Raw genomic sequence first — 1153433 nt, forward strand, 5'->3', positions numbered from 1 at the left:
TATGGTGTCATTAAGACACTACACAACAGGGCTAAACTTATCAGTTCAAATGACAATGCCCTAACCACAGAACTAAACGACTTTCTCAGCCAATGGCTACCCCCAAAAAATATTGAAACCAATAAACCACAACTCCCCTCCCTCCCCCTCACAACAAGGATTACTCTAAATCCATCACCATACCCTATATCCGAGGCACCTTGGAAAAAAATTACAAAAATCCTAAAAAACATGACAACTTCTTGTTACAGACCATATAAAAAATTGGCATCCCTTATCCGCTCTACTAAAGACCTACCTGGTGTATACCAGGTCCCTTTCAGCTGTAAGCTGTCCTACTTTGGCCAAACAGGCAGGACAGCTAATATCAGAATTTCAGAACGCAAGGACTACATCCGGTTTCACCAGTACAGCCACTCTGGTCTTGCAGACCATGCGCTGGATACCTGCCATAGAATACGGTGGAAGAAAGCCACGATAATACACCACAGTAAATTCAAATACGAAAGGCTTTTCATGGAATCAGCCTCAGCCCTAAGAAACAATCCAAACCTCAACAAATTTGGTTGCACGAGACTGCCCCAAATTTGGGAAATCTACATCAGAAGACCTTCAGCCCAATCACCCAAGAATACCAACATTGCCCGCTAGGGGGCACCATCAGTGCTTTTAGGAGAAAGAAGAGCTTTCTGCTTCATCCTCATTTACTATTTGTTGTGCTTGCGTGCACGTGTCTTGTTTTTAAGTTCCTGTGAAAATGGCAACGTGACGTTGCCGAAGTATTGGAAGTATATTAAAATTTTATTTTAATGTATATCCTAGTATACGTTGTAATTTCCTTAAGCTATTTAGTAAAAATAGCTATTTCTTAGTTTTAACACGTTAACAACGGGAGGGTGGTATCAAACAAAACCATATGTTCCGCCAGCAACATATGGTTTTGCTTGGTTTATATAGCAGTTTCTGTTGAAGAGGGGGATGTGTGATTAGTTAGTGTGTTTTATCCCAGTTGTTTCTAATTGCACTGTTTGTTGAAAAATATAATGACTCCTTTAATTATTATGCATAGCCGAAAATTGCCACATACCCCCTAATGACCTTTCGCGTACCACACTTTGAGAAACACTGACCTACACCATTGCCATCCACATACTGCCCACCACAGGCAATTGCATGCCCATGGCGGGATTCTAACCCGCAGCCTTTTGGCTGGAGAGCGGATATACGCTAAGCACTCAGCCAACTACTAATAATAATATTTATAATAATGTTTTATTATTGAAAAATAATAAATTATCTGATACAATTTACCTTGGAAAGAATGAATGATTTGAATTAAAAAAAAAAATCTGCAGATATGTCACACTGGCATTAAACTTTTTTGAGTTGGGGGGGGGGGGAGCACTTGCCCTCCTAATTTCCTAATTTCAACCTACAAATATATCTGCAAATTTCAACCTACGCCAATGCATATATATATATATATATATATATATATATATATATATATATATTTTTTTTTTTTTTTTTTTCCCCAAAAGCCATTCACAAGACATTTGAAAATAAATCACTTGGGAAGCAATACTTATTTTTATTGAAAATTAGTAAATGTATTTCTTTTCAAATGTACAGTGATGTCTTCTTTATACTGTAAGAAAATACCACATAAGAAAGATATGTAGTATTTTCTTTTTTCATTGAGTTATTGCTTCAGATCCAAATGTTATTTACAATGCTCTTTCTTTTTTCCAAAAGAAAGCGCACAAAATTATTTTCTTGCTATATGTTTTTCAACCTGAACATCGAAGGTAATTATAAGAATGGCATTATTGTTATTTTAGTTGCATGTTACACAGAGAAAGCTAGAGTAACACATTATTTGTTTCAATTCATAATGCACAAATTTTGGAAATTGGGAGTGCAGGTACTGTACATAGCATTATACATTATTATGTTTGTTTTCTGAATCAAACTATACAGGTGCAGGAACCATAAGCATTCTGTGAAGTTGTAAGTAATTTATAAATAAACAATACAGAAGACATAATTTAGAAGAAACAGCAAACTTTTTAATAAATACCTTGCAATTATTTTATAAAATACTTGTTTCATGAAAATAATTATTTTTCAGTAAACATTTTTGAGAACAAAACATTTAATGGTCATCCAACAGTAATCAGAATTTTTTTAAAAAAAAAAGCATTTCTTTTATTAGGCTGATATAAATTCTTGTGCAGTAATTAATAGCAACCATTTTCCATATACATCGATGGATTTTTCTTTTTCATCAAATAAAAACTTTTTTCAGAATGGAAGTTCGTTGTATTTTTTTTTCTGTCATTAACAGCAAGCTATAATTATATGATAAAAGGACTAGAAATATAAAAATATATTATATTATACACATTTAGTCTGTCTCTGTTTAAAATTGCCACTGTGCTGCACATATACTGTAAAGTACTGCTTAGTAGTACTGGCTTATGAAATAATTGTTTCATGAAAGTAATTTTGTTCTCAAAAATCTTTATTGAAGATGAAAGCTGAATGGTCATCTAACTGCAATTAGGCAATTTTAAAATTCTGGCATTCTTTTTCTAGGCTGATACAAGATTTACATGCAATAATTTTGTCTTGCCATTAACAAAAAAAAAACTATAATTATATGATAAAAGGACTAGAAATATAAAAATTGTGTATGCATGTAGTTCATACATTATCTACCAATAATTGTCCGAACACTTTAGCAATTTACAATTGATACCAGCAAGCAGACCCTAATATCGAGTATGTCCACCTTTGGCTTTGACCTCATGCAACCTTTGAGGAAGGCTTTCCACCAGTGTGCAGCACACATCAAGTGGAGTTTGTCTTCATTCATCCATCTAAGCAGCATTGAATTCAGTGACAGATTGAGGACGTGCTGCTCTGGACCTCAATCGCCACTCCAATTTGTCTCACAGGTGTTCGATGGGGTTGAGGTCAGGACTCCGCACAGACCAGGGCAGTCGTTTAACAGCCATCTTTTCATACCATTCCATAACAGCTGCAGCTTTGTGGCATGAGGCATCGTCGTCTTGATAGTAACATGGGTCTGCTTCATAAAATCTACACAGTGTAGGTAGCACCTGATTATCCAAAATATCGAGGTACTGAGCTGCCTTCATGGAATCATAGACAACAGACCAGTGGTCCCACTCTAAACCAGCTGAATGCACCCCACACCATTACTCCTCCACCACCAAACTTTACTGTGGTTACAACACACTGTTGATAACAAGCGTTCAACAGGCTGCCTCCACACCCTGCCATGAGACCAGAAACTGATGAACCTTGATTCATCACAGCAGCACAAAAGCAGAAGCTCATGCAGCGGTTTTTGCATGCCACCTGTTTTAACACCCTCCTGTCATTGTCAGTCATTTTTGGCAGCTGCTCTGGGTGTTTTCCTGCACTAGTGATGCTGAAATTTCTCCATTTGTTGATCACATTGCTAACTATTGATTTTGGATGTTTCAGTTGTGTGACAATGGCATGTATGGACGTTCCACCAATGTGGCAGCCCATGATGACATCTCTCGAAGTCACTGAGTTCGCTTTGTTTTGCCATACCACCTGTATTCAACTGCTATGATGAAATACTGCTTCCTACTATCTGTACACTGCTTTTTATGTTATTTACAAACCTGGAATGTAACATAATCAAATAACAGGGGTTATTGGTAGATAGTGTATTTCTGTTTATCATCATAAAAATATACATAAGTTTACATGGACTCAACCAGCTAGAGGTCTGAAGTCAATAATTAATATGTGATTGCTAGACAGGAGCAAATAGTAGTGTAAGATGAGAGTGAGACAAATCATTATATGGTAATAAGTAAGATAGTGTCTATCTAGGAGGCCAAATACTTCACATGATGATAGTCGAGTATCTTGAGATCCCCCAGATACAAGATGATAATATATGGGATTTATATATATAATGTCTCAAGCAGAAATTGGATTTAACCAGAGAAGGATCTGCATCTGAGTTTTATGACCATTTAAAGAAATGCATACATGACTGCTAAAGAAACCCTTATAATGGTGGATGAGTAAAAAAGTAAAGCAGTAATACTTTTCAGGACAGAGAGGAGTACAACAATATTAAGAGACAAAATAAAATAACGGTGATTAAAGCTAAAGAAGAAGTGTGGAAAAGAAAGTGCAGTGCATTCGAATACCGTGGGATTATTGCACTTCCAAGATTTTATATTATAAGAGGATGGGGGGAATAAGTGCAGAAAGAACATTTGAAGTGACATTGGAGGAGGTGAGGCAGGCTGTTCCAGTATGGTGATAGTGAAGTACTACAGGTCCTGACAGTGATGTTTAACAAAGTGATTGCAGGTGGAGCTATCTCTTATGACTGGAACTTGCCATGTATATCATCCATCCATAAGAAGGGAAATAAGAAAGACCCCAATTTATAGAGAAATAAGTGTTGTACAGTTAGCAGGATATTTAGTCAAATATCCTGCTAACAAGGGACAAGATTGAATTTAAGACATCCAGTAATATTTGAGGAACAGGATAATATATTTTCTTTATGAATAATATCCCAAAAAATGGTTTCCAAGAATAGAAAGCTGAGTTTAATTATTGTAGATATGGAAGCTTATGATACTTTCTCAAGGAAGAAAATGTGGCAGATATTGAAGCAAGCAGGAATATATGAAGGAACAGTAGAAATGGTGCAGAGGATGTACCAGGGATCTGGGTCTGTGATAATAATATTAAAAAAAAACTTTCGAAGGAATTTATTACTGGCAAGGAGGATGTAGAATACCTGATGAGAAAATTACTAGCTACGTATAAATTGCTGAAAGTAAATTTGTTAAAAACCAAGTACCTAGTATTTGGAAGTGATGGCACAACAAATCTTGAGTTAGAGGAACTATGAAATTAGTGGATGCTGTCAAATATCTTGGTTCCATGATGGATAAGTCTGGCGAGTGTGAAGTGGACATAGTCCACTTCACATGAATGGTGTTTTAAAACCATGAATGATATTTTATGGAAAGTGCTCAAGGAAAGCTAATTGCTCTATCATGTGATTATAGAGACTAAAATGACCTATGGATGTGAGTGTTGGACACTCACTAATATTTCATGGGAGACAATTAGAAATTGCGGAATTAATTACTTTAGACAAAGTATGAAAGCTATCTATGTGGATTGCCCGAGAAATGCATATATTCAAAAAGAGGTAAAAATTGATGAGAGGGTGAAGGCACGTGCTTTTAAACAGTATGGACACATTCAGAGAATGACAAAAGAATTATGATCTTTGAGAATTATGAACTGGTCACCTGGAATGAGAAAGAAGTTTTTTTCACTTGGTTAGACTATAAATTATATATTTAGTTTAATCCTTTATCCAAGTGTAAGCAAACAAGTTTGCACCTGAAGTATCTTCAGGACTGGGACAACTCGTGGCAAAGGTGGACTGAGTTCTCATCACTTTCCTTAGTATTCCATAATGCAAAGCACATCTCTTTGCAGACATGTATAATGCTATGCATTATGGGGAGGGTCACTACCGAGACCGGTTTCGACCTTCATTGAAGTCTCTTTTCTGGTCTGGTTCCCACTGAAGAGGCCTCAATAAAGGTCGAAACCGGTTTGGATAGTGACTCTCCCCATAATGCATAGCATTATACATTATGCGAAGCACATCTGCAAGGAGATGTGCTTTGCATTATGGGATACTAAGGAAAGTGATGAGAACTCAGTCCACCTTTGCCACAAGTTACCCCAGTCCTGAAGATACTTCAGGTGCAAACTTGTTTGCGTACACTTGGATAATTTAATAATAAGGTGTGACACTTTTTGGCAACTGGCATATTGAAATACGACTTCTGCATTGCTTCAACCTTGGTATCACCTCTGGGTGTGGCTCCTACTGAAGAGACCTCAATAAAGGTCGAAACCGGTCTGGATATTGACCATCCCCATAATGCATAGCATTATACATGTCTGCAAAGAGAGATGCTTTGCATTATGGGATACTAAGGAAAGTAATGAGAACTCAGTCTGCCTTTGCCACAAGTTGCCTCAGTCATGGTACTTCATGTGCAAACTTATTTGCTTACACTTGGATAAAGGATTAAGCTAAATATATAATTTAAATAAAAATAAATAAACATTTCATGGTGGAAGCTACATAAGACACTTTTTTTTTTTTTTTTAAATTTTATATTTTTGTTGCCATATTGTCACACCTGCACCGTGTGTGAAAATATGGCAACAAAATCATTGAAACATAATTAATGTTTCAATGATTATAAAAATCGAAACATTATATTTTATTAAAGAGTTTTAATAAAATATGTCTCTTGGCATGTATTGACTGACAGTTAGGGCCATGTCTGGCTGATAGGACAATCACATTGTCCCATCAGCCCACTTTAGCTCACCCACAGTGTGGATGGGCTAAAGATTTTGTTATATTTTTCATTAATTTTATATATATATATTTTACATAATCATGAAGCCCTACTCTAGAGACCAAGCGTGGAACTTTTTCAAACCACTTGAGGCCTCTAATAAGAAGCCCAAAGTGTTTTGGAAAAAAAAATTCTCACAAAACAGTTCATTTTCCACCTAAAGACAATCACTAAACCATCCCCCACAATGTGATTCAAACTGACAGCCTGTTGATTTGACAGTGGATATGTTAACCATAGAGTCAGCCAGGCCAACCTAGAATTGAGGATGGACAGATAAGCTGTTATAGTTTAAGAGAAAATGTTGATGTTCATCAAGAAACTTACATTTTCTCCCCACAGTCAGCTAACAGATAAGGCTGAGAGAGTTGAAATGTGTTCAGTACCCTATTCCAGATAATCTTGCCTGTTACCTCTATTTGATCATCCAGTTATTTATGCACCCCCCCCCCTTTCCATTGGGATACCTGTTTCATGGTGAAGAGGACCTTCTGGTGGTGGTTACTGGCCTTTTTGATTCTTCTCTTTCTGTACTTTCTATGTTCTGTGTTGTACTTCTCATTAAGTCTATTTTAGCTTTCCTGTGCTCCATACTACTATCACTGGGCCTGAGCACACTGCATTGTGGCAATGGCTGCTGTATGGTGCAACTCGTGGATATTTGGAAAAAGGGATCATGGTATATAAGCACTGTTTTGGTAAGATAGGCAGTCATGGATTGCCTAGCCAAGATTCAATCAGCTAGCAGACCTGACTGCAAGTGTCAACAATGTCACACTAAGTCTTCTTCCCCATAGGTGGGGGTAGGGTCCAAAGCTGGCTGTGGTACCAGTATAGCTAGCCTTGGCATTTCACTTCTTAGTGCAGTCATTGTTTGCCAGATAGTGAGCATCCTTGGAATGTCACTTCCTCTTTATCCAGAATGGATGACATTGTATAAAAATATATATAACACTCATCACTCCTTTGAGCAACATCTGTTAGGATAACACCAATTACCATAATCCTTACAAAATCTTATACTTTTCATGAGGCATGATATCAGAGTGGGACCTCCTTAATGTTTCTGAGAGATTTGTTCAAACTAAAAGATGGAACAATGTCCATAAGATAAATCCTGATGTGCAGAGATGGTTATCTTGTATCAGCCAAGAATATCATCCTTACATTGAATACCTCTAAAATTCAGCATCACTGAAAGAAAGATATCTAAACTGCCCTGTCGACTCTGCAACTGGAATAGTTTGAGATGCTTCAAGCCAGAAATATGATCAGCTTCTATCTTAGCTCTGGAATCTGTGCATGGTGTTACAGTTGAAGAGCATGAAACAAGTGCATGTGCAAAATACCTAAATGTGTCAGTCATGAGGGAGAATGTTCAGCTTACTTTAGAGCAGGTCAACAAGATAAGAAAGAGGTTCAGAATATCAAAACAGAGCAGGATATTTCATATCAGAATAAAAGTATACCATAATATCTAGAGAAAAACCCTCTTGCACCAAGAAGGTAACAAAAAACAAGTATCTATAGGATAACATTGTATAACTGTCATACTCCACATGAATATGGCTCTCTACTGGCTTTTTTTTTTATAACTATCTCTAATAGAGATGTGTGGAGTGTCAGGTCCTATAAAGATGCACAGGTGTTAGGTCTTGGTGCCTATGACATCAAAATACTTTCCCTGAATGCATCCTCCATGGAGGATGCATCAGCGAATGACAAACAGGATACCTAGGGAAGGTGTTGGTTAGGCTTTGATATATATATATATATATATATATTTGTAAACCAAGCATCAACGACATGCACGTATATGTGTGTGTGTGCTATTTATTGCCCTAGCGTTAGGGTATTGTAACACGAAGAATTAAAAATAAAAATAAAAACATTAACTTAAGATATATGAGGGGGAAGCTGAAAAGTTTTGATAAACACCTAGAACAAAAATTATATTAAAGCAACTGATATAGCTACAAGAAAGAACAAATCTCGAAACCCTTTAACCCCCATGTTTCATCAAATTGTAATAATTTGTTCTTTTTCTTTTAGGATATATATAAGAAGAAATGTCAGAGGTTTTGAAGAAATTTAAAGATGCCGAGGTGCTGGCTGTCATCATGTTTTTTATGCCAGAAGAAAAGTCTGCAGCTAAGATTCACCAAACTTTGTGTGAGACTTTAGGAGACCGTGTCTCAGAATATACAGCCGTTGCTGGACGGGTAACCAAGTTTAAAACTGGGCATCCTGAGATAAGTGCCCCCAGGTGGGGAAGCCCTTCCACAGCGATCAGATCTGAAAACATCAATGCATGCTATGATCCTTGATGATAGTTGAATACCAGCCAAAAACATTGGAAAAACTCTGGGAATATCCAGGAATGAGTTGGCGTCATTATCCACCAATCTGGACATGCAGAAGCTTTCAGCAAAGTGAGTCCCCAAATGTTTGAATGCCAACCAAAAGAGAGAATGTGTGCTGTCGTTTGAAGGGATTTTGTCATTTTGAGAAATCGGGTGCAAATTTTTTGCACTCTTCTTTGGCCGTGGAGACCCTTTGTCTCCACGGCCAAAGAAGTTCCAAATCCAAAAGTCAGCAAAGAAGGTTATTGCCATTGTCTTTTGGGATATGGATGGTGTAATCTATATCCCAAAAGACAATGGCAAAAAAAAAAAAAAAAGGTGAAACTGTTACAGCAGCAGTTAATTCAATAGTTCTGAAGGAATTGTGGGAAGTACTGAAAGAAAAATGCCATAGGAAACTGAGCAGAGGCATGTTGCTTTTGCAGGACAACACACCTGCTCACACTGCTCACGAAACCCAAAAGACAATACACAACTTAGCTTTCAGTGTCTGCCTCACCTATCCTATTTGCCAGACCTGGCCCCATTTGACTATTTCCTATTCCCAAATTTGAAGAAATATTTGAAAGGAACAAAATTTACTACAGATGAAGTCATATCTTATCTACAGCTGAGGATTGGTTTGTGCAATAAGGGAAAGACCTCTTTTCAGAGGATCAAATGATGTAGCAGCATTGTAACAAGTGTATAAACACTTTGTGAGGAATATATATAATAATGGGTAAGTTACATGGTTCTACCTCAATTCTTTCTCGCATCATAGTTAGATTCAATAGCATTGCTCCTGAAAACATGCCAAACACCATAATATCGAAGAAAAAAATAATAATAATAACATATCTTCTGGCATAATGCAAATCCTCTAGACATGCCATCAAAAAATATGAATATCTCTGTATTCACAGAGGAATCCAAAATTATCAATATTCCCATTATCCTGATGGAGTCATTTTAACAGCATCTTGGATGTTTTTGTTGAAGAGAAAGACATGAATGTCCATAATTCCAATGGCCAAAAAAAAAAAAAAAAAAAAAAAAAAAAAAACCAAGCCTGAGAAAAACAAAAAATAAATAAATGATCAAAACTGAAAGCAAGGTGGCTTCACCAAACTAAGTGGAATTGTTGCAGATTCTTAATGATATCAAGGCTCTCTTGAGAAGTGAGTGTTTTGCCTGCAGGAGACTTAGCTAAACCTTAGTCAGACTCCTACATAACTGTGCCATTATCTATAAGGAAAAAGGATATGGGGGGGGGGGGGGGAAGCTGCCCATGGTGTTGTCATCAGCTTTGTGGGTACCCATGTTCCATTCCAACAAGACAACAGAAAGGAAGTTGCTATCTGCCTCTCATACAGTTTGTTTCTTTCATTTACTACATAGATGCGTTAGATATCTTTGAGGATTAAGCTTAATAACCTCATCTTGGAGTTACCGCTTGTAACTCTTAATTTGTGGGATTTGTTAGTTTTGGAATTATTGCTGAAACTGCTAAGGGCTATGAAGTCAGTGTATGTCTGTAAATTGCTTCTTTTTTAGTCTGGTTTATTTTGTTTACTGTTTGGGAGGTTTCCTATGTCATCCTTATGAAACCGAGTAACTCACCTTCATTTGAAAACTTTCTATTAAGATTCATATCCTAGACAAGAATTGAACCCATGTCTTTCCATCCAAAAGACATTCTCAATACTAATTGAGCTACAGAGGCTCTCAGTATAGGGGAATAATTGCCACAATGTAATGTAACACACAAACTAACAACATCTAAGGAAAAGTTGTGCCCAACAATAATAATCTCTGCCTCATAAACACCTCTTTCCATATGCTTAACTGAATTTTCTGTGCTATCGATTTAATTAACCATATGTTCTCCATCCCTGCTTGGAATTAAGTCAATGGACACCACCACTACCTTTCAGTGCTAATGACTGTGAGCTCCCTGACAATTTCTGACTACCCTAAAAATTTGATTTTCATTTGTAACTTTATCTTACAAGATGATTTTCTAAAATGTTATTGTAAATAATCTAATATGAAACAATGAATTTTATTTATTCACTTTGTTTCTCATACCATATTATCACTAATGCTATGGTTCAGTGATTTATTTCCAAGTACTCGATCAATTTACAAAAGTATGAAAGTGATCAGTAAACATTTAAGACTGTGTCCTTGAAATGGTTTGCACAGTTGAGCCACCAGACACCCTGTAACACCCAAGTCTGTCTCCACCTTCTGATCCATATTAACTATCTGTATATCCATATCAAATCTCTGCATCATAATATATCTGCTTCTTGCTTTCACATGAAAGAAATGTTTTTAGGCTCCACTTTAATGGTCTTTGACTTAATGCTCAATGCATTTTTTGCATGGACGTTTTATCTGATAAATTTTTACTTTAAACACCAAATTCAAGAAAAATTTTTAAGAGTCAGTCTACACTGCTTGGAAAGAAGTCAATGGACACCTCCCCCATGTAATGACTCACATGTTTGTAGCTGGTATAAATTTGGACGAACATGATGCTTCCGAGTCAGTGCAAGTGTGTCTGGATGAAATGGCTGCAGAAAGGAACTGATGAAATTTGAAAGAGGCATTGTGTTATGATGCCATGTTGCAGGCCTATCTGTTTGGCAAACTTGACAAATTGGGCCATCCAGGTCAACAATCAATAATACCATATTGAGATGGAGGTGCAGGGAGTCAACTGCATATGCTACCTGCAGTGGACAATCTACCACATTCACCAAATGTGACCATAGAAGGATAATATGCCATTTGTTGGCCAACACGTTGATTATGGAGTTCCGGGCATTGACTGGAACACAAATCTTCACAAATACATTCAGAACCAAGGCTCACAACATTGGTTTCCATGGCAGGACTGCAATATGCAAGCCCCACATTACTTGAACCAACATGATCATTGCCTTCAGTGGTGCAAAGAGCATGTACAGTGGGACATGGACCTGTGTTATAGAGCAACGAATCACGATACCACCTTCTACCAAGTAGATGGATGGGTGTGAGCATGGCAGATGCCCGGTGAACGTCTTTTACCAGAGTGCGTAACCCCAAATATGAAATTCGAAGATGGTGGTGTGATTGTATGGTCCTGTTTTAACCTAGCCTTGGACCTCTGTTTGTAGTGCCATAAACATTGAATTCTAAGAGGTATTTGAACATTCTGGACAATGTAATGCTTCCTTGTGGCATTTCTCCAGAACTGACCATTGTCTCTTTCAGCAACATATTACACTATGTTATTAGGCTTCTACTATAACTGCTTAGTTTGTTGACATGAATATCACCACACTTGACTGGCCTCCACAGAGCCCTGATCTCAACCTATTAAGCATCTGTGGGATGAACTGGAGTGTCAGGTGAGGTCAAGGGGTGTCTGCTCACAACAGTCCAGGACTTCATTACATGCCTTCAGGAAGAATGGTCCAAAATTCTATTAATTGCTATCGTATGCTTGTGGAAAGTATGCCACGTAGAATTGCTGCAGTCATCGCAGTGAAAGGAAGTCCTACATCTTATTGAGGTGGGCACCATAGCTGTTTGTTCTTCACACTATGGTGTCCATTGACTTCTTTCCACGCAATTTATTTTTAGAAAATAAAATCCAGCAGACTCAGAAGTGTTGCTGATTAAGTGATAATTTAGTACTGGCCATGTAGAGATACAATTAGTATGAAACAATTATTCCTCCCTTCTCCTTGATTGGACACTTTTTTGGCCTTTCAGGTAATGCTGGTAGAAGGACAGACTGAAAAACCATTTTGGATACATGTCTCTTTATTATTCTGGTTTTCCAGCCTATATGATTCAAAGGGGTAAGGAAGGCAGAAAATAACATCTACAGGAGTCATCATTTTCCCATAATATCCACTCTTTTATATGGACAACAATGTAATCTGTCATGGATATCATGTTGGAAAATAGATCAAACTTGACTAGAGCACATTTTTATCTTTACCAGAATTTAACTATGCAACAGTCAGAATCATATATGCTCTGTAATTGCATCATGGAGTATATAATATAAACTGCCACAATTTGGTATCCAAAAAAATGAATTGGTTTCTATCTTTTCCTAAACCATGGTGGAATCAAGAATGCATAGTGGCCATGAAAACTTGAAACAAATCTTGGATTCTTTCACTGAAATATTCCCCAAGATATCCTTTGCTGTCAGATCTAAAAGGATTCCTAAATTCAATCTACATCTTCTATAACCAGATCAGCTAACATCAAAGTGGTCTAGGATAAAACACCCATTAACTAGCTCAAATTCCTTGCCCAAGGTTGCAAATCAAAAATACATCTGATTCTTGATAAAACTGACGATTAGATTTGCAAGAATAAATGTGGAGCTCATACATTTAATTAGAAAAAAAGCAGATTGACTTCATGTTTTGCTGTCCATGGCTAACATCAGGAAAGGCAGTAGAAACAAAAAAAAAAAAAAAAAAAAATCTGAACACTTAACAACCATTCATTTTTTAAATGAAATCAGTTGATCACATAAGTTAATCATGCATGTTGTTAGATACATAGGTAGTTATTGGCATAATAGAGGTCTTGTATGTTATACAAATAAGAGATTTTTAGATGTCATCATGTATAAGGCACTGGTCTTTGTTTAAGGTGCCATGTGAACAAATCACTCGGAAGTGGATGGTCAATCCATACCATGATGTTTGGAGGGGACATATGCAGTGAGATCACTTTCTCTTTTTTTTTTTTTTCCCCACTTTGCAAATGTTATTTTTTGCAGATTTCCAATCTTCTCTCCATCTGAACTTGAAGGTGAGTTAGCCAGTCTAATATGGAGATAGCAGGGACTCCCCTCACTCCCCAGAAACTTAGGTTTTTCATCCCATAAAACCAGCCAAAAGATCACATGCAATTTACAGACATGATACACTTGATTCATAGCCTTAGTTGTTTCAGCCATAAAAACAAAATAAACCATCTCCCCATCTGACTGATGTAAAGCTTTCCACAGGAGCATGTAATCCTATATATCCCAGGGTGTTTTATAAATGAAACATTGTCTTTAGGTGAACGCAGGAATGCATTGTAAGATGTGGATAGGTTTAAAGATAATTTAGACATAAACTGTTCTTAAAAGATGCACTATCTGTCTTGACATCTCATCTACATAAGGTAAAGAAATGGTGCCCTGGTAATTAATTTTTGAAGGTGCATGAGCCAGTTTATCAGAAGGAAAAGAAAAAAAAAAAAAGAACAGTTTAATAACCTTCTTGAATGGCTTTAGTTGAAATTGAATGAACAAGAGCAAGCTGTCCTTCCTTTTTTTGTTTCATCATTAATAATCCCTGCTATCACCTCCCATTGCCAATTTATTTATGGAGAAATTTGAGAATGAAGTTCTAGTGCTACTGATCCTTAAGCCATGTGTTGGGTGACAATATATAGATGCTATTTTGTCTGGAAAAACACTCTTAAGGGCCTAGAAGACTTTGTATGCTTTCTGAATAATCACCTTCCCAAGATTAAGTTTAGTTTATGCTGGAGATTGAGAAAAGTAACAGACTATCATTTTTGAATGTCCTTATAATGATAAAGTATGGAGGCATAGAAGTTAATGTCTACAGAAAACTAACTCAGCTATATTTGCATGTTAACTTTTCACCATCCTGAGTGAAAGTTAGGTATAATCACAACTTGAAGGAACTGGGTTTGAAGGATTATTAAGAATGATGGAACAAAAAAGAACTTATAATAAATTTGGTTTAATCCTTTATCCAAGTGTATGCAAACAAAGTTTTCACCTGAAAGTACCTTCAGGACTGGGGTAAAGTGGTACAACACCAGGTGACCCCTTGCAAAGGTGGAGCAAGCTACCAACACTCCTATCTCAGTATCTCCCATAATGCAAAACACATCTCCTTGTGGATATGTATAATGTTATGCATTAAGGGAAGGGCCACTACCCAGACTAGTTTCGACATTTATTGAGGTCTCTTCAGTGGGAGCCTGGCCCAAGTGGAGATACCAAGGCAGAAGCATTAGCAAGGTCATCTCCTCCTATAGGAGCTGCCAAACGGTGTGCCACCTTTTTATTAAATTACTCTGGATTTAGAGAAAGATGTTGAAAGTTTATTTTTCACTTGGTCAGACTATAATAAATTTAGTTTAATCCTTTATCCAAGTGTGTACAAACAAAGTTTGCGCCTGAAAGTATCTTCAGGACTGGGGTAAAGTGGTACCAACACCGGGCGACTCCTTGCAAAGGTGGAGCAAGCTACCAACTTCCTATCTTAGTATCTCTCATAATGCAAAACACATCTCCTTGCGGATATGTATAAGGTTATGCATTAAGGGAAGGGCCACTACCCAGACTAGTTTCGGCCTTTATTGAGGTCTCTTCAGTGGGAGCCTGGCCCAAGTGGAGATATCAAGGCAGAAGCATTAGCAAGGTTTGCACCGTTTGGCAGCTCCTATAGGAGGAGATGACCTTGCTAATGCTTCTGCCTTGGTATCTCCACTTGGGCCTGGTTCCCACTGAAGAGACCTCAATAAAGGTCAAAACTAGTCTGGGTAGTGGCCCTTCACTTAATGCATAACATTATACATATCTGCAAGGAGATGTGTTTTGCATTATGGGAGATACTGAGATAGGAGTGTTGGTAGCTTGCTCCACCTTTGCAAGGAGTCGCCCGGTGTTGTACCACTTTACCCCAGTCCTGAAGATACTTTCAGGTGCAAACTTTGTTTGCACACACTTGGATAAAGATTAAACTAAATTTATTATATTCTGACCAAGTGAAAAATAAACTTTCAAAAAAGAACTTAGATTCTTGTTCAACGATTCCTTCTAAATGGCTATTCAAAATAATTACAGTAATCCCTCGATTAGTGCGTCATTTTTTTTCGATACCCAAATTCGATTAGTGCACCTATATACATCTTAAAAATAAATGTTATAGATTTTAAAAATTTTCAATCTATACATTTTTATGGCTAACTATTTTAAAAAATCACTCACCAGAATGAAATAATTTAGTTACCGATTTAAAACATTTTACAAAGTCATTTTGAATGGCATACTATGTACGCTATGTTCCAAATTTTTACCGCCAAAATTTATGTCGTCTGTTATAGTACACCCACATATTCACGACCTTTCGATACTTCTGCGCATGCCACAAAAAGGAGAATCCATTCCAATAATAAGATAATCAATTCAATCTGTCTTCTGGGATGAGTTATATATTATGACATGTTGGAAAATTAACTTCTCTTTTATGGTCATTGTAGTTTTTAAAATGGTAACTATTTTGCTTGTATAACAGTTGGAAAATTTTATCTATAAAGCACGTGATTTCGCATATTGGCGACCAATTCGTATGTCCTTCATTTCTTTCTCCCCTTCAGTGATAATGTACAAGAGTTAATTAAATCTCATTCTGAAGAATTGAGTGATTCCGACCTGCTAAATTTAGATGCACAGCGGGAAGATCCCGAAGAATATGAAGAAAATTTGACCACTGATAGTCAGCCAAAAGAGATTTCACAGAAACAATTTGAAAATATTTTTCGTACAATCGAAGTTTTTAAACAGCAATGCTTAGAGAAGCAGTAGAATTTGCAGAAGAGTAGAAGAGGCAATAGGGCCATACCGTCGGTTGTATGAAAAAAAGAAACAAAATGTCTGCCAAACTATGTTAGCTCAATTCTTTGTTAAGAAGTAGAATAATAAAATTTATATTCTGAATGTTTTATTGTCTTTCAGCTTCATGGTTTTCTTAACTAGGCCCTGAGACATACCTTAATTCTTTTATAAGAAAATTAAGGTTCAACAAAGAAATTTGAGGAACGAATTATAGGTTATTATTTTCGATTAATGCGCCTGTTTTAAAGAACGCATTAGGTGCACTAATTGAGGGATTGCTGTATTAATCAAACTGTTATTCTTCGATAAATCTGCTTGTTCATCTCCAGAAATTAATTTCAAGGGTACCATTTCTTTATCTTACATAGGTGAAATGCCGAGACAGACAGCAGAGCACATCTTTCAAGTATCAATATCTGAGCTACCTTTTAAACAAGCACATCTTACGAACTTCCTATAGTCTCTTAAAGACAATATTCCATTTGTAAAATAATACCCTTGGGTCAAATGGGGAGAAGTTTTGAAACTGTGAAAAGGAGCACATAGGAAATGCTGAACAATAAAAAAAAAAAAAAAAAAAAGTGGTCTCACTGTACACATCTTCGAACATCAAGATATCGATTGGCCCTCTTCTTCCATACATAAGGCAACATTTTCACTATAATGTTTAAAGCTTTTGAAGTGATTTGTATCAAAATTCAGATATCTCAGAAATTAAAAATAAATTAATTGAATTTAATGTTAAGAAATTAATAAGGCATTATTTTATAAAGTTATTTAAAGATTTATCTCTTTACATTAAATTTGAACAGAGATGTTATTTTTAGCAACTAAAGTCTTGCTTAGCTATTTAAATTAGTTATTAAAGTGTAATTATAATATTGTATGAGCTGTCAAATTTTGAAATGTTTGTATCTAGGCAAGCATTATTTGAGAAATGCATTATATTGTTACAAATGAAACCAAAGTCACTGCGGTAATTCAAATTGTGGAAATAATTAAATGAACTCTCCTCAGTACATAAAACATTATGAAATAAGGAAATGTCATAAATTCTATTTGTTTCGTAATGAAAATTTTAATAAATAACTTTCCGGCACTATGAAAAGAACTTTAGTGCCATTTCAACCAAAACACTGAAACCAGTAATGGCATCACATGATTGTTGGCTGTAGCAGAATTGTCATTTTTGTGTCTTCAGTATATGAAGACTGGGCAGCTATTAGAACAAAAGTTAGAAATGAAAGACTGAAAGAGGAAATCCTATAAAAAGAGATGTGTGATGTTTATTGTAGTTATTAATCCATATAGGATTTATTCAGTGAAAACTGAAAAACTTCGTTGTCCTGTTCATGTAGAAATGGACGCAGTAAATTTTGTGTCGATTTTTTAGGATTCTCAGTCTTAAAAATTATTTGAAACTGTTGATATGGTTTTAGTATTGATTTTATTCTATTTTATTGAACCAGTGAAGAATGTTGAAACTAAATATTAATTTCAAAGTGATGAAACTAGTTGATAATTTTAAATAATTTATTCAGTGGAGTGTTGCTAATAAAAGTTCTGTAGGAAGCAAGAGAAATTCTAGAAGTTTTGTCCATATAGGGTAACTTCATGTAACTGAAAGGAAGTTGTGCAGATAAAACGTTTTTCAAGCTCTTTGAAGTTATGATCTGAAAAATATATTGGCACTTGTGTAGTTAAGTTATACTTGATTTTAGGTTGTGTGTGTGTTTATATATATATATATATATATATATATATATTTGTCTTTTTGTAAATTAAAAATTTTTCTTTTGTTTATAAAAGTATCTGAAGACTCGGTTTCTTAATGTGTTAAATGAGTAAATGGGTTAATTTAGAACATGTTTCTGATATCTTGGGATATGAATTTGGAGTTTAGTTTCAGACGTTTCCTTTTTTTATTTTGAAGTTAAGAGTTAAACCACTCAGAGTTGAGGGAAAGTAAATCCTCGACCACCACCACCTGCCTACACAGTTTACATGATACCTTGAACAAAAATTTGATTTTATACTTCATGACATGGCAACAATACATGGACTGTACATGACACATGATTAACTGTTAAGTTGTCAACTGCTTGCATTAAAAAAAACAAATAAACCTTTTGTCCCTCTACTGCCTTTCCTGTTGATACTGTTAAATGTGTCAAAATTCATCTAATGTTTGGAATTAAATCTACAATGAAATCCAGTTCTGTTTTCTCTATGAATAGTCTGGAACAGAAGAAAAGCAGCCAGAAAGCTGCTTTCCTAAAGAGCTGAGCAAGTGCTTTAACAGCAGATGGCTTCCATTATAAAATGTTGAAATAACTTATCTTCCATGGATCAACTGCGGTCTACCTTTTTAACAGAAATTTCTAGATTCTTGACAAAGAACAATTATTAGTACCTTTCCAACTCAGGTAAGGATCCAAAACTTCTAACAAACATCCATCAACTCTAACTAGTATCTTGTGCAAAATCTTGAGAAAATTTTTTTAACTTTTTTGGAAACCATAAAAGTTAAAAAAAAAAAAAAAAAAAAAAAAAATGTGGGATGAGACCACCACATTGCCTTTCAGGAATACGGAGAACTGACTGGTTGTCCAATCCATACGTTCGCGTGGTGTACCTGTTAGTAGTTAACTATTTGGGTAATGAACAAATGAGGATGGGCTTACAATTTGGGACTTAGTCGACCATATTGTACTCTCTATTGGCTTAAACCACAAACACATATGATGGTATGACATGATGAGATTTCATGCCGGCTGGGGGCATCGCCCATTAAACAAGCTCCTTGCTGTTTTCATCAGCGAACCAGGGTGAAGAGTGAAAAGTCATTTATTGGAACAAGCTCCAACTCAGCATCTAGAAGAAGAATAAACCCAATATCAAAAGAACTGAAGATAAGAAACCATCAATATAAGGATATTAATGGAAAGGAAATTGAGCTTGTTGAAGAATTAGAAAAGTACCACATGGACATAATTGGCATTACCAAGACGAGAAAGACAAAAACAGGGGAGATCTTACTAAATAATAGGTATAAGATGTTATATTCAGACAATAGTGATCAAGGAAAGAAAGGACTAGCGATAGCATTCAATATCAAACATGAAGATAAACTTCTTGATTGGAAGGCAGTTTCAAGTAGAGTTATGTGGGAAAACTTCAAAATGCAGAGATGGATAATGACACTTATTTGTTTCTATGGTCCCACAGAAGATTCTTCTAGGGAAGAAGTGGAGGAAGTTTTTTTGAGTCATTAGAACAGGCAGCTGACAAAGAAAATGGAAAGAGTGGTCCTTGTTGGGGATTTGAACTGCAGAAATTTGGAGAAAAGGTCAAAGCTAATAAAATGGCAAGTATTTACTGGACTTCTGCTTGGGACATGAACTAGTCATCACTAACACCATGTTTCAGTGTGTAAAGATGCGGTTCAAATTCATATGGAGAAGAAGATACACAAGAAATGAGAAAAGCCTCATTAACTACATCATTGTTGATAGTAATATCAACATGCTGGTTCAGGATACAAGAGTGTGCAGAGGATTTGAAATTAGAAGTGACTGTTACTTAGTACTAAACAGGATAAAAATGGATATCACATTGAGAAGAACAGTATGTAAGAAAGCTGCTCAACTTTATTTTTAAAACTTTTACAGGTAAATTCTAAACTCTACTACACAAACATTATTGAAGAAAAAAAACGAAACAAATTGAAAACAAGAACCAGACCTTGGAGACTCAGTGGCAAACTCTGAACAAGACGACATTGATTCAGCTAGGGATATATGTGGTGAAGTTATCTGCAAGGATAGAAAAATAAGAACGCCGTGGTGGACACAAAAAGTTAAAGAAGCAGTCCTGGAAAAGAAGAAAACATACCAAAAGTTTCTAGCAAATAAGCCAGCAGACGTCCTAAAAGAATACTGAGAAAAATGTACACGAACTAAGTTATGTATCAAATTGGCTAAATAAAAGTCATGAGAAGTATCTGGTAAGAATATGGAAAATAAATATCAGGAAGATTGCAAAATATTCTGGAGGCTACTTAAAAAGCACTCCAAAAGGAATCAAAGATGATAAAGATGACTTGAAAACTGAAGATAAGAATATCCTAGATGGCTGGAGTAATTACTTTGAAAGGCAGTGACAAAACCATATTAGAAAATTTTCTAGACGAATGCAAAGAGGCAGCTTTTTCTACCTCAATACTTGAGGTAGAAAACCTGTCAAAAATTTGAAATGTGGAAAGACAGCTGGAATAGATATTTGACTGGAAATGTTCAAATATGGAGGTATAGAAGGTCATAAGGTCAGATTTCCAATGATTGGAGCAGAGAGCTCTTCTAATACCCATCTATAAATAAAAATTGTTAAAAAAAAGGAGGGGGGGGTAAAGCTGAATGTGAGAATTACAGAGGAATTTCTCTAAATCTTTCAGGTAAGATTTATACAAGCATACTTGAAAAGAGGTTGAGAAAGATTGTGGAAGAGAAACTTGGAGAACAAACTGGGTTCAGGCCAAATAGAGATTGTCAAGATCAGATTTTCACTTTAAGACAAATAGTTGAGAAATCTTGGGAATATGACAAGGGTCTGTACTTAAGTTTTGTAGATCTGGAAAAGGCATACGATAAGGGGTGCCCAGAGAAAAGCATTTCAAAATACTACAATTGTATCGGGTGAATGGAACATTCTACAGAAAAATACATCATCTATATTTAAGTTGTCAGTCAGCAGTTAGAATCAAAGGAAATAAGGAAGATGGTTTAATGTAAAATCAGGGGTAAGAATGCACATTATCTCCACTCTTTCATCCTAACATTTAGGCCTGATGTTAGAATTGGAGATGTCAAACTTAGCTTTATGCAGATGTTGTACTTCTAAACACATCTAGTGGAAATCTTCAGGATTCTCTCTAACTAAATTGAATAACAGCTGTAACAAATATGGCATGAAAATCAGCAATAAAAATAACCAAAACTATGAAAATAGGAAGGAGCATAGAAAACTTCAGATGCATTCTGAATGGAAAATAGAACAAATAAAATATTTCAGCTGCTTAGGCACAGTTCTTATTGAAGATTGCAGGTTAAATCTGGAAATAGAATAACAAAGCTGGTATGGTGGGTAGCCAGCTGAATAAATTTATATGGAATAGGAGAGAAATTAGTCAAAACACTAAACTACCAGTTTACAAGACAATAGTGTTCTTGTATACCAGCATACAAGGCAGTGTTCAAACCAGTTTTAAGTTATGGATCTAAATAGTCAGAAATAAAGCACTTGATCAAAGATTAAGAACCACAGATATGAGAGTTCTCAGAAGAATTAGGGGAATGAACAGGTGGCATCAATGGCAGAATCATATTAAAAATGAAGACATTAGAAAGGAACTTGACATTATTAGCATTCAAGAATGTGTCAGCAGAGCTAATGTAAGGTGGCATGGGCACTTAAAGAGAATGGATGAGGAAAGATTAGCAAAACATGTTTGATGCCAAGATGGCAGGAAAGAGACCCAGAGGAAGACCAAGGTCTAGGTGGATTGATTCAGAAGTGTCTTAGTGGCATGAACACTTAAATATAACAATATTGGAGTTCTCATAAGGAATAGACTGTAATAAAATAATGAACTGTAAAAAACAGTAAAAAATGCTACAGTAAAACTGTAAAAAACAGACTAAAAAAATAAACTTTCAAAGGAATAGACTGATTTGGAGGAAAATTGTTGCTAGGAGATTAATAATAATCTAAACTTAATCATGTAGTGCTATCATAGTAACCTGAATGTTCCTTAGTGGTACATATCAGGAGATTGTTGATGATGGTAACCACCAGATTTTATGGCTTCTGGAGAGTAATAACTTATTTTTTTGCAAGGCAATCTAGTGTCCATAAAAATTGCTGTACATTAGAGTATCTAATTTGATATTGCACATCTGTCAGATGTTTCTCCTAAAATCAAGTACCTGATTTTTTTTACATGAAAAAGAATGTGACACCTTGGAAGTCTGCAGTACTTAAGTCTCTTCTTTTCTTCTGTCTAAGACGGGTTGAGTCTTCTCTATTCCTTGCTGTTCAAAAAAGTTCCTTATATGTCTGCATCCAGAGATGTTCTTTATTAATTTCAGCCAGGTAATTCTTGGTCTTCCGGGTCTTCTTTTTTCAGTTGGAAAAGTATTGATTAGGACTTTAGGAAGTCTGTCTGCATCCATGCTTACAGTGTGGCCAAACCATCTCAGTTGTTGTTTTCTAATTTTTTCTATTATTGTCTTTTTATACAATAATTCTTGTCTGACTGTGCTGTTTGTTTTCTTTTCTATCCAACTTCTATTTATTTTTCTTAAGCATTTCATTTCAAATGCCTGCAGTTTTTTCTCCTCTCTTTTCTTAACTGTCCAGGCTTCTACTCCATAGATGACTGTTGGTATAATTATTGATTCATATAATTTGATTTTGTTTTGCTTAGATAACTTGTTTTCCAGATTTTCTGTAATTTTACCATGGTGGTCCATCCTATCGCTATTCTCTGTTTGAGTGGTCTGAGTTCATCTATTGTTTCTGTTAGTTTTGATCCAAGATATATGAAGTTGTCTACTTATTCTATTTGTTCTCCATTTAGGGTGGCTGAGATGGTAGTTCCGTTCTTCCCTATTTTCATCACTTTTCTATATTCATTGTCATGTCATGTGCTTTACAGGTTTCGTTTAGCTTGTTTATCAACCTTTGTAGTTCATTTGGGGTTCTTGCAATAAGGATGAGATCATCCGCATATTTGATATTATTTATGTTTAAACCATTGACATTGATTCCAGGCTCATTGTCTATTGCCTTCTTTACAGCTTCATCTAGATATATGTTGAATAGGCATGGGGATAATGGGCTAACTTACATTACTCACAACAGAACCTCTATGGGTTCTGCTGTGAGTGTGTCCTTTTTAATTATTGCATTTGTCTTAGAGTAATATTTTATCAAAAACTGTATTATATATTTGTCTATTACTTTTTCTAGTAGAACTTTAAGAAGGATTTCTCTATTGATGCTATTGAAAGCTTGTTTAAAGTCCAGAAAACAACAATATAGTTCTTTATGGTCTTCCCAGCTGAGCTCTGCTAGTTGATGCAATGTGAAAATCTGGTCTATTGTTGAATAATTTCCTCGGAAACCAGCTTGTATAATTCTTAAAAATATTTTATAGGTGTGGGAGAGTAAATTGATTGATCTGTAATTTCTGCAGTCTCCTTTCTTGTATATTGGGATGATCTTTCCAGTTCTCCAGTCATCTGGGATCTCTCCTGTTTGTAGTATTTTATTGAATAAGGTTAAATGTTCTAGTGCTGCCTCCATATGACCACAGTTCAGTAGGGATAGTATCAATGCCTGGTACTTTATTGTTTTCATCTGTTTTATTGTGTATCTAACTTCTTCTTGTAAAAGTTTTGGATGGTCGTTATTTTCTTCTATTGTTGGCATTGTAGTTGTGGGAGATAGAAAAATCTGGTTGAACCATTTTAAGACTTATATCTTCAATATAAGAAATATCCCAGTTTCAGTCATCTTGTTGTTTATCACTGTTACTGCTTTTGCTGAGAATTCTTTGTAATTTCTCTTATAGTGTCATGAAGACTTTTAGGTTGTTTTGTTGGTATGCTTCTTGGCATTTCTTAGCTTTTTCTTCTAACCATTTTTCTTTGGCTTTTTTTTTTTTTTTTTGCACAGATTATCAACTTTATTTTTTAGTGCTCTGTATTTTTCTCTTCATTGTTTTGTTGGTATACAAGTATCTTGGCCTCTCTTTTCTCTTCTATTGTAACTATGATTTCTTGGGTTATCCACTTTTTATTTATTTTGGGTTTGGTACCTAGAGTGTCTTTTGAATTGATAACACTGTTTCTTTTCCTTCTTCCCAGTATTTTCCGCTGTTCTGGAAGGTTTTAATTTCAAGCGCATCTGTTCTAAAAATCTACTTCTGCTTGAGCTGTCTTTTAGTTTTGATAGGTTGATGTTTTCTTCTTTTCTGATATTGTTTTTCCTGTTGAATTTTATCTTCACTTTGGCAGTTAATATTTCATGGTCAGTATCAAAATCAAAGCTTCTTAATGTTCGTACATTATTTGCCGATCTTTTCCATTGTTTATGATATGGTTTATGCACAGATTATCAACTTTATTTTTCAGTGCTCTGTATTTTTCTCTATTCTCTTCATTGTTTTGTTGGTATACAAGTATCTTGGCCTCTCTTTTCTCTTCTATTGTAACTATGATTTCTTGGGTTATCCACTTTTTGTTTATTTTGGGTTTGGTACCTAGAGTGTCTTTTGAATTGATAACACTGTTTCTTTTCCTTCTTCCCAGTATTTTCCGCTGTTCTGGAAGGTTTTAATTTCAAGCGCATCTGTTCTAAAAATCTACTTCTGCTTGAGCTGTCTTTTAGTTTTGATAGGTTGATGTTTTCTTCTTTTCTGATATTGTTTTTCCTGTTGAATTTTATCTTCACTTTGGCAGTTAATATTTCATGGTCAGTATCAAAATCAAAGCTTCTTAATGTTCGTACATTATTTACCGATCTTTTCCATTGTTTATGATATGGTTTATGCAGTTCTTTATGTTACCATCTGGGGATGGCCATGTATATTTATTATTAGGGCATTGATAGAACAGTGTGTTTGTAATCATTAGATCATTTACTTTACAGAAGTGGAGTAATTGTTCTCCTCTGTCGTTAAGCTTTCCGTATCCAAATTTCCCCATCACATCTTTTTTGTCTGCTGTGAACTGTCCTATTTTAGTGTTTAAATCTCCCATCATTATCACGAGTTCTCTATTTTTGGAATTATCTATTTCCTGTTGTAGTTCTTTATAGAAATTTTCTATTTCTTCCTCTGAATGGTTACTGTCTGGTGCATATATTTGGATTATTTTAATTGTTTGAAGTTTGGCTGTGATTATTCTAGGAGACACTGGTTTTATTTCAATTGCTGAGTGTGTAATTGTCAATTAATAATGCAACTCCTTCTCTGTGTATGTTATCTTTTCTTCCTGAGAAGTATAGTCTTCCTTCTGGTAAATCCATGAATCCATCTCTGCACCAATGTGTCTCTGATAAACCTAAAATACTCCATTTCAGTCTTTTTAAATTTACCTGGACTAATTGCAATTTTCCAGGTTGGTATAATGATCTTATGTTGAGAGTGGCTACATGTTTCACGTCCTTGGCTGACCACATTGCTGATTTCTCACCTACTCTGTGGTCTTCGAGTAGGCGCGTTGGCTATCCCATATGCAGTAGCACTATCTCGGTTTGTAGACTTTCTCCGGCTCATGGAATGTATAATGTTATGCATATCTGCAAGGAGATGTGTTTTGCATTATGGGAGATAGTGGGATAGGAGTGATGTTAGCTTGGTCCACCTTTGCTACAAGTTGCCTGGTGTTGTACTACCTTACCCCGGTAAGGTAGTACAACACCATATTCAGTCCTGAAGAATATTTTCAGGTACAAACTTTGTTTGCTCACACTTGGATAAAGGATTAAACTAAATTTATTATAGTCTAACCAAGTGAAAAATAAACTTTCACACAACCTTAATGTCAAAGGGAATTACCTCTTTTCATCAGAAACTCTATTTTATTGAACCTTCCAAGGCTAAGTGATGAAATGTCCTTTTAATGTTTAAGAGAGTCCCACAAGACTGTTAAATATCATTGTTAATAACAAAACAGCTTCCTCCTACCATCCATAAGCTGTGCAGATTTTCTCTTTGTGGATGAATTTACCATTTTTTGTCAATCTTGAGTATCATAGAAAGAACAGCTGCCATAAGCCATTCATCTTTCTACCTACGCTCTTGCTAATAAGTTTAGGTTTTCACCATAGAAGACAGTTTGCTATAAAGGCAATGTAGTCATTATCCTAACGCAGAATGTGGCAAGTAATAAGCTGCAACAGAAGTAAGATTTTGTGATTCATTTTCAATAAAAAAAAAGTTAACATTTCTATGTCACATGCAACAAGTCAAGTGCCATAGAGTATTGATTATGAGTCTCACATTTACAACTCTACACCAAAGAACTGCACTTCAGTGGTTGGATCCTATCCATTATCAGCTGATTAGAACTATAACTGACGTATTTAGAAATGCAGCTGATGTCCTGTAAACACTGCCAGTAAGCAAAACTATTTTTGCTTACTGGCAAAAATAGTTTTGCCAGTAAGCATGAATCTTTTCCAGACCATCCTGTGTGGATAGGTGTTTTTTGTTCATGGGAAAATTTTTACAACACCTCATACCATCCTTATATTTTTCTACCAACAGATCTTTTAAACACACAACAGAACATTCTGATTTTTTGTTCCCTACACAGACTTCAAAACCAGGTTTTATTGGGATCTGATGCTTGTAAGTGCTTGCCATAGAGATTACACTAAATTATATCATGTTGAAACCAAAGGTGCATTGCACACAGCAATTTTCAATTTAACTGCAAGCATTAAGAAGTCTGGTATACCCTCTGCACTCGGTGCTCTCTCTGATAGAAATCTGAATGGAACATCTCTCGCATCAGATCAAAAGACTTCACTTGAATCCCAACTATGTTGGATCCCAAGCCATGTTTGGGATCAAGGAAAATTGAGTTTGCCTAATAGCTATGTCAGCTCCTTCCTTAAACTATCATCTAACTATCCCCTACACACCAGTTATACAGGCACATCATAAGAAAAAGATTAATTTTCCTGGTGGTGTGCAGTGTGGAAAGATAAATATAACTCTTATTTATCTTATCTTACTTTTCTATTCCATGGGATATTGGTCTTTTGCTTATGATATGCCTGTATCATAAAAGCCTGAAATCAAATTGTGGCAGGTCCAGTCTCTACAGGGATTGTGAAAAGGAAGTTAAATTCTTGCTTGGCTCTACACAGATCATACTCATCTCATACACACCTTCCTTTTGAGGTTATGATAATATGCCAGCATGAAAGTATTGCTCGTAAGTGATAACTGTTTATCATATTTTAATAGACTGTTCTTGTTTATCTAATATATGCAATGATTATTTTAAAGCTCTGAGCCTTTATATACTGAGGCAAAATTTTATCATATTAATCGAAGTAATTAGCTTAAGTTTTTATATTAGAATTTTTATATAATCTTAAACTATCAATTTATGGGAGCTTTATAAATATACAATTGCTACTCTCTCTCTCTCTTTTTAATAGCATGAAACTCAGTTGCATTATAAGTCATAGTTGCTGATGTACCATTAAAATTCAAAGCCACAACATTTTCATTTTACATGTGGTTGCATTACATGTTTTCTGTTCAACAACCAGTTTTATCTGCCTGTGAAACATGTTCTATCCATTTGTGTTTTATCATTTTTCAGATGAAACAGACTTCAAAACCTATATAATCTTCTAAATTCTTTGTACAATAGTAATTTATTTTAAATCCACTCTTTGCTCTCATTACTGTACCTTATCTAAAAAAAAATAAATAAAAAATTAGAAACAGCATTTATTAGCTCGCACACAGCTAATGTACGCATAGGTTGACAACCATTTATAAATAAGAATTGCTGGACACACAAGGAATCATGTTGAATAAATATTTAGGGAAAGTGTAGTTTTGTAAACATTTTCCAAATGTTTATGCAACATTTGGATAGACTGATGGTTGTTTTTAAACAGCCTACTTGCGAAATCCAATTGCTGAAATTGTGTTTCAATGCAAATCATGTATTTCAGATTATTTATTTGAAATACATGATTTCAATAATATAAAATGGAAGAGCAAAACATTACAAAATTAACCACCAGCATGAAAAATGCTACATAAAACACATCCATCCTAAGTATGAACTGCCTGAAGATATCCAAGATTTTGACACCAGCCTCACAGGTGTTACAGAAACCTTTTAACCATAAATCTTAATGCTCTTGAACCATCAAACTCTTCCTATCTTAATTGCTCCTGAGTTCCAGCTCCTTAGGCTTTAACTTCACTGTCTTTTCATTATAATTCTATATTCCACTTTAAAGTTACTTTAATAACTTTGAATCAGGAAATAAGATTCATTAAATCTTCTCCTGAATGATTGAATCCCCAACTATCAAAAGTGTGGACTGTGTTTTTGTAGACCCCTCTATGGCAGCAAAGAATTGCAGGACAAGTTGCTTGAGAATACAACTGTTCAAGGATATGTATCAGACATCTTAATAATTTTCTCTCCTGTTTCCTCCTCGGATGGGTATTATGTATAACAAATAATGAAGCACCTGCTTAAACTTAAGCATGATCAAAGATGAAAACCATCTCTTCACCTCAGTACACATGGTTCAGCTATAATTGGTTTTAAGATTTTTCTTTTAGGTATTCATGTAGTTGCCATTGCCTTGGTAAAGCAAAATCCAAAATGTGATCAACTTGAAATAAATAATGGAGGGGCATGGATATAGACCTAGCATGACATTTAATTGGCTGAGAATCTTGTAACCTCAGTGCTTTCAAGGAAATGATGTATTGGCCTACTTTATTGTTGATTTATTGTCCAATACCTTTTATTGTTTAAGGTATTGGACTTCATATGCATTATTCATTCACAATAAAAATTTCGCTGATTTCAAAATTTATATATATATATATGTGTTGTTCTTAAAATTAATTTGATTATTAATTTTGTTTTATTAAAATAATTTACATTTATCATGGTTGCACAATTAGCAAACAAAGATACAGCTAAGATAGATGAATTTCTAATCTTCATACATTCATAATTTATTTCTTATGTATTACTCTCAGCAAGCAGTTATTTACTTGACATTTTAATTTTCGTTATACTTTGCACTGTTTTCATCTTGTTCATGTGATTGATATAAACTATAGTGCAATTTGTTTCCTGTGTTGCTATTTAAGCCATAATATCAAGTATCAAAAGCAGTAATGGCCAATGGTTTTCCTGGCTTAAATGGATTATTAGTAGTTAATGTTACATGTGTTGTCTTGGAATCAACAAAAATTGTCTAATTGAATATCCTAAATTCATGGCATACAACCATTATTATTATTATTACGGGCAACTCCAAGGAGTCGACAGACTCATCGAGGGAAAGCCCTAACATCATGTCAAGAACAATTATTCGACATTCACACAGTATCTATCATACCTCACCTTGAACTCATTCACAGTCATGGCACCCACAACAGACTCTGGCAGCTTATTCCACTCATTCACCACTCTCCAAGTAAAAAACCTAGCTCTAACACCCTTGCTGACCCCATTCTTGCCCAGCTTCCATGTATGGCCCCTAGTCCTCCCACCACCAGTCCTATTCTCAAAAATATCTTCTGAATTAATCTTATAGAAACCCTTCAGTAATTTGAATGTCTCAATCATATCATCCCTTTTCCGCCTATCAACCAATTTCTGCAAACCACAAATCTTCATTCCATAGACCTGCTATCATCTTGGTCACTTGTCTCTGGATCCTCTCCACCTTCTCCCCATCAAGAAGAAACTGGGCACATTAGTCTAGATGGGATCTTATCAAGGCTCGATACAGAGGAACAATAACTTGTTTGTCTCTGCTTAAAGTATTTTTCAGCAACCAAGTGATTTGATGAGCTGATTTAGCCAATTTTGTGATGTGCGACCTAAACTTCAACTCCCTATCCACCAACACTTCCAAATCCCCAGTCTCATCTATATCCTGAAGTATGGTTCCACCAATGTGATATACTGCTGCTAATCTTTTCACCCCAAAATGCATAACCTTACACTTTGCCACATTAAATTGACATCCATTTTCCTTAGCCCAGTCCTCCAAACTATCCAAATCATCTTGCAAAATTTTGACATCCTGTGCACTTACTATTGCTCTACCCAACTTTGCATCATCAGCAAACAAGTGAACACTTCCTCTCAGATCCTTTCCTATATCGTTAATGAACAAATTGAAAAATAGTGGTCCAAGAACAGAACCCTGCGGCACACCACTAGTCACCCATCTTTTGGACTCTACTCCTGAATAAACCACTCTCTGATATCTCTCCATCAACCACCCTATATCCATCCCCATATGCTGCAGTTTACTGATTACAATTCCATGTGGTATCCTGTCAAAAACCTTAGTAAGGTCCAGTAGAATCACTGTAAACCCATTACCCTTATCCAGTTCAGCCGTCACTGTGTTATAAAGCGTGAGCAAGTTACTGAGGCATCATCTACCCTTCACAAAACCATGTTGTCCCCCATACAGTATCCCATTTTCATTTATCCAATCCTGTATGTTTCTCTTGACTAATTTCTCCAAGACCTTGACAACGATTCTTGATATGCTAATCAGTCAGTAATTTACAACAGCGGTCTTGGAACCTCCTTTATGCAGTGGAACCATTTTCCCCTCTTTCCACCCTGTCGGGACTAACCCAGACCCAAGACTCAAATTAAACAAAATGGTCAAGGGCACTGACAATTCTTTAGCCACTTCACGTACGACACAAGCTGGTATACCATCCAATCCCACAGATGTATTGACATTGAGGTTTTGTAATAGACAGTTCACTTCCACTTCATTCACCACAATTCTCGTATAATCTATTGGTTCATTCATTCCTGCAATGTCACCACCTGGATGATATACTCTTGCAAAGTGCTCACTCAGTAATTCCACTATATCAACTGATTCGGTTACCTCCCTACCATCGGTATTCTCTAAAATCATTCTGCCATATACATTTTTTTTTTTACTTGCAACATATTGAAAAAACTGTTTGGGATTCTCTTTACCCCTCATGGCTAATGTTCTTTCATAATCCGTTTTTGCTTTTCTTACCACACTCGTTACCCTTCTGGCCTGTGCTTTATACCGTTCATGTGCCTGCCAGTCACCTTTCTCCTTAAATTCCCTCCATAGTTGTTTCTTTTTTTGCAGCTCAAGCTTAATGGTGTTATTCATCCATTTAATCCTTACTTGATTTATTATTTGGACTCTAGGTATACAATCAGCCATTGCCTCATGCAAACACTTCTTAATTGCCTCCCATGCACTATCAACATTTGCAGTTTTACATGCGATGGCACTGAACCAATCAAACTCTTAAGCTTGTCATACTTACCAGCCCGATAATTCCACATGTACCCTGTCTAAATTGTAAATTCTACTCCTTTAGCCACCTCCCAAGTCAAGACCCTATTGATTTATTATGATCATTGATCACTCTCACCAATTGGTGGCAAAATGGTGGCAACCTATGATCACTCTCACCAATTGGTGGCAAAATGGTGGCAACCTATGATCACTCTCACCAATTGGTGGCAAAATGGTGGCAACCTATGATCACTCTCACCAATTGGTGGCAAAATGGTCATATTCATTACAGCCAAATTCTCAGATTCAGTTACTAGGTCAAGCACTTTCTAACCCCTAGTATTTTCCATTACATGCTGTCGCAGATAGTTATCCCTTAATAACTGCATAAAATCCAATTCCTTCCTCCCATGTGTCCTCTTCTCCTTCCGATCAATGTTACCATAGTTGAAATCTCCCATAATAATTACCCTCCTTCCACTCATTTCTTCTATTTGCTTATGCATACTATCTCCACCATCTATTCCATTAGCAGCACCCAACTGTATATTTTGTTCTGCTAGTTTCAATCTCACATCAAATAGCCTCAAATGTACTCTTTTCTCTATCCTGCAGTTCCACTTCTATTCTCCTTGGCTGTAGCTCATCAGCTATCATCAATAACACTCCTCCCCCCATTTTATTCTCCTTGTCACTCCTGAACACACCATACCCCTCACATTCGATCCCACTAGCTATATCATCTTCTGTCAGCCATGTTTCACTAATGCCAATAACTTGTGGCCTGGAAGTGCCAACCAAGGCCAAAAATTCTTCTTTCTTGTTCCTAATACTTCTGGCATTAGTATTCATGAATTGCAGAAGCCCATTTGTCCCATCCCTATTTTGATGCCTTATACTAACTATCCCATTCTGATTTGTTGTCTTTCGTACTTGCTCGGGCATATTACACACATTCATACATTCAACTCTCTCCCTAAAGTCTGCATATCTACTCCCCCCCCCCAATAACTCTAGTTTCCCTGATTCTGCACATCCACTTCTACTACATTCAACAACACCTTTTCATGTCTCCATACACCAAATCTATTCAAATGTAAACCATCCATCTTATATAAATCCTCTTTTGCCCATCGAACTCACTCCACACATTCATAAATTAACCATCACATCTATATCACTTATCCTCTTCCATAGAACATCTTGTTAAACCATTTGGATATGTTTTGAAAAAGAAAACTTAACATTGATTAGATTAATAATAATGCTCAGATGGTGCTTAGTGCGTATCTATAATTTCTGTTAAGATATTTCTTTCTTATATGCCTTTAAAAAGTGGAAATGGTGCCTATGTAAGTTGCAGTTTATATTGTGTTTCTTTCAGCTTGTACGAGTTCACAATCTTTCCCCTTGTATTCAAATTTCTAAATGGTAATTCATACTCTGGACTGGTTATGGATAGCATTTGTCCTTCATCTTATAGACCATGGGTTTGAATCTCACTTTAGCTTGGATGTTTATGAATGCTTAGAAAAAAAGTTGTTGATAAAGCTGGGTTTCTTTAATTGTCTATCTGTAATTTAATCATGCTAATAATGTGTTATAGGTTAACCTTTTATGGATGGGATTCACATAAACTGAGCAGTATTCATTGTCCCATTTAACTCACTTGTGTTGACATGAGATGCCAGTATTGTTCTATTTATCATACTTTTTGGTGTTGAGTATCCCCCCCCCCTTGGGTGTTCTTTTTTATGGTCTGATATGTATAATAGTAATTAGTGAATAATTACCTTGATGTACTTTATTTGTTTTGAGGTTTCTGACAGATACTGTTTTTTCAGCAAGAGAAAGAGAACATAGATAACATAGTCCGCGCGGTTAGCCTAGTGGCTATGCGCTTCGCAACCATATGCCTGGGGAAGGAGTGTCCTAGGTTCGATTCCCGTCGGTGACGTGAGGAGCTGAAGGATCTTCCTCAGCCATAGCCAAGTTAGCCAGTCTTGGGCGTGGACAGCAGGGTTTTTTCCTCAGTTTATTCTGGGGTTTTTCATCCTGCAAAGCAGGCAAACTGGCCTTGAGAACTTAACACTACAGGCCATAGGATATACCGGGGCACAGGGCTGACCACCTTATTCTGTAAACGGATTGAGGTCCGATGATCAATGGACTCGACACTGCAAGGTAAGAGGGTATAAAGAAGATGAGATGAGAAAGAGAACAAAAATCTTATTTTATTACCATCTGTTTTCCCAGATGGTAATAAATGGATGTTTTCCATTTTCCCAGAGATTTCATCTAATTGTAGAATTTTTTTTTTCCCCTTGTCAAGTGTAATTTATTTTGTAACTAAGTGAAAACTTAGTTACAAAATAAATGAAAAGATAGCAAGACTTAACTTCCAGAGTATTTTAATAGTAATATAATACACCTTTTTACTACTTGTATATGGAAAATATGACTTCTGTATTAATTCAGTCTTGCTATCTTTCTGGGTTTGACTCCCACTGTTGATGAAACCTCAGTAAAGGTCAAAACTAGTCTAGGTAGCAACCTTTCTCATAATGTGTTGCTCCACTTGGATAAAACAATTGAAAAAAAAAAAAAAAATTCTTGTCAAGTAAAATTAATCTAATAATTCTAATCTTTTTTACTGTGGTTATCGTGTAATTTATTGTTAATCTAACAATTGTTTGGTCAGAAATGTTTACAATAAATCTGTGCTTTTCTGGATAATAACTATATTTTTTAATTGGTTAAGTGATGCAGATATAAAAAGGCTTTCTGTGCATGGAAGATGTTTTTGGACATCCAACAGTGAGATGCTGTTCTTCCTTTCCAGTTCTGTTGAAATGTATTCTGTGATGAATTCCATTCAAATTGTTGTTAAACTCTATAGTTATTCACATATTCCCAGACATGAGTATCTAATATCTATACGTTTTGTATCCATGTTATTTCTATAATATCTGTGTAATTATGGACATATACACACACAAAGGTCAGTAAGTAGTTAATGTGATATTTCAGTAATCACGCTAGATATTTGGATAGCTTATACAACAAACTGCACCATCCACAGATTGGCCAAGAGGTAACTTTGTAAATTTTTGGTGTCTTCTGTTTTCCATGCATGTGCATGCAGTTACTGAGCATTCTGACTTTGAAGAGCTATTTTGTTCTAACTGCATTTCCATTTCACTTATTTATTTTATTATGAGTCTTCTGTAATGCCATGAAGATATCCCTGTCACTTAATTTTTTTTCTTTGAGGGCAGTTGTATTTGTAATGACTCTGATTGCTGACATGAGTCAACAGACATGTCGTGTTGTCTTTTGTTTCCAATGTGATATTTGATTGTGGATACTTTGTATGAGAGAAAATGCATTTGTAGCCCTTTGTTCTTTTTAGCACTTTATCATTAGATGATTTAAATGCATACATTACATAAGAATATTTACAACTTTGTTCCTCGGTAGGATAGCTTCTCTTTTCATTCTTTCCAGTAATCTGTTTAATTTATCACTGGCTAACCTGTCTTGCACACAATTTTAAATATAAAAACTGCTTACTTTTATGTAACTTCTAATAGCTGCAACTGTCTTTTCAATGGCACCTAGCAAAATGAAGAACCCATCTGGATCTTATCTTAATTATGAATAATTCTATAATGTTCAACTAGAATATATGAAGTAATAGAACTATTGTGAACATCTGGAAAATAAAACACTACTAGCCAGACCCTTCCAATGGGCCATTAATCCAAAATTTTACCCTTTCCCTTCATTCTCAGTACTTTTAATAGCACCTCTTTCTTGCATACTCAGGTTTGTTTCTCAAAACAGAAAAACCAGCCCGAAGAAAACAGTTGACAGACTTTTTTTGAAATTTTTATCTGAATCCAACCCTAAAAAGTTGTAGTATGGTGGAGTTAAGGTTTAAATAATCCAGAAACTTGCTCTAGACACTGAAGATGGTTCTTTTTTCAAGCCATGTCAAGTCTTCAGTAAACTGGATGGTGGTCTCACACTGGACAGTAAAATTCATTGGCAACTTTACATTCCTAAGTTATCCATGCCCACAGTGGTATTTTAACCCATAGTAAAGCGGATATGCTTTTCACTCAGCCAACAATATCATTGTTATGTGACAACTCCATGGATTTGCATGTGGACTAATCACGGAAGTCATGATATTCCACATTATTCACTACATTATCTTTTACACACTACATGGTATTTTCATTTGTTAAATGTTTGTATCTGTTGTCCTTTTGTGCAGGAGAGACCTGAGTTTGTAGGAGAAAAAAAAAATCTGCTAAAACTGTAAGATTGGCTAACTCATCGTTATTTGGAGAAACCCATATCAAGGCTCCTCATCATGATGAGAATTGAACCCAGGTCTTTTCCACTCATTCTTCGAAGTGTGCTTTAGAGGCACTATACGAGAGTGGTCTGAAAAGTTCTCGGCCTGATTTTTTTTTCCCTAAGTTGGTACATCTGTCATAAGCATCGATGTGAAATCACAAGTCATTTTATCAAGTACTTTGTTTTATGCAGCTGTCTAAAGCAAAAGTGTTGTCTCTATACCTTGAAATGGATAAAATTGAGTATCGTGCAGTTATGAAATTCTTTGTATGAATTTCTTTTGGCGTTAAACCTTCTGGGCACTCTTCTCCTTCGTTTTCGACAATTAAGAAATGGGCTGCCGATTTTTAACGTGGCCGTACCAGCCTTGAAGATGATCAACATGAAGGACGTCCAAAAAGTGTAACAACACCAGAAATCATTGATCAAGTGCACGATATGGTACTGGATAACCAGCGAGTCAAAGTGCTGAAATTGCTGAGACTATAGTCATTTCAAAAGAACGTGTAGGATATATTTTGCATGAAGAATTGCAAATGAAAAAGCTTTTTGTGCAAGATGGGTGCCATGCTTGCTCACAGCAGATCAAAAACGCACTCACATGAAAATCTTTGAAGCGCTTGAAGTGTTTCAACAAGAATAAAACTGATTTTGTGCATCGATTTATTACTATGGATGAGACTTCGATTCACCATTACACACCAGAATCCAAAGAGCAGTCAAAACAGTGGACAGAAGCCAGTTCCATCAGCAGGAAAGGTCATGGCATCTGTGTTTTGGGAGGCTAAAGGCATTTTGTTTATTAATTATCTTGAAAAAGGTGAAACAATAACCGGGGAATATTATTGCAATCTTTTAACCAGACTAGACGAAAAAATTCATAAGAAAAGACCTGGTTTGCAGAAGAAAAAAAAAAATCTTTCAACAGGACAATGCGCCTGTCCACAAAGGTATTTTGGCAATGGGAAAATTAAGGGATCTGTACTATGAATTGTTGGAACATCCACCTTGTTCCCAGATTTGGCTCCCGCTAACTTCTATCTCTTCCCAAAACTAAAGCTCTTCCTTGCTGGTCAGCATTTTTCTTGGAATCAAGAGGTGATTGCAGCTATAGAGGAGTATTTTGCAGATCTTACTGAAACCACTACAGGATAATGGTGTTGGAGCATCGCTGGAATAAATGTATTAGTCTTAAGGGAGATTATGTTGAAAAATAAAAATAATTTTAAAATTATAAATTTGTTTTTCAGACTACCCTCGTAAGTACATACTGGATAGTACATAATTATTATTATTGTGTGACACCTCCAGGGAGTCCAAAGACTCATCGAGGGAGAGTGTGCCAACAGCATCAAACGATTGAGCCCCTTCCAACTACTAACCATGTTCAAACTTAACTTTTTGCTGAGCCATTAGTAGCAGAGGCTCTACCAATTGACCAACCTTTGCATAATAATAATAAAAAAAAAATCCTCATAACCTTAGTTGGTTATAATTTCAAACACCCAAATTCACAACTGCAAAATATAAATAAAATATCCAGGAGAAAGTTCTGATTTGACTTGGAAAGTGCAGAAAACATGAGTCTTGCTCAGATGGCAGTTGTGCTTCTTGTTCCTTTGAAGGTTATGCTTGTTCATATTTCTGTCTCTTTGAAATCAAGATGTAACAAAATAACATTTAAAAATGATCTCCATCATTCTTCTTCAGGCCCTGCACAAACGGCCACTTCAAATTGCCTCCTACTAAATATCAGATTGGTCACCACATGGTCATTCATGCAGGAGACTACTGAATAGCTTGGATACCAGTAGATAAAAAAAAAAAAGGAAGGTAAAAGCCAGCCATCAAAATTATCATCACATTGTCCTACACCTCAGGCTCTTTCAAAAATAATAGATTCAACAGTCAACATATGGAGATGTCTATGTGTGTGTATATATATATATATATGGAGAACCCATCAATGTTGGTCAACCATGGTATGCATGTACCGTGGGTGGGCATTATGCTTAATAGCTATCTCTAAGCAAGTTACCACCTATACCAAAAGTCTGCTTTTGCTATCTTTATATCCTATCCATAGTTTTGCTGATGATTTATTTATACATTTAATACACACTCAATGGACAAAACTTTAGAGATAGGGGTGGGAAGTTGACATTGGCATCTCTCATTCAGAGTGAAACGTACCCAAACTGAATGCAGAACAGTAAACATTGCGCTTCCCAACAGTGTAGTGCAATCAATAAACATGGGTAATTGTGGCAATCTTGGCGACTTTGATCATGGATGTATCATCAATGTAAGACCGATCGGTCATTCTATCGGCCAAAGGGGCAACAGCAGCACAAATCGCATCCACTTTCAAAATCGGAGGTCCAAGCAGCATACCCTACAACCATGGAGTGTGAGAGCTGACACTTTAATTGTGAACCACCATTGACAGCTCGCCATCAGACATTGTGCCTCACCTGGTATTGCAACCATCAGAATGGTGAACATTAGCTTGATGCATTATGTAATAAACCTGATGCTACCTTTCCAGTTTGTTATATTCATTAGATTCACTGTGAAAAGATTCTGTGGACAGCTCAATAGGATTAGGAGTAAGAACCCTAGGGTCCTTGAGGGCAACCATATCAAGGGTCTACTTTGAGTATACATACCAATGAGCAGGTGGTGGCCGACCATATACCATTGATGACCACGGTTGACATAGACTGCCCAGGATCATACAGATCAACAGCAGCACAAATTGCATCCACTTTCAAAATCAGAGGTCCCAGCAGCATCAGCAAATGAACGGTGCAACATACCCTACAACCATGGAGTGTGAGAGCTGACACTCTAATTGTGAAGCACTGTTGACAGCTCGCCATCAGACATTGCGCCTCATTGTAACCATCAAAATGGTGAACATTAGCTTGATGCATTGTGTAATAAACCTGATGCCACCTTTCCAGTTTGTTATATTCATTAGATTCTGTGGACAGCTCAATAGGATTAGGAGTAAAAAATTCTTGAAATAGCATTATGTAAACTATGGACCAACCATATTGGATTTGCAAATTATTATTATTAAGACAAACCTCAAGGGAGGCCACATACTACACACACCAACTATCATATTTATTCTTGAATTCATTCTTAGCTTCCAAGGATGCCCTCTTGTCATATCCCCACCCTCCATAAATCGAAAATGTCCAATTGAAATCTTGTATGACCCTTTCAGAAGTTTGTAAGTCTCGATCACCCCTCTGTCTCCTGTTTGCTAGTGTCTGTAGTCTACAAATTCTCAATCTGTCTTCATAGTCAGTTGTTGAGGTCTTATCATATCTGGTGGAGATTTCTTAATAGCATTATTAAAAGCACGGGGCAATCAGAATTTAGATGCGCATGTCTACTGAATAATAATAAAAAAAAAAGAGCATTCACTGTTAAAAAGAGATCAGGGAGCAACAGCTCAATAAATGCATTTTCATTCTTATGAGATTCTACTGCTACCCAATCAATATTTGGATTAGTCTCCATGTTAAATGTTAAGATAACATTGTATATCTGGTGGAGATTTCTTAATAGCATTATTAAAAGCATGGAGCAATCAGAATTTAGATGCACATGTCTACTGAATAAAATAAAAAAAAAAAAAAACATTCACTGTTAAAAAGAGATCAGGAACTTGCTAACTTATATACTTTTCTGGAAAAAAAATAAAATGGGATGGGATTTGTGTAATGCAATTTCTGTGAGCTCACGTATAAAGGAAATAAAATTTATTTCCTTTACTTTTTTTTTTTTTTGTAATTCAATTAAATTGAATTTGTACACCTGGTCAGCAGTTAAAAGAGAGTAATAATTTATTCAGGTGTAAATGAAAAATCTTTAAAATCATTCCAGGACTTTTGTGATTATATATTCATAATTCTCTTTTTTCTAATCGATGGTCCTTGTTTGGGAAAGAACTTGTTTGTGACAAGTAACAAAGGATTCTCTATGTTTGGGAAGACCACAAACAAGGGGCAGAAATAGGGATACAGTATTTTCCATCATCCTGAGTTTGTAGATGAATGTCTGATCGTGATATATAGTTTACTGCAGCATTCACTTCTGCAATCTTTATTTTTGAAATAAAATCCTTACTTTTTTCCTTAGGAAATGATTAGCCAATGCTCTTGTCATGATTTTGGCAGACGTTAGTAGTATGAAACTGTTGGTTACATAGCAATAATGTTCTTTGGGAATGATTTGTTCCACAGCAGATATTGGTATCCAGTGTCTTTGGGGGGGGGGGGGGGAGTTGAACTGATAAAAATATTTTTAATACAATGAATTTGCATTAAAAATATTTTTATCCGTTCAACTAAAATTCGTTAAATTTCATTCATTCAATAAAATTCATTAGGTGATTATAAAAATTTATTTAAAGAATAAAATCCAGTTTTCTTTTCTTTTACAAAGATCTTGAATTATTTCAGTCGTGCTTACATTAATCTCTCACATATATATGTATATATATAGCAAAGCCAGTTCGTTCAATCGTGATTGTGTCATGGTAGATCTTAAATAGGTTTTTAAAAGGCGTAAGTTAGAAAATGACCTTTCACTGACGCATGTTGTTACCGGAAGCGTTGCAAATATTTTTAATAAGTTATAGATGTTAGGATATATCATTTTGTCACACTTTGAAACTGCATCAACAGCATTTTTGCATGGAGCTATTGCAAACGGTTTTTCAAATTTCTTATACCACAACTTGAATTCGGCGTTCAAAATTGCTGGATTTGTATAAGGCAAATCAGTGGCATAAAATTTACACAATTGACGAAAATCTTCCATTGCACTTGCTGTTGGAGCATCTTTTCTATTTGGTAGAAGGGGAAAAAAATATATTTTAAAATGTTGCGGTGCCGAGTGAAACGTTCATGAAGTTTGGTCAATAAATGGAATGAAATAGTTCTACAGAATCGGCTAGAACATTGGACTTAATGTTTGTTTTGATATAGTCCTTGGCTTTTTAATGTCAATATTAAAATTATTGGCTTTTATACATGCTTTATCGTAAATATCTTTAAATGAAGAATCTGGTGTTTCACGAACGGTACTTAATTGAGCCACAACATCATCGACAAAATTTAGGACAATTAAGAGGTCACTCAGATTTTTGCATTATTTTAGACAATGGTAATCTTAAAAGATATTAATATTATAAACAACAAGGACGTCCTGTCTTTTAGGGATATTGAAGAAATTGTGTACCTTTTCAATTATGCCAATGCAATTTCTTACTTGTCATAGATATAGCATTTCCAGGTGCCAAATTCAAACTATGTGATGCACAATGAACATATAAAGTTTGTCGATATTATTATTACATAACACCTCCAGGTAGTCCAAAGACATATCGAGGAAGGGCACCTACTCTACAACTCTCCGTCTTCACCAACCACAACTACAATCATCATCTACACCAATGCTGTCTACCGCCGACCATTACCACTAGTATTTTCACCGACAATCACAAACATCCATGCCCATGATGCGGGATTCGAATCCCGCACCACAGCCTTTTAGCTGGAGAGTCGGCCAACCAGGCCGGATATATAGATAAAAAATTAAATTTTGTGGTTAAAAATTAAAACAAAGTTTTAATTTTTATTAAACAAATAAATAAAATGATATAATTATGTTACTATTTACTTTTAATGAGATGGATGAGCTTCTCGACCCTGCAGAGTTACTCTACTTAAGGCTCAGTATTACCTTAAGTAGAGTAAGCCAAAATATCTGCAATTTTAAGCAAGCAAACAATTATTTGTACTAACAAAGACTATCAGAAACTAAGAAAAGCTCAGTTCCTGTTAATGGTAGAATTACTGATAGTATATAGGTAGTTCTAATATGCAAATATACTTTTGGGATACAATTCTGTTAGACACTGATGGATTATGCTTTTCATTCATGCATGGTCAACTTCAGTCGAAAATTGGCGCACACACTAAGACGAATTCTGTATTTTGTTTTTATTTGAAGGAGCGATGAAAATCATTTCTCGCAAAGATAGGTTGTAGAAAACTGCATGACGATTTTCGATTTCTTCAAATAATTCCGGAAATTCACTTCTCACTGAAGGCGAACCAAACCACGATCACGGAATTGCATTTTAAGTCCACTGTCTCTTGAAAGCTCAATTAGCTGTTCTTTTTTCGATAACGAAAGGTCGTTCTCGTGACTGCAAGCCTGAAATGAATCGTGAAATCACAGAAATTTCTTATAAAAAGTTATTCGGAAAATGTTTCCAAATTCTGTTTCAGAGTTTTAAGGTGGACACAAACCCTTTCCCAGTGGTTAAATTCTAAACTGATAAGTTTCGGGGCCCTATACAAAATAACCAATTGTATTTACCTTTTGAATACTATCTGGGGAAGCTCCAAACATCCCCGTCCCTTTCATCAAGCGTTCGTAATCAGGCTACTGTTGATATCGACTTTATATACACATTCAAAACTGTAAACAGTTGTTGAATAATAACACAATAATGTAGGCATAATTGCCGTAAAGGGAGAAAAGTCACAAAACAGAAAAATGTTCCTACAAACTAAACAGTTGTATTTACCTTTGAATGCGGTCCACTGGTCGAGTGTCCAGCAAGTGCAAATCTTTCCTTTCGTTAAGCGTATTAATATTATTGCATTGCAACTGATGGGAATTCTGTGGATTCGTTACGGACCTCTTTCTCTGAGAAACTACACACAAACTGTCATTACAAACTTGTTTTGTATTATGACTGTCATCCGAGATATTTTTCCGTTTAAAGAAGGTACCAATGTACTTATCCATAATAGAAATACCGTACTTACTCGCATATAACTCTCACCCCTGATTTTACTTTTTGAAAAAAGAAATTAAAAAGTTTCGCATATACCTCGCAAATGAAAAAAAGCTGAAACACGTTCAGAGCAGGGCGATAGTAACCTGCTCCCGTGGTAAACAACACGCCCTCCCCCAATAGCCACTATTGCAAAGGCAAGAAAAACAAGTATTCTTATTATGTCAGTGAATAAAGTATAAGCAGTCTGTGTAATATATTTCTCAACAAATAGTGCAATTAGAGACAAGATAAAAACGACACTAATTAATAAATCACATGTGCCCCTCATACAGAAACTATGCTGTATATATAGACTTAAGCAAAACCATACGTTGCACCGGCAAACACAGTCTAACTAAAAACTATTGTTTTTAATTAGATTGTGTGCGTTCGCTCGACAGCAATAAAATTCAACCGAAAGTGTTAAAATTCGTAAACGTGTTAAAACTAATATATATATATATATATATATATATATATATATAATGAATGCTGTTATGTCAGTTTCTCATATTATTGGAATTCGGTTGAAGAGAGTTAGCATTTCAACTCAATTGTCAGCTTGCTTTTCGTGCGATTTCCGAAAAATATATAAATACTGGAGTTAACTCACAACACATTTTGTCTAAGTATTACTTGGCACTTCTGAAGATATATTGAGCCTTGGTTGAAGGAGGAAACCTTCAACAATAAAAATCAATAAACAACAAGCAATTGGTTGAAATGTGGTCATGTGGATAACAGATGTTCACTTCAAATCTGACAAAACAGCAAGGGAAGGTGGAAGCAATAAAACCATATTGTTTTTCACTTCACCCCTCTTATTACTTGTCATTCTGCTGCTATTTTTTTTGTTTGTTTTTTAAGTATTCATTTTATTTTAATAATTTTTACTTATTTAATTTGTTTTGTTTGGATAATTAAAATTTATAGATTTATTTGGTTAATTTAAGCCTATGGACCATCTGTCCCATCGTTGCAGACCATAGGTTGAGAAACATGTTATAGGGTTCTCTCACCTTATGTGACCCCTAATTCATAAGCATTTTTGAAATAGAAGACATGACACAACATAAATAAAAAATGAATTTTAATTAGGAAAAGTATTTTGGAAAATTTTCTAGTGCTTTTTAACTTTTTTTTTGGGGGGGGGGGCTTTCCCCCCTCCCTGGTTGCACCACTGTTGGTATCCAAGATGAATTCTAGTTCCATCCAAATGATGCAGTTCCATAATTGCCTCTTTGACATTTCATGCCTTTGCCAAACTTCTAGGAAAGCAGATTGAGGGGGCAGAGGGAATAAAACTTGACCAGCTCCATTTCACACTAGCCCAGACATCGAACAGGATGTCAGTAAACAACATAATAATAGCTGCTCTTTTGTTGGATATTACATAATACACTTAACCTGCTCCATTTTACTTCTAGCATAGACCTTTACAGCTCTGCGAGAATGTTGGAAGTTAATTAGGATGTCAATAAACAAAATACCTAGCTATTGTTGGATATTTTGTTTACTGATATCCTGTTTGAAAGATGAAAAGTCCCTTGTTTTTCAAATCACACTTTGAACTTCACAGTTCAAAACATATCCGACTTTGCATGCATTGTTGTTCTCTCTGAATGGAAGTAGAACAAACACTTCATTTACAGCCAAACCCTCCAATGTTGTCATATCCATTTTTGCATGATGTGGAAATCATTATCACTTAGAAATTCTATAAATTCCATTTTTTCCCTCTCATTTGATGTTTACTCCTTTTATATCTCCATCATTAAATATTTAAAACCCATTTCTCATTTGGTAGCTATTGAGTTGTATTTCATTTTCCTCTATCCTCGGACATGTAACAACATCATTCTGTAATTGATTTCCTTACCAAACATAGTTGCTGATTTTTGAATGTTTTTTGCTAGAGCCTCCTATTTTGTCTTTGAGAAATAACCCTTCATATTCTGTTACCTTAGCTGGATCCTCCTAATGGAGGAATAGAGAATGTGATGTAAATCATAAACCATTTCTCACTTTTATGTCAGTAAACTGAAGGCAGTTTTCATTAATTAATTTCATAAATTCCTCTCCTATGGTCCTATATTTCTAGCAATAATGAATGAGAATATCAATTCCTGCCCAGAATTATGAGTATCCTATTCAATGATGTGCAGTTAACAGTTAATTCCCCTCTTCTCCAATAACTACATTGTTGGAGAAGAGAGTAGTCACTGTTAATCTACTCAACATATCAGATCACTCACAATCACAGCCCTGTATAATTCATTGCTATTGGTATCTTGGTAGTATGCACATAGTCTTATCCCTTTCACATTCACCACCACTAAAATCATTTCATATATGTTACACCAACTTTATAATCTTTCTGATCATTTAGTCCCTCTAATACAGTACTTGTTTTCTCTTCTGTACACCATCTCAAGTTTTTATTCAGTTTATACTGTTTGCCAATTGTGTCTTAGTTTCTCTCTAGTTTTCTATTTGGCAAATATCTCAACATAGGTTTCCAATTCATTTTTGAATTCATCTTCATTAATTTCTGTTCAATTATGGGAGCAGGAAAAGATTAGGAATTACAAGAGACATTGCTATTATTAATCATGAAAATACTGTTTATGAATGAAAAGAACAGTTATGCATGCATGTACACACTTATCACAGAATAGCCTACTATGAAGCTCATGCCATGTGGTGGTTGACAAAAGAGGAGCCTAATCATATTTTTTGAACAGCTGGTAAATCTTCTGCTAATTAAGGCTGTTTTAGAAGATAGGTTTTTCATAGGTAAGATGAAAAGTTGGTTTAGTAAGTTTGAACTGTAGACAAATGTTGCCCATCACCTGTTTACTAGGCTGAGAGGAAAACAGAGAAAAAACAGGATAGCATTTTTTTATCAGTTTTTAATGTCATCTGTGGCGTAATGAAGTCATTCAGTTCATTATCTAAATTTAATTTTCATTTTGGCTTGAATTGTAATCTTGTAACCACCTGCAAGATGGCATTCCATCACATGACCCAACTCTAAATAGAATTGCTACTATTAAACAGAGCTATATCTTGGAAATGCACAGTTTTCAGGCCCATTTTTGTTGATACCTTTTCATTAGTTTTCATATACAGAAATACATTTTTAAAGTTTGACAGGAGTATAGAATAATGCTGTAACAAAATATTCTCAAATGTCTTTTATTGTCAGAACAGAGTTCCTTTAGCCTTAACTTACACTGTTTGACTAAATTAATAGAACAAAATATTTTATTACTATGATAATCATTAAGGGAAAGACCTCCAGGGAGTAAGGGACTCATCAATGGAGGCCACATAGATGCACCAGCTATCACACCTGTTTTTGAATTCATTCACACTACTTATGCACACAACATTCAATAGCAATCCATTCTAATCATGCACTACTCTAAGAGAAAAATCTAGCTCTTACACCCCTTTAAACAGCATTCATTCTTGACTTAAAATTCTTGACATTTTTCCCCATCTTCCATAAAATGAAAAATTCCATCTTTTCATTTTATATCCTGTATCATCCTTACAAAAGTTTGTAATCATATCATCCCTCTTTCTCCTGTTTGTTAGTGTTTGGAGTCTACGCATTGTTTTCCATAATACAATATAATAGGACATTGGATATCTAATCACACCGAAGTCCATGACCTTATATTAAATTGACAGCCATTTCCCCACAATTCCAGCCTATTCTGCAAGTACTTCATATCAGCCTCATTCCTGATTACCCTGCCTGTTTTTGCATTGTCAGCAAATAGCTATATGTTTTTTTGCAAATCCTTCCCAAGGTCATTAATGTATAGATTGAATAACAATGGATGGACTGGTTACCAATGGCAACATCCCATTCTATATTCTGTCAAAAGCCTTAGCAAATACAAAAGTACCATGGTCTATCCATTCCCCTTGTCTAATTTAACAGTAACACTTATAGAATGTGAGCAAGTTGCTCAAACATGATTACTTTATTAAACCCATTCTGTTCATTGCAAAGTAAAGTACAACCTATTTCTGTAGGCTTTTCCAAAATCTTCATCACCACTCCAGTTATACTGATAGGTCGATAGTTGGAGAAATTAGTATTTGCAGCACTCTTATGCAATGGGATTACTGTACATTCTTGCCATTCCTGTGGAATCCGTGTGCTGAGACTCAGCCTAGTTGAAGGAATGGCCAGTTAAGCCAATTACTCTCTTACCATCTTTGCTGATATCTCTCGAGTCCATATTACCAAATTCTTATTCAATTTGTGCAACAACTGTAGTACCTCCTCATACATGAGTTTCTTCATCCAGTGAAGAAGTAACAGTGAACTCAATGTTGTATACACCATGTTGATAACTTTTAGCAAAATTGGCACTCATTATTTGAAAAATCTCTTCAGCATCCAGGGCTGTACTTATGCATGAGGCTCTAGCTGGGAGCTGAAAAAAATTGTAAGGGTCCCAAACAATTAGGGAGTCTTTGAGCACCAGCACTTCAGTGTGGGACAGCATGCTTTGGTGAAAATGTATGGCCCTGTCTGCATCTGTAACCTCATACCATGTACATTCAGTAGTTACCCTTTAATGTTCATACTTGCTTACCTTTCCGTTCAATAGCTGTAAATCTTCTGGCTTATTCCTTATGGTTTTCATAACTGACATTGTCCTTATGCACACAATATTCCACATCTTTCTTACAGATTTCTTGCTTAATAAGATTACACATTCTGATGTTATATTTAAATATTTTTATTTTACTTCCCATACACTATTGATATCTTTTCCATGCAACAACCAATACCATGACACAGAAGCCATCATACTCATTTGACCTCGATTTTCTGCTTTGTTCAACAGTAACCTTTTCTGAATAGAACATTCATGAACTTAGCGTAATTTGCAACCGTAGTCTTGGATCCTCCTTTATGCAGTGAAACTATTTTCCCCTCTTTCCATGCCTTTGGGACTAAACCAGACCCGAGACTCAGATTAAACAACATGGTCAAGGGCACTGATAATTCCTTAGCTTCACGCAAGACCCGTGCTGGTATACCATCCAATCCCACAGATGTATTCACATTAAGGTTCTGTAATAGACTATTCACCTCCACTTCATCACAATTCCCGTATAAACTAATGGTTCCTTCATTTTTTCAATGTCACCACCTGGATGATATATTCTTACAAAGTGCTCACTCAGTAACTCAGTTATATCAACTGATTCAGTTACCTCCCTACCATCGACATTCTTTAAAATCATTTTGCCATATTCGTTTTTTCTTTTACTTGCAACATATCGAAAAAACTGTTTAGGATTCTCTTTAGCCTGCATGGCCAATCTTCTTTCATGCTTAATCCTTTTTTGCTTTTCTTACCACACTCGTTACCTTTGTGGTTATGCAGTTTTTAGTCCTAACTGTTGGTGACCGAGTGGGCAGTTTAAACTGCACTAGTGATAGCTGGCCCAAAGCTATCACTAATTAAGCAGCATGCAGTGAAAAGAGACGGCTCAACAATTGCCGCCATCTCGTGGTCCAGTATATTTAATGTCTGAAATAGTGTGGGTTGTACGGTCGATTTTCTTGAGTTTAAGGGACGAAAAATGCACTTGCCCGTGCCAGAGATCGACTAACTTGGAACCGGTCGAAAAAAAGCTTGGAAAAATTTCCTCTAGTCGCTGACTAGATTCGAATCCAAGAAGTCTTCCTTCGTGCGGTCAAGCACTGTGGTGTGCAAACGCCACATCCACTGAGCGAAAGTTATCTTAAATTTACATTTTGAAAATAATTAACTTTTGTGGATTTTTTGCGCATAAAAAATGTGAAATGATTTATGATTTCTGCTGCTTTCATATCGAATTTATATAGTCAAATCAGCTTTTCTGCACTATAATGGCAGCCTGCAACATAGAGCGAAAGATTTGGATTTCCGGGAGCACCCGATGGTGATGTTCTGAAACGTGGCTAAACGTTCAGCTGATGGGGAATGTAGCAAACAAACTGTTCCATCTTCATATATTGAAAACAAAGTTGAAGAAAAGTTAAGAATGGAAGGCAGAGAGAGAATATCTTTATATAAAGAAATAAGTCTGAAGTTTTTAGTAATCATCAATTAAGGATTCCCAGTTTAAGTGTTTATTTCTTCAGCAGCTTTCACATAGAAAAGCAAAGTTGCTCTAAAATGATGAAGCTGCTTTCATATCGTGTGAGTGTCTTGGATGAGGTAAAGATATGTCTTCTGTGTTCTATGATTTTAAAATGCAAAAATTTCACTATATTGCTCTCATTCTTGACAGTTTTCGTTAGTGCGAGTTTGAAGAAGGAAAAAGTTTCTGTAGGAAGCAAGAAACTGAAAATCTTTTTTCAGTTTCTTGCTTCCTACAGAAAAGATTAGATGTTTTATTTAGTATAATAACAGTCTATTTTAAGAACTGAAGGAAAGCTGTGCAGCTAGTTTTTTTTTATTGTTATGATGCGATGAATACATTGCCACTTGCCTAGTTAATTTAATCTATATTTGTGTTCTTTTGTAAATTAAAAATTTTTATTTGGTTATAAGGAGTTTGAAGACAATGTCTTAATGGGTTAAGTGGATATATATGAGGTTAGAAGATAAGGTGTTTATGTGAGATACTTTGCACAAATATGCGTGCCAAGATACATTCCCCGTTTAGTTTCGGAATTGTGAAAACTTTATATTTTGAATTTAAAAGTTTAACCACTTGAAGTGTGAGAGGGAAAGGGGGAAAAAATGGACAACCTCTTCCCCATACATGTTTTTGAAATCAATCATTCATACCTCAATTGCCATTTATTTCTATCGCTACTGATAATTTCTTTACTATTTTTTTTTATATTCCCATGTAGATTTCATGGGTTTGAATAACGGGATTGTGCCTTTTGCATTAATACTCATCTTCAATTGAATTTCATCAAAAATTTTACCCTGATAGTGGTTATTCATAAATGCTTCAGAATATAACCACAGGAAGAAAATTTATCGATCTGGCTAACATGATTTATAAACCTTTGTCTGCTATGCAACGCCCCCTGACCACCAATTTGGCTGCACTTATTTGCTTGGAGAGTTAATTGAGACATTTAACCAGATTTCTCTGCATTAACTTTGCGTTTTATCCGGTTGCTACAGTCTAGAGCAGGGGTCGCTATAGACTATAGCAACTAGTGTTGCCAAATGAAAATTACTAAAAACAGCTAAAAAAAAAAAGAGTTAAAAATAAAAATTTGAAGCTAAAATTTTAAAAGTAGTAGCTGATACTTTTAAGTTCCTTTATTCAAGTTGAAGTGATACTTGCATATAAGTGGCTAAATACATCTTCCATGTGGTCTTCTGCCCACATTTTCACTTAGATTTTCAGCTTTATTATATTTGGCCATCGTTTCAATATTATTCAGTGTAGATGCTGGTAAATGATAGTCTGTAAAGCACTTGTTGTTACACCTGAGGCCATACTTGACTGACAAAATAGCTATCAGCATTGGCAATTCCACCTTGTTTCTTAATTTACTTTTAACCACATTCATGGAGCTAAACATTCGTTCAATTTGCGCATTAGAATTTTGCAGTATTAATAAATTTATTGCACACTGTGCAATTTTTTAAATGGATTCATTCCAGCTGCATCTTTATATTCTCGTACTTCAGTCCAGAATAGCTCAGTACTTTCTATATTTGTCCATTTATTTAAGTGGATAGTATTGTACTGGTATTCAGCAGCAGCAGCAACATAATTCTGTTTTCAGCACTATTTTTAAGATGGGAGTAACAGGTTCTTTTATATGTAGGGTAATGTCAACAGAAAAAGAAGACATCGTTCTTAAAATATTCTAGTTTTCAGGAAACCTATGCTTAAGCTGTTTGAAGAGACCAAGAAGAAACTGCCTTGTTCTACTTCTAAGATTTCGCTCATCATTTTGCGTTATTTTCTTTTGTATCATCAATTCTGTAACCAAGATTTGGAATGGGATCAAACTAGTCAATCTCTGACTCTAGAGGATCAACTGTGAATGATGGTAGCACTAACATACTAGCAATAGAGCGAATCAAACAAGAAAGGTCTTCAAATAATCTCGTCTTATCCGTACTGTTAGATTCGAAAAATTTGTTAACTTGCTGAACTTGAACTAGAACAGGATGCAAAAATAAAAGGTACACAGATTCTTTTCATCTTTGTACATCTTCTACAAAATTTGAGCTTTGTAACATTTCTCAGTCACTCACGACTTCAAAGTGAGTTTTTAATTCCAACCACTGGCTAAGAATTCTGTCTACTGCAGGTTCAATGGAGAGCTACCTTGTTGCACAATTGCTTAATTTTCAGAGCATGATTTCCGTTGATAGTTTTATACAGCTCTTTGTATGCTGCTTGTCTTGAAGAATGTGAAAACTACTTTTACATTTCGGCAACTAAAAAGTCTAATTTTCTTAGGAGAGATTCTGCACAAGTGGGAGATATTGCCAGTTGTAATGAATGGCATACACATTAATTAAAATTAAGGAGGGAATATATGCCTTCAGTTGTTCATATACATGGTTGGTGTCCATTATCGACACCAACCACAACACTCGTTTTCTGTACCAATTACAATGAGATTTTTAATGTTCAGTTTCTTGGTCAAGAGCTCTTTTTTCATTGAAGCCACAATACCACTAGTGTCTTCTAGAACCACCATGAACAGAAATGTATGTATAATTTTGTTGAATTTCTTGCTATAATAAATGGCCATTCCTAAAATCTTATTCACTGTGATATCATTCAATTTGTCTATTAGCAAGCTGAAATTTTCATCTCCAATGTCCGCAATTAGATCTTTTCTTCAAAATACTCACTTAGAATATTATTTACGATTGCAGAGCACTTAGTTCGGTGCATTTTTACCTTTGGCATAATTTGACTGTCTGGGATGATATTTTTGCAAAGATCTACTAGATGGTCGCAATTGTTGAATGATGAGTGACAACAAAGAAATAATGCTAACCTACCTTCAAAGTTCGCGGTCTCATCAGACTTTTTCACAAGCATATTTGTAATAGGAACTGCAGCAAGATGTCTCTTAGTTTTGCTATGCTTTACAAGCTGACAATATTTAGCAGCTATATCATATCTGCAAAACTTACAGTGCCCTTTTGTAGCGTCACCAAAAACTTCACACAACCATTCTAAACATTCCTATTTACAACCACTCCCTCCTAAATTTTTGCTTGTAAGCTTTAGTTTTCTCTTTGCTCATTTTTGAAGAAGGGTATACAACTCTTTACTGCAACGAATTACGATGTCTTTGAAAACATCCCACTCGCTATTGTAACTACCAACCAGAACACTGTGCAAAGACTAACTTATAGCGATGCTATCAACTTTAAAGCTACAAAATAGCAGACTGTTGGGACTGACTGAAGTCATCATGCGTTTAAAACGTGTACGATGCCCGCACCAAACGTACAATACAATTCCTTATCAAATGCGAACATCTGGAAAACTTTCAAAACAATTTCTTTAACAGTAAGTTATAAAAACAACTAAAAAGAGCTGAAACTAGTTCTGAAGGAGCTAGATTAAAATATTTGGAGCTAGGGAAGAAAAAAAAGAGCTAGATCTAGCTCCAAATGAGCTAAATTGGCAACACTTATAGCGACCCCTGCTATACTTTATAGCGAAATTTAATGAGAAAAATTCAATAAGAAAGTTGATTTCTTTTCTAAAAATAACGTTTCTAACTTCCTACCAGGATTAAAACAGAAAAAAAAATTCAAACTTCAAAATGTTTTATGACAGCTTTAAACAAAAGTAAAACTTATTACAATTCTTTGTACCATGTTTCTATCATCAAATGTTGGCAATACTGATTGGAAGTTACTTGTCACGCAGCCATTTTAAGCCATGATACAATGTCAATAACTTACATGTCACCATTGTAATATGATAGTGTGTTAATAAAAAGTTACCTCAATAACTTATATTTTTTTTGCCCATAAACAAGGTCTGACGTGGACAGTTGATATGTCATATGTATGATTCAATTAAGTAATTTCTGGCAAAACTATCTTTGGCAACCCCAGTTTGCAAAGAATAATTTAGCACACTCCTCAAATTGAAGAATTGAAAATTGAATTTGAAAAAAAAAAAAAAAAAAAATTCTGATTTCAACCAGATTAAAAATGAATTATTATTATTCAGTTCACCTTTTTAATTAATATTGAAAATGTTGACAAAGAATTACAAATGGAAGTAATTTAACTCCAGTTCCATTACTTCCATATACTGAACTAAAATATAAATACAAGGAAGTTGACATATCGAATTTTTATAAATACCTCGGTAGTAAATATCCCAAATATAAAATTTATTGTGCAAAAATGTTGTCAATCTTTGGAAGCACCTATGTATGGGTGCAATTCGAAACGAAAAGCAGATATTGACATGTTAGTACAGATGAACAGATGTCAGGTTTCAGGATCAAAATCAAATTTAAAAAAATGACTCAGATAAAAAAAAAAAAAAATCTTTATTTCTGTAAGTGACAATTATGTATTTAAATTATTTTCTGAAAGTATGAATAAAATGTAATATAACTTAGATTTTCTAAACTTATATTTTTAAAATTTAAAAATAGTAGTGCAACTGTAAAGACCTGGCAACAAAATGGCCTTTGTTAGAGCCTTTCTTTTTTTAGTTTATGTTTTGGTTCACAAAATAATACTGAATACTGCCTGCGTCTGATATACATCTAATTGACTGGCCCTTTGCTGCATTTGAAACCCCTGGTCAATAGCAGCCAGATAAAGCAGAAAGAGCTAATACTAGCAAGGCATATTAGCTCTTCTTGTGTTTGTACCGTATAGCACAGATATGTTTCTCCCTACATGTTATCTGCAGATAATCCTTTCTTCCTGTATGTTATGTGCAAATAACATATATAGGAAGAAAATCTTTTTAATAGTCGCAAAATGTTTTTTTTTTTTTAATTCTGAATTTCGAATATTTTTGCAGTGGTTACAAGGCTTAGTCAGTAGTGATAATTTTCTGTTAGAGAGATCTAGGTTCGAATCCCGACCCAATGCCCTGAACCTTCAACTGAAAACGAGTTAGGTGGTGTCTCTCAGAGATGGCAGGGTATTGCCTCCTGGAAACTCGAATGTTTCACGCTACAAATGAGGTCAATACATAAATGCAGTGGGCTCATTAACCCTTGTAAAGCCTCTGTAGCTGTCGGTATAGACGAAGCCCTTTGGTCGGAAATACCTGGGTTCGATTCACGTCCATGACATGAGGAACTGTTATCTGGTCTCTTTCGACTAAAGGTGAGTTAGCCCGTCTCATGTGGGGATAGTGGGATTTTTCATCCCTCAGAACAGGCGTGCACACACACACAGATGGATCTACAGTCATAAAATTGACTCCGCATTAAGAGGGCTCAACAGGGACCGTGGCGGAACCCCATATGAATAAAGAAATTAACCCTTGTTGTTTAGGCTGTAATTCCAAAAGTAGTAGTTGTTACAATATAAGTAACATCAGCGTGACGTCGCGTAACACCGACGGTTCTGGTAATCAGTTCTATGACAAAACCAATGTAGGTTATAAAATTTTTGTTTGAATTACGAAATATTGACAGTGATATTAATATTTTTCCCGTGCCCCCCCCCCCCCAAAACCCTCCTGGTGATTAACTGTCGTGCAAACCGCATTCTAATATCCTGGTGATTAATGAATTATTGAAATACAGGTAACCCTCGTATAACGCGGTCTACAATTTCTAGTAACCCTTTATTTATTTTTTATTTTTTTTTCACCGCGGGACTTAGAAATCAAATTTCATCATCGTTAAATTTATGTCTGTGCGTGTTTCGCGCAAGTAATAAGTATCGAATTTAGTTTTATTGTATCACTGAATAAGGTACTGTACAGAGGCTTTTGCAGTCTGTGTCATTCTCAACAAACAGTGCAATTAGATGCAGATGTAATAAAAACGGCGCTAACTAATAAATCACATGTCCACCTCACAGAAACTATGCCGTATAGACTTAAACAAAACCATATGTTGCACTGAAACTAACTAAAAACTCTTGTCCAATTTTTCAATTATGAAATAAGTGTTTTTTTATTGCATTTGAAATTCCCGATGTCATTATGACAGATCACAAAGGCTAACTCAAAATAAAAGCCTACCAAGAATTGAAACATGCCATATAATGAATGTTTGAGTTCGCCTGCCATCTCAAACGCAAACAAGAAGCAATAAAATTCAACCAAGGGTTGAAACGTTTGTGTGAGTTGAGTCAGTCAGTGATGAGAAGTTCCATTGGAACGATAAATGACACCCCGTTGTGAATGTGTTAAAACTAATAGTGAAAGTTGTTATGATTTTCAGATGTTATGAAATTCGATTGAAGAGAATTAGCATTTCAACTCAACACCTGTCGGTTGCTTTTGTCTTTGGGTCGCGCGATCTTTTGTTAATACCGCACCAATCATATGCACGTCTTTCAAGCTGCTTTCTTGTGTAAAACAAAATTCAGCTTGTACGTAACAATTAAAAAAAAAAAAACACTAGAATAATTTATAAACGAATAAATGGATATCACCTGTAAATTGTTGATGTGGCACGACTGCCATAGGTTCGCCATCTAGGGTTTACTGTATAAAGTGTTTATTGTTGAAAATTGTCTTCATTTTCTGCCAGGAAAGCGCATTTAAAATCATAAGTGTGTTATTCTCAAGCAGAGCAGTTTATTTTCTGGTGATTTACAAACATATGTAATACTCTTTTTTGAATGTAAAAGTTTATTTTTATTGTAATGGCCACTAAAACTGCAACGAAAGGGAAAAAAAAACCAACATTGAAGACGAAATTCATTTCTCTCGAGGAAAAAAATTAAATCTTGGATCGGTTGAAAATTGGAGAAAAACCAAGAGTTGTTGCAAGGACTCTGAATTTAAATGAATCAACAATTAGAACAAAATGAACATAAAATCCGATAAAGTGTTATTGCTAGGTCAACGGTAAGTGCAAAGCGCGTTGCTTGTATTCGCGATAGTCTAATAGAAAAAAATGGAGAAATCTCTAATGATTTGGATAGAAGATTGCACTCAAAAGAAAATTCCTTTGGATGGACACCTTATTAAGCAAAAAGCTCACAAAGTTTATAAAGAATTAAAAGAACTTGATCAAGATTCTTCAGAAGAAATCTCTCAGCATGGATTTTCTGCCAGTGAGGGTTGGTTCGAAAACTTTAAAAAGCGGTTTTCTTTGTATAATCTTAAAATCCAGGGAGAATTAGCATCATCAGATGTTGAAGCTGCCCGGAAATACCCAGCAGAACTTTAAAAATTATTAAAGGTGGTTACAGTGCAGACCAGGTGTTCAAGGCGGATGAATCTGGGGTTATATTGAAAAAAAAAAAAAATGCCAAAACGCACCTATATTTCGATAAATTAAAGATCAGCTCCTGGACTCAAAGTTTCCAAAGATAAAATTACTCTACTGTTTTGTAGTAATGCATCAGGTGATTACATGACAAAACCAATGTTTATTAACCGATCTGCAAATCCTCGTGCGATGAAAGGACTCGACAAGTCCATCCTACCTGTTTATTGATGGGCCAACAAAAAAGGCATGGGTTGCAGCTAGCATGTTTGAAAATTGGTTTTTCAAGTGTATTCTACCCGATGTAGAAAGTTACACAAAGAACATGGACTTAAAAATTCTACTAATTTTAGATAACGCAGCAGGCCGCCGAACAAAGTTAAGCCATCCGAATATTAAAATAACTTTTTTGCCGCCTAATACTACTTCACTTATTCAACCGCTCGACCAAGGAATAATATCAACATTTAAGCCATATTATATTCGGCGAACATTTCAATTAATTTTGGAAAAAATGGAATCTAATCCTCAAGCGTGGAAAGAGTGTTCAATATTGAATTGTGTAAAAATTATTTCTCTGTCCATTAAGGAATTACAACCCTCTATGCTGAATGCTTGCTGGAAAAAAATATGGCCTGAAGCTGTAATGGAACAAAATTTCGTACCTCCAGTGGATGCCGAGCTACGTCGTATAATAAACGTCGCACACATTTTTGATGGTGATGGTTTTTGCGATATGGTTGAAAACGAAATTAGTGAATTAATTGGAGAAACGGATTTAAATGAGGAATTGGTAAATTAATAGATGGCGTCGAACCAAATGGCGGGGAAAGTTCTGCCGAAGATTCTGATTGTGATGAATCCGTTAAAGAATTCAGTTTAAAGAAATTAGCAGAAGGATTGAACTTGGAAAGAAAGTTAGGAAGTTATTTTACAGATAATGATCCTTCAATGGAGCGCTCGGGAAAATTCACGAGACAATTGGATATTTGTTTAGCGCCATATTATGAACTTAATAAAAAATTGCAACATAGTGGAAAGCAAAGTCTCATTACTGATTTGTTGATGACTAAACCAGCCGAAGTATGCAATGAGAATTATACAAATGATGTCCGAGAGATTTCAAGTGGTGACGACCTCCGGCCACTTAAACATCTACAAAATGTTATTTCTGAAGACAGTGATGACGATTAAAATGTGCTTTTTATAATTTTATACTACGTATTTGTCATAGTTTATGTTTTCTAAACTTAATGAATTACCTGAATTAAATAAAAATAGTTTTTGTTGGATATGTCATTGTTTATATAATTTAAAAAAAAAAAAAAAACGATTTCGGAACCTAATCCTACTTTTTCTATGATCTAAGTCTCGTATAACGCGATTTATATAACGCGGCATTTCTATGAACCTAACATCCGCGTTATAAGGGTTACCTGTATTTACAAATTTATGGCATACCCTGTTTATATTTACATATTTATATCACAAATACCGTATTTTTCGGACCACAAGACGCACCTATTTACATAGAAAAATCGACTTAAAATTAGGGGGCGTCTTATGGTCCGAAGGTAATATTAAAATACGAACCTTTACACTGTACCGAAGCTGTTAGCGAAGTTCAATTACTGGCGCAATATGTTAATAAAATTAGTAAGTATCTCGCTGCATGTGAGTGAATCACCGATTTAGAGCGTCAATAGTCATTAGTATGTAAACATATGTGCTTTTGTACGGTTCATTTGAATTATTTTTTATAATGCGTTAAAATTTTTATCTTAAAATTAGAAAAAATGAGTGTAAAACAAAAAATACTTTCATATAACGTGAGTTATAAATTAAATGTGATAAATTATACAAAACAATATGGAAACAGAGCAGCAGAAAGACATTTTGGTCCACCACCAACAGAAAAAATGGTTCGCGAGTGGAGAAAACAAGAGGAACAATTAAAACTGCTATGTAAACACAAGAAAACATTCCGTTCGCACCTAGAAAAATGGCCAGAATTAGAAGTACAAATGAAAACTTGGGTAACAAATCATCGAAACATGGGAATATCTGTTTCTACGAAAATGATAATTTTTGAAGCGAAACGATGGGCAACTGCTAATGGAATTTTAGATTTTACCGGATCACAGTCTTGGTGCTTTAGATTTATGAAAAGACACGGGTTATGCATGCGTACAAAAACGACTCTAGCCCAAAAAAATGCCGGCTGACTATGAAGCTAAAATTATAGAATTCCATAGATTTGTCATATCAGCGAGAAGGAAATTTAACTTTGAGCTTAATCAAATTGCGAACATGGATGAAGTGCCTCTAACTTTTGATGTTCCTTCAAATCGGACAGATTCAAAAGGCACACCAAATCAATAGTGATCAAAAACAACAGGTCACGAAAAAACTCACTACACTGTAGTTTTAGCTTGTTGCGCGGACGAAACAAAACTACCCCCGTCCCATGTTAATCTTCAAGAGAAAAACGTTACCGAGAGATGAAATTCCTGGTGGCATTATTATCCACGTTCAAGATAAAGGCTGGATGGACGAAACAGGAATGAAATTATGGATACAAAATATATGGGCAAAATGTCCAGGTGCGTTGTTTAAAAAGCCTGCGATGTTAGTGTGGGATCAATTCAGAGCGCATAAAACAGAATCAACCAAGAAGCTTCTAAAAGAAATGAATACAGAATTAGCTGTCATTCCTGGAGGCCTTACAAGTCAATTACAACCCTTGGATGGATCTATTAATAAACCATTCAAAAATTTTATGCAGGAAGAGTGGAACAAATGGATGGCAAAGCCAAATCACAATGTTACAGCAACAGGACGTATGAAACGGCCAACAATTTCAGAAGTATGTACCTGGGTGAAAAATTCATGGAAAGCTGTGAAAGAAGAGACGATTATAAAGTAATTTAAGAAATGTGGGATAAGTAACGCGATGGATGGTATCGAAGATAACGCAGTTTTTGAAGGGAGTGACAACAATAGTTCAGACGAAAGTAATACGAACGGTGACATTAACGAGACCAGTGATGGTACCGAGAGTGAAGATGAACTGAATATTGCTAATACAAATGATTGTAACAATAAATAAAAATTAAGTAAGAATTTGTAAATATCTTTATATAATAAAATATTTTTTTTCTAAAAATTGTCTCAAAAATTTGGGGTTCATCTTATCGTCCGAAAAATAGGGTATATAAGTATACATATAAATTGCAACAACTGGTATGGATAGTGGCCAATAAATGATGAAAATTGTTTCGAGTCCGTCCTAAAGTCAGGGTTTGTTGGAAAGTAAGTGGGTTGAATGCCATCCAAATTCTTGGAATTTTTAAGCCCCCATTATTATTAAGATTAGGGTGGTTAATCAAAATTTCACAGGCTTCTTTAAATTTCCGCTCATACCACGTTTTTGTATGATGCAAAGAACAAGTATTTTTCCAATCAATTCGATGTAGGGTGTTAAGAGCAACATTATACTCTGCACCATTACTGCGCAGGCATCTCAAAGGAGTCTAAAGACTCATCATGGGAGATCAAATACATATCCTATCTGCACCTTATTCAGATAGGATTAATCATCCTACCATGGCACAGCTTAAAAGTAAAAGTACTTCTAGTTCCTAATGTCGTTTTTTAAAAATAGTTTATGTAAATAAATCGATGTCTCCAATAAGGAGCATAACCTGTCCAATTCTATTCAGATTGGAGTTATGAAGAGGTTTTGTAGGTCTTCTTTGTGCAATGCGACTGTTCTATAAGAGAATGGGTTTTGTTTAAAACCTGTCTTTGTTTAGTGTTGCACTGTTTATGTGCAACAAGTCCAGATTGTTTTGGCCCATAGAATCTAATGCCATGATGAACAGCTGTATACACTTGCAAAGCTGGACCTGTCTAACCTTGTAAAGATAACTGTCAATTGCAAAGAATTTGATAAACACCATGGTAGGCTAAAGATGAAAGTTATCCTTTGTAGATGCTAAAGGCGGAGGTTTCTGGACCAGTGAAAATGTCACATTGAATCTAATAGATAGGTTTGTCAATCCTCTCTGTAATGTCCCTGACATAAGGAATGGAAGCTACCAGCTTATGTCAAGAGTTGTCTGAAAAGCACACTCAGAGCTACCTCTGGCGACCCATTCACACCACCTTCCTGCCAAAAACCTAGTACTAACACTCCTGTTAACCATATTCTTATACAATTTTCCAGAGTTTTTTCTCTTCCCTACCATGCATTGAAATTCTTTAATGTCATTCCTCTTAAAACCACTTCAGTTTCTTTTGCCTCATCAGCTAACTCTCACTTATTAGCTTTACCCTTTCTTATCATACCTGGTCACCCTTCTTGCTCACCATTTTCTTTATATTTCCTCTGCAATTTTCTTCATCTTCTGCTTACTGATGTTATTCATCTATAAACTGATTTATCTAACTGACTATGTGTGTAGTGTGATACTGCTTTCTTCAAACACAGCTTGATCTACCACTCACTGTTAAATCTCTCCCTTCCAAATTCTTATGCCATGGCACCGCTCTAAGCTGACTCCTCAGTTTGGTGTAATCACCTACTTTGTATTTTCACATATATTTTGTTAATGAAAAATTCTGCACATCTGTCAAGACCACTGCCCACTTTCCCTAAGTGGAGATAGTGTGGCTACAATGGTTATTATTAAGTTCTCTAATACAATAGCACACTCAGGATTTAATTACAGGCATCTCTCCAACCATTCTATCTCAGGTTTTCTTCTGTATGGAACTCCATGTAAGTACACTTTCTCACTATCATCTGTTTTCTCTCTTTATTTTCCACCATTTCATTCTTGCTTTCACTCATACCGCTTGCAATGTCACTCAATTCCATCACTTTACTTGCAACAACCTCATGAAGATTCACACTTTGTATTTTTATTTTCTCATCTTTCATTGTTCATCTCACCACCCACTCTGAAAACACTTCCAACAAATACACTCACCAGTTTCACTTTCCTTCCACAAAGCAAATACATTTCATACACAGTGTACTGAATAAAATCATGCATACTGAAATTTCCACCATTGTTCTATGCATTAGTGCCATGACAAAATACAGTATACTAGTAATGAAAATAATGGCTTTAAAACTACATTAACAAGGAAATGACCCTTAAAGCAAACAAACACTTACAAAAATAATAAACAGAAAAACAAAACAAAAAATAAATTATGGCTATTTTCTAAAACTATTTATCTTTCTACACGTTTCCAGAGAAAATGAGAAAATGAGAAAGTGAGTAATTTAGCATGCCTATAATTGTACATATATATGCCTCATAACTATATACCAGTGTTTTGAAGAAATGCTGCAAGGAATTAACAGCTCTGATGTACCTTTTTAACACAAGTCTTACATTGGGCCTAATTCAAAATGAGTGGAAGAGGGCACAATTGTTCCACTTCATAAGGAAGGTGATATGACTAAGACTTTAAATTATAGGCCAATCTGTGTGTCTTGAACTGTGGTTAAAGTGTAAGTGAAGACTAAGATTCAGAACTAGGTTGAAAACAGTAGCATTCTCTTTTAACTACAGGAAAATAATGTCTTAACAATCTACTTACTTATTATAACAAGGTGACAAATGCATTGGACAAGGGAGATGTATACACAGTGATATATTTAGAATTTGCAAATTGGGCATGGAGGAGCAATAATCCAGAAGGGGAAGTCACTAATGGTATGCCCAAAGGGTCTATTTTGTGACTAATATAATGAGTGATGTTTACAGATGCAAGGAAAATGAGAACTATAAGGCATAGGACAGATGTTGCAAAAGACCTTGAACAGACTCGACAAATGGCAAAGAGTGGGCTGCTAGTTCAATATTGCGAAATGTAAGGTTTTAAAATTTGGGAAGCAACAATGGGATGCAGATTATCCATTTGGTGGAGATAAGGGATCTGGGAGGGGGGGGGAGCATGAATAAGGACCTAAAATTTCAGGGACACATTGCTAAAATTGTGAGGGGGAGCACAGCAAATTATGGCAATGATATGAAGGACACTGGAATGCAGAAGTAACAATGCTATTGTTCCACAATATAATGATTTGATGAGGTTGCATATGGCTTACTTTGTAGTGATTTGGTCACCTGGTTTTCCAAGAATAAAATATTGGAAAGGATCTGCAGGCGATTGATTGAGATGGTTACTGCTCTCTGGAATGTTGAGTATGAAGCAATACAATTTCTACAGACTACTAGCTAGGAGGTAGCGAGTATATGATTGAAATATATAAGATGATAAGGAGTCATTACCAGTTTAATGTGGATGAGGTTTTTCACAGAATGGGAAGAGACAGCATGAGAACAAGAGGCCATCTCCGGAAGCTGTATAAGGAACGTGTGAGCAGAGGAGTAAGGAGACTGAATACATTTAAGGCATGGTATGATACAATGGGTCCATTGATTTCATGAATGTCTGATGATAATATACTTGATAAGAATTATATTCTTGTTTTAATCCTTTACTCAAATATGTACAAACAAAAGTCTGCATGTAAAGCATCTTTACAAATCTAGACTAATTTGCATATAAAGGCTGTTGACTTCAGATCAAACTCTGTATCCAGTAATGCATAACACCCCCCCCCCCCCCTTTCTGTCATGCACCTAGACACTACCTGCACCAATTCTGACCTATGATATCACATCAACTGAAGCTAGACCTATGTATAGTGAAAGCTAAATCAGTACAGGAAATTTTCAATATAAACAATAAAATTGTTTATATTGAATATTGAAAAACAATCAAGTGTTACCCTTTAAATGATTATCAATGATACAACAACCTTGTCTGTGTCCTCTTACCATAGTAGTAATGCACTGAGTGGTCTTCACAACTCATGAAATATGTTGACAATCACCCCAACTTGCAAATCTCACAGTGGTGTAAAAATATAAGAAAAGGAAGCCATCCACAGTGAGAAACAGTGAATGACCAAAGAAGAAAATGGTGGCCCAAATGTAAAAGCAGAATGCCAAACCATAGGGTCTGCTATATTCTCTTTGCAACCTAAATGCCCTGGAAATGTAAAGGATGAGTACATGACCTTTTCCAAACATTTTCATGTCTTGTCTCTGAAGTTAGCGATGAGAGATAGGAACTAAATGTGAATTGAGAGGAGTGAAATCCATATTTGTGACCAGTAATTAGCTGATGAACTAACTCCTTCATGTAGCAGAGGAGTTAGCTGTTGAACTTTTCCATGATTATCTCTTTTTTTTTTTTTTTTCAAATGAGCTAAATATAGGCATCTTTCCATATGCTAGTCAAGTAGAAAAGGGCCAACACTTCAGCTATTCTTACAACATTAGCAACTTCCTAATCTGCTCTTTGCATTCCATATGCAACTGATTGTCATTCACCTTATTCTACTTTCATACTTAATATCTCCATTCATCCATTTTTCCTACCTTATTTGTCGTCCTCAGTGATTAGACCTTATTGCAGTTTATTATTTTTTTTCTTTTGATTCAAGCACAGCAGAAAGCTTTACACATCACCGAGTGGACAGAAGTAGTCTCTATTTCCACAACAGTGAGTGGTACTGCAGATGGTCACAAGAGTGCAGCACCCAAGTAGTTTAAAATGGTGGCTGTTATATGTACATATTAAGCAGAATGGCAAATGAATTTCTTACTGTCAAAGAGATTTATCATGATCAATTCAGTATGACATGTTGCAGAAACTGAAAGAATGCACCCACAGAGCTTAGTCTACAAGAAACATGAATGAGTTCCTTTCCAACGACAATGCCCAACTCTCACACCAGTTTACGCACAAGGGATACAACTGTGACATTTACCTGGATTGATTTTCCTCAATTTTCCCATAGTTCAGATCTGACACTGTGACTCCTACATGCTTGGCTCGCTGAAGGATGCACTCCCAAGCTAATATTTTGTGGATGATGAGATGTTATGAAGAGCTTTAACACTGACCAAAAGACTTATGGGATCAACACACACAGTTTCTCACTCAGCAATGGCAAAAGTGTAAACAGAATAATGAAGGATTAATCTATGTAAAAGCCACTGTTAAATCAATTTTATTTGCTGAGAAAGAAAAACAAATAGGGGACATTACTTTCATACACCCCCCCCCCTCCCTTTACAAATTATGTTCTTCTTTTCATCCTTATTTTACCTACTATAAGTAAATAAAAGTTTGCATGTGAAGTATCTTCCTAACTTGGCTAATTTGTCTACAGAGAGCATTATGAGACTTGGAAGTGATGGTTGACAGTATACTGAAGTTTAGAGGACATATTGCAAGCATTGCAAAGACTGCACATTGTAGTTGAGATATGATAAGAAGTATACTAACATGTAGGGATAAGGTGGTTATGCCACTGCATAAAGCACTAATCAGATCACACTTGAACTTGTGCTCAAATTTGGTCACCCTGGTTTTCATTTTGATGCGGAAAGATTGGAGAAGGCCCAGAGATGAGTAACCAAGACAATATCAGGACTCTGGAATGCTGGCTATGGAGAGAGGTTGAAGAAATGTGGATTGCAGAGTTCGGTCAATAGTAGGAAAAGAGGTGACATGATAGAGATGTTTAAGTTAAGGAGGGGATTATAAAAAAATTAAAAGGCGAGGGAGGGGGAGAGAACCAGAGGCCACCCATAGAAGTTATGTAAGAGTGCGGCAAAAAAAGGTGCAAGGAGTATTTTTTACACGGAGAATTGTGAGTGAATGGAACCCATTACTGGAATATGTTGTTAAGCAGGAAGTAAAAAAGGATTTTAAGATTCAGTATGATATCTTCCATGATGCTGCCAACTCAATGGAGCATGCAATAATAAAGTTGCTCTTGTTCTAAAACACAGAATATCATGCACTAGGGTGTCAGTCACTACTCAGACTGATTAACCTTCGGCTGAAATCTTATCAGTAAGTACCTGTAAGTACCATGGATTATTATTAGCAACTTTCATCATAATGCATGGTATTATACATGCAGTACCCTGCATTATAATACACATAGCTATGTGAGGTCAAGTGATCTATAGCAAGTAGTCATATCATGAAGATATTTCATGTACAAACATTTTGCCCTTAGAAAAATAACTTCTTGTCCAGTATAATATAATTATTGTGTCAGTTTTTTTAATTTTTTTGCTGAGTTCCTAAGTATGATCATGATTAGTTTTTGAAATATGCAGAATATGTTTCCAATGATTTGTACACTGTGTGTGTAGAAAGTAGAAATTAATAACAAAACAAAATCAATTAAAACATTTTAATAGCTTTTAATGATCCTATATGATATGCTTTTTTTGAATTTAACATTGCTATTTAACAATAATTTACGTCAGCTTGTCAGGATAAAACCATACTAGTACTTGGTATACATATTATCAGAGTTGGACAAAATACCTGTAAGCTGATTATAAATTCTTAGAAAAGTATCAAATGCAAATATTAAAGCTACTACTAAAGGAACTGCAGGTTCTAAAGTTTACTGAAGTCATCTTTGAAATCTGTTTAACAAGAATTATTACCCTAATGTCAGTAAACAGTAATTCTAGTGCCTGATATATATCCCTGTTTTCAACAAACAATGATCTCTGTGCTGATTACTGAGTGGCCTAAAAGAATATCATATTTGGTCTCCAAGATTAAGGTTCCTGAATCATCTAATTGCTAGTCCATCTATTGATATGCTATAACAGCAGTTCCAAACCTGTGGTAACATCCGAGGGGGGGGGGGGAGAAGATTCTTCTGCAAGATTCATTTTGTATTATGAACAACCTTGATGACTATACAGACCGAGTGTATTGTGGCACCTTGATGTATGTTCATTGGGTGCCACATATCAGTGTATCTTTACTGTTTAATGCTTGAATGCATTTTCTATTTTTTCAATGTACAGACAGGAGCATATTGAACGTTGATCTTCACAGTAACTAAAAAAATCAATGTAATTTTTAATTTATTGTACTACTTATTAATTTTTTTTTTTGTTGATATACATTCTTTTTTCATAAGACCTGTTCCCTTTTCTAGTATTCTCAGTACTGGATGCAAAAACAGTCCATAATTTTAGATAAAAATTAGTCGCTTCCAATCCCCTCCATAAGGGTCTGCCATATTTTTCAAATTAAAATAGGGGTCCTCTGCTTTCAAAAGGTTGGGAACTGTTGTGTTATAAGTTTCCATAATTATAATTTAAAATTTATACCATTTTTCCATTATTTACTGACACAGTAACTGAAACAAATTTTTTTAAATTTGTTGTGGCAGATTCTTAAGACACACAAGTGATAAGAGTGATATTATTACAACATTAAGCATTTTAAACACACACACAAAAAAAAATCACACTGCTGAATTAAACTACTACTGCTATTATCTTTTGCCACCAAAAATGATCACGCAGGTAAAATATATCAAAATTATATGCTTTGCATCCATATTATTAGAACAGCATCCAAATGGTATATTAACCCCAATGGACACTTCATATCTATGTAATTATTGATGTGTATATACACGTCAAGGCTGGTTTGGTGGCTGAAGACAACCGAGTTATCTATCCCATTATGGGAGAAGTGGCTCAATATTTTCAAAAATTTACCTGAATAAGGAAAATCAGTATTTATCAACTCTAAACTCAAATATTTTAATTTATTGTTTTGTGTGCTGAGTGCAAAGACTTTACATTCTTGCATTATATTACATCCATTCAGTGACAACAAAAAACATTTAAAGATTAGAGAGAAGATTATTAAATGAGAATTTATTTAACATGAATTCAGCTGGTCAAATTTGAATGCAACTTTTGATTAGCAGGTTTATTCAACATAAAAGAAACTTCAGATATTGTTTACTGATTTAGCAAACATCTAAAGTTAACGTGAATATCTAGAATAGCTTCTAACAGGCAATAGTACCTTCTTAGTTTTCTTTTCTCAGGACCTATTAAGCATTTATGAAATATTTGAAATACATTGGTATCAACAACAAAAATGAATACATAGTACACTAGTTTTGTCTAAGATGCAGAAGTGTCTACGAATTCATTCTACTACATTGATTGAACCACTCATTTATTTGTGTCACTGAAATGTTCTAAGATGAAAGCATTTTGTCCAACTTTAATAACAAATTATGTACTATAATATTAGGATGTACAAAGAATCATGGCTTATTGTAGATGAAAACAATATAATGCATGATAGAAATTTACTAGCTTTATATGAATGATCTCGGAAGAGTGGCATTCAGGGGCTTTTTTTTTTTTAAATGATTATAAGATTAAATCATTAAAAAAAAAAAAATATATTCTTGCTGAATAAATTAGTACTTACATTGAAGATTTCCTTGAGAGATGAGTCATGTGCACTAATTTCTTCATTCTCCCAGAAATGTACATCCATCATTATATTTTCAAATGTAATTTAAAAACAAAACACAATATATACAGGCTAATATAACTGAAAATCACTCAATAAAATATGACATACTCTATATTTTTTATTTTAACTGCACATGTATTAGATGTACAAAAAGGTAAAGCAAATCTTTTAATGCCTGTAGGCTTTGTACAACAGAAAATAACTTATAATGCATACATTTTTTTTATAGAACTTCAAATGATTCTCAGCTGGAAGAGGAGCATTCACCTTGTTCATCACAGCAAAAAAAAATGGTATGTTTCAGAGAGATTTTACATTTATAACAAACATTCTTTCTTATGTAAAGAAATGGAGAAGAATGTTTCTGTTGACAATATATAAGAGCCATGGAGGATTAGAGATCTTCAATTATATTTGGCTTTTTTCCCTAGTCAGGATCCTCACAATAGTCACATTACACGTTTCAGAACTTAGTGACTTTTGCTTCATCTTAACATGTTAAATTGCTTTAATGACAATACCCTGCTGTCACTAAGATTAACTTAGTCTTACCTGATAAAGATTTTCCTATCATAAATAGGATCTGATTGCAGATCTTTTTCCAATGCAATGACAACAAACCACTCGAGCAGGACAGTTAAAACTAACACAATGAAATTAAATAAGTACATAATGATGGACTGTTCCCAAGTATGAGGTTCTATAAATTATTCTAAGATGGACAGCAGATAGTTGAAGTTCAGAGGATGTATCTGAAAAAGTATGCAAAATAGCTCATACCTTTGTATGTTGAAAAACACAGACAAATAAGGAAGTTATTACAATTCCTCTTTAAAGGACTGTGATAATGACTAACTACGCCACATCTGAATTATTGTTAACAGATTTGGCTTCCCAGGCTTCTTGGGGATGAAGTGAGTGACCAAGATCCGCGATTGGTCTGTGGAATACTCTCTAACAGAGTAAAATCGGTGTAGCTTACAAAATCTGGTAGATAGTGGAAAACAGGGATAGAGTGGAAACATAATTTATGAAAGGATTTTTCAAGACAGATACTGAGGAAATATTTCAAATACATGACGAGGAGAAAGAAAACAAGGGGCAACTCCTTGAAGTTATGTGGCAGCAGAGTGTGACGATTAGATTTTTTTGTTTGGTAAGTTGTGAATGACTGGTGTAGGCTGAAGAGTTGCTATAAGTGCCTTTATAAGTGCACAAGTTTAAGGAGAGGTATGAGAGATACTGCATTGAATAAATAATGGGTCTTCTGTAGTGAGACTTTGGAGTTCATGGAGATGCTGTGTAATAATGACTTTTGAAATAACTATTAGCAAGGACCTAGTGTGCATCAAACCAAATTTTTATAATAGGAATATTCCCCCCCCCCCCCTCCATGGCAATATGTAGCCATTACACATATATACCTACTCACCCTTAACCACGCTACCAGCCAGGACGTATATATACGTCCACATTTCCATGGATGCGAAGTGCATATTAAAATTATAATACCATTGATATTACATTGAAATTTATAATGGATACGAAGCTTTTGAGGGTGCATATTTGATCTTTAATAGCCGGTAAGGTGGTTAAGATCATTTTTAGAATGAGCCTGTCAAAGCAGATTTCATTATTATTATTACTGACCTCCAAGCAATCACAAGACTCATTACAGGAGATCCATCTAAGACAATGCAAAGCCTATCAAAAACCCATTTGGCATCTTATCAGCCAATGAATTCTGTTCTTCAAAAAACCTACTTCCCATGAATGGCCTATTATCCTTGTTGTAATATAGGTCTTCCCAGTGTCAATACTGTAAATACCTCTCAACAGTTTAAATGTCTCAATCAATCATGTCACACTCTTGTCTTTTATCCAACAAACTCTAGTTTGCATGTCCTCAGTCTATCGTCAAAACTAACATTGTTAATTCTTGATATAATTATTATCTGCCTCTGTACGCTTTCCTTTACTTAATTTACTGTTGTGCATTTTATCCATGAAAATGCACAACAGTTAATTTATCATCTTCAAATCTCAGTGAGCAGATCTGAACAATAATCAAGTTGTGGCATGATCATGCCACAGATTTGAAAGCAACAAGTCAAAGGAGTTATAAAGGAACTAAACATGACAAATCATTTTAGATACATATTTAGCTGTTTTATTGAGCAGAAGGATGTGTTGCTGGGTCTCAGAACAACTATTTCTCAGGAAATAAAAGAATCCATCATTGTTTCATAGCAAAATATTTGATATTTAAAAGCTTTAAAACTGACCTGAGAGCTTCTAAGAATACTTTTCAACACTGGAGTTGCCTTGTGTTACTTAATCAAGTTGTGGCATGATCAGGCCACACATTTGAAAGTGACAAGTCAAAGGAGTTATAAAGGAACTAAACATGACAAATGGCTACATGGTGTGTAGTGCTTTCAGAGAGCTCCCGAAAGCTAAGTATAATTTTAAGTGAAAACTGGAATATTGGTTTAAATCTTAATGTAGTATTGTTTATTTTTGGTAGCTTGTTGTGTCTGTGTGATTTTGGTGTGAATTCCGTTTTATTTAACTTAGTATTTTAATGATACGTTTCATAGAATAGCACATGGCGCCAATGCGAGGTAAGATAATGGCATCCAAAAATACGATGCCTTTGTTCAAAAACTTTAATGTGAGGGAGTTTGTCCAACGTGATGTGTGTGGGATGTATGCATTCCCGAAGGAGGCTGGAGTTTGGATGGAAAGTGATAGTGGTGGGAGAATGTGCAGAAAGTGTAAGCAAAGTGAAGAATTGAAGTATGTGTCAGGTCGTGAGATAGTTATGGTTGAAGAAAGCCAGAATGCGAGTGAAAATAGTGGCTTGATAGGGAATTGCGATGTTGTAGAAGATGGCAATGAGAGCGATGATCAAAGAGAGAGTGAAAGCAACTAAACAGAGAGAGAGATCGCTAGGTTGCAAGCAGTGAAACACAGTGCGCAGCGGCAGTTGGAGCACCTGCAAAACTCTTTCCAGAGTGCCTCGGCTAACAGAAATAAACAAGTGTTTGAAAGGAAGGAAAGAGTGTTGTATGGTGACTTGTTATTAAGAGGAGTGATAGATGGGAGTTTAACTAAATCATACTTACCGGGTGCGAAATTTAAGGATGTAAGTGAGAGTATTAGAGCACAAAAACAGAGGGTGAAAGAATTGATAGTTGTGGCAGCTACGAATGAATTGAAAGGAGATAAATTTTTTATGAGAGAGAACTTGAAAGTATTGTTAAAGGTAGCAAAAGAAAAGAGTGACAGAGTTAGGATGGTGAGTCTGTTGCTGCAGTACGACAGATAGGAGTTTAGAAGGAGGGCCATAATCGCAAATGACTTTATGCGCAGGTTATGCAGACGGTGTGGTGTAGAATTCGTAGATGTGTGGAATGAGTTTGATGGGCGAAAGGATTTATACAAGATGGATGGCCTGCATTTGAATGGATTTGGTGTGCGGAGACTGGAAAAAGTGTTGCTGAATGAAGGGAAAATGGATGTGCAGAACCAGGGAAACTAGAACTACCAAGGAGGGGGGGGGGAAGTGGATATGTGGACATCAGTGAGATAGTTGAGTGTAAGAATGTATATAATGTACCCAAGTCAGTACTAAGGACAAGAAATCGGAATGGGATAGTTAGAATAACGCATCAAGATAGGGGTGGGACCTCTGCATTTCATGTATACTAATGCCAGGAGTATTAGGAACAAGAAGGAAGAATTTTGGGCCTTGGTTGGCTCTTCAATGCCACAGGTTATTGGCATTAGTGAAACATGGCTGACAGAAGATGATATAGTTAGTGGGATAGAATGTGTAGGTTATAGTGTGTTTAGAAGGGACAGAGAGAATAAAATGGGAGGAGTGTTATTGATGATAGCTGACGAACTGTAGCCAAGGAGAATTGAAGTTGTATTGCAGAATAGTGAAAAGAGCTCATTTGAGGCTATTTGCTGTGAGATTGAGACTGGCAGAACAAAATATACAGTTGGGTGCTGCTATAGACCAAGTGATGGAATAGATGGTGGAGATAGTATGTATAAACAAATTGATGAAATGAGTGGAAGGAGGGTAATTATTATGGGGGATTTCAACTATGGTAACATTGATTGGAAGGAGGAGAGGACAGATGTGAATAAGGAAATGGATTTTATTCATTTATTAAGGGATAACTATCTGAGACAGCATGTAACTGAAAATACTAGCGGTTTGAGAGTGCTTGACCTGGTAATAGCATCTAAGAATTTGACTGTAACGAATATGACCATGTTGCCACCTATTGGTGAGAGTGATCATAAGGCCACACCTTTAGCCACCTCCCTTGACCTGGGAATTTTAGGAATAAAGGTGTGGAATTTTCGATTAAGACAGGGTATATGTGGAATTACCGTGCTGGTGTTAAACTGTGAATGACATTTTTATGTATATTTTACTATTGGAAGGACCCAGTGATAAATATCATTTATCTTATTTACTTTATTCCTTCAATAATATTATGAGAAATTATATGTACATAATTTAATGTACCTTATATATATATACTGTAACATATATTTTATTATTATTAATTAGAAATGAAATGAAAGAGAAAATTAAGTAACTAATATTTTATTAATATTTTTCATTACTCAATATAAAAGTATAGCCTTATGTAACATTAACGCGAATGTTTACGCTTTGTTCGTTGCCATGGAGAGAGAAATAAAATGGAACGCGCGTGGGTAGACCGTGAGCTTCGATAATGAGGAGAGAAGAAAAATATATGAGTGGTAATATAAGAGTAGAGAAGAGTTTTGAAGCGGGAAAAAGGAAGGATATAAGCATAGGGGTGAAAGTAAATAAAAAGGACTGAAGGGCAGGAATTCAAGAGAGTAGTATTTAAAAGCACGCTAAGACAAAGTGAAAACTTATAGATAGCTGAAAGTAGAGTCAGCAGTGGCATTAATAGGGATTTGGTGCCGTATTTGGATAATTAAAGGACTGGAAGGTTAAAGAAGGATTCAGAATAGATCCAGTTAGCTTAGAATTACTACTTATTTCTATATTGCTTTTAGGAAGAATTGTACGGAGCTTAATTTGTTGTGAAGTAGTAAACAAGGATATCAATCTGCCCTATAGTTGCCGTCGAGAATTGTGAAGCGCGACAAATAATAGTCTAGTTATAACCTTGAAGAATTCTTTTTAAATGTGTTCCATAGGTGCAATAAGTATAATTTGAAGATGTACTCACATTAAATCTGACGTGCTGAAGATTAATTCCGGTAAGGACAGTCATATTTTATTTGTTTCTGTGTATGAAGACTTGAGTGATAGTTCCATTTTGCTCATTCTAACAATTACTGTGGCATATCGCCGAAGTTAGAAGTTAAAAAATAATTTGCCTTGAAATAATATCTGCCGTGTTTAATGATATGATAAGTGCCAACTGAGAGTTAAGTGTGGAGTATAACTAAGAAATATGAGAAAACTAATTAAATAAGAATTTCTGTTGTATTAATCTGAGTAAGGAATCTTGTAATTGAGAAAACTGCGAAACTTGTATGTGAAGATTTTGAAGACTGAATTAATATGAATGATTTGACCCGATGTACTAACTTAATTGTAATGTCTCATTTTAGAAGTGGAATTCATGTATTTGTCATATAACCTTATATTAAATGTTTTGTTTTATTAATTTCAATACTGTGTTTGCCTGATTCTTTTTTATTGCACCGTTCATAAATAATTTGAATCTAGCGGGAGCCTCAAATGAAAAATATTGAATTCGGCCTGAATGAATAAGGAGACTGCTAATTTAATTGAAAATTGATTCTACTATTTTATATAGACTAATCTAAATATAGGGTGGCGCAGTATAAATATAAATTTCTCTATAATTGTATCAGTGATCAATTGGCAATTAATAGATTTTATTAATAAGAGTACGTTACAACGAAATGACGGATTCGAAACTAGAATGTACGTTCCAACACTGGCAAGTATGACAAGCTTAGGAGATTGCTTGGATCAGTGCCATGGCATGTAAAACTGCAAGGGCTGGATGTCGATAGGGCATGGGAAGTGGTCAAGGAGCATTTACAGGAGGTTATGGCTGATTGTATACCTGGGGTCCGAATAGTAAAACAAGTAGGGGTAAAATGGATGAATAAAATAACACTGTTAAGCTATGGGCTGCAAAAAAGAAACAACTATGGAGGGAATTTAACGAGAAAGGTGACCTGCAGACACACAAATGGTATAAAGCGCAAGCCAGAAGGGTAACAAGTGTGGTAAAAAAGCAAAAGCAGATTATGAAAGGAAACTAGCTATGCAAGCTAAAGAGAATCCCAAACAGTTCTTTCAATATGCTGCAAGCAAAAAAAAAACTGTACACGGCAGAATGATTTTAAGGAATGATGATGGTAAGGAGGTCACTGAATCAGTCGATATAGTGGAATTACTGAGCGAGCACTTTGCAAGAGTATATCATCCAGGTGGTGACATTGAAAAAATGAAGGAACCATTAGTTTATATGGGAATTGTGATGAATGAAGTGGATGTGAATACATCTGTGAGATTGGATGGTATACCGGCAGGGGTCTTACGTGAAGCAGCTAAAGAATTATCAGCGTCCTTGACCATGTTGTTTAATCTGAGTCTCGGGTCTGGTTTAGTCCCGAAGGTGTGGAAAGAGGGGAAAATAGTTCCACTGTATAAAGGAGGATCCAAGAGTACTGTTGCAAATTACCGACCGATCAGCATATCAGGAATCATTGTCAAGGTTTTGCAGATATTAGTCAAAAAGTTAAATGAATTCACCTGTTCTAAGATCTTGTTATCTATTACTATTTTAGTTCTTGCTGGATCTTGTCCTTTAAAGGCCATAGTTTTTGATTTTCCTGTTGATATTATCATACCATAATCTTTGGCTATCTCAATTAGATCTAAAATAGCTTTCTGTAAGTTATCTTCAGAACAGGAATGGAATGATGATAATGAGATACTGTACAGGGGACAGCATGGCTTTGTGAAGGGTAGATCATGCCTCAGTAACTTGCTCAAGTTTTATAACACAGTGACGGCTGAACTGGATAAGGGTAATGGGTTTACAGTGATAGTGCTGGACCCGGCTACGGCATTTGACAGGATACCACATGGAATTCTAATCCGTAAACTACAACATATGGGAATGGATATAGGATTGGTGAGATGGATAAGTGGGTGGTTGATGGAGAGATATCAGAGAGTAGTTTATTCAGGGTTTAGTGGTGTGCCGCAGGGTTCTGTTCTTGGACCACTGCTGTTTAATTTGTTCATTAATGACATAGGGAAGGATCTAGGAGGAACAGTTCATTTGTTCGCTGATGATGCAAAGTTAGGTAGGGCAATAGTGAATGCAGAAGATGTCAAAATCTTGCAGGACGACTTGGATAGATTGGAGCTCTGGGCTAAGGAGAATGGATGTCAATTTAATGTGACACAATGTAAGGTTATGCATTTTGGATTGAAAAGATTAGCAGCAGTATATCACATTGGTGGAACTGTACTCCAGGAGATTGATGAGGCCAGGGACTTGGGAGTGTTGGTGGATAGGGAGATGAAGTTTAGGGGGCACATTACAAAAGTGGCTAAATCAGCTCATCAACTCCCTTGGTTGTTGAAAAATACTTTGAAGAGCAGAGACAAGCAAATTATTGTACCTCTGTACTGAGCCTTGATAAGACCTTATCTCGACTACTGTGCCCAGATTTGGTCACCTAGGTTTCTTCTTGATGGGGAGGAGGTGGAGAGGATCCAGAGGCAAGTGACCAAGATGATAGCAGGTCTTTGGAATGAACCTTATGAGAACAGGTTGAAGATTTGTAGGTTGCATAAATTAGTTGATAGGCAGAAAAGGGGAGATATGATTGAGACATTCAAATTGCTAAATGGTTTCTATAGGATTAATTCAGAGGATATTTTTGAGATCAGGACGGACTGGTGGTGGGAGAACTAGGGGACACCTATGGAAGCTGGGCAATAGTGTGGTTAGCAAGGGTGTTAGAGCTGGGTTTTTTACTTTTAGAGTGGTAAATGAGTGGAATAAGCTGCCAGAGTCTGTTGTGGGTGCTATGACGGTGAGTGAGTTCAATGCAAGGTATGATAGATACTGTGAGAATGTTGTATAGTTGTGTGGACATGATGTTTAGGGCCTCCCTCTATGAGTCTAAGGACTCCCTGGAGTCGCCCGTAATAATAATAATAAAAAAAACACAAGAACTCAGGAGCCTGTATGTCTGCCTTTTATTCGGGCTTTTGATTAAAGGTTTTTCTAGCCTGTTATCTAACAATGGCCTATTAGATATGTCATTTCTGTTTAGACAGAAGCAGAAACTACCAAGTTAATTTTGTTACCATTCTTTAGCAATAATGCTGACAAGGACATTCGATCACTGTTTAGGTAACAAAATGTAATATTTAACCTATAGGATAAAAACATGACAGTAAATCAATAAAAAAAAAGTTAACTCCTTTTTTTTCATGTTTCATAGAGAAAAATGTGAATTTGATTCACAAAATAAAAAAAAAAATATTTAGACAATAAATATAAGACCAACAGAAACATAATAAAAACAAAAGAATCCTTGAATTTAAAAAAAAAGAAAAAAAAGTTGATACTTTTTGTCCTCTGGAATCAAGCAAAAAATCATTTTATCCAAATGATGGATGAAAATGCACAACAGTCATAAACAGAATCAACTGAGTCAGTATACAAATTGCATGTAAACTACACAGATACAAATGATTGATGGCCAAGCAACGTGTTCTTGGTAATCAATTATTCATTCATCCAAAACAGATGAATTAACTGTAATTTAAGTAAATAGTATGAGGCACTATGCAACCTTTGTTTTTCATTGATATACAGCAATTTCTCATTTATCTAGCCTTTGATTACCCAGAAATTCAGTAACTAGTGTAAATTGGTGATGGGTCTATTAATAAATGAGTGGTGAGTGAACATTAATAAATTAATTTAAAAATTATATATATTTTGATCTGGTGACTTGTTAAGGTAATTTGTTTTAATTATCTGAGAAAAAGACCATTTCATCTAATTATTAAAAACAGTGTGAATTCAACAGACTTGCATTATGCATGTTGAATGTGAAACACTTGGAAGGAGTTACTGCAGTTTATTTCATTAACTTTTTCTCATTAAATGATATAAAACATTTAAAACAGAATATACTGTATCTAAACAGTTTGCCACTTTAAGTGCCTTTAAGTGCTGGTTAAGAAATTGAGAAATATTGTTTCTTTCACAAAAGATGTGAAAGGAAATGTGTTTATATTAAGAAGTGGGACCAGAATTACAATATGCTGATCATCACATGTGTACACTTACAAATGTTATTGTGCTTGCATTTCATTATTACTTAAATAAAGTACTTGATAATATAAAGAATATCTGCTGGACAGAGCTAAGATATGAGACTGGCTAACTAAGTGTCAAAAGGGGAGGTTCGGATTATGTGGATGCTTGGAGAGTATTTGAGGACTGAAAGGATCTGTATACAAAGATGGCTTGCATTTGAATGAAGAAGGATGTAGGAATCTAGAAAGAATGTTGTTCTCTGAACAAGTCAATGTGTTAATGCAAGGAAATTAGAATTATTAGGGGGCAGGAGATGGTAACATGGGTAGCCTCTTGTGGGAATAGTCACTTGGAAGAACAGGGAATACACCATGGAATGCCGAATCCAGTGGAGTCAGGAGGGAATAATGAGAGGTATGGAAATAGCGACAATGCATTGATCATTTTTTATACCAATGCTAAGAGTATCTGGAAGAAAGCAGATAAATTGGTGATGCTTCCTCAGTCTGCCCAAAGATTACTGGAATCACTGAGGAAGGATTTCCAGAAGATAATATAATGACAGGAATAGAAGTAGTATGGCACAGCATTTTTTGGAAGGATATGAAGGGCAAATACAGTGGTGGAGTACTGCTTATAAGTGATGATTATTTCCTCTCAGAGTGGAGGATTTGGAGGGCAATGGCATTAATAGTTTGGAGAATATATGGTGGGAAGGACAGGATATTTAGTGGGCTGTTGCTGTAAGCTAGGGAGCACAGAAGATGAAGAGAAAGATGTTTAGGCAAGTTGAGCATGATAAGTGCAAAAAGAATAATTATGGGAGATTTTAACTGCAGCAGTCTAAATTGGGAAGAGCAAACTGCACATAATAAAAAGGGAATGAAATTTCTAGAATTCTCGAGGGACAAAATGTCCCAGGCAACATGCAGTAGAAGGAATATAAGGTTCAAGTGTTTTGGATTTGGTCATAGCATCAGAAGATTTGATTACAACCGAGATAGCATCTCTGCTCATGGTTGGAGAGAGAGTGTGATCATGTGGATGAATAGACATGCAGGAGTATCAAAGAGAAAGGAATGTATGTGGAATTATATGGCAGATGATTATAATAATCTTAGAAATCAGCTTGGGGCAGTTGCATGGATGGAGGAATTGGAAGGGCGAGATATCAGTAATTGGGAATTGGTGAAAGAATAATTATTAGCAGCAATGGCAAATTTGGTGTAAAGTGGATGATAAACGATATCAGATGGGAAGAAACTGCAAGTTTATGGAAAATATATAAGGAGAGGGACAGAGAACAGATGGATGAATATAATACTCGGGCAAAGGAGAGAAGGCAAAAGAGGAATATGAGAAGATTTTGGATCTCAAGGAATTCTTTTGTTATGTGGCCAGGTGGAGCAGGAATGATGTGGAAGAATGACAGTCGGATAAAAGTGGGAATAGAATGAATGATGCAAAGGACAGTGTAGTTTTTCAATGAACACTTTATTGGGATATTTAATCCTGGAGAAGTAGGCTTTAATACTAGAGGGGAATGGGGCAGGTTTGAGGTTTGGAAGTGAAAGAAGAGTATGCGTTTCAAATACTGAGTGCTTTGGATGTCAATAAAGCAATGAGATTGGATGGGATTTCTCTACTGGTTTAAAACTGACAGTTCTGTTAACCTGGCTTTTCAATGAGTCTGGCCAGAGGAAAGTTGCCCCAGAAATCGGAGGAGGTAAGATAGTGCCATTACATAAGGCGGTAGTAGAAAGGAAGTGTCAAACTATAGACCAGTTTGTATTTCATCAGTAGTTATGATTTTGGAGAAATTAGTGAGAGATCATATACAGCATTTTGCAGATGATAATAATGTTATCTGTTAGAGTCAGCATGAATTTGTTAAGTGGCACTCTTGTTTTAGTAATCTGATTGTCTTTCATCATAGTGACAAGAACAGTTGAGGGGAAAGGCATATTCTGCCATTTCTCTAGATTTTACAGGGGACAATTGACAGGATGCTGATATTTAAATTGAAGCACATGGGTTTGGATGTCAGGTTAGTGAATTGAATTGCAGATTGGCTGTCCGATAGGTAAAAGTGGGGTCCCACAGGGCTCAATACAAGAATCTGTATTTTTTAAACTTTATATCAATGTCAATGGATTGCAGAGAGATATTTAGTTGTTTGTAGATGATGTTAAGCCGGGAAGGACTATTAGTAATAGTCCAGATGTAAACCACCAAGAAGATTCTGGACTGATGGGCAAATGAGTGGGGATGCCAATTTAATTCATCTAAATGTAAAGTCTTGAAGTTTGGGAAGCATTGATGGAGGGCTGTATACTCCATTGGAGGAACTGAGGAAGGCAAGGAATCTTGGGGTGATGATTGATGGAAACCTGAAATTTAGAAAATGGATCGCAAAAGTGGTGAAAGTAATCCAGAGAATTGCTGCAATACTGAAAAGGATGCTGGCCAGCAGAGATAAGCTGTCATTCCATGGTATAAAGCCCTGATCAGACTACACTTAGACTACTATGCTCAAATTTGGTCCCAAGGATTTGAAGGGGGTAAATTAATCTCAGAAAGAGTGCAGAGGCAGATGATATCAGGGATGTAAATATTAGTTAGAGGATAGACTGAGGGAATGTGGACTGCAAAGTTTGGTAGATAGGAGAGGTAATATTATTGAGGCAGTTACATGGTGGATGCTGGAGAGTTCTTTTGTTTGAGAGAACTCAAATGAACAAGGGGGCCATCCCTGGAAATTGTGAGCAAGAGGGTGAGGAGTAATTTCTTTGCATGGAGGGTGGTTGAACTGTGGAATGCACTGTCTGACAGAGTGGGGAAAAGAACGAATGATGATTAAGTGACATGACAGATTGTGTTCTAGGTCTCCCATGATGAGTCTTATGACTCCATGGAGGTCTTGAATCATAATAATAAAGGTTCTTCACCATTCCAAACAAGATTCAAACCCAGGTATTTCCAACTGAGAGTTTCACTGTTACAGACTGAAGAATTATTATAGTGGGTAAATAAAATTAAGTCAACCAGAATGGTGCATCAAAAATGAAAATAATGCTTTTTCTTTGCTTAAATGTTACTATTAAATTTACTCACAAAGATTTGCAGAAATGTGATAAGGTTTCACATTTAACCTTCACAGCTGAAACACATAGTGCAGCATGTTAATAATGCAAATTTCCTCAGATTGCATATTTAAATTATTGATTGCTAATTCTTTCCTAAATTTTTTTACGTAATCAACATCTGCTAATGATTTATTATTGTAACGTAACTGAGTTCTACAAATATCTTGCCTTACTATTCATCATACTCCTCATTTAATATAAACTAATAATTAGCTGATTAGCTTCTTAAGAAAGAGAAGATTAAACTACTTTGCAGCCCAGAATGCTAGTGCAGTTTAAATTTTTGCTTATTCACAAATTAAACAAGGCATTTTGTTGACACAGGATTGTCTTTGTGCATCTTTAATAACTGAATAGTAAAGTGAGCTACTCGTGTGTTTGCATGAATAGTTCAGTTTACTTTTTTATCACAGGGCAGAAATGGCTGGGTTGGTTACTTCTTTGGTTTGATAAATCGTATAGCTTATCTATTGTGGGATAAAGCAAATCCTTCTTACTGTAACCATCCAGTCTTCCCATTTTCTGTGACTATCTTCCCCCTTTGTTATATTGTTTGTTTAGTTTTTTTTTGGCAGCCACATCTTTGTTGGATAATATGCCTACAAAAATACAGTAGATGCATCTGTATTCAAAGTAACTTTATGACTTTGATATGGTTACATGTAAGAACATTATGCACAGATTTAGTTATGTGGGAATGAGGAAGTGATGGATATGATATAGAGGCAAGTAATCAAGTTAGTGACAGCTTTGTAAAATGTTCCATATTAGGATATGAATGATTATGAGTTAAAAAAAAATTGGTTGATAGGCAGAAAAGAAGGGGTATGATATAAACAAATTACTAAGAAAGATTTTACAGGATAGATGCAGAAAAAAAAAGTAAATACACAGATAGAAAAGGAAGGGTGTGTGTGGAAGGGAAATCGCCCCTGGAAGTTGTATAAAGAAGTGCGGTTAGCATGAGGAGTAAGGACTATTTTTGCTTGAAGAGTAGCAAATAAATGGAGTAGATTGCCAGAGTCAGCTGTGCATGCAACAAGTTCATGGAGAAGTATAATAGGCTGTTATAAATAATGATAGTGTCTCACAATGTTCAAAGACCATGCCAAATTATGAAAAAAAGTGAGTCAGTCATTATAATAAATAATCTTCTATAATCTATTAATGGTTTTTTATTCCCCAAAGGTAGTAGCTGAGATCATTTATTTCTAATTTTTGAGTCAGTCTGTGTTAGAAATCAAAATCTATTTTTATTATTTGCCTTGATTGAGAGCATTATATGTATAATATGCTGAGGAACTACACTTTCTTTGTTTGAGAAACAAACAAATCAATACACAGTTTTACAGGATGTAGTCTGAAATTTAATGAAAAATTTTCAGTGTGCCTCTCCTATGGTTGTTTATCCCAAACTCAAATTGAATACTACTATTAATAATATTAGGGAAAATAATAATAAATATGTTGACTTGTGAATATCTGCTACTGATACCAACCAGAAAGATACATTCTTTTTTTCTTTAAATAAAATAAAACGCACTTCATTCAATAATAATGAAATGATATTCATTAACCACATTAGGACTTCTGTTTTCCATAAACATGCAAATGTATGCCGTTTTTATTTTAGCACTACCCTTGTTTTTTCATATCCTCAACTAATTCAGCCAGTCAATGATTTCTTACTGAATAATAATAATTATTATATTATCTTGTTCATTCATATATCTTTCAAAAGTTAAAAGATTACTTAGAGCAGTGTTTCCCAAACTAACATAGCCATGGAACATAATAACTTTGGGCTTGAAATAGAAACCAATGCCTAGTCCATGATCTAGTGGAGCGTCACATCGTTTCTCTGATTCTGAATTGCACCGATACATTACAGTAAGTCCTAGATTAGATATAAACTTATGAAAACTTTAATGCCTGAATTTTTAGGCAAGTCTCATAGCCATCTTCAATGATGAAGGCTAGATTATAAAGATGGAACAACAAGCAAATCAGAAGAGAATGTTTCAAAAAAAAAAAAAAAAAACTAGTTAAATTAATGCATTTACTTTGCTCTATGACATGATTTATTTATATATATATATATATATATATATATATATATATATATATATTTAAAACATGTCATACTTTGGACTTCTGGTAAAAATGACCAGAAGCCAAGAGATACCAAGAAAAAATACTATTTATTATTTAAGTGTATAACTAGTGCTGTTTCTTAGACAACTTCATTGACTGCATAAAATGAAAAGAGAAATACAAAAGTATACATTACAAGAGGCAGCTATAATTAACTTGCAAATGCATTGCTAGCATTTAAAGCTGATCTGGATGCCATAGTACTGTTGGGCATGTTCTCATGTACGCCAAAGAGTGATAATCAGGTGACAACATTGCCTCAAATTGGTGAAAGTGACCATGCAGTCTTGACTTGGGAGATTCTAAAACATGAGGAATATTCTATCAAGAAGGGATATTTGTGGAACTACAAGGCAGGTGATTATGATATGCTTAGGAAACAGCTTAAATCTCGTACCATGGCATAAAACACTGCATTGGATACAATTAAGGGTCATCTAGAGGAAGCAGTATTAAATTGTATACCTAGGGTAAGGAGGTTAATTGGGATGAGTAATATCATTAAACACGAGCTGCAGAAAAAGAAAATGCTGTGGAGGGTATATAAAGAGAAAGGTGACCTACATGGCAAGGAAGGCAAAATCAGATGAGAAGAAACTAGCTGAGCAGGACAAAGAGTTCTTTTGTTATGTGGCAAGTAAGAGAAAGAATGACTATGGAAGATTAACTTTAATAAGTGATCATGGTCACAAGGAGAACAGAAACAGATAAAATAGTTAAGTTACTGAGCGACCACTTTGCAAGGATATATTACCATAGTGAGGTTACTGCTTTAACCTATGTGACAGACACTAATGTGGGAACAGAGGTGGATGAATTGGAGGTTCTTAGGATATTGCAGGATCTCAATGTAAATACAGCTGTGGGATTAGAAGGGATATCAGATAGGGTTTTGCAAGAATGTGCAAGGGAACTGGCAATGCTGTTGACTATGCTGTTTAATTTAAGTCTTGGCTATGGTCGAGTTCCAAGGGAGTGGAAAGTGGGCAAAATTATTCCTCGGAATAAGGGAGGTTCTATGACTACAGTAGCAAATTATAGACCAATCAATATCTCAGATGTGGTGGTAAAAGTACTAGAAAAATTGGTAAAAAAGAGAATTCAAGAATGTATAGATAAAAATATGATACTGTATGAGGGTCAACATAGCTTCGTGAAGGATCAGTCATGCCTTAGTAATTTACTAACTTTTTATAATAGAGTAACAGCTGAGTTGGATAAAAGAAAGGACTACATGATGATTTTGCAAAAGCATCTGAGAATACCACATGGAACTCTGTTATGCAAATTAGAACAAATGGGGATGGATATGACACTGGTTAAGTGGATAAGAGAGTGGTTGATGGACAGATATTAAAAGTGGTATATAGAGGGGCAGAATCGAGGCAAAAACAGATAACTAGTGGGGTGCCTCAAGGTTCAGTGCTGGGACCATTGCTGTTTAATTTGTACATAAATGATATAGGAAATAACCTGAAAGAAAATATTCAGCTGTTTGCCGATGATGCAAAATTAGGTAGAGTAATAATTAATCAAGGCGGTGTGGACAACTTACAGGCCAATTTAAATAGGCTGTCAGTTTAATGTCAAGAAATGTAAAGTTATGAATTTTGGGATAATTTGTAATCTATTTATCCCAAAATAGCTTTTCCTGGAGTAGAGCACTATCAGACTGATGGCACAGTACTCCAGGAAATAGATGAAGCTAGAGATTTAGGGGTGGTGGTAGACAGAGAGTTAAAGTTTAGAGGACAGACTGCTAAGGTAGCCCATAAAATTACTTGGCCACTGAAACACATTAACAAGTTGAGATGAGGAAGTTGTCATTCCTCTTTATAAAGAGGATTACTGTGCTCAAGTCTGGTGTCCCCTGGGTTTGTTGAGGATGAAGTGGTAGAGACAATTCTGTGGCAAGTGGCATATGGAATGTTCCCTATGAGGATAGATTGAAGTTATGTGGATTGCAGAAGTTGCTTGATAGGAGAAATAGAGGGGATATGATAGCAGCATTTAAGTTGCTTAAAAGGTTTTATAGGATAGATGAAGGGAAAACGTTTCTGCACTTGGTTAGAATAACCAGAACAAGGGGTCATCCCTGGAAGGTGAATAAAGGTGTGAGGACTAGATTTTTTGCTTGGAGAGTAGTGAATGAGTTGCCAGATTCAGTTGTAAGTGCTTTGTCTGTTAATGGATTCAAGGAGAGGTATGATAGATTGTGTGGATAGACTGGGCCTCCCACAATGAGACTCCATGGATGTGCCCATAATAATAATAAATAATAAACATGAACCAGATTGAGGACAACTTCTGTTGATTCCACAATTCTGTCATATGTAATCTGAGAGATATTACATATGGCAGAACTAGAGCCAGCACACTATCTAATCATTCTACTCACCCTAACAAGGAAGATTCTATCATTCATTCAGTGATCTGGAACAAATCAGAAAACATTTTTAGATGCTAAGATGAACTGGAGAGAAAAATTGTGGAATCCACAGAAAAGCTGTCTTCAGTCCAGTCCATCTTAATACTAACCTTAGCTATAACGTATCTGATTGTTGCTCTTCAGCTATCCAACCTTGACATACATGAGATTATGCTTGCATGAAAGTGCCAACAATACTATGGTATCCAGCATGGCTTCAAATGTCAGCAATAAATTTGTAAGTTAATTTATAGCTGCTTCTTGTAACGTATTTTTTGTATTTCTCTTTTCATGTTATGCATCCGTTTTCTAAGAAAACGAAATTATTTGTGCCCTAAAAGAATAAGTAGTATTTTTATCTATTTTTGGTATATCTCAGCTTCTAGTCATTACATTTTTTAAAAAATATTGAATGACTAGAAACCAAGAAAAATGAAAAAGTTTAATAGTACAACTAGTTTCAGCTTGTATCAGCCTTCTTCAGGTGCACATTACAAAAGAAATAATCAGTAAAACCTAGAGGAAATAACTGTAAGCAACACGGAAAGTCAGTGTGTATATATATATATTGAAATGACGTTGAAATATGCACAGGCTTCAACGTTGAATATATGTACACTAGCGTTCCGTGTTATTTACAGTTATTTCCTCTAGGTTTTACTGGTTATTCCTTTTGTAATGTGCACCTGAAGAAGGCTGAAACTAGTTTTGCTATTAAACTTTGGTTTCATTTTTCTCAGTTTCTAGTCATTCATTATTTAAAAAAAAAAAAAAAATATATATATATATATATATATATATATATATATCATATTTTATATGTAAAAATGAGCCATGTGCTTCAGGAAGTTGGGGGATTAGCTGCAATTCAGAATTTCAGAGGGAATTAAGTTGGATATTTCAGGAGATCTTAAGCAATCCAATAAACATATTCCAAACTGATTTGAAGCTGGTTAAACTCCTTGTACAAGTCACATCATTCATGATGTGACTTGCACAAGAGGTTTTTGAAAAAGGTAAGGTAACATATTTTTTTCCTTGAGGATGTTTAATAACAGGAAATTGAAATTATACATAAGAAATGAGTGAACATGCACTCCTTCTCTACAAAGCCTCCAAATTTATTGATGCATTTATTCCAATGATAGAAGAGTTTATCAATACCAGTACTGAAGAAGTCGATGTCCACACAGTAACGAACATTGCACTTTCTGATGAACTTCCTCATCCATAGTGAAATGCTTTACGGAAATGTTTTTCTTGGGGGATGGGAGCAAAGAAATGGAAGTCTCAAGGCAAGAAGTCTGGGCTAGAAGGGGGGGGAGGTTGTGGCAGAGTTTCCCAACGATTACAGTGCAACCACTCATGAGTGGCATGTGCAGTAGCATTCTCGTGCACCAAAATTATGCCACTTTTCAGGAGTCCTGGTTGTTTGCACTGAATGTTGGCTTTCAGTTTGTCCAATGTTGCACAATAAAGCTCTGCATGATTGTTCTTCCCTTCCGCAAAAAGTCCATGAAAAGAACACCTTGGAGAACTCAGAACACTGTGGGCATGACTTTTCAGACAGTGGGAACAGTTTTGAATTTTTTGTGACATTGTGGATGTTTCGATATCGTGGAGTCTTGTTTACTCTCTGAGATAAAGTGATGAACTCATGTTTCATCTCCTGTGACTAGGTGAGCAAGAAAATTCTTGCCTTTGTTGCTGCATTGTAACAGATTTTCCAGACACATTCCCATATGTGTTGCCTTGTGCTCCTCTGACAACTATGGGGCACCCAGTGGAAGCACACCTTTTGAAAGCCAAAAACACTGTGAACAATATCGTAAACAGTGGACTTACTCAAGTTCACTTCTTGTGCAATTTCACACAGTTTCACTCACTGGTCTTCAAGAACAATGCCCTTAATCTTTGAAATGTCTTCTGATTTGCTCGATGAAGGCCTACACACACCCAATATTGATCTTCAATGTTAGCACGGCCTGCTTTCAATTCATTGCACCAAAAACACACCTGCTTCTTTGGCATCACCTTTCTACCATACACAGCAACCAGTTCATGGTGAATGTCACTTGGTGCCCTTTCACCTGCAAAAAAACGAATAAATTCACCTGTTTTGGACACACTTGTACGGTAACTTAAATGAGCTGCGAGGTGACAGAAGCATCACTGCAATGGCGATCTTTTTGAACAATATTAATGGGTCTATCTCTGCACTGTGTTTTATCTCATTCCCTTTTACCATTATTGAGGAAAAAAAATGTGTTACCTTTCTTTTTGGAAACCCCTCATATCAGTATCTGTGGAGAAAGCAATCTCCTCATTATAGTCAGCAGACTTTAGGCAATGTCGGAATTAGCTACATTCCAAATATGGTCGAAATTGAACAATATAACCAGTAAAGGTTTCTATACAGGACTCTGTCATGACTCTTCATGCTGTGTATATAAATGGCAACAATGTGGAGTATTTGACAAGATTACTTGCCAGAATTAGGAAGGCTTAAGAGTAAAAAAAAAGTTAAATCATGAGTTTGGCCTATGCAGCAGAACCTTCACAGCTTTTAATAGTCTTTCCAACAAAATAGAGCTTTTATTGAAAATATATTTGTTTCCTGAACTCTGTGACTGCAAAGCGAGACTGAACTTGTTAGAATCTAAGTCTTTTTTTTTTTTAATTTTATTTTCTCTAATTGGAAAAACTTCCAATCTTTATGTTAGACGGCCCAAGCCCTAAGACATGATAGTGTCATGTGTGAGCAAGTGGAAGAAAAAAAAGAAAAAAGAAAAACAGTATGGAAAAGACTGTTACAGAAAGTAAAGGCAATGAAGGAGTAGGACCACCAGAAGATGGCTTGATAAATTTGGAGATGAACTCTACATGGGTGTTCAAAGTCAACAACTGCTCATGTTTCCACATGATTAGAATAAAGTGGAGAAATGGCAGTAGCCAGTTCAGTGGATCATATGAAAATAAGTACAGAAAAGGTACAAAGCAGCAACAGAACATCTATGGGAAAGCAAACTGAAAGATCAGTGAGAGCAGAATCATCTACTAAGTGAATAGCTCTCATCTGAATACAATCAAAAATACCAATAAAGGCTTGAGGTGTACTAACCCAAATGTAAGAACAGTATTTTAAAGGCAGACTCATTTTTTGAGATTTATTATATAAATCATAATATTCTTTAAAACAAAAAGGGAAAGCAAGAATTTTGGAGACTGTGTCTTTTGGACAATGTGTTTTTGCCAGCACAGGCTAGGTATAAATTTCAAGAAAAGAAAACTGATCTTGTTTTGCAGGTAGAATATTATCAAAAGTGAAGGAGACTGAAGAATGGTGGGTAAAAGTTAACTAGAAGGTCTACTATGGAGTGAGAATGGCAGAATCCATATTGGTGATCACTAATTGGTGAAGAAGTTGGTTGTTGATGATATTTTTATTTTCCAGAATGCTGAGGTCAGAACAATAGGATGATAGCCTGGTGGTTGATTTTTATCTTTTTTTTGAGAGAACAAGCTAGAACCAAGCTTGCTTTACATACTGTTAAATAGATCCCCTCTTCTTCTTCAAAATTTTTGATGACTTGGTATCCAAAGGTGGGTAAGAGGTGATATAAGATGGGTTTTAATTAATTCTGGGGCACAAGCTTTTACTTATACAACTGGAATGACACCATCAGGGCTAGGAATATTTTTCTAACAGCCTTCTAATAAGAGGAGGCATAGTGTGAATAGTTAGTGGAATAGTGGATTTAGAGGAAAAACACTGATGCCAAGAAATCTGCCTTATGAGATGTTACCACTGTAACATTGATGAGCAAAAGTTGCATCTTCACACCCTCGGTGAAGGACCGGAAGCCTTGACTGCATTTTGGGCAGGAAACAAGATTAGTGCATTTGCACTTACAGGGTCTGCTATGAATTTGTTGATTATTTTGCAATTGTTATACAAAATTGGATAAGGGTCAAAAGGTTGGAATGGTGAATAAATGCACTCATCTCAGAGAAAATAATTCTGGTCAAAACATTTGCTAGAATCAGAAGCAATAATCAGAATTCCCAAAAATGAGGCATAGAAAGCCTGACAATCATCCCAATTGGTATCGTTTCAGTACCATAGAATATGTGGGCTGAGATCTGCTAGAAGGATGATCAATAGAAAAAAAACATGGACAAGCTTATGATGAGACTTTCTAAGTTCAGCTAACATCACTGGTGAATCTGGAGAGCACAGTTAAGAAAAAGGTCCAGGGTGTTAGGAGAATGTTGAGGATTATTTGGAATTCTTGGTGGGTTGGTGAATAATTTGTGTTAAATCATTACTGAGAGCAAACAGTTCAAGCTTCTCTTCACGTAGTCTGTGAAGCTGGAAAGGGAAGCTAGTCTGTATTATGGATGTTGAAATCAAGATTATCTCACTATTAGGGTTACACTGTATGCGATTGGTTTTTAGAGATAAATAGGTCAGTTGCAACAAAGTGAGACAAAGAAATCTTGAGCTGAAGCCAATCACAGAAAGTTGATATCTGACCTAACAAATGCACAAGTCCTGCTCTGCTAGCAAAAGGAATGATGTAATGTAGAAAATTCAGGTGAAATATGCATAAAGACAAGCTAGATCCATTGTCTCATACAGGAGTTTACTATGTATCTTACTCATATGTCCTTTTATACTTTGGTCAAACAGAAAGACTGGAATTTGTCTCTTTAGAAGTACAGTACTGTGTCAGACATCGAGTATGACAATTCTCTTCCCTTTCATGTTAGGCTAAATGGCCTATAACAGCCAAGTAACTTGGCTTCTTAGAAACTTGTTTACAATAGGGTAATTATTTATCCCATCCACATTGTCTGCTTTGCCTGTATTCTGTGTTTCTTAAGCTAATTTTCTCTTCTGTGAGATGAAAAACCCAAGTTTCTGGGAGGGAAAAACCCAGCTACCACCAGTATGAGACTAGCTAACTCTTCTGTTTGAAGGTCCTAATAATTGTTCTTTGTTTCCTAGATGGGATTCGAACCCAGGTCTTTCCATCCAAAGAGCGTTGGCAATACAGATTGAGCTATTAGTCTGACAAGTCCAGTTTCATTCAATGTAGTTTCTTCTGGGGGCAGAAATAACGTCCTTTCCATAAAAACCCTGTCCTATAAGAACAACAGTATTAAGAGCTGTGAAACTCGGTACCACAACATAATTCATAATTTTGGAAAGTTGTTCAACCCCATACTGTTGCTAGTTATAAAATTCCTATTGGATTCTAATGGGAATTCAAAGACTGAGCTTTTCTTGCTACACCATGTCATTTTTATACCTTTCTCAATTGATATATTTTTCTAAAGTCTACATAGCGACATGTTTTTACATCCTTAGCCTTCACAGAGAGTTGTTTTAGAGTAACCATTCACATATAAGAACTATACAAATATGAAGACTTTTTTTGTACAATCTATATGCTGTTCAAGTAAATACTTTAGAAAGAAAAATATGCTAACACAAATTCTCAATGAAACTGCATTTCATGTTATTATGAGGAATGTCAAGATTCCATGGAGAAGAGTTTGAGAAATACTGACTTAAAGCTTTGCCATATTTCAAGCACTTGAAGTTGAAAAATAAAGAGAACATTGCTATATTTATGAAAGTATAGACAATTAACACTATTATATTCATGTTATGATTATTCAAAATTTCAAATGTATATATGGATGTATACAATGTATGATGGTGGTATACAGTGCCTCCATCTGTTTACAAACTACATTATTTTGTGATGTTATGTATTCTTCACTTGACAAAAAAATATGTGCTAATAAATTTAAGCTAACAGTGATGAAAGTGGTGCAAAAATATAATTATGTTTTATTATTTACAGCATAGTTGCCTATTATGCTATACATACAATATGGACTTTTTAAAAATTACAGCCCGTACGTTTGATGGCTGCATTTACCTATGCTTCAGAAGGCAACTACTTCTTTAAATTATACATATCAGAAAGATATTACTGCAACCATATAAAAACATCCATTTATATATCTATATCTGATGACTAGAAACAGGCTATAAAAAGTAAACCATTAACAAATTCGACGACTTCCAAGTACAATTTTACAATATTTTTTTCCCCTTTTTTTTTTCTTTTTTTAAAAAAGAACATTAGCGAGCTACTCTCACTACTAATTTTTCTGCTTTGTTATTTGTACAGGGTAGTGTGATGAATAACAGTTACATATGTACATGCTAAGATTCTTATTTTGAAAATCAAAATTCATCATGATAATTCAAAACCTGTGTTACTGGTAATGGCATAGCGTAGTTTCTCTCGCAAGGTACTCTTTTTTTGATAATTGGGTAATTTTAGGAGGTTAAAGCAAGTTGAAGAAGTAGGAAGACGATTCACTGGGTCTTTTTTACGGATAGTGAAAAATCCTCTTAAGACACTCCCTACAGTATCACCAGTATCCTGTTGATTCAAGAGGAAAAAAATAAAAGTTAATGTGATAAATTAAAGATTAATGTAATCCTCCATACACAAGAGAAAATGTTTTATAACTAAAGAACACATAGTAATAACAAGGATATTTAATCAGTCATTAAATTTGAAACTTACAACCTATTAGTTTCATCACTCACCCATAAAAACTGGTGGCTTTATCAGGACTTATAAAAAAAAAAAAAAAAAAAAGATAACAAAGTTGTCCAAACATTAAAAATCATTAAAAGGGAAAAAGAAATTGCCTTGTTGGCATAATTTCTTTTTATATGAATATAAAGTTTGTGGCATAAGTTAGCTGTCTGCAGTCAACAAATGAAGGTAATTGTTAGAGAAGTTGAAATCTATAATGTTAAAAGATTTAATGAGTGGTTTCCATATGCTCGGATTTGGTCAATGAGATTTGAAGGATATAAAGAAACCCTTGGAGGGGAAGAAGAAGAATGGAACAAAAGCAAGTAGTAAAAATTACAGTAAATCCTCAATTATACAATCAAGCAAGACAGCAATTTGCTGGTCAGATAACTGAAGTGTTGAATAAATGAAGGTGCAATTACATGGTACTGTATGAGAAGTTGCACTAACCCAAGGTTTGTTCACTTGAAGGTTGGATAACCGAATAAATTTTATTGATTAACTGAATGAATAAATTCTGGTAAGCAAAGAGAGGGGAAAAAAAAAAAAGAAAGGATAAGATGATTAAGTTTTTTTCACTTGGTTATACTGTAAATTAAAGATACCAAGAAATTATATGCTTGGTTTATTTAATCCTTTATCCAAGTGTAAGTAAACAAAGTTTGCACCTTAAGTATTTTCAGGACTGGGGCAACTCGTGGTAAAGGTAGTATAACTTCTCATCACTTGTCTTAGTATCCCATATAATGTGAAGCACATCTCCTTGCAGACATGTAAATATGACTTCTCCATTACTGGAAAATTTTCAAAAATCTTTTCCTACTTAAAATTCATTTTTTTTTTATGTTGTGTCATGTCTTCTATTTGATTTTACCACATATAGGAAAAACAACATCGTTCATTAAGAAGCGCACAGACTTCATAGAAAAAGTAAAAGATATACACATAAATGCTTCAGACATATTAGCGAGTTTAGATGTTGTCAGCCTTTTCACAAAGATTCCAAGAAATGAAACAGTAAACATCCTGGAGAATCTCTTTCCACTGGACATTGTACAGCTCTACAAACATTGCATAAAAACACGTTCTTCCTTTACCAAGACAAACTCTGGGAACAAAAAGAAGAACTAGCAATGGGGGTTCACCCCTCTCACCAGCTCTAGCAAGTCTCTACATGGAAAATTTTGAAAATAATGCTTTACAAAACTGGCACATAAAACCAAAAATATAGCTCTGCTATGTGGACGTTATCGTCATCATTTGGCCAGGAACAGCACTAGAACTGACTGCATTTAAAGATTATCTTAACAACTTACATCCAAACATAAAATTAACTCTGGAACTAGAAGAAAAGAAAAAACTGCCTTTCCTAGACATCCTTACAGAAATAAATGAAAGAAAAAATAGGTTATCATTCTCCATCTATAGAAAACCAACAAACACAGGAAGATTTCTTCATGCTACCTCACACCACCACCACCCCAAGCAAAAAATAGGCCTAATAAAAACCTTAAGGGATAAAGCATACAACATCCCAAGTACAGAAGAAAATGGAAAGAAGAAATATAATATTTAACACAGATCCTACAATTGCTGAATGGTTACACAACTAAGATAACTAAGAAAATTCTCAATACAGCACCTACAAAAAACTTAAATAAACAAGGCTTCAAGAACGCAGTCACCCTTCCTTATATCAAGAACGTAACAGATAAATTAGCCAAATTACTCTACAAGTACAACATAAAAGTGACTTTCCTGCCACTTGAAAAAATATCAAGATCTCTTCATTCTCTGAAACCCTCACATTACCCAATGAAAAAACCAGGGGTTTATAATATTCATTATTCCTGTGCATCTGCTACGTAGGCCAGACAGGGAGATCGGGGGAAATCCGCATGAGCGAACATCAAAAGAACATACAAAAGAAGAGAGAGCATAAATCTGGCTTAGCATATCACATAGCTTCTACCGGTCATGATGTACTCTGGGATAGAACAAACATGTCCTATACTGATAAGAATTGTTTCACAAGAAAATTCAAAGAGGCAGCAAATATGATTAAAATTCATATGCAATGCAACAAAACCCAAGGTTTGATTTTAAATCAGGTTTGGTCATCGTTTATTAAAAATTTACCCACTTCAGACCTCAAAGAGAGTGAGCTTGAACCACAGAACGTGACAACAAATAGCATTGTCTCCAACTAACATGCATTAACGGTTGTATAGATCTGTTATTTGGTTTTTTTAACGAACTTTTTTGATGTTCATAATACCAATAAATGAACCTGTTTTTCGTAATTTCTTATAGTTTGCTTTAAACTGTTAATTCTCTTTAACTCTGAAGATGTTAGTCTTACGACTAACGAAACTTGTCGGGTTATTTTTAGTACTTGTTTAGTTTGTTAAAAACCATTCTCTAGTAAACATGTGGTCACAAAACCGGAATATTTCTATTGAACTTATTAACCACAGAAACCTAAGCATGAAGATTGCTCGATTCTGTCCAGAAGGCAATCCGGCTAAGTAATGATCCATCTCTCACAGATGTTCAGTTTCTGCCCTGTGCCTCTTCTACAGATACTTTCATGGACAGAACTCTGCTGAATTGGCCACTTTTATTTCTCCACTCTCCTCCAAAATCATTAAATCAAGAACCACTGCTAACCAACACCCTTATACAGTCTATCTTAAAACTCACCAAACCAACTTCAGTGCTTCCTCTTTTATCCCATCTACTTCTGTTCTTTGGAACAGTCTCCCATGTTTGACTTGCTCATTTGTTTTGTGACCTGACCAGCGAGTTATTTATTTTTCTTAAGCATTTAATTTCGAATGCTCTTATTTTCTGTATTTCTTCATGATTGCATATCCATGTCTCAGCTCCATACATTGCTGTAGGTATAGTAATGGTTTTATAGTTTTAGTTTGAGGCTTTTTGAAATACTGTTATTTTCCCATATTTTGTTTAATTTATTAATATTAGACAATCCTTTATTAAGTCTGTATTTTGCTGTTTCTGTGTTGTCAAAGTTGTAAGGAGACTATGAAGTTATGCAAATTGTTTTACTTGTTCATGTATATAATTTTCTAAGTTCATTGCAAGTTTTTCCTCATCTCTTCCTATTTTCATTGTTTTAGTTTTGTTTAGAATGATTTTTACTCCAAAAGTTTTGCACTCTTCATTATCTTGTGTGAAGTCACCCTACTTACTGGAGACCTAAAGTTGTTTGAAAAAAAATTTCCATGTTTGGTTTTTGGAGGAGGGTTCTTGGATTATCTAAGCCATACACTATGCCTATAGTAATGCATGCACTATAGATTACAAACCTTTCAGGAATAGGATTTTTATTATAATAAATAATACACACACACACACACACAAAAGAAGAATTTTTTTGACAAAGTATAAATAAAGTGTTTATAAACATTCGACAGAATATGTCCAGGATGAACATAAGAGCAATAACTTATTTTATCATCTACTTTTTTTTTGCTACAAAATGGTCACTGACTATTGAAGAAAAATCGTATTTTCATTTTTATAGTGCATTTTGACACATTTTAAAACACTTAACACAACTTATCTTGAAGAAAACAAGTATTACCTGATCATCGCTAACTTCCACACATCGTATGGAGAATGGAGGTTCAAGATGTGCAAAGCCTAAAAGTGGAGGCTTAGAACAACTAGTTACAAACTGCAAACAAAATTAAGAACAAAAATAAGTCAAACCTTAAATGCCACCACAATGATTTATATTATACATACATGGCTTGTCAAGAAAACTAGAAACTTCATCTAAGTATTATGACAGGGATCAGCAAACATTTTCTGAGAAGGGTGGGCAAACTTAGTGGACCAAAGAGGTAAAATTGAGAATATCATGTACATAAGATGATAATAATAAAAAAGTAAATTTTATCTTCTAACAGAATATAAACAAATTAGTAAAATAAATAGTAAAAAAAGTAAAGAAATTAGTAAAAGAAATCCATTCAAATTCTTTTTTATATGACAATTAAGCTTAATTGGGATTCACAGTTATTGTTCAGAATCATCAAAATCGACTGCAAATGTCCTTCAGATAAGGCTGATCTGTAACAAGATTTTGCATATTTCATCTTAAAAAATGTCTTTTCTGACTACAGAATTTGAATATAAATAAATATATACCAATGGATGGTTGGTTGATTTATGGTTTATTATTATTACTATTATTTGACACCTCCAGGAAGTCCAAAGACTCATCGAGGGAGAGTGTGCCACCAGCATCAAACGATTGGTCCCCTTCCAACTACTAACCATGCTCAAACTTACTTAACTGAGCCATTAGTAGCAGAGGCTACTAATGGCTCAGTTAATTTATCTCTTTCTGACTATTAATAAATAGTCAGAAAGAGATAAATTAGTAAATAATATGTATGTACAAAAATTAAGTTAAGCAGTACAGTATCTACATAAAATTTGTATAAGTTAATTTTCTGTAAAAAGTTAAAAACATCATGCAGTTTTTCTGAGTCTGATAACATCTGCTTAAGTGTATATGGCTCACTAAATATGAAAAAATTTCATTCTTGTGTCAAGTGCTGGAATTTCACCAGAATATGACAAAAGGTAAGGCACATTACATCTTTCACACACAGGTTGGGTCATCAGACCTCAGTAAATAAGAACGTGTAATATGATTGTGACCTATGCAGAGCCTAGCAAGGACAACTTTCTCTCTTCTGTTTCTATGTTGACTAGACTGCCAATGCTTAACTTCAGGCTTAATATCAGGGAAATTCGATGAAGAGATGTTGGAAAGGGTTCAGAGGTGACTGACTAAGGTAATTTCTGATCTCGAATATGAGGAAAGGTTGAGAAGATGCAATTTACAGACCCTAGTGGATAGGAGGAAGAGGGGCGATATAATGGAGACCTACAAGTTAATAAGAGGTTATAGGATCAGTGTTGAAGAGGTTTTGGTGGGAGATCAGGGCAGAACCAGAGATCATCCCTGGAAGTTGCACAAGGAGAGTGTGAGCAGGGGGAGTGAGAAGCAGGTTTATTGTATGCAGAGTTGTCAATGATTGGAATGCCTTGCCTGAGGGTATGGTGTCTGCAGAGAATTTGTGTTTAAGGTGTGGTATGATGAGCTGTGTGTATGACAAAAGGACCACCTAGATGGGTCTTTGACTCCATGGGGTGTTGGAGTAATATTAATAATTGTTTGTCAGTGCTTCCTGCCATTGGCCAATCAGCTTTAATCTTATAAACTGACTGTAGTCTGTATACGGCACTGAGTGTCAAAAAAGTATGAAATGATCTAGCAGGTGCACCTGCAATCTCATTTCCCTTCATTACAACGTGGGTGGGAATCTAACAACTGAATATCAAAATTAAGGGCGTTCACATTTTGTAAAAACAGCTGCAACAACTTGTAAAGCATTGGATCTGGATTACAGACAGGAGAGAAGATGGCATGGAAAAATGAGTCTGTATAAACTACACACTTTTGGTAGCAATTTTCTTTTATATGTATAATTTTTTTTTCTTTTTTAATATAGTTATACCTGATCCACCCATGAAAAGTCACAAGACCTATAGCAGACTAGTGTACTAATTTGTTATAGTTTGCTTAAGAGCAAACTGAATGGTATGCACTCTGCTGTAATTACTGCAATTAAGTGGGATCTGGTTGAAGGCAGTAATGTCAAGAAACACAGTAGCACAGCCAACAGAGATCTTTGATCTTGAACTATCAGTATAGATAAGCAAGAAATCAGAGTGGGGTGCTCTGTGTGCATTAAACAATTGCAAGTAGACAGATGATGGAGTATGAGACAGAAAATGTTTTCAACATTCAGGCCAATAGCTTCCATAATCTCTCTAACAAACAAACCAAAAGGACATATGGCAGCCTGATGTGTGATATTGAATTTCCCAATAGAGAGAAAAGAGACTAGTCCACGTAGGATGCTCTGGAAGAGACTATTTTTAGGACATAGCTAAGAGACAACCATTTTCTTCCAAGTGATAGAGCCGGTTCATTTGCTTCAACATAAAGATTTTGATTAGGTGATGTCCAAAAAGGCATCAGTAGCTATCAGTATACCCTGATGATGGATGGGATCCAACCATTGTAGGTTATTCTGCCTTGAAGAACCACAGATTTGAGACCCATAATCTATAAGCACAAAATAAAGATGAAGCAATGAAGATTGATCTGCATCCCATTCAATTCAGCAGAGGATAGAATGTGAAGAAGATTCATTACATTCTTGCGCTGTTCTCTTTGTTAATGAACATGTGCAAGGAATGCAAGTTTTCCATCAAAGATGAATCCTAAGAACTTGGCTTCTATTATTATTATTTTCCTGACTTCCATGGAGTCACAAGACTCATCATGGGAGATCAAACACTGGTCAACACAACGTCTATCATATCACTCCTTATAATCCATAGTCTGCACATTCATCACACTCTCAAGTAATGCATTCCATGCTCCTGCCACTCACTGTGCAAAAAACTTCTTACCCTTTTACTCACTACCTCCTTTAGAAACTTCCAGTGATGGCCTCTTGTCCTTGCTCCTTTCCATCGTTCTACCATAAGAAAAATCTCTTCAGTTGTAAAGTCCTGATATCATTTTTGTTATCAGTCTCTGCACCCTCTCCAAGGTTACTTTATCCCCTTCAAATCCCAGTGACCAGATATGAGCACAGAAATGCAGATGTGGTCTAATTATTATTATTACATAACACCTCCAGGGAGTCCAAGGACTCATCGTGGGAGGGCACACTACTCTACTTCGTTAATATGTCTTATCCTCACCACTACTACTAATTAATTCTCCATCTACGACACTACTACCATCAACGCCATCTATTGCATATCATCACCAACAACGGTATTTTTTGTCTGTAAATTACACGTGTTCTGAAGGTCGATTTGTCTGTCTGATCAAAGCTTTATACAAATGGGACCACACACTTATCTCTTGTGGTCAATGTCCTCCTCAACATTGCAACAATTCTCTGAGATGTCATCACAACCTTTGCAATATGTCCTCAGAACCTCAAATCTCTATTCCACACTTATCAACTGAAGGAGAAATATTCTGAGGAATTCTAAAGTTATATGGCAAACAGAAAAAAAGAGCAAGTATAGAAGACTGACCTAAGCTACTACAGATAGTGATTTATAGTAACATCAACTGATGGTATCATAGAAATACCCTGAAAGTATAACATATTTGATGCTGGAAAAAGAGAATATTATTCAAAATAACAGAGAGAGAGACACTCAATGTTCATGAACCTTTTGTAATATATCAATTCTACATAAGAGGTATAAGAGCCTATAAGACATTAGTCTCAAGTGAGCAGTGAAGGCAGGAGTTCGGAAAGAAGAAATTTCTTGACATTTTTTTTGAAAAGCTAGAGATTGTAGTTGTTGCAGAACATTTCATGAGGAAGTGTTAAGAGGCAGACAAATAAAAGAGGAAGAGGAGAAACAGGCTCAATGCATTTACAGTTAGCCTAAAAAAAGAGATGCAAGGCAGGTGGTGCCAGTGTTTTAACATGACCAGTGGAAAGCAAAAGATGACAATTCAGTGAAGTAGACCATAGAAACACAGCTGCAGGAGAGAGAGAGAGCCAAATCAGACCATTTGTAAGTCAGTGAAGATGTAATCATCTCTCAGCCAAATCAGTCTCCTCTGTATAGCATCAAGAATTTTTAGATACCTCACCCAAAAACATGTGAACAGTATTCTATGGATGGATAGATTTGAGATTTATACAGTTAGTAGCTGGATGTATGAAAAATATTCTTCAGCAGAAAATAATGCCTAGTTTTTATGAATGCAAAGGAAACTACTGATGTTTATCAGGAAAGGATAGAGGTAAATGTCAACTGAGAGAGAGAGAGAGAGAGAGAATCCTGTCTGGTGATCTGAGTATTACTCAAGGTAAGGGAAGATAGGACAAGTTTCATTTTACAAAAGAGAAACATTATGGTAGAATTGAAGGTAACTAGGTTATCTTTGTCTCCTAATGAAATATGGCGGATTGATATTTAAGTGGCTGCTTGTGGATCTTGAAGGTTGGGATGCTTGAGCCCTGTATAGGTTGTCAAATGACTAGGAGGAATGGAATGTACTGTCATCAGCAGAAAGGATTATGAGTCAAGAGAGAAGGTCATTATTGTTTAGAAAGATGGCAAGGATAGAACAGACCCAAGGCACTCCTGCATTAGTGAAGAAGCTCAAAGAGTGAGGTAGCCATGGCATACAGTGACTGACCAGAGAGAAAGCTGATTACACAATTATAGAGGCTAGAAAATAGACCAAAGGATGGCAATTCACTCAGCTGGACTCAAGGCCAAACAATATCAAATGTTCTGGAAATGTCTAGAACAGGAGCATGTTTCTCAAAAACCTTTAAATGCATGGTATTGTGTCTAGTGGTGGGTGATGTAGAGATGAGCCATGGACCTAGAATTGCAGCATCTATACTGGTTGGCTTCTAGAAAGAGGGGAAGCTGATTGTTGGTGATATTCTCCATTATTATGAAGAAGGCTGAGGTCATGGCAATTGGTAGGTAGCACACTTGTATCTTTTTTTTTTTTGGAATAGACTACATGTATGCTTACTTCCATGTACTAAGATAAGCACTAGCTGGGTATAAAATATTGTATAATATATGAGAGGTTATAGAACACAACTTTTGAGTACAATTGGGGAGATGTCACTGGGACTAATATTTATTGGTATCTAAATTATTTAAGAAGCTTTGATTTTTTTTTTTTTTTGCCAAATGATCATATGGTATACAATGCACTGTTTCTTGTATGGCAGGAGTTCGTTAGTTTTATATTTAGATGCTGTAACAGCAGTAGTGTTTGGATAAGAGAGACAGAGAGAAATGGAAGCACAGACAAGCAAAAGTTTTGCCCAATGGCCTTTGCCAGGGAGGCAAATTTTCTGTGGCATGACTCTTCAAAGTCAAACTTGGAATTGTTGATGGTTGTTTTGCACTTGTTGCATGCTTCGATGTAGATTGAGCATGAAACTTCAATTCTTGTTGCCAGCCATCTGCTGCACAATGAACTATGGCTTAGAAAGTGGGCAGGAATTTTGGATGGAGTGGGGAATGTATACCTTTATCCTGGAGAGAATAATTTTTCAAACTTGTTCAGCATAGCACAGGTGTTTGAAATCAAGGAATGGAAGCAGCAATCTGACCAAGTAAGAATGGTCATCCTGCTCAGAACCCTTATAGTACCAAAGGACACAAGGTTACAAGTGGTTGGGGAATGGACATTCTGTGGAAGAGGAACCTAGCACCAGATTATGGTCTGAGTTACTGAGAGGAGAGATAACCTCTATGATAGACAAACAGGGAGAACTGGTTCAGAAGAGATCAAAGGTATTCAGAAAATGAAGAGGGTTATCAATAGTCAGTTCAGTAAATGTATGATTTGTGTCAGATCACTGTTTATAGCAAGTATTTTCTCATCTCTTCTGGCTTAGTGATTGGAAAAAGGAAGTCTGTTGGAGTTGTAGACACTGAGGTCACACAGTTAAATGTTTGGGTAATTAGACTGCTAAAATTATACAATACACAATAGCTTTATTTGGTTGTAAACAATATATAATGAAAACAGACTAATTTTGCCACGAATACTTGTGGATTCTTCTGAGTTAGGATGATAAAAAATTACAATAAAAGGCTAACATAAACCATGTGGAATGTGGAAGTTGGCACAAGTTGGCTATTGTTCAGTATTCTTGGCTGAAAAGTTGAAGTCTGACGTGGAAAGATCTAATGAGCGATTCCAAATATCACAAAGATCAATCCTTGATTCCTATTGAGTATGCCTTGTGAATGATTGGTTGTTTCTTTTTGAGTTTAATGGCACAAGGACACCTATGGTCGTGCTGTGCCAAAAAAAAGGTGTAATAAATAAATGCTTATATAGGTCTAAAAACTATAAAAGTCAAAATAATAATCATAATTGAAACATTCCTTAAAGTATACTATTTAATAAATTAGTAAGATAGCATAAAATCAGAGTAGAAAAATAAATATACATATAAAATGTAAGTAAAAGTATTAAAATTAATATAACATACATAAAGATGAGGGTTTTTTTTTTAAAAAAAAAACATTTATAACAGACTAATATGTATATAACATATGTATATAATATATAAGGTGATAAGATAATATTTTGTAAAAACTTAACTAAGAAGATAAAATCTCCTTTAGTATATAGGGCTCAGATAGATTATAAAAGTGACTAAAATAATGACTGCACTTGGCAAAACGAGTGCAGTCGATTAAGAACTTTTGTTTGAACATTGAAAAGGCTAGACTGCCATTAATTTCAGGCTTAATTTGGTACAGCTTTTTATCAATCTCTCTCTCTCTCTCTGTCCAAGATAGCTGCCACTGGAAGAGAAGTTTTTGTATGATAATCTGTATATGGTACAGGCAGATGGTAAATGTTTGAGAAATGAGCTGACCTCATTGCAGTATCTGCAGTCTCGTTTCCCATAATCCAAACCATGTTCGGCTTGGAATCCAACCGAATTCAGTTATGGAAGCTACATTAAAGTGTAGCTTCCATAACTGAAAGAGTGAATTCAAGAGAGCACCAGATGTTGCTGTAGCTCCAGACTTCTTATTTGCCCTTTAGTAGCAATGGAATCTGATGTATTTTAGTGCACGCACTATTGCATACAGCTCTGCTGTAAAGTTGTTACACTCTGGTGGGATTTATGCAGATATAACGTTGTCTGGAAAGATGGCAGAAGATCCAACTAGGTCCTCCAATTTTGAGCCATATGTAGACATGTACAAAAAGAGAGTATTCAGTTCTATGAGCTTCAATGAGCTGCTGGCAGATGACTAGAGATGGAAAATTTCATTAGCCTGCTGAAATAAAAGCTACATGCTGGAATGTATGAGTGCCACAATAGAAGTAGGTGCTTCCACAAGAGTTTATGTGCAAACCAAAGAGTTTTGTGGCAGTTTGATGCCAACAGAAACAGCTGTTGGCATCAAAGTGACAAACATGGTTCGTTTGCTTCTATGTATAGACTAGGAATAGATAAAGTGCAAAATGCTCCAGTTGCAATTATGATGACTTGATGGGGAATAAGGTCTAGCCATTGCAGTGTGCTCTTCCTGGCAGAAGCATAGACTTGGGATTCATAGTCAACTTTTGATCTCACCAATGCCCTATACAAACGGAGCAAAGAACATCTGTCAGCACCCCAGTAAGTGGAAAATTTAATGCGCTTGTCTTGTAAGTGATGCACAAGTGAAGGAGGAAATTGAGTTTGCTGTCAAATCTCAGTTCCAAGAACTTGGCTTCTGGTGCAACCAGAATTTGTGATTGTCCTAGTCAGAGCTCTGGATCAGGATGAAGATAACTGTGGCAAAAGTGCACACGCACACACTTTCTGCTGTGAAAATGTTTAAGTCATTTGCAAGCACCTATTTTTTTTTGGGAGATGGTCAATGGCTTGATGCAGCTGTCTTTCTATGACCTCATTACAGGAATAACAGATGATCAAATTATCAACATATAGGATATTAATTACGGCTGGACATGGTTGTTCTGTTATTGAGTTAACCTTGATTGCAAAATGTGTGGGACTCCTTCCTCTCAGTAACAGGGCTGAGAAAGGAGGGAGAACAAAACTTACAAAGCCCACTTGGGCTTTGTAAGTTTTGTTCAAAGTCCAAAATCAGGTAAGTCATTTAAGTATTTTATTCAAGTATTTTAAATCCAAGCAGTGTAACATACTTTTTCCATATCAAGGAAACCAATATTAGATCCTTGTGTTTTATGAAGGCATCTCTAATACATGCCTCCATCTAAATTGATCAGTACCAGAATGATATTTTCAGAAGCAAGACTGTGTTCGGAAAAAAAAGGTTGTTTCTCTCCAGAAACCATAAAAAAACAAGAGTTAACTAGGCAAAGTGGATACTAGATCCAATGTTATTTTAAAGCTGAATGTTTATAGAAACTATGAAAGTTTAAGTTGACTAACAAGAGCTTATGAGAATGCAATCCTTAACATCCACAAGTTGCCTTAGTTTGCACTACTTAAAAAACATGGGCACTGCCCAAGAGTCCATATATTTGCCTTTTATTAGTACATTTGATAAAGGTTTCGCTGGCCTGTCTGGTCTCTAAAGAGAACCAACTAGTTCGAAACACTGTTTTCATTAGTCTTGAATGTTTTATTTTTTGGGAATTGTGTATGACCAGTATCCATCATTTCTTCTTATTCTGGAAAAATATCCAAGACATTGTCAAATTTCACTCCCTCTGGCAATTGGCATATTAATTGTTTTATCCTCCTGAGAGGGAGCAGATATATTCAGGCTATCTAATGGGCCATCTAATAAAAGGTCTGGATACATATCTTTGATCCTCTGTGGTGTATATTCCATTATTTTTTAATAAGAGGATTTTCATGTGGTTGAACCCTTTTTTTTTGGCATTAGGAGTGAGTATACACTGATTTCTCTCTTTCATTCACAGGAGATAGCAAACAAGTGATATTTTTTCAGGGATGTAGATGTGAGAAGGCAGGATTAACAACCTTGTCAACGTTCCAACTGACACTTATTTACAGTTGCCTTCTCAGCATAACAGGGTTTAGCAGATGTTGCTAATGTTGTAGTATATCCCCTCTTTGCCTCCTGATATGTGATGCATTACTCTTATTTTTAACTATCGTGCCTTCTATTCATCCTTCCACCTTTGGCATACTCAGGAGTATGCCAGGTAGTTTCCCCTCACAGAGCATTTTTGTATTTTGCTCATAGTCTGTATTCTCATGTTCTTTACTGCCATATCAGGCACAGATGAGAAAGCCATGACAGGCAGTTTGGGAATGACCTAAATTTCTGACATTTATAACACTGTAAGGGATTTGGAAATATAGAGAGAGCTGTATTGGACAAATGAGATATCCTGCTTTGAAAGATGTTGGTGGTTTTGATTTGTTAAAGATAAGGATAATGTTTCTGGGTATAAGGTGTCCATTTCTATGTATTAGAATTCTTCTTATGACTTTTACTCTTTGGTCCTTGAGTTCAGAACATCACTCTTAATCTCTGATATTGCACTTCTAGAAAAGTTTAAAGTTTTGTGGGAGGGTAACTGTAATTGGTATTCCCTCGATAGATGCTACATGGAGTAATTTTTATTATTGTGCTACTGTAGCTGCTTCAATAAGGATATCTCATGTACACAGGTTCTTTACAGATTTTGGAGATCCTGCCAACCCTTGTGGATGAAAAAGGGTGACATTTTCCCAACTGGACTCACCTGCTGAGCCTAAGGTTAAGAACAGTGGTGAATATTTATAACAGCTTCTGATGTTTGTTCATTCTCTGTTCATGATAATATGTTTCTGAACTTGGCTGGGCTTGTTGATACCCCCCCCCCCCTGATAAACAAGAGGACGAAGAAATGTTCATTCTCAGGAGTTTAATTTGGCCTCCCCATCCACCACAAAGCCAAAAATGTATGCCCACTGATTGGTAAGCAATGACTGTGCTTAGGAGTGGAACATCAGGGCTACCTTGGACGTTATACAAGCACCACAGCAAGTCTTGAGTCCTGTCCCCAGATCATGGGGAAGGAGACTTACTGCAACATCCTTGACCCTTGCAGGCAAGCCCACTAGCCAATTGATCCTGGACCAGGCCATTTAGAACTGCCCATTTTGCTGAAGCAGAGGCCAGAATAGTGCAAGAGTACTAAGATTCCCCTCCCATCTGGATGTCCATTGGTCGCAATGCACAGCAGCCAGGCATTGGATCCCAGTGATGGTAGTCTAGAAGACAGGCTAGTAAAAAAAGACTCAGGAGAAGTTGAGCAAAGAATACAGGAAGCAAAGCAATAAAAAAGAGGAAGAATTAAAAGACCCACATCACTGGGAGGTCCCTTCTACTACTAACAGGCACCATGCCTTGTGAATGGATGACCATAGTAGATTATTTTTTTGTTACGAGAAGTGAAGTTGTCCTCTATGCATAGAGCATTTATTCCATTCACTGTCATGGTGCATGTGTATGTTGGAGAAATGAAAAGCCAGGCTCTAGGCTCTGTTGTTATTGACATCTCCAATAGGAGATGCAGTAAAAACAAAAGACCGAAAATAAGACCAAAATAAAACTTTCGGTGTCTTATTTCCAAACTTATAGATGTTTACCATATATAAGAAAGGCCACAAGAACATGGAATAATATAGACCTCAGGATGTTCATAAAGGTTGTGCAAATGCAGTAAACCTTGTATAGTCAAAATAGGCTTGAAAGCCACTCTTGTCATGAGATCTGAGAAGACCAGCTTGAATGAAAGTCTATCAGTGTGTAATGGATAGAAACTGAAGTCCTGTCGGAATATCTGGATTTTGTTGTGGGGCATAAAGAATAGCAAGTTCTGTGAGTTTCTCTGAATATCCATTGCAAACAAGTAGTTGGAGTACAGTTTGTAATTCTTCCTTCAAATTTTCTTCATCTCTTGTGATAGAGACCACCCTTTTTTTGAATGAATGTATAATAGTAGTCCAGTTTTTGTGATATATGGTGCAATGTGGAAGAGTGAAAGTAAAGAGATGTATGAGTAGGCTTGCAGAATATGCCTCTTTTGGCTTTTTTTTGGTAATTAAAACATGTAAGAAAGGTAGTTTTCCTTAATTTTTCAGTTCCAATGTAAATTTCATTTTTTGGTGGAAGGAGTTCATAGACAAATAAAAATCGTGTAACCTCAGCAACACTATTTCTAGATGATAAAGACATCATCTACACATTTCAACCAAACTGAAGATTTGCTGTTTATAAATTTCAGGAAACATTTTTCCAAGTTCATCATGAATAAATCAGCACATGGAGGAGACAGCAGGCTGCCCGTTGCAAGGCTGTGCAGTGGCATTGGGGCATAGCCTAGATAACCTGCTGTGTATTCCACACTAAAATCATCTAATCTAGCAACTGCTGGAACAATTCAGAATGAGTAGTAATCTCAGCCATATTGTGTATTGTTATTAATGACTGAAGAGAATGGAAGGTGGGGGTTTGCTAGCTTAAATTTTTTAGTCGGTAAACAGGAAATATTGCAATACCAAATTCAAAAAAAAAAAAAAAAGATTGTCTTAAATGGACATGCCGATCCTTCGATGGCAGGCACAGGAATATGATCGACCTGATATTAACAGACCAGAAAAGGAAAACATCAATTCAGCAGTGCAGATCATTCCAATGAGCTGATAGTCATTCAGACCACAGCTTAGTGATTGCAAATATAAGACTAAAACTGAAACAGAAGTACAAGAGAAAATTCCAAAAAGCTAGAGGCATCTCAAGACATGAGATCTGAGATGTGTATGTTGGAGAAATGAAAAGCCAGGCTAAGAACAGCATATCAGGACATACTGGAAACTAAGCTTAAGACCATAAGTGAAAGACAAAATATAAATACAAGAGCAGAACGACCGACTACAGTACTAAAAAAGCAGTAGAAGAAATAATTCCTGAAAGAGAGAAGATCAACAAGAAATGGATAACTCAGGAAACCCCGAAATTGGTACAAGAGAAAAGAGATAATTCAGAGGCAGCAGATGAGTTATATACCATCAACAGACCAATGCAAAGACACTGAACAGTACTATGGAGAACACAAAACTAGAGAGGTCTATAAATTCATAAGAAATGTCAATAGGAGTGGCAAACAAGATCAGTACTTTATCATCAGTCAAAGATGAAGATGATAAAGTACTGATGGACAAGACCGAAATCATACACAGGTGGACAAGATATTGCAAGACAAGATATTTATATAGCAAACTATATAAAAATCAACTGAATAATACTGCAACAGAAGTAATCAAAGAACTAAAAGCAATCTCTCCACCAGCAGAGATCTTTGAAAATGACATCTTGGAAGAGGAGGTGCATAAGGCTATAAATCTCAAGAACAACAAGAGTCCTGGAAATGACAACATAATAAATGAGATGCTAAAATATGGGAGAGAATCAGTTATAAAAGAAATGCATAAACTATGTAATGAAATATAGAGATCAGGGTATGTCCCCGAAGAGTGGAAAAAATCTGCCTTAGTTGTTCTTCATAAGAAAGGCAGTGCTTTAGAATGTACCAATTATATAACTATGGCACTATTAGTAATCAGTCATCTTGGCAAAGTGCTGATGAAAATACTTACAGAACACCTGAAGGGTCATCTTTTTAAAATGAGCAAGCTGGATTTTGAAAAGATCGAAGTGCAACAAATACTGGCACTAAGACTAATAGCAGAGAAAGCTCGAAGAAAGAACAAAAAGATATACACACTGCTGTTTTGTGGAATTTCAAAAAGCATTTGATAACATTGACCATAATATAACATGGGCTGTTTTGGAATCCTATGATGTGGAAAATAAATTTATCTGCCTGTTGAAAGATAGAAACAGCCAAGCACAAGCAACAGTCAGGATAGCAGGTGTGACTGGAGATTGGTTTGCCACTAGTCAAGGCACCAGACAAGGGGATCCAATATCACCAATCATCTTCACACATCTGGGAAGAACACTAGATAAGATTAAAGAAGAAGGTGGAGGCATTTCAATAAATGGCATGAGAATGAACTACCTCTGCTTTACAGATGACATCCTCCTGATTGAAGAAGACACAGCAAGGCTGGAACGGACATTGCAAACACTATTACGCAGAAGGAAAAAGATATGGACTAAATGTCCATTTTGAAAAAAACTAAAACAATTATATTTGGACAACAGGAATTGCTGAACAAAGTTACCATTGAAGTATTTCAACTGGAAAATGTGGAACACTTTACATATCTTGATTGCCACATGACGAATGACTTGGACCCAAAAAAAATAGGTAAAAATTAGAATAGTCAGTGCAACAGCTATCTTAAAAGCCATGGACAAAATATGGAAGAGCCAAGCTATAAAGATACACACTAAACTGCGTATTGTGGAAATCTATCTTCAGCAGCATCCATAGAGTGAAGCCTGGGTACTCCTGAGAGAATCTGAAAGGAAGATATTAGCATTTGAGAGGGAGTGCTATAGAAAGATCTTGAGAATAAGCTGGATCCAGAAAGTGGAACAATGAGGAAATTTATAGACGAATACAACCAAAAAGAAAACCTGATCCAGAAAATAATCAAAAGGAAACTACATCTATTTGGCCATGTATGTAGAATGAATGATGAGAGGAAATTAAAAATGCTGCTGTTTAGGATGATTGAAGGAAAGAACAAAAGAGGAAGACCAAATGGAGAATGGGGTGATGATATTGCCAAATGGTGCAGAAACTATGTACACAAACTGAGTTATCTTGCAAAATAGAATGCAATGGAAGAAGCTTGATCATCAAGATGGCATCAGACACCTACAGGCATTGAACCCATGGTTGTTGTTGATTGATTGTAACAGGAAATGTGAACAGCCATTCATTACATAAAAAAAAGCAAGAAAAAAATCATACCTACAAATTTTGATTAATTGTTGTGATTGTAAGCATGATGACAAGGCATACTGAAAGTTCACAAGGAAATAAAAAAAAAAGTTCACATATTTCAATAAATGTTATTTGAAGGCATCGTGTTTTTCATATATATTTAACATAATTTTCTGTGCAAGCATTTGAAAATAGCATGAAAAATTTCTGAAATATGCTGAAAAGCAAAATGAAAGAACCTGAATAAAATACCTCGTTCATTACACTGATTGTAATAATAATAATAATAATAATATATATATATAAGATGGCAAATACTGACAGTAATAAATAAATGTATTGCTAAGATTGATCTCACATGAACAAAATATGAAGTAGAACATTTCTACCCTTGAGAGACTGACATCAGATGCAAGGTGGACCAACTGGACATGTTTCATAGAAACCAGATGGATAGTAGTATTTTTTTCATAGGAAACATTTCATCTCTCTCTCTTCCCATATAACATTATTATTGTTAAACTATCACTGTTTGTAAAAAAAAAAATGCAAAGAGCATTGCTTTAAATCAGCATGATGAATACAATTCAGTAAAATTAACTAGTTTGAAATAAGTTTTTAAGTGACATGGTGCTTTTATAAAACTGGAATGCTCAATAAAAAAACCATGTTTGTTTATATGGAGAGAGCTTGGGGAGGAGGAAGGAGAAAAATCACAACTAATTGCTTGAGGTGATAGCAAGAATAAGAAAATATCACAAAAATAAAGTGAACAAGAAGTTGGGGATCACTAACCTACACCTTATGGACACATTCCTGCGATTCATTGACCATAATTTATCATTTTAGTTACCTTTACAATTATGGGCAATCTTTTATTATTTTGTCCTCTAACTTTTTAGAAGCTAACAGATGAGTTTAGTGAAATTTTCATAGCAGGCTAGACACCATAATTTTTACTGTTTTTTTTTTTTTTTTTTTATGGAAGGGATGTTAAAATTCTCCATTTGATTGAAAGGAAGTTATAACATGTTGTGATAACTCTTTCCCTGCTTCAGTAATCTTCTAATGGCTACCTTCTTTTGTTTGCTTGTGAGAAAGTCATCATGCTGAAAATGTCATTTACTACTCCCCCCCCACCCCAAATTGATGAAACCAAAAAACCTTCAGTGATTATATTTTAATTTAACAATAACATGAAAAATATTCATTGGCCCAATAGTAGTGCTTTCCTGCATCGCACAAAGAGTACCTTCAAATTGCTTCCACAAGAGATTGGATGAACAGTAGATTACTATACATAGTAATAACAAACTGTCTTTAGTTCATAGGAGTTCCCTATAGTGATTGTCTAGTGTTGTTAAATATCTTGTGCTTTAGAATAACTAATGCTTTGCTGATGTAGGCACAGTACTTTGTGTCTACATCTGCACTGAATTTATCACATCAATCTCAAATTTAATGTATACAGAGCTATCTCTCAGTTATCCAATCAAACTGTGAAATGGATTAGTTGGATAGTGCTATTCCAGGAGTCAGATGACATGCCAACCCATTCAAAGATTAGTGAACTAAGTTTGGTAATTTGAAGGTTGGATAATGAGAGTTCACCGTATTTGAATCTTGAAGGCAAATTAGAAAGGAATTATATATTATTGTAAAAGATATCTCTAAGATACAAATCTCAAGAAGTGAAGAACATATATACTGTATATATAACTATGTCCGTACCAAGAATTTACCTATGAAGAATTTAACCTTGTGGTTTTCATTCTTGCCCCCCCCCCAATGTTTCTCTATGATGAGAACTATTTGAAACAGCTGTTAGGCTAATGAAACCAAAGCTAAGTACCAATACGAGTGCAAATATACATGCTCTAGAATCAGCCTGTGTCATAAGTAGTGCAAGCTAAGGTTATATTCTCATAAGGTCTCTGGTAAATTTTGAAACTTTTCATTTGCATTTGGCTATAAAATATAGATATATACAGATACAGAACATCTACATTTTATAGCCAAATTCCAAACAGCTATGCTTCCTTTGGGCTTCTGCTTTTTAAGCTACAGCTACTACAATAATTCTTCACAAGACATAGGAACATATAATAATGAAAAAAATGTAACTTTTTTTTTTTTGAACTAAACAAACAAAAAAAAAACAATACAGGATTTTTCTGTAGAACTGAAAAGTAGTACATAGAGTGAAACCCATAAGAACATAACCTGAAAAACAATGGTACTAGAGGAAATACTTTTCAAAATGTTCTGTAAAGTACTTAACCAGATGGCAAAGGACTTCCCATTGCCATGCTTTTTACATGCTGGTAAAATCTGTTCTGGCAAGTACAATAGCCAAAATGAATTATTACTATTATTGTTACATGACACCTCTAGGGAGCTCAAGAACTCAGGACAGAGGACACACTGCTCCACTACACACAACTCACCATTCCCCTACTTAATCCTTCAACTTCACACACCCCTCATCTACTACCCACCAGCACACCACCAATTGTATTTTTGTCTAAATTGTGTGTATTATAAAGGTCAATTTACCTGTATGCCGAATGGAAAACCAGAGTTTCAGGCAGGAAAAACCTTACTACTGCCACATGATATTGGCTCTCCCCTCTGTTGAAAAATGATTCCTCTCATCATGATGAGAATCGATATCGAAATCATTTCCAGTTAAAGGACACAATGACCAGTTGATTTTCCAACTATACCATGGAGCGAATTGGTGGAATGTGAGCAGGAAATATTCAGGCAGTTAAGTTTGCAAGTGCCAAACGAGTGATCATTATGGAAAATTTTTACTACAGCAGTATAAATTGGGAAGAGGAATCAGCATTTAGTAATAAGGGAATGGAATTTCTGGAATTTTTGAGGGATAAATGTCTCTCAAGGCAACATGTAGTAAAAGGAACATGAGGTTCAAGAGTTTTGGATTTGGTCATAAAATCAGATGATCTGATTGTAACTGGGTGGAGTGCAGATGCATGTAAAGTATGAGTAAGGCCAGCAAAGTGACTAGCATGGTAAGAAAGGTAAAATTCAATTTAATCAAAGGAAAATCCAAAGGAATTCTTTTGCTATGTGCCCAGAGAAATGGCTTTGGAAGAATGACTGTTAGATGGGAGTCAATTGACTGATGCAATGACATAATGGAGTTGTTTTTTGATCAGTTTATTGGTATGTTTCACCTTGAACTTAAGTTTGGTTACTAGAGGGATGGAGAAAATTCACAGTTTAGAAGTGAGTTTTCAAATCCTAAGTGCTCTGGATGTCAATAAAGTAATAGGACTTGATGGAATTTTGCCATGTGAAGGTTTGGAATGAAAATATCCATAGATAAAACTAAAACCATGGCATTTTGTAGACAAACTCCTGATAGAAGAGATAATACTTTTAATTATTTTGGATGTAAAGTATCATATGAAGGATAAAAAAAAGACAAAATTAAAAACTTCCAAATTTTTACAGATTATAGGACTGAAATAGAATGCTCAATCTGAATACTTAACAAACAGAAACATGCTTGAAAATAAACAATACTTTATTGAAAGTTTATTTTTCACTTGGTTAGACTATAATAAATTTAGTTTAATCCTTTATCCAAGTGTGAGCAAACAAAGTTTGCGCCTGAAAATATCTTCAGGACTGGGGCTAAGAGTTGCCCGGTGTTGTACTACTACCTTAACCCAGTCCTGAAGATATTTTCAGGTGCAAACTTTGTTTGCTCACACTTGGATAAAGGATTAAACTAAATTTATTATATACAATACTTTAGCAGTACCTACTATTATATGACAGCAAAATTTGGGCAATAAATAAACAAGATAAACAGAGAATAAAAACAAGTGGAATGAGATTCATGAGAAGAACTGCAAAAGTTCACTTGCACATTCTCATAGCACATGAGCAGACATACTATCCAGGCCCACTGCTGTATTCACATTGATAATTTTTCAATATACTGAGTACCTCCTGTTCACCTACCTCAATGCTCACATCAGTCTCTGTCACCTCAGTAACGGCAAAGTCTCCACCTGGATGATATACCCTTGCAAAGTGATCACTTAGTAACTGAACTATTTTTTCTGCTTCTGTAACTTTCCTACCATCAGCACTGAGTAAAATTATCTTTCCACAATCATTCTTTATCTTACTTGCTACGTAGTGAAAAAACTCTTTTGGGTTTACTTTGGCCTGCTTAGCTAATTTTCTTTCAAAACCTGATTTAGCTTTCCTTACCATACTAGCTACTCTTCTTGCTTGTGCTTTATACGGCTCATGGGCATGATGATTACATTGTTTGTATTCCTTTCACAATGCTTTCTTTTTTTGCAGCTCCTGCCCTATATTATTAGTAATCCACTTAATCCCTGCTCAATCTATCCTCCTGATCCTAGGTACATACTCTGATACTACCTCGCTCAAACTCGCTCTCTAAATTAAATGCACTTCATCCAAGGATCCAATTCACCCTACAGGAAGAGGTAAATAAGCAGTTAGCCTTTTTAGATCTTAATTCTTCGCCAACTAGATGGTAAACTACATTTCTCAGTTAACAGGCCATTATATCCATGCTGAAACTATTAAAATACTGGTTCATCTGGCCCACTCCTTATGTTCTTCAGATGAGCTATTACAGAAAGAACTGCAACATATTATTTCCACTTTTTTATCAAATGGTTATAAGAATTCTTTCACCAAAAGAGCTTTGAGCAGTTTTGGTATCTGTACCTCTTCAAATACAGAAGAAATAACTCATATTCCTATCCCTTATGTGCAAGGCATTAGTGAACATACAGCAAAAGTTTTAAAACCACTAAATATTTTTTTGCCTTTTGCCCCATCAGAAAAATCTCCACCTTTTTCACTTCTTCAAAGGACAAGCTTCCACATCTCAATTATCCAGGTGTCTACCAGATTCCTTGCTCCTATGGGTTATCTTATGTCAGACAAACAGGAAGATCTGCTTTTATTCGGCTAGAAGAACACAAGTCTTAAATTCAATACCTTGAACCTGAACATTCTGGACTTGCAGAGCATGCCATCAACACTAGACAGACTTCATTGGAACAAGACAAGAGTCCTTCACAAAAGTCAGTTCCTCTTGGAACGGCTTTATAAAGAGACGTGTAACTTAATTCACTCTCCTAACTTACACAAATATTAATTATTTATTTTTATTTCATGTAAGTTTTTTTTTATAATAAGTTAGGAAATTTAATGACCTTTTTTTAGTTATCTTACATTAGCCACTTAGGTGGCACCTTTTTGAATTGTCAGTTATTGTTCTATTAGCTTTGTATTAAAGATGCCGTTGATACTCAGGCAAAAATTATACTAATAAATAATATTTAAAGTGAGTTAATTCTGGTATTATAATTTAATAAATATTTCTTCACCAGTTCTCATGCACTAGTGACTCTCACCCTTCCAGTTCTGCCATCCACAGAACTGTCCCCAAGCTGATTTCTAAGATTACTATAATCACCTGCCTTATAATTCCATATAGATTCCTTTCTCCTATATACTTCTGAATGTTTGTTTATCCCTGAAGTCAAGACTACATGGTCACTCTCTTGAACTACGGACAGGGATATCATCTCAATTATAATCAGATAATCTGCTTCTATGACCAAATCCAAAACTCTTGAACTGCTCACGTTCCTTCTATTACATGTTGCCTAAGGCTTATGTCCCTCACGAATCCCAGAAATCCAATTTTTAATATTACATGCTGTTTCCAATTCCCAATATACAGTTATACTTAAAATCTCCCATAATGATCACTTGTTTTCCCATTTGCCAAATTTAACTGACTAATCATCTTTTCTTCCTCTTTGTTCCCTGGCTTATAGCAACATTCCACTAAATATCTTTTTCTGCTCACTTCCATCCCACACCATATGATGTAAAAAACATTAGTGCTATTTCCTTCTAAATTCTTCTCTGAAAGGACAAAATTCATCACTTAAAATTAATTGTCCATCATTGCATTTTCCCTTCCTATGACATCAAAATATGCTATATCCTTCTACTTCTATTCCTATTAGGACATCTTCTATCAACTATGTTTCAATGATCCAACAATCTCTGGACTGGCTGAGGCTATCAATGCCACTAATTCATCTTCTCATGATACTCTGGCATTTGTATAAAGTAGTCTCAATGCTTTGTCAGAATGTCTTTACCTATTTTTATTTCATTTAGACTCCATTTGATTCTATAATATATTGTACATTACCCTACCTCCCAAGAACTATTCCAAAGAGGCCATCTCCCTGCTACCATCTACCCTGGCAACTCTGCAGTCATAGATACTACACTTTCACATGCCCAGAGAACAACAATCTCACCAGATGCCCATGTCACTTCATGTTCAAATGCAATCCATCTCTCACATATCCTTCTATCCTCAAATGCACTCCAAGCACATTCACATAATCATAGCCTCCCTTTCAACATCTTCTTGCCATCATGTTATTCATTATTGTTGCTCTTTTCTTGAACTCTGCATTATCAATATCTGGGTAACACACTTATTATCTTCCCTCTCATATTCTTCTGATGTACAATCTCAAGTTTAACCTAATTTATGCTAGCACAGGTCATTCTTATCCATCATCATCATTAGCTTATCCACATTTCTGCTTTGCTTAACTGCCAGTCACACTATTGTTCATCTAGGCAAGCACTCCTCTAGCATTCTATTTTGCGCTCAACAAATCTCCATACATCAGACTTCTCAATGACTATTCATTCTCTGCTCACATGCATCCCTCCTCTCTCTCTCTCTCTCCCCCTCTCCTTGCTCCTCACTTACCTGCTTTACTCTCATCTCTCCATCCCTTGTTCTTGCCATATTATGCCTTGCATCTTTCATTTCCTCTTTTTCTTGATTCATCCATTCTCTCTCTATCACTTCAACTCTTGTAGAACGATTTTTTAGTTGGTTATGTTAAACTGAACTTACCAAAGAAATTATATTCTTGTTTATTCTTTTATCTAAGTATATGCAAACAATGTTTACACACCAAGTATCTTCATGAGTAGGTTATTTGTATAAAACTTCACATTAACTGCCTTAATATCCCATAATGCAAAGCATATGTTCTTACGGCCGTGTATAATGCTATGCATTATGGAGAACAGATTGGTTTTGACCTTTAAAGAGGTACTGTTAAGGTGTGTGGGTACCTCTCACGGAAAACTAAGTGATCTACAAGATCACTCTACATCTCACTGAGTAATCCAAAAGGATCACTCCTAAACTCAAACTCTCACTGGTGGCTAAAAGCCTATCAGCAAGCAGAACTCCTCTACTCCCCGGAATCAAATCCAAAGATGAATGTTTTAAAATGACATCAATGGGAACCAGGCACAGAAGAGATACCAAGGTTGAAGTAATGCATATATTTCCCATATACAAGTAATGAAAAGGTTGTAGAACCATATTATTAAAATACTCTGAATCAAAGATAGTTATAACAATTTTTTTGCTTGGTTATAAGTTAAACTGAACTTACCAAGAAATTATATTCTTGTTTATTCTTTATCCAAGTGTATGCAAACAAAGTTTGTATACAGAAGCTAAATGATCCTATAATATCCAACAATGCAAAGCACACATCCTTAAGGATGTGTATAATGCTATGTATTATGTTAAGGTCACTATCGAGACCTTTCCTGAGTTCTCGCCAGTGAGAGCCTGACCTAGATGAGATACCAAGGTTCAAGTAATGCAGTCATTATGCAAACTTCATTTGCATATGTTTGGATAAAAGAATAAACAGGATTTCTTGGTAAGTTTAATTTCACTCCAACTTGTTTACCTCACATCATTTAGCCTTCCCAGTCTTCTAAACTTCATGCTTCTGAACTCTTTTTCATACCTTTCACTTCTTTCAGTATCCAAGCATCTTGCTTGATATTTATCTACCCAATCAACATCCTCCAAAATCTACTGCACTTTCTAATGATAGATCCATCTCCATTTCATGCTAGCTATATCTCTCTGCTGAGGGAATTTGGAAATGGTAACCAAATAACTATCATCAAAATACAAAATCCATACAGCTTCAATTTAATTTTTACATTGATGACTTCACATGGAATGATCTTCTATTGAATTTTATACATTGCTGATGAATTCTCATTATGTATACCTTATATTTGAATTCTCTTCAGTTCATAAACAGTGAAGATAAATGGGTTAACATTTTATAATATAAAATTACTTTTGTAAGTTAGCTTCAAAATATAATTTGGATAATTATATTATCCAAATCGCTTCTATGTCCCTCTTTCTCCAAGCCATGGCAATGCTCAAACCTCTACCCATTTGTTTCTCATGTTTAGCTCTTTTGCTTCTTCACTGAGGAAGAGCGCCAACCTAAAACAATTTAGAATATGCTCATTAAGCATTCTTTAGATAGGTACACACCATTCCTTCTTCATCATTATTTTGGAAGTTTTTTCACTTGGTTAGACTATAAATTATATATTTAGTTTAATCCTTTTTCCAAGTGTAAGCAAACAAAGTTTGCGCCTGAAGTATCTTCAGGACTGGGGCAACTCGTGGTAAAGGTGGTATAAGTTCTCATCACTTACCTTATTATCTCCCATAATGCAAAGCACATCTCCTTGCAGACATGTATAATGCTATGCATTAAGGGAAGGACCACCACCCAGACCAGTTTCATCATCATTATCCTTTCAGGGATTTAGGGCCTGTTCTGGTCTCATTCCATCTTTTCCTTGGTCATCCCTGAATTCTACATCCTGCTGGGTAGTATCAAAGTATCTTTTTGGGTAGTCTTGAATTATCCATTCATTCAATTTTTTCAATCCGCTTCTTTTGGTATTCATATTACTTTGGTAACCTCCATGGAGTCAACAGATTCACTGTGGGAGGTCCACTTAACCAGCAATGTGTTTATCACAATGAGCTTTTAAGTTATTTACACTATCTGTATTCACAATGCATTCCACTCAACTTTCCATACTGTCTGTTTTTAGATCTTCATGTATTTCTGTGCTTTTTTTTTTTTGACACAGAGAGTATAGCCTACTGCCCATCGTAGAATTTTATTTCTCTAGTTTTTATGGCTCATAATTCACAGAAGTGAATTATGGGCCATAAAATACTTTATTTAAAAAATAAAAACAAATACTTTATTTAGCGAGCCTCCTAGAAGACTTTACACATGGAAATATCCCGGAGACTGCTGTAGGAACCAGATTGACTATATAATAATTAAAAAAAGATTCTGGAATAACATCTTACGAGCCAAAACATACTTGGCAGCTGATATTGGATCAGACCACAACCCTGTGGTCATTAAAGCATCAATAAAATTATAAGAAAACAATGAAACATATACACATAGAAAATATGATCTTGGCTCCCTTAAAAATCAAGAAATACAAGATAAAGGAACTGGCACAATCCACTGCTGTTAGCGTTCCTGATTCTACCAAGTATCTTTACCCTAAAGCTGAGATTGAGGATAGATAGAAAAAATTTAAAGCGGGCATAAAAAAAAGCAGTAAAACAAACAATTCCCAAATTTGAGAAGATGAGTAAATCCTGGATGAATGAATGACAAGATACTGAAAATATTTTATTGCATTATATATTCATTATATAATGAATATATAATGGAGGAAAGAAAAAATACAAAAATCATCCCGATTACAAGAACTTAAACAAGGATATCAGGAAAGAATGTAGGATTGCAAAAGAACTATGGCTCAACAATAAATGCAAGGAAATTGAACTTTTGGACAAAAAGCACAAAACCAGAGAACTTCATGAAAAAGTTATGGAGCTAACTACTAACTAACAAATCTTGCAAAAGGTAGGCTCTCGTTGCATTGACTATACTAATGGAAACATCCTAATGGAGAAAGACAAAATAAGGGATAGATGAGTAGAGTATTCAAAGGAACTCTACAATCATGATAGAATAGATAAGCCATTGCAAGAAGACTTGGATGAGCTTACTATTCTTTACCTGGGAAGTAACAAATGCCATTAGGAAATTGAAACCAGGAAAAGCACCAGGAAAGGATGGAATTATGGCAGAATACCTAAAGGCTTTAAATGATAAGGCTATAAGATCACTGCCTGACATAAAACTGGACACCTGCCAAAAGATTTTAAGTGCTCGACATTCCTACCAATACCTAAAAAATTGAAGATAATCAAATGCAAAGAGTACAGAACAATCAGTCTGATCAGTCAGATAGCAAAAGTTATGTTATATCATCCTAGAAAGAAATAAACAAAATTAAATTGGCAATTAATGAAACACAATCTGGTTTTCAGGAAAATAAAGGAAATAGAGAAGGACTCTTCAACATTAGAACTATTATAGAAAGATATAGGAGGTGTGAGAGTATTGGATCTGGTCATAGGATCAGAAGAGCTATCCATAACGAAGGGGATCACATTGCCCCCAATTGGTGAAAGTGATCAGGTGGTCTTGACTTGAGATATTGTACAATATGAGGAATATTCTGTCAAGAAGGGGTATTTGTGGAACTACAAGGCAGGTGATTATGACAAGCTTCAGAAGCTTAAATCTGTTCCAACATAAACACTGCAGGGTAAGGATGTAGTAGGCTATGGGAGATAGTTAAGGGTCATCTAGAGGAAGCAATATTAAATTGCGTACCTAAGATAAGGAGGGTTAATGAGGTAGGAGTTGGATGACTAATATCATTAAGCATCAGCTGCAGAAACAGAAAATGTTGTGGAGGATATATAAAGAGAAAGCTGACTAGCAAAGTCATGAATAGCACAAGGCTCAGGCAAGAAAGATGACCAGCATGGCAAGGAAGGCAAAATCAGATTATGAGAAGAATCTGGCAAGGCAGGCCAAAGGAAATCCCAAAGAGTTCTTTCATTATGTGGTAAGGATGAATGACTATGGAAGATTAACCTTAATGAGTGATGATGGTCACGAGGAGACAGAAGCAGATAAAATAGTAGAGTTACTGAGTGACCATTTTGCAAGGATATATCATCCTAGTGAGGGTACTGCTTTAACGTATGTAGCAGACACTAATGTAGGAACAGAGGTGGATGAATTGGAGGTTCTTAGGATATTGCAGGATCTCAATGTAAACAGAGCTGTGGGACTAGATGAGATATCAGCTAGGGTTTCGTGGGAATGTGTAAGGGGAACTGGCAATGCCTTTGACTAAGCTATTTAATTTAAGTCAGCTCTAGTAGAGTTCCAAGGAAGTGGAAAGAGGGCAAAATAATTTCCTTGCATAAGGGAGGTTCAAAGATTGCAGTATCAAATTATAGACCAATCAGTATCTCAGGTGTGGTGGTAAAAGTACTAGAAAAATTGGTTAAAAAGACAATTCAAGAAATTGGTAGATAAAAATATGATACTGTATGAGGGTCAACATAGCTTTGTGAAAGGTCAGTCATGCCTTAGTAATTTACTAACTTTTTATAATAGAGTAACAGCTGAGTTGGATAAAGGAAAGGACATGATAATTTTGCTGGATTTTGCAAAGGCATTTAACAGAATTTCACAGGGAACTCTCTTATGCAAATTAGAACAAATGGGAAAGAACATGACACTGGTTAAGTGGATAAGAGGGTGGCTGATGGGCAGATATCAAAAAGTGGTATATGGAGGGGAAGAACCGAGGCAAAAAAAGATGACTAGTGGGGTGCCTCAAGGTTCAGTGCTGAGACTATTGCTGTTTAATTTGTACATAAATGATATAGGAAATAACCTGAAAGGAAATATTCAGTTGTTTACTGATGATGCAAAATTAGGTAGAGTAATAGTTAATAAAGGCGATGTGGAGAGTTTGCAGGATGTTTTAAATAAGCTGTCAGTATGGGCAAAAGTTAATGGGTGTTAGTTTAATGTTGAGAAATGCAAAGTTATGAATTTTGGGATAAATAATTTGTAATCTATTTATACCAAATAGCTTTTCCTGGAGTAAAGTGCTGTCAGATTGATGACACTGTACTCCAGGAAATGAGTGGCAAATAAGTGGAATAGGTTACCAGAGTCAGTTGTGAGTGCTTTTTCTGTTAATGGGTTCAAGGAGAGGGCAAGATAGTTTGTATGTATAGATTGGGTCTCCCGCGATAAGTCTTCTGACTCCATTGGTGCCTGTATAATAATAATAATAATTAACTTCACCATTTGGATATTTTGGTTAGAGAAAATCAAGTTTTAGAGATGACTAATCAGATGTTGGAATGGTTATTAGAATTTGCTGAGTGTTAAATGCAGAAATAAATGCGATACTCTGAAAAGGAAAGTTTGAGCAAGAAGAGATCAAAATGAGGGGATTCTTGGGCATTCTGTGACATGGAACCATACTAAAAATGCAGAAGCTATACAACATGTAAAAAGTTTTTCATGTTGTATAGCTCAACATGGGGAAACATTCAATAAATTCCTCTGTATTTCTCCTATTCAGTGTTATTCCCCCCTTTTTTTTTTATGCGTATCACAAGGTCTCTGTTCCAATACTCTGGAATTGGACCTTCTGACCAAATTTAATAAGTCATATATTATAGCAGCAAAAATGTATTTAAAATGTATTCTAATTCATTTCAGGATTCTACATACAGTGGAATCAAGCAGGAAAATTGTTACTGGTCAGTTAACTGAGAGTAGGCAATTGAATATACAGTTACATAATCCTGTTCCAGGAGTCAGCTGATATGCAAACCTCATCAAGGAACAATGATCCAAGAATTGCTATTTTGCTATTTTCAGACACAATCATAATCCACTAACATTTTTTATTCCCCGAAGGAAATAACATATTAGACTATTTTAGCCCTAACTAATTTTTTTGAAGATTAATTGAAGATTTGAAGGTCAGTCAATCTATCTTTAGCCATGACTAATAATTAGACAATCAATGATCCAAAGGCCTCCACCTTTGGATCATCATGCTCATTCTTCATGTTCTTCAGACAAACTTGCAGAATTAATTACAACACATTAAATCCTTCTTTTTATCAAATAGTTATATCTTTTATCAAACAAGCTTTTAGCAGTTATGGTATCTCTGCCCCTTCCAATGCAGAAGAAATAACTCATTCCTATCCCTTACATGCAAGGCATTCCTGAATGCATTGCAAAAGTTTTAAAACCACTGAATATTTTTGTTACCTTTCGCCCCATTTGAAAAATCTCCATACTTTTTGCTTCTTCTAAGACAAAGCATCTACCTCTAGGTTTTCCATGCGTCTATCAGATTCCTTATCTTATTTTGGAGAAATCAGCTTTTATTTGTCTAGAAGAACACAAGTCTTACATTAAATATCACAGGCCTGAACAGCCTGATATCTGCACTAAACACAGTTTATGGTCTGTGTCTATCCTCTTTATGAGAGATAGTACTTTTAAAATTTGTCTGTTATAGTTTAATTACTGTTCTATAATCCTGTACTGATGGTGCCTATGATTGAAAATTGACAAAAATGGAAAAAAAAAAATTGTAATAAAGTTTTTAATGCGAGTTTTCTTTCATTTTTATAATTATTATGCAAACTCATTGTATTCCATTATTGAAACAAAGTTCAGTTGACAACTGCTGCCATCTCGTGGTTTCAACTGTATATATTTATTGTCTGAAATAGTGAAAGTTCTCTGGTCAATATTTTTTAGTTGCAAGGTAAAAAATTGAGTTTCTATGAGGAATAACTGTGACAAAGATTGGTAAACTCAGGAACTGGCTGTATTAAAATAGCCTAGAAAAAGTTCCTGTAGTTAGAGAATAGAATCAAATTTAAAGATTATATTGTCATGCTATGGAAGCAGATACCATTCCCACGGGCACAGTCTTAAAAAAAAAGATCAGCTAAAAATGATCAATTAACCTCACTAACATTCAGACTAACAGAAGACTAAAATAGTAGTAATTCGTTACATTGGTGTGTGTGTGTGGGGGGGGAATCTGAGAGAAAAAATACTTAACAGGAATATTTTACTTAAAATTAGTTGATCCCTTAAATGCATTCCTGAAGAAGAAATCTGTCCATTATCAGTAGTATACAGAGTTGTTGCCCATGCAAACTTACCTATTATGGGCAACGTGTACAATGCTCCACAAGCATAACATTGTACTAAAGGGAAATTTATTATATCAAACTATGGACAAACTACTTTTGTGGTCCCTGTGTGTTTCCCTCTGTACTGAGATTCAACTGTATTTAATCAATCAATATAGAAAAAACAAGTTAGCAGATGTGCTCATCACTCTTCATGCAGGAAGATGGAGAAAACTATCTCATGAAGACTTTTTTTTTTTCTCCATCTTAAAGCAACTTTAAAATTAATCTATATATTGCTTCAAACACAAAAGGCTAATTGAGAACCAGCATTTGCTTTACAAAGCATTCCTAATTTAGATAAATTTGGCTGCAAAAGATATGAGAACTGCCATAACAAGCAACAACAAAATCAGTCAACCTTGATTATATCCAGAGGTATGCAAAATCTCACGCACAAAGACAGGTTTGAGTTTGTATCCTCATTTCTTTATTGCCTTTGGAATCATGTGACTGCTCTAATGTTGAGAATGCCACAGTAAATGGAGCTGGAATATTAGTCTATGAGGTACTCTTTACTTACTGCATTGTATCAAATAATTAAACTATAATAACACATGTAAAACCAGAACAATTCAGAATATTCATAATTAATTTGTTTATTCACCACAAAAATTAAAACCCACCTTTAGGAAAAGTCGATGTTCTTCAGGAGTAAAATCTTTTTCCAGAATATCCCATAGCCAGTTAATCACTCGATGGTTGTTATGGAAACCACCAAAATATTTGGTATGTCTTCTGTGCAAACAATAAAGAGACGAAAATAATTAACAAATTTTTTTTAGCTATCTTAATATGAATTTGTTAATTTATAGCTCCGTTTTATTTATGTAATTATCAGAAATAAATTTGATGTACTAATAATAGCGGTACTCTAAAATAATGACCATACTTGACCTATTAATATATATATATATATATATATATATATATATATATTCTACTAGTTTCTTATGCTCTATGTAGTACTTCAACAGAACAATTATTTTTTTTTTAATTTGACAACATATAGCAGCAGAATAATTCATTAAAATATAAACTACTGCTAAAGGAATCATTGTTAAAATAATAAGGCTTGTCATGATGAGATGCCACACATATCTTCTTACCATCAGAGCTAGTTCTGTGAATTTATGCCTTTTATGTAGGCCAATCATTGGGTTTAGGATAAAGCCTTTTTTTTTTTTTTATTGCACTGTGCTGGAAATTGATTGGAATTTTTTTAAATTCAAGAATATAACTATTAAATTCAATATATGACATTGTTGTTAGTTCTCTGATTACCTGATTTTTTTTTCTTCTATTACTACAATAAATTTACTACAGATGAACAGGGTTGGAAAGACTCCAGTTCTAATTGTATGAAGGGTGGGGACAAGAGGGCATCCATGGAAGTTGAGAATGAATGCAGTCAAGAAAGGGGTGAGAGCCATATATTGTAAATGAATTTAAGAGACTGGTGGCAAGGATTACCTGTTGGCTATTCATAACTATTTTTTAAGGAAATTACAACACACTAATATATTAACAAATACATTTAATACTTTAAATAATAATAGTGCCTGCATGCACATATCTTATTATATTTTGTTCCCTGATGATGGAACTTTGGACTTTGCCGAATTAGAAGTATTAATTAAATTCATTTTAGTTAACATATTAGTCTACACTGGAATTTGCTTAAAAAATATAGTTATTTAAAGAGAATCTATAACTTGCAACGAGCAGCATGGGGTTTACTAAGGGAAGGTCATGTTTGAATAACTTGCTCACTTCTAGCATAATCCCACCAATACAATATGACTTTGTATATCATTACAAAGTACATTTCTTTATATTTGCTAACAGTGAACTGATGGCCATTTTCACATGCCCACAATATCAGCCTTATTGCTGATTACTCTGCTATCTCTGAATCTTCAGCAAATAGCTGTATGTATTCTTCCCCAATTAATGTTAAAGTTGAATAACAATGGACCATGTCTAATTCCTGTGGTACACCACTGGTCACATTAAATCTTGTAGACTTGCATCCCCATGCACCACTTTCTGATATCTCTCAGTCATTCATCCTCTTATCCATACTAGTAGTTTATAAACCAATCCCATATCTTCCAACTTTTGCAACTGCCTTCAGTGCTGAATCCTATCAAAAGCTTTATCAATGTCTAAAAGTAATGCATAATACAGAATGGTAATACAGAATGGATACTATTCTGTATCCATTCCTCTTATCAAACTCAATCATGACCTCAGAGGATAACTGCAATGCTGAAATGAACACTGACATGTAAGAATAACGAAATTATTTTGCCTCTTTACAATGCTTTGATAAGACCTCATCTGGGCTACTGTGCACAGGTCTGGTCTCCTGGTTTCTAGGGTGATGCAAAGGGTGCAAATGAAACTGTTAAAGGTTATATCAAAACTGTGGAATATAGATTATGAGGAGAGACACTAAGAAATTCATCATAAAATATTATTACCAGAATCACTTACATTTACTTCTAATGTCTTTATTTGAAAACTTTTCGGCTAAGTTTCATAGCCATTGTCAATACAGTTACAGGAAAATGCTAAAAAGGACAATTCAATTGAAAGCACATATTATGTGCACTATCGGCTGCAGGAGGATAGCTCCATCTTCATTAAGAGATATTCAAAATAAATTACAATATCTTAATTTAGTTCATAAATTATTTTTAAATATAAACAAAAATTTAATTACAAATTAATAGAAATACAGATAGAAAGAAATATAAAGAAACATAAGAAATAGAAATAGATAGAAACTTGAAATTCAGGGGACATATTGCAAAGGTGATGAAGGTAACAGAGGATTGCTGTTGTTTTAAGGATACTTGCGACATAAGACTGAATGATATAATCACGTAATCACAAGAAAGATATTTATTTAACCAAATATTTCGGTCTGGAAATAGCAGACCATCGTCGGTGGTATTACAAGAACAGTTTAAAAAATATACAAGCTAGAATACTAACAATAGATCGTTGAAATTAGAACATTTAGAAAAAGTCCTCTTCACATCTAGTTTCCCTTTACCATCTTTTTGGGTAAGATATATAGATGACATATTTGCTATTTGGCCTCACAGTAAAAACACTTTATCTTCCTTTTTAAACAGTATTAATTCCTTACATCATCGCATAAAGTTTACTATGGAATTAGAAGAAAACAACCAGTTATCTTTTTTAGACGTTCTCCTCATCCGATCATCTTCAAATATTCTTACAACTACAGTATACAGGAAACCAACATTCACAGGTCGTTATATTCTGAAAGAATCAGCCCATCATCCATGTCATAAAACAGGAATTATAAAATGTCTCATCAAAAGAGCCAAAACTAATTGTTCTACTTTTGATTATCTACAGAAAGAACTTTCTACTATCCAGCAACACATGAAACTCAATGGCTTTTCTGAAAAAAGTATTCAACGTCTTCTTACATCTTATAATCCTCCACAAAACAACAAAGATTCAATACGTCGAGTACCTATTCCTTATATCTCCGGTATTTCAGAACCTATCGCAAGAATTTTGAAGAAATATGATTTAACAGCTACGTATTCTCCTATTAACAAATTGTCTTCTCATTTTCCTTCTCCTAAAGACAAACGCTCAACTTTGTCTCTTCCTGGAGTTTATCAAATTCCTTGCAACTGTGATCTCTCTTACTTTGGACAGACTGGACGTTCTCTTGAAAAAAGAATCCAAGAACATCAATCATCCATTCTTCACAATAAACCTGAAAAGTCTGGTTTGGCTCAACACGGGATTGAAACTGACCACAGCATCCTTTGGTCCAAAACGCGCCTCTTACATAGATCGCGTTATAGGTTCGAACGTCTGTTCAAGGAAAGCGTGGAGGCCTTGCTCCATCATCCCAACCTGAATCGTAATGACTGCATATCTATATCAAAAATCTGGGAAAGCCTAATCAAGATTACTCATTAATTTTTTTTTTTTTTTTTTTTTTTTTTTTTTAAATAGCAAATTCAATCATGTTTCTACTTCAAAATATTTCGTTTCATACTTAGTGATATAACATCACGCGGCATGTTCTAATTTCAACGATCTATTGTTAGTATTCTAGCTTGTATATTTTTTAAACTGTTCTTGTAATACCACCGACGATGGTCTGCTATTTCCAGACCGAAATATTTGGTTAAATAAATATCTTTCTTGTGATTACGTGATTATATCATTCAGTCTTATGTCGCAAGTATCCTTAAAACAACAAATTCTTATCCTTCACGGGGAAAATGCTACCAAAATAACTGGTAAATTAGGAAAACTTTCAGTTATACAAGGTAGGTTACGAGCAAAGATTAATTTCTTAAAAAAGTGCCGCGACAACAAGATTATTCCCAATTTCGCTAAGATTAAAGAAACAATAAAATCTCCTGGAGCTCATAATATTTACCGGAACACAAGTTTATCTCTAATCCGTAATCAACTTAAAGCTGCTAAACGTGATCTTGCTATTCACAGTCATCAGACTTCTGATTTACGCACCTATATATCCACAAATTTGGATCCACATCTTTCTCACATAGTTCTAAATGTAGCTAAACGTTCTACTCAACGTGCTTATAATAAACTAAGTCAACATCTTATCCGTAAATATGAGGCTCTTTCGTCTAAACAATCCAAAGCATTCATAACTCCAGATAATTGGATTGTAAATATATCCGGACGTCCTTTGACTAAAAGCGAAACCCTCATCCTTTCAAAAGGACATGATTTTTCTATTGTTCCAAATAAAATACCATATCTAGATTTCCTAGTTAACATTGAAAGGAATCTTAATCATCTAACCAGCGATAAAGCTAATGCTCTTCGCCTAGAAGTCGCTTCTTCTCTACTTAAGGCTAAACTTCCTCCTTCTAACATATCTCCTTCTGAAATGAAATCTTTACAGTCCTTGAGAAAAAAAAATAATCACCTCATTATCACTAAAGCTGACAAGGGAAAAGCAACAGTAGTTATGGACTCAGTAAATTACAGAAGAAAACTTTCTCTTTTGCTTCGAGATCGCTCCACATATCAAGAAATTGATTATAATCCAACCAACAGACAACTAAAGAAATTAAATTCTCTCCTTGATGAAGTCATCAGTTTGGATAAAGACACAATTGAAAGACTTAAAACTCATTTTGCAAGACCTCCTAGATTCTATGGCCTTCCAAAAATCCATAAGATTGACTATCCTCTTCGTCCAATAGTAGATTGCATTGATTCTCCTACTTACCGTATAGCCAAATATCTAGCTAAATTACTGAAATCTTACATTGGCAACTCGAGTTCTTTTTTAAAAAACTCCTCAGATTTCTTAGAAAAATTAAAAGATATCTCATTACAACCTACAGATCTTATGGTTAGTTTTGATATAGAATCTTTATACACCAATGTACCTCTTAAGGAAACTTTAAAACTACTTGCTGACATCTTTCCTCAAGATATTATAAAACTATTCGATTTCGTTATACATTCTGGTTATTTCATATGTCAAAACAAATTTTATAGCCAAGTAGAAGGAACAGCCATGGGAAGTCCTCTTTCTCCAGCTTTAGCCAACTTTTATTTAGAACATTTAGAAAAAGTCCTCTTCACATCTAGTTTCCCTTTACCATCTTTTTGGGTAAGATATATAGATGACATATTTGCTATTTGGCCTCACAGTAAAAACACTTTATCTTCCTTTTTAAACAGTATTAATTCCTTACATCATCGCATAAAGTTTACTATGGAATTAGAAGAAAACAACCAGTTATCTTTTTTAGACGTTCTCCTCATCCGATCATCTTCAAATATTCTTACAACTACAGTATACAGGAAACCAACATTCACAGGTCGTTATATTCTGAAAGAATCAGCCCATCATCCATGTCATAAAACAGGAATTATAAAATGTCTCATCAAAAGAGCCAAAACTAATTGTTCTACTTTTGATTATCTACAGAAAGAACTTTCTACTATCCAGCAACACATGAAACTCAATGGCTTTTCTGAAAAAAGTATTCAACGTCTTCTTACATCTTATAATCCTCCACAAAACAACAAAGATTCAATACGTCGAGTACCTATTCCTTATATCTCCGGTATTTCAGAACCTATCGCAAGAATTTTGAAGAAATATGATTTAACAGCTACGTATTCTCCTATTAACAAATTGTCTTCTCATTTTCCTTCTCCTAAAGACAAACGCTCAACTTTATCTCTTCCTGGAGTTTATCAAATTCCTTGCAACTGTGATCTCTCTTACTTTGGACAGACTGGACGTTCTCTTGAAAAAAGAATCCAAGAACATCAATCATCCATTCTTCACAATAAACCTGAAAAGTCTGGTTTGGCTCAACACGGGATTGAAACTGACCACAGCATCCTTTGGTCCAAAACGCGCCTCTTACATAGATCGCGTTATAGGTTCGAACGTCTGTTCAAGGAAAGCGTGGAGGCCTTGCTCCATCATCCCAACCTGAATCGTAATGACTGCATATCTATATCAAAAATCTGGGAAAGCCTAATCAAGATTACTCATTAATTTTTTTTTTTTTTTTTTTTTATTTTTTTTAAATAGCAAATTCAATCATGTTTCTACTTCAAAATATTTCGTTTCATACTTAGTGATATAACATCACGCGGCATGTTCTAATTTCAACGATCTATTGTTAGTATTCTAGCTTGTATATTTTTTAAACTGTTCTTGTAATACCACCGACGATGGTCTGCTATTTCCAGACCGAAATATTTGGTTAAATAAATATCTTTCTTGTGATTACGTGATTATATCATTCAGAGGATTGCTGCAATAATGAGGACGCTGACCTGCAGATATAAAAGAGTTATCATTCCGTTGTATAAGACCCTGATCAGATCACACTTAGACTACTGTTCTCAGATTTGGTTCCCAGAATTTGAAGGGGATAAATTAACTGTGGAAAGGGTACAAAGGCAGATAACAAAGACAGTCTCAGGACTGTACAATGCTAGTTATGAGGATCGGCTGAGGGAATATGGACTGCAGAGTTTGGTTGATAGGAGGAGGAGAGGTGATATGATTGAGACTTTTAAACTATTGAGAGGTGGTTACAGGGTTGACACTGGGGAGTTCTTTCACTTGGTTTAACAGCAGGAAGGAGTGATGACAAGGAGCCATCCCTAGAAGTTACAAAAGGAAACTGTGAGCAAGAGTGTGAGGTGTAATTTCTTTGCATGGAGGATGGTTGAACCATGGAATACATTGCCTGATAGAGTGGTGAGAGCAAGAACAGTCAATGAGTTTAAGGAGTGGTATGATAGACTTTGTGTTTCCTAGGAGGGAGCTCCCACGATGAGTCTTGATAGACTTGTGTTCCCTAGGAAGGACCTCCCACGATGAGTCTTTTGACTTCTTGGAGGCCTAAATAATAATAATTAAGAAACACATGAATGGTGAGTATTAGTCAATATAACTTCCCAAAATTGAGAAAGTTTTATTCAATTGCTTTTATTCCGGTTTGGGTTGTGGGCTTCGCAGCTTTCTTTGTAGTCTTTCCAGAAGAAAGTAAGTTTTGTGTAACATTTTGTTTTTGTTCCACTGAAACTTATGTTTTATACATAATGTGTGGCTTACTAAACTGGATTTGTTGGGTTCTTTAAGTGAAATGTATTCCAGATGTTCTTCAAGATGAATTTGTGCAGATTGACCAGTGATTTTATGATGAATTCTTCCTCTTACATCTCAATTTTTTAGACGAAGACTGAGAAATTGTGAACTGCAGAAAGGAGAAAGAGGGGTGATATGATAGAGATCTACAAACTTCTGAAAGGCTCACACACGATGCCAAGAGATGGAATTTTTCATTTTATGAAGGGTGGGAAAGGGGGGGGGGACAAGAGGGCATCCATGGAAGTTGAGAATGAATGCAGTCAAGAAAGGGGTGAGAGCCATATATTGTAAATGAATTTAAGACACTGGTGGCAAGGATTACCTGTTGGCTATTCATAACTATTTTTTAAGGAAATTACAACACACTAATATATTAACAAATACATTTAATACTTTAAATAATAATAGTGCCTGCATGCACATATATTATTATATTTTGTTCCCTGATGATGGAACTTTGGACTTTGCCAAATTAGAAGTATTAATTAAATTCATTTTAGTTAACATATTAGTCTACACTGGAATTTGCTTAAAAAATATAGTTATGAATTTAAGAGACAGTATGGCATGTGGGGCAGGTGATATGTAGCCTCTCTTGTAATAATTGTAACAATAATCCAAGTCTGATTTATATGATCTTTTCTTCACATCCTAAATATGTTCTTTCATAAAAATCACTCTTTCTTTTTCAAATGTCTCAACATAATATATGCAAATATACAGCAAGCTGTACATACACCTGGAATCTTAAAGAGCACTTACATAGACAAGGTTGGTAGGGTGACCTAAGCATCATAGTTTTTTTTTTCCCCTCAGGGATTTATAGGCAACTTTGAGGTCATACCGTACTGTTTCAATATGCCAGCTGTTTTATCTGTGGTATTTGTGATGTGTAGTAAAGTGATGACTGTGCATGCCCTTGTAATTTATTCTTTCGTGCACATTTATGGTGTCATTAAAAGTTTATTGATCATTGCCATTTCCTTACAAGAATTTCTCTATGATAATCTATTTCTTCATTCCCCCCCCCCTTTTGTTATTAGATATGGTACACATTCTATCTTTAAAAGTTTTTATGAAACCCTTGCCACCCTTACTTCATTTCTGGGTAGGTGATGGTGATAAGTACAGTGTAAATATCTACCAGGAGCGACTTTTTTTTAATCATACTGGGACTGTTAATTTCTTGTTCAATGATTGAGATGAACACATCAAGGAATGGAAGTATTCTGTTTTCTTAAATTTCTATTGTAAAATGAATTTTAGGGATTAGTCTGTCCAAGAAATTGTTGAAATCATTAAGTATTTCAACACCATTTGAGCTCAGAAAATATCACTGGAATAATACAGCCATAAATTTGGCTTAGTGTGGCATTTTTCAATGGCTATCCTTTCAAAAGATTTTACATATAATAATAAATGCTGTAAAAAAAAAGAGAGAGCTAGATTTTTCTCTCAGGGAGCACTGCATGATTGTAATGACTTGCCTTTGGAGATGGTGAGATAGTATGACAGGTGGTATGAGGTGAGTGATATGTGGCCTGTCTCCTCTCCTTATGCTACTGACTCCCTGGGGGGTCTATTGTAATAATAATAATAACAATAAGATAAATGCCAAATTAAATGCCAAAATGACTATCAAACTAAAGAGTAATTAAATACATTTTTTGTGCACATGTGTACTGTGCAATTCATTTCTTATGTCACAAGTATCTTTATAAACTCATAAACGTGTGCAATTTCTATTGAAAATATCCCTGCTCAAGTTCAAAGACTGGAAATGATTTTTCGTTTTCTAACCATTTCCAATTTTTGAAAACGTCTACTTTATGGCTGTATAATATTTATTATTAATATTTTTGAAAGAAAATTTTATTCATTATTTAAGTATTCTATGACATACTACAGAATAATGAATTTATAAGGATTCTGAATGAATATTATGATAACATATCTATAAAGCAAGGAATAACGGACTTTATACCTGAGATCTTGAAGATCAACTGGAGTATTATCTCCTGAAATTAATCTTTGTAGCTCTGGAGTAGAAAATATAGTCAGCCAATCTGGGTTGACAATGGAACGGAAACCACGTATAAAAGCTGCTGTCTGTTCATGGATTTGTACATGCATTCGGAAGTGTGCCATCAAGTGGATATAACTGATTCTAGGACAAGGAGAAGACATTATTATTGCACTTACATAAAGCTATACATAATAAAAACATATTTATAAAATTAAAACAAGCTATTCTGATAACACTTATGTTTTCATTAATAACAATATTTTATGTATAAAACACAAAATGCTTTATATTTATCATTATCAGAGACCTCCAGAAAGTCAAGGACTTGTTGAGGGAAGTCACAGTCCCAACACCAGCTATTATTATTATCATCATCTTCAAACACCATGCATTCCTTAGGATGTATAGTGCTCCTTGATTAGGGATCAAGACAAATTAATGCAGCCAGCATGCTGAATTCCCTAAGGATAAGTATTTATGCCTGGAGATTTGTGTTTGTGGGACCAGTTTGTCTATTCTGAAGTACAAAAATCTGAGTTTTTTTGTACTGCCACTGGAGATTGCCACTGGAAATCTCGTCATGCCAAAGTGCTTTGCTTTACTCTTGTTAACATTGAACTGACAGTCATTACCAAATGCCCACAGTTCCAGTCTATGTAAATTATTTTAAGTGCTGTATATTGGTAGGCATCCCTGATTGTTCTGCCAATCTTTTTACATTATCAGGAAACAGCTGAGCATCTTCTGTCAGGTCCTTCCCAATATCATTACTGTACAGACTGAACAATAATGGTCCACTTATGGATACTGGGGTTCATCACTGGTTACCTTAAATCTGGCAGATTCACATTCCCCATATACCAATTTCTGGTAATGGTTCATGAACCACCTGCTCATAATCTACCCACAGCTTGCTCTGGTTGGCTTGTTGGAGAGAATATACATTAACTACTCTGCTAACCAGGCCAGCATATATACATATGTGTGCATGTATTAATGTAATATTAATGTTGATTTTGTACTATTGCAGTAATGTGTTTAGCTCTATTATTCATCTTCTCATGGCTCAATGAGTTGTTTCTGCATCATATTTTGGAAGAAACATAGCACTGAGTACTTTGTTTTAACTTACTACAGTAATATGACCAAACTGCTTGTTGCTTTCCACAGACTCACACAATTCATCTAGGCAGGTCTATAATATTTTATACAAATATACACACAATGGACAAAACATTAGAGATACCTACCTAATAGCATGCGAGTCCTCCTCTATAGCACAAATAACAACCTTTACTCTCTGAGGCACTGACTTCACCAGATGCCAGAGGTAATTGCAACCATACCTGTTGCAGCATTGTCCATGGATATGATATTTCATTCTATGGCATCCCAGAGAGATTTGATTAGATTTAAATCTGGGGACCTTGGGGGGCCACTGGATGGTCCCAAACTCAGATAAGTGTTCCTAGAGCCACGATTTCCCTAGGTGGTTGCATCACATTGTCCTGCTGAAACAGACCACTAGATGCAGAATGCACGAAGCCTTGAATGTGTGTAGGTGATCAGCCAGCACATTTTGGTAGCTTGCAGCATTTAAGGACCACTTCAGACACACTAAAGGACCTGATGTATCACATGAGGTTTCCCAAACCCTGGCATGATGGGGCCATGGTCTCATGCTGACCACATGACTTGGTCTGCTCTGTAGGAGTCCAGTTTCATGTTTCCAACACCAAATGAGGCACAATGCCTGATGACGTGTTGTCAACAATGATACATGATTAGGGTGTCAGCTCCAACAGCTGATGATATGCAGGGTATGCTGTACTGTTTGCTCACTGGTGCAACTTGGACCTCTAACATTGAAACTGGATGTGATTTGTGCCACTGTTGCCCTGCAGTTGGTCTGTACAAGCCTGGACAGTTTATGTCTATCCCCGGTCATCAATGGTGTGTGTGTGTGTGGTTGGCCACTGGTACGTCCATTGATGGTATACTCCATAGTAGACAGTTGATACAGTCTCTCGAGAACCCAAGGGTTCTTACCACTTGGGTGATAGAATGACCCATCTGTCTTGTGCCGACATACACAGTGACATTCACTGTGTGTGTCAAAAAGGTGATGTCAGAGAAGCAGGCGTTTTTGGCGCAATGAATTTAAAGTGGGCCATAGTGACACTGAAGATCAACATCAGCAGGGGAGACTTTCATCGAGCAAGACAGAAGACAACATTTCGCTCATTAAGGGCATCGTTCTTGAAGACGAGTAAGTCTACTGTTTACGAATTTGTTCATAATGTCCTTGGTTTTCAACAGTTGTGTTCTTGCTGGGTGCCCCTACAAACGTCAGAGGAGCACGAGGCAGACAGGAGATGAAATGTGGGTTGATCACTTTACCCCAGAGAGGAAACAAGACTCCATGACCTGGAAATATCCACACTCTCTTGTGGATGTTATGTTGACGACTTCTTGCTGAAGGGAGGAACAATTAATGAAGAGCTGTACTATGCAATGTTGGACAAACTGAAAACCAATATTCGACGCAGATGACCATGACTCCTGACAAGTGCTGTGATTTTGTTGCATGACAGCACTACTCCACACACACTACTTGTGAGTGGTTGAGTTGTAACTGTTGGGAAATTCTGCCACATTCCCCTACAGCACAGACTTAACACCTTCAACATCCGAAAAAAAGCCGCCTGGAGAAGTCAAAATAAAGACAATGCCGATTTGTTTCTACGATTCCAAGGGCATTATCCACAAAGAATTCGTTCCGCCTGGCCAAACTGTCAATGGTGAGTTTTATCTCGCTGTTTTGAAGCGATTGATAGCAAGAATTCGTCGCATACAGCATGAATATCGTGATGCAGGCAGCTGGTAATTTTTGCATGATAATGCACCATCTAATCGTTCGAACATTGTGAGACAGTTTTTGAGCAAAAACCAAGTTTATGTGTTGGATCACTCGCTGTATTCACCTGATTTAGCACCCTGTGACTTCTTTCTCTTCCCCCAACTTCATTTGCCAATGAAAGGAATGCGATACGACACCACTGAAAACGTTCAAGCAGCAGTAACCATGACCCTCAACAGTATCCCAAAAACCGATATGAAAAACTCATTTAACGAATTAATTGACTATGCCAAATGCTGTATCAAAGCTGAGGGAAAGTATATTGATTGAAATAAATAATTTGAATAATTATATTTGGCCTGTGTTTTATTTTCTATCAAAAGTTCGGTTTCTTTTTGGACAGAGGGTGTACTTATGCATTAATGTGGTAAACATCATGCATTTTTATAAGTGACACAAGACATTATTATCATTATTACTTTATTAATGATACCATTTTTTGCTAAGACTCTGCTTTTAACATATGTCTTGAACCACTTTTTATGGAAAACAACAAACAATTTCTTCTTTGCCATTTGCAAGCAAATATTAAAATCATTCAGTATCATAAAAACTCTCAATAAAATTAGGTTAGTACATTTCTAGATTCCGATTGGCTCCAGAACATTGTCAGATGTATACAGTTATATTATACAACACAGTGGTAAACTCAGAAAACAACTGAAAAACGTTTAGGTTAGAATCAATATAATGAAATATTTTGGGAAAATAAATACCTCTTTCTCAACTTTCCAAGTTTTAATATCTGCTATTAACAGTTCATATTCTGCATATTTTATCAGTTGGTAAAAAATAAGCTAATTACTGCTGACCATTGTGTGTGTGTGTGTGCTGCTGAATTGTGTGATTTATTGGTTATCTTACAGTGAGGTCGAGCGTTCTCTGAAGATAAAATGATATGTGCATAACCTCTCATCAGTCATATTCCATTATGAAAAAAATTAGAGATAACTGACACAACAAATATTTGTAATAATCAGCATTACTCAATAGATACGATAAGCAAGTTGATGACATAAAACACAATCAGCATTCTTCTTGTTCTTCATAACTGGTGATTAGTTTACGGAATTAACAACGCATATAAAGTATATTAATTAAAGGTAACTTTAATGAATAACTTCTATATTTCGGCAACGTCACATTGCCATCTTCAGGAACATAAAGATATGGCATGTGCACGCAGGCACTAACACAAAGCAAATGAGAAAGATAGCAAGGAACTAATATTGTTCCTAAAGTCCTAATGGTGCCCTCTGGTGGGCTAATTTGGTAGGCTTGGCAGTTGGGCTGAAGTTCTCATAATGTAAGTCTCCCAAATTTGGGGTAGTTTCATGCACCCAAATTTGTTGAGGTTAGGAACGTTTTTTAGAGCTGCTGAAGCTTCTTTGAATAATCTTTCGTATTTAAACTTGCTGCGATGAATTATTTTTGTTTTCTTCCAACGAATTTTATGGTGGGTATCTAAGGCATGGTCTGGCAGCCCAGAGCGGCTGTACTGGTGAAACCGGATATAGTCTTTGTGTTCTGAAATTCTGCTATTTGTTGTTCTGCCTGTTTGGCCAAAGTAGGACAATTTGCAGCTGCAAGGGACCTGGTATACACCAGGTAGGTCTAGGGGAAGTGGTTGGTCTTTGGTAGAGTGGATAAGGGATGCCAACTTTTTATATGGGCTGTAATAGGAAGTAAGGTCATATTTTTTGAGGATATTGGTTATTTTCTCAGAGGTGCCCTGGATGTAGAGGATGGTGATAGACTTGGTGTAATCTTTATTGTGGAGGGGGGGTTGTGGTTTACTGGTTTTAGTATTTTTTGGATTTTTTTGGGGTTATAGCCATTGGCTAAGAAAGTGTTGAGGATGTGGTTTAGTTCAGTAGGTAGGGCCTTGTCATCTGAGCAGATTAATTTTGCCCTGTTATATAGTGTTTTTATAACCCCATATTGTTGTGAGGGGGGGGGGGACTACTGGTGAATGTATCTGCCAGTATGCATGGGTTTTCTGTGAACAGAGAAAACCAAAGATCCATCAAGCTGGCAGGTGATTAAAGTGTCTAGGAAGGGGAGGGTGTTGTTTTCCTCTTTTTCTAAGGTGAACTGGACTCTGGAGTGTTGGTTGTTTAAGTGCATTAGGAAGTGTGTCTGAGCCATGTGGCCAAATAGCAAACACATCATCCGCATAACGAAGCCAAATAGTGGGTTTTTGTGGGGCAGAGTTTAAGGCTTTCTCTTCAAATGTCTCCATAAAGAAATTGGCCAAGGGTGGGGAAAGCGGTGAACCCATGGCTGTCCCCTCTATCTGTTTGTAGAACTTTCCTTGCCAAACGAAATAGCCTGAGTTCATTGTGAACTGAAATAGGGCTGAGATATCGGGAGGAAACTTGGCTTGGATGAGCTCTAGGGTTTCTTTGAGTGGGACATTAGTGAATAGGGAGGAGACGTCAAAACTGACCATTATGTCAGTGTGTTGGAGTGCTGAGGTTTTCTATACTGGCTTTAAAGTGGGCTGAGTTTTTTGTGTGTGATGGTGTGTTGCCAGTGTAGTGTGCGAGTGTTTTGGCTAATTTATATGTGGGGGAATCAATGCCATCCACTATGGGATGCAATGGCACATTTTGTTTATGTATTTTTGGGAGTCCATATAATCGGGGGGGGGGGGGGGGGGTCTAGAGTTATAAGGTTTTAGTTTGTTGGTGACTTCCACAGGCCAAGAAGTGACCTTCTTAAGGAGTCTGTGGAGAGTTCTGATCTGAGAGCTGGTCGGATTATATTCAATGGGGAGGTAAGTCGTACGGTCTAGTACTAAAGCAGTTAGCTTACCTTTGTAGTCTTTTTGATTGAGCACCACAGTGGCATTTCCCTTATCTGCCTTGGTGATTACTATTTTTTTGTTGTTTTTCAATTCTTGCAGGGCAGCATATTCGTTTTTGGATAAGTTAGTTTTTGGAGGTTTGGCTTTAGTGAGAACACCGACTACATCCAGTCTAACGTTGTTGGCGATATGGTTAGGCAGGTTGCGAATCCCACGTTCTATCTGGATCATGATTTCTTTTAGGAGCTAGGGCGAAATTGTGATCACGTGAAAGCGCGGTGAGTGCTTCAGGCTTTAAAACTGCCGATGAGAGGTTGGCTATAGTGTTGAGTGGTGGCTGTTGTAAGGAAGTAGAATTCTTCGTCAGGTTTTCGTATTTTTTCAAGTGCCGACTTCGTATTTTTTCAAATTTTTTTTTTGCCGATGCGCACAAGACGTCATAAAGTATCGACCATAGATCACGGCCGAGTGTATCCGAAAGCTCTTCCTCTAGCGCCCGTAAGGTTTTGTTTTCGTCGACAAGGAGAACTCGCGTTGCAGTAATTTGTTCTCTTAACAGGGCGAAGCTAGTGCGATTATAAATGCGCAGAGCTTTCTCGGAAGTAAAACGGTGCTTCAATTTAACACAATTAAGGATCACTTTGTTATCCCAGCAGCGTTTTAGGAACGTCAGACGATTTATTTGCCTCGAAATTTTCAACCTCAATTTGCCGTATTGACGGGCCTTTCGTGCGATGGCATCTCCGTGGATGATCACGATTCTAGTAGCAAGGCTTATACGTTGGTCAGACATAACTGGTGATTAGTTTACGGAATTAACAACGCATGTAAAGTATATTAATTAAAGGTAACTTTAATGAATAACTTCTATATTTCGGCGTTGTTAATTCCGTAAACTAATCACCAGTTATGTCTGACCAACGTATAAGCCTTGCTACTAGAATTCTTGTTCTTCAGTATTTTCAGTCTGAGGACTAATGACCTTGTTAACAATGTTCCTCCATCTTCTGTTCTGGCAGCTGAAGCTTTCTCCACATTGAAATACCTGATATTTTTGGGATTTGGACGTCCTCTTTTACTGTTTCCTTCTATCCTGCCCTGCATCATCATCTTTTCCAGATTATTATTCTTCCTTCGAGATATGTGGCCAAAGTATTGAAGTATTCTCTTATCAACAATCTCACTTAGCCTTTTTTTTTTGATGTAAAGTTGCAAAATAATGTTAGCATTAGTTCTTTTTTTTCCATCCATGAAATCCTCAACATCCTTTTTCAACACCACATCTCAAAGGAGTTGTTCTTTCTTTATCTGTTTTATTTAGTGTCCATGATTCTGAACCATCTAGGACAATTGGAAATACAAGGCTGTTGACTAGCATAGTTTTGGTGGTGAAGGAGATTTTTCTGTCTTTCCAGATCTTCTGTAGTTGTATCATTACCTCTCTCCCTGTAGCAATTCTTCTTTTTCTCAACTTTTTCTATATCAATTTTGCATTGTGAGTTCTCATCTTTTCTTATCACCATATATTTGGTCTTAGCAATGTTGATTTTTAGCCCACATTTTATGTTCTCCCATTCAACTCTCATTATGAGTGATTTTAGTTCTTCCATGCTAGTGGCTATTAGTACTGTGTCATCAGCATATCTAAGATTGTTTATTTTTCTTCCCCCAATTGAAATCCAACCCTTTCAATAATTCTAGAGCTTTCCTCATCATATGCTCCCCATAGATGTTAAATAAATCATTGTTAAATTGTTTCACTCCTGTTTTTACTTGGAACCATTCTGACATATTCTGACTATTAAATCAAAACTCCTTTTCTAATTTTTGATTTACTCAACTAAAAATTCTCACTTGTTATGGACAAGCAGATGAGTGGATTTTTCAAGCCCTGGATATAATCTATAGTAATCAGTCACATATACTGCACATCATTATGGTAAACAAGTTCAAAGATAACAAGAGATATTCAGAATGTTTTAGTTCTATGGTGAAGTGTTTCTAGAATTTTCACTTACTTATTTTCATTAGTAACAGGTACAGCTTTGCCTCCTGGAATAAGTTCATGAGTAACTAAACGTCCCATGCAGTCCTCATCTAGTGAGAAAGTGAGATCAAGATCTTGAACTTCACCTTTATAATGCTGCAATAAAGCATGTTTTTTTATAAACAATTATAAAACAAATCCATTTATTTCTAAATACAGGATGATTAGTTTATTTCAGGTTTATCATGATATATCTCTGCAATATTGTAGGTATCTAAATTAAGGATTGTATTCGCAATGTAGTGCTATTATTAACTTTTGTGGAATCAAAAAATTCATGGCATGGGTGTACACATTATTATTATATACAACAAAGCTCACCAACTGTGCTTGAAATTCATCAATGTGTCTGAATTCACCCCCATTGTCAGACAATGCATGCATTCCACTCAAAAACCATTCTCCGTGCAGTGAATCTGATCCTTACTTCCTTGCTCATGCTTTTTTATACAGTTTCTAGGGATGGTCTCTCAATTCTACTGTTTCCATTCTATGAAACATTTCTTCCACAGTAATGTGACAGCCTCTTACCAACTTAAACATCTCAATCATGTCCCCACTCCGCTCCTATTCATGAGGCTTTGCAAATTGCATTCTTTCAATCTGTCTTAATACTCCACATTCCAAGGACCACCTTAGTCTTCTCTGGATCTTTTCTATGTCCATGAAAACCAGGTGATGAAATCTGTGCACAATATAAAAATAGAGAGCCTCTAAGAATCCTGAATGTCAAGCTTTTATGAAAGAACACAACACAAAAACACTCAAGAGAACACACTGATTTGATTTTGCCTTTTCATTGGGAAGGGCTTGCCGTCAATTTTGATGCAAATCCATTTTTATTAATTTTCCTATTGCCTTACCTTATTCAGATATACAATTATTTAGCATGACCACCACGAGATAAAAATTAATGATCAAGATTCCTTTTTATTTCATTGGAAAAAAATCCCTATCCCTATGGCTTTAACTGGCCTTTAAGGTCCACAACCTTCCAAGCATGCTTGGATATCGTAATCGAAGTACGAGGATAGGATGGTCACCCCTATACCTCTAAGTATTCCTGGCTGTATCCCTGTGTGTTCACGGGACCGGTTTGTGGGATGAAAAACCCCAGATAAACTGGCGGAAAAAACCCTGCTGTCCATGCCCAAGACTGGCTAACTTGGCTATGGCTGAGGAAGATTCTTTAGCTCCTCACGTCGGTGACGGGAATCGAACCTAGGACACTCCTTCCTCAGGCATATGGTTGCGAAGTTCAAAGCCACTAGGCTAACTGTGCAGACTTGGAAGAAAATCAACATGTAAAAGATAATTTTTTTTTAATGTTTTCCATTCCTAAGGGAGCAGAAGGAGCTCCTTCCTAACTAGCTCCTTGAAGATTGACAGGCAGCTACTCTCCATCCTTCAGTCATCACTGACAGTAAGCAAGAGATGAATCAAAGCTTTCAGGGGTTGGTTAGAGTAGACAGGTGCCACCACCCCTTGATCCTAACCCTAACAAGTATGTCTTAAATTATGCGAGTTCTATGTCAAAAGTTCCTCTGGTCAGTGACTAGAAGTAAATCTGTAATGGTCTTTCTCTGGGTGGTCTAGGCTATACAAATGTCATTTCCAAATGACTACATCAGCAGCTAAATCAATAAATTTTAAATCAATAATTTTCAAATACATCCTGTATTTGAAAATTATAACCTCACATGCAAGATTTTAAACAATTCAAAGGTCATACATAATAACAAAATTATGTAGACCACACCTGTCAAGAATAATGACATGACCTTCATAATGGGTGCAACCAAATGCCTTCATTGAACAATCATGTGATCTTTAAAGCCATATCCTGATAATGATCAACTCCTGCTGTTTGGTTCAGCCCTAAACTTTGCTTCCTCCTGTGAATCTAAGGCAGACTGTAAATTCTCAAGGAAACATACTGCTTTGGATGATAACTGAAGGTAATGACAACCCTAATTATCACCTAGCCAAGAAACTAGTGTCAGCACTCAAGGAGTCAATAGGTAATTTCCCCCTCCTATATGAAAACACACGACACTCTGTAAACGAAGTTAATCAGTACACTTGATAAAAGTAATTTATTAGTCAGTTTTGACATATGTTTTATTTTCACAAACATCCCAATCAATGACAATTCTTCTTTTACAGGACAAACTTTCACCAAGTATCACAGCCTTCTTTGTCATGTACTGAATTCTAGTTATTCTGTGTGGCAAGATAACCTTCCAAAAAAAAGGATACAGACATGGGGTTACTGTTACTCCCCCCCCCCTCCCCCAATTGCTTACTTTTATATGGAAGATTTGAGCAACATGCTCTAGATCCCTTTACTTAAAAATATAAAGTCTGGCTGGCTTAGATATGCTGACAATGTTTTTGTTATCCGACCCACAGCTGCCAGACTTTAGACACCTTTCTCAGACATCTGAACAAATAACACAAATGCATATAATTCAGCAGTCTTTCCTTCACTGTTTACTATAAACCTACACATACTGGACAATATATATATATATATATGCAAACTCTTACCACCACCTAACACAAAAACTAGGTGTCATAAATACACTAAAAAACAAGACTTCAACTACTCTTAAACCACCTACAAAATTAAAGAACTTATTCAACTCCTCCAAGTATCTCCTTCCTCCACTAGAGTATATTGTAATTCAATGCACATGTAACCTGCCTTATATAGGTGAAACCAGATGCACAGTTGCTATCCAGAAAAAAAAGAACATAAATGCTATATTAAATTTAATAACTATGGTAAATCCAGTCATGCTCTGGATATTCTACACAACATTAATGATGTAGAATATTAGAACATCATTATTGAACAAAAATGTTCTAAAAATCCCAAGAATATGGATGGCACATATTCTACCCACAAAACCTTTTGTTCTAAGAGTTTAAGGAAGAGTATGATTGGTAACGTGTGAATAACATTTAGTGTAGGTCTCTAGCAATGAGTCTTCTGACTCTGTAGCAGTATAATAATAATCAGAAAGACATATTATTAGACTTATTGAACACGATGGAAAGGAGTATGACTACCCACTAGGATAACTACTCCTCCATGAGCAGGACCACCTCCAGTTCTGTCCTTGCATACAACAGTGAAATTCCTTAAGATAGGGTCATTCATTGGATCTTAAGTATGTTTCCTGTAGACAGAAACAGAAAGATTTGTGTTCCTGCAACAAATGTTGATATCATCAATATTCTGGCAAAATCCATGACAGTTCCATTAGAAAAATTTTCCTATTGTTTTGGCTTTATAGACTTGTCTGGTTTTCGGGAGGCTTACTTTTGTCAGGTTTATATTTATCAATTGTTTTTGGGAAGTATGGACAGCCAGTGTCCATCTCTTCCTCTGGTAAAATATTCAATGTCTGTTGTGTTAGGGTCAGTTGGCAAGTTTAATTTACTTTCAGTGAATACCGAAGTATCCATTTTTTCTGTGGGGATGTCTGGTGGTTCATCTTTATGTGATATCCTTGCCATAATTTTTTTGACAAGTGGGTTCTCATTGAATGGAACCATTTTTGGAATTGTCTCTGGAGTAAGACCATAGGTCCTGCAATTGGTGTCCTCAACAGAGAAGCACTAATGATCATAAAATTCAGGTAAGGCGAAATGATCATATGGTGGAATAGACATACAAGTTTGAGTTGCTGTTGACATTTTCTTAATTGTTAACTTTGCAGCATACGAGGACCTCAGAGTACATGTGGTAGTGGCTACCTTTGTTTTTGCATCTTGATATGATATGTTTTGATCTGTTTTAATTTTTTGTATTTCTTTTTCATCTTCCCACTTTTGACATGCAGGAGAGCAAGCTGGATGATCTCCCTGACAGTTTGCTTTTTTTTTTTTTTTTTTGCGAGCAAGATTTGCTATCATGCTCTTTACTACTACAGAGCCATGATAGACAGTTTGGAAATGCCCATATTTCTGACATTTAAAGCATCTCAACAGATTAGGGATGTACACTCTAACATGACAGCTGAGATACCCTGCTTTTACAGATGTTGGAGGCATATCAAAAAAACGGACAATGTTCCTGGTTAGATCTAGGTGACCAGCTCTATGTATCAGGATGCACCTCACACCTATCACTCCCTGATCTTTAAGCTGTGAACATGTCTCCTCATTAGGAACAGCAAGAAGATCCTATTCTGATATTACTCCTCTGCAGGAATACCTTTTTATAAGGTATTCCTGCAGAGGAATGTTCCCACAATGATATCATCATCATCATTAGTGTTCTGTCTCTTGACTGGTCTAATGGTATAGCTCAGCAAATTCTCTTCCTCCAATTTCCTCTGTCTCTTACTTCCTCCTTCATTTCTTGATATCCTCTTGTGCCCATTATATCATCAAGCATCATTAGTCATCTCCTTCCTCTTGGTTGCTTTCCTTCAATTTTCCCTTCTATCATTCTTTTCAGTAGGCTGTCTCCTCTTAATACATGTCCTATCCAGTTATTCTTTCTTTGTCTTATGGTTTTTAGTAAATTCCTTTCTTCTTCAACTCTCTTTGTAATACTTCTTCATTGGTAATTTTTTCAGTCCACTTTATTTTCTCCATTCTTTTCCATAACCACATTTCAAATGCCTCCAAAATTTTAGCTTCTTTCTTCCCAATTGTACATGTTTCTGACCCAAATAAGGTCATACTCCCAATATAACACTTAATAAGTCTTTTCTTTAAATTTTTATTCATTTTATTAATAAACCAATTTTTCTTGCCATGAAATGCATATTTTCCTTTGTTAATCCTTTCTTTTATTTCCATGTCATATTTTCCATTTTCTTGTACTATACTACCAAGGTTGGTATTGTCTCACTTGCTCTACACTTTCTCCACTCATCACCACCTTGACACTTCCTGCTTTCCTGGAGACTCTCATCACTTTTGTTTTCTTTGTGTTAATTCTTATACCATATTTCTTGCATTCTTCAGTATTAACTAATATTGCTTAATCATCTGCAAATCTAATATTTTGTATTGTTTTTCCTCCAATAGTGATTCCTCTTTTCTCTTCATCAAATACTTCTTTTATCATTTCTTCTGCAATGATAAAAAGAAGCATTTGATGTGACAGGCAGCATCCCTGTCTTACACCTCTGCCAATCACACATTTTTCCGTTTTTCCTTTATTGTCTTTATTCTGACAGTCTAGTTCATATATAATTCAGCAATTAACCTTCAGTCTCTCCAAACTAAACCTATTTTGCGTAACTTCCATCAGATTTTCCCTTTTCACCAATGTCAAATGCTTTTTCAAGGTCGACAAAACATATATAAACTTCTTATTTACTTCTATATTCCTTTTGCATATGGTTCTCATTATGCAAAAGGAATCATTACTCCAATTACATCTCTAGTTCCTCTGTCTTTTCTAAATCCAAATTGATCATACCCCAAAGAAAAATACTCCACTATTATCCACTCGTTGATTTAGTTATTCTTAGCAGTAATTTAGAGGCATGTGATACTGAACGAACGAGGATGGGCTGACAATTTGGGATTTAGCCGACCAAATTGTATTCTTATTGGTTAAACCAAAATAAAAAATGATGGTACAACATGACAAAATTTCATGCCAGCTGGGGCGTCGCCCGGTTAAACAAGGCCCCCGTTGTTTTCGCCAGGGAACCAGGGCGAACAGCGAAAAGTCAGCTACTGGAACAAATCTGAAAACAAACCCCAACTCAACATCACCAGAGTTAAAGATCGGTACTATCAACGTAAGAAGCTTGAATGGCAAAGAAATGGAGCTAGTTGAGGAATTAGATAAGTACCAGATCGACATAATAGGGGTGACTGAAACAAAAAAGACCAAAACTGGTGAGATCTTTCTGAGCAATAAATACAAAATGTTATATTCAGGCAATGACAATCAAGGAAAAGAAGGAGTAGCCATAGTATTCAACACAAAATACGAGGCTAATCTTCTTGAATGGCAGGCAGTCAGTCTCAAGTAGAGTGATGTGGGCAAATATGAGAATGGGGAACTGGACAATGAGACTTATTTGTGCCTATGGTCCCACAGAAGGTTCTACTAAGGTAGAAGTGGAGGAATTTTTTGAGGCTTTAGAAAAAGCAACTGACACAATGAAAAAGGAAAAGTTGGTCCTTGTTGGGGATCTAAATAGTAGAGTAGGAAATGATTGTGAGACATACAAAAATATTTTGGGAAAATTTGGAGAAAAGAGCAAAGCTAATAATAATGGCAAATATCTGTTGGATTTCTGCTCAGGACATGGACTGGTTATTACTAACACCATGTTCCAACATAAAAATGTGCACAAATTCACATGGAGAGAAGAGGCTAGGAATAAGAAAAGTCTCATTGACTATGTTATTGTTGATAGTGATGTTTTCTCCCTGGTGCAGGACACCAGAGTGTACAGAGGATTTGAAATTGGAAGTGATCACTATTTAGTCTTGAGCAGGATAAAATTGAATTTCATATTGAAAAGAATAACTTGTAAGAAAGTTTTAAAGCGAATAAAAGTTGAGCAGCTCTCAGATGTGAACTGTAGACTAAAATACAGAAATATTATTGAAAAGAAAATGAAAGAGTTTGAGAACAGGAATCAAACCTTGGAGATTCAGTGGCAAACTCTGAAGGAAACATTGATTGATTCTGCCAGAGAGGCATGTGGTGAGGTTGTGTGCAAGGATAAAAAAATCAGAACTCCCTGGTGGACACAGGAAGTTAAAGCGGCAGTGAAGGAAAAGAAGAAGGCATATCAAAAGTTCCTGACAAATAAGTCAGCTTTTACTCTTACAGAATACAGAGACAAATGTCAGAAAGCTAAACAGTATGTAAAACTAGCTAAACAAAAGTCATGGGAGGACTTTGGCAAGAATATAGAAAATAAATATCAAGAAGGTGGCAAAATATTCTGGAGGTTATTGAAGAAGCTTAGGAATGGAGGAAAGAGTGCTGTAAAAGGAATTAGAGATGATAAAGGTGAAATGAAAACAGGAGAAAAAGATATCCTTGAAGTATGGAGTAATTACTTTGAAAAACTGCTAAATGAAACAAGCAGTGATGACAGCACAGTGATAAAAAACACTGACCAGGCATGCAGTCAGGAATACATATCCATACTTGAAGTAGAAAAAGCCATCAAAGGCTTGAAATGTGGAAAGGCAGCAGGAGTAGATGATATTCGACCAGAAATGCTGAAGTATGGTGGTATAAGAGTCTTACAGTGGCTGCACTGCATAGTTCCGAAAGCCTGGACAGAGGGACGAATTCCCGATGATTGGAGTAGAGCTCTCATAGTACTAATATATATAAAAAGGAAAATAAAACTGAATGTGAGAATTACAGAGGTATTTCCCTACTGAGTGTTCCTGGCAAGATCTATGCAAGTATACTTGAGAAACGGTTGAGAAGAATTGTGGAAGAAAAGCTTGGTGAAGAACAAGCTGGATTCAGGCCAAATAGAGGCTGTCAGGATCAGATCTTCACTTTACGACAAATAGTCGAGAAAGCATGGGAATATAACAAAGATCTGGATTTAAGTTTTGTCGATTTGGAAAAGGCATATGACAAGGTGCCAAGAGAGAAGCTATTCAATACGCTGCAGTTATATGGTGTCAATGGGGCATTATATCAAGCAATACTTAGTCTTTATTTGAGTTGTGAGTCAGCAGTTAGAATTGAAGGAAGTACAGGAAGATGGTTTAATGTTAAATCTGGTGTGAGACAAGGATGTACATTATTCCCTCTGTTATTCATTATCTATATGGATCACATTATGAAGGAATGTGGTATTAAACCTGATATCAAAATTGGAGATGTTAATGTCAGCTCTTTGCTTTATGCAGATGATGTTATACTTCTAAATAAATCCGCTACAAGTCTGCAAGATTCTCTGACTAAATTGAATAGCTGTTGTAATAGATATGGTATGAAGGTCAGCAATAAAAAGACAAAGACAATGAAAATAGGCAGAATCATTGAAAATGTCAACTGTGTTGTGAATGGAGAACCTGTGGAACAAGTAAAACATTTCAGCTACTTAGGCACGATTTTTACTGAAGATGGTAAACTAAATATAGAAATAGACAACAGAATCAGCAAAGCTGGTATCGTGGGAAGTCAATTGAATAAATTCATATGGAATAAGAAAGAAATTAGTCGCAACACTAAATTAGCTGTATACAAGACTGTGTTCAAACCAATTTTAACTTATGCATCTGAGAGCTGGGTCAGAAGTAAAACACTTGACTAGAGACCGCAGATATGAGAGTCCTGAGAAAGATTAGAGGCGTGAACAGATGGCATCAATGGCAATATCATATTAAAAATGAGGATATTAGGAAAGAACTTGACATTGTCAGCATCCAGGAATGTGTTAGCAGAGCTAATCTCAGATGGTATGGTCACTTAAATAGAATGGGAGAGGAAAGATTAGCAAAACAAGTGTTCTCTGCCAGGTTGGCAGGAAAACGACCCAGAGGAAGACCAAGATATAGGTGGATTGATACAGTACAAAGTGCCTTAGACGATAGAAATATAAGATCTGATAATGTTGGAGTCATGACAAGTAACAGACTGATTTGGAGGAAAATTGTAGATAGGAAGTTAGTAATGATATAATTTTTTCATGTAGTACTATCATATCCTGTACACCCCTTGTGGGTACATGGCAGGAATTTGATGATGATGATGATGGTGAGAGTATGCTTATAGTTCTGTAGTCACTGCACTTAGTAGGATTGCTTTTCTTTTCAATTAATATAAGAATACTCTCTGCAAAATCTTTAGGTCATTCTCCTGTTTTGTAAATGAGGTTGCATAGTTTCCATGTTTCAGTTATACCTTTGTCTTCCAGTTGTTTTAGGATTTCACTAGGTATTTCATCCACTCCATCTTTCCACATTTTAATTCCTTAATTGCTGTTTCTACTGCTTTCTTTAGTATTTCAGGACCTCTTTCTTCTGTTGAGATTTCATTTTGCTCTTCTAATTCAATTTTTTTTGGTTTTTCATTTTTTGCATAACGTTCTTCGATGTATTCCTTCCATCTTTTGCCTTGTATTTCAATATCATAAATTAATTTTCCTTAAGGGTCAAAGCTGTATAACTGAGAAGAGACCTCCACATAGCCTTTAAAGGAATGCGGAGAACCGACCTTCTCGTGGTGCACCCTGTTGGGTATCTACCTGGAAACTGAACGAAAGAGGATGGGCTGGCAATTTGGAATTTAGCTGACCAAATTGTATTCTTATTGGTTAAACCAAAATACAAAATGATCGTACAACATGACAAAATTTCATGCTGGCTGGGGCATCGCCCGGTTAAACAAAGCACCCGTTGTTTTCACCAGGGAACTAGGGCGAACAGCAAAAAGTCAGTTACTGGAACAAATCTGAAAACACACCCCAACTCAACATCACCAGAGTTAAAGATCTGTACTATCAACATAATAAGCCTGAATGGCAAAGAAATAGAGCTAGCTGAGGAATTAGATAAGTACCAGATCGACATAATAGGGGTGACTGAAACAAAAAAGACCAAAACCGGTGAGATCTTTCTGAGCAATAAATACAAAATGTTATATTCAGGCAATGACAATCAAGGAAAAGAAGGAGTAGCCATAGTATTCAACACAAAATACGAGGCTAATCTTCTTGAATGGCAGGCAGTCAATCTCAAGTAGAGTGATGTGGGCAAATATGAGAATGGGGAACTGGACAATGAGACTTATTTGTGCCTATGGTCCCACAGAAGGTTCTACTAAGGTAGAAGTGGAGGAATTTTTTGAAGCTTTAGAGAAAGCGACTGACACAATGAAAAAGGAAAAGTTGGTCCTTGTTGGGGATCTAAATAGCAGAGTAGGAAATCATTGTGAGACATACAAAAATATTTTGGGAAAATTTGGAGAAAAGAGCAAAGCTAATAATAATGGCAAATATCTGTTGGATTTCTGCTCAGGACATGGACTGGTTATTATTAACACCATGTTCCAACATAAAAATGTGCACAAATTCACATGGAGAGAAGAGGCTAGGAATAAGAAAAGTCTCATTGACTATGTTATTGTTGATAATGATGTTTTCGCCCTGGTGCAGGACACCAGAGTATACAGAGAATTTGAAATTGTAAGCGATAACTATTTAGTCTTGAGCAGAATAAAATTGAATTTCATATTGAAAAGAATAACATGTAAGAAAGTTTTAAAGTGAATAAAAGTTGAGCATCTCTCAGATGTGAACTGTAATTTGTTTATTTTGTGTATTTGTTCTAAAATACACAAAGATTAATGAAGAAAAAATGAAAGAGTTTGAGAACAGGAACCAAACCTTGAAGAAAACCCTGACTGATTCAGCCAGAGAGGCATGTGGTGAAGTTGTGTGCAAGGATAGAAAAATTAGAAGTCCATGGTGGACACAGGAAGTTAAAGAGGCAGTGAAGGAAAAGAAGAAAGCATATCAAAAGTTCCTGGCAAATAAGTCAGCTTGTGCTCTTAGAGAATACAGAGACAAATGTAAGAAAGCGAAACACTGTGTAAAACTAGCTAAACAAAAGTCATGGGAGGACTTTGCAAGAACACAGAAAATAAATATCAAGAAGGTGGAAAAATATTCTGGAGGTTGTTGAAGAAGCTTAGGAATGGAGGAAAGAGTGCTGTAAAAAGATTTAGAGATGATAAAGGTGACAAGAAAACAGGAGAAAAAGATATCCTTGAAGTATGGAGTAATTACTTTGAAAAACTGCTAAATGAAACAAGCAGTGATGACAGCACAGTGATAAAAAAAACACTGACCAGATATGCAGTCAGGAATACATATCCATATTTGAAGTAGAAAAAGCCATCAAAGGCTTGAAATCTGGAAAGGCAGCATGAGTAGATGATATTCGACCAGAAATGCTCAAGTATGGTGGTATAAAAGTCTTACAGTGGCTGCACTGCATAGTTCAGAATGCCTGGACAGAGGGACAAATTCCCGATGAATGGAGTAGGGCTCTCATAGTACCCCACCCCAAAAAAGGGAAATAAAACTGAATGTGAGAATTACAGAGGTATATCCCGACTGAGTGTTCCTGGTAAGATATATGCAAGTATACTTGAGAAACAGTTGAGAAGAATTTTGGAAGAAAAGCTTGGCGAAGAACTAGCTGGATTCAGGTCAAATAGAGGCTGTCAGGATCAGATCTTCACTTTACGACAAATAGTGGAGAAATCATGGGAATATAACAAAGATCTGTATTTAAGTTTTGTCGATCTGGAAAAGGCATATGACAAGGTGACAAGAGAGAAGCTATTCAATACGCTACAGTTATATGGTATCAATGGGGCATTATATCAAGCAATACTTAGTCTTTATTTGAGTTGGAAGTCAGCAGTTAGAATTGAAGGAAGTACAGGAAGATGGTTTAATGTTAAATCTGGTGTGAGACAAGGATGTACATTATCCCCTCTGTTATTCATTATCTATACGGATCACATTATGAAGGAAAGTGGTACTAAACATGATATCAAAATTGGAGATGTTAATGTCAGCTCTTTGCTTTATGCAGACGATGTTATACTTCTAAATAAATCCGCTACAAGTCTGCAAGATTCTCTGACTAAATTGAATAACTGTTGTAATAGATATGGTATGAAGGTCAGCAATAATAATATAAGGACAATGAAAATAGACAGAATCATTGAAAATGTTAACTGTGTTGTGAATGGAGAACCTATGGAAGAAGTAAAACATTTGAGCTATTTAGGCACGATTTTTACTGAAGATGGTAAATTAAATATAGAAATAGATAACAGAATCAACAAAGCTGGTATGGTAGGATGTCAATTGAATAAATTCATATGGAATAAGAGAGAAATTAGTCGGAACACTAAATTAGCTGTATACAGGACAGTGTTCAAACCAGTTTTAACTTGTGGATCTGAGAGCTGGGTCAGAAATAAAACACTTGACCAAAGACCAGAGACCGCAGATATGAGAGTCCTGAGAAAGATTAGAGGCGTGAACAGATGGCATCAATGGCAATATCATATTAAAAATGAGGATATTAGGAATGAACTTGACATTGCCAGCATCCAGGAATGCGTTAGCAGAGCTAATCTCAGGTGGTATGGTCCCTTAAACAGAATGGGCAAGGAAAGATTAGCAAAACAAGTGTTCTCTGCCAGGTTGGCAGGAAAACGACTCAGAGGAAGTCCAAGATATAGGTGGATTGATACGGTACAAAGTGCCTTAGACGATAGAAATATAAGATCTGATAATGTTGGAGTCTTGACAAGTAACAGACTGATTTGGAGGAAAATTGTAGATAGGAAGTTAGCGATGATGTAAATTTTTCATATAGTACTATCATATCCTTTATACCGCTTGAGGGTACATGGCAGGAACAAGATTTATCAAAATCTTGGAGCACATGTGTGAAACTTTCGTAGCATACCAGCTGAAAGTTGCTGCTCTAAAGCAACAACTTTTGCTCTACTCCTCATACGTTGGCTGTTCGATAAGTCCATGCAAAAATGAAGAAAACAATTTTTTTGGGATAAGAATTTTTTATTTTTCAACATAGTCTCCTTTGAGGTCTATACACTTCGTCCAACGATGCTCAAGTGTTTTGATCCGTCCATATAGTATGATTTGTCCAACTCTTCAAAATAGGCAGTTGTTTTGGCAATTACCTCATTGTTTGATGAAAATCTCTTTCCTGCCAGCCATTTTTTCATGTTTGGAAACAGATAGTAATCCGTGGGAGCCAAATCTGGAGAGTGGAAGGGGGGAGGGGAGGAGGAACGACTTCATAGCATAAATTGAACAATTTTGCAGTCACAATTGCGGAAGAGTGAGCAGGTGCGTTGTCTGTGGTGAAAAAGAATCTTCTTTTTCACCTAGTGTGGTCGTTTTTCCTTTATTTAATTATTTAAATGATCCAGCAAAGAACGCATAATACACTCTGCTAATTGCTTTGCCCTTTTCCAAGAAGTCTATGAATATCGTGCCACAAGCATCCCAGAAGACTATGGCCATAACCTTTCCTGCTGAAGGAACGGTTTTCGCTTTCTTTGGTGCAGATTCCCCGCTTGCAACCCACTGTTTTGACTATTCCTTGGTCTCAGGCTGGTAGTGATGAATCTATGTTTTGTCCACTGTTACGAAATGACGCAAAAATTCCTCTGGATTCCGTTGAAACAGCTTCAAGCTGTCCTTGAAACAGTTCACACGTTTGATCCAGTGTGAGCAAACGTGGCACCCATCTTCGGGTAGTTTTCTCACATGTAAAATATTATGTATGCGGTCATTTAAGATACCCACAGCCTTAGCAATTTCACGCACCTTCACTCTTCTATCACCCATCACTATATCATGGATTTTTTTTTCAATAATTTCTGGAGTAGTGACCTCAACAGGGCATCCAGAATGTTCAGCATCACTTGTGCTCACATGGCCACTTCAAAAGTTACTAAACCACTTATAAACCGTTCTAATCGAAGGTGCAGACTCAGTATATAAAGCTTAGCTTTGGTTTCCTGAGCTGTTTTGACTTTCTAAAAGTAATGTTTAATCACTACACAAAATTCTTTTTCATCCATTTTCACAAATCATGGTACTTGATAGATTCAAATGAATGCCAAACACAGAGTAATAGATCTATCTGACTGAAACTTAGTGTGATCCTCCAACAGTTGCCAGCAACTAAAACTAACCTCGATAAGTACTGGTGGCACCATCTCTTCGACTATGCATGGACTTATCGAACAGCCCTTGTAGTTCTTGGCAATTTTGCATCATTTGCAAACAACTGAATATCTCTATTCAGATCTTCCCTAGTATCATTAACATGCAGGTTAAACAGCAATGGCCCTAAATAAGACCCCTGAGGCTTCCACTAGCGACTTTCTTCTTCCAGGATATCTCTCCCTCATACACTACTTGCTGACATCTATCAGAAAGCCAATCTCCAATCCAAGCACTATAATATCCAACCATTTGACTATTAACTTATTGTGTGGTTATCTATCAAAAGCATTTGCAAAATATAGGTATACTACTGTGTATCCATCCCCCCTGTCTAATGCAGCTGTTACCTTATTGTAACAAGTAGATTACTAAAACATGAACTCCCTTTAGGAAATATATGCTATTATTATTATTATCTGAGACCTCCAGGGAGTCAAGGACTCATCGAGGGAGGCTAAATTACCAAACAAAGCTATAATACCTACCCTTGAATTCATTCACACTAGATACACTCATTACTCATAAGGGCAAATTATTCCACTCACTCACTGCTCTCTGGGAGAAAAACCTAGCACTTACCCCTTTCTTGTCTGTCTGTGTTCACTGGGCATCTACAGATGCTGTATGGTCACTCCGATGCTCGATGATGTTCCACACTAGGCCTCGCCATGTAGTCCTGTTGTTTGCCCTTCTGGCAGCCTCAACTCTCTGAAGATCAGTCACTCCACACACGCCATCCATCCATCCATCTCACTGATGGTCTACCCCTGCCTCTTTTTCCAGGAACTTTACCTTCTATTACTGTTCTGAGAAGTCCTCCTTCCATCCTTTCTATGTGTCCAAAATATTTTAATTTTCTTATGTCAATATCCTTAAGGAGCCTTAAAGTTCTACTAATCTTTTCTAACACCCATTCATTTGTACGCCTTTCAGTGTATGGTATCCTCAACAGCCTTCTGTAACACTACATCTCAAAAGCAGATATCCGTTTCTTATCTGACTTCTTTAAGTTCCAAGTCTCGCATCCATAAGTTGCTGTTGAAAAAACAACTGCATCCAAAATCCTCAACTTTGTTCCCATGGAGATAGATCCATCCTTCCAGATTTTAGACAGGTCTCTGACTGTTGTTTTAGCCATTCCTAACCTTTTTCTGACATCTTCTGAACAGCAATTCTTCACATTAATAATGGATCCCAGGTACTCAAACTTGCTGACTTCCTCAATTCTTTCTCCATTAAGATACATTTGTTTCTCAAGATCTTCTCTGTTTGTTTTTCCTTTGAGAACCATGATCTTTGTCTTGCTAGAATTGGGTTGAAGTCCTCTGTTATTACTGATCTTGTTAACTTTGTCAAGTATTAGTCCTAGTTCTTCCATGTCATTACAAAGGAGTACTGTATCATCAGCGTACCTCAGATTACTGATCCATCTACCTCCTATCGTAATTCCTGTCTTGAGCTCATCCAATGCTTCACGCATGATGTCCTCCGCATACATACTAAACAAGTGAGGAGAAAGTAAACATCCTTGCCTAACTCCTTTTCCAACTTGAAGCCAGTCAGTCAATCCAACATCTGTTCTTACTGTGGCTTCTTGCTCCTTATACAAGTTGGCTATCAACCTGATAGTGTGTTGAGGAAAACCCATTCTTTTCATTACACCCCTTTCTTGACTGCAAATAAATTAAACTTCCATGGATGTCCCCGTGTTCTTTCCCCACTTCCATATAATGAAAAATTTCATCAGTTAAAATGCTATAACACCTATTCAAAAGTTTATAGACCTCTATCATATCACCCTTCTTTCTCCTGTAAACCAGAGTCTGTAATCCACATACTCAAAATCTGTCCTCATAATCTAAATCCCATAATCTGGATATAATCTTTGTAACTCTTCTTTGCACCCTTTTCACAGCTTCTATATCCCCTTGGAACCCGGGAGACCAAATCTGTGCATAGTAATCCAAGTGTGGTCTTATCAAAGACTTATAAAGAGGCGAAATTACTTCCTTATCCTTACATGTCAAGGTTTGCTTCAACATAGCAATTATCCTCTGAGTTGTATTTGCAACTTTTGCTATGTGACATTTGAACTTATCCACCAATACACCAAGATCCCTTGCCTCTTCAGTTTCTTGTAGCATAACCCTGCTAATATAATATGACACTGGAACTCTAATCAGGCCAAAGTGCATAACTTTACACTTACTAACATTAAACTGACAGCCATTTTCGTTTGGCCAGATTTCCAGTCTATTCAAATCATTTTGTAATTGCTGAATATCAGTAGCATCCCTGATTGCCCTGCCTATCTTCGCATTATCAGCAAACAATTGCAAATCTGATTATAGACCCTGCTTGATGTCATTAATGTATAGATTGAACAATAATGGCCCCAAGGACTGAACCCTAAGGTACACCACTGGTTATTATTTTTTTTTTTAATTTTTTAAAATTAATCTTTGCACTGGTTATGAGCAGTACTACCCTTACATCACATCCAGACTTGATATAGGCCTAAGCCTTTACAAGTGTTTTACCCTATGCCTGTTCTAGTTATCATTGTAGTCATTCTCTGATGGCAACGTCATGTCACCAGTGTGCCCTGTAGGGCCCTCAAGGAAAGAACTTTTATATCCTTCTGCGTAAGCCCAAGCTGTTTTAAGTCCTTATAACTATCTGCACTCCATACGCCATGTAAAGAGATGGTGGTGCTGGTAAACCTTGAAGTTGCCCCATGCTCCTCCCGTATCTTACTAACTAGATTTTGGCTATTTTTATAGTAGTTCACTTTATTATTATGGCTATAGGCTAGTGGGCACCCTGTTCCCACCACCTGGGCATCAACTACCCAAACGTCTCATATAGTCTTAAATCTAGCAGATTCACACCCACTGTATACCACTTTTTGACATCTGTCTGTCAACCATCTCCTGATCCAAGTTAATAGATTATGTTCCAATCCCATATTCTCTAGCTTACACAACAGCCTATCATGTGGTATCCTATCAAATGCCTTAGAAAAATCCAACATTATCATAGTGTATCCATTACTTTTATCCAACTCGGCCATAACATTGTTATAAAATATGAGCATATTGCTAAAACATGACCTTCCTTTAGTCAACCCATGCTGTTCCCTGCAGAGTATAGAATGATTGTCTACCCATTTCTGTATGTGAGTTCTTATCAACTTCTCTAAAATCTTCGCTACCACACCAGAGATACTAATAGGTCGGTAGTTAGACACATCAGGCATCACCCTTGTGCAATGGAGCTATCATACACTCCTTCCATTCCTGTGGTATCATTCCTAAGCTGACTCAAGTTATACAAATGTGTGAAAGGACTAGTCAATTCAGCTGAACATTCCTTTAACAAATGGGCAGATATTCCATGTGTCCCTAATTGACAAATTCTTATCCAGGTTATGCAAGAGCTCTTCAACCTCATTATTCATGAACCTCTAACTCTTCATCCAACGTAGCAGTAGCACCATGCTACATACACCTGGTTGATATATCTTAGCAAAGTGAGCACTCATTAACTGGACAATCTCCTTAGCTTCCGACACTCGTGTACCATCTGCATTCAATAAAGTTATTCTTCCACATAATTTTTTCTTTTGCTTGTGACATAATGATAAAATTCTTTTGGATTGCCTTTAGCTTGCATGGCCAATTTCTTTTCACACTCCGTTTTAGCTTTTCTCACAATACTCGTTACTTTTCTGGCCTGAACGTTATATATTTCATAACTCCTCTCACTCTTATTCTCACAATATTCTTTCCACATCATCATCTTCTTGTGGATCTCTAGTTTAATAAGGCTGCACATCCATTTTACTCCCAACCTATTTATTCTTCGAACACTAGGGATACATTCAGATACTGCCTCATTTATCAATGCTATTCATCAAAGATAATATCATTGTTGCCAATGCAACAAATCTCTCCGACAAAGAATTTTTTTCCCTTCTTCCACCACAGGACTTGAACTGCAATTTTCTGATCCAATGTCAGACACTTTATTCATGAATTATACTTTCATGAATGCAAAATCTGCAATAGGGAAATGATTTAGACATGCACATGCAACAAGCACATACTCAAGTAACAATAGCTGTGATAGCAACAACATACTATCACATGTTGTTGCTTTGAAAGCAGCAACATGTGATACTGCTGTGATCTTAAAAGCAAACTACAGGATAATTAACACCACAGCCACAGACTTTAAAAAACTCCTCCTGCTTATCTATCAATAAAAGCAATGTGCAGCATGTATTGTTTAATTGATACTAAGACAGATGTAGCCAGGTTGGGTGCTAGCAACTGCAGGCTGTTTATACCAGGAGAATCATGAGAGATATAGCAGTGTAAAAGAAATATCCAAGGACAAACTAATCACTAAGCACATACCATATGACGTTTGGTAAAACAAGCAGTTTTACTAAAAGAGAAAAGCACATTTCCAAAACATTCAGTTCAACATCATTTTGGTAATCTTGTGTGCTAAACAGATATTCTTTAAGTATAGTCAGCAGTTTGATATATATGAAAACCAAAAGCATAGCAAAATTTACCTAGTTTATCAAAATATTAACTGCTCACTGCAATGGGGAAAGTTTTTTTCTCTCTTTCTTGCTTTATGAAAGTATGGTGAAAGTGGTGTTAAAAAAAGTATGAAACCGGATAACTAAACAAATGAATTATTAGTTGTTTTTTTAATTCTTTCTTTTTTTCTGTATCTTCAAGAATATATTCATTCCATTTGAATGGTTTTTGCAACTAATTCCAAAAAATAAGTGGAAACAATGTTTTGAGTGAAGGAATCTACAAAAGTAGATGAGTAAAAAATCAGATTGAGATATCCTCCCAAAATTTGTGAAATTAATTCATTATAATGCTTAACGATATAATCAACACCAAGAGGGAAAAAATACATTTATTAAACTCACTAATATTTCACCGGTTTTCCACCCAGCATCATCAGAGCACAATGATAACTGTGAAAGGTGCACACAGCACTAAACTAAAAAACACCTAATGTCTTCACATGGCACCCTCTATGGGTCAGATAACTACAAAGCTAATTTAGAGAAGTCCGGCTATTAGGTCTTAAAATAAGAGTTTCCTAGACCTTTAGTAAATTAATGTAATCATACTTGTTGAGATTGAGAGAGTGCTTCATAGCTGATGCTGATTCTAAGAATAGCCACTCAGACCTGTAATGACTACCATGTAATAAAGATTTTTTTCTCCATCTGATCCTATGCTAAGGAGCATCCAGAGCATGGTCTGCTAATCCCAACTTGTCATACAGATGATCTTGGATGTAATTTTTATGTTCTTCAAGAAGGATGTTACCTGATCTACCAGTCTATCCAAAGTAGGATAACTTGCAAGCAGCACAAGGAACTTTATACACTCCTAGATGTTCAAAAGGATGTAGTTGATCTTTAGGAGAACATATAAAAGTAGCTAGTTGAATGAAAGATTTGAAAGTGCATGGAGATCATATTTGCAAAGAACTTTGGCTATAAAATATATTATATTTTATAGAAATATATTATCTATTTTATATGTAGCCATTGGCTAAAAAGGTGTTGCAAAGGTTGCTGAGCTCAGTTTCAAGGGCTGTGTCATTTGAACAAATAGCACTGGCTCAGAGAGTAAGAGTTTTGAGGACACCATACTGTTGGGAAGGGTGGTGGTGTGATAGTTTATGTAAATAATTACCAGTATGAGTGGATTTTCTGTAGAAAGAGAAAGATAATGGGCCATTAGGAAGTTGTGCCACTAGTGTATCTAAATCTAAGGTCAATTGGTAGAGCCTCTGCTACTAATGGATCATGCAAAAAGTTAAGCAAGTTTAAGCGCGGTTAGTAGTTGGATGGCCATCAATTGTTCGATGCTGTTGGCACACTCTCCCTCGATGAGTCTTTGGACTCCCTGGAGGTGTCACATAATAATAATAAAATAATAAATTTACCTCCCAGATGAGTCTTTGACTCCATGAGGTCTTGGGGTAATAATAATAATAAAAAGAAGAGACTATTATTACTTTCTTTTGCTGTGGTGAAGTTTATTTTAGGATGTCGTTTTTTTTTAAATATACCAAAAATGTATCTAACGTGTCTGGACTATAAGGCCAAACAGCAACCACATCATCAACACAGTGCAGCCAAACTGTTAGTTTTTGTGTGGCTGTGTTGAGAGCTTGGTTTTCAAAATGTGCTATACAGAAATTTGATAAGAGAGGGGGGGGGGGACCTATAGCATTCCCATCTAACTGGTTGTATATTTTTATAGGACCTACATATGTGGTGAATCTGAATAATTTAGCAAAACCAGCAAAATATTAGTGAGTTAATTAAATGTATTTTTTCCCCTTTGGCATTAATTATACTATTAAGGATTATTATGAATAATGAACACCTAAGCCTTTATGAGATTATGTAGGCGCAGTAGCAATAAACGTCCACCGCCCCTACATAAATCTCTGAGAGTTGGAAGCTCCAAAACATAAAAATTAGGTCACAACTCCGACCAATAGAATACAACACAGACACACTAAAGACAAAACCACCCAGCCAGCATGACATAGTCTCCACTTCTCCCACGAGTTCTGAAGACGACGGACTCTCAAAATGGCTCACACCCCGTTACTCCTAACCCCTGATCTTATCCCGTCTTATCCTTCTCCTTTCCCAAAAATTTCTATCTTTCACCTTCCTCCCAAAGAATTCTCTGCCCAACCTTAGGGAAAAAACCTCAGATTTAAAATTCACACACCTTGCCTCACCAATAATTCTGCCATATCTCTATCTCCACAATTCCAAACCCCTTCCTTTCAGTCATACTTCAACAGCAGATAAATGTATATCGCCATATGCCAGATGCTGCTGAATAAGAAGACAACCAGCAACATCCTACAAAGGTATGTCTGAATTATTCTTCCTATATATTCTTCATATATCTGTCTTTAAAACATCAGAAATGTCCTAAAAATTGAGTAAAAAACCAATGGCATTATATAAAAAAAGGGTACTCCTAAACAAAAATAGGCTAAATAGCCACAAAAATAACATATCATTCATTTTCTATAATTTCTACAGGTACATACAGATGCTTGCTTGCTTAGTCAGTTATTTATTTTTTTAATGTCATTAGAGTTTAAATTCATATCAAAATCTTAATAGCAGGCGCTTAAGACACACAAAATACATAACACTCGACTGGACTTCATTTTTTGGCACTCTAAATAAATAGTGTCTAAACATTTGGGAAAATAAGAGAACAAGAGACATACAATGCATTTTCAGTGATGTAATTAAGTCATATCACTTGTTTTTCAATGGCTTTTTAAGAAACCATAATTTATACACAAAGCTGTGTTTGTGAAAATTGAACAATTTTATTTTTGAACCAAAACTTTATAATTCTAAAAACAGATTAGTATTACCTTTATCATCAAATACATCAAGGAAATATACAATATTTGACATCAGTTTTCATGCTTTTAAACTTACTGCAGTTTTAAATGAAACATTTCTAACACTGGCATAGGAATTAAAAACAAATTATGCTAAAATGTGAATGAAATACAATTATCAATTTGCCTTTCAACAACCTATGTATTACACTATTATCAAGAACACTGCACCTCTGGTGGCGAAACAGAGATCTAGGTAGTTCTGAAATTCATTCAGAGTTCACTGTATTATCAAATAACAGAGAAAAGTTAATTTTGAACAAACACTCTTGTGATGATTCAACAATGGCTACATGTAAGAGCATTCATTTTTAATTTTGCTAATTAAAGAACCTTCTCAAAATTTATAGAATGACATTTTTTAAAAAAATTACTTGTATTTATGTATGATTAATACTAATTTTTTTATAATTTACTTATCTATCAAAAATAGATTTCAAAGAACAAAGAAACAGTAGATACCAGAGTTATTTAATTTTTTTGATATAAAGTAATAGACAAATTATACTTTAGCTATCTGTTCTGAGATTACTATCAACAAATAGCCCAAGTACTATTATGCCAATGAATTACAGATTACCTTCAAAAGTATTAATGGTGGTCCCATCTGCATTAATGAATTTTTAGTTTATCAAGAGTGCAGCCTTTAGATAAGCAGAGTCAGATCTCTCAAGATTAAAAAAAGAATAATTCTGATTATTCCTATCTTTTGCAAATAGGAGTGAATGAATTGGATATTGAACAGCAAGACACTAATAAAGTTGCAGGCTTTTTTCTTACCTTGATATATGTAAGGCTTTTATAAAGTTCTGCATCTAAAGAAGGCAGTTCATCAATAGAGCTATACAGTGCACTATGCTGATGACCTAGGACTTGACTTAAAAAAAAGGATGCAAATGGAACATCAACAACTATACCCTGTCAAAAAATTAAAATGAAATAAGGAAGATAATTAACATTAGATACTGCAATAAAACATACATACTAAAATCATATATTTTTGAGGCATATACAATAGATAATGGGAGATATTTTCTTAAAGAACTGAAAAGACAAAAAGTTTCAACTATCCACTTATTTATTTATTCGTATGGAGTTTCCTCCCTTTTTATCCCCCATCCCTATTGGGGCGAGTTGAGCCCCCCCTCATGGGGGATTGAGTATTTATGGCTGTAGATCCGTGTGTGTTAACGGGACCGGTTTGCCTGCTTGTGGGATGAAAAACCCCAGATAAACTGGGGGGAAAAACACTGCTGTCCACGCCCAAGACCGGCTAACTTGGCTATGGCTGAGGAAGATCCTTAAGTTCCTCACATCGGCGAAGGGAATCGAACCTAGGACACTCTTTCCCAGGCATATGGTTGCGAAGCGCACAGCCACTAGGCAAACCGTGTGGACAACTGTCCACTGAGAAACTTTTAATACCATATAACAGTGATTTTTATCAATATTTATGTAACTCCGTGGAGGATCCAAAGACTGATCTAATTTATTTAATATTGTAGTAAAATAGTTAATATCGAGGATAATTGTAAAAATTTGCCATTTAATGTGCAAGCATATAGTGTTAACTGATTTAAAATGTCAGTTTGCTACAGATTTGCATATAATTAGATACTAATTCCCACTTCAAGTTTGGAAATAGCACTTATCATTACTGTCATCTCAATGGACTCTGAAAATATATTGGGGTGTGGGGCCACACTAACCATTATTCACACAATGCTTAAGATACAAGGGTTGGTCATGCCTTAGTAATTTATTAACTTTTTATAACAGAGTAACAGCTGAGCTGGATAAAGGAAATGGCTACATGATGATTTGGCTGGATTTTGCAAAGGCATTTGACAGAATACCACATGGAACTCTGTTACGCAAATTAGAACAAATGGGGATGGATATGACACTGGTTATTTGGATAAAAGGGTGGCTGCTGGACAGATCAAAAAGTGGTATGTGGAGGGTAGAATCAAGGTGACTATTGATGTGCTGCAGGGTTCAGTGCTGGGATCACTACTGTTTAATTTGTACATAAATGATATAAGAAATAACTTGAAAGGAAATATTCATTTGTTTGCTGACAATGCAAACTTAGGTAGAGTAATAGTTAATCAAGGCGATGTGGAGAGTTTGCAGGACGATTTAAATAGGCTGTCAGTATGGATAAAAGATAATGGATATCAGTTTAATGTGGAGAAATGTAAAAAATATGCATTTTGGGATAAATAGATTACAAGCTGTGTAATATATTGATGGAATATTCCAGGAAATAGAGGAAGCTAGGGGTAGTGGTGGTAGACAGAGTTAAAGTTTAGGGGCATATTGCTAAGGCAGCCCATAAGATGAAGTATCTATTGAAGACCACACTAACAAGTAGAGATAAGGAAGTTGTTATTCCTATTTATAAGACCTCAAATAGTCTACATCTGGATTACTGTGCAATCCAGTCTGGTCTCCTTGGTTTCTTTGGAATGAGGAAGCGGTGCAGATGATTCAGAAGCGAGCGACCAAGATGGTGTGTGTGGTCTGTGGAATGTTCCCTATGAGGATAGATTGAAGGTGTATGGACTGCATTAGTTGGTTGATAGGAGGAAAAGAGGGGATATGATAGAAACATTTAAGTTGCTTAAAGGATTTTATAGGATTGGTGCAGAGGAAATGTTTCAGCACTCGGCCAGAGGGGCTAGAACAAGGGGTCACTCCTGGTCAATAAAGATGTAGTTAGGAGGGGTGTAAGGACTAATTTTTTTTGCTTGGAGGGTGGCAAATGAGTGGAATGGGTTGCCAGTCAGTTGTGAATGCTTTTTCTGTTAATGGGTTCAAGGAGAGGTATGATAGACTGTGTGGATAGTTTGGGTCTCCTGTGCTGAATCTTAGAACTCCATGGAGGTGCCTGTACAATAATAATACCTCTCCTTAAGCTCATTTTCTGACAAAATACTTATAATTACCTCTGTAAACTGCTAGTTACTCCAACCAGTCACGTACTGAAATATTTTTTCATCACTGCTCTATAAAATCCTTTTATTTAACTTATCCCTCTTTTGCACCTATCAGCTAAACTTTGTAACTTGAAAATCCCCAGTCTATCTGCATAGGAAGCACTATCTAGACTAATTAACATTTTGATCACTTGTCTATGGATCATCTCAGAACTGAAACCAAATCTGTACACAGTAGTCCAGATGTGGCTATATCAAAACTTTATACAGAGAAATAATATCTTTCCTTTTCATTGTCTTTTTTCATTATTCAAATGATGCCATTTGCTATTTTCACATTTTAAATATACCTTTTGAACTTCACCTCACTCCTAACCATCAGTACAAAATCATGAGTTTCATCAATTTCTTGCAGTTCACTTCCATTAAAATCTTCAATGCTTTTTCACTGGGTCACTGAACCCTTAACCTTACCCTTTGTTTAAACTGCCAGCCTATTTAGATCATCCTGGTGAGGACCTTTACCTATCCTTAATCACTACTCTTATCCGTTTAGCATCATCAGCAAACAAATGGATTTGCTCCCCAAATATCATTAATGTAGAATTAACAAATGAGTATTTAGACTTAGGTGCTAGTTTACAATCATAATTGGGTTTAATGGAATGATTTCGGCAAAGAAAAATTATTAAACAAGTTTCATCATTCCTATATTTCATCTCTCAGAGACACCATGAGAGATACAATATTAAAATTGTAGTAACACACAAAACAATAAGCAAAAGTTAAACTAGTAGCATAAAGTCCTATGAGGTTGCCAGAGTCAGTTACAAATGCTTAGAGGAGTGCCCTCTATGGGTGCTGTTCGCTATCCTCAGGAACAGGAGGTATAATGCTTAATATTTCCCAAATCTTGGGAAGCTTAACACAACCATATTTATTTAAATAAATACATCACAACATCACATCACACCGTGTACACTTGATCAGGACCCAAGTGCATACAAGGGATTTGAAATAGTAAGTACTCATTCAGTTAAAAGCAGGATAAAAATAAATATCATATTAGAGAAAAAATATGTATAAATGGCATAAAACGAATCAGAGTTGAGTAGCTATCAGAGGTGAACTCGAGGCTGAAATATACAAATACCAATGGGAAAAAAAATTAAATAGTTTGAAAACAAGAACCATCCTTGGATCAATTTTGATTTTTTTTATGGTGATAACAATATCAAATGGAAATATTCAATTCAGCACACTATACTTTATGCAGATAATGTTATTATTCCTAAATAAATCCATTAGAAGTTTGGTATGAAAATCAAAAATACTATGCAAATAGAAGACAGGTCAGAAAATAACCAGAAGTAACATAAAATGTAAAATACTTCTGTTATTTAGGCACACTTTTTTGTGAAGATGGAAAATTAAATTTGTAATAGATTTTCAAATAACTCACAGGTCTGAGAATTGGATTAAAAAATTAGTTACATGAAAACCAGACTGCATACAATGAGTTTCTTAGAAAAATTAAGAGAGTAAACAGATGGCATTAATGGCAGAATCATATTAGGTAGAAACTTGACACAGCATTTAAGAACAAGTTAGCAGAGTTAATCGGAGGTGCTGTAAGATGGAAGGAATAAGACTCATAGGATGACCTAAATCTAGGAAGATTAACGCAGCTAAAAGTATATTAAAAGACCAAAATGGTTATATGTACCTGCTCTTCAACCAACAAGCTGTGGCCATGGATGTTTGTAAACTGTCTATGTGAGAGATGAATTTCACTGCCTAGTTCGAGCCTAACACCTCATTCATGGGAAGCCTGAAAAAGGGAAGTTCCATGTTTGGTCTCCAGTGCAGAGTTTCTACATTATACAGCATATAAAAAAATAATAATAAATAAAATAAAACAAAAAAGTATCCTTAAAAAAATATCCATCTACCCTAAAGGGCTGTCGCTGTGCAACATATAGCCTCTTGCAGTCAAGGGATCCCCATCTTCTTGCAGTATAGCCTGTTTCCACACCACAAACGGGGCCCTGGTTGAGCACTGCCACCACAAAATAATATCTTCCTTAACTGGAGGAAATACTGACTAGACCTCTAGGTGGTAGATGTCTTTTGTCACCTGGTGAAATACCACTACCTTGCTCATGAGATCTGAAGTAGTTGCAGCCATGTTTGGTCACTAGGGCAAGGGTTCAGCTTTGTCTCTCCCCCCCTTTCTTATACATAGTGAAAGTAATACCCTCAATGACATACCAATCTCACTGCAGGGGGGACCCTGGACTTTCCCCCTCATTCAAGGGTACAGCAGTAAAACAGTTCTGCAGGCTAGCTGTTACACGGGACTGAATCAGGAACAAATCTGGAGGCTTTTCGATCACTAGGATCAAATCCTGCAACCACGTATTTTGCCAGTTCATGACTGACGGGATACCAAATCTTGTGGCTGTAGGTGGAACTGTCAAGGCCACATATGGAGACCAAGTTCCCTCTGTGTGGCAGTATATTTGCGAGTGTCACCTTTCACTGCATGCCTCACTTCCTTTTCATCTCTTCCTCATCAAATACAATGGACCACAAACAAAGAAATGCAATTTCACTACAGATGAAAAAAATTCTCCCACAAAAAAAATCCAACCAAAAATCATTAAAAAAAATCCCAGAAATCCAACCAACTCAACACTAAAAAAAAAAAAAAAAAGGTTTCCACATCTACTTCAACATCAGTGGCCTAAACAGCAATATAAACAATGTGCACTACCACCTGCAGTCATTCAAACCAGAATTATTATTCCTATCAGAACTCCAACTGACGACTTCAACAACCACTGCTCATCTCAACTGTCCAAACTACATATTACACAGTTCTTTCTGTCACAAGTGCAGTACTTATGCATTCATGAGAATCAACATGCCATGTCAGAGATTGTAAAACCTCGAATCCTGACTGTTTGATCTGCTTTGGCTCAAAATTTCCTTACTAAACCAATCTGCCCTTTCATATGCTCTCTCTATTGATCTCCAAAATCAGCTAACCACTCTGATCTCTTCAACTATCTCTCTCTCTCTCTAAAGCTCGACTTTCTGTAGTCGAAATACCCAAACAGGGAGATCATCCTTTTTAGGGGACTTCACCACAACTCATATTGGCTTTTATTCTCAAGTTTAACTGATGAAGCAAGCAGGGATGCTGGGGTGTTTGCCATCAGCAATAACCTATCACAGGTCATCAATCTTCCTATCAGAACACCTGACAACCTCCCCTCCAATTTGCTGACACATTTGACCTCTTTCTAACAAGCTCCCCTTCCAAGTATACTGTGGTTATCAGTTCTCGTCTTGGTAACTCGGATCGCAACCCAATACAAATCTTTTTTGTTGTGGAATGACCTTCACGGTCTCACGTAATTTGGCGCTACAAGGGTGTCAAATGGGATGAGCTGCACCACTTCTATTCCTCCTTCCCATGGCTCGACTACTGCTTCAATTCTTCTGAGCAGGTGTTTGGATGATTGCTATTATTTGGATAGCCCAAATAAAAGCAATTATCCTGACAGGAATGAAGTCTCTCATCCACTCCAAATTCCCAGCCACCATCCAAGTCTTGGTTCTCAAAAAAGTGCACCAACGCAGTAAAAGAAAAAAAAAAACCTCTGCATATGCATGAATGGCTCAAGCCAAAACCCCAGCTGCTTGCTTTGCCTATACTGCAGCTCGCAACAGCTGTAAAAGAATCATCACCAAGTCCAAATCAAACTTTGAAAGGGCCAAATGCTGCAAACTTGCCTCCTGTCCAAATGGCTGTTACTCCTTCAGGTCCCTTGCCAAGGCTATTGGGTACAACTTCTGCACACCTAGGTTTCCACCACTGTCACATCCAGATGGTACTGTAGTTACGTCATCTATGAGAGGGGGGGGGGATGAAAAGTTCTGATCAACACCTACAACAAAAATGATATAGAAAGCAACTGCTATAACTACAAGAAAGAACGTATATTAAAACCCTTTAACACCCATGAAAAATAAGGGTTAAAAAACTTTTCAACCACCTCCCCCAATAAAGACGAGGCCAATGTACTGGTATCACTCTTCTCTTCCAACTCCTATATTGATGACCTGGGCGGAGTTTTCTCCATTCCATCAAGATGGCTCTCTTCATGTCACTGACAGTCTTCTGCCAAAAATTTGAATCTGAAAAATTTTTAATAAGCTGAAGACAAACAAGGCACCTGGTCCTGATGGTATCCCACCTACTGTGTTAAAAAATTGTATCCCAGAACTAACACCTATCTGGCATCTCCTCTTCAATCTATCCTATTCAATTAGCATCTATCTTACAAAATGGAAACAGGTCCAGATCCAGCCCATCCAAAGAAAGGTGATAAAAAGTCAACCAATGAACTACCATCCAAATGCTCTCTAAAATTACGAAGAAGATCATCATCAACAACAACTCTTGAACCACCTAGAGACCTACTAACTAATCAGTAAGCAGCAGTATGTATTCTGCAACTCTCAATCTACAGCTGATCGTCTTGCTTTCACCATCCACATCTGGACCGAAGCCATGGAAAAATTTAATGAGACTCGTGTGGTTGCCCTTGACATTTCAAAGGCATTCCATCAGGTTTGGCACAGGGGCTTTTTAAACTGCCATCCTATGATCTGATTTCCACACTCTGCAAATGGATTGCAAACTTAATCAATGGTTGCTCACTGTTGATTACAGAAAGATGTTGGAAATATTTTCACTTGGTTAGACTATAAATTATATATTTAGTTTAATCCTTTATCCAAGTGTAAGCAAACAAAGTTTGTGCCTTAAGTATCTTCAGGACTGGGGCAAACTCATGGCAAAGGTGGACTAACTTCACATCACATCTTAAGTATCCCATGATGCAAAGCACATCTCCTTGCAGACATGTATAATGCTATGCATTATGGGAAGGATCATTACCACACCGGTTTCGAACTTTATTGAGGTCTCTTCACAGTGGGAGCCAGATCCACTGTCCCATAATGCAAAGCACATCTCCTTGTGGACATGTATAATAATGCTATGCATTATGGGAAGGGTCACTACCCAGACCAGTTTTGACCTTTATTGAGGTCTCTTCAGTGGGAGTCAGACCCAGAGGTGATACCAAGGTTGAAACAATGCAGAAGTCATATTTCCATATACCAGTTGCCAAAAGGTGTCGCACCTTATTATTAAATTACTCTGGATTAGAGAAAGAGGCTGGAAGTTTTTTTACTTGGTTAGACTATAAATTATATATTTAGTTTAATCCTTTATCCAAGTGTAAGCAAATAAAGTTTATGCCTGAAGTATATTCAGGAGCAAACTTTGTTTGTGCCTGAAAGCACATCTCCTTGCAGATATATATAATGGGAAGGGTCACTACCCAGACCGGTTTTGACCTTTATTGAAGTCTCTTCAGTGGGAGCCAGACCCAGAGGTGATACCAAGGTTGAAGCAATGCAGAAGTCATATTTTCATATACTAGCTGCCAAAAGGTGTCACACCTTATTATTAAATTACACTGGATTAGAGAAAGATGGTGGAAGTTTTTTTCACTTGGTTAGACTATAAATTATATATTTAGTTTAATCCTTTATCCAAGTGTAAGCAAACAAAGTTTGCACCTTAAGTATCTTCAGGACTGGGCCAACTTATAGCAAAGGTGGACTGACCTCACATCTTTTGCCTTAGTCGAATCCTTAGTCTGCAAGGTGATGTGCAGACACATAATGCTATGCATTATGGGAAGGGTCACTATCCAGACTGAATACTAAGGCAAGTGATGTGAAATCGGTCCACCTTTGCTACGAGTTGCCCCAGTCCCGAAGATACTTCAGGTGCAAACTTTGTTTTCTTACACTTGGATAAATGATGAAACTAAATATATAATTTATAGTCTAACCAAGTGAAAAAAACTTCAACATTTTTTTCTAATTCAGAGTAATTTAATAATAAGGTGTGACACCTTTGGCAACTCATATTAGGAAAATATGACTTCTCTATTACTTCCACCTTAGTATCAACCACCTCTGGGTCTGGCTCCGACTGATGAGACCTAAATAAAGGTCGAAACCGATCTGGGCAGTGACCCTTCCCATAATGCACAGTATTATACATGTCCATAAGGAGATGTGGTTTGCATCATGGGATACTAAGGCAAGTGTTGTGAAGTCACTCCACATTTGCCACGAGTTGCCCCAGTCCTGAAGATACTTCAGGTGCAAACTTGGTTTGCTTACACTTGAATAAAGGATAAAACTAAATATATAATTTATGGTTGCTCAATATGTATCATGGTGGGATTTCCTCTGCTCAGATTTTCCTACTCTCTTCCTCTCGTATATAAATGACCTGCTCTCATTCCAATCCTATCCATGGCTGTGCAAGTGAGGAGTGGTTTCCTTGCATGAAGGCTGAATGAACTGGAATAATAACACACTTCATTCCTCCTATTATTTTGACAAACCTTGTAGTGCGCAAGTATTAAAATCCTCAAGATCTACCATGACCAGGGCCCTGAACTCAGATCTCCTCACTATATCCCAGTGGGACAAGGTCATCCTTGTAAACTTTAATGTCACCATAACCCATTCTGTCCGACCTTTTCACAAGAAAGAACTCCCCCCCCCACTTTCAGGAATACCATGATATCCAAACACGATCAGATTTCTCTTCTTGGTCTGACCTACACCTAAGATCTTTCCTAGCACAACCACATTTCAACCATATTTTCTGCAGCTGCCAAAAAACTTGGTGTACTTTTTCGCACAAGACACTACTTCACACCTGCTAACTCTATACAAAGCCCAAATCCACCCAGCCATGGAATATTGCTCTCATATTTGCTGTGGTACACCAAAATCCTCTCTAAGATTGCTCAGTTCTGTCCAGAAGAAGGCAATCCGGTTAATTAATTATCACTCTCTCACATACCCACTTCAATCCCTCTCTCATAGATATTCAATTTCTGCCTTGTACCTCTTCTACAGATACCTTCACTGACAGTGCTCTGCTGAATTGGCCACTATTAATCCTCCACTTTCCTTTCAAATCATTAAAACAAGAGCCACTGCTAACCAACATCCTTTTACAGTCCATCTTGAAACTCACTCAACCAACTTCACTGCCTCCTCTTTCCTACTTCTGTTCTTTGGAATATTCTCCTCCACTCTGTCTTCCCCAAAGATTACAACATTCAGCTGTTCAAATGAAATGTGAACAGATTCTTCCTTTCTTCTATTCCTCTTGCCTACACATGGCACTAATGTGCTATAGGTCTCATGGCCTTTCATGTGTGGATCAGATATTAAAAACCATGTTACATCCCCACAAAAGTTTGTAAACCTGTTGTGAGTGGGAATCGCATTAAAAAATTCCTTAAACAATCGTTCTGCTCTGTGCTTGCTATGATAGATGGCGGTGGTTCTTCACCTCATTTTATGTTTACATCTAAAATCTAATCTTCAAAACTAGGCTTCCATATTAAAAATTCCATAGATTCTGCATGTCCAGTCTATCTATAGCATGGTACTATGCATAAGAATAGTTATTTAATGGCTAGAGTTTATATCTAATTCTTAGAGAGGGAAGATAAAATGGATAAGAGAGACAAACCCATTAGCTGTTAGTGAATGATAAACTCAGGATTATCGATACAAAATTAATAACGGAAAAAACTCATGTACAAAGATTATTTAATAGTATAATTTTCGCCTGTGTGTCACAGGCATCTTCAGTATCACACAGGCAAAAATTATACTATTAAATAATCTTTGTATGCAAGTTTTTTTCATTATTAATTTTGTATCGATATGTCTACTCACGGTATACCTCTTTTAAAACTCAGGATTATAATTCCATAAAGATTTAGCTACTTTTCCTGAGGATTGCTGCTGTTGGAAATGACGTAACAGCACCTACCTAAGTATCTAGGTTATAGTTCGCCCACTGTTTGTAGGTCTCTGCTTGGCATCTTGCCAAGAATAGTCGATTCATGCTGAAGGGGAGAAAGAAATGAAGGACGTATGAATTGGTCGCCAACACGCGAAATCACGTGCTTTTTAGGTAAAATTTTCCAACTGTTATACAAGCAACATATTAACTATAATAATCATTAAAGAGAAGTTAATTTTCCGACCTGTAATAATAAACAACTCATCCCACAATATGGACTGATTACGCTATTATCGGAATGGATTCTCCTTTTTCTGACATGCGTAGAAATGTCAAAGGATCTCTAATCGGTGGGGGAACTATATCATTCAATTTTTTACTGTTAGTGTTAAAAAGATTCAACTTGTAAAAAAGATTCTTTTTATGTGAGTCAGCAAAAGTATGTGTTGCCAGTTTCAAAATAATCAAATTCACAACAGAACCACAGCGTCATAAAAAATTCTTTAGATGCACTGATATCTTAAATTAGAAAAATTTTCCTGGTTTAATTCAGATAACTGTAAAGTCTTGAAGTTTGGGACACATCAGTAGTAGGCTGCATACTCTGTTTTGTACTGGAGTAAGTGGTGGTGGTGGGGGGAACAAGGGACATGGGGTGGATGATGCTTATTAGAAACCTGAAATTCATGGAAAATATTGCAAAAGTGGTGAAGGGAAGAGGATTGCTGCAATACTGAGGATGCTGGCCATCAGAGATAAAAGAGTTGTCATTCCATTGTATAAAGCCCTGATCAGACCACATCTGGACTATTTGGTATTAATCGATCAAATTTGAGCAATTAATATTTATCACTAGGTTAGACTATAATAGATTTAGTTTAATCCTTTATCCCAGTGAGAGCAAACAAAGTTTGCGCCTGAAAATATCTTCAGGACTAAATATAGTGTTGTACTATCTTATCCAGTAAGTAGTGCAACACCAAGGCAACTCGTGGATAAGATAGTACAACACTATATTTAGTCCTGAAGATATTTTCAGGCGCAAACTTTGTTTGCTCTCACTGGGATAAAGGATTAAACTAAATCTATTATAGTCTAACCTAGTGATAAATAAATTTTCAACATCTTTCTCTAAATCCAGAGTAATTTTTTAAAAAAAAAAAGGTGATAAACCTTTTGGCAACTCCCATAGGCACAGATGACTTGCTACTGCTTCTGCCTGGTATCTCCAGCTCTGGGCCTGGCTCCCACTGAAGAGACCTCAATAAAGGTCGAAACTAGTCTGGGTAGATGGCCAATCCCTTTAATGCATAACAGTATACATATCCACATAGGAAATGTGTTTTGCATTATGGGAGATACTGGGTTAGAAGTGCCTGGTAGCTTGCTCCACCTTTGCCACGAGTTGCCTTGGTGTTGCACTACTTACTGGATAAGATAGTACAACACTATATTTAGTCCTGAAGATATTTTCAGGCGCAAACTTTGTTTGCTCTCACTGGGATAAAGGATTAAACTAAATCTATTATATTGAGCAATTAATAATTCATATAATTGCTCAAATTTGATCGATTATATGAATGAGACATTTAAACTGTTGAGAGGCAGTGAGAGGATTGACAATGGAGAGTTCTTTCATTTGGTGGAACAAGGGGAAGGAGCGAGGACAAGGGGCCATTTCTGGAAGTTGTCACCAAGAGGGTGAGGAGTAATTTCCTTGCATGGAGGCTGGATGAACTGTGGAATGCATTGCCTGATAGAGTGATAAGAGTACATGAGTTCAAGGAGTGGTATAATAGACTGTTTTCTAGGGTTGGCTTCCCATGATGAGTCTTGTGACTCTATAGAGGTTCTGAATCATCATCATAATAAATTCTCTGATGTCTGAAAGAACTTTTCTAGTTCAATATTTTGTTGGCAATCACCAAAGGCAGTCCTTTTCTTATAAATTATATATATTCATTTTTTATTCACAAGATAGTAAATTTTAATAGCTACATTCATTCTTTCTGAAGATGGCAATGAAAATGTCCCTATATAATGAAAAGCTTCCATCTCTCCCAACCCTTTTTCCAATATACACATAGGCACCATGCTGCACAGATGCAAGCAAAACAATATAAGTTTCAGTAGCAATAAACACAGTATCAAACTAAATATAATCTTCTAATAATCTATTCACAGAAAGAGGTTTACTATTGAATAGAATAAATTTGAGATTTTCTATTTTCATCCAGTTTAGGTGGGAGATGAATTTCCTCACTCAGTGTGAAACCACTACTCCACTTATTGGAGGCCTGAAGTGGCTTGAAAATGTTCCATGTTTGGTCTATAGAACAGGGTTTTGGGACTATGTAAAAATAAAAAAAAAAAAATACATAAAATTGATAAAAATCCTTAGTCCATCCACAATACAAAATGTATTATAGGTTTATAATAACCTTTCATGGGTGGGAACCACACAAAAAAAAATCATTAAGATAACTCACAAGTGCTAATTATAGACAAAATTGTATTGTAATAAATGAAAGTGCACATCATATATCTACCAATAATTGTCCAGACACTTTGTAGCAATTTACAATTGATACCAGCAGGTGAAACCTAATATTGAGTATGTCCACCTTTGGCTTTGATCACCTCCTGAATCCTTTGAGGGAGGCTTTGCACCAACATGCAGAACACATCAGGTGGAATTTGTCTCCATTCATCCATCAAAGCAGCACTAAGTTCAGTAACAGATTGAGAATGTGCTGCTCTGGACCTCAATCTCTGCTCCAATTCATCCCACAGATCAGGACTCTGGCAAGTCTTAGCAATCATTTAACACCCATCTCTTTACCATTTCATAACAGCTGCAGCTTTGTGGCATGAGGCATTGTCGTCTCTGATGGTAACATGGGTCTGTTCCATAAAAACTCCACAGTGTAAGCAGCACCTGATTATCCAGAATAGCTGCTTTCATGGAACCACAGAAAACAACCAGTGGTCCCACTCCAAACCAGCAGAATACACCCCACAACATTACTCCTCCCACCACCAAACTTTACTGTGGGCACAACAAACTGTGGTAACAAGTGTTACCACAGTTTGTTGTGGTAACACTCTAGAGTACAGTTTTCCACTGGTCAACTGTTCAGTTCACACGCTCTTTGGACTAGGCCAGACGAGCAGCCTTGTTTGTTGTTGTGATGTTATTAACAAACCTGGAATGTTCCTTAATTTCAAATAATAAAATATCTATGTAAGGATTACACCATCCAGACAATTACTGGTAGACAGTGTGTATGGAAAACTCAATGTAAGCAGCACCTGATTATTCAGAATAGCTGCTTTCATGGAACCACAGAAAACAACCAGTGGTCCCACTCCAAACCAGCAGAATGCACCCCCACACTATTACTCCTCCTCCCACCAAACTTTACTGTGACTGTGGTAGCAAGTGTTCACCAGGCTGTACCCACACCCTGCCATCAGACTTGAAACAGGTAAACCTTGATTCATTGCTCTAGAGTACAGTTTTTCACTGGTCAACTGTCCAGTTCACACGCTCTTTGGACTAGGCCAGATGAGTCGCCCTGTTTGTTGTTGTGATGTTCGACTTGTATGCTGTTGCTCTTCCATGAAACCCAGTAAATGGAGTTCTTTTCCTACAGTATCAGTATTTACCATGGTGTTACTGGTGCGTTTTAACACCCTCCTGTACCTGTCAATCATTTTAGGTAGGCTGCAACCACGTAAGTGTTTTCCTGCACTAGTAATGCCAGAACATCTCCACTTGTCACATTGTCAACTATTGATATTTTGGTTACTCCAAAGTCAAATGTTATTACTGGTAGAGAGTGTGTGTGTATGGAAAACTTTGTAGAAATACACCTGCCCAACATGGAAAAGACAAGATATATGATCAAGGAAATTCCCAACTGGTGTGTTACAAACGGAAAGAACAAAAGAGGAAGACCAAACAGAGAATGGGAGTGATGACATCGTCAAATGGTGCAGAAACTCTATACACAAACTGAGTCATCTTGAACAAAATAGAATGCAGTAGAAGAATCTTATCAAGATGGCATCAGACACCTATAGGCCCATGGTTGTTGTTGATTGTGCTACAGAGAGCCAACTGTGAGCCTGTAAAAGGGTCCTCTCTGAATCTATAACAGTGAAACTTTCTGCTTAGTATTGTTCCCAATCACAAAAGTGGTTGGAATAATGAAAGCAACTGAAATTCAAACCTACTTACAATGTATTTGTCTTAAAATGAATGGCAAAAATGAAATTAAAAAATAGGAAATATTTATAAGGTTACAAAGTTATTAGCATCTCTCAGTACTAAAATATTTACCTCATATACAGCCTTCCCTAGCATCTTTCCTACAAACTCAAATAATGAAAGATGATTCTCATGAATATATGAGGTTGGAGAAGGAAATAGTCTCTGCTCTGTAGTTACCTAACAATAAAAAATAAAACTGTCTTATGAAGATAAAGAATTTTAAAGTAGTGATTAGATAAGTATTTTGAAAATATGTTATACATGTGTGGAAAAGTCTTTATACAGCTGGCTGATTGATCTTGCAATGTCAGAGAGAGGCTAAACATATGATAGGCACAGAAAACAAACTGAAAAATAATTCACATAAAACTAACATATAATACCACATTCAAACATACCATATATCATGTCATATTTCAATACATCGTTTCTTAGGATAATATCTAGTTTAGAAGTGTAATGAATTACTTTGAAAGATTATTCAGAAGTCCCTCTGAAGTTTTAGCAACTTTACTGATTTAAATAAAAAAAATTCCCTCATTTCTAAGTTGAGAAATCATACTTCATATAGTCAATATTTCACTATAACAAAATGCTGTCATAGCAAATTAAGTCAGCACAGTGATCAACTGAAAGGTTAGCCAATAGACAACTTTCAGTTGATCACTGTGCTGACTTAATTTTTTTTCCCCTTTCGGTCACATTAGTATGTGACCGAAAGGGAAAAAACTGTTCTAAAGGAAATGGTGAGTAATATGAAGCAAAAATTGGAATGTATATACTATCAACATAATAGATTTAACTGTAATAAATAAGCCAACTAATTAAAACCAGTAGTAAAAATTATCCAGCACCTTCAGGATATAAGAAAGATTCCGGTAATTGGATCACATGTTTATTATGATAAATAACAATAAAAAAAAACCCGACAAGTTTTGTAAGACGTATGACTTACATCTTCAGGGGTCAAAGGTAACTAAAAGTTAAAACACACGAAACGAGAAATTACTCAAAATAGTTCATTCTATGCAGTTGTCTAACTGTTCATTAAATTGAATATCCGAATGTAGATTCAGTGCAATGCTAAGTTTGAACAATGCTGGATGCTGTCACGTTGTGTTGTTCACGTTCACATTGTCCGAGGTCTGACTTAGGTATATTTTTTATCAATGCTGACCAAACTTGGTGTAGAATTAGGCCTTGGTTTTTGTTGCACTGCATTGGAATTCTAAGCATGTTTGTAGCTTCTTTAAATTTCCTCATGAAACAATTTTTTTCAATGTAAGACATGTTTTTTTTTTTTGCCAGAGTACATTATGGCAAGTAGAAGTTATGTGGTATGCTAAGCCTGATTTATTTTCTCTTCTTTTTTGCACATCTTTTTGGTGTTTGTTCATGTGAATTTCTCCTGATCTTCCCGTCTGGCCTACATAGCAATGCCACAGGAACAATGAATATTATATACACCTGGTTTTTTTTAAAGGATGATGTGGAGGTTTTGGGGGATGCAGAGATCTTGAAATTTTTTCCAACGGTAGAAAAGCCATTTTGATGTTATGTTTGTTTAGTAATTTGGCCATTTTGTCGAACATTCTTGATGTATGGAAGCATGATTGCATTCTTGAAATCTTGCTTTTGTGAGATGATTGTAGGAGGTGTGTTCAGGATTTTTTTTGACAGTCTTCGGTTCATAACCGTTTTTATTGAGGATCTGTGTTAAATGTTGAAGTTCTTCATTTCTTTGTTTTTCTGTGCTTGAAATATCATAAGCTCTGTCCCTCAAGGTTTTAATTAAACCTATCTTTTGTGAGGGGTGGTGGTGTGAGGCCGCATTAAGAAGTCTTCCTGTGTTGGTGGGTTTTCTATTGATGGAGAAGGATAATTTATTATCTTTTTCATTCATTTCTATTAAGATATCAAGAAAGGGAAGTTTTTTATGCTCTTCTTGTTCCAAAGTAAATTTTATGTAATTGCGTATATTATTCAGGTAATCTTTGAAAGCAGTTAGCTCCTCTGTTGTTCCTGGCCATATGACGAAAATATTGTCTACATAGCATAGTCAGAATTTCGGTTTTTTATGATAATTGTTTAAAGCATTATTTTCAAAATGTTCCATATATAGGTTAGCTAAAGGAAGGGAGAGGGGGGAACCCATAGCTAGTCCTTTTTGTTCCCAAAATTTATTTTGATACATGAAAAAAGTATTTTTTATGCAATGTTTATAATGTTCTACGATGTCCAGAGGAAAAAGGTCTTCAAGGAGATTCACTGTTTCATTTCTAGGAACATTTGTAAATAGGTTGATTACATCCAAACTTGTTAAGATGTCTGAAGGTCTTATGCATATATCCTTTACCTTCTCAATAAAATGTGTACTGTTCTTAATGAAAGATCTTTTTCCTATGTGTGGTAAGATCATGCTGCTGAGGAGTTTTACCAGGTTGGAGGTAGGAGAGTCTCTTCCATCCACTATTGGTCTTAAAGGAATAACCACAAGAAAGAACATATCTTAAAACCCTTTAACCCTCATGTTTCATAAAATGTAATTATTTGTTTTTTCTTTTAGGATATATAGGATGACATGTCAGAAGTTTTGACAAAATTTGAAGACACATAGGTGTGGGCCATCATCAAGTTTTTCATGTGGTGAAAGAAAGTCTGTAACGGTGATTCACCAAGTTTGGTCAGCATTGATAAAAAATATACCCAAGTCAGACCTCGGACAATGTGAATGTGAACAACACAACGTGACAGCATCCAGCACTGCACTGAATCTACATTCGGATATTCAATTTAATGAACAGTTAGACAACTGCATAGAATGAACTATTTTGAGTAATTTCTCATTTGTGTGTTTTAACTTTTAGTTACCTTTGACCCTTGAAGATGTAAGTCAAACGACTTACGAAAGTTGTCGGTTTTTTTATTTATTTATCGTAATAAACATGTGGTCAAATTACCGGAATCTTTCTTATGAACTGATAAACCTTTGCATACCTTCAGGATATTTCACAATATACAAGGGGAGGCTGAAAAGTTCTGATAAACACCTACAACAAAAATGATATTAAAGCAACTGATATAACCACAAGAAAGAACATATCTTAAAACCCTTTAACCCTCATGTTTCATAAAATGGAATAATTTGGTTTTCTTTTAGGATATATAGGATGACATGTCAGAAGTTTTGAAGAAATTTGAAGACACAGAGGTGTGGGCCATCATCATGTTTTTCATGCTGAAAGAAAGTCTGCAACGGAGATTCACCAAACTTTGTGTGAGACTCGGGACTGTGCCCTAGCATATTTGCCAGCCTGGTTGGCTGAGTGGTTAGCGTATCCACTCTTCAGCCAAAAGACTGTGGGTTCAAATCCCGCTGTGGGCATGGATGTTTGTGATTGTCTGTGAAAGCACTAGTGGTGGTAGTTGGAGGTAGATGACGTTGGTGTTATATGATGAAGGTTGGTAGAGTCGTGAGCCGATGAGTTGTAAAGTTGATGCCCTCCCTCGATGAGTCTTTGAACTCCCTAGAGGTGTGACATAATAATAATAATATAATATCCAACAGTTGGCAGATGGATGGCAAAGTTTGAAACTGGGCATCCCAAGACAACAGATGCCCCCAGATCAGGAAGACCTTCCACAGCAATCACACCTGAAAACATTGATGCAGTACATGTCATGATCCTCAATGATAGACAAATACTAGCCAAAACATTGCAAAATCTCTGGAAATATACAGGGAACAAGTTGGGGTCATTATCCACCAACATCTTCATGTCCAGATGTCACATCTTCCCAGGGGCAAACTTTGCTTCATTACTATGACCCAGAGACCAAACAACAGTTCAATGGAGTGGAGATACAAAGGTTCTCCATGGCCAAAGTTCTGAATCCAAAAGTCAGCAGGGAAGATTCTTGCCGTCTTTTGGTATATGGATGGTGTAATCCTTACACGGCGATCTGTGTAAGGATTACACCATTAAAAAAGTTGAAACTGTTACAGCAGCAGTTTATTCAATAGTTCTGAGGGAATTGAAGGAAAAACACCATTGGAAACTGAGCAGAGGCATTTTGGTTTTGTAGGACAACACAGGGGCTCACACTCTTCATGAAAAACCCAACAGACAATACAAAACCTAGACTTTCAATGTCAGCTTTACCAACCCCATTTGCCTGACCTGGCCACATCTGACTATTTCCTATTCCCATATTTAAAGAAACACTTGAACAAAATTTATCACAGTTGATGAAGTCACATGCAACTGAGGACTGGTTTATGCAACAAACTAAAGGCTTTTTTTCTCAGAGGATTGCAAATGATGCAGCAGCATTGTAATAAGTGTATAACACTTCATGGGAAATATATAGAATAATGTGTAAGTTACATGGTTCTAGCTCAATTCCTTCATGGTGATTATCACAACTTTTCAGTATACCCTCGTAATACTGGAAAAAAATATAAACATAAGAAGCAACATTTTCCACTTACTTCTAAGCTCTTGTATTTTTACAAATCAACATCACAGGTACGTGACTCAATTTGAATGATGAAATATTGCCTGACAGTGTATAGAGTAAGAAGACTGAGGTGCATTTTATCATGGCCTTCCACGTACAATTTCAATCTCTAGTTACTGTTCAGCATGACATCTGACCTAATGATTTCAATGAATTCCTTATATGCTCTCTCAAAATAAAGTTTACATTGCGTATTGAGAGGATGAATGGACTGCTTATCGAAATTAAAACTAACGAAAACACATGCAATGTGCCTGTGTTTCCATTTTGCTGGCCTGGCTGGTTGAGTGTTAGTACATCCACTTTCCAACCAATAGGCTGCAAGTACGAATCGCATTGTCAGCATGGATGTTTCGCAAATGGATTGCATCACCCGGTGTGAGACCACTACCCCACTTACTGGAGGCATGAAGCAGCTTGAAAAAATTTTCATGTTTCATCTCTAGAGAAGGGTTTCCAAAATATGCAAAAAATAAATAACTGTAAGGAAATAAAAAAAAAAAAAAAAACGAAATGAAATGAAAGTAATAAAATCAGTAAAAATCCTTAGCCCACTTATGGTAGTAATGTGCTGTAGGCTTACAACCTTTCAAGAGTAGGAGAGTTGCATGAAACTGCATTCAAACAGGACAGTCTAACAGACAGGCTTAGGTCTCAAAGGTTATAACTTACTTTTAACTATATTAACACACCAAATGAACTATTTTATAAAAAAGATGTTTATTAACTTGCTTATATTTCACTGAATTTCAAATATTTCGCTGCATTTCTTCTTCAGAGCACAATGCAACACGTATAAGCAACTGGTAAGTGAAACAATTCAAATTGTAATGGACAAAAGAAATTTGAATTGTTTCACTTACTGTCACGTATTCTTGCTGTGCTCTGAAGATGTTGATTTGAAATTCAGTGAAATATAAGAAAGTTAATAAACTTATTATATAAAATAGTTTGTTTTGTGTTGTTAATACTAGTAAAAATAAATTATTATTAAAACAGTTCTGATTGCAGAAGTAGATACAGAATGCCATAAACTAAAAAAGTTCATGCCATTCAAGACCTAATGTTTATTTTCAGAGTTTTCAAACAATCTACTGAAGTTCTTAGATTGCACAGCACACTGAAATTATAATAACCACTTTTAAGAATTTAGGATACACCAGACCTAAACAATATGGCTCCAAAAATTAAGGTGTCTATGTAGCTAACTTGTAAGAACATTTGTGATTTAATATGATTCATTATTTGTCATTAAATTGGAAGGGCCTCAGTTTGATCTCAGCGAATGGGGAAACTTTATAAGGCTATTGAGCAAGATGGGATAGCCAGTTTCATACAGGGATAACAGGGTTCTTCATTGCAAAAACTCAGATTTTTCATCCCTCAAAACAGTCAAACCATCAAAAGAACACACACACACACACACTACATGTCACATAGTCCTAGTTCTTTCAAAAGTTATTCACACTTACCTTTTCATGGTGGAGAGGGGGAGGACTTCTCTGATTCTTCCTATTTTGTTCCCATAGTTTTTCAGTATACTCCAGAACACCATCACTGAGATCCAACATCCTGATATATGTTAAAGATACCAAGCAATTTTATAAGCTAGGTTTTAATCCTTTTTCCCAAGTAAGCAAACAGAACAAGTAAGTCAAGTTTGCGCCTGAACACAGTTCAAATCTGAGGAGACGTCAATAAAGTTCGAGACCGGTCTGGGTAGTGGCCCTTACCTTTAATGCATAGCATCATACATCTCTGCAAGGGGATGTGCTTTGCATTAGGGGAAAACACTAAGGAAAAATGACTGGAGCTTACTCCACCTTTACCACGAGTTGCCTCAGACTTGAACTACGTTCAGACGCAAACTTGGCTTACTTGTCTGTTTGCTTACTTGGGAAAAAGGATTAAAACCAAGCTTATAAAATTGTTTGGTATCTTTAACATAGTATATACCCAAGGTAAAAAAACTTCCTACATCCCATTATATGTTTGCTGTGCATCATGAACTATAGCCATATAGAAAGGGAAATTCTGATGTTCATGCACTGCTTCAGCACATATTTCAATAAGATGGAGGGGTTCTGGATGGCTAGGACAGGCTGAATCGGCTTGTGGGCTTGCCATTAAACACTAACATTGTTATATCTCTCATTCCTTATGATTCTGAGATAGGATGTAAGAGTTGTTGCAGTTCTGGATTAGCAGCAAAAAAGAGTAACCCTGACATTTCCTTTCTATGTACATTTTTATCTGCTAGATAAAAATGTACATAGAAAGTGGATGACCAAAAACAGACCCATGGTGGACAGAGATCTCTGCATTAAATTTAAAGCCTTTGAGGATTAATTTTAACAGGCCATAATCAAGTACAGAAAAGAAGTATCACACTCACACATCAAGATACCATTATTTCCTATTATTCATGCAAAAGGTGAATTAGCCAATAATCAATGCTGAGGTTAAAGCAAAACTTGATGCATCCCTCCAGATTCTTTGCTCCTTAAAATAAGTCATTTCAACTGGAGTAGAAAATCACCAAGAAAATAAAACATCTCAAGAACACAACCTCTCTGCTTTTATTTTTTCAATTTATGTTTTCCTCTATTGGCATTGGTTATACCATGAAATACTATTACGAATAATCAACAAGTGCACCATGCCTTTCAATATATATATATATATATATATATGACAAGACATGCCCAGAACATCAATACCAAGCAATGACAGCTGTAAAATGCATTTTCATACATTGTGATGAGGATCATGTTCCAACCAGGAATATCAACCCCGACATCACAAAAACCTCCAAATTCTGTAAAAGCAGAATATTTCAAATGTCTTGTAAGACTGTGCATCTTAAATTCATTAAGATACATTACATGTCAGTAATACAGCATGCTCAAACTGTCATGGTTCTACCATCTGTGCATGATGTGGCAATAAAGAGCAAAGAAAATAAAGCTTGCTTGGCACAAAACTTGAATGTGTAAATTATTTGCAAGTATGCCAATAGTATAAGAATGAAAAACAGATAAAGATTAAAACACATAAAAACAGCTGAATATCAAGATGCAAAGATGAAGCTTACTGTCAACATCTTATGCTGAGATGACAATAAAGAAAACATCTAAAGGGACACACACATGAATATGCTGCCATTACAACATACCCGATTGCTATGCTCTGAACTGCTTCCAACCAGAGCACATTAATGCATCAACTGCTATGGCATCATATTGAAAACAACTCCTAATCTCACTGATAAGAACCCTTTAGAGTGGGGAAAAATCATGTCAAGTGTAACACAGCCATCTCTTTAGTGGATTTGTATCTACTGAAAAGGAAACTTAACAAAAATGTCAGTTTTAACAGATAATAAAGTAATCATTTTTCCTAAGAAGATGAACACTGGCCAACCCCGCTTCAAAATTGAACTCTCTCTCTCACTCACACACACACACAAATTCTAAACAAGGAAAGTTATCACTTAAAAAAAGTGGGAACAACAGGGATAACTTTTTAAGTTATCCCTTAAAAAGTGTGGTTTTGAAGAGTTACATATGTAAATTTTCAAAACCACAAGTAAATTCTTATTAATGAGCTGTCACGAATTTCATCAAAATATTGATGAAAAGACTGTCCTTTTGTTTTGTAGAAACAAACCTATTTCTATCTGCAGGAGACACATCTTTGTAAAAACCAATAAGGTTTTTATAGATATGACTCTCAACTTGTAGCATTTTACTATTCTTCACAATGACAGAACTAGAAGCGTAATCTCCCATGGAGTTGTTGCCATCCAGTGTTCAGAGTTATAGTCAAAGCAATTAAGGCTAGAGGGGGACCAGTGTATTGTCTATTAATTGGGAATGTTCTCTGGCCAGTTTGACTGTTTTGTGGGAAGAAAAACCCGAGCTTGAGAGGAAAAAATCCTGCTACTTTTGTATGAAACTGGCTAACTTATCTTAGTTGAAAACCCCTTATAAAGGTTTATCATATCCTGAACAGAATTTGAACCCAGGTTTTTTCAATGTTGTTGTTGTTGCCATCTTAGTGTGCAACAAAACTCCATTTCAATATAAATTAATATCACTTTAGGGACATTCCTCCCATTGGGACTTCCTAATATAGCATGTCCATATACTTCCATACATCTGAGTTAACTCAAACATTCATAATATATTTTGAATGCCTCTTAACCCTGTAATAAATCTAATGCACAATGATTTTAATGAGCATAATACTCTACAGCATAATGCAAACACCAATGTAAGAGGTCACAATGGTGAACGAATGCCTGTCAATAATGACTTTTCTCTCTTTTCTAAATAATAGAAGCAGCAGTTTCTTTTGTATGACTGTTAGTTGATATTATGCAATAGACCGAATCTTGCAATATGGACCCCATACCATCCTTCCACTTTTTATCTAGGAAGTTGAAGAGAACATATATGGAAGGGATTATTTTCTACTTTTTCAGAATATCAACAAAGGAACAAAGTTCTCCTTCACAGATGCTGACGGTGACAAACTTGCTTACACAATCTGGAATACATTTTCACATCTTGCACAATTTAATCCTACAGTCATCAAGAAATCATTATCAATAATGTTGTGACATAAATAAGCAAAATTTATTGTTTATACAGCAGCATTTGAATTCAAAACTGATTGCAAAGCAGTAGAATAAATAAAAAGTTAAGACACAGCAACAGGCTCTATTCTGACAAATACCTTATTATATCAAACCTCATCCTTTACACATGCTACCATTAGATGTTAGAAACAAAAGTAATCTTAGAATGCAATGGAAAAGTAGTTGATCATAAGGCAAATGCAGATACTCCGAGTAAGTGAAGGCTTTGATAGAACATTGGAAATTCTGGTATAAACGTTGGTTACTTATAACTATTATTTTTCAGGAAATAGCATATACTAAAATATTAATTATAACTATAAATTAAAGATACCAAGAAATTATATTCTTGGTTTAATTCATTATCCAAGTGTAAGCAATCAATTTGCACTCAAAGGTGGCATAACTTCTCATCTCTTGACTTAGTATCCCATAATGCAAAGCACATCTCCTTGCGGACATGTATAATGCTATGCCAAAGATGGTATAACTTCTCATTACTTGCCTTAGTATCCTATAATGCAAAACACATCTCCTTGCAGACATTTATAATACTATGCATACTTTGCTTACATTTGGATAATGGATTAAACCAAGTATATAATTTCTTTGTATCTTTAATTTATAATATAACCAAGGGAAAAACTTTCAACAACTATCTATATCTAATTCAGAGTATTTTAATAATAAGGTGTGACACCTTTTGGCAACTCATATAGGAAAATATGAGTTCTCCTACTTCCACTTTAGTATCACCACCTCTGGGTCTGGCTCAAACTGATGAGACTTCAATAAAGGTCGAAACCGGTCTGGGCAGTGACCCTTTCCTTAATTATACAAGGAGATGTGCTTTGCATTATGGTATACTAAGGCAAGTGATGAGAAGTTATACCACCTTTGCCACAAGTTGCTCCAGTCCTGAAAGATACTTCAGGTGCAAACTTTGTTTGCTACACTTGGAAATGGATTAAACCAAGTATATAATTTCTTGGTATCTCATCATCATCAAATTCCTGCCATGTACCCTCAAGGGGTGTGCAGGATATGACAGTACTACATGAAAAAATTACATCATTACTAACTTCCTATCTACAATTTTCCTCAAAATCAGTCTGTTACTTGTCAAGACTCCAACATTATCAGATCTTATATTTCTATCGTCTAAGGCACTTTGTACCGTATCAATCCACCTATATCTTGGTCTTCCTCTGGGTCGTTTTCCTGCCAACCTGGCAGAGAACACTTGTTTTGCTAATCTTTCCTCTCCCATTCTATTTAAGTGACCATACCACCTGAGATTAGCTCTGCTAACGCATTCCTGGATGCTGACAATGTCAAGTTTTTTCCTAATATCCTCATTTTTAATATGATATTGCCATTGATGCCATCTGTTCACGCCTCTAATCTTTCTCAGGACTCTCATATCTGCGGTCTCTAGTCTTTGGTCAAGTGTTTTACTTCTGACCCAGCTCTCAGATCCATAAGTTAAAACTGGTTTGAACACTGTCTTGTATACAGCTAATTTAGTGTTCCGACTAATTTCTTTCTTATTCCATATGAATTTATTCAGTTGACTTCCCACCATACCAGCTTTGCTGATTCTGTTGTCTATTTCTATATTTAATTTACCATCTTCAGTAAAAATTGTGCCTAAGTAGCTGAAATGTTTTACTTGTTCCACAGGTTCTCCATTCACAACACAGTTGACATTTTCAATGATTCTGCCTATTTTCATTGTCTTTGTCTTTTTATTGCTGACCTTCATACCATATCTATTACAACAGCTATTCAATTTAATCAGAGAATCTTGCAGACTTATAGCGGATTTATTTAGAAGTATAACATCATCTGCATAAAGCAAAGAGCTGACATTAACATCTCCAATTTTGATATCAGGTTTAATACCACATTCCTTCATAATGTGATCCATATAGATAATGAATAACAGAGGGGATAATGTACATCCTTGTCTCACACCAGATTTAACATTAAACCATCTTCCTGTACTTCCTTCAATTCTAACTGCTAACTTACAACTCAAATAAAGACTAAGTATTGCTTGATATAATGCCCCATTGACACCATATAACTGCAGTGTATTGAATAGCTTCTCTCTTGGCACCTTGTCATATGCCTTTTCCAAATCGACAAACTTAAATACAGATCTTTGTTATATTCCCATGCTTTCTCAACTATCTTTAATTGATAATATAACCAAGTGAAAAACTTTCAACAGTTATAATAACATTAATTAATCCTTTCCTATATTTTGGCAACATTACATTGCCATCATCAGGGATAACAAAAGCAATGATATGTGCATGCAGGCACTACCAATGGGCAAATGAGGATGAAGAAAAGGCAACAAAGGCTTGGTTACTCATAGCTATTATTTTTCAGGAAATAATGTATACTAAAACATTAATTCTAATAACTTCAATAATTCTAGTGGAAAGGCTTAGACGCTGGTTATGCATTATTACAAAATAGTTTAGGGAAATAACAACGTAGACTAGGATATACATTAAAATAACTTTTTAATACAAATCCAATATTTCAGCAACGTCACATTGCCATTTTCAACAGGAACTTGTGAGCAAGACATGTGCACGCAGGCACAGCAAACAGTAAATGAGGGCGCAGCAGGAAGCTATACTTTCTCCTAAAGTCCTACTGGTGCCCCCTAGCGGGCAATGTTGGTATTCTTGGGCGATTGGGCTGAGGTCTTCTGATGTAGGTTTCCCAAATTTGAGGCAGTCTCATGCAGCCAAATTTGTTGAGGCTGATTCCATGAAAAGCCTTTCGTACTTGTATTTACTACGGTGAATGATCGTGGCTTTCTTCCACCGTATTCTATGGCGGGTATGCGGATATCCAGAGCATGGTCTGCAAGATCAGAGTGGCTGTATTGGTGGAACCGGATGTAGTCTTTGTGTTCTGTAATTCTGATATTGGCTGTCCTGCCTGTTTGGCCAAAGTAGGACAGCTTACAGCTGTAAGGGACCTGGTATACACCAGGTAGGTCTGGGGGGGTGGGGCTGGTCTTTAGTGGAGCAGATAAGGGATGCCAATTTCTTATATGGTCTGTAACAAGAAGTTAAGCCGTGTTTTTTTAGGATTTTTGTAATTTTTTCCCCCCCTCCCGAGGTGTCTCTGATATAGGGTATGGTGATGGATTTAGAGTAATCCTTGTTGTGAGGGGGAGAGGGGTTGTGGTTTATTGGTTTCAACATTTTTGGGATTGTTTTTTTTTTTTTTTTTTTTTTTTGGGGGGGGGGGGGGGTAGCCATTGGCTGAGAAAGCGTCACGGATGTGATTTAGTTCGGTGGTTAGGGCTTGATCATTTGAACAGATTATTTTTGTCCTGTTGTATAGTGTCTTAATGACACCATATTGTTGTGAGGAAGGGTGGTGGGATTGTTGGTGAATGTATCTGCCTGTATGGGTGGGTTTTCTATAGACTGAGAAAACCAAGGTTCCATCAGGCTGGTGGATGACTAGTGTGTCTAAGAAAGGAAGGCAGTTGTTTTTTTCTTCTTCCAAGGTGAATTTGATTCTGGGGTGTTGGTTGTTTAAGCGTGTTAGGAAGGAGAGGAGTGCATCGGAGCCATGTGGCCAAATAGCGAACACATCATCTACATATCGAAGCCAAATGGTTGGTTTTTGTAGGGCTGAGTTTAAGGCTTTCTCTTCAAAAGTCTCCATATAGTTGGCCAAGGGTGGGGAGAGTGGAGAACCCATGGCTGTTCCCTCTATGTTTGTAGAATTTTCCTTGCCAAACAAAATAGCCTGAGTTCATTGTGAACTGAAATAGGGCTGTGATATTGGGAGGAAATTTAGCTTGGATTAGTTCTAGGGATTCTTTGAGTGGGACATTTGTGAATATCACAAATAAAGGGGATTCTCCACCCCAGGACAATTTCTTCAGGGAGACGTTTGAAGAAAAAGCTTTAAACTCTGCACCACTGTCAGGCTATGCTATATAGATGATGTTCTCCATTTGGCTACATGGCCTGGATATGCTCCATATTTTCTTAACACATCTAAACAATCAACACCCAAGGATCCAGTTTACCTTAGAAAAAGGAAAAACAGTCTCTCATTCCTAGACACTGATTACATGTCAGCCTGATGGACCCCCTGCATTTTCTGTTTACAGAAAATCCACACAGAGGTAGATACATTCACCAGCAGTCACCTCACCACCACCACTCCCAACAATATGGGATTATAAAAATCTTATATAGCAGGACAAAATGAATCAGTTCTCATAGCAGTGCCCTAACTACTAAACTTGACCATATTCTCAACACTTTCTTAGCCTATGGCTACAATCTCCCAAAAAATCGAAAAATTATTAAAACCCTGTAACTGCAACCTCCTCCCCTCTCCTTACAGAGCACAGATTGCTACTCTAAATCTATGACCATTCCATATATCCATGACACATCCAAATAATTGACAAAAATCCTAAGGAATCACAACCTTACAACCACTTACAGGCAACGCAAAAAATTCATCCCATATCTGCTCCGCCATAAATCATACATTCTTGAGACCTACATTACAGCCACTCTGGTGGATTTGCTGACCATGCTTTGGAAACCACCACAGGATATTACACTGTAGCAAATACAAATATGAGTGGTTATTCCTTCAATCTCCCTCAGCCCTGAGAAACTTTTCAAACCTCAACAAATTTGGGTGCGTGAGACTGCTCCAAATTTGGGAAGCTTGAATCTTCAGATCTTCAGCCAAGACCACTTAATCCAGGGATTAAGTGGTCTTGGGAGCTCCATTTAGGACTCTATGCTCAAGTTTGATTGCCTTTCTTCAGCCTCATTTGTCCAGTGTTAGTACAATGAATGCACATATCATTGTTTTTGTGATCCCTAATGTAATGTTGCTGAAATATAGGAAAGTATTAATTACAGGGTGTTCGGGATAAATTTGACATATTTATAATTAATTATATTTTTCCGTAAGTTACATGTATTAACACACACTTCTCTTCATTTAAAAGTTTGGACCCTTCTTCATTCATATACAAGATGTCAGAAAGGATGGATAGCTGGAACCCACCTGAATCATGGAAGAGAATAACTTGTATCATGATGATTCGTGCCCGCCATCAAAATAAGGATATTACGACTGCTGCCCAATGCTCCCTGAATACAGTAAAAACAATCAGGCATGAACTAGAGACTTGCAATGGTGACTACGAGGATGTAGCAAGAAGAAAGATCCCTAGCAGACGATCTGATTGCGTTCGTACAGCAGAATTCCTCGCAAATCTGCAGGAACAGGTGTTGAAGAACCCTGGCATTGGAATTCGGGCTTTGTTCGTGGAGTTGCTAACTGTAGTCAAGCCCTGGATAATAAGGGTAGCCAATGGTAGGCCGTATGTATGGCAGCAGGATTTGGCCCCTTGCCACACCTCTGGGAAAAGTCAAAAATGGTTGTCTGAAAATTTCTACGACTTCACCAGTCCAAATGTTTGGCCTCCAAACTCCCCAGACCTTAACCCCATGGATTATTTTGTATGGGGCGCAGTTGAAAAAGACACCAATCGCACTTCCAGTAATACAAAAGCCCAGTTAATGGATAAAATTAAAACAGTTTTTGCGGCCCTTCCCAGGGAGACTGTAGCATCAGCTTGTTCGAGGTTCCGAAGCAGAATTGAAGCTGTGATCGATGCTAATGGTGGTTATTTTGAGTAAATCTTGTTGATAGTATTGTAATTAACTCTGCCTGTAATGTTTTTTTGTCAATTCATTAAATTTAATAGATACAAAGAAGATTTTCTTTTTCCTTACGAAACTGTCAAATTTATCCCAAACACCCTGTAAAGTCATTATAATTAATATTTTAGTATATGTTATTTTCTGAAAAATAATAGTTATTAGAACATCAGCAAAAGCCTCATATTATCTTCAAATAGACTAGAACCATACATTTGGCCATTAAAGAGGAACTGAAATAAACTATTTCTCTACTCCTACTCATGCTAGTGCTGTGAGCAGATTATGATCATTGAGCTGATAGTCTGATAATAATAGTCTCTCAGATTTTTTCACAGAGTGAGGCTACTATATTTAGGTTAGGAGTATTTTTCAAACTTGTGGCAGATACCAAAACCAATCTCACAGATTTAAATCTACATCCATATAATGAATAGAATGTGGGACAGGGCTTTTAAATGGCTACCACTGGATGTTGCAAGTACATTTTCAGTAAATGTATTCAAAGAGAAAGGGAGAATAGAGTGTAACAGAGAATTGGTCACTACCTCAACAAGTCCTTGGTCTTCCTGGAGGAGCCTGCATAATAAAAATACAGTATATACTAGAAGAAGGAGTTTTCCTTATAATAACAACCATTATTTTAATAAGATCTAAATTTAGTAATTCATCCTCAGAAAAATATAAATGCCCTGCATCTCACATTCTCTGCATTGAATGTTTTCTGAGTTTGTTTGAATGTTTATGTTTACAAAAAATAAACACCAAAAAATCTGATTGCCAACAATTGAAACAACAGTCCCACAACAATGTGGTTGACAAGATGCCTAAGCTACCAATGAAAGATTACAAAATCCCATGTGATAAACTATATCTATATTTCTTGAAAGAACAGGAGCAATTCAATCAAACATCAAGTGACGTAAAAATAATTTAATAGTTCCTTTGGTGTTCACAATGTTCTTATATTAACTGCTATAGCTGGATGTCTACTTTCAAGCCCTTATAAATATGCAGTCATATGCTGATGTATGAATCAAGTTCCTTTTATCTTAAGTACTGAAATGGCCTTGACATGTTTACATATCAATAGTTAGAGATGGATGTGAAGCATCGATTGAAGTTCATATAACATTTGGATACTAATGAAATAACATGAATCTTATATTTAGTATATTTTATCCATATGGCTGTGTGGGTGGCTAATATTTAATTTTAAAAATTTACAGCATTACAAATGAATAAAAATAATGAATCAGGATTGCTGCAATAATGAGAAGGACACTGACCAGCAGAGATAAAAGAGTTATCATTCCGTTGTATGACTCTGATCAGACCACACTTAGACTATTGTTCACAGATTTGGTCCCCAGGATTTGAAGGGGATAAATTAACTGTGGAAAGGGTACAAAGGCAGATAACAAAGATGGTTTCAGGACTGTACAATGTTAGTTATGAGGATCGGCTGAGGGAATGTGGACTGCAGAGTTTGGTGGATAGAAGAAGAAGAGGAGATATGATTGAGACTTTTAAACTGTTGAGAAGTGGTTACAGGGTTGACACTGGAGAGTTATTTCGCTTAGTTGAACAGCGGGAAGGAGTGATGACAAGGGGCCATCCTTGGAAGTTACGTAAGGAAACTGTGAGCAAGAGGAGGAATGGTTTCTTTGCATGGAGGGTGGTTGAACCATGGAATGCATTACCTGATAGAGTGGTGAGAGCAAGAATGGTCAATGAGTTTAAGGAGTGGTATGATAGACTGTTTCCTAGGAAGGATCTCCTGCAATGAGTCTTTTGACTCCATGGAGGTCTGAATGAATAAAAACAATGAATCAGGATTGCTGCAATAATGAGAAGGACACTGGCCAGCAGATGATGATAATAATAATAAAACATAGCACAATTTAAGAATAATTTTCTCTTATAATTCAAGCTGCTTTAAATTACTGATAAAGCTAGTGACCATATGGTAATTTATTTAGACATCCTTTAGACAGACTAAAAATAATATGAAGCTACTATTATAAGTAGAAAAGAAAAAAGCTAAGCTATTTTTGGCATTGGCATTTGTTACAACTAGGCTTATAAGTTGAATTTAACTTATAAAAGGGTTTAAAATGAAGGATATTAATTAACATATCTGTGTAAAAGTCTTTGAAATAAAAATGGTGAAAACTTGACAAAGGATTGATTTGGAGCTGAGAAGGTATGCAATTTAAAAGCGGAAGGCAAAAGATAACAAATTAGGGTAGAAAATATATGAAGATAAATAAGAAATAAAAACTGATGCTGAAAAAGTTAAAACCAAAAAAATGAATTATGCAAAAATCCATGGGCCAGAACATTAGTAGTATACTTGCTGCCATTATGAAAACACGATTCTTATTCTCCCCTCACTATCAACTGACATCTATTATTACAGGAGGTACCTGGACAATGACCCTCTTGTAATAATGTACCATGCATCAGTTAGTTAGCTCATTCAACACCTTTCAATATGAAGAAAATAAAACCATAAACTTCTTGAGTTTGACCCTCATTAAATTCAATCATAATAAAACATAGAATGACATGCTACTATGGCATAATGTAGTTTACAAGTTTAACTGCCAATCAGGATGCAACACATGTTGGATCCACCATTCAATTTATTAATTTTCACTTAAATGAACATTGAGATTGTAATATTCCCATACCTATCTACTTTCCACCACAAAGAAAAAACACAAACAAAAATCTAACACAAATCTCACTACTGAAATATCCGTGCATGCTAAAAAAATTTAATTCCTCAGATATTGAAAAGGTTATTATAATAAATTTCCAGGAAAATGAATCCAAATTATGTTGATCTGAATCACCAACATGTATAAACACAAAAAGACCCTATTTCCTATCCCCCTCATGATAATTCAAAATAAATTACTCCCCTGTAATTTATTTTGAATTACAGGGGAGTAATTCAAAATTACTCATGTATACCTTGAACCAACCAAACCCTCCTAATATGTTTTACAAAAAACCATGTGATGAGCTCAGTCAGTTTTTGGCTTCACTCATTTGATTATGTTTCACTCTTATTTTCTCAAATCCATCAAAATCCAAAATTTGAATAATTTATTTTTTGGTTTTAACTTTTTCGACATTGGTTCTTATTTATCTTCGTGTATTTTCTACACTCAGTTGTTACTATCTTTTTCCCACCACTTTAAATTGCATACACTCTTGGCTCTAATCGTGCCTTTTGTCATAATAACTAATATTTAAGGAATTGACAGCGTATACTGGAAATATAGATTAAATAAACTTTAATATACACTTTCCGATATTTCGGCGAACGTCACGTTGCCATCTTCTTGGGAACTTACTAAAAAGACACGTGCACACAAGTACTAATACAACAAATGAGACTGAGGCTAGGACGCTAGCGTTTTCCTAAAGTCCTGATGGTGCCCCCTGGCGGGCTATATTGGTAGTTCTTGGCCTTTGGGCTGAAGTTCTTTTGATAAAAGTTTCCCAAATTTGGGGCCGTTTCATGCATCCAAATTTGTTGAGGTTTGGCATGTTCCTAAGGGCCGAGGCTGATTCCATGAATAGTCTTTCATACTTGAACTTGCTGCGGTGTATTACTGTGGCTTTCTTCCATCTTATTCTGTGGCGAGTATCCAGAGCGTGGTCTGCAAGCCCAGAGTGGCTGTACTGGTGAAATCTGATGTAATCCTTGTGTTCTGAGATTCTGATATTTGCTGTCCTGCCTGTTTGGCCAAAGTAGGACAGTTTACAGCTGCAAGGGACCTGGTATACACCAGGTAGGTCTAGGGGAAGTGGTTGGTCTTTGGTGGAGCAGATAAGGGATGCCAGTTTTCTATGTGGTCTGTAACAGGTGGTCAAGTCATGTTTTTTTAAGATTTTATTGATTTTTTCTGAGGTGCCTCTGATGTAGGGAATAGTGATGGATTTAGAGTAATCTTTTTTGTGAAGGGGAGGGGGTGGTGGGTTGTGGATAACTGGGTTAAGTATTTTTTGGATTTTTTGGAGGTTATTGTTTTCCTCTTTTTCCAGGGTGAATTTGATTCTAGGGTGTTGGTTGTTCAAGTGTGTTAGGAAGGAGAGGAGTGAATCCGGGCCATGTGGCCAAATAGTGAAAACATCATCAACATAGCGAAGCCATATGGTAGGTTTTTGTGGGGCTGAGTTTAAGGCTTTCTCTTCAAACATCTCCATGAAAAAGTTGGCCAAGGGTGGGGAAAGTGGTGAACCCATGGCTGTCCCCTCTATCTGTTTGTAGAATTTTCTTTGTAGAAAATGGCACATTTTCTTTAAAATGTGCCATTACGTCCCATAGTGGATGGCATTGATTCCCCCGCTTACAAACTAGCCAAGCATTTAGCCAAAGCGCTCTCACACTATACTGGCAACACACCATCACACATAAAAAACTCAGCCCACTTCAAAGCCAGTATAGAAAACCTTACACTCCAACACAATGACATAATGGTCAGTTTTGATGTCTCCTCCCTATTCACGAATGTCCCTCTCAAAGAAACCTTATCTCAGCCCTATTTCAGTTTACAATGAACTCAGGCTATTTCGTTTGGCAGGAAAAATTCTACAAACAGATAGAGGGGACAGCCATGGGTTCACCACTTTCCCCACCCTTGGCCAACTTTTTCATGGAGATGTTTGAAGAGAAAGCCTTAAACTCAGCCCCACAAAAACCTACCATATGGCTTCGCTATGTTGATGATGTTTTCGCTATTTGGCCACATGGCCCGGATTCACTCCTCTCCTTCCTAACACACTTGAACAACCAACACCCTAGAATCAAATTCACCCTGGAAAAAGAGGAAAACAATAACCTCCCCTTCCTAGACACACTAGTCACCCGCCAACCTGATGGAACCTTGGTTTTCTCAGTTTATAGAAAATCCACCCATACAGGCAGATACATTCACCAACAATCCCACCAGTTCATATCAATTCCTTAAATATTAGTTATTATGTCTAACCAGCGTATAAGCCTCTCAACAAGAATAGTGCCTTTTGTCAAGTTTTCATTATTTCTACTTTAAAGACTTTTACACAGGTATATTAATTAATATCATTCGTAATAAATTTCATTTATCAAGGGTTAACTTATAAGCCTAGTTGTTACAAAGGGTCTGCTCAATCACCAAAATAGTTTAGCTTTTTCTTTTCTATTGTAAACATTTAGGAGCATCATGATTTTTCAGTATTTTAAAGTATTATTATAAGTAGATTTTAGTAATAATATACAACTTACAAAACCTAAAAATATATTAATGAAAGAAGCAGAAAAATTTAGAATAATATCTTGAATTTCTTTTTTGACAAAAACATAAATCACCAAAACTTGTTAAATATACCCTATAATCCTAAATTCTGTTATCTTAACCATTCTTCAATAAGGACTTTACAATTTTTTGAACTTCTTAATGCACTTAAACAACCAACACCCCAGAATTTAGTTCACCTTGGAAAAAGAAGAAAACAACAGCCTCCCTTTCCCAAGGCACTCAACACACTGGCACGCGGCCACAATTTCGCCATAACTCCTAAGAAAATACCAGCAGAAGAAATAATGATTCAGAGAACGTGGTATCTGCAACTTTCCAAACCATATCTTCAACAATATCAGACTGGATGTAGCCGGTGTTCTCACCAAAGCAAGACCACCGAAAACCAACCTATCCAAAGGAGAATATAAAGCTCTACAAGAAATGAAGAAAAAGAAAGAAATAGTAATCACCAAAGCGGATAAAGGAAATGCCACTGTGGTTCTCAACCAAATTGACTACAGAGGTAAGCTTAATGCTTTATTGTTAGATTAGGATACCCACCCGCTCCCAAATTAGAACACTCCAAAGACTCCTTAAGAAGGTCACTTCTTCGCCTTTGGAAGTTACTAACAAACTAAAACCTTTTAACTCTTGATCCCCCCCCCCCCAAATATATGGACTTCCAAAAATACATAAACAAAATGTGCCATTACATCCCATAGCAGATGGAATCTATTCCTCCACATACAAATTAGACAAAGCACTTACACATTATACTGGCAACACACCATCACACACAACAAAACTCAGCCCACTTCAAAGCCAGTATAGAAAACCTCTCACTCCAACATACTGATGTAATGGTCAGTTTTGACGTCTCCTCCCTATCCCACTCAAGGAAACCTTACAGCTCATCCAAGCAACTTTCTGCCCAATATCTCAGCCATGTTTCAGCTCGCCATGAACTCAGCCTATTTCGTTTGGCAAGAAAAATTCTACAAACAGATAGAGGGGACAGCCATGGGTTCACCACTCTCCCCACCCCTGGCCAACTTCTTTATGAAGACTTTTGAAGAGAAAGACTTAAACTCAGCCCCACAAAAACCAACTATTTGGCTATGCTACGTTGATGATGTGTTTGCTATTTGGCCACATGGCTCACATATACTCCACTCCTTCTTAACACACTTAAACAACCAACACCTCAGAATCCAGTTCACCTTGGAAAAAGAAGAAAACAAGTCCCCCTTTCCTCGACACTCTAATCACTCGCCAGTCTGATGAATCCTTGGCTTTCCCTGTTTACAGGAAACCTACCCATACAGGCAGATACATTCGCCAGCAATTCTCCCCCCCCCCACAACAATATGGGGTTATAAAAACACTGTATAACAGGGCAAATTTACCATATTATTCGATAGATATCGCGCATCTAATGTATAATGCGCACCACCAACATTTTCATATCCTCTGCCAACTCTTTTTGATTATAGATAACGCGCATGCGCTAACTAGCAGTAGAGTTAGGAAGTACAGACAGAGGAATTCTTTAAAAGCACATGCGTCGCTGATAACGGTGGTCGATTTTTTTAATTCAAAATTTTACAATTTTCACATTATTGGGGAGCACTATGACATTACATACATATGTGATAATATAAAGGATTTCAAGGCCTACCCATCTTGGGTTTTTGGACTTATGAAGAGAAACAATTTCTCTTCATAAATCAAAATTAAGCGTGCGCTCCTCCACTAGTGTTGGACAAAATTTGTGTGCTACTGGGAAGCGAAAGTAGCTAAATTTCGTTTGTTTCTGAGAGAAAACTTGTGTGGGGTTGATGCTTGTCACTTTGGGAATATGGATGGATGAGATTCCCGTAAGTTTTGACATGTCTAGTTCTAGGACTGTGAATCTGAAGGGAGCAAAAGAGGTTTCAATTGCTACAACAGGGCACGAAAGGTCTAACTTTACTGTGGTTCTCTGCATAACTGCAGATGGTTCCAAAATGTCGATGGTGATTTTCAAAAGAAAGACTATTCCAAAATTCCAAAAGGCTGCGATTCCAAAGATATTATTGTTACTGCTAATGATAAAGGATAAATTCCGAGGTTATGAAATTCTGGTTGGAGAATGTGTGGCGAAAGAGAAAAATGGCATTTTTCAACCAAAATCTTTGTTAGTGTTGGATTTGTGTAGGACACACACGACAGCAGAAATTAAAAAACAATTGTAAGTATTCAAAGGTTGGTTGATTGGTAGAGCCTCTGCTACTAATGGCTCAGTTAAGTAAGTTTGAGCGAGGTTAGTAGTTGGAAGGGGTCCAATCGTTCAATGCTGTTGGCACACTCTCCCTTGATGAGTCTTTGGACTCTCTGGAGGTGTCAAATAATAATAAAAATAAATTCCAAATTGGCCATCATACCTGTCAAAGGTATACCGTGCATGTTCATTTTTAACGAATTTAGACTTTTTTGTATAGATAATGCACACGTTATCTATCGAAAAATACGGTAATCTGAGTTAAACCTCCCCCCCCCCATAATAAAGATTACACTAAATCCATCACCATTCCCTATATCCAGGGCATCTCTGAAAAGTTAACCAAATCTTAAAAAAATATGACCTGACTTTTTGTTACAAACCATATAAGAAATTGGCATCCCTTATCCACTCCACCAAAGACCAGCCACTTCTCAGCCTCAGCTTTAAAAAAAACTTTCCAAACCTCAACAAATTTGGGCGCATGAGATTGCCCCAAATTTGGGGTGCTTGCATCTTGAGAACTTCAGCTCAACAGAGAAGACAACCCAATATAGCCGGCTAGGGGGCATCTTTAAGACGCTAGATTTCTCTCTTCTGCCTCATTTGCTCTTTGTAGTGCCTGCGTGCACGTGTCATAGTTTTATGTTCCCAGGAAGATGGCAATGTGACATTGCCAAAATATAGGAAGTATTTATTAAAGTTTCTTTTAATTAACATTCCAGTATACATTGTAAATTCCTAAAATAATTTAATAGTCATGTAAAAAGTTTTTTTTTAAATTAATAGTCATGTTACCAACGTATAAGCCTATCTACAAGAATTACTATCAAAACTTATTAAATATCCCCTATAATCCTAAATTCTGATTTCTTAACCATTCTTCAATAAGGACTTTACAATTTTTTGAACTTCTGTGCTTGAAAAATTCAACCTATCTTAATTTTAACAAAAATGAAGTCCTTTTTCATCCCATCTTACTTTTGAAGCATCACGTCTGTAGACAAGATGGAATTTCTCTTCTTGTGATACCTCTAACCAAATAATCACAGTTTACCTGCACTCTTTCTTGGCATAAACAAATGATAAGTACTGCTTCCTTAACATTGAAGAAATTAAGTTTTTTCTTTTGTTCTTTGGTGTTACTTTGCCAGTTAACTACACAAACCCTAAATTTATCAATCCACCAAAAAAACGGACAGAGCAAATGAGGCTAATCAAGTAAGTTAATTATTGATTTGCTTCTCTTCTCTCTTATTTGTACAGGCATTTCCAGTCTTTGCTGATCAGAATTGGCAATGGTAATTCCTTACCTCTCCTCCAAATCTGTTAAAACACATGGAGCAGGTAGTAACCTCATCTTCACAGTTCAACTTGGCCATACTGAGTAAAGAAATTTTTTTCATCTTTGTTCATTCACTCAACTACTGTCCTTCAGATAATCTTTCTCTTTCATGTATTTCCTGAAGAGTATGACCGGAAGGTATTCAAATCCAGATAAGGAAATGGAAGAAACTTAACAAGTTTTCTTTTTTTCTTTCTGTTCAGCCACAGTAGTAATGCACTATAGAGTGAACAACTTGTCATATGTAGGATTAGCTTTAAAAAGTAATGTTTACTTTTACTACTGTTAGTAAAGAAGTTAGGCAGGTGATTATACTAAACTGAGAAGGCAGCCTGAGGCACTGCCTTGGCATGAGAAATTATATGATAGCAGAATTAACAGAGCGTGGGAATTAGTCAAAGAGTGACTAAAAGAACCTATAACTGCATTCCCAGTTAGGAGAATGACCTAAGGGAGTGAAACAAATGAATAATACTTTAAAGCAACAGGTGTATAAAAAGAGAATATGGATATCATGAATATCCATATTATGAATATTCATGATACCATATAATTATATTACATGGATATCATGATGAAAAATAAATATAATGAAAAAGCTAGGAGAGTGACACCCACAGCCAAAAAAGAAGTTAGAAAAACAGGACAAAGGAAATCCAAATAATCTTTTCTGTGCAGCAAGAAAAAGAAGAATAACGTTGGAATATGGATGGTAGAAAAGTGTAAAATATACAAGCAATAGTTGTATTGTTAAGTGTTCACTTTAATAAGATATATATTCTGGACACACCCAAAAAGGATGCGTGTTTTGCATTATGGGATACTAAGGCAATTAATGTGTAGTCATTAGCCTCTATATACAAGCAGCTTAGTTGCGAAGTTCCTCTATGTGTAAATGTTTGCTTACACTTACACTTGGTTAAAAGATAAACTAAGAATATAATTTCTTGGCATCTTAGCTCTGACCCAGAGTATTTTAATAATAAGGTGGTATATCTTTTGATTACTTGGGTATATAGGAACCATATGAACTGCATTACTTCAACCTTGGTATCACATCTGGGTCTGGCTCCCAATGATGATGTTTATTAATGCTTTTGATTGGGTTTTCTTACTTCCTGGGGAACCACTGCTGAGCTTCCTATCATGGAGTGATTCAGGTCAGGAGTAATGAGTTTAGTAGTAATCCTTCAGGGTCACTTAGTGAGATTTACAGTGATCTTGTAGATCACTTGGAGTTTTTGGAAAGTATCCCTGCACTTAAACATAATTTAGGTCAATAAAGGCCAAAACTGACTTGGGTAGTGGCCCTTTCCATAATGCATTGCACTGTAAACATCAGGAAGTGTGTGTGTGCTTTGCATTATAGGATACAAAGGCAACTGATATGATGTCATTAGCCTCTATATACAAGTAGCCCAGTTGTGAAGATACTTTGTGCACAAACATTATTTGCTTACACTTAAATAAAGGATTAAACCAAGAATATAATTTCTTGGAATCTTTAATTTATTTTTTAAGAGTGATGTTGTAAGTAAGCCATTAAATTTCCAATACATCATTAAAAAATGCCAGCGAACTGAGCAAGTTAGTCTCAAGTTCAATCATTCAAATGATTCAACTTGAGACTAAAATGAAAGAACTATGAACTGTTTATTAGACTTAGGTTTAATATGTGATGCTCTTCAACAGGTATCAGACTTGAATTTAGACTTGCAGATATGCAATATAGATCTGTGAAAGACAAATGGAAAAAAAAAAGTTGTACAACTTTTTTGTTAAAGACAAATGGTTTTGGTGGGATAGTATCACAAATATGCTATTAAAGTGGCCAAAAATCTACGATTTCAAGGAGATTCACTTCATGGGACAGATTATAGAAATGATTCTCCAATTGATCCAAAAGCTTTCTACAGAACTTTGAAACAATAAATAGAAAGCAGACTGCCTGATAGAAAATATGCTGATTTAGCAGTGTCAGTCCAAAAAGTTGTTGATAGCAAACAGTGAACTAAAGATATTAACTCTCAAATGGCAATTGGTGAGAATATCAATCAGACTTTAGTTCATTTAACAGATTTATTATATTATATACAAGGTGTGACAATTTAATTCCCGGAACGCACCTGTAAAAAAGCCTATGTTCGGAACTATACATTAGTAGCAACCCTGTCACCTTCAAAGTAGTCCGCTTGTGCATTTATATACTGGTTAAGACGGTGTTCCCATTTCTGGAAACAGGTCTGGAACTTTTTTTCCGGAATACTCTTCAGTGTGTATGCTGATATCCAGCATACACAATATGCTGGATATCTGCGATGTCAGAAAATCTTCCCTCCCTGCTTTGGTGTATATATATACATATATTTCAAACTTCATAGAAACCTCATCACCTTACATAAATATAGTTTTTAGTAGTTAAATGGTCATTTTCATTGATTTATCATTAGATATTTCATTGTATTGCATTATCTATCATTCCCACGGAAATGATAGATAATGCAATCATCTGAATTTTTTTATGCTATAGATAGATAGATAACAAGAGCTAGTTTTCGTATTTTCATGCTGAGATTGCTATGGTTAGTTATGTTCAGTTAACACCTTGCAGAAAAAGTGTGATTCAAGCTTCGAATAGAGGATATTCCTCTTGTGAAATAGCTAAAAGGCTGTCCTGTAGTCAATCTACTGTCAAAAGTGAAGGAAATTGGATCTGCTGAAAGGAAGATGATAACAGGAAGAAAGGCGCTGTCTACACTATGCCAAGATCGAGTTCTAAAGCAGTTTTGCCTCAAAGCTCACCGTGCATCATCCACAGAACTGAAACCGGGAAGAACAAATGGGAGTTGTGGCGAGCTCTGTAACTCTCAGGAGAAGACTCAACAAGGACTGATAGCCAGGCACCCTAAAATGAAGCCCTTGTTAACCAAAAATGAGACTGGCACAGTCAAATTGGTGCAAAGAGCATGTCAAATGAACCCCTGATCAGTTGAAAAGAGTCATTTTTTCTGATGAGATAAAGTTTAATCTGCTGATGGTCAGAGGAAAAAGTCAATCCTGACTGTCTGGTGTCAACAGTCAAATTCTCAGCCAGTCAAATGATCTGGGGCTGGATGTTGTATAATGGTGTTAGTCACTTGCATTTCACAAAAGGTTCAGTGAATGCACAAGTGTACCAGAAAATTTCAGAATTGCTGCCTACTATCAGAGACCACTTTACTGTAACGACAACTCCATTTTTCAGGATGACTCTACCCCCCTTGTCATAGGATAAAAGTGTAAATAACACTATCACTCTAAAATGTACCATTGAGTTTAGTACATAAAAAATGCTTTAGTTTTTGTTGCAGGTTAATAAGTGGCTTAATGGGAACTCAATTCTGCAACTACCATGTCTAGGAAACAGCCAGATCTCAACCACATTGAGAATTTGTGGTACTGAATGGAGGCTGAAATACACAAGAAGATGAATCCAAAAACACTTTGGGACTTCCAAGAATCCATTATAAGAGTATGGAACCATGAACTGACAGTTGAATCCATCAGGAAACTGATTTTGTCAAAGGCCCATCAATGCCAAGCTGTAATAAAGGCAAGAGAGGACCCACAAACTACTAAACAGCAAAAAGTAAATTTTAACTTTGAATGTTAGTAAAACTGTGTACTTGAACTAAATCTTGATACCAGTTTGTTTTTCCAGTGAAAATATTACTGTCCACTCCATTTTGAAATATTTACAAATTTGTCAAGTTTGTTATTATTTTAAATTATGTCACATCTTGCACTAAAAAGAGCCAAATATTAATCAAAAATAAAAATGTTATATTACCTTCTTCATTATTTGTGACAATTGTGTTATTATCCCTTTTCAAATAAGCATTCAAATTTAATTGCAAAAAAAACATAATTACAGGTGACGTGGTTTCTATGAACACGAGTGTAGATAACTTTGAACTAGATGAATTGAAAGAGTAATCAACTTTAAAAATAGGCAACTCATTTAAAGTGTAATAGCTTCTTTCATATCAAATCAACAACTCCCAAGGCATCATTGGCTTCCTCTACATGAATCAGACCTTTTAATCAGTTCTGATGTTGCTACCTCATTTAAACATGTCCATACATGCTCTTCTGCCTCTCTTCCCTTCTACATCTCCTGCAAAATAAGTTCTCATCTATCACAATCATCCTCATTATACCCATTTTTGTCTAGCAAGGCAGCAACATTGTGTGCATTTGTGTGTGTAATAAAATAGTTCTGATGCCTTTGATTTCCATGGAGGTCTTTCACTTTTAGAAGTTTAGTAGTAAGATACATTATAACTTATGCCACAAATTTTTTGAAAAATAAAAAAACAAAATAAGCTTTATTTTATCATACTGTAAAGCACTGTTTCATGCATACACATACAGTGTCATTCTCTACACCACTAACATTTCATATTATATACCTCTCTATGCTTTTATCATATACCTCTCTATGCTTTTATCATATACCTCTCCATTAAATTCTTACCTAAATCTTTTTCTCTAAGCCTTTCTCACTGCTTGTTTTTACTTCTATTTTAAGCAAATGAATTCTGGAAAGCAGGAAGGTCAGAAAGTGGGTAAACTTATAAAAAGCAAGACTTATTTTTGAATGTGATCTGTTAAGCAACTTGAGACTTCAGGTTCAGAATACTTAGAATGTAAATAAATATATTCTGTTGCCTTACTCTAAACAAGTTGAGAGAAGGATCAAACACTCTCTTGATATTTTCTTCTAAAAATTCCTTGAATACTCCATCTTGATCAATTCCAGCTTCATCCAATCCCTAAAGAGATTTAAAAAAGGAAAATCTATATAAGTAAAAAAATAAAGCTTCTAGTATGTTAACACAAAATATTATATATGTATATACTATAACATATACTGTACATATAGTATATACCAGTGCTGTCATGTGCCCATTTTGGTATGGTGTGCAGTTTATGCAACCCACACTGCAAAATCCACATCAATTTGACTGTATGATTGCATTTTTATCGATGTATGAAAGTTTTAAGAGTGGATAGCATATCAGCGCTCATCTTCATTGGTGCAATGCAATTGATTGTAGGATAACTTTGGATACTTTAATTTATCAATTAATTGTAACCAAATCTGTGTAGAATGAGGGAACAATGTGTTAGTTTTAAGATATATTACAAAATAATAATGAAGGAGAATGCTAATATTTGGTTTGCATATTTGAATTACTCAAAGGTGTAAATATGTGAACTATCATTAATAAGTCATGTGAGAATGGGAAATGTAAAGGAAAGAAAAGTGTGAGTAGAAATACTTTCTTAATGGCAAACAAATTATTAATAATTAACATTTGTGATATGTGTCCTATAAGTTGCTGGGTAGAGCGAATCGCATATGATCCTATAAAGTCTAGACGTGAATAAGTGAATTTATGATGGCATAATTAAAAAAAAACTTCCATGGAGAGGGAAAGAGATTTGTTTGCAATCTCTTTCCAATCTAATCCAATCCAATTAACCAATAATGTTGATCAGGTGATTTTCATTTAGGCGTGGCAAGAATATATGTGGTTTGATGGAGGAGCAAATCATAAAATTTGTTGTGTACGTTATGTGTATTTCTCTGGTTTATGTATATTTTGCTTTGTTTTCTAAGAATTTTCTTTTGTTTACTGAGACAGCATACATTTTACACAATAATCCAAACTTTTGGAATTTTACATTATTAGTTTAAGTGTCAGCTCTTCTGTCATATCAATAATAGATATCTCACATATGCTAGTATTTCATTGTAGGTCAACATCTTATAATACACAGAAGTATTCATTTTTATTCAAGAATAGATAAATTTTTACTAGCAGGGTGTTCTAAATTTTTAGCACCCCCTGAACATTCACCCCTGGTATATACATAGCCAGAAAACTTATATAATTTACAGATAAAAATTGCATTGCAACTAATAGTTTTATATTGGTTTCATAAGTTGGTGCAGTGCCTGGCCATATAGGCTTCATTGCCGTTGTATCATCATATATCACACAAACAGTACTATATTCAGAACACCAAAATACTGCGTTACCTACAGGTCCACCGATTCTACATGCTATGATATCTACATACCTCACTGAACTGTTTAGCACCCACACTGACTATTCTTTTCATACATCTACTATTCTTCATGCAAAAAAATCTCTCACTCCTTGTTTACAACACTTTTATATAGCTTTCAGGTATATCTTGTATTCTTCTACCATTTACTACTACGTGAAATATCTCCCCTACATCCACTTGATCAACTCCTCTCACCAACTTAGAGGTCTCAATCATATCATCTCATCCTCCTACTACCTGTAAGGTCTACAAAATGCATTCACACAACCTATCCCCATAATGAACATCCCAGTTGTGATACCATCTTAGCTTGTACATTTTGTACATATACAAGATGTACAAGAAGAACTGTGAATTTAATATTAAAGAACAGTAAAATATATCTAGTCTTCATACATCAAAGTAAATGGAAGCAAGGATATATCTCATGAAGCAAGACAAAATCTACAATAAAATTCTTTTCCTTGGAATGGAATCACCTTGACTTGCTCAATTAAATGTTGTGCTTCTTTGTTAAGAATAATTAACTTCATGCTCACTTCTAGAAAATATATCCAAGCATAATAGCCAAGTGATATCTTCAAGTTCTTTATTGTATCTAAGGAATTTGAGAAGCAAGACAGAATTAACAAAGGAAGATAAAGAAAACTGTGATCAAGATTATAATTGCAAAGGAAGTTAAGTTCCTCCCACATAAACAAAATGAAACTACAGGTCGTACAGGTGAATGCTATGATCTGTAATGCATAGGATGTGACTATTTTGCCACCAGCTGGTGATAGTAATCATGCTGTAATGACCAAGGAAGTAGATATGTATACGGATATTCCTATTAGGAAAGGTTAAATGCTGAACTGCAAAGCTGGAAACTATGACAAACTCAAGCGTATAATATGTTTGGTCCCATGGTATCAGTTGGCGAATAGGAAAGATAACAGCAGTAAGTGGGAAACTTAGAAAAGATGCTTAAATTATGCAGTATCTGAATGTATTTCTAGAGTTTAAAGAACAAACAGGGTGAGAGTCGATGGATGTACAATCTCATTAAAATAAGAAATCCATAAGAAGAAAATGCAGATGGAATATCATGATAACAAGGAGGAGAGGAGTTATGAAATAACACAGTTCAGAAAAGTTGAACATTGTAGAGAAAGTCAAGTTGGAGTATGAAAAGAAATTGGCTGTGGCAGCTAATCACAACCTAAAAGAATTTTATCATTATGCTGAAAGTAAAAAAAAAAAAAAAAAGAATGAATGTGGAAGAATAACTTTACTCAATGTAGATGGTACTAATCTCTAAAGCAGAAGAAAATCAACCTGGTGTATGCACAATGCTACTACTACACTGGATGAAGAGACAGAGGTGCATGAGAAGGAGGTTCTAGAACCTTGAGTGACCTGAACTAGCAATAAGGACAGATGGAATATCAGTAGGTATACTAAAGGAATTTTCAGCTGAAATTATTAGACTCTTCATGCAGTTGGAGTTTTTGATGTGACCTTTAATCTTAAACTTCCTATCTGCTATAACTCCAAGATCCTTTAATGAGCTGAGTCTCAGCTCAGTAAAGGGATCTTGGAGTTATCAATGCATCTCACAGCCTATCAATATCTCTAGTGTAGTGGTGAGGATTCTTGCATATACAGAAATGGGTTGACAGATTAGATATACTTTGCAAAGAACAGTACAAGCTTGCTAAAGGAAGGTCATATGTGAGAAATTTCATCAAATTACTGAAATATAAACTATTGGCTTGACTTGGATAAGTGGGTAGCTGATGGACAGGAATCATTCCTTGAATCACTGTTGTTCAATCTATACATTAATGATATTGAGAAAGACCTCACAGGAACAAAGTTTTGCTGATGATATGCAATAATATAATCTATATCTATAAAAAGATAAGACGAAGTTTGAAACGTTTTATATCACATTTTTATGTCAAGTTATTTGTTATCTACTCTATATAAAATAAAAAGGTGTTAGAAGATTTATTTAGTTTATTTATGATTATGCAGGATTATAAATATCTACTCTATATATTCATGAAATTATTTTATTTATCTTTTTTCCATTAAAGTTACTTTAATTAGAGATTTCCAGGAATTTAAGATAAGCCGAAATTTGAAACGTTTTTATGTCATGGATGCGACATAAAATTCGAAAAGGTGACATCAGCTTGGTAGGCCATGACTTTTGGAAGGCGACGAAATGCGTGATGCTTCCTCCACCTTTGCTACGAGTTGCCCTTGTGTTGCACTACCATTGGGTAGGTAGCTCTCTCCTAAAGGTAGTGCAACACAAAGGCAACTGTATATAATCAGTCATGACCTACCAGCCCGGAAATCGGGGGAGGCATAGCCTCCCCCCCCCATAGTAAATATATAATATAATATAAGAATGACTTGAAAATGATGAAACTGAGTAAATATAATGGCCATGAATTCAACTGTTAGTACATGCAAAAATATGCATTTTAATGCAATGAGATATCTAATAGTATATTATTATATTGGTGGAATTATGCTTGGAGAAACTGATGAGGCTAGGGCTCTTGGAGTTATAGCAGATATGAAATTTAAGATTAAAGGTCACAGCAAAAACGACTCCGAAAATAACTGGGATGTGCTGAAATGTTATGTGCAAGATTAAGAAAGTTATTTTGTCTCTTTACAAGAACTTGATATGATGCCTCTGGACAACTGCGCACGAAATTGGTCTCCTGTGTTCTCAAAGTGATAAAGATGTCATGGAAAAAAATGCAGAGAAGATACAAAGATAATATCAAGATTATGAGATCAGAATGAGATTATGTGGATTACAGGCATTGGTAAACAGGAGAAAGTGATATGATAGAGACCTATAGATTTCTGAAAAGGATTCATAGTGAAGACTATGAAGACACAACACATGCGTTAGAATAATTACTTTACTTAACATTAAGAAAGTAACAATTGACATTTCGACCTCTGTATTGATGTCATCATCATGAAAACATACATATGTACAATATACAAACTGCATGCTACTGCACTATACAAAAGTAAAATGAAGTAAAGATACCAAGTAATTTTATATAAACTTGGTTTTAATCCTATTTTCCAAGTAAGCAAACAGACAAGTATGTCAAGTTTGCGCCTGCATGTAGTGCAAGATTGAGGCAATTCCTGCAGGTAGTGCAGAACCGAGGCAACTCGTAGTAAAAGTGGATTAAGCTCCGATCACTTTCCTTAGTATTTTTCCCCTAATGCAAAGCACATCCCCTTGCAGAGATGTATGATGCTATGCATTAAAGGCAGGGGTCACTACCCAGACCGGTATCCACCTTTATTGAGGTCTCGTCAGTGGGAACCAGACCTAAAATACGAAGGTTGAAGTAATGCAGAGCTTATATGAATTTTACCTAAACAAGTTGCCACAAGGTGCTTTGACCTTATTAAATAACATCACAGGATGAGAGATAGATGTAGAAAGTTTTTAACTTGGGTATATTATGTATTCAAAATACTAAGTAATTTTATATAAACTTGGTTTTTAATCCTATTTCCCAAGTAAGCAAACAGACAAGTATGTCAAGTTTGCACCTGCACGTAGTGCAAGACTGAGGCAACTCCTGCAGGTAGTGCAGGACCGAGGCAACTCGTGGTAAAAGTGGATTAAACTCCGATCACTTTCCTTAGTATTTTTCCCCTAATGCAAAGCACAACCCCTTGCGGAGATGTATGATGCTATGCATTAAAGGCAGGGGTCACTACCCAGACCGGTTTCGACCTTTATTGAAGTCTCGTCAGTGGGGGCCAGACCTGAAATATGAAGGTTGAAGTAATGCAGAGCTTATATGAATTTTACCTAAACAAGTTTCCACAAGGCAACTTGTGGTCACTACCCAGTCTGGGCAGTGATCCCTGCCTTTAATGCATAGCATCATACATCTCCGCAAGGGAATGTGCTTTGCATTAGGGGAAAAATACTAAGGAAAGGGATCAGAACTTAATCCACTTTTACCACGAGTTGCCTCAGTCTTGCACTATGTGCAGGCGCAAACTTGACATACTTGTCTGTTTGCTTACTTGGGAAATAGGATTAAAAACCAAGTTTATATAAAATTACTTGGTATCTTGAATCTATATGTTTGTTAATCATTTATCCTAGCCTGACCTCTGGTGGGGGGGGAAAAAACAGAACCACATCAAACAATTTCTACAGTCCTTTCATACCGAGATTTTCTTCTGTCTGGGGTTGTTCTGGTTGCTATATGGATTGAAGATGGGTCTTCCACATTCTTGAAATAATTAATACATCATTTTTGTGCAGATTTGGTGATGTTTCAGCATTTCACAAGCTTCTTTGAATTTTCTTTCAAACCATGTTTTGGTGCAGTGCAGTGCAGGGACTTAGTGCCTTTCCAGTCCATTCTGTAAGCATGTTTGGAGTGCATGACCTGATAAGGCTTGTTTTACCACAGTGGAAGGATTTAATGTGGTGTTTGTGTTCATCTTTTCTGATTGGGATGGTGCATCCTGTTTCCCATATGTAAGGTAGGTTACAGGTACATAGGTACATTGAATTTTGTAAACCCATGGGTAGGCAAGGTATGGAAGAGTATCTTTGGAGGAGTTAGTAAATTTCTTAATTTTGCCAGGGATTTGAAGGTTGTCTTGATGTCGTATTTAAGTAGAGGTCTATCTATTTTTTCTGAAATGCCTCTAATTACATTCTTGCAATCTTTTTTGCTTTTAATGGTTTTATGGAGGATCTTGTGAACTGTTTTTTTTTTATTCTAGCCATTTTTTACAAATGTTTGGTTAATGATTCTAAATTCTTGGTTCAGAGCTTGTTCATTCGAGCAAATTGTTAGCGCTCTGTGTTTGAGGGAGCTAATCACTCCTAGCTTTTTATGTATGATTGTCCTGTATGTGCAGGTTTGCAGTAGACAGTGAAGGAAAGATAGTCCGAGGAAAGACATTTGATGAGTGTGTCTAGAAAAGGAAGAGAGTTGTTTTCAATTTTGATGATGAATTGGCTTAGGAATGCATTTAATGTTTTGCGGCCCCACAGCCATGAAAAGGATACTGGTCAATGAAATTTTTTGTTATATAAAATGAAAGAAGAGAACAAAGGGATAACTGTGGAAGTTGAGTATGCATGCAATAAAGAAAGAGGTGCGAGTTGGATTTTTTCTCCCACATCATTTAGTGAGTGGAATAGTATTCCTAGGTTGAGGTGGTGAGCGCATCTAGTGTGAATGAGTTTAACAGAAGATATGATAACTGTTGTGGATTATGTAAAGCTTAACTCAATGAGTCTTTAACTCACTGCAGGTCGCTGATAATGATGATGATAATAATAATAATAACTGATATCTTTTCATAGTATGAGAAAATTTTCTTTTTGGATTTATTAGTGGACCATAGTTCTTCATAAATATACACAAATAAATAAATATATATATATATATATATATATATATACATAAATATATATTTATGAAGAACGATGGTCCACTAATAAATCCAAAAAGAAAATTTTCTCATACTTAGTGTTAAGGGACCAAATATTAACAGTTACAATCTTTTCATAGTTTCAGAATTTGTTTCTGAGAAATGACATTGATGTGGGAATGAAAGATAGTTTTCTTTATAGGCTCATATTGTGTAATCTTTAGAATGGCCATACACTTATCTTTGTATTCCATAAGAATTTAAAAGTTGTATGTGTGTGTGTATATATATATATATATATATATATATATATATATATATATATATATATATGCGTGGGTGGGTGTGGATGGCATGAAAAGTTCTCTGCCTAACAATGAAAAAATGAATTTATAATTTCAAAATTATTTTTATTTTTTAACATAATCTCCCTTAAGACTAATACATTTATCCCAGCGATGTTCCAGTGCAATTATCCCATCCCTGTATTGGTTCTCAGTAAGATCTGCAAAATACCCCTTTACGGCTGCAATCACCTCTTGATTCGAAGAAAAACTCTGACCAGCGAGGAAGAGTTTTACTTTTGGGAAGAGACAGAAGTCAGAGGGAGCCAAATCTGGGGAATAGGGTGGATGTTGCAACAATTCATAGTGCAGATTCCCTTAATTTTCCCATTACCAAAACACCTTTGTGAGCAGGTGTATTGTCCTGATAAAAGATGATTTTTTTCTTCTGCAAACCGGGTCTTTTCTCACGAAATTTTTTGTTAGTCTAGTTAAAAGTTCAGAATAATATTCTCTGATTATTGTTTTACAATTTTCAAGATAATTAATAAACAAAATATGCCTTCAGCATCCCAAAACACTGATGCCATGACCTTGTCTTCTTTGGCACTGAACAATCGCTTCTTGTCCACTGTTTTGATTGCTGTTTGGATTCTGGTGTGTAATTGTGAATCCAAGTCTCATCCATAGTAATAAATTGACACACAAATACAGTTTTATTCTTATTAAAACGCTTCAAGCACTGTTCAGAGATTTTCATGCGAGTGTATTTTTGATCTGCTGTAAGAGCGGCACCCATCTTGCGAAAAGTTTTTTCATTTGCAATTCTTCATGCAAAATATATCCTACACATTGTTTTGAAATGACTATAGTCTTGGCAATTTCATGCACTTTGATTCACCGGTCATCCAATACCATATGGTGAACTTGATCAATGATTTCTGGTGTTGTTACAATTTTTGGACGTCCTTCACGTGGATCATCTTCAGGCTGGTATGGCCATTTAAACTCGGAGGCCCATTTCTTAATTGTCGAAAATGAAGGAGAAGAGTGCCCATAAACTTTTATGAACTTTGAATGAATTTCTTTTGCTGTTAAACTTTCTTTTACAAAGAATTTATGACTGCACGATATTCAATTTTATCCATTTCAAGGGATACAGGCAACACTTTTGCTTCAGATAGCTGTATAAAAAAACTACTTGATAGAATGACTTGCAATTTCACATCGATGCTTATGACAGATTTACCAAGAAAAAAAAAATCTTGCTGATAGTGTTGCCATTCATGGCCGAGAAATTTTCATCCCACACACACATATATACAGTCATCCCTCGACTTACGTCCTTTCTAAGATACATCTGTGATCCCATAAGGGAATAAACAACAGCGCTTTCAGCAGCAACCTCCCTCAGCAGTCAGCACGTGTCTTCAACAGTTCTTCTATTGATTTTGTGTTTGAGAAATGGGTTATCTGTATATTTATCATTAAATATTTTGTGCAACATGGCCCCTACATGTGCAATCAAAAAACCCAGTGAAGAATCACAGAAAAAGAGGCAGGCAATTAATTTTGAAATGAAGTTGCAAGTTATAAAGCAACATGAAGCTGGTAAGCCCGTCAATGTGATCGCATATGACTTCGGATGGTCTCATTCTACAGTGACGACCATTTTGAAAAATAAGATAAAAATCACTGAGGCTGTGAAAGGATCAGCTTCCATGAAATCAATGATAGTGACGGAGCAACAAGAAAAGCTACTTGCTTTTCTCGTTGGAAAAGTTTCTTGGATCAAGGATAGAGGACCTGAACCAAAAGCACAACCCCTTAGCGCTATGACCATAACCGTGAAGAGACTTAGTGCCTTATCAACATGTTGAAGGAGAAAGCAGGACTCAATTACGATTATGAATTCAATGCTTCTTCCGGTTGGTTCATGAGAAGCTTGCCAAGGAGTTTGTGGAGAAATTGGATAAATTTATTACAGTGGAAAATTATTTGCCACAGTAAATATTTAATATAGATAAGATCTCCTTGTTTTGGAAAAAAAAATGTCCGAGTGGAGATTCATCCACCAAAAGCTAAAATCGATGCCTCGTTTCAAAGCTCTTAAATCCCGTATCATGATTCTGTTAGGGGTAATGTAGCTGGATATAAACTGAAACCATTTGTGATATGGCATAGTGAGAATCCATAAATCTTCAAAAATTAGTAAGCATACTCTTCCGATTCATTATCGGGGCAATAAGAAGTCGTGGGTGACTCAAAAATTGTTTGAGGATGCCTTAATCAACTGTTATGTGAGTGGAATGGAAAGCTATTGTGTGAAAGAAAATGTAGAATTTAAAATTTTATTAATTCTAGATAATTCTCCAGGTCATCCATCTTATAGCAGTGACCTTCACCAAGTTCAATGTCATGTTTCTCCCTCCAAACACTACTTCATTGATTCAACCGATGGATCAGGGAGTTCTTGCAGTGTTTAAGGCTTATTACCAATGGAGAACTTTTTCACAAGCCATTTCTGCTATTGAAGGAAATGACCAGACTCTCATGCAATTCTGGAAAACATTCAATATTTATCATGCTATTAAAAATATTGCTATGGCTTAGGATGACGTGACCTCTCAATGTATGAGTAGCACATAGAAAAAAGACATTAAAAAGGTTTGTGCATGATTATGGAAGTTTGTAATAGTGGGCCTAGCAAACAAACAATCTGAATCTTGAAGTGAATGATGACGACATAATTCAACTTATAGGAAGTACCCCTGAAGAGTTGACCAACAAAGAATTGGTCAAGCTGGAGGAACAAATGTTGCAGAAGAGGGAAAATCGAGAAAAGGAAGAGGAAAGAGAGAAACAGGAAGAGGTACTTAAAGAATTTCCAGTGAAGAGTCTTACAGAAATGTTCTCTGCAGTCAGCGATGATCTCAAAATGGCTGAAGACATGGACTCCAATGTTGAATGCTACTTAATAGTAGAAACGAAAGTACACGATGTGTTTGCTTGCTATGAACAAATTTATAATGAAAAGAACACATTGGACATTTTCATCAAAAAAACAACAAAGGTTACACCAGAAGAGCCACAGCCTAATCGTTCACATAGAGAAGGTAATGAAGATGTGATTGTGAAGGAAGATTTGGGTGATTATTCTCCTGTTTTATAGTGGCAGTAACACACAGTACAGTTTTCTAAGGTTTAAAAATTAAAATGACAGTATACTTATTTAAGTCTCTAACCCCTATAATTCTGTTGATTTAATGTATCGACTTACATCCTGCCAGGTGGAACGGAACCTCGACGTAAGTCAAGGGATGACTGTGTGTGTGTGTGTGTGTGTGTGTGTGTGTGTGTGTGTGTGTGTGTGTGTATATACTAAATGAGATAGCCAAAGATTATGGTATGATAGTGTCAACAGAAAAATCAAAAACTATGGCCTTTAAAGGACAAGATCCAGTAAGAACTAAAATAGTAATAGATAACAAGATCTTAGAACAGGTGAATTCATTTAACTACCTAGGATGTATGATCACTTATGAAAATGAAAAAGATATAAACGTAAAAATTGCAAAATATTTAAAAATAACAGGTGTAATTAACTTTATATTTAAACCAAACCTAGTTCAAAAACAAACCAGACTAAAAGTATACAATACATTAGCCCTACCAGTCTTAATGTATGGAAGTGAAATCTGGACAATAAAATAAAAAGACAAAGATTAATAACAGCAGAATTGAAGTTTATGAGAAAAACTGCAAAGTATACCCTATTTGATCACAAAAGAAACAAAGAAATTATGAAAGAATTAAACAAAGACAGAGTAATAGAAAAAATTAAAAAATATAAACATAAATGGATGGAAGACGTTCAAAGAATGAAAACAGAAAGATTACCAAAACAAGCCTTAAAGTACAAGCCATTAGGAAAAAGAAAACCAGGACATCCTCTTAAATGATGACTTCTAAGGCCGGAGCTAGGCCTAAATTCTTGATAAGCATGATGATGATACACACACACACACACACACACACACACACACAGAGAGAGAATATAAAAAATTATTTACTAATTGTAATTCTACAAAGAATATGGGCTTTTGTCAGATCCCCTTAGAAAACCTGAAGATAACACTTCAAATGCAAAATTATATCTGATGTATGCGTTTATCATCATCATCAATTTCCTGATATGTATCCTCAAGGGATGTTCATGCTATAATGACAGCACTAAGTGATTAAGTTTATATTATTAGTAAACATATCTCAAAAATTTTTCTCCAAATTAATCTATTACTTGTCAGCACTCCAATATTGTTGTATCTAACATTTCATGTGCTTTTTATCTGCTGTGAGCAAGCACAGTACCCATCTTGTGCAAAGCTTTTTCATTTGCAATTCTTCATGCAAAATATATCCTACACGTTCTTTTGAAATGCCTATAGTCTCAGCAATTTCATGCACTTTGACTCGTCATCCAATATCATATCGTGCACTTGATCAATGATTTCTGGAGTTGTTACACTTTTCTGGACACCCTTCACATGGATCATCTTCAAGGCTGGTACAGCCACGTTTAAACTCTGCAGCCCATTTCTTAATTGTCGAAAACAAAGGAGAAGAGAGCCCATAAACTTTTATGAACTTTGAATGAATTTCTTTTGCCGTTAAACTTTCTTTTACAAAGAATTTTATAACCTCTCTACAGACAATGTTAAGAGTACCTGATCTGAAGTCGCTGGATATTCCATATGTGTTTGCCTCTGAGGTTAATCTTGTGTCTTGTGTGTTCCTGATTCATGGAAAAAAAATGTTCTGTGTTAGAGAATGTAATACATTTCAATTTCTGGGTAGTGGGCAATTAAAATACATTGCTAGAGTGTAGAGTGTAGCAATGTGTAAAGAATGAATGAATTTTGAAGTGTAATAAATGAAAGTCACTGTGAAATGAAACAAGTCAGTATTGGTGAATAATAAGTATATAAAGGCAGAATTTGTGAAACAATCAAATGGTAATTAACCAAACCTGTTCATTTATAAACTTGACCCTAATGACTCCTTTCAGAGCTTGTGAAGGCAGCATTGCTAATTGCTGATAACCATCCTAGAATTTAAAAAAAAAGTACAATTTTAGTGAAATTCTAATTTTTAATGAAATTGAAAAGAAACCTAATATTTTTATTGCCAAACTGTTGTGTAATATATATATATATATATATATATATATATATATATATATATAATATTTAAAATACAGTTATATATAAATAAACAAAATCATTCATCATCAAACAAATATTAAAGAAAGATTTTAAACCGATTAACTCTTTCCTTCAGAGCATATCATCTCATGGTATTGAGGCAGGTTGCTTTCTACAATAATTTACTTCCATTGTTCCACATTCTTCTTGAATTAAATCATCAGCTGCCTGGCTAGCCTAATTCAGCAATATATGATTGCTTTTAACCAATTGGTGCAGTATTGATGCTCTGTTTTATATTCTCTAAGACTATCACTAAATCTAATCTAAACTTGCACCACCTCCATCACAATATGTGGAGTAGTAATCTCTAATCTCTTAAATTTATCTCAAAATTCATTCATCAATTGCATACACCTGCTCCTCTTTCAATCTATATTTACATTATTAAAATTTCTATTCACGATCACTTATGCTTTACTTGCCCAACCAATTTCGCTAATCATTTTTCAATCAATGATTTATACACTCCTAGACCTATAACAGCATCTTATTAGGTATACCACTCTGTTAATCTCTATTTTACACTAAGTACCCGCATATACTTTTTTTTTACCTCCATCCTAAACAGACAATTCCTATACAACCAACATTACTCTCTCTCAACTCCTCTTTTGTTCTTCCTGCATGATTCTATATTTCCTCCATTTCAATTCTTGTTTGTATGTCATCATCAGGGCTAAACCAAGTTTTACAAATGCCTATTAATTTATTATTATTACGTGAAACCTCCAAGGAGTCCTTTGACTCATTGGGGGAGGGTACCTACTCTACAACTCTCCTTCTCAACCATCATCATCTATATGAACGGAATCTAATCACCACCATCACTAGTATTTTTTTTGTCTTTAAACTGTGTATGTTCTCAAGGCTGATTTGTCTGTATGCAGGATGACCTGAGTTTCTGGGAGAAAAAGCCCCGCTACCTCCATATTAGATCGGCTAACTCACCTTCTATATACTCTGTGACGAGAGGAATCTTGTCACGAGAATCAAACTTAGGACTTTTCCAATCTAAGGAAGGGGGTAATGTATCATCATTCTTCCAATTGTGCTACAGAGGTGCTATATTAATCCTTGGACAGACTGACTCAATGCCAAAACTATTCCCTCCTTACTTGCACTAGTATGTGAATAATAGCTGAAGTAAATCCCAGAAGCCATGCTTGTGTTATTTTCTTTCACCATCTCTTTTTTGATGCGACTCTACAACATTCCCAACCCTCTCTTTCCATTGGAATACTACCATACATTCTAAGACTAGTAATACACACTTTGATGAACACACACAGTGCCCCATAAATTTGCGAAACTTTCAATAATTCATAAAAATCAGAAAAAATTAGTATATTAGAGTGTTGTTTGCATGCAAGTGAATCTCAAGGAGGGGCAGACTTTTTCTGATAGGTAAAAAAAAAATCAGTTCAAATTTTCACCAGTAAAGTGTGCTGTATTTGCCTAATTTCTGAGATACGTGCAAATGAGCCTATAGATACAGGGTGTACCACTGGTATCTCATAATGAAAGTGTGTGAATTCCCAGTCGCTGGTGTGAACAGAATTCGTTTTGTGAAAAGAAAGGTTTGTTGCTCTGATGCTGACATGGGTGGATAATGCATTGTTAGTGAAGTTGTTTTACATAAGCAGAGAATTGGCAGCAGAAGCTTTATGAAAGTTTTAAACAAAAAGAAAAGAATAAAGAAAGGTCAAGGTCCCATCACTCCTGCCAGACTACAGTCTGCAATATGACGTTTCAAGGAAACTGGAATTTCGTCAAATAGTCCTCGCACTGGCAGACCTGTGTTACCCGATGCCCAAGCAGCACAATCAACAAGCAATGTAAGCAGTGCATGGGAAGCTGCAAGAATCATGAGCATAGTGAAAACTTCTTTATTCCACACTCTTAATGGTGTGTTAAACTTGTATCCATACAAGCTGCAATCTCTTCACCAGCTGTTACCAAGTGATACCACTAGGTGGGAGGGATTTGCAACATGGGCTTTGACAAAAGTCGCAGAATATCCAATGGCTATACATCTTCTGGACAGACGAAGCGCATTTTTCATTGCATGGGACACCCCACACACCTACACAGAGGAGCTGTTGTATTCATTGTAACTCACTGTTTGGTGCAGCTTTGGTGCATCTGTCACTGTTGGACCCTTTTTCTTTGAAGAGTCATGTGCAACAAGGGCTGGAAGATGTGCTCAGTAGATGCACAGTATTACCTGCAACTGCTACACAAAATGTGTTACCATGCTTGTGGGAAAATAATGTTCAGCACACAGTCACATTCATGCAGAATGAGGTGTCACATCTGTGAAGCAGTTTCTCATCAGTACATTTGGTCAAGAATGACTCATCAGTCGTAACTCCACATCGCCCTCATCGGTCCTCAGACTTGACACCAGTAGAATTTTGATTGTGGGGCTATTTAAAGTCCCGAGCGTAACAGAGCAGCCCCTCTTACTTAGCAGATTTAAAAGATGCCATTCACAGCAAAGTTGCTTGCACCCACCTGGATATGCTCCACGCTTCTGTAAATGGCATTCTCCTGCTTACAGTATGTAATTGCTGTGCCAGCAGACACATTGAACAATTACCGTAGTGATATGCAATAGGTTTCCTGCATATGAATAAGTTTTCAATGCAATTCTGACTGTCACCCTCAATCAGCAAAATTTTAAACTACCCCCACCCCTGCCCCGCTATAAAATCTCCATTCGTGTGATTCACTTTTGTGCAAACTGCACTCTAATATACCAATTTTTCCAATTTTTATTAATTATTGAAATATTTACAAATTTATGGGACACCTGTATATACACACACACCCTATTCAAATAAAAAAAAACATAAAACCAAAGTGTCAAACAACGTGCCATTCAAACCGGAAAAATAGCCTGGTATAATCATATATACTGAAAACAAAATACGACGGTGCTCTGAAAATTTCTCGGCCTAACAATGAAAAAACAAATTCAAATTTCAAAATTATTTTTATTTTTCGCCATAATCTCCTTTAAGACTAATACATTTATTCCAGCGATGCTCCAGCGCCATTATCCTGTCCCTATAGTGGTTCTCAGTAAGATCTGCAAAATACCCCTCTACAGTTGCAATCACCTCTTGATTCGCAAAAAAAACAGTGACCAGCGAGGAAGAGTTTTAGTTTTGGGAAGAGATAGAAGTCAGTGGGAGCCAAATCTGGAGAACAGGCTGGATGTTCCAACAATTCATAGTGCAGATCCCTTAATCTATCCATTGCTAAAACACCTTTGTGGGCAGGTGAATTGTCCTGATAAAAGATGACTTTTTTAATTATATGAAGAGCCAAAGGCTTCAATTTGGCAACATAACTTATTTAAGTTAAAGGGATATTACATCCCATATTGTGTCTTAGCCGAATAAGAAACTCGGAGTTTCATGCTGAATATAGAAACTATATATAAAGTTCAGCGATTCCAAGCGTAAGCAAATACCTGGATACTGCAGCAACTGACCCTTTAGGTAGTGCAAGCTGAGGCAACTCATGTCAAAGGTGGAGCAAGCTCCGATCACTATTTTTGATATTTACCCATAATGTGAACTTAGCTCCTAGGAACTGTATTATTGTTCTACATTATGAGAGAAGGTCACCACCCAGACCGGTTTCAACCTTTATTGTGGTCTCATCAGCAAGTAGGTAGACCTAGTTAATAATACCAAGTTTGTAGCGAACAGAACTTACATCCCTTTTATGAGAATTGCCAAGAGGTGTCCTAATAAATTTCTAATTATATAAAGAGCCAAAGGCTTCAATTCAGTGACTTAACTTATTTAAGTTAAAGGGATATTACATCCCATATTGTTTCTTAGCCGAATAAGAAACTCAAAGAGTTTCATGCCGAATATAGAAACTATATAAAGTTCAGCGATTCCAAGCGTAAGCAAATACCTGGATACTGCAGCAACTTTATATAGTTTCTATATTCGGCATGAAACTCTTTGAGTTTCTTATTCAGCTAAGAAACAATATGGGATGTAATATCCCTTTAACTTAAATAAGATGACTTTTTTTCTTCTACAAACAGGGTCTTTTCTCTCAAATTTTTTCATCTAGTCTGGTTAAAAGATCCGAATAATATTTCCTGGTTATTGTTCAAGTGATTATTAATAAATGCCTTTAGCATCCCAAAACACCGATGCCATGACCTTTCCTGCTGATGGAACCGACTGTTTTCTTCGGTGCTGAACAACCGGCTTCTGTCCCTTGTTTTGACTGCTGTTTGGATTCTGGTGTGTAACGGTGAATCCAAGTCAAATCAATAGTAATAAATCGATGCACAAAATCAATTTTATTCGTGTTAAAATGCTCCACCCACTGTTCAGATATTTTCATGCGAGTTTGTTTTTGATCTGCTGTGAGCAATTTGATTATAAGTATTCGAAAAACTTATAAGTTTTTCAAACTGCAGTTGATTTTCATCTGCAGTTTGCCTAGTATTTCTTTTGTACAACTTTGCACACCTTTGGGCAAAACAAAGATAAAGGATGAGAATTTAAAGAGAAATGGGAAATATGTTTACATTCCTCAAGACTCTTTCAATGATGAGTTTGCTACACAGTTTGTGTGTATGTGTGTATTCAAAGTCATGGAACAGACTGCTTCTGACATCATTCACTCCTATCCATTGCTATCCTTTTCATTTTTGTGTATCAGTGGCATTCTAATTCGTTAATCACTTGTTCCATAAACTTCTTTGTTGGTCTTCCATGCTGTCTCTTATTCATCATTGCCTTTCCTTCAAAAATCATTTTCATGAAATTGCTGCATCTCAAAAGATGTTCTATCCATTTTCCACTGTCCTAATGATGTTTTTACCCCCTCTTATTTGTTGAAGTCCTTCCTCATTGGTCACTTTCTGTCCATTTAATTTTCAGTGCTTTTTTGCCAACATCATAATTCAAGTGCTTTCATTCTTCTAATGTCTTGTTTTGACAAGGTCCATGTTTCACTTGCATAAAGAGTAATACTTTTAACATGCTTTTATAAATTTTGTTCATAGTTCCAAATTTCTTTTGGATGAGAATAAATATCTCATCTCTGTTAATGCTTCTTTTGTATTGAAATTATGCATGTTGTGTCCCTTTCACTCCTATCATCCTGTTTTCACACCCCTTAAATGTTTAAAACTGGAAACTTGTAGTACTGTTTCACTGGTCAGTGAGATCTTAGCAGAGACTGATGGGTTCCTACTCAAGACAAGAACTTTGGTTTTATTAGTATTAACAGTCATACATATTTTAAAAATTCTCTCCATAACCTCCAAATCCTGAAGTTCTTTTTCAGAATCAGCAATTACAGGAATGTCATCTTCAAATTTAATCCAGGGTATGCCATGGCCATTGATGAGTATATCAGACAGTGTTTCCACTTTTATTTCATTAAATAGCTTCAATATTACTGAAGTATTTAGTTAGTAAAGTACTTTCAAACTCTTCTCTTAAAATATCATATCTTCCATCTTCGTATGTAAATGAGGCACATTGTATAGTTCCACAATATATCGACACCATCAAAACCTCATCATTTTGATCTTTTATCAAGGTTCTTCTGATTCTAATAGTGAAGATGGTAAATTAAATATGGAAATAGACAACAGAATCAACAAAGCTGGTATGGTAGGAAGTCAAACTGAATAAATTTATATGGAATAAGAAAGAAATTAGTCAAAATTCTAAATTAGCTGTATACAAGACAGTGTTAAAACCAATTTTAACTTATGGATCTGAGAACTGGGTAGAAATAAAACACTTGACCAAAGACTAGAGACCGCAGATATGAGAGTCCTGAGAAAGATTAAGGGTATGAACAGATGGCATCAATAGCAATATCATATTAAAAATGAGGATATTAGGAGAACTTGACATTGTTAGCATCCAGGAATGTGTTAGTAGAAATCCAGGAATGGTTACTTAAACAGAGGAAAGATTAGCAAAATAAGCATTCTCTGCCAGTTTGACATAAAAAAAGACACCCGGAGGAAGACCAAGATATAGGTGGATTGATATAGTAAAAAGTGCCTTAGAATACAGAAATATAAGATCTAATAATGTTGGAGTCTTGACAGGTAACAGATTGATTTGGAGGAAAATTGTAGATAGGAAGTTATTAATGATGTAAGTTTTTCATGTAGTACTATCATTATCCTGTACACCCCTTAAGGATATATGGTGGCAGGAATTTGATGATGATGACTTCCGATTTCCTGAAAATACTGCATTTCTATTATTAATCTGTATGCAATGTCTATTTTCCCCTCTATCATAATATTTTCAATCTCCTAGCATCCTCTGCATTCTGAAATAATTTTATTCCTGAATATTACATATTCCTCTTATCATCCTGTTTGTTTTTCCTTTTATTTCACACATTTATCAATGAGATCAGTTCATTTGCTACCAAATGTTTTCTTGGTTTTCTCTTCTTACTTTGCCCAGGCATTTCTCTGCTGTTTGGTGTATTGTTTCCTTATTTCTTCACCATTCCCCCCCCTCCCCCAACCATTTTCCTTCTGATTATTAATTCTGTTTCATTTGTTCATCTCTAAACGATTTATATTCATTTTAATAGTTGTATTTTTTTTATCTTATTCATATCGTTAATTTTTATTTTTGAGCTTTTATTTTGCTGCTTGAATCTAATGTTACACTTAGCCATGTCTAAGATCACTGTCAACATTGGCATCTCACAAGATTTAACTTGGTTCAAGAATAGGGCTGAAAAGAGAAGGAAGGTCTGAAATAATAATAAATACCAAGCGAATAAACAAGAAAAACAAGTTAAGGAGAAAATTATTTATGGAGACTCAGTGATCAGGGGAGTACTTAATGAAATTGTGACAAAATTGTGTTTCATTGGTGGAAAAATTCAAGATATTACTCATGCTCATTTGCCTTACTACAATATCATATACCTTGATATGCCACTATACACGATCCTTGTTGTCTTGTACTTTGAAGAGTGTTAGATGTTTCCATGTGCTCCTTGAACTGCTTTGACTATGTCGATGATTTTGTTTGTATAGAGCTGTTGTTCAGGATTAATGTCTGTTGCTTGCAAGGCTGCTGTAATTGCTGGACAGGTAAAAATGTGAGTGGGTGTCAGTTCAGTATTATGGCAGTTTTGCAGTTTCTATATGTTCTCGTATCATCTGTATTGATCTTCATTCTTCTATAATGTCCTGTTCGTAGTCTTGCTATCGTGGTGGTGGTCTTTCTGTCAGCATTGATTTCGGGAATTTGATGTTGTATCACTGATTTCAGTGGAATTCGTTTAGGTTTTGCTAGTGTGTTAGCATCAGCAAGAGTTATCATGTCAGTTTCTTGATTGAGTTCTCTGGCCTCTTTTGCTAATTTATCAGCTGCTTCATTGTAATCAATGCTTACATGAGCAGGAATCCACGATCATCTGATGTCTATTAGCTCCTCCCCCATCCATGCCACGTACCTCACATCCATTCCCATTTGCTCCTACTTATGCAATAATTTTCCATGTGCTTTTCTATGTGACTGGGTGCAAAAATTCACAATTTTAGCCATGCCATCCAGATGCAAAAAGGTACATCAAAGGAAATGATTGTCTTGGTTGGTAGAAATGATTTGAGAGGCGAGAAGTATTATATGCGGGAGAATGTAAAGCAGTTGTTAGAAGAGATAAAACTGAAGAACGAGAAGGTGAAGACTATAAGTCTCCTACCATGCTATGATAGAGGCAACTGTTATACGTTCTTTCTACATCCTTGTATTTTGTTGCACTTTATATTATCCTTATACTGTAATCTTAAATTTCTTATATACGCAAATAAACGCTTATCCCTTAGCAAATTTTCTTCCCTCTTATTCTATGCAATCTTATTGGCCTCCCTACAGTTTAATTGCACAACATTCCTATAGAGTTCACCCTATAAGCATTAACAAAATTTATATTTTTACTGCGCCAGCTAATACCTAGGATAGACGGGACTCTTACCCAGGATGGCTCTCTCTCAAAATAATACATGACGATTAAACTGACATAAATTTTATACTTCCGTTCGCATATCTCTTTCTTACAGTCGTGGCTCGCTTTAGTCATTCATGCACTAGGTTTTATCCCACTAAGTTCGTTATTATTTTATGAGCGGCTGTTTGAATTCATACGACAAAAAAGGTCAGGCAGGTGCTTGAAAGAAATAATTTAATAAGCTCAATGAATTATACAAGTATACAATATAAACATAATCAGAAGTATTCTCAAGTAAAGACATAGGCACAAACAAATTACACTAATCACACAATCAAACTTGCACAGACCACTAATATAAGCATTTCAACATTAATTCTTAGGCACTTGTAATTTCTTCTTCACACACGTGGTCATTAGTTAACTTACTTTACACACTACTATTAATCCATACAGAGAATACACTCGGCCTTATAGGGCAAACAAATCTTAAATAAATGGGCCTGAGCCAAGTCATAGACAATTCTTACAGTTCAATAATTTTAGTCCATCTTACATATTCTCTTAGGGGATCACACTCTTCTGACTGGAAATCACAATATAAAAGTCTGCCTTACCGTCTCTGATTTGGTGCCTTGTCTCTTTTCCCACCTTGTCTGGTCATCAAGGCCTTCTGGCTTAGCTTCCTATTAGGTTGTTTTCGGTCGGACTACACGAATGGAATCTCTGTGGAAAAGATGGGAGGTGGCATGGGAACATCGCCTGAAACGGATGACATCTGCTTGGTTCCTCCGTTGCACGACAAACACAGCTATCCTAGTCCAAGGATATAGCTTGGCCCATTCCAGACGCTGCAACAGATGAACCAATACCTTCCACGGCCATCTAGGGACTTCTCCAACGACGAACTCGACCTATGTCCGAGAGAGGTCAGGAACCAGGAACCCAAAAAAAAGCCCCGAACGGGGTTTGCAAGGCCTTTTTGTTATCTTTTCTCCTCTTGTTATTTCTCGGCCGTTGCAATGCCCGCCAATGCAGTCACGTGTATTTACGTCATTCTATTTAGCTCCATTTATTTCGCCGCACGTGCACTTGTTTTTCTCTTTCTGGAAAGCGCTGCTTTAGTTTCTCTTTCCAGTAACTACCTTCCCTCCTTTTGCATGCATAACACAGGACGGTTAAAAGCGACCCTAGAACTCTGGTTCACAGGCTTAGCTACTTTAAGCACTAGAAACGGGGTTCTTAAACAGACTTAAAAGTTTACATTGATTTCTACATCTGGCCCACACGTATAACATATTATATTTTACAAGCATTTTATACAGTTCTATACAACTCCTTGTTCTTGAATTGATTTGCATTCACAAAGTTATCTTTTTTTTTCTATTGCCAACATTCCACATTCTCTGCCTAAGTTAAATTAAAGTTGTGACCTGAATATTTTATGTTAAAACATTTCTTAGCTTATTCAGGACACAACAGCAACTGAGGAGGAAAGCTAATGGGCCTATACATAGGTTGTGCAAAAGGAATGATGCCAAATTTGTACAATACTGATGGACTGCATCTAAATGGTTTTGGTTTCAGGTGTCTAGAGAGTTTTGTTCACTGAGCATGCCAAAGTGCAGATTTAGTGAAACTTAAGCAATTAGGGTGGAAGCAAGTGAGTTTGTGTGAAGGCACCCATGAAGCAAGTGAGTGTGAGAATGACCAAGTGAGGAATCTATTCTCTTAAGCAAAAATATTAAACAGCAGTCAATTCAGAAAGTAAAGGTGGGTGGGTGTTGGACTAAAGGGATGTTGCAGTTTCTATATACTAATGCCAGAAGTATCAGGAACAAAAAGAAAGAGTTTTTGGCATTGGTCAGTGCAACCTCACCAAAAGTTATAGGCATTAGTGAGACTTGGCTAACAGCAGATGATTACAGGAATTGAATGTGAAGGGTTTACTATTTTCAGATAAGATAGGATTTGGAAGGAGTACTGCTGACGATAGCAGATGAATTGCAGCCAAAAATAATAGCAGACAGACAGGAGGATGGCTGTTCATTTGAAGCAATCTGGTGTGAGATTGAAGCACTAAGACAAAATATACAATTGGTTGCTGGCCATAGGCCAGGGAGTTCCACAGATGATCTGCAAGACATGCATCACCAAATTAGTACAAGTCCAGTGATCCATACATACATACCTCATGGCAAAAACATGATGTTAAAAAAGAAAATCATAATGTCATTATATATTAACAGGATTGAAGAATTTAAACTATTTTAAGTTAAAAACTTTGAAGGAAAACATAGATCTAATCCAAGGAGTTGGAAAATTAAAATAAAAATAAAATAAATAAAAGTTAAAAGTAAAATCTTAATATGTTATAATACGAAAAAACATATATATCATTATAAATTCAGATCTAAGTTTGTAATCCAGTCACAGCTTCAGGAGCCGCTTGTAAAAAGTCATTCCAGTCATTCTGATAAGCACAAAAGGTGCATTCTTTTACAATATGTTGCATAGTCTGTCATGAAGCACCACAGTCACATTCTGGAGATGACTGTCTGTTCCATTTACAGAGAGTATCTCCATATAGGCCATGGTTTGTCCAAATCCTATTTAGTAATGTCCAGGTTTTTGCTAGGTAGATGTAGATCTGATCCTGTGATGATTTGATCACCTTTAAAGATGTTATGCAAATGTTCTTTTTTCCATTTTTCTTCCATGTTTCCTCCCACTTTGATAAAGAATTAAAATTATTTAGAACTAGTTCTTCTGCTGCTCGTAGTGATGGATGGCGAGATTTCAATCTACTGATGTTAAGAGTTGGGAGATCCTGATGAATAGGTAGGGTTTGGATTACCAGCAATTTTTTGAAATTCACAGACTAAAGAATTCAATCTATGTAGTTCTGTAGGGATAATGCCTGTTACAAGACATTATCCCTAAAGAACTACATAGATTGTAGTTCTGTAGATTGACTCCAATATGTTGGAGTCGATCTAATAGAGACTGTAATTAATCGATAATCCTTGTGTGAGGGCTATTTAGCCACACAGAAGCACAATATTCAGCACTCGAGAATACCAAAGCAAGGGCTGTTGTCCAAAGAGTAGAGGCTCTTGAATCCCAGGTAGTGCCACAGAGTCTCTGTAAGATATTATTACATGTCCTTAGCTTGTATGCCAAGTTTGAAAGATGTTGGCTGAAAGTGAGAGAACGGTCAAGTCTGACCCCCAGGTACTTAGGGAATTTATTATATAGAAGTATAGTGTTGTTCAATTCAATTTCTAGTTCCACATTTGCTAATTTATTATTTAGATGAAAATAAGATATTACTAGAAATATATACACGTTTACACAAGAATAATATTTAATTTGCCAAATATTTTGGTCTGAATATTACAGACCATCTTCAGTGGCTACATAGGAGTAGTTTTAAAAAACAAGTGGAATACGAACAATTGATCATTCACACATAGAACGAGCCATGTGATGTCATATCGCTAAGTATTAGAAGAGTAAACATTTTTAAATAAGATATTAGTGTTTTTCTCCTATTTAAACTGAGTCTCCATCTATTAAAAAATTCATCCAGTATAGAAGAATTTCTTCTGTGCGACTTATGCATTTATGCTATATAGTTATTGCTATATCGTCGACATAACAAAATTTCCTTGATGTAGTTACGGGAAGATGAGATATATACAGATTGAATAATAAGGGAGATAAAACAGATCTCTGTGGCAATCCATTATTTAACTTCCTTTTGCTGCTAGTTTTATTACCTATAGCCACTATAAATCTTCTATCCCTTAGCATAATATTGTTAATGACATGGACTATTGTTTTACATGGGATAATTTTATATAATTTATATAGAAGGTGTTGTCTCCAGATGGTGTCGAAGGCTACTGACAAATCAATAAATGCTGCTCATGTTTTTAAACCCTTTTGAAAACCAGCTTCTATATGAGTTACTAAAAAGAGAACCTGGTCACAACACCTACGATTTGGTCCGAAGTCAGCTTGTTCTATTGGGACATATTCAAAAATAGTGGAGCTTATTCTATTATAAATAAGTCTTTCAAAGATGTTATAACAAAACTGAGGAGAGTAATAGGTCAGTAACTTTCCGTTTATGATTAGGCTCATCAGGCTTTAAAATTCAAAGTATTTTTGCTTTTTTAAAAATAGTGGGAAATTTACCAGTTGTAAGTACATCAGTATAGAACTAAGTTAACCAATAATCTTGCATTTCTTCCCAGATTAATCAAAATTTCTGGATGAATGTTGTTATTATTATTTAGGCCTCCAAGGAATCAATACTCATCATGGGAGGTCCTTCCTAGGAAACACAAAGTACATAAAGACTCATCGTGGGAGGTCCCTTCTGGGAAACACAAAGTCTACCATACCACTCTTTAAACTCATTGCCTGTTCTCACTTTCACCACTCTATCAGGCAATGCATTCCACGGTTCAACCACTCCTCCTCTTCTTGCTCACAGTTTACTTTTGTAACTTCCAGGGATGGCCCCTTGTCATCACTCCTTCCCACTGTTCCACCAAGTGAACAAACTCCCTCAGTGTGTCAACCCTGTAACTACCTCTCAACAGTTTAAAAAGTCTAAATCATATCACCTCTCCTTCTATCCACCAAACTCTGCAGTCCACATTCCCTCAGTCGATCCTCATAACTAACATTGTACAGACCTGAAACTGTCTTTGTACCCTTTCCACAGTGAATTTATCACCTTCAAATCCTGAAGACCAAATCTGAGAACAATAGTCTGTGTGGTCTGATCAAGATCTTATACAACGGAATGATAACTCTTATCTCTGCAGGTCAGCACCTTTCTCATTATTGCAGAAATCCTCTGTGTTACCTCACCACCTTTGCAATATGTCCCCTGAATTTCAGGTTTCTATCAATCATCAACCCCAGATTTCCTCTCCCCTACTTCCTCCAGTATAGCTCCTCCAATAGAGTATGCAGATTCCCATCGATGTGTCCCAAACCTCAAGACAATGCATTTTGCTGCATTAAACCAACACCCATTCATTTGCCCATCTGTCTAGCTTATTCGAATCCTCTTGCAGGGCTACCACATCTGCACTATTACTAATAACCCTTCTCAGCTTTGCATCATCCGCAAACAACTGAATATTCCACTGCAATCCACTGACAATGTCATTGATATAAAGGTTAAACAATAAACATCCCTCTTGTAACCCTCTGCCTCCTTGAAACTGCCCCACCACACAGAACTCTCTGATACCTATCGGACAGCCAATTCTGAATCCAGTTGACCAACCTGACATCCAAACCCATATGCTGCAACTTAAATATCAGCTTATGTGGCACCCTGTCAAATGCTTTTGCTAAATCCAAGAAAATGACAGTATATGCAGTTCCCTCATCTACTGCTCTTGTAACTTCATTATAAAAGGCTAGCATATTACTAAAACAAGAGCACCCATTCACAAATCCATGTTGACTCTCAGAGATAACATTACCCTCATCTGCCCAATGCTGTATACAGTCCCCAACTAATTTCTCTAAGATCTTAACTACTGATGACACACAAACTGGCCTATAATTAGACACTTCCAGCCTGCTGCCGCCCTTATGCAATGTCACTATCTTACCTTCCTTCCATTCCCTGGTCACCTTTCCCGTAGTCAGACTTTCAATGAAAAGCCAGGTCAAATGAGCTGTTAGTTCTTTAGCACATTCTCTCAAAACTCTGTATTTGGAACACGCTCTTCTCCTGCATCTCTGAACCTTGAACCTGCCCTATCCCTCTAGTATTAAAATTTACTCCTCCAGGATGAAATACACCAATAAAGTGTTCATTGAACAATTCCACTATGTCTTCTGCATCAGTCACTCTATTCCCATTTTTATCCCACAATGTCATTCTTCCACAATCATTTATCCTCCTACTGACCACATAGCTAAAATATTCCTAAGGATTTTCTTTGGATCTTAGGGCCAATCTCTTCTCATATTCCAGTTTCGCCTTCCTTACCATACTAGTCACTCTCCTGGCCTGTGTCTTATATTCTTCATGCATCTGCTCTTCACCTGTCTCCTTATATCTCTTCCATAGCTTCTTTTTCACATGCAGTTCCTGTTTAATATTGTTTGTCATCCATTTTGTACTAAATTGTGTAAAAGCTATTCATTGTGGAATATAGCTAACTATTGCTGCTAACAAATATTCCTTCACAATTTCCCAGGCACTAATGATATTCCGGCCTTCCAATTCCTCCCTCCATGGAACTGACCCAAGTTGATATCTAAGACTATTATAATCACCCTCCTTATAATTCCACACATGTTCCCTTTTCTTTGATATTCCTGCATGTCTATTCATCTTCCAAATTAAATCCACATGGTCACTCTTTCTAACTGGCAGGAGAGATGTCATCTCAGTTATTATCAACTCTTCTGATGCTATGCCCAAATCCCAAACTCTTGAACCTCTTGTTCCCTCTATTGCCTACGAACGACATTTGTCCCTCAAGAATTCTAAAAATTCCATTCCCTTATTGCTACATGCATCTTCCTCTCCCCAATTTATACTGCTGTAGTTAAAATCTCCCATAACAATCATTCTTCACACTTGCCAAGCTCAACTGTCTAAACATCTACTGATCCCCACCCTCTGTGCTCCTTGCTCCTTGGTTTGTAGCAACACCCTACTAAATATCCGTCTTGCCCATCTCTACCTCACACTATATGCTTTCAAAATCATTAGTGTCACTGTCTTCTAAAGCCTCCACTCTTAGAGGACATAAGTTGTCACTTATCATAAGCAGTACTCCACCACCACGCTTTCCCTTCCTATCCTGCCGAAAAATGCTGTACCCTGCTACTTCTATTCCTGTTATTATTTACTCTTCTGTCAACCATGTCTCAGTGATCCCAATAATCTTTGGCCAGGCTGATGCTATCAGCGCCACCAATTCCTCTTCTTTATTCTGGATACTCCTGGCATCAGTATAAAGCATAAAAATGCCACTGTTTCTATACCCAGCATTATCCTCTCCAGACCCCACTGGGCTCAACATTACCTGATGTCGTCCCCCTTCTCCTAAGTACCCATTCCCACAAGAGGCCATCCCTGTTACCATTCACCTTGGGCATTCTAGTTTCCCTGCACTGACACCGACTCGTTCAGAACAGCAATCTCTCCAGATGCCTATGTCTTTACTCATTCAAATGCAAGCATTCTCTTACATACAACTCCTCTCTGTCATGAAACGCCCTCCAAGCAACCACATGTTCCAATCCACTCTTCTGACACATTCTAGCTATTATGTTATTCAATACTGCTGCTCTTCTGCTCAGCTAGTCAATATCATACCTAGGCAACACGCATACTATCTTTCCTCTCTGCGTCTTATTTCGCACAACCTCAAGCAAGAATCTCATATCTCTCGCTGCCCAATTTACATTACTTCTCAAGTCATTTGTTCCTACCATCACAATCATCTCATCCACCCTTTCACCCCTCTTAATTGCCATAGTCACACTTTCTATCGTTCCTCCAGGCAAACACTCCTCATGCATCCTATCTTGCACACCACGGATCAGTGAGTCCCCCATACATTACACCTCTTACCACCCTGTTCCTCGATTGCTCCAATGCATCCATCACTCTCTCTACTTTAACACTTTCTCTCTGTGTTCCACTACTTACCTACCTTCCTGACATCACTCTATCCCTGGTTCCAGTGCTCCCTTGCATTCTTCTCATTCCCTCTCTCCTACTGTTTCCATTCTCTCAAAACCAGCAGCCTTACCAGGCTTTAATTCCTTTAAGGCTGCTTCAACTTGTTGCTGCATAAAAGGGCATGCAAAATTTGAAGTTATAGGTGAAGACTTGCTAAATTCTTTTAATATATCTTGTATGCTTTTTATTGATTGGGGGGGGTATGTGATGTATTAGCAATATGGATAGCTAGTTGATCTGGGGTGATTCTTGGTTGTTCTTTAATCAATGGAGCACTACCACCTAGTTTCCTAAGAAGGCTCCAAGCTTTACAGCTGGAGTGAGTAAAGTCTATACCCTCAACTATATTTACCAATTTTTTCCTTCAGGATATATCCAAGTTTTCTAGAAGTTCGTCTGCTGTTTTCGAGTCGTTTTTCATCTGATATTCATTATAAAGTAATTCACATTCTTTGCTCCAACCATGTATATAGTTATGCCTAATACCTCTAGGAATACCTTACTTGGCAGCAAGCAGGACTACACCTATAAATCTATTAAAATTACTACTTATTGGAGATATCCAACGAATACATTTGTCAAGTTCATTTGCATATTTATTCCAGTCAGCCTATTTAAAATTCCAGAGTAGAAAAGGCATTGTTCTCACAAGTGGAATAGAAATACCAATGTCAATTAATACCAGTCTATGTTGACTATGAGGAAGGTCAGTTAAGACCCTTCTCAAATATTGCATAGGGTGAGCTGAATTATTTTTGCTCACAAGACAAAAATCAGGTTATAGTCTCTTTTCCATACCACATATCTAAAAGTGCCTTTGTCTTTGGCATCAAAGACTAAGTGAAGATTATTTAGTTCAGTCCAATCAACAAGTTTTTCACCATATTAGTTGTTTCAAGCATAATTCCACTGTTCATGGTGACTATTAAAGTCACCAATATAAATTACAGGATGTTCAGCAATAGGAATAATTTTTTCCAGCCAAGGTGATCCAGGTGGCTTACAAATATTCGTAATTATAATATCTTGAACTTTTATCACTACTGTGTTTTCTTCAATATTTTGAGACAGAAAAAAACTCCTTTAAGACGATTTCGCACGTACATTGCTGTTCCATATACTTCGTGATAAGTTGCAACAATAGCAGTATAACCTGGAATGCGACCTCTTTTAAGGAGCTATTCAGAATCAGCAGCACGTTTCCTGGACAGCAATCACATCAACATTGTTGGTTAACAATAATTTCGATAAATAATCGCATTTGGCTTTGCTAATAGATTCAATATTTAATTGACAAATACATAGTGTAGGGCCAATATTTCTAAATTCTGGTTTCTGCAAGTCACTATATTCAGTAGACATCATGAAATTCACCACGAGATCCTTAGGATGGACTGGCTGCCTATCGCTGTTGCTTATTTTGCACTACCCGGGAGACACATATAACTTAAGGATTGCTATGGAAGTGAGCAACTTTATCCTCCCTTATCGAGTGATTATTATGGGGGACCTCAACTATGAAGATATAGCCTGGAAGGAAGAAAGATCACATGGATGAAACAGGAGTTAGATGAGTAATATCATTAAGCATGAGCTGCAGAAGAAGAACATGCTGTGGAAGGTATACAGACGGTTCCCGGGTTACAGAATGACCTGACTTATGGCATTCTGTATTTACGAACAGGCTCTCAAGGCTTCCCATAAGGATAGTTAATAATTTGGGAACTAGTTTCTTTCATGCATGTAAACAAACCCGCACTTTTTCTCATTATTAAAGCAACTCTACCCATTATTTGGAAGTCAAATTTAAGGACCTGGGTCACATTTACCATATTTGAAGATTGAAATTCTTTAAAGATTGAAATCCTTTAAAATTCTACTTGTGTCAGACATCCAACATCTTTTGATGACCTTCACCCTAATGTAAAGGTCATATTTTTTACCACCCAACACTACTGCCAATGGACTAGGGAATCATTTCTGCATTTAAGGCTTATTGCTTACGCCGCACATTCCCGCAATCAGTCATGGCTACGGAAGATGATGCGATGGCTTTGAGAGAGTTCTGAAAGAATTATAACATCCATGATGCCATCAAAAACATTGCTGATTCTTATGAGATAGGGAAGCAATCAACAATTAAAGGGATGTGGAAACAATCTGTGCCCTCAATTCTGTTATGATTAATTCCGTGGCTTCACAGAAGACATCGCCGAAGCCAGAAAAGCTGTGGTGGATAGTGGAAATGCACTACAATTGGACATCAATGAAAATGATGTCATTGACTTACTAGAGTTCCATTCACAAGAATTAACCAATGAGGACCTTATGGAGATAGAGAAGCAGCTGATAGAAACACAAGAACACAAAGAATCAGAAGATCCAGAGCCAAGAAAGCCTACGACAAAAGAATTAGCTGAAACCTTTCATCTCATTGCCAAGATTGAGGAGCAAGATCCTAACATTCAGTGGTTTACGAAGGTCTACTGTGTAGTTAGTGGGAATATCAGCTGCTACAAGGCCATTTATAATGAAAGAAAGAAGAAGGCTGTGCAAACAACCCTAGATACCTTTTTCAAGAAACTGACTTCAGTAGCAAGCTCCCCTCCTCCAGAAACAGAATCAAATCCTGATTCTCCAGCACCAGGTCCATCCTCTCGAGCATCATCATCTTCCGATTAATGTTAGCCTACATTCTTGCCTCAGAAATGCCCCTTCCAGTAAGCAAGACATTGATGCAACCTTTAATATTCTTTTTTGATATTTTTCCTATCAAAATTTGTCTGAGTTTGTTTTTATGTTCTGTTTGTTTGAATTAAAAGAAAGAGCACAATAGTTTCTGCAACTTATTATTACGGTACAGGGGTATCATTATTATTACAGTATTACACTGTATTATTATTGCCACATATGAGCCATTAAAGTATTGTTATGCATGTGCGCTATTCATCAGGGATCCGAGTTATGTACAAACCCGACTTACACATTCTCAGGAATGTATCTCGTTTGCAACAACTCATGAACGGAACAAGGCTCAGGCAAGAAAGGTGACTAGCATGGAAAAGAAGGAAAAATCAGATCATGAGAAGAATCTAGCTGAGCAGGCCAAAGAAAATCACAAAGAATTCTTTTGTTATGTGGCAAGTAAGAGAAAGAATGACTATGGAAGATTAACCTTAATGAGTGATGGTCATGAGATGACAGTGCAGAATCTCGCTGTAAATACTGCTGCGGGATTATATGGAATATCAGCTCAAGTTTTGCAAGAATGTGCAAGAAAACTGGCAATGCCTCCGACTAGGCTGTTTAAGTCTCAAGATTTGGTAGAGTTCCAAGGGAATGGAAAGATTGGATAATTTCCTTTCATAAATGAGGTTCTAAGACTGCAGTAGCAAATTAGAGAACAATTAGTATCTCAGGCGTGGTGGTAAAAATACTTGAAAAATTGGTAAAAAAGAGAATTCAAGAAATGGGTAGATAAAAATATAATACTGTATGAAGGGCAACATTATCTTTGCGAAGATTCGGTCATGCATTAGTAATTCACTGTCTTTTTATAATAGAGTAATAGCAGAGTTGGATAAAGGAAATGGCTACAGAATGAATCTGCTGAATTCTGCAAAGGTATTTGACAAAATACCACATGGAAACTCTGTTATGCATATTGGAGTAAATAGGGATGGATACGTTACTGGTTAAGTGGGTAAGAGAGTGGCCACTGGACAGATCAAAAATGATATATGGAGGGGCACATATGAGGCCAAAACAGGTGACCATAGGTGTGCCACAAGGCTCAGTGCTGGGACCATTGCTATTCAAATATGCGCATAAATGATATAGAAAATAATTTAAAGGAAATATTCAGTTGTTTGCTGATGAGGTAAAATTAGGTAGAGCAATAGTTAATCAAGGCGATGTGGAGAGCTTGCAGGATGATTTAAATAGGCTGTCAGTATGGGCAAAAGATAGCAGATGTCAGTTTAATGTGAAGAAATGTAAAGTTATGCATTTTGGGATAGATAGATTACAAGTTGTGTGTCACATAGATGGCACTGTACTCCAGGAAATAAATGAAGCTAGAGATTTAGGGGTGATGGTGGTAGACTGAGAGTTAAAGTTGGAGGACATACTGCTAAGGTAGCTCATAAGATTACTTGGCTATTGAAGAACACCTTAACTTGTAGAGATAAGGCAGTTATTATTCCTCTTTATAAGGCCTTGATACGTCCACATCTTGATTACTGTGCCCAAGTCTGGTCTCCAGGGTTTCTTGGGGATGAAATATGGAGGGGCAGAGAAGATTCAGAGGGAGGAGTGACCAAAATGGTGAGTGGTCTGTGGAATGTTATCTATGGAGATAAGATTGAGGGTGTGTGGATTGCAGAAGTCGGTTGAAGTCAGAGGAGAAAAGGGGGTGATATGATAGAAACATTTAAGTTCCTTAAACGATTTTCTAGGATTGATGCAGCAGAAGTGTTTCAGCACTTGGCTGGAGAGGCCAAAACAAACAGCCATTCCTGGAAGTCAAATAAAGGTGTGGTTAGTAGATGTGAGAGAACTAGATTTTTTTTTTGAGAATTATGAATGGGTAGAATGGGTTGCCAGTATCAGTTGTGAATAGGTTCAAGGAGAGGTATATGATTGATTGTATGGATGGTTGTGGTCTCCCATGATGAGTCTTCAGAATTCATGTTGCCGCCCGTATAATAATAATAATTTACTGCCTAATCACTGTTTTAACAAGATGATTAATAGCATATAATGGGTATTCATTATACAGTCCAATAAGCAACATTATAGCAAACAGTTCGTTCTGACTATAGTGGTGCAACAACTGCTAAAAAGTGGTAGCCGAGTTTATGCTGCAAAAATGCTATCCCTAAAAGAAATTCATCCAAGTAAACTGTCTATTACAGCAAAAGTTGTCTAACAACATTTTCTGAATATCATAGAATTCACATTAGAATGAATTTCTGGTATATGAACTTTGAGAAATGCAATTCCAAATTATAAAAATATTCTTACTAGGATCAAAATTATTACCTCAACTATCCTTGATCTATGAACAGTAATCAGAGTGGATTGTGGTGAAGCACAAGCAGATTCAGTCAAGCCCAAAACAGCTTTTTCATTATTCACATACTTTCTGAATAAAACAACTCGCTGAAACAGATTAAATAGATGCATTAGAGAACATTATGTTACTTAATCACATATAAGAAATCTATTCGAAATGTATCTGAAATCTACATATTCCACTGTTAACCTTTTGCTCATTAGCATAATGTAGAATATTTTCAGCAGGTACAGGCTAATTCATGCACTGGTGTGTAATCCCAATCTGCTGTGGTGAACTGATCAATGTTTTGTTTTAGCATAATTTTTATTATGAGTGAGAAGACAGATAATATTTTATATTTAAAACTTTCTTTTAAACATTTGGAAAACATCTAGTAACATGTGATTTCCTAAAAATTGCATGAGGAGATGATACAGAAACATAATGAATTACATTGTCAATTTAAACAATTCCTATTTTCCCAAAACATTTCTGTCTGAGATTTAATTTCTACTTAGCTGTTCAGGTCTCCAAGAAGAATTATTTTACTTTATGTAGGTCACAGAAAGTTCTACATATAGGAGACATGACAATATGCAGTGTTGATGTTCAAAAAAATAAATTAATTAAAGAAGAGCCTAAGAATTTTATTAGCAATTCTAAGAAATAATGAAAACATAAATAGAAATGATTGCATACTTATATTAAGTGATTTAAATGCAAGCATAGATAAAATTGAGTATATATGGACAATTTTTCCTATTTCTTCTTCTTATTATTTTTTTTAATTATTATTAATGAAGTGTCCATGGAGTCTGGAGACTCATCGCAGGGGACCTAAATCAGCCATCATACACACAAATCATATCATACTTCCCCTTTAATCAATTCACTGTCAGAGAACTCACAACCAATTCTGGCAATACATTTCACTCACTCACTACTCTGTATGCAAAAAATTTGGTCCATACACACCCTACTAACCACACTCTTACACAACTTCCATAGATGGCCCCTGGTTCTCTGATTATTTTCATATATTGAAAAATTTCATTTGCATCAATTTTATAAAACCCCTTCAATATCTTGTATCGTGTCCCCCTCTTTTCTGCCAATCAACTAAACTTTGTAACCCACAAACGTTCAACCTACCCTCATAAGGAGCATTCCACAGACCTGTCACCAGCTTGATAACTCATCTCTGAATCTTTTGGATCACCAACTGGTCCCCAAGAAACCCAGGTGACCAAATCTGTATGCAGTAGTCAAGATGTTGCAAAATCATAGCTTTATAAAGAGGGATAATAACTTCCTTGGGTGTCTCTCCTTTTCCCAACTTCTACTCTAGATGGAGCACTGCAGTGGAGAAGGCAATGGGGAACCACTCCACTATTTATTAATTTAGCGTATGATGTACAGGTCTCAAAATAATATATACAAATTACATAAAACAGCATAAAAACAATTATAAAAATCATATTAAAAGGGATACACAAGGCTGAAATGATTAAACATCAAAATTAAGAATCAGGAGTCAGAGCTCAATCCTTAAATCACAGATCCACTCCAGGGATTATGGGGTCAGTTTAAAAAAGTCCTCTTTAGAACCTGAGAATGAGTAAATAAGGCACTCAAGCACAATGTGATTGGTAGTCTGGATCCCTCTTCCGCATTCACAGTTTGGAGTATCGGACCAGTTCCATTTATGCAGGAGATGCTTACATCTCCTATGTCCTGTTCTGATCCGATTTAAAGTCGTCCATACATGTCTAGGGTGATTGAAGCCCTCCAAACAAGATGTCAGATTTGAAATGGGTGTTTGAAGATTGGAGGTATGTTGAACCCAATACTCTCCCCATGACTCGCACAGGTCAAAGTTCTGGTCGTTTGTTTGTATTGCACTCCTCCAGGCAGGGTGCCTAGATTTCAGTCTTTGTGAAGTATGGAAGGAAATGTCTTATAGGCAAGGAACTGTTTCCAATTATTTTTGTCCATAGTTTGCTTAAGGCTCGAGTCCTGTGGAGCGAGGGAGGGGCTATATTACTGAGAGTTGGGAGCCAGTAACCAGGAGTAGATCTTAAAATTCCAGAGATTATCCTCATAGTTTGATTCAGCTGGACATCGACTAAAGGAGCGTGTGCACTGTTCAGCCACACAGGAGGAAAATACTCTGCTGTAGAATAGACCAAAGACAGTGCGGTAATAAGCAGTGTGTTGGCATTAGCGCCCCAAGTAGTACCAGCAAGTTTATGCATTATATTATTACCAGTTTTTAATTTTCCAGCAGTATTTTCTAGATGATATTTAAATGTCAAACTTCTGTCTAGGGTAACTCCTAGGTATTTTGGATGATTGTTAAATTTCACTTGTTTATTTTTGAAGTAAACTTTTGGGATATAGTTGGCCTGGATATTACTTAAATGAAAGGGTGCTACTTCAGTTTTGTTCAGGTTAGGTTGTAATTGCCATCGTCTAAAGTATTTATCAAGTACAGCTAGATCTTCAGTTAAGGTGTTCTCAGTTTTATGGAATGTTGAATTGCAATGGCAATATCATCAGCATACATGAATCTCCGTGATGATGTCTCTGGGATATCGCTAAAATGTAAGTTAAAGAGCAATGGGGCAAGAACTGACCCCTGAGGTAGGCCATTTTTAATCTTAAAGAATTTACTTTGGGATTCATTGAGAGAGATACTTGTATCCATCTGTCTGCTAGTATTTGATTAATTAAGTTGGCTCCCTAGAAAATGCTAGTAGCAACGGATAGAACTTATAAGGGGGAAGCTACCAGCCCAGCAAACCAAAGTGGTGTCTCTTGGCACAGAGAGGAAAAGGAGGTGCACATTGGAATGGATACAATATTGGGAAATAAGGATGCTTATTTCCCGATAATGTTTCTCCCGATTGAACCTCTAAAAATGATTTAAAGCAAGCTATAAACAAACCGAAAATGAAAGATTGCCAGAGAATCAAAATTGCAACATGGAATGTGAGAACAATGAACAGATGTGGAAAATTAGAAAATTTGAAAAAGAAATGGACAAAGGAAAAATTGATATCATAGGGTTCTGTGAAGTCAGATGGCAAGGAATAGGTGATTTTTATAGTGATGAAGTAAGAGTAATTTACTCAGGTGGGGATAAAAAGGAAAAAGGAGTTGCACTTGTTTTTAATAAAAGAACAGCAATGAGCATTATTAGCATAAAATGTCTGAATGACAGGATTATGGTGGTAAAATTGAAGGCTGAACTGGTGAACATAACAATAATAATAAGAGGAAATGAGAGGAAATGTACGAACACTACAAGAACTAATTAAGGAAGATAAAAGCAAAGACTATATGATAATGGGAGATTGGAATGGAGTTGTGGAAGAAGAGGATGGGAGTGCAGTAGGAAGATACAGACTAGGTAACAGAAATGAGAGAGGGGAAAGGTTAGTGGAATTCTGTAAAGAAAATAAGCTAATAATTATGATTACTTGGTTTAAAAAATCTAAGAGAAGACTATACACATGGAAAAAACCAGTAGATATAGAAAGGTATCAAATTGATTACATTATAGTAAAGCAAAGATACAAGAATAGTGTAAAAAATGCATGCATGTATCCTGGAGCTGATATTTACTCTGACCACAACCTACTATTCATAGAAATAAATATGAAACTAAAAAAGATAAAAAAAAGCTATGAAAAGGAATATGGAACTTAGAGAAATTAAAAAATACGAAAGAATTAGAGGAAACAAGTTTTGTCAAAACTGAAGATCCAGAAAAGAAATGGGAACAAGTTAAAGAGAAAATAAAGATTGCAGAAGAAGAAATTGGATATGTAAGAGCTAAAAGAATAAAAAAACCTTGGATAACTAATGAGATGATATCTCTAATGGAAGAAAGAAGAAAATGGAAAAATAAAGATGCCCCAGAAATGAAAATACAATATAGAACCAGAATGACAAATTGAGAAAGGAAGCAGAAAGAAGTAGAGAAGACTGGCTTAAAAACAATGTGAAGAAATGGAAAATTATGATAGTGGGAAGGTATGATCTTTTGTACGAAAAAGCAAGAAGCATGAATCCCAAGAGAAATGGAACTCGAGCTAGAGGCATAGAAAATAAAAATGGGAAAATCATAACTGAAGAAGATAAAATCCTAATGAGATGGAAAGAATACATTAGAGATCTATATTGACAAGGAAAATAGACCAAATGAGTTGCCATTAGAAGATATAAAGAAGATAAATGAAGACAGAAGTAGAAATGCCATTAAAGAACTAAAATTTGGAAAGGCAGAAGGAATAGACGAAATACCTGCAGAATTCCTGAAAGAACTTCAGAAGAAAGGAACTGAAGAAATAACCAAAACGTATATTTATTTTATAGCAAAGGAGAATTACCAAAAGATTTTATGACCTTAATATTTATACCTATAGCAAAGAAAAGTAATGCAGTAAACTGCAAGGATTTTAGAACAATAAGCCTCATTTCCCATACATCAAAAATACTTATGAGAATTCTAACACGGAGAATTGCATCTAAGGTGGAAGAATTTCTTGGAGAAGATCAATTTGGTTTCAGGAATTGTAGGGGAACAAGAGATGCAATTGGAATGTTAAGAATAATAAGTGAAAGAAGTCTGGAAGTGAATAAAGAAGTTAATATCTGTTATATAGATTTTGAAAAAGCTTTTGACTTTGTAAAATGGGATAGGATGGTGGAAGTAATGGAAAAGATTGGTATAGATTGGAAAGACAGAAGGATAATTATTTCATTATATATGGGACAAACTGCCATGGTGAGAGACATATATGGTACTACAGAACCAGGTATCATTGGATGAGGAGTAAAACAAGGCTGTTCTGTCACTAATTTTGGTTAACATGTATTCCGGAGCAATGTTAAAAGAAGCACTGGAGAATTCAGAAGAAGGAATAAAGATTGGAGGTAGACAGATATTTGCAATATGATATGCAGATGACAAGGCATTATTACCAAATACTGAAAAAGGACTAAAACATCTGTTGAACAGATTACTGGAGTCCTGTATCAATTATGGAATGAAAATTAACATAAGAAAAACAATGGTAATGAAAGTAGCAAGGCAAATATGGATATCAGAATAAATGGGGAAAAATTGAATCAAGTAAGGCCATTTAAATATCTAAGAAGTATGATTAGCAGTGATGGAAGATGTAAAATCAACATAAAAGCAAGAATAGCAATAGGAAGAGATGCCTTAAGAGAAAATGGAATTTATTCAGAAGTAAAATGGACAGAAACCTAAAGAAAAGACTAATAAAATGTTATGTGTGAAGTGTTGTCCTCTATGCAGCTGAAACTTGGACATTGAAGAAAGCAGAAATTAAGATTTTGGAAAGCTTTGAGATGTTAATTTGGAGAAGGATGGAAAAAATCAAATGGCTAGATAAAATAACTAATGAAGAGGTCTTAAAAAGAGTAGAAGAAGAAGAAAGAAGTATGTTAAAGAGGATAAAAAGAAGAAAGGGAAATATTCTGAGAGGAAATGGAATCATTAGAGATGCCATCGAAGGAAAAAGACCCAAAGGAAGAGTAAGGAAAATAATGCTAGATGACATGCTGAATGGAGACAGGTACACAACCTTGAAAGAGAAAGCTCAGAACAGAAGAGAGTGGAAGGAAAGTTTTTGCTACTAAGAGAAGAACCTGATCATTTGCAGAATACTTAAGAAGAATAACTTCCTTATCTCTACTTGTTGGAGTGTTATTCAACATCCAAGTAATTTGTTGAGCTATTTTACCAACTTCTGCAAGATGCTCTCTTTATATCTAATCATTTCAACCTGAAGTGCATAACCTTACATTTTGCAACATTAAATTGACAGTCATTATCCTTTGCCCACAATGGCAATTTATTTAAATCATCCTGCAGGATATTTACATCATCTTTATCAACTATTGCTCTCCCCAGTTTTGAATCATCAACAAATGACTGAATATCCCTCTTAAATCTTTCCCTATGTCATTGATATACAAATTAAAGAGTACTACAGCCCTAGTACCGAACCCTGAGGCACTCCACTGGTCACCATCATTCTCCTAGATTCCACTCCACCATATACTACTCTCATATTTGTTTCTATCCTCTCATTCTGCTGTCACTTTATTATAAAATGTCAATAGGTTACTACCCTTTACAAAGTATGCTGCCCACTATTGAGTATCACATCCCTATACCCCCCACTCTTGTATTTTACCTTTCACCTACTTTTCAAATACTTTAACAACTGCACCAGACATTAATTGGTCTGTAGTTTGCACCTGTCTTGGAGCCACCTTTATGCAATGGTACTATCTTACCCTCTTTCCACTCCCTTGGAACCCTGCCAAAACTGAGACTTAGATTGAATAACTTCATCAGAGGCAATGCCAATTCTCTTGCACATTCGAGCAGCACATAGGATGATATGCCATTCAGTCCCGCTGCTGATGTCTGTCTGTCAGCCATAAAAAATATGAATGTTTCCTGTTTGTCTACCTCAATGTTGATATGCATCTCTACAACATCAGCAACTGTAAAATCACCACCTGGATGATACACCTTTGCAAAATGATCACTCTGCAACAACTATTTCTTTTGGTTCAGTCATCTTCTTACCATGAGATTCATTTAAAGTTATCATACCAAAGTCATTTTTCCTCTTACTTCATACATAACGAAAACTCTCTTAGGTTTACTTTGGCCCGTTTGGCTAATTCTCTCTCTCTCATAGTCTGATGAACTATCATGAATATACATAAAAATAATAAAATAGGATGCATGAATAAAGGTAATATAATAAAGAAAGTATTGGATGATGGCTTAGTGCTATTATCCACTAATTTCTTTATCAAAAGTTCATTTTTATTATTACTAACCACTGACCTCCATTGGGTCAGAGGCTCATTGTGGAAGGTAAACACTATCACACACAAAAGTCATCCAACTGTGCCTTAAACTGATTCAATGTGTCTACATTCACAAGACACTCAAGCAATGCATTCCATTCACCAACCACTCTCGAAATAAAGAACCCTCTCCTCACTCCTCTGCTTACGCCCTCCTTATACAGTTTCCAGGGATGGCTTCTTCTATCCCCCCCCTTCTCCCATTCTATGCAAAATATCTTCCATGTCAACTTGATAACAACCCGTGACTAACTTATATGTCTCAATCATACCCCCCCCCCCTTATATTCATGAGACTTTGCAATTTACATTCTTTCAATCTGTACTCGTACTCCACATTTCAAAGACCACTGACCACCTTTGTGAATCTTCTTTGGACTGTTTCTAAAATATCCATGAAAACCTGGTAACCAAATCTGTGCACTATCCATATGAGGACTGATCAAGGCCATAACATTTGCTCAACTCTGCACTGCTCTCCTCAATTTTACATCATCTGCAAATAGCTGCACATCACCAGTTAAACACATCCCGATATCATTAATATACAAACTGAACAACAATGGACCCAAAACTAACTCCTGCAGAATGTCACTAGTGATCTTCCTCTTTTAGGATAATGCACTTCCATATACAACATTCTGATACCTATATCTGAAAGCCAGTCACTGATCCAACTCAGCAGTCTGTTATCCAATCCCATCTGTTACAATTATTTAACAGCTTGCTGTGTGGCAGTCTATCAGAAGTTTTTGCAAAATCTAAGTATATTAGTGTATATGCATCTCCCTTGTCCAAGACATTTGTCACCTTGTTATAGTACATAAGTTAGTAAAACATGATCTCCCTTTAACAAACTCATGTTGATAACAATAGAGAATATTTCTGTTATCAACCCATTTCTGTATCCTACTCTCTAGTATCTTCACTACAACTCCAGATATACAGATTGACCTATAATTTGTAGCCTCAGACTTATCACCACCTTTATGCAGTGGAACAATTTTACCTTCTTTCCGCTCCCTTGGAACCCCCGTGTTGTTGTAAGACTCATATTAAACAGGCATGCTAATTCTCTGGAACATTCCCTTAAGATGCATGGTGATATGTTATTAAATTGCCTTTATTGACATCAAGGTTATTTCCTCAAATACCTCCTGTTCACTCACAATTAAGCCATCCTTCATATGTCCTCTATACTTAAGTTTCTCATGATCAGGATGAACACCCTTATAAATTGATCACTTAATACCCTGACAATGTCTTCTGCAGGAGTTACCATTCTACCATTTTCATCCTCATCTTACCATAATCATTCTTCTTTCTACTTGCCACATATCTAAAAAACTCTCTAGCAATTTTCTTTGCTGATTTGCCAATTTGCTGCTCATACTACACTTTTGTTGTCCTTATTGAGTCACTCTCCTTGTTTGTTCTTTATACTTTTCATGTAACTGGTTATTACCATTATTTATCTTGTACTGCCTTCAAAGTGCTTTCTTCCAGACATCATACTTAAGTCCCTGATTCTTCTGTTTTACACAACCTTACTTAGCCTACTGACCTTCGGAACACGTTCATACAGTGATGTTATGTACTTCTTGGTCAGTTCCCAAGCAAAATTTATTTCCTTACCACTCAACTCCTCATTCCATGCTATAGCTCCAAGCTGTCTCCTAAGCTTGTCATAAACACCAGTCTTGTACTTTCACATATATTCTTTCCTCGCAGAAGTCTGCATATGGCTAGCCACATCCCAGGTTATCATTTCATAATCACCCTCACCAAATGGAGAAAAGTGCAAAACCCCACTCAAAATTACATACTTTGATGACATGATCAGATCTAAAACTCTCGATCCACACTGGCTGAGATAGCTGTGCCTCAAGAACTCAAGAAATTTATTTTCCTTATTACCAAATGCTATCTCTTCATTTCAATCTATTCTGTAATAATTAAAATCACCCATAATTACCTTTCCTTTGTTCACCACTAACCCAAGTTGTTTATACATTTCTTCATCATCACCCTCTATATTCCTTTGTCTATAGCAACATTCAACTAAATGTTTTCCTGTCACCCTCCACACCACACTGCCACTATTTCCCTCTTTCATGTCTGCTTTATGTGGACATAATTCCTCCTGGTATCATCAGCAGCAGCATCCTCCCTCCCTTCTTGTCCTTTCTATCCCCATTAGGATATCATCTTCATTCAACCATGTTTCACTTATTTTAATGATTTTGGGGTGAATAAAATCAATCGGTGAAATCATTTCATCTCCCTTATTTCTGATACTTCTGGCATTTATAAATAAATACAGCAGTTCACATTTAGGTATATAACCAGTCCTACCCAAGCTACTTGTTAGTTGTGATTTCCCCCCCAAACCTGCCCTTGTCCAATCACCTTTATCACTGCTTACCACATATCTGCTCAAGTCTCAACTTCCCCATCTAATCTACATCCCAATCTATTCCATTTCTATGCTGATCATCCCCATGAATACATTCACTACTACTACTACTTTCAACATCCATTCTCCCTATGCCATATCTCTCTGTCCATCCATTTCCCTGTTCCTCTTGTATTTCCATTCTCTCTTCATCTCTATTATATAGTGAAACCTGTGGAATATTCATAACTAAAAATTCACACGCATACCACAGTATTTGAATCTTAATAATATGTAGATATTTTGTCTTAAGTATCTTAAGACATCATCAGTACAGTTATTACAAACAATACTAGGAATTACATTCAAAGGAACAGTTAGTGCACATGCTTACATTGGAATCCCTCTATGTGAACAGTAGCTGAGGCTGTAAATTAAAATTAATTAAAATATATCTGATAAATTTATTTTATACAATTGAGGATATTAATTTCTTAGACCTCTGGGATAGTGAGACAGTCATTATGGTTAAGATTAGGTCTGTGACGTAAGGCTTTGGCACTCTCTTTATATAAATACTCATGTTTATATAAGAATCTTTGTAGCAGATTGGTGTTTTTCCATTGGATCCTATGCTTAGGGTTTTCAACTCCATGTTGAGCAAGGCCAGATTTGTGCTGTTTGATCAGACGGATGTGGTCTTGGTGTTCAGAGATGTGTTTACTTATAATCTTCCTGTTTGTCAGTAGTACAACATCTTACACAAACATGGTATTTCGTATACGCCAGGTAGCATCATAGGGGAGAGTTTGTCTTCTGGAGAAAGTAGCAATTGTGGATAGCAACAAGTTTGTATTTTTTCGTAATTTTTGACAGACGTTCAGAGATGCCTTTGATTTATGGTATAGGAGTTCTATGGGCTTGTTGTTGAGATCGATTTGTAGTGGCTGATGATTTTTTTGAATTGTTTTTGGGTTGTATCCATTTAACAAGGCTGTATCTTTAATAATTTCCAATTCTTGTTTTAAAGACTCTTCAGAAAAACCAAATTTGTGCGCTCTGGATACCAGAGATTTTATGATGCCATATTTTTGAGATGGATGATGAGCAGATAAATTGTGGAAGTAATGACCTGAAAAAGTTGGTTTTCAATAGAAGTGGAGATGGAACCATCTTGTTTTCGTTGGACGTGTATATCAAGAAAGGATATACCTTGTGATGATTCTCTTTCTAGTGTGAATCTGATGCAAGGATGAAGGCTGTTGATCTTATCTAGAAATGAGTATAGTTCTTGTTCAGACTTCAGACTGCAAAGATGTCATCAACATATTGACGCCATATTTTTGGTTTTGGTTCAAGAGTGGAAATTCTATCTTCTAAGTGTTCCAGAAAAAGGTTGGCTAATATATAAATATATATATATATATATATATATATATATATATTTTTTTTTTTTTTTTTTTTAAAGAATTGAATGACTAGAACCGAGATTTAAGTAAAAAGGTTTTAATATAAAAACATGACTAGTTTTGGCTTGTAACAGCCTTCATTAGGTGACATTATAAAAAACATTGAAGCTTAAATAAACTATGAACATCATAGAGAGTCTCTATACATAATTGACATTAAATTGTTGTGGTTATATTTAAAGCTGTTCTTTCATTTGTTGTATTGTTGGGAAAGTACGTGCTAGTAGCATCTCATGAATGCCAGCACATTATTACAGCTGAATGACTATCTGGGAGGTTGTAGCTCAAGTTATTATTTAGATGAACAGGATTGAAGATGATTTCCCTAGATTTCATGATTTTTCTCTCTAGTTCATCACTGCAACGGAAGATGTTAGATTTTTCCCAGCAGACTTTGTGACTTTGGCTTTCATCATTAGAATTAGCCAAGAAAAGGATATGACTTGATAATGCACTGGCTCGCTGTCTCTTGTAAGTAATGTCCCTCATTTGTTCTTCCATACGCAATTCAACAGATTTGTCTGTCTGCCCAAAAATAAGGAATATCACAATCACACAATATTTTATATACACCACGGTATTTGAGATGATGATGACAAGATGCTACTAGCACGTACTTTCCCAACAATACAATAAACGAAAGAACAGCTTTAAATACAACCACAACAATTTAATGTCAATTATGCATATAGACTCTCTATATGTTCATAGATTTAAGCTTCACTGTTTTAGTGTTTTTCTTTTTTTTTTTTCTTTTATCCTAAAAAAAAAAAAAATAATAATAATAAATAAAATAAAAAATCCACAAAGTCTAGCTCTGACATTCCTTTGTTTATGATCTATTAATGATACAGTTTTCAAAAGTTTGAAGGATGGTTGTTTGATTTCTGTATTTCTAATGAGTATTTTGAAAGGATCAAGCAGCAAGTAATTTAATAAAATAAATTTAATTTGTAAGTAAGATAATATATGGTCTTGTTTTGAAAGTGATGAATTTCAGCAAATGCAAACGAAGAATTTTGAAAGAGTGAAAAGATGACTGAACTATCAGATGCAGAACATATGATCAAATTAGTGCACTACTGATTTGTAATAACTGGAACTATGTCTGATAACTAAGCCTCTAAAGGCTTAGTTATCAGACATAGTATCAGACAGACAAATTATGTGAGATACATTAGGATGACCTATGTAGCTTACACAATATGTCATAGATCTAATTAAACTTATTTTTCAGTGCTGCAGCACTCACTCTCCTGGCAACATACTCTACTTGGTCATCATGAGAAAAATTTCCTCCACAATCATCTGTCACCTAAACTTTTTGTTCAACTTCCAGAAGTGACATCAGTCTTTCTCTTCCTGACATATATTAAAACCTCTCCTGCAACTACCCTATAAAACTCCATTACCAACTTATGTTTCTATTACATTTCCCCACTCTTTCCGTGATAACAGTAGGAGATAACTAATGATGATTCTAACAGTGAAATTACTCTCATTTTTTTTTCCCATGAAAGCAAAGTACAGTGAATAAGGCATTAAAAAAGTAACAAAAACAGACAAAAATGTTAACATTCATAATTCTCTTGAGGGGAAGAAAATGTCAAAGATCAAAAAAAAAAAAAAAAAAGTAATAGTATAATTAAACAAGTAATAGTTTATTATTTAAAGTAAATAACAAATACTTATTGCTATTTCATTTATACTGAGAAGGAAAATGGAAATGTTTGAAGAGATATTTAGAAAGTATTTCAACTTATGGATCTGAGAGCTGGGTAAGAAATAAAAACACTTCATCAAAGACTGCAAAAAACAGATATGAGCACTGAGAAAGATTAGGGGATTGAACAGATGGCATCAATGGCAGTATTATGTTAAAAATGAGGATATTAGGAAAGAAATTGACAGTGGTAGTATTCAGGAATATGTTAGCAGAACTAATAAACAGAATAAAAGAGGAAGGTCAGCAAGAAAACAAGTTTTTTTTTTTGCTGGGATGGCAGGAAAAAGACCCAGAGGACAACCAAGATCTAGGTGGAATGATATGCTAAGAAGCACCTTAGAGGACTAAAATATAAGACTGGATAATAGTGGAGTCTTGACAGATAACAGATTAATTTTGAGGAAAATTGTTGATAGGAAGTTAGTAATAAAGTAACCTTTACATATAGGACACTCATTATATTCTGTACACTCCTTGTGGATACATGTTGAGAATGATGATGCTGTTCTAGAAAGTTGGCAAGGAAAAACACTGATGAAGAGTCACAAAATATCTGTGAATTATATTACTTAAATAAAAGAGCCAATAGGCTCACTTCGGTGATGTGACATTATTTAAATGAATATTATAAATGAAATAATGTGGGATTTAATATCCCCTTCATTTAAATAATGTGAAATTATATTTATTTGATATTAAAAATGACTAATAATTTTAATATTTTGATGCTGAGAAATTTTATTAAAAAGAATACACATTATCCTTCTTTATACTTTGTGTGTATTAAATTTTTATTTTTAATGCCAGGAGAAATTTTAGTTTATATAAAAATATTAAATAAATAAATTATATTTTACAGTTGATAAATCTGTAAAAAAAGCATGAACACATTTTCATGGATATGTGAACAGGTTGCCCAGCCATTTTCAAAGGGGGGGGGGGGGTTGGACAGCATAGTTTAACACAAAATAGAGTTTTCAAAAGTGAAAGAATGACAGATTTATTCTCTAACAAAAATATTACTGTTCTACAAACAGAACCTCAAAGTCTAACAAAACAACATGTCACATCACTCTTAGCACCTTATTGCAATAGAGATTAACTGGAGCATTTCTAATATAACAATATAAAAAATTGTAAAAAGTGAAGAGTTGCAATTATTAAATTATTTTTGAGGAGCTATGTAAATAAGACCAATGAAAATACAGTCATCACAACTAAGAGTCATCATGCTCTTGGTGGCAAATTATGGAGGACCTAAGAAACTTTGCTACTTGGTTAATATAAGCTTATCTGATCTTTGTATACTGCAAAAAAAAAAATTCCAGAGGAGACATAACAGGATGAACTTTAGCAACTTATGATCAAAACAGTTAAAACTGCATTAAATCTAAGAGAGATGAAGTTAAGAATGCAAGCTATAAACATTCATGAAATAAGAGATATCCTAGTTTTTTGTTTTTTTTTCAGAAAAATCTGAAAGTAACAAATTAAAATAGGAAGACTCAACGAAATTTCTTATGTCATACTAGGTAAATAAGATGTAACTATGATTCTAAAAGAATTAAAAGTAAAAAAAAAAAAAATTAAATAAACAATACTAAGCTATTAAAACCCAGTAAAAACAAAGCGATGATATGTCACCATCAGTACAGTAAAGAAATTACCAGAAGGGCATCATATTAGTTCCAGGTTAACATTAATTTTGGAAATGCTGACTCATATTCCATAAAAATTAGCATAATCCAAAACAATAAATTTCTATAATAAAAGTTAAAACTTATCTTACCTCTTTATGAGGAATGATATGTGGAACTTTCTGCATTAAAACTTGTGCTGCTTTTTTGCCTTTCTCCAGATCACCCATAAAGGAACTCACTTTGATTTCCCTATTTGAGAACACAAATGACTAGAACTGTTTATTTTAATTTTTCCTTTCTAATTGTCTTTAAATGAACTAGTTTGCTCTTATTTAAGAGATATTAAGATATTATAAGAGAGGATTATTATTATTATTAAACAGATTACAAAATCCTGATCAATAGAGAATGACCAACTGATTTTCCAGTCCTCCTTGGAATGACAGACTGATAAGTTAATGATACTTTTGCAAATCATGTTGATAGAAAGTAAAAGCTGATTACTTTTTAGAGATATTTATGTGCTGATTGTTAGCCAGCTTAAGACTCTACTTTCTAATTCTCTGATATTTTCAGAGAATTAGAAAACAAAAACAAAACTTTTCACCAATTTGATAGGATACCACACAAAAGGCTGTTACATAAACCAGAGAATATAAACTCTTGACTTGGATCAGTGGATGGTTGACAGAAAAATATCAAAAAAGTGGTATATGGTAGGTGTGAATCTGCCAGCTTTAAGGTTACCAGTGGTATACCTCAAGGTTCAGTGCTTGGGCCACAGATGTTCAATCTATTCATTAATGACATTAGGAAGGGTCTAACAGGAGATGTGCAATTGTTTGCCGATGCTGTGAAGATAGGCAGGACAATCAGGGATGCTACTGATATAAACCACTTACAAAATAATTTGAATAGGCTGGGAATTTGTGCAAATGAATATGACTATCAGTTTAATGTTAGTAAGTGTAAAGTTATGTACTTTGGCATGATGCGATTTCCAACAGCATGTTATAGCCAGGTTATGCTACAAGAACCTGATGAGGCTAGGGATCTTGGCATAATGGTGGATAGGATTTTGAAGTTCAAAGGTCACATAGCATTGCAAATACAACTCAGAGGATAATTGTGATGTTGAAGCAAATCTTGAAGTGTAAGGATATCGTTTTGCCTTTTTATAGGGCTTTGATACGACCACACCTGGATTATTGTGCACAGATTTGGTTTCCCAGATTCCAAGAGGATAAAGAAGCTGCGGAAAAAGAACAAAGAATAGTTACAAGATTATATCTGAGTAATGGGATTTAGATTATGATGAAAGATTGCAGGTATATGGATTACAGATTCTGGTTAATAGGAGAAAGAGGGGTGATACAACAGAGATCTATAATCTTCTAAATGGGTGTTATAGGATATCGTCTGATGAAATTTGTTATATGGAAATTGGGAGAGAAAACATGTCAGCATCCATGGAAGTTAAGTTTGTTTGCAGTCAAGAAAGGGATAAGAGCTAGATTTTTTTCTCTCGCAGAGCAGTGAGTAGGTGAAATAGTTTGAATTTAGGGTAGTGAGTGCATATGTTGTGAATGAATTTAAGGGAAGGTATGGCAACTGGTTTGGGTGATTTACAGCCTCCCTCGGTGAGTCCACGACTCCCTGAAGGTCTCAGATAATAATTTTGCCAATTGTCATTTCAGCAATATCATGATCATCATCAGTTTCCTGATATGTACCATGAAGAGGATTTCAGGCTATTAAGACAGAACTACATGATTAATTTTACATTTTTCTATTAACGAATTTCCTCCAAATCAGTATTACTTGTCAGCATTGCAATATTGACATAGTTAACATTTCTTTCTTCTAAGGCACTTCTGACTGAATTAATCCACCTATATCTTCATCTTCCACCAGGTTTTTTCCCCTGCCATCTTAGTATCAAACAGCTGTTTCGCTAATCTTTCTTCTCCCATTCTGTTCAAGTGACCATACCATTTTAGATCTCTTACATTTTTAAATGCAAACAGTGTCAAGTCTCCATGTTTAATATAATTCTGCCATTGATGCCATTTGTTCATGCCCCTAATTTTTCTCAGAACTTTCATATCTGTGGTTTCCATTCTTTGATGAAGTGCATTATTTCTAACCCAACTCTCAGATCTATAACTTAAAACTGGTTTGAACAATGATTTGTATACTCCTGGTTTAGTGTTTTGGCTAATTTCTCTCCCCACTATCCAAGTTTTACTTATTTTGTTGTCTATTCCCAAATTAACTTGCCATCATCACTAAAAACTATGCCTAAATAGCTGAAATATTTTACTGATTTGCCACTGAGAATACAACTGAAGTTTTCCAAGTTTTGCATTTTTATTCCTTGCCTCTTCTCTCCATGTGAATTTGTGCACATTTTTAGTAATAACCAGTCCATGTCCTGAGCAGAAATACAAGTGTTGTAAATGTATATATACATATAACTTGAAATCAGTTCAGATTTCATTTGAGAATTCTGATATCATTAAGGCATTTCTCAAAAGCTAATTTCACAAATAGAATTCTAATGGAAAAGTTGCCACTAACATGCCATATAAGCTTTGTGAAACCATGAATGCCCAACACAGAAGTGGCATGCATGCACGCAAACACACACACGTTAAAGCTAGTTCCTATTGGTGGTTTATGCAGATGTGGAGAAAAAAATATGTCAAGCAAAACTCCAAAAATTTTAAAGATCGATCACATGTGCAGACCTTCTCTGGTAGTACTACTACCAGGATTTTCATCTCCCACTATTTGGAGTGAATGATTAAAAAGATCCAAGAGCTGAGATTGTTACTGAATAATACAACAATCTGTGCTTAACTCTAAGAGTGATACAACATTCTGGTATTGACATGTGTTTCCATTAACACCAAAACTTGGCATAATGCAATTTGTCACCTGTTTTGCCAGAAACTTCCAGTGTTCATAACTTACTGATGTTGCAAGGATACCCTAACAGGAGTGATCTTAATTGCACATGTCAGCTTCCAGTAAATGCCATGAAATGGAGGTATGGTACTTGAACAGATTGGAAACAGTAAAATGTGCTTTCTACAACTGCCCTCTCACCCTGCATATTTGAAACAGATTATGTAATGTGTTTGGCATTCCATTACTTATAACAGGACAGATTCATTTTTGGAAGTATCTCCCCATCTCTCAGCAACGAGAAAAGAACTGATTTTTTATAATTAATCAGTTAAATAAACATTTATGGAAAGTTAGGTAAAAACATGGAATTGAAAACAAACAATACAACATACAAATGCTTTAAAATATTGTATTATGGAAATTTCATTATTTGGTCCAACAATAATTATATTTAGAAAGTAGTACTCTAGAACAGTGCTTCCCAAACTTCTGGATATCAGGGCCCCCTTTGGAAAAATTAAAATATTTCACCCCCCCTCGAAAAAAAATCATAAATAGACATATTATTCAATAATATTTATTGTATTTATATTCAATACAAAACATACACAGCAAATATTGCAAAAATCAAATGCAAATATTATATTTTTAGCATCTTACATACACATTTGACATGGCACATTATTTCATATTTTTATATAGATAGATATGCCAGCAAAGGTTGGTCGATTGGTAAAGCCTCTGCTACTAATGGCTCGCACAAAGTTAAGCAAGTTTGAGCGCAGTTAGTAGTTGGAAGGAGCGAATTCGATGCTGTTGGCACACTCTCCCTCGATGAGTCTTTGGACTCCCTGGAGGTATCACAAAATAACAATAATATTGTTATTGTACATTTGCAGTACAAGCAGATGAAATATAAAATGATTAATAATAAACAAAGTAAGAATTAAAAACATAAAAGAAGTTTAATAACAATTTAATGTGATGGATGTGTTTCAATACTGCTACACAAAAAGTCAGCATCAGGTGAAATATTTGAAACTGCAATTCTTAGATTTCTGCTTTGAAATGAAACTTATATGAATAAGCATATATTTACTCATATTCATTAAGCAGCGAAAGCAAAATTTGAACCAGCACCGATGTGCGATTTTTTTTTCATTAAAATATAAAAAATAACAAAAAAAAATAATAATAAAAATTAAATACGTTTCTTTTAAAATAAAAAAAATCTAGTTAGTCTTAAAACATTTTCAATTTGTTTTCATTATTTCACGGCCCCTTTCAACAAAACCTATGGCCCCCAAGGGGGCCCACGGCCCACAGTTTGGGAAGCGCTGCTCTAGAAGATAACAAATTTTTGGCTAGGTGGTGCAAATATCCACATTATGCAATATTCACCAGTGGGAGATAAAATTCTGTCTATTTTTATCATGAAAGCTTTTTTTTTTTTTTTTTGTTCCATTCCCTTACATGTTATGGCCAATTGCAGGGATGATTGGAGAACAATTTCAGGCAAAGAAGGCCAAATAATCAAGACAGTTAACTTAGATAACACACTAACCACCTGGGTATCAGCCATCTTTGGACTTTATTTCAATTGGTCTTTTGGTTGTTCAGCTGCATAATAAAGTCCAAAGATGGCTGATACCCAGGTGGTTAGCGTTGCTTTTTTACAGTTGCTTTCTGACCTTTATCAAGGTCTCTTCAGTGGAGCTAGACCCAGAGGTGATACCAAAGTTGAAGTAATGCAGAAGTCATATTTTCATATATTAGTTGCCAAAAGGTGTCACACGCACCTTATTATTGAATTACTCTGGATTATAGAAAGGTTGTTGAAAGTTTTTCATTTGGTTATACCATAAATTAAAGATACCAAGAAATTATATACTTGGTTTAATCCTTTAAAAGTGTAAGCAAACAAAGTTCGCACCTGAAATATTTTCAGGACTGGGGCAACTCGTGGCAAAGGTGGTATTGACTTCACATCACTTGCCTTAGTATCCCATAATGCAAAGCACATCTCCTTGTGGGCATGTATAATGCTATGCCCACAAGGAGATGTGCTTTGCATTATGGGATACTAAGGTAAGTGATGTGAAGTCATACCACCTTTACCACGAGTTGCCCCAGTCCTGAAAATACTTCCGGTGTAAACTTTGTTTGCTTACACTTGGATAAAGGATTAAACCAAGTAAATAATTTCTTGGTATCTTATCTTTAATTTATAGTCTCTATATACAAGTAGACAAGTCATGAAGATATTTCATGTGCAAAATTTGTCTGTTTACACTTGAGTAAAAGGTTAAACAAGAATATAATTTCTTTATTCTTATTAAGATCTGACCTCCATGGAATCAGACTTATCGTGGGAGGTAGACACTATCGCACACAAAGCTCATCTAACCATGCCTTAAACTGATTCAATGTGGCTACATTAATAACATACTCAAGCAATGCATTCCACTCACAAACCACTCTTCATGTAAAGAAGAAACCTCTCACTCCTCTGCTCACACCCTCCTTATACAGCTTCCAGGATGACCTCTTGTTCTATTCCCACTCTCCCAATCTATGCAAAATCTCTTCTGTCACCCTGATAACAACCTGTGAATAGCTTATATGTCTCAATCACACACGCCCCTTCCTATTCATGAGGCTTTGCAATTTACATTCAATCTATCCTCATGTTCCACATTCCAAAGACCATTGACCACCTTTGTGAATTTTCTCTGGACCATTCCTAACATATTCTCGTCACTATGAAAACCCAGTGATCAAATCTGTGCACAAAAATCCATATGCAGCCTGATCAAGGCTTTATACAATAGTATCATACCCTCTTTACTTCTGCATCATTGCCATTATCCAATGTGACATCTTCACAACTTGTGCAATGTGGCCACAGAATTTCAGGTCCTTACCACCACTGCCAGAACGCTCATCTCGACTTTTTTTAACGTTTCCATACCAAATGTATACTTTTCATTCCATCGTTGCTTACCAAATTTCAAGAACTTACACTTCGCAACATTGAACTGATAGTTCCACTTAGACGAACATTCATGCAATCTATTCAAGTCCTCCTGTAAGGCCATAACAAATACTGCTGTTATCTGCTCGACTCTGCATTGATCACCCCAATTTTACATCATCTGCAAACAGCTGCACTTCACCAGTTAAATCCATCCAAATATCATTAATATACAAATTGAACAACAATCATCCCAAAACTGACCCCTGCAGCACACTCCTAGTGACCTTCCTCTTTTGGGATACTGCACCTCCATATACAACTTTCTGATACCTATCTGACAGCTAGTTACTGATCCTATTCAGAAGTCTGTCATCCAATCCCATCAGTTTTAATTTATTTTACGGCTTATCGCATGGCAGTCTATCAAAAGCTTTTGCAAAATCTAAGTATAATCTAAGATGCATATACACCGAATATGCATCTCCCTTGTCCAAGACATTTGTCACCTTGTTGTAGTACACAAGTAAGTTAGTAAAACATGATCTTCCTTTAACAAATCCATGCTGATAACCACAGAAAATACTGCTGTTATCAACCCATTTCTGTATCCTACTTCTCACCAATCTCTCTAGTACCTTCATCACAACTCCAGATATACAGACTGGCCTATAATTTGTAGCCACAGCCTTATCACCATCTTCATGCAATGGAACAATTTTACCTTCTTTCCACTTCCTTGGAACCTGTGCTGTTGTAAGACTAAACAGGCATGCCAATTCCCTAAAGAATTCCCTTTAGACCAGTGGTCTAACTTTTTGCCGTGAGGGCCATATTGGGTACATCAGCACTGTTCGGCGGGCCGTAGTAATAAAAAACTATAGAACTAGATATAGGAGTTTTATTGAAAGCAGATAAAAACTGATTACAGAATATGTGAGATTAAATTATCATATATTAATGACAACGAACACTATCAGCAAATTCTCATATTTTTATCACAAATTATAATAAAACCATTAATGTGAATGATGTAACTGTGTTTATGTTTTTAAATTCTTATTAAACTCAGGTTCAAATTATGAAGTGCTAATTATAAGTAGCGATTTCAAATGTTCGTCAGATAAATTTGCCCTGTATTTTGACTCGATATATTTCATTCGGGAAAAAGTTTGTTCGCAATGATACATTGTCCCAAAAATAGAGATAAATTTACAAGCAAATTTCTTCAAATTTGTGAACTGCTCAGAGTTCAAAAATTTATAAAAATTGATCAAGTTTCCTTCCTTGTATTTATCTTTAATATGTTCATTTGCCTGAAGTTCAATAATTTCCATTTGAAGTTGACTTGGGACATCAGTAACAACACAGTCAAACAGATTTTGAAACAATCTTATTTACCTAGCTTTGGCATCCAAATCAGCAAATCGCTTCTAAAATTGTTGTTTAAGATCTGAAATAATTAAATTTGTGAACGAGAAAGGAAATTCTGCTTCACCCTTTTTATGCAATTCTGCACGGTATGGCATATGAGCAAAGTTACAATTTTTTCACCTGGCTTTCCAGAAGTATCAACTTTGCTCTGAATGTTTTGATATGAGATAATAAATCACAAACTAAATTATTTTCACCCTGCAACTTTAAATTCAAATTGCTCGTGTGGTTCACCAGATCTGCAAAAAATGCCAATTTCCAAACCCACTCGGTATCTGATAAAAGTGGTTCATAATGGTTTTTCTCAGTAAGAAATATATCAATTTCATTCCTGAGATGAAAGAAGCGTGAAAGAACCTTTCCATAGCTATGCCAGCAAACTGCAGTATAATATGTCAAGACAACATACTCAGAATCACGTTCCTTGAGAAAAGACCTAAACTAGCGATGATTAAGTGCATGAGAGCGAATGAAATTTACCATAGAAATAACAGGTTTCAAGACACAGGTCATATCAACGTATTTTCCACAAAGTGATTGTTGGTGGATAACACAGTGAAGAAACATTGGTTTTGATATTTCTGCATCCTCACAAGCTTTTGTGATTTGCCCAACCAACCCCATTTTTATACCAGACATGTTTTTTCCTCCATCAACTGTCACGCACTGCAGACGATTCCAGTCCAAATTATATTCTGTTAGTGTTTTTTGAATTTCTTTGAAGATATCTTCTCCTGTTGTAGTACCATGCATGCTATGAAGTGACGCTAATTCCTGTGTGACATTAAGTTCATCATCAATGCCATGTAAAAATGATACGAGTTGCGAGGTATTACAAACATCAGTTGATTCATCTAACGCGAGAGAATACTAACTAAAACATTGTGCTTTGCCTACAACTTGCTGGATAATGTTATTTCCCATATTTTCGACCCGACGAGCAATAATATTTGCCGAAAGGCTTATTTTTTTAAAAATATTAAGTTTTTCTGGGCATAACTCGGCCACTGCTTCCATCATACATTCTTTGATGATTGCCATCAATGAATGGTTTTCCCTTTTTAGTCAACACATAAGCAACCTTGTAGCTTACCAAGGTTAAGGCTTCATTTTCTGAGTTTTCTTTCGTAAATAAGCCTTGCTGAGAACGCAAACAAACACATAATGATTCAAATTTATTTGAACGCTCCTTTTCTCTAAATTGCGAAAATGTTTAAGCGTGTTTTGTTTCATAGTGGCGGTGTATATTGTATTATTTCAACACAGCAACAGTGTCTTTACAAATGAGACATACAGCTTTATCCTTTGAGTTCAATTGTATGAAGAAGTATTTTATGCCCCATTCTTCATTAAACACACACGACATTTATGATCAACTTTTCTTTTCTTTTTCCCATCCATGTTAACACTATAAAAGAGAATAAATTTATAAATAATTATAAAATTTTTTTTGATTTATTTCAAAAAAAATTTTTGTAAAAATTACCAAAAAAAATCTTATTTCAATGTGTGAACTGATACTTTTTTTTTGAAATAGCCAAATTCATTTTTTCCCCGTTCGGGAAACAAATTTGTTTAAATTTTTGCTAGTCGTTAGTTTTTCAACTGAATATACACCGACAATTTACATGCAACTTTTTTTAATTTTGTACAACTTTGAGTTTTTATCAATGAATACAGATTGGGAAATTTTGTTTTTATTTAGTTTTTGCTCATTAGTTCATTTTAACCGTGTTTTTACCAACTTTTTTAAGTGTTCTTAATTCATGCGACATAAATTTTTTTTTTGTTGATAAAAAAGTTTATTCGGATGTAACTTTTTTATTTCCTTTTGAATTCTTTTAATTTTTTTTTCTTCATTAATCCATTTTAACAGACCTTTTACAGTCAGAAAGACCGTAACTTGGATTACAGTTACTTTTTGCTATTCGGGAATATATTTTGAACACAATTTTAATTAATGCATTTGAAATCTATCAACACCCAGTGTTTTTTTTTTGCGGATTCTTATTGAAAAATTAGTCCAATTGGCAGGCCGGATAAAATCATATCGTGGGCCACATCTGACCTGTGGGCGGTAGTTTGGAGACCCCTGCTTTAGACCATGGTGATATATCATCAAATCCTATCACCTTGTTGACATCAAGGTTATTTATTTCCTCGAATACTTCCTGCTCACTCACAATTAAGTTACCCTCTCCTATGCCCTCTACACTTAAGTTCCTCATGATTGCACTTTGATCAGGATGAAACACCCTTATAAATTGATCACTGAATATCTCAACAATGTCTTCTGCAGCAGTTACCATTCTACCATTTTCATTCATTAACATCATCTTACCATAATCATTCTTCCTTCTACTTGCCACAACTCTATTTTTTTCCACCTAATTTTCCAATTTCTGCCCTTTTGTTGTCCTTATCGACTGGGTCAATCTCCTGGCTTGTTCTTTATACTTATCCTGTAGCTGGGTGTTACCGTTATTCATCTTGTACTGTCTCCAAAGTACCTTCTTCCCAACTTTATGCTTAAGCCCTTCAATTAATCCATTTTACAACTACTTTATTCTGCCTTTTGATCTTTGGAATACATTCACACAACAATACTGTTATGTATTTCTTTGCGAGTTCCAAAGGAGCATTTATTTCCTTACTGCTCAACTCGTTCCATGCTCTAGCTCCAAGATGTCTCCTTGGCTTCTATGTACTTCCACATATATCCTTTCATCACAGGAATTTGTCAAATATAATGTGCTCTTTATATACAAACAACTTGAAGATGATTCCTGCAATTTTTTTTTTTTTTTCATTTATACATGGATAATACACATACCAGCCATTGTATTAGAAACCTTTATGCAGATGTACATAAACGTCACACAGTGCATATACAAAATACTTGATCACATTGATCACATACATCACCATATGTTCTAGACAACTATTTAAGAATGCTGCTGTCAGCAATCACTAATAGTTTTGATCATAATCATATTGGGAAAAACAAAGGATTGTATGGAGTTCGATAAATGGCTTATTGTGGGTGCCCACCTGGCTGGAGTCACGATTTTGACAACAGAGAGCTGGCTGGTTTCTTAAAGTGTGAGATATGCCAGTCTGACTGGCCGAGTGGTTAGCGAGTCCGGTCTACAGTCAAGAGGCTATGGGTTCGAATCCTGCCGTTGGCATGGATGTTTGCGATTGTCTGTGAAAATATTAGTGGTGGTGGTTGGCAGTAGATGGCATTGGTGTAGTTGCGGTCAGTTGGTGGGTGGAAGCAGAGCTGCAGAGTAGATGCCCTCCCTTGAGGAGTCTTTGGACTCCCTGGAGGTGACAAATAATAATAATATCCATTCAAATCCCCCAGTTTAATCAGTGGAAAAATAATCCACAATGCTTGTCTAAGAGGCATAACTGTGGTTCTAACACTGACCGTCAGGAACCATTTGTGTGATGGACAAACAGAACTTTTTGTATGTAGCAATTGACCAAAGCATTTACTTAAGGCTATTCCTGACCTATATCTCACCAAACCATGCACAGGGAATTGAAGAGGATCAGTACCGACAGTCCCATGCCTATACATAAGATAAAAGTTCCTGATTTAGTGGCTGGTATGTGTATAAGCATGAAAAAAAAAAAAAAAAAAAAACATATTTCATGTCAAGTATAATATACTTTTAAACTGAGTGAAAACACATCCTACAAGTATCTCTAATCCAGATTACTTAGTAATAACAGAGTACTCCCATTGGACACAACACCTGTTATATCCATTCAAATACCCCATTAAAAGAATGAGAATAAATGCAATAAGAGATTATCAATGCCATTCCGGTAATGTATCTGCACCAGGAGGTAAGCAGATGCAGGATAATTTCATACAATATCCAACTGAGTCCTTTGGCTGCCTCTGTTTTTATCAAGTGGAAACTACTGCAAGAGGGGATTATGGCTGCCAATAAGGATGGCAACTCCTCAGTGCACAGATCACACTGACATTTAATACTACGGGATTGTCAATGGGCTGTAGGTATGTTCCCTAGACAGTTTACATTTATGCAAGAGAGCCTTGATGTCATCAATGTTGTGTCAGAATCCATGGCAATTCCATTGCAGAAAATTTATTTATTTTTGTTGGGACTATCTGGCTTCTATGTTGTGAGGTCTTAATTTTGTCTGTTCAATTTTTCTTCTTTTTTTGGGGGGGAGATTTAATTGACAGGAAAATTTCTTTCTCTGCAGGAAAGATATTCAATACATCAAACTGATCTCTTGTATCCTAGAATGATCCAATACATCACCTAGTGTCCTGAATGACATGCTGGATCATCCAAGATACTAGATACATTTTATTGTTTTATTTTTTTGTGGGGAAACAGAAGTGTCCATACCATCTATTATTGGATCTGTTTATTTATTTATTCATGCTTATGGAGAAAAGAATACAACAAAGCTATAGATTAATGTCTAGCCCAGAAAGCCAGAGCCTCATCCATCACCTTGTGGATGCCTTGGAGGTTACCATGAAATTGTCACTTTGGGCAGTCATTCACAATATAAGTGATTGTCTGGGCTATGGGGGGAAGAGTCACAGTAAGGGTGGTCTGACAGTTTCCATTTGTGTAGTAGGTAGCCACATCTGTCCTGGTTAGTTCTGATCCTGTTGACAGATGACCAAATCTTCCTAGGAAGAGCAAAACCAGGCTGCAGAGCACAGGGATCCTCAACCAGGAAGCCATTTGTTGGGAGACTGTTGGACCAGTGTTGTCTCCACATGTCACATGTTGATGGTATGGAAGCTGAAGAGTCGTCCGTGGACCAGAAAGGGTTTCTTGGTTTTAGGCAAAGAATAGGTGGATTTTTGAAAGTCCAGTGCAGGGACAGGAGCTCATTACTTTATTAAATTCTTTAATAAAGGCTTGTCTTCTCCATATATTTTGTGGAGCAATATTGGACAGGACAGCAGCCAAGGGAGAGGGGTGCTTCTCAGTGTCCAACTAATTGTGTGCATGGTCGAGTTTAGCTGGGTATCTATGATGTTAATGCGTACACTTCTTGCCCCAGACAGGGGCACAGTATTCTGCTGCAGAGAATGCAAGGGCTAGTGTAGACGACCTTAGGACTTCTACCCCCACAACTCCAGGATGTTCCAGCAAGCCTTGAAATGATATTATTTCTCATTTTAATTTTGTTGGACAGGATGGTGATGTGCCTTTAATAGGTCATGCTTCTGTCTCAGGCTCACTCCAAGGTATTTCAGGTGAGGCTCATGGGATCTGTTGGTATGTCCTTAATTCTAAGTGCACATTCCATTACCTTTTTAACTAGTGGATTCTCATGTAGTAGGACCATTTTTATCACGACCTCTGGCATGAACCATCAATGTTTCTATTTGAGAAAAACTGGTATGATCTGTTTTAATCTTGCTAAAGAGACAGGAAGCAGATTGTGCTTTTAAAGGGGATGTAGCTGTGAAGTAAGACACCTACAGATTAAGGTCCCTGTTGACACTTTCTTTATGGTTGCCCTCTCAGAATAACAGGGTTTATCACTAGATATTGTTGCTACTCTGGGAGTATACAGCCTCTTGGCCTCCTGATAGTGGATGCTCCACTCAATCTTAATTTTTTTGTATTTATTTTTCATCCTTTTACCTTTGACATGCTTAGGATTCAGTCTGGTGTTCTCCATTACAATTAGGACATTTCAGCCTTTTGAATTTAGTTTTTGTTCTCATTATCTTTACTGCCATACTGGGCACAGATAGCAGAGCTACAAAATAACTATACTTCTGACATTTCAAGCAGATGAGCACTAAATTGTGGTCAGAATTACCCAGGGGACTTACTACATTCACTGCATATTTGGAGGGGGTCATTAGTAAGGAAGAGATCTAGGGTATTTGGGGAGTGGTTTGGGTTATCTGGTATTCTGGTTGGTTTTTGAACAATTTGCGTGACGTCATTAGTGACTGCAAATGTTTCAGCATCTCTGCCTGCAGGATCTGTATGATTGGAAGAGGAAAGCCAATTGGTGTTATGGACATTGAAATCACCCAGGATGACGATTTCGCTGTTTGGGGAAGTGGGAGTGGAGAAAATCAACTTTTATGGAGAGGAAATGAAAGAGCTTTGAGTGATTGGTGGTGTTAGGAGAGCGATAGAGACAGCAGATGAATTTGACTGAGTGGGGGAGGGATATCTTCAGCCAAAGAAGGTCGAAGTCGGGCGATTCCAAGCTAGTTGTTCTCTGGCAGGGTATGTCAGAGCGGATATATGCACAGATGCCACCCTTGGGTCGAAAGGAGTTAAATAGTGTATAGTTAGGAAGGTTGAGATGAATAGTGCTGGGGGGAGGTGAGATTTGAGTTTCGTTTAAAAAGAGTAGGTGGGGTTTGGTGGACTGCAGGTGGTAGTGGATGCTGTTCAGGTTGGAGTTGAGGCCACGGATGTTGGTGAAGTGGATATGCAAGGTTCTGTAAGGCATGGATTTGATCCCAAGGGTCCTGCACGTTTCCTATGCAGTGCCTGCATGCTGGTGTCCTTGGTGGCTACTGGTGTCACTTGGTTTTTGTACTAGTTTGGATTGTCTGTTGTTCTTTTCGGAGTTGGCTTCTTTGTTCTCTCTGGGCAAAGGTTAAATCAGGTCGAGCAAGTATGAGCAACCGGGGGCAAGTGTCACAGTACAGAGCCTTTTTTTTTTTTTTTTGACGCTCACTATGTGTGGTGGTCGATGGCTCCCTATCCTCTCACCACTCAACTAATGCTTGTGTTCCTCAAGGTTCTGTCCTCTCACCAACCTTCTTCCTATTATATATCAATGACCTACTTCAGCTTACCTCCAACCCAATACACAGTTTCGCAGATGACAGCACACTGATTGCACTCCTCCCTTTCTTTTGATAAACCTCACTCCACATAACTCACCTCAACCTACAGAACACTACTGCCCTCAATTCAGACCTCCAAGCCATCCCCTCCAATGGGGGTTCAGATAACCTAGTCAATTTTAATGCAAATAAAACACAGTACTGTCTGATTTCTCATAAAAAAAAAAATAACCAGTTTCTCCCAGTATTATTTTTGATAATACCCAAATTTCCAGGCAATCTGAGATTTCTCTTCTTGGAATTACACTGACATCCAGCCTCTCCTGGCATAAACACGTAACCATTGCATCCTCAGCTTCTAAAAAACTAGGATTTCTCTTTCGTTCAAGACGTTACTTCACCCCTGAACAACCTTATACAAATCACAAATCCGTCCAATCATCGAATACTGCTCCCACATATGGCGTGGAGCCCCCAAAAGCTCCCTCAAATTGCTCGGCTCCATACAGAGGAGAGCAATCAGACTTATTAATGACCCATCTCTTACCAACTCACTCTCCCCACTTTCACACAGGCAATTGGTCTCTGCACTGTGTGTCTTCTTAAAGTATTTCCATGGAAAATGTTCATCCAAAATAGCATCAATAATTCCTCCACTTAGTTCTAAGGTCATTGGAACACGTGCAGCTGCTACTCAACATCACTACACAGTACACCTTGAAACCCACAGAACAAATTTCTTCTCCTCCTCCTCCTTCGTCCCTGCAACTGCTATACTATGGAAGAGCCTTCTCTTTGATGTGTTCCCTCGGGAATACAATCTACAGTCATTCAAATCTAGCGTGAACAAGCACCTTCTTTCCCAACCCATACATGGTACTAATGTATTATACGTTGATCTACCAACCTCTTGTGTTTGGGCTCAACATAAAAAAATAACTGACATATATCAAAGTGGTGCATGTGAGGATGAAGGTCTGCAAGATTTCAGGTGATCAGTGTTGTACCAGGAATCACACATTGATCCATTGTTATTCAATCTTTACATTAATTTGTTAAGGATTTAAGGTGACACGCAACTATTTGCCAATGACTAGTAAATGCAAAGTTATGCACTTTGATATCCATGGAAGTTGAGGATGAATGCAGTTAGATTCATCTTCATAGAGTGGTATGTGACTGAATAGTTTTGCCTTTGGAGGTTGTAAGTGCAAGTAGTGTGAATGAATTCAAGATAAGGTACACCAATGTGAGTGATATATGGCCTATTTCAAACAGTTCCTGACTCCCTGGATAGTAATAACAACAGATTTGTTGGTGTATAACACTGCACTTTCTGTGTGGGGTCTCCTTACTTATGATGGCTCCTTATCCTCTCACCACTCAACTAATGCTGGGGTTCCTCAAGGTTCTGTCCTCTCACCAACCCTCTCCTATTATATATCAATGACCTACTTCACTGATATATAATAGGATGAAGGAGACCCCAAACTTTCTGTGTGGGGTCTCCTTACTATATGATGGCTCCTTATCCTCTCACCACTCAACTAATGCTGGGGTTCCTCAAGATTCTGTCCTCTCACAAACCTTCTTCCTATTATTATCAATGACCTACTTCAGCTTACCTCCAACCCAATACACAGTTTTGCAGATGACAGCACATTGCACTCCTCCCTTTCTTTTGATAAACCTCACTCCACACAACTCACCTCACCCTACAGAACATCACTGCCCTCAATTCAGACCTCCAAGCCATCCTCCAACGGGGGGTTCAGATAACTTAGTCAATTTTAATGCAAATAAAAATTCAAGGAGTCTTGAATGATTATAATCATAATGTATTCATATTATATTTACAGAGCATGCAAAACTGTAGACAGTTATACTTACTTGATCAGCCAATGATTAACTGATGTGTAATTACGTCGACAATCCCTTTTATAGAGCAGCATCAATAATGTATGAGAAGAAGTTAAGAGTGGATTACTATGAACTGTCTTCAAATCTTAAAAAAGGAATAAAAACTTTTTAGTCACACATAAGTGAATATGTTTGTGAGAATATAAGCAATTCACATATAAAAGAAGGCCTCTTTAAATCATTATTTCATCCATTGTACAGTTTCCAAGAAAACAATGTGCTGGTAATGGTAAATGCAAATACTTATTTGAAAATAAAAATAGACCAGCAGCATACCGAATATTATACTTAACAGTTTGGAGTAGCTTTTTTATAAAGGGGAATACGTTCAATGCGTGCTTCAAGTAGGGATCATCATACATCCACTGTAACTAAGTTCTTGCCGTGCATATACTCTTATTTCCAGAATACTCATAGCTACAGCTTTCTCTGACAATGACTAATTCTTCTGTGAAGTAAATGAAAGCTGTTAGGTATTGGAAAAAGAGCCAGGCCTCAATGCTTTAAGCGATTAGAATGGAGAGCTTATTAAATCAGTACCATGCCAAAAAAATGCTTGGATAAAATCTGAATTATTTTATGAATTGGCTTATGATTTGGGACATGGAATTCCAATGGAAATCAATAAAACTTTATTGGTTCTTGATAACTGCTAAGGAGGTTAGTAGAAAAGTTAATATTTTATGAACAATACAATTTATGGCTGGAAGTGAGGAATAACTGTTTTTTTTCATTGTGATTTTAAGCATCTGATCATGGATATGCCAGATATGGCTGATCATTCTGAAAATGATGTAACAGCAGAAGTAAACCAAATCATAAACTATGAAGCCTTTCGTTTAGGCTTACATGGTGATCCAAATGCATTTTTGAAAATTATGGAGAAAAGACAACCGTGTTTGAATAAAAACTTTAGTTTAATATAACTAAAATTTACATTCAACGTTTCGACCTTTGTCAAGGTCATCTTCTGGAGCATACAACTATACAGAGTAAACAAGCTACTCTACAATCTAACTGGTTTGTTAAAGACACTGACCAACCACTACAACAATTGTTGGCCTGACCTCTGGTGGAAAAAAAAAAAAAATATATATGCATCAACGTTAGAGTCCTGTTATTAGTGTTATCTGTTGGTTGTAGAAATACATTGGGCACAACAACAAGTATCTATCTATATACATATATTAACATCATGTACACATTCCAGCCAGTTGATATGGAATGGTTTCTAATACTAGCTGAGGATTGGCTAGAGTCCTGACTTATGCTGGATCTTATATATTAGGTAGGCTGAATGTGTGCCATCCAGATCCTTGGAATTTTCATGCCATCTTTGTTGTTGATATTTGGGTGGTTTATCAGGATTTCGCAGGCTTCCTTAAATTTCCTTTTGTACCAGGTTTTTGTGCGGTGTAAAGAGCAGGTGCTTTTCCAGTTGATTTGGTATAAGGTGTTGAGTGTGTGGTCTGAGAGGCCTGCTTCACCATGACGACGTGTTCCCGATCTGGCCGCACGGGTGACAGCGCTAAACACATTCCTTAGCCACCTGAACAAACAACACGGACACATACAATTTACCATCGAAATCAAAAACTAAAATTCGCTCCCGTTCCTAGACACACTAGTCACACTTCTTCCTTCAGGCAGTCTATCCTTCACGGTCTACCGAAAACCGACACACACTGGCCAATACATACATGCTAATTCATACCACCACCCATCACAAAAATATGGAGTCATTAACACCCTTAAAAACAGAGCTACAACAATTTGCTCTAACCAGCAAGCCCTGAAACAAGAACTAAAAATCATCAGTGACACATTCTTAAATAATGGCTATAACAAAAATACTGTTAATAAAATACTCCATAAAACTACAACAAAAACGAATCTAGATTACAGTAAAACCATACCCATCTCATACATTAAAGGGTTATCCAAAAAAATCAACAGAATCCTACAACATTATAACCTCAATGCCACCTTTAAACCACCCACTAAACTTAAAACCATATTCAACTCCTCTAAGGATCCTTTCCTCCCATTAGCACATCCTGGAGTCTATTGCATCTGCTGCACCTGTAACTTACCGTACATTGGTGAAATAGGATGGACAATCCCTATACGCAAGAAAGAACACATTAGACACATTAAATATAACCATTATGGTGAAGCAGGCCTCTCAGACCACGCACTCAACACCTTACACCAAATCAACTGGAAAAGCACCTGCTCTTTACACTGCACAAAAACCTGGTACAAAAGGAAATTTAAGGAAGCCTGCAAAATCCTGATAAACCACCCAAATATCAACAACAAAGATGGCATGAAAATTCCAAGGATCTGGATGGCACACATTCAGCCTACCTAATATATAAGATCCAGCATAAGTCAGGACTCTAGCCAATCCTCAGCTAGTATTAGAAACCATTCCATACCAACTGGCTAGAATGTGTACATGATGTTAATATATGTATATAGATAGATACTTGTGCCCAATGTATTTCTACAACCAACAGATAACACTAATAATAGGACTCTAGCGTTGATGTATATATATATATATATATATTTTTTTTTTTTCACCAGAGGTCAGGCCAACAATTGTTGTAGCGGTTGGTCAGTGTCTTTAACAAACCAGTTTGATTGTAGTGTAGCTTGTTTCCTGTGTATAGTTGTATGCTCCACAAGATGACCTTGACATAAAGGTCGAAACGTCAAATGTAGATTTCAGTTATATTAAACTAAAGTTTTTATTCAAACACAGTAGTTGTCACCATAATTTTCAAAAATGCATAAACTATGAAGCATTTGCATTCAATGGCAGTTGTCTTCACTACTATAATGAAAATGAAGATTTGGAGGAGGAAATGAAAGCCAAATATCAGAGGACATCAGAAGAAAAAATTAAGTGATGAGGATGACACTCCCATGTTTGACTAAGTGACTACCTGGAGCACTAGAAAATTTATTACTGAATTACATGTTTTATGCAGGAAGGAAATATTATATCTGCACTAAATAACTGCAAGCATGTTTAATACATATATCATGATGATAAATGAAATTATCCTTCTGATAAAAATTTTACTTCAAATAAAGCCAACTGTTTACCTATAAGTCAGTAATTTTGCTAAGCAATAAATGAAAAACTTGTCTAAACTTATATTTTGTCTTATGTATATACACCTTTTAATCTCTTGATGTGCAACTTCATTTAACTAGGGCAACCATTTAACTGCCTAAATCATGCTATTCCCAATACAGACCAATTAACCTGAATACACTATAGTTAATTATAGATCTTGTTCCACTACCAATTCCATGTATATTTATTTACATCCTTTTTTAAAAAAAGTATAAATCATTTTTAAATTTATGAAAATGCAAGTCATATTCTTGACCATTACTGTTTATGCAAATTTCTCCACATTTATCTGTAATATTTGAGACTGGATTAATTTCTTTTCTAAAAATGAGGTCTCCTGCAATTAATATGTAGTCATTTTTGCTACATTTGTGCAGTAAAAATGACTTCATCTTCTTGGCAGATACAGACTCTGCTATTTAAGTAGCTTCTATTCATTTTTAATTTCTGTTATAATTCAATCATTTACAAAAGTGTATTTTTGTATTTTATTTTAATATTTATTATCAATTAAAATGGCCACCCAAAGCTCAAAAGCTCCGATATGCTGGTTTACTCTGATATATAACATATCTTTTGTTCCCTTAAATTTCTTTTTGGTTTCTGTTATCAATGCTATATGTCAATATTTTTGTTTTTCATTTGTTTTACTAATTCAAATCTCTTTGTCATTATACTTCTTGCATTCCACTCCAGAATGCCCAAGATTAAGCATAAAGGTAAAATACTAATATTTTACCTTTATGCTTTCCTAGTTGTGATCCTTTTCCACTTGAAGTATCTGAGTCAAAGATTTTACTTGGTAATGTAACCAACTTCATGCAAAACTCCCAATCTGAAGAACCAGGGTATCCCTCTCTTAGTCTGGCACCTACCTCTTTACCTGTCCAACTAGGGAGACCCTACCAGTAGCTTAACTACCACTGGCATAGCTAGAGGTCATTGGTGCACCCAAACCTCCTACCACTTCAGGGTGGAGATAACATCAAGCAGTTATAATTAGAGTACTAATATATATATAATATACTAACCCTTAATAAACCCAAGTTAGCTCTTATAAATCATGTTCCCATTCACCCAATCCTGTATCCTGGTCCTAAATATCTGTTCTAAAATCTTAATCATTACTCCAGAAATGTAGCTCAAGAACTTGTACAAATTTAATGCATGCTTAAGTATACCATGTTTATGAAAGGTAATTTTACCTTCCTTCCACTTCACTGATATTTTTCCAAGACAAGAAAATGAATTATCCAACTCAAGAATACTGTCAGTTTCCAAGCATACTCTCTAAAAATATACTGCTCAATCACATCCAACTTTGCAGCCTTACTGACATCTAGATTACCAAATATTCTATATGCCTTAAGTTCACTGACTTCCAACCCCATAACTTTCCCTTTCCTTTAAGAAATACATTATTTCCATTGCTAAGGATCATCTTTGTAAAGCAATTGACAAAAAAAAAAAAAAGAAAAAAAAAGTGGCATTTCCTGTATCAACTCCATCTAGTAAAGTAATTATCCTATAAATGATATCTTGTTCCAGGCTATATAACAGCAAAACTCCTTGTCACATTTTACACATACATATATTATTATTATTATTACCACGGGCTACTCCAGGAGTCCTTAGACTCATCGAGGGAGGCCCTAAACATCATGTTCACGCAGCTGTTCAACATTCTCACAGTATCTATCATACCTTGCATTGAACTCACTCACTGTCATAGCACCCACAACAGACTCTGGCAGCTTATTCCACTCATTTACCACTCTAAAAGTAAAGAACCCAGCTCTAACACCCCTGCTAACCACGCTCATGCCCAGCTTCCATGGGTGTCCCCTAGTTCTCCCACCACCAGTCCTGATCTCAAAAATATCATCTGAATTAATCCTATAGAATCCTTTTAGCAATTTGAATGTCTCAATCATGTCTCCCCTTTTCCGCCTATCAACTGGTTTCTGCAACCCACAAATCTTCAACCTGTTCTCATATGGTTCATTCCATAGACCTGCTATCATCTTAGTCACTCGCCTCTGGATCCTCTCAACCTCCTCCCCATCAAGAAGGAACCGAGGTGACCAAATCTGGGCACAGTAGTCGAGATGAGGTCTTATCAGGGCTCGGTACAGAGGTACAATAACTTGTTTTTCTCTGCTCGTCAAGGTATTTTTCAACAACCAAGTGAGTTGATGAGCTGATTTAGCTACTTTCGCAATGTGCCCCCTAAACTTCATCTCCCTATCCACCAACACTCCCAAGTCCCTGGCCTCATCAATCTCTTGGAGTACAGTTCCACCAATGTGGTATACTGCTGCTATTCTTTTCACTCCGAAATGCATAACCTTACATTTTGTCACATTAAATTGACATCCATTCTTCTTAGTCCAGAACTCCAATCTATTTAAGTCATCTTGCAAGACTTTGACATCTTCTGCATTCACTATCGCCCTACCCAACTTTGCATCATCAGCGAACAAATGAACTGTCCCACTTAGACCCTTCCCTATATTGTTAATGAACAGATTAAACAGCAGTGGTCCAAGAACAGAACCCTGTGGCACACCACTAGTCACAGGCCGTTTTTTGGACTCTACTCCAGAATAAACTACTCTTTGATATCTCTCCATCAACCACCCAGCTATCCATCTCACCAACCCTATATCCATTCCCATATGTTGTAGTTTACGGATTAGAATTCCATGTGGTATCCTGTCAAACGCCTTTGCCAGGTCCAGCAGTATCACTGTAAACCCATTTTCCTTATCCAGTTCAGCCGTCACCTTGTTATAAAACTTGAGCAAGTTACTGAGGCATGATCTACCCTTCACAAAGCCATGCTGTCCTCTGTACAGTATCTCATTTTCATCAATCCATTCCTGTATTTTTCCCTTGACTACTTTCTCCAAGACCTTGACAACGACTCCTGATATGCTGATGGGTCGGTAATTTGCAACCATAGTCTTGGATCCTCCTTTATGCAGTGAAACTATTTTCCCCTCTTTCCACGCCTTCAGGACTAAGCCAGACCTGAGACTCAGATTAAACAACATGGTCAAGGGCACTGATAATTCATTAGCCGCTTCATGCAAGACCCGTGCCGGTATACCATCCAATCCCACAGATGTATTCACATTAAGGTTCTGTAATAGACTATTCACCTCCACTTTATTCATCACAATTCCCATATAAACTATTGGTTCCTTCATTTTTTCAACGTCACCACCTAGATGATATACTTTTGCAAAGTGCACGCTCAGTAACTCCACTATATCGACTGGTTCAGTGAACTCTTTACCATCGTCATTCCTTAAAATCATTTTGCCATGTACAGTTTTTTTCTTGCTTGCAGCATATTGAAAGAACTGTTTGGGATTCTCTTTTGCTTGCATAGCTAGTTTCCTTTCATAATCGGCTTTTGCTGTTTTTACCACACTCGTTACCCTTCTGGCCTGTACTTTATACCGTTCGTGTGCCTGCAGGTCACCACTTTCTTTAAATTCCCTCCATAGTTGTTTCTTTTTTTGCAGCTCAAGCTTAATGGTGTTATTCATCCATTTAACCCCTCCTTGTTTCACTATTCGGACCTTAGGTATACAATCAGCCATAACCTCCTGTAAATGCTCTTTGATCACTTCCCATGCTCTATCGACGTCCAGCCCTTGCAGTTGTACATGCCATGGCACTGATCCAAGCAATCTCTTAAGCTTGTCATACTTGCCAGCACGGTAATTCCACATATACCCTGTCTTAATCACAAATTTCACACCTTTAGCCACCTCCCAGGTCAAGACCTCATGATCACTCTCACCAATAGGTGGCAACATGGTCATATTCATTACATTCAATTTCTCAGATACTATTACCAGGTCAAGCACTCTCACACCCCTAGTATTTTCAATTACATGCTGTTTCAGATAGTTATCCCTTAATAATTGAATAAAATCCATTTCCTTCCTCACATGTGTCCTCTCCTCCTTCCAATCAATGTTACCATAGTTGAAATCCCCCATAATAATTACCCTCCTTCCACTCATTTCATCAATTTGTTTATGCATACCATCTCCACCATCTATTCCATCACCTGGTCTATAGCAGCACCCAACTGTATATTTTATTCTGCCAGTATCAATCTCACACCAAATAGCCTCAAATGAGCTCCTTTCACTATCCTGCAATACTTTAATTCTCCTTGGCTGCAGTTCATCAGCTATCATCAATAACACCCCTCCCCCAATTTTATTCTCTCTGTCCCTCCTAAACATACTATAACCTACACATTCTATCCCACTAACTATATCATCTTCCGTCAGCCATGTTTCACTAATGCTAATAACCTGTAGCCAGGAAGAGCCAATCAAGGCCAAAAATTCTTCCTTCTTGTTTCTAATACTCCTGGCATTAGTATACATGAATTGCAGTGTTCCCTTTGTCCCACCCCTATCTTGATGCGTTATTCTAAATATCCCATTCCCATTTTTTGTCCTTATTGCTGGCTCAGGTACATTATATACATTTTTACACTCAACTGTCTCACTGATGTCTGGATATCCACTTCCCCCCCTCCTTGGTAGTTCTAGTTTCCCTGGTTCTGCACATCCATTTTCACTTCATTCAGCAACACTTTTTCCAGTCTCCCCACACCAAGTCCATTTAAATGCAGGCCATCCATCTTGTATAAGTCCTTTCGCCCATCAAACTCATTCCACACGTCCACAAATTCCACACCACACCGTCCGCATAACCTGCGCATAATATCATTTGCGATTATGGCCCTCCTTCTAAACTCCTCTCTGTCATACCGCGGTAACAGACTCACCATTCTAACTCTGTCACTCTTTTCTTTCGCTACCTTTAACAATACTTTCAAGTCCTCTCTCATAAAAAATTTATCACCTTTCAATTCATTCGTACCAGCCACAATTGTTATTTCTTTCACCCTCTGTTTTTGCACTCTAATGCTCTCACTTACATCCTTAAATTTCGCACCTGGTAAGTACGATTTAGTTACACTCCCATCTATTACTCCTCTTAATAACGAGTCACCATACAACACTCTCTCCTTCATTTCGGAAACTCGCCCACGCTGTTTATTTACGTTAGCCGAATCACTCTGGAAAGAGTTTTGCAGGTGCTCTAATTGCCGCTGTGCATCTTGTATCACTGCGCACAGCCTAGCGATCTCACTTCCTACAAATAATTCCTCATTTTTTTTTATCATTCAAACCATTTTCTCTTTCTGTATAATTGCTCTCGCTCTTTCTTAGATCACCGCTCACATTGCCATCTTGTACACCGCAATTTCCCTATCGATCCACTATTTTCACTTGCATTCTGGCTTTCTTCAACCATAACTGTCTCACAACCTGACACATACTTCGACTCCTCACTTTGCATACACTTTCTACACATTCTTCCACCACTATCACTTTCAATCCATACTCCAGCCTCATTCGGGAATGCATACATTCCACACACATCACATTGGACAAATTCTCTCACATTATAGTTTTTGAACAATGGCGTCGTATTTTTGGACGCCATTATCTTACGTCGCATTGGTGCCATATTCAAATATATGAAATGTATCGTTAAAGACTAAATTAATTTACGGAATTTACACCAAAATCACACGGACACAACAAGCTACCAAATTTAAACAATATTACTTTATGATTTTTAACATATATTCTAATTTCCATTCAAAATTGTACTTAGCTTTCGGGAGCTCCCTGAAAACACAACCGTTCCCCTGGCCCTCTAGCGGCGAACTATATAGTTTAACATTTTTGCTCACTCTTTCCTTATTTGCCTATCACAAATAATTTATGACAGGCAAAATTCCCAAAGAGTTTTCCTTTTCCTTCATGGTTACATGGTGATCAGAATTACTCATAAAAATTATGGAAACAACTACCGTGTTAGAGTAAAAGTTTAATATAAACCAAAATAATCACTTGACATACTTGACTTGAGTTCAGTCAAAATCCCACAGATGGTAGCTTTGAACCACTGGTCACTCGACGAAGCACATGTACCAGGTGTCTGAACTTGTGTTCCTCTGAAACTGTGCAGAATTACTATTGCAATGACTAGTCATCGGCAGTTTGAACTCTCTTGGCACTGGCTAAATGGGCAGTCTGCTATCCCATCGCTTTAAGAACCTAAAGACATTCAGTTCTTATTAAATGGTACATAAACCTAAAGCATGACATGGCCATGCAATAGCCAACCTTGGTCTCCTTTAATATTAGTACCATAGGACAACAATGGAATCCGGAACCTCACTAACACCAGGTCAAAGTTAGTCGTGGATTCAGCCAGTCGAACTTGCAAACCAACAGTATCTCATTATTTTCCAAGCACATGATTAAGATTCTCATCTTAACCCAACTTAAAACTACTTAAATCTATCTTATTTCTAGTTACTATATTAAGATACTTTCAGGCGCTAACTTTGTTTGCTCACACTTGAATAAAGGATTAAACTAAATTTATTATAGTCTAACCAAGTGAAAAATAAACTTTCAACATCTTTCTCTAAATCCAGAGTAATTTAATAAAAGGTGGCACACCTTTTATTAAATTACTCTGGATTTAACTCCTATAAGTAAAGATGACCTCGCTATTGCTTCTGCCTGGTATCTCCAACTCTGGGCCTGGCTTCCACTGAAGAGACCTCAATAAAGGTCGAAACTAGTCTGGGTAGTGGCCCTTCCCTTAATGCATAACATTATACATATCCACAAGGAGATACGTTTTGCATTATGGGAGATACTAAGATAGGAGTGATGTTAGCTTGGTCCAGCTTTGCAACGAGTTACCTGGTGTTGTACTACCTTACCCCAGTCCTGAAGATACTTTCAGGCACAAACTTTGTTTGCTCACACTTGGATAAAGGATTAAACTAAATTTATTATTCTAGTTACTATATTCCCCACCTACTACTATTTGAGAATGTTAATTTCATAATATGGATATTATTCTCAAGTTAATTCATTTATGATGGGGTCATGTTATGAACAACTAAATCGACCCAATGAGATCACCATCAGACAAGAATGTTCCCAACAATTGCTCTGCTGGGGCAGGGTGTTAGAGTTGAATGGAGTACACCACCTCCTCGAAACCTAACAATGGTCGCTAAATAGCCAATTTCCCTACGACAAGCTCAGCAAGTAGGTGCACGGGTGGGGTGACAAGTTACCATGCTTCAGAGAGTAGCACTCAGCATTCTCTCTACAGGATCCTCAAAGAGGCATGCTGGACCTACCTTCAACACAGGATTTTGTAAGTTGCAGTTTAATGCATCTTATATAACCAGGCTCCCTTTTTCTACCATAATGTAAGCTTAATGTAAGTTGGCTAGATTATATGACCAGCAGAACCAGGGCTTTATCCCTCACATCTATAGATCGTTTACCTCAATGAGAGTCATGTTTATTCCTGTCGTATACCCACAAACTTGGAAGATAGTTAAACAGACTCAGGAGAAGTAGAGTGAAGAATACCAGAAGAAAAGCAAAGATAAAGAGCAAGAATGAAAATGGCCAGTACCACTACTGGGAGGAGGAGGAAGAGAAACTTGTTCTATGACTATGGAGTCTGTCTGTGAAGGGATGTTGGGTGGAAGCTGCATGTGTTTCAATGCATTTGGAAGAGGGAGAGAGGAGAATTACTGATGATAATTCTGATGAACATTTACCATAGAAATATCTATACAAGATGTCTGCAGTAGATACTAGACACCTGTGCAAGATTGGTTGGAGTGAGTTGGTAAGAGGGAAATCTTTAATCAGTTGGACTGCTCTCTTCTGCCCTGCATCGAGCATTTTTTAGTGATTTCTCAGGGGCACCTCCCCAGATGTATGAGCAGTACTCGATGGTGGATTTGTACAGGAGTAAAGTAATCCCTTGGATGGAAGAGGAATCTAAATTTTTGGATGCCGAGAAGGCAATGGTTGTGTTTATACCAAAAGAGTTTTGATGTCAAAGTAATCCCAATGAGAGAGATCAGCTTTCTCTGTGGCTGATGATGCAACAGATCCAACTGGGTGCAGAAGCAATAGGAGTTGTGTTGGACAAAAGTTGTACCCAACTGCTTTGCCAGAGACCAAAATGCATGGCTGCTATTTGAGCACAATGCAAGTTTCCTGCTTTTGGCTTCTTGTCAATCAGTTTTTGATGCATTGATGATTTTTTTTTTTTTTTTTTTTGCAACTTTCGGGCTTTGGTGTAAGAAGTGAAGGAACGTGGAGTTCTTCATGATAGTCAGTTGCAGTATGTTGTTTCTTCATTTGTTCAGCCTTAGTACATCTTAAATAAGTCCTGGTTCTCTAGGGCTTATTTAAGGGATGTAAATTTAGCGTAGAATGGGGAATGTGTTTCCATTATAAAGAGTTGCAATAGTCTGACCATGGGAATGAGGTATAGAAATCTCAGATGCCATCCTACTCGGTTGAGAATGATTGTGTGTTGCTTGGGGGGGGGGGGGGGGGGAATAAGCACAAAATTGTGGCTTGAAGTAACTAATGGATATACAACCTTCACAGTACATTTAGAAGGATCACTAGTGAGGATGAGGTCCAGAGTATTTGGGATTACCTGGTACTATGGTGAGCATGTGAACAATTTATATAAGGACATTTGTGATGTCAAATATCTCTGCATCTCATCTCTACTTGCTTGGTCTGTAACAGTTGGAAAGGCAGTTGGTACTGTGTATAGTGAAATCAGCAAGGAAGATAACCTCATGTTAAGACAGTTAGAACGAAGGACATCAATTTTCAGAGAGAGGAAATCAAAGAGTTCCATGTGGTTGGTGTCATTGGGAGAGCGATATAGACATGTTTGATATGATGTACAACTTATTCTTTCTACTGTCATTGAATGATTCTTTCAGCAGCTATAAATACGTTTGAATTTAAACTAATTCAAAATTCAGCTTAATTTAAAACCATATGCTATTTTATATATAGCTTGATTTGACCAAATTTCTCTGGGAGCACATTGATTGAAGTGAAATTATCTTTAGGAAAGTTATTGCTTGTGTAGACAAGATCTTTTTTCATTACACTGCATAGAAATGAGCATGTATGCAAGCTTAAATACTTGTTGGAAATCCTGTAGATTTAGTGATTCCAATTTTTGTCTCTGTAAGAAGTACAAGGCTAGCATGGAAGTGAGTCAGAAGTACAGTCTAAAATCCTGGAGGATCCCTGATATTGGTGCTTTTGGATAGCCTTGTTGTTGTTGTCACTGTTGGAAAGGAGGTTTTAAAATAGCATAAATTGTTTTTTGTACCTCTAGGACTTAAATATGCCATAAATATGACTGACTATATTTATGGCAGCATGCACCTATGTCATTTTTGAGAAATGATTTAAACTAGAATTAAACTATTAATTCTAGTTTAAATCATTGGTAAAGTTGCAACCTAAAAACATGCCTGACTACCCATGATGCAGTTGATGGAAAGTTCAACTCAATGCAAATGGCTCAAAGCAACATTCTATTAGTGAATATATTCTGTACTTACTAGAATCAACTACATGATTCATTTTTCCTGATACTAAGAGAAGAACCTTAAAAGAGAGATATGATGTCTTGATGCAAATAAACAAAATGTAATGAGAAGACTTGCAGTGATATCTAAAATTGCACTTGAAAGACATTTCTAAAAGTGAGAGAAAAAAAGGAATAATTATTGATTTCTTTTCTCTCAATGGATAAGGAATTACTAGCCCTTGAAATGGCATTCGTTTCAGAATATACATGCACAAAGAGAAGAAATGTTTGTCAGCTGTGCTGAGAGATTTCAGTAACAGCCATGTAAATGAATGGCATACAACTTACACCATTCATTTGATAAAATAGGAGAGGGAGAAAATTTGCAACATTATAATGAATACAATTTCTAAAGGCTGGAAGAAATTCAAATTGCAATTAATCTCAAACTAAAAGAAAAATGTAACAAGCATCTAAAATACAAAAAAAGGAAATTTTCAATAGTGGCATATATAAATATCAATAATTCAAAAATTTCATTGATACCTACCAATGAGGCTGTTCCAAATCAATTTGAAGACTAGCTGATTAAGAAATGTTGATATGCACACTAATTCTTCAAGGGTGAATGGTTTTTGTTGTTCATACATTTCTACATCATCTAAAATTCTGTCATGAAAGAGTAAACTATTAATAAATATATAAAATATATTTATTCTTATATTATGTTTAAACTTTTTTTTTTTTTTGAGATCATGAGATTTTAACCTTTAATTAGTCACATGGGGTTTATTTCATCTAATCGTCATTCAAGTTCGATTTCTGACAAAACCAATGCTGGATTTTTGTTGCAATTTCAAGTAGCTGAGTTTCTTGCTGTCCCCGTGCCAATTGTGTCAGCGCAATCAGTTGTGGAATAAGGAGTTATTTCTGGAGATTCTGAATCCATGTGACTACTTACACGAATAGTTTTCGAAAGATAATTTTTTTAGATTTCGTACTTTTATGCATATTTTCTTGTTCTAGTTGCAATAACTAGATCTGTTGACACTGGTGTGTAATATGTCCAAAACCAAAGAATCGTAAAATAAGATCAAAATGTGAAAAATGTCTGAGCTTTTGTCACAATGAGCATTCTTCAAGTAACTTGCAATAATTAAGACTTATTTATAATTATAAAAAATATTATAAAAAAAATATTAATATAAAAATAAAACAATATTAATGATTTGTTTATTTCATTTTATTCACCATAATCAACATTACAATAAATAAAAACATTTCACGAGAAACATTGAGAAATTAAAGAAATATAACTTTAATTTTGGTGTCAAATAGGCCCCATGTAACTAATTATGTAACAAAAAAGTGCGCCTATTAAGAGTTAAACAATAAGATTTGATTTGCAGGTTAGTACACAACAGATGCTCTCTAGCTCTTTTTAGTAGTCCTCATAATGTCAAAAATTACTGAGTGCCAAGGACAAATAACAGAGGACTGAGTGCAGAGGTTCAATCATCAACAGAAAACAGACTAACACAATAAACTTTCACAGTGGAATATAATGAAAAATAGTTATTAGACATTCCTAGTCCTAAAAATAATGCATATGGGAGCTCAACTTTCTGCATTCGATGGGCACTCATTTTTACAAGTTCGTCAATATTTAGAGAATGCCCATTTCAATATTTTTGGTGTAAATTTTGTGTAAAACTAGTACATGTGAACTACCTCAACAGCATAAAAAAAATTGGTCATTTGCTTTTTAAATTATGCTTTATACTAATTTGGTTTTTCGAGATTAGTTAAGTAAAAATGTATGCTTAGTGAAATTACAATTTTGTGATTATAATGTACTGCATAATCTATTACAGCAACAAGAGTGGGAAATAAAATAAATAAAAAAAACATTGAGATAATTGTTAAAAATTAGTTAGTTTTTTCCCTTATATTATTAAGTGGAGAAATGTCAAAGCTGTGAAGAATATATTAGGTATCTGAAACTGATGTAACTGCTTCTATTTTCTACAAATGAATTTTTTTTTATCCCCTTTTGAAATGTAATACAAAACTGCTTTGTGAAAAGACATGATTTACTTGCTTTGAATACACAAGTAAATATTTATTAGAAAGAAAAAGTTGTTTAATCGATGAAATCATTTAATCTAAGTCTCAGCTCTGGCAAGGTTCCAAGAGAGTGGAAAGAGGGTAAGATAGTTCCATTACATAAAGGTGGCTCCAAGACAGAAGCAGATTTCAAACCAGTTAGCATCTCTGGAATGGTGGTTCAAGTATTGGAAAAGTTCGTAAAAAATAAAATTCAGGAATGGATGAATAGGAATATGATACTTTATATGGGGCAGCATGGCTTTGTAAAAGGTAGGTCCTGCCTCAGTAATTTATTCACATTTTAAAATAAGGTGACTGCAGAACTGCATAAAGCAAATACCTACACCATGATACTGTTAGACTTTACAAAGGCACCATGTGGAAAACTATCACATAAGTTGGAGCAAAATGGATTGAATTGAATCTGGTGGCATGGATGTGGGGAATGGCTGATAGAAGACATTAGAAAAACAGACATTCTGTTTTACCCAAGATCATTAGAAAGGCTTTTTTCAGATGTCTTTTTGGAAATAAACAGAAAACTAAACAAGATCTCCATTTGTTCTTAGGAAGTTTTTAAGAAAACAAGACAGTCGGGAGATTAATAGAAGATTCTGAAAAGGAATTGTAGCACTGTGAATCTTTAAGCTGGACAAGTTCAGACTGTCAACAAGTGTTTAGTAAATAAAAGAAGATATTTGAAGTTGACATTCTAATTCAGTGTTCGAGGAATTGCTGAATGAAAAGTTTTGTCTTCTGTCTTAGGGACGCTAGATCTATTTGTTATTCTACTGGAAAAAGTGACAGAATTAGTAAAATATGAAACTAAAGTAGCTAACATAAAAGGCTCTAATTTGGATACCATGTTTATGAAGTAGCAAAAGAAACTTCTTTCTCTGGTACAAACATTAGTAATTTGCATGTCAAATTGAACTGCAAGATGTAAGAATATTTATACTCCAGTGAAACAGGAACAATATTATATGCTACATAACGGAGATAAAAAAGAATCCTATGGAAAAGAAAGTTTGATATTTTCAGAAAGAGCCTAACAAAGAAACTGACTATGATGAACATTTTGTTGTGAAAACAAGATGTTTAGTCTGATAGACATGACTAGGTACGAGGGTGATCTGAAAAGTTCTCGGCTTCGACCATAGACAGCAACACTATCGGCAAGAGATTTTTCTAAGTTGGTACATCTGTCATAAGCATCCATGTGAAATTGCAAGTCATTCTATCAAATAGTTTGTTTTATACAGCTGTCTGAAGCAAAAGTGTTGTCTGTATCCCTTGAAATGAATAAAATTGAGTATCATATGGTTATAAAATTCTTGGTAAAAGAAGGTTTAACGCAAAAGAAATTCTTTCTAAGTTCATAAAAGTTTATGGACACTCTTCTCCTTCATTTTTGACAATTAAGAAATAGGCTGCCGAGTTTAAACGTGGCCACACCAACCTTGAAGATGATCCACGTGAAAAACATCCAAAAAGTGTAACAACAAAAGAAATTATTGATCAAGTGCATGATATGGTATTGGATGACCAGCAAGTCGAAGTGCATGAAATTGCTGAGACTATAGGCATTTCAAAAGAACATGTAGGATATATTTTGAATGAAGAATTGCAAATGAAAAAGTTTTGTGCAAGATGGGTGCCGCACATGTTCATAGCAGATCTAAAACACACTGCATTAAAATTTCTGAACAGTGCTTGGAGCATTTTAACAAGAATAAAACTGATTTAGTGCATCGATTTATTACTATGGATGAGACTTGGATTCACTATAGTAAATTCACACCAGAATCCAAACAGCAGTCAGAACAGTGGACAAAAGCTGGTTGTTCAGCGCCAAAGAAGATAAAGTCGGTTCCATCAGCAAAGAAAAGTCATGGCATCTGTGTTTTGGGATGCTAAAGGCATATTGTTTATTAATTATCTTGAAAAAGTAATTTAAAAGTAATTTTGAATTTATAAATTCGTTTTTTCATTGTTAAGCCGAGAACTTTTCAGACCATCCTCATATATGTTAAACAAACCAGTTATAAAAAGAGTCAGAGTGAATGATTGTATTGTTTTAAGATAAGGAAATATCTAAAGTGTAGACTTATTTTAGAAGGCCTTGGTTCCAATTAATTTTGCAGTGTTATTTAATTTTAGTTATAATGTATATAGTGTTTCAATTTCATTAAATGTGTATGTTTTTGTGTTTGGTTTGGAGTCAATAATTTTCCAGATACTAAAAAGAAATAGAGAAAAGTCATTGCATCAATCAGAATGAACTCTTGTGTAAATACTAAATGCTCAGGGTTAAAAAAAAATCTTTACAGAAATTAAAAAAAAATGATAAACACTTGCATCATGAATCAAGAGGATTACAACAACAAATGCAGGATCTCCTATATAACAATTATACCTATCAAATCATAGACTGAGATCCCACTGTGTCTCACAAAAGAAAAAAAGTTCATAATTATTACCAAAAAGTTAATTCTTGGTCCAAATAAATCATTATCAAAATCCATAAATCTAATATTCCCCTATACCCTATAGTTGATAGTATAGACAGTCTGACTTATAAACTTGCTCAACAGCTAGCCAAGTCACTTAGCCCCCACCACCAACTATGTGCACTTCATCTACCAATTATGTAATCTAGCTTTGACCTTTAAAAGACTAAGTATCATTTTTAACTTTCTTAACTAAAGGAATAATAATGCTTTATTTATAAACAATACACACACACACACACACACACACTATCTACCAATAATTGTCTGGACACTAGCAATTTACAATTGATACCAACAGGCTAACCTTAATATTACTTATGTCCACCTTTGCCTTTGATCCCTCTCTTTGAGAGAGGCTTTCCACCAATGTGTGGAAGACATTAAGTGGAATTTGTCTCCATTCCTCCATCAAAGACTAAGTATCATTTTTAACTTTCTTAATGCTAAAGGAATAATAATGCTTTATTTATAAACCACACACACTAGCTACCAATAATTGTCTGGACACCGAGTTCATTGAAAGATCGAGGACATGCTGCTCTGGACCTCGATCGCCACTCCAATTCATCCCACAGGTGTTCGATGGGGTTTAATCCACCATTAGTAAGGTGGGATGTCACAGACCCCAAAGATTTTAAATTTACTATAACTTTTTAACATGTGACAGTGATATAGCGTCCCCTCCCATAACCCGCTACTCGACGTCATAGATGACAGGCTGTTGGAGCCTTTTTCATTTTTCCTCTGGTGGAATCCAATCCAGTACTTTTTTTTTTGTTCATCATTGATCTTGTCTTTGAACAATATGCCCAACTGACTGCCATTTCAGATTTTTCATTCTTCCTATGATGTTGATTTCTTATCCATGTATTCCTTTTGCAATCTAGTCTTGTGACCCAAGCATACTTTTTTCCATACTAAATTGTATTGTTCTTAATTTTTGAATTTCCATTTAGTGTCCAAGTTACACAGTCATATGTCAATATAGGAAGAATACATTGGTTAAAAACTTTTCTCTTCAGGCATAATGGTAATTGGCTTTTGAATATTGAATATAATTTTCCAAGTGCTTTCCTTCCAAGCATTGTGCAATTTCATCATTATTGATTATTATTATTTCTGGTTTGACATAGCTATTGAAAATAACTTAAATCTTTAGGTTTATCTTTATGCCAGCTGTTTTGCTAGCAATTTGAAGTACAAATGACTGTCATCTACAAAGCATAAATGGTTTAACTAGCTTCTAATTATCTTCAGACCTCTCCCTTTCCAATCAAGAAGTTTGAATATTTCTACTAAGCATGCTGTGAATAATTTTGGAGATATTGTGTCACCCTGTCTTATACCTCTCTGTATTTCCACAATAGAGATGTTTCCATTGAAATGAATTACTGCTGTCGCATTGGTGTATGCTGATTTGTTGGTCCTGACATATGGCTCCTCCACTTGTTGGTTTCGTAATGCTTTAAGTACTGCACAAGTTTTTACTGAATCAAAGGCTTTCTCATAATCAAAAAAACCAAAACATTATAGTAACTGATATTCATTACACCGTTCAATAATCTGTTGTACAACTTGAATATGGTCCATTGTACTAAAGCTGCTTCGAAAGCCTGACTGTTCTTTTGGTTGTACTAGGTCTAGAGTTGCACAAAGCCTATGAGCCAAGACTTTTGTAAACACTTCGTAAACCACCACTGATAGTAGACTGATGGGTCGGTAGTTCATCAAGTCTTCTACTTCATCTTTTTTTATGTATCAAAATTAGGGTAGCATTTTCAATGTTCTTGTTACATCATTTTTCTTCAGACATAAGGTAAATAGTTTTGCTAAGATTTTGTAATTATTTCTCCACCTCCTTTTACAAGTTAAGCTATAACTCCTTCCTTACCTGCAGCTTTTCCATTTTTCAAGCTTTGGGTGCTCCACATAACTTCTGGTAGAATTTGTGGTACTTCAGCTATTTCGTAGTTTTCTTCATTTAATTTATCATCCTGATATAATACTGAGTAAAATTCTTCAATACTTTTTGGTATGGCATATCTATCTTTTGTTATGTTATATATGAGGGTGGTCTGAAAAGTTCGCGACCTAACAATGAAAAAAACGAATTTATAATTTCAAAATTCCTTTTATTTTTCAACATAATCTCTCTTAAGACTAATACATTCATTCCAGCGATGCTCCAGTGCCATTATACCATCCCTGTACTGGTTCTCAGTAACATATGCAAAATACTCTTCTACAGCTGCAATCACCTCTTGATTCAAAGAAAAATGCTGACCAGCGAGGAAGAGCTTTAGTTTTGGGAAGAGACAGAAGACAGAGGGAATCAAATCTGGGGAATAGGGGTGGATGTTCCAACCATTCATAGTGAGGATCCCTTAATTTTCCCATTGCCAAAACACTTTTGTGGGCAGGTGTATTGTCCTGATTAAAGATGATTTTTTTTCCTTCTGCAAACCAGTCTTTTCTCATGATTTTTTTGTCTAGATTTTTGGTTAAAAGATCAGAATAATATTCCCCAGTTGTTTTACCCTTTACAAGATAATTAATAAACAAAATGTCTTAACTTACTATTATAATAACAGAATTAACTCACGTAAATTATTCTTTATTCGTAGAATTTTCGTCCGAGTATCACAGACATCAGGTACAAAGGCTAATTAAACAATAACTGTTATATTCACAAAGCACCACCTAAGTAGCTAAGTTTAAATTTCCTAAATAGAGTACTATCTCCCACAAGGGGGAAAGACGTAGACCATCAGATCTGTTTAGGTTAGGGGAGTGAAGTAACGTTTCACATGTTTCTTTGTAAAGCAGTTCCATTAGGAACTGACTTTTGTGAATGACTTTTGTCTTGTTCTATTGAACTCTATGTCTGGTGTTGATGACATGCTCTGCAAGTCCAGACTGTTCAGGTTCAAGGTACTGGATATATGACGTGTTCTTCGAACCGGATGAGAGCAGATCTTCCTGTTTTGTCTGAAATATGATAACCCACAAGAGCAGGGAATCTGGCAGACACCTGGATAGCTGAAATGGGAGTTTGTCCTTTGGAGACATGAGGAATGTAGACATTTTTATGATGGGTTGAAAGGCCACACAAATATTTAGTTGTTTTAACATTTTGACTATGAGTTCGCTAATACCTTGTACATAGGTATTAGCGAACGCATAGTCAAAATGTTAAAACAACTGAAAGCATGGATGTACTGGCCTGTATAAGTCTCCTTCCTATAGACTGTAATCTCCTGCTATTGCCAACTACTTCATGGAGCACTTCGAACAACGTATCTTAGACAACAAACAGACCTGACCTGTGGTTCAGATATGTGGACAACATTTTTTGCCATATGGAAGGGCACTTCAGAAGAATCGCAACAGTTTCTCTCAAAAATAAATGCACTTCATCCAAGGATCCAGTTCACCCTAGAAGTAGAAGTAAATAAGCAGTTAGCCTTTCCAGACCTCTTAATTCTTCACCAACCAGATGGTAACCTACAATTCAATCTATAAAAAATATTTTTTTTTTTTTTTAAATAAATTTAACCTTAACTACTTAAGTGGCGCTTTGTGAATATTATTATAATAGTAAGTAATATGTCTACTCAAGGTATTTCCTTACTGAAACTTAAAATGCCTTCAGCATCCCAAAACACTGATGCCATGACTTTTCCTGCTGATGGAACTGCCTTTGTCTATTTTGGCACTGAACAACCGACTTCTTTCCACTGTTCTGACTGCTGTTTGAATTCTGGTGTGTAATGGTGAATCCAAGTCTCATCCATAGTAATAAATCCACACACAAAATCAGTATTATTCTTGTTAAAATGCTCCAAGCACTGTTCAGAGATTTTCATACGATTGCGTTTTTGATCTGCTGTGAGTAAGCGCAGTACCCATCTTGCGAAAAGCTTTTTCATTTGCAATTCTTCGTGCAAAATATATCCTACACATTCTTTTGAGATGCCAATAGTCTCCGCAATTTCATGCACTTTAACTCGCCGGTCATCCTATACCATATCGTGCACTTGATCAATAATTTCTGGTGTTAAGCTTTTTGGACATCCTTCAAGTGGATCATCTTCAAGGCTGGTAAGGCCACGTTAAACTCAGCAGCCCATTTCTTAATTGTCGAAAACGAAGGAGAAGAGTGCCCATAAACTTTTATGAACTTCGAAGGAATTTCTTTTGCCGTTAAACCTTCTTTTACAAAGAATTTTATCCAGAAAGGGTGAGAAAAGGAAAAAAAAAAATCTTGCCAATAGTGTTGCCATCCATGGTCGAGAACTTTTCAGACCACCCTCATATGAGGGTGGTCTGAAAAGTATATATATATATATATATCATCATCATAACACTAATTACAGGTATAGACTATACTGGTCTGTTCCTGTCTCATTAACCATCCAATATCCTTTTTTGAGGTCTACCCTGGCTTCTCTTTCCAATTGGCTTATATTTTAATATTTGTTTAGGATGTCAGGTGTTGGCCATTCAGTTTTCATTGTTCAATCCATTTTTGTTTACAATTGTTTAGTTTTTCTTCTATTGATTTTGTTTTAGTTCTTTTAAAATGTCTTCCTTCCTTTTTTGATCTAATGTGTATTTTGCAGTTCTTCTCATAAATCTCATTTCACTTATTTTTATTGTCTTCCTTATTTGATCATCTGCAAATAATAACGTATTTATTTTGTTATTCCGGGAAATTTCTATATCTTGATTGTTCAAGGTGTTCCACTGTATTAATATTTTTAATGTATATATTGAAAAGTGTTGGAGACAGAGGGCATCCCTATCTTACTCCTTGGTTTATGGATTGTTTTCAGACAACTTTTCATTTCTTTTTATTTCATTATCTTTATATATATTCATTATTGCATGTGGTAAAATATTAGGTATATTTATTCTTTGTAATATATCAAACAGTATATCTTTTTACTTTGTCAAATGCATTTTCATAATCTATAAAAAAAAAGATGAGTTTACAAATTAAATTCTCTTATTTTTTCCATAAGTAGTTTTAAACAGAAAGCTGCATCCATTGTAGAGCGTCCTTTTCTAAATCCATTTTGACATTCTAATAATATTTTTTCATTGTATATTTTTAGTTTTTCATTAAGTATTCTGCTATATATTTTGTGGCATGTATTCAATAAATAACTACCTATCTAGTTAGCAGGTTTTGTTGTTGTTTTCCCGCTTTTTTTTTTTAAATATAGGTATTACTATGCTTGTATTCCATTCTATCGGTATTTGTCCATTTGTATATATTTTATTTAAAAATTTTAGTAACCTTTGATGAAATTTTTTTCCAGCAAATTTATACAGTTCAGAGTTTATCCCATCTTCTCCTCCTAAATAAAGTAAATAATTGCCATTTTTTACTTTATTTAGGTTGTCCTTTAATTCTTTCATTGTTATATCATTTAAGGTATTTTGTAAGTTTCTGGTGAAATTATTTTTGATGCCAGTATTATCCATCCAAGAATTCTTTTACATCTATTTCACAATTTATATTTGCAATTTCTTTTATATCTGCATTCATGTGTTTTGGTATTTTGTATGCACTGGGTCTTATATGTCATTTTCTAGATATGATGCAAATTTTTCCCAGCTTTCTCTGTCTCTCTTTCTGGTTTCTCTTTTGGCTATTGCTCGTTTTTTTTTTATATTCAATTTCATCTTGTTTTTTGCTACTTAACCATCTTTTAAAAGCCAGCTTTTTATTTTCAATTATTGTTTTTATTTCATTGTCCCATATATGTAATTTTTTATTTTTATATTTTTTGCGAGTTCCCAGACTTTCATATGTTGCTGATGCGATAATTTCTTTTATATTATTCCATTCTTTCTCAATGTCTTCATTTTCTTGTATTTTTTCTAAGTAGTTATTAATCCTCTGTTGGTATAAATTTCTTATACTTGAATCATTTAGTAGTCTTACTTTGTAATTAGATTTTGTTTCTCTAGTTTGTTTATTTTATTATTATTTTTTTTTGTATTTTTTGTAGCCAGTTTGGTGGAAATCTTAGTTTTGCCTATACTAAATGGTGATCTAAAAAACTTTCCAAACCTCAACAAATTTGGGTGCATGATACTGCCCCAAATTTGGGAAGCTTGCATCATGAGAACATCAGCCCAACAGCCAAGACAACCCAATATAGCCCACTAGGGTGAACCACTAGAACTCTAGGAACAACCGTAGTTTCTCTCATCTGCTTTTTGTAGTGCCTGCATGCATGTGTCATAGTTGTATGTTCTCATTAAGATGGCAATGCGACATTGCCGAAATATAGGAGGTATTTATTAAAGTTTCTTTTAATTAATATTCTAGTATAAGTTGTAAATTCCTTAAATAATTAGTCATTAGTAAAATAGTGATCTGGGTCAATTTCTAGCCCTCTTCTAACTATAACATCTAGGAAGAAGTTTGCTGCTTTTTCATTTGCTAAAAAGTAGTCTATTATTGAATTTTGTCCTTTTGCATGCCACGTATATTTATGTATATTTTTATGTTTGTAAAATGTATTCATTATTTTTTAATTATTATATATTGTACAATCAATGAGTCGCTTTCCATTTTTTGTTTACTGTTGGTTCTCCAAATTTTTTATATTATTATTAACTTTTTTCATTCCTATTCAGCATTAAGATCTCCGGCTATAATTATATGGTCTGTTTCATTTAATTTTTCATATATTCCTTTTAACTCTTTGTAAAAGTAATCATTTTCTTCTTCTTTTCCTTCTTCAGGGGCATACACTCCAACAATTGTTAAATTTTCTTTATTTAATTTTAATTTAATTTAAAAGTATAACATCATCTGCACAAAGTAAAGAGATAAGATTAACATCTCCAATTCTGATATCAGGTTTAATACCACTTTCCTTCATAATGTGATCTATATAGATAATGAATAAGAGAGGGGATAATGTACATCCTTGTCTGACACCATATTTAACATTAAATCATCTTACTGTACTTCAATTCTAACTGCTGACTTACAACTCAAAACCTTTTCCAGATCTACAGAAACTTAAATACAGATCTTTGATTAGTATCATGATTTCTCAACTATCTGTCATAAAGTGAAAATCTGATCCGGACAGCCTATATTTGGCCTGAATCCAGCTTGTTCTTCAAGCTTCTCTTTCACAATCCTTCTCAACCGTTTCTCAAGTATACTTGCATATATCATATGAAATATATCTTATCTCAGTAATGAAATGCCTCTGTAATTCTCACATTCAGTTTTATTTCCCTTTTTATAAATGGGTACTATGAGAGCTCTACTCCAATCATCTGGAATTCGTCCCTCTGTCCAAGCCTTCTGAACTATGCAGTGCAGCCACTGTACAACTTTTATACCTTCATACGTGAGCATTTCTGGTCGAATATCTACTTCTGCTGCCTTTCCACATTTCAGGTTTTTGATGGCTTTTTCGACTTCAAGTATTGATATGTATTCCTGACTGAATGTCTGGTCAGTGTTTTTTTACCACTGTGCTGTCATCACTGCTTGTTTCATTTAGCAGCTTTTCAAAGTAATTACTCCATACTTCAAGGATATCTTTTTCTCCCGTTTTTGTGTCACCTTTATCACCTCTAATTCCTTTTACAGCAATCTTTCCTCCATTTCTGAGCTTCTTCAAAAACCTCCAAAATATTTTGCCACCTTGATATTTATTTTCCATGTTCTTGCTAAAGTCCTCCCATGACTTTTATTTAGCTAGTTTTACAGTGTTTTGCTTTCTTACATTTGTCTCTGTATTCTCTAAGAGCACAAGCTGACTTATTTGCCAGGAACTTTTGATATGCTTTCTTCTTTTCCTTCACTGCCTCTTTAACTTCCTGTGTCCACCATGGAGATCTGATTTTTCTATCCTTGCAGACAACCTTACCATATGCCTCTCCGGCTGAATCAATCAGGGTTTTCTTCAAGGCTTGCCACTGAATCTCCAAGGTTTGGTTCCTGTTCTCAAACTTTCATTTTTTCTTCAATAATCTTTTTTATATCAGAGAGCTGCTCAACTTTTATTCGCTTTAAAACTTTGTTACATGTTATTCTTTTCAATATGAAATTCAATTTCATCCTGTTCAAGACTAAATAGTGATCACTTCCAATTTCAAATCCTCTGTACACCCGGTGTTCTGCACCAGGGAGAAAACATCACTATCAACAATAACATAGTCAATGAGACTTTTCTTGTTTCTTGCCTCTTCTCTCCATGTGAATTAGTGCACATTTTTATGTTGGAATATGGTGTTAGTAATAACCAGTCCATGTCCCGAGCAGAAATCCAACAGGTATTTGCCATTATTATTAGCTTTGCTCTTTTCTCCAAATTTTCCAAAAATATTTTTATATGTCTGACAATCATTTCCTACTCTGCTATTTAGATCCCAAACAAGGACCAACTTTTCCTTTTTCATTGTGTCAGTCTCTCTTGTTTAAATGTGTGGACAAGTACTATTTCCTATAATAGGGATAATTTCAAGTCATTACTTCTGTTTAGATTCAGATGGTGAGGCAAGGTTTCATAACCCTTTGTATAAGTATTCCATAATAAAATTAATTTTATGAAGGAACTTAATTTTCCTTCAAAGGATTTAATGAGTGATGGAGACAGTGTACTAAAGGTCCCAAGTGTTCTGGCTCCTGGAATGTAATGTAACCAAGGTGTTCATTGCAACAAACAGCCGCTGATCTAACAGTTCAGGCAAAATATAACTTATACTAGTACAAAATTTGATTGACTCCAGGGTGGGCTAAAGGTGGAGGTTTCTCTTTTAAAAAAACAGAAATCTTGTTAACAGGATGAAAGGACATGCAGGTTAACCAATCAGTGGCCATTCATTGTGATGAACACCTTGATTACATTAAATTCCATGGGCTAGACATCTAAGACTTAAGGAGTATGTCATCTTTACCAAACATTGATTCTGTTTGACAAAATTAAGGTCCTTCACAAAAGTAATTATGGAATGCTCATACAAAAAGACAGTTGTGAAATCTTGCTTCACCATCTGAAATTTCACACTCTAGGTAACATTTTATTTTTTTAAAATTAATACTTTGACTTCTGTTTAAATATGCATTGTTAGGGCCTTAATGTATGCTAGATTGTGCCACTTTATATCATGTGCATGAAGCTCACATTTTTATTGCTTAGTTCTAGTTTTCTCTTCTACTTATTTAATTTGAAAGTCATACTTATGTTGCTCTTGACACCAGGGTACAAACTATGTTAAATAAAGTCTTATGTAAGTGATAAACATTACTAAACTGGAGGGAGAGGGGGGGAGTAGAAAGATAAAACACATGCCAAAGAATAACAACACATCATAATGCTACATATTAGCATTCCCAAGAAATGAAAAAGTAAAAGACCTAAATTAGAAATCTGAGGGTGAGAAAATAACCATCTTCGGCTTGAAAGATATTTAATTAGCCTTGATGTTATTGCAGAATTCAGTAAATAATTTCTTCTCTGAGAATCATCCCAATAATTTTTTCATGTATGTTCCTTATGCCTCTTCCAAAGTAAATTTTCATGGGTAATGTTCTCAAGAACTAGCCATCATCATTCCTCCACTTACTTCAAGTCTCTAAGAATGCATGCAGCCACCCCTGGTTGATTTCACTAACCAGATTTGAACAACTTCTCTCTTTCATTCCATCTACACATGGTCTTCAAAACAGCCTTCTGCATGGTATTTTCCTTAAAAGAAACATATCATCACAAATGGGTGTGTGGAGGGTTGATAAAAGCATGCATTTGGGCATTTGAAGTGTTAGGAATGAGCAATGCATGTAACATGGATGAGGAGTACAAGGTATCAGTCAAGCCGTTAACAAGTGGAGAGAAGTTATCAGATTTAGTGAGTGTGACAACTATTATTCGAGTGAAGCTAAAAGTTATTTAGGGGATGAAATATTATTATAATTATTACAACACCTCCAAGGAGTCCAAAGATTCATAAAGAGAGGGCACCTATTCTACAACTCTGTCTCCACCACTCAATCCACGAACTACAGAGAACCACATCAACTACACCAATGCCATCTACTAACAACCCAAATAGTCATTTGGAGGACCAAATAAAAACAAACAATTTCAAATTTTTAATTGGTCTTAAACAAATTATTTTGGGCTTCAAAGTCAGCTGTTTTTAATTGTTTGCAAACTCTGATGAAATTTGTTTCACAATGATGCTTCAATTAAGATGATTTTGGCAAATATATTCGAATTCATGCCTTAAAAAAAAAAAGATTTGAAGATTCAATCTAGGATCTGCATGGCAGAATACAGAATGGAGAAAAAGATCGCTTGGAACAACTAAAGCAGGTGACTGCTGTTTTGAAAAAGATGTCTGAAAATGCAAATGGATAACAGACAAAAATAGGCAACTTGAAGATCAAAATGACAGCAGGAAAAAAAAGCAATTAGACCTTCCAAAATTGTTAAATTTCTGTGGCTCCACAGAATAAAAATAGCTAACATAATTAATAGGATGCCAAAGTCCAATTGTGGGAGTTCCATGCTAATCATTATTCACATGATACTTATACCTCTCTTTAAACTTTTTTACTGTCAGAGCACTCACAACTGCCACTCAAAATGCATACCACTCATTCGCCACTCTCCAAGAAAAAAAAACCTTGTCTCCACACCTTACTAACCACACTCTCACACAACTTATGATAGTCATGTATCGAAAAATTTCTTTTGCATCAATCTTAGAGAATCCCTTTATCCTCACATGGGGCATTCCACAGACCTGTCACCAGCTTGTTCACTGATCTCTGGATTCTCTCTCTACCATCTCCTTATCCACAAAAAAAAAAAACCCTCAGGTGACCATATCTGTGCATAGTCAGGATGCGGCTGAATCATAGCCTTATAAAGAGGGATAATTCCCTCCTGTTTTACTTGTCAGTGTGTTTTTCAACATCCAAGTAATCCTTGGAGCTATTCTGCTAACTTCTGCAATATGCTTTCTGAAAACTTCAACTCTTTCTACTATCACCCTCAAATCCTTAGCCTCATCTATTTTCTGCAATCCAGTGCCATCAACATGATACAAAGTATGTAACCTTTTTGTTCCGAAGTGCCTGACTTAGATTCAATTTATGATTGAATCTAAGTCAGGCACTTCGGATTTATGATTGAAGCAATCTGTTAAAATGCCTTTGCGAAGTCCAGTGGTATCATGGTGTAGCCATTTCCTTTATTCAATTCCTGTCACTTCATTATAAAATGTGAATAAATTACAAAAGCAGGAGCTGCCTATGACACAGCTGTGCTGTTGTGTATCATATTCCTATCCACCTTTAACCATATTTTTCAGTACTTTTACCAAACCTCCTGAACCACCTTTACACAATGAAACTATCTTACCTCTTTCCACTTCTTTGGACCTTGTCAGAGTTGAGACAAAGATTAAACAACTTTATCTGAGGAACTACCAGATTTAGTCATGGGCCAACATGCTATCTAGTCCCACTGCTGTATTTACATTTATATTTTTCAATATGATGAGCACCTCTAGTTCATCAACCTCATTTCTCATCTGTCAGATCAGCAAGTGCCAAGTCTCTACCTCAATGATACACCCTTGCAAAGTGATCGCTTAGTAATTCAATTATTTCTTCTGCTTCTGTCACTTTTATACCATCAGCACTGAATAAACTTATCATCCCATAATCGTTCTTTCTCTCACTCACTACACCAAAAAAAACTCTTTTGGATTTACTTTGGCCTGCTTGGCAAATTTTCTCTCATAATCTGATTTAGCCTTCCTTATTATACTAATCACCTGTCTCACCTGAGCTTTGTATTGCTCACGAGCATGGTGACCACCTATTTTTTCATATTCCTTATACGTTTTTTTTTTTTTCCTCTCCCCGGCTCCCACTTCGTGTTAAATGAATGTCTCACCTGAGCTTTGTATTGCTCTTGAGCATGGTGACCACCTATTTTTTCATATTTCTTATACTTTTTTTTTTTTTTCCAGCTTTATATTACTATTAATTCATTTAACACCTACTTGGTTTATAATCCTGATTCTGGGTGATAAATTGTGATTGATCAAAACAAAAATAATAATAACAGTAATATTTTCTTTCATTTTGAAGAACAAATAACTCATTTTCATCAAAAATGCAAAAATTAAAATTAATTTAATTTTTAATTTGATTTCAGATTGAATCATCCAATACTGACTATTCCATAACATTGTTTAAAGTTAATTTTCTATTCTAAATTACACTTATTCACATTACTAGCTGATTAAGACACATGAAAAAAAGCTTATGAAATAAATAATAAATCTGTGAATTGGTCCTGAAGATACTGAATATCAACGAAATAAAGTCATCTTGTACACATATATACACACTTCATGAGAGAAGCCATCCCTACAGCTAATATCTGTATTAATTTGAATGGGCTCCTCCTATCAAAGCTGTTTTCATCATAAATGCAGTGAAATGATGCAAAATAAATAGTTACGGTCTCGGAACTGAGGCTATAATGTTATATAGAATGATTTTGAGATGCCATGAGGACTATAACAGATGTGATACGAAGATTAGTTTTATTATCTTAATATCATTACTAACTGCCTGCTCATATACCACTGAACTTCTTAGAAGGTACAAAAATAAATATGTGAACACTAAAACAACTAATATATCTAACAGACTGAACTATGAACTAAAATCATCACTTCATAATCCTTTCGTGAATGCATCTGAGAATCAGAATAAATAGGCAAAACCACTGCTACAGAGAAAGTGAAGAAAGATCCCCCCCCCCCACCACCACCACTACCAAAAAAAGTATAGAAACTATTACTTGGCTACTGGAATAGGTATCCCAAACAAATTAACTCTTAGTCCACCCATACTACTGGTGAAGTTTAGCACAGGTTTATATTTTGTAGGCAAGATTATAATTCAAAATAATAATTATAATGGTTTTCAGTAATGATTTATTGTATAATACACAGGACATGAAACAGCAATGCCATTGAACTTTCGATCAAATTGACATGATTCTATGTTTTTATGACTTGTGTAGATTTCATGCTAGAATGCAATAAATGTTTTGTTATAAGTTTAACTATATGCTTGCCTGACTTAGCTTCATTGCACCACTCATTAAAATATTCAAATCTAAGCAGGAACCCAATCTAATGAATAGGACCATGATTGTGATGTGTTTAAGGGCAGAATAATCATTTTTGAAAAATCTTGAAGTAGAATGATATTGTACTTACTGATTGATGATTCCTGGATATTATGCTTGCAAATATCTAGACGTGGAGTGGCGCAGTTAAAAATAAATTTCTCTGTATCGAAGAGGGAATCAATCATCAGAGGGAATAGAGGAGTTAACCTTTTCTTAAGATTATCTTTTTCATTGTCCTAGTTTAGGTATATTATCATTTAATTTAAAAGTTGGCCTAAGAGCTATTAGAAACTGCAGATTAAGGGAAGTGACTAAATAAGATTATATCAGTGAAAGAAATAAAAGCGAAATATAAAGGAAGAATAAATATAAGATATAAGAATAAACAAAAGATATAACAAGAACAATAAGATATGACAATGGCACAGTCGGCAGGATGTGATTCACATTAATTAAGTAATTAAGGTTGAAAATAGAAGTCATCATCTAATTTATTGATTCTGTACAAAAACGATTAATCCTGAGACTTTAGCAAGAAAAACAGGTGAATCAAAATGAGTAGGTTGTGAAGTAAGCCAGACAAAATGTATCAATTTAAATTAGTATTCAAATCTGTATATTTAATAAGTGTGTCTGATTAACCACAATGGCTTTATCATCAAGTACGGGAATGGAAGATCATGAATTCTTCCATACTGTAAACCCCCAGCAGGTCTTTCCTCAATATTTTGGTGAAGAATCAGACGATGTTCTGTCCTTCTCATATGTGGAAAGCTTAGAAAAATAGCAAATTGGACAGACTTCCAATTGTTGATTTTACTTCGCAGTAAGTTAATTGGAAGGGCTAAAACATTTTTGTATTCATCTCCTGTCCTTAAGGAAACTTTAGAATATGCCAAATTTAAGGACGTGTTGGTATCGCAATTCTCTAGACAAGGAAGTGTAGGTCCAAATCTTTGGAAACTGCAGAAGATTACACAAAAGGACAAGGAAAGCATTACTGATTTTTATAATCGGTTATTAATGCTTGCAAATAACCTGAGTGTATCTAATGTAGGTAAGCCTCACCTCGACTGGACTGTGTTTCAACAGTTCCATCAGGGCTCAAGACTTGAACTAAGAGAGACGGCTTACAAGAAGAAATTAACAAAGCTGGAAGAATGTTTTAATGCCATAAAAGAGAAAGAGCAGATGATAGGAGACATTTGTCCCTCATCAAGCATAGGCAAGAGATAACCGGAAAGAGAATAAGAAAGAAAAGGGGAGGAATAAAGTTTCTGAAGAGAAACCCATGAATTTCAATCAAGTTGCTGAGAAAGGAGACCAGTCTACCAAAGAGAAATTCTTGGAGGAGGTGCATACCTTTGTCTGCCAAGAAGTAAAAAGAATGCAGCTGCCTGTGATGGATCGCCTTGATACAGTGTTGCAACAGCTGGCGGCCATCACTGTGGGATCTTCTGAAGGCAGCAACCCTCTAATGGAAAACATTAGTTAAGTAATAAAAAGGGAAGTTGAAAAGCAAAATCAACCAGTGCTAAGGCGTCTGGAGGAAGTAATGCAAAAGTTGGAAGATATTATTCCACCAGCATCAATGGCCACTCAACCACAGGCGAGGAGGGGACACCTTACAGATCATAGAGAGCCTTTTAGATGTTTTAAATGTAACAGAATTGGACATATTGCCCGGAATTGCTCGCAAAATAGATGGGATTCCAAATTTGGGAATGTTCATCACAAAAGAGGCAGCCAATTCAGAGGTCTCTCAACATCAAATGAGTCATTGATGAATATTAAAGGAAATATCCAAGGATTTGAGTGTAAATTATTGTTAGACACAGGCTGTAATGCCTCAATTATAAGTAAAAAGTATTTCCAACACATCAAACCAAGTATGGAAAGGCATCTCCCAACTAAGGAGGCCTGTGAAGCTTACCACCCTTTCAGACTCGAACTCCAGGGCCTATGAAAAAGTTCATGCCCAGATTCATCTGCCTGAATTCGGACTAAATGTCTGACAGGAACTATTAGTTTTTCCATTACCGCCAAACTCGAGCTCTCTCAAGTAATTTTGGGAACTGACTTCCTGGAAAAGCATCACTTCTTCTGTGACCTTTCCAGAGGTCAGGTATCCCTGATGGGCAGGAAGAGAAATGCTACGACCTACAGCAAGCCAACGTATGATAGATGAAGACAACTAACAAGGAGAACACAATTGTCGGAAGAGATGAGCCTGTCGAATGAGGACCAATACATTCAAGATCAAACCAATGAGAGACAAAGTGATCCAAACCCAAGGAAAAATGGTCAGCCTGAGAATCAAGGCAACATAAATGAGGCAGAGGACCCACAACTAAGCAAACCAGATTTAGAACTTGGTGTTAAGAATCTTGAAACAGTCAAAGTGAATTTGGCTAAGGCATCTGATAAATCAGGAGACTCACTTCAGTTGAAAAGGAAGAAACATGGGAATAAGCAAAGCTGTGAAGTACCAAGGAGACAGACAAAAAAAAAAATAAATAAATAAAAAAAAATAAATTCTTTTGAAATTTTTTTTTTTAGTGGAAGAGTGAATCTTTGTTAAATTCTGAATGAGAAGAATTATAACATAATAGTATCTCATTCAGAGTTTAACATAATCTACCATTCCCAAGGCCAATTTTGTTAATCAGAAATAAATACTATAAATTTACCTACTGTTGTATGCCACTGTATTGTAAAATGTATGTAAAATATATGTAAAAACTTCTAGTAGTAAGCTATACTGTTCATAATTCTTAGTAATTGCATGTATGCCATGTAAACTATGCACAGAAACTTGGAACTTAATCCGCTTACAAGGAAGAAGTGCCTAGGGCAAAACACGTGTCCCAGAGAATGAGTAATGCTCATAGAAGTCAAATTATCCAATAGAGTCCCATTTGGCACTAGCTGTCGAAGAACCATGCGCTGTTGACGAAAAGGAGGAACCAATAGGAGAACACGGCACGAAGCACAAAAACGGATGGCAGAGCCCAAAAACATTCTCTTCTTCTTGCTGTTGCTCCTGTTCCCAGTCGGTAGATGTCGAAGCTCACGGAGGCTTCTGAGGTGACCTGTAGAATGATGTTCTTATAGCCAAGAGATATGTACTCCACAGCCAGCCAGAATAGATGCGGTACAGCAGAGCTATGCTGTACTACAGTGATGAGGAATCAGTATCCACCTGCGTTATGCTGTAAGGAACTGCCTTCTCACGAACAGATTCCAGCCTTATGACTCTAGAAGAAAGTCCTGAGAACCAAGGAAGAGGATCCGATCCCGGTAAGGAATTCTTTTCTTCCTCTTACGGAATTGTATAGCAGGGACATGCATTATCTTAATGAGTGTTCATATTGAACGTGTACAAGTATCAACTGTTGTTCCAAGGGAACGTGTCATAGTATATTATTTGTTCTCAGGGAACGTGTATAGGATCAGTTTCAATCCTTGAAATGTGTGAGATGAGTTAGTTTTGTTCCTAGAGAACGTGTTATGAATTAGATAAGGACTTACTTAGAGTAATGACATAAAATTGAAGGACTTTAGGAGTCTAAGTAATAGAGCAAGGAAATTGATGCATGTTAATGTGAGTGTCTAAGCAGAGTAACTGCTGAGAGTGTATAAGTTTAATATCTGATACCAGTACATTGAATTATGTAAGTTACTACTAAGAGTAGAGTATAGTTTTGAGTAGATTGCTTAACTGAATCAGATATTTTAATTATTTTGAATTGAATTGTTTGTATAGAGAAAATCCTTGAACTTTCAATCAAATGCGGAGTGCTGCAGTTAAAAATAAATTTCTCTGTATCGAAGAGGGAATCAATCATCCGAGGGAACAGAGGAATTAAACTTTTCTTGAGATTATCTTTTTCATTGTCCTAGTTTAGGTATATTATCATTTCATTTAAAAGTAGGCCTAAGAGCTATTAGAGACTGCATGGTTAAGGCAATCGACTAAATAAGATTATTTCAGTGAAAGAAATAAAAGCGAAATATAAAGGAAGAATAAATATAAGATATAAGACTTCCACAATTTTTTTTAGTCTCTTTTCAAGTATGTTTGCATATATTTTACCTGGAACACTTAGTAGAGAAATTTCTCTATAATTCTCATGTTTTATTTCCCTTTTCATAGTTGGGGACTATGAGAGCCCTACTCCAATCATCTGGAATTTGACCTGAATTATGCAGTGTAGCTATGGTAAAACTTTTATACTTCCATATTGGAATATTTCTGGATAAATAAGCAATATCACTGCTACAGGAAAAGTGAAAAAAGATCCCCCCCCCCAAAGTATAGAAACTACCTAGTATAGATATTCGACACAATGTCAAATATCTACTCCAGCTGTCATCACATTTCTGATTGCCTTTTCTATCTCATATATTGATATGATCTCTTGATTGAATTCCACTTGAATATTTTCTATCACTCTCCTGCATGATATACATAGTAAAGAATGAGGAGTGTGAATAAATATGAGAGTGAGATTGCAGTTGAAAAGCATTAGGAGAAAAAAACAGAAAGTTGCATGATCAGTAGAGCATGTGACAAGTATGACAAAGTTGCTTTTCAGATTTGGACATTAAATATGTTACCATTGCTGTTAGAATACATACACAGAGAGAGAGAAAAGGTGAAAGACTAGACAGTTTTGGAAAGTGAAAAGTATGGAGTAAACATCAATGAGTTTACTGGAAGAAATGAAAACAAAAAGTGAGTAAATATTCTAAGTCTGTTGCCACAGTATGACAGGAGAATGAGGTTTGGCTAGCAATGGTGAAGTACTAACTAAGGCTGTAATGCACAAGTCCATAGTTAAAAAAAAATAAACTACAAAAAACAAAATGAATATAGGCAAACATGTCTGTGTGTGTCTATAATAATTTGTCTGTCAATTAAGTTTTTGTCCATATAAACACTACATTAAAATATATGCTAAAAGTTGAGTGCATAAAACTCAGACAACAGAAATGGAAAATATAGAATGTGACAGTTAAATGACAACTTAAATATAGATTGTGGATTGTTCTGCATAATGTTCCATTCACCCAAATGGAACATTATACAGAAACTTAAGTACAGATCCTTGTCATATTCCCAAGCTTTGTCAACTATTTGTCTTAAAGTGAAAATCTGATCTTAACAACCTCTCTTTGGTCTGAACTCTGCTTGTTTTTCTCCAAGTTTCTCTTCCACAATCTTTTTCAACCTCTTTTCAAGTATGCTTGAATAAATCTTGGGGAATATATCAGGAAATTGATGATTATGATGATAGTTAAACATGACAAAGAATATGATAGTCCTCTAAAGACTCATACCTGAACCACCACTCCACACAGAAATGTATTATTACCACCCTCAAAAACAGAGGTTTAACAATTTGTTCTGATGAGTAAATTCTGAAATATGAATTTGAAATAATCAGTAGATCGATTATAAAAAAAAAAAAAAACAGCTATAACAAGAAAATAATTCATAGAATCCTTCACAAAAATACAACCAAAAAAAAAAGATATCACAGTAAAGCCATGTCATCCCTTTTATAAGAGGATTATCTAAAAGAATAGATAATATGCTGCAAAAATACAACATTAAGGCCACCTTTAAGCCATCAGTGAAGTATACTAAGCTCTTCTAAAGATTCCACTTTCTTCCCTTGCCCACCAAGGTGTATACCAGATCTGGTGCACCTGTAAAGCCAACTCTACATAGGTGAAACAGGTCAAACAATCCCAAAACAGAAAGAAGAACATAAATGACACATCAAATACCTTCATTACAGAAAAGTAGGCCTATATGACTTATGCCCTTGAAATGTGCTGCCTGATTGACTAGAAAGGCAGCATCCAGTCCTTACATTGGTCTGCCAAAAGCATGGTAGGAACATATATTGAATTTGCCCCTGTGAAATGCTTATCAATCAACCAAATCTCAACAAAAACAACAGTCTTAACATTCCAAGGATTGGGATGGCTCACCTATGACCCACACTAGCATCTGGAAAAAGAAGAATAACCAACATAGTGGATACCAGAAGAAAATAAATAATGGAATAACAAAATAATAACTCTTAGACAGCAAACAGAAATTTAAAGTAACAGGACTACAGAAAACTGGTAAATGCTGATGTAGTTCTATCAATATAATTATGGTTTATTTTCCTTCCAGAAGTCAGGCTATGGTCAACAGTTGACCTAAGCAGTTATTCTCAGTCCAGTGTAGTATGCAATAATGTAGCTTGTGATCCAGTGTACATATGTACTTTCGAAGATGACCTTGATATAAAGATATCAATATAGAATTTTATTTTAATATAATTAAAGTTCTCTCACACAGTACTTTCGTGTCTCCACAATTATTCATAATGATTGCTGATCATGTAACCCTGTATATATAATTAATTTATATTTTTATTTATAATTAAGCAAAAAAAACTTCCTTTATGTTATGACTGTGCTAACCTTGAGAATGCTTTCATATCTGGTATAGAGATGCTGGTGATTATTTTCTTCTTTTAAGAGTGATGTTGAAAGATTTTTCACTTGGTTATACAGGGCAGACCAAAAGTCAAAGGGGTCTGAAGTTGTAATAACTTTTTCATTTTTTTTTCTTTACAGATTTTATAAAGATCTTGGAGATTTAACCATGGCAAAATTCACAAATAAACAGCGAACAGAAATTGTGAAATTTTACTATTAAAACCAAGCATCAATAATTCTGACCCAATGACCATATCATCGCCATTACAGCATGAAAGATTCTCCAAGTGAATCAATGATTATATGTTTCATTAGTCATCTTGAGGAACAGGGTTCAGTAAGTGACCTTCCTCGAACAGGCACACCATGCTCAGTTAGGAATGAAGCCATAGTTGAGCATGTAAGGGAGAGTTGCAGCAGACCAGAGCACATCAACTCGAAGGTGGTCTGGACAAGTTGGAGTCTCTCTCAGACATCACTCCAGCATATTCTGAAAACCTCGAGCCTGTTTCCATATAAAATCCAGTTGGTGCAACAGCTTCAATTTCTAAATTGAAAGCTGTTGCACCACAGATTTCAATATGCAGTCAGATTTCAAGAATTAGCAAGGAGATTCTGAATTTATCCACAAGCTGATAATGTAGGATGAAGCACATTTTCATTTGAATGGCTTCATTAACAAACAACACTGCAGGATTTGGGATTTGCAAAATCCTAGGGCAATTCACCAAAGGGAATGGCATCCCCTTAAGTGTACAGTCAGGTGTGGGGGTGACATCGGAAGAAGTGATCGGAACTTAATCGAAGACCAAGTTGGAAACCCTGTCAATGTTACAGGAAATGAATATCGGTCTATGATCAAAAATTTCTTACTCTCAGCAGTTCAAGATAAACATGACATGTGGTTCCAACAGGACGGAGCAACAGCTCACATAGCGGGGGGGGGGGCATAATCCAACTGCTGAGGCAAATTTTTGAGGGAAGAATAATTTCTCATGGTTGCATCAGATCTGGAGAATGCTATGGTCAGCTTATGTTGCAACCGTGGGAAATTATTCTTCTCTCAAAAATTTGTCTCAGCAGTTTGATTAAGTTTATGTTAACTAAGATAATTAAGTTGCAAAACGTTTATGTTAACCAGCCTCAGACACTTCAACAGCTGAAGAACAATATTTGGGCCGAAATCAGAGCACTGGAACATAAAACATTAACAGGTGTCATTAAAAATGCCTTAGAAAGGATATGTTTGTGCAAAGCAGAAAATGGACGCCATTTACAAGATTTGATTTTTCACACCTAGTGTAAATTTATTTCCTATATATGTACTGTATATGATGCTATGGTATTGTAAATTTGAAACAAAAAATAAAGGCGTTATTAAATATTGAAACCCTTTCGTGACTTTTGGTCCACCCTGTACTATAAATTAAAGATGCCAAGAAATTACATCCTTGGTTTAATCCTTTATCCAAGTGTAAGCAAATAATGTTTGCACGAAGTCTCTTCACGACTGGGCTACTTGCATATAGAGGCTAATGACTTCACATCAATTGCCTTAGTATCCTATAATGCAAAGCACACACCCTTTCAGATGTGTAGAATGCAATGCATTATGGGTAATATATGACTTCTGCATTACTTCAACCTTGGTATCTCTTCTGGGCCTGGCTCCTGCTGATGACACCCTCAAAGGTTGATGATGTTTATTAATGCTATATACAAGCATTAATAAACATCATCACTGATGATGTTTATTAATGCTTGTCATTGGTTTGCTTACATAATGGGAAGTAGAGAGGTTCTACTCATTTTTTTTTTTTTTTTCCCCTGTTACTCGGTGAAATCACCACTGAGTTTCCTGTCTTGGTTCAGGTCAGGAGTAATGAGTTTAGTAGCGATTCTCTAGGATCACTCAGTGAGATTTAGATTGATCTTATAGATCACTTAAAGTTTTTGGAGAGGTATTCCCACAATTAAACATACCTCAATAAATGTCGAAACCAGTCTGGGTAGTAGCCATTCCTAAAATGCAGCGCATTATACACATCTGAAAGGGTGTTTGCTTTGCATTAGGGGATACTAAGACAACTGATGTTGAGTCATTAGCCTCCATATACAAGTAATCCATTCGTGAAAATACTTCGTGTGCAAACATAACATACTATAGGTTGAGCAACCAAACTCTTGTGTATGGTCTAAATATATATAAAAAAATACTAATAAATAAATAAATAAAAATTGGATAAAGAATTAAATATCATTTCTTCGCATCATACTTACGTTATGAGATGCGTTGCACAATCACAGAAAAGTATTAAAATCTGAAATTCAGGACTACATGTTTTTGTGGTCATAGCAAGAAGATCAAGAAAGGCCTTTAGTCCACTTCCTGGTCCTAAGCTGCATACAAATTTCCACAGGTTGGGAAGAACCATGTCTTGATAACAGAGGCCTGAACAAAATTAATAGCAGAGAAACATTAGTATATTCAATGCACAGACACAACTCTTCACACATTTTTTGATAGCAATGTATGATGATAATTATTTAAATAGAATAAGTTACTTAAAACTGTGAAAATTATAAAATTAAAGAAGAAATTGAAAGGAACTGTGGACTTCAGAACTTTAATTATATAATGGGGTCAGTAGAAGATCAAAGAGAAGAGGAAGGCAATTTTTTGGTTTCATAAGTCTACTGCAAAACAGATACTCTTGCAAATATGGAATAAAGGAATAATAGAAGTTTAATTAAATATAAACAAAAGCTACTTAACGATAATTCAATTATATGCTAAAAAACATGGAAGTGAAGAGGTTGATAGCAATGAATTCTCTGAACAATTCCAAACATATATAAGATAAGCAAAAATGATTATGCGATATTAGTAGGGATTAAAAAGCAAGAACAAGAAAAATCAAAATTAACAATAATGGGCTATATAAAGCATATACTTTAAGCCAAAACAGCAAAAAATAAAAATAAAATAAATAAAACAGATTCAGTAGTATAGAGTGGTACGTTTTGGAGATACAAACAGTTGCTTCATCATCTAGAGACTAATTAGTTAATCACTGATCACCGATATAGAATTTACTACTTTCTCATTCTACAGCGAACCTCATCATTAACTTTACCCACTGTTATCATTCTTAAAATGTATTTGATTGTCTGGAATCTAGGTTTCTCAACAAGATGCCATCTCATGGTGTTTCCTTTAAGCCTTTGTAATCAGATTGCCAGCTTAATATTTTTTTTAATCAATTCTGGAGTACCCCAGAGATTTTTTTCATTCATGCATACCATTCCTCTTTACATCAATGACCTTCTCTCTGTTTAACTTCAAATTTCATTCAGTTTTTTTTCCCCCATCATCATATTCCTGACATGTACCCTCAAGGGGTCTACAGAATATGATACTACTACATGAAAAATTTACATCATGACTAACTTGTTATCTACAATTTTCCTCCAAATCAATCTGTTACCTGTCAAGACTCCGACATTATCAGATCTTATATTTCTAAGGAACTTTTTACCATATCAATCCACCTATATCTTGGTCTTCTTCTGAGTCTACCTGCCAATGGCAAAGAACACTTGTTTTGCTAATCTTCCCTCTCCCATTCTGTTTAAGTGAACAACCTGAGATTAGCTTTGCTAACACATTCCTGGATGCTAACAATGTCAAGTTCTATCCTAACATCCTCGCTTTTAATATGATATTGCCATTGATGCTATCTGTTCATGCCCCTAATCTTTCTCAGAACTCTCATATCTGCTGTCTCTAGTCTTTGGTCAAGTGTTTTATTTCTAACCCAGCTTTCAGATCAATAAGTTAAAATTGGTTAGAACACTGTCTTGTATAAATCTAATTTAGTGTTTTGATTAATTTCTCTCTTATTCTGCATAAATTTATTCACTTGACTTCCTACATGAGTGCTTTACATATTTCTTTAAGAATTTTTGGTGGTTCTATGGAGTTTACATTAGGTTCTGGTAGATAGTTTGTGTTATTATTTCCACTGTCTTGTATAAATCTAATTTAGTGTTTTGATTAATTTCTCTCTTATTCTGCATTAATTTATTTAATTGACTTCCTACCATACTGGCTTTGTTGATTCTGTTGTCTATTTCCATATTTAATTTACCATCTTCACTAAAAATCATGCCTAAGTAACGGTACTTGTTCTATAAGTTCTCCATTCACAATGCAGTTGATATTTTCAATGTTTCTATTTTCATTGCCTTTGTCTTTTCTTTTTAATGCTGACCTTCATACCATATCTATTACAAAAGTTATTCAATTTATTCAGGGAATCTTGCAGACTTGTAGCAGATTCATTTAGAAGTATAACAACATCTGAATAAAGCAAAGAGCTGAGATTAACATCTCCAATTTTGATATCAGGTTTAATAACGCTTTCCTTCATAATGTGATCCATGTAGATAATGAACAACAGAGGGGATAATGTACATCCTTGTCTGACACCATATTAAACATTAAAGTATTTTCCTATACTTCCTTCAATTCTAACTGCTGACTTACAATTCAAATAAACACTAAGTATTGCTTGATATAATGCCCCATTGACACCATACAACTGTAGTTACCATCTAGAGACTAGCTTTTCTCCTATCACATGCCTTTTCCAGATCTACAAAACTTAAATACAGATCATTGTTATATTCCCACGATTTCTCAACTATTTGAAAATCTGATCCTGATAGCGTGTATATGCCCCAAATCAGTTTTACAACAAACTTCCTTTCATACAATCCTTCTCAACTGTTTCTCAATTATACTTGCATAAATCTTACCAGAAACACTCAGTAATGAAATGCCTCTGCAATTCTCAAATTCAGTTTTATTTCCCTTTTTATATATGGGTACCATGAGAGCTCTACTTCACCAATCATCTGGAATTTCTCCCTCTGTCCAGGCTTTCTGAACTATGCAGTGCAGCCTTCTACCTCCATACTTTAGCATTTCTGGTCGAATATTATGTACTCCCACTGCCTTTCCACATTTCAGGCTTTTGATGGCTTTTTTTACTTCTAGTATGGATAGGTATTCCTGACTGCATGCCTGATTAGTGCTAAACACTGTGCTGTCACTGCTTGTTTCATTTAGCAATTTTTTGAAGTAATTACTCCATACTTAAAGGATATCTTTCTCTCCAGTTTTCATGTTACCTTTACCATCTCTAATTTCTTTTACAGCACTCTTTCCTCCATTTTTAAGCTTTTTCAACAACCTCCAGAATATTTTGGCACCTTATTGATATTTATTTTCTATGTTCTTACCAAAGTCCTCTTATGACTTTTGTTTAGCTAGTTTTACACAGTGTTTAGCTTTATTACATTTGCGTCTGTATTCTCTAAGAGCACAAGCTGACTTATTTGCCAGGAACTTTTGATATGCTTTCTTCTTTTCCTTCACTGCCTCCCTAACTTCCTGTGTCCACCATGGAGTTCTGATTTTTCTATCCTTGCAGACAACCTCACCACATGCCTCTCTGGCTGAGTCAATGTTTTCTTCAGAGCTTGCCACTGAATCTCCAAGGTTTGATTCCTGTTCACAAACTCTTTCATTTTTTCTTGAATAGTGTGTATTTTAGTCTACAGTTCACATCCGAGAGCTGCTCAACTTTTATTTGCTTTAAAACTTTCTTACATGTTCTTATTTTCAATATGAAATTCAATATTATCCTGCTCCAAACGAAATTGTGATCACTTCCAATTTCAAATCCTCTGTACACTCTAGTGTCCTGCACCAGAGAGAAAATATCACTGTCAACAATAACATAGTAAATAAGACTTTTCTTATTCCTTGCATCTTCTCTCCATGTGAATTTGTGTGCATTTTTATGTTGAAACATTGTGTTCATAGTAACCAGTCCATGTCCCGAGCAGAAATCTAACATGTATTTGCCATCATTGTTAGCTTTGCTCTTTTCTCCAAATTTTCCCAAAATATTTTTGTATGTCTGACAATCATTTCTTACTCTGCTATTTAAATCCCCAACAAGGACTAACTTTTCCTTTTTCATTGTGTCAGTTGCTTTCTGTAAAGCCTCAAAAATCCCCACACATTTCTACCTTAGTAGAACCTTCTGTGGGACCAACAGAAGGCACAAATAAGTCTTACTGTACAGTTTCCCAATCTGATATTTCCCACATGACTCTACTTGAAACTGCTTGCCATTCATGAAGATTAGCCTCATATTTTGTGTTCAATACTATAGCTACACCTTTTCCATGATTGTCATTACCTGAATATAACATTTTGTATTTATTGTTCAGAAACATCTCACCAGTTTTTGTCTTTTTTGTTTCAGTCACCCGTATTATGTCGATCTGGTACTTATCCAATTCCTCAGCTAGCTCAATTTCTTTGCCATTCAGGCTTCTTATTTTGATAATACTGATCTTAAACTCTGGTGATGTGAAATTGGGCGTGTTTAAGGATTTGTTCCAGTAGCTGACTTTTCGCTGTTCGCCCTGGTTCCCTGGCAAAAACAACGGGGGCCTCGTTTAACTGGGTGAAACCCCAGCTGACATGAAATTTTATCATGTTGTCCCATCATTTTATATTGTGGTTTAAACCAATAAGAATACAATTTGGTCAGCTAAATCCCATCTTGCCTGCCCATCTTCATCATGCTTGGATATTTGGACTATGATTAATGCAATGAAGACTGGTAAGAAAATTCTGCAATAGAAAGAATAAAAAAAAGGGGGACGAGAGAAATTTAAGGTTTGGCATTCTCTGACACCAGATGTCTGTTCTGATTATTGTACATGTAATGTAATGACAGAAGGAATAATGTAAAGTATAGTTTAGATGGTTAAGTTGAATGGTAATTGAGATTGCCAGCTTGGGTTCTGTGACTAATAACATGTTAATTTGAATGAGTAAGTGTGGATGTGCATCGTTTACATTGCTGTCAAGGCTACAAAATGTTGAAGCACTTTTTAAAAAAAATTTTTTAAAGTATTTAAGTTTTTTTTTTTTCTGTGTGTTTGTATGTGTAGAGGATTTTTTGTGGTCCCTGTATAACTATTTGTTTATGCTGATATTATTTTTACTGAGTAAGAAAAGTTAAGAAGTGCCATAGCATACCATGGGAAGAGAAGAACTCAGAAATGTGCTACTAATACAAAGGAGAAACATCTTAAAATTAAACATCTTATGTCAGCAACAAGTATTAAAATTAATCAGTACATTTAAGACTAGAAAATTATTTAAAAGAGAGATCCAAACTTATTTTCAAAGCCTTGGCTGCCATATTCATGTGGTACTTAAAAGAAAGATTCCAGAGGAATGGAAGACTTCAAAAACCATACTTCTATTCAAAAAAGGGAACAAGGAAGACATAAAAAACTATTGTCCAGAAGAGGCTTCTCCACAATAGATCATATCCAGGTCATTTCACAACTAACAGAAAAATGCAGAGAATATCCTCTGCATTTTTCCCCTCTATGTTTCCTCTTTATTGATTTTAAAAAAGCATTTGATACCATAGAACACAATGCAATCATCAGTGCCTTACTGGAAATAAATGTGGACCCTACTTTGCTTTTATCATGTGGATCCACATGATAAAAGAAATTAACAAAAATCAGACCACACAAATAACCTTATTTGATCAATCTATAAATATAGATATAAAGAGAGGAGTCCACCAAGGCGATGTGATCTCCCCTAATCTATTTACCAGCACTTTAGAATACATTCCGAAAAAAATAGACCTAAAGGGAAGAATAAGCATAGATGGTGAAAAACTACAACTCCTTATGTTTGCCGATGATCTAGTACTGATGTCCCACAACCAAAAGACCTAGAAGAAAGGGGTGAAAAAATATACACAAACAGCAGTAAGATAGGCTTAGAAATGAATCTAGAAAAAACAAAATGGATCAAAAACATCTACACAAGTGACAGTCACCTATGTATTAATAACATCCCTATAGAACAAGTTGACTCCTACAATTACTTAGGACAAACAATAAAAATGAATAACGATTTATCTGAAGAACTAGCAAAAAGAAAGAAAGCTGCATGGCTATCATTCGACAGACTAAAAGAAACACTTACTGATCCAAATCTTGACATCTCTACGAAGGCAAAACTATTTAATAGTGATATTCTTCCATCATTCATGGATGGATCAGAAACATGGAACATGACAAGAAAAGAAGAAGAGACTCAGAGAATAACTCAGTGTGCAATAGAATGCAGGATTTGTAACATCAGCAAAATGGAACACGTTAGAAACACAGAATTAAGAAAGAGATCAGGCATAAAAGACGTAACTGCAGTATATAAAAGCAAGATGAGATGGGCAGGTCACATAGCCAGACTCAGGGATAACAGATGGACATATAGAATACTCAACTGGCAACCAAGAATAAAGAGAAAACCAGGTAGACCACCTACAAATGGGAAGATCCACTAGTGAAATCTGTGGGCATAACATGGAAGAGAGAGGCTCAAGATCGAGATCGTTGGAGAGATCTTTGTGACCTGCACTCATGGAGAAATCCTGAGTGAAACACAGTAAACTCCAAACTATATATTATTGTATGAGATATTGCGAGTTCTATGGTTGATTTTTTTGAGTTACAGGATTAGAAACCCAAGTTTCCAAGCGGGTGGGGACCCTACTTGCCAGTTCCAGTAACTGACTAACTCAGAAAGCAGTTGAAGATAGGTTTAGAAAAAGCTTCACTAATTGGCAACTAGAATTAAACTTGATTCTCTTCCGTCAAGACTGTTTGAGTACTTCATAAGTCCATCTTCTCCACTCTTCTCTTAATAAAGTCTTTCATAAAGGCTGTTGATCTTAGCAGCTTTCCTAGTGATCCAGCTTATCCTTGGTCTGCCTCCTTGTCTGTTTGGTGGTTTTCTGTCCCTATAGGGCAATGTAAGGTAATCTCTGTTGATTCATTCTGTTTACATGCCTATACCATTTTAATCTCTTTTTATTTAGTTTGTCTAATATTAGTACTTTGTAATTTAGTTCATCCCTCACTATTTGATTGATTTGTTCTCAGTCCATTTAGTTCGATTTATTTTTCGTAAGCATTTGCATTCAAACACTTGTAATTTTATTTCTTCTTTTTTTATCCAACTTTCAGATCCATAGAGGATCATAGGCAATACCACCGAGTTGTATATTTTTAGTTTCAGCTGTTTACTTATTTTATTACTATTCCAAACTTTATTTGGTTTTCCTATTACAGACCAACTTAAACCTATTCCATGATTTATTGTTTTCATATAATTTAGATCTTCAGTGATCCCAAATAGTTAAACTGAGTTACTTTTCCAATATATATATTATCAATATCAAATGTTAAACTACTTTCTTTTCTTTCCCTATTGTCATTATTTTAATTTTAGTGAAATTTCTACTCATATATTTTGTTGCTAATTTGGTTTATTTTTGCTGATCATGGATTTCAGATCTTCTTCGCTGTTAGTAAGAAGGACTACATCACCTGCATATTTGATATGGGCGATGCTGGATCCATTTACTGAGAGGCCAGTACATTCTTCTAGAGCTTCTCTGACATTACTAATATATATAAGTATGGTGAAAGTGGATAGACTTGCATAACTTCTTTTAAATTATGTATTTCTTCTGTTTCCATTTTATTAAAACTTTTGTGCCTTGATAATATTGTTAATGAGATTAATAAGACAGTTTTAGGTGTCCTCCCACGATGAGTCTTCAGACTCCTTGGGGGTGTCGGGAATAATAATAGAACCTCAGTAGCTCTGTCGTTATAGATGAAGCCCTTTGGTCTATACCAAATGGCTTCGTTTATACTGACAAAGAATGACCTGGGTTCGATTCCAGTCCATGACGTAAGGAACCTTTATCTGGTCTCTTTCGATTAAAGGTGAGTTAGCCAATCTCATATGGAGGTAGAGAGTTTTTTCCTCCTGGAAACTCAGGTTTTTCGTCCCTCAGAATAGGAAAACCAGCCCTGTGAACACATGCAGCTACAGTCAAAAATACATACTTAATACCTCATTAGGAGGGCTCAGCAAGTCCTAAGTGGCAGTTTAGGAATGGGAGGATGAAAACCCACACGAATAAAAAAGATTAACAATATGTTAGTTTTTTCAAGGAATTTGATCATGTATTTTCTATTTATTGTATCGAAAGCCTGTTTATAACTGATGAAACAGCAATAAAGAATGGAATTGTTTTCTATTGTAAGATCTGCTAGTTTCTGTATTACAAAAATTGCATCAACTGTTCCTCGTCTAAGATTTCTTCATAGATAAATTTCTTCAATTTAGTTTTGTATAATACGGATGAAAATCTTGTAAGCATGATTAAGTTGAGAGATAGGTTTATACTTAGCGCATAATATTTTGTCACCTTTTTTATGCAATGGAATTATTTTTGATATCTTCCAATCTTTAGGAAATTTCTTTTCAATAATTATTTTGTGAAATAGTTTTTCCTAGGTAATACTATTTTCACCACCTTTTTTCCCATAACTTTTTGGGAATATTATCAAAACCAATAGCTTTCTCATCTTTTATTTCAATGAGTGCTTTGCATATTTCTTCATTAAGAATTTTTGGTGGTTCTATGGAGTTTGCATTAGGTTCTGGTAGATAGTTTGTTTTATTATTTCCAAAGTTTACAGTGAAATAAAGGTACCATATTTCCTTTATTTCATCTTGGTTTTCTGTAACTTTTCCATTTTGATCTATTAGTGTGATTATTTTAGGAACATACATTTTAGATATATCCTCTATTGTTCTGAAAATAGTCTTTAAATCATGTTTTTTTATTGGCTTCTTAACATTGCTTGGCTTTTTCTTCAAGGTATTCTACTTTTCGTTTTTTACATTTTAAATCTATTTCCTTTTTAATTAAACTGGAGGTATTCCTGTTTCCTTTTGTGATTTTTAGTTCATTCTCTTCTTCTAGCAATCAGATTCAGAATTTCACCAGTCATCCACTCATTATTGGTCCTAACAGGATGACCAAGTGCCTCACAAATTGCTGATTTGAAAATTCTTTCTTTTCCTTCTTCTCGTAACTTTTCTATATTTTCTATTTGATTGCTTCAATGACAATGATTTTCTTCTAAAAGTTTGATATATTCTTTTTCATGATTTTAGTTTTAAAACATCTATTCTTTTAGGCTGTGGAGTTGATTTTGTGATTTTAAATTTCAATTTTAATGTTAAAAGTTCATGGTTTGTATCCATATCTATGCATTTTAAGTTTTTACATTATTGAGAATTTTCATTTCTTAGTTATTGTGTAATCTATACAATTTTTAATTTCTCCATTTGGGGAGGTCCAGGTATATTTATGACTTTTTTCTGTGATAAAATATTGTATTAGCAATAAAAAAGTTACTTGCAAATTTAGTAGCATTTCACTCGTTCATTGGTTTCGATGATCCCAAACTTTCCCATTACATTTCTTATCTTCTGTGAACAATCCGATCTTAATATTGAAGTTACCCATGATTAAAGTGATATCTATTTTCTTAGTATTGTTTATTTCATCTTGAAGATGTTCAAGAAATTCTAGATATTTTTCTTCTTGTGACTGATCAGATGCATATACTTGAATTATTTTTTTTAGGTATATGTTCTTCTCTATTGTTTTGAATCCAGCTGCTATTATTCTAGGAGATATTGGTCTGATTTCTAGGAGAGAAATGATCAGGTGCTTTTTAATAATTAATGCAACTCCTTCTGTGTGTTGTTCATCTTTTCTACCTGTATAATATATTCTGCCGCATTTTAGCTCTCTAACATTTCTTCGCCTGGCCAATGGGTTTCAGCGATTCCGATTATGTTCCATTTAAATCTTTCCAATTCTTTCTCAATCACTTAATTTTCCAGGTTTGAATAGCATCTGAACATTAATTGTATTAATTGTACAGCTAATACTTTTGGTAGATCACATTGTAAACTTTTTACGTGCCTTACATGGTGTTAGGAAAGCCGTGTTGATTGTCCTGTATGCAGTAGTATTTTTCAAGTCTCTTCTAGCTATACTACTCTTACAAGTCCTTTTTTGGATTGTCTAATGTTAGAGATGCAAAAGCAATTTCCACAGAGCTACACAGGCCCATGAGATTCAAAGCCAATGATATGCAGATCCACATTAAAAATGAAGAGCTTACCATTATTAAAAAAAAAAAACTGCCTGATGCAGTATGGTCTTTTATATATCAATTTTGAGAGTAGGCTAAAGGTCAGATCATCTAGGAGCTATGTTTCAGACATTTACACTTCAGGCTTCCTAATAAGTGGGGTGGTAGTCTTGCACCAAGCAATGAAAACTGTCAACATTTTAAAGAATTTCAAAAACATTCAATGCCATAGTGAGATTTATAGAAAATGTCAAATGAAATATCATTTTGCATTCTACATGGTTATTTTATATGAGGTCTACATAAATATTAAAACATATATTGTAGTGACAGAATTTGCAGATATATGGAATTGTGTGTCATGGCCTTTTCTCAGTTGCAAAAAAGTCTTTGTAGAATTTAAAAGAACTGGTTTCAAGAAATTTTTTTTTACAAACTTAAGATATTTTCCAAGGAGAAATCTGATAACATCTTGTAATGTAATGAACAATAATAAATTCAAGTAGATATTCAAATGATTGTAAGGCAAGACATACTACATGCATAATATCTAACTTCCCTGTGGCATACAAACATGAGAAGTTAGATATTATGCACACAGAAGACATCTCTGTCTCGCTTTCATTTCACATAGAGATGTTCCTCTCCAATGAGTGTTGGGACTCTATTCAGGGGTCATGCACTAATAATACAAGATTTTCAAAATATTTGGGAAAGAAATCACAGTATTAAAACAGAGATGACACTTGAAAGTTTAGTTACTATTCTGTTGCACTTTATTTCACTTGATAGAAAAGACAGAAAAAAACATGAGGACACTGCCTTTCTTTTTCAGTGGTAGCATTTAAAAGGCATGTGTTTATAAAATCAATCACAGCATTTGTTTTAGAGAAACTAGTTTAATTTCTCATACCTGAGAAGCCAAATAATATTGTGACATTTATTTGTCAATATTGGGAACCAGTGGATTTGATTTGATTTTTTATCTTTTGGAACACTTGTAAGGCTGGTGGTTTAGGAAATAAGGTTCCATTATAGAAAATAAACTCATCTTAATGCTATACTAATAATATATTGTTCAGAAAAATTCTGATTTACAATTTTTGAAATGCGTTATTTGTATTATATTGTTAATATCAGTTAGCACATGTACAGAAAAACAGAATTTATTAACTCATATCTCTTCCTTGTTACAAGGATATCATCAGAGAGAGAGAATCTGTTGACAACATTTAAAACATGAGTCATGTAACATGACTTTACTTGCTTGTGTATTGGTTACAGCTGAGTAATCAGGAGAATACCCTCAGAGTTCAGAGAAACAATGGTTAGCTTTGGCAATTCAAAAGTAAGGTTAAATGGATCAATCATTATTACAAAAATGTTAATCATGATTACTTCTGAAAAGTTTAAGACAGGCATGCAATCAGAATGGTTAAGATTCAGAAAATGTCAAACTTTTGCAAATTTCAAATAACAGACTATCAAATTTAAATTGACTATAATGTAGAATCTTGTTTTATTCTAGAGGACTGGTACTCATCAAGGTAAACAAGGTCAAACTTATCAGGTTCTAGGAATATGATATAGTCTATGATGTTGTTGGATTCTAATCAAAGCAGGACGGCTCATCTATTCAAAATATGATGGGATTAGAACCCAAGATGATCAAAACTATGTCAAATTCCTGGAATCAGATATTTTGGTTTTGCTTACCATGCCACTGATTAGACACATTTCTTTGGAATCAAATCAAGATTCTGCACTTGATCATGTGTTCCTTGAAACTTACAAAACATATCACCCAAATCATCACCATTTTGATTGCATACCTGTCTCAAAAATGTTTCGGAAAATCACAATTCTTTTATTTTATTTTTTATAATAGATGAGGAATGTACTCTTGTATTTGAATTACAAAATCTACTCAGTTTCCCTTCATATTTTAACAGTGTGTTAAAAGAGCCTAATGCTGAACGTTGTCAACTGATCTCTTCCTAATGATGTGCTTGTGACAAGGAAGAAATATGTAGAAGTCAATAAATTCTATTTTTCTGTACATGTGTTAACCATTATTAACCTTATATTTGCAGTATTAAAAAAAAACATACAAACCTGTTAATATGTCTAACTTCATCTGTGTGAGAGTAGCAAGTGCTGTCTCATATAAGCAACATGTTAATGCTACTACTGTAGTTTCTGGACTCCCTAGCCTTTTGTATCTGATGCTCCCTGTTCTGCTAGAAGAAGCACGTTCTAATGCTTTCTTAAATATACCTATCAAAGAAAAAACCATAATACTGGCTTTTATCTTATTCTACATAAAAACTCTATATTAAACATGGATGTGTGTGTGTGTGTGTGTGCGCGCACGTGCGCATGGAAGCACACACACAGTTGCTATTTATTAAATACTGCCTGATCTCTGATTGTTTCATTAAATAATAACTGTGTATGTGGTATGACCAGAGGCACCAGGAGAGCATGCGAACAGCAGCAGTGGCTGAACATTTCCAAACAATCATGCCTGTAGTTTACTAAGAATGATTCTTTTAGCCATCGGGTTGATCCAACAGATAGCATCCCCACTATCTGACCAACAAGCAATGGAATTGAAATTCATTATGGTAAGGTTATTTGTGAAAATCTGTTAAGTGTTCAATGATTTTTACTGCTTGATGTGAGACTGCCATGCTTGCATACCACCATTTAGTCTCCAGAGCAGCAGAACTAGATCATCTAACTGCTATTGTACTAAATGCACCATAGGTTACCAACCTTATTATTATTACATAACACCTCCAGGGAGTCCAAAAAAACTCATCGAAGTAGGGTACCTACTCTACAACTCTCTGTCTGCACCCACTCCGCCAGCCGCAACTACCTTCATCGTCTACACCAATGCCATCTACCACCACTAGTATTTTCAAACAAACATCTGCCCATGGCGGGATTCGAACCCGCAGCCTTTTGGCTGGAGAGCAGATATGCTAACCACTCGGCCAACCAGGCCAGCAAGAAAGACAGAGGATGCTTGTGACTGAACCAAGGACCTTGCGATCTGCAGTCAAATGCGCTACCACTGAGCAACACCCCCACTAACCTTATGTGATGGGATTCACATAAACAGCCAATGAAATGTGCAAGGTTGGAAAATGTTAATCAATATTCAAAGCCAAAGAAGGCTTAACAATACTACACTACACCTGCAAATGACATGTCAAACTATGCATTTCATTCACAGGGGACAATACAAGCATGGCTGCTGTGCAAAACTTGTGTGTAGCAAGGTTATCTGGTTTTTTGGTCAGAACCTTGTCTTTTTTTAAACAATTTATTGTTTAAAGCAGAATGACTGTCTTTCATGCTAAAAATCTAGGGAAGTGTTAACATATACCTTACCGTGTCATCATATGATGTTGTTACACCCTGATAACTTAAGAATGTGAAAATTTCAGTTATCAAGATGTAACAAGAGAAGAAATAAAAACCCTGTATAGATAACTAAGTAAGCAAGCTTGTTCCTAAGCAGATATCATTAAGAGCCTTTGAAAGTAACGAATACAAAAAATAAAAGGAATGAAAAACATGCTTGCATCCAAGTGAAAAATATAGCTGAAATTGTTTGTTGAACTAAATAAAAAAAAAAAAAAGGGAAGGGGATTTTATTACAGTTGTGATATGATAAAATAAGGTTAAGTAAAGCAAAGAAGATTAGTCGTAGGATTTTGTATGTGAGAGGCTAGTTTTTACACTTGAAATAAGAGATTAAAGGTTCAAGTTAATTCTCAGAAAATTTTAGAAAGGGGATTAATTTAATATAGATGACATAGAGAGGTTAGCTTAAACAAAAACCAAAGCTCAGGGTCATAATTCCCGAATTGAGACTTCATCATGTGTCAGTCGCGTGCACATGGACTGCATGATGTTTTGACAGAAAAATACCACTCTAATTGGTCAGTGAAAACAACTCCAGTAAGGGGGGGGGAAGAAAAGAAATTGAAGAAGGAGCATCGTATAAAAGGGTTAGGAACCCCACCCCACAGGACTTTTTTCCTCAGAGTTTTCTTCACGAGTCTTCGTATAGGTCTCACACGGTTTTCCTGAGCGACGGATTAGGAGTTTTCTCCGTTCGACACAATAAGGAAACAAAGTGTGCGGGATTTCAATTCTGTGTTCCTATTGTAAGAAATGAGGGATGCTGTTTAGTTAAAAAGAGAGAAGATAATGTCAGTGTGTTTCATCGTCCAGTGATCGTAACGAGAGAAAGAAAATTCTATAATGGAGTCAGTGCCCACATGGTGAATTTCACAGCCATAGAATAGATGATCCTATGTATGTCCTTTGAAGAATTGTATTGAAGAATGTAAGGTAAAGATTGTGAAAGCCCATCTTAGTGCCAAAAGAACTTAGGAGTGATAAGTTATAGAAGAGTTCGTCCTAGGAAGGTAAAATATTGGAAAAAGGTAGACCAGTGTAGAAGACCCAAGTCAAAAGGTACTGTAACATCTCGTGTCAATTCAAATCATATGAAACTGTAGTCATTGTTCAATTACTGAACAGTTGAAAGGATTAATGAGAATTATACTAGGACTTTAGTACATGTCAAACTAGAATAAAAATGAGCTTGTTATTATTTATTAATACGTAATTCATGTGCCTAGAGATTTATGCATGTACGCTGTATTTTAATTGAGAGTTTTCAAGGTCAAAAGTGTGTATTAGCTCAGCGAAAGGATAAATTTAATCCATATTGTCTTAGTGAGAAAATTAGAGTAACTCATTATATATGTCCTAGAAAATACAGAATTATAGTGTGATCAATCCAGTAAGGGATTAGACAAGATTAGACAAAGGATCAACTAGTTCTAGAATTATATATGCTTATATGTATAGAATCTGTTATGGCGATATGATCACAATTCTCATGTAGGATCTTAACCTAATAATTGTGTTTAGCTAGTTAAAATTTCTATTATATATTCTTAGTATTGAATTGAGTTTTATTTGATAAAGAATGAATTGTACTATGTTTAAGAGTTCAATAAACTTTTGTTCATTGAAAATACAGTTGTCTGAGATTGCCACTCAATGCACCACTTGACAACATATGAACCTAATCACGCGGGGGGGGGTGTTAAGTTACAAGTAAAGGCCACGACTGCATATTAGTTTCACACTCAGACATTTTTGGTAATTGCTCCTTGTTTTTGAATTTTATATCTTAAACTAAATGTCCTGAAAGCAGCAGTATAAAATAAATATTTAGGGACACTAAGGGGAGAAGAAGCTTGAATATTTGTATTTGGGTGATGTCTCGTATATAAATAAGATTTGGACAAAGACAAATAGAGTTTCGCATGTAAGGATAGTTGAAAGCCTAATAATCGTAAATTGGGACACAACCATGTCCCTCTGAGTATGGATTGTTTCTGTTGAGGAGAGGGGGAAATTCATTGTATTGCTTAACCCTTGAATTATTTCTTCACTGATGATCTGTTAGCTTCAGATCAAAATACTTTCATTAATAAAGTGTTATTCAATTTCTTACACCAGCTTGAAAAATAATCATAGTTCATAACGTGGAAAGTGTTTTGTTTGAATTTTCATTATTTATCCTATATATAACAACACTGAATGGTTTGTGAGAGAAAACCAAAATATTTGCTAATTAACCATTTTTACTGTGGATACATGTTTGTTATATTTTCAATGAATTTCTGACAGATAGGTCTACCAAAAGAGACAACTTATTTTATTCCCCAACTTTTGCATTTAATGCATTACCATTATTTAGGGATTGTTCTAATTTGTCATTAAACTGCATAACTTCATCTCAATGATCTGAAGTTAGTGCCATAAATTATATTTCGATTTGTTATTTTTTTTTTTTGTTGGTTTTTATATATGTTAAAGATACCAAGCTATTTTAAAACCTGGTTTTACTCCATTTCCCAAGGAAGCAAACAGACAAACAAGTCAAGTTTGCACCTGCAAGTGTTGCGAGTCTAGCTTGCAACTTGGGAAACTGAGTAAAACCAGGTTTTAAAATAGCTTGGTATATTTAACATTTATTATACCCAATGTAAAATACTTTCCACACACACACACACACACACACACACAGGTATCCCTCGATTAACGGGGTTAATTAATCCCTCGATGTTACCGTGTATATCAAAATCCCATTAATCAAATCTAATAATCAATGGTAAAAATTACAATTCGTCTATGATCGATTACTGTATTAATAATACAGTTTTATATGGTACTCTTTTAGGAAAGATAAAAAATAATAAATGTTTAATAAATACTTGTACCTACATTAGTTACTGCAATTTTTTTTGATCAAAAGAAGTTTTCAAGAGTCATTTGAACAGTTTTAGATTTTTTCTTATTGGCATAAATTCTACGATAACAGGCAAAATGACTCTCCAAGACCTCAGCAAATAAGCAATAAAACAAAGAAAAAATACTGCAAATATAATACATGATGGTAAAAATTAAGTGGATATTGAAACCAACATTATTTTATTGCCGAATATAGAAACTTCAAGAGTTTCGTGATGAATATATAGAGACTAAAGTTTCGGCAGATGCAAGCATAAGCAGCCTTATGGGCAATTCGTAGTAAAGGTGGAGTAAGCTCCAGAGCACTTTCCTTAGTATTTTCCATAATGTAAAGCACATCTCCTAGAGGAGATGTATGACAAATAAGTCTTTGGCTCTCTATTTCAGTAATACATGATGGCTTCTTTATTTTCAGTTACAATCTAGAAATTATTGAACAAAGAATAAAAAAAAAACAACTAAACCATACTATATCGACATCGGAGATCACAGTATCTTTCAGATACAATTTACTGTCAAATATCACAAACCTTTACATAAGATGTGTTAAACCAAACTGACAGCAAAAAAACAGTGCGGAATATTACTCGTAGCATATGAATGCACAGCTACTCATGACCTCCAATCTATACACTGAATTGTGTAAGAAATTTATATTATTTATATTAAACATTTTCCTTTATCTGTCAGATCACCTGCGACCTCCACAGAGTTAAAGGCACGTTAATCAAAACTCTTAGTATCAACTGCAATCAATTTCGCCACGTTAAGCAAGGGATACCTGTATATATATTTTTATATATATATTTTATATATTACCTGTATATATATTTTTGATATTATTGTGATTCAGGACCTCTATGGAGTCATAAGACTCAACATAGGAGGTCCATCCTAGAAAATGCACAGTTCACTCTTTGAACTCATTTGCGATTCTATTGCAATGCATTCTATGCCCACAACTTCCTTTTGCAACTTACAGGGACATCCCTATGTTCTCGCTCCTTCCCCCTTGTTCCACAATGTGTTAGAACTCCTGTCAATCCTGTAACTACCTCTTAACAGTTTAAATGTTTCAATCTTATCACCTCTATCTTTATGATATATATATATATTTTTTTTTAATAAAATTCATAATCCTTCAGTTTTTACATCTCAGAAACTCCACCCAAGTGAATGAACTATCACTGTTTGAGTGATTAATAAATGCCAGTTCTGTAATTTAATTAGACTAGATGCCATCCTCTAATGCACTTTGAAGAGCCTGAAGACATCCAATTCAATTTCTGCAGTTTTTTTTATGTTAAAGTTACACCTATCAATAATACCATGTGTCAGTGAACAGTTTTATTTTTACCTTTGTTTATGGTTGTTTCTGGAAAGGGAAATCACAGAATAGTAAAATAAGGTTAAATAAGTCCAAAATGCTCTCAATAACATTAAAAATTAAAACATAAGGTATTAAATTTTATTTTCATTTTTAACACAAGAAATGATATAATAAATCTAGCAATTTCCACAAAGAAGGAATTATTGGCATCAAGTTCTTTGGAGCCAATACAAATATTCTTATAATTAAAACAGCAAAATAAGGCCTGGTTGGCCAAGTGGTTAGAGTATCTGCTCCAGTCAAAAGGCAGCGGGTCGAATCCCACCGTGGGCATGGATGTTTGCGACTGTCTGTGGAAATATTAATGATGCGGTTTGCTATAGTTGGTGGATTAAATGGTGGAGACTGAGAGTTGTAGAGTAGGTGCCCTCCCTATATGAGTCTTTGGACTCCTTGGAGGTGTCACATAATAATAGTAGTAATATTTAACAGATTACTCCTTTTTGGAAAATTTCATTTTCAGATGTGAGAATTGACTGAAAATTCTACTCAATGTGAAATAATCTTCAATTTGCCTTTCGCTAAATATTGTTGCTTTAATTTTTTCTAGAACTCTGTCAAGAAGGGGTATATGTGCAACTACAAGGCAGGTGATTATGACAAGCTTAGCAGGAAGCTTTAATCAGTGCAACGACAAAATGCTGCAAGGTCAATTAGAAGAAGCAATATTAAATTGTATACTTAAGGTAAGGAGGGTTAATCAAATAGGAGTTAGATGGATGAGTAATATCATTAAGCAAGAGCTGCAGAATAAGAAAATGCTGTGGAGGGTATATAAAGAGAAAAGCGTCCAACAAACTCATGAATAGTACGGCAAGAAACGCAAAATCAGATTATGAGAAGAAACTAGCCAAGCAGGCCAAAGAAAATCCCAAACAGTTATTTTGTTAGGTGGCAAGTAAGAGGAAGAACGACTATGGCAGATTAACCTTCGTGATGATGATGGTCACAAAGACAGAGAAGCAGATAAAGTATTTGAGTTACTGAGTGACCACTATGCAAGGGTATATCATCCTAGTGAGGTTACTGCTTTAACATATGTGACAGACAATGATGTGGGAACAGAGGTGGATGAATTGAAGGTTCTCAGGATACTGTAGAATATCAATGTAAATACAGCTGTGGGATTAGATGAGATATCAGCATCTGTTTTGCAGGAATATGGCAATGCTTCTGACTAGGCTCTAAGTATCCTCTCTGGTAGAGATCAAAGGGAGTGGGAAAGAGATCAAAATAATTCCTTGCATAAGAAAGATTCTAAGACTGCAGTAGAAAATTATAGACCAATCAGTTTCTCAGGCATGGTGATAAAAGTGCTAGAAAAATTGGTCAAAAAGAGAATTCAAGAATGGATAGATAAAAATATGATACTGTATAAGGATCAACATGGCTTTAAGAAGGGTTGGTCATGCCTTAGAAATTTACTAACTTTTTTTTATAATAGAGTAACAGCTGAGTTGGATAATGAAAATGGCTACACAATGATTTTGGTGGAATTTGCAAAGGCATTTGACAGAATACTGTATGGCACTGTGTTATGCAAATTAGAACAAATGGGGATGGGCATGACACTGGTTAATTGGATAAGAGTCATTGCAATACAGATATCAAAAAGTAGTATATGAAGAGGCAGAATCAAGGCGAAAACAGGTAACTAGCAGTGTGCCACAATATTCAGTGCTGGGACCACTGTTGCTGTTTAATTTGTATATAAATGATACAGGAAATAACCTCAAAGGAAATTAGGTAGAGTAACAGTTAATCAAGGCGATGTGGAGAGCGTGCAGGTTGATTTACATAGGCTCTCAGTATAGGCAAAATATAATGGATCTCAGTTAAATGTGGAGAAATGTAAAGTTATGTATTTTGGGAAAAAGAAATTACAAGCTGTGTATCACAGATTGTTGCAGTTTTTTTTTTGTTGTTGTTCATAAAAAAAACACACGAGTTGCTGATAATTGAACTCTTATTGCAATTACACATATCACAACTATGTATATCCTTGGATGTCATGTTTACCAGAGAAAATATCTCATCTGCACCAAGCCAAGTTTGTCTTTTTCAGTCTTGATGTCATCAAGTTTGTTTTGTAATCTCCACACATTTCAATAACATACAAGCTCAGTTTGCTGTTTCATTTTTTTGAAACAAATAGGAAAGATACTAGATTAGATCAATGTGTTACAGTAACATCATATTGTATGGAGTTAATCTGCATCACAGGGGCTTGGTTACTTGAAGCAGCTCTTACTTGATTATTGTACTTGATTTACTGTATAATTTAATTTTAGTAAGGGGGACCTTATTCTGAGTAGAACTATGTTCCAAATAAGATTTCGTGATTGGTTCTGATCAATAATTTTTTTCCCAATTTTTTAATTTATTATTATTATTAGTTGTGAGACTCTTACACAAAATGGCTGTCAGCCTACAGTATACAATAGTATTAGTGCTGAGAGAAGTAAACCATCTAGTTGGCATTTTCTCCAACTACTGTAGGAAGGTATCCTTATACAGTAGGAATACTTGCTGATGCCAGAGTTCCTTTGGTAGAAATAGGCAACACCATGAGAAGGCTGAATTAACTTGACCAGGTTATATACTGTACATCACTAGCCAATAGATGTCTGAAATTTGTTAGATCACTGCACACAGCAAAAACCTCAGCATCCTTACTAGCATGATCTAGGGAACTTTAGTAGAAGAGAAGCCAGCTTGAGTCGTTAATCACCATTATTCATAAGCTGTAATATAGATTATAAATAACAAGGGAGAAAGTGTACAATCCTGCATTTTACCTGATTAACAAAACATCTGTATCCATACCCCTCTTCAATTCTAACTTTTGATTTTCAACTTGTAAGCTATATATTTCTCTGTATTATGTGAATCCCAGCCATGAGAGGCTATTATTAGCCTGAAGTACATTTATAAGTACTGCAGGTGAACTAACAGTTATCCATAAACTTTACTTTTGCGACCAAACATGGAGTCTCAATACTTATCAGGCCTCTAAATAAGTAAAGTGGTAGTGGTCTCATAACCAGGCTTCCATAGAATTCATCTGTTATGTTAACTCCATTTATCAGCATCATATGCTATTGTGATATCAACAAAACTAAATTAGATATCCTTATTACCATTATTCTCCTGATTTCTTATTTAATTGCCAAAAAAGTAAAATTCTGGTCGTGATCACTATTCTTAAACTCAGCAATTTTTACTGGCTTCCTCTGAAAATGTAAGTCTTTCTTTGCACAGTCACAAATCAAATTCCTCTATAATGATTCCAATTTGAATGCCAAACTTAACCTTACACTTCTATGCTTTGCAAAAAACATATGAATCAAAGAAAATGACTTCTAAAGAGCTCAAATACTTTATTTTGTTTATTTTATTATTGAGAAACTGATGGAGAATGAATCTGTCAGGATACACTTTCTTTACAGATCTGTTAAGCAGTAAAAGCATTAAAGTTATTGTATAAATAATTTGTGAATACTGATATATATATTTATTTCAAAATAAAAATGAAGAGCGCAGTATAATGTATGTAATGCATTTGACAACAATTTCATTTCCAAAACTGGAAATGTTATTTTCCACTCTTTACTTTAGGCAGATATACTGTAATACTCTTAAATAAATCCAGCATAGCAGGATTCCTTAGCTAAACCAAATAACAGCTGTAACAAATTTTGCACAAAAATAGGCAGAAAGATTGAAAACATCAGCTGTATCCTGAATGAAGGACCTGGAAAACTATTTATTTAGGCACAATTGTTAGTAAATAGAATAAACAAAGGTGGTATCATGAGGAGTTAAATGAATGAATTTATATGAAATAAGAAAGAAATTAGCATATAGCTATTTTAATGTTTTGACAAGGCAGCGTCAGTTTTTGGACCATAAAAAGGAAAAATGAAAAACGAATTTAAACAGCAGAAATGAAATTTCTCAGAAAAACAGCTGGATATACCAAGTGGGACCATAAAACATAAAATTTTACAATCCCTGAATATAAAACCAATTAATTACTACATAAGACAGTACAAAACATTGCTAACATCCAGGAATGTATCAGTAGAGCTAACTCAGGTGGTATGGTCACTTAAACAAAATGGGTGAGAAAAGATTAGCAAAACAAGTGTTCTCTGCCAGGTTGGCTGGGAAAAGACTCAGACGAAGACCAAGATATAGGTGGATTGATACAGTAAAAAGACAGAAATATAAGATCTGATAATGTTGGAGTCTTGAGAGATAATAGATTGATTGGAGGAAAATTGTATATAGGAAGTTAGTGGTGATGTAAGTTTTTCATGTACAGGGTGTCCCAAAATTCAAGCAAGAAGTAATTTTGATAGAAAACACAGGTTTTTAATTAAAAATTGATGAAATCAAGATGAAAATGAGCCTCATCGCTGAAGATGATTTTGTTCGAAAAATAAGCATCCACTTGTTGTTGTTCGATAATCCATTCAACGAACTCTCTTCGCTGTGTGTGGTCATTTTTAATAACCCTGAACTGTCAGCTGTCACGGTGTCTTTTTTTTCTCGTTGGCAACACTTTACCGCACAAATGGCACTAAATTGAAATCTTGTGTGAATTTTGGGACACCCTGTAGTACTATCATATCCTGTACACTCCTTGAGTCTACATGTCAGGTATTTGATGATGAACACAGTACAATCAAAAATGGACAGAACATTTAAATCGAATGGACAACAGCAGACTACCAAAAATATTATCTAACCTATAATATAAAATCTGAAAACAAACCCGAACTCAACATCACCAGAGTTAAAGATCGGTACTATCAATGTAAGAAGCATGAATGGCAAAGAAATGGAGCTAGCTGAGGAATTAGATAAGTACCAGATCGACATAATAGGGGTGACTGAAACAAAAAAGACCAAAACTGGTAAGATCTTTCTGAGCAATAAATACAAAATGTTATATTCAGGCAATGACAATCAAGGAAAAGAAGGAGTAGCCATAGTATTCAACACAAAATACGAGGCTAATCTTCTTGAATGGCAGTCAGTCTCAAGTAGAGTAATGTGGGCAAATATGAGAATGGGGAACTGGACAATGAGACTTATTTGTGCCTATGGCCCCACAGAAGGTTCTACTAAAGTAGAAGTGGAAGAATTTTTTAAACTTTCGAAAAAGCAACTGACACGATGAAAAATGAAAAGTTGATCCTTGTTGGGGATCTAAATAGCAGAGTAGGAAATGATTGTGAGACATACAAAAATATTTTGGGAAAATTTGGAGAAAAGAGCAAAGCTAATAATAATGGCAAATATCTGTTGGATTTCTGCTCAGGACATGGACTGGTTATTACTAACACCATGTTCCAACCTAAAAATGTGCACAAATTCACATGGAGAGAAGAGCTAGGAATAAGAAAAGTCACATTGACTATGTTATTGTTGATAGTGGTGTTTTCTCCCTGGTGCAGGACACCAGAGTGTACAGAGGATTTGAAATTGGAAGTGATCACTATTTAGTCTTGAGCAGGATAAAATTGAATTTCATATCGAAAAGAATAACATGTAAGAAAGTTTTAAAGCGAATAAAAGTTGAGCAGCTCTGAAGAAAAAATGAAAGAGTTTGAGAACAGGAATCAAACCTTGGAGATTCAGTGGCAAACTCTGAAGAAAACATCGATTGATTCAGCCAGAGAGGCATGTGGTGAGGTTGTCTGCAAGGATAAAAAAAAAATCAGAACTCCCTGGTGGACACAGGAAGTTAAAGAGGCAGTGAAGGAAAAGAAGAAAGCATATCAAAAGTTCCTGTCAAATAAGTCAGCTTGTGCTCTTAGAGAATATAGAGACAAATGCTAGAATGCTAAACACTGTGTAAAACTAGCTAAACAAAAGTCATGGGAGGACTTTGGCAAGAATATAGAAAATAAATATCAAGAAGGTGGCAAAATATTCTGGAGGTTGCTGAAGAAGCTTAGGAATGGAGGAAAGAGTGCTGTAAAAGGAGTTAGAGATGATAAAGGTGACATGAAAATGGGAGAAAAAGATATCCTTGAAGTATGGAGTAATTACTTTGAAAAACTGCTAAATGAAACAAGCACTGATGACAGCACAGTGGTAAAAAACACTGACCAGGCATGCAGTCAGGAATATACATATCCATACTTGAAGTAGAAAAAGCAATCAAAGGCTTGAAATGTGGAAAGGTAGCAGGAGTAGATGATATTCGACCACAAATGCTGATGTATGGTGGTATAAAAGTCTTACAGTGGCTGCACTGCATAGTTCAGAAAGCCTGAACAGAGGGACGAATTCCCAATGATTGGAGTAGAGCTCTAATAGTACCCATATATAAAAAGGGAAATAAAACTGAATGTGAGAATTACAGAGGTATTTCCCTACTGAGTGTTCCTGGCAAGATCTATGCAAGTATACTTAAGAAACAGTTGAGAAGAATTGTGGAAGAAAAGCTTGGCGAAGAACAAGCTGGATTCAGGCCAAATAGAGGCTGTCGGGATCAGATCTTCACTTTATGACAAATAGTCGAGAAAGCATGGGAATATAACAAAGATCTGTATTTAAGTTTTGTCGATTTGGAAAAGGCATATGACAAGGTGCCAAGAGAGAAGCTATTCAATACACTGCAGTTATGTGGTGTCAATGGGGCATTATATCAAGCAATACTTAGTCTTTATTTGAGGTGTAAGTCAGCAGTTAGAATTGAAGGAAGTACAGGAAGATGGTTTAATGTTAAATCTGGTCTGAGACAAGGATGTACATTATCCCCTCTGTTATTCATTATCTATATGGATCACATTATGAAGGAAAGTGGTATTAAACATGATATCAAAATTGGAGATGTTAATGTCAGCTCTTTGCTTTATGCGGATGATGTTATATTTCTAAATAAATCCGCTACAAGTCGGCAAGATTCTCTGACTAAATTGAATAGCTGTTGCAATAGATATGGCATGAAGGTCAGCAATAAAAAGACAAAGACAATGAAAATAGGCAGAATCATTGAAAATATCAACTGTGTTGTGAATGGAGAAACTGTGGAACAAGTAAAACATTTCAGCTACTTAGGCACGATTTTTACTGAAGATGGTAAATTAAATATAGAAATAGACAACAGAATCAGCAAAGCTGATATGGTAGGAAGTCAATTGAATAAATTCATATGGAATAATAGAGAAATTAGTCGGAACACTAAATTAGCTGTATACAAGACAGTGTTCAAACCAGTTTTAAACTTATGAATCTGAGAGCTGGGTCAGAAATAAAACACTTGACCAAAGACTAGCAGAAAGTATTTTTAACTTGGGTATAATTATGTTAAAGATACCAAGCAATTTTTAAACCTGGTTTTACTCCATTTTTCCCAAGTGAGTAAACAGACCAAATGTCAAGTTTGCGCCTGCAATTGATGCAAGACTAGCTGATCCCACAGGTAGTGCAAGACCAAGGCAACTCGTGGTAAAGGTGGAGCAAGCTCTGATCACTAATCTTAATATTTACCCTTAATGCCAAAACACATCTCCAAGAAGGGGATGTATGATGTTTTGTATTAAAGGCAAGGGGCCACTACCCAGGCCGGTTTCGACCTTTATTGAGGTCTCATCAGTGGGAGCCAGAGCTTGCTCCACCTTTACCATGAGTTGCCTTGGTCTTGCACTACCTGTGGGATCAGCTAATCTTGCATCAATTGCAGGCGCAAACTTGACATTTGGTCTGCTTGCTCCCTTGGGAAAAATGGAGTAAAACCAGGTTTAAAAATTGCTTGGTATCTTTAACATGACCAAAGACTAGAGACCACAGATATAAGAGTCCTGAGAAAGATTATAGATGTGAACAGATGGCATCAATGGCAATATCATATTAAAATTGAGGATATTAGGAAAGAACCTGACATTGTCAGCATCCAGGAATGCATTAGCCGAGCTAATCTCAGGTGGTATGGTCACTTAAATAGAATGGGTGAGGAAAGATTAGCAAAACAAGTGTTCTCTGCCAGGTTGGCAGCAAAACGACCCAGAGGAAGACCAAGATATAGGTGGATTGATACGGTACAAAGTGCCTTAGACGATAGAAATATAAGATCTGATAATGTTGGAGTCTTGACAAGTAACAGACTGATTTGGAGGAAAATTGTAGATAAGAAGTTAGTAATGATGTAATTTTTTTTTTTTTTTCCCATGTAGTACTATCATATCCTGTACACCCCTTGAGGGTACATGGCAGGAATTTGATGATGATAATATAAAATTATAAGCTTTTTTTGTAACGTTTTTGTGTCACTTTTTTGTCAAGTTATTTGAAACGTTTTGAAACTCAGGGGCTACCCTGAGTGTCGAGTCTTCAAAATTCAAGGAGAACCGGCTTACTAGTGCGTAACTCAGAGGGGGGAAGGTAGTACTCCCCCCCTTTCGAGTCATCAAAATAGAAGAATCTGAAGACCAAGAAAGAGATGGCATGAGACTGGAACAGGCCACCTGACCTAAAATCCATGTTAGGAAGAAGACGACAAGGCAGAGTTCAAACCAATTTTAACTTATGGATCACAAAAGTGGGTTTTGAACAAAAATAAAATGTTCCTCTCGGAATGATTCAAAAGTTTTTTTTCTTTTATTCTAATTGCATGAATTAATAATCTGGGATAGTTTATTTTAAAATTTTTTTATCCATGTAGTACCCATGTAACAAATAATTTATTTGTTACTCTGACGATATATTTCTGGGCAAAAAAATTTCACTCTGAAAAAATAATGCTTCGAAGAAGAAGACGTGCAAGTTGGTGTACACACACAAATTTTTTAAACAGAGCATTATTTTCTGAGAGTGAAGTTTTTTGCTCCGAATCAGAACGATTTACCAGAGGGGGGGAAAAAAAATTCCTCCTCTGGATTAAATCCTCAAAGATAGATATCCTAGAACCTGAACATCAACGTTTCAGTAGAACAAAAATATATTTACAAATATATATTGTTCCATTCCAGAATAATTGCCTGAGGATTAAAGAAGATTAGTTCTTCAGACATTTATTTCAAACTGAGAAAAATTAGAAGGTGGATAGATGATTTTAATGTTTCTGCCATCCATGGCAAAATCATTAAAATAAAAATATCAAAATGACGTTCAGTTGACATCGTTAGCATTCAAGAATGTATGGACAGAGCTGATCTCAGTTAATATGATCACTTAAATACATTGGAAGAGGAAATATTTGCTGATGGTTAATGCTGGGGTGGCAGGAAATACTCAGAGGAAGACCAAGATATAGGTGAATTGCTATAGTTGTGTGCCTTAAAAGACTGAATACAAAACCAACAATATTGACTCCTGGTAGATAGACTAATTTGGGGAAAACTGTCAACAGTAAGTTAGTAATAATGTAAACTTCTCATATAGTAACATAATTATCCCACGTATTCCACTTGAGGGTGCATATCAGGAATTTCAGGATTATGATGAAATAGGGGATAGTCAAGGAATATCTGGAGGAAGCAATATCACATTGTATACCCATGGTCAGGAGGGTAAATCAGGTAGGAGTTAGATGGATAGATGGATGAGTAGTATCATTAAGAATGAGCTGCAAAAACCAAAAATATTGTACAGGGTATATAAGGAGAAAAGTGACAAGTTAATTCATGAACAGTACAAGGATCAGGAAAGAAAGGTGACCAGCATGGTAACTAAGGGAAAATCAGATTAGATGAAATTAGCTGAAGAGGTGAAAGGAAATCCCAAAGTTTTTTTTTGTTATGTGGCAAGTAGGAGGAAGAATGACTATGGAAGGATAACTTTAAATGAGTGCAGATGGTAGATAGCAGAAGCAGATGAAATTGTTGAGCTACTGAGTGACCATTTTGCAAAGGTATATCATTCCAAGTAAAGATATTGTTATGGCAGATGTGACTGGGTCTAATGTGAGAACAGAGATTAATGAATTAGAGGTACTTAAGATACTGCAGAATCTGAATGCAAATACAACTGTGGGATTGGATGGAATATCAGCTCATGTTTTATAAGAATGTGTAGGGGGACTGGCAATGTTTTTGACTAGGACGTTAAATTTAAGTCTCAGCACTTGTAATGTCTCAAGAGAATGGAAGGACGGCAAAATAATTACTTTGTATAAATACAGATCTAAGTTTAGTTTGTGTTAGCAAATTATAGACCAATCAGTATTTAAAGAGTGGTCGTAAAAGTACTGGAAAAGTTGGTCAAAAAGAGAATTCAGGAATGGGTGGGTAAGAATATGATACTCCATGAGGGACAGCATGGTTTTGTGAAGGGTAAGGTCAATGCATTAGTAATCTACACACTTTTTATAATAGGGTGACAGCCTAGTTGGATAAAGGGAATGGCCACACAATAATACTGCTGGATTTTGCAAAGGTACTTGACAAGATACCACATGGAATTCACATGCAGTTATGCAAACTGCAACAAATGAGAATGGATGGGAAACTGGTGATATGGATAAAAGGGTGGTTGATGGACGGATACCAAAAAGTAGTATATAGAGAAGCAGAATCCAGAAGCCATGTGACTAGTGGTGTGCTGCAGGACTAGGACTACTGCTGTGCAATTTGCACATAATCGTTTATGTGATTATGATATAGTAAATATTTTTGAAAGGAGATATTCAGTTGTTTCCTGGTGAGAAAAATAGGTAATAGTTAATCAAGGTGATGTATAGAGCTTGCAGCATGATTTAAGCAGTGTAGGCAGAACATAATGGATGTCAATTTAATGTAGAAAAGTGTAAAATTATGCAATTTGTGAATCTTTGTATCACAAAATGCATAACTTTGCACTTCTTCTAGTAGCAAGGCTTATACGTTGGTCATACATAACTGGTAATTAGCTTACGGAATTAACAACACATATAAAGTATATTAATTAAAGGTAACTTTAATTGGCTTTAATTGTCCTACTTTGGCCAAACAGGCAGGACAGCAAATATCAGGATTTCAGATCACAAAGACTACATCTGGTTTCACCAGTACAGCCACTCTGGGCTGGCAGACCATGCTTTAGATACCCACCATAGAATTCATTGGAAGAAAACTAAAATAATACACCGCAGCAAGTTTAAGTACGAACGATTATTCAAGGAATCAGCAGCAGCTCTACAAAACATTCCAAACCTCAAGAAATTTGGGTGCATGAAACTATCCCAAATTTGGGAGACTTACATTATGAGAACTTCAGCCCAACTGCCAAGACAACCAAATTAACCCGCCAGAGGGCACCATTAGGACTTTAGGAACAATATTAGTTTCTTGCTTTCTTCCTCATTTGCTTTTGTTAGTGCCTGTGTGCACATACCATATTTTTATGTTTCTGAAAATGGCAACGTGACGTTGCGAAATATAGAAGTTATTCATTAAAGTTGCCTTTAATTAATATACTTTATATGTGTTGTTAATTTCGTAAGCTAATTACCAGTTATTTACACTTCTTCACATTAAATTAAATCACATTGAATGAACCCTATTCCAGGAAATTGACGAAACTAGGGATCTGGGAGCAGTGTTAGATAGAGAGTTGAAGTTTTCAGGCATATTGCTAAAGTAGCCAGGATACCTCAGTTATTGAAGAACACAAGCAGAGATAAGAGAGTTATCATTCCTCTTTATAAAGCCTTGATATGACCACATCTGGATTACTGTGCTCATGCCTGGTCACCAGGGTTTATCAGGGATCAAGATGTGGCAGAGAGAGGATCCAGAGGCGAGTGACTACGATGGTAACTGGTCTGTGGAATGCTCCCTATGAGTATAGATTGAAGGTTTGTGGATTGCAAAATCTGGTTGCTAGGTGAAAAAGGGGTAATATCATAGAAACATTTAAGTAACTTAAATGCTTTTATAAGATATTGTTACAGGGAAAATTTTTCAACACTTGGATAGAGGAATGACAAGAAGTCATTCCTGGAAGTTAGGTAAGAGTGTGGTTAGCAAGGGCTAAGGAGTACATTTTTCACTTGTCGAGCAGTGAATGAACGGAATGGGTTGTCTGAGTCAATTGTAAGTAGTTTGTTAATGGTTTCAAGGAGAAGTATGATAGATATCGTGTTCCTAGATTGGGCTGCCTATTGTTTCAGTAGAAAAGAAATATATTTACAAAAAAAAAATATATATATATATATTATATATCATTCAACTCCAGAATAACTGAGAATTAAAAAGGATTCATTCTTTAGAGAATGAATCCTATCCACTCACTAATTTTTCAAACTGAGAAAAATTAGTGAGTGGATAGATAATTTTAATGTTTTTGCCATCCAGGGCAAAATCATTAAAATAAAAATAACAGAATGACATCAGGTGCCCATGCAATAAAAATAATAAATTGGGAGAATAGCATACACATGCTATAAATAATGACTTTATCAAAGAAATAACTCTCAAACAGTGTATAGATCCTACAGCTATGAATGCAAGAATGAATGTTAAGCTTATTTAAGTTTCCTAATGAAACTCATTATCATGCTTTCTAAAACATTTCGATGATTTTTTTTTTTAACTTGTGAAAGAAAAAGAAAAGCACCTGAAAATTTTATCAGATTTTTCATTGAATACTGAATAAAATCACATGTATTCACATTCAGGTCATGTTTATTCGAATATAAATGATTTTTGTTCAATAACTATTATTGCACAACACCTACACAGTGTCTCTGGACTTATTCCTTGAAGCCATTCTAAATAACACTGCATAGTAAAATCATTAATAAATGATTTCTAAGTTGCACTGGAATATATGGTGGAGAAGGGGGAGCTGAAAAGTTCTGATAAACACTTAGAACAAAATTGATATTAAAGCAACTGATAAAACCACAAGAAAGAACATATCTTAAAACACATTAACACCAGTGTTTCATCAAATTGTAATAATTTGTTTTTTTTCTTTTAGGATATATAAGAAGACATGTAAGTTTTGATTATCACAACTTTTCAGCAACACCCTTGTATATGCACTAGAGAAATACCATAATTTCTGCATATATGCAGAAATTCTCTCCCTTAATAATTAAAATTGCCAACTGGTTTTATAAGTTAAAACTTATGAATATAAATATATATATATATATATATATATATACACACACACACATATATGCTCTACATATATTCATAAATTTTGAATTATAAACACTCTACATATATAAAAAGATAAGCCGAAATTTGAAACGTTTTTATGTCACGTTTTTTGTCTTACCGGCTTACCAGCCCGGAACTCGGGGGGGTTGGGCACCGTAAGCGTGGGGAGAGCCCCCTAGTGTGTGTGTATATATATATATATATATATATATATATATATATATATATATATATATATATATATATATATATATATATATATATATATTAGGGTTACCAAGTAATTTTATAAACTTGGTTATTTTACTCAACATAGTTCGTCTAAAGGTGGTGCAACACCAAGGCAACTCATTGTAAAGGTGGGTAAAGCTCTGATCACTATTCTTAGTATTTTTCATAATGTAAAGCACATCTCACTAAGAGATGTATATTGCATATTGTATATTGATAGTTTCAACCTTTTCTCCTCAGTGAGTAGCTAAACCCTAAATACCAAAGTTTTAGTAATACAGAGCCTTATCAACTTTACCTATACAAGTTACTACAAGGTGTTTTTATTTTGAATAAGAATTCAACGAAAGAATTTAACGAAAATGAAAAGGAAATAACTAAAGAAGAATTAGAAATCAGCCTGAAAGAAACAAGAAACGGAAAATCACCTGGAGAAGATAAGCTAGGTTCAGAACTATATAAATATGCAGGAACAAGATTCAAAGAAAGACTCTTATGATTTTTAAATAAAATTTACTCAACTATCCCCCCAATAGAATGGAAAAAAGCAATTGTAATTCCTATCTTTAAAAAAGGTAATAAAGAAGACCCTAAAAACTATAGAGGTATCAGTATACTAAATTCCTGTTACAAAATATATAGCAGAATATTAAATAACAAACTAATGAAATATTCCGAAAACTTTATTCTAGAAGTACAGAATGGATTTAGAAAAGGACGATCGTGTATAGACCCAGCCTTTTGCCTAAAATTAATAATAGAGAAAAGAAGAGAATACAATTTAGAAACACATATTGCATTTATTGACTTTGAAAAAGCATTTGACAAAGTTAAAAGAAACATATTATTTAACATATTAAAAGAAAGACATCCTAAAAGGATGTCTTTCTTTTAATTCCTAAAGACATCCAAATAATATCCTAAAAGCTATCACAAGCATATATGAAAATAATCAAATACAAATAAGATTAAATCACGAGCTATCATATACGAGAGAGATAAACCAAGGGGTCCGACAGAGATGTCCTCTCTCAGCAACTCTTTAATATCTACTTAAATGAAATAATAATAAAATGGAATGAAAATTTACGTCAAGGAATTAAACTTTCTCTTACAGTTAACTTAAACACTCTCCTCTTTGCTGACGACCAAATAATAATCACAAATTCTGAAGATAAACTACAGAAAGCTATTTTAGATCCAAATGAGATATCCAAAGATTATGGTATGATAATATCAACAGAAATATCAAAAACTATGGCCTTTAAAGGACAAGATCCAGCAGGAATTAAAATAGTAATAGATAACAAGATCTTAGAACAGGTGAATTCATTTAACTACCCAGGATGTATGATCACATACGAAAATGAAAAAGATATAAACGTAAAAATTGCAAAATATTTAAAATTAACAGGTGTAATTAACTCTATATTTAAACCAAACCTAGTTCAAAAACAAACCAGACTAAAAGTATACAATACATTAGCCCTACCAGTCTTAATGTATGGAAGTGAAATCTGGATAATAAAACAAAAAGACAAACAAAGATTTGTTTGTCTTTTTGTTTATGAGGTTTATGAGAAAAACTGCAAAGTATACCCTATTTGATCACAAAAGAAACGAAGATATTATGAAAGAATTAAACCAAGAACCAGTAATAGAAAAAATTAAAAAATATAAACATAAATGGATGGAACACGTTCAAAAAATGAAAACAGAAAGACTACCAAAACAAGCCTTAAAGTACAAGCCATTATGAAAAAGAAAACTAGGATGTCCTCTTAAACGATTCAATGATGACTTCTAAGGCCGGAACAGACCATGGTAGGCCTAAATCCTTGATACGCATGATCTCTGGAGGAGATATAGATGTAAATAAGTTTTTTTACCTTGGGTAATGTATATTAGGGTTACCAAGTAATTTTATAAACTTGGTTATTTTATTCCTAATCCCAAGTAAGCAATCAGTTAAGTTTGTGCCTCAAGGTAGTTCAAGTTTAAAGGTGGTGCAACACCAGGGCAACTCATTATAAAGGTGGGTAAAGCTCTGATCACTATTCTTAGTATTTTCCATAATGTAAAGCACATCTCACTAAGCGATGTATACTGCAATACGTTATGGGTGGGGTCACTACCCAGACCGGTTTCAACCTTTTTTGAGGTCTCCTCAGTGAGTAGCTAGACCCTAAATACCAAGCTTTTAGTAATACAGAGGCCTTATCAACTTTACCTATACAAGTTTCTACGAGGTGTTTTTATTTTGATTAAGAATCTCTGGAGGAGATATAGATGTAAATAAGACCTTTAGACTTAAATTATGTTCAGGCGCAAACTTAACTGTTTGCTTACTTGGGATTAGGAGTAAAATAACCAAGTTTATAAAATTACTTGGTAACCCTAATATACATTACCCAAGGTAAAAAAACTTATTTACATCTATATCTCCTCCAGAGATTCTTATTCAAAATAAAAACACCTTGTAGTAACTTGTATAGGTAAAGTTGATAAGGCCTCTGCATTACTAAAACCTTGGTATTTAGGGTCTAGCTACTCACTGAGACCTCAAAAAAGGTTGAAACAGGTCTGGGTAGTGACCCCACCCATAATGTATTGCAGTATACATCTCTTAGTGAGATGTGCTTTACATTATGGAAAATACTAAGAATAGTGATCAGATCTTTACCCACCTTTACAATGAGTTGCCCTGATGTTGCACCACCTTTAGACTTGAACTATGTTCAAGTGCAAACTTAACTGTTTGCTTACTTGAGATTAGGAGTAAAATAACCAAGTTTATAAAATTACTTGGTAACCCTAATATACATTACCCAAGGTAAAAAAACTTATTTATATATATACATATATATATATATATTTCAAAAAATAGATTTAATGACTCCAAGACCGAGATAACATATAAAGATTTTAATGACAAATACTACTAGTTTCGGCATATAGCTGCTATATGCCGAAACTAGTAGTATTTATCATTAAAATCTTTATATGTTATCTCGGTCTTGGAGTCATTAAATCTATTTTTTGAAATGTATAGCTGCTATATGCCGAAACTAGTAGTATTTATCATTAAAATCTTTATATGTTATCTCGGTCTTGGAGTCATTAAATCTATTTTTTGAAATGTATAACAACCGAGTAAAAACTAATCGCCACATATATATATATATATATATATACAGGGTGTTCGGGATAAATTTGACATATTTATAATTAATTATATTTTTCCGTAAGTTACATGTATTAACACACACTTCTCTTCATTTAAAAGTTTGGACCCTTCTTCATTCATATACAAGATGTCAGAAAGGATGGATAGCTGGAACCCACCTGAATCATGGAAGAGAATAACTTGTATCATGATGATTCGTGCCCGCCATCAAAATAAGGATATTACGACTGCTGCCCAATGCTCCCTGAATACAGTAAAAATAATCAGGCATGAACTAGAGACTTGCAATGGTGACTACGAGGATGTAGCAAGAAGAAAGATCCCTAGCAGACGATCTGATTGCGTTCGTACAGCAGAATTCCTCGCAAATCTGCAGGAACAGGTGTTGAAGAACCCTGGCATTGGAATTCGGGCTTTGTTCGTGGAGTTGCTAACTGTAGTCAAGCCCTGGATAACAAGGGTAGCCAATGGTAGGCCGTATGTATGGCAGCAGGATTCGGCCCCTTGCCACACCTCTGGGAAAAGTCAAAAATGGTTGTCTGAAAATTTCTACGACTTCACCAGTCCAAATGTTTGGCCTCCAAACTCCCCAGACCTTAACCCCATGGATTATTTTGTATGGGGCGCAGTTGAAAAAGACACCAATCGCACTTCCAGTAATACAAAAGCCCAGTTAATGGATAAAATTAAAACAGTTTTTGTGGCCCTTCCCAGGGAGACTGTAGCATCAGCTTGTTCGAGGTTCCGAAGCAGAATTGAAGCTGTGATCGATGCTAATGGTGGTTATTTTGAGTAAATCTTGTTGATAGTATTGTAATTAACTCTGCCTGTAATGTTTTTTTGTCAATTCATTAAATTTAATAGATACAAAGAAGATTTTCTTTTTCCTTACGAAACTGTCAAATTTATCCCGAACACCCTGTATATATATATATATATATATATATATAGTAATGCTTTAAATTTTTGAGCAGAAGTTCAAGCTTGTAAAATTGAAATGTGGGGAGAAATGCTGGTATAAAGATTAAAAGTAGATATTAATAGTAATAACTTTTCCCATGAATAAGGAATATCTCAGAAATACATCATCGTAAGTGAAATTAATTTTCTGAAATAATTAAAACAATAATTTTATAATTAGTTTCAAATTAGAATTTGGATAATTTTAAAAATTTTTATGCTGCAGCAGAGAGAACCTTGGCAAGGATATCCTGAACACATACTGGAAGATCGAGGAGACTGTTGAGAGTTCTCTATTTGAGAAGCCGAACATGGATTCGTAGAAAGCTGAGGACTTGTTGCCACAGACTCAAAGAGGTGAGAAAACACTACTTTAATCACAGTTCCACACCAGAGTAACTGAAGTTGCTTCTTAACATACATAAGTGATTCATGTAATCTGAAATGAAAACAGGTATTAAAAGACATTGTCTCTTTTTCAGAGAATTTCAAACTTTTCATTTTAATTATAACCTAATATTTAAGCCTAACTATCTGTACCAGGATTGACAAATAGAATTCATTTACCATACCAAAAATTAAATATTAAAGTCTCTGTAATCCACAGTAATTATGTCTATGTACATAGAAGGTAAATAGATATACCTAATTTTGACATCTTAAGATTATCTAGTATTGTTAAGTATTTTGTCAGAATAAAAATATTTTCTTCTTTGGTGCATCAATCTGAAAATTGGTAAATATAGCAGCACATCACAACATCCTATCTTGTGACTTCCTTTTTCTCTTCATAACTCTTAGCACCAGTTAGCATCATTATGTTATTTATATATGAAATTCTTGGTCTGCCTCGTGGCCTCTTTCCTTCTACAGTCCCCTCCATTATTTCTGTAATCAGTCCCCCATGCCTCAAATGGTGTACAATTAGGCTTTTTCTTCTCTTATTGATGTGTTTCATTAATGACCGCCCTTCATGAACTATATTCAGAACTTCATTACTTTTCTTTTCTGTCCAACTAATTTTCATCATCTTTCTCCAGCACCAAATTTCAAAATGCCTAAATGTTGGAATTTCAAATTCCAACTTTTTCATGTCTTGTTTTGTTAGAGTCCAGGCCTCACAACCATATAATGCAATGCTCCATATGTATGTTTTAATCATATTCTGAATAAAAATATATTCAGCCAATATCCAAGATATTGATTTACCTTCACAGGAATTAAAAAGAAAATCACTGCCAAAATTGTACTGCATAGTGAAGTACATCATCTTAGTACTTAAAATGCTAGGATGCAAACTGCAATCTTGAAGCACTTTGAGATCCCAGTTTACAACCCAGACCACCGACAGGTGTCCATAGAGGATACTCCACTCTACTCTTTCGTCCACATGTTTCAGTTAGTTTTGTGTTGCCTTTGTGCGTGTGTTACAAGTCTCATTTTGTATTCCCTGACTATGATGTCTCTCTAAATGAGATAAAGTAGTGGAGAGCATTAAATAATATTTTTAATAATTTCCTAGTGCTATTTCACTCCATTAAACTTTTATCTTAAGTTTTTTCACAAGAACATAAGCCTTAACACATGGATGTGGTGAGGTTGTATGTAAGGATAGAAAAATCAGAACTCCATAGCAGACTCAGGAAGTTAAAGTAAGCATATTGAAAGTTCCTGGCATGTTATCTTAGAGAATACAGAGAAAAATTCGTATAAAAATTATGACGTAAGCAGAAGAATTCATAAAATATTAATACCAGAATCACTTATGTTTATTATTTTTATTTGTAAAATTTTCGACTAAGTTTCGTAGCCATTATCAACACAGTTATAAGAAAACTCTAAAAAGAACAACAACTTAATTGAAAGCATGACGTGCAGGAGAAAGAATGTGCTTTCAATTAAATTGTTTCTGGAGTTTTCCTATAACTGTATCGATAATGGCTATGAAACTTAGTCGAAAATTTTACGAATAAAAATATCAAACTTAAGTGATTCTGTTTTAACATTTTATGATGACAGAGAATAATGTAAAAAAAAAAAAAAAAGAAAAGCACTGTGCAAAACTAGCTAAACAAAAGTCATGGGAAAGCTTTCGTAAAAACACAGAAAATAAATATCAATAAAGTGGCAGAATATTCTGGGGGCTATTGAAAAAAAAACTTAGAAATGGAGGAAAAAGAATCAGAGATGATAAAGGTGAAATGTCGACTGAAGATATTCTAGATATCTGGAGTAATTACTTTGAAGAACTGCTAAATTAAACAAGTAGTATCAGTACAGTGGTGGAAAACTCCCAACAGGAATGCATATCGATACTTGAAGTAGAAAAAGTCATCAAAAACATGAAATGCAGAAAGGCAGCTGGAGTAGATGAAATTCAACCGTAATGTTCAAATATGGAAGTATAAAATGGAAGTATAAAAATCTGACAGTGGCTACATTGTACAATTCATAAGGCTTGGTCAGAGGGTCAAATTCCATATTCAAGTAGAGCTCTCATAGCACTCATCAATAAAAAGGGAAATAAAACTGAATGTGAGAATTAGAGATTTTCCCTGCTGAGTGTTCCTGGCAAGATTCATGCAAGTATACTTGAGAAATTGCTAAGAAAAATTGTGGAAGGGAAGCCTGGTGAAGAACATGCCGAATTTAGGCCAAATAGAGGTTGTTAGGATTAGAAATAGTAGAGAAATCTTGGAATATGACAAGGTGCCCAGAGAAAAGCTTTTCAAAACACTACAAGTTATATGGTGTAAATGGGACATTATATCAGCCAATATATATAGTCTATTTCAGCTGTAAGTCAGCAGTTAGAATTGAATGAGGTATGAAAGATGGTCTAACATTAAATCAGATGTGCAGTATATCTCCACTGTTATTATTATCTATATGGATCATATCATGAACGAAAATGGTATTAAATCTGATACCAAAATTGGTGATGTTAGTGTTATACTTCTGAATAAATCCAATACAACAGGCCTGCACAACTTGATTGTCTTTGAGGGCCAAACCCAACTTGGACCACCTGACCAAGGGCCAGATCTTCAGACCTTGAATCTTAGACTAGTCCACTCCAGCTAAACTTAAGTAAATTTGTCAGTAGGTCTATAGTAAATACTAATTAATATGCATATTTAAATTTTTTAGAGAGTTACAATTAAAATTATTTACAAATAGATATAGCTGCAAAATTTCTCAATAAAAACGACTTAAACATAAACACAAAGTTTACTAATAATTTCACTGAGAATATCACACTTATTCTCAGTGAAATATCAGTGACTGAATGTCACAATGTGACACATTGCATTTCTTTGTTGCCACTATTTTATCAAAGTTTGGTGTCATGCTTGAAGTGGCTGTTCTTAATACGGCCTCTAAATTGATATCACTTAAAGATGAACGCTGTTTGGTTTTGTTCAAGTTCATGACCGAAAATGTTTGTTCACAAGTATATGTGCTCCCAAACATACAAAATACCTGGTAGGCAGTATCCAACAAACTGTTAAATTTATCCTGATCCAGAATAGAATAAAACTCTTGTAAAGTACTCTCCCTATGCTTGACCTGATAGTTTTCAGAACACTGGAGATCAATAACTTCCATCTGGAGTTCGGCAGGTAGATTTCCTGCTTTGACAGAAAATGGATCCTCAATTACTTTCATTACTCAATGGCATTCTTTTCTGAAACTTCTCACTTAGAAGTGATATGTGCTTCTTATATTTTTCACCCACCATTGAATGATATTCTGATGGAATATTCTGTCCACAAGTTAAGAAATGTGACATATCCCTCTTAGCAAGTTGATTTTCAAACAAACTTAATCATTTTGAATGCCTTTATAAGAGACATTAACTGAAAAACAAACTTATTTCCTTGAAGCTGTAAGTTAAGGTCATTCAAGTGACCCAAAATATCACACAAGAAAAATAAACCTTGATTCCATTCTTCATCCATTATTTTTGGGAATGGAATTTTTCCATATCTTCTTGAGATTCCAAAAATTCAACTAGTTCATTTTTTAGAGTGGCAAAGTGTGACAAAACTTTACTGTGGCTCAACCAATGTACAGTGTGGTATGGTAGATCCCCATACTCAGCATCATTTTCTTCTAGAAACTCCTGAAACATTCTGTTTCAAACCTCGAGCTCAAATATAGTTGACCAGAGCAAATACTACTTTAATCACATGATCAAACTGCAAAACCTTTGAACATAACACCTGCTGATGAATTAAGCAGTGAAATTTTGTCAATGGTTCACCTGCATACTGTTCAATAAATGCTACAGCACCAACATTTTTTCCATGCATAGGTGGGGCATCATCAGTGCAAACTGCTACTAAATTCTTGAAATTTAAGGATAGTTTTTCGGTTACACACATCTTAACATTTTCTGTGATCTCCTTTCCTGTTGTTCTTCCTTTCATTGAACACAAACCAGCAAGCTCCTTACTCACCTCAAAATTCTTATTAACGCCTCTTACATATATTAAAAGCTGTGCAGTATCTTTCACGTCAGTACTTTCATCCATAGCAAGCGAATAATAGACAAATTCACTAACCGATTTTTGCAGGTTATCTTTAAGATCCTCGGCAATATCAGCCACCCTGCACTGAACAGTCATACAAGACAAACTGATATTTTCAGAATTATTTTTATTATCAGGATACAATTTGGAAACAGCAATCATCGGACACTTTTTTTTTTTTTTTTTTATTTTATCAACTCTCCCTCAGTAAACGATTTGCCAACACAAACCATTTCGTGTGATATTTTTAAGCTTACCTTTGTGGCAACTTCATTTGCAGATGTCACTTTTTTAAAGGCTTGTTGCTCACTGCTAAGGAATTTCAATAACTTTGCTGCTTTTATTTGCTTTTCACTTGCATCCAACCTGCTAAGGTTAGGATGTTTCGATTCAAAATGACATCTCAGATTGTATTCTTTCGGCACAGCGATAGATTCCCAGCAAACAATCCACACTATTTTGTCCTTACACAATGTAAAAAAAATATTTGTTTGTCCATTCAGGGTTAAATGCTCGATATTCCGAATCTATTTTATGCTTTTTACTTAAGCTCATTGTGTCGAGATTGACAATATTAATTACAATTAAACTTTGTAATTAATTAATGATGAAAAACTCACAATAATGCAAGTTATGATAACAGTTATGTAATGTATTGCTCCAGTTACAACCAACCACTACACTGCCAAAACCAGTCAAGGCACAGCCAACTTTGCGTAATACGATTCGTTCTTGTTCGTAGACATCAAGTCGTTATCACTGAGATGTAACTTTGAATTTCCCCGCAGTGACACTAGCACTAACAAAACCTCGAAGCGATTGTAATAATTTGTTATTAAATATGACAGTGGGAATAACTCCAAATGCAATTTATTATCGAGTTGAAAGAAACATGATTGTGACATTAATCGCATGAACGTAAACATGCAGAGTCTTAGTAAAAATTTAATTCAATGCTAGGAAAAAATCATCTAATTTCATATTCCCCCGTATGATTAAATAATTTCAATCAGGCAGACGGGCCAAAATAAATAGCATTGCAGGCCGCAGGCCATATGTTGTGCAGGCCTGCAATACAAGTTTGCAAGATTCAATGACTAAACTGAATAACTGTCGTAATTAATTTGGTATGAAAATTAGCAATAAAAAGACAAAGAAAACAAACAGAAACATTGACAACATCAATATATCCTGAATGGTGAACCTATAGAAGTAAAACATATCAGCTAATTAGGCACAATTTTTTGTGAAGATGGTAAATTAAATATGGAAATTGATAACACAATTAGTAAATTAGAAACTGTCATATCAGAGGTCATATCTTTGATCAAGTGTTTCATTTCTAACCCAGCTCTCAGATCCATAAGTTACAATTGGTTTGAACACTCTTGTATACAGCTAATTTAGTGTTTTAGCTTTTTTTTCTTATTCCATATAAATTTATTCAACTGACTTCCTACCATTCATGGTTTTTTTTTTTTTTTTTTTTTTTTTTTTTTTTTTTTTTTTTTTACTAATTTTTATTGTAACCACCCACTAGATGCCATCTGGCTCAGCTCTGTAAATTAGGATTAAGATTCTTTGTTGTAGCTTCACCTTGTGATTAAGATGACCAATTAGCATTTGGCTAAATATATTTCCATAATAAAATTACTATATTGTTGTAAATACATGTCTAATAAATTTTTATTAAAATTTATTAATAAAAGTTTCATTAAAATTTCATCAAAAACAGTCCTCAGGTGACTCAAACCAAAACCATTCAAATGCAGTCTGTCTCACTTATACATTTCCATTTGTCCTTTAAATTATAACCTGCATCACAAAATGTACTGTTTTCTTCTTATACAGCTGTCAGCACACTGTTCAATCTTTGCTCAGCATCTCAACTCACCACTATCATATCTGGGCACACTTAACTACCTCTCCAACTATACTCATCATTTATTCTCCTAATGTCCATTCTCACATTCTCCTTGTTACCAACCAAATCATTCTTTTTTTACTACCAACTGTTTTGATTCCTCGTATTCAATTCTGCAATCCATCTGCTCATTCTACCTCCAGGAAAACAAACCTTAGGCATCTTCTCATTTGCTACACTTATATAAAATCTTTAGTTATCTATTTCATATGGCCATCTTTTGTTCCACTTTTCAATGAATATAATTCTCATTTCACTACCACATATGTTCATCTGTTGCCTCATCTTCACCACCAATGCAAACTTCGCATATCTTGTGTCGTCTTCAATTCTGCTTTTGTCTTGAATACTTTCTTATTGCTATTTACACTCACTGCTTCGTTAAGTTAGCCGGTTTCTCACTGCCTTTCACCCCATCTTATCAGTTCAACACACGATTTACATCTTACCACCAATCCTTATTTTTGCTAATTTGTGTAATATCATATATAATATCCTGCAAAATCTATATACAGAAGAATTAATAAATAAGAGGAAAGAAGTTTTTTTTTTTTTTTTTTTTTTGCATGGAGAATGGGAAAAACATGAAATGCATTGCCTGAGAGGATGGAAATGAAGACAAAGGTAAAGTTTAAGTAGTGTAACAGATTGTGTTGTCTAAGGTGGGCCTCCCATGATGAGTCATGACTCCATGAGAACTGGAATAATAAAATATTTTGCATTGTTTCATTTCTGAGACAATTCACCACTTTTTTTTTTTTTTCAATAGTTATAGTCAAGTGTTTTAAGATATATTTAAAATGCTTTGTAGGTGTTACTGATGCAAGGGATTGCTTCAGGACTGAAAGAATTACTCATTTCATTATATGGTAAAAATGACAATAACCAGTGGTCCCACTTCAAACAGCTGAATGCACCCCACTCATTACTCCTCCACCAAACTTTACTGTGGGTACAATACATAGTGGAAAAAAGCGTTTACCAGGATGCCTCCATACCCACACTGCAGCAGCTGAATACAGGTGGTATGGCAACATATGAACTCAGTGACTTTGAGAGAGAGAGGCGTCATCGTGGGCTGTCACATATGTTTTCCACTGATCAACTGTCCAGTTCAGATGCTCTTTGCACCAGGCCAGATGAGTCGTTTTGTTCACTGTTGTGATGTTCAGCTTGTGTGCTGCTGCTCTTCCGTGACCATGGAGTTTTGGAGTAAATGGAGTTTTTTTGTACAGTATTAGTGCTCACAATGGTGTTACTGGCGCTCTTGAACTCATCACAGGGTCTGTGCTGATTGTAGCTGGTTTTTGTGTGCCACCATTTTAACACCTTCCTGTCCCTGTCAGTCATTAATGGCAGCCACCCTGGGTGTTTTCTTGCACTAGTGATGCCAGAACATATCTATTTGTTGATCACATAACCAACCATTGATTTTGGATGGTCCAGTTGAGTGGCAATGGCACGTATGGGCATGCCACCAATGTGACAGCCCATGGCACCTCTCTCTCGAAGTCACTGAGTTCACTTTGTGTTGCCATACTACCAGTCTTCAACTGCTACAATGAAATACTGCTTCCTACTATCTGTATGCTGCATTTTATATTATTAACAAACCTAGAATGTTCCATAACTTCAAATAACAGGGGTGTCTGGACAATTATTGATATTTAGTGTAGTTTGTGTGGATATTGAAATAAAATTTAAGACAGGCAAGCTCAGAGAACATTTAAAATAAATCCCCAACTATGCATGCTAGATTTATGGAGTATCATAATGTAGTGTTAAGTGCATAATGGCCAAGATCTGCAAGTGCCAGATCTTAACTTGGATGTAACAAGACCAGATCTCGGAAAGAATAATTCCTTTACAAATTAGATATCACTAGTAAAATGAGGAAAATAACCCAAAAGCAACATATGTGAAACATTTGTCTTCATACAATGTAAAGATGATGAAATATTCTTGATATCTCACATACACACACTGCTATTTCTGGTGATAGTATATTTACTGTATGTAAATTATAGAAATTTATTGTCAGAATGTTCTGGATGCAGCATCTCCAAATATAGTGCCTCTATAGCACAAATGGAAGAACAGTACGTTGTGCCTTTCAACTGGAAAATACCCAAGTTTGTTTCTAGTTGTTAGAGAAGAATCTTTATATGGGCTTTTTCATTTGAAGACGAGTTAGACTTGAATTTTTCATCCCGCACACAGGCAAATCACCCTTCAGAACACACACACACGTGCAATTTACAGACAAAAATACTGTTGGTGGTGAGGAGTGGTAGATGGCAGTTATATGTAATAGAAAAATTACCATATTTGCCGGCGTATAAGACACACTGGCCTATAAGACACCCCCCCCCCCCTCTTTTATACACATTTTTTTTTAGGAAAAAAAGATTTTTTAGTTCCTCTTCCCGATTCCACTAAGTTCTTATCATTTTCTCAGTTGAGGGTGGCCCAAAATGCCTCTCTGCAACCCTGTTTTCATGTTCTTTAGCATAGCAATCACACGTAGCTTGTATGCAATATTGTAGCAATGCCGACGTTTTCCAGCCATAATTTGCCGAGAAATTTAGAGAAAATTTAATGGCAGAAATTTATCACTGTTCACAAAAACCGTGACAACAACTGGAAAGTTGAAACGTACAGGAATACAGCTGCAATGTTCGATGACAGCGCATGCACATCCACTGAACTCTATGTAACTGGAATGCTAACACACTGCAAAGAAGCAAGAAAGAAATTGCATAACTTGGAACAGAGAAAATTTCCAGAAATGAAAGTAATAAAAAACTGAGTATCGGTATAAGATGCACCCTGTTTTTCAGAACTATTTCCAAAGAAAAAAAGTGTCTTATACACCGGCAAATACAGTAAGTAGTATGGAAGGTGTTTAGATGTGTATAGCAGAGTGGAATAGAATACCTTGCTGCAATGAGTCCTTGGACCAGTTGGAGGCGTCACATAACAATAATATTACCATGATTGCCATTTCAGAATATTTATATTCAAATATTGGATTATAATGATATTATAAAAGAGAACAGTATGGAGAAAAAATTACTTACCTTGGTTTTAAATGCTATAGGTGCTGCAGCATTCAAATCCTGGAAAGCATAGTGAGGGAAAGGAGAAAATAAAATAAAAAAAGTTAGCCTGGAATTTTTGAAGAAATAATGGATAATCAAATAGGGGATTGGGAAAAATTTCTTTCTCACTGGAATGCTCTGAAAGAACATGGATGAAATGCCATTTGAAAGAAATGGTTACACCGATTCCTGCCTTCCCTATACCTTTTCCCTGAATACTGTGTTATCCTTCCAATCTCTTCAAATATTCCAAACTATTTTTTTTTTTCTTCTCAAATAAACTCCCTTACCTCACTATGCCAAGCCAACACTGAATAACTATTAAAAACAAGGCAAGATAGTTTATCTCCTTATCATGCTCATTTATTTTATTTATTTTTTAATCCAATGTTCAAGCCAGCTGATCTAAGATTAAAGCTCTGCTAATTAAAGAAAAAATGCAAATGAAACAGTAGAGAATTGCTGTAATAATGATCATCTGTTTTATACAGAAATATCTTTAATAGATATTCTCTGAATTTTAAGTATTTAAAATGATGGGCAGTTCTTGTCTCATCATTCATCATGTCCCTTCTACCTACGATAGGTTATAAAGTCAGCATACAATAGTTCATGAACATTTTAAGAATTAAATGATCAGAAAATCTCTGCTCTATAGACCAAACAGAACAAAAATTAGCATGGTGATCTCAAAGTGGATGATGAAAATCATGTTCAGGAGACTATATAATTATCATTCTGCAAACACCACTAAGGACTTATTGTGGAGGCCATCACTCCACAATAAATGATGACCTCCACTATTAGCCCACCATCTACACTACTTAATCCTCTTCCAATCCACAACAACCCTATGCACCATATACTCATAATGACATTTAATTTTCTGTCTGTAAACTGTGTCATCATGCCAATCAAGGATTTAGGCTTAGAGTGTCCTGTTCCAGCTTAAGAAGTCATCGTTGAATCTTTTAAGAGGACGTCCTGGTTTTCTTTTTCCTAATGGCTTGCACTTTAAGGCTTGTTTTGGTAATCTTTCTGTTTTCATTCTTTGGATGTGTTCCATTCATTTATGTTTATATTTTTAAATTTTTTCTATTACTGATTCCTGGTTTAGTTCTATCATAATTTCTTTTGTGATCAAATAGAATATACTTTGCAGTTTTTCTCATAAACTTCATTTCAGCTGTTATTAATCTTTGTCTTCTTGTTTTATTGTTCAGATTTCACTTCCATACAATAGGACCGCTATGGCTAATGTATTGTATACTTTTAGTCTGGTTTGTTTTTGAACTAGGTTTTGGTTTGAATATAGAGCTAATTACACCTGTTATTTTTAAATATTTTGCAATTTTTACGTTTATATCTTTTTCATTTTCGTATAGTAGTTAAATGAATTCACCTGGTCTAAAATCTTATTATCTATTACTATTTTAGTTCTTACTGGATCTTGTCCCTTAAAGGCCATAGATTGATTTTTCTTGATATTATCATTCTATAATCTTTGGCTAACTCATTTTAGATTTAAAATATCTTTCTGTAAGTTATCTTCAGAATTTGTAATTATTATTTGGTCATCGGTAAAAAGGGGAGTGTTTAAGTTCACAGTAAGAGAAAGTTTAATATCTTGATGGAAATTTTTATTCCATATTATTATTATTTTATTAAGGTAAATATTAAAAAGAGTTGCTGAAAGAGGAACATCCCTGTCAAACTCCTTGGTTTCTCTCTCGTATATGATAGCTCATGATTTAATCTTATTTATATTTGATTATTTTCATATATACTTATGATAGCTTTTAGAATATTATTTGGTATTTGTTTTTCTTTTAATATGTTAAATAAAATTCTTCTTTTAACTTTGTCGAATGCTTTTTCAAAGTCAATAAATGTAATATGCATTTCTAAATTGTATTCTCTTCTTTTCTCTATTATTAATTTTAGGAAAAAGGCCGGGTCTACACATGATCGTCCTTTTCTAAATCCATTCTGTACTTCTAAAATAAAGTTTTCAGAATATGTTATTAGTTTATTTAAAATTCTGCTATAAATATTTTTTTTTTTTTTTTACAGGAATTTAGTATACTTATACCTCTATAGTTTTTAGGGACATCTTTAGTTTTAAAAACAGGATCACAATTGCTTTTTTCCATTCTATTGGGGGGTTATCAGTTGAATAGATTTTATTTAAAATTAATAGGAATCTTTCTTTGAAACTTGTTCCATATTTATATAGTTCTGAACCTATCTTCTCCAGGCGATTTTGCGTTTGTTCTTTCAGGTTGATTTCTAATTCTTCTCTAGTTATATCCTTTTCATTTTCATTAAATGTTTGGCAGTTATCTTTTTTAAAATATTTATCTGTCGACAATTCTGTATAGAAATTTAGAAATTCTTCTAATTTCAGTTCGGTGTTTAATTTTATGTTTTCTTTAGTATATGCATTTAAGTGTTTCAAATTCTTATACATTGGGTCTTATTTTATATAAATCATGTTCTAAATTAGAAACAAATTTGTTCCATTATTCTCTATGTCTTTTTCTGACTTCTCTTGCAGCCAAAGCTCTTATTCTTTTATATTCTATTTCGTCTTATAATTTTTTACTGCTTAACTATTTATGATAAGCTTTTTACCTTTTGATTATATCATCCCATATCTTCAGTTTTTTCCCTTTTATTGAATTTTTTGGTCTTTCCTAAGCTTTCATTTGTTGCTGCATTTAGTATCATTTTTATATTAAACCATTCTATTTCTATTTCTTCATTTTGTTTTATCTAAATATTGGTTAATTCTTTGTTCATATAGCCATTGTATATTTATGTCATTTAATATACTAGTTTTATAAATTATGTGTGTTCTCTAGCCAATTTGTGTGTAGAGTAAGTTGTACATAAGTTCTGTATACAGCAAGGTGTAGCTTTAATGGTTGTTTTGACAAGTAGGCTTTCATATAGAAATAAAAATTATGTTTTGAACATTGAAAAAGATAAACAGAAGGAAGAAAGTGAAGATGACTGATTAAATGACTTTTTAAAGAAAACCAGTAACTAAAATTGCAAGTATTTTTTGATTATTTTTAAGAATTTATGGATTTATTGATTTACTTGAATTTTTTTCATGAATTTCATAAGAGATAGATCAACTGTAAGATAGCTTTTAGTCAGTTCATTAGAGAGAGACAGAGAAAAATGGTGGCCTTTTCTTTGGTTCTCAGCAGGATAAAGATGTTTTTACTTCTAAAGAAAAAAATAACTGTTTCTTTAAACTTGTATCAGAAGTGATGCAATCAAATTAACTAAATATGCTCTTTAGGATATACCAAAAGTGAAGATATGCAAATATTGGTTTTATGTCTCCACAGGCTACTTTCTTAGTCTAATTTCAGTTTTACTTTTAATAAAAAATTTTCTCATTAAACCTACTCCATACCATACTTTTGCATCCTATAATGATGCTTGTTGCTCTTTTGCCTTCTGCTATGTTTATTAATGACTATATTCTAAGTTCCCATAGATTGCTAATATACCAAGTGACTGGATGAAGAGTACTTTCATTCCACCCTAATGAAATACTTATGAAATATTAGTGGTTTATATTAAATTCCTTATTTAAAATGTGTGCAGTCATTTAATCATGTATGCATCATGTTAGTATCAGCAATCAAACTGATTAACATCAATTACTGAAAGGTATTTATAGGATTAATAAAGAGGAAATATAAAGAGGAATATGGTATGAAGGTCAGAAATAACAAGACAGACAATGAAAATAGGCAGAAGTATTGAAAATGTCAACTGCATTGTGAATGGAGAACCTGTGAAACAAGTAAAACATTTCAGCTACTTAGGCACAATTTTTAGTGAAGATGGTAAATTAAATATGGAAATAGACAACAGAATCAACAAAACTGGCATGGTAGAAAGTCAATTGAATAAATTCATATGGAATAAGAGAGAAACTAGTCAGAACACTAAATCAGCTGTAATCAAGACACTGTTCAAACTAGTTTTAACTCATACATCTGAGAGATGAGTCAGAAGTAAAACGCTTGACCAAAGACTAGAGAAAGCAGATATGAGAAAGATTAGAGGCGTGAACAGATGGCATCAATGGCAATATCATATTAAAAATGAGGATATTAGGAAAGAACTTGACATTGTCAGTATCCAGGAATTCTTTTATAACAATATCCTTTACAGTTCTTAGCCAATGGCTACAATCCCCCAAATAATCCAGAAAATATTAAAACCAGCCCCCCCCCCCTCGTAACAAAGATTACACTAAATCTATCACCATTCCCTACATCTGGGGCACTTCTGAAAAGTCAACCAAAATCCTAAAGAAACATGACCTGATGACCTGTTACAAACCATATAAGAAATTGGCATCCCTTATCAGCTCCACCAAAGACCAGCCTCTTCCCCTAGACCTACCTGGAGTATACCAGGTCCCTTGTAGCTGTAAACTGTCCTACTATGGCCAAACAGACAGGACAGAGACTACATCCAGTTTCACCAACATAGCCATTCTGGCCTTGCAGACCATGCTCTGGATACCTGCCACAGAATACGATGGAAGAAAGCCATTTAACTACACCACAGCAAATATAAATACAAAAGATTGTTCATGGAATCATCCTCAGCTCTAAAAAATTTCCCAAACCTCAACAAATTTGGGTAGCTCGCATCATGAGAGCAATGGCCCAACAGCCAAGACAACCCAATTTAGCCCGTTAAAGGGCACCTTTAGGACTCTAGGAAAACAATGTTAGTTACTCTCTTCGGCCTCATTTGCTCGTTGTTAGTACATGCGTACACTTATCATAGTTTTATGTTCCCATGAAGATGGCAATGTAACATTGCAAAAATATAGGAAGTGTTGATTAAAGTTTACTTTCAATTAATATTCAGTATATTGTAATTTCTTGAAACAATTTAATAGTCATGTGTTACCAACGTATAAGCTTATCAACAAGAAATACTGAAAAGAAAGCACAATGGTCTTCGTTTTCATAAAAGCTAACTAATATCTAGAAATCCACCCTCAGAACCACGAATACCAAAATTCATCTGTACAAAATCCCCAGTCGAGACATTTATGTATGGTTCCCAGACATGGAACTCAATGAGCAGTTAATATCATCAATAGCTTAGGACAACAAGCCTTCAATCAATACTAGGATGCACATGACAAGTTCACATTTCTAACACTGTCATTCTTGAAGAAAGCCAGTAAAGACCACTATTAGAGACAATTCAGAAAGCTGAGGTGGTTAAGATACCAACTTAGACATCCACTTTCACCTACATTCAGTGCTTTTGCTCTTTACAGGCTAACTAGCTGACACAGAGGAAGTGGAAAACTAAGAAAACAGTTTAGGTAATACATATGCAAACTTTTTTGAAGATACGACTCGTGAACTATGTGACATTTACCATTTGGCACACACCAGAGCAACTTGTTCACTTATTTAATAGACTTTCTCTCCATAAATAGTTATATGAATATTTCTGTATGTATTTTCCCTATTCATACATGAATAAATAATTAATAATCATTTAAGAATAACAGTCTTTTATATACAGGGTATCCAGGCTAGGTATCCAAAAGTAACAGCAGAACCAATCATTGTTTTCTCAAACTAAAGCTTAGTCAATAGGAAATCTCTTCAAGATTTCTTTTGTCACCTTTCAAGGTCACTAGTGTGCAAGCATAGCTATGCATGCATGCACAAAACTGGTATTTGTTGGTCACTGGATTGGAAGAAGACCAACTGCCTGGCCACCCAGATCTCCAGATATGACTCCACTGTACTTTTTTTGCATGGGGACTTTATTAAAGACTATTATATGCCAAAAAATATTCAAGAATTTGGACAATTTGAAATGGCATATCACTGCAGTGGTTGCTCTAATAATGCCTCAAATGTTGCAAAACACTTGGCAAAAGCTTGAGTATCATTTTGACATCTGTGGAGCTACAAAAGGTGCCCACATTGAACTTTACTTTACTAACCTTCATAAAAACTTGGTGAGTTACTCTGTATAATAACAATTATTTTATAAACCTTATTAATGCTGAGATGTGTATTTTTGGATACCTCTAGCCCAGACACCCTGTGTGTGTGTGTGCGCGCGCGTGCATGCACGCAAAGGCTATTACTCAAATACTATTTCCAAAGAGCCTTTTGGCTCTTTATTTTAGTAAATAAAATTTTCAAATACTAAATCCCAAAGGCTTCGTTGCTGCTACACAGTTGCACTACAGTGCACCGTGAAATAGGAAATAAGCAGCAAGAAAGAAGTGAACAGCTCAAACAAGTTTAATAATAGTATGAATTCTTTTCATCTTGTTTTAAACATGTCACTTAAGAAACAAAGCTGAAATGACTTTTACATACTACATGTGAGTAATGCAACAGCATACTGCCAAATACAATGTTGGAAGTATGTTGTAAATAGGAACTTCGAAATAATGCATTTATATACTTACCCATGGTCAATGCTTTGTGCAAACCATCCCAGAACTGGATGCCAGTGCGTTAGGTTAGACTGCTTGTTTACAACATATTTTTGGCAGCTTTCCATCATTCTATTTGCTACATTCTGAAAACAAAGTAGTCATTTTTGGTATTTTTTAGTATAGAAAATTCATTTATTACTTAACAAGTAAAAGTTCAATGTATAAAAGTACTGTTTATAATGAGAAGTCAGTTTGTACAGGGTTCATAGTGGTTGTGGTTACCTCTTTCCGAGCCTTTACAACAATTCTAACATCCTCAAGGATGTTGTATTTCTTCTTCCAATCTTCACTGAGGTTAGGGGTATTCTGAGCTGATGTGTGCTCACTGCATTCAGCAAATATCAGCTTTGTATAGACCTTCTTGAAGTTGGCAAGGACCTGCTAGTCAATGGGCTAGAGGAGAGGAGTGGTGTTAGGAAGGAGGAATTTATATCAATAAAAGGAAACTTCACATTGATGTAGGGTGTGTTATTAGACATTGCTCATGATCAATTCAGGGTCATGAGCAATGTCCAATAACAGCAATACTTGGAGTGGAAGTTAGTTGTTAGTTGGGCAGAAAACCTCTACCATCCATTGAAGAGTTGTCTGTAACCCATTCTTGCTTGCTTGTTGCTCTTCCAGTAAACCCCAAGAAATACAGATTAGAGAAAAGCAAGTGACAGGTGATTCTGTTTCATAAGTCTTTATTTGTGAAAAGGCAAAGACTATTTTTAATGAACTAGTTAATGAATCACTATCATCATCAAATGTTCAATTCACTGAGTTTAGTGCACCTTTTTGATGACTGAGTTTACCTTTTCTATGTTGTTCTGCTTGAAAATCCTTGATTTTCTGCATGATAAACAAGCTCAGGCTTGATTTTAAGATCTCCACTAGAGGCATTTCCACAACAGAGCAGAGTGAAGTGGTCATTCATGGGCTTGTGATCTGGTAGTTTGAACTCCTCTTTCATAATATAGGTCCTTGTTGGCAACTTCTTCCAGACGATACCTGTTTCATCTGAATTGAAGACCTGCTGTGAAGATAGCCCTTCTCTTACAAAAGTTCTGCAAACTCAATTTTAACCTCTTCTGCTGCCTCTTGGTTGGCAGCTTCACAACACTTTTAATACCGGACCTCTTATTGACCCTTTCAAACCAGACATGAGAGGCAGTAAACTCAGTGAATTGAGCATTTGATGAGGATAGTGATTCACTAACTAGTTCATTGAAAATGGTCTTTGCCTTTTAACAAATAAAGGTTAAGAAACCGAATCACCTGTCACTTGCTTTTCTCTAATCTGTATTTCCAATAGTCTTTCCATTGCAACAATTGCTTCTCTCCCTTTAAAAAATCTAGTTGAGGAATCTTCGATTTCATTTTTGCCAGCACCTTTCTGTTCTTAATCATTGTATTTGCAATGGTTCTAGTCATGCTATATTTTTCACAAATTAACTTAACACTAAACCCTTGATTATCATCTTTTATTATTACTTTTTTTTGTGGATAAAGCAATTGCCTTTCTTGATGCTTTACCTGGAGAACTAGCTTCAGAAGACTGAGATCTCTTAGGAGCCATGGGTTAAATTTTATGAGTTTTCTTAATAATAATGAAAAATTAAATTAACTTACAGTACAGTACTGCAGCATGTACAGTGATGCAATAAACACAAGTCACCCTTGCACACATCCTCCTCATACAGTTTCTAGGGATGGTCTCTTATATCTGCTTCTCCCATTCTGTGAAAAATTTCTTCTCCATTAACTCAGTGACCCCTTACTAACTTATGTCTCCATCATATTCCCTCTGCTTCTCTTCCTGTGCATGATGCTTTGCAAATTATATTCTCTCATATGTGTTCATATCCTGCATTTCAAAGACCAGTTACCACCTTAGTAAATGTTTTCAAGATCTGATGATAAAACGGTTATTTTTGACCACAAGAACTATAGGAGAATGAAGGACTACTATTTGGGTATTTTTTGGTCAAATTTATTTTAAAACTAAGTTATACCAACTAGTTTCGGCAACTGGCTGTTGGCTTCATCAGGGTAAAAGATGTATAAAAAATAAGAACACTTAAATGCTAAAAACTGTTTACACTAAAACCATAAAATGAACTGAATACAATTGCATATTTATAAAAGCAGAAGAACGTGTACATCACATGCATAGCGCGTGTATGATCTATTTGTTATGTAGGAACGTTCTGTAGTTGGCAACAAAATTTAATTCTGGCACGTTGAAAGATCTAATGAGGGTCTTCCAGATCTCGAGCAAAATCAATCCTTGGTTTCTATTAAGGTTTTGTTCTGAACGGAGAACTGTTGTGGCTTCTTTTATAATTTGGGACCGAAAGTCCTCCTCTAAGTAGGGCATTGAGCTTTTATCCCATTCTATCATATGGGTAGTCGTAGCAAAATGAAAGGCTAACCCCGATTTGTCTTCTCTATTATTATTGACATCTCCTATGTGTTCCTTCTTCCTGATTTCAAAACTTATTGAAGTCTGGCCAATATAGTTCAAGCCACACGAGCAGGGTATGTTGTAAACTCCGGCATATTTAAAAAATGGATGACTGTCTTTCGGAGATCATAAAAATTGGTGAATGGTCTGTGCATGTTTAAAAGCGACTCTTATTCCATGCGGCTTGAGGAGTCTGGCAATATTATTGGAAATTGTCCCCACAAATGGAATCACTATGGTAGAATTATAATGTATATCTTCAGGTTGTCTTTGTGTGTGGGGGGGGTCAAAGTTTTGAAATCCGGAAGAAGGAACACATAGGAGACGTCAATAAAAATAGAGAAGATAAATCGGGTTAGCCTTTCATTTTGCTAAGACTAGCCATATGATAGAATGGGATAAAAGCTCAATGCCCTACTTAGAGGAGGACTTCCGCTCCCGAATTATAAAAGGAGCCACAACAATTCTCCGTTCAGAACAAAACCTTAATAGGAACCAAGGATTGATTTTGCCCGAGATCTGGAAGACACTCATTAGATCTTTCAACATGCCAGAATTAAATTTTGCTGCCAATTACAAAACGTTCCTACATAACAAATAGTAAATTATTGATGCGCTAAGCATGTGATGTATGCGTTCTTCTGCTTTTATAAATATGCAACTGTATTCAGTTCATTTTATGGTTTTAGTGTAAACAGTTTTTAGCATTTAAGTGTTCTTATTTTTTATACATCTTTTACCCTGATGAAGCCAACAGCCACAGTTGGCAAAACTAGTTGGTATAACTTAGTTTTAAAATAAATTTGACCAAAAAAAACCCCCAAATAGTAGTCATTCATTCTCCTATACTTCTCAAGATCTTTTAATATATCCTCACCACCGTGAAAAACAGATGACCAAATCTCCACACAGCAATCCATATCAAGCCTGATCAATGCCCTAAACAATGGAACTATAACCTCTATTGCTGCATGTCAAGGCCCTCTGCATCACTGGCATAACTTGATGTGATGATTTCACAACTTGTGCAATGTAACCCCTGAACTTGGGTCCTTGTCCACCACCACTCCCAGATCTCCTCAACCTCTTTGAAAACTTCCAAGTATATACTTTGCATCTCATTGTTGCCTAACAAATTTAAGAACCTTACACTTTTCAACACAGAACTGACAGCTCCATGCCCTTATACAATCTGTTCAAGTCCTCTTGTAAGACTACAACATCTACTCATTATCCCAACTTTTGCATCAACTGCAAAAGTTGCATATCTCCAGTTAAACTGGCCCCAATACCATTAATATACAAGTTAAAACAAATGGCTCTAAAACAGAATCCTGCAGTAAAACCACTAGTGAGTGACTCTTTTGGGATACTACACTCCATACACAACCTACTGATACATGACAGCCAAGTCACCTATTCAAGTCAGTAATCTAGTATCCAATCCCAGCTGTTCCAGTTTAGATTGCAGATGTAACAGATTGCCACACAATACTAATTTATTGTATGGCAATCTGTTAAAAGCTGTTGCAAAAAGGGGGTATACAACTTTGAATAACAATAGAAGATAAATAGTGATATATGAACAATTTTTATTACTGTGCAAATGTAGCATAACACTTGAAGTTACAACACAGACAGTGAAAGTTAAATATGATTGCACCAGTAATTTGTTTTTGGCCTCAATCAATTTGTGCACCGTTGATGATATTATTTCACGTGGTTCGTTCACGTGGTAGGGTGAACTTGCATTGCAGCACTGATCATTTAGTTTGAGCTTGGTTTCTAGTGCTCGTATTTTGGAGGAAAGAGTTTCATTCATAGCACTGATGTGTTGTTTGAGGTTTTCAATTCGCTTGCAGAAGTTCAGGAGGAGCTGTTTTACAGACGGGAGGCACAGCGTACAGAAATAAGTCAATACATATCTTGTGCGCCGATTCGTCCATTTTCGTGCAGGATGCATGTGTCCAGTGGGAACAGAACTCTCACATTATACTTTTTTTTATCGTTGATATAAATTCTCCAGCTGCAATATTTTGTGGGTTTGTTGGCAATCGACGCTGCTACACTGGTGAGACACTGGGTGCTTGTTCGTCATTAGCTTTTGTTGCCACTGTCTTTGCTTCGCAAGCATTTTGGAAGCTTGCATGAAGCCGATTTTTAGATCGAAATATAACTTGTTTAATGCACTAAAAGTACTTACAGATTGTGCTAAAGTTATCTGCTTCTTAGTACCCATTGTTAAAATTTCCGTTTGATGTTTAATTTGAATGGAAACTCCTCTTGCACTTGTGAGTTCAGCAGTAAGAGCATTGTCATTGGAACAAATTGCTCTTGCTCTGTGGGTTAGCGTTTTTACTGTGGACATCTGCCTTACTGAACATAGAAAATACATTCGGCACTACTGCTATGGCAAGCAAGTCTAGCAGACGATGCGTTGGCTATCCCTGCACACAGGTTCAAATGGAAGATAAGTAAACTACTGCACAAAAGCTTTTACAAGTCAGAGAGATTGTTCCTAGAATCAACAGAAGCCTTAAAACATGCTACGAACCTCTACGAGTATTGCATTATAAATTTTCCTATATAGATTTGGCAGACAATCATCTTAAAACATTACTAATACCTGTTATCTCTCGTGTTTTTTTTATTTTATTTTATTTTTTAACATACAGGGTGCCTAATTAGCAGTTTAGTCTTTTTGTTGTAGGTACAATTGTTCTAACTAGTCCCATTGTTACACCAGATTGTTGTTGTCTCGCTCACTGTGACGAACTGTTTTTTGTGCTCTGAAGATACTGGTTAGAATACCAACAAAATATCAGCAATATGTCAATAAATTTATTATTTATTATCAGTCAATGTTCTAATATATACCGTCAAAATTAATCAACATGTATGACGAATGCATAAGCCTTTCTACACAAAAAAAAATTGTACAAGATGTTTTGTTTCATTAACCCATACATATTAGTTTTATTATCAGTATTATTAGTTCACTGGATAATCCTAACTGTGGGAAAATTAAAAACAAGTTCCACTCAGCCAAAGCCCAACATATTTATAAATGTATGAGTATAGCATTACAAGAACAGATAAACGCTACTCGCCTGGATCTATCAAAATTAAATTCAACCATAAAGGCTACTTGAACAGCTATTTAATATTTTAAATGCAGAACTGTGGGAGATCCTAGACAGCATCTCCGACACAGCAACTAAAAAAGAATTTGCCAAAGTCAAAAACTGTCTCCAGAGAAAATTTGAAATTCTCCAACAATGCAATGCTACATGACTGCAATTACAACAAGATCGCTTCATTGTGAATTTATCATCATTAACCTTAACAAATTAGTCATTAGCGCAAAGAAGACGAGGGCAAATTCGCCATTATTCCCAAGCAAGTTCCAAAAGTCAAAATAATGGTATTTGTTGAATAGGGAATATATCACCTGCCTCCAGCAACAGTTAACAACATACATTTAGATGTGGCCAACATCCTAATTCGTTCTAACCATCCCAAAAATAATATCCCACATAAGGAACTCATTGCTCTAAAAGAGCTACGTAATAATAATCATATTATCACAACCAAGGCAGACAAGGGGAATGCAACTGTGGTGATGGATACAACACAATATGAAAACAAAATACACACACACTTCTACAAGATCAGTCAACATACAAAATTATTCAACGAGATACCACCAACTCACAAAAAAATAATGTGCATAAATTACTGAAAAAAGTTACTTCCTGGTATAAAACAGTAAACGAACTCAAGCCCTTCCATGTTAAAACACCCAAGGTATATGGAGCACCAAAAATTCACAAACCAGGTATATCCTTACACCCTATTGTCGTCATCATCAAATTCCTGCCATGTACTCTCAAGGGATGTCCAGGATATGATAATACTACATGAAAAATTTACATCATTACTAACTTCCTATATACAATTTTCCTCCAAATCAGCCTGTTACTTGTCAAGACTCCAACATTATCAGATCTTATATTTCTATCGTAAAAGGCACTTTGTACCATATCAATCCACCTATATCTTGGTCTTCCTCTGCCAACCTGGCAGAGAACACTTGTTTTGCTAATCTTTCCTTGCCCATTCTGTTTAAGTGACCATAAACCTGAGATTAGCTCTGCTAGTGCATTCCTGGATGCTGACGATGTCAAGTTCTTTCCTAATATCCTCATTTTTAATATAATATTGCCATTGATGCCATCTGTTCATATCCTTAATCTTTCTCAGGACTCTCATATGTGCAATCTCTAGTCTTCGGTCAAGTGTTTTACTTTTGACCCAGTTCTCACACCCATAAGTTAAAATTGTTTGAACACTGTCTTGTATACAGCTAATTTAGTGTTCTGACAAATTTCTCTCTTATTTCATATGAATTTATTCAATTGACTTCCTACCATACCAGCTTTGTTCATTCTATTGTCTATTTCAATATTTAATTTACCATCTTCACTAAAAATTGTGCCTAAGTAGCTGAAATGTTTTACTTGTTCCACAGGTTCTCCATTCACAACAAACACAGTTGACATTTTCAACGATTCTGCCTATTTTCATTGTCTTTTTATAGCTGACATTCATACCATATCTATTACAACAGTTATTCAATTTAGTCAGAGAATCTTGCAGACTTGTAGCGGATTTATTTAGAAGTAAAACATCATCCGCATAAAGCAAAGAGCTGACATTAACATCTCCAATTCTTATACCACTTTCCTTCATAATGTGATCCATATAGATAATGAATAACAGAGGGGATAATGTACATCCTTGTCTCACACCAGATTTAATATTAAACCATCTTCCTGTACTTCCTTCAATTCTAACTGCTGACTTACAACTCAAATAAAGACTAAGTATTGCTTGATATAATGCCCCATTGACACCATATAACTGCAGCGTATTGAATAGCTTCTCTCTTGGCACCTTGTCATATGCCTTTTCCAAATCGACAAAACTTAAATACAGATCTTTGTTATATTCCCATGATTTTTCAACTATTTGTCGTAAAGTGAAGACCTGATCCTGATAGCCTCTATTTGGCCTGAATCCAGCTTGTTCTTCACCAAGCATTTCATAAGTATACTTGCATAAATCTTACCAGGAACACTCAGTAGGGAAATACGCCTGTAATTCTCAGATTCAGTTTTATTTCCCTTTTTATATATATGGATACTATGAGAGCTCTACTCCAATTATCTGGAATTCGTCCCTCTCTCCAGGTCTTCTGTATTATGCAGTGCAGCCACTGTAAGACTTTTATACCACCATACTTCAGCATTTCTAGTCGAATAACATCTACTCCAGCTGCCATTCATCATTTCAAGTCTTTGATAGCTTTTTCTACTTCAAGTATGGATATGTATACCTGACTGTATGCCTGTTGAGTGTTTTTTTTACCACTGTGCTATCAGTGCTTGTTTCATTTAGCAATTTTTCAAAGTAATTACTCAACACTTCAAGGATATCTTTTTCTCCCATTTTCATGACACCTTTATCATCTCTAACTTCTTTTACAGCACTTTCCTCCATTTCTAAGCTTCTTCAACAACCTCCAGAATATTTTGCCACCTTCTTGATATTTATTTTCTATGTTCTTGCCAAAGTCCTCCCATGACATTTGTTTAGCCAATTTTACACAGTGTTTAGCTTTCTTACATTTGTCTCTGTATTCTCTAAGAGTACAAGCAGACTTATTTGCCAGGAACTTCTGATATGCTTTCTTCTTTTCCTTCATTGCCTCTTATCTTGCACACAACCTCACCACATGCCTCTCTGGCTGAATCAATCAGGGTTTTCTTCAGGGCTGCAAATTATCTCCAAGGATTTGTTCCTGTTCTCAAACTCTTTCACTTTTTCTTCAATAATCTTTGTGTATTTTAGTCTACAGTTCACATCTGAGAGCTGCTCAACTTTTATTCGCTTTAAAACTTTCTTACATGTTCTTATTTTCAATATGAAATTCAATTATATCCTGCTCAAGACTAAATAGTGATCACTTCCAATTTCAAATCCTCCGTAAACTCAGGTGTCCTGCACCAGGGAGAAAACATCGCTATCAACAATAACAAAGTCAATGAGACTTTTCTTATTCCTTGCCTCTTCTCACCATGTGAATTTGTGCACATTTTTATGTTGGAACATTGTGTTAGTAATAACCAGTCCATGTCCTGAACAGAAATCCAACAAGTATTTGCCATTATTATTAGCTTTGCTCTTTTCTCTAAATTTTCCCAAAATATTTTTGTATGTCTGACAATCATTTTCTACTCTGCTATTTAGATCCCCAACAAGGACCAACTTTTCCTTTTTCATTGTGTCAGTTGCTTTCTCTAAAGCCTAAAAATTCCTCCACTTCTACCTTAGAACTTTCTGTGGGACCATAGGTACAAATAAGTCTCATTGTCCAGTTCCCCATTCTGATATTTGCCCACATCACTCTACTTGAGACTGCTTGCGATTCAAGAAGATTATCCTCATAGTTCATGTTGAATACTATGGCTACTCCTTTTCCCTCGATTGCCATTGCTTGAATATAACATTCTGTATTTATTGCTCAGAAAGATCTCACCAGTTTTTGTCTTTTTTGTTTCAGTCACCCCTATTATGGTGATCTGGTACTTATCTAATTCCTCAGTTAGCTCCATTTCTTTGCCATTCAGGCTTCTTATGTTGATAGTACCAATCATTAACGGTGGTGATGTTGAGTTGGGGTATGTTTTCAGATTTGTTACATTAGCTGACTTTTCGCTGTTTGCACTGGTTCCCTGGCAAAAACAACGGGGGCCATGTTTAACCGGGCAACGCCCCAGCCGGCATGAAATTTTGTCATGTTGTACCATCATTTTGTATTTTGGTTTAAGCCAATAAGAATACAATTTGGTCGGCTAAATCTCAAATTGCCAGCCCATCCTCGTCTGTTCAGTATCTAGGTAGATACCCAACAGGATGCACCACGAGAAGGTGAGGATTGCCAACCAAATTGTATTCTTATTGGCTTAAACCAATATAGAAAATGATGGTACAACATGACAAAATTTCAAGCCAGCTGGGGCGTCACCGAATTAAATGCCCCGTTGTTTTCGCCACAGAACCAGGGCAAACAGCGAAAAGTCAGCTACTGGAACAAATCTGAAAGCAAACCCCAACTCAACATCACCAGAGTTAAAGATTGGTACTATCAACATAACAAGCCTGAATGGCAAAGAAATGGAGCTAGCTGAGGAATTAGATAAGTACCAGATCGACATAATAGGGCTGACTGAAACAAAAAAGACCAAAACTGGTGAGATCTTTCTGAGCAATAAATACAAAATGTTACATTCAGGAAATGACAATCAAGGAAAAGAAGGAGTAGCCTTAGTATTCAACACAAAATATGAGGCTAATCTTCTTGAATGGCAGGCAGTCTCACGTTGAGTGATGTGGGCAAATATTAGAATGGGAAATTGGACAATAAGACTTATTTGTGCCTATGATCACACAGAAGATTCTACTAAGATAGAAGTGGAGGAATTTTTTGAGGTTTTAGAAAAAGCAACTGACACAATGAAAAAGGAAAAGTTGGTCCTTGTTGGGGATCTAAATAGCAGAATAGGAAATGATTGTCAGACATACAAAAATATTTTGGGAAAATTTGGAGAAAAGAGCAAAGCTAATAATAATGGCAAATACCTGTTGGATTTCTGCTCGGGACATGGACTGGTTATTACTAACACCATGTTCCAACATAAAAACGTGCACAAATTCACATGGAGAGAAGAGGCAAGGAATAAGAAAAGTCTCATTGACTATGTTATTGTTGATAGATGTTTTCTCTCTGGTGCAGGACACCAGAGTGTACAGAGCATTTGAAATTGGAAGCGATCACTATTTATTCTTGAGCAGGATAAAATTGAATTTAATATTGAAAGGAATAACATGTAAGAAAGTTTTAAAGCGAATAAAAGTTGAGCAGCTCTCGGATGTGAACTGTAGACTAAAATACACAACGATTATTGAAGAAAAGATGAAAGAGTTTGAGAACAGGAACCAAACCTTGGGGATTCAATGGCAAGCCTTGAAGAAAGCCCTGATTGATTCAGCCAGGGAGGTATGTGGTGAGGTTGTCTGCAAGGATAGAAAATTCAGACCTCCATGGTGGACACAGGAAGTTAAAGAGGCAGTGAAGGAAAAGAAGAAAGCATATCAAAAGTTCCTGGCAAATAAGTAAGATTGTGCTCTTAGAGAATAAAGACAAATGTAAGAAAGCAAAACACTGTGCAAAACTAGCTAAACAAAAGTCATGGGAGGACTTTAGCAAGAACATAGAAAATAAATATCAAGGTGGGAAAATATTTTGGAGGTTGTTGAAGAAGCTTAGAAATGGAGGAAAGAGTGCTGTAAAAGGAATTAGAGATGATAAAGGTGACATCAAAACAGGAGAAAAAGATATCCTTTAGGTATGGAGTAATTTCTTCAAAAAATTGCTAAATGAAACAAGCAGTGATAGAACAGTGGTAAAAAACACTCAACAGTCAGGAATACAGTCAGGAATACATATCCATACTTGAAGTAGAAAAAGCCATCAAAGGCTTCAAATGTGGAAAGGTAGCAGGAGTAGATGATATTCAACCAGAAATGCTGAAGTAGGTGGTATAAAAGTCTTACAGTGGCTGCACTGCATAGCCTGGACAGAGGGATGAATTCCCGATGATTGGAGTAGAGCTCTAATAGTACCCATATATAAAAAGGGAAATAAAACTGAATGTAAGAATTACAGAGGTATTTCCCCATTGAGTGTTCCTGGCAATATCTATGCAAGTATACTTGAGAAATGGTTGAGAAGAATTGTGGAAGTAAAGCTGTGTAAAGAACAAGCTGGATTCAGGCCAAATAGAGGATCTCAGGATCAGATCTTCACTTTACGACAAATAGTTGAGAAAGCATGGGAATACAACAAAGATCTGTATTTAAGTTTTGTCGATCTGGAAAAGGCATATGACAAGGTGCCAAGAGAGAAGCTATGCAATATGCTACCGTTATATGATGTCAGTGTGCATTACATCGAGCAATACTTAGTCTGTATTTGAGTTGTAAGTCAGCAGTTAGAATTGAAGGAAGTACAGGAGGATGGGTTTAATGTTAAATCTGGTGTGAGACAAGGATGTACGTTATTCCCTCTGTTATTCATTATCTATATGGATCACATTATGAAGGAAAGTGGTATTAAACATGATATCAAAATTGGAGATGTTAATGTCAGCTCTTTGCTTTATGCGGATGATGTTATACTTCTAAATAAATCCGCTACAAGTCTGCAAGATTCTCTGACTAAATTGAATAACTGTTGCAATAGATATGGTATGAAGGTCAGCATTAAAAAGACAATGAAAATAGGCAGAATCGTTGAAAATGTCAACTGTGTTGTGAATGGGGAACCTGTGGAACAATTAAAACATTTCAGCTACTTAGGCACGATTTTTAGTGAAAATGGTAAATTAAATATGGAAATAGACAACAGAATCAAGAAAGCTGGTATGGTCGGAAGTCAATTGAGTAAATTCATATGGAATAAGAGAGAAATTAGTCAGAACACTAAATTAGCTGTATACAAGACAGTGTTCAAACCAGTTTTAACTAATGGATCTGAGAGCTGGGTCAGAAGTAAAACACTTGACCAAAGACTAGAAACCACAGATAAGAGAGTCCTGAGAAAGATTAGAGGCATGAACAGATGGCAATAATGGCAATATCATATGAAAAACGAGGATATTAGGAAAGAACTCGACATTGCTGGCATCCAGGAATGCGTTAGCAGAGCTAATCTCAAGTGGTATGGTCACTTAAACAGAATGGGCGAGGAAAGATTAGAAAAAGAAGTGTTCTCTGCCAGGTTGGCATGAAAACAACCCAGAGGAAGACCAAGATACAGGTTGATTGATATGGTACAATGTGCCTTAGACGATAGAAATACAAGATCTGATAATGATAATATTGGAGTCTTAACAAGTAACAGACTGATTTGGAGGAAAATTGTAGATAGGAAGTTAGTAATGATGTATAGGTTTCATGTAATACTATCATATCTTGTACACCCCATGAGGGTACATGTCAGGAATTTGATGATGACAATGCTAGTCATTCTTGACACAGATGAGTATGAAAACAAAATCAAACAGCTCATCAAACATCAGTAAATGTATGCTCTGTAGTAGACTGTGATCCTTCTAGAGTTTTCAAAATCACACCAACAATCTTCTAAAAACTACACATTACCACACAGATCTTTACGTCCTTTCCCACCCATGCTTAACTAAAATTCATAAACGCATATCTCTCTTTCCCAGAGTTGAATGTACAAACTCCCTTTTGTATCATATTGTATGGCATTCAGCTAAACTACTAAAAGACCTGACAACTCTGAACGCTTTTTTTTTTATCATCAGCAACATCACTCGTCATAAACAATATATTTTATTAATCTTTGATATAGTTAATTTATTTACTCTTTACAACTTGTTTCACAACTTTTTCCACGAGCTCTGAAGATGACACTCAGTCAAAACAACTCACACCCTGTAACCCTCACCTTTAATCTTCATTATATTTTATCTTGTTTCCTTTTTCTAAAAAAAAAAAAAAAATTATAGTCTATCCTTGATCATTTAGCTTTTAATTTTTTAGTTCCCACATATTTCTGTCTCCACATTTCCACGCTTCCTTTCAGTTATATTTCGGTTCAGTTATATAATTTTTATCATTATACTCCTGATGCTGTTCCAAAAGAGGCAATCTCAAGCATTCTACAAAGGTAAGCTCCAATTATTCCTTCCATATTGTCCATTTATCTATATAATGAAAAGGGATGCTGGGCAGTTATGCTCTTGTTTTAACAGGCCCAACTGAAAGTGGAAGCCTGATAAATGTAATTATGTTTGGCACTTGATTATTACATATACATAATACTTCCAGGAAGTCCCAAGACTCATCGAGGAAGGGTACCTACTCTACAATGCTCCGTCTCAACCACTCCACCATCTGCAACTACTTTCATCATCTACACCAGTGCTTCCCAAACTGTGGGCCGTTAGTTTTATTGAGGGGGCCGTGAAATAATGAAAACAAATTTCAAATGTTTTAAGACTAAGTGTGGCATGTCAAATGTGTATATAAGATGCGAAAAATGTAATATTTGCATTTGATTTTTGCAATATTCGCTGTGTATGTGAAATATTTTAATTTTTCCAAGGGGTCCTTTACATTCATAAATTTGGGAAGCACTGATCAACACCACTGCCGACCACCACCACCACTAGTATTTTCACAAACAAACATCCATGCCCATGGTGGGATTCGAACCAGCAGCCTTTTGGCTGGAGAGCAGATACGCTAACCACTCGGCCAACCAGGCTAGCAAAACAGGTACTACTCATTTGAGTAGTTCCTGTTGAGTAGTATTTGAGTAGTACATATAGAAGAGACAGCTGAAAAAGCATGTTTGCAAAGTAGTGGTTGAGGTAATTCTGTAAGGGAGGGGTCATTTATGAGTTGAATTGTTTGTCAGGTCTCCACAATGGTCATAACTAATTTTGTCATCTGGGGTATTTAACTACAATTAGTCCCTCTAGATCTTGATTATTTGGGTCCTTTTCCTACTCTCCTGGCACCACATACCTGTTTTGTTAGGATTCTTACTTCCATTACTTAATCATAAAAGAAAACTGATTTTTACACCTTAGATTAGTTATGTTCACACATTCTTGATTGTAACAGTGTTAAGTTCCTTTACAATATCTTCATTTTTAATATGATTCTGCCATTGATACCTTCTGTTTCCCTAACTTTTCTCAGAACTGTCATGACTGCAATTGATCAAGACTAGAGACTGCAGGCATGATAGTTCTGAGATGTCTGCAGTCTCTAATCTTGATCAATTGCTTTCTTTCTATGCCATCTCTCAGATATTCAAGTTAAACTTTGTTTGAACACCATCTTGTATAGAGCTAACTTTTCTCCACCTTTTACTGATTTAAGACTTATTTGATGGAATATCGAGTTTCTGTGAATGTGAAACAAACTGATGGAACAAAAGCTAATGTAAATTGCAGTGCAAAACACTTCATGAATCATAGATCAAAAGTGAGTAAGACTGTCGAAGTGAAAGAACAAGAGAATGATGAAACAAAAGCAAGTGAGACTATGGAAGTATAAGAATGAGGAAACAAAAATGCGTGGAAGCAAAAGGAAGGAATGATAGGAAGAGAGAGAGCGAGCGAGTGGAGAGAGTTGCCTGGATGCAAGATCTAAAGAGCAACTTAATCAGAATGAAAAATGAGATGAGGAATATGTACTATGATATTTTGTAAAGGATATATCCACGTATATCCTTTACAATTCTGATGATTATGAAAATATTCCATATTATGGCTCCAAGGTGTCTTCTAAGACACCTTGGAGCCATAATATGGAATGAAGAATTTAGTGAGGAGATGGTGGTAAATGCTTCATGGGCACTGACCAAGAGATATTTAACAGTATCAATGTATGAATGCATTCTTAAGGTCAAAAGTCTGACTTTTTGACTTCCTGAATGCCTTGACACTTACCTTTTGAAGGTCAAAAGATAGATGTCAAGTGAATGAATGAAGAGATTAAGAATGAAATCTAGAAAATCAAGCCAAGAAAAATCTGAGTGTTTTTTGAAATTTTAAAATATAGTACACATTTTAAAAATTTGTGTACTATAGCAGTGTGATGAATTGGATAAGGTACATATATATACAAGGTATTTCAAAAGGGTGTATACAACTTTGCAGGAGAACAGAGAATAACTTGGAAGATGTAAAAAAGCTGAGTGAGTCATAATGTAGTGAAACACTTCATTTTTGGTCACATAACTTTATTACAAAATGACGACACTAGATGGCGTGATACGTCACACAATTTGAAAATGGCAACTTTCATTGGTGCAGAACTAGCACATTGCGTGTTGGATTGAGAAAACAGTCTGCAACACAAGTTCACAGGAATTTCCACATGTAATATGGAAACTCTCCTAGTAGGTGCATGATCTACACTTAGCACACAAGAGTTTTGTCTAAGGTCAGTGGGAAAGCTGCATGCTGCCGATGTCGTCATTGAAGAAGTTCAGGAAAGTGTCAAGAGAAGCCCTGGAAAGTCAACCAGATGGGCATCTCGTCTAATTGGAATTCCACGTGTGAGTGTGACGTGTTTTATGACGTATAAATTTTAGACCTTACAAATTTACCCTCTTACAACATTTGAAGAAAGACGATAAGAAGATATGCCAGGATTTCTATACAGAAATTATCATTTTCAGTGATGAGTGCACTTTCATGTAAGTGCAAGCAAGCAACCTAAACAACTGCAGAATTCAGGGAAGTGAAAATCCAGACACCATCAGAGAACATGTTTGCGACCCCCAAAAGCTAACATTTTTTGTGCCTTAAGCAAGAAGAACGTGTATGGACCTTCCTTTTTTTCAGAGTCTACCGTTACTGGTGGAGTGTCTCTGGACGTGCTACCAGGATACCTAATACAACAAACAGACATGACCATAATGGACTCTTACATTTCCAGCAAGGTGGAGCACCTCCTCATTACCTGACAGACGTAAAGTCATACTTCAACACCTATTTTTCAGGTGGATGGATTGGTAGAGGGACGTTTTTAGCATGGCAACTGCATTCTCCCAACCCTACACCATTCGATTTTTTCTTGTGGGCTTTGTGAAAAATTGAGTGTTTGTACCACCACTACCAGCCAATTTGAATGAGCTGCTTTTCAGAATTACTGCTGCCATTGCTGAAGTTATGCCATTTTGAACTTGCCAAAAGAAAATGGAAAAGCACTAAAAGAAGACATCAAATTAGCAGAAGAATGCGACATCAATTCTAAAAATATCGTTAAGTCCATCGTTTCGGACGCATAAACAAAAGAAAAGGCAGAATGAACTTTCCAAGCCTCATAAAAGTGACTTGCACACGCTGACAAGCATGTCAAAACTAATAACAGCGATCAACAAGTTCAAAGATACTTGTCACCATTTACACATAAGTGCTTGACCAGATTTATCATTTCCACAAAGGGAAAAAGGATGGCAGCTTCAAAGACAACTTGCAGAAAAACGTCAAAAATGGTGACCACAGTTGGACCATCGACTATAGACAAGTTAAATTGGTGAAAGACCAAGTCCCACTAGCAGCCACCATGGTGACCAGTATGCAGGCACTGCATAGGAAATGTGCAAGCCCCCTGCAGTCAAACATATGACTCAAAAAACACTATAAAAATCCACTTCAACATCCATGGCCTAAACTTCAACCTTAATGGTGTCCACTACCACCTGCAGTCTATCAAACCCCACCTACTCTTTCTGACAGAAACTCAAATCTCACCTCCCTCCGGCATTATTCATCTGAACCTTCCAAACTACAAACTCTAACTCCTTTCAACCCAAAGGTGGCATCTGTGCATACATCCACTCCAACATACATTGCCAGAGAGCACCAAACCTAGAATTGCCCAACTTTGATTTTCTCTGGATGAAAATATTCCTACCCAACTTAGTCAAATTCATATGCTGTCTCTATCACTATCCTAATGCAACCAACCACTCTGAGCTCTTTAATTTCCTCTCCTTAAAATTGACTTTCTCCAGTCCCACTTTCCCAACAGTAAAATCATCCTCCTATGAGATTTTAATGTCCACATCAACTGGCTTTCCTCCTCCAGCTGTACAGATCTTGTAGGCCGAGATGCTGAAACATTCACCATAACTAATGACCTAACAAAACTAGTTCAGATGCCAACCAGAATACCTGATAACCCAAACCACTCTCCAAATACCCTAGACCTCTTCCTGACCAATGACTCTTCCTAATACACAATGAATGTAGAGGGCCCGCAAGACAATTCTGACCACAACCTTGTGCTCGTCCCCCCCCCTGCAACAACGTTTACACAGCCACTCCCATACAAGAGTTGTTTGCCATTATAACAGTGCCAAGTATAACAACCTCCGCAACTTCTATGCCTCGTTCCCAAGGTTAGACTATTGCTTCCGACCTTCCAACCCAAGTAATCATCACTGGCATGGAATCATACATTCCCTAACTAAACCCTGGTTTTCCAAAAGACGTGCCAAGGCTGTACAAATGAAAAACTAAACATACCATTACTGGCTCAAATCAAGAACCCCCATCTTCCTTTAGCACTTATACTCAAGCCCAAAATAAATGCAAAAAAAAATAATTAATTAATGCTTCCAAAACAGAGTTCAAAAGAGCAAAAGCAGGAAATTAGCAGCCTGTCCAAGTGGCAAATGAGCCTTTTGGTCTCTCACCAAAGCAATCACTAGTAACTTCTGCCCAACACTATTCCCATCTCTATCATACCCAGATGGCTCCATTGCATCATCACCTACAGAAAAGGCCAATCTCCTGGCCTTACACTTTGCTTCCAATGCACGCATAATTGACAAATGTCCCCCAACCATTCCAGATGCTCAACATATAACGCTCACTATATCCTTTTGCCAGAAAGAGATCAGTAAAATACTGTCCAAATTAGAACAAAAACGTCTCCTGCTCCTGATGGCATTCTTCCAATTGTCCTGAAGGTTTGTGTATCAGAACTCTCTCCTGTCCTATGTTGCTCATATGTACTATCTCACTTCACTGGTATCTATCCCAGCCTGGAAATTGGCCTACATTTAACCCATTTCCAAGAAGGGAGACAAGTCACTGCCATTCAGCCACCACCCCATCTCGCTCACCTCAGTTGTGTCTAAGGTAATGGAAAAAATCATCAATTCCCAACTCCTATACTACCTTGAAGCTACCCACCCAATAAATGACCACCAGTATGGATTCCGTCACTGCCAATCAACAGGAGAACTGCTCACATATCACCCATCTCTGAACAAATGCCACTGAGAAGTTTGGAGAATCTCAAGCGGTTGGACTTGATATCTGCAAGGCGTTTGACTGGGTCTGGCACAAGGGCTTACCAAGCAAGCTGCCATCGTTTTGTCTATCTCAAGACCTCTGCAGTTGGATTGCCAGCTTTCTGTCTGGACACACACTATGTGTGGTGGTGAATGGCAACTTATCCTCTCACCATTCAACTAATGCCAGGGTTCCTCAAGGTTCTGTCATCACATCAACCCTCTTCCTACTATATATCAATGACCTACTTCAGCTTACCTCCAACCCAATACACAGTTCTGCAGATGACAGCACATTTCACTCCTCCCTTTCTTTTGATAAACCTTACTCCACACAACTCATCTCAACCTACAGAACAGCAACCACCACTGCCCTCAATTCAGACCTGCAAGTCATCCTCCGATGGGATTCAGATAACCTAATCAATTTCAATGCAAATAAAACCAAGTACTGTCTTATTTCTCATAAAAAAAAAAACATTTTCTCCCAGTATTATTTTTGAAAACACCCAAATTTTCAGGCAATCTGAGATTTCTCTTCTTGGAATTAACCTGACATCAAGCCTCTCCTGGCATAAACACATAACCACTGCATCCTCAGCTTCTAAAAAACTAGGATTTCTCTTTCGCTTATGACATTACTTCACCCCTGAACAGCTATTAACCTTATACAAATCACAAATCCACTCAACCATCGAATACTGCTCCCAAAATCTCTCTCAAAATGCTCAACTCAATACAGAGGAGAGCAATCAGACTTATTAATGACCCATCTCTTACCAACTCACTCCCCCCACTTTCGCACAGACAATCGGTCTCCGCACTATGTGTTTTCTACAAATATTTCCATGGAAAATGTTCATCTAAAATAGCATCAATAATTCCCCCACTTAGTACTAAGCTCATTGGAACATGTGCAGCTGCTGCTCAACATCCCTGCACAGTGCACCTTGAAATCCACAGAACGTTTCTTCTCCTCCTTCATCCCTGCAACTGGTATATGGAACATAATAAAATTAGTTTAATCCTTTATCCAAGTGTGGTCAAACAAAGTTTGTGCCTGAAAGTATCTTCAGGACTGGGGTAAGGTGGTACAACACCAGGACAACTCATTGCAAAGGTGGAGCAAGCTACCAACTCTCCTATTTTCCCCTTTAATGTGTTCCCTAAGGAATACAATATACAGGCATTCAAATCCAATGTGAACAAGTACCTTCTTTCCCAACTCATACACAGTACTAATGTACTATAGGTTGATCTACCAACCTATCTGTATGAGCTCAACATTTAAAGAAGCCATCCCACCTTCTTAGCCAATGGCTATAATCCCCATAAGATAGACAAAATATTAAATGCTCTACAGAAATACCTCCCACTCTCCACCATGGAGAACTACAGCAAAACAGTCACCATCCCATACATTAACCACACTACCGGCCAGGACGTATATATACGTCCAAGTAAACATGTATGTGAAGTGCATATTAAAATTGCAATACTATTGATATTACATTGAAATATATGATGGATACGAAGCGTATGGGAATGCGTATTTGATCCATAATGGCCGGTAAGGTGGTTCAAGGCACATCAGAAGAAAAGATTGAGTGTGCTCAATAAACATCAACTATACCCTGTATTTAGACAGTATGTCAAATTGGCTACTCTTATCCATTCACCCAAGGACAGCATCTCTCCCTTATCACATCCAGGAGTCTACGAGGAACTCTATTCGTGTGATCAAGCTTACTACGGTCAAACAGGAAGAACTGTGGACATTTGCCTCAGTATCCAACGCAGACCACGCGTTGGATACCCTTGCACACAGTATCAACTGGAAGAAAACTAAATCACTGCACAGAAGCTTTTACAAGTCAGAGAGATTGTTCTTAGAATCAACAGAAGCCTTGAAACATACTTCGAACCTCAACAAGTATGGCTGTATAAATTTGCCTAAGATTTGGGAGACAGTCATCTTAAGACATCACTAATACCTGTTATCTCGTGTTTTATATTATTTTATTTATTTTTTTTTAACATAGAGGACACCTAATTAGGACTTTAGTCTGTGTTGTAGCTACAATTGTTCTAACTAGTCCCATTGTTACACCAGATTGTTGTTGTCTCGTGCACTGTGACAAACTGTTTTTTGTGCTATGAAAGTGCTGGTTAGACCAGTGAAATATTAGCAATAAGTCAATAAATTTACTATTTACCTATCAGTCTGTGTTTTAATATATACTGTCAAAATTAATCAACATATATGATGAACACATAAGCCTTTCTACACGCAAAAAAACTATACAAGATTTTTTGTTCCATCAACCCATATGTGTTAGTTTTATTAGTAGTATTATTAGTTTTTATTATAATTATTATTATTATTATTTGACACCTCCAGGGAGTCCAAGGATTCATCGAGGGAGGGCACCAGCTCTACAACTTCATCTCCACCATTCAATCACCAACTGACCACAACTACACAAACGCCGACCACCACTGGTATTTCCACAGACAATCACAAACATCTATGCCCACGTAACTCCTCATAGTTATTTACTGAGCTACCATTGTATACAGATGCTATTAATGCTTATTATTACTATTTACTCTTCCTCATAAGTCTTTTTTCCCCCTATTACGTGCATCATTAATGCAAACATTATTATTTTCCTGATCCCCAATCGAGTCTCAAAATTCATTGTGGAAGGTTAACACTAATGAACACAAAGCCTATCACCGGTTCTTAATCATCCACAGTCTGCATGTTCACCATCCTCTCAGGCAATGGATTACATGCTCCTACAACTCTCCATGCAAAATACTTATTTTTTACCCTTTTACTCACCAACTTCTTTTGCAATTTCTAGGGTTGGTCTCTTGTTCCTTTTCCTCATTCTCAATATGATAATAACCTTTCAACAGCTTAAAGGTCTTAATCATATTCCCCCTTTATCTTTAATCCACCAAGCTCTGCAATCTGCAGAGCTTGGTGGATAAAAGCCCTCAGTCTATCCTCAATCAATATTGTACAATATTGATTGAGGATATGATAATAACTTATCAATCTTAATATGATAATATTAAGATTGATATGATAATATGATAATTGAGGATATGATAATAACTAATCAATCTTAATATGATAACCTTTCAACAGGTTAAAGGTCTTAATCATATTCACCAAGCTCTGCAGTCTGCAGAGCTTGGCAGATAAAAGCCCTCAGTCTATCCTCAATCAATATTGTACAATTTTGACATCATTTTGCTGTCTGTCTCTGCACCTGCTCTGAGGTTACTTCATCTCCTTCAAATCCTGGTGACCAGATCTGAGCACAGAAATCCAGATGCGTTCTGATCAAAGCTTTATACAATGTAACCAGCACACTTATCGCTTGTGGTCATGCATGTTTAGGGTTTATAGCATAACATTATTTGCTCTACCTTAGCAAGGACACACAAATGTAATATTATAAATGTGAATTATTAATAATTACACTGGCCAAAAATTAAAGAATTTTTATTCATTCCTGTTCTCTCTCACCCTTATGTTTTCCATTCTCACATAGAATATTAATTTATGTTAGCAATTCGAATATGCAGGTAACCCTCGTATAATGCAGATGTTAGGTTCCACAGAAATGGTGCATTATATAAATCTCATTATGCGAGACTCAGATCACATAGAAAAAGTAGTGTTATGTTCCGAAATAGTTTTTTTTTTTTTAATTTTATAAACAATCACATATCCATTAAAAATATATTTTTATTTAATTTAGGTAATTTATAGGGTACACTCCCTACAAGGATGCTAACGGACCCCCTGTGAAGAACAATGGACAAATCAGCAGAGGAGGATTCATATCCCAACGGTGAAATGTGCGGAAGAATCTTCAGAGAAGCAGACCTCTATAAACAATCCGGGCTCGGCTGGCTCCAGCTGTCAGTACTTGGTTAGGGGCCCCTACCTAGGGTTACAAGGAAAATAAAAGGATTCAATCCTCTGAAAAAGGAAAGTACCTTTGTCAGTACTGACACAAGGTTGAAGTCTCATAATGACGGTAAAGCTTGTGATTAGAAAGTTGCAGATGGCAATACAGTTTATTGTGTACGTCTGTAATACTGCAGAGCAGAAAGCAAATGAAGAAACTACTGCTCTATTTCTCTCCAGACTAACCACCATAGCAAGCAAATCTACACAAATGGCCCCGAGTTCCTGGGGTCCCTTAAATGGGACAGGAGTGCGAAGAATCTCTGGGCTTAAAATGGTGTGTTCACTAAAACTAGGAATATCAGAACCCTGTACGAAGCAGGTAAGCTAAGAAATGTTATTCAGGAAATGAAAAGACTTGAAATTGAGATTTTAGGAATGAGTGAAGTTAGGTGGCCAGGATCAGGCAAAACTCAAGTTAATGACATGACAATGTACCACTCTGGAAGTAGTGAAAACAACCATCAAAATGGAGTTGGAATAATATTAAACAAAGATGCCAATAAGTCACTGTTGAGCTTCATCCCCCTACTCGGATAGGATGATGTTATTAAAACTAGATATTAATCTTATACAGGCCTATGCCCCTACTGCTGACAAGAGTGATACTGAGATCGAAGAATTTTATGACCAATTAAAAGAACTAATGAAAAACACAAAAAAAATATTAACATCGTCATGGGTGATTTCAATGCTAAAGTTGGGAAAGGTAGAAGTGGAGATATAGTTAGCGAACATGGACTGGGAACAAGATATGAGAGGAAACCGTCTTATTCAATTCTGCCAAGAAGAGGAGCTAATAGTCATAAACACATGGTTTAAGCTACCATCCTGAAGGCTATATACTTGGCGATCACCACAAGATAATAATGCAAATATAGTCAGAAACCAATCTGATTACTTGCTAATTAATCAATGATTTCGAAGTTCCATAAAGAGCACAAAAACCTATCCTAGTGCGGATATTGCTTCTGATCATAATCTACTGGTAATTGTTAGAAGTTAGACTGAAAACTATACTTCAGAAAAATCAACAAAAGAAGTTTAATTTAGGAAAGTTAAAAAAACCCAGAGATAAGAAACAAATTGAGTCAAGATCTGAATCAAGAGATAGCACTTATCAAGAATGATGACATCATGAGGGGTGATGAATCATGGGACAAATTAAAATCTGTCTTCATAGAGAAATGTACCAATACCTTGTGTCCTGATAGAGCAGTAAAAAAGAAAGATTGGATAACTGACGAAATTCTCTCTCTCATGGAACAACGCAGATCATATAAAAATCACAGTCCAACAAAATATAAAGAGATTCAAAAAATTATTAAAGGTAAGATCAAAGAAGCAAAAGAAATCTGGATGAATGAAAAATGTAGAGAAATTGAAATTCTACAAGAAAAGCATGACAGTTTTAATCTACACAAAAAGCAGAAAGAGACCTCAGGTATATTTAAGAAAAAACAAGTATGTGTCCTTCGAAACAAAAAGGGAGAAATAATATCCGAAAAAGATGACAAAATACAAGAATGGGTAAAATATGTAGAAGAACTCTTTTCTGACAACAGACAGAACCCAGAAAATACTTATGAACAGATGGATGGTTCATGCATTCTAAGATCAGAGGTAGAATGTGTGCTGAACTCAGCTAAAATGATAAAGCCTTAGGCCCTGATAGAATACCAGCAGAAATAGTCAAGTTATTAGAAGGTGACAACATTGCTATACTAGTAAAGCTATTTAATAAGGTCAACGATACAGGCATATTCCCACAAGACTGGTAACAGTAGACCATCATGCTATCTAAAAAAGCAAATGCGAAAACTTGTAATGACTATAGAATGATGAGCCTAATGAGTCATGTTCTCAAAATGTTCCTGAAAATAATTCAAAAAAAGAATATACAGAAAATGTGAAGACACCACCAGTGATACCCAGTTCAGCTTTAGAAATGGTTTGGGAACAAGAGAGGCTCTTTTCTGCTCTCAAATCTTATTCCAAAAAATGCATTGATCAAAACAAGGAAGTATTCATTTGCTTCATTGACTTTGAGAAAGCATTTGATAAAGTCCAACATACTAAAATGATTGCACTATTAAAGAGAATTGGATTAGATGGTAAAGACATCAGGATCATTCAAAACTTATATTGGAACCAAAAGGCATCTGTTCAAGTTGATGACATTATTACAGACCCCATTAACATCAAACAAGGAGTAAGGCAAGGATGTGTGCTGTCACCTGTTCTTTTTAACATATACTCAGAAGCCATATTTCAAAAAATCTTAAAATGAAGAGAGGAAGGGATTAATGTAAATGATGAAATCATCAGTAACATCCGATATGCTGATGACCCAGCTCTCCTGGCTGACAATATTCAGGATCTTCAAAATCTTCTGAAACTAGTCAATGAAGGGAGTGAAAAAAATGGGATTAAAAATAAATATCACCAAAACTAAATTCATGGTCATAAACAAGAAACCAATTATTAATTCATAACTTTCTTTAAATGGGAAACTAATAGAAAGAGTGACAAAGTTCAAATATCTTGGATGCTGGGTAAATGAAGAATGCAATCCAGAAATGGAAATAAAAGTTAGAATTGAAATGGCAAGAATAAATTTTCTCCAGATGAAATCAACACTGTATAACAGCAACTTAAACTTAGAGTATGCATGGTTAATTGCTATGTATGGTCTATACTGCTGTACAGTGAAGAAATTTGGACCTTGAAGACAACATCAATAAAAAAACTTCAAGCCTTTGAGATGTGGTTACACAGACAAATGTTAAAAATTCCATGGACACCAAAAACGTCAAATCAGGAAGTACTGGAACAAATGGGGAAATCACGTGAACTTTTAGATACCATAAAAAGAAGGAAAACTGCATATCTTGGTCACCTACTTCGTAATGAAAAATATAAAATACTTCAATTGCTTATAAAGGCGAAGATAAATGGAAGAAGAGGACAAGGAAGACAAAGAAAATCTTGGCTGGCAGACATCATACAGTGGACTGGCATGAGCTCTGAGGGACTGTTTAAAGTGGCTGAGGATTGCTCAAAATTTGCCAAGGTGGTCGCTGACCTCTGATAAGAGATGGCACTCAAAGAAGAAGAAGAATTCATGTAAGTTAAGAAAACCAACTATGAAACAAATACATAGTATAAAATTATAAAAATTACAAATTGTACCTAAACTTCATTGCACATAATTCATAAATGTTTTAGGCAAGATAAAATAAAGTGCATATTTTAACTTTCACAGCACGAGGACTTGAGGATTGGTTAATAAACATTGATTTGTCATGTAATCAACCGATGCATTACTACAAAACAGTAGAGTAATTCTATCTTTGGAGGCTTTGAATCTAGGAGCTGATCTTTCATTTTTCGAAATTTGAGTGCAATCTTCTATCCAAATCATTAGAGAAGTATCCATTTTTTTTACCATTAGAATATCGCATACATGAGAACGTGCTTTGCACTTATTGTTGACCCAGCAATAAACACTTTCTCTGATTTTATTTCATTTTGTTTGAGTGTTCGAATTGTGATTCATTTAAATTCGTAGTCCTTGCAATAACTCCTTGTTTTTCTCTATTTTTCAACCGATCCATGATCCGAGAAAAATGAATTTTCTTCTCAATGTTGGTATTTCCCTTTTATTGAAATTTGTGGCCATTACTATAAAAATTTTTTTTTAGATAAAAAAAAGGATTATGTGTTAATTATATACATAACTCACTAGAAAATAAAGTGCTCAGCTTGAGATTAACACACTTATGATTTTAATACACTTTCCTGGCAGAAAACTAAGACAATTTTCAGCAATAAACACTTCATACTATAAACAATTGACGTACATGCTTGCTAAAGGGTATTTCCCATAATATTTGATTTCAAGTTGCATGGTGAAAAACATATGAAAAGATAAATGGTTACTACAATTTGTAGACCGTGTTGTATAAGTACCACGTTATACGAGGATTACCTGTACTAACCAAATATAGTATTGTTAAATTATTGTTTTCTAATATAGCCTGAAATAAACAATTCCCCCCCCACACACACACACACATTGATTTTGGTTACTTAAACTTATTGTGATGTGGCACATCTGCCGAGACGCAAACAAAAAATCACAAGATCTCTCTTCTCTCTGGCATGAATATGCATAAGTTATTCACCTGGCAAATGTAAAGCTTTAATCATATTAAAAACAGACATTAATATGATTTGCCATAGCAATTTTATAGAAAATTTAATGAATTATGCAACACTTGGGATGCAACACTAATAAGTTTTCATGGTTTGATCACTTTAAACATTTTTAAGTTTCCATTCAGTAAAAGTTGTCGGAACAAAGGTCACAATTATAAAGTACTAACCATGGAAATATGCCTGACTCTTGCTATATTATAACAAACTACCAAAAAGTCCTGATCACAGTACAATTAGAATAATGCTGTTTAAAGAAAATTCACTACAGGAAACAGTGGTCACCACAGTTTGTTATAGGATAAAGAGGAATGGAAGTATATCATCTCTAGAATGTGGCAAGATGGAGGGCACAATCTCTTGAATGTCTTTCAGATATTCTATGTAATTTATGCAGTTAACTCCTGATTTTAAATAAATTCTTAGATTAATAAAAAAAACTATTATTCATTTTAATATTTCTTAATACAATTCAATAATTTTATTGTATTTTGAAATTTTAGTCATTCTTGATATATATTTTTTTAATAATGCCTTAAATTTTTAAATAATAAAATAAAGCTGAAAATATGAAGGACTTACTGTAAAATCCAAAAGATTGGACTGCAAGTGCTAAGTATCAAAGAAATAAAAACAATGAAATATATCAGTATGTTATTAATACAACTATTTAATTTATAAAGCAAAGACACAGAAAATGTTTTTTTTTTTTTTCAATAATAAACTCTCTTCTTAAAACATGTTTATATAGAATAAATATTTCCATGCATAAAGCAACTTAATGACTTTAGGGAAGCAGCTCCTTCAAGTTGTATCTCAACATAAATATTGCTAACTTCTTTAGCAATATGCTTCAAATATTCAGCAATTAATTATTATTATTATTACTATTATTACGGGCAACTCCAGGGAGTCATTGGACTCATCGAGGGAGGCCCCAAATCATATTCATCACAACTATTTGACATTCATACAGTATCTATCATACCTTGCCTTAAACTCATTCACTGTCACAGCATCCACCACAGACTCAGGGAGCGCATTCCACTCATTCACTACTCTAAAAGTAAAGAACCCAGCTCTAACACCTTTACTAACCACGCTTTTGCGCAGTTTCCATGGATGTCCCCTAGTCCTCCCACAACCAGCCCTGTTCTCAAAAATATCTTCTGAATTAATTTTATAGAAACCCTTCAGTAATTTGAATGTCTCAATCATATCTCCCCTCCTCCGCCTATCAACCAATTTTTGCAACCCACAAATCCTCAACCTGTTCTCATACGGTTCATTCCACAGACCTGCTATCATCTTGGTCACTCGCCGCTGGATCCTCTCCACCTCCTCCCCATCAAGAATAAACCTAGGTGACCAAATCTGAGCACAGTAGTCTAGATGGGGTCTTATCAAGGCTCGATACAGAGGAACAATAACCTGCTTGTCTCTGCTTGTCAACGTATTCTTCAGCAACCAAGTGATTTGATGAGCTGTTTTGGTCACTTTTGCAATGTGTCCCCTAAATTTCAATTCCTTATCTACCAACACTCCTAAATCTCGTGCCTCATCAATTTCCTGGAGCACGGTTCCACCAATGCAGTAAACTGCCGCCAATCTTTTCACCCCAAAATGCATAACCTTACATTTTGCCACATTAAACTGACATCCATTCTCCTTAGCCCAGACCTCCAATCTATCCAAATCATCCTGCAAAATTTTGACGTCATCTGCATTCACTATTGCCCTACCCAACTTCGCATCATCCGCAAACAAATGAACTGTTCCTCTCAGATCATTTCCTATATCATTTATGAACAAATTAAACAGCAGTGGTCCAAGAACAGATCCTTGTGGCACACCACTAGTCACAGGCCGTCTTGTGGACTCTACTCCCGAGTAAACCACTCTCTGATATCTCTCCGTCAACCACCCTCCTATCCATCTCACCAACCCTATGTCCATTCCCATATGCTGCAATTTACTGATTAGAATTCCATGTGGAATCCTGTCAAAGGCCTTGGCAAGGTCCAGTAGAATCACAGTAAACCCATTTCCCTTATCCAGTTCAGCCGTCACTGTGTTATAATACGTGAGCAAGTTACTGAGGCATGACCTACCCTTCACAAAACCATGCTGTCCCCGATACAGTATCCCATTTTCTTCTATCCAATCTTGTATTTTCCTCTTGACTATTTTCTCTAAGACCTTGACAATGATTCCTGATATGCTAATCGGTCGGTAATTTACTACAGCAGTCTTGGAACCACCTTTATGCAGTGGAACTATTTTCCCCTCTTTCCACCCGCTCGGGACTAACCCAGACCCGAGACTCAAATTAAACAAAATGGTCAAGGGTATTGACAATTCTTTAGCTGCTTCTCGTACAACACGAGCTGGTATACCATCCAATCCCACAGATGTATTGACATTGAGGTTATGCAATAGACTACTCACCTCCACTTCATTAACCACAATTCCCGTATAATCTACTGGTTTATTCGTTTCTGCAATGTCACCACCTGGATGATATACTTTTGCAAAGTGCTCACTCAGTAACTCAACTATCTCAACTGATTCAGTTACCTCCCTACCATCGGCATTCTTTAAAATCAATCTGCCATGTACATTTTTCCTTTTACTTGCTACATATCTAAAAAACTGTTTAGGATTCTCTTTAGCCTGCATGGCCAATGTTCTTTCGTAATCCTTTTTTGCTTTTCTTACCACACTCGTCAACCTTCTGGCCTGCGCTTTATACCGTTCATGTGCCTGCCGGTCACCCTTCTCCTTAAATTCCCTCCATAGTTGTTTCTTTTTTTGCAACTCAAGCTTAATGGTGTTATTCATCCATTGATAAACTGTGTTATTCATCCATTGATAAACATCCAATTAAAACAGTGATTACACCGTAGAATTTTAAAAGTGTTCATTTTTATATTGAACACTTTTAAAATCTTCAGGGTTACAAACAGATAGGAATGGAATACAAGTAACGAACATTAGGTGGATCACCTATTAAAATACATTGTTGTTGCGAGCTAGGAAATGAAAGAAATTAATAAATATTTAATATTTAAGATAATTGTTTTTTTTTTTAATGATTACATAAAATAAGTCTCCCAGATCTTCAAGAGAGAGACAATCATTTCGATTTAAATTCGGTCAGTGTAAAATAGCTTCACAACTTTCTTTAAAGAGGTTGATAACTAATGTTTAAGGAATTGACAGCGTATACTAGAAATATAGATTAAATAAACTTTAATATATACTTTCCGATATTTCGGCGAACGTCACATTGCCATCTTCTTGGGAACTTACTACAAGACACGTGCACACAAGTACTAATAACAGCAAATGAGACTGAAGCTAGGAAGCTAGCGTTTCCTAAAGTCCTGATGGTGCCCCCTGGCAGGCTATATTGGTAGTTCTTGGCCTTTGGGCTGAAGTTCTTCTGATAAAAGTTTCCCAAATTTGGGGCAGTTTCATGCATCCAAATTTGTTGAGGTTTGGCATGTTCCTAAGGGCCGAGGCTGATTCCATGAATAGTCTTTCATACTTGAACTTGCTGCGGTGTATTACTGTGGCTTTCTTCCATCTTATTCTGTGGCGAGTATCCAGAGCGTGGTCTGCAAGCCCAGAGTGGCTGTACTGGTAAAATCGGATGTAATCCTTGTGTTCTGAGATTTAACCTTTGCCCAGAGAGAAAAAAGACGGCAACTCCAAAGACAACTAAAAGAAAAATGCCAAAATGGAGACAACTAGGAAAACAATGCCAAAATGGAAACAACAGTTGGGTGATAGACTACAAACACCAAACTAGTACAAAAACCAAGTGACGCCACTAGCAGCCACCAGCATGCAGGCACTGCACAGGAAAGGTGCAAGACCCTTGGGGTCATATCCGTGCCTCACAGAACCTTGCATATCCAACTTCACCAACATCCATGGCCTCAACTCCAACCTTAATAGCATCCAGTACCATCTGCAGTCCACCAAACCCCACCTACTCTTTTTTAACAGAAACTCAAATCTCACCTTCCCCCAGCACTATTCATCTCAACCTTCCTAATTATACACTTTTTAACTCCTTTCGACCCAAGGGTGGTGTCTGTGTGTATATCCGCTCTGACATACCCTGCCAGAGAGCAACTAACTTAGAATCACCTGACTTTGACGTTCTTTGGCTGAAGATATCCCTCCCCCACTCAGTCAAATTCATCTGCTGTCTCTATCGCTCTCCTAATACCACCAATCACTCTGAGCTCTTTCCTTTCCTCTCCCTAAAAGTTGATTTTCTTCAGTCCCACTCTCCTAACAGTGAAATCATCCTCCTGGGAAATATCAGCGTCCATAACACCAACTGGCTTTCCTCTTCCAGTTATACAGATCCTGCAGGCAGAGATGCTGAAACATTTGCAGTCACCAATGATCTCACACAAATTGTTCAAAAACCAACCAGAATACCAGATAACCCAAACCACTCCCCAAATACTCTAGATCTCTTCCTTACTAATGATCCCTCCAAATATGCAGTGAATCTAGTGGTCTGACCACAACTTAGTGTTCATCTCCTGCCCCATGCAATAACGCTTACACAGTCACCCCCACACAAGAGTAGTTTGCCACTATAACAGTGCCAAATGGGACAATCTCCGAGACTACTATGCTTCATTCCCATGGTTAGACTATTGTTTCCAAACATATGTGCTGAACACATCAAAGTGATCCTCACTGGCATGAAAACATATATTCCCCACACTACTCAGACCTGCCGTCCCCTAACTAAACCCTGGTTCTCCAAAAAATGTGCCAAGGTAGTACAAATGAAAAAATCAGGCATACCACAACTAGCTCAAATCAAGAACCCCATCCTCATTCAATGCCTATACTGAAGCCCGTAACAAATGCAAGAAAATTATCAATACTTCCAAAACAGAATTTGAAAGGGCCAAAAAGCAGGCAGCCTGCAACCTGTCCAAATGGCAGCCGTGTCTTTTGGTCTCTTGCCAAGGCAATTGGCCATAACTTTTGCCCTACACTATTCCCACCTCTATCATACCCAGATGGCTCAATTGCAACATCATCAATAGAAAAAGCTAATCTCCTGGCATCACACTTTACCTCCAATGCACACATAACTGACAATGGTAAATGTCCTCCAGTCATTTCAACATACAATGCCCCCTGTATCCTTTTGCCAAAAAGACATCACAAACCTGTTGTCTAAATTAGACACAAAAAAGTCTCCTGGCCCTGACGGCGTTCCTCCAATTATCCTGAAGGTCTGTGCATTCGAATTGACTCCTATCCTACGTCACCTGTACACACTCTCTTACTTCACTGGTATACATTCCAACACCTGGAAACTGGCCTATATTCAACCCATTCCCAAAAAGGGTGACAAATCACTGCCCTCTAATTACCACCCTATCTCACTCGCTTCAGTCCTATCTAAAGTAATGGAGAAAATCATCAACTCTCAACTCCTAATCTACCTTGAAGGTACCTGGCTATTAAGCAACCACCAGTACGGATTCCGTCAAAACTGTTCAACAGGAGATCTACTCTCATACATCACCCATCACTGGACAAACGCCATGGAGAAATTCAGTGAATCCCAAGTAGTTGCACTTGATATCTCCAAAGCCTTCGACTGAGTCTGGCACAAAGGCTTACTAAGCAAACTCCCATCATTTGGACTGCCTCAGGACTTCTGCAGATGGATTGCCAGCTTCCTGTCTGGACGCACACTATGTGTGATGGTAGATGGCTGCTCCCTTTCCTCTCACCATCCAACTAATGCTGGGGTCCCACAAAGTTCAGTTCTCTTACCGACCCTCTTCCTTCTATATATCAATGACCTACTTCAGTTGACCTCTAACCCGATACACAGCTTTGAAGATGACAGCACATTACATTCCTCCCTTTCATTTGACAAACCCTACTCTACACAACACACCTCAACCCACAGAACATCAACCACCACTGCCCTTAATTCTGACCTCCAAGCCATCTGCCAATGGGGCTCAAATAACCTTGTCAACTTCAACGCTAGTAAAACCCAGTTCTGTCTTATTTCTCACAAAAAATGAACCATTTTCCCCAGCATTGTTTTCGATAACACTCAAATTCTGAGACAAGATGAAATTTCTCTTCTTGGAATTACTTTGACATCAAGCTTCTCCTGGCATAAACACATCACAACCATTGCATCCTCAGCTTCCAAAAAATTAGGTTTTCTCTTTTGCTCAAGACGCTACTTCACCTCTAAACAGCTGTTAACACTATACAAGTTGCAAATCCAGCCAGCTCTTGCATCTGGAGTGGGGCTCCAAAAAGCTCCCTCAAAATACTTCAGTCAATACAGAGGAGAGCAATTAGAACTAATAAATGACCTCCATCCCTCACCAACTCACTCCCTCCAATTTCACATAGACAGTTGGTTTCTGCAATCTGTATATTCTATAAATATTTCCATGGAAAATGCTCATCTGAAACAGCATCAATAATTGCCCCACCCTGTACTAAGCCGATTGGAACATGTACAGCTGCCGCTCAACATCCTTTCACAGTACACTTCAAAACCCACAGAACAAGTTTCTTTTCCTCCTCATTCATCTCTGCTACTGCAGTACTGTGTAACAGTCTTCCCCCAGACGTATTTCCCAAGGAATACAACATACAGGCGTTCAAATCAAATGCAAACAAGTTTTTCCTTTCACAACCCCCCATCCATATATGGTACTAACGTGCCATAGGTTGACCAACCAACCTCCTGTATTATGGTCCCAACATAAAAAAAAACATAGGCCTGTGGTGTTCAGCATTTCCAGAATTAACACCTTGGAGATGCTACAAGATCTCCTCCCACCTGATACCATCAAGCTGTTCAAAACCACCTAGATACCACCCCCCCTTTTTTTTAAGTGTCAAATGCTATGAATTTGTAATTCATAGCATTTGTCACTTAAAATTATTAGGTAATTCCAGCTAATGAGTCCATATTCTCTTTGCAAGTGGCAAACTTATTTATGGAATACTTTGAAAGAGAGGCATGAGAGGTTGGCTACTAACTCTGGTATGTCAAAGATAATTTTATGATTTGGCCAGTATCCAAGGATAATCTGGAAGTATTTATAAGCTATATGAACTACCTACATCTGCTTTATGGCTTAAATGAAGATACATCAAATCCCTTTCATTTATGGACTATTCTTGTGCATCTCTGAATAAAGAAAACTCAAATGATTATATTGGATATATGGAGTCAACTACTGTTTGAGATAAAAACTTTTATAGTCAAGTTCTACATTCCAACCTTTACATTAAAATCATCTTCAGGTATGTATACATCTATATATACACACACATATATCACTACATGAAACTGTTACAAATTTGGGAAGCACTCACCTCAAAATCTTCAGCCAATGGCCAAGAAACCCCAATTTAGCCCACATGGGGGCACAATTTAGGACTCTAGGCCCAACCTTGGCTGCCTTTCTTCAGCCTCTTTCACCTAGTGTTGGTGCTTATGTGCACACTGCACAAATATAGGAAGCATTAATCAAAGTTATAATTAATATACATCATTTCCTGAAAAATAAGTTATTACTGAAGATGACCTGAAGTGCTTAAGGGTCAAAGCTATATAACTGAGAGGAGACATCCACATAAAGCCTTTAAAGGAAAGCGGAGAACTGACCAGGGCTTCTGACCTAATGTGCAATCCACACCTTCTCGTGATGCACCCTGTTGGGTATCTACCTCGATACTGAACGTACAAGGATGGGCTGGCAATTCAGGATTTAGCCGGCCAAATTGTATTCTTATTAGCTTAAACCAAAATACAAAATGATGGTACAACATGACAAATGCTGGCTGGGGCATCGCCCGGTTGAACAAGGCTCCCATTGTTTTCGCCAGGGAACCAGTGCAAACAGCAAAAAGTCAGCTACTGGAACAAATCTGAAAACATGCCACAACTCAACATCACCAGAGTTAAAGATCGGTACTATCAACATAAGAAAACTGAATGGCAAAGAAATGGAGCTAGATGAAGAATCAGATAAGTACCAGATAACCATAATAGGGGTGAATGAAACAAAAATGAAAAACTGGTGAGATCTTTCTGAGCAATAAATACAGAATGTTATATTCCGGCAATGACAATCGAGGGAAAAGGAGTAGCCATAGTATTCAACATGAATTAAGAGGATAATCTTCTTGAATGGCAGTCAGTCTCAAGCAGAGTGATGTGGGCAAATATGAGAATGGGGAACTGGACAATAAGATTTATTTGTGCCTATGGTCCCACAGAAGGTTCTACTAAGGTAGAAGTGGAGGAATTTTTTGAGGCTTTAGAAAAAGCAACTGATACAATGAAAAAAGGAAAAGTTGATCCTTGTTGGGGATCTAAATAGCAGAGTAGGAAATGATTGTGAGACATACAAAAATATTTTGGGAATATTTGGAGAAAAGAGCAACGCTAATAATAATGGCAAATACCTGTTGGATTTCTGCTCAGGACATGGACTGGTTATTACTAACACCATGTTCCAACCTAAAAATGTGCACAAATTCACATGGAGAGAAGAGGCAAGGAATAAGAGAAGTCTCATTGACTATGTTATTGTTGATAGTGATGTTTTCTCCCTGGTGCAGGACACCAGAGTGTACAGAGGATTTGAAATTGGAAGTGATCACTATTTAGTCTTGAGCAGGATAAAATTGAATTCCATATTGAAAAGAATAACATGATAAAATTGAATTTCATATTGAAAAGAATAACATGCAAGAAAGTTTTAAAGTGAATAAAAGTTGAGCAGCTTTTCGATGTGAGCTATAGACTAAAATACAGAAAAATTATTGAAGAAAAAATGAAAGAGTTTGAGAACAGCAACCAAACCTTGGAGATTCAGTCGCAAATCTTGAAGAAAATCCCAATCGATTCAACCAGAGAAGCATGTGGTGAGGTTTTCTGCAAGAATAGAAAAATCAGAACTCCATGGTGGACAGAGGAAGTTAAAGGGTCATGAAGGAAATAAAGAAAGCATATCAAAAGTTCCTGGCAAATAAGTCAGCTTGTGCTCTTGGAGAATACAGAGACAAATGTAAGAAAATTAAACACTGTGTAAAAATAGCTAAACTGAAGTCATGGGAGGACTTTGGCAAGAACATAGAAAATAAATATCAAGAAGGTGGTAAGATATTCTGGAGGTTGTTGAAGAAGCTTAGAAATAGAGAAAAGAGTGGTGTAATAAGAGTTATATATGATAAAGGTGATATGAAAAAGGGAGAAAAAGATATCCTTGAAGTATGGAGTAATTACTTCGAAAAATTGCTAAATGAAACAAGCAGTGATAGCGCAGTGGTAAAAAACACTCGACAGACATACAGTCAGGAATACATATCCATACTTGAAGTAGAAAAAGCGATCAAAAGCCTGAAATGTGGAAAGGCAGCAGTAGATGATATTCGACCAGAAATGCTGAAGTATGGTGGTATAAAGGTCTTGCAGTGGCTGCACTACATAGTTCAGAAAGCCTGGACAGAGGGACGGATTCCAGATGTTTGGAGTAGAGCTCTCATAGTACCCATATATAAAAAGGGAAATAAAACTGAATGTAAGAATTACAGAGGTATTTCCCTACTGAGTGTTACTGGCGAAATTTATGCAAGTATACTTGAAAAATGGTTGAGAAGAATTGTAAAAGAAAAGCTTGGTGAAGAACAAACTAGATCCAGGCCAAATAGAGGCTCTCAGGATCAGATCTTCACTTTATGACAAATAGTTGAGAAAGCATGGAAATATAACACAGATCTGTATTTAAGATTTGTCGATCTGGAAAAGGCACATGACAAGGTGCCATGAGAGAAGCTATTGAATACGCTACGGTTATATGGTGTTATTGGGGCATCATATCAAGCAATACTTGGTCTTTATTTGAGTTGTAAGTCAGTAGTTAGAACTGAACGATGTACAGTAAGATGGTTTAATGTTAAATCAGGTATGAAACAAGGATGTACATTAACCCCTCTGTTATTCATTAGTTACATGGATCACATTATGAAAGAAAGTGGTATTAAACATGATATCAATTGGAGATGTTAATGTCAGCTGTTTGCTTTATGCAGACGATGTTATACTTCTAAATAAATCCGCTACAAGTCTGCAAGATTCCCTGACTAAATTGAATAACTGTTGTAATAGATATGGTATGAAGGTCAGCAATAAAAAGACAACGAAAATAGGCAGAATCGTTGTGAACGGAGAACCTGTGGAACAAGTAAAACTTTTCAGCTACTTAGGCACGATTTTTAGTGAAGATGGGAAATTAAATATGGAAATAGACAACAGAATCAACAAAGCTGGTATGATAGGAAGTCAATTGAATAAATTCATATGGAATAAAAGAGAAATTTGTCGGAACACTAAATTAGCTATATACAAGACAATGTTCAAACCAGTTTTAACTTATGGATCTGAGAGGTGGGTCAGAAGTAAAACATTTGACCAAAGACTAGAGACCGCAGATATCAGAGTCCTGAGAAAGATTAGAGGCGTGAACAGATGGCATCAATGGCAATATCACATTAAAATCAAGGATATTAGGAAAGAACTTGACATTATCAGCATCCAGGAATGAGTTAGCAGAGCTAATCTCAGGTGGTATGGTCATTTAAATAGAATGGGAGAGGAAAGATTAGCAAAACAAGTATTCTCTACCAGGTTGGCAGGAAAACGACCCAGAGGAAGACCAAGATATAGGTGGATTGATACGGTACAAAGTGCCTTAGACGATAGAAATATAAGATCTGATAATGTTGGAGTCTTGACAAGTAACAGACTGATTTGGAGGAAAATTGTAGATAGGAAGTTAGTAATGATGTAAATTTTTCATGTAGTACTATCATATCCTGGACATCTCTTGATGGTACATGGCAGGAATTTGATGATGATGACCTCAACATAGGTCGAAATGTAGATTATTACAAAAGTTTTAATTTCAAATTGTAGTTGACTCCATAAATCTAATATAATCATGTGAGTTATCTTTATTCAGAGATGCAAAAAATTAGACCAGAAATGAAATGGATATGAAGTTTTTTTTGTTGCTTTTGTTAAATAAAACCCTATAACAAAATGGTTATGAAAAGAAAAAACATCCTGCAACAATCCAAGGGATACTTTACACCAGGGGGTCTTAAACTCAAATGCAGTGAAGGCCAGTCAATTAGATTCATATCAGAATATGGACCATATTCAATATTATTCTGTGAACCAATACTGAAAAAAGAAAGGCTCTAATAAAGGCCCTTTTGTTGCCGAGCCTTTACGACTTATGTAAACAGTTACACCACCATTTAAATTAAATTTATAACCATTTTTATTTTAAAATTTTAAAAAGTTTAGAAAATATAAGTTCAATTACATTTTATTCATACTTTAAGAAAATTATTTAAATACATAATTTTGACATACAAAAATAAATATTTTTATCTATGAGTACTTTTTTTAAATTTGATTTTGTTCCTGAAACCTGACATCTTTTCCTCTGTACTAACATGTCAATATCTGCTTTTTCGTTTCATGTTGCAATATGAAGTATTGCATTTAATCTAGAATCTTTTATCAGTGAGCGGAACTTTGACTTAAGTTTCATAATTGAAAATAATTGCTCACATACATAGGTGCTTCCAAAGATTGACAACATTTTTGCATAATATATTTTATATTTGGGATATTTATTGCCAAGGTATTTATAAAAATTCGGTATGCCAACTTTGTTATATTTATTTTTTAGTTCAGTTTTGCACTGGAGTTCAATTACTTCCATTTGTAATTCTTCGTCAACATTTTTAATATTAATTAAAAAAGGTGAACTGAATAATAATAATTCATTTTTAAACTGGTTGAAATCAGAAAATCTTTTTTCAAATTCAATTTTCAATTTGAGGAATGTACTTTTCAGCATCATTATTATTATTTCGAGAAATCGATTTAAGTGTAGGAAAGTGAGCTAAATCATTCTTTGCAAACTGGGCTTGCCAGAAATGACTTAATTGAATCATACATATGACATATCAACTGTTCACGTCCTTGCAGAGCAGTATTCAAAGTGTTTAAGTGGCTTGTTATGTAAACTAAAAAAAGCCAATAAGTCTTTGCATCAATCTTCATCAGTGAGCTGAGGAATCAATTTTCCTTTGGATGAAGTAAACATCCAAAAATCTGTCAATTTTAAAAGTTCAAAAAATCTTTTTAAAACGACGCCACGACTAAGCCACCTAACCTCCATATAATATAACAAACTGCTGCATTGTGAATCCAATTCATCCAACAGAGCATTGAATTGTCGATGATTCAAAGCATGAGAGCGCAACCAGTTTACTGTTTTAATTACTACGCTGATGACGTGTTCCATCTTTAGTTTTTTAGCACAAAGTGACTCCTAGTGTATTATGCAATGAAACGATTTAAGTTTATCCTTGCACAACATTTCCTTTTTCATCTGAAGTTTTGTAACAAGTCCAAAGTTTAACCAACCATAGCAGGAGCCCCATCTGTAGTCATACTTACTAATTTTGACCAGTCCACATGAGCATTTAAGACTTTTCTCAACACAAATATAAGTCATTTCCTGTCATTGTTCCTGACTTAGGCACTATATCCAATAGTTCTTCAGTCACATTCATATAGTCATAAACACCACGAATAAATATTGCTAACTGGGAAGTATTAGTAATGTCTCTACATCCGTCAACTGCAATGGAAAACGCTACAAAACTATTTTTTCATGCAATATATCTTGGAAGTTCTCTGCTATATATCTTCAACACGCTGTGCACTGTATTTCCTGATAGGCTTATACTTTGAAATTCTTGCTTTTTTTTCCCCGGACATATGATTTTGACTGCACTTAAAATACAATTTTTAATAAATTCTCCATCAGTAAAAGGTTTCGAAGCCCGAGCAATTTTTTCACTTGTGACTTAACTGCATTTAACAGCAGCATCACTTGTGATAACATTCAAAAATATCCTCTGTTGAAAATTCAGTTCATTTTTTAAATCTTTAAGTCTGTCATCACACATCTTTCCTGTATATTTATCACAGTTCTTATGGTTTGTTTCATAATGGCGTTTTAGGTATGTTCTTTCACCATGGCAACACTTTGTCTACATATCACACGTTGGAATATTTTTTACTTCCACAAAGAAATAATCCTTCTCCCATTTTTCTTGAAAAGTTCAGACTTCTTGATTTTTTTTTTTAACTTGAAATCCAGACACTCTTATGGGCAAAAAAAAAATTAAGTTATTGAGGTTACTTTTTATTAACACACTATCATATTACAATGGTAACCTGTAACTTATTGACATTGTAACATGGAGCTTAAAATGGCTGCATGATAAGTAACTTCCATTCAGTGTTGTCAACATTTGATGATAGAAATATGGTACAAAGAATTATAGTAATAAGTTTTACTTTGTTTAAAGCTGTCATAAAACATTTAGAAACATTGATTTTTAGAAAAGAAATCATTAAGGTCGACGTTGGATACGAAGCCTTCAGAGGCCGTATCCAGCCTGTGAACGCCAGTTTGCAACCCCTGCTTTACACAATCAGTACTATGGAGGACCCATAATCTACTAGACATTCAACACATGTCAAAGAGAATAGAAATGACATCAAGGCATATAATGTACCTGACACAGATGCCACACTTTCACATTGACTTAAACCACCACATTTGCTTCTAACAAAGTCCGAGTTTACAATCAACTGCACATGAGATGAAAATTCACATGGCAATGGCAAAATACATTAAGGATGATTGAGGGGGACAGAACTTAAGTCAGGCCTAACTTTCCTTCACCCATAGTGTTGTAAAATTAATCATAATTTAAAATTCTGAATATTTTTACGTATGGTTTATGTTAGTATGTTTATTAGTTTGGTTTCATAACATGCATTGTCGGCACTTGCGATGGGACTGTCATTGATGTAATTTCGTTAAAATGTAAAGCAATTAAAATTTTATATAACTTATTTGAATAGTTATATTACTTTAAACAATTTCATTGTAGTTTAAAATATTAAGTTGTGTTTTTTGAAGACATTCTCTTGTTGCTAACGGAGACAACGTGTCAGCCATTATATTTAGTTTCTCGCTTGCCACTTTCATGGAGTGCACATGCTCGCCGAGAAGTTTGATGTGTGATTGACAGCTGATAAGAACAGCGTTCGGTATCAGAGTAACGAAGTGTAAACAACAGAGCATTCGGGAGGAAATTAGAACACAGGCCGGCAGATATTTAGATTCAGAGTAAATTGCGTTTTTTATGTGACAGTCGGAGGAAAATTAATAGTATATTCTGAAAAGGAATTGTGGAACTATGAAGTTTCAAAGTGGAATAAGTATTGATAAATAAAAGAAAATATTGCTATAGATGTTTTAAAAGGAATATTCGAGGAAACACTAATTGGAAAGTTAGTAGTAGATTCCGAAAAGGGAATCATAGAACTGCGAGTTTTTTTAAAGTGGAAGAGTTAAGACTGTCAATAAGCATTAGTGAATAAAAGAAGAAATTGCTATTTACGTTCTAAAGGAATGTTCGAGAAAATTCTGATTAGGAAGTTTCATCTGTATTAAGGACGCCGGATGGATCTAACTATTATTTCTACTAAAAAGAGACAGAATTGAGTCAGGAAGAATTAATGTGTGCTACATAAGTGATGAGAAAGGATCCTATGAAAATGAAGAATAAAGTCATATATCATTGGAAAAGGGCCTTGACAGAGAGAGAAACTGGCTATGAACATTTCGTCATTGTGAAAATAAAGTGTTTAGTCTAGTCTTAAGTGTAAGACTATTTGTAAAAGGCCTTGGACCCAATTAAATTTGTAGTTAGTTATGTAACATTTGTTTGAAGCGTATATATATTGTTTTTGTTATATTAAAAGTGTTTGTTTTGCATTTTGGTCTTGAATCAGTAATTTATTTGGATTCTGAAAGAAATGGTACAAAAGAGGTCATTACACCAATCTGAGTGAACCCTTGTGCATATATAGGTACACTCTGAAAGAAAAAAAAAAATAAATAATTGTTGAACAGAGATCATCTCTATATACAGGATTAAATAAATAAAAATCCTATATTTAAACAATGCCGCAGCCGGTAGGATATTATGATAATATCCTCTATATAAAAATCTCAAATTATTAACAGTGTTATAAGTGAAGATTATGGATGTAATTATCGCTTACAATAATCACATCCATAGGTTCAAGAAATCATTTAAAATGTGATATATTCCAATTTAATGGGGGGAGGGGAGGGGGTAATCAAGGTTTACATATTAATCATGAGTGTCTATGTAGATGAAATATCATTCCCAGTGTGTTTCATATAAAGGAAATGATTCAGTGTACAATCTGCGATATTTACGCTTTGCGGAGTGCAGTCAGAGTGTGGTTAGATGATAATAAAGGAGTGAATGTGTAGAAAATGTCGGGAGAATGAGGAATTGAAGTGTATTTCGGATCGTGAGTGTGATATTTTTGTCAAACTTCAGAATGAAGAAAATAAGGATATGACAAGAAACGGCGAGGTTGTACCAGAGAATTGTGAGAGTGTGAATGTAGAAAGTGTGAATGATAGTATTAATGGTTTTACAGAGAATAAAAAAGATGAGATAGATGCAATGAGTGAGATCGCTTTGTTGAACGGTGCAATACAAAGGGCAAAACAGCAGCTAAAGCATATGAGCAAAAGTTGACTGAATGAACCAGCCAATAATAAAAAGTATGACAAGAAAAATAGGCGTATGAGTGTGAACATGAACAAAATGAACGATAAAGTGCTGTATGTAGACTCGTTAGTACGAGGTATGTTAGCAGAGGATTTGACAAAATCGTACCAACCTGGTGCGACCATAAAGGACGTAACTGCGTCTATTAGAGAGCAAAAGGAAAGGGTGAAAGAAATGATTGTTGTGGCAGGTACGAATGATTTGAAAGGAGATAAAATGGAAATGATAGAAGACTTGAATGAATTGTTTGAGGTAGCAAAAGAAAAGAGTGAGAGTTAGAATGATTAGTCATTTGCCACGGTATGACAGTGAAATGTTTAAAAGGAGGGCCATAATTGCGAATGACTTTATGCATGGGTTATGTATGACGAGTGGTGTGGAATTTGTGGATGTGTGGAGTGAGTTTGATGGGCGAAAGGATCTATATAAGATGGATGGCTTGCATTTGGATGGTTACGGTGTAAGGAGACTTGAGAAAGTTTTGCTGAATGTAGTGGATGTGCAAATTCAGGGAAACTAGATTTATTAAGGGGGGGGGTAGATATACAGTCCTTAGGGAGGCAGTTGAATGTATGAATGAATATAATATGCCCGAGCGAATAAGGACAACAAATCAGATTGGGATAGTTAATATAAGGCATCAAGGTAGGGTTGGGGCTAATGGGGATCTTAAATTCATGTACACTTATGCTAGGAGTATTAGGAACAAGAAGGATGAGTTTATGGCCATGGTTGGCACTTCCAGACCACAGGTTATTGGTATTAGTGAATCATGGCTGACTGTAGATGATATAGCTAGTGGGATTGAATGTGATGGATATAGTGTGTTCAGGAATGACATGGAGAATAAAATGGGAGGAGGAGTATTGTTGATGATAGCTGATGAGCTACAGCCAAGGAGAATAGAAGTTGAATTGCAGGATAGAGAAAAGAGCACATTTGAGGCCATTTGGAGTGAGATTGTGGCTAGCAGAACTAAATATAAAATTGGGTGCTGCTATAGACCAGGTGATGGAAAAGATGGTGGTGACAGTATGCACAAGCAAATAGAAGAAATGTGGAAGGAAGGTAATTATTATGGGAGATTTCAACTATGGTTGCATTGATTGGAGTGAGGAGAGGACACACGGGAGGAAGGAATTGGATTTTATGCGGTTATTAAGGGATAACTATCTGCGACAGCATGTAATGGAAAATATTAGGGATCAGAGAGTGCTTGACCTAATAATTACATCTGAGGATTTGGCTGTAACAAATATGACCACATTGCCACCAATGAGAGTGATCATAGGGTCTTGACTTGGGAGGTGGCTAAAGGTGTGGAATTTTCAATTAAGACATGGTACATGTGGAATTATCGGGCTGGAAAGTATGACAAGCTTAGGAGTTTGATTGGTTCACTGCCATGGCATGTACAACTGCAAGGAGTAGAAGTTGATAGCGCATGGGAGGCAGTTAAGAAGTGTTTGCATGAAGCAATGGCTGACTGTATTCCTAGAGTCCGAATAATAAATCAAGTAGGGGTTAAATGGATGAATAACACCATTAAGCTTGAGCTGCAAAAAAGGAAACAACTATGGAGGGAATTTAAGGAGAAAGGTGACTGGCAGGCACATGAACGGAATAAAGCGCAGGGCAGAAGGGTAACAAGTGTGGTAAGAAAAGCAAAAAAGGATTACGAAAGAACATTGACCATGCAGGCTAAAGAGAATCCTAAACAGTTTTTTTAGATATGTAGCAAGTAAAAGGAAAAATGTACATGGCAGAATGATTTTAAAGAATGCCGATGGTAGGGAGGTAACTGAAACAGTTCATATAGTTGAGTTACTGAGTGAGCGCTTTGCAAGTATATATCAACCAGGTGGTGACATTGCAGAAACGAATAAACCAGTAGATTATACGGGAATTGTGGTGAATGAAGTGGAGGTGAGTAGTCTATTGCATAACCTCAATGTCAATACATCCGTGGGATTGGATGGCATACCAGCTCGTGTCGTACGAGAAGCAGCTAAAGAATTGTCAGTTTAATTGACCATTTTGTTTAATTTGAGTCTCGAGTCTGGGTTAGTCCCGAGGGGGTGGAAAGAGGGGAAAATAGTTCCACTGCATAAAGGTGGTTCCAAGACTGCTGTTGTAAATTACTGACCGATTAGCATATCAGGAATCATTGTCAAGGTCTTAGAGAAATTATTCAAGAAAAGAATACAGAATTGGATAGATGAAAATGGGATATTGTATGGGGGACAACATGGTTTTGTGAAGGGTAGATCATGCCTCAGTAACTTGCTCATGTTTTATAACACAGTGACGGCTGAACTGGATATGGGTAATGGGTTTACAGTGATTCTACTGGACCTTGCCAAGGCCTTTGTGCAGGATACCACGTGGAACCCTAATCAGTAAACTGGAGCAGATGGGGATAGATATAGGGTTGGTGAGATGGATAGGAGGGTGGTTGAAGGAGAGATACCAGAGAGTGGTTTATTCAGGAGTGGAGTCTAAAAGACGGCTTGTGACTAGTGGTGTTCCACAGGGCTCTGTTCTTGGACCACTGCTTTTCAATTTGTTCATCAATGATATAGGAAAGGATTTGAGAGGACGTGTTCACTTGTTTGCTGATGATGCAAAGTTGGGTAGAGCAATTGTGAGTGCACAGGATGTCAAAATTTTACAGGATGATTTGGATAGTTTGGAGGACTGGGCTAGGGAAAATGGATGTCAATTTAATGTGGCAAAGTGTAAGGTTATGCACTTTGGGGGTGAAAAGAATAGCAGCAGTATATCGCATTGGTGGAACCATACTCCAGGAGACTGATGAGGCAGTGATTTGGGAGTGTTGGTGGATAGGGAATTGAAGTGTAGGGGGCACATTGCAAAAGTGACTAAATCAGCTCATCAAATCACTTGCTTCTGAAAAATACTTTAACATGCAGAGACAAACAAGTTGTTGTTCCTCTGTATCGAGGCCTTGATAAGACCCCATCTGGACTACTGTGCCCAGTTATGGGCACCAGGGTTTCTTCGTGATGGGGAGGAAGTGGAGAGGATCCAGAGACGAGTGACCAAGACGATAGCAGGTCTGTGGAATGAACCTTATGAGAATAGGTTGAAGATTTGTGGGTTGCAGAGATTGGACGATAGGAGAAGGAGGGGTGATATGATTGAGACATTCAAATTACTGAAGGGTTTCTATAAGATTGATCCAGAAGATATTTTTGAAAATATGACTGGTGGTGGGAGGACTAGGGGCCATGCATGGAAGCTTGGGTTGACAAGGGTGTTAGAGCTAGGTTTTTTACCTGGAGAGTGGTGAATGAGTGGAATAAGCTTCCAGAGTCTGTTGTGGGTGCTACGACCGTGAATGAGTTCAGGGCAAGGTATGATAGATACTGTGTCAATGTTGAATAGTTGTTCTTGACAAGATGTTAGGGCCTCCCTCGATGAGTCTGTCGACTCCTTGGAGTTGCCCAGAACAATAATAATAATATCAAAGATATGTAAATATAATAGCATTGGTACCCATGTAAACTTCAACGTTTGCATAGTACCAATGCAGGTTGTGTAGCTAAACAATATTTGGTCATCTCTCATTAAACAAATGAAAAGTTACAATATTATGGATTTCCCTTTAATGAGAAGTGAAAATCCCCCCCCCCCATGAAATCTGCTGTTTTCTTATATGCACAGTGTTCTTCTGTTTGTCTGCTTAGTGTAGAGTTAAATGGCAGAAGTAAATGGATGCATCGTCATCAGTCGAATGACGGCTAAACAGGTCATGTGACTGACTTCTGGAATTCTCAGCTACCGGAACGAAGTCCATCTTAGAGACGTGTATCAATACTGAACACTCCTATACACAAAGAAGTTTCACATCAAAAATTCTTCTATATTCACTTCAATAATAATCAGGGTATAAACACTAACCTATAGGATGTGCACCATCAACTGCAGACATTCAAAGTTGATCTGTTTTAGACTGAACTCTAAATTACAACTGTAATAACATCATAGCCCATCTTAACTGTCAAAATTATCTCTTATATGATTCCTTCTTGGCACACCCTTGTGCCCAGAAGGAATCTTATAAGGATGTCTAATGTGGAATTGCCCCTTTTCGACTTTCTGTAACTTAAGATCTTCTGCATCATCATGTATCATTTATCTGTTTTCTATCAGTAGGCACAAAAATAATCTAATCTCCTTGACTTCTTATCCTTGAAGGGTGATTTCCTGCAGTAAAAGTAACCAGTAAAATCATCTTCCTTGACAACTTTAATGTTTAATTCCAAGTAGCTCTCTTTTTTCACTAATTCCACTGACCAAGATGGAAGAGAAGTTGAAGTATTTATTATAAACAATACCAAAAGCAAACTGTCTTCCAACCAAAATTCCTGATATCCCCTCCACTCACCAAACACTGGATTTCTCCTGCTACATACACAGTAGGAGAAATTAATGAAGGAGAGAGGTTAGTTTAACTAACCTCTCTCCTTCATTAAATCAGATCATAATCTCACACAACTTTCATCTTTAGTGGAATGTCCTCCCCTCAGCCATTCATATGAGGGTGGTCTGAAAAGTTCTCGGCCTAACAATGAAAAAAAACGAATTTATAATTTCAAAATTATTTTTATTTTTTCAACATAATCTCCCTTAAGACTAATACATTTATTCCAGCAATGCTCCAGCACCATTATTCCATCCCTGTAGTGGTTCTCAGTAAGATCTACAAAATACTCCTCTATTGCAATCACCTCTTGATTCGAAGAAAAACGCTGACCAGCGAGGAAGAATTAGATTTAGGAAGAGATAAAAGTCAGAAGGAGCCAAATCTGGGGAATCGGGTGTATGTTCCAACAATTCATAGTGCAGATCCCTTAATTTTCCCATTGCCAAAACACTTTTATGGGCAGGTTGCATTGTCCTGATGAAAGATGTTTTTCTTCTTCTTCTGCAAACCAGGTCTTTTCTCAAGAATTTTTTTGTCTAGTCTGGTTAAAAGATCGGGATAATATTCCCCGGTTATTGTTTTACCTTTTTCAAGATAATTAATAAACAAAATGCCTTTAGCATCCCAAAACACCGATGTCATGACCTTCAGGACTTTGTTTGCTTACACCTGGATAAAGGATTAAACTACATATATAATTTATTGTCTAACCAAGTGGAAAAAACTTCCAACATCTTTCTCTCATCCAGAGTAATTTAATAATAAGGTGTGACACCTTTTGGCAAGTGACAAATGGAAATATGAGTTCTGCATTGCTTCAACCTTGGTATCACCTCTGGGTCTGGCTCCCACTGAAGAGACCTCAATAAAGGTCGAAACCGGCCTGGGTAGTGACCATTCCCATAATGCATAGCATTATACATGTCTGCAAGGAGATGTGCTTTGCATTATGGGATACTAAGGAAAGTGATGAGAACATACTCCACCTTTGCCACGAGTTGCCCCAGTCCTGACGATACCTCAAGCGCTAACTTTGTTTGCTCACACTTGAATAAAGAATTAAACTAAATATACAATTTATAGTCTAACCAAGTGGAAAAAACTTCCAACATGAATAATTTCTATAACAAGACAAGTGGTATCTGGAGAACAGAAACGGCAATCTGATCATGGAAATGAGGGTATTTATATCCCTTTCTGTTCGCAATTCCCATCTAGTATCCATGCCGTGGTACTCCAAGAAGCATGCCATAGTGGTTATAAAAAACAGCTTATAAGTTGCTTGATGCTTATGAACTGAAGCTGGCACCACTTGCAAAACCACCACTAACAGAGCTAAGTTTAACTTTGAAAGTTAAATGGATGGACCAGAAATCATCACTGCCGCTGGTGCAAGTGGCAAGTCAATTTCTGGTCCATCGCAAAAGGATTTTGGTGAAACTTCTGAGCTCTCACCTCTCTCTTACCAAGATGATAGTGTGGCAATATCACCTAAAGATAAAGCTGACAATCTGGCATTATTCCTCTCATCCAACTTCTGCATAGAAGACCAAAGAAAATCAACTGCTTTCTGGAACTATGCAACACATGCTTCCTGTAGCCTGCTGTGAGAAAGACATCAATAGACTCTTGAATAACCTGAGTACTGAAAAGGGATTGGGTTCTGATGATATCTCACTGACTGTGCTCCTGAACTAACATCTCCTCTATCATCTCAACACTACACTACTTGGAAAAAAGTCAACGAACACCATAATGTGAGGAACAAACATCCATGATGCCCACCTAAATATGATGTAGGACCTTTCACTGTAATGACTGCAGCAATCCTATAGGGCATACTTTCCACAAGCACATGATTGCAATCTAGAGAATTTTGGATGATTCTTCCCTCTAGGCACGTAATGACGTCCTGGACTATTCTGGGGCAGGCATACCTTGATCTCAACCAACATTCCAGTTCATCCCACAGATGTTCAATAAAGTTAAGATTAGAGCTCTGTGTAAGCCAGTCAAAGTGTTGGAAATATTCATGTCCATGAACCACGCAGTTAGCAGCAGGCTTATAACTCAGTGCATTGCCTTGTTGAAAGAGAAGTCAGTTCCATAGAAACGCCACAAAGTCTGAAGCATTGCATCATCCAGAATGTTCAGATCTCTCTCTGAGTTCTGTGTTCATGGAAAACCACAAACAGAGATTGGAGGCCAAACCAGAAAGAACAGGATCATACCATCACACCACCACCACCACCACTACCTCCGAATTACATAGTGGGATTATACATTCTGGTAAGAGATGTACACCAGGCATCCTCCACACTCATCCATCCATCTGCTCAGTAGAGGATGTAGCATAATTCCTTGCTCCATAACATAGCTTCAATGTCCCACTGTACCAAGCTCATTGTACCACTGAAGACTACATTACATGTTGGTTTGAGTAACATGGGGCTTGCATATTGTGGTTCTACCATAGAAACCTACATTGTGAGCCTCAGTTCTAAATGTTTTTGTGCAGATTTGTGCTCCAGTCAATGCCCGGGACTTTGCATTTAGCATGTTGGCTGACATTTTTACACATTATCCTTTGTAGTACCCTATGGTCATGTTCAGTGAATGTAGTAGGTCATCCACTGCTGGAAAAACTTGCAATTGTCTCCCTGTACTTCCATCTCAGTATGGTATCACTCACTGTTGATGTGGGATGGCCCAATTTGTCAACAATTTGCCAAACAGATAGGCCTGCAACACAGCATCCTATCACAATGAATCTTTCAAACTCTGCCAGTTCTCTTCTCGCAGCACCCAAGCACAGTTGCACTGACTTGGGGACATCATATTCTTCTAGTTTATAGTGGCTACAAACATGACTTGTTACATGGCACAATGCACCTTGACCATCGGGGGGGGGGGGGGGTCCACTGACTTCTTTCCAAGTAGTGTATATTACACTCAGATGACATATACTTCTTCCCACCCCCAAACATGGAAGCAAGCCCACATACACCAAATTAAAATAAACTACAGTTCTATTGCTCTCACCAACAAACTATCAACCTATATTACTCTCACACCTCAATATAATGTCTAAAGTAATGAAGAAGGTCATTATAGTCAACTTCTTCAATACCTGGAAAACTCATTCTTTTCCTCATATACATAAACTATCTTCTCTCACTGATCTGAAATTCCATCCAGAGTTTTTCTGATAAAGCACTTTCCATTCATTCTACTCATATGATAAACCTTGCAATGCTCAAACACCTCAGGCTTTAAGATCATCTACAATAAGTGTCTTAAACACTGATCTCCAGAGATCACCCTTCTCCTAGCACAAACAATTCTACAGCAAGCATCCTTGTCATCCAAAAAACTCAGTATCTTTTTAGCTCAAGTCATTGACTTTCATCTGTTCAGTTTCTTACTCTGTACACATCCCAAATTCTCCCAATTAGAATACTGCTCTAGCATTTGGGATGATGCACCTAAAATCTCTCTAAAAACTGTTATTACTGCTATTCAGAAGAGCAGTATAGTTGATCAGCAATTCTTTCAGTCTTCCAACCATGCAATACAGACATTCTCGTGGACACTTATCAGTAGAACTAACATCCATCATGCTCTTCATTTTTGCTAAACTTTCAGTAGCATGAGCAATAACTGCACAATGTCCTTTTTACAGTTTAACTGCTGACTCACTGAACCTGCATTTCCCATTCATCTTTCATTCTGTTGAACAGCCATCCCTGTGAAGTATTTGGGAAACAAAAAACTACAACCTCAAGTTCTTCAAAAACATCAAATTATCTTACTCTTGATCTTAGTTCAAATATGGCATTTATTTGTTCTAAATGCCTTGACATACTGAGTATGGAAGTAATATACGAGGGTGGTGTGAAAAGTTCTCAGCCTGGACCATATATGGCAAGATTTTTTTTTTTCTAAGTTGGTATATCTGTCATAAGCATCCGTGTGAAATTGCATGCCATTCTATCAAGTAGTTTGTTTAATGCAGCTGTCTGAAGCAAAAGTGTTGTCTGTATCCCTTAAAATGCATAAAATTGAGTATCGTGTGGTTATAACATTCTTTGTAAAAGGTTTAACGCCAAAATAAACTCATTCGAAGTTCATAAAAATTTATGGCCACTCTTCTCCTTCATTTTTGACAATTAAGAAATGGGCTGACAAGTTTAAATGTGTCCGTACCAGCCTTGGAGATGATCCACGTGAAGGACATCCAAAAAGTAACAACACCAGAAATCACTGATCAAGTGCACGATATGGTATCGGATGACCGGTGAGTCAGAGTACGTGAAATTGCTGAGACTATATGAATTTCAAACGAACATGTAGGATATATTTTTGTGCAGGCTTTGTGCAAGATGGGTGCCGTGCTTGTTCACAGCAGATAAAAAAAAGCCACTCGCATGAAAATCTCTGAAGTGCTTAGAGCATCTTAACAAAAATAAAACTGATTTTGTGCATCAATTTATTACTATGCATGAGACTTGGATTCACCATTATACACCAGAATCCAAACATCATTCAAAACAGTGGACAGAAGCCGGTTTTTCAATGCCAAAGAAGACAGTTGATTCCATCAACAGGAAAGGTCATGGCATCGGTATTTTGAGATGCTAAAAGGCATTTTGTTTATTATCTTGAAAATGGTAAAACAATAACCGGGGAATATTATTCCAATCTTTTAACCAGACCAGACGAAAAAATTCTTGAGAAAAGACTCAGTTTGCAGAAGAAGAAAAAAATCATCTTTCATCATGACAATGCACCTGGCCCATAACAGTGTTTTGGCAATGGGAAAATTAAGGGATCTGCACTATGAATTGTTGGAACATCCACACTAATCTCCAGATTTGGCTAGCTCTGACTTTTATCTCTTCCCAAAATTAACTCTTCCTCGCTGATCAGCATTTTTCTTCGAAATAAGAGGTGATTGCAGTTGTAGAGGGATATTTTGCAGATCTTACTGAGAACCACTACAGGGATGGAATAATGGTGCTGTCGCTGGAATAAATGTATTAGTCTTAAGGGAGATTATGTTGAAAAATTAAAATAATTTTGAAATTATAAATTCGTTTTTTCATTGTTCGACAGACAACTTTTCAGACCACCCTCTCATACATATATATATGTATATATATATACACACACACCATCATCATCAAATTCCTGATATATACCCTCAAGGGGTGTGCAGGATATGATAGTACTACATGAAAAATTTACATCATTGCAAACTTCCTATCTACAATTTTCCTCCAAATCAGTCTGTTAAATGTCAAGACAACAATATTATCAGATCTTATATTTCTGTCTTCTAAGGCACTTTCTAGGGTATCAATTCATCTATATCTTGGTCTTCCACTGGGTACTTTTTTCCGGCCAACCTGGCAGAGAACACTTATTTTGCTAATCTTTCTTCTCCCATTCTGCTTAAGTGACCATACCACCTGAGAATAGCTCTGCTATTGCATTCCTTGATGCTGACAATGTCAATTTCTTTCCTAATATCCTCGTCTTTAATATGATATTGCCATTTATGCCATCTGTTCATGCTACTAATCTTTCTCAGGATGCTCATATCTGCAGTCTGTATTATTTGGTCAAGTGCTTTACTTCTAACCCAGCTCTGAGATCCATAAGTTAAAATTGGTTTAACCACTGTCTTGTATACAGATAATTTAGTGTTTTGGCATCCCAAAATAAAATTTATTCAGTTGACTTCCTACCATACCAGCTTTGTTGATTCTGTTGTCTATTTCCATATATAACTTACCATCTTCACTAAAAATCGTACCTAAGTAGCTGAAATGTTTTACTTTTTCTAAAGTTCTCCATTCATAATATAGTTGATATTTTCAATATTTCTGCCTATTTTCATTATCTTTGTAATGCTGCCCTTCGTACCATATCTATTACAGCAGTTATTCAATTTAGTCAGGGAATCTTGCAGACTTGTAGCAGATTTATTTAGAAGTATGACCTCATCCGCATAAAGCAGAGATTAACACCTCCAATTTTGATATCAGGTTTAATACCACTTTCCTTCATAATGTGATTAATATAGATAATGAATAAGAGAGGGGATAATGTACATCCTTGTCTGACACCAGATTTAATATTAAACTATCTTCCTGTACTTCCTTCAATTCTAACTGCTGATTTACAACTCAAATAGGGACTAATTATTGCTTGATATAATGCCTCATTAACACAATATAACTATAGCATTTGGATAGCTTCTCTCTTAAGATCTACAAAACTTAAATACAGGTCTTTGTTATATTCCATTGATTTCTCAACTATCAGTCATAAAGTGAAAATCTGATCCTAACAGCCTCTATTTGGTCTGAATCCAGCTTGTTCTTCACCAAGCTTCTCTTCCACAATCCTTCTCAACCGTTTCTCAAGTATACTTGCATATATCTTACCAGGAACACTTAGTAATGAGATGCCTCTGTAATTCTCACATTCAGTTTTATTTCCCTTTTCATATATGGGTACTATGAGAGCTCTACTCCAATCATCTGGAATTCGTCCCTCTGTCCAGGCCTTCTGAACTATGCAGTGTACGACTTTTATAGCCCCATACTTGAGCATTTCTGGTCGAATATCATCTACTCCTGCTGCCTTTCCACATTTCAGGTTTTTGATGGGTTTTTTCTATTTCATGCATGGATATGTATTCCTGACTGCATGCCTGGTCAGTGTTTTTTTACCACTATGCTGTCATCACTGCTTGTTTGATTTAGCAGTTTTTCAAATAATTACTCTACTCCATACTTCAAGGATATCTTTTTCTCCTGTTTTCATGTCACCTTTATCATCTCTAATTCCTTTTACAGCACTCCTTTCTCCATTTCTGAAATTTTTCAACAACCTCCAGAATACATCTTGCCACCCTTCTTGATATTTATTTTCTATGTTCTTGCTAAAGTCTTTCCATGACTTCTATTTAGCCAGTTTTAAACAGGGTTTAGCTTTCTTACATTTGTCTCTGTAATCTCTACTTTTGATAAGAACTTTTGACAAGAACTTTTGACATGCTTTCTTCTTTCCCCTTCTCTGCCTCTTTAACCTCCTGTGTCCACCATGGAGTTCTGATTTTTCTATCTTTGCACACAACCTCACCACATGCCTCTCTGGCTGAATCAATCAGTGTTTTCTTCAGGGCTTACCACAGAATCTCCAAGGTTTGGTTCCTGCTCTCAAACTCTTTCATTTTTTTCTTGAATAATATTTGTGTATTGTAGTTTAAAGTTCCCATCTGACAGCTGCTCAACTTTTACTCTCTTTAAAACTTTCTTACATCTTCTTCTTTTCAATATGAAATTCAATTTTATCCTGCTCAAGACTGAATAGTGATCACTTCCAATTTCAAATCCTCTGTACACTTTGGTGTCCTGCACCAGTAAGAAAATATCACTATCAAAAATAACATAGTGAATGAGAATTTTCTTATTCCTTGCCCTCCATTTGAATTTGTGCACATTTTTATGTTGGAACATTGTGTTAGTAATAACCAGTCCATGTCCTGAGCAGAAATCCAACAGGTATTTGCCATTATTATTAGCTTTGCTCTTTTCTCCAAATTTTCCCAAAATATTTTTGTATGTCTGACAATAATTTCCTACTCTGCTATTTAGATCCCCAACAAGGACCAACTTTTCCTTTTTCATTATGTCAGTTGCTTTCTGTAAAGCCTCAAAGAAATTCCTCCACCTCTACCTTCAATGGGACCATATGCACAACAAGTCTCATTGTCTAGTTCCCCATTCTCATATTTGTCCACATCACTCTACTTGAGACTGCCTGCCATTTGAGAAGATTAGCCTCATATTTAATGTTGAATACTAAGGCTACTCCTTTTCCTTGATTGCCATTGCCTGAATATAACATTTTGTATTTATTGCTCAGAAAGATCTCGCCAGTTTTTGTCTTTTTTTGTTTCAGTCAGCCCTATTATGTCGATCTGGTACTTATCCAATTCGTCAGCTAGCTCTATTTCTTTGCCATTCAGGCTTCTTATGTTGATAGTACTGATCTTGAACTCTGGTGATGTTCAGTTGTGGTAAGTTTTAGGATTTGTTCCAATAGCTGACTTTTCACTGTTTGCCCTGGTTCCATGGCGAAAACAACAGGAGCCTTGTTTAACCGGGCGATGCCCCATAGCCGGCATTTAATTCTGTCATGTTGTACCATCATTTAAATTTTGGTTTAAGGCAATAAGAATACAATTTGGTCAGCTAAATACGAAATTGCTAGCCCATCCTCATCCATTCAGTATCCAGGTAGATACCTAACAGGGTACACCACAAGAAGGTGAGGGTTGCACATTAGAATAAGTTATTCTACCAAACTGCCTACCCCCCACACACACACACTCTGCAGTTCTCGACATCGCAGACAGAGGAAAAGCCACAACACCCAGAAAAAGGTATGTGCAATTTCTATTTCCTTAAGCTACATATACTTTTTAGTACATCTACACTCATAATGCCCTAAGAACCCATGAGTAAATAGCCAATGACATTTAAACAGGGGTACTCCTAAACTGAAGCAGGCGATATAGCTGTATTATAATAATATGGATGATAATGTTTAGCACAAAGGCTTATTAAGTAAACTGCAATATCTGATTTCTGCTGTCACCAGCATTCTCTCTCTGGTCATATAAGTGATGGAAAAGATATCAACTTTTTCAACCATGCTCGGGTTCCGAATAGCAATGTTCTTTCACCTACTTTCTCCTCCTCCTGTATATCGACAACCTTTGCCATAGAGTGCAAATCCAATTCAGTTATGGCAACGAGAGTACAATGCATTTATAGAAGATTCTTTTTTGCTTGGTCACAAAGTAAATTATACTTCATAAGAAATTATATTCTTGTTTAATTCCTTTACCTAATTGTAAGCAAATAAAGTCTGCAACGTGAAGTACCTTCCCAATTAGTTAAGTTACTTGTATATAGGGGTATCAACTTCACATCAATTGCCTTAGCATTCCATAATGCAAAGCATACTTCCTTTTGGACATGTATATTACTATGCATTAGTTGAAAGGCCACTACTCAGATCACTTTCAACCTTTATTGATGTCTCATCAGTGGGAGCAAGACCCAAGAAGATACTAAGATCAAATTAATGCAAAGTCATATAGTTGTGAAGATAACTTCATGAACAATATAATTTCTTGTCAAGTATAATTTATTTTGAAATTAAGTGAATAACCTTCTACATCTATCTCTAATCAAATTATTTTTATAATAAGGAGGATATGACTGCATTAATTCAACCTTGGTATCTTCTTGGGTCAAGCTCACACTGACCCAAGAAGATACCAAGTCAAGTATAAAGTAAACTGCATTCTTGCACTATACTCATTACTAAAAACCCAGAATATTAAGTTCTATAATCTTAATTCAGATCAACATTTTTCAATCAGATTTAATAACATAAAATTGAAACATGTTTTATGTTTCATGAAATGAAAAAAACTTTTTTTTTTTTTGGTCTTACTTTTAGCAGCACCTATCTCATGACAAGCTGACATTACTCTTCTTGAGTTTACTCTACTCTCCATTCTAGGCATATATATATATTAAAATATCTCCTCCTCAGCATCCAAAAAATTAGTCCCTCCCCCCACTAAACAGCTATTAACAACACAAATCTGTCCAATCAACGAATACCACTGCTGCATGGGTAAAGTCCTGAGAGCCTCCTCAAAATATCTGACTTGTACAGAAGAGACAATCAGGTAGATTAATGACATTTCTAACTGTTCACTCGACCCTTTCACTTCGATGTTCAGCTTCTACTGTCCACATTTTCTACAAATATTTACTTAGACACTACTCATCAGAAATGGCAATGATAATTACCCTATTCTTCTAAATCTGTTAAACCATGTTGCAACTATTCCACACACACACACACAGTTCACGTGAAACTCAGACCTTTTGCAAGTTATTGCCATTTGTAATATTTTCTCTTTTTATATCTGATTTTTTGTAACAGTATTCCCTCTTCTTTCCTATAAAGAATAAATCCTACAGATATTCAAATACAATTTAGCAACTTTCTTCTTTTTCCTCAACTTCCTGCACATCCAGAGTTTGTACAGTCCCTCATGCAGGGGAAATACCATAAACAATAACATCCTTCATGTAAATAAATATAACATCTTTGATTTAAATGTGGCATGGAAATGTATGAACAGCACAATTAAGTGCTGTTTATACATTTCCTATGTATAAACAGCATCATGTCTGATCTGATGGGTAGGTAATTGGATCAGTCAAATATTAGGATATTATGTTAACTACTTCATTAATAATAACTCCAACTATATACATTGAAACAGTTTTAGAGGGGAAAAAAGGGACTTAAAAAAAAGTTAGTGATAATGACAAAATAGTCAATATTCCATCATTTATCATCATCCAAAGTGTTCTGTATACTTTAAGACATGCAGACTCATTGTTTCAAAACAACTGCTTTTGAAGGAAAAAAAACAACAAAAAAAAATAAAGTGATTAAAGGAACCTCTGTCAATTTCCACTAGTATAAAGAGATGAAGGATAAAGTGCCTAAATACCTTTGATTTTATAAAAATAATATTGCAGTTCCTTATACAAATTCAATAAGCTGATAAGTATGCATATTTATTTATAAATCCTTTGGTAAATTTGTTTATTTCATGCTGAAACAAGAGAAAAGTCACTTACCTCCAAGTTGGCATATCCTAAGTGAATTATATTGGCTAAAAAAAAGATATCAATACAGACTTCAACGTCATGAATTTCAAGAGAATATCCAACATTAAACATTTGTGTGTTACAAAATGATGTAAATAAGTCTTCAACAAAAATACCTACTAAATGAGTAATTCTTTCTGACAATTTTTTTTATAATTTCATAATTAAAACAAGCATGGAAAACAAAAGACTCATAAAGGTGAATAACATCATTATTACATTAGTTATTTTTATCACACGGTATTTTTTTTAATACCAACTGAAATGATGCTAATAACAATAACATCAGTAACAGATTATGATTAATTTCTATCTTATGATTAAAGTAATCACTTATTTGTAACCTTTTTTTTTATGGCATAAATTGGTTTTCTTAATTTTACTGCTAAAAATGATCGATGAAATCAAATGAACCTACAAATTTTAGTCGATAGCCTAAATACCAAAATCCATTAAATTTCATCAAGCCAGTGTGACATTATTTGAATATCAATTCTAATTTGCCAAACTTTGTATTCAAAAGTTATGCAATTTAAACCAAAACATAAGAACTGGCACATTCCTCCAAAATATGTGGTAATATGTTATCAAGTTCCACAGCCATATTAACATCAAGTTTGCTCAATTCCCCACCTCTTGCTCACTTAGCCTCTCCTTATTATCAACATCTCTCAAATTCTCCATGATGTCATATTTACAAGAATGAAAGACCTTTATGAACTACTCATTAAATATCTCAGCTATATCCTCTGTGGCCGCTGTTCTTATACCATTTGCTCCAATCAATGTCATCCTTTCATAATAATTCTCTCTCTTTTTTTTTTTGATGGCTACATATCGAAAGAACTCCCTAGAATTCTTATTCTTTTTGGCTTCATTAGCTAGATGAGAGAGAGATGAGATGCAATGAAATAAGTAGAATGTATTGGGAATGAGTTGAAAAGCATTAAAAAAGAGTCTTGCCTTTCTCTCATTTCCAGAGAGGAAATGAGAGCAAGGCAAGACAGTGCTGGAACCAGGACTGAAGATATGATAGGAAAACATGTAAGTGAGGGAACAAACAAGAAAGTGTTAGAAGAGAGAGAGAGTGCGGAATGCAGGTGAGCAAGGAAAAAACAGAGCGGTGAGAGGTGTGATGTATGACACTCGTTGATCCGTGGTGTACAAAATAGAATGCTAGAGGAGCATTTGCCTGGAAGAATGATATAGTGTGGCTATAGTGGCAATCAAGTGAGGTGAAAGAGTTGATAAGATGACTGTGATTGTGGCATGAATGATTTGAGACATGTGAATTGGCTGGCAGGAGAACTGAGGCAATTGCTTGAGGTTGTACAGAAGAAAGAAAGAGAGCAAAGATAGTAAGTTGCCCCAGAATGATTACAGAGATTCAGAGAAGAGCATCAATAATGAATAGTATAATAGCCAGAATGTGTCAAAAGAGAGGCTTGGATTACTTGGAGGGCATTTGAGGATAAAGGAACTGTATGTGAGAGATGGCTTGCATTTCAATCAGGAAGGACGTAGGCATCTGTAGAGAATGTTGTTCTCTGAAGAAGCCATTGTGTCAATGCAGGAAAACTAGAATTATCACAGTGGATGGTAGCAGAGACAGGCTGCCCCTGCTACCATCTACCTGGAAATAGGTGCTTGGAAGAAGGATAAATACACTGTCTAATGCTGAATCCAGCAGAGTCTGGAGGGGGGGGGGGAGATAATGATAGGTATAGAAACAGTGATAGTGCCTTGATTCTTTATACTAATGCTAGGAGTATCTGGAATAAAGGAGATGAATTGGTGACACTGATAGCATCAGCCTGTTTTCAAAGATTAGTGGGATCTCTGAGACATGGTTCACAGAAGATGATATACTGACAAGAATAGAAGTAGCAGAGTGTAGTATTTTTCAACAGAATAGGGAGGGCAAACATGGAAGTAGAGTACCGCTCATGGTAAGTGATGAGTTATGTTCTCTCAGAGTGGAAGATTTGAAGGCAATGGCACTAATGGTTTTGAAAGCATATGATATGAGGTAAAGGTGAAGGCAGGAGACAGGATATTTAGTGGGGTGATGCTATAAACAAGGAAACATAAGGGGTGAAGAGCAGATGTTTAGGCAGTTGAGCTTGGCAAGTGCAAAAAAGAATGATTGTTATGGGAGATTTTAACTACAGCAGTATAAACTGAAAACAGAAAACTGCATGTATAAGTAAGGGAGTGGAATTTCTGGAATTCTTGAGGGACAAATGTCTTATTCAACATGTAGAAAGAACACAGGTTCAAAAGTTTCAGATTTGGTTATAGCATCAGAAGATCAGATTATAAGGGAAATGCAATCTCAGTCCCCAGTTGGAGAGACTGACCATGTGGTTTTGACTTAGAAGATGAATAGACATGCAGAAATATCAAAGAGAAAGGAATGTATATGGAATTATAAGGCAAATGAATATAAAAGTCTAAGAGATCAGCAGGAGCAGTTCCATGGATGAAGGAATTGGAAGGGTGGCATATCACCTCAGGAACTAGTAAAGGAATATTTATTAACAGCAATAATTGTGTATACTGTGAGTGAAGAAGAGAACACAATTTGGTGAAAGTAGATTAATAAACAAGAACTGCAGGTAAAATAAGAGGTTATGGAAGCGATACGGAGAAGGATGGAGGACAGATGCATGAAGAATATAAGAGATAAGATGTTTAAGAATTATAAGATTATATCACTCTAATGGCCTGTTATATAAGATATAACAGGCCATTAGAGTGACTAGTATGGTAAGTAAGGCAAACCTGAAGTATGAGAGGAGATTGGCCTGAGATCCAAAGAAAATCCAAAGGAATTCTTTCACCAGTAGGAGAAATGATTGTGGAAGAATGACATTGTTGGTTAAAAATGGAAATAGAGTGACTGATGCAAAGGACATAGCGTAGTTGTTCAATTATTCAGGTATTTCATCCTTCAGAAGTAGGTTTTAATACTAAAGGGATAAGGCAGTTTGAGTTTCAGAAGTGCAAGAAGAATGTGTTTCAAATACTAAGTACTTTTTATGCAATAAAGGAATGGAATTGGATGGGATTTCGCCACAGGTTCTGAGAAAATGTACTAAAGAACTGACAGCTCTGTTGATCTGGCTTTAATGAAAGTTTGGCCATGGGAAAGGTGCTCAAGATGTGGAGGTATGGTAAGATAATGCCATTGCATAAGGCTGGTAGCAGAATGGAAGTGTCAAAGTATAGACCAATTTATATTTCATCAGTAGTTGTTAAGATTTTGGGAGAATTAGTGAGAGATCACTTACAGAGGTGGGCAGATGAGGGTAATGTTATGTGTGAGAATCAGCATGGATCTTTTAATGGTGCTCTTGTTTTAGTAACATTATTTCCTTTTATAATAAAGTGAAAAGAGTAGTTGATGAGGGGGGGGGGCATATCTGATTTTTTGGAGTGGGTGGGGAAAATTTTACAAAGGCATTTAACAAGTACATAAGCTGCAGCACATGGGTTTAGATGCCAGGTTAGTGAACTGGATTCAGGCTTGGCTATCTGATAGGTATCAGAGAGTTGTATATGAGTGATCAAGGAAGCATAAGATTACAAGTGGGGTCCCAGAGGGACCAGTACTGGGACCCATACTGTAAATCCTTTAATCAGTGACATTTTCAATGGCTTGCAGGGGAATATTCATTTGTTTTCAGATGATGTGAAGCCGGGAAGAGTTTTAGTAATAGTGCATATGTGGTAGCCCTGAAAAAGTATTTGAATAAACTGGCAGATGGATAAATGAATGGGGATATCAGTTTAATTCAGCTAAATGTAATAAAGTCTTGAAATTTGGGATATATCAGTGGGAGACTGTATACTCTGTTGGAGGAACCAGGGGGGTAATGTTTGATAGAAAGCTGAAATTCAGGAAACATATTGCAACAGTGGCAAAGGTAACCCAGAGGATTACTGCAATACTGAGAAGAACACTGACATGCTGAGATGAAAGGTTAGTAATTCCATTGAATAAAGTCCTGATCAGACCAAACCCGATCAGGACTTTATTGTGCTTACACGACAATTGTGTTCAAATGTGGTCCTCAGGATTTGAAGCTGATAAATTAACCATGGAAAGAGTGCAGAGGCAGATAACAAAGATGACATCAGGACTGTACAATGATAATTTTGAGGATAGGCTGAGGGAATGTGAACTGCAGAGTTTGGTAGATAGAAGGAGAGGTGATATGATTGAGATTCTTAAACTGTTGAGAGGTAGTTACAAGGTTGACATTGGTGAGTTCTTTCATTTGGGAGGAATGGAGCAAGGACAAGGGGAGCCATCCCTAAAAGTTACAAAAGAAGTTGTGAGCAAGAAGGTAAGGAGTACTTTCTTTGCATGGAGAGCGGATGAACCGTGGAATGCATCGCCTGATAGAGTAGTAAGAGCATGAAGTCAGTGGGATATATCAGTGGGAGGCTGTAATGTTATGTGTGATAAGCCTCCCACGATGAGGATTATGACTCCATAGAGGCCTGAATCATAATTATGCATCATTTGTTTACTGCAAGCTCCATAGAAATTCAAATTAATGTTCACAGAAAAATAAACAGGATTATGGAGTCTCATACACTTTTGACAGTTATAAAACCAGCCAAGGCTTGCTGAAAAAGTTTCTTCTTTACTTCCCTCACCTTTTTTTTTTTTTTTGCTGCCTTGAACAGCCTTGTTCTTTTAGCTGGAATTATCACCTGACTTACTGGAATTTTTTTCCTTATTACAGTCTTCAATACACATCATTAAAAGATGTTCCACCATTGCTGCTCTAAGCATAGTGCAGAGCAGAAGTGGTGCTGTATATGTTCTAAAGATAAGTTTTATTTTAGTGAATACTATAATTTTAGTAATTATTTTTAATTATATCTTACTTATTTTAGATCAATGTTCAGTGTGTAAAATTCAATATGGGATATTGTTCAGAAAGCATTTTATACATGCCACTGATGTGTACAAGGAAAATGGTAGCCAAGGCTTTCTTATTACCAAGTTTAATATAAGGGATTTTGTACAAAGTGGTGTATGTTCTATGTATTCATTGCCAAAAGTGAATGAGTTGTGGTACCATACCACTCAATTTTTTTTTTTAACTGTTAAAAGTTTTAAATACCACATGTTTTGCTATAGCAAAACCTGTGGTATTCAAAACTGTACTATTGTATTGTATTGAACAATGAACCCTTGCTGTTGCATTAATATGACTGAAATAGTTTACATGGGCAGACGAGAAATGAGAATTTTAAGTATTTTGTAACTGTCCATCAACTGAGTTAAATCTTGACCAATACAATCATATAGAAAACAAAACCAAGAAAGTGTTTCTAGAAGTGGAAAGTGAAAGCTAAGAATTTTAAAGAAAAACCAGCTAAGAATTAATGTCATAAGGTATCGTCTCAATTATGAAGTATTGCTAGAAGTAACAAATGACAAAAATAAACTGAAAGATAACTCAATATACACTATTTTATAACTAGAAAAAATACATGAAATGTTAAATTATGAACTTAAGAATTCTGTAGCTATGTGAAAATTCATGAGTTCCAATAATATAAACCACATAATTAGGAAGGGGAGGAGACTATTTTTTATTAATTCTACAGTTCTTTACTTGCTTCATATACCTTCCTGTAGAAAACTTTAGTAGAGTTGACAAAGTATAAGTGAGATGACAAGGAACATTAATTGTATACAAGCCAATAATGTAACTAATGGTTGAAATTGGTTTAACAATGCATGAAAGCACATGTACTTAGAAGGTATTATGTTTAAAAACAATCTGCATCACATCCAAGTTTATGAAAAGGGGGGGGGAGACAAGACTCGATGCAAGATGAGGCTTTGGTTGTTAATGCACTGAGTGTTAAACACGTTACAGATGTAACATTTCTGAAACCTCCTTGAGTTACCTTGTCCATCATATGTCTATCATACAACCTATCTAGTTGTATGATAGGCTATTCTAGATTCATGTTCTTGCTTTCTATACCCTTAGTATGTTCTATTATAAGCAACCTGTTTGTTTTACATGGCAATGCCATATGAATACCGGATTATAACCCTTCCTCACCACAAACCACATTAAAAAACATGAGATAAAACTTAATTTTAATTAACATTTCCAATATTTTGACAAAGTCAAACTGCCATCATTGGGAAACAACGAACAAATTGACATGTATTCAGACACAGATACCACATAAGTTAAGAATGTTGTATGACTGTTGCAGAAACAAAGGTAATCAATGTCTAGCAATAGGAGAATGTTGTTTTCCTTTTCAAAGGTAAACTGGATGTTTGGGTGTTGATTGTTTAGATGGGTTAGGAAATTGTGGAATGTATCTCAGCTCTGTTTCAGTTAAGCATGAACTCTGGTTATTTCATTTGGCAAAGAAAGTTCTATGAACAGATAGAGGGAGACAGCCATGGGTTCTCCACCCCTGGCCAACTTCTTCATGGAGACTTTTGAAGAAAAAGCTTTAAACTTTGCCCCACATAAACCCACTGTCTGGCTACGCTATGTAGATGTGTTCTCATTTGACCACATTATTTCTGATGAATACTGAAAGAATATAAGAATGAAAAACATTTATTCATGTAACTAGTAGTATTCAGTACCAGTATAAAATACAGGTAAGTGCAATTATATTTCTAGAGATTAGAGGGAGAAAATGCTGATTGCACAATGATTGCCTTTCTTTTTAATGTTTTCTGTAGATAATGTGCAATGGTATAACCATAAACATTTTAAATATTTTAAGAAAGCAATTATATATACATATATAGCTGGCCAGGTTAGTGTATCTGCTTTCCAGCCAAGAGGCTGTGGGTTCGAATCCCATGTAGGCATGGATGTTTGTGATTGTCCTCTCCCAATATGGACTGGGTCACCATGGGAGTAGTAGACCCAAAAACCTCCTGCAACAGGAGAGGCCTTCCCTGCAGTGGGTAGAAAATAGGCTGTTAATTTTTATTATATATATAAAATTTACAGGAGCTTACAAGAATACAATGCCTGGCATCCCCAAGTTGCCTTAGCTTGCATTACTTAAGTAGTTAAGGCAACTCATGGATGCTGAGCATTGTATTCTCGTAAGCTCTCAGATCAACTTACAAAACTTTCATAGTTTCTACACACATTCAGTTTTGAAATAATGTTGGATATAGTATCCACTTTGTGCCTGTGTAATTATAAATTGTTTATTTCTGGAATTTTCCATTTAATATTTTTGGAACGGGGTTGACCATGGATAACTGAAATCACAGACAGTGAACCCAAGGATGGGGGGGGGGGAACTACGATATTGTCAATTCTATCAAATCTCAAGGGATTGAGCAATGAAGGAATAGTATTTCATGAGTCAAAGGACTAATCCATTAGTAGAAGACATACCATATTTTTCTGTGTATAAGATGAAACCTACTTTTTCAAACCCAAAATTAAGAGATCAATATTTTAAACATCTCCATTGTCTAATCATATATTAAATTTAGTTTAATCCTTTATCCAAGTGTGTGTGCAAACAATGTTTGTGCCTGAAAGTATCTTCAGGACTGGGGTAAAGTGGTACAACACTGGGCAACTCCTTGCAAAGGTGGAGCAAGCTACCAACACTCCTATCTCAGTATCTCCCATAATGCAAAACACATCTCCTTGCGGATATGTATAATGTTATGCATTAAGGGAAGTGCCACTACCCAGACTACTTTCGACCTTTATTGAGGTCTCTTCAGTGGGAGCCAGGCCCAAGTGGAGATACCAAGGCAGAAGCATTACCAAGGTCATCTCCTCCTATAGGAGCTGCCAAACGGTGTGCCACCTTTTAATTAAATTACTCTGGATTTAGAGAAAGATGTTGAAAGTTTATTTTTCACTTGGTCAGACTATATTAAATTTAGTCTAATGCTTCTGCCTTGGTATCTCCACTTGGGCCTGGCTCCCACTGAAGAGACCTCAATGGTTTCCCTCATGTTTAAGACAACCCCCAATTTTTGGTCTAAAAATTTTAGAAAAAAGTATCTTATACAAGGAAAAATATGGTATGTACCATAGTGAATTTCCTGTAATACATATTGATTGGTAGTCTGAACAAGTACAATATAATTTCTACATGTTACAATTATGTTACCCCAAATGGATTACCAGGCTCAAATTTAGTCACTGTTTTCTTCTATAGTATATGTACTGTGGACAGACTAGGAAAACCTATAGTATATGTTAGGAATATTTTTTCCCTTATTTTATCAATTATATATATTTTTAGTATTTTATAGTGTATATCAGATGCACTATTCAAAAGACAAAGCATGGTCTCTCGAATAGTCTTTTTGGTCTTTTTCAAGCCACTTCAAGCCTCCAATTGCAGTTTTTAATGTGACGTGGAAACACTGGAGTGAATCCAAAGACAAATGACCAAAGCGATATCAAAAAACTTTGAGTACTGGTCATGCAGAGTGGTTCAGGGCATTTGGATTACAGGGTCTGGTAGATATAAGATATAATAGAGACCTTCAAGTTGATTAATGGATTGTACCAGATTAATTCAGAAAGAATTATAAAGAGTGGATGGTAACGTGTGAAGAATGAGAGGGCACCTCTGGAAGTTGTACGCAAATGCAATGAAAAAGGGCGTGAGGAGTATATTTTTTTTTTACATGGAGAATTGTTGGTGAGAGGAATGCATTGCCAGAGTGCATTCCAAGTGCAGGAAGTGCAAATGATTTCAAAGTTGAACAGACATGTTGCTAGTTGAGTGGGCCTCTCATAATGAGTCTACCGACTCCATGGAGGTTGCTATAATTATAATAATAATAATAATTGTTACATGAAAGAAATTCATTGCAATCACTCGTTATTAGAATGTTTTCTCTCACAAACACACCTTATTATATTATATATTTTTGCTACCTGCATACTGATTACTGGTGTGCTGTTTTATTTACAGCATGTTTAGAGATTATCCCAGTCAAATTAAAGACACCAAGAAATTATATTCTTGGTTTAATCCTTTATCCAAGTGTATGCAAACAAAGTTTGCACATGAAGTACCTCATGACTGGGCAACTTGTATATAGAGGCTAATGACTTCACATCACTTGCCTTGGTATCCCATAATGCAATGCACACATCCTTATGGACACATAATGCATGTATTATGGGAAGGGTCACTACCCAGACCAGTTTCGACCTTCACTGAGGTCTCATTAGTGGGAACTAGACCCAGAAGTGATACCAAGGTTGAAGTAATGCAGAAGTCATATTTCTGTATATATGTAGCCAAAAGGTGTCACACCTCATTAACTCTGGATTACAGAAAGATGTCAAAAGTTTTTTCACTTGGTTATACTATAAATTAAAGATGCCAAGAAATAATATTCTTGGTTCAATCCTTTATCCAAATGTAAGCAAATAGAGTTTGTGCCTAAAGTAACTTCATGACTAGACAACTCGTATATAGATGCAAATGACTTCACATCACTTGCTGTGGTATCCCATTATGCAATAGGCATATCCTTATGGATATGTGCATTGTATTATGATGACCCTTCTCGTAATACATATAATGCATGTATTATGAGAAGGGTCACTACCCAGCCCAATTAGCCTTTATATATGAGCCATTCACAAGCCAAATCGATTAACTCCACTTTTTGAATTTTTTTAAATTGTAGTGTCAAAGCATTTGATTGACTATTAACTTTTTATATTCATAATAAATTTCCCTAATAATAAGGATTAACACCACTAAATGACAAAATTTTTGTTGGCCATCGAATAATAAATAATTTATTTCAGAAGCCAATCTAATTAACTCCATACTCTAATGTAAATCATTGCAATAATGCAATTCAAACACAGAAGCAAGTACTTGATGATAATGGCAAATTGTTTAGCGCTGTCTCATCACAAAAAAAGTAAAATAATTAACACGTTCGCTGCCATGTTCCTCGGGCGTAGTTTGTTACCACACGACAAGTGCTTTCACTCCTTAAAGGTCAGTACGAATAATCTCAAAGCCGGCGCCGGCAATAATCGACATACAAGTATATTCGTAGTTGGCTTGCGAAGCTCATAAACCAACTATGAGTATACTCTTAGTTGGCAGAGAACGTGTTAATCAGTTACAGTCTAACTGCTGCAGAAGTAAGTACTTGTGAATTTTAGTGTCAGTGTTTTTAGAAAAAAGAAAAATTATACCGTTATAATATCAAGATGGATGAGACTAATAATAATTATTTGGATGTGGAAAATGATGAATCTGATGGTTCTTCAATACAATTTATTAGCAGAAAGCTTGGCTCAATGTTTATGTATTTCTTCAGATTCATCATCTGATTGTAGCAGTGAAAACATTACAACAAATAATTTGATTTGGCGGAAAAGAAGATGTAATCCTGATAAATGGGCTCGAAATGCCCAAAAGCATAGAAGAATAATTGAAATGAAATTTTTGGTAAGTGGATATAGTTATTTGCCTAATGATTCAAATTTTGCCATTATCGAGTCACATGCGAAAAAAATTCAAAACATTTTTTCACCAGATGATTGGTACAATATAATCAAAACCAGTAAAAAGAAAGCACCATTTAATGTGGTCCAATGACTCATCAGGATTTTTTCTCAAATCCTTTAGAAAATTCTATCATTAACAGAAAAGTAACAGTTACGGGGATACCAGTAAATTGGCTTAAAATGCACTGGATAAAATTAAAAAGGTCGAAACCCCACGTCATACGATTCAAATATGACTTTAACGAAGATTCAGAATTTCATGCCATTAATATAAGAAAATCTGTGGCAGGTAGATCACTAGGTCTGAAAAATATAGACCAGCCTTTGTTATATCCTACAGGTAGAACTGTGACAAGAGAAAAGATATGGACCTGTTGAAATTCATTCCTCCTATTAAACTTGATTATTATAAAAACTTAAGAACAAATCGACATGACAGGACCTCAAATACAGCTGACCAAGAAGACATCATTTATGTTGCTGATGAATTAATTTATACAAACTAATAATAATAATTGTAACAGTAACAGAACAGTTATTATTCATTTTTGTGAAAAATCTTTAATAAAAAATGTATGATAATGAAGTTTTTCTGTAATAAAAAAAATAATCTGAAGACTGAATTTGATGTTATTACTTTTTTTCACTTGCCAAATCGATCAACTCCCTTAGTCACGCAAAAATTGTAATAATAATAACGATCACTCCAAGGACATTCTATCTTATACATCTTATGTCGTTAGATAAAAGCTACATCTGCAATAATACATTCTACAATGTTTATTTGAAATTATATTTTAAAAGGAATTTTAAAATACAATGTATATTATTTTATCACTTTTATCTGCTTTTTGTTTGATCGAGTTGATCGATTTGGCAAGTGAGCGGCTCATATAAGTTGTCCAGTCGTGAAGTTACTTCATAAGTAAACTTTGTTCGCTTACACTTGGATAAAGGATTAAACCAAGAATATAATTTCTTGCATTTTAAATTTATAGTAAAACTAAGTGGAAAAACTTTCAACATTTATCTGTAATCCAGAGTATTTCAAAGGTATGACATCTTTTTGCTACTTGTATGTGAAAATATGACTTCTGCATTATTTCACCCTTGGTATCATTTCTGAGTCTGGCTCCCACTAATGAGATTTCCATCAAGCTTGAAACCAGTCTCTTCCCATAATGAATAGCATTATACATGTCTGTAAGGATTGGTGCATTGTATTAATTTCTTGGCATCTTTAATTAATAGTATAACCAAGTGGAAAAACTTTCAATGTCTATCCCAGTCAGGATTGATTAACTAATAAAAAGTGGCATGAATATGCATTTCCAACTATAACTTCATGCAGCAAATCTAGCTAAGCTAGATTAGCAGGATGGTTGAGAACCAACTTATTGTCTTGTTAGTTCTAAATATTACAACAAGAAAAAAAAAAATGTAAATTTATGAAAAATAATTCAATGTTCTGCCTTGTACTTTTTTTCTTTCTTTATATTAGTTGTTTTCTGGAGAGCCAATTTTCAGATTTCACATTATATCCTTTAAAAATGTGCAAAACAAAATTTACCAAATCAAATCCTTATTAAAATAATTTTCTGCAATAATTTCAAAAGACATTTTCTATCAAATTAAGAGAGGAGAATACTTACCTAGGAGACATAATGCATAATTTCCTTCTAAAGCATTAAACAAAATACGTGTATTCTGTTCAGTCATTAAGAGATCTAGACAATGCTTGAATATACCATGACTAGCAAATATTGCCAGGCACTAATAAAAAATAAAGAAACTAAAATGACTAATGGTATATCATATACAGCAAGTCTCATACCATAACAAACATGGAAAGACGAGAGAAATAGTTTAACAATCAATATTTTTTTGAAGGAGAGAGGCAAGGTCTTTCCAATAGTTTGCTAAAGTGAGTGAGTTATAGTGAGAATTGAATGTAATATGTAAGTATGCTTCTCAAACTACCTATAAGAATTTTTTTTTTTTTTTTTTGTTAACAATACTTTAGAAATGCTATATCAAAACATATTTCAATTTATATTAAATATTTTTCCTAAACACATTACAGAAGTTATTTTAACTCTATTACTATTTGATTTATCTCTACTAAGGTATCACCATACTCAAAACATAAAACAGGTCAGTCATAAGAGTTTTAGAGAGCATATAAATTCTCTGACATCAGAACTGCACTGAATTTAGTTAAATTCAAATGGGTTTACAGCCAAGCAAATATTGCTAAGAGTACAGTATATGTGATGCAAATTGAAGAAATTGCCAAACAGCATAAGAATATGCCACAGAAGGATGTTCGTGTACAAGAAATTATTAAGGGGGTGTTTGAAAGAAGTAGTATTGGATTCATCTAACTCCTGACCCTGTATGGGCAGAGTCATTAAGCAAGAGTTGCAGAAAAAATAGTGGGGTATATGAAGAGAAAGAATCATGGGCAGTATAGTAAGGAAAAGCAAAGCAGATTATCAAAGAAAGTTAGCCAAGCTGATTCAAGAAAATCCCCAAAGTTCTTTTGCTACTGTGGCAAGTAAAGGATGAATGACTATGGAAATATAACATTTACTGATACAAGAATGGGGGTATGTGAATTCAGAGTACTTAGGATATTGCAGAACCTTAGTGTAAATGCAGCCATTGGATTAGATGATATATCAACCTGTGTATTATGATAATGTGCAAGAGAATTAATAGCTCCTCTGACTAAGCTGTTGAATATAAGCCTCTGCTCTGAGAATGCAACAAGGGAGTGGAAAAAGGTCAAACAGTTTCACTGCAAGGAGGCTTCAAAGACAGAAGTAACAAATTATAGACAAATCAGTAATTTCAGGAGTGACAATTAAGATACTGGAGAAATTAATAAAAGGCAGAATAAGGAAATGGGTGGAAAGGAATCTCATTTTCAAGCTACATTACTGAGCTGCATAACTTGTTCAGAAATTTTAACATGGCTTTATTATTACAAGAATATTATAGAAAGTTAAACATAATAAAATTTAATGAAATGAGTACAGCACAGAAATAACTAAACAGGTTTAATAGTTCCAATATTTTATCTGTCAGAGATATCTTCAGGAATATAATATTAAAATTGTGATAACACACAAAAACACACATCAATAACTGGAAAATATTATACTATTTTAAGCCTATAGTCCTATATGATACCATCTCTTTGGGTGCAATTGGCTAGACTTGGCTGTTGAGCAGGAGGTCTCTAAGAAAGTTTCACAAATCCTGGGAAGCATAACACTACCATATTTAAATTCTAAAAATTGTAGTTACAAACTAAAATAGCATTGAACGTGAATAATACACGTATCGCATGTACATAATTTACTAGTTGTTGCTAAGTTCTAAAGTTCATTTCTTGTGTGTTCAGAGATCTAATTAGATCTCTGAACACAAGAAATGAACTTTAATTTTAATTATAGAACGTTCCTTAGCAACATCTAGTAAATCATGTACACGCGATACGTGTATTATTCACGTTCAATACTACCATATTTATTTACATAGGCTAGTTTTTTAAATCTGCTGATGGTTCTAAAAAGTCTTTTCCAAGTCTATATTTGTTGTGATGAAGCAGAATAGATTTTTTCCCCAGGATCCCGAGCAAAAGGTATCAAAAAGACATGGTCAGTTGAATTTGACTGCCCATATTTATGGCAGCATATGTTGGCAGATCTCCAAGTTTTACCATAAAGATAAGTTACAAGAACGAGAGCCTTTTTAACATGTGGTAAACAGCTGAAATGAAACAAACTGGGTAGTCTCAACATATTTTAGGATTCTAAATGCAACTATAAACCAAAAGCTACAGTGTGGAGTAATATGCATATAAATGAACAAACAAAACAAATTTAATACGTTCTTAAACAGTTTCCAAAATACACACCTTAAAAGAATAGCGGTAGCATCCATGAAGGCTACTGAGATGCTGCAGCACAGTCCATTATCTTCCTCCTCCTTCCTATCAAGAGGGCAGTCCCAAATTTCAAGATATTTCAGCAGTAATTTTAACTGAGTAAATTATCATCAAATTCCTGCCATGTACCCTCAAGGGATGTCCAGGATATGATACTACATGAAAAATTTACATCATTACTAACTTCCTATTTACAATTTTCCTCCAGATCAGTCTGTTACTTGTGAAGACTCCAATATTATCAGATCTTATATTTCTGTCGTCTAAGGCACTTTGTACCATATCAATCCACCTATATCTTGGTCTACCTCTGGGTCGTTTTCTTGCCAACTTAGCAGAGAACACTAGTGTTGCTAATCTTTCCTCGCCCATTCTGTTTAAATGACTATACCACCTGAGATTAGCTCTGCTAATCTAATGCATTTCTGGATGCTAACAATGTCAAGTTCTTTCCTAATATCCTTGTTTTTAATATGATATTGCCATTGATGCCATCTGTTCATGCCTCTAATCTTTCTCAGGACTCATATCTGCAGTCTCTAGTCTTTGGTCAAGTGTTTTACTTCTGACCCAGCTCTCAGATGCATAAGTTAAAACTCGTTTGAACACCGTCTTGTATACGGCTAATTTAGTGTTCCGACTAATTTCTCTCTTATTCCATATGAATTTATTCAATTGACTTCCTCCTCTCGGAAAACCTCTAGAGAGCGCATTTCCTGGGTGGCAGATAGGGGGAGCCCACCAGATATGGCAGGGTGATCCAAATATGTTGAATAAGGACTCATGGACCAACAGGGCCATGGGGGGGGGGCTATCATCTTGGTAGCAAGAGAAGTGGCTTTCCCATGGTCCCCTAGCTGGGTCTATTCTCTGTTCTTCCCTCTTCTTTGAGGTAGGCCCCCTTGCTCTTTAATCTTTCCTATATGGCATTCCCCGCCCAACTCTTGTAACTCGTGACAATAATGCTATTAGAGTAATCGAGGGCTATGGGTCATTCTATTTCTATGTCTTCTCTTCAAAATTCTCTCCTACCACCTAAGGCAAGCTTGAAGGCCTCAAGGCAGCCCCATCACCAAGCTAGACTGTAGATGGCCAGTAACCCTCTCAGTCAAAATTTTAACTCACTAAAAAGACTCGTGAAGATAGTAAACGGACAGACTTTTGGTAACGAACTGGCTTGGAATACAGATTTGAGAAGAAAATTATCGAAAACAAAAAAAAAAAAGCAGAAATACACCTATTGGAATATAGCCACCTGGAATGTGAGAAGTATCCACCACAAAATCATAGAACTGGACCAAGCACTAGAAGAAAGAAATGTAAAAATAGCAGTAATTACAGAATCTAAAAAAAAGCAGAGAGGAACAGACGAAACTGAAAATTATATCTATATATACAGTGGGGTAAAAGCAGAAGAGAGAGCTAAATCTGGTGTAATGATCTTTCTACATAAATCTCTTAGGAAACAATATAATCCATTACAACTTTTGGAGCGATTGAATAATAGAAATGAGAATTAAAATAGACAGAGGCTATATGACAGTAATTGAAACTTATGCACCTGAAGAAGGAAAAGAGGAGGACTCAGAAAACTTCTACACCTAACTGCAGAACATATTAAATAAGACCAATCCTAAGGATCACATTTTGGTAATTGGAGATCTCAACACAAGAATCGGCAATAAACCATATAAACCAAACATAGGACCTATTGGAGAACTTAACTGTAATAGAAATGGAAATAGATTAAGAGATTTTACTATAAGCTATAACCTTAAAATAATGAACACCTTCTTCAAACATAAAGATATCCACAGATACACCTGGGAAGCAAGAGACACAAGAAGCATTATTGATTACATAATCAGCAATATCAAAATGTCAGAAATTATAATAGATACAAGAGTATACAGAGGATCTGAAATAGAATCAGATCATTACCTTTTAATTGGAAAAATAAAATGAGAACCAAGATGGAAAACAACAAAAAAGCACAAGGAAAATAGAAATTATGAATCTTTCAAAGTTAGACTTTTGGACGACAGCAGTATTAAAGACTTGTATCAAAAAAGAATAAAGAACTGGATGAAAAGTATAAAACAAAATCAGAATATAGAAGAAGAATGGTCAAACCTAAAAACCATAATGACAAAAACTGCATAAGAAAGTTTAGGAACAAAGAAAAAGTGGAAAAGAAAAAGAAGCCTTAGGGATGATGAAATTAAATGAATTATTGAAGAAAAGAAAAAAGCATATAAAAACTGGCTCAACCTAAAAACAATAGAATCAAAAATCGAATACAACAGAAAAAAAGCAATAGTAGAAGCAGCATGCAGGAGAACAAACAGAAACAGATGGAACAATTTTGTAACAAAATTAGAGAGAGACTGTATACTCAAAAGACCTAATGCATATAAAATCCTCAAAGATCTAAGCAATGAAACTAGAGAAAAAGCAGATATTAATACCATTAAAATAGAAACATGACAAAATCACTACCAAGATCTATGGTATGATGAAAACATTCAAAACAGAAAACTACCCTTTGTAAACATCTCTGATAACTTGGAAAACATCACTCTAGAAGAATTAACAGAAGCATTAACCCAAAGCAAAACAGGAAAGGCTCCAGGAGAAGACAATATAAACTTGGAACTTATCAAATATGCAGGACTTGAATTCTCACTCAGGTTACTTAGCTTTTATAATATGATCTGGAAAGAATGAAAATGCCCACAAGATTGGACCAAAGCAATAGTTATTCCCATCTACAAAAAAGAACACAAATTTGATTGTAACAATTATCATGGAATCAGCTTACTTAGTACCTGTTATAAAATATATGCAAAAATCTTAGCATATAAACTTAAACGTATAGTAGACCCAAAATTAATAGAAGAGCAAAATGGATTCAGAAAAGGAAGGTCTTGCATAGACTCTGAATTTACGTTAAAATTATTAATCGAAAAACACAGAGAAATGAACATAGAAACACACAGCTTTTATAGATTACACCAAAGCATTTGATAAAATTATCAGAGAAAAACTATGGGAAATCCTAGTAGAATATGAAATACCAAACCAACTCTTTAGCGCCTTATATAATATATATCAAGATAATAAAATATCTCTGAAATACAATAATTCAACATCAAGCTAGAAACCAATAAATCGAGGAGTACGACAGGGTTGCCCTCTCTCACCAGCTTTATTTAATATATACATAGATAAAATCATAAAAGAATGGAAGATAACTAATGAAGGAGGATTCAAGCTAAACCGTAACACCAGATTAACTACTCTTCTTTTTGCTAATGACCAAATAATCCTTGGAAATAATGAAGATGAACTATAAAAATCATTATGCAGCCTAAATAATCTGATCAAAACATATGGTATGGAAATATCAACAGACAAAACAAAAGTCATAGCCTTCAAAGGAGCTAATCCAATAAGAAGCAAAATAGTAATAAACAAAATAATAGAGCAATTAAATACATTCAAATATTTAAGTTGCACAATGTCATATGAAAATGAAGCTGATATATAACCAAAGATATCAAACTTTTTAAAAGTAATAGGCATTATAAATAAAATTTTTAAACAATTATGTACAAAAACACACACGAATAAGAATCTACAATACAGTTGCTAAACCAACCTTACTTTATGGCAGTGAGATATGGACAATAAAAAAAGCAGATGAAAGAAGAATTGAATCACTCGAAATGAAATTTTTGCGCAGAACTGAAGGAGTCACAATAATGGACAAAATAAAAAGCCGCGAAATCAGAAAAAACTTGGAATTACAACCTCCCTAAATGAAACAGTGATTTGCTATAGAAAAAAATGGAACAGAACACATACTAAGAATGAATAGAAGCAGAATACCTAAACAAGTTCTAAATTACCACCCAAAAGGTACTCGATGCAGAGCAAGACCCTTAAAAAGATGGAATTGAGTATGGAACAGGCCACTTGGCCTATAAGCCTGGAAAGGAAGAAGAAGACTTCCTACTATACCAGCTTTATTGATTCTATTGTCTATTTCCATATTTAATTTATCATCTTCACTAAAAATAGTGCCTAAGTAAGTGAAATGTTTTACTTGTTCCACAGGTTCTCCATTCACAACACAGATCACACTTTCAACGATTCTGCCTATTTTCATTCTTTGTCTTTTTATTGCTGACATTCATACCATATCTATTACAACAGTTATTCAATTTAGTCAGGGAATCTTGCAGACTTGTAGCAGATTTATTGATAAGTATAACATCATCCGCATAAAGCAAACAGCATATATTAACATCTCCAATTCTGATATTATGTTTAATACCACTTTCCTTCATAATGTGATTCATATAGATAATGAATAACAGAGGGAATAATGTACATCCTTATCTCACACCAGATTTAACATTAAACCATCTTCCTGTACTTCCTTCAATTCTAACTGCTGATTTACAAATCAAATAAAGACTAAGTATTACTTGATATAATGCCTCATTGACATCATATAACTGTAGCGTATTGAATAGCTTCTCTCGTGGCACCTTGTCATATGCCTTTTCCAGATCTATAAAACTTAAATAGAGATCCTTGTTATATTCCCATGCTTTCTCGACTATTTGTCGTAAAGTGAAGATCTGCTCCTGACAGCTCTATTTGGCCTGAATCCAGCATGTTCTTCACCAATTCTTCTCAACCGTTTCTCAAGTATACTTGCATATATCTTACCAGGAACACTCAGTAGGGAAATACCTCTGTAATTCTCACATTCAGGCCAATTTCCCTTTTTATGTATGGGTACTATGAGAGCTCTACTCTAATCATCGGGAATTCGTCCAGGCCTTCTGAACTATGCAGTGCAGTCACTGCAAGACTTTTATACCACCATACTTGAGCATTTCTGGTTTAATATCATCTACTCTTGCTGCCTTTCCACATTTCAAGCCTTTGATGGCTTTTTCTACTTCAAGTATGGACATGTATTCCTGACTGTATGCCTGTTGAGTGTTTTTTACCACTGTGCTATCACTGCTCATTTCTTTTAGCAATTTCTCGAAGTAATTAGTCCATACTTCAAGGATATCTTTTTCTCCCGTTTTCATATCAATTTTATCATCTCTAACTCCTTTTACAGCACTCTTTCCTCCATTTCTAAACTTCTTCAACAACCTCCAAAATATTTTGCCACCTTGATATTTATTTTACATGTTCTTGCCAAAATCTTCCTATGACTTTTGTTTAGATAGTTTCAAAAGTGTTTAGCTTTCTTACATTTGTCTCTGTATTTTCTAAGAGCACAAGCTGACTTATTTGCAGGAACTTCTGATATGCTTTCTTTGTTTTCCTTCACTGCTCATTAACCTCCTGTGTCCACTATGGAGTTCTGATTTTTCTATCCTTGCAGACAACCTCGCCACATGCCTCTCTGGCTGAATCAATAAGTGTTTTCTTCAAGGCTTGCCACTGAATCTCCAAGGTTTGGTTGCTGTTCTCAAACTCTTTCATTTTTTCTTGAATAATCTTTGTTGTATTTTAGTCTAAAATTCACATCTGACAGCTGCTCAACTTTTACTCTCTTCTAACTTTTACTTATTTAAGAAAGTTTTACAATGTTCTTCTTTTCAATATGAAATTCAATTTTATCCTGCTCAAGACTAAATAGTGATCGCTTCCAATTTCAAATCCTCTGTACACTCTGGTGTCCTGCACCAGAGAGAAAACATCTATCAACAATAACAAAGTCAATGAGACTTTTCTTATTCCTTGCCTCTTCTCACCATGTGAATTTGTGCACATTTTTATGTTGGAACATTGTGTTAGTAATAACCAGTCCATGTCCTGAGCATAAATCCAACAGGTATTTGCCATTATTATTAGCATTGCTCTTTTCTCCAAATTTTCCCAATATATTTTTGTATGTCTGACAATCATTTCCTACTCTATTTAGAGTCCCCAACAAGGACTAACTTTTCCTTTTTCATTGTCTATTTGAGACTGCCTGCCATTAGAGAAAATTAGCCTCATATTTAGTGTTGAATACAATAGCTACTCCTTTTCTTTAATTGTCATTGCCTGAATATAATGTTTGTATTTATTTCTTAGAAAGATTTCGCCAGTTTTTGTCTTTTTTGTTTCAGTCACCCCTATCATGTTGATCTGGTACTTATCTGATTCCTCAGCTCGTTCCATTTCTTTGCCATTCAGGTTTCTTATGTTGATAGTACCAATCTTTAACTCTGGTATTGTTGAGTTGGGGTGTTTTTTCAGATTTGTTTGAGTAGCTGACTTTTCGCTGTTCACCCTGGTTCCCTGTTGAAAACAACGGTGGCCTCATTTAACCAGGCGACACCCCAGCTGGCATAAAATTTTGTCATGTTGTACCATCATTTTGTATTTTGGTTTAAGCCAATAAGAATACAATTTGGTCAGCTAAATCCAAAATTGCCAGCCTATCCTCGTTTGTTCAGTATCCAGATAGATACCCAATAGGGTGCACCACGAGAAGGTGAGGATTGGACAATAGGTTATAAGCCCTGGTTGGTTCTCTGCATTCCTTTAAAGGCTATGTGGAGGCCTCCTCTCAGTTATACAGCTTTGAGCCTTAAGCACCCCGAGTAAATTATACCACTGGATTTTTTTTTTTAAATAGCCTCTCAAACTTGTATTTGATTAATATGCTATTTTCTGGGTATTTGCATAGGATCTATATGGTTGCTTTTGATATGTCTGTATCTGAACTTATTATACTGTGGAAATCTGAAATAATTCTTATGCTATATATGTTTAATTGCTATAAGTAAAACTACCAATGAAGAGCCTGTTTATCCAAAATGAGGATACTTTCACAAACATAGAATCATATAGACTCCAAGGAGAGAAGTTCCCCCAACACTATTTGATGTAACAAAGGAGTGGCTTGAACTTTCTGCTAGATCTGAATGTTTAGTTTTTCTACAATATCATTTATGCAAGTTGAGGATACAAAGACCTAAATAATTTCAATATTATAGATCCCCCTCTATACATTCTCTTCATGATTTTTTATAGCAATGTAGGATGGCAATGAGCAAAAGAATTCTCTATGATATTTAATTCTTTGGGTTATCTAGAGTTATTTCTGAAAACTGGACAAAGAAGTGATGGAGAATAGGTTATGGTATTACTTTAGGATTCACCTCTAGTTGTCTCTTCACAATGCATCCAAAAGATGTAAGCATTTTGCATTTCTGCAGTGAATTTTATACCAACACCTAGCATGCTTGAAAGATTCAAATCTATTGTTAGAGAAGTGTTTTCCTAAACATTAACATCCTGCTTTTAGCTTTATGAACATTCTCTTGCAATTACATTACATAAATTAACTTCTAGATAGTTGTGAACCACTTTCTGATTAAGCGTCATGAAAATGACAAATTAATAAAAAAAATAAATGGATACAAAAACTTGAATTTTATTAGTAGTCAGTAAAATACAAAATAATTGTTCAATTAAAAATGTGTACTTCAAAATAAACAAATTTTTCCATATAAGGTGGAAATGCTTGTGACCAGATAGAGTAGTAGAGTAACATCTGCTCAATATTGTTGTGCTTAAGATGGAAATGCAGCTCCAAGTTGATGACTATAATGCCATGAATCACTGCAAAGAATCCCAACTTAAAGTGAGAAACAGCAGAAGCTACTTAAATAATTTGTCTAACAAAATGAATACATTCTAGTAGCAAGGCTTATACGTTGGTCATACATAACTGGTAATTAGTTTACGGAATTAACAACGCATATAAAGTATATTAATTAAAGGTAACTTTAATGAATAACGTCTATATTTCAGCAACGTCACGTTGCCATCTTCAGGAACATAAAGATATGGTATGTGCACGCAGGCACTAACAAAAGCAAATGAGGAAGAAAGCAAGAAACTAATATTGTTCCTAAAGTCCTAATGGTGCCCTCTGGCCGGCTAATGTGGTTGTCTTGGCAGTTGGGCTGAAGTTCTCATAATGTAAGTCTCCCAAATTTGGGGCAGTTTCATGCACCCAAATTTGTTGAGTTTAGGAACGTTTTTTAGAACTGCTGATGATTCCTTGAATAATCTTTCGTATTTAAACTTGCTGCGGTGTATTATTTTTGTTTTCTTCCAACGAATTCTATGGTGGGTATCTAATGCATGGTCTGCCAGCCCAGAGCGGCTGTACTGGTGAAACCGGATGTAGTCTTTGTGTTCTGAAATCCTGATATTTGTTGTTCTGCCTGTTTGGCCAAACTAGGACAATTTGCAGCTGCAAGGGACCTGGTATACACCAGGTAGCTCGAGGGGAAGTGGTTGGTCTTTGGTAGAGTGGATAAGGGATGCCAACTTTTTATATGGTCTGTAACAAGAAGTAAGGTCATATTTTTTGAGGATATTGGTTATTTTCTCAGAGGTGCCCTGGATGTAGGGGATGGTGATAGATTTGTGTAATCTTTATTGTGGAGGGGGTTGTGGTTTACTGGTTTTAGTATTTTTTGGGGGTTATAGCCATTGGCTAAGAAAGTGTTGAGGATGTGGTTTAGTTCAATAGTTAGGGCCTTGTCATCCGAGCAGATTAATTTTGCCCTGTTATATAGTGTTTTTATAACCCCATATTGTTGTGAGGGGGGGAGGGATTGCTGGTGAATGTATCTGCCAGTATGTGTGGGTTTTCTGTAAACAAAGAAAACCAAAGATCCATCAAACTGGCGAGTGATTAAAGTGTTTAGGAAAGGGAGGGTGTTTTTTTCCTCTTTTTCTAAGGTGAACTGGACTCTGGGGTGTTGGTTGTTTAAGTGTGTTAGGAAGGAGTGGAGTGAGTCTGAGCCATGTGGCCAAATAGCGAACACATCATCCATGTAACAAAGCCAAATAGTGGATTTTTGTGGGGCGGAGTTTAAGGCTTTCTCTTCAAATGTCTCCATAAAGAAATTGGCCAAGGGTGGGGAAAGTGGTGAACCCATGGCTGTCCCTTCTATCTGTTTGTAGAACTTTCCTTGCCAAATGAAATAGCCTGAGTTCATTGTAAACTGAAATAGGGCTGAGATATTGGGAGGAAACTTGGCTTGGATGAGCTCTAGTTTCTTTGAGTGGAACATTAGTGAATAGGGAGGAGACGTCAAAACTGACCATTATGTCAGTGTGTTGGAGCGAGAGGTTTTCTATACTGGCTTTAAAGTGGGCTGAGTTTTTTTATGTGTGATGGTGTGTTGCCAGTATAGTGTGTGAGCATTTTGGCTAAATGTTTGGCTAATTTATATGTGGGGGAATCAATGCCATCCACTATGGGACGTAATGGCACATTTTGTTTATGTATTTTTGGGAGTCCATATAATCGGGGGGGGGGGGGATCTAGAGTTATAAGGTTTTAGTTTGCTAGTGACTTCCATGGGCCAAGAAATTACTTTCTTAAGGAGTCTGTGGGAGAGTTCTAATCTGAGAGCTGGTAGGATTATATTCAATAGGGAGGTAAGTAGAACGGTCTAGTACTAAAGCATTAAGCTTACCTTTGTAGTCCTTTTGATTTACCACCACAGTGGCGTTTCCCTTATCCGCTTTGGTGATTACTAATTTTTTTGTTATTCTTCATTTCTTGTAGGGTTGCATATTCGTCTTTGGATAAGTTGGTTTTAGGAGGTTTGGCTTTAGTGAGAACACTGACTACATCCAGTCTGACGTTGTTGGCGATATGGTTAGGAAGGTTGCGAATTCCACGTTCTATTTAGATCATGATTTCCTTGGCAGGTATTCTTTTAGGAGCTAGGGCGAAATTGTGACCATGTGCAAGTGCTGTGAGTGCTTCAGGCTTTAAAACTACCGACGAGAGGTTGACTACAGTGTTGAGTAGTGGCTGTGGTAAGGAAGAATTCTTTATTAGGTTTTCGTATTTTTTCAAGTGCCGACTTCATATTTTTTCGGATTCTTTTCTTGCCGATGTGCATGAGACGTCATAAAGTATCGTCCAAAGATCATGACCAAGTGTATTCAAAAGCTCTTCCTCTAGCGCCCGTAAGGTTTTGTTTTCGTCGGCAAGGAGAACACGCGTCGCGGTAATTTGTTCTCTTAACAGGGCGAAGCTAGTGCGATTATAAATGCGCAGAGCTTTCTGTGAAGTAAAACGGTGCTTCAATTTAACACAATTAGGGATTACCTTGTTATCCCGGCAGCGTTTTAGGAACGTCAGACGATTTAGTTGTCTGGATACCTTCAACCTCATTTTGCCGTATTGACGGGCCTTTCGTAAGATGGAATCTCCGTGGATGATCATAATTCTAGTAGCAAGGCTTATACGTTGGTCATACATAACTGGTAATTAGTTTACGGAATTAACAACGCATATAAAGTATATTAATTAAAGGTAACTTTAATGAATAACTTCTATATTTCGGCAACGTCATGTTGCCATCTTCAGGAACATGAAGATATGGTATGTGCACACAGGCACTAACAAAAGCAAATGAGGAAGAAAGCAAGGAACTAATATTGTTCCTAAAGTCCTAATGGTGCCCTCTGGCAGGCTAATTTGGTTGTCTTGGCAGTTGGGTTGAAGTTCTCATAATGTAAGTCTCCCAAATTTGGGGTAGTTTCAAGCACCCAAATTTGTTGAGGTTAGGAACGTTTTTTTAGAGCTGCTGATGATTCCTTGAATAATCTTTCGTATTTAAACTTGCTACAGTGTATTATTTTTGTTTTCTTCCAACGAATTCTATGGTGGGTATCTAAGGCATGGACTGCCAGCCCAGAGCGGCTGTACTGGTGAAACCGGATGTAGTCTTTGTGTTCTGAAATCTTGATATTTGTTGTTCTGCCTCGTTTTAACCAGTACAGCCGCTCTGGGCTAGCAGACCATGCATTAGATACCCACCATAGAATTCGTTGGAAGAAAACAAAAATAATACACAGCAGCAAGTTTAAATATGAAAGATTATTCAAGGAATCATCATCAGCTCTAAAAAATGTTCCCTAACCTCAACAAAGGTGCATGAAACTACCCCAAATTTGGGAGACTTACATTATGAGAACTTCAGCCCAACTGCCAAGACAACCAAATTAGTCTGCCAGAGGGCACCATTAGGACTTTAGGAACAATATTAGTTTCTTGCTTTCTTCCTCATTTGCTTTTGTTAGTACCTGCATGCACATACCATATCTTTATGTTCCTGAAGATGGCAACGTGACGTTGCCGAAATATAGAAGTTATTCATTAAAGTTACCTTTAATTAATATACTTTATATGCGTTGTTAATTCCGTAAACTAATTACTAGTTAAAAATGAATACATGACCAAACTTATGTCAGCACCTTTTGTTCAAGCATTGTTCTCAGGAAGCCATCTGAAGTAAACTCCAAAAAAAATGCTCTTCTTTGAAGCCAAGTGGTTATTTGGCAATGTTTCAACACTAGTAAGAAAGGAGTTTTATTCAATGAATTGCAGAAGTGTTTGGCGTGAGACACCAATCACTTCTGCAATTCATTGTTCTGAAACTTTCTGTGAAAGCATCCGAATAGATTTGGATATACCAGTCAATGAAAGTTTCAATGTTCTGAAACTTTCTGTGAAGATTACCAACCGATGAAAATTCCAATTTAAGATGATCTAACTTCTTGGGTTCATTCCTGTTTTGCTACAGATACCTTCAAAACATTTACACAGCTCATAAATTCCACTTATGAACATTTCTCATCAATTATCATTAGCACTTGCATTTTCTTCACATTTTTCTACTATACTTCAAAGATCTTGTTTTCAGTAACTGACCTATCATAATGGCACTCGACACACAAAAAAAAACCTACATATAATGAAGGTACAGAGGTACACACTCATGAATAAGGATACTACTATTCTTCCATGTATCGCATTGAAATCAATTCCTCTACTACATGCAATACACATGTAGTAGTGTACTGCATCTACTCCTCCACAAAACATCCAAATATCTTTAACATATTTTTGGTATTAAGAGGGATCAAGATGGACCTACAGGATAGTGTGTATAAAACTTGCCTTTTATATGAATTGAAATTATGGATGAGGATGAAGTTAACCATGTCTAGCAAGAAGTAAAAGAAATTAACAAAAATGCTAATCTGATGACATTAAAAATCAATGACTAGTTCACTGTTTTTTTGTTTTTATTTCCTCATGTTGGAAGAACAGAGTGGTGAAATGAACATTACTGACAACAGGTAAGAGAAAATGCGAGTTGGTGAGACTGTAGATGAAAGTGCATTTGTAGAAGTGAGCAAAGGTGACCTAATTATGAGCAGCACGGTAGAAGTGGTGGAAGATTAGGACAATGAGTGGTAATGAGAGAAAGAGAGCATGCTTACATGAGCATTTCACAGAACAAAGCATGAATTCAAATGATGACTGGAGAAATGTCTGGCAAGTGCACAGCAGAGAAACAGGAATATACGAAAGAGGGAAATAAGGAGTTTCGTATTGTAATTCTTAAAATAGAAGTACTTGATAATAGCATGACAAAGGATGCCACAGTAAGGTTGCTAGAAAAATAAATTACTGTTCTGGCAGACCCAAAGGATATTTTAAAAGTGATGATAAACAATATCTATGATATGACAAGTATAATAAGCATAAAAATATGAAGGAATTGCAGGAAGAAGCAATAAAAGAAACTGAAGGGAGGAAGAGAGAGAGAGAGAGAGAGTAGAAATTATTGCGCAGAACAAATCTGCTACCATGATATCACAGAAACAGGTTGAGATGATGAGCCATGGTCAGAAATGAGCTAATATATATATTTTGCAAAGAAATGACATGCTGTCATTTCTGGATGTCATAAATTCCAAATGAGACATTCACATGACCGAGGGAATGAACTTGAAATGATTCAGAGTTAGATGTCTGGAGAAAGTGTTTTTCAGTGAGATGGCTTTGAATTGAAAAAGACTAGAGCTATTGTGGCAAGTGAGTGCAAAAATGGTCAAAAAATGCTGAATGTAGTTGGACATCCTGATTTTGAATGGAATAAGCAACACAAGGTGTAATGGTAGTTGCGAGCACAAGGATTGCAATTTATATACTGATGCCAGAAGCACCTACAATAAGAAATATCTGGAATGACATTTATAATATGTAAGGGATATATTATTTTCATCATTAGATATTGTTAATCACAACAGAAGTAGTTCTGGAAAAATTAGAAGTTCAGCAGGAAGGAAGAGATGCAGAAGGCAGTATTTCTGAGGTGTAAATTTATTCAAAAAAATATATATTTTGTCCTTTTGACTTATGGCCACACACAAGAAAAAACTGAATACATTTATTACTCCTATATATTTCACTCAATATGTCATGAGCTTCTTTCAGGGAGAAGAAAGTCATAAATTATAGTTCTCTTACATGTGTGAGGCCGTTATTCAAAAAAAAAAAAAGATTATGTCTAATGCGCATGTCTCTATTAAACAACTAGTAAAAGGACAAAATATATAGCTGATTGTTCTTGTAGACCAGAGGAGTGCAAGAGAAGATGATGACACATCTATGCACAGGTGCAGAGCGAGTAAATGCAAGTGACACCTCTCAAGGACATGCCAACATCACTGTAGGGATCCAGACTTTCCTCAACGAGGGAGCAGTAGGTAAAATGGTGTTCCATAAGCCAGCCACTCTAAAAACTTCAGAAACCAAACCAGATAGTAACAAATCAGGAAGTTTTCTGACTAGCTAGTGGAAAATCCTGCTGCTAACTACTGCACCCGAGTATGCAAGGAGAAACGTTTGGATTTCTTCTGTGTGGGAAGTATAGCAGCGAGTCCTTTACCTCCAATTACATGCCTCCACATTAACAGTGAAAGAGAACACAATGAAACAGTTTTATTGTATATCACAATAAATCTCCTGCAATACTTAATTTTAAAAACATCTAATCCAAAAAAATCTAAAACCAACAAAAAGCCAACCACCAACATTAGTTTCTTACAAAAAAAAAAAAAAAAAGCTACCACATCTGTGTTACCAACATTCACACCCTTAACTTAAATCAAGTGCACAATCACTTAGTCATCCAAACCCAACCTTATTTCTGACAGAGCCTCAACCAACTATCACTCATCTCAAATGATCAAACTACACCTTTATACAATTACTTTCATAACAAGGGTGATGGTTTGTGTATTCACAAGAACTAACATCCGTTGTTAAAGAATAAGATTCACACATCCATCACTGCGATTTATCTGGCTCAAAATCTCCTTCAATTATTCTGTATTCATTTGCTGTATCTAACACATTCTAAGCTTTAGAAACCACTCTGATATAATTGGTTGAATTTTCTGCAGTTGAAATACCCAAAGAGATGTCATCTTCTTGGGAGAATTCAATATTCACAACTAAAATTGGCATCACTTTTGTAAGTCCACTGATCAAGCAGGTAGGAATGCATATCTTTATATAAGCAATAAATTACACAATAACCACATTAACTAACTTTAATGAAAAGAAAGTACAGACATTTCGTACTGAAAATAACAGTATATCATCAGTGTGTAGAAACAACCAAATCAAAGGAATGGGAATACAAAGTATATACAGCAGTTGGAGTTTACCAATTAAACTGTTGGTGCCTGCTAGAAATTAATAAATAATTAAAATATTATTAAAGACTATTTTTGATGGTTATATATGAATCTCCCAAACTGCAGGAATGTCTTTCACAAGAACGGGCTAAAAATTGTTTAGAAACACATAGAACGATATCCAGTAATTAGTCATCCAGGATAGCTGCAATCATTCTTCCAAGATCTAAAATAGACTAAGTATTAGATGCTAATTCTTTTTTAGTCACTTGAAGTTGGTTCTTTATCAAGGAAAAACTTGCACATATATAAATTGTGTAAGCTCCAGGTGACCGAATAGTTTCACTAAATCTAGCAAATGCTGGAATAACTTTCGTATCACATTTATTGAGAAATGCAATCTGAGCATGAAGCTTACAATGTAAAACTGATAATTTTCCTAACTTGCCTGTTTATTATTATTATTATTTCCCAAGACCTCATGGAGTCAAAGACTCATCTGGGAGGTCCTTTTATCACACAAACATCTCATCATACCGTGTCTTAAACACACTCAAACTCCTTGCAGACACCACACTCTCATTCAAGGCATTCCAATCATTCACAACTCTGCATGAAAAAAACCTGCCTCTCACTCCCCTACTCACACCCTCTTTATACAGTTTCCAGGGATGACCTTTGGTTCTCCCCTGATCTCCCACTATTCTCTGTAGAACTTCTCCATCATTGATCTTATAACAACCCCTTACCAACTTGTAGGGCTCTATCATATCTCCCCCTCTTCCTTCTCTCCACCAGACTCTGCAAATTATATCTTCTCAATCTTTCCTCATACTCTACATTCCAGAGGTCAGAAACTACCTTAGTCAGTAGCCTTTGGACCCTTTCCAACATCTCTTCATTCTTCTGAAAACCCAGTGACTAAATCTGGGCACAATAGTCCGTGTGTGGCCTAATCAAAGCCTTATACAATGGAACAAGAATCTCCCTACTTCTACACGTCAGTGTCCTCTGCATCATTCCCAGAAGTCTTTGTGTTGTCTTCACAATTTTGGCGATGTGTCCCCTAAATTTTAGATCCTTATCCACTATCATCCCCAGATCTCTTATTTCCTCTATCTCCAACAATATATTCTCACCAAGCATAAATTCTGCATCCCATCTTTGTTTTCCAAATTTTAAAACCTTACATTTTGCAACATTGAACTCACATCCCCATTTTCTTGCCCAATCACTCAATTTATTCAAGTCTTCTTGCAAGGCCACAACATCTTCACTACTCTTTATGGTTCGTCCCAACTTTGCATCATCTGCAAACAACTGAATATCTCCATCCAAATCTTCGCCAATATCATTAATATACAAGTTAAATAGTAATGGCCCTAAAACAGACCCCTGAGGCACTCCACTAGTGACTTTCCTTTTCCTGGATATTGCACCCCCATACACAACTTGTTGATACCTATCAGATAGCCAGTCTCCAATCCAATGCACTAATCTAATATCCAACCCCAATTATTTGGTGAATTCTTCCCCATGAAGGATAATAAGTCTAATATTTAAAAAAAAGGTACCTTGGCATGCTATAAACAAGAAATTACACGATAATCACAGTAATTAACTTTAATGAAAAGAAAGTAGATATTTCGTACTGAAAATAACAGTACATCAATAGTGTGTAGAAACAAGCAAATCAAAGGAACGGGAATACGAGGTACATACAGCAGTCAGTAGTTTACCAATTAAAAACTGTTGCCGAGTGCTAGAAATTATTAAATAAAATATTAATAATGTTTAATATTTTAATAATAATAAATTATTAATGATTTTAATTATTTATTAATAATTTCTAGCACGCAGCAAAAGTTTTTAATTGGTAAACAACTGACTGCTGTATGTACTTTTGTATTCCTGTTCCTTTGATTTGCTTGTTTCTACACATGATGATGTACTGTTATTTTCAGTGCAAAATCACTGTGTATTTTCTTTTCATTAAAGTTAATTACTGTGGGTTTTGTGTAACTTATTGTTTATAGTCATGCCACAGGTGCCTTTAAAGATATACCTTTACATAGTTCATCTATCCATCAGAATACCAAATAATTCTTAGTCATCCAGTTAACACCATTGACATCTTAACAATCTCTCCTTCCAAATTACAATGCAGATGTCAGTTCTCTTGGTTATTCAGATGGCAAACATTGTTCATGTTTCTTCACTATAGAACAACCTTGCCGGCAAAGGTTGGTCGATTGGTAGAGCCTCTGCTACTAATGGCTCAGTTAAGTAAGTTTGAGCGCGGTTAGTAGTTGGAAGGGGGCCAATCGTTCGATGCTGTCGGCACACTCTCCCTCGATGAGTCTTTGGACTCCCTGGAGGTGTCAAAATAATAATAATAAAAACCTTCATTGACTCATTCTCAGTTTCATTTCCTTTGGTTCTACAAAAGCGACAAATAGGATGACCTCCATGAATTCTACTCCTCTTATCATGACCCAACTACTGTGAATATGTAAATACTGTTCAGAATAGCAAAAATAATTCTTAATATACAAGACAGTGTTCAAACCAATTTTAACTTATGGATCTGAGATAGGTCAGAAGTAAAACACTTGACCAAAGACTAGAGACCGCAGATATGAGAGTCCTGAGAAAGATTAGAGGCATGAACAGATGGCATCAATGGCAATATCAGATTAAAAACGAGAATATTAGGAAAGAACTTGAGATTGTCAGCATCCAGGAATGCGTTAGCAGAGCTAATCTCAGGTGGTATGGTCACTTAAACAGAATGGGCAAGGAAATATTAGCAAAACAAGTGTTCTCTGCCAGGTTGGCAGGAAAACGACCCAGAGGAAGACCATGATATAGGTGGATTGATACGGTACAAAGTGCCTTAGACGATAGAAATATAAGATCTGATAATGTTGGAGTCTTGACAAGTAACAGACTGATCTGGAGGAAAATTGTAGATAGGAAGTTAGTAATGATGTAAATTTTTCATGTAGTACTATCATATCCTGTACACCCCTTGAGAGTACATGACAGGAATTTGATGATGAAATGGGTAGAGAGAGAGAGAACTATGTGAAAGAATTACTGATGCTTTAAGAATTAAGAAGTGTCGACATTAGCCATAATCCTCAAACCTAAATAAGAGGTATCTAATATCTGAATATGAATTTTTGTAATTGTTCAATTTGATAACCTTCTGCAGATAATTATACTTGAATGTATATGTTGTACTATTCCACATTAAATGTTTTCTTTTGTTGAGTTAAACTTAGTGTTTGCCTGATTTTCTTTCATTGCACCACTCATAAAATTAATCGGACCTTTGCAGAAGCCTTAAAAGATTAATAACCTTGGCCTGAAGATAAAGTGATAATATAAGTATAGTTGATGATTGATTCCTCTATATTATTTAGACTAATCTGAATCTAGGGTGGTGCAGTATAATATAAATTTCTTTATATTCAGATGAGCATCGATCCACAACTAATGAATAAAAACAGAATTTAAAGAGGTACAGATAAGATTAACAAACCAACACTATGTCTACTATATTTAAGTTTAGTCAGGTCTAATTTGTATGAGTATTTGGTCAATTCAAGTATTGAATTGACCAAATACCTCAATTCAAGTAGTGAGGGATCTACATAAAAACATTCAGAATTGAGGCTCACAACATAGGTTTCCATGGTAGGACCACAATATGCAAGAACCACATTACCCAAAGCCCATTGAAGATGACACTGCAAAGAGCATGTACAGTGGGACACGGAAGCTTGGAAAACTCCCATACCACACTGTATAGAGTGAAGAATCACGTTACACCCTCTACTGAGCAGATGGACAGGTGTGGGTGTGGCAGATGCCTGCTGAAGTCTCTTATCAGAGTGGGTAATCCCAAATATGAAATTCAGAGATGGCAGTGTGATGGCATGATCCTTGTGTTCCCAGTTTGGCCTCAGACTTCTGTTTGTGGTGTCACGAACACTGAATTCTGAAAGGTATCTGAACATTCAGGATAATGCAATGCTGCCTACTTTGTGGTGTTACTATGGAACTGACCACTGTCTCTTTCAGCAAGACAATGCACTGTATCATAAAGCTGCTGCTGCTGTAACTGCGCGGTTTGTGAATATGAATATTTCCAATACTTGATTGGCCTCCACAGAGTTCTGATTCAACCCTAATGAACAATCACCCCCACAACAGTCCAGGACCTTATTACATGCCTACAGGAAGAATAGTCCAAAATTCCCATTGATCGCTATTGTATGCCCTATAGGATTTCTGTAGTCATTGCAGCAAAAGGAAGTTCAACTTCTTAAGGTGGGCCTCATGGCTGTTTGTTCTTCACACTTTGTCTGTTGACTTTTTTTCAGAACAGCGAATATGTAGTGATATTTCTATTATATAATTATACAATGGTGCATTGTCAAAAAAAAAAAAAAAAATCATTGCCATTAGTAGTTCTCCCACCAATACTAACAGTACAGAACTACAATTTCATTTGGTAAAATGATAAATCATTCTTAGATATATTTTCTTCAAGTATTTTTTAAAATTTAATAAAATATTTCTTTGAGAATGTGTAATTCAAATTATAATCAATTCTTTGAACTTCCAATTACTTTATAAATTGGTGCTGAATATGAATGATAATGTAATGGATAATTATAAGAAATTTTGTATTGCAGAAAACTGAAAATCCTGTAATGTACAATTTCTCATATTTCACTCTGAAAGTCTCTGAACACATCACCGGGTTTGTGATCAGACTTTGCATAACACTTCGCAATTCTTTAAGTTCACCTTTTTTTTGTTGTTTACCTCACGTGATTTCCAGCATCACCTGAGAAGTTAAAGAACAAAAGAGATAGATGTGAGGTCACTAAAAATTCCCCTTATCCATTATATTGAAAATAGGTTTTCAGGTTATTTTATTTACTGCTACAGTTAAACTCTTATGTTGATTTGCATGTCCCTGCAGTATAGTGGAGTGAGAGTGGTAGGGAGAAAATTATTCTCTACTATTTTTCACAACCCTTCCCCTCACATTTTTTTTAAACCAAAGTTCTTAAATAGGCATATAGATAAATACAGTTTATTGATTGTCATGCAATTCATTTTTTATTATAGTAATTTATTTCACTATTCATAATACCATAACTGTAAATTGGATATTTATCCATAGCAGATCTATTTGTACTGATACCTATTCTTCTTAGATGTGGCCAGTCATATGCAAATGTTTCATATCTGATTAATGGAGGCTGAAATATACCTATACCTCTTAGATATCTAAACATAAAACCAACTATAGAAGTTCTAATTATTTGTTACTTATATCCTTATTGGGTAGCCAAGGCCAACCAATATAGCCCACTAGAAGGCCCCATTTAGGACTCTAGACCTGACTTTGGTTCAGTATTAGTGCTTGAATGCACATATTATTTTTGTGATACCTAATGATGGCAATGTAATGTTGCCGAAATTAAAAAAAAAAAAAAAAAAAAAAAAATATCAGCTAACGCCTTTTTTTTTTATTCCCGTATATACGGGAGTAGGCGAGGCCATTTAGCCCTATCTAACTTTTGGAGACTGAATGGGCAATTCAATCTCCACTGGTACCCAATCAGAGACAGATGGCCCAAGGCTATCACTAATTAAGCGGTACGTAGTGAAGAGAGACGGCTCAAATGTGCCGCCATCTCGTGGTCTCTAACCCTAGCACAATATATTTAATGTCTGAAATAATGTGGGTTCTACGGTCGATTTTCTTGAGTTTACAGGACGAAAAACCCGAGTTTCCGGGAGGAAAAACCTGCTTGCCCGTGCCAGAGATCGACTAACTCGGGAACCGGTCGAAAAAAGGCTTAGAAAAATTTCCTCTAGTCGCCGACTAGACTCGAAACCAAGACTTCCTTCGTGCGGCCTAGCGCGGTGGTGTGCAAACGCCACATCCACTGAGCTACACAGGCTCTTGTTGCCGAAATATAGGAAAGAATTAATTAATTATGATATTTAACTGTACGTTATTTCCTGAAAAAAATAATAGTTATGAGCAAACAATGTATAAGCCTATCTACCAGGATTACCACTATCCATGAAGATTCCATCGCAAGGCCCATCAATATGGCAATCTAAAGTTGAAGATATCCAGTCAACTGAATAATTAGCCTTATTAAAATGCTGCCAGAATAACAATGTTACCCCAAGTTGTGTGAACAATTTGGTGAACAAGTGGATGGAATTGATATAGAAAATGTAGATCAGTTCACATATTTGGGAAGTAAAATGGCATATGATTTGGACTGTAAAAAAGAAATAAAGATCAGGATTGTAAAAGGAAGAACAAATCTGAAGGGCATAGACAACATCTGAAAAAGTAAAGTGATCAGCCTGCAAACATGCATCTTTAGCAGTGTACTGCATGGATCTGAAACATGGATAATAAATAAGGAATCAAGAAAAAGAATTTTGGCATTTGAAAGAACTTGTTACATGAAGATTTTAAGAATAGGATGGGTACAGAAAATCACAAATGAAAAACTATCGAAAGATAGAACCAAAGGAGAATCTAATGCAGAAAATTATAAAATGGAAGCTGCAATTATTTGGACACATCTGCAAAATGAGTAAAGACTGGAAGATAAAGACATTCATGTTTGGTATTATGGATGGTGTAAACAGAACTGGTGTGGAATGGATGTACAGAAACTGCGACACTGTGCAAAGAAAGGTGGAAGAAGATAGTGAAGGAGACATCGGACATCAGTGGGCAGTGAGCCCATGGTTCGTGATGATGAAATTGTGTAAAATTCACACACCAGTTTACTTCGAAGGTTCTCTGCATTTACAGGGGCAGTAGCTTTACTTTTTCATGGGAACAGTTTGCTGCCACTCACATTCCCCTGGTCAACACTAGCAAAGTTATCTGTCCATTAGAAGAGGAGCTTGAAACAACACTGAAAGTCGACCTTTGGACAATCCTTTCGGATGTCTTGAATGCTTCAGCAGGCAAAGAATTTAAAAAAATGTCGGCAGATCAAGAAATATGAAAATCTACTAAAAACACTCATCTTCAAGCCTCAATTACCTTCTAACACAGTGGTAAAGATATCATCCTTCACCCTGAAGCAGCTAGTGCACTCGCACATCGTCATAACTGCATACAAACGCCTAAAAGAATTCCTGCAGAAATAGTAATGATCCAAATAGAACAAGGTATCCTCAATCTTCCCAACCATATTGCCAGCAACATCAGACTGGATGTAGTCAGTGTACTTATGCTAAACCACCAAAAAAAAAGCCACCTCTGAAGAAAAGGATTTGAAGTTCTGCAAGAAATTAAAAACAACAGAATAATAATTACCAAAGTGAATAAGGGAGATGCCACTGTGGTTTTAAATCAATCAAATTACACAGGTAACTTTGCCTGATTACTTTGAGATTGCTCTACCTACCTTCCTATAGACTGTAATCCCATCGATACACCGATCAGAAACTCTTTAAAAAGTTTACCTCTTGGCTTGTGGAAGTCACAAACTAAACCATATAACTTTGCACCCCCCCACAGATTGGGGAGGCAAAGCTATTTAGTAGTCCAAGGGCAAAGATTTTTAGTAGTCCACATATGAACTACTAAATATACATGAACAAAATGTAATGATCCAGATCCAAGTAGAACAAGGTATTATTATCAATCTTCCCAACCATACTGCCAACAACACCAGACTGGATGTAGCAAATGTATTTATTCATGCTAAACCACCAAAAAGCAACCTCTCGAATTTGAAGCTCTGAAGAAATTAGGTTTTCAAGAAAAGAAAAATAACAGTTTCCCATTCCTACAGACTGATTACATGTAAGCTGGTGGATCCTGGCATTCTAAACAATACTGGATAACAGTGCCTTAATTACTAGACCTGACACTATTCTCAACAACTTAGCCGATGTGCTCACACAATACACTGTCAACACATCTTTACACACAAAAAAAAAAAAAAAAAACAGCCCACTTTAAAGCCAGTATGGAAAACTTCACATTCCAACATACTGACAAAATGGTCAGTTTTGATATCTCCTCTTTATTAACAAATGTTCTACTTAGACACCTTAGACCTCATCCAAGCCATATTTCCTCCTGATAGCTCAGCCCTGTTCTAGTTCACCATCAACTCAGGCTATTCATTTGGCAAGGAAAACTTTAATAGAGGGGACAGCCATGGATTCTCCACCCCTGACTACTTCTTCAGGGAGATCTTTGAAGAAAAAGCCCTAAACTCTGCCCTGCATAGACCCACTGTTTATATAGATATGTTTCTCCATTTGGCCTGAATATGCTAACACATCTACACTACAGGATTCAGTTTACCCTGGAAAAGGTACAGTCTACTACTCCTACACACTGATTACATGTCAGCCTAATGGATCCCTGGCGTTCTAAACAGTGCCATAACTACCAAACACTTGACCATATTCTCAACGCTTTTTTTAGCCAATGGCTACAATCCTCAAAAAATATTAAACCCTGTAACTACAACACTCTCCCCCCTTCAGAGCAGAGATTATTCAAGATCTATCACCATTCCATATATTCTTCATTATTTTCTTTTTCTAACAAATTTTATTCTAAGAAAAAGGTTGTTTTATCTAAGAAACTGTATAATTCTCCATCTGTGTATGGCCAAATTGAAGCACATCAGTGGAGGGACAACAATGTGATAGTAGTGAAGAGACATTCTTTGAAGTGTTTTATGAAATAATGTGATGAAAGTGGTTTGTTTATATTAACATGTGTAGTCATTTAATTAAAAGATTTTATACTGACAGCTAGTTTAACACTTGAATTTTATTCCTTGTAAGGAATGTTATACCAAAGTTGCACTACACTTGACTGAAAGGAAAGATAATTTTTTTTTTTTTTTTTGGAAACTTGAGGTGTATGACTCACTGATTAGGTATACTCCTTAACTGCTCTTCCCTCTTGCAATTTCTTGTCCCCCCTTTGAATGAACTAATGTTGTCCATTGTTTTTCCATGTTTCAATTACTTCTCTAAAAGGAAATATCATTAGTTCATGCTCTTATACCCCCTACAGACATTAATTTTGCAGAATTCCAAAGAGTACTTACAGTGTTGCCATAATGTTACTCCTATAATTAGAATGTCATTCTTTCTACATTACGCATCTCTTTAATCAGAATTCTATTATGAGAAAACACAAATTAGGCTATATTATCTTGAATAAATGATTATCTTTATTTTATTTGTAAAGGTTACAAATTGTAAGATCATTTTCTCAGCAGAAATTTTCTTACCTCTGGTGCTGTTAGGGAGAGATGATGAATAAGTGCTGGTACAGACAGAATATGAAGAAGGAACAAATTCAACAGATTATCTGAGAACTGAGATGTTGTCAGAGGCCTAAAAAAGTTTAAAATTAGTCATGGATATAAATAACTATATACATATATAAACTTCTAATTTAAACTGTGGAATACCATTTTGTGGTTACCTTTGAAAAGTGGCAGTGGCATGGGACAAAAGTGAAGTGAAGATACCTTTGGAGGGAATCAAAATCAGCTAATAAACATACTTCAATTAGTTTTTTTCTTCTCTTATACTTACCTCAAAGAGGTTACAAAATTTACAGTAGATCACTGCTATGCAGAGGCAAGTAGCTAAGAAGGAAGAACTTACTGATGCATTTCATAAGCATCTCAAGATTGCAGTAGTGTGTGTGTGTGTGTGTGTGTGTGTGTGTGTGTGTGTGTGTGTTGGGGGGAACAGTGTGAATGGAAGATAATCACCATACAAATCTCAAATCTGTCCTTACCTTGATATATTTTTCTCACATATGAGGTGATGCACCAAAAACCTATCTAAAAATGCTGATGTGTCTAGAAGAGAGCGATTGGGTTAACTGGTGATCGCTCTTGCACTCTCAGTACTGTCATCATCCTGCAGGAGTTTCCGAGTTCTCTATACCTCTTCTAGAAGAATTTTCATGGATGCTGTTCTGCTGATTTGACACGATTCCTCCACTCTTCCCAAAACATACATGTAGCTGAGTCAACATTCATTCAATGCCCAGCACCAAACACACCAAATCAACTTTTGTCCATCATTTTTTTTATACCTCTATTCTCAGGAACAGTCTTCCTCACACAGTTTTCTCTAAGGACTACAACTTTCAAATGTTCTAAAAATAGAACAGGTTCTTCCTTTCTTTCATTCTTCTTGGTCACTTACCCACACTGCACTAATGGATTACAGATCATGTGTGGGACACACAAAAATTTGCGTTTTTATAAGCTCAAAGGAAAATATAAGAATGATTGCAACTAGTTCAGCAGAAAGGCAAGAATGAATGTACTTAGATATATACCAAAGACATAAGATATATAAGTGCATCTGAAAAAGGAGTAATCTATTGATCTGCATTTCCACTCTTCTGAATAGTATCAAGTGTTTTTAGAAGGTTTTTATATACTATCCCAAATAAGAGAACAAGTATGGAAAGGCTTTGCTGTCATTGATGATTCATAATAATAACAACAACACTTTAGGATATACACAACACCAAGACAGAAAAAAATATAATTTATTAAATTCATTAATATTTTGAGGGTTTTTTAACAAGCATCATCAGAGCACAATTATAACTGCAATAAGCACACAGCACTAAACCATGTAATTGACGAAAACAATTCAAACTGTAATTGACAACAGAACTAATGTCCTTATATGGTGCCCTCTATATGTCGGATGATCATAAAATTAATTTAGAAAAGCCAGGCTAACAAGTCTAAAATAACAGTCACCTAGATTTTTGGTAAATAGATGCAACCATACTTGCATCTATTTACCAAAGTTGAGGTTGGAAGAGTGCTTCATAGCTGATGCCGATTCTAAAAATAGTCTCCCAGATCTATAATAACTTCTATATAAAGGAGTATCCAGAGCATGGTCTACTAATTCTGACTTGCAATGCAAATGTCATTTTTGTGTTCTTCCAGGCAGACGTTAACTGATCTACCAGTCTGTCCAAAGTAGACCAAACTGCAGCCACAAGGAACTTTATGTGCTCCAGGATGTTCAAGAGGATACAATTGATCTTCAGGAGAATATATGAACATAAGCTAGCTAAATGAAAGGTTTGAAAGTGTCATGGTGATCATATCTGCAGAGAACTTTAGCTATGTTTTTTGATGCATTCATAACATATGGGATGAGAATGGTTTTGCTGCGATGCTGTGTGTTTAGTATAGGAAGGATGGAGGGTGCATGTGATATATTATCTATTTTATAGGAGCTGTAGCTATTGGCTAAAAAAGGTGTTGCAAAGTCTCTTGAGCTCAGTTTCAAGAGCTTGTCATTTGAACAAATAGCCTTGGCTTGGTGAGTGTGTTTTGTGAATGCCATTCTGTTATGAAGGGTGGTTGCATGATTGTTTATGTAAATACCCTCCTGTGGGGATAGCACAATTAGTGCACTAACACTATGATTTAGGAATAGCTCTCAACACTAAGTAAAAGTACAACATGAGAATGTATGAGTAGGTTTTCTGTAAATGGAGAAGGATAATGAGGCATTAGGAATTTGTCACGAGTGTATCTAAAAATGGGAGACAATTTTTACTTTATTTTTCCATGGTATGTGCCAAAAATGTATCTAACATGTCTGGACCATCAGGCTAAACATCAAAGACATTATTAGCATAGTGCAGCCAAACTTTTGGTTTGTGTGGCTGTGTTAAGTGCTTGGTTTTCACAATGTTCTATATAGAAATTAGCTAGTGGAAGGGGGGAGGAGAGAAGAGGGGAACCATAGCAGTCCCTTCCAGCTATATGTATATTTCTTCCTTTTCATAGGAAATATGGCTTAATGAGGTTAAGGGTCTCTGTAAGAACCACATTTGTGAATAGTGAAATAATATCAAAAATGACCATGATTTCAGAGTCTGTCGAAGTTAGATTTTTTTATTAATGTTCTAAAGAGCAGAGTTTTTTTTTTTTTTTTTTTTAACTGGAACTTTATATGGTCCAGGATGTTCAAGAGGATGCAGTTAATCTTTAAGAGACTATATGAAGGTAGCTAGCTGAATAGTGAAAGGTTTGAAAGTGTGATGGAGATCATATTCAGAGAACTTTTGCTATATTTTCTGATGTATCCTTAACATATGGGATGGGAATGATTTTGCTGTGATCCTGTGTGTATGGAAAAATGGAGGGTACATGTGATATATTATCTATTTTATATAGGCTATAGCCATCGACTAAAAAGGTGTCGCAAAAGGTCTTTGAGTTTGGTTTCAATGGCTGTATTATTTGAAACAAATAGCCTTAGCTAGGTGAGTAAATGTTTGGAGAATGCCATGCTATTGGGAAGGGTGGTGATGTGACTGGTTATGTAAATATCTTCCTGTATGAGTAGGTTTTCTCTATATAGAGAAGGATAATGTCAATAGTATATCTAAAAAGAGAGACAACTGTTACTTTCTTTTTCTATGGTAAAGTTTATTTTAGGGTGTCGGCTGTTAAGATGTGCCAAAATGCATCTAATGCATTTGGGTCATGAGGCCAAACAGCAAAGACATCAATACAGTGCAGCCAAACTATCAGTTTAAGTGTGTTGAGTGCTTAGTTTTCAAAACATTCCATATAGAGTTAGCTGGGAGGAGAAGGAAGGGAGAGACCCATAGCATTCCATCCAGCTGTTTGTACATTTTTCCTTTCCATAGGAAATAAACTGCACATATGCTGAATCTGGTTAAGGGTCTGTCAGCGTTAGATTTTTTTATTAATGTTTTGAAGTCAGTTGTTTTTTTTTTTTTTAATAGATGAGAGAGAGTTTCTTCCCTTACAGGCAATGATTTGAATAAACATGTGGCTAGTTTATAGGTGGGGTGTCTATGCTGTCTACTATAGGAGATTAAGTGGAATATTAGGCTTGTGAATTTTAGAGTTACTTATACATCCAATCTGATTTGACATGATAAAGTGAGTTTTTTTTGCGATTTCTTTGGACTAATGTAGAACTTTCTTTTTTTTTTTTTTTTAAATAAGTTATACATTTTTTTCTTCTGGGATTTTGTAGGATCCTAATCTATGATCTGATATGTAGAGGATCGACACTTCTGCACATGTCAGAAGGAAAATCCATGCATTTCATGGGATGAGTGTTTATTATTATAAGTCAGAAAATTAGCTTTTCTTTTATGAAAATTCTAGTTCATAAAGTGGTAACTATTTTGCTTGTACAACAGTTGGAAAATTTACGCATAAAGCAGTGATTTCGTGTGCTGTTGACCAATTCATACATCCTTTATTTCTTTCTCCCCTTCAGCATGAATTGATTATTCTTGGCACATTACCAAGCTCGGTTCTATGAAGTGTAGATGTACAATACATATTATTTAACAATACTTCAAATTGCACAATACTCATTCTACGATGCATTGACATATAAACTGAATAAACTGTGATGTGTGCTCACAACAACAAATTAAATCTTTCCATAACCATAACACTTTGCCTTTAAAGAGAAGATGATTCATTTTTCTGCTAGGTTCATAATAGCCATGGGTATTTCCCTTATCAACTTTAGATACAATAATTTGTTTATTCCAACATAACTTTTTAAATGCTGATATTATTTCAGGTGGAATGTTAGTCTTGGGAGGTTTGGATTTCATTAGAATACTAGTCATATCCAAATGGACATTATTAGTCACTGTGGGTGTAAGACTATAGATGTGTTCTGCTAGTCATAATTTCAAGGATTGGTACTTTTTTTTTTTTTGGAGGGGGGGGGGTGAAATTTTGCCCACAAATAAGTGTGTGGACTGCATCTGAGAGTGGTGAATCTATTGTTGTTGACACTCAAGAAGACTTAGTCAATGCACTTAGATTATTTCAGATTCTAACAAAATCCAAACCTCCCAAGAATAGCATTTCACTTAAAATAATATTGGCATTTAAAAAGTTATATAGGAATAAACAAATTATTGTAATTATAGCTGATATGGAAATACTAATGTTATTATGAACTAAGCAGATTACAAGAGAAAAACGAATCATCTTTTTAAAGATGCCTCTACATATCAGATCGTAGCTTAGGATCCTACAAAATCCCAAAATGGAAAAGATGTATAAATTATAAAAAAAAAGTTGCTTCTTAGTCCAAGGAAATTACAAAAAAACTCAAACCTTATCATGCCAAATCACATTAAATATATGGGGGGAGGGGTAAAAACCTCATTAAGTTATATTTCCCTCCTGACATATACCGTATTTTCTGGCGTACCCCCTTTTTCGTACAGATTTTTTAGGGAAAAAACTTTATTACTGAATATTATAATGAATTTACGGTTTTTCAAATATAAAGTAATAAGTAGGTCTACTTTCAACAAATACCTAATCTAACTAGGAAAGAGTCCCATCTTTTAATCTTCTTAATCAAAACCCAGAAATTCATCTCCAGAGCCAAATGAAGAGACACTTGAAACCTCTTCTAAATCAGAATCTGAGTCCTCATACAACAAATTGTCCTCTGTACCATCCAGTGCATTATTAATGCCACACTTCTTAAATGATTTAACCACTCTCAATTTTTGCAGCATCCCATGATGCTGCAAAAACTGAGAAATGCTAGGCTTCTTCCTGATGGCGTGACCTCAAAATTTGAAGACTGCATCCAGCTGTTCTACTTCCCCTTCATAAATCCCTTAAATGGTTTATTAATACAGACATCTAAAGGTTGAAGCTGACTAGTTAGACCTCCTAGAATTACAGCTAACTGAGTTTTTAACATTTTCTGTTCTGTGAGAATGAAACTGATCCTATACTAACAGCGCAGGCTTCTTCAACAGTCCTACAGGGTGCCTAGACCAAATTTTATCTATCCATAACTTTATTCCTCCTTCATCCATCCAGTTTTGCATGAAAATGCACAAACACTCCTTTAAGCAGTTTTTTCTTTGGGTAGCATCTTCCTTTTAAAAATCAATACTGGTGGCAAATTTATCCCATCAGCACAGCAGAATAAAACAACCATGTAGTGAGTTTTTTCGTACCCAGAAGTTTTAACAGTAACACTTTTTGTGCCCTTGGAATCTACAGTTTTGTTTGAGGGCACATCAAAAATCAGTGGAATCTCGTCCATGTTTCCTATTTGTGTAAGTTCAAAATTTTCTCGTTTCCTTGCGTTAATGACGAATCAATAAAATTCAATTTGTAGACACTGAAAGTCCCGCTTTTCTGTGGTCTAAAATCCAAGTATTCAGTTCTGTCTCAAGTTCTTGCCATTTTGCAGTTCCACTTCGTAGATTATGTTTATTGAGAGTTGCTTTTTTTTTAGATCCTCTTCCTGATTCCATCAAGTTCTTATCATTTTCTCAGTTGGGGGGGGTAGCCCGAAATGCCTCTCTGCAGTCCTATTTCCATGTTCTTTAGAATACGCAATCACACATAGCTTGTATGCAATATTGTAGCAATGCAGACGTTTTTCTGCCATAATTTGCCAAGAAATTTAGAGAAAATTTAACATCAGAAATTTATCACTGTTCACAACAACCGCAACAACAATTGGAAAGTTTAAATGAACAGGAACGCAGCTGTGATCATCTATGACAGTGCATGCACATCCACTGAACCCTACATAACTGGAATGCTCTCACACACAGCAAGAAAGCAAAAAAGAAATCGCGTAACTCGGAAAGAAAATTTCCCAAAATGAAAGTAATAAAAAACTGAATGTCTGCATATAAGATGCACACTGTTTTTCAGACCTATTTTCAAAGAAAAAAAAGTGCATCTTATACACTGGCAAATACAGTACATTGAATCAGAATGCAACTCTCTTTCATCTGTTTAAAAAACTCTCTGCACTTTAAAACATTAATAAAAAAGCTAACTTTTGTGTAAATCTATCTGATAATGTCTCTCATTTTGAAGATGATATTTATGCTCTTTTGTATGAGGAAAGAATATTCACTAGGGTGCCAGCATACTATATGTCTAAAGCTTTAACACCATATTCTCTTGAAATGATAATCCTTATTATCATGCTAAATAAATTGACTATTGCAGGAATTTGTTAACAATAAATTTACAGACTTGCAGCTAAGGTTGGTAAAATATTTAGATCAATTATCTGCAAATTCCATTTAAGTTGAAGCATTAATAACAAGGCTAAATGTACCTAAGTAAAAAAAGGAAGCTTCACAAACCCCTATCTGCCAACCCATCCAAAGCATTAAATCCATTATATAAGGATTTTCATTATCTTTCTCCTGATAAGTGCCCTAATTTATATTCTAAAAGAAATTATGGAGCATTTATGTCGTACAGGACATATACACTGTACACACACACACACACACACACACACATTTATATATATGTGGATGTACAGGAAATATATTGCGCACAGCATTTCTGAGCAAATTTGGAAAGAAACAGTAACAAATATTGTCAGGCAATTCAATGGTATGAAATGAAAACAAAACAGAGGAAACTGAACAGGATTTAATTTTGGGAGATTTGGTAGAAGGCGAGATTCTTACAGGAAAGAGGACAAGATTATTCTAACAGCAGTGAAAGTTGTTAGAATAATCCTGTCCTCAAAGTTTCCTCATCTCAATGAGGAATAGCAAAGTCAGCAAGTAGATCTTAAACTGAGAAGTTTGAGTGGCACAAGATTTATAAAAGGAAAGGAGAAATCAAATGTACTGACATTAACAAAACAATGAATGGGATTTGCAGTCAGTAACAACTCTTCACTTTGAAGAGTTACCTGTGATTGAACATGTTAATGAATTTACTGGCAACAGCAACAATTAAAAAATGTAATAAAAATCCATTCTCAGCAAAGATCACCCAAAATCAAATATCAAATATTCAGGTTAAAATGGCAGAACTTTTATGCCATTTTAGCCAATGGCATAAAAGTTCTGCAGTGGCTAAGCTACATAAGGAGGCTTGGTCGGAAGGTTAAATTCAAGATAACTGAAAAAGAGATCTAATCATGCCAATTTATTAAAAGGGAAACAAATTGAATGCAAGAATTTCTCTACTGAGTTGGTTGTTCCAGAAAGATTTTTGCAAGCGTATTCAAGAAAAGAAAAATTGGTAAAAGAAAAACAAAATAAAAACCATGTAATTAAAATGAAAAGCCAAATGGCTTTTCATTTTAATCTTGATCTTTAATCTTTTCGATCTTGAGTTTCACTTACTGGCTATATAACAACATAGGATTTTTAACCCTTTAATATAAAAACCATGTTTTAAATCTAGAACAAACTGTTTGCCAAGAACCCTCCCTCCAAAATAAATACATAAAATTAAAAAAATACCCTTATTTAAGCAAATAGGTTGCTAAGACCATAATCATTGTAATATAATAAGGAACTATATTTAAGCTTTACTGATGTTGAAAAAGCACATTATAATGCCAGGTTGTTTTGTAATTAAAGATGAATGGATTATATCTATGATGTATTATCTGTTAACTGCATGTTCATTTGGCCAGTTTGTTTTGTAGGATGAAAAATCTGAGTTTCTGGGAAGTTATTTGTGTCCTCTGGATCTTTAGAACCTAAAAGATATCATTCAGGGACATATATTCAGGGTGTGCAGTGCACACCCACAGAATAGAAATATCAACCGATAATATTTTTGCATTTATTCCTGTTAAAGACTCCCCTGATTGTTTCCTGGTTTCACATGATTCCTAAAATTAAATACAATATACTAATGCTTCATGAAGGAAACACTTTTTGATGTGTAAACATTGCATTACATTCGTGTTAATAGCCTGAGTGTACAGTCACAAACACAGATGCCTTTGAGCCCTTTGAACAGACATACAAATGGCACAGCAGGTCAAATTCTTAGCATTCCAGTGGTTTTAAGCTACTCAGAAGGCATGGTGGGGTGTCCACTGAGACAATAGCACCCAGAAATCAGTGACTGTGATTGGTTTTGTGTCAACAATCCAGTTGAATGTTGTCATTAGTTGCTGTTTTTGTTTTCTGAGTTTCATCTGTTTTGCGTGTGTGAGATGACATGTTTAGGACACCAATATAGACAAGTTTTTAATATATAACTTTTTATAAATAATTTATAACTTTTTTGTCCATATTTACGATGGGAAATAATACTGACGATTTACTGAATGTCCTGTTTTCTGCCAGAGCTTTTGCAGATTGTATGATTGTAGTCAAAGGAGGTAAGCCTCCTCTTCCAAATTACACTTATGAGTAATTCAAATATACCAAACAAATATAGCAATCTCCTTTATTATTGTTTTCTAATATATCTTGAAACAAACACATTGTCCCCCACTCTATGCAGATTTGTTACAATTAATTGATAAATTAAAGTATTTAAAGTAATCCCACAATTAATTGCATTGGACCAATTAAGATAGAGTGATGCACTATTCACTCTTACACTTTCATACATCGATAAAAATGCAATCATACAGTGAAATTGACATGAATTTTGTAGTGCAAGTTGCATAAGCCACACAACAGTACACCAAACTGAAATGGACATGTGATGCCTCTGGTATCATTGTTGGTTATTATGCTTGTAGGCTCCCTTATTACAGTGTATCACATCCATAACAACTAAATAGTGGAAACAGAAAAGAGAACTAGAATGCATGAGGACATGGAACTAAAAGTGGTCCTAAAATAATAGCACTTATCCCCATCCCTTGAATAACAGGAATATCAGAAAATACTAGATGTGGCTAATAAGTACAGACTAGAACCAAGAACTGAACTTGGCCAATATGAACAGATAGGAATAAATGCCAGCCTATTTAGCAAAGAGGTTATATCCATTCCAACCAACAGGACTGTGGGTTTGAATCCTACTGTGGGCATGAATGCTATGTGAATATTTTTAGATGGAAAATGAAATTCAGTGATTAATGTGAGAGTACTACGGGCATACTGAAGGCCTGAAACAGCTTAAAAAGGTTCCACTAAATCTTCTAAAGCATGGCTTCCAGAGTATCTAAACCTTAGTTAACTATAGGCTAACACCCTTTCATGGGTGGGATTTGCTTAAACACTTAATAAGAACAGATACATATTGCAAGTACAGGACAGACTATGCACTGATTCCATTCACAGAGCATTAAATGGAAAAAAAAAAAAATAGTAATGTATAGAAGTCATTACAAATGTGAATAACATTTCCGGAGTCAGCATCAGCAATGAGACACTCCTATAATCACAACAAGTATAGCTACTCCTTGATGCTCACAACCAATGTATGCCGATAACCTCCTCACAACCAAGTTCTCCCTATTGATTTTCATCTCATTCTGATATATTTTGATATTTTTCAAAAAATTATTCCTGTGCTAATGTGTATTAGAGTTATTAATTTATATCAAGTTTCACTCAAAACAATTCTTAATCCTTTTAGATGAAAACATGACCAAAGAGATGGATAAACTAAGCAAGACATCAGTTCAAAAAAGGTGAGCTATGCACCAGAAAGTTATGGTAGATGCTACTGAATATGAAAATGATGCTTTAAAAAATTGGGAATTTATATACAATAGATATTCTGAGACCTTTAACTGCACTGATTCTCCTGCCTATCATATTGCAAAGTTCCTTTAACATCTCTTAGGCACTTACATGGCATAATTCCACTCTTAATTTAAGTCATCAGATTTTCTGACAAAAGATAAAAACTTGTTACAGCCAACAGATATTATGGTTAATTTGACATTTAATTATTAAAAATGTTCCATTGGATGACACCTTTAGTCACTATTAATAGATCATTCCTCCTTAGATATTAGAGATCCTTGATTTTATTAAGCACTCTAGATACTTGAAGAAAAACAAAATCAACCAGCAGAAAGAGCAGACACAGAGCCCAGGTCACCTATATAGGTCAGTTACTATTTAAACACCTGGAAGACACTGTTCTCCCACATATCCACTCAGCATGTCAACACCTGGAATCGGGTCACAACCATAGAATGCCCTGGTTAACTTCTTAGCACAGATCAACCGTCTACATTTCCATATATAAATTTACCACAGAAAAATATGGTAAAATTAGCCTTCCTTGACATTCTATACTCCACTCTCAATCTGGTACTCTCTCAATAGGGCAATTACATTCTACACTTCACATTCAATCTGTGAAGGATGACATGCAAATTAGTGTTGAATTATATCAACTAGTGAAGGTTGTTTAACAATATACAGAATGGGATCCTTTACAAAAAATTGGCAATGTCAAACTCTATTCAATAGTGTGAGCTTTACCTGTTCAAAAACCATGACCTACAACAAGAATTAGACACCATGAAAAGAATTAATACTAATATTGTACAGGCACCTCCATGGAGTCCGAAGACTCATTGCAGGAGACCCTATCCACAAACTCTATCGTACCTGTCCTTGAACCCATTAACAGACAAAGTGCTAATAGCAGACTCTGGTAACTCATTCCATTCATTGACAACTCTCCAAGTGATAAATCTAGTCCATACTAACCACATTTACTCAACTTTCAGGAATAGCCTCTCTAGCCAAGTGCAGAAACATTATGCCTCCATGATTCCTATAAAACCCTTTAGGTAACTTAATGTTTCTATCATATCACTCCTTTTTTGCATATCAACCAACTTTTGCAATCCATAAACCCTCAATCTATCCTCATAAGGAGTATTCCAGAGATCACTCACCTCTGGATCTTCTCCACTACTTCCTGATCCTCACAAAACCTCAGTGACCAGACACGAACACAGTAATCCAGAGCGGAGTAATCTTATGAGCTACCTCAGCAATACGTTCTCTAAACTTCAACTCTGTCTACCACCACCACCTCTTAATCCTTAAGCTTCATCTATTTCCTGGAGTACAGTTCCATCAGTGTGGTACACAGTTTGTAATCTATTTATCCCAAAATGCATAAACTTTACATTTTTCCACATTAAACTGATACCTGTGGTCACTCAGTCACTCAACTATTTTTACCTGCTTCTGTCACCTCATCATGACCATCAGCACTCATTAAGGTTATTCTTCCCTAGTCAGAGGCAGTTCCAATGCACATTCCTGAAAAATGTGAGCTGATAATCCCATCCAATCGCACAGCTGTAACATTCTGCAATACCCTAAGACCCTTCAATTCATCCACTCTGTTCCAAAATAAGTCTATCATACCTATGACAAGTGGTCACTCAGTAGCTCACCTATTTTACCTGCTTCTGTCACCTCATGAACATCAACACTCATTAAGGTTATTCTTCCATTATCATTCTTTTTCTTGCTTGCCACCTAGCAAAAGAACTCTTTGGGATTTCCATTGGCCTGCTCGGCTAGTTTCTTCTTGTAATTTGATTTTGTCTTCCTTACCATACTAGTCGTCTTTCTTGCCTGACCCTTGTACTGCTCATGATTTTGATGGTTACTTTTCTCCTTATATATCCTCCACAGCATTTTCTTTTTCTGCAGCTCATGCTTAATGATATTACTCATCCATCTAACTCCTACCTGCTTCCTCTAGATGTTCCTTAACCATCTCCGAGGCACTATTAACATCCTTCTTTTGCAAGGTTTTAGGCCATGGCACAGCTTCGAGCTTCCTCCTAAGCTTATCATCATAATCACTGTTCCTCATATACCCTCTCTTAACAGAATATTCCTCATTTTTTAAAATCTCCCAGGTTAAGACTGCATAGTCACTTTCCCTAATTGGAGGCGAGGTTGCCACTTGGTTACAGATAGCTCTTCTGATCCTATGGCCATATCATAGGATTAAAGGAGCTATGTCCAATTACTTAAATTAAGGGGATATTAAATCCCACATAGTTTTAAAACCGAATAAGAAACTCAAAGATCGGAATCAGAGAGTTTCTTGCCGAATATAGTAAACTATAAAGTATCGGCGACACTAGCGTTAGCCAATTCAAGTGATCCTAGTACGTAGTACAATACTGGGTAACTCGTTGCAAAGGTGGGGGAAGTTCAGATCGCTATTCTTAGGTATTTTCCATAATGTAAAAACACATTTCCTAGGAAATGTATGCTGTTATTACATTATGGAGGGAGGTCACTACCCAGACCGGTTTCAGCCTTTTTTGAGGCTTCATCAGTGAGTAGCTAGACCTAATACCAAAGTGTATAGTGAAAAGAACTTATGTACTCTGCGAACGAGTTTTCCAAACAGGTGCAACCATTAAGTTACTTAAGTATAAAGAGCTAATAAGCTTCATTTCGGCAATGAAAACATTACTTAAATTAATGGGATATTAAATCCCACATAGTTTTAAAACCGAATGAGAAACTCAAAGATCGGAATCAGAGAGTTTCTTGCCGAATATAGTAAACTATAAAGTATTGGCGACACTAGCGTTAGCCAATGCAAGTGATCCTAGTACGTAGTACAATACTGGGCAACTCGTTGCAAAGGTGGGGGAAGTTCAGATCGCTATTCTTAGGTATTTTCCATAATGTAAAAACACATTTCCTAGGAAATATATGCTGTTATTACATTATGGAGGGAGGTCACTACCCAGACCGGTTTCAGCCTTTTTTGAGGCTTCACCCAACATGCTACAGACACTTATGCTCCATAACATTAAACATGAGCTTCCAATCCATTATACAGCTGAATCGTTATACAGATGCTGCTATATAATTCTCACTATAACAAACTACCAAAAAAGTTCCAATCAAGTTGCACGACATCAGTCAATGATATGTTAAACAAAATTCACCGCAACAAATTCTTAAACCTTTTGGTCACTGATGGTGAATAACTATCAATAGTGATGATCACAATGGCAAAAACAAAGAATCTTTCAGAGTTCAATAAATGGCTTATTGTAGGTGCCCATGCAATTTTGAAAACAGCAGAACTCTATGGTTTCTCAAAAGGTGAGATATCGGGGGGGGGGTTAATTTGTGGAAAAATAACCCACATTGTTTGTCTAAGAGGCATAACTATGGCCTTGAGACAGTCTGTGAGGAACGAGATACATTGAGAAGGCTTGTAGAAACAAACAGAGCATCCTGTGTGCAGCAATTGATCAAAGTATTTAATGAAAGCTATTGCAACCCACATCTCACTGAACTATGAGCAGGGAATGGAAGAGGATCAGTATTGGCAGTTGCATGCCTATACGAAAAACCACTGATTTCTGCAAAGTTTCTAATTCAGTGGCCAGTAGTTGTATAATATAACAATGATCTATACAGTATACATTCATCATAGCAAACTCCTATAGACCAGAGAAATTATTATTACCATACGAGTACCTCCATGGAGTCCAAAGACTCATCACGGAAGACCCAATCTATCCACACAACCACCTTTCCTTAAACCCATTAACAGATAAAGCACTCACAACTAACTCTGGCAACCCATTCAACTCATTCACAACTCTCCAAGCAAAAAAACTAGTCCTCCCACCCTTACTAATCACACCTTTATTCAACTTCCAGGGATGATCCCCTTGTTCCGGTCTCTCTAGCCAAGTGCTGAAACATTTCTCCTGCATCTATCCTATAAAATCTTTTAAGTAACTTAAATGTTTCTATCATATCCCTTTTTTTCTCCTATCAACCAACTTCTGCAATCCACACATTTCAATCTATCCTCATTGGGAACATTCCACAGGCGATTCACCATCTTGGTCACTCACCTCTGAATCCTCTCACTACTTCCTCATCCCCAAGACATCAGACTTGAGCACAGTAATCCAGATGTGGGCATATACAAGGCCTTTTAAGGCTAATTATCAAGGCTAATAATTTCAAGTATTTCAAAACTAATAATATCAGAACTTGAAATATGCTTATCCAACATGATCAAGGCAAGGGTTTTTTTAAGGCATTAGTTATTGCTGCTAATAGCCAGTTACTGTTTATACTCTGAAAGCAATCACTTGCACAAATATTTTACCAACATGCACACAAGTTGTCTGGATAAAGATTCATGTTAAGAAAAATAATGAATTGGCTAAAAAACTGATAAAAGTTTTTTTTGTTTTTTTTTAATACCAAATTGTTTTACCACAACGTAATAGTAATTCAATATTTCAGAAAATACCATCAATGATAGATCTGTGTTCGAGATAACATGACCACGTACCAGAAGAGGACAAGGATTGGTAAATGGAATCAATCTATGATTAAAATTAATAATTTGATACAGATGATCTAATACTAATATGATACGACATTTAAAAAATATGAACACACACAGAAAAAAAAAGGCAAACCTGATAGCTAAGTTGGTAATTGCAAGAAGTGCAGCACGTTTTAGAGATGGCTTGGATCTTACTAAACCTTTTACTAAAACTGTTTGAAGACTTGCATACAATCCTTTGTTAACCAAGTGTCCAATAACATTAACACATAATTGATTCATTGCAAGTTTCAATGCATCTCCTGAAAAATGAAGATAAAAAGTTTGTGCATAATTTGAAAACCAACATATAAAGCAAAATTTTGCAAAGTTTGATTTAAATGATATAATAAAGAACAGGAAGGTCACACTACACTTTACCATTATTAAATTGTAGTCCAATATTGCTGTGTGCTTTATGCATGTACATGACATAATACAGCCATAGTAGTTTGTGTGCTGTTAAAACACAGGATTAAGCCAGCACTAATTAACAAAAACAAAATAAAAAGAATAACATAAAATACAACAATAGTGCATTATCTTAATAGTGCAGTTCCTTAAAACTGCACTATTAAGATTTGATTTCAAATTTCATCTCATGTAATTTGTTTGTAGTCATGTTTGCTGTTAGTAATATTTTTTTTTATAAGGCCTGTAAAGAAGTGAGCTCTACCTACCTACCCACCCACTTCATGCCTCCTGGTACATAAGGTGAAGATTAATCCTTTTCTGTTACCCCTATCTTTTCTTTTACAACTAATTCATGTAATTTCCATTTTGAACCATCTCTATTCACTGGCACAAAATCAGAGTATTCATGCTCTGCTTGTGTGTGTGTTTGTCTTACAGCTGATGAAAGAATGGGGCTGGAGTAAATGCCACACTACACTATGAAAAGCAGTATGGTGGAGTATAAAAACCAATATGAGAAGTGGAAATCATTTGTGCAATGAACAAAATATGCTTCTCCAACATGACCAAGTCAAGGTTGTTTTTAAGGTATAGTTACTGCTGATAAAGTAATAAGAACACACATACTTTGACAAAAACCAGATACAGATGACAAGTTACACATTCCAGCAGGAATGCATAACTTGTGCTGCATTGCTATCGGTATCCCTCAGACTGAATCTAATCAAAAAGGTGCTGTCCTTCGCATAAGCATATATCTGTGACCAATAATCCAGCTTAGAGCACAAACTGCTAATAATCAAAAAGGAGAATACTCATCTGTACTTTGCATGGCAAAAGATAGGGATGGAAGATGTTCAGTGTTCCTTACATTTTTCACTTAGTTAACAGATTACGGCCTTTGAAACCAGGAAATAAGCTTATCCCAGTCTTAATTCTAGGTCAAAGGAAAGAGTATTTGCAGCAAAAGTGCACACAAACAGCTCTCCTCACCTGTAAAAACTTGACTTCATCCATGTAGGTGAAGTGTGAGGATGACCTGAGAAGAAAAATCAAGTGAGATGTTCATTAAGTCGATTATCTCACACAATCTTTCAATAACCATCAAGTTATAGCAATGAACAGGAAAAATTAATTTATTAGCTCCCCCCAAGAAAATCTTCCTTTGGGAAAGACTGTCATTGATATAGCAGCAATGTTATTATCATTCACCTTAAACTCCTAAAATTCTCAAACATGAGAAGCACCACATCAACATAACTGGTGTAATGGAAACAAAGAAGGCAAACAGGTGAAATTCTTCTAAATAATTGTAATATGCTATGTTCAGCCAATAATGATCATGAAAAGAAAGGAGTAGTTATACAATTCAACATTAAAACATAAAAGGCAAGCAATTTCAAGTAGATGGATGTAGCCAAATACTAAAGTGGGAAAATCAGACAAATGACTTATTGAAAAGGTTAAGGAATTTTTTTCAAGTCATTCAAAGAAGGCACAAGAAATAAAAGGAAAGTTGGTCCTGGTTAGAGATATAAACAGTAGGACATGAATACCAGACCTGTAGAAATCTTTTTCTTGGAGGGGGGGGGGAAGAAGCCAATAATAATACTGATTACCTCCCAGTTTTCTGTTCAAGGCAGGTTAGTCATCACTAACACCATGTTCCACCATAAAAATGTCAACATCAGCTAATGCCTTTTTATTCCAATATAAGGAGTTGGTGAGGCCATTTTAGCCCTATCTAACTTTTGGAGACAGAGTGGACAGTTCGATTTCCACTAGTAGCAATCAGAGATAGCTGGTCCAAGGCTATCACTAATTAAGCAGCCTACAGTGAAGATACAGCTCAACAAGTGCTGCCATCTCGTGGTCCCTAACACAATATTTTTAATGTCTGAAATAGTGTGGGTTCTATGGTCAATTTTCTTGTTTATCAGAGAAAAACCACTTACTGGTGATAGAGATCAACTAATTCAAGATCCAGCCGAAAAAAGGCTTAGTAAAAGTTCTAGTCAGTGACTAGACTTGAACTCTAAGTCTATCTTTAGGCAATTTAGCACTGAGGAGTGTAAACACCACTTCCACTGTGTGTATTAAATTTTTTTGTGTGTGTAACTCCCACCCACAAAAGGTTGTCAACCTGTAGTACATTATACCATACGTGAACCAAGAATCTTTCTGTTTTTATTAATTTTCATATGTTTTTTTAATTATTATTTTTAACCAGATCCAGAAACCCTGCTCTAGAGACCAATCATGGAACTTTATCAAACCAGCTCAGGCCATAATAAGTGGGGTGGTGGTCACAATATGCAAAGAAATTCACCAAAAGACAATCATATCAATCCATTACCCACTTAGTAATTGATTTGAACCGGCAGCCTATTGGCAGGAAGGCAGATATGCTAACCACTCTGCCAACCATGGAAGTAAGCATGAAAGACATGAGAAATAAGAAAATCTGACTATTATTGTTGATAGCAGTATTTTCACACTGGTTGAGGACACAGGAGTGTATGAGAGATTTGAAATATGAAGTGATCACCTATTTAGTTTCAAGCAGAGTAAAAATTATCTTAAAAATATATATGTAAAATCTTCTTCTCCTTTGAGTGCCATCTCCTATCGGAGGTCGGTGACCACCTTGGCCAATTTTGAGCAATTCTCAGTCACTCTGAACAGTCCCTCAGAGCTCATGTAAATCCACTGATGTCTGCTAGCTAAGATTCTCTTTGTCTTCCTTGTCCTCTTCTTTCATTTATCTTCCCTTTTATAATCAACTGATGTATGTTATATTTTTCATTTCAAAGTAGGTGACCAAGATATGCAGTTTTCTTTTTTATAGTATCTAAAAGTTCACGTGATTTCCACATTTGTTCCAGTACTTCCTGATTGGACATTTCTGCTATCCATGGGATTTTTAATATTCATATGTATAACACATCTCAAAAGTTTCTAGTCTTTTATTGATGTTTTCTTCAAGGTTCAAGTTTGTGCATCATACAGTAGTACAGACCATACATAGCATTTAACCGTGCATATTCTAAGCTCTAAATTTAAATTGCAGTTAGTGTTGATTTCATCAGGAGAAAATTTTTTCTTGCCATTTCAATTCTAACTTTTATTTCCATTTCTGGATTGAATTCTTCATTTAACCAGCATCCGAAATATTTAAACTTTGCCACTCTTTCTATTTTTTTCCCCCCATTTAAAGAAAATGCTGAATTAAGAATTGGTTTTTTGCTTATGGCCATGAATTTAGTTTTGGTGATATTTATTTTTAATCCCATTTTTTCACTCTTTGTTCACTAGTTTCAGAAGGTTTGAAGATCCTGAATATTGTCAGCCAGGAGAGCTGTGTCATCAGCATATCAGATTTTACTCATGATTTCACCATTTACATTAATCCCTTCCTCTCTTCCTTTTAAGATTTTTTTGAAATATGGCTTCTGAGTATATGTTAAAAAGAAGAGGTGACAGCACACATCCTTGCCTTACTCCTCGTTTGATGTTAATGGAGTCTGTAATAATGTCATCAACTTGAACAGATACCTTTAACAGTTCCAATATGTTTTCAATGATCCCGATGTCTTTACCATCTAATCCAAGTCTTTTTAATAGTTCAATCATTTTCGTATGTTGGACTTTGTCAAATGATTTCTCAAAGTCAATGAAGCAAACGAATACTTCTGTTTTGGTCAATACATTTTTTTTTGGAATAAGATTTGAGAACAGAAAAGAGCCTCTCTAATTCTCAAACCATTTCTAAAGCCAAATTGGATATCACTGATGGAGTCTTCACGTTTTCTGTATATTCTTTTTTGAATTATTTTCAGAAACATTTTGAGAACATGACTCATTAGGCTGATCATTCTATTGTCATTACAAGTTTCCAAATTTGCTTTTTAGGTAGCATGATGAAGGTTGACTAACCTGTCTTGAGAGTTATGCCTGTATCGCAGATTTTATTAAATAGCTTTACTAATATAGTAATGTTGTCACCTTCTAATAACTTTACTATTTTTGCTGGTATTCTATCAGGGCCTAAGGCTTTACCATTTTCAGCTGAGTTCAGCGCACATTCTACTTCTGATCTTAGAATGCATGGACCTTCCATGTGTTCATAAGTATTTTTTGGGTTATGTCTGTTATCAGTAAAGAGTGCTACATATTTCATCCATTCTTGTATTTTGTCATCCTTTTCGGATATTATTTCTCCCTTTTTGTTTCGAAGGATAGTTGTTTTTTCTTAAATATACCTGAGGCCTCTCAGTTTTTTTGTTTAGATTAAAACTGTCATGCTTTCCTGTAGAAATTCTATTTCTTTACATTTTTCATTCATACAGATTTCTTTTGCTTCTTTGATCGTGTTTTAAATAATTTTCTGGACCTCTATTTTGTTGGACTATGATTTTTATATGATCTGCATTGATCCATGAGAGAGAGAATTTCATTAGTTATCCAATCTTTCTTTCTTTTCTTTTACTGCTCTATCAGGATACAAGGTATTGGTACATTTCTCTATGAAGACAGATTTTAATTTGTCCCATGATTCATCAACCTCCACAACATCATTGTTCTTGATAAGTGCTATCTCTTGATTCAGATCTTGACTCAATTTGTTTCTTATCTCTGGTTTTTTTTTTTTTTAAACTTTCTTAGATCAAACTTTTTTTTGTTGATGTTTTTTAAGTATAGCTTTCAGTCAAAGTTTAAACTCTGTCAGCAGTAGATTATGATCAGAAGCAATATCTGCATTAAGATAGGTTTATGTACTCTTTATAGAACTTTGAAATCATTGATTAATTAGCAATAATCAATTTGGTTTCTGACATATAGTATTAAAAATGATTATTTTTAATACTATATGTAAGATAGTATTAAAAAATAATCATTTTTTATCTTTAAGGGGTGAATTATAGTATAAAAATCATTTGCAAAACAAAATGAAACAGTCTGAAACCAAAAAACCTTGGAGCTTCAATGGCAAATCCTGAAGACATCGACTGATTCAGCCCAAGAGGTATGTGGCGAAGATTTTGAATTTGATTTTTCTTTGCAAGGAAAGAAAAATCAAAACTCCATGGTGGACTCAGGAAATTAAAAAGGCAATTGAGGAAAAGAAAGTATACTGAAAATTCTCAACAAGTAAATCAGCAGGTTGTTTTCTGAGAATACAGAATACAAAAGAAAGTATGTGTAAAAGTAACTAAATAAGTTATGTGAAGACTGGTAACATATCAGGAAATAAATAGAGGATATCAAAATGTTTATAGACAATGGGGAAAAGCTTTGAAATAGAAGGAATCTTATACAGAGATCAGAGATGATAAAGGTGACATGAAAACTGAACATAAAGATATCCTAATGTTTGGAGTAATTGGAAACACTGCAAAATGAAACAAGTGGCAGAACAGTGGCAGAAAATAGTAAAGAGGAATGCAATCAGGAATACATGTCAATACTCAAGGTAGGAAAAAAAAGCCATCAAAAACCTCAAATATGGAGGTATAAGTTTTACAATGGCTCCACTGCATAATTTAAAGAGGTACAATCAGGAAGTCAAATTCCAGTTGAGTGGAGTAGAGCTCTCATTGATCAGATCTTTCATTTTATAACAAACACAGTAGATGTAGATATAATGAACCCCTAATTAGTTAGTTATATCACAAGGTTTGCTATAGTGAATTCAGAGAAAAAAAAGATTTTCATGGAAATGGAGTAGCGGGTATCAAAAGAAAATGGCAGGAAATAGATGAAAGAATTATGAAATAAAGGAAATAGTGCATTGAAGGAAGAACACAAAGAATTGGCAACAACCAAATAAAGTACACAAAACAATGAGAAGTGCAAATGCAAACAATAATTGGAGACATATGAAATAACGAGAAGACTAGAACTTATAACAATGAAAATGCAAAATTACTATTCAAATTTTGAAATGTAACACTAGTTTAAATTAAGGTCACTTCATTATAATCTAATAAGTGGTATCAGTGAAACTAGTTATAGATTCATGAATGAGTTATGTTTGTATACAAATACTGGACGTATAAGAAACAGGGCAAATGATACTGTTGCATTGATTACGTTTGTTCACCCAAAAATTATTTGAATAAGTGAGACATGGTTGGATGAGGATGACATCCTGACAGGAACAGTATGATGCATTTCGTGATGATAGAAAGGGTAAAAAGAGAGGTGGAGTGCTATTGATGATATAAAAAGAGCAAAAGAATAATGGGAAAATAGTGTGATGTGTACACTCTGGTAAGGGCCCAAACATGAACTTGTAATATTAATACTCTGAAATGAAAGTCATTCCAAAAGGTTAACAACGTAAACAGCAGTTAAGATGATAAGTAGAAAAGGGATGATATAACAGTCACTGCAGTTAATGAGGTGACACAAAATACAGCCAAGTGGAAGGTAAGAATGAAAAGGCATCAAGAGAAGGTGTGATGAGGTGAGTGAGGATACATAAATCGGTTGGTGAGTGGGCAATGCTGGATTGCATTGTGAATGCTAGCTATGTGAATGCTTTTAAGGTTCAATATCATAGATATGCTGATGAGTAAAACAGCACTTTCTACAATGAGTCTGTTTGCTCTACAGAGACCTGTAATAATAATTTTTGTAATTTAGTTGTCAATCAAACAATTTCTAAATTCTGTGAGTCATGCTTAACTAGTTTAAAGTCTCTGCACCAATTGGAAACAAAAATGGAATTCTAACCAATCTGCATTAAACTATAAATACAGATGCAAGCACAAGATATGTGATCAGCATACACTGCAGTTCATTCATGAACCAGGCTCAAAATTTAAACTACAATTCCACTTTTATTGAAAAATTATGTATTCCTATCTTGATAGAATTTAATATTTACATTCACTATTAAATTTGTCTTGTCATTGCAAGTAGACCATTCTAATAAAAAATGAAAAAAAAAAAAAAAAAAGAAAGAAAGAAAAAAGACAAACAGATCGCTATTCATCAGAATTGGCAATAATTCTCTGGCTCTCTTCTCATTTCTTAAAAAAAAAAGATGAAGCAGCTGTAAAAAGCTTTTTAGCTTAAATTGGGACTCATAAGACCTTTAGTTGGTCAACCTGCAGTACATTAATCCTGTGCATGAGAAGAAATTTGAGAAAGGAGGTGATGATGGCATTACATTCCTTGAGAAGCACAGAGGACTGTCTCAGAGTACAGCAACAGAGGAATGGAGAAAGAAAAACTTGTCCTGTATGGAGTTAAATGTGACAAGGTGATGGGTTTAGCATGCATTTTTATGTATTTGGTTGAGAGGGAAAGAATCATTGAGGCTAGTTCTGATAAATGTTTACTATGAAATAATTTACAGAAGATATATCAACAGATACTAAATGCACATGTGAAAGTGGTTGGAGTAAGAAGCATTAATCAGTCTAATTGCTCTCTTTTGTGTTGCATCAAGCATTTTTAGGGAACTTTTTTTTTTTTTTTTTGTTAATTTGGTGATGGCATCCTTCAGTGTTTCATCACTTTCTGTGTGGAAGTTTGGGATAATGGCTACGTATTTTTTGATTAAGTCATGCACTGTCAACATATGCTACGGAGCTGGCTGGTATCAGTGGTAGGTAATTTTTCCATTGAGGTGCTGATTGTTTGTAGTTCTGTTCTAGTTTGGCTTCAATTGATGATTGCGAGATAAAGTTTTGTCAATAGTTAAATGTTAAAATCTAGCTCCCACATATCAATGCATTTTCCTAAGTTCAGGAACTTAGCTTTACTTAGTTACAAAGTAAAATTCTACTTGACAAGAAGTTATATTGAATTTACAATCAAGTATTTAGTATCATATGCTGTTTAAAACTCATTATTTGGAATGAATAAAGCACAGAGAAACAATTAAACACAAGTTTAATGGATTCTGTATTTTGTCTGTCACAATCTTAAAATTGTAAAGACACACACACACACAAAGCAATAAGAAAGGAGTGCCCTCTAAAGATGCAGTTGGCTAGCCTTTGCTGTTGGGCAGGAGGGTTAAGAATTAAACTTACCAATACTTGGAATACTTTAACAGAATCATATTTATTGAGATTAGGTTGGGTTTTCAAATTTGCTGTTGATTCTAAGATGTCTTTCAATTTATATTTGTTGCAATGAAGCACAGTTGTTTTTTTTTTTAATTTGATTCTGTGCAAGGTATCCACAAGATATGATCTGCTAGACCTGACTGACTATGGTTAAGGCAGAGGATACATTTTTTGTAGTTCTTCTAGATGAATGTTGGCAGATATCCCAATTTGATCCTAACAAGATGATTTGCAAGAACAAGGAAGCTTGTTCTTGTTCAGAGGGACGGATCCTCATGAGAGCAGACAAGGGCAGCCAGCTTTAGATGAGACTTGAAATCAAGTACGAGATTACCTGTGTGGGTAGGTTTTCTGTAAACTGAGAAAGAAAGGGTGCCACTGGGAAGATACGAACATTCCCATCATCTCTGCCCCCTCAACACTGATGTTAATCAAAACTTTGTCAATAGAGCTACCAACCTCTGTTTCCAAGGTTTCCCTTTCAGCTGAACTCTCCTTAATTCAGCAGGCCTTCCTGTGCAATAGTTACAATGCCAAGAGAATTGATTGCTCCTCCCACCTTCTGAAATTCCTCTCAACATACAGTCCACAGTAATAATGCTATTACTATTTCCTATATCAAGCTATTTATTCCTGGCTATTTTTTCTGGGGGATCTCAGAAAAAATAGCCAGAACTTTCCACTCCCTCACCTGTTTGTTCCAGGTGTTTACAAGGTTCCTTGTGCTTGCAAATTATCTTATGGTTAAACTGCGATATCTGCCACCATCCATCTGGAAAAGCAAAAGAAATACATCTGCTGCCACAACAATGGTCAGTCAGGCCTAGCTGACCATGCTTGGATACTTTGCACAGATCAAATAGGGGAAAGAAAAAAAAAAATACCATGCTTCACTGAAACAAATATATACTTGAAAGACTTTTCTTAAAATAAGCAGACAATTTGAAAAACCATAATCTTAATACGTATAGTTGTGTTCAAGTTTTCCCAATCTTGGGAAGATGAATTCTAAGGCCTCTCATCCAACAGCACCCATAGAAGGCTATCCCTCAAACTACTTTAGTCTTAACTTTTTTTTCCCTCACTTATTTTGATTGCTTTTTGTATGTATTTTACATTTTAAGACTATATCCCTGATGATGTCTATGATAGATGAAATAAGATCCATTAAACTTGTTTGTTTCTCTGAACCATTAAGTGAGAAGTTACATTTTTGTTCCATTCTTTCATCCAAGTGGAAGCAAAAAAATAAATAAATAAAAATAGCACATGAAATTTCTTCGCAACTAGAATAGTTATATTCTGTATCAGAGATAGTTATTGGAAGTTTTTTTTTCACTTTACAAAGTAAATTACACAGTATACTTGACAAGTTATTCTTGTTTAATCCTTTTATCCAGAATATTTTAATAATAAGGTAATACAATTTTTTATTATTTGCATATGAAAAATATATGGCTTCTGCATTAAATATCAAAATCATTCTGGGTAGTGACTCTTCCATAATATAATGCATAGCAATATACATATCCAAAAGGAAGCATGCTTTACATTTGAGATAGGACAATTAGCCCAAGTGCTCACTCAATATACTGTCAACACACATTAAACCTATATAGCACACTTTAAAGAGAGTATAAAAAACCTAATACACTGGCATAAGGGTCAGTTTTGACATCTTCTCTCTATTCACTAATGTTCCTCTGAAGGACAGACAACCTGTTGGATTCTTGGCATTCTCAGTTTATGGAAACTCCCCCCCCCCCACACACACACAGGCAGATACATTCACCAACAGTGACCCCCTCCCTCCTAACGGTATGGTAAAATTAAAACCCTGTATAAAGCAACACTGATCATAATGCACTCTCCACTGAACTTGAACACATTCACATCACATTCTTAGCCAATGGTTACAATCCAACCAAATCCAAAAATACTAAAATCCCCAAACCACATTCCCCTCCAGAAAAGACCACGCTAAATCTATTACCATCCCATATATCCAAGGCACATTTGAAAAACTTACAAAAATTCTTAAAAGATGCAACCTTATAACCATTCACAGACCATAAGGGGAGGGAAAAAAAAAATTGGCATCCTTATTCGTTCACCCAAAGACCAAGCAAACAGACATGACAGTCAACATCAGAATTGTTGAACACAAAGAAGACTACATTCAGTTTCAAAACTACAGTCAACTCAGGGCTTGCCAACCATGCACCACAAGATACTATGGAAAAAGGCTCCCTTACTCCACAAAAGGAAATTCAAATACAAAAGAATGTTCTTGAAATCTGCCTCAGCTTTAAAGAACTATCCTAACCTCAATAAATATGGCTGTATAAAACTGCTTCAAAAGCATTCACCCTGAGAACTTCAACCAAAGAACACCCATCCCAACCCACGTTTAGGATTTTAGACTCACCTTTGTTGTTTCTGCTTCAGTCATGCTGATGTAGTTCATGCATGCATATATAAATTTATTCACCATTTCCTGATGAAGGCGATTTGACTTTTCCAAATACTGGAAGTATTTGGGTTTTTTTTAAAATTAATATGTAGTATTCATTGTTAATTTTCTTAAATAATACTGTTATGGATGACCAGAGAATAAGTCTTTCCACCAGAATCAAGACAACTGATGAAGTACACATTCTCTATAAATCAAGTAGCTCAGTTACTCACACTTAGATAAAGGATTAAATTATAATTTCTTGTCAAGTACAATACAATTTACATGTATGTTGCAGTTATTGAACACTGCTTCATTTAGTTCCAAAATAACAGTATTTCCTAAAGATCTGTCTCTCCCCTCCCCCTGCCTATCCACAGTAACTAACATACATGTGAAGATGTACACTTACCACATAAAAGTATAATGAGTGGGCTAAGAATTAGATAATCTAGGTGGCATCTACCATCTTAGGGATTTTATCTTCCATATGTGACTTTTTTTTTTCTTTTTTTGTAAACATGAACTTAAATAATCAACATTTTCCATTCCGGTTGGCCAAGTGATTAGTGTATCTGCTCTCCAACTTACGGATCACAGGTTCGAATCCCACTGTAGGCATGAATGTGATCGTCTTTAGGTGGGAGATGAATTTCATTGCCTGGTGTGAGACAACCACCCTGCTTATTGGAGGTCTGAAAAACATGAAAAAATTCCATGTTTGCTCTCTAGGGCAGGGTTATTGGACTATGTAAAAAATAAATAAAATACAAAAAAAAATTAACATACTATTCTTCTATGTAACGAAAAATGTTTTTAGAAATTAGTTATGATTACCTTGTTTTTCCTTCAAAAGCTTCCATGTAGCTGTGCTAGTAAAAGTCACCAACATGTGGAGGTAAAGCATCAATGGCTTGGTATCTTGAGGACATTCCGGCTGAAATTATTTATTTGGTTTACATGATTTTCAGGTGCTTCCCGTTTTATGACATATCCACAACTAACTGAAATCACACTTAAACTGCATTAAACACGAATTCCAATTAGACTGAATAAACAATTTATAAAGAACTGCTCATGATTTCTGATTACAGGTAAAAGCTTCATATAACATGACATTATCTCTCCATATCCTAATAAGAGAATCTAGAGATGTCACTCATTCATTCTCTCTCTCACACACACAGCATCTTAGAGTACAAGTAGTGATACAGAGACAACTGCAAATCTGAAGCAAAGCCAGACCAAGAATTAAATATTCATCCACAAGAGGATGAGGGATTATTCTTCTAGTATACTGTTTTTGAATGTTTGCTTTTCTAGAACCAACCAAAAGATATGATGACACTCAAATGGATGTTTAGCATCAAATACAGAATATAAAAAAGTAGTTGCACAATAATTTCATCAGCTACAATCATTTTATTATGACTGTACTTAATATCACTTTTTCTGGTATATAAAAACATTATACAGCAAGATTACAAGCAGGTACCAGGCAACAAGAGAAAAGTGACCAGCATAATAAGGAAAGCAAAGTCAGATGATAAGCAGCCAAAGGAAATCAAAAAAATTACTTCACTATATAGTGAGTTAAAGCAAGAATGAGTAAGAAATGACTAAGATTTTTTTTTTTTTGTTCTAAAAATGACTTCTCTTCTGCTCAACTCCTGACACCTTATAAATTCCAAATCCACCCAACTGTAGAATATTGTTCTCACATCTGAGGCGGCACACAAAAAAATCTCACTCAGAATGCCTGCTCACAGAATCAATTCACATAATAATCCCGACTCCCTCCAACTGCTGTCCCATTGACAATATTTCTACATTACGTCTTTTCTATAGGTATTTCTGAGGAAGCTGCTCCAGTGAAATGACCACCATCATTCCTTCACTTTCCTCTAATCATGTACAAATACAGTCAACGCTAATCAACATCCATAACTGGTTCAGCTCCAAACTCACTAAACCAGCTTTTCACCTTCCTTCATTCCACATTTGCCCCAGTGAATAAAAACAATAAACTCTTTAGAAACATTAACAAATTCCTTTCTTCCCTCTAATCCCTTGCAAACACACAATGCTATGATGTTATCGGTCTTGAAAGTTCCTATGCATGATTTATATTAAATATTTATTTATTTAAAAATAACATTAGTCTCTTCTATAACTGCATAACAGTTGCCACCTTCATTAGTCCTTACTGATTTGTCCACTAGTTTGTATATTTACACCTGAAGAAATTCTGTGTAATTAGGATGAAACGTCATATTACCAATTAAAATAATGTTATCAACTTATTCCAGTGTTCTGCCTGAAACTTTAGTCAAATATTCATGAACCAGCAAAGTCTACTTACCATATAAATTTTAAAAAATAATTGAATTTTAAGATAAGGGATAATACATCCCATATTGTTTCTTAGCCAAATAAGAAACTCAAAGAGTTTCATGCCAAATATAGAAACTATATAAAGTTGGGCGATTCCAAGCATAAGCAAATACCTGGATACTGCAGCAACTGACCCTTTAGGTAGTGCAAGCTGAGGCAACTCATGACAAAGGTGGAGCAAGCTCTGATCACTATTCTTGATATTTATCCATAATGTGAACTTAGCTCCTAAGAGCTGTATTACTGTTCTACATTATGAGAGAAGGTCACTACCCAGACCGGTTTTATTGAGGTCTCATCAGTGAGTAGGTAGTGTTGGATTCTAATTAAGTAGAAAATAGAATAAATGTTATTTGATTCAGAATCCAACATGATTTTCCATCACAAATGCTGTGTTTGTAAATATTATTTAATGTAAATAACGTAAATTATAATTTGATATCATATAACTACCTTAATTATAACAAATATTTAATTATTTAATCAAAGAAATGTGTTAATGGTAAATAGATTCTGTATTAAATATTACTAAGCTATTTTATTTATTGTTATGTCAATATTATAAAAACTTGTGTTTGCAATATTAACTACGCATTTATTGAAAAGCAAATATTCTAATTATTCCTATTTGTGTATAAAGCTTAACATATGTAATGACTCAATGTAGTAGCATAGCCTTGTCTAACATTGGCGAGAATGTTTATGTTTGTCTGTTGTCATGGAGATGCGTGAAATAAACGAGCACGAGTGGAACAGAGCGTGGACTAAAGAGAGAATAAAAAAATAGATAAGTAAGGAGTTGGGACGGAAACTTGGAAGTGAAAGGAAGCAGGGTGATAAAATAAAGAAGTAGAAGTAAATAAAAGGTTCTTAAGGGTAGGAGTTAAGTGGATAATTTTTATAAGTGAGCAAGAACGTAACGAATTTTATAGTTTGCTGAAAGTGAAATCAGTAGTAATAATAGAAGGAAAATTAAAGCTACAATCGGATAAAGTAAAAAGCTGAACATTCAAGGAAGAATTCTGAATAAACCCAGCTGATTTAGTATTGCAGCTTATTTCCGATTTGCCATAAAGAGACCCTCACAGTGTTTTAATCAATTTAAGAGTGGTAATAAGGATAGTTGAAGTGCCCTGTAATTGATGTCAAGAATTCTGAAGCATAATTGATAGTGCTTTAAGTATAACTGCGAAAAAGTTTTGTAGATGTGTTTTTATTCTTTAAGTGTAATAAGTGAATTCCAGAAGTTTGCTCACAACATATTAGATGTTCTAGGAACCATTTCCGGTAAGGTTTATCATAGTGTATTATTAACTTTAACTGTGGAAACCCTTCGTGATTTAAGAGTTGGAGATAAGAATTGTTTGAAAGATATTTTCAGCTATTAGATCCTGTAATATTTTGAACTTATAGCATGACTAAAAAATGTGTGAAAACTAATTAGATTGGATGTTCAGTTATATTCATTTAAGTGTAAAAACTTTATAACCCAGAAGCTAAGAAGGTGTATGTGAAGACTTGGAAGATTGTGCTAATGTAATTAACTTGACTTAATGTTTGACTTATTTCTATTGTTTAAAAATTAGAAGTAAAATTTATGTAAGTGTTATATGACCTATATTAAATGTTTTATTTGTTAACCTAACTGTTGTATTTGCCTGAAATTCTTTTTACTGCACCGTTCACAAAAATTCGAATCTAGCGGGAATCCCAAAGAGAGAGAGAAAATAAATACTTCAGCCTGAATGAATGAAAGACTGCTAACTAATTTTGAATTGATCCTACTATTTCATATAGACTTATCTAAGGATAGAGTGGCGCAGTATAATAGAAATTTCTCTACCCTTAGATTAGTGATCAATTTACAATTAGTTTTCTTTTATTTTATGAAAGTGACTTTTAACAAGATGGCGGATTCGAACATCAAGAAATGTTTCATTTGTTAATGACGGTCACAACCCAGACCGGTTTTATTGAGGTCTCATCAGTGAGTAGGTAGACCTAGTACTCACTGATGAGACCTCAATAAAGGTTGAAACCGGTCTGGGTAGTGACCCTCTCTCATAATGTAGAACAGTAATACAGCTCCTAGAAGCTAAGTTCACATTATGGATAAATATCAAGAATAGTGATCGGAGCTTGCTCCACCTTTGTCATGAGTTGCCTCAGCTTGCACTACCTAAAGGGTCAGTTGCTGCAGTATCCAGGTATTTGCTTACGCTTGGAATCGCCCAACTTTATATAGTTTCTTATTCGGCTAAGAAACAATATGGGATGTAATATCCCTTATCTTAAACAAGTTAATTTGCCGAATTGAAGCCTTTGGCTCTTCATATAATTAATAATTGAATTTTAATTTTTTTTAATACTTAAAATGCAAATATGGCCATAGTATCAGATAACATATCAATCCTCATATTACATGGAAAGTACAAGAGAATTATCATTGCCACTGACTAGGCGTGTCAAGTCTCAGCACTGGTAAAGTCCCAACAGAGTTGAAGTAGGGCAAATAGTTCTGTTACATAGATGAAAAATCAATATGAAAGTATTAAATTACAGATGAATTAGTATCTCAGAGGTACTGATCAAAGTTAAAATACAAGAATGGGGAGATAAGAATATGATTCAGTATGGGGTACAGCATGGTTTTGTTAAATATAAGTCACGTCTTAGTAGTTTGCTCACTTTATATTACAGTGATGGTTGAATCGGTTAAAGGGAAAAAAAACAGATATGAAGTGGTGATATAGATATAAGTATGGCTGATTAACAGATAACAATAATATATGGAGCAACAGACAACAAAGCATTTGACAAATAGTGTGATGGTTAAGATGGATAAAGGGAATTGCTACACAATGATACCACTGGATTTTACAAAGGCATCTGGCAGAATACTATATTTAACTGTTACACAAATTGGAGCAATGGGGGATAGATATGAAGCCACTGATATGGTGGCTGATGTAAAGAAGAGTTAAGGAGGAGAAGAATCCAGGAGAAGGTAGGTGACTGGCAGTGTGCTACAGAGTTCTGTGCTTATTTGGCTAATGCTATTTAATTTGTATATAAAATTGTACAAAACAATTAGGGGCTGCTTAAGGGTCAAAGCTGTATAACTGAGAGGAGACCTCCACATAGCCTTTAAAAGAATGCAGAGAACCGACCAGGGCTTCTGACCTAATGTCCAATCCTCACCTTCTTGTGATGCACCCTGATGGGTATCTCCTGGATACTGAATGAACGAGGATGGGCTGGCAATTTGGGATTCAGCCGACCAAATTTTATTCTTATTGGTTAAACCAAAATAAAAAATGATACAACATGACAAAATTTCATGCTGGCTAGGGCATCGCCCGGTTAAACAAGGCCCCCCGTTATTTTCGCCAGGGAACCAGGGCGAACAGCGAAAAGTCAGCTACTGGAACAAATCTGAAAGCACAACTCAACATCACCAGAGTTAAAGATCGGTACTATCAACATAAGAAGCCTGAATGGCAAAGAAATGGAGCTAGCTGAAGAATTAGATAAGTACCAGATCGACATAATAGAGGTGACTGAAACAAAAAACACAAAAACTGGCGAGATCTTTCTGAGCAATAAATACAAAATGTTATATTCAGGTAATGACAATCAAGGAAATGAAGGAGTAGCCATAGTATTCAACACAAAATACGAGGCTAATCATCTTGAATGGCAGGCAGTCTCAAGTAGAGTAATGTGGGCAAATATGAGAATGGGGAACTGGAAAATGAGATTTATTTGTGGCTATGGCCCCACAGAAGGTTCTACTAAGGTAGAAGTGGAGGAATTTTTTGATGCTTTAGAAAAAGCAACTGACACAATGAAAAAGGAAAAGTTGGTCCTTGTTGGGGATCTAAATAGCAGAGTAGGAAATGATTGTCAGACATACAAAAATATTTTGGGAAAATTTGGAGAAAAGAGCAAAGCTAATAATAATGGCAAATATCTGTTAGATTTCTGCTCATGACATGGACTTGGTTATTACTAACACCATGTTCCAAAAAATGTAAAAATGTTGACAAATTCACATGGAGAGGAGGCAAGGAATAAGAAAAGTCTCATTGACTATGTTATTGTTGATAGTGATGTTTTCTCCCTGGTGCAGGACACCAGAGTGTACAGAGGATTTGAAGTTGGAAGTGATCACTATTTAGTCTTGAGCAGGATAAAATTGAATTTCATACTGAAAAGAATAACATGTAAGAAAGTTAAAGGGAGATGGTAAATCCCTTTTTATTTTATAGCTGGGTACGAAAAACGGGATTTAATATCTCCCTTTAACTTAACTTGCATCGCTGGTAAAATAGCCTTTTGGCTTATTATTGTAGTAATAACATGTAAGAAAGTTTTAAAGTGAATAAAAGTTGAGCATCTCTCAGGTGTGAACTGTAGACTAAAATACACAAAGATTATTGAAGAAAAAATGAAAGTTTGAGAACAGGAACCAAACCTTGTAGATTCAGTGGCAAGACTTGAAGAAAACCCTGATTGATTCAGCCAGAGAAGCATGTGGTGAGGTTGTCTGTAAGGATAGAAAAATTAGAACTTCATGAAGGACACAGGAAGTTAAAGAGCCAGTGAAGGAAAAGAAGAAAGCACATCAAAGTTCCTGGCAAATAAGTCAGCTTGTGCTCTTAGAGAATACAGAGACAAATGTAAGAAAGCTAAACAGTGTGTAAAACTAGCTAAACAAAAGTCATGGGAGGACTTTAGCAAGAACATAGAAAATAAATATCAAGAAGGTGGCAAAATATTCTAGAGTTTGTTGAAGAAGCTTAGGAATGGAGGAAAGAGTGCTGTAAAAGGAGTTAGAGATGATAAAGGTGACATGAAAATGGGAGAAAAAGATATCCTTGAAGATGGAGTAAATAAAATAAATAAAAGTTGAGCATCTCTCAGATGTGAACTGTAGACTAAAATACACAAAGATTATTGAAGAAAAAATGAAAGAGTTTGAGAACAGGAACTTCAAATTACTTCAAAAAAATTGCTAAATGAAACAAGTAGTGATAGCACAGTGGTAAAAAGCACTCAACAGGCATACTGTCAGGAATATATATCCATACTTGAAGTAGAAAAAGCCATGAAAGGTTTGAAATGTGGAAAGGCAGCAGGAGTAGATGATATTCAACCAGAAATGCTCAAGTATGATGGTATAAAAGTCTTACAGTGGCTGCATTGCATAGTTCAAAAAGCCTGAACAGAGGGACAAATTCCCGATGATTTGAGTAGAGCTCTCATAGTACCCATATATAAAAAGGGAAATAAAACTGAATGTTAGAATTACAGAGGTATATCCCTACTGAGTGTTCCTGGTAAGATATATGCAAGTATACTTGAGAAACGGCCGAAAAGAATTGTGGAAGAAAAGCTTAGTGAAGAACAAGCTGGATTCAGGCTAAATAGAGGCTATAGTTCAGGTCTTCACTTTACGACAAATAGTTGAAAAATCGTGGGAATATAACAAAGATCTGTATTTAAGTTTTGTCGATCTGACAAAGGCATATGACAAGGTGCCAAGAGAGAAGCTATTCAGTATGCTACAGTTATATTGTGTCAGTGGGGCATTATATCAAGCAATACTTAGTCTTTATTTGAGTTGGAAGTCAGCAGTTAGAATTGAAGGAAGTACAGGAAGATGGTTTAATGTTAAATCTGGTGTGTGAGACAAGGATGTACATTATCCCCTCTGTTATTCATTATCTATATGGATCACATTATGAAGGAAAGTGGTATTAAACATGATATCAGAATTGGAGATGTTAATGTCAGCTGTTTGCTTTATGCAGACGATGTTATACTTCTAAATAAATCCGCTACAAGTTTGCAAGATTCCCGGACTAAATTGAATAACTGTTGTAATAGATATGGTATGAAGGTCAGCAATAAAAAGACAAAGACAATGAAAATAGGCAGAATCATTGAAAATGTCAACTGCAAATGGAGAACCTGTGTAACAAGTAAAACATTTCAGCTACTTAGGCACGATTTTTACTGAAGATGGTAAATTAAATATAAAAATAGACAACAGAATCAACAAAGCTGGTATGGTAGGAAGTCAATTGAATAAATTCATATGGAATAAGTGAGAAATTAGTCGGAACACTAAATTAGCTGTATACAAGACAGTGTTCAAACCAGTTTTAACTTATGGATCTGAGAGTAATAGATATTAATCTATTACTCTCAGAAGTAAATCATTTGACCAAAGACTAGAGACCGCAGATATGAAAGTCCTGAGAAAGATTAGAGGCGTGAACAGATGGCATCAATGGCAACATCATATTAAAAACGAGGATATTAGGAAAGAACTTGACATTGCCAGCATCCAGGAATGCGTTAACAGAGCTTATCTCAGGTGGTATGGTCACTTAAACAGAATGGGCGAGGAAAGATTAGCAAAACAAGTGTTTTCTGCCAGGTTTGCAGGAAAACGACCCAGAGGAAGACCAAGATATAGGTGGATTGATACGGTACAAAGTGACTTAGATGATAGAAATATAAGATCTGATAATGTTGAAGTCTTGATAAGTAACAGACTGATTTGGAGGAAAATTGCAGATAGGAAGTTAGTAATGATGTAAATTTTTCATGTAGTACTATCATATCCTGTACACCCCTTGAGGGTACATGGCAGGAATATGATGATGATGAATTGTACAAAACATCTGTAATGTGAATTGAGTGGCAATGGGAGCAAATATGCTCAAAACAAATTAGCCAATCAGGCCCAGAAGAATCGCAAGTAGTTTTTTTTGATATGTGGCAAAAAGAGAAAAACAAAAAGATTATGGTATGCTAATGGATGATATTTGTATACTGGGCAGAGAATATAGTTTGAGGTATTCAAGTAATTCATCAAGGATTTCATTCTCATAAGTGTGACACAAGGTGCTTAACTGTATAGGGTATGGTGGAAGAGGATGTGACAGTAAGCAGCAGGTACATGAGGAAAATTAAGTTAACTTTATATCAGTGAAGCAACAGGATTATGACATATCACCATATCTTAAGGGAATGAGCCATGGAGCTAATGGAGGTTTGGCATACATCTTGTAAAAACGCAAGTCCTGAAAGAGTGGAAATATGGCAAAATATTTTGTTCCAACAAAATTTACAAGGATAGTAATGAGATCAATGCTAAAACTGTAGGCCTCTGTGTGTGTGTGGGGGGGGGGAGTTAAGGTATTTCTGTGATGGTCAGCATGGTTATCTTAGCAGGAGATCACATTTTACCAATCTAGGAAATATGATGAATGCATTGGACAAGAGAGAGATGCATAAATAGTGTATTATTAGATTTTATAAAGTTTCTCTGGCAGATTACACAAGTTGATAACTGAACTGGAAGAGATGAGATTAGATACTAAATTAGTGATACCATCCTGTCAGATGGGAACCAGAATTCAAAAAGAAATTCACTAGTAGTATGCAAAGAGATTTTTTTTTGGGGGGGGGGGATATATAATTTCAATTAAGATCATTACTATCTTCAGCAAACTATTAACTTGCCAGTCTGGTTAGTTGGCCGAGTAGTTACGTGTATCCTCTCTCCAGCCAAATATCATGTGTTCGAATACTGCTACTGGTATGGATATTTGTATCCATACCAGTAACCTCACCACCTCATTTAGTAGAGGTCTGAAGTGGCTTGAAAAAGTTTCATGTTTGGTCTCTAGAGCAAGGTTTCCAAGGCTATGTAAAAAAATTAATAAAAAGCAAAAAATCCTTAGTACACCTATGGTATGTCCACTTTGATAAGTTATGGAAACTACTAGTGTTAAGAATAATTACTTTAATTTCCTGATTTTGACCTTCATATTGTCATCATTTGGAGTACTCACACATGCGGTATGCATTTGTGTGTTACACAGCTTGGAAAGAAGTCGATGGACATCCCTATGGGTAAGGTGCACTGTGCCATGTATTGAGTCGCGTGTTTATAGCCAGTATAAATTGGAGGAATATGATGCTCCCTAGTCAGTGCAACTGTGTCCAGGTGAAATGGCTATGAGAAGGGAATCAATGGAGTTTGAAAAGACATTGTGAGAGGATGCCTGGTTGCTGACCTATCATCTACTCGGCAAATTGTTGATAAATTGGAGCATGCCAGATTAATCAGGGATACAATACAGAGATAAAATCGCAGGGAGTCGACTGCAAATGCTACCCACAGTGAATGACTCACCAAACTCAATGAACAGTATATTATGCAAAAACTGCCATTTGTTGGCTGACACACTGAATGTTGAGCTCCAGGCATCAACTGGAACACAAATCTGCACAAAAACATTCAGAACTGAGGATCACAACATGGGTTTCCATGGTAGGACTGCAATATGCAAAGCCCCATATTAACCAAACCAACAAGCTGTGTCGTCTTCAGTGGTGCAAACAGCATGTACAGTGGGATGTGAAAGCTTGGAAAGCTGTGTTATGGAGTGACAAAACATGCTACACAAACCCTCTACTGAGCAAATGGACCTGCATGGGTGTGGCAGATGCCCAGTGAATGTCTCTTACCAGAGTGTGTAATCCCAACAATGAAATTCAGAGGTGGCAGTGGTATGGTCCTTGTTTTCCTGGTTTGGCCTCTGACCTCTGTATGTGGCATCATGAACACTGAACTCAGAGGTACATGAACATTCTGGACTATGCAATGCTGCCTACTTTGTGGCAGCACTATGGAATTGACCTTATCTCTTTCAGCAAAACAATGCACTGTGTCACAAGACTGCTGCTATAACTGTGTGGTTTGTGGACATGAACATCACCACACTTGACTGGCCTCCACAGAGCCCTGATCTCAACCCTACTGAACATCTGTGTGATGAACTGGAGCATCAGGTGAGTTCAAGAGAAGTATAGCCGACAACAGTCCAGGACCTCATTACATGCCTACAATAAGAATGGTCTAAAATTCCGAGTGACCACTATTGCATACATGGGAAAGTATGCCCTGTAGGATTGCTGTAATCATCAACAGCAAAAGGACATCCTACATCTTAAGGTGGGCACCATGCATGTTTGTTCCTCACAGCATGGTGTCTGGTGAATTCTTGTCAAGCAGTTTGTTTATATATACAGAGACAAGCTACATTACAATTCAAACAGTATGCAGTCAATGATTTGATCAACCATTATGCTACTGGCTTCATCGCAAATATAAAACCCTACATCCAAGCTTTTTTTTTTTTTTTTTATATAATATGGTCAGAGAACATGTTCACTTTTTAATACAGCAATAGTGGTGGTCTGATCAATAATTTAACATAACTGTTTGTTATATTAAGGCTAAGATCCTAGAAACAACTACAGTCTTAATTATAATCTATAAGAACTCTTACAACAAAATGTTATGTGGCTAGAATATGTGCCATCTATAGTCTTGAAATTTAAAACATCAGTATTTTTAAGATTAGAGTGGGTGATTAGAATTTCATACGCTTCATTAAATTTACAGTCATCAGGTTTTGGTTTAATATAATGAACAATTCTATGTAGAGTATTCAAGAGCATGATCATAAAGATCAGATTTACCATAGTAAATCTGACCTTTATGATCATATGAACATAAACGTGTCTTCTATGTTTATTTTTCTGGATAAGTATTGTGCATCCAGTTTTACCTATATAAAGCAAGTTACAGGTACATTGAATATAGTTGAATGCAGGGTGGGTCAGGGGATCTTCGGAGGAGTTGAATAGTTTTTTTAGTTTTGTAAGAGGTTTAAAAGGTAGTATTTGTGTAGTATAGTGGTTATTTTAGCAGATATCCCTTTAATGTATGGAATGGCTACACTTTTCTTGTAATTAAAAATTGATTTTTAAAAAATTTTCACACTTGAAAGTGATTTGTCAGTTTTGATATATCTGCTCTTTTCACAAATGACAATTCCTCTTTTGCAGGACAAATTTCTGCCAATATTACAGCACTCTCTTCCCACGTACTACGTTCTGGTTATTTTGTCTGGAAAATACTTTTTACCTGCAAAAAGAAGGCATAGCCATGGGCTTACTGTTACCCCCCCCCCCAACACACACACCCAATTATAAAACTTTTGGGATGAATGCGAGTACAGAAATGATTATGCTGTAAAAAAGTCATAATATAAAATTATAATTATTTTTACAATGCAATGCTGAATGTAATTTCACAAGTTTCAGACTCAAATGGGTTGGTAATTACATTACACAAAGGAAACTATGGGTCCAAGGGGATGTTGAAATGCATGTGCACAAATGTCAGAAGTATCTGAAATAAGGGAGAAGTTACAAAATTTTAAGTCTGAGGAGATGGTGTAAAAGCTCTCAGGATATGTAACATATCACGGTCGCTTTTGCATGTTTTTCTATGGAGATTGCACGTAAAGAAATGTCAAATTTTGTTTGTAATAATTATGTATTTTGTAATAACTTAATTATATGCCTCTGTTAAAATAATGTGGCACATGAAGTCATTATGTCCGAATGTCAATACACAACCATATTTGGAAGTTCAGAGCGAGACACGTGCATGTATTGTTACAAAAAAGTGGATCAAATGGGAATGGATATGAATCTAGTAGTATATGGTAAAGCGACATGTAGGAGAATGAGGTAGTGACTAGTTAAGTACCTCAGGATTCTGTACTAGGACCACTATTCTTTAATTTGTATATAAATGATACAGGGAAAGATTTAAGGGGGAGGATATTCAGTTCTCTGCCAATCATGCAAAACTAACTGGGAAGGGTGATAGTTGATAAATGTGATGTAGATATCATGCAGGATGAATTGAACTGGCACAGTTGGCAAAAAAATAAATAACTATATACAAATCTACAGAGGGAAGAAAAAAAAAAAAAAAAAAAAAAAAAAAAAAAAAAAAAAAAAGCAGGTATAATGATACACAACTCTATGAAGAACAATATTATATATTATAAGTACTGGGCTGAGACCACGCGGTTAGCCTAGTGGCTTTGCGCTTTGCAACCATATGCCTGGGGAAGGAGTGTCCCAGGTTCGATTCCTGTTGTAGACGTGAGGAATTTGAGGATCTTCCTCAGGCATAGCCAAGTTAGCCGGTCTTGGGTGCGGTCAGTAGGGTTTTTCCGCCAGTTTATCTGGCGTTTTTCATCCCGCAAGCAGACAAACCGGCCTCGTACGCCTCTACAGTCAAAAAAAATATACCCCACCCCCCATCCCCAGTGGCAGACCAGGTGACGGGTCGGTTGGGAGTAGTACTAACAAGAGGTCGCATCTATGTAACACGCGGACCCTGCATAGGAAGCGGGAATAACGCGTAGAAGAAGAAGTAGTAGTACTGGGCTGAAAGACTAATAGAAATTAGATTAAAAACATTAAGAGGTCATAACAATAACTGGGGCATATACTTCGGAAGAGGGGACAGAAGAAGACAGTAAAACCTTCTTTCACTCAGGCAGGTGTTATCAGACTCAGACAAATTGCATGTTTTTAACCTTTTACAAAGAATTAATTTGTACAAACACACATTTGACTAATTCGATTTATATATAGATACTGCATTACTTAATTTTTGTGCTTACATATTATTTACTAATTTATCTATGTGTTTACCTTGCAATCTTAGATCCTTCATATTTATGGATTGCTTTAAAATGCACAAAGAAAACACAACTTTGAGATCCATAGCTAGTAGAACTGATCCCCCCCCATTCATGTCTTCCATACTCTTTAAGATGCATACCAAGAGGATGCATGGGAGTCTGACATGTGCTATTGAGCCTCCCAATGTAGAGAAAAGAGACTAGTCCACATAGGATGCTTCAGAAGAGACTATTTTTTAGGGTATAGTTAAGAGACAACTGTTTCCATCTAAGTGATAGCACTAGTTCATTTGCTTCAACATAAAGACTGAGTTAGCAGTGTGCAAAAAGCATCAGTAGCTATTCATATACCCTGATGATGGATGGGATCCAACCATCGAAAACTATTCTGCCTTGCAGAATAGAATAAGCAGATGACAAAAATGAAGTGAAGAAGATTGATCTGCATTCCATTCAGTAGAGGATAAAATGAAAAGGAAATTCAATGCTCTCTTGAACTTTCCTTTCGGCATACAAATGGGTGCAAGGATGTACCGTATTTTATCCCGTATAATGCAAAAAAATTTATGGTCTAAAGTTAGGGGTTTGCATTATATGTGGATCTTAAAAAATATAACATCTTATTAGACTTGCACACACAATATATACTACCTAATGCCTATGCAACCAAATCTACTTGACCCACTTGCATTCGGTGACCGAGCGCGCATCGTATTTGCACATAAAGCCAGTAATGTTATATCGGTTTAACCAAAGTTCATTTTAAATATTATTCGTTAAACCTAGCCTGAAAATGAGCCAACAGAAACGTAAACGTCCATCTTTTGCAGCAGGATTTAAATTGCGTGTCGTGCAGTTTGCAGAAGAACATAATAACAGTGTTGCTATGAGAGAATTTGTTGTAGCAGAGTAATATTAGACTTTGGCATAAGAAAAAAGAGTCGACTTTTTGATGATGACGCAATGCCTACAGATGAATTTATAAATGAAATGTTTGATGACTCAAAAGATGAAGAATTTAAACGATTTTGACATTTTGTTTTAAAATAAATATTTCTTTCGTTAATTCGAGTGTTTTATTTATAATGTTAGGGAACAAGATTAACAGATCGCATTATACATGGACATGGCATTTTAGGGCTAGTTTTCAAAAAAAATTTCTAGTTCGCATTATACGCGAAAATATACAGTAAGTTTTCTGTCAAAGATGAGTCAAGATCTGGCTCTGTTGCTACTGGAATAAGAGTTTGTCCTATTCTTAACTTAGGAATCTAAGTGGAGAGTGCATTTTCAGCAGAAATGAATATACACTTTTTTTTCCTGCTGAAAAGTTGAATTACTTTGTTATCAGAGTGACAGAAAATTGTGAAGTCATGAACATAAAGAGCATTGCCTAATGGGAAAAATGCTGTTCAGTGACTGAGTTAACTTCAATAGCAAAAAATGCTACACATAAAATAGAGCCTTGGGGGAACACGCTGTTCTTGATGATATGGCTGAGACAGTGTACTTCTCACTATGACTTGGAAGACTTAGACAAAGTGTTTAAAAAATACAGGAAGGTGTGCTCTGAGACCTACATTATTGAGGTCTTTCAATATGATTTATCTCTAGGCTGTGTCAACCTTTTTCTATGTCAAAAAACATTGAAACCATTGTTCTTGTTTTAGGAATACAAGTTTCTAAACTGACCAAATAATCCAAAGTTGAATAATGTCTACAAAAGTCACAATGTGTACTGGAGAGAAGATAGCTGCTTTCTAAATACCAGAGAAGTATGGCATTAACCATTTTCTGAAATATCTTATAAAGATATATGGTCAGAGCAATATGTGAATAATTGTTTGCTTGTGTTGAATCCTTTCCTGGTTTTGGGATAGCAATGACAACTGACTTACGCCAAGAATCTGTCAACTCTTTCTACTCTTAACACAGCAAAAGTATTCTACTTTATATTAAGAGAAGGAGATCCATGAAAGATAATGGAAGATGTTTTATCATTTCATAATGGATGTCATCATGACCAATAGTGCTAGGGATGAGATAATAAAGAGCTCTTTTTAGTTTCTCCTTAACAAATGGCTGTTTGTATGGCTGAAGCCCATTGATAGAAAAATTTATCCACTGTTTCTCTCGTTGCTCTTTCAATATTAAAAAATTGGAGTATATGAGGCTATTGCTGATATTCTGACAAAATTGTCTCCTAAAGTGTCTGCAATAGCTTTTAGATCACACATCCATTATGATCTAAGGTAGACAACATGTTCTGTATCTACCTTTCATTTTCCAAATTTTATCTCATACAATTTTAGCACTGGTTGTTTGATTAATCAATGATGTAAATTGGATCCAAGATTCATAGTGAAGACTTTATGGAGACAACACAAGTATTAGAATAATTACTTTACTTAACATTAAGCAAGTAACAATCACATTTCGACCTCTGTATTGAGGTCATCATCAGGAAACATATGTACACAATATACATGTCATTGCACTATACACAAGTAAAATGAATCAAAATGTTTGTTAATCATTCATCCTAATCTGACCTCTGGTGGGGAAAAAAAAACTGAACTACATTAAACAATTTCTACAGTCCTTTCGTATTAAGATTTTCTTCTGTCTGGAGTAGTTCTGGATGCTATATGGGTTAAAGATGGGTTTCTCCACATTCTTGGAATAATTAATCCATCATTTTTTGTTCAGCAAGTAACAATGGATGTTTTTCAACCTCTGTATTGAGGTCATCATCAGGAAACATACATACGTACAATATACAAGTTACATGCCGTTGCACTATACACAGGTAAAATGAATCTAAATGTTTGTTAATCATTTATTTGGATGATGTTTCAACATATCACAAGCTTCTTTGAATTTTCTTTCATACCAGGTTTTGGTGCAGTGCAGGGACTAGGCATTCAGTATCTTCCAAGTCAATTATGTGGCATGTTTAGAGAGCTTGCTCGGTAGGCCTGTTTTACTAGTGGAGGTATTAATTTAGCATTTGTGTTCCTCTTTTCTGATTGGGATGATGCATCCCGTTTCCCCTTATGTAAGGTAGGTTACAGGTACATTGAATTCTGTAAACCCCTGGGTGTGTAAGGTATGGAAGAGAATCTTTGGAGGAGCTAAGTAAATTTCTTGGTTTTGCTGGGGATTTGAAGGTTGTCTTGATGTTGTATTTAAGTAGTGTTTATCTATTTTCTCCAAAATGACCCTAATGTAGGGTATGGCTAAGGCATTCTTGTAATGTTTTTTGCGTTTAATGGCAAATCTTGTGAAACAAATGTTTGGTTAATGATTTCAAATTCTTGGTTCAGAGCTTGTTTGTTGGAGCAAGATGTTAGGGCTCTGTTTGAGGTGTTGATGACTCCTAGTTTTTGTGTTGGATGGTGGTATGAATTTTTTTTTTTTTTTATATGTATTGGCCTGTATGTGTGGGTTTGCAGTAGACAGTGAAGAAGAGGCAGCCTGAGGGAAGATGTAACAAGTGTGTCTAGAAAAGGAAAAGAGTTGTTTTTGATTTCAATGGTGAAGTGGATATGTTTGTGTTGTTTGTTCAAGTGGCTTAGGAATGTATTTAATGTTTCATGGCCGTGGGGCAAAATGGTGAAAATATCAACATATCTGAACCAGACTTTGGGTTTTAGGCTGGCTGAATCTAGAGCTTGCTGCTCGAAATCTTCCATATAAAAGTTAGCTATTGGGAAGAAAAGTGGTAAGCCCATGGCAATACCTTTTTGTAGGTAAAAATTATTTTGCCACACGAAATATCCAGAGCAGAGTATGTGGGCAAAGAGGGCTGTGATATCAGGCAGAAATATGTTTTGTAAGAGAAGAATAGTATCGTTGATAGGGACATTAGTGAAAAGAGCAGTTACGTCAAAGCTGACTAATAAATCTTTGTCGTTGAGCGTGATGTTTCTAATCTTGTTTATGAAATGTTGTGTATTTTTTTTTTTTTTTTTTTTTTATGTAGGAGGGGGAATGACCTACCAACTCCTTGAGTGTGGCTGTTAATTTCTTGGCTAAGTGATAATTAGGGCTGTTGATTCCTTCAACTATCAGTCATAGTGGGGTGTTTGTTTTATGTATTTTTGGCAGGCTGTAAATTCTGGGAATGCAGGAGTAATGTGGTATAAGTGTTTTGGTTGTTTCCTCAGGCCATGTGATCACCAATTTGATTAATTCTGTTGTTTTCTTTTTGATACGGTTTGTAGGAGTGTAATAAACCATTTGGTATGTGTTGTGCTCAGATACCAATAGGTTCATTTTATCTAGATATGCTGTCCAATCCAGGACAATAGTAGCATTACCTTTATCTGCTTTTGTAATAACAATGTCTGGGTTATTTTTTAGTGATTTAAATGCCAATTTTTCTGTTCTGGTTAGGTTGCAACTTAGTTATTTATTAGAGTTTAATATGTATATAATGTTTCCATTTGTATTGTTGACTAAATTGAAGGGGAAGGATTTTAGACCTCATTCAATGTGATAAATAAAATCTAATTTGTTAACTGACCTCGTCCATTTCTGCTGGCACTATCCTACAGAGTATAGTGCCCATTAAAGTCATCCATAAGAAATATGGGCTCAGGCAGTTGAAAGATAAGGTTCAAGATTGATTTCATTTAACTCGCCACACAATGGTAAATAAACTGAATATATTGTAATACGAAATCCCAAGGATAGGTGAACCTGCTACTGCTTCCAGAGCAGTAGCAAGCTTGACATGAGGGAAAAAAAATTATGGCTGCCCACCAGGCTAGCTACCTTACCATAAACAAGACCGACTCCAGTTCTGTCCTTCCATACAGTGATATTCTTTAGGTAGGGTCCTCACTAGGTTTTAAATGTTGCTGCAGATAGAAACAGAAATGCTTGTGTTTGTGCAGCAAAATTTTGATATTGTAAATATTCTAATGAAACCCAAGATCAGTTCAACTGTAAAAATGTTCCCATTGTTTTGGCTTTGTAGACCTCTTTTTTGCATCCTGATATATTTCGTCTTTCCACTTCTGACATGCGTGGGAGTATACTAGATAATCTTTCTGACAGTTGGCACATTTGGCTGTGTTTGCCTTATTTTTTTAAATGGCACAAAGACATCAAAAATCATACTGCAACCAAGGCACAGCAGTACATCTGAACCCACATATGGTACATGTGGGTCCAAATCCTTGGCGGGATTCGAACCCACAGCCTCTTCGCTGGAGAACGGATACACTAACCACTTGGCCATCAGGTCAAGTCAACTTCTGGCTTTGCAGAGCAAGATTTGTTATCATGCTCTTTACTACCATATCAGGTGCACAGGTGGTAGTGTTACGCGTAGGTTGGAAATGTCCATATTTCTCACATTTCAAGCATCTTAATGGATTAGGAATGTACAGTCTAACAGGACAGTTGAGATACCCTGCTTTTATAGATGTTGGAGGCTTGGGTGTATCAGAACTATGATGTTAGGATGATGTTTCTGGTCAGACCCTACATATCAGGATGCACCTCATACCTGTCACTCCCTGATCTTTAAGCTCTGAACATATCTCCTCGTTAGCAACATTAAGATCTCATTCTGATCTCACTCCTCTACAAGAATTGAGTGTTTTATGAGGTGTTACTTTGATTGGTATTCTACCCATTGATATCAGTAGTATTTCAGAATGCAGCTGACATGATGTTTCCACAAAGAAATCACCAGAACGTACTTTAACTGCTTGGGGAGATCCAGCCAGTCCTAAACGCTTTTGAAAAAGAAAAGTGACATTTTTCCTATTGGCTTTTCACCTGTTGCATGAATGATTAGAAATGCTGGTACATTTATACTAGTATCAGATATCTTTTGTTTCCTGCTTCTGTTATCAAATGACATCTATGGTGTCAGCACAAACCAAAAAAACCGAGTTTTTCATTTGTGCCAGAGCTCCCTACTCACCACGATGCCACATGTGTGCACTCTTTGACTCACAAGCAATGATTCCGCTTGAGAGTGGAATACCAGGGCTACCCCAGACACTATACCAGCACCATAGCAAGCCTTAGGTCCCAACCTTGCACTAATGGGGTGAGAGACTTACTGCAACACCACTGACCATTGCAGGTAAGCCCACTAGGTGATTGATTCTAGCTGGGCTATCTAGGACCACCTGTCTTGCTGAAGCAGAGGCCAAAGTAGTGCAAATCCACCAGGATCTCCCTTTTCGGATGTCCACAGGTCGTTCTGCATGGCAAACACGGCAGGTCGTTTGATCTCTTTGTAAGAAAGGATAGTAAAAAAAAAATTCAGAAATGGAGTGAAGAATACAGGAAAAAAAGGGCCAGTACCATCATTGGGAAGTCCCCTCCACTACAAACAGGTGTCCCACAGATAAAGGCAGCTGTCTGGAATTACAGCTGATACAATAAGACTATGAAGCTTGTATACTGTGTCTGTTAATTGTGTGTGTGTGTTCTTCTAGCCGATGTGCTTGTTTTACAGGATGAAAAGCCTAGGTTTCCAGGAGAAATTCACCATAGAAAACTATTCTTGGTGTACAAGAATGCTGCAGTAATAGCTGACTGTATAATAGCAATATTAATAAAATGAACGGTGTGATTATAAATCAGGCATAAGCAATTATTGCTCACACCTGATATACTATGATAATAGTTTGGATTTAGTTCTTTAGTTCATGCAAATGTTCAACTTACGAAATAAATCCAGAAGTCTTCAAGATGAAAATAGCTGCTGTAACAAAAATCTGGAATGAAAATTAGCAACGAAAAGATAAAAACAATGACTATAAGCAAGAACATGAGAAACATTAACTGCATTCTCAATGGTGAACTGAATGAACAGTTACATATATTAGTTCTTTAGGGATTTTAGTGAAGATTTATAAGTAGAGAAATCGAATAAGAAAAGATGCTATGATGCAGAGGCATTATACAAAATTAAACCAATTTTAAATTATAGATAAAAGAACTGAGTTAAAGATGAAAAAAAAAAAAGATTACCTGTGGTCACATCTCTGATCAACAGAGATGTGACCACAGAATTAAGAAAATTAGGGAACGAGCAAATGGCATGAATGGCAGAATCATTAAAATTTCAGGAGATAATCACAATCGCAAAGGGACACAATTCAATATCATAAAAAGTCCAGAGCTATTTTAGGAAAAATGTAGTATAGAAACAACTGATCCCCCCCCCCTCTTACATTTTTTCTAGTAACCATTTCTGATCTTCCTGTGGTGCACCTAGATATCTGCCTGGATGCTGAATGAAATGGATGACAGTTTGGTATTTCACTGACCAAAGTTCATTCTGCACTTGCTTAAACCATACACATTTATGACTGCACAACCTAGTAATGAGATCATTACTGGTTAAACAAACTTCTGGCTGTTTCATCATGAAACCAAGACAAACTTGTTCCAGTAAGCAACTGGAACAACTCGAAACTCAATGAAAACAACATAAAATTCTTTAATGGAATACGAGGTTGAGCTAGCTGAGGAATTATAGAAACACTAACTGACATAACAGTAGCAGGATAAAGGCAAAATCAGGTGATATACTTCTTATAGCTATCAGCTATGTTCAGACAATAGAGATTAAGAAAAGTAAGGAATTAGGTATAATATATAACACTAAGTAGCATAATTCGGAAAGATAAGTCTTATAAATTAAAAGAGCTATACATGCTCATCTAGAGCAGGCTTTTACAAACATCTATGCCCATGGTGAGATTTGAACCAATGTCCTGTTGGTTGAAGAGCAGGTATGCTATCCACTTGGCCAACCATGCCAGTGTTTCAAAATGGAAAATTGGAAAACAAGACTTATTTGTGCATATGGTCCAACAGAAGAGTCTAGTAACAAAGGAATTTTTTGGGTCATTAGAGAATACAAAATACTAATTTAGTTTTCTTGTTGAAAACTCAAATGAAGAGAAGGATATAAATTGCAAAAACACACAAATCTGAAAAGAGTAAGGCAAAATCAATATGAGTAAGTATATGCTAGATTTCTGCTAAGGACATGAACTGGTCATTACTAATTCCCATGGCTCCAAAAATCCACTTGACAGAAGCAAGTTGTCAGAGACAAGTAGTAAGTGAATTTTCAGTCTCAATCTGAATGCTCAGAATATACTGCCTTATTTTCTTCACATAATTCTTTTTTTTTTCCCCATTTTAAAACATCTCTTTCACTATATAATATATGATCATGGATGGTCTCCAATGAATGTAACAAAGAGGTTTTATTTTCAACCAGGAGATAGTAATAGTATATACTTAATAACTTAATTCCTTCATAGACTGTTTGTCCCTGTCAAATCTGCAAGAAGATATTCTCAAAGATATGCCTCACTTTTACCAAAATTTGAAGTATTTACAATCTATGACAACAAGTAGCACTATTTATCTCTCGCCCTCTGTTATTGGTCTACTGTGTGGCTGCAGATTAATTTTGAAATAAACAGTCAAGTATTCTCAAACTTTTTTTTTTTTTTGTTTGCATAACTTGATAGTCATCACCACTCAAAAATACTATTAAACAAACAAAAAAAAATTCATTTAACAAGACCTATTTTCATATGTTTCACTGTCAACTGCAATACAAAATAAAACAAATTTATATTGTTATTCTCCCAACACTCCCTCTTTAACTCTAAGTAGGTATGCAGTTATAATGTAATATTGCTGTAAGCTTATTTTCACAACATGATTTAGTTTAGTGTAATTATATACTCGAATATTTTAAATGATGAACGCCTTTTTATACTGTTATTTAAGAAACACAATTATCTTGCAAATATCATATTACTGACATGGCATATAGAAAAATTATACTAATTTTTCTGGTTACTAGGATTTTCAAGGCACTTTTCAAAGTAGATATTTAGGGCTCATGTGACAATCAACTTTCCCAAAATATGCTGTGATATAGATTTAGTGAGAATTTCATGGGACATACATCTAGCTACTTTCTAAAGATGAATTCTAAAATGTTTGCATTCTAAAAAATTAATATTCTAAAATAAAGCTAAATCAATTTACAGATTTACTGGTTGTCTTAAACCTACCAAAATGTAAAGAATTTGTGCCAGTTATTACTGATGTTGTTACACAAAATTAGTTAAAGAAATTAAAAATTCCAATAGTGAGTCGACTTCTACTCGTAGGTACTTCAACAAACATCTCAAATGATAACAAACTCATCCATTATATGAAATGAGTAGATAAAAATCACATCATTCCTATCCAAAGTTAAGCTAGATAATGAAATGACCACCTTTTCTTGCAAGAAGACTGGTAATTGATTAGTAAGATTAATTTTGGACAAATTATTTCATCTAATTTATATTTTGGCTATTTTAAATTTTATTAAAGATGTTCCCTTTATTGATGAAATTTAAACAGTTCTGTGTGCAAGTAAATTTTTTTGATTAGTAGATTTAAGTCTTATTTCTGGAGTCCAGCTAATACCTATTCTAAAACAATGTACATAAATTAATACACACACACACACACACACACACACACACACACACACACACACACACACACGAGAGAGAGAGAGAGAGAGAGAACATAATAAATGAGTTATTGATTATATTTCTGCACAGGTTCAGGTTTCAGAATATAAATACAAAGGATGATTTGAAGGAGAAAGTGATCATTTTACTTTGAACAGGACAAAAATTAGTATCATTTTGAAAAGAAAAATATTAATGAAAGATTTAAAGATAAGCTAAACAATTTTTGGAGATCAAATCTATAATCAAATATTATTAGAGAATATACATGATAAATTTTGAAAACAAGAGCCAAACTTTAAGAACTCAAAGCAATATCGAAAGAAATCAGTGACTGATTTGGCCAGGTAAGAATGTGTGGTGAAGTTTTTTGCAAGAACAACAACAACAAAAAAAAAGAACAAAGAATTACTAGAAAAAAGAAATCATAAATAAAGTAAACATATACCTCCATTTTTTTTTTTTTTTTTTTAAATAATGAAACCTGTGGCGAGATCATAATTAAAAGAAACACATGTATTAACCACAGTGAAAATTATTTAATTGTAAATATTTCATCCTAAGTGTATCTTAGGACATCATCAGTACAGTAGTTTAAACAATAATAGGAATAACATACAGTTAGGGCACATGATTACAATATAATCTCATTAAACGTGCGTAACGTGTTACAGAAGTAAAAAAAAAAAAAATTTTTTAAATACTAATAATTATTTTACACAATTTTGTATGACAATTTCCCATACTTTAGGAATAGTAAGAACGTCATTGCGGTTTAAATTTGGTCTGTGTAATAGGGCTTCAGAACTTTCTTTATATAAACATGGTGTTTATATAAAGATCTATGAAAAAGTTTAGACTTTTTCCAATGGATCCTATGGCTTGGATTTTCAATTCCTTGTTGAGAGTGGCCAGATTTCTGCGGTTTAAAAAGACGAATGTGGTCTTGATGTTCCGAGATGCATTTCTGAACAGACCTACTTGTCTGTCCAAAGTAAGACAATTTGCATGAGCATGGAATCTCATAAACGTCAGGCAACATCAAAGGTGAGAGTTTGTCCTTGGTAACAAGTTGCAAATTTGGTTGATAGGTTTGTTTGTAGTGGCAAAATTGTATTTCTTCATAATTTTAGAAAGACGTTCGGAGATGCCTTTGACGTAAGGTATGGGAATCCTATGGACTTCTTCTTTACGAACTCTCACCTTTGATGTTGCCTGGTGTTTATGAGATTCCATGCTCATGCAAATTGTCTTACTTTGGACAGACAAGTAGGTCTGTTCAGAAATGCATCTCGGAACAATCAAGACCACATTCGTCTTTTTAAACTGCAGAAATGTGGCCACTTTCAACAAGGAATTGAAAATCCAAGCCATAGGATCCATTTGAAAAAGTCTAAACTTTTTCATAGATCTTTATATAAAGATGAGTGTTTATATAAAGAAAGTTCTGAAGCCCTACTACACAGACCAAATTTAAACCGCAATGATGTTCTTACTATTCTTAAAGTATTGGAAATTGTCATACAAAATTGTGTAAAATAATTATTTTTTTACTTCTGTAACACGTTGCGCACGTTTAATGAGATTCTATTGTAATTATGCGTATGTATGTATGTTATTCCTATTATTGTTTAAACTACTGTACTGATGATGTCCTAAGAAACTTAGGATGAAATATTTACAATTAAATAATTTTCACTGTGGTTAATACGTGTGTTTCTTTTAATTATATACCTCCATAGCATACAGAAATCAATAAAAAGAACTGTGTGTAAAAGTAGATAGTCACTAAAAGAAAACAAAAGATAAATAGTATGAAGTTTGAGATAATGTAGAATGTCTACGTAGCTAAAAAAAAACTGAGACAGTGGAAAGAGTATATAAAAGTTGAGAGATAAAGAACTTCTCATGATCAGTCCAATAAGTTATTTGTAAAGACAATTGTTCTGTTTAAATGGACCATAAACAATGCTTAAACAATTGCATGACATCTGATGAGAAGAGCACCTCAATACGGCTCGAAACTTCAACAGGTATACAGCAGTAAAGCGACTATATCTAGACTTCCAAAGATGTCAAGATAACATGGAAATGTCTGACAATAGACTGAATTCTTAATATAAGAATCACAGTAACTTGTTATCCAGAGATCAACAAAGATCTCCAGATAACAAGGAAGTAAGTGAGGTTATTAGTCATTAACAATATTTAGAGGAATATCAGTTGTGAATCATGGACAAAAAATATCAAGTGAACGGACTTCAGTTTTTTTCCGAGTCTACTGCCTAGTTTTGCATGCTGCAAAGTAACTGTTTCTTCGCAAGCAGTTCAGGAGTGATCATAGTCTACTGTGGAGTAAGAGAAGAATCTGCAAGCATGGAAGATATTTTTGAAACAAAGTTAGTAGTGCTTGACACCTGTGAGGATTATAATGTTTTTGTTTCTTTTTAAATTCAAGTGTTTTCTTCTCTAAATTGATGTTACTCTTTGATGTGGAACATAAAAGAAGAGCAGCAGCTTTGAACCTGAGATCATTTGCAGAATTCTGAAGATGAGAAATAGCTTTTTCTATGCTGCAGAAAATGTCAATCTTTGGAACAAAATGAGGAGTGATGGCAAAATGAAATTTGTTTTTGTTTAAGCTGTCAAAGCAAAATTGTGAAAATATTCCTTCTTTCTTCAATTCCTCTTGCCCACACTAGGTACAGTTTCTTTAACAACAAAAACAACAAAAAAAAAAAAAAAAAAATCACTGCACAATAAAAGTGTTAACAGCAGGAAAAAAATAGGAGGTAAAATACTTTCCATGACTGGACATTGAGTAAAATATTATATAGATAAGAAAAAATCAATGTCCATTATAACTGAGATATAAAGGTCAAGGAAAAAAATATCATTTTTGATTATAGCTATATATTAATAAAAAAAATAAGATGTAAAATTCACTACAATGGAAAAAATGTCATTTTAACATATCAAAACATTGAGTTTCCTATTGTTTTCAAGTGAAGGTGGGTGCTGGTCTTAAAGAAGTACAAGGTTTTACTTCCTGGAAACTTTGGTTCTTCATCCCAACAAAACATGCAAACAAGCCAGAAAAACACACAATTTGTAGGCAATGTAGATAGATAGGATTAAACACACTACGTAAGCAATAATCAGGTTCCTAAGATGTCATGTCACTTGACCATGATAGGCCGTTGAATCTAACATGAAAGTAAAATATTACACAGATAAGAAATTTTTTTTTCTTTTGATTATGTTGTCAATAGTCAAGAAAGGTTGTCAACAGTTATCAAGAGGGAAGCTTTGTAATAGAATATCTTCTTTGATCTAACATGCTCTTTATTCATCAAAAATACGGTACATAGTGCCTTAGATGATAGAAATATAAGATCTGATAATGACACTCACCATTTCACATCCCCATCAAGGCTGTTCATATAGAAATTGAACTTTACAATTTCAAGTTTATTATTCAAATTTTGGTTTGGTTTATTAGTCATTACTATTATGCACAAGCAAATTATGCACCATACAGTTTCACACACTAAGGACCATTACTTCTTCAGAGTGGTAGATTAAGAAAGGAATAAAAAATAAAATTTTTTTTTTTTATTTTGGGAACAGGAATCAAACCTTGGAGATTCAGTGGCAAACTCTGAAGGAAACATTGATTGATTCTGCCAGAGAGGCATGTGGTGAGGTTGTGTGCAAAGATAAAAAAATCAGAACTCCCTGGTGGACACAGGAAGTTAAAGAGGCAGTGAAGGAAAAGAAGAAAGCATATCAAAAGTTCCTGGCAAATAAGTCAGCTTGTGCTCTTAGAGAATACAGAGACAAATGTAAGAAAGCTAAACAGTGTGTAAAACTAGCTAAACAAAAGTCATGGGAGGACTTTGGCAAGAATATAGAAAATAAATATCAAGAAGGTGGCAAAATATTCTGGAGGTTGTTGAAGAAGCTTAGGAATGGAGGAAAGAGTGCTGTAAAAGGAATTAGAGATGATAAAGGTGAAATGAAAACAGGAGAAAAAGATATCCTTGAAGTATGGAGTAATTACTTTGAAAAACTGCTAAATGAAACAAGCAGTGATGATAGCACAGTGATAAAAAACACTGACCAGGCATGCAGTCAGGAATACATATCCATACTTGAAGTAGAAAAAGCCATCAAAGGCTTGAAATGTGGAAAGGCAGCAGGAGTAGATGATATTCAACCAGAAATGCTGAAGTATGGTGGTATAAGAGTCTTACAGTGGCTGCACTGCATAGTTCAGAAAGCCTGGACAGAGGGACGAATTCCCGATGATTGGAGTAGAGCTCTCATAGTACCCATATATAAAAAGGGAAATAAAACTGAATGTGAGAATTACAGAGGTATTTCCCTACTGAGTGTTCCTGGCAAGATCTATGCAAGTATACTTGAGAAACGGTTGAGAAGAATTGTGGAAGAAAAGCTTGGTGAAGAACAAGCTGGATTTAGGCCAAATAGAGGCTGTCAGGATCAGATCTTCACTTTACGACAAATAGTCGAGAAAGCATGGGAATATAACAAAGATCTGTATTTAAGTTTTGTCGATTTGGAAAAGGCATATGACAAGGTGCCAAGAGAGAAGCTATTCAACACGCTGCAGTTATATGGTGTCAATGGGGCATTATATCAAGCAATACTTAGTCTTTATTTGAGTTGTGAGTCAGCAGTTAGAATTGAAGGAAGTACAGGAAGATGGTTTAATGTTAAATCTGGTGTGAGACAAGGATGTACATTATCCCCTCTGTTATTCATTATCTATATGGATCACATTATGAAGGAATGTGGTATTAAACCTGATATCAAAATTGGAGATGTTAATGTCAGCTCTTTGCTTTATGCGGATGATGTTATACTTCTAAATAAATCCGCTACAAGTCTGCAAGATTCTCTGACTAAATTGAATAGCTGTTGTAATAGATATGGTATGAAGGTCAGCAATAAAAAAACAAAGACAATGAAAATAGGCAGAATCATTGAAAATGTCAACTGTGTTGTGAATGGAGAACCTGTGGAACAAGTAAAACATTTCAGCTACTTAGGCACAATTTTTACTGAAGATGGTAAACTAAATATAGAAATAGACAACAGAATCAGCAAAGCTGGTATCGTGGGAAGTCAATTGAATAAATTCATATGGAATAAGAAAGAAATTAGTCGGAACACTAAATTAGCTGTATACAAGACTGTGTTCAAACCAATTTTAACTTATGGATCTGAGAGCTGGGTCAGAAGTAAAACACTTGACCAAAGACTAGAGACCGCAGATATGAGAGTCCTGAGAAAGATTAGAGGCGTGAACAGATGGCATCAATGGCAATATCATATTAAAAATGAGGATATTAGGAAAGAACTTGACATTGTCAGCATCCAGGAATGCGTTAGCAGAGCTAATCTCAGATGGTATGGTCACTTAAATAGAATGGGAGAGGAAAGATTAGCAAAACAAGTGTTCTCTGCCAGGTTGGCAGGAAAACGACCCAGAGGAAGACCAAGATATAGGTGGATTGATACTGTACAAAGTGCCTTAGACGATAGAAATATAAGATCTGATAATGTTGGAGTCTTGACAAGTAACAGACTGATTTGGAGGAAAATTGTAGATAGGAAGTTAGTAATGATGTAATTTTTTCATGTAGTACTGTCATATCCTGTACACCCCTTGAGGGTACATGGCAGGAATTTGATGATGATGATGATGATGATAAAAAATAAAATAAAAAAGCACAACTCAAACCATTAAAAGAGACTGAGGCACCAGTAATGTGTGCATGCTAATGCACGCACACATTACTGCAAGGGGCAGCAGTCTGAAGGTATTACTGGAGAAGACAAATTCTAGTATGCTGAAATTTTTGCTTAATGATTTCAAGACACCATTTAAGACGAGAGTCTGGTTTATGATGATGGAGCCGTACGAGTGAATGAACGCAGAGACTCCTACCTACTCCACACCAGACTTGAACTCTGAGCCACACATACAAAACTTAATTGCTTAAAATAAAAACTAGTCTCTTCACCAACTAACTTCAAGATTCACAAGACTGACATTCCTCTAAGACTCATCACTGGTGGAATAAGTTCACTACTTATCCAAATATCTTTCTGGATTATTAAAAGAAGAACCCATTATGCACTGATTTTCACATCAAAGCTGAAAAGATGCATGCAGGCATCATTCCAACCTTTTCATCATCATCATGACAAGCATGACAAACCTCCATACTTGAAGGCATTAAATTGTTTAATGCAAAACTAGCAATAGCAGATCAAATATTAGCTGAAGAAGAGAGGGAGAAAAAAAAAAAAAAGAATGTTACAAAACAGTAAGTGGGATGTAAAAAATTTGAAAAGTTTGAACATTTTTTTCCAGATACTCACTTTTCCTCAATCTATTAATTATTTCACAGTGAACTTCATTATTTCTGTGGAGGATCACAAAGCACTTTATTCATTGTAGCTGGGTGTAAACTCAAGTACAATGAATAAGATGAATAAAATAACATATTCTAGCCCTAACTCCATCAAAATAACAGTCAGGTCATATACCATATAGTGGAGTTCAAACATGTTCGTCTCACTTGTAACCAATTTTGAATCACCATAAAGGCAATCTAGAGTCCAAAGGAAATACTGGTTACTCTGATTTTGCATTCCCATTTCCTCAAAAAAGTGAAAGAAAAACTTAACATATTTAAGTCAACATCTTAAATACCAAATTTCATTTTCAACCATATCCGAGTTATTGTTCTGTATAATTCTGAAACATTCTACAAAGTTTTGCATGTGTAAATGGTTTGATCAATGAAAAGTAAGGTGGTTTGTTTGAAAATTAGAAAATTGTTAAAATTCAAAATACTGAATTTCACTAAAGCCTATCCAGTGAGTTGGGGTATAACATGTAGAATTGGTGAGATAGTTATTTTGGTTGGTTTAAAAAGTAAATCATAGCTGGAGAATTTATATTCTTTTTATCCTTTATGCAAAAAGGATAAAACAAGAGTGAATGTAAATCAACTTCACAACTAAGCTAATGTGTATATAGAAGTAGATAACTTCACATCAAATTGTCCTAGTATCTCATAATGCACAGAACGCTTCCTTTCATTGTAATTTTCCTACATGAGTATGGAATATGATTTCCTTGTTGATTTAGCTCTCAGTATCTCACAGTACTAGTTTCTACTGATGAGACTTCACTCAATAAAGGTTGAAACTGGTCTGAGTAGTAACCATTCTCCTAATGTACACATTAAAAAAGGAAGTGCATTCTGCATTACAGGAAAATTGGGCTATTTGATGTAGCGTCACCTGCATTCCCATACACCAACCTAGTTGTGAGCAATCCCAACCAATCATTTTGTTGGTAAGAAATTCTGTTAGTTGATTTGGCTATTGGTAGTGCTGAGTAATCTCCTGGTAAGGGGACTGATGTTGTAACAGAAGAGAAACTTCTTTTTTTTGTTGTTGTTGCACTTGGTGTCCATGATCACTACAAGCTTTACCTTTGTCTGCTTTGGTAATAGCAAACTGGGTATTATGTCTCAAGGACTTTAGAGCCTTGATTTTGGCTAGAGATAAGTTTGGGGGAAGGAAGTTTAACTTTGAGTAGTACTGAGGAGACTTCTAGTTGGAGTTTGTTAACACCATCACTTGAGATGGTGGATAAGTTCCTCTCAGTTATGAGAGTGGTCTGAAATATTCTCGGCCTAACAATGAAAAAATAAATTTAATTTAAAACTTATTTTTCAACATAATCTCTCTTAAGCCTAATACATTTATTCCAGAGATGCTCCAGCACCATTATTCCATGCCTGTAGTGGTTCTCAGTAACATCTGCAAAATACCCCTCTACAGCTGCAATCACCTCTTGATTCGAAGAAAAACTCTGATCAGCTAGGAAGAGTTTTTAGTTTGGGGAAGAGATACAATTCAGAGGGAGCCAAATCTGGGGAATAGGGTGGATGTTCCAACAATTCATAGTGCAGATCCCTTAATTTCCCCATTGCCAAAACACTTATGGGCAGGTGCATTGTCCTGATGAAAGATGATTTTTTCCTTCTGCAAACCGGGTCTTTTCTCAAGAATTTTTTCTTCTAGTGTGGTTAAAAGATCGGAATAATATTTCCCGGTTATTGTTTTACTCATTTCAAGATAATTAATAAACAAAATGCCTTCAACATCCCAAAACACCGATGCCATGACCTTTCCTGCTGATGGAACTGACTGTCTTTGGCACTGAACAACTGGCTTCTGTCCACTGCTGTTTTGATTCTGGTGTGTAATGGTGAATCCAAGTCTCATCAATAGTAATAAATCGACACACAAAATCAGTTTTATTCTCGTTAAAATGCTCCAAGCACTGTTCAGAGATTTTCATATGAGTGCGTTTTTGATCTGTTGTGAGCAAGCATGGCACTCATCTTGCGCAAAGCTTTTTCATTTGCAATTCTTTGTGCAAAATATATCCTACACATTCTTTTGAAATGCCATTCTGGTGTGTAATGGTGAATCCAAGTCTCATCAATAGTAATAAATCGACACACAAAATCAGTTTTATTCTTGTTAAAATGCTCCAAGCACTGTTCAGAGATTTTCATACGAGTGCATTTTTGATCTGTTGTGAGCAAGCATGGCACTCATCTTGCGCAAAGCTTTTTCATTTGCAATTCTTTGTGCAAAATATATCCTACACATTCTTTTGAAATGCCATTCTGGTGTGTAATGGTGAATCCAAGTCTCATCAATAGTAATAAATCGACACACAAAATCAGTTTTATTCTTGTTAAAATGCTCCAAGCACTGTTCAGAGATTTTCATACGAGTGCATTTTTGATCTGTTGTGAGCAAGCATGGCACTCATCTTGCGCAAAGCTTTTTCATTTGCAATTCTTTGTGCAAAATATATCCTACACATTCTTTTGAAATGCCTATAGTCTCAGCAATTTCACACACTTTGACTCGCAGGTTATCCAATACCATATCGTGTGCTTGATTAATGATTTCTGGTGTTTTCACACTTTTTAGAAGGCTTCACATGGATCATCTTCAAGGCTGGTATGGCCATGTTTAAACTCGGCGGCCCATTTCTTGTTGAAAACTAAGGAGAAGAGTGCCCATAAACTTTTATGAACTTCAAATGAATTTCTTTTGACGTTAAATCCTCTTTTATAAAGAATTTTATAACCGCATGATACTCAATTTCATCCATTTCAAGGGATACAGACAACACTTTTGCTTCAGACAGCTGTATAAAACAAACTACTTGATAGAATGACTTACAATTTCACATGGATGCTTATGACAGATGTACCAACTTAGAAAAAAAAATAAAAAATCTTGCCGATAGTGTTGCCACTTTCGTAGAGGCCGAGAACTTTTCAGACCACCCTCGTAAGTTCACCACCTAACAATGGCTGAGGGGAGCACATTCCACTAAAGATTAAAGTTGTATGAGATTATGACCTGATTTAATGAAGAGGAGAGGTTAGTTTAACTGTGTACCTAGAAGGAGATCACATTTGTGGCTCATAGTTAATTCATACGAGCATATAGCTAGCATTGTTTTAAAAAGGAAATCCTTGCTCATAGCTTACCTTGTTAAACAGAAAGTTTGCAAAGTTTAACTGTCCTTTTCATTGTTTCTTCCTCATTGAGGGTAATTAGATGAGTTTTTAATGGCATATATGTATTCACAAGAGTAAGTAATAATGCATTTTGCAACAGCATTTCTGAATAATAGCATCATTATAACATAATTCATCAACATAATATAACTAAACTTTACTTTTTTTGGCTTATTTACCATTAAAATAGTCTGACTGAAACCAACATTGAAATGATTCTACAAATTTTAGTCAACATCAGTTAAGCTGAGGAGACAGATGTTAGCATACATCCTAAAAAACCAGGAACACAGTTACTGATTTCCATAATTCTGTTCGTTAAAGTTTTATACACATAGATCATCTGATTAAATGAAAATTAAGATAGCAAATTTTTGTAATGATTCCAAAATACTGAATTTTGATAAAATCCAACCAGCCAGAACAAAGAATAACTTGCATATAGATGACAAATGGACAAATATCTAATAGGTGCTTATGCGTTTTGGTACCTAAATAATATGTGAGGAAGTCTTTATAATTGGTGTAATTGTGTATATCTTAATAAAAATAAACACTGAGAAAAAATAAAATAAAATAACATTGTGAAGAAAACAACCAACCAACCATATAAATTTATTCACTGGTAACACAAGATGAAAAAATTTAGTGTCAGTGATTTCTTACCTTGACATATTTCAAATATGTGCAACACCACCATAATAATGTTTTCACATGTTGAATCCATGCTACAGCATGTTCTTTATGTAATGCAACAGCAATATAACTAAACTGCAGAGAGAAAAATTAATTTAAGCATTCTAAAAATGAATGTAGATCATCTGAAGAAATACAATAATTTTCACAATATCAAAAGAGAAAAGAATGCCTAAGGTACATATCAATTCTAGGTGTCACTTACTATACTATGAAAGATTATTTTCATGATCTTATCTAAACTGACTACTTTTCAATAACATTTTTTTATATGTATTTTTTAAAAATGTCCACTGTATGTGACATTTTTTTTTTTTTTTTTTTTTTAGCAGCCTGGTTTCTGTAGTTTGGATAACTTTTGAGATCATTATCATTCTAATAACCCCCCCCCCCCCAGATTGAAAAGAAAACTTTACATATATGATATTATTTCTGGAAAATTTTCCATTTTTTCCCCTAAATAAATATTAATTTTTATGACCATTTTGCCTATTTTTCTTTAGGAATACCCCTTTTATGATGTCATTAGCTTTTTACTCAACTTTTTAGGGTATTACTGATGTTTTAAAAATAGATACATGAAGAATATAAGGAAGGAATAATATCTCTCATAGGACATACCTTTGTAGGATGTTCCTGGTTGTCTTATTGAGCAGCATCTGGTATATGGTATTAAAGATGCATATTGCTGCTGAAGTATGTCTGAAAGGAGGGGGGGGTGAAAATGTGGAGATAGAGAGATGTGGAAAAATTGCAGGTAAAAAAAGGATATTATTACTCAAGACCTCATGGAGTCAAAGACTCATCATACCATGTCTTAAACACACTCAAACTCCTTGCAGATACCACACTCTCAGGCAAGGCATTCCAATCATTTACAACTCTGCACGAAAAAAACCTGCCTCACTCCCCTACTCACACCCTCTTTATACAGTTTCCAGGGATGACTTCTGGTTCTCTCCCGATCTCCCACTATTTTCTGTAGAACTTCTCCAGCATCAATCCTATAACAACCCCTTACCAACTTGTAGGTCTCTATCATATCTCCCCTCTTCCTCCTGTCCACCAGACTCTGCAAATTACATCTTCTCAATCTTTCCTCATACTCTACATTGCAGACGTCAGAAACTACCTTAGTCAGTCGCCTCTGGACCCTCTCCAACATCTCTTCATTCTTCTGAAAACCAGGTAACCAAATATGGGCACAATAGTCCATGTGTGGCCCAATCAAAGCCTTCTACGACAGAACAAGAATCTCCCTACTTCTACATGTCAGTGTCCTTCGCATCATTCCCAGAAGCCTCTGTGTTGTCTTCACAATTTTGGCAATGTGTCCCCTAAATTTTAGATCCTTATCCACTATCACTCCCCAGATCTCTTATTTCCTCTACCTCCAACAATATATTCTCACCAAGCATAAATTCTGCATCCCATCTTTGTTTTCCAAATTTTAAAACCTTACATTTTGCAACATTGAACTCGCATCCCCACTACATGGCTCGTCCCAACTTTGCATCATCTGCAAATAACTGAATATCCCCATCAAAATCTTCACCTATATCATTAATATACAAGTTAAACAGTAATGGACCTAAAACAGACCCCTGAGGCACTCCACTAGTGACATTCCTTTTCCTGGATATCGCTCCCCCATACACAACTTGTTGATACCTATCAGATAGCCAGTCTCCAATCCAATGCACCAATCTAATATCCTACCCCATCTGCTCTAGTTTGACTGTCAACTTATCATGAGGTACTATCAAAAGCCTTTGCGAAATCCAAGTATATTACTGTGTATGCTTCTGCTCTGTCCAAGGAAGCAGTCACTTTATTGTAATAAGTAAACAGATTACTAAAACATGATCTCCCTTTAGCAAATCCATGCTGTCCATTAAAGATAATACCATTGTTGTCAACCCAATTCCAGATCCTAGTTCTCACAAGCTTCTCCAACAACTTAACCACAACACCTGACACACAGATAGGCCTATAGTTTGATGCTTGAGTTCGATTACCTCCCTTATGAAGTGGCAAAATCTTGCCCTCCTTCCATTCCTTAGGAACTTGACCGAGTGCAAGACTTGCATTAAAAAATATGTCAAGGAAGGTGTCAACTCCCTGGCACATTCCTTCAGAATACGTGGTAATATATTATCAAGTCCCACAGCGTTATTAACATCTAGTTTGCTCAACTCCCCATACACCTCTTGCTCACTTACAGTCAGTCTAAAATCCTGGTTTTAAGGGTGGGCTGTGAATTCTTGGGAAGAAGGTGAAAGATGGAATTTTTAGGAGAAGGATAGAATATGATGAAAACAAGAATAGGGGTGGAAGTAATGGGGTGTGAGCCGTTTCAACTGTGTCATCATCTTTTTTTTTTTTTCTTTTTGAGACTCCAAATTATGACAGGTTAGAAACCTAGTAGTACACTGGTACCATGAGCAGTCAAGATTTTTTACTTTCATATTTTTAAAAATTTATCTACATAACCCAAAAACCCTGCTACAGAGACTGAATATTACATAATACAAAACCCTGCTCTAAAGACTAAATCCATTGCCATTCATTAATGGAGGTTATTTCAGGACTCCATTAAGTGGCAGTGGTCTCACACTGGATTATAAAATTTCTCTCACCTAAAAACATTCACAAATAGACATGAATATGGCAGGATTCAAACCTGCAGCCTGCTGGTTGCATTAACAGAGTATGTGCATTAACCACGCAGTCAAACAAACTGCAAATATTAAAATAAAATTAACTATAAATTTATTAATATCTACTAGAATTTAACTTAAATGTACAAAATCACTTATAATCAGAAACATACTGCATTACAAACAATATTATTATATACAATCTCCCATAGATCGTAAGGATCCATTGAGTGAGAGATAGAGAGGACATTTTAGTTCCTATAATCACCTATAATCTCATTTTGAAGACATTCATACCTTTGGTATGAATGTCTTCACCTTTGGTATGAAGACATTCATACCAAAGGTGAACTTACATCTAATGGTGGCCCATCCATATGCAACTGCTCCCCGTGAAAAGAATAATGGACCTCTGATGACTTCTAGCCACACTCTCAGCCTTTTATTTCTAATGGAGAACCCACTCACGAAGGTTGGTCAACTTATAATATGCTAGTACTGTGGATGGACAATAAGGAACTTATTCACATTTGACTTGAAAAGCAGTGGGTTGTATTCCTTGAGAAACACTGGAAGACTGTTCCAGAGGGCAGCAGTGGAAGGGATGAAAGAAGAAGAGAAATTTGTTCTCTGGGTCTGGAGTCAAACTGTGAGAAGTATTGGGTTAGCTGCTGCATGTGTTTTGATGGATTTGCAAGTGGGTGGGAGATACTGATGCCAATAATTATATTCTTATATTTTTTAAAGGTAGATGTTAAGTTTTTCCTCATCTGTCAAAATAAGCCAACATGTAGAAATATAGCACTTTATCCACTTAAGAGAATAGATAAATATATGTATGTATATATAAAGGGGAGAAGAGCAGTAACAGCATAACAGCCACACAGAAGAATGTTTCTCAGATAATACTGGCAGACTAAAAGTGAGGCATGAAGTGCTCACCTTGATACTACTTTGATATGGTCACCATTATCAATAACACCAACAAAAATCAAGAAAATATAGTACCAACTGTTTACAGTGGTTATATTCAGATTGAATATTCCATTGTCTGACATTTGTTAGCCTTATGAAAATGACTCATATTAGTTAAGCTTAACTTATGTGATGCTATCTTCCTCTCCAGTATGACACATCACAATATGAAGTACTCTGAACTTTTAGCTCAATGTCCTTAAATATTTCATCAGAGCTCCACTTAACTTTTGCTATTCTTTTTCATATAGACCTCACCTGTCAAATCTTGTCATGACAAGAATTTAAAAAACAGGGAAAGGTTTTTCAATGAATTGTTTTGCATAATATTGCTTAAACTATTTGTGATTCAATGTGACATCACTCCTTCCTATATGTGATATTACTCCTGCTTTTGTATCTATGTTTTATTCAGTTAAATATATCTAAGTTTATCAAACAGAAACTGCAGTATCCATGTATATATGAGCACCAGTTTGGTTGGCGAAGAGGATAGCATTTCTGCTCTCCAAACAATAGACTATGGGTTAAAATTTCATTGTGGTATAGATACTTGCAAATGTAAGTGGTAGATGGTTTCTATTTTTGCTCCAATAAATATTATGAGACCTTTCTGCACTGTTTTTCAGAGGTCTAAAGTGGCTTTGGGATTGAAGGATTATTTAACCTTTAGCCTACCAATGGCACCAAACGTGCACTACATTGGTAACATATTGTTGGTAGATATATATAAAATAAATAAAAATAAATTAATAAATATTAGAGAAGTTCAGGATATTTCTGAGCCTGCCTATCTACACATATCAAGAACTAGCAGAAGGTGACAGAGTACAAGCATGATTTCTTACACCACTGGCTGTAAAAATTCGTATTGTTATTTACACTAAGCATAGAAAGAGTGCTCTCTTTCAATCAATGTTCTGATTATTCCTAGTTTTGGACAGAGAGAGAGAGAGAGATGCTGAGGGCAACATTTGTGAATTTATCTTTCAGGCCAAGTTGGTTTCCTTAACACATTCACAATGGGCACAAAACAAGTTGTATTGCTACATACTTGTCACAGGTCACAATGCAACAAACTGTTTCTTACTTCCAGTTTGCCACCTGATGATCACACAACAAATCATTATATGTGCTTTGGAGAGAAATCATAGCTATGTAGACAGGATAGATTTGTTGCTTTAGGGTATATAAGTGATAATTAAGAGAATTTCTAAAAGGTAAATGTAATTATATTTCAACCTGCATTAATCAGATATGAACAATTTACATATGACTGACATGTCGAAGGAAAAGAACACATGAATACAAATAGATTTGTTACAAATAAATATCCAAATTACAGTTGTGGTATTATGGATGGTGCAATAAAAATACTATGACAGGGAACAAATTACATGCCATCCTATAAACTCTAGTTATGCATGTATGAAGAGCTTGTTAAAAAATAAAGGGGGGGGGGATGAGAGAGGAGATGAATAAATAGCATAGTGAATAAATCCTCTCACACAATCATTGCACATAGGTGCAAAACAAAGCAAAGATTTTCCTGTTGCAGGAAAAACAAAATTACTAAAAATCTATTTCAAAATAATGGACAAGAGCAATTTTATTTTGAAGAATTTTTGATAACTTCACATACATTCCTTCTGTTCTGTAACCCAAAGAAAGAAAAAGATTGTTTTTTGGAGTTTATTTCCAAGGAGTCCAAGAAAGCCTGGTTCATCTTAAAAAAATTAGCCAGGCTTATCTCGTTTTTGGAAATAACCTAAAATAAACAGGTAAAATAAGGAACTATGAAGCTTTATGCAGACCCTGCATTTTAAAACCTAGTGATGTATCCAGAGGCTGGAAGTGAAATATTAAAAATCTGATATTATAGAATATTGAATTTTCTTTCATAAAAGTATCTATTATTTTATGAAAGGGGCAACAACCAAATTTTCTGTTTGTTTGAATTCTTTTGATGACTAAATTTGAGGGAAATAAGAATGGAAGCTTCTAAATGAATTCTTTGGTTTATCAGTTCTCCAGGTATTACGACTATGTTGCTTAATATATATCAATTTTAAGAAAATAACATAACCCAACAAGTTTAAGTAATCTGACTTACACCAGTGGTACCCAAACATAAAAAACATTAAAAAAATTAATTACACATAGCAGATGTTATCAGAACTTTACAATTAGTACATACAAACAAGTGACCAGAAAACTATTGTATTGATTGCTATATATCTGTTGGAACACTGACAGTTGTTACTGTAATTTGAACTGTAGCATGACAAGCATCATACCCCAAGTCTGATAAGAAAATTAACTATTTATTAAGTTGTTGCTGATATTCTATCCAGCATCATCAGAGAACAAAAACAGTTTGTCACAGTACACAGGACAACAACAATCCGGTATAACAATGGGACTGGTTTGAACAATTGTAATGCACAACAAAGACTAAAGTCCTAATTAGTGAGAGGGAAAAAAAAAAAGAGAAAGCGGGTATCTTTGGCAAATTTATACAGTCATATTTCTTGAGGTTTGGAGTATGTTTCAAGCCTTTTGTTGATTCCAAGAACAATCTCTGACTTATAAAAGCTTCTGTGCAGTACTTGGATTTTTCTCTGATTGATCTTTTGTGCAGGAGTATCTGGAGCATGGTCTGCTAGACCTGACTTGCCATAGCGATAGCAGCAGATGTATTTTTTATGTTCACTGAGGAAGATGTCCACAGTTCTTCTTGCATGTCCATAGTAAGCTTGATCACATGAACAACAGGGCACTTCATAGACTCCTGGATGTGATGAAGTGATTCTGTACTTGAGTGAACGGACAAGAGTTGCCAATTTCACATACAATTTAAATATGGTACGTAGTTTATGTTTATTAAGCACTCTAGGTATTGTCTTTTCAGATGTGCCTTTAATGTGTGGAATGGTGACAGTTTTGTTGTAGTCTTCTGTGGTAGACAGTGGGGGGAACTTATAAAATAATTTTTATATTCAGAATGCAGTTGATGTTTTCAGTATTTCCACCCATTTTCATAATTTGTCTTTTTTATTACTGATTTTCATGCCAGACCAGATTTGTTAGCAGTTATTCCATTTAGGAATCAGGTAAACTTGTACCAGATTTACTTAAGCATATAATATCATGTGGGCAAACTTCAAAATGGAAAAATGGACAATGAAGCTTATTTGTGCCTATGGTTCCACAGAAGGATCTCCTAAGGAAGAAGTAGAGGAATCTTTCATATCACTAGAGTAGGTAGTAGGCAGCCAAAATAGAAAAAAGTAGTACTTGTTGATGATCTAAACAGCAGACTAAGAAGTGAATCTCATAAGGCATACAGAAATGTTTTAGGTAAATTTGGAGAAAAGGACAAAGCTAATAATAATGGTAAGTATCTGCCAGATTTCTGCTCAGCATGTCAACTAGTCATTACTAACATAAAGATATAAACAAGTTCATGTGGAGAGAAGACACGAGAAATATGAAAAGCCTTATGACTGTTACTGATGACAATGCTTCATGTTGGTTACAAGAGCAACACAGGATTTGAAATAGGAAGTGACCATCACACAGTTCAAGTAGGACAAAACTGAATAGAACACTAAGGGGAAAAAAAAAAGTTATAAAAAGAATTAAAGTTGAGCTTTTACAGCTAAGTTGTAGAATCAACTATGCAAACATTACTGAAGAAAGAATGAAATAGTTTGAAAACAAGAACCAAACCTTGGTTCTTGAATAGAGATCCTATAGAACAAATTAAATATTTCAGATATTTAGGCACTGTTTTTAGTGAAGATGACAAGTTAAATCTGGAAACAGACAAAGCTGGTATGGTGGGGAGCCAGTTGATTTATATGAAATAAGAGAAAATTAGCCAAAACACTAAACCAGCAGTATACAAGACAGTGTTCAAACATTTTTAAAGTAACGGATCAAAGAGTTGGGTTAGAAATAAAGCACTTGATCTTTGATCAAGTGCTTTATTTCTTTAGAGGCTACAGATATGAATTCTTAGAAAATTAGAAGCTAAAAAAATAAGAGGTATCAATGTCATATCATATTAAAAAGGAAGACATTAGGAAGGAACTTGACATTGTTTGCATTGAAGAATGTGTGAGCAGGGCCAATCTAAGGTGGTATTGTCACTTAAATAGAATGGGAGAGTTAAAAGTTGGTTAGTCATCTTGGCATCAAACACCTGTTTGATGCCAAGATAACAAGAAAATACAAAGAGGAAGATCTGAGTCAGAAATGCCTTAGAAGGAACGAAATGTTAGATATGACAATGCTGGAGTGCTGACAAGTAAACGAGTTTGGAGGAAAATTGTTAATATGGGATTAATAATAATGTAAAGTTAATCACATAGTGCTATCATAACAGCCTAAATACCCCATAAGGGTACATAGGAAGAAACTGATGATATATCATCTACTTAAAAATCCTAGATTAACATCTCCATCTTTGCTTTACTCGCTTTCTTTCATAATAGATCCATACAGATGGAGTTGTTAAATTCTGAATGAAACTGAAATTAAATCCATTTATGTTCCATTCAGATTTAACATGCAGTAACATTCCTGGGGCCAATATTGGTATATATCAGAAGAAATAAAGCTAATTGTAATTTATAAGCAACATTAGTAATTTGAGTAAAACTTGTCTATGCATCATATTGTAAATAATTACTGTAGTAAATTTTCTAGTGTTTAAACTATGTGGATTTTGTGCAAATACTTGTGTATTGCTGGGAGAAAGATAATCGGATTAGATAGCGATGGCCTGAAACTAAGCACATGCACCAAGTAGGGCACGCATACGGGTTCCCTCAGAAAAGCACGCTAGGGGAGAGTGTGGTGCTAGGTGCTGGAAAAAGGGAGAGAGCAGGATGATGTAGAGAGGAAACATCAGACGCGTGATTTAAAAAGTGTAGCGGCACTAGTTCGTGGCTTTTTTTTCTTCCCCTAGAATTGGAGTGGTCATCGAGATAGAGGCCATTGGAGCACACAAGTGTCTATGGCAAGTTCGCCTGTCAATGAGTAGCCCAGCAGAACAAAGTTCCCAATCACCACTGAGATCGATAAGCCATGCCGAGCTAGTCTACCTGAGAGCGGCGAACCAGACTCACCTTTTGGCGGAGATGTGTCTAGTCCAAGTCCATCGATTGAATAGTGCAGATGAAATCAATTAAGAGAAGGATCAAGGAAACGAAGTTCTGTTGAGATGTATGTGAAGGTCAAATAATTCCCCAGCCTTTGGTAATGTAGAATTTTGATCTGTTATATAATTGTGTTGAGGGGAACAACCTGTAATTGTAAAAAGGACTTTAGGTTTATAATGTTTCGATTAATGAAAGGACTTTAGAGATTATGCTAAAGTAGAGGAACTTTAAGTTTTGGAAGGAGGAATTGTGTGGAAGCTCGCTGAAATAATTTTGTTATTGATAAATGAATGACCTTTAGCATTGTTATGTGAAAAATGGATAATTGACCTTGATAGAATTTCCTACTTGAAATAATGTTTTAACTTATTACGGGATAATTAGAAATTTTAATCGAGTATACTCATTCCCTAAAGTTAGTGCAATTCTATATCAGAGTTTGTTCATAAAGTGTAAATTGTCTAATTTTGTAATTAAATGTTTTTCTTTAGTATTAATTGATGACTTGCCTGATTTCCTTTCTATTGCACCGCTCATTAAGTTAGAACCAAGGCAGGAGGTAAAATACAAGGGAGGCTACGACTGAAATTAATTTTAGTTATTTGATGAATTTAGAATTTAACGAAGGTGCTTAAGAGATATTAGACAGTGTCCTAAACTGAGTTCTAGTTCCTTGATTTTGCATTGTTCAATAGTCTAGGATTTAGGGTGGCATATTATAATAGAAATTTTCTCCGAATCTGAATAGGAACTTGCACCAGCTCTGAAACAAAGGAATTGACGCTATCCAACGGCAATCCCTTTGTCTTCAATCTACGTGCACTACTCTTAAGAAGGTTTAACAGCCCAGATTAAATATGGAGATTGCATAGGAATTAAAGTATATTAACTTGATGCATCGAGCAAAGAACTTTTATTGAAATTAGGTTAAGGAAATTATGTGAGGGAATAAGTCAGGATTAAGATCATAAACAAGGACATTAAAAGAGAAAAGAATAAATATTACAGAGTGGAGTCGGCGTGCACTCTTCTGCCACACCTAATTTAGCATCCCATCTTTCAGAACTACCTTTAATTCTACTGATGAAATAACTAAAATAGACAATATACATATCGTTTTGTATAAGGTCCTGTTTACACCATTATAATTGTAACATTTTGAAAAGGTTTCCTCTTACCATCTTGTTACATACCAGATCTATGAAACAAATTTATTATAAAACCACACACAACACATGGATTTATTATAAATCCATGTGTTGTGCGTGTCTTAAAGTAGAACTCTATCCCCATGAAAACTATTTTACATGAAACCAGCTTGTTCTACTCCATGTTTCTCTTCCATAATTTTATTTAACCTCTTTAAGTACACTTGCACAAATCTAACCTGGAATACTCAGTAAGGAATTTCCTATTCTCATACTTTTTATTTGCAAACATGCTTGTAAACACAAATACACGTAGAAACAATGAAACAATTTCAAAACAAAAATACAAAACAAGCAAAAAAAAAAAACAAAGCTTTTGTTTAATCTAACCATAGTTCTTAACAGGAATTTAATTTGCTAATGCTATACACAAGGCTTATAAAGAAATAACACTTCTCTAGCCTATATTCTATTCTCAAACAGAAAATAGATTTATAAAAGATTAGAAATGCTTACCTTAAGGGAATTAGAATCCATACTTGCAATTACATATCTACATAAGCATTCGAACCTCTGTAAAAATAACAAAATGTTATACATATGATTAATTATCAAATTTATGTACATTTTAAATTACTTTTTTTTTCTTTATTTTAAAAATATATGAATCCCAATCATAAAAGGTTACAACATTTACACCCATGATATTATATGATTGTCTTCAGACCAATCATACATTACCATAGGTGGCCAAGAATTAAATCAGGAAATTGTGCTCAGGACACCAAACATGGAACTTTTTCAAGATACAGGAATACCTTGTATAGCGTGGTTAATTGGTTCCAAGAAGTGTCCACGCTATGCAAAACCGCGTTATTCGTTATTCGAGGTCTATTTATAAAGGTTTTCAATTTAATTTGTTAATTACAAAAATTTAGGATAATAAAAATGTTTAAAAATGAAAAAAAAAAATGTTATTTTTATTAACTAAATAACAAATAAAAATCCTTTTAAACTGATATAAAAGTTGTAGAAAACAAAACAAATGTTGCTTCAATTTTAGCATACAGTAATTTACTTTTTACTAAAGTAGTCTTTAGTGTTCGTTGAACCATCCTTGTCTTCCTTGTCTCTTCAAGTACTAGATCTCTGTAGCATTTGATGGCATTATTGAGACTTCTCACTTTGATGCTTCTTTCCAAATTCAGGTCGGCATTTATGAGAAAGTCAGAAGCTTCGTCGATTTTTCTCACAAAAGTTGAAAGGTCAGCAAAGGAAAATCCTTCAAACATGACATCAGTGGGATCATCCTTCGTCTTCTTCTGCTTCATAGGCTCGTTGTTGTTCCAACTCCAAAAGGGTTTCATCATCCAGATCATGTGAATGAGAATCAATACATTCGTTCACATTGTTACAGTCTAAACTTGTAAAACAAAGATCTTTGCCCATCTGCACAATTTCTGTCGAGATTTCCTCTTTCTGTGTTGCAAAGGCAACAAATTTCTTTGAACAATTCAGCAAGATATTATGCCATACGGCTCTCGTGTTGCTTTGAGTCACCTCAAAGATTCATAAATATTTTGAATGGCATCTTTTATGTTAAATTTCTTCCAAAATTCACTCAAAGTCCAAGAATCTTCTTCTGCTGCAGCTTTAATAGCCTGAGCAAAAGTTCGCCTTAAATAGTAAGCCTTGAAAGTGGAGATAATGCCTTGATCCATCGGCTGCAGAATTGATGTTGTGTTTGGAGGGAAAAAACGAATCTTGACATTTTCATCTAAGTCAGTTAATAGAGTTGGGTGGCCTGGCGCATTGTCTAATAAAAGTGAAATTTTGAAAGGAATATCATTCTTTTTACAATAGCTTTTAACTTCAGGGTAAAAACAAGTTTTAAACCAGTCTTTGAAAATTGAACGAGTCACCAACGTTTTTTATTCGAACGCCAATGAACGGGTAAATTGTTCTTTGTAAAGCCCTTAAGAGCTCTTGGGTTTTCCACTCTGTACACTAACAGTGGCTTCGATTTTAAATCACCTGATGCATTACCTCCTAGTGAAAGTGTCAATTGGTCTTTTGACACTTCATACTCAGCTTGTGTTTTTTCCTTCTCTGCTAGAAATGTGCACGATGGCATTCTTTTCCAGAACAAGCTGGTTTCGTCAGCATTAAAAATTTGATCATCTGTGTAACCTTCCTTTTCAATAAGCTCCTTCAATTCATTGAGAAATAATTCTGCAGTTTTAGTGTCAGCACTTGCGTTTCACCTTGGATTCCCACGTTATGGAGTCCCATACGCTTTTTGAAATTGTAGAACCACCCGTGACTTGCTATAAACGTTTCACTGGTTGTACCTCCTTCGTTTTCTTTTATTTTGTCATATAGATGTGTTGTTTTTGCCTGAATTATCATTTGACTCAAAGGAATCTTTTTTCTGATTACAATCTTCAATCCAGATCATTAGAAGGTGTTCCATATTTTCCATTGTAGAAGATCGATTTCTCGTGATCACTTTTGACATAAGAAGCGGTGCTCATTCCAGGTTGTTTAATCTTTTCTTTGCTCTGAATAATTGTTCGTACAGATGACTCATTCATTGAATTCCCACGTGCTATTTTAGCAAATGAAGCGCCATTCTCGTGACATTTTATAATTTCAAGTTTCTTCTCTAATGTCAACCACTTGCGTTTTTTTGTTACTCCAACAGTGTCATTTTTGTTTTGTCTCTTGTCACTCATACTTAATTAATAAAAAATATTAAATACTAATATTAACGTAAATAATAAAATGCCGCGGGGAAAGAAAGTGTCTACGTGAGAACCAATCAAATAACTACTGCATAAACGTGGCTCTCGACTGTCACTTGCGGTGCCGGGGAGTAGCCAGTCAGTGTAAACAACGTTAGTGTAATAATGATAAGTGTAATAATAAAAACCGTGTTAGACCAAAACCCGCATTGTTCAAAACCGTTATACAAGGTATTCCTGTACTTCAAAACTCCAATAAGCAAAGTGGTCTTACACTAGGCACACTACCCAAAAAGCATAATCTTTAACCTAAAGAATCCTAAGCATCCATATAAAAACATCCATGGGTTTGAATCTCTACAGTGGAATTCCAAATGATGATTCACTAGATTGAAGAACAGAAGCAGTATTCACTCAGCCAATCAGGTCTGCAATGAGTAATTTATTAACTCATGCCCATGCTCATTTAATACATTTGAGTCACACACACACACACACACACACACACACACCCATAAATAACAACAGTTACAAAGATTTACAGATATGTTCAGTGAGTGGAAACAAGTAACAAATTTAAGGATGCTTTTTTGATTTAATAGAGAATAATGAGAATCAAATGAGGTTTCTAATCTTATCTCATCATAATCTTCTATGGTGCCCATTACTATTTTGATGTCCTATTAGTGAAGATTAGTTGGTAATTTTAGACTAAGCCAATGAAATCGTATTGCATATTAGCTGAAATTACATACAGCGAACTGTGTTATCTGAATAAAACCCATTTATGGAGAAGATAATTGGTGTATGCCAAGGTGGTTTCAGGAGAAACAAATCCACAATTGATCAGATACGTACAGCTAAATAATTATTAGACAAGTTTGGGGAATTTGATATAAATATTCAGATTTTTGTTGATTTCCGATAAGCATATGACAGTATTAACAGAGGAAAATTATGATATTATGATATACTTTAGAACAGTGCTTCCCAAACTTATGGATGGAACGCCCCTTTGGAAAAATTAAAATTTTTCATGGCCCCCATCGAAAAAAAAAAAATCTTAATACAGACATATTATTATAATATTTATTGTATTTATATTCAGTACAAAACATAAACAGCGAATATTGTAAAAATCAAATGCAAATATTACATTTTTAGCATCTTTCATACACATTTGAAATGGCACATTACCTTATATTTTTATATCTGTTATAGATAAGATATTTTTATATTTTATATCTGTATACTAATGCCAGAAGTATTAGGAACAAGAAGGAAGAATTTTTGGCCTTGGTTGGCACTTCCAGACCACAGGTTATTGGCATTAGTGAAACATGGCTGACAAAATATGATATAGCTAGTGGGATTGAATGTGAGGGGTATGGTGTGTTCAGGAGTGACAGGGAGAATAAAATGGGGGAGGAGTGTTATTGATGATAGCTGATGAGCTGCAGCCAAGGAGAATAGAAGTGGAACTGCAGGATAGAGAAAAAAGCTCATTTGAGACTAATTGGTTTGAGATTGAGACTAGCAGAACAAAATATACAGTTAGGTGCTGCTATAGACCAGGTGATGGAATAGATGGTGGAGATATCATGCATAAGCAAATAGAAGAAATTAGTGGAAGAAGGGTAATTATTATGGGAGATTTCAACTATGGTAACATTGACTGGAAGGAGGAGAGGACACATGGGAGGAAGGAATTGGATTTTATGCGGTTATTAAGGGATAACTATCTGTGACAGCATGTAATGGAAAATACTAGGGGACAGAGAGTGCTTGACATCGTAATTGAATCCGAGAAATTGGCTGTAACGAATATGACCACGTGCCAACCAATTGGTGAGTGATCATAGGATCTTGACTTGAGAGGTGTCTAAAGGTGTGGAATTTACAATTAAGACAAGGTACATGTGGAATTATCGGGCTGGTAAGTATGACAAGCTTAGGAGTTTGATTGGTTCAGGCCATGGCATGTAAAACTGCAATGGCTGGATGTTGATAGTGCATGGGAGGCAGTTAAGAAGTGTTTGCAGGAGGCAATGGCTGACTGTATTCCTAGAGTCCGAATAATAAATCAAGTAGGGGTTAAATGGATGAATAACACCATTAAGCTTGAGCTGCAAAAAAGGAAACTATGGAGGGAATTTAAGGAGAAAGGTGACCGGCAGGCACATAAATGGTATAAAGTGCAAGTCAGAAGGGTAAGAAGTGTGGTTAGAAATGCAAAAGTGGATTATGAAAGAACATTAGCCATGAAGGCTGAAGAGAATCCCAAACAGTTTTTTCGATATGTTGCAAGTAAAAGAAAAAATATATTGGTAGAATGATTTTAAAGATGCTGATGGTAGGGAGGTAACCGAATCGGTTGATATAGTGGAATTACTGAGCGAGCACTTTGCAAGAGTATATCATCCAGGTGGTGACATTGCAGGAATGAATGAACCAATAGCTAATACGGGAATTGTGGCGAATGAAATGGAGGTGAATAGTCTATTACAAAACCTCAATGTCAATACATCTGTGGGATTGGATGGTATACCAGCTCATGTCAGAAGGGGCTAAAGAATTGTCAGTGCCCTTGACCATTATGTTTAATTTGAGTCTCGGGTCTGGGTTAGTCCCGAGGGGGTGGAAAGAGGGGAAAATAGTTATACTGCATAAAGGAAGTTCCAAGACTGCTGTTATAAATTACCGACTGATCAGCATATCAGGAATCGTCGTCAAGGTCTTGGAGAAAATAGTCAAGAGGAAAATACAGGATTTCATAGATGAAAATGGGATACTGTACGGGGGGACAGCATGGTTTTGTGAAGGGTAGATCATGCCTCAGTAACTTGCACATGTTTTATAGCACACTGACGGCTCAACTGGATATGAATACAGGTTTGGTGAGATGGATAGGAGGGTAGTTGATGGAGAGATAATCAGAGTGGTTTATTCAGGAGTAGAATCCAAAAGACGGCCTGTGACTAGTGGCGTGCTGCAGGGTTCTGTTCTTGGACCACTACTGTTCAATTTGATCATTAACGATATAGGAAAGGATCCGAGAGGAAGTGTTCATTTGTTTGCTGATGATGCAAAGTTGGGTAGAGCAATAGTGAGTGCACAGGATGTCAAAATTTTGCAGGATAATTTGGATAGTTTGGAGGACTGGGTTAAGGATAATGGATGTCAATTTAATGTGGCAAACTGTAAGGTTATGCATTTTGGGGTGAAAAGATTAGCAGCAGTATATCACACTGGTGGAACCATACTCCAGGAGATTGATGAAGCCAGGGATTTGGGAGTGTTGGTGGATAGGGAGTTGAAGTTTAGGCAGGCGCATCGCAAAAGTGGCTAAATCAGCTCATCAAATCACTTGGTTGCTGAAAAATCCTTTAACAAGCAGAGACAAACAGGTTATTGTTCCTCTGTATCAAGCTTTGATAAGACCCCATCTAGACTACTGTGCCCAGATATGGGTGCCAGGGTTTCTTCTTGATGGGGAGGAGGTGGAGAGGATCCAGAGATGAGTGACCAAGATGATAGCAGGTCTATGGAATGAACCTTATGAGAACAGGTTGAAGATTTGTGGGTTGCAGAAATTGGTCAATAGGCAGAAAAGGGGTGATATGATTAAGACATTCAAATTACTGAAGCGTTTCTATAAGATTAATTCAGAAGATATTTTTGAGAATAGGACTGGTGGTGGGAGGACTAGAGGCCATACATGGAAGCTGGGTAAGAGTGTGGTTAGCAAGGGTGTTAGAGCTAGGTTTTTTACTTGGAGAGTTGTGAATGAGTGGAATAAGCTGCCAGAGTCTGTTTTCAGTGCCATGACTGTGAATGAGTTCAAGGCGAGGTATGACAGATATTGTGTGAATGTCAAAGAGTTGTTCTTGACATAATGCTGGCCTGCCTCGATGAGTTTATCAACTCCTTGGAGTTGCCCGTAATAATAATAATATAGATATATTGTTATTGTACATTTGCAGTACAAGCACATGTAATATAAAACAATTAGTAATAAACAAAGTAAGAATTAAAAACAAAGAAGTTCAATAACAATTTAATGTAACGGATGTGTTTCAATACTGCTGCATAAAAAAGTCAATATCAGGTGAAATATTTGAAACTGCAATTCTTAGATTCTTTCCAATGCTTTCATTGATAAGCAGGACCTGTTTATTTTTAATTACCAATAATGATGTAAATGCTTTCACATAGGGATGTAGTTGTGAAAGGAATTAGCATATTTAAGACTGCATTTGCTAATGAAGGACATTCTTTTTGTCATCGACTCCAAAATTCAGATAAATAACTGTTAAATACTGATTCAAGGGTTGATTCTGCTCTCATATCAATTAGTTCTCCTTGGAATGACCTATCTGTGCTATCAGTGCAGTCTCCCTGAATCCCAAGCATATTTCTTTTCCGCTCATCACCTGCACCTGTGTACAGTAACAGTGAAACATTAAAGCACGAAAAACTTAGAGTTTTAAATGACTGCACAATTTTACCTTCGTAAGCTTTTTTTTTTTTTTGCAATTCTTATCAATAACTTTGAAATGAAACTTATATGAATAAGCATGTATTTACTAATATTCATTAAGTACTGAAATATGCAGGAAGCAAAATTTGTAAATCAGCACCAATGTGTGATTTTTTCCCATTGAAATATAAAAAATAGCAAAAAAGAAATAATAAATAAAGGAAATTAAATATGTTTCTTTTAAGATAAAAAAATATATACTTAGTCTTAAATGGGGGGCCATGGTCCACAGTTTGGGGAGAGTTGCTTTAGAATACCAGATAAATCAGTAAGACTTACAAGGTAAACTATGGAAAATTCAGAAGTACAGGTTAAAATACTAAAATGATTTAACAGATACCTGTCTAATAACAAGTTAAAACAAAGAGATGGTCTGGCTCCAATACTTAACTTAGTTTTGAAATATATTATTCGATCATTGTCAACAGATACTAAAGACACTAATAAACAATTCGTTGCAGATGACATTAATATCATGTCAAGAACAAAACAGAAAGAGGAAGAAACTTATTTGGAACTAGAAAAATCAGCACAAGAGATAGTAATAAAATTAATCAACAAAAATCAAAGCTGTATAACTAAGAGGAGACCTCTACATGGCCTTTAAAGGAATGCGGAGAAGCAACCAGGGCTTCTGACCTAATGTCCAATCATCACCTTCTCATGGTGCACCGTATTGGGTATCTACCTGGATACTGAACGAACTAGGATGAGCTGGCAATTTGGGATTTAGCCGACCAAACTGTATTCCTATTGGGTTAAACCAATATACAAAATGATGGTAAAACATGACAAAATTTCATGCCAGCTGGGGCGTCACCCGGTTAAACAAGCCTCCCCCCCATTCTTTTCGCCAGGGAACATTGGCTAACAGCGAAAAGTCAGTTACTGAAACAAATCTGAAAGCACTCCCCAACTCACCATCACCAGAGTTAAAGATCGGTACTATCAACATAAGAAGCCTGAATGGCAAAGAAATGGAGCTAGCTCAGGAATTAGATAAGTACCAGATAGATGTTTCAGGTGACAAACAAAAAAGACAAAAACTGGCGAGATTTTTCTGAGCAATAAATACAAAATGTTATATTCAGACAATGACAATCAAGGAAAAGAAGGAGTAGCCATAGTATTCGACACAAAATACGAGGCTAATCTACTTGAATGGCAGGCAGTGTCAAGTAGAGTGATATGGGTAAATATCAGAATGGGGAACTAGACAATGAGACTTATTTGTGCCTATGGTCCCAAAGAAGGTTCTACTAAGGTAGAAGTGGAGGAATTTTTTGAGGCTGTAGAGAAAGCTACTGACACAATGAAAAAGGAAAAGTTGGTCCTTGTTGGAGATCTAAATAGCATAGAAAAGGAAGTGATTGTCAGACATACAAAAATATTTTGGGAAAATTTTGAGAAAAGAGCAAAACTAATAATGATGGCAAATACCTGTTGGATTTTTGCTCAGGACATGGACTGGTTTATTGCTAATACCATGTTCCAACATAAAAATGTGCACAAATTCACATGGAGGAATAAGAAAAGTCTCATTGACTATGTTATTATTGATAGTGATGTTTTCTCCCTGGTGCAGGACACCAGAGTGTACAAAGGATTTCAAATTGGAAGTGATCACTATTTAGTCTTGAGCAGTATAAAATTGAATTTCCTATCGAAAAGAATGACGTAAAAAAGTTTTAAAGCAAATAAAAGTTGAGCAGCTCTCAGATGTGAACTGTAGACTAAAATACACAAAGATTATTGAAGAAAAAATCAAAGAGTTTGAGAACAAGAACCAAACCTTGGAGATTCGGTGGCAAATCTTGAAAAAACCCCGATCAATTCAGCCAGAGAGGCATGTGGTGAAGTTTTCTGCAAGAATAGAAAAATCAGAACTCCATGGTGGACAGAGGAAGTTAAAGAGGCAGTGAAGGAAAGAAAGAAAGCATATCAAAAGTTGCTGGCAAATAAGTCAGCTTGTGCTCTTGGAGAATACAGAGACAAACGTAAGAAAGTTAAACACTGTGTAAAAATAGCTAAAAACAGAAATCATGGGAGGACTTGGGCAAGAACATAGAAAATAAATATCAAGAAGGTGGTAAGATATTCTGGAGGTTGTTGAAGAAGCTTAGAAATGGAGAAAAGAGTGCTGTAATAGGAGTTATAGATGATAAAGGTGATATGAAAACAGGAGAAAAAGATATCCTTGAAGTATGCAGTAATTACTTCAAAAAATTGCTAAATGAAACAAGTAGAGATAGCACAGTGGTAAAAAGCACTCAACAGGCATACTGTCAGGAATACATATCCATACTTGAAGTAGAAAAACCTATCCAAAGCTTGAAATGTGGAAAGGCAACAGAGTAGATGATATTTGACCAGAAATGTTCAAGTATGGTGGTATAAAAGTCTTACAGTGGCTGCACTGCATAGTTCAGAAAGCCTGGACAGAGGGACGAATTCCTGATGATTGGAGTAAAGCTCTAACAGTACCCATATATAAGGGAAATAAAACTGAATGTGAGAATTACAGAGGTATATCCCTACTGAGTGTTCCAGGCAAGATTTATGCCAGTATAGTTGAGAAGAATTGTGGAAGAAAAGCTTGGTGAAGAACAAGCTGGATTCAGGCCAAATAGAGTGTCAAGATCAGATCTAAACTTTACGACAAATAGTCAAGAAAGCATGGGAATATAACAAAGATCTGTATTGAAGTTTTGTCGATTTGGAAAAGGCACATGACAAGGTGCCAAGAGAGAAGCTATTCAATAAGCTACAGTTATATGGTGTCAATGGGGCATTATATCAAGTATTATATCAAGATACTTAGTCTTTATTTGAGTTGTAAGTCTGCAGTTAGAATTGAAGGAAGTACAGGAAGATGGTTTAATGTTAAATCTGGTGTGAGGCAAGGATGTACATTATCCCCTCTGTTATTCATTAACTATATGGATCACATTAGTAGAACAAGCTGGATTCACAGAAGGTTCTACCATAGGAGAACCTTCTGTGATACCATAGGCACAAATAAGTCTCATTGTCCAGTTCCCCATTCTGATATTTGCCCACATTACTCTACTTGAGACTGACTGCCATTCAAGAAGATAAGCCTCATATTTTGTGTTGTATACTATGGCTACTCCTTTTCTTTGATTGTCATTGCCTGAATATAACATTTTGTATTTATTGCTCAGGAAGATCTCGCCAGTTTTTGTCTTTTTTGTTTCAGTCACCCCTATTATGTCGATCTGGTACTTATCTAATTCCTCAGCTAGCACCATTTCTTTGCCATTCAGGCTTCTTACGTTGATAGTACCGATCTTTAACTCTGGTGATGTTGAGTTGGGGTGTGCTTTCAGATTTGGGGGGGGGGGCCTTGTTTAACTGGGCTACGCCCAAGCAGGCCTAAAATTTTGTCATGTTGTACCATCATTTTTTATTTTGGTTTAACCAATAAGAATACAATTTGGTCGGCTAAATCGCAAATTGCCAGCCCATCCTCGTTCGTTCAGTATCCAAGTAGATACCCAACAGGGTGCACTACGAGAAGGTGAGGATTGGACATTAGGTCAGAAGCCCTGGTCGTTTCTCCGCATTCCTTTAAAGGCTATGTGGAGGTCTCCTCTCAGTTATACAGCTTTGACCCTTAAGCACTCTGCGAAGTTATTCGGAACACTAAATTAGTTGTATACAAGACAGTGTTCAAACCAATTTTAACTTATGGATCTGAGAGCTGGATCAGAAATAAAACACTTGACCAAAGACTAGAGAGTGCAGATATGGGAGTCCTGAGAAAGATTAGAGGCATGAGCAGATGGCATCAATGGCAATATCATATTAAAAATCAGAAAAGAATTTGATATTGTCAGCATCCAAGAATGCATTAGTAGAGCTAATCTCATTTGGTATGGTCACTTAAGCAGAATGTGAGAGGAAAGATTAGCAAAACAAGTGTTCTCTGCCAGGTTGGCAGGAAAACGACCCAGAGGAAGACCAAGATATAGGTGGATTGATACGGTACGAAGTGTCTTAGATGGTAGAAATATACTGAATTATGTAGAAATTATCATTATATAGAAATATAATGATAATGTGGGAGTCTTGTCAAGTAACAGACTGATTTGGAGGAAAATTGTATATAGGAAGTTAGTAATGATGTAAATTTTTCACGTAGTACTATCATATCCTGTACACCCCTTGAGGGTACATGTCAGGAATTTGATGATGATGAAATAATGATTAATACTAGGCAGAATCAATTATCGGATACAAGAGTGAAAATTGGAAATCCTGAAATTGAAAAAGTAGAACAATTTAAATATTTCCAGGACTGAGGCAACTCGTATATAGAAGCTAATGACTTCACATTCACTTGCCTCAGTATTCCATAATACAAAGCATGTATCCTTATGTATAATGCTAAAATTATGGGAAGGGTCATTATGCAGACCGGTTTCGACCTTTATTTGTATCATCAGTGAGAGCCAGAGCAAGAGATGATAATGTTGAAGTAATGCAGATGTCAATTTCTTATACAAGTAACCAAAAGGTATCACACCTTATGACTTCTGCATTACTTCAACCTTAGTATCACCTCTGGGTCTGGCTCCCACATACCTGTAAGGACGTGTACTTTGCATTATGGGATACTAATGCAAGTGATGTGAAATCATCAGTTTCTATATACAAGTTGCCCCAGTCCTGAAAATACTTCAGGCACAAACTTGTTTGCTTACACTTGAATAAAGGCAGGGCCGGTTTTATCATTAGGCAAACCTAGGCCATCGTCTATGGTCGCCAAATTTTGCTACATATAAAACTAACAGAAACGCCTGTATTCCATAAAATTCATGTATGTAAGTGCACCATTTCTTTGCTGGACATCCAGCAAATTTGGATAATATTCTGTCCATCTGCTGAAAGAACATGGATAAGAAGTCTAGTTTGACAGTCATGTCCATTAGAAGGGGCAATAATCCTTTACGCTGAAAAGAACACTTAACCATATTACTTGGCGTATGTTGTAGCTATGTTCAGTTGCCTACAGCAAGAAACACAGTTGCTTGCCGTTTGCTCGGTAACCGGAATTCAAGTTATATCAGACTAAATACCTATGAGTTATATTCATTATGCTGCTTGTTTTTATCATATAATTATAGTTTTTAATGCTAGCGCAAAATAAGAAATCCTTTCATACTTTCTTCACTTCATATTGTATCACTGTCACTATCAATTTTTTGGCTAATTATTTTAATCACCAATACATTTCACCAATAAATTCTCCCAGAACTAGATTGAAGATAATTATTTTTGTAAAACAATTATTTTATAAATTTATGAAGATCCAAATCTAAAAATGAATACAGCCTCAATCTGTTCCAAATTAAGCTTTATTTTTTATTCATAATCTTAATTCAAAGGTTAGTGCAGAGATTGTGTGAAGGTTCACACTTTTAAATTTTGCTTTATAGAGAATCATATGTAAATCTTGAATCATATCATGTAATGCATAATTTTTATAAACGTAATCTGTAGGTTTTTGAATTTCAACTTTCTTGGTTCCCCCCAATCACTCCTTATAAATTGAAATAAAAGGCAGTTACGAAGTCAACTGTTATGTACATATTTTCAGTATTATGCGGCAGTTCTGAAGTAGCAATATTTTCCCTACATTTTGTCCTTCGAAACGTGTAGGTGCATGCGTCAAAATGAAATTTTATTTCCAAAATTTTCGTAACAGAATTAATTCGGCTTTAATGGCTAACTCCCCCCCCTCCCCTCCCAAAATTATCACCACACACACAAAATACTGCTAGATAACATATGTGCACTTTCTTTTTGCTTGAATTCGTTATTTTTTCAAAGTAATTGTACTGTTGCAGTTTTAAGCAAAAGACAAAAGCGAAGAATCTGATAAAATATCATTGGATATAAATTTTTGATATTAAAAAGACTCGCAATCGGAAACCTCGAATAATGCAGTTTAACATCATTTGTTGTTCATTAAAAAAAATAAAAATTCGTTCCTAAAATTGAAATGTGCGACTCATATAATTTTATTTTGCAAGGAAAGAAAGCAAAATGTCATTTATTTCAATAAATGTTATTAAAAAAATATAAATGTCTGACATAATATTTCCAATGTAAACAAACGTTTTGATTATTTATTTTCGCACATGTGAAATTCGTTTTTATTTAGGAAGAGACGATAAATAAATTGTGCGGTAAAAAAGGATCAAATATCGTAGGACAGTAAAGAAATTCCAAGTAATACAGTGCACATAAAGAAAATAATCCGTTAACGGCAGGGGGGGGGGGATAATTGCATCTTAACAGATAGAATGCTGATGAAACTTCATCAGCTTTCTACATTTTTATTAGGTCAAAGGGATTTTGAGTATATTTGCAAACAGATATATTCAACATAACTTAGCCAGTTTTGTTGTAAAAAGTGCCGCATTTGAAGAAATATTAGCGGCATAATAAAATAGCAAAATTCATAATGCTTCAGAATAACTTGATAATACCAAAACAATATGAGACACATCTGTAGAAATTATTATTATTAGAGTCCTTTTAATTATGAACTCTATAAAGATATATTTAATAAATTGGTTGTGTTTTTGTGTTTTTAATTAAATAAACTAGTTTCATTTTGTCACAGATGGTTTTAGCTTCAGAACTACCTGGACTATTGTTCTTATCAATATTACTAAATTCCAATCTCCTTCTCTGGAAATTTTCTCTTACTAAATGTTTGACTTGTGTTGACCAATCACTGACTTAGCAGTTTAATCCAGAAATTAAATATATGGTCAGTTTAATCCATAATGTTCTTAAGAATATTTCACCCTGTGATTTCCCAGAATCCTGTTAGGAAAAGAACAGATCGCTGAGTATTGAACTTGTGATCATTTTGAGACAACAGGTTTTTTTGTGTGCTGCTGCTATTTGTATTAATTAGTGGGTAAGAGCAGTTTCTATATCACATAAACAGAGCATTTGATTTTCAAGTTTATTATTATTTATAAATAATAGTGCATCAAGATTCTAGTCATTTTAGGGTAAAATGTCGAGTAAAAAAAGTGGATGTTAGCGAGCATAGCATGTTATCGTTACTATTGGCTGCTTCTATGTTTTAACTAACACTGGAATTATTAGGCTTATTAATGCAACTTAAAAAATAAATAAAATCTGGAGTTGAATAAATTTTAATAATTGTGCGATAAAGTTGGAACTGAATTAATCCTATATCTACTCTATAATATAAAATGATAAGCTTTTTTTGTAATGTTTTTGTGTCATAATTCAAGGAGAACCGGCCTACCAGTCCAGAACTCGGGGAGGACTAGTATATATATATATTATATGCTTTTTATGTGAATCCCAGGCATCCAGTAAGGTGGTCTCACACTAGGCGACAAAATTTACCTTTCACCTAAAGTTGGGTGGTTGGAAAGCAGATACGTTAACCATTCTGTCAACCAGGGTGGGCATATTGTGCATGTTACTGCAAACTGAAACGTTTTATATTTATATTTAGATCCATGTTGCAATTCCATAAATATGATTTTTGCTACAATTTTTTATTACCATAAATTCAAAATTTTTATTTTTAGTGAGAATATCTGAACTTTACAGTTGATGAAATTCCTATTTTTACCTTGATTAGCAAGCTTAATTTGATTGCATTTAAATTCTTTTCTTTTCGTTTTTTTTTTTTTAAACTTTTATCCTTATACAATTATTTAAGAAACAACTTGCACCAAAATAAAACAAATGACCTGTCGTTATTATGCATTGAATCAGATATAATGGATTCGATTAATTATGATGACATTATAGATATATTTGCTAAAACCAAGGCCAGAAAAAAAAAAAAAAATTTAGTTTTTTATTTAAATTTGAACTGATTTATTTTTATATTTTTTTAAAATGCAAATATATGTATATCAATGTTGTATTGTGTTATTAAAATTAGTTATAATGGAAATGTTGACTTTTATTTTCAATAAACTAAAAAAAAGTGCTTATTTTTGAGGCCTCATAATGATGTTGCGCCTCGGGTCTCCAGAAGTACAAATGCGGCCCTGGACACTGCTTGTTTGTAATGCTAGCAGTGAATGCTCATTTTCTGTACTTAAATTCGTTAAAAATATTTACACAATTCGTTAAGTCAGATGCATTTGAGAAATTTGTCAATTATGTTCATAAAAAATGATATTGTTGAATTATTAGATTATAAATATATGAAGAGAAGTTATAACTTATAAGGTATATATAATTGATAAATACTTCATTAAGTAAATGTATAAAAATTTATTTGTGAATTACTGAATAGTTTAAAGTCCATATTTTTTATAATTACATTTAAATTATACATATTTGGTCGTTTTATAATAGAAATAAAATTTTATTAATACAGACCAGTTTACAATAAAATAAATTTTTATGGCAAGACAGCTTAGATAACCTAAAATCGTTTGTGGATAAAATCAACTCAATACATAGCAAGATAAAATTCACCCTGGAAGTGGAAAACAACTAACTGCATTTTTTAGATATCTTGATAAAAAAAAACAACCTAACAGTGTCAAATTATCCATTTACAGAAAGCCCACAGATACTGGAAGATATCTTCATTATACTTCAAACCAACACAAGACACACAAACTGAGCATTATCCACATGTTGAAACATAGAGCCAAAAAGTTTATATCAGAAGAGGTGGATACACAGACTGAACTCTCACTAATAGTCAACACATTATCACAAAATGGATATCCTCAAAACATCATCAAAAAATATCTATATAATGACAATTTTTGCTATGAGAGGTTTTTTAAATGGTTCCATCCTCTTAATTCAGTGTGCTCTTATGGTCAATTGCAGGGATGACTGAAGAGCAATTCCAGGCAGAGAAGACCAACTCAAGGCAGTTAAACTCAGATATGGCTAACTACCTGCATGTCAGTGATCGTTGCACTTTAGTTTCAATTGGTCTTTTGATAATTCTTCCATATGAGATTGATGAAAAAGGAAAACTAAAAGCCTTTGGCTATATGATCATATAGAGAAAAGGCTTCAGCTCTTCTACCTCTCATATACTATCTTGTCTTTTCTTTCTCCTAATACATCAGGCTCTCTAAAACCCCTACACTAACCACTTTAGGCCTATGATGAGCACCTTTACTTTTTCACCTCAGTAAAGGTTGAAACTAGTCTGGGTAGTGGCCCTTTCCATAATGCATAGCATTATACGTCTCCAACGACATATGCATTGCATTATGGAATACTACGGCAATTGATGTGAAGTCATTAGTATATACAAGCAGCCCAGTCATGAAGTTACTGCACATGCAAACTTTGTTTTCTTACACTTGGATAAAGGATGAAAATAAGAATATAAATTTCTTGGCATCTTTAATTCATTGTTGATTTTCACCAAACTATGAAATTATGCAGAGAAAGAAAACATTAAGAAATAGAATTTGTCAGCTTTTTTTTTTTTTTTAAAGTGAAGATGCCAAATTAAATGTAAAAAAAGAACAACATTAATAAGTAAGGCTAGTAATGAGAAGTCATTTGAATATGTTTATATGGAACAAGGAAAGAGCAGAAAAAAACATGATCATTTCTTTGTCTCTGTCTCTCTGGATCTTTTTCTTGTCTTAAAAAAAATGGCTAACCTTTCCTCTCCCATTTGGTTTAAGTCATTATACTGCCTGAGGTTAGTTCTCCTCACACATTGTTTAATGCTAATATCTAGTTTCTTTCTAATATCCTTGTTTTTAATATGATTTTGCCGTTGATGCTAAATGTTCATTCTCTCCCGATATTTCTCAGAACTCTCATATCTACAGATTCTGATCAAGTGTTTTATTTATAACAAAGCTTTCAGATCCATATGTTAAAACTGGCTTGAACACAGCCTTGTGAATAATGATGTTTTCAATGTTACTGCCTACTTTCATAATTTCTTTCTTTTTTTTTTTTGTCTTTTTATTTTCATACCAAAAATTCATTACAGCAGTTATTCAATTTAGTTAGGAATCTGCATGTTTGTAATTGATTTATTCATCATCAAATTCCTGACGTGTACCCTCAAGGGGTGTACAAGATATGATAGCTACATGAAAAATTTACATCATTGCTAACTTCCAATCTACAATTTTCCTCCAGATCAATCTGGAGGAAAATTGTAGATTGATCTGGAGGTAGATCAAATTGTAGATTGATTTGTTACTTGTCAAGACTTCAACATTATCAGAACTTATATTTCTATCATCAAAGTCAATGTGTACTGTATCAATCCACCTATATCTTGGTGTTACTCTGGGTCATTTTCCTGCGAACCTGGCAGAGAACACTTGTTTTGCTAATCTTTCTTCACCCATTCTGTTTAAGTGACCATTCAACCTGAGATTAGCTCTGCTAACGCATTCCTGGATGCTGACAATGTCAAGTTCTTTCCTAATATCCTCATTTTTAATATGATATTGCCATTGATGCCATCTGTTCATGCCTCTAATCTTTCTCAGGACTCCCATATCTGCGGTCTCTAGTCTTTGGTCAAGTGTTTTACTTCTGACCCAGTTATCAGATCCATAAGTTAAAACTGGTTTGAATGCAGTCTTGTATACAGCTAATTTAGTGTTCTGACTAATTTCTCTCTTATTCCATATGAATTTATTCAATTGACAGCCTACCATACCAGCTTTGTTGATTCTGTTGTCTATTTCCATATTTAATTTACCATCTTCAGTAAAAATAGTGCCTAAGTAGCTGAAATGTTTTACTTGTTCTACAGGTTCCCCTGTTCACAACACAGTTGACATTTTCAATGATTCTGCCTATTTTCATTGTCTTTGTCTTTTTAATGCTGACCTTCACACCATATCTATTACAAAAGTTATTCAATTTAGTCAGAGAATCTTGCAAACGTGTAGCGGATTTATTTAGAAGTATAACATTGTCCACATAAAGCAAAGAACTGACATTGACATCTCCAATTCTGATATGTTTAATACCACTTTCCTTCATAATGTGATCCATATAGATAATGAATAACAGAAGGATAATGTACATCCTTGTCTCACCCCATATTTGACATTAAACCATCTTCCTGTACTTCTTTCAATTCTAACTGCTGACTTACAACTCAAATAAAGACTAAGTATTGCTTGATATAATGCCCCATTGACAACCTATAACTGTAGTGTATTGAATAACTTCTCTCTTGGCACCTTGTCATATGCCTTTTCAAGATCGACAAAACTTAGATACAGATCTTTGTTATATTCCCATGCTTTCTCAACTATTCGTCGTAAAGTGAAGATCTGATTCTGACAGCCTCTATATGGTCTGAATCCAGCTTGTTCTTCACCAAGCTTTTCTTCCACAATTCTTCTCAACCGTTTCTCAAGTATACTTGTACAGATCTGGCCAGGAACACTCAGTAGGGAAATACCTCTGTAATTCTCACATTCAGTTTTATTTCCCTTTTTATATATGGGTACTACGAGAGCTCTACTCCAATCATTGGGAATTTGTCCCTCTGTCCAGGCTTTCTGAACTATGCAGTGCAGCTACTGTAAGACTTTTATACCACCATACTTCAGCATTTCTGGTCGAATATCATCTACTTCTGCTGCCTTTCCACATTTCAAACCTTTGATGGCTTTTTCTACTTCAAGTATGGATATGTATTCCTGACTGCATGCCTGTGGAGAGTTTTTTTTACCACTGTGCTATCACTGCTTGTTTCATTTAGCAAATTTTTGAAGTAATTACTGCATACTGCAAGGATATTTTTCTCCTGTTTTCATGTCACCTTTATCATCTCTAATTCCTTTTACAACACTCTTTCCTCCATTTCTAAGCTTCTTCAACAACCTCCAGAACATCTTACCACCGTCTTGATATTTATTTTCTATGTTCTTGCCAAAGTTCACCCATGACTTTTGTTTAGCTAGTTTTACACAGTGTTTAGCGTTCTTACATTTGTCTCTGTATTCTCTAAGAGCACTAGCTGACTTATTTGCCAGGAACTTTTGATATGATTTCTTCTTTTCCTTCACTGCCTCTTTAACTTCCTGTGTCCTTCATGGAGTTCTAATTTTTCTATCCTTACAGACAACCTCACCACATGCCTCTCTGGCTGAATCAATCAGGGTTTTCTTCAAGTCTTGCCACTGAATCTCCAAGGTTTGGTTCCTGTTCTCAAACTCTTTCATTTTATCTTCAATAATCTTTGTGTATTTTAGTCTACAGTTCACATCTAAGAGCTGTTCAACTTTTATTCGCTTTAAAACTTTCTTACATGTTATTCTTTTCAATATGAAATTCAATTTTATCCTGCTCAAGACTAAATAGTGATCGCTTCCAATTTCAAATCCTTTGTACACTCTGGTGTCCTGCATCAGGGAGAAAACATCACTATCAACAATAACATAGTCAATGAGACTTTTCTTATTCCTTGCCTCTTCTCTCCATGTGAATTTGTGCACATTTTTATGTTGGAACATGGTGTTAGTAATAACCAGTCCATGTCCTGAGCAGAAATCCAACAGGTATTTGCCATTATTATTAGCTTTGCTCTTTTCTCCAAATTTTCCCAAAATATTTTTGTATGTCTCACAATCATTTCCTACTCTGCTATTTAGATCCCCAACAAGGACCAACTTTTCCTGTTTCATTGTGTCAGTTGCTTTTTCTAAAGCATCAAAAAATTCGTCCACTTCTACCTTAGTAGAACCTTCTGTGAGACCATAGTCGCAAATAAGTCTCATTGTCCAATTCCCCATTCTGATATTTGCCCACATCATTCTATTTGAGACTGCCTACCGTTTAAGAAGATTAGCCTCGTATTTTGTGTTGAATACTATGGCTACTCCTTTTCCTTGATTGTCATTTCCTGAATATAATATTTTGTATTTATTGCTCGGAAAGATCTCACCAGTTTTTGTCTTTTTTTGTTTCAGTCACCCTTATTATGTCGATCTGGTACTTATCTAATTCTTCAGCTAGCTCCATTTCTTTGCCCTTCACGCTTCTTATGTTGATAGTACCGATCTTTAACTCTGGTGATGTTGAGTTGGGGTAGGAATATAAACAGCCTCTGCATAAAGTAAAGAACTGAGATTAACATATGCAATTTTGATATCAGGTTTAATGTACAGTTTTCTTCATAATGTGATTCATACAGATGAATAAGAAGAATGTGCACCTTGTCTCACACCTGATTTAACATCAAACCATATTGTATCTCCTTCAATTCCAACTGCTAACTTACAACTCAAATATAGACAGAATATTGCTCGATATAATGTCCGATTCACACAACATAACTGTAGAATTTTGAACAGCTTTTGTTTTGACACCTTGCCATGAATTTTCCAGATCTACAAAACTTAATTGCAGATCCTTGATATATTCCCATGATTTCTCAACTATTTATCTTCAAGTGAAAATCTCATCTTGACAAACTATTTGGCCTGAAGCTGTTTTCCCTGCTCCACAATTTTTTTTAACCTTCTCTTAAGTATGAATAGGATTTATTCACACTTGAGAAATCTTGAATAAATCTTACCAGGAACATTCAGTAGGAATTCTTGTGTAATTCTCAAATTCAGTGTTATTTCCTTTTTTATAGGTGCATTAGTATGAGAGCTGTACTTGATCATCTGGAATTTAACTTTCTGACCAGGCCTTGTGCATTATGCAGTGTAGCTGCTGTAAAACTTATACCACCATTCTGGTTGAATATCTTCCACTCCAGCTGCCTTTCCATATTTCAAATTTTTGATATACTCCTGATTGCATTCTTCTCGAATATTTTCGACCACCGCACTGTTGCTGTGTGTTTCATTCATCAATCTTTCAAAGTAATCTTTCACACAAACACACCTTTATATACACACAAAATGTATTAATGTACTCTTTTACACACTTTTTTACATTCACTATGTGAATAATTTATTAATTGTCTATTGCACTCTATGTACAATTCTCATGCAAGCATTATATAATTTAACTGTTAGATAAATTTATTTAATTATTAATTTACTAAATTCTTTTTAAACTGAAGATTGGAGAGTTCTTCACATGCTCCTGTTCTTTCAGTTTTTTCACATAAAAACTAAAGATATTCAAGTCTGGAGTAATTATTTTGAAAGATGGCAAAATAAAACATGCTTCATAGCCAAGGAGCAGTAGAATGGAAGAGCTTTGTAACATCTGTTGTCATTCCATTGTTGCTTCCCTGTTCTGTCCATTATTTTTTGTGTATTCACTCTGATGATGTGATGAGATACTCATCACAAATTAGTTACATGAAATACTTTTAATTTTCTTCATGTAATTTATGTGCAAGTTTATCATGTCTATGAATTATGTTAGTATTAATAATCTATAACTACTACATTCCTTGAAAGGTACATTCAAGAAAATTATTAACTACAATTTGATTTGTATATGACTATAGCATAACAAAGAGCTTTTTATTTTTAAATTAAATAGAAGGAATACATGACTACAGAAAAGTGTAAGAATGATTGTGGCCACTTTAATGAAGTAGTGTCCACAAAAATACCTGTGGAATGGTATAATTGAGACAGTCATTTATCAAATGGACTGACTTTTTTCTGGATAGCACCAAGTAAAATACTCAGTTTAATTTTTTTTTTCTTTCTTTTTAATGAGAATCCCACCGACAAAAGTAAGAGTTACAACCTAGAGTACATTATTATTAATATCATGGGTGGGATAACAGATAATCTAGAGACCCAACATAGAACTTTGTCAAGCTATGGCACCTCCAGTAGTAGTCTGGTAACAGTCTCACATCAGGTAATGAAATTCATCTCCTGCCTAAGACATCCACAAATCATCCATGTCTACAGTGAGATCCAAAGCCTGTTGGTTGCCAAGTGGATACTATCCACTCAGACAACCAAGCCAGTAGTACCCACAAATGTAAGATACTGAAGGAGGATAGATGTGGAATTTATACAAGGTTAGAAGTTGTGCATGTTAATATCTTGTGAGAAAGAAAGAGGGAGAAAAAACTTAGTTTCTTACATGCAGAGAAGAACATGGATTTCATGTGATCATGCAAAGAAAAGCTAGAAATACAAATCAGTCCAACAGGAGCTCTGGGGATTATCAGAAGGTTATTATAAATTTTAAGGCAAAGAGCAATAAGTGGCAGCACATTATATTTTCAGTTTTATATTTTTAAACTCTAAAAATATAAAACTGAAAATATAAACTTACAGGGATATTTATTATTCATGATTTCACACAAAGTATTTCATTAATATCTGTTATACAGATTGAAGAAAATGCCTAACTGTCTTCGTAACTATTAGCTGCAACATAAGTACTCAAAATAAATTCTATATACCATTAGATGTTTAAACTTACTTGTTTATCTTCTTCATTTTCCTTAATCATAAATAAAAATCTTCTTATAATCTGGTAGATGTCTACTGTTAAAAATAAATGAGACTTAATTTAAAAAAAAAATCAGCACTTAGAGACTGAATTTTCTCTGAAATGATTTTTCATGCACAAATAATACTACCTCTTTACTGTTCAACAATGCTAACTCCTCAAATTCATACAATTTAAATAAAAGTATTTCAAAATTTTAAAATAATTGTTTTTAGAAAATTAATTTACAGTGCTAGAAAAAGAATTGAAATTTCACAAATACAAAGCACTTAAAAATTGAATGTTTTACACATTTTGCATCGTTAGCTTAATGTGATACGAGTATAAATTTTAATGACCTATTCAATTCTCAGTTCCTAATAAAAAAAAAATAATAATAAAATAAAATAACAATATATCAGAGAAAGTGGAGTATTTGCTAACCAAATTCATATAAAATAAAAATAAAAAACCAAGAATATAATTTCTTAGCGTCTTTAATTTATAGTATGACCAAGTGCAAAATCTTTCAACATCTATCTCTGATCCAGAGTATTTTAATAATAAGGTGTGACACTTTTTGGCTACTTGTAAATGGAAATATGACTTCTGCTTCACTTCAACCTTGTATCATTTCTGGGTCTGGCTCCCACTGATGAGACCTCAAGATTGAAACTGATCTGGGTAGTGACCCTTCCCATAATGCATAGCATTATACATGTCTGTAAGGATATATGCTTTGCATTATGGGATACTAAGGAAAGTGATGTGAAGTCATCAGCTTCTATATATATATATATATATATATATATATATAATAATAATATTACATGACACCTGGAGGTGTCATGTAATATTATTATTACATGACACCTCCAGGGAGTCCAGACTAATCGAGAAATAAAGAACTATAGTAGTCCCATCCTCAACCCCAATCCAATAGATCTAAGATTCTGCAAGGGAACTGCCGTACTAACAAAAAAAATCGCCATGAAATAAATGATAATGAGTAACATGCACATAGTATATTAGATTTTGAAGATATTTGTTTAAAAAATATTTAAGTGAAAAGACAAATAGCTGGCCTGGCTGGCTAAGTCAATAGCAATGTTTACTTTCTAACCAAGAGGTTACAGGTTCAAATTCCATCATAGGCATGGATGGCTTGTGAATATCTCTAAAATGGTAGATGCTTTCATTGTCCAGTGTACAACTACAAACCTAATTAATGGAGGTGTGAAGTGACTAAGAGTCCCATGCTTTGTTTATAGAACAGGAATTATGGATTATCTAATATTCAGCCCATAATACTAATATATACAACAGACTTCGGTCTTTCATGGGTACAAGACATGCATAAAAAGGTAGTCCTGCAAGAGAAACAAATTCCAATAGCCAGAATGGAATTAAATTTAAATGTTTCTTTTAAATGGTACCCAAATATAAGAACAGTATTTTAAGGTAAGACTGATTGTAGATTTGTACAAAATTACAGTTATATATGGAAGAAAAAATTAGTATAAGAAAGCCAAGTCTTTTTTGGAGGCTGTACAGGAAGGATTGGATAAAGATTTATGTTAGTTCTGAAAACTTAAATCTCTTGAGATTTCAGTATTAAAAAAAGGATCTTTTCTCCCTTCTTATTCATTTTTTTTTTTTTTTTATTTATTTTAAAGAAAAAATCAACACTGATGGTGACTAGACTGTCCTTACCATATTGAAGAATGGCATGCAAAGTAATGATTAAGCATTGGTAAAAAATTATCTTGAAGGCAGGAACATTTTGAATATTTAAAAATACTTTATTGATGCAAATATTTTGATCTGAAGCTTAGAGATCATCATCAGTGAACAAGTAAATCAAAATGCAGAGCAATAACAAAGAATTTTTTCTATTCCTCAGATGTGAACCATACACATTAGAGCACACAAAACACCACACAAAAGCTAGTAAGATGTTATAATTTGTTTTTAAAAACAAATTAATTTCCATTAATAATGTTAAGATTCTCCCTAATTTTAGCTAAGGAAAAGTAATAGTATTAGTTACGTTAGGATGGTGTAGCAGTTCTTCACTCTTTGAAGATGTTCAAACTTAAATGACACTAATGTAACAAAAGGGTCCTAGACCAGAGAATACGATGCTCAGATCTAGTCTACGTTGTGCAAGAACACATTTTTAAGCTTTTCATGGAAGATTGTGTTCCTGCAGTGTTTCAGCAGAATGTCCTGTTTTTTCAAAGTGAGAGAGAGAAGATGGAGATATTACTTCATCTTAATGTTTATATTCAATGATCAATCAGCTGGCTTTTTTTTTTAAAGAGGTGTAGAGACAGCAATCTTATTCCTAACTGCATCAAGCTGAAAAAGAAATTTACTTCTGCCAAAGCACTTCAAATCTATGCCCATACAGAGAAAGCAATACTTAGGAAACAAATTGAAACAGCTTGCAAAAACCTAGCAATGACCCAAAATCAAGTTTTAAATTTAAAATCTGAACTCTACAGTTTTATGAATTCTGACGTTTTTAATACATTTGAAGGGATCACTAATAAGTCAGCTAAACATATTCTGAAAAGTAATAAAGAAAAATTTATGACTAAATTTCATATATTAAAACAACAGCAAAATATGAATGACAATCATACAAATACAAGGGCTGTTCGATAAGTCAGTGCAAAGTCGAAGAGATGACACCACCAAGTACGTATCAAGGTTATTTTTAGTTGCTGACAACTGTTGGAGGATCGCACACTAAGTTTGTCAGGTAGATCTATTACTCTGTTTTTGCTGTTCATTTGAATTGATCATGTACCGTGATTTGTGAAAAATGGATGAGAAAGAATTCATCATCATCATCAAATTCCTGCCATGTACCCTCAAGGGGTGTACAGGATATGACAGTACTACATGAAAAAACTACATCATTACTAACTTCCTATCTACAATTTTCCTCCAAATCAGTCTGTTACTTGTCAAGACTCCAACATTATCAGATCTTATATTTCTATCGTCTAAGGCACTTTGTACCGTATCAATCCACCTATATCTTGGTCTTCCTCTGGGTCGTTTTCCTGCCAACCTGGCAGAGAACACTTGTTTTGCTAATCTTTCCTCTCCCATTCTATTTAAGTGACCATACCATCTGAGATTAGCTCTGCTAACGCATTCCTGGATGCTGACAATGTCAAGTTCTTTCCTAATATCCTCATTTTTAATATGATATTGCCATTGATGCCATCTGTTCACGCCTCTAATCTTTCTCAGGACTCTCATATCTGCGGTCTCTAGTCTTTGGTCAAGTGTTTTACTTCTAAGCCAGCTCTCAGATCCATAAGTTAAAATTGGTTTGAACACAGTCTTGTATACAGCTAATTTAGTGTTCCGACTAATTTCTTTCTTATTCCATATGAATTTATTCAATTGACTTCCCACGATACCAGCTTTGCTGATTCTGTGTCTATTTCTATATTTAGTTTACCATCTTCAGTAAAAATTGTGCCTAAGTAGCTGAAATGTTTTACTTGTTCCACAGGTTCTCCATTCACAACACAGTTGACATTTTCAATGATTCTGCCTATTTTCATTGTCTTTGTCTTTTTATTGCTGACCTTCATACCATATCTATTACAACAGCTATTCAATTTAGTCAGAGAATCTTGCAGACTTGTAGCGGATTTATTTAGAAGTATAACATCATCCGCATAAAGCAAGGAGCTGACATTAACATCTCCAATTTTGATATCAGGTTTAATACCACATTCCTTCATAATGTGATCCACATAGATGATGAATAACAGAGGGGATAATGTACATCCTTGTCTCACACCAGATTTAACATTAAACCATCTTCCTGTACTTCCTTTAATTCTAACTGCTGACTCACAACTCAAATAAAGACTAAGTATTGCTTGATATAATGCCCCATTGACACCATATAACTGCAGCATATTGAATAGCTTCTCTCTTGGCACCTTGTCATATGCCTTTTCCAAATCGACAAAACTTAAATACAGATCTTTGTTATATTCCCATGCTTTCTCAACTATTTGTCGTAAAGTGAAGATCTGATCCTGACAGCCTCTATTTGGCCTGAATCCAGCTTGTTCTTCACCAAGCTTTTCTTCCACAATTCTTCTCAACCGTTTCTCAAGTATACTTGCATAGATCTTGCCAGGAACACTCAGTAGGGAAACACCTCTGTAATTCTCACATTCAGCCTTATTTCCCTTTTTATATATGGGTACTATGAGAGCTCTACTCCAATCATCGGGAATTCGTCCCTCTGTCCAGGCTTTCTGAACTATGCAGTGCAGCCACTGTAAGACTCTTATACCACCATACTTCAGCATTTCTGGTCGAATATCATCTACTCCTGCTGCCTTTCCACATTTCAAGCCTTTGATGGCTTTTTCTACTTCAAGTATGGATATGTATTCCTGACTGCATGCCTGGTCAGTGTTTTTTTATCACTGTGCTGTCATCACTGCTTGTTTCATTTAGCAGTTTTTCAAAGTAATTACTCCATACTTCAAGGATATCTTTTTCTCCTGTTTTCATTTCACCTTTATCATCTCTAATTACTTTTACAGCACTCTTTCCTCCATTCTTAAGCTTCTTCAACAACCTCCAGAATATTTTGCCACCTTCTTGATATTTATTTTCTATATTCTTGCCAAAGTCCTCCCATGACTTTTGTTTAGCTAGTTTTACACACTGTTTAGCTTTCTTACATTTGTCTCTGTATTCTGTAAGAGTAAAAGCTGACTTATTTGCCAGGAACTTTTGATATGCTTTCTTCTTTTCCTTCACTGCCTCTTTAACTTCCTGTGTCCACCAGGGAGTTCTGATTTTTTTATCTTTGCACACAACCTCACCACATGCCTCTCTGGCAGAATCAATTAATGTTTCCTTCAGAGTTTGCCACTGAATCTCCAAGGTTTGATTCCTGTTCTCAAACTCTTTCATTTTCTTTTCAATAATATTTCTGTATTTTAGTCTACAGTTTACATCTGAGAGCTGCTCAACTTTTATTCGCTTTAAAACTTTCTTACATGTTATTCTTTTCAATATGAAATTCAATTTTATCCTGCTCAAGACTAAATAGTGATCACTTCCAATTTCAAATCCTCTGTACACTCTGGTGTCCTGCACCAGGGGAGAAAACATCACTAGCAACAATAACATAGTCAATGAGACTTTTCTTATTCCTAGCCTCTTCTCTCCATGTGAATTTGTGCACATTTTTATGTTGGAACATGGTGTTAGTAATAACCAGTCCATGTCCTGAGCAGAAATCCAACAGATATTTGCCATTATTATTAGCTTTGCTCTTTTCTCCAAATTTTCCCAAAATATTTTTGTATGTCTCACAATCATTTCCTACTCTACTATTTAGATCCCCAACAAGGACCAACTTTTCCTTTTTCATTGTGTCAGTTGCTTTTTCTAAAGCCTCAAAAAATTCCTTCACTTCTACCTTAGTAGAACCTTCTGTGGGACCATAGGCACAAATAAGTCATTGTCCAGTTCCCCATTCTCATATTTGCCCACATTACTCTACTTGAGACTGACTGCCATTCAAGAAGATTAGCCTCGTATTTTGTGTTGAATACTATGGCTACTCCTTCTTTTCCTTGATTGTTATTGCCTGAATATAACATTTTGTATTTATTGCTCAGAAAGATCTCACTAGTTTTGGTCTTTTTTGTTTCAGTCACACCTATTATGTCGATCTGGTACTTATCTAATTCCTCAGCTAGCTCCATTTCTTTGCCATTCAGGCTTCTTACGTTGATAGTACCGATCTTTAACTCTGGTGATGTTGAGTTGGGGTTTGTTTTCAGATTTGTTCCAGTAGCTGACTTTTCGCTGTTCGCCCTGGTTCCCTGGCGAAAACAACGGGGGCCTTGTTTAACCGGGCGACGCCCTAGCCGGCATGAAATTTTGTGATGTTGTACCATCATTTTTTATTTTGGTTTAACCAATAAGAATACAATTTGGTCGGCTAAATCCCAAATTGCCAGCCCATCCTTGTTCGTTCAGTATCAAAGTAGATACCCAACAGGGTGCACCACGAGAAGGTGAGGATTGGACATTAGGTCAGAAGCCCTGGTCGGTTCTCCGCATTCCTTTAAAGGCTATGTGGAGGTCTCCTCTCAGTTATACAGCTTTGACCCTTAAGCACCTCTGAGAAAGAGAGAAAGAATTTCATGTAGTGATTAAACTTAACTTTTTGAAAGGCAAAACAACTCAGGAAACCAAAGCTAAGCTTGATAAACATTATGGTGAGTCTGCACCTTCGATTAGAACAGTTTATAAGGGTTTAGTAACTTTTGAAGTGACCATATAAGCACAAGTGACACTGAACATTCTGGATGCCCTGTTGAGGTCACTACTCCCGAAATTATTAAAAAAATCCATGATATGGTGATGGATGATAGAAGAGCGGATGTGAATGAAATTGCTAAGGCTGTGGGCATCTGAAATGACCGCGTACATAATATTTTACACGAACATTTACATGTGAGAAAACTATCTGCAAGATGGGTGCCGCGTTTGCTCACACTGTATCAAAAGCATCAACGTGTGAACTGTTGCATGGACAGCTTGAAGTTTCAACAGAATCTGGAGAAATTTTTTGCATTGTTTCATAACAGTGGACAAAACATGGATTCATCACTACCGCCTGAGACCAAGGAACAGTCAGAACAATGGATTGCAAGCGGGGAAATCTGCACCAAAGAAAGCAAAAACCATTCCTTCAGCAGGAAAGGTTATGGCCACTGTCTTCTGGGATGCTGGTGGCATAATCTTCATAGACTTCTTGGAAAATGGCAAAACAATTAACGGAGTGTATTATGTGTCTTTGCTGGATTGTTTAAATAATGAAATAAAGAAAAACGACCACATTTGGCGAAAAAGAAGATTCTTTTTCACCAGGACAACACACCAGTTAACTCTTCTGCAATGGCGACCACAAAATTATTCGATTTATGCTACGAAGTCGTTTTGCATCCCCCTACTGTCCAGATTTGGCTCTCTCTGGCTACTATCTGTTTCCAAACATGAAAAAATGGCTGGCAGGAAAGAGATTTTCATCACACGATGAGGTGATTGCCGAAACAACTGCCTATTTTGAAGAGTTGGACAAATCATACTATATGGACAGGATCAAAAAACTCTAGCATCGTTGGACTAAGTGTATAGACCTCAAAGGAGACTATGTTAAAAAAAAAAAATGTTTGTCCCAAAAAAATTGTTTTCTTCATTTCTGCACGGACTTATCGAACAACCCTTGTATAACCAATCCGGATATCCTTCCCCCACATATCATCCCAGCAGTGAACAACAAACAAGGGAGATGAGGAATGACCAACCACATGCACACAATAACCATGTGATCAACCTATCCAGCTACATCCTAGTGAACTTTCACTACTTAATAAAGGCTTAAACTTTGCAGTAGACCTAGATCTCTTAATAAACTGGATATCATATACTACATAGAAAGATGCATTAAATTTCTTCCATATAATATAGCTGATACAATTCACTTAAAAACCAGTAATGTTTTGAATAAAATGAAAGCTGTATATAGCAATCTTACCACAACAGAACTAGCAGCAATTAAGTCATTAAAAGCTAATCAGGATATAATTGTAACAAAGTCAGACAAAGGTAATGTCACGGTCGATATAAACAGATCTGCTTACATTCATCAAATGAATCAATTAGCTTGAAAGCAGCACTTATCAACTTGTGAACTATAACCCAACTAACAGGATTAAGAAAAAAACTTAAACTACTTAAGTCTGTCACGTCTTGATCACTGGACACTTAAAAACTGTTACTCCCAATACACCCAGTCTCCTAGAATATATGGTGTTTCCAAAGGCACACAAACATATATTCTGCTTCGAAACAGTTGAAGGTATAGACAATCCTAATTATCACCTAGCCAAGAAATTAGCATCAACACTCAAGGAGTTGGTAGGTCATTCCCCCCCCCTCCTCCTGCATAAAGAACACAACACTTCATAAACAAAATTAAAAACATAATGCTCAGTAAAGATGATTTATTAGTTAGTTTGACATTTCTGCCCTTTTCACAAATGTCCCAATCAGTGACAGTTCTTCTCTTACAGAAGAAATTTCCTCCCAATATTACAGCTCTTTCTGCCAACATACTATGTTCTGTTCATGAAAGTTATATTTGGTCTTTATTAACTATAATTAACACAAAACATATTTGGATTATAAGATCATAGGTTTAATACATATATGCACAAATTCGTCGACTAGTTGCTCTAGCAAAACTGACTAGCTTTGTCAAGACTAAACGGTAAAAAATAACTAATAAATGCAAAAAAAACGAAGGACTACAGTAACGGTTTACACCAGTTAGACAACAAAAAATTGGAAGGCACTGCATGACATGGCATGCTTCATGCATACCATGTCACTTTTAACCCAAATATCTGTTTTGTGTTAATTATACTATGTTCTGGTTACTTCATGTGGCAAAATAACTTTTACCTACAAAAAGAAGGTATGGACATGGGCTCACCATTATTCCTCCTACCCCAATTTTTATATGGAAGCTTTTGAGCAACATGCTCTAGATTCCGTTACTTTAAACCTCCAGTTTGGCTAAAATATATTGACAATGTTTTTGTTATCTGGCCACACATCTGCCAAACTTTAAATGCTTTCCTCAGCCACGTGAACAAAGAACCTGAGTGCATACAATTTACTACAGAAATTGAAAATCGCAACTCGCTTCCTTTCCTGGATACACTGGTCACACATCTTCCCTCAGGCAGTATCTTTTACTGTCTACTGAAAGCCTACACCTACTGGCCAATATACTCGCATGAATGTTAGCTCTTATCACCACCCTTCACAAAAACTTGGAATTATTAACACCTTCAAAAACAGAGCTATAACAATTTGTTCTGATGAACAAGTTCAGCTCTTAAACAAGAATTACAAATTATTAGCAATAACATTTATAAATAATGCCTATAGCAAAAACACCATCAATAAAGTTCTTCATAAAACATCAAAAAAATGCAAATATAGATTACAGTAAAACCATAGTTAATCAATTCATTAAAGGGTTATCAGATAAAATAAACAGAATTCTACATCTTTATAATCTAAATGCTACTTTTAAACCACTTATAAATTTATAAGTGGTTTAAAAACATCATACAAAAACTTGGTATGAATGCAAATTTAAAGAAGCCTGTGAAATTTTGATCAACCATCCTAATCTTAACAATGGTGGCATAAAAATCCCAAAACTTGGATGGCACACATTCAGCCTACTTAAGTTTTCCAGCAAACCATTTCATAACAGCTGCAATTAGTAACATGGGTCCATTCCATGAAAATGCCACAGTGTTGGTAGCACCTAATTATCCAGAATATTAAGGTACTGAGCTGCCTTCATGGAACCATGTACAATGACCAGTGATCCCATTCCAAACCAGCTGAATGCATCCCACACCATTACTCTTCCACCACTAAACTTTACTGTGGGTACAACACACTGTGGTAACAAGCGTTCACCAAGCTGTCTCCACACCCAGCCATCAGATTGGAAACAGGTGAACTTCTTTGATTCATCGCTCCAGAGTACTATTTTCCACTGATCAATTGTCCGGTTCACATGCTCTTTGCACCAGGCCAGACGAGGCGCCTTGTTCACTGTTGTGGTGTTTGGCTTGTGTGCCACTGCTCTTCTGGGTTTCCACACTTAGTGCTAACCATGGTGTTACTGGCACTTTGAAACTCATCACGGATGGTCTGTGCCAACTGTAGCTGGATTTTGCGTGCCACCCATTTTAACAACCTCCTGTCCCTGTGAGTCATTTTCACCATGACCCTGGGTGTTTTCCTGCACTAGTGATGCCAGAAAGTCTCCACCTGTTGATCACATCGCCAATTGTTGATTTTGGATGCTCCAGTTGAGTGTCAATGGCACGTATGGATATGCCACCAACGTGACAGCCCACGATCATGCCTCTCTCATCGAGTAACTATTTTGGGATCACCAAAATAGTTACTCGATGTTTCGGCCTTCATATCAAGGTACTTCATATCTTGAGTTCACGTTGTGTTGCCATACTACCTGTATTCACCTGCTACGATGAAATACTGCTTCCTGCTATCTGTACACTGGTTTTTATGTTATTAACAAACCAGGAATGTTCCATAACTTCAAATAACACAGGTGTCGGGACAATCATTGGTAGATAGTGTATATATATGTGTATACTCAAGATATGAAGTACCTTGATATGAGGGCCGAAACATCGAGTAACTATTTTGGTTTATGTTAAACTGAAGTTTTACCATAACACGGCAATTTCAATAATTTTTAATAATGACTGCTGATTATTGTAACCATGAAGGAAAAGAGAGAGAGAGAAGACAATCCTGCTGAACTTGGTAAACCTGAGTAGAAAGAAGTGCCTGTTTAGCTTGATATAGGATACCCAGGAATGGTTCATTAACAGGAAAAAAAAAAACATGGAAACAAATTATATCTTTCAAGGATTACTGAATTGATTCAGATTCCCCACATGTATGGATATGAAACTTGTCACAGAAGGTCAGGGTTCTTAATGATGTCTTTGATTGTGATTTTCTTGGAGAAGGATAAGCTGAATATTCTATCTTGTCAGAAAGATTTATGATAACCAAAGTTGCTAGTACATCAGATGGGGCATAGTAGAGGAGAATGTACAAGGAGGCTAATTTTCCATTCTTTTCTATGGTAAAGTTGACACAAGGGTCTAGCTGTTAATCTTGCTTAATAAGGACAGTAGAGCTCTTTCAGATTTGGGTCATATGGTGAAGCCATCATCTACATAACCTACTGGGTTGTAATGAGTAAAAAATAAGGTGTTTTTTGAATGTTCTAGGTATAAATTAGCTAAGTCCAGAGAAAAAGGTTACCCCATGGCAGTACCTTCAATTTGCTTAGTGTTTCTACAGATGAAATAGTAGAAGTGAATGACAAAATTAAACAGTTTGACTATGTATGGAGGGAAGAGGGATTCCTGTGATAATTGGATTCATTGATAATCAGAAAAAAGGTACACTAGTAAATAAGGACCAAATATCAGAACTGACCATCATGACAGCAGGCTGTAAGGATAAGTTTTCAATTTATTGTAATTTTTTTTTTTTTTTTTTTTTAAACAGAAGAACAAGAGTAACCTGGACAAAAATTGCTGTAATTTTAGCATACCATGTAGATTGTAATGTAGCTTGTTTCTTTGTATATATGTGTATACTCCAGATGATGACCTTGATATGAAGGTCAAAATGTCAAGTGATTATTTGGTTTACACTAAACTGAAATTTTACTGTAAGCAATGAGCTAAGAACTTTGCTAGGTAGGAGTGTCAATTCAGTCAGTAGGCTAAGAAGAACACCTTAGTAAAATTTTTTGGTATAAATGAGGGTATCTTCTAACATAGATCTTTATTTTTTTCAGAGTATTGTTGTACCAACTCAAAACTTAATCATGCTGCAGAATATCTTTGCCTCAAAGAAGATTGAGGCTTCTGTGACACTTAAAAGGCTGTCCTCATGAAATGATCTGGGAATCAATTTCAAAGATCCTTAAAATATATAAATTTGTTCCCACACTCTTTTATGATACTTTTTCTGATTACCCTCCACCAAAGATAAACAGGCCACTCTCCCTGAAGTTTACCAGGTTAAGAGTGACTACAATCTCTCTCTCCTCTTAGTTTTAAATGAGACATTCTGTTGAAAAAAAAAAGAGTCTGGTACGATACTAACTACAATATCCTCTAGGCGAGGAATACGATATTTGTCATTTCAAGTTTAAGTGACTGTCCAAGAGAGTGCTGAAACACTATTACACCATTCTAACTTTGAAATAAACATTTTCCCTCAACTGAAATTAATAGCATGCAGCATTTTTCTAAATTATTCATATATCATACCTTACCAGCTGTTATATGGTGTTGCTCTAACACATGGCTCTTATCTGCTAAAAAACTTGTTTTTATTCTATCTTTTGAAATGCTTGTTTGATCTACAAGTCATAGATCAACTGCACTAAATTTCTTGTGTCTGTGTTTCTAGAATCTTTTTCCTACGTATGTCACAAGTGCCATTAAAAACTGAATGATTAAACTTATTATTTTTCTGAATTTTTTTATGCTGCTCCTCTAAGTATTCAGTTTTGCTCATTTTCTAAAGAAGCACCCCTACTAATAAACCATTGGCATTTTTTAATGTGGTTAAAATTAAGACAAACAGTATACAAATATATATTTTATTAAAAATGTAAAAAATGATATGAAAAAAGTAATCATTGACAAGCCTTTAGAGGATCCTTTAAAATTTTTGATGAAACAACATTGAGAAATATCTATTTATATTTTACTGAACTTGTAAAATGAATAATGAGCTATAAAAAGAGCCATCAAATTTGATTTAAAATGCATGGAGCTTTTGACAGAAAGGAACAGAGTAAAGATAAAAAATATGGAATTAAAAACAAAAATACATACAACGGTGATATGGTGGACTTACATGAAGGATGAACAACTGAAATTTAAAGATAAAAGTAAAAATTAAAATTTTCTAAATATATAATATTTTATTATATACTTTAAATTTCAGTCTTCATCCTACATGTGAAGCCACCATATTGCCATTGTATGTATTTCTGTTTTTTTATTTCCATATATTTTTTTTTAATCTTTACTGTATTCCCTTCTGTAAAAAGCCTCATGCATTTTAAATCAAATTGATGGTCTTTAAACTCTTTCTAAAGCTCATCCATTTTAAGAGTTCATTAAAATATAAACAGATTTTGTATTCCCCAATGTTGTTAGATCAAAAATTTTAAAGTAAATACGAGGATCCTCCAAAAGGTATGTCAAAGATTAATTTCTTGTATCAATTTTTTTTCTTTGATATATTGGAATTAGAGAAAGATGTTGGGGTGCTTAAGGGTCAAAGCTGTATAACTGGGAGGAGACCTCCACATAGCCTTTAAAGGAATGCAGAGAACCAACCAGGGTTTCTGAACTAAAGTCCAATCCTCACCTTCTCGTGATGCACACTGTTGGGTATCTACTTGGATACTGAACGAACGAGGACGGGCTGGCAATTTGGGATTTAGCTGACCAAATTGTATTCCTATTGGTTAAACCAAAATAAAAAATGATGGTACAACATAACAAAATTTCATGCCAGCTGGGTCATCGCCCGGTTAAACAAGGGCACCCACTGTTTTCGCCAGGGAACCAAGGCAAACAATGAAAAGTCAGCTACTGGAACAAATCTGAAAACACACCGCAACTCAACATCACCAGAGTTAAAGTTCAGTACTATCAACATAAGAAGCCTGAATGGCAAAGAAATGGAGCTAGCTGAGGAATTATATAAGTACCAGATCGACATAATAGGGGTGACTGAAACAAAAAAGACAAAAACTAGTGAGATCTTCCTGAGCAATAAATACAAAATGTTATATTCAGGCAATAACAAATCAGGAACTGGACAATGAGACTTATTTGTGCCTATGGTCCCACAGAAGGTTCTACTAAGGTAGAAGTGGAGGAATTTTTTGAGGCTTTAGAAAAAGCAACTGACACAATTAAAAAAATTCCCTTGTTTGGGATCTAAATAGCAGAATAGGAAATGATTGTGAGACATACAAAAATATTTTGGGAAAAGTTGGAGAAAAGAGCAAAGCTAATAATAATGGCAAATATCTGTTGGATTTCTGCTCAGGACATGGACTGGTTATTACTAACACCATGTTCCAACATAAAAATGTGCACAAATTCACATGGAGAGAAGAGGCTAGGAATAAGAAAAGTCTCATTGACTATGTTATTGTTGATAGTGATGTTTTCTCCCTGGTGCAGGACACCAGAGTGTACAGAGGATTTGAAATTGGAAGTGATCACTATTTAGTCTTGAGCAGGATAAAATTGAATTTCATATTGAAAAGAATAACATGTAAGAAAGTTTTAAAGCGAATAAAAGTTGAGCAGCTCTCAGATGTGAGCTGTAGACTAAAATACACAAAGATTATTGAAGAAAAAATGGAAGAGTTTGAGAACAGGAATCAAACCTTGGAGATTCAGTGCAAACTCTGAAGGAAACATTGATTGATTCTGCCAGAGAGGCATGTGGTGAGGTTGTCTGTAAGGATAAAAAAATCAGAACTCCCTGGTGGACACAGGAAGTTAAAGAGGCAGTGAAGGAATAGAAGAAAGCATACCAAACGTTCCTGTCAAATAAGTCAGCTTGTGCTCTTAGAGAATATAGAGACAAATGCAAGAATGCTAAACATCGTGTAAAACTAGCTAAACAAAAGTCATGGGAGGACTTTGGCAAGAATATAGAAAATAAATATCAAGAAAGTGACAAAATATTCTGGAGGTTGTTGAAGAAGCTTAAGAATGGAGGAAAGAGTGCTGTAAAAGGAATTAGAGTTGATAAAGGTGACATGAAAATGGGAGAAAAAGATATCCTTGAAGTATGGAGTAATTACTTTGAAAAACTGCTAAATGAAACAAGCAGTGGTGACAGCACAGTGGTAAAAAACGCTGACCAGGCATGCAGTCAGGAATACATATCCATACTTGAAGTAGAAAAAGCCATCAAAGGCTTGAAATTTGGAAAGGCAGTAGGAGTAGATGATATTCGACCGGAAATGCTGAAGTATGGTGGTATAAGAGTCTTACAGTGGCTGCACTGCATAGTTCAGAAAGCCTGGACAGAGGGACGAATTCCCAATGATTGGAGTAGAGCTCTCATAGTACCCATATATAAAAAGTGAAATAAAACTGCATGTGAGAATTACAGAGGTATTTCCCTACTGAGTGTTCCTTGCAAGATATATGCAAGTATACTTGAGAAACGGTTGAGAAGATTTGTGGAAGAAAAGCTTGGTGAAGAACAAGCTGGATTCAGGCCAAATAGAGGCTGTCAGGATCAGATCTTCACTTTACGACAAATAGTCGAGAAAGCATGGGAACATAACAAAGATCTGTATTTAAGTTTTGTCGATCTGGAAAAGGCATATGACAAGGTGCCAAGAGAGAAGCTATTCAATACGCTGCAGTTATATGGTGTCAATGGGGCATTATATCAAGCAATACTTAGTCTTTATTTGAGTTGTAAGTCAGCAGTTAGAATTGAAGGAAGTACAGGAAGATGGTTTAATATTAAATCTGGTGTGAGACAAGGATGTACATTATCCGCTCTGTTATTCATTACCTATATGGATCACATTATGAAGGAAAGTGGTATTAACCATGATATCGAAATTGGAGACGTTAATGTCAGCTCTTTGCTTTATGCAGATGATGTTTTACTTCTAAATAAATCCGCTACAAGTTTGCAAGATTCTCTGACTAAATTGAATAACTGTTGTAATAGATATGGTATGAAGGTCAGCATTAAAAAGACAAAGACAATGAAAATAGGCAGAATCATTGAAAATGTCAACTGTGTTGTGAATGGAGAACCTGTGGAACAAGTAAAACATTTCAGCTACTTAGGAATGCTTTTTAGTGAAGATGGTAAATTAAATATGGAAATAGATAACAGAATCAAGAAAGCTGGTATAGTGGGAAGTCAACTGAATAAATTCAAATGGAATAAGAGAGAAATTAGTCGGAACACTAAATTAGCTGTATACAAGACAGTGTTCAAACCAGTTTTAACTTATGGATCTGAGAGCTGGGTAAGAAGTAAAACACTTGACCAAAGACTAGAGACTGCTGATATGAGAGTTCTGAGAAAGATTATAGGTGTGAACAGATGGCATCAATGGCAATATCATATTAAAAACAAGGGTATTAGGAAAGAACTTGACATTGTCAGCATCCAGGAATGCGTTAGCAGAGCTAATCTCAGGTGGTATGGTCACTTTAACAGAATGGGCGAAGAAAGATTAGCAAAACAAGTGTTCTGTGCGGTTTGCAGCAAAACGACCCAAAGGAAGTCCAAGATATAGGTGGATTGATATGGTACAAAGTGCCTTAGACGATAGAAATATGAGGGGTCTGATAATGTTGGAGTCTTGACAAGTAATAGACTGATTTGGAGGAAAATTGTAGATAGGAAGTTAGTAATGATGTAATTTTTTTCATGTAGCTATCATATCCTGTACACCTCTTGAGGTTACATGGCAGGAATTTGATGATGATGAGAAAGATGTTGGAAGTTTAATTTGCACTTGGTTAGACTATAATAAATTTAGTTTAATCCTTTATCCAAGTGTAAGCAAACAACGTTTGCACCTGAAAATATCTTCAGGACTGAGGTAAGGTGGTACACCACTTAGCAACTCGGAGCAAAGGTGGACCAAGCTCTCATCACTCCTTGTCTCAGTATCTCCCATAATGCAAAGCAAATCTTTCAGACATGTATACTGCTATGCATTAAGGGAAGGGCCACTACCCAGACAGGTTTCGACCTTTATTAAGGTCTCTCAGTGGGAGGCAGACCAAAAGTGGTGATACTAAGGCTTAAGTAATGGAGAGGTCATATTTACCTATACAAGTTGCCAACTGGTGTACCACCTTATTATTAAATTACTATGGATTTAGGGAAAGATGTTGGAAGTTTTTTCCCACTTGGTTAGACTAATAAATTTAGTTTAATCCTTTATCCAAGTGTAAGCAAACGCCATTCATATAGAGAAAATATCTGGACAGAATTTATCTAATTATGTAACATAAGAGGTGTTTTAACAGGAGTAACAAAATATTGATATCTGTTACTTGATAACTAATAAGGTTGGAGGTTGGGATGACACCTCTTTGATGACAAAGATATATCAGAGCTTAATCAATCCACTTTTGATAATCTTCAATCAATCACTGAGATTATGAGAAGATTCTAAATACAAATTTTCAAGTGTTATTCCAATTCAAGATGATTCTTCAAATAGTGAAAAAATTAACAATTTTGCCGATGATTAGGTAAAATTATCAGAAGTAGTGCTGATGTTAATTCTCTACAGGATGATCTGATTAGACTTTTAGCTTGGACAAATGAGAGGGGTTGTAATTTTAATGTTAATAAATGCAAGGTGTTACACTTTGGGATACACAGATAAGGCTACATATTGTATTGGTGGAGCTGTACTTCAGGAAGTGGACGAGATTTGGGATCTTGGAGTAATGGTGGAAGTGGGCTAAAGTTTCGAGGGCACATCACACATGTTGCAAAGACTGCATATGGTATTGCTGCTATGATAAAAAGTATAATGACATGTAGGGATAAGGAGGTGGCGATGCATCTATATAAGGCACTGTCAGATCACAAATGGACTGCTGTGCTCAGATTTGGTTACCTAGCTTTCATTGTGATATGGAAACACTTGAGAAGATCCAAAGATGAATAACCAAAGTGATATCAGGACCCTGAAGTGTTGGTTATGAAGGGCATTTGAGAGAATGTGGATTACAGAAAATGGTGGATAGGAGGAACAGAGGAGATATGATAAAGACCTTCAAGTTAGTTTAGGGAGTCTATCAGATTAACACAGAAGGAATTACGAGAGACAATTCCTGGAAGTTGTATGGAGGGAGCAAGAAGTAGATTTTTATGAGGAGAGTTGTGAGTGGAATGCATTGCCCAAGTACGCTGTGAATGCAGGTAGTTTAAATAACTTCAAAGCTCATTGTGGTAAACATGTTGCTGGTTGAGTATGCCTCCCAAGATGAGTGACTCCATGGAGATTACCAAATGATAATAATATCCTGGATATGATTCATAACTTTTGTAAAAGGAAAATCTTATGATAGATGTTAACTTTTTATGATGAAGTCATAAGAAAATAGAATGAAATAATGACTATGATGCAATCTGTACATTAATGATACAGGGAATGATTTGAAGGGACAATTAAGGAAAAATTATTAGTTTTTTTTAAATAGGTTACTAAACACAAAGTAACTTTGGCATGATACCACAATGACATACAAAGGATCAGATGCGAGGATAGTTAATCATCATGCGTATCAAGGATTTAGGTCTAGCATGGCCTGTTCCGGCCTTAGAAGTCATCGTTGAATCGTTTAAGAGGACGTCCTAGTTTTCTTTTTCCTAATGGCTTGTACTTTAACACTTGTTTTGGTAATCTTGCTGTTTTCATTCTTTGAACGTGTTCCATCCATTTATGTTTATATTTTTCCTATTACTGGTTCTCGGTTTAATTCTTTCATAATATCTTTGTTTCTTTTGTGATCAAATAGGGTATACTTTGCAGTTTTTCTCATAAACTTCATTTCTGCTGTTGTTAATCTTTGTCTTTTTGTTTTATTGTCCAGATTTCGTTTCCATACATTAAGACTGGTTGGGTTAATGTATTGTATACTTTTAGCCTGGTTTGTTTTTGAACTAGGTTTGGTTTAAATATAGAGTTAATTACACCTGTTATTTTTACATATTTTGCAATTTTTACGTTTATATCTTTTTCATTTTCATATGTGATCATACATCCTAGGTAGATAAATGAATTCACCTGTTCTAAGATCTTGTTATCTATTACTATTTTAGTTCTTGCTGGATCTTGTCCTATAAAGGCCATAGTTTTTGATTTTTCCGTTGATATTATCATACTATAATCTTTGGATATCTCCTTTAGATCTAAAATAGCTTTCTGTAAGTTATCTTCAGAATTTGTAATTATTATTTGGTCGTCGGCAAAGAGGAGAGTGTTTAAGTTAACTGTAGGAGAAAGTTTAATTCCTTGATGTAAATTTTTATTCCATTTTATTATTATTTCATTTAAGTAGATATTAAAAAGAGTTGCTGAGCGGGGACATCCCTGTCAGACCCCCTTGGTTTATCTCTCTGTATATATGATAGCTCGTGATTTAATCTTATTTGTATTTGATTATTTTCATATATACTTGTGATAGCTTTTAGGATATTATTTGGTATTTGTCTTTCTTTTAATATGTTAAATAATATGTTTCTTTTAACTTTGTCAAATGCTTCTTCAAAGTCAATAAATGCAATATGTGTTTCTAAATTATATTCTCTTCTTTTCTCTATTATTAATTTTAGGCAAAAGGCCGGGTCTATACATGATCGTCCTTTTCTAAATCCATTCCGTACTTCTAGAATAAAGTTTTCGGAATATTTCATTAGTTTTTTATTTAAGATTCTGCTATATATTTTGTAACAGGAATTTAGTATACTGATACCTCTATAGTTTTTAGGGTCATCTCTATTACCTTTCTTAAAGATAGGAAACACAATTGCTTTTTTCCATTCTATTGGGGGGGGGTTAAAAATAATAAGTCTTTCTTCGAATCTTGTTCCCGCATATTTATATTTATATAGTTCTGAACCTAGCTTATCTTCTCCAGGTGATTTTCTGTTTCTTGTTTCTTTCAGGCTGATTGAAGATAGTTAATAAAGATTATATAGATTGCAGGATGACAGACTAACAGTATGGGCAAAGAATAATGATTACTACTTTTAAGTGCAAGGCTATATGCACTTCAAGATGAAAAGATAACAAGCTATGTACTAAACTGAGTACTTTAGTACTCAGTTAAGTACATAGATTTAGTACATATAAAATTGCAGGATACTGATGAAGCCAGGTATGAAGTATGGAGATGAAGTTCAGAAGGCATTTTGCAAAAGCAGACAAAACAGTTCATAGATCAGCAGAATGTTGAAGAATAAGACTCTTTATCTTGACTTATTCTTTATAACTCTGATAATAGCCACATCAAAAACTACTGTGCACAAATTTAGTCAACTGGTTTTTTTGGGAAGGAGCAAGTGGAAGAGAGGATCCAAAAGGTGAGTGACAAAGATACGTGACAGATCTACAAGACACTCCCTATGAAAACAGACTGAAGATCTGTGGGTTACAAAAATTGGTGATAGGTGGAAAAGACTGGATATGACAAGCCTGTTATCTAAATGGTTTTATAGGATTGATGCAGAAGAAATTTTTCAACACATTTTTTGTTCAGAATAGTGAACGAGTAGAATGGATTGCCAGAAGCAGCTGCAAGTGCTCTCCTGGCAATTCTTCAGATTCTATAAGGCACACAGCCAAAGAAACATTATTTTTATCCAAAAAATCATGTAAACTTTTAAACTGTTATGACAATGAAAGGACAAGCTGAGATTGCTGTTCTCTGATACTAATAAGGGAGAAGAATGAACTTCAACTTCAGAAAATTTAGTTTTTTAAATAGGTTACTAAACACAAAGCAACTTTGGCATGATACCACAATGACATACAAAGGACCAGATGGAATCACACATAGGAAGGGCTGATTATGTTTCACAAAACACATGCCACAAGTTTCCAATGGATCAACACCAAGCTTTTTTTTTCTTTTTGAAAAATACTTTGCAAAATCTGGTAAATTTGTGGTGAAGCATATTTCAGATGCATGTTGAACTATCTACAAACCAGTGGCATTGCGTGTCCATTTCAGTTGGGTGTGAGTTATGCAACCCGTGCTACAAATTTCACATCAATTTGACCATATGCATCGGCAGTAAATTTTCCAGGGAGAGGGGACAAAGCTTGGAGACAAATAATTACATCAATAAATTTTTATTATTATTGATGTAATTAAATAATTACATCAATAAACATCTTTTAGCATTTTTTATGTAATTATTTGTCTATGTAAACTATAAATACATTATTCATTTTACATCGATTTTAACGATTTTTAATTCTTGGAAAAAAAAAAGTATTCAGAATTAATACAGTTTTTAGCACAATTTCATATATAAAAAAATTGATGCATATTTTATTAAAAATCAACTAATTAATCTCAAAATCCTAATCAAATTATTTCAGTTTAAAAGCAAAAAATCATAAAACTAACAAATAAAATAATATTAAGTTACATACACTTACCTTTTAAAAACTTATTTTGTTTAAATTTGTTTCACTATAAATTTACAATTCACACTTCACTCAGTGTCAACTGTAATTCACACTGAATGAATTACTCTGTGTCTAGTGATTCACTAGACACAGAGGGCAAACGAACACTGGTCGCTGTTCGCAACGGTTCATTTTTTTTACAAATCAGAAAACAATGAACCAAAAACAGGTATACATGCTTTATTACTGCAATAAAACTTGTTCTATGGCTACCCGGCAGTGGGATGAAACAGGCCAACCCATAATAAAATTTTAAGACAGAAAAAGCGTCCCATGGTCGAGGGTGTAAGGTTACATATCTCAATCACTTTTACGATTATAATTTGTGGAATTTTTTACTCGATCTTGGGGAGGTTACCCATTGTCCGCCCTCTGCAGATGCACATGACCATATGATTTGCATTTTTATTGATGTATGAAAGTTTTGAGAGAGTGTATAGCATATCAGCGCTCATCTTAATTGGTCAATGCAATTAATTGCAGGATAACTTTGAATACTTCTGCAGTGGGGGAACAATCTGTTTGTTTTAGGATTTATTAGAAAACAACAATGAAGGACAATGCTATATTTGGTTGGTATATTTGAAATACTCAAAGATGAAATATGTGAACCATCATTTATAAGACATGTGAGAATAGGAAATGAAAGGAAAGAAAAAATGTGAGTAGAAATACTTTCATTAATGCTAAACGAATTATTAACATTTGTGATATGTGTGTCCTATAAGTTGCTGGGTAGAGTAAATAGCACAAGTCTATAAAGTCTAGGCATGAATAAGTGAATTTATGATGGCATAATTAAAAAAAAAAAAAAAAAACTTACGAGGAGACAGTATATGGTTTGATGGAGCAGCCAATCATTTCGTAAAATTTGTTGCCCATGCTATGCAAATTTCTCTGGTTTGTGTATATTTTGCTCCATTTTCCAAGATTTTTTTTTTGTTTACTGAGACTCAGTACATAACATCTGATCATTATCGGAATTATTCACACTTTTGGGAATCCTACATTCCTTAGTTGTTTTTTTAGTATCAGCGGTTCATCTATCTTATCAATCTCACATCTGCTGGTATAGATCAACAAAGTCTTATAATACACAGAATATTCATTTTTTTTTTTACCGTCTGTTGTTTCCGAAGACTAGAATAAAAATGCCTTTATATCGTTAAAAAACTTTTGCTACCTCAACAGATGCTATACCGCATAGCAAGAGAAACATTTAGATTTTTTTCTCCTAAAATCCACTTTCAAAATTTTCAGTTCCAGAAAACATGTGTAACAGCTGTTTGTAATATAGCCATCATACAGAAAGTGCTCAACTCATGACGAGTGACAACGTTCAATTGGATTGGCTGACACAATAACCAATCACAGATGCTAGGTGAGCTCAAAATGTTAGCTCACCTAGCCACGCTTTCTCAGCGGTTTAAAAATACTACAACACTAAGAAATTAACCTGCTGAGCCCTCTTTAGATATTTTCAAAGGGCACAAAAGTGTATGCATTTTGAAAGCACATCCGGGCTATTAACACGAATGTGACGCAATGTTTACGCGTCGAATTGTGAAGAGGGCAATAAAGCATTAGTAATATTGTGTTTAATTTTAGGAACACACAAAGCCTGCAAACAATTAGGGAAGTCTTTAACTGGAATAAATGCAAATATATAATATTAGTGATACTGATATTTCGTGAATGAGCACCGCACACCTAGCACTCCTGAATATTCACTACAAACCTGATAGAACTCAGCATATCAAGCTACCAAAACATCCTTCACAAAGTGCCATGCAAATGTTTTGCTAAATCAAATTTACTTTATCAACCGATCCATTATAACAAACAATTCCTTTGTTTCTGATAAGTTCATTATGATAATCTTTATGTGAATTTAGATGAACCAGGAAACTTGAAAAAAAATCGCTAAAGAGTCAGGGTAGTGCACTCACAAAGCACATACACTGAGAGACCACACAGCATGCTGAATGGAAGTTCTTAATGAAACACTGCAATATCTCCTGAAGTGTTTCATGAAGATGTAAACCAGTAAGTACATCTAAATGTACCTAAACTAGGGGTCGGCAACTGGTCGCCTGCAGGCGACCCAAATGTACATTTTCAGCAGCCGATAAAAGGTTGACAATATTTACATGGCATGTGGCCCATATGCTGAATTACTTAAATAATACATTTTATAATATGAATAATAAATTAAAAATAATTTTATATCTATAATTCGTGATATCGAAGTGCAACTTGGCATAAATCAACGGTGTGAGTCACCATGAGTGAGAATAACAAAGGCGACTTCATCCGACGACAACAGAGATTTTGGTGCACTCTTGCATCGCCTTCCCTGGTCAGTCTTTTAATATAATTCAATAACATCAACTTTTAAATAGGTTATTTTCAGAGGATATATATTTTTTTTATTTTCAAAAATGAGTTCAAGAAAAACGTAAAATTGCAGATGAAGGTTTAATGATGAATGGAACACCAAGTACTTTATTGATAACGGGGATAAGCCCCTTTGTCTTATTTGTCATGAAAGTGTTCCTGTTATAATTATTATAACGGACAGCTCCAAGGAGTCCTCAGACTCATTGAGGAAGGCCCAACATCATGTCAAGAACAACAATTCAACATTCACACAGTATCTATCATAGTTCACCTTGAACTCATTTACCGTCACAGCACCCATAACATACTCTGGCAGCTTATTCCACTCATTTACCACTCTCCAAGTAAAAAACCTAGCTCTAAACACCCTTGCTAACCACACTCTTACCAAGCTTCCATGGATGGCCCCTAGTCCTCCCACTACCAGTCCTTTCTCAAAAATATCTTCTGAATTAATCTTATAGAAACCCTTCAGTAATTTAAAAGTCTCAATCATACAACCCCTTTTTCGCCTGTCAAGCAATTTCTGCAGCCCACAAATCTTCAACCTGTTCTCGTAAGGTTCATTCCATAGTCTTGCTATTATCTTGGTCACTCGTCTGTGGATCCTCTCCACCTCCTCCCCATCGAGAAGAAACCCTGGCACCCATATCTGGGCACAGTCTAGATGGGGTCTTATCAAGGCTCAATATAGAGGAACAGTAACCTATTTGTCTCTGCTTGTTAAAGTATTTTTCAGCAACCAAGTGATTTGATGAGCTGATTTAGCCACTTTTGCAATGTGCCCCCTAAACTTCAACTCGTTATCCACCAACACTCCCAAATCCCTAGCCTCATCAATCTCCTGGAGTACAGTTCCACCAATGTGATATACTGCTGCTAATCTTTTCACCCCAAAATGCATAACCTTACACTTTGCCACATTAAACTGACATCCGTTTTCCTTAGCCCAGTCCTCCAAACAATCCAAATCATCTAGCAAAATTTTGATATCCTGTGCCCTCACTATTGCTCTACCCAACTTTGCATCATCAGCAAACAAGTGAACACTTCCTCTCAGATCCTTTCCTATATTGTTAATGAACAAATTGAAAAGTAGTGATCCAAGAACAGAACCCTGCGACACGCCACTAGTCACAGGCCATCTTTTGGACTCTACTCCTGAATAAACCACTCTCTGATATCTCTCCATCAACCACCCTCCTATCCCTCTCGCCAACCCTATATCCATCCCCATATGCTGCAGTTTACTGATTAGAATTCCATGTGGTATCCTGTCAAAGGCCTTAGCAAGGTCCAGTAGAATCACTGTAAACCCATTACCCTTATCCAGTTCAGTCACTGTGTTATAAAACATGAGCAAGTTACTGAGGCATGATCTACCCTTCACAAAACAAAGTTGTCCCTCATACAGTATCCCATTTTCATCTATGAAATCCTGTATTTTCCTCTTGACTATTTTCTCCAAGACCTTGACGACGATTCCTGATATGCTGATCAGTCGGTAATTTATAACAGCAGTCTTGGAACCTCCTTTATGCAGTGGAACTATTTTCCCCTCTTTCCACCCCCTTGGGACTAACCTAGACCCGAGACTTAAATTAAACAAAATGGTCAACGGCACTGACAATTCTTTAGCCACTTCTCGTACGACATAAGCTGGTATACCATCCAATCCCGCAGATGAATTGACATCGAGGTTTTGTAATAGACTATTCACCTCCACTTCATTCACCACAATTCCCTTATAAGCTGTTGGTTCTTCCATTTCTGCATTGTCACCATCAAGATGATATACTCTTGCAAAGTGCTCACTCAGTAATTCTACTATATCAACTGATTCGGTTACCTCTCTACCATTGATATTCTCTAAAATCATTCTGCCATATACATCTTTTCTTTTACTTGCAACATATCGAAAAAACTGTTTGGGATTCTCTTTAGCCTTCATGGCTAATGTTCTTTCATAATCCGCTTGTTTTTTACTTTTCTTACCACACTTGTTACCCTTCTGGCCTGGACTTTATACTGTTCATGTGCCTACAGGTCACCTTTCTCCTTAAATTCCCTCCACAGTTGTTTCTTTTTTTGCAGCTCAAGCTTCATGGTGTTATTCATCTATTTAATCCCTACTTGATTTATTATTCGTACTCTAGGTATACAGTCAGCCATTGCCTCCTGCAAACACTTCTTAACCGCCTCCCATGCACTAGCCCTTGCAGTTTTACTTGCCATGGCACTGAACCAATCAAACTCCCAAGCTTGTCATACTTACCAGCCCAGTAATTCCACATGTACCTTGTCTTAATTGTAAATTCCACACCTTTAGCCACCTCCCAAGTTAAGACCCTATGATCACTCTCACCAATTGATGGCAATGTGGTCATATTCGTTACAGTCAGATCCTCAGATGCAATTACTAGGTTAAGCACTCTCTCTGACCCCTAGTATTTTCCATTACATGCTGTCGCAGATAGTTATCCCTTAATAACCACATAAAATCCAATTCCTTCCTCCCATGTGTCCTCTCCTCCCTCCATTCAATGCTACCATAGTTGAAATCTCCCATAATAATTACCCTCCTTCCACTCATTTCTTCTATTTGCTTATGCATACTATCTCCACCATCTTTTCCATCACCTGGTCTACAGCATCACCCAATTGTATATTTTGTTCTGCTAGCCTCAATATCACACCAAATGGTCTCAAATGTGCTCTTTTCTCAATCCTGCAATTCAACTGCTATTCTCCTTGGCTGCAGCTCATCAGCTATCATCAATAATACTCCTCCTCCCATTTTATTTTCCCTGTCATTCCTGAACACACTATACCCCTCACATTCAATCCCACTAGCTATATCATCTTCAGTCAGCCATGTTTAACTAATGCCAATAACCTGTGGTCTGCAAGTGCCAACCAAGGCCAAAAATTCTTCCTTCTTGTTCCTAATACTCCTAGCATTAGCATACATGAATTGCAGACCTCCGTTAGCCCCATTCCTACCTTGATGCCTTATACTAACTATTCCATTCTGATTTGTTGTCCTTATTCACTCGGGCATATTATACTCGTTCATACACTCAACTGCCTCCCTAAGGTCTGCATATCTACTTCCCCCACCCCTTTATAAATCTAGTTTCCCTGATTCTGCACATCCACTTCATTCAAGAACACTTTTTCAAGTCTCCTTACATCGAATCCATTCAAATGCAAAACATCCATCTTATATAGATCCTTTCACCCATCTAACTCACTCCACACGTCCACAAATTCCACACCACTCGTCATGCATAACCCACACATAGTCATTTGCAATTATGGCCCTCCTTCTAAACTCTTCACTGTCATACCGCAGAAAAAGACTAATCATACTAACTCTCTCACTCTTTTCTTTTGCTACCTCAAACAATTTATTCAGGTCCTCTATCATTTCCATTTTATCTCCTTTCAAATCATTCGTACCCGCCACAACTATCATTTCTTTCACTCTTTGCTTTTGCTCCCTAATAGCTCAATTAGGTCCTTAATGGTTGCACCAGGTTGGTACGAATTTGTCAAATTCTCTACTATCACACCTCGTACTAACGAATCTCCATACAGCACTCGCTCTTTCATTTTGTTTACGTTCAGAATCACTCTTATTTTTCCTATCCTATTTTTTTTTTATTGGCTGGTACACTTGGTAGACATTTGTGCATACGCTCAAGCTGCTTGAGCGTATGCACAAATGCTCTATGTATCGCTCCGCTCAACAGTACGATCTCACTCATTGCAACTATCTCATCTTTTTTATTATCTGTTAAACCATTAATTTGCTCTGTATTAATACCTTCATTCACACTTTCTACATTCACGCCCTCACAGCTCTCTTGTACAACCTCGCAATTTCGTATCATATCGCTATTTCCTACATTCTGAAATTTGACAAAAATATCACACTCACGACCTGAAACACACTTTAATTCCTCATTTTCCTTACATTTTCTGCGCACATTCACTCCACTATCATCTAACCATACTCCAACTGCTCTCAGCAATGCATACATTTCGCAGATAGTACACTGAATAATCTCCTTTATGTTACCATTATTGAACAAAGATGGTGAACCGTTATTACTAGCCGCCATTTTTCTTCTTACCGGAGCCATGTGCTATCGTATCTTATCGAATTAATAATTGAAACAACACCAAAATACACAAACAGACACACTAAGATACGAAAAGCAAACAAAACTATAATATTCAAGCAAAATTGTCAATGATAACTTAAAATAACACTTATCTTATCAGGAGCTCTCAACAAACACTACACACCACGAGTCCAATGAAAGAATATAATATCAGATGTCATTACGAGAATGTTGTACTTTAAATATTTCTGTATTTTTTAAGATTGATATAATAAAAATTGATTACTTAAGTATTTTTTTTCACTCGCTATTTTCTGTTAATTAAACGCTTTCTGCCCGATTATTAAAAATAAAAGTTGAATGTGGCCTGCAAGTCTGAAAAGGTTGTGGATCCCTGATCTAAATAATCAGTCCACATGATAAGTAAGCATAATATATGCAAATTTTAAAGTAAAGAACCTTCTCTCAGCAATATAAGAATTTGCCTTTCTTTTAATATAATCTTCAAAAATTAATGAATAGTGCTTGAAGTAAACAAAATATTTATTTTGCTCATGTATTAAGACTTAAAATGCTGGGAGAAACTCATGATAAAAGTTTAATGGAGTGAAACAGAGACATTGAATCTTTAGAGGTAATCTTTATCCCACTTTAATTAAACAAAGGTACAAATATTTTGTACTGAAAGCAACAGTACATTCTCAGTGTAGAACAAACAGTTAAAGGAATGGAATACAAAGTACAGAACAGTTGGTGGATCACCAATTAAATTGTTACTGCATGCTAGAAGATTAATTACTAAAATATTAAATAATTCTTCAAAGATAATTATTTCATTGATGGTTACATAAAATAAGTCTCCCAAACTTTTGGGGGAGAGAGAGAGAGAGAGAGACAGTCATTTCGATTTAAATTCGGCCGATGTGAGAGGGCTTCGCAACTTTCTTTAAAAAGGCGTTCATATTTAAAAACCTACATCTGTGGAGAAGACTAGCTTTATCCCACTGGATATTATGATAATATAATAATAATAATAATAATGAAATAATTATCTTTAAAGAATTATTTAATAATATTTTAGTAATTAATCTTCTAGCACGCGGCAACAATTTAATTGGTGATCCACCAACTGTTCTGTACTTTGTATTCCATTAACTGTTTGTTCTACACTGAGAATGTACTGTTACTTTCAGTATGAAATTTGTACCTTTATTTAATTAAAGTTATTAATGTGGTCTATACGTCTTCCATTATTAACAGAGACATTGTCAGGTGATGTACAATATGAGACCTGTAAGACGCACAAACACACAGGCAGCACAAAATTAAGTGAAGTGTAGATGAAAGACTACAGTCCCGACTAGGTGGGGTGCCTTGTATGGACACCTGTTGGCAGCCTAGGATGTAAACTGGGATCTCAAAGTATTAGTGTTTCCTCTATTTTGGGAAGTTTTATGCAACCACATTTATTAAAATTAGGCTGATTTTTAAAAACAGCAAATTCTAATTTTACAGCAAATGTCGTTAAATTTACTGTGATGGAGCATGCTGATCTTTTTCCAATTGATTCTGTCATCTGTATCCAAAGAACAGTCTGCAAGGTGAAACTGACCAGTCATAACTGTAGATTTATTTTTTGTGTGTGTGTTTTTCCATGTAGATGGTAGCTGATCTTCCTGTCTGTCCATAGTAGGCCGATTTATATGAACAAGGAACTCTATATACACCTGGAACTGAGAGAGAAGGAAGTTAAATATTTTCCAAATCTTTTATCTGGTCTCTCCATCTATTTTCTAGCCTTTCTTCTGCTTTCTTTCTTTTCATGCATTCCAGCAACCAACAAATAAAAGGGACAAAATAATAAAAGAAAACAACTTCCGTTTAAATCTTACTTTTCTAAGACTTCAAATATCACAGAGTAGACCATTAAAGAAGCTTGCCCCCCCCCCCCCAGGCTTGATATCACCTGATTTAAACTTCCATCATTAGGAAAGTACACTTCCCAAATATTAAAATTTTTGCTCCTCTTCAGGACTTGATAACCATGTCCTGAAGAGGACAAAATAACCAATAATTTGTAGATTTCTTTCAAATTTAAAGCTATACTCTCAGTCTTCTTGGTATCAATATATAATCCATTCTATGTTGCACCATTTCATTTATACAGTCTTCTTCTAAACATGCCTAAATCACTGCATTATCTGCAAACACAGCTGTTTCTCCATTCTGGTCATTAACTATATCTAGGACACTGTTCATCACCACAATGACTAGCAAAAGAAATAAAACACTTCCATGTCATATTCTATTATTAAGCTAATTCACTCAATTACTAGTCTTCCTTCACACATTTAACATACATATTCTTGATCACATCCATTTCTCTTCCTGTACTAATTTTTATCAAAAACGTTTATCCACTGAAACTTATCAATAGCTTTTCCAAATCCAGAAGTGCCGTAAACAAGCATCTTCCAAATTCTCAGTGTCTCTCCTTCATTACTCTTATAATAATACAAAAAAGCTGAGTTCTCTTTTCTAAAAACAAATCACTCTTCCTCTTAGACCTTCCTTTAATCTTTTATTCTTGTCACCATTATCCTTAGATAAATCTTTGAAACACAGACTATGTTATTCCTCTTGGAAGTATATTAACTTCCAAGGAGGAAGTTAATATACTTCCTCCTTGGGCCCTTTTGTATCATGGGACAATCATCCTTTTGGTTAAATCATCAGATATCATTTTCTCTAGATAAGTCTAAAGATATCGTATAACAATTTCAATCCTGAACATGTAAGTTAACATGCAAATCACCTATCCCAAGTGAATTTTTTTTTTTTTTTTTTTTATCATATTCAATGCTTCAAAAACTCTCTAAAAATTTTTTATTTTATTTTTTAGAAAACCCTTTACCAGACCTATTTTTATATATTTCTGATCTTTATATGCATTTCAGTTTATTTCATTACTGTTTTTATCTTTGTTTAGTAGATTGCTAAAATAATGCTACTATAGCATCCTAACTTCTCTTCTGGTGGTCATCTCATTTAAATACATTTGGTTCCTTACTGCTTCTATCGTTCACTAATCTATATAATGTGTTAACGATGGCCTGATTGGCTGAGTGGTTAGCGTATCCACTATCCAGTCAAAACACCAAGGATTCAAATACCCCTGTCGGCATGGATGTTTGTGATTGTTTGTGAAAATACCAGTGGTGGTGGTAGTTGCAGTTCGTTGTAGTTGGTGGATTGAGTGGTGGAGACAGTTGTAGAGTAGGTGCCCTCCCTTGGGCTCTTTGTGGAGGTGTTACATAATAATTCAATCCAGTTTTTTTTTTTCCCTCTAGTTTCTTTGCATGACCCCTTCTCTTATCCCAGTCTGATATAGAGATGGCAAGATTTTTCCTCCCAGAAAATGCTTTTTTTCATTCCAAACCAGAAAAACTGGCCAAAAGAATACAAATAATTTATAGACATAATACATGGCCTTAGATGCCACACTATAAATCAAAAACAGTCAAGTGAGCTTTCTTGGCATAAAAGAATTTTATTAATCATCTGACCTAATCTTTGTAATTTCAAAAAATGCCTTTCCGTTTATTTTGTTTTAATTGTCTCTTAATTCCTCTCATTCCACCACCATGCTTCTTTTCATTCTCAAACCAGAGAGTCTTTCCACACATATCTTCTGATGTTCCTACCAATCCATTTCTAAATTTCTCATTCTTCAATTTACATTATCTATAAATCCTTCTAAGTCCTCCTCAAATAATGTCTTTTCCAACATATCTATCTTATCATGAACACATACCTGGATTAGTGAAATCTGTTTTCCATTAAATTCAAATATAAGTCTCATTATCATATCACTAATTTCACACTTTATAAGTATCATCTTTACAAATGATAAAAAAACTTTTTTTTTTTTTTTTTTTTTTTTTTTTTTATTAGTCATCAGCTCCTTTCCAAAACAAAATTCTTTAAGAGTCTTTTTCCATGTTTTACCATTTTGTCTCACTGAAACCAACTAACTTCTTGTCCATCATAAAATCCAACTCCTCAACTTTACCTATAAGTATCAACAGGTTCGATGTTCCTATTCTTAATTTTCTTTCTAGTTTTACTATTTTGTTTACCATTTATTTGTCTGGCTTTAATTTGTTTCTTTCTTTTGAATTATAGATAATTAAGCAGAACTTTCAGGGTTTCTAATCAATTTTTATCCATCAGGCATCTGCACCTTACCAATTCTATTATCTTCACACGTCAGTTTGGTTTGCACACAAGGATTGGATTGAGGTTGGTAGTTCATATCCCCCACCAAACATAAAAATATGGCCACACTTCATAAGCAAAATTAAAAGCACCACCCTCAGTAACTATGATTTATTAGTCAGTTTTTGATGTATCTAGCCTTTTTATATAAATGTCTCAATCACTGACATTTTTTTAGGACAAATTTCCACTCAATATTAGCCCTCTTTGCCTATGTACTACATGAATAAAGAGGGCTGATATTAATGAGTTATTTTGTGACAAAATAACTTGCCTACAAAAAAGGTATGGCTATGGGTTTGCCACTATCCCCCACTGTCAGAAAAACACCCAACTTTTATATAGACTCAATCAGGTAACATACTCTCCAATAACATTGAAAACCAAAACACTTCCACTTCTAGTTTGTATATATGCATATTCTAAATGGTGACCTTAATATGCAAACTTAATATTATGCAACACTGAGTAATTATTTTAATTTAAAGTGATTACTCCAACATGGTTGTAACCTCCAGAACTTTGCAATAATAAATGCTTATCATTATGGAAAAATCCATGGATCAATGCAAGTGTTATATCTAGGTGGCGTTGGTCTTATTGGCGTCTTATCTCTTATTTGTCCTATCTTAAACTTTATCTTTTTTATCATTAATTTTTTTGTACTTTACTTATTATCAGTTAATTCATTTGCCGACAAATTTATATTATTTAATCACTGTGCCAGCCGGCAACTAAATTCTGATACACTAACCAAGATTACTTAGAAAGAAAATGCAGGGATCATGAAGTATGCAGTCGTGGTCCGTTTCTTATATTACTAGTGGGTTCCCCTTTTTTGCACGGTTCGTAATTTTCCAAGCGGTAATTCAATCCACAGAAAGCATGACAAACTCATTTGATTACACATAAAGAAATACGTTTATTTAGCACAAAACAATGACACAAGTTAGTTAATCCTTAAATTAAAAAAGAGTCTGGGTTCCCTCCCTTTTCTTAATTTAACACATCCAAAATTTCTACACTGTAATCCTCTATACTGACACAAATTCCCTCACTTATGTATATATAAGTATCCTCAGACTGACAACATATACTAAATAACCAATCTACTATCACACATGCTAATTACATATATATACAAGTCAATTCAGTAACTCTGACATAGATTTCTTGAGGCAATACTGCTTCTTATATTTTAGACTTAATCCTCCCCCAAAATTTTAGTTAACATTCAATTAGGTTTTAACAGTATAACATTATTATTCTTTAGACACAAACAGTTCGTAGCCTCGGTCTCCTACTTGGTTCAAGCCTAAAATGCCTTTTCCTTAGATATAGACAAAATGTCCAAACTGCAGACAGTTCTTGTAACACTTCACGGAAATGGGTTGTGTTCTTAAAGACCAGTTCTCCTTACTCCACGGTTACTCCGATATTAATATGAAAAAGATTTCTGCTTACCGTTCTTGCTTTATCTGGATATTCGGATCTCTTTACTGTACTTTCTTTAATGGCGGCTTCACTATTCCTTTGTTCCACACGAAACGCTCTTACACTGAGTTATACTGACGTTAACTCATCTTCTTCTTCGGCTCTTTCTTCTTAGGAATCTGGACGCACTATAGCTGCAGCTTTGATCCACGTAGCACACATAGCAAGGGGAGATTCTTGCTATGCATGGCGGCAAGCTTTTCACAGCTATACAGCCTTCCGCACAGGAAACCAGGTACCGACGAAACGAGAAGAAGGAGAGATTCAAATCCCCACCGAAACCTATATACTCCAAAACAGCGCCCTCACTTGGTGATGTCGTCATACGTACGGCGGCTGCCGATTGGATACCGTGGCCACGAACTATCTTTGACATGGCCTAAAACTATTATTAGCTTGTACACGTCTTTTTAGAATTTATACATGATTTTCTACCTTAATAGATTTAACAAACCTTCTCTATTTAGTTTATGGGATACTTTAACATTGCTTAGAATTTACTAATCTGGATATACACATGTTCTTGGGTCATTAATGAGCACATTTTCTGTTTGGAGGCATAAGTATGTCCTTATCCATTCCTTCTGAACTAACTCTATGTTGGGTCGGAAAAAGGAGATGACTCATCACATTTTCCGACACAACACAAGAAAGGTTATGCAGTCAATTTACTCATGATAAACTAACAGAAAATTTCAGCCCAAGCACCCTAGCATCAAAGCAATGCTAAATTCCATCTTATGGTCTGCTTGCTTGTGCAATATGTCTCCAGCTTTCTGGTCACTAACTACATGTCATTGCAGATTGCTTGCTCCCTTCAAATTTCTCCAGTAATGCTGCAGTACCTCAGAGCTCTACTTTTACCCACTCTTCCTCCTGTATATAACTCTCTCTCTCTCACACACACACACACACACACACACACACACGAAATCCTATCCATAGCTGTGGCTGTTTTGAAATTATGGAGCACAGCAACTAAAACTATGAATTCCGTGTGCCATATCTAAATTACGTGTTCTTTGGGCCTATCTGATTCTTTCAACGAGATGAAAAACCAGTTTACAGCAGCTTATTTATAGCATTGCTGATATGATGAAAATATGCTCCATTCCTCTTCTCTTCATTTGAGAAGCCTTGTAGCACACAGTCATTTCAAGAGTCAATTTCCATAACCAATGCTTCAAACTATTTTCTACTTGGTAAAAACTTTGTGAACTTCAGTGTTACCAAAACACAATCCTACCTTATTTCTTGCAAGAGTGCACACTTCTTACTCTTATTCATGTTAAGAACCTTATCTCTAAGCATGATCATATTTCTTAGAATGAGTGTCAGCTGTAGCCTTTAACAGTACCCACATCTCAACAGCTTCTTCAGCCTCCAAAATTGCCTACACAATGGTGACACTATATAAATCCCACATCTGCCCAACTTCAGAATACTGCTCACGCATTTGGGGTGGTAGTGCCCAAAAACATCTCTAAAGAATGCTTGATGTTATCCAGATCAAATTAATTGAAGATATTCCTTTTCTCTCACACAGATATTTAGTTTCTGCTTTATGTCTTTTCTATAGATATTTTCATGAACAAAGTTCTGCTGAAATGATCACACCTTTCCTCCACTTTCTTCCCAGACCAAGAACACAAGCAGCCAATACATAAAATGTGTGATTTACAATCCAGCTTGAAAAATCCTTGAAGCTCATCAAATCACCTTTTCCTCCTCGTTCATTCATCTACCTCTGTCCTCTAGAATAGTCTCACTCATTCTACCTTCTCCAAAGATTACAATCTTCAACCATAACAGAAATGTATCAACAGAGTTCTTCCTCAACTACTTGCTCCACATGACAAACATCCTTCTGTATGTGGATTTGACATTAAAAATAAATAAATATATATAAAAATCTTCTCTGATGACTAAGCCTTCACTGTTCTATGCAGTATTAAAGACCAGGTTTCTCTAGTAACCAAATTATTTTCATTTAATATATTCAACAAAATGCATTTTTATAGTTAATAAATTCAAACTATTAAATTAATATATGATAAGAGAGAGAGTACAATAAAAACAAAAGCTTAGTCACTTGCTTTATTACAGAAAATTGGTATCTACAATTATGTAAAATCATCTTACCAGGAGAAAGTAATTTTTCTTCATAATCTTTGAAGGTCTCGTCAAATTCTTTTCGGATATCCCGTTTCAGCCTTTGTCTGGTTAAAAATCCTCTTATGTGGGACTTAAAGTTAGGGGGAGAAAAGAGTATTATTTAATAATGATAAAGGGTTGTTTATTCAAATTATTATCCACTGATGCATTTGTAGAATTTAATAAAAACTAAGGGCTCTGATATTCAATACTAAAAATTAAGCAGCACAACAACAGCCAATAATGAAAAAAAAAAAACGTATTTTCATATGTTAATTAATCTTAATTGTTTTGCATGGTATTACTATTTTTCATTCAAAAAGCATTAAACATAAAACTGATTCATTTTACATGTGTTACCTGTCTGTAAATGAGTAAACTAAACCGACTAACAGCTGTCAACAGAAAACCATTAATAAGCAATATTTTGCTATTTGAAAATGGAAATATGTAAAAGAATTAGCATACCACATGGATAAGGAAGAAATTAGATACTTATGTAAAGTAAAATGAAATAAATAACTCCAAAGTATCAAGCAAGAAACAGTGTTCAAGACATTTCTGATACATGATCTGAGAGGTGGGTTAGAAACAAATCATTTGATCAAACATTTCAGCATTTTTAATTGTCTTTGAATTCAAACAATGCATAAGTATCAGCCAAAACTTGGCCAGAAAGGTTCAGTCTTCCAAAATAAATGATTTAAACTTCGTTTGATAGGTGAATGGGCAAGGAAGAAATTAGTTTTACTGGGACTAGAATGCATAGATTATTTCTAAGAAAATTATGACAACATCCCAAGTTTGGGATTAAAAAGTGACCAGTGCTAATCAACACAATGGTATTCTCAGTGCTGCTCTCACTAAAAAGATGAATATTGAGCTGGAATTAAAACATGACAGAAGGACCAATAGACTATATGAGATGTGATAATTTAATTCCCAGAAATGCACCTGTAAAAAACCTATGTTTGGAACGATACATTAGTGGCTACTGTCGCCTTCGAAGTATCCACTTGTGCATTTATACACTGGTTTAGACGGCGTTTCCATTTTTGGAAACAAGCCTGGAACCCATTTTCCGGAATGCTCGAGTTCCTTTATTAGCAATAACAGAACTCAAGATATTAGCAGTGGATATCAGCGATGTCAGAAAATCTTTGTCCTTTTAACGCAGTCTTTTATTTCAGAAAAAGCCAGAAACCACAAGGAGCTAAGTCTGGTGGATAAGCAGGATGACCTAATTCGGAAAATCGATTTTTTTGGCCAGAAACTCTCTCACAATGAGTGCACTATGGCTTGGCACATTGTTGTGATGGATGATTCACTTTTCAGGCCACAATTCAGGTCTTTTTCTCTGAACAGGATCTCTTAATCTTTTCAGCACCTCTAAATAGCTTTGTCTCTGACATGCATGCTTTTTTTCGGAAGTGGAAAACCCATAGTTTGCCACTGCATGCTCTGGTATTTTGCTTCAGGATCATACTGGAAGCACCAGGTTGTCACATTGTAATTATGTGCTTATTTGCAGAAAGATCAGTCTCAACTTAAAGCTGCCACTGCTTCTGTTTATCCGTCAAGATTTGAGGCACAAACTTCGCAGAAATCTTTCACTTAATTCTTCAGTTAAAATTACCCTGCTGTTTCTTGATTCATTTGTAATTCATCAGCCATTAATCGCATACTGATTCGTCTGTCAGACCATACCAGATATTGCGCTCTGTTCACATTTGTGCCCATCATTTTTGTTTTTGACTGCCCACTTCTGGGGGTCATCATTCACATCTTCTCAACAACCTTTGAATCTCTTACAACTCAAAGATACTTGACTTTTTCAGAGCATCCACACCATATGCCACTTTCAACAGCTCCAACATTTCAGTAGCAGTTTTTGCCAATTTTTACACAAAATTTGATATTAACATGCCGTTCCAAATTTCGATCACACATTTTTATGACAAAGTTTACATCTCTATTGTTTTTGCAATAGCCAACAGCTCTATAGGCTTGAGGTTTACGCATGCATTAGTTAAAAGATGTACAAATACGATTAATCGCACCTCGTACTTCTTTGCAAGGCTATTTATATGGTATATGGAAACTCTTAATTATGTTTTTCAGTTAGCAGTGCACAAAAGTGATAGCTAGAACAGTGTTGAACATCTCTGCATTTTTACCAGAAAGGCTGGTATCTTCTGAAAAAGTCACAATGGCATGTAAACAAATTACATCAAATAAACCTTGTTTAAATAGGCATTGTTTTTCCTATTTTGGTTTAAAATTTAATTCATTTTTCACTTCAGAATTTGTACCAGTAGAATTTGTTAACATCTGTATAGCTTTCATTACCAAAAATGGAGAGAATGAAATAGTTTGAGAATCTATCTGCATATTGCTTTGCTATCATTGTTATAAAATACTTATGAAAATTATTTGTTTCTGCATGAAGATGGACATTCAGAATGCTATTACTAGGTCAGATTTATTAATGTTCTAGGAATAAATTTTCTTGCTCCCAAATCTCATCTGCTTTTGTAAGTAGTAAGATTACTACATATATACATCTGACTGAGTAGATTTCAATAAAATTTTTAACAGTGTTGAGCATGAATTCCTGCATCACTGCAAGAAAGATTATTATAATTACGGGCGACTCCAAGAAGTCCTTAGACTCATTGAGGGAAGCCCTAAACATCATGTCCATCACAACTATTCGACATTCACACAGTACCCACAACAGACTGGCAGTTTATTCCACTCATTCACCACTCTAAAAGTAAAAACCCCAGCTCTAACACCCTTACTAACCACACTCTTGCCCAGCTTCCATAGATGACCACGTCCTCCCACCACCAGTCCTGTTCTCAAAAATATCCTCCGAATTAATCCTATAGAAACCTTTCAGCAATTTGAATGTCTCAATCATATTTCTCCTTTTCTGCTTATCAACCAATTTCTGCAACCAACAAATCTTCAACCTGTTTTCATAAGGTTCATTCCATAGACCTGCTATCATCTTGGTCACTCGCCTCTGAATCCTCTCAACCTCCTCCCCATCAAGAAGAAACCTAGGTGACCATATCTGGGCACAGTAATCAAGATGGGGTCTTATCGAGGCTTGATACAGAGGAACAATAACTTGCTTATCTCTGCTCATCAAAGTATTCTTCAGCATCCAAGTGATTTAATGAGCTGATTTAGCCACTTTTGCGATGTGCCCCCTAAACTTCAACTCCCTATCCACCAACACTCCCAAGTCCCTGGCCTCATCGATCTCCTGGAGTACGGTTCCACCAATGTGATATACTGCTGCTAATCTTTTCACCCCAAAATGCATAACCTCATTTTGTCACATTAAATTGACATCCATTCTCCTTAGCCAATACCTCCAGTCTATCCAAATCATCCTGCAAAATTTTGACATCTTCTACATTCACTATTGCCATACCCAACTTTGCATCATCAGCGAACAAATGAACCGTTCCTCTCAGATCCTTTCCTATATCATTAATGAACAAATTAAACAGCAGTGGTCCAAGAACAGAACCCTGCGGCACACCACTAGTCACAGGCCGTCTTTTCGACTCTACTCCTGAGTAAACTACTCTCTGGTATCTCTCCATCAACCACCCTCCTATCCATCTCACCAACCCTATATCCATTCCCATATGTTGCAGTTTACGGATTAGACTTCCATGTGGTATCCTTTCAAAGGCCTTAGCCAGGTCCAGCAGTATCACTGTAAACCCCATACCCTTATCCAGATCAGCCATCACTGTGTTATAAAATGTCATAAGATGGCACAGAATCCTGGATAATCTTAAATCAATGCAAGAGGCCCTATGACTATTTCTGCAGGATTGCTTTCGCTTTCTAAGCATATCGCTATTATGAAAGGGGTGTGGCAGGGTTGTTTTTTTTTCTCTAGTTTTAGGACAGAAGGTTACTTATGGGGATCAAAGCTGATAATTGGGAAGAGACCTCCACATACTTGTAGCCTTTTAAAGTAAACAGACATAAAATTTAATGGAATAACTACTATTCAAAGAGATATAATTAAACAGCAGCTTTAATCATCTCGGTATTTCATCTATCGAGAACACATTCAGGAATACGATGTTAAAATTGTACTAACATATACTAAAACACTCAAGAAACAATAAGTGGAAAAAATGAAATTGCATTGTATAAAGACTGTCCCAGATGCTGTTGGCTAGTCTTGGTTGTTCAGTGAGAGGCATAAGAATTAAAATTTCCCAAATCATGGGAAGTTTAACACAACAATATTTATTAAGATTAGGCTTTTTTAAGCACGGTTAGTAGTTGGAAGGGAATCAATCATTCGATGCTGTTGGCATACTCTTCCTCGATGAGTCTTTGGCCTCCCTGGAGGAGTCGCATAATAATAATAAAATTAATCGCTGAAAAATTCTTCACAATAGGATTTCAAAATTTGAAATTCTATTGCCATGTCATTCCTATATATGAAAAACAAAAAGATATTTTATGCATTATTTAGATTATATTTAGCATTCTGAAAATTTTTAGTCCATATAAAAGTTATTAATATTCTTTCTTACTTAGATACTACAGGCTCTGTTGATGTAATATTAATTTTTACAGGGATAATAGTTCCAACTCATATTCATAGTTGGATATTTACATATTCCTATTATTCCTGTTAACTATCCTAACCATTTATTGTTAAAATAGTTATTAGGGAGAATCAAATATTTAAAAATAGTTAAGGAGAAAGGGCACAATATTTAAGAATATTTATTCTTCTGTTCTGCTTAGTTAGACACCCATCCAGGTGTGATATTTTTTTTTTATCTGATCTAATTCATAAGATCAAGTATTTCAGTTATTGAATACATGTGCATTTTGAAAATCACAGTCCTTTTCTTGCATAATAAAGACATCTTGTATATTGGCATCATTTGCAGAACTAGTTTAAGATCATCGGTGGACTTTGGGGTAATTATATTAAAGAAAATGATAATAAAATTATGTAAATCCTATCATCAGCAGCTGCAATACTGGTATTTTATGACACCAAGAAATTTAATTTCATATTTAGTCAATTTATTTTACACACACACGCATATACATAATTTTATTTATTTTTTTTTATTTTAAGTAAAGTATAAAATTTAACATTTCTTAGTGTCAAAGAAATAGTATTGGAGGTAAAGGTGAAGACTAGTACTGCAGCCACAGATGGCAATTTAGCTTATGCTGATTTACATCATTATGATAATTTTCTTCAATATAATTACTCAAGAGTGCATGATCTTAAACTAGCTCTGTAAACAATAACAGTGTACAACATATCTTTCCTATATGGGAAAAATGGGAGTCATTTTCAAAATACACATGCATTACATGATAAGGAACCATCTGTAAGATGTGCGATTAGTGCATCCAGGAAGGGCAGACAGTTATTAGCTTCCAGTTCCATTGTAAAATGGATTTTTGGATGTTGGCTATTTAAATGTGCTAAGAATATGCCTGGGCCATGTGGCCAAATAGCAAGCACATTGTCAACATAACGTATCCAAAGTGTTGGTTTGAGAGTGGCTGTATTGATAGCTAAGTTTTTCCAGGTGTTCTATGTAGAAGTTGGCTAAGGGGGGGGGGGGGAGAAAGGAGGGAGCCCATAGCTATCCAATCTAATTGTTTGTATATTTTCCCTTTCCATGTGAAATATCCTGCATGTATAGCGAATTTAAATAGTTCAAATATATCAGGGGAAAGTGTGACTTGAGAAGATTAAGGGTTTCAATTAGTGGTACATTTGTGAATAGTGTCTTCCATTTATTATTCTTTGGTACACAGACCAAACGTTTGAGGGAAAGATCGGTAGAGCCCTGGTTCTATTATTCCTTAGACTGTCCATTCTAAAACTGGTTCAAATTCATTGGATAAATGATTCTCAAGTTCAGAGATAGCATAAATAATATCTTGTTCTGGAATGAAAGCAAGTAAAGTGATCATTTTTGAATTTAAAGCAAATATGTTTGCATGAAGCTAAATGCTTATGAAGATTTTGTACGAGATGAAAAAGCAACCATTTATGTTAGCTTGTGGAAATACTATACTTAAAGCTTGATGAATGGCAATTTCATAATCAACATTTATATTTTTGGGATCAAGTAATGGCCACATTTCATGTATCATATAAAATAATTTTATATGTTTCCAAGAGTCTTATTAGGTAGTAAACAATAAGAAACAGGACCTCCATCCTTTCTAACCAAAATAACAAAAATTTGAGCAAAAAGAGGGGAGAAAGTAAAAATGTGCCATTCACAAATAATTCATTCATTCCCACTTTGGCTCCACATTGCATAACTTTCACGACCAAAAATTAATATTATCATTATGATATAAATGAAAATATTAACTAGCTGACTCATTTTTTGCGTGGGAAATTTCAGTATAACTTCTATACAATTTTGTAATTCTATACAATAAAAATAAACTTAATTATACGAGATTTTTCAAATTTTATGTTTATACCGTTCTTTTAACTCGTTTCTCAAAAAAATATTATTTAAATTTATCGGATAGTAGATCAATAGAATAGAATTGCATATTTGATCTATTATTTTGTCACCCAGATGTCCGGCAGCCACTTGGCCATCACCCAGTTGACCAATCCCTCATGTGGTTAGATGATTAAGTTAAGTATTATTACATGTTTTTTAATCTTCCTTCATTCTGCCATTAGGCTGAAGTACTGAATATTCAGCCAGAGCATAATTAAATTTTAAACATTGCAAATTCAATTTTATAAGCAAGTGTTAAGAACAAAGAAATATATATTCATTAAAAAACTACATTAAATTTTAATGAGTATTTTTTTACAAAAAAAAAATGTTTATAAAATGTAATTCAATGTGCTTCTGCCAAATAGTTGTTGCTTTGGCCAAATTTCATACTAAATATTCAATGCTTCAGCCAAATCCTGGTTTGGCACATCCCTAGAAATAACACTTGAGATATGAGTTCTGAGAAAGATAGAAGAAGAGAGAACACATGACATCAATTGCAAAACCATACTATAAATGATGATATTAGTAAAGAAACTTGATACTGTTAGCATTCAAGAGTGTGTGAGCAGAGCAAACCTCAGGTGATATGCTCACTTAAATCATTTAACCAGAATGGGAGATGAAAGGTTAGCAAAAATGTTTTTTTGCCAGGATGGCAGGAAAAAGACTCCAGGAACAAAGATTTGGGTGGATTGATACAGTTAGAAGCACCTTAGAAAACTGAAATGTAAGACCTGAGAGTATTGTTATCTTGACCAAGAAGAGATTGATTTCGAGGAAACTTGAATTAATTGTGTACAGTTCTCCTGTAGTACTATCATAATATTATAAAAATCAAGCTGATATTAAATCCAACCACACTCCAAGAATACATATCAGAAATCTTATGAGTTTTAGAACTCTTCCTAGTCAGAGACTGCTGACTAGACATGCTGGTGATATAGTTGGAACTCAGGATTCAGAATCCATTTATATCTTTCTCAATATTATTATTATTATTCCGGGCAACTCCAAGGAGTCGACAGACTCATCGAGGGAGGCCCTAACATCATGTCAAGAACAACTATTCAACATTCACACAGTATCTATCATACCTTGCCTTGAACTCATTCACGGTCGTAGCAACCACAACAGACTCTGGCAGCTTATTCCACTCATTCACCACTCTCCAAGTAAAAAACCTAGCTCTAACAGCCTTGTCAACCACATTCTTGCCCAGCTTCCATGTATGGCCTCTAGTCCTCCCACCACCAGTCCTATTTTCAAAAATATCTTCTGGATTAATCTTATAGAAACCCTTCAGTAATTTGAATGTCTCAATCATATCACCCCTTTTCCGCCTATCGACCAATTTCTGCAACCCACAAATCTTCAACCTATTCTCATAAGGTTCATTCCACAGATCTTGGTCACTCGTCTCTGGCTCCTCTCCCCTTCCTCTCCATCACGAAGAAACCCTGGTGCCCATAACTGGGCACAGTAGTCCAGATGGGGTCTTATCAAGGCTCGATACAGAAGAACAACAACTTGTTTGTCTCTGCATGTTAGAGTATTTTTCAGAAGCCAAGTGATTTGATGAGCTGATTAAACCACTTTTGCAATGTACCCCCTAAACTTCAATTCCCTATCCACCAACACTCCCAAATCCCTGGCCTCAATCTCCTGGAGTACGGTTCCACCAATGTGATATACTGCTGCTATTATTTTCACCCCAAAGTGCATAACCTTACACTTTGCCACATTAAATTGACATCCATTTTTCCTAGCCCAGTCCTCCAAACTATCCAAATCATCTTATAAAATTTTGACATCCTGTGCACTCACTATTGCTGTACCCAACTTTGCATCATCAGCAAACAAGTGAACACTTCCTCTCAGATCCTTTCCTATATCATTGCTGAACAAATTGAAAAGCAGTGGTTCAAAAACAGAGCCCTGCAGCACACCACTAGTCACAAGCCATCTTTTAGACAACTCCTAAATAAACCACTCTCTGGTATCTCTCCATCACCAACCCTATATCCATCCCCATCTGCTCCAGTTTACTGATTAGGGTTCCATGTGGTATCCTGTCAAAAGGCCTTGGCAAGGTCCAGTAGGATCACTGTTAACCCATTACCCTTATCCAGTTCAGTCGTCTCTGTGTTATAAAACGTGAGCAAGTTACTGAGGAATGATCTACCCTTCACAAAACCAGGTTGTCCCCCATACAATATCCCATTTTCATCTATCTAATCCTGTATTCTTTTCTTGACTAATTTCTCTAAGACCTTGACAATGATTCCTGATATGCTAATCGGTCAGTAATTTACAACAGCAGTCTTGGAACCACCTTTATGCAGTGGAACTATTTTCCCCTCTTTCCACCCCCTCGGCACTAACCCAGACCCGAGACTCAAATTAAACAAAATGGTCAAGGGTACTGACAATTCTTTAGCCACTTCTCGTACGACACGAGCTGGTATACCATCCAATCCCACAGATGTATTGACAGTGAGGTTTTGCAATAGACTACTCACCTCCACTTCATTCACCACAAATCCCATATAATCTACTGGTTCATTCGTTTCTGCAATGTCACCACCTGGATGATATATTCTTGCAAAGTGCTCACTCAGTAACTGTATACTGCAGCAATTTATCATGAGGAGTGCATTAACAATATTAAGTTTCCCTCTGCTTGATCTGGTTTTGTCCATTAAATTATTAGATTCTGACTCAAGCTGATAACCCTTTAAAACAAGCTAAACTGGTTTCTATGACAGCTAGTCATAAAAATAATAATTGTTACCCCTATGTTACTTAAAATGTTCAGAGAAACAAAGTTCTTATATAGCTCATTAATCCAGTTCTTTCGGAGCATATGATGTGAATAATGATGTTAGAATTGTGACCAAAGCAAGTAAAGCTACAAAAGCCAGTCTGTAAATTACACATGTTCTGGCAGGTTTGTCAATTTTTTGGTATGAAAAAACCAGAATTTCCAGGAGGAAATGGCCTGCGACCTCTGTATGAGACAATGTCCTTCAGATAAAAAAACTTAAAAGATCTCATATTCAAAATGGAATTCAATATGTCTTTCCAGCCAAAAGAAAAATGCCACCAAAAAAAAAACGAAGGGCAAGAAACATATGCTCAAGAAAGCACCACAGAGAGAAGAAGGTTAATCCCATTAACGAGGTTATTAGTGACATGGAGTAGGTTAAAGAAAATTAATTAACCTCCAAAATAGCAAAATTGAAGCACATCAGAGAGATTACACAGGAACTGCAAAAAAAGTCAAGAGATGTATAAATGAACAGAAGGAGAAAAAGAAAATTAAACAGGAAAATAACGGAAATCAGTAAGTGATGTTAATAAAAAGAAAGAAGTTATTTGGAACGGTGACTATAATAACACACGCTATTGATGAGCGAGTTATAACTTCCAGTTGTCCTGGAGCAAAAATTAATATAAAGGAAGCAATTCAAAAACAGAAAAGAAAAGTAAACAATATCGTAGTTGTAGGCGATAAATCCAGTATGAGAAGGCAGAAATCTTCAGTAGTTTACCTCACTATGATAAAAATGAATTAAGAAGAGCTATGATGGCAAACGATTCGATGTGTAGGCTGTATAGAAGGAATGGATGCGAGTTTTTGAATGTGTGGAGCGAGTTTGAGGGAAGATTGGATTTGCATAAGAGGGATAGCCTATACTTGAATGCATTTGGTATCAGGAGTCTAGAAAAACTAATGGCTGGTATTAGACCTAACACAGAGAGTAAGGGGAAACTAAATTATAAATGGAGAAATAGTGTGAATGACAGTGTGAGAGCAACAATGTTATATAATAGTTTTAGTGACAGGAATGGGCTTTGTCATGGAAATGTTGACGAGGAGATAACAATTTTGGCTTTGTGTTCATCTGATTCGGACCCATCAAACATGTTAAGATGTCTACATGTATAAGGTATTAGAGAAGAATAGAGACCTGCAAGTTGTCCAACTGTGACAGGCAGACTGCAGACAAGACTATACAAAAGAACAAACATGTAGATTATTATGTCTGTACATGAATGCTAGCAGTATCAGAAACAAAGGGGTAGAGTTTGTTGCCTTAGTCAATATGTTGTGACCTCAGATTGTAGGTATTAGTGAGACCTGGCTATCAGAATTAGACATACTAACTGGTACTGAGTGTCAAGTAGTACTTTTAACAAGGATAGAGAGGAGGGGGCATGCTGCTAATGATATCTGATGACTTACATCTAGTTAGAGTTGAGTTGTACGATTGTAGTACTACTAACAATATTTCATGTGACAGCGAGTTTGAAGCCATCTGATGTGAGGTGGAATCTAACAAGATCAATTACATAGTGGGGTTGTTACAGACCTGGTGGATCAGTTGCTAGTGATGAAGAAATGCATCACCAAATATAAAAGACGAGCACAAAAAAATTAATTGTAATGGGAGACTTTAATTATATAAACATTGATTGGGTAGCAGTAGAATCTAGTGAGAAGAATGAAAATGCATTTATTGAGCCTGTTGCAGGACAACTTCCTCAAGCAGCATGTAACAGAAAGAACTCAAGGTCAAAGAATGTTAGATTTGATTATAGTGTCAGAGGGAGTTTCAGTTAAAGACTCTGCCTCCGATTGGTGACAGTGATCATGCGGTACTCAGTTGGGAAGTGACTAAGTTTATGAATGTTCCATTCAGAAAAGGTTACATGATGAACTACAAAGAAGGAAATTATGAACTGAGGAGTATACCAAGTTTAGTGGAATGGAATCAGTTGCTGGGTGAAAAGAATATCAACAGTGCATGAGAACCATTTAAACAATTCTTAAATGATGCAATATAAGTATGTGTGCCGAGAGATTGAAGAATGAATAGGATAGGAGTCAAATGGATGTGTAATCTTATTAAACAAGAGATATTTGTAAGAAAAGGAAGATGTGGAAAAAATACCTTGTGCATAAGGATGACATCAGTTATGAATGTTATAAGCAGCAGGTTAAAGTAGTCACAATTGTATAAAAAGAAAACTCTGAGTATGAAAAGAAACTGGCTTTGTGTGCTAAAGACAACCCACAAGAATTCTATCGATATGCTACAAGTAAAAGAAAGAATGAATATGAAAGGATAACTTCTAAATCCAGATAGCATGAGGGCTACAGATGCAGAAGAGGTTGTTCAACTAATGAGTGCCCATTTTGTTAAAAGCTATCAACCTGGTGTGCGTGACATTGAACTCACTGCTACCTCTTCACTGGATGAAGAAATTCAGGGGTATGAGGACGAGGTATCAGAGCTGTTGCATAAACTGAATATGAATTCAGCAATAGGGACTGATGGGATATCAGCATGTGTGCTAAAAGAGTGTTCAGCTGAACTAGCTATTCCTTTGACCAGGCTGTTTAATATGAGTCTCATAACAGGGAATATTCTGCAGGAATGTATGGTAATTCCATTGCACAAGGGTGGTGCAAAGACTGATGTATCCAATATTGACCAATTAGTATCTCAGCAATGGTGGTGAAGATTCTGGTAAAATTGGTTAATACTCACATTCAGAAATGGGTTCGCAGTGAATCTCTACTTTGCAATGAACATGGGTTTACTTAAGGGAAGGTCATGTTTTAGCAACTTTCTCACATTCTATAACAATGTTGCCATTGAACTAGACAAGGAGCATGGATACACCATGATACTTTTGGATTTTGCTAAGGCTTTTGACAGAATACAGCATGGTAGGCTTTTGCATAAATTGAAGAAAATGGGCTTGGGTTATAGAATATTAGCATGAATAAGAGGATGGTTGACTGACAGATATCAAAAGAGTGGTATATGGGGGGGGGAGGAGTCGGCAAGATTTAAGGTAACAAGTGGTGTAGCGCTGGTCCACTGTTATTCAATCTGTACATTAATGACATTGGAAAAGGATTTGACAAGCAGCATTCAGCTATTTGCTGATGATGCAAAGATAGGTAAGGTAATCAGGAATGCTGCTGATACTTGCAGAATGATTTGAATAGGCTGGAATTATAGGCACAGGAAAATGGGTGTCAGTTCAATGTCAGTAAAGGTAAAGTCATTCAATTTGGCATGATTAGATATCCAATATTGTATTATATTGGTGGCATAATGCTAGAAGAAACTGATGAGGCTAGGGATCTTGGAGTTTTAGCAGCACAGTAGAAGTTCAGTAGAAGTTCAGGGCCATGGGGCAAAGATTGCAAATACAACTCAAAAGATAATACCAATGCTGAAACGAACATTCACATCTAAAGATAAGGATGTTATTTTGCCTCTTTATAAGGCCTTGATAAGATCTCACTTGGACTATTGTGAGCAGGTCTGGTCTCTATTGTGATTCTGATATATTAGAGAGAGTACAAAGGAGTGTGTTAAAAATTCAGGATTGTGGAATAGTGATTATGAAGACAGACTGAGAATTTGTAGACTGCAGACACTAGCAAACAGGAGAAAGAGGGGTGATATGATTGAGACTTACAAACTTCTGAAAGGGTCATACAGGATTTCATTTGATGGAATTTTTCAATTTATGGAGGGTGGGAAAAGGACAAGAGGGCATCCTTGGAAGCTGAGAATAAATGCTGCCAAGAAGGGAGTAAGGGCTACATTTTTCTCTCAGACGGTGGTGCATGATTGGAATGGATTGCCATTGGATGTTGTGAGTGCAAGCAACGTGAATGAATTCAAGAATAAGTATGATAGCTGGTGTGTGTAGTATGTAGCCTCCCTCAACGAGTCTCTGGCTCCCTGGAAGTCTGTCTTAATAATACCATCATTTTCAACGTAAGCAAGGAAGCATCTTATTTTCTGTTCTTAAATATTCTTTAAACATTGTCCAGATTATATAAGGAGCCTTTATCTCATACTGCAAACATCTTACTCAGGTAACATTTCTTTGGTACCTATCTCCTATTTGGGGACTAATCACATCATATCAAATAATCATATACCAATCATATACAGGAGGTAGTGTCCAAATTTATACAATTTAGTAAGAATAATTTTTAGTCAGATTAAGATCATGTAAGTAAATGCCAACCACCGGTGTTGGGACTTTTTTTTTTTTTTTGTCAACAAATGCTGAACTTAGTTCCAACTAAGATCTACTCATTATCAATATCAGAAAGTAAGGATCAGTCATTCCATCAATATTCAACATGGCAGATGTTTCCACTGAAATAAATAAAAATCATGCAAGAGTACTACTGTGCTGAGTAAATAAGGTCTCTTCCACAGATAGACAATATGCCTGTCCCACTTTAAAACATCCTTCCATCATCCCACTTTCCTGTAGAATGCCAGCAGGGAACTTTGCTTGGTAACCATTATTACTGGACATCTCCAAGGATGTCTGAAGACTCATCACAGGAAGCCACATTAACCATCATTTGCGCATGCTATCTACCATACTTCTACTTCAAATCATTTGCTGTCAGAGCTTACAACTACCTCTGGCAATCCATTCCAAGCATTCATTACATCTATATCAGTTTCCTTCTTAAATGTAATCTTATCTTATCCTATATAGATGGACAGTGTCACTGTAAAAATCTCTTTCTCACATCCATTCCTTCTACATAGCCTATGCATCGAATCGTTTGCCATCATAGCCCTTCCTCTTCATTCATTTTTATCATAGCAAGGTAAAATACTAATGATTTTCACTCTCTCACTCTCACCTCTTCCAACAACCCTTTCGTGTCCTCTCTCATACTGAACTTATCGCCAGTTAAATCATTTGTAGCTACTATAACTATGATTTCGTTTACTTTTCTTTTCTGTTTTCAAATTGCTTTCGAATTCTTGCTGGAAGTGCATTTGGAACTGCTTAATTAAACGTATTCCTATTGTCTGCTCAAACAATAGGAATACATTACAGGTATAGGCCAATAGGAAAATGCATTTCTATTCTGAACAGACAATAGAAATACATTTAATTAAGCAGTTCCATTAAGTGGAATGAGTTTGAGAGCAGGTTGGATTTGTATAAGAGGGATGGCCTACACCTGAATGCATTTGGTATCAAGTCTAGAAAAACTAATAACTGGTATGAGACTAACAGAGTTGGAAAACTAAATTATAAAGGGAGGAATGGTGTGAATGTGAGTGTAAGAGCGACAGTGTTATATAACTGTGTTAATGACAGGAATGGGCTTTGTCATGGAAATATTGATGAGGAGAGAACGATTTAGGGTTTGTGTTCGTCCGGTTCGGATGTCTACATGTGTAAGGCATTAGAGAATAATAGAGATCTGCAAGTCATCTAACTGTGTCAGGCAGACTGCAGACAAGACAATACAAAAGAACAAACAGATTATTATGTCTGTACACGAATGCTAGGAGTATCAGAAACAAAGGAATAGAGTTTGTTGCCTTAGTCAATATGCTGCGACCTCAGATTGTAGGCATTAGTGAGACCTGGCTATCAGAATCAGACCTACTAACTGGTATTGAGTGTCAAGGGTATATATTAGTATATTATGTATTAGTGGGATTACTTCTTTTATAGCTGTTCTGAGAAATTTGAGAGGTAAGACAGACTGAATGAATAAGTAGAAATAAATAAAATAATATATAAGAAATGAATTTATTGTGGGGCAAAATGAAAGATATATTTTTATTGGGCTCATACTATGCAATTCCTAGAATGGCCATTTAATTATTCTTTGCATATATTAAGAATTTAGACAAAGAATAGTAGAAATTAATTTACCAACTATAATTTGATATTGAATATGAAAGTTAGATCTCCTTAGAAAGATTTAAAAAAAAAAAAAACATTTAATATACAGAATTGAATGCATTCGTATATATATTTATATGTTTACAATAAATATTTTAATTTTTTAAAAAATATTTGAGCTTCATTTGGATAAGTACGACATGCTGATTTTGAAATTAATGAACCATCATGGGTACGAATCTGAAACATTCTAACCAACCACTAAACAAAACAAAAAAAATCTAATTATAAATATTGTTATCTAACTACAATTCAGCTTAATGCCAACATTAGCCTTTTTCCATGATCATATGATGTCAACTATTATTGTTATTATATGGATGCCTCCATAAAGTCCAGAGACTCCTCATGGGATATCCAACCTATACAATCTATCCAATCTCTCCCTGAATCCATTTACAAAGCATTCACAACTGACTCTAGCAACCCATTCCATTCATTCACAACTCTAAAAGTGGAAAATCTAGTCCTCACATCACCACTGACTGCACTTTTACTCAACTTCCAAGGATGACATTTGTTCTGTCCCCTCTAGCCAAGCGCTGAAACATTTCCCCTGCAACAATCCTATAAACCCTTTAACATGTTCATTGCCGATCACGCGTTATCGCATGGCCATCGCTAACTAAATAAAAAAAATTTGGCCACCGCACGAAATTCCAATTTTCAGCTTGGCAACGAACGTTCATTGCCAATCACACGACGCGAGTTCTCGCCAAACGGCCGATCACGCGTTATCGCGTGGTCGTCACTAACTAAATGGAAAATTTGGCCACCACACGATATTCCACTTTTCAGCTTGGCAATGAACGTGTTAAGTTGCTTAAATGTTTCTATCATATCCCTTCTTTTTTGCCTATCAACAAATTTCTGCAAAAACCTTAGCAACATGTTCTCTTAACTCTGTAAACTGCCACCCATAAATCCTAGATTCATCTATTTCCTGGAGTACAGTTTCATTAATGTGGTACTCAGCTTGCAACTGATTTATCCCAAAATGCATAACTTTTACCCATACTGACAGCCTATTTAAATCATCCTACAACCTCTCTACATAGCTGTGATTACCTATTACTTTACTAATTTTGCATCATCAGCAAACAGCTAAACATTTCCTTTCCGATTATTTCCTATATCATTTATGTTCAAATTAAACAGTAGTCCCAAAATGGAACCTTGTAGCATGTCACTAGTCACTTGCTTTCACCTGGGTTCTGCTTCTCTGTATACCACTTTTTGATATCTGTCTAGCAGCCACCCTCTTATCCACATAACCTATATCATATCCATCCCCATTTGTTCTAATTTGCGTAACAGAGTTCCATGTGGTATGCAGTCAAATGTTTTGGCAATATCATTGTATAAGCCATTCCATTTATCCACTTCAGTTGTCACTATTATAAAAATTTAGTAAATTACTAAGGCATGACCGACCATTCCTAATTTCACTTTTTGGCAGCTTTTCCAGTAATTTTACCACCACTCCTGACATACTGCTTAGTCTACAATTTTCTATTGCAGTCTTAGAGCCTCCCTTAAGCTAAGAAATTATTTTGCCTTCTTTCCATTCTCTTGAAACTCTGCCAGAGCTGAGACTTAAATAGCCTAGTCAGAGGCATAGCCACCTTCTCATAAAATATTAGCTGATATCTCATCTAATCCCACAGCTATATTTACATTGAGATTATGCAATATTCTAATAATCTCCAATTCATTCACTTCTGTTCTCACATCAGTCTGTCACATAACCTCACTTTGAAGATATACCCTTGCAAAGTGGTCACTCAGTAACAATTTTACTTGCTTCTGTCACCTCATCACCATCAGCATTCATTAAAGTCATTCTTTATCTTACTTGCCATGCTATGAAAGTACTCTGGGATTTCCTTTGATCTGCTCAGCTAGTTTCTTCTTGTAATCTGATTTTGCCTTCCTTACCATGCTGATCACCTTTCTCCATGTATACCCTCTAAAACAATCTTTTTTCTTTTAAACCATCTCCCCTGCATTTACTAAGATCTTTTACTTGCAAGTTTTTATGCCATGGCACAGCTTCAAGCTTCCTTCTAATCTTATTATAATTGCCTGCCTTGAAGTTCCACATACCCACCCCCCCTTCTTGACAGAATATTCCTCCCTTAAGCTTAAGAACTGTAAAACATTTGGAATTTCACATGTTTCATCCAAATGTTTCACAGTTCAAGACTACCCCCAAAAATATTCCAATTGGTATTCAAGTATTTTTTGGGGTAGTTGTGAACTGTCCATTTTTTCAACATGCTCAATCCACTTCTTTTGATATTCATACACTTTGTCAAATACTGAGTCTATTTTTAGTTCTTAATGTATTTCTGTGTTTATGTTTTTTGTCTCAGAAGGAGAAAGTTTCTATTCTTTTTCTACTGCACTTTTTATGGTCTATAATTCACTTCCATACAGTAGAGAAGGTGTTGCCAAAACTTTACAGCTGCTTATTCTTGTATGCTTTTTAACTTGGTTAGGTCTGAAAATATTACTAATCATTCCTGTTATCTTTAGAAAGTTTGAAATTTTGATATCAATATCAGCTTCTTTTGTATAAGATACAGCACATCCAAGGTATCTGAAGCAGTTAATTTGTTCTACAATTTTATTTTCAATCATAAGTTCAAATAGTATGGCAGAGATTGTGACAAAATAGTGTTTTTATGAAGTGAATATTAAACATGTAACGATAAAGAGCCAAGAGGCTATTTTTCCAGCAGTGTAAATTAAGTTTAAGGGGATAAGAAATCCCTCATTATTTTAAAGCCAGATACGAAACTTGGAGATCAAAATCAAAGAGTTTCATGCCAAAGAACTATCAGCGAGTCCAAGCGTAAGTCAACACCTGGGTGGTACAACACTAAGGCAACTCATGTCAAAGGTGGAGCAAGCTCAGTCACTATCCTTAATATTTTCTCATAATGTAAAACACAGCTCGTAGGAGATGTACTATTGTTTTAGATTATGAGGAGAGGTCACTACCCAGACCGGTTTCGATCTTTATTGAGGTCTCATCAGTGAGTAGGTAGACCTGGAATACCAAGGTTTAAGTGAACTGAACTTACACATAACCCTATGTTATATCTCCTTTCTTCCTTTGTCTTCTGTGTGGCATCACTTTCTTGTTAATTTTTTTTTTATCTTAAATCCTTGCCGTACCAACTAAGCCTGAAATCTCTAACCTATCTCTCTGGGGTCGCTTCTCCATTTGGAACTCTAACAAAATTTATTTATTTTAGCTGCACCAGCCAGAGTCCTAGTACAGAAGAGTTCTTGTACAAAGAAACCTTCCCAGAGTTTAAGTAATACTTAATCTTATTAAAGTATTAAGTGCCTATAGAAACTTCAACATTGCAGTCATGGCCTAAACTTTCTTTAATTTCCCCTTATTCACAGGTTTGAACTTTAGCGAGTGGTAATTTCAATCTCATGCTCAGACAGACTCAGACTTGCATAGGAAAAACATGTTTATTAATTATCAAGATTACATACATTAAGCTTCCACACATCAAAGATATGTCATATCAAAATTCTAATTTACTAGCTAAACAATAAGGATTATTCTAATTATCAAAATACTCTAATCTTACATCTCTAGGTTAAATAAGTACACATTCATCATAAAACACTAGTTCAAATTCTAAATAAAACTTGCTAACAAAGATCGATTCACATTCAACTATGTGTTGCATGCTCTCATGCTTTCAGACTACTAGATCAATATGACTAACACATATATTCAAAGCTAATCAAGATCAATACTAAAAAACAGGTAAAGCAAGGCAATGGTAATCAAACAGGCAAGTTATTTATACACTCTCATGATTCAACTAAATCACAAACATGGTTCTCGATATCAAATTAAATTAGTGTTACTAATGACCCATACTCATTAACTAGGGTTTAGACAATCTAAGAACATAGACTACCAGTCCAATTCAATCACCTTAACTCATGAAACTGTTCTCTAAATTCTCACTATCTTCTTTTCTAATCTGTCCATTTTTTTTTTTTTTTTTTTTTTTTTTTTTTTTTTTTTACACTCATCGCTAATAGATAATACAAAATGAAGATTTGGTACGTTACCACCTTGTTAGACGATTCCTCGATCCTTCCGTCTGTTCTTTATGGATTGTCCCTCTGTACGGTGGTCTGCCACCACGTGGAGTCACATGCTCGTCCTGTTTTTTTTCCTTTATTTCCTCTGGGCTTACGAACTTTTTGCGACGCTGTTTTTAACACAAATTATCTTCAAAGGGAATCCTTTGCTGCCTTCTCATCGGTTAGAACCAGACCGATGGCCAAAACTCGAAACAATGTCATCTCGTGCTCAACTTCTTCGATTCGCGCCACTCAGCAACTAGAAACACATTGCCGCCATGCCATCTTATCGGATATCAGCCATGCTGACCCGCCTCGGAACTACGAGCAATAAGCTCGCTGCCGCCCAGCCGTCTTATCAGATATCAGCTGTTTGCTGACCCGCTTCGGAATTACGAACCATAAACTCACTGCTGCCATGCCGCCTTATCAGATATCAGCCATTCGCTGACCCACTTCGGAACTACGAGCCTGTAACCCACGTGGGGGGGGGGGGGGCACACGCGACCGGGGAACCCCACAGGAACCAAAACCAAAATGTAGAGGGAACTAAGGGAGAGTCTCCAGCACCATGAGTTCGTTTTTAAACTCTTCTATAGCACCCTCTTCCGTACTCCAAGCTTGTCTATGACGCTTTCCAATTGGCTGTCACCTCCTCGCTGAACGAGGATCGCTCTCTTCGGGGAATGCGAAATTTGAGCGCCTTCCACGAATGCCTACTCATCGTTCGTTACGTCATCTTTGGTGGTCACACAGCAACCTTTGTAATTTTGTTCGCACGACAATACACGATTTTATACATGCCATAGTTTAATATTGGTGCTTTTGAAAGTTTAAGATTTCCATTATTTTAGAGAATACTTTAAACATAGTACGATCTAATATTTATTTCCTTCTCAAATTTCATTTTAATTTAGGATTCAATTTCTTCCTTTATATTTTAATTCCCTTCTTAAGCAAAGTTAACATCTGCATTTTTACATATTATGTCTGTTTTGCCAAGAATACAAGTGTGCTTTTGCTTGATATGGTTGTTCTTGTTAAATCTTAAATGGAGCAGTTCTATTCTTGATAGAACCATCATTCAAGATCTAACACCTACTAATGAATTGCCAGACCGGTGTACCCATATATTATTATTACTACGATAAAGTGCCAAGAGGCTATTTTTCCGGCAGAGTAAATTAAGTTTAAGGGGATAATAAATCTCTCATTATTTTAAAGCCGGATACGAAACTCTGAGATCAAAATCTAAGAGTTTCATGCCGAAGAACTATCGGCGAGTCCAAGCGTAAGTCAACACCAGGGCAACTCGTGTCAAAGGTGGAACAAGCTCCGTCACTATCCTTAATATTTTCTCATAATGTAAAACATAATGTAAAATAAAAAATAGCCTCTTGGCTCTTTATCGTAGCAATAATAATATATGGGTACGCCAGGCTGGCAATTCGTTAGTAGGGGCATATGCAAGTTCGGTTCACTTAAACTTTGGTATTCCAGGTCTACCTACTCACTGATGAGACCTCAATAAAAGTTGAAACCGGTCTGGGTAGTGACCTCTCCTCATAATGTAAAATAGTAATACATCTCCTAGGAGCTGCGTTTTACATTATGAGAAAATATTAAGGATAGTGACGGAGCTTGCTCCACCTTTGACACGAGTTGCCCTAGTGTTGTACCACCCAGGTGATGACTTACGCTTGGACTTGCCGATAGTTCTTCGGCATGAAACTCTTCGATTTCCGAGTTTCATATCCGGTTTTAAAATAATGAGGGATTTATTATCCCCTTAAACTTAATTAAACATGTAAGTTTAATCTGACATGATGACAAGGGTGGAATAAGAGACTGAGGATAAGTAAAAACTTCTGAAATTAAAAGTAAGAGATACTATTCAAACTATTTGCACAGTATAACAAGAGCAAATTGAAATATAATAGTTTTGTGATATATGGTGTAATTATGATAGAGAATGACTTTTTTTATTTTTATTTATTTTTTTTTTTTATTAATGGTGACCTGGTAATAGAAATGTGCAAAACTTGATATGCAGATAGAATAAAGAATTCTATCATTTGCTAAATTTTGTTTATAGAAAGAAAAAAAAAATGCATTAGTGGAATATAAGTTACTAAGGGAGCACGTGATAAGAAGTAGAGAGAGAAAACAAAGGTTCACATCTGGAAATTGAGTAATAGGGATAAGCAAAGATATGTAGATCTTTATAAATCCATTAACTATCCACAGATATGATGATTGCTAGGAATCCATTTAGATGAAGAATTTCATTTGAGCTAATTTGAGCAAAAACAACATGGTCTTAATGGATATGGGTTTCTGGTTAGATGGATAATGAGAGTTTGCATAGATATCATCATCCAGAAGACTATGTATGAAAGAACTATTGAAAAATTAAAACATTTAATTAATAATTGAACATGGATGTTTATGAATGTCTTATTGAAATCGTGAAGTTAGCAGAAAAAATAATTTCCATATTTAGTTTCTCAAGTAAGCTTTCATACTATCTAACCTTATTACAAAAAATTTAAAAGGTAAACGTGCACTAAGAAAATAAAGAATTAGTTCAAGGTATACATTTTTGGTCGTTTTTATAGATAGAAATACACTTTTATTAATACAGACCATTATTTTACAAATAAACATTTATTATTCATATTTATTTACTGGTTTGGTTTACTTTATACTGGTTTGGTTTACAACGTTTTTTATGTTCCTTTTAATTTGCATTTACTTTCATATCTCCGTAATACCTTGAAAAAGCCAGACAGTTTGCTGGCGAAACTGGTAGGTTTTAATAAATGTTTATTTGTAAAATACTGGTCTGTATTAATAAAAGTGTATTTCAAAGAATTAGTTCATTACAATATTTTACCACTGATATCATCTCATCTTTAATTCACTCACAGTACTGTTGGATAATCTTACATTGATAGGATTTATGTTAAAAAAATGTATTGATTATTACAAATTCTGAATTTACACAACTGTCAATTTAACTTATAACATGTATCGTTTAATATAATTTTCAGAGGCTGCTTCACATTTCTAGCACAATCTCTCTCACACACACACACACACACACACACACACACACACACACACACACAGAAGAACCTATAATAAACAAATTCTATGTGTGGGTAGGATCAGGAGTGGAGTAATCTGCTGGTATCCCTCTTGAACTGTTGGAGATTATATTGAAATGAGGTGGATGAAATGAAAGATGACTGGAATAGAAGGTTCCACGAGTATGAAGTTTGACTGTAAAGGGATGTTGAGTAGCTGTTGCTCGAGTCCATCTGGCAGAAATGGGAGGCATACTGATGCAAGTTCTGCTGAACAAAGGCCACAACAATGAACATAAGATATGGCTGTTCCTTAATCAGCTCACCTTAATGTTATACTTGGGAAATATTAAAAATCAGTTATATCTAATGGATTCTATGTTTAAACTCATGAAAATTATTATAATAATGTTGCAAACAAAATGCCTACAAGATGAAGTTCTCTTTACAGAGGAGTAACATGAAATAATTTTGCGACATGCTCAAAGTACATTACAGAATCAAGTCATAATCCCAAAACACTGTCAAAATAACTGTCTATCAACCTGTATGAATAAAAAAGTAACCTCATATTAAAGGAATCTAATGTAAAGCAGTCAAGAGCTTTAATATATATAAACAGCAAAGTCATAAAAAAACTTTAAATGTAAACAATTGCTTATGCTTGGATAAAGAAAAACAAGAAAGTAATTAATTGTCAAATATAAATTATTTCTATGAAAAACACTTCCTATCCCTCAAAGAAAATATTTAATAACATAACATGGTTTTCTTCCATATACGGGGTTTTCATCCCGCATACAGACAAATTGGCCTTCAGAACACATGCAATTTACAGACAAAAAAAATATTGTTGTTGATGGGTGGCAGATGCCGTTGACGGTAGTAGTGTCGTAGTAGGCTTGGAGAGGGTGAGATGTATTTAGCGAAGTAGAGTGCCCTCCCAAGATGAGTCCTTGGACTCCCTGGAGGTGTAACGTAATAATAATATTTATGTTATTAATAGCATAACATACTGCAGAAAATTGATAAGGTCAGGAACTTGGGGGTGACTGTGGATAAGGAATTGAAGTTAAGATGGTTGAAGTACAGTGACAACCAAGAATAGGAAAGTTATTGTTCTCCTTACTGCAGGCAGATCTGGTGACCTGGATTCCAGGAGATGAAGTGAAGATCCAGAGGCAAGTGACAAAGATTGTGGTAGGACTATGGAATGCTCCCTATGAAAATAGATTGAAAGTTTGTAAGTTTCAAAAATTAGTTCATAGGCAGAAAAGAGACATGAGAGAAGCATAAGTTATTAAAGACTTTTTTTTTTCAGTACATGGACAGAAGGGAGAGAATTAGGGATCATCCATGGAAACTGTGCAAGAGTGGGTTAGCAAAGATATGACTAGATTTTTTTTTTTTTACTATAAAGTTGGTGAATGAGTGGGTAATCAATATTTCCAGTATCCTCTGCATCACAAGATCAAAGTTTGCACTAAGAGTAGGTTAGCAGGGATGTTAGGACACTAGATTTATTATTTTTTTTTTTTTTGCTTGGAGGCTGGTTAAAGGGGTAAAACGGGTTGCCAGATATGATTACGAGTGCTTTGTCAGTGTTTAGGAGATGTATGATAGTTATTTGTAGAAGAGTAGCTTCATATGGATAAAGTGATCATTAATTCATTTGAATATCACAAGGGTTGCTTAAGGGTCAAAGCTATATAACTGAGAGGAGACCTCGACATAACCTTCAAAAGGAATGCGGAGAACTGACCAGGGCTTCTGACCTTATGTCCAATCCTTGTCTTTTCATGGTGGACCCTGTTACGTATCTACCTGAATACTGAACAGATGAGGATGGGCTGGCAATTTGCAAAAGAAAATTTTCAAGGAAAAGAAGGAGTAGCCATAATATTTGGGATTTAGCAGACTAAACTGTATTCTTATTGGCTTAAACCAAAATTTCAAATGATGGTATAACATGACAGAATTTCATGCCAGCTGGAACAGGAAGTACAGGAACTTCCTGTAAGTACAGGAAGATGGTATCTGGTATCAGACAAGGATGTACATTATCCCTTCTCTTATTCATTATTTATATGGATCACTTTAAAGTGGTATTAAACCTGATATCAAAATTGGAGGTGTAAATCTCACCTCTTTGCTTTATGTGGATGATGTTATACTTCTAAATAAATCCATTATAAGTCTGCAAGATTCTTTGACTAAATTGAATAACTGTTGTAACAGATATGGTATTATGAAGGTCAGCAATAACAAGATAAAGACAATGAAAACAGGCAGGAGCATTGAAAATATCAACTGCATTATGAATGGAGAACCTATAGAACAAGTAAAACATTTCAGCTACTTAGGCACGATTTATAGTGAAGATGGTAAAATAAATATGGAAATAGACAACAGAATCAACAAAGCTGGTATGGTAGGAAGTCAACTGAATAAATTTATATGGAATAAGAGAGAATTTAGCCAAAACACTAAATTGGCTGTATACAAGACAGTGTTTAAACCAATTTTAACTTATTATTATTATTATGTGACACCTCCAGGGAGTCCAAAGACTCATCGAGGGAGAGTGTGCCAACAGCATCGAACGATTGATCCCGTCCAACTACTAACTGCGCTCAAACTTGCTTAAGCCATTAGTAGCAGAGGCTCTACCAATCTGATAGCTGGGTCAGAAATAAAACACTTGACCAAAGACTAGAGACCACAGATATGAGCGTCCTGAGAAAGATTAGGAGTATGAACAGATGGCATCAATGGCAATATCATATTAAAAACAAGGATATCAGGAAAGAACTTGATATTGTCAGCATCCAGGAATGCATTAGCAGAGCTAATCTCAGGTGGTATGGTCACTTAAGCAGAATGGGAAAGGAAAGATTAGCAAAACAAGTGTTCTCTGCCAGTTTGGCATGAAAAAAGACCCAGAGGAAGACCAAGATATAGGTGGATTGATACCGTAAAAAGTGCCTTAGAAGACAGAAATATAAGACCTGATAATATTGGAGTCTTGACATTTAACAGACTGATTTGGAGGGAAATAGTAGATAGGAAGTTAGTAATGATGTAAATTTTTCATATAGTACTATCATATTCTGTATGATAGTACTATATGTACACCCCTTGAAGGTATATATCAGGAATTGGATGATGAATATCACAAGACAGTGCCTCCTCTTATTACATGATAAACCATATACAAAGTACTTCTTAATCATCCTACTAAATCCTGTGAAAAAATTAAATAAAATTTTGGACATTATCTTAGGATAAAGATTCTTTGATTCAACTCTGCATTTTTCATGGAAAAAGACATCTAAAACTTCAGACTGCCTAAAATTTAAAAGGGCTACTTGTAAAAAATAGTTAAATAGAACTATGAGTTAGTTCTACAAGTGCTCAAACATAAAATTATCAACTACTAATCTAAATTATTAAATGTTGAGTGAAAGTAGGTTTCTTGGGGAGAGAGAAAGATGTGCTGAAAGAAGTGAAACATAAGAGGAATGAGTTAAGAAGCATAAAAGAAGACATTAAAAGAATGGAATTCATTCTTTTAATAAAAGAATGCAAAGCAATGAGAGTAGGAGCAAAAGAATGAGATGAAGGTGAAACATGAAAGAGCCAGAGCTGGAGAGATGACAGGTAAGTGGGAGAGCAAGTATCAGAGTAAAGAGTGAGTGATGGATGTGAACAAGGAAGGAACAGAGTGGTAAGAGGTGTGATGTATGGAGATTCGATGATCTGTGTGGTGCAAATTAGAATGCCAGAAGAGTATTTATTGGAGGAATGATTGACAGTGCAACTGTAACGAAGGCTGTTTATTGCTATTTATAAGCCTGTTTGGTTACTGCGTGTAACGAATAATGTCTAATGTGTTATTGTAATATCTTTATTCTAATTAGCAGTGCGCTTTTGCTTACATAACCTTTCTTACTTATTCTATTGCATACTGCTGCCCCTGACTGCCGACCACAAAGACCCCGATGTTCGGCTCAGTCCCTTTTTATTTCATTTTCTCCGGGACCTTGCACGAAGGGTTGTAACCCCCGAAGAATTCGGCACAACTCCTTGATCTTCAGTCAAGACCAACCTGTTCTTTCTTCTCCTCCATGCACTCTTTTAATCCTATCTTATCGGGCAACGGAAACTTGTCTGAAACTTGCTGATCTCTTAGACACTGACTTTGAAGGTGTTTATGCGCAGAGCTAGTAAGCAACTTTCTCATACACTTAAAACGTAAATAACTTTCTTATGCCCTTACATAGAGTTATTATACAAAGTTCCGGTGGCAAAGCAGTGCCTTTGTTTTTTTGACACTCTAAACATTTTTGTTAAAAAATGTAAGTACAGTCAATTGCCATAGGATTATTTACAATAATATTTAGCATAAAACATATAGAGACAAACAAGGTTATTTTTGTAACATTCTCATAAGATTTGACCTCTGTAAAAATTGATGTAAAGCGTTTTGGTACTTTCAAGCTACATTGAGTTTCACACAACTATGGCAATTTAGCGAAGTGAAAGAGTAGATGAGATAATTGTGATGGCAAGTACAAATGACTTGAAAGGCAGAGTAAATTGGGTAGTGAGAGAGAGATCAGAGGTTCATTTTTCAGGTTGTATGGCAGAAAACAGAGAGGGAAGATAGTGAGCGTGTCACCCAGGTATGATAATGAAGAGCTGAGGAGTTGAGCATCAATAATGAATGCTATGATAGCCAGAATGTTTCAAAAAAGGGTAATGGATTATGTGGATGACTGGAGTACATTTGAGGACAGAAAAGAACTGTATGATCTCTCTCTCTCTAGATCTGGAAAAGGCATATGACAGGGTGCCAAGAGAGTTGTTCAAAGTGCTACAGTTGTATGGTGTCAATGGAGCATTATATCAAGCAATACTTAGTCTTTATTTGAGTTGTAAGTCAGCAGTTAGAATTGAAGGAAAATAGTTTTGTTAAATCTGGTGTTAGACAAGGATGTACATTATCCCCTCTGTTATTTGTTATCTATATGGATCACATTATGAAGAAAAGTGGTATTAAACTTGATATCAAAATTGGATATCATGTTTAATAATCTCAGCTCTTTACTTTATGCAGATGATGTTATAATTCTAAATAAATCTGCTATAAGTCTGGAAGATTCCCCGACTAAATTGAATAACTCTTGTAATAAATTTGGTAAGAAGGCCAGCAATAACAAGACAAAGCCAATGAAAATAAGCAGAAACATAGAAAATATCAACTGCATTTTGAATGGAGAATCTATAAAACAAGTAAAACATTTTAGCTATGCTACTTAAGCACAATTTTTAGTGAAGATGATAAATCAAATATGGAAATAGACAACAGAAACAACAAAGCTGGTATGGTAGGAAGTCAACTGAATAAATTTATATGGAATAAGAGAGAAATTAGTCAAAACACTAAATTAGCTGTATATAAGACAGTGTTCAAACCAATTTTAACTTATGGATCTGAGAGCTGGGTTAGATATGAGTCCTGAGAAAGATTAGAGGAGGTGAACAGATGGAATCAGTGGCAATGTCATATTAAAAACGATGATATTAGGAAAGAACTTAATATTGTTAGCATCCAGGAATGTGTTAGCAGAGCTAATCTCAAGTGGTATATACTTAAATAGAATGGGAGAGGAAAGATTAGCAAAACAAGTGTTCTTTGCAGGCTGGCAGGAAAAAGACCCAGAGGAAGACCAAGATATAGGTGGATTGATACAGTAAAAAGTGTCTTAGAAGATAGAAATATAAGATCTGATAATGTTGAGGTCTTGACAAGTAACAGATTGATTTAGAGTAAAATTGTAGACAGGAAGTTAATGGTGCAAGTTTTTCATGCAGTACTATCATATCCCGTACACCCCTTAAAGGTACATATCAGGTATTTGATGAACTTTATGCGAGAGATGGCTATGTTTATCCTCATTCAAAAGCATGCCAACTGGAGAGAATATTGTTCTCCAAATAAGCGAGTGTGCCAGTGCAGGGAAATTAAAATTATCAGGTGGATAGTAACACGGGTGGTCTCTTGTGAAAAGTCACATGAGAGAAGGGGGGGTGGGACATGTAATGTAGAATCCAGTGGAGTGTGGAGCAATACATAGAAACACTGACAATGCATTGCTTTTTCTTTATACTAATGCCAGATATATCCAGAATAAAGGAGATGAACTGGTGGCACCAATAGCCTCAGCCTGTCCAAAGATTATTGGAATTAGTGAAACATGGTTGGTTGATATACTGACAGGAATAGAAGTAGCAGGGTATAACATTTTTTTGGAAGAATAGGAAGGGTAAATGCAGTCGTTGAATATTTATGATAAGTGTTGAGTTGTGTTCTCCCAGAGTGCAAAATTTGGGGGAGAATAGCAAATGATCTTGAGAGCATATGGTCTGAGGTGGAGGTGCAGGATAGAATATTTAGTGGAGTGTTGCTATACGGCAGAAAGAATAGTGGGTGAACATCAGATGTTTAAGCAGTTGAGGTGTTATCATTAGATGTCATATTTGTTGCTATCAATCATAACAGTGAAAGATCATCACCCTAAACAAACTGTAGGCATCATCAGCCAGTGGAAATGTGAAACTGCCAACAAAACCTCCAGAAGCTAAGGCATCCAAAGAGTATCCAGAAAGGTGGCATGGAAATCTTGGCAGCCCAATGTGAAAAGAATCAATCTTGAGTTCAAAGAACACATATGGTCTTTGTGTCTTTTGATTTCTCTTTGTGTTGTAAATTATTCCATTAAAGTGCAACATTATTGTAAACTAGCACCTAAGCCTAAATACTCTCATCAACTACAGCAATCAACAGCACAGAGTGCCCTGGTGTAAAGAACATCACAAGCATAGCAAGTCCATATGTGTGGGCTAATCTATAGATAACAGAAATTCCATAACTTAGTCTCAGAACTGTGGTTTTGTTACAATGCAATGCTGGATAATGTAAAATGCATTATCTAACAGTGCATTTGTGACAGTTTTGTAAAACAGACTTACATCTCGTTCAACAAAACTGCATCACTACCGCAGGTGCAATAGTGATATGGTCTGAAGTGAATACGGATAAAATTGAATTGCCTGAATAGGGTCCCAATTTGAACCAAAAAGAAAATTTCTGGGATGAAATGGAAAATTGGGTGTGTGCCAAACAGTGTGTCCAACAACAATATACACCAACTTAGGTCTTGTTGAAAGAAGAAGAATGATAAGCTATTGCTGGAGAGTGTGCTTGGAAAAGTCTGATTAGAACTGAAGGAGGACCCACAAACTGTCAGGGTTGGATAATTTAAGTTTTTATAAAAAAACAAAATTACACAATAAACACAGGAATAAACTTTAATGAAAGTACATACTGTTATTTTCAGTCTGAAATATTTGTACTTTCATTAAAGTTTATTACTGTCGTTATCATGCAATTTTATTGTTTTATAGTTATGCCACAAGTACATTTAAAGAATAGTGATGTTCCATTTCTTAATTTCAACTCTGTATATGCATATTATTTGTAGGATATATAATTATTCCAGGACCCTTCTGCATATGTAAATGTAACACCAGAATATGAACCCTAATATTCAAACAAGTTTTTACCTGCAAACGAATGGCAGCTTGATCTCTTCTCCTCTCTTGAGCTCTTTCTAACCGTGCAGCCTTGGCCTGCTCAAGAAACTGGTCTTTGTTACTGACATTTGCTCGGCAGAACATATCTATAGGCTGAAAAAGTAAAAATATTTTATACATTTTATGTTCTGTAACAAAGTTAGTGTACAAGATAAGAATGATGGAGATGGATGGTAGATTGGTTGATGTGGCAGTGTCCTGAGTTTCTGCTACTTAACTTATTTGTTAATATTTCACATGGACTGACAGCATCCTGTCCTACAGATGTCACCAACTTGGTGAACTCTGTAGGACGCTCTCTATAAGGAGAGTGAAGGTATGTGGATAGCAAAGTTCAGCTGATAAGAGAAAAAAAAATTGATAACAATCAAATTTTGGTCACAAGCCATCGATGAGATGGGGGTTTGGATAGTAAGGAAAGACCTCAGTACTGTCTTTGATAACGTGCAAATTTCTGGTTGCTTCTGTGTAATAATTTAGCTTCATTCCTGAGAACAATACTGCATGGCTAGTATTCTGTGTTCAGCAAAGCCAGATTTATGGTGTAAAGTTCAATATAAGATGTGTTCTGAAATGCATTTTGCAATGTATAAACAAGTATGTCCAAAGTAAGACAAATTGCAATTACAAGAAATCTGATATACTTTAGATAATAATAACGGTTGTGCTTTATCTTTTGGATAAGTTAGCAAAGAGCTCATTTGGGTGATACTTGAATGCAGCTACAAGATGAAATTTCTTTAGGATACAAGCAACATGTTCAGAGGTGCCATTTATAATATATGAGATAAACAACCTATAGGAGTTCTCTTCTTGTGGAAGAAGAGAAAAATTGGCTGATAATTTTTTTTTGTTTGTTTGTTTCACTGATTTTTGAGTTGTAATCATTGAGAAAGGAGGTTTATGATAGTAGAAACTGCTAGTTGAAGAGACTCCCAGATGAGGTCAAAGATAGGGAACAGGCTATGTAGACTTCTGATAGTGTTTAAAAATACCATGTTTCTGTGAGAGGCAATATGCTGATGTTTCTTGAATCTAAAAGCTGGAGAAAGTTTCTGGTAAAGGAGTTCTTTTTAAGAAGATATAAAAGAATAAAGTTTTGTTTGATTCTATTTCTATAGTGAATGTGATTCTAGAGTGTAGGTTATTTTTTGTAAGAAGACATCCAATTCTTAAGGTGACTTCAAAATTGCAAAAATATCACATCTATATAATGGAATACAAGAGAGATTTGAATTTATGCTGGAAATTTTTTCTTTCAGATATTCTAAATAAAGTTTGCCAAAGTTGGGAGCCCAGCATTGTTCCTACAATCTGCCTGTAAGGTTTTCCATTCCAGCTGAAATATACTGGGTTCATAATAAATTTGAAAAGGTCTGCAATGTCTGATGGAAATACAAAAAAGGTTTGTTTTTTTTTTTTTAATATGGTGCAACGACATCAAAGGTCATAATGCATCAACCAGGACATAAGTCACAGCAGTATATATGGTAACTGGTTAGTAGGATAATCACAAACATCCATGCCCTTAGCAAGATTCGAATCCACAGCCTCTTGGCTGGAGAGCAGATACGCTAACCACTCAGCCAATCAGAGAAGTTGTAAAGTGTTCTCCATTCTTCTCCCCCCCTCCCATAACCAGCATTCCAGAGTTCTGATATAGTCTCAGTCACTGTTCTCTCTCCAATGTTTCCACATCACATTGAAAACCAGGTGGCCAAATCTGAACACAATAGTCCAAGTGTGGTCTGACCAGTGCTTTATACAGTGGCACAACCACCTCCTTATCCCTATATGTTAGAGTACTTTGTATCATAGCTGCACTACAGTGTGCAACGTTTGCAACACTTGCAATATAGTACACAGTCTTATATTTCTGCACCCCAAAATGCAACACCTTGCACTTATTAAAACTACAACTCAACTCCTTTGTCCAAGTCAAGTCTATTCAAATCTTTCTGAAGAGAATTTCAGTGGTGCTACTTATAATTCTCCCCAACTTCGCATCATCAGCAAACAAATGAAGGTCCTCAGTCAGTCCACATAATATTATTTACAAACAAATTAAATAGAACCCTAGGGCATGCCGATGGTTACCCTCCTTTTTTTGAGACATTGCTCCATCATACCCAACTTGCTGGTATCATTCAGATAGCCAATCTCCAATCCATCTAACCAATATACAGTACTATCTATTCCCATCATCTGCAGCTTGTTCACCAACTTATGTGGCAATCTATCAAACACTTTTGCATAGTCCAAGAATATCAGTGTATATGATTCTCCTTTATCTAATACACTTATCATCTTGTCATAAAATGCAATTAAATTGCTAAAACAAAACATACCTTTTAAAATCCATGCTGACCATTAAAATCCATGCTAAATTTATTATGGTGGTATAAAAGTCTTACAGTTGCTGCACTGCATAGTTCAGAAGGCGTGGACAGAGGGACAAATTCCCGATGATTTGAGTAGAGCTCTCATAGTACCCATATATAAAAAGGGAAATAAAACTGAATGTGAGAATTACAGAGGTATTTCCCTACTGAGTGTTTCTGGCAAGATTTATGCCAGTATACTTGAGAAACAGTTGAGAAGAATTGTTTGAAGAAAAGCTTGGTGAAGAATAAGCTGGATTCAGCCCAAATAGAGGCTGTCAGGATCAGATCTTCACTTGACGACAAATAGTTGAGAAAGCATGGGAATATAACCAAGATTTGTATTTAAGTTTTGTCGATCTGGAATAGGCATATGAGAAGGTGCCAAGAGAGAAGCTATTCAATATGCTACAGTTATATGGTGTTGTTGGATTCTGATTATATAGAGATTGGAATAATTATTATTTGTTTCAGAATCCAACATGATCTTCCATCACATAGGCTAGACTTGTAAATATTAATTAATGTAATTCACTTGTTTATAATTTAATATTCATATAACTACCTTTAATTTTATCTAATATTTAATTAATTAATCAAAGATATGTATTAATAATGTAAAGACTGTATTAAATATTATTAAGCTATTTTATTCATTACTATATTAATTATAAGAACTTGTATTTGATAATTTAACTGTGCATTAATTGAAATGTAAATATTCTTTATTTATTCCTATTCGTAGAAGTTTAACGTTATGCAATACCTCAATTTTATTATGTTTTGTTTTGTTGTCATGGAGACATACGTAAGTGAGCGAGCCTCTGCTACTAATGGCTCAGTTAAGTAAGTTTGAGCGCGGTTAGTAGTTGGAAGGGGCCAATCGTTCGATGCTGTCAGCACACTCTCCCTCGATGAGTCTTTGGACTCCCTGGAGGTGTCAAAATAATAATAATAAAATAATAATAATTTACTGAAAAGAGTTTTAGAAAGAAATCACGAGAATAATTTAGGCGGGAAGAATGGATATAAAAAGGAAGAACGCTGGAAATTATTATTAATCGAGAGAGAGAGAAAGGAGAGGATTGGCATTAGGTTGGAATCGGAGCATTTGGCATTCGGGAATCACAGTGCGATAATAGTGAGTCAGCAAGTCACTCAAGCAGCTAATGAAGCCTAATAGTCGAGAGGCGGTTAGCTAATAAATTGTAGAATAACAATTATAGCTACGGAAGACAGCTGAGTGACTATTAAATAGACTAGCGATATTTGAGTTGACATACAGAACCTTGAAGCAAAGCACAAAGTTATTAGGGAATAGTAGAGGCTGTAAAGTTGAAGTTACCGTTAGCTGTGCTTAGAAATATATTGCCTAAAGAATTAAATGAATGTAGGAAGAATGAACAGCTATGCATATAAAACCTCAAGTTAAGGAATTATTGTGTATTGCCTTAATTCATAAGAGATCAGTAGTATTTCATGCAAGAACGTTTGTTTATGTGTATAGTGACCAACGCTTAATTCAGTTATTGCTTAGAAGAATTATTTTAATGAGTGCCGTATACTGTTTAAGTGTTTACAGTCATAAAAAGTGTTTACGTATAAGTAGGTGAAGAAAAAAGATTATCGGTAAGATTATTCTAACTGTTAATATTCCTATACAGAGAAGTGCGAGAGTCTCATCCTAGAATTTCCATATACTAACAGTAACTATTGCGGAAATTAGCTAAAGTGTAAATTTATAAGTGTTTGCTTGTGAAGAGGTATTACTGCAATTTTTATTGTATTTAAAACTTAAAGAACTATGAGATATTGATGTGAATGATCATTAAGGAACGTTATTAAATAGCTAAAAAGGAACTGTGAGAAGACTGTATTAGAGATAACAGATTTACGTTGTCTGAGTTTGTATGATAGTATTATTAGAAAGGCTGAAGTGTTTATATTAACTTATTTAGTATTTTGATCTTAAGTGTATAATTTGCGACTATAAAATTAAATGTTTGTTTTAGTTTATCAAAAGTTGTATTTGGCCTGAATCTCTTTTACTGCATCATTCATAAAATATTCGAACCAAAGCAGGTAAATTAAGTAAGTTAAATATACTCCGTCAGTATATATATTAATAACATATTAAGGAGAAATAGTTGAAAGTTGAATTTTCTTCAATTCTTGAACTAATTCAGATATAGAGTGGCGCAGCCTATAAATATAAATTTTCTTTATATTTGAATTAGAAATCAACTTACAACTTATCAATTGGTTAAGAACATCGTAATAGTAATCATGGCGGATCCAAAGTATAGACTGAGAAGTATTAGGATCCAACAGTGTCAATGGGGCATTATATCAAGCAATACTTAGTCTTTATTTGAGTTGCAAGTCAGCAGTTAGAATTGAAGGAAGTACAGGAAGATGGTTTAATGTTAAATCTGGTGTGAGACAAGGATGTACATTATCCTCTGTTATTTATTATCTATATGGATCACATTATGAAGGAAAGTGGTATTAAACATGATATCAGAATTGGAGATGTTAATGTATGCTCTTTGCTTCATGTGGACGATGTTATACTTCTAAATAAATCTGCTAAAAGTTTGCAAGATTCCCTGACTAAATTGAATAACTGTTGTAATAGACATGGTATGAAGGTCAGCAATAAAAAGACAATGAAAATAGGTAGAATTGTTGAAAATGTCAACTGTGTTGTGAATGGAGAACCTGTGGAACAAGTAAAACATTTCAGCTACTTAGGCACGATTTTTAGTGAATATAGTTAATTAAATATGGAAATAGACAACAGAATCAACAAAGCTGGTATGGTAGGAAGTCAATTGAATAAATTTATATGGAATAAGAGAGAAATTAGTCAGAACACTAAATTAGCTGTATACAAGACTGTGTTCAAACCAGTTTTAACTTATGGATCTGAGAGCTGGGTCAGAAGTAAAACACTTGACCAAAGACTAGAGACCGCAGATATGAGAGTCTTTAGAAAGATCAGAGGCATGACCAGATGGCATCAATGCAATCAATAGCATATTAAAAACGAGGATATTAAGAAAGAACTTGACATTGTCAGCATCCAGGAATGCATTAGCAGAGCTAATTTCAGGTGGTATGGTCACTTAAACAGAATGGGTGAAGAAAGATTAGCAAAACAAGTGTTCTCTGCCAGGTTGACAGGAAAACAACTCAGAGGAAGACCAAGATATAGGTAGAATGATATGTACAAAGTGCCTTAGACGATAGAAATATAAGATCTGATAATGTTGAAGTCTTGACAAGTAACAGACTGATTTGGAGGAAAATTGTAGATAGGAAGTTAGTAATAATGTAAATTTTTCATGGAGTACTATCATATCCTATACACCCCTTGAGGGTACATGTCAGGAATTCGATGATGAGTGAGTACTTGCACTTCTACAAATAAAATGATAAAATTCATAAAAAATATAGTAAAAAATATGCATAGTAACAAATGCTTAATAAATTATAATTAATTGCACAGCTATTTTAGTTTAAGTATCTTAAACCATCAGCAATTTTAAAAAGTGAATAATAGAACATTTTGGGATATATCCAAAATTTTTATTTTAGGGTCCCCACTGTTCCCAACTTGTATTTAGAAAATCTAGAAGAAAACATTTCCAGCATAAATCCAAAACCCTCATTTTGGATCCATTACAAAAGGTGATATTTTTGTCATTTGGAAAAACTCATTCTTTCTAGATATCCTCTTAAAATGAGAAGTTTTGTTACAGAGAAGCAAATGGCTTCTTATTGACTTCTATCTACTACAAAACCTACAATCTCTAGCTGTTATACACTCTTCAAATGTCAACACATTGTCCCTCACAAGAAATATGGTATTAAATGTCACTATCAAGATCGTGTAGAGTCTGTTATTGAGTCTTTTGAATCTCTTCAACAAGAAATTTCTTCTACCATTAAATAAACCTTTCTCTCTCACTCTCTCCGTTATAACCCAAAAACCACTGAAAAAAAAGCAGGCATTTTTCTCCTAATTCGATAAGAAAATATCACTCCCATAGGCACTGTTAATGTCCTAAAGAAATTTCATCTTGCAGCTATACAAGACTATCAACCAAATCAGCACATTGTTACCTTCTCTAAAAAGAGAAAATACAACCCTTGTTGCTACTGGAATATATGAATTCCTTCTAACTGTAATTTGTCCTACTTTGGGCAAACAAGCTGATCTGTCAAAAAAAAATGCACCTATTTTATACTGATCTCAAAAAACACAAATCTGGCATTGCTGGATGTGGAATTAACAGTGCTAGTTACAGGATTCTCTGGAATGAAGCTAAATTATTACTGAAACAACCCGAAATTTGAACATTTAAAAAAATAAAAGTGCTAGGGTCCATCATCTAAACTTCAATTTCAATACAGTCATCCCTCGACTTACGTCTGGATTCCGTTCCATCTGGCAGGACATACGTCGATACATTAAATCAACAGAGTTATAAGGGTTAGGGACTTAACAGTAATAAGTATACTGTCATTTTAATTTTTAAAGCTTATTATAAAAAACTGTACTGTGGCATTACTGCCACTATAAAACAGGAGAATAATCACCGAAATCTTCCTCCACAATCACATCTTCATTGCCTTCCCTATGTGAAGGACCAAGCTGTGGCATTTCTGGTGTAATTTGTTTTTTTGAAGAAAATGTCTGATGTATTTTGCTTATTCCTCTTTTCATTATAAATTTGTTTATAGCAAGAAAACGCATCATGTACTTTCATTTCTACTAATAAGTAGTGTTCAACATTGGGGTCCATGTCTCGAACCATTTTGAGAACATTTCTACAAGACCCTTCGCTGCAAATTGTTTAACTACCTCTCCTTGTTTCTTTTTTCCCTCTTCCTTTTCTTGTTCTTCCTCTTCTGCAAGAAGTTGTTCCTCCAGTTCGACCAATTCTTCGTTGGTCAACTCTTCAGGGACACTTCCTATGAGTTGAACTGTGTCGTCATCATTCACTTCAAGATTCAGGTTGTTTGCTAGGCATACTATTTCTTCACTCAATTTACCTTTTTTTTTTTTGAAAACTTCCAAAATCATGCACAAACCTTTTTAATCTCTTTTTCCATATACCACTCATACATTGAGAGATTCACTTCGTCCCAAACTACAGCAATATTTTTAATAGCATGATAAATATTGAATGCTTTCCAGAATTGCACGAGAATCTGGTCATTTCCTTCCTTAGCAGAAATGGCTTGTGAAAAAGTTCTCTGTAGATAATAAACTTTAAATACTAATAGAACTCCCTGATCCATCAGTTGGATCAATGAAGTAGTGTTTGGAGGGAGAAACATGACCTTGAACTTGGTGAAGATCACCGATATAAGATGGATGACCTGGAGCATTATCTAGAATTAATAAAATTTTAAATTCTATATTTTCTTTCACATAGTATCTTTCCATTTCACTCGCATAACATTTGATTAAGGCATCCTTGATTTTTGAGTCATCCACAACTTCTTATTGCTCTGATAATGAACTACAAGAGTATGCTTCCTAATAGAATCATAACACTGTCTTTAAGAGCTTTGAAACCATGCATAGAATTTAGCTTCTTGTGGATGAATTGTCTGAATTATTTACTGTGGCAAATAATTTTCCTCCATAATAATTTTATCCAATTTCTCCACAAACTTCTTGGCAGCCTTCTCACCAGAACATGCAAATTCACCATATATTTTCACATTATGCAGTGCAAAATGATGCTTGAATCTCATGAACTAACCAGAAGAAGAGTTGAATTCTTAGTCTTAATCGGGTCCTGCTTTCTTCTTCAATGTGCTAAAGAGACTTATTGCTGAGAGACCATAACCACTAAGTGCCTTAGCGGTTATGGTCATAATGCTAAGTGGTAGGATCTTTTGGTTCAGGTCCTCTATCCATGATGCAAGTAGCTTTTCAATATCACCGATAAGACCTTGTCATTGCTTTGTCACTATCGTTGAATTTGCAACTTTGTTTCAAGATCAATTGCTCACCTCTTTTTCTGTGATTCTTCACTAGATTTTTTGATTGGGAGTGTAGGGCCGTGTTGCACAAAATATCATGAAATATTTAATGATAAATACATTAATATCTCGCTAATCCGAACCTCTTTAGTCTGAACCCTCGAGTAATCCAAACTGCGGTTTGAAAGAAAAAAAGTTTTATTTATTACGTATTATTATTTTGTGTGCTATTATTTTTATTTAATAATTATTATTTTAACTATTATTATTTATTTTATTATTATTACAGTACAGTATATTTTTTTTTCCATACTGTCGATTGTATGGTTACACTGTAGGCCTATTTTGATTTATTGTGTGTTCACATTTGCTTTTTTATACTGTACAGTATGTACTATATTGTCGGCATGAATCACCGCTGTCGAGTGTCATGGAAAAAACCGTGGCCTTCCAGAATTTACGAAGATAACTAGAGTGATACACAAAAAGCGGATATTCAAAACGGGCATAATTTGGTTAAAAATATAAATCCAGATGTTGAAATTTCACAAACAGATTGTATTGTACGGAATGGATTACAGGCAGAACCGAAAGTGAATTCGAAATTAAATCAGATGCTCAAATTATAAATATGATGCTACAGAATGAATTAGCAGACGATGATGACGATAAAGAACTCTGAGAAAAAAAAGTAAAACATGAAGAAGCAGTTCACAGTTTTAATATGTGTATAGAATGGACTAAGCAGAATGATATGCCATTCCACAAAATTTTATTGCTAATGCAGCTCCGAGAAGAAGCATTCAAAAAAAAAGTTTAGCTTCCAAGAAGAAAAAGAAATAAAAAAAAAAAAACTGTTATTTTGTGAAATTTTTGTGTGTGTTGTGTACAAGAAAGTGATATTTTATTTACGCAAATTAAGTAATGTACTGAACTACGCAATTTTATTAAATCAGAATCCTCAAATATACAGGTAAATACAAACTAAATTATTTTACTAAAATAAACTTGCATACTGTATTATTTTTTTAAGTTTTATATTACAGTACAGTAGCATTTTTCTATCAGTTAATTTATTTACAGAAATAAATTGATGTACCATTAGAATCTGATTATTTTTGTCTTAAACGCTAGTTATTGTTGCCTCTTGGGGGGAAAATTCACTAATCCGAACTTTTTGCTAATCTGAACGAGTGCGGTTTTTATCAGTTCGGATTAGCGAGATACCACTGTACACAAATATCGTATTTTTTAAACACAAAATTGTTGAAGCCAAGTGCAAGCTGCCGAGGGAGGTTGCTGCTAAATGCTCTGTTGCCACTGCATTCAGAGGCATTCCTTTTTACTTTACGCTCACTTGTGTCTTGTTGATTGAAAGTATAGTCGAAAATGTTATTTCTTCCATTATGGGATCATGGACGTACTTCAAAAGGACATAAGTCAAGGGATGACTGTATTTGCGAAATTGTTATCAATAACTATCTTTTTTAAACACACACACACACACACACACACACACACACACACACACACACACACATCAAATCCTAATAGTCTACACTAATGGTGTCAGGGTGATGAAGCAGGCCATGTGGCATCGTCAGTCCGTGACTGCTATAAAGAAACTCAACACAGAAATTGCTTGAAAACTGCTACTTGGAATGTAAGAGGATTGAATAAATCTGGGAAATTGGCTAATGTGCTGAGAGCGAGAGATGGAGAGATTGAATATTAGTAAACTAGGAATAAGTGAAACCTTCTAGAAATGATCATCGGACTTTGACCCGAAACTTCCAAATGGAAAGATATATAAAGTATATATGTCAGGTGGTGAAACATCAAGGAGAAGTGTAGCATTCATTGTAGAGAAGAAAATTAATGAGAACGTTATCCATGTCATCAAAAAATCAGATAGAGTAATGGCAATTCTGGTGAATTTTAAACTCAGAGGAACATTCAAATATATGCTCCTACAGAATAGAATGAGGAAGCAGAAATAGATAGCATGTAATGAAATAGAATAGTGTATAAAGAGAGCTGGAGGCAAGAAAAATCTAGTTATTTGCACTATGGGTGACTAGAATGCAAAAGTTAAATCAAATTGAACATATACACATGTGGGTCCATTTAGACTTGGAATGTGAGAGGACAAAAACTGATCGATTTCTGTAACAAGCACAGTCTTACCATAACTAACACTTATTTTGAGCAATAAACAACAGCAAGATACACATGGGGAAGTCCGGATAGAAGACACAAAAATCAATTAGACTATATCATGATCAGTAAGCATTACTTCAATGGAATATGGAACTCAGAAGTGATGCCAAGTGCTGACTGTGGATCTGATCATAGACTGGTCTTAATGAAGACAAATACTTGCCTGAAAACAAAAATTAAAAGAAAACAAGCCCAAAAATGGGATCTGCAAATGCTACAAAATCCAATAGTAAAATAAAAATTTAATGAAAATGTTTCAGAACTGCTGTTTGTACAGTTGCTAAACAAAAATGAACCCTCTCAGTGGAATAAACTACAAGCAGCTCATAACATCTGCTAAAAACCACATCAATAAACATGAAGAAAGAAATTAAAAACCATGGATAACACAAGAAGTAATCAACCTTATTGATGAATATAATATAATAAATTTAGTTTAATCCTTTATCCAAGTGTGGGCAAACAAAGTTTGCGCCTGAAAGTATCTTCAGGACTGGGTTAAGGTGGTACAACACCAGGGCAACTCGTTGCAAAGGTGGAGCAAGCTACCAACACTCCTATCTCTATCTCCTATAATGCAAAACACATCTCCGTGCGGATATGTCTAATGTTATGCATTAAGAATAGAATTATTATACTCTAACCAAGTGAAAAATAAAAACTTTCAACATGTTTCTCTAAATCCAGAGTAAATTATTAAAAAAGGGTGGCACACCAATTGGCAATTCCTATAGGTAGAGATGACCTGCTAATGCTTCTGCCTGATATCTCCACTTGGGCCTGGCTCCAACTGAAGAGACCTCAATAAAGGTCAAAACTAGTCTGGGTAGTGGCCCTTCCCTTAATGCATAACATTAGACATCTGCAAGGAGATGTGTTTTGCATTTTAGGAGATAGAGATAGGAGTGTTGGTAGCTTGCTCCACCTTTGCAACGAGTTGCCCTGGTGTTGTACCACCTTAACCCAGTCCTGAAGATACTTTCAGGCACAAACTTTGTTTGCCCACACTTGGATAAAGGATTAAACTAAATTTATTATACTCTAACCAAGTGAAAAATAAACTTTCAACTTATTGATGAAAGAAGAACATGGAAAAGGAGCAAATGAAGAAGAATAAAAGTTATGCAGGAGATAGAAAGAAAATTAGATAAATAGGCACTGAGATCGAAGAATTACCAAATAAGAAAACCAGAGAAGCATTCCTGAAAGAGAAAGAACTTAATGGAAAAGCAAAACGTACAGTCTAATAACATCAAGGACAAAGATGGGAACAATCATTGACAAGAAAAAGATAAATAAAAGATGGGTGGAGTACTTATTAGATCTCTATGATGATGATAATTGTAACATAAGAGATGATTCATGACACCTTAAGGTAAACGTAGCAACAGTGACTTTAATGACAAGAAAGGAGATATAACACATAATTAAAGATCTTCCTAATAATAAATTCCCTGGGTGTGATAATATCCCAGCTGAACTGCTAAAAGCTTTGACTGGCTATAATAACTATTTAGTGGAATCCATTCAGGACATATATAAAACAACAGAATTGCCTGAAGTTTTTATAACATCTGTCTGCATACCAATTCCAAAGAAAAATAATGCACAAAATTGCAAGGATTACAAACTGTGAGCCTAATATTCCATGCATCTAAAATTATTTTAACCATTGTTAACAAAATGCCTTAATTGGTGAATTGAGTGAACAACAGAAAGGCTTCAGAAGAGGAATGGGAACCATTAATGCTATCCTGTAACTAAACATAATAATAGAAAGATCACTTGAAAGAAATAGGAACATACACATATGCTTCATACTTTCAGAAGGCATTCAACTAGGTAAAAAATTTATAATAAAGTGTTCAATATATTAGATAAATTATACAGAAAAGATCATGTACTTAAGATTATAAAAATTATTTACACCAAACAGAAAATGCAGCTGTTTCACTAACTTCTGAAGTGAAAATAAAAAGAGGTGTTAGACAAGGCTGCATCCTTTCAAATTTATTTAATATCTATAGTGAGACAATGATGAAAAAGACTGGGAAAAAAAAAAAAAAGTATTAGTATCAATGGTATAAAATACAATAATCTTAGATATGCTGATGACACCATTCTAATAGCAGAAAAAAAATTAATCCAATTACTGCAGCTACTAATTCAAGAAGGTAAAGAATTTGGATTAGATATAAATGCAAAAAAGACAAAATCTATGAAAATCTCAAAAGAAAACATATCCAAACTAGAAATATTCATAAACAATATGAAAATTGAACATACAACAGAATACAAATATTTAGATACCTACTTCACTGGAGATGGAAAGCAAGATAAAGAAATAAAAATAAGAACAGCCTTAGCTAATGATGCCTTCTAGAAAAATAAAGATCTGCTCAGAAGTTCTGTGGGTATCGAGACAAAGAAAAGAATGATAAGAACATTAGTGTGGCCAGTTTTCACATATGGAAGTGAGACCTGGATACTCAAGAAGAGAGTAAGACAACAGATAATGGCCTTTGAAATGTGGTGCTATCGGAGATCTCTGAAAATCTCATAGACAGATTACGTGACAAATACAGATGTCCTATAGAGAATGAGAACAGAGATCTTTATTACAGGAAATGATCCAGAGAAAAATATGATGAGAGGTTCAGCAGGACAAAGGATACTAACAGCTTTAGAAGGAAAAATTATGGGAAAAGGATCAAGAGGTAAAAAATGAAGGGCATAGTTTGAAAATATAAGATCATGGACAGGATCACATGTCTATGCAGAAGCAAAAAGGGAAGCCACCAGAGAGAACTGGAAGGAGATGTTGCTGCACCCTCTCAATGAGGAAGCTACATGAAGAATATACACTCAAGCTTGGTTACAACAAGCACTAGGAGACTGTGATAAAAGTCTACCTCCCATTTTTTTTTTTTTTTTAATTCTCATTAAATTGATAAATAACTAGAATCTGAAAGTATAAGAGAAAAAAATAATAATATAATGATGACACACCTAGATATTATTTGTATGAATATACTTGTATAAACTACAATAAATTTGAAAATTTATTTGCCCATAATTTTGAAACTATACGATGGTGGTCTGAAAAGTTCCCGGCCTCAACCATAGATGGAAACATTATCGGCAAGATTTTTTTTTTTTTTTCTAAGTTGGTAGGTACATCTGTCATAAGCATCCATGTGAAATTGCAAGTTGTTCAGTTATAAAATTGTTTGTAAAAGAAGGTTTAACGCCAAAAGAAATTCATTCGAAGTTCATAAAAGTTTATGGGCACTCTTCCTATTTTGACAATTAAGAAATGGGCTGCTGGGTTTAAACGTGGCTGTACCAGCCTTGAAAATGATCCACGTGAAGGATGTCCAAAAGTGTACAACAGCAGAAATCATTGATCAAGTGCACGATATGGTATTGGATGACCAGTGAGTCAAAGTGTGTGAAATTGCTGAGACTATAGGCATTTCAAAAGAACGTATAGGATATTTTGCATGAAGAATTGAAATGAATTCAATTCTTTTCAACCCATTTGTGCAAAATGGGTGCTGCGCTTGCTTGCAGCCAATCAAAAATGCACTTGAATGAAAATCTCTGAAACAGTGCTTGGAGCATTTTAATAAGAATAAAACCGATTTTGTGCATCGATTTATTACTATGGATGAGACTTGGATTCACCATTACACACCAGAATCCAAACAGCAGTCAAACCAGTGGACAGAAGCCGGTTGTTCAGCACCAAAGAAAACAGTCAATTCCATCAGTAGGAAAGGTCATGGCATCGGTGTTTTGGGATGTTGAAGGCATTTTGTTTATTAATTATCTTGAAAAGGGTAAAATAATAACCAGAGAATATTATTCCGATCTTTTAACCAGACTAGACGAAAGAATTTGTGAGAAAAGATCTGGTTTGCATAAAAAAAGAAAAAAAAATCATCTTTCATCAGGACAATGCACCTGCCCACAAAAGCGTTTTGGCAATGGGAAAATCTGCACGATGAATTGTTGGAACATCCACCCTATTCCCCAGATTTGGCTTGCTCTGACTTCTCTCTCTTCCCAAAACTAGAACTCTTACTCACTGGTCAGCATTTTTCTTCGAATCAAGAGGTGATTGCAGCTGTAGAAAGGTATTTTGCAGATCTTACTGAGAACCACTACAGAGACAGGATAATGGCACTGCAGCATCACTGGAATAAATGTATTAGTCTTAACGAAGATTATGTTGAAAAATAAAAATAATTTTTAAATTATAAATTAGTTTTTTCATTGTTAGACCGAGAACTTTTCAGACCACCCTCGTATACTTATTATGAAACAGTTTACTAATTAATAATAAACACATTCAATTATCTAGCCAACCATTGTTATATAGAAAATCGTCGTATCCAAACTGTTTAGCAAAATTTCCCACTTGAACCTACAAGATCAAACCACCTGTTGAAAATCCAGTACATCTTTGTGTGGTGAACCACTGAGGCAATGCTTTATCGAGATATGCAAATTTGCAGCAGTTTAATTTTTTTTTCTTTTGGTTGTTTTCCCATTGTTGATATGTAAACATCCTTATTCTTCCACAACAGTGATACTGTTGAAGAGGACAAAGAAAACTTTTTGAACACTTCATTTTTCGCACCACATTCTACCTGACAAATAATTTTGACTTTTGTGAACTGAGAGACACTGTCTTTTAGTAATATGTTACTGATGGAAGGATTAATTTTAAATTGATTTTACAGTCGTGGTGTGTCTGGGTAAAATGAGAAAGGTGGCTAGACACTGGAGTTATAAGTAGAATGGGGGGATGGTTCCCAATGGAAAGATTAGGTTATAAACCAGCCTATAATCCAATGCAGGTGGTCATAAAAGCTAAGTCACTCTTTTCGTTTTTGTCTATTTTAAGAACTAACCAAGCAATTAAGAATGTTTGCATAGTTAAAATTTGTACAGGATATATCAAGTGAGCAACTGTTTGGGAATATGCATAAATTAAAATTATGGCTTTATGCTCATTACATCCATGATCTTGGTATTTATGTGCTCATTATAACAAAGCTTGACTGCATTAACCTAGCACTCTCAAGTGCACACGAAAATATAAATTTCCCATGTGTTTCCATTGTCGTTTTTGAATTTGCTATTATTCGCTTTTTAAAACTGATGATAGTTTAACATACTTGAACTGAAATATCTTATTATCCTGAGACCTCAATGGAGTCAAAGACTCTTCGTGGGAAGTCTGTCATGCACTTGGTTCATCATACTCTGCCTTAAACACATTCACATTCTCTGCAGACACCATTCTCTCAGGTGATGTGTATTAATTATTTGCCTCTCTCCATGCAAAAAACTTGCTTTTCACTCCTTTGCTCATTCCTTATACAGCTTCTGGGTATGACCTCTTATTCTTCATCCATCTCCACCATTCTACAAAAAACCTCAACATTAATATGAACCTCTTAGCAACTCAGGTCTATCGTATCATATCATCCCTGCCATCCACTAGACTGTAAATTGCATCTTCTCAACTTCTCATCATATTCAACATTCCAAAGACCAGAAAGCCACCTTAGTCAACTGCCCCCTGGACCCTTTCCAATACTTTATCCTTTTGAAAACTAAATGTTCAAATCTGTGCACAGCAGTCCTTATATAATGCCTAATCAAGGCATTATACAAGGGAACCAGAATCGTCTTACTTCTGCAAGTCAGTGTCATTGCATGAATGCCAGAATTCACTGTGCCGTTTTCGGAGTATTTTTTAAATGTGATCTCTAAATTTTAGATTGCTATCCAGATCTCTTATTTCCTCCACCTCCTCCATATTGGCATCTTGACAGATAACTGATTAGAGGAAAATTGTCAAGAGGATGATAGTAATGATTTAACTTTTTCATGTAGTATTATCATAATAAACTGTACACCCCAAAGGATATATATATATATATATATATCCTTTGGGGTGTACAGTTTATTATTATTATTGTTCCAGGAAACTCCAAGGAGTCGACAGACTCATCGAGGGAGGCCCTAACATCATGTCAAGAACAACTATTCAACATTCACACAGTATCTATCATACCTTGCCTTGAACTCATTTATGGTCGTAGCACCCACAACAGACTCTGAAAGCTTATTCCACTCATTTACCACTCCCCAAGTAAAGAACCTAGCTCTAACACCCTTGTCAACCACGCTCTTGCCCAGCTTCCATGCATGGCCCCTAGTCCTCCCACCACCAGTCATATTTTCAAAAATATCTTCTGGATCAATCTTATAAAAACCCTTCAGTAATTTGAATGTCTCAATCATATCACCCCTCCTTCGCCTATCGTCCAATTTCTGCAACCCACAAATCTTCAACCTATTCTCATAAGGTTCATTCCACAGACCTGCTATCATCTTGGTCACTCGTCTCTGGACCCTCTCCACTTCCTCCCCATCACGAAGAAACCCTGGTGCCCATAACTGGGCACAGAAGTCCAGATGGGTCTTATCAAGGCTCGATACAGAGGAACAACAACTTGTTTGTCTCTGCATGTTAAAGTATTTTTCAGAAGCCAAGTGATTTGGTGAGCTGTTTTAGTTACTTTTGCAATGTGCCCCCTAAACTTCAACTCCCTATCCACCAACACTCCCAAATCCCTGGCCTCATCAATCTCCTGGAGTATGGTTCCACCAATGCGATATACTGCTGCTATTCTTTTCACCCCAAAGTGCATAACCTTACACTTTGCCACATTAAATTGACATCCATTTTTCCTAGCCCAGTCCTCTAAACTATCCAAATCATCCTGTAAAATTTTGACATCCTGTGCACTCACAATTGCTCTACCCAACTTTGCATCATCAGCAAACAAGTGAACACTTCCTCTCAGATCCTTTCCAATATCATTGATGAACAAATTGAAAAGCAGTGGTCCAAGAACAGAGCCCTGTGGCACTCCACTAGTCACAAGACGTCTTTTAGACTCCACTCCTGAATAAACCACTCTTTGATATCTCTCCTTCAACCACCCTCCTATCCATCTCACCAACCCTATATCTATACCCATCTGCTCCAGTTTACTGATTAGGGTTCCATGTGGTATCCTATCAAAGGCCTTGGCAAGGTCCAGTAGTATCACTGTAAACCCATTACCCCTATCCAGTTCAGCCGTCACTGTGTTATAAAACGTGAGCAAGTTACTGAGGCATGATCTACCCTTCACAAAACCATGTTGTCCCCCATACAATATCCCATTTTCATCTATCCAATCCTGTATTCTTTTCTTGACTAATTTCTCTAAGACCTTGACAATGATTCCTGATATGCTAATCGGTCGGTAATTTACAACAGCAGTCTTGGAACCACCTTTATGCAGTGGAACTATTTTCCCCTCTTTCCACCCGCTCGGGACTAACCCAGACCCGAGACTCAAATTAAACAAAATGGTCAAGGGTACTGACAATTGTTTAGCTGCTTCTCGTACAACACGAGCTGGTATACCATCCAATCCCACAGATGTATTGACATTGAGGTTATGCAATAGACTACTCACCTCCACTTCATTAACCACAATTCCCGTATAATCTACTGGTTTATTCGTTTCTGCAATGTCACCACCTGGATGATATACTCTTGCAAAGTGCTCACTCAGTAACTCAACTGATTCAGTTACCTCCCTACCATCGGCATTCTTTAAAATCAATCTACCATGTACATTTTTCCTTTTACTTGCTACATATCTAAAAAACTGTTTGGGATTCTCTTTAGCCTGCATGGCCAATGTTCTTTCGTAATCCTTTTTTGCTTTTCTTACCACACTCGTCACCCTTCTGGCTTGCGCTTTATACCGTTCATGTGCCTGCTGGTCACCCTTCTCCTTAAATTCCCTCCATAGTTGTTTCTTTTTTTGCAGCTCAAGCTTAATGGTGTTATTCATCCATTTAACCCCTACTTGATTTATTATTCGGAATCTAGGTATACAGTCAGCGATTGCTTCATGCAAGCACTTCTTAACTACCTCCCATGCACTATCAACTTCTAGTCCTTGCAGTTGTACATTGCCATGGCACTGAACCAATCAAACTCCTAAGCTTGTCATACTTTCCAGCCCGATAATTCCACATGTACCCTGTCTTAATTGAAAATTCTACACCTTTAGCCACCTCCCAAGTTAAGACCCTATGATCACTCTCACCGATTGGTGGCAATGTGGTCATATTTGTTACAGCCAAATCCTCAAATGTAATTACTAGGTCAAGCACTCTCTGACCCCTAGTATTTTCCATTACATGCTGTCGCAGATAGTTATCCCTTAATAACCGCATAAAATCCAGTTCCTTCCTTCCGTGTGTCCTCTCCTCACTCCAATCAATACGACCATAGTTGAAATCTCCCATAATAATCACCCTCCTTCCACCCTTTTCTTCTATTTGCTTGTACATACTGTCACCACCATCTTTTCCATCACCTGGTCTATAGCAGCACCCAATTGTATATTTAGTTCTGCTAGCCACAATCTCACACCAAATGTGCTCTTTTCTCTATCCTGCAATTCAACTTCTATTCTCCTTGGCTGGAGCTCATCAGCTATCATCAACAATACTCCTCCCCCCATTTTATTCTCTCTGTCATTTCTGAACACACTATACCCATCACATTCAATCCCACTAGTTATATCATCTACAGTCAGCCATGTTTCACTAATACCTATAACCTGTGGTCTGGAAGTGCCAACCATGGCCAAAAACTCTTCCTTCTTGTTCCTAATACTCCTAGTATTAGTGTACACGAATTTAAGACCCCCATTAGCCCCAACCCTACCTTGATGCCTTATATTAACTATCCCACTCAGATTTGTTATCCTTATTTGCTCTGGCATATTATATTCATTCTTACATTCAACTGCCTCCATAAGGACTGTATATCTACTCCCCCCCACCCTTAACAAATCTAGTTTCCCTGAATTTGCACATCCACTACATTCAGCAACACTTTCTCAAGTCTTCTTACACCGTAACCATTCAAATGCAAGCCATCCATCTTATGTAGATCCTTTCGCCCATCAAACTCACTCCATACATCCACAAATTCCACACCACTCGTCATACATAACCCACGCATAAAGTCATTCGCAATTATGGCCCTCCTTTTAAACATTTCACTGTCATACCGTGGCAAAAGACTAATCATTCTAACTCTCTCACTCTTTTCTTTTGCTACCTCAAACAATTCATTCAGGTCTTCTATCATTTCCATTTTATCTCCTTTCAAATCATTCGTACCTGCCACATTCATTTCTTTCACCCTTTCCTTTTGCTCTCTAATAGACTCAGTTACGTCCTTTATGGTCGCACCAGGTTGGTATGATTTTGTCAAATCCTCTACTAACACACCTCGTACTAACGAGTCTCCATATATATATATATATATATATATATATATATATATATATATATCAGGACAGGAATTTCATGAAGCCCATACTCTACATCCTTGCCTTCCAAAAACTTTACACTCTACAATATTGAACTGGCAACTCCACTTCCAAGTCCATTCACTCAGTCTATTTAAGTATTTTTGTAAGCTACATCTGTTCTCAGTTCTTTCCAACTTTTCATTATCTCCAAACAACTGAATATTCCCATTTAAACCTTTCTCAATATCATTAACAAACAGGTTAAACAGTAATGATCCTAAAACAGACCTTCGAGTCTCTTTTAGGATCATTAGTCTGAGTCGACACCACTAGTGACTTTCCTCTTCTGAGATACTGTTCCTCTTTATACAACTTGCTGATACATATCAGACAGTACAATCTCCAATCCACTCTAAAATCCAACCTCATCCATTCTAGTTTAACTATCAACTTAACATGTAAAAATCTATCAAAAGCTTGTGCAAAATCTAAGTACACTTCTATGTGCCAATCTCTCTTGTCCAATGCACCTGTCACCATACTGTAATAAATAAGCATATTACTAAAACATGACCTTTCTTTAGCAAATCCATGCTATTCAAAGAGAAACCACTGCTGTCAACCCAATCCTGGATTTTATTACAACCAAAATTTGAAGCTTGAGTTCTGTCACCTCCCTTACGAAGCAGTAGAATCTTGCCTTCCTGACACTCCTTGGGCACTTGATCTAGTGTAAGACTTATGTTAAACAAGTAAGCTAAGGCAGATGTCAACTTCCTGGCACATTCCCGAAAAACAAGTGGTGATATATCATCAAGTACTTCAGCCATATTAACATCTAGTTTATTCAATTGCCTCACATGCCTCTTGTTTGCTCACAGTCAGTCTCTTCTACTTCCCTTCCACTGCTCTCCAACTCTGCATGTCACATTCATAAGGATGAATTACCTTTATGAACTGCTCATTTAATATCTGAGCTATATTCTCCACCAGTTGTCCTTTTACCATTTTCTTCAATCAATGTTGTCCATTTAATCATCCTTGTTTTCTATTGACTGCATATCAAAAGAACTTACGGTTTGTTTGTTTTTTGGATTCATAGCAGATATGACACTGGTTAAATGGATAAGAGGGTGGCTGCTGGACAAGTATCAAAAAGTAGTATAAGGAGGGAAAGAATTGAGGCAAAAAAGCGGTGACCAGTGGTGTGCCGAAAGGTTCAGTGCTAGGACCATTGATATATAATTTGTACATAAATGATATATGAAATAACCTGAAAGGAAACATTCAGTTGTTTGCTCTCTCTCTCTCTCTATGTTCACTGAGCATCTACAGATGCCGTATGATCACTCCGATGCTCGGTGATGTTCCACACCAGGCCTTGCCATGTAGTTCAGTTGTTTGCTGATGATACAAAATTAGGTAGAGTAATAGTTAATCAAGGCAATGTGGAGAACTTGCAGGAAGATTTAAATAGGCTGTCAGTATGGACAAAAGATAATGGATGTCAGTTTAATGTGAAGAAACATAAAGTTATGCATTTTGGGATAAATAGATTACAAGCTGTGTATCACATTGATGGCACAGTACTCCAGGAAATAGATGGAATGTATAAACAAATAAGCTAAGATTTAGAGATTTAGGGGTGGTGGTAGAGAGAGAGAGAGAGAGAGAGCGAGACAGTTAAAGTTTAGAAGACATATTGCAAAGGTGGCCCATAAGATTACTCGGCTTGAAGAACATATGAACAAGTAGAGATAAGAAAGTTATTTCTCTTTATAAGGCCTTGATATGCCTACATCTGAATTACTGAGCTCAAGTCTAGTCTCCTGGTTTTCTTAGGGATAAGGAAGCAGTGGAAAGGATTCAGAGGTGAGTGGCCTGTGGAATGTGCCCTATGAGGATAGATTGAAGGTGTGTGGATTGCAGAAGTTAGTTGACAGGAGAAAAAGAAGGGATATGATAGAAATATTTAAGTTGCTTAAAGAGTTTCATAGGATTGGTGCAAGGGAAATATTTCAGCACTTCTCTGCAGGGATCAGGAACATGGGTTCATCCCTGGAAGTTGAATAAAAGACATGGTTAGTAGGGAGTGCAAGGACTAGATTTTTTGCCAAGAGTTGTGAATCAGTGGAATGGGTTGCCAGAGTCAGTTGCGAGTGCTTTTTCTGTTAATTGGTTCAAGGAGAGGTATGATAGCTTGTGTGGATAGTTTGGGTCTCTGCGATGAGTCAGACTCCATGGAGGTGCCCATATAATAATAATAAGCTAACTGTTGCTGATACAGCACTTTTGCTACTCTTTCCAACCAAGTCACTATCCTGGAGTGTTCTTTGAACTCGTCATGCAACTGATTACCACTTATCTTATGCTACCTCCATAATCTTCTTCCTCTGTATGCATGTTTAATCTCTGCATTCATCTATTTCACACTACCTTATTAACCTACTGATATAACCTACTAATGCTCCGAATATATTTAGACATTGCTTTTACTAGATAAGTACTTGAATAGTACCCAAAATCATAATTTAAATCACCCATAATGATCACTTTCCTAAAAACAAAATCTGCTAATGCCTTTTATTTCCCTATGGGGAGAAGGAGAGGCCATTTCTGAATCTATACAGTTCTAAAGAGAATTCTATGAGTTCCATTACTGAATATGCAGCCCTAACTAACTATTAGACTTAGGGGTAAGTTCAATCTCTACCAGTAGCAAATCAGAGATACCTGGCCCAAGACTAATTATACATGGCATCTGGTAGAGAGGAAGCAGACAAGTGCTACCATCTCGTGGTCCCTAATCCTAACACTCTGTTTACTATCTGAAATAGTATGGGTTCTACAATCAATTTTCTTGAGTTTATGGGACAAGAAACCCACTTGCCCATGCCAGAGTTCAACTAATGCAGGAACCTGTTGAAAAAGGCTTAGAAAAAAGTTCAAGTCAGTGATTAGAATTAAACTTACATTGGGTGGCCTAGCACTGTGGACACACACCACTTCCACTGAGCTACACAAGCTCTCATTCTGCTATATGCTTAGCTTATTTGTTTATACATTTCATGATCACTATCCTCCACATTAGCAGGCCTATAGCAACATCTAAGTATTTCATTCTAGTCACCTCTATGTACTGCCTCAAAACCATGCCTATTTCCCCCTTGCATGGGCATAACTCCTATAATCAACACTCAACTTCCCTTTCTACCTTTTCTATCTTAACAAAAAATATAATGCCCTTCCATCTCTATTCCTGTCAGAATGTCATCCTTATCTAACCATGTCTATTATTTCCACAATTTTGGACTAATGAGCTCATCAATGCAACAATTGTTCCCTGTTTCTGATACATGTAGCATTTGTATACAAACATAACAGTTGCATTTCTGAATCTATAGCCAGTTTCATGGATAACACTTATGAGATCTGACTTCCTCATGCTTTCAAGCACTCCTGTCCCCTTCAGCAACAGCTCTCCATATGGATCACACCAAAACCATTCAAATGCAGTCCATCACTCTTATACAGTTCCAATCGTCCTTTAAACTTATCCCACACATCTGCAAACTGCATTCCATTTTTTTTCCTACATTTCCACTAACATATCATTCATATTCCTTGCTCTCTGCCTCAGCTCATCAATGGAGCTCCCAACTATCATACCTGGGAAATACACTAACTACCTTTCCTATTACACTACTATCTATCATTCTTCTCCACAACATTGTGATATCCAGCTTACATTCTTCTTGTTTCCAATCAGATTATTCGTTCCTACTACTAACTCTTTTGCTCACTTCTTCCTTATATCCAATGCTTCAATCACTACTCTTTCTATCTTCATGAAAAGAAACTTTGTGCATCTGTCCATTAACATCTAATAATCAAATACACATACAATGCACTCACAAGTGTCTCATTACCTCTTTTATTTGGACATTATTTCAGTCTTCGTCACTTTTCCACAGACATTTGCAATTCTCTTCATTTCAGTCTACACCCGCTTCATCTCTTGCTTCACTTTCACCAATTCTGCTGAACCATACTTTTTCACTATGATTCACTCTTGTTACCTTATCAGCTATGTTTTAATTAGCAATGCTCATAATTATGTGTGGTTTAGTGTAGTTTTTTTTGTGTGTGTGTGCACGTACGCACTGTTTTTTGCCATCATTCTCATACTTTCTTAATCTGTGTAACTAATTATAATTTATTGAAACATTTGCTACTATAAATTTATTTTTCAGAAAATAATATATACTAAAATATTAATTATAACTTTAATACTTTTCTATATTTTGACAATATTACATTGTTTTTGTGATCCCAGATGATGGCGATGATATGTGCACACATGCACTAACACTGAGCAATTTGTTGAGATTTGAAAAAAACTTTCCAAACCTCAACAAATTTGGGTGCACGAGACTGCTCCAAATTTGGGGAGCACTCACCCTCAGATCCTAAGCCCAACGGTCAAGACCACTCGATCTAGCCCAGGCTAGATTTAGTCTTGGCCGCTCAATCATTTAGGGCTATAGGCCTGACTTTTGGTTTCCTTTCTTCAGCCTCATTCATACAATGTTAGTGCCTGTGTGCACATATTGTTTTTGTGATCCCTGATGATGGCAATGTAACGTTGCAAAATATAGGAAAGTATCAATTATATTTATTATAATTAATATTTTAGTATGCATTATTCCTGAAAAAAATAGTTACGAGTAACCAACATATAAGCCTATCTACCATACTTTTTAAGAATTTAGTAATTCTATTTGCCAAAGTGCATGGACTGTGAATATATTGCATGAAGTATTTGATAAATTTCAGTTAATATTAAAATTTGATGTTTTAATATTAACTGAGATATGGATTAATGATAAAGTGCTTATCATTTAGGTGGTTTTAAATTATATTTCTTAAAATACAGAAACTAATGGCTTAATCATTTTTAGAAATTTTAAATCACAACTGCCCACCCAGTTTCCAAAAGTTAATAGGGCTAAACTGGCCTCACTCATTCCTTATAAGAGAATAAAAGGTGATTTCATTTTTTTTTTTTTTTTTTTTTTTTTTTAGAAATATTAGTAATATAAAACTCCAAGATAATTCAAGAACCAGAAGAAATTTTGTTCTTGAAATTTTAGCCAAGATTAAATTTGCCAGTACATATACTGCAAATGAGTGACAAATACAGATTTGCTAACAAACATAACAATCCTAAGATGATATGAATTTACTAAAAATGCATGGCCATGATCAATACAAAGTCCATACAGAAAAATCAAATGGCAGTACTAGATATCATATCTAGATCATTCTTTTGCTAGAACAAAATCGAAACAATAGATTTAAATCAATCTCTCACAATGATCACTTTTCAACAACTATTAAATTAAATCATTGAGATGAACATTTTTTACCCTCCAAGTTTAAAGAAGCTAAGTACTGTACGTAAGAAAATGCTAGAAATGGAAACTAACATTGAAAATTCATGCTATATACACTTATTGAAAAATTACACAATAAAATACAGAACTTAGCAAAGCTTACAAAAATAAGCAGTGGGCAAAGAAAAAAAAAAAAAAAGTCTAAAAATAAATACCCACAACTAATTGGCACAATTTTAGTCTTTTATCAAATCTAAGAGGCACACACAATGGCAGACAGGTCCAGCTGGTGGAGGAGGGCATTTTCATGATGGATTGTGGCAGTTGTGGATGAGACAGAGGAAGAGAATGCAGTTGAGGACAAGGAAAGGAGGGTGAGAAGGAGTGGATACCAATGACAAAGTTGGGAAGACTTAAGGATGAAAAATAAAACTTCAAGTACTACACAATCACTATAAATTAAAAGATATTAAAATATAAATCAGTAACAAGCTGAGTGCAAATATAGCATTTTCCAGCCAAGCCAACTCCATCTTCTCATAATGTGGGCTGTTTCCATAAATTAAGCTCTACCAAACCAGATAAATATTACAGCCACATGCATACTATTTATCAAAAGAAAAGGAACATAGAGAGAAGCAGAATCCAACACAACGAGAGTCACCAATGGTGTGATATAATGCTCATTCCTAAATTATATTGATGCAAAGGAAAGAATATCTGCCTAACTGCAAATTTAAAGAGAGATCCTAAAAATGTCATATTTTTAGAAATACTTTAATAGATGGTATGGGGCAGAGAAGAATGATACCACAACCAAAGTGATACCCATTCTTTTTGCATTTATGAACTAATCATGGGAGAGTACTACAGTATGCAAAACTCCCATCTCCTCCATCTACTACTACCACCACAACTACACTAACACCATCAAAAACAACAGTATTTTTTGTCTGCAAATTGCATGTTCTCATGGCCAATTTGCAGCCTACATGTAGGATGAAACACCCAAGTTTTCAAGAGAAAAACCCGGCTACCTCCATATGAGATTGGCTAACTCACCCTCAAACTGAAAAAGCTTATTATATAAAGATTCCTCTTATCATTAAGTGAATAGAACTTGGGCCTTTTCTAAATCAAAAGATTAGAATTTTTAGATAGATGGCAGGCAATTTATTACAATGTTGGACATGATGGTTTGAAAATCTTGAACATCATGATGAACTTGATGATGCAAAGGATCTAGAAGTGGCAATGAAGAGGGAACTGAATGAGGTCACATTTCGAAAGATATGCAGAGGATTACTATTAGGCTTACCATATGTCTGGACTGTGTTCAGATTGTCAGGATTGCAAATTTCCTTTATTTAGTACTTACATTTTATTTGTTTAGTATCACACCAAGCATAGCCCATACAAAATAAGCTGTCATGCAAGTCATGTGTAATTATATACTAGTTTGCTATTCAGATATTGCACTCTTATGTTGATTTCATAATATTATTTATTGATTTTTTTTTTTTTGTTTATAGCTGTGATTTATTAAAAGTTGTTTACACAAAGCAGGAAAGATTTAGTGTGCAATAAGAGATCTTTGTTTGTATATACTGTAAAATGTGTATATGTATGTGTGTATATATATATATATATATATATATATATATATATATATATATAAATAATGTAAAGTATATACAGACCCTTGCTGGAATCAATTATTTTTTTAAACATTTTTGGTACTTTTTCCTTTCATTTAATTGCATACCTGAGCAAATACAATGTGATTTTATTTATACCTTTATGTACTTATTATTTAGCATTCAAAAAATCTTGGCAAACATTCTCAGCCCACAAGTGTCTGACATCAGCTCATGAAAATTATAGCAAGCCTAATTAATGTGATAATGAAAGAATTTCATAAGTATCAATAAAGAAGCTATTGGTCCTCTTTATTTGACCTTTATACAAACACTTGGGGTTCAGTGCATGTCAATCTGGTTGCAGAGGTCAGTAATTTATAAAGAATAACATCCTGATTATGAGAATGGGTGTAGGAAATAGGCTGAAAGGGACTAAAACATTTTTTTTTACACAGATTTTTTTTTTCATTACGATTCCATGGAGGTGATGAATAATAAGTGTTGAAAGCATATAGGACAGACAGATGTTATTCTTTTCGTTATTAGAGATTATGACCAAAGCAACTAAAGCTATGATGCCTACATATGGATATACCTGTTGTGAGTGTTCTAGTCAGCTGGACCTGTTTTGTGGAGGGCAGGAGGGGGGGGGGGAACCCTTCCTCCTGCACATGAAATTGGCTAACCCACATTCAGCTGAGAAGTCCTTATGAAAGTTCTTTGCATTCCACACAGGATTTTAATTGAGGTCTTTACAACAAGAGGGTCTCATCAACACTGACAGAAGAAATATGTGGAGGGGATTGCTCATAACATAATGGAAAGGGATGGAACAAGAAAGAAATCATTCCTGAAAGATGATCCCCTTCTTCACAAACTGAATGAATTAGACTAAGGTGTGAGATTTTTCAAGAAAATGACTATGGTACTGCACGAGGGGAAAAAAAAAGTTGACATCGCTGGTCAGACAGAGGGCTGTTAATACACAATTTCAAATAAACTCAAGTAAAGTTTTAGGTATTGTGAATTAGTGGGTATCCTGACTTCAAATTTATAAAGGACTGTAGTTTGTCCAGAAGACTAATTATAAAAAACAATGCGACTGCCTTAAATAAGAATGCAAACCATCAATTCTAAGTGTAGCAATACTATGGATGGCTGCAAAATGATCGCATTGCAACTGGTGATATACGTACAACATTAAGAATCAAATCTACTTTTTAATATCTGCCACAACAGCAATGGTAAAATGAACTTCTTTCATAATGCTTAATTCTAACCTAAAGAATGCAACAAATGAATTTGCTAATCTATAAATTTTATGCAGTTTGCACAAGACCACAATAGGTTTTTTCCCAGCTCAGCAAATAAATGTTTTTTCGGAATGATTTCGAGTATTAATGTACAAGATACCAAGCTATTTTAAACCTGGTTTTACTCCATTTCCCAAGTAAACAAACAGACAAACAAGTCAAGTTTGCGCCTGCAAGTGTTGCAAGTCTAGCTGACCCTGCACGTAGTGCAAGACCACGGCAATTCATGGTAAAAGTAGAATAAGCTTTGATCCCTAATCTTAATATTTACCCTTAATGTAAAGCACATCTCCTGGAGGGGATGTATGATGCTTTGTATTAAAGGCAAGGGGCCACTACCCAGACCGGTTTCGACCTTTATTGAGGTCTCATCAGTGGGAGCCAGGCTAGAAATACCAAGATTTTAGTAATACAGAGCTTATAAGTATTTTACAAGAACAAGTTACCATAAGGTGTTTTAACCTTATTAAATAAAAATCTCAGGTGGAGATATAGAAATGTAGAAAATATTTTACCTTGGGTATAATAAATGTTTATTATACCTTGGGTATAAACATTTATTATACCCAAGGTAAAATACTTTCTACATTCAAGTATTAATGTTTCTGCCTAACGCTGCATGGTTTAAGTAAACTATCTACACAAAAACAAACGTTTGTATAAGTTCGTGAAAACCCAACCATAAAATTCTGAAATGTCACATAAATACCTATCTGTCTTCATATTATTGTTTTTATTGTATTTCCCTTACGAATAGGTTACTGTCGCTACCTATTCGGAAGGGAAATGCAAACTTGTTAAAGAAATCTCCCACTGGCTTATACGCAACAAAATAAAATAACATCGGCGAGAGACCATCGGTCGTTTCTAGTTACCTTTTCAAAACATGTAACTGCACAGAAAGTACAGCAGCAAGAAACAGTTTTAAGTTACTAATTTCACAAATGCATACCTGATGCTATACAACGTACAAACACCAACAGTCACCTATACATATTTCCAATGTGGCATGACATATCCGTCACGTCAGGCTGCTATCGACCAAGAATAGTTACGATTCACGCGCTTCCTATCAATAAAAATAAAACAGAAGTACGAGAGAAGCTCTAATTTTGCTCTCTACTGCGGTGCTGCTCTTGTGGTGACGTCAAATGTCAAGTACCTGTGAATGATATTGAGGTATACTAGCTTGCGATTTTAACTATAGATGTGCAGCAAAAAAAAAAAAAAAAAATCAGAGAAAGTTTGAATCTAGCCTTCTTTCATCAGCAGTGAAGGTATTTATAAACATTGAGGAGGAGGGTGGGCGGTAGGTTAAACTGTTGAGGTGCAGTCAGCAGTGTTTCTTTTACAATATGTAGCTTCTTTGAACAAAAAAATGATCAGTTTGGCGATAGTTACTAGTTCAGCGGAATCAAATAAAACTACCCACCACCCCAACCCCCTTTTATCTACATAGATTTTTTAATGACGCAACTCACTCACCAAAAAATTCATTGATAATCAAACAAATGCCAAATGACTGCTACTTCATAAAAAAAAAAAAAAAAAAAAGAGCTGGGCGGCAGCTGGAAATTAACTTTCGGATTTATTCATTTTTTTTAAAGATTTTTTTTTCTGCCTATTTCTTATTAGGCAGGCCAATGAAGAGATTTTCCAGTGAAACCCTTATCACATCTTAGCTAACTCCTTATGACATCTGAAAACATGCAGTAGGAAATTAAGCTTCCAGTTTTGCTATTTTTTAAGGAAAAAAAAAACACGATATTTCTTACTAGCCTGGCCATTGAAGCAAATTTTCTAGCAAACTACTTATGACATCTTAGCTTACTGTCTCGAATTGCTCTACCATACAATCCAGACGGGCCGTGTTTTATCCTTTTAATTGGAACTTTTTCGCTTTTCGCAAAATGCGCGAGCTCCTAACCGATTCATTTTGTTCGTACATCTGCCTGCAGGTATAATATAATATTGGTATCGTTACAATAATCTGTCTAGTAGTTTTACTTTTATATTAAATGGAACTATATTATTATTACTTAACATCTCCAAAGACTCAATACGTAGAGAACTCCACACCACCCACTATTTACACTACTCAGTTTACAATAACTCAGTTATTGTAAACTGAGTTGTGTAAAGTTATTTACAATAACTCAGTTTTCTGACTTCGTTCAGAGAGCTAAATATTCGTTTAAACTGAGCTATTTCAACTTAGAAGCTGCTGTTCCGAATCATTTTATTATTATTATATCACACCTCCAAGGAGTCCAAAGACTCATCGAGGGAGGGCATCAACTCTACAACTCGCTCGTCTCACTACTCCACCAACCTTCATCATCTAAGACCAACGCCATCTACCGCCAACTACCAGCACTAGTGCTTTCACAGACAATCACAAACACCACTGCGGGATTCTAACACGCAGCCTTTTGGCTGGAGAGCGGATACGCTAACCACTCGGCCACATTTCGCCGCCATTTTTTGGTGTAAAGTTTGGCACACTTATAAATCTGTTGAAGAAAGGCCTAGAGAAAAAGTTCTCTGGTCGACGACTAGAATCAAACGCATAAGTGTTGTTTCTTCGGGCTTCTTATCGCTATTGAATCAAACTAATTTCCACAGAACTACACAAAATCGGTACTCTGGATATTTTGCGAATGTGTTTAAGTGGTATTTGAATTTCATCGCTTGGTGTAAGGCCTTGCTTATATTGGAGACCTGAAATGGCTGGAAAAATTCCATGATTGGGCTCTAGATTACCTAACCTTTAGGTTAGATAATCTAGAGCCCAATTGTACTATATGAATGCCCTTTCGTATATGGACATTCACATTTTAAAAATAAAAAAGGCACAAGAATACCACTGTGAAATACCTTTGTGATCAAGTGCATATTTGTTTATTTAAAGCGCTACACTGTCTTCACGGCACTATTCTGAGCTTCTCTACAAAAATAAAACAAAACAAAAATCATGATATACCTGCAGAACACATAAGACCAGATGAAATCTCTGGAAAATTGGTTGTACGTAAAAGTGTTCAATATGATCAGATTTTAGTAGAAGTGTATGGGAACATGAATTATGTCATGAGATAATCTGGGGTTATGTGTAAGATTTTACTAACAATAGGACAGCAGCTTTTCAAAAAGACTAACAACAGGTATGCTCAAGCACTTTCACCAATACAATGTCTGCTGTGTAGATGTGTTAATATTCAACTTTCGACACAATATTTAGCCATGTCTCATGGCCATCTTCTCTTTATTATTATCATTATTATTATTTGTGTCTCCACTGAGTCCAGGGATTCATTGTGGGAGACTCGCACTAACGCTTATATCACAAATCCTATCATATCTGTCCTTAAACTCATTTACTGTCAGGGCACTCATAACTAATTCTTGGAATTCGTTCCACTCATTCATCACCCTCCATGCAAAAAAATCTAATCTGCATACCCTTAATAATCAAATTCTTATACAATTTTCACAAATGACTGCTAGTTCTCTGACTGTTTATCATATACTGAAAATTTCCTTTGCATCAATTTTATAAAACCTCTTTGATATCTTATAAGTTTCTATCACGCCACCTCTTTTCTACCTCTCAACTAAACTTTGTAACCCATAAACCTTCATCCTTTCCTCATAGAGGATATTCTACAGACCTGCTTAGTCAATCATCTCTGAATCATCCTCTCTACTACCTCCGGATTTCCAACAAACTCTAGCGAATCTGTGCAGAATAGTCAAGATGAGGCCCAATCATAGCCTTATAAGGAGGGACAGTAACTTTCCTATCTTTACTTCTTTGCGGGATTTTCAACATCCAAGTAATCCTTTGAGATTTACCAACTTTTGCAAGATGCTCTCTGAACTTCAACTCTGTGTCCAACATTATTCCCAAGTCCCTAGCCTCAATTTCCTCCATTACAGTACAGTACAGTCGATATGATACACAGTATGTAACCTTTTCAACTCAAAGTGCATAACCTTACATTTTGCAACATTAAATTGATAATCATTATTATTTGCTCACAGTGCCAATTTTTTAAAATCACCCTGAAATCTACATCAGTCTTGTGAACTATTTTTCCCCTCCCAGTTTGGAATAATCAGCAAAAACTAAATATTCTATTTAAATCTTTCATTATCGTTGATATACAAATTAGAGCTTAATATCCCTAGCACAGAACCTTGAAGTATTCCACTAGTCACTCTCATTCTCCTAGATTCCATCCACCATACAGATAGACTCTCTGGTGACTATATATTAGCCATTCCCCTATCCGTACTGCAATCTTCATATCAATTCCCATTTGCTCTATATTTTGTAATGGTTTCCATGTGTAGTCAAGTGCCTTAACGAAGTTAAGTAATATCATAGTGTATCCATTTCGTTTATCCAACATCGCTGTCACTTTAATATAAAATGTGAATAAATTACTAAGACAGGGTCTACTCTTTACAAAGGCATGCTGCCTGCTAAAGAGAATCATATCCTTATCCACCCTCGGTTGAATTTTACTTGTAACCAACTTTTCTAATGAATGCTTTAACAACCACTCCTGATATATTATATAGGTCTGTAATTTGCTACCTCTTTCTTGGAACCACCCTTATTCAATCGAACTATGTTACTCTCTTTCACTGCCTTAAAACCCTGTCAGAACTGATACTTAGATTAAACAACTTTATCAGAGGTAATGTCGATTCTCTTATACATTCACATAGTAGACTAGCTGACATGTCATCCAATCCCACTACTATATTCACATTGATGTTTTCAATATGCTGAAAACGTTCTGTTCATTTATCTCAATTTGGATATGAATCTCTTTCACATCAGTAATTACAAAATTTCCATCTGGATTATGCACCTTTGAAAAATTATCATTTAGTAACCCAACTATTTCTTTTACCTCGGTCACCTTCCTGCCATCAGCATTGATTAGCCATCTGACCATACTCATTTCCCCTCTTACTTTCTGCATAATGAAAAAACTCTTTTGGATTTACTTTGGCCTGCTTAGTTAACTTTCTCTCATAAACTGATTTGGCTTATCTTACTATAAGAGTCGTAATTCTTGCTTGCACTTTGCATTGCTCATAAGTATGCTGATATCACTTGTTTTTGTATTTTTCTTTATATATCATCTATACTGTTTCTCTTTTTTTCGGCTCTTGCTTTGGATCTACTGATCCACTTATTTCCCACTTGGTTTTACTCCTAATCTTAGGAATACAGTTTGATACCTACTTCTCTCAAACAATATGTGAAGATTCCTTAGCTTCTCAAGCTGCAACACTAACTCCAAAATGCATTCCAAGCTTGTCATGATTGCCAGCTTTATAGCTCCACATAAACCCTTTCTTCACAGTGACTTTCACATCTTTACCAACTTCCCAGAACAAGGCTGCATAGTCACTCTCCCCAATTGGAGGCAAAGTGTCTACCTTGGTTATGGATATACTTTTCATGCTATTACCAGATCCAACATATTCAAACCTCTGGTCCTCTCTGTCGCATGTTATTTTATCAATAATTATCCCTTAGCAAATGCATAAGTTCCACTTCCATCTTGCCGTGACCATTTCCTCCCACCAGTGTATGTTCCCAATAGATGAAGTTTTCCATAATTGCTCAGCCTGAATTGACTGTGCTATTCTGCTGATGCATGGCATCTACATCTTCCTGTTCCCCCCCCCCCGGTCTACAGCTGCAACCAACAATGCGTTTGTCCTATTGGCCTCTATCTGACACCAGATAGCCTCAAATAAATCATCTATAAGACCTAAAATCCTCGTTAACTTCTAAATTTGTTGGTTATCCATTCTGTATTCAGATTTACTGAATACGGAATGGAAAATAAGTAAACTTCATACATAAAAACATAATATATGTGCAGTTGGGAAATTTTAATGTAATCTACCATTAAATTCAATCGGCTTAATGCAGAAAAAGTTGTCAAAAATACAGTAAAAAATAATATCAAATGATATGGCGGAGATAGAGTTAGGGATCACAAGATATGAGAGTTGTCTGCCTCAGACGCCAATAAAAATCATGAGAGTTGACCCAGCTATTCTGTTATTGGCTCAAGATGAAGTCTATTTGCACACTAGTCTTCAAAAGTTAGGCTAAATTGTCTTACCTACTCCTTTTAGAAAATAAAAGTTAGCGGATATGGTGATTTTGATATAAACGAATTCTCCAAACTTTCATCATCATCATCATCATCATCATCAACAACCATGAGTCCAATACCCGTAGGTGTCTGATGCCATCTTGATATGATTCTTCCATTGCATTCTATTTTGTGCAAGATGAATCAGTTTGTGTATAGAGTTTTCGCGATGTCATCACCCCATTCTCTGTTTGGTCTTCCTCTTTTGTTCTTTCCTTCAATCATTCCAAACAGTAACATTTTTAATTTTCTCTCATCGTTCAGTCTACATATATGGCCAAATAGACGTACTTTCCTTTTGATTATTTTCTGGATCAGGTTTTCTTCTGGTTGTATTCGCCAGTAGATTTCCTCATTGTTCACTTTCTGTATCCAACTTATTCTCAAGATCTTTCTATAGCACTTCCTCTCAAATGCCAATATCCTCCTTTCAGATTCTCTAAGGAGTATCAGGGCCTCGCATCCATAGAGCATGCTGCTAAAGATATAGGTTTCTACAATGCATAGTTTAGTTTGCATCTTTATAGCTCGGCTCTTCCATATTTTGTCCACGGCTTTAAAATAGCTGTTGCTCTGGCTATTCTAATTTTTATCTCTTTTTTGGGGTCCAAGTCATGTGACTTCCAAGATATGTGAAGTGTTCCACATTTTTCAGTTGAAATCTGTCTATCGTAACTCTGTTCAGTAACTGCTGTTGTCCGAATCCAACTGCTGTTGTCCGAAATTGCAGATGACATCGTCATCTTTGCAGATGACGATGTCATCTGCAAAGCAGAGGTAGTTTATTCTCATGCTATTTATTGAAATGCCTCTACCTTCTTCTTTAATCTTATCTAGTGTTCTTCCCAGATGTGTGATGAAGATGACTGGTGATATTGGGTCCCCTTGTCTTGTGCCTTGACTAGTAGCAAACAAATCTCCAGTCTCACCTGCTATTCTGATTTTTGCTTGTGCTTGGCTGTTTACATCATTCAGCAGGCAGATCAATTTATTGTCAACACTATAGGATTCCAAGACAGCCCATGTTATATTTTGGTCAATATTATCAAATGCTTTTTGGAAGTCCACAAAACAGCAGTAAATCTTTTTGTTCTTTCTTCGAGCTTTCTCTACTATTGGTCTTAGTGCGAGTATTTGTTGCACTGTACTTCGATCTTGTCGAAATCCGGCTTGCTCATCAGGAAGATGTGCCTCCATATGTCCCGTCAGGTGTTCTGTTAGTATTTTCATCAGCACTTTGCCAAGATGACTCATTAATGCAATAGTTCTGTTGGCGCATTCTAAAGCACTGCCTTTCTTATGACGAACAACCAAGACTGATTATTTCCACTCTTCGAGGGCATACCCTGATCTCCATATTTAATTACGTAGCTTGTGTATTTCTTTTACAACTGATTCTCCCCAATATTTCACATCTCACCTATTATGTAGTCATTTCCAGGACTCTTGTTGTTCTTGAGATGTTTTATAGTCTTCTTCACCTCCTCTTCCAATATGTCATTTTCAAAGAGCTCTGCTGATGGAGAGATTGCTTTTAGTTCTTTGATTACTTCTGTTGCAGTATTATTTAGTTGATTTTTATATAGTTCACTGCAATATCTTGTCCATCTGTGTATGATTTCTGTCTTGTCCATCACTGCTTTACCATTTTCATCTTTGACTGCTACTGATCTTTTATGCCACTTCATATAGACATTTCTTATAAGTTTGTAGACCTCTCTAGTTTTGTGTTCTTCATGGTACTGTTCAATGTCTTTGCACTGGTCCTCCAACCATTTGGCTTTATCAGATCTTGCTGCTTTCCGTACTTCATTGCATTTTTGACGGTATAACTCATCTGCTGCCACTGAATTATCTCTATTAAGTTTCAGTTCTCTTTTCTCTTGTACCGATTTTAGGGTTTCTTGAGTTATCCATTTCTTGTTGATCTTTTCTCTTCCAGGAATTACTTCCTCTATTGCTTTTTTAGCACTGTAGTCAGTCGTTCTGTTCTTGAATTTATATATTTTCTCACTTGGGGTCTTAAGCTTAGTTTCCAATATGTTCTGATATACTGTTCTTAGCCTGTCTTCATTTAGTTTTGAGATGTCTCTAGCTTTTTGGAACTTTTTATCCAAACTTTAGATATTTATTATTATGTATGTCTATCCAGAAGTAGCTTCTAATGAAAAAAATTCTTCTTTAATTCTTTGCAAGACCATATTGTATAATTTTGGGTAATGAGTATGCTTTTCATATTTATGTAGGACAGCATCAGCTGATCAAGTTGAACTTATCGTCTGAAGAGAATATAAAAGATGCAAGATCATGTGCTAAATGAAACTTGACATTTCATACTATAACATGTAGAAACCTTCCATTTTTACGAACATTCCTTGGATTGAATGAATGGAAACTCAATACCAACAATAAAGATGGTGGAGAGCGTTGACCATAGTCATTTTAGCCATTTTTTTTATTTTGTTTATGAGACCAAGTCACTGGCTGTAGGCACCAGGGTAAGAAGTGCATGCTTGCGACAGAACAGTAACAAGAGTGTCATTCTTCAATACATGGAAAACAATCATTTTTAAAGCCCTTGCATAGACCTGTGGAAATGTTTCAATTCTGTATAGACTGTAAATTTTTATCCATGTATCCTAGAATTCTCTCCACTTTATAAATAAAAACTAACAGTAAATAATGAACTTTCCTTTCTCAAATCTTCTTCTGTAACTAATGCAACCAGATGAATTTTTTATGATTGAGAAGAAAGGGAGAGAGTGAGAGAGAGAGAGAGAGAGAGAGAGAGAGAGAACATCACCAAATGAAGAAATTTGAGGACATTTGATCATCGTTCTAACCGAAAGTAAAACCAATTCAAAACATTGGTTAAACAAGCTCATAAATCATGTTCCACCGATATAGCTTATTACACACACACACACACACACACACACACACACACACACACACACACACACACACACACACACACACACACACACACACACACACACACACACACACACACACACACACACACACACACACACACACACATAAATAATAATAAGCAGAAGAATTAGGGTTAAACGAATTATTTCATTTTCCTTAATCGTTAGAGTAGTTATTTCACTGACAAAATAATCAGTAAGTATGAGTAATGTTTGCATTGCTGTTTGATGATATACACGTGATTTTTATTAGTTTTTTTAAGGAGTCTCTGAAATCATCAAAAAAGACTTCTACACTGAACAGAATCATGTCACGTTCATACAATAAGAAAGTTATTTATTTTTATTTATTTATTTTTTTGTTCTATATATTACAAGCTTAATCCTGTCTATAATTTAGAAGCCTTGAATTTGCATATTCGCATGATTCCTGATAGTTTTTCTGAACTGAATATTCTGCAGCATCGGAATAGAAGAATAGCAAGATTATGTTTGTTATCAAGAAACCTCTCTTTACATATCATTTCATGCAGTCAACAGGTCATATAAAAATCCTCTAACATCTTTTCTTCCTCCTAAGAAGTAAGCTGTCTTTCTAGCACTGTCTAACTTACGGAAACTGAGGGGAAATTAATCTCTACCGTTAGCCAATCAGCGATAATTGGTCCAAGACTATGATAAATTTTAAAGGGCATCCCAGAGGAGTATCAACGAGGGCCGCATTTATACTTTTGAAGATCCGAGGCGCAACATCATTATGAGGCCCTCAAAAATAAGCATTTTTTTAGTTTATTGAAAATAAAAGTCAACATTTCCATAATAACTCATTTTAATAACACAATACAACATTGGTATACATATATTTGCATTTAAAAAAAAATATAAAAATAAATCAGTTCAATAATGAATGTTTATTTTCTTGATAATCTAACTAGAGTAATTATTTGGACAATAGATCAAGTGTTAACTAATAAATATTTATTTATTTATATTTTTTTAAATAAATAAATATTTATTAGTTAACACTTGATCTATTGTCCAAATAATTACTCTAAATCAGTTCAAATTTAAATAAAAAAATTAATAATTAAAAGTTTTTTTTTCTAGCTTTGGATTTAGCAAATATATCTATAATGTCATCATAAATGGTCGAGTCCATTACATCTGATTCAATGCATAATAACGACAGGTCACTCGTTTTATTTTGGTGCATGCTACTTCTTAAATAATTTTTTATTCGTTTCAACACTGAAAATGAGCGTTCAGTTCAGTACTTGCATTTGAAATAGGCATCGTCAAAAATATTTTTAAAATTGTTTCTACGTTCGGGAAAGTAGACCTTTACCCATCGTTTATATTGTACATATTTTTAATTCAAGCATTTTCTTCCTTTATTATTATTAAAAATTGCTTAACTTCATCAGCAAATTTTTCTGGATCAATATCAGTCCCATAAGTTTGTAAAATTTTATCAGTACTAGTCTTGTACTTGTCTTGATCTATATCTTCCTTCAAAAAAATGTCACGTTTTTTAACTCTTTCCTTTTCATCTTTAAATTTTGCCTAATCTGTTAATAAATTCGCTTCTTCATTTACAGCAGCAAAACTATTTCTTATATCTAAAATAAAACCAACTAAGGAGTGTAACAAATTATTAGCTAAAAACAAATCCATATTGTAGATCTTGTAGAGATTTACTAGTAGCATTTATTCGTTGTAAAATTTTGTCCCACATAACTGTTAAAATTGCTGTTTTTGGTTTGTCAAAATGTTCAGCCAATGATGAGCTCTCTAATTTAGAAATAGGTTTTTCATGAGGAGAAATGGATAGTTCAAGTAATGCGTCTTTAATTTGTTTATATTCACGTTTCAAAGCCAATATAGCGTCAAATTTTCTTCAGAATTCTCTTGATTTGTTTCATTTACTTCTTTCTCTTTCGGACCACCTCGTTTCACTTAGTTTTTTAACAGTTAAAGATTTTTTTTTTCTAAATGTTTAAGGAGTATACCCCATCTTCTTGTTGAAGATGAAAAGTAATTATATACATTTTGAATAAAACAAAAATATTGCACTGCTTCCGGACAAGATTCCGCGGCATAGCTGCCAATTAAACTTAAGGAATAATTAGAGCACTGTATATAATGTGCAGTAAACCTGTATAGATGCCATTCATATTGGCAGCGTTATCATAGCTTTGTCCTCTGCACATTTTTATATCCAAAGATAATTCTTCTAATTTTTTTAAAACTACCTCTTCTAAATATAAGGAATTTATGTTGTGTAATTCTGATGAACCCGATAAATGTTTCTCTAATGTCAGAATTTGCGGAAACATACCTAAAATATCATACCTAGTTGGTTATTATGGGCAATGTCTGACGTTGAATCGAATATTATTGCAAAATAAGCAGCTTACTTAATTTCTGATATTAATATTTCTCTTGTTTTTTTAGCTATTAAAGCTATGAATTCATCACAAGTATGGTAAGAAAGATAATTTGATCTGCCAGAACCACAGTTGGCATACATCAAATATCATGTAAACACGATAAATAATTTCCGCAAGAATCAGAAAAAAATATCATTTGTATTTCCTCTAAATGCTAGCCCTAGTTTACTCAGTAACTTAATGGTAGCTATTATTCTTTTTAAAACCTCTCTCCAATAATTTTCTTCAGATTGTATTTGTTTGATCAATTCAGAATCAATTCGACTATTTACAGAACTTAATTTTCTTTTGCGATATGTGCACATCGCTCGTATATGCTGAGTAGAATGCTCGTTATCACATAAGGTTCGTGTTATATTTCCCCAGTCATTAAAACCCTTCATTAAGCTATTATTTGACTTAGAAAACAATTTACAAACAAAGCAGTAAATTGCTTTGCTGGTTTCTGAAAAAATTAGCCATTCTCATTTCTTCTTTGTCCCATTCGCCTTTTTACAGTGAAAATGTGATATATTTATATTTCTAACATATATTCTATTGCGTTCTGTGTATTCTCTTTTTAAATTTTTGATTTTACCAACATTCTGGGGCATATTTATTAAAATATGCTCGATAAAGGAAGGTATGGCCTTGGAAAAAGGAATGAGAGAGGTGAAAGACTTAAAGAGTTTTGTAAAAGACACATACTAATCATTGGTAATACTTGGTTTAAACTTCCAAAGAGAAGAAGATAGACATGGAAAATGCCAAGTGATATCGCAAGATACCAGATCGATTATATGTTAATACAAAACAGGTACAGAAACAGTGTAAAAAGGATATCAACATATCCAGGAGCTGATATTGACTCAGACCATAATTTGCTTGTTATGGAATTAAGAATACGATATAAGAAAATAAACAAAGGTAAAAGCAAGAAAAGGTGGAACCTAGAAAAACTCAAAGGAGATGCTGGTAGGAAATTCAGAGAAGAACTAGAAAATAAAATAAGGAACAAAGAGAATATATCTGAAGAAACTATGGATGTTAATGCAAAATGGAATCAACTGAAAAACTTGATATATGAAACAGCTGCTGAAGAGATAGGTTTTGTGGAAGGAAAAAGAATTAAAAAGCCATAGATTACAAATGAAATGATAAGAAAAATGGAAGAAAGAAGAAGATGGAAAAATGTAAACACTGAAGAGGGAAGAAGAAAATACAAAGTATTAAATAATGAATTGAGAAGAGAAACTGATAAAGCAAGAGTGGAATGGTTAAAAACAGAATGTAAAGAAATTGAAGAAATAGAAAAAAGGGGGCGATATGATAAAATGTTTGAAAAAGCAAAAGAAATTACAAATGTTAAGAGAAGCATAAGAAATCTGCCATTAGAAGATAAGCAAGGAAAACTGATTTATGATATTGAAATACAGGGTGAAAGATGAAAGGAATATATCGAAGAACTTTACGCAAAAAAAATGAAAGACCAACAAAAATTGAATTGGAAGAGCAAAATGAAATCTCAACAGAAGAAAGAGGTCCTGAAATACTAAAGAGAGAAGTAGAAACAGCAATTAAGGAATTAAAAAGTAGAAAGATGGAAGGAGTGGATGGAATACCTAGTGAATTCCTAAAACAACTGGAGAACAAAGGTATAACAGAAACATGGAAACTCTGCAACCTCATTTACAAAACTGGAGTATGGCTTAAAGATTTCACAGAGAGTATTCTTATACCAATTGAAAAGAAAAGCAATTCTGCTAAGTACAGTGACTACAGAACTATAAGCATACTCTCGCATGCCTCCAAAGTACTGCTAAGAATATTAAATCAAAGATTGTATAATAGAGTGGAGTATTTTCTGGGTGATGGTCAATTTGGATTTAGAAAAGACAGTGGAACCAGAGATGCAATTGGAGTAATGAGAACCATATGCGAAAGGAATATAGAAAAAAAAAACAAATAACTAAGTTTATATTTGTTTCATCGACCTTGAAAAAGCATTTGACATGGTGAAATGGGAAAATCTGATGGAAATATTACGCAAAATAGGTTTAGATTGGAGAGACCGAAGGTTAATAGCTGAATTATATATGAACCAAACGGCCATAATAAAGACAAAAGTAGGAAAAACTAAAAAATGTGTGATTGGCAGCGGTGTAAGACAGGGATGCTGCCTGTCACCGACGCTCTTCGATATATTTGCAGACGAAATGATAAAAGAAGCATTTTATGAAGAGGAAAGAGGAATCACTATTGGACGAAGAACAATACAAAATATTAGATTTGCAGATGATCAAGCAATATTAGCTATTACCGAAGATGAACTACAGCACCTAATGCAAAAATTTGAAAATATATGCAAGAAATATGGTATGAAAATTAACTCAAAGAAAACAAAAGTGATGAGAGTCTCCAGGAAACCAGGAAGTATCAAGGTGATGGTGAATGGAGAAAGTGTAGAGCAAGTGAGACAATAAAATACCTTGGTAGTATAATACAAGAAAATGGAAAATGTAACATGGAAATAAAAGAAAGAATTAACAAAGGAAAATATGCCTTTTATAGCAAGAAAAATTTGTTTATTAATAAAATGAATAAAAATCGAAAGAAAAGGCTTATTAAGTGCTATATTTGGATTATGACCTTATATGGGTCAGAAACATGGACAATTAGGAAGAAAGAAGCTAAAATGTTGGACGCGTTTGAAATGTGGTTATAGAGAAGAATGGAGAAAATAAAGTGGACTGAAAAAATCACCAATGAAGAAGTATTACAAAGAGTTGAAGAAGAAAGGAATTTACTAAAGACCATAAGAAGAAGAAAGCATAACTGGATAGGGCATGTATTAAGAGGAGACAGCCTACTGAAAAGAATGATAGAAGGGAAAATTGAAGGAAAGCGACCAAGAGGAAGAAGACGACTAACGATGCTTGATGATATAATGGGAACAAGAAGATATCAGGAAATGAAGGAGGAAGCAAGAGACAGAGGAAATTGGGGGAAGAGAATCTGCTGAGTTATACCATTGGACCTGTCAAGAGACAGAACACTAATGATGATGATTAATAGTAAGTGGCCACACTGCTATATCGGTAGGATAAGAGATAGCTTGCTTGCTGGTAAGTACAGACTCCGATTGAAAATTTTCTTCAGAATACTCTTGATTTGTTTCATTTACTTCTTTCTCTCCTTCTATGTTTTCCACATCATTTTGGTGTTCTTCATTTTCACTTTCATCTCCTCCTGATAATGATACCAATGTTTCGTTTTCATTCCGAGAACTGTGAAGTACAACTTCAGTTCTACGAAATTTTTCATTTTCAGAACGCAAGAAATACAAAATAGCCCCCTTTTGACTATATAGTTGCTTTTCATTTTCTCTAAGTCGTTTTCTTTTACTAGCTCCGGATTCAAATTTTCTCAGCATCATTATGCGTATTAATCTATCAAAAGCGAAATAAATATTTATTAAATCCAAAATAAACATATAAATAAAATAAACAATTACGTTAAAAGCTTAAAAAATACAAAAATAGAAACAGTAGTATCTTGGTTTTGTTAAAATAAACGAATAACAGTAAAATAAGAATAATAATTAATTGAATAATATATTCTTACCGACCGCGACAACTACTTTAAACATACAATTAGGTATATACACGTGTATATAGTATACTGCTTTACAAGTAGCCAAAGAGAGGGAGAAAAATGGCGTTTTGCCTAGTGCTCATACATATGATTCGCGATTCTGATATTTGATATAAAATGTGATTTAATGAACTCAACAAATATTTTTACTGGCAGTGAATAGTCCTACTGGTATAGTCAACCGGTTTGGTTCTTAAATAGGCTCATAAAAACTAATTCAGTAGGTAAGTTAACCTTTTTTCGAAACATCGGCGATACGCTAGGCTTACTGCCATCAGCATCGCCATTGTTTCATTGCATCAGTTATTGTTTTAGGAACTATCTATTATCACAATACGGTGGAAATGGAAAGCATGTCCTGTTCTCCAGAACAAAACGTGGGTCCAACCACAGATCTACCGTACGAGGAACTCACCTTCAAACAGCTCCTGGCTATTTTTAAGCATATTGGAAATCTGCTACACACAAAATGGCCAGGTAAGGTAGTAGTTCATGAAATTCAAGAAGTTGATACGGACGACGCTCAACTTCTTGAACTACTCCAAGACAACGCTACTGAAAAAACAACAACGGCTGAAGATCATTCCCGTACAGACCACACTGATTTTCAGGAAGTTCGCGCAAGCAAAAAGCGCAAAACTGCGACCTCCGAATCACCAATTATAGATGTCATGGAAGAAGATGGCTCTGCCCCAGACTCACCTACCTCCGCAAGGGAAAAGATCCCCCCGATTATTCTGCGTGAGAAGAACAAATGGATGACACTAAAGAACACAATGAACAACTTAAAGATTTCATATAACAACGCAAAAAATATCACAGATGGTGTCAAAATTAACCCTAAAACTGTCACAGACTATCATAGGTTAACAACAGAATTAAATTCCAGAGGAATTCAGTACCATACTTTTTCACTCGGTTCTGAAAAAAATCTCAAGGTAGTGATTAGAGGTGTACCTGAGGATGTCTCCACCGACGAAATCATTACAGACCTGCACTCGAGTGATTTACCACCAATCAAGGTCAGCAGGATGACCAGGAGGGACAAGACTCCAATGCCATTAGTGCTGATCGAGATCAGTCAAACCTATAAACACATATATGACTTGACAACCATCTGTGGATTGAAAATCTCGGTAGAACCGTTAAGGAAGAGAGCTTCTACTGGGCAATGCCATAGATGTCAAAAGTTTGGGCATGCCCAGAAAATGTGTAGGGCCGAATTTAAATGTTTGAAGTGTGGGGTTGGTCACCCAACGAACACCTGTTCTAAACCAAAATCTACCCCGGCCAAATGTGCCAATTGTGGCGGTCCTCACACATCCAACTACAGAAGATGTTTGCACAATCCACGTAACAGGAAATCTGAAGAGGGAACATTCTCTCCTTCCATCAGCTCACCTACATCTGCGGCCACTTCACAGCCTCCTAAAGTTCAGAATAAAGACTCAGAAGCCCATCTGCTGAAAACTGAGGTCCCTCCAAAAACGACTCTAAATTGGCAGTCCAGGACATATGCGGATGTAACCCGCCCTAAACAGACATCTCTAGAACAGTCACCATCACGCCCAAATTTGACAGCTATCATTACCGCGTCCCTGGCAAATATGCTATTAGATTTCAGCAGATCTAATCCTTCACAAAGTTCTACTAACAGATTTCTAAAAGACACTCAAGTCATCATCTCAGCGCTCACTAATGAACGGTAAAAAATTAAAACCAGAAGCCCTAGAGATAATAGCCTGGAATGCAAACGGCTTAAGAAATAAGATCCTAGAACTCCAAAATTTTGCCCACAGACATCGTCCAGATGTTCTATTAATAAATGAAACGCATCTAAGACCAGCAGACAATCCCAAAATTTATGGATCAGTCGTATAGAACTGACAGATCAACCCACAGAGGTGGAGGCACGGCAATTTTCATCAAGAATTTTATCTCTCATCACTCCATAAACATTCCTTCTACCTCCAATCTCGAGGTCACTGGCATCGAGATTCTCACGAGCTCAGTAGGCAAATTAAAAATTTTTGCAGCATACCATCCACCTCAAAAATCATTACTACCTTCTGATTTGAATGCCATATTTGATACTGGAGAGCCTACCATTGTGGCAGGTGATTTAAATGCCAAGCATTCTACCTGGGATAGCCACTCCACTAACAAAAATGGACAGATACTACAGAACTATGTTGATTTCAACAACCTTCACGTAATAGGCCCTGCTGATCCCACCCATCACAACACCTATGGCAGGGCTGATGTATTGGACATAGCCATACTGCAGCACATCAGACTCCAATACAATTTAATGATAATCAATGATTTATCATCAGATCATAATCCAATACGGTTAAAATTAGGAAATCTTGAAAAATTATCCCCACCCCCTCACTCATTTATTCCTTGGGAAAGGCTCTCTAAGGTGCTTCCAAAATATATTGGTCCTGTTCCCATCATTAAATCAAAAGAAGAAATTGACATAGCTGTCAAAAATCTAACAGAACAGATTACAGCAGCCTGTGCAGCAGTTACTACCCCTGCAACCACCCACAAATCCAACCACCTGCCTGAAGATACTATGAATCTGATTAGGGAAAAAATAGGGATAGAAAAAGATACCATAACACTAGGGCGCCACAAGATAAACGGATCTTAAATAGGTTAAACTCTGCAGTGAGAGATGCACTCGCAGCTCATAGAACTCAACTGTGGGAAGAAACACTGACCTCCATCTCCACTGACAGCTACTCTGTATGGAATCTTATCAGAAAGATCAAGAACAAAAATAAACCTCTTCCCCCTTTGCAAACAGATTCAGGTCTCATCCACACTGATGTTGATAAAGCTGAGGCAATAGCTAATCACCTTGAAAATCAATGCAAACCCGCATACGATCACCTTGACATTAGTCATATCTATAAGATACACCATAATGTCAGATATTCGCTCAAGTCTGCTCCCACACATTCTACTCAAATTACACCCACCTCACCTACTGAAATATATGCTATTATTCAGAAATTCAAAAATAAAAAGCTCCTGGACCCGACGGTATCTCCAACAAAGTTATAAAACTTCTACCTCGCAAAGCTATTGTTCATTTGGCAAACATAATCAACTCCATACTTCACTACAAGTATTTCCCTTCCTACTGGAAATTGGCGTACATCGTTCCAATTCATAAACCTGGAAAGGATCCCACTTTGCCACAGAATTACAGACCAATCAGTCTCATCTCTAATCTCTGAAAAATTGCTGAGAAGGTAATTCTTACTAGGCTTCAAGATTCTGTACTCCGGTTAAACATCCTGCCTGAGGAGCAGTTTGGCTTCAGACAGTTGCATAGTACCACACAACAAATACACAGATTGGTGGAACATATCATTACAGTTTTTAACTGGCGTCAATGCACTGGGGCTGTTTTCCTAGACTTAGCCAGTGCATTTGACAAGGTTTGGCATTATGGCTTGCTATACAAGCTTATATCATCCGGCGTTCCAATCGGAATCATTCAACTCATCAAGACGTACCTCTGCGATAGGCGCATGCAAGTGAGATTAAGTGGAGTAGTATCCTCACAGAAACACATCTTGGCTGGAGTTCCACAAGGGTCCTTACTAGCACCAATCCTATTCTCCTTATACCTGCATGATATACCACACAACCCATTATCTTCAATTAAAGCTCTTTATGCTGATGACACAGCGATATTGGCCAGACCATTAAAACCTCACTTAGCCATCAAGAAACTGCAAGAAAACCTACTGCAAATAGAACAATATTTTGCCAAATGGCGACTCCAGGTGAATCCTCAGAAGAGCGTAGCCGTCTTATTCTCTAGAAGATCAGTGCTTCCCAAAGACGATATTCTCCTCTTTAACACAAAAATTCAGTGGAAAACAGAGATCAAGTATCTCGATGTAGTAATGGACAGTAAACTGACTTTCAACTCCCATATCAAAACTCTCTGTGCAAACACATCCAAAACCATAGCCCAGCTCTATCCGCTAATAAACAGAAACAGTAAACTGAGCACCAGAATCAAACTTCTCATATACAAACTGATGGTTCGTCCAATAGTCACCTATGCCTCACCGGCCTGGAGCCATACTTCAAACTCAAATATCATTAAATTACAACGCATTCAGAACAAGTGTCTTAGAATGATCCTGGGCGCTCCATGGTTCATCCGAACTGTCCAACTGCACCGCGACACGGAGGTCCCCTATATCTACACCTTCATGCAGACTATAGCAACCATTTTTCAAAAGCAACTGTGCATCCTAACAGACTGATCCAACTGGCCGCTGACTATGATGCAATGGACTATTCTAAGCAGGTTGAGGAGATTAATCCTCAACCCCCTCACTGAGGATTAATCTCCTAGCCCACTCAGGGCGAGCAATATAGCTCATAAACTCTTTCTACTCACAGTCTCTATTAAGATAGCCGGGAATACAAAAAGCTTTTGCTTCACCCGTTAAGCCAGTAATGTTACTAGTACTAACCAAATAACGGTAACTGAACTATTAGTTTAATTACAGTTTTTTGGAATTTCCTTTACTGTTCTACGATATTTGACCCTTTTTAGTGCCCAATTTATTTATTGTGTCTCTTCCCAAAAATATAAACGAATTTCACATGTATACAATAAATATTAATATTAGAAAAATCTTGATAATATTAAACTAGCAACCTTGTAAGTCATTTTATATAAATAAATGACTAACTTATATCGATGGATTATAAATAATTATGCAACTTTTACGATACTTTATATTTAATATTAAATTTTCTAAATAGTTAAAAATCTTTTAATGTAATTCTAAATATATATATTATTTACACTTTTAAATATTCCATGTAATTGAATCATAATTAATTTAAAGAAAAATTTAATTAAAATCTTTCTGTGAAAATTTTCAATTGCAGTGTTGATTATTGATTTTGAGAACGTTGATTTTGTTTGACAAGCTTCGTTGACAAGCATTATAGTTGCTACAAAAATTCCGAATACCGAAAAAATATTAAAAGGTATGGTACTAATTTAGTATAAGGATAAAAGTTTTTTTTTTTTTAAATAGAATTTAAATGCAATCAAATTAAGCTTACTAATCAAGGTAAAAATTGAAACTTCATGAACTGTAAAGTTCAGATATTCTCACTAAAAATAAAAATTTTGAATTTACTGTAATAAAAATTAGAGCAAAAATCATCAATATTATGGAATTACAACATTTATTTATTACAAGATTTATTCAACTCCAGCTTTGATTTTTTTTAAGTTGCAGTAATAAGCATAATAATTCCAGCTTTAGTTAAAACGTAGAGGCAATAAATAGTAACGATAACTTGCTATGTTCGCTAACATCCACTTTTTTACTCGACATTTTACCCTAAAATGACTAATCATGGTGTTACTGACACCACTGTAGACGAAAGAATCTTGATGCACTATTATTATTTATAAATCAATTTAATTTATAAATCATAATAAACTTGAAATTCAAATGCTCTATTTATGAGATATAGAAATTGCTCTTACCCAACTAATTAATACAAATAACAGCAGCACACAAAAAAAAACTCTGTTGTCTCTGGAACATGTTTCAAAATGATCGCAAAACTTTCTTTAACTCAAAAACTTATTTACTCTGTTTACAATTTCCACTTATTAAACTTCTAGTATACTTGCAAAGAGGTTAGCTAACTCTCTATTAAGTTACTTTTACAAACTGTATATCAACTTCAAATATGCCAATAGATTCTCTTAATGACACTTCTTGTTACTGTTAATCTAAATCTTTATTGTCAAACTAAAACACATTATAAGAGGAATTGTACAAAGGTATAAAACTTACAAAAGCTCTGTATCGCACATTCAGTCAAAGGTCTTGCGCAAAAAGTTCTAAGGCAATTCTCTCATCTCAGATCTTGAGCTTCCTTCAGGAAATCTAGCTTCAGAAATATCTCATCGGAAAAACAGCAGACTGTGAACTGCACCCTGCAGTACTCATATCCGGAAAAAAGTTATTATCCCACGGCGAAAAGAAAAACTTCCGAGCGAAGGTGTTTTGGGTAATTTATCTCGTCTTTTCTCCTCTGCTTGGGCTCGCCAAAAATGCTTGGACGACTGCCTCCTTTTTGTGCCGCCTCCACTAACTCGAATTGCTGCCAACTGTCAACCGGGATTCCCCTCTGGCCTGGAAGCTTTTCTCTCTGGCCTGGAACATCTTCTTTCGGCAACTCGAATCCTTCTTTTAAGACTGGAACTGGGAAGCTCCTCTCTGGCAACATCTTGAAACGATAAGCCCCCTCTCTCTCTCTTGCAACTTCTGGATCCAGGAAGCCCTATACTTGGCTCTGTCCCCTTTTATTATGCCTTCTCTGAGATCTCGCACGAAGTTTGTAACCCCGAAGAATTCGACATGATTCTTTCATCTTAAGTTTCAAGTTCAGCCCACTCTTTGTTCTCTTCTGTGTCTTCTTTTGATTGTAAGTTGCCGACCATTGGAAAGTTGTTTGAACCTTTCTGACTTCGGCGGAGTTTAAGTGCAGAGCTTGTAAGCCTTTCTCATACACACAAAATTTAATAAACAACCTTTCTAATGCTGCCATGTAGATCTATTACATACAGCTCTGGAAAAAACCATTGCCTTTGTTTTTAACACTCTAACATATTCTTATTAAAGAAGTATATACAGTTAATTTCCAAAGGGCTATTTACAAAAATATCTAATACAAAATATACAGAGACAAACAAGGTTATTTTTTTACAACATTCTTATGGGACTTGACCTAAGTAAAAAATCGATGTAATGTGCTTTGGAATATTTAAGCTACAGTCGAGTTTTTACAATATTGATAAGAACGATAGTCTAAAAGTCCAGGTAGTCCAGTGAAAACCATCTGTGACAAAATGAAACTAGTTTATTTATTTAAAAACACAAAAATACAAATTTATTAAGTATATGTTTATAGAGTTCATAATTAAAAGGACTCTGAGAAAGAGTGATTATACATACAAATTTCTGCATTTGCTTATAAGGATTACTTATAGATGAGTGAGGCAAGTTAATCCCACCTATTTCGAAGCTTGGGTTAGCTTTTATGAGGAGAGTGGGATTTAGTCTTCACTATTTGTGTTGTTGCTGCTGTTTATGTATGGGATGTAGGCATTGGATGCTATTGATTTGTGATGTGTATATTAGTATCAATGGTTTCTTAGCTTTGTTGGTATATTTTCCAGAGTTCGTTTTTTAATGTTCTTGAGTTGTTGAGTTGGGTAGGTATCTGATGTGATCTCACAAAAGAACCGTATGAGTTGTTGAAGGGTGTGGGGATGTAGAGAGTTGTAGATCGTGTTATACGATGTGTCTCTGTTGTTTCGATAGGTGATGTTGAAGTAATTCCTTGTTAATGTCATGTAGTGTTTCAGGTTTTTAATGCTTAGAATTCTGTGTATCGCCATGTGTTTGTCGGATATTAGTTGTTGCGTGTAAGGTGTCCAGATCACTGTTGACACGATTTTCCTGTGTAGTGTTTCTAATTTTGTTAGGTGGCTGTTTGATGTATAGACTGTTATTCTGTATCTGAGTAGGGATTCGCAGATACCGTGATATAGGAGTTTTTTATGTTGGGTGGAATAATGTCTTTAACTTGGAAGAGTTTTTCTGCGATGATCCGGAGTTTGGTGTGTAGGTATTCTATATGAATAATAATAATAATAGATTTCTACAGATGTGTCTCATCTTGTTTTGGTATTATCAAAATTATCAAGATATTCTGAAGCATTATGAATTTTGCTATTTTATTATTATGCAGCTAATATTTCTTCAAATGTGGCACTTTTTACAACAAAACTGGCTAAGTTATGTTGAATATATCTGCTCGCAAATATACTCAAAATACCTTTGACCTAATAAAAAGGCAAAATGCTGATGAAACTTCATCAGCATTCTGTATGTTAAAATGCAATTAACCCCCCCCCCCGCCGTTAACGGATTATTGTAGTTATGTGCACTGTATTTCTTGGATTGACCCTCTTTTGCTGCACAATTTATTGTGCAGTGTGTCTCTTCCCAAATAAAAACGAATTTCACATGTGCGAAAATAAATAATCAAAATGTTTGTTTGCACTGGAAATATTATGTCAAATATTTATATTTTTTAAATAACATTTATTGAAATAAATATGACATTTTGCTTCTTTTCCTTGCAAAATAAGATTATATGGGTCGCACATTTCAATTTTAGGAACGATTTTTTTTTTTTTTTTTTTATGAACAACAAATGGTGTTAAACTGCATTACTCGAGGTTTCCGATTGTGAGTCTTTTTAATTTTTTTTCCAATGGTATTTTATCAACGATTCTACGCCTTTGTCTTTTGCTTAAAACTGCAACAGTACAATTACTTTGGAAAAATAAAATTCAAACAAAAAGTGCGTACATGTTATCTAGCAGTATTTGTGTGTGTGTGTGTGTGTGTGTGTGTGTGTGTGTGTGTGTGTGTGTGTGTGTGTGTGTGTGTGTGTGTGTGTGTGTGTGTGTGTGTGTGTGTGTGTGTGTGTGTGTGTGATAATAATTTTGGGAGGGGGGAGTTAGCCATTAAAGGCGAATTAATTCTGTTATGAAAATTTTGGAAATAAAATTTCATTTTGACGCATGCACCTACATATGTTTCGAAAGATAAACTGTAGGGAAAATATCGCTGCTTCAAAACTGCCGCATAATATCGAAATTAGCCGAAATATGTACATAACAGTTGACTTCATAACTGCCGTTTATTTTGATTTGTAGTGAGTGATTAGGGGGGGGGGGGAACCAAGAAAGTTGAAATGCAAAAACCTACAGATTACGTTATAAAAATTATGCATTACATGATATAGATTTACGTATGATAACTAACCTTCGAACTAAGATTATGAATAAAATAGGAAACTTAATTTGGAACAGATGGAGACTGTATTCATTTTTAGATTCGGATTTTCATCAATTTATAAAATAATTGTTTGATAAAAATAATTATCGTCAATCAAGTTCTTGGAGAATTTTAAAATGTATTGGCGATTAAAATAATTAGCAAAAAAATTGATAGTGACATTGATCTTCCAAAGTGATACAATATGAAGTGAAGAAAGTATGAAAGGATTTCTTATTTTACGCTGGCATTAAAAACTATAATTATACGATAAAAACAAGCAGCAAAATGAATATAACTCATAGGTATTTAGTTTGATATAACTTAGATTCCGATTACCGAGCAAACGGCAAGCAACTGCGTTTCTTGCTGTAGGCCACAGAACGTAGCTACTACGTACGCCAGATAATGTAGTTAAGTGTTCTTTTCAGCGTGAAGGATTATCCCACCTTCTAATGGACATGACGGTCAAACTACACTTCTTATCCATGTTCTTTCAGCAGGTGGACAGAATATTATCCAGGTTTGCTGGACGTGTATATGCGTCCAGCAAAGAAATGGTACTCTTACATACATGAATTTTATGGAATACAGAGTTCCTGTTAGCTTTATATTCTAAGGAAAGAACAATGTATTTCAAATGGAAGCGGGAAGCCTCACAAATTTTACAGCGGCCTGTAGTTTTTATATTATGAATTTAATATTTAAAAATAAGTATTTTCTTTTGCAACTATAACTACGCTTTTTTTATTGTTCTTTGTGAGGAGTAAAGTTTTAAAATGAGGCCCCCTAGAGAGTAAACCCCTGTCTTGCGCCTCAAGCGCCTAATGGTAAATGCGGCCCTGGTGTCAACATCTCTTGTATCCTAATCCAAATGCAATGTATTATTATCTGAAATTGCGTGGGTTCTCTGCAATTTTCCTGAGTTTACAGGAGGGATCCGAGTTTTCCAAAGGAAAAAAAATCCTACTCGCCCATGTCAGAGTTGGACTAAATCAAGAACCGATAGAAGAAATGGTTGGAAAAAATTCCTGTATTCGGCAACTGCAATTGAACTTATCGAACACGTTTCTCCGGGAAGTTTAGCGCTAAGGATACAAATATCATTTCCACAGAGCTACACAAACTATGTTCAATAAAAATACTTCCACAAACTGAAATAACAGTATAATTAATATCTATCGCTTTTCTAGTTCTAGAATATTGTTTAGTCATACTCACCACATCGGGTTTATTTTTTTATATATTTTTCTTTCGTTTTGAATGGATTGTAAATTATCTTTTATTCTGTTAATCCTCCTGGACTTTAATAGTTGATCAGACTGCTATGATGCTAACTACACACACGTTACATCATCATTGTTGAATTTAAGTTAATATTATATTGTCATATTGCAAACTTTTCTGCTGTTAAAGCAGATAGCCGCAGTGACACTGGGATCAAAATTTTGTTGAAATGAAACAGACTCTGATTATTTTTCATAAAACATACCTAGCACTTATGCTTTAACATAAGCTTTGAAAACTGCCTTAACATTGTTTTTTGTTTACATTTCATCCAAATTTTATATGTTACATTTCATTCAAACCTGTAACATATATATCTTCGATTTCTTTTTTTAATGTTGCCTATCCACGAAAGGGCATTTGCAAACGTGTAGTACACTTTAAATCATGAGTAGGCTAAGTATAATTTTCCCTATTTTTATATCTTGTTTGTGTTTTTAATTTATTTTAATATAACTAAAGCCTGTGTAGCTCAATAGAAGTGGCGTTAGCATTCTACAGCGCTTGACCGCAAGACGAAAGGCGTTCGAATCTAGTCGCCGACTAGAGGAACTTTTTCTAAGCCTTTTCTCGACCGGTTCCAGAGTTAGTCGATCTTTGGCATGGGTTAGCGGGTTTTTCCTCCCGGAAACTCTGGTTTTTCGTACCGTGAACTCTAAAAAATCGGCCATCGAACCAACACTATTTTCAGACATTATATATATTGTGTAAGGGTTAGGGACTACCAGATGGCAGCACTTACTAGCCGCCTTCTTCACTGCGTGTCGATTAATTAATGATAGCCTTGGGCCAGCTATCTCTGATTGGTTACCAGTGGAGATTGAACTGCCCACTCAGTCTCCGAAAGTTAGATAAGGCTTAAAGACGGCCTCGCCTACTCCCTATACGGGATCAAAAAGGCGTTAGCTGATTTTTTTTGATATACCAGAAACCCTGTTCTTGTAACAAAACAGAGAATTTTTCCAAACCACTTCAGGCCTCCAATAAGTGGGGTGATGGTCTCACACCGGGCGATGAAATTCATCTCCCACCTAAAGATAATCATAAACATCCATGTCTATGGCAGAATTCAAACCAGCAGCCTTTTGATTGGAAAGTGCGTAATTAACCACTCGGCTAACCATGCCTGCAATTTACTTACAGTTTAATAAGTCTTCAGCTTAAAACCACAAGAGTGGTTTCTTAAGCTGAAAACAAGAAAAATAAGCAATCATAACGAAGTGCTCTTTCCTGAGCACTGCATAGCATATAAGAAACACAACTGATGGAATCATTGGTTTGTTTCTGAGATTATCAAAGTTTGGCCAAGGAGAGAAACTGAAACATGAATGCTGAAAGCAAATCTTTAATATCACCTTCCATTCCGATTAGTTTCTATATGTGCATGCCATGTCTTCTACAAGATTCCTTGAACTTCAAAAAATGGCATTAACAGTTCCCCCTGCTGCTTTTTCAGCATGTCTGAAAGAAATGCTTCTTCATAGGAGTGCAGATTTATATATACTGTGTGTGTGTGTGTGTGTGTGTGTGTGTGTGTGTGTGTGTGTGTGTGTGTGTGTGTGTGTGTGTGTGTGTGTGTGTGTGTGTGTGTGTGTGTGTGTGTGTGTGTGTGTGTGTGTGTGTCATGCTTTATTCCTTATTCCTTTTAGCATGCATTTTGATAAGGTTCAGATTCCGCTCAACAAGATCGAATTCTGACTGAGTTATCAAATTAGTTGCGTAGATTACAGTGAAAATGCTGATCTAGTTGAAGAGACAATTATGCTGATTATGCTGCACTTTCATATCCATCAGTAGATTTGTCCATAATCCATGTTTTAATTTGTTTAGAAAATGGTATTATACTATCATCTGGTAATTAAGTGCCTCTAGCGCCATTGGATGAGCAATGGAACATTACACCCTTCGACTAGAAAAAATCCGAGTTCAATTCTCTTTGTGACGAGAGTAATCTTTATATCAGCTTTTTCAACTGAAGGTGAGTTAATTGATCTAATAAGGAGCTAGCAGGGTTTTTCTACAGGAAACTCGGGTTTTTTCATCCCGCATATCGGCTATAAAAACACACGTAATTTTTAGACAGAACTATGGTTGGTGATTCTTGACCACATTGTTTAATCTAAGCCTCAGCTCTAGGTTAGTCCCAAGGGAGGGGTGGAAAGAGGGGAAAATAGTTTCATTGCATAAAGGACCTTCCATGACTGATGCAGCAAATTATCAAACTATCATCATATCAGGAGTTTTGTCAAGGTACTGAAGAAGTTCGTCAAGAGTAAAATAAGGAATGGATAGACAGAAATGGAATACTGTATGGGGGCAACATGGTTTTGTGAAGGGTATGTCATGCCTCAGTAACTTGGTTACGTTTTATAGTACAGTGACAGGTGAGTTAGATAAAGGTAATGGGTTTTCATTGATACTGCTGGACTTTGCAAATGCCTTTGACAGAATACCACATGGAATTCTAATCAGTAAACTGCAGCACATAGGGATGGATATAAGGTTGGTGAGGTGGATAAGAGAGTGGTTCATGAAGAGATATCAGAGAGTAATTTGTTTAGGAGTAGAGTCCGAAAGAAGGCCTGTGACTAGTGGCGTGCTGCAGGGCTTTGTTCTTGGGCCGCTACTGTTTAATTTGTACATTAATGATATAGGAATGGATCTGAGAGGGAACTGTTCAGTTGTTTGCCGATAATGCAAAGTTGGGTAGAGCAATAGTTAATGACGATGTTAAAATTTTGCAGGATGATTTAAATAAACTTGCAGTTTGGGCAAAAGAGATTGGATATCTGTTTAATGTGTCAAAGTGTAAGGTTATGCATTTGGGAGCGAAAAGATTACAAGCTGTATACCACATACATCGAACTATACTCCAGGAAATTGACGAAACTAGAGATATGGGAGTGTAAGTCGATAGGAAAAGTTTAGAAGGCACATAGCAAAAGTGGCTAAAGCATTCATCAGATTACTTGGTTACTGAAGAATACATTGACGAATTCCTCTTTATCGAGCTTTGATAAGACCTCATCTTGAGTAGTGTGCGTAGACCTACTCATCAGGGTTTCTTGGCGATGAGGAAGAGGTGGAGAGGATCCAGAGGCGAGTGACCAAGATGGTAGGAAGTCTATGGAATGAACCTTACAAGAAAACAGTTGGAGATTTGTGGGTTACAGAAACTGTTTGACAGGCGGAAAAGGGATGTATGATTGAGACATACAAATTACTGAAAGTTTTTAGAAGATTAATTCAGAGGAAATTTTTCAGAACATGGCTGGTGGTGGGCGAACTAGGGACCATCCTTAGGAACTGAGTAAGAGTGTAGTTAGCAATGGTGTTAGAACTAGATTTTTTGCTTGGAGAGTGGTGAATGAGTGGAATAGGTTGCCAGAGTCTGTTGTGGATGCCATGACTGTGAATGAGTTCAAGGCAAAGTAAGTAAGATACTGCTCAATTGTTCGATAGTGCTTGAAATGATGTTTAGAGCCTACTTCGATGAGTCTAAGGACTCCACGGAGTATCCCGTAATAATAATAATAATAATAATAATAATAATAATAATAATAATAATAATAATAATAATAATAATAATAACATGAAATTCCTCTTCACTTAAAGGTGAAAGTGAAACGTTCGTGTTGCATGTTAATTTGTAGTGGCTCTCTCTCTCTCTTAGAAATGTGATGTTCGAAATTGTAACTGGTGATCAAATGGTTGTATCACTCGACTGTATTAGGGAGTTTGCATCTTGTTCCTTTCTGGTATGGAATAAATTTGCATTTCTTTTCAATCTATCATTTTTTGTAAAATGCGGTTCCTTGAAATTGAATAAGGTTTACGTCATTTGAAAGTTCTGCCTTCTATCACTCTTAAGGTTTTCCTGTATTGTGATTACTTTCGTTCTTTTCATTCTTATATTACGTTCTGTTGCACTTCTACGTTGTCATTATTCAACTGCAGATATTGCTTATAGTCCGGAATTTTTTTTTTTGTTCGGTCCCGTATAGGAATTAAGTGCCTTGTTTCAAGAGTGTGAATAATTTCGTTTGTTTTTTGACAATATAAACAGCGTTCTGATTTTGGTGAACGTCCCCTCGTTACCTTTACTTTCCAGTTTTTTTTTTTCATAGATACTTTAGCACTGATAGTGCAGTCTCTGGTTACATCCTGAGTAAGAGTTTAAAAAAAAAAAAGCTTACGCACATGTTGCAAAAATTGTTATGTACTCGGAAGTGATACGTGAATATCTCAGTGATCTTCAATGTCGTCTTAAGTATTAAGCAGAAAGTTCTTAACAGAAGTTCACATCTCAATGGTGATTTATATCTAGACTAACCTACTTTTGTACAACACAAAGAAGAATTAGTCATCTTGGCAGTGAGTACAACTCATTCAGGTATATCATTAGAGAGAAGAATGTGCACTGTCTTTATCTGTTACACTTTAAATAGCTGAGATCTCTAGAAAAACGTAAATTTATTATTAGCGCATTGCACTTGTCGACTAATTGTTAGGCAGATATACAACTGTTGCTGCTGCTATTACTACAACAACAATAATAATCCCTTCTAATTTACATTGTGCGGCATTGGAAGAAGATTTTAGGTAATAATCTGGTTTCACTAGATCACCTGAAATTTTCAATGGAAATCACTTTTTAAGTCCTGTATAGAATGTGAATAACCTTTATGAGGGCTCTTCAACAGAGAGCGATTCTAGCCAGTTTCACACAGCGCTAACAGAATTATTCCTTCCAGAAATCGACTTCAAATTTCCCTAGTACTAAATAAAGTCTACATACATATTTTCGTAGAATGCTATTTATATGATTTCTTAGCCTTTATTTTCATAGTCTTCGCTTCGTGTACATTTCTGCTGTGGGAAGATGTTCCAATACTTTTGGAAATATAGTGTATATTATCATGAGAATATATTTCAGTGGTGAAGGATCTTACTTTCTTGAAACAGACAACCTCCTCTCACAACTCAGGGTGTAGAGTAGTATGATGCTGATGGAACAGTCGTCAGAAATCTGTTCTTAATCCAGCGTGATTAAGAACAGAGACTTCAGAAATGAGTTGGAAAGTGATGGAGATCAGCAGTTTCTAAAAGATTTCTTGCAAATAAATAACACAGAATTTCTACTGAAATGAAACGCAGAGTGGTGCTAGCAAAGACATGCAAATCATGTTTTGTATTTGCCTATACTGCAGTGATATGCTATAGGTTTTCTAACATTCTGCGTGTTTTTAGGCTTAATATATAATGCAGTTGCTCATATTAAAACAAACATTTAGTGGTTGCTTGAATTTCACCTTATATTACGATAATTTTTGAGAGTTATAACATTTCAAAAAGTCAAGCTTGTTGCTTTTTAGAATAATTATTGTGTGTTGCGAATTTTATCGTTTTTAAATACACTTTTGTTTCATGCTTCTATCTTTCCTCTCCTTCCTGTCATAGATTTAAGCTTCTTCTAGTCTCATGGTATATTAGTTTCGTGATATTCCTATGCTTTTATTTTTCATTTAGTTTATATCTGTACAATAATTCAGTAGTCCGTTATTGCCCATTCGATTTAGATATTCTAACCATTTGTATTTAATTATGTAATAACTTAATGGTTTTATATTCAGTGATTGTAAAATTTCTTCATTTGTTCTGTAGTTTCATTTGATGTTTGATCCAGCTGTGTTTCTAAGGAATTTAATTTTCTTTTTCGTCTTTCGTTTTATGATCACGTTTTACTTCTAAAGTTGGTTTAAATAGGATATTTTATTCTAGTATATTTTTGTACTAGAGATAGCTTTAATATATTATTCATTATCATTTTGCTATTTTCTTTTTGCCATTTACTTTTCAAATTGGATATTTGAATGTCTTTTTTTTTTTTTTTTTTTCATCTTCATGTGATAAAACACATTCCAGATGTTGGAAAGTATTTACATTTTTATAGTTTATTATCTTTCAGTATTTGCCATCAAACTGTTTTTTTTTTTTAACTTGGAATACCAATTTTTTTCCTTCTTTGAATATTTTCGCTTTATTCCTTTCATGTTTTTTACGTAAGGTCTAAAGAGGTGAGAAATCCAGAATATATCATTCCCTTAACCCAGGACCATCAAATGACAAACAATTATATGCCAGCTAAGCTTATCTCATTACAGATAAAAAACTTACATAACACTTATATTATAGTTATTTATCCTAACATATCCGTAATTAAATCACCAGAATGAAATTCATCATTAGGCACACTAGATATAAAAATGTCTTTATTATATATGGATGGGTGGGGATGAAATGTACCCAGTGGCTAATCTAGCTCATTCAAAAATTATGTTCGGCTTAAAAACTGAGAAACTTACCATTACTTGATGTTATTTTCCCGGGATTTACATAATATCACAATGCTGCTCTGTAATTAAGTTTGCACTATTATTAGCGTCATGGACAGCTCGTGCATAGGCACTGAGGAACTGTAGCATCCTCAGTGCCTATATAAATATATTTATTAATTCATTTATATTTGCTTGTAATATTTAATTTTATTAAATATTATAATATTTAATTTAAATATCCTATAAATTATTCCTATAAATCCTATACAATTCTCTTATTTTGTATAAAAAATAATAAAAATCCATTTTGTAGCACTTAGGAGGGCGAAGGACGCTAGCAGTACCGTGTTTACCACAGTGTCATATTGCTAGTATTTGCTAGGCGCGCAAGCATATGCACATCATAATGAGGTGCGATCTATTAGCGTAAGGTGGCACTGTCCGTCGTGCAGGTCCACTGTCGTTTATATGCAGTTTGCGCCAGTAGTAGAGTGTTCGTAGTGCTAATCGTGTTTACTCCGTCTTTTTAAATATTTGGACATTACGATTAAAGACAAGATTTGTTATAGTTTTTATTTTAGAACATTATTGGGGTTATGATAATGGATTTTATTTTTAAGTAATTTTGAATTATACTAAACTGTATAATTTTATCGATAACAAAAAATATTTTTTCATGAAACAAAACAAGAAGAATATATTTTTTTAAGTAATTTTGAATTATACCAAACTGTATAATTTTATAGATAATAAACAATATTTTTTAATGTTTAATTTTATTTTTTTTTTATTTTTACCATAATTTTGATATTTTATCCAAACACATATACACTGTACTTACAGTGTGTATGTATATTTCGAAAGTTGCAGCATCCCCCCACGATTTCAAGCCAAGAGCCGCCACTGATTAGCGTCCTATTATGGATTTTCTAACACTAATTAGTTATTTGCAATGTCTTCGATAAAGCATGTCTTCTAAAGTGCGATATACACGAAGCCATTTGGATGGAAAGACCTAGCTTTGAGGGCTAACTCCAGTTGTATCTCGTGTAAGATACAACTGGAGTTAGGTTAGTCGGGCTAATACGGAAGTAGAGGGTTTTTTCTCCTGGAAACTGGAGAAAGGTTTTGAGGGACGAATGGTTTTTCGTCCCTCAGAACAGGCAAATCGGCCAGTAGAACACACCCAATTTACAGACAAGAGGCATAAGGCTAACAGCCTTATTCTCATATTACGGTTAGGAAATCCAAGGATACTTGGAAGGTCATTGGCGCTTAAGTGCCTGTTAGAGCCACCGATAGAATAGAAAGTACCACTGACTGCATGAATTCATTTCTATCTCAGTCTTTTCTTTGAACTTTTGTTTCTCTAATCTTTCACTTCCTTTCCTTTTTCATTCTGCTTAAGTGACCATATCGTTTCAGATCAGCTCTGCTGACACATGCTTGAAAGCTAACTAATGATGTTAAGTTCTTTTCTCATATCTCCATTTTATTAGGATGCTGTCATCGATGCCATCTCTTCACTTCCATGTTTCTTCTCAGAACTCTAATATCTCTGGTCTCTTGTTTTTAATCAATTACTTTATTTCTAACCCATCTCTCTGATTCTTAGCTAAAACAGATGCTAAGTTAAAACATGTTAAATTCAATTAAGAGCAGTATACTACTGAAGAGATCCTAAGTTAAAATGCACAAGACAGTTTGAACTGTCTTGTATACTGTTGGTTTAGTGCTTTGGCTAGATTGTCTTTTACTACTATGTATACATTTATTCGAATGGCTCATCACTTTATCAGCTTTGTTTACTCTATGATCTATTTCAATCTAATTTGCTATTTTCACTAAACATGACTTCTTCTTCTTCTTCTTCTTCTTCTGCAGCTTCTCCCACTTAAGTGGGGTCACTGTTTGTTATGAGTCTCCTCCACACCTTCCTGTCTTGGGCTGTCACCACATCCAAGTTCTTCATCTTCAAGTCCTCTTCAACCAGCTCCCTCCATCTCTTCTTTGGCCGCCCACGCTTCCGCCTTCCTTGCACATCCATCTGCATGACCCTTCTTCCCACATATTCGTCCTCCCTCCTCATCACATGACCAAACCATCTCAACCTTGCCTCCTGTATTTTCGCTCCTAAGTTCGTAACTTTCACTGTTCCCCTGACATAGTCATTTCTCAGATGATCCTTTCTGGTCACACCGCACATCCACCTAAGCATTCTCATCTCTGCTACTTCCATCCTGCTAATGTTATTTTTCCTCAGGGCCACAGTTTCTATAGCATATGTCATAGCTGACATATGCTATAGAAAACATGACTAAACATGACTGAAATCTTTTAATTATTCCATTGAAAATGCAGATGATTTTCAGTGTTCCTGCCTATTTTCCAGTTTTTTCTCTTTACTGCTGATTTTCCTACTAAATTTATTACAGCCGAAATTCAATCTATCGAGCAATCCTGAAGAGACTTACAATAACTCCTTCTTCAAGAGTATAGTATTATCAACATAAAATAAAGAGCGCTGAGATTAACATCTCTAATTATGATACCACGATTAATGTCACCTTTCATCGTACTTTGATTCAAATAGATAATGAATAACAGAGGAGAGGCGCAGGTAACCTTGTCTTAAACGTAATATTACTTTAAATTCTCTTCCTATAAATTTCTTAGTTCTAACTTCTGACTTAGGATAGCATAGTACATACACAGTATAAAATATATAGCTTATAAGTATAGGCTATGTACTCGTACAGTATCAAACTCTATACAGAATAACTTTTGTATTGGTACCTTATCGAGTGCCTTTTCCGGATCTACAAAATTAAATGCTAATTCTTGTTATATTCCCATGATTTCTCCACCGTCTTAATGTAAAAATCTGATCCTGATCATCCCTATTTGGCTAGAATCAGTTTGTTCTTCCCCAGTTTTTCGTAGACTGTTTTCAAGTATGCTTGCATAAATCTTAACGGGAGAGGTAAGATTTATGCAAGGAAAATATCAGTAGGAAAATATCTCTGTAATTCTCATTCACTTTTCTTTTTCCCCTTATAGATGGTTATAAATGAAAGCTCTACTCTAATCACTTGAAATCACCAGTCATTCTAATCAGAACTTCTGAATTACAGCTGCTGTAAATCTCTTATACTACCATATTGTATCTGATTTGTTGCATCTGATTGTATCTTTTATTGTATCTGATTCCTTTAATGGCAATCTATCCTCCATTTCTAAGCTTTTCAATTGCCTCTAGAACATTTTGTTAGTTTTCTGATATTTATCTTCTGTATAGTTACGAAAGTCTTTCCATTTTCACATATTTTTCTGGGATTTCAGGTGCACTTGATGACTCACCAGAACTTTTTAACACAATTTCTTCTTTTCAGGAGAATATCTCTATATTTCGAAATCCACCTTAAAGATCTAATTTTTTTAAGCCCTAGAAGAAAACTTCATCGAATGTTTCCATTGTCGAACAAGAGTTCTCTTCAGATTTTACCATTAGTTCTCGTTTGGCTCTTGTTTTCAAACTCTTTCAGTTTTTATAAGATAATATTTGTATATTTCAGCTTAGTTCGCCTCTAAAAGGAGCACATTTTTGATTCCTCTTAAAAACTTTCGGTCAGTTTTTAGTTTTTAATATGATGCTTATTTTCGCCCTGCTCAAAATTAATAGTGAACATTTCCCATTTAACCTCCCCTCCCAAGTATATGCTGCATTTTCAATCTGTATGAAGATATCGCCATCAGTAAGCAATAAATAATACCATTAAACTGTTCTTATTTATTATACGTTTTCGATACGTTAGGCATTACTTTATGCTGAAGCATGTGTTATAAATACCTAGTCCATATCCTAGACAGATATCCAACAGATAGTTATTTTAAGTCTACAATAGGAACAGTCATTTTCCTTTTAATTTATATCAGCTGACCTATATTGGTTCAAAAGAATTCGCCTATTCCTTTACTGCTAGTATTTTCAGTGGGATCACAGACATAAATAAGTGGAACCCTACAATTTCTCATTTTGGAATATGCTAGTGAAAATGACTGACATTTAAGAAGTTTATCTTCGTTTTTAGTGTCGAATACTCCTCTATACTAAACAAGTATTATTCGCCATTGCCTAAAAATTCATCACTTTATTATTATTTAGAAATATGTTTCATGTTTGACTTATCATTACCAAGGAGTGTGTCGGCAGGTTTTTTCTGTAGTTATGTGCTAAGCAATAATGCTGCTTAGTCAATAGGTATAAGCAGCATCAATAATCCATTGATGCTGCTTATACTGATGGTGTATATCTGCAATTCTGCTGAAGCTTTTCGGCTGAGGTTATTCACATTTTGCATGGTGTTATTTAACTTAGAGGTACTCCAGTACAGCAAGACTGGCTATATGGAGGTCTCTTCCTACTTATCTAGTTTTTATCCTTAAGCAATTAAAAAAAAGCTTGTTTAAAATAATGTTCTTTCAGATGAAATCGTAACGAAAATGGACGTTAAAATTTATCTCTATACTACTTGTATGATTATTATGGAGTGCACCCACTCCACAGCTCTCCGTCTCCACCACTCATTCCACCAACTACAACTAATCGCAACTAAGCAATTATAACACCATCTGCCTCCCACCATCAATAGTATTTCCACAGACAATCACAAACATCCATTCCCAAGGTGGGATCCGAACCCGCAGCCTTTTGGCTGGAGAGCAGATATGTAAACCACTAGGCCAACCACCAGGCCTGGTATTGGCCTGGCAGTGTCCTGGTTTATAGTTACAAAACATTTCTTTGTTCATGCAACAAATGACAAGAACTTTTTTAAAATCCCTAATGCAACCCAGACATTGCTAGAAAATAAAGCATATTTAAGAAAATTGGTCCCAGAGTAAAAAATGTTCAATCATTTTCATTTTCCTTCCCGATATCTCATCTTCCTCTTATGTGTTGGAATCAGCAAGGCTTCATAGAATTAATGCGATTCGTCCAGTTAATGCAATAGTAGAGTAGTTAATCCTATTGATCTGTGCTATGTCTGTAAATTGCGTGTATTCACCGGTATTTCACTGAACAAAACTTCAGTGAGAATGAAGTGAGGTAAAAGAACTTATCCGCTGTCTAACCAGAAGTCGTTGGTTGAATTCCACTATAGACATGGATGCCTTATGAACTGTCTTTAGGTGGTAGATTAATTATGTTCTAATTATATACTGATGATAATATACTACAGGCATAGCCTTCCGTGGGTGGAATTCACATAAATATAATAAATAAATAAATAAAAACGGTATTCAAATCCAGTCTTTCCAATCAAAAGGCATTGTCGTTATCGAGTGGGTTTAGTCTCTTCTTAACAACATTCGTATTTTATTCTTATATCGGTAATGGTGTTTATCAGAGCTAAATTTTCGACTATGATAAAATAAACTTTGTTGTTGTTGTTGTTTTAAAGATTTAAGAGATGCTCTGCATTCTTAACTTTCCCAAAACATGCTACCGAGAAATTCCTTGTGCAACGTTCCCTACCTTAATCACAAATTAATTTACGGTCTGATTTTTTAGTGTTTAAATAATGTTTAAATCCAGCCAAGTTTAGATTAGATCTGTAAACTTTAATATACTTTTTTTTTAAATACTTCGGTTTCTTTATTTACCTTCATTTCCTATTATTATTAGGATCGTTGATCAGATTAAAATCTAGATTTAACGATTGGTTGATATCTTCTATAATAAAAGGTTCACATTTCTGTTACCAGATGGCAGTAAGAGTCCAGCTACCAACTATGCTACTAATGAAAAGCAGATGGCGATGTTAACTCTGAATAGAGATATAGAGAGACATCAAGGCACCTATGAATTACTAATTATATGAAAAGTCAAAGGCTTCAATTCGGCGACATAAACTTATTTAAGTTAAGGGATATTACATCCCATATTGTTTCTTAGCCGAATAAGAAACTCAAAGAGTTTCATGTGCTGAATATAGAAACTATATAAATTTCTGCGATTCCAAGCGTAAGCAAATACCTGAATAGTGCAACACCTGACCCAGAGCCGGCGCTAGGGTTTTTGACGCCCGCATGCAATTTCTATCTAAGCGCCCCTGTAACGATCCGGGAGTGTGTGGTTCTTTTACGATAATAAAAATTTAAATTATTTGAAATTTCATAAATAAATTTTGGCAGAACAGCCACACGTTGGTTCGCTAAATGTAACGAACCGGGAGTGTTGACTAGGCAGGATAATCGTTAAAAACCCGAATATTCAAAAAATTCTCAAAAGTTAAAGCAAATTTTGATAAAGCCACTTCACTTTAATCGTTGAATATAATGATACAAGGATTATAGCCTTCTCACCGACCCGAATCGCTAACAAAATTAAAATAAATTTTAATTAAAGTTAAAATTTATTTGAACTAAAGTTTAAAAAATTCTTGCATTTTACAAGTTTCTAAATTCTTACTAACTTGTAATAATTTTTATAAGTGGAACTATCTTTTAGGAAATTAAAAGTAACTCAAGATAGATGAGAAAATAATAAAAGAATTCAAAAATAATTAGAACATTTAATAAGTATTCAAAAAATAATATCTTTACAGAATGAATTAAATTAAATTAAACAGAAAATAAATTAAATTACATAAATATACTTGAAATTTTTTTAACTAAAATTTTAAGGTTTTTGATTTCATATTCACAAAATTAGAAATAATGGTCTTAACGTCTAATTCCGTACATATATCATTTTCAATAGCTATTAACGCCAAACTAACAAGCCATTTTTTGTGATATACTTGTTCTTAAGTAGGTTTTAATCAATTTCAACTTGGGAAAGGAACGTTCACCGCTCGCTACACTAACAGTGTATAGAGTTAATAGTATTCTTAAAGCAATTGAAAAGTTAGGGAAAGATAAATTATTGGACACAATAAAATTAAGAATATCGAAAGGGCTTTTGAATATTTAAATTAGCCTTCCGAAAAATATCCCGGAAAGCACATAACTTGTCATATAGTTCTATTGCATTTACGTTTTTATTGTCGCAGTCCTTCAAGAGAATCTCTAAATCGTCAGAATTTTTTCGTAAATCTTCGTTATTAATTTGTAGTAATCTATACAAGAAATTGAAATTATCATATCTTTTAGTTGTTCAAAACGTTCTATTTACGAACATATTGCAATGTCTAGAAGTGTATATAAAACACATTCACTCTAAATTTATCTTCTGGCGATTGTGGCGTTTCGTCATGGTGCTCGTAGTCAAATTGTCGTGTCTTCTTTCGTCGTCGAACTTCCGTACCAGTTTTAAATTCTTGTTCTCCATCCACCTTTTCACTCAGTTATTTTGCCGTTTTTAGAACTTCTTTAAAATTTGTATCTGATCGATACTCTTGTAAGAATATTTTTAAGTTTTCGATAGATTCTAAAGCAAGTGTAATGTTCATATTTTTGTCTTGAAGCATTTTACTCACAAGGTTTATTCTGTTAAGTAACTCATACCAAGTTATAAGAGAGCAAATAAATTTGTAGTCCTTTATTTTAGCACATAATGTTTGTGCTTCATGCTGAGTTTCTTTATTAAAATTTTCATTATTTAAAATTTCAAAAAGTGCATCATAAATTTCTCCTAACTGATATCGTAGAGGGCGGATTGCATTAATTTTACTTTCCCATCTGATGGATGTTTCAATGTTAATTTTTTTACGAACTTTAAAAGGATTGCCCAACGTTTGTAAGAGAATGAAAAGAATTGTATATTTCTTGAATAATTGCAAAGAAACCAATTGTATCTGCATTCACTTTGGCTGCATCGTTAATGATTAAATTTAGAGTATGAGCAGCACATGGCACGTAAAAAGCTAGAGGATTTTTGTTCAAAAGCAAATTTTGGAGCCCATATTTGCCCCTTTGTCATACCCTTGACCTCGCATATCTTCAATGGGAATGTTCCATTATTCCAGTTGTTCCATTATTGTTGCACATAAACCACGTCCTGTGGAATCTGATATATCTGCAAAACCTAAAACGTTTTCCCTGATCTTGACAATTCCATTGTCACAGGAAACAAAGAAAATAATAATGGTCATTTGTTATGTTTTGCATCAGGTGTACAGTCTAAATTTATGGAATAATATTTAGATTTTCGAATTGATAATAAAATTGTATCCCTGATTGCGTTACTTAAAGTTTCCAATATTTCATTTTGACTGTCTTTACTCAAACAGTGTACTCTATTGTTTCGTTGTAGGGCCCTTTCAACATGATTTTCCATAACGGGATCAAACTTCCCAAACAGTTCGACTAATTTTAAAAAATTGCCGTTATTTCTTTCATATAATTTATCAGATGATCCGCGAAAAGCTAAATTTCGGCTACCAACGAATTTTATAATTTCAATCAAGCATTCTAAAACACTCGTCCAATGTTTCTTTTCCATTTCATACATGCTTTGAGTCTGGAAATCAATAGTAGTTTTGTTTTTTTTTAATTTTTATGAAGTTCCTTCCATTTTAAGAAATTTTTCATGTGAGTTAAACTAGTCTCATGTCTATGTAAAGTTGTACTTACATTTCTCCAATCGTTATAACCTTCTACAAGACTCAGTGGGCGATTCAGTTGATTCAGTAGGTGCGACAAGTTTGCAACAAAAGCAAAAAACAGAATTTAAAGTTTCGGAATAAATGAGCCATGTTCTTGGCACGAGCTCCCGTTTTCCATTTTTCTAATATAATACGTGTCGCCAAATTTACGACCATATGTATCTCTGGGATATATTATATTTTTATTTTGAACAGGCCCCATTTCAATTAAAACAACTTGTAATTTTTCATCAATATTTCCCCGTTCACCTGGATCTTCTAAATTCACAGAGACTAACAATGTGTTAGTTTCGTGGTCAACTACAACAAAATCTTGTTGTAGTTTGACTAAATCCTAACTATTTTTCACTTAAATCATGTTCAATTATCTTGTTCAATAGTTGCAATAGTACCTTCATGCAAACTGGATGATGTGCACGGTTCTTCAACTCTGATTTCTAATGTATCGAGTTGGTTACAATTTGCATCAAAATATTTTAATATTTTAACAAATTTATTAAGATTAAGAGCCCCAGTTTGTTTCTTAATATCTGCTTCTTTCGCAGCATGACGCTTATGATTTTGTGCACCGGATAACTTTTTTTAAAATTTTTGATTCTATTTCTATTTTATACCCACAAGAAATTATTACACAACACGACACAGAGACGAAATAATAGTCCGCACTGCGCTACTGTCAGTAGCCAACTGAGATGCTTACCATATGACTGGTTAACTAGCAACAAATGTATTGTACGAAAATTCGTTTCTGCGCATAAAAACTCACCGTTTCACTTTAGATAGACTGGTAGACACAACATTCTGCAGGCAAGCATTTAGCTGCTCTAGCTGCAAAATTGTAAACAGCCGGCTGATCAAAGAGGTGGCAATATACATTTTTTTTTTAATTTTTATTCAGTGTATACGGCCTCATTTATTTTAATATTGATCATTCTAAGAATTATTTTTGTTTTTATGATAAAAATTTTGTTTCTTAAAAATTAACTTATGAACCGTTCCCTGGCGGCGGCGGCGCCCCCATCGTAGCCGCGCTCGCATGCACCGCATGCTCTGCATGCCCGCTTCCGTCGCCCTGACCTGACCCATTTAATCGTCGTGGGCTCTAAACCAGGTCTATTAATCTGATTTAACCACAACAACATTATAAATCAATGGCTTCTTCCTCCCTGTTTCTTTAAAATGCTGTCTTGTGCTAAATGAAATCATTGGGATGGCGAGCTTAATCACTTGTAATGAGTTCCCATTGCCTTTAGAATTGGTGTTAGGCCTATTACTTCCACTTAACAGTCCCGGTAGCAACAAAAGCGGGCCCAGTTGGCATCATTTCAATAGAGCTCCTAATTTAAAATAACTAGGTATCGACAATATATGATATTTATCGATATTAAAATTAAATATTTATTGATTATACTCTAACAATAATTAGAAAGGACTTTTTTTTTTTTGCTTTTTATTCGACAAAATCTTCCAAAATTTGCAATTGGGTTTAATCGGCCCACTCTCTATAAGGCCAGCCCTGCCTAACCCCACTACCAACTACGTCAACCATTTCATGAAGCCTGATTGGTGCTCTGTATACACACATATTCGTAAAATACCCGCCTTTTTTTGCTCACGGGTAAAATATTAATTATGCATTCCCGGCAGTTGTAGAATGTCTGATTCGACAGATGCGAAGTGTACAGGATTTGACACCTTGATAGGATACCACGAGAATTTTAATAAGGAGATTAGATATAATGTAGACTAATAGGTAGATACATTGCTCACAATACAATAATACTATAATACTAATCTACACAGAGTAGGTCTTCAGGATATTTACATTACATTTCTAGGATGGGGATTGTTTCTATATCATGGGCTTTTATTTATGATGAGAGAATATATTTTATGCGATATCAATCAAAAGTGTAAAAAAAAAAAGAAAAGCAGAGAGAGCGAGGGGCGAAAATATGATTACTTAGGCTAATGTGTGCGTGTCCTATATATTATTATATGCTAATTGTACAGGATTTGACACCTTGATAAGATGCCATGAGGATTTTAATAAGGAGATTAGATATTATCGGTATCAGTATTATTAAATATTTTATCTTGTTTTAAACGGAAAAAATTGAAAAATTGAAACTAATAATAATAATACTTTTAAATTTTTATTTCATAATAATTCTACATTATAATCATTGTTTAGTTTATTATGTGGGTTTCATTGCATTATGCAGTTGTTAAGGAAACCTTATAGTTTTCTTAACAACTGCATAAAGTGTTCTGCTATATGAACTGCACACCACGCCAAGTATGATATGAACTGAACCAGATGTGAGAAATTGTAGTACTATTTCCTGAATTATATAGTATATGTATATAATTTATTTGACAGAAAGTAAAGTGCTATTTGACATAAGAATTATTATTATTATTTACTATAGGTTTGTACTAAACAAAAATATGATCTGTAATTGTATATATTGTGCATATTTTGTCAAACTTTGAAAAAAATAAATAACAATAAACTTTAACATGTAATCATATTTCCTTGTGTAACTATGAACTATAATAGTAAATTCTTATTTTGTGGTATTATTATTATTATTATTATTATTACAGATCAAAGTTGGAATAGCCATACAAACTACCTACATACCAAGCTTAGGATAATAGCAAGCAAACTATACAGATTAAAAGACATTGCCCCAACCCACATAAAAATACTAATCTATAAAGCATTATGTGAAAACATTTTAAGATATGCAATCACATCATACGCATTCTGCGCAGACTACAGACTTAAAAGGCTACAATGGTTGCAAGATAAAATGATAAAACTGATATTCTGGGAACAACCCACTCTTATGCAGGAAGCATGTACAAAACACAAAATATTTAAGGTGAAACACTTACGCCACTACACAGTCATGTTAAAACACTACTACAGCCCAACCTATAGAGTAACCAGAACAACATATCAAATAACAAGACCACAGTCAACAAACTACATAACATATAAGTACAACAATCACCACGGCAAAGCCACCCGAAACTACTACGTACCTGACATGATAAACAAACTGCCGTTCGACAACAGAAACCTAGGAACATACAGAGAGCTGAAACAGGCACTATATAAATATTATAGCGAGAACGAAAATTAGAGCAATTCCTGTTTCCCTCTCCCCCACCACACATACACACACACACAAACCTACGACAACCCCTCCCCTCAAAAAACTACCACTACAAGAACACAAAGAAACAAACACACCATGTCTAAATCCAACCCTATTTGCACAAAAAAAAAAAAAAAAAAAAAAAAAGTTAAACTGTAATAGCAGTCGAAGTCTTTCAAGCACGTACCAACAAACAGTAAAATCAACACCTGGCTTGTGACCACTATAGGAACACAACCATGAAACCACCACCCTCTGTCATCTATTATCTTCCTCAGATAAGCTCTGCTAAGCTTCGAGGAAGAAAATTACTAACTTGCAAGTATCTGTTATACACATTGTAATGCGTTATAAATATTATATACATATAATTACTACAGAAGCTATGTATGCAATTCATCTGAGACATATAAAAAAATAAAAATAAAAATAAAAATTCTGTACAATCCTTATTGTAATTCTGTAAATAATATTCTTGTATGTAACTTTACTGAGACATAATAAAATGTAAAAAAAAAAAAAATAAATAAATAAATAAGAAAAAAATAAATAAATTATTGTTATTATTGAAAAAAAAAATTATTATTATTATTATTATTACTAATACATTAATTATCTTGTTATATCAATTGCACTTTAGGAAATTATAATGATATTAATTGGAATCTATTCTGGGTCACATGAAAAAAATTATTATTGCTTAAGTGTGAAAAAATAAATTATTATTATTATGTGGCGTTTGCACACCACGGCGCCTAACCGCACTAAGGAAGACTTCTCGGTTTCGAATCTAGTCGGCGACTAGAAGAAATTTTTCTAAGCTTTTTTGACCGGTTCCCGAGTTAGTCGATATCTGGCACGGGCAAGCGGGTTTTTCGTCCCGTAAACTCAAGAAAATCGACCATAGAACCCACATTATTTCAGACATTAAATACGAGTGTTAGGGTTAGGGACCACAAGATGGCGGCACTTGTTGAGCCGTCTCTCTTCACTGCGTCCCACTTAATTAGTGATAGCCTTGGGCTAGCTATCTCTGATGGGGTACAGTGGAGATTGAACTGCCCACTCAGTCTCCAAAAAGTTAGATAGGGCTAAAAACGGCCTCGCCTACTCCCTGTATATGGGAATAAAAAGGCGTCAGCGCTGATTTTTATTATTATTATTATTATTAACTAATCACTAATACCACAAATAGACAGCATCCCATAATACTAAATGCAATTTACAGGCCACCAAACTTAAACATGATAAAATTCTTGCACGAACTCAATTGCTGTCTTTCACGCCAAGAAATATGCTCAACCGAATACCTAATGATAATCGGCGACATAAACATAAATATTGCAAATGAAAACCAGAACAACACTGTACAATATACCTAGATATGCTATCCATGTATAATCTAATACCAACAATAACATCATGTACTAGAGAAGAAATATTCGGAAATACTATCACTGCTTCCTGCCTAGATCATATAAACGTCCGAGCACCACCAAACAGTTACACTGCATCAGTCATAAAGTGCAAAGTAGCAGATCATTACTTCAGGGCTCTAAATCTGCACACTAAGACAATATCCACGCAATGCCCCACAGAAGAAAAGCAACATAAAACAATAATAGAGGAAGAAGTAGTCAACTACGAAATAAGAAAAACCAACTGGGGACACATGGCATCAGATTCAGCAGACATCTTATACAACAACAACATTAAACTCACACTGAGGAAATATATAAGAAAGCTGCAAAGAAAATCAGAATTCGCTCAAAAACAACCCAAAATCTGTTAAGTTAAGGGGGATAAAAATCCCTTATTGTTTTTCAGCCAGTAAGCGAAACTAAGATCGAAAACTACTCCTAGGAGCTGTGTGTTTTTACATTATGAGATGTAAAAACACACAGTTCCCTCACTATTCTTGATGTTTTTACATCAAGAATAGTGAGGGAACTTGCTCCACCTTTGTAACGAGTTGCCTTGGTGTGGCACTACCAAGTGGTCACTTACGCTTGGATTCGTCGGCAGGAAACGTTCAGATCGTAGTTTTCGATCTTAGTTTCGCTTACTGGCTGAAAAACAATAAGGGATTTTTATCCCCTTTAACTTATCAACCTCGCCAGAAAAAAATAGCCGTTTGGCTTTTCATCTTAGTTATAATATGTTATAATATAATATAGTGACACACCTTTTTGGCAATCGTATAGCGAAAGTATGTAAGTTCTTTTCACTTAAACTCTGATATTCTAGGTCTTCTAGGTCTAGCTACTCACTGATGAGACCTCAAAAAAGGTTGAAACCGGTGGGGGCTATTATGAGTTCGCTCCCTTAGGGTTTTTGCCTTAAGGGAGTAATAATTTGAGTCTCCGGGGAAAGTGATCTCCGGCACGGCCCGCTGAGGGGCTTTGTCGGTGAATGATTTTCTTCGGAATATGAGCGGTTCTTTTCGGTGGTGGTGTGTGGGTGGAAGGCCATCACTGAGTGGAGCCAACGCTGAGATGGACGGTCTTTCGCCCACAATTGAGTGGCCTAGGGATCGTCCGAATTTTTAGAGACGGCTTTACTTATTCATAAGGTTGAAACCGGTCTGGGTAGTGACCTCTCCTCATAATGTAAAACAGTACTACATCTCCTAGGAGCTGTGTGTTTTTACATTATGAGAAAATATCAAGAATAGTGAGGGAACTTGCTCCACCTTTGCAACGAGTTGCCTTGGTGTGGTACTACCAAGTGGTTACTTACGCTTGGATTCGTCGGCAGGAAACCTTCAGATCGTAGTTTTCGATCTTAGTTTCGCTTACTAGCTGAAAAACAATAAGGGATTTTTATCCCCCTTAACTTATCAACCTCGCCAGAAAAAAATAGCCGTTTGGCTTTTCATCTTAGTTACAACCCGAAATCTTTGGATAACACAAAACTTTATCCTAGAAATACACAGAAAGGACGCTCTATGGAAAGAATTAAAGCGATATCAAAATAACACAGCTTTAAAAACTGAATATAAGATAACAAGGAATCGCCTTACAACACAAATAAGAAATGCAAAAAGAAGCTACTACAGAGACAAATTAACCTCTGCACAAAACAACATGAAACAAACCTGGCATCTGATTAACGAGATGCTAGATTGTGCTCCCAACACCACCGCCTCCGAAACCATAAAACACAGCTTCATGAAAGACGCAAAACCTATCCAACAACTAGCAAATGACTTTAACCAATACTTTGCAGACTCCATACAAGAACTACACAGAAATATTCCCCCAATCACAACACGTGACTCTCCCCTTGGACCAAAATCAAAACAGACATTATTGTTCCCAACCATAAAAGAAACAGAACTTCTCTCTGTAATACGTCAAATCACACCAAACAAAGGCCCAGGAATTGATGGTATAAGACTTAAGGATATCAAGCAACATGCAAATAGCTTAGGTCCTATCCTACTAAAATTAATAAATAAAATATTTAAAACAGGACAGATACCAACTATACTAAAGACCGCCATAATCACACCCATATACAAACATGGAAAAAGAAATTTAATCGGCAATTACAGACCCATAGCAACATTACCAATTATCAGTCAAATTATGGAGCGGATGGTACTGAAGAAACTCACAGCATATACAGAGACTTTTCATATTATCCCCAAAACACAATATGGTTTTCAGAAAAATAAGGGAACAACATCTCTCTTGGAAGACTTTAGACGTAATTAATACCGCCTTAGACAAAAACAAAATTGCCATGGTAGTCTTTATTGATCTAACTAAAGCATTTGATACACTCAGACATCAAACCTTGTTAGAAAAGCTGAGGCATGTTGGAATAGACCGGCCTCTGCACAGGTGGTTTACGAAGTACCTCCAAAATAGAAAGCATATCAGAGGTATCAGATCAAGCCGAAGTAGAGAGCTACCAGTAACCTGTGGAGTGCCACAGGGAGCTGTACTCTCCCCAGCTCTATACAACATTTACACGCACGATATTAATCAGCTACCCCTCAAAGGTAAGATACTCCAATACGCAGACGATACAACTATAATATCCATCCATAATAAAGCAAGCATAACCCAAACAAATATACAACAGGACATAAATCTGATCACAGAGTGGCTCACGAAAAACTTCATACACCTAAACTCAGATAAGACAAAATTAATGATATTCAGAAATCCACTGACTCGACCAGTTAATAACAAATATATAACCATCCAACATCCACTCTCTGACATAAAAAACACACAGGCAACCGCTATCGTATTGTTTCAATTAAAAGAGTAGTCTTTCATGTCCTTGCTAACTACTCGTTTTCTTCATTTCCAAGGATGATCCCTAGTTCTTCTCACAGCAGTCACAGTACTGAAAAATTTCCTCAGCACAACCCTTCAAACCCTTTAAGTAACTGAATCTGCCATATTTTTTTGTAATCCACAAATCTTCAATTTATCTTCATAAGGAGTATTTCATGGTCCTAACATCATCTTTGTCACTCGTCTCTTGATCTTTCCACCACCCACACATTCCCAAGAATACGTACAGTACATATTTCCCCTAACTTCTAAAGGGTAAAGACGCTTTTTATGAAACACAGTATTAATATAAAGGACGACCGAGAATTTCAGCTATTCAGTGTGTGTGTGGGGGGGGGGGAATCTAAGGGCACTTCCAATGATGAGTGTGAAGTCTGTTGAATAGTCACATTTCGTCAGGCGCTCTGATTTAATTTTTAATTAGGACATACTGCACGTGTGAAAGGTTCATGCATGAACCTCTGAGGTATATAATCTAGTCATTTAGTATACTATGTAGCATAAGTAGAACAAAAAGATTAAAATTATATTTTATTGAGCGATAATTTTTTTTTTATTTTGTTAATAAAGGTGTTTGTGTTTTGATCAGTGGAATACGATATGCGAATTGGCACAAACTGGAATCTTAGCGACAAGGAACAATTATAGTTGTGTAAATAAACAGCGATAAGCCACTTAGACGGTTATAAAGAAACACAATGGATTGTATTGGGCATACATGGTTGGGCGAGTGGTCAGCGTATTATTATTATTATTATTATCATTATTATTATTATTACGTGACACCTCTAAGGCAGTGTTTCTCAAACTTCAGATATCTGTGTACCTCTTCTTAGATTTTCATTATTACCAAGTACCCCCTAATTAATTAATAAAAAAAATAAATTCATTAATTAAAATTGAATTAATTAAAATTAATAATTTATTTAAAATATTAATTAAAATTAAATATCTATTTTATTTGAATTTATATGTTCATGTAAACAAAAAATATGATTTATTTTTAAATTTTGGTTCTCTAGATATGTCAGACGACACACTCATCAATTTCATTTGATTCAGATGCAAAATCAACGTTTTCTTGTTGCTTACAGCTACTTGCATTTGCTATATCTTTTGGGGTTTTATAAATCCAATCTTTAACCAATGATCCATACATAAGAATTTGAAAGCTAAAAAAAAATACTGTATTTACTCGAATATAACTCTAACTTTTTTCCCAAAATTAAAGCTAAAAAATCGTGTTGCGAGATACGTGCGGGAATTTTCGGAAACTAAAGTTTTCAGAATAAAACTGAAAATGGTGCGACTTACCAAGAAGCTCCTACTCGCTATCACTACTTTTGGCATCGAGAACAGTTTCTTTGTGTGCATCGTCAAAGTCATCTACCCAGATAGCGTCATCTTCTTTCCCATTATTTCAAGCAAAAATTACCAGTAATTTACAAGACTGAGATATGTAGAGCAGCGAAGAACTGCATATGATTGGTGCGGTATTAACAAAAGATCGCGCGAACCAAAGACAAATTAGCATTTCAACAGTTAGTTGAAATGCTTGTTCCCTTCATCCGAATTCCATAATATCTGAGACACATTCACTATATATTTCTTAGTTTTAACACGTGAACAACGGGGGTGGTATCAAGCAAAAGCATATGTTCCACTGGCAACGTATGGTTTTTGCTTGGTTTATGCAGCAGTTTCTGTTGGAGAGGGGAGTGATTCATTAATTAGTGCCGTTTTATCCCAGTTGTCTCTAAATGCACTGTTTGTTGAAAAATATAATGACTCATTTTATTTTCCTAGGCGAAAATTGCCACGTACCCCCCTAACGACCTTTCGCGTACTCCCGGGGGTACGCGTACCACACTTTGAGAAACACTGCTCTAAGGAGTCCAAGGACTCATCGTGGGAGGGCACACTACTCAACTACCGCTCACCCTTACTTAATCCTCCAACTTCTACCATCAAACAGCGCCATCTACGGCCCATTACCACTAGTACATATATATTGTCTGTAAATTTGCATTCCAACCAACGACAGGTTGCGAGTTCAAATCCGCTGTGGTCATAGATGTATGTAATTGTCTTTAAGTGGGAGAGGAATTTCAGTGGCCGGTGTGAGACTGACTGCTTTCCCTCTACACACACACACACACACACACACACAAACACACGCCTATTAATTAGTGAGATAAAGAAAAAACACATATATAAAAATTCTTGAACCATCCGCTGCTCTATAACCTCTTGTGAATATGATTCACGTAAAATATAAAAAATAAAAATGATTTGGAGAGATTTTAAGAACACATAATAGTACTATATTTGGAATGTTTCGACAAATGTTATTATTTTAATCGGACCTGTTTTGATGCTTTATTTGTTGTTTAATTATTAGTTTATTGGTTACCATTTTGTCCCAAATGGCATTAAATAAAACTATAGTACATCGCTATAACTCATTCCAGATCGGCTTGCTGGGGTAATGAATCAACGTACAAGAATGCTATTACTAACTCACCACTTACTATTATTTTTAATTTTACGATTGCCTCGGATAATATCTGTTATTCTTGTGTTTATAGGGAAATTAGTTTGATAGCTAACTCAAAATGACAGCTTTATGCCTGCAGTTTAAAGCACTTTTCCTAATGATAATCCTACCAAGTTTGCTTCCCTTGGGCGTCTCTTAATTATTTTTATTTACTGTCCCAAGCCAAACTCATTGAACAGCAGCCTTTTTGAATGGGATTCTTACGTAATCAGTAACTGTGATTAACGATCTGGATTTCCATAGAAACGAGCCTAGAAACAACGAATCGACAGTGTTCGAGTGGCCAAACTTCGTTTACATATTATTCGCGCATGCGTAAAAGCGAGAACATTGTTAAAAAGAGAGAGAGAGAGAGGGAAAAGGAGGAGGCAAAAATCACCATCTTTGTGTGCCTAACTAATGAGATCGCCAATAGGTATTTCTTTACTCGCTTCCAACCTACACAAAACTAAGCCAAGCAATCACCTGCCAGAGCAAACAACTCGAGCCCATTAGTACGTTAAGTGTTTCCAAATAACACGAGGGGCTACGCGCGTGCTGCCGATTTGGCTATCTGTTTGTAGTTGCACAAGTATACAACGGACCAGACCCCGGGAAATAACGACGGAGACTTGCATACATGAATACGGAACGAGCTGCAACACACCGGGAGACCAATTCTCTAGCGTCTGTGCTGCTCTCCTGCCTAGTACGTAAATGAACCGAGGCGATCCGGGCGTCCAACTCAATTATTTCTCCATTTCGGCCGTAATTGTTTGGGAATTAATTGCGCGATCTCTCCCAGACTTTGGATGTAGAGAGGTGGTGAATTGGAGACCCTTTCTAACGCACCTCGTTCTGAGTGAATTTGAATTTCGCTGTTGTGCTTGTAACCCCCCTCCTCTTTCCCCCCCGTTACAATCCGCCCCTGTTGCCGTCATCATCAGCCGCCGGAAACGCAATATATATAGGCGTAGTTCCTGCGTCTTAAGCTTATTATGAGCTGATGTGCCTTCTGGCGAAACTATCTCGTCACCAGGTGGCAGCAAGCAAACCTGTTCTTGTCTGATGTTCTCCAAGGAACGAGTCGCAGCTTACCAGAGGGTAATCTTCTTCGAAGTTTCCAACTTCTTGGAATGAACGGAATTTTAAAATTTTACTTTAAGGCATTTCTCTTTTAATCCTGCCTCCCTCTGTATATGCCTATTTTAGATCAGATGCAACGAAAGCTAAAACATTTAAATAATACAATTGTTAATTTGGGTGAAATATATAGACCTTAATTTATTTTTATTTTATTTTTTTATTATTTTCGATCATTTGTCAATAGTAGCCACCCGATTACTGAAATTTCGCTATGAAGTCTAAGCAGTTTATTAAATGACTTAAATGACACAGTTAGGAATCCAAATAATTTTATGTGGAAATAACTACTTAGATCATTGATGTACAGCAACATTAAAGGTTGTTGTCAGCATGGAGTAGTTTATTTACTAAAATAAAGACCAAAAGGCTTCAGTTCGGCGATGCAAAATTGCATACGCAAAGTGGATATCAGATCCAGCATTATTTCAAAGCCGAATGTATAAACTATGAAAGTTTCGGAAGTTAACCAGAGAGCTTACGGGAATACATCCCTCAGCATTCACGAGTTGCCTTAGTGTGAACTACTTAAAAGACATAGGCGCTGCCCTGTGAAATAATGCTGGATCTAATATCCACTTTGATTATGGAGTAGTCTTTATTATTATTTTATTTTTTTTTCATGGGTCTGTATTGAGCAAATTCAGAGTAAGTAGTTATTTCCCCAGATCTGCGTGTTCACGAGCTGGTTTGCCTGTTCTGAGGGATGAAAACCCCGAGTTTCCGGGAGAAAAAAAGCTACCTTCGTATGATGCCGGCTAACTCACTATTGAAAAGACCTTCACATCATAGATGGAAAATGTAGCTAGAGTTTCGATACGTGATACAATAGCCTGTTACTGGCGACCTTCTGATACCGATGCCCTTGTTAACTGCCAGAATGCCATAGGGTTCATACGCCTCTAGTCTCTTAAATTTGTATTCTAATTCTTGTAAGGAAAGCCATTTTTGATATGTGAGCTCTATTCTAATCCCATAGCAAAAACCTCAAAGTATAATGTCAGGAATACGAGATAGCTAGAAATTGGTCTTTGCTACTCAATCACTTTTTTATATTTTATATATATATATAAAGTACTGTTCATTGTTTTCTCTCAAAAGAATAACCAGGATAGCACTTATTCCGGTTTGCATGGTACACATCATGTATTCACTTTAGGGAAACCTCTTTCATGCACATCTAGATATTTAGTGAGTAAAGCAGGGCTCCAAATTTGACAGCACTCCATTTCCCTGACAATGTGGAATATTGCTTCGTCTGAAAATATGACTCCCTGTTGTTATGAGGGCATTTATTTTTTTTCCAGCTTTTCACTCACACACACACACGCACGCACGCACACACACACACACGCACAAATTGTAGCGAATGGTGGGGATTATACACCAGTCTTTGTTAAATGATCATGCCATGCTTCGGGGGGGGGGGGGGGGGGAATTGCCTGAAAGATATGCCTACATTCTCGCAGCACACGACTCACTGACACCAGTTGAAATGTGAACTTCTATCGAATCAGACTACGGCCATCTTGATGCCCGCCGATCAGAATGGAATGGATATACATCTACAGCAAACTCTTTTGAATATAAGGTCTAGAGCTCGATGTTTTAGGTTAGGTAACTAGTAATAATTTAGTTTTGAAAGATATTTGCATTTGAAATAATATCGACATTATTTTGTGGAAGCGCTATATATTACACATAATATGTAATGTATATAAAATAACTAAACTGACCTTAGACTACTGCATTCTAGTTTGGAATCCCTATCTAAGAAAGAATATCAGTGTGCTACAAACACACCCACAGAGTAAAAAAGGAGAGTGGTCAGGAGATTGACGAAACAAAGAAGACAAATGAGGGGTGTGAAGAGTTTCATTGGAGTTTATAATGCATAAAGTGTAACTAATACATGGGACTTTTTAGCAGTGGTATTAGTCTCACAGCGGATAATGAAATCCATCTACCACCTAAAGACATACACACGAACACGGAAGGATTCCGACATAAGCCACTTGGCAGAAGATGCTGTCTATTTCGCCTAACATAAGTTGCGAGTTACTCCAGGTTAAATTTCAGGATTTGTTCTTTTAGTGAAACACGATCAATCATTGGAAATAAACTTCGGGTAAAGTAGATAGTTGTTATAAAAATTCAAGGAGTTTTAGACAAGTATTTCGATGCACGTTATTTTAATCACGGGCGAATGGTGGTCTTGAAATTCACGCTTGCTCTTTTATCATTCAGGGAGTGAAAGGTGTGATTGAAGTCTGATTAGCGGAATAATGAATTACTGACCATTTAAAACTATATATTTAGAAATTTATATACATTTATCTTTTCAATAATCAATAACATCGTCATAAAAAGTTGGTTGTCACTTAATTTTCCCAAGCAACACGCGCACTTGTAAAGGCTCGCTGAAGTTCACTGGCTAGAGCTACTTTGACTGCGTATGGCCTTGTGTTTAAGACGACGTGAAGGGAGCGGAAATGGCTATGCGTGCGCATGAAATCACGGTCCTGCTGCGAGGACCTGGAAGCTCCTACAACCGAGCAAGCCAAGATAGCTTTGACTAGACGAGCAAGCATCGGCTTTCGATACACAACGCAAAGCTCAATTATTGCCGCGCAAGCTGAAGACGTCTTCTGTCCACAAAAATAAAGCCTAAATGGAATGCTTATAAATGCATGTATTTATTAACAAATAAACTTTACTTCTTTCTCAATTAATGAGCTTGCGCAGCAAGTATCGCAGGCATGGAGAATTCGCCGCTGATTTTAATCTAAATTTTCTGCGCTTAAGTAAATAATTTTATTGTTATTGTGAATAATTTCTTTCACCGGATACAATAATACTACACACACGCCGCCCACCGAATTAGAAACCTTTATGCAGATGTACGCAAACGTCACTTATGCGACGTATATGCAAATTACTTGGTCAAGTGCATCACCACTTGTTCTAGGCAACTATTTATGAATGCTGTTGGTCAGTAATCGTCAATAGTGTTGAGGATCACACTTGGAAAAACGAAGGATCTTTCGGAGTTCGATAAAGAGCTTATTTTATGTGCCCGTCTGGCTGAGGCCACGGTTTTAAAAAAGGTGGGATATCTCGGGTCTTTAATCAGTCGAAAACTCACCCATTGCTTGTCTAAGAGGTGTAACTCTGGTCCTAAGATAGTCTGTCAGGATCGAGATCGCCATAGTCTGAGAAGGCTTTTAAACAAACTGAACTTCTTATGTGCAGCAATTAATCTGAGCGTTTAATGAGGGTTGTTCCCGACCCATAGCTCACTGAACTATGCTCAGGGAATTGAAAAAGATCGGTATTGGCAGTAAAAGTTTTTAATTCAGTGGCCAGGTATTGTGTTAACATGAGTGAATAAGAGATACTCTACTAAAGTAAAGTTGAATTCTTTGGTCTCGTACAAAAACTGTGTGTGTGTGTGTGTGTTTTTCTGAACAGTTCGCGGATTAAGAATTCTTGTTATGTTATCAAAATGTGATACGGTAATAACAAAAACAAAATTAAGCTTATTAGAAGCTACACCGCTTGTCCGACCAGAGGCTAAGTTTAATGTTAATATAAAATTTTAATTTATATTACGAGAGTAATTGAAAAAGACATACTTGGTTGTATTTTTAGAAGATCAAAGATGACCAGATATTCCGAGTGAAACTTGATTGAGCCGAAAATACGGTAAGAACTACGTGTTGAAAACGAATCCCAATTATGCGCACCTGAATATGTATTTCAAACAGTTGCCAATGAAATATAAATGGAACCAAGGAAAATGACGAATCAAAGGGATTATATATTTTGAACAGTCAGTTTAGAATTAAAAATATGAAAACTAAGTTTTAGGGATTCCTTGAACTTATTACCTCTAATTCTAATATATTTCGAGGTGCTGAATCAAATCTGAAATCCAAAATAGTCAATCACTTTGTTTTTGTTGTTTTACAGAGATGTGTTCTTTTGATCGCTTTTACAATGTTTTATAATAAAGTTAGCAACATTGATAATATTTTATCAATGTATTCCTCCTATCCACATTAAATTTTAAAAGGTCATTTAACTAGTCTTTTATAGTTGTATGTCTCTGAGTGCATTTAGTTGTACTTTGAAAAGGATTGGAAGGATGGTTTCAACATGAGTGAGCATGTCAGAATCTATCTTATCACAAACTTAGTCTGTTTACATTCCCACTTGTATTTAGACGTTTCTGAACATCTCGTTTATTCAGTTTATTATTGTCACATTTTAAGAGTTACAGGGTATAACACACAGAGCAGCGGAATGGCTACCTTAGTTAAGCAGTTATTTTGCAAATGTTTAGCAGCAATACAGCATCATCGAAGTGGCAAAGATAGCACACTTTCATCAATTTTGGTGCAAAATAATAAGACAAGATTAAGATGTGGAATTCGTACCATCGCTTCACATCTTATCAAGTTAATGTTGACTCAACGGATTCGAGAAGAAGGCCTGGTGTATGATTTTTGAAGTATCGATGATGAGGGGAGAATCAAAACAAGTAAAGGATTGTTAGTCCTGTTTAACTAATGCGTGTGGATTTTCTACGAAAAACAAGCTCTTGATATCGTGCCCAAACTTACCATAAAACCAGCGCTTCACTCTTTAAATGTTTCAATACGAGTGGTGTGTGAATAGGAGGACATCGACATTAGATGGAAACATTTATGAAGTCTTGTCAAGTATTTTATTTTATCAAAACAAACAGTTTGAACTTTGTGGAATAAAAACAGAAAAAAAGCACGAAGTGACAACAGCAACAAATAAAAAAAAAACAAAAAAAAACGACTTAATTTCATATTCTAAAATTAAAGACGAAAACGTTGTTTATTTCGATGACGTAAATAGAGTTCGTGAGCCTAAAGATCGACACTTGTTTTGGACTCCTCGAATGTTTAGCGTAAAAGTAGCTCTGAACGCTACTCACGAGTAGCCTTCTACACCTGTCGAACATGCAGTAAGTTTACAGGCGACTTTTGGGAAAAAAAAGTCCAAGTTTATGAAAGTAATAAGATACAAGGACTACATCGTAATATTTATGGGGATTTAAAAGTAACTTGTACTGGCCTGAGTGTCCGAGTGGATAGCCGACTCTCCAATAGGTTGTAAGTTCGAATCTTTTCATATGTAATCAGAAAGTGTGAAATGCTGATCAGCTGGTCTGCTGATCTCCTCTCAGCAGAACTGGTCCAATATAAATAAAAAATAAAATAAAACAAAATATTTATAAAATAAAACAAAATGATTTCCTCAACTATCCGTGCATGAGAAAATAAAAAAATATATATTTACTGACATCCCCCCCCTACAATTTACTTTGTGATAGTGGAAAAGAAATTACACCAAATGAAGCAAATCTATGGAAAATAATAAATCTATTACTGATCGTGTATGAGTAATTTACTTACATTTCATAAAGGTATGGCACGTGATCTGGATACATACATTTCAATGCTCAAAATCATTTCATACTGAAGTTTGTACTGGTTAAGGTCAACTAGAGTGTGAACAACAACAAAACAGTTTGTGACATGGACAGGAAAGTGGCTTACCCATCTGTACCCACATTATTGTCCAATTTCCATTAATAATGGTAATGCAAAGTTTAGGGGGTGATAATAATTGATGTGACATCTCATTCAGGATGGGATTAAATAGATTCATATTGGATAACGATCCTGGATGCAAAGTCTCCCCATTTGGATCAACGAATTGGCATATGAGATCGCACACTGCAGAAAAGGGGGAAGTAAGAAATTCGGATGCCATGGGGAAGAGACAGAGGACTGTTTTGATAAGGTGAAACCGTAAATACAAAGAATTATGGTGGTGATGAGAATGTCAAGTAACGATGAAAGTTATCATACCTTTGTATAAAAGCTTCGATTAATTATCCCTTGTTAGCGCACCTGTTTGGTCACCTGCATTTCTGAGAGAAGGAAGAAAAAAGGGAGGATATGATATAGACATATGAGTTGATGAGCGAATCATGTGAGCATGGAAGTTTATTGACAGTGTGGTCAGAAAGGGAATGAAGAGCAGATTTGTCTTACGAAGATTGAATGGAATGCATTGCCTGAGCCAGCAGGAGTTTATCGGCAATCGATAAATTTAGGAAATAGTGTGATGATATAGGGAAAGATAGAGCGTGATTCCGACGAGCTCTTGAAACTTCGTAGCAATGAATAATAATAACAAAAAAATGTAAAGAAACGTAGTTGTTACATATTGGCTTCGCTGTAAGATTGCTCTCATGAAAGCAGTCAGAATTTATCATTTCCATATCTCAATTTGGAAGTTAAGCCCACAAAATATCTCGTGCAGTTAGCAATATTAGCATATTTACAATATTTCCAAAGTTTCGCTTCAAATTTCAATTACAAAACCAATTTATTTTCGAAGAGTGATTAATTCGCGCTTTTGTATTTCTATGTGCAGAAATGGTAGCCAGCAGAAGAAACATCCCAACCTAACAAGTGTGCAGAAACAGTCTGTTTTAAAAGCTGAAATCGGTTATGCAAATCAATTACAAAGACGCTAAAATAAAATTTGAAGAACTAAAAATAAATGTTATAGTGGGGATTATTTAGAATTTTTTAAAAAAATAAGATCAAGTAATTTGCTGAAATCTCAAACTTCTATGAAAAATTTTCAAAACTCGTCCTGATAAAAGAAGACTTCTAAAAATCCCATTGTATTTCTTAGTACTGTATTCAATTATATTCAAGAAATCACTGCTTAACTCAACAGATGGCGCCACGTATCTGCTTCTTAATTTACGGTCCGATGTCATTCACGGTATCATACTAGTAGAGTGCTACCTTATTTCGATATTCATCGGATAATTCTTAATAATTAATGAAGAAATATGTAAAATTATAATTATATATAATCAGATAGATTTATGAAGCTCGAACATTGCTTCTTTATATGTATAGCGATTTTAGGGCTAAAATAGACAGTACTAGAAATACTACTATACTAAGTAATACTAAAAAACTAAATAAAAAAGCAGAAAAGCAGAAAATGAGAGTGAGAAACAACGATGTGTATTTGATAGAACTTAGGTCTGAAGAAATTAAGCAAAGCCAAAAACCTTTCAAGATACTAAGTCAAATTATAATTATCTTTGTAACTTTGATTTTTTTTTTTTTTTTTCATGCTATTAGTTTTATGTATCACCAAGCATTTTAGTTTTCACAGTTCATTAATATATATTACCCAGTGGAGTAGTAAAGAAAGCATGGGTAAGAAAGTACTCAGTATGCAAAAATAAAATTAAAATAAATAAATTAAAATAAATAAAAAATATCAAAGTCAAGTAGGGTGTTCCTTATTAGTGAAAATCAAGTTTAGAAGTAGCAGTGTGGTGTCGTGATGATAGCAAATTACAATTTTATCTCTGGCTGCACCGTTAGGAAGGGTTAAGTGGTGCCAACGTATTAGAGGGGAGGGACCACCATTAAATGTTTTTATTTTCCTTTTTTTGGTGTGCGTGTGGGGGGGGGAGGAACTTTTACAACACTCATTCTGTCTCCATATCACGTAACAAACGGTAAGTAAAAATACAAGTTTTTTTTTATTATTTATTTCCTGATCAATTTTATTTTCGTAACTTCAATAATTACACTTAATAATACCCTCAGTACTGCAATTATTTAGAAATTGTGTTCAGCAAATAAGTTTTTAATGATTTTAACAATTTTAAAATGGTAAATTGTTCAAATGTTTCAAGAAAATACATCGTCTGTGACTTTCCAATGTTTTATACCGCTCCCCCAAGGGTGAGATATCATTCAAGTATGGCTTCCTATTTGAGTTGGCAGAACGTGGGGAAATTTGTTTAGGGTTTTTTGCAGATTAGTGAAGGCTATAGAATAGACTCAGCCCTTCCCACCCTCAACGTAGCATCACTTCGTCATCTCCGGAAGGCAGTCTGGGTCAAAAATTCTCGGAAAGGCTAAAAACTTGTGATTTCGAATAGAAATGCAGACGCGGGACTGGAGCGAGGAGGAAGCGACTGCCTCATGAGGTTATTTGTGAAAAGGCGCCCAGCGTCTTCAAGAATGATATCTTTTATTAGACGTTCATCGCTATTCGTCATATACGTCAGAATGTCTAGCTCGCAGCCTGTAGAGTTCATTCATATCCAGTGGACAATGTTGAATCATATATCACGTACAGAGTGCACTGCTGACAAACCAGTAACAATTATTAGTAGAATTAAATATTTAATAACTCCTGAAGAAATCCAGTGTAATCTTGAGACAATGTAGAGTAACATGGAAGTTATTCTGATTTTTAAAAAAAAAGGTTCCTTATTTAAATAATGTTTTTCTATAACTACAAAAATATAACAAAGTGACATAAATTTAGTCAAATAGGAAACTCAAGCGCCATCTATTGGCCAACTACAGAATCATACATTTTTTTACTTATGTTCTTATATGAATTAAAAGATGTAAATCGTCCCTAAAAAAAAAAAAAAGAATGCGATCTCTGAGTTAAAGGTGAAATCGTCAAATTTGTCAAATAAATAATGTTTGTAAAATCACATAAATAACTGTTGGAATTTTGAACATGCAAACTATTTGATTTAAACATAAGTTACAGTATGTGCAAGTTATGTAACTATAATTATAGTTAAAACTTGCATTTATGTAAATTATGTAACTATAACGACTGTTACAACGATGCAGCTTCTGATCTACAGGAAATGAAAATCACTTAACATATAGAATAGTTGTAATCATACGGGCAATTCACTGTTCTCGGCGGGAAATGACTAAGGTGAGAAGTGTGACCATTGTCTGTGATAAGCTAAAATATTTGAGTTAACTAAAATTAAAAAGTGACTTAAATACACAGCAAACTTGAGTGGTGTGCAATCCTGAAATTTATTCTTATTCATGAACTAAATTGCAACACTTTGGCAGCACGGACATTATAAAGAGCAGATACAAATAGAATACATAAAAAAAAACAGTGTTTTTTAGTCTATACCAGGGGGCGCTGTCATTGACGTTGTGCGTGTTTCCTCTGGATTCTTTGTATTAGTAGTTGAGACAGCAGAGCACTTTCTCTCTGTTGATAGAATAGGTAAATTAGGAACTCAAATCCCATACGCAGTCCGTCGAAGGCTTTCTTGTTTCCTGCTAAATGGCAGGTGGGTCAAGTAGCCTTGAGTGAGGAAGCCGTCGAAACTTTATTAACTAATCAAGCGTCGATGAAGTCATTCCTGCTGGGGAAGGAAGGGGCTGCGATGGCCGGGAGGGTAATATGATGAACACTTCTATCAGCGGAACATCAACCAGATGCTGTTTACATGATGACCCCTGCCGTCTTGTGTACATGACCAACGTGTCACCCGTACAAAGTGTCTCTCCATCGAACGCTAGCCCTCCTCACACAATCTATTGTTTGGCTGTAATCGTTTTTGTACCTCTGTCTGTGCCTCTCTCTCTCTCTCTCTCTCTCTCTCTCTCTCTTTCGACTCGCTCGTTCGCTAGCCGGCTGTAGTCAGCGGTCGCCCAACCAAATCACAGCGTTCATTCACTGCCCGCCTGCTCTTCTGAACGCGGCGGCGCGTGCAATGGAAAGGCAAAACGCTGCTGTCGCGTTCAGCATGTTCGTCTGGCGTTCTGCACCAGTCTGTTCGTGACAGCTCGAAATAGACCTGGCTCCCGCGGTAGTGCAGCGTGTGCACCCGCGTCCCCGCTGGGACGAGCCACGCCAAACAATAGCGTGGGTCGCGGAGCCGTGTCTCGGGTGGCAACGCTGCGGGTGAAATGGACAGGAACAACGTGAAATGGATGTACTTGTCACTTCCCTGCGGTACTCCCGTAGTCTGCGCTACCGCAAGTCTCAAGTGAAGCGATGGAAATCGGCGGGGCTGCGTTCTCATCACGAGCCCTTGTCTATAACTGCAGCGTCCGCAGTGATTTATGCCAGCCACCAGTTACAGAGGAGAAGCCTCGGGAGATCCTACACGACCGTAGCGATGCAAATTTAAACTACGCCAAGGCACACGAGCGCCCCAACACATGTTTCCTAACTTTTCTTTGATTTCTCAAACATTCCGAAAATGTTGTCTCGAGTTTTTTTCCTTTTTTTTTTCTGCATTTCTGAATTAGCAATTATCTCGCAACAGCTTTGCCTTCCTTCGTCTCTTCAGACGGAGTTTAGTGTGCTCTGATAGAGCACACTAAACAAAGGTTGCCTGTCGGTCCCTGTGTCTTCAGTAAAACGAATTTTTCCTGGGCGTGGCGTATTTCGCTGTATTTGGATGTCGAGACTGGTGCGGCTCCTTCTTGCAAAAAAGTTCAGTTGCTTAAACGACCAGTCGTACAATTAATATCACGAGGTGTTGGTTGTGTCTGTTAGCGGGAAGAGAAAAAAAACAGTTTCACAGAAGGAGAGCTTCCACCTCAGAATGGATTTATGACCAACATCTTATCGATGTTGGTCATAAACATAGTCTGCCCTCTACTGACGAAACATCTCACAAAACACAGTCTTGATAACACACTTGTATTCAAGAGCAGATGCGATGTATTTTGAAATGCAGAAATCACCACCAAAGGTTTTAGTTTTCGTTTGGAATTAGCATTCAAATTACGACGTATTATTGCGCGTATTTCTTTGGCCAGTTTGTCTCTTTGGCTGGATGAAAAATCCCACTTCTGGAAGGAAAAACCACTTCCGCATGAGACTGATTCCTCACTTTTAGTCGTAAAGCTTATGTAAGGGTTCTTTGGGTCCTAGACAGGATTCGAACCTGGGTTATCAAGCCAAAAAGCATTGTCCATTCCGACTGAACTACGGAGACTCATTAGTAGAGCCTCGTACTGCCGGTAGTGGACATCGCAAAGGTTATAAGGCGAATGCAGTATGTCTGCAAATTGTATTCTCCGCCGGTTTGTCTGTTTTGAGGGGCTAAAATCCCCAAGTTTCTGGAAGTAAAATTCTTTCTCCCCTCCCCCTCGCTGAGACTTGCTTCAGATGGGAACCCTTATTATTCGCGTACAAGACGGGATTCGAATCCAGGCCCTTTGGTTGGAAAGAGCTGGATTCGAATTCCATCTAAGACGTGAGGTACATTTGCAAGAGTTCCCCTGGCGGAAGCCTTAGTTAGCAAACAAGGCTTCCTTTTCAACAAAAAGCATCACTTTTTGAAATCACTAAATGATATTTTCGTTATCGGAAGGTAAAAATATGAATATCCGGCAAAATCATTCTTTTGACCTTTCGAGAGCAAGAAATTTCTATAATATGTTTGCAGTTACAAAGTAAATATGCTGGAAAGGGGCACGATTTTTCATGTTATTTTATAGTTAGTTTCGTATTTAAACCGAACAAAAGTTCAATACCAATGTAACATTGTAACAGCTGTATTTCTGTAGGAAGAGACAATAGTTAGGAACAACAGCATTACACTGGGTGAAATAAACCAGTCCAATCGTGTAGTTCACGTCTCCAGTTTCAATAACGGTCTGTATTCGTGATATTCCTGTCATTTAATGGAAGTTGTTGGTGAAGAAATGTTTTATCTGTCATGGAAGTAATCTTCGTTTTGTGGCCTATTTTTAAACGGAGACCGTTTTCTGTTTATTTACAGGTATATCACATTGAGTAAAAATAAACAGTGTTTACTGCAACGTACGTCCTATTTTTACGCATTATTCGTTTACAGAAGTTCTGACCTGGAAACGATAACAGTAAACACCTCGGAATTTAATGAAAGACTCGCACGAAGCTATCCAAGTCAGTCAGATGCAGCATCCACTCGAACAAAATCACCGGAAAAATAACAGCAGTTGCAAGATGCATTTGGCCGGAATTTCAACTACGCTATGACTAATCAACAAGAAATGGTAGCAGTGATCACGTGCATTCAACGAGGTTGATATTGTGCACTATAGTCTTACCAACTGTTCCGTTGAGAAGCGAATGAAATGGGAATTAACACCGAGGATTTACCAATATTCTTTTATCAATTTCGCCGAACTGATTAACCAACACAACAGTGTCAATCAGTTATCTTGATGTTGAAAGAGTCTACTTCAAGGCAAAGGACGAAATCATAACATTGAAGGGACATTTAGTATTTCTGACCTAAGTAGGTCTCTTCTTTAACTGCCTAAATCACGACAAGGGCAATTTGGAGATCCACCTTCCTCATCGCACTTCACTAGATGGGTTGAGGAATACGATGTTTAATTCCACATACTCCTTGGCTATTTCGATTTTCAAATGTTAATTCTATACAGCACTCAAAAAATCCTTCTCGTTAATATATCTGTTAAGCAATTATTTGAATTAATCATTAATAATTTCATGTTTCAGTAATGTGCCCGCCTCTCATTATTATTATTATTATGCGAAAAGAGAGACGGAAAAATGTTCGCCTAGTTGCCGATAGGAGAACTTTTTCCAGGCTTTTTTATCTGTTGCTCAGTTAGTCAATTGCAGAGACGCTGAGTTCCCTCCCCCCGCACTTCTCGGAAACGTGGTTTTTTTAACCCTCAACTCAGAGAAATAGACTGTAGAACTCATATTTCATGAGTTCTACGCCACACACACACACACTCTCTCTCTCTCTCTCTCTCTCCAAAGTCTTCGAAATCACCAGTGGCTAAGCTAATGCCTTTGGCATTAGTAGCTACTTAATGCCAAAGGAGTTCATCCTATTCCATCTGAAGAATAAAAGTTATAAGACTTAGATATGTGAAGAGCCAAAGGCTTCAATTGCCTTTGCCCCAGCTTGCACTACCCTTTGGGATCAGTGCTGCAGTATCCAGGTATTTGCTTACGCTTGGAATCGCCGAACTTTATACAGTTTCTACTATATTCGGCATGAAACTCTTTGAGTTTCTTATTCGGCTAAGAAACTATATGGGATGTAATATCCCTTAACTTAAACAAGTTATAAGACTTATTTATTTTCTTTTTATCTTTATGATTAACGTTATTCAACCTTCCACCAGGAGATATAAGCCCATTAAGAGTGTGCAACGGTATTAAGAGCCTCCATAACTCAGTCAGTATAGACCAGGGGGTGTCAACTAATGTTTGTATAAGATCGACATTGTCAATACAGACATACCCGCGATCTACCTTTTTCAAAATTGGAGTATAAGGTATAAGATTTCTAATTTATGTTTAGACAAAGAAAAAATTATCGTAATATTATTTATTATTATTACAATATATTATTATAATTATCGTGATATTAATTAATTATAATGCTTAAAAGAATATTGCAGTTTTTTAACCCCGCTGAATAAAATAAACATTTCATTTTGAACTTCCTGTTGAACCAGTATTACTTATTCTACACTGCAACGAGTTTGGGCGATGTTAACTGCATCAGTAGATTCGTCCAACTGAAGTGAAAAGACCTGACGATCCTTAATATCCTGCATTATTTGCCCTTTTAGATCGGAATTTCTTCTACTCGTTTTGCAACTGTATTTCGTGATAGCAGCAACTATGTCTGATTTTTTTTTCAAAATTACAAAACAACGATTCAGCTGCTTCAAGAAATGCTTTTTTAAAAATTGCACCATCACTAAACGTTTTCTTATGTTTGGCAAGAATATGGTTCACTCTTAACGATGCAGTTGTTGCTGTCTCTGAGTTCGATATTATTTTAATGAAACATAACTGTTGTGATGACAAACTTTTCTTCAATTCTTGAATTTTGACTTTTCCTAAATCACTGTTACGTGGATACGCCGTTTCATAGCTGCTGTGCACAGATTTAAAGTGTCGTTCCACGTTCCCTTTTTTCGGCAGAGAAACACTTCCATTGCAAATCAAACAACATTTGTTTGATTCATTTGATCATAATAAAGAAATAATCATGTCCCCACTCTGGATGATACGTCTTTTCTTTTTTCGTAGTAGTCATGATGGTACAATTTTAAATTATATTAAAACACTTTAAACTTGAAATTTTAAACTTGTAGCCGAGCACAAAACAAACAACCGAGTTTGTACGGTGCATCAAAGCGAACAAAAACCCAAAGTGGGTGTGTCTATGAGGGCGCATGCATTTCCAAGTACACTCCACAACAAAAGTCTCATAGCAGGAAATTTAAATATTTTTAACTAATATTTGTAATTTTTCTATTGAAATTTTTGAAATAAAATTCAATTTAATATAATTTATTATAAACTGGAATCATTGTACAAAAAAATTTTAATTTTTTAATTAACGCAAATTTTAAATAGAACCATAATATAGATTATTATTTAATAAATAGGTTAATATTATTTATTTGCTTTATCGTATTCGGACTCATCTATATATTATTTTGAAAATTGAGACAAAATAAATTTGCGATCGACCCCAAAGCATTATGCGATCTACCCGTAGATCGTGATCGACGTTATTGACAACCCTGGTATAGACGAAGCCATTTGGTCGGAAAGACCTGGGTTCGATTCTCTTGAGGAACCTTTATCTGGTCTCTTTCGATTAAAGGTGAGTTAGCCGTTCTCATACGGAGGTGGGGGGGGGGGAGTTTTACCAGTGAGATCGGGTTTTTCGTCCCTCAGAACAGGCAAATCGGCCCCGTGAACACATGAATTTACAGTCACTAATAGTCATCCCTTAGGGCAGTGCTTCCCAAACTTATGGTAAAGGGCCTTTTGGAAAAAATTAAAATATTTCACTGCCCCCATCGGAAAAAAAATCGTAATACAGACAAATATTATTATAATATTTATTGTATTTATCTTCAATACAAAACTATTCAATACACAAGATTTCTCTGCATCTCTCTCTCTCTCTCTCTCTCTCTCTCTCTCTCTCTTCCATCTGATTCAGACGGGTTGAGTCTCCTCCTAATGAGGAGTCAGCGAAATAATGCAGCCGGCACGCCACTCCTCTGCTGCATCCCTATTGAAGGTATTCATGAAATAGTCCGTGTGTGTTCACGGGGCCGGTTTGCCTGCTCGCGGGATGAAAAAACCCCAGCTAAACTGGGAGAAAAACCCTACTGCCAGCGCCCAAGACCGGCTAACTTGGCTGAGGAAGAACCTTGAGCTCCTCACGTCTCCGACGGGAATCGAACCTAGGACACTCCTTCCCCAGGCATATGGTTGCGAAGCGCACGGCCACTAGGCTAACCGCGCGGACTTTCCCTGCATATACAGCGAATATTGCAAAAATCAAATGCAAATATTACATTTTTGACATCTTACATACACATTTGACATGGCACACTTAGTCTTAAAACATTTTAAATTTATTTTCATTATTTCACGACCCACCTCAACAAAACTAGCAATCCCCCATGGGGGACGCGGCCCACATTTTGGGAAGCGCTGCCTTAGGGGATGCAGCAGAGAAGTGACGAACCGGCTTCCCAACATAAAAAAAAAAAAAAAAAAATAGAGGATTCTACCTACACTAAAGAGATGGACGAGATGAATCAATCAACGGCATTATGGCTTCACTTATGCAAAAAATGCGGCAAAATAGTGCTTGGCCAGCGGCTTCATACACCTAACTACTGTCCTGCCATGACAGTATACATTATTGCGCCAAGGCAGTGAAATAGTATGAGTTCTACGGGCAATTTTCTTGAGTTTACGGGATGAAAAACCCAAGTTTCCAGGAGAAAAATAACCGTTTGCCTGTGCCAGAGATCGACTAATTAGGGAACCGGTAGAAAAAGTCCTCTAGTCGGCGACTACGATCGAACTTAGAACGGTCTTTTTTTCGGGCACACTAGCGCTATAAATGCAAACGCCATTTCCACGGGGATACGCAGGCTCTAAATATAAAGAAATAAATGAAATTGAAGACTTATTGTATTGATCTAAAATAGATGATACGGTGGAATTTGATGTGGTGAATCAGACCAATGGAAATAAAAATTGACGTAGAAGATTTTCATGAACGCCACCAAGGCGTTCAAGACATATTCGTCATCATCTTCTTCAATGCCTGTAATAGGTGTTTAAACTCCCACGACCTTCCAAGTATCCTTGGATTTTTAACCGTAATTCAGGATAAGGTTGTTAGTCTTATGCTTCTAAGTATTCTTTGTCTGTAAATTGCATGTGTTCTTCTGGCTGGTTACGGGACGAAAAACCCGAGCTTCCGTGAAGAAAATCCTCCCACACCTGTATGAGACTGACTGATTAACTCACCTTCTTTGAAAATCCTTGATAAAGGTCAAAACATACCAGTAAATCAAAAATATTCATTAGAGAATTTTACAATATTTCCAGTGTCTCTAAAGCGTAGTTGGTATCAGGTACTCTGCGATCGGGATGAGATTTCATCTGAAACGGAAGAACTTTCGACTGAAGGTGAGTTAACCATTCTCATGCGGGGGTGTAAGTTTTTTTTCCGAAACTTCTGGTTTTTTTTCGTATTTCTTTCTTTCTGCTATGTGGTAGGATCAACTGTTCTACTAGAGCGAAACAGATTGATGAAAAGCCCAAACATTTCGCCATGAGAAACCATTGGATAGAATAAGTAAAGAGAAGTTAGATTGGTTTTCGATGAATATTCTGTTTTGTAAATTTATAGGAAGCTGAGTAAGGAGATATGCCAAGAAACGGGATCGATACCTTAACATCATCTCTACTTGTGCAGCAAATCAGTTGCCTGACATATATAAAACATATATGAAAAAAAGAAGAAAAAAAACTGTTGCGATGTTCTTGTTTTTTATAATAATGTTGATTAATTTACTGCATTTGAAAAACAGCCTCTTAATTAAAAAAAAAAGAATAAAACTAAAACATTCTCTATTGGGTTATTAGACGTAAGCAGTAGCATTTCGTTCAGGATGCAAACATTTGTAGATGGTGCATAATTATCATTTTTTTTTGAGGGGAGGAGTAAAATTACAACAATTTTCTAGTTTTGGAGTATAATATTTACAAGATAGAGAGAGAGATTTATAAATTAAACGCCATTAAGCAATTTCATAGCATATAAGCGGCCAATAATTGTTTTTCAGGGACAGCAATTAAGAGTCCCACCCAGAAACGAAAGAAAGAAACAAATTAAAGAAATTAAATTAACTGCTTTCGCAACGTTATGAAATATAATTCATGCAAAAGGCCATATTTGCCTTTCTCATCCCACCTTGAATAGAAATCGATACGGAGGAAGAAAATTTGGCCTCAGTGAAAACCAGTCGGCACCTTTTAGCACAAGGAGTTCCACTTGAATGTATTGGAAGAAAGATACAAAGTGAGCTATTTACGCTTTAATTTTAGTGGGTAAATAATTTGCAATATTCTCTACGCAAGCTAATACTACGGCCTCTGAAATCTCTTAAAGAGAAGATTTTTGGATTATTTTTCCAATGAAGATTATCCTACATGATGCAGCTGTAATTTCGATTCATTTCCTCATTGCTTCGACATAAACAAAGAAAGCAAAGATGCCCTTTGAGAATTCGTCAGTTTTATTCCCCAAAAAATAGAAAAATATTGCAAATATATCTGACCTTCTAAGAAATAGTTCTATTCTGAATTTCCCCATTCTCAATACTCACAAAGTCAGTGCAACAAAAATTAAAACAGGAAACTAATTCGAGTCGTGACTTAACCAGGTTCTCGTTATGGGTACGAGATTCATATCAGAATATTTATATAAACCAGAAATAATATATATTAATGCATACTTTTCTTATCATTTTTATCATCTCTATTTTATCATATTATGGCGCCTTGATAGTCACATTGGCCACGCCACTGAAAAAAGGACAGGATTCTAAGTTTTTTATTATTTTATTTTTTTTTAATAAACGAAAGTTATTTGCTTGAGTACGAAAAGCACACATACAATCTTTACTTTGAAGCTACAGTGATGCATAACATTAGAGTTCTTTCTTTTATTTCATTTATTTATTTATTTACTTTTTTTTTTTTTTTGAAAGTGCTCCCTGCAGATACGGCCTTGCTCCACATTTCACGTTCGTGCAAAAGAAAAAAAAAAAAAATCACCCTTGTCCAAAACATTTTATTTTTGTCCCGTGCATAAAAACTCATCAAGTGAATGCAACGACTGCACGCTCACTCTAACCACACAATCAACGAGAACAAAGCCTCCGTCATCTGTCGTAGGCAGGCGACCACTTCGCCACTACTCGAGGCCTGCCCTCACCGAACGTGACACGCACATCATCCAATATTTACGACGTCCTGGGCCGTTCCGAGTAGAAATGCACTGTCACCACCCCCTGGCGGCGGCATCTGACTTCATGAAAGATTCAGACCTGTCGGATTGGCGTCGTCCCATCGGAGGGTGTAATGAAAGCCAATTACTTGAACTGGCCGATGTGAAGACGAACAGGAAAAAAAAATATAAACAAACAGTTTTTTGTTTATTTCTTTCTTTTCTCTTTTGTTCTGAAAAAAAAATCGTCGAGTAGGCAGATTTTTTTCTTTTTTGAATATCACTAAAGTTCATCGTCTATTTATTATTGTATACTTTTATTAGGTAACCTTAAGGTTACTTCGACTATACTAAAATCAGTTAAGAGAATAGAGAGGTGTTTTTTCAAAATGTGGGACTCTCCCTCCTTGCGAAGAAGAAAGGATAGAAAAAATCTCTTTCAAGGCAAACCTGAAATAAAATCCGAATAACTTGAATCACTTAATTCACAACTGCACAGTACTATTATTTGTACTATACTTTGCTATGATTCAATGCACATTACTTGCAGCATCTCTAATTTAAACCAAACAGTATGCGTTAAAATTTTTGCTTGATAGAAAAAATAAGGAAAATCTTAAACTACGTGTATAATAGCATTTGAGAGTTAATTGGAATCAAAATGATAGCAGATCACTGTTTTTATAAAGGTATCTACTTACATTCACTATGGGACATTTAAAGTTCAAACTATTAATACGTTTAAAGCATTTATATAATTAATATTTTAAACATTAATACTCGTAAAATGTAGATATTACAGTTTCTGATTTAAACGATTTTTTTTAATCAACATTTGCCATTCTAGTTAGGCATATTAATTCTAAATTATGTACGACACTAGAAGTTCAGAACACTATAGTGTGAGAAACTTTGCATTAAAAAAAAGCTTTTATATTATAGGTATTATTTCTAGGAAAATTCCCATGTTACTCCTCCTTCCCATGTTACTATATTAAAACACCACTGAATTAAGAAGCTTTGTCATCATCAAAATTGACGATAAACAGGTACTCTTCTAATCCCTTTCATTTTCCCAAAGGAAGTGGGCGTGGCCATTTTTAGCCCTAACTTTTTTTGAAGATCGTTCTCCTATCGTCATTCATCACTAAAAATGAGCTCTGAGTTATCAATGAATCAAAGATTTCACGGTAGATATTATACCAGACAAGTTCTGCGGCCTAGTGCTCCCTAAGCGTAATATTATATATTATCATTGTTAGAAATAATGCGAGTTCTATGGTCGATTTCCTTGAATTTCGGGGTTAAACTTCAATTTTCTGTTTCTGGGAGAAAAACTCTGGCTGTGCCAAAAATCGACTAACTGTAACTAGCTGAAAAAAAAAAAAAAACGGGCCTAAAAAAGAGTTCCTCTAGTCGGCAGCTACAATCAAATTTATAACGGTCTTTTTGTTTTTGTTTCAAATTATAAATTTGAACCATAAAAGACAGAGCTTCAAATAATACTTACCATTTAAATTAATGAGAGAAGTGTTCCACAGAGACTAAAGTCATTTCTCCACAAGTCGTCCTTAAAAAGAAATGGAGGGAGGAGAACAGCTGCCAAATTTGTAAACATTAATTTATAAATATACACCCACCATTTTCATGCACACGCACACACACAAGTTTGTTTGCAATTTTTTTTTGTTTGTTTGCTTCTGCAGCTTCTTTAAATAGTCTTTCATGTTAATGTTTTTTTTTTTCTTTCTATAGGATTTTAATATTCTTCTAGTTAATCATGCCACATATTATCGATCGAGTGGATGGTGTGCGATATCTGACTTATGAAGATCTGCATATCTGACATTTTTTTCTGTTCACTGAATCCGATTTCTTTAAAATTTTAATAAAGATATGCATAAATCTAAAGTTTTATACTTTTCTCGTAGAAAAATTTCAAGTTCCCTGAATTTGATTTCTTTCGTAATTTCGAAAAATTTTAGCGTCATGATGAAATTTTTTCTTGGCAGTGATAATTTTTTGAAGAAAAGTGATGGCCAATTTAAAACAAGCCTTATACCCAGATAGACTTTGATTTGTACCACAAACAACGAAACCCTCACTTCCGTTCTCAAAAATAAATAAATAAAATATTGCTGCCAACTAAGGAAATTTGCTGAGTTGGAAATAAAAATTTCCAACTCAGGAAATTTGCACACTGCTGAGGATTTATGAAAATATCAGTGGAGTGGCTTTTCAATTCTTAAGAATACGTTTTAGGTTTTAATTTTGCATTCATTTCTAAGAGAATTTATTTTTTTTGAGGGGGGGGGGGTATTTACTCTGACGCAATGGAAAACTGATCGCTTTGACCACTTATTATGTTATTTATTCTCTGCATGCTGAAAAGTTGGTGGTACTCATTTGTTTTTTCAGGAGATGAGTACCACCAAGACAGATGATTTTTGTCATCCGATGTAAGACTGCCATCCTTTTTATTGGAGGTCTGAGGTGACTCGAAATTATGTTTTGTCCCTGAGAAAAGTTTCCACATAATTTAACTCTTTCATTGGTGCGATTTATATTAACTAGCTACTATTATTTTTCATCCCGGGAGAATGAAATTTGGACAAAAGGAATGTACCACTGCACCGAAAAAAAGCGATGCGATGCTATGATTTAAGTTTATTGTACCCATTAGGAAATTAATTGCTCTTATATGAGTCACAGGTGCTTATTCTTGCGATTTTATTTTCAACAGTGGAAGATCTCGCAGTTATTATTATTATTCGTCACACCTCCAAGGAGTCCAAGGACTCATCGCGGGAGAACACTCACTATACAACTGACTCCACCACTACTATATAGTTTTTGTACCATCATATGGGATGCTGTCTGTCACCTTTATCCCAAGGATTATATATTAACCGTCTGTTCTTGTCGGTAATACCTGAATGAGTACTAACAAATATCATACCCCCCCCCACCACACACACACATACCTCCACCCATATACAACACCAACATTAAAGTCATTATATTTTGGCGGTATGCTTCCGTTACACTTCTCCCTCCTCGAAAAGATAATAAACTCTAGGAAATAACAAATTCGGAAATTTCATTCCCATAAAATCACTATACTGAATACTATAATTGCATACCATAAACATAACATACATATCAGGCGCTCATCCAGCTTTCCACTGGATGAGCTCCTGATAACTCATCGGTATTGATGAGGTCCTTTGTAGGAAAACAAACTGTTGGTAGAGTTTTGCTGATTACAGATTGTAATGTCCCTAGATGTTAGACAAAGCATACATGCTTTGTAAGTAAAGGGAATTCGCGTAATCTAAACGGCCAACTAATTATTTGGGCTACAGATCGCACAGTTGAGCACTCAAGAACCAGGTACTTCCTGAAGAAGGTACTGAAGAATTAAGAAGGTACTTCCTTAATTTGAAGAGGATATTATTGGATTTGTTTAAAGTACCACAAAACTTAATAGCATATATTTTGGATGTGAAAGGGGAATTCCTAATTTCATGTTTTAAAAAATATGCAGGACAGACAAACAAGCTTTAGAACACACGCAGTAAAAGGCATAAGATACTTGTCTTATGATCCTCTTAGCTGCTTCAGCGTGATCTTAATTGGCCAACCAACCAACATAATGTGGTTCATATATTACCGCCTCAGATAAAATTATTAACTAATTCCGTTTATTGCCATCTTTTTCATTCATTCCTACATTTATTCATATTCTGGAGAAATTTAAAAGTGCTCATAGACACAACACTCACCCACACACATAGAAGTGGGTTACTCGCGGGCTTGAGTCTCCTTTTCATCCCAGAAAATGAAGTCGTCCTGAGAAGGTATAAAATTCGAAGTCTTGCGTTGCCTTTATTCAAAAAAATTGCCGAGTGTGTCAGTCAGCTTACGGGAAAATAATTTAAACTTTGAAGACTGCAATCGAAAATGCAATTGCCACTTCTCGGCATCTGAATTCTGATATTCGGAGGAACTGAGGACAACATTCTGCGTATTTTCGTTTGTTTATTTTTGATATTTGATGAAAAAAAAAACATTGAGGGATGAATAATTTAGTGTTTTCTTGAGAAACTACAGAAAGGTAGCAAGGGTTGTGACTTGGGCGCCACATAACGAGAGGATGGATTACTGAATGAAAGGCTTTGCGCATCGGTCGTAATTCCCCTGTGTCGAGGGTATTATGATGAACGGTAATTCCCCTGGGATCGGGATTAGCCTATGATCGATTCATTTCAAGAGCGCGCTGGTAGACGTGGATCGCGCGCGCGCGCCACTCGCTATCCCTAGGCTTACCACTCGTAATATGCTCTTTCCAGAAGAAAAATTTTGCATAAAGGGGAGATTGTGTGTTCATCCGCTAGGGATGCCACTCTAGGCGGCGGAGGAAGTATTAGGTAAATACTCCGTAATGCAGCCTGCTTATCGGAGGAGGTTGGACGACTTCAATGGCGGGCAGTCCCATGAGGCCTTGCGACTTTGAAACATTTCACTACATTTAGAACACACGTTGCCATAGGACGCTCTTGGTGAGCGCTAGCAGGAATCAATGGAAGCAGGCATGCACGTCGAAGGAGCGTTGCGTGGAGGGGGGGGGGATGGTTGCAGGGAAGGGGGGGGGGAAAGCTATGGCTTAGGCACGCGACTGTGGTGCGAAGAGTATATCGGGCTGCAACAATGTAAACACCTCGGGTAAGGAAGAGTCGGGTTCCGTTTAAGGGCCAGTCTATGCAGAACGTCTCTCTCAACCGAACCCTGAGTAAATTTGATATAGGATTGGAGAGCTTTTTTCGTAGCGTTGGGAGAAAAAAAAATAAATAAAAAACTGAAGATGCGCGCTTCTCTCAACGCCTTTGCAGGTTTTTGAATCGTTCTTCGTTCATCGGGGAATTTCATATGGTGTGTGATCGATTTTTTCCGCTGCCTCATCTCCTCCTCCTCCTCCTCCTTCTCTCGACTTTACGTTCTGGATCTGTTTTCGGATAACCTCCTCCATTGGAATATCTGCTCTTCGTTCCATCAGCAAGCAACAGATATTCCACACTGAGACGCAGTCCTTTACAGATATCCAAAGCGGTAAAGAATTTCCAAGAAAATATTCGTGGGGCCTCGGGCTCTTATTATCTTTTAAAGTTTACATCCTTCGAACGTTACCATGGTTCTTCGCTCCTATCTCGAGCACACACACACCGACAGCTGCGTGTGTGTTATTATTTTTATGTTTTTTTGTCAGCTAAGGTGTTTTTTGTGACTTAATGAGGTAATTGTTTCGAGTCAGTTTTTATTGTTTGTCGCTGCTTGTGTATATAAATGATGGTCGTCATAACGCTGTGTAAACTTCTCAATGTCGGTTGTCACTCTCGTAGAAGAAACGATGGGATATAAAAAAGAAGAAAACTCAGGGCATAGTGATTGCAGATTTCTTCTGCCTCTTCCCTAATTTACAAACACACAAAATGTTAACGATGTTGACATATGTGTTTGGCTTCGGAAAGAAAAATCATAACAATCCTTTGATGAGTTGTTATGATTTAACAAATTTAGTGCTGTGAAAAGACTCCTGTCGAAATAGTATTCTTTAAGAGAAAGCTGATGTAGCGATGCATTTTGGGGCTGTAAACTGTGCTTCTTTTATATATCAGGTGTCGTATGGGTTCAAATGAAAACTGCTTCTCTCTAGAGACGCCAAACTTCTCGCTATGGCGCTGCATCAGTTGGAGTCACTTACACACTCACTAATACAGAACTAGGTGAAAAATTGAATCAAAAGCACATACACTCTAGATCTTTCCAGTTATCAAGCGCGCGCGCACACACACACAGAGTTGATTGGTCTATAGAACAAGGTTTCCTGACTGAGTAAAAAATAAATAAAAATACACAATCGTCAATATGAGAGAGAAAACTTTGAGAAAATATTAGACTTAGGAACCTCTATATTTTCGAAAAGGACTTCCGTAGCGTAGTTGGTAGCAAAGATGCTTTACTTGAAAAGACATGAGTTCGATTCATGCGAGGAACATTTAGAAGGACCTTACAACCCGAGATGAGTTAAGGGGTCTCATTTCGACAGAGGAAATCTTCGACATTCAGGAAATGAAATTTTTGGAGCTTTTTTCGATAAAGCTCCAAAGCATTTATGGCTTCGTGAGTTAACGATACTTGCTAAAAAAAATAAAAAATAAATAAAAAATCTGGTTTTTTCGCATCCAATAGAAAAATCAAACTAAAAAAATGCATAGATCTACCGACAGAATATGGAGGCAAAATTATCCGTCTTATTAAATTTTTAAATTATGGCCACGTCAATTGGCCAAGATTAGGCCAATGGGCCAACTAGGTGCGATGAGATAATTTTTTTTTTCCCTCGTTCATATGCAGTCAAAAAACTAATAAATTGAAACTGCATTTTGTCACAAGTATGTGAAGTAAATAAATCTTCAAACAAAGATTCAAACTCTTTTCACATTTTTTTAAAACAAAAGTTTTCGCATCTATTTTCTCTTCAGCAAAACTCTTGTCTTTTATTTCCCGACTCACTCATTTTACTTTCAACCGAAAGAAACGAACATCCTCTTAGGAGATCATGCTTAAAATACTTTTAATAATTAAGAACATATAGGAAAAATGTAAAATATTCATTTACTGTTGATTATTTGCAAATGATAAAAAAATAGTGCACTTCAAACTCACCATTGCGATGTGTTGCTAATTTCTGGGATATTTATTTTCTGTGTGTGTGTGTGTGTGTGTGTGTGTGTGTTATTTTCTTAGTTTTGAACGCAAACCTGAGGTATGGCGAAAAGAAGGCGACACTTCCTTTCAAATGCTTTCCTAACCTGATCACTGCTTATATCCTTGTCAAATAAATTGCCTAACTTAACGCGGTTTAAATCCCCCCCACCCATAGTTAAAAGTGGTGTTTTAGCTGTTATATTATAATAACTAAAACTGCATGAAAATGTTTTCTAAAACATGCCTGAACACATAGAAATCCTATTGGCTATTAATGTATCCTCCGAATACTCGACCCCCCTTCTCACATGCCTATAACCTTCATCTTAGAAGCAGACATCATAAAACTATGTTGATCATCAGCTGTAAGTTCACCAACTTGTTAACGATCGAAATAATTTTGTGCCTCCCTTAACTCACATTTATACCAATCACCTGTAGCTTGGTCTTCCTCTGTGTCTTTTTCCTGCCAACTTAACATCAAACACTTGCTTTGGTAATCCTCTTCCATTCTATTTGAGTGACCACATTGCCTGAGATTAGCTCTATTGACATATTCCTGAATGCTTACAAGGTCAAGTTCCTCCCTAATATCTTCATTTTTAATATTTTTCTGCCATCGATGCCATCTGTTCACTCCTCCAATTTTTCTCAGAATTTTCATATCTGTGGTCCAGAGTCTTTGCTCAACTGTTTTACTTCTACCATAGCTCTGAGACTCATGAGTTGAAACTGGCTTAAACGATGTTCTGCATGCAGCTAATTTAGTCTTTTAAGCTAACTTCTGTCTTATTCCATATAAATGTATTTAGTTGGATCTCCATCATACCACATTTGCGAATTCTACTGTCAGTTTCCATATTTAATTTGCATGTTCACTAAAAATTGTGCCTAAAGAACTAAAATATTTTACTTGTTCCATAAGTTCCCCATTCAGAATGCAGTTGATGTGTTAAATGTTTCTGCCGATTATCATAGTTTTTTGGTCTTTTTATTTCTGATTTCCACGCCATATCTGTTACAGAAGTCATGCAGTTTAGTTACGTAATCCTGTAAACATGAATTTTTTGAGATATAAATCATCTGCTTAATGAACTGATATTAACATCTGCAGTGCATTTTGGTCGAATATCATCTACTCCAGCTGCCTTTCCACATTTCAGATTTTTGATGATTTTTTTTTACCTCAACTACTAATATGTACTCCCAAACTGCGTTCCACGTGACTATTTTCTACCACTGTTCTCTTATTTCTTATTTCTTCTTTTATTTAACAATCTTTCAAAAGTAATTACTCCAAACGTCTAGAATATTTTTCTATTATCTTTCTCATCTGAAAACTGACGATAAGGATAGTCTAGATGGATGGAATAATTATTTTTGAAAGACTGTTAAATGAAACAAGACTTTTCATGAAACAGAACAGTAATAGGAAATATTCCTCTTGGAAACTCAGACCTTTCATCCTGCAAAACAGGCAAACTGGTCAAAAGAATACACGCAATTACCAGACACACTGGACTCATGGTCTCAGTTAATTCTACCGTAAATCTAAACAATGCATAATAAAAGGGGAAAAAATGGTATCTCATGATCACATGTTTTTTTTTTTCTATAACCTCTTATCTAATATTTTGGTAATCACAAAACAAGTTGTGCAACGTTAACCGGAAGACAAACAAGCTATCCACAATGTTTTTAATATGCCTTCTTAGAACTGACTTAGCTCTTTCGCCAGGTGTCTCTTAAACAGCATGGAAAATGATCACTCGTTAGTAATAAGTTAGCTTAACAGTCTTTATTCATGCTCATTATGCCACTTCTGTTTCGTTCATCAATCTGCAATGATTCTCGCATATAATTGTTATCATCGCGATTCTTCTATAATGTGCGCCTTATACTCAATATTGTTCATTGATATGAACAATATTGAGTATTCAGATTTTTTTTTCTCGCAATTTTACCACCATAGAAACAGTCACTCGCAATGAAAAGAAAGAAAGAATAATAAATGCAATTGGTATTTTATAACCAACTACGCAAACAAGGGTTAACTATTGCAACTTTAAAGGTTGCGTCAGAGAACACACTCAATTTTCAGGCATAATACAACTGCTTTGTCCTCAGCGCTTCTTTTGTAATTTTAATGAAATCTTAATCCAACTTTAAAAGGGATAGGATAAGTGGACGTCTATCTTTGAACGTTGGACCACATTTTAAAGGTATAATTATCAATGAAAATATAACTGATAAGATATTCCAGCATGATGTGTCTGTTAATTATAACAGGAATATACAGGGTGGCTATAAAATAACTTTCCCTCTTTGGAGGCATCTGTAGCTAAAACCAATAAACGGAATGAGATCAATTTTTATATTGAGACTTTTGAAGGCATGAGGGAGATGATTTCTGCGAAAAAAAGTTTAGTACCAAAAGTCGCCGATAGGTGAAAGTTTGGCGCTGGCGGAGCAGAAAACAAGCGGATACTTACATTAAAGGCAGATAAAATGGAATAATAACATTTCAACGGCGTAAGCAACAGCCGCGTCACTCATTCCAGCTGGATACGTGGCGCGTTACAATGATAATAATAATTAAACTAAAGCAACAACTTGCGAGAGACACCGAAATTAATGTAGTGATTGAACTCACAGGAAATAATGTTTTATTCATCAGAATCAGGGTCCCCTGCACCACATTCCTGCACTGCAACGAAGACAATGTTTGGACTCCATAATTTTTATAATTTTTATTCAGGATGGAGCACGGCCACACATTGAACGTTCAGTACAGCGCCTTTTACGCCAGCATTTCAGTAATGAGAGGGTTATCAGTCAGTTCTTTCCGACGGCATAGCCACCTCGATCCCCGGACAGCACTCCATGTGACTTTTGGCTGTGGGGGTATTTGAAATCCATTGTGTTTGCTGGTGGCGTTCCCAACTTGCATGTCTTGAAAGAGAACATAAAACGGGCTGTTATGAACATCCGATCCGACTCCTTACGCTCAGCTGTAGGGCATGTCGCACACCAGATGCAATTTGTTGTACACAAGAAAGGTCAGCACATTGAAAATCGTGTATGTGGTCCTGGGGACTCTGATTCTGATGAATAAAATATTATTTCCTGTGAGTTCAATCACTACATTAATTTCTGTGTCTCTCGCAAGTTGTTGCTTTAGTTTAATTATTATTATTATTATTGTAATCGTAACTCGCCACATATCCAGCTGGAATGAGTGACGCGGCTGTCGCTTACACCGTCGAAATGTTATTATTCCATTTTATCAGCCTTTAATGCAATTATCCGCCTTGTTTTCGACTCCGCCAGCGCCAAAATTTCACCTATCGGCGACTTTTGGTACTAAATCGTTTTTTCGCAGAAATCATCTCCCCATGCCTTCAAAAGTCTCAATATAAAATTTGGTCTCATTCCGTTTATTGGTTTTAGCTACAGATGCCTCCAAAGAGGGAAAGTTATTTTATGGCCGCCCCGTATAAGATGATATTTTCTAAATTATTATTATTATTATTATTATTATTATTATTATTATTATTATTATCATCATCATCATCATTATCATCATCGGCCTTTTACCAAGAGATTAAAGTCTGTCTAGGGCGGCGACACACAAACCACGAATTATCCAGATTCACAGTTATACTTCTATGTTTAAACTCAAAATGGAAATTAAATAAATTCTAAGTTGATTATCGTAATAAAAGTAAACCAGTAAGATTAAATACAGACATTAAGATCCTCATTAGATATTAGTAGTAAGTATCAGGAGATGTATTTGTGTTGATTACATCCACAAACTCGAGATCATATTTTATCAAAAATAAAGACGAGTGCGCACGGTTAATTAGTCCGTAGGCAATTGAGAAAAGATGATTGAGTTTCTTGTTTAAAGAAAAAAAGAACTTCTTGAATGAACTGAGTACCTCTCATCATTTTGATGTCCCATCCGCAAATTCACCTTTGAAAAAAATAAGTCAAACTGTCAGCCTACAGAAAAACCTCATCCAGTCATCGTTATCATCCTAGTTAGCAGTAGATGAAGGCTATCTATCGAAACATGTTGCTACTATATTTAACGATGTCCTTCCGCTGATACATCACAGTCGTTGCAGAATAGCTGTTAACACGTTGGTTCATTCGATGAAAACGTAATATGATCTTTCAGGATGAAACTGATTTTCCAATAAAATCCTTTTAAAATTAATAAAAAAAATTAATGTAACCCCTATTTGAATGACTTTGATCAACTTCATGTATAGCACCATACAGCAACTAATAACACCATATACAACATGCCGCTTTATTCGTTATTCTGGGAGAATCTTAGAATCATTTCTTAAATATTGATTTTTTTTGTTTGTTTCTAGAGTAGTTCAAATTATTCCCACCGGATGTCAGCACTAGTCCTCACATTCTTGCCTTTTTTTAAAACGCATTTTTCTAATGAAAAGGAACAATATAAATATATACTTCAAGTTCTCTGTTCTCTGAATATCCTTCTATTATTTCAATCTGCAGTACGTTCATGCTATGAATTAAAAACATGGAATCGTATTTAGATTAATAGTTACTAATCAAGTATTCATAATGATTACGATGATTTCAAAATTATTATTTTTTTTTTTTATAGATTATTTTTAGTATTTCTTGTCACTCAATGTGCTGTTCTTGTGCCACTGTTGTTTAAGGCATTGATGGTAGCATTAAAACTAAATGGGATAGGGCGTCGTTTACTAATGATAAACTGATAAAAATTAGAAAAGTATTGAAAACAATTAAAAATGAAATGATTGTTTCATTATATTGCAAAAGAACCAGAGACGAATAACTAAATAATATCAAGATGGCAAAATATAAATTGTTTGAATAAAGTGAATAGAAATAATTCACGAGTCAAAAACAGAGGATAGATATATATGATGGTGATAGGATCTTATCGAATTTATGTGCGATAAAGAAGTAAAGACCACAAAGAAAAATCAGTTAAGAATTCTTATTATGTTAAAAGAAAAATATTGGAAGGAACTTATTTTCTCTTTCCATACACTGTATTGATTTATTCTCAAAAATACCTCGGAAGACAGCAATTTCAATGCATTGCACGTGAGTAAATGTCCTAAGAAAGGACTTTTAAAACAGATGATCCATTAACTAGTTCAGGATAATTATTATCAATAAATTAATTTTCATTAGGGAATCCGCATACCCACCAAACATTAAAGTGCGTCTTGTACGCCCAATTAATCTCTTAGCTTTTTACGAACACACAAGCGGAATATGGATTTACATGGACATTGCCCTTGAAGACTCTTTGGTCGTTATGAGCATTCTTGACATTCTTGGGTGGCATTCATCGCTCCGGAAGCACCACCACAGTCGAAAGCTGTCTTTGCTAGTATATCTTAGATAACGGGAGCTAAAAATGGACTTGGAATAAAGGAAGAAAAATTAATCGCCACGCATTAATTAATCAGCGTCCATTAGACCACTAGGTATGACGTTTCGGCCATGAATTTTTTTAGTGCATGTTTTGTTCTAAAATACCGACATATAAAACATAGAAGCAACTGTAAAGGTATGCGGGAAGGATGGCAAATGCAGAATTCTCAATATACACCCTTAGTTACTTTAAATTTTTATGTTGTATTTAAAGTTGGGTATAGAAGCACACAAAAGTACTTTTGGTTACACGAATATAAAAGCTTTACAACACATTTGCAAGATTTCTAGTGTAAAGTGAGGATGTAAGGTGATCACCTCGTGCCAGTATCTCAGGAGAAAAATATATAGCAAATAATATATTTGAAATAATTCCGAACCAAACATTACAGAATGAAAATGTCTCGATGACTGGTTTTTCCACCATTTATGAAGCAGGAAAAAATTCCCGAAAAAAAAAATCCTCTAAGACAAACTAACCAGGACGCATTTTTGTACTTAAACACGCTCATAGAACCGATTGATTAGAATTTAGAATGCACATGATTGTATAACACGAGCTTCGGGGTGGGTGGCCGCCAAACGACTAACTACCAAAACAGAATGCAGGACTATTATTTGCTGCTGAGTGGGAAAGATACTCTGACTGCTCTGTCACCTAGTATACGAGAGCAGAAGTTTAATTACCATGGACATATAAAAGCTAGTCACCTGTCTTAAACAAACAGAACTGTTCTGTTTTATAGCACATAAAATAGTTTTTAACGAAGATTTTATGTTTTAAGTTTTTTTTTATTTATTTTGCCAATTGCATCCATGAAAAGTTACTGAAAACATTAAAGTGCATTCATATTTATGAGGAATATTAATACATTTTATTTATATTGGTTTTACCATCATATATATTTTACATTTGGCTTGTGCTAAAAAAGCTATCATATCAGCAATTAATAATAAGTAACAGTATCAACATATTAAACACTGCCGGCATCTTTAACTATTACCTTCTTTTAAGAGCGCCCCCATCGCCCAGTTAGTATTGATGATCTTAGGATGGAGACACCTGAATTCGAATCCCACCTAGAAGAACATGAAGAATAATTTTTATAAGAGTTTTCATCTAAAGGTGAGTTAGCCAATGTCACGAGAAGGTGACAGGATGTTTCAGAAGTCCGATTTGAGTGTGTTAAGAATACGCAGTTAGTAGACATAATACATGACCTGGTTAAGCAATGGTTGCTAAGTGCTTATTAATCACCTATTTAATCGCTCATTAATGTGGTAATGTCATTTAAACTAATCAAACTAATCAAAGATAAGCAATCAGTAAACCAGCAACAATAATGAATGGCATCTTAATTATGTTTATTAACCGTTCTTAAATCTCTACATGTACGGTAATTATGGTTATCACTAATATATCAATATTACTAAAAATATATTAGTGTCGAATCCCATACTACTACTACTACTACTACTAATAATAATAATAATAATAATAAAATACACCCGCTAATATTATACAACTTACCTTTAATTTTTATGTAATTCATTTTTAAAACTAAACTGTCTTCATCCACAAATTCTCATTGAAGGCCATTCCACCCTACACTTATTCATCATTCTTAGTGCATGTTGACAAAATTTAATCAAAGATGCTGTAATAGTACGTTTACAAAAGACATTCGATGATATTTCGCCTATAAATGGGATTTCTATAAATATCCATCTATCTATGCATTTTTATTGCATTCACTCCTTGAATTAGATTCCCTCGCTTATCTCCACATTAGGTTCAACAGCCAACTAAGCTTTGTTTTTATGTAATTATCAGAGATTTTTAATTAATTAATTAATATTAATAGCATTCAGATTCCAAAGGGGGGTTCCAAATCGTCGCACATTAGCACCGTAGGTGGGTTAAGAGTTAAGATCATTTGGAATCCTGATGTAAAGATCCGATACTGAACTTTTTTAAGCCACTTGAATTTTAATTGTGACTTAAAGGGCCCTTAAATTAAATGAGATTAGATTATGAAGCAACGCTTTAATCTGAACGTTGCTTCGGAATCTGTTATATCCCTCAACGAGTGCGTGCATTTTCCGACTGACTGATATAAGTTTTTTTGAGAGATGAAATCTCAAATTTTCTGGAAGAAAATCTCGCTAGCTTCATGTGAGATCGGTAACTCACCTTCTTCGTGTCCTAGATGGGATTCGAACCCAGGTATTTCCAACCAGAGGGCGCATATGGCACATTATTCTTTCGATGGCTAAGGAGATATTAGCGAAATAATTTTAATCATTAAAGTGTATTATTTCTTTAATGATTTCATCTATATTTAATAAATTATTATTTTTTAATAAATTGCAAAATGTAATATCATTTTAATAAAATGAAAGAAATCAAAAGAAATTTACACAACATGAAATTTGCGTAATTTTCAATGAAAATAAATCGATATTTCACCTCTTTTTTAGCTGGTTAAATCCTTTGAATCGGTACTAAATAAATAACATCATGCATTAACGTTCCTTGAATTTATGATGACAAATAAGTATTGCTGGAAAACGTAATTCTAACTAGAATTTCTTATGAAAGATTTCGCATCTTACCAACACATTCCAAATCATCTCTTCTAGGTAACAATGAATTTGTAGTTATTACACGCATGCTCAGTACACTTGAACTACTAAACGACAGCCAAACCAATTCTGATCCTTACACGATGATGACCTGCGTGCTCTCTCTTTCTTCGCAGAAGTTATTCGAGTTGATATTGTTAATGATTTGTCCAACAAGGCTGAGATGCCACTGGATTCTGTTTGTTTGTATCGAATACAAATCGCTGGAGCAACTGAAGATATGATACCATGTGTCATGTCTGTAAACTGCGTGTTCTTCTGGTCGGTTTGCATGATTAATTCATCTTCGAATGAAAAGCCCTCATCGTAGATGGGATTCAAACCAAAGTCTTTTCAACATTATATCTATTGGTAACAAGTTTAATAGTCTTGTGTAGAGGGGGGGGGGGAATGAGATTTGCGTTATCCTTCCACTCGTGCATATAGGATGAGTCCGTCAGTCATCTTCGTCTCTGAAATTCTTGTCATGCGAACAGTGCTGTCATCTTCGAACAGTACTGCAAAGTTACTTCTGGAACTTAATGTGCACTCAGATCGCTAATTCTGGTTCTTTAGTTCTTCAAGAGTTTTCCTGTTCTGATTCACGAGTTTTCATGCATGAGATTAACTGCAGGATGAATTTCTTCCCTTTGTCAATCACAACTACTGCCTCATTCACTTCTCAAAAAAACACTAGAGCTGAAACTTGACGTATCGCAGGATCATTTCTTTCAACTGCTGAATGCGATAGTCGCATCTCCCCTCTCTCACTTTTATTATCATATGCTATGTCAACAGCCAGTTCCGTTTACAGAATAATTAATACCAACTTTCTCTCTCTCTCTCTCTCTCTCTCTCTCTCTCTCTCTCTCTCTCTCTCTCTGCCAACAGAGCTTGTTCCACGATGTACGTTAGAAAGCTATAAGCATTCGAATTTTTGAAAGTTTCAGACTATCGCTAATTCATTCCCACCTTTCATTAAATAACGTTTATATAAAAAGAGATATGAAAAAAAAATGTAATATGACCCACTTAACTTTCAAAAATTGTAGACAACGTGTCTTAAAGAGATTCTAGGGCTATTAAAATTTCTCGTCACCATAAAAGAAAGGCTATTAATTTTACCCAGCTCTTAATTACATTAAGAGCATATATTTATATATAAGTATTGGGCCTAATATTTTGAACTTATGCCTTCTTGTACCCTTTATATACTTCCATAAACTGTCTGTTAGCTCTTTCTAGTTCTGCACTCTGAGCAACGTTCAGTTGCACATATTTCAATTATTAGCAGCCAAACTCAAATTAGCAGCAAATAACTCAAATGAGGTAAAATCATAATTTTTCGGCTCGTTGGAAGTTATCGATTCGTCAACACATGTGATTCATCGTCATTTGTTCACCGAATGGTTTAACTTTACGAAATAAGTTAAACTTCACTTAATTTTACACAGTTCTCTAAGAAAATAGTCATTTCGGTTAGATGTAGTGATCAAGTTTTAAAGTTTTGAATGGCCACAAAAGAACCGCTGAGCTCATAAGCATTGCGGAGCCATCATATATTTGACAGAATTTAACCTAGCAAAGCTCTATTCGACCGTTTAACAAACATTGTTTTAGGAGTGTTTCATATAAGAGTGCGAGGCGTGACTTTTTTGCATGGAGAGTGGTTGGTGTGTGGGATGTTTTCCCATGAGGTGATGGGTGCGCAAACAAACATTGAACCAATTTAAGATGAGGTATGATAAACATTATCTCTGTTAAAATGCATCTTATATTGCCTCCCTCGATGAGTATTGACTCCAGGAGGTTTTTATATAATAATAATAATAATGATTATTATAATTATTATTATTATTATTGTGGGTGGGTGGGTGGGTGCGTGCGTGCGCGTGCGCGAATTTCTCAATCATAGATTTCGTAGCTTCCCAACACACCAAAAAAACCAATAAATAATAACCAACTGGTGTCACCCTCAGATAAGCTTTCATATATGCTTCGAGGATGAAAGCAGAGAGATTAGTTCTTATCCAAGATGCATCATATGTAACCAAATGCAAGTAATGTACGTATCACATGTAAACCAATGTATGTAATGTAAGTATCATATGTAAACAAATGTGAGTAATGTATGTAATAACTGTAACAAAAGTATGCAATATAGAGTGATTATATCCATTGATATTGTATATATAGAGTATAAAATTACAAAGAAACGTCTGTAATAATCATCATTATGAATATTATAATAATATACGTTGTAAAGAGTTATTATTATTATTTAAAAAACTTTATGTACGAGAAAGTATTTGTTATGCATAATTGTGTTCCTATAATGTATGTAATTTATGTGAGAAATAATAAAAATGTTTAAAAAATAAAAATCGACACCTCCAGGGAGTCTAAAGACTCATTGAGGGAGGGCTCGACTCTGCTCTACAGCTCCGTATCCACCAACTAACCGCAACTACACCAACGCCGACCACCACCACTAGTATTTCCACAGACAATCACAAACATCCATGCCCACGGCGGGATTCGAACCCGCAGCCTTTTGGCTGGAGAGCGGACAAGCTAACCACTCGGCCAGCCAGGCTTCCTTCGTAGCCCAGTTAAAAGACACGCGCATGGTGGAAAGACTAGAATTCAAATTATGTTTATGATGCGAGAAATATTTATAAGATCTCTTCATCAGTAAAGGTGAGTTACTTAGTCTCATATGGAAATAAGAGGATTTTTCCCCCAAGAAACTCGGTTTCTCCTGGAAAAACAGAGAAGGTGGCCAGGGAATAAATGAAACTGATAGACGGTGCAGACTAAGAAGATAGAATTTCCAACTCTGCCCTGCGATAAGCAATGCTTATAAAAGTCGAGTTGAGCCTATTAAGGAAAGTAATGTTACGCTTTATTAAGAACGATAATAAAGATAATATTTGATTATTTAATAATTAACAACACAAATAATACAATTTGATTGGTAAATAATTGCCTTTCTAATGAGCTATTAAATAACTCTGTTTTAAATATCTATCCGAATACGAGATTGCAGAAGCTATACCGAGTTATTTAATACCGATTTAGAAAATTAAAAAAAAAACCTAACCTAAAAGGCTAACCGATATTTTTGTAATTCGTTAATATCTCTTAAGAGTGTATTGTTTTATTAATTTATATTGGATCCATAACTATATAAAACTATCCAATGTAAACTGATAAAATTCTTAAAACATAATAATCAGTAACTGATCGAATATTTACCCCTATAATGAATATATCTTTATAATTATTGCCGTATTCTGATCCAAGCATTTTTTTTTTTATGGTGCAAACACATCAAAGGTCATTCTGCGTCAGGACACAGATTACAGCAGTACACATGGTAATTGGACAATCGCAAACATCCAAGCTCTTGGTGGGATTCGAACTCTCAGCCTCTTGGTGGAGAGCGCATACGCTAACCACTCGGCCAACCAGGCTTGCATGTGTGTGTGTGTGTGTGTGTGTGTGTGTGCGTGCGTGCTCTACTGTGATGTACAGCTTATGTTTCAGAAACAGTCGGAACACCACAGGCTTAAATTTCATCTACAAGCCGAACAATTTATAAAATCGTGATTCTCTTCTCAGTAGAATGACCATATTTCAAATCTCTCACGACAAACAAAATCAAAAGGATGGAAAATATACCAGACCATCGTTGTGTAGCACATGGGTCGTTAGCGTATGGAAATATCGAGAGTATCCAGAATACCCGTATTGGTATTTGGAATCGAGATGAAGTATTAGTCAGAAGTTACTACTTCCTGTCCAAGGGACAGTGTAGGCTACCATGTCTACACACACTTATCTACTATGCCTGTAGATAAGTGTGTTCACTGGCTGGTTTGCCTGTTTCGAGGGATGCAAAAGTCGATTTTTCGGGAAAAGACCTCTACCTCCGTATGAGACCAGCTAACTCGCCTTTAGCCGAAAAGACATGATAAAGGTTTCTCTCGTCATAGACAGGAATCGAACCCAGGTCTTTCCAATCAAAGGGCTTCGTCTATTCCGACTGACCTACTCGATGAACATCATGCGTGATAGGGCGACATTAGATCCAAGTCCAAGAATAGTTTGATAGGCTGATATTTATATTTCGACTTTTAAAAGGAATAAAAAATAAAAGTAAGTTCTTCAAGAAAGAATCGTCTTGCAACTTTATGCAAAATATCAGGTGTTTGTTGTATTTACATGATGCGCAAATACTCTGAAAAGAGTAAATAAAGGCAGCATACTTGCCTTGCACTTCTCACGTTTCTCATGGCCAATGAGTATCTATTCACTGACTTCCTGAGATCAGTTGAATGATACGTAACAGCCAAATATCAGAGCAAATAAAAGTAAAATCAACATACTTTATTTTGTTGTGTTTTCATTTGATTTTCTGGCGATCTGTTTCCAGAAGCTTTATGACACATTCTTAAATGAACAAGCACATAACGCACGCACTCGGGGAGAAAGAGGAGCAACTTATCCTTTGCACATTTTTACAAGTTTTAGGTCGTAATGAAATTCGATCTGAACCCAGGAAATCCCCATCAAGTCAGCTGAAAAGCGGAGAAAGGACAAAACAGACAGCCTTAATCCTGTGTACACAAAATACTTCCCACACTTCACTGAAAGTCGAGAACAACGAAAAGATTTGCTTTTAAATCTCGTGCCCTCTCGTCTTTCCTGGTTCACAGCCCGCTTTGGCCTCCTGTTTTAACGAAATCTGACACTGACGTCTGTTTAAGCCGCGACTGTCTCGCTCTTTGAATGCACTTCGAGACGCGTACGTGACTAGGAGAGTGAGTTCTCTCAACCCGTACTCTGGTAATTAACTGTTGAAACAATTATGGAAAAAAAAAATAGCATCATACCCTTAATGGAACATTTTGCAGATAGGTCCTCGGTCCTCTGTAGGCGGGTTGGATCTATTTAAATCACGCCACTCAGAAAAACCAGAATACAATTCTGAACAATGCGACACAACTCCCTCTAGTGTTATCAGTTAAGCTTATGCATTTGGTGATTTGCAATGCAAACAGCCTTTAACAGTGTGTTTTGATTTTGTTAGTATTTATATGCTGATGTTAGATATCATCAATAGTATTATTATTTAAAACAATGGCTATTTGTGGATACGATTATTCAATTCTACTTGCGAATAATGTGAAATCCGAAAATAAATGAAGGTATGCGAGCTCCAGTATAGTTTCCATAAATAAAGGCAGTAATTTTTTTGTTCACTCGGTACTTGAGCATTTTGACAATAATATTTATATAATAATTATGCAACTAACACAATTCCAATAGGAAGAAAAGTGCAACCCGTGAAATGATAGCAATGTACCATATTTATTTTCATATTTTTTGTCGGTGTTTTTTCAACAGATTAAAACATTTGTGAAAAAAACTTTCTATGTATGTTAATTGGTTGAGAACCTAATATGCTCTCTCTCTCTCTCTCTCTTTCAGACAAAACTAGACCGGAAATGTAAATTAAGATTAAGATTATGTCACAAGCCTAAGCTATCTATGTAGGGAATCGTCAAGTTTCTGAATTATTGTCTTATGCTTTTTAGTCAATAGTTTCTTAATCTGTCAGTTCCGATGTTATATTTTTAAACACCGATTAGATACCCGGTCAATATTAGATTCATTTTTGACAACAGTGTTACGATACAAATCTGGCAAATATATTTTTAATCAATATTAGGACTACAAAATGCGGCAAAGTTTACCAACACCCAGGACAATGGAGAGATTATATTTTCAGATTTCTCTCGCTGTGCTAACTGGACTCACTAGTGCTCACCGAATCACTGATTTTTAACTCAGGATCATTTACGCACATGAATATTATAACTTGAAATAATTTCTTCACTAAAATTGAGTCCGATTGACTGGATGTCTATACTACTGATCAAGTTACAGGTTGTTTAGTAAATACGCAACGATCAAATTACATTCTTTATAATAATATTTAAAATTCCACCAATAGAGCGAAGGAAGTTAGTCAAACATAAGAGAAGCATGATGCTTCTCTCATGTTTGGCAGAGAAGCATAATTTTTTTTTTCAGCAATCGCATCCATGAGTGACTGAAGACTTATGATGCGTTCAGTAATATTATTGAGCATATTATAATAATATTATTGTCGAAGACATAATTTGGTAGTACCGCTACTGAGCAAGGGTTTTAGGTAGAGAAGCGAAATTTGTCTTATTTATGCTGTTTTTAAATGTTTAGATTGCAGTTCAGGGAAATACTTTGTTGAAAATCCATACTAGAGAAAGGCAGGATCTAAATGAACAAGATGATACGGTAGAGCAGAGAGGGATCGATGCCAGATTATAAGCTCGAGTGGACATTACCCGTGGAAGTAACGGTAGGAAAGGCAAAGAGGAACGCATGCATGCTAGGGAGCAGAATGAATCGGTAATCCTTTAAAAATGTTGGGAATTTTTAAAAACGTTTTTTTTTTTTTGACATCTGTCCATACGCAGAAGCAACAGCTGATTGCTGGTAGATCCAGAGCTGGGCTTGAAGTTGAGGTTAGTAGTTGCTCAGGAAAGAAGTTTCCTAGAACGAAAGCCCAGCCCTTGGATGCTGAGACAACTTAGTTTGGTTGTAATTATAGCCAAGGTAAGTCGCATTGTGTGTTCTTCGGGCGGTTTACATGTTAAACAGAATGAAAAATCCAACCTATTGAAAGGAAATCTCCGTAAGAGACCTACTAACTCACTTTCACTTAAAAATCTTGATAATGATTTTTAACTGAAGGTTATCTTCACTTCGTAAATGTCATTCGAACACAGGTCTTTCAAAGTAAAGGACAAATGCCGCTTTGCCTTCATGAATATTTTACAGAGGTCCTGTTGAAGTAGCTATGGATGGATGCAGTATGTTTATGTCTTCAGAAATCTGAACTGCTGAAGCGCCTTAGTAAGGCAGCTGGTAGTGACGACACTCTGTGGGTTGAAAGACCTGCCTTTCGAATTTCGCATAGGACACGAGGGAGATTTAACTACATGAAGCAGTTGGTCTTGTACAAAGGATTGCTGCCTAAAACCCGAGTTTTTCTTCCTGCAGAACAGCCACCTCCAGAGATGTTACTCGTGTTATGGCATTCTATAGGGAGAAGATTAACTTAACTGTCATCATCAAAATTAGGTTTATAATTTATAAGAATCGGTGTTATTTCCGACTGACAGCCTATTTGTCCTAAAACGAAGAAGGATGTCATTCCCGGAAGGAAGTTTCTTCTTGATTGAAAATTTGGGTGGACTGATATATCTAATCAGCCAAGGAGGATTTTTTTATTGCATGAAATAAGATTAATGCAGCGTATCCCTGTGAGAATGGCGTTTGCTCCCACAGCGCTAGGCTGCAAGACAAAAAAGAAAAAAAAGATAAGAAAAAAAGTTATAGGTTTGATTTTTGCGATGATGGAACCTATAAAGCGAACTAGGGCCCAGTTCCCTAGTTATTCGATCCTTGGCATCAGCAAAGCGGGATTTTTGTCTCCCGGAAACTTGAATTTTTAACTCCACATCTCGGGAAAAAAAAAGGCTGTAGAACTCACAGTATTACAGACAATACTACAAGTATTACGATATAGGATAGGGATGGCAGAAGCTGTCTGTCATATACATATGCTCCTCTCTCTCTCTCTCTCTCTCCGATGGCTTGGGTTCATCATCAGTGAAGGCTTTTGGATGGAGACTGGCTGCCTACCTGTCCTCAAAAGGGTTAAAAATGCTCCGCCTACTTCCTTTGGGAATAAAAGGCCGTAGAGGATTTATTTAATTTTTATTTCTTTATTTATTTTTACATCGACCTGCTTAAAACGGATATCGTAAAGTTTGTCCATGCGCTGTGTGATCGATTCACCGGAATTTTCTTCACTGCAATGAACAAGGCACAAAACATCTTCTAAGAAGCAAAGCACATGCATGTATGATACAGGTCAGGTTTTTGCCAAAAGCCATATCCTTAGTATATACGGAATTTTGTGAATTGAAAACAATTAATAAATTCAGCGACAATTACTAATTATATGACGACGAAGATTTTTTTTTTTTTTTTGGCGATCTGTAGAAAATTTAAAGGAAAATTTACTTGTTGAAATGATACGCAACTTAACTTTTTATTCGTGTGTATATAAAGCACAAATATTAGTGGATCGATTTCTTTTCTTGTAGAAGGGAAGTTGAGTTTTCTAACTGCAAGAAGACTGTGCAGGTATTGTACTTTTTTTTGAACTGGTATTGTCTGTTCATATGGCGTTACATTTTCTTTTTTTTTCCAGAAAAAAGCAAAAGTTTCTCTTGAAAAAAAATCCAGTTATGTAAGAAAGTGTAAGTAAAGAAAAGAGAAATAAAAATGCAAACAAGCAAGCTGAGACCATAAGAAAAAAGTACTTGGATGTATTCGTAGACCGAAAGCGCACAAACATTAATATGATTTTACCAGCAACATCGCTTAAAACCACCTTACCGGCAATTATGGATCAAATACGCATCATCATACGCTTCGTATCCATTTTATATTTCAATGTAAAATTAATGGTATTACAATTTCAATATGCACTTCGCATCCATGGTAACTTGGACGTATATATATGTCCTGGCCGGTAGCGTGGTTAAAGAACTTCATGTATTATGAAGTGAGCAAAAAGAAAGGCTTAAATATAAACAGAGGCAAAACAAAAATTAATATATGATAAATAATGCAACAACCCCCTTCCCAATATAAATGAAAATTACACCACTATTGTAACCCTATTGTAACTTTATTTGTGAAACAGAAAATGAAATGGGGAGATTTTTTTGAGAATTTTTATTAATTTTGTCAACTAAGTTGGGAATGACCTTTGGAAATATTCAAATGGGATATTCCGATCCGCTTTAAAAGAAAAAAAAAATATTGCATAGCTTCACGCTTCCGATCATGACGTATGGAAGTGAAATGTAGACTTTGGCCGGGAAAAAAAAAAGATCGACAAACTGAAAACTGCCCAGAGAAAAGAAAGCTCACTACTCGTTATCAAGACAAAAATCACAATATATGAGTTACAGCGCAAATCAGACTGAGACACATTATAACAGCCATTTAAATATCCAACGGGCAGGACATATTGCAAGAAGCAACACTCAAAATTGGACAAGAAATATCCATAGTAGTTCTTATTCGTTTTTGAAGACCAAAAAGATGTTTAAAGAAAGAAAAAGGAGTTGTGAAGATCGAAATCAAAGCGGTGGCTGATGCTCGCTGGTAAGGAAAATCTCAACATAGAGAAGAATGGAAGAATTTGGGGAGGTTGTTTGTCTAATAATGGACTAAAATGACTGACAAAAAAAGAAAGATTTTCACCAAAAATATCCCGCTGAAGTCTCTTCTGTCCTTTCTTATTCGAATATTCGAATAAAGGAAACGATGCTTTTTTTTTTAAATTTAAATATTGTGAAAATTAATAAAAATTCTCAATGATGAAAAATTAAAGCTCATAAAGTAAACTTAGAATATCAGTGGAGGAATAATTTATTGGAGAAAACCACCCCCAAAACCTCATATGACAATAAATACATTCACATTGTTTGCAGACAACCTTCGAAAGGCTGCCTGCAAACAATGCAGATAATGATGCAAATAATGCTTCGCATTGCAAATGATGTTGGAATAATAAATTAAAGACTTAATTCTGTATGTTAGTCAAGTAAATAATAGTTTATTGTCCGACGTTTCACTGACTGATATCTGTCAGCATTTTCAAAGGGTACACTGGTAAGCAATAGAAAGTAACAAAAACTAGGAAACTAACCGACAATTCTAAAAATTATATAAAGTTATTCCTTGTCTGTTATTCCTTAATAGCCTATGTAAGGAATAACAGACAAGATATATCAGGCCTTTCTTTCCACTTTGCCTCTACCAACCATAATATTGAATGAGATATGAGTCATATGCCCTACATAGAAGAGAACTACCATTCCAGAACATTCAAAGAAGCTGCTACAGTCGCCCGTTCAACAGGTAACTTAAATGAGAATCAAGGCCTAATCCTACCAGATATATATGGAAAACTCTAATCAGATCATTTAACCAAAAAGAAATGAAGTTTCATGAAAATTACAATAAATTTCTCAACAATTTATATAATTTTTATATAATTTGTATCCTTTGAAAACGCTGACAGATATTAGTTAGTGAACGTCGGATATTAAACTATTATTTACTTGACTAATATACAGAATTAAGTATTTAATTTATTAATACTAGTGGTCAAGAAAAAGGTCATAATATGATGTTGGAATACTTCTGGTTATGTGTGTGAATGATCACAGTCTATAGATATAACCCCAAGTCATTATGAACTTCTACTGTGCTCTTAAATAAAACTCTAGACGAATTTACTGTGGATTTTCATGATGTAGTTTAAGTAATACATTTATCTTAAAATAATTGCTCGTTAGATATTCCCAATTCTTTTTGCTTCCTTAATAAACAAACTGCAGTTCTGCGTTTATGTTTCACAAATGCAATGTTTCTTAGCGGATAACCTCATACCGTTCGACCAAATTTTTCGAAAGATATCGTATCATTCAGACCCTTCTCAGACCGCACGCGCACACGCACAGACACGCACGCAAAATGCATATCTTTACGCGGATCGTATTCATGAACTGAATACCGGAAAATCGTCTGCTGTAAAATTACAGAGTGCGCGCGCACACACACACACACACACACAACATTTAACGTTTGTGAGGCAGCTTCACGCAAACGAACAAGGAATGGTTCATTAGATTTTAGGAGCGAAAGTCATGTGAGCTTCTTTTGTGCTCATACATCCCCTCTCTCCCGGGCTTCTCTCATCTTCAGCAAGCGAAAAAAATCGCTTTTTTTTTCTTTTTTTTTTTTTAAATACAGATTCATTCCTGGGTGTCCAACGTTTTGCCTGTTTCGGTGACGTAGCTGATGGGCTCGCGTGGATACTCGCGCACTGTTCATTGTTAAAGGCGAGTGAGTATGGGATAATGCATATTGTGCCTATTCTACTTAGCTTGTATAGCCGTGAAAATACTAATGACCATGAAATCCGAGAGAGGGAGCATAACAATAGCGATTTTTTTATGGAAACAAAGAGGGTAGGTAAGTGGAGGGAGGAATGCCCGACAAAGAAAAGAATATCCATTATTTGTATTATGGTTTTCTTGCACAGGAAGAGAAAAAAAAAACACAAAATAAAAATCTGTGCTGTGTTCGCACAGTTCTTAAACACCTATTATGTGTCTCTAATGTTATAGTGCAGTAGCGTATAGACTAAAGGATGGGGCAACTGGATGGTTTTGCATGGGGGAGAAAAAAAGAAAAAGTATAGTGCGGTTATTATTTTCTAAATTGCTTCATCTTACCTTTCATGCCATAAATCTTCTCTTCCCTTCTTTTCTTCCTGTGCAATATTCTATTGAAGAACGAAGGAACTCTAGAAATCCCACTTCTTCCTCGGCACGATTATGTTCTAACAAAACTTACATTAAGCTATGGAATCCCATTGAACTGTATTTACACTGTACGCAATACTTATTTGTAATTCGAACCAGGTGTATACTATTAATCATAGATCAAAATAGATTTTTCTTATTCTTAGAAAAAACTATAACAAACGTATCCTTACAGCAGTTTCTTTCTATTTTCATTTTTAGCAGTCTTAATTAACTGTGAAGGTCTTCACGTATGTGTCTAACATTTTGTCTTTGTCGTTTATCTTAACTAAATCTCTATTAATGAGTTAAACGAGTTTCCATTTTGCTAAACATTTGCACCCTGATGCATGTAACATTGACCTCAATGCGACCTCTACACTGGATGAAGAAACTACGATGTGTGTCTAACCATCGTCCTATCAGTATCTCTGTAGTGGTGAAGATTTTTGGAAAGTTGGCCAGAGATCGCAGACCGAAATGGGTTGATAAAGAATCTATAATTTGTAATGAAGAGCATGGTAGGGAAGATCATGTTTGAGTAACTTGCTCGCATTTTATAATAATCTTACGGTTGCTTTAGACAAGGAAATTTGATACACTATGATACTTTTGGACTTTGCTAATGCTTTTGAGAGAATACATGAAGACTGTTGAATAAGTTGGAGGATATGGAATTGAATTATAGTGTATAATGTATTAGTTTGATTGATAGATATCAAAAAGCAGTGAATGGGGAATGTAAATCTCCAAGATTTACACGATGTATCCAGACATCAATCTTTGGTTCATTGTTACTTTTATTCATTCTTTACATTAACGACATTTGGAAGGATATGACAAGTGACATGCATAACATACAGCTGTTTGCTGATGATGCAAATGTCAGCAGGGTAATCAGGAATGCTGCTGCTGATGTACAGTACCTACAGAATGATTTGAATAGGCCGGAATTGTGGGCATGTGAAAAGGATCGTCATTCAATGTCATTCGCTGGTTATCTAATCACACCAAAGTTATGCGCTTTGGTGATTAGATATTCAATGGCATATTACATGAGGCATAATGCTAAAAGTAAGTGAAGAGGCTAGGAATCTTAGAATTTCAGTAGATAGGAAGATGAAGTTCAAGGATCACATAGCAAAGACTAAAAATATAATTCTGAAACGAAGATTGACACGCAAGGATAAAGAACGACTTCATCTCTACTGTTGTTCGCAGATCTGGTCTCCAGTTTACCTGGTAATGCAGATACAGTGCAATGAAAGATGTTAAAGATGATATCGGGACTGTGGAATTATGAGAACAGGTTGAAAATTCGTGAACTGCAGACACTAGCAAACAAGAGAAAGAGAGGTGATATGACAGAGACCAACACATTTCTGCAAAGGTGTCATACAGGATACTACGTAGATGGAAGTTTTCATTTTATGGATGGTGGGGAGAGGACGAGATGGCATCCTCGGAAGTTGAGAATGAATGCAGTCAAGAAAGAGATGACATCTAGAGTTTTCTCTCATAACGTTTCCCTCCTATTGTTTATTGCTTTAATCTTTAAGGAATGAAAATAATTCCGTCAACATATATGGATCATAACAGGTTCTGATAACGAATGTACTAGAAATTCTTGTAGCGATGTTTTGGAACGATGGTATAAGTTCTGCTTGCTTATTTCTTTCAGGATCACAGTTACTGTCTTGTCCTGGGATATAAAACGGACGATTAAGAATCTTAATGTTTGTTATGGTTATGCCCGCAGTCCTAAATCGGATTTTGCTGTATTTTCTGAACGTGACTTGAGCCTCCCATTCAGATCAATCTTCGTCGTTACAGTTATAACCCTGGTCACTCTAGGGTTCACTTGTGGCCTCCCTCGTAAGAGCCCTCCAGTCTTCAGTGATCACCGACAGCAACCAGGATTTGCTTTGGTTACAGTGATTATTCAATTTCCCCCCCATCTTTTCATTTATTATATTAAATAAATTTCTAATTGCTGATCATGTTAATTCTTCTTTGTTTTAATATTATTGCCTTTTCATATTTCCTAATTATGCCCTTTAAATAAATAATATATTACACGAATATATGAGGTTCAACAATATATCAACAGAACATTTTATTAAGGATTATAATGGTAACACCAAAACTAAACAAATTGGACTTAAGCATATGAACAAGTAATGATAAACTGAGGTGGTAATAAAAATTTGATCATAATAAATTTGGCAATAAAGAATAATGATAAATGTGGACTATGATAAAATAAAAAATGAAATATACACAAAGAAAATAAACCATATGTAACCAGGGATGAAATTCGTTGTCGTAAGAAAATAAAATCTTAAAAGATTGATTATATAAATACAAAGACGATGTTCTATAGATAATATCGGTTAAGGTAATGTGAATCGGAACTGTGGTAATAGGATTATAGTGTGGCATTATAATCCCACCATCTTCGAAGCCAGATTAAGCTTCTGTGAAGAGAGTGAGATTATTGTTTACTGTTTGTGCATTGGTGTGCATGTGGTGTTTTCTCTTTAATCCTCTATATAACTGATCATATTTAGCCTTTTGGTTCTAGGTAATAATCAAAATTCACAGTTATTGGTTTAGTATTCGATCATTTATGTGTTTTAAGTTGTGTTGAGTAGAGTAGGTATCAAAAGCTCTCATGCAACTTTTGATTATTACTGTTTATATTACTATTTATATTATTGTTTGTGCTTTGAGATGAAGAGAATAGTGGTAGACCACGTTATTCAGCGTGTGTCTATTGCTGGACTGATAATTATTGAAGTAATTGTTTAATATGACGACACAGTATCTCAGGTTCGATGTGCTTAAAGTTTAATGTTCAGCTATTAAAGAGGCGGTCAGGGTTTCTTATGTATTGGGTCTTGAAATCATCACGGAAATGATTCTTCTGTGCCACATTTCTAACTTTGATAGGTCAGTGTTCGCGTAGACTGTTATGCTGCATCTTAGCATTGTTTCAAAGATGCCTATGGAGATTTATTTTCTTAGTGTTGAATGATATCTTATCTTTTACCTGGACAATTTGGTTGCAGTAATGCGATGCTTCTTATGAAGGAGCAGTCCAGATAAAGATCCAAGTGTTTAACATTCAGGACAACGGCAATTGTTCGCATCGATCGTGCAGTAATATGTGTGTGGCTACGTACTGTAATTAGTGCACCATATGAGATTCTTGGGTTTCTAATAACTTGCATTTGGGTTTGTATTGTTTATTATGATTGACTTTATGAAAATATCTCGCTAATTCATTCAGGTCTTGTTGTTCTTTGGAGTGGACGATGTTGATATGTTTGTGGATTAGCAGTGCAGTGTCGTCTGCATACTGATTTATTTGCCTCTGTATGGGGAGGTTGTGAATTTTTTATGTCTGTGTTAGGTTCTAATATTGCGCCTTGAGGAACTTCATGTTCGCTTTGAATACCTGTGCTATGATTTGCAACTATTTTTATGACCTGGATTCTGTTTGTCAGGTAATTCTTGAACTAAGCATGTAGCTTCCTCGAATTACAATGCAGTGTAATTTGTTCTGCAATATTGTATAGTCGAGAGTATTGAATGGTTTGGTTAGATCTAATAATATAACTATGGAATTTGTGTTTATCGAAGACTGTATAAGGTGTCAGTAATTTCTTATTACGTGATGGTGCTCTTTTGGACTGCTTTAGTTGATTATTTGTAATCTAATACGCATTGTTTAAATAATTTTTGAGATGACAGGTAAATTGGCATTGGGTCCGTAGTATTGCATGCCATTCTTTTACCCTGTTTGTAGGGAGGTGTGTTTGCTGCTGTTTTTAGTTTGTCGGGGATAATACCCATATCGAATCTTGCATTGACCAGTTTCAAAAAGCACTGGATGTAGTTAGCCAAAGTGTGTTATAAGGTTTGTTATTGATATTGTCTGCTTCTGGTTGGGTTTAGGATGGGAGAGAGAGACTCTTTCAGTTCTACTTTGGAGTCGGTTGAAAAGAATACACTTTGCTGTTGACTGGTTGGTTAGTTTTATATTGGGCATGATTAGAGGGATGTTTCTTTTGAGTAGTACCAGGGCCGGTCCGAGAGTATCTGATGCCTCTAGGCAAAGAAAATTTCTGCGCCCCTATACATTGTCTCTCTATATATAATATGTCATACTCTGGGATACCCCGGAACTTCCTCGCTCATCTTGGAACAGATGCCAGAAAGAAGAAAAGTCTCTGCACTTGAGGTTAGGTATACAAAGAGCAGGGGAGTAGGAGAAATAGAGAAAGGCGAAAATAATGTAGGATCATCAGCGAGCCAGGACGGCATCACTTATTTCAGTTTTTTTATTATTAATGAAGGTTTTACTCATTTTTTTTTTCAAAGGTTGAAATTTTCCCTCGAACTATGTAGCAAAATCTGGCGCCCCGAAGTCTTAGCGCCCCTAGGTTCGCCTAACGATAAAGTCGGCCCTGAGTAGTACAATACACTTTACAAAGTTATAGTCGAATGACTACTAGGCGTTGCGGTTCCACGTCTTGTCCAAAATTGCTTTCATCTCTAAAACCTTTGGAGATGAAAACATGGTCGACATTCGTTGAATGTCGACCATGTTTGTTTCACGTTGCCACTGTCTTTTGAACATTTTCTGGAAGTAATTTCGTTTGGCGGTGCGTATTTTGACCGTTAGTTGATTTTGTGTATGCTTATAATATGTTTGTATTTGGGCATCAGGTGATTTTTTTAAATCTCTACCACAGATTCGTTATTGAGGACGATATTGTTTAGTATATCGCTACTCACTGGGCTTTGCTTTTCGAAAAAAAAAAATCTTTTGTTGGTTTCATTGTATACCTCTGTAAAACTGAGGAGAAAGTTTTCACGTGTCCTTTGGATCATCCAAACTATAAAATATAGACTGATCCAGTCTATATTTTATGAGGTCGTTTATGATGCTTTTTTTACTATGATGGTCGGGTCGGGTTTGTTTTGTAGAGTTCTGTTGCTTGCGTTTGTGGAGCAGTTGGCACTTGCGCTGAGTAGATTGGTAACTGTTAGGTAAAGATCTGCGATTTTGTTTGCTATTATTGATGATGTATAGGAGTTGATAGGCGCTTTTTGTTCAGGTGATCGATACATGATTTTTTGAGTCTCTTAGCATTTCCTTTCTTGTCAAGGTTAATGTTTACTGTCATTTTATCAACGTAGGTTTGTAGCTGAGGAAGTGAGGTCTAGTATATTGATATTGGATCTTTGTTTAGAATGAGGCTATCCACTGTGCTTGGTGATGCTGTTTATCTATAGGTTTCTAGATCTAGGAGGAAATTGTGTAGGGTTATGTCCGGAGGTGAATATATTTTGTTACTAATGTATTTCTATATTGTTAGCAATGATTTTCAACACGAATTTTTCGCGTGGTCGAAGTTGGTTAGGATTTCGACGATATTCCATCCTTCTTCGATGAAGGCCAAAATGATACTCCCTTTCTTTGTCGTCTACACTGGTGTAGCTGTGAAAATTGTTAATATTATATGTAGACGCCTTTGTATCTCCGTATCATTTACAGAAATTTCCATTAGAATTAGTATGTCTGTATCAGTAAGCATGGTAGAGCAATACTATGAGGATGAGTCGGTATTTCTTTATACTTCTTATGTTGGTATGGAAAATGGTTAGTAAAGTATTTGCGTCCAGATTGTCTTCCCAAGTGCTCAGTGTCGTGTAACGATTTGCTGAATCGGACACTGTTAGAACTGGTTCACCTAGGTTTGGGTTTGTTGGCCATAACAGTGAATGGGATATTTTACAGAGTTACTTTTTTTATGGGGGAGGGGTTGTTACCAAGTTATACTGGCAGGCTAGTTAGATCAGATGCAGATTAAATTAGAAATACTCCTTCGATCTTCTTATCCGCATAAATACGTGGCAGGTTTTAACCACAGGAATTTAATCATTTTTACCAGTTTTCGTCTTCCTAGGTTGGAATAGTTGGTTCTTATAGTATGAAATCCAATGCTCTGTTACGTATATTATACATTAGTATGTACATCAATCACTCTCTCTGTCTATATATATAGTATCAGTATATATAGTGATTGGTGTATATTTCGGAAGAATCCCCCTCACACACACCTCCGTATGTTACAGATCACTTCAGCCAGCCACCGAAGTGATCTGTAACAGCCAGTACCTCTCGTCTGTATTACAGAGGTCGAATATCCTGCCGTCTCACTCGGGATTTCCTCTGCATATAATCCCCCCCCCCTTACTTTTTTGTATTACATGTTTCATTCGTGTTTTTGAAGATTTACTTCGTTTCGTAATTCCGTGTTCTCTCGTTTTAAGTTTTCCTGCATTTCTATTTCTTCCGTCAGTTTGAATTTAATGTCGCCAACTGTTCTTAGTACTTCTTTGAAACTATTGTGATTAGACTTTAAATATTGTTCGTAATCTTGGATTTTTTTTGTTGTTTATTTCTTCCATATAAAATTTCGGTAATTCTTGTGTCATGTTTTTGTTTGCGTCACTGGCGTAGAATAACTCAGGAAGTGAAACACGTTGTTGGTTTTCGCAGAGTTTGCTAGGCTGTATTTTGATTTTTCTCTGCAGCGTGTGGGCAATGCTGTTTCACACGTTTACCTTTATTAGCCTTTCACGTTGATTCTGATATTCAAGAGCAACAACAACGATAACAATAGTTCATGGAGTTGATACCGAACATACTTTGCCTTTATTTTTATTTTATTTTAAGGTAATCGTAGATTTAACTACGAGATTACGCTGAATGCGTTTTTTTTTTTGGAGGGGGAGGGCGAATCGACAAATGCAGATAGAATTCGTCATGTATTTATTTAAGCAGAGTGAAAATCAATTCGTCATGTACTTACTTTTCGCTCTGTTTATTTTATGAGATTCACTTTTAATAGCATCTTCTTCAGGCTTACTAACTTTGTAATATATATATATATATATATATATATATATATTTTTTTTTGTATTTTTTATTGTTGATAACTTACCATAAGTATTGAATGGTATAGTAACAATAAAACAAATAAAAAAAACACCTGATCAACAAGAACTGAAACGAGGATATTAGCAGGTTGTTCAACATTAAGAGGGGGTACCACATTGTGTTGAAGGTGTGCTGTTATGATAATCGGTTGTCATTGTGCACCATGGAATAACAATACGATGACATTCATTTACAACAAAGCCAAAAGAAAAGTTTCAAGTTAAATAATTAAATAATAGTAATCATGATTTCAGTAGCAACTGAAAAAGATTACAAGGAATCAGAGCTGTATTGTGGTCGTCTAGTTTGCCAAAATGCAAAAAATATTCGACCCTTCAGAAGAAGACCCTTATTGTAACTAAATATTCTTTGACTAAACTGAAATCCTAAGTAATTTTTGAAGAAAAAAATCTCCGGACGAAGAATTATTTGCAGGGTTTATATTCTTTGCATTCCAAGTTTTATCGATCTCGTATAACTAAAAAAAAAAAAATTAGGTCGAAAATTCCGCAATATCATAAGTTCGAGACTAACAAGGAAAAACAAAGTGCATCATGCGTGTTCAGTCTCTTTTTTCGCATCTCGAAAGCTCGACCATTAGCTTTTCTACAATTTTAGTTTCGGATAATCATCGTACGGAACAAAATAACCCACCAGTTGTTTCCTTGCAGTCAGACATCATGCACTCGACTTACTCTGTACGCCAGGGGGCGCAGTTGGCGCGCCAGATGAAATTGACATTCACGACTCATTAACTAAAGTAATGGGAAACTGATAGACAAACTTGTGGAGCGGAAAAGTCAAAATGGCTCCGAGATAGGCTGATGGTAAGGAACCTAACTGAATATCATATATGTATATGTATCTATATATACACTAACATCGACCGGTGGTTTTTTGCTACGCGAGGCTAACGGCCGAAGCATTGGGTAATACAGTTTTATTGACAGAGATTTGTAACCGAGAGAGAATTTCTCAAATATCGTTTATTTCCGACTGGTTTGACTCGGAAAGCTTTTGGTGGGGGAGGGAAAGAAGGGGAAAGAGAGAGAGAAACTGTCTTACGATAAATTGTGCTTTTTTTGCGCTCGCGGTTATTCGTCATTTGAAAAGCATGGCTGTCAAATGCACCGGATAATTTTTCAAACTTTTCTTGAACAACTAGGAGGATAGAGGGGCGGGACTAACTGGGCTTGTCGAGTACTCTGAAAAGATAAATATGGCCGCAGTGTCACACAAATGTGAGTGCAACGGAGATGGGGGATTATTCACAGGGAACAATTACTGATACTTCGTAATCGCACTTTGGTTTCGGTGTAACACCAACTGCCTTAAAGAAAATTGAGGTCTTCGAGCGCTTTAGACTTTGCGTGGGATTTTAACCTTGCTGAAGGGGGGGGGGTGAACGAGGTTGTTATGCGTAGTTTATCAAATTCTCCCGTCATCTTGTCTAGGTAAACAGAACTGAATATGTTTTGCGAGTGAAGGACCCAGGTGTCGTGCAGTTTGGAGAGAGACAGAAGTTTAACGTTTTCTTAGATCGCAATTGCGTTTTCCTTCCGTGGTGGTTTTAATAAAGATGTGTCGAGACGGAGCTCCTTTTCCTCACTTTGAAATGCTGCATTTTTTCTTACGAAATATGAATCCAAGAGAAAATAATCCTGTAACAGTGCGGTGCATTCAAATAACCGGGGGGGGGGGGGGAAATATATAATGTTTAAATAAAGCTTTTCTTTCATCTGTAGATGAACACACACATTGAAAATGGTTGACGATTGCATTAATACTTTTAAATTCACTTCAAAAATGCTGATTGTGGTAGACAATTCTTTTAATTGTAGTTATTTTTAATCTTTATCTAATTATTTTTAGAAGATAAATTTGATCTAATCTTTCTCTTATTAGACAATATTGTGGAAGAAAACACTCCGGTGATGTATTGTGCAGACGAAGGAATTCTCCAATCCGAGGTAGGCATTAAATGATTTTCGCCATTTGCAAAAAAACGCAGTTGCTGATAGCATGGATGTGCAGTGTTGAACTAAAAGCAATCTCGGACAGGGAATACACTTATCCACCGTGAGCAAAGAGTTGTGCAGGTAGCATATTAGGAAAAATCCAAATTCTTAACGGCTCATACCCCTCCCTAAAAGTTGTAAGTCCTCCCCAGTATCTAATATTTCCAGACTACTTTTGTTCCCTGTAGTATTAGTTCTTCCAGATCGCGATGGTTGATTTATCCCCTAATGCATGATTGCAATCGGGTAAAATGTTATTTAAAATGTTAAGTGGTGTCTGGTTTTTTTATAAAACGGCAATAGTATTCTCTCACACAAAGAAATGCAGTCTGCTTCCCCCCCCTTTTTTTTTTGTTGTTGTTGTAGTAGTCTCCCGAAAAAGAAGAAAAAGTACAACAGGAAAAGGTTGCTTGTGTCCCCGAGTCCTTCATGAACTCTCATTACTTTTAAAAGCGTTAAACATGTAAAGGTAACAAATTGGACTCCAATACTTCTTTCCTATCCGAAGAAGATATATTGTCAACATAACGCATCATGTGTGAAGGAAGAAAAGCCTACAAGCACCTGTTACATGGCAACAAGTCACAACACATTTTAAATTATGGCTGAAAATTAAACACAAAGAGTGCACACGCTCACGGACCCATTGGTTAGTAATTCGCCGAAGTAAAGAACTAGCGTTAATATCTCTAAAATAAGTTTCAGTCAACACTACTTTATTTACTTATTTTATTTTTATAAAAATTGAACGTCAGCATCTTGCACATCGTACAAAAAATATTGTTTTAGCTAGTAATAAATCTTGAAGGCGTACCAGTGACTGCTACTGTGCAAGTACTTCCTCTTTTAAATACGCAAGACAAAAAAAAAAAAAAAAAGGGGTGGGAGCATTGATAGGTGTGCAAAAGAACTGTTTTTTCGGTGATGCGTTATTAGCTTAATGTAATCGTTGAACTCATTCTTATCCATCTCGACTCTCCTGTCAATGTACTGTATGTCCACATTTTATAATTAATAATGTACCAAATAGTATTAAGAACGCTCCTTAGCATTTTCTAGTTCGGAGATAATGTTTATGATTGGCACTTCGTCTTCTTTGCATAGCAGTACTCGTACACACACATATTTGTATGATATGATTTTTGTGTTGCGTTTTTTAAATATTAAAAATTATTTAATCAACACACATCCAAGTGTAGGAATATCGTACCGCTTATGATTTTTTTTTTCTTTAAAGTCGCATGAACTGTTCGAATGTGAGAATGGAAATTTTGCATAGGGAGGGAAGGTTCACCTTATCTCAACCAGAATGCTCTTTTTTTTTGCTTCTCGCGTTCTTTCATGCAAGTTTCACCTCTTCTTCAAATTATGTTTGAAAATTTCTGCCTTAAACATTTTTTAAATTATTTATTTTCTTTTTTGCTATTTGAAATTCATTCAAGCTGAATGGGAACAACAGCAAGTTACAGAAATAAATTCATGGAATTTTTTTAAAAAAAGTGAAATTATATTAATGGATTTAATAACTTAAGTAAGGAAACAATCGCTCGGATAAATTTCTTTGGTGGGAAAAGTCTCGTTTGGATTTATCCGGGTTAGAACTGGAGGAAGTCGAATAAGAGCTTTTCCTGATGACTAAACCAGTTGCAGACGAAACGTTTTTTTTTTTGCTCCCAGAACTGCAGTATTATTTGAATCTCGTCATAAGAGTCGACTTCCCCGCTTATTAGAAGCATGGCTTTAAAAAGTTTGGGTTTGGTTTTTCTAGAGCAACGTTTCAGGACTATGCAATAAATAATAAAAATACAAAAAGATTAATAAAAATAGGGAAAAAATTCCTTAGTCTCTTGACGATACAAATGTACCACAGGTTTACAACTTTTGCTAGTGAGTTACAAAATAGGAATTTTCTGGCGGTCAGAAGGACTGGCAGATTGCAGTATTACGTCAATGCCAGACGTACCTTTTGATTTATTTTATTCTTAATACTGACGGATAAAGCTGGAAGAACTTGTTCCTACACGTGGAAGCTTTTGTTCTACACTGGCAAGTGTTTGTTGCGTACTTACTCAATGGATTATAAAAATTTCCGATATACTCTTGGAGCTACTAGAAAAGTAGGTGATGAATTTGATAAAAGACCTTCAACAAAATGTTATAAAACCACACGGCATTATGAAAATTCCGAACTAATCCACCCCTTCTCCTCACCCCCAGGAAAAAAAAAAAAAAAAAAAAACGTGACAGTAAGAGCTTCTCAAGGTTATCACAGTGCATAATTTTAAATTGACCGCTACAGTAATTTTGGATAAGGGAAATTGTTTTTCTTTATATGGACCCCAGTCCACGAAAATTATAAACTGTATCCAACTAGATTCAAGTAGGAGAGAAAAGGAGACTCCGATTAAAGACGTTTTACCGAGTCATCCACACAGTTTCAGTGGTTTATTAAAATACGAAAATTCATACCCTTTTGTGTCCAGTGAAAGGAGGAGGATGTTCCTGTTTTTCTTGACACATCCAAGAAGCAATGCACAGATGCAGAACTTAACTAGACACTGCATTCGTACCCGAACGTTCGATCTTCGGAAATGCTAATACAAATGATACCACAAATGTATTACGTGATGAACTTTGGCGAAGTCCCCTCATTAAACCGCTTATCACGTTGGTGGGCCTGTTAGTAGCCCAGGATAATCTCCCAACCATCGGGCGTTATACTGAAGGAAATAATCTGAGTGAGCCAACCTAGGCAGGATGGTACTAACAGGTGATAAATTACTTTCATTGCCGATGGAATAGCACACTTTTTGAAGGTTTAAAATGGCCATAAAACCTTGTGTGGCAATACCTTGCCTATTTCATGCAGCATATTTGAAATGATAAAGAATTGTATGGTCAAATTTCACGGGGGGGGCAACATTTCTTCTTTTCGAGGGTATAGTTCAAAAACCATTCATTTGCATATCGGTTGCTAGTTGTATATATTCTAGCAACCTCGAGACTTCCAGGTCATCTAGCGAAAAATCTTATTACCGCTCTGACGATATTTATGCTCGCAGAACTTCCTAATAATGATATGGCGGGGGGCGGGGGGGGGGAAGTACCAGACCAGAGTTTAGGTGACTGGGTGAAATTCTCCATGTCTTATAGCTTAGTACAAAAAAAATCTGTTACGGTTATGTTCCATGTGTCTCCGAATTTTTACTCCGAGAAAAAGGTGGCCTCCGGATTTTATTCCGTCATGTAATTACCGAAATTAACTCGCCCGATATTCACCTTCTTTGATCATTACCTTCGCGTTTTTCAATTCTAAAAATTTAGAAATGAATTGAGGGGTGCTTAAGGGTGAAAGCTGTATAACTGAGAGGAGACCTCCACATAGCCTTTAAAGGGATGCGCAGAACTGACCAGGGCTTCTGACCTAATGTCCACTCCTCACCTTCTCGTGGTGCACCCTGTTGGGTATCTACTTGGATACTGAACGGACGAGGATGGCCTGGCAATTTGGGATTTAGCCGATCAAATTGTATTCTTATTGGCTTAAACCAAAATTTCAAATGATGGTACAACATGACAAGGATTGCATGCCGGCTGGGGCGTCGCCCGGTTAAATAATCTCCCCGTTGTTTTCGCCAGGGAAAAACGGCGAAAAGTCAGCTGCTGGAACAATCCTAAAACACACCCTAACTCGACATCAGCGTTCAAGAATCAGTACTATCAACATAAGAAGCCTGAATGGCAAAGAAATGGAGCTAGCTGAGGAATTGGATAAGTACCAGATCGACATAATAGGGGTGACTGAAACAAAAAAAAGACAAACTGGTGATCTTTCTGAGCAATAAATAATTCATTAATGGAGGAAAGAGTGCTGTAAAAGGAGTTAGAGATGATAAAGGTAACATGAAAATGGGAGAAAAAGATATCCTTGAAGATTGGAGTGATTACTTTGAAAAACTGCTAAATGAAACAAGCAATGATAAAAGCACAGTGGTAAAAAAAACACTGATCAGGAATGCAGTCAGGAATACATATCCATACTTGAAGTAGAAAAAGCAATCAAAAGCCTGAAATGTGGAAAGGCAGCAGGAGTAGATGATATTCGATCAGAAATGCTCAAGTATGGAGGTATAGTTCGCCCACCATTTGTAGATCTCTCTCTCCTTGGCATTTTGCCAAGAATAGTCGATTCATGCTGAAGGGAAGAAAGAAATGAAGGATGTACGAATTGTCTGCCAACATGCGAAATCACGTGCTTTCTTGTCTGTCGCTATACTAGTATTAGCTTGATTTTTATTGTCGCTTTTTTGCATTATTTTTTTATTATTAATTTGTATGATGGATCCAGTACAGTCAACAAGTTCTGTTGTTAAACGCTTCAGTAGCTCTTGCAAAAGAATATTATAATGTGCTGACATTCTGCGAAAAAGAAAAGTCTTCTTGTTCCCCTTTCTCAAGTCATAAAACGTGCAAGTGCAATTGCGGGAGTTTCAGGGTCGACTGTTAAAATAATTCGTAGGGAATCAAAAGGTGAAGGTAAGCCAAAATTTAAATCTCCTAAAAAAAAAGCGGCAGAGTAAAGAAAACCATCGAAACCGTAGTTTTGAATGATTTTGATGTAGACGTTATAAGAACTATTCACGAATTTTACGTGGTCGAGAAAAGAGCGCCAACTGTTCCGAAATTGATTCCTGTGCTTAAAGAAAAAATTAATTTTCCTTGGAAAAGAGAAACTTTAAGGAAAATACTTAATGAAATCGGATTTTGTTTTAAAAAGTCCCAGAATAAAAGGAATCAGTGAGCGAAGTGACATTGTTTTATCTCGAACGCAGTATTTGAGAGCAATAAGACGTTTCAGGGAGGGGAAAAAAACCGATTGTGTATCTAGATGAAACTTGGATTGATAGTAATTTAAATTATGGAAAATGTTGGCAGTCTAAAGAAGAATGTGGAGTGCTACAAACCGGAAATGCCTCGCGGCGCATAATAATTTTGTGTGCGGGTGGAGAAATTTTTTTTTTTTTTTTTTACCGAATTCAAACTTGCTATACAAAGCCAATTACCATAGGCAAATGAATTCTACGATCTTCGAAAAGTGGTCAGAAGAAAAACTGATTCCAAACCTTCCTAAAAATGCTGTTGTTATAATTGATAACGCTTCATATCACTCTATTCGATCAAACAAAATTCCAAATTGGTCTAATAAGAAGCAAGTTCATATGGATTGGCTCTCTGCAAATAACATTTCTCATTCCCCAGATATGCGAAAAATTGAATTGCTTAATTTGGTCAAAAGAAACTCGCCCACAACTAAACTATTTAAATTCGACACGATGCTCAAAGAACATGGATTTCTAGCTTTGGGGCTACCACCATATCATTGCGATATTAATGCTATTGAGTATGTTTGGGCAGAAGTGAAAAGTTTCATTCGCAACGTAACTTATTGACATGTCGAAACTTTTTAAGCTTTCAGAACAGGCAATTGAAAGCATTACAGTTCAAAACTGGGGAAAATATTGTTTTCATGTCACCTCATTGGAAAATATGTATTGGGACAGAGACGGAATTATCGAAGAATTATGCGAACCTTTGGTGATCAGTTTAAGTGAAAGTGATAGCGATTCGGACACCGATTCAGATGACTATGAAAATTAAAAGGATTTGATAATGGTATTTTTTTCCAACCTTTTTTTGCATGAGTTTGTTAAGAGTCACAATAAGTCATAAATAATTAATCGGTTTAGGACATTAAAGTATCTCAGTTCTCTCAACTGTAAGTTTAGAATATCTAAGTTCATTTGAAAAAATTTATATTTTTCTGTAAATTATTTTTATTTTATAGAAAACTTTCTTAAAAATAAACTTAGTTAAATTTTTGTTTTATGCTATACCCTTTTTAATTTTGTTAATACTCTACGTACATTTTTCCAACTATTATACAAGCAAAATAGTTACACTTTAAAAACTACAATGTTCGTAAAAGAAAAGCTAAATTTTCCAACCTGTAATAATAAACAAACACATCCCAGAAGACAGATTGATTACCCTATTATCGGAATGGATTCTCCTTTTCTGACATGCGCAGAAGTGTCGAGAGACCTCTAATCCGTGGGCGAACTATATAAAAATCGTACAGCGGCTGCACTGCATAGTTCAGAAGGCCTGGACAGAGAGACGAATTCCCGATGATTGGAGTAGAGCTCTAATAGTGCTCATATATAAAGAGGGAAATAAAACTGAATGTGAGAATTACAGAGGTATTTCCCTACTGAGTGTTCCCGGCAAGATCTATGCAAGTATACTTGAGAAACGGTTGAGAAGGATTGTGGAAGAGAAGCTTGGTGAAGAACAAGCTGGATTCAGGCTAAATAGAGGATCTGATCCCGACGAGGCTGTCGGTATCAGATCTTCACTTTATGACAAATAGTTGAGAAATCATGGGAATATAACAAAGATCTGTATTTAAGTTTTGTAGCTACAGTGAGATGGTGTCAATGGGGCATTATATCAAGCAATACTTTATTGCTTGATATAATGCCCCATTTCTTTATTTGAGTTGTAAGTCAGCAGTTAGAATTGAAGGAAGTACAAGAAGGTGGTTTAATGTTAAATCTGGTGTCTGACTAGGATGTATATTATCCCCTCTGCTATTCGTTATCTATATGGATCACATTATGAAAGAAAGTATTAAATATAAATATATATTAATTATAAAAATATTAAGAATGGAAGCTAATGAAATGCTAATAAAAATAACTTCATTAATAGCTAATGAAGCTAATAATGATTTTCCTAAAGCAGTCTAACGTAGACGAATGGCGATCGTTTTAGGCACTATGAATGCAGTGTTGATCGTAAGCATTAGACAGAATGCCAGCAGATGTTACACAAGCATCTGTTTACAGTTGCAGCATTGTTCAATAACTGCGTTCTAAACAATTGCAATAACTAATTCAATAGTGATCTTCAGAGCTATCGCAAAATATACTTTATTCCAAGACTTCACTAAATTATGGATGACATCGACGATGATATCTCGCAAGTTCGGCTGCTAGTACAAGAAGTATTTTATATTTCTATTAAAATTCGCAGAAAATATTCATTACACTTGCATAAAACATTGCAGGCATACTGCAATATTATTCTCTCGGATTTTAAATCCGAACTCCTCTTTGGGGACGAAGAGAGTGCTCGTAACGAACTGCTTTTTGATAAGCGGTTCAATGTGAGACAGGAAGCAGAAATGCCACAGAATGAGTCGCTCTCTGAAGCCGTTTACTTCAGTACACACTGAGACGAGAACAATGACAAATGAAAGCCCTAGAAAATTTCCCTAGTCGCAGACAAGAATTGGATTCGGGTTCCTTGGCAAACAGGTACAGTGGCAAAAACACTCGGTTATGGAAGGAGGGGGGGGTGAAAGAACCAGGACAAAATCAGTTTTGTCAGTTTAAATATGTTGCTAAGTCGCCTAGGGTTTACTGAAATCATCATAACTTAGTTTCTGTTTGATCATTTTTAGTGGAAGAAAGTAGATAAGCCACGCATAATTATGTTACAATGACACACTATCTTCTCTACAGGGCATAGCCGAAAACGGCTATTGCTCTGATACTGAGAGACGCAATTGTAAGAAGCAACGAAGTTTGTCCTTGGGTTAGAAAGACCTGATTCGAATCCTGTCCAGAACTCGAGGAAAGGAAGTTGAGTAAGATGATATCATAAAAAGGTAGCAGGGTTTTTTATCCTCAAAATAGGCAATTTCTCCGGAGTAAATACCCACCAAACTAACGCATTATACAATATTATGCGTTATGGATATAACTAATGGCATTAGTTATATTCATAATCCATATGCAGGAGGGTTCACGTACAACTCATTGCGGAGAAAATTCATCGCGCTAACTACTGACGCTGAAAAAATTGGCTGAAAATGTTATTCGCTAGAAAATTGAAACGATATTGCATTGATACCGATATATGAAAAGTAAATGCAGTGCAAGATAAATTTCACAAAATATAATTTTATTACGTATCTATTCATTAATCCACGCAGTTAGCCGAGTGGCTGGGAAAGGAGTGTCTGTCCTGGTTTCGATTCCCGTCGCTGACGTGAGGAGCTTAGTATCTTTCTCAGACATAGCCAAGTTAGCTGGTCTTGGGCGAGGACTGCAGGGTCTTTCTCCCCAGTTTATCTGGAGGTTTTTCTTCCCGAAGCAGGCAAACCGGCCTTTGAGAACACAACGCTTCTACGGACATAGGAGGCATAGGGCCAACCGCCTTATCCTCGTTAATGGTTGCGGTTATAAGGAATAGAAACCTTCGACACCGTAAAGGTAAAAGAGGGAAAGATCTATGTATACATAGAATTTTATCCGCGATGAATTGTCCGATGCAGGAGTATTCAGCTTTTCGTTAGTCATGCATGCTTTTTGGAACGCTGCACGTATTCTGTCCGTTGACTAATAAAAGTACCGTTTATTCGGCTATATAGAAAAAATACGTTTCATTAATATCTTGCATGTGATAAAACCCCTAATTGTGATAATCAATTCGTGGCTGTTTATCTTTCAATGCATTTCTCTTCGTTGACGTTTCATTTTACTTTCTGTGCATGATTTAAGCAGTTGTATTATTCTATTTCTTTTCATAAATGATTGTTTACACTGAAAATTTACAGCAAATACTTGAAGTAACTTCTGAAGCTGTTTATTTTCCCTCTTTATATAAATAAAACACCTTTCGGTATCAAAATACTGAAAACAATGAAAAATGAATTTCAAAAATAGAACACGCAATATTAACGTTACTCAGACAGTTGTAGTAAGATGAAATAAAGCAAATCAACTAGACTGTACTAATCATCATAAAATTAAGTGGAATATAATAATGATCATTTAAAATAAGTTCATTTTAATAAATGTGAGATTTACAGTTCGTTAGAGAGAGATCTGGAATCGAAAAAGCTGAACCAGTAATTTTTATTTTGGTAGAGGGTTCTGTTCCCATAATCCGAATTCTCCAGTGCTTCATATTAGCATTTATATGCAGCTCATATATAAACTAAAGAAATGTTTTTATAAATAAATATCTAAATATTATGTAAACATTTCGTTATCAACGTTTGCTGTAAATCCATATCAGGATGTAATATTTTTGGAAGCGCAACTGGTGAAGGTTATAGCTTAAATGAGCGGCATGAAAATGAGCATAAATTCACCCATTTGGAGCAAAGTAAAAGACAAAAGAAGGAAGAAGTTACCGATCAAAATTGCTCGCAGCTATGCTGATGGAGAGTCGTATATCACTGGTCGTGTTAGTGAGATTACATAGTCGCCAAGTTCACATCGGACTTCAGTATCGATAGAGACTTCAGTGAGTTATCTGCAGTAACTTTTTTTTTTTTTTACTCAAAACTTGGTCCGTAAAAGAACAGGAGGGTAGCACCACTTGTCTACAGCTAGATGCCATTTCCTATCAGGGCCAAAACTTTACATAATTCTCTCGGTGGTTTACGGTGGTAACCTGTCACCATTCATTACTTCTGCCAAAGCTGCCATTGGCTGTTGTACTCGCAGCGTCTCTCCCTGCGTTATCACGGTGGTGACGGCAGCTGACAAGATACGGATCAACGGAAATGTTGAAAAGTTGGGTCTGTCATGACGGCTTGTCACTGTACTTCAAGACTTATTCTGTTATTCGCCCCGACCAAAGTAGAAGAGGCATGTTTGTATACACCACTTCACCCTACTCACCTTCAGACAAGGCCACCACTGATTGGAACACGAAATGCAGTCAAGCAGTGAGCCTTGTTAATTTTGTTCTTTTCAGCTATTCTCTCTTTTTTTTCTCTCTGAAATAGGTGACTGTAAATATGCACACAATAGGTAGCTTATGAAAATAAAAACTAATAAACTTAAACTGTTTATTATGCAAATGAGTATAATACACTAAGAACTTTCCACAAAGAAAGTAGTTTTTAAAAGAGCTGGATGCAAGTGACCAAATTACGAATGTTTTTATTGCATTAGTGCACAGTTGCATAAATTAGTCAATTGCATTTAACTAGAAATGTTTCTAGTTAAATGCAATTGACTAGAAACATTTCTAGTCAATTGCAATTGACTAGAATTTAACTAGAAATGTTTCTCTTAGAAAGTACTGCATTTTGTCACAGCCGTTATCAGTTCATCATGAGGAGGAGGCCTACACTAGATGTTATTGCAAAACGGTAATATCTTGTTTTCATCTAAATAATAACTTGGCAAATGTGAAACTAATAATTATGAATTGAACAACACTATACTTCCATATAATACATTCCCTAAGTACTTGGGAGTCACACTTGACCGTTCTCTCACTTTCCGGCAACATCTTTCAAACTTGGCATATAAACTAAGGACACGCAATAATATCCTACAGAGACTCTGTGGCACTACTTGGGGTTCTAGAGCCTCTACTCTTCGGACAACAGCCCTTGCTTTGGTGTTCTCAAGTGCTGAATATTGTGCTCCTGTGTGGCTAAATAGCCCTCACACAAGGATTATCAATTCTCAATTGAACGATACCTTAAGATTAATTACAGGCTCTATTAGATCGATCCCAACATATTGGTTACCTCTTTTAGCAGGCATTATTCCTACAGAACTACGTAGATTGAATTCTTTAGTCCGTGAATTCCAAAAAATTGCTAATAATCCGAACCCACCTATTCATCAGGATCTCCCAACTCTTACCGTCAATAGATTGAAATCTTGCCATCCATCACTATGAGCAGCAGAAGAACTAGTGCTAAATAATTTTAATCCTTTATCAAAGTGGGAAGAAACGTGGAAGGAAAATACGAAAGAACATTTGCATAACATCTTTAAAGGTGATCAAATCATCACAGGATCAGATCTACCTCGCAAAACATGGACGGTACTAAATAGAATTCGGACAAATCATGGCCTATGTGGAGATAGCCTCATTAAATGGAACAGACAAACATCTCCAGAATGTAACTATGGTGTTCCATGACAGACTATGCAACATATTGTAACAGAATGCATCTTCCGTGCTTATCAGAATGACTGGAATGACTTTTTACAAGCGGCTCCTGAAGCTGTGACCTGGATTACGAACTTAGATCTGAATTTATAATGATATATATATTTCTTTTCCTTATTATAACATATTAACACTTTTAACTCTTATTTTAATTTTCCAACTTCTTGGATTAGATCTGTGTTTTCCTTCAAAGTTTTAACTTAAAATATTTTAAATTCTTCAATTCTGTTAATATATAATGACATCATGATTTTCTTTTTTAACATCATGTTTTTGCCATGAGGTATGTATGTACGTAGTTCATCATGAGGCGGAGGCCTACACTAGATGTTATTGATTCGAAGTACATACGCTAAACACGAAGTTTGTAGATTGTGGGGATTATGTTGTGTTTTCAAGACTCGAGTAGGTTTTTTGTACGAGAATAAAGTTTTGGAGAGAGAGAGAGGAGGAGGAGAAACTACCCCTTCCGAAGATTAGCTACCTAAGAGACTTAGTTGAGCATTTCTCGACGGAGTCTCAACTCTCTTATTTGATAGGATATGATTGGGGTCTTTCCAACCAGAAAGCAGTCTCATACGGATCATGGTGGTAAGGTTTTCCTTCCGGTATCTTAGAATTTTCATCCCATATAACACGAAAATGGACGAGAATACACAATTTAGAGATCTGTCTCGTAGCTTTCGTTAGTTTAGTGCAATGATCAGCTGACCAATGGAAGGGCACTTTTGGAACAGTGCGTGTAATTGTTCATGTAATTCTTTATCCTATCGAGTGAAATTGAACATTCTATTCCGGTGATTAGTGTTTACCTTCTGTTATTTCTGGAAGCCTTCTTTTAAAGGTCAAGAAGAGAGTCGTGCGGAATACTTGCTTTTCCCGATTATTTATATTGCAATCAGTAATGGAACCCCAGCAGTTCTATTGGTTTTGACGATGCCTTTGGTTGGGAAGACATGTGGAAGAACCTTTTTCAGGGATTTTCATTCGAAAGTGGGGTAGACACTCGCACTGAAGTGGCAGTCCAAGAGACTCGGAGTTTTCATCTTACGAAACCGGTCAGAAGGACACGGACATAGGCGACTATGAGAATAAGGAGTAATAATTCTATTCCGTTGGATCTCGTTTCGGAAGCCTGTATGCTACGGTGCGGATTTATGAGTACGTGTAAAACTAGAAGAAAGGAAGGTGTCAGTTATGTGTATTCCAGAAATTTTATTTGAACATCTTTTATCATAGTTTTTTTTATGGGAATCTTATTTCTACTTTCAGCTGGCCATAAAAAAAAAGCATGGGCTATACTAAATTGCTACAACACCTTCAATATTAAGTTGATATACCACAGAGTGAGCCTCCGTAGCTTAGTCGGTATAGACGAAGCCCTTTGGTCGGAAAGACCTGGGTTCGATTCCCGTCAGTGACATGAGGAACCTTTATCTGGTCTCTTTCGACAAAAGGCGAGTTAACTGGTCTCATACGGAGGTAGGGGATGTTTTGTCCCCCCCCCCCCCCCAAGAACAGGCAAACCGGTCCCGTGAACACCCACGACTAAAGTCATAAATACTTTCTGACAAGGAAGGCAACGGGAAACCACCTTGCGTCATATCCCCCTAGTAATTAGCTGCAACCCTCTCAAAGAGAGGAGGCCACAGGATTAGGATACCAAAGAGCACAAAAATATTTCGTTCTTGGGACAAATGTCAAGCAGGTTTTTACCACATCGTACTTACGTTAGCGAGAATGTTTATGATAACATAGTGCACTATTTTAGTACTATTCAAATACTGATTTGCGTATCAGTGATGTTTTCGAACTTTGACAATAAAAGTTTTTTTAACATTTTACAAATGGAAGGGATTTGAAATCTTAGTATTAGATTTTCTGGATCCTGCCAGATGTCCCATTGTCTTGTGATTAGATCTATTCCGTCAAGTTATTTCTAGTTATACGTTCGAACATGCAAAGCACATATTTGAGAAATAAAGTGTCTAGAACTTATTTGACCAGTTCTGATGTATGACCTATCTCGTGACAGAAAGACATAGAAAGTTTTTTTTTTTTTCTCGATATCATTTGGAATAGAATCGTCTTTCTTGTCCTTTTTTAAAATGATTTCTGTTCTCTTAATGGATCTTTACCTGGTTCTTGTCACCTTCATGTAGTTTCGTAGAATTTCCTCATTTTTACTTCGGTTATGTAATTAATGTAATCTATACTAATACAGACAATAGAATCTTTCTAATGAATTTTTCTAGACCGGTCGGACGTTTCATTTCCATAAAAATTTGCCGTAAGGTATATAAAAGCTTTCAGGTTGTTTAAAATCCCATCACGCGTAAGTTTCCCCCATCCCTCGAGCAGCAAATAATATATCAATGACGGAGTGACCAAGTAAGGTAGATAGTAAACCTAAGGCTAGACGGAGCCAGTACAATAGTTACTGTCGCAAAAAATTTTTGGTGGCATTTGTCGTTTTAGAAATGATTTGTAAAACATATCTATGCGAACACTCTTTCTAAATTATTTGTAATTATGAGAAATATTTAAACTAATTGTGAAGATTTCATGCACACACAAAAAGTGTGTGCATGAAAATTTCATTGATGTGTGGAAAAATCACGAGTTACTGCTGGAAATATGATTAAACGTCACGTCACTGATGCAGCAAACTTTAATCGTAAACATACAGTGAAATGCTCACCAAGAACAGTCTAAAGTATTAAATTGAGAAAAAAAAACAATTAATTTTTTAGCAACATTTTTGGCCTAACATTGAAGATCGTGTGTTGCGTAATGATGAGTTAAGATGAATTAAAATAAACAGAGCGAAATATAATGTTTAAAATTTTAAATAATGTCTATTCACACGAGCAGTTAAGAACGAGGTAATGATATAAGTGGCTCAAAACAGAGTTCTGTTTAGTCTTCAGAGCGGGATCTCTGGACTATCTTAGCCCATTGGCAGTACTAGAGCGTGTTATGGTTTTGCTATATTTGGTGAGCGAGATTGACATTTAAAAAATACTCACTTTATTTCCTTAAGTAATAGAAACTGTTTACCTATCAGAACCTTATCAGCATCATCAAGCCTGGGAGTTTATTTCTGTTGCGTTCAGTGATAATTGCTGCGCTTATTCCACAAGGACGTAACTATTCCCAACCAATTTATACTTCCCTTACAACTTGAGTTCTCGTATTGCGCGGTTAACTCAATGAAGGCTAACAAGATTGATGTGAAAGCTGTATCGTACATCAGATTAATCATCTGTAATGAATTGCTTGTGGTACAAGGCTTGCGCACCCACGTACACTGCGTAGTCAGTTTATTAGACAGGCCTCCCATCATCATCAGCAGTATCCAACATTTCATCAGAGGTAGTGTCACTTCGAAATTCCAGACCACGCAAAGTAGGTAGGCAGACACCGATGGGTGTGTGTGTGCGCGTGATTCATCATGATAATGGACAAAAAAGCGTGACCAAAGTGAGGTATGATATTCTTAATGCTAAGTGTCCATGTGCAAGTATCACAGAAACAGCACAGCAATATATCCAGCAAATAGAAAACATCTCGCCGGTAGCTCCATGACCAGTTAGCTTCACACACAAGAAGCCAATTTTCAGTTATAATTTGACGTGTGATCAAACACGCACTACAGTCGATCAAATAGTAGCGCATTGCAATAGCGGTGTTATTGTAAACAAACCACTTCAAGGAGTTCAGAGATGGTAAAAGGTTGTCCGATAGGATGAATCTTGATTCCAGTTGATTCATGCAAACTGCATTTGTGTCGATGACGTGTCAGCGACCGGGATCCGTTAAGTCCAATCCAAAGCAGTTGAAGTATGGGAGAAGATCTGCATAGGTCAGCTTCTTAATTCCTGCCAAACTACGTGTGAACGATGTCAATGTGCATTTTCGCTATCCGACAATCTTTCGGAATTTCTCGGCAGCTTAATCTCATGGGTTGCCATCCCATGAGACGTTTTTTATTTAGTACTTCTAATAGAAATGCTTTTATCAAATGAATCGAATCGGATCTGTTCCGTACTTCACTTTTCTTTCGGTATCAAATAAGTAAATTCACTTCGGCAATGACTATTAAGAAATCAGAGATAAACGTCGCTTATTATTTATCTTGGCCTATTTTCATGTACGGACTGTGAAGTGCAATGTCATAATTCGGAATTTCGATAATAATAAAAAAGAAAGCCATGTTAGAAATTGCAATTCTGCTGTTAAAACGTAATACTGGAACTATCACAAGAGGTTTGCATTTGAAATTTATTTGAAAACAAACCGGCATTTGTAACTTTTGAACATATTAAAACATGTAACTCTTTCGCTTTGAAATGAAAAAAACGAAACAAGAGTGAAAATACAAAACAGTTTCTCATTCCTGTGGTACCGTAGATCATTTCTAAATGTAAGATAGACTTCGTGAATGTTTTCTTTAGTCGTTTTTAGGTTTACCTCTTGGCTTGATGTATCGTACCAATATCAAAAGTAGTGCAGTGCTTCGTGGAGTAGTAGTGGCTTATTGTCTTACATTTGTCATACTCCCGGTACTGTACTACAGCATCTTGATCTTAACTGAAGTCTGTTTAGGAATGTTAAGCCTCTCTCCTCCTTAAAACAATTTCGATATCGAAAAATGTTGATTAATTTTAAATGTTTTCAACCTGATATATTTCATTCTTTCTTCGTGTTTTTTTAATTTTAATTAATTTTTTTAATTTTAATTTTTTTTATTCCTCTCTTGGAGAACTAGCAACTTTTTATTTCAGCATTTCGGTATTAATAATCCGGGTTGTTATTGCTTCTTGTTTCAATTTTGCAAGATTCATTTCTAAAACTGATCATCGCCTTGAAGAGCAATTCGAAGCGCATCAAATGCGCTTCGAATTGCTCTTTCCCCGCATCTGTCTTAGAAAGAAAGACCTTTTTAAGTTTTGTAAAATACAACGAAATATCTGTCTGTTGCATTTTACACTACTCGAAAAACCAAACGAAACCTATAAATGGTCACAGTTCTAACTTTTGCTTTTTCAGCTCAAAGCATATATTCGATATGTAAAGAAATAAATATGGTAATTATGACCTGCGAATAGAAATTTAGGCGACCCACGTTTTGTTTGTTCGTTCTGAATATGTCTGAAGACCACGACCAAAAGTCAATGTATTGGCGTCAATTCTGCTGATTGTAAATTTATTAAGTGCGCCAACTGGTATCAGGTTGGCGTTAACTAAGATGTGCCTTCCCATGACTCTGCACAACTAAAGCTGAAACGAGTGTTGTTAATTCTCTTGACTGTTGTTCTATTTTGCCGGAAGGAAAAGAACCCGAATTTTTGAGGGGTAAACCCCCCGCTTCCTCTGCAGAAGATGCCCCTCCTCTTTCAAATCACTTAATTTGGGCTAACTCGTCTTCACATAAAGTGAAGGCCGGTCATCCTGCTTAAATTGAAGCAAACAGTAAAGTGCATCTTAGTGTAAAAGGATAGTTCTCTTTACCAAACGGCGCTAGCCATTTTGAAGATATTTACTTCCCTTTTGTATTATTGACTGACAGAGAGAGATTTACTGTCCTTTATGTTCCTAAAAATATAGAAATCGTGGAACAGATAGATTATCACTACAAATGACTCAAATCACAAGAATATTATAATTGCTTATGTTGTGAAACAGCGTATAGCGTGTACATATGTATCAATTACTTCTGTTGCCGGTTAAACAATGAAAATGCAACAACTGTTGTCATAGCTGAAATCAGCACGGAAACATAACCTTAATTTGGATAGCGAATTAATGTTCTTTCCATCTTCAGTGGTTGATCCGCTAAAACTACTTCACTTCAGGATACTTAAAATGAAGGACAGGATAGGAATGTTGCACGTAAAGATGCACCTTGTTCATATTCATTGCTACGGATATGTTTTTTTTTTTCTTAACGTTCAACATTTTTTACTTCGCGAAAAGTTGTAACAGAAGCATTGTAAGTGGCAGAATAATGAAGAGATGATATTTTGACTGAATACATATTCAAACCGTGGACTTGTTCTAATTCATCTCGTGATAGTACTTTGAAACCTTTGAAATGTTTCTCATGTATTTACATAACAGAGCTATTGAATACTTGGTATATCGCTTTTATTTTGAGTTCGCCAGTGTTTCTTGTTCGAACGAAGTGAGGTCTTGTAATTTTTCTTTAGTTACTCCATATCTGATTGGGCTGATTTTTATGGATTGTTTCACGCATGTGTGATCGGTCAACTGCTCTGATCTCATTTGGACGGGTAGACAGTCGATGTAAGGCAGACGAGGAAGACCGCTGATTCTTTATTTAAAAAAAAAAAAGCAGAACCGGACTGTATCAAGGAACCGTGTCCCCTTCAATTCATTTGCATAACACAAAACTCGAAATCAGATATGTTTTGAGAACTTCTTGCCGCGGGCTAGTGGGAGCTCCATTCTACGATCCCCAGCTTGCACGCTAAGATGTATCTCCCTCCCGCCCGCCCACTTTCTGATATAGTCACTGTTGCAAATAGATAGATTTTTGTCCTGTTGACCTTACGGCGAATGGTGATTCGGTTCCGACGAATTTAGTCTGCCGCTTCCCGCCGGCGTTTCGAACTCATTAGCGATCTGCCACGATGATTAATGTCGGCAGTATTCACACGGTCTCCAGCTACAGGAAGATGCCGCCGTTGCAAAAATGACATGCCTCCTTGGCAGATACAGATTGCTTGACCCGTGACCCTATCGTGCTGCTTTTCTATGCCCCCCTCCACGCCCGCAACATGCTTTTTGTCTTTTTCCCCTTCCTTGTTTCTATTGTGCAAAATAAAAACTACCGACTGCTCTTCCCCCTCTCTTCGTCAACGCCCCCGTACGTTTGTAGATGGGATCTGCCGAGGGATTCATCCGAGGGAGAGCGCATAACAGGATGGAAGTTGGCTAACCGTTCTCAAAGGTGGGACGGAGAGGGGCCGACAGCGAAGCGCCGCACCCCATTCGTCCCGTCATTCGTACCGCCAGCGACGCCGCGTTCATCCGACGTTCCGACTGCCCCCAAAACAGCGAAACAAAGCGTCCTGACCTCCCCCGTCATTCAACATCCGAGAGTTGAATAGCGTCCACTCTCTAAAAATTGGAAAAGGCGGGGCGAACTCAAACCTGTTTCTTCCTTCAGAAATGCCAACGTTCCACCACAGGTGGGAATGCCCCTCCTAACCCCCCCTCCCTTCAAAACCTATCGTCCTTCCTGAGAATCCGTCTCTTCCCACTAAGCTCGCAGTCTGGGTCGTGATGAGAGTTTCTTCTTAAGAAGAGCGAAAGAGGAATTAGAAGTAAACAAAATCCTGCAAGGACAACACTCGTAGTTTGTTTCTTAAAAGTAGCAAATGAGGTTGTCCGTGTTGTCGTGTTCATTTCTGACGAATATTAGTAACGAGCAAGCCAACAACTTGGAACATACACAACAACAATCCTCTTTGAGTGACGCTTTTGTTCTTGACTGTTTTGCTTTCACGAATATTGTTCACAGCAGTAGCAAAATGTGGGTCACAAAATGGGGTTTCTTGTTAAGTTCGGCAAATTCGTAAGAAACTAATGATCGGTTAAAATGCATAAACTTGCTACTTTTAATATTTCTTTAGGTTCTACATGCGAAGAGTATCACATGATTGCTATATCAGAATATTGATGACTATTTTTGTATTATCGAAAGTTCCAGTAAGATGCCATGATGTATTTCATTTGGAAATATTTTAAAACCGTATTTTTAATCTTTTAATACCTCACATTAGTTCATACTTTTATGTTTAAGGAAACTGTATCTTCACCTGTTTGGATTACGATAATAGAAAAATGTGGCTGATTTCAGTAGTAATATAATTTTCATGGTGGTGTAATAGTCTTCTATAAACACTGCTCAGAAAAACTTTAGCAAGATCACTGAGCTTCAGAAGGGTGACAGAGTGGGTTGTTTCGTTCACGGTTCCCATAGTACATAAACATACAGTATTTGTGAGTGCTTGTAACCGTGGTTGCCGCCACGGACAATTTATATCGGAATAACCACTTAAACTGATGAGGTGGTTTGTTCGTACACATTTTATATTGCTATTTTGTATTTTATTTTTTTCTTAGAGGGAGTTGAGATAGGGCTGCAAACCACTCCAGTGTTACTACCATTACTTTCGACTTAATAGCGCATATTAATCGCCCTCAAAACACTTACTCACCGTGTCAGGGATGTTTGTTCAAATGACACGGCTCTTGAAACTGAGCTCTGGGACCTTCGCAACACCATTTTTAGATAATGACCGCCAGTGTAAAATAGATAAAATATTACATGAAACCCCCCCCCCATTCCTTTCTGCAACCATCCCTATTAAGGACACATCAGAAAAACTAGCTAGAAAAACTATAAATATGATATCTATACCACATTTAACCCACTCATGCAGCTATTTTACATCCATTCTCCCAAAGATCAACTTCATCATCTTGCACATCTTAGAGTGTATAAAGTTCCTTGTGCCCACAATTTCACCTACTTGGGACAGACTGGTAGATCGGTTAACATCCACCTTGAAGGCACAAAAATTAATCGCGATCATCTGTATGCAAGTCAGAATTGGCAGACTATGCTTTGAATACTGCTAGATGGAGGAAAACATGGATACATAGAAGTCGTAATAGGCCTGAGAGGCTATTTTTAAAATCCTCATGAGCTTTGAAGCACCCTTGCAACCTTAACAAACATGGTTGCATTAATTTGTCAAAGATCTCGGAAACAGTCATTTTGAGACTGATAGCCCCACTTCTCTAAGTTAACTTAATGATTATCCAGCCCACAGAGGGCGCCATGTAAAGACTTTTTTTCAGTTTCAGTTATTTCGCATTTATTTAGTTCAGTGCTGTGTGCTTGTCACGGTTTTAATTGTTCTGAGGACGCTGGGTAGAAAACTAGCAAAATATTAGTAAGTTTAATAAATGTATTTTTCCTCTTTTGATGTTATTTATACCGTGAAGTTCTCTTATGAACAATCAGTATCACCTTAGCGTTTCCAGGCTTCAGCAATGACGTTTATGCATCAAGCAGGGACTTTGATAAGCGACATTGGCTTCCAGGTTCAGATTTCTGTATAATCTGTTTTAGACTAAGCGAGTTGCTTTAGTTTCAGCATTTGTGCAAATTAGCTAGCAATCCTATCCCCATCCCCGTCTCGCGATAAAAAGTAATTCCAATTTTTTAATAAAACAAGTGGACGTAGCATACAGCTAAACATTTATTAAATTGTTTATCCTATACTTTGGTGGGAAAGTTCTTAGTTTCACCACTTGAGGTCTCTAAATTATAGCAGTGAAAATGGAGCAGTATGACAAGCTAATGTCGACGCGAATGAAACACCGCACCGACTGAGTTTTTACTGCAGAAAATGTTTCACCTCGTGAAATTCATCGGAAAATGAAAGTTGTTTGAGGACGAGTGTTTGTCAACATGAGAAATCTTTTTTTCTTAGGATATACAATCCGGCAAGAGAAAATTTCGCTGCTCAATCACTAACAACGATGTCCTTCTGTTGGAAAGAACTGAATTCAATCCTATCTAGAAGCGAGGAACCTTTGTAACGGCTCTTCCAGTGAGAAGTGAGTTAGCCCATCTCATACCGGTGCGACTGACCGAGGGTTATCGTGCCCGCTTTCCAATCAATAGGTAGCTGGTTCCAATTGCCAATAAATACCAAGTTCTTTTGTTTGTTTCAATAAACACACTAAAAATAAAATGAGCATTACTTGTCGAGTGTTTATTGAAACAAACAAAAGAACTTGGTATAAACTGGAAGAGCCGTTACAAAGGTTCCTCGCTTCTAGATAGGATTGAATTCAGTTCTTTCCAACAGAAGGACATCGTTGTTAGTATCTCTGCGGGTGTGTAGATATTCTGGAAAAAAAGTAATGGTTTTGTAATTAGCCTGAGAAGAGACCCGAATTACTATTATGGTTTCTAATGCAAGATAATTTATTAGACCTTTTTAAAGGTAGTGGAAACAGACCGGAGACGGTGGTTTGTTTTCTCAGAAATTGGTTTTTCTTTCTCCAGAACAGGAGAAACGAAACGATGATCTATGCATTTGACCGACATCACACAAGTATACCAATGAGATTTCCAGCCAGTGGGTGGGAAGATGAACAGACTTGTTGATTACGACTGATCCACGCAAAATGAAAATAAGTGTCAAACCTCACTTATGAAGCAGGCCAAAGGATTAGCGTAATTGGACTTGTTAGACAACAAAGCCACCACAGCCAATCCATCTGCATACTGAATGCCATTTGAAAGTCGCTCTCTTGGCACATTCACATCTCATTATTAATGTTAACGTAGCATGTATGACATTCTGATCAACATTTATCTCGAAAAAAACGGCCAGTGACGAATCGCTTCTGGTGTGACTTTTTCTTAAATCCAATCTTGAATCCCATATGAATGTAATAATGTTTGAACTGGAAACATTAACGATACTGCAATAATTCTGAAAATATTTGTATTTGTAAATGTAAGTTTTACATATGATTTATCCGTTGAAAATGCTGTAAAACCTGATGAAACTTTGTATCATCTTTTCTGGGAAAGTACGTGCTTTAAACATAAAATCGACGAAGTATTTTTAACCAAGTTTCTCACCAATAAATATTTTTCGTTGCAGTTGATCGGTTTCTCATGATAATTTCTTGCACGAACCTTTCCCCATGATTCTTGAAAACCAAGAATCTTTCTCGGGTGTATTTAGAGAGCAGAATAAAACATTAGGGAGTTGAACTATTTTTTTGCTGCCCCCTCCCCTCTGGCATTTGCAAATTTCTACTACTTTTAAACTCAGTTTTAGTGAGAACCTCTGCTACTTTTTTAGGATAACAGCATCATATTTCATTTATGAATGATGTCTTATATTAACAGGATTTCAATATTTTGATGCTGTTTGAAATTAGACTCACTACTGCGTGCGTCTAATTTTACTTTGAGAAAGAACACGTTAAATTTTGGGCATTTTGGATTCATCTAAAACTCAAAAGAGTACAGCGTAAAAATACTAAACTTTTAATGTATTACATTCAACTACGAAGTATTGTTCAAAATTACCACTGATATTATTTCTTTGTGTTTATTTATGCCATGGTTCCTTAATAAAATGACGCTAATATAATTCTTGGATTTCAACCGAGAAGTTGAGAACTACTCAGAAGAAAATGGAAAGATTATTGTATTACTACCACCACAGAAAAAGCCCAATATTTGGGTTAGAGTTCAAACGGGCGTGAAGGACATTGCAAACCATTGAAAATCAAGGTTTAACTTCATTGCATGAAGTAACACCTCGAAAATGGACGAATATGAAATCTCGTGGTATCCCAGATTGGAACGAGTTACAGGAAGACCAAAGAGACATTGGGGCAGTAAGATTAGAGAGGTGATTGGAACTCATTAACAAAGGACTCGGGCGATAATAGAGCAATTTAGGAATGACAGAAAATGACTAAAAATAATACATTTCGTTGTAACTAATTGAATAAAACAGCACAATTACACTCTTCTTGTTGAGTGAGACCGTAAGTGAGCGATGGAACCGATTAATCGGATAATTCATAAGAATCACTTAAGTATGAAAATCAGAAATGGCAGTTGCACGTTCTGGTTCACTCGCAAAGGCTATTGGGCGCAATTCCTGTACATCTTTTGTTAATCAATTCCTCTGCTCTCATCTCTCTTTAACCCAGATGACACTATTGCAACAGCACGTAAAGACAAAGTTGATCTCTTGGCATCATTCTTCTCATCCACTTTTCACATAGTTGACCAACTCAAATTCTCTTCAAGTATATTAGGAATAACTCACTACATGTCTCCTTAAGACATCAGAAGAATCTTGAACCAAGATATTCCTCCCCCCAATTGCACTTAAGAGGTGTACTCCCGAACTATACCTGTGGTTATCATCTCTATACTTTAGCTGGCATCCACTCTACAGCATGGAAGAAAACCGATATTCATCCCTTTATAAAATCTGCCATCAAATTATTGACTGTTGCTCTCTAAAGTAATGACGATAATAAACAAGTCAGCTTGACTTGGAGAAATACCAACTTCTCACATACCATCGTACGCCTCTAGATATATGCTATGCAACAGCACACGTATGAAGAAACTTGTGCTGTAGCACATGACATTTCGGAGATAATAGAAAGCCTAATGCAGGCTTTCCTCGGGACTGATATCATCCATCCTTTTCCTCATGTACGTGAACGAACTTTTCTTACTGATATCAAATTCTATACATAATTTTGCCGATGATAGCATTCTCCATCCCTTTTACTCGTATGACAAACCTTGCAGTGCATGAACATTCCAAGCTTTGAAGATGTTCTGCAACCATTTCCTTAAACAGTGATATCTATACGTTCTTCAACGGGGGTGATGACAACCTATTCGCATTCAATGCTTCCGAAATGCACATTTCTCTCGCAAAAATGACTTTACAACTTCTTCCCTTAGCTTTCGATAATACTGAGCTCAACAGTTTCGATCAAATCATCCTGGAATGATGACGTTCTAGCCTTTCCTGGCACCAATAGTTGGCATCTTTTTTTTTTTTTTTTTTGCTCAAAACGTTACTTTTCACTCTTACTACTTTGTACAGATCGCAGCCAACCTTAGGACACTGCTCTCCCATTAGGGATGATGCACCAAATACATTCACTGAAGATTCTTGATGCTGTTCAAAAGGGGGAAGTTCAGCTAACTGACTACCCTTCTATCACAGACTCTCCATCCCCTGTCTCACAGACAATCGGCTTCCACATTTTTATCTTTCTTCGGATACTTCCATGGGTGCTATTCGGCAGAACTTCATCTATCATTTCTCCCACTTCTGCTAAACCTACAATAACAGGAGCTGTGTTTGTCAAACATTAATTTAAGGCGCAACAGCTAACCACCGAACCTGCTACTTCCACTCATCTTTCCTTCAATCTGCCTCAGTTTTCTAGAAAACTTCTGCCACGAAGCATTCCCAAACACCAGAACCTCCAGCGCTTCAAAAACAATCCAATTCCTTCCCTCTTAACTCCTGAAAGCAACTCAATTCGCTATTACAAAATCTCGCGGGTGGTATGAAAAATGATTGGCAAATATAAGCTTTGGACGTTTCTGTTTCCAGTGAATACTATTAGAATTTATTCTAAAATTTATTTCTTATATTTAATTATACGGAACAGAGTGTTTTAGAAACTATCGTTTTATTTGTATACCAAAATAATCCTTCATGGTTATTTAGACGTATTGTGCATAACATTTTTATGTTGCTTTATGTTTTTCAAATATACAAACTACTTAAATACAGATTCTTATTTATCTCAACCCGACAATTTTTCTTATCCTCCTAAGTATTCTTGCAAAAAATGTTACTTGGAACACCCACAAATTTAACAGGGGTTCTCATATTCAAAGGTGTATTTTTTTTATAGAACAGTACTATAAAATGTTAGGTAGCAAAAATGTTTGTAAAATGCAAAACTTTTATAACTTTAACTATTGTGCAAGTTTTATACCTTGATGTTTTATCATTTTTGGTTGAATATCGTCTACTACAGCTGTCTTTACCACATTGCAGATTTCTAACGGCTTTTTCTACCACCAGTACGCCGCTTTTCTTCGCTTCTAAGCTTCAATAGCCTCTAGAATATTTTGCTAAGTGATATTTACATTCTAAACTCTTCCTATGATTTCAGTCAGTTTCACACATGGCTTTTTTTTATGTAATTTCTCGTTTTCCACGAGTATCTCTTAACCCCTTGAATCCATTACGAAATTCCGAACAATTCCGACAAGCAATCCCCAATTCACTGCACTAATCTATTATCCAATCCCATCCATTCCGCTAGAACTATCAACTTGTGGCAGTCTATCAAAAGCCTTTGCAAAATCTAAGCATTACCTCCTGTGAATGCATCCTTACAGACAAATTTATGATTCCTTGGTCGAGCAGTTAGTTTTCTTCAGATTTTGTTACCGGGTTTATAAAGTTCGGTTTTTATTTTCAAAGCCATTCGCTTTTTTCTCTGATAACATTGTATCTTTCAGTGTACAGTTCATCTTTGAAAACTCTGGACTTTCATTATTTTTAAAACTTTTGCATCCATCTTTCTTTTCAATGTGGCGCTTGTTTTATGCTGCTCAAAACTAAATAGTAATAACCGGTTCAGAATAATTGGAGCTATTTCAAAATGCTCCTGTCTCCTGAATCAGCCTGAAAATGTCACTCTACAATAATATAGTTAAATAAAACGTTTATTTCTTGTGTCTTCTCTCCTTTTGCATTTATGAATATATTCTTGTTGAAACGTGCTGGTAATGATGTGTTTCTTAAAATTCCACCAAATACTTGCTGTTTCTCATTGGTACTAAATGATACCATTTTTGCTTTTTCAAAACATTACTGTAAGTCTGGGATTCATTTTTTCTCTCTGCTGTTTTAGATATTCAGAAAAGAACCAGATTTTCTTTGTTTATCTTCTCTCTCTCTCTCTCTCTATAATTAGATTAAAAACTTCCTCACCTTCTTCATAGAACATTTTGTGGGATCATCGGCATAAATATCTTACTGTTCACTTTCCCATTTCGATGTTTTGCCTCTGCTTGAAACTGCCTGCCATTCAAAATGTTTATCTTCATGTTTAGAGTCGAATACCATAGGTACTCCTTCCTCTCCCTGATAACTATGGCCTGAATATAACATCTTAGTCAATTTTGTTGTTTATGCTGTGTTTTACTTGGTGTTTGTTATCTAAGATATATACTATATGTGGTTAGTAAAAGCCTTCAATAGTGTTTGAGAAATAAAACAGTCTTATATTCTTTAATAACTTTGCAATCGGCCAGGATCTCCACAGAACTTTATTTGCCTCAACTGTTAACGGTCTGTACTTTAAACGTATCGTGAAATATCGTCAAGATTTTTTGCTCTGGGAAAAAGAGTGGTGTCGTAGTGTGTTTCATCACTAAACTAAAAAAAATAAAAAGTATCTATTATTGGATGACAAGAAAGTACTTTGTAATGTAACGCCTCGTTACATTACAAAGAGTATTTTAATGAAACATTATCACATCACTTCCTGTCTTGTTTTTAGTTTCGTAAACGAGATTTGCTGAATTCCGAATTTAGGTTAATGGATTTTGTCCATTCAGCTTAAAAGTTCTTTATATTAGAATGCAAGCACATAAATTAATTTAAACATCATTGATGATAATGATGCCTGAATTCGAAGTTTTCGTATTATTTGACTTATGTTCATACTTCTCTATTCAGTTTATCTATCGGAAATTAAGCGTGCAAACTTTCACTTAAAAAAAATTAAGTGAACTACGAATCGGAAGGCAGCTAAGCTCGTCAATTCTCTTAAGTTTTAAGTGGGAATATATATATATATATATTCCCACACACACACACACGAGCGATCTCAAGACCTATAAACACGACTGTGCCATGTATGTGCAAGGTGGTTAGAGACGTGAACGGAATCTGTTAATGTGTTTCTTAAAGATCAGGGATTGTATTCATTGCCAAAACGGTAAGAGCAAGGTTGTTTCAAAGAAGAGAGTGAGAAGTTGGAGCTGAAGCGTGTATGAAAGTTGAAACAGAAGCTTTCCATGTTCATACGTGATTAGAGAAAGGAATGAAGATGAACAGCTCAAAGGATGATCGCCCATAGAAATACTTAACAGAAAAAGATACAGAAACAGTGTATGAAGAAGCGGTTAGAGGGACCAATGAAAGAGATCACGATCCTGATTCGCCTAATTTCTCTTTCTTCACAAACCATTTATTAATTTTCGTATCATATAACAGCTTTTTGCTGCTGGCCAGTTGACTAATAATATTTGCGTAAGTCGTGTATAACAAGACTTCCACAAATCTTGACCCCCTCCCCCAGTCATATTTTGACCTCCGTAAAGTGATCAATATCTCAATTAGGGGAAAATGCTATCAAAAATCGAAAGAAGGAAGTCGATGCAATTTTTTTACTCAAAACTTTGCCAGTAGCATTTTATCGGCTTGGCTTTAAGAAACTGTAATTAATCATGATACTCGAAGCGCAAAAAATATACTTCTACAAACAACAGGGAAGGGAAGGTATGTTAGTAGTATTAGCAGCTCTGCATATTACATCTCACTCTAACATCGTATAACCGTAGTTTTTCTCTAGACAAGCATATGTTCATCATGCCATTGATGAAATATTGGCTACACAAGAAAACCAAAAATAAATCAGAATAAAGTGGAAAAATAATTTTTGAAAGAAAAATCCACCGGAATCGGAGGATCTTATTGCTGGCCCCAGATTTTCAGTGATCTTGAGATATAGAAACACTTGGATTGATGTGCGCAGAAACTTTCTTACACCTTTTTTTATTGAAAGAAATCTGGAGAGGTAGATTGAAATGGACGAAAACACTTCTACGAAGCTGCGCATTAATCGCCAGCCTGGTTGGCCGAGTTGATAGCGTCTCGTTTTTCAAACGAACAAGCTGCTGGTTCGAATCCCACTAGACACCACGAATGTTTGTGAAAACCTTTAGGTATTTAAAATTTTTATTTTTCAATTGCTTTACTTTGTTTCTGTTTGGTCGACTACGGATAAGACCGCATCTTTGATTTGATATGAATGGATAAGAAGTGAATCAGAAAGTAATTTCTGTGTGTGAACTTCCACCCTCATTCAAAAGCGCAAAATGCGCCATGACATGAATTCGTCATGGTATTCATGAGATTCTTCGCCTAATTTAATTTTGTGTATTATATATTACCACCTTAACCAGCAATTGTGTATGACTGTAATTTCAATGGTAAAAACAAAATCACCTACGAACGCGATTAATAATCTGAAGAATATTTAACTGTTACGCAACAGGTGATGTTTGTTTGTTTTTTCAGGTAAGCTAACATATTCGGCATGCATCGTATTATATCTTTCCATACATAGTTCTTGATTAGGGAGTGTTCTGTTGATTTTTTGAAATACTTTTTTAAGAATGTCTTTACGAACACGCTTCCAGTGTTAAACGACTCAAAAATTCAATGCATTAAAGTATTGATTCTTGCATTTTGATTCCCCCCCCCCCCTACTTCTGTGCAGGTTTTGCAAGGAATCGTGTTATCATCTTTTGCTGTAATAGGTTTTAACATATGTTTTTTAATAATCCAACTTGATAATGATGTTATCTTCGGATGTGGCTGGATATTCGATGTCAAATTCTACCGAAGAAGTTTCTCCACATTACTAGGAGAGCGATAGAAACTTTCGTAAATGATTCCAGCTACTTGTTTTAACTTTTTAATGGTTAGTCTTAAGGCATTTCGTCTGAAGCATTGTCCACGTAATCATGCTCTCCCGACATTTAAGGATTTATTGTTTTTTAACGACGAAATTAAGATTGTTTCATAGCAATTTTCTCCCAAATCCCTTCAGAGTCATATTTCTGTTGTTCTTAATGTTTCTAACAGTTGATTTAGCTTTATCGAAAAACCGTTCGCTGGCAAATACTTTCTTCGTATTGAACCCATCGCTAGATTTTGTTAATGTTATAGTTAACGTTTCTACTCCACGCAGAAGAGCATTTGGGTGAAAAGATGACGGGGGAAGGTCAACATACACAAAAGTGTGTACGCAACAGTACATTGCTTGAAAATCCCTTTCTTTACAGGAACAGCTCGCTAACACTGTTGGTCGAAAAACAGTCCCAAAAGACTGTTTCGTTTTACAAACTCTTTATTAAGTTTGTAAAACGAAAATATAATATTAAGTTCAAAATTTGAAAGATGACCTTGATTACGAACATTGCCTTTTTCGTTTGAAAAGTTTGTTTAAATTCAATGTTTCGTTCTGCAATGAAGATGTTTTTGTTTCCAGCCAGTCATGTGAAATAATACCTCATTGAGCCTCCGTTGCTCGGCTAGTTTCGACGGAGCACTTTGGTTGGAAAGACCTGGGTTCGAATCCCGTTTATAACTCGAACGTTCATCAGGATTTACAATTAAACCTGAGTTAGTTGCTCTCATACGGGGGGGGTGGAGGGTTTCTCCAGAAAACGCAGGTTTTTCGTCGTTCAAAAAAAAAAAACAGGCAAATTCGGTCCCTTGAACACACGCATCTACAGACATAGACTGCTACCGGCAAGGAAGGCAATGGGTAACCACCTTGTTCTATAATGATTCCCTCGTATAGCAGCATTGTCGGCCCACCAACCTTGGGTTTGAGGGCAAAAGGGCAAGAAGTGTTGGAATATTTGGTTACAATTTTCCTTTTGTTGATTGCATAATTTTAACAAAAGTTGAGTTAGTCGCCCTCGAAGGGAGATATGAGAGCGACTAACTGTCGTACTTAACAGAAACTTCGTTTTAAGTTTCCGTTACCAAACATAATGCACTCGTCACATAGTCTTAAGTTACCTACTTTGACCATAATTCCAACCACACGAAATAATTTAATTTTGTCATTCACTGATTATAGTGAGAGAATTTAATTTGAGTAATTCTACTGAAAACCGATCTCTAAACTATTCGATGCATTAATAAATTACTATTTTTGAAAAAAAAGTTTTTTTTTTTATATGTACATCAAGTGTTTCCTCAATATCTAACCATACGTAGATGTGCTTTTGGCCAGTACTATTATGTGATGCTAATCAGTGACTGTCGAACGATATGAACACAATGTGGATATGAGACAGTAATGCCCATAAATCCTGATACGCAGTGATAGATGATATAAGAAATTATATTTTTACGAAAGGATCCTAAATGAACAATTTGTCTGGTGTACTCTATTTGACCCTGCGGAATCGCAACCTATTGTACGGTGATCATGCAAAATGGGAGCTCCTGCCGAGAACACTTTAGTTCTTTTGTACGCGGCGTTTTTGCTCAATCTGGCTTACAACCGGTGTGAAGGTGGAAACTGTTACATCATCCCACTGTTCACGCATGCGCTGTGCATAAATTCGTAAAAAACTTTCGCAGAAGGTGTTTCGTATTATACTACTTAAGAATACGTTTAGGGGCCCATACACAAAACGTGTGGACAAATGCACAGATTGAGAAATACATGGCTTTAACCGACCGACGGTGTTCTGAGGCTCCCGCCTGGTCTCATTAGAACCAAACAGTCGTAAAGAACTGCTACTCCAGTAAAACCCTTAATGGAAACTATGATTACAAGTTGAAAGTAAACTTCTGCTCCTTCTTGTAAGTAGTGCAATACCAAAGCAACTCTTTTGACGAAGGCTCCGTTTGCATAAAACTCGTCGTCACTTTAAACTTTTAAAGTTTAAAATGGGCATTGCTAACTGAATAACGTATGTGGTTTAGGTTTCGGGTAAATATCCAAGTACTTAATTTTTACTGTTAATCCTGGATCGGAAAGTTCTTAGGTGGATCTTATTTGCATATTTACTAAAGTGATGATGCCATATGTGCTGTGATCCGGTAATCAGTATCTGAATTTGCTTATTACTCATTTCGCACAAATGAGTGATAACCGAAAGATTCGGGCCTGAAAGAATATTTTCTGTTCTCTTTTGATATTACTACATGTTAAGCAGAGATTGCAGTAATGTTAGCAATAAATAGTATTTAAAATAACATTTGCCCAAAGTGTTATTTCAAAGCCTATTTGTTTATCCACTGGATAAACAAATTCCTAAGAATCTGGGATGTAGTTTGTAAACAATGAATCATCACCTGAGAAATTAGGCAAAAGGAAGATTTTTTTATTAAGTTTGAAGACTACCAGAAATTTGACTCAATATTCATACCGAAACTAGAAGTTTGCGACAAACAAATCATACATTTCGCTGAAATGATCCAATTAGAATTATTTTGATTATTCAATCGCATTTGGCGTGCACTCAGTGTGTAAAAGTATTTTATCGTTAGTACTTTTTTTATTTAAAAGGATAATTTTTTAAAAAATGTCCGTCGCTGTATATGCTTCCGGAATCTATCGGACTCCTCCTTGCCGTGTGCACATCACCAAGTTCCAGCTTCTCTCGCTACTCAAGAGGAATGCGATTACATTTGCTTCTGCTATCTGCCACTAGGGGGAGTCGCATCTGTGCGATCTTTACTAGCTGCGAAGCAAACGCTGACACACGACTCCAACCGCTGACCACAAATGCCCAGTGGGTGCTCCAACCTCACGTGGAAATGCGACAAGAATGTACGAAAGGAAATGACCCCTGTGGTCATCGCGCGTGAAAAGTCTCCCTCAGCGCAGGCAACAATTTACGGCGCTAGTCGGCACGTGCCGGAGAGGAAATATTCGCCAGTCATTTTCCGCCCCTCTGCTTTCTGTCGGGGGATACGTTTGCCGCCGCCAACGACGATGACGCCGAGTTCCCGTTCGCCAGCGCGTATGGCGCAGATTCTGGGAGAATATTTACAGCATTTGTTGGCTTTGCTTGCACTGTGCCGTAGCGCGTGCGGCTTACATACCCCGCATATACGGCATTCCTGAGACTATGAGACGCGGAATTCCTGCCACGCAAACACAAATCCACGTCACTCTGGAAAACTGAGGCCGAAAGTTGCGGCGCTATTTGAAAATGACCGAGGCCAAACAACATTTAAGCCAAACGTGCGCCTGCAGGCACGTGTGTTGCCCTTAGCAACCGTCGGTCGGCACGTTTCCTGCGAAGGTCGCCAATGCCAGCTTACAGAAAGTGACAGATATATCTGGCAGGGATTGATTCATCGATGCAGAGAAATTGATGTGAATTTCGACACGAGCCCGAAGACATTTATGATTATTTTTCTTGGCTCTCCCGATGATTGTTACCGATAAGGTATGCTCGCTAAGAGGCGATGGTATCGACAATAAAATATTATTTCAGATAACACACCTCTTAACGTTAATGGCGAACACTTCTAAAAGGTAGCGGGGGACGAGAGCCGTACAAGGCATCCGCTCCCCACCATTAGTAACTTGTTGATGAAAGTCTTTGACGGATCTGTCCTTGCAAGTGCAGGCACTCCTCTTCCCATTGAGTTGTTTTCGTCTTGTTTGTTACTTCCAGAGAGATAAATCTTCCGTTAGTTTTTCGCCCATTCTAATCACACGTCGAGAAAATGAAGGCGTGGGAGAATTCCATCTTGGTACCCACACCACTCATGCGCTGTTGCATCATCGCCTACTGACATATCTTCTACTTTTACACACTCAAATGATTTTCCATCGGTTTATCTGTAACTGTCTTTGTTGAAGTTACGTAACCACCAACTTTAAATAGCAAGCTGTCATTAAATGGAGAATTTGAGTGTGTGCGTGCAGGCATTTGGATGTAAAATGTGTTTCCTCCTTGCAACTGTCACTGTGACATATTCAAGGTCGCTTTTTCACTGTTACGTCGTATATTCGATTCTTCGCTGTGTATGAGTACAGGAGGGATAAAAAAAAAAGTCATCGTTTTTTACACAAAATATGTGGATGGCATACAGAGAAAGAACGTCACTGATTGTGGTCGTTTTTGATGAAATTAAATGAAAACAAGGGTTGTTACTTGACTTGCAAATCAGAAATGTTTAGTCCTAAGAACGATAAAACTGGTAGTATGCTCGCAGACAATCTTCTTGTAGTAAAAAACCAGATGACAGGCGATTATCTTGCTTGCTAGATCGTAGAAGACGTAATGCAAACAGAGATAGATAGTGATTGTTGTCTAATACAGATGTTGAAGTTTTCCCTCTGGAAAACTTGAGATTTTCATTGCACCAAAGAGGCAAATCCACTAGTAAAACACCACTTAATTTAAAGATACAGTGCACTTTGGGTACTCTATTATGAAATGGGCGATGTTTCTGGCAACATCTTAATATGGTAAATTGATATTTTCTTTTATTATTACATAGTCTGGGTTTCTTCTAGAAACCGAGAAGGGTTTACGGTAGCAGTAGAGTTCACTTTGGAGAAGAGGAAGGATCCAATTAATCGGTCTGGTTTTCTCCAATAAAAAAAAAAAAAAAAGGTCGAGGGTCCGAATCCCACCGTGGACATGGATGCTTATGCTTGTGATTTTCTTTAGGTGGGAAACGATTTTCATTGTCCGGTGTGAGACCATCGTCCCGCTTATTTAGAGGCCTGAAGTGGTTTGAAGTTCCATGTTTGACCTCCATAGCAGGATTTCCATAAAAATACAAAAGCAATAAAAGTAAAAAAGCTTTCGCGAGTTACATTGGATTGCGTTATTCATCAGATTTATGCTTTTGTGCTTACAGGGGCATTTTACACTTTAATATTTTACACCACAATCTGCCCGTCTAAAACAGTAAGTGGTGCATCTAATTCTTCTTCCACAATTCACGCGCAATGAGAGCGTAGTATTAACGGAGACTGCCTAAGCCGCATCCTCCAGAGACGACGTTGGCAAGCAATGCTTAACAACACTGCTTCACTGGACGTGATACTTTCTTATCGGGGTGATGTGCATGCTCCGATAGCCCTGGTGAGTACTTTCTTGGAGAATCTTCGTGCGATTTATTCTTAATGATGAAGAGCCTGAGAAGTAAAATTCCGCAATGATTACTGCAAAGTGTCAATTTGTTGCCACCTCTCCTACGCCGGTGCTGTTTCATTCCGTTCGATCAGGCAGCAGCGATTCTATCGATTCTACCGAAAGTGGGCGTAACCGGAAGATTACGAATTTCGCCCATCAACGCACCGTGACTTAGCAAACATTATTTGCCGTCTTTCTCAAGCAGGAAATATTAAAATGAAGAGTACACGTCACGTGAGTAAAATACGAACTGTAAACACTGCATATGATCCTTCGGTGGACTGTCAAACCGAATTCGATTCGATGCAAATGTGGCAGAAAAAAATTTCCACATTGAGCACGATGTCTCCACATTCCCTTTTCCTCCAAAAATATGGTTCTATTTTTTTACTTCCTCTGAGTGGACAAGCCACTTAGGAGGCTCTTTTCAACTGGAAGATTTTCTTTTGTTGAAAAGATAGACAAACCCAACCCGATACCACAAACGCACGAATAAGACTTAATAGCTTTGGTTGTCTTCTCGTCATGTCAACCACGCAAACAAAAATCCTCTGAGCGAGTGCACTGCACACTCCTCAATTACGTATGTTTTTGCATTTGATCCCCTGTTTTTAAACCGCTATAAAGTCAGCCTTGCCAACGTATGGGTGGCAGGGAAGGGCGATGTTTATTTCGTGTTGTTTTATCAAGTGTTTCGCCAACCTCGTTAACGAAGTTGTGGAATTGTTCTCAGAGATACGAAATGTTAATGAGGCAAAAATATTGATCTCCATCTTCCACGTGTTATCAAAATTAGACTGAAATCAACTTGCTTTTAAATAGGGTGCAGTAGATATTTATAACCAAAAAGAAGGAAATTCCATTACAGATTTGTCGCCTTCGTTTCGTCTGAATTTTATTAATTCGGTTCCAAAAATCACGATGAAAACACTTTAAGCCAAAGTAATTTCGTCTTCCTTGGAAAAGAAAACCAACTCCGTAAAATCATTCTTAATTTCGGATCGTCACCCAAATCCAAAACGACCCAGTTGGTCATTCTAAACTTAAGGCGTACAGGCATAATATTAACCACGTGACCAAAAATGAAAGCTAATTTCAGGGATCCATATTCATTTGTAATGAAATCACTTCTGTGAATATGAGATTGAATATGAACAGAAGTGCCATATGACGAATGATATTTGAATACGAGGGTCGAGAGGGGGTTTAGAGCCCTTGTATTATGATTTTCCAGAATAGTCGTAGTGATTATGAAGACTACCTTAACTTATTACTGGCCTACGATCCCTGCAATTTGCTGCGTAGTAATTGTGAGTGTCGGAAAGACAATGAGAGTTGCCAGATGACTGAAGGGAGTGGGGAGGATCATCGACAAGCTCAGTATGGCAGCTTATGGTCCTACTTGGGTTTCACGGAATGAATTTTATTTCTTATTTAGATCAGATATATTTAAATTTTTTTTAATATAAATTATACTTCGAAAGACATGTACAACCCGAGAGTATTGGGTACATATGTAGGAGATAAAAACATGCACACAAAATAAGTGCTTTTCTTAAGGAAAAAAAAAATAGTACCTCATTTTTTTTGTTTAAAAGCTTTCCGTAGGTTTACAAAAAAAGTTAGTTATTTTTTCTTGGTTTTGCGATATCTATCTAAAGAGAACTAAATCAATTTAGTTCGAATTTAGATAGATATTATTATATCTATCTAAATATCGAATTTAGCAGTGCATGCTCAATACTTAGTTTCTGTCTAAAACAAAATCAAAGTCGGTCTTGGAAAAGATTTTAATTTACTAATCTATTTTACGCTAATTTATCTTATATTTTAGAGAAAACTGGGAGAAGGAAAATCGGTCTGTAATTTTTTAAGATAATTTTTGCTTCTCTCTTTTTGTGATTAGGTGTTATCACAGTTTTCTTAAATTCTGTTGGAAACGTGCCAGTCATCACGATAAGTCAGAAATAGAAAGAAAAGGATCTAATAAATATAATTGACACTCTGGCAAAATGCTCATATTTATACCTGCATGTTCTGAGGGCGAAGAATTTCGATTTCTCATAATATTTTTGATTTCACCCAAACAAAAATAGGATGAAATTTTTAATCAGTAAATTGCACGCATCTCTTTTTGCGGTGCAGTTTACTGATGAGTATCGTCGCTATTTACAAGATTTTCACGGACTGCTACGAAGTAATTATTATCAAACTTCTCTGCTAAAGTTATTCGCCACTTAAATCCATAAGATTACACTTATTGCTACGGGCTGGTTCTATGATATTTATAACGAATTACTGTTTACAGTTTCTATTGATTTTTGGTATTGCATTGGAATTTAATGATGTCAAGCATAACCATTCCATGGTGCTAAGGCAAACCGAAGGGGCACTCCGTTGCCTTAGAAAACTTTAAATCATAATAAAAATCATACCTACATACTGAACACTGCAGTATTTGAGTTGAGCTGGGAGAAAAGGATAGGCGAGTGAGGTAACTAATTCGAGTATAGGCCTCGGTCGACCCGATCCGTTAGCCTGGAACCTTCCTATTTCAGGTACGTATATTATGGTCCTTTATTAATCTCTGCTTCTAATATATAATCAAGATCTGATTCGTGATAGTCACTAATTCGGGTCTTAAACAATCGGTTTGCTTGCCGCAGATCTCCGATTTCTCGACATCGTTAACCGGACCACATTGAGGTCACATTTCGGTGATCTTCATATCCACGACTACCTTATCACTATATTCTAAACTCATTGGTTTGTGTGTAGAAGTGGGGGAAAAAACCCATGTCAACTCCGAATGAGACTGACGTACTCGCCTTCTCTTCAAAACACACTTTTGATTTTAAATAAATGGTCGTCCATCAGGAACGGAATGTAATCATTTTCGATCAAGGGTTTCACTGCCGGCTGAGTGGTTAGGTTATCCGCCTTCCAGCCAAAAGGCTGCGGGTTCGAATCCCGCCGCAGGCGTAAATGTTTGTGATTGTCTGCGAAAGTACTACTGGTGGTGGACAGTAGATGGCGTTGGTGTATATGATACGATTGGTGGAGACGGAGAGTTATACAATAAGTGCCCTCCCTCGATAAGTCTTGGACTCCCTGGAGGTGCAAATAATAATAATGTCGTATCATCCATCTGTCTATGCTACGGAGAGGAGACTCTTGGGAGAAAGATGAATATAGCATTAAAATCGTCTTTCAGTACTTTATATTTCTGATTATTAATATTTCTGATATTAATAATCAATCTATTTTTTAAAGCCTAATTCTTCTTTTTTTTAAATAGCAAATACTTTTCTTGTGCATTTTTAAACACTACGAAACATTTTCAGTTTTTTTTTTTTTTTTGAGAACTTTGCAGTTACTATTCGTTTTGTTATATTTTGACAGTAAAAAAATGAGATGAGTATTTTGATCTTGTGTATGGCTCTAATGATGACTGAACTTGTTTTTGTTGGTATTCAAGCCATCTTTCGACTTTCATTGTAAATGTTCACAAATTATTGCAATTTATGTATAACTACAAAATGCCAAAAAAGTATCTTCTGTCGTAAAAGACGTAACGTTGCAATATGAACGGCCTGGAATTTTTACACTACTATCCACTCCACACCCATGTCTGTAGCAATAATTATTAAGGAGACAAAAAAAAAAAAAAAACACCTGCCATACTTTTCATATGCATTTCGTCAAGGAATGCAGATTATACCTGTAAATACTTTAATGACAGATCAGATTAACTAGCAGAATGATACCTTTAGGGGTATCATTCAGCCTAGTTAAACTGATCTGCAATTAAAGTATTTACAAGTATAATAATATTAGGTGAAGGTAAGTTGCCAGTCTTATACCGCCGTTTCACAGTACATTTTTCCTCCTCAACAGAAGCAAGCCGGCCACAGAATACATGCGCAGTTAACAAACAATGCGTAATTCCAAGCGGCAGATTCACACCTGTTTATGATGACCTTGTCTTCCTTGAAGACACAACTTTCCCGTTTGTGGTAGTGGACAAACCATCAATCTCCCTTCCTTCGAGAGTGTGATTTGCATTAGAAATCTAATGCAAATCACACTCTCGGAGGATCGTAAACGGATGCTACATTAGTACAACAGGTCAGATGAATGTTTATAATTCGGAAACCCCACACCATAAGTAAGATTGAACTTTTTCGAAGACCAAAGAAGACTGACGTAATAGTCACACGTTGGCTGATGAAATTCATTCACCACTTCAAAGACATTCGCAGACAGATAATCATGATGGTCCTTTTACACCACATTTGTTAATATGTTCGCCATTGGCAGCGATAATTACAGTGTTCCTGATGATTGGAAAGTCCTTTTCTAGTATTTATGAGTATCTAGTAGCAAAGTTCCAACTACTGAAAGTAGGCTAAAACAATTCGAACCTTTCTTTATACAGAAGACTTAAAAATGAAATCGTTGCTGAAAGTGAAGGATTGAAAGGCGATTAGCCAGGGCTCGGCAACGAATAAAACAGCCGAAGAAGAGGTTGTTAAAACTGGTCTTCACGTCATCTCGTATATATCACTTGCATGTAGCTAAGATATCGCATCTGTTGGGTACACTTTAACTTTTATGCACGGTGTCATCCTACAAATGTAATTGACATCTCTTTGCAAACAGCATTTTTTTTTTTCTCAAAAGTTATCACAAACTTAGTTTGTTCGTAACACATTGGCTGAGTTCATAACCACTTGGTTACAAGGTGAAGCGATAGAATTTCCCACATATCCAAGAGAAAATTAAATCATCAAAATGTGCTATAAATTGAGTTATTAATGTACTATAAAAATGATTAAAATAGTTAAGTCTCTCAGAAGGGGTTGGATTGGAAACGCAAGTGGCACTTAACATCTTATTAGGATATCTTGACTTCTTTCAGAGTAGGAAAAATTTCCGCATTGCACAGCGAGACCACTTTATTATGCCGTATTCTGCAGATTGATACCTCGAACTGGTTGCATGCATGCAGTCAGCCGATCGTATTGAAGCCAACTAAGGAGGGTGTGTCGGTTACCAGACGTCTTTCCATTGAACACACACACACATTGTGCACTTGCAACAAACAGATTCTGTTGCAATACCCACGAAAGCAGAAGCCGCGGCGATAAATCTTCAATTGATCCCATCAGAAGCGTGCAGATTCAACTTCACGCGGCAAGTTTGAAGCGCCAATATAGGTGCGTGCGAGGCCAGGACCAACACCTTAAGTCAGGTGTTTGATGACAGAGTGGCGTTAAGAGAACGCAGCACGAGATGCCCAGGTGACCCGGTTTTGTCTTACGTATGTACATACATCAACGGGCAGATAAAACTTTTAAGCGCCTTCGACTTTGGCCAGTGCTCGTGGTCTATTCCTGTGACCTGCGGCTGTCACTTTAGCGGCACGGCTACATTTATCACGTCCTAGTCCAAACATCGCGTGACCACAGGCTTCCGTGACGTGCGCTCGGTTCAAGGTTCGAGCGTGGCCAGAGTGATTCATCTGCGGAAACCACACCTCGTTATTTTTCTGCCTCCAACTTAGAATCGACCGAACAAGTCACAGAAGCCACGTCTGGGCTTTTCCTTGCAATCGGCAGTTACCGAGTTTAATGACGCTTTTTAGTTTAGTTCGGCTCTCTCTCCGCAGGAACAAACAAAAACCCCCCAAAAATGGCGCACGCTAGTGTAAGTGACAATGCTTGCCGCGTGGAATCGAAAGTCGGCCAGCAATATTTTTGAAGATGGTGCAACAATGAGGAATCTTCTCCTCAGCGGGAATGCCAGGCGCTGTGAATTATGGGATGCCTTTTCGGCAGTAACTTGTGCAAAGTTTAAAATATTTTCCTGTCGACTTGTGCGGGAAACAGCAGGGGATGCGATTTATCACGAGAGAAACGTGCACAGGTTTGAAGGGACTAATTATTTTAACTAGGGCAAATGATTTCGCTTCACAGTACTCTTGGCAGCAGTGTTTTCGGACAGAAGTATTTGTTTGGAAAAAGATGAAAGTGGGAAGATATATGTATACGCAGTCTGTAACATCATTTGCATTGGTTAAATATATCTGCGTGTATTTTTTGTTCTTTTATCTGTTTATAAAATACTCGAAGTATTGCCAAGAATGCGTGAGAACATACATTCTTATAAATACTTCACGGGACATATGCAGACTATATTGAGTTTGTTTCGTCAATACTTGACGTAGTCTGCAGTGGCTTTAAAAATACCCTATTATCACTCCAGAGGCTATTCACAGTACTAATCCACACCTCGGTTATGCAGAAGGCTCCCAACTTTTCGTGGATGCGATTGTCGATGTTATGGTTGAGTAATTATTCATATGAATATTATGAACAATTAAAATATTAATTGAATAATTAATAATAATAAATAATTAGACCACTGTGTATGGACAGCGCTGCTGAACAGTTATTTAAGTTAGAAAAATAATCACTTAAATTAAAAACAATAAATTGAAAAAAAAAATCAATAAACATTAAGGAGGAATCTATGGAGATTTCACCTTAATTTTGTAATTTTATCAATGTAAAAAGTCTATCGATTTATGTGTATCTTAGTATTATCTTCTATTGCATGTTGTGTTCCATCGATGCATGCGGCCTCATATAGCGAATTCCGCGTTTACTCCTTGGTCCAAAACATACCCAAATAAAATGAAAGTCTTAATGAAAAGTAAATTCTATGAACAGTTTCAGAGAATGTTATGATTTATGTATTCTTTAATTCAAAAAATTCAGTTTCGAAGGTCAAATCAAATGGTGATATGGAACTGACAGTTATCAGCTGTTTTGTATGACTAATTTTTGCCATGTGCGCGATCTAAGCTGACGATTAGTTTAATCGACTATGGACAAAAGCTGAATAGTCGCATTCACAAGCGAACTGCCACCTTCAAGGATCACAGAGGTATTGGTTGTCACTGGTAGCAGGTGCAACAGTCACCCAACAGGCTTCCGTTTCCGAGAGAAAAAAAAAAAACAGGTAACTACTCGTAATGCACGCCGGGAGCGAGAGTGTGCTGGTGTGGAAGAAACAAAAAATAAATGAAAGCTAACGGAGTCTGACCAATCCATCTAAATCTTGTTTTTACGTTAAAGGAGCGTGGTAGAACAATCAAGCTAAATGGATCATAAGTTGTTTAAAAATGTGCATACAACTTGATTATTATTATTTTTTTAGACTGCATTATCTTCTGGAATCATTTGGAAAGTGTAATCAATGGGTTGCGGTCGGTCACTGAAGTTAATTGATTCCGATTGAATATGAGAGAAGAGAATTTTGCCTCTTGGAGGAAAAAAAGAGAAAAAAAAATGGCCTTCAAACTTTTATAAAAAGAAAAAATCTCGTATTTATTATTATGCGCATTTCATTTCGTAACAAACATTGTTATTGTATTTGGTGCTTCCTCTCCCTTTAACTTAGGTCCTGAACTCTGATGACATTGGCTGAGGAAATGAAAATTGTACACTGTAGTAATTCTCTTTGAGCGAAATTCACTGACAAGTTATCTACGATCCAAATACACTCCTTGGACACAGTGCAGGCGTTAATGATATCGCGGACTACACAAAATATATCTTCGAAGAGTGCAAAGTTTCGGTGTAATACAGAATTTTTGCAAGAACTTTGTCTAAATATTTGGTTTCCTAATTACAACTGACGGTGTGATTATTAAGGCCTTACTGCAAGCCCGATCTAAAACATTGACTTACTGCACCTGGTGGAGGTATTTTTGTTCTTGTTCCTCACAAAGAAACTAGCTCTTAACAATTAAAAAAAATACCACAGGGCTCTTTGTTATAGGAAGGCGGTCCTCAATGCTATTCTAATATGAGGAACTGCGACTGTGTCACTGTTTCCGGTTCCAATGCTTCCAAGAATGCTATATTTCCTTTGGGATGGGAGAGGAGTCATAGGTTTAATTCTAGTTTGACTAAAGGAATTTACTTTTATCTAGTCTTTTCTTTCAGCAGATTCCCGGACTCCACAACGACCGTTGAATTCGCACTATTTCATACAATAATGAGATAGGGTTCAGCATTACTAGATGGCTATAATTGTCTCCTGCCATGCTCTTTCTACTATGCCTTTTAAAATAATCGTTAACCCTGAGTTCAACTATCGGCGAGGAGTGGAGATCTGCAGCCCACCAGTTTGCAAAACGCTCGGACCAAAAGCCTTCCTCCTACTTACTTTGGGGAGAGGGATAAAAAGTATTATAGGATTTATTTATTTTCGGGAGGGGGTACGCAGTTGTTATTCATAGCTGTAAATTACAATGACAGTTTTTAGGACTGAGAGCTCACCATGTGCTGGATCATGTGGATAGTTTAGATGAGATGGTATCTCTATACTAGCACACAAATTCTGCGTTTGATATCACAGTGGACAGAACTTGACATTTATTACCTTCACCCTGTTTATCGACTTTAATCCTGTACCTTCACTGAACCATCAGAATCTTCGTTTCTTATTTTTCCACCTGCTTGCTGAGAATGTTGTTGTTTGCATGTGTACGTATCACCTTTTGAATGCACTCCTTACAAAAGGGATTTGAAATGAGATCGCTTTTGCCAACAAATGCCACTTAGTAATAACTGCTTAGTCACGGAACTACTTACATACTGACATGAACAAAGTATTTCAAATATTTCTAACTAATCATTTTCTCGCGAAATTGAGAGAAAATAATGTGAACATAAGTAAATATAATATGAATAATATAAAAATGGAGAGACCTTTCTCTCATGAAATGTAAATGAACATCAGGGGTCGAATGAGGATTAGATACTTGTGGATGATGGTGTAATATATTATGCTTGTGATCATATTAAATAATTAATATGCGAAGTATAATTCTATTCTTCTCACTGTGTCGGTTCAGTAAGTATTAGATGAATATGAATTGAACAGAATCTTGAGTTCTTTTAATCTTACAAAAGTTTTTTTTTTTTTTTTTTTGTTAACAAAACAGAATAGCTTAAATCAATACAGCAATAATAAAAGTACATCAACTCCACTCATTATTTAATAACACATTTTGAAATGTAATGAAAACAAGCTTATTACTGGTCCATTTTCTGATGTAAAACACAACGGTTTTACAAGACTACATTCGGATGAAGATCATGGAAATACTAGAAGGTTCAACAGCAGATTAAATTTAACCGATAGGATCTCTGATAGAGAGAAAGACCTCAATGCCAAAGTAAGCTAGTGTTTCGTATTCGACAATTTTACTTAAGAATTTACGCAGTACCGTGTATGGCAGAGATTAACCACGTCATCCTAGTTGACGCTTATACTCAGGCCCACGATGTTCTCATGTGACCATCAAAGCCGGTTAGTTAATTGGTCTCATAAGGGAAGTGGCAGAGTTTTTCCTCTGGCAAAACAGACTAGAACACCCGCGATTTACAAACATATAAACGGGTCTTACATGCTTCGACCATAATTACAAACAAGCCACAGCCATTCAGAGTCAAATGCAACAGGTTGGCCCAACCATATTTCCACGTCCTGCTGTATCTGTTAAATGCGCATTGCGCATGCTCTCCGCTCAGTTAAATTGTCTCCATTGCGAGATAAAATACTTGAAATGAGCCAAACTTACCATCAAATGAAAAGCCTTATAAACTGTCTCTTGCCATCGATGAGATTAAAGCCAGGTCTTGCCAGCTGAAGAATGTATATATCGTGATGATCTAGCTGCAGGGGCTTTGGCCCAATCATACGCATGATTATTGAAGCACTGGATAAAAGGAAATGTGTTGTACTTTATCTGTGTCTTTCTAGTTATATAATTCTTTGTTTCTTCTATAAGTGTTGAGACTAATCGACCTTCTATTTACACTTATATTTGTTGATTAAATTCAGTAAAGAGTGGACTCTAAACTAGCCAGTCCAACGACGCAAAGTTGTCGACTAGCTAAGTGTGATAGAGGGATCACCTTCTATCATAAGTCTGCATCATCGCAGGTGGTGTTGCGTTATTCTGCATTTGCGTTGAGTACACCTCGACGTACGCCATTTCACAAAGCGTGTAAACTTGCTAGCGAAACACACGCTGCGAACAAGCATCTTTACATTGGCCTCATACCCTTAGTTTACTCGTGATTCCAGCAATCCAATTCGAGGCTTAGCACTGCGTTGTATGTAAACAAGTTTTTTTTTTTTTTTTTTACCATTGAATGCTTTGTAGTGCTCATAATCTCTGTGCTTCAACGAAATTATTACAACAAAAGGGATACCCGAAGATACCAATCAGATCGAACCTTCGTGACACATTTGGCATCGACAATGCCCATCGGTTGGAAAATTGGGTTCGAATTCCGTCCCGAACGCGAAAAACATTAATATCGGCTTTTCAACAGTACACGAATTAGCTGGTCTCATGCGAAGGTTGAGGAGTTTGTCCCTTCAGAAAACGCGGCTTTTCATTTTGCAAAATACTCAAACTGAACTCTTGCAAATTCGCTTGGCAATTTGGTAATTTCCATTCCAACCAACAGGCTGTGGGATCGAATGTCTTAGGTGACAGATGAATCTCATCGGCAACTGAGACCACTGTCTTTATACTGCTCCCATAAAAGATTATACGCAAACTATAGTACGTTTTGTACCGTGGGTGGGATAAGGATTTTTTCCTGTTTTTATCATTTTTATGTATTTTTTTGGATTTTTCATTTATTTTTACGTAGTCCGGAAACCATGCTCCAGAAACTAAACAAGGAATTTTTTCAAGCCACTTTAGGTCTCCAGTAAGCGGGGAGGTGGTCTCTGAATATCTAGATCAAAGTTTCTGCTGCATTGTACTATATAGGTTTTCAACGTTTCGTGGGCGCGGAGCCACTTAAAAAAAAATTAAAGCTAGTTTAAAAGCAGTTTTTTTGTCCATGAAATCCATGCTGGCATAATAACTTCACGCTTCGATCGTCTCCATCCTAACCACCATCTCGAGTGACTGTGGAGTGAATTCCAACGATTTAACTTTGGTAGAAAACATGTGGGTTCGATTCTCGTCTTGAACGAGATTCTAAAAACAACCAGAAGAAACACATGCTGCTAACAGGCAAAACACGCAGGGCTCATTGTCCCTTAGATGCATTGGCCTTGATCCTAAAACAGCAGTTTTTTGGGGATGTGATTTTGCTATGGCAACACAACCGCTCTTAAGTCTCGGTAAAAATGTGCAGTCGAAAAATTGTCGGCATTCCATTGGTTCAAAATTGCGTATATTTTTTATAAAGTAGCTGTTATGTTCCTATTAGAGTTTAGTTTCAGGCCTCATTCCTGAACAAATAAGCCTAATTTCGTTTATTATGTCTCAAATATTTCATTTGAAATCCATTTATGTTCTGATTAATATCATTTATAATATTAGAAAGAAAATAAGTTTGTGCCTTTTCCAGTCTGTAGTGGAATGAACTTATGACGATGGTACAATAACTTTGGGGTTCGTATCTTTTACTAATAAGTTATTACGACAGCGCATCAAAGTTGTTGTTTTTTTTGTAAAAATTTGTGATAGAAAGATTGAATAACTGGTAAGTAACCACTAAGTGAGAAATCCATGAATTATTCATAATAGCAACACATCCTCCGCACATCCTCAAAATCGTCTTTATTCCATTTGTAGAGTACAGAAATGAAGGTGATTTGTGTTTAGAATGCCCCTAAGGAGTGAAGTTGAGCAAATTCAAGCGTGGACAGGTGGTCGGAAGCTATGTTGCGGATCCGAATGATCGAGTGGCCTTTGGAGGCTCTCAGCCTCCAAAGACCACTGCGCGGATTATCACACGCAAGTCTCCCTATATATAAGTATTGATCTTGTCGCTACAGAGTATGGAGTGTCAGTCCGTGCAGAGGCGTCGGCACACCTTAAAGGGAAACGGTTCCAGAGACTTCATCAGGTGTCGTCTATACTTAAAATAAGCGTTTTCTTACCCTCCCCCTTATTTTGCAGTAGTTTCCTGAGCTTTCAAAGAAGCCTGCAGAATGATGCAATTGTAACTTGAGATCACCGATCAACAAATCATCTGCGCAGACAACCCATGGATCTACGTCAGAAACTGCCATAATTACCACACGAGATTTCCCATTTTTTAGTGACCGTTCTCTTCACTGTGCCAAGAAATCGCTAATAAGATGTAAGCATTCTTAGGAATTGTTTTTTATCTTGACTAACAATCATCCTTGATGATTCAGAACAATAGCTGAGCCCACTCGCAAATTTGCTTTTTATTCCACTCAAAATACTGTCCCATTTTCAGCAGGAAAACTCCTTAAAATCAGGGGATGAAGTCTCATGTTTGTGAAGTTAACCCAAAACTTTCTTAATCACAATTGCTCTCAAAGGAGGTGAATCAGTGCCTCTCACCGATTCACCTTCCTTTCTAACGCCAAGGACCTCTTTTTTGTCTATAAAAAGAATAGAAAGGTACATGAGTTCCAGCATTCTGCTCAAGACTGAATACTCGGGCAGCAACTAATGATCGCCATTTTTTAGTTTGATTTAAGAGTTGAACACCAGCATACAATGCGAGGCAACTTGATGCCTTGAAACGAGTTTCTGAGTGGAACACCCCGTGAGATTGACTTATTCACCTTCTATTGAAAAGCTCTTATAAAGGTTTTTGCATTCTAGAAGGAATTCAAATTATTCAGGTCACTGCAATGACATGAACCGAGTGTTCTCAGACCACACTATGGTCGAAAGAATACCACTGAAAATCCAATACAGAAGTAGGAGGTATCGGCGCTCACTATAAGGTTTTCAGTTATTAGTAAGTGGAATCGTTAAAAAGAAAACAAACTCTTCCTGCCTGGCTTCATTACAGGTTAATGTAGAAGTTATGGTATACTTCGTTTCATGCTTGGTGAGGGTGCGTTTGCCTTTTGCTTTAAAAGTGAATGTTCCGTTTGATTAGCTGTATCTGTATTAAACACCAGAACTCTTCCCTAATCCTAGTCTCCATGTGCAAAAATACACTAAAGAACTTCGCAATATTTCGAAAACTTCTAATCTTAATATTTCATACGTTGTTAAAAGTTGACTCGGAATTCCGTTTGATTATCATTCTAACAGAGAAGTAACTACTGTTTTATTCAGTCCGGGACTGGATTATGATTATAAGATTTCCAAATAGAAATCGAGATATTACATTTCAGAAAGGAGAGATTAACAATTTTAACATGTTTTAAACTATCGACATTTTCTTCTCATAAAACAATTTTCTTGCAAACGATTTTCTTCTTAAAAACCCGTAACTCAGTTGCTGTAACAATTTTGGAATAAGAAAAAACAGCAAAATTCACAATAGTTCAATCATCTTTCGATGGGTAAAGAGAATTTGCAACCAGGGTCGAATCTGGGTTCTTTGGACGTTGCGGATATAGATTTTTCAATATCCGCAATGTCCAAAGAACCCAGATATAGGTTTAGTGTGCATCCTCCGCTACTTAGTTGGTTTCGACGGAGCCGTGTGGTTTGAAAGACCTGGGTTCGAATCCCATCCATGAGGCGAAGAACCTTTTTATCAGGGTTTTTCAATCAAACCTGAATTAGCCGGTCTCATGTGAACTTAAATATCTACAAGACATAAAATGCTATTGGACAAGGAAGGCAACGGGAAACCACCTTCTATAATTATTCCCTAATAAAGTAACTTTGCTATCCCACTAGATGGATGGAAAACACATTCGCTTGATTCCTCCTTATTGCTTCTTTGTGTCACATCAATGTCGTTTTTTCCGGTTAAAGTTATCAGAGAGATCGCCGCATCATCCACTTTTTCCACTGTTCAAACAAGCATGGAACTCTCACGGCTTTTGCAGTTGCTCACGTTTTGATTGGAAAACGTATTAAACCATTACTCTCTCTGAGAAGATGGTACTTTACCTCTGCAACTAGGAAATAATTTTTTTTCTTTCCTTATCGTTTTAGCGTTTCTTTCCCTTAAAGTGGTTGCATAGAGACAAAGAATTGAACAAGGTGAACCACTTCCTTGTATTGTGACGTTAACTACGCGTGCTGTAATAAAGGTCTTCCTCGAGGTATCTAAAATTTAAACTACTTATTGAGAGCATCTTCGTAGGCACTTATCATCCACTATCGCTGTTCTAAAGGACTTTCTAAAATTAGTGGTAGCAATAATAGTGTTATCATCATAAGTCTGGCTGTGCGCAATTATATCTAGAAAAGATCTACAATATAGGCGTACGCTTTGAGTTGGCAAACTTTCTATGCTAAGAGAAAAACAAACCAACATTACCATCATCAGTTTCCCTAGATAAGACTTTGCTTTGCTTATATTATCTGTTCTATCAAGATGAAATGGACAAACGAACGTTCTTGTTTGCTAAAGCGTTCCCCCAACGCGTGCCTTCATCACACGCGCCAGCTCAGCTTCGAAGATGGACTAGGTCACGTGATTGTGCGAGGCGTGCCTGAAGGAGCTTTCAATCATTTGACAGCACCTGGGGCGTGGCTTTCTAGAGCTGTTAGCGTGCGTCAGTGTGCGCTCGTAGCACGCGAACCCTAGTGCAAGCAAGTTTTATTATGTTTTCAGAACAAAAGTTCAAACGACTGCTAAATATGGACTTTGTAGGCAATGGAAAATGTGTGGAAAATCTACTTTTCTCTGGCATTCTATCTTTTTCTGGTTTATTATTAAAAAAAAAGCACAAACTTTAAACAACCCTAAACTTCATTCGCAAACTTTCGATTTTTCAGATATTTATCAGGATGAGCTGATGTGAGAACTCAAAAAAGCAAAGAATTGCTATTTGTGGTAATATGGACGTTTTTCGCAGTCTGAATAGATATTTCGTGGTGTAAAACCTTTTATATATTGACAGTGTTGTGAGAAACTGCGGTTCTTTAAGAGACACCAAACAAGGGGAGAATCGAGTTATTTAAGAAGCACTTTTGTTGCCTTCTGTTTATACTTCTCGCATCTTGACGTTTGATGAGTTCGTTTTGAATGATTGAGGAAGGGACTTCCTACCTTCCTATGCATATTTCTGTTATTGATGACATACAGCGAGATAATGTTGGGACCATCCAGTCAGTATCTTTGAAAGCGTGTGGGAGAATGAGTCTTATCCCCCCCCTCCTCTGGGATGTACATGAATAGGACTCGAAATATTAATTATATGAAGAGCCAAATATGGGATGTAATATCCCTTAACTTAAATAAGGGACTCGAAATCCTTGACAATGGGATAATCTAGGATATTTTCTTTTTATAGTTTCTGCTTTCTGCAAACTCTGGCCCACAGTTTGACGTTTTACAAGTGATGAAAATAATTAATAATTTTAGGGTTTTTATGTTTATTTTTAACTATTAAATTGGCCAGTGGCGTGATGTGAAGGAAGCTTAATGATAGTAGCACTGTGTTGTGAAGTAGTACATGTGTGGGAAATCCAAGCAGTGCACTGGAATTGGATTACGTGTTTCGTCTTCTGTTCTATTCACATGTTCACAGCATCATCGATTCTTTGTTTTCCAGATACTTTGCTTTCAACTTTTTTTTTTTTTAAACTTTTGTTTACACTGATGTAACCGAATGGCAAAGCCTGCACAACTTTACTTTCAATGGTTTTTGAATGAAGTTTAAAATAAGCTTATCGTTATTTTTAAGAGGTGTAAGAAATATGCAGACTGTGACTAGTTTGTCATATTCGTATTAAGAAGTCGTTAATTGTTTTTCTTTTATTTCATATTAAACCCGATAAGACTTAATATACATTATACCCTTCTTGGTTTGCATTAGGAATTATGATAAAGATTGTACTCGCTATTAGCATTATAAAATATACACTGCATTAAGGACATGATCCGAAATCGGAATTAGCTGATCTTCCGATTCACGCACAGCAAACTAAAAATATCTCTATTTTAATGATTCCCTCTTCTTCTCTTGCTACCCTGTTTCTAAACTTAGTCTGGCTTGCTAAGTGCAGATATAAGAAATAAATATAAGTGAAAATTCGAACCACAACTCAAGGCGCAGCTAACACAGTCTAGGATCTGTCTTACGAAAATCAAAAAGGATGAATAAGCATTGACATCACTAGGGAACAGAACGGACCAGAAACTCTACAAGTTATGTGTGGTACTTCCAGAATGGTGCGCATTCATTTTCATTCTTATTTGGTTTCTGGTATTTTTCAAGATTGGACATTTCGAAGTTTTTTAATACAGAAGCTATGCTTTGAGATTTCAGCAGTTTCGTTCCTGGTTATAGATTTATGTTTGATTTGCTACCTAGTAAAAGAGACTGTCCGTAAGCCTTTACCAGCTAGTTCACTTATGCGAAACCAAAGTCACACTAATGAAAGATTCCCCTGTAAAACTCGCTTCTCAGCATTACACGCTGTGCCTCAATCATATTATATGGGATAGGAATTGTTTTAGAATGAACTTCGTTAATTTTAAGCAGCGCCGTATTTAGTATGTGTCCACGTATATGTATAACATAGAGTATTTACCAAAATTTCTTAAAATTTTAACATTTTGGGATTGGTTTTGTTTCACTTTAAATGCCATAACAATTTTCACATGTGAAATTTGGAATATAAACGGGGGATAGCATTTATATGTAGTTCAAATGCATACAGAATATTTCTCCTCCCATAAAACTGCAATTCGATCTTTGGTTTTTTCTTAGAGGAACTTACAGTATTTTTATTATAGATCACCATTCTGTTTGACGCCTTTTTTGCAATTGCAAAATCTATCTGAATAGATGATTTCTCTTGAAAGTGAAAAAAAAAAATCTAAATACGCACAGGAGTACTATTAAAGTAAGTGATGAATTTTAGAAAAAATCTACCTCACCCCCAAAAATTATAACGCCACCAATATTTTGATCATGACTGTTCAAATCTTATTAAACCAAAAATGTTCATTTCCTGAAATATACAGTTAAAAATTCAAAACTCATGTGGCATCGGTACGTCACTGATGTGACATCAGATGCCCAATAGATTGGTTAGTCAGTTATCTGTAGAAGTATCGTCACCATACCCGCTAATAGTCTGGTGCTGAAATTTCACAAGGCCTTTACTGGCGCTTTGACTAAGATAACCCTTATTCTTAAGCATTGAACGTCATTTCTGGGCTAAGGGTTAGATGACTAGGAAATCCTGTCCAGATGAAACGTGATACTTTTTCAGGTCTTTGACTATGTATTACAGTCATAATTTAAAACTGTTGATTAAAATAATATCTGTCCCAATTCGTTATTATCATCAAAGTCGCTTTATCACAAGCATTGGCATTTTTTTAAAAAAAGTTATGAACGAAAACGCACAAAAATTAGTTAGAAAAAAATATCCACTTTTATTTTTATAATCATTACTTAACAGATACTGCATACAGATGAGCGTCTCCAGCGCTCTTCAAAAATAACGTTCGCCTGTGCAATAGTAAATATATTGAGCGCCTCTCTGAACCGAACTTCAATATCGCCTCTCACCTGATGTAGATATTTCATTTGGTTTTTATTTCGCAAGTTTGAAAACCAGAATCGTTCTCAGCAGGCTTTACTATAAGATGAATATTATTTGAGGATTTACTACTGGCTCCGACAACCCTACTGAGATGCTTTCTAAGTGTGTGTGTTCTTTTCACATATTTGAAATAACCACATGTTTATCGAAGACAAATATTGGCAGTTCAGTTTACTTGTTTTAAGAAAAATGACCTTTGGTTTCCTTTCACTTTCCATGAATGGTCATATCCCGTTAACTCCCTCTCTTTATAGTTACTACAGAAGTACAACTGTGAGAATAATGCTGATTTATCGCAGTGTATTTGAAATGAAAATGCAGTTGCTGTTTCGTTGTCTAATAGACAATGTGTAGGTCATATGATGAACTGCTCTACAACTTCAACCCTCTTCACAGTAGTCAAATCATGAGCGATGCTAATATGCTAGGTTATTGACAGCACACTTGTGTCACAGACAGCACCTTCACCATGCAAGCCTACTGGTTTCTCTTGTGTTCTACACACCGACGATATGTAATTATAGAGCTGACCATGAAGACACACATGCAAACGTGTTTACTTGGCAAGTTAGTTGTATCATCATTAGCTTCTCGGCTCACTTTTGCGTCCTGTCAAACATACGATAAACCGCTAGGTAATGATCCAGTGGCGGTCATTACGCACCACCACGACGCCCTGAGCTGATAAATGGGGCACGTTTCTGCACTACACACTGAACTGAAGGTAAAAATGTACAAACAGAGGAGGAACGGTTGTTACGATAATCGTGAACTGATGAGTTACGGTACGATCAGACACGACAGAATTATGTGTGGAATTCGCACACAGAAGAATGCGAAATAACAGAGGGTGCTGTCACTGGAAAATATTTGTGTCCTGATACTGTGATCTAATATGGATTTAGCATATATCGAGGATGGAATTGTTGTGGGGAGAGCTGAATGCATGGAAGATGAATTGGTTTCGCAACTATGAACTAGAAAAGCTGAGAGTGCGGATGTACAAATGCAAACATGGTCTCCGAATGCAGGGGAAGATTTTCCTGTTAGATAATAAGTTGGAGGGAATGGGTAGTTATCGAAAATAATCATAATATAATATCTGTAACATCTCGATTCTGTTCTCGCGAGTTCAGCACAATTATGTTGCAGAACCATTCAAAGAGTTCGAGCTTTCAAGCGGCAGTTGAACCATTCAAAGTTGACCATAAGCTGTGTGATTCACTCTGTCGCTTTACCAGATGTTGAAATATGACGACAAATTTATCATTTTTCTCTAGGACAACGATAAAGTTGTCAGTTTTCTTAGTCCCAAATTGTCAATTTTGGGACGACGAAAATCTTACTAAAGAACAAGCCTGTTTCTAATAATTAAAAAAAAGAATGAAATTAAAATATCCTGTTACTGACTGATATAAATGCGAACCTCAGTATAGGAAATAATTAGAAGAAAAGGATATTCGAACTTCTCAAATAATAAATTCTAAGGTATACAAGAACAAAAATGAATACTTAATGAGACTGACTTTAGGATTAGAATAAAAATATAATTCGTCGAGGTCTGAGAAGTCCTAGTGGTAGTAAATTAACCAACTAACCAATAAAAATGGTATTTCAAACACATTTTCATTTCGTTTTATTATTACTGAACATTTATGGATAATATTTATAATGATGTTGCTAAGTAAACATCGATAACAGAAAATCACTTTCCTAATGCGTTAGTTGGCGACTATTTGGTTTTTGCTATACAGCATTTTCGGTGATATGGAGATCGCTTTTTGAAAGCTAAAACTCAAAGAGTTGTAAAGCTAGGAGGAGTATCGCTTTAGACACAAGGGTATTGAGGTTTCATTGACTTATTGAGTACGATAAAAATTACTAATATATATAACCATGTATACTTTTACATAATTATCAAAAATCATTTTCAATGGTTTGAACATTCATCCATCCATCATAATGGACCAATCTTATATAAATTTAGTCTGAAAAACTGCAGTCTCAGAAACATAAACTCCCTTTTCATACTATCTGAGGAAGTCTGTTTTTTTATTTTTCTCGCTTTCTCTGTTGGTGTAGTTTTGAATTACTGTCGAAGAAATTAAGGCCATGAAGACAGTGTATTATGTTTGTTAATTGTGGGCTCTTCTAGTCAGTCTGTATGTTGCAGAAAAATAGTTTCCTGGAGCTACCATTATGAGAATAACTAAGCCACCTTCAGAAGAAGACCGATCTTCGTGGCCTTTAGTTATCAGCAAAATTAAATTACGATTATCATTAAATACGCAAAAAATGTTTTTGCGTATAGCCTTGTAAGCAAACTGTAGCCTTAAAGTATGTTAGAGTATTTGGTGTAATGAGAATCCGAATGAAATGGTTTAATTTGGTGATCAGAAGGTAGTACGCATCCTCAATATTAAATTTCCTTGGAAAATCACCTGGTTTATTTGCTTATAGTAACAGAACCTACCTAAGACAGATAAAGCAACCTAAAATGCATCCTTGTTACATGATAGCCTGTGAAGGGCCATCATGACAATTTAGATAAGTCAGTTCTCTTCACACGACTAGAATTCTTATATTCTGTTATTGCAGTGTCCGACGAACTGACTTTTGGTTTTAAAAAGGCAGGTTCCATCTTTTATAAAGAACTTTTCATCCGAGGCCAACCAATGTAAAGGATCTTACCGCCTGTCATACAGAGGCAGGACCCCTCTCTCCCGCCTGGAAACTTGGTCTTCACCGCCACGGAATAGGTTCGTTGGAATTGCAGTTGTCTCTTAATTAACTCCAGATGATTCGCCTGTTTTCAGAGATAAAACAACTTTCTTGGATGAGGATAAAAAACTTTCCGTTACCGTACGAGACTATCTAATCCCTCTTCTGTTCAAACGCCGTTATAAAAATTTCGTATCCCCCCCCCCTGCGGAATTTAAAACCAGGTCTTTCCAGCTCTCGCTACTGCGTCATCGCCTCCGAGTAATAAACAGCAACAGTTATCCAATAAAGTTGCGTAGCTGCTTCCGTAACAGCGATTCCTTGATTGAATTCCGCACGAAACCAATCATTACAGTGGACCACCTATCTAGGTCTCCATCAGCAAATGGTTTACCTTGGATGACACTTCTTCGGAAGGAGCCAGCCATAATTTTTCATCTTCCAGTGCACTGTCAGTGTGTCGAATAACACCCAGCTCAACGCGCACGACGCGGAAGGAAAGAAAAAGAAAACTTGCGTTTGTTCCTTTACCGTAATCCGAAACGCTACACCCCATTTACCCCAAAGTTGTACTTCGGTCTGCTCGCAATTAGCGCGTGTAAACAGACTCCAGACTCCACGGCCATCAGCACCTACACCCTAACACCAAATCGCTTTTCGATAGGGAAGAGGGGTTTGTGTGGGCGCTGTTCCCACACATGACCTTTGCATGAGTTGCCACAGTTGCCCCCGAAGATTTTGAGCCGACAGAGGACCTGGAATCAGCAGAGCGTAAAAGGTACTTATTAGGTTCTAGTCCTTGGGTACAAGTGTCGGCGAAGGAGGTTAAAGGGGAGCAAAGTTTGTTTTTGGTCGCATGATCGAGTGTCAGAGCTGAGAAACGTGTTGTCAGTTATCACCAAAATGTCGGCATCACTTCAAGATGACAACGCGATGGTCCAAAGGAGACCGTGACCTTAAACATTCCCAAGAAAGAGTATAAATTCCGAAACGTTTTAATACTTATGCTAAAAAAAGTAATTATATATAATCGATTTTATCATATACTACTAGAGTTGCTTTTAAACTCAGGGGATCTCTGAATTTTGGCATTCTTTGGCTAGTAATTTTTGTTTTCCCAAAGATATAAACTACTACAATTGGATACAAGATTTAGAAAAACACGTATGATATGTATATGGTGTAATTTAAAACAAAGAATGTCTACTTTATACATAAAATTGTTCCATTTAAGTTTCTTAGGCATTTAATTGAAAATATTGCATCACTACTTTTTTTTTTTTTTAATTTAAGTTCTTGAAGTAGATAGCTAATGGTTTCTTACGGTAGTTGTCTTACTTGAGTCATAGAAACCCACTTACGTATTACTGCACGTCCGCCCAATTGGACTTTCTCACTTTCCTGCTAACAGTGAGTCCAGAGAAAAACTTTGTGGGAATTTATGTGAAGGGTGATGGCAGCGACAGTGTGTTTATTTTAAAGCCCTGCAACGCTTCAAGGGATTACGATACACCTCTGCTTATTGTTCATGGAATTACTGATATTCTCCCTCTCTAAGGATGTGGGGGGTGGAAGGAATATGTTTGTGGACGCGGCCACTTATATACAAAGTACTTCTAGACCTCTGCGAGAACGACAGTGTCCTTTGGTTGACAAGAACTAGGTTTGAATCATAGAGCGTACGCCAGAAATCTTCATCGGGACACACTTCAACTGAGATCCTTCTGATCTCAGTTGGTGTTCGGATTGTTAATCAAAAGTAGTTTTACTGTGATAAAAGCAGACTGACCGAATAAATTGCTCAGACAGGAGATGATTACTCTATAGAAGCAGTTGCTTCTGCAGGATCCTAAATAAGAACAGTAGTAGCATTGCTCAGTTGTCTGCGTAGATGTTTTTAGGTAGCAGATGATTTTCATCTCTCGGTGTGAGATCACAATCTCATATGTTGGGTACCGAAAGTGCGTTGATAAAAAGTTTTGTTTGGTTTCATGAGCAGGTTTACCGAAATTTTTAGCCCTTAGTGCATCCATCCTATTAATGTATGTTTATAACCTTTTGCGGGTGGAATTATAAAAATGTTTGGCTTAGATCAATCTTTTTTAATTAGTGCTCACGGGTTTTCCTATAAAGTTCGATTAATATTGCAGGCAGACTCTAACCCTTATAACCCAATGATGAACACCCATTAGGTCTCCCGATAAGATTCCACTCTACTACAGGCTGTACTGGTGCATTTCTCAATGCCATCAAACAGATCCTAGAAGCCATCTCGAGCCTTCTTTCCACGTCTTATTACAATTTTTCATCCCAGAGAGCAGGCACACACCAGCCAGATGAAAGAATCCACACAATTAACAGACATAATACACTACCCTCAGCCGCATCGACTATAATTTAAAACAGTTCGCCCTAACTTATTACAAGTTTAAATTTAATGTAGGAAGCTGTTTTAATATAGTTACTTAATTCTCTGTTGTAAACATATCACTGATCTCCATTGCTTTGTATCAGGTCTTAAAAATTGAAGAGCCATTCGCTACAATCTCTCAATGTTGTGTGGATTTAGTGTCGTTAAGAGTATATTCGAAGTTGTGACATTTTTGAGATATCTCTTCTTGGTCTTTAAGCCTCCAAAACAGATTTTGTTTCGTAACATCTTTCTATTAGAAGAAACAGGCTTATCTTCTCATTAATGAAGGGGTAGAATGTCCTTTAAAAATAAATATGTAGGATATTTACAAACATAATTTGTATTTATTAAAACCATCATGAAGTAGCACTGCAAACAATTCTGTTCTGAATCCAAGTAACCCTGATTTGAATGCTCTTCTTTTAGATTTATGGTTTCATTTTGATTTTTATTCCAAAAAGGTGCGGCGCTGTTTTTAATTCTTTGAGGTTAGCACAATAACAGCAGACGTTTTGTCATCTAGAATTTTTATCGTTATTTAAAACTGCCAGAAGGTGGCAGTAGTGTAATTCACAGGTAGTTTTCCATCACGTTAGCTCCATTGGCTTTACTTGTGATCTTGTTGCCTTCAGAAGTTGCCGGGAGTTTGACGCAGCGATAAGGGCACAAAGCTGCAGTCTTTTTGTGAGCCCAACATAAAACTACCTGAACATTATGATTATAAGTGGTTTTGAAGCCAATCGATATAACGATCCCTTAACATCGTCTCGAGTTGTGCCGCTTAAGGTAGTTTCGTGTTCGCACGAGAGGGAATTCCTGCTTACGTCAAGAGAGACAAAATAGCATTCAGCTTCTAGCAGCAATAATGATGGCTTTTATCTGAACTTGTAACTGTCTTTGCTCCTCACAATATGTTAAGAAGCCACGGAATCTTCATCGGGAGATTACAGTTTTAAGTGAAGAAAACCAGACCGATATTTCTATCTAATATAAGATTTGTAATGTGTATCTTCCTTTTCTGCAACGTGTGATTAAAATTACCGGCTCAGCTTTAATAACAGAAAAAAAATAATAATTTTATCGTGCAGAAGGAGACCGTAGAGTGAATGAGAATTTATTTCTTTGTACACTGGACTGGCGTCTATTATTGAACAGATACTTCAGATCAACTGCGTATCTTAAAATTATTTCCGGATAAGATTTACTTCCTGCTTTTAATATTTCGTGGACTAGCACCATCAGATGCGAACACTCACGCATCACTACTACATGAAATACGATTTGTGTGTTGGTAGAATTGACGAATATTATCCTAATATTTTCTTCAGTAGTGTTGTCATACGTAGGCTGGTTTCAAATGTTACAACCTAACTGCTGAGAGACTCCGTAACATGGTCTCCAACTGAAACCAGAATGAGATTGATAGAAGTGCAAATAGCCCGTATATCAAATTTCAACAGAATCCATCCACTTAAAGCGGATAGGTAACTTACGAATGGATAGGCAAAATCAATTTAATAGTTTTAATTTTCTATTAAATAAATAGAAAATGCAATTAAAATTCTAGTTGGAGCTATCGAAACAGAAAAGGACGATTACTAAATAAATGATTATGCCCTATGTTCTTTTTCAGTGATAAAAAAGAGATGTAGGAGAAAACAAGGGCTTCTTATCCTCTTCAAGTTTATAGAGAACTATATAAGAACAACCAGCTCGAAGCATTTTACACAAGATCAGTAATATTGAAGTATAATGATCCTGTTTTCTAAATCATGAGGATTGTTCTGTATTTTTTCGACTACTTTGTGAATGAACATGGGTGAAACTAGGTCTTTAAGGAAATTATTTATCATCGGCATATACTGTTATGTACGTCGTTTTTGTTACAAACCTCCCAGGGTGTTTCGTAACCATGCATACCAAGATCAATGTAGTGTCTACGCAGAAAATTCTGAGTTCTGATCTAATGAAGTTATATAGGTCTAAATCTGAACGTCTCAACTCAGTATGGAAATATGTTCCAAAAGCTGGTGTTGTCTTGAATCTGCAGAGAAGTCCAAACTATAATAGAGATCAGGGATTCTCACTCATAAAAGGCTACTTGATAGGCAGATTACTATCTTGAGTCGAACAGGAAGACCTGTGGTCGCACTGAAATTAATCTTAGTTCAGAGACTCAGTCACCGAGCAGAGTATTACTAGATGACATCTGTATTGGATTGTAGCAGTTTTTGCTTTGTAGTCTACGCGTCATACAATTTTGATTGGTTGCTCTTGATTTATCCTGTTACTATGTTATCTTATGATCTTGCCATCGTGTGAATCCTATTCACGAGAGGTTGTAGACCTGTATGATGTATTGTTTTCTGATTCGAACAGCACTAAAATAATCATTGGGATAATATTTATCAATAATATATCGATACTAATGACCAATGTGATAATTGTCAGAATGTGTTCAACCATAACCATCTCTAGCAGTGTAATTTATTTTAAATTGTAATATATGATATCTGACTTCGGTATTAAATGAACATGTAGATATGACTGCCTTTTTATTTTCTCTTTATGTTGGAATTGAAAACTCCGAAAAGGTCACACGTTAGTAGACGAGCAGGTCAAACAACTTTTTCATAATCTGCAGAGAATGGCATGCGCATTCTTGAAACGCGATCCAAACATAATACCTTCCGATAGTTCAACAATGGCAACTTCGAAGTGATGCTGATGGATCATGATAAATTATAAGATACCATCTATTATATTATACTGACGAATCTGAAAAGTACGTCATTGCGTTGATTTTTTTGCAGATTATTTAATTTCAGTTGAGAAGTCTCCTTCAGTGGAGCAATAAAAATGCACACCGGTACAGAAAATTTCATTGATTTTCAATACTGAGGCTGGAGTGGACATGAGTCTCTGAACTAAGATTAATTTCAGTGCTAAAAATGTGTTGTTTTGCAACAACTAATAATGAGGGCCAGATGAGAAGGGGCATGCCTGTTAATAATACTAAAAATCTACCATTTTTAGTACGGAGGGACTGGAAGGCATGGCCTTCATTGAATGTCTCTTCGTTTCTGTCTTACACAACCAATAGTTTCCTACCATTTCGCATTCAAGTGTCAGTTGCACCACTATCACCAATCACCCCGCCTCATTCACACTAATTTTCATTGGTGAGTGAACTATCGACGGTAATGCGATGCGGATATTAATTTATTTCTAAAATAAACAATTTGATATAACTGCATCCTTACTGAAATGTCCTCACATTTGAGTTTGAAACACAATGTTCCAAACCAGTGATCCAGCCAGTCGATCTTCATTGCAGGAAACTATAATAAAAATAACTTTTCCCAGTATTTATGAAAATATAAAGTTTGATGTTGGAATGACACAACTCCATCCGTTCACTTGCCTCAATATTTTTATGAATTTTATATTACAACAGAAAATGCTGCCTTTTTTTTTTTTTAATCTTTTCTCCTACAACACGCATTTCTGTTGCTTTTATGACACGTGAAACTGAAGAAGATCCATGTCGTTTTGTACTTGATATATTTCAAGAGAGTCAGAGGAGGTTATAAATACTTCGCACTAGGGAGAAGAGAAAAGTTGCCGATTCCTGCCTCTCGACATCTTAATGCTCATGAAGTTCATCTAAAGAAAGTGATAAAACAAAGTGCAGAAGAAACTCTCAATGTGTGGTAATCTCAGACCCTTTTTTTTTTTTTTTTGGTGCATTTATCGCTGCCGCAGTGGAGATGTGCGCCTCTTCCATCGGCACGTGGAACTAGCGAGTGCATTTAATGGCCGCCATTTTGGACGCACTCTTGAAGAATTTTTTTATGGATATTCAGGTGCTAAAGAAACAGTTTGAGAACACTCGTCTTGGATAACATTCGCTTTCTTATTTTTATTGCAATTATACTAGGATTAGCTGTTTTGAGAATCTTTGCCGAGTTCTTTTTATTCTGTGTAAAATCATCTTTGTCATTAATTCCTCCTGGAAAGCGATGCACACCATCCTCAATTCCTGGGTTTGAGGGATTGCCAGATGTAATATGTCGTTGTTAAATTAAATATATATATATATATATATATATTTATTTACAAGTTCTTACTTTTAGATGTAGACTCCATAATGTCCTTTTGCTTTTTCAGTATTAATTGAAATATTTATCTCTGGATAGAACCAGTATGTTATCTGCACTTGAATTTTCCATTTATATGTTATCGATATTTCAAGGTAAATGTTCTTTAAGGAATATGAACCAATCATCATAGCAGAACTATCTCGAGTCTTTAAAATTCAGGGCAATTACTTTAAGCCTGTAGCCATGGCAACCCCATGAACAGTGTTGAACTCGGAGTAGACTGCATTTCCATTCGAAGCAGTGTTGCATATCTGAAGGATGTTGGGTATGATTTACACGAAACAGATTAAGGTTACAACACCATCTGAAATTAGGGGGGGGGGGGAACTATCAATTTCAATTCGATGGATCAAATTGGTTAATTCTCAAACGCAGGCCGATAGCAACAAACCCCCAACACGATTTATTTATTTATACACACTTCCGTATGAACGGGTATTTGCACTATGAGAGCTTCTCTTCCACAGAATTTTTGTTGCGATGCAAGTTCGCGAATTACTTTAAGGCACAGAATAAATAAGTGCTTTTCTTTATTTGTGTGTGGGCACGCGCGCCCACTCCAATACACTCGCCCTTGCGCAATTAGCCGAGATATATTCCGGCCTCCAATTCTCAGGCTGCGGTAAAAGTGGCTGTAAAGGTGTTCGGCGTTTTCTCCACATGACCGTATCCCAGCATCCCATGCGTAGCGGTTGCCATGAAAACCAAGGCAGTATAAAAATTTACGAGCCACCAAACGCTACGAAGTTGGAAAGCTATGTCGTAGCATTCTAACGAGGCCCCGTAATTAAGTCATCAAACGTGGCCAAAACAACACCCTTGCCACTTGCGGTCCATCTCAGACCTGGCACTAAACAACTGCAATTCCCTCGACTGAGTCTCGTGGGCTTCCATCTTCCCAGCTACTAGCCAGTCTTATCGGCGGCCGTCGGCTATCGTGCGTTGCCGGTTTTGGCCCTCGCCTGCCCGGGAGAGCTCGTCTAGTGAGTGTTGCAGCCCAGATAAAGCTCGATAACAGCAACTACCAGCAACAATAGAACGCGTGAGCACGGCTGGCTCATTCGACGAGGCGCGTTTCCAAACTGCACCCGGGAGGCCGCGTGCGACGCGCCTGTTATTTCGTGGTCAGTTAAAATCCTTCTCAATAGCAGGAACGAGGCCATAAGTTTCATCCCCTCTCTTTCTCATACACACGCGCGCACATACTCGCACGTCTCTTTTGAAATCCCTGCCCAATAACGTCGTCTATGTCGTGAAGCCACGATGCACGTTGCCGTCTGGGGAGACGGAATTAGTCCCAAGCCAGACATAACTAATGGATGTATTTAGTGTTGTGAAATGACAGAAGAAACTTTGCGAAAGCGCCATCTTCTTATGCAGCTTTTACACTTAATGGCTTGAAGAGGCTGCTCAGAACCGAGAAATACGACTCGGGTGTCGTCACACTCAAACAACACTGGTGTCGAGTGAGGCTTAGCGGTGCGAACGTGTTCGATGCGTTCCAGCTGTAAATATTGTTCTCTGTGCTATTAACACAACACTCTCGCTTGGTCAGATGCATGATGGGAGATGTTTAATACGATAATTACCACGGAACCACACGGACAATTCCATAAATCCAGCCCAGAGGATTTCAAGTGACGACACCTGGAGAGAGAGAGGGGGGGGGGGGGTAGACGAGCTGTGATATTCCACTACATTTGCCAATTGGGAAAGCGATGTCAACTGTCATCAACTTTTTTTTCAAGTTAAGTGGTTCTGATGCAAATTTCGATGTCATTCTGATGCCCCTCTTCAACAATGTCTTCGTATAATGCAATAAACAGATGTTCTGATGAAATAATTATAAAAAAGGAAATGTATGGAGAGTTATGAAAAAATACATTTTAGATAAATTCCTTCATTAAACCTTTTCCCACTCCCAATACATTCTGATATTGCAGTTATATGCTGAGAACTTCTTTATCCAACTCGTAATAAAATCGGCTAAAGATATGCCCAAAAAGCTCTGGTATTTTGATGGTGCTGTTGGATTCGTATTTTCTAGAACTTCTGGTTAGTTTAATAAATTTCGTTTAATCCTTTATCCAAGTGTAAGCAAACTAAGTTTGCGGACTGAGGCAACTCGTGGCAAAGGTGGACCAAGCTCTCATCACTCCTTGTCTCAGTATCTCCAATAATGTAAAGCACGTCTCCTTGCGGACATATATAATGCTATGCATTAAGGGAAGGGCCACTACCCAGACCGGTTTCAATCTTTATTGAGGTCTCGTCAGTGGGAGCCAGAACCAGAAGTGGAGATGCTAAGGCAGAAGCAATGGAGAAGTCATATTTACCTATACGAGTTGCCAAAAGGTGTACCACCTTATTATTAAATTACTCTGGATTTAGAGAAAGATGGTGGAAGATTTTTCCCACTTGGTTAGACTATATTTAATCTAACCAAGATAAATTTAGTTTAATCCTTTATTTAAGTGTAAGCAAACAAAATTTATTCACGGTGGATTCAGAAAGTAGTTATTGGACCTTTCTCAAGAAATCGAAGCCGTGATCAATTTCCAGTTAAATGGGAACCGTTTTTTTTTTTTTTTTCAAACATAAATGAAAATTTTCAATAAACATGCATAAAACAGTCATCAAATCACGTGTTTCGTCTCGCACTAAAGAGATTAACAAACAGTCCACGCATATTCTTTGGAGAGATGATATCCACCACATCCAATCACGCTGACATAACTTTCCTTCGCAAGCAATTTAAATCTTGGAAGAAAACAATGTGAATGCTATGAGTGGAAGCTTGATAGCGACATCTCTCGGCTAGTTCTAATGTAATGAAAATAGAGATTTAAAATTTATATAAATTGTCCACGTTTCAATTTTGATTTCTATCAAATAAGTTTTATTGACGACACAATTCTAACAGATAATAATAATTACGCCGTGCTTAGATGAAATTTAATAATTGGTATTCATGATATGTATTTAAACGTCTGGGGTGTTTCTATTTTAATTAAAATTGGGTACTTTTGGTTGAAAATTTAGGCCAAACAAAAATTATGTTTGCACTACATCAATCAAAAGTGGGTGGAAGCTATTTTTTTTTTAAGTGACTTATCGGTTTTTAACGAAAGTACTGACACTCGATAGAGTTCTTGGAATAACATAAAATATTCAAGTTTCCGACAATTCAAATTCTACTCTGAATAATTTATATAAACAATTAAGATCGTGCTAAGCCTAAATTTGCTCAAACGTACGCTGGGGGACAGTCGTTGTCAAACATTTCCAACCTTCAACATTCGTTGATAAGTTGTTTTTTTTTCTTATGATTCTATTTCATTAGCAAAATATTAAAGGATTCTATCACTTCCTCCCTGCCTTGATAGCGTTTAATAAGATTTGCAATGTGATGATGGATGTAGTCATTATTTAAGAATACTATTAAAATGCATATTTTTATGATTGCAATTATTTTTTTAATGTTTTATACTGCGGCTGCACTGAATTAAACTTCTCGAGTCGAATTTTCATTGATTTCACTTATTCTTCTCGGCAAAATGAAATTATTGTGACCTAAGTGCTGCTTAATTCAGCGTTAGATCCTTTCCCTTGACAACTTTTGTTTCTTGCCCACACATTTCGAATGCAACGTCTATATCTATTTACAGAAACACCTTTCGCCCAACTTAAGATGCGATCTGATAGAATTGGAAACGCGGTCTTTGCGCTGAAGACCTGATATCGAATTGAGTATCTCATCCACATATGCTTGTTTTATGCTTGGTTTTCAGATCCTCAGCCTTCCCACTCTGTTCAAATTCGATGAAGAGATCTCGGTTGAGTTCGTGCAACTTTTTTTTAGATGAATTGTGATTCGTGTTGCATCGAGGGTCGTTTGCAATCATAACAGTAGCGCAGTTTCGTTGAATTGCGTTTCTGTTGTAAAATATCACTTCAGTTTTTTAATCCCCCCCCCTCCTGCTTACCATCTGTGAATGTAATCCGGCAGAATACTATTGCAGATAAACTATTATTCATTTTATAGTATTTATAAGCATGAATGTTAGCTGATACACAAGCTGTTCCTAAAAAAAAAGAGTAGTAAAACTCATTCTGTATCAGGTCTCTGGATAAGATTAGTTTTTATTTCAAGAAATTAATTGGCATAAATGCTAATTTGGTGACATTGTTCTCCCACAGTGAAAGGGAACAATGTGGAGTATTTGAAACTCCTACTCGGCTCATAAGACATTAAAAAAGAATTCTTACGAACGCCATTTCTCATCAAGATTCTCATCATCTGTATCTTTCTCTCAATTTTTTGGTTTCGCGATTTTTGGTGATCGACCTTTCATCTTATATAAATATTCTTTCTATTTCTCTTTGTATTCGTTATCATTTTCGTTTAAATTATATCCGATTCTCTTCCATCTTCATTTTTAAACGGCCTAATTTTTCACACCCTTAAATTGGTAACAATCGCGTTTTTGCTGCTTGCATTTTACTTTGATCTTTAACTGTCCATATTTCTGAACCACTTAACAGAGTGGGATTGACCATTGATTCATAAAATTTAAGTTGGGTTTCTTGTCTTTTATATGCTTTTATACATCCAAATAACTAATATGCGTCATCCTTTATATAATTTGATATTTGAAGTTAATGGTATTTGCTATGTTTTCTGAAATGTTTATATCGTTTTGTTGGCATATTTTATTTAATTCACAAATTAGATTTTTGAAGATCATCTTATCTTATAATATAATCTCGTTATCCGCTTATAGCATTGTACTTAGTTCACAACAGTTCTTTTTAACTGTTATTGTTTTGTTTTCTATATTTTTATAATTTGATTTATTTGTATGTGTTTTGAATAGTTTAGATATACCACATCCCTGTCACACATGAAATCTAAGAATGTTCTTAGATCTCTGCGGGAATACATATGAATTATATATTCTAGTATACGAATGTCCCATAATCACACAAAAAAATTAAACGAAATCATTGCTTAGCATCTCTTTCGGTCCCACACAAGTCAGTTTAATTGCGTCTTGCCAGCAGAGGGAAGGTGAGAGATGTTGTTTAGCTTGTCTCTGTTCTAAGGAGGTTGTGGAAACCATGGAAGCTATTATACCAGCATCAAAAATAAGATATGCATAACGTCTCGACACCCCTTTCTCCCTCCTTCCCCTCCCTGCACTGTCTGTTACACTTCACCACTTTTCTTGGCCAAACTGCTTGTAAAATGGGCTTCCTCGTGTACGTAGACTCATCTCCACCAACAGCCGTAACAGAGGCCCTGTTATGACCAACTAAATACTGGGCAGCCACTAAAAGTCCGCCATAAGCCCAGGTTAGTTTCAGCGACAGAGGGGTTGGTGAAGTAAAAGGGAGGCAGCCGAGTTAGCTTAGCGGGCTCGGTCAAGCGTGCAGCGATCAGGCCTTCTGCTCGGCGGCGCAGACGGAAGAAGCGTCTTGTGTAATGAAGGGTGGCGACACTACCGACTTGGCCGCTGATGAAGACAGACGACACGACGGAATGAAAGCCGAAGTCACGGCGGAAAGATCTAACGATACCAGACACGGGACGGTCGGTGAGTGGAGAGGAATTGCAGCGCTACGTTGGCAGGCATGTTAGTTGTCGTTTTTCTTTCCTCCTCCTCTTCTGCGTTCCTCCCCTTCTCTCTTTCCTTCGTTTCCTGTCCTTTCGCTTCAAGTTATCTTGATGACAGGAAGGGAATTTCTGAATTTATACGGCCTCTTGACTTTGATTTAAGTACCTGCTTCATTTTTTCCTCATCGCATCTGCGCCGTGTACTTCATCTTACTGCGATGTCTTTTGCTGCACTCATTACAAGCACGTGCAATCTCTGTTTGTCCAACGCATTATTGCATTTGTTTGTTTGGACTACTCCGCAGATAAATCTGCACGCTCTTCCCTTCCCACCAGTTTTGCACGGATGACGTCATAAGGAGAGTCACGTGAATATCGGTGACCTTTTTCTATTTATTATTAGGCTTCTTTTCGTAAAGAAAATAGGTTTATCAGATCCCCATGCTATCTATTGGTTTCTCAATAAATTTCTAATTATAACTGATCATCACACAAGCTTGTATGTGAAGGTCACACTAATTCCTCCCAACTTCATGTTTAATAAATATAGAAAAACATCAGACAGTGCGGTAAGTTGGCGTTAACCGAAATTCTCTTTACAGACTGTTGTTTAGACATTTTTCAAAAACACTGCATCCTTGATAAGTGTTATAGTGAAGGAGGAGCGATTGTAGTTTTGGTTTTTCTTATGTGCATCTCAAATATGGTTCTCTGAAATATACTAAAACCCCGAAGACTAACATAGGAACTTTAGAGAATACAGACTAAGTAAAGACTGTATATAAGCATGTTTTAGTTTTGTATGTTTATGGAAAAAAAATAATTAAATTCTCAAAATATAGTTTTCATGTATGTATGCTATCCCAATTCCTGCGATGGGTTTGGGTTTTTTTTAAATTATTTTTTAGATATTTCTGTACTTTTTGCATCACGAAAACCGTTGCAGTGTGAAATATAATTAACATACCCAGAAATCTATATGGAGGTGGTACTCTACGGATACTCGTATAATGATAATACTTTCTACATCAGTATTCGGATTGTTAATAGTATACCATTGGATACTGCAATGCGAGTTCAGACATTTTTAGCCTTCTTTTCTGAAGAATGACATTAATGTAAACTCTTAATTTATTGCGTTTATTTTGTACATCTCCTGAACAGTTCGCAGGTGTATGGATTCTCAGCTCAGTTGTTTTTTAAATCTATAATAAATCATTAAAATAATTTTGGAAATCTTGGATAACATAGACATATTCCTCTATATTTTGCCCTCCTTTCTATTTACAGGCATGGCGAGCGGTGTTTTAATATCTTTGAGATTTTATAGTGTATGGAAAGTTAAAAATAAATGGGAGGGGGTTTACAGGTTTATATTGGAGAGGAAACCTAGTGTATTCGCATTGGTTTTCGGACACGGATAATTTGAGTGGAGAGGTTGAGGATTTCGAAATTTTCACTGAGTCTTCATCTCTCCTCTATTTTATAAAAAAAGTAAATAAATAGAAAAAAACTCAACTCGCACTACTTATTCAAATTCGTTGACGAAATGCAACAAATTGCATTTTTACCACTCACAGAGGGAAAAAAAAAACTGTTTCTGGGAAATGTTGTTGCCCGATTTGCCGAAGAACTCACAATAAAGAACTGCAAGCGTCCTTGAAGCAGTTATCCGAGTGGTGGTGCCTGCATTTTAACAGCACGCAGAACCTATTTTATAAGTCTGCGTCAGCAGTTATTTCCTGACTTTGGTATTTAAGGTAACATGCTGGTGTGAGAGAGCGAAGGAAGGAGCATGCATAAACAGGAAAAACTAATCTGCAACTCGCGCCTAAACACTGTTATTTACGATTATTTCCCACATCATCGAGAAGCACGGTGTCCTGTTTACGGCTACCATTTACGACACTCAAGGTGTATAGCCTGGAATTCTTACCTAATTAAAATAGAAGTAATAAAGGTCTCCTCCCCTCATTGGTCATGTGATCGTTGTACGAGACTCGTACGCATAACGCAAGTTGCTTGATGTCCTCGTTAGGTTCTTCTTCTAACTCTTCAGTGATTTAATTGCTGTGTAACTTTTCCCCTTTTGATGAGCGGTGTCATGTCTTACATACTAAAGAGATTAAGTACAGAAAAAAGGGCAAAGTCCTCGATAATGATTGAGTTATATGAAACTATCGTTTGGCAGACGTAACAAAACAACTGATTGTAAATGAACTCCGGGCAAGGAGGGAGGGACTTCACCAGTTTCATCAAAGATAGTCTTGCCCTTAGGGACTACTGTAAACGCTAAGAATTTTAAACGTACTAATTGTGATAAAATGGGGGTTGAGGATGGATACATTATATTAATATTTGTGATGCAGTTACTACATATGCATATTCCCAGTTGTGTATACATGTGCAGTTGTGGCCCTACCTATATGGCAGCAATGCCAAACGGGTGACATTTACTACTGGTTCATTAGTGACCTAATCCATCAACTTCAGTTAGATGAGGAAGTAATGAGAAGCATATTCCCCAGAAATCAGAAAAAAGAAGTTCGATCTGCACATACACGGATACGTCACGACGTCACGGACAGAGTTGTCATAAGTTAATCGCGACACCTGCGCCTAAGCGACAATTTGACAGTGGCTTGAAACTAGTTTATCATTTCTTCATTTAGGAGGACATGGAACGAATAGAGTGATGTGTCACTTTGAAACTCTTAGCAAAGTGCTTGTTTTATTTTATTCTCTCTCTCTCTCTATTTGAGACAGAACTAGATTTGCATTGTCTGATTTCCTTTATCCGATCTGTTGAAACTATTATCCTTTCAGGTGTTATCTTCAACCTGAAGGTTAACTGTTATGGGTCTGCACCTGAGATCCATAAAAATATTTACAAAAAAATTACAGAAATATTCTTGAAAGTAAACTTTCAAGAATATTTTCTGTAATTTCCATCTCCTTTCATTTCTTTTCCGGTGTCTATTTTCTCGACATAAATTGACAAAATCCAAGGCCCTTTTCATCGCCCATGTTCATTTCAAGTCGAACGTATTCCGAGTGGATAAATTAATTTTGTTCTGTTTGCACCGATGATTCTGACGACTACGGAAGTGAATCTCTGAACTGCACGAATTTGTTTTAAGCTTATCGCAAAGGCGGACGGAATTGAAGGCAAGCGTCCAATGCAATATCCTCGCGTTAAGAAAAATCTAAAAGTTGAGTGCAAAATTTAATTTAACGTCCAGTAAAGTCCTGTTGGAGCGTAACTATTCACTAGTGTTGATTAAGTTAGAGAGGCGTTTTCATAGCAGAAGTCAGCCGTGATTTGCATACATTGAGAATTTGTCTCGACGGGCCAGAGATTTACCAAAGTGAAATTACATTAAAAGCATTCGCAGGCAGCCAACAGTCCCACGTTCCGGCCACTGAATATTTCCTGTACTTAGAATTAATGGTATTTACGAAATTTAGATTCCAACTTTACACTTTATTTATGGGCTTTAAGTGAAGTTTTAATATCTGCGCCCTCTACGTAGAAAGGAGGGATATAATTTGATAAATTAGCAACGTCAGTTCCACCACGGGCACACCTGTTCGTTCATGCATTCGAAATGTGAATCATTTGTAATGTTATCATGTCGCTACGGAGGATGCGGTGCCGTAATTAGCTGGGGGAGATGGGGATCATTTTCTTTCTTGACATATACTGTTCGTAAGGAGTTAGGCAATGGGGATGGTTGAACAGGAAATTGTTCCTTTCGTAACTACACGAACTCCACGGCGATTCCTTCCTGGAGGGCTGCCTTCTTCCAAGAGGTCCAATCTGGCATTACGAACACCTGACGGATAGTTTTATCTCTGGGCAAATCGCCGCGGTTCAGTCGGACTCAGCCTACCTGACGAGCTATAATTGAATCGATTGACTGATCATGAACTGTCCACAGTAAATCTATTTGTGCCGTTGCTGTTAGTAGGTAGTGCGTACTTCTGCTTAGGATGGTCTCATTCTTAAAGAATGCATAACAAATCTTGAGAATGGCGATATCATTAGTTATATTTGGTTCTCCTACGCGCTCGAGTTACCAGACGAAAATAGTTATGCGTCGAAATCTAACCACCGGTGGCTTTTCAAAGCACTTAGTTTGGTATTTGTATTTTGAGGTAATCTGCGTCTTCTCAGGCGACTAATGTCAGTTAAGTTCTTGTGTTAATTCAGCAATTAAAGTTTTTATTGTTTTGATACAACAGCTTTGTTGGTGTATTTCCCCTGACTGCCGTATATGTTCCATATAGTTTTGGTTCTAGATTAAAATAAACAGTAAACTGTGAAAGGTAGACTTTAATTCATGCAATGAAGAAAAAAAATTGTCCAGTATTTAAGGAATAAATGCCAACCGGGTGTCTGTTCAATGTGGTAAACTGATTGCATCAAAATCTGGTTACTCTTATTTGTGTAAGCCTTTTTTAATGAGTCCAACATGCATATTTGGAAATCCTCAGATGATCGTCTGGGCTTAGATTAGAACAGGCTTCTCGCATGTTTTCTTTACTTGATGCATCCTTTATGCATCTCGCTCAGTTTTTAAAAATGACGAAGTGATTGCGAAAACTTTGTAAACTCGTAAGCATGTTGAATAATGAATAACAGTTGTAGTGTTTTTCATGCTCGTGTCATTTGAAACTGATCGTGCAGTTCCTTTTGAGTCCAATCACCCTAGCTCTGATCCGGCGTCGAAATTATTCACATCAACATATGTGCACTCGCTCGCTTTTCGCTTGGATCTTCGGCAAATGCGCCAACTCGATTTGTACTGAAAATATAAAGAAGTACATTGGCTCAAAATGGAATCTCTGGCTTCCCTTCTACACACTCTCTCTGTATATATGATCTACTTCTATAAGTTAAAGAAGTAATCATACGATATAGAGAGACTTACTTATCTGTTAAGGCTTCCAAGGCAGACTAATTTAACTCAACACCAAATTCAGTTTCAGAGTAAAGCATCCCCAGTGCCAAAATACTATCGAAGCTCCTAAATCCGCTGGGTCGGAAAAAAAAATGTGTGTACCCCGTTTTTTTTTTTTTTTTTTTTTTTTTTTTTTTGTGTCTAGCAATACAAGGAATAATTTCTTTTATCCATTAATACTTGAGTATTTCAAGAAGACCCAATTATTTCTCCTGCTTTCAACTCTGCATCCTGCTGACTTCTTTTCACTAAAAACAAATCTTATTCACATCATTACCGATTGCACTTCTCAGCGAACGATTCTTTTGCTGATCTGCTCTTTATAGTATTGAAGATGTGTCATTTACTCTTCTGCTGGAAAGATCTTAGTTTGAATCCCGTCTGGGGTATGCGGAATCTTTATTGAACCTTTTCGAGGGAAGGTGGATTGGCCAGTCTCATGAGGGAGGTGAAAGTATTTCCGTACCAAAAATCCGAGTTGGTTTATCTTTCTCTAAACAAGTTGTAACAGACAGACATACGCTGGCATTACTCTTTTAGTTGCTTCGTCCCGAATTCCAAATATTCCGATTCAACCAACTATGCTTCTTTTTCTTGTCTGAAATTTTGCAATGCTCAACTAACCAAAATATCTACGAACTCCATAAATTTGTCTCCGTAGCATCCTCGGCAATGGTGGAAGAAATAATCTTACCGACTTCAATTCCAAAAAAAAAAAACTAACTTTGTTATATATATATATATATATAATAAACTCCCAATCTTACTTTTGGATAGCACAAAGATCTCAAACCAGAAGAGATGTCCCTTCCTGAACTACAACCCTAAATATAACAAATCTCTAAAGAGACTTCACTTTGCATCGAAATTATCTGTTTGAGTTATCTGGTCTCATATGGAGGTGGCAAGATTTTAACCAGCAAAGGAAATAGTTGCTTGGGCAGTAACTCCAAACAACTGTAATTCCACCTGTATTCGCATCCCGTCTGATTTGTTTACCTCGTACACAAATAAGTGTGTCTGACTTGAATGAACTTTATAAGGGTCTTCAACCAAAGATGAGTTAGCCGATCTCATGGCAATAGCACGGGTTTTACTTACCGCACAATAGGCAGACTGGCAGTAGAAGAGCATACGGTATTAACTGACTCAATACACTGGATTCGTAGTCGTTTCTGCAGTAATTTCGAACAGCAGTAAACTTCTTTGTGGCTTAGTTATCTCGCAAGAATCAGAGTAAGATTCTCTCCGTCCCCGTATTTTTTTAACTAGAATGATTAGCTTCAAATCTCTAAACTAATCTAATGAGGAGAATTTTTAGGTTACTTCAAAGGCGCATGAATTAGATGACCTCAGATGCTGAAGTACATAATCACCCCCCCCCCCCCAGAAAAAAAAATGGAAGCTCAGTCTTAGCAGAATATTCTCTCAAATTCTTAAAGATAGAACAGCATTTAAACCACGGGTAAGGCTGTTCGTGTGAAGATGGACTTTGATTGAATTAAATTTTCAATCTTAATACCTATTGGAGGGCTGATCCCTTAGTCCTTGCTTGAATGACAGATTTCTGTTTTTCGTATTAATTCCGTTTCATGTAATTCAGTTGAAATTTTCCTATTCAAGGAAAGTGTCTCTGTGTTTACACACACGCACGCTTTTACATTCTGCAAATGAACATTTTAAGGCAGGGAGCGATCAAGTACTGTCCTGGCATTGAGTTATTCGCAGTACCTTCGGAATAAATTGGCTTGCTTAACTGAGTGGCTAGCGTATCCGCTCTCCAACCAACAGGCTCTGAGTTAGAATCCCACAGTGGACGTGAATGTTTGTGATTCATCTCTGGGAGACGAATTTAATCACCTGGTCTAAGACCATCATCCCGCTTACTTGGGGACCTGAAGTGGCTTGAAAATGTACCGTGTTTGGTCTGTAGAGCAGTGTTTCCGGATCATAAAAAAAAAATCAAAAAGTTAATTAAAATATTAGCGCACCTATGGGTATGGATGTACTATAGGTTTATACAAAGAAGCCTTTCTGGTGAGAGTTACGTAAAACCATATGAAAGTCACTATAGATTGTTGAAACAATTATGTTTAACTTGTTTCCTTGATCTTTTAAATTAACGATTAATTATTTAATTATTACATATCAAGTTCCATCATCAGCATTGCTACTCAGACTTAAAATTAATATTTAAGGCAGGGATCAAGTACTATTGTCACGGCATTGAGTTATTCGCAGTCATACATGCTTTTACAAAAATAAAATAATTAATTTTAATAATTACTCTAATAAAAATTACCGTATTAAATAATTACAGTGACTTTAGTTGTTTTATAAACCGCTATAAGAAATGGTCTAAATTCTTATCCGCATTCTTGTGACAAAGTTGTTTATTTGAATTTCATTGTCGAGCTCGTCGATCACAGAAGTGTGTGGAACCCCCCCGCCCAAAGATTATCTCTTCCTGAGGTTCCATGCACTGAATTTTTTAACTACCAATAAGATGCCGTCAAGTGATTCTCCTCTCGTTTCAGATTTTTGTGAAGTAGGTTCGTATCCTAGGAATAACATATGATAAATTAGTTTTAAAAAAATAGTAGATACTTAAATAATAAATAGAACCACGCCTTCTTTAAAAATAATTAGTTTTCGAAAAGAAAAAACTTTATTTGCAACTTAATGAATATGCACAACGAGTCTACTTGTCAATGAAAACAGGTATACTAACATGTGCACGCATCCAAAAATACACAATTTAAAATGCAATGGACCAAGATTTTTCGCTATGAAGGCGCTAAACGAGTCTCTTATACGATTTTTCTACCCCAAAGTAGGGCCAAGAAATAAGTTCGGTTACTACGGGTCTGAATTTTAGTTTCTATATGCATCTATTAGAGGAGAGAGAGAGAGAAATTCTTCTAACTAATATCGCAGTAAGCTTGATTTCCTTCAGCAGTATTAATTTACAAGTACGTTATGTAAAGCATCCAAACATATAAAGCCTGAATAAAAATTTGGAGAGGGAAATTGATGCAGAGAGAGATTTCCTTCTCAAAATATCCTTTTATTCAAATTTTCCCACTTAAATGGGAAAAGTATTCTGGTTAGCAATTTCGTAGTCTGAACATAAATTAGTTCACAACAAATTAACACCTTCCAGAGAAGTAAGTTATATTTTCACAGTTTTAAAATGTGCAGAGCTACTTTTGATAAACAGGAATAAATTTCCTAAATTTTTTCAGTTTCTTTGAACGCATAATGCAGTTTCTTCCTAAGTTCGCTAATCTCACAACAAACCAAATGTCACAGATGAAAACCTCTCGTGGTTGTAAAAGTTCAAGTAATCTACGCTTGCAGTTCAGTTTCTGTCTTGAATTTTTCTATTCAAACTCTGTCTCTATCCGATCTCCCGATTTCGAACCAACAATCTGTAATCCACTTCATTTCCATTTCGTGCATAGATGAAGATAAGTCATTCATTCATTACAGCTACCGGTCAAATACTTTAAACTCGAAAGGCTGTAGATTCAACGTCGTACTCTCAGCGATGGATTTGTTGGTAGTAGGCGAACTTAGGTGTCCTTTTTCTCATACTAACCACTTCCGATCATGTTTCATATGATATTCCATGCCAGACATTATCGAACTAAAATCGCCCCCTCTTTCCTTTATGATTTTTTGTGACTCAATATGCCCTTTGCCATAATTTGTTGCTTTTACATGTTGTCTTTACCATTCTCCTAATTTTGCAACTGCCGTATCCTCTTTAATATTTTTCTGTGGAGCTTGATTTGCAGTCTGGTAATTCAAACAGCGAGATCAATCTTCATTGAAGAGACTTTTACATTAATAATCGAAACTAAATTCCCTTCTCAAACTTCACAGATCAAGCCCAGATTGCATTCCGAATTAGTATTTGTTGCCACTAATGATCCAATGGAAGTTGTTCGCTGCCCACCAAAATGCCTGAAAACCTCCATCATTCTTTCAGATGCACTGTACTTACAGCTAATTATTTCGTATCTGACATTTGTTTCAATTTTAGCAAAATATCTAAAACCGTTCCTAAAAGTCTACTTCTGAGAATTGTGCAGAATAAGTATTAAGAAAAAAAAATACTTACTCTATTATTCTTATGAGTTATACTGTATTTTCTCATTCTCATCTTGATTCCATATTTGGAGCTCGATAAGTCTGTCAAGACCAAGTTACTGGACCTCGCATAAACTCAATGTTATAGTCGGATGGTTAATCTAATATACATAGTCTGTTATGTCTGACAATTATATGTGTTCTTCGGCTAGTTTGACTGTAGATTGAGAAAATAGTTTCCGAGAATTAAAACCAAAAATATTAGTGTGTTTTTTTGCATCCATATTCATTTAAAAAGTCCTTAAAATGTGCCTAGATGCCACTCAAACCGAGGTTTTACAACAAGGGTAACGTCATAACCGAATGAACTACGGATGGCAAATTTCAGTGTCGCGAAAAAATTAGAAAAACAAATGCATTTCAAACATTTGAGATTCGAAATCTTTTTATTCTTGATTAGCCAGAAACTGCTTTGAACGAATTTAAACGAAATAGTTTTAATGCCCGTTATTTGCGTGCAGGAGGTGGCGTGAGTGAATTATTATGATGCAACTGACGTGATACACAAAGGGGTAGCCATTTATTCTCGTCATTTAGCACTTAAATATAATTGCTTGACTTCTCTAGGAGCATAATGTGGAGTAATCTGATATTATTTTCTTGTTTCATGCATGAACAGGTATTTCAAACATACAGCTTAAAACATCTCAAAAGAAGCAGGTCATAGTGATATTTCTAAAATGTTAATCCCGCCCATGAATTACTATAAGTTGGTAACCTTATAGTGCATTAGTACTGTGCATAGATTAAGAGTTAAAGACGTTAAAATTCCCAGCGGTAGTGGCTAAACATGAAGACTCGCAGTGACTTAGAAAAAGTTCCGATAAGTATGATGAAAATTCGAGTTATCAGAATTTTTTTTCTCTCATCTAAACTACTTTAGCAAACATCAATACCATAACGAGATTCGAACCTTGGCTCTTAGATTTAAAACCGGAAACTATCAGGTCGGTCAACCATATCCTTTAAGATTATCTCACTAAATAACTTGAATTCAATTTACTTGATAAATAGAAATGATTAGGTGGAGTGCATCTTATGCGATTTACAAGTTTTATCCTTCTCAGGCTTTATCAAAGAATAAAAATAAATAAGACATCACCCACATTACTCTATTACATGAAATTTTATTTTCTCTCTCTCACTCTCTCGTAATCTGCTAATTAATATTTCTGTGAATAATACAACCCCTCCTTCTTGGAGGGAAAATGACACCTTACGAAAGTATTTGCGCGCAGAGATTTTCATTCTTAAGACGTCTGGAGTTAGAGTCCTATCAATAAGTTTAGGAACTGTCCAGTCTGTTTCCAAATAACCAAGAAACATTTCTTCCTTTTTTGAGGGATAAATGTTATCGTAGTACATTCATTCCAAGTGCTCTTCCTGTCTCATTGGACCGCTGAGGACGGGAGTTCGTTGTTCCAAATCACAGAACATTATTACTCTAAATGTTCGTGAATTGAGCTTATTTAGTATGCGAGCACGCTCAGTCTCGCTTGTACGCGTGCACAGTTGAGTCAGTCTCTCTCTATGTATGAAAAAAGTTCACATGCTGTAACAGTGGATTGGAAATATCTCAGCAAGGTTGTGAGTTTCCACTGACGTTTTACTGTTGTTAAGACTAATGAATGTCAAAAGTTAGCAAACGTATTTATTTACTTGATCATCTTGCTGTCTGAACCAAGAAGACACTGGTCAATCTTTATCCTAAAACGCGCGCAAGGACATGGAACTCCACGGACACGTGAGTTTAAATGAGTCATTTCTACTTCCTTTTCCGAAAAGTATGAAGACCGATATTTCAGAACGGAAAAAAGAGAGAACAGACCAGGAAAAAAAATTGGGGGGGGGGGGAATAAATAGATGCGTTTAAATTATTGTTACACATGTGCAAATGGAAATCTTTCTATTTTGATTTTATGATCGTAAAAAGAAAACTGGATGAAATGTTCACATTTCTCTTATATAAGCGAGCTTAATAGCTGAATTTACCGGAATGCATGCAGAAACTATTGATGAAATTGTCTGAAAGAAGAACTAATGCAATTTTAATTCAAGCAGTGATATTGTAATTTGAAGACTAAATACAGAAAGAGGATGTTCGTACATTTTCGAGAATAAACCAAGTGATAAATAGGGTTTCTCAATCGTAAGATTGATTTTATGCTCACGTACAATGTTCCACAGGGTTCCATTGCTATGTTGTTATTTATGAAAACGAAAAATGTTTTTTCTGACCTCAGTGATTCAGTTTTCCTTATCTGACTCCATGCAAGCGAATGCAGAATGGATGCCAGATCTGCACCCCTGTACTTACTCATTTTGATGATTCTAACTGAATCATCAAAAGTCGTTACAAGAATGGACAACAATTTTTTGAGAAGGTGAACTAGGAATTTTCTTATTTTAAGACACAAAATCACTAGAAGTCGGCATTTTAACACTGTTGAAACAAAACAAAAAAAAAATGGAACCGTCTCGTTTTAGTCTAAAACATGCTACTTTGCATAGGCTCACCAAATACTCCTAGAGTTGAGTGTTGATCTGTATTTTCAATGTGAACCTCACCCACAAGAGGTTTTAAACCTATCGTACATTAGCCTTGGATGGGCTTAGGTAATATAAACACCTCTCTCTAGATCCAAACTTTTCAAGCTACTTCAGGCCCCCAATAAACGGTGATCTCATAACTGGGTCATTTGCTACTTTGGAGATATTCACAAACACTAATGCGCGCAATGGGCTTTGAACCTACTGCGTATTGGAGGGGGGGAAGCGTTTTAGGGGGGGAAAAGTTTAACATACCTCCACTTTGTGGAGATATGTTAAACCAATAGAAAGTCCTCGTAACCTTTGGCATCATCATCAGTTACATGCTTGCTTTACTGAACTTTTAATTTAAAAGATAATGCCTAAAGTTATACAGCAGCAAGCCTACATTATTATAGGCCTGCTGCTTTTTAAATAATTGTTATAATGAATAATCAATATACAATTAACTACTTTATTTTCTCACTATATGCTTCACCTTCCTCCATCCTCTTCTAGTGATACGGAGATCAGCACAACTACGTGGCCACTGAATATCTACGACTGATGGAAGCTCTTTTGTGGTGTTTTCATCCACTGTCAAGAATCTTTGCTTTCGCATTCTTTCCGTGTTGTGGTTCTTTTTGTTAGATCAAGTCATGGTAAGTGCACTTCGTTTTACAGTTCATAACAGGTCATATTTTTGTTGTCAATAATTGAATATTGTTGGTTGTAGTAGATGAAATTCTTTCTCTCATGGATCAAGGCAGATCATATAAAAATCATAGTCCAACGAAATATAAAGAGGTTCAGAAAATTATTAAAAGCAAGATCAAAGAAGCAAAAGAAATCTGGATGAATGAAAAATGTAAAGAAATAGAAATTCTATAGGAAAAGCATGATAATTTTAATGTACACAAAAGTTGAAAGAGACCTCAGGTATATTTAAGAAAAAACAATTCTGTATCCTTCGACACAAAAAGGGAGAAATAATATCCGAAAAGGATGACAAAATACAAGAATGGGTGAAATATATAGAAGAACTCTTCACTGATAACAGACAAAACCCAGCAATACTTATGAATAGATGGAAGGTCCATGCATTCTAAGATCATAGGTAGAAGGTGCACTAAACTCAGCTAAAAATGGTAAAGCCTTAGGCCCGGATAGAATACCAGCAGAAATAGTAAAGTTATTAGACGGTGACAACATTAATATATTAGAAAGCTATTTAATAAGATCTACGATACAGGCATAATCCCTCAAGACGGGTTACAGTAGACCTTCATGATGCTACCTAAAAAAGCAAATGCGAAAACTTGTAATGACTATAGAATGATCAGCCTAATGAGTCACGTTCTCAAAATGTTATTGAAAATAATTAAAAAAAGAATATGCAGAAAATGTGAAAACACCATCAGTGATATCCGAAACGGTTTAGAAAGCATTTGACAAAGTCCAACATGCTAAAATGGTTGCACTATTAAAAAGAATTGGATTAGATGGTAAAGACATCAGGATCATTGAAAACTGATATTGGAACCAAAAGGCATCTGTTCAAGTTGATGACATTATTACAGACTCCATTAACATCAAACGAGAAGTAAGTCAAGGATGTGTGCTGTCACCTCTTCTTTTTAACATATACTCAGAAACCATATTTCAAAAACTCCTGAAAGGGAGGGATTAATGTAAATGGTGAAATCATCAGTAACATCCGACATGCTGATGACCCAGCTCTCCTGGCTGACAGTATTCAGGATCTTCAAAATCTTCTGGAACTAGTGAATGAAGAGAGTGAAAAAATGGGATTAAAAATAAATATTGTCAAAACTAAATCCATAGTCATAAGCAAGAAATCAATTCTTAATTCAGCACTTTCTTTAAATGGAAAACAAATAGAAAGAGTGGCAAAGTTTAAATATCTCGGATGCTGGTTAAATGAAGATTGCAATCCAGAAATGGAAATAAAAGTTAGAATTGAAATGGCAAGAAAAAAATTTTCTCTTGATAAAATCAACACTGCGTAATCGCAGTTTAAATTTCGAACTTAGAGTACACACGGTTAAATGCTATGTATGGTCTGTACTGCTGTACGGTGCAGAAACGTGGACCTTCAATAAAAAGACTTGAAGCCTTTGAGATGGTTATACAGACGAATATTAAAAATCCCATGGACAGCAAAAACGTCCAATCAGGAAGTACTGGAACAAACGGGGAAATCACGTGAACTTTTAGATACCATAAGAAGAAGAAAAACTGCATGTCTTGGTCACCTACTTCGTAATGAAAAATATAAGATACTTCAACTGATTATAAAAGGAGATAAATGGAAGAAGAGGACAAAGAAGACGAAGAAAATCTTGGCTGGCAGACATCAGACAGTGGACTGGCATGAACTCTGAGAGACTGCTCAGAGTGGCTGAGAATCGCTCAAAATTTGCCATGGTGGTCGCCGTCCTCCGATAGGAGATGGCACTCAAAGAAGAAGGTTGCGGTAGAAACGTTCGCTTCGCTACCGACATGCTATGAGTTCAGAAAACTATTTCTAGTTTTGGAAATTTATTAAGGTCGTCATTAAATGCAAAATAAGATTAACAGTGTGACTCCGCCTTACAGGAGGAGTTAAGTGGCACAAATGCTCTCTAGCTTTTAAACCATTCTCGAGCAGGATTGATATAATAACATAAAACTTAGTACCTACCATCATTCGAAATGACCTGACCCTATACATCAGGAACTGTTGATCATTTACCGACTTTATTATTTGAAAATTTGACGAAAATTTCCTGTTTTTCATGACTTCAACTAAATTTTTATTTAATTGATGGCATTCTTCGGGTTATTTCATTAAGAATCATATATGAAATGCAGCAATATATTTATGCGAAAAACAACTAACATGTTTGTCTCACGACACTTTCCGCTAGAAATATCTGGATTCTAATCATTTTAAGAACAACAGAATATGTATAAGCCATTTCAAGGTTGGGTTGGTGGAAAATACTGCGAACTGTGTGTTGTCTGACTGTTTTCTAAATGAAACACCTTCCCCCTCACTGTCTCAATAAGACTGCCTTCAGTTGAAAGACTTGTAAAGGTTTTAAGTTCTTTCCTAATAGGTATTCGAACCTGGATCTTTTCTAGCAAATTTGTTCTTGCCGCACAAAAACCATCAAAATAGGCTTGCTAATAAGCAGTATTTCGCTTCATATCTGCATCCCGTTATTGTAGTTCACCCGACATCAATGTCATGAAACATGTCTTGCATGTTGATCGATTCAGTTATAGTAAACGCACTTCCAAAGGTCATAGAACAAAAGCGGACATAATCAAAACATTTTTAGTGATAGAAATTAACGCGTTGGTCCCGCTCTTAATTGTATGACCTGCCTGAATGCATGGTAAATGAAAGTTAACTTATCTTGTACTTTCTACTAATTTCCGAAACAGTTTGTGGTAATCCGATTCCTGCTTCAGAGCGATAATAAATCCCGCTAATGAAGACTCTTGGCTGTACCCTAATTCTGCGATCCAGTTCATCCTACGGATGTGCTTTCAGGTTCAGCCTAGTGTATTTGTACTTGCAATGTTCTCCACATAGAATGGAGCCTCCGTAGCTCAGTCAGTGTATGGACGATGCCCTTGGTTGGAATGACCTTAGTTCGATCAGGGCGTTTCCAACTGAAGGTGAGTTAGTCGGTCTCATATGGGCATAAAATATATTTTCCGTCCACAAAGCAGACAACCCACCAGAAAAATACACGAACTTTACAGACATGGCACACCGGCCTCATCGCCTTTACTGTGTTGTGGCCGTAAATAAACAATAACAATAACGAAAAACTAATCCGGGCCAACTAATCCGAAAAAATCTTCGTGCCATCTGTTTAAAATCAGTGTGTTTTGTGACATGGGGAGTTATGGTTTTGGTACATGTAAGTTGTGGTGGCAAAAATTGTCATAGTGTAGAACACGCACGTTATCTGAAACATCAGTGTGGGATTTAGCAATCCTGGTTCCACATTACTACGATCAGTGGACTCAATTCACTTCACCAGAAGTCAGCTCGCCTAATCGCGCTGCCATTCCAAATTAGTTGCGACCACACACAGGTCATATTATCCCCCCCCCCCCCCCCCACACACACACATTAAAGCACACCTACAAGACAAAGAGCTTGATTCGTCATTCCACAAGAATAATTTTCATTGAGATGTATGTTCGTTGTAAACCGCATCTCTTTTCGAATGGTCATAGCATGCGCGTGAAACCAAGTAGTTGAGATTGCTGATGGTATTTCGAAACGCATATTTTTCAGTACTTAATGAGGCAATTAGCCTTTTCAAATTGTGTCGTCTCTTATATTTTAGGCCTTCGTTGCCTTATCCTGTGCGCAGTAGCCTATTCTTAGTTCACTCGACCCTAATTTAAAACATTTGTAACCCCAAATCAAAATAACTTGGAAACAACTCTCACCTGCATAGCAACGAAGTTTATATCTTGCATAGTCGCATCCATTTTCATGCGATCGGGAGGGGATGACCTAGTAGGGCAGTGTATGATAATGTTAAAAGTAGTGATGAGTATTGTCTCCTAACTTTCAGAATATTGCGAGTTAAATATTTGGAAATACTTCTGATGGTTGCTGTTTATCATGAAGCTTACTCTAATTTCTGACTGTGAGGCCAACTAATCCGAAATTACTAAATGCGTAGTAAGGATGCTTACTGTTTTTTTTTTTTTGTTTGTTTATTATCATTTTTGATAAAAGCAAGAGTTCTTTATTGTTGAAAGTGTGGTTTACTCGCATTATTATTGTGGAAAAGAGCACGATATTTTCACGGCAAATGCGAATAGTGGATCGAGTCTTGATTACTCGAATATGTTGAACTTCTCTTTCTATTCCTCCTCCTTCAGTTCCCAATAAAGGCCTGTCAGGATACATGCGATTCTCAAAACTTTTAATCTAAACGTTTAATGACTTATTGACAAGTGTAAATTGTGGTGGCAAACATATTTTGAATTCAGCGCCATTGAATTCGCACTTGTCTAATCATGAAGATGTTCCATGAACTCCAAAAAAAAAAAAAGATTGCCTTTCAAATCGGTGCTATCAAGAATTTTGGGGGATGGAATCAGGAGCATCTTTGAGGCCAAGTACGCTACTAAATAAATAAACATGAATATATTCACTTTTGACTCCTGTTAAATTTGATGGTCCGGGATCAGTGCGCTGTAAGCCAATCATCTCTGGATCCGTTGAATTTGTTTTCTGGGTGTTATTAAGGCGATTTTCATTAAGTTAAACTCGAGTTAACCCCCCCCCCCATGTATTTCAGCTGCTTCGCTTCCATATAATTTTTGTCTTAGCTTTATAATTTCTCTATAGTAGTAGTGGGGAGGATTATGTGACTATTTCGTTCATGTTATTTTAAGTAGAAAGTTTTTTTGTTTTATTTATTTCAGCTTTTGAATACTGAAATCGTTTCGCACCTAATTTTGTTCATTTCCTTGAACAAAATGATTTATATTGAGACATGTCTGTTTGCTCCGAGAAACAGCCACTTGCTTGAATGTAACATTTAACGTTCAAGCTACGGAATCTGGCTTGAAATTCAATCTTCTCTACAGTATCACGTGGTACTTAGGTCATGAAGGGAAATCTTTATCTTCCTTCTCTTCGTTTTGTAGATATAATTTCTGGGCCGTATTTTACAGAAATGCCTCTTTCCGCTTAATTTTGATACTAGGTTAATACCGTTACCGAAAGAGAATATTAAGTTGCCAAAAGTACATACATCAGCGTCTTTGCTGAGTGCAGCTGATACGCCTCGCCTCTGGCCGTAATGCGCGCTTTCCCGCAAAAGTCCAGTGTGACGAATTCGTGGGTGGAGGCGATCTCTATCTAAGAGTAGATAGTAATCCCTTTTCTTAATTAGGAACACGTGTTCGTGGCAGGAAAACTTCTTAAATAGATTTCAAGGAACCGTGTGTGTCGTCGCAGTGTAAAAACAAACTCATTACAAAACTTTTCTTAGATCTCAAAGATCTCTGAAGAGTAATCTATCAACGGGGAAGAAATATGCCAAAGTCAAGTGCGAATTAAATGCACACCATTTGTGGTGGTCATCATTAGAAAGTTCTACCGAAAGGGTGCGCACTAAAAGTACTCATAACCTCTCTTTTAAAATTATGGAAATGGATAAAGCTTAAACACTAGCAAAGAGAATTCTCCCTCCCCCACTAATGCGAACCACAAAAAACTTCACAGACGGGACGGAGTTTGTGGGATGACATGCAGCAATGATACATCTCCACATCATTTGTTTACAGGTAGATGAATCGAATGAAATCCTGCAGAACATTTATTTCTTAGAACTACGAGAGGATGATTATTATTAAACGGAGCATTGGTCCTGAACCATTGAGATGGTCTCAAACGCTTTTTAGCCTCAGTTTATTATCAGCATTCCCCATTTAGATATCTTTAAACTTAAGTGAATTATTTTCTTTCCCTGTTTCGGTGAATATTAAGAATGTTTTTATATTAAGTTGCCAATTTTATATGCGAAGAATCGTTTCTTTGCCAACCACAAAGGCCAAAGCAAACTTACCTGAGCGGTCGAAGTTTCCGATAACATGCAGACACTTCTTCGATCTACATTTGAGTATTTTCGCTATTCAGCTTTAAAGGGGTTCATTGCGATGGTTGTCATTCTGCGTTTTGTTGACTCAACTGTTAGTATAAAGCGGATCCCCAAAATTCATTACTAAAGTATTTTATTTGTGAAGTTCTTTCTTCATATTCGATACCACATGAAATAAAAGTCAACCCTAATAGGATGACTTTTATTTCATGTGGTATCGAATTAAGAATCTAAGAATTCGATATTGATCTTCCATTAACGTATTAGGCTTTATGGTCTGTTACAAGTCAATAGATTAACAGACATTTTTCTAGAATTGTGTACTTAATCCTTTCTGCATTAAGTATTATAAATATGGAAGAACCAGAGTTCTGCCAGGTGAATAATCGCACTCGCTAACTTAACCTTACATAGGGAAAAAGTTCCCACCGTTCTTGGACGGAATTTAAATCCATGTTTCTGTGTTTATCAAGTGCTAAACATTTCTGAGGTAGCATAAGTTTGAACCAGACTCGAAGTCCAAATGTTCAGAAGTAGCAGCGCGTGTCGCTACTCGACTACCTTCAGTCAACATGGTATCACATCCATAGGTTTCAGAAGAAATTTTAATGATAAAAGATTTATATTCGTTATAAATTTATATGTATTTCAAAATATTGAAGTTTTTTTATCTTTGTAATATTAAGACAACCCTGATCACTGCAATCAGCCTGATGAATTTGATTAACAGTTTTAAGCGTTGTATTTAGAACCCAACTCAAAAAAGACAGAATACCGAGAACTCAAATACACATCTTCGGGGAACATCGTTAGAAACAATTATGCGATAAAAATCGATCGCTTGCGGTTTGGTTTCAAAAGCTTCCTCCGTATTTATTTATGGTGATTTAGCCGCTTACAAAACCACGTCATGTTAATATGATCGGGTTTTTACATTCCTTAATGCAGGCAAACTGATCAGAACACACGCACGCGCATTTAACCGATAAAATAGGTACACCATTCTCATAAACTCAGTTGCTAATTCTAGACAATCCAACCCAGCTTATTAGAAGAGAAGGGAGTTCTCGGAAAGATATAAACGTTAAATATGAAAGCGTAATAATATGTCGCACATGTACATAATGATGGATACAATGAGTCGCACCACACCTGGTGAGCATTTGCCTACACAAGAAATTATACTGTTTAATCATTTACCCAAGTGTAAGCAAACCAAGTTTCCTCGTGAAGTATCGCTGTGACCAGGGGTGTAGCCGGGCCAGGGTACTTTTTTAAAACTATCAAAATTTTTAAATTCATTATAATAAATTATAAGAATTATAATGCAGTTCCCGCTTTCGGTCAAAAAATAGCAGCTATTATTATATTATCTAATATATAATATAATATTGAAATCCTGGCTGTGACTACTCCACTTGTGTATGGAGGCTGCCGAATTCATGTCAGTTGCTTCGGTAACCTCTAATGCAAAGCACACTTCCATGAAAATTATTTGGACCAGCCTCGTTAGACGCAGAAAACTTTGAACTCCAGAATCTACGTCTCTGTTACTCCGTACTTGGATGAACTTCTCGGCATTTGTCTCTGTCCATTCTACGCGATCTTTCATAGAATGGTTTAGGTCAATAAAAAAGGGGAAATCTTATTAAGCCTATCCGCAAATTTTAATCGTAATTCCATCAAAAATCTTTTAAGAGGCTGTGGATCGATGCAGCAGTAGAAGATCTGTTTATTTCATACATGGAAACTACGAAGGGGAGGGGTACCGAACGTGCCTAATATAATCGAAATTATTATTAATCACGCAACTTGGCTTTTTAAGCACTAAATGCTCTACTATGATTTCCTATACACAGTACCGGATTATTTTAAAGTTAAACTTTTTATCCATTAAGAAAATGTGGCGATTTTTATAAATTCGGATGCACTGAATTCCAATCCGATTTCATATTTTTTGTATTCGCAGCAGATTTTAAGGAAAATAGCGAGAATACCATTTTAAAAGTTTTTTCCTGATGTGTTTTGTCTGTAAGCACCTTCTGACATTACTTGAAAAGTAGCTAACCTACTGGAATTGAACCTTCCTTGGAACCTCGTTTTCCACGTATTTGACCATGATTAGGATTTACTGCATTCAACGGGGAGAAAAAAAATTAAGTGTAACCCTTTAACAACATATCGCAGTTCATTAATTTCATCTCATTCACAATATTAATGAAATTGCCAGAATGACATTTCTAAGGAAGTTCGAAAAACTGAAACGTGAACACTAAGGATGTTTATTTTCTGCCTCATCCAGTTTGTCTGCATTGCATATAAATGTGAAACATATTCTGAAATTGAAAAAGTAAAGGTCAACAAACATATCATGACGATTTTATTTTCTCTTAGAGATTTTACATTATGCTGTTTGGAACAAGCGATATACAGAAAGGACAATTTTCCCAATTTCCGGAAAACAGACACCACCACATTACAGCACTTGTTTCCGGTAAATATATATACGGCCTTGTTGGTCAAACGCGCATGCGTAAAACAAGCTGCTGTCACTTCCATTGGATACTAATGAGGGGGTTTAGGGGGGGGAGGGAACGAGACACTATAATTGTGGTGCATGCGCGCGGAAGAAATTGACAACAGAGAAACACTGAGGTCACGCGACTCGTGCCTTGGGTTTGTGAAAAACATTGTTTGAATACTGAGAGATAGCTGCAGTGGCTACTTCATTTTGGTCGCCAAAATTACATAGGAATAAGTTAACGCAGCTGAGAGAACAGTTCGGTTAGGTTAAATCTCGTTATGGGAGACTTTGAGTGATGATTTAAGTTTCTTGTATTGACTTCACTCACACACAGGAGAGTCAGCGGACGGGCAACGAAGCAGCTCTGAACCACATAACGAATTCTTCTCTTCCTTCCAATGCTCGTATATTTATTACTTGGCATTTTTCAGCAATTAGGCTTAGTTGTGCAAGAAAACCATGTCAGAAACAATAGTGGCTGCAGAATTGGCATATTAAGGAGTTGGCCAGTGACTGATTGTTTGTGCAATATAGATGGTCAGGGGAAGAAATATTTGTGTTAGATCCTACAAGGATTTTGAACAATCTGGTCTAAAATCTGTTACATTTCAGAAATCAAACGAAGTATTCTGAGATATTTCTCAGAATACCACGTACACATTCAGCAAGTGGTTTGTATTCTTGGAGTGCTCATGCAGAATAAACTCAAATTACATTTGATAAAAACTGTTTTTTAACATTAATTCGATGGAAATACATAAATGTGCAAGCCTCAGATTCTTAGACCCTTATAGGATGCGTTTATTTTACAGTTGATCTCAAATCTGAATAAATAAACAAATAAATTTGGATAAACTTTTGATAAAAATATAATTCATCATACAGTCAGTCAATGGCAACCATTCTTCTAACTAGAGAATTTCTTATCAATAACTAATCTAGAAATACAAATTAATTAGTCGAATACATTTTGATTCTAAAAAAAATTATAATCAAATTACAGACAAACATATACAAACAAGACATCTATTACTTCTCATTTTTGGCTCCAGAGCTGATTCAATTAGTCTTTATTTGAAGCAGCTCACTCTTGAGATAAAAGTAAACGACTTACTACGTTATCGCGTTGACAGAGGAAGGAAATGTTATGAAAATTTTACACTGTCAGGAATAACACAGTACCGGAATGGCTATGGTTTATTTTTGATGTAGTTAATAAACTCTCGATAACCTGTCATCAATAATTTTGTTACAAAACATAAGTTCAAATTTACCTAAAATGACCTTTCTTTTTCAAAAAAAAAAAAAAAAAAAAAATCTAATAACGACATTATTCAATTTTCAAGTCTTCAATAATTATGAAAGGGTTGATTAGTTTTCTGAATGAAGAGAGATTTATCTTTGCTGAACACTTTTACAAATATGAATGTTTTATTATTAGAATTCAGTAACACAAAATCATGAACACTTCATACAATTAAGTCAATTTCACTCAATTTTTATAAGCAAACTGAGGGATTTCCATCAGTTTACTTATTTGGCAATTCGAAATTTACAGTAAAGTATGTTCAACCTTCATAATTTGAAGAAGACATTTAAAATGTAAATTATATTTTACATTTTAAATGTCTTCATTTTAAATAATATTTTAACCTGATTTACAGAATAATTACAGATAACTTGCGAGCGTACATAAACGTGTAACACTTCTAGTATTCCTTTGTGTTGTAAACCGATGGTACGTTAATTAAACATTCACCAGATGTATCTAAACTTTACAGCAGAATTCTGCTCAACAACTACTGAGTTCGTGGGTACTTTCAGGTTGTAAATCTAGAAAACAACGGGCGATGGGCCACGCATTCTTAAGTTAGTTTTCGTCCACGGGATTCTAGGAATATTTTTAATAATTATTAGGACAGTTACTGTTCTTCTGCCCATTTCTAGCTCTTCTTTCGATTCTTTACTGCCGATTCAAAGTCGCTAATCTTTGCCACTCATGTCTACTGTCCAAATAATCCACTGGAAGAAATTAGATTTGCGAACCATCTCCCGGAATAACGTCCCGGTTATTTTAATAAGAGATAGCTCCGTATTTTTAATCTCGATAATCGACACTTTTAAAAACCTCGGTTTTAATGGAAACTGGAAAATTACTCTGTCGCGATTAGTTTCATAAATTGCTTACCGTATGAAAGTTATGGAATCTATACAGACAGTGCGAATATTTTAATGCCCGCACGAGATGCATTATGATGATATAATTGTAAGTTGAACCCGACTTAAAATGAAATGTGCAGACAGCTCGTTTAATAGAAAATAATTGTGTAGAAAATCTAAAGGAAATAAAGAATATTTATTCGATGAATATAACTTGCTTTGAACAATAAAAATAATAAATTTCAAAGCGTCGACAGAAAAAAAAAAATCGTTTTCTGAAACTTCTGTAGAGTGGGTTACTCGGTATTGCACTGTTGACCGTTGACGCCTTTCGCAGAAGGGGAAGAAAAAAAAAAAAAAAAAATTTTCTTATTAGGATTCCGCAAGAACTTTTCTTTGTGATAAAATTTCAAAACGCGTAATTTGAGTACATTTCTCTGTATATTCTTCAGCCTAATTTAAGCTGCTTGCAAGTAGAATGATCTCGTTGTTTCCACATAGCTTTTGTGAACGCATCCCCTCCAGGAATTGTCCCGCTCATTTTTAGACACACACACCTTGTGTTTCTTTTACTTACACAGACGTACTTTTAAACATTTCGGTAATATCAAAGTGCATCATTTATACTGAGGTCTCCTCATGGGAAAGGGATGCGTGTTTTAAATAATAGGTTTCGTTGATGGTTGCAGCGCGTGTCACTAGACAATTATTTAGACCTTGTTGTGACAGAAAATGTATCCAGATTGATTAAATCAACTATGTGGCTGTTCTCTGCATGCATTTATTAACTCGAGGCATATGTCACAATCTGCTTTACTCTAACAAACTCGCTACGTGTGTGTGTGTGTGTGTGTGTGTTTCGGGATGCAAGCAATTCTTAAAATTCCAAGGATCTACCGCTAACAACATATTAGAAAAATGTGCAACTGTTAAAAACGCATTTCGTTTTGAATCAACCAACAGGACCGACCGTGTCCTTGTCGACCTTTGATCAAGGGGCAGCAATCTGAAAAATTTGTGACAACCTGAAAGAATATGCTTTAAGAAAACAGGTCAATGAAATGAAGTGGCAGTTAACGTACCATCAGGCTGAAAATTTAAATTTCAAAGCTGATAGTTTATAAGCTAATGCAAAGAGGGAAGGCATTTATTTCATGAAGAACAGGAACGACTCCAGTGACTTCATAGAAGAATTCACAAGTGTTGTCAGTGGCTTCTTCGTCAATTCCGGAACGAGAAAAATACAACTTTTTTTTTATTCTTTGAAAACCAGAAGTTCATCTTCGTTTCTATTCGACGAGTGCACAGCTGTTTGTTCTGTTCCCATTTGTACTTCAGACACGAGATTTGTCCGTCCGCAGTGACCCTCAAAGATGACAGCAGTGTGGTGAGTATTGTTTGCTAACGACAGTCTCCGAGTTTATCCGTGTAAAGGGTTTCCATTTCAGTCCTGGACGAGATTTGCGATACAGCTGAAATGTCTACGGTCCCTTTGGCGGTTTCGCAAATAGAAGAGTTAACCTTCACCCACTCGGTGTTCCTGACCGCACGTCAAACCGCAGTGAAGAGTTCCGATGAAAATGCACGTTTACCAGATGTTCAAGATGACAGTTAAAGTGGCTGTTCTGGATCAGAACACGTAAGATACAAAAAGGAAAAAAAAATCAAACAAAAAAACTAACACCCCATTCACACTTCCCATAGACGCCGGGATTGCGTTTCTATAGAAGTCATTCTTGTTGTGGTTGCTCGCTCTGTTCCTCGATATGGAACCAGCTTCCTTTCCTCCAAGTGATTAGTTTGGGAGTACGAAGACAGAGGCATCCACAGATGTCGCCAGGACAATGCTCGACAGGGGGCGTTAGTATTGCGTTATGTCACCAGACCGGAGTTTCGCTGATTGGTGGATGAGACAAAGTATTAGGGAAGTTATTCTCTGCCGCCGACCTAGGAGTTCCATAAGCGTCCGTTACTGACGGTAGACTGAGGACACTGTCTGGACTTGACCTCTGGGACAGAAGGTCGCCATGAGGTTGCAAGTAGGGGGCATCCGCTCCTAGGTTTACTGGACCTATTCAATGCAAAAAGAAAAATAAAATAATATGAGCAACAGTACCGAAATATAAAACAGTCATCAAAATATATTCTAAGTAGCATTTGGGAGCTACTTCAGGGATAATATTAATTCTGTTCCATTTTATCGGGCATTTTGAGAACTTTTGAATTACTCTTTTATTTAAATGTATTTCAATTGCTGGTGGTCATATGATAAGTCAAATACTTTAACTGAAGTATTCTGGCGCAATCACCCATCGAAATTGTTAACTAAAGCAAGGCGTTAATTTCAGTGTATTTTCACGTATAAGTAGAATAAATGCATTTCTGCTGCAATATTGGCACGTAAGATCATTTCATAATGACGTCATTTGTATTACCAACTTGACTCATTCGTTACGGTCAAAAACACTGAGGGCTATATTATGAATTTGGTTTTTCGAGATTTCTACTTGAATCCCACGTACTGCGACGCAGTCAGTTTACTAATTTCGAACACAGCGTAAGAACTAATGAAATGGTTTATAAGAGATTTATTAAAAAGCTTACCTCAATTATATTAAACGATTGGATTTTTATCGAAATTTCATATTAATTACTGTTTGTATGATTTAACATTGTATTGCAGCAGTTCGTGCACTCATTCTTATCTGCAGCCACGTTCACGTCAAAACACAACACTCGCGCTATCGCGTGAAGTCGTCGTTCAGCATATGACTGCTTTAGTTTTGCGACTGGCTTGCTCGAAATGTACTTCGTTAATGATAAACGCTATCACTTATTTTATGTAGGATTTAGTACCTACAGACAAGTCCTACAACTTATCGTGACTTTTATTTTAGTTCTGTTTGCCTACACCAGAACACTGAGTTTTTTTTTATTAATTAGTTTCGAATCTGAATCCCACCTAATATCTGCCTGTTAAATAAACAAGAAAGCAAACAATAATAAAAGACCAAAAAAAAAAAAAAACTACTGCTTTAAGAAATAACAGAAAACTTAAAACAAAACCCTCAGTAACTCACGTACTCCCGAACTCCTAATAACCGTCGTTCGATTTTAGATAGGCAGGCGGTACGGAGCTGCTTAAAGAATTTTTTTTTTTTTTTTTTTTTTTAGTATTGGATTTTTTCCCCCCTTCCTTCTACTATCAGCGAAATATCGATATTAATGAGCGGGAGGTGCAGGGAAGGAGAAAAACACAGTTTAATTAAGGGATTCGCGCCAAATTAGGCGGTTTTCTCTGAATAGTAGCCATACGGTTTGTTGTTCTTAATGACCCACGTTTATAGACCCGCTGTTTTTACGCGTTCTTTCGAGGGGGGGGGTGAGAATACGGAAGAAAATGATGAAAGTTTTATTTCTTCGCATTTACGAGTAAAGCGAACTGTCTATTGTTCTACAGGACGTATGTATGCTGCCGTCGGTTCCGCTGATTTAACAGCACTGCCTTTATGAGAAAGGGGAGGTCGGGGGAAGAAGACGGGCAGGGAGGAAAATTATCGAATTTCCCAATGGGTTCATATTTGCTCGCTTCGCTATTGTACATCGATTAATTAGTCCAGGAGCAGCTAGGGCAATTCACCTATCAATTTAAGGAGACAGCAAAATGAGTATGTCCATAGACTTGCTACTAACGACACCTATTGACATGTAACGTCGATAAATCTTTGCTTTCTTCCATTGCGAGGCCCGTTGACGGACAAAGAAAAGGTGGTTGACTGCGTGACCGACAGTTCGGAGGTGAAATAAGAGCCTTTCACTCCACCAGTTTTTGACCGTTCGTCTCTAATGATCAACGACCAGGCTCGTCAACTGGCGCAGTGGATGCTTGACCAACATCAACGTGTACCGAAATAATTCGCCTCAAGAAGTGTGTGTCTTGGCATCAGCATGGTTGTGAGGTGGCTTCAAATATTCTCCGCGGAAGTCAATCACAGCTTACTCTTTTTTTCCCCCCCTTCTCTATAGAATCTTAGTTAAGGAGCAAGAGTATACGCGGAATTATGATTACAGCAGAAAATCATTCGGGTCAGGGCCCCTTTTTAAATAAATTAGGAAAATATGCCTAGAATGTTTTGTAAAGATGATGTAATAATAATTTGTGAATTGGTTTGTTAAGATTTCGGTTCCGTAAACTGTGCGCATTAGAATTCTTAGTACCACAAGTCTGCAGATTATTTTTTCGCAAATTAAGCGTATCGAACTTATAGCATATTTCTTTCGTTTCGGTGACAACAAATGAATAAACACACAACACATCTACTAGCATATATTTAGGAAAATAAAACCTCTAGAAGAAAAAAATATCTTAAGGAGTGGTTCTCTGTGCGCGCGCGCATATAACGTAAGAATATTACAGTTAACGCTTACCTGGACCAACTGCACTTGGCAGGGGTTGTTCCATACTGGGATTCGGTGGCTGAGGATTCGGTCCTCCAGCCGACACCAGTGTACCCGGAAATCCCATGCCATCTGGTGGAGGCTGCCCCGGGAAGAAATCGTAGAACCCGGGCTGAGTACCATAACCAAAGTCACCAGGACTGCCTGAATCTGGAAAATAAATGGAAGAAAATGGCAGTAAGCAACGGAATTTGTAATGCAACGCGTTCAACACAACATACGCAAGGGGATGCTAAGAAGAATTACATGAATGCTAAACGAAATGGCTTCTAGGCAAATTGAGTACTTCAGTCTAGTAGTATTCGTTGCCCGCCACCTAGGGAATAACTTTTTAACTTATAGTCAGATAAAAAGAACGAAGATGCGCGAGTTATATGAGTAGTCAATGCTTTCTTTTTTTTGTCATGTTTTTAAGAAGAGCAAATCCTCCGACTGTGGCGAAATAGTTCTGGGAGCAAAATGCCGAGATGGGCCTGTAAAAACGGACCCTTTAACCTAGCAGGTCTATTACGACCAGGAAAACATCCTATCTCGGACTAACTGTGTTGTGATAACACGCTCAGACTTCTGTTCCTCCCCCGCAAGGAGATGCTGCTTGCTATAAGCCACCCCCCTCTCGTCCCTCCCTCTCTTGAGTTTGTCAGGAGGCGAGAGAAATCAAGCGCACATGTTGCATTCTATGAGTGTGATGAACGCATCTCGGCGTTCCCAACAGAAGGTGATTTCTCCGTTCCCCCACTTCTTCTCCCTCCCCCCCTTCGCCGCTCGCTTCTACGGACGCTGCTGGTCGGTGGAGCGCGAAATTAAACGAGGCATCACGTCGTCCTCCTGGGGTAAAGGTTCCGGTTGGTGTGTAGCGGGGGTCACGTGACTGGAGAAGGGCAGATATGGCATGTCTGTGTATGCAGCCGAGCGACTGGGGGAAAGGACTTGTAATAACCAAATCTCTCGACGGCTTGTAATGTCGGAGCAAGCTGAATTTTGGTCATAAAAGACCGAGCCTTCACTACTGAAAATAGAGTCCTCCAATGAAGCGACGGGGCTGTTGGACAACAAGAATATTTTCGCTATGTGAGGTGGAATATTTGTCGGCATCAACCTTCATAGCTTTCCCGTCAAAAAGGAAGGATGATGATGCACTTGGTCATATGAAAGGCACAGATAGAGAAAAAAAATGCCTTCTGCTGCTCAGTAAAGAGTAATCTTTCTAATTCAGCAAAAATTTCCGAGTACGGTTAATGATAGAATAATACTTGGTGTAACTAAAAGTCACTTTTAATAGTTAAAATGAACTTTTGAATTTTTAATTGTCTGCGTATGCAAGAGACCAAGAATCGTATGGATAGGGTACATCGTATTTGGTAGTGTGGTGGACATTCTTAAACTAAGGGATACGCTTTCACACTTACATGAAATGACTTCTTTCGTACATTTTTTTAAATGTTGTGCGCTGTCTTTCTTCTGGCGTCATGCCAAGTGCGAAATATCCAATGCACAGAGTGAGTGAGTGCAATTGCCAAATATTTCATTAGTAGCTCTGGGTTTCAAAGACTACGTTTCGTAGACCTTCAGAGAATCGGGTACTTTAATCTGTTATGCCTTCTTTACACATTTATAACGATGACGGTTTGTTGACCGCACCCAGAATTCATATAAGGTGCTCTCACAGAAATTTAAAAGCTTAATCATTTTCATTTTTTTTATTACTGTTGGTTTTGGCAAATAATAACTAATTGCCAACCAATCGTCCAACAGGCTGCAAAAACATCTGATTTAAAATCACTGCTGCAGAGTTAACAATGATAATATATGTACAGAATGTCAGGTTCAAGATTTTTAATGTGCAATATTAAGGATCCAAATATATATAATGCTAAAAAAATAAAATTTTAGATCAATAGAGAAGATACCGAAGCTCCCCTAAACTTTAGCTAATGGCCATGCGTTAATATTAACTCAAGTTCAGTAGAATGAGTGTGGCATCTCTATTTCGGTTCTTCATCACCAACAATGTTTCGGCCCTGTTATTAACTTCGGCACAAACAATACTAATCTTGAAATTCTAAGTATACTTTCTTGTCAGTATTCTTTGTAATAAAATCTTAATTATTTAATCATCCTCATCAAATTCCTGACGTGTACAGGATATTATGACAGCGCTACCTGAAAAGTTTGTATTATTGCTAACTTCTTACGAATCCAAATGAATCCGATATTGTTACGTGTTATACTTCGGTCTTGTAAGGTGCTTCCATCTACATCTTGGTCTTCCTCGGGGTGCTTTTTTTTCCAAGCAACAAACACCTGTTTTTGCTGCTAATCTTTCCTTTCCGATTCACCATTTCGTCTTAGATTAGCCCTGCTACCTAGATGCAATCAACGCCGAATTCAGTCGTCTTTATTTTTAGTGATTCTGCCATTTGACGTTTCAACTGCTAGGTTGAATTCCCTAATTTTTCCTCAGAATTTGCATACCCGTAGTAGTCCCCGGCCTTCCATCAAGTATTTTAGTTTGAACACCACTGTCTTGTATATAGTTAGTTTAGTGATTTGAGTATTTTCTCTCTTATTCCATATAAATTTATTCATTTTGACTTCTTGCCATAACACCTTTGCTAATTTTGTTGTCTATTTCCATATTTAATTTGTCGTTCTTCAATAAAAAAAAAATCTGCCTAAATATCAGAAATATTTTACTTGTTCTATAGGTTCTCCATTCAGGATGCTTTCATTGTCCTTGTCTTTTTAATGCTGTTTTTCACACAAATTTATTACAACAGTTTGGTCCTGCAGACTCCATTTGGATTTATTTAGGAGTATGACATCATCTGCATAAAGGAAAGAGCTAAGACCAGCGTCTCCAATTTGGATATCAGATTTAATATTGCTTTCCTTCATAATGTGATCCATATAGATGATGAATAAGAATGGAAATAATGTGCAACCTTGTCACACACCAAACGTAACATCAAACCATCTTTCTGTTACCTCCTACAATTCTAAGTGCAGATATTCTACGTAATGCTCGATATAATGTCCCCTTTACATCATATAATTGTAGCGTTTTTGAACAGCTTTCCTCTGGAACCGTGTCATACACCTTTTTTCCTCATCTACAAGGACTTAAATAAGATCCGTATTATGTTCTCATGATTTGTCAACTATTTGTCTTAGAGGTTGTGAGGATCGTTTTCACTTTATTTGCGCTGAACTCAACTTTTTCATTTCGGATTTTTTCTTTCACTTCTTCTCAAGCATGCTTGGATAAATATGCAAAATTGCTCTATTTAAACGATATATTTTAGTTACTCACATACAACTGAAAGGAAGAATAATGGGAAAAGAAATTTTCTAGGGGGAGAAAACGATGAAACTAAGTCGGAAAATTAAAAGAGAAGTGGGCATCGCATGAAATAATGCAGACACTCGGCTGGATATATTTCATTAGACAATGTTGTCAAAGAAAACAAGAAAGAGGCCGACCTGCCGTATTAAATAAAACTAACAGCCGTCCTTTCCGACACCCACACACATTTTGATCCATCAGACCACGTATACTCGCCATCCCTGCCAAGTACGCTAACTAGCGACTCCTTGCAGGAAGAAGCAAGAAAAACACCAATTTCTACTACCACAGCGGCCCTGTATCATAGCCCGCCTCAGATGGCACAGTTCCCAACAAAGAACGACCAAAACCCAACATCCCGCTCTATCTACCAGCAGCCTTCACCGATCAATTCCCGCCGAAAGCAGATTAATCCTATTCCAGGGTGTGTTTCAGTTAGAACTAGCGTTCACACGCACAAACGTGCACTAGGCGCGCGCGCGGGCACACACACACACACACACACACACACAGTTCCAGCCGTCTCTATGAACAAACAGACAAAAAAGCAACTCTGGTGCTCGCGACACCGAACAAGATGAGGTAGACGCGTGAGGTGATTAGAATGCCTCGCAGCAGTCCTGTTGCTGATATTTACCCAGGAACAGTTTGCCCAACTTAAATAAGCTCGCTGGCGCTTCTCAGTTTAAGAACCGGACGAAGTTTGGAGATACTTGGAGTGCGGGAAACGAGTAGTTACTATATGTAATGGAGAGAAAACGGTTGCTAGGTTGCACATTACTCGTTATCTGGGCTTTCGAAGATTTGGAAAAGACGGGGAAACCAATGCCCCATGTAAATACATAACATCCAAAGTATAGAAAAACCGTAGATGCTCACAAAACGTGTTATTTTTTTTCAAGTAGAAGTTTTAAAAAAAATGTCAAAACCATTTTCGATTCAGGAGTTCCTTTGAAGGTAAAGCTATTCACTGAAAGATTTCAAAGCTGTTTTGTGGAGTTTAGAATCGGCGAGTATAATGTTGTCAAGATTCAATAACAATGGTAACAGCACGAGACCTGACGCATGAGATCAGTCATGTGTTTTTCACTCGTGTGATTAAAAAGAAGCACGCATTTGAAACGTGGCAGAACTCAAATGCAATTTATGCAACGTGACGCAGAAAATGAATCAATAGTTTTTGGCGTATTGTAGCAGATACTTTGGCAGATATTTCATTTTAACTTCTGTAAGAAGGACAGTATTCCTTGTAGTACCCGTAATATTTCTAGTATTTTCGTATATAAAGTATGGATTTCCAAAAATCTGATAACGAATACGAAGTTCTAGCCAAAAAGTTAGTAATAAATCATACCTTTGTGAGAAACAAAATCGTACACAATTAATTAAACAAATCCAACCCAATCACATATTGAACAGCAGGATTTGTTGTATTGAGATGCATCATATATTTACAATAAGCGCTATTAAAATTAAACAAAAAAAAACGTAGTATCATGAGCAAGATTAATTTTGCAGTAGTTGGCATTGCTGAGAGAAATACTATGCCTACATAGGAAATATCGTAGTAAGAAACACACGTGCACCAAAAATTGTCCACTCCCAACACTCAAATTCGACCGTATCATTGGCATGATATTCAAGAATACATTTATTGGGAAAAGACAGGCTATAGCACTGATCTATCTGTATGGACATACAGATGGAGCAGTCAAAATGATGACGTCAATATTCCCTAAATAAATAGGATTAGACTTTTAAAGAGGACTTAACTCGATAAACATAATACGATATTCACATGGAACCTGATCACGTTTTAGAAATATTTTGATTATTACATCGAAGAGAGTTTCTTAGACTCAACTGATATAAACAATGCCCTTTAGTTGGAGAGAGACAGGGTTCGAATTCTATCTAGGAACCTTCATAAAGCGTTTTCAATTGAAGAAGGGATTAGTTTGCAGGATTTTCCTCAGGAAAGCTTGGCGTTTTTAATCTGGCAAGATAGGTAAATCGCCAATGAATATGCAGATAGGATTCAATCCTATTGGAGCACTAATTAGGTGCCAGTTAGTTCTCACACGCCTCTGAGTCTGACATGTGAGAAGAAGTCCATATTGAACAAAGTCCAAGGCCGAGGCTAGTATGACCTTTGTTAATTCCATGTAATCGCGATTCTTTGTTTTATGGGAGAAGTCTCCATTCGACTGGCTAACTGAGCTGCTGGAATTTTTGGATTGATGACCGAAGCAACTGACTACGAGGCTAATATATCATGTCTGTAAACTGCGTGTGTTCTTCTGGCCTGTTTCCTGTTTTGAGGGTTGAAAATCCTGAATTTATGGGAGAAGAAACCCTGACACCTCAAAGTGAGAAGTTCTGATGAAGGTTCTTTGCGTCCTAGACGCAATTCGAATCCAGGTCTTTTCCACCACTTAGCATCAAGGATTTAGGCGTAGCGTGGCCTGTTCCGGCCTTAGAAGTCATCGTTGAATCGTTAGAGGACGTCCTGGTTTTCTTTTCCCCAATGGCTTGTACTTTAAGGTTTGTTTTGGTAATCTTTCAGTTTTCATTCTTTGAACGTGTTCCATCCATTTATGTTTATATTTTTTATTTTTTTCTATTACTGGTTCTTCGTTTCTTGGTTTAATTCTTTCATAATTTCTTCGTTTCTTTTGTGATCAAATAAAGTATACTTTGCAGTTTTTTCTCATAAACTTCATTTCTGCTGTTGTTAATCTTTGTTTGTCTTTTTGTTTTATTGTCCAGATTTCGCTTCCATACATTAAGACTGGTAGGGCTAATGTATTGCATACTTTTAGTCTGGTTTGTTTTTGAACTAGGTTTCGTTTAAATATAGAGTTAATTACACCTGTTATTTTTAAATATTTTGCAATTTAAATATTTATTTTGCAATCCCCTACTTAGCTACTCGAAAACCAGTCATTGAATAGGATCTTCCCCCTAAACGCTCTTTAATATCTCGCAATAATACAGGCCTTATATTAAGTGCTCGTTGAGCTTTTATTATTTTCATCTTTATATTTGTTTCTGCATAAATGGGGTTGATGTCAGTGAAAACACACCGTCTGCAAATTAGGTATTAAGTGAGCATTTTTATATTAGACTACACGTAAGCTACCTCACGTTATAAGAAGCAGTTCTACGTAATTGCCACGTGTAGTCATTTCATACGCGCCAGCTTTCTCCTGTAGAAAATATAAAGTCATTCTCCATGCTTGCTGATATGCGCGCGCGCACACACACACTCTTGTTTCTTTCAGATAGATAGAGAGAAAAAAAAGATGGCAACACGTGTGAATGTTCCTTAGGAGTAATTAGCATAGAGTGATGTATTTTTCTCTCCGTTTATCCTTTTCGTTGCGAGACAAGCAGTCATTTCGATACGAAAACAAATCCTACAAAGAAGCTCAGAAGTGTGCAGCTCATCATAACAAACGAAAAGATGTCAGCAGTTGAAAACTCTCACGCAGTGAAAAGAAGAAACTGAAACCAAGAAATGTCACCATATAGGAAACAGACAATGAAGGTGGATGGTGATTCAACAGCCTCGTAAGGAGCTGCTGTTAATTAAGACGAGAAGCTGAGAAAACAGAGAGCTAATTAGTTTATTAAGACTTGAGACAACCTGGCAATTACCGTCAATAAGCTAAAAAATGAATGCACTTCTTGTTAAAAGCAATTTCACGTTAGTCCCTTTGGGCTGTTTGTGTTAAACAGGGCCTCGCTATGAGTAAACAGAAACAGGCAGAAATAACAATATTCACCGCGCCAGCTATCACGCACCTGCCATGGCGCTACTGAAACAATAAAATCGACCACGAGACGAATCCTGTAACAGAACTGGCACAGAATAAATGATGAACGTCGCTTAATATCGTTAGCAAATTGCTTCAAAAGGAGGCACAATTGTTTAAATAAGTAAAAATTATGCAAATGAAAAGATGAAGACGTTTTTGTGCAGAATACGGTTTAAATGAGCGAAGAAATGAAGGGTTAGACGACGTGTGTTTGATTTACAACTGCGGCACTTTCAATTATGCGTTCCATCTCTAATCGGAATACATCCGAAGCCAATAATTACATACGGATATTAAAAAAAAAAAAAAGGTACAATCTTCAGCAAACAGGACTCTGTACTTTGGCGGAAAATAACGTAACCACCCCAATATCCTGCATTTCTCATGAAATGCTTACGAGCGCGAGAAGCCCGCCTTCTCCGGCAAGAAGGCGGAGCAAGGATGAAACGCAGCCGGAGTTGGCACGCAGGAAGCCGGCGTCTGAAGCATTTATCATTGTCACCGAGCGTTCACCCTAGTGCTGTCCGATTCCCACCTTCCAGGGCAGAGCCTTAAACTGCAGACAGAAGAGGGGAGGGAGGGATTTAGGGGGAACATATAGGGGAGTACAACACAAAGACGGAAGACACCTGCTAAGAAGGATGACTGCCACCATTTGTTTCCCCTCCCCTCTTCTTGACGATGAGACACAAGGGCATTCGTTACCTAGGCAACGGAGTAGATGGAGGACCGGATTCTCTCTCTCTCTCTCTCACACACACTTCTCTACTCCCTTTTTCTGACCCAATACAGTGCTAGCAAAAACGTGGAGTCAAGAGTTAATTTTTTTTTCTCTTTAATCCTTCCGAGCTGCAGTTTTTAAATTATTCTTAAGGGTAGAGGCCAGCAAAGCTGCAAGAGTAACGTCTGCTCTGCCTATGTCCTTTCGTTGAGAAAGAAAAAAAAATGAAGACAAATAGCAATAAAATTAGAAGATTTCAAAGAGATTTAGGCAATAGGTGGCACACTGTGTCTTCATTATCTTTTGCTATTTCCTTCAGTTATCCTTTTACTTTACATGTCATAATATGTGAATGTTCTGCTACTGGGGCAAATCAATCTTCATCTTTATGGTACTTGAACTGTGATTAAGCAAAAGTCTGTTCTCAAAGCATATTTTAAAGAAAATTGTTTCCCCCGCTTTCCTCAACCACTAATAAGTGGTAACCGTACTTTTACTAAAAAAAAAAAAAAAATAGACTAATCGTTCAATCAGAAAATAATTAAACTAACAATTAATGATCCCCCCCCCCACTATTCAAGTATTAGCCCAGTGTTAAAAGAGATTCACGAGTTAGTTGTGACGTACTCTGCACGCAGCCAATGGTGAATTATGAATTTTCGCGTATTGCATTTATTAAGAACTGATTAATTTTATATTTGATCAACAATTAGGGGGGGAAACCTTAGAAGGATAGCCCACGTGACTACTAATCTAATCATTGAATTCAAGACGAAATTTATATCTGTTAAATGAGGTATGAAAATGTTCATGAGAATATTTTTAAAAATTGAGAAAATATTTTAAAATAATTAAATGCTTTAAAGTGCAGGTTATAAATAAAATATTGCATATAATGAGAGAAGAAAATTGAATCCTTCCCAATAAGAGGAACTCAATGGATACGCTACTGTGGTGAATTATGATAAACGCTTATTAAGCCTAATTATTATAATTATTCTGATGTACGCTTTGCTGACATTTCGTGTAATTAATACGTAACACTCATTGAAAGCCGTGTCACTGCAGTCGTAATGAAAGCGATTAACTAATCACACATGAATAGTATTAACAGTGGAATGATTTCTAGGATGTCCCTTTGCATGACGCTATTTAGGATTTTACTAAGACGTTTCATTTCTTGTTCTTGAGATTCTTGTTTCCAGACGTTAAAATGATAAAAGCCATTTCTGTACATGAGACCTTCCGGTAAATAATCGATTCCGCATTGGAGCCATTTTGGAGTTTGTAGATATCTACACAGTTTTCAACGTTGTCGAAATCTTTTCGAGTGAGGTCTCGACCAATTTAAATTTTACGAGGTTCAATTGCATCTTGGACTCGAGCTATTTAACTCATTATTTAGATTCAATACTCGCAAGCATTCTCTTGAGCAATGTTTCCATTGTCATAACCTTTCAAGGCTACACATCACACACTCTGCATTGTAGATTCGTCTTCCAGAGTTAACACGTGCTTACCATAGTATTATTGAGAAATATTCTACTTGGAATGTTGAGAGTTCAGCAAAAGAAAAAAAAATGTTATATATTAGGACACCACGAGATTATATGAGCTAAATTTGCGCATTTCTTTAGTGATTGTCTGAGAATCATGCGACTAAAGCTTAGTATACATTTTCTTGTAAGAAGGAAGTAGAAAGATTTGTTCCTCTTCCCCCACCCCTACTTCCTTTCCCCGATCTCCCTTAGTGTTAGGTAACCTGTTGCAAAATCCAACTCGTGCTGGGTAGTGTTGAGCATAAATGAGATGCAAAAACGTGAACCATCGGGGCGTCACCTAATTGTAGTCACCTGCTTACAAAACCTTTTCTTGGGCAGTTTGTCTTCTTTTTTGTTCAAAATGAATGAATGGATGTCTTGACTGGGAATGTTTCCCAGCACGATCGCGCTCAACTAAAAGAAACGGTCACTGACGTTCGGTGAACGCCCCCTTTCTAGTGTGGTTTGATGGCTCGAGGCGGGTGTCAGTTGTTGAGCTATAACTAGAGATGGGGAAAACACTGCCATTGTGAAGGGAACTTTGGATCGCTCGTGTCAGGCGTGTAGACAGACATCTCAGCGGGGGAGGAGGATAGCCTGTGTTGTCGGAAGTTATCAGGGCACAGAAACAACAAACGCAGAGGTCATTTTTTGTACTGGGACTGTCTGGCAGTTCTTTGTTGAGGGTGTTCTAAGTTTGGTTGATATCCAGTGGGTGCCGAAGCAGCGATACACCTACTATAGCCTACTTCTCTGCCCGGATAGTGCGAGTGGGAAAAACATCATAATAAATCCCGCATTCTACCTTATATGGATTCTCTATAATAATTTTTAAATTTTCTTAAAAATGTAAATATTAACCGCCCCGTCCCTCCACGGAATTCTTGTCACATTTCTGTTTGTTACCAACTGCTATGAATGTCCTTCAAACTTGCGAATATTCCACAAATTGGTTTCAAAAGACAGACTTCGATCAGTTGACAAGTTTTTCATGTAGAATACTCCAACCGATGTAGGATGGCATGAAAGAATTAAAAAAAAAAAAAAACTTCGCCGGGTGATTAAGCTGTCCTATTAGCGATTTTGAGCATCGCTTACCAAATAAAAAAAAAGCTGTGAGATATCCGATGTGTTCGGGTTTCTTTTTTCCACCCATAGTCTATTGTTTAATAGCTGTCCGTTCTTCCTCTAGTTGGAAACAACTTAAACTGCTGTTCGCGTGTTGGGAACAGCAGACACACGAACCACTAACTGAGCACGCCACGTGCGTGTATGGCATCAAACCTATGATTTTCTGCCCCAAATCACACCGTATGCTGGCAAGCTCTCGCCACTAAGTATAGGCTGGCCGTCAAAATTGGGGAAATCATCTTAATTCGGCTACTTTGTGGTTGCAGGATGTTTAAGCTCGGTGAATGAGGGGTGTGCATTCACGCAGCTTGTTTGTGCGCTCATCAACCGTTTCTCGGTAGCCTACCATTCAGGAATCAATCCCCCCCTTTCAACTTCTTTATGTGGGTGCCGTTGTATCAGATTTTTAAGGTGACTTTTCAGTTCACCGACACCGATGGGAAGTGAAAACTCTTTGCAGTGTTTTCGGCGATATTTATAACAAGACGCATCTAATATAAATGATCCTGCACGAAAGGTGCCTTAAAAATAGTAGAGCATCCATTAATATCTCGGTCATCCTGTGCCAGAGCAGGCAGACACTCGCGCTCAGAATGCCACGTGCAGCCCTGAAATTTCCAACAGTGGCATTTCGATTTCATCTATTTTAAAAGAGGTCTCGGTGGCTGACAAGTCAATATGGCAGTGAATACTGCGAAGTAATCGAAGTACGCTTGAAAAACTGCGCGCGCCCACTTTTTAATTTGCACATAATGAAAACGCGTCTTTTTATCAAGTAATAAATAAACATCTGGCAATGGCAGAAGTGAAGATAAACAAATAGCTTGCCTCTCGTTTAAGACATTTCGCGACAAAAAGGGTTGTTTATTTGTCGCCGTAAAGTTAATCTCTTTCTTTGTGTCTTGAACTATATTATTTTTTTTTAACTTGCTTCAGAAAATCAACTTTAGGAGAGGATATCAGACCGCATTAGTAGCTTTCATTATTCTGCCATTATTTCCATCAATTATTGCAGTATTAATGATCATTATATAAAAAAGTATTAAAAGAATTATTACTTGCTTTAACGATGTATTAACATTTCTGTTCAATGATTTCTTTGCAGTTCCGTACCTCTTAGGTCAGTGACACAATCAAATATTTGCAAGATGTGTACGGTTGCACATTTTACAAATACTGCAATTCAAAGTCATAATTTCGAATTTTCAATGAATTCTAAGGGCCTTTAATGATATAAATGACATTGAGACATCTGCCTTTCTAGAAAATTCAAAAATATTAGTAGCAAAAAAAAAAAGCTCTATTATAACAGCAGGAAAATATATTTATATTTTACATTACTATTTGAATAAATATCCTAATGCAATTAAAAAAAACAACAACAATATAATAGAGTGGAGAATGGGGGGAATATACATCCGAATGTACACAAGCCAAACCCATATACATGGGATGATAATATCGTGTTACGCCTATCAGTTAGGCAGCGCTGAGTCAATATCATTCACGTGCTATTAATTTTTTTTTTCTTCTCAGAACTGAGTTAATTGCTCTCAGGTTGATTATTTCAATGAATGATATCTTAATGTTCAGTCCGTATAGACGAAGCCCTTGGTCGGAGAGACCTGGGTTCGACAGTGACGTGAGGAACTTTATCTGATCTCTTTCGACGAAAGGTGAGTTAGCCAGTCTCATATGAAGGTAGGTTTTTTTTTTTTCATCCGGAAACTCGGGTTTCCGTTCCCCCAGAACAGGAAAACTGGCCCGTGAACATACATGGATTATAGTCATGAATACGTCCAAGTCATGTGCCAGTCCCGAGCCCGGATAAAATTGGGAGGGTTGGGGAAAGCAATGGTGAACTATCCTATAAAAATCTCACCAGGAACACTTTGAGGTCGGAGGCTACTGAAGGGAAAAACCACCTTCAGACTTATGAAAAGTACCCAAAAAAACTTAAAACACAAGCGGATTTTCGTGTTGTTTATTCCGTTGTCACTAGATGGAGTTAAGTCTCGTATGGAGGTGACAGGTTTGTTCATCTTGCAAAACAGGAAAACAAACCTGAAGAATAAACACAACTAAGAGATGCAACACACTGGCCTCGTAGCCTCAGCTTTGTTTTTTAGCTGAAACTGCGAAAGTGAGTAAGGCTATGAGGCTGAAGTATTTTGTAAATTGCATGCGCTATCTGGCAAGTTTTCCTCAAACTTAAGCTGCTTTCCTACTTTAAAAATATGGGGAGGGGGGGAAGTATAACTTCCATATGAAATCGGTAATTCACCCATTACTTAAAAGTTCTTATGTTTTCGCTTCCTAAATGGGATTCGAATCCAGATCTTTACACCGAAAGGCATCATTGCTAACTCCTCTACGAGTAGGTGTTCAGTTTCTTCAATGAAGGTACGCTCAGGCAAGTTGTGTGTAATAGCGACTGCCTAAATCCCTCTTCGCATCGAAATATTTCGCAGGGTATTTAGAATTCGACAGAAGCAACTCCAACCGGTTTTTTTTTTTTTTTTTCGGAATGAAAAACTGGAGTTTGTGGGTGTGGAAAAAATCTACCAGTTGTATATGGGATCGCCTAACACACCTTCGGTTGTAAAGCCCTTATAAAGGAGTTTCTTCGCATTCTGGACACGATTCGAACTCCGATCATTCCAAGGACAGCGTTGATACAGACCGAGCACCATCTGAGGAAAATATAATCCAGAGGGCCTTACAAACTCGATGCTTAAACGGGTTATCGTAGTTGATTTTAATTAACTGCGATAACCAGTTTTTATTTATGCTTAAATTTCTTTAGCAGGGACTTAGTGCAGAATCTTATAAAACTCGATATCCTGTACATCTTTTCCTACAGGGTCAGCTGTTCCAACCTGCAATTAGTCTACAGGACACATTGAAAATGTAAATATCCAGAAATCAGATGTTGCATCGTTTTGATTAATTTTGTCACTGAAACATTCTGATTTAAACTAAAATTGCGATTATTCGACAGAATATAATTAAGATCTCAAATACCGAAAATACATCCAGCTGTGGTTTTGTATTTTGTGCAGACAAAATGAATGTAATATGTATTTACGTATTTTGAGAAGCACACCTAAAAAGTAAGCCTCAGGTAAACTTGATTAATTTGTGTATGCTTATTTTATAAAACACACACATTTCATGTTTTACTCGGGCTCCTCCTCCAATAAGTTCGGGTGCTCCAGATCAAAATTTCAGATGGGAGGCTCTAAGCTATCACTCGATGGATACGTTGAATTAAACAAGTCATCCCTACAGTTCAAAATAACGCTGTGACTACTTGGGATTGTTCAATTTCAAGTGTGGTAACTCCGTTTAAGAAATACAGAAAGAATAAACATTTTTTTCTTTTGTAATAAAGGCAACATCATGTGGTTAAAATGTTAATGATCAGTTCGCCGAGTGGATATTGCGTCCCCTCTCCAACCAACAGGCTCTGGGTTCGAATCCCACTGTGGTTTGCGTATTTCTGAAAACCTGAGGTGGCAGACATTTTCGACACCCCTCTGTGGCTACCATAATGATTATCGAAGATCTGGTGAATTTTTTTTTGGTGGAGGGGAGGGGGGGGGAGGCTAGTGCCAAGTTTGGTCTCTGTATAATAGAGTTGGAACCATTCGCGAATGAGATTGGATGCATCGATCTTTGTAGGTTAGGAGATGAATTTCGTTCGTCTCGTGCAAGATCCACTTCCCGTTTATTGGAGGTGCAAAGTGGCTTGAAAATGTTTCAGATATTGGGCTCAGTCCGGAAACCTCGTATAATGTCAAAAATAAATAAAAAAAACAATATATAAAATCTATAACCCACCTACGGTACTGATGCACTATGGGTTATCATCTTTACTAGGTAGAAGGCTCACAAAATATACAAAACCAAATTTCAAAGAGGCCTGTTGTAAATGAAGCTATTTTATATTGCCCCAGTTCACCATACAGATACCTTAAGACCAGAACAAGAGTTATTGCACGAAAGATTCTCATATTTTTGTTATAACGTCTGAAGAATAGTTGAAATACTTTTATGATCCAAAGGGAGTACTGTCCGACCACAGATACGTGAACCTCAGAAATGTGTCAAGAAGAGTCAGTTCATGTTGAAGAGGAGAAAGAAATAAGGCGAAGTACGAACTGGTCACCAAAACTCGAAATCACGTGCTTTATACGTAAAAGTTTCCAATTGTTATACAAGCAAAATAGTTACCACTTTAAAAACTACAATGATCATAAAAGAGAAGTTAGTTTTCCTACGTGTAATAATAAGCAACTCATCCCACAATACGGATTGATTACCCTATTATAGGAATGGATTCTCCTCCTTCTGACATGCGCAGAAGTGTCGAAGGGTCTCTCATCTGTAGTACTCAGAACTCTTAGTCCTAACTTTATAAAGGCAGGTTGGGTAGTCGTCTTCATCCTTCAATGAGCCAAGGCTTTCAGGAAAGAGAGAGAACAACAGACGACCGATTTCATAGAACATAACATACACCTAGGGACTAACAGAATTTACTGCAAAGTAGCAATAGGTGTGGGTTAATAAAAATGTACCAGAATAGAGCAGTCAAGTACTCACGGATAATATTGGTTGCATTACCTTTTATATTCTATCTGGTACTGGGTGGCTTTGATCAATACTGAACTCGCAATTTTTGACTTAAGGTTATCAGACCAAACCACTCGTAACTTAACGATTCTTGACGACTAAACGTAACCATAACGCATGTATCGATGTGATAGGTGCTGAACAGTAGGGCATCATGAACAAAGTAGTTATTTCTTATTTGTAGTGCTTATTATGAACGTTTTAATCGTTATTTCGATTTCTTCCATCTGATAAAGGAAATTAATATTCTATTACAAATCTACCAAAAAAGATAATGGTTCTTTCAAACAGAAAACAAGTTTGATAGTAATTAATTTTTTCAACACATACAAGAGGGGTCTTAAAACCTATAATAACGACAGTGCCGTGAGTTCGCAAGTGATCAGAGTGAAGAAAGGAATGTAATCTGGATATTCTGGAGGAATGTTATTGGTGCATCGATCCAGATATGAGAACAATATTCTGAGGTTTAGTGGATTTGGAATGATTTATAAGGCGTTAAGAGTAGAGCAGAAGAGAAGTAATATTATAAATGAGACAATGAACGAGACGCGTTTTTACCAGGATAGGCTAGACGTGAAAGTGGGTCTAAGAAGTGAAAACTAATCTTAGTGAGCGGAGGGTTTCAAAATTCAGGGAGCGAGTCATTCCTTATTCCATGAAAGAAAGCAGGATTGTGTGTTTTGGTAGAATTAAAATTCACGAGATATTTCTTTAGCCAACTTGAGAATGGTTGGAGGATCGTGTTTAAGGCATTGCCCACAGAAGATCTTGAAGCTTGAGTCATTCGAGTGCTACAAGGTTTTATGAATGGCAGAATAAGAATGGAGTGTACTGTCATCAGTAAAGCTATGAAAAGGATTAGACTTTGATAAGAGAAGTTAATTGAAAGAAGAGAGAGAACGATCCGTCATATGTATGGCCAGAAAGGAAGCTGGAAATCCATTCACAAAGGGTAGAAGGAGGACCATCAGATGGTAAGAATGCCGCAATGCCATACTCGAGAGCAAATGTCTTGGAATTATGAAAAGCGATCACATGAGATTCTCCAAATCTCTCCATAGCCTGTGTCCAAAGGTGAATAAAGTTAGCGAGGAGGACTGCTGCAGAAGCAGACCAAAAGGCTCGACCGCGATTTGAGTAGGAAAAAAGCGTAGTGCATTTGGCCCTCACGAAGTCTGTTTTAGATTTGATGATTTTTCCCCTAGTTATTACGGGCTGTAGTAAGTGATGAGAGACTGGAGTCTTTAGCTTGTGCTGCTTTGTTGGAAAAAAAATTAGAAATGAGTGGGACGAGGAATAAAGGGCACTCATCCCAGCAAGAATAATTTGAATAATTAGATCCAAGCAGATGTCTGATCGGGAGGGACGAAGCAATCAGACTATCAGAAACAAGCAGAGAAAGGTCATTTCACTGATTACCATTATAGTACCACAGGATGGGAGGGGGAGGTTTCTTCATCTGTAGATAAAGAAACATGGAAAAGGCTGCCAAGAGGAGAACTAAAGTCAACGGTGTATTTGAAGAGAGAGACAGAGGTGTGGATTATCTGAAATTCTGATAGGTAGGTTAACAGTTACTTGAGATAATTACTGGCAAAAAGAAATTCAGCAATTTTTCTAGCTTAGTCTGCGAAGGAGAGAGAGAGCCGATCGGAACTGCGAATGTTAAAATCCCCGAGGAAGATTCTCGCTGTTTGGATGATTAGACTGTAAGTGATCAACTTTCAGAAATCGACAATAAAAAGGCCGTTATAATAATCAGAAGATCAGCAAAGGCCATAAATGAAGGTAACAAAATGAGGCAGGAAGAAAAGGGGTTTCATCATCTTTGCATCGGATATCAAAGTTCACAAAGGCGCCCACCATTACGAAGTGAATACGATTCCCACACAGGAATGTTCATATCCCAATCTAAGCGTGTCCTGGACAGTACCCTTCCCCTACAAACTACTGTATACTCGGAGTCCCTTTAGGAGTAACCTAGCAGAGTCGAGTAGAAGCGAAATGATTTACCTTCTAATCGGGAAGCCTCTTCAGGAGGCTTCCCGATTAGAAGGTAAATCATTTCGCTTCCCCTATACTATCTGCACCTTTGGATTGAAGTGCCGGCTCCTTTGTTTCAAAGGGTACAGAGAGCATACCAAGAAAGGCTACTACTCGCATCGCACGTAAGAAAAGGAAGAGAAAAAACGGGAGACCCTAACAGATTAAACATCTATTTAATCGCCAATTATTTTATTAATCTCCGATCCCAAACTTCATATTCGATGAAATCAGAATCCCCCCACCACCACCACCTCCCTCCTTATAACAGACAGGATCGAAAGGTAATATTTTTCTAAACACATTGTGAAATAATTGAGAATTAAACCACAGCCACCCGTGATGTACTTTGGTCCCAGGTGGAATACCATCTTCGAGTGTGGAACAACACGTTATTAATTTGGTTTACCTTTAAAATCACGTACTTGTTTCTGTTTAAATGCTGAATGCAACGGCCACTGTCTTCGTGCCATATAGGATAAGTGCCTTGAAATATGAACAGGAATTTTCGACTACCGTACTCTGAATTTCATTTGATAGTCAATCATTTGGTGTTAGCTTCGCACGGTTAAAGCTTAGAATCCCTAAGTTAGTTTTAAAAGTAATTCAGTGACAAATTGGCAACCACTTGAACAGTCGATTTAATTCGAAGTAAGAAAAAAAGATTATCAGTTACTAATTCATCATTTCTGTTTAAATTGATTAAAAAGGATGAAGAATAAGGAACGATTAGATACAAAAAAAAAAAAAAAAAAAAATTCTCAACGTTCCTTATTTTCAGATCGAGGTCAGTTTTTCCTCTGTGGCACTGTGGTACGGATCATTCATCTGTGTACCCAGATATCTCCGCCGCTGTCTTTTCCCCATTATGGGGACAAAGGAAAAAAAAAAATGTCCTCGTGCCCTGAAGGGGCTATTTCGAACTCGGTTGCCAACCGCTCAGTGTAGGGAGATGAGGTGCTAAATGCCATTACTAGAGTCCTCTTTCTACTGAAGGGTGCGGAACAAGGGGGAGGAGGGTTGGTGTTAGACGGCGGTACCAACTGAACGGACGTTCTGTGTAATTTGGTATGCCACCCGGCAGGCCAAATTGACTTTATTAAGTACGTATCTACTTCATTTGACCGATTTCCACAGAGCTCGCACCCACGGCTAACCAACAGCGCTTACTTCCGTCCGCCACCAGCTGACATGCGCTAGTTCGTTTCCGCGTCACGCGGGATGTATGTGTGTTCGGGGAGGGGGGGGGGTTAAGCGTTCATCGCGCGTACGTCTCTTCCATCCACTTTGTCCAAATAACGTGGGGGAACAGTGTGAAACGCATGACTAGGACCTTCGCAGTCTTATGTCACTTAGCTTATGTGCTGTTCTACTTGTATGCAACTTAATCTTTTCGTCATCTCAGACTTGGAAGTTGCACACGGATCACAAGCACGTTGCCATAACAACGTGCAGTGATTGTCACAAAACTAAGTACCACACGCGATTGCAATTAGCTTTGAAATGTGTTGGTGAATGAATAACTCGAATGCTAATAGTAAGATACGTAAAGAATTGTTTAAAGATGCCTTCCGGCTTGAGAGTGTACATTGCTTGAATATTTCAAAAAGAAATAATGGATACACGAACTATATTTTCACTGAATAATCATTTCGCATTACTGTATCCAATCTCTTTGTAGGAAGTCCGGTTTTTCTACCTGGCAGAAATAGACAAACTCACTTTATTAGAAGCGATTTATAGAAAAGACCATCAAGGACAGATCTACTGCTCAGACGCAGTCCTTATCCACCAACTTCCGTTTAGCGGCCGTGGTCCAGGTGATAAAACGCCAATGTCTACCTAAATTCCGTTTGTCTTGCATAAACCATCTTCAGTATACAGTGAGCATATAACCTAAGAACTCGGTTAGGATTTCCAAACTGTATGTAGCATTATTGGTTTTTAAGCTGCTTTACATTTTCTTCATACCCTCTCTCTTTCCTTTAAATCATTTTCAGATAATGCGAGTGGCAAGTATATTATGTATCCAAATTACGCATAAGACAAATGCATAACATCATCGATTTTTTCCAAAAATATGATGACAATAACATTTAGAATATTTAGTCCAACCGAACGACATAACATTAAGGTATAATTTCGCGTCCTTCTGTCCGAACAGTTGGTCACTTTACTGTTCGAATAACCCTACTTGGGAATGGCTACGCTTTATAAGCATATTTTTTACAATTAAAAACAGCATGAATGCATACAAATCTCCTCACAATATTTATCTCAAATCAAAACTAAATACGAATAAAATTTCGTTGTGACTAGAAGTTGAACTCATTGTGTCCTCCTTCCAGTAAGCGCATAATGACGGTACCTGAAATGTGAGGTGTGTCCTACTTAGAGCTTATTATTAACAATGATTCAACCCAGTGGTGCTAAGAACAGTTTTTTTTTTTTTTTCTAATTTCATAGCAGGATCTCGAGACCCAGAATGAAAGCCCTGATGACACCACCGATTCAACCTGTTTCTCATTATGAGATGTGTCAGATCTTACCTTACACAAACTTTTAATGTATTTTCTCTTAAAAATGCGCTTTAAGACACCTGGACGTGTAGTTAAGCCATGTTTGGTATAAATGGGACAGCTAAATGCATTCGGATACCTAGGAGAGATAGGCAATGGCTGATTTACACTTCTCGTAGACCGATACCAGATTTCCCCGAACCCAGCCCCATCAAACAAGCAGTTTTATTGCTGCCGTAGCTTCCGTTTAACTGCAGGGTCGATGTCGTATCAAGTCCTAGCGATCGAGGTGCAGGCAGGAGTGGGGGGGGGGGAATAGAAGTAAGACAGGGCGTGAGGGAGGGGAAAAGGGGCAGGGCAAGGGCGCGCTGCGAGCTGGAATGACTGCTGTACTGGCGGATATGTGCACGGAGCTGCAAAGCAAGTCGCAGAAGGCTTCCAGTACGGACAACTATCGGAAATCGATTGGGATGGGGGAGCTTAGGAGCGAGTTAATCCTTCTCGACGACTCGCTCCCCCCCCCCCCTTCCCCACACTCTACATTCCCCTTCTCCTCCGACCCTTCCTTCCTTTTCTGGACGGCCAACAAAAATGATGCAGGAATTACTATCGGAAAACTGCTAGAGAAGTAAATCGAGTGTGCAAACTCGGTATGCGTGCATGTACGGTACGTAAAGGCTGTCATTATATATGAACATTTTTAGATGATACACATTAGTACGGTAAGAACACAACCTGGTTACAGGACCATGGTATTAAGTCTGTGAGGCCAACAGTTTTGTAATAGTTGAGATTTTGAAGAGAAACACGTCAGTGGATTTCGCACTGTAGCTTATGTGCACTCATCCCAGACTGTGTGTGTGCCTATGATGGCATACAGCGTGAACCAAAGAAAAAAGATGAAGCGGTGTGCATCTCCGTTCTGCTGCTTAGTCCATCATGCCTTCCCAAAAACATGTAAATATTTTCAGAAATTAATCTCTTAAAATATGCAGAGAAGATTCTACCTGTTTAAAAGGTGGAAAATCTTCCCAAGTCTACCAAAAGAGATGGCAATAAAAAAGATGTTTGTTTTTTGAGAAGCCATTCTTCCGAAGATTACCTATTCCATATCTTTCCGAATTACTTCTTAAATGGTACAATTCACTGAATCTTCATTGAAGTCGGAGATAAAAATTAACTGACCCTCAATGTCCCTCCCTCTCAGATTACATTAACTTAATCATACTGAATACTCATCCAAATACCAAATTGAGTCACAGATTACAAATTCTGTGGATTAACAATAAAAAAATAAATAAAATAAAATAAGGGAAGACGGAATTGGTTTTTAGGATGCATCCCCAGTCTTCAATAACAAAAGGTTCATCTGCTATAGTACTGCCCACATTTAATCTTGCGGGTTTCATAGATCATTCATGGTAATCCGGCACGTGGATGACGTAGTCGAAAGTCGAATATTTAATTGATAATTTAGAATGAAAACGTGAAAAATCAAGGAATCAATGAATTTGAAGAGTGCTGCTCACCTTTTCTCTGCCCGCCACACAGCCTCAGTTCCCGGATATTTGCTCAATAGCGGCATGCCCACAGAGATTGTTACATTTCAGCACCTCACTGTCACTTCCAAATGTCTCACCGATGTGAGGATAGTTAGGGAAAAAAAAAAAAAATCCTGTGTCGGAGAGAACTTTCGCATCGATTAATCTGGATATGAATACAGCAGTCCCTTTGGGATTTTTTTTTCGTGGAGGGTTCCCTCGGCGTGTGTACGTTTTCATCTCTCACATCGTATATTTTGGTGTGCGTGTGTGTGTATAACTGTGCAGGAAATCTCTTCTCCCACGGGATGATCAGGCAGTCCGCCTCGCTTGCCATCTGCTTACCGCTCAACGGTACGCTGCTTCTGCACGAGAAGTTGTTACAAAAAAAAAAAAAAAAAGAACTAAACATTCATCCATCCCAGTTTTCCACATTCGATAGTTCTGTATTTTTAACACTGTCATATTGCGTTAAAAGTTTTCAAGATGGTCACTAGTAATACAACCGCTCAGACGTCTTCATCTTAATAAGACTTTAAGCTAACACTTTGTCTAAAAAAACACCTTTCATTATAACAAGAATTCTGTTCGCCATTTCGAGGGGGGGGGGGATCTAGAACACGCAATGCACCTTCCTTGCCCGTTATAAAGGATGCAACATATCCAAGCACTTTTTTTTTTAATGAATCTTACTCTTGGTGTTTTTGTTAATGCTCACTAGAGGGCATTTGAAACATTTGTATTATTAATTTAACCTCATGTGCTACCTGTGTCTTTATTGAATCTCATTATATCAAAACTCTAATTCAAATAAGGTATTAACAGTGAATTCTTCCATCTAAAACAACAGGATTAAAATTAAGTTTATAGGTGCTGCTGAATTCTGAGAAAAGAAGGTAGCCAATCACTTCCTTCTCCCTAAATTTATTATTGAAACTCTGAATTTGGCATATGCTTAATCAAGATGAAAACAAGATCATTCTTGTTTTCATTTTGTTACTGCCCTGTTTATTGGTGGATGGAAGCAGCTTGAAAAAGTTCCATGTTTGGTCTCTATAGCAGGTTGCGAATTATCTGCCCCTCAGCTCACTTATGACTAAAGTGAAGTAGATTTACAATCTTTGATGGGTGAAATTCATGCAAAAAAAAAAAAAAATCAGTATAGTTGAGAAGAAAATGAACATAATTCTAACCAGAAGTCGAGAGGTCTGATTTATCAAGGTGATTGCCTTTCTTGAAACTGTATCGTAATAAACAATATGACGAACCTTTTAGTTGAGGATACTAAACTCAGAAATACTCAAAAAAAAAAAAAAAAAAAGATTTGGAAACATCTGTTCCGAAAAAAAAAAAATGCATGCGTTGTTTATCAACCCAAGGATTTCATGTGTCCACACGCACTCTTTTTGGACACCTTTTAATCGATTTGCGGTCTTGCTGACGAATAGTGTTTGTGAATAGAAAACAATTAGGCTAATGTATTTCCTTAATGAGGTTTTACACGGTGAAGAACTGTAAAAGATCAAAGACATGGAGGTTATCTCTTAAGGAGGAAAAACAATTTGCCAAACTCATTCGCATCAAGATATCTGCCGCAGAAACCACGACATTCGTCAATTAAGTGATGGGAAAATTTAAGACACTCGACTGGAAGTGTGTTTTCATATATCCTGCAGTTTAAGTACTCTTGTATTTCTGTCGATAACATATGAATGCTCATGTGTCTTCCGGCTTGAATTATATTTCCTTGAAGACACGTACTTTTGCATTTCGGATTAAAATTAGTTTAGCCTTGTTCTTATAGTTCATAAACATGCAATATTTGAAATTTGTGTGAAACAGAAAACTGACATTACATTAAGCGATGCGTCTGAATGGTTTCGTTGACTTAGTATTATTCAAATATTATATCCATTTACTCCCAAAATGAATAATAAATGAAGAGTTCTGAATATAATCGAATCCACTTGCCCATCCTTGCCAATTCTTTTTGAGTTGATCACTTTGTAAAAAATAAAAATATAAAACGCTTTTTTTTTTCTTTTTTTTTTTTTGCATGTTAACAACGTTACATTGCTTACCCCATGTTATCAAGCACGTCAGCCAGTGGCGCATACAGTAGGTAGGATTATTACAAGTTGTTGCGCAAATGTTGTCTGCTTGAAATTCTATTTACATTGCATAAATTTAACACTTAAAACACATTGCTAGAATAAGCAATTGTGAAGTCTCTTATTGGTCTATAATGTGTGAATTAATACATTTCATTATGTGTCAAAAATCACAATACACAAACAAAGAAGTCATTTTAACAATTTCTCAGACTTTTAAACTATTATCATAATTTAATAACCATCAAGAGTTGGGCCTGAAGTAATCTGTGTTTGAGCTGATGTTTAGTCTCTCAAAGTAAATGTTCTATTGCATTTTATGTACATAATATGTTGAACTTTGCATTTACGAAGTTGGCATGCTATACACGTCTCTGAGAGGAATATACTTAAACTGTAAGAAGACATAAAGAACTTAAAATTGTACATAATTCTTTAAAATTATATTCAGTTTTGTAGAATACCACATTAAATGCATCACGAGATCTCACATATAAACAGGAAATCCATTTTTTTATGTAGCACGACACACATTTTAACACCCGTTTCAAATTACGCGCAAAAACATACAAAATAAAATTCGAAATTAGAAGACATTCTAAAAATCTTAAATTAATCATTTCTAACCTGAAAAATACGCATATCCTGAATTTGGTCCAGCCACCATTTCTGGGCTGTCATCCAGCCCGTCTGGAGACATTCCAGGCCGTAGAGGGCGCATAGCTCGACGAGGACTTCGAAAGAAATGACGACGGGCCCCCAGCGTACTTAACTGTTTCATCCGTCGTTCCTTAGAACGACGATTTTGGAACCATACCTGGAGGGGAAAAAGAAACGTTACATCGAAACTATCTTACAAAAGTTTCCCAACTGTCGGAAAAAAATGTAATTTAGTTAAAGTTAATAAAAATGAACCATTGAAAGTAAAGTCTTTAATTTTCAATGTTAACTCTAAGATTATTTATTCTACTTAATTCTGCGCTTGCGTACAGGATAAAGGTATTTGGATGCCTTACCGCTCTCAGATAGTTAGTTTATTTTCAACCTCTTCATTTCTGTATTCCAAATCTTATTATTATTTTCCTATTGCGATATGTGATTTTTACGAGGAGGATCTTTGTGGAGGGAGAGAACCAGTGCAGTTATATTTGAGAAATTAAGACCAATGGAAATGCTGAATACGCAATATGTGTATAAAAGGTGCAGTGCCTGCTATGAGATGTAAGACATTCAAATAAACAAAGGCCTAACTAGTTCGGTTGATTTATAACGAATTGTAGGCAATCAATTTTTAGACTGCGTAAACGTGATAATTTGATTTATTTCAATTCTTAATAGAATTGAGATGATTTCAGCCAGGAAAGCTCATAACACTGAGGTTTAATTTTTTTTTTTTTTTTTTTTAAGAGTTGATCACAAGTCAGAAAACTTAAAATAAGTCCCCCCCCCCCCGATATTGCGGAACATTTATCAGAAAAATTGATGTTTTTTGTTGAAATCATTTCGATGCGTGTGATGGTCAGCAGACGGTGAAAATTATAAAATCAAAACCGTGCAGTTGATTCTACCTTTGTTTATTTTGTTCCTATTGAAACTATTACAACATTCTGTCATTCATTTGCATGCTTTAGTTCGTGCACACTTAACTGCAGCGTTATTTGTATTTCTTGTTCCAAAACGATGACAACAATCGCCGTCAGCCATCTGGGGATCGGCTTGCTTCACCGTCACTGTAGCCGAGCGCCGTTGTGTACAGTAAAAACACCCCGACCATAGGAAGTCCGAGCTGACTTTTGCGGTATATTGTAAATGGATTGCGTTTTGCTGAAATATCTTAGACAAATAGTTGCAAAAAAACGACTCGAGACGGCGCTAACTTTTATCTCCAGATTTTACACGCCAACTTTCGTGCACTGTTCTGTTGATAAAAGGCGCGTCTACCCTCGGATTAGGGCCACTGTTAGCTCGCCTCCCACGGCTGCAGTAGCCAGATAACGCCCTGTGTGTGTGCAAGAGAGAGGGAGTGCGCACACACACATACGCAACAACGTGTTCAACCCTGACCTAACATGGAAAGTAAGAAAGTTAATAGGAAATATAACTTTACTTTTTTTTTTAACAAGATATTCTTGGGTATTATTTACTCGTGCTTTTGCATCACCCTTTTTCCTCCTAGCTAGATGTTTTACATTTTTTTTCCCTTCAGGTTCCAGTGAGTTCTTTTTACTGTTTCTGGTAAAATATTTCGTTTTTTATCCTCTTTTATTTGCATACTCTTTTTCCCCCGGCAAATAAATTCTAATTAGAACATTCACTATTTTTAGTATTTCAAAAAGGATTCGTTAAAAGCTTGCATTGCTGAATGCGAGGCTTTTAACCTATTAGCTATAGATTAAGATGTCTAGTGTTTGATACTAATATATTCTAACCACTAGGAGGTTCCGACCTTTGTGAAATAACCCTTTCTTGTTTGCCTATTTCCACAGAATTAAAAAATTCAAAAGTATACATCTAACTGTCTTAAATTTGAATGCAGTTTTTAACACCTTCTGTCAGTCGAAAATCACAAAAGGTAAGGTAGTATTAAATTTTAAGTAAGGCCACTTTTCAATTTAACATGCTTCATATTTCCCGTTTACCCCCCCCCCCCAATACTTCTTTCCCTGAGCGCTGGAACCTCGAAAACTGGGACTGCTTATTATTTATTGAGTGTATGAAAATTTGCGAATAGGCTTGCTTGAATTTATATGAATAACGAAGTGTGTGAATTCCATGACTAACCATGCATCTTAAAATCAGATCTCTCTCTCCCCTTCTCTCTCTTAAACACACAGAGATAGAGAGAGAGAGAGAGAAATCTGAAAGGGAAAAAAAATATAACCGAACTGGCTTCTTGATGCTTCAAAACAGTCGACATGTTGTTTCGAAATAACACTCGTCATGTTTAGGATAAGAAGATACAAATGGAAATAGAAGACGGCTCATTTTAAATTAAATTCTTGTTTGTGACAATGAAACTGTAGCTTTCTTTCAAGGTTATCCTTGAAAATGTGCAATTATTCAGTTTGATTAAAGCCTCATGGTGGAGCGAAGTATCATTTGTTGTTGTTTTTTTCCATATGATATCCTACGATCTTATATGCCCACCTTCTAGTTTAATCGCTGCTGTTTTGGGGTGTGTGTGGGAGGATAATCATTTATAACTTTCTACGTGCAATGTAGAAAGTTCTAAATGAAGACAGCGAATATCGACTGCTTTTAAATTGTGTACTACTACTACGGCAACTGATGCTCAAGATTGTAAACACTTCTTGATATCCGTGTCAAACCGCTACCACTTCTACGTTCAAAAGTAGATATATATTCATAGAAATATCTTAGAAAACTCAAGATTATTCAGTAATGCTTAATTATTCTATCATCAAGCTCTAGCCTCCTAAATGGAATAAGCTTAGTACATTATATTAAACTGTGTTACATTGTGACACAATGCAAAATGATCGATCTTCCAATATTGCAAAAGAATAATAGTAGAGATCACTTTACAGTATTTATTAAAAAAACAAGTGAGTGACAATCTGACTTTCACATTATCGAAAAACATCATTCAAACAATTTTCTATTCAGGAGTGAAATTAAGCCTATTGCTACACCATTTTTTTTTCCCAAGTTTTGCACATTGTAGTAACATAGAAAACACAAATATTAAATATCAAATTATGGAATCAGAGGAGGAGGACTTTTTTGTGGACTGTATAAATTTTAATTGAAACTTTTATTTTTGAGATAATTCCTGAAATTTTTTCCTATAAAATGGGCATTTAATAATAATTAGCACACTGAATTCATGTCTTAATGATGGTACACTTGTTTAAAAACCAACGAAGTTGCTGTTACATTTATTAAAGTGCTAAGGAAATCTTGGGTGTTGTTTTTCCTTTACTATGTTATCTCTTCAATTTTCTACTATGAATAAAAGTAATGAGGGTGTGTCCATAAAACAAAATTGATTTTCTAGAAGCTAGCAAACTTGTTCAAGTTCTTGAAAAATAAAAATGTCAAACAACAACAACTGAAGGATTAAAGATAGTTTATGGAAGTTGTGTTTTGATCCGTCTGTGAAAATATAGATACCTTTTAAAATTGTAGCACTGTAAAGCAGAAATACCAACAAACTAGAAATAAATGAAGAAATTACCTTTAGAGACAAAAAAGGAATGTTTTTAGTTGAAACAGGTCATAACTTTTTGTGAGTGGATTCGGATTCACATTATACACACAAGTTTATAACAGTGATCGGTATACTGCAAGAATGTTCTGATCAACGCTTAATGAACCTCTGTGTCTGAACACATACTCCTGAATGTGAACCGGCACTGAAATGCTAAGCGTAAGAATTTATTATTTTTTTTTTTAACCCGCAATTGTTTTGCATTGAAGACCTTGAAATGTTGCTCGGGTTCGGTGTACATATTTGCAATCAATAGCAGTGCTTGAAAAAAATGACATCACTTCAAAATTGTATATAACGCATTTTTGCACCAATAATTTTTTCTGGATTCTCTCCCTTTTTTAGATTGCAGAATTTATTAGGAAAAAAATGTCTGAATCCCATTAAAATCATTAGGATATAAAAAGATCTAAACTATGTTTGGCAAAAATACGTATGCAACACTTGATAAATATCTCAAGTAGTTAGCTACCTTACCTAGCAAACTAAATATATCCCATATATTTGGGTCTCTTGCTACTTAGGGTAAACTGTACTGCAAGTTACCACCATTAATAGTACTTGGATGAATTACAACGCCCTCTATAAAAAGGGCAATTCGATTTGATATAGATTTGGATTGTAGGAGAACCAAAATATCCTAACCCTAACTCCTTGAACTCAGTTCTCACTTTTTTTTTAATTGAATTGTGTTTCTAGCTGAAATATTAATTTCCATTTGGTTTTCAAACAGAGTAACAAAGCCATTAATATATATATATATATATTTGGTGTTGTTTCTTTCAAATCTTTTGGCCAAAAATTATACTTTTATATTGTTGATATTTATTTATAACAAATGTAAGAACGGTTGGAAATCTACAGTACAGTAAGCACTGTTAAAGGGTTAAACAATCCAGAAATCTTGGGCAAAATAAAGACCACACGTGGAACTTTCTTCCAAGTCATCTTTAAATTACCAGTACTCAGGATGGTGATATCACATCGGACGATGAAAGTTATCTACCACCAAGACCTGAACAAACCTCTATACTACAGTGAGGATTTGAACTGGTGAGCTAGGCTGACAGATGATATTAGATAATATTATAGTATTTCTGAGATAAAATAGTATAATTTTGTTGACGTTACTATATATTTGTGTGCATAGGTTGTTTATTTTTCGCTATTCTGGCAAAGTGACGTGTGACATTTACCTCAATGAGTCAGGAGCATTGGTTCCAGTATATCGGTAAGGAGGAAGGAATTTTAGCACTGATTTTTATTTAGTAAAAACTAATAATCCTAAACGAAACAGTATTCATGGGATGGCACTTGGCAGATTGATCCGGAGTAATGAAAACCACAGACACGAGTTCAAGTTCGCCGATATACCACGTCTTATAAATAAAGTATATATCTCTAACCAACATCTAGACATTAAAATGAAATCAACAACGCAAATATCTACCCAGAGAAGTTCCAATGGCGAGCGTGTTACTACTGATCTAGATGGCGACGAGAGATTCTGTTTAATCCACCAGTGATTCACACATACACGTGGTAACAATATTGGCACAGAAGCCCAGTTGTGGGCTCAAGTCTACTGCATATGCACAACCATTTCCAAGGATTATTATAACGAACAACGCACGTTTCCAGATAGTATCTCAGTAACAGTGGCTATCATTTTGTGGCATAACAACTAACACGTAATTATCGCATTCAAGTGTGCCTAACCCTAAACAACCGGCTTCAAACCTTTAATCATACGTGTCTCAGTCATCATACGATTAATGCGACTGAAGGGATCCATGAGTGTGTACTTGGATGTATGCATCGATCAGTTGGTCCCCTAAGCATCTAATAGAGATGAAATCGTTGTCTAGGGCTAAACTGTTTCTTAAGCCTATTTGTCTGGGTTACCAGTACTAAAACATTCCAGAGAAGGGCGAAATGTGTGCACGTACCTATCGAAGGCAAATGGTCCGAACTTTGATGACTTAATCCTGTATTTCTGACGTAAACTCCTTTGGGTAGTAAGATTTTCTCGACATTTGGTAGTCAACTTTCAGAAAATGCAGTTTTTACGAGTCGGTTAATATGTGGAATATTACTTCTAGGAGCTTTTTCCTGTTTTCCTTTTGAAGAAAAGAATGGGCTTTATTATTATTATATGATGTGTATCGCTTCATAGAAGTCAGGAGTACTTACTGACGCCATTACTATTTCAATCAGAATAATATTTCTCGTGGGGTGTGACTATTCTGTTGGCCGAGTGTGGACCTGAAGAGAGAAGTTCCACTGGATTATGTACAAATTATACAAAAATGAAACATTTTAATTAAATTCTAATTTATCTTAATGTTTTTAAAACATTTTAATAATCAATTTACAATTATTAAAAAAAAATGAAAATCTTAATTTAAAAATGCAAAAAGATTTCTAGTTGTCTCTACAAACTATGCGCTCCTCACAATATATACTACAGAATTGTGTTGACCTTAAAAACAGCAGTTTCTTAATATTTTCTTATTTTTTTGTAATAAAAAAACCGTCACATCCAAACCATTGAATATATGTCAGCTAATCGAAATATAATTACTTTCATAATTCTTAGGCACAATCAATGACTGTTTAAATCTGTAAGGGAGTTTTGTTCGCATGGCATGAAAAAATAACTTCGTTTATATTTTCTTTTAAAATCTGATGTTAAACTGCCTCTAAATGTGTCCTTTTGAAATTGCTACAATCTCTACTTTTGGATTTATTTTTTTCTCGAATTCGAGTATATTACAAATTAAAATTTTCAATTAATTTTAGACCTAAAATAATCAGTACTGAACACACGATTCCATAGAAATGGTATTAAGAGAGGAGTTTCGTTGGTGTTTGAAGATCACTGCTGTAAAGAGAACGAAAGTTAATCTCCATCAATCATTTTAGCACCTCAGGCAATCTTCTCACAGTTTTAGATAAATATCTGCTATATTTTGCTTCTTATATATATTAATATAAGTAATCATATTGAAAAACGGTAATAAGATTTGGTTTTCTACATTTCTGTTAATTCTTTAAATCTCTCTCACACATGCACAGACTTCTCTGTCCAACTAAAAAAAAAAAAAAAACGATGTAAACAGATCTTCAGTTCCTGATTTTTTTGAATTATTCACTATTTCTTGTGTATTTCCTTTTTTCCCATTCCCATATATAAGGCTTATTTAATTACCGCTTAGCCTTAAAATAACTAAGCCTAAGTTTCATAAACATTAACTGTTTTAATAAATAGCAACCTTACAAAAAAATTGAGATAATGTTTTAAAATTTTAGAATCAATAAATACTTAAAATATGCGAAAACATTTTATTATATTTTCGTGTATTATTGAGATCATTCTTTATGTTTAAAAGAAACGTTGCATTTCAAAAAAGTACAATCTTTCCTGACAGAAAAGTCACAGCAGTGTTTTCAGTTTATGGACAGTAGGAATGTATTTTCCTCAGCACACTGCTAGAACTGAAACCGTTGATAACGTGCTCTTTCTGAGATTGTAAAAGGCGTTTCGGTAAAGATTGTTGCAGTTTAAGGTGTTAAAAATCCACCACCATTGCGAGATCATTTACCTCTGCATTAGGCAAGGACACGCTTTTGGCAACAGGAGTTATCGTAAAATATTAAGTACAGAACGAGAAAAACTTACATTTTTTTAAACATGTGTTGTACTGATGTTAGTTACACCTTTAAACTAACAAATGGATTACAACTTCATTTGTGTTATAATTTAATAAATTGTAACCAATTTGGTAACCAATTAGTCCCAGTTTTTACACGCATTTATCGCTCCTTTTCGTGACTAGAGTGGGGGTATTCTTGACTCCACAACTTCTTCACGCCTATGAATTTGTTCCATTCTGTTGGCAATGAACGAACTCTACACTTTTTAACCAATAGTTCATGGGTTCGAAACTCACTGTGACATGGAATGTTTGTGGATATCTTTAGATGGATGATAGGTGAATTTTATTGCCCCGTGAGAGGTCACTGATGTGCCAAGTGGAGGACTGAAGTGGCTTGAAGAAAGGTCTATATTTGGTTTCTAAAGTAGTGCTTCCTGATTACTAACCCTTAGTTTCCACCGGTGTTGCTTAATGTTCTATAATTTAACATCTCTTCGTTGAGATGGGGTGGTGTATACATAGAAAAGCATTTCATTTTTATTTGATTTGACTACACGTGTTTAAAAAATGAGGATGCACTTTTAAGTATTTGTATTCACTTCACATAAACTCATTCATATTTGGGTATGAAAAATGCAGATTCATGCCTCTTATTTTGTTATTTATAAGTTGTTTCTAAACTATTTTATTTCACATCCCTAATTCTATCAATAAGTTGTTTTTAATATTAAGATTATAAATGAAATTACTGAAAAAGAGAGCCAAAAGGCTTCAAATTAAGTGGATATTGGATTCAACATTATTTCAAAGCCGAATAGAGAAACTACAAGAGTTTCATTCCGAATAGAGAAACTATTATGAAAGGTTTGCTAACGCTTAGATCCGCCGAAACTTTTATAGTTTCTATATTCGGAATGAAACACTTGTAGTTTCTCTATTCGGCTTTGAAATAATGTTGAATCCAATATCCACTTAATTTGAAGCCTTTTGGCTCTCTCTTTTTCAGTAATTCTTGGTGCCTTTTACGATGTGACACTTTTTTTTTTTTTTGGTAACTCGTATGGTAAAGTATAAGTTCTACATCACTTCAACCTGAGTATTTACATCTGGGTCTGGCTCTCACTGACGAGACCTCAACAAAGGTCGAAATCGGTCTGGGTAGTGTCCCCCCATGATGTATAACATCATAAATGTCCGCTAGGAGATGTTTTATATTATGGAAAATACTAAGGATAGTGATCAGAGCTTACTCCACCTTGACTACGAGTTGCCCCTGTCATGAAAGGTTTGCTTACGCTTTGATCCCCCAAAACTTTCATAGTTTCTCTATTCGGCTTTAAAATAATGTTGGATTCAATATCCACTTAATTTCAATAATTATAAATGAAATATTTTTGAAATACTGTGGATGGCTTAAACATTTTTTAAAAGTTTTACATTATATTATTCGACTTCAAAACAAACTATGAATATTTTAAATGACACTGCATTTATAATTTGTTGCAAATGCTTATTTAACTTTTTTTTTTTAGTTTAATTTAGTCATTTCAGTACCGAATTCGCACACAAGATTATACTATATGCTTTGTTTTATATAAGCAGGGAATGTCAAACTTTAACACGAGCCAAAGTGTTATTAGATGCATCGCCAATAAGCTACGTTACGGCAATTCTTCAGGGAGCTGTATGAAATGCTACTGTAAATAAAACAAGCAGTGAAGCCACAGATGAAACGCAATACAATGGATCGTAAGCCAGTCAAAATTTCGTGTTGGGGAAAGAGGAGGCATGCAGCTCGGTGTTGGCCACCTGTTATAAAGTACACTGCTTCAATTATAGCGCCAGCCTTGATGAGAGTACCTTCAACTGAGAGGCTGTTGATCCACCGACGTAAAGATGTCTGTATATAAACCATTTTAAATTTGGAAATTTAAGAGGATTATCTGGAGACAGGGTTGTAGATAAATTACTTTTATTTGAAGTAACAACTGCTTGCTTAGGGATGACGTAAAATTTGGTTCTCAAAATAGAGTACCTGGCTTATATAAATCCTTTTCTTCGGTTATGCCTGATTAATGTGATGCGCAGTTTCCAATATTGCAGGACCAGACTTGACATGAAAGAACGGGCCAGGTGAACGAAGAACGTATTTTCGAACAGATAATAAAATACGCTTCAGATCTCCCTTGCGCCAAACTGATTGAAGATAAAAGCAAAAATTAAGGATGGATTGACGATAGTTTGCGTTTTGAAGAATTTTAAGGTGATTATACAAACTTGATATATTTTGGTAATTAATTTTTGATTGTTATGTTAGCTAAAATGGACAAAAACCAAAAAACAGAATCATGACATGGTATTGAGAAATCTGGAAAGATTAGGAAAAAAATATTCGATAAAGAGCTGAAAATTATTCGAATCAGTGTGTCAACACACACAGTACATGAACCCTGATTTATTTCCTGCATGTGCACACATCGAAATGACAGAATATACATGCATTGTTTGGTATAAAGGTTAAGAATCAGTTAGCGCATCAGGTTGAAAGTGACTAAAATATTTCCGATAGTATTGATATATTCATTCCCTTTCACCAATATTAAATAACTGAAATCTCTTACTGTATTAACTTCAATGCGTAGACATCAATGAACTTAACATTTCGACCTGCGCATTACGCTCATCATCCGAAATATTAACAAAAGTCGCTGTGGTGTCTAAATTCGAAACAGATGACTATAAAAACATCACCAATAGTGATACAAATAAATTGCAACAACCAAATTAAGGTTTAGAGTTTATTAAGTGGTTGCTTATTAAACGTCGAAGCTAAATAACTTGGCGACCTCCGTATAGCCTCTAAAGAATGAAGAGCAGATAGGCTTGTAAATATACATTATGATGGTACAATATCATGGCAAGTGCGGTTGCACAAGGTTTCAGTTGATGTCATGGTTGTTTTCTAACCAGAGAACGCAGTGCGAAGTCAGAAACTGGCAATGAGAAATATTGGTACAAGAAGAATCGATGAGAAAGAAGTAAATCAAGACACAAGAACTGTGTAAGCACGCGATTCTTCTAAATAAATAAAAAAACATGATTATTTTGTGCGATTCCAAACCATGAAACGTTAACTGTTAACGTCTAGTACATCAATACCACAAGAAATCTCACATACAAAAAAAAATGCACAGCAGATAATATGTGACGTAAAATGCTGAAATAAAGATGGCGCTGTAAAAGTTTTGCAATGGTTATGCTAAATAATCCAGATGGCTAGGGTACAACGTCTAATCTCAGACTATTGGAGTAGATGTGGCATTACAAATTTACGCCAATTGACAAACTGGAAATAAACCTCAATGCGAAAATTACAGATAAATTTCGGCATTAGTATTCCAGGTACGATTTATTTAGTCGTGCTAGGAAAGGCCAAAGTGGTTTATGGACAATTATGAACCAAATTGAGGACAGATAGGATTGTTACGACCAGATTTCTCACGTACGACAAATACAGAAACAGGACTTCGATTTAAGATTTATTGATCTCTCAAAACTTTTAAATGCCCTAAGTCGATGGTATAAATCGAACCTTTTATGTAAATATCGATATAAAGTTTAAGTTGCAAATCGACAGAATTTAATAATTCCAAGAAAGATGGTTTAATATTAAATCACGTAAGGCAAGGCTATGCACAATATACGCCGTGAAATCACTGGATCACTCATTAAGAAAAGTTATGTTACACTTGATAGGAGACTGAGCTTAGTTCTTTACCCGATGCAGATAACGTTCTCTTAAATCAATTTACTAGATGTCTCCAAGAATGCTTTGACCAATTAACTATTGTGACAGGTTTGGTATGGAAATAGAGAGAAAAATATATAAAACATCATCTCATTATTGAAAGTAAAAAATAAATAAAATCACGTATTTTGATGTCAGCTATTCATCGAAACTAAAAATTATTTTAATGAAGATGGAAACAGGCGAACCTTCTGGCACTGCGACTCCTCTCCTTGAATTGGCAAATATCATTCCTCCACTTGCTGTTAGACCTGCTCTTCTTCATTTATTCTATGCATCTCTATCTTCTGGAACAGCCTTCCTCATGATGTGTTTTCCAACAACATCAACTTACAGTTCTTTACGAAGAATATCAGGGCTTTTCTTTCTTAATCCTCATCTTCACCTCACACACACGGCACTGATGTGCTAGTTTCTTGTACCTCTCGTGTGTAGGATAAATATATACAAAAACAGATAAGAAAGCCAATAGTGATTTTATATAGAACGAGAGAGAGTGCGCGAAAGTCAGTGACAAAACCCTCAAAACAAACTGGATATTCAAAGCTGGTTTGAATATACCAATAGTATTCAAGCCAATTTTACTAAATGAATTAGAGAGTTAGGTTGCGAAAAATAACCGAAAGACTGGGAGAGATATGAGAGTTCTAAGGGAAATTAGGGGTAATCAGTGACAGAATCTTATTAAAAACGAAGAAATTAGAAAAATGGTTGCCATTATTGATAGTTAAGAACATGTAAACAGAACTGTTTCAGTTCTGTATTTCTTCTACAGGCACTTCCATGGTCACTGCTCCAGTGAATTAGCAATCATTCCTCCACGTGCTGTTTCGCCTGCTAAAACAAGAGCAGCTGTTGTCCAACATCCCTTTTCAGTACAGCTGCAAACACATCGAACCTGATTCTCCTCTACTTCATTTATTCTATGTACCTCTATTAATTTAAGATTGTTTAGTCAGAATGGGATGTGACCGAATAGCGAAACGTGTTTGAAGTAAAAATGATATTAAACAGACTACATAGAAGACCAATATAGAGGTGACTTGCTGTAGTTAGGATAGGATAGAACATCGAAATATAAGACGTGATCGAATATAATACAGTTTAGGGGGAGGGGAAAGCTATTGATAGGAAACTAGTCATTAAATCCAATGTTTTAGACTGGCGTAATACTCGAAACAACCCTTGAAGAAATCACAAAATAACAGTACATACTTCTGGACTAGTCTTTCAGAGTTTAACGAGATTTTGATTCCTGAGTAGGCTTCGGTATGTAGATACTTGGCCTAGAACTGTGTCCAGGTGGCTGATAAACTCATTTATCCAAAACAGGATCAGCAACTTGAACTGGAGACAGTTAAAACCTAGTGTCCTATTGATTTTGGTTTAAAACAGGTTGGCAAGACAGAGCACAAACGGAAACATAGCGGGAATTAGGAGACATCAAGACGACGCTAGCTGATTTTCTGTAGACTATCGGTTTGGCTGACATTGCCTCGTAGTAATGGGCGGCACATGCATATAATGATTGATGTAGCAGGTTTCGGGAGCTACTGTTGTCCAAAGGTGTGTACAAGATATCGAGGTAGTGTGGCGAGGAAACTAATAGGAAACGAATATGGGCTCGCCGTATTCTTTACGTGTGAAGGTCACAATATCTGTTCAGATTGGATGATTAATGAAGGCCTCATATGCCTCTCTGAACTTGCAATAAACCTTCCAGAGAATTGAATTCCCTTTCAAAGATACTCGATTATTATTCTACATCTACAACACTGGCTTGAACATAAGTTTGAAGGCGATTCCATTAAACACCTACGTCCCAACAGAAATGATGCCCTTCAAATCTGAAGAATACGATCGATCCACAATCAGTCTATTATGGTCAATGCAACTTCCATTGTCATATCGCAGAGAGTACTCCCGCATCTATTGTACTGTAACACAGAGGTACCTTCTCAGTACTGTTCTGTTCAGTGATACTTCTACTAGCATAGAGCAGCGTATTCCTCATCACACAGAGATACTTTCTACTTCAGATAACTGTCACTGTAGGCTTACAACCCGAATGGCAAGTTCCCGCTCTATTAAAAGAAGCAAGGCAAGCATCTACTTACCAACCTATACGAACAATATTAGTGTTAAGAAAAAGACTATATTACATTTATGATAGTTCTACTTACCTCCTGCGACTAACAAGTGAGAACGCAATCCGTCTTAATAATATTAATTGCTTTTAATTATTTGCTTGGCTGGCTATTTATTTAGTACTTGAAGTCACTAACTGTATTAGCTATTTCGGATGTAGTTTAACACAGGCAGATGTACTATTAAGCTATTTACTTTACATAGGAATCCGTTATGCAAATACTGCAAGTGATGACCTCGACCTGAGGGTTGAAACTTTTGGTCAATAAGTTAAAATAAAGCTAATAGAAGACTTCACAAGTTATGACTTTTTTTTTTATCACTTACGTAAAGAAAGAACATTTATGCTAAATTGTGAGGAGCTACTTATTTATTCATAATGGAACGTTGAAAATCTTGATATTAATAGTAAAGGGGAAGTGCTGAAATGTGCAATCGTAGTTGTTAAGACTAAAATCAGTACACAGATGAAATACGCATTTGCAAATATATTTCAAAAAGTTTGAGTCTCTGAAGCTCACTCAGTGCTTTTATTTTTAGCAACCTGGAAAAAACTCGGGTTCAAATCTCATCTTGGACACTCAGAATCTTTAAAAGGCTTTTCAGCTAAAAGTTGACTTAGCCTGTCTCATAAAGGTGGTGGTGGAAAGGTTTTTCTCCAGGAAATTGTGCTTTTTTTTTTTTTTTTTTTCTGTCAGAAAACCGGCAGGTGAATGTATATGTAAGCATAAATGATGCTCAAAACTAAATAAATTATCACACATAAATCTTTCAGCAAATTAGTTTTTGTCGATTTGTTTAGAATGCTGAAAGTCACGACATGTCTGCGAGTTTTGTTGCTGATTTGCCAGAGGAATACACTCGTCGTTATTCCAGACGAAATTATTCACGGCATTAGACCTTGGGCTTTTCTAATAGTTTCACTTAATGTAACCCCACATACTCATTACTGGTCACTGGATGAAAAGGTAGCGTTCTTGAGTGGTCGTAGGATTTCATCTTGTAAATAACAGGCGAACCTACCTTCGATATCGCACCCAATTTTGCATTTACAATACAAGAACCAGAGTAGGTTTTGCCAAAGAGTCTAATACCGTCCTAGATTGCTGACAAAGTGGGAGTGGAAGGGAAATCTAAAAGAAGTAATCTTTCCATCTTCGCTGAGAAGAAGAAAAAATTGCGAAACAGATTAGGATGGGTCTAAGTTGCCTGATTAGTCGTCGTCTTAATTATAATGCTTAGTTATTTGAACATTCAACATTATACCAAACTGACAACTATGGCCCGATATTTTAACCCCGAAGAGCATTTCTCTCAATCAAAATTATGTTCCTGAAGCGCCTTAAGATGTTAATACGATGTATGAATATGTACTTACAAAAAACGATAATTTTGCATCAAAAGAAGTAACAAACGAGACTGAATGAGTATTTACATTAACGATGGTCTCTTATAAAAGCACTGATTTTAATCGGACAAATTATTGTTTGGTCAGAAAACTTAGGTTCGCATCCCGTCAAGGATGCGAAGAATCTTTATAAGGGTCGACATCAAACATTTCAGTTTATTAATTTTTCTTATTTCGACAAAAAGCTAAATTATTCACAAGAGTATTCTAGTCAAGAAATGAGCGGCCTTCAGTTAATTTATGCTTTTCTTGTATAAAAACTGAATATTATTTTAAGAGAATACGATGGAATGAATAAGAGTACGCAGTTTAGATAAGTTTTCATATTCTCAAGACGAGGACAATTGAATCGCTATTTGCACTTAATGGCGGAAACCAAGAACACGTTTTAAGGTTTTGTATATGAACGAATGCATATCTAAATCTTTGAATGTTTTGATTTTTCTCTTTCTCGTGTATGTGTGTGTACGCAGGTGGGGGAGGGAAAGAGAGAGGTTAGATACATCAGTAGCATTACTAACCACAGAAATCATGAGATTATTCAAATAAAGCCAGACCATGTTGACTTCGAATTTTAAACCAGGGCAGATGTTGACTCATTTACTAAGCAACTGTTATTGTCAGTATGGTTTAGTTATCTTAACAGATTGATGCTCTCTTATACCTAAAATCTGTCAGCAATTTCGTGCCGAACGTTTTGGAAAGAGATCTGGCATGAGACTCTTATTGAGACAAAGAATGCCTAATTAGAATATCTCATTATCTCTCTCATTTGACAACTTAGATGAAAGAGATTTGCTCCCAACAAATGTAGTTACAAAACATTTTTTTTTTATTTCATTAAATAGTCCCTGAATTCTGTTCAAACAAAACCGTTCTCTCCATGTGTTTTGAGGCTGCTAACTGCCAATAGTCATTCCGGCAATGAAAATCCCCATAACCATCTATTACATTGCTGGTGACGTTGAAGTTGGCAAAGAGGGAAAATCTGTGTTCAAATCATCTCTTTCTTAGACATACAAAAAATGTGAAATCGTTAGGGAGGCAGATATCGTCTCAAGCCATGATGCTCCGGTGGGTATTAAACCGATGTCGTGGTCCGCCTACTGAAGCTAAACAGCTGGCTTGTTCTTCCATAGCTCCCAATCCACTGCGCATCTTTCTTGAGCATTTTACAGCTAAGTTAACCAATGAAAAGGCTACTTGGTAGTGACGAGGTGACAGATTTCCACTTGAAGCAACCATTGCTTGTAGCTAGCTGCTGTATCGCATCTCTCTCTCTGTATGCATGCACATGAATGTGCGCGTGCTTTTGAAGGTCGAACACTGCGACTCCCCTTTTCCCACTACTATAATTCTGGTTCCTCAATCGAAAGTTGGAGCGCCTTCGTTTTCTGGTGACGAAGTCGTTTTCATCTTACGCCGCTTGATCGGCGCGGGGCGACGGCAGTTCCGGATGAGGTTCACACCCAAGAGCGCCAATTAATCAAAGGAACGCCGCGTTGCAGGAACGCTGCGCCCGAAATCCTCCGCTCGGTGACAAGCACATGATTAAGTAGGGTAGTGTGGAAGCCACGAGAAGGTAGAACCACTTCTGGTTTGGCCATCCCACTCCCCTTAAAAAAATTCCCGCTATCTCTTCATGCGAAAAACATAACTCAAAAAAATGGACGCTCACGTGGACCCAGGCTGTTTTATGCCACGTTGGCTTGCCGAAATTTACAGCGTTATTCATGACTTGGCGTGGTCAAAGTACTGCGAATATCCAGGGGGATGCGAGAGAAGTCAGCGACTAATATTTGGAGCGGATACCCCAGCTTCACACATCATGCGAAATAGCGGCAACTGAACGACACGACACCTGCGCGCGCACACATCAGAATATCCGTTCTCAAGGTGTGTCTTGAGATTATGAGGTATATAACAGCGAGCCGTTATCGTACCAAAATGACTGTCATTCACCAACAGTCTATTTATTCTACAGATGATTCTGAACTTTCTCTGAGAATCGCTATTTCTCATTGACCCAATGCGCTAGCTAGGTTAATGTCGAAGAGGTAACTGAATCAATCTTAATAGTAAAAACAGATAATGATAACAACCCATAATTTTTCCTCTCCCGATTACATTTCGTAAATGTACCGAGTGATGGCGCCTATTCAGATCACAAGGGTTCTCTCCTATGAGCATAACAATGTTCATTTGTTAATTAGCATTTATATTCGTATTAACAGCTGGATGAGGACGAAGAGCGATCTCTAATCTCCCTAACCAGATTGGTCGAAAAGGGTGTTTAGTTCCCAGTTTTCCGAAGTTTGAATTGATTACAAATATTCTAGGTGAAATGAGACTTTTGTTAAGTTTAATGGGTTTGTGAAAGACTCCTTAATCTCTTTTCGTGAGTTTAGCCGGGCTGGACTTCTTTATAAGTGTGTTGTTTTTATCGAGTGATATCTTCGATATCGAAGATATCACTCGATTGCAATTGATGTTGAGTTCACCACATAGCCGAAGCAACGAAAAAAAAAAGTTTGTGTGGTCAGACACCGAATTAATATTAGAATTAAGGATTCTTTCACAGAGATTAAGAAATTGTCTTTCTTTCTTTGATTCCTGTAATTGGTTTGTTAATTTTATTCGGTAATTAAAATTGATGGTCTCATTTCTAAAATATAGCAATAAAATGTTTATCTTTTCAATAGAAGCCAATTTTGTGGCTGTCATTACCAAAATATTAATTCTCCACCTGGGAAACGTATATTGACGTTTAATCCACAGGTCTTACATGAGGCTAGTTGTTAGTAAGAACACACACACAGAGAGAGAGAGAGAGAGAGAGAGAGAAAGAGAGAGAGAAGGCGGCGATCGCTTGATAAACAAAGTGCACTGACAACAATTAAGTGTTACAGCAGGTCATCTGCAAACCGCAACAAGACAACCTGTTATTCGCGTGGCCAGCTGTCGCCAATTCTCCTTGCATCCGTGTTTTTTTATTGTAGCTTTCAACCAAATGCATCCCCCCCATTTTTTTAAATAGAAGAATAAAGGGAATCACCAGTCACTTGCATGAAAGTCGCTTTCCTTCGCTGCCTAAAAAGAAATTCGAAATCAAGTTATTAACACATCAGAACTGATTCTTAAGTTTCTCACAATACACAATCTTGCTTTTTTCTATGACTATCTCGTGCTTCAATTCTGTCTTTTTCATATCTTCTACATGGTTATAATAAGCGAAAGCAAAACTCTTGTATGATCACCTTACTTTTTATCCGGATTTTCTAACAATATCAAAGAAGGGGAAGAGAAAGAGATGAATCCCTTGACTTCAAATCAGTAATTGCCAAAACGGATATCACTTTTCAATCTACAAAAAAAAAACATGGTTACCATTTATGGATAATGCTGTCCATAAGTATGAAGAATATTAATCACTCCCTCTTGACATTTCAAAAGATCACATAAAAGCATTCGAAACGAACTTTGACATCTTTGTGGTGTGCCGTTTGCAATTGAATTGTCCGTCACCGCATGCGATGACAGACAGCTCTTCTTTTCAAAATCTTAACTACTGCAATGCTGAAGTACTCCGAGCTTCTGTTCGTCAGCAATTCATTTCCTCTTGTAAATCAATGACCTTTTTCCTCCAATGACCCCAGATCCCTTCCTCCAGTTTTATGATTTGAGAAGCTTGCAAAATACTAAGAACTCGAGCAAGGACTGTCTGCTTGATTATTTAGTTTCCACCCTTTCTTGGCATGAACTATCATTTGCTTCCTGAGACTCCAACATATTTCGTACCTATTAAGTTAATAGTCTCTTGTATGATAATAATTCATGATGGATTCCATTTGGGATCAGGATCATACAACACTCGCAGAATATCCAATGCGTTTGTGACCTTAAATTTGTAAAGATGGATATACTCAATACAGATCGTACGATCCCAAATGAAACATATTCTTTATGTTCAATTTTCCCTGCATACCTTTTGTACAGAAACTTCTTAATCACATCTTCCTTCAACTTCTGCGTTCTTTCACATGCATTTTATTCCAAAAAAGTTCAGCCAGCAAATATTCGAGTTACATATTTTTTCAGAATTTACCGCTGTACTATATGACTTCGACAACGTTTACCATTTAATATTACAATAAAACCGTACTTAAATTACCTAGAATTCATTCAGCTTATTAATATTACCTACGTACTATTTTTATATATTTCACTGGAAAAATATTTGATTGTTTTCTCTTGTTTTGCAGTTTTCTAAGATCAGGATTCCTTGAGTAAGGTGATAGCACAACTCCATAGAATTAGCAGGAATATATTAATGTAAAATTAACATGTTAAGCATGTGATCTTCGAGTTTTTTTGTTTTTTTTGAGCTATTTTAAGTTTATTTCCACCTTCTCCCACACCAAGAGATAGAGGAGGTGTTTACTTATTTTAATTTCAGTATAGAACATTTTCTCTCTTCAATAACTTGCTAATAAATGCTTCAGTAATTTCAGAAGGTATTGGGGATTAGTGTTCTGGTTGTTTTCGGACAATTATGGAATAACAGCTGATAATTCCTTGATACGGAAGTCTTGGTCGAAGCGACAGGGATTTATCCGTAGGTAATATAGTCTCTGTATCTTAAAAACTGACAAGATAAACTTAACTAACACGGAGTCTGACATCTAACTTAGTGAGACATGATGGTAGGCTTGACTGAGTAGCTATTATGTATTGGCTGATTTAAAATTTGGACTCTCCGAACTAAAGCATTGGTCATCTAGTCAAAACTACAAATAAAGACAATAAAAAGTCGCAGTACCAGGCAATGAAATGATCACTTACTTCTCCCCGTTGCTTGTCCCAGAAAAGTTCTGATGCTGCCATCGTTACATTCGCCCAAGGCAGAGACTTTTCTTTTTAATCTGTGCTACTGAATATGTCGTGGCAGTCCTCTGCACTTCTTATCACTAATTCTCCTTGAAACGCTCCTGTGAGTAAATTCCAGTGCCCTCCAGCTTCCTTCCCCCTTCCGAGATTAATTGCGTCGGAACCTCTTCTTTCTGCGAGACCCTAACTGTGCTTGATCTCTTAATTCTTAACCACGCCTACAGTGATTAGCAAAAAAAAAGTTTTGCACCACCTGCTATTTAAAGATGCAGCGTTTTACAGTTTTAAGGAGTTTTTTTTTTTGGTTTGTTTTCAGGGTAGAATTAATGCAGCAAATACAGTTATCAAGAAGCGAGTGCAAAAGCTAGAATTACATTTTCGTTTGTGCAGAGCCCTCATGAACGAATTCGACACAGTTTTCTGCTATCGGAGTGTCCGATACAAAAACTAAAGCAATAATATTTCAACATGTGCTAACTCCTGCTACAATCCATCCAAGCATAAATAATTTAAAGATTCCGTACTGCTATCAAAACCTCTGCCAGAGAAACTGCTATCTATGAAGATTATTACTAAGGAGAAAAAAATTGTACTATTTGTCCTTCTCTAAGACGAAATTTACGCGTGGTGTTAATGACCTTGTTTTTCTTTCATTCAGGTATGTGATCCCATTATTCTATATCTCATAAATAAACATGTTTATATAAAAAAAAGTGTGCTAAGTACCAAGCAAGAAGGAGTTGAACTACCATTCAGAAGTGACTACTTTGATGACAATTTTTAAAATAATCAATGTTGTTGATGGTGTTATGGTGCTGCTGAAAGGCTCCATTTATTTCAAAAGGCATTGCTGCCCAGTGTTCGCAGAAGAATTTACTTTTCAACCATTTAAACTATCATCTAATTAGACTTCCAAATTGCAGCTGGCTTCCTTCTTTCTCAGCGCTAGCCTCAATTTATTAGAAGGCATTTTTATGAGATATTACTTCTTAGATGAACTAGGTGACATATAGCTGATATAAACTAGTCGAATAGGGCGCGCGTATTCAGTATAGAATCGCAATTACAGCAGGTCAAATTCTGGTTGTAATAATTTAGCAAGAACAATCAGTTACTTGACGTCTCTTAATAGCAACCCAAAATCAGAGCAAAAAGCGTAAAATTTAATTTCTAAAACAAACAAAATAGAAACTATCTTGGTAAGAAGCACATTTTTGCTACATTTAGAAATCGATGCAGATTGCGAGAACTAAAGGTGGATTTAAGTTAATTCGAATTACCTTTTTCATCTGCACAATAAGCTTTTTTTAAGGAAGGCTTTCATCGTTAAATTATTCGTTCAACAAGCGAACTTTTATATCATATTCTTTATTGTTTTCTTTTGAGGATAAGATGAATAATTATATATCAATAAGAAAGTAATATACCATTCCACTGGCTGAGGGATATGCATTTTTGCTGTCGCTCAATGACAGCAAAAATGTGTACTTCTAATTTCATAAAATGTATTTTGATAAATTATATAAATCATCAAGTTGAGAGTCTATGAGATGTGATAAAATGTTTTTCCAGGTTAACTCCCAGATGGCGCTACCATTAGTTCAAAGCCATTACGTAAACTTGAATCAGATTACTGTATACTTGAAAGATGAAGCTGGTATTATTGAAATTATTCCATCAAAAAGTATGAATACTTGCGCATTGAGTTCTGATTCAAATATGGAAAAAAAAAAAAAACCTTGGAGATTGGCTCAAAACCTTGGACATGTCAAAACTTGTTTTCGGGGAAAAATATATTGCCCAGATCAAACACTCCTAATCCACGAGTTATCTATTCAGACCCAAATTTCATTTGAATGATACTAAAGAAGACTACTGCAATAACTCCAATGCATCAACAACATGCGAATCAATACTATAAAGTATTTGTATGCATTAATTAATTCCAAGCTTTAAGTGTCCAGTAAACAATACTCTCAAGGGATGATCGTATAGAGAACGCTTTCATCTTTTAAAAATTTATTATTTATCTGGAGCTATGTGTTCCAGGTGATTATCATCGCCCGACACCACCAGAATAAAGGCCTGAGGTGGCATGAACTCATTTCGACCTCAGAAGGAGTGTTTGCGGGTGATGTAACCCTTGACCCACCTACACCCATAACACGATTGCGTTATTGATTCTTAGCAGAGGTTATCAGATGCGTTTAACACAAAACTAGGTGGTTGAGAAAAACATCAGAATACTAACTAAAATACAACTAATGTATTTCATATTGTCAGTGGATTTTAACCATGCGTGTTTCAGCAAGAGATTTGTCTTTACATCAGAATATTCGGCGAAGTAATACGAGAGAAGTTACTTGAAGAATAAGACCGGAGTTTGCACAAAATATAAAATTTTAGTTGCTTAAACAGAAAAAGAAAAAGAAAAACAGAAACAGAAAAAGTAGTAAAAATATGGATGCAAGTGAAAAAGTGCTTTGTCACCGTGCAATGGAAATAGTTTAATAAGGTTTATGTTTTAACTATTAAAGCTATTTGATTTTTTTCCTTTTTTTGTTGGCAATCGTGCTGTCATTTCATTTAAGTCTACTTTTATAGTAATTCCAAACAAATTTCTTCCATCAGGATTAAATAGTGTTAATACTACACAACTAGACAATCTCTTTATAGCGAAGTTATATTCTGAACTTTCCCATACTAACATAAGTGATTGATGTATACATAAGAATGGATGATCATAGACAATCATAAAGGTGTATTTTGTAGCATCGTTACTACAATTGAATCTAGAAAAATAATTTTTGGCTTTTTTTTAACCTCTCGAAATCAAAATGCCACTAAAAATGGCCCTATTTAAACAGGATTGCGATTTATGAGAATGTTTTATAGATATTCCAAGTGTCAAATTTCACTGATACCTTGAATATATCTCTGAAACTCTTACCTAATTTTGTTGTTGCAAATGGGCTTATTTAAACCGCGGTGGGAATTTTTTTCACAATGATGTAGATATCAAGTTCTCTTTAAGTGCATCCATTCAAGGCTGGAATGGTTATATGTTTACGAACAAAATTGATCTTACAGCAGTTTAATTATTTTTCCAAACGCGACCGAAAAGCAATTACTTCACACGTCAACTGAATGAATTACATTTATAGCTATGCGCAAAGTAAATTGTTATACTGCATTGTCTATCAAGTATAGATGCTTTAAAATTATCTTTCTATTTTGTTAGGCGAATAAAAATACCCTACGAGACCTCTGTGAAGAATTTCATCATTTGATCACGTGGAATGAACTTAGCAGATGAGTTACGCGCTTATATCTCTAACACTCAAGGCAGAAGTCAAAAATATGCATGAAACACGATGCCGTTTTTTTTTTAAATTAAAAAAAGTGTGATTATAGAAACATTACTGGAATTAAAAGATAAACATATTCAGTATTTTCTTTGATGGCTTGAGATTTCTAATTTAGCAGAATTGCAAAATCCGCAGTGGCTGCAGATGCACTACGACTAATCAGCACGTGTGACTTGTTGGTTCTGTATATTAGCATATTATGGAGAATTTATCGTAAGTGATGGAGGAAGTGGACAGACAAGAACACGGTGCATGCAAAGAAGGGCGTATTCATGTAATAATAACTTCGGTTTCATCTTCACATTACACTGATTTTGGCTAGCAAAGCCAACTCATCACTCAAAAGAGCTTTTTTGACATATGCGTAGAAAGTATTCCAGTGTGGGAAGAGTACTTTATTAGAAAAATATTTGTTTCCAGAGAACGTTGAAATGTTTGTAGACCCTACTGGTGAAGTTTATTCCTGGTGGTACCAATCGAACTGAATAGACCTTTTCTATCGTCACGTCTATTACACTTTAGGGAGTTCTGATCGCGATCTTCCTAAACTTTTCCAATCTTTTTGGATTTATTCCAAATTCTGAACAGTAATCATAGACTGAAATACTACGCAGTGAACAACTTTCTTTCTGACAGATCGAATGGTTTTCTTTTTGATCTCTTGTGTTATAGCATACGCTTGTCACGTGAACAAACCTGCGTTTTCGTTTAGACAAGATGACCAAGGTTTTCCCACTTTATATTTTTAACACTAGTGGAATTCCGTCAGTTCAGTTCATTAATTATTATAAATATAAAGGCGACGATCAAATTTGTAAAACAAGCAAAATTTGAAAATTTTATTAAAATGTTGGAGAAGTAAAAATTTGTCAAGAAAGACGCTATTAAATCACTTTTGGAAGGAATGTTTTGAGAAGTATTTCACAGATATTTAAAGCATCACGCTAATCACGTCACTTACTTCGCATCAGAATTACATCGTACGCCACACCACTTCGTCCTTAAATAAATTCACCGCCTAATTAACCTAATTGCCTTAATTAATTACGTATTCTCAGATCGCAAAAGTCGAAGTGAGCAACAACGTAAACAAACAGATCCACTACTGCACGACATTGTCCTGGAAATACTCACAGGGATGCTTCGTTTATCGACGCTTTTCTTCTCAAGAAAAGAGCTTCGATAATAATGAAGAACCGGATCCGCCCCTTCAGATGAAAAATAATCACCTTCTGTCGCATACTGAACTTAAGAATTCTGGCGTGTAAAGGAACGCAAATGTCTCCGATATTAAAACAATCCTGTCTATCAATGTGCACACAGACTGCACTTAATCTACTGTACCAACACATAGGAGTTTGGCAATTTCTAGAATAAGAAAATTAATATTTCAACAAAAAAAATATATCACTAGCGGAAGCACCTTCTTGTGATGAGGAAGCCCAACCTGTGCCACATTTGCATAATGAGCTGTTCTAGAAAAAGCGCCTTTTATTGAAAACGAACGCGAAAAGATAGGAAGAAACGTATTGCCTGGAGGGAGTTGTTCATTAATAATACTGACATCCCCTGCATTTCCCACTGCTCTCGGCTTTAATTTATGACAACATCAAATGCTTGACATTAATTCCACACAACTAATCGACCGTCAGAGCCCACGTGAACTTCCTTTGTGCCAATGGCACTTTACGTCACAGTTATTGTGTTCCTTGGCTCTCTGCACATCTTACTGTTTCACTTCATCCGATTCTTTCCAACCATTTTGCACTCAGATTTTACTTGGCGTTCTTTAGATTTGTACCTCCCCCCTTCTTTCACACTGGTTGCTAAAAGGATCTCCGGCTTCCTCGTACATGTATTGATATTTTTGTTTTAAAATTCTTAAGTTTTGAGATGTTAGACGATGTGAACGGATACTTTATTTTCTCTGTTATGGTTCGTTTGTCTTTGCATATTTTTCCGTTTTGATTACACAAGTTTATCCTCATAATGTTTCAGTTTAATATACTTCATTTAAAAGTGTCCTGTTTTCTCATAATTTTCTCAGAAAACCGTTGTGTTGGCTATCTTAGAATGGTTTCCACTGTTAAGCAGTCTCAGCATATGTACGTGTATCCACCTGGTGGTTCAGAATAATCAGCGTTGTGTTTTAATTGTTGGTGAAACTTTGTGGTAGTAAATCGAATACCATTTCTGAATATTTATTAACTTAGTGTCTACAGATCGGAGGAATGCCATAACCACTTCTGTGTGTTGACGAATGTCTTCAGGTGGAAGATGAATTGCATCCATTGTTTCATATACAAATGTTCAGAATCATAAAACCAATCACGAATATAAACCTCAAATGTTCCGCTCTCTTTTGTGAATTCTTTTCGCTTGGCACTGAAACCTAATTTCACGTGATCGGAGTTTTGGAAAAAAAATTTCAAACTGCAAATGCCATTTGCTTACTTTGTACAGAATAACATCGAATCTTAATTACGCTGACGTATGACTGACAGATTGGTTATAAAAAACACACAATGCCAAGTAACTGAGTTTAGAAAATAATTATTTATTCTCTTTGGAGTAAGTTGTAATAATTATCAAGTCCTACATTTTACCAGTTTTAACCCTCAAAGTTTTGTTGTTATAAAGAAAAAAATATATAAAAACAAGATATTTAACAGAAATGTGAGAAATAAATCGCAATCTCGATGCAGTGAGCTAGTTTATGATGGCAGACACACAATGACATTGCTTTTTCCGGAAAATACGAAGCAAGTGACTTAGGACTGTTTCGCTTTAAAAACTAAAAAAAAAAAGGTGCGGGTAGAAAATGATATAAGTGATTTGAGCAATTAGACTAGAGGAATGAAAATCTGGGAAAGAGAGAGAGAATGTCATGAATACAAGAAGGTAATCAAAGTGTTGTCCCTAAGAGGATTACAAACTGGCAGGAAGGACGTGAGGGAAGAAATAAGACAGATTATTTTAACAAAGTAGAGGAATCACCTGAAGAAAAAGAGTGACGGGAAAGGAGAGATGCTGAAACGAAGCAAAAAAAAGGAGCTCGCTATTGTCTAATCGCTCAGCACGAGGCGACGAGTACCACGTCCTGCTGAGCGAGGAGCTTGCAGTGTTTTCGCGAGCTGTCAGGGGACAGTGACGAGACAGAAATGCGGTGCACGCTACTGTCCTGCTGCTTCTCAGCAATGAGGTGACCCAGGTCACATCAGCTGCACTTCTCGTGTGAAAGAATGAGTGCGTCGAGTTCATTATGGCAGGGAGCTGACGAATCTTGGTCGAGTTTCACGCCGATTTTTTCTTCTGTTCTTCATCTGCGGGAATGCATACACGTACTTAAAAGGAGTTGGTGAATGAGTACAAAGAATAAATTCTGAAACTGAACACAAACTGGGATTGAATGAGTTACCGCGATCAACAGTTCATTATTGTGTTCGTTAGCATGCGTTAACTCCCTCCAACGATTTATTCATCTCTTTGGAAACTTATTTTAGTAAGTTCGGCAGTCGTTTGTGTATAAACTAACGGAAGTATACGAGCAGTTGTGACGTCATCCGTGAAGAAATATGCGAGCATTTTCTATGCAGAAATAAAACGTGAATATGAAACACAAGTGTTAAGCGTGGCGTGTTTCAAGACACGCTGAAATGCGAATTAGCGATAACTACTGGAGGTTGTCCAGGAATGATTGTAGCTACTTAAAACCCGATTAACGTTTGGTGCAGCGCTTCCCACAAACATCCAAAACTCGACAAGATCCACATAGCACTGGTTTTGTTGTGCAAGATTCTGAATCGTGAAGGCAGTTGAGCATCTTTCAACTGTTTTGATTGCAGAAATAAGTCGCTCTTTAAGACAACCTTAAAATCAAGGCGAGCCGATAACAAGATGTGGACCTTTATTTGCTTAAAACCTTCACTTGGCACAAGTTCAATAAACCGATTAGTTATTCACCGAGTCTTTGATATTCACACCTTTCTTCCTTCTATTCTGGGGAATGTTCACGTGATCTTCAAGGTTGGTTTGAGATCTTAGAAAGTAGTCATTTGCGTATGCCGTTCCCAGTATCACGTGTACAATACGGCAATAAATAAAACTGCGAAAATCTTAAACGACATCTGATTGGAAACAAGCTTTTGTGACGTCTTTCATCTTTCGACACGATTCCCCGACGTGCATATCGGATTTATCAAACTTCTGTCATATATTCGCTATTTAGACGTCCCCTGAAGTGCGCATCGCATTTACAGTCCGACTTTGGTCGTACGTTCACTATTTAGATGCTCCCTGAAGTGAACAAGGGTTATTCTAAGCGATGTAATGCCGCACTACCACCCATTACTTCTAAAACGACGTTGTTTCATGGAGGCTGCGGGTCCGTGCCCACGCGCCTTACAGTTCGTGCTCATCACGGAAGTCAACGGAGCGCAGCGCGAGCTAATTCCCGCGCACGCACACGCTGGTTCCTCTCATGCAGCGCGTGGAATGATGCGAGTTCTCGGATCGCAACTGGAGTGGAAAAGAAATTTAGCTTAGAGAGTTTGGGGGGGGGGGAGAGAAAGAACGAGAGAGGGGTGAGGCAGTTAATTAGAGAAAAAGAGTCTTGCAGACGTGCTGGACACATGAGCGGAATAGGAGGACGTGACAGTGGACGGAGTTCTTAGAAGTCACGAAGTAGATCGTTCGACGTCCGCCAGATTGGTTGACGCCTACATGAAATCGTGTTCCTCTCTCGCTTTTCTTGACCTGACTCGGCACAGTTCAGAACACACGCGATAAAACAAAAATCCTACTTTTCGCTTCTCTTTTCTTCGGTTTCTTCGTTCACCGCCGGATCCTATTTAGCCCATCATTCGTGAGTAATTTCCATGTTTTCGTGTTCGCTGCGAGATTTCGCTGCCTGTGCACAGGGATTGCAGTTAATCAGAGCATTCCTTCTCTCTGTGAAACACAGAAAAGGCTAAAAGGGAGGGGAGGAGAGCATTGGCCCGTGATTGTAATGAGATGGTTGGAAACCTAAAAGAGCTTTTTACATTTACAAGAAGAAGGGACCAGTTTCGCCTTTTTAGCAAAAATTCTTCCTTGCACTATCTATCTATTCCTCTCTACTTCCATTGTTATCAGTAAGCAGCCTAAATTATGAACCAAATTATTATAATTACTTAACTCACACCATCTAGTTAACTTTCAACAATCAGATTTGACTAGAAATTTAATCTACACACTGTTAAGGTTTCCACTTCATTCACCCCCCCCCTCAATGCTCATAAAATGGGTTTAGGGATTATTTTTTTGAGTTACTCGCTACCCAACTAAGATGATGAGGTGAGCGTGTGCATGTTTTCCAACAGGTTTATCGATTTTGAAGAGCGATTCGGATTTCTGGGAGGGAAAAAAAAAGCTTTGCACCTCAGACCGACTAAGTCACCTTCGTTTGAAAAGTCTAAGTATTATTTGCGTTCTACACGGGATTTAAAATCAAGTACCTCAACTAAAACGCTCTCCCTCTGACATTTTTTTCAGAGTAGACTCAAAGACTTCATTGTAAACAAATAAAGTGCAACTGAACCTTGTTGTGTATAGTTTTCTGCAAGTAATTGTTATTACCCTTCTTAAGAATAAACAGCAAATAAGTACGATAAGAGTATAGATAGATGAATATACTATTTACATGTCCGCATTCCCCTATAACATTTTGATGCTTATCAGATGGTCATATACTGAAGGAGTTTACGACTAATAATTTTATAGGCATTCATGTCCAGTGCAATCGAAGGAGGACACACACGCTTCTTGGTGAGTTTGTAAATGCAGCGATTACAAATATCAGCGAGTACGGGGTGCATTCTATTAGTAATACCTGCTTTTTTCACTTAACGGATACTAACCTTTTGTCAAAGAAATGCGAATTATTTCCAGCGTTCTTAGATGAACGTGAATTTCAGATAAAAGAAGGTATTCTTCAAGAATATTGTTCGTTTGCTCTGAAAAAATGCAGCAATACATTGGTATCAATTCATCGCACCACCTCATTGAGGTGTTCTCCGATAGAGAACACCTCAATGAGGTGTTCTCTATCAATGTATTGCTGCATTTTTCGATAGCATTTTGCAAAACAAAAGCAGTTTGTTGAGGTGTTTGAGAACACCTCAACAAACTGCTTTTGACTTGTCCCCCACCCCCTTTTTATTACGTACATACACGTGTGTATTTCAGACATTCCTTTCCTTTGCAGTTCGTTCTTCGGAGTGCTGATTACCGGCAAAATAATCGCTGCTTCGTTGTAGCGTATTGAAATCAAACAACGCGGAGCATGGGACGACAATTAAGCATCTTTAAACCGAACAGCGCAACATCGAACCACCATTATCCATCCCTCTCTCAAAATTACTCTTCCAACGTCACCTGCGAGTGCTGTTTTATCGATAACGTTAGACTTCCGAAGAAAAGCGCTTAAGAAAATGTTTTCCTTGTAAAGATGGTAACAGCCATAATTTTTCTCCGGAAGGCCGAAAGGAGTTTATTATGAATAGAAATGCTATCGTTTCGTGCAAAGGAGTTATCGCGAAGGAATTAGATTTTAGGCTCACTATAAGTGTCAAGGTCGTTAATCATTTACGTGCTTTCAATCCGTAATGTGACGGCACTTTTCTAGGTCTAAGGCGCGCTTTAGAAACCGAGTCAGAATGACACTGCTCTGTTGAAAATACTTGGATTCGAACCCCTATCAGATCGCGAACATTCATAATTAAAAAAAAAAGTTTAAACCAATGGAAAGTTAGCGGCTTTCATGTTTTTATTAAACGCAACTCTGGTTCATCGCAAAACAGAAATTTTGCGATGAACTTTAAACCGATGATTAAAACCGTGAACAAGGTGGAAAAAATACATCTTGTTCACGGTTTTAAAGTTGATGACTTAACAGCTCTGTTAGAATAAGCGAGCCGAAATACAGAAATACTGAATTGTCTGCTTTTTCTTTTTAAAATCCAGGAAAAGGACTATTGAGCCTTAAATTTTGCCTAGTATAGCATGGCGACTTTTTTGCATTGGTAAACTTCAACAAGTTTGAATAAGTGATTGTTTGCAACAATGAAATTCACACCGCGTGGTGTTTGTGAATTTTATAATTAACAATGCATTGATTTCTATCCCTTAATATGGCTGATGCGTTAATTCCACTAAACAAATAAAAAATGAGAATTTCTAATGTATCCGTTTTTTTTGATTGAGGGTCGAGTGAATACCAGCAAAAGAATACCTTATGCATATGCGAACCATTTTTAGAGATATTCAGGTTGTTTAATTTCTTTTAACTGAAGCAACATTTTTTCCCTTTGACAATATCATTCCGTTACTTGCATTTCTACAAGTTTTGGTAATCCAGTTGACATACTATCTTAATGTTACCGTTTAGAAGTGTCCTAGCAATGAAGGCCTCAATTACTGAGTCGGTACTCCATTGTGACAAGTGTAACAAATATCTAATCCCTTCCCTTCCTCGCCATATGAGTATATGAGAGAGAAAGAGAGAGAGAGTTCATATAACAGAAGAAAGAAAGAAGGCTCAATTTTAACTCCTCCTCATCTCTTATCCTCTTCCCTCCCTACCTCGCACGCTTTTTCCTATTCCCACTGCTGGTAGACAAGTAAAGCCTGTCGCCTCTCCCCTCTAAACCAGAACCAGTCCCCATTTCCTGGCGTTGACGTTTTGTCGCATCAGGGAAAGAAGGGAAAACATACTAGAGAAGGCAAAATCGTTTTCCAATACTAGCACGCGGTACGCGAGCGCTCCAATCACTGGCAGACGGTGGAGCTTATCTCACGAACAGTGAGCGCGTTTGGTTGGCATGCGGCGCCTCATGCACCGCACTAGAGTGCCGTTGGCAGAAACCCTCGTTGATCTAAGGTAATACCATCTCGGCAGGGCTAAACCGCTCTCCACGATCGATTCTAAGATCCCGGATGTCACCAACTGCCGTATTCCGCGTCTCTGGAGGGGATGGGAGGTGAGTAAAGGGGGTAAAAGAAAAAGATAATAAATGGAGTACGAAGACGGAGATGCAGGGAGGAAGGGGACAGGGAGGGAAAGAGAGAGAGAGAGAACCATATTTCATTTTGCCCGGCGTGCCTGTCAGATAGGATGGTGACACTTCAAGCATCTTCGGAGTTCCAGCATCCTGAGTTCCCCCTTCGAAATACACATTCTGCATAAAATTCGCTTCTGATGGTGACTTTATAATACCGGGATCAGTAGAGAAGCGGGAAGAGGTCACATGAAAGACTAAGAAGTCAGATGAATACCTGTGATGTGATCGGTGGAAAGGAGTTGCTTGTTTTCAAGTTGACACACACGTTGCTAGTCGCTACTAGGGACAAGAGAAATAAAAGAACAGAAAATAGCTTTCTTTTACCTAAAAAATCTGAAATTGCTCGCCTGATTGTGTAATTCATTCAAATTAGTGTAGCCTGTAATTTCCAAGACCTTTTTAATGCCCATAGTTCGAGCCCGTTTTGCAATGGAAGTCAAACGAGATAGTAAATATTCTACTAACGTGTGGCTTTTCATTTCAAACAAGCGTTTTAATATTACATTATCCATTTGAACAGAAAATAACTGTCAAGTTTTTAAATACAGCACTTAAGCCAGAACGAACAAATTTCTCAGCTAAGGGAGAGAAGACACAAGAAAACACATTAAGGCATACGATGAAAAAGTCACTGGAATAAAACGAGATCACTTTAGCAAAATGGAAGACTTCAGTTTACACTGACAGGTCCAATCAAAATGCTCAATATCCTTGTATAGAGAGACTGAATAAAATAAAAGTATTGATTATTAAAAGTATTGATTAGCGAATTCGCATCTTCTGTCTATTTTTAACTACGAAATCATTCTTGATTAAGGCGGCTGACCCCAACTGCCAGCTCGTTTCAAGCGGCATCATATTAGCCAAGTAAGATTAAAAACTGATGACAGCTTGTCCAGTGGAGGAGTCGCTAACACTGGACTAACATGTAAAACTCAAATTAATCAATCTTGACAACATTTTTACTTATCATTCGGTGGCATTCCATTGCATCAAACACATTTTCTGTAAATGATTTTATAACCTTTATTTTGTTTCTAGAAGACTCAATTCGCAATTGCATATTTTATGCGTTTTTCTATGACTTCTTCCAGAATCCTGCTGCCTTTTTTGTTCACCCAAGAAGTTCGAAGGTAGCCTTGAGAAAAAAATTAATTAAAACATTATCAAATGTCACGATTGGAGATCAAGTACTTTTTCCATTTCCATCTTCTATTGGTATGCTGAAAGGGGACATAGTTGCAGTCGCAATGCAAGTTGTCATTTTCGATAACTCATATTTGAACAAACTTGACTACTTTCTCAAAACAGAACAGCTAAAGAAATAAAGATGTCCAAAAATATATACCTGAAAACAATGCATGGCGAGATCTTTTTTTTTAATTCTTTCAAGATAGTAAACTTAAGTCACCGTCATAGTTATAACTTTTAACATTTGCAGGTTAAAAGTTAATGATACATACCCGATGGAGAGAAGCGGATTTTGATTCATACTTCTGCATAAGCACATCCTCACACTCTCAAATACGTAGGAATCGATCCTGACAATGAACTAGGGGTGCTTTTAGTAATCCACCAAAATCTTGACATTCTAAAGAGGATGTTAGAGTATCAAAATCAAAACAGCGATGAATGCTGATATTGGCTGCTTGTTTCTCTGAATAGTCTAATGTTTGCCTTTATTTTCAAACAGGTTTGTTTCTCAAATCAGCAACTTGAAGATCTAATTTTCTGGATGATAGATAGAGAGGCTGGATACAGTAATACAGATAGGAATAGCTTCAAGTTCTCTTGCGCCAACACAAAGGCTCATAGAATTCTCACCTTCCTGTTTCTTTCTAATTGGCAGATGGATATATCTGATAGCACAACAAACATAATTCAAACTCTGCGATGCCAAAGTTTCAGCTCCTTCATCGGTAAATTATGCAGTAATATCTTCCTAATTGGTGAATATTTTCGTTCGTGTTAACTCACTCATTGCGGTTCTCCTTTATTTCCATGAAATAATGTTACAAATAGCTATCTCAATAAGCATTCTGTATATATTGAAAAATGTAAGAAATTACTGCATTTGAAGATGCTGTTTTTTGAAGATATGACTAATTCTTATATATTAACACATTCGGCATTTAAAATCCTCATCATCATGCATATCAAGGATTTAGGCCCAGCGTGGCCTGTTCCGGCCTTAGAAGTCATCGTTGAATCGTTTAAGAGGATGTCCTGGTTTTCCTTTTCCTAATGGATTGTACTTTAAGGGCTTGTTTTGGTAATCTTTCTGTTTTCATTCTTTCAACGTGTTCCACCCATTTATGTTTATATTTTTTAATTTTTTCTATTACTGGTTCTTGGTTTAATTCTTTCATAATATCTTCGTTTCTTTTGTGATCAAATAGGGTATACTTTGCAGTTTTTCTCATAAACTTCATTTCTGCTGTTGTTAATCTTTGTTTTATTGTCCAGATTTCGCTTCCATACATTAAGACTGGTAGGGCTAATGTATTGTATACTTTTAGTCTGGTTTGTTTTTGAACTAGGTTTGGTTTAAATATAGAGTTAATTACACCTCTTATTTTTAAATATTTTGCAATTTTTACGTTTATATCTTTTTCATATGTGATCATACATCCTAGGTGGTTAAATGAATTCACCTGTTCTAAGATCTTGTTATCTATTACTATTTTAGTTCTTACTGGATCTTGTCCTTTAAAGGCCATAGGTTTTGATTTTTCTGTTGACACTATCATACCATAATCTTTGGCTATCTCATTTAGATCTAAAATAACTTTCTGTAGTTTATCTTCAGAATTTGTAATTATTATTTGGTGGTCGGCAAAAAAAAAAGGAGAGTGTTTAAGTTCACAGTAGGAGAAAGTTTAATACTTTGATGGATATTTTTATTCATTTAGGTAAATATTAAAGAGGGTTGCTGAGAGGAGGTATCCCTGTCGGACACCTTGGTTTATCTCTCTCTCTCATATGTGATAGCTTATGATTTAATCTCATTTGTATTTGATTATTTTCATGTATACTTATGATAGCTTTTAGGATATTATTTGGTATTTGTCTTTCTTTTAATATGTTAAATAAAACTGCTTTTAACTTTGTCAAATGCTTTTTAAAAGTCAATAAATGCAACATGTGTTTCTAAATTGTATTATCTTCTTTTCTCTATTATTAATTTTAGGCAAAAGGCTGGGTCTATACATGACCGTCCTTTTCTAAATCCATTCTGTACTTCTAAAATAAAGTTTTCGGAATATTTCATTAGTTTGCTATTTAAAATTGTGCTATATATTTTGTAACAGGAATTTAGTATACTTATACCTCTATTTTTTAGGGTCATCTCTATTATCTTTTTTAAAGATAAAAATCACAATTTCTTTTTTCCATTCTACTGGGGATACCAGTTGTATAAATTTTATTTAAAAATAATAAGAGTCTTTCTTTGAATCTTGTTCCTGCATATTTATATAGTTCTGAACCTAGCTTATCTTCTCCAGGTGATTTTCCATTTCTTGTTTCTTTCAGGCTGATTTCTAATTCTTCTTTAGTTATTTCCTTTTCATTAAATGTTTGCCAGTTATCTTTTTTAAAATATTTATCTGTCCACAATTCTGTGTAGAAATTTAGAAATTCTTCTAGTTAATTTTATGTTTTCTTTAGTATCTGCATTTAGGTGTTTCAAAATCTTATGTACATTGGGTCTTATTTTATATAAATGGGCATTTAAAATAATATTAATTAATGTATATAATTAAATATTTAGTGTAATGAGCAGACCTGTTATTCAGCACATACAGCTCTTGTTATTGTGTAGTTCTTAAGTTGCAAATATGTGCTATGGGGAGGGGGGTATTGTACTAGGTATTAGCTATGGTCTTCCAGAACAGAAACTCATTACCAGGGTGGTTCGTCCCTATCCCCACCCTAATTAAAGAAAGACTGGTCTAATGAAGCTTTCTTAGCATAGTTCATCGCCATCTTTGAAACTAGCTAGTTACACAAATGCTAAAGAGAATGGGAGATAAAATACGCATGCGTCTATTCTCATATCACCAGAAAATTGAGAATAATTTCTGACACGTCCAAATCTGAAACGCATCAATAAGACGAGGGGGAAATGTTCGCTAATTCAAAACAACAGCAGCAGAATAAAAGTTCAATGTTTTTATTTTCTTCATAAAGGTTACAAAAAAGCTATCATCATAAGATCATACATTTAGTGATAGTTGCGGCAAAACTCCTTTCTTCTCCCCCCGTCTATGCCGCCCTTCGCCCTCTCCAAACAGAGCCTCGTACGTCACTTTGCAGTGGATCATAACACTAAAGAAAGTGACATCCACGGACGCCGCCCTGACAGAGATTTACCATCCAAAGAACGCAGCCACATCTCCGGATGTAGTGAAGCTGATACCGGCACCATCACCGGCAAAGACTTACGGCCCGGAGACTGCCGCAGCATCCCTATCATCAGCAGCCAGCTTCCAACCTTTGACCTTTTTTGAACATTGCCGCTGTCGCCTTGCGTCAAGTCTGATGCAAGTTGGCGGACTTGTGCACCATGAAAGCATGAAAAGTGACGCGAAAACGGAGTTAAAAGCACAACAGGAGAAAAAATTTCTGTCGTAGAAGTGATTTACGGCAGCACATTATGATAATTGTGGAGTTAAACCACATTACCGTTCAGGGTTCAACGTAGTTAACAATATGTTTGCGGTTGTAACCTTTTATTTATTAAAATTATGAGAACACCTCGCGATGCAGGAACCCGAACAAGAAGAAACGTTAATAATCTTATATATTAATTTTCGAGATAAGAGAAAGAAATCAAGGTTTTAATACGAAGAGTTTCGGCTTCCTCTTATGAGCTTTGTATTTACATGCAGTCTGCTTAGCCCACTACACATCCAAATGTTATCGATCGTATTGTCCCAAGGCAGTAATTAAATCTCTGTAACGCGAGGTCTCTCTTCAGCTGTAGAAATTCTTAGTAATGTTGCACACTTCTTCTTTACCACAATAATACCAGTTTGCAAGTTTCTATTTTGTTTTCGTGAAATCTATTGATCTATTTCTTAGCACATTACAGCAGCTGATGTAATGTGCTAAGAAACAATGTTGTCAATGAAGTATCAACTGTTTGGATTATATTCACGTGGATGCAGTTTTGTTCAATTACAAGCACTTGGTGTTCTACACGTCACAAAGGCGGTTTCTATGACGATAAATGAAATATTTTCTGTTATAAACTAAATGTCTCGATGTGATGGTTATTCAGAAAGGAGGGGTAGTTACACATTCCGGCAGTTTGAGAAACTGCAGAGCATCGCATAAATCACAGAAAAGTCCACGAGAAGCATGCTATTTATGATATGAGTAAAGCTTCTTAATATATGAGAAATACAAATAGATTGAGTTTAGCTGTACTGGACATTTGTTTTTCATCTCAAAGGCTTTCTTCAGAAGTCACAGAGATATCGAAAATGCATTTTTAAGTAAAAACTATTTCGATTAATTTAGAATTAAGAACTACAAAATTAAGTATTAATTGTAATATAACATTTTTTATGTCAATCCCATACATGAGACTTATAGCACATCAGTGCCATGTTTGCAGTGTAGGCGAGCTATCGGAAAAACTTATGTTTTCTTAAAGATTTGGAGGGTGTAGTTGTTGAAGCAAAATGAGGAAGGCTGTTCTAGAGAGAGAGCGGTAGATGGAATGTAAGAGGTACGGCGTGTTTGCAGTCGGACTGCAAAGAGATATTGGACAGCAGCTGCTCTGTGAAATGGCGGTCGACTTGAATCAGTGAAGGGGGGAGATTATCTATTAGCCGAATCGCTTCTCACCCGGACGGTATCACGAATTTTTAGATATGTTTGGAGTGGTTCACCCAAAACATGTGAATAGTATATGTATAGTAGAAGAGGGTAGAACTGATCCCTGAGGCACACGAAGAAAGGATGCCATCCACCATAGTCTGCACTTTAACGATAACAGGCCTCGATGCTAGACATGAAATACTCGCCCTTAAATATTTCTAGAATAATATTAGTTTTAAATAACATGGCAGCTCATAGAATAAAAGGTGAACTTAGTCTGAACGGCATCCCATTGGGTTTTCAATTTCACCTAAAGGGTAAATAAAACTAAAATGGTACTGAGCAAAACAAATACGAATTAATTGCTCATTTTATTAAGAATACAAGAAAAAAACATTTTATGAGGAGAATATTGAAAAATTCATTTTATTCAAATAAATTAGGTTCCAAAGAGATCATTTGAGATTCACTTTATTGAAAAAAATAAAGAAAACCAGTAATATTTAAGTATGTTTAAAAATTTACGTAATTAAATATTAACTATCAATCGACTGAACGCTGTCTTGTGTCATCGTTTTATGACTTATAGATTAAAAGTAATGATAAAAATAAAATATGTACCGGCGCATTATAGTGTTACGTATCGTAACTTTATTAATAATAAGCAGTTTCGAAGAACTGAACGAATCCGTAGATTTTTGTCCGAGTTCAAACGGTACCTGAGAAATTTTAATTAGAATCACAAACACAAAAAAGGACAATTCTAGAGGACAGAAATTATTGGTTACCATAATATTAACGCAGCCCGGTTAATAGGCCTAACAGAGTAAAAGACGCCATTCTTACCCGACTTCAGTAAACTAATTCGGGACTCAATATTAGCGTATTTCTCGGAGCAGCAACACGGATTTCACTTCAATTGATACATTTGACCCCCGTCCACCTAGAGCAAGTTACCGTGGACAATTAAGGAGGAAGATCCCTTTTAGCTTCCGTGTGTAGCCTTTGGTTTAATATTTTAATTGCTTTCGCTTGCTCTTCTATCACGAACGCACCGTCGATACCGGGAGACGCATTTCGAACGAAAATACTAATTGACTTTTAATAACTTCCTTCCTTTCGCGCGCGCGCGCACACACACACAGAGAGAGAGAGAGAGAGAGAGAGAGAGAGAGAGAGAGAGAGAGAGAGAGAGAGAGAGAGAGAGAAAGGGAACACACAGAGAAATGAATAAGCTGGCAGCAGGTAGCCATTTAATTATATAACACCACTTGAAGTTTGGCAAACCTCCGCTCATCTCTGCCTAAATTACATAAGTGGTACGTGTTTTATCCTCCCACCTAGGTTTACTAGCTGTCTGAAATGGAAAGCGTTCCCCCAGGAGTGGTTAACCGAAGTATCTGGGAACGTTTAAACTCCAGAACAGTTGTTGAAGTTCCCAGCTGCTTGGGGCACACAGAGCGCTCATTACAGTCCAGTTATGCAGGATATGCCCGCCCCTAACTCATTTCCCAATTCCATCTCATCTATCACGGGCTTTCCGATACATCTCTCTTAAGGGAGGCTATTAAGTGCGAGCTAATCTTCAGGTGTAAAAGATTCCATCTTCTCTTACTGGTCGTGCGATTAGTTCTGTGGGGAAAATGTTGATCACGGTTTGTGTGTGCTTACATTAGCCCAGTGTTTGCCTCCGCCGTGTGCAGGTCTTTCATATTTCACTGCCCATTGATTATTTTACAATCTCTCTCGTTCACACTATATTCAGTGCTGCCTTATCCTTCCTACCTCTTAGAAGCCATCTCTTTACAAAACTGTCTCTTCCGGTCTACAATCTCCACTTTTCGTTGCCAATTTTCTCTGTTTATTCTTCGAAAAATCTTCGGTTTGTCGAAATAATACTGCTCACTCAATAGAGAGGCACAGAGATGACGTAGGAGCTACCTTCCTTCCCGACACTATCCATCTTGGCTACGTTAATATAAATAAAGGTTTCAAGTTGCTTCTTTCTCTTCCCTTTTGCAGGCAGTCCATTTATTCTTCACTCACTAACCTTTCCGTAGCGAAACTGTCCCCATTTTTGCAGAGATTTTTGATTTTTTAAAAATAATTTACAAAAGTTCGGGAACTAGAAAAATTTATTCAATATATGTTCCGCTATGCTGAAACCTTTAAAGTTTCCAAATATCCTGTTTTTATTTTTTATAGAGAAAAAGGTCTAAAATATTTCTCATGGTATGTATACAAATAAAATATGCAACTCAAAACCTGACAGAATAAGGGAAGAAACAAAGCATCAACAACATTTGTATTAATTTTAAAGATATTCCGGGATAAATTTAACCATTATTACTAGACTATAGGAATATATTTTAATTTTTAGTTAATATAATTCGATGCAATATGAAATATTAAGACAATACTAATATATAATAGCAGTATTAACAACTCATCAATGCAAGCTAAAATCTAGCTTTACTTTTCTTCACATTATCCTCATACGAGTTCGCCAAGTTAAAAAGAAAAGTTTAGTTTTAGGGAACGTTATTTGAACGATGTTAAAATCTGCTGCACTCAAATCGTCTGTTACACGATCATTCCATAATTTCTTTGATTCAACATTCAATTCTATTACTTTCGTTCATCGGGCTTTATTTCACTTCCATTGTGTTACAGTGAAAACTAATCAATACTGATGGGTCGCAGAACAGAAAGTCAGTAAAAGTGAACTAGAATAGTTTATGGAAACAAAAGAATACACAACCGTTGACCAGCTTGAGAATTCCTCGTTGCATTCTCGTATCAACTTTAAGAAGCTTCGATAATAAATAATAATAAAAAATAAAAATAAAAGATTGCAGTAGGCTGCAATCTTTTTTTTTCATTACCTGAAGTGTAACCCTCCGGGTAGAATATACCGGATATCCTACTCTCGAGACTAAACTTGATTCTTTTTTATGCCGCTTCAGGCTTCAATGGTGATTTCACACCTGGCGATGAAAATCATTTACCGACTTATACAATCATCCATGCCACTGATGATTAGCGTGTCGAGATAATACCAAGGATAAGTGTTAGGAAGTGCGACTTTTTGAAATTATATTTGTATTTCATTATTTAAAGTCTTACAATTTATGTATCAGTCAAAATATTTAAATACCGGCCTGCTTAGTAGAGTGAACACATGAGATTACGACCCTTCTTTCCGGATGCCCGAAGGGGCTTGAAAGCACCACGTTTGGTTTCCCCGATTATTTGGCCATTAGCACAAAGAAGTCCACCAAAGGTGCTAATACCATTGTACTACGAAAGAAGCCAATAGAGGGTTGTATTTGACCTGAGAAGCAACTAATAGCTGCAGCGGGGTCTATAACAAGATTTATTACTGGAGTCACACGACATCGCGAGATTTTTGCACAACAATTACTCTCCTCATTAAGTCTTACTGAAACCAACTGCTAACAAAACTTCGATACAAGGCAAACAAACAACCATCACCAGGTTTGCCAGCTTGGTGTTTTAGTATAAACTTCGCGATGAGTCTTGTAATTGCATAGAAATGTTTATATATGTCGTAAGGCAATTCTCTTCATTAGATTACAGTGAAATCCTTACGAAAAGTCAAACATCCTCATTTTGTTTCCACTCTCGCCTTCAACTGTTGTACATTGGCGTCGCTTCCTGAAGATAAATTGCAACTTTTTTTTTTTCAGTTTTGAAATCTTCGTATTTCATGTCTCTGATGTTCTCTTGTCCGTAGCTGTTTTTGTCATCAGTATACATTTGCAATGTTTTTGATAATTTTTCGCATTTATTTCTTGTTACATTCGTTTTATAAATCATCTGAATGTGCTATTTCATAAAATACATTTAAAACATTACAAGCAGTATCTCTTGTGTGGGATTCGGTAACTATTTATTTGTGCGGCTTTGTTCATTATAGCATTACGTATGGCTCATTTATTTCCAATTAAGAGTTTGACTGAAATCAAGAAGCAACAGCTTGCATATGCATGTAGTATATATCGCAAACCGTGTTAAAGTTTGTTTTGCGCTATCGATTACGACTCAGTTTACGCTATACAAATGCATGACGTTGTTCTTTGCTTCTGTTAAATATAATCGCGCAGTTAGCCGTGGATTTGTTTCTTCCTAATTTGATATGAAATGTAGGTAAATAAAATGTAACTTTTTTTTTATTGCATTTTATTTTCATAGAAGTGAAAAAAGGATGAAGAGCTAAAGTAATGGAATAAACAAACCAATATGACGCGTGCTCCATATTTTTCAATTTCACGATAGTTAAACAACTGGTCTTGAAGAACGACCTTAGTATGGGAGTGTGTAAGATGATGAGTTAGCAGTGAAGACTGCTAGCAGAAATCAGAGACATATTTTCGGAATGACAAATACTCAACAGGTTTTTTTGTTGTTGTTTAGTTTTTAAACTGTCCTAGTTTCATCTAAATAATTTTATAACCAAAACGTATAAATCCACTTATTCATGAAATTGTAAGGTTTATATTTTTTCTAAATTAATAGTTAATCAGTTTAGTTCTAAATTTGAAGTATTACAGGAATTAGAAGTGTGGAAGTTAAAACTTCTAAATGAGTTCAGTTGAAAATGTCTGAGGAACTCTGGATCTAGTGATCAGTTCCGAAAAAGGTTTTCTGTATTATGAATTTAGGGTGTTAAACTAGAGAAAAGATCATTTGTAAGAACTATTCAGATAATCTTCCAGTAAGTACGTTGATTATTGCAAAAGATTGTCATGAGATCTGATGAATGACTCGCTTACCAATCTGCATAGTTACGCAGAGTGGTGTGAACTGATCTGGCCACGTGTACAAGGATGGCAAGGTGCAAACGAACTCATCGTGTAAAATGAAAAACTTTGGTATATTTTCATGAGAAACAAGCAACTTGAAATAATAAATACGTACACCCAAATGCACCTCCTGGACAGTTCTGTGCCCAACTAAATGCTCAGTATTAACAACGTTGCTGCTGCCACCCAAACTAAGCCCGAGCGTTATTATTGCATTGGTGCATTCTAATTTTCAGAAATATCTGTGCAAGTAATTCTGCGGCTCTCACAAGTGCCTAAAGGGGGAAAAGAACTGCGTTTACTGAAACGAGAACTTTTACTCACACGCTCACCATCTCGGTCGAATGCTTCCAATTGTTACGGAGACCGCAATTTTGCGAACACGACAGCTTTTATTAAAAGGTTTCTTTAGGGCTTTCTCGGTCGGTTGAGGGCGCTGCAAAATTACTAGTGGTAGTCGGAGGAATCAGCCTCTTTTTCCGGAACTTGTCACTAGAATCCAAGCTTGGTATCTTAGCAACCGCCCAAAATTAGGGTCTACGATCAAAATTACACAGGGGGATCTCTATAAAGCGCGAGCAAATGATACGTCGCGTGCATTACGCGACTTGTTATTTACCCCATCATCGTGCCGTCACTCTTTGTGACCTTCTAGTCACCACCCTAACTTCTCGTATGAGTCGTATAACTTTGGAGCGCGCCCCCTCCATCCTTTTGTCGTCTGCTGCGGACATTAAATGTACCCCCCAGACTGTTGACAGGTGTTTTTTTATAGTTAGATGGCAATTTTTATCCCCTTAATTCTGAGGATCCTCCCTGGTGGTTCTGCTTCGGTAGGTTTTCTTTTTTTCATTATTATTATTTAAACTTGTGTTTTTATTCGATTTCTACTCGCTTCAGTTTGCATCTGCGTTCATATGCTTGCAGTGTTGCCAACTTGAAATAAACAGTACATTTGAATCTCACTACATTTTTTAAGGAAAGTTTGGAGCTCAAGAATAAAACTTAATAAATATGTTTATTATTCTTCCAGGATATGTGGTTGGCTAAGCATGCAGAAAGAGACTGGACAACTAAATTTTATTTCAAATTGTAATATTCATCTTAACGGATCATCGCTAACATTTTAGACATTAATTGCCATTCTGCAAATACATCACTAGGGAGCGCTTCGGTTCTTAGGAGTATTGTAGCAGAAGACCGGATAAACATTTAGGAAAGGTGAATATGCAAAAAGATAGTTGGTTCTTCACAAATCAGTGACTTTAGATACCGTTTTCAACTTTAATTGGAATTATTTACTTTCATTTTATTTCTTTAATTAAGATGATGCTTTCTGAGAACTCATTGTCATGATGTAATTGTAATTAAACAGAACATTTAAAAACACGTGTGTTTATAATTCAATAGAATTTAAGAACAAAATTTTAAATTTAAAATGCTCAATAATAAGGAAAGAAAAAGTCAAATATTGTTCGGGAAAAATAAAGTGCATTACTAAAATTTGTAAGTATGCATGTAAATCTTAAGTTATCAAAACAGAACTTATTTCAGCCTTTCAAAATGTCTAAACTTCAGATCTATTTCTTTAAAATACAAAAATTAAAGAACGCAGTAAGAATCTCGGAAGGCTTTGTTTATTAGCGTGCAACATTTCAATGTGTACCGAATATTGTATTTCTCACTGAATGCCAGTAATTGGATCTTTCCGTAGCGAATGAACAACACTATTCCGGATGTAGAATACAATACGCGATTATTCTCGTGACATCATGGCAACAGTTGTTGCTGAGAGCTTGTGTGCTATAATTAACTGTGGTGCGATTAGGCTTTGAAAGAACTAACTTGGTCTAATTTCGACAAACTTCTCAGTGGAACACGCGTCAAACATACTAAACTATGAATAATAATTTAACCATTGTATAAATTAAGATTTAAATAGTAAAACTACCTTAACTACATGGTTATAAAGAGTATGTTGAGAACATACTATTAGCAGCATCTAGTAGAGAACTAAGGAACAATTTTAAACCTTTGCAATGTAACTTATAAACTTGCCGCTCCAAGAAACTCTTCGTTTTCTACAAGATTCCCAGCAATATATTGGTGAATTATTTAATTCCACTATCCACTCTATTTCATTTGGGAAAAGGAGACTTACAAAAAAATTTGAAGGAACAATGGGCAGGGTTCTTCAACTCTTCCGTATGACTTCACTTGTCTGATTATGTTTTGCAATCTGGTCGCACTCGTAGATGGCTTTATTGCTGTTATTAAACAACAAATGCATATAAATCCGCATCAAGTTCACTGTTTAGAGATAAATAATTTACTTCCTCAATATACTGATAACATGTGCTTTCCCCCCTCCCTAATTCCGTTAGGGATCTTAGTTTTTAGTCTACTGAAAACTTCCGTTTACAGGTTAATATACACAATCGAATTCAAATCATCACAGAAGGAAGGCTTGTGGATATTTAAGTACACTTCTCGTCATTTGTTCTCTACTGTCTCTTTTGGACGAACTGAGCAACATAAAATCTATCCCGATTACTAATGTGCATACAACCAACTAATATATATTTTTTGTGACCCTCGTACAATGGATGAACTAAGATTTTTTTTTTATCTAATCCAGCAACTCTGTTCTAATGGCGAAACATGAAACTTTTTAAGCTGAGCAACATTTTCAAACTTTTTCAAGCCACTCCAGGCTTCGAATAACGCAGGGCGATGGTCTCACACCAAATTCATTCACAAACATCCATGCCCAAGGCGAGATGCGAAGCCGTAATCTATTGGTTGGAGAACAGACACGGTTACCATACGACCAACCAGGCCTGCAACAGATCTTTGAATATCAGACCTCAAACAGATATTTAAAAACAATTCCACACCCTAGAAGGACCGCACGAGTTCTTCGCATATTCGACTAGCATACGAATACTATCTTCAAATGATGATGATGAACAAGTGCCTTGCGTCTATTATTCATCTATCTTGCTTTAGCAAAACTCATCACTCAACTAAGATAAAAAAAAATATATATATATAAAACACTCGGTATCCGTTTAATTCATGAAATTTCTGGAAGACTTGAAGCAAAGATTCTTCATCTAAATGTCTGCGCTGTTTCGCTAATAGAAAAATTCTGGGCAGTAAGTGCTAATAAATTTGAATTAGATTCAGAATTGTACGTTAATGTCAAATTTCAGGAACTGATCACCACAACTGTTAATACAATTATAATGTTTGTTTATTTTTACTGATGATATGAGGAGTGTCAAATTCTGAGAATTGTCAATACGTAATGATTTTAAGGTTAGTAGTGGCTTACGACACGAAGTCTACACACTAAAATAACACTATTAATAGAGCAGGAAAGAAGAAAAAAAAGGTGTGTTTACCTGAGATTGAAAGTTTCATGGTGATTGACAGGAGGAAGGAAGGGCTGAGTCTGGGATGGGTTACACGTTAATTAACTAAAATAAGGAATTGAAGAGGAATAAACAAAAATAGATAGGAGAGTTGAGGGTGTATTCAACATACAGATTTGGCTAGAATTGGGGAGAGGTCAGTAAGGACTGCATCCTTTTCCCTCAATATTCTCTTACTCCTTAATACCTCTCCCATTCACTTTCTCTTATCTTTGTCTGTCTCTCCTCCTTCAAATACTTCCCAGTTAATGAATTGTCCGCTTCTAATCCAGTCCTCCCTTTCATCAGCTATCATGAATCGCCCAATGTCAAGTAACGCACCTTCTCAATCTTATCTCTCTCTCTCTCTCTCCATCCCCCCCTTTATTAACAGATTTACTTAATGCTCGGAATTCGTGCTCCAAGACATTCAAAGCCCCAAATGTATTAATCGGAACACTATGACACTGCATTGATAATTATTTATACGTGCAGTCAATCGAGGAATGTCACCATAAACTTTCACTGATATAAATGCACTGTCGCATTGTACTGAATGTTTATAAAATTCATTAATTATCATGAACGCTAGAATTGGTTACTGTGCACTTGGTACATAGTATGAGCGTTTGAAGTTTGAACATACTCTGAAGATGCTGTAGTAACAGGGGCGAAATGTTAGCGAAAGTAAGAATTATTACTTAAGTTAAACAGTTATTCATATTTTAATATGATCGAGTAACTATTTCAAGTCTCGATCTGCATGTTTACATTACTGAAAAATACAAAACGTATGGAAATATTTGCGACTCGTGCTCATCTCTAAGACGCTTTGTTTATAATCGATAAACAAAGCGACCAGCTAACCATTGGGATTCTTGCTGCCTTTGAAGCAAAAAAAAAAAGAAAAACTCAGGCCTATAAAACACCCATATAACACCAAAAAAAAAAAAAGAAAGGTAATTTCACAGACAGTTTTCAACGACATCTAAAAATAATTATAGGAAAAAATATAGAGTAAGATATTCGTATATCTTTAACTTCGGAATATATTCTGTGATTCAGGAAACATCGAGATATTCATCATCTATTAAATCAGCTATAAATATTTGTACAGACTTCTGTTAACATAATATGCCACTTGCTTCGACTTAACAAGTTCCTCTGAAACTAGTCAACCTTCTTTGCTTTGAAATACTTCATTTGTTGTATTTGGGTTCTCCTCATGCAGATATGCATGGCAGCTTAGCGAATAAAGAAAAGACTGATGAATATTTTAGTGACGAAATAAGTTAGCTCGTGCTATATATAAGCAGTATGTTTACATACTGATGCAAAGCGTGATGACAAGAAAATACAGACGATGGATCAAAATACTGTCGGATAGTTTTTTGTGCCATTTGAAAATAACACAAATTGCAACAGGATGCAATTCGGTTCTGTTTATTTAATTACCATCTCGACATCACTTTTCCTGTTAAAATAATTTTGGGGGTGTACTAAGGTATGGGAATGCGAGCAGATATTACAGCATGCTGGTCTGAAAACAGCATTCTGTGAAATCCTCGGCGCACTGACTGAACAAACTTCGGAATAATTTACCTGTACACTACAAAGCGCGGTGTGAGCTAGAACAGTACGGTACCGCCAGGTGGCAGATCAAGCTCGACATAATGAGTAAGCAAATGAATCGATAGATGTGCTTACAAGTACGCGAAGTGATTGATAAGAACTGGAATAGCGGATCCAACACAGACAACCTGCATCACCGTGCCCTTTAGTTACGAACCTGCAATATGAATGCGATCCATCTTTTGTGACGGAAAAAGTGCGCCTGCGAATCAATAGAATAATGAACAAGTTAAAAGCTCAACCATGAAATCAATGAATGAAAATGGCTTGAGGGTGGGTTTTCTATGCTTAACTCTACTAACCTGTTTATTTAAGGCCAAGAAAGTAATTCTGCAGTTAGATTTTTATTTCTTTTTTTTGGTAGAGTTCCAAATTCTGTCCTTTCTCCATTAACGTCTCCCCCCCCCCCCTTACCCCTTGGCTAACACCGCCGAGCATTCTTTCTAATGGCAGGACTAACTCGCGAGATCCGAATCTCTCCTCGAATGCCAAACATCAACCAAGAAAGCTCGCCAGGATAAAGGGGAAAACTGAAAAGTCAGTGCGTTGCCCTTGACTACCGCATGCGTGTCTCGCGGTAGTTGCCAGCCAACCAAGATAAATAACATTAGTCCGGATAGGGAAGTAGTAGTCGCTCCATCTTTCTTATAGACCGGTAGGAGTTATTGCTCCTTTGCGCGAGCTCCGTAATTTCGGTAGGTGTCGCCTACACTTTGACCTGTCCGCCGTCACTTGACGGGCGTGTCGCGTTGTAATTCCGTCGGCTTTCTGACACCCGGGACCTGTAATTTCGACAAAGAACGGTGGCACTTTTCTTTGCGCTCTCAACCTACGGGCTGGATGTACAGAAAAGGAAACGAAAGAGCGTGCATGATGTAGGTAAGGCGCTCGTGCGTGGAGCCGAGATGACGTGATGTTATGCCACAGTTGCAAAGACTGAAATTTTTAACATCGTTGACTCGACTTTCTTTTCAAGCAGAGTGCGTTGCTTTCTGCATCTCCCGGATGTGATGAAACAGATTTCAACTTAGGAATGTTACTCTTAAGACGGGATGCCTTAATTCTCTCCCCCCTCCCCTTCCCTCAGCATTAGTGAAACAAGTCGAACTAGAATTTGGATTATTGATTTGTCAGAATTCTAAATAAGACGGAATGCATGAGAGTATATACAGCAAAGGTTCCCCTATTGTGGTATGCCCATGCCCCGCACCCCCAGGTGGACGAAAAGTAATGTCTAAAAGAAACACATTCATTAACATTACAGTGACAAAACTGAGTATATTTGCAAAGCTAAGAGACCAAACTATGAGAAATAAGTTCCTCCATCGCACTAAATATCGAAATATTTTATTGCCAACCATATTTGTCTCATAGTAAGAGTAATGCATTATTGATTTTTATGCAGTAGTCTTATTTATATCTTTATAAAACACGTCCTAAGATTTATTAAATTTAAAAATAGGTACCACTTCTATAAAAACAATTCATATGTAAAAATGTCAGCCAAATACTTGAAGCAGGAGGTTGGTTGCAAATGAGAAGTGGTTATTTAGCTTTCATTATTTCAATAATTAGTAGTAGAATTAATTGGTAGAGTCGTGACACTGCTCAGAGGACGATTTCCATTCGCAGAGGGAATGTTAACAAATTATCCGCTTCTAAATTGCAAATTTCACATAGATGTCTAAGAAGAAAGTGCATCTCCTCCCTCCACCCCCATTCTTTTCGACAGTGCAAGAAATAATTGTCATGTATTTCGTCAAAGTCAGTTAACTAATACGACCTTTAAATGTGTTCACTAGATGAGAAGAAAAATGGCTATTGTTCGGTTTCTATATTTTCAAAGTACAAAAAAAAAAAAAAAAAAAAACATCGTATTCGACTTACCGCTTCAAATTCGTCAGGCTGTATCAGGTTGAATTTCTCTGTCGATTAAAAGTGCGCAAATACGATATTCATGTTATATCTGGAATTACAAATAAGTTTTGTATACCTGATAATTGCTGCAATGAGAGCAGTCAATAACTCGCTACAGTTCCTGGAGTGAATTTTTCACACCACGAAACTTAAAGCAGATTTTTCCAGTTTAAATCGAGTGCAAAGACGTCTCTCTCTAAAGGGATCCATCGAAAATTTGTTTCCGGAGTTATGGGGGGGGGGGGGGGTTCGTCTTTACTATTATTAAGATTAGTTATTTGTAAAAATTAATATAAACAAACACGAACACATGAAAATGTTAAAAAGATAGTTATGATGCTTCTAAGGTGGTGTAAGCGATCTAAATGTTTGTGGAATGTATAAGTGACCGATGAATTTCATTAGATGGAAGACGACCGTTCTGATTGTGGGAGGCGTGAAGTGGCCTGAAAGAGTTTTCTAGGTTTTGTCTTTGGAGCAAGATTTTCGGATCACTTACTTTATCCAATCCCCATATTAATGCGCTGTAGGTTTAATTAATCATTCGTGGGTGCAGCGGAGCAGAATTAATGAAGTAGACATTTATTTAGGGCAATGATTCTCAACATAGGTGACGCTGCTTTCACGATGGGAGAATTTTGGAGGCGTAGTACTTACAAGGAATTATATAAAGTGAATATTATATAAACGAAACTCATACGTTTCTATTTTGGTAGAGCCGCTGATTATGTTTTTTTTTTTTTTTCATAAGAATGTATATTTTACTGTGAAGCTCTAGTACGTGAAGCATGCAGTGCACACTGAAAATCTACGTGAGTAAGATGTGTATTCTTCTGAATACACATATATATATATACATACATATACACATAAATAAGTATTTTACCTTGGGTATAATAAATGTTAAAGATACCAAGCTATTTTAAACCTGGTTTTACTCCATTTCCCAAGTAAGCAAACAGACAAACAGTCAAGTTTGCGCCTGCACGTAATGCAAGTCTAGCTGACCCTGCAGGTAGTGCAAGACCAAGGTAACTCATGGTAAAACACCTTATAGTAACTTGTTCTGGTAAAATACTTATAAGCTCTGATCAAAAATCTTGATATTTCTAGCCTGGCTCCCACTGATGAGACCTTAATAAAGGTCGAAACCGGTCTGGGTAGTGGCCCCTTGCCTTTAATACAAAGCATTATACATCTCCTCCAGGAGATGTGCTTTGCATTATGGGTAAATATTAAGATTAGTGATCAGAGCTTATTCTGCTTTTACCATGAATGGCCTTGGTCTTGCACTACGTGCAGGGTCAGCTAGACTTGCAACACTTGCAGGCGCAAACGTGACTTATTTGTCTGTTTGCTTACTTGGGAAATGGAGTAAAACCAGGTTTAAAATAGCTTGGTGTCTTTAACACACACACACACACACACACACACACACACACACACACATATATATATATAACATAATCAGAGCCTCTACCAAGATAGAAACGTATGAGTTCCGTTTATATTATATTCACTTTATATAATTCCTTGTAAGTACTACGTCTCCAAAATTCTCCAATCGCGAAAGTAGCGCCACCTATGTTAAGAATCATTGCCCTAAATAAATGCCTACTTCATTAATTCTGCTCCATTCAGTGCATCCAAAGCTTACATTACTGTTTTAGTTTAAGTAATAGGAATACATTACTCGGGGAAAAAAAAAGAAATCAGAGTGCAGTACTTGTTCAGGATATAGAATAGTCATAACTCTTCATGCAACCGCGTTACTCCAGATCACAGCTCTTTCACTGTAACGAAGTTTTAGAGAATGAGCACGTCTATCAGAACCATCTCTCTTTGCAGGACCTGTGATCAGTCCTCAGATTTCACGAAATAAGATGAAGACCGTCAATGAAGCCGTCTTTCACACAGCTTCATCCACAACATCTTTACAAGGACATTTTCTCAATATACTTACATCCGGGTTATGGTCTCGCGATAATGGACTCTCATATGACGCTGTCACTCACCCCAGGAGGCGTTTCTTTTAACACATTTCCCCTTTGTCAGATGACTGGGCGAAATCCATCACTGTTACATTTGTCAGGGATTACGCGTTCCTAATGTGGAGGCCTCGGATACCTCGAGGCATTACAGCATCGCAAGAAAATAGAGGGAGTGTCCCCATACTAGGATACCGAGTGGATCCACAGAAAGGTCAACTCAGAATCAACTCGAAGGGTGGGCAAGTTTGGAGAGATGAATTAGGTGGTATTTAAAAGGCAACAATTACAGCGACGAGGTTTGCATATTAGGAAGGCAACTTAACATTAAGAAACGGTGAGCATGAAGGGTTTATGGAGGGGTTTGGAAACCGCTCTCCTTTTCTTCTTCTCTGTAACACATTAATGAAGAGTCAACACCACGGTTACAATCAATGGCTCCCGGCTGACCTTAGCTAGGAAGTAACGAAAAATTCGATCACCACTTCTGAAATTTTGATGCTGATAAAAACAGCAACGGTGCCTCAAGAGGATCAGACTGGAAGCTTTGGCTCAGTAAATCTATTCATCAGTCTGCTGTAGATGTGGACGCGATTTTTGCGACCGCCCAAGTAGTTACCTAACTCATTGAATAACAGTAATGTAGTGCGAGTTCAAAGTCAAGAACTTCATTCAGCGCTTTGTGTGAACCATACCATTCATTATCTTTACAAGATCTCTTTTTACCCTTTTGTAGTGATCTGATCTGTCTTTTTGGTTACACTGGGATGACAGTTGTGATCAGCGTTCTTCACTCATAACAATATCAACTCAAATATTCAATGCAATATCAACTATTACTTCCTTTTCAGTAACTCATTCTCTAACTAGAAAACAATTCTAAAATTAATAAGTAAGAAATTAATTTACGGATATATATTAATACTTTCATAAGAAAAGAAATAGCTCTCATCTTTTCTGCACTATAAAGTGCACATCCAACAGTCTAAAGTGATGCAATGTGCAGTCTTTTTTTTTTTTTATGTTCAGAAGGGTTTAGTTTAAAAATACCACTGTTAAACGTGAAGTCTAGACTTGAAAGAATTCTCCATTTATGTTTTGATCGCTATCTTTTTTCTTTTTTTTTTTTTGAATTTGCATGCAAGTTTTATTGTCTTTCTCAACTGACCAGAAAAAATCGAACTGTGTGGAACTTATCTGTCATACGTGAAAACCACAGTCAATTCTCTTACAAAAAAAAAAGAATGGAGCAATTGTAGAAAAGTTATAACCGTGAAGACCACAGGGAAGGAAACATAACACAAAGCACTGCTCAAGGAAAGGATGAAGCTTTTTGACAATCAAGATGTCATGAAAGGAGATGAAGATACTATTCAAACTAAGAAATGGTGGTACACAGGATGCAGGTGAACTCCTCCTCTATTGCAAGTTCATATGAAGGGAAGTTTGGGGGGGGGGGGAGATAAAGAAACCCATAACGTAATTGTGGAACGTTATTGTACTTCAAGGCAGCGACACCTGGTGTCATTGTTTATGTTTACTAACTATAATTCTTTTTCTTTTTAAATAATTCCCAGACAATACATACAGCATAGCGAAATGGAGTTGTAGGAATAGGGGTGGTGCATGAGTGTGTGAGACTTGGAACCGTAACGTATGGGATACTGCATTGCGGCAGGTTTAAAACCAGAAATGTCTGTTCTGCTGACACGGCCTTCGTCGATGTTCCGATTTAGTGTCGACGTCCGTTCTGCGTCCCCTGGGGCGCCTACAGGGCACTGGCGTGGCGAAGGCGTATCAAAGCAAGGCTTTCTGTCGCTGTCATCGTTGCAGTTCGTCGTTCACGGAAGGCAAAGGGTGTTGCAGGAATGGCCGACCTTTTATTTCCATCATTTCGTGGCTGTAAAACAAAGGGAGTTCGGAAAACTGGGGTTTGAATAACCGGCGGTTCTTCTAATGGCGGATTTGTTTGTTATTTGCTGAGAGTGGATGCAGGTTTGATGGGTGAGAGAAACTTCTGGGAGTTGTTTTCCAGCTGAATTTAATTAAGTCGAGAGCTAATAAATGGTGGTGACATTCAGTGTAAAATAGGTGTACTTGCAGCAAAGTGAAAGAATTAAATTTTCTGGAGAAATAAAACTTCATTACACAATGCATTATTCGACTAAAGATAGGAGCCTCTGATGGCTCGAGTTAAATCTTTTCAGCTGCTAAATAAATTGTGAGTTATTCTAGTCATAGGCATGCGCAGACACATCCTGACCTCAAGGTTAGTCTTCAGTATATTACATATTTTGTTCAATGGGAAGTATCAATAATTGCATGCCTATTATTTGGCACGTGACCAGTTGAATGCGACTTCAATATCAGTCAATGAATGTGCTGTCTCTCCTAAAATAAACCCATGTTTATTGTGGTAGGTTTTTTTTTTTCTTCTTCTTCCCTTTATTCGCAAAACCTTCGGATCCATACAAAGTTTAGAGTTCATTCTCTTTTCCAAAAAGATTTCCAGAGATACGTTTTGGAGAAGTCTAAAAATGTTTTCGTCAAATTTCGTGTAATGGTCTCGACGTTTCACGAAAAAAAAAAAATAAAATAAAATAAAATTTAAAATATCTGGATTTTTCACTGCGACTTTTGCCCTCGTTAAATCGAAAGAACTACTTTCATTGTCTTTTATTCTGTTACTTTCATCCTTTCAAGCAAGACAGCCTTTTGAAACTGAAGAAAACCAAAATTTTTTGCTGCGTTTTTCCCCGTGTTTAGCTCATCCACATATCAAGACATTTTTTTCAGTATCATGGGTGGTGTGCCATGTGACAAGAGCAAATGAGAGAATGAATAAATGCTTAAAAAGAACAGGAAGAAGGATTTTTAACTTGGCTAACTGCAAAGATGATTTTGGTTTATTCACAAAGTGCCACTTTTTTTTTTTTAATTGCCACGTCACATGGTAAGAACACATGCAAGTGGGGGGGGGGAACGTTTATACAGTTGGCCATAAAGGCAAGCTTGCAATGGACTATTGAAACCACAATATTGTCACTGTAATGAGGTTCAGTCACAATATTGACTGAACCTCTAGCAACATATTGCTAGTATGAATTTTTTTTTCTTTTTTTTTGGGGGGGGGAGTCGGTTTCATTCATTAAGGAAAGAAGGAAAAAGCAGAGGAAATTGACAACCCAAGAATGTATGACAGGTATGTCTGAGTCTATGAGAAAAATGTTGCTGTCGCCACTGTTCTGCTTCAGAGAGCTCTCAAGTTGCTGCAGTCAGTCGAGCATCAAAGGTTACCTCACTAGGATAGAATGATTATATCAGCCATATTTACGATGGTAACAACGATTAAAATTACAAATTGACTTACTACAGAATTGATATTAAAACTGACAAGATTATATCCTCTGGAAAAAATAAATTACACCTATAAGTGAATAGTACATCATGAGTATCTCTCATTAAAAATGTTAAGCTTTTATTTTGTTTCTCTTTCTGTGCTTCAAAATTTGTTGTTTTTATTATTTTTGCAAACTTGCAATTTTTTTTTTCATAAAAAAAAACGGCTTCATCTAGGTGATGATGGGCATACTTATTCCATTAGGTATACTGTACATATAACACACACAAAAAAAATTTGTGGATTTAGTGTTAGGGTCTACATGGTAGAGTATAATTACGAAAAAGAACAACTTAAAGCAGATGGCGTTCCTTTTGAAAAAAAAAAAATAAAAGGATTGGTCTGAAAATGCAAATAAAAAATCAAGTACGCGCGTTTAGCATTAAAATAGCAGTAAACAAATACAGAAATTGTACAATCTGGAAATAAGATGCAATTAATTTTAAAACCCTTCAAAATTGTGAAAATTTGGTGGACACACCAAATAAAAATGGCCGCCATAGTTAACAGGATGCCACCAGGAAATATCGAAAAAAAAATTTTTTTTCTTACATCTAAAAAGACAGGATGACGAAATAACTCCTTTTATCAAAATCAAAAATTATGTAGCTAGCTTTGGTCACGTGATTTTTTTTACTTGGACTGAACCTTCTACACTGAATAAATGAATTAAATTTAGTGGATTAAATAACTATTGTTGACTATTTTAATTTCTGAAGCACAAATGCGAAAGAAAAGGATTTTGGTAGCAAAAAGAAAAACGTAATAAAAACCACAATTTTAATAATTCTCACAATTACGGTTTCAAAGCATTTAATCATGCCAGGTTAAAATATTTGAAAAAGAAATAACGCAGAAAATAAAATAATCTATTGGCGATCCATTCGTCCTCTGTTTCTAAGGTGATCAAGTTCTCTACTTTAGTCTTTCACATTTAGAGAAACTCGGAAGGGTTACTATTACATAATAAACGAAAGGATAATAAGTATCTATTACAGACCGACATTTCGCCTAAGAAAAATTCATACTTCAAGCATGAGCACTCAACTGTCGTATTCTTCGTTTCTCTCTAGTTTTAAAGAGAATTTACACTTCGAAACAGCTGTCCACGTACGATTTCATTTTAATTCAAGTTGTCTTTTATCAAATAGAAAACAAACAGAAAAAAAAGACAGCTCAAATAATTATTTATAAGCGTTATCCAAATCAGCAATTAAATAATGATATTTCAATAACATTTCCCAATTCTCTGCTTAAAATATATTGCTATAATATAAGAAAATCTTAACCTATAAGCGAAGGCTCCGTAAAATAGGCAATTTAAATCCAGATCTTCTAAATAATCCATTGAATGAGTAGATTCCGGAATTATTAAATTTAATCAAAAGATGCTAACCTTGCATATAAACGTCATGGTCATTTCTTATCTATGAAACAACATAGTATTCCTACCTTCAGCCACGAGGTCACCTAAAACAGGACAACTGATAAACTAACACCGCTGTGTTTCCGTTTTGCTTTTAGTTTATGTTTATATTCGGAAATAATTTGTATAAAGGAAAATTAAACTGAACACCACAAATACTATGAACTCGTCAGCAGGGTAACCAAAAAATTAAATTAAAAACTAAATAGGCGACTAAATCAGTTACTCTTTTCCAAAACTCACTCGTTCCATCTTTGGTAACCTTCGTCGATAGCTGCACATGCGCAATCTGAACTCCCAGTTTCTAGACATAAATCACACCTCGTAGATTGAATCGTTTCTCTTAAATGGAAATGTCAATTCTTCGTAATATTTTAAAATGGTACCTAATTACTGGTCATAATAGTTTGCCCTATTTTACAACTTGGGTAAGTGAATGCTAGTTTACTATTTATTATCAGGTGAATGGAAAAGTCCTTTTCCTATAATATAGCGCGCTTATATTTGTAGAGTTCTTAAAGAATAGTTATTGACAAAAGCTTAGTTGAATGGACTTGCTTCTAATTTACGGTCCTCAATGCAGCGACTGACAACTGAATGCGCAATTATGGGACAATCCTCAGAATATCAATTGCAATCCTCTTTTCACATTCACAAAGGAAGGAAAATGTAGAACGTCTTACCATAAGTATTTATCTCAAGATAATGATCTTATAATTACAAATACACTCACGAGCCAAAACATTACGACCACCTACTTGGTAGTGCGTTGGGCTTCCTTTCGCTGCAATAACCGCGAGCACCCATTTTAGCAATGAATCCACTAGACCACGGAGGTCCTGACAGAAAGAATAACATCCAGGAGGTCAGCAGCCGAGAATGTGCATTCTCGGTCGCTGACCGACATTAACAAGTGGATGTGCGTTCCACATGATCCAAGAAATGTTTGTATTCAAATCACGAGAATTACGGAAGCATACGGAATGCTTGGATATGTTCCTAGAAGTATGCTTGCACAACGAGAGACTTGTTACATGGGGGTTTTTCTTGCTGGAACACCACAAATCCATCGGACCATATTACGTAGGAGGAATACCTGGTTCGAAACAATCCCCAAGTAAGAATTAGCGATCAAGTTAATGTGCTGATTGGAGATGATAGGACCGTGACATCCATGAGAACAATCTATATAATACCAAGATACTGTCAGCCAACTGTGTGATCTGGTTGGCCGGAAACAGGATGGATGGTCATGTTTTGGCTCATGAGACTTATTAATATATTGCTAAAATAATTTCCATTACCTTCTAAACATTAGCCTCTTTTAGATAGATGACAACTTATATTAGTAAAAAAGGAGAGTTTTATATTTGAAAAATATCAATGTGTAAATGAATGCGTGAATGGCCTTTCTTGTATCTAAAATAAAACCGTGGGCTGTTTGAATGCCCGTTTTTTCTCCCTGAAAATGATACATGCTTAGTTGAGAGAACTTCATTTGGTTTTTGACATGAGATGGAGGAGGGGCGAGTTAAAGCTTCAGTTGCTATTATGTTAAAATATACAGGCACTATTAATTAAGGCATAAAGACGTGATTTTTGGACAACAGTTTCGAGTAAATGAAAAAATCTGTTAAAAAGATAATGTCGTGTTAACAGTTCTTGGATACAACTAAGGTTATTGTTCGTTTATAACATCAAGAAAGCATTTACTACTGAAGATAGCTTTTGAATTAGAAATGAATAATCATTTGATTTGGCATTACTTTATTAAAAGGTATATGTAAATGTATATTGCTATGTCACCCGCCTACTTTGGCTTTTTTTTCTTTTTTTTTTTTTTAAAAAAATCTTACGTATAATTTGAACATACCCAAAATTGTGGTGTTATTTGACTATGTGAAGATCACATTTTGGCCAAAGTTTGAAAAATAACGGGATAAGTCAAATTATCGCTTTAAATTTTGAAATTCGACATCTGCTTCAAAGTATGAATTGCCCACCTTTTTACTAACTGTTCACCCAACAGCAGCAGATATAAACATTCTCAGAGGTGATACTGTCGGAGGAACTGCAGACCGTGGAAAAGTAAATGGTCTGTAGCAAGACTAACATATGCTAACAATTGCGATCACTTACCTGTATAACTCTCATGTTGAGTCCAGTTTCTTGGGCTAGTTGTTCGCGAATATGCCGAGTAGGTTTAGGAGTTGCTGCAAACGCTGCCTTGAGCGTCTCCAACTGTTTGGCTTTGATAGTGGTCCTGGGTCCGCGCCGTTTTGTTCCGGGCGCGTTCTCGTCGTTCTGTTGTCCTGACTGGCTGGACGAATTGCTGGCATTCTCCGCCATGGCAACACTTCCTGTACTTCCGGCACTGCTGTTACCTGTACTGTTCGTCGAGTTGGCAGACGTAACGCCACTGTTGGCAGCTCCACCGATGGAACCAGCACCCCCTCCACCGCAGAGAGGACTGCTAACTGAAGAACCACCGTTGAGTCCGTTGTGCAAGTCACGTTCCCTTTCCAGGCTAGAATCGCGCTCACTTTCGCGTCCTATGTGAGTGTCGGGTTCCGGATGCTCGGGAAGGTCGTCAAGCTCCGCTTGATCAGCTGGCGAGTTGGCTATTAGTATGGCTATCGAAAGAAATTATTTGTCAATAAGAATGTAAAGTAATTAAGTTATTAAACATGAATACAAACTACGCTATTCTTGACTAATCCAAGTTTTAATACTGTGCGTACAAACTTAAATTTTTGGTCATATCATAAGCGATATGTTTTATTAAAAAAACATTTACTAAAACAGGGAAAAAATTCGATATCAGTGATCATGAACTAATGGATAAAATGTGCCCTCTCAAAACTCTTCTAGTAGAAACAAATGTGGTCGAGCCTCGAACCACTTTGATGGTTGCGTTCCTTCAGGTTTTAATTCACAAAAAATTAAGATAGAAAGAAATAATCTGATTATAAATGTGATAAACCTCACTAGTATTTTTTCACATTTGTCAATTCTTTCATTTTATTATTTACCCAGTGGCGTAACTAAGAGGGTGCGGAGGGGTCTGTCCGCCCCCGGGCGGCACTTTTCATGTGAGATACAATTTTATTTTTCGACTATTCTTCTATTTATGTGAACTTAGTAATTTTATTACTTAATTAATAATTAGTTTTTAAACTATACTTACAACTAAAATAAACATAAAGTTTTAACTTCTTTCCCTAAGTCGTTTTGACTTTTTGTAATATTTTTGGTGTGTATTGAGAGGGGCGGAAAACTCAGGGACCGACCCGGGCGACAAAAGCTCTAGCTACGATACTTGTATTTACCAATACAAGTATCATAAACGATGTTATTCAAACTAGTGTTATTGCATCAATAAGACAAATATAAATGTATTTAAAATAACTTTCTCTTAATTAAGATGACTTCAGATTTACTTTTAGCGGTCTGTTCAACTGCAATCAAATTTTACTTCCGCAAACTCATGAGTTTGCGATTAGTACGTCTCTGATGTGAACATGGATATGATCTGTTTTGATTCATTTGGTACTTGATTTGTCTGCGGCTCGACAAGACAAAGAGTGGATTTGTAACGGTTAATGCGAATTCTTTACGGTAGGCAATTTTGCTTATGGTAAGGAAAAATGATGCAAGTTTCGTAACATCCTAAATTTTATTCTGCTGAACCTTTTTAAACAAACATTCATAAAAGAATGCGAATTTTTAATGCAAATATTCTTCAACTAAATATTTGATAGTTACCTAACCTAAGCTAGTTGTTTGTCTACTCGAGGAGTATTCTGCTCATGTTGACTCATCCCGTTCTAAATGATAAGTAATGCACCGCAATTCAACAAATAAGGTCAGTGGATTTCATAGTAAAACCTCTGAGTCGCTGATTTGTGTGAAAAGTCTGCAGGCCCGAAAGATTCTCGGGATATGTGGACATCTTATGATGCTCACACTTGCTGCACACAACTACTTTTGAAGACATGACCAACGTCTGTAACATGTACAGAAAGATCATTTTTTCTAAGCTACAGCACATCATGGATGTCGCAAGAAAGAATGATTAAAATTCGTCATGAAATAAAATGTTTCCTCAATAATATTTTGATGTATAGTGAAATCATTTATTACGACAGCAATGTTTTTATTTATATACTGTACACAGTGATTTTATGAAGCGATCTCATTGATAGATGAATGAATTAAAAGGGAAAACAAGCATGAATGATGATAATAGTAAATAGAAATATGTAAGATTAAGAAACAGTTATTTCAGTACGTTGCAGATTGAAGGAAAGTGGATACACGAAAGATTGCCGGAGATTAAATGTAATGTAAGAAGGTACAAGGTAGACTTTGTATACAGATTAATAAAAGGAAGGCAATATTATGGGAAAATCAGACGTACTGTGATGAAAGGTCAAAAATGATAAGACCTTGACAGATCCAAAAGATGAAGAAAGCATCTGTAGAGACCATACAATGGACGAGATTTAACATATGAATGTGACAGCTAAAAAATGATGAATTAAGTGAAGAACGAAGGAGGTGATCCTCCTCTTATAGTATCACATCCTTCGTGATACTATAAGAGAATTTGTTGGCGGTGAATAATCAGCATTTGGAACTCGGAAAAATTCTCATCGCGGGGTATGTCTCAGTATTGCTCCTGGCGTAAGTGAAACATGAACTTTGTGAAACAAGACGTTAGAAGAATGGAATTCGAAGAACACTGAAAATTAACGGGGCAGAAAATGTGACCAACGAGGAAGTAGTCCACCGAGTAAGAAGATAGAAACATCAGGTTGCATGATGGAATAAGGATAAAATACATCTTCTGGGACACGGCAACTTATTGTAAATGAATTTTGAAGGAATGGTGGAGGTCAAGTAGAAATTTCTGGAAGTGATGAGAAAATCAGAATGTAAAAGCTGCACCCAAATGAAAAGGATGCAGTGGATAGAAGTGAATGGCGACAGAAGCATTCTTTCCGATGATGACTTCCAAGACAAGGAAAAGTCGCACTGCTTGTTGCCATCCGAATCGCATTTCATTTTTCACTGTAAGTGATGCATTTGAGAAGAATTGACAAATTTTAATTAAATCTCTCAAGCAAGGGTGAAGCTTTTTTTATATTTTTATAGGCAAGCGGACTGGCGGACGAACTGTCTTAAAATATATTTAAGAAGCGCTTAAGAATATTGCGAAATGCACCCGAAACAGATTGCTGAATTTATGAGGGATGAGAATTATGATCAGTGCAGTTTTGCAAAACGCACAAGCACCCCCCGATTGGATCGCGTTGGCCGTTTCACAAGCATAAACTTTACTTTGGCTCTAGGATTTTTACTAAACTTTTAGGATTGCTGATTGCGTTTATCAACCTTTTATAATATTGGTTTCAAAGACACCTTGTTGTCAAACGTTTGCTGTTGGTGAAAGGATTGGCTTTAATTTTTTTATTATTTCGATAGGATAGCGCCAATAATACCTACATTGATTTGGGGAAAGATTCTCAACTGCAGAATGGTTTGGCACGATTTGTATTTTTAAATCCTCAGGTTTTTAACCATTAGAATGTAATAATTCTCAAAGTATGAAGAGTGTAAAGGCAGGAAGAGAACCTAACGGGTGCTACAACACATTCAGATCTTCACTGTTAAATCGCGATTGTAGATATTTGTCTTAAGTATTTGCTATTCCAATGAAAGGTCTTTATAAAATTTATCTTGGCTCTAATTTTTTCTTATCTTCCGATTCTATCCTTTAATCTAATACATTGCAACCAACAAAAATTTTATTTTAATATGGTGTAAAGTTTGAACTACTAAAATACCCAATGAATACCAAATATAAAATACCAAACATGGCTGGGGGTTACTTTATCGTTTCTTCATGGGAATATGATTGTGAACTGTAAACCCGAATGCAGACATATCAGTGTTGATTTAGCTGCCGAAGTTGCTCTTCCCTTGAGACTCCATAATACTATGCAGCCAAAGAGGATGAGTGGGTGATCACGAATTAAAGGTCGGTGATCACTGCTGCTCTAAATAAGCAGCATGTACAATGATAAAACTTTTGCTCCTAATTCGCTTTCAAGGAATTTTTTTAAAATCTCTGAAATATACCATACCGGTTTAAGTTTCACTCAACAATTCACTTCACACGCACACATCCACATGGCTGTAATGAAACAACTGTTCTATCGGTCAAATCAGTGGTTTTTTTATACTACTTGCTAAAGAGCAATCACACGGGGTATAATCTCTCCAATAGCTTCAGAATATCTTTCGTTCATTTCCCTCTCTCGACTTGTCTTGAATCTCCATGTAGAAAAATTTAATCTGACTTGTATATTCATAGTTCAGGGATGGTTGCTTTCAGAGAGTCAAGACGGTATCTAGAGCACTAATCCCACCCACGCAGTAAAATATGTCACAACATCGTTATATTTCATCCTTGGTTTAAAATGGTAATAAAACGGGTTTTCGCACCAACGAAGATTGTTTTCAAACTCTTTTCTTGTCTTCACAAACCATCCGTACTGAAATGCATCCTTCACAGACATCCGTGACAGTACTACCGTGCTGAGAGGTCTGACATCCCACTGATGCAGAAGATGACTGGAGGTCATCGCCAGCTGTTCGACCGGAATCTCTTCTATCAAAATGCACACCCGATCGAACGTCAAATTTTTCACGTCGAAGAGACTCATCTTTTTTTTTCTTTCTTTCTTCTTGCGCGGTCCCTTCGCCACCAACGAGGCCTATAATGACCTCATCTCTATAATGGGAAGGAGATGGATCTTGCCACAAACCGTTAATGTTGCCAGATAGGTGGGTTCGGGGTACGGGGGTTAAATTACATGAAATCCGATTCTCCAAATGGTATTTTCTTCAGATAAGTTTATACGATTTCCCGCGCCCCCTCTGTCTTTTATATGAGCCTCTTTTTGCTGTAATTTGTACAAACAAAAAGCGCGTGCTTTTCTTATAGAAAGCATCCGAAATGAGTTGAACCACTTCGCTTCTACGTTTCACTCGTAATGCGGCTCCTTTCATTACGGGATATCGAGTTGGTAATAACTACAACATCCATCCATCAATAAAACAATCCTCGTGCTTGTCTTCTAAATAATGTTACGTTGCACTCCACGAGAAATCTGCACCAATAAGGAATATGTCTTAAAATTTGGCGCGCGCAGACGCACATATCCATTCAATTATATGCAAGTTTTATGATTGGTGTTTCTCGTTAAACTGTCTCTTTGCCAAATGTGTTTCCTTCTAACAACGATTATAGCGAAGAAGGGGAAAGAAGCGAGTTCAGGATTCGAAAGCTTCCTGGTATTGTAACAGTCCAAGAAAATCGCAATTGGAATCTAAAAATCACGAGTAAGAATGATGTTCAGGAAGAAAAGTGATGCAGGTCAAGAACTTCCACGTGGATTTCAGATTCCTGTACCTCTACAAACTCTATTCCATAAGGATTCGAATATGTCTGGAGACATCCAGATGTGAGATGTGGAAGTCTGTTAATGAATTTGAACAGTTTTGCAAATGAATTTAAGCTGGAGGTTTGGTATCCTCGTGTGCGACCAAAGCAAGCTTTTTTAATGCGTTCATCTTTGGTGGTTGAGAACGACGCCTATGGAAAGAAATTAAATAAACAGAACGCGTCACGTGGTCCACTTAATTTAGGTTTCATCTAGTGGGTAGGTGACTTGGCATCCCACGTGTCCGTGTAGGAAAGGTCACATCGTATTCTAATCGTTCTACTGGCTCTTGGCGCTAAGTGGAGCTGACCCTAAGCAACGTCAGAATTGCGGTATCACACCACTGGCAACTATAATCGCCGTTACGGGGTCTCAAGGCCCATGCGGGGAGGCTAGTAGCATTTATCATTCATTTATAGGTCTAAATAGTGGTTTTTATGATTCATAGAACAAGAGGACGGGTGGCCTGCATGTACACATGTGCGTTGCCAGTGGCATGATGCGGAGTTTTGCACGCACGGGAGGGACCGAGGTGGGGGAGATAATTTGTCATTACTAGGTAACGCTGCAGTCGCTCTGTATCTGCAACTCCCCTTCCGATTTCACCTCTTGGCGACAGACAGGGAGATGGGGAAGGGAACTGGGGCGAGCAGCAGTGTCCAGATCGATTCGTGTCGCCGACTGTCGCGTACGTAACCTTCGTGACCCCTGCACACGCATGCTTGCGGGCGGCACGAGGCTCCCGTAGTTTGTCCTGTGACATAACTCCGTCAATAATTGTTCGGGCAGGCTATCGCACGCCACCCGGGGCTGCGGGCCCACGAGTAGAACACCCACGGCTTACTATTTTTCCACAGTTGCTGAATGGAGGCAGGGAGGAAACCGGGGGGGGGGGCGAAACGACGTTCGCCAGTACACAGTGACGTAGGTGCCGTTATCTTACGAACGCCACGGCTTCTCAAATCTATGTTTTATTCATATCTGTCGCCTGCTACCGCAGTGTAACATCTATTGTCATTGTCGTACGTTTACGGTGCGGATCTCACAGTGCCACCTTACAAGGGAACAAAAGGATGAGGAAAGTTGCCAGCGGCATCCTAATATAAGGAGGAACCCTCCGCTCTGCATTCGCGGTCCAGCACCGACCCCATTGACTTCTAACATGCAGCAATAACCTTTACGGAGCAGTTGTTTTCGTTGAAGTGGTCCTCCTTTCTACGCTCACACTGGCAAAAGGTTCGAATATCTTATCTGTGCTTCTTAGCGTTTCATTTCTTATATCTCTAAGGACAATCAATGAAGATAACTTCACAAATGAAGATATTTTCCTAAGAGGCACCCTTCACACTAGCAACTGAATCTATCAAAATGGACCGGAGAGGAACTCTACCGTTTTTTTTTTAAGGGGGGGGGTAAGACAATACTGACTGTTCAAGGCACCAATCTGCACTACTGCCACTCCCCGCTTGCAATGACCGTCGGGTTTGGCCATTGCATGTGCTGCCCAGGAGGACGAGAAAAATGTTGCCGCGACCAATGCACGTGTGCTCAAGAGGAGGGCAGTTAACACTTGCCGCAATTTGGATCGACTATTATAAGACGCAAAAAAAAAAAAGTGAAGTGACGATCCATTATACCTTACAGCAAGAAATTAAACAAGCCTTATTATCAGCAAATACTCGATCAAGAATATCGATTTATAAATTTTCGTTCTCAAACTCGGACATGAGAATCCAACTTCATCGATTGGAGTTATTTGAATTCGGATATTTTAGTTTTCGTAGTTAATACTACAGGAATAAGCTTCTCTTTGACTGGTTTATGTTATTTTAAGAGGTTATGGGAAGCTAAAAAAAGTAAAATAAACACGAACAAAAAATGTTTCGTGGCCTGTTTTGCAGGCCGAGAATCTTCCTTGTGAAAATGCACTCAAACCTAATGTTTCCCACGCACCCAACATCATCGTAGGATTTAATAGTATCTCCGACTCGATCATAATGGTATTGGTTTACAGTTTGCTACGAAAAATCCCGAGCGCAAGCGACTGAAAAATTCACGCGATAATATTTACAAGTTTCGGTAACAACCAGCAAAGCTAACAGTCTAGAAAGTGTCATCAAAAACACATTTAGGCACATTGGCATCCTCATTATATGGCAATCTAGGAAGCAACAATGCACTGTGTTATTGTCAGTATGTTTAAAGTGCTGGAAACCGATTCTACCTCCCCGCCCCTCCGCCACTTCTCTTCCTTTTCCACCGTTTCACTGAAGTCGAAGCTTCGATAGCTTTTTCGATCACCACAACAACAAACATAGCCTCCAGATAATGTCACGAGCATTTGGCGCGCGCGAACTTTATTGTTATAAATGCAGTCTCAGTTATGCGCATTTCACTGGTCTCGTGGTACTAACGAGACACTAACTCTGCGCTTTTTTTTTTTTTTTTGGTCATGATATTTTTGCACTCATCACGCACGTTTCAGATGACGTATTCAAATTTTTTCCCTATAGTTTTGTCAGCGATACACTTGTCACTAAGCCCTCTAGGTGATCTTGTACAATTTTTTTAAGCAGAATATTTCATGAAGCAAAAGAAATTCTTACTGAGCAAGTGGAACTGAATTTCTGAACATCCAATTACATTTGTGAATTCGTTTTCTATTATATATGTCATCACACATATCACTCTGATTTTGTTTTGGTCGAGGAAATGAAATTTTAATAAAAACATACATATTTATACCTTCGTTTGTTTGATACATTTTATTCAATTAATCATATTTATACATTAATATTCTGTCTATTAAAATACTGTTATATCCAAAGTTAATTCAAAGATGATTTTTGGAAGTTTTGCTTTTTCCGAACATAATTTAAATGCAAATTAAAGTAAATAATTTTGATTTTGTTGCAATCAGGTTCGAATGTCCTTATTAAATGAACCTGATTAACATTTTTATCACCTACCAGAAACTAATTCATCTTCATGTGATTACAAGAAATGCTGACCTGAACGAAAGAAAATAAAATTGAAAAAAAAAAAAATGCAGTTTCCATAGTGCCATCAAAATAAAGAGATGGCAGACATATGCATCGTAATAATCAGAAAAAAGGGCATTATACTCTCAGTAAAAGAGGGAAAAAAAACAGCAACAGATGTTAGGCCAGCGGGCCTGGTGTGGACTATATTTACTCATACCAGTCAGGGTCTCTACAATGTAACTAACAAAGGCTGTTCTCAAATTCCAGTGTGGTTTATTGTAGATTTCAAATGGCTTGAAAAATTCCACAATTTTTTCAAGCCTCTAGAACACGGATTCTGAATTATCTTAGCTCGCCTTCTGTATTAATGTTTTACTTGGTTACATGTACGTCCTCGGACAAGGTCATACAAGTATAAGCATACTTATCGTGAGAGATCCCAAAACCGAGATGGCCAAGCAGTGGGGTAACGATTGCTATACAACATGACCTGTATTATCTTGATGATCCCCTTTTACAAGTAATAATAAAGTTATTAACTTTCTGAGCAATAGCCACACTAGATGTATCTGCTCTCCAGTCAAGAGGCTGCGGGTTCGAATCCCGCCGTGGACATGGATGTTTGTGATTGTCTGTAGAAATACCAGGGTGGTGATCGGCGATAGATGGCGTTGGGGTATTTGCGGTCAGTTGGTGGATTGTGAGTAGTGGAAGCAGAGTTGTAGAGTGGATGCCCTCCCTAGAGGTGACAAATTACCAAACTTTGATCAAAATAAAAGTTCAGATTTGAAATAAATGGTTTTGTTGATATTACAGCAGGATCCTTTAACAAAAAAATAGTGCTATCTTTTTTTCTTTTGCTAGCTTTGTGGAGAAATCCTACCAGATGATCTTAAGTAAAAGGAGAATGTATCAGATCTCGCTGCAACATCTTCTGATCAAATGATATCTTACGGAAGCACACTTCAAAACACACCGACCTATTCGAATGTTGGATTCATTGATTTTAAAATTTATAATTTTGTAGGTATGAAATATTGTTTTTATTATACAACACTGTAAACTGAACAGCTCCGAGTGGGGCTTGTTAATAATGTGCACTGTATTCTACCAGTTAAAAGAAATAACGAAAAACAAAACAAAAAAAAAGCCATGAACTGCTCCCTGTGTTCACTTAGTGTGAATGCAAATCCTGCAGGTTGAAACTCTTAAAAAGAGGCATTAGTGAATCTCCGTGTATTGCTCGTATGGTTTCGTAATAGGATCCAATGCTAGATGGCACTCCGTTAGATGCCGACGCACAATCTATTGGCATGGTTTAAATGGATACTTTCTTGTAAAGCACATGTTTCACAATGCAGGAAATCAAGCAAGTGACAGCTACGCTAAATCACAGCGCGCTAATCTTACAGAGGATGTGGACTATATTTACTCATACAAACTTGCAAGACGTTGCTAATTCTTTTAAGACCCAGATATCTTTCTGTTTACACTGCTCCATCCCTTGTTTCAGAGCTCTCCTACACGTGACGTCAAACCAAATGGAAGAAGAATGGGTGGGAGCTATGCACGGGAATTCTACTGCTAGCGAACATATGGTCGAAGTGTTCAGCAGGGATGGATTGTATGGGAAGTGTTTATTTGGTTCGCTAAACTTTAAAGAAGAAGGTTTTATTTAAGAAAATAGATAAATAGACCCTGATTATAAGTCGTACGTGACAGACCCACGTGTCTGAATAGGCAGGGAACAATTCGACTTGTATTTATTTAATCGGCATTTATATAATGGATGAGTTGAAATCCTTTTTCTCTCTCCCTTTAAAAAGAAGAACTCCAGACAAGACTTGTTTGAATACGTTTATGTTGAACATTAAAATGGAAATAAAACATTGCTAAATGGGATCTAGAATTATCCACTGAAAGCAGTAGGGAATTGTAACACGACTCGGGAATTGTGATGAAAGGTACATTCCACTGTTTTAGTTTCAGGAAACAGACACCTTGGTGCAACACCGAAGTGCATGAGCTGGATATAAGATGGGTAACAAACGAAAAGAATATTAAGCTAAGGAAGGTTTGAGACTATAAAAAATAAACCACGAGCATTATACAAAATGATTTTTGATCCGAGAATTTCCCAATCAGTACTGCATTTAACAGATCGTAGGCTTAATTCAGTACCTTTAAAAGCAACTTGATTGTACCACAGATGGTTGAATTCAAGTATTTACAGAACGACTGACTTATTTAAGAAGAGTATTTCAGGTAAAGAAACAATTTAAATACAAATGCTGTGACATCTGGGTGGTCGCAAAGTAAGGCTGTTGCTTCAAAAGTGAGTGCTCCTCCAGAACAAGCCTCATTTAGGAATGAGGATCGTCAGAAGTAGCTTCTGAAAATGTGCGCTGATCCTGGAAAAGTATCGGATTCAAGGCCTCAAATGTAATTCGCTTCTCATTTTAATGCAACCAACACAGCAAACCCCAGTTTTAATTCCCTGTATTGATAATAGTGTTCTAGATCAGGTTTCATTTGTAATGTCAAAAAGGTAATCAATAGTGTATTCTCTCGCTTTTTTAAACGTTTGCCAGTAGATAGTACTAGTATTCTATAGGCTCGACAACTTCTCGTGAGGAGGGGATTAATATTAAAAAAAAAAAGACTGGTGATATTAATTCAATTGCGGACACATTATGACCGTTTCTTCATCGTGCGCAGTTTTCAAATATATCAGTGGTGATTGCCAGAAGGAGGCATGCGTTATTTAAAGAGTTAAATAATGTTGGCTATTTTTTTAAACACCTCTCTACCCTAACTTAGGAACGCAGCTCATTCTCAGACCTTCCAAAACCGAGAAGGAGGAGTATTTTCAAGATATTTTTTGTTGGATTAGTTGCAGTCAACTGTCACGCGCTTTTCAAACAGGTGTACTATTTTGTCTTATATGAATCTGAATGTTTGCAAATACAAACCGTATAATGCTTCTTTATATTCACATCACTCTACTGTCAGATCATTGGACAGTCAGTTCTGCACATTTTCAACAGTAAATTATTAGGTTCAAGGACAGTATTTTCCGATTATTGACAGAGAAATTAAGTAGCATTACACGACTCTAAGTGTTTCATGACTGATAATTGCGCGTGTGTGAGGTCAGCTTGTCTGTTTTACGGTAGGAAACCGTGCCATCCCCATGTGAGATCATCTGTTCATCTGAAAAGATGATTCATCGTTGCAGATCTTGTCTCCTACACGAGAACCTCTCAACTAGAGGTTGTTCTTCAGATTATACCACGGAGGTGGCAGAAAGCTCTATTGCCCCAACTTTCTTATCTTTAGTTCCTTCCACCTCCTCCTGTACTCTAGTTGTTCGAGCAGAACTGTTTCCGGCATTTAAGGATTTTTAATCAGAAAATTATTAGAATTGAATGAGTCTTCTTGAAAAAGCCAATTAAAATGTTGGAGTTTATTCGGTGGATTCCAAGATGCCTTTTTTAGTGTGGGAAAAAATGTTTAAGGAAAATCGACTTGGATTCAGAATAGTTCTTTCTTCCCTTGGAATTCTCACCCCTTCCTAGAGGTGGATGGTTCTGACGTTAAGAATCAATATAACAGCTCTTACATTGCGTTTCTCAAAAATAAATAAAGTATAAAGCCTAACTTCACAGCAGTGAAATTTCCTGCCATGCTAATATGCGTCTGCTCGTTAGCGATGTTCAATCACACAGCTCAACCTCAACGAGTGGAAATGCACAATCAGAGCTTACTGATGTTGATTTACATACAAGCCAGCCCTGTCGAACATTAGCATTTAGTGATGATAGACAGGATTGGATCAAGTTTCAAGAGATGTTTGTCCTTTTTGAAAATATCCTAGAATCACTAGTTTTATGTTACTCCTATTCGTAAAAGAATATAACCTATAGTAATTTAATAACATGGGCATGATTTTTTTTATATCTTACATGATCCAGAAATTTTACACTCAAAACCAAACATGAACTTTTTCAAGCCACTCGAGACTCCAATAAGTTAGGCGATGAAATTCGCCGTTCAGTCACAGAAAGAGAGAGAGAGAGTGTCAGGTATTCGTTCCAACTATCTGAGGAAGATGGACTAAAATTTCTTGGGTACGTAGTGCTGAATTTACTAATGAAACACTCCTCTTTGTCTTATAATGAAAAACACCGATATATACTGTATATTCTTGTCACCACATGTGGCCTGTGCACGTTTATATTGTCAATGTCACGTGGTGAACAAAAAATTCTTTTGACAAGAGTAACTAACATCATGACCAAAATGTCTAAAAAAAAAAAAAAACTAACCGATTATTTCATTACAGAAGTGACATTTTAAACACATGTATTTAGTCTGTACTGTAGAGAACACAATCAAATGTGTTGAATGGCATATTATTTCAGAGACAACCAAATTTCGGACACTTCTGTGGTCTCCCTGTGACGATATTATCAGGTGCTAATCATGACAAGGTTCTTTTGGTGATAAAAAAAGTCAAATTTTGGGACTGCTCCTTTACGGCAAGTACCTTTTCGATCCGTCGTTGGGTGCAATGATCTGAACCACAACGATCATTCTAGTTCGTCGCAAAAAAAAAAGCTGTTGGGTTGAAACGAGGATTCAATGGAGGCCATTTCCTCCACTTCTGTCGGAGTAGAACATGCAGACGGCGCACAGCTCAGTTATGTAAAACTGTCACAATGCAGAAAGCATCGCGTGATTCAGAAATGTTGAAGATCACTGTGTTCTACCTTACAGGTCGGACAAAGGTCTGAGTCAAACTCAGAAGAAACGGTTATAAACCATTATTACACCTCCACCAGTCAGTTTCGCAGGTGTATTATGCACTCGGGCATAAAGTTTTCCTCGGGCATGCTTCACATCTACTGGCAATCCTTAGATCACAGAAGGATGAGGTGCGCTTCCCTCCATATTACAGACTTCCAATCCTCTATGGATCATTCATAATATTTCCCACATCAGGGAGATAACTGCGCTGTGTATCGATATTTGGTTAATAGGCCGCCTTTTATATAATGTTCTGCCCTTCTCCTGAACTGGCCTACATTGAATCCTCGTTTCAACCCAACAGCTTTTTTTGTGAGGAACTAGAATGATCATTGCGCCCAACCACGGATCGAAAGTTACTTGAGATAAAGGGGCAGTCCCAAAATAACTGATTTTTCTTATCACCCAATTTGGTCAAAAGAACCTTGTCATGATTAGCACCTGTAAATCGTCACAGGGAGGCCACTGAAGTGTCAGAAAGTTGGTTGTCTCTGATATAATATGCTATTCAACACATTTCATTGGGTTCTATACAGTACAGACTAAATAGATGTGTTTAAAGACATGTTTGTCACTTCTGTAATGAAATAATCGGTTTTTTTTATAGACATTTTGGTCATAATGTTAGTTGCTCTTGTCAAAAGAATTTTTTGTTCAAAAATCCCTAGCATAAGACCTAAATTTGAGAGCTACAATAACTGTTACTGATCTTTCTCAAATAATAATAAATAATTCATGATAACTGTGAAATCCTTGTGGAATTAAGAACTATCCAATTTTCCTATAACACAGATATAACAGTTGTGTAATATTTCCAACTAAAAACATCTTTCTCGTTACAGGTCGAAAGCATCTTCTCCAAATCAGAAAATGAAGATGAGCAAAGGTTCAACAAAACTGATTATCACTTACTGGAATTATGTTACTGTTATATATGCAATAAATCCAAACTGTCGTAGGTGATTGTTCTTAAATGTTGATAATTCCTATCTAGAAAATTAAAACCCGATTATTAGCTTAACTGACACGTGAATTTTTCTCGAAAAATATTATCACAAAGGAAAAAACTTAAGTTCGAATCGTGTCTAAGATGCTAGGAAGCCTTGTAATAGCTTTTCAACTAAAACTGAGTTAGCCTGTCTCGTCGGTAGCGGAAGGGTTTCTTTCACAGGCTTAAGGATCTTAGTTTCCTTGGCAATTTTTTCGATTAGTCATTCGCATATGTAAGCTAATTTCACTATTCTTAACATTTCTTTGGAAAACAGTCATGTGATGAGACAAGAAAGAACAGTAGGTATCGCATTTCTGATGCAGGAAGTACTACGACTTAAAGTTGAATAAGCGAGTCTTGGCGATGTCTTGCGTTTACTAAGCAAAAACTGTTTTGTCTAACATGTCTTCTATTGCAGTGCATTCTTTTGTTTGCAGGCAACCCCGGGGAATGAAGAGCTCCACAAATAGCGAGTATCTAACCAAACAATCGCACTGAACGTTTGATAAAACGAAATTTCCAGGTTGGCAACCTTTGCTTCTTTTAGCCAAAGAATATAAGCAAGAGAGATTCTCCTCAGCATGGGATGGGAATGTTCGTTCGATGAATGTGACTTAGCTGAATGAATGAAAATGGCTGCAATAATGAACATTACTGAATCGAAAACTCCACAATCTTGAAACGATGTTCATAATTTCAAGATAGTGGAGTTTGCTCAGTAGTAAACAGTTCTGGAAAGACCCTAAGATGCGTATAACGATCAAGTTCCTTAATTTTTTCAAATTAAGGAATCAGTAACAATATTTTTTCGTATTGAAGCGTTGGATATTTCAGATTACTTTTCTTCAAGACTAATATTATTGATCAACCAATGGTGCAAGTTCTGGAATGTTATTTCGCACGAGTTTATTCCCTAAAATTTCTAATTTTCCTTAGAATAAATGGCAAGTGTCACTCAGAAGTGTTGAGATAAGATCGAAGAGTAAACTTCAGTGATCGAATGGTTAATTTACATTAGAGGGAGGACTTCGTCGGTAGATGGCCAGTGACGTAACGCGCTGTTCCATAACGTTTCGAATCTCAGAGGCAACTTATGTTAGAGTCATCAGTTACATCTCGGAACAAACCCTGGTTATATTTAAAAGTAAATTTCCATTCGAAAAGGGTGTGGCGTAATAAGCTCGGAGATGTCTTGAACATTTTTTGTGAAAGAATTCTGCCACAAAGAAAGCAAATTGTTTTATTCAGTTTGTACTTTAAATGATATTTGCGTAATCAGTGGCGAATTTTGCTTAAAACTATCGCAACTTATCGTTCAAGATGTGACGATTATTGCAGCGCTGCGCACTGGTATACGAAGAATGAGGTGGGGAGTGGCTGGGATCAAACACTACGGGTGGGAGGAAACGAAATGAGGGAAAGCAAAACAAGAATGAAAACGACAAAAGTACATTTGAAAAAGGAACAACTCTAGGAAGTACGCAACCGATGAAAGTGTGGCAAGCACGCACGAGACTACACACACATTTCCGGGCAAATGAGAAACGCGTTAATCAGTGCATGGAAAAGCGGGACTTAATCCTCGGACAAGAGGACGTGGTTTCGTGATGTGTTCTTTCTTCCTTGGCGAGATGTCTGGGGAGTTGCGAACGGAAACTCATAAACTAGAACCAGGGTGGGACGGGGTGGGGAAGGAGAACCGACACCTCAGTGCGACAGAGATACGGTTAATCCCTCCCGCCTGTCGCAAGCAGTGGCGGAAATGCCTTTGGATCAGTCGGCAGATCCGCGGTCATCGGGCCCCGGGCTGCTCTCGGCCCGCTTAATCGCCGCTGGAATCGACGGGCGAAGGTATCGAACGGAGGCTCTGACGCTCGTTACAGTTTCCGTAATGTCATGAAAAAGAGCCGTGTGTGAAAAGGGGCCTCCACATGAATTACATTTATCGACGGTTGGGGGGACGAAGGGGGAAGGCACTGCGGGGAAATCGATGGGTTTCTCCGAGCGCAGACGTCGTGAGCATGGCTACTTGCAGGTGAGCGAGTGATGCTCGTTGGTTTTATGCGATGGTGACGTAAGTGTGGGGTGCATTGGGAACCCACGGATAAACACACTTCTAATACTACTTAATTCCTTGCATTTTCAGAATTCCGTGCTTTTTTTCTCCTCCTTCCATCGCTCCTTCTGCACCTCAAAATCTTGAACGTGCTTTTAATTAATTGGCTTGTTTCCCATTTTCCATCTTTGTTTCACCTCAAAATTTTACACTTTCTCAATTTTTTCCCCACCTGAGCGGGTTCCTTGGGTAACAGCGCTCAGCTATACGACACTGGTGTTGGGGAGAGGGAGTTCGACAGCAACTGCTCTTGAACCCCCCCCCTCAATCTTCCCCCGCCTGCACAGACATTAATTACAAGCCTGTCGCTCTGTTCTATCGTTCTTTTCTCTTTCCTACAGTTAGAGAAAACAGACGGATGCCTACAGTTCGGTTCAATACGAAACCCGCAGTATCTAAACCCCCCTTCCCCACGGCTACTTTCCCCCAGGATATCGAGGAGGGAGCAGTTGGCGTGGGAGAAACAACCGAGGAACGCGGCTGGTTTGGCCTATCGATTGAAACGGAACAAAACGTCGGTAACCAACCCGCCATCTCCACCTCCGCCCCTGCCACCTGCCCTCGAGCCCTGATGAGCTCCAAACGACCGGCGAGGTAATCGAATGGCGGGGGGTTAAGGGGGATAGAACTTTTACGTTTCCACTGTAGGGGCTGCTCCGTGAAAGGAGTTGCTAAACTATTGGACTTGTTGCGTCGATGAAGGCCTGGAGATACACCGGAGTGCCGAGGAAGGAAAACGTAGTTTAAAAACATGGAACAAGACTACGGAGAAAACAAGTAGCTCCCTTTGTGGGGGAACGAAGAGGGAAGTTACTTCTGGAAGAGTTTTTGGATTAATCAGAAAAACCAAAAAAAAATTAACGAACAACAGGAGTGGTGGGCGGCGAAGTGTTAGCAGCGCTGATCAACACCACTTTAGAGGGATGGTCCACTTGTTTCTTTCACCTTATAATTCTCGATGTACTTTGAATGAAAGAAGGAGTCTTACTGAGAAGGATTACACTTTCTTTTCCAGAGAATTCTAAAAACACTTCTTTCTCCCCCTTTCAAACCCACCCAGAAGTGATTTGCAACACAGGGATTTCATTCTATCACGTGCTGTATTGTCAACAGCGACCGTTCCGATGACATTTGACTTGTATATGTGTCGTCCGTCTTCGGTATCGACGACAGGACTCTCCGTTTGTTATAAATTACAATTTTGATTCCCGTATTCACTGCCAGACACCTTCTTGCCATGCGATACCTCTCACGCCACTTGCAGCGATTCTGGCGTTGAAAGGTCAACATTTTCTTTGCATCCGTCTTCTTTTCTGTCTTCATTTATTGGGTGTGGCGCGTGCTGTCAACAAGACTGCCACACTGCTTGATTTACTTTGAAACATTAATTACACTTTAGTTTATAAAGAAAAGGTGTCGGATTAAAGAGGTTTTTATTTAAGTCTTCAGGGCCAAGTCCATCGAGATTCGTTGGAAGACAAAAGGTTTGAGAGATGCTGTCCAAGGATAAAACTTAGGATTCCAGTGGGAACGAGATTATAATGCTTATAGATATGGGAGTTGCCGACCGTACTTCTGACTTGTAACTAGAAAAATTTGCCAGTGGAAGCACTGCCTATTCAAAGATGGAATTGGTCATCCTCAGTCCAGTTCGAAATGCATCAAACTTTTTTGAATAATCATTGTTTTACATTACAAGTCACTTAGATAAAGTTTAATAAATAAGCGATTTTTGTAATAATACAACAGACAACGTTTAACGTTATTTCTAAAATATTTGTTTCACATTTCGTACATAGAACTCAGAAGCGGAAGTAGAGATGCAAAGTGCAAAAAAGGGAATGAAATATTCGTTGACCAATTAATCAACTTTATTTTGTAAGTGTGAGTTCAAATATTCTATAGTATTTTGGAAACCATAACTGTAGGTGTGAGCTTCTGGTATTGCACTACTTAAAAGACACGAACTCTTGATAAACTCTGTATATCATTTTCTTTTAGTGTTAATATTAATTAGCTTTGAATGTTTGAAGTTTTGTCTGCTGAACTAACTACCACCATTCTTCCATTAAACTTGTAACATACGAGCAACTTCGGCCTACACTTACACATCTCTTCATTATCCAAGCTTTAAACCTACCAAATCAACTTCTCCCTCCTCCCATAAGAACAATGATCTCCTGTTGCAGGGCACTGGTGCGATATGGGTATTGCATTCTCTCGTGTGTTGGTATTTTTATGTAAATAAATAAATATAAAAAAAATTATTTATATATATATATATATATCTAAAGATTAAGATGTTTTGTATCAAATATTTCACACTATAAATTTCTTTCATAATAACCAAAGAACTACGGACATCAACTATATTCTCTTATAGCATACTCTTGGGCATATAGTTTCTTTATCGCTAAAGCAATTCCTTATGAGTCATCTGACTTTTACAAACACTGCCTTCGCACAACCAAGTTTTCCTTTGACTGTAACAAACCCTCTTAACTGACATTCTCAACTCAAATGTGAAAATTCGAGCGAAATGCTATCGGCGATGAGGTTTTTCCTCAATTCAAATAAGCGCATTTTAAGTCGTATCAACCGCTTATGAAATGCTATTTAGCTAAAGTTAAACGAGTTATTTCGTTCTACTAAATCATATAATTACTACACAAAGATATCCGAGTTGTTTCTGACACTTCGGGATGATACGGGAAAGACTGCGTTGCTGTTCCGGAAAATTCTTTGTCGATAGAGATAAGCAAAAGCTATTTATTGAAGTTTTCCAGCCTCCCGCATCCACGTGGTCTCCCAGGAAGTGTCTGTTTGACCATGTCCTAAGAGTAATCCCTACAGTAAACATGGGCTTCTTCCCCATCCCTTCCCCTTTCCGGGAGGGGGAAAGACAGAACAGACTGTATCATGTTCTACAAGAGACAATATCACAGTTCTTCAGTAGATTAAAAGCCTCTTGTGTATGTGAGAAGCGGATTTAAGAGGACAATGGGAATGGGGAGTTGTGCGTCAACATTAGAAGTGGAATGACTAACAAGCATCCCTGAATAACTGATATCGTTGTGGGGTAGGAATGGATCGCGAGCGCGGTGATAGGTCTTTGTAGACTGAAGCTGGATGACGAGTACCCACGTGGTAGAACTGCTTATATTCGGAATGGATTTTTTTTTCGCGAATAAAGTTTGATTTGGCCTGCATTAAACTAAAAGGAAGACAGTCCATTTAGTCATTCTACGCAGTAAAACATTCGCTCTTTTATATAATAATATTCTCAAAATGAATACTTCGATTATTTTCATTGAAGATGGAACTAACCTCGTCAGCATGCAATATAAGAACGTCTGCAAGGAAGAACACGAGATTATTGGATACATATCTATTTGGCAAGTTAGGGATTGTGTACATTTATCAAGTGCGTGTGAGAACTGCATTTGTATTGAATCCAGATTGTCTCTACTTCGCGATACGAGTTGCTTAGAATGATAGCGAGTTCAAGTAAGGACATGAATGTGTTATATTTGTCAGTCGCATTTGTTTCCATGCAGAGGAGAAACCTCTGTCACTTCTATTGAAGACTGAATAGTTTACTCTTCTTAAAAGACCTGGACAGAATTTCCGGTCATCACAGAGGATTTAACCAAATCTCTTCCCAAGAGAAATGGCTCTTGAAAAAAAAATGGCTGAAAAGAAAATCTCGGTTTCATGGAGGCAGATTTACTTGCTCGAGCTTAGACTAATTTACTCAGCTTATTGAGAAGGCCTAGAAAAATTCGACTCTTTCACTGGATCCAAACTCGGTTCTTAAAGATCAAGAGGTAAGCAATGGTACTAATGAGGGGGCATCAAGAAAATGCCAAGATCTTGACTTTACGAAATCGTTCTCTTTCTGGAGATTTTCTCCCTGTAAGATGAAATCAGTCTCCGTAGAGTAGATTTGAAAAACGCAACATTTGCCATCTGGGTTCAAATCCCATCTAGGACGTCGGGAGCGTTCAAAAAGATCTTTTCAACTAACTAAAGAATGCGTTAATCGGTCTCGTAAGGAGGATGAAAAACATTTTCCTCCTGATTTCTTGTTTGAAAAACGCTCAGATGCCAGGAGGAAAATGTTTTTCATCCTCCTTACGAGACCGATTAACGCATTCTTTAGTCCAGCCCAGAGAGCAAGGAAGTTTGTAGTGGGACATTAAGATTCGATTTAAAGTAAAAAACGATTCCAGATAGAATCAGAATGTAGAAGAAAATACATTTTTTTTTAAATATAAAACGCAATTATAAATTAATTATTTACCAAGTGCGGTTTTGAAAAATCAGCGAGATGTTTGAAGCGGTATGTTTGCATCAATTTATTTTAACTATAGTTTCAGAGATGCTACGTTAATAGTAAAGATAATCCTTCTCTGATATCCTATTTCTAGTTTTCGATTCATTAAATTTCAGTATAGGATAGTTTGTTTTTAAATGTGTGTATCGAGGTGCGACAGAAAAAGGTCAAGTGAAAGTTTGGCCTGTGTCTGACGAGTTGACTGTTTTTCAATTGATTTCTCTAGGATTCGAATCATTAACTGCCAGGGTTGAACAATTCCGATATGTATCCCCTAATGTCCACCCTTTTTTCCCTTTCCTAAGATCAAATATCTGTAATTAGGGTGACTGTATTTTTCTTAACCAGCTATAACCTGATTCAGCTTATTAGTTGAAAAACGTTAAGATCAACGGAGTACGAACAATTCTAATATCGGTTTTAGAAAAGAGCTGGCGTTTTCTTAAGATGAGAAAACAGAGTTGGAAGGTGGCATTTCTTTTCTTACCCGAAGGTCTCTCAAAACATCAGAAAATTGTGACTATTCTTAATCCGTTCTCAGTTGCTTGTTTTAGTTGATTCTTGTAAGAAATATTTAAAAAAAAAAACTTATTCCCACTCTCCAATCAATACATGTGAAAGTAATTAGCCATTTCTTCGTATGGACAATTCCCTTAGAGTTAGAGTAATTTGATCATGCTGAAAAGCTGGTTTTACAGGGGAACACTGTTAACATGAATGCGTAGCAAAACGCTGGGATGAGCGAGTCAATGAGAATGCAGTTAGCAAACTAAGATGTTTGTTTCAGAGCAGAGAGTTTCATGCATTTAAGTATATATGTTCAAAATACCAATAATCGGCATAAGTGTACAATACTATAATAACTCAAAACAAATTAAATGCTTTTGATATAAGCTACCCCGTATAAAAATATGACTTCGAAATTATAGGATGTTTCATAAAAAAAAAGATAAATGCTTATAGCGCTGAAGCTACTTAAGAAGTGGTGACAAATCGAAACGTCATACGACAGACAGGAAAGAATCAGGTTTCCCTCCTAATGCAATCTTCGAGCGGCAGGTTAGCACTACAAGTAAATCAAGCAAAATGGTTAGCCAAAGAAAACAGCATATTCCTTAACGGATAGTGATACTACCTAGATATTTCTTAACACATTCACCGGTGGGATGGATTTGCGAATGTTTTCATTTCGTTAATTATGCGTTCTTTGACACCCCTCCGTTCGGTCCAGTAGCATAAATTTGATACATCGGAGCATGTTTTAATACAGAGTCGATATTTTTGTATTGTTACTACCAGAAGTGCACATAAGAATCTTTGGAACTTTCACTAAACGAGATGGGTAACTTTATCCCCCAAATGTTTTGTTTTTACTAACTCTAAAGTAACTTTAGAAATATTATATATTAGTTATTATCGAAATACTTATAACTATTATTAGTACTGTGTGACGTCATGCGATTCCTTGAGGAATCGCATGTTATTGTGATTAAACTTTGGTATGATCCCTAAATGCCATTAGCAAAGTTTGCTTTTCTGTAACACATGAAGTTATAATTAAAAGTTATATGCCCAAGTTATTGTACATAAAAAATGAGCATTCCGGTGAATGTGTTAAGTGCTATGGTTACAGTGCTAAGGGTCACCTTCTGCCCCACAAACGTGCGTGAACAGCTCATCTGACAAGAGTCACAATGGCTTGATTAGCGTGAAAATTTTGAACTTTGAGGAATCTGCATTGTCGGTAGCTTTCATAGACATTATACCTTCCTGCTCGTGTGACTGCCTCATGCATTACCCAAATACCCCCCCCCCTTACCACAGGGATGAAGCTCCTTTCTAGCAGATCGTTGGTAACCATGGCGACTCATAAACGAACACCAAAGACATTTCCTGCGTTCACCGAGAAAAGATTAAGAAAACAATTGTGGAAGGAAAAGTGATTTACAATAAGTTGATCTGCTCTGATGGAAGTCCCTACCTGCACACAGCAAGAAATTAATAAACCTCGCTTAAACATGTGACATTTTCTTCAGCACGTGGAAGTCGATAGATATTGGAAACTTACTTCTGTCTCTTATCTGCTCCGCCCGCCTTCCTTATGCTGATTGCGAGTGTGGCCTTAATCAATGAAACAGTAGTTGAAGTACAGGTTGTCTTTAAAGAGGGAGGGCGAACACTGCACGCCAACAGCCTATGGATTTAGAACCGTTGTTCGAGCATATGAGTGTTGTGTCCTTCGACCTTCCCGCAAAACAGACGAAAGTTGGAATGACCGCGGTGACTAGTATGTCATGGGACGGTCGATGGCACTCATTTGAAGCAGAAGTTCACCCTGCCTAGACTTTGAATACCCAATGAGTGTTCAAATTTCGGAGAGTTATACACGTGAGTACACTATTCAAATTAAAAGAAACTTAGTCCATGAAAGAGTAGGAGTGTGTTCCAAGTCGGTATTGGTCGAGTTCCTGGTGGTGAGTGATCACCTGGGAAGAACCTCTTTAGATACAACTTCACAAAACAGAAATGCTGCAAATATAATTTTTCTCATCCCATCAATGAAACTTCAGTCCCTTTGCATTCATTCGCCGATTTAGAATTCTTTCTATCTCGCCTGAACTTAGTGCGTTCTAAGGTCTGCAACAATCACGATCACGTCGTTTATTTAATAATAAATTTAACATAAATTGAAAAGCAAGTTGTCATTATGCTGCAGTGGTATATTATCATTTGCAAGTTTTATTTTGAAACCTTAAAAAAATTAAAATCAGCGGTGCTTCAGGAGGAATTCTCCAAGCTTTAGGATGTTATTAGCATATTTATTTTATGCAAAAAACTTTATATCAAAACAGATCTAATTGCTAATCAAAATGTAAAATATGCCGTGTTAAATGCAATTTCAAATTCCGAAATATTTTAATATCATGTTAAAGTATACTTTTATTTGGAAAATCAATTATTTTATAATACACACGAGTAAAAGTGTGATAATATTTGCTGAATATTGATTGCGTCCTCTCTATCATTTGGCTTGATATTTCCAATGTACTCTGCAGCGTACAAAAATAGTCCAACGCATCTCTGTTATTAACCGTTTCGTTTCACACGTGCATCAATATTTGCATGTAACCCTAGTGAAATAGTCTAAACCAATGTCTAGACAATGCTTATCCTAGACAGCCAAGGGCCAATTCAACACTTGAAAGAGTGTTAAGATAATCGAATACCTCTCGGAAAAATCTGTCCAAATTCAACTAATCGCATCAATAAAGAAATCTCTCTAAAGGTCAGAAGCTCATTTTGCAACAATAAAGTTATGTTTTTTCGATAAGATGATCGTTGGTTGCCTATGATTCGAATATTAGTTCCCAATAAGCAGAAAGAACTAGACTTTATACCTGGACCACGATACATGCACAGTCAAGCAGCGTTGGTGGTAATTACTCATCGAATCAAGAAAGAGTACCTCTCCGCCATACCAAAAACAGATCCATGTTAAGTTTTTTGTTTTGTTTAAGTAACCCAAGGAATCAACTCCCGAAGGCAGCAGAATCCCTCAGCTACATCGTGTACAGGCTACGAATATTGAATTGCGTTTCTCCACTAGTAGAAAATAGAAATTAATATCTGCCTCTCTTCCAGAGATAATACACGCATTGAAACATTACCATGCCAAACATTTTGCATTTTCCTCGGCTATTTAAAACCTGCCTTCTGCTTACAGACCGAAGCGATCCAAACGCAACCAAGAAAAGGGCGCTTCTTGATAGGAGCCCCCGTTTGTGTACAATTCCCGTGTACTCCGCAGATTACATTAGCAGCCTGCCAACACGCTTGTAGCAGCTTTCGATATGCGGTTGTTAAAGTGGTTATCTGTTGATACTCTCGGCATCAAGTGTTGCCACTAGTAGACACAAAAGGGAGGTTAATGACGGGACGAGGTGTAAATCGGACGTAATCCCAACAGTAAACAATGACCCCTTCCCGTGTACGAGCTAAGAGCACACATACACTACGCCCATAGCCATACCGAGGGTTAAAAAGGAAGCTATTATTCTGCCACTGTGTTTGCCTTGTATTAGCAATCGGGCGAAGAGAGCGTTGGGGGGGGATCGAGCTTGGCGTTCAGAAATAGGGCATTATATTTTATACGAACATTCTTACATCTCGCAGACAGCACACACTCTGAATATCTTTCAAAAACGAACAATAGGGAAGGAATACGGCGACAAAGCAAACCTACTAGTAGCAAGGTTTGCGGTTTAAACCAAACATTAGAAAAATTCTTTTCCTAAACAAAGATTTTTTTTTTTTTTTTTTTATCATTTTTACGTATCTGGAAGCAAACGTTCTTTGCAAATCTCTCTCTCAGAATAATATTTCTGCATTTAGAAGAGCAATAATACAGCATTCTGGTCTATGTTTAAGGATTATTCGAAGCGTGTACCACATAACAAAAAGAAATCAAAATATCTTTTAAACTGCATGCTCGACTCCTCAACTACAGTACAAAATGTTTCTTGTTCTCCACATTTAAGGGAAGGAGGGAAAAGAAGTGCTCTCATGTGCAAGGAGGAAGACGTTTTAATAGTTTAATAAGAAACGTGGATCCACCTAGAATCCAGATTTGTAATGAACAAAATTCGAAGTGCTCACGTTTGGAAGTCATTTATGTATAGACTTGAGGGCCATAAAAATTTCGCATCATCCAACAGATATTTGATTATATCTCCTTTAATAGAAGTCAGAATAAAAGAACAATCAAGAATGTACCGTAGAGATCCTCCATAGCTCAGTCGGTTTCAACGATGCGGCTGGAAAGACCTGTCTTCGAATCCCATATTGGAAGCAAAGGACTTATACTGAAGATTTTTCACTTGAAGGTTAGTTACCCGTCTTATACGGAAGTTAGAGACTTTTTCTGGACAGGAGAACACACGCAATTGACAAATACAATTACATTCCAACCAAGAGCATTATATTGATTTAATAAGATGGTGCAGTACCTGCCCATATGGGCCTCATGGCTGCTACATGTATCACCATAGGCTAACTATATTGGCTGTTCTTTCGTTTGTAGTTACTTTTTGCGAAGCTAAATAAATAACATCTCATCTTAGTTGAGTCTTCTAGTCCTGAAAGACATTTTTACTTTTCTTAACAAAGAAGGACGGATGCTAGCAAAGTCTTCTCGTATCGCAGTACATGTAAGACAGTCATAAACCTAGTTCTAAATGGTTTAGAAGCCTCTAGAATTCTCAAATAAATCCACTTTCTAAAATTGGTTTTCGATCGAAACTAAACTTGCTTGGTTAAGGGGAATTCGAATATTGCTGGTTGCATCGGTGTTTAGGATAGGTTATGCGAGGTTCAAAGTGTCCGATCAAAGTTATCGATTCGCTATTGTTTGCCGATTATTGTAATAAGAGATTCTTAAAAATTGGTGGCTTGTCGATGTTCATTGGATCAACTTAAAATTTCTGCGTATGCTTTGTTACGCATAATACAACAATTATAAACTCAGTGCGCCGAATAACATGTAGTTGATGTTACACGTGCCTAAGTCCAGGCACTGCATTGTATCTATCACTGTATATGAAGAATAAAAGATCTACTTTTCCTTGTTTGAATTATCCCCTTTCTTTTCTCTGAAGACTTTGTATCTTACATATGTGCAGGATATTTAGCTAAGTAGCTGGTATTTAATCAAATATCTTCTCATTAGATGCACATGGCAGGTAAATATATTCCATCACGTGATAAATCAGCATGTTTATTAAGTAATAAGGGCGACAACCATGATGAGGATTTACAATTAGCCGGTTTCTCCCTGCAAACAAGTTAATTCGTACTTAAAAAATAAAAAGGCTTACTGTTAGTGATCACACTCTGACTAATGACGATCTTGATAAATAACTAATCGGGGTCCTTTAACAGTGGACGCTCAGCTTCCTAGTTGCATGTGTGCGCGCGCGCTATTTTTATGCCCTGATGGAAACAGCGGCCGTTTCTGTGTGACCAACAGCGAGAAGTGTTTCCCTAAAGTTTCAGTATCTGCGATTGGAATGAATACACAAACGCATATCAGGGAAGCGTGGGAGGAGAGAAAAAAAAGTACAGGACATAGATAATTCTAAATGGAGTGCTGCATTCCCGTGAAAGACAGACGCATTACCTGTCGTATTTCGCTCGGCCCATTCTCTGTCACCACCAGCATTCAGTGTCGTTCACAACGGTGAACTCGGGTGGTTCGAAATAGGAGATGGTGGGTAATTGGGGGGAAAGGAGGATGGGGGGGTAGGAAAGAGTGAAAAACAAAGGAAGTTTCGCTCCGAATGCTCGTTATCAGTGGCGGCGAACGTGGAGGTAGCGTTTCTCTCGCGCGCGCACACGCGAGCCGTTTCCTACGATCCGGCAGAAATATCGCTTCCTTCAATCGGTGCGTCAAATGAAAGAGATGACGCAACAATGCAGCGTCTTATCTGCCACACTCATCTCTGAACAGGCACAAGTCTGATACGTTGTTTCCCTTTGTATTGTCTCGGGCGGCACACACACGTTCAGCGTGCCTTTTGCGCCAGTGCACGTCAGATGCTATGAAATGCCATGGCTGGCGTGCGCTGACCACAGAAAGTGCCAGGATGAGAGAAATAGAGTGAGAATGAAAGAGAGAGAGAGAGAGAGAGAGAGAGTGATTGGGGAAGGGGAAGGCAATACGTGTGAGTCACAAGTCGTATCTAAACCGGGGAGAAAATGACATGGATCGACCGAGGTGATAAAACGCTAACGACTATATGAGGCCATTCCTTGGCGAACACAAAGATCCACATAAGCGTTTCTACACGCAGCAAAGCAAACACAGAAAGAAGGGCGGAGGGGGAGGCACGACGAGGGGTGGCGTGTAAGGCCATGAAAACACGAAAGCAAAGCTTTGTTGCTTCTCCCCCCCCCCTCAGAGCATTAAACTCGCACGAGCGTGGAGAGCGAAAACTCCTAGAAGACAATTTTACCCAAAGCCCGATATTACAGATACGAAAACACGGCTGGATGAAGTTTTACATCCGCCACACTTTGGTTGCAAGGCACATGCCTTACTATTGACGGTATAAAAATACCCTCCCAGGATCAGCAGGACAATTTGTTGTTTTTGTGACGTACTCGATGCACCTGAAGCAAAAACATCCTTTTTTTTGTGGGAGGAGGGAGGGGTAATAACGTCTGAGGCCATCATTGTGCATCGAAGAACTTGTACTGTACAGGATACTCAGCAGTTTCATACATTTTAATGCAGCACATCTCCAGCTCTGTGTTTCTAATTGTTCACTTCGTTTATGTGTAAAGTTATCAAAGCATTTTAGAGGGATTAAGGAGAATTAAACTGCCTAAAGCAATTTCAGTTGGTAGAGATACACGTTTGTAATATTTTCCATACCCCTGTCTCTACTCAACAAAGTCATGTATATTAGAGGTGAAAAAAAAAACGGTATTTATTCCGATATCTATGATATTAATGCAATAGTCAATGAGACTCAGTTTGTATGCATCCCAGAATAAACATGACAATAGATCCAACGGTTTCATCAACTACCTAAGAAAGAAATAAGAGAAATGTGTGTTAGCATGGACAGTCTGTTTTTCTTTCATCAGTAGCAGCTGTCTGGAATAATCAGAAACTAATGATCACAATCTTGCCCATGTAGACCCCAATCTAAACTCGTGGGTCCTGCAGAGGTCGCATTAAACTCGTGATTAAAAGTTGGTATTTCGTTTATTAGACTGAGATATAAACATTAAGTATCGTACTCCAACGAGGAGGCCATTAGATCCCTCTCAGCATCCTCATCTTTTTTATTGACTTAGTCCGACGGTAGCAATACGACTTTTAACAGCCAAGAAGATGGGATGAACGGCGTTTCGTTGACCCCAATCGACAGTAGATGATTAATGATGTCGATAAGATTACTCTGCTGTGATAGGGGAGGGGAGTATCGTACAAATCGGATTCTTTCTTTTCCATCCCTCTGCCAACGTGATCAGAAAAACTGACTTAAGACTGAGATCTGCGACGATCTGAAATGGTGCAAGCCCGTTAAATATGAGGGACGGGCACCTGAAAGGATGATATGCAAAGCGGAATACCTCCCCCATTCCAGTGTTATCCGGTCATAACATTAGCAAAAAACCATATAATTATGAATGAGAGCTTGGATGCCCTACTATCTGAATGCAGTCCGAAGCATTTCGATGTATTTAAAATTACTTTGTGGATTTGTGTATCGAGAAAAATTATGACCTCGCATGAAATAAATTATGGCTATTGGTGATTAGCTGAACGCATTGTAAATAGACAGAAATTAATTCCAAACTTTTTTTTAATATGATTAAATGCATTATTACAATCTTCTAGCTTGCAGGTGTGCACGGTAAACAGTTCTCAATGCCGTCAGGTATCTGCCAATGCTGTGACCCGCTATCGGCTCATCAGGTATTTTCATTTTCCCAACTTTACACCCAGAGATTTAAGATTCGCCTCGTTTTCGAGTGAGGCGACAGCCCGAAGCTGCACACAAGCAGGGGGAGTTCCAAGGACTTAACACCAACGCTCCAATTCTTACAGGTTTCGCACAGGCGGAAGGGAGGGAGGGTTTCCTACGGGAAGAATAATGTCCGCTGCAAACACCTTAGCATACGATCCGAGTACCTGAGGTCAAGCTTGTTAATTCCATCGTCATCATCATCCGCAACGGCAGCAGAAGGGCAATAATTCATCCCGACCTGACCACAACCTCCGTGCCGATCCCCAAGACGTGGATCGGCTAATAGTTCGGCCACAAGTTCGCAATTTATAGTCGCGGTGAACGGATGATTTATGTCGAGTGTTTCGGGGCCCATCCCTTCGTCTCGAGCGGATGGTCCCGCCACGCAGCGGCTGCTGCGGAAGAGGCGGCACTGTCATGCGTCGCGTGAGGCTTGCCGAGGCCGAAGTTATATGCTGGCTGGATTATCGTTTTTGAAAGCGATCCCAGACATTATTATTCCCCCCATTCTTCCCCTCCCCCCTTGTAGATGGAGTTCGGTTCGAACGAACAAAAGAAAGCACGCTGGATTCCAAAGTAAATACTCAGTCGGAAGCGGTGCGTTTGTCTGACGAGTAAAGTTTGCAGTGTCAGGTACAAATGAACGGCAAGTTTAACAATAACATGGCGACAGACCAGTCACGACTCTCACCCATTCATTAATATATCTTCTACTGAACGTTACTTTTGAACCTCCCTTTTTTTCCCCAGCAAGGCTTCCCCAGTATCCTTTATTATTCTATTTTTTTTATTTCGTCCAAGAGTGCCAAGCAGGTGCAAAGAGAATTAATGAATGTATTTCTGATCTTATGGTTTCTGCCAAAATGCGGAATTTTTTCTGATGTTTTCGTGCTAAAAATGATTAAAAAATTGCAATTTTTATTCTCGGAGTTCTTTTGTTGTGCTGGACATTCAGAGGATGCAGTAATCCTGCGTTTGTTTCAGATGCTACTCCCGGGATTGAATTCTTAACTGCGTCATCGAAATAGTTTCTTATTTCGGTACAAAAAAGTGCTTAATCGAGTTATTGCGAAGAAAGATTTTAAACTTCTAGCTGGGGATGGAAAAGTATTGACGAAGGATTCAACACCGATTGAATCCGACAACTACCGACAGGGTTAGACGGCAATTCAGAGTCATATTTCCAGCGCCAACAACGGCATTCACTTCTTTGAGAAGACTTGGAGTTAGGGATAATTTTCCAGCTCGATTTCTTGAGGTATTCCGGGTGACCTTGTCGTAACTATTGGATCCCCTCTCACAGTTCATACTCGTAAGCCTCTCTTATCGACCACTAACAAACTTTGATCCATTGCATTTCTTTTTCTGCTAACCAAAAGTAACCTCATTTTTTTTTCTTCTATTTCGCCGCCACGTTTATCGCACAGTCCAGATGTCACTGTACGGCAAAGCGACTGTACCAATCAATGAGAGGGGCGGGCAGCAGGCGCACCGAGCCCAACAATGGAGTAACTGCCAATTCATGGTGTTCAGCGCAGATGTTTTTCGACCAAGCCGGTCGGCCGAACGCACGCGAGGAAACCAGAGGCTCATGTCGAGTTCTGCTCAGATAGTACGAGGCCGGAAAAAAAAAAAAAGGGACAGAGTTGGGGGAAGATAGGGGGGGGAGGACTCAGCCTGGTCTTACTGTTAGGCCGCTTTATTATCCATTGAGCGTCAACCCAATGCTTGTGGAAGTTCAGAAAACATCTACATTTGCTGCATTGACTGATGCAGCAGTGGCTACACAATTATCTGCATCAGTGGGAAACCGGACTCCCACTTAAAGCTGTGAAGAGACGATGAAGTGGAATTAAAGATGACTTGTACATGTAAAATTTCAAGTACTATAAAATCAGAGGGCACATCAAAGGACTCCGTTGTCCAACATCTAATGAATGGTACATACTCATCAATAATCTCGACATATTAAAAGTAAAGAAACACGAAAGAGGAGCCTTTCTTGTGTACCAATTCTATTCCGTAATCGGGTTAACCAACAAACTCTGAAAATGCATGCATTCCGCCCCACCCAAATAAATGAATAAAGATATCCAACGGTAGACAATCTGTTGATGAAGAATCAAGAGAGGTTCAGCAAATGCATTGTGGAGGATCGTTTGAAGAGGAATCATTTTTGCTATATTCGGCATGAAACTCTGATTTCTATCTCAGAGTTTTCTTATTCGGCTTTGAAATAATATGGGATTAAATATCCCCTTAATTTAAATAATTTTTACATCGCCGAAGAGAAGCCTTTTGTCTCTTTATTTTATCAACTTATTTTCTTTTTATTTTCAATTATCTCTTACTTAGCAACATATTTTAGTTTTCAACCTATTCCAAGATCATATTACAGAAAATAAAATCTTTGTTTATTACCAAAGTCAACCACCATACGCACATTCGTTCGTGATAAAGTTTGGATTTTTGTATAAACGATGTGGAAATTATCCAATAGCTAGTGAATAAAAGTCGAAAAGGCCAAGTCACCGTCAGTTTAATCAATGTAAGAACAATGCGGTTAAAAACAGAAAGAAAACAGTGATTTAATTATAAAAACATGAAGAGAATGGATTAAAAGAACTACAATTCTGCGTAGTGAGGGTTCAAGTGAGCACTTACAGTGCTTAGTGATTACTCCAATTTTTTTTTTATTTATCGTCTTTGTCAGTTTAATTCACGGTTTGAATCAAGCAGTTGAAATCGCAGAAGAGGTCAACGTTTCCAATGACATCAGAAGGTGAAGATAATCAATGTCTTTCCAATATTTGCTGCCACTTCCCACTTAGTTAAAAGAAATGCAGACTCGATGGATGAATGGCCAACCGGAAACTTCGGATGAGCAAATTAGAGACGGCCTTCCCCCCCCCCCCCCCATCAACAGATTACTTCCCGGTGTTTAGTCTGCAACACTTCACTGTGTAAACCCACAGGCGGTAGGGATAATTCCTGTTTTTTGCAGAAAAAAATTCGAGCAAGGAAAGCTTCGGAAACACCATTTCTCTCTGACCATTTCTGCTGCCATCCATTTTTCTAATTTCGTCGTTAGTCTTAAGACTGTACGTCTCTGGAAGACATCTTAAAGACATTTAGGAGCAGAGAGCAGTTCCTACTATTTCTCTCGCTCTCTTTCCCCCCCATAAGGCGAACTCGTGCAATCAGCGTTCTTGTAATCTCGAAGACGTCATTTAAAAACCATTTGTCAAGCATTTGACGAAAGTCATTCGTTTACTCTTTCGGAGCCTATCTATAGGAATTTAATGACAGACGGACTTTTAACGAGAAGGAGGCCGCTTTTAACTGTTCTCCTTTTTTGATTCGCATACATACTACACTGCGTTTAAGTTCTTAATACTTATACAGCGTATTTGTTGCTCGTTAACTTGGGAGGAAACTTGTAAAGCTTAAATGGTACATCAGAACCATCCATTTTTTTTCTCAATTACAAAAACAAAAAAAAAAAAATCGTCATTTCCTACCTTGCTTGGCTAATGGCCGAACACGGTAAAGAATTCTTAATGGCAAATCATCCGCCAAGTATGGTATTCGCATCATTTTAACTTTCATCTCGTACTTAAAATGATGAATAAAATCTGAGAAATGAAACGGCAGAAGAATATCTACTAACACGTGAAAGACATTGTTCTGTCAGTGGCAGCCAACAGGAGAAACTGTAGGTGAAGACATTAAGAGAAATGAAGGAAATAATTATGCATCAAAGTACAGGAAGGAATTATGAGCATAAAGGAGAATTAGGAATGAAGGTAAGGTTGTAAACATCGCTTTTGTCCTGAAGGAAGGGAAACCCGATGACCTCTACGTGACTTTTATGAAGCACCAATGAGGAGTCTGAATGAGTCTGGATTGTGGCTAATCCTGGTTCCAAGCAGAAGGTGCTCAATAAGCACCATTGTCATCCGAGCAGACGATCATAAAAACACGATCCCGCATGAAATCTTGGGTTGGTGATCCTAAATCTAAGAACGCTTTCTTTGTGATGTCAAAACGGATTAACTAGAAATTTAAAGAAGAAATCTGAAGCCGGCGATAGCTCAAAAGGAAGAATGCGAAACAAGAGAGAGTGAGAGATAAAAGGGGCAAGTTAATCAAGATCCTCCATCATGAAGACAACCAACAGGTCAGATATCGACATCTCGTGCACCAGCGGTTGTTGCGAACTAGAAGTGGCCTGGTGAAGATGCGGGGTTGGAAGATCTGCGAGCTAATCGAAGTGTTAAACAAGCAACGTGCTTCTTGCCTGATACATTATGCAGCGCACCATCTTAACCACCCGCGTACAGTCTCGGGGCGGACTATGCATCCGTTTTGATTTCCCCCCCTTCAATATTCTTCTGTCGTGTGTCGTTCGCAATCTCGTTCGTCGCTGTGTATGCAAATTGCACGTGATTATCTGACGCCTTTCACTTTCTCGCTCTCCTCGGCGACACCTGTTACTTCTTGCTTCCTTTTTAGCCGCTGGAAATGTCACAATCTGCATAGCTGGCGGAATGCCGAAAGCAATGTCATTGTCGGCACTACTTTCGCCCGCTTCGTCCTCCCTAAGTCGACGATATGCAAACATCATCCACTTCTGGAAGTAGAAATGAGGCAGGAAGGGATGGGCGGCACGGGTGGGAACGCATCTAGAAGATTCCTGTTCGGAATCAGAGGAGGACCTAAGAATGTAATCGCGAATCTTAAAAATATTCACAAAAGTTTTAAATCCTTCCTATTAGAAGCGCCATCTGAATTGCAGCAGCAACAACAACCACCACCGCTCTCCTTTCAGTAAGAGAGGCTGCTGTGCTGTCGAATTCCGGAAGAGAAATTAGCTGTTACCTGTGCTAAAACGCAACTGATCGGTTTTATACCCTCCGTACAAAAGGGCCGCACGCACATTCGAGAATCAGGACGTGTAATCTAAATTTAACATTTGTCAAGAGCTGTCATTCTGCGGTTGGACGGAGAAAAATTCAAATATAATTCCTCGGATATTTTCTAACTTCGAAATGAAGTCTACAGATGCCGACTTTGGTTTAGATGTGGAAAAGATGCAGCGAGTGGTGACAAGTAGGCTCCTCAGTCAGCCACCTCATTGCTGTAGAAATAAACCTAAACAGGTACACGGGCTACTGCAGTCCCTCCGAGAATTGCCCTCAGAATGAGTACTTCTCTATCTGATCTCCAAAGCCGCAAGCAAGATGCGACTTCGCCCTTCTGTTAGAAACATCCGGGTTCGAATCTTTTTAGGAAGAAAGTAAACTTTAGAAGGGCTTTTCATCTAAAGGCGAGTTAGATACTCTTGCACTGAAGTGAATGTTTTGGCACTTCTCGCGAAACAGTCAAACCGGCCGGAGAACACACACAATTAGCAAACAAGAAATAGCGATCTCCGGTGGAGTTCAATTTCAATCTAAACTTCCTAAAGGAGTTTTAAAAAGCCAATCCAGTGTCCGGTAATCAGACTTATCTTTGCTTGTTAATTTACAAGATTTCCTGATGCAGGAGGATCAGGAATGGCTCATGGACAGATTAGCAAGACGGGGAAAAAAAAATCTTATTTTAGATATTAACATAGGGAACAGTTTTACACGAAAGTGCAAACCTTTCCATATTAAAATTGCATTTGTTGAAACAAAATATCGCTTACGTTAAAAGGCATGTTGTAGAGAAAGAAATTCAAACGTCCCAGTCCTCTAATTTACAATAAATAATACAAAAAATATTACAGATAACTTTTGAATTATCTTGAAGCTGGCGAAAATAGTACTGAGTACAACTGACTTAAATATTACGAGGGCTGACTTTGACAAGATTTTTCTTGAATGATATGCGATTTTTTAATGCGAATCCTACCTTCTAATGACAGGCCTATCGTTCATTTAGTAATGCCGTTAAGAAAATGCTTACATATTCTACTCTAAAGATGAAATTTTCATTTCTCTACTATGCCGACTGGTGGTCTCATATATTAAAGACATCATGACCAACAGGTCATGATATGTCTTTAGAGAACGAAGATTCCTTCCCGTCTACAATTAGTCTGGCAATTGCAGAAGATAATCTAGAAAATCATTCGCTACTTTGGCAGTTTAATCTTCGAAATTCAGATATAAAAGTGTAATGTGTATTCCTGTGAAAATAGCGTTTGATTCCATAGACAACTATGGAATCAAACAGATTCCATAGTTGTTAGACAACCAAAGGAAGACCGTTATAGATTCGATTCTAGTCAATGACAAGAGGAACTTTTCAATACAAACTTCGGTTTTTAAATCTCTTAATTTAAAAAGATCAACATTAGAACTTATAGTAGTTCAGGCATAAAATATACCCGTTATGATTTAAGGCCACAAGATGGCGCTACTTATCTCAATTTCTTCCCTAAAAGTATCGCTTTATTAGTGGTTTGTGCTTATTATCAGGATTTAAAGAAGTTAATTGAAAAACCTTCAAAAATTGACGTTGGCGTGTAAATTCTATAATTTTAAACTAAAAATGTATTGAGCGAAACAAAAATTCCTATTCAACAAATACAACTTGAAAATTAACGCAAGTCAATTAGGAAAATCAACAACAACCACAGAATCAGTTAAAGGGGGGGGGGGTTGAATGAAAGTATAATTTGATTATTGCAGAAATGCTCACAGGATCTGTATCCATGTTTCATCCTTCAGATCCATTTCTCTCCCGTCCGCCCCGTTTAGCCAGATATTTACATTAATACGTGGGCACTGTCTGGTAAAAGACTTTCATATTCAATCACAAAAAAAGCAAATCTAATGATGAAGGCTGGCTGCCTATCGGTCTTCAAAAAGTTAGTTCGAGCTTAGGAACTCCGCCTATTTCCTATAGAGATTAAGGGGAGCTAGAAGATTTATTTTCTCTCTCTCATATCAGGTGATGGTTACAAAGCTCAATGGACACAGTGTGAGGAACAAGCAGCCCTGGTGCCCACCTTAATAAGACGTAGGACCTCCTTTCACTGCACAGTATACCCCCTTCACGGGGTATACTGTCCACAAGCGTACGATAGCGATCAATGAGAATTTTGGACCATTCTTCCTGTAGGCATGTAATGGGTCCTGGACAGCTGTGGAAAGGACGTCCTTTGACCTTCAATGACGCTCCAGTTCATCCCATAGATGTTCAATAGAGTTCAGATGAGGGCTCTGTGGAGGCCAGTCAAGTAGTGACTTTCACGTCCACAAACAACGCAGTTACAGCAGCAGTCATTTGACTTGGTGCATTGTCTTGAGACAAAGGGTCAGTTCGGTAGAAATGCAACAAAGTAGGAAGCATTGCAATTTAGAATGTTCAGATACCTCTTAGATTTCAAGGTTCGTAGCACCACAAACAGAGGGCGGAGGCCAACCAGGATCATACAATCACATGACCACCTCTGAATCATAGTTGCGGTTACGCACTCTGGTAAGAGACGTCCACCGAACATCCGCTACACCCACACCCGTCCATCTGCTCGGTAGAGGGTGTAGCATGATTGGTCGCTCCATAACAGTTTTCTAACTCTCCCCCCTGTGGAAACCCATGTTGTGAGCCTCGGTTCTGAATGATTTTCTGCAGATTCGTGTTCCAGTCGAAATTCCCCTCTTTCAACGTGTCGGCCCACGAATGGCAGTTTTTACATATTATCCTTTGGAGCACCCTACGGCCACGTTCGGTGAGTGGGTCATCCACTGCAGGTAGCACTTGATTCCCTGCGTTTTTATCTCAGTAAGGCATCATTGATTGTTGACCTGGGATGGCTCAATTTTTTTTTAACAATTTGCCGAACAGATAGGCCTGCAACCTCTTTCAAACTTCGTCAGTTCCTTTCTTTCTCACAGCCATTTCGCTGGAACTCATTTGCACTGACTTGGCAACATCACATGCTTCCGATTTATACAGTATAAAAAAGTGACTCATTACATGGCACGATGCACTTTGCTCATGAAGATGTCCGTTGACTTCTTTCCAAGCAGAGTATTTCGACTGTTGACAAACTGAATACAGATTACCTGGAAATATTTAGAACTTCTTCTAAACATTATTTCTATTTTTTTTTTAAATTTGATTACTTATTTTCCATAAAAAAACACGAACTTGTATATTTTCATGCCGCATAACCCTGGATGTAACTTCTTAACTGGTCACGATTAAAGGGAGATGGTCACGCGATAGAGATTTGCTTATCGTCATCGAAAATGAAAGGTTCTCTCACCGGACACTGCATACGTATTAATAGAATACCCCCCCCCCCAAAAAAAAAACCTCCGAGTGATCCAGATGTAAGAGGCGGGCAATTTATAGTGAACCTTGCATTCAGAGGATATAAAAAAAAATTAAGAGAACTATGGAAGAGACATGAGTTTACTACATGGTTTTCAGAGACATACAAAAAGAGCTAGTTCGTTATTGTGTCGAAATTTACTACCAATTACAAGTTGAAATAAATTCGATGCGTATTTTTCTACGTCAAACTTTTCCCTCTTTTTTTTTTCGTTTGCTTATATGGGAATAGACGAGTTTTCCTTAGAATATTTCAAAGGAGAAATGGGCAGAATCAAATATTCTGCCCATTTCAGAAACAGTTTGGCATCAATTGTTGTTACTTGTAAAGAGAACAGAGCGAATTAGCTACAGAATTATTTAAATCTCAGATCTATTACTATTTCAACGTTTCTGACTGATCTCAAATTATCCCCGATTATCTCAAGATTAAAAAAGTGACCTCGAAAACTGAACACACGGCTCCTAAAAGTGTTTGCAGTTTTAATGATCAAGAAAGAAGTTCGGCTGAAATGATAAACAATCAATTGAGATAGACAGCTGCAGCCAAGGACAAAACTGATCGTTATGATCCATATTTTAAGTGTTAAGTCAGTTGTAATTAAATTCCTATGGGTGTCTTATATAATAGTGACCACTAAAGGGGAAAAAAATCGAAATTTTAACGAAACAAACAAGCAGTGGCCATTTCTTGACCGCTGTGTTAGTCTTTTATTTTATGAGTACCAAATTTGGGAATGTGAAGAATATCGCACGTGCAAACGACATTTAAACACGTTTTTAAGAATTATCAGACACGTCGTTTATATTGCACTTATGAATAAGGGCAAAAATAAGGAAAAACTGTTGAGTACACTCGTTATACAGTCCGAAAGTCCCTCTCCGTATAGAGGGCATTTCACAGCAAGAGTAATGTGGCCACGCTAAAATTTCTAGTTTATTGTAAGAGTAAATATTAAGACCAGTTCCTTGACACAGACAATTCATGCCTAAGGAGCCTTGGGGCTGAGTTGCATCGAGTCGCAGTTTCCTGATCTGTCTCCGAGCTTAAAAATACAGCGTGGAGAGAACACCTGCAAAGGGTGGAAGACTTTAGCTTGATTCACACGTTGAAGAAAAGTGAAGTGCCGAGAAACAAAGGGTTCGCTGAAGTAAGGTTATTATTTTTTTTTTTTTGCGCGAAGCATGTTGGGTACTCGGAAAGCGACAATATGTTATTGAATACCTGTTTTTTTAAGTAGATACCGCAAGCTAAAGCGAACAGTTCTAGTGTTAAACATGTGGGTAAATGTCGACATAATTACATAGCGTAGTGCTTGTGGCGAGCCCTTCTCTGTGTACAGGTAGGTTTCATAAGCAGCGTGCGCATGAAAATAACCATCATTCGCAAGTGATCTCAAGTCACGCAACATACTCATCCCCTTCCTGGTCACATTTGACCTCTTCATGTTCATTCAATGAATCATTCAGGATTAAATCATTGCCGCAGAATGTTCGGAGTTTATACACAGCAAATAATGATGTTTGATTTACTTTGTGTCGCAGGTGGCTGATACCGAAATTCGATGGGGGAAAAAAATAACGAAGATGCGATTTAACCTACCAGAGCAAAGTAATACTGCAAAAGACTGGCACACCAGTGTTGGGTGCTTCTAGTTAATATTTAACGTGTTCATGTATAATTCTAGGAATGCAGCATGAAACTATCAATGTGTTTTAGCAATGTAAATACCAACATTCAAACATTGATTTCAGTTTCCATGCCACCTCGCAACCCTCTCATTAGTTCGACTACCGCAATGCCTTCCTTGGTATGATAGCCAATAATTGTGAAACTGGTTTGGATTAGTTTACCAGAAAATATAGCATGCGATATCCAGTGGAAAAAGTAATCCCATATCTAAGTACGAAAAAAAATAAATAAAATAAGCTTTCATCTTTGCAAATGAAAAACAAATCCCACATATGCTACATCAGCGTTGTCTTTCTCCAAAGATTCCTGCACTTCTTAATAACGAATCTTTCCTTGTACATAACAGTCTGGTTTGTTTGAAATAGAGAACATATGTTCCCATGGCAATATAATACGATATGTTGCCACAGGAACATAGAACCGTGACGTCAATGGGTTATCCATAGCTTAGGTGGTGAGATGCTGGTCACTAAATTTTCCTTGTTGGAGTCCAACTTATTCACGGATCTCGCTTTCGACCAATCAGCGTACTATGACTAAAGGAACAGAGACATATACGGACCCGTGCAAATTTAATTCTTTTTGAAGTAAGAAAAAGAATACAAGAGTTGTTTTTAGTGCGTCGAAGAGTTAGTATTAACATAAAAGGTTTCCTAATTGTATCGTGAAAAATTGAATTTAAATCAAGCTTCCTAAAACAAGAAACAGGATCAATCTTTGGAAATACCCGATTTTCCTCAGGCGAAATAGATTAACAGATTAGAACACAATCAATTAACTGACAAAATACGTTTCCCTCATAGCTTGAGTTGCTTCGACCGCAATTCTGAAACAACTTCAGGATGTGTTCAATAAGACGCAAATAAGGAGAGTATGCTAGAATGAACATGTGTCGGAACTTATCATACTCTTGGTATCGTATTTGAACCTTTGACCAGAGGGGAAAAACTCCCTCGACAGTGGAATTGTCGATTTAGTCAACAAGTGATACGATGCATTCTACCAGAATCCCTGGCGATGAGTGCTACAAGAGATGCCATCACAGGGCCTGCATGGGAGTACAGAACTTATCAATGAGAATTGGAGATCTGTTGATCTGCAATTCTCATTGATAAGCTGTCCAAATTCCATACTTCAGACTCAGTTACGGACTGCATTTCCTATACCAAGAAATCCAAAAGGCAATGAACTACAAACATCCAACTTACGCTGTTCTTGACGCAGCATTAGGGTTGCGATGGAATTTCTGTTATGCTATTTCCAGAAATAATTGTCAATGGTCTTTGTCACTCATATTTGCCACTCGGCCAGAATTTTTCTTTATATTTGCAAGTTCATCTGTCGTTGTGAAGGGAGGTAACAGTAGACATTCGCTACTGATGCACCTGCTAAGTAGCAGCTATCTTTAGAGATTCCTCACATGCGCGCGCTCATCACAGATGAGGCCTCTCCAAAAGTTACTATATCTACTCTTCTCCCTCCCCCACGATGTTCGTGATCTATTGACAGATTGCCTCTGTGCACGCGCTTTTATATCTAGAATGATGCGTGAAATGCAAATTATTCGGTTACGGTGCACTTAATTGACGAGGTATTGCTTGTTCGCCAACTTTTTTTTTTTTTTTTTTTTGTATAGATACTGCACGTGAAGGAGAGGAGGATCTTAAATGAATGATGTCATACGAGTAGAAAGAACTGAAAAATGTCATATTTGACGACAGAAAGGATATAGCGAGAATAATGCAAGCCAAACACGATGAATATGAACAAGCATAGAATTACTGTTTTTTTTTTTTTTTATACTTTTAAAATGCGTTACTATAAATTATAAGACATAGAAACCCTTAACTAGGTGTGGATGTTAAAATACGTGTATTTACATGAAGTTTTTCTTTTCTTTTAAAATATAACTTAACTAATATTTGGGGAGAACTGGCTTGATGCTTTTCACTATATGACAAACGGTCATATAGTGAAAATTTTACGTAAGCAGAACTGAAAATTTTAGCATCCCTTAATTCATTACCTCAAGAAACGAGTTGTGGGAAAAATTTTTTTTTCCAGCGATGAGCTAGTATTTAAACAATTATTTCAGTTTAAAAGAAATACTTGGAACATCACAAAGAGAACTCAACAATTGGATGTCCTCAACACGTGCACAGAATAACACGCTATTACACGAATTATTTATTTTGTGTGTGCGATTTTTTTCTCTTTAAAAACATTCCTTCGATGCTAATCAACAGTAGTGACCTCTAGTGACATACTAAAAGAAGAAACTTGTTAAAAGTAACTGAGTTACGCTGGCATGCGATAACGAGGGCAAGAAAGTGGGATAACAGGTTTGTGTTAGCATTAGTACAGACGTGTGGATTTGAGCCTTTAATTAAACTGATGACAAATGTCTTCATCACAACAGACTATATTTGCTAGCTATTGTGACAGCAAAATAGCGCTCTCTAAAAGGGAATAAAAAAAAAAAAAAACGCGATTTCAAATGATTCGCTCTGTGAAATAGTTTAAGGTTTTCCAGCTAAAGATTATATAATTTGAAAAAGTTTATGCGCTATCACATCAATATTTGAAACTTTTGAAATGTCGGAAGCATACGATGGAAGTATTAAATCTGGAGGATTTAATACTTCCACATGTTTAATTCCCATTATCTGATGAAAGATTGTAAAGCTTTCATGAGTGGCGCATTAGTATCAGACGCATCTAAAAATTTTATTTATTTATTTATTTTTATTTTTTAACGGAAATGTAAAAAAAAAAAAAACATGCTTTCTGAAGCAAAGTCTTACCGAGGCCCTTGAAATTCAGAAGATTAGAATAGCTAAAAAAAAATGGTCGTGATATCGCAGCAGTCATTCTGATTGGTCATAAGTACATGACTTAATTGCGAGTTTTCTAGCAAGGTCAAACGCATGTACTTATGACCAATCAGAATGACTGCTGCAATATCACGACCATTTTTTTTAGCTATTTTAATCTTCTGAATTTCAAGGGCCTCGGTAAGACTTCGCTTCAGAACATATTCTTCGAGGCATTTATTTATTATATGCCTAAGTAAACTAGCTTAGCAAACGCCACGAGCTACGTATAGTTAAACAAAACCCATCTTCATTTGAGAGAAATGAATAACGGGTTGTCCAGCCATTGCGTTCCAATTTCTCATTTAAAGAATCAATCACAAGCGGGGTGATCGACGTTTTCATGTGGAATTTCATCAAGTTCTGCTCAATTATCGAAGCAGTCGAGCAAAAACTTTACACAAAGTTTTAGCTGCGTATGCTCATGACAGCTTTCCGAAAACTCCGGCCAAAGAACTAAATAATCATAAAATTGGCTTATTTCTTATTGCATCTTTTTTTTTTTTTTTTTTTTTTTTTTTTGACATGAAGTGTTATAGCGTTGGACGATTGGATCTAAAATTTCCACAATGTAGAACGAACACACACACAGAGAGAGAGAGAGGATGTCCCATCAGTCATGATTCCGTGCTTTAAGTACGGTGGAGCCGATCCATACCATGAGAAGCAACATCCAGCATCATTATATTGGCACTTCCCAACTCGATCGATGGGATAACAGACAGAAGGCGTTCTTCACGCACACTCCAACTCATGCAGGACCAATTTCCATTGCGCTAAGGCTCAGGTTGAGAGTTTGGTCCATGCCAATCGAAGACGGATATTCGTTGTTGCTAATGCTAACAAGGGCTTTCTGGACTGCGTTCTTCTCGTGTGGGAAAAATTCATAGCACGCACTTCCGACAGCCGTTTCCGCTTGATGGAACATTTACTGGATTGCTTCTGGCTACTTGTATTTCCAAACACATTGTGTTGATTTTCGGCGAAATGAGATGACCACTCTTCTAAAGGCCATTATATCGTATTAGTCCAATATTTTAAACCTACATAGCCGGATCTTGGATTCAGTATTAGCTCTGGCCGTTCATTTGTTCAGCAATTTGTCAACCGTGAATGCTGAACTGTTGTGCAATAACGACTGAAGACATTTTTTCCCAAGCTACATTCGAATTTGAAAGGCTGCTAACTTTTTTCGTCCACTCATCGTTTGGCAGACAACAGCTGCAACGACTTCCAAGTGAACTTTGTTTTTTGCCGTACCCTATGATTGGTCGATCTGCCTTCCTTACTTCAGAGGATTATCCCATGAATTTGGTAATACATCGTAGTTGTCTGTGTTTGGAAATAAACACTTTAAAAAGCATTTTGAATTAAAAGCTGAATTCCATTGTCTCTGGTTTTATTCATTACACTAAGTGAGAAAATGGGAGCTGTGACAGCTGTTGAAATGGTTTGGATTTGAATCGACTAATACTTCAAACTTTCATTTATTTTGATCCACGATTTCTCTTTTACTAAGCACAGTACCTTTTTCATTTTTTATGGGAGGAATATTTCCCAGACTAAATGGGAAGTTTGAGTACTTAACCCATTAGCTCCTGTCCATTATCCTTCCCTCAGATAAACTTAGATCAGGGGTTTTGTGTACATAAAGAGAAATCGTGGCTGTTTCCTTGGGTTCCGTAAAAGTAGATTGCTACTGTAACGCAAATTACTGCTATCAACCCCATACCGTCGGAGTGGTGCGATGTGTTACTGCTGTGCCTGGATCACGACACATTATTACTGGGTTCCCAGGTCAGGGACCGAAAATCATGAAATGAAAAAGTGTTCATCGGAGGTACCCGCAAAGGGCTGCCGGTGTAAAGGCCACTCGAAGTCGCGGCAGAGCGGTGGGAAAGAAGAGGTTCTGCCCCGAAGGGATACACAGAAGTTAGTCACCAGCGGCGAAGGTCACTCGGCGGGTCACATACCTGCAGAACTAAGATAAACAGAGAGGACAACACTGCACGTCAAGTCAGGGCCGGGAAACACCTGCACGCGTGTTCGTGCTTGCCGTGACGGCCTTGTCACACGGTCTGGACCTTGGCTAGGATGTTGCAAGCATCACACGCTTTTTTTTTCTTCTTCTCCCAAAATGCACCTTGTGATGGTCTCGCAACATCATTCTACAAGGAGAGGTAGAAACCATCTTGTTGTCATGGATTTTACGGCGATATTTTTGAGCGTGAGCAGTTATAACAGCGGTTCATTTCCGTGCTTGAATACTCGTCAGTCCGAAAAAGCATTTTCGTCAAATAGCTGTCGATAAAGGTAAAACAGGTCCCCGAAATGGCAAGAGTTGCAACAATAATGAACGTAGAATGGACCGAGGCTTCTAATACGGTGATGCACCGCACTGCTCAGGCAAGGTGATCAAGTCTCAGACTCAATCTTTCATTTACAGTCCTAATGCATTAAAAAAAACTCCTCCTTTTGAGATCTACATCTCCCCCTTCCACGCCATCATTTATTGTACAACGGATTCATTAACACAATCATTAAATAAATACTAGTAACAAAACCGCATTTAAAAAAAAAAAAAGGTCCGAATTTTTCCTTTTATTTATGTTGTACGAGTTCAAATGAAGTCATTCGACAACTCAGTAATGTTACTGACCTTAGTAATCATCACTTGAAAGTGATCTGTATGAAAGGCTTAATAACAATTGTTTAAAGGGGGAAAAACTAGGTTAACTTAATCCACAAAAGAAAAATTCTGGTAATGAAATACTCATCGTTAGCAATATTAACAACAACTGCATGTGTAGTATATTAAGTAAAGGAATTATCGTTTTCAAGAGTGTTCTAAATACACAAACGAAGAACTATTTGTGCTCTCAGTGCTTGATAAATATCACCGAAGAGGAAGCTTATGCAATCCTGCCCAAACTAAGCTCTCTCTCTGGGGTATGTCAATCCGAAGATTGGTTGGTGTAACAATGCTACTTTACTAGGGAACAGTGTTATACAAGGTGGTTTCCCACTTTCTTTCTTGCCAGAGTAAATATTTATACCTGGAAATGTGTGTACGACGTCGGTTTGTCAGTTTTTTGGGGAATGAAAATTCTTTCACTAAAACATGCTTAGAATTCCAACGCAATGCAACAAAAACCAGGGCCTAATTCTACACCAAGTTCGGTCAGCATTGATAAAAAAAATATACCCGTCAGACCTCGGTCAATGTTAACGTGAACAACAGGACGTGGCAGCATCCAGCACTGTTCAAACTTAGCATTGCACTGAATCTACATTCGGATATTCAATTAATGAACAGTTAGACATCTGCATAGAATGAACTATTTTGAGTAATTTCTCATTTCGTGTGTTTAAACTTTTAGTTTAAACACAAGGGGTTTAAATAAAACCCCTGAAGATGTAAGTCATACGACTTACGAAACTTGTCTGGTTGTTTTTTATTGTTATTTATCGTAATAAACATGGTCCAATTACCGGAATCTTTCTTATAAACTATTTTATCAACATTATAATCAAATGTCACAAAAACGACTACAATACGGGATTCACTTTGCCATTTGTATTTTTCATACTATGGAGTACTAAGGATGCATTTAAGACAAGTCTTGTTTCTCTATTCGTCTGTTGCCGGCCATCAAGGCCTCAACTAGTGGGCGGATTTTGGTAGAATTCGTTTTCACACATCCTTACTAAAATTAATTATAAAAACAGATTTAATGAAATAGCCGTGATCGGTTTAAAGTCTGTCGAGGAAGTTCATTGCACTACAGTGAGTATTTTTGACGGATGGATTGAAGTTTATGAATCAAAAAATAAACTTTTCTACTTGTAGGTAGTAAATAAATACGTGCGTTTAATATATATGGGGATGCACCCCTTGTAGTTTCTACTTCTTACCTTGAGGCATCCCATCTGTTCCATTGTCATAAGTTTTTTGTTAATCTTTCGTTCTGCAGCAAACAGTTGTTTGTGCTGGTGACCTGATTCAATGTTATTCGAAATTATCCCAACAAGATGGAACTTTCGACTCTCTGGAGCTTGTGCAAGAGTGTTCTCACTATTCATCATTGCAGCTTCTCATTACATTCTTTCTTTCGTTCTGTCTCCTGCTTGCACAAAAGCTATACTCTATTTCACCTAATGGAATATTGGATTCTTAACAGAAGGGTACAAAGATTCTTACCCAAACATTCAATATTAGCGGGCTTTATCTGTAAATCCTCTCCCCCACCCCGCTCCAGAGAACAACAAGCGATGATTATCCCTCACAAATGACAGAAGGGAAAATCCCATATAAAAGTCTATTAATAACGGACATTATGCAGGTTAGGATGGCAAGTCCATTAAACTCTTCCTACTGTTAGGTTGCAACAATACGAGACTTGCCTTTAAAACTAATTAGCACACAAGTCAGTCATGGACACTTGCCCTTGCGTGTCAATTGTCAGATCGCTCTCTGGAGAATCGGACAACAAAGCACCGATATTAGATATACGGAATAAGTTCATCAGTTCCATCTAAGAATGAAGTGAACCTCTTTACGAAGAATCTGAATAAACAAACACCGTATAATAAAACATTCATAATGTCCAACTGATATCAACCCGACAGAATGGGTCATGAAAGGTGCAGCGATTATCATTGAAAGGGGAGCAATACTTCTCTGCTATGAAGTGTCCACCAGTCCTATTAATTTAGTCCGCAATGGCAATGAACAGAAGAAAAAAAAATCGGAGTTCGCAGCCACTAGCAATAGAACATCACACCTTCCATCTGTGCCCCTTATTTCTGTCTGCAAACCCATCTTTCCGCAACTTGCGCTAATCCTGCAAGGCCAACGACACCTATTATACATCTCACGTGCTCTCTTAGAAGTGTTCCATTTCTCGCGGCGGCAATATTCTCACCACGAGCGCGCACATTCTCTAGGAGTGCCAACAACGACAACATTAAAGGGAAGACTGGGGGAAAGGGGGGGGGGAAATATACGCAAATTGCACGTTTCTAGTGCCGCTGTCCTTCGTACATGGACTATGGAGGAAAGAAATTACACTGTTCGTGTTTTTAGGTGGGCTACTCACGCTTTCGACAAGGGAGTCCGGCCTTGCCCCATTTCTTCCCAGTTACTTGGTCAGGCATCTGAAGTTCCGTCACATTATCTGTGGTAGGTTGGCATTAGCTTACGATATTCTGTAAGTGGTTGCCTCTTTGGCTGAATCTCATCTACCTCTTTCACTAACTATTGAAAAGGTATGTGAATCTTGCCCAGTGAAGGAAAAAAAAAAAAAAAAAAAAATTTAAAGGACCGTAAAGCACCATGCTTAACGAAAGACACGCGGTACCTGACAGGCGTCTCGATTCTAAGATTTTGCATATATTATGGAAAATAGGTGTTTACTGTCTTCGTGTTGTCTACCTTGACCCTTAAGATGTTTATACAAACAAGAGAATTACACATAAGCGTGCGCTAGACCCTATTGAAATATGCTGCAATTCATCTGCCCATATGCAAATATTCAGAGTTTGACAAAGAAACCTTTAAGTCTTGTACAATCATACACAGAAACGTGACATTCCAGTGGCAGGCGGAAACCATAGAGTTGCGAATCGACACGATCTGACAGCTCCTTCGGCAACACTCAGCCTTTTTGGCCTGTTGGGTTTTGTTACTGTTTTTAATTGAGTTCCTAAATAAAGAATATGGGTTCCTCACTTTAGTGCGATAACAGAGCCTTATTGAAGGGAAAAATATAAAAAAAAAACTACTCCTTCCCTATGACATCTGGGGCCACAAGTCTATTTTTAAAATTAGCAATCAATTTTTAATAATAGTTGTATGCGCAATTGTCCTTGTCCTCAGAATAATCGTTTTATCTACAGTTCGACGAATAAGATGTTGATAAATCGGATCTCTAATTTTATCTGGTGAATATGAGAAATGTGGGAACACTGTGCCCTTCGCGTTATCTTTTTAAATAATGGTCAGCAAACAACTCGTCTTCCTTGATATTTAGTTTTCTAGACTGCAAATTTAGAATCAATAAACGAGTTATAACATTAAAAACAAGTCATAGTTATAAGGATTTCTGTCCTGCGTAGTCAGTAATAGAATTTCATTTAATATATGGCATCGCTGTACGTGTAACAATTTAATGTCTTTCAATAGAGCATGTCCCTCAACCATATTAAAATAACGATTGCGCAGCTTATGTGTGAAGAACTACGTTTGTCACACATAAGCTGCGCAATCGTGTCCTGATTGCGCAGCTTACCCACAGCTGTTGAATGTTGTCCTGATGGACAACATTCAACAGCTGTGGGTAAACATGGGCCTAAAATCATCATAACGCTTGTGGGTTCACATTTAACCACCTGAGGTGAATTCACAATATTCTTATGCTAATCTTATATCTTTCGGGGGACCACATTAAAAGAATGAAAACAGAAAGATTACCAAAGCAAGCCTTACATTACAAACCGGTAGGAAAAAGAAAACCAGGACGTCCTCTTAAGAGATTCAACAATGATTTCTAAGGCCGGAAAACAGGCCACTGTAAGCCTAAATCCTTGACAAGCACGATGATGATAATCTTATATATTCTGCAATGCACCCCAAAATACTAAAAATCGCGGTTGAAACGGATGTAAATAATTATCGTCCAGGGGAAGCCGTTTTCTCTATTGAAGTATCAAACTTGCAGCTTTAAAATCTAACAGAAATAAAACTGATACAATGGCTTACCTTCTTTATTGTCATTGAAAACAAAAGAAAAATAACATCCTCTAAAACCTATCCTATCGGATAATATCATCCTCCCCCCCCCCCCAAGTCGACTACTGCTGGTTACCTGGCGTGCAAGAGTTCAAATGAAGTCGACCTCTTCTTCACAGCTATTTATGCAATGCAAAAACCCCGCCTCCATCCATGTGCAGAGTCATCAGCGGGTCCCCACGCATCAATCACCCCATAAGAAGCCTCTGGGGACAAGGCTATAATCAAATCAAACTGACCAGAAAATAAAGACGTACAACTGGTCTCATTAATGGTAATGGTGGATGGGAGAAAAAGAAAAAAAAAACGAAAAAAAAGAAGCCCAGTGACTCAACGATGAAGAACCCATGGAGCAAGCAGCCAGTATTTAAGGCTGGGAGTTAGTAAACACTTAAGAGGTCCACAAAGAGTCTTTATTTAAATGAAGGATCACCCATTAATTAATAGTCGTTCGATGGATGAGCATTATAATTAAAGGTCTCCCAGTGGCAGGGCTGGGAAAAGGGCGCGTGTGGTTCAGACGAGGACCGCCCTTGGCGTAACCCGCGTGCCACTGGTTTCGCCGTTGCCATAGAGACCGAAAGAACGCTGCCACCAGAAACCAGCAACACATACCTTGATGACAAAACAATTGCAGTTAGTCTGTAAATAATTCAAAGCCTTGGGAGAGAGTAGACCGCGCTAACAGCACGCACCTTTATGACAACAGTCAATAAATTCTGAATGCGAGACATCACATCACAGGCACCAGATGGTAATACGGCAAGCTCCGAACACATTGAAATAAAGTCGAGAAGTCGGATTATTTTTTTTTCTTGAATTTTTTTTGTTTGTAGGGATTGCATACTTTTAAAGTCTTCACCACCATCTGTTTGGACCGCAAGTAAGGAGCTCTGCCTTCTTTTTTGCCATTTTTTTTTTTTTTTACTTTCCAAATCAATGACTGATTTAAAACTAATAGTGGTGACCCCACAGTGATCTCTGTCATTCCTTCTATAATGCAACGATATTTTATGGTCAAAATTCTTGTGTAGAATATTAGACTAGCAATAACGCACTGCTTTACCTGAGATTTCACGTGTGCAATGATTCTAACGTGCTGTACAATGCTTCCCTACAGGGATGATTCACCATCCCATTCAGATATCACTCGACCGCATACTGCGAACACTTCCCAATGAGCATTCCATTGTCCACACCGGAGAGATAACCGAAGCCAGTTGGTACTAAACAGCAAAATGAAACAATGTCACTCGCTTTCAACAAGAAGATGCGACGAAAAAAGTTTACTTCGTCTTTCGGAAGAAGTTGACTATTAAAATTCGTTGCTAATAGTGAATACCAGAAGTACAAAGTAGATATGCAAATGAACCATCGTACCCCCGGAAGGTAAAGTATACCCAGCCGCCACGTACAAAAGGCAGGTATACATCTAGTTAATATGGCCAACGTTCGTGAGCGCCGTATGTTTACAAGCACTTTAGGCCGACCTATCTTGTCAGAAGTCACGCGGTTGCCCCTGGCAACGGGTGCACGAGCCGAAGTTAACAATGGCTTAGATCGCAGTACTGATTACGATGACATAGCTTTTCACCAGTCACGTGATTGCCCCTAGCAACGGGTGCAACTGGTTTAGATAGAAGATAGGCAGCAGTAGTAGTAGTGAAGGGGGGGGGGGGGTGTTCATGATGCTCATTCGGGACCACTCGTTTATCCCCCCTCCTGAAACTGATGCAATGTACAGTTACAACTACTGCATCAGTTTTTTTTTTTTCGTTTAATGAGAAATAGACGCGTACAGAACATTGCAGCATAGAGACAAACTGGTAGTTAAGCTACTGACGAAGTTCTTAGTTTTATCCACTGGGATAAGAACGAATACATTTCCTCCGTAAACACCGGGGAGTACGCCTGGTTATATTCGATTATATATGTTGGCTTGTTTGCAAAGTTGCCTCTGGAACACGGACACATCTTGGCTTCATTCACTTCTAATCTGCGCACATTTACAAAAGGGGGAAAGGATGTGATAGAAGCGGGTGGACAGATCAGCGGGGTGTCCATCCTCTACTGATCACATTGAGAGTGACATCCAGTGAAGACGGTATTTCTGGGGAGGAAACTGTACACGTCAGAGCTGCTCTGGGTATCCTTTAATGAAGTTTCTCATACAAGCACTGAAGAGCATCCTTCATATCCTCTTCAGGAAAGCCACGTCACCAATATTATGCCTACCTTCAAAGAACACTAATAAGGAAAACCAGGTTTGCGATCCCTCCAGTGTTTTCACGAGTATTAAGAAAAAGCTAATTTAAATTTTTACTCAACAGTGTTTACTATTGCCAAACTACAGTGGAGTTACTTCAACAGCGTTTCGCAGCTCAGAGTCCCCCAGCCCCTTAAATCTTCGTTGGAAGCAAAAATGGACGTTGCTGTACACACAGTAGTAAGCACACGCACATTAAGATAATTATAAGAAAAGAAAAGGAAGCAATGTTTTATTGTGCCGTTTCTCAAGTAACAGGTGGCTGAGCTCTTGTTTTTAGTCAATAAACTCGCTACTGAAGCATACCGTAGCCGTAAGAAAGGTCTTAGTTCATTAACCCACTTATTAAAACATCGATACACCGCACGCTCATCAATCACGCCTTCTCTCAGAAAAGAAAGAAAGAAAGAAGAAAACTTTCCTTCAACAGACGAGGCGGCAGCAACTGACCCACTCACTGCGTTGTCCGATGGGGTTTACAGCCACAAAGGCCGACCACCGTCCTGCATTCATTTATCACCGAGTGTCAAGAGGAGTCTCGCCAGCCGACAGCAACGGGAGACTGGTCATCTTCAGGTGCCGCGTCTTCTTGTAGCGCTCTGATTAATTTCAGCCCATCAGTGTAGACGTGGCGTACTTGTGTTGGCAGAGTCTTGGGAAGATTCTCGCTCACTATCTCCCACCCCCCTTCCCCACCTCAGTTTGTAATCACCAAAAAGCTATTTTGCATTCGGTCGGTGGCTAATTAAATTGTGGATGGTGTCGCCTTCGTTTTAGTATCGTTAGAATCCTTCTTAAATGAATCCGCTTTGTCAACACGGCTACTACACTAAAGATCATTCCTAGTGTGTTATTTTCAATTCTTTGGTAAATTTCGAAGGTCATTTCAAGGTCATAATTTGTTTTATACGTATGTCTAAATTGTTACTAAAACTGCTTTTGCAAACATAATCCACTTTTTTCCTCCCATCCTGTAAAAGCCTGCCAACAGGTCAGTTTTTATTTTCTGTAATATTACCTATAGCATTCCGCCTATACGTTGGTCATCTGCTACAAGCACATATCAGTGCTCGGTGGAGAAAAGATATGAACGGTCTTTATCTTTAAGCTTTGACGGAAAAGAAATCTTTCAAACTTCAGTACGAGAAGATCAGAAGCCAGTACAGAACACCGAAAAAAAAAAATAAATCTAGTAACAGATGTTAAAATCATAATGTAAATATCATATCGAAAATCAGTACCACGATTTTAAATTAAAAGTTCCCCAAGAAATGGGAGAATAAGTCCCGGAAACAAGGCATAACTATTTTCGTAGAAACAACCGCCCCCTCCCTCCAGTGTTCTCAATCCCGAGAGTGGAAACAAAAACAAAAAAAGGACAACCAAATGAAATCAACAAAATATAAAAAATTCTGCAGGTAAGCCAGCACTAAGGTAGGTCAAAGAACTGGTTGGTAGACTCCACAATTACCCCCGAAAACAATGGCCATAAGAGTACGGGGGACAGAAGGGGGATTAGGTTTAGTAATAACAACCCAGCTATGGGGTCATTAAGGCTAATGGCCAGTGGAGCCAACCGCGGGGTCATCAGCCACATTTGGAAGAGGTCACGTGAGTGAGTGCCGCACTTTCCTCATGTTTGTTAGCGGGAACACCACTGTTTCGTGCAGTGGATCGTGTGGATGTTTACCCTGAGTATAAAGCGAATCGCTGTGCTACATTGGTGATAAGAGTCACGATGCATGTCTCAAGATGTTTGTCTCCAGAAAACTTCCCTCATTTAAGAATTGTCTACCTAAATGAGGTTTGGCGCATGCAGCTTCCGTATAACTGAAGTTAAGTGCTAATAAACTACACCGACTCTAAGACTCTTCCTAAGCAAATTACGTCAAACGAATCTAAAAATGTGTTGAGACGTGCTATAACCCCAGACGTGTATTGCTAGAGTCGTAGACTTCTCGGTTATTGAAACATGTGAAAAGATATTCTATGGCGATAATTGTCCTAAAAAAAAGAAATGAATTCTATGCGGATTCGATGGTCGAAGTTCCAGTCTTTTTTTTTTTTTTATGTCTGGTTTGAATATATCTGTGTGAAGAATATCTTCTATAATTTAGAAAGAGACGCGCCTCATAGTTGATTCGCTTCCTTGAAGGATATACGGTACTATACTATAGACGGTAAACCAGCACATCTCACAATGAAAATTGCAAATATCACAAAGATTTGGGGGCCATTACAATGAACTACACTTGGATGAACAAGTTCAATAAGCTGTCTGAACCGAATTTGAAATCTTTTTCGACTCTCAAAACTTTTTGAACTGGAATGTTTTATTGCGATTTATTATTAATGTTATCCCTGTACACAAAAAACTTCCCATACCCCTGGCATCATTGAGTCCTAACAACCAATGAATCCCTTGCAACTATAGCAAGGGATTCACTGGTTGTCTCAGAGCTTTGTGAAGGCAATGGGAAGTTGACCTAGTGGGTGTGTACCCCTATACTTAAGTTAGGCGCAATTGTCCTTGAATAGAGGACTGCACATAGTCACGCTGAGCTTGCAGGTTGGGTTGCTAATGCAAAGCTACATACAAGTACTGAACTTATCGAAGGCTATCAGCAATATCGAATGTAATGAAATTTAGTCACAAGACGTGAAGGACAATCTAAGATCAATCCAGGCTATGTCAAATAAGTCTCAATCCACAGTACTATAGATCGTATTGCCACATCTGGCCAACGGTTACCAGTCAGTTCATTTTTCACTACAAGTGAGCATTCCTCGGGTATTTATTTCGTTCTCTGTACTAATTTTTAATTTCACTTTGATTTTAACTTCTTATTTGCCTTTATAATCTTTTTTTTTTGTAATACATTTAGGAAGTGAGAGATGTAGATAATTGTGTACCCGACTCGCACAATACTTAAAACTAATGCAAGCATGTTGAACGTCGATACTATCACATCGATACTAACAGCCACGTGAATAAGACCTCTGGATTTACTGAAAAATGCGGCACCCCAATCACATCGATGATCTTTTACGTTGTGGAGATGTGAAGTAGTTTCTAAAGTCTATTTTGTAAAAATGTTTTCTCAGATCAGCGACAAGAAACATATCCTACAGCAAAAGTAACAGCTATAGATTAATAAATATAGTAAATTAATAGTATCAGGAAATTCAGCTAACTTACTAGTTACATCCCAGTGCTACTTGAAAATCTTAGTTTTACGCCCAATGGTTTAACTACTTAAGACCACGTGGAACATTAGTATGGTGGATTATTCAGATTACACTAAAGCAACCAAACACTACTGCTCAGCTCTGGTATGTTTGCATGTCACGTGGGGTGAAAAGAAAGCTCCCTCCCCCTCGTATGAGATCCCTCCTTCAGTTGAAAGTTAGTTTTACCAAGATATAATATACGACTGTTAACATTATTTCATTTGACAAAGAAAAGTATGAATATAAACTAATCATAGTGAGCTGTCGCTTGTTCCTTTGATAACATTGGTCTGGAAAGAAAAGTTTAGTATATAAAATCAAAAAATGCCACTGAGAAAGCAATTTTCTTACAGTCAGTCATGCTGAGACACTTTTGCTATTGATTAAGAATTATTTGCGAGGCATTACATAAAAATATTTCATACTGCAATTCGCAGCAACTCTGCCTCTCTTACGCACACAGCTAGTTAAAAAAAATCCGCGTGGTTCTTCTTGAAACCAAGCAGACACGGGTTGCCGCCCCCAACACCGCCTTAATGTATTTTTCGTGAAAGGTCACCCTTAAATCAGTGCCTGCGATGATGCACTCGAAGCATGTATTTTATGCGTCTCTGACTCTTAACTACCTCAGACGCTCTTCAACAGAAGTCAATGACTATGCTCTGTGCTCTTGGCGAAGGTTTTTTTTTTCCCACTGGTGTGCGGTGCAAATGGGGAAAATAAACATTTTTACAGTCTTCGCCAAAGAAGAAGAAGAAGAAAAAAAGACTCGAATACTTGATTCGAATACCAACACAGTATGAAAGAAGAGAATAAGTGAGTAAAGGCAGAACAGAATGTCGAAAAATTGCAAAGGAAAAATGTAACTGATTGGTTTAACAAAAAAAAAAAAAAAACATGCAACAACCTGGTGAAAATCGGCAGCTATGAAATAGATCCTCATAGCGAAGTATAATACTTAACTCAGATATTGTGAAGTATCACAAGAGGCTTGGAAAATACGCCAAGGGAAGATCAGCGGTGAGTGCTGCAATAAAAATGGCCGAATACTCACAAGGAAGAACCATCCAAGTTAACAAAAAAAAAAGAACCGAGTCTCTATTAAAAGCAGAATAACCAAAAGAATCACAACGGTAGTGTGTTACACAAAGGGGGTAAAGAGGGGAGAGATCTAATTTAATCCTTACCCTCCCGCAACTAACAACTTCAGACCATGCAGATGCCTTACCTTGGTTGTGCCGACTGTTGAGGTAGTCCTCCTTACAGATAAACCTGTGTTCGTCCAGTACATAGAGCTCCTCCCCCGTCGACAACTGCTTCCTACATACCATGCACGTGAAACACTTCAGATGAAACACCTTATTACGGGCACGCCGGACGAGGTCAGTGGGGGAGATACCTTGTGAGCACCCAGAACACTTTGTCCCGAAACGCCTGAAAAGATAAAAAAGAAAAACATCTAAATGCTTATGTCTGACAATGCTTACATTTTACAGTTTTATATCTCAATGAAATGATTAGCATAAAGCTGACAGATCCATCAGTACATTCCCTGCAAGATCGCTTAACGCAAACTATCCCGTGTAAAAAGACAGCTTAAAAAAAGTATGAGATCTGCAAATCACTGTTGACAGTTGAAATAAATCTGCAATTTCCAATATTTTTTTGTGTTTATATAAACCTCCCATCCACAAAAAACTGATAACTTATGGTCAGGGTTCAACTTGACATCATCACGGATCTGTTTTAAACTGTTTCTCCGAGGATCCCTTTGTACTTCTACCTCTTTACTGCACCTCTTTTAATTACGTTAGCTGCCTCATGACGTAATTATTACGTCACTTGCATGTGAACATAAACTCCACTTCTCTCTCAGCTCATATTTTAAGTTCTTTTGAAGAGTTGCCTCTGGTATTTTATTTCTGATATTTAAAAAAAAAATTAAAACATCGCTCAAAACGATGACGTAGAAAAAAAAAAAATCACTTTTTGAGTAGAAAAATAAAGTCAAGAAATATACAGCAAACGGATTGAAGGAAAAAAAACGAGATAAAGAAGAGAAAAATAAGAGAAACGAATAAAATAAGAGATAAAAAGGAAGGCAGAGTAACAATTAAAACGAGAACAAAGATAGGGAGGTAAGAGGATAATGAGGAGAGCCGCCCGTAACAATCACGTGGAGGCTCCCGTCCAAATATGCAGATGTGTTGCGAGATGCCCACGCACACACACAGCGGCCATGAATATTCATACGAAGATTGCTACATTACCAGAGAGTTCAAACGCCATGTTAAGACCGAAGTTAAGCCTTTGATACTCGAGTCTTCGACCTCCATTCACCCCGCCTACGAGGCAGAACCGATAAGAAACATCAGGAACCTAAATCCATCGCTGATTCGAGCGAAAACCCGGGCGTCAGAACGATAAGGTTTGTCAGGAAGGGAATGCGGGCAAGCGCCGATCTCTAAGAATAACAGTAATGGATTTTAAAACAATGAGTCTCGTCCACATTTTATGGCAGAAGACGACGACGCTTCATCATGTGACTTATGCAAATATATTTCGTTGGCGCTAACTTTCCGTTCTGTTCCATTTCTCATTTTGAAAAATTCATCAACTGATTCCATAAGGGAGGGTCGCCACGGACAGAAAAGATAAATCTTGTCAGCTATCAGATGCCAGCATATGAACCGAAGTGTCTTCGCAAACGTGGCGAATTCTTGTATTTAATTTATACGGCGCTGCACCAAGTTCGACGCCATATTCCACCTTGTGTTGAGACAAGCGAACTCCGTTATTTATTTAAGGCCTCTGTAGGACAGCGTCGCAATTTAATACATCCAAGACATCGCCGTGAATCAACGACAGTCCGTCAAAGGAAGTCTGAATCTCAGTTATTCCATTTGATAATGACATTTCGGTATCTTTTAAATAAATCTCTCGCACACTTGACCGGAAAAGATGTGAGGAAAGTTCAAATATTTTACTGCTGGAGGATGTAAACCAATGCGGCCATTTGTAGCACCTTACTGCAAGCCCATTCCTGGCTGACTTAACCGCTCTGTCCTACCTGGTTGAAGTATCGCTTTCCAATATCGCAGTCCACTTGCATGTCCCGACTCTTATAATCTCCGAAACTTTTTTTCCGATATTTAACCTTGAGTTGCTACTCAAAATCAGATGACTTCATTCTCGTAGAGAATCAATAGTCTTCAGTTTGCTGCACTAAAGAGGAACTCCCTACTGTGAGTGATAATGCTTCCTCCATTTTTCATCACATTATGGCCAATAGCATCACACATTTTATTCATACATAAACGACTTAAAAGTTCGTCAAATCAAAGGGAGAATAGTGCATTCTATTGGCAGGCTTTGAAAAAGCCCAGAAAAGGAAAAAAAAAAACCTTGGATGCCTTAGATGTTCTGGGAAGGGGGGGGGGAATCTTCTTAGATTCAAAAATAACCTAAGAATCTACATAGAGCTGTTAAAGCGTTCAATCCAGTTTGGGAACTAAGTGTAGCTGCTACTTCGTCACGGACTTCATAGCTCCCACAGATCTTTTTAGTCACAGCAGGATCGGTCCTATGAGGGAAGGTGAAGTCACTGCAGGTCCATTTAGCACCACTCAGAATGCTTTACCTGAGCATGTGATATCTTACTGGATGTTGGGGATGCTCATTTTGCTCTGGAGCAAAATCTTTTTCCTCAAAAGGATATACATCGACGAACGCTATTTTGCAAGTTTGTCTGCGGCAGACTCCGGTTACTTATCAACTTAATATCGTAATCTCACAGCTGGAGAACCTCGCGATGCCGTGAAATGATTAGTGCTGCACGTTGAGCTTTCTTGCAGCCCGCTAATTCCCACCAGTTACGAAGTATAAGGCGAGCGGTAAGGGATGACGACAGGTGGAGGTCATCTCTTGCCACCTCCTTCTCCACCCCTTCATCTCTGCGGTAAGCCGTAAGAACGATCTCCCCCCCCCCCTCGATGTCAAAAGCGCCAGATTCCGACGACCGCCAGTTCGCCACCAATCAGATCACCAAGATCTCGAAAGTCTTAAGCTCGGATTAAAAGCAGCGACTGTTACGAGATTAAGGTGCCGCATTCGTCAGGTCGTGTCAGCGGCGCGGTTTGCTGCAGCTTCTGTAATCGGCTCTCTGCGATGACTAACCGCCGGACTTAAGCCCAGTCGGTGGGAGAGAGAGAGGTCGGCCGGATTTGTCCAACCATTCTAAAGGCGTTCGGACGACAGTAGGGCTGACCTGCGTCGGTTGGAATAAGACTGCCAAAGGACGCATCCGAGTTAAAATGCCTGTTTACATGACGTCCGCTAGAGTGGCTTCACCTTGAAAGAAGTGCGTCGGACACAATGCTCACACCTCGGCCACCCCCTCCGTCCAGGAGGTAATCAATATGTTTTGATCCTTTCCGCACTTTCACCCGCGACCAACTAAACCCTGCACGAATCTCCTTCTGCATGAGTTCACCTTTACAATCCAAGAACTGGCGCACAAACCAATGGAGACAAACCGCGGGACCACCCCTAACGTTGGTTTCAAACTCCCACAGACATAATGAAGGCATCGGCATGAAGTTCTCTGTTATCGCTTTTGACCTTGCGAAATCGGAATGTCGAGACTGTTGTTAAAGTAATCCGATAAAAGGTGTTTTCAACCAGCTTGTCTATCTACTTTAAAAGCACCCTCCGAAGCCTTTGTAAGGACATCCGGATGGATGTCCTTACAAAGGCTTACGGATGGTTTTTCGCTACAGTTCCCTAAAACTATCATCAAGTATCAACCTCCTTTTCCTCACCCAATTTTCTTGAAAATAAGAATAGAAGAAAGTGATACCTTGTAATAATAAATGCTAACTCACTTTCACCTTTCCAGTGGTTGCGTTCGAACTGTTCCGGATTCTCATGGGTCAAAATTACGAGGAGCATGTTCTAAAATGACCATCCCAGAGAGTGTCCGCTTGAAATTAATTAGGCTATAACTACAGTCTTTAGTCAAAAATGAAAAAAAAAAAAAATATTGTCAGGTGATGACTTGGCTAATGATCAAGGCGTTGATCCTCCTGATGATTGGCGAAGGAGTTGCTCTGCGTGATGATTTAGGAAGGATAAAAGATCCAGAAGTTTTCCCAATATGTCGTAAATCACTTTGGTGTTAACGAAACTTAGACTTGTTCATCCGCTGTAAACCTAAAAAAAGTGTGTCCTGCAAATAGGTCACCTGAATGTTCATGTTAAATCTGCTATTGCTCAAATGTTGCTTACTACCCTCTGGATTGTTCAAGGGCTCTGCCCATGCTGAAGGCATTCCTAGTCCTAAATTCTTTGATGTAATGACCCGTCAGTACTCGTTATGGTTTAACGCAATGCAAAACACCAATTTTCTTCTTATAAGGATAAACATTTCTTTTGTCTTAAGTGATAGTCTGTTGGCAGTGAACGAGATGCTCTGTTTCCAAGAATACTCAAATCGATATGCAGAGATTTGTTCATTCTTTTTATAACCACACTAATTCTGAATTAGTGCAATTACGAGTAACGTAGCGGAAGTGGTGGTCAGTGAGGTTTTCAGAACAAAGAAGCCTCAAAATTTGTTTAGCACATGGCAAAAAGTGTTTCTGAAATTTACTACCAAACAACTAACGCCATGTTTTATGTCTGTTAATTACGTGTGGTGTTGTAGCAGGTTCGTCTGTTTTGCGGGACTGAAAAAAGAATTTCCAGGAGGAACACCTTAGGACCCCCGTATGAGATCAGCTAACCAAGCTTCAGTTAAAAAGTTCGTCGTAGACATGATTCGAACCCAGGTCCTTCCAACCAAAGAACAGGTCAATGTCGACTAAAAATATGTACATTTGTTTCGCATTTCAAAGAAAATCGATCTGCTTATAAGTTACATGATAAAGGAATAACAGGAAGCGAAAAGGCTGCTTTGTATATCAAATAATTATATTACTTCACAAACAGTAAAATCTAAAAAGGCATCAACTTCCTTTCTGAGTTCAGTTATATGATTATTAAATCAATCTATTTTGGGATAAAATTGTTTCGGTATTAAATATTTTTAAACGCGTATAATTCAAAAAATCTCAGTTAATTGTAAGATTACAATAAATACTATTGTATATTGCGTGGAAATCTAATGTATTGGTATATCCGAATATAAACACGAGATAGTTCTCCATTGAGTCAGTTAATAACACCAAACAAATGTAATCCTCAATCTGGAGGCGTCCCATCCTACGAATTGTGGAAAGTGATTCAAACGGAAATATATCCATTTTAAGAAATATTCCCATCATGGCCATCTCCAATTTTGTCTTACCCACTTCATTTATCAAATACCGTAATTTTTTTTAAAAAAATTGTCTGCTGTGCTGCTCGCAACAGAGAATTACTCCCATTTCTCGCAGACGGCCAATTTGAGTAATTAAAACTGAAGTTTTCGTCCCACTTTTTTTTTGTTAATATAGTAAATTCCTAATTCACAAGAACTGACATCTTTTAAAAGTGTTGGATTCAATTATTCATCTCTGTACACAAACCACAAAACGTCAGCAAACACAGAAAAAAAAAAAAAAAAAAAAAGAAGACGGCTACGATTCTCCGCCATTAAGTATTTCTTGGTGAATGATTAGATCTAGTTGTGATGTAGAATTACCAGGATTTCGTATAGCCAAGGTTTGTATTCATTTTTGATAATTATTTTCTAATGTAGCGGAAAGTCATTTGCTGCACGATAGGAAATCATCCACATTTGCGAAAAAGCAGACTCTTAGAAGACAGAACTGTGGGTGGCTAATGGAGATGAATCATTCTTTCTATAATCCCATTCCAAGCAACTTCTAGTTGATTCCAAAAGTTGAAAGACACTGTGAGGACTCATTCCGTTCCAATAAGCATTGAAAGTATTCTTTTCCTGTAGTGTAAACACGTGCATTAGAATAGCCACAATCATTATTACAACAGCACGCGGAAGAAGGAGAACAATAAGACTCTTCTTCACTTAATATATGATTCGGTAGGTTTAGTTCGATACAATGCATGCCTTAAACTGTTATTCAGCAGCAGAAAAAGATTTCATTATTATTTCGACTCCCGTAAGAAATCTAAAAGAATTTGACAGATGAAAGTAACCCGTATGTACAATTTTCTAATGTTGTGTAGAACTTGTTTTCGATTTTTTCCAACTGTACTCCCCCCCCGCAACAGCGTTTATCAATAAAGGAATGCTTTTCATATACAAAAGTATAACAAAAAATATATTTCTTTAGATTCAAAAATACTGTAAACATCTGAGCCTCCTGTAGAGGGAAAGGAGGTGAAGTGGATTAATTACGGTATAAGAGAGAGAGAGAGAGAGAGAGAGAGAGATATCTGGGAGATGCATTGTCCAAACTATCGTTCTGCTGGTGTCCCACAATCATTTTCGATATTACATTCCGATGAGTTCACAATACCAAACTCGCACGCTACGAATATTTGTTCCCGAGTTTCAAGATAAAACCATCCAAGTTTCTCCAGACAGCCAGTCGAGATCCTAAACGATACTGAGTAGGTAGAAAAGAGGAAGAGAGAGAAGAAGAAAAAAAAAAAAAACAAAGACTACCTCGCTCGTGCGGACGAACGCCCCCAAAATTACCCGCTACCAAGATTATTTTAGAAACAATTTAGAGGTAATTTTCTTTCTTAAGCAGCGCCCCAAACAGGTGGCTTGACTGATGCTGATTACAAAACCCTCGTACATGGGAAGGCGTGGGGATGGGGGAACGAACAGGGTCATTTGGTATTCTTATCAACGGAAATAATATTTCGTCTAATACCAGAAACACTTAAAGCATACACAAGATTTGGGGATTTGCATGCTGTCACAACAACATTTAAACTCCAGTTAATTCAATCATTCACTCGAAGAATTAGTTAGTAGGGAGGTTCGTGTATAAAGCCTGCGTGTGGTCGTACATATTTTACGGCTGGCGAAAAAAAGACTGTTTAAAACCATCGTGAGCAGTCAAGAATCCACATCCGGGTATGAAGTAATGCGATTAAATAATTGATTCAGTTTATCAGAACAGAAAAGAGTCGAGTGGCGAAAATATCACAGCTGCCCAGTGAATGCACTCGTCCTTAGTATCCCCCCCCCCAACCTACCCTCTCGAGCTCCGTAGCTTGGAAAGACTGGAGTATGAATCCATTTCACTGCAGGTGGATTAATCTGTCCACACCAATACACTCGCCTCGTAGCTTTAGTTACTCACACTGCAACTCAAAAGCAGCCAAAAGCTGTCTAGAGATTAAAAAAAAAAAAATAAAAAAAAAATCTAGGTGCAGCTTGAAGGACGAGTTTCAATCGGACGACTGAACGTGCTTGCTGCAATCACTCGCGTCTGTCAATTTTCTACTTTTCAATTTGAATTCGGCAGGGGAGTTTTCAGCATGACTTGTTCTACCTCTGAGTCATTAAAAAACTTCAACGAAAGATTATCAAGAACCAAATTCACACACTTCGATTCAACTTTATTTTTCCACTAACAACATTTGAACCATTTGATTTGTTTTCATAATTAAAAAAAGAAAAGAAAACAAATCACACTCCGATTTGCAATATTAATTGAGACCGATTCCTTAAAGTAAGGAGGTAATCTCCCCTATTATCCCTCCCTCCGAATGTGCATGACATGTTGCGCCACCTGTCTAAATCTAATATCTTTTGATACTTGATCTTGTGCTACTTATGGCTGCACACATTATCATTTTCACAAATATTCTGACCAGATATCTATGACAGTCCCATGTTCATTTACTTTCAAAACAAAAAAAAAAAATTAAAATAAAATAAACACTCAATGGAGAATTAGTTTTTAAGGAATTATGCAGCTGTATCCAAATAAAGAGTGAAGCATATCTGATATTGCACACCACGTCTATGGAATGCGAGAGGGCAGCTCCAATATTCAACAGACATTTTTTTTTTTTTTTTTTTTTGTTGTTACGAGGAAAACTTTCCTTGTCATTGAAGGCCAAATCTATTCAACTGGATGATGAAGGCAACTCGCCATTGCCATGACTGGTCCAACCCGCCTTTATATCTTTGTATTTTCGCGTCTGCGGGCATGTAAAATCAACCCATGACCTTTCGCTGGACCTTAACATTTCCTTCAGTTGATTTGCGTGCCGTTCGTGTGACTGCTATCTTGCCCCGTAGGTCATCTCTTTCTCTCCCGTATTAATTCATTGCGTTTCTCTTCTCGCCATCGATTTCCCTACACACAGGGGTGTTCGCCGAGGATAAATACATTCACGCGAACAACGTGGTCTGTTCACACCGAGTGACACCCCTCTAATGATTGGCAAATGGGACAGCGAGTGCACAAATGCGCGCGCACACACGCACACACATTCATAACATTCGCATTGAAGTCGCCAAGGCAGGTAGACAGGCGCGAGCACACGGTAAACACAATGACAAATAGCACAGGTGACAGTACCTGTACGTAGGGCTTACCGCACGAAGTTGACGGACAAGGCCCAGTTGGCCGCAGAGGCCAAGTCACGCGATGCCTGACGCCACGCAATGATACCACACGCGTCAGCTTGTAAAGCGCCTTACACTGCCGAGTGCACGCAAACATTCTACAAGGTCTGGGAGGGCTAACAGTTAACAAGTAGTTCTTATCTGCGGGTTTCCCATCGTCTGATGTTCGGACACCACGGAAGAAGCGAAGGAAATAAAAGGAGAGGAGGAGCGGGTCCTATTCTGTCATCCCATTTTGTTTAGAAGAATTCTATCTCCATTATAATCCCATCTGCCTGTCGCTCTTTTTCGTGTATGAAATTTTAAAATTGGACAGGAGCCAAATCCAAACTACAGCTTTGGCGGACACGAAAACTACTTCAAGCAACAAGGGATTCAATGTGTGTGGAGAAATTGCGACTGAAACGACATGGTTATCCATCCAACACATTTAAACCTCTCATGTACGATTTACCTTTGGTAACATTTTCTAATCAAGTGAAATTTCACGTTATTATTTAAATGTGTGTTTGTTTATGTTCATTTTGAGAAGAATTAGCGCTGCATACAACGTTATGGACAGCCTGAAACCGGCAATTCAAGCATTCGAATCAACAATGGTGTTGATTGTGATGTCATTCACATATGCGTACAAATCACATGTGTTGATTTCCTAATTATTGAATCTTTTGTGGTACTCGCCGGTTAAATCCATCTCGATATCTTTTATTAGGTTGACAGATGAGCCACACTTCAAACCCGATTTCCGCCTGTCGCTTCTTTGAAAATAAGACGATCCAGTTTTTTTGTTTGTTTGTTTGAAAGTGTTATAAAGACACAAGTTGGATTTATTTTCAGTGGAATATCTTATCTTTATTGACTAATGCGGCAGACTGCAAACTTTTTTTTAACCTCATTTGGTCAGTTGCAATGATTCCTTATGGATGACAGATGTTCACCATTTCAGAGAAGATAGGGGGTCACAATAGCTTTTCCCTTTCCATGGAGTGATGGAGAATCCCATGTAGTCAACGAAAGGAAAATTTTACCCACAATACCGGATCAGTATAAAGCTTCGCACATACTGAGATAGTATCCTAACGCTATCAAGCAAATAAACAACATAAAATAAATAAATAAATACTACCATAATCTTAAATCATCTATTACTTATAAGTTCTTTCAGTTAGTTTTAGTTAGAATGTCTCTTTATGACAGCACGGCATCTTTAACCTTGTACGACCTGAAGCTTCACTCAGTCTATTACGCCCAAGATAAGAAGGTATAATTTTGCACATACCGGTAAATCCCTGCGTGTATGCCGGAGCAATGCTTCCTAGTGGACCGACCGATCGTTCGATATGTCTATATTGAGAGAGAGAGAGAGTCTCTCGTGGCATAACATGCGGGATTACAAACAGCTGAACGTCACATTTCATTGGTAAGCAGTTAAATTTAAGCCGCATGCTGCGTCGACAGCAAGCGACATTCATGAGCTGTAATCGCAACTTCGTATCAATCAAACGTGTGCGTGAGAGAGTTCGACTCGAGTGGCCAGTTATTAAGTGGCAGCGTACTTAGTGTGCGGTTGGTTGTCGAAATATACGGGAAGCAAGCATGTGGGCAAATTTCAATTCCGAGTGGCGCGATCGGAAACTGCGTTATTCATAGGCGAACAGGAAAGGGAGAGAACGATAGAATGAAGGGACAGAAAGAGATACTCTTTTAAGACTGCGAAAGGGTGATCGCATGTGGCGAAACCGCCATCCGCATGTGGAATATCCCAAAACTTGTTTCTTTCCTGTAGGACGAAGTGGGTCATGCAGGGAAGATCACACCAGGCGAGCACCTGCGGCTCGCTTTTCTAAGTAATGAACGTTGACTGATCGTTGTGCTTGTCCTTGTTTCCGTGCTGGCGTTCTCTTTGGCCAGAAGGACAACTCGTGGAGGAATTAGCATTGCGGATAAGTTTACTACGTTCAGTTGCGAGCAACGTGGATTCAACAATCGTCCTCCAGAAATTAAAAGCTGTCCAAATGCAATGAATAATCCGACCGCTCTCCGCGGTTTGTCTAATGACGCATGTTAATTGTGTTGACCTACTTGTGCGTTTCCCTGAATCGAAAAGAAACAAAACACCACCTGGAGTGTCGATGGAACTTGGCATCGTAAGTACCCTCTTTCTTCGACCTTTAAAATCAACAGTCTTCCACTGATAATTCTGCACTTCCTGAGGAAATTCTCCCGCTGCCAAATTTGGGTACTGAAGAAGTGGCGATCCTCCAGAAGATATAACCAGAAAGTGCAGATTGATGGATGTATTGAAGGTGCTGATCTTTAAAGTACATCTTCATTGTTCCAGCCAGCCTGGTTGTTCAGGTAGTTCGAGTATCCGCTCTCTATGAGTGTGTGGGTTCGAAGCCGGCCGTTGACATGGATGTTTTTGATTGTCTTTAGCTGGGAGACGAATCTCATTGCCTGATGGAAGACCAACTTACCGCTTATTGGAGGACTGGAATCGCTTGATAAAAGTTCCATGTTTGATCTCTGGAGTAGTTTCAGGATTATGTAAAAAATCTTCTTAGTCTGTCCATGGCACTAATGTATTATATATTTGCAACCATTAGTGGGTGGGAATCAAAAAAAAAAAAAAAAAAAAAAAAAAAATCAGTGGTTGTCACTCTTTTAGATTTGCCATTCTTAATTTGAAACCGATATTCAAAAGAGAGTCAGCAACTCGGTAGAACCCGCCATCTATCCTATAGGTCCTCTTTGCAGAACGTAGGAATTGACCATTTTATCCGATGAATAATCTCCACACGTAAGAATGGCATATTTGCTGCGAGTGTAGGCCTGACTTCCGAGCATAAACAATTTTCAAAAACTCCTGTGCGTCTCAGAGTCCCGAGAATTGTAATACTAAAAGGCGAATATTTAATTTTAATTTGAAAAGTAGGTTTGTTTGTTTTTTTCTCTAAAATCCCAAACATTTCTGATAGTATGATCCCCAAGACGTGCTTCCCTGTCCCGTAAGAAAATGGTTAAATGACAAAACCACTTCGCTGTTTTTTTTATTATTATTTATTTATTTAACTGCAGTGAATCGAGCCATCACGGGTTCGAGTCAGTGCGGTGATATCACAAATATCTCAACGATGGAAAGTTTGTTTCTGTTTAGAAATAATGTAGAGGACTGCTTTCTCAGGCATATCGCAAGACAAGTTCCTTAAGTGAAGACATAGCAGTATCAGAGGTACAGTAATAAAAGAACACAGACATTCACAGCTGAGAGAATCTCTCGCTATGTTTACTAACTCAAGAAATTTGGTCTGAAAGATGGTTGTTTACTGGAACTTGTTTCACGCTTGCAAATTGTGCCCTAAAAGTAGCTCTAATGACGAATAGCTTTAGGGCGGTCATTCTAAAGTAGGCCCACTATGCGTACAGCAGTATTTTATCAAAGTGCTGTTTCGCTTTTTCAGTGCAAATTTAGAGAATTAAGATCCAGTTAATAGCAAGCTTACCTTCTTATTATTATTTTACTGTGATTAGCTTTTTTCATACTACCTACTAGTTTCTAATCCCAATGTGCATGTTATACATGATGAGAATCAAAAAGTAATTGAACACTGGATCGGTCAAAACATTTCAAGATAACTGTTAATATTTAATAATAAAAAAAATACGTTTTACACTTCTCTGCAGAGTGATTCAGCAGGCGCTTAAATAGTAGTAGAACTGTGTACGAAAACATGACCTGTGAATTAAGGAAATTCAAAAAAGGATGCTCACGATGAAATTAAGATAGCAGAATGGAACCAGATAGATAATGAATTGCGAAATATCATCTTTGTGTAACTTCTATGAAGTTACAAGTCAAGAGAAACCTTTTACTCTTTCTTCTGAGGGGGAAGAAGACATGGATAACAGAATTTATATATATATATATATAATGAACACTACTCCCCTCCCACTCCTGCACATTACAAATATTAGGGTAATCTTAAGTTTCATCTCCAAGGTAAAATGGAGATAAAAGGCTCACGAACAGAAATCGATTATTTCTAAGGTTTTTCAAAGCATGAGAATTCATTATTAACAAAGAACGATTCACGCTAATTGGTCGCACTTTGGGGTTTTGAAGTGTTTATGGACAACAAGCGTGCAACCATCGCATTTAGCCTTAATGAAAAGGCTAAATTACATGCCCTCCTGCGGTGTAATGGTCCTCTTCGGTGAACCTTTAGAAGGATGGTAAATAAACACAACGAGTAGACTCACCATGCACGAGGCAAGGATTTGTATTATTCATATCCTGTGTGAAACAGTGAAAACCCACACACACACACGCAACGTCACTGACTACAACCCAATACAACGGATGGCAACAAGCGTCAGTGATTGATTTTTGGGTGGGTCTAGTTTGTAATGTCACTACCAAGTAGTCGCCATACGACGAAATACTTGCAAAGAGGTTCAAATATTCATATCTACACCTGCTCCTGATCACCAACTGGAGACCATGTCGGTGATTAACTTCTTGAATTGAATCCCTAACCTCTCATCTACATGTTTGGAATATCTTTCATCCTGAGGTGTCCAACGGATAAAATTAAACCATCTTTTTTTTCGACATGGTACCCCCTTCTTTGCACTGCATCAGAAGATGGTTAATTGTGTTGAACTTCGCAAATTTTAAAGCATCATTCACGGATGGCTAAGTTACGATCATGTCTTGTCCTGCACCTTAAAGTGCATTCTCAATTCATTCGTAATTTGGCCGAATTATGAATGTCACCAGTCACAAAGGAGAATAACCACTGACGAACAACGATAGTGCCAAAGTTCAGATTCGGAATTTACAGAGCACCTCATTGACGTGATTAAATATTCTGAATGAATTTCTATCTTAGCGGAGCAATCACTGAAAACCTCTTGACTTTCTAAGGACTACATTAAGATCTGCTAATGACGTTTTGAGAAAAAGAGAAGCAAAAATGGTTCGTTGATGTTCTCTCTGATGAACGTAAGACGAAGGGGATTTCCTTCGAGTGATGCACAGTTTTTGTTAAAACGCAGATAGAGCAGGATTTAAATAAAAAATATTCATTTTTTTAAATGGAAGTTCAACGGTTAAGAATTTTGAATACCTTGAGCTACAATTTCAATCATATCTTCGCTTGTAAAAAAACTCACTGTGTCCTTCTCATTAAGGATTGAGATTATAACACCACACACACACACACACTCTCTCTCTCTCTCTCATAGAAATTGGAATTAGTTAGAATCAAGGAAGGAGAAGGCAATTAGTGGTGTGTTCTTCGTCCGGTTTGTGAATTTTGCACATTTATAAATTTAAAAAAAAAAACATTTCCTCTATGAGAACTCGTCTTCATACTTGAAAAATTCCCCTTGATTTAAACAGGATTCTCATGAGATAGTTCATGTAAAGCCGATCATCGCTTGTTGGTCTTGGCGATTTTTTTTAAATAAAACTCATAAAAGAAGTATATGGTTAAAAGATTTTCTAGACATACTTGACTCCAAAGGAGGAACAACAGACCTCTTTCAGACAACTAGTAAATATATTCTAGGTACCACCGTCCCTAAAGAACAAAGAATCGCTCTTTCAGTAGGTCTTTCGTACAAAAGATTACAAATCTCTTCGGTCTCTTTTACTGGAGGTGGGTTTTCCAGTTCGTTTTTTTTTTCACTATCTTTTTCCGGTTTTTCTATTGTCGTTTTCTCCGTCCTTTTTTTCCCTTTTGAAAGAAGTCCCACACTGAAGGAATCTCTCCGTCTTAAATGAGTTTTTTTTTTTTTTCGATTGTTTTATTTTCGGAGACGCCGTTTAGTGTCTCCGTTTGTATGTAAAGTTCCATAAGAACAGGCGACAGCCGGAAACACGACAACAATATTCTTGTTGAGCAGAAGACAATACGGCAAAAAATAAATAAATAAAAGAAAGAAAAAAGCTAGAGAAAACAGAAATAGAATGGAAGACGTCCTCCTCCTCCAACAGCGGCAGAGATAGACAATAGGAGAGTACGTTTAATGTGAAAATCCAGATGGAGGAGAGAAGAGACCTGCACCCCTCTCCTCTTGTACGCTTTGAGTTGGATATCGATTATAGGCATTATTAATCACCTTCGAGCAGATATACGACAGCGTTTGTCCGTCTCCAAGTATAATTCCTTGCAGAAGTGGGTCTGTGTAAGTACAGGTGCTTTGCCGATTCCTGGAGTTATTAACATTACAGATGACGCCTCTCTCTCTCTCTCTCTGATATCGTCCTATCCTCATGCATAATTTTTTGATTCTCTTTCTGCTTGTCGACATCGCCCTCTAACATGTCGAATATATTTCCTTTACTTATTCTTTCGTGTACAAAAACGTACTTCATAGTTTCCTGTCTCTATCAGATACGAACATATCGTGCATCATCACTATTCGCTATCTCAGTCACAGCTAAAGTGAAATACTTTCTATAGTTTCAAATTAATAAGCATGTATATGTTAAATGCTACATCGTGAATATAAATATAACATATTCAAAATTACGTGTATCAAACTGACATACCCTGATAATAATCTATGAATGATATTGACAAAACATTTTAACGATATTGTCCTTTCGATGCTACCTTTCTTAAATCTCTTTATAATATAAAAATACTGTCATGGGAGAGATGACTATGAAGAAGCGAGTATGCCTCTTTCCTATTCATTCACCATCACTACTATAATGATTACACCTCAAAGACATGTATCACATTTAAATCACAGTTCAAATATTTAACGCATTTTTTTCTGTAATGCGTTAAATATTTCAACTGATATTGCGCTTTCAGTATACTGTTATGCATCCCTATATTGCTCTTGCAGTCTTCCAGAAATGGATGAAGAAGAAAAACGCAAATGAAACTGAAAGGCTTGAAGAACGACAGTATGAATACCAAAGAATAGTAAACAAAATAAATTAGTCTTTTCTGGAGGATGGACAAATGTGCTGACAATATGGCCGTATGCTATCAACCAATCAAGACGGAGAGACACCTGGAAACAAATTTTTATGGGAATTATGACACTCAGAAGTTTACCAATCTACATCACATGGGATGGATGCTAAAGATTCCATAGCTACTACAGATAGTCAAACACCATAGCTGAATATCTAGCTATGGGAAAACAGAACTGGAAAAAGTCCCTTAATAACACACACACACAGACAACTAGACAATGTTAATAGTATACTAACTTTAATATTTATTCTACCGCAATTTTAAAAATAATATAGTTTTCTTAATATGCTCAACCATTCCTTTTTTACTTCAATCCCGAAGTTATCTGTTCTGTCAATACTCAATCTCATTTTTTCCCCCTATTAGTTGAGCGAATCCACATTTCTTTTCTTTTGCAGACTTCAAGAATTCTACCCTACTTAGACCCAACTAATACAATTTTTTTTTATAATAACGAACAAAGAATGCAAAAATGAACCATCAAAATAAATTAAGTAAAAAAAATTGTATATCAGGGCCCTTTACTCTTCGAAAAGACCTGGACAAAACCCATATTGACTTTTCATGGTGTTACCAGATTTTTGCCGGACAGCTAATCACTACCCAATTACATCGTTGCGTTGATCGGACTTTTTCACGTGTAATTTGATGGAGTTCTTAAGATGGAAGAAATGAAAGGGGAAAAAAATAAAATAAAAGCAGAAAAAAAAAACTACTTTGCACCTCTCTGAGGCTATTATTTCTTCACAACAAACAGGCTAATTAGTATTGTATAGCCCGTCACTTGTCCTGCCAACTGCTTGTCACCTATGGTTCGCTTGCCACTGAATATTTTAACACTGCTAGCGGCACTCATCCCTAGTGTGACGTTCATCTTCGTTTCCTGAGAAACCTTTCACGTGACCTTCTGAACACAGTTAGCAATATTTGACGGGTTAATTTGAATTAGTTACGTTTCCTTTTTCCGTATACTTCAACAACTCTGCTTTTGTGTGAGCCAAGATTTTCGTTTTGTGCTCAATTTAAATGCACTTTGCTTTTGCGAGTTATCCCTAGGAAATTAAAGGGTGACTTAATGTTTGTTTGCAAATATCCAGATCAAATGTGTGGAGTGCACGAAGGCAGAAAAAACAACTTATGACGTGCACGGGATTAGAAACAATATTGACCACTTAAAACATAACTGTGTTCGTTAGGTTAAAGAAAATGAATTATTGATATGCTGGTCCCACCCTGCTTACTGGGAGAAGAAAGTCGCCTACGACCACTTAAAGATATTTAAAAGCATCCAATTCCAGCAGTATGATTAGAACTCGCAGCCCGTTAGATAGAGAGAGCGGAGAAGCTGCTCAATCAGCCAACTAGGCATTCTGTTCTTCAATAACATCAAAATAAAACTGACTTGGCGTTCAATATCGCAATGCCAACCGTTATTTCCCCCCTCGCAAATATTCTTTTCCCGGATTCCTTTAAAAATCCTCCTAGGCATGCATACCCACTTGGAAAAAAGCCGACTGTAGGAAATTATGAAAAATCTTATTACGATGTGTGATTAAAAAAAAAAAAGTTTAAAAATTGTACCTCTTCCCTCTCTCTGTACGATAACGGTATTTCCTTCCTATTCCATGCTATCCCCTTCGGATGTGGTTCAATTGTGACTTGATACTGCGAGCTCACCGCTCCTAACTGTCGAAAATATTGAAACATTCTGTTTTAAACTCGCTATTCTTTTATTTTTTTAAATTGAAGTGATGATAACGTCGAATCATTCCTTTGGCAAGTTTTTGGAAAAAGACTGCAAATTCCAGACGAATCTGTCAGAAAGATACAAAACATCACTAATGGTATTTCGAGGCGAAAATTCCTGCAAAGAAAAAGAGCGAAAACAAGAATTTGTGTCAGAATACTTTGACATAATCCAAATGAATTACAAACTGATTAGCTAACCTTTTTTTGTTTTTTTATTTGCATCCACATTTTTATTCGTTCTTCTTTTTGTTCAATGGATATCCCTAGCAGATGTCACTCCAATCAAATCTTTTTCTCTTCTCTTTTTCTCTTCGAAAAAATTAAATAAAAAAACTAATATGCTTCAAGTTGCCACTTTTGGTGGAGCAGAATCCTCCCGAAAGAAGGGCACGTTTTGCAAGGAACCATCATCAATAACACAAGCTAAAAATTTGAAATAAACGGTAACCGGTCCAGTGGATTACTACTCCATTTACACTTCACCAGTTTGGTACTCAATCCGATCCGAACGATATAATAATTATAGAAATAACAAATTGTATTTCTTGACAGACCAACTGCATCCTAAGAAACAGTCACCAGGTAGTAAGGTAGAGTTCACATGCATGAATTCTAGTCTGTAGCTTGGACTTTTTTTTTTTGCAAGAAGCAGTTTGTCCTAGCTCTTCGTAAGACAGCAGAATCAGCGATTCCTTAGTTTTCTATTGCAAAATATTAATAACATATCTTACAAACAAGTTGCGGAAAAGGAGTAGTCACAATGCGCTCTATCCATTTGGATGAAATGCGTCGTATTCACCCGCAGATATTGGTGATTTTAAAAATTATTCCTTAGACATTTTTGTTTGCACCTGCTCGTAGGACTTGGGCAATCATCTCACAGCGATATCTCAGTTGGTTAACATTTTGAGGTTGTGGAGAAAACTGTCTCCTTCTGAATGTGATCCCAAATTGACCAAAGTGTGAAAGAAATGGTCTCAGAACAACAAAATTTTCACCGCTCGACCATTTCGATCTCCGCATCTGATAATCATGAGATTGTTTGCACTAAGTTGTGATCCCTCAGGAAATCCAACTGTCCAATGGTCCGAGAAGTGAAAAGGATTCTTGATTACACGCACACATTGCCTATCGTAACAACGATTTCGCAAATGTAATACCGCAGAAGTGTAATGTTCCCCCATCTTGCCCCAATGAAAAGACAACATATTAGCAGGAAAATAATGAAGAAAATTCGAAACCGATTTTCCTGAATATATTTTTTCAGCTTCTTGGCAATTTGCTGGTGACGATGATGACATGGGATTGGGAACGCGTCAAGGCCCCACAATCCCGTCATTTGTGAAACCTCTGGAAGTAGCATAAAGGAATTATCAATAAGTTAGCAAGACTATTTGGACACCATCATCCAAGTTTTGGTACACTCCTCGCGTTTCTTTATCCGGTTTTCTAAATGCTATTCTACTTCTCCTGTCTATAGTTTTGGCAATAAGTTCTGCATCTTCAACTAAGAAATAATTCACGCAATTTGCGGAGGAAAAAAATATCGTAAAATGTTCGTAACAAAGTGATTCTGATCTTTTCACACAACACCTGCATGAACTTATCAGTGAGCCCTTAATGTTCGTACTTATTGCGAATACAATCACTCGTCTGCAACCCATTGTAAACCTCCGCGGTTGTTGCTATTGTCATCAACTGACTCGTTTACTATGGCATTAATTTAATGAATAATGACGTAATATCTTCACTCGATGACGTCATTATCACAGCAATTACGCTCTTTCATCCGCTGAAACTTTCGCTCATGATTCCTTCATCCACAGTAGCGCAGTTTTAAGCATATGAATGAGAACCCAGTGACCTTATGCTCCTGGTTTGCAGAAAACAAAACATTATATCATCAACATCATTTGAATATTTTATATTTTCAACAATAAGCAAATACAATAACTGCCTAGAATGTCGCAAAATATCGTTTGTGTTTTCTGTAGTGTTTAGTGCATTATTTATTGGCTAATTTGGAGTCAAGAGGATAAGCGACATGATGATCCGGGATAATAAAAACTACTAAAATTACAATAAATTCCTTTTGTTTCTCTTCTCCCTACTCCCATTCCTATAAAATGCCAAATTACTGCGATATATGAAGGCTGTCCAGTAAGTTGAAGAAGTGGTAACTTGCACGACTGTGTTGTGGAATCCAATTTTTGTTTCTTATCTAACTTCGTGTCACGAGCTTCCGTAACTCAGTTGGTTTCAATGATCACCTTTGATTAGAAAGACCTAGGTTCGTATCCCGTCTAGGATGCGAAAAACTTATAGAGCTTTTCATCTGAAGGTGAGTTAGGTCCGTCTCATACACAAGTGAGAAGGTTTTTCCATAAATTCGGGTTTTTTCATCCGCAAAGCAGCAAACGGGACAATGCCTGCATGGTCTGCTGTGGGTCTACGAGTAAGCGTGAACCAGGAAGGAGCTATCTCTAAGAAGAGGCACATGCGAAACTTGCGCCTTGAAATGTCTTTAAACCTTTAAAACTGTTTGTGATATTAATTTTGAGTGCCACATTTTCAAAGATAAGTCCATAAATGGTTCAGTAGTTCAATTACTAAAAGAAATTCGAAGACTTGGGGATGCATGGAATGAAAAAAACGCATATCATAGTAGATGCCCGAAGAGAATCCAAATGCAATATTCTCCATTATCTTCTCCATCCAGACTCAAAAGAAGCATGCCAAATCTCATCAAGTTCCTTCTACAGCGGACATTAAATGTGATGTGTGTATGTGTATGGGGGGGGTGACATTAAAGTTGACTTTCCGCTTTAAATCCAACTATTAAGCAAGTTATTCAAAATTAGGGCACGATGTATTCGTTGCGTGCGTTCTTCCGGACAGTTGTCCTGCTTCGTTGGGATGAAAAACCCTAGCTTTGACTGACTCAGCTTCAAATGAAAGACCCTTAAGGAAAGTTCTTTGCGCCACAGACAAGATTGAAACGAAGTCTTTCCAACCAAAGAGCATTGCCGATAAAGAATTGGGCGTAAGGAGGTTCCTCTTAAGCATCCAGCCAAAGTCATGGATCGATGGCAGAGAGTAAATGCTCGACCTTTCGAAGAATATGTCGCCTTTAATCAAATATTCCCATTCATGTTAACATTTTGCAGAGATTTTTCTCGAGTGTGACGTTTTCCAGTCTACTGAAGCGTACGATTTTGATTCCAAAAATTTCCTAGTTTGGAAAAAAAAATCAATTAAATCGAACAATGGGAAACATTGATTATGAGATTGTCATACATTCTGATAAGATTCGATCATAAATACTATTTTTGAGCCCTCTCCCTCTGTCAGAGAATTCCGTAGAGTATGAATAGAATATCGTGTCCCTTTCCTAAACTGGTACAAAACCTAACCTACCAGTAAAACCGTTAGTCATTTTTATGGACGAACCCTTAAAGCAAGAATTCTTTCTTTGAACCCGCTTGATTCATTGATCCGAAATGAATCTTTTATTCATCTAAGAATTGTGTCAAACACCCCACAGAAAGCCTGGATATTTTTTTCAGCATAAAAATGCACATTATCCACTTGTTACCGTAATTTAAATTCAGCCATTGTTTTTACAGGTTTATAACATTCCTATCTTAACGGTGGGAGAATATCTTGAAGAACTAATGAATCTGTTATTATTAAAATTCTATTCTTAATCTATGTATACGTAATATTTACGTTACGCATTCTTTAAATGACAGTTCGACATTGCCAGAACTGTGTTTATCCTTTCTAACCCCCCCCCCCCCATGTTCTGTATATAAACCCCGATTGTCCAAATCAACAAGCAGATCCATGCATTAACTAACCATTCGGCTGGTTTAACTCCAGTTATTCTAACCAACGAACAATTTGGACTTTGAAACTACACTTTGCAAGCACTCGCACATTGAATACGTCCATCCACACCGAGCATAAGTCGGAACTGTCATCGCATCTCCAGAAGAAAACCTTTTTCCAAAACGGAGAAGCTCGACTGGCGATTTGACGTCACAGCTCATCTAAGAACGCGACAATGACCACACATGCGATTTAACGCATCTAATGACGAACGGAATATAGAAATAACCGTGAAATCGTACGAAAACGGGAGACAGAGAGAAAAGAATGGTTCGACGGTCGTCTGTCGGATGGTTCGCTGACGCCCGTCCAGCCAGGCGGGTCATCAAATCAGCACTGACGTGACGAATCCCCATCCTCTGAAGGAAGGATCAAGTCGTCAGAATGGATAGAGGGGAAGGAGGTGAAGGAAGCAAGGGGTAATGATCGTGTTAAACACTGTCTGATAGCAGCTACGTGTTTCCATACCAAAACGGAAGACGGGAACGACAGAAGAGGGAAGGGAGAGGGGAATGAAAGAAGCGAAAAGGAAAGAAGAGAAAAAAAAAATCTTTTCAAGTCAGATGCATGGAAACCGATCAAGGCAACGAATACTTATGACTCGGCAATCATAAAGCCGTACAACGCCATGAAAGACGGGAAAAAGTCTCGTGCACAAAAGACCTACTGTCATTACCAGTGATTGCAGACAAAGATATCTCTGGTAAGAAGCTATTTATTTAATTTACATCGGCTTAGGCTTGGAGCCGACACTGATGGCGTTTAGAGTTTTCGGACAAACTAACATTAAAATGCGTTTTCTACTCCTACCTCTCCTCCCCCCGATTCGAATATGGGAAGGGAGGAGAATGGGCGATGCGTCGAAGGAAAAATTTTAATCATCGCTCACCTTAGCAAGAACGCCCAGCAATGGTTTTGTAGGAAAGACCGTCTCGTGCCGTGGCGACAATGTTATCTCGATTCTAATCCTTTAAAAAGATTCTTCGGAGGGAAAGGAAGGCAAATTTATTCATGTCGAAGGATTCGTATTGCGGAAATGTTTTTACTCGAGAATGAATTTTTTTTAATTTTTATTTTTTATTTACTTAGCTTAAAAATGCACACCTCGGCGAAACCAAAACACGTGGAACGACAAACTCCATTAAAAGAAAGTTGGGCAGTTGCTTAATTAGTTAGAATTGTAAAGGAGATCGGAACTTTTGTGATGGCCTATTTGTTGCACAGACCACACCCTAATATAAAAAAAAAAATCGTATTTCAAGGAATGAGAGATTATCACTTGATCCTGCTGCTAGATTTTATTATATGCACAACAATCATTTCATTTATCCCCTCCCTTAAATAGATAAAATATTTTGACTAAAACCATCGGGTTATCTGCGGGAGATTATTTTTGACAAAATTAACATGGTCACTTGAAGCACCCGTAACCATTTGCCAGCTCTAATTTAGACGTTACCCTTGCAGAAACGAAGCAACCATCCTATTAATTCGGAGAGTTAGGCCATTTGCAACTATGAATTATGTTTGTAGATGTTCCAGAATAATGTAGAACATGCGCCTCTACACTAATCCTGGCGTAACATGCGTGCAGTCACACAACTGTCTTAACAAGTAGACATAATTTATATTTCAATGGAGTCGAGCCCTTCACAGCTTGTACCTAAAAAGGGATTGGGTTATACATACTCATACAACGATAAATATGGTCCCCGCCATTCAGATGAAAAAAAAAAAAAAGCAGTTAATGTTTATTACACTCGAAGAGAAGATGGATTTGGATGTTAATAACTTCAGATATTTCTCGTAATAAAAAAAAGTATCAGAAGAGTGCAAATATTAATATAATTTGTTTTCATGTGTTCTCACTGTTTTCTTAGATGAACATAAAAACCTCCCTTCCCTTACTTATGATGTTCAAGTACTTGAACTTAGAGAACCCATTCAAACAAGCATAGTGTGGTTAAACTGCTTAAGAAATGAATTATATGACGCATTTTAAAAGGACAATCGGGACTAAAGTTCTAACACAATTACGTTTCTAAGGTGCTAAGTCCACCTTAGATGGTGTTGTGTTACTATTCATAAGTACTCATACAACGATACTCAAATATCACCAACTGGCTGTTGGAAAGAAAGAAGGATGCACACTTTTAAAAGCTCAAAATAACTGACGACTAAAGAAATGTTGTCATTGAAGATGAATGTTATAACCTGGTGAGTAGGTCAGGGAAATGAATAATATTTGCTCTCGTATTTTGCATAACACTGTTGTAGATAATTAGCTCGATTCTAATAAATTAGACGAATATTTCTTTAGATGGATTTGAAAATAATACATTTTAGAATGGCAGCTGATAATTTAATTTTGATAAGCTATAATAAGGGAAGTTCATGCATCGGATTTATTTTTTAATTTTACGTCAATCTGGACACGAGAGGTTGTAGAACTCATAGCGAACTGATGCTGCATGGGCACATGTTCACCTCCATGCTACAGAATTTTTAAGAACAAGCAAGTGTTTCACAAATCCTTCGTTTTTCTAAAAGTACAGTAGAATGGCTGGCCATAAGAGAATGCTGCCATCCAGATGAGAGGTAGCTTCCTCTTCTGGGTCGCCTTGCCTCTGCATGTTAATAAGCCGACAGAGAAAAAATGGCACACAATTCCTGGGCTGAAGTTGGAGGTGTTGGTCTCGTTTAATCGAAATTTTCTAACATGTCCCAAAAAGTGTTTCGTAGGGTAATGTGTACTCGCGTTTCTTCAAGCCTTCAATTACAGTTTCGGAATGTCAATATAAGGTTTGCTGTTGCTTTTATCTGGACATTGTGACCAAGGATTCCAAGTCTTATCATGAGAAGGATGCCCATACATTAGAACTACTGCATATACTAAAATGGGAAGTTACGCTCTGGTAAAAGTACATTTTCCTGATACTATTATACCCAAACAAGCTATCTGATCAGAATGTGTCGTCACTCTGAACGAAACAGCTTTTCAATTGTCTGCTGTCCAATTACGACAGATCTGCAAAAGTGATGTCAATATTTAGGCATCATTTAGGGTGATGGAACAAACCTCTGTAGTTGTGGACTCCCCAGATTTCTGATGCAAGAATCTACAGATGCACAATGGTAGCCAATTCTTTCCGCGCTCTATCCTATCCCTTTCGGTCCATTAGATGGTGTGCCTGACTGTTTCCTTGGATTCTGTTTCACTATCAAGTTTTAGTTTTTAATTATGTCAACCATAACCGAGTTCTGATTGCGTTCCAACAGCAAGAACTGGGCGATGACTAATATGGCAGATCAACCCAGATGGAGTCGCCATGATTCATAATGGGAGGCTCATTTTATCCTCATGAATCATAAACTCCTTAACACTCCCAGCATACAAACATATTCTGGTAACCAGTTGCACTCATCCATCACTCTCCATTAAAAAACACTCCTCTTCACCACACCTTTACCCAACTTAGACAAATCTCCAGCGTCTGTGGGTAAGCAAAGTACTCATTGGGTATACAACTCCACCAACGACTCTCTTACTGAACAGCAATCATTTCATTTAGACTTCGGCAAGAGTAGACTCACAGTTACTAGTCACATTTGCGGTCCTCCATCTACATGCATCTTTTAATACATAAATCATGTTTATGTATAATTCACGTATGATAGTAAATGACAACTGAAAGTCAAATGTCTCGGACGTTTTAATTTTTAATTATTTTTCACTACAATCTGTCTCATTCATAGTTGATAACCTCAAAACTGAAGACAAGTATGTAACGACGCATGATGACCTCTTTTTCTATCTCTCTCTCTAGTTCAACTTCATAAAAGAAAGATTAAACCATGAAAACGACAAAAGACGGAAATCGGCAACTTTCAAATGATCTAGTTTTGTGTAGTCAGTGACCGACTGACCCAAAATCTGCTCTAATATCGGCCAATATCGCATGAAAAAACTGATCTCATTTCAAGCTACAAGAAGCAAACAATAATGAACGAAAGGAGAGTCTTTAATGCTTGAATTGTGGATGCCCAATGAACATCACAGAAGAGTCAAATTTTCTCTCGGTTTCAACAATCTTCCCATCAGTCACTCTTACTGGAAAGTGTGGACCAAGATTAGTGCGCTATGGTAACACTCACACTCTTAGGATCTTTTAAGCCAGCATTTGGAATCGCTGCAGGATGGTGTATTATTTGATAAGTGTTTAGTGAATGATGTGACCGCTAGGTGGCACTTCTCGTCCGAGTGCATACAAGAAAAGCTTTTCGTACTCGCGAAGAATAGGACGTCTTTCACGTTATATCTCATCAGATAATTTCGATTAAAACAACGAGGAACTCGAGTAGCCCCGTTGGCACTGGGGGACTTTTTAACTGCGTCCTTCGTTGCGAGGTCGCCACTTGTGGTTGAGGTCGGAATGTGTCCAGGAGTTCAAAGAAACATCTTTACGTTTAATAAATTTCTGCCTAATCGGAAAACAAACAACAAAAACGCAGTCAGAAGACTTAACTCGATTGTGTCAACTCGCCTAAGCGGGTAATAAGAGAGAACGTAAGCACCGTACTTATCATTAGACAAATGAGGCCTCGTGCAATTAATCATCAAAGTTACATGGCACGTACACACACACACACACCGTTCCCATCAGCCATTTCGGCAGGCAGTGCAAAAAATAAGACCCATATGTTAGTTCGCAGGTGGGCCTGTCCGTGCATCATCCACACGACTTGCATTCGCTAGCAAATACACTTTTCCTGTCTTTAAGTGCCTGCCGGAGATTTACCGCACACTCTCCTCCCTCCCCCCATGTAAATTGCAGCGCAATAAACGGCACCAACACGAGCTAACGTCCGTTTCGGTCATAAATCCAAAGCCGGCAGCGCGCGCACACCCACACAGACCGAATCGTACGCGGACATCTATCCATAACCCGCAACGGCGACTTTTCGGACAGTTCTCTCGGCTTTGCCGTCTGCAAAGTTTAGGCCGCTTGTTTGACCGGCGGGTTCCCGTCGGCAGGAGGAAGGACTCGGCTGGCACTTTCGACGGGAAACGGCACTTGCTATCACGGCAGCCAGCGGCGACGAAGCCAAACGCCGCCGGGGAATAATGACGGAAACGCGCTCTGGTTTACGTCGAGATTTCCGCTGCTGACGAGTGGTGTGTTTATCGTCCTTCCTTTACTTCCCCCCCCCGTCCCACTCTGTCCCCCTTTACATTTCCTGGTAGACATGGTGATAGATAGATGATTGTTCATCGACACAAGTGCTTTATATTGTCAGGTAATTGTTGGCAATCCCTCCAGAGACAAGCAAGGCCTGTCATTTGTCCGCCCCCCTCCTCCTCCTGGCAATTCTGACATCTTACAAGTCATGCGCGCGCATGCCCCTTACTTTACCCAGATTTGCATAATACCGATTTTCTTAGAATTGCACAGCATCCATTCTTTAATACAGCAAACCAGAAGACCTGTGTATTTAGAATTGATGCGTTCCGATCCACTACATCCTCTTCTTTTCCATCCCCAAAACTCTATTCCATCGCTTGCCAACAATCCCTATAAAGCTATTCTCGTTTATCTGTCTGGCTTTGCTAAATCGTCAAAAATGAAGGACAAATCCTTACAAAAACACAAAAGCCAGACATCGATATGATCTATTTGCTTTAGCTGCCTTACGCGATAAACAGATTTTCTGTAGCAAGGGCATGAATAGTCTTCCACAGCAGTCCCTGGTCTGTTTCTTCGGATAGAAACTTGTGTGCGGGTAGGGGAAGAAGCAGGGAATAGCCCGAGGCATTCCCCATTGTAAAACATCAGTATGCAAGACTGATGGAAAACAATCTGTTTATGCAACTGCAGGCAGTTCCGTGCAACCACATCTTTGTCAACTGTACATACATTCAATCAGACATTACAAACTTAAGCCTGTGGTTGGAGCATCTTGAAAGACGTTGAAAACAACGGAGAAAGATGCCATCATAATGCTAAATGGAAATAAAGTTGGCACGAGTTTGAAGTTTGTGTGGATCGGTATCGCAACTAAGACTAATCTCTTTATTTAGCTTTGTGTTGAGTCGAGTTCTTTGAAAATTTTAAAGAACTGCGTAACATTCTATTGACTTTTTTAGCTTTCTTTATAATGCAGGTTCCCATGGTTGCACTTTATATTACCGGGATTATAAAATACCATAATATATAATAAAATAAACCTCTTCAACCAAATCATTGCCCGTAATCGGGTGACTAGCCTATAAAGAATATTAGCGATATTTAATACGCGTTGTGTTTTATAATAAAATTAAAAGGCGTAAAATGTTAATGAAACTTGTATTCATATATAAAAAAAAAAAGAAACTCCCCATTATAAAACGAACATTTGATATGTTAAAACAAGCACAAAATTAGGCTACAGTGTATTAAGTGTTAAAGTAACCATTTCGGATTTGCTTTTCAAATAATTAACTGGGAAATAATGGTCCTTAATAACAACCCTTTGTGATAATGAGGAAGGCAGTTTTTTTTTATTATTTCTTTATTGTTTCAGCGTATTCCCTGGTGGAAAAACAAACATAATTCAGAGCGCGTGCCATGAACTGACGAAGCAAGAGCAATTAGCACACTGATTCCAAGCTGTAACAATTTTCTGCGTTTCACAGTAGAGCAAGCTACAGTCAACAATGAACGTGGGATTCTCATTGTTAGAAAGGCTTCAGTGCACTTCAGGCTAAGTCAATTTTAAAGCGACATGCAACGGTTGGATTGCATTTTTTTTTTTATTTATGATTTTTTTAAAACCCGAAACACGCTTATGCCAACAAGACAAAGAAATACAATCGACAAGCAATGAACGGTATCTTCCTAGGCTTTGGTTGACTGAATTATAACTCACGATGTATTCGTTCTCCACTCGGACAGAGGATGGTCTTCTGCATATACGTCGCCCTTAAGTCGTTGGATGGCTACTTTTGTCTCCATATGCGAGACAAAAAAAAAAAATTTCCTTTGTTTAATAGATATCTTAAGGAAGCAGATCGCTTCTTAGGTTCACGCCATTTCTGTTTATTGATGCATTCTCTCCCCCGCCCCAGTCCATCCTTTAGAAACTTCTCCAATTGTCAAAAGGGGTCCGTTTTGAATTGAAGCAACCCTGACGTATTTAAGGAACACCTGAACTAATGTGTTTGCATCATTTGTTAATGTCAAGCATAAACAAATGCCGAGGATAATAAAAATAATGCTGTCGGGTCAAAAGAATAAGTCATCGATCTCTTTGATCTTAGATCAAGTGATAGCCTGTTGATCTTCGTGATGCAGCGGATTTGTTCTTTTGTTCTTCGTTATTGTATCAAGATCGCATTAATCTTGATGGCGGCATCTCTTCTTCTAGCTGATATCTTTACATTAACAGAAAGTCATCATTTGATCTCCATTAGCATATCAGATTACTGAAGTATCCAGATTTAAAAAAAAAAAAAAAAAAATGAACTTGATTCTTGAAACATGTGACTGTTACTTTCATTAGCCCTGATTAATGTGAATTTGAAGAGATTACGTCCATACAAAGATCTTGCATGCAATGAACATGGAAATACTACACTATAAGCAGAAAAATGAAACTGTATCCGGGTAGAATCTTAAAACAATTTCATTTTAGATTCAACCACTAATTCAGTAAATAGAATGTAAGTGTCATTACAGACATTCGGCTGTATCGGATTCATATTTTCTGTCGTCTGTTCGCCTGATACTGTTGCCAACAATGTATGGCACAGTAACAAGTCCACGCAGAGGCATTGTTGAGTATCCTGCAGCAAAAGTGATCTAACTGCTGTACCCGCGACCAAAAACTACTGATAGCATTACGAAGACCTCGTCACAGTCACCGGTCCTCAACCTGGCTAGCAATCCTACCTCCACTGCATCACTCGGGAAATGTGTATCTCATTTGGCGTCAACCACAGCATTCCAACAAGCAAGATACCGGTAACTTCCGATCATCAGATAAACACCAACATCATTTACACACGCGCAGTGCATGAAGCGAGACAACACACGGGACACCAAGGCCTCATTTTGGAAAGCTTGGATCACCTGGCGTAGCGACCAGTGTGTTGCCGCTTTTTCCGCGTTGTTGTGTGCGATCACGAACGTGTAACCTTTTCCTGCTTGCGGACCGTTATGTGTGAACTCTACCGCCATTAAGATGCGGGCTTAGCCAGTTCCAGGGCATTAATGGGCAACGGCTGAGGGGTAGGGATGAGGGGGGGGGGAGAATAAAGGACAACTTTCGTTAGAGTTGTTTCGTAAGGACCAGAGCGCAGATTTGGTGGAACTGAGAGGCTTGCTATTTGGTGCGTGTAATGCACGCATAGAAGGGCTTCTCAAGTGGCACGAGACCGACTCTTTGAGACTGACTGAATAGCAATACTTTAATTATCGTCTTGAGGCTTACGGGATTCCTAATACTCAGGTAAAAGGCATTTTTGTAATAATAAGAGGAATCCATACTGAGCATTATAAATTGCTTGCTTGCACCCATTGGCCAAGGGATTTCTTTGACTGGAACGAAAAAATAAAAAATTATATCAGAAAAAAAATAAAAAAATTCGTTTAGAGTCACGTAGTCCAATCCATAATTTAATAAGAAATACGAGACCAGGTAACTCACTAAGGGCAAGCTAAGAAGCTTCTAGGGAGAACTTGAACCAACTCTTTTCAGCCGGATATTCCTGCTATATTTGATACTATTCAACGGATAATACCAAAAGGGACAACACTAGGGTGGGATAAAAAGGAACCCATAATCCTGAGTAAAGAAGAGAATTATTTATTTAAAAACTGTAAATAATATATTTGTTTTATTTCAAGCATAAACAACCATCCCCCCCCCCGCCCCATTTATATATCTTATATTATTAAAACAGAATCGATACAATATTGAAGAATAAACATTTCCATATATCAGATAAAGAAACTATTGCTAAACTGTTAGTTATATCGATAATTCGAAATGTGCATTTAGTCTATTACGCCATTAATATGCGAATATAATATCAAAGACACAGTTAAACATTGTGGCTGTATAATTAAACTTTGCTCACAACAAAAAATATTTCGCGTGACAATTTTATTTCTGAAATGCCACAGATGAGTTCCCTTAGCTTATTAGGAAGGCGAGGTAAGACATCGCCGCGCTTAAAGAACATTTCAGAGAGACAAACAGCATATCTAATTAGCTCCGAGTATGTGCAGTAAGTCCAACAGCTCCTATCGGATATTACTAAGAGTATGTGTTTGTGCGCGCAAGTTACTTATCCTACAAAACAAGCGTGGTGTAGAGATATGCTTTCTAGCATCGCTTATATCCGGAAGTTTCATTCACGCACCTCGTTACGTTTATTGGTTCAATGGACCACTTCCATTTCACTTCGAGGGGTAGGATTTACAGAAAGAAATTTATGTTGGGGGGGGGGGGGTAACACTTAAGTTAGCTATAAGTATAAGGGAAGATTTACAGGAACTCTGGAGAGAGTTGCGAGGTCACTTTGCGATACCACCGAAATGAATTCGAATCTATTTGGACCACTTCAAGTTTGGAATTTTCATGACGTAACTTGAAAACGAGATCAAACATCCTTCAGAAATAAAGACGAATAAGAATGAATTGTATTCGCGATGTTATCCGCACCCTCAGCTAATGGGCAAAATATGTAAACTGCCGCCTGTTTAACTTCCACGTAAAACACAGCGAACCCAACACTGTCTGCATGCAGATAAAAAAAAAAAACTTCACTCCCCTTTGGAAATAATTAAGGGGCGAATGTTAGCGTGGACCGGACTTGTAATAAGTCATTGTTAGTCCCACGCTGGTGGCGGCACACATTTCTGTATGCATGGATGGCACGTGGTCTTAGAATAGCCACACTCTTCGTGAACTGAATTGTGAAGTCACGAAAGGTGGTTTTTGTTTGTTTCTTTCTTTCTTTTTTGCATGAAAATGCGGTTGAGAAGGGAGGGCTCAGATGACGTTATGAAACTTAAGCAAGCGAATGCCTTACGGAGTATGGCTTTGCAAGGATGGGTATCGTACTCGATGCAAACTAAGTACAGAGGAATAAATAAATCAAGACGCGAGTAATGAAATATGCCGTTCTGAGAGAAACATAATTTTCAGTTGGATTGAATTGCGCATGGCACACCTGGTGCGTATCACAACCCTTCTCCGCATGTACTTCGGATTGGAGTTTGTTACGGAGATGGTTTAACAGCCTCCAACTTCCCTATCTCCGTATCTTAAAGAAATCACTGGAACTGCTAATTTCGCTCGTGTACTCTAGTAGTGCTATGAAGGGTTTTTTTGGAATGGCGGATTCGTTCCCGTATTTGTGTCAGATAAGCAGTTTTATTTTTCTTTCCTAGAGGATAGGGCAGATGAATCCGATGTTTATGTAAGGGCTGACAAAGTACAATTTATTCTTGTATTTTCAGAACTAAAAAAACATTTGAAGTTAAAAAAATGTGCGCAAGTAGTCTTGCCGTAGGCAGACCCGCTCTTTCGTATTGAATAGTAGCCCCCCCCCATCATCCTTTCATGGCTATCCCATCCACAAAAGGTTAATTTTAAATATTATAATAATCACTGCACATAAGGGATGTACGCGAAACGGGAACATTGACTATCTGAGACGTGAGCGTGGAGAGAAGTGGAGGTCATTCAACCACGCAAGAGAGGTCACAAAAAGATTTCAGGGAGGTCCTAAAATCTTTTGTCTATGTTTACTAATTTTAGATTAGATGTCTAAACATATCAAAATTTAGATGTAATTGCGAGTCAAGTCACCATTGAGAATACGAGGATCTCTAAGCCTAACCACCAATGGTCATATACCTCAAAAATGGACATGTTCGTGTAATTCTACGTCATAACTTATTTTTCTTTCGGTGTCCTCATGAATCAATTTCCATAAAATAAATCCAAACAATCAACATTTTAAAAAAATGTTTCTTGCACCCCCCCCCTCCGCGAGTTATCTCCTGGTAGGCCTCATATTTATCACAGTGCGGGTAGCTTTGGTTTATGATACCTGTTGGGAAGCCGAACACACACCTTTCTTTATTCACTCAGCTCTGCAATTCCAGCGCTTTTCATGCATAATATTCGGCAAGCCTTCCCTGTTTCGCGGGCTCGCATTTATGTTAATCGATGGGCCATGAACTGAAAACAAGATCTGCATGACTGCAGGTTTGCAACACAACAGACACACATAAAAGGATGGTTGCACAGCTCACGGAAGGGAAGCCGTTTCCGCCCCGTGGTTTCCGTTATCTCGTAGACCTAACTATTACGTTATTAATGAAATAGAACGCACTTATCACGTTTTAACAGCAGATAAAGTGTCGCTTCGCAATTGTTTGCGTCCTGTTATTATTTATAATTTTCTTGCTATTTAGAGTACGTTCCATCCCGCGCTTTTGTTACACCCCCAGCAATTAGAAGTCGCATGTCAGTGTCGCAGTTTACAGTCCAAACATGAGTTTCAAACACCAGAAAAACTCACTTTTCAAAACACACCTTAGAAATTTAAAAAAATAGAGAGCCACGTTATTTCAACAATATTCACACACGGTAGACGTCCACTATTATTACGTCAACAATACCGGTTTAGCTAACAGTATTTTTCACATCATAGAAATCTTTCTGTTGAAAAGAGGCTGTATAACCAAAGCACGCAACCCTCTTATGATGCTCGCATCAATTGTTGGAAAATAATCTGTATTTTATTATTTCATTTAAGGATCTCCAAAAATTTGGCTTTTTTTTACTATACCAGGCTATCAAAAATGTGTTGCTCATTGATGTGTCTACGTCATCACCTGACTTGAAGTGTGTATATGACAGACAGGGAGCAAATCCTGCATCACACTTGATAAGACTTAACTGGTATCAAACACGCAAAACTGCTGACACTTACAAGACCTCAGGGAAGGGAGAGGGGGCAGAGAACGAACTATCACTACTACTAGCCGAACCTAGTAATCCAAAATATCACTCATGACGTGACTGGTAACTGATGACAACGTAATGGGAAGGGAGAAGCTGTGAAAGGGTATTTGGTCATGCAGATTTCCATTCGCTGATGGACACAATGAGGATGATCTTAATGTTGTTGCCAAAAATGAAAAACAAAATCATTTAAGCCAGTTTCGAGTATCACATTAAAATCTTAATGTGATACTCGAAACTTTGTTGTTTCTCAACTAGTATTGCGTCCCTGCCAAACATTAGGTTATCTGAAAGCTGTTTCTGGAATTTTTTTTCGGTATTTAGCTTCTTTTTTTTTTCATTTATTACTTTAACTTTTTTTTTTTTAACACAAAACAGATGAAGCCCTTTGAACATTGTCTGACCTTCAAAACTGCCCGCAGGTGCTGTTCTACAGGTTCAGGTGCCATCCGTTCTTACGGCAGCAAAAGATGGATCTACGCTTTGCATGCTCCAACACAGCTGTTAGCATCAAGATTTCCTTCTGAAATCTCAATTTTTTTTTTTTTATATATTTTTTAGCGCATAAACACTCGCTCAGATTCAAGGCGAATGTAAAAGCCAAATGGGACAGAAAGGATCGTTTGGCCCGTCACGAAAACTTCTAGACAACCTCCAAGCCGACGCCACGACGCAAGCAGTAAGGGTGGCGTGGAAATTTGCGAGAGTTTCAAGGCCCATTTACTTCCTTAAACATCACCCTGGCCTGCGTCGGCTTCTTGTGACCCGGTAACTGTATAGCTGACACGGCATTTGACAGCGACAGTTTGCAGGGATAAAGAAAGCAGATCTGATTTCTCACCCCACATGCGAAGGGAAAGAAATATTAATGCCAATTTACTGATGACTGATTGAAAGTATTTGACGCTTCAAATTTCAAGACTGCCTTTAGGAAAAGTGTGTGAGTGTGTGTGTGGGGGGGGGGGATCAGTACAAAGTTGGGAGTTTTAGGGTTGGTTTGTTTCTGATATAAAAACCTAGAGAACCCGGAGCTTTTTTCTTTGGCTGTACTCTTTTCCTCATTCCATGAAGTTGACTAAATTCTTGTGGTTGACGTCTGCTTTAATCAGAGGCCATCCAAATACGCGCGCACTCACACACACGTGCTGTGTGCTGCATTTTCATGGGAGGTATAAATTACAAGGGTCAGGACCACATTTCCTTGGCCATCAGCGTGTCGACAGCTAGTTAAGGTTACTGATAGGTGTGGGTTTTCCGCCACACTTAAAGCATCCCCCATTAAGTCGCAGCACCCATGTTAATATCATGTGATTAGACGACCACGGATTCCTCCTCACAGTCATTTGCAACCAATGGACCGTCCCATCGAATGGCCAAAGACCTGTCATGAGTGCTTCTACCAGACGGGGGCGTTTCAGTAACCTGGGCACTTCGGCCCTGAGGTCTGCTCCAGGGCTAACGTAAAAGACGATAATGGTCACCACTGCCGACTTCCGTAATGTTCCTCTAACAACACTCTCTCTCCTTCTCCGTCCTATATGTACTACATCCTTCAGGCAACCCCGACTACCCTTAATTATACGAACAAGGATATGGTCGTAAGGTAGCCGTCAAATCAACACATACTCCCGGTCGCTCACTTGGGAAGCCACGGCGAAGTTCAGTTCACCGCAAAACTTTGGGGACGCAGCCCGAACGTGAGCACGAAACACGTAGATGGTATCGTAAAAAGGTAGGTAATTTTGGAGAGATACACTGCCCCCGGAATGTGCATAGCAACCACAATTACGGAGATAAAAAAAAAATACAAACGACCAGGCTTCCTTCTGTGTAGGGTCTTGTCGCTGAAATGTGGCAAGGTGATTTAGACCGAGGGATATTGGCACACCGTGGTTATTATGGAAGATAAGATTAGGCTTAATGAGCATGACGGATACCATTAGAATTTTTTTTATAATTTTTTTTTCTTAGGGTTAATATCTGGGCGGTGCAGTCATCCGCTAAAACCATAAACAACGAAAGGGTTAAAGTTTGTTTTTTTTTATTTTATTATTTTAGTCATTTGTAGTTCCGCATATAACCGTGTTGTTAAGTGTTGTGTGTCTGCAATTCGTTGGTGTAATCGTATTAATAAGGAAGCACGGATAATAAGACTGATTATTAAAAATCTTTGTACCTTCACCACAGGATCATATTTACAATAATATGCAATTTAAATAATAAAAAAACTTCGAGATTGAGCATGGCGGAAAGGTAACGTATTTGAAAAGGAGCTCATAAATAAGAATTCTTTATATTCGTACATGAAAATGAAATTTGAATTAATACAAGAAAGAAAAATGTTTACTAGATTAGCAACTAGAGGTCACACTGTCCAGAAATTATTCGAGAAGGAGGGGGTTGGTTTATTTATGCTCAAATCGCATTCTGAAAGCTATTTTTGATAGTCTATAATGAAAACTTAAAGCTGTCTTTTGAACAAAACTTAGCTTTTTGAATGCTGAGGCAGTTACAGTTGTGACATGTTTATACTAATAAAGAATGGCTGTGCTATTGTTCGAAGATTTGATGTTACAGAAAAGGCAAGAACAAGTAGAGAGAGAGAGAATTTTAACGTCTGGTTGGGGTTTACTGGCTTACTATACCTATCATTCCCCTTAGCAATTTTTTACGGCACTTCTCCACATCTGAAAGGCTGGAAGCCTATAACACAAGACGCCTTACAATCTCAGGCCTCTAATATGCAAGGTGGTCGAGGTGTTATCAATGGCTTATCGCATTCGCGGCTAAAGGTTAGCCACAATGTCTGTTCATCGAAGTCGAAAAAGGTAGAACCATCTCTAAAGGATCGACGCCTGCTTAGAAAACGTTAATTCACAACCCCAGGGAACTGCCAACATCAACTGTTGAATTTCCTCAAAAGTCTCCATGGATATGTTCAAAAGGTGACGTGTGCAAAGAGTTCCCTTGGGGGTCAAACAACGGCGATATCGGTAGTGGTGATCGTTAATGAGGTTAGACTTCTAGGTAGGCTAGAAATTGATTGTTTAATAGATTTATCCATTATTTAAGGCAGGAATAAAGCGAATGCAGTGCGGTGATTCCCAGCAGGGTTAGTCAATTGCCGTCTCGCCAGTTTGTCGAATAGGCAGGCTCGGCCAGTTTCGTGTCATGGCCTCTGCGATTGTCATATTAGACCTTCCCCTTTATGAATACTAGAGTAAGCCTTCGTTTTGAAAATACACGCTTTACTGAGTCATCTTCAAAACACCAGCTTCATGTGACAGGCAGCAATGTGCACCAGAGATACACCGGTCGGTTTTATTTAACGGCCAAAGAGGGTGTTTTCCTAGCTGCACACAATGACATGAGTGGTTAGTAAGACTTATCACAAAGATGTTTCTCTCGCTGAATATTAGCAGCAATGTGCCTACAAGAAATACTAGCAAACTCTTAAGTCTGCATTTTGATTGAAAATAATCCAAATATGATGCACATCAGCAGCACGAAATGTTCATCATGAATAATGCATGTAGTCCGAATGTTTTCATTTCAATAATTTAACCAGCATATTACCGATTTTTTTTTTTTTTTTTTTTTGTGATCAACGAAAACCTAAGTTACAGAATAAGCAGGAATAAAATAAACTGAATAACTACGAGATGGTAAATGTAATTGGTTCCGCAATCCGAATTAAACAACATTCCAATAGGTACTATTTGTATATACCGATTATATATTTTTGTTTAATATGATTATTATTTATAGAATAATTTTTTTCAGAAATTATGTAATTTATATTTGAATTTTTTAATAAGAAAAAAAAGAGTCACATATTTTCTTTAAAAAATCAAATACACCTTTCAAATTTTCATATCACAATATTACATTTGAAATAAAGTAACAAATCTAAAACTACCATCAAATTATGAACAGCTACAGTTGGAAATATATATTTAGTATAGTAAACTTTGGACAAGCGAAATTTATTTTTCGGTTTTGAGGGTTAAACAGAAAGTGAATTCAGAAGAAAACTGATGTTTCTTTATGCACTTGAATAAAATGTGAACATTTCAAATACGTTTCCAGTAATTTTTGTTTTTAATTTTCTATTATTCCAATGCTATATTACTTTCCAAAACACTGAATGGTAATCGCATCCTTTCAGAAATCAATTTAGGCTTAATTCTCTCCCTATTTTAAAGATCAACTGGACAGGAGTCTGTTTCTCCCTCACTTTAGATAGTTTGTATTCTTCCCCTACAGTCAATTTAATCGATGTGATGCGCTGGATAATATTTAACACATAACTAAACTAAGACCTCATTTGCTGCCTGCTGCGGTGGATTCTGCTATTTTTCAAATGCATGTAAACCTTCGTATTTATCCCACTGCAGGCACAGTTAGATCTGCAGAGTTAATAAACAAAACGTCAAAATTTTTCCTTTATGGTTCATGTCCAAACTGGTAGTCGAAATCGTTCGCTTTTCCCTGAAGCAAAGGGCAAGATTCGTAATGGTCAATGCATTGTCTTAGATACACACGCTGATGACTTTCGTTGATTGCGCCCTCTGGCCACAGACATGTACACAAATTAAGAATGCCCGTGTGAGTTACGCCATGCAAATGAATAGCTCTGTCAACTGCAGGGAATAAACTTAGAGGGGGTTTAGTTGTACGCCACCTGTCTTGCATAATAACGGTGGCCACGTACCGGAACGACTAACGACAGTATTTATAATTAGACGCAGGGCTCATTTGAACAGCGTGAAGTCGAGGCTTTTCCCGCTAATGGATATACATGGTCTAATTCCGATTCACACTTCCAATCGTCGCAAGAGCAGTTTACCTTTTGCGCGTGTCCTTTTCATATACTGTTTCGGGCACCGTCAGATTCTTATTGGGAACGAGCTGTTTCTAACTCGCTCAAAAAAAACAAAAAAAAAACCTGAGCAGCTCCAGGCTTTCTTGACGTGTTTCTTGTTATTATTCTTTGATTATCCAGTTCCACCCTCTTCTTTCCTAAACGACTTGACTTTCAGACAGGCCTACTTCCAAATTACATCCACTAATGCGTTTCATTGTGGGGGTGGGGTGCAAATACGAAACAGCAAATGAAGTGTATAATACATGCGTGATGTGACAGGCACAGAATGCCACGGCTTCAAATTTAGAGCGAACCATAAAATGAGGCCCGTGGCTATTTCTCAGACATGCTGTGACAGTGAACTTTGGCGGGGTTAACTTTGGTGTGCATCTCCCGACAGCCACTGTTTATTTGCAAAAATGGTAAAACAATTCCAGAGATTTCTAAACCAACAAAGGATAAGCATTCCTTGACAGCCTTATTTCTGGTGATTTGGGAAATAGCAGAACCATTTTTCATCCGGAAATGCTAGGAAGAAACTATTTCTTAATGAGCCCAAACGTGCCGTCCAAAACAGACTGAAGATGGCATAGATCATTTAATTAAAAAAAAAAAATCTAATCTAAAAATCTGTTAAATATTGCCACAATCTGGGCAAGACTTTCCTGCTTTTTCATTTCTTCAATAAACTGGATTTTTTCCCGCTTTATTTTCTTAGATCTGATTTTTTCGCCTGTCTTATAAGAGGAGTAAGATTATTCAGTAGTCTTCCTGCATACAATGCACTGTAGTATTTAATAATGGGGGAAATCCTGCCTATTGGGGGGGACTGAAGTAGTTAAAAATATTACATGAAAGTCTGCGAGTAGTAGTCTTCAGATTATCTAATCTTTGGGCCTCTGACAGTTGTTAAAACATCTTATATCTGGGTTCTTAAAGCTAACATATTCTTAAGTTATAAAGATTTTGGATCAGTAGTTCCCAGAATTTTATAATTATTATTATCATCTCGAACCCAGTTTAGAATTTGAGTTATTTCTTAGAACTTATGTTTTTAAAACACTCGCATATTCTTTATTTACTTAAGTTCAGAGATCATCTGGTATCATAGATCGGCCAGAAGATGCAGTATCCTCTAAACATTAAAATTGAAATGTAAAATTAGTATTTATTGTAAAGAAACTAACTGCAATAGTTTCCACATATGAATTAAGAAACTGAACTCGATTAGTATTTAGGTAGTAAACGATTTTCGTCGCCAAGTGTGAAACCACCCCCTTTTCATCCTACTTATCGAATGTCTGAAGAAGCTTTGGCGAAAAAAAATTCAGTTTCATGGTTGGTCTCTAGAATGTGTTCTTTCTATAACACTAAACATTTTACAAATTAACAAATTTCGTTGATGAAATTAACGTTTAAAAAATAAATTATTTGCTTTTTAGGTCTTGCTTCTTAGCAGACAGCTCTATTATGGTGAGAAATAAATTTGGAGCACACCCCCACGAACAGGGGCAGCGGTAAACTGATTCAAATCTCTCATGGTATTTGTTTCTTATTTGTATCTTTGGCTTAATAGATGCCCTTACTCTTAGGTATTCTTCCTATCTACAACGTATTGACACTATTTGTATCTACTTAGCACCCAACAAATCTAAAAAAGGTTTGACATTGAACATGCGCAGAAGTACCACAAAACACACTCTTTAGCCTTACTTTGACTCAAATCTAAACAACTTTCCTGATGGTTACGTAGTGTGTTCCAAACTCGGTGTAGCATTTAAAAACTAACCATTATTTCATCACGAATGATCTTGAAAGCATTTTTTTTTCTGTCTAGAATCACTTAAAACTCTGAATATAAGGTCGAAATCGTTCAGTAAACTTGACGTAATATTCATGACAAAAATGCATATGAATATAGTTGAAATATGAATGCAGTTCCATCTTATCCAAGAAGGGTTACTTAACGCACAAGAAACTACCTCTTAATGAACAGCCACAAAACTATTTCAATCCCTAAATTATCCAAGATACTTTCTGAAGAGCAAGATGTAATAAATTGTGGATTAAATACACACGACTTTATAACACAAGCTAAAAAGTTGAAATGTTATGGAAAGAAACTATTCCAAATTTGGAGCAAATAAAACATGAAATGATAGTAACTTAATTATTTCGTAAATCCCCCCCCCCTCCTCAATATATATCAATCGCTCCTTCCGAAACGAAGTTGGGGTCATCCACTGTCAGTGTGTGAGCAGCTCCATAACAGAACTCCATTAAGACATATTCACGATCGATGCCTTAATGACAACGCTGGTTCCTGGGTGGGAACAGAGGAAATGTTTACGTTTATTAATATCATTTCGGAATGATTGAAAAAAAAATGCGTCTATCAGTCGATGTGTCAGATAATACACAAAAAAAGAACGATAATAAATGAAAGATTAAAGATTTTTTCCCCATTTGATTGGGGAAGAATGCTCATAATCTACAGAGTATCAAAGATGTTGAACAATGCCACCCTTGAATGAATTGCCTACAAAATACTGACTAGATTTACGCACATGAACACTAAAATACTGAATTCAAAGAAACGCGCACTGGAAAGAAAAAAAAAAAAAAAACTGGCAAAAAGTTTTGTTCCCCCTCCCCATAATAAACGTAATTCAAATATGCACGAAGTTATGTGATAGCAGTAACTATCAATTATTTATTTCTACGTGCTGAATATCTATGATATCGAGGCACGTGCATGTTTTTACGCCAAATACAATTTGCATTTTCTGGACCTCACTGTGCTTAACTCCTTCTTCGTAAACTTTTTATATGCACATTCTTCTCTGCACGTGAATACACAAAACTCATTGCAGTACAAAATAAAAGAAAACTACTGTCGAAAGACAAGCGGTGGGATAGAATTTGTATTTATTACTGGATTAGCAGTAAAATCTTTGTTGACATGAATTTCATAGGTTCTCAATGGTGGAATATCACCACCGTGTACATGGCATATAACAATTATGGATCGCGCCGAGTTATAAGTTGATAACGATATTATTATTCACGAGTAGCCAAACAGCTGCAAGTCACACTTTGAATCGTCCCTAAAATTCTTATCATTCCAAAGAATAAACAAAATGATGCAGTCTCCTTTCCTCTGTGAGTGACTACAATGTTAACTATGTAGAGTTGTAGTCGTTAAAAAAATGAACTCTTTTCATGCAAAAAAAAATTGTAATCAGATTAACTTTTTTAACCTAAAGATTATAATAAAACATACTACTGTTTTTAGCATTCGTTTGGCCAAATAAAAAAAATACCAAACAATGCCGGTTATCAATGAAAGCTGCCTTTTTTCCATTAAAAAAGGCAGCGAGTCAAATTAAGCACAATATGCTCTCACGAGCTATCAGGCAAATAATTATCAAATCCAGACTGTCTATAAAAAATGTGCATTTCATGATAATATATCGGAATAGATTTGCGATTCGTACTACAAAAATTTCAGGGCTTTTTATTTTATTTCTTCTAAAAGAAGAAGGCAGTACTAAATGCATTTGTCATCCCATATCCAACATAGCAACTCCGATCTTTCTCATATTATACGAAGTGGTATCGAAGTTCAGTAGCAAATCAAGATGCTAAGACAGGCAAATGGAGGTTCCATTAGTATCCAGATGTTTTAATTTCTGCACTTGACGGCTAATGCAAGCACACCAGTCAGTGTACATGCATTACCGACCTACGTAAACAAAAGACATTTCTCACAAGGTTAAGAAGAAATATGTGTTAAAAAACGAGGTCAAATTTACTTTACTGCCTCATTAGAAGTCACACGAAATGTATGACTATTTATCAGTAAAAACAAACATTTATAATTTTAACTGTTTTTTTGCTGAAACAACATTAATTCTGAAGGTAGGCAAGTACAACAAAAACAGGGATATATTGTATGTGTATTTACTTGAAATTAACGAGTTTGAGAAACACGAAAAAAGGCAGATATACCATTTTAAAGATGATATAATCAAAGAATGCAAGACTGCCTTCTTGCTCCAATCGCTGGATCATACCACAGCACACAGAAAAACCATAATCGTGTCCAGTAAGAGAAACAAATAATTTCTTTATTTTTAGAATTATTATGGTTAAACTTTTTTTTTTTTTTTTTTTTTTTTTTTACACATTCCATTTTCTTTCATCCCTACGTGGAGACAACTTAGATAGGAAGACTTGCAAGATGGAATTGTCTTAAACGTTGGCTATCAAAATATTATCGCAGACACGTTTAGTCCCGCATTGCTACTCACAACCATTCTGCGTATAAACAAATAGCAAATAACGCAGCATTCAGTCATCAATTGCACTTCAACTGCTGTAGTTAGCCAACAACAAAACTCCAATTCAACCGCACTTCACCTCTAAATCAGTTAAAACGCATCTATAAGAAAGAATAAATCCATCAGGAGCATTATGAAGGGTTTATTGTTTGCAAAATGACTATCACCACGCGCTAGTTATTCAATCCATAGTTTCTCCTGCTGTTAAACTATATTTGCTTAATCAAGACATAAACAAAACGCTTTTTTTCAGATCACTAAAGTTTAAGAAATTACAAGAAAATGTTTTGTGTATGAAAATGCGAACTATTTGTTCTGTAAATTTACACATGAAAGACTATAGATGGTTTCCAAGACGCATTTATTAATAGCCAAAATGGATTCACTTCGAGAATTAGGTGGTTTAATTCTCCAGGATAGTAAACCATAAATCTAAAAAATAAAAACTCACTTTTTCAGAAGACTTCAGAATGATTTAATAAAATGTTCTGGGAATTAAACACCTTCAACCAATGTGACGTTCACTTGCACTAGAAACCTTCATGAAATACTTCAAGGCATTGAGGAACGTACAGCCAACAATCTTAAGTATATCTGAAGAAATTATTAAAAACTCTTCGTAATTTGAAGGAGATGTGGACTGAATGTTTCTCTGTATGCAGTTTTTTCTCCTTTTTCCACGTCAGTGAAGCTTTAAATAAAAATAAAATAAAAAAAGCGCACAGACGCCCCATCTGCCTCTAACTAAAGCTAGCCTAAATGGCCGACATGATTTTCATTAATATTTCTTTCTTTTTGCGAGGCCCTAATTAAGACAACTTCGTCCCCAGAGTGGTGTGTGTGAGTAAAAGGCACTGCATTCAAGAAGGGGATTTTCTACGCAAACTAATATTTCTAGAAGAAATTAACGGCAAGTTAAGTACCCCTTTTACGGCTATCTTTGTCTTTGCCGAATTATCTGTAATTCTTGGCTCAACTAAAGCGAGGGGTAAATGAGCTAACGTCTTTAATATATGCAAAACACTATTCGTTTCGGGCATGTGACTACTTAAGTACTCATGACCCGCATTTGCTTTCATCTCTCGGCAAAGGAAAACAGAAGGGGAAAAAAATAAACATTTAAGGAATGTCTCGTTAAATAATTATTTAATAAATGCGCGTAGAATCCCGTCATCTTTTTGGACTTCGCTTTCTTTCTACTCAATCTCTTTTCCGTTGTTTGTACATCGCGGATGCAATTTTAATGTCTCGCCCGATAATTAAGATCCCCATTTGATTAACTTTCATTTTCTTTATTACTGAATGACTCAAGAAATAGTACGATGCAAAAAAAAAAAAAAAAAAAAAAGCCCGAATTTAGTAACATTCGCAGTACAAATTCAGATCCTGATTTCAATCCACATTTGTGTTCCGCGTTCACTTGTTCGACAGATTATTTTAAACCCAGTGGATTTAATTGTTTAATCGCAGAGTAGCCGCGCTTTGGCATTCTAAGTTTAAAACTGGTCGGAGTTGAAATGATCGAGAGTTTCTATGGTAACGGATGAACCGAGTTCTGTCCAGTAACTGCATTCCAACAGATGTCCTTGAAATGTCGGCTAAAGCAGGTCTCTCCCCGTGCTCTTAAAACACAAAATTACGTATGAATGCCCTACAATGAAATCATACAAATCAGCAATGCTTCGATAGCCGTAGTAATATCCAAGGGAAGATCTGGCTTTTCCGTGCGAAGTGGAAAGGATGTGTTCGGTGGAGTTGTCCCTATTAGCGTCTAGTGAAGCCAATGGGAACATCTGAATGTCGGGGATTTCTTAGGAAATACATTCTTGCTAAAGTCGAACTCCTACATCAGCCATTGAGTTTAAATAATATTAGAGGATGCTTTTAGAGCTCATGCTGCTAAAATTAAACACTATTCCTATGAAAATGAATATTTGATGTCTTGTGACCTTAAATGATAAGTAATAGACGGCGTAGGAGTGGAGTACAACAAAATGAAATTTTTCTTATTGATGGACTTTTCCCATGAATATCGCAAAAGTTTCGCTTAATAAAATCACTGATTTCCAGGGTTTCTACGAGTTTTCGTTGTGCCATGCACTAGCGGCTGTTTTTCATGTCGTACCACACAATTCAGATGAAAGTTCGCTCTCGAAAGAGAGATCGTTAAACACTACACAATAAAATGACACTTTGAAATATCTCTTCGCTGGTGTTAATTGAACTGGCCAACGTTTCACCACATTACTTTCCTCAGCATTGACAATAAGATTTTAAAAAAGAAAAATAATAACGAAGTTGATCAGCGATATTTCCACTACAGGCAAGCCACAGCTTAGTAAATCTTCGTCGGATGCTCGTGTGGAAGCCACTGTCAACACAAGCCCGAATTCCATCACCCACCCGGTCTTCTAACACTTCCCTCTCAAAAGTGTTACGATGGAAAGAAGAATTCAAGGCGACAAAAGCTGCCTCGAAAATGCGGAGAAGTAAAAAGAAAAAAAAAAACGGAGAAGGAATGTGGAGTTTGAATCCTCGAGCGAATGCTCGGCATACCTTTCGACAGCGTTCCGGTCATTCCGAACACAGCTACGCAGTGACGACGGCACATTGTTCGAAAATGCGAGATACAAAATGTCAACTTTATTCTATCCCCCCCTCTTCCTCTGAAAGATACCCCCCCCTCCGTTATCAGCCGGTGGGTGGAGTATTTGCACGTGTTGCATAATTCGAACTCTGGAGTGTCGCATCCCATTTTAAGTGTGCGACTAAAGTGAGGTATTGGCTATCATCTCACCGAGATAACTGCTCGTTGCCGAGCAACACTTCAAAAAGGCAGAGAGAGAGAGAGAGAGAGAGAGAGAGAGAGAGAGAGAGAGATGAATACGACATCATTTAAGACATATGAATGTCTTAAGTCATTACCATAAGTGTAAGACTTTCTGCTTTTCCTGCTGGTCGGAGTATTTTTTGTCCATAAGCACCTTAAGAAGTGAAGACCCTTGTACTTATAATTAGGCGACTGCCTTTAATGATCGCGACTTCGAGAGGATTGATTTTTGCCACCTAATGATATGGCGTCCATCTGTCCCACAAAAGCAGTGAGAAAACTAAGTTATCCATCCTTCCTCCAACGCTTGTCGGTCAACAACATTTTGACAAGAGCAACTCTGACAGGCCGCCCCTCCTTAACGATTCGTTCCCGTCCTGTAAAAATTGGTCAGTGGTATCAATTATCCGCTTGATTACTACTTGCAGAGACAGCAATTAATATCTTTGTTATGCAACTGGTTGACGCACGTGAATGACTGGAGAGAAAATGGCTCAGTGGAAGGGCCGAGTCGAAGCCAAAATTAGCATTATAGAAGCTTCCCTCAGCTATGGCTAGCATCCGAAAGCGATACGATATTGTATTGATCATGCCATTCAGAAGCACAGCAACGCCTTCTGATAAATATCCTGTCAGAGAAATCACGCTAAGTAGCTTCCTCAAAATGATTCAGTCGCATTTTGCTGTTTATCTCCGCCAGCAGATTTTCCTTGGGCGCCTCCTCGTAAAAGGCAGAAGCAAAGCATTCACTGAGCAGATGTTGGAGTAGCCACGTTGGATATGCTACGACGAAACCACAACATTTCAGTTTTAGCTTGTCATTTTGAAGCCCCAACTCACAGTGTGGGACATTCTACAGTTCGCTATCATCTTTTGCAACAGCCCTGTGACCTTTCCTATACACTTCCTACAACGGTGTAGTTCTACATGTTTACTGGAAGTTTAGTAACTATCACAAGCTTTATTTGCATTCTCACTGTTTGCTGACGCAATCCCCTGATTTAGTTAATTCCAACTCTGCTATTATTACGTCAGTTTCGTGTATAAATCCACGTGGCTAATCCAATTGTTTCCAATATCGTTTAATCATTACTACTTCCATTTCGCTTTGTTAAGTTCCATTTCAAAACAAAGGAGAGCAAACAATTTTTCCCAAGCGAAGATTGTAACAAAAGACACGCGTGCGCACACACACAACGAGTCCTCTTTCATTATATTTTAGAGCTAGTAAAATACCCAAAAAAAGGATTTAAAAAGATAGGTAAATTAATTAAAAGATTGAATAAGAGGTGATTTCGGTGTTGAATGAAATATGTTCCCAATAATGTAAAATATAATCAACATAAATATTATCCAAAAGGCAGATGTTTCCATATTTACGTTCAAAATAAATACAAGCAAGCATTAATCGAAAAACAGGCGACTTAAGACCAAAACCCCAACCACGACGACAAGAAAACCATCCTCAATTTTGGAAGAGCGAAAGACATCAACAGTTAGACATTGTTGATGCAAACCTCCTTCTACTGTTTCAACCAAAACGATTTCACTCCATTTTTAAAGCCGATCTGACCTCCCGCCGTGCGAAGGAAGTTACTCACGCACAAACCAGCACGTGATATACGTGTATTAACATTAAACAGAACATAAATTCTGAACGTAAAAGTTTGCTGTTCACCAATGTCTACATACGACTAGTTGTGAATGTACATATTGCTGAATTAGAGTTTAATACATTGGGAAAGAGTTTTGGCAGGCTGCCATCTTGCTGGAATATTTCCTTGAATATACCCGAGTACGTCAGCCGGGAGATTTATGGCTTATTGACCTATTAATTGTGAGTAAAGGGCTTGAGAGAAAATGGTTGAGAGTTTTGATATTACTAGATACTGATATTTACTGCTCTTTAAACACTTCGGTTTTGTTATTTGAGCAGGATTCGCTCAAATAATAGTTCGGCATTTGAGCCGTAATCTCACTGCCAATAGCGTTGGTATTCTAAGAAGCAAAAGCATCTGGAAAGGATTGTCAAATTGACACTTATATGTAAAAAAGTCATTACATAGTTAAAAACTAATGCTATTTTTATGGAATTCTAAGAACAATGTTTGATACAAAGTGTAACTGCCTTTATATTCTAAGTAATTAATGTCATTTTTGTTAGTTATTTACAGTTAGCCTTCCTTTTCAGGCCAATTAGTGCAAAACTTTAGGTTAAGGGAGAGGAACAGTTAGAAGTAAACCCTGAATGCACGCACGCACATACACACTACAACCCGTGTCTTTATCAGGTAGACAATGCAGTTTGACATGACCACAAACGGGTAGCTAATATTAATAATTAATGAAGCAAGTCTAGTAGCACGACATGCGAAACTATCTCTATTATCAGAAGGCTATCTTTCGAGTTCCCATTTAGATCGCCAGTCCATCTAATCGGAGAGCCTCTGACTAGATTACATATCGGCTAACATAATGATCTTTTAAACATTATACTTTGTCTGCACACTTTGCCCTGCCTATTTAACTCTGCTTCTCGGAAGAAACTGAACTTACTGTTTTCAACACGAAAACTGCATCGCAAAAATAGAAAGAAATAATAATAATAATATAAAAAAAGAGTAGGAGAGGTGCGATCCATGACCAATTCCAGGCTAGAAGACACTGTATTTTACAATCTTAAAATCGTATTCATCCAACAGCGTGAAAGAGTGGGATAAATATAAAGATTATATCCAAATAGCAATACCTCGTAGACTGCTGTTTATCGATCCCTTAAACTATTACATTCGCTGATTTTTACTGTGAAATTTTAAAAATACATCGCTAATTATATTCGATAAAATAACAGCGAAATATTGAACTCTGATTTGACTGAGCACAGATTCGGGGAAAATAAGTAAGGCTGCTTAATCATTTTGTGATTCCCCGACTATACTTGCGTGTATGCAGCGTTATGGTGGCAGAATGAAACGTTTTCTTACTATCATGGATGCGTTTCGTTGAAGAAATAGATGATCCAAACGCTTAATTTACTCCTTCAGTATTTTTAAAGATAGCGGTCACCTAATTCACACAAAGTCTCAAAGAATCACTAAAGAAATAAGCGATGACAACATCAATGTCTTATTCAAGTATCAATGAATGTTAATATTGGGGAGAATAAAAAAATTCCATGAACACGAGGATTTTTAAAGTACTCATACGACTTTCATAGCCTCACAAGAAAGAAGAAGAAATATATGCATCTTATAATGAAACATTAAAATGTATTATTATATACAGTCATTTTCTTAAACCTTTTTCATCTAGACCCTAGCGTATACCATTTTTCTACTGCAATCCCAGCTGTTGATCAATTTTAAGGTTTAATATACCACTTATAAAATGATGAGATTCTAAGAAGTTTGCAAAGTGAAATATAACCAATCTCTCATTGCGTTGTCGTGTACAAAAAAGTGTTCTCTTACTGACAACCTTTGCTCGTGACTTTTCCTTCCAGCAAATCCTCATATCCAGGCCACGTCCTTCTCTTTAAGGACAACCTACTATTTCGGGAGTCCTAGAACCTTTAAAATTCTTCGCAATTAAGGCATCAGGCCTACACCTTTCCTCAAGCAGAACGATGACTATTTGGATTAATACAGAGCAGAGTAGAATGCTAACTTATCTTCATTTTTCTTAAAAACGCACGTTTTTTATTAACATCCGATTAATAAATTATTTTAAAAAGTGAGCCTGGCGCAAGTAACTTCCACAGCACAGCGCGCTCCCACAAAATCGTGGAAACATTGGGCGAATTTAGGCCCATCAGTGGCATACGAAACCGTTTAGAAGCATACTTGTGATCCTAGCTCACTAAGTGTCTCTTTTTTAATCAAATACTGAAAATTTTCACATTTTTCGTCCATCAATGCGAATGCAAAATCAATCCCAAAATGCTGAGATAACATGAAGTTCGAAATGCAGAGTAGAACAACAAAACAAACCAATTTGTTACGTCTTAATTTCAGCTACGGTGTGATCTGCAAGTCGCACTCCAAAAGGCATCATTCAAGCTACGGTGCAGTGAACACAAGGACACGTGTTTCGCTGTGTCCAAGAACACCTGTCAGGGTGACAAATGTTTCCACACCATTCAACCCCCTCCCCCATTCTCATTATACAAGCTCGAAATGCTGAAACACTAACAGACTAAAATGTAGCAACCGGCACGACAAAGAAATGGAAATTACAACAGGGAAAAAACACATACAAAGGAAGAGAGCGAATTATTGGAATATTAGCGAGAGAATTCTTTCGATTAAAAGATGGAAAGTTAGGAAGGCAAGAAATAACGCTGACATTATTGAAGCTAACTAGCATGGCTTCTGTCGAAGGGTGGTACAATATTGTACTGTCATGAGATCGGGTAAGTCGAATGCGCCAGAAATATTTCCTCGGGATTTGTGGGTCCATCGAGGTGATATCAATATTATTTTAGCATCTAAGAATAATTGCCGTTCCACCGGAACAGACCTGACACCGAGTCAACTGCTCCATGAGGTTTCGAACTATCCACTGCTTCTCTCTCGGCGCTCTTAAAACCTGAATAATTGATTGTATTCAGTTTCTTTCATTTCTACCCATCTGTCACACAGTATCCTCATTTTATCTACGAAAGGTTGTGGAAAAGTTAGTCGGCAATGAATACTCTCCACCCCCACCTTTTTTGTTTTTTATTATAACCAGGACTAGACATCGAAAATCTACTTACACGCCGCCTTTGTCACTGCAGATAGCCGACTGAATTCAACTTCTCTTAACGCTCAAACCACAGCGCATCGGTATTGCGAAGTGGAGAGGGGGGGGGGTGTACAAACAGATAGGGGACTGTCATTCATATTCATATGAATAATTAATTTCTATTTTTTTTCTTTTTCTTTCGCTTCGCATTCTTCGTGGGATCATCAGTGAAGGCCACGTTTGTTGACAGGGAAAAAAAATCTAAAAAAAGGTGTATTTGCTCGAAAAGAATTATGCTGGCAATTTTTATTATTCAGATGCTCAGTGGGATGGAAATGAAGATAGAAACGCCACCACTCGTACATCAGTACTTTTAATCCCTGCACGTGTGCAATAAGATGAAGAAGGCAAAGGAGTATGCAACATTCACATCCATAAAGGAATATTAGCAACTAAGAAAATGTTTGAATGTATTATGGACTCAATTCGGTCTTATCAAAGATAAAAACAAATGGCAGAGGAAGTACAGTGAAAACAAAAATTAGAGGAGCAACTCATTGTGTCAAGCATGGGGGAGGAATACCCAGTCAAAGGATATTCCTCCCCATGTCAAGAGGAGCAACGCATGGGGAGGAACTTCCAGTTACAGGCCCTGCATGTTATGACAGAGCAGCGATGTAATCATGAGAACAAAACTGAAGATAAGGAAGGAGATCTTGACACCGAATCATCACTATATTTACCCATCCCTTCTCTGAAAGATGTTCATCGTTTTTCCTTCCACTAGCCACTCAAAAAGTTCCATTAAATCACCCCTAAAATTAAAGATGTCCACCCATTTGAAAACGTTGCGCACAAACACGTAAGAAGGAGATGAAATTTAAGATCACTTACTTGAAAAAGTCGTTCCTGCAGTAGAGCTTGCCTTCCCTGGAGAAGCATTTCTCAGTCAAGTTGCATTTGCATTCGCAACACTGCACACACTTGGCATGCCACGACCGGTCCAGGACGTTCAACAAGAAACGGTCCAATATAGGGCGGTCACAACCCGCACATTGCACCATCTTCATACTGTCCGTTAGATTGAAAAACGATCCACCCAAAACGGCTTCGGTCGGTCAACGTCGCTGGTGCCGCGAAAACGTCTGAGCGTTTTCCCGTTACTTTCACACTCTACGTCGGCAGGTTCGCTTCTGTACAAAAGAGGTACGATTCACGTCAAAGTCCAACACCGCTCGAACAACCGACACTGCCGATGGATAGGCATGGAGTGCGATGATGGCAAGGTACGAACGTGAAAGAAAAAAAAAAAAAGAAACTGCGATGTGGAGTTGCCGGATTCGGACTTCGGAGATTGACTTTGCGCGCGGCTAATTCTTAGGCCTAATTAGGCCTAAAGAGGTTCATAGTTCTACCGTACGGAATTACACACGCGGTTGCTTCAGAAGAGGTAAACACACCAGCACGTTTGTCCGCCTAAGTCCAAACGCTCTGCCTCAGGAAGCATGTTCCCGCTGAGTGACCATTTCGTGCCTTTCACGGAGCGTTCATTAAGCGTTTCCACGGTTCCAAGAACAGGAAGGAAAGTGAAAATGAGAACTCGGCGATCGCAGACCGAGTTAGTAGGTCGGCAGAAGCTAGGCCGAGCCAGCCGGGTGGACCAGTAGGGCTGGGGGAGGGCTTCGGCCGGGGTCACCACAGAGCCATGCGGCGGCGGCAGCTATAGCCATCTGTCCGAGCCAGAGCCGTCACTACCCGTACAAGTACGCTCACTGCTCCGCTACATTTATTTTGCTTGTCGTGGCGTGAAGGCGGGACTTTTAGCTGTCTGTCACTGAGCTGCTACCATGGCAACACTCGAGCACGCACGAGGTTTAACGCAAAAGATGGTCCTGCGCCAACCAGCGCACGCGTTCAGTTTGTTTGGAGAATTACAGAAGAAAAGTTAGTGGAAATGTGATTTTCAAGGCAGGAAAAAAAAAATGGAAAGAAAAAAAACATTTCTTTTTAGTAAAAAAAAAAGTAGAGCTCTTCGTGCAGTTTTGGTCTCTCCTTTCACAATTACTCGCACTCACGCAGTTGGAAAAAGAGTGGACAAAGGAAGTCTAATATGATAAATTAGGTTTAGAATAAAGAAATGTGCGCTCCATCAAGTCGCCTCTCTCTCTCTCTCTCTCTCTCTCAGTCTCTTTCTTCCCCCCGCCCTCCTCAGAACAGCAACTTGAGATTTTTGTCTTAATTCTAGGCTACTCAAATCCTCATTCACTTAAGGAAGCAACATTGGGAATTAATAAAGTATGCTGAAGATGGCCAATTCCACACCACAGCTGATATCAATACCTCATCTTAATTAGCTGACCAATCTTGTTGACAACACTGCACCAGACACTGTCTACCTATATTGTTCTAACCCTATCCTGTAGCAAGAGCTCCGTCGCACCCTTTTTTCTTCTACCCGTAATCCACGAAAGAAAGATTTAAGAAAAAATTCTCCCAAACGTTTTTAAAGCCATTCCCGGACGTACTTTGATTTGAACTCCAGCAAACAATCTCTTAAAAAATAAATCATACGCAAGTTGCTGTGCATCTCATTCTGTCTTCTAAAAGATCCGTCGAAGACAGCATAACCGTGAAAATTCTTTTTTCTTTCTTTCTTTCTTTTTTTTTTTCGAAGCCCATATTTGAAAACTGCCACCCAGTTTGAATAGAAATGGAAATAGGTTTTCTCGACACTCCATCAATATATAAAAACAAAACATTTTTTTAAAAATCTTCAATATTGTAACTGTGATTTCATTAAAATAAAAATGACTGCACTTTGTATAGGAAAAAAATTTAATTCAGGAACACATTTTTTTTAAAATTCTGAAGTAAAAAAAAAATTGAAAGCAATCAAAAAAAAAGAGGTGGCTAAAAATTTTTTGTTTGTTTGTTTGGGCCGCAAAAAACTAAAGCCGGTTCTGACAAGCAAGGAAATGATCCAACACAATTATAAGGGGGGAAAAATAAAATAAAATTTCATAATCACAATCTTACCCTGCGACACCACGCATGATCACATTTCAACCTCAGTCCTTTTGGTATTTTTATTGGTTATTTTTCAATCGCCACTGCCATTATACTATAAAATGTTTATATTATAAACATAGCATAGTTTATACTCTAAACAGAGTTTATTCAACCATATCCTCTACTGAACTGCTCACTGAAAAAAATCCAAGTGATTCGATCAGATTCAAAAGAACAGAAGGCAGCATTGCCGATAATACAAAGTCCGAAGTTCATGATGACAAAGAAATATTAAGAAGAACAACACAAAGCAAGACAAATCATTAAAATGTACTCGTTAACGATAAACTCAACCAGATTGAACTCTGATTCTGTGGATCCGTTTGAATCGGGAATAAATAAACTCTGTAGCTTCTTCGCCAATTTCTATAAATAACTTAAAACATCTCTTAAATAAGTTACGCACGTTGTGAAGTTTGCTTTTGCTTCCTTTTAACACACCATCAATCAATTAATCCACTATGCAATATTGGTTAGATTTAGACTGATGCGGTTTCTCTTTAGTCTAAACTGAAGTTTGCCTGATGACAGAGAAGAAAGAGATTGATAGTCTCACTAAACTGAAGCACTCTCTTTCCTATGTTAGAAGCAGACAAATCTCGCTTGAGAGCCCTTGCAACCCCTTCCCTTCATTCAATCCCCGTCGTCTAAAATGTTTTCGTACTACTGAAAATTAGTGATTTTTAGTTGAATTAAATTTCGTACTCAACCCAATTTTTCAGACTCGCTTGCATTCTGCCATTTTAGATGTTTCCGCTTTTTCAGCGAAGCAATCGTAGAAACCTTCCTCTGTTTGAGCGTCATAAACAGTGAAAAACAGAGTAATTGGAGTGCTGATGATTTTAGAGGAGTAACAGTGTAATTTAAATGCTATATTCTCAGTACCAATACGCTTCATCAATTTTAGCGTGTAATAGGTATTTAAATACAGACGGTACTTGATTCCGAACGATTCTTGACCCTTTACAAATCGCACATCGAGTTGGCCAACATGGTTGACTGAATGGGCGGCTTCTTTGCCCTCTAATGAACAGGCAATGTGTCTCAATGCCTCCCTGAATACACAAAGGTTCTACAGAACACAATCTGCAGCTTTTCATATACGAGTATAATAAAATGTCGTTTATCGTTTCAGCATACCGCTCGTACACAGTGAAAAAAAACACACTGCGCCATTTTTTTTTTTTACCATTCCTCTAAAAAAAAAAGCTGGCGGAATTCAAAGCCACATTAAGCATAGATGCTCTTTTCCATCCATTCCTTACTCCACACAAGCCAATCGTTCCCAGTCGGCCTTGGAAATAAAGCGAACCGAACGCTGTTGGGTTTACTTAGACTATGTATTATTGAAAAGCGTAGGGGTTAAATTTCGGTCGGGGTTAACTTCCTTAATATTTCATCGGGATTTCGGAGAGAAGGATAGCAAATTCATTAATTTTAAGTACGATCGTGTGTAAACCCAACGAACTGAAATGCAGACATTGCGAAGTGTCTTCGGCTATACAAGACTTGTTATTGTAGGCTGGGAAGTGTTCCAACATCTTTCATCTAACGAACAAGACGCAAATATTTCAAACGAATTTAAGAATAATTTCCCGCTATCACTGAGTTAAACCGGTGATAGCGAACCCAATGGATAATCTCAAACATACGGAAGCTCAAAGAGATTTGATTTTTGAATGATACTGTTGCATGTTAGAGACATCGCTGTTAAGTGTTTTGTAGTTTGAGTACGAGTATTATGATTAAAATAAATAAATAAAAATAAGGAATTCAAGGCTAGAGACTGAAGAACCGTACAGGTGTGAAACAACTCCCTTCTTTATTTTTTGTGTTTAGCTTAACCGGTACTATTTTTTGGCAGCAGAAGAATGCAATGGTATTGCGAAACGATATATTAAACCGAAGAACCACTCGAGCAATTCGACAAGCGCCACTGGTCGAAGACATTCGCACAAAGTACAACAGGAAAGTAGTCGATCGTAACTTCCTCTTATGAACTTTCACAAAAATCAGCGTAAAAGATTTCCTTCTGAGATTGCTTTTGATTGGGTCTAAAATTGGAGACTAAAGATGGCCCAACTGCTAAGAAACGATTCTATAAGTCAAAACAATGATTGATAAAAATCACGGAATGAATCCTGAATAGAAAGTTACTCTGTTCCTTTAAGACTTCCATAGAAGACTTGAAATCGCAATTCCTAGTATCAAGAATATGTCATTAAATGCCCTCGTTGAAGCATTTTCATCTTCCAAATTCTGATTCAATGGATGTTAACAGAAATCTACAAGCCGTATAAAAATGAAACAGCGAAACTGTTTCAGGCTATGCGTTTAATCAAATTTAGTGTTAGAAAATGCTCAGGAATGCTACTCGTTCCCAATAAGGAAGCTAAAGACAAAAGACTTCTCTTGTTTCTAGTAGGACCGCCGGTTATGATGCCGAAAATCCTCAATGATATTCTGCATGATATTAGTGACACTGTCGCTAAATATCAACTGAGCTACGCGAGCTGTTTCTATCAAGGAATAGTCGATTATTTTTCTAGATTTATTTTCCACTCCAGAAATCCATCTCAGCAACCTCAGTGAAATTACCACTGAACTCAATTAATTTCGAATAATAATACTAGTTGAGGATTTAGAATATAAGATAGCAGCAAATGTCTCAGCATTTTTATTTTATTCCTGTCTATGAAAATCTTAGCACACAGCGTATTACCATCTAGGGTGAATACGAGTTAAATGCTCGGGAAACGCTGCTCTACAAAACAAAAATCATCTCTCCCCTAAAGATAATAAACACACATATATTCCCTGTCCACGCTGGAATTCGAACCAATAGCGTGTTGTTAGGGGAACAGATGGATGGATGCATTAACCAATTGGCACAATCTGGAAACTGCAATAATCTTCTGATGCAGAAGATGATCATATGGATGCCACTTTACAACAAATCACGGCCAAAGAATGTACCCTAATGCCTTTTTTGGTGGGGAATAAAGGTGTTTTTTTTTCGGTGCATTTTTTCCCGAAGAAGATAAAAAAAAAAACTTACTCAGATGACATTAGATGAGGTGGCTCAGGAATGGACTTTCCAACTATCCACCAATAAGAACTACTAAAATTTTTAGAAAGCTCACATACGGAGCATCAGATATTTTCTTTCCCAAAACTCTGCTTTTCTGTAAATAACTGACATAACTAACCCCAAAACAGACGAATTTGGTGGATATTACATACTTTTCGGCCAGCTTTAGCTGCCTTGGTGTAATACTAAAGTACATCGGTCTCCAAAAGCCAAGGATGGACTACATTTTTACCTGTATATGAAACAAATTTCATAACTACAGCCAAATGTGGACAAAAATTTATTACTAAGCATACTAATAAATTATATTAAATTTCAAAAAAATTTAATTACAATAAGTTTTGCAATGTACAGTGCTTACAGAAAACTCTGCGGAGAGACATTTCAGTATGGAATATGTCCACCCCGAACTGCGATGCTACTCTCACAACGTCGTACCATGCTTAGCACCAAGTGATTCAGGAGTTCTTTAAGCAAACTGGCCCATTCCTCGTTCAGAGCAAGGATAAAGCTTTGTTTGTTTTCTGGAGGGGAATGCGCCTTCCTGTCGCTTCCCGAACGAGTTCTATGGGATTGAAATCTGGGGAGCGTGTTGGCTACTCGATTCGATTAATATTCTCCGTCAGAAGTTTCTCCACTGCTCGTGTACGATGTGGTATGGCATTGTCATTCATAAAAATGAATTCTTCACCTACAGCACCACGGAGCGAACGAACATCATGTTGAAGAACTTCGTCGCAATATCGTTCACCAGTCATAGTCCCTTTTTTCAGCACTTGTAGATGGGTGCGTCCATTAAACATAATGCCTCCCCACAGTATGACCCCAGTACTGCCGCATCTATCCCGAGAAGAACATTCTCGCGATGGTAAGCAGTAACACTTTCATGGCAGATCAAGTGTCATCTAGAACAGGAGGAAAGACTAAAACGACTCTCTCATTCGTAAAGAGTACTTTGGCGTCTTGTCTAATTTTTATGGAGATAACACTACTGAAAACGTGCTCTAGGATGAGTTGTGGATGAAGGACGCAGACTACAGGCCTTCACTCCTCCCCCATCTTACCAATTAGGGTGACTTTACTGAAGTTAAATGAACTACTATGACTAAGGAATGTTATGAGGATTCTCTGATTAATCAGAAATTCGTTATTGAAAGAAGATTGCTCTTCAGTGAAGATTATTCAGTTAACAACATCGGGAAGGAGAGAATCGGTCAGTCAGTAGCCATCACTAAAAATAAAATTTAAAAAATTACTTATTCCACATGTAGCAGCAAGCAAATAAATGAAAACGGCCAAAAAATAATAATAAACTTAATGGATCGAATCAGCTATTTCAATGCCAGTATGGCAATGAGCAAGTCAACAAATGTAAAAAATAAAATATTTAAAAAATATAAAGAAATTAAAAATATGCTTCAGACGACTGAACAAAAGGTGTCCAAATGCTTGTATACTTAGCGAAGTGGACTTGACACAAAATTTATTGTGTGTGATTTTCCATAAAAATTAAAGGTACTCATAATATATGCAAATGTTTCGGCGCTGCTCTCTTGACATTGATTTAAAAGCAGAAGACAGCGAAGAGCTCAGCACCGTAATGAGTGAGATTGACCTTTCGAAGTACTTACTATCATAAGAGATGCATGTTTAAGGAATAAGAAAAGGAAAATGGTGAGGAGGAATGTTCGTGTTCAATGATCTAGTAGCGGCACTAGAGACCAAGAGGGAGGATCCGCATGACCAGGGACATTACCGCAATCTCTAATATGCCCAACCCCTATATTGCTCTCTCCAGCAAAACCAGAAAAGAAATACAAACGTTGTTAGCTTGGAGAGAGAAGCAGTCAGACACTGAGCGCTTTAAATTGGATACTAGATAAATTGCTCCGGATATGCAAATACGCCATGTTTGGTTAGTGAAGAAATTACTAGAAGGAGGGGGTAGTTGACGCACGCGATGATTGATAGGATCGTTAGTAACAGCAATACAACACAAGGCTTAAGCAAGAAGACTAAAGAATACGTTTGTGTTTGTTTCTGAAGATTGAGTAAGAAGAGAACTTTCCCCCCTCTATTAAACTCCATCAATAGCGACATCTGGTGACAAGGGATGAAGTCAAATAATTGGGGTAAATTTCATACTTAATTTGCTGTATCAGTTTTCTCTGCCATACACATTTATGCTTTTTTACAATCCTGACCGAGGCAATTTTGCGAACCGATGGCACATTTAGCACTTCATGGACTAAGAGTTGAGCCTAAACACGACAGACTTTCATTGTATACTATAAAAATATAGTATACTGCATTATAAAACCTATTAATACTGCTAACTAGGTGAGAGCACGAACCTGCAGATAATCGGCTCATGTTACTGTGAAATATTGTACAGCAGTGTCCTCAATATTTAAACTATTACCCAAAGTTCCTAAAAAGCAATTTATGACAATCCCGACATGAAACCCTATCACATATTTAGTTCTATGACGCACTAAGGGTTAGATAAACCGGAAATCCTGCCGTGGAGAAGACACCAAACCTGAAACTTTGTTTCAAGACCTCCAATAAACTGCGTGGTGGTGTCACACCTGGCGATGAAATTCACCTACAAATTTCATCGCTTGAATTTTCGAATTCTGAATTTCATTCAAGATTCGAACACGGTGTTTGATTTGCGAGAAAAAAAAAAAAAGATCGAGATTACAAAATAGAAAATACATATCAAGCAGCGGGGTAATTACTAAAGAGGTCAACTACTCGTGCAAGGCTAGAGCTGGACGTTCGTATGTTTGTTTGGATTTACGGTCGAATAAACTAAGTCCATGAGGCCCAGGTATTATGTCTGTAAATTGCGCGTATTCTTCTGGATAGTTTCCCTGTTTTGTAGGATAAACAGGCGCAGTTACCCGAAGGATAACCCCACCACCTCCGTATTGAGACAGGTTAAATCACCTTTAACCGAAAAGCGCCGATGAAGCTTCTTTGCGTCGTACACGAGATTCGAACCCAGAATGGGATGTTTCTCTCTTCGCCTTTCTCATGGTGTTTAAAAGATCAAGGTAAGTCCTGTAAGGTTCAATCGATTGCGGTTTCACTGAAACTGATGGACGAGATTCGCAACGATTATGCGTGAAAATATAGTTCAAGAGAGTAATTCCGTCAAAAGGGGGAAAGTCGTATTTTTGACGAAGCACCATTCCACATTTAAGTGGGATAAATTGGCATAATTCTCAAAATTTGGGGATTCAGTTTACCACTGAATAAATAAGAACGATATGCGCTTTGAAAACACAAAAAAGTGAGGGGAAATTATTTTTTTTTAAAAAAAGGCATTTTTTGAAATAAAACAAGCCCTTCCAGAGCTTTAGCGTATACTTTGAAAACATCTTGCGATTGATTTTCGATGTCAATTCCCCGAATATGTGGCTGGGTAATAAAAACCAATTTCTATGATTCGATTAAAAAAAAAAGATTAAAAGTTACTTAAATATCGGAGTAAAATCCAAAAAATTAAGATGTAGCTAATAGTTATCCTGAAACTACTGGAACACATTCGGCAAAACAGCTGATCTGCATGTTGGATGTGTAATGAGTTTCATCATATGGAGCTTAGTTTTTTTTTTTTTTTTTTTTTAATTCCAAGAAAAAAAATTACTCATACGCTTAATTATTTATTAGTACTCTTATCTCAATTTTTTCAATAAATATTTTAATTTAAAATCTCAACACTTTTACGGAAATTCTGTATAACGCAATATTCAAATTTACTGAACTAACCGTGTCTGATTATTTGAATCTTTCGGTAATCATGCAGAGAAACTCGTCCGTAATTAAAACGTCAACAGCGACATGAATACGGAATTTCGCTATTTTGTGAAGGAAAAGATTTTTTTAAAACCAACTCAAAATTTGCTTGCAGTTCAAGTAAGAACTTTAAACATATTCGCGTCACGAAGACTTAAGATTTGTTTATGTATAACAATCTTTAAACTGATGCAGGATAAAAATATTGGATGTAATGGAATACCAAATATTCATGCCTTTGAAGAAAGACAAGGGGTGAGCAAGCTTTTTTAAGCGTTCTTCGGGGTTAGAACCAAAGTCTTTTCCAATGAGAAAGAAGCCCCTTTTTTAACTTGTACAAAGAAGTTAAAAAAGGTGCTTCATTCATTATTATAATCTATTTGAAACCATGGTGAATTCTGTTGCGAAGTCATGGAGAACAATACCCTCAACAGTTATCGAAATCTTTGTAAAACTCTGTTCATTCTTTGGCCAAATGAGAAATGGATACAAAATACTGCTAATTAAGCACCTGTTGGTATATTCAGTAGAAAATGATTTTCACTGCCTTAATTGTATTGCCGGAAAGAGAGATAAAGTGCCGGGACAGCCAAAACCATCGTATAGGTCACATCGAACGGGGAAATGCAAGCAAGTTCGCCATCTTCTTCGTCCCAATATTTCTGGAATCACCTGAATTCGTCATTTGCGCAGAAAGGAAACTGGATTAGCATATGCTATCAACTAGCTGGATGCTGACACTTCCCCCCTCGTAGCTTTCCCCCACTCCTCGCCATACCTCCTCCATCTACAAGCCAGGTGGTTGTCGGAATTCCAGACAAGCGGTGACACTCCTTGTTTACAGAACGAAAACCTCGTGAGATAATTTATTTATTTACATTCATGATGTCCTTTAGTAAACCCTGTTATGCAGAGGAGGCTTTTTTTCCCTCTCGTGCCGACTTCATGCGTGAGTTTGAAAATCAGACGTCTTCACGGAGAATTGTACACGACAGCGCTTACAACGCTTGGCCGATGACTTAAGACTAATTGTTCGTCTCGTTATCGCAGACGGTTGGGTTTCGCTCACGTCACTGACACACGTTCAAATGCTAGGCACGGTCTGGAAAAATCGCTTTCAGGTGCTCTGAGTCTTCGTCTTAAAAATAGACTTAGAAGTTAAGACCCAGAAACACGCGGTTCCTGCAAGAGAGGGGAAAGCAAATCTCTGCCGTCTTAATAATGTCTTGGAGACCATCACGCCTAATCCCCATGTAGATTTCCTGTTCACTAAAGAGATTTTTTACCCCCTCAGCATGACGATAACCACAGTTTGTAGATTTGCACCGCAAGAAACGTACGACAGCGCACGTACTTTCTTAAACGAAGGCAGTCTAATATCGAGATCTGAGAATAAAAACAAACTACACTCACACTTTTCACGAAATTTACTGTCATCTTCAAGAATATGGAATCCCAGGGACCCAAAATAAATTACGATATTTAAAATTGAAAAGATCGTAATAATAAATTATAGAGAATAGTTTTACTTTTTTTGCGCCCCTTTAAATTAGGGAGTCCGGGAACTTGGGGACGCATAAATTCCAATGAACAGACAGCTCTTATCCAAGTTTGATATTTTAAAGGGGTCTACCACCCAACTAGGATAGGCCAGTGAAGAAAGAAAGCAGCCTCATTCTCTTGTATTTTCGTTTCCCTTCCAATATATTTTCTGGACATTTTTAACAGGAGATTTATTTTGTATCAGAGTCCGTGGTTCTCTAGGGATGTTACTAACATCGGGATGTTATTACCTTCCCCATTTTCAACGCGCAGTCTTTTCATCCACACCCCTTAAGCAGATAATTTCAAACAGTGGATGAATTAAATCAATCTCGCTTATTCCATCGTGGCTTTGCCATATTTTTGCACCCTAAATTTCTTGCCACACATCCTTTAAGAAATAGAGATCAGTAACGATGTCAACCCTCCTCTACGCTATCGTGACACAACAGTTTTTCTGATTTCTGTCAAGCTCTTTGTGGGATTTCAATCGTAACCACACGAAGTCTTTATTTTAGAAGATTTGATCATTTTCTCAGACTAAGAATAGTATCAATGTATGTGTATGTTGGTCTTCAGATACGACATTATGACAGAAATGCGTGTCATCACTTAAAGTTCTCCCTTGTTATAGTTAAAAGCATCACCTCCGTCCAAGGCTGTGAATGACTCAGTCAACAGTTGTTTCTTCATGCCCTGAATGTCTTCAAGAATTAGGGAAAGCTATTTTAATACACTTGAATTTCTGGATAAACACTGAACTCAAGTCAGATCAATGCGGTCTACGCGATAACAGTGAACGTCACCAATCATGCTAATAATAATGAGCCCCCTGGTGTTTAAATTGAGTCGCAAATTCATTTCAAAGTGAGATTCGCATTTACAGATTCTTCAGACTATCGAGAGATGATAAAAATGGTCTGAACACGGAAAGCGGATTTGTAATTACATGCAATTATTTAATGTTGCAATGTGATTATGTTTTGGGTTATTATATGTTGATTTTAGCGATCTTCCCACACGAAAGTACGAAGTTAATCTTTGTTTGCTTAATGTATTGCATAGCATGCTAATTTTAGAATTAAACGGCCCAAGTAGGGGTTTTGGTGATTTAGCATTTACAGCTTTGATGTATTTTAAATTATTCACACGAATTAAATCTTCGGTAGAACACAAGGTAGGTTTTCATTGTAAGGAATGAGTCATGTCAGTGAAACAGATTTGGCGGCAAACGATTTTCTCTATTCTGAAAAAAAAAAAAATTACTGAATGCTAACCAAAATGTTCTGCTTATTCACTAAGTAGATCTAACTCGAATGCGGTTCGACTTGAATATGCCATTTTATTCAATATAGAATTCATCTTGTCTTGGCGGATTCAAGCCTGATCGAAACAGTTCTGCTTGAGTGCTGTTGTCGACTTCTTTAATTGAGAACTGTTGTAAGATGAAGGTTTTAAAGATATAAGGTAAGAAATACTGTTATGTGAAGGAATTTATTCTGACGTGCATATACGATACACACAAGTCGGCCTTGAATCAGAGATCTTTGGTAACGATGCATTTGTTCCACCTTAGCAAGTATACCAGAATCTTAAAACAGTCACGTGTTTAATCAAGAAACAACAGCGTTTTTTCACATCACTTGTCTGCCAAGTGCTCCTTTAGTAATCCAAAGAGACGGAAATCACTCGGTTTAAGATCAGGATTGTGCAACTGGGGGATCCAGAACCGTCCATTGCAAAAAAGAAGTAACGCCCAACATAAGCCTATTTCCATGGAAATACGGTTGCTCCTCTAATCTTACCACAACATGGAGAAATCAGATCAGACTGCGTACTTTTACTTGTGACCATGTTTCCGAGTATTCTGTAATCATTGATGATATGATGTGATGCCATCTCGTGGTAATAAGAGGAAACAGATTTTGGAAATTCTTGGGTCTTAAAGCAATCAGTTGGATAATTAATGGCAATCGTAAATTCTCTAAGATGTATCTTAAAAGGGGTCGAAATATGAAAGATCTCTGAAGCAAGTCTCATATTAGTTCTGAAATATACTGAACCACATGAAGCCAAAGACATTCCCTGATGTCTTCTAGTGGCAATTTTAATCAGCAGATAACTGCTATTTAATAAAGAAATAATGTAATAAACCCTTGATTTAGAATTTCTCTTCTTTAGAATTAATCTCCAGATTTAAAACGAACTGATTAAAATTCTCTCTATCCCTTCTGCACTCATGATTGAAGGAGACTTGAAACACGTAGAATGCACTCTTCTGAAAAAAATAAAGAGGAATTCTACTCACAATTCACCAACTTAACTGAATGCGAAAGGTCTCGCATCATGTGAAGAACTCTCTGACCAAAGTGGTCCTGTCCTTGGGCAGTCCAAATCCATCCCAAACATGAAGTGCTCTGAAACATACGGCAGCTCTGCAATAACATGAATATCGTCCCACATCCTCAGTCACGTTAACGCCGTCTAAATAATCAACCAGTAGTAGGTGTTTGAGGCAGATTGGTACCGAAGTAATGAAAACCGTGAATCGACCATGTTTTTATGTTCATCAGATTCGTGTAGTGTGTGGGAGTGTTTAAATCTAGTATATTATTAATAACACAGTTAGCAAGAGAAATATTTATTTAGCAGTGACATTACAATAGACGTCTGGGCACCACTTAACATTCAAGTAAAAAACAGATAAATAATAAAAAGATACTATCCTTGATATTGGGGTACGTCAGAATTGTCGTACCTTTTATTGGAATGCATAAACTGGTATGTTGGTATTTGCATAATCAGTTTTGTGATATATATATATATATATATATATATATATATTCAAAAGATCACACTCAGAATAAGCCCACAGGTCGCACAAAATCTTCTACTGAATACAAGTAAATCTGCCTGGTTATTAGGCTTAACCGAGCAGTTAGTGGTATTGCTGAAGATGTCATAGATCTGAACTCGATTCAACTCTATTATATCGATACGTTATACTCTATAAAATCATCTAAAATTACCTCGCAGACTTCAAATTATCTAAATTAGAAGTAGTCCGCGAGGAATCCTCAATGTCAGTTGCTAAAAATTAGCCGCATGTGAAATGTGTTGCTTCGTTATAATCAAAGACTTCTGGCATTCGTACGATGTTCGACTGGACAATTCCAGCGATCCAAAGGATACATCACTCTGAGTGCAGTTTCGATGGAGTGAGTTGATACCACAGAACGTCCACAAGTTGAGATGAATGGCTCTTCATTACTCCAAGTGCACGTTTTTCCTATGCACGTGCAATGCATGTCGAAAAAAAAAAAGTGAAAGGTCTCACATGATGTTTTTAAAGTCGGAAGCTTTGTGGAATTTCATGAGATCTTTAAACGCTTTTTCACATTTGCTCGTATACTGTCTAATAGTTGCAGAAGGTCCGTTTCCTTCTCTTTTCATATGCGCCAACTCCCTTCCTCCGTCCTCCAACGCTTATTGCCTTCGGCTGACTGAATCTAAGTGTAGAGTGAGGTGTTTATTCATGTGCACATTTAACAAAAACCTAAAAATCGGTTTAATAACTACAGAAAATGATGAAAAAGCACTAAATGGAAAATATTCAGTGTAGCTATCACCTTCAGCAAAGATTTGTCAGCGTAAACTTCACTTTGCGTACTTGGTGATGTCTATGTATTTATAAAACAGAATGAATCCATATTTTGGTTTTGTCAGAGCAAGAAAACGAAAGTTTTAAATAGGAGCTTGAGCAGCCTTTGTCACGATTTAGAGGCGTAAATCTAAAGCAGCCTCGAAATTTACATTTAGTCTGTGAATGACACACTTGTATGTATCCATGACGAAATCAACTAACGACTTTCTCCCAGTTCTCCCCAAAAGGAATGGTTATTGCATAACGAATATCGTACTTAAGTACTAAAATTCCATTTCTATCACGGTAATTGGTTGAAGTGTGTTTAGATGAGTTGTAGACAGAAAACCAGGGTAATATATTATTAATTTAGACTTCAACTCGAGCTTCCTGTTTATTTATTTGCAGGACAGTAGAATATTTAGGTGAGTCCGAATTTTTTTTTTTTTTACAGTGCTTGTTCTCGCAACGTGTTTTAATATCCAGCTTTACCTTCCTCGAGGGCAAACACGTCGGTGGGTTTTTGCAAGACAAACCATACAATTCTGTTTGCATGGCCCGAGTTCATACATATGATTCATCTCGTGCACTAGCAGTGTAGAATTATTGCACTTTATCTACAGTGGGAATGGCAGATTCGCACCCGTCATACATATTTTTTTTCTACAAAGATTATTTGAAGAAAATGAATTTGAATTTTTGAATCTGAATTTGTCTACAAAGACTATTTGCATTTCGTCAACCTTTCAAAAGATGTGGATAGTGTGTTTACATGACTCTACAGCAAACGCTGATTCTTCTGTTTATTGCTTAACTAACGGAAGTTTCGTTTTGACATAAGGACCCCAATAATAATTAGAGGGAAGAAAAGCACTTCGATTAACATGGAGCAGCAGGTGCGTATCCCAACGAAGTTGCTCTACTTTCAGCAATAAAGCTCTGATTTGGTCATTGGTGCCCCCCCCTATTCAGCTTATATGAATAAACACAAACGCGTTCACTCAACTGCAAATATTCAGACAAAAACCTGAAGTTAAGAAGTCTGAAATGCAAAGTGACTCCTCTCATTTCCACAAATAGATTGAAACCTTATTGTGTACTTCAGAAGCCTGAGATGGATTGGAAAAGTTCCATGTACTATGTACTATTCTATGTATTTAATAAACACCATCAAATATTATGGTGTTTATTAACATTTACTTCCCTAGCTTAATGGGCATACAGCAGATGATCGCTAGAAATATTAAAGCAACCTGAGCAAAAGAAAAAAAAATCTCATGGCTCGAGTGACGTCATCTTCAAATACGGAAGTGATTGTTTAAAAAAATAATACTTTTTCTGTTCTGCCTGATATAATGAGTTTCGTCATTTCTACAAACAACATAGTTTATAGAAGTTTTGTCCACTTGTAGAAAAACCCGATACCAAACGTCATGAACAACACAGAGGTTTACCTTGGTAAAGAAGTTAGCTCCCTCCCCAGGAATATCTAATATTTCAGAGTTATTCACTAGATGTCGCTGGCGGTAAGTCATTATTTTATCACGTTCATTTTTTCCTACTACACCTGGTCAAAAGCGATCCATTGCAGCATTTAATGTGGAAGTCATGAAACTAGTCTCTTCCTTCCTCCCCCCCCCCCTCTAAACCTCTCCCCCACTATCCAACTCCTCAGTCATTCTTCCTGGTAAATGGCGATTCTACTGTTCTGTTCTGTGTCCTCACGTGCAACGAAAGAGACTTGACGCCGTTGTCTTGCACGCAATACAACCGCCACTAGTCCCACGAGCTGGCCGACTGCCAGGTTGCAGGCATGCAACGCATGGCAAGCCATGACAGTAGGTTCAGGTGAGGGCTTGGCTGACAGAGCGAAGGAGGAATAAGTGGGACGCTTCGAACCGCACTACTTTTTTTTTTTCTTTCTTTCTCCGTACTAAGCGATACGGATGTTTTGAGTCACATCCGGGTCATCTGGTTGGCTAACAACGGTTTTGATACTTTCACCCATACCCTCAAAACCTTGATTACTTTCTGTAGAATTTTCTCTGATTTCACAACATATTTCTTCTTTTCCTCCAGATCAAGTTGATGTAGATAGATTTTGTTTTTGTTCAAATGTAATAATAAATCCAAGTAGCCTCCCTCTGTTGATATTTTACTGCCATGTGTATGTTTGAGGGGAAAGTACAATAACTAGAATTAATACCCGACATCTGGCATGATAGACAGAAATAGCATTACTTCAGGCACAGCTGAATGACGTCATTTTACACATTACCAATCACCGCCCGGATTGAGATAACTCAAAACATTCACACTAACTCTTAGTGTAAGACTGTCTTGCCTGCTGTTACTCCGGGTGTTCCTCCCGGAACAAAGTGCTCCAGGCTAAAATAACGTTCTGCAGTAGATTAACTTTACCACGAACACTAACATAATCGAAACTCTTGTATATACATAATTTTAAATATGAATTTAAGTCATCTTGTACAGAAATAATTTGCCATTTCCTCTTGCTAAGAAATAATCGCAATGAGGTGCGAGATAAACAAATACATGTATACGCAAGTGGAATTCATTTGTTTACTAGTAGCATTTAATCTCTGATAATACAGATTAGGTTAAAGCAAACAGCTCTATAGAAGGCTAGTTGTTTACGTCAAATTCATTTTAAACAAAGCAGGCGGGCAATCCTTTATTGTTCGGATGACCGTGGATCTCTCTCTCTCGGCTCACTCCAGCTCCTATTACAAACATTCGTTCACGCCAACATCCGTTGCTTACAAAGACTTGGATTTGATTTCCATCGTAGTAAAATGTGAAAATTTATTAGCGCTTTTCAACTAAAGGCGAGTTAGCCAATTTCATCAAGAGGACGCAATAATCTTCCTCCAGATTTTTTTCTTCAAACTAGCCAGGAAAGACAGTCAAGAATCCTCTTTAAAAGCCTTGATTCACCGATAGCTTGAACTCACTATCAGTGAGGGCTGAAGGATCAAGACCGACTACCAATCCATCTTAAAAAAAGTTAGGTGGAGCTAAAGAAGCTCCGCTAACTCTCTTTGGGGAATAAACAAAAGCATTATAAAATAATTTATTCAAAAAATAAATAAAAACCAAAATGGTGGAAAGTTTCAATTGCCTTCCGACTGCTTTTTATTGACTTTTTTAAAAGCGAAGAAGGTAAATTTGACCAGTCAGTCCTACTTCCGTAAACTGTAAAGAAAAGCAACTTGTGAGGTAAAGATAATACGAAACTGGAATTAACTTTTGGACCTTTCATTTGGTGCAACTTCCAGTTGTATTCAAAATACATTTAGAGAAAAGAGAGTTCTGCGAAAGTTTTTTGAGTGAATTGAAGAAACACTTCGCATCAGGAAAGAAATTTAAAAAAAAAAATGTTTCACCAAGAATGATTTATGAATTCCCTAATCAAACAAAATAAAAATAAATAAATAAAAAGCGTCTCTTCAATAATAATAAATCATTTTCAAATGGATTATAACTTCTTTTAAATTTTCGATTCAAAGTTGAAATTTAGCAAATTCCGAGATGAAGACGAAATTAAATGTGCACCAAAAGCAATTTACAGGGGCATGCCCCGACTCACTGCATGAAAGAATAGAATACAATATTAACCTGAACTTCGTCCACTGATAATTAAACAATTGCATTAAAATAATTGTCTGTTTTATTGCTCTTTTGTGTAAAAAAAAACGTCCTTTCATGAAGGGACTTTGCTTTAGACCCAGAAAACGTGTTGATTTTACTCAGCCCTGAAACACTGAATTATAAAGTGTGCTTGGTTTCGCTGAATTTCGCTTATTTAATGTAATAACAACCAAATCAATAAACAGTCATATGACAGAAAAAACGACACTGTCCGCATTGAAATTAACATCATTGAAATTAAAGCTGATCAAAAATGAGTGGGCCAAGAGACTGAGATGTGTACACAAACATCGTTCAGAACTGTTACTGAAAGCCAACGAACAGAAGAGTGGAGCCTTCGTTTACATCCAGAAGTAAATACAGTATCATCATAAAGAACCACCCACCTGCGGGGAAAAAGATAAACAACGCTTGGGCCGAAAATAGTTTCAAGATCTGTCCTCTTCTTAAAAATGGTGGGGCATCATCACCCATTCCATCTTCACCACAAATTGTACTTAACGCTAGTCACTCATCCGATTTTTTCTTCTCTCAGGCATATTCTTTTGTCTTTCAATTCTTTTCCCTCTCCCTAAACTACAATTTCATTTTCCCTCACGCTATCTCTCCACGTATATTCATTTGTTTCGTGGTTAGTTACATGCTTCTTCTGCTCTCTCTCTCGCTCCCTCTATGTAGAAGTTTTCCCATCATTCTTAAGTTTTTTTGCTTCCTTTTTTGCAAACAGAAATCAAAATGTCGTTTTATCAAAGTAAAAACTTTTTTTTTCTTGGCAGCTTTTGCACGCAGTTACATCTGACCCTTCTTTTCACTTCCAGAATCCGAAGACGCACAGAGAGAGCGGAGCTGTGGCCGTGCGTGTTTTGTTTCTGCCAGCATTGCATGCTTTTCAGGAACTGTCCAGGGTCGATTTCAAAACCATGGAAACTAAAAAAAAAATAAAAATAAAAAAAAAAAATCGAGTTTAGTTTAAACAGCTCGTCCAATGCGTGGTTTCGATTTCCATTGGCCAGCAGAAGCGCATTCGTTTTCTCTGCCGTCTAGTCAATGTCAGGTGGCGCGCGAGCTGAGGGAGAGGTGGAAGAGGGGGGTAAGGGAGGGAAAGCAAACCTCGTGCAGATTGCTCCTACGATTCTTGGTGCGTGGGAGCTGCCGCAGGTGTGCGACAGCAGGGGGGAGGGAAGAGAACAACAGTAGTTAAGAGAGACCTATATTGTCACAAGTCTGTTGTGTTTGTCTGTCTGTGAGTGTGTATATAAATGCGAAGCACCACCGCTGGTCGATAGGGACGAACACCGAGGTCAATCACAAGGTGACCTGCAGTCACGGAGTAGCGAAGATTTAAGTACAAAACAAAAGTTTAAAAGTATCGAAGTTCGAGTTGTCCCCAGTAGTTGGAAATGTATGCGTGCCGTCTAAGTAATGTCCTTTTTTCTTTCTCCCGCCAAGTGTTCGCTGCACTGACACGAAGGAAACACAACAAGCTTGTTGCTGTACGTACTCCGTCCACCATTGTCTCACAAGGAGACATGAGAGTTCTTTTTCTTATTTCTCTTTTATATTTCTTTATTAGAATGCTGGTTGCCCTTAGTGAGAAGAGAATTCTCCAGGGAAATAAAGAAGAAAGAAGCGGAAAATATACGCTGATTGATGTTTAAAAGACGAATGAAATGTCAGCTACAAACTGAGAGGGTTAGCACACGGACAGAAGACGAGACACAGATCTACAATGGGGGATGCGAAACAAAACAAGACAGAAATCGTGGAAAACATAGAAATGGAAGTCGGGGATAAATGTAAATAAAGTCGAAAGAACAAACTAAATAAAAGGGAAATGAGATTGTGGGAGTGAAACAAAAACAGGTTGTTTAGAGAAAACCGACTTCGTAATGCAAGCTGAAGTCTCAGACACATTTTATGCGACTAACAAAGAGACTTTGCTGGAGTTATTTTGAATTGCGACCCAAGCAGCAAAAGCTGTGTAGCCAATAAATTAGGCCTGCTAACTGAGTGTTCTTGTGGCCAGTTAGCTTATTTTCCAGAAGGAAACCTTTCCTCTTCGTGAGACCGGTTGAACTGACCTTGAAAAGACTCATCGCACTCTAAACGGGATTTGAACCCAAATCTTTACAAACAAAGACAATCATCGATAGTGTTCTCATATTCTAACGGATTAACAATCTGTCATGCGCATTTATTTTCAGTAGATAATCCAAGCAGTTCTTTGATTAGATTACCACAAAAACTTACTGCAGCGAGAGAGAGGGAAGGACAAAATCGTATATTTATTGAAGAATTTTTGACTAATTAATAATCACTTGTTCTCAGGACGCGAGTAAGCTAACATATAAGGCGCTGCTCTCACTTTCACATATAAAAAAAAATGTGGACCACCAAAAAAAAAAAAAAGGAAGTGATACGGGATACGAAGATGATGGTAAATTGATATAAAGCAGGTTAGTGGAGAGAAGGAAATGAAAGTAGAGAGCCAAGACAAAACAAGTTCCTAGAACGATTAGGTGAAAGAGAAGAGAAAAGACAACGACTATTAGAGATTTGAAAACAAAGAAGAAGGAAATGGAATGAGGAAATTGGACAGTGAATGAAAAAGAAGTTTGGGAAGCAGATGACATGACACAGTGCTCTGAAGTGTGTGCGCTCCTCATTTTATGAAATTTAAAGAGAAAGAATTTATTCGTTTAAAATCAAAATGAATGATGTCTCGACAAATTGATTTAATTGAAATCCGATTATTAATATTAGGTGCTAATGCATTTTAAACAGATCTAAGGGATTAATAAAGGGAGACAACAGAAGGATTGAGAAAAGGAAGCACTGATCCATACCCATATATAGGTCCGCATATCCTTGGGTTGTCAGGGAGGAATGAAAAACTTTTAATGAGATACCAAATTTAAATAAGCCCACATTACAAATTTCCAGAAATACTCCAGACGAAATCGTGGAAAGAAAGCGTGGAAAAAAGTATTCTATGATATGCAAGTTGCAACCACTGCCAACTCGTAAATTTTATTCACACGACTCAGTACTTACTATTCATTCAGGTGGTGGATTATTTAACCAAATATGGAATGAGCCACGTATCTCTGAAGCAGCCATCTTCGATAGACAGCTTTAATTGCCTATCCAAGGATGAACAGTTCGTTTTGAAGTTCGGTTCTTCCGCTCTCGCGATATTGCATTGAAATGCTGCTTATTACTGATGGAAGATGCTGATTTAGAAACGGGAGTTCCTGCTCTCTCTCTCAGCTTCCTTTCCAATACCTCTAGTACGTTACGAGTACCGCTGGTGGGACAAAAGGGTTAGAGAGTGCCAAAACCTTGCTCAAGAGACTAAGCATGTTTTCAAGCCCTCCAATAAGCAGGGTGGTGATCCAAATTGAGCAACGAAATTCATTCGACCAAAGATATTCACAAAATATCCCTAGGTCTATGGTGGGATTCGAACCTACAGTACATAGCATTCTCCGTCTGGTCAACTAGGATGGCAAATTTACCATTATAAAATGCATTACAACTACAAGGTGAGCAACACAGCAAGTTAAAGAATTTGGACATACTAATTGTTTGGATTTAATGGGAGAGCATACAGAATATTAAATATTCTGGATGGCTCTCTCACTCTTAAAAAATGAAAAATACATCAGAAAGATTGCTAAAAACGTACTTGATTTTTTTTTTTTTTTTTTTTTTTGTCCACAAACAGATGAAATTTGTTTTAAGGCCTTTTGTCGAATCGTATGTTATCAAGTTGATCGGCAACTTAAAAGCGTATAAAAATGTGTTACGTGGATAGACAGACGAGCGATTACTATTACTTGTAGTTGTTGGAAGTTGGTCTGTGTGTTTTTGTCAAAAGAGCTTGGTTTACAACTTTTAAATATCCTAAAAGAAAATCTAAGAGAATCTCATCTGACACTCTTTTAGATAACAAACAGATTTTCCTACTTTAAGCAAAATATTTAACTTAAACTTAAAATACAGGGTTACCTTATGTTCTTTGTTAATCTCGAATCAGTAACTTCTTCTGGGCCATGTTTGCCGCAATAATATTAGTTTAAGTTAAATACTAAAAGCATATTAATTTAGCGTTCTCAAACTTAAACACCAATCACATTAAAGAACGAAATCACGAGCCAGGTTGCCTGAGAAATATATTCTGCAGTAATGCAAATTTTATGATTAATTTTGGAATGGTGTGGAGAATATATTCAGTCCGCACTTATCCGTCAACATCCTCATCTCCTTGGACGCCGAAGATTCCCGTGACTAGATACATCGAGAAACGAGGGGTGTCCATCTATTTTATCGTAGACGCAATCTACGGATGGATTGTAAACCTACAGAAACAAACTTAGTGTCACCCAGCATTACCTCCAGGAGGCGCACCTGTCTCGGCAAGTCATTATTAACGACGTTTTCCTTGTGGCACGCTATGGTGTGATTACATGATCTGCATACATCCGTCAGGATGCGTTTTGGTGTGTATGTGTGTACGAGAGAGAGAAAGATCACGAGCGGAAAAACTTTGCAGTTTTTAAGTAGACAGAGCGCAGTACAAAAGGCAAATCAATCATGTATGGAAATTTTTTCGTCACATTCATAACCGGTGCATAGGATTTTTTCCTTCTTTTGCACCATCCGTTCGCATAGCAACTCCCTCCCCCCTCCACATTCTCATGATGGATGAAATTCATTCAGCGTTCCTTTCTACTTTTGCTCTTTCTGATTATCCTTCTGTCCGAATGCATTCGTCTCGACTGTCTGAGGTTGTTTTCGGGCTCGTCACTTGAAAGCGTTCACCACTTTCCTTTTCCGCTCCCTCTGCACTAGTAAAGTCTATCTAGCCCTGTGTTGCAGGAGACAGTGATATATGACGGATTGTTAAGCTTGCTTCCCTTCATTTGTTACCAGTGTATATTGTTTACAAGGCCTCAACATCTCAAACTTTTCCACAACTTTCTCTGTGCTGCCTTCCGACGTTTGGTCTTAATGTACCCACACAATGCATTCACCTGATCCCTTGTAATGCCTCACACGAACTAATCTAATATACAGAACCATTCGGGTAACATACAAGAGCGATTTGTCAAGTTTCTGATATGGCATTCCTAGTTTATTTCCTTCGCGTTATCCCGGAATTAACTGCATTGCTATAAGTGTCCAAACATTCTTGCAACAAATTTCGGTTTATTTTCTCATCCTTGTTTTTCCCTAAAGCGGAACTATAGATCTCTTTTTTTAAGGTTAAAGTTGACCTGCAACTAGATGATTATAAGTAGGAACTCATTTCAAGTGTACGTCTTAGGAACTCGAGAATTATTCACAAGCAAAAAAACAACTATCAGTCACCTAGAATTACAACATGTATTGCACGCAGCTATAACAACAAGGAATGATTGTAGACAATCACAAAAAAGAGGTGGATTTTGTAATCTCATTCGTGTATAGTGACATTCATTTTCACAGTAGTTGAACCCAGAGCCATTTTGGCAGTGTAACAGAGATTTTTTGTTCGGTTTTTTTCCTCCACTCAAATGACCCGATTGAAATCAAAAATGCATTTGTAGAAATTTTTTTAAAAAAAATTGTGGTTACAAAATAAAAATAATAGTACTGCCAATGTTTTTGAAACAGAATCTAAGAATGAAAGAATAAATTATTATTATTTCTACAGTTTTAGCTATCATTTTCACTGAAAGACAGAATATATTAAAAATCTGAAAAATAAATGAGTAAAAATTGCTTTGAACAACCCATAAGGCAGATTTTCTTTCAACAAGCCGAAAATCGAATCTAAGAAATCTTTACGTCATCAAGCTAACGCTAACTTCGTTGCTTTTAAATTCCTTAAAGGAGAATTACATACTTAAGCTTAAATTGGCATTACTGCAGTTGTTTGGAGGAACATTAGGAAGAAAGAGAAAAATAAGTGACAGAAAGAAGATAAAATCAGGAGCAGAAATTATCCTCAAAAAACAAAAAGGTATTCTTCTCTCAAGGAGTGTTTGCGAATTTAGAGAATTAACTAGAGAAGCTTGTTGTAATTCTCTAAAAAATTACAGGACTCTAGTTGTATTTTCTCTAGTAGATTCTCTAGTATATTTCTTTGCTTAGATCGCGGATATCCCTCCTCATTTTAAGAAATGTATGCGAATTTCTTAATTCCCTCTCAAATCAAATGATTCACTATGGTAGGCTGTATCATAAGACGAGCGAAAACAATCTCATGAATCTGTTTTTCTCTCCGAATCCCACGGAGTTTCAAACGTAGTTGCTTTCTCCCGTTTTTCAAGTTGTATTCTCATTGTCCTCAATCCTCTAAATGCATTCATTGTTCTTTCTTTGTCTCACTGTTAGATGCATCAGGAAACGCACAGTGCTGTGTATACAACGGCATCGTATTGATACAGGAAGTGAAGGATAAGTCGTGAGGGAGGGAAGCAGGGGGGGGGGAAGTGGGTAGGCCGATGTAGAAAATTCATTAAAAACTGTATTAATTAATTACCTAGAGACAAAAATTAAACACAATATTATTTCAGAATGAAAAGTTCTTCGGCCTTTATTTATCCTACGTGTTTTCATTGAACCGAATGAGCTACTCATTAGCCCTGGAAGAAATTATTTTGAATATTGTATCAGCTGTAAAAAGTTAATTAGTTTTGTTTTTGTATGTGTGCAAAACATTCCTTTTTGTTAGGCAAAAACATTCCCATTCGTCGAAACGGATAATTGTGACAGAACGTCATGCCTGCTCTAGATTACCTCGCGAGGAAGTGTAATTTAATATTACACTTCTTTCCAGATAATAATTAATTTACTTCAGTAATTCTACTAATCCTGAACCCTACCCGATTTGCCTTTGGCTCGTTACTGCAACGTAACACGCAAGACATTTCCAGAATAGAATGCATTAATTATAACTTCGAATACGATTAAGAATTCCTAGTTTGGTTCGGTTTAGATTTCAAACCAAAATAAATAGTAACTTAAGAATAAATGTACTACACTAATCTGGTTCACGTTTCATTCTCGCCATCTTTTCCTTCATGTTCTCTCCCCCCCCCCCCAGCCCTGTTGTACAGCAGGTCCGATTCAGAAGTAAATAACCACTAATCATTCTAATAGAGCCTTGTAAATCGAATGTTTTTTGCGAGTGGTTTTAAGGGATTTCTAAAATTGAGTGAAAGCTGATTTACTAATGTTGAGAGAAATAGATTCTGCTAAAAGTCTGCGAGTCGCTTGATATCCATATAACACAGCAAACGAATGATTAAGTGACAAACACCAGCAGACAGCTTGGTAAATGATCATATGACAGTCAAAGGTGTACGAATCCTCTGTTCGAGAGGGATCATACACAAAATATAATCAACCACAGTTCTCTACTGTCTTGTACACCACTGTAGACAAAATTCTGTCGCTACGTAAGACACCAAAGCGATTGAGGTTCTCCAAATTTAAGCGACTAATCCACTTTCTAAAACCGAAAAATATATTTAAATCCCTGAATGCATATTGCCTTGGCAATGTTTCCGGTTCCATACTGCAAGATAGCCAGAATAAAGTCTGCCATAGGTTCGATTCTAGTCACTAATTATAAGAACTTTTTCTCAGCTTTTTTTTTATTTTCAGCCAGTTCTTGAGTTAATCGATCTTTGGCGTAGGCAAATGGGATTTTTCCTTTCAAAAAATTCAGTTTTTAATTCTGCATCTCATAAAATCGACCGTAGATAGACGATGATGCTGTTTGCGATTATCAGCCGAAGCAACTAAACCACCGAAATCATCGTCGGTAAATCGCATGTGTTCTGACCATTTTGTAGGATGAAGCACGACCGCACATGAGAGCGGTTGACTCATCTCCAATTGAAAAGCCCTTTAAAAGATTTCTGTGTGTCCTACACGGGATTCGAACACAGGCCTTTCCAGCCAAAGGGCATGACATCGACATTAGAAGTCATTTATTTAAATCTTTATGAACAAGAGATGATGGAGGTTGTCTGCCGTATTCTGGTTCCGAAGTCTCGAAATAATTCAACAACAATGTGCTTAACTATCAGTGAGAAGTAATGGCGGAAACTGACTCCCCACTGATTTCCAAAAGGAGACTGGAGAATAATAAAAGACGTTTATTTTTTTTTTCTTTAAATCTGGGATTGGCTCGGTGTGTTCTGTTTGTTAATGACTCCTTACTTTGTGGCAAAGGAGACCTTTTCGGTGCTTTTGAATCAAGAATAACGCAAGATTATTTCTCTCGTAATTGTAAAGTCAACACGTTTTTTGACTTAACAAAAAGGAATGGAGGAGAAGGACGTAAGAGAATCCTTGGTTTAAACAACGATTAAAGAACTGTCTTCCCATTCCTTTCTTCATTTTCGCATTTCATATGTTGCGCGCTCTATCCTGTTTTTAAACGGCAAAATCATTGGAGTATGAACTGAAGTTTGAAATCTCCACTAACAGTAATTCAAATGTCGACCAACCCTCATTTATTACAATGCAATTCCAAAACTGCATTGGAATGAAAGAAAACGGTTTGCAAACATAAAAAAGTCTAAAGACAAGCTGAGCTGGTGATATTTTCATTACTATGAATATAACAAGATATCAAGTATATAATAGGGTATACAGACAACTGTTATATCCCAAGTATGGTGGTCCATTTTTAAAATAAAATGTAAAAAACAACATGGCGAAAAGTAAATGTCTTTTGGTTTTATTGCAAGTGTACAAAATCGGAATTCAAAAACGCATATTTGATTCAATTTTTGTTCGATTATATTATTTTTGAAAAATATAAGTTTTGTTGAGCGCATGCAACGGCATGCACTCAACAAATTAGATTAGGGTTATGTCAACTACATCAAAATAAACGGATTGGAAATGATTACGAAAAATCCATTATAACTACGGTCAATTGTAATTGATGGAATTCTAGTTGTCATTTTGAACTGCATTTAGCTAACATTTTATTCTATTTCAAGTCCGATGTATGCAGTCATCGTATACCGTGTATGTGGGTAGGGCAAAAGGACAAGAACCTTCTGCTCATAATAGTTCACCAAAAGCAAATCATTGTGATATTTCATTATGCAAATAAAGGTCACGTGCCGATAGAGGCAGAAAAGAGATTACTGATTTGTGCTGTGATATTGGAAACTAGGCTTGCCTTTCTTGACTGGAGGAGGAGGAGGAGAGAGATGAAACGACTCTAAAGGAAGAGACAGGACAGGAAAAAAAATGGAAATATCGGCTATAATTAATTATCTGCATCATTAATACTTTATCGTGGTCGTAATTTTTAATGCTTAGCCTTTTATTGTGTATCATTTTAACAGTTGACTTCACAGAACTTAGATCGTCAGTACCACGCCGAACGCAGTAGCCCATAGCCCGTAAATAATGCCTCGCGAGTGTAATTACATAATAAATTGCTAATTAAAGTAGCATTCAATCTATCGAAGAGCTTTTTTTCTTTAGTTTATATCCTGTTTTTCATTCTTCAAGCCACGTGCGCACAAAAAAAAACAATAATATCACGTGTTTTCTTTGTAGAAAAGGATCGCAATCATCCCTTTTTTGTGCAGTTTTTTCTCCCGTCGTCGTTAGGAGACCGTTGTTATTTGCATGTCTATTTGCAGATACTAATGAGAATGACTGTTTAATGAAAAATAGCTTTGTTTTCTCGTTTGGTCTTCTTAAATATTTAACTTGCACTCAGAATATGAACGAATATCGGCATGCTCAGAAAAATAACCCGAAGACCAACTTTCCTCAGAATATTACGCAAAACGAACCAAGTTAAAGAAATAGCAGCGCCAAAGAGCTCCTCATAGTATGCATTAAGTATTTATTATTAGTAAAATGCTTCCTTTTCATTCAAGAATTATCAACCCTCCTTTTCTCCCCTTCTCACCAGTGTCTCGGTAGAAGCGCAGATAAAACCCTCTTCCATCCCTGCCCGTCCACCCTCTCTTTTATTCTCTTCCCTCTGCGCAGTTAAACCACAGGACCGTAACTCACTATCTTCCTTGTCCCCCCATAGGTTTTATCTCATGTTACGGTTGACAACATTTTCGTCAAATCCTCAGGTCAAAGGTCACCTTACGTTAACCACGGAGAGCCGTATAACGGAAGATATTTGCGAGTTGCTACGTTCATATCGGAATTGTCATCTGGTGGACATTACACTCTTCTCCCCCCCCCTCGATATTAGCATTGCTTCCAGGGGTGGGGATAGATAGGATGCTACACAACTGTTATATACGATCCCGCATCCCCTGGGAGATGGGAAATATCGTCGCCATCGTCACGCTAGAAACATTAAGTAGTTTTATGTAATAGCAAGATACAACACAACCAGATAACCAGCGTGAATTAAGGAAAACTATGGTAGAAAATGTCAGATTCTTCTTGTCCTATTACTAAATATTACTGAGAAGATAAAGTGAAAATATTATTATGCTTGGTGCGATGTTTATTCAAATTCATTCTCAATTTTGCGTGGAAGAAAATGAAAAAAAAAAAAAAATTTTTTTCCAGCTCTGAAAACAGAACTCTTCGAACGTTGAATGTCGTTGCTTCTCAGCGATCGATATTTATCGAACTAATAATCGATTTCTTAGTTGGCATGCACCTGTGCACCACCATCGCTGTGCTAGTTAATTACTCCCATACACTTGTTGATCCGCTGATAGACGAAGAAATCATTAAACTAGAAACAGATGAAACGGATAAAGTGGACTTCTGGCATGAGTTATTAGAATCCCCCTCCTTATAAAGGTCAAGTGTGTGACCTACATGCATTGGTTTATTATTCTGTGCTGGATATTAAAATGATGTGCTAAAAATATTAAAAGAAATACATCAAATACAATTCATTAGGAAAATTTAGAAGTCTTTTTTTTTTTACATTCCGGGAATACCATAAACGCTCCAGATGTAACCCGTGTCCTTCTTTTCGGCAGCAAATATAAATCGTCTAATTCTTATTGCTATTTGTATTCAATTCAACATCAAATATATTAAGATCACTTATTTTCTAATTCTAAAAGGGCTTCGATTAGGAAATACATAAGACATCTCCCTATAAAGAAATTGCACATCGACTGATTTAGCAAATCCAGATAGTTCGCTGAAAATCTTAATGTTTTTAGATAAATTAGAATTAACATTTTTATGCATTAACACAGTACAACCCCCATAACACAGTATGGCAAATTCAAATGGTTGCCTCCATTGTGTTGTAATATTTAGATACAGCAGGAGCTATTAATAGTAAGAAGTATTAGGAAGTAAGAAACACCATACGCTAATAGTAAACTATAATTCCTTTTTATATGCCCAATAAGCACCACACGAACAATTAACTAGTGTTGGCTTTTCAAGCCACGAAAATAAAGAAATCCCTTAAGAATAACACCTTACCTTAAAATCCTAGTGAATCAAACAGAACTCCTGTGCTAACGATACTGAATGAAATTCAAATTGAGGTCGTTAGCAGACATAATTACGCAATGTAGAACACACAGCAGACTTGATCATCTACAACTATTAGTAAGATATGCTTCACTTCATGGGGGAAACGTTATCTCCTCCCTGAAGACGCTACTTGCATAGTACACCGAAAACTGAGTGAATGTCATGTAATGGAGCCGTTTACCAAATTCCCAAGTTGAGCACAGAATCACGCAGAACTAAAACCGATATTATTGTCGTAAAATCCGATATGGAGTTTAACATTTTTCAGTACTGATAAATCTAGACACTGATAGTATATTAAAAATGTATAATACTAAATTTAACAATAAAATAACATTATTAAAAAAATACGATGTTGTTATAGTAACGGCGCCATCTGTTTGAACATTATTATACTCCTGACTTTTCAGTTTGCCATTTGAAGAATGCCAATAAATTTTATTTAAATGTAGCAAAAATTCAGTACTTTTTGAATTCGCTGAAGAATGTCAACGTTTAACTCTGTAGTAACCAATTTATGTTGATGATGCGACAGTTTTTAAACCAATTTCAGAGCTAAACTGATACCCATATTTGCTAGAAGTGGCGAGATTAATCGTATGATATATTTCTAGTTGTTTTGTGAAGTACTTGTTGCCTATGCTAGTGAAATAGAAGTGGGAAAGATCTTGATAGTTAATGTGGGTGTTTAACACTTTTGTACGTAGTAAGCAATTACATACAATAACAGGTGTGTGAACGAGGGCATATTCATGCCTTTGGCAGCATCTGCTCTGGAAACCTCTGGTTTAGAGAACTGATCTGATGGTTACAAAAGGGTCTCATCTCATCGCAAAACTATGAATGTAATATTACGAAATCTGATACTTCTGAAGGGATACGTCCAAGTATTCCTGCTTGCGTTGCGTGCTTCTCTTCTATAGAATTCAGTTCTGCGATTCATCTAATGTAGTGACCATATAGTATTTGCGAACCGCATTTCACACCTAACTCCTTTGACATACTGTCATGTGTTTTAATTTAAAAAAAATTCAACGAAAAATGAAATAAAAACGCAGACTTGTTTTAGGTTGTAGCAACTTGCATTTTTATAGTTATTAATGAATGTAATTATGCTGTTAAGTGAGAACAGTCGAGAAGTATTGAATTGCAATACAATAAACGTTATGTGGGCTCTTGCATGCCATTTACTGGGTCTCGTTTGCTTATTGGGGAAAGTTTTGAAATTCCACTTCTCTGTGGTTATTGGAATTCACGTTTTGTGGCTTACTGAGCCTATAATTCGTTAAGTTTTTATTTCTAACTCTTGAAACGTATCTATCTATGAAGTATAACCTAAACAATATGCATCGGCCCAGTGAGCATCTTCCAGTGACATTAACAGGAAGAAGAAGAAAAGACACAGCTTGGGACTTTCACCAAACAGAACTACAACGATTGTAAACTACGAAACTGCAATGGCAGCAACTATCAGCTGGACGAAACTACCAGGTCATGCATTTCCCCTTTCGTTTGTAGTTCCCTCCCCTCCCCAAGTTTAGCGTGATGTTCTCATGCGGGTTTCCATGTCGGCGCAAACTCACGATCTGGCCTCGTAGTCATAGCAACCACGCCCATGGAAATCCTTGGGTTGTTTTCGTAGTTTCTGTGCGCAGTAAATGCACAGTGCCCTTCAGTCGTACGTACGGAAGAAAGTGCACGAAACTGCACGTTATTCACGCTTTTTTCTTCTTCTTCTCCTGAATCGTATCACTGTTGACCGGAAAGCGTAGGCTGAACAGCGAAGCTATTTGACCATCCGTTTGTGTGCTCATGAAAAACTTGCCAGAAAATGCAAATATTTCTTCGCTATGATGACGGGTGTACGAGTAACGGTTTTTATATGTGCGTGCTCGCGCGCATAGTACTGTAGAGTCTTAAAGCTGAAATCTGAACAACAAGCCATTTATGAAGCGAACATAAATGGATCGTTTTGAACTTTGGGAAAGGTTGAGTTGATGGTCTTCTAGATTTCTGTAATATTATCTCACCCCTCCCCTCCCTTTAGATCGAATCGTTCATCTCCATACGATCAATATTATACAAATACAAGCGGACTTTATTCCAAACACATACAACTTTATTTTACCATTCTTTTACATAAAAGCAGGTTATTATTTCATTGTCGTGTAAGGATTCAACTAAATGACGCATATTTACTGATTCCAACTAATACATAAACTAAATAAACATTAGAAAGTCTTGAAATAACTAACTGATAACAATTTGAATTTCTACAATTGATTCTTAAACTTCAACACACTCTCTAAGATGAGTCGAAACAACGCTCCATCTGTATGATTTAGCAGAAGAAAATAATTGTTGTATCTTCATCGTACAGGACGAAGAACAACAACTTTGTTTTGGCTTCTTAATTTAAGCAGAAAAGAAACAACTTCATCTACTTCGTTTAGACTGAATAGATCAACAGTCATCGCATGTAGGCTCAGAAGGAATAACATCCATAATACCCGATTCATCATTTAGGCTAAAGAAGAACAATCGTTTTCTATTAAAATACTCAAAATAAACAATGAGGAAAAAAGGTCGAATCTGGTGCATTGTTAAATAGCCAAGCATGTAATTACGTATTGATTAACCGTCCTTCCTGCGCATGCCTAACTTGTTATGTCTAAGCAAAACAAAACAGACAAACTAAAAAAAAAAAGATGATAAAAGAAGAATTATAACGGTTAAAGAAATAGAACGCGTTTACTAGATAAAAAAAAATTAAAGGGTTGGTAAAAAAGAAAGCATGCAAAGTTTCCAAGTAAAAATGGAATAAATTAAGATTTACATTTGAAGTAAACTTTGCATACAAAGATTTCCCCAAGAGAAGATGAGAATGCACAACAGAGTTTTTTTTTTTTATGCCGTGCAGTAGGCAAATGCGATCACGTGGTAACAATACCGTATATTGTTGTAATTGTCAATTTCAGTGAGCGCGCGGTTGCTGGTTAACGTGACACGCAGAAGGTGGTCGCGTGAATGTATTTTTCACAGCTACTATTTAAATGCCGTCAGTAGAGCGGGCGGCATTGTATTTGTTTAGTCATTTCACATTCATGAAGGAAAATACAAAAGGTTTAAAACTGTGAGCGCTCTTCGTGTCACCGCATGACTATCAACCAAGCACGAAACGGAAAACAAATCAACACCATGAAATGAATTTCACGTAAAATAAGCAACTTGGCTGGAATCGAGAGAGTTGTTTGCTGCAAAACGATTAAATCAGATCACGAAACCAAGTTGAAGGGAATACAACCCTCGGTGGCACGGGTTTACGCAAGCGATTGTGGAGCGCAAGGAGTTGAATGCTTTATCGTGTTTTCCAGCTACCAGTCCCATGATATCTGCACCGTTGGAGAAATTCCATGAGGTCGGCGATGCTGATGACCTACATACTTTCAAGAAGGCGGAGGGAGGTAAACCCTTTTATTCTCTTTCTGTTAGGAATCCATAACAGACTCGCACTTCCCAATTCCTCGGAGTATCTCGCCAAAATCGGTATTATACTTGGCTGTGCGTTACTTTGAACACGATAAACACCGTTCCTCTGTTATGGCCTTGGTTGCGGCAATGTTTGTGATAGCTCGTCTCCGACTAATCTTCCTCGTTGTGTCCACAGCGCAATAATAGTAACCTTAGGAGTTAGCATTTCTAATGCTATTATCATAAAGCCATTGTAAGGTGTATTAGTGGAACACGTGCGAGCTGTTGACATACTGCTTATCGTGGGTTGACGTGTTCATTGCTTAGGTAACGTCCCTGTTTACCCAAATGACCGACACCTTACGTACACAACCCAACAACGTCGAACCTCCACGCGGATCACGTGACTCGCAGGCACATCTGCGTTTCTGGAGCGTTGATTTTCTTTGTATTTCTGTGCGCCGCATTATTCTGTTTATTATTTGTAAGGGGCACGGACGAGTCCCTGTGCTGCGTCGCCACTTGGGGGGTAGCTAGCGGATGCATGTACCGAGCGTCTTATATTAGAAAGACGAAGGCACAGTTATGCAACCAAGTGAACGCACACAGCCGGTGGGTTGTTTATTTTGCGCAAAAAAAAAAAGTCACGAGCGACCGTGAGGAGGCGTGGTGGAAGTAGTCACGAAACGGGTCGCCGTGACGTCATAGAGGAGCCCTTTAACCCCGCAGTGACGGAGCGTGTGTGTGTTCAGAGATAGTGGTTAGCTGTCCAGCCGCTTCTGTGGGCGTAGTGGTCACACCGCGTAGCGTAATCATTGCTCGAAAGTCGGCAATAAATGCGAACTTAACAACGTCATGCATTGTCCGAAATAGTTCCCGATTGGCGCGCAACAAAATGGCCGCATTTCAGACGGTGAAGTGTTGTTCGCCTTTGTATTCAGAAAGGCAGCTTGACCAGCAGGAAGTGACACCTAGGGAGGATCAGAGAAGAAGTGACATATAATGGGAGGACAGTTTCCCTAAAGAGTGTCACGAAGGAATGGACTCAACCTCTTTTCTACACTGGTTAGCATCGTGTTAACTTTAAAGTCAAACCAAATGCTATTGCAAAGCCTCATTTATTTTTTTAAAGGAGGGCTTATGCCCTGGGGAGCCAAACAATCTCATCCAGAGCAGGGTTTTTATTATAATTTTGCACACATCATACGAACCAATCTCATGATTAATTACTGTGGTTGGGGTAAAGAACGGAGAATTTGGAAATTCTTCTCTAGAAACCAAACTTAAGTTTTTTTGAAAGGCTCTAATAAGTAGGAGGGTGGACACCAGATGATGATTACCACTAATGTTCTTGATTAGAATGTGAAAGAAAAAATCAAACTATTCTCTCCGGTTCAAATATATTTTCATTAAGTTTGCATACATTTGTTTAGACTAAACACTTTAACTTTTCCACATCCTCAACTCATTTTTCTTTTAATTCTTTCACCCCCCCACCATACGCATACACCAATTTTCATTTCGTCATTTGCATAACTTAGGGTTGTGGTTTTTTCACTCTGCGGTTCGCTTGATCTGTTGTACTGTTTTGGAATTATGGAAGAAACAACCAAGGCTGAAGTTAAAAAAAAAAAAAAAAAAAAAATCAGCTAACGCCTTTTTATTCCCGTATACGGGAGTAGGCGAGGCCATTTAGCCCTATCTAACTTATGGAGACTGAGTGGGCAGTTCAATCTCCACTGGTACCCAATCAGAGACAGATGGCCCAAGGCTATCACTAATTAAGCGGTACGCAGTGAAGAGAGACGGCTCAAATGTGCCGCCATCTCGTGGTCCCTAACCCTAACACAATATATTTAATGTCTGAAATAATGTGGGTTCTACGGTCGATTTTCTTGAGTTTACAGGACGAAAAACCCGAGTTTCCGGGAGGAAAAACCTGCTTGCCCGTGCCAGAGATCGACTAACTCGGGAACCGGTCGAAAAAAGGCTTAGAAAAATTTCCTCTAGTCGCCGACTAGACTCGAAACCAAGTTTTCCTTCGTGCGACCAAGCGTGGTGGCGTGCAAACGCTACATCCTTGAAATATGTTGAAAAAGGAAGTTAGGGTATTACATCTGCGTGTGTTCTTTAGACCGGTTGGCCTGTTTTGCGAGACGAAAAATGGTCCATCTCCGTACGAGACTAGCTAACTCACCTTCAGATGAACGCTCTTGACCTGCTCTGACATTCTGTCTTCCGTTGAATTTCCGTATTAGTTGAATTCTGGACACTACAGATCGTTTAAGATATATTTGACCCAACATTGCGGGCTAGTATTAAGACACCAGACCACTCTATCTCTTCTGAACGTAAATGACTAGCGGTTCTAAGCGAACTTCAGAAATGCTATCACGGATTGAGATGTAAACGACTTGGAGAACGAGCAGGACGTACTGGCTGCAAAGACGCATCTAAAATTCCTTTTTATTTTTTCATTTAAAACACGTCACAAATGCCACCTTCTCAATTCCTGGAGAACACATAAAACCACTCGAACTTTTCTCAGCACGTTTTGGGGAACTTACAATAGCAAACCAGCTCCAGTAAGAAACGTGAAAGGAAAGAAAATATTAAACGAAACAGCACGTTTTCTTATACTTTAAACCGCTTCCTTGAAACGCAGTAGAAACAAAAAAAAAAAGAGGGAAAAAAAAAGAAAACTAGTTTCAATAGGCAAGTAATGTAGCTTCAACAGCCCGTGAAACCTGCCATGGTTTCGTGATTAGAATGATTAATGATTGTCCATCTCATGGTCCCCGGTCACGTGGCTTGTGACGTCAGGTTCTAGTCCGCTGATCGGAAAGCCATTAAGGGCTAAGTGGCTAACCGATACGATCGGGAGAACAATACCGTCACAAGTAGCCGTTTGGATTCATACAGATCACCGAGAGAACGATAGTAAGAGTGGAAATGAAGAACGCTTGGGGGGGGGGGAAGGGATAGACCGAAGAAGCAAGAAAAAGAGACGGGGAGAAACGCCACGTGGAATAAGAAGTGCAATGAGGATCTGCATGCGAGCATAATCAGCGCGGTGCTGTGTTTGAACACGTGACCAGCACTCAGATGAAAACAAAGTATGTCTACTGCTTTCTCTCAATGAAAAATTCTGCTTACTTTATGCTTCAGCAGATTTTATCTTTTTATCATTCGAAGAAACCTTGAGCTCGTAACACTTGTTTGCCATTGGCAACTCTTCTTGGTCGACTGACAGCTGTGAATGTATTGCTTCATTTAGCCAGTGCTTTCTAGGTTAGCTTGCTTTTTTTTTTTTCATTAAATGATAAGGCTCAATATACACTCATTGAACCCGACCATTAAATAAAAAAAAGTCCTGGCATTTATAAATATTGTGGTTATATAAGGAACGTGAGTCTTAAGTTTATTCTGAAGGCTACAAATGGCTGCTGGGGTTGCTTTCGAGGCTAGAAATGGTTTCTGTAGTTCTTTTGAAGCTACGTCACAAACATGGACTACCATTAAACTATCATTGTCTCCTAGATTGAGTGGATCTCGATCCCGGCATCCATTCCTGGGGTAGGAGTAGTTGGCAGGGATGCAAAATTTTTTTATATTTTTTTTACATAAACCGGAGAACATTTCATCGAATCCCCGCCCTCAGAAATCCCAATAATAATTTCGACAAACAAATAATGAAATAAATCATTTTTAAATGTAAATGTAACAAACTTAATGCGCTTTATGATCAAGATTTACAAAAAGATTCAACGAAGCCCATACACACATCTTATTTGAAACCATGTAACACAAAATCTTATTTATAGCAACATTTAAAAACATCAGGACTATTAGAAGAGAAAGAAAGGACCAAACTTTCAGAGAAGTTTTCTGATACTGAGTTGGTATTAATTTGAAATTCAAATTAATACCAAATGGTAATATCAAAAAGTTTTCCTAGGAAGGAAAACATTTTGATATTACCATAATTATTTTGATAGGTTACTTTTATTATTAAGATCAATATTCTTATATTATTCTTACGAAAGAAAGTTCTTGATAAAAATTTTCTGTGGGAGGCATGGCGAAGTCAAAAGATTGGAATGGGAAGAGAGAAAAAGATTTTGATTCATTTCAACTAAAGTTTAGTCACTATATACCTCAGGAAAATTTGTATCTACAGTCAGTCTCTCTCTCTTTCTGTCTATTTGCAAATCGCTTCTTCAACTGAGTTCTCTGCTCGTTGCTAATACACCCTCCTTGCTGACGCAGCAGTTTCTAGGAATCCCAAGGCCTCCCTACCCTCGTGCAGCAATCTATTGTTCCTCTAATGAAGACCACCCCCATAGGGGACATTACATAAAGGGAATGTCTAGAAGATGTTGTTCTACTCTTCCGATGCTCCGGCACTAGGAACATCGGCGATTTATTGTAGTAGCGAACTGCTCGGCAAGGGAAAGTACAGTTTTTGCAAGGTGGAGGGATATTGTTCTTTCATCTGGGATCAACTGCCCGGACGACTATGTAACAGTGTGCGGTTTAAGGGGAGGGAAATGGACGAACAAAAGGCGGATTTGTCGGAGTTGTAGCGAGCAGATGAAGTACATACGCACAACAGGAGCAGAGAGAGAGAAAGAGCCACCCGGATCGTCGGTCCGTGAGTCAACAGGGTCTTTCGCTTATCGGCGCACGTCGTCAAAGAAAACACAGCAACACTACACCTCCCCACTTACCGATCCGTATAAGCTGTCGCTACTCCACTGTCTACTATGCACAGCAGTGACTGAACAACTCCCTTGTCACTCGACTCTAGGTCCGGTCAGAATAACAACGGGGGTAGTCAGGTGTAAAACGGGCTAATCCTCGCGCATCTCGCCCTCCCTAAGTCTGGAATCCCTGTTAGGTATGGTGTTCCTGCTCCTAGAGTGCAGGATTAGGGTTAACTGTTGCCGGTCGCCGCGACCCGCTTCCATTTCTCTAATAATGCTTGGGAAAATTCCTTTTCCGTGTAAGTTTTGCTCTGTTCTGCTACTGTTTCGAAGTTTGTGATCCTTGTGGGCACGAGCAACGGCCCCCATTGTCACTGTCCCGACGTCGTTCTCACCCACAAACCAGACAAGATACGAAAAGTGTGGCAACATGCAATTATTTCGCTCGCACTAACCTACACATCTGATTGCAAAAGTGAATTATGGCAGTATTGTTGTGCACTTTCCACGTGTCTCGTTATGCTAAATAATGTCCCATGATGAATATCGTCTCAACGTACTTGCCACGTGAGAGTAAGTACTTCTTACACAACCACGGACATGAATAATTCTTCGTGTCTCTAAAAAAAAAAAAAGTGAAGCAATGAATCTACTCGAATTCTATCTGATTGTAACTACACTACAAACCGAAAGATTCTGTTCAAAACAGAGCCGTGTTCTTCCATTTTTGATCTGAACTAGAGTGTCGGCGACCATGTAACGCCAAAATGTTCCTGCTTCGTTCTTTTAATTTTTGTTCTAAATGAAAAAGAACAGTCATATGATTACCACTGAGCTACAGATGGCTCGCCTATTTCATTATTGACTACGTAATTTATTGTTAACCCAGTAATATTACTGGTTATACACAATATAAATAAAAAACGTAGAGTAAATATAACAGTAAAAATATAAACAGAGAAAGAACGTTGATTTATCATTCGTACAAGAACCAACTGCGGCGCTTGTGATTTTAAGCCGAAAACAAAAATTCGCAGTTTTTATTGGTTTCACAGAGAGAACTTCCTTCACTTCAGAATATGGCTCCTTCCGAGCAAATTACTGAAGTCGTAAACTATCACAAATTTTTACTGCTGTGAGATTTTTTTTCTTTTTTGTAATCATACAATGCTACACAGTTATGCATCCTCAGTTATATAATTTGTAGGATAGTTCAAAACAAGCTCTTAAGTAATTATAATCTACAAAAACAACCTCGTTATGGGATGCACAATTTTAATTCTGCAGTCATATTATTTAGAAGAAGAAAAATGTCGCATATAATTTCATAATTAACAGTGACTATCCTGCTGTAATAGACGTGAATTGATCCAATTACATGGTCGAAATAAATGATTTTGTAATGCCCTTTCAGTTGAAAGAGTGTCGATGGATAATCTGAAATAGTATTTAATTATGCTGATTTTACATGACGCAACAATAACAGGAACATGCATAAGACGATTTTATGTGTAATTTTTAGAAGCCATAACGACAATGACTGAATATTTATTTTCTGCGTGTAATTTGTCGCGATAATAATGTACTACCACCATGAGATTATCTGCACTAAACTGCTTCTCCAGGAAGCGGTTTAGTGCCTCTTTGAGTGAGTGGACAGCGTCAACAAGGTGTGGGTTCTAATCCCACTATAGGCCTGGATGTTTATGAATGTCTTTTATCGTGGAAGACGATTGTTGTCACCTGCTGTAAATCTACCATTCTATTTATTGGTTTCCTGAAATGGTTTTGGAAAAAAAATTACTGAGTTTGTTCTCTAGAGAAGAACTGGATTATGTAACCTACTCACGATAGTGATGTACGACAGTTTTACAACCTTTCGTGCATATACTATCTTTAATATGTCTAAGCATCATCTTCTATGTTAGCTGATGAAACTGTATTTACATTAAACAGATTTCGACCGACGTGAAACAAAAAAAAAATCTCGTCACAAATAATAATAATAAATACCTCACTTGCGCAATTAGTGAATTTCGCTTCTGCAAAATAACACTTTGGAATTGACTGCGTTTTAGAGTAAATAAATGCCTTTATTTTATGGTTCCAAATGTTAAAAAATGATACTCATGCTTCTTGAAATATTTATAGTAACAAAATAAATAAATTCAATCTATTCCATCGAGCCTACGTATCTCAGTTGGTTGAGACGAGCTCTTCGGTTGGAAAAAAAAAAAAACCGGTTCGAACCGTGTCTATGACGTAAGTAATTTTTATCACGTATTTTCAATCAAACGGTGAATTATCCGGTTTCATACGGAGCGGAAGGGTTTTTCTTCCAGAAACTCTGCTTTTTCATCCCTCAAAACAGGCAAACCATCTAGCAGACTTGAACGATAAAGTGTGGATCTACGCAAGCGTAGATCTGGAAGTCTGTTGCATATTTGCAGTAATTAATTTCATATACAAACTCGCTGTAGGTATTATATTCGAGAAAAAGAGAGATTTGACTTAAAATTGTGTGTGTGTGTGTGTGTGTGTGTGTGTGTGTGTGTGTGTGTGTGTGTGTGTGTGTGTGTGTGTGTGTGTGTGTTAGCACACATTTTTATAATTAATTTATTAGTTTTATAAAATAAACAATTATTATGAGTTTTAAGTTATAATTTTAATCTTAATAACAGAAGAAAAATTGTTCTAATTTTTAAAAATTTGTTTTATGGAATGAAACAAACAGGATGAGAACAAAGAAATAAACGCCACTTGCTTATTCAGAGCGCAAATTTACAGTTGTACTATGCAATTAGAGGCGTCGATGAAATATTAGTCAATGGCTTAAGTCTTTCTTTTCACCTGATTGAAGTCTTCCAATATTTTCTTTTGTTGGTTATTACCTGTTGCAAGTTTTAATCCTTTCTAACTCATTTGTGTTTCAAGAGTGATGATAATAGTATCCTAAGGGGAAGAACAACACTTACACATTTCGGTGTTATTCCATATTATAGATTAATGAGCCTGTACAGAAATGATTTTCCAATTTAATGATGGCGTCAGGCAGGTCTACCTAACTTCACCATATTACATGGTATGGCGCAAAAAAAAGTACTGAACTTCGATATCCCCTTCAGTACACGCGCTAACAGATATGTCGTTACTGCATGCACATTAATAGAAGAGAACGTGTAGAGGTTATGCCATTACATTTAGCTTTGACGATGGAAGAAAAGGCATTTATTGTTAAGCATTATTTTCGTTCATACGGAGTTGGCACAGCAAATGGCGCAAGCCAATGACATTTTTGTGAGCGATTATTGCCTTAATCGAGAGGTTCCGACGTACCGATATTGTTCTGCTGCAATGCAAAAGGAAGACGGGAATAACACAAACTGTTAACACAAATGAGAATCAAGGGCGTGTGCTGGAGCAAGTGTTACAGTCTCTGAAACGCAGTCAACTCCAATCAGTGGTAAAACTTGGGATACCGAGGCGGTCACTACAGAGAAATCTTAATGGGTGGCTTTTCGTACATCATTCAGGTAGGTGAGTGTTTAAGAGCAGGGGATTACTACACAGCGGGAATACTGTGCATGCGTGCTGACCAATGTCTATAAAGATCCGTCCTTTCTCCATAAAGTCCGGTTCTCCGACGAAGCGTATTTCCATCTGAGGGGTCACGTAAACAGACGCACCTACAGGTTTGTTGGTTTTTTCTGGCGACCCGAATTTGTTCAAGAAAAATCTCTTCACAGCGAGGTCACCGCATGGTGTGCGGTTTTTAGCCATGGCATAATTGGGTCCCACTCATTGGTGATGTAACCGCAACCTTGAATAGCGGACGCTGCATAGAGAATGTGTTGGTTCCATTCACCCAGAATTTGTATAGGATGTGTGGTGAAAAAAACATTCCATTTCTTGCACAGGTGATATCGGGGAAGCAATTCCCGTACCTCGGAAGGGTACAGGAATTCACGGAATTCCCGTACGCTTCACGTTTTTCTGATCTCACATCACTTGATGCCTTCATTTGGGGGTATGTTGAAGAAATGGGTATTCCATCATGACCCACCTTCAAACCTTGATGAACTAACGGATAATACACAATATGGCCAGCAGATGTCCCAGCCCTTGTTCTCCAAGATGACAGAGAACCTTCGCATTTAAAACCTGTTTTGAATGATACCTATTTTGAGCACGTAATCTATTAATGCTTCATTCGACCAAGGTTCCACCGACAGTGGTGGATGTACATATCATCACGTGTAAACATATATTTCTTTGTTAATAAACCCGTTTACTCCATAACATATATCGTTGTAGTAATTCAGTACTTTTTTTGCGCCATACTGTACCACTCGACTCTCAACAAACAGCCTTTGCTTATATTTGACAGGCACACCAATAGATATTATATTGCATGATTGTATAAATCAAATATATTCAAATATATACAACATCAAAATTGTAAATCAAATGTCTATAACATCGGAAGTCACAAAGTCTTTTTTTTTTTCACTTTGTGTGTGCGCGTGTGTGTCATGAGTTGTAGAACGGAGGACTTTTGTGTGTTGGTTTATTGAAAGTTATTTTTGTATTCTATCAATTCTAATTCAAACTGAAGTGCTTTATTTCGTTAGTTGATAACTTTTCTGCTCTGAATTTATATAGACAGGGATGTAATCGTTTTCACAGCCTGCTCAGTTTACGTTAAATACCTAAGTTTACTGTAAAAGACACACTTTTATTATTCGAAAGATATTCACATGGAAAGGGGGATTTCTGGAATACTTTTTTCCCTGTTTGATCTTTAAGTTCTTGCATCCCGCCATATGAATGGATGGACAGAGTTAGATACTCGGGATTAATTCTGAGTAAAGAAAGAGGACCTCCTTGGAACAACTACTGTTGCATCATCTCCACATTTCACTACTTATTGTTTCAGTAATGTCGGCACAGACTGCGAAGCAGACACCGACGTCACAGTCATGCAATACATCTGTGACGGACATGAGTCTGGTTACCTAGGAAATGGTGCGTGATTGGATTGAGCGGGAAGAAATTGGATCCCTGATTGGATTGTGAGCGCTGATGTGTTTTCTATACCCTTGGGGGGAATCTTGTCTGCACGTTAGCGACATATAATATTGGCCATTCGGCACGTGGGACTGTTTTTTATTTCCTGAACTAATAACGTACCACGTGGTTTTGTGTGCCTCGAGTGAAGGTAGATTTTCCGGTTGGAATTTTAGATGAGTCTTTGGATAGAGGCAAAGACTGACTCGAAAGGGATGGGGGGGGGGATTCATAACATTCTCGTGAGAGAACAGATATATATCTATACATAATGCAGGAAAAAGCCAACTAAAATGTCCTTTGCTTATCATTTTCTCTTTTGTTCTTCTTTCAGCAAATTTGATTATCTTTAGTAATTTTACCAACATTACTGTAATTCAAACTTTCTCTTTTATAATCTTATTATCTCTTCTTCGGTGCAGTTTTTACGTAATTATCGCTCTTGTGGAGTGAACTCCCTTCTTCTTAAAGAGTAGTCGTCCTTAAGTTCTCTTCAGTGTGGCGTCATCTCCCCTTTTATCCACCTTTAGTATAATTACTACTTCTCTTTCCTTTCCTGTGTCATCGGGAGTTTTTCCTTTGAGCTACTCTTCACTTCGGTTTCATTTAATTTGGACATTACTTTTTTTTTGCTTTGGCCTGTAATTTCCTACGTATTAATTACAATTATATTTCTCTTAACTAGACAATTCATTATCTTCTTTTCTTCAACTTTTTTTTTTAAATTAAAAGTTAAGTCAAAATCAGAAAACTTTATTATAATTAAATATATTCAAGTTCTATCTTTTGAAAGATAAAGATTAAGACTTAAAATTATTTTATTCATTTAATTTAGTTAATTTCTCCCAGAAAAATAATAACGCAGCTCATAATCTATACTTCTATCATTTTAAATAGCTTTAAACTTAAAACTTCATAATACAGTATTAAAATTGCAAGCTATCTATCTGTTTTTTTTCAATTACATTATGATTTCTCAAACAGCCTCCAATATTAGCGCTGTGGCTGCCAAGCTCTAGTATGTGCATGAATTATATTTTTTTCCATCCTATGTAATTGTTTACTAATCCACGTGACGTTTTGCTTGAATTATTTAGCAGAGATATTGCTTCGTCTTACAGCTAGAAATTGGGGCTGGTTCCAGCACGTTAACTGGAAGTACTGGGCAACATTACATTGGGCGGATCTAAGTCACTTTCATCTCAACAGAAAATGGAATCACAAACTATTCTTAAGTTACTGAGTGTTAACTTGGGAAAGGAAGTACTCATTTATTGGGCCACTTCTCTGGTCTTATTTGAGGTGAAAGCTTCAGACCACCTTTATGACGTGGGGAGGAATAAGGAGGTCTGAAGAGAAAGATTTTCCTTCATCCTTAAGTTTCATTCTCTTAGGAAAGGAACCGATAGCCTTCAAAATTTATCATAGCGTCTACGCTTCCCCACTTTTACAATCCATTGAACCACAGAAGAAAGTCGGGAAATTATTATGCTTATGTATCCGATTGCCGAGACAGTGGCAGAACATATCGGGAGAAGAGACTTACGCCGAGTTGTATCCATTGCTAAAGCGATGAATATTTATCAGTATAGAGAGGAATGTATAGCAGTTGATGGCTTTCAGACTGCACAGTTTACTAGAGTAATCAAAACTAGCTTCTTGTTCCCTTTTCCTTGTCGCTACTCACTCTGATTTACAGCTGGTAATTTGCTACCTAAAGGATATACTACAGCAGGTTAGGAAACATAGACGTTAAAATCTCTCGAAGATATTCACACACTCTGAATTGGAAACTTCAAGTACTCCCCCAAAGGACTTCACTCCCTGTTCGTATGTCCACTTCAACAAACTATATAGTATTTCTATGCTGGTTAATGTAAACGAGATCTCCAAGAAATTATCTGTATTGGATAACAGTAAACACTGGATTTATTATCATCCTTGTGCACATGTCAACTAGTGACATCTGGTGATCAGTGAGAGAAATCATGTACGCTTAATTTAAATCTAATTTAAATAGGCGTATGAATCGGTCATCTCATAAAAATACAAAACCCTGTGAAACAACCCCAAGGGACACATTCTTTTTTAGTAATTAAATCATGTTTTCTTACTTGTCACCCTAATAGAACGGGGACAATTTTCAGGGTAAGAAACACATTTACATACACACATACACACACACAGTCATGTCATTGCGTGTCGTATCATCGACACTTTAACGGTCCCTCGCTGACCTACCTCCCCCCCCCCCATCCCCTTATCCTATCACTCTGAACCACACGTATGCGATCAATTTACAGAGTAAGGAGACAGCGCATGTGCAAGAGTACACACAGAAAAGCGGGGGGAGGTTAGGGATGTGGAGAAGCCAACCTCGGTTTGCCGTGCTGCGTGCGCCAAACCCATGGTGCACGTGCACTGTGGGTTTCCAGGATGAAGTTGCCTAAACAGAGAGAAAGGGAGGGAGATTGCTGAGAGTCCAAGGCAATCTACGTGGCATGCGTCCGCATCTGGCACGTGAGCTGTCATACGAGAACGCTGTTTCCCGTTGGCCACTTTCAGACAGGAAATAGACCGGATATTGGCCCCGGGTCAGCAATCTTCTGACGCAAGGGACTGGCTTGGTAAACAATGGCACCTCAGTCGGGGCTAGCTTACCGGAAGGCAAGGATGATATGGTATGGACGGGAGATATTCTTCACCCCCTTTTAGTTCTCTCCCTACCTTTAATGTTGTTCATACACTCTGATAAGGCTTGTTTTCTATGTCGTGGTAATTTTAAAGAATCAGATAAGCAGATATTTGTTACCCTGAAGACGTGAACTAATGGATGAAAACGCAGATGAACCAGAAGATTCCATTGGTAGGAAGAGGACCTCATTTTCTGAAATTTCAACAACTGACAACACAATACACAGTGGATGTAGGCTTCAGTTAATTACATTTTTTCCAATACAATCACAGCGCTGTAGTGTAGCTTGTGTTTGTAAAAATAATAATATTGATTTATTTATGCAAATAAGCTGTGAGCCTATACAGTCTTATTTACGGTTCCAACGTAACCAGTAGGGAGAAATAGTTTGATGTTAATATGACAGCAAATAGCAATTCAAAAACTTTCGTAATAGATTTTCGAAGATGCTTTAATCAGTTATCTGCCTAATGGAAGGTATAACGTAGTATTATTCGGCCCCTACCGAATTTATAGGTCTTGGCAGAAAAATCAGTGTCTTTTTTTTACTTCTTAAAATATGAAGCACTGTATTTCAGAAATAACAATGTATAATATGGCAGTGTATTTTCGTACCCCGTTGGGTATACAGAAATACATTGCCAACTTTCCAACACACACAGAAAAAACAACAATAAATAAGCCTTATTACTCGTTATATTGACACAGGAGCAATGAGGAAGAAAAAGATCAGTCGTGTCGAGAAAAACAATAAAGAAGCAAGCAGAAAAGATGAAGGATAATAATGAAAATTTTAAAAAAAAAATCACAAACCTGTAGATTTTTATTAACTAACCAGATTAAGATAAATCTATCGAATTAATTTTCAATGACGTAATACTGGAAACCAGAAAAATAACCAATATTCAATGGTTAGTTACTCAATAAAATGTCAGCCGGCTGAACCAGACATGCTTCATGCAATAACTATTGTACGATTGGAAGAGTGAAAAGATTCACGGAAAGGGATGCTTCAGGTGCGACAGGCGTGTTAATGGCAACTTATCACAGGATATGGAAGGAACTGATCAAATACAGAGAGATAGTGAAATTATTCAAAATCTTTCCTTCTCTTTCCTGTTTTCTCCAAGTGTGGCAGGCGTACGGAAGTTGTAGAAACGCTGTCAGGAATAAATTAGATATCGCATTAACGACACCAACATGCTGCAAACGCACACGACAAATCTCACGTGTTAATGACTCCCCCAGTTCTCGTCATCCATTACTTGTGGCCTTGAGTTCAGTATTTATCTATAAATAATGTGCCATAATACGTTTCTGGAGAACTAGAAGATTGTCACTTCACACTATTAGAGACGTGTCATTAGTAACGGTGGCATTGGATTATCATTCCAAACGAAGCATTAAACGTTTAAGAGGTCATTTGTTATAGTATTTAACAACTATCAATGGGAGGTGGCAAAGACACGCGCTGTCTTCGGGAGACTCGCTATGTCCCACTGCTGTTTGGAATAAGTTAACCTTTCGCCATTCGAATGGGTGTGTTTGTCAGTGCTGTTTGACACTTGAGGAATAAGGCGAGTGCGCGCGCGCGCAATGAAGGAGCGATAGGTGTTTGGTGCCCTTGTAGAATCCCACAGTCGTCACCACCATACTCATACGTGATTAAGAGATGCTGCGCAATCCAGCTTGAATATAATAGTAAATATGAATTTTTGGAAACTAGAAAAGCAATGTAAGATTTCTCATGAGATATTTTGTGTATAAAGTCAGGGCTTGCCAAAATAGACGTCTTCAATTAAGATATTTATAACTTTTGTACATCTAATTTTAATTTTTTTTACCTGAAGTGGAATAATCACTGTTATTGTTGCAAGGATCGACCATAGATAAAATCCTCTTCACAGAAACGATGTCAGTTTTCCAAAAGTTCATGTTTGAATGACTAATAAATGGAAAAGCAATTATGAGAGACTTGCTAATGATGTATAACTAGAATACTCAACAGTGTCACACTGGTTTCTACCTAAAAGCATGTAGGAATTATGACTGCATTATTCGAATCCAGATTACTATCCAAGATGGACTATCCAAGACACTTCTCAAACGATATTCCGACGCTTTAACTGTAACACACAGCGCACTGCATATTTTCCACGTGAAGAATATTAAAATAAAAATTATTCGCACCAATACATGCACGCACGTAGTACGCACGATTTTGTCCATTTCTTAGCATACTTTTTGTCATAAATAGTCCTTTTCATCACGTGTCAAAATTGGAGATATTACTGAAGTCAGCCTACACTGACTTTTACATCATTTTAAAATGTGGTGTCAAATAATGGAAGCTGTTTATTGGAAACATACATGTGACAAGTCCGCCATTTTCGTGATTTGAAATAATTTAAAGAAGATACTAATTTGTTCTAATACTTATAATCTAAATGACTTGCATTACAATTTAAAAAGTCAGTTCTAACTGATCATGGGAGTTTATCTTATGAATATAATGAACATCAACATAGTTCTTGATATTATTGCTTTTATCTTAAGAAAATCGAGAGAGAGAGAGAGAGAGATGATAATGATGATGTAGTAGAAATGTAGCAGATAAAAATATTTCCCTAATATTTAAAGCAATTAAATCCGTCCCAGAGGCATTTCTCAATAGAACATCTTAGCACTGACTTCTTATGATTATTAAACATCTAACATATTATAAATTAACCTTCCTCTAATCTCTTTAATCCAGTAGTTTTTTGACCAGAAAAACCTAGCCCATTCTAAATTTAAAACCTAATTATCGTATTTTAATCGAAAATTACCAAACTCAAATCAATGTGAGCACGTTTTTTCCCGTCAGCGAAAAACAACCGCAAGGAGAATGCCAGAGTGAGTGAATGCCAACCCAAAGTAAACGCTAACAAGGGTAACATAAAAGAAGGCTCTCACGTCATATTCAGTTAACAGCCATCAACTATCGCTGTGGCTTGCATTCGTATTAACTGATTCATTCCTAATCTCCTCAAAAATAATTTGCGAAAATTCTTTGTGTGTGATTGCAGGGTAGCACAAAGTAAGTTTTAAAAAATATGCAATTAATTGAATTAAAGACGATGAAAAAAAAGAAACTTTTTATAACCATAAAGTTCCCTTGCTTCACCATCTCATGTCTGATCCCATCTAATAAATTCAGTAAAATTAATCCCAGTACTTCCCATTCTGTGGTATATATCCTTGCTTTTATACAGAAGTATATTTTCTACTCTTTGGACACGCGATTCGCTTGAATATTCCTCTGACTTAGAGGCATGGCTTCCTCTTTCATTCTACTTCTCTACTTTACCGAGCACACCCTCATATTTCACTCTTATCTCAAATGGCTTCTCTGGCGACACTGCTAGAAGAGGCTAAGAAATATTCCTGTTGCTATGTAAATGGCGTGTATAAATTCTGAGGACCACCTTCTGTCCTGAACATCATAACTTTTTTTCATTTCCCCGCGAAGTAGCCTCTAGTGTATGTGCACATGTGACACAATATCAGTATTTCTTTCTACACACTCTGAGAATATTGCGGAATTAAAATGCACAATTATACGCCAAATGCAAACTATACTTAAGTGAAAATTTTGCTACTGCATTCATATGCATTATAGAATTTTTCCACTACATTATGGAGCAAATAATAATTTTTTATTCTTAAAGAACTTCATAAAATGCAAGTACAGCAAAAAACGTATTAAAATAAAATATTAAATATGAATTTTAAGGAAAATCTGTAGTGTAGTTTAGAGCAGAAACGAATGATGGAAGTTTATCAAAATTATAGTCGCACCCCTGTAGATGCCGCTTCCCGGCACAACTAAACTAACGTGCAGTGAAGTTACCTTATCATTTTTTTTTACTGTGATTTTGATATTTCAGGATATAGAAATTTTAGAATCCTGTTTATGTTTCAGGCGTAAGATAGCTTAATCGAAAATGATTGACTTATAGATAACCCTCCTATTTAATACAAACAAGTTAACGTTCATGAATTTGTACAGTTTTTATAGCAACAAAGCAGAGACAACAGAATAGCTCTTGTTTTTATTCTAAAGCAACTGTTTATGCTATAGGAAGTGAAATCGAACTGAATGGTACTATAACAAAGTTATTTATGGTATAGAAAAACTTTAAAATGTTCGGTAAATTCCCAAATGATACCTTCAGTGGATCCACTTGTTGAAACAAACTTGGCGTAGTGCTTTCACTTTCTGTTATGAAGAAAACAATTGCGTGAAAGAAAATATGTCTTTCAGTAGAGGGCAAAAGAAACAAAACAACGTCCATATATTGTAAGCTTTCCAAAGGTCTGTTCGACCTTTTGTAGTAGTGCGTCTCAAACGATAGAGGTAGTGAACAAATCCCTCAATTTTACTTTTCCAGAACTAACGTAGTAGATCCTCGAAGAAGAGAATGCCAGCAGAGTGGACCTTCACTTTGTTCGCAGTCGCCTGCAATTTAGTGAGTGTGGAAGAAACTTTAAATGGAAGACTGTCTACTGTGTGTCCGAAAGTGTATTGAAACAGCTGCCCTTCACGGTTCCCGAAAAAATAACGAGCGCTTGGGAGGAGGAGGGAGGGACATTAAAGAAAAAGGGGAATACCGTCTATATCTTTGATCTTTTCAGTTAGGAGTGGGAATAGAGAGGAACAAAGGAAAGAAGTAATCGGAATGTATTTACAATAAAACTGAATAAGGCAATTGGAGAAGATAAATTCAATCAAAGATTTTCCAAAGTAAAGATTGGATTACCTGCTGTATTTAACCTGATCATCTATAGATATATGGAGAGGTAAAATAAATAAACTCGACGACTAAAGTAAGGATCTGTCTATGGAATTATTAGTAGTATTTCCATTATTAATTAAAGTTAATATAATACAACTATTTAATGCTCCATTTATTACAAATTAAATCTTGAAAGATTGGAGCTCTATATAAATGACTTAAGATATTTCAGAAGGAATATTTTTACATTTATCTTCTTTTAATATGCCGGGTTCAGTAATCTGTTACGCTTAAGTAACACTGGCTTTCGTTGACCTAATTTATAGTATGACAGTTAAGTCGTAGGCTGTTAATCATATTTACATAGAATCTCTCTCTCTCTCTCTCTCGTGTTTGTTCTCTAGCCATTTTTACACATTTCTGCACAAAAAATGGTACTACCTCCGTATGTGAAAATTCGAATATCAAGGTCTTTTCAATCAAAAGACTTTTTTCTTTGTATTTTCTCTCACAATTATTTGATACTAGAATGCTTCATCTCAGAATCATCCTCAATTTTTGAATGTTTCATACTTTTTAGCCATGCATCTCTGGTTTCTCCGTTCTCGTTTTCTTATTCTTTCCTAATACAGAACTATGGCTGTCGATAACATATTCTGCCTTTTCATAAAAGCATATTTTTTTCATACTCGTAAATAATAAATGCAAAATACTGAAGAATAAATCAAGAAATGCGTGAAATTTATGTTTTTTCTTAGTCAATTGATGGATGGAATCCAGGGGATCTAATGTATCAGTAAATAAATAATTCAACGAAATTAAGCGAATCTGATAGAAAAGATTTTATCTTTCTCACACAGGATTATTAACATCTAAATATGAATTCTCAAGGACATGTGTTTGGATGAGAAAGAAAAAAGAGCGTCCTTTCCAAAATTCAGCCATCAGCCCCCCCCCCCACCTTTTCTTCCCATCGGATCACACTACTGTCACAAAGCGTGCACGTTGCAGCTAACCTAATCTGCACGCGCCGCTGAGGCATTCCCTGTAGGCTCCTAGTCAATTTCATACCGATTTCTTGCTATTCACTTCAAATTGTATTTGGTGCAGGAAATTACCCCATCCGATCGGATCATCATGAAATTAAGTATTACAAACTGACTACAGGGTGCTGCTGCCTTTGTCTTCACCTTCTTTCTTCTTTTAATGGTAACGAAACCTGCCTTGTAGAAAAAAAAAGAACTTAAGGCAGAAAACTCTCTCAAGTAGACAGCTAATATTAGTTCCCGAGCATCAACAAATTTAAAATGTAAAGTGGATTTCAGATTCGTTATTATTTTGCTATCTTAGTAATCATGTCTCCATGGTAACGGTATTTATTTTTTAGCCAAATGTTGCTTTCTTCTAAAGTAATGGAAGTGATTAAAACATAATAATGAATAGAAAATAATGAATAAATCAAAACATCGACATCCACTGATACTTCGAACTTCAAGGATGTAATATTTATGGAAGATACAAAATTTTAGGGCTGCACTTCTACCCTTGTAGCAAAATATGCATTATAAACTTTTCTAATATAGATAAAAGATAGGAACATCATAACATTTTATCAAGAACGACATCAGAAGAGAAATAATAAATTAAAGAGAAATGTGATGTTAATATTATTTTAGTTTTCGAATGATGTTTGTGAATAAAACATTTCTCGTATATCCACTGAACAAGATGAGGTTATTCGAAAAATAATATTAATAAAAACCCCATTAAAAGTTTACCTATTCATCGATTTAGAAATCCTGGTAAGAATACTTTCTTTCCCTAACCTGCCGGTGTATTATTTCTGACGGATCCCTTGGGGGGAAGACGTCACTGAGATAATTTTTGTAATGAAAGATCATAAGCAAAAATCGCATTCCCAACAACGTCATTCCTCCCTCAGAGAGCCTTATTTTTTTTCCCTTTCTTTCCTTCCACTCTTACTTATTAAGTCACTAAAAGATGCATTACCTTCGCTGAGAGCAGAGGGTGGGGGGGGGAAGGAATTCAGTACGCCTCGCGTTCAGCAACCTCACCTCTGACTCGAAAACTCTGGTGTTGTTCTAGCAGGCGATTGTATTTCTGATAGGAAATTGGCTTCCGTAATCTCACTCACAATCGGATTGAGACTTAGAATTTAAATGGAAGTCTTTAAGGTCAGACAGATCGCAATTTGATCCCCGAGGATCTGCCGGAGTAATTGGATACGGTAACGGCGCCCTGCAGTCAGGATATCATCTTTAGGCTTAATCTTAGGCGATTTGTTTGCGACTTAGTTTTTTCTTCCTGTTTTTTTACAACAACAAGGCCAGGGAGAGGCACAGGCAAGAGTGCAACCTTCCCTTAGAAAATTGTTTTGGACAAAATGCATGTGAGTGTGTGCGCGTGCGCTCCCTCTAGGAAGTGCAACGTACACATATTTTCATAGCTAGTGCGATAATACTTCTTTTTTTTAATTCTGTTCAACTTCCAGCTTGACTTATGGTAGTTCAGTGTCTGAGCTGTGCCAAAGATATACTCCAGTGAATCCCCTAAGTACCTAAGAGATAGATAGTTTCCCTTAAGATTGTAGTCAAATGTCTTAATTGCACCTTGTATGTTAGAAATCGCTTGTGCGTTCTAAATGGAACTGGCTGGGGATAAAGGAATCGATCTCTTTTAATCCTTCCGTTCGGCAGGAAGAAGTCGAAGAAGTGAAATCAAATGAACGAATAAATAAATAACACTTTGTTTTTCATCAGCTCCCAACAAAATGCTTCCTTTCTCGTGCACCGAACAAAAACATCTTGATGGGGAGCTAAGAGAAGTGAAAAACGTTGCTCAGATGAATGGAGTTTACTGGGGGGGGGGAGTAGACTGAAAGAGGCAGGGATTGTTAAGCTAAGCGTTCAGCGTCTTGATAATAGAAACTTCAAATTACAAAACAGAATGAATAATATACAAAATTATCTTTGCTTTTTGTCATTAATACGGAATGAGTAAGAAATGCCCTTTCATGAACGAAAGAAAGTCAGCGAGTTGTTAGTGACCTCGATTATTTTACACACTACCTATCTTTGTAATGTTAACGTTAAAAATCCTCTGATGGATTTTCGTTCTCCAAATGAAGCAAGCAAAAACAATTTCACACTAACTGTTAGAAAGAAGTAGGTAGTCGTTTCCACTCTTCGTCGTTATCGATAGCTGAGTTCATTTCTACCGACGATTTATAGACTTCTGGGTGACGAGAATATATGAGCAGACAACTGCATCCATTTTATGTCTCTGATGGTTGATGCGTCTAGCATCAGCGAAGTTACAAAAAAATACACGGCCACCTACTTTAATACCATTTTAGCATTATATATTTAATCATAAATTAAATTATTTCTCTCTCTCTCTCTCCACACACGCACATATACACAATACACACGAGGCATAACATCATGACCACCTACCCATCAGCGGGTTGGATCTCTCATACAATCTCATACAATCCTCATACAGGATTGTTTCTAGTCAAAGAAAGCACTCGATTCAAGAGCTACACGTCAATCATATGAAAGTTGGAAGGAAATTAGGAGAGAGAGCAGATGGTATCAATGGGAAACCGTATTAACCCCTTAACATACAAAGACGTCCGTGACACGTCTTTTGTTTATTGCACCAAAATTGATTTTGAATTTTGGTTTCACATATAAATACAACCGAATATAGACGCTAGATAATCTTGTGCATATTTCCTTTCAGCCGAGAAAAAGTTGCCAACGGCGTGTATCGGCTATTTCGTTTGCGTTTGCATAAATTCATCATTATTTTTCAAATAATGATGAATTTGATCCAGCAAATCACCTTCGCCCAAAAAATTGGCAGAAAAACGACCGCTTTCTGATTTTTAATTGGTACGTTAAGTGGTTAACAATGAAAATAGCAGTAATCCTTTCTTTTAGGGTTACACGGTGATCAGCATTCATTTAAAAAAAATTATGGAATTTACAACCGTGTTAAAAAAAAAAAAAAACTTACACAGAATTGACTGGAAAACCACTAGCTGTCTACATCACACTAGAACATGGTATGAACGAAAATTCAAGGAAGCCTGCGAGATTATCAGCAACCACCCCAATCTGAACAACAATGATGGTTTAAAAATCCCAAACATATGGAAGGTATATATTCGACCTTCCTCACTAAGAACAACTATAAACAGGACTGTAGAAAATCCAGTATTGTAAATCAAAAATAAGAATTGCAATACTAAAAATAGGACACCAATTGTTTCTGAAAGAAAACCATCTAAAAGAATGTTTATTCCTGTCATTGTAAAATAGAATTTAGCTTTGTGTAAAAATTTATTTTTTATTTTATTTATTTATTTATTTTTCCACCAGATGTCACGCCAGAAGAATAACATGTGATCAAATCATTGTTTCTCTAGCTTACAGTTAATGATGTAACTCAGCTTGTCCTGTATATTTATGTACGCTCCAGATGATGATCTTGATGTGAAGATCGAAACGTCGGGATAATAAAAAAAGTTTTTTTTTAATACGGTTGTAAATTCCATAAAACTTTTTAAAATGAAAATAGCAGTAAAGACCTTGATATTGTTATCATTGAAGAATGTGTAAGACGAGCTAATCCATGGTTCGCTTAAACGGGATGAGAGAGGAAAAAGGAAAGAAGATGTTTGAAGCAAAAATAATAGAAAAAAGAACAAGACGTGGTGTTAAATATACTAAAATAGTGGAGTGCTTTAACAGAGAATGCATCCGAAGGGAAATGAAGAGCTGATCAAAGTAGAGACCAATAAAGGGCAGAATAAAAGGATTTATTTTGAAGTAGGCAAACCTGTCTAAAATCGGACATCTCGTAATTTGGGGAGAATAACTGATAGGCGAATGCAGTCTTTTTTATAACAAATAATTGTTATTATAAGTGAAACTGTTATAAAATGTTATAAATGCAGAAGAAGAACTGGGAAATAACCACTAAGGGGGCAAAAATATAATTTGAAAAGTAGTACAAAATTCTCAGCACTCTGATGTAGAGATGGTCATTCAGGAGTTAAAAGAGGCCGCAAAAATTGGGGCTAGTAGCAGGATACTAGGCAAAGAAATGCGTGGTCTCGATTTTTATAGAAGCACAGCTGCATATAAGCCAAGCATTAACCACCAGAATTAAAATCGACGACGAATAAATGTATGAAGAACATTCTGACTGCTTTAGGGCGTCAAAAATCCAATGCATGAAGCCACGAATAATATCACTCCAATTTCCGACCAAATAAGGAAGATTGGCATTTGACGGACGCATGTGGTCTCGAACCTTTGGTTGTAGAACCTTAAAGAATGAACCCTAGCGGTTATGCAATAGTTCTAGATAAAGTACCTCCTTGTTAGCGGTTTTACGGAACAGACTTTTTGTTTATTTGAAAATAACTCTGTCACGTGATACTGCAGGTGCTATTCAGAGGAAAATGGTGTAGAGAATCTTGAATGACTCAGAGTCCCAATACGAATTGAAAACACCTTTCATGATGAACTGGGACATCATGTGTAGCTTTGGCTACTGTGTCCAAGAACATTCCGTGGACTGTGATCATGCTGAAGGAAGCACGGTTTCCAAATACCTGATTCATTGTCACCAGGAGAGAGTTTATGCCTCGAAAGTGGAATCACGTTTAAAGGTGGGCCCAACTGCTATTGAAATACGTGCAGTTTTAGGTTTCGCTTACAATTACACTATATTCGATTAATAAATGCTTATTTCAACATAGTGTATTTTGAAAATTTTATCTAAAATCGCCTTAACTACAGGATAACCTGGGACGTTATCGAATGTAAACATCAGCATTGCATTTTAGGCTTAAAGCGAGTCATTTACGAATAGATTCATTTAAAAACGGAAAATGCCAATGATGCGAAATAAAGTTTGATGGCATGGCATTAATAGTTAATTTCATGTTCTTCTACCCTAATCTCTCTCTCTCTCTCTCTCTCTCTCTCTCTCTCTTTCTCTCCCCTAAAAAATAAATGATTGTCAAACGGTATTGTGACGGACGTTATGATAAACGAAAATGTTATTCTAACATTGTTCAACAAAATTGGTTCTTCAAAAAGTTGTTTTTCCGTATTGAAGAATTCTTAATTTTAAAACAGGTATTGAATAACAAATTCTTCTTTAACTGCTGGAAGCAACTTTCAAACAGAAGTTCTATTATCTTCTGCCGTTCAAGAATCTTTAAGATGTCCAAGATATATAGAAGAGGCCCAGAATGTTTGGGGTTAGTGATTGCGAAGTTTCATTTTGCCCCCTGATAGTAAACTAGACTATCCCACAAGGATAGTCTAGTTTACTAGATGATTTTTGTGTTCTCTTCCAGATAAAGGAGGAAGGTAACACAAATATCATCTAGAAAACTAGACTATCCTTGTGGAACTTGTGAAGGAAAGCTATTTTAGGATCAATGAAGCTATCAACATCACTTTGATTGTGCTGCATACTTTCAGTGGTCCTGTAAATACTCATCAGAAATGCTACTTGATAAATGGTATATTTGGGATACCGCATAAGAATGAGGCGTGGTTGTTGTCCTTCTATACGGGCAGTAACTTGTTCAAACATATCATAGAGTTGCCAACCAACCCGAAATAAAACTGGAGTGGTTAGCGTAACGCTTAATTACTACTAAAAATAAATAAATAAATAAATAAATAGAAGTCATAGGATTCCAAGGAATTACCCTAATTTGGTCCAAAAATTACTTAAATGCTAGATCACGAATTGTAAAACTGAACAACAGTTATAGCAATTCCAAAATGGTAGACTATGGTATACCAAAAGGATCTGTCTTAGGATCAATTTTATTGAGTTTCTATATCAACGACTTTTTACAATCTTAAACTAAACAGTAAATAAACGCTTCTGGAGATATTACAGTCCTAATTTTCTCTACGGACAAAGCCGAACAAATGCAAACCATACTGAATGTTGATCTTTTAAAAGTAACAAGTGAGCGAGTGCGCCATCTCTCCATCTGTTTTTTCTGTTTTGCTAGGGAGCGAACCTAGGTTCCAGTCGCAACGAAACTGCCTGAATGTCTTAAAAACTAAATATATATAATGTAACTTGCGAAATACAAGTAAAATGAACTTGGTGGCAAACTTATGCTTACATTATTGTAATTATAGAACAGATTCAAATTGCAACTGTGTGGAAATATAAAAAGTCAATCTAGTAACTTATTTGGGATCAAAAATCGATAGCAGTTTAAGTTGGAAACCGTGCATTACCGATGTCGTAAATGAAGTAAGGATTATGTTAAACAGACTGTACTATTTAAATAGATTCTTAAATTTAAATATATTAAAAATATAATCTGCTTGGATTCAAAGCACATTACAGTATGGTATTTTAAGTTGGGAGAGGAATCTATCGCACTACCCTCAAACCTCTAGTTTCGAGAATAAAGTAATTCAAATCTTAACTAGAAACAAATACAAGGATACTGTAATGTGTAAATAAACACATCATACTAAACATACTACCTTTAATATTTATAAGTTTATAGGTTACCGCTATTCATAAAAAAACGATAATATCGAAGGAGATGCTTTCTTTAGTAGATAAATACCTTATATAAATATTTTATATAAGGACATAAAATATATAGTTCCTAAACCAAATAAAAAAGAAATGCACAAACATTATACTTATTTAGCGCCAAAAATATTCAATCAACTACCTTTATCAATAAGAAATGAAACCAGCCCAAACAAATAGAAAATTCTAATCAAAGAATATTTATTTTCCCGCAGAAATGAGTACGTTGTGTTCTGAATAAGCTATATATATATATATATATATATATATTGCATCCAATGTTGGCTTAAAGGTTAAATCATGTTAATAAATCATCAGCATCTTCTGCGCCAACCATCCTGCACTGGTAACGATAGGTCTTTAAAAAAATGATTGTAATCCTATAATATTTCCTTAAGGTTTCTTTGGCAGATTATCTTATTACATAACCACACACCTGTGACTTTGCCTCACGACATAGAGTGAGCAACCCCAACTGAAGTGCATTAGCACATCTTAAGGGGGCTCAACAATTTCCCCGATTTCAATGTCTGCGCAGTTCGATAAGAATATGCTTAATTAGGGTCCAATAGTCAGTCGAAGAAAGACGAAGTTAAATTTAAAGGCTCGGAAATCCCTCGAGGTATTAAAGATTTTTGATCAGAACCCATTCTGGATAAGCTAGCTTGGTTTTTTTAGTGTTTGAGCGCTGTCTTATCGGTAATACTGCTGAAGAGCACGCATGCGCTCTTTGATGAGTGATCGCGCGGTTTGTCGTTTGGCAACAGATCAGTGTGATTTACCTAAGACAGCAGCTGCACCAGCGCTGATGAAAGGTATAAAATGATAAAGACATTATGACTCATATATCGGATCCACAATGCAGTCATAATGAAACTTCTTATAGGATCTAATGAAGCTTTGGAAGTATCTAATAAATGTTTCAATGATATTTGAAGATTTTAATTACCAACAACGTATAAACGTCCGTGTGTGCAAAAATTGAAATAAACGTATTCCATAATTCTCTGTTCTATTTTTCTTTTCAACTCTTTTGTACTATAACAGGTTTTCTTTTGTAATCAATTTCGCCTTTTAATTCATAACTTGAAAGCATTTGTCACATGCCATCTTTTTATTTGTAATTATTTCTTCAATTTGCCATTGCGAATTATTTTTTAATATTTTTTTATTTATTTGAATTTTCCCTTAACCTATGTCAGCTTCTTTCCTTATAAATAATTATTTGTATAGTTTGCCTTCTTTGGCATATGTCCTTACAGTTATTCGAATCTTACTTCTATTCATTCATTGATTCCTTGTTGATAAATCCGCTTCGCACTTTGTGTATTATTCTGTTTTGGAATGGACCTATTAGTGATAACTTCCGGCACAAGAAAATTATATGTAAAGCACATACGCTAAAAAGCTTTAAGTTCAATTGCTGTGATAATAAACATTACCACCATATACTAATTATTACAAAAGTGCTTTTAAATATCTCCAACATTTCCATACTGATTTTGTCAATTATAATCTAAGAACTACCAGCTAAACTGGAAACTTAGTTTTTCTAAAACCATAGTGGCTGTTGATTCCCTGCCCCCATTTCGCTAGAATTTCTTTTAACTAAAGAAATAAACCCGATACGTCGTTGTATATCTAAAAATGCTTTCAAAAATCTTTATATTGATTTTTTATGTGATATATTGAAGATTAATAATCAGAGAGCATTCTTGCATTGCAGTTTCAACTCCAAGGGTACGCATAGTTATACTATTTGTCTGAGTGAACTTCACTAAATCAAAACAAGCAGTCGCGAAGTTAAGTCAGATGTATTTACCAACATGTACTGTTATGAGCATTACAGAAAAGATGAATTCTGGGTATTTTTCATATTTTTTTCCTCCTTATTCCTTAGCAGTCCTTATTATGGCATCTCTTCGGTCTAGTCTACCTCAGAAGAAAGACGAAGCGTTGGCCGATATTTACTCTCCCAGAGTGCCACACCAAATGCCATTTTTCAACAAATGGGTTCTACGTGAAGGAAAGCGAGCAAGGACCTCCCTTTCGCAGCCACTAAGTGTTTATCGAATGTGTACGATCTAGTTTTGTCATGAACCAGCAACATTTCAGACTTCAGCAAATATGGACGTTCATTTGGATGGCAACACACAAATCTCATGTCGGTGGCGGCATTCACAGTGAAGTCAACAGGCATGAAATCGGCCATAGTGATTCTTTTACCATCCCTAAAATCACGCTAACATCACCTGTAGTCTCGAGCTCTCTGCTTACCAGATCTATCCGCATTACAGATGTCCATTTTTGAAGTGCTCGCAACACAAGTTCTTGTCTAACGAGCCAAACAACTCTGCACAGATAGGTCACCAGCAATAAATGTTCTTCGGTGTGAATGTCTAGGATTACGAAAATAGCAGAACACCTCGCTGGTCTTCTGGCGTGTCGACGGACGGAAGGAACATCATGTTACTGCGGTAACAGCCAACGCTGTGTTACCACCTGCCAGAAAAATTAAAAAGTAAGAACTCATCTTTCATTTCCGTATTCTGAGATATTCTTCACTCTGCAGCATGTCAGATAAGAACTGTTCGCAAAGCCTGTTCGATTTAACTTCTTATTTTGTGCATCTTAAAATGCAGCAGCATGTGACCGGCTAGTTAGCTATAATAACCGAAGTCATATTAATTTTAAATAAAATTCAAGATATTCGCTCTGTTTATTTATTTCATTCTAATTGCATTATTCAGCAGGATTGTTTTATCTAATAACTTAGAATAAATTTAGAAAATTACTATTGAGAACATGTTTAATGAAACAAATCTATACCGAATCGCCATTCTTCCAAAAACATTCTGAATTGCATTATACTTATTAGGAAAACGGAAAATATTTGATGTTACTTGTTTAGATTCTTCGAGGATGAAATGCATCAGTTGAAATAAGTAGGGGGAGCACTATATGAGAGAAAGCCAAACTGTATACGCCTCAATGCCATGAGGATCCTTCTTTCACACTTTCCATCAAGGTAGGAATACTCTCCACTATTTGGTAATGATGAATCAAGTATTTTGGATCATTCTTCCTTCAGTTTGAAGCACATCTTTTTATATAATGTAAATGTAAACATCGTATATCTTGAGTGATTACAAAGGTCTGGCCTACATGAATGCAAGTTCGAACCAAATGTATTCGGCTTGATTGCGATCGAGATTCTGTGCAATCTAGGACGTTTTTCCTACATCGTTGTCGTCAAACCATGTTGTACTTCAGGTGTGTGTGTGTATGTGTGGGTAGGTGTGTCGTTGTTGAAAGAACTATGGATTTTGTTCCATGAAAACTTCCACATTATAGGAAGCATCGCATTATCTGCTGGCATCCTTCCAAGCATCACAACCAAAGTTTCCTCCTGTGATGCTATAATTGGGCATAAGGCATCCTCCACACTCACCCATCTGATCAGAAAACGGTAGTATAATTTATCGTATAATGATTGTACGGTAGTACAATCCATATAACGGACATTAGCACCATACAGATCTATTGTGAAGCTCTTCCTGCCAGACATCACCCACAGTAAACAATATGTTTATGTGCATTATCAATAATGCACAATAAATATATCCCAGTGGGCGGAACTTTAATTAATCGATTCTACACCTGACTGCCAAAATTTCCGTATCACTCGTCAGAGCACAACCTTTGGTCTCTCGATGCTGCCATTTCGAGTCTTCCTGTGCGTGTTTTGCTGTGGCAGCACCCTCGCATTTCAATTGATAATGTTGCCTACCATCGATTTTGAGTGATGTATTCTTTTACCAATGCCACAACAGACGGGCTAGTGATGTGGTATCCTGTGATAACACCTCTAACGAAGTTCAGTGCTTCTCTGTGTGTCAGTGACGGTATGAGTCAACCATCATGACAGGAATATAACGGGTGTGTTTCATTTAAAAACACGATGTATTCTTATGCTTATTTCAACGCGGTGTATATCAGCCATTGCTATCGTCTGTTTCTCATCAAAACGATAATTACATTACTGTTTTCCCTATCGCATACTGAAAATCCACTACTTTTCTTATCTTAATTTTTACACAATTTCACTGTAAAAAAAATTAAAGCTTTGGATGTCTTTATGGAATATTTTCTTTCCATTTTCTTTGAATGGGTACACAATATCGTACCAGCGCATGACGACAAGATATTTGGTATAATCAAGTAGAATTTTATTATTTTATGAGAACAAAACACGAGACCTTTTGTTCGGTGGAAAATAGAAAATTTTTATGCCTTGTTTCAATTCTGAACAGTAATTCGAAATGGGAGCGAGGAATTGGAATGGTGAAGACGAAGTAAAGGAGGGGGCCGAAGACAATCAGAGAGAGGGAGGGAGGCGTGCGAACTAATCTTGGAACACAAATTTATGACAAAAGTCGTTGCTGTCATAAAAGTAAAAAAGTTCATAGAACACCAACCATATCCCGCAGTTGCTATAGGACACGCCACTCACCTATTCCAGCTTGGTCCTCTTCTTCGTTCTGTCTCTCTTTTTCCTCACTATCTTTGTTTTTGATGGAAATGAAGTGCCTTCTCTATGATATCATACAAGTACATATTTTAGCAGCACTACTTCCAGATCTGATTACAAAGCCCGAGTCTGCTGCCGTCTCCCAGTCAGTGGGACATATTTTACTCCAATAGCCACCCGATGTAATCCAATTTCACAGCTGACTTAACCGGAGCTTCCCGCAACCATAATCTATTGGTCGTTATACCGTGATGACTTCAGACACGCTCCTCTAAGGCGCGGCCGTTTAAATCCTTCTCTACCAGAGAATCGGGCACCCTACCCTCTCAGTCTTTTCATTTCACTTCTTCCCCCCATACCCCCCTTTCCCTCTCTTTCTCAAGTGCAGAGGTTTCATTAATATTTCACGGAATGTTCCGTAAGGAACAACAACAGTCAGCAAGCATGGCTATAACTTCCACGAGAACAAACGCATAATGAGAGCGAGGCGTGCGCCGAATTCCCGACTGCATCAAGTCTTGCTCTGGCGGCTTGGCTGTCTCAGTACACAGTAGCTGAAATTATACCTTCGAGAAATGACTCTGGTCTGTTCTGGATAATGATGTAGTTCTCGGTGCGGAGACACAGGAGGGTGAACTCTTCCTAAAAGAGTCCGTCTTGTCTGGAATATAAACGCTAAATTCATCCTCTTTATATTCCGCCGGACACGTGTAATAGCGGGAGACTAGATTAATCTTCTGGATGTTCTTAATGAAATATTTTGCCTCCGACGCTTTCATACGCATACGTTGTGCTGCCGCCGAGTTAAGTCACAAAGCCTCTATAAATTTGTGGACAATTCCGCATTTAAAATTGTCCTAAATTTTCTAAGTTAATCAGACATGGCACATCCGTCTTAAAAATTCACCCTAGCTGTACTTTCTAATAAAACAACTTCTTGTTAGCCCGGAAGGTCAGTGGCAGTTTTTAGTTAGGGATACAAGTAGAGTTTAATTTACCCCATTAAAGTTGATGAGTTTGTTAATTCAGCTAACTGCACTACAAAGATCAAAGGTTATTATTTACTTTTATCAGATCTGATAAAGCAGAATTGTTCACAGAATTTTTAGAATGAATTTCTGGATAAAATATTGTTTATTTGATTTAGCAATAAAAATATGAAACCGAAGTAAGTCTGCAAAACTCTTCATAGAAATCTTCAACTCAATACTCACAACTTATTATGGCCATCTTCGACAAATGAATAAATGCTAGCACTTTATTTTCGTTTTAATTTCTATAAAGAGTTTTGTAGATTACTTTAATATCCTACATCGTTCCGAATCAAATTAATTTCATTTTTATGCTAAACGAAACAAAAATTGGTATGATCTTATGCAATCTATTCTTAAGAAGCCAACATTTTTGTAGCATTTCAAGAATTGAAAAGAGATCTCTAAAATGTATCCATACAGTTCTTTCTTTCTCAAAATAGATATAATATATGTTTATGTACTATAAAAAGTATGCAAATTAATGAGAGTCAATTAGTTCGAAAGTGCTTAACAGCACTTTCGGACTAGTGGACTCTCGTCAGTATGCATACTTCGAAGAGTCTTCATGAGGTTTAAGGCGTTACCCTTAATTAATCGCCCTATAAATGACAGATATTCAACCTCCTCAAAGATTTCCTCTTTCATGTCTTATAGCATGAAGGTGACTCATCACACCAAAGATCCGGTAAGCATCTTAACTCGCAACATGAGTATGGAACCTTCCTTATTTTTCGAGTGTTTCAATAACAAGACGAAGTCCCTTTCTTCGCTCAATGAAGATTCATATAAATATATAGCAAGGATTCCTATTATCGTTTCCGACAGACGACAACAGATGTTGCATCTTTCATGGCCTTCAAAGATGTGATACCAATATCCTTTGAACATACAAATGAAAACAGCGCACTTGAGCAGATTATTTGAATAAAAAGTTTAATTGCTCATCCCCCAAACATCTATCGTGTAAAGGATGTGCTGCTGTTTGAAGGACGTGCTGCTGTTTCCTCGTAGAACTGAACGTCGTTATTCATCCAGAGGCAGTTTTGTGTCCATGGAATTCCTGCTAATTATGCTTTGGCCTCAGTAGCAAAATAGAAGCACTCCTAGAAAATGTGTTCTCGTCAGGAATTTTGCCTCTTTCATTAGTTCTTTCCTTTTTTATTCCCTCCTTTGTTTCTGGTGTGCAGTTATTCGTTCGTGACCACGAGGATCAACTAAAATTATCTTCTTTTAATCAGCGTTCTTCACTCCATCTTACTCTTGTGTGCATTCTTTCAACTTATCTGCTCTCTCTCTATCCCACGTCCGTCTTCGCATCGCAGCGTTCACTTCTCACGAGAACTTTCGTCACCGCCCGCTAGTTCTTGCAACGAGCAGCTGCATAGTTTCCGATTCTTCCCTCTCCTCATCGTATGGCTGGTTAGCTAGTCCTGGTCTCCGGCGTACGGAAAGGGAGCGCAAGAGAACGAATGGCTCAGAATACTATTACTTTAGTACTTAAAGAAAACTCTCTCTCTCTTCAACCAGACTAAATCGAAGCGGGTGTGCAAGGACTTATGACCAAAACTTTATTGTTCATCCACTTGCTTGCTTCGAATGTTCCCTTTGCTGAATTTAATGTATGGATTTCAGCCGTTTAGAACACATCATCAGTGCCTTGAGGAATTTTTCCATCTTTTCCCGAGTACATATATGTTGAAAAATTATGAAAACAAAATAATTTCATTCGTCGTTATGGTAACCATAATGATGTAATAGATGTAATTTTAATAAAATGCATCAATCTTAATACGTTCTGTTGACATCATCTAAGTTCTGAAGATTTGGTGTTTTTTCCATTTCATTTTTGTATTACACGTTTCTTTTCTTTCATTTATAAAACAGGTCTTCCTACCCGAAGGACATATGTGCAGTCCTGACAACTGCTCTACGGAGGCACAATATCTCCGTCCCCCCCACCTCCCATCAAAAAGAGGACTTGGCGGCTTAGACTGTATGATGCTTTCTGCTGAAAGTAACTTACTTTCCCGGAGAAGTTATTTCATTTTAATGAGAGATCATCAACCGAGTGAATAAAGTAGACGCGGAGGTGTTGTGCAGCTTCACCTGCTGAAACATCGCTAGTCGGGTTCATCCGTATGGCTTCGGTGCATGCATTCACACTGTTCTTGTCCATCCAAGAATGCCCTCATAAGTACTAATCAGCATCACCTTCTCTCTCCTTGATTTTTGCTAGAAGTCTTTCCATTTAGAATGTATCTTAAGAGGACCACTCGTCGTTAGAAGCGTCAAGAGACAACTGGAGCAAATAATATTTAGTAGAATATAAAAAATGATTGTACGTTTCGATGTTTCAGTTCTCCTTCGGTGATCGTGATGCTCGTCTGTGTTCTGCGAAACAGTTTTAGACACTGTTTCTATCCACCACTGTGATTACGAATGTCAAGGTCTTTCGGATACCTCAATTATATCCACAAAAGGTTTTAAACTTATAACAGTGAATCAAGGGATAGAAAAAGAATGTTCCTGATTTTTTTTTTTTGGATGTTTACAGTTTTTCAGTAAAACTGCTGGACAAACTTACCTTTAACAGAAGAGATTACCAGGATGTGGCCTTGTGTGCAATATAATTTATATCATTTATACACTATTACTGCTCTCTACATGCTATATACACATACGGATTGTTTGTAATAGTGCTTACCGCCATCTCTTTCTCAATCCGCTTCCTTATGGTTTCAAATGTATCTTTCGGGTGAGTACAATAACTAAGAATAATAACAAATGTAGGAAACCCGTGCGCATCAGACCTAAACTGAATTGCGATCAACATACAGCTAGTGGTACTTGTGAAATATTAAATAAATTCGCCTTTTTGGCTGACCTGGTTGAACGAGTTTGTGGTGTATACGCTTTCCAATCAATCAGGCTGTACGGCTGAATCCCGCCATGTACATGGATGTTTGAGCATATATTTAGGCGGAAAATGAATTCCATTGTGGCACTCCATTCTGCGTGTTGAATGCATGAAGTGGCTTGCAAAAGAAGTGCTATGTTTCTAGAGGGAGGGGGCTTCCTATGTGAAAAAATAATTAAAAATTTAAAAACGAATAAAGCTCAACCATGGTACTAATATTCTATAGGTTCATAACTTTCCTAAAAATGCTAATATTTTAATAGCCTATACATCTACTTTCGAGTCATCGAGGGTATCAATCGTTTCTTACATCTTCGGACTTCTGCCCTATTTCGGCAATTTCAGTTAAGATTGTATCCATAAATTTAAAAACAATTACAACTGGAAACAAATAAAATCAAGTAATAAGTTATTTCCTTCAAACTTGTATACGAATGAAAACAAGTTTAACAAAAGAAAGGAAAATAAAACACATCTTCGAAGGAGTAACTTCAACGCATTCGTTTAATCAAAAACAGCATATTCAGTATTTTGCAGCCTACTTTGGTTGCAATCAGCGATTTCGTTAGTGCGATAGAAACATTCTGCAAATAAATAAATAAGGCTTTGTCCTACTCTGTAATAAAACAAACTTTGCAAACCACCAAAATAACATTGCTTGAAGTAGACAAAGGTGTTCTGTGAGGGAAGAATGAATTTTTATCCAACAGGACTGCAGATTATTATGTCAATTAAGGGAGAAATCCGACTGTATTGAACTTTCCAGTGTGAAAAATATTTCCAGGCAGTATTCCAGCTGAAAACTTTCTATGGATGTTCATTTAGTACGAGGAAAAGGAATATCCCATCTCTGCATTTCTCTGACTATTAAGATAAACATGCATTGGTTTGTCTTGGGAAATGTTGGTACAGTATCATATGCACAATGTTTTTGGATAACTTATATTATGAGGAACGATGCAGACTGTGCTGTGCATAATGTATCATATGATAGTGAAACGACCAGCTGCACCTGAACTGCTAGTTCGAACGCAGTGCTTCTTGTGGCCAATGAGAGCTTTGTTATTCTACTCATAAATACTGTGAGTTGTAAAAGGTCAGAATAATTGTTTGTAGAATTTGCTTGTAAATGATATTCTATCTGTGGTCACTGGCGACAAGTAACGTGGGTAAGCCTCCTTTGTCACGCTGTACATTTTACTTCTTTGCTAGTTATTTTCTCGATACAGGCGTCATTGTTCTTGTTATCTATACGCATCGAAATATCTCTACCTCCGTTATATTTCATATTAATGTTCGTCTCTCGTCTCTCAAAGCATTATAGAATATGCTTAAGCATTCATGTTTGAATGTCCTATAAACTGTCAAAAAAAAAAAAAAAACACGCCTGTCACCTGCGATTCAACAACTACTCAAATCTTCTCAGAATGATTTCAGGCGCATAACAACTACACGCCATGCGACACATGCACAGAAACAATACACCGATATGTACATGATTTAAAATTCCGAATTTTAGACGATCCGCTGCAAAAAAAAAAAAAGAAGAAAAAAGAGGTGAACTTTAAAAATTAATTTTGGGAGTCATTTTAAGCCAAACAAACAAAAAAAAAAAGCAAGTTTATATTCCAAATGTTTTCATTTCGCAATTTGACTTAATTGCAGTTTTGCCTCATTGGGAACAAATTTATCATTTTATATGACCAAATATAACACAAAGCTAAATGCATCTCCCCCTCCGCCCAGTGCTGGTTGACTTGCTTTACAGGAATGAGTTATTATTGAAAGATGAAACCAGGTAATTTCCATCTGGAAACGCATGCGCCTAGCAATTTTTTTCCACGTTGATTCCAGCCACGAAAGACTGCAAACGTATATAGTACATCTGTACTATGCGTTTGTAGTACCATGCGTAAATTATTTAATAATCTAGAATCTTTGTTTTAAGACCAAACATACACTTTCTTTAGGTCATATCAGGCCTGAACCTTCATGTGTTTGGTGGTTCGAACAAACATCCTGCTGTGTTTGTTCGGATCCCAACCATCAGCAAATTCCGTTCATGCAAAATTCTCGAGCACAGTCTTCTAATTAAACCTTCCAACCTTGAAAAATCACACATTTCAGTATAAATTCATTTTGAAATTTTAATACCCCGCACTTAAAACCTTCAATTTCAAAATGAATTTATAACAAATAGTCCGCGCAATCACCCGGTTGCGCGGACTATTTGTTATAAAGTAGCCTAGTGGCTTTGCGCTTCGCAACCATATGCCTGGGGAAGGAGTGTCCCAGGTTCGATTCCCGTTGTAGACGTGAGGAATTTGAGGATCTTCCTCAGGCATAGCCAAGTTAGCCGGTCTTGGGCGCGGTCAGTAGGGTTTTTTTCCGCCAGTTTATCTGGCGTTTTTCATCCCGCAAACAGGCAAACCGGCCCCGTGAACATACGCCTCTACAGTCAAAAATATATCCCCCACCCCCAGCGGCAGACCAGGCGACGGGTCGGTTGGGAGTAGTACTAACAAGAAGTCGCATCTAAAAGTAACACGCGGACCCTGCATAAGAAGCGGGAATAACGCGTAGAAGAAGTCCGCGCAGTCACCGAAAAACAAATGCATTATACGTTATTGATTATACCGTACAGTTTTTAGGAATAATCGCCTAGAATGAATTTTTTAAGTGGGAATTCCCTAGTTTCTTACAAAATGTTTGCTAAACGTAAAGAAAGTGCACCAAAAATTCAGTAAGAAGGGATATTATCTCTGAGAGTATGAGATTTGGAAGTGCGTTCTCCGGTTAGTTTGCGGAATGAAAAACAGAGTTTATGAGAGAGAGAAAAAATATCACCTCTCTATGAATCCGACTAATACACTTTTAGTTCAGAATTCTTTACAAAGGTTACTTCCCTTCCTCTGGATGAGAATCGAATATCCTTTTTCTATCAGAAAGTCAAACGTCGCGTTATAACGTAGGCTTTGTTAGGGAAGTCCTGCTGATGAAAAGAAAACAAACACTTGGTTATTCAAAATGATACTTTGATATCAAACGACTTTTGGGCGCGCTTCATGCACTCTTAATTATTAATAGTCCTTCATAGTTGCTGATTGAAACTCAGAGGTCGTTACAGGGTGAAGTTTTCTATATTAAAATAATAATAATAATTCTTCACCAAAAAGCATTTCAATGTCCATCTCTTCATTATCCGGACGCAGTTAATTTCATCAATACCTAGGATCTTCAAAGCTATGTAGCAACGAATTGGAAAACGTGACTTCTCTTCTTTCTTTGCTAACCAAAGGTAACTTCAGTAAACTTTCGCCAAGTTCATTTATTTTATTTTCTGAAACTGGACTTCACCTCTAACCGTAACTAGCAATCCTATTTACCGGGTCTTTCGTCGTACTGTTCCGACTCGAAATTGTTTTCGAGTGGTAATCACACACTGAGTGATGTCGACCTGACCTTGTTACATTCCTATCTTCGCCAATGATCGCCAGACGCTGCTCAATCAGTCAGTTCATTCCAACATAATACGTTGGAGCGAAAGGGTTTTGTTCGCCATAGTGCCGACAGTCACTTCTTTGGTTCCGAGATCGGGGTTAACTAATTGGATTCCTTGGACAAGGGTAGCTTAAATAGGAATTCACTTGACATCATTCCAGTCCTTCTTCGGGGACTTCAAAATTGTGGTCGCTTCTTGATTATTCCCATTTCAACATCCTCGATTAATGCAAATGCTCTTACTTTGAACTCAGGGAGGTGCGGGCTATCTGTTAATTATTAATAGCTAAAAGATTTTGTTATAGTACGAGATATAACTGCCATCTTTTAGTGGTCGCTTGTGGTTTACTGATATGAGTTGCTAATGAAGGGATTTAATGAAATATCGACGTTACCCACCAGTAAAATTAATAATAACAAACAAAAGGGGTTTTGAAATGCATATTCCAGAAAAGAGATACCTTGATCTTACTAAGAATGCAAAAATATAAGCTGAATTCCGAATGCTTAAAATAACACCAAACTGTGAACTAAAATAATCAAATCTTAACAACTATCCTAAGCTTACTTAACCTAATTTACAAAATCTAGAACTGTTTTCATAACGGAGAAAAATCACAGCCTATTTATTATGGATATTCCCCGTCACTTACAAGTAAATGACCTGTCCAGATTGGTTTCCCTAACCATAATTTAGAATAAGTAGTTAGTCTTAAGACTTAAATACATATGTTTATGTGCAAATTGAGTGCATTCGTTTGGTTTTGGAATTAAAAAAAAAACAGTTCCTGGGGAGGAAAATTTGCCATCACCGTATACAACCATTTAATTATGCAAGGTGGAGTCTCTGTAGCTGATCTCCAAAACCATGATAAGATCCTTTGCATCCTAGACGGAATTCAAACACAGATATTTCCAAACACAAGCATCGTCGGAAGCAACTAAGCTACAGAGACTCCATACAGACTCCTTGCATACCAAAAACTATTAGCATAGTACTACAACTCGTAAGTTACTCCAAGCGTCGTCGTTTTTTTTTTGGGGGGGGGGGGGGATTTTCCTTATTAGAAAAAAAACCATTGGGATAATAGAAAATTAATGAAACTTCAAGTCAGTATTATATTCCAAAATATATTTTAATTTTGTCTCATGAATGATTATTGGACGAATTCATTTCAATCCCACATACGGCAGATTGTAAAATCTGAAGCACATTATTGCCGAATGGGTAATTTCAAAATATTTATGATAATATTGAAAAAGTTACTCTTTTTCATTTTATGAAAAAATTAATGAAAAAATGGCTCTTTGTCAATATTTTCTTCCCCAAAATTTTGTCAAATTTGTACTCAATAATTGTTGGCTTTAAGAGCGATAAGGAAATATGTGAACCTAATATCGCCGTTTTAAATAAAAACAAAAAAAAATCAAAAATATAAAAATTAAAATGATTACTTGATGAGTATTTTGTGTTGAATGAGGTTCAATTCGCTCGCGAATAATTCGTTTAGCGGTTCAGATATAAACAAGTCTACAAATAACCCCTATGGGAAATTTATGCTACAGCATAAGACCGTATGAAATTAAGTAACTTATGTTACTTAATTTCGTTCAAATTTTCCATTAGTAACGCTACAACCGGTTATCTTATAAATATAACTTTCTATAGCAACATAAAGATCTCATAAATGTGATTTTTATAAATTATTTCTTGCTAGTCCCGCTAAAGTTCAGCTACCCTTGCAATCTTCTTTACAAGTTATGATGATCGGTCGCTGCCTTCACAATGATATAGTTATTGAAATACTGCGATATTGTGAAATTCTGGAGAAGATACTACGCATGCTCCAGTATGACTGATACCAAAAGTTCATATTCTCTGATACAAACCTTATCATACATGACCACTTACCGTACAGCACTCGCAGTTTTGAACGCTTTTTTTTTTCTGCTATATTATTTGAAATCAGATGCCAGTAAGTCTCGATGGATTCCAAAGAAATTCTAGTGATTTTTAAATTGAAAATAAAGTCTTGAATTTGCGTTCAAAGTTTGTTCGTGTTTAGTGCAGAAATTAAATTGTTCACAAACTGTTATTAGGCAAGGGATGACCGAAGATATTCACGGCAAACATCCGTATTGAATCACTGAAAAGACGCTTTTAATTCAGCGGAAGAAAGAGAAACAGCGCGATCTCAAAAGTCTGACTTCTCTTCCAAGTATGTACTTCATCAAGAATTTGCGTTACGATCTGCTAAGCACTGCTTTAATAGCTGCAAAAGATAATCGTTTGTCTGTTTATTAGTAAAGTAAAATCTCAAGGAACGAACTTAACGTCTTTAAGAAAGCGAGCTATAACTTTAATGCTTGGGTCGTTTCGAAACTTTTCGACAATATTCTAATACTTTGCTGTCCTTAAACACAAGTGAATGCAACATTGAACTAAGAATGTAATCACTTTTTTCCATGTAATTATTAGCATTCTGATTGTACCGACAAAGAAATGTTCTGACGTGTCTGCTGTCACTTTAGTGGCTCGAGTTAACAGAGGATTCCATATTTGTGTGAGCTTCCACATTCCATAAGAATGAATTGGAGGAAATGTCCATCCATTTTCTCTGGAGTAATTAATAAATAATTTCTAAGATTACGTATATATTATTTATTTTTTATTTTCTTAGAGTTTAGTAATAGCTTCGCTCGATATTTCCTAATTGGCGTAAGAAGCGCACGATAACACTTCAAGGTTATCGTGCTGGACAAAAGGCAATAATAATAATGGCTGCTTTTAAATGTTTGGATGCGAAATTCAGGCATTTTTGATATATATTAATATCAAGAGTTTAGAAATAGCAGTGCTAGCGCCCAAAGTGCACCGTGGTGGAACCCTGTACTAATTAATAATAATAGCGTCTACCAAACATTTGTTTTTCTTTTGCCACTAAAAAAAAGTAAATAACATAACTTAAATTTTAAGATGGGAATTGTTATAAAACTTAACGACTTATTAAAGTTGTTATAAAATTTGACGGCTTTTAAGTCGCGCTTTTTTTCCTGTTAAGTTCCATATTTTCAGCTAAGTGACTACATAATAACTTTTATAGGATTTTAAAAAAAAAAAAAACGTTTGTTTACGTTTATGTTTGTTTCACTTTCAAAAGAAAAAGAAAAAATAACCACTAAAGATATGAGGGGTGGATAAACTAGACTCATCCTTCTCTCGCAACAACTGAATCTTGTCTTCTCCCCAAAGATGACCACATTACGACGAGCTTCATACAAGACGTGTGTATTGTTCAGATGGGAAATAAAGTTCAGAGCAGATTAGGAAACCCATTTTTTTAATGTACAGACGAGTATGAATATAAAGCTATTCTTCTGCAATTAGAGGATAAAAAATTATGACTTGGAATTGCAATCAGTGAAAGCTTCTGATTTAGAGAGGAACCACAGGAAGCAAAGAATAGTACCTTCAAATCCTTGAAGGACCAACTAAAGATAAAAAAAGGGTAAAAATAGTTACACTTTTTTTTTCTTTTTTTTTTGCGGAACGTATATTTTGTGAAGTCAGAGATATTTTTAGGCCCAGAAAAATGTTGATGTCCAAAACACATTCATGGACTTCGTCTTTCTGACGAAAGATCAAGGATAGCACTGAAATGACTGGGTATACCTGGATGCTGCGATAGGAGTAGAAGTTACTCCCAGTGGTTTTGTTAAAGAATTTTAACAAATAAAAAATTTTACTTCGAACCAATTATGATTTTCTTTATTTTCATTTAGAATTATTTTGCTTAACATCATATTGGCACTCATGCTAGGAAAATTAATTTGTTGGGATTGGAAAACTGAAAAAAAAAAAAAAAAAACGTAAACTCTAGAAATAATTTCATTTGAGGTCATCTAGAAGATAAAAATGGCAGTGTGGGAAAAAAGCATATTAAGTTGTGAGCTGAATTACCCATATTAGGAGTGATATCAACAGTATAACTGGAAAGGGAACTGGTAATGGGAAGATGGAGGAAGTGTAGAGAAAATAACGGGGGGGGGGGATTTGGAATCCCAGCATACATATGAACTAACTTGTTAAGCTCGCTGCTGATGGAAAAGAAATCGTTAGGAAAGGACTTCGCTGCTGACAGTTTTTTCTCACTTGTGCGACCCATAAATCCTGAGAACAGACGCCTCTGTGAATCTCTGGACCACTGAGAGTCTCTTTACTTTCACTGAAATGTTCATAATAGTTGTGCAAATCACGCCCTGTTGCTACTTGTAAGCCAGAAGCATGATATAATGTTGACTGATGATTTACGGCAGCGTTACCACTTTCCCCAATCCCACCCTTTGGCTGATTACTAATGTCGAAACAACGGAGAAGAATTTTTAAAAATATATTTATTCTTCGCATCCTTCAGGATTCGAATCCACATGACAAATTTCCTTTGGTCTTTTATTCAAGGAGCCCTCTTTGCTCAGTCAGTATCGACAAGCCCTCTGGGTGGAAAGCACTAGGTTCGACTCTTCTTCGGTCCAATGCCGAAGCATCTTCGTTCACAATGCATGCTGTATTTCCATATACTCTCATCCAGTCCAAATTATACTGCGCAGTGTATTTGACCAATTGTAGAAAGTCTGTCGAACTTTACAATCCCGTTGCATCACTTTGCTGTTTCGCAGCATATGCTCGATGTGGCTGATGATCTTTTCTGTTTTCGACACCATTCTTATCGTGACATTATTGTTGCTTGTCATAATATCAGGCCAACCTGGACTTCTCCGAATAAAAATTATTCATACCCTATCATTTAGTCTCTTATTACTGATAAATTCCGTTTAACAAGAAGATCTTTAACATTTTAATTATTGTGTGTGTGTGTGTGTGTGTGTGTGTGTGTGTGTGTGTGTGTGTGTGTGTGTGTGTGTGTGTGTGTGTGTGTGTGTAATAACTCTAGCATTTTCTTTTACCTTCATTTGACTCATATTTGCTACTCTTCAAATCTACCAAAAATTGACCGTTTTGTTCTTTTTACACCTCGCCGATATTTTTGCTGTTTTTTCCCCTCACATATTTCCTTTATTTATTCATAGAATATTCTTAAAACATATGGCTCATTAATATGGAACTATTTTGTAGCAATTCTCCTGTTCTCCCTATAACCTCTAAACCAGATATTTACACTAGAATCATGATCATGCTGCAATATTTGGTTTTCTTCAAAAATGTATGTGAATGTGTCGATTTATATATTAAGTGTACACTTTCCCTTATTAAGATCATGGTATAAACGGAGTGCAATTCCATAATAGAAATGCTGCAGGTTGGGATAAGTCAGCGAGAAAATATATTAGTCCTTTACTGGCATTCAAAAAAAAAAAAAAAAAACCGCTTCCTACTGTTCACCTTGATGACGTCATGACAATGCCGCGAGTGGCGATTAATACAGCTCTCTATATATCTATTACCATTATCGTGACCCTTATGTTTTTGCGTGATTCCCAGCCATGGTAGGTTATAAAACTATGATACATTAGTACGGTGAGTGGGCTAAGGATTTGGTTTTCCATTTTATTGATTTTTACAATTCTTTTATTTTTTTTATTCCTTTTTAATCTGATCCGGAAACTCCGCTCTAACAACCAAATGTTTGTAAGAGATTTTACATGAAGATATCTAAAATCTCTTACAGCACAATGTCATTTTTGACTGGGCTTTTTTTGCTTAATAGCGACAACTGATTTACTATATTTCAAAGACTTTTTATTTAAAAGCAGCCGTTCTAATACAAAAGTCAGAAACTGCGTATGGACACGATCAAATAATTAATATTTTGATTTAAATAAATATATTTTAATCGGAATTATTTGCCAACTGTAAATATATTTTTGTAGCTGTAATTATTTAATTTGTTTTTGTTCTAAATCAATTACCGAAAATCAGTATTGAAAAGAAATGACAGGGAAGAGGAAAAGAATCTCCTAACATTGTTAAAATATTGTATAATCATTTACTGGTAGGGTGCGTCTTGTCCTGCACAGACTCCAGCGCTCCCACATTCCACTATTATTTAGCGAATCGATATGTACAGTCTGCGTCTGGTATAAGGGTGACGGGCAACAAAGGCTTAGGTTCTGAAAGGGGTGTCTTTAAATCTGAGAGTAAATCTCCATTAAATTTAAATTAGCTGTCAGCTGGGCAAGACAGCCAACGTGATGATGGCATTAGGTTGCTCGGATAAGACACAACAAGGTAGTAAGAGCAGTACCCAGAAATATACTAACGTGGAGCGCAAGTGCTTAAGCCTAACGTAAGTGATCTCACTCGCTAAGCCTTTCGGTTCGTTGTTAACAATACGCAAACAATTAGGGCGTTAGATACTTAGGCCTAAATCAAGAAATGACAAAGTGAAACTCTAGCCCAAGTCTTTTTTTAAGGCTTACTGATAAGAACGCTTCATAAACATGGAGTTTCGGACTAGGGCTTCGCTAGGCGTAAAGCTTATAAGCTGGTATCAAAAGGAAGGGCGAAAATTTTCAACAAATAAGATTTGGACGCAACCATGTGTCACTCGGAAGGGCGTTTTTTATCATAAAAATGAAAAAAAGTGTGCAATTTAGACTCTAAGCTTGTTCTTAGTGTCTTATTCACACCTTTTGTACCTCAATAAATACCACTTTATATGGCTCCGTGTTAATTTTGCAGGTAGCTTAGTAAACAAACGCACCTAAAAAAAATTATTTTGCACAGTTTGATTCTTTTACTGAATCAGCCGTTTTTCTAGTTTTGCATTTCGTACGTTTAATTGACCTTCGCGTACCAAACGAATGACGATGGCCTAATAATTTAAATTAAAGTCGCAGTTAAGGAAAAAGTTAAAACACAAAAACGGCACACTTAATCAAATGAATACATAAATAGCAATAATTACACACAGAAGGTTCGTTAAATTATAAAGGACGGCTAAATTGCGTGATTACAGGCTTTACGTAAATTGACTTTTAAATATATAAATAACGAACAAAATTAACTTTCGTTACTGCCAAATTTAATTAAACGTTTTCTTTGAAATAAGATTCTTTATGAAATTAAGAATTCTAAAATATATTGTTTTCTTAATTAATATTTTTTGTCTTCTGGTGATCCTTTTAATTATTAAGAATTAATTTTCTCTTTGGAGCAAACATGCTTATTTGATATATGCTATCAACTCGACAATAAAAAGGTCCTCTTGGAAGGTTTTGCTTCTTTATCTGTAGCAATGTCACTGTATTATTTTTCGCGTCTTAGCATTATCGTGTGAGATAGGACTATCAGCTGTGTGAATTTTCAAGTCGGTTTTACTGAACTATAAAGCTGAGTTGCCATGAGGAAATAATTCGCGTTAATCTGTAAGAAGTCTAGAAACTTACGACACGCAAATCCTGGATTTGAACCAACCAGGATCATTTCCCAATACAAATAGCTCCTAATGAAACAATTCATCAACTGATAGTTTAAATAAATCCACAAAACTAGAAACGTATCCGAAGTGCAAAACAGAATATCCCGGAATATACGATTTAAAAAAAAAAAACACTGAATTTATCCCAACAGTATTAATTTTTTTCTACGGTTATTTAATATTCATGAAAACGCATGTTACTATAGCCTTTGACCTAGTCCTAATTCAATTAGATTTTATGAATACAGTGCTAAAGCTGATAGTTCTGAAAGAATTAGCTGTTTTTTTTTCCCTCACATTTTTGTCAGATGCCAGACAGCATAGCAAAATTAAACTATCCCCTTTAAAAATTACCTTCGCCTGTTGTCATAATATAATTTTCGACTTCAAATTCAAGGTACTGTATTTTAAAATTTTAAGAAAGAACAAAGGTAATTATTATTACTTGTAGAATACATGGTTATGCCATAGATAAATAATAGTGACTTTCCGTCAGAATGACACAATCTGCGGTATGTTTTGTGCAGATAACCCAGAAAATTGTGACCTAGCTTAAAAAAAAGCAACTACTAACCGCGCTCAAACTTGCTTAACTTTTTGCCTGAGCCATTAATAGCAGAGGCTCTACCAATCGATCAACCTTTATATCAGATTTATTTCCTTACTACACCAATATACTTCATTTGCTCCAATATTAATTCCAGGTAATCCACCTTCTGGAAATAAATTTCCTTTGAGTTTTATTATAGCCGCTATTTTTGATTCAGAATTAGAAGCTAACATTACACTTGTAAAAGAAGAATAAATATCGGTGGAAATTTAGGAATAATAATTTTTCTGTGGAGTCCTAACAGGATAAATGAAGGCCGGTAAGGAAGGGAAAAAAATCTGGTCGTTGGTTCCATCCTTCAAGTTGAAGAGAACATTCACATTAGAATAACGTATTTCCTTATTTACATATTTATATTAGGATGAATGTAAACTGACGTATATGTTGTTCGAAAAGTTTCTCAGAGAGGACGGGGCAGCAATTCTGGACGAGGTCATTAAATTGACTGATATGTCTTTCCCAAACAACGCATAATAACTAGAGACGGAACAACGCGCGATATTCTTGCAAGGAGAGAGAGAGAGAGAGAGAGAGAGGGATGGTAGCAGCACACCTGCTCGAACTGTACACTATACAGTACTGCAAACTGGCTTTCGTTTTCAGATATTTGTGTAATTATGGTGAATATTATCTCATTCTTTCTTATCATTCAATATAGTTATAATAAACAATCAAATGATTTGCGTTATTAACAACGAAGTATGACTTTTTAATTTTTATTTTCAGCACAGTTCACTTATTGCGCCTCTCCATTCTAATCATTTGTGTAATTCTGATTTCACTGAACTTTCTTAAAATTTCTTAAAGTAAATAACCCGAAACAGTCACTTAGAAATAACATTTCTTTAGATATCGTATTCTGTTTTCTTCTCATTCTTAACACCGAGCACTTTATTTATTTATTTATTTTTGGAAATTCTATCAAATTTTAATCGGAGAAGTATATAGTTTTCGTTGAGCTTAGTACTGCTACTACTACTACTACTCCTCTCTCTCTCTCTCTCTCTTTATGATTAAACTATTTAAGCTGTGAGTGCTTTATTTCGAACTATTTCAATTGTCTAATATCAGAAGGTTTATGTCACTTTTCTGGAAGATTTTGTGTGTCCGAGTCTGGTACCATAAATACTGCGAGATGATTTCGCTCAAATTTTTCATTTCGGGTAACCATGACAACTTTAATGGTGATTTTTGTGTAGCTCAATTTTAACAGATTTTAACTAGAAGATGCATTATCTGAAGCCGATTGACTGTCAAGCTGTTTTTATTTTTATTTTCATTTATTATATAAAAAAACTATAAATCACAACATCTTACAAACGCGACTCTTTATATTACAATCAATGCGAGAAGCAACATTGTTCTTCGGGAAAGAGTCAGAATCTGGATTGTTTCAGTAAAATCACCCTGAACAGTCTTTGAAATTTAACAGTTTAAGACGCATTACTTATTCATTTAAATCTATTATTATAACCAGTCATTGAGCTAAGTAGCTTCCCAAAGAAATAATCCTAACCTATCACATCATAAGTGTAATTGTTTTATTATTGGAGGCCTGAAAAAGTAACAATTCGTTTCTAGAGTCAAGTTTTCGGATGATTATCTATCCTTAGCCCATCCACGGTACTACCAATGTACTAAAGGTTATAAAGTTTTTTGGGGGTGGGATTTTCACGTAAAACATTGCTTTTGAGCGTCAATTAAGGAAAACTACAAACGGAGCCTCGATTTCTTACTATGGATAGTATGCTGTATCCATATCACCTCATAGTGAATCACAGTATACTTCAAATCATATAAACATATTTAGCTATGACAGGCGAAATGATGACGCTCGTTACCAGACTTTATGGTGGTGCTATCGTGTGTGATGTTATGGTGAGTGGATGCGTCCATACTTTCGGCTCCATAGAATCCTTTGGATGCGAGTGCCTGGCAAAATGAAACTGAATATCAATAATTCTGGACAATTCTCCCTCTTACTTATGCTGTGACCAATCTGTAGAATGATTTAGTTGATTATCAACATGCTAATGTTCCATATTATGCTATAAGCGCCGTAGCAACACAGTGTGAGGAATGCGTAGATTAGATTATAACTGAATTGAACCTTCCAGTGCAATTATCTTTGAGAGAAGTTAGAAAAGTCAGCTGAGGGAGAGGCCAACACATCCAACTTGATTACACAAATTGACTGCCATTTTGGTGAACAAATGAGTCAATTCGGTTTATATCAATGTTTAATAGAAAATCCACCTAAGCAAATAGTATTAATAATCGCAACGAAAATGGGCCAAAAACACTCAGGTTATCCGAATAATTTTTCAACATACTGTGTGCATATCTCTTCTGTATTATGAATGGATTTTCTTTCCATTCATACAATTATCAATCGATTTTCTTATTCAGTGTGAGAAGAATGATAACAAAGTATAATACAGTTAATTTATCTTCATCATTCTGTTGATAAAAGAATAATTAATCATGTTAATTAAGCATTATATTCTATATATTCGTGTATATATATATATATATATATATATATATATATATATATATATATATATATATATATATATATATTCTTCATGTGTGCAATACCTGAAAAATGGAAACAAATGGCTTAAATGATATCAGTTTTTAAGACGGGAGATACAAATTTATGTAAAAATTACAGAGTATTAGTTTATTACATACAGTATATAAGCTATATAGTAAAATTTTAAATAACAGACATGGCACTATTGCTGATAGTTTGTTATTAGAGGAACAGGCTGGATTTAGTAAAGGTCGAAGTTGCACTAATGATGTATTACGCTAAAGCAAATCATAGAAAGAAGACAAATCCACTTGACATTTATAGATTATGAACAAAATTTGACCGAAGTAATAGACAAAAATTATGGAATATAAGAGAAGAGCGAGGCTATCCAAGACAATTATCAAATGCAATTAAAAGCTTGTACACCAGTAATCATCGTAAATATTAATGAATGCAGAAATAGAAACTAATCAAGGAGTATATAGTTGACCTGAAAGGTAAGTGGAAATCCAAGAATAAACATCACTTAACACACAGATAAACACAAAAGTTATTACAGTTAACCAAGTAACCATACATAAATCAAAAGGAAAAGATCTGTTTAAACAACAAAGTAGTGAATATAACTTATGAAATTCTAGGGCAAATATCCAATATAAACTAAAATAGTAAATGAAAGCAAAATTTAGTAAAAGCAATGCATTTTCGATATTTAAGATGTGATATAACACTTGATATAAGCAATACTACTATAAGACCAAAAACAAAAAGCAGCACGAGATAGGAACATAAAATGTAATGATAATAATAGCAACAATATCATACGTACGGTGTGGAAAATTAGACAGAGAGAGAAACAAAGATAAAAGCATAATTAGCTTAAATGAAATTTCTTACAGTAACTAAGGAATCTACAAGAATGGAGAGAATACAAAATGATGAAATAAGGAACGAATTTCAAATACGTGCAATAAATTATAAAACGAAAGAATACCAAAAGAATTGGAGAGAAGATATACAACGAATGGAAGAATAAAACTACCAAAGGAAGCAATTAAATATAAACCTCAAGAGAAAGAAAAAGACATAGAAAGAGAATGGATGAGGAAGATGAAGGATCTTGCATCAACTGGACTGTCAACAGTTTATGAACATCATCATCACAGGGATAAAAAAAATTACTGTTTTCTCACCCAAGTACTTGCGCACAGTTTAATCCAGAATGTCCTCTCAATCTTGTAAAGGAACTGCTAGAAGCAATTGCTAGTTTAAAGCAACACGGTCCAGACATCGAAGGAATACGTTTAACAGACAAGAAAAACACCTCTTATTTTCGTAAAGTTTATAAAGTGCATATACTTCAAACTAATGAGATTCTTAGCAACTGAAAACATCTGTAAGAGCGTAATAAAGCAACCTGAGGTCCTAAAATAGCCATACCATCTGGTATTCGTACTTACGGTAATAGAAAAAACATAACAGAGCAGATAGTGTGGACATTGTCAGCATATAAGAATGCATCTAAGAAAATTTCAGTTGGTCTTTCAAATGCCTACGCGTGAACATTTAAAAAAAAATAAAGTTTTTGTAGCACAGCATTCAACCGACAATAAATAGCATACTTAGCAAGAATGCAAGATCATCATCAAATCTTATGTCCTTTCCAAGGAGTCTGGATACGATCGTTCACAAGATAACAGTTGTGAATATTACTAAATCGGCACACAGAAATTTACAACTCATTCCGGCCTTTTGACAACTCCAGAATACTGACATGATATTCGGTAACTTAGCACACTCTGTTCATTTCTACTAACCATTTATAAATGCTCGGTTTAGTGGTAATAATAAACCAGTTGTAAGTGAAACGGTTGAAATTTTGCAGTCCAAAATTTACTTTTAGTAACTCAGATGGTTTTCGCAGGGACGACTGGAAGCACAAAAATCAGATTTTGTCGAAATCAAATATTCAGACTGGCGTTATCGTGGTTGATATGACTTTATCCTGATTGAACTAAATTATCAAACGAATTGAATGATTGAGGGATAATTCAGTTACATACAAAATTCAAAGTGCAAACTTCAATTGTAAAAAAAAAGAAAGCCTATTGTTAGGGCTATTGTGATTTGATTATTGGTTTGCAAGTTATTAGATAAGAGTCAATGCAATTAAGTATGTTCAACTTGAAACATGCACGTGTGTACGGAACAGCTTGTCTGTTTTGCGCTAGAAGCTACCCTGCATTCGAGGATAAAAAAAGAATCCCACCATTTCTGAGACTTTTATAAGTAGCGTCGCATAATGAGAGAAACCTATCTGCTAAAAGGAAATTGAGTTTTTCCCCCTTTAATCTTTGTGTCTGTATTTGTGCTGATCTAGAAACGAGCTAGGGTTTCGATTATAAGATAAATTGTTTTCTCTATTGCATTGACATTGACGTACTAAACGATTCTAAGTAGATTTGGTTCCAATATAACCATAGGATTCTATCTGCTAGTTGGTAGCACGTAGGCAAGTTCTAAATTTTCTGTAGAGGTCATTAAACTTCGTATTCTAGCTTAGTTCAATCCTTCTGGTCATTTCCCTGTCGTGCATCAACCCTCGTTGATTTGTAGTGTTCTGGACAATTTCAATTTTTCCTTTCCTGTTGGAACTACGACAGAATCTCTTGTAGTGATTCCAGAATGCAAAAAGAGATCTGAAGAAGTAGAGAAGAAAGAATACTTGTAAGTATTCTTGTAGCTTTGTTGGGGAAAGAAAAAATTTTGCCATTCGTGTAGAAAATAATCAATGGTCTTACTTCATTTCATTTAGTTTATATTTTGTTAATTTTCTTAATGTACTCTGTTGTTCGAGACATTCTTGGATTTTTTTAAGTATAATGATTTCACAAGTGCAGAACACAAACAATTCATAGTTTTCGATTCATGAAAAGATGAATCACCGGAAAGTTTGTAACACTCGTGGAATTCACCCATGACGTATTTGGATTCAAATGCATATCTATGTATTTGAAAATTTGATGAATTTGACCTGATTTTAAGCTTGTCTTGTATCAACAACGACAACTTGTATCATCATTTCCCACCTTGTATCAACAGTGATACAAGGTGGGAAATGATGGTGCAATCGGAGAACGGGTTACTCCAAAGCAAGAAAGATATGTTTGAGCTATGCCTAACAAGTCACCTGGTGACTGTAACAGGAAGAGTCATCTAAAAACTGCGGGATACATTTGGAAATGTATTGAACCATTTCCAAACGAACCTCTTCTTGGCATAGTAGCGAGGATTATGTGACCTTTGCCCTTTCAATGGAATGGCCCTGATTCGAATCCTGTCTGGAACGCAAGGAACTTTTATAAGGACTTATCAATTAAAGTGAATTAGCTGGTTCCATACGGTGGCAAAGAATGTAATCCTACAAAAATATACAATTAACAGAGATCATATACTAAATTCACAGCCATGTTTTAGCCGTAATTCTCTACAAGTATGCAGAGATTTGCAACATATCTCGGCTTGTCTTTTTTGTAGAAAAAAATTACATGTTAAGTTAAATTTATAAGTATAATAAAGTAAAAGTTCCAATAGAGTGAAAATTCAGTAAAAGTTACAAAGCGAATAAAGTTACATAGTTACGTTTAAGAATTCAGCAAAAGGTGCATATGTTAATAAAAATAAGAAATTGGAACATAAAAATAAAAAGGGAAAATTTCTTCAAAAAAACAAATGTTTGAGAACTTAAAAGATTAATACATATAGAGAAATAACCTCCGGCAATCTCACTTCTTTTTCAATCCATCAGTCACTTAGAACGGGTAGAGTCCCCTGATTAGAAGCTACGACGAATTAATGCAGTCTGCATTCCAGATCTGTGTATTTACAGGGCTGGTTTTCTGTTTTGAGGGACGAAACACTCGCGTTTCCGGAGAAAACCTACTTCGGTATGAAACCAGTTAACGCACCATTTGATTGAAAAGATTTGATAAAGGTTGCTTGCGTCATAGACAGGATTCGAACCCAGATCTTTCCAAATAATAATAATTGACCAACACATAAACCATCGTGTCCAATACACATTTCCGACATTCTTTTCCATTACAAGATCCAGACTGAGAAACATCTGCTAAGAAGGACGTGTGTGGAGGCATTGTTTTAATTGCTTCGTTTGATTCTCGTGAAACAGCTTGAACCAAATTAAGAATTTCATGCTCCGACCACTCAGCCATTATTATTTTGCTTATGAAATAAAATCTGGCCTCCTAATTTACTCACATTCCAACAACACATGAAAAGAAATCATATATGGAATTGTAATACGAGAATATAAGAAACGAAATCATAAATGAAATTATATTACTTGATCTGACTCGCGCCAAAATGATTTCTGGTTGCTGATAATCCTCTTAGTTCATAAAAACTATCTCCGTATCCCTTTCAACTCTCAATCCGAAACTATAACACCATTCGAGAATGTCGTGTTGTCACGTGGATTTTCTTGAATTAAGCTGATTTTGAATATGAACTTACATAACCATCGATTAAATTTATCCAGTTCTCGGTAAGTTCACTCTATTCTAAGTCAGACTAAGTTTCTCGAAATAAGATCAGAAACTTGGAAAATCCTAAAACTTTCTTTCGTCCCAAATAAGATTCGAAACACATTATCGTTTTTTGGTAAGTGATGAAGAATATAACTATTCCATTTAGAAAAGTAACCTGCACTTATTAAGAAATGCGATATCTGTTGTAACATCATTATTTTAGCCAGACATTGTCGTGCAGCATGCATTAAAAAACTATGTCACTTAAAAAGTAGACTTTTTAGGTGATGTAGTTTGCCACACATAAAACAGCAACAGAGAAGAAAACACACGTAAATAACCGAAGTCATAAATAAACGTTTTTGATGATACTAAGGTTGCGCTGTAAATTTGAAAATATTTGCTAGAATTACAAGTGTGTTTATTCACTAGATTGCAATTCATGAGATGCACTACATCTTGCAAATTATCTATCAGACAGTATCAGACAGACAAGTATTTCTCGATAGTATTCACCGGATGATACCACTGTTCAAACAGCGACACCATTTATTTTCACTGCAATTGATCCTCAAGTCATTTTTCTCTTTAAAAGTGTAGTAGTTAATTACTTAACCGAAACATTTATCAGAAATGGGAAATATTAGTGTATTTATATCATTTGTAAAGCCTAAAATCTATAGGGACAATATATCATATGTTGGCTATCCCTCCTATGCAATTCTGTACTCACCACTACTATTCTTTCATACAATGGCCATTTTCTGAATATCCAGGATCTTTCAAAAACTGCAAGTCTCGTTCAACTTTGTTCTAAATTTCAGAAATCTTACTATGTGTAAATAAAGTTTTTCAAGAGAGCATGCAAAATAGTGGGAGTCATCAGAATTCATTCGCTACATCCGATATTATATATATTATTTTTTTCCCAGATTGAAGTCTATTTTCCCTGTTAACACAAGTGTAATGAAATATTTTAATTGACAAAACAATAATAATTCATTACAACACCATATACCTCCATCTTGTAAAGAGAATAAGGAACTGATATCATACCCTGTAAATAGATACAAAAATATATTTTGATTCAGGTACGAACAGTTATGTTGATATCGAAAATGGTTCAAGCGTGATTATTTTGAATATAGGAAAATCGTTTACTTATAGAATGTATTATATTTACTGGAAGTCCGTGTAATTTTTGCGCATTACGACCCCTGAATTAGAAATCTTTATGCAGATATACGTATACGTCACTTACGTAGCATATACACAAAACTCTTGGCTACGTGTTCTGCGCAACTATTTAAGAATGCTATGATCAGTAATCGTCACTAGTGTGTTGACCACAATGGGAAACATAAAGGATTTTTCGAAGTTCGATAAAGGGGTTGTTGTGGGTGCCCGTCTGGCTGGAGCCACGATTTTGAAAACAGCAGAGTTGACAGTTCTGATCCTAAGACAGGTCAGAAACGAGATCGTTGTAGTCTGAGAAGACTTGTACGGACAAACCGAACTTCTTGTGTACAGCAATTGATCAAAGCATTTAATGAAGGCTATTCCTAACCGATATTTCTCCCATGTGTAGGGAACTGAAAAGGATCGGCGAAGAACTGTAAAGTTCGTCCACAGTGGTATTCAGAAACACCGTTACTGGACTCTGTAAAAAGTCATGTGGTGCGATAAGTCATGGTACACTTTCTTCTGTACCGACAGTAGGCACAGAGTTTGGAGTAAGCCCCATGAATCAATGAACCCAGTTTGCCTTGTAAACACAACTCAAGGGTCTGGAGGTTATGTGTGTGGTGTTATGGTGGGAGGCATGTTCTATTGCTCTGAAACGGGTTCCCTGATATTTCTCAAATGTCGGTTGTCCTCCGAGGAATATCTGAACATTGTTGCTGATCAAGTCCATCTTGCAATGTTGACTTTTTTTATCCAACAGGTGACAGTTATTTCGTGAAAGACATTTCACGAAAGACATTTCATCGCGCAAGAATGTTTCAGCAGTGGTTCAGCGAGCATGACAGCGACTTCCACCATCTTCCATGGACACCACAAAGCCCGGATCTGAATCCCATTGAGAATGTATGGGACATGTAAGAAAAACAGATCCGGAAGCAAGGTCCTCTTCCGTCAAATCTGAGCCAGTTAAAGGACTGTCAGGTGAAACGCCTGGTATGTTATAGGCGAAGATGCAATCCACCACCACCTTGTGGAATCTATGCCAAACCGCATATGTGCTGTAATTCGGGATAAAGGAAGGCCAACAGGGTATTAAATAAAAATTTCTAATTTAGTGGACGGTTTGTGTATATTCATGCAGCAATTCCTGTTTTATTCTTTCCTATTCTACATAATTAGAAAATATAATATTAAATGTTTCTTGGCACACTAAAATTTCGCTTATTTTATTTTTTTTTTATTAGAAAGAAAAAAACAATCACTTGGACATGAACTCCGAATGAGGCTAATGATGCACAATACTTCAAAAAAAGTAATGCGCGTCATTAGTCTTCTAGAAGAGAAGTTATTGTCGTCATGGAAACGGTAAGCAACTCTGTCTGAAGCAAACGAACTATTTCGTTATAGAAATATCCACCAGCCGAAAAAATATCAATATGAAATATTCTGACATGAATTTAGTATTATTAGATTAATTACGTATTGAGTATTACACGCTATAAAAATAAAACTAATAACTTAAAAAATTAAAACTATTTATAATTTCTGTTCAAGAATTTAAAAAAAAAAATGCGCAACATCTGTTTGCATTCAGTTTGTACATGTAATGTCTCCAGATGAAATCATCTGTAAGAGAGAGAGAGAGAGAGAGAGAGCTGTTAATTAATAACTGAGATATAGTGAAGTAAAATATTAATAGCAACACGTAATATTACTATAAGTGTCAGTTTTATTTAATAATATATGAGCAATCTCCACAACATGCCCCTTAAAACTCCTATGGTTGATTATGCACTTTTAATAAGATTAAAAAAAAATCGACACTAAATAGCAAAGAAGAGCTCTACCACATACCAGGGTGCTGTTAATCTGGATTTCTTTGTCATATTCGTCTCCATCATGCGCAACTGACAAAAGGTATTAAGCCGTATTCATTAGCTCTATGAAGACCATGTTAACTGCCTAACTGAAATTTATTAGTTATTAAATTCAGCTTATTAAAGAATAATGAATAACTTACGACGCTTTTGTTAACAATAAAGTTTCCGAAATTATATAGATGTCTTCATTAATTACTAACGTTTGGAAGGACCGTGACAAGGCTTAATGGATTTATCCTGTGGATACAGGAATCCGAAAGGAGTGTTTTCATTAATAACAGAAAGGAACGCAAAAATGCCACGTGGAATATCTGGGGAAAAAATATTGAAATATGACCGAGCCTTTTTACCTATTTAATTTATTATTAATTCTAGAGTTGTTTAAAAAATAAAAATAAAAATTGGCATACTTTTTTCATCGAATGGTGAATATTGTGAGTGGAGAGGGAAAAAATATCGTGGAAAGTAAATAAATCAATAGAAACAAACTTGTGATACGGATATTGCAGGTATGTGTATATATAAGCGATACATCCATATTCTTTGTGATTGTATTGTCTCCTCTAAATAAAAATAAATGAATTTGCATTTACAGCAAAAAAAAAAAAAACTATATGAATAGCTACAGAATTTCATTCATTGGACGAAGTACATTCTGTATCGTCCAATTGTTGAATAAGGACTCCAAAGTTATATACAGAACTTTAAACGAGATCCGGTCATCATTTTACAAAATGAAATAATTGCATATTTGTGAGGAAAATTATTATAACTAATGAAAAAATACAACTTTTATGATCACACCACTAACCAAAGTCTGTACAACATACAGCACTGTATTATTATAGATAGGATAAGGATTAGATAATCCAGGAACTCTCGGCTGTGGAGACTAAATGTGGTACTCTTAGTCACAAATTTCATTGGGATTGTTGTTTTACAGGCCAATGAAAATCATCTCTATAACCATTTCTATACGGCTCAAAATTTTCAAGAATCTCCCAAAATTCATATCATCCTCCATTGCTTTAAGTTTATCCACGTCCAATTAAAAAGCTGATGTTGGCTATACTGAATGCCCGAATCAACATGTTCAGCAGCTGGAGACTTAATGCTCTTTTCAGACCAGTAAAACAGTCCGAAGCAATGCTATTTACTCATCGACTACATTTCTTTCCTCTTCATTCTTGCTTGAGAGTTTTGACAGTTTATCATTAGCGTAACTGATACAACTGTGACGATCATTATATTATCAAAAATACTGAAGCTTGCTAATTAATATTTATTAAGCGGCTGTTAAATAAGCGAGCATAGAAACTCATCCTAATAGCATGGTATTGCGGAGTTAGTTCAGTTGCCCGATTTTTATCAATGTTTCATCTATTAAAATATGCAGAAAAACATCAAACATTTTTCAAGTACGCTACATCCTTCATAGAAAAATATGTTTGCTGAAATGTGCACAACATATAAACCGATAAGTATATGCAATAGGTAGATATAAGACAACATCTGAAATATAAGGCAATATATATAAATATTAATATTAATTTATACCATCAAAGTGTGTATGGTTGTTATGGGAGTTTGAATTAAAGTCCAACCTAATTGGATATTCCACATCTTGAGTTTAGTGTTGTAGTTGTTTAATATTATTCGAAAAGTTTCCCTGTGCTAGAAATATATTTTTCGAGTATTATCACGTATCATTGATCATAGGAAATGTTCTCTTCGATTTAAAATTGATGTAATTTTTCCCCTCTAGAATTACAAGTTTCTCAAATAATCCTCATACTGATATACATTACCGCACTATAATAAATCAGCATACCACACATTGCTGTATGTATTGGAACATAACATTATACTCATTAATATAAATCCTGCAAAGTTACTAATAGTAAAAAAACTATATTTGTATATGAAAACAACTTCCTGAATTTCGATATGTACTATTAATGCGTCATACACACTTCCAATAACAAAAAATTATCAACTTAAAATGAAATGAGAAGTAAAAAAACACAAAAATAATTCTCAAAATTGCTACTTACTCACTCACCCAATTTCATAATGTTTTCATTGACAGCAACAAATTTGACTTTAAAAGAAAAAACAATTTTTTTTTTGGGGGGGGGCATGGACTGAGTCCTTGACTCTTTATCCCTGCATCTAATTGAAGAAAATGTGTGGATTGGGTGTTATTTAGCTATAAGCTCTGGTCATTGCTGGGTAACGGCAATAGCCAAGCCTCAGTTAAAACTTCATTGGCTACAGCATTGTCATCCATTACCCTTCCTGGGTACCAATTTTAGTCGCCTAGTACGACATGCATGGGCTACAGTAGAACGATTCTTAAGTAAAGCCCTTTCTAAAAATCAAAAGGAACCCCCGGACCACTCACTACGAGTGGCCGAAAGATCGTCCAACTCAGCGTTGGTTCCACTCAGTGACAGGCGCCCCCATCACTGAGCAGAACAGCTCATATTCCAGGGAAAAGCATCCACAGACAAGGCCCCTCAGGGGCCACGTCAGAGAACACCACACCCTCCTCCTCAGATACTCAAAATACTCTCTCAGAGTAAACCCCCCCGAAATCTAATCGCCCCATCCGGGAGCAAAATTCCGGAAGAAACCTGAGAGAGCGAAACTCTGCGTCCATTTTAGTCGCCTCTTTCCACATGCATGGGTTACGGCGGCGCTATTCTTAGCCCGGCCGCCACACGGGGTCTCTCTCTATCAGTAATCAGTACATGGAAACTTGGAACTTCATTGGTTGATGGGCTGAATCCTTGACTCTTCATCCCTTTATCTGGATTTTAGTTTGTGATTGATGGGATTATTGTGGGTAATTTACCCGCCCATTGCGAGTATTGTAGGCTGTATCAGCATTCTCTCCCGATGGAGGATTTCGGTTTTTTTATGTTTGAAACAATCTGAGGGTTTGTAGTCCGCTGCCTGTCGAATTAGTTGATTTGGGTGATTATCTGTGATTGTGAAGAATTTCTCTGCAATGCCTATCATGTAGGTCTTCATATCTGAAAGATTGGCTTCTTGGTGTAACTGAATGTTTATGATGAACCACGGAGGAATTAAATGAAATTCTTAGGCATTTGTTCTGGATTATCTGTAATCTGTTGATATTTCTTTTAGCCGTGTGACCCCTAGGTTGGAGAGGTGTAAGTTAGTTATGGTCTGATCACTGATTTGTAGAGAAGAATTTTGTTGCTTATGCTTAGGAAGCTGTTCCTATTCAAAAGTGGAAAAGCTGTGCATGGTCTGACTTGCTTTAGTGGCGACACTATCTATGTGTGTCTTGAAATTTAGGCGTCTATCAAGATGAACTCCCAGATATTTGGTAGAATTGTACCAAGGGATGATTTTAACAAACATTTGTATGCTTGTATTCGGTTCTGCTTTACGTCTGGTGAAAAGTACTGCAGAGCTTTTCCTTTGGTTGATTGCAATACGCCATTTGGTGTACCAATCCTCCAGCTCACTGACTGCTCTCTGCAGCTTGATTGTGGCCAGATGTGGACGGTGGGATCTGTCTATGATGATTATCATCGGCATATAGAGCGGTAATAGATGGGGACAATTTGGGGAGATCTGCCATGTATATGGAGGAGGAGAAATAGCAGAGAACCTTGAGGGACTCCAGCCGTGCTCCCTGTGGATCTGATCCCATTGAGTTTTATTTTATATTTTCTGTTATTTATGTAGGATTTGATGAGTAGAATTAGTGGTAATGGAATTCCAACTTGGTGTAGCTTAAAAATTAGACCATGATGCCACACTCTATCAAATGCCTGAGTGATGTCCAGGAAAACTGCGCCAGAGTGTTGGTGCCATTCATATCCTTGGGTGATATATTCGACGACTCTGTAAATTTGTAGAATTGTGGAATGATATTTTCTAAAGCCGAATTGCTCGTCTTGAATGACATGGTTAATATCTACTGCCTCTTGAACCCGTGTGAGTATAGCCCGTTCGGCTATCTTACCTACACATGATAGAAGGTTGATCGGTCTGTAATTTTCAGGAAACTGCGTACTTTTTTCCAGGTTTTGGAATTAGGAAAACGTCAGCAAGTTTCCATCGCTCTGGGAAATAATTCAGCCGAAGGATGGCATAAATGTATAACCCCTTCGCGGGGGAAGCAGCTTGAGCACCTTGTTTGTTATTCCATCAGGACCCGGAGCCTTTTTGTTATGTAGTTTACTTAAGATCTCATATATTTCTGTTGGTGACACGGATGTGTTGTTGGATTAGAATGGGGAGTTTTGAGTTATTTTACGCACTTGAGTGTGGATTTTTCTTATGACGTATATACCTGTATTGATATAATTGGGGCTGCATTTTTTTTCTAAGCTGTCTGCAAATGCTTCTGCTTTTTCCTCATCGTTATAGGCAATACTATATTCACCTTGGATTGGAGGAAGACGTTTTATATCCTCTGGGAGTTTATTTGGTGGTGTACATTTGGTTATATTTGTTACCTGTGTTATCGCTGTCAGTGGTTGTTTTTCAAGAGTTTTCACTGCTTTTTCTATATCTTCGGTGGATGTTATATGAGATATTGGGCCAAGGTTTTCCTGTAAGGCTAAGGGAAGTGATTTCCAGTTTATAAATGTGGTGCTGTTTTCCGTTAAATCTTGTATGGTGCCTGGTTGTAATATGATGGAATTGTGATCAGAACTTAAGTCGTTGACTGCTTGTATTTGAAGCTGTGCGCTATGTTTTTTAATATAGCTATATCTAGTACATCAGGACGTCCGGTTGCTCCGTAGTGTATGGGTTCAGTGGGTCCCATCACTGTTATATTTCGTGAAGTGGTATAAAAGCCACAATGGTGCAAGTGTTTGTGGGGTGATTCTCGCCACATTTTAAGCATCTATACTTAGCTTTGCACAACTTTTGGGCTTGACCAAACGTCTGGCATCTGTGGCACTGCCCAGAAGATGCTCTTTTCCTCAATAATTCTGGGGTGATTTTAAGTCCAGAGATTGACTTTAGATTGTAAATATCCTTGTAAATGTTATGAATCTTTACTAAAACTAGAGGCATAGGTGTCTTATTTGATATGAACATTCTACTGACCTTTATGGGAGGTAGATCATCCTGTAAGTTGGGGTCAGTGACTATTTCATCCGTGCCAATATCCTCGGAGGACCACTTTCAGATTTTTTTTTTTTTTTTGGAGGTATGTGAAAATGTATGGTATTGTATTCCTCTTGCGTCCAGCTCCTTCGTGAGATTTCTATAATCAGTTACCCTGGAAGGCTGAATTTTTATGCCCTCATCTACATTTTTGGCCAATCTATAATTTATTTGTGGGTTAGCCATGGTGGTTCTTATGGTTGTCCATCTCTGCTTCTCCATTAGGATAATCGGTGGAACCTTTTCATTGGGAGAGGCGGAGGAGTCTGAAATTGGAGAGTCTTCGTCCATACCAACTTCATTTTTGGTTCAGAAGCGAGAGTTTTTCGCTTCTTAGGAGCTTGGGTTTCTTCTTGATAAGAGGGATTAGAGGCAGACACCAGTAAATTGAGCTTTTTCTCCATTTGAGGAGAGTCTTCATTTTCTTCATCATCAACCTCGGGTAAAGAATATAAGTTTAAGTAGCCGGGCCATTCTTGTTCAAATTTTCTTGAACAAGAATGGCCTTGATTGATCCCGATGATGTCGGGATCAATCAAGTTACCAGTTTGAACTTCTTTTGAAGTTTATTAATGACTATGATAGCCGGCTCTTCGTCAAGCAAGTCAGTGACAACGTCCAAGTCAGGCACGCTCATATCGATTTAATTGCGTATGAGCGAAATATAAATCCCGCAGGTGTAGAGACCTGCCAGCAAAATTTCTGTAGAGAATCCCGCAGCGGTAGAGAACTGCCAGCAATGCCAAGCGTTGGCTAATGCAATAGTCTACCAGCTAAACAATATAAGTGCAAAAACAGTCACAAAACGAAGAAAGCTTACCTCTAAAAATCATTCGGAATTCTCCCAAAAAACATATCACATTAACCAAAACGCAAGATTAGTAACTTTAGTAATAAGTACACGTAAATTCTCTTCATGATAGGCGCCATTTTCCTTCAGCATGGGAATTCATCAGAATTCTAATGTATCAGTACATTTGGAACTTGGAACGTCTTTGGGAGATGGACCGAGTCCTTGACTCTTTATCCCTTCATCTGATTTTAGCTTGTGTATGAGAGGATTATTGTGGGTAAATTACCCGCTCATTGTGAGTATTGTAAGCTGTATTAGCTTTATCTTGCGATGGAGGATTTTGGTTTTTTATGTTTGAAATTATCTGAGGGTTTGTAGTCTGCTGTCTGTTGAATTAGCTGATTTGGGTGATTATCTGTATCTGTGAAGAATTTTTCTGCAATGCCTCTCATGTAGGTCTTGATGTCTGGAAGGTTGGCTTCCTGGTGTAACTGGAGGTTTCTCATGAACCAAGGGGAATTAAAAGCCATTCTTAGGCATTTGATCTGGATCGTCTGTAATCTGTTGATGTTGCTTTTAGCTGTGTGTCCCCGGGTTGGTGATGCGTAAGTGAGTTGTGGTCTTATTACAGATTTATAGAGGAGGATTTTGTTATTTATGTTTAGGAAGCTCTTCCTATTCAAAAGTGGATATAGTTGTGCTATTGTCTGACTTGCTTTGGTGGAGATACTATTTATGTGTGTCTTGAAATTAGGCGTTTATCAAGATGAACTTCCAGATATTTGGTAGAGTTGTGCCAAGGGATGATTTTTCCAAACATTTCTATGCTTGTGTTCGGTTCTGCTTTACGTCTGGTGAAAAGTACTTCAGAGCTTTTTCCTGGATTGATGGCAATGCGCCATTTGGTGTACCAGTCCTTTAATTCGTTGACTGCTCTCTGTAGCTTGTTTGTGGCCAGATGTGGACGGAGGGATCTGGCTATGATAATTGTATCGTCGGCATAGTGATGGATGGGAACAAATTGGGGATATCCGCCATGTGTACGGAGAAGAGTAGGGGAGAGAGCAGAGAGCCTTGTGGGACTCCTGCCATGATTCTCCTTTCTGTGGATCTGATTCCATTCAGTTTTAATTTAAATTTTCTGTTACTGAGATATGATTTGATAAGTAGAACTAGTGGTATTGGGATTCCTACTTGGTGTAGCTCAAAAATTAGACCATGATGCCAAATTCTATCAAATGCTTGTGTTATGTCCAAGACGACTGCGCCAGAATGTTGGTGCCATTCATACCCTTCGGTGATATATTCAATGATTCTGTAAATTTGGAGGGTCGTAGAATGCCGTTTTCTGAATCCGAATTGCTCGTCTTGTATGACTTGGTTGTTATCTGTTGCTTCTTGAATCCGTGTTAGTATAGCGCGTTCGGCTATCTTGCCTACACATGATAGAAGGCTGATAGGCCGATAGTTCTGTGGGAATTGAGCATTTTTCCCAGGTTTTGAAATTAGGAAGATATCTGCAAGCTTCCATCGCTCTGGGAAATAATTTAGGCGAAGGATTGCATTGGTGATGGCTACCAGATGTATAACCCCTTTACGTGGGAGTAGCTTGAGCACCTTGTTCCTTATACCATCCGGACCCGGAGCCTTTTTGTTGTTTAGTTTTCTTATGATGTCATATATTTCTATTGGTGACAAGGATTTGTTGTTGAATCGGAGTGAGGCGTTTTGAGTTATTTTACACACTCGGGTGTGAATTTTTCTTATGAAGCTTAAATCTACATTGGCATAATTGGGATGCATTGTCTTTCTAAGCTGTCTGCAAATGCTTCTACCTTTTCCTCGTCACTGTAGGCGACTCTATATTCTCCTTGGATTGGGGAAAGCATGTTACGTTTTGAACGAAGTGATTTCATCATTCTCCACAATGATTGATCCTCTGTGTTTAATTGGTGTATTTTATTATTCCAGAGTTGGTTACGGTGATCATTTACGGCATACTGAACCTGGTTTGTAGCTCTGTTAACTGCCTGCTTATCTGCAGGATCCAGTGTTCTGTGATATTTTCTTCTTAACCTGTTTTTATCTCGGATAAGACATTTTATGTCCTCTGGGAGTTTATTTGGTAGTGCGCATTTGGTTGTATGTGTTACCTGTGATACTGCTGTTAGTACTTGCTTTTCAAAGATTTTTACTGTTTTTTCTATGTCTTCAGTGGCTATTATATGTGGTACTGGGCCAAGAATTTCCTGGAAGGCTGAGGGAAGTTCCAGTTTATAAAGATGGAGGTACTTTCCGTTAAATCTTGTGTGGTGCCTAGTTGCAATATGATGGGGTTGTGATCAGAACTTAATTCGTTGACTGCATGTATTTGATAGCTGTGGGCTATGTTTTTTTAATATAGCTATATAAAGTACATCAGGACGTCCGGTTGCTCCATAGTGTGTTGTTGGGTCCTATTATTACTATGTTTCGTGAAGTAGTATAAGAGTTGAGTATTCTTCCGTTGATATTTGAGTTTCTGCTGTTCCAGGCCTGAATGTTTGGCATTAAAATCTCCAGCTATGATTATTGCTTTACCTGCATTTTGTATTTCGTCCACATCTGATTCTAGGAGTTTTTTATCTGGGGGGTTGTAGGCTGCAAATACTATGATACTGCTTGTGTTCTCCATGCGTATTTCAATTCCTGTTGTTTCCATGTGTTCTGTTTGAGGTGTGGCGATTGCGTTGTGTTCTATACTTCTTTTAATGAAGATGGCAGTTCCTCTTCCATAGGTTCTATTTCTGTGGTACATGGTATAGTTGTTGATTCTTGTCTTGTCATATGGACGCAAGTGTGTTTCATTTACTAAGATGATGTCTTCTTGGGTTTCTGCCACGAATTCCTGTAGTTTTATTGCTTTGTTGGGTAGTCCTTTAGCATTCCAGCTGATGATCTGTAGAGAGTTAGGTTTTATTTTGCTTTTATCCATTAAAGATTGCAGAGAATAAAATCTGTGTGTGTTTTATAATGTCAGTTTGTCGGAGTTCCGCAAGCATCTCTCCCATGCAGCTTGTTATGTTGAGGAGATTGGTCTTGCTTGTTTGCTGTGGGTAGTTTGTTTTGGGTTTGGGTCTTGTTGTTGGGTTGGTCTTGCAACTTCTGTATATGTTCTTCCGTTTGTTGTGGAGGCTGTGATTTGTTGGGTGGGTTTGCTTTCTTGTATGGGCTTGCTGCTTTGGGGTTGTATCTTCTGGTTTTGGGGATGTGATGTACACCCTCTGTAGTTGGCGGGGTGTGGGCCCCCGCAGTTAGCACATCTCGCTGACTGGGTGCGTGGTTTCTTGCATTCTAGTGTGGCGTGTTTTCTTCCGCATTTCATGCATCGGAATTCTGCTTTGCAGTATAGCTGTGCATGACCAAACTTCTGACATCTGTGACATTGTGTTGTTGTGGATTTGCGTCTCAGAAATTCTACTTTATAATTAGGTCGCAGATGGTTTGGAGGTCGTATATATCTTTCTGGTCTTTTGAGATTGCGACTAGAATCAAGGCGTAGGGAGTCTTGTCTGCTCTGTGCATTCGGCTTACTTTAATGGGGTTAAATCCGGTGATTTCTTCTGTTAATATTGTTTCTGTGAATCCTCTTAGTACTACTTTCAGATGTTTGTCGCTGTTGAGTTGGAATGTGTGATACGGTAGGTTGTTGTTATCCAAGAATTTTGTTATGTTTCTGTAGTCTGTCGATGTCTTAGGTTGAATGCGTATTCCCTCTTCCGTGTTTGTTGCTTTTCTGAAGGTGATTCCTGTTGTTTTCAGAGCGGTGGGAGGTCAACTGGGGGTATTCTTTCCTTTGTCTGTTTCTGTTTCTCTTATTTTGGGTATTTCTGTCGTGTTAGATATTTTTCTTTTGTACTTTCTGGAAGTCTGTGTGCGATTCTGCTGTTTGGTACGCGTTGCTATGTGTTGCTTGTTCTTCTGATTGTGGCAAGAGTGCTAAATCTTGTTGAGGGTGTGTGTGTCGTCTTCGTTGTTTTGGTCGTCCATGATGTCGTCTGTGACTGCTGCGGGGGGGGGGGGGGGACGTGTCTTACATTTTTACCTTCCCAGGCCAGTTATCGTTTAAGAGTTTTCCTAATCTTAGGAACTCTCTGTAAACTTCTTCGAACGTTAGAGACTTTTCCATGGTCTTGCTAAGTTAAATAGAGAAATGGCTGCTACTTACCTTAGTAAGTTTTTCTGAGTTCTGACACTCAGAAACGCTCCTGTAGTCCTTTTTGTAATGAGGTTCCAATACTTTGAGAATAATCCGTAATCCTGAGACACGAATATACAGTATTTTCATCAGAATATTAGTAAATCACTAACTCAATCAATCAAAACTGTCTAAAACTCTACTAACACTGGGGCTCATTCTCCCAATTTTCCACTCACTTCTCACCGTATTAGTACACATAACATTAACATTTCTGGCTAGATGGGTGAAGCAATATTGCTTTTCATATTCCCCTTTGTCTTGTAATGGAAGAACTTTGAATGGAGTGTTTGTGAGCTATATGCTCGCCCAATGAGGGCAGTGAAGTTAGTTGTGTTCAGCTGAACTTAAAATAGATTTTGGTCTTTTATATTTGTTGATTTCTTCTTCATTATATTCCGAGGCTTCCTTGATTAATGGGTTTGGATGGTTACTTGTCTTGGTAAAGAACGTCTCAGCTAGATTTATGAGAAAGGAAGAGATATAAGGGATATTAACTTCTCTATGGATCTGGGTGTTTCTTATGAACCAAGGGGCATCCAGAATCATCCTCAGGCACTTATTCTGTAATCTCTGAAGTTTTAGAATGTTTGAATTTGCGGTGTGGCTCCAAGCTGGGGATGCGTAAGTGATAACCGGTCGAATTACCATCTTGTAAATTGTTAATTTTGTTTGCGTGTCCAGTTTACTTTGTCTGTTGATCATAGGGTAGAGCTGTGCTAAGACGTTGGATGTCTTTGAGGTAATGTAACTAATATGTTTGCCGAATAGGAGTTTACTATCAAGAATCACTCCAATATATTTAACTTCAGTCTGCCATGGAGTATTAGTACACGCCATCAGTATCATTTATAAGTTATATTAGTAAGTTAATAAATAAAAGGTGTATTATGAAATTTCCTAAACTTCTGAAGAGTTTTGTAAATCAAGATTTATTTTAATTAAATTTAATTAAAAATATAATTTTCATTCCTATTCCATATAAATACTTAATTTTAATTTATATAAATGCTTATTATTTTTTTTTACAATTCTGACAAAATGCATAATTGCATCATATCTGTAGTAAAAATACAATCCTTTTATTAATAAAACAATATGTATCTTTCAAGCCACACTATGCGGATCTTAACTCGGGAGGTCAACAAAATGTGAAGAAATCATATTTCATTTACTAGGTTACGTCACAATGTATCCGCAGTTTATTTATTAAAATTAGCGTAATAAATAATACAAAAATGTACGAGAAATGGCAAAGCCAGAGAAGGAGTTGGGGGAGGGGAGGTAAATAGGAATAATTGTAGTCCAAGAAAAAAATCACCAATAAATTATTTAGATTAAGGGGATATTAAATCCCACATTGTTTTAAAACCGAATAAGAAACTCAAAGATTGGAATCAGAGAGTTTCATGCCGAATATAGTAAACTATAAAGTATCGGCGAATTACTAGCGTGAGCGCAAGTAGTCCTAGTACGTAGGTCAATCTCGGGCAACTCGCAGCAAAGGTGGTAAAGTTCTGATCGCTATTCTTGGTATTTTCCATAATGTAAAAACATTTCCTAGGAAATGTATGCTGTTATTACATTATGGTGGGAAGTCACTACTCAGACAGGTTTCAGCCTTTTTTGAGGCTTCATCAGTGAGTAGCTAGACCAAATAGATACCAAAGGGTATAGCGAAAAGAACTGAAGCCTATTGGCTCTTTATATTTAAGTAACTTAATGGTTGCACCTTTTTGACAACTCTAATAGCAGAGTATATAAGTTCTTTTCGCTATACCCTTTGGTATCTATTTGGTCTAGCTACTCACTGATGAAGCCTCAAAAAAGGCTGAAACCGGTCTGGGTAGTGACCTCCCACCATAATGTAATAACAGCATACATTTCCTAGGAAATGTGTTTTTACATTATGGAAAATACCAAGAATAGCGATCAGAACTTTACCACCTTTGCTGCGAGTTGCTCGAGATTGTACTACGTACTAGGACTACTTGCATTAGCTCACGCTAGTAATCGCCGATATTTTTATAGTTTACTACATTTGGCATGAAACTCTCTGATTCCAATCTTTGAGTTTCTTATTCGGTTTTAAAACAATGTGGGATTTAATATCCCCTTAATCTAAATGATGTTTATATCGCCGAAATGAAGCCTATTGGCTCTTTATATTTAAGTATTGCAAATAAAACAATATATATATGTTGGATTTTTCGCTGTTAAAATACTTCGATTTAAATTACAAATTAAAATTTGGAAATAAATTGAATTAGCGAAAATTGGTAAATTATTAATTTGCCAATTAGTATTAGTAAATTAAACTTTTTTTTAATGGGGACATTGCATATTTCTATTTAAAACTGTCATTTATTCTTCGAATCGTACTGTTGGATTCAAGTTTCAATGCACCTGAAAATTCGGCTCAGGAAGGCCTTGGTTTCAACAACAGCGTTGCAAAATGCAGTTAGAGATGTCCAAACGATTATGCTCGTGACTAATCCGTACTTGGCTTGCAGCATCATCGGTAGTCATCTTCCTGTCCAGAATAAGTGTAGGGGTTTTCTGAATTGGTCATTGATGCGGATTGACTTTGTACAGTGATACTTGTTCCACAATTATTGAACATGTGGTCCTTTTTGTATATACTGTAACACGTTATAAACACGATTGTCACAGTTCGCTGTTAGTCTTTATACCATGATATCCCTAAAAATGTTTTAGGGATATCATGTTTTCATTACAGGAAAACATGCTCATCTTTTCCTGGCATGAAGTCGTATGAAAAAAAAAATCTCTGATGTTTGTAGCCAACATCAAGAAAAAGAATTACGTTATTTGAGGAACACAAAAAAGAATGAAGACAGTATATAATCAAAGCAAATTCTCGCCCAAAAATCTCCTAATCAAATATTTTTATATTACTCATGACGGTAATCAAATAAGCAAAATACTTATTTAAAAAAAATGAATTTTTTTCAAATTCCGTTTGCAGACTCCGAATGCTAAACACAAAATGGTCAGGAGAGTCTCGATAGATGATGAACACATTTTACCCTCATAAGTCAGTCAGTGTGTGTGTTCATGCCTGAAGCAAAAAAGGGGATAGGAACTGTATCTTTAATTAATTCGAAACAAAATTTGTAAGCCTGAACATCTATTGTGAAAAAAAAAGTGCAAAATTCAAGAACACAACGAGTAAAAAAAAAAAGTTTTAATTTAATTCTGTTTCATGTGCCTGACTGAGAGTTAGAGGATGTGCCATAATGTAAAAATATATTGTTTGTATTCTCCACAGTACGAAGACAATATGTACAGCAGTCTGAAAACGGGGGGGGGGGAATAAATAAAAAAACGAAGAAAAAAAAAAGAAAAAAGAAAAACTGGGATGTGCATTTCAGAAATTATTCTTATTTCGTACTCTTGCAAATAAGAAAGCTGTTCCTTAACTAGTTGTCATGGCAACTGCTTCTTCCGCGCTTCTTTTGCCACGAGGCACGAAGATGTGGCAATGAAGCACGAGCAATCGATGGAGCTCGAAGAATCAAGTGTGTTGCGCATGAAAAGAAACAATACTCCTCGTGCTTGTGCATTTCATTACCGGGGCGTAGCACGTCTTAACGAGACGTGATTAGGTGTACCATTCTCCGTGACCTGCACGGGGGCCCGTCTATAAACTGATTAAGAACCTCAAGACGTACTTAAAAATTCCATATTTGGTAAATCTTTTAAAAGTTAAAGCTTCTGATTTAATTTGTACATAGACACAACCAAGAATTCCGCCCTCTTTTGGTGCTGATTTAGTTTTGTAAGCTTTATAGTTGGTATTTGTCGCAATCATTGAGTGCAGGTTGGAGTTGGAGGGTGGGGGGGGGAGTTTTAAAATTGGCTGTTAAAGTAAGAATGCAATTTCCAGGTTTTTATTGAGTTAACTTGTTTATGTATAATATGTCGGGTTCGGAATGAAGGCGTATTCTACCTCTGATTGAAGTGCTGCTAGGAGAGATAACGCGCGCACACACACAACATATTGAACGAATTGTAGCTTTTCATTTTATGGAAAGTGTCTGTGGTAGAGATTAGCATTAATTTAAAAGAAGAGAGAGTGTAAAATGTGAAATAAGCATATTCTCATAAACTGTATAAATGTAATGACGTAATCAGCTATAATAGAAAGTACCAAACAGGAATTTCAAAACATTAAACATAATTTTGAGTTGAAATTCATACGTTGGTAAATGAGGCGTAGAGCAACATCATTTTAATTTGGAAATGCCTTCAATTTGAAAACAAATACATGGCAAAATGCAATAAAAATCTCTGAAAAGTTAGTTTTGATAAATAGCACTTATTTAGTTTGTTCAGATTTTATTTTGTTCTATTGCCAAATATTCACTTTAATATATTTTGATCAATTTAGCATTTTAAGTAAAATATTCCATTTAATGACTCGTGGTTTTTCAAGAACATATAAAATCTATAATAAGCAAGAGTAAATATCTAAGCTAAAGATTTTATCGTAATAATGTTCGCAGGATGACCACATATGATATGCAAATAAACCAAAATAGGTTTTGAACAACGAGGAATGGCCTTTGTAGTCAATGGGTAGGGGATGAATCCTTTAGTTAGTGAGATGAGTTCAACTTCTAAGATGCAATGAACATTTATAACAGATTTACAAAGGAATGTGAAGTTAACTATCATACTGATGTGGTAGGATTTTTCCTTCCAAACATTGGGATAGATTATTCTCTCCAGAAAAACCGGCAAACCAAGAAAACACACCTGTTGACAGACACTCACAAGTATGATCTTTAATATGACTCTCTCTCAATCTGTATGTGTGTGTGTGTGTGTGTGTGCGCGTGCGCGATGGGGTGAAGTATACATGATCTGAAGCCCCATATTCGAAACGGCATAAAAATAGCACACGATTTTCCAAGATGAAATCTAAGAGAAATATCCTATAATACAGCACAAGCAAAACTGAAAACAAAAGTTTAACATATTGCAAGAACACCATAACCTCAGTAATTATACAAACGGAAGCGTCTCATCCTAGAGTACAGCCTATTATAGGTTGTACTCTAGGATGGAGGATTTCTACTCCTCCTGTATCGTGGAGGAGTAGAAAGTTGAGGGGAATGAACTCTTTAAAAAACTTAATAGGAGATACTGTTTTATTCTTTTTTATTCTGAGAGTTTCGACTTGAACTGTGGATTGTTAAATAGTCCTTACAAGTGTTATAATAGATTTAGATCAGGGAAATTACTGATGCCAAATCTGATGAACAGTGGCCATGTTCAAGAGCTCACTTCTAAATATGTCAGATATAAATAATTTTAATTAAAATAAAAAAAAAATTTTTATATATATATATATATATATATATATATATATATTACCACAGTTCTTCTTTCTTTTCTCCCCCCCCCCCCCCAACATTTTCTTGTAGTTCATTCGGAAACGATATATTCCTAGAGGACGAGGAAATGGTGTTGAATCTCCAACACTAGGCTCCCTTTGGCTAAGACTATTTGCTGAATTTTTCACTCCACAAAATAGGTAAATCAACATAGAACCAGGCAGTTCATATTATCATAGATCTGAAAATCATATTTTAAGATCCAAGTTGCATTTGCCCAAAATAATATGTTAATATTCTTTCCTGCAAGTTTGGTATGTCAGTGGTTTGTAGGTAAAAGGTTCCTGCAAATGTATTAATGCAATAACCTTTTCCCCCATAAGTTTCTGGTGAGAAGTGTTATTTATAATTTTCGAGATTATTTATTTTATTATGAACCATTCTCTTGAAAACTCACAATACACAAGCACTGTTCTTTGGGTGCGTGTTGATCTTTGGAAAGAAGCAATTAGTTTTTTTTTTGTTGTTGTTGTTCCTTCTAATTTCATTCACAGCAATGACACAAGTATCGTTGTGAATTTAATTGAACTCCAGGAAGAACGTCTGCTTACTCATGTACTCGTTCATGATTAGGCTTTGCAAATTGAAATATCTCTTGGAAGATCATATTGCTATCAAGATTGCACGTAGAGAGATGTCATTCAATTCAATTTATTCTTAAGTAATCAATTCTCGTAATTGATCAATCATTTCTTATAGTTTTGTCTTCGTTTTCTTTTGTGATATTTGAAAAACAAGTAAATGAAACAGCGTCGTACAATGCAAATCTAATCATCACCTTGAAGTTCACACTACTACTCTAAACAGCTGAAGAAAATTACATTTTTTACGGAAAAAAAGATCCAAATATAATTATCTTTCGACATAAGCATTAATGTATGTTTCCAATGTCTCAGAGAGTTAAAAAAAAATCGAGTGAGATATAAAGTCCAAGATCCCAAAAGAAAATTTAATGAAATCTAAATAAAAAATTGTTTTCTAATAATTTATGTCTATGTATAAATTAAGCAGTCTGCAAAATAATCAAGTGGAAAGATAAAGAAAATATACAGTAGTTCATCTGTCACATTTCTGACTAGTTATAATTGCTGTGAAATATTGCAGGACGTTTGCTTTTGCATTGTTTATCAACAATGTACAGCAGCGGACAGATTAACCCGAATTTTCGTCGTTTTTGGTTTCAGTTTACTATTTTTAGTTTTGGTTTTAGTTCACTATTTTGGTTGGGTGCTGCGTGTTTTAACTTTCTCTACGATGTTTACTAATAGACTTGTGCGTTTTTCATAGTGTAAACAATTTGACATTCGTAGTGTTTATTCATTTTGTGTAACTATAAAATGAATACATCTCCAAGAAAGCGTTCAAAATATGTACTCTTTCTCAGCACACATTCATGACTCAAAGACAAATTGCCAATCAGTGTAGTGTTGGTTTGGGTTCTATTAATGCGAGGTTTAGAGATTTAAAGAAATTTAAAGAGGTTTAGGGAGAGAGAGACAAGTACCTTTTCTCCTGGCAGAAAAGGAAAATGTGGACGAAAAAGGAAACATTTAATTCCTCGAGATCGTTTTCTAGTTAGGAAAAGTAAAATGAATCCAAGATTGTCTACTATAGACTTATATAGAGACTTGGCAGCTAGTGGGATTAATTGTCTGACATGACAGTCCGTCAAAGATTGTTGGAAGCAGGGAGGACTGCCCACAGACCGAAAATAGAAAACTGTTTTGCGAAGACTATGCAGAAAAAAAGGACTCCAGTGTACAAAGATTGGACTGTTGAGAGATGGAAGAAGGTCACATCCTTAAATGAGAGCCATTTCTTTGTACAAGGAGAACGAGTATCCTATTTTCGCAAATCGGCAGCTGAGAAGCTTCTCCCGCCCACCTTCAACAAGCTCCTAAACACCCAGCTAAAAAGATGTTCTGGGGTTGTTTTACGCATGATGGTTCAGGATCATTTGTGCCTGTTGACGGTGTGATGAAAAGTGACCAATATATAAAAATATTGGAGGAAAGAGTGGGCCCACACATCCAGACCAGAAAGACAAAGAACTCATCTTCCAACATAATCTCGCTCCACGCCACACTTCAAAAAAGTAAAAGAGTTCTTCAAAAATCACAACATCCAATTGCTTCCGTTGCCAGATAACTTTCCTGACATTAACCAATAGAATATTTGTGGGCCACAGTGAAAAAGAGACTTGTAAAAATAAATTGTGATACAAAGGATAACTCAATACAATCCATTATAAAAGAATGGTTTCGAGATGTAGAAATACGAAGAATGTGTTCTACGTTGGCAGAGTCCATGCCTAAGCGAATTAATGAACTTATTAGGAATAGAGGAGCACACATAAATTACTAGGTAAAGTTGGAGTTTAATGTTTTACTTATTATGTTATGAAATTAAAATTTTTCTTTAAAATGTGAGTGTTCGATTCATTTGTTCGCTACTGTAATAAAGTTTTATTTCCATAAATACAAAGGTTGCACTTAGTTACATTGCTTATGATGAATTGTTACGGAAAACGAATAGCACTATCTCAAAATAGAATAATAACAATAGATAGAAGAACAGGAGCCAATATTACAGAAACTACAACAGTGGTTAGGTTCAACTGCGTCATTGCTATACCAAGAAAGAGTGGAGAAAATTATACAAGTGATAGGTACGTCAAAGTAGCTCAGGCAACATCTGAATGCATCTACGGTTGATCATAGATGCATTTAGTTGTTGTTGTGATGGCTAAAGCCACCTACTTCTTTTAACAAGAAGCTCATGTTCGTGGGAATGGGAAAAAAAAGAAAGAACATGAATATGTCCGGGAAGTGTTTGTATCATATGGAGATAATGGTGAACCGTTTGAAGCGATTTCTTATTTAAAACACGGCCGGAATAACAGAAAATAATACAAGTGTCAAAAGTTAAACTGTGGAAATAACCTTGAAATTTTAAATCATTAATAAACTTTCTTTTAAATTGCCGCTGGTTGTAAAATTCATTGAATTGCTTGATTGTATGCGCATATTGGAGCTACTCGCTTCCAGTTGAGTGGAAATTTTATGTAACAAATTCGGCAAATGTGAGGCGAGGGAGTAGAAAATACCTATCGGCAAGCAAAAGAGCAATTGTGATGTCCTAGCATCGGGATATAAAATTAACTCGTTAACATCAGTATAATTTAAGTAACAAAGTGAATGTCATACACGTTATGTGAATTTCTAGTCATCCAGACTCATCCAGAGTTGACATCACCTAACAAAAGTTCGTTTTGATTTTTAGTGGAACCTGTGGCATAGTAATTAAATAATAAAGTAACACGTTTCTATACGACCTATCGTAAATTGCATTGACTCTCCAACTTATCGGATTGCAAAAGTATTATCACGTTCCTTAAGTGCTCTCATTCCAGATCCTATATAAAATCTCAACAGATTTTCTTGAAAAAATCAAGGATATAAAAATTACAGATTCAGAAATATTAGTCAGTTTTGACATCATTTCTCTGTTCATCAATATCCAATTAACCGACACAGTCAATTCATTATATGAAGATTACCCTCCAGATATCGCAAGGATATTCGAATATGTCATCCACTCAGGTTATTTCAGTTGGAAAAACAAAATCTACAAACAAATTGAAGGTACTGCCATGGGTAGCCCTCTGTCTCCACCTTTGGCAAACTACTATTTGAAACATTTCGAAGATACTATGGTCTCATCCATTCATCCTCAACCATCTCTTTGGTACCGTTACGTCGATAATGTTTTTGCTGTTTGGCCACACACTGAAGAGGAACTTTCCACTTTTCTACAACAAATAAATAACCTTCACCCACGTATCCAATTCACTATGGAAAAAGAAAACTCTGGTACTTTACCATTTTTGGACATCCTCCTTACTAGAACGTCTTCTGGTACCTTATCTACAAGCGTTTTTCGAAAACCCACTTTTACTGGTAGATACATTCACAAAACGTCTGCGCACCACATGTCTCAAAAATTTGGCATTCTTAAATCTCTAATTCATAGAGCACATAAAGTTTGCTTTTCCCCAATAATCTTACAACAAGAACTTTCCATCATTAATTCTGAAAAAGTACCAATTGATTCCAACGTATATTCCTATCAACAAAATTTCTTCTTTATTACCTTCTACAAAGGATAAACTGTCTTCTCTATCTTTGGCTGGCGTTTACCAAATACCGTGCGAATGCGATGTCTCTTATTTTGGACAAACTGGCCGTTTTTTGGAAAAAAGAATAAAAGAGCATCAATATTATATTGAATATAACAAACCTCTGAAGTTTGGTCTGGCACAGCACAGTATTGACTCTACTCAGTGTCCAGTGGGAAAAAGCAGTTCTCCTCCATAGATGCAGATTCAAATATGAACGCTTATTCAAAGTAAGTTGTGAAACTATCTTACACCGACCGAATTTAAATAGAAATGACTGTATGTCTCTCTCAAAGATCTGGGAGACTTTTATCTTATGTAAAAAATGATTTATCTTAATAGATTACATTTGTTATTTCTATTATTTCCTAGCACGCGGTTACAATTGTATTTTAATAGGTAATCCACCGAACGTTTGCCTGTATTCCATTCCTATTACAGAGACTGAAGATGTACTATTATTTTTAGTACGAAATATCTGTCTTTTTACTAATTAAAGATTTCACTGTGGTTTTTACGTGTTACTTTATTATTTTAAAGTTCGTTTATTATTGGTAAAAGAATTACTAACAGAAGATATCTGCATGCGTATGAAAAAAATGTAAGGTGACAATTTCAGTTCAGAAAAAGAGAGAATGCAATGGGCGAGTTCATCTCTCTCTCTAATATATTTTTTATATATTAAATATATAATATATTTAATATTTTATTCAATACTCCGTTTCTAATTTGTAATTCAGGGTGTTTCATAAAGACGTGAACCATTATAAATTCTTGATTTTTAAAGCACTTCAGAAATAGGAACAAATTTCACGTCATGCTGCAGAGGAGAAAGTGACATGTTTTCTGTAAGTCAGCAATTTATTTTCCAGTAGCAGATGGGAAACTACTAGAGAGAGAGAGAGAGAGAGAGGCCAACTTTCATCTTTTTTCAGCATCTTCGCCCAAAAACCAACTTGCATTCCTACACCACTAAAAACACTTTACGAAGCGGATGAAATGCACCGGCTAATCCTTCGCATCAGTAAATGCGGATATGTGTTCGTAGGACTTTGAGGAGTTTGAATACTAGCTGGATATTTGCTGTGTTACTACAGGCGCACATATGGGATGCTTAACTTAAAGTTAAAATGCGCGCACAGACATTAAAATACTTCATTGGATGATTACCAAAGTGAAACAAATAACTGTCCCATGCTGCGCCAAATGTCAAGATCAGTTTGTTTGCTATGTATCTGCGCATTAGTTCCTATTATCTCCACATCCTTTTTAAATGTAATCTATATTATGTAACATATGTTGGCAAATCCTTAATGAATAGACACTTCATTCTCTCCGATCAAGCGTAACCGAAGATAGACGGAGAAGAAAAAAGATCAAAATGTCACAAGTGCATCCATTTCCGAGACCCAGCAAGTACGCGTGTCATCATAGATAACTCCCCTCCCCCCCATGCAAGGATATTAAACAATGTCGGACGTGCCATTTGCTATTCTGTATGCTGAATCAGCCTGTTAAGTTACTTGGAACAAGTGTAGGGAATGTGTTCATAGTTGTTTTTAATGCGAAGTTATGACTTGGCTTCCTTTCTGTCAGACTCACTAGGTTTCCATGAATATATTAGCTCAACTTTTTTTTTTTTTTTTTTACAAATTATGGCACATGTACTGGGTTTAACGCGAGAGAGTTTCAGAGAGTGACGTAAACGAAATGACAGAAAATCGATTTTTTTATATATATTGGAATATTCTTAAATTAAAAAAAAATCACCTTGCTTAAAGTCTTGCTTCGCATTCAGTGTGAAAAGAAATCTAAAAGTATCATCGTATAAAACATCACATATACACAAAAAAAAAAAAAATTGAAATGGGCACGTGTATATGAAATACAACAATTTTTACTGAAGTTGCATTTCGATTTGTTTCATTAACTTGCTTGTGTTTCTTCTGATCTATTGGATTCACTAACCTTTATTACGTTAAAAGACAACAATTATTTATTCTCATTACAACGAATCAAAACAAAGATAAAAAAAAATATATCAATAACGAACAGAGAGAGAGAGAGAGAGAGAAGGGGGGGTTGACTTCATCTCTCCTTCAGCATCTGCTCGTAAAGGCCAACTTTCCATAAACTTAACCGATAAGTTTGAAATCCAAACTTCGACCACACCTTCCAAACTCATATGCGTGCATTGGCAAAGAGTCAAATGTTCTCGCCGATAGTTGCGAGTGCCAGGAAAAAGCCATTAGACTTGGTGATGATGCCGCTATTTCCGACAATTGTCCTCTGTTCGATGCTCATAGCAACTTCGGCAGAATGTTTGTTCCTAAAAATTTATTCCCCTTCCTGCATCCTATTTCGTTACCAGACGCTTGCGCATCTCGTATAATATTTTTTAAACCACCCCATAAATCAAAGAACGATATTCTTTCGATCGCCATCAAGAACTATTTTACCTCGGCGTGAAGTTACAAAATAAACACTTGACATATTTCTTTCGTGAGGTAGCTGTCCACGCACTGTCTGCCTTCCGCAAGTCGGTTAGAAAGACTGATGAGCTCTGGGACCCACCGGCCGCTGGTGGTGATGCGGATGATGGTTGTCATAGCAACGTGATAAATTCTTGCCATCCATCACAGAAAAGGGCTTCTATCAGAAGAGCAACCTTCGATACGCAAGACACATCTGAACTGCACGCAGTAATACGGGTCGAGCTAGTCTTAGAACTACAATGCATTATTTAAGTTTCGAAGGCTAATCCCACCAGACAAGTTAGACTTTTCAGAGGATCAGCTGTAACTGTGACTGAGCATGCGCCAGAATTTCAGAGCAAAATAATCAATTAAAAGTTTCTTTCTTGTTTCTGGATTACAAAAGTCTGAAACCGTTCTTAAGGATTTAATTCCCCCTCTTCAAAATATGTTACGTAATCTGCTTTCTAAAGTCGTTGTTTTATTATTACTGGGAGACTTTCTATCTTCTTTCTTCCCAGATTTAAGAAATAGAGCGTGCACCATCCTAGACGTCGACTTCTCTAATACGATCCATCCGAAAACTTTTCTTTCTATCACCATTCCAAGCTTTGCAAATCTTGTTCGCTTTCCTTAGAAAACTCTGTCTTGGCGCAGTTCTTACTAGACTTTTTATTATTATTTTTCCTTCTCTTGCATTTTGAAGATGCTCCGAGATAAAAAGAGTAAGTAAATTACCAGATACGCTTAAGAGTTCGCATTTCAATGACATCAGGGGAAAATTCTATTGTATTTTCTTTAAGGTGTATTCAACATACCTCGTAACCAAGAATTTTTTCTTTTATATATACTTCGTTTATTGTAGAATATACTAATACAAGTTTAATACCGGCATAAAACTGCATAAATTTCAACTCTTCGTTCGATTTGTTGTTTCCGTCAATCTATTCTTCTTATACGTTTGACATATCTTCGCTTAATTTTGGCTTATATTGGATTATTACGGATAACAACAAAATCATTGAACACCACAAGTCAAAAAGGCTAATTTATGTATATTATTTCTGGGAAAATTTATTATTTGGCTAATTTATTATTGTGATAATGCAAATGACATCACCCTAAAACAATGATTCCCAAACCGGGCGCTGCAGCGAATTTTTAAATTTATTTTTCCAAACGTGTACTAAATTAAGTAATTTAGACTTCAACTGTTAGGTATTTCTTTTGGCCTAGGGGTCTGAACCGAAAAGGTTTGGGAATCCCTGCTCTTGTATAATGTCCGATTTATGATCGTTTCGGATCCCTCAAATAGTTGTTTCATATTTCTCAAGTCGTGTTCCAAAATATACGATATTATACATTTTGTAATTTGGCTTACCCAAAATATTACTATAAATATATAAATATGAATGAATCTTAATTCCGTGGGTGTACCCGATTTTACGGGCCATTTATCATAATGGATAGAATTTTTTTTTCTTTTTTTTTTCTCTCCAGTTTCTTTTTTCATCGACGAAGAAGCAATCAAATAAATATTCGTTTAATTTACGACTTCTTTTACTGTTTTAAAATCTTATAAAAATTAATTCGAGAACAATCAGGCTTCCCATCTTTGATTATCTAAAAACCAAAGTCAACTAAGATCAGGCTCAATGGCATTCACTTTTCTTATTTGATTTAAAAAAAATAGCATGCCGAACGAATGAATAATCCTAACTGATGAAATTATTTTGAATCCTGTATTATTCGTTCATTAAATTCAATGGATGCATTCAATGAACCCGCAAATTAACGAATAACTAAAAGACAAGAGCTTAATATATTACTGCCAATGCAGACTTGTTACAATAACAAAGACGACGCACGCAAACTCGGAAAAATCAAACTAAATTCTGCCGATTCTGTGGTCAGTTAAAAGCGGGAAATAGGATCTTGGCTCATCCAACTATTTATTCTTGCTAGTATAATACGTATAAAATTACAAACAAAAAAATCCCATCTAGGAAAAAAAAAACGCTGTTAACAAAAATAATAAAAAAACGAACAAATAAGTAGTGCGTCTGTTCAGTTCTTCAAAGTAACAGTATCTTCCCATCTTTCATACCTTGGAGGTGCGTTTGATTTCTCCTTCAGTGTGTGTGTTCCTTCTCAGTGCTATTGTTATTTTGTGACGCTAATGGCTGCACGAACTTGATTGTTGCTGTCGTTACAAGCGAAAGAGACTTCTAGAGATATTTTTCACGTTTTTTTCTCTCCTTTTTTTGTAGCTCTGGGCTTCTTTCTACTTTCTAAAAAGTCTTTTAAAAGCAAACATACAGTGTTTTAATACGACTTTCAAAAATTACTTTTGGAATCCTTCTTTTTCGCAGAAGGACCAATCAATATTAGCAATATTTCATTCGGAATAAAAGATACTCTTTTATTTTTAATTTAAAACTTTTAATTAATTAAATAATTCAATATTTTCCAGATGTCGCTACATTTTTGTTCAGATTTCTTTTTAGAGATTAAAATTGGCACACAAATTAAAAGTTAAATGATTTTTTTTCCTTCCACACACAAAAAAACTCCGTATCGCATGCCACTTTTCAGTTTTGTTGCTTCTTGTGCCGTGTATCAACAGAAAACATTCATGCAAAGCCATTATAAGCCACACCCACAGATTATCTGTTTTAACAATACCATTGTTTCCCAACGCATGCGCAAAAATCGAGGCAAAATTAGAAGATCGTAGGCGTGCTTTGTTTTTCATTTCATTCTTCGTAGAAACAAGTTAAATTAAACTAATTAAAATTGAGTAAGTAGAATCTGTAACCATTCAAAACTTACTTTCTTAAGGTGTTTATTCTCTTTTAAGTCTGCCAGAACCACCGAAGTTGGATTCTTCCATTTTCTATGTTAATCGAAACCTCTAAATGAACACACAATTAGGGATCATGCACTCTCTCCCAGAAATTAGGGAGATTTGTTTGTATTAATCACGATTTATTAAATTCAGAAGCAACTGCAGTTATTATGAGGTCTACTAACTGATAACTACATTTAGATTTAATCAGGAATCATTCTGAAATGCAGTTGGATTGTTGTTAGTTAAGTCTATAGCAAATGACAAACAGAAAGTCATTGTCACGAGGACCGTTCAACATACTTTAACCTCGACTCCAGATTCTGTAGTTGTCATCGTTGTTTTTGTGTGGGACAAACATGGGTAATATTTTCCTAACCAAATAATGCTCAGGCTTATTCCCTGAGAAACAACCAATCTCCAATGCCAGAGGAGAGTAAATTAGAATAATTCCGCACATTCACAGAGATCGGTCAGTGAGAACATACATTTAACGGTAAAGCATGGCCGAGTTAAGTACCGTGTGAATTACCTACCATAAGGATTATTATAAAATTCACACTGCTGTCCCGTTCATTTTTTTAAATTCGATGAAAGAAGTCATCCACCTGCCAATAATTCGTGTAATTATAATATCCACGAATATATTTCGACTAGCCGGATCTTATAAGTATCTGGTAGGGTGTTCAGGAAAGTCAACTTTCCTACCTCCACCTCGTCGCAAATGACACAAGCCGAACACGGAACACGCGTAATGATAGACGTTGTAATACTGGCCTCGTAGCAACAGATGCTCTTAAAAATATATATATAATAATAATAAAAAAAAATAAAATAAAAACAATCCTAATATGTCAATGCTTAATGTAGTTAATTCAATTAGAGAAGTTTAAAAAAATATTTAACTAATAAACACATGCATTTCTTGAATCTGTATTATATATAGACTGATTTGTGTTTCTAAATTCATAAGTTAAATGGACATTTTGTAAATTTACTAATCTTTAAGAATCAGCAGATATCATAAATATCTCCTATATAAGAATTGTGTTAAACAGTTTTAATAAATCAAATTTATATTCCCACACTCAAGGAACCGCTGTTTAACAAACTACGTAATCAACAGATGAAAGATACTATTTTTTTTTTTTTTGTCTTTCATAGCCCGTTGTAGAAAAGCTTACCCACTTCATGAAGAAATGATCCCTTAAGCAAGATTATAATAAATTGCTTCGGTACCTCGTCTTTCCCTCCCTCCCCCCATACTTCCTGTGTAAAGAAAAAAAAAAAAAGTCCGGAAAAGATTGGGAATTATTCATGGAATACAACATTTATGAAAGCATTCTTATACCATGGCAAGACAGTTTTTTTTTTTTTTTTTTTTTTTTGTGATGTCACAAACAGGAAAATTTATTTGATGGGTAGGATTCTAGCAGTATAGTGAGATAGCTGGTTAGAGAAAGACCCAACTTGTGAACGTTGGATTTAAATAACTGGATTTTTACGTTGGATTTTATAAGTTACGCGACTCGAAAGAGTATAATAGGGTTCAGAATGAATTAAAAGGATAAAATGGTTTGGAGTATCGCTACGGATGGGCAAAGGTCAGTCGCTGCGCGTGGCTTAATAAATATAGAGTAGCATCAGAGAATTATTGATGCCGGTTGAATTGAGGAATCATCATCCTTCTTTCTACATAAACCGGATGTTTGTGTAAAAGAGACTGTTTTCGCTATTTAGGATCGTATTCTGTCTAAAGACTGCGTGTGTTTTGCATTCAAAACACACAGAATTTCATTCTGTGTAGGGAAGCAAAGTAAATCGTTCAAAGATAAGTTAAGTAACCAACCGATTTAATTGTGTTCTTCTGCAATGAATGCAGAATGGGAAAAGGACAGATAAAAACTCGAGTCTGATTCTTTAGTTACTTGAACGCCATCTTAAAAAAATAGTGTGTGTGTGTGTTCAGTATCGTATCTAACTGAATTTCGTTCACCATATATTTCAATTTAGACACATTTTGTAACATGGAAGAGCTCGTCGATTCCCCACCCCTACAAAGATTTGAATGTGCCCATGAATGAATCGCCGTAACAAGCACAACGAATTCCACTTGAGATGAAACGAAGAACGATTTACAATCTAGACTTGAAAACGTATGTAAAATTTTTTATGATCATATAATAGGCAAATACTCGTCATTTTGTTCTCTCCTGGACTACTGCGATAACTCAGGAAATCGTTTCGATCTCCTCACTTAACTGTGCTGTTATTTGAAAGCGTTTTGAGTGAGTGGCTCAGCATTTCAACACATGACCCTAACAATGTCGAAAGCAGCTGACAAAAACTAAACTTTCTTCGATATGGTGTAGTTGCTTGCACTGCGGAGACGACACATGACTTCACTTCAAGCCCGCAGGACCTGTTCAGATGCCGACAGTTTTTTCTCAAAGTGCAACTTTGCTATTGTTTCGAAAGGCCCTTCTTTCATGCTTTTTTTTTCTTCAAATGTCCTTTTAGTTTATTAGATTTGATGTTTTCCAATAACGTAGTGGTGTCTGTGAATGTGCTGTAGTGTGTCGTCTACGCACACGCGTCATATTTATACAACTGCATTCAGTACTGACCACATAAATCAGTAATGGAAGATGTAAGAAAGCTAATAAGTTTTCAGAAAAGTCTGCAAATCCTGGTGTCGGGAAGCTTTGATTTACATCATACATCTGGATGGTTTTTGCATTTCTGTCTCTCTCTCTTTTTACCAGACCTCGTATATCGTGCAACGTACACTATCCTTAGTATAGACTGGCCATAATTTAAACAAGTCAAGCCATAGAGCTTCAGTGTCATTTCTAATCACCGCAAAAACTGTAAGCATGTCCACCAAAAAACTGGAAGTTAATATTGATTATGTTTTAAAGCTGTTTCATAGTATTTTCTAGTTTACTCTGTTGTTCAATTGTAATTTGGTATGAAGCACCCTCTAATGTTAGTTACTTCAGTCTTTTAGATGCCTGTTCCATCCATGTGCAACTGAAGAGGCATGGATGCCTCGGTTATTGTATCAGTCTGCCGTGGGGAAGTCAATAAAGCTGGATATGTTTCGTTTGGTGAGTGTATATATTAAATTTTGCTTTAAAATCGACCCAATAATATATGATTTTAATCGTTATGTGGCTATTGAAAATAGCACACGAACATTTCACACAAGTTTTAGATATGTGAAGAGAGGAAATTCAGCAGTTTATTCTTACAAAGTACACAAATCGGCCACAGAACACGCAGTTAGCACACGCATACTACGAGACCATAGCATTGATCTTGTAGCATGTTAGTCCCTTCGCGCAGTTCTAAACAACCACATCCAACTTGAGCGTTGTCGATCAATTCAAGTTCCTGTTGTTTTTTTATATTTACAGGTTTTCTGTGAATATTTTTCTATGAATTATAATAATCCCTATTTATGAAATCGGATAATTTATAATCGCAATCAGTACTCATTCTCTAAGGAAATTATTTTATGGTTATCGTCGAGTAGGCAACTATAAAATTTACCCACGTGATCATGCGACTTTTTACTGCGGATCAGAGATGGATTTGAATACTGTTGTGACCTCGTGTAAGCAGAGAGAGTTATTTTGTAATATTGAGTGAAGAAAATGGTTCACTTCGACGAAAAAAGTTAAAAACAGAGTTTCTTTTTAAAAGTTCGGATATGAACAAGCAAACACACTATGCATGAAAAGGTATTGACTTGCTATCAAAAATGAACCAACAGTTCTGAACGTAACCAGGAAATGCAACGTCGAAGGTTGTCATTTTGGTGCAAAGAGCGAAATCCTCCAAAACTGCTCACATATTGTGTACTGAACACAATAGTGAGTGCAGATGATTGCTTCATTTTGACAGTCTCAGGCTGAGATTCACTTCAAGTCCTCAAAAGAAAGCAACTGTTCTGAGCGCCAAATCTAAATCCAACCAACACAAGGCAACTTCTTAATTACTGCTTCAGTCTTAATGTTTCCGTGTACGTACCTAAAGAAGACGCGCGGTTTAAAATAAACTAAGCTTGCTTCTTCTTCTTCTTTCCTTATCCCCTCCCCCAATCATCATTCTCTCCCCCCCCCACTGTTCGTCCGCTCGCTCCAGTCATCCTTTCCCCGCAGCACGTCCCACCTATCCGCTTGGCTGAATCAGTGTCTCGAACATTCTTCGCTTCACGAGCCCATAACTCATTGCCCATCGGCAGCGACGGCGACGGTTTCGGCGGCCCGCTAATGACGTTATTTATATGCACGCCGGTCCCCTAGGGGAAGGGAAAAGAAGGGAGGTAGCAAGCACGTGCAAGGGAAGAACCGAGATTTTGTGTCGATCTGTTGGCCGTCAGTCGACCCACAGACACTCCCTCTTGAAATTGTCCTCCCGTCCTCCGGGTCGGGTCGTAGCATCGTGCTCGTTCCACAGGTAATTGGGCCGTAATCGCCGATTGTTTTAGATGTAGCAGAAGCACGATAACTCCTTTGTACAGCAGGAGAAAGAAAGTACGGTGGATAGGAAAGGAGAAAAGAGGGCTAAAGAAAACTCTTTTTTCTTATTTCCGAGTACCCCCTCTTCTTTACTCGTTCTCCCCCCCCCCAGGACTTCTTTTGAACAGCTTTTCTTGAACGTATAACGCTTATAAAACTATCCATAATCCACGACAATATGTTTGCCATTCAGAATGCACGCGCTGAAGATTCAAGAAAATTATGCAAAAGAATGTTTTGTCATCGAATACTTTTGAGTGGTAGGTATACTCCCCCCCCCCCTTTTTTTTAAATAACATTTTAACCGAAAAAAATTAATACACATGCATGCTGTTCTTATTTTTTTTTTCTTTTTTTAACAATCGAAATTGAATGCAATTAGAATCAGTTGTGCCAGGCGAGTACCAAAGTGTAGCCGAATACGCACATTACACACCACTCGGGGAGGTTTTCGGGAGAACTCATGCTGCATCATTGCTGGATTCACGGGCTGTCAGATCCATGTCATGTTTACTAATGATCGCTCACATTCATGGTTGGCATGCCCGCATGGCGAGAAGGTTCCTGTGCGCTGTTCAATGCATAACCAAGAACTGCTGTTAAGAATTATGATATTTGAATAAATATGCTTTACATATTTTATATTTTAATCTTGCTTTCCCCAAGTGCTTTTACAGATTGCCATCACTTTTTGCCACCACATTTTACAATAACTTATGAATATCATTCTTTTATACCTAATATAATAGAAATCAAAGATTTGACTACATTCGAGTCAAGATATTAAAGCAGTGAATACTAATGCCATTTTTCTAAGTAGTCGAGTTTCTATTATTTTCTGTTTCTTCGCACTGTTCTAAAGATACAGCCATCAAAATGTGGAAAAATTCGGAATGATGAAAAGCCAAGCTGCATATTCTATTCTTTCAGGAATTTAACTAACGAAATAAAAAGCGACATAAAACTCGTTTTTCTCTCAACTAGGTTTATTACTGAATCGCGAGGATTCTCGTTTAATTTTCATTAAGCGAGATTTAAGGAGATTACGTTAAATAGTTTTTGAATAGCTTGATGAAGAAAAATAGCGTAACATCTGTGCTCCCGTGAAAGTGGCAACGGTTGCTATAATATTTAAGGAAAATAACTACAATTAACTTGCGTAGCGTTAGTATCTGCATAATGTAAACAAAACGAAAATTTTGTGGTCATTCCTTATACGTATTTGTATATGGATCCAACACGAATAACAAGAGACGGCTGTTTTCACACTCTTTAGTGTGATCCCATGGTCCAATGCAAATGTTTGTTTTTTTTGTTTTGTTTTACATTGTTCTTTTTGTCTGAACGACGAGAAGATCCAACACTCAAAGAAGGAGTGCTATCGTACGAAGAAACTCCACAGTATGAAAAGAACCTAAAATCTTAGTGTAGACAAGTTGGGAGCTAAGAATTCATGGATTAGCTAATGCTTGCTGCGATATTTATTTTTCTGTGGGGGTATGTGCGGATACCAATCGTGGTTTTACCCATTGATTCAAATAATGGACATTTTTGAACCCCTTTCATTAAATCGATCTCGTTTCTGCTCTGTGAGTGGTCCTTCATGACGTCTATCAACAGGCCAGCAAATTTGCCGTCTTAGTAAGCCGAGTGATTACGTACCATCTCTCTCTGTCTCTCCAATCAATACGATACGAATTCGAATTGAACTGTGCAATGATGAACGAATTCACACATTCTTCTGGACTCAAGGAGGAATCTAATCACCTAACAAACAAAAATGAATATTTTTGCTGTGGCATTCTGGATAATATTGGAAACTGAGATGGGCAAAAGAGATTTTAAAAAGTTCTATGTTTTCAATATAGATATACACTATGATGAAATAAGTATATTACAGAGTACGCACACTTAAGTATCGTGCGGGTACCCCTTTAGTCCCAATCGCAATTCCACCCTAGCAGCACATTTCCAAGCGGATTTTGCTTAGTTCAGTCCTTCGCAATTGGAATACTGAATTGAAGAAGGAATTCAAAGTGTTTTCCCAATTTGAGTGAAATGGGATTTAAAGAAATAAAAACTAAAAGAACGTCAACATACGTAGCAATTTGAGCCAAAAAAACAATCATTACTCATTCATACTGGACAATGGGTTTCTTAATATTATGGCGATAAACAGCAATAATGTGTCTTGAAATAGTTCAATTTTTATAAAATCAGGACTGCTTAAAAGTTCTGATTTTAAGAAATTTAACCAGTGTAATTTTGTAAACAGTGCGTATGTTCTTCGGCAGTTGTGTCTGTTTTTCGAATTAAAAACAACTCATTGCGCTGTATGATAATGACAAACCCATCTTTAGATGGGAAAACACTTATATATTTAAAAAAAAAAAAAAAACTTATCGTTATGCCTGAATACGAACTTATGCCACTAATTAGAGGTACGCTTGACTTATTTGACTGACCCACTTGTCAGAAGTACTGGCCTTATTATTGCAAGGTCCAGAAGTGTTGTTCTCCATTGATCAGTGATTTGAAACTGGTAACAGTCCATTCAGTTCGTGTAATCTCCCCTTTGAATTTCTTTCAATGCTAACAACATGTTATGACGCGCTGAATTTATACGCAAAGTTAATTCTTGTTGATTCGACCGATAATTAGTTAAATTAACAAATGAAGCGGAAACAGCCTTATTTATTTGTGGCCAACCACAGCGAAGGCGTTATAAGAGTACAGATAGAAGATATTAAAAAATAAATAAATAACATATATTAAAAGAAAAATGAAAACAAATAAAAGATGCCTTTATGTTGCATTTCAGAAATAAACCTGATCTGTATTTACATAGTTTATGCATCGGTGTCCTAAATCATGTATAAACTATCTGTGAAATTAGGAGGTCAGATGTGAAGATTTTTTTTCATTGATTTTCTATTATTATGTTGAAATAAGACAACAGTTTCGCAGAAAATAATAATGTATATATAATAAAATAACGGTATTACTATATAAAAAAATAGAATTGCTGATGGAAGATGCACAAGAAAACGAAGGTGCCTTCATTTTTATTTTATTTTTTTTTTTTTCCTAAGCACAAGATATCAATCCAACTAAAGTGTGCAACTAGCGATGTAACTGCGATCACCAATCCCTCCTCGTATGCGGCCCACACATATGTACGCAATGTTCCATTTATTCCCAAGAGACCCAACGAAAGCTCTTGTGGAGGGAGGGGGAGAACCGACTGGGAAAGTTTCACTGGACCCTGGGATTCTCGCACCTCCCGCATCGTGGGATTTCTTGTTGCGATAATTACACCATTGTATGAAACTAAGATGAGCGTGAATGCAAAATTTTCTTGTATCATTAAGATAATTTGAGTACAGTATTAGCGTGTGTATAATTCTTATTAATAGTTTTTGTCTATTAACGTGCAAATCCGATCGTAGTTCAGTTCACACTTTCAGCGATTTAAATATTGTTTTGACCTTCATAAAGTGCAGAGATTAAATGATATTTTTTTCCTTACATTATTATTTCGGTAACACGTGATTGGAAATAAGGACAACACTAATAAAGCTAACCTGTGTTGCTTCGAAAACTTCAGTTGCTTCTACAGTAACAAATAGCCAAATTAAAAAGTAAGGTTCTGTTCGCAATATAATATCAAAAGAGGGATAAAAAAAGAAAAAAATATGAATTTTTGCAAGTTCAAGTTTTTTACGACATTAACAGTTACCTTGTCAGTGTTAAGAGACTTCCTTTATGATGATAATGTCATCAACATTTGCTTCTTTATAAGACCTATTAGACAGCTTAAAGGAGTGCTAATGTATACTTAAGCATCTCGTGATGGCTGCCCTTGCTATTTATCTGCTGGTGGGAACGGCATCTTCCTTAATGATAATGTATCTTTGCAGAGAATGAATTGCTTTACTATCCACGCGGTTCCTTGTCATTGGTAAGAGTGAACTGCAAAAAGAAACATTTAGCTATAAAATACTGCATCGTAAAAGAGTAATCTTACCTGTAGATTTATGTTATCTTATTTAATAATAGCCTGTCTTTTTACAGTTAATATCAATGTCAATTTCAGAAAGAAGAGCTTTATAATTTTAGAGTATTTCTTGGTGAAATCGTATATAATTTAAATGAAACTGGAGCGCTTGTGTTGCATAATGTTACATAGGTCAGAAAGTTAGTTATCTGTTCATCATGTGACACTTCAGCAGATGTCGACAACATCTATGTTCCACAGAAACATAAAAGGCGAGTAGATATGCAAGATAAGAGCAGGTATAAGTATTCTTTCTTTCTCGCTTTCAAGATGTCCAAGTTTATTCAAGCAAACACATTGTATAAGATCAGTCTTAGAAAATTTAGACGTCTTATGTGGCATGCCGGCCTGGATGACGGAGTGGTTGGCGTATCTGCTCTCCCGACGAGAGGCTATGGGTTCGAATCCTGGCATGGATGTTTGTGAAAGGCTTACTAATCCTGTGTGGAAAGGGCATCTGTGACCGTACCACTTCTAACAGAAGGCCCCAAACTCTACCAGGTACGGGAGTAACCATACAATATCAAGTGACGTCGTACATGAAAAAACTAAACTTAGGTGGCATACTTGGTAAAGTTATGCGTTTTTTTTTTTTTTTAATGCTGGAGTGGATTTAAGAAAGAATCTTTTCAATTTAAATCGCCTTCTCTGCGAGATTTTGTTTGGTCTACCATCGGATATTGTGTGGCGTGTCCAAAGTATGATCTGGTAGAACCGATCTTGTTGTTGTGATTGTAAAGGATGTATTTTATATATTTCCTCACATCGATGTCGACTGTTCTCTCTGCTGGTGGGAATTAAACCCGCGTATGGTAGTTTCCAAGCTCATATAAACCCTGACTCTGGATGAGCTAAAGAATGAATGGATTCGTGATGAGCAAATAACCGTTGCAGTTTGAAGACAGCTCAATACGAAAAAATGAAGGAAAAGTTAAAATGGTCAGTCTTTTAAAGATTACATCCAATATCAAAAAGTATGTCGTATGAAACCGAGTAAAGAGAGTGTAAAGTTCACAGATTAAACGGTTTTAATGATATTTGGTAATTCTCAGCAGACTATTTCGCAAAAAAGTAATTTAAGTTTTGATAAGAACTTCCGGAAAGTCGAGTGACAAAAACGAACAGATTAATTAATGACAAAGTATGTTTGAGAATCCTGGCTATTCCAGTGAGCAAGAAAAGTTTGACGTCGTCGAGCAATTAGACCAGTTCGAAAACAAGTCATTTACATCATGGAGAAGCCATATGGCGAGTTCGTGTGTGGTTGAGTTTAGGCCCTAAATTGAAAACTTTCCCTGAAGAAATTTAGGGGAGGAGGAGGAACTCATAACCTCGTCCTCAATTGATTTATAAATTTTACATTGTTGCAGTTTGGTGTCCAGTTTGAAGACAGCTCAACACGACATACTAGTTAATAGCATGTCATGTAAAATTGGACGTTACTTAAAAGACGTCCAAAAGTCTCGACATTGTGCACAATTTTAAGATTTCATGTTTGTTTGTTTTTTTAATTTCCATTTTTTGAAAACTCTCTTACTTCAGTATGATTTTTATTAAATCGAATAACTCGAAATCCTGCACACTGGTGAAATTTTTCAGTCTTATTAGTGGTTTAATGCAGTTTAATGACTATGTTTTGAGATTTCATTTTTTTTAATTTTTAAAAAATTTTTTTTTTTATATTGGCAACATTTAAATATTCCATAAAATTACTTTCATTCAGGTGGATTTATAGTCTAACTTGATGCACCTCTCCGACTTAGATGAATCATATTGCAAAATGAATATATTAAAGGTGAGCGTGTGTGTGTGTGTGCGTGCGTGCGCGCCCATTCGCTGTTTATTTTCACTTTTAACTTCTCCAAATCTGTAGGCCTTCATCCCCCCCCCCCTCTATTTGAATGACGTCTTGGACTCGCGAAACCTTTTATAGGGATCTTTCAGTTTAAGCTGAGCTAGCCGGTCTCAACAAAGTAGAAAGTTTCCCTCCCTAGAATTCCGGTTTTTCACCCCCAAAATTAGGCACTGACCAGATAACATGTAGTTAACAGACATAATATGCTGTCCTCGTAGCCCTAGTTAGTTTGGCCATAATGCGACCACTGGCAATGCCCCCCCCCCGCTCCTCACTCCAACACACAGTTACTGGATGAACAAAAGCAAAGTTCCTTCCTTTCTTCTGGATGTACAACAACAGCAATCTCTGCGGCTGCAAAACTCCATGGAGTAACAGTTACTCGGGCAAGTGAATCATCACTACCTCCTTCTCCAAACTCGATAAGTCCGAAATATTATGCGGAAGATAATACGAAAACAACTTTGGAGGAAATGCACACGCAACCCAAAGTACATATCGTGATAGCAAACGAATTCAACTGTATTTTGACATAGAATTATTTATTTCAACTCTTGGAAAAATAAGCTTGTATATTATGAGAACTAACTACAGTTTATGACAGTTTTCCTATCAATCCATGTGATTCATGACAATATAACTGAATAAAGATTCTAAAAAAAAAAAGAATCGATTTCTTATTATTCCATGTGCATATATAACTTGTTACTACTGCTTTTTTTATTATTTTATTTAAAATATGGTTTCCTGAATAGGTTGGCATAGAATCTATATCGGCCACAAGAAAACAATTAATAACACTGTTAGTATTAGCTTATCCGTTTACCAAGAGAAAACTGTTTAAAAAATACTCTAGTACTTTTCCGTGATCTAGTACTTTTCCGATAAAAAGTTTTTATCCGTGATCCAATTCTTATTACAGACTATACAAAACTTATAGTATTTTTTATACTTACTTGTGCTGTTCTCTTATGAATAAGTTCAAGTTATCCCTAAGTTCTTTTATCACAACCATAGATCAACCACCTAAAACACACACGCAGTTCACAGATATAACACACTAATACTTATATCTTAGTTGTCCAGACACTAATTTTAATAACAAATACGCCGATATATTTTGATACAAACTGAATTTAGTCTAATTTGTAAAAAATGAACTCTCCAAATGAATTTTTGTCATTTCCAGAGCTTCAGTGACTTTCGTTAATGTTACGGGATTCGGCAGTAAATTGTAGGACATTTTATGGTATTTTTAATGAGGACAATCGTGCAGAATTTCTACGTTTGCCAGCGAACACACCAACTCGAATAACTGTGCAATTAAATGTATTATTATTATTAGTAGTAGTAGTAATATAGATTATTGAGTTGTACAAGCAAATTTTCCGTTGACATTTTCAAGGTGCGCTCGCACGCCAAAATCATGTTCATGTTGTGTGAGCCCATTCCGTGTATATATCTACACGGAATGCATTGCAATATATGAAACATGGCGCTGGCTTATTTCCGCGTTGCACTGAGCGGTGCTGTGGTGTACCGTAGGTTTCTTTGAGGTACCCTCTACATTTTCAGAAAAAAAATCTTTCTCAATAGTTAAGATGCAATACCTGACCACTTATAACGAAACTCGCCTTCATATCCAGTAGTATACAATAAAAAAGATCTAGTGTGCGTTGTTCTCTGGTATGTCTTGTCCCTCGCCTTTTGGACACTCCCTACTTTAATAACTTTCCTTGAAATGAA

General features: G+C 36.3%; 2 protein-coding genes across 5 annotated transcripts; both read right to left on the reverse strand.

The window, feature by feature from the left end:
* Positions 1–90620: 90620 nt before the first annotated feature.
* On the reverse strand, positions 90621–642713 carry LOC150108868 (ubiquitin-protein ligase E3B). Of its 4 annotated transcripts, none has more exons than XM_090410488.1 (29): positions 642624–642713; positions 613276–613398; positions 583098–583200; positions 547683–547747; positions 525498–525554; positions 515001–515105; positions 481992–482091; positions 470296–470464; positions 455343–455448; positions 429146–429266; positions 416923–416957; positions 386491–386520; positions 359242–359354; positions 343452–343627; positions 320079–320240; positions 308097–308268; positions 282036–282154; positions 268795–268909; positions 252901–253000; positions 238582–238701; positions 217580–217657; positions 205420–205518; positions 176965–177072; positions 162528–162665; positions 140468–140592; positions 132679–132861; positions 123646–123757; positions 95002–95094; positions 90621–91226 (listed from the first exon to the last, which is right to left on the reverse strand). In XM_090410488.1, exons 2-29 carry the CDS (start codon positions 613387–613389, stop codon positions 91035–91037), a joined length of 3210 nt encoding a protein of 1069 aa, XP_090266614.1. In that variant the 5' UTR covers positions 613390–613398; positions 642624–642713; the 3' UTR covers positions 90621–91034. The 4 variants fall into 4 exon arrangements, with proteins under 4 accessions (XP_090266614.1, XP_090266596.1, XP_090266605.1 ...); XM_090410470.1 differs by having other exon boundaries at positions 343425–343627; XM_090410479.1 differs by lacking the exon at positions 642624–642713 and adding an exon at positions 642381–642403 and having other exon boundaries at positions 343425–343627.
* Positions 642714–837796: 195083 nt separating this feature from the next.
* On the reverse strand, positions 837797–1028385 carry LOC150108869 (LIM/homeobox protein Lhx1-like). The gene is made up of 6 exons (XM_090414420.1): positions 1028177–1028385; positions 977521–977733; positions 921971–922112; positions 864417–864606; positions 840348–840527; positions 837797–837990 (listed from the first exon to the last, which is right to left on the reverse strand). Exons 1-6 carry the CDS (start codon positions 1028350–1028352, stop codon positions 837797–837799), a joined length of 1095 nt encoding a protein of 364 aa, XP_090270546.1. The 5' UTR covers positions 1028353–1028385.
* Positions 1028386–1153433: the final 125048 nt, after the last annotated feature.

The sequence above is a fragment of the Typopeltis vanoorti genome, chromosome 2 (genome assembly GCF_054136105.1).
Source record: "Typopeltis vanoorti isolate ZY-2024b chromosome 2, IOZ_Tvanoo_1.0, whole genome shotgun sequence".
Taxonomy (NCBI): Eukaryota; Metazoa; Arthropoda; class Arachnida; order Uropygi; family Thelyphonidae; genus Typopeltis; species Typopeltis vanoorti.

What these genes read in the sequence shown, in the direction of transcription:
- LOC150108868 (XM_090410470.1), bottom strand. Translation starts at nt 613,389, where the DNA reads ATGTTCTGCCGAGCAAATGTCAGTAACAAAGACCAGTTTCTTGAGCAG. An exon ending in TTATGCATTATGTCTCCTAG is followed by an intron (nt 416,958 to 429,145) that starts GTAAGTATTCTC and finishes TCTTTTTTTTAG; the next exon opens with CCAATATAATTCACTTAGGA. An exon ending in TAGGATATGCCAACTTGGAG is followed by an intron (nt 386,521 to 416,922) that starts GTAAGTGACTTT and finishes TTTGATACTTAG; the next exon opens with CACTTGCAGTCCAATCTTTT.
- LOC150108869 (XM_090414420.1), bottom strand. Translation starts at nt 1,028,352, where the DNA reads ATGAAGATGGTGCAATGTGCGGGTTGTGACCGCCCTATATTGGACCGT. An exon ending in TGCAGGAACGACTTTTTCAA is followed by an intron (nt 977,734 to 1,028,176) that starts GTAAGTGATCTT and finishes TTATCTTTTCAG; the next exon opens with GCGTTTCGGGACAAAGTGTT. An exon ending in TCAACATGAGAGTTATACAG is followed by an intron (nt 864,607 to 921,970) that starts GTAAGTGATCGC and finishes TTTCCCCTCCAG; the next exon opens with GTATGGTTCCAAAATCGTCG.